The sequence below is a fragment of the Schistocerca cancellata genome, chromosome 1 (assembly GCF_023864275.1).
Source record: "Schistocerca cancellata isolate TAMUIC-IGC-003103 chromosome 1, iqSchCanc2.1, whole genome shotgun sequence".
Classification (NCBI taxonomy): domain Eukaryota; kingdom Metazoa; phylum Arthropoda; class Insecta; order Orthoptera; family Acrididae; genus Schistocerca; species Schistocerca cancellata.
Window position 1 is genome coordinate 743,852,361 of NC_064626.1, and position 1,153,433 is coordinate 745,005,793.

Here is a 1,153,433-nt window from a genome sequence, read left to right on the forward strand (position 1 = left end):
ACTAGGTCCATCATGTATTATTTCGCGTCCAAGATAGCAAAATTGTTCAGCCTTTTCTACTTCGTAATCACGAATTTAGATGGTAAGTTTCTCCTCAAGTTTCTTTCCCTATTGTTCTGCTATGGTCTCCACGTCTCCATACACCAACCCCCCCCCCCCCCACCCCCTCATGGATGCTAGGAATCCCGAATGAATTTTACCCTACTAAAAATACCACAGAAAATAAGTCAAAATACAAGGGATGATGTCATAATGTGAAATTTCAAAAGAAAAAGATAGTCGCAATTTTTTTTATATAATTTGGGGATTATCTCATCGTGTATCTCATTATTTGAAAGTCCTTCTTTCAAACATCCATATGGTCTATTAGTTTGGAGCGTGTTATAACTTTGTAAAAGGGAGACAAAGCGCGCAAAAGTATCGCATATTTCGTAATATGAATGAGGATCAGCCATGGCTTTCCTGCAGCGCGCGTTTATAATTATCTTCAACAACGATTTTGTTAACAATGACTTATAGTCTGAAGCTGCAGTTGCGTTGGCACTCTATTAAGACTTGAAGGATTGTTCAGAACTGTTCCTGATTAAATGAATATACACTTTTCTTTTGTTAGATGTTCTCCAGAGGGATATCGCGCCAAATTCTGCCCTACTGGCGCGTTACATCGTCAAACTCACTAGCTGGTTGGAGGGCCTTGCACATAATGCTGCAGATGTTGTCTGGTGGCGAGAGAGCTGACGATCTTGGTGTCCAACGTAGAGGTTTGCATTCAACAAGACAAGGAATAGAGACTATGGCCGTGTGCGGCCGGGCATTATCTTGCTGAAATGTAAAACCAAGGTGGCTTGCGGTGAAGGGTAACAAAACGGGGCGACGAATATCGTCGGCGTACCGCGGGTGACAACCAGACAGGTCCTGCTATGAAAAGAAATGGCGCCACAAGCCGTCACTCAGGTTGTCGGGGCGAGCGACATTCAGATTGGTATCCCACAGCTGTCCTCGAAGTTTAGAGAAAAGTCTTTGCTGGTAATTCGTGCTCAACTAGAAGCAGGACTCATCACTGAAGGCACTTCTACCCGAGTCAATGGGATTCCAGGTCGATGACTGGCTAGAAATTTATCTGTAATTTTGTGCATCCGCTCCTTAACCTCATCATTAAACGGGAGTTACCTGTGGTCATTTTCATTTTCGATATACTATGTGTTGTGATATAACATTGAGAAATATTATCTGCGAAGGCTGCTTCTTCGACGTAGTCATCGTAAAATGTAATAGGATATCATAGGCAGGATGCATCGTTCGCTTTGAATACTCTTACCAGTCTTCCAATACCCTGGGTGCTTATCTTGAGTATTTTGAGTGTGTGCACGGGAGTATCGTCACGTATGAAAACTTTTTCTAATTTACGCATATTTTAATATCTCTGACATGTGCGAATGCGCGGGATCCATAGCCTGCGTCAGTGTATCTTTTTTCAGCTTGCTAGAACGTGTTTGTCTTCCACGCAGAATGTTGGTAGTCGACTCAACTCCTAAATAAGCTGTCCGCAGCTCGTGGTCGTGCGGTAGCGTTCTCGCTTCCCACGCCCGGGTTCCCGGGTTCGATTCCCGGCGGGGTCAGGGATTTTCTCTGCCTCGTGATGACTGGGTGTTGTGTGATGTCCTTAGGTTAGTTAGGTTTAAGTAGTTCTAAGTTCTAGGGGACTGATGACCATAGATGTGAAGTCCTATAGTGCTCAGAGCCAACTCCTAAATAAGCGAATGGGTCGAACTCACCGGGTGAGTCGCCTGCTGGATTGCGACTCTGTCGCCGGGGTTGGGCTATGTTTGATGTACCCTGTATGGCCCCATTACCTTACGTTGTACCCGAGCGAGAAGAGCCTTCCTGTGGCCTTTCTGCTTCCGGTGCGTTCACTGCAGTCCAGACCTGGCTGTTAACTTTAAAAAAAAAATGGTTCAAATGGCTCTGAGCACTATGGGACTTAACAGCTATGGTCATCAGTCCCCTAGAACTTAGAACTACTTAAACCGAACTAACCTAAGGACACACAACACCCAGCCATCACGAGGCAGAGAAAATCTCCGACCCCGCCGGGAATCGAACCCGGGAACCCGGGCGTGGGAAGCGAGAACGCTACCGCACGACCACGAGATGCGGGCTGTTAACTTTCTAAAGCGCATTAAGAAGGATTAAGTCTGGCACACGATATCGAAGGCTATGAATCTACTACTCCTGTACGATCACGGAGGAAAACTGTTTGGTGCGAACTTTAAGCTGTTACTGTCGTCTCTTCGGATTTCACTCGAAAACTGGCACTGAATATTTACTTTTTGTGCTGTCAATGGCGGTTAATATTTTACTTGTGCGTTTATCAGTATCATTTGAATGTTACTGACACTTGTGGCAGTTAACGATCTTTGCAGTATACACATTATTTTCCTCTGGGTCGGTTGCTAACTATCAAGCACCGTGTTTAACGTTATTAATTTATTATCTCAGCTGGGGGCTTTTGTAACTGTTGTTTTCTCCTGAGATACTGGGATGATATAGGAAGTGACAAAGCAGAACATAGTTTTAACAGCACTTGATTGCAAGTACTTTTTATTTTACAATCTGCTGTAGCCCTCTAAATAGCAAACAACTGGTACATTCAACCGTTTTTCTGTCATACACACATCTCAACAACGCATTTCGAGACAAAATGCTCTCATCATCAGTTTTGTGAAACTTAATTGACTAAGTTAAAAACTTAAAAAATCTCCCGCAGTAATACACTCCAGGAAATGGAAAAAAGAACACATTGACACCGGTGTGTCAGCCCCACCATACTTGCTCCGGACACTGCGAGAGGGCTGTACAAGCAATGATCACACGCACGGCACAGCGGACACACCAGGAACCGCGGTGTTGGCCGTCGAATGGCGCTAGCTGCGCAGCATTTGTGCACCGCCGCCGTCAGTGTCAGCCAGTTTGCCGTGGCATACGGAGCTCCATCGCAGTCTTTAACACTGGTAGCATGCCGCGACAGCGTGGACGTGAACCGTATGTGCAGTTGACGGACTTTGAGCGAGGGCGTATAGTGGGCATGCGGGAGGCCGGGTGGACGTACCGCCGAATTGCTCAACACGTGGGGCGTGAGGTCTCCACAGTACATCGATGTTGTCGCCAGTGGTCGGCGGAAGGTGCACGTGCCCGTCGACCTGGGACCGGACCGCAGCGACGCACGGATGCACGCCAAGACCGTAGGATCCTACGCAGTGCCGTAGGGGACCGCACCGCCACTTCCCAGCAAATTAGGGACACTGTTGCTCCTGGGGTATCGGCGAGGACCATTCGCAACCGTCTCCATGAAGCTGGGCTACGGTCCCGCACACCGTTAGGCCGTCTTCCGCTCACGCCCCAACATCGTGCAGCCCGCCTCCAGTGGTGTCGCGACAGGCGTGAATGGAGGGACGAATGGAGACGTGTCGTCTTCAGCGATGAGAGTCGCTTCTGCCTTGGTGCCAATGATGGTCGTATGCGTGTTTGGCGCCGTGCAGGTGAGCGCCACAATCAGGACTGCATACGACCGAGGCACACAGGGCCAACACCCGGCATCATGGTGTGGGGAGCGATCTCCTACACTGGCCGTACACCACTGGTGATCGTCGAGGGGACACTGAATAGTGCACGGTACATCCAAACCGTCATCGAACCCATCGTTCTACCATTCCTAGACCGGCAAGGGAACTTGCTGTTCCAACAGGACAATGCACGTCCGCATGTATCCCGTGCCACCCAACGTGCTCTAGAAGGTGTAAGTCAACTACCCTGACCAGCAAGATCTCCGGATCTGTCCCCCATTGAGCATGTTTGGGACTGGATGAAGCGTCGTCTCACGCGGTCTGCACGTCCAGCACGAACGCTGGTCCAACTGAGGCGCCAGGTGGAAATGGCATGGCAAGCCGTTCCACAGGACTACATCCAGCATCTCTACGATCGTCTCCATGGGAGAATAGCAGCCTGCATTGCTGCGAAAGGTGGGTATACACTGTACTAGTGCCGACATTGTGCATGCTCTGTTGCCTGTGTCTATGTGCCTGTGGTTCTGTCAGTGTGATCATGTGATGTATCTGACCCCAGGAATGTGTCAATAAAGTTTCCCCTTCCTGGGACAATGAATTCACGGTGTTCTTATTTCAATTTCCTGGAGTGTAATTGGCTCGACAATAATGCTGCTATATAGGTCGCCGACTGTCCCCATTTCCAAAATCTACGACCGTCAGCCTCTAGTTATTCCGTCAAGGAGGTTTTAATGACTTATAATCATGTACCTGCCCTAAAATAATACTATATAATCGCTCTGAAATCTCACTTCGTTGTCTTTCGCCTTTGTATTCAGAATATTGCCACGTTTATTTTCAAGTTACTGAGATGCGACGGACTCGACGATTTAGTGTAAAGCGAGAACTCACAGTCTAGTGTCCTTTATTCTCTTTTACCCCACGAACGCCGCAGTTGTTGGTAGTTTTTTAAAGTTGTTAACTCCTTGAGCTAAGTTTTACAATTTGACGACGAGAGCGTATTGCCTCGAAACGCGTTGTTGAGCTGTGTCTATGACAGAAATACGGTTCAGTGCTACCAATTGTTACCATAAAAATTTAACAATTGTTACATTATATTCGTAATGGATACTATTAAATTCCTAGCACCAGGCGAGGCATTGAGGATTGTGTATAAACACAAATATTTTAGACGTTTATTAATAAAAATAGTCGCAGACATAAGCTTTAACAAAGAATATACGAAGAACGCTTTGATTCCAAATTACGTTAAGTTTAAACTTTGTACGCACCAAAAGCAACAATGACAGGAAGGAGCAACAAGACAATTCCTCGTCTACACCCACGCGTGATTAACAAAACCGACATTGCGTTTGATAATGCAGAAGCGGAAATGATAAATAAAGGAATAATGCTTAATACTGAGCCGCCATTTAACAAAAAAGATAGTGAAGGAAACGACTGCACTCACTAAAATAACAGCTGAAGTTGCCAAATGAAATAATAATGAAATCTCTCATGTTGGTCATAAGTTGATAAATGTAGTAAAAACTGAAGTGAACAAGCGAAACAATAATAATCATATGGCTAAAGCTGACCAATTAATTGTCAATGTCATAAAGAAAACGCTTAATAAAGGGAAGTGCATTGCCACGAGAGTAGATAATGGGATCAGAGGCGTGATTTTAAGAGGAGGAGCAGTACATTGTGAAGACGTTAGTGGTTGTTGCCAAAAATGAGATCTTTGAAATCTCAAAGGACTTAACCGCGTCTTCGAATCTAAAGTAAAATATTCTTAAACTATTTCCTGAGAACGGGAGCAGAATAAAGGAAATGCCTTAAAAAATTTAAAAAAATACGTCTATGAGAACAATTATTCGGTGCATGGTATTATCGTTCTAATTGACGAAATTAAGGCGAAAACCAGTCAGTGACGCTTCCCGTTTGATTTCACTGGATGTTAAGAATCTGTACTCAAATGTTACAGTTAATGAAACAGCAGAGATTGTCAGAAGCAATTTCTTTAAATACAGTAAAATTTCAAGGCAAATCGCCATCGAATTCATTGAAATTTTACAGATGATTACAAGATTAAACTATTTTTTTCATACTCAAGACAATGATTTACCTGTGGGTTACAACATTTCAGTGAATATGGCTGGTATTTTAACCAGTGATCCAGAAGACAAAGTTGTAAAATCTAACCAAGCCATTATGGGTAAAATTGTTTATTACGAGTATAAACATTATGCAGATGATACTTTATTGCTTGTTCCACGAACCTATTGACGAAATAGTAAAAAAAAAAAAAAAAATTTACGTAGATAAAATGAAAATGGTATCGATGCTGTACTGTGGAACAGTCTCTCAAAAGATGGCGAACATTTTAAAAATATATCCTGTTAAAATAGTGTTCCAGACAAATAATCTATTGAGATATAATCTGTAGTGCGATGTCAGTAAAAAGATAAACAAGTTCGAAAGATATTGTATTTATAAAATTCAGTGCTCATCGTATGATGAAAAGTATAGTACACAGGCAGAAGGAAGATTTTCGATTAGATACAAGGAACATAAAGATGCATTTAGATTAAGTAATTATGACAAATCAGCTGTTGCGAATCACATGTACGAAACAGGCCGTCCCCTTAAGGACGCGCGGGGTAGGCGCCTTGTCACGGTTTGTGCGGCTCCCCCCGTCGAAGGTTCGAGTCCTCCCTCGGGCAAGGGTGTGTGCTGTCCTTAGCGTAAGTTAGTTTAAGTTAGGTTAAGTAGTGTGTAACCCTAGGTACCGATGACCTCAGCAGTTTGGTCCCATAGAACCTTACCACAATCTTCCAAATTTTTTCGTCCCCTTAAGGGAATGGAAGAAAACTTAGAAATTTTGCACACAGAAAAGAAAGGGAGGAAACTCAACTTGCTACAAGAATTGGAGATCGCCATTCATAAAAAGAAACATAACATTATTCTGAACGCACAAGAGAAGGACTAAAAAAATGAGATTTCTTAGCGTCTTTGTATAATTATTTTAGGATTGTTACATGATTGTAAATTTGTAAAATATCTTTGGCGAAAGTGCTAGAAGCTGACACTCGTAGACTTAGAAAACGATGAAAAGTAGGCGACCAAAAATCATCATTATGGTTCAGCCACTAGCTGCAGTTACACAGTAATACGCGGACATGCCAGTTGAGAACAGTCTCTTAACCTCTGGAGAAGAATCAGCTTGACAGTCCTGGCAGTGGGACATGGTCTGGTGTAGTGTCTGGTGTAGTGTGTGGCGTGACATTGGACAGCCACTGACAAATGTCGATGACTTTAACGTGAGATGAGGACCCACAGTCCAATGTTTTTATTCTATTTTACCTTATGAACGCCGCAATTATTACTATTAGCAGATTTTTTAGAGTTTTAACTTAATGTGCTGAGTTTTACAACCTGATGATGAGACCATAGTCTCTCGAAACGCATTGTTGAGCTGTTTATGCTACAGAAATACGGTTGACTGCTACCAAGTATTACTGTAAAAACAACTGTTGCCTCGTATCCGTAATGGATAGTTTTCAGAGTATACCTGGCATATTAAGCCCTGGGTTATTTAATCAAGGATAAATGGCATCTCCCGTATTTTTTATAGCCAAATCTTACTTGAGTCCCAACACTATGAATAAAATATAATTTTTAAATTTCTCAGGTCTTTTTTATCATAGTAAGCACCGAATACACGAAGAAACTGACAAGAAGTAAATAGTCAGTTGTTTTAAGGAAACGGTTTTCCGCGAAATTAATCTTTATTGTTGTAGTAAGTAATGAATATGACAAGAAATTGGCACACGCTATACAATCAGTTGTGTTAAACACATGATTTCACCTTTGAAACCACCCATCGTTTCATGCGATGCGATATACTTGAAAGCAAATTCACGTTTTTATGTACGACACAAAATCTCACATCTCAAAACCTCAAGGAACTCATAACGCCTAAAACAACTTATGGTCCTAAATAACAAACAAAAATGGGCCAAAAATGTAATAAATTTTGTATCACAACTACATGCTGTCCCAGTGGTTTCATTCCGATAATACTTGTAAATGCAGTAATAGAAACTTTAAACATAGTTACTGTAACTGTCAGTGATCTGCAATAGAAAAAATTGCGTGTCAGAATCTCCTACAATTACGTAGCACAACCTCCACACCAACTGTTGCTTTGAACGCTATAAGCGACTGCTACAATGCAGTAAATTCGTAGAAGTACTTCATTGTGCCACCACAACAAGTGTCTGTCTTGAAATAGCATCGCTGGTTACGTGTTCTCGTGTTAGTTGTGAAATCCGTTTTTCAAGAATTTCTGCGTTGAATAATTTTGTCATCTTTGGAGAAGGCTAAGCTAGTAAAACGTCTTGTGCATAGCCGGCCGGAGTGGCCGAGCGGCTCTAGGCGCTTCAGTCTGGAACCGCGCGACCGTTACGGTCGCAGGTTCGGTTCCTGCCTCGGGCATGGATGTGTGTGATGCCCTTAGGTTAGTTAGGTTTAAGTAGTTCTAAGTTCTAGGGGACTGATGACCTCAGAAGTTAAGTCCCATAGTGCTCAGAGCCATTTGAACCATTTTTTTTATCTTGTGCAAACAAATTATGCTTATTCATGATCTGGCACCTAATCACTTAAACCTACCTGCCTGCTCCCAACCACATTCAGTTTTCTGTTTTCTTCAGAACCGAAGTATTACGGGCCCTAGCGTGTATAGATTGAGTAATAATTTGAAGACACGAAAAATGTTCATTGTCGTCTCGAGGAAGGAAAGATGATTGGGGTTAAGCGTCACGTCAACCACGCGCTCTTGATAGATCGGAACATGCTTGCATTTTAGAAAGAGATGGAGAATGAAATTGACTGTCTCCTACTGATAGGAATCCAGAATTTGCTTCAATCGATTTAGGAACAGCACGGAAAACGGGACGAGGATCTGAACCACTGTCCTCCCGAAAGCAAGTCCTGTGCGGTGACCACCTCGGTACCTCACTCCGCCTTGTAGTTTCAATGCAGATGTTTAGATATAGAACGGTATTGAGAAACACGACACTTCGGATACTGGACTATGGCCTCTAGAACACGGGCTAGGAGCTGGAAAACGTGTAATTTTATACTCAGTGTCAGAAAAGCAGCGTTGAGCAGCCCGAAATTAAGTCGCTCTTGCTGCGTCGTGGAAGTGGCAATAAATAGATCATTCATTGGCCGCCTTCATGGTCTTCCATTCTCCCAGGATGTAAATACCACCATCGTCGAAGTACCTTGGAGGAAATGTCAGGAAAAGTGAAAAAGTCTCTTAAAAATAGATCCTTCTAGATAGTTAATTTTACACTGTTTGAAAATGTAACTCAGACAGAAATAAGAGGATTCAGGTCAACCAACTACCATATAAAGTTCTCAAAACATTATATTGCCACAGTTGCTACATGAGCAGTTCTGTAATCCCATGAATGGAAATACGCTGGTTTAGTTGAAAATTTTTACAGATTGAATTAGTAGCACCACCACTAAACCTCCGGAACTGTCGTAGACACCACTTCATATGATTTTTCGTTTCTGTGGCCATGGTGTCCACAGTTGGTGTATAACTACATGAGGTATTCCAGATCTGTCTATGAATAAATAAAACCGCATATTTTACTCTGTGTGTGTGTGTGTGTGTGTGTGTGTTTGTGTGGATTCCTAAGGGTCCAAACTCTTCAGAGGTAATCGGTCCCCGGTCCCTAGGCTTACACACTACTTAAATTCTTTCACTAACTTACGCTAAGGACAACACACGCACCCATGCCCGAGGGCGAACTCGAACCTCTGGCGGGAGGGGCCGCGCAATTCGTGACATGACGCCTAAAACCGAGCGGCAACTCCGCGCATATATTTTACTGTACCCGAGTGATTTGTTTGGTGTGGTGGAATTGGCATTGGCAGAAACATAGGCTCTGGAATTGAAGTGTCTGGCAGTTGTGAAGGCACAATATGATTTAGCAGTGACATCATTTATTAGCAACCCTATTAATGAACACAATCACTAAACTATTTCATAAAGTTCTCCTAAAACAATTATTTCAAAGCCTTACTGGATAAAAATCGATAATAATGATTCCCATAACAACAATGAAAAAGTGCAGTGAGAGAAATAACATTACCAGTGGTTCACTTACAGGGAAAGTAAACCACGCTGTACATATATCATTACTATCACAATTCATAAGGAGTTCTAGTGCAATAATACTACCAACCCTCAATCACAAAATAATGAACGAGTTAACACTAAGACCTTAACCTAAGAGGTATAAAATAATACTACACTCAAAATTTAATTGACGCATAGTAAATACAGCATAATCAACCACGTACACGGCAATGCACACACTTGAGTCAAAATGTTACACTAATTGAAAAGCTTCTTTGTATACAGACATGTCATCTGACAACATTAATAATATAAAATCGTGAGAATTGATGCCACGCAAAAAGGTATCATGGTCAAATGCAGAAATTTTCTAGAAGTTTTCTCCAGCGAGCGATCAGCCAGGTTAAATCAGGCCACCAGAGTGACAAACAGAGATCATAACGTCATTCTGACAGCACAGCATAATGACACAAGGAACAGATGTTCCATAAGACCCGCGCGGAGGGGCCGCGCGGTTTGAGGCGCCATGTCACGAATTGTGCGGACCCTCCCTCCGGAGGTTCGAGTCCTCCCTCGGGCATAGGTGTGTGTGTTGTTCTTAGCATAGGTTAGTTTACGTAGTGTGTAAGTCTACGGACTGACCTCAGCAGTTAGGTCCCTTACTACTTAACACACATTTGAATATTTGTTCCATAAGAATGCCTGTCAGGCCACTGACATGACGGAGAAACAACAAGCTGAAGCCCCGAAAGTCGCTCTTGTGACACCGAGGTGGACCGGAGAATGCCGATGAGCCCAGAAAACCAAGACATATGCGATCATCCTCAGCCAAACATAACGTCATTGCCTCAGACAGAAAGTGATGAACAATCCCACTTGGAAGCCCTTATGGTATTCAGTTACAATCAGCCAGCTGTGATGTTCTGCCTACCATTCTCCAGATGACGTTGACCTTCGAGATTGCTACCTTCCTGGTCTACCGAACCTGTTCTCTGTGCGCTGTCAACATCTCATCCACTGATGTGAAGTCTCCGGGACTTCCGGTTTGTTGAGTGCCGAGTTGGTCGTGTCTGGCGCTCCGTCAACATGTCGTATCCGGGAGGCGTGCTAAAGGCCGCTCCCCTGACGGACAACTGTGACCAGTGACCAGTCACCGGCGCCCACGCTGTAACTCTGCACTACCGTCTACATCACGTGCAGAGCTGCTGCAGTTTACTCAGGTACCCCTTTCAATGTCCACCCATTATAAGCAGTCCACGATCTGGTGGTTTGTCGCCACTGTACGACATCGTCGGTGTTAAGTGCGTCACCGCAAGCCTCGAGAGATTGCTGAGCAACACGCCAGTGTGTTTGTTCTCGTGTCGAGTGTTCTCTGTTTCAGATTACTGCCACCCCCAGCGAGATCAAGGTTGTGGCACTGTAATTCCCTGACGAAGTGCCGTTGTGTTGCCTGTGTGAAAGGACGATCAACTGATTACTAACAGTTGTTGACTGGGTGGTTGATTTGGGGAAGGAACCAAACAGCGAGGTTCTAAATGGTTCAAATGGATCTGAGCACTACGGGACTTAACATCTGTGGTCATCAGTCCCCTAGAACTTAGAACTACTTAAACCTAACTAACCTAAGGGCATCACACACATCCATGCCCGAGGCAGGATTCGAACCTGCGACCGTAGCGGTCACGCGGTTCCAGACTGAAGCGCCTTTAACCGCACGGCCACACCGGCCGGCCAAAACAGTGAGGTCATCGGTCCTATCGGTTTAGGGAAGGAAGTCATCCGTGCCCTTTTCAAAGGAACCGTCGTGGCATTTGCGTGAAGCACTTTAAGGAAACCAAAGAAAATCTAAATCAGAACGCGGATTTGACCCTCGTCCTCCCGAATGCGAGTCCAATGTGTGCTAACCAATGCGCCGCCTCGCTCGGTAACAGTTATTGTAAAATGCTATATGAGACACGATTACAGATGTCCAGTAAATGTTTTCAATGTCGATGTCTGGTTATATTCATTGCGTTGTATTACAAATCTTTAACTTCATTTCAAATTCCATACTACAAATACGCACAGCATTTGAATACAACTGTCTCTATATTGCGCGTTCACCAATCCATATTACTTCCGAGGCAAAATTTATACCTTAGCGACCATATCGTACGAGTCGCACACGTACGTGACTTGTCAGCAGTGGAAGACAAAGATCAAAATATTCCTCCTGTCACATCCCGTAAACCCGCAGTGGCTATGCTTACTTATCCCTCTGCCCTGAGATAAGCGACCAACACCAAATAAAATTAAACACACCTTAAATATTACTGCTTGTTGCTTGTTAATGAATACGAAAACTAAGCTTGTAATAAGTTCTTGAGGTTTTGAATTCGCCTACTAGGTGCTAGTCGCATATCATTGTAAAATACGGCTAAAACCCGCGGGCAGCATGAATACTTAATTCGGACCATAGTTTGACGGCAACAGTTACACAGTGAACAGAAATCTAAGAAGAAGAGGGAGTGGTGGTTGTGAAATATAGAATCGTGAGGAATCGGGTGGCGAGGAAAGGTAGAGCCAGAGAGAGAGAGAGAGAGAGAGAGAGAGGAGAGAGAGAGAGAGAGAGAGAGAGAGAGAAAAGGGGGCGAGTCTTTTTCAGTAAGACCTAATGATGTTACGCGTTCAATGATTTTGTGTAGTGTTCGGTTTCCATAGATTATCTGGTTATTAAGCGGCGATTAGCTTTCTCACCTACTTAAAAATTTAGCGACGGTTACTTCCAGGTGAGCAGTGCAAGTACAACGTCTCTATCTAAAAGGCCTCTCCGTAGTGGTGGGTAGCCAATCCATGGACACCCACTACAACACTGTGCCTCGCATCCACCTGTTGGACGGGTCTGCGAGTTCAGTGACACTCTGACCCGTAAAACTGCCCTGCTTCAATTCCCTGCACGAGGTCCTCTGTAGCTCCCGTGCTTCTGGTACCGAGCGAGGTGCTCACATTCGGGAAGACGACGGTTCAAACCCGCGACTGGCCATCCTGATATAGGTTTCCTGTGATTTCCCTAAATGGTTCAGTTTAAATGACGGGTGGTTCGTTTCAAAGAGCACAGTCGACTTCGTTCCCCATCCTTCCCTAATCCTATGGGACCAATGACGTCATTGTTTGGTCCCCTCCCCCCCAAATCAACCAACTAACCCGTGCTTCTGGTAACACATTCGTACAGTCTGTATTACATTATAGGCCATGGAACAGGTCGGTAGTTTAGCGCATAAATACCGAACTCGACAGGTATAAGTAAACTATATTTTGAATGCAATTTTGTATATTCCTGACCGAATATTACATGTTCTACATCTACATCTACATCCATACTCCGCAAGCCACCCGACGGTGTGTGGCGGAGGGTACCTTGAGTACCTCTATCGGTTCTCCCTTCTATTCCAGTCTCGTATTGTTCGTGGAAAGAAGGATTGTCGGTATGCCTCTGTGTGGGCTCTAATCTCTCTGATTTTATCCTCATGGTCTCTTCGCGAGATATACGTAGGAGGGAGCAATATACTGCTTGACTCATCGGTGAAGGTATGTTCTCGAAACTTCAACAAAAGCCCGTACCGAGCTACTGAGCGTCTCTCCTGCAGAGTCTTCCACTGGAGTTTATCTATCATCTCCGTAACGCTTTCGCGATAACTAAATGATCCTGTAGCGAAGCGCGCTGCTCTCCGTTGGATCTTCTCTATATCTTCTATCAACCCTATCTGGTGCGGATCCCACACTGCTGAGCAGTATTCAAGCAGTGGGCGAACAAGCGTAGTGTAACCTACTTCCTTTGTTTTCGGATTGCATTTCCTTAGGACTCATCCAATGAATCTCAGTCTGGCATCTGCTTTACCGACGATCAACATTATACGATCATTCCATTTTAAATCACTCCTAATGCGTACTCCCAGATAATTTATGGAATTAACAGCTTCCAGTTGCTGACCTGCTATTTTGTAGCTAAATGATAAAGGATCTATCTTTCTATGTATTCGCAGCACATTACACTTGTCTACATTGAGATTCAATTGCCATTCCCTGCACCATGCGTCAATTCGCTGCAGATTCTCCTGCATTTCAGTACAATTTTCCATTTTTACAACCTCTCGATACACCACAGCATCATCTGCAAAAAGCCTCAGTGAACTTCCAATGTCATCCACCAGGTCATTTATGTATATTGTGAATAGCAACGGTCCTATGACACTCCCCTGCGGCACACCTGAAATCACCCTTACTTCGGAAGACTTCTCTCCATTGAGAATGACATGCTGCGTCCTGTTATCTAGGAACTCCTCAATCCAATCACACAATTGGTCTGATAGTCCATATGCTCTTACTTTGTTCATTAAACGACTGTGGGGAACTGTATCGAACGACTTGCGGAAGTCAAGAAACACGGCATCTACCTGTGAACCCGTGTCTATGGCCCTCTGAGTCTCGTGGACGAATAGCGCGAGCTGGGTTTCACATGACCATCTTTTTCGAAACCCATGCTGATTTGTACAGAGTAGATTTCTAGTCTCCAGAAAAGTCATTATACTCGAACACAATACGTGTTCCAAAATTCTACAACTGATCGACGTTAGAGATATAGGTCTATAGTTCTGCACATCTGTTCGACGTCCGTTCTTGAAAACGGTACACCGCTGCAAGAAGGGGGGCAAGTTCCTTCGCGTACTATGTGTAAAATCGAACTGGTATCCCATCAGGTCCAGCGGCCTTTCCTCTTTTGAGCGATTTTAATTGTTTCTCTATCCCTCTGTCGTCTGTTTCGATATCTACCATTTTGTCATCTGTGCGACAATCTAGAGAAGGAACTACAGTGCAGTCTTCCTCTGTGAAACAACTTTGGAAAAAGACATTTAGTATTTCGGCCTTTAGTCTGTCATCCTCTGTTTCAGTACCATTTTGGTCACAGAGTGTCTGGACATTTTGTTTTGATCCACCTACCGCTTTGACATAAGACCAAAATTTCTTAGGATTTTCTGCCAAGTCAGTGCACAGAACTTTACTTTCGAATTCATTGAACGCCTCTCGCATAGCCCTCCTCACACTACATTTCGCTTCGCTAATAACACAATAAAATTATTTTCCATATGAAAACAGAAGACTTTCCTACGGGTTCACCTGTTTCAAGAATAGTAACCATCTTCATGGAAAAACAAATGTTTGGAAATGTACACTGAACAGAAACTGGTACACCTGCCCAATGTAGTATAGGGTTCACGCGAGCACGCAGAAGTACCGCAACACGACGTGGCATAGACGCGACTAATGTGTGAAGTAGTGCTGAAGGGAATTGACACCTTGAATCCCGCAGGGCTGTCCATAAATCCGTAAGAGTATGAGGAGGTGGAGATCTCTTCTAGACAGCATGCTGCAAGGCATCCCAGATGTGCTCAATAATGTACATGTCTGGGGAGTTTGGTGGCTAGCGGAAGTGTTTAAACTCAGAAGAGTATCTGGAGGCACTCTGTAGCAATTCTGGACGTGTCGGGTGTCGCATTGTCCTGCTGGAATTGCCCGAGTCCGTCGGAATACACACTGGACATGAATGGATACAGGTTATCCGACAGGATGCTTACGTACGTGTCACCTGCCAGAGTCGTATCTAGGCGTATCAGAGTGCACACGTCCCACACCATTACTGAGTTTTCACCAGCTTGAACAGTCCCCTGCTGACATGCAAGGTTCGTGATTTCATGAGGTTGTTTCCATACTTGTACACGTCCATCCGCTCGATACAATTTGAAACGAGACTCGTCCGACCAGTCATCAACAGTTCAACGTCGGTGTTGATGGGTCCAGGCAGCGTAAAGCTCTGTGTCGTGTAGTTATTAAGGCTACACGTGTGGGTCTCCGGCGCCGAAAGCGGATAACGATGATGTTTCGTTGAATGGTTCGCACGCTGACACCTATTGATGGCCCAGCATTGAAATCTACAGCAATTTTCGGAAGGATTGCACTTCTGTCACGTTCAACAGTTCTCTTCAGTCGTTGGTCGCGTTCTTGCAGGATCTTTTTCTGGCTCAGAGATGTGGGAGATGTGATGTTTTACCGGATTCCAGTACACTCGTGAAATGGTCGTACGGGAAAATCCCCACTTAATCGCTACCTCGGAGATGCTGTGTCCCATAGCTTATGCACCGACTGTAACACCAAGTTTAAACACACTTAAATCTTGATAATCTGTCATTATAGCAGTAGCAACCGATCTAACAGCTGCGCCAGACACTTCTTGTCGAATATAGGCGTTGCCGACTGCAGCGCAGTATTTCTCCTGTTTACATGTCTCTGTATTGGAATACGCATGCCTGTACCAGTTTCTCTGGCGCTTCAGTGTAATAGCAAATAAAGGGTACTACGTCCTCTACTGGTAAAGGTATGTAAATGACATTCATGATGGTTGATGATCACGCTAAAATTTACATAGAGACATAAATACAATACGGAAGAACTTCATATTTACAATTTGAAGAACAAGAATATAAATTCAACTTTCTGTGTGTATCTATCAGGAAAGATAGTCGCAACCATACCTTCGACAAGTACGAAAAAACCACAACTACTAATGCCATGGCAAACACAGCCTCGAGCCACCAAACGATACACAAAAAGACTGTAATCAGATTCTTGTTAAACAAGCTCACTAAATATCTTAAATTATCAAAAGACTATAAAAAAGTTTCACTACATTGGTTAGGTACACTAGTAAATGAAATGAACAGAAATATGCAAACAGTGGATGTATTACTTGAAGAAAATCATACTTCAGCATTATAAACCGTTTATGAAATGTTATGGGTTTTCATGCAAAGAGCTTTCTCCACGTGTTAGGCAGGTAGTTAATATTTAAAGTGGTAGTTTCAGAGAAAAATATTGGTTTCATTTGCATGAAGGTTTTCAGATAAGAGCTAAATCCGAAAATAAAAGTAGAATTTAAATGTTCTTTTCACACATCACACCCAAAATACATTTCCAATAGACGAACAGGACGCCAGCCGCACTAGGAGACGATGTCAATTTCGCTTGTGGCAAGTACCATTGGATACACTCGAGGCTGTTAACGGAATGATGTAGGATGGCTGTGGCAACCGATACACGGTGTCAAAAAAAAACTAGTCTTGCGGTTCGGCAGAAATAATGTCAGAGCTCGTTGAAACTGATAGGGACACGGGTTCCTGCTGACCAGAGGAACAAGCAGAACACGCAGCGGGCGCCGCTCGAGTGCCCGCTTACGCGGCCGGCCCTACGTAACAGCCGGCCTGTGAATCGCTGAGCCGCGTTACGTAAGGGAGGGAAGGCCAGCGAGCTGAAGGTGCCCCGGTCACTGCCCGGCGGCGCCCGTCCGCCCGCTGGCCAATCACGAGCCGAAGGCAGCTCCAGGAAAGACGAACGCCTCGCCACGTATTTCCTCAAACGACTGGCATTCCTTCCCCAGTTCCTCTCCTTTACAGAATACGACGAATTGACGGCAAGCAACGCTATTGGGGTAGTTCCCGTAATTTTTTTTTCGAATCATTAATAAAAGGTCGAGGACTGTACATGCCACCACAGAGCTCCGTAGAAGACATAAGGTGTAAGTGTCGCTGTAGTAAGCATCCTAATTCCCCCCCCCCTCTCTATCTCCCAACATCTGCCAACATTCACATACTCTTACACTAAACTTGTAAGACCAATGCAAACAATACTAATCGCCGTTGTATAGGTTTATTTCTAGGCAACCAGTTTCGACGTTACACTACGTCATCTTCAGGACTAAGCTGCTCCAATCCAGTAACCTCGTGTTAAAAATATAGCAGTGGCTTTAACTGGTCTCGTAATAGCTATTACGGGCATACGAGGAGTCGACGCAAGTCTTTAGGATCAAAGAAATGGGGATGTGCAAAACTTGTAGATCGGAAACCACAGCGTATTAGCACAGAATATGAATTACTGAAAGACAAGTAAAGGTAACAGTTGTCAGGAGCGGCTGAAAGAGAAATTTTTACGCCATAATCTCCTATCTTTGAGAGAAAATATGTCTAGGAAGGCCGGCTCGAATGAAGTACCAGACCACTGCTGCAGGTGCATAAAGCTTTCTTCAGTTAAGAGTTATTCTGGTACTTCGACACGTAAGTGAAGAAAACGTTGCTGAAACATTGTACCTGGAGCGATAGATTGTGTGGGGGAAAGAAGGACATTAAGGAACTCGCTTAAGAGGAAAATAAAAAAAATCGGATAATCAAATGGACAAATAAAGTAGGACACGAGGACGTGCTACCTTGGACAGGTGCAGAAGTTATGGCACACCTTTACCATAAAAAAGGAACACTCGTGCGACATCTACTGTGTCGCTGGGGGAGGGAGGTGGGACTGGAGAAGACAGACGGGGGTTTGCAAAGACCCCGCCTGCTAATGACAGACCATAGCTAATCTATAATAAATATTAAACTTTGCTGTTATAGTCGTTGGAGGAAAAATTTTGTTACTTCATGTTAATTTTAACGTAGGTTTTCAAATATTGTGAATTTTATTGTTATTATTTTCAAATCCGTAGATGATTCTTGTATTCTTTCTACAGATATTCTGAAGATGCGTTCACTCGAAACGCCTAAAGACAACTGAGCCGCTGAACATCAAATGACTAAAGCTTTTTCCTCCAGCGACCATAACAGCAGTGTCAAAGATCTATAATTTCATAAAATGGTTGCAGTTCTCTTATGTGTCTACATGTCAAATCTTAAAAATAACTAAACTAGCTACTCATTGCCTAGCGTATCTTTTATGGTTGCAGCCTGACGATAACTCCTTTTGCGTAACGAAGCAGCCAAGACTTTCTTAGTCCTATCACAGCAAGCATTCACACACACACACACACACACACACACACACACACACACACACGCGCGCAGGGGCAGGAGAACTAATATCACAAAGGCACACTGAACAGTTGGTAACAATGACACTTGCAATGCCATCCAAAACATAACATCTAGTATAAAACCAATTTTCATTACCTAATGGTTTGAAAACGAAACTTTCTATGGCAGAAGACAGGAAAAGAATAGCTTTAAAACGGAATAGAGCACATGTAGAGCAGCATCAAGGAAATTTGTAAGTAGAAATTTATGCTGTAATTTGATCGTAGATAAGCAGCAAGTCCAGAACTGTTCATAACCTCAACATACAGTGTCCAAAATGTAGAGCAAAATAGTTGAAAGACGTAGATGTACACAGTTTAGACCACTGAAGATGATTTGCAAATAATAAAGACTAACCGCGTATGGTAAGAAAAAAATATTTTATTCAGTTGTTATTAGACGGTTCTAAACTAATAATAAACAACACAATAAGAGAAATGATATAAACTGTGAACAGCAATGCAAAAACAGGTTTCAGATTTCAATAGTCATTCGCTGCAGTCGTATGCATTAGAAGCACTGAAATTTCAAGGTTTTGACTATGGATTTAGCGTTAGATGATTTCTATAACTTCATTTCCATTATGTTACCTTGTATTATTGTATACTTCATTATGCACTTGCTTACGATATACTGTACCACCCAACTTTATCTACCAATATTTTACCATTCACGTTTTTCGCAAAGGAACGAATATAACGATGCTGTTTCCAATAATGTGTCGCAGAAAACAAGCAACTACTTCACAATCGTTAATAATCAAATTAACATATCAAATTTGAAAAGCAAGTATTCAGCAACAAAAAATTAAATAAATTATTGAATGATAACGAAATAAAATTGTACTATACAAGTTGTTATAACGCAAACTGTAAATACAGTCTGAACTGTATTTTGGTAGTTTAGTTAATTTTGAGAAGTAACTATACATTTGAAGGATCCTATGAAAGGTATAGTGGTTCTAGGGAAGTCAGGTATTGCTAAACTCACTCTCAGCACAAATATTAACATAATTAATGATTTAATTTCTTCATGTTCTAATACAATTCTACTGAAAATATATACTTTGCTTTATACGATGAGCTGACGTTTGCACTGTCATCCATATTTCAGTTGAATCCACCACGCCAATTTCACACAAGTATGGAGCGCTGTCAGTCAGTCAGTTTTAATGGATATGTGCATCATCTTGCGGCATTCGAGGCTATGTCGTCTACGTCAGCTCGGTGTAACAGCTCGTAATAGGTTTTGCTACTTTTGTACTTTTAGCTTGCTCACCGTTCGCTGATAGCCCTCTTATCCAGTAACGTTCTGTTAAGTAACGTTCTGTTAATATCAAATGATCTTTTCATCCTTAAATTACATAATAATTATTTTATGTAGTCCCTGAGAAGGAAAACTGACCATAGGTTGGTTGTGTATATTTGTTTTAAAATAACACACATTACAAATCTGATATATTGTCTTTAAAACAAATGTAAATATAAATAACAACGTAGAAGGAAAAGGAAATAATTTAATGAGGCGTCTGTGTGTGTGTATCTGTGTTTGTTTGTGTGTGTGTGTGTGTGTGTGTGTGTGTGTTACAGAGTGTCTCTAAATGATGAAAATTCTAGGCGCAGATAAAGGTATGTAAAGCAGGTAATTCAGGACAGTGGATGTGGTCGATAAGAACATAAGATATTAATGCAAAGTAGAAAATTTCGAAAACGGCATTAAACGAGTATGAAGGTTTTGACTTACACAAAAAGACCTAATGAATAAAGAAAGACCTCTTCAGGAAGCTGATGTCCTAGATCATGTGAAGTTTACCGCTGAGGAAGAAAATAGTCTAACAGCATAACTAAATAGCTTTGAATGGATCATATTACCAGTATGAAAACGTTGTTAAAACCCAGTTCTGTTTCAACACTAATGCAGACAAATTCTAGATAGATTGACCGAGAAAGCCATCCATATTATGCATTTGGTGTAATTTTGTGTAACTGCAGTACGTGTGTGTATTTTTTTAGCTTTCTGCTAGCATTTTTCGTACTATGCATCGGTAGCAGATAATAATTTCTGTGAAGACTGTTTTGTTTCACACGATCTTTGTCTCTTGAGTCAATGTAGATCGTTTCACACGATCGTTGTCTTCAGAATCAGCGTTCATTACTACAGTGGCGATTCTCTAAAACAGGCATGGCTGCTCATTTTTCCAAGTACCTAGGAACATGTGACCGGAGAGTGTACGTTCACACTATATTATAAAATTGCATGTACAACTGTGCCCTTCGATGTGGAATACTATTGCTGCTTAGTAGTAGTACCTGGCACAATATTTGCGTATTCTGCCACTAAGTTTACAAAGCACGCACGGTGGAAAGAAATTCAATGCAGAGGCACACAATCATTCTGTGTTAAGACGTAATAAAATTCAATACCAGTTGTGTTAAAACCTGCTAACATGAGGTTGTCCATTAATATGAGAAATTACGAAAGGCGGATGCAAACGAAAGTCAAATGGAATGCGAACAGTGATTGGATTACCTTGTTCAATTTTCCTTGGAATATGTCACAAGAGTTTACTATATATTGTTCACACAATTTTCCTCTCAGAACAGTTATTACAGTTTGTTATGTATTTCAATATTTAATGCGTTTCATATTTTGTCTAACGCGTGGAGACTCCGCCAGTGTCGACAACGGATGCATGTTTCAACTTTCCAGCACCGAAATTCTTATGACAAGACATTGACTTTCATACAGTGTGGTTATCGCTGCGCAGCCAAATGCTCAGCGTCCAACGCTATTTAAGCAGGAAAACGGTCACACTTAGTGCCGTGTCACGGTGCCAAGAATGATACAATACCCAACAGCGTGTCCCTGCAAACAATATGTTGGGTGATTTCGTTCTGGACTACACTTGGTATCTGTATCATTCCAAAAAGGCACTAGCATCTTGAACGTGCATATTCCCGACTGTTCACTAGTGCTGTCATGCCTACTGCGCCACGTCCAACCTTGCTCAACCCGTTCCCGCCGCATCACTTGGTCGAAGTGGTTGGGCAGATTCTAGTGTTTGCTACAAAACTTACACCTGTGTCTTGTATGGATACTGTAAAATCGTCTGTTGTGCCGCTCTAGACATCGTCCTGGCCCTCAAACAATCATGCACTAACATCTCCACCACTCGTTTTTGTTAACAAATTAAACTGTCTTAATTTCACTCAGACCAACCTGTGATGTGGTTCGTTAACACAAAGCCCATACTGGCCATTGATGGTCTCTCAGACGGCAGTGTAAAATTTTTCGCTTTCCTGAAGCCATCTCGGCGCACACGCTGACGAAATAAGTGAAATTGTTGTGGCTTTCCCCGATAGCAATAAATACGAAGCCCCGAAGTCTGCACTACTCCAACGCCTTTCACTGACACTGGAGTAGTAATTAAAACAAGTCATCTACAATAAATGGCTGGGGAATAGCACGTCTTAATCACTTTGGCACCAATTAAGTACACTGGTCGATGTTAATCTCATGCCTGATCGTACACTTTTGATTCTGTGCATCATCAAACACCAAATACATCTAGTGACGACTTTGTACGAACGTGAATCATTAGAATGCAAATTAATATTGGCAGAAAGCATTTATATTGTTCTGAAGTACTGACAATTTATAAACGACAAAGAGAATAATGCCTGCGACCCTGACTCACAGCGGCTAAACTGAACCAATCGACTAGGCACAAATGAACCAGATCGACCACACCTGATCAATACCGAGCTTGACGTCAGCTCCATCTTCAGCCAACCATAACAAATATTCTCACAAACGGCAGCCACTCCCAGTACACATTGCTGCATGCGGACGCATCTGCTGGTTCCACAAGCAGTTTGGTGACACTGCCTGCCAACTGCCGGCCACCATGCAATTCGCCAAAAGTGTAATTCAATCTGCAAAAGGCGTAATGCATCGTGGCAACAATTCAAGTGGCCACCTTGCAACGTATTGATGAAACGTCTTACACGCTGCCTCTGTAGCAGAGCGGTAGAGACTACGCCTTTGACCATATACATAGGCAATATTTTCTCACTGACACGAATTAGTACTTGGGTATCTCAATCCTCGAATACTCTCCAGTATCGAGCAACATACGTGTCATTCAACTTCGTGCAGAAAATCACTCCTCTACTACTTTCTCTTACCTTAGATCCTGACTTCAGCAGTTGTTTTCGTGGAATTTTCTCGTTGCAGATGTCACTGAACCAGTACTCTAGGCTGACTTCCTCAGGCACCTCCGCTTCTCACCTGACACAACAACATGAAGACAGTGGTCACTCTGTTCCGGGTGTCATAAGTTTTGGAAATTTGTGGTAAGTTCCTATGGGACCAAACTGCTGAGGTCATCGGTCCCTACGCTTACACACTACTTAACCTAACTTAAACTAGCTTACGCTAAGGACAACACACACACACTCCCTTGCCCGAGGGAGGACTCGAACCTCCGACGGGTGTGGAGGGGGGGGGGGGGGGAGCCACGCTGTCATGAGTTCTGGGATCTCACTGCCATGGCAGGATTCTACTAGCTCTCTTATGAAAGCCACGTCGTATCATGACATGAGCGTCTACGTGGCTGCTTCACATCACTCGCCCATTTCCAACAACGTTGCCTTGACACAAGGTTAAAGTCATCATCACACGTATACACCTATGGAACGGAAGTGGAATGGTACGACAAATCATTTGTGTGGTTTCAGAAGAAGTTACTACGACATGCTGCCACTTGGCTCCTACTGTAACACAACAATCTCATCCATCTGCTCCAATGACACCATTGCAGCATCTCATCTTGAATGCAGTACAGCAGAGACGCCTACCACCACAGCAGACATGACAACACTGCCTCCACATACAATCGAATTCATGCTCTTTCCATGTCGACTCATTGTGTTACCACACAGCCACAAGTACAATTTATGCAAACTGCAATATGAAATGGTACGTTCCACAAGATTACCGGCACCCAGGTTCTCCTGTCCGCCATAGACTGCAGTAGCTATTGTCGGACAAGTTCCACGCGGTCAAAACCGCCATTGACGAACTACTACAAGTGTGTGACCTTCCAATTCTTCTTGGGTTTCTCCTATCAAATTACGGCCCAAGAAAGATGGTACTGTGAGGCTATGTGGAGACTACAGGGCCTTGAATGACTGCTTAATCTTTGGTAACCACTTGATCGCCAACATTCAGACTTCACCCACTACCTCTGGGCGCTTCTCCTTCCAGCGTCTTAGATTGCAAAAAAGGAATACATGGAGATAGCGGTGAGTGAGGACATACAATAGGCAGCCATCACAGTACCCTCTAGTTTATATGCATTTCTGTTCATGCCTTAAGGCCTCAAAAATTCGACCCAAACCTGGCACCAGTTTATTAATAATATCCTGTTTAAGTTCCATTTTTGCCATTTTTATATGTATGATTTTCTAATTTTTCCCCTTGATTGGAAGAGCAGGAGCTGCATCTCAAACACATTCTCGAAGCCTCTCTAAACAACAGCATCTTCATTAATGACGTTAAATGTCAGCTTCGTCTCACTGAGGTCGTCTTCCTCCGACATATCGTCAAAGCTGCTATTATCTACCATACGCCACAATGAACTATGTTCACTAAAAACCAACTACCTCGACCACAAAATTTCCAAAAATCTAGGCCATTTTCATGGCTAACTTTTGTTGACGAAACATCCCTAATAATGCCGCCATACAGGCACCTCTCACAGATATTGTAGCTGGTAAGATAACAACCAGTAAACGCAACACACTTTTGAAAAAATTAAAGTCTGTCTCACACATGCCATGACTTTAGCGCAACCACTACCAGACGCCCAATTAACAATTACACCACATGCGAGCAGCTTTGCCATCATGGCGGTTCTGCAGCAAGAAGTAGCAGGAAAACAATAGCCACATAGTTCTTTCTTGTAAACTGAAGGCTTATCAGCACAGGTGCCCCGTCTACGATCGTGAAGTATTGGCGACACATGAGGCGATGCATCACTTTAAAGATGACGTGGAGGTCAAACCCCTTACCATTTACACAGACCAGCAGTCTTTGGCAGACTTGACATGAAATCCTTCGAGAGATTCCTGGCCTCATTGGTTCCACAGGTACACTATATAGCTCAATTCATAACTGTCAAACATCTCCGTGGAGTGGACAGTGTCATCGCAGACTATCTGTTGAGAATAAATACCCTCTTTACACATGTCAACTTTGACAAATTAGCAGAGGCATAGCTGCGAAACCGACAACTTATGGACGGCTTTCAACATTTTATCATCAATTTGGGATGTTGTCCCATCCCTAGATCCAACAAGCATGCATTGACTAATGCTTCACAAAATCGATTTCGATCTCTTCTACACACATCAATGAGGAAAATCATTAAAAAAAAAAAGTTCAAATGTGTGTGAAATCTTATGGGACTTAACTGCTAAGGTCATCAGTCCCTAAGCTTACACACTACTTAACCTAAATTACCCTAAGGACAAACAAACACACACACACACACACACACACACACACACACACACACACACACACCCATGCCCGAGGGAGGACTCGAACCTCCGCCGGGACCAGCCGCACAGTCCACGACTGCTGCGCCTGAGACCGCACGGCTAATCCCGCGCGACAAAATCATTTTCGACGAACTCCAAAATTTGTCACACGTTGGCATCCTCCTGTCGACATGACACATCCAAAACGACTGCTGAGACTGTACGCAAATGTGCACATCTTGCCAGCACAGAAAAGTGGGATGTCAGTCACCATTTGGCCGTTTTGAGATTCTGAAAGGTCGATTTCAGCGTGTCCACTTCGACCTGGTGAGGTCTGTTTATATGTCTGAAGGCTATCTTTATATTCTCTCTGTCATAAACCCTTGTTACGCGCCGGATGGAAAACATTCCCCTTGCGGACAATATAGCAGTGAGGGCAGCAAAAGCATTTGTTGACGCATGACCAAGAAGTACAGTTTGAATCAGTTCCGTTTAAAGATCTACGGAACACTGTGGTGTATGATGTTACTGTATAACAGCCTAGCATCTGCAAAGAAATAGTTTCGTGGAACGATGGCCCCATACACTTATGGCTGCCCTTATTTGTCATGGCAGTCACTGGATGGAAGCTTTACCTTGGCTGCTATTAGGTGTATGCACCTGTCACAAAGACTATGTCCATGCCTCCCTCGCAAAGTCCACAACAGTGATTCACTCACTCTGCCTGCAGACTTTTTTGTACAAGTCTATCTCCCCTGTGGACATATTGCTACTTTGTAACCCTACCACTGTGGCAGTCGACAAACTTAAAACCAGCTTGGACTTACACAAAGCCTCCTATACCGATAACACATAAATGACTGCAACCAAAATGGTTCCTCCAGTTCCTTCGCAGCCTGATAACACATCGCCCGGGCCGGCTGCTGTGGCCGAGCGATTCTAGGCGCTTCAGTCCGGAACCGCGCTGCTGCTACGGTCGCAGGTTCGAATCCTGCCTCGGGCATGGGTATGGGTGATGTCCTTATGTTAGTTAGATTTAAGTAGTTCTAAGTCTAGGGGACTGATGACCTCAGATGTTAAGTCCTGTAGTACTTGGAGGCATTTTTGAACATCGCTTGATACTGACAACATCTTCTTGTTCCAACTATACATCCAACACTTTCTGTCAGACGACTTTCAGGTCAAACAAGTCGATGATTTCCTCAGGGTTGAGGGGCGGCATGAGGGAAATCAAGTCGAGAATAGGTTTATTACCCAAAATTTCTCTCACACTTTCTAAATCCCGAGCTATGTGACTGCAGCCACAATCACATAACGACTCTCACCTGAGTGCTTCCCCATCATCACAGAAGTCAAAAATACAGGACGGTGACCTACAACCAATCCTGCTGCACTTGATTTCATCACTCCCATCACTTTGCCACACCCACGCTCTAGCCCCACATCTGACACTCACCGTCGATCATTCTCGTTATAGCCGACCTCATCCAACTCTACCACACCTCACTGAGTACCATCTGTATGCCAAGAAGGGTCAGACGTTTGGAAACCCTTACTAACATCTTGATTTCATTGCTCTGCTGGATGAATGTGTATTTTTTCATAAGCAAATTACATTTCGAAATCGGGAGATTGTCTATAGGCAAATATGCGATATGAAAGACTATATTTTTAATGGATAATGTCTTAATGGTAGAGTGGAGTACCACACATAGCATCACTACATTTAAATAACTGACTAACGTTTGGAAACTATGTTATACACGTTGCTTCTATTACTCCATTGGATGACTGATTATTGTCTCTTGTGCAGATTGCATTTCGATGTCAGGAGGGAGTCTAAATGCTCGTAAATGATGTTGAAGACTATAGTTTTCATGGAACATTTGTTTAAGGGGTGGGGATGGGGTACAATACACAGCATCACTGAACTTAGTTGGCCCTGACAGATGTTTGGATAATAATAACATCTTATCTGATTTCTAAGCTCAACATCGCTCGTTACTGTAAATGGTATGTTGTGGTACAAAAAATGGAAACCAGACCGTCGCTAAGATCCTGACGGCAGCTGATTATGTATGTAGTGCATTTAGCATAATGAAACAATGTATGTATAATGTGTTCAGTGACTGGGAGTGAGAAACGAACGAACAGTGTAACAGTACCAAATGAAGTAGCGCTGTTTTAAACAGACTGACATTATATTGCAGACGGTGGATGCTTCTTCATCCGCCGATCTCAATTTAGGTGTTCCGTGGTTAACCCCAAGCTTGTCAAATTAGACTTCTAAGTTTGTAAATGTCTTAATACATTAATTACATTACTTTTGTTGTTCTTAAATTGTAGTAGGAAGACACATAGAGTATCCTTCTAAGAGTGATCTATGGATAAACAGAACTAGTACTAGGACTACTACTAGTGCTGCATAAGGGACGAACATTCTTACAAGACTCAGTCGAGTGCAAAAGACTTTGCGTTGTGTACGCACGCATTCACCTGTAATACCCACGTGAACTCTTAGGAAGGGCCGGCCGGGGTGGCCTTGCGGTTCTAGGCGCTACAGTCTGGATCCGCGTGACCGCTACGGTCGCAGGTTCGAACTGTCTCGGGCATGGATGTGTGTGATGTCCTTAGCTTAGTTAGGTTTAAGTCTTTCTAAGTTCTAGGGGACTGATGACCTCAGAAGTTAAGTCCCATAGTGCTGAGAGCCATTTAAGCCATTTTTTCCTAGGAAGGAAACAACCTAAAAACATTCTCATGTCATCGACAGTACTGTTGAGTGGGTAGTGATACTGTATTAGCTGCTAATATAGGTATTCTCTGCGCATACTGCTGGTATAATGCTCCAGGTTTTCCAACTAGGTGGCAGTACTGAAACACCATTTACATCAAACCACATGGAATTTAAGTAATTAAAACAATCAAAGTGAGGCTAACGCTTAATCACTGGGATAACAAGTAACAGACAGTGGCAGTACACGATCAGACAGACACACACAATGGGCAAGACTTGAAGGTCAACACTGTAAATAAACAATAACTATCACACAGGCAGCTGGTTCTAAAAATAGCAAATGGCAAGTAACATGGACTTGATGTAATGAGCTTTCCAGCTGCCTTACCAAAATGGATACACTTTTCACAGACATATTACCAAATCCGTTTGGAGAACGTCATCGGGTCGACTAACGCAGACAGTGAGGTCCCTGATAAGTTGTGCGTTAAGTACCGGCTATCCCGTCCTGTAACAAGTGTACATATAGGGAAATTAAAACATTAGTCTACTGTAGTTACATTTAAAACCAATGCGTAAAATAAGTTTGACAAGCAGTAAAATGATTATACAGTATGCTAACAGGATAAAGCCAGTTGGGCAAGCACTAAGCCCCAAACAGATTCTAATGAATTGCCGAAACCATAAAGAGGCTGATAAATATTGAGTAAACAAAATTTTCTAGAAATTTCAAACATCAGATAACATGTAAGGCAGGTATAGGGTGGCAATTATTGAATTGAATATACAAAAATAAAAAACGTAAATTAGTTGCAAACTACGGCGTGCACCCACTTTATTCAACATGTAAACGTCAAAACAGATATTTGGAGTCAGGGTATGACATATTCGATATGCTTTCCATCACTGAAGATGATGTGGCGCAGACGAATAGCGAAATTCTGCACGATCCGCTGAAGTGTCGGAACATCGATGCTGTCGATGCCCTTCTGAATGGCCGTTTTCAACTCAGCAACGATTTTGGGGTTACTGCTGTACGCTTTGTCTTTAACATAGTCCCACAAAAAGGAGTCGAATGTGTTCACACCAGGAGAATATGATGACCAATCAGGGCCTTAGCAGTCAGCTCTGGGTAATTCCAGAGCCAGAACGCGTTCCCCAAAGTGCTCCTCCAGGACATCAAACACTCTCCTGCTTCGATGGAGTCGAGCTCCGTCTTGCATGAACCACATCTTGTCGAAATCAGGGTCACTTTGGGTAATGGGGATGAAATTATATTCTAAAACCTTCACGTACCGTTCGGTAGTCAAGGAATATCACACTGATTATTTTGTGACTGGACGTTGCACACCACACTACCACCAACTGAGGGTGAAGAGATTACTCGATAGCGAAATGCGGATTCTCAGTCCCACAAATGCGCCAGTTTTGCTCATTGACGAACCCATCCAAATGAAAGTGGGCTTCGTCACTAAGCCAAACCACAACATTATAGGGAGAAAAGATCATCATAATAAAATAAGGGAAATCAGAGCTCGCACGGAAAGACATAGGTGTTTGTTTGTTTCGCGCGCTGATCGAGAGTGGAATAATAGATGAACCATCTGCCAGGCACTTAAGTGTGATTTATAAATGATAGAGCGCAGCAATCAGTCGTCCTTTTCCTTTTGCAGTTTTTATCACGCAGATCCAGATTTCGGCTAGTGCCTAGCCATTATCAATGCACTATTTTTTAATCTCGATAAAAAATAGTGCATTGATAAAGTCTAGGCACTAGCCGAAATCTGGATCTGCGTGATAAAAACTGCAAAAAGAAAAAGAAAGAGTGAGTGCTGCGCTCTATCATTTATAAATTACATAACAGTCGCTGAGTGCACCCACTTTCCTAATGGAAGGTAACCTGTTGACTTAAGTGTGATTTGTTGAGTAGCCATGTAGATGTAGATGTACAAGTACATCACACTTACCGATTTCCGTCCCATTCGGATAATTTCTTAGTGGTGCAACTTTATTTTATCTTAGATTGTAATTTGATGAAACTTGGATCGTACATAGAAAGAGCTACAACTGTGAGATACAGGAGGTAAGTGAAGGAAATATGCAATGAAACAATCAGGAATGACACTTTTATTCAAAGACAACAATTATACATAATTCACCGCAATTTATGATGGTCCCCTGGCTGCAACATGCTCCGATACTGGCCAGAAGGGTGGAAAGTGGTGCTTGTGGTAGTGCGTTCCATTCCACCAACAACACAGTTGACAACTGTTGAATGCTTGTTGATTAATGTGGGCATCTCCCCAGAGAATCCTACGAGTGGCTGATGGGGTTTAAGACGGTAGAATGGGCAGGAGAGTCCAATCGCTGTGCATCTTCTCGTTCCAAATACTCCACCACTTACGTTGTTCGATGCGGCTGCGAATTGTTATCCATAGAAATGCACTTAGGGTTGAATATATTCCTAAAGATATGCACGTAGTGAAGGTGTACACTGTCAGAATTACGTTGAACCGTGAGTGTACCGGTTCAAAGATTTGGAGCTCAGTACGCCCATACAGCATCATGCATTCCCACACCAGAACATCTAGACCACCCACAACGATTGTTTTCGACGTGGTCGAACACGTAATGCACCCAGGAACATTGTTGTACGTGATCGTTTTGGTGATCGAGGTCTTATAGTGGGGGGAGGCATAACATTGTAGGGCGTCCTGACCTCCATATCTTTGAACACGGCACAGTCACCAATCAACGTTACTGTGACACCGAACTCCTTCCCAATGTGCATCTTTTGAGTGATTCATTCGGTGCTGATTTTACTTTTGTGGTTGACATGACGCGATCTCATCGACGGACACAGGTGGAGGAGCTCTTAGAACGGGAGGACGTTCGGCGAATGGACTAGCCAACCTGTTACCCCCCCCCCCCCCCCATTTAAATCCAATCGCGCACATTTGGGGTGTGTTTGGGAGACGTGCATCAACACGTCCAGTTGAATCAACGAGCAGATGTCAATTGTGCTAGTGGAGGCATGGAGCGCCCTATCCCAGGAACTCCTTACCAACTTAGTGACCAGCATTGGACACTTTTGGAAAGCATGCATAGACGTCCATAGTGATCACAGTCACTATTAAGAACCCTGTCCCGCTTTTTGTAACATCCAGCGACCATCATAAATGGGAATGACTTTCATTGTAACTATTATCTTCGAACAAAAGTGTTGTTTCTGTCTGTTATAATGCGTATTCTTTCAGTTACTATCTGTACTAGACTGTAGCAGTTCTTTCTATGTGTATTCCAAGTAACAGCGAGCTATGTTATTTGGCAGTGACACATCATGCAAAATTTATTTTCGGCCTTAAATTTTCCACAGTAGCATATCTACCGCAAAGATGACAATGAGCTAAGAGAGATTAGAGCACATTGAGAGTCAGATAGGTTTTCTCTTGGTTCGATAAGCAAATGCAATAGGGCAGAAAATCAAAAGTACCGGCATGAAGTGCACAGCTTCGGAGTATCTATATAGACGTATGTGAAGAAGAAACAGCGACTTTTTTTCTCTCTTCTATACATTTATTACGCTATGCAACACTCCAGAAAAGTCATCGACCAGAACTGTATAATCAACAACAGCTAGACTTTCGACTAACTAACTCGCGTTATAGCAACAAGTTACCTTTTTACAAGGTTTAGAGAGTAAAAAAGTCGACTGGGTGTGTCCAGACTGTTTCTTGCAGTATGCGGCGACCATAGCTACTAGTGTGGATTTGTGCCTTACTGAACAGGAAGAAATTGGTTTCGAATGCTGCCTTCTGACAGATTGTGGTTGAGCAGTGTTGAATTATCTGTTGATCTATTGCACTGTGGCCTAAGTTCCGTCACGTCCCAAGCCAGCCAACGGGACCGCTGTCAGTCACACATCGTTAACATGGCAGTTGATCCCGGCGACTGTGATTCATCCGAATCGATGTCTCATGCAGACCCTTGACACGGTGACCATATAAAAGCCGGGAGCCAACGACTAGTTGGCCCCGATCATTTCTTCACCACAAAATTCGCTTATGCCCTGCGTCTATTCTGTCCTTCAGGTTCTCAGAACAGTTACACCCTATCACCACTATTCCACTGCGCAAATTAAGGGCTATACTTCCAGCACGGCAAATAAATCGAAGCCGTACAACTAAATACCGAATGCAGTAGTAAAATGAGAGCTTTCTACAAATTACTGATAGTAGTAGAAAAGTGTTACTTCCAAGTCATACATCTTAAAGGCGTTCTTGTGCAAGCCAAAACAAATGGTATAAATTTCCTACATACATTTAGGCATCCGTGAATCCTAGGTCCACTTCATGCGAAACGAGTTCCTGCTGTAATCAAGTACCTGAGCTCAAATATTATTCTCAAGCTGTTTTAAATAAAAACGTTTTTCTTGACGACCAAAGCAGCCATTGTAGAATGCTTAGTGCACGGGATATTTTACTATTGTTAGTCACCCCGTTTTCTAGTCCATTCAGTCGTGGGGCCTCCTTTCAACCATGACGTTTCTTTCCTTGCAACTGTGATCCCCAAGAAAAATTATGAGGGACATAGATTCAAGACGTGTTAAATGCAGCGGAAGTGAAAATATAGCTGACAGGTTTTCACTCCAATTGTGGTATGCTCTTTAACACTGTTGAGTCAGATCGGGTCATTTCGTATTCTTTCCCAAACAAAATCAGTATCGAAAAATAGGAATGGGTTCAAAGGCCACTCTTTTGGTGTCTGTTCCCACTGTTTTGATCTTGAAGCTCACAGTGTTATGGGTATTGGATGACTGAGCTCTTTGATCAAAATGCGGTGCTATTTACCCATTGGAGAGCAATCTAAAGGAAGTAGAATGAGAATTAAGGCTGCGAAAACTAAAAGGCAGCGTGAAAAGGAAGCTCAATAAGTAATAACAACTGACGTACTTTAAGAATGATCGTTTTCAGTGAAACTTGCTATGTAGATGCGTTGGTGTGTTACTCTGATGAGAAAGATTGCATAAATTCATGATTTTATAATTTGATTGAGTTTTACTATCTGTAGATGTCACGTTTGGAGACGTGTTTCGCTTTAGATACTTCAGCCGAAATTCACATTTAAGAAATTTTGGGCCCACTTGTAATCACAAAGAAGGCAGATTTAAGTGTGGAAGTATCCCAGTGTTCTATACGACGAAAGCAATAAATAAAGTTTACAGGGTACAGAAGAAGGCGTAATAAGATCGCAGAGTCAGTTATATGATGAAAATTACATCCCCAAACCACAAAGAACTGTAAATCTTTATACTGGGTAGCGCAGTCGAAATTCCGTGGCTGTGTCGTATTAGGTGAGTTACAGTGTTATTTATAATACTGCTATTAAAGCATTACTTTGTTTTTGAGACATCATTATCATTCTGAAGTAAACTTCTTAGTAACTCATTACTCCAGAACCTGATCCTTCTCCTGCACGAGGAAGAAGGAGTAAGGGCAAGACTGAAAAACATCGACCTACCGTCAACGACATGTTGTTTCCAATAACACAGTCAATAAAAAATCGAAATGAAGTTTCAAACCATATGATATGAAAACATGGTTGGATCAAAACCTATTTTGTTCAGTGAATTGGTTCAAAACGTATTAAGTGCAATTTAAAAATTAAGATGGCACCTTCATACATTGGGAAAGGATTTCAGTTGTGACTAATTCTGAAACATAATCCAAATATCTAGAACCTGCCGTCGAGAATTTGAAATGTGTCATTTGGTTAGGAAAATAAATGCTTCTTTCGCTTCCTGTAAAATTATGATCTGTGCACTTAACACGATGCGGAATGATGCTCTTCATTTTATATGCTGCCTGACAAAAAAAAGTGAACCTCCAGAAGGGAAGTCAGAAACTAAATGAAACATCACTTGTTGGCAGTCTGTCTCATGTCATTTCAGAGTCAAATTTACAATTAAGATGCTACTATGAGACTATTTATCAGCATGAAATTGCATCCCTTTGACCTGACCTGGTTGCCTGCAGAGATTCGATTGGGGCTGCCGTTGTATCCTCTTCTGATACAAGGTGACCCGCAACTGTTGTAACTTATTCTCTATATCAAGAATACTGGCGCTGGATGCAGCTTAACCCCCCCTCCTCTCCCCCATTTCTATCAGGGACAGATCTGGGGAACTCGCTGCTGATGCGAGTGCCTCAGTATCGCGCAGACAGTTCACAGATACACGTGCCAAATGTGGACGACCATTGTCATATCCAGAAACGGCATTATGATAGTGTCGCGTAAGAGTTAACACATGAAGACGGGAGTCGTCCGTGGTTCGTCGTTGTGTCGTCAGTGTCGTCTCAACCCCTACCAGCAGTGACCTGACGTCATACCCACTGGGTCTCACACTATGACGCCAGGAGTGAAACACTTGTGCCACTGTAAAACATTCGAAGACTGGGACCTCTGCCACCATATTCGCCGACGATGGCCTTCTTGGGTAGTGAATGCATACTACGTCATTCGTCAGTAGCCCACGCTCCCCATCACAGCACCATTCTAAATGCAACTGTATGTGTTGTGCTGTTAATGCCACCCTCCACATGATATGGTAATTCCCTAGTTTGGCTCCTGTTAGTCTTAAGTCAATGCTGAGCAATGACATAAAATATTGGAGGGAGTCCATTACTTGTGCTCAGATTCTATTTGCTTGGTGCACAGTATAAAGATCCTCCTTTATGGATGTCATATGTGACCGTCCAAAGTTATGTCGACGAGTATGCGTGCCCCCACACTTCCATAGAGTTCAACGTCGAGCCACTGTCAGATCTGAGTGCCTTAGAAATCTACATATTGCACGGTTAATGCAAACACTACATTAATATTCGGCAATAATTTGAAGATTACATGAAGTAATTTAAATACAAAATAAATTTACAAAGAATATATAAGAAAAATTTAAGGGTAATTTGTGATTAGTAGAGATCCTTTGCATATACTCCACATTTGTTTTAGATATACAGCAAAGGAAGAGTACAAAAAAAAAATGTCGCTATCAGTCGTCTGTGAGTGAACAAAACTTTTTGTAACCGTTACACATACACTCCTGGAAATGGAAAAAAGAACACATTGACACCGGTGTGTCAGACCCACCATACTTGCTCCGGACACTGCGAGAGGGCTGTACAAGCAATGATCACACGCACGGCACAGCGGACACACCAGGAACCGCGGTGTTGGCCGTCGAATGGCGCTAGCTGCGCAGCATTTGTGCACCGCCGCCGTCAGTGTCAGCCAGTTTGCCGTGGCATACGGAGCTCCATCGCAGTCTTTAACACTGGTAGCATGCCGCGACAGCGTGGACGTGAACCGTATGTGCAGTTGACGGACTTTGAGCGAGGGCGTATAGTGGGCATGCGGGAGGCCGGGTGGACGTACCGCCGAATTGCTCAACACGTGGGGCGTGAGGTCTCCACAGCACATCGATGTTGTCGCCAGTGGTCGGCGGAAGGTGCACGTGCCCGTCGACCTGGGACCGGACCGCAGCGACGCACGGATGCACGCCAAGACCGTAGGATCCTACGCGGTGCCGTAGGGGGCCGCACCGCCACTTCCCAGCAAATTAGGGACACTGTTGCTCCTGGGGTATCGGCGAGGACCATTCGCAACCGTCTCCGTGAAGCTGGGCTACGGTCCCGCACACCGTTAGGCCGTCTTCCGCTCACGCCCCAACATCGTGCAGCCCGCCTCCAGTGAATGGAGGGACGAATGGAGACGTGTCGTCTTCAGCGATGAGAGTCGCTTCTGCCTTGGTGACAATGATGGTCGTATGCGTGTTTGGCGCCGTGCAGGTGAGAGCCACAATCAGGACTGCATACGACTGAGGCACACAGGGCCAACACCCGGCATCATGGTGTGGGGAGCGATCTCCCAAACTGGCCGTACACCACTGGTGATCGTCGAGGGGACACTGAATAGTGCACGGTACATCCAAACCGTCATCGAACCCATCGTTCTACCATTCCTAGACCGGCAAGGGAACTTGCTGTTCCAACAGGACAATGCACGTCCGCATGTATCCCGTGCCACCCAACGTGCTCTAGAAGGTACCCTGGCCAGCAAGATCTCCGGATCTGTCCCCCATTGAGCATGTTTGGGACTGGATGAAGCGTCGTCTCACGCGGTCTGCACGTCCAGCACGAACGCTGGTCCAACTGAGGCGCCAGGTGGAAATGGCATGGCAAGCCGTTCCACAGGACTACATCCAGCATCTCTACGATCGTCTCCATGGGAGAATAGCAGCCTGCATTGCTGCGAAAGGTGGATATACACTGTACTAGTGCCGACATTGTGCATGCTCTGTTGCCTGTGTCTATGTGCCTGTGGTTCTGTCAGTGTGATCATGTGATGTATCTGACCCCAGGAATGTGTCAATAAAGTTTCCCCTTCCTGGGACAATGAATTCACGGTGTTCTTATTTCAATTTCCAGGAGTGTATTTTTTAAGTGTGAAATATTCTTAACTTCAAAGACATATTTATATTAAAACTACCATCAGTTTTTACAAGACATTAAATTGCACTTTCCTTAGTATACCAATTACCTAGTTTTATTGCGACATTAAATTTCAATGAATTATCGTGAATCTATTCATGAATTTGTACTCTACATACATTTTTACAAATAAAAAGCAGATGAAGTTTTCAGTATTGCTTTATACCACCAGTTTTAATTTTTCAGCAAACATTCTTACGATCCTACTTTGCCTACAATTGGGCAATCTCATGGGGTCTATCTTTTACTCACACTGCATACCTTCACAGAGTGTCACTGTTTGTCAACTGGAATGTATTTACATGGTGTCCAACATCATTCTATGATTCAGAGTACTTCGATTCCTTCCAATTCTCTGAAACTTAAAACTTAATGCCAGTTTGTTATGTTTATATACACTATTTCTGAACGTTTCATTAATACTTTTAATACTTACATTCAGATCATACAAATACATGTAAATTATGTGCAACTATTTCTAAATTATTGGAAAATCAATCATATTGTATTCATTTAATTTAACTTTCAGTTCTGGAACTATATTCTTTGAGATTGTATGTATGTCTTAATTGAAGGTGTTCACCAGGTTTACAGTGCTCTCAGTAATAAAGCATTAGTATGGGAAAAGTTTGTGATTTTAATGGGAGCACTGTGAATGAATTTAAAGTCACAAATTTCATTGTTCAACTCACTACGCTCCTGATGAGTCTTGATAAAGAATAAATGCTCTTTTTTTAAATTTGCGCACTCTAAGGTTCTCATTGCATCTTTTAATTTGAACTTTTACTTTTTTCCAATCTCTCTCTCTTCCTCTCTCAACATTTCTTTCTTCTAATGAAAACTATAGTTCTTTTTGGGAGGGAAGTCTAATTATTCTACTGTTGAAGTTTTACTCTTTGTGTGTCATAAAATTCCTTCTGGGGTAAACCCCCAAACTTTCATTACTCAGTGTCTTCATGATGTCTTTCAACCCCGATGTGTACTTGCACCATTATTCGTGATTATTGTACTCCTACACACACTCTTTGATTGTCTACCCCTTCCAGTAAAATACACAGTGCATCAGAGATACATCTCCTGTATATTCCTGTGCAGTCATTTTCATTATCTGTTTCATCAAATATTATCCTTAACAGTTCTATATTCTTCATTCCTTTAATGTCAGTTTCCTTGAATCCTATTTGTAACTTTTGCTCTACATTTTAACTTTAATTAAGCTCCTCTTGCAGTCAATAATTATCTGTTCTTTAACAACCCAGTCAATATCTAGTACCATCTCTGCATTTAATGTGGTTGCAACTCGAATGTGTGAATAAACTTTATTCCCTTAACGACAAAATCCGTTAATATCTTATTATTAACACCTTACTCATCTATTGTCTGTACTATCTTTACATCTGTCAGCTGCGTTATTTCCAGTTCTTGTTGACCTTTAATTACTCCAAAAATGCTTCTGAAACTCCAGTCACCTGTGTTCCAGTGTCGAAAAGTACATGCAAATTATTTTGGTGCACCCGAAAGAGAATAATTATTAGCTTTCATGTTTTACTACTTTCATTCCTTTTTCTGAAGCAAGTCGTTTTATAGAGATACGTTATCCAGTGTTACCCAGCTTGTCAATAATTTTCTTTATCCAGTGGATCCTTTTGCCCTTGAATTGCAGTCCCGTAAAATGCGTTCATCTTGCGTTGCTCATTTATTCTTTCTTGTCCTATTTGAATGTCTGAGTCCTCAACACTACTGGCTAGTCCCTGTTGCACTAAATTTTACTCTTCATTTTATGATGCACTTTCAGGTACACATGACTCAATAGTACTCATGAAATTAGCTAATTCTTTCTTAAATTCCAAGTGGTTTACTACTTCTTTAATCTCCACATCAAATGGGTTTTCCACACACTCGTTGAATATGTCACTCTATATTTCAGACAGATACTCCATGTTATAACCAGTCATCTCAATTTTCTTCTACCTTTTTCTTTTCTTCTCACAGCTTCTTCTACCGTCCCTTCGATTTCACTTTGTTTTCTTTCGCATGCCTCTACATGTGTCTCTGCAGTGTTCTTAACTTTCACTATGGTGTTTTTTAATCCAGAGACTTACTCTCTGTTTACTCGACTTTATCGTCTTCAGTGAGCGTAACACATTTTTTACTTTTTCTCAGTTACTGGTTTTCTCAGTTACTCTGTTTTAGATCCTGCGTATTTCGAAATCGAACCTGACACTAATTTCATCAAATTCGTTGTGCTCCTCAGTTAATTCTCCTCTGATCGATTTTACCGGTAGATTTATTATTTTAATTTGCTTGCTTTGTTTTCCTATTTATGCAGGAAGACTGCAGTCCCACCAAACCATTTCTTTTCTGAGTTCTGTTAGAAAGCACACTTTTCATTTTACTATTTTGTGTTTCTGTTTTCTTTTCCTGCAGGTCCAGTTTATATTAAAAGTCTCTTTTCTTCGCAATTTCACCTTTTGAGAAAGCTGACTTCCCTGTGATTATACTCTATCAACAAGCTTGCTTGCTGAAATATCGTCTTCTTTCGCTACAGACTGATCATTGACAATTTACCTCTTCGTGTCTCAGCGTATGGTTCGATTTTGATGTTAACCTGATATATAGTGAGCGTGTCTAGAGCTTCACTGCTAAGATACAGCCCCAGTATTCCGTTACCACGCTGTCCGATTACGTCAGCTGTCGCGTTTAGCCTAAAGGTGCGTCACTATAGGCCAACGAAAGCCAACGATCGGCAGCTAACCTTTTCGTTAGCCGATAGTTGCTTATTGTGCGAGTGTGGCAAATAGGACCCAACGAAGCGGTTGGCCTTGTTTGCGCATCGGTATGATAACTGTAACATCAAAGCGTTGGCGGTTAGTTGGTCTTAGGACCTTTATCCTAGTGTGGACGTCGGGTCTAATTTCGTTGGTTCAGTATCGATTTGTTGCGTCTCTAGAATGAGTGTGTATGAAACTGTGTGTGTTATTGATCGATTTCGCTCTTTAATTTAACAAGAGAATCATCAGAAACTATGGTATTTACAGTTTAAAGTACACCATCTCGCTGTTAAATTAAAGAGCGAAACTGGTCAATGCAGATAAAGACTGTTTTCGCCCTGAACGATAAACGGAAACAAACAATACTGGGGGTGACCATTAATCTTTCTGTTACAGGTACAGCTCTCCTAAAAGTTTAGGGCCTACACATTTCAATAACAATGCGTAATCTGTATTTTCATTCGGAAGAAATTCTGAAGTGGCCCATATTCAAATTACGGCAATGTTATCTTGCTTGCAGATAACTAATTAGTATTAGGTATGTAAGATAATTAATTAATAACCAACATTTATTTTGAATACACAATCGCCTTTACAATGTCATTTTGAGGAAACATTTTGTTGGGTAATAGAAAAGTAATGTAAGTAGTTCTGGTAATGAAATGAAATAACACACGAGAGCTGGTTTTTCGGCACACAATGGCTAACCAGCTAACTACTGATATGATTAAATTGAGTCTAGATTACAGCCTTCTTTTTCTTTAGTACAAATTGTGGAGTTGCAACATACACAGTTAAGACAGAAAACGGTACTAACCCTTACAGTTTCCTCCTGAAAGTCTGATTAAGCTAAAGATAGAGTGAAAGATTCTGATCTAACAGGAATATTAATGTGCCAGATGCTGATTGTTGAAAATAATTTTAATTTTGAAAAGTAATGCCAATACTGTGTAAACAAGCATAAAATCTGACAAATTTGGAAGACTGCAATGGTTTCATAAATCATGGGAAAACAGAGTACTGTTGTTTATCTGAATTTCAATACTAAGTCCAACAAAACAGTGAGCATATTTTACAATTACATTTTTGCGTGAATTTAATAAACTACTAACACTGTGTAGACACTGGCAGGGCAAAGAATGTGAGGCTACATAAATGGTTAAACTATGTAGTCTGTCAGAGAATCACGATAACTTGTCTAGAGTAAGCTAAGCTACAATCACACATTGGCTGTAGTGTGAGTACGTACACCAACTTCAAAATGTGTGGGCCTATTAACTGCTAACCTCGACATTCTAGCTGAGAATCACTTCATTGTTTCTCTGCAATGTGCATTTTCAACAGTGTAGCAGCGAAGTAGCAAATGTGACTTCAATTAACTTTCACAGTGTGGAGTAGCCATAACGTTCATTAGCTTCAATAAACAGTCAACTAATGGCTTTTTCTATTAGATATTTTCAGCATAAGGGTAATTATTTTGCTTGCTACCTGAATATGTAGTAGATGTATGCAAATTGGATGCTTCTTGTTTTAGTAACCTTTAATAGGTGTAGTCTCGCCGAATGGAAGAATGTCTTTGGGATGTGACCTAGTTTTCTAACCATATACTAAGAATCACTCAGCACTTTTCACGCTGTTCTCTCTTGCTACTAAGCAATACTGAAATTAACTTCGGTATCTGGGCAAATGAAGTTCATGGTAGTTAGAAACTAGTGCTTGACGTGAGAGGATTAAAAGGATAAGTTTCATTAAACGACAAACGCTACTGACTTTAAGTTCTACGAGTATATTATCTAGACAAGCAAATCGTTTCTTAATTTCAACCCGTAACACAGTTACTTGTATCAGTATTGCCTCGAGGTTATCATAGCCAACGAGTCGTGTACTTAAACGGTATCTGCTTTTTACTGTGGCTCTGTTTAATATTGATCTCATGCAAATAACCAAGTTATCGTTTTGAAATTGCAATGTTATTCGTTACTACTCCTCTTGCTGAACGTGATACAAACCATTTATTGGAACTTAGTAACTGGTAATTAGAGCATAAAACTTCCACAGTGCCCTCGCTCTAATGTTGTGCTTGCCTCTGATTGCAGACAAGCCACGCCACAATACTTTTCAGCAGTAGAAATTAACTTCAGTACAGAATAAACTCACAGACAACAGCTTTTATTGAAATAAGAAATATTACATTAACTGCGATAAGACCACCCATTACTCACATTTCTGACTTTGCATTACAGTCACGCTCACTATATGCTATTTCAGTGATGGCATACTATAGACTGTTTTTGTTTCTGTACGCTTTAGTGAACACGCTAACTTTTCTCGCCATTAATGTCATCAGTACTTCCCTACCCCACTACTATATCACAGTCGATATCATTTACAGCGAAATAATACATCAGTCTTTACGGTATATGTTCTTTGACGTATCGCTAAACAATTTCTGTTAATGCAACTACAACAGACAAATAATTTTAAGAGTACATCAAGGAATTTAAGCAAAAAAATAAATTTTAAAGAAAAGGCACAATAAATTTTTTTAGATAATTACTGTTTGTAATTAGTGATTCAGTATAGATCCGCTACATGCTGATCAATAGATCAAAGTATCGCAGATGTCACAAAGTAGTACGATCAATTTATTAAAGCTTCAGGTTATGTAGCACGTTGTTGATCACAAAGTGGGATGCATAGCAGGATACCTAATTAGGTAAGCTCCACATCAGTAATGAATGTCAATAAATCAGGTTATAGATTTATGGTTGGAATATGTAGTGTCATCGCAAAATGGCTGCCGATACCATGGCGGGCAGTTCTCCGAGATTCGACAGCCGACATCCATAGCGGACGGACGCTTTGTGTATCGCTCCGTAAAAATGTGAGCCTCGGTGCTAAGAAAGGACTTTTACCAGTCCTTACGCAGCGTGTATAATATGTGAAATGCTCAAAACGATTTCTGGGTAGTAGCAGGTTCTAATTATTTAGAGATACATTAGCTGATGTGTCGATAAACCAATGAATTTCTTTAGTCGAGAAATTACAACTCTTTCCTGTGAAGCCATTTAGAACGACGGTACTCGTCGTTCTTTAAACAAGATGATTTACATGAAAACAGGTAAGTAATCCTGGAACCTGAATTCTGTAACTTGGCTTACTGGTCGAATTATGAAGTTTTAAATCCCTTTCAACTGTTAAGTCTAGAATATAATTGTTAGCAATTCTCTGAGTTCAGTCTCCTGTTCTGGACTGTCTATCTAAAGACTCGCTTAAGACTGCACGCTCAGTTTCTTAAGTTTGTCGCTTGTATAGTCACAGATTACTTTTTAAATTCGTTAAAGTTTACTTTTTGTCTTATTCCAGATAACTTGTTAATATTTATTACGTAATGAGTGTTAGGGTCACCATCTTTGATTGTAGGCATTATTGGCGGCAGCCTCGTTAAGACAAGCATGGCAGTGCGGGTGCTTGATGCCACCGTCTTCCGTGTGTCCTTGCAAATTTCAAGACACTAAACATGACCATTTAGCAGATCAGTATATTCATGTATTTGTATCAGGAGAGCGAGGCGCTAAATAAGAAACGGCAGCGGGCAGCAGACAGCTTCAGACAACAAGTCACGGTCATCGCGTGACAGATGTGCTCTGATCCAGTTACGACTGTAGTCAAAAGGTGTCTGCTTTTTATGTACTAAGAAATTATCAATCAGTTAGAAGATATTTGCAAAACAAAACTATAGTTATTGTGATCATTATGACTGTCATTAACTATTTTATAATTTGTGTACTAATGTGAATGACGGTGCGAATGGAAAATAAGACATTAAATGAATATCGATAGGTCTATTAACTGAGTACACGTTTGCGTGAGAACTGTGATTGTACAGAGAAAGTGAATTATACTCTGAGGGGAATTTTGTAATGTGCAACTGGCCATTTTATGGGACTGGGAAAAGAAGAAACATTTTACGATAATGCTGTTATTTAATGAGGGCGTTGTTTTTAAATTTGTGGAGTTCTAAATCTGTTCATTTAAAAGCTATTAAGTGGTGATTAGTTAAATGTATAAGACGTGAGATTAATACTAACAACGGATTGGCTATGATGTATATCAGCCAGAGGAAAGTAGTTTCGCCCCAAAGAATTTCTTTGGGACGTATAAAGAGGCAGTTAGGAGCTCAGCCATCATTATGTTCACATGCAGATTTAAGGAGCTCTGAATAAGTGTGATATTTTTGGGAAATAATATTTAAAACATGGGCTTGGAGTGTTGTAAAGTGGATGTGAACATGCGAGAAAAACTAGTACGCGGAAGTTCTATTTTAATATGTAAACTGTGACGCGAAAAACCAAAATCCTCGTGGCAGGTTATACAAGCCGCGGCCCAAACTGAAGATTCGCAGTGCTCAAATTGTGCAATATCTCAGCAAGTTTTCTATCGCAAATAATCCGTTCGGAAACCTTTTTAGTAACGGGTTCGGTTGTTTCCCGTAAGCTAGCTATAAGTAATTGCGATTGCATGTGGGTGAAACAAGAACGTAAGATTAGCTCGCTTGACTGTGTTTTTGTATCAAACCAATGCCAAGATAGCGAAGTTTTCACTCACAAAATACCTTTCAATCAGTCGCTCAGTTAACCTGATACTGAAAACATTTGTTGCAGCCGCTGGATTCGTATAATGCTACTGGTTATACTACAGCTTTTCCAGTAGAAGAACATCGTTCACTTTTAACAGCGTAGGCGTGTGAATCGGACTGTAGAAGAAGAACTCACCACATGCTGAGTGAAAATTATTTCTGTAGGACGAGAACATAGAGAGAACTATGCATCTCAAGAGTAAATTACATTCTCGGGTGCATTTTCACAGGGGCCAATCATTGCGTTACCTGGACAACTCCTTATAAAATTACCAACTGAGTAATTACAGCAAAGAACAGCGCACCGATAACTGCAAGAGCTTCAGTGTTGGTGTTCAAGGAGCTCGTTCAAGTAACAGAATGTAGTAATTCTGTTAGCACGCAGACTACGCCATCGACAGGTAATATTCACTCAAGTTACCGGGCACAGATACTGAGCACCAATAGGAGTTTGACAAGGTAAAGTTAAAAATAAATTTAGTGTTAAAATTACCAACCAAGCAGCAACCAGTCGCAAAATCAAGTTTTGTTTATTCACTGTTTGCAAATAGATTTCAACTGATTAACAGCTATCATCGGTGCTTTCAACGAATATGTGTCCTGAGTAGTAATACTGTCTTAAGCAGCAGGGCACATATATATTCGTTGAAAGCACCGATGGTGGCTTTTTTTTTTTTTGTCTACTGACTGGTTACATGCGGCCCGCCACGAATTCCTTTACTGTGCTAACCTCTTCAACTCAGAGTAGCACTTGCAACCTACGTCCTCAATTATTTGCTTGACGTATTCTAATCTCTGTCTTCCTCTACAGTTTTTGCCCTCTACAGCTCCCTCTAGCACCATGGAAGTCATTCCCTCATGTCTTAGCAGATGTCCTATCATCCCGTCCCTTCTCCTTATCAGTGTTTTCCACATATTCCTTTCCTCTCCGATTCTGCGTAGAACCTCCTCATTTCTTACCTTATCAGTCCACCTAATTTTCAACATTCGTCTATAGCACCACATCTCAAATGCTTCGATTCTCTTCTGTTCCGGTTTTCCCACAGTCCATTTTTCACTACCATACAATGCTGTACTCCAGACGTACATCCTCAGAAATTTCTTCCTCAAATTAAGGCCGGTATTTGATATTAGTAGACTTCTCTTGGCCAGAAATGCCTTTTTTGCCATAGCGAGTCTGCTTTTTATGTCCTCCTTGCTCCGTCCGTCATTGGTTATTTTACTGCCTAGGTAGCAGAATTCCTTAACTTCATTGACTTCGTGACCATCAATCCTGATGTTAAGTTTCTCGCTGTTCTCATTTCTACTACTTCTCATTACCTTCGTATTTGTCCGATTTACTCTCAAACCATACTGTGTACTCATTAGACTGTTCATTCCGTTCAGCAGATCATTTAATTCTTCTTTACTTTCACTCAGGATAGCAATGTCATCAGCGAATCGTATCATTGATATCCTTTCACCTTGTATTTTAATTCCACTCCTGAACCTTTCATTTATTTCCATCATTGCTTCCTCGATGTACAGATTGAAGAGTAGGGGCGAAAGGCTACAGCCTTGTCTTACACCCTTCTTAATACGAGCACTTCGTTCTTGATCGTCCACTCTTATTATTCCCTCTTGGTTGTTGTACATATTGTATATGACCCGTCTCTCCCTATAGCTTACCCCTACTTTTTTCAGAATCTCGAACAGCTTGCACCATTTTATATTGTCGAACGCTTTTTCAAGGTCGACAAATCCTATGAAAGTGTCTTGATTTTTCTTTAGCCTTGCTTCCATTATTAGCCGTAACGTCAGAATTGCCTCTCTCGTCCCTTTACTTTTCCTAAAGCCAAACTGATCGTCACATAGCGCATTCTCAATTTTCTTTTCCATTCTTCTGTATATCATTCTTCTAAGCAGCTTCGATGCATGAACTGTTAAGCTGATTGTGCGATAATTCTCGCACTTGTCAGCTCTTGCCGTCTTCGGAATTGTGTGGATGATGCTTTTTCCGAAAGTCAGATGGTATATCGCCAGACTCATATATTCTACACACCAACGTGAATAGTCGTTTTGTTGCCACTTCCCCCAGTGATTTTAGAAATTCTGATGGAATGTTATCTATCCCTTCTGCCTTATTTGACCGTAAGTCCTCCAAAGCTCTTTTAAATTCCGATTCTAATACTGGATCCCCTATCTCTTCTAAATCGACTCCTGTTTCTTCTTCTATCACATCAGACAAATCTTCACCCTCATAGAGGCTTTCAATGTATTCTTTCCACCTATCTGCTCTCTCCTCTGCATTTAACAGTGGGATTCCCGTTGCACTCTTAATGTTACTACCCTTGGTTTTAATGTCACCAAAGGTGTCAAATGGCTGTTAATCAGTTGAAACCGATTTGCAAAAGTGGACGAATAAAACGTGATTTTGCGACTGGTTGCTGCTTATTTGGTAATTTTTTTGGTTTACAGTTGCTGCACAACTTGGGAACCACATGGAGCCCACCATTAATAAATTTAGTGTTGTTGTTGCCCTGGACGGGTCAATCGAGCCACACCGCCCGCCGTGTCATCCTCTCCTAATGGCGTCATCGGATGCGGTGTTGAAGGGCATGTGATCAACACACTGCTCTCCCGGTCGTTGTCGGGTTTCTTGATCTTTAAATCACTATTAACTGGTCATGTAGCTCCTGTATTGGAATCACGAACCTGAGTGAATCCTGTGCCAGTCCTCCTACTAAAGAAATATTTCGGGCAGTACTGAGAATCGAACCCTCGTCTTTTGCGTGACAGTCATGCAGGCTGACCACTTTGGTTTTTTTTCCATAAGTAGGAATTTCATTTTTTTTATTTATAGTTTTTATTTTTTCATTTTGTTGTGGAAAAGGAAAGGGAAGTTCACCTTCCGATTGAAAGAAAGGAAACGTCCACTCCACTAGTAGTTGTAACGAGGGTTCTCGCGTTGCCTGATAATCCTAGCGTATGTTCTCTTACCTTTTTTTGTGTCACAGTTGTTCGTTCTAAAATCCTATACAACACGTTCATCGTCTCTCGCCAAGAATGATACTCCAGAGGTAGTTTGAAAAATATTTTCTATATTTGGGATTTTTATCTATCGCACAACGCCGTTTCAGGAATTAAATACATCCTTTACGTCGTCACTGAATAAGTAACGGACAACATGGCCTTGGATCCACGTGATGGCGTTGGTCCTGGTCCCTGGACAGTACGTTTTGTCCGAATGAAGACGACATCGAGCAGTGACGTGTCGGTGATAGCTGCCTCGTGAGGGCTAAGGCAGTGTTCGTCGGTGTCAATCACGTTACATTGAACGCAGTTAGGGGAGATTCAGTCTGGTGGATTTTATGTAAGCGTTCCTATGTGATCTGCTTCCTATTAACTATCACATACCAAGTGCACTGGACTTCACTGTAGGGTATGGCTGTGTCGACGTCCGTCGTCGTGTACTGAGGTATTTCGCTTTCAGCACATTCAGTTGTCGTCTTCGTTTGAGGGCTCAGTAGATCTCCTTCACTGTCGCCAAGTACGGAGCCCGGCAAGCATTTAACTGAGTGCAAAGTAGAAACGCTCAAGATAGACGACCGGTACAGGGATGTTTTGCAAAGACACCGGGGATTCGATGGAGGCTTCTGCTAAAGCTTCGAGCAGCAGTCTTGTGAGGCTAGTGGGGTAGCGATGCCAAAACCGTAAATGTGAACTAGCAAACAGGGTTACCACTCTGTTGTAAATGTTTACTGGCTCTAGTCCTCCAATGTCCTTTGGGAGGGTGAAAGATTCACATAGAACTTAGACTAACATCCTTATGTTAAGGAAGTAGTCGAGAGTCGCCGTAACGATGCTTTCCACTGGGTTCGTCATTGGAAGTCCTGTGCGACGGTCGGTTGACACTGGCGTACTGGAGGATGTTCAAAGCCCACGTGCGGCTTTCTGCTATCCCGATGCTAATTCGGTGCAGGAGGCGCCTATAATTACCGGTCGCCGTACTGCATATTGCGTTCGTCAAGTCTAAACCGAAGCACATCATCTGGTCGCTGATGCATAAGGAGGTGACACTGTCAGTATTTAATCCCGCCTCCCGATTCGCTTGGCTGCTGACTTTTCGACGTTAATGTGGCATCCAGATTCTGCCCCGTATGTCGTGATGCATTACATGGTGATCCTCATATCATCACTGCCACGGAGTAATACCATCAAGTCGTCCTCGTATGCGATGCATCGGAAGGCAGAGGTATCGAGGGCCATGACGGTCAATCTATGCTGTAGGCCACATAACAATGGTTTTATGACCGTTGATAATAGAGAGCCCTGGCGCACCGAACGGCGATTCAGGATGACGCTGTAAAGCGACAGTTAACGAGTGCCCTCGATGACGTTTCGCGTACTAGGCGCACCGCCACTTCGATAAACCGGCCTGGGTGTCGCATGCTTCGAAGAACTGCAGTCAAGAATGTATGGGCAACTCGGTCAAATGCTTGACTAAAGTCGATGGATCCAGTGCACCTGGTATGCGCCGAACCTTCGACAGTGTTATCAAGTCCCAATATCAGCACACAGCTGCGCGTATGCTGTGGGGAATCCCCCCCCCAAGGATGCTTGATCCTGCAAAATTACATACTGTAACGTACTCCTGGAACGCTTAGCCATTAACCAGGTGAAAATTTTCGTGTCACTATTCAGGGTCTACAATAATGGATACGAGACCCATCAATCCTTCTAAGAACTTTGCAGGAAATGGTAGAGCAGTTCTTGGTATATATCTGCCCAACATGGCGCCAACAGCTCTTTTGAAGGCCGGATAAAACTGCAGAGGGAGGCCGTTCGTCCTGGGCTCTCGTTGGTGGCGCCTCTGTCGATGATATCACAAATCACGTCTTCTGACACGTCCGCAATCGAGTCCGCTTCGAATGCTTGTGGTATGGTCCTTAGTTTAATCCTGAGACGTCCATAACGGCAGCCGGATCTGGTTGCCACGCCGAATATAGTAAAGTTCAACGGTCATGAGAAGCCTTGGTTAGCCACTCAGTTACGGAGGCTGACGATGGACAACATTACGGTTTCAATATTCCACGTTATTAGAGTGGAATGCCTTTTGGGAGACCAATATCACGTTCCAGGTTTGGCAGTTCTCGGTGCAGGATCAATTGAGCAAAAGTAGGAAAAAGCATTAATGAGAGTGTCGTACGATGGTGCATTGCGGACATACGCTTCCACCAACTCAGTATGGGTTGTCGTCGAGTTGTTCCCATTCGAATGCAGATTGCAAATACAGCACGATGCACCACCTCGTAAAAAGCCTGCATGGGTTTGTTTTGTTCATATAACGGAGAGCTAGTATACTCTGGAGGGGAGATTTCAGTGTAGGAATGCAGACATGTATCTGGAATAAAAAAATAAAAAAATTAATATTATGTAATTTACTTTTTCGAGATAGTAATTAAAATTATATGACTACACCATGTAAAAGTGTGAAAATTTTTACACCTACAAAGAGGAAGGAAATTATTATTCTGAATGCACAATTTGACGTGATCAAACTTCACTAGTGTGATAAAACTTGACTACTGTGATTGAAACAAACCTTGAAGTCGCGTAAACTTATGACTAACTCTGCTAAAAATTACGGAGCAAAGTTTCAGAGAGAAAAGCTGTAGTACAGGTTTTCATTTGCGTGAAACATTTGTGTGATGCAAGGTGCAGAACTACTAGCGCTATTCACAAATGAAAACCACAATGAAAATCCGATGAGGTTTCGCACAAATGTGTTGGGCACTGTCTCTCGTATGCTAGTAGATAGCTTCAATTCGCTCTTCTCAGTTCCAGAGTGAGCACGTAAAAATGCATAGAAAATAGTCTCTCCCGAAGTATGGGTGCCTATCGAGAGATATCGCCTGATTTCCTGCAACCCCACATAACGTAACTATCAAACAGTTGCTTCTTCATAACAGTTCTCGGCCGCACACTATAAGGGCCATGAAGTGTTTTCGATGGAAAGTGTCTGATCATCAATGAAACAGTCCGGACTTGGCGCCCTCTGATTTTCATCTCAAATGATTGCTGTCTATGAAGACATTTTGCCACAGATAACGAGCTGCAGCCCAGCGTAGAAAATGGTCAGAAAGCACAGGAGGCTGCCTTGTGTGACGAGGGTAGTTGGTACAACGCTACGGCAGATTCCCAAGTCGAAGCGAGAATATAGCTAAACGTTGCAAATATAATATTTTTATTTTTTCGTGGTTTCCATTTTGCGACCGATCGTTCTTTACTTTCCCAATAGCACTCGTGGCTACATCTGCATCCATACTCTGTAAGCCACTGTGAAAGGCGTGGTAGAGGGCACGTCCCACAGTATCATTTATTAGTACTTTCTCTCGTTCTATCCACGTGCAGAGTGCGGCAAAAATGACTGTTTAAATGCCTCTGTGCGTGCTGTAATGAGTCTAATCTTATCCTCATGATCGCTATGGGAGCGATTTGTGGGGGTTTGTAGTATATTCCAAGACCCATAATTTAAAGCCGGTGCTTGAAACTTTGTCAGTAGACTTTTTCCGGGCAGTCTCCGTCTATCTTCAAGAGTCTGCCAGTTCAGTTCTGCCCTTGTCTGTATACTTTCGATATACCCTGCTTGTCCTATTTGGTACGGGTGTCCCCGAGCAATATTCTAGGATGTGTCGCGCATTGATTTGTATGCAAACTCCTTTGTAGACTGTTTGCACTTCCCCAGTATTCTACTAATGAAGCCAAGTCTGCTACCTGGTTTAACCCACGACTGAGTCTATGCAATCGTTCCACTTCACGTCCCTAACAAGTGTTATACCCAAGTATTTGTGTGCGTTTACAGACTCCAGCTGTGACTTGCTAGTATTATATTTGTGGGATACTATGTTTCGTTTAGTGGTACCCACAATGTTTCATTTTTGAACGATTGAAACAAATTCCCACTCATTGCACCACTTTGAAATCTGTTGAGTGCCTGGCTGAATATTTGTACACCTTCTATCAGACTACACTTCGATGGAGATAACTGCATCACCTGTCAAAAGTCTGAGGTTACTATTAATATTGTCTACCAGATCATAAATATATAATATGAACAGCAAGGGAGCCAACACAATTCCCTGGGGTTCACACAAGGTTACTTCTACATCTGTCGACTACGCACCATCTAAGATAACATGGTGCATCCTCCCAACACAAAAACCCTCATTGCAATCACATATTTCATCTGTTACCCCTTATAACGTACTTTTGATAATAAGCGTAGGTGTAGTACTAAGTAAAATGTTTTTCTAAAATCGACAAATACTGCAACTACCTATCTGCCTTGATCCATGGCTTTAAGAACGTAACGTGAAAAAAGTGGGAGTTGGGTTCCACATGATCTGTGTTTTCGAAATCCTTGCTTTTTGGCATGTAGGACATAGTTCTGTTCGAAACAACTCATTATGTTTGACTTAGAATATGTTCTAAAATTTCACAACAAATAGATGTCAATGATATTGGGCGGGAGTTTTGTAGACAACTTTTAATACCCTTGTTGTGAAGTGATGTGACCTGTGCGTTTTCCCAATTACTGTGCACAGATTTTTGGCCGAGGTATCTGCGATAAATTATAGTTAACAGGGGGGTGGGGGGGGGTATGTCAACCGCGAAATGGATCTAGAAACTGATAGGGATTCCATCAGTTCCTGGGACGTCGTTCAGTTCTAACGATTTCAGCTGTTACTCAACGCCACTGACACTAACATCGATTTCATTAATCTTTTAGAAGTGCGAGAATTAAACTGAGCCAATACTCCTGGATTTTCCTATTTAAGGAAACATTTGAAGACAGGGTTAAGCATCTCTGTTTTTGTTTTGCTGCTCTCAGTTTCAGTTTCTTTCTCGTACATGGGTGACTGGACACTAACTTTGGTGTCCCCAGCAGGCTTCACATATAACCAGAATTTCTTTGGGTTCTGTGAAAGATCACTTGAAAGTATTCTGATACAATAGTCAATGAAGGGAACACGCAATGCTCTCTTGACAGCCAAATGCGTTTTATTCAATATCTCTCTATCTCTAGCCATATGCTTTGTTTTATACCTGTCATTTAGTAGTCTGTTTCCTCAGGAGTTTCTTTACAACGACTGTATACCACGGAGGATCTCTGCTGTATGAACTGTTCTACTGGGCACATATATATTCGGTGGATACTGAACTATTCTTTTGAACTTGGGCCATAGTTCCTCTACATGCTCCTGTCCAGAGCTAAAAGTTTCGACCTTCTCACTGAGATACGCTGAACATGGAAATTTTTCTGCTTGTTTTAGTTTCCTTTTCTGTATCCATTGTTGCTATAACGGCTTCTTGGTACTGATACGAGTTTTGATGTGGACTTTCTCAAGGAGGTCAGGTCTGTCTGTTACAACTAGATCTAATATATTTCCATAGTGAATGGGTTTTTGAACCATCTGTTCTAGGTAGTTTTCAGAGAAGGCTTTTAGAACCATTTCTCAGAATGTCTTATCACGCTTCCGATAGTAAAACTGTAATTTTCCCAATTGATTGAGAGATGATTAAAGTCTCTTCAGATGATTACAGTATGAGTGCGGAAATTATGTACAAGCGACCTGAGGTTTTTTCTGAAGTTTTCAGTTACATCACGAGGCTAATATGGTGGTTGATAGTTGAATGCTACAAAACTTTTATGCTCGCCCTTGACATTGCATCTCGCCCAATCCATCTGGCGTGCAGCTTCAATTTATATCGCGGTAGATTTGAGTTTCATGTTTATTGCAACAAATATTCCACCTCCGTTTGCCATCAGTCTAGCTTTTCGATATAAACTTAAATTACCGCCAAAAATCTCGCGGCTATCAATTGCGGGTTGCAACCAGCATTCTGTACCCAGTATTATCGGAGTTTCACTGTTCTTCAGGAGCGCTTCTAATTCTGGTGGCACTTTGTTCAGAATTCTTTGGCAGTTTAGTACTACGATTTTGATACTCTCACCTGTGGTGGGGGGTGGGGGCATTCTTTTGGAATTTCCATTTCTTAATCTCCTGCAGCTGTCGTTTTCTGAACTGGATGGAGAGTTGCCTAATTTAAAAAAACTCTTGCGCGTATCCCACACGCGTTCAGCTACCTGGATAACAAGCAGCCTTTGATGTGTCGTGCACACCCGACAGGTTTAGGGCGACTCTACAGCTCTCAACGCCACGGCACAAGTTGAGTATGTCGCAGCGTAGTCTGTCAAAGAACCTTCGAAGACTCTGGCTCGGGCCTTGCACTTGACTCAGAACAAGGGAGATATGATCAGTTCTGGGGATAATGCTGCAGATTGTTAGCTTCTCTGCCAGTCGGTGGAATGATCCAAGTGTGACCCCGGAACCCAATCGACAAGCATAATTTGTTCAAACATGCGCCAGAAACTGCAGTTGGCTGCACCGTGTTCCCACAATTGTGGGGCGGCGGGTGGAATAATTGTCAATGTTACTATTATTTATTTAATGCTGTTGTTTGCCATTCTCAACACTGGCTCCCTAACTACAATATTGGCAACCAGGAAGTCATTAGCAAAACGTAAAGCCTGTAATTAGAATTCCTAGTGCCCACTTCATCTGAGAAATACATTTATAGCTACAGCTTATAGCTCTGAGGAATTAGGAGATTGTCGGGGATTCATAATCAAAAACCACCCTCTCTAAAATGTTCACTACATTCTGAAAGTCACAGACCAAAAAGAATCCACACAATCAACTACTAGAGCAGTTCAGAGTCTAATGCACTGATGCAACTATAACTGTTCAAATTAAATGTTTAAGTGAATGCTCGCCATAATTTGATGATAATGTTCATCAAACGCCACGCTAATAATGGTAGAATGTCTGTCCTGCGGCGGCACGAGAAAATACGACATACGCAAACTAAAGATAGATCATTAACGTCATCCCAAAATTAACACTTCACTCGAAAACGATTTCATGGTTACGCGTAACCCGAGTAACTTATTACTGCATCCGAGGCTGTTTATATCAACGATACCGACGTGACGCAACTCCCAGCACAGGTGGTGCGCTAATCAGCGTCTGGAAAGAACTGGGGCCTTCCCTTTCTCGCGCAGCATTCTTACATATAAAGCCGCGGTGCGGACGGCTAAGGAAACGCCTGATCAAATCTGCTCTCCCGACTAGCTGCTGGGCTAGTAATGCACCACTTTAAGTTATCGAATAAATCATTGCTTCCTTTGCTGATGGCCGATGAAGCTCTCAATTTAAATGTGCAATCAGCACACAGGTAAGTAATCATAATGAAACTCTGACGTGGCTAAGTCAAATATTTTGGGCGAGATAATTAATTTAATTACACTACACGCAGTAGACGAGCTCTTAACTTGCCCTTTGGAGATGCGCTATCGCTGTGGTTTTATAGTTATTCAGTTGAAACATCTCACATCTTTATGATTATAGCGGATCTCCATTCTACTTAAATTTAAACACCCTAGCTTTATTTATTGGCCTACTTAATCTATCTTGCTTCCTTAATTTCTAAGACAAAACCCAGAAACTCATGAATTTCAACAAAAACTTTAATTTGTGAGATCCAGAATACTGTTTCTACTAAATTATTATGCAAAAGGAATCTAAATATAGATTTTTAAGTTTCTAGCTCTTTTCTGTTGCGCCAATGATTTTTACAGAAAAACGTCCAAATTTCGAAAATGGTTAAAGTTATTGAACTGATATTCAACACATATTGATTTAGTATTACTCCTGACATGCTAGAAATGTTTAAGGTTAGTTACTTGATTTTTAAACTATTGCGCAACATTTACGACGTCAGAGCTGGTTACAGCGGACTGGCTGGCACAAAATGGAAAGACTGATGTGAATTTTATAAGGCGTGAGTAGACTGCTTCCCTACATCACCCTCTACTTAATTTTTTTTAATGTAAATGAAAAAAATTATTTACAAAAAGGGAAGCAAGGGTGCAGCTTAACTCCCTATGAAAATTAAAATTGAAATGTAAACATATAGAAATATTAAAAGATACTTATTACCTACTTCAATTATTTAAATTGCTGGCATGTTCATTGCCTCTTAAGCAATATTATTACTCAAAATTTAAGCATAATCAATGAAACACTTTGGCATACATATTGCCTAAGACAGACAAACACATAAAAATATGTAAAATTATAAAAATCTTAATCCATTAAATTGTCTGTAAATATTTTTACATACACAAATTCAAAGAAAATAACACAGTTATTCATGACACATAAACAAATAATTATATCTTAGCAGTCTTTTCTAAACCTGAAAGAAAGTTTCACAAATCATGACAATTTCATTTTAACACACGTGGTTGTAGAGGCTTTGGCTGCCGTTCTACACTTCCATTCACAAGGGTAGAGGAGGGGAAGTTGCTATGGTGTGCGTCCTTCACGTTCACTCTAAATTACATGGGGAAAGGGGAGAGGTCACTGTGAGTTGTGTCCAAGTCACTCCACACTTTCACGCAGCTACTAGGCTGCCAATATCTGGTTTGTCCTGTAGAACAAACAAAAAGAGTGCCTCAGACTCTGCTTACTTAATATCTAAGGGTGGGTCACAATGAAAGAGGGATATATATATTTTATCTGTCAATATGTTGCTGGAACAAAGTTAACAGAACTTTTTCAATTTTCCTCTTGCGGTTACTTAACTGTCATAAAATCGGTAAAAAAATGGCTCAAAACGCCGTTTGTCACATACTAGAGAAAATTTATGCTCAAGGCATACAATCATAAATCCTATTTAATCTCAATTTATTATTTCTGGGCCGGAACACTGAACTAATGCTCGGTACATTCCTGACAAATCTGTATTTTATTTACTTAACTGACTCATCTTCGATTACCTTATTCTTAGAGATAGTATGAGTGCATTTGATTAGCAGTTGTCTTCTCAGCCCCTTTGTACATGTGAGTAACTTGTGGTAATAGTACAGTTCTGAATGTTCAAAACACACTACGTTTAGTTGACTACTAAATCCACTTATTGGTCCTCTGCTGCTATGTCAGTTCCACATCTGCAATTATGTACTTACTACATCGAAGTGTATTTACGCTGAGCTATAAAGAATGTTTCACATCTGCCATTATGTTACTCAATTATGTTGCTAGTGTATGTACTTATTTAACACTCACTCAATTAACATTTAACGCATAGGATAGCACATTTATTTCATATCTATAGTGTATTGTAGCTGATCAGTTTGCTCACGTTGCAATCCATTTCCACTTGATTGGATGCTGAAACCACAGGTAGTCTCTCTCGACCTACCACTAAAGTGCATTAAGTAATTATGGCCGAGCGTAACGCTAAATTCCTTAAACCTATAGGACACCATGAGCTGCTCTGTCTCATCTAACATAAGGGTACCTATGGTCGCATTCACGCCTCCAACTCATAACCTCAGTGCGTGTAGGTATGTCCTGTCACACACTACACCAAATAACGGCCAGCTCCAACCTTATAAATATTTCAAGGACGCGTCCTTCACGTCTCAACCACAAACACTGTTCAATTATATTACACTGCCATTCCTTGCTACACAAGGTGAGTTCATTCTTACAACTTATCTGCATATTCTTCATAACACTAAGCAATCTCTTTTATTATTAATTAGTTAGCTCTACAGCATACAATAGGTTTCACTGCCACTTCAGATCCTGCTTGTACACGAATTTGTATATCTTTTTAAATTACTGTTAGTGGACTATTTCCAATAAAACAACAACTTTGCACTTATAATATTACCAGTGCTCTATACATACTTGTTACTCAAATACCTTTGTATCTTAACTACATCATACTTCTCTGTTGTTTATGTCACTGTTAGGTTAGTCACATTAGGTACTTTCTTCACTAATCGGTGGCTAGAATGGTTACAGAACTCATGGCTTGATAGCCATGACGGAAAATTTTTGTATTGCAAAGAAGGAGTCGAAACTTTGGTGGATAAGAAAGATGAAGATAGAGTGAGACCTGAAAAGAAAAGAAGATCTCGCACAACTGGGACTGCATAGCTGCCACACTGTGTAGAGGTTACAGAACAACCTCTTCCCTACAGAATTCATTGTTTCAGAATTTTTGTTTTTTGTTGGAAAGAAGGAGTCGAAATTTTTGTAGATAGGAAAGATGAAGAATGAGTGAGACCTGAAATGGAAAGAACATCTCACACAGCTGGGACTGCACAGCTGCCACACTGTGTAGAGGTTACAGAACAATCTCCTCCCTACAGAATTCATTAGTTTAATGTTGGCTTGATAACCTTAAATGAAAATTTTAGTATTTGAGAGTAAGAGCCGAAACTTTGGTGGATAGGAAAGATGAAGAATGAGTGAGACCTGAAAAGGAAAGAAAATCTCACACAGCTGGGACTGCACAGCTGCCACACTGTGTAGAGGTTACAGAACAACCTCCTTCCTATAGGATTCATTAGCTTAATGCTGGATTGATAACCATAACGGAAAATTTAATGTGTTGGAAAGAAGAGGTCGAAATTTTAGGTGGATAGAAAAGATGAAGAGAGAGTAAAATCTGAAATGGGAAAGAAGATCTCACACAGCTGGGACTGCACAGCTGCCACACTGTGTAGAGGTTACAGAACAACCTCCTTCCTATAGGATTCATTAGCTTAATGCTGGCTTGATAACCATAACGGAAAATTTAATGTGTTGGAAAGAAGAGGTCGAAATTTTAGGTGGATAGAAAAGATGAAGAGAGAGTAAAATCTGAAATGGGAAAGAAGATCTCACACAGCTGGGACTGCACAGCTGCCACACTGTGTAGAGGTTAGAGAACAACCTCCTCCCTACAGAATCCATTAGTTTACTACATGTTTATCAATAAAAGGTACCGAATTACTCCGGTTATCGGCAAGACCAATTTTAACTGGCTTCTTTCAAACTCAACAACACTCTGATATTTCGACAAGAAATCTATGCCAATTAAAACCTCAATACTGAGATTGTTTACAATTAAGCATGGATGATCAATTTAATTACCATTAATATCAAAGGGCAGTAAAGCTTCTTGCTTTACCGTTTTTGACGCCTTGCTAGTAGCACCAATTATTCTTAGTCCTGATACCCTCATTACTGTAAGTTTGTCTTTACCCGGTAATGCATCAAAGAAGGACAGAGATATCGCACTCACCTCACTTCCACTGTCTAAGAGACAACGTACATTGATACCCAACATATTCACTATTATTGTAGGGTGGCTTATTCTAGGTTGTACAGGTGGTTCCTGAAACTCATCCAACAGTTCCTTTTGGATTTGTCTCCAACTAAAGTGATCGACATCTGTCTGCATTACATTTAGGTCAAAGTGTGTAGGGGTTTCCTGAACTACATTTTCAGCTGCCTTTTCCAGTCGGTCTATTAATTTCAAATCGAAACACCGCACGACTTCATTATATTTAGTTTGCTGAACATGACTCAAATTACTGTAGTCTGAGCGATTCTTCGCCTCCAGACCGGGCATAACACTAGTTACAGCTAAACCACTTTCACTATTATCGTCGGGTTCCTTCTCCAGTGACAACTGGTCACAGCTACTGGTTTCATCGTCCCCCAACAGGCTATCCTCTACATTCTCACTTACTTCCTGTCCTAAATCTATTAGTACAGTATCAACATCCTGCACAGGCACTTTACATAAGAGCACATCATCCTCATCGTAAATATAAGCATGAATTTCTTCTGCTTCTTCACTTGGCAATTCAGTATTTTGTAGCTCTTCCCTACCGTTACACTGCTGCGCCTTCTCTTTCTCTTCCCACTTAGAAAGCGTCTCTAACACGGTATCTATCAAATACTGAGAGTGGTTTAATATTTCTGCAGTATCATTGGATGCTACCGACCCATCATCCTTTTCCTCAGTTAGAGTATTCTGATCTGTCATACTAATTACTGAAATTACTGGCTTAGGAAAAGCAACCGCCTGGTGAGCGCCAGTATCCTCATAGACGGGAACTAGTTTTCCAGCCTCTGCCTACTACTGTTACCTTTATTTGCATTATAGTTAACTGGCACAGCATTGCTTTCAACCCTGTTATTTACTTGCACATTTTTGTTAGGAACAAAATTACTATAATTTGGATGCCATTGTTGGTTCTGGTAATTATTTCTCCAGTTCCTACTTTTCATATGATGGCGAACACCTACTGTTCTGATGTTTACATTTCCATTCGCCTCGTTCTTAAAATTACTACTAGTGTTATTAGCATTTCTGTTATTACGTGCTTGCTCCTCATTGGCAGCCATACGCTCTACACGTTCCAAATATTCAATGAAACGATCCAGATTGTCTCTAGGGGCAGATATAATTCTAGTTTGCCAATACTATGGCAGTTTGGCTTCAAGACCTAGTATTATCATTTCAGGTCTTAGCTTTTCGGCCAAATGTGACATACGTGAGATCCATGACCTGGCAAACTCTTTAATAGATTCCTTGCCTGCATTGAAGCGTTTTCCACTCAAAAATTCTCTCAACACTTCATTTTGCTTATTGCTAGACGAATACTCATTAATGAAAGCTGTTTTAAATTTACTAATTTAAAATTACTACTAGTGTTATTAGCATTTCTGTTATTACGTGCTTGCTCCTCATTGGCAGCCATACACTCTACACGTTCCAAATATTCAATGAAACGATCCAGATTGTCTCTAGGGGCAGATATAATTCTAGTTTGCTAATACTATGGCAGTTTGGCTTCAAGACCTAGTATTATCATTTCAGGTCTTAGCTTTTCGGCCAAATGTGACAAACGTGAGATCCATGACCTGGCAAACTCTTTAATAGATTCCTTGCCTGCATTGAAGCGTTTTCCACTCAAAAATTCTCTCAACACTTCATTTTGCTTATTGCTAGACCAATACTCATTAATGAAAGCTGTTTTAAATTCCGCAAATATTTTACACTTCAACATAACATAAGCTGACCGACGCATGGAGTCACCCGCTAAATGGCTTCTAATAAATGAGATTTTCTCTCGTTCAGACCAAGTTGGTGGAATCACATCTTCAAAATCGTTCCAGAAATCTAGCGAGTGGATATTTTTATCTGGATCGAACCGCAAGAACTGCCGACACCCGATAAAAGCGGTGTTTGCAGCTACAACTTGTTGCATACTACCATTACCAGAAGTTACTGAAGCTACTTTACTTTCAATGTTAGCAATGTTAGTACTAATATTTTCTACTCTCATTTCAACATTATCTACTCTTTGCACAATATGAGTAGTATCAGTTTTGATTGCGTCTACTTCTGCTTGACATATGTTTACTTTTATATTAACATCTTTAAACCTATCTGAGCACAGTTCAGATTCCGCCTCGACCTTTTGTGTTAACTTGTGCTCCAGCTTCGCATCTTCCATTTGGAAATCTTTGCGAACCTCATCAACTTCGGATTGAACTGTTTTATACATCTCAGATAACTGTTGAGCAACCTTTTTCTTAATATCCTCATGGTTGTAATCAATTTTATAATTTAAACTGTCCAGATCCTCTTTCAACTTATTGCAGCCAGTCTTGAAGGAAGTTTCTAATTCAGCTTTATTGGATTCTAATTTATTGTCCATTGCCTCAAATCGTTCATTGAAATTGGTTTGGCTGGCCACAATCCTGGTATTTACCTCAATTATATCATATTTTAACTCAGCTGTCATTCTAGCATTACTGGTAGCTATTGCTTGTAATATAACATTTAAATCAATAGCCCCAGTATCTTAGGGTTGCTCACTAGCTGGCTTTTTATCACACTCAGGTGACGAAAACCTAGCTCCAACACCAGAATCATCAAAACTAAATGAAACTCTGATTGATCACTTATATCTAACTTCTACTTTTTAAACTCTACCATCTCTGATGACTGTTTCATTTTTAATTCCTCAGAGAAACTATCAACCAATAACTTAACACTTTCTGATTTCTGCTTTACTACAGGGGTCTCTACTATTGAATCGTTGCCCTTTTTTACACTACTGTCAGGAGACACTAGTTCGGATTTCACTTTAACATTACTATTTTCATGCATATTTACACTTGAACCGTTGTCTAGATTTACAGTTCCTTCAACAGACATAGGTCCTGATTTAGGTTTAACGTCTGTTTCATTTTGGGGTTCCATCGCCGACAGTCTTTTAGTGCAGGTTAGTAAAAGTTTTAACAGCTTTTCACTTAACTTAGTTCCTACTGCACGACGCATGGCGTTGCCAGCGCGGCGTACCAGGATTTCTGATGCGATGCGACGCGTTGAACTGCAGACGGCACTTCGACGGCTGCTGTGTGTTTGCGTGGCCCGCAACTGCAGGCGCGGCTCCGGTTGCTCCGGCGGAAGACTGCGGTGAGGCGAAACTGGCTTCTCGCGATGCAGGCAGCGCCGCTAGACTCAGTGCCAGCTCCGTCAATCCAGATGCGTTGTTAATCCAATTGCGTTGTCCACATGCACAGGTAACACTGTCACTGTTCTATTACTCAGCTGCGTGTCGCATTTCACTCCCGAATCCGAATATTTAAAAATCACTTTGACTTTTACTCAGTTTTTTTCCTGGCCGATTAGCAACAAATGTGGGGCGGCGGATGGAATAATTGTTAATGTTCCTATTATTTATTTAATGCTGCTGTTTGCCGTTCTCAACACTGGCTCTCTAACTACAGTATTGGCAACCAGAAAGTGATTAGCAAAACGTGAAGCCTGTAATTAGAATTCCTAGTGCCCACTTCATCTGAGAAATATATTTACAGCTACAGCTTATAGCTCTGAGGAATTAGGAGATTGTCGGGGATTCATAATCAAAAACCACCCTCTCTAAAATGTTCACTACATTCTGAAAGTCACAGACCAAAAAGAATCCACACAATCAACTACTAGAGCAGTTCAGAGTCTAATGCACTGATGCAACTATAACTGTTCAAATTAAATGTTTAAGTGAATGCTCGCCATAATTTGATGATAATGTACATCAAACGCCACGCTAATAATGGTAGAATGTCTGTCCTGCGGCGGCACGAGAAAATACGACATACGCAAACTAAATATAGATCATTAACGTCATTCCAAAATTAACACTTCACTCGAAAACGGTTTCATGGTTACGCGTATCCCGAGTAACTTATTACTGCATCCGAGGCTGTTTATATCAACGATACCGACGTGACGCAACTCCCGGCACAGGTGGTGCGCTAATCAGCATCTGGAGAGAACTGGGGCCTTCCCTTTCTCGCGCAGCATTCTTACATATAAAGCCACGGTGCGGACAGCTAAGGGAACGCCTGATCAAATCTGCTCTCCCGACTAGCCGCTGGGCTAGTAATGCACCACTTTAAGTTATAGAATAAATCATTGCTTCCTTTGCTGATGGCCGATGAAGCTCTCAATTTAAATGTGCAGTCAGCACATAATTAAAGTCTGACGTGGCTAAGTCAAATATTTTGGGCGAGATAATTAATTTAATTACACTACACGCAGTAGACGAGCTCTGAACTTGCCTATCGCTATAGTTTTATAGTTATTCAGTTGAATCTTCTCACATCTTTATGATTATAGCGGATCTCCATTCTACTTAAATTTAAACGTCCTAGCTTTATTTATTCGCCTACTTAATCTATCTTGCTTCCTTAATTTTTTAAGACAAAAACCAGAAAATCATGAATTTCAACAAAAATTTTAGTTTGTGAGATCCAGAATACTGTTTCTACTAAATTATTATGCAAAAGGAATCTAAATATAGATTTTTAAGTTTCTAGCTCTTTTCTGTTGAGGCAATGATTTTTACGGAAAAAACTCCAAATTTCGAAAATGGTTAAAGTTATTGAACTGATATTCAACACATATTGATTTAGTATTACTCCTGACATGCTAGAAATGTTTAAGATTATTTACTTGATTTTTAAAGTATTGCTCAACATTTATGACGTCAGAGCTAGTTACAGCGGACTGGCTGGCACACAATGGAAAGACTGATCTGAATTTTATAAGGCGTGAGTAGGCTGCTTCCCTACACAATGGGTGCCGGAATAGCCTTTTTAACATGTTATATATGCAACGGGGCTACAAATGTCGTAATAATAAGTCAAAATAAATTCCTCAGAAATAGATTGAGTTCCCTTCACGAGTTTTCAGTTCTTGGAAGCACATAGATTGTTGAAATCTACACCTATCTTACGTCTTCTTCAGTATTTGGGTCTAGAGTTTATCTAGAACATATAACTGTAGTTTCCAAAACAAAGACTGTTGATGACGCAGTGTATGAATTTTTAGTCCATAATGGAGATATGAAGTGTGACTAAATACCATGCCCGACTGTCAGTTTAGGTTTAAAGGTAGTTAAAATCCGTCTCCAGAATACAAGAACGCATGTATGTACATCTCCATATGCGTTTCTTTTTATTAGTATAAAGCATCGTCAGTGGTCTTGAATGAAAATGTTCACAATTTCACATTCATTAAACAGTTACGGTGATATGAATACGTTCTATCTTTTAACTAAACCGACGTATTTACAACTAAGAACACTAAGGTAAAATGATTCAAATGGCTCTGAGCACCATGGGACTTAGCAGCTGAGGTCATCAGTCCCCTAGGACTTAGAGCTACTTAAACCTAACTAACCGAAGGACATCATACACATCCATGCCCGAGGCAGGATTCGACCTGCGACCATAGCAGCCGCCCGGCTCCGGCTTGAAGCGCCTAGAACCGCTTGGCCACCACGGCCTACCACTAAGGTAACACACAACAGTGCTTCTGACATTAAGGAATTGAAAAGTAATTCGCTTTGTCATGAAAATCTAACTATTTCTTTGAGGTGCTTCTATTAACTACAAAGGACTCTGGGGGACAATAAGTACTTCTCATGTTGTCAACTTAATTAGTATTAGTAACTGTCGCTATGCAGCTTCACTAAGTTACTTTACATTTTCAAGCGAACCAGTTTGTATCTAGTTAGTGGTTTCCATCCACGACGCGTGTCTCAGCACTGTTCGGAACAAGAAAATTCTTTCAGAACAGAGGCGCATGATTTTCCACATTAGCTGCTTCGATCTTCCTGCAGCTAACCTCCACCCACATCATCCAAAACATTTCTGAGTTTTATTTCTCATGAAAACCAGAGTAGCAACTGAGTGAGGAATTAAATTTTGAAATGAATATGTTTCACCATTCCATTTCCTTTACCTCTTGCGTAGAAATGACAGCAGCTGATGTTTTATCGTTATTCGACTAAAAGGTAGCCCCCTAGAGTCATCAGACGCCTAAATCATAGACCACAAAAGTGATATTTAAAAAATGACAATGAAATATCGTGTTGTGCCGAATACATTCACCTGCATGCACTTAGTTCATGCCTCGGCGATTACCGCAAGCTATTGGATCGTAAGAATATCTAGGAGTCAGCTAATGGATTCTCCCCTGGGACGTAGGCAACACAAACAACACTTCCGTCGCTACGCTTGCTGTCAGGTGAGTACCGTTCAGTGCAGGCAGAGAGTCTGGCGCTTTTCCCATCAAGTAGAGAAATTGTCTTTGCACAAGACTGAAAAAATTGTCCTTCCCATCTGCTTAAGATCTAGAATTGTATCATTTCCAACTGACTGTAAAAAATTGAGACATCACCGAAGATATATTTTATAGTGATCGCCGAGACATAAAAAGGTGACCAATATTGTACCATGGGTTTCACAACCCGAAATCAATGGTTGTTTTTACTGCCACCACACCACTAGCTCATACTTTTAGTGCCGTATTTCGTAAACAAAGACGGAAAGCCAGTTAATATTTGGAACATGAATTACTGCTTACCATCAACAACAATGGTATCCAGATAATAAATTGTTCATCTGGGGGATGACTTCACGATTTCGAGGGCACAAACTTCAGTTTACAAGTTATAGATGAGCTGACGCTACTCAAATTCTGTGCAACAAGATCCTACTCCAAATTCATAATGATAGTCTCCAGAACGAAATTTTCGCTCCGAAGCGGAGTGTGCGCTATTAGCAAACTTCCTGGAAGATTAAAAAACTTCGTAACGAACTAAGATTTGAACTCAGGACCTTATTGTTTCTCGTGCAAGTGTTCTACGAAATGAGCTACCTAAGAACGACTCACGACCGTTCCTCGCAGCTTTACTTCCGCCAATACGTCACCTCCTATTTTACAAACTTGAAAGAAAGTCTCCTGCTCATGCGCTAGAACACTTGCTAGCAAAAGGCAAACATGAGTTAGAGTCTCGGTCCGGCACCGAGTTTTAATCTGCCGGGGACTTCCATATTAGAGCACGCTCTGCGACAGAGTGGCAATTTCACTCTGGGAACATCCCCCATGCTGTGACTAAGCCATATCTCCACAGCATCCCTATTGCTAGCACTGCAAGTTGCGCAGGAGTTCTGTGAATTTAGAAGCTAAGAGATACTGGCAGAAGTAAATCTGTGAAGGCGAGTCGTGAGTAGTGCTTGGGTGGCTTCATCTGAGATCTTCATCTCAGAGTAGCACTTGTGACCTACGTCCTCATTATTTGCTGGGTATAATCCAGTCTCTGTCTCTCTCTACACTTACTACCCTCTACAGCTCCCTCTCATACCATGGAAGTTATTGCCTGATGCCTTAAAAAACGTCTTAACATCCTGTCCCTCCTTGTTGTCACTGTTTCCCATATATTCCTTTCCTCTCTGATTTGACGCAAAACCTCCCCATTCATTGCTTTATCTATCCAGCCAATCTCCAAAATTTCTCGGTAGCACCCCATCCCAAATACTTCGAGTCTCTTCTGCTCTGGTTTTCCCACAGACCATGTTTTATTTCCATACAAAGCTGTGCTCCAAACGTACATCCTCAGGAACTTCTTCCTCAATTTAAAGCCTACGTTTGATACAAGCAGAATTCTCTCGTCCAGGAACGCCCTTTTCGTCAGTGCTAGTCTGCTTTTAATGTCCTCCTTGCTCCGTCCATCATTGATTATTTTGCTGCCTAGGTAGCAGAATTCCTACACTTCATTTACTTCGTGACCATCAGCCTTAATGTTCGATTTACTCTCAATCCATATTTTGTACTCATTAGACCCTTTATTCTATTGAGAAGATCATGTAATCGTTCTTTACTTTCACTCAGGACAGAAATGTCATAAGCGATTCTTACATTGATATCCTTTCACACTGAATTTTAATCCCACTCCTGAACATTTATTCTATTTTCATCATTGCAACTTTGATGAACAAATTGAACAGTAGAGGCGAAAGATGTCTTACACCCTTTTTAATCCGAGCACTTCGTTATTGGTCGTCCACTTATTAATCCATCCTGGCTCTTGTACATATTGTATATTACAGGTCTCTTCCTATAGCTTCTATTTTTCTCAGAATTTCGAACGCCTTGCACCATTTCACATTTTCGAACGCTTTTTCCAGGTCGACAAATCCCATTAACGTGTCTTGATTGTTCTTCAGTCTTGCTTCCATCATCAACCGTAACGTCAGAATTGTCTCTGTAGTGCCTCTGCCTTGTCTAAAGCGAAACTGACCATCTAACAGATCCTCAATTATCTTCCATTTTTCTGTATATTATTCTTGTCAGAATCTTGCAGGCATGATGTGTGAACCAGATTGAGCAAAAATTCTCGCACTTGTTTCCCGAAAGTCAGATGGTATATCACCAGACTCATACATTCCAGAATAAATTTCTGATATATCACGCCTATGGTCACAAACATATAGTTCCTGAGACTACCGGGTGACCGAAACCAGTAGTCTGAGGACCTACAAGTTTTTGAAATAAATTTATTCTACATTTTCGGGTCACTGTTCCATTCTCTCATCATAGTCGTTTTGTTGCCACTTCCCCCCCCCCCCCCCCCCCAATGGCATTAGAAAGTTTTGTTGAATGTTATCCATCTCTACTGCCCTATTCAATTTTAAGTCTTCCAAAGCTCTTTTAAATTATGATCCTGAAACTGGATCAACTATCTCTTCTGTATCGACTCTTGTTTCTTCTTGCATCCTGTCATCAGACAAGTCTGCTCCCTTATAGAGGCGTTCAATGTACTCTTTCCACCTGTCCCCTCTCTTATTCGCATTTACCATTAGACTGGACATTGCTTTCTTAATGTTATCACCTTTGCTTTTAATTTCACCGAAGACTGTTTTGACTTTTCATTATGTTGAGTCAGTTCTTCCGACTATCATTTCTTTTTCTATTTCTTCACATTTTTCATGCATCTATATCTTCTTAGCTTTTGTGCTCTTTCTGTTTATTTTATTCCTGAGTGACTTGTATTTCCGTATTCCTGAATTTCCCTGAAAATTTTTGTACTTTTTTCATAGATCAACTGAAGTGCTTCTGTTGCCCATGGCTTCTTCGCAGTTCTTTCTTTATACCTAAGTTTTTCTTTCCAACTTCTCTTCCTCTTCAACTGTACCGCCTACTAAGCTACTCCTTACCGCATTATCTATAGGCTTAGAGAAACTCGAAAGCGTCTCTTCATTCCTTAACACCTCCGTATCTCGCTTCTTTGCACATTGATTCTTCGTCGCTTGTCTCTTAAACTTCAGCCTACTATTCGTCACTACTAAATTGTTGTCTTATATATGATTCCGGATATGCCTTACAATCTGATTTAGAATCTCTACCTCACCATGATGTAATCTGACTGAAATCTTCCCGTATCTCCCGGCCTTTTCCAAGTACACGTCCTCCTTTTGTAATTCTTGAAGAGAGCAATACAAAGGATGTGTGTAGAGTGCTCATATTGAGGAAAGACAAAACAGTGGCATGAGAAGAATGATGGTGTAACACATCGTGCACGAGAGCGATTGTGAGAATACGGCTCTACGAAAATAACAAGCTGTGCAAATTTCTCTGGGTGGTCCAGACGTGTGTGTGGCCGATGTTAAGCGCATCCGTCTTCCACAGTGCTACAGGTCTGTCGTGTATGACGTTCCACAGACATAAGGCGTCTTATAGACACCAAGCGATCTCAAACCAACTTTTACTGACGTTAGGAAGTTTTTAGTTAGCTCATGGAAGACGCGTTTAACTTTATATTTCCCTTCCTAGTTTCGAAGAAACGTAGACGACGTATGACGAGATGACCATTACAGTTTATTCTTCATTTTTCTCCAGCTCCTCACTGTCTTAATACGCGCTAGGTATAAGGCACAATAAATCACCCGTTCGGAATAGTCATTCGACAAGAAAACGGTACGGAGATAGAGTAGCTTAAAGCATAAGCTGTCTGAATCCGACATGGCTCTGCTCTCTCGACCAATGTCCCGAACACAACATTTCGTTGTTAAGGATGGTGACATCTGGTCGCCTATAAGCAAAGTTGGTGTTTATAGGTTTACGGCACCCATCGTGACGAAATGTCTCATCCTTTTTTTCTCTGCACCAACACTTTTTTCCATTTCTGCATTAAACATGATGTTCACATGAAGAGAATTCAGACGGTGCAGAAATACGTCTAGCAATGCAGATTACAAAGGTGTCACACACATTTTACCAGAAGCACGTAGGCTTTCAATTTGCTAACTGACCTGCTCTCTCCTCAGATTATATATATATATATATATATATATATATATATATATATATATATATATATATATATATATATATGTGTGTGTGTGTGTGTGTGTGTGTGTGTATACACCACACCATCTCCTAAATCACTGGACCGATATCAACCAAACTTGGTATACATGTACATTGACGAACGCTGTGGGGACAAGATCCACCTATCTATCAAAGGGGTGGTGGTGGAAAGAAGCTTAGCTCACGAAGCGTAAATTCCCAGACTTTTATGCATCCATTGTTTGAGAATGAGAGCACTTAGCAGCTTGCAACGAACATTACACATAATTTCAAACCCTTACGAAATTTTTCCTTACTGACAACCCCTACACAAGACAATCCCTACAAAATGATGAAAGATAAAATGTTTATCGCTTAGTACTTTTCTCCTGTTAATACAGTAAAAGTATCACATGAGGGCTGACGTTATAAATTTCCTACTTATTTACTACAAACTGTATTCGCGACAAATTTTACAGATTGTATGCAATTACCAGCGAATGTAAATACAGAATTATATCATTGTACGATAAGATATGACGTCATAAACAATGAGATGCGTAAAAACTGCCGCATCATGCATGACGTTTCATTTCATAACTTATTTGCCACCAACTCTATCCGCAATACATTTCTCTGACAGTATAAATTACGCCGCTGATTGCACCTACATATTATATCATTGTAAGACATATAGTTCAGGATATATGACAAATATTAAGCGCAAGCCCATAAATTGTGTGATATGGTTGCCAACACACAGCTAGAAAGAAATACATGGCCAACACCGGATTTCTCCGCTTTTATTATAAAGGTGTGTGTGCTTGTTCCAGTGCACCACATCACCTAAGTCACTGAATCTATTTCAACCATACGTGGTACACATATCCCTTACTGTCAGGCAACAGTCTCTGTGTGGAAAAGAATCACACACCTATCACAGTACAGGAGATATCACGTCATAAAAAATGATAGGTGTGAAAAACTGCCGCATCATAGGTGACGTTTAAACTTTTTACTTCTGTGCTACCAACTAATCGCAAGAAATTTTGCAGACAATATCCACATACGGCGCTATATCCACGCACAAAATTATGTCGTTGTACCGGACATAGTTCAGGAGACATAACATCGTAAACACCAAGGCGCGTCAAAAACTGTCGCGTTGTGCATTACGTTTAAATGTATTACTTTTTTCTGCTAACTCTATTCGAAACTTATTTCTATGCCTTTATACCGTAGAATGTACCAACACAACTATATCATTGAACGACACATAGTCCAAGAGTACGACGTCATAAACACTGAGATGCGTGAAGAAATGCCGCATCATCCCATGAAGTTTTAGTACATTTATTCTTTAATACTAGGACTCTCCAGCAGTCGAGTCAACATAATGAAGCCCTTGTCATATGGTAGTGGTTTTTACCAGCTTACAATTGTGAGGTGAAAACGGCTATAGGCGAAAGTAATGCCCTCTATAGGACTAAGAAGAGGCGTTGTCATAAAGACTTAAATAAAATAGCGTTGCAGACATGCGAAGCAGCTGTACCCAGCATACAGGAACCGTCCAGCATATTAAATTACATATTATATTAACATTTACTTTTTGTTTCCGTTTATATTAGAAAATTGGCAAAATGAATACCTGGGCAATGTCGGATTTGTCAGTTAGTCATCCATAAAAAGATTAACCGCGATGGGTGCAAGGGACTACCGACTGCACCACCGTTAGTCTGTTCGAAGTATTGGTCACTGAATAAAAAGGACGTTGAGGTGAGCACCTGCTTAAACAAGTCAACAAATTCCCCTTCCAGTTTTTGGCAAATGAGCAGCAATAATCCATCCAATTGTACTCTACTGTAAAGTGAGCCCACGTCAAAACTGAAGAGAATATCTGTTGGTGCACGTCGTAAGTTCTTGAGCCGACGAGGGAATTCTTATAAGTTGCGAATGTGGTTCTCAAATTTTCCTACCAAAGTGTTAAACTGCACTATCAGATGTTTCGCCAAATTGTATATTGACAGTCCAGTGTAAATAACAACTGGTCGAAGTGGTACTCTATCCTTATGAATCCTAGAAAATCTGTGTAGCCTGGGAGGAACGGATGCCTGCACCTGAAGTCTCTTCGCCACAACCTCGCAGACTGTGCCGCTCGTAAGAAGTTCTGAAGTTCTTTGTTGTCTTTTAGTCGTGGGGTCCTTGTTCAAAACGCAGTATGCCTGACGCAACTCTTGATTCACCCATTGGCATAAATAGGAGGCTTCAGTCAGAGCTCAGCAGCGTTATCTCGCACCTGCAGGTTTTGGTGAGTTGCACCAATGAAATAGTGTTGGAATTTCGCTAACATATCCGGCGTCTCGCTCGAGAACTATTTCTACGGCTTTTCCATCAAACAAATCCTATGTAATTAACTGGACATGGTTGGGGTTCACAGTCATTTATAATTTTTTTGATGATATTCGCCGTTTACTGTTGACATTATTTATTTCACAACTAAAATTTTGGCTCTAAGACCATTGTTAAGTGGTACTTCAAAATGGCTGAAATTGCAGTTATTTATTGCATGCATTTCTCTGCAATTATTATAGATTATTTCGGAGTGGCCGAGCGGTTCTAGGCGCTACAGTCTGGAGCCGCACGGCCGCTACGGTCGCAAATTCGAATCCTGCCTCGGGCATGGATGTGTGTGATGTCCTTAGGTTAGATAGGTTTAAGTAGTTCGAAGTTCTAGGGGACTGATGACCTCAGCAGTTCAGTCCCATAGTGCTCAGAGCCATTTGAACCCTTTCTTTTGTTGATTATTTATTTCACAATTCCAATTTCGGGCTTTCGCAGTATCCTTCGTAATGGTCTTAAGGCCGAAAATCTAATTATAAAATAAATAATCTCTGTGGTCAACGGCAAGTATAGCGTTCTTCAGAAAAACATAGTATGTGGATTTTTTTCACTGTACTTACTATACACAACACATTAATACCCTCACACTGAGAGGGAATCTTTGCTCTATTCTACCTGACGACGAGACAAGCATCGTCCGAAAGTCCGCCTAATTTTCTAGACTGCAGTTTATAGTATACTGTCGAATGGGCGGCTAAGATCATTCATACGATACCACCTCATAGTCACAATGATTTAATAATCATCTCGAAAAAATATAGTTATGTATTATACAGTTAACCATTCAACAGAATGCCACACTAGAATTTATTGTACATAATTCTATTTCTCTTTTAGTTTTTAAATTAATTTTACTGAACTAGCACAGATATATTTTACTGCGTCAGTACAATCTATACAGCATCGGTAAGTTTAAGTCTTTCCATCTTTGAAAATATTGTTTGTGTTGCACATGTGAAGCTGGGCCATGTTCTGTAAATGCTTATCCTGTGCGACGTCATTAAATGTAGATTGGTGTGGTTAAAGCCTTTTCCACTAACTTAAACAGCACTCACATAGTGCGCGTACAAATATGTGTTAATTTTAAAATTTACGAAAAGAAACACAGGATTACTTCGTCGCACAAAATTATGCAGCACGCTAAATTTTTCCAAAGTGTGAGGAAAAAACTTTCTGTCCATCCTAGTGCAGCAAACTAATAACGAATACAAAACGAGGCCCCAGCGAGGAAGCAAGGAAACCTGTAAGGGCCATCTTAATACTGATTTGTATGAAATCACGTCTTGATTTAAATAAGCCTCTCGAAGCCATACTACCGGCTGGTTGCTGTTTAAAGTATAAACCTTTTAGTAGGTGTTACGTTTAGTACATGAATTCAACATTTAGGAACATTTATGATGGAAATAATAAAGTTGAAATAACTGAAACAGGAAAAAATATTGGCACTTTTGTAGAGCAGAGAAGAGGTAGATGTGAAATTGAGATAGGAACGTGGGGTAGAACGCAAGCAATTAAGAAGGGAGGAAAAATTAGTATGACGCAACTGATAGAAAACTGAAAAGACGAAGGGTAACTAGAAGAATAAATGACCGTTTCTTTCGTCGTTTGACATAAATGGGCGTGCATGGTAAATTTTGAAAGAAATATCATAAAGATACAAAATGAAGTGCTACTGCTTTTTTCACAGTTGAAACTTTCTGGCAGATTAAAACTGTGTGCCGTACCGAGTCTCGAACTCGGGACCTTTCGCGGGCAAGTGCTCTACCGCGAAGGGCAAAGGTCCCGAGTTCGATTCTCGGTCCGGCACACAGTTTTAATCTGCCAGGAAGTTTCATATCAGCGCAGACTCTGCTGCAGAGTGAAAATATCATTTTTTTTTTTCACAGTTACTTGAAGAGTTTTCGATGGCTTGTTCCAGAAGCTGGAAGCAGCAGTGGGGTGGGTTTTAATATTTCATGTTACAGATGGGCTCAGTTAGGACACTAGATAAGTGAGGCATTGTACTGCAATTCCATTGAGATGACGGGTACTTGGCTGTGAAGCAAACTGCTGAGGGTCAAGCACATTGATAAATCGATGAAGTAAACATATTGTATGGCAGTCACTAACTTCTCTGGTCGCAACCTTCCTAGGACAGCGAGCTACTTACATTGATCTGTCAGAACATTATGACCACAGGCCTACTATCGATATAAACCCGTCCAGGCGATAGCTGCCCAACCTGGCGAGAAATGACTGTTAGTCAGACTCACGCACATTGCATGTAGTATCAGAGAGCGTACTTTCGTGCGCAGAATGGGCAATACGCACGATCTATCTGCGTCTGAGAGAGGGCAGATTATGATGCGCCGGAGGCTCGCCACGAGCATTTCAAAAACTGGTGAAACAAAGGTGAAACAGAATGAGATTTTCACTCTGCAGCGGAGTGTGCGCTGATATGAAACTTCCTGGCAGATTAAAACTGTGTGCCCGACCGAGACTCGAACTCGGGAGCGGTAGAGCGCTTTCCCGCGAAAGGCAAAGGTCCCGAGTTCGAGTCTCGGTCGGGCACACAGTTTTAATCTGCCAGGAAGTTTCAAAGGTGAAACAACTTCCAGATGTCGTGGGGTTGGGCGTCGTAGGCAGGGTAGACTGGTAAAAAGAGGATAGGCAGCGAGCTGTGGTCGAACTAACATCAAACTTTAATTCTAAGCAGAGTAGAAGTGTGTCTGAACATTCAGAGAACCGAACACTCATAACGAAGAGCCTCCGCAGCCGACGCCCCTCGTATGCGCCAGTATTGAAACCACGACATCGGCAACACCAACTGAAATGGGCACGTGACCCTCGGCACTGGACGTTGGCGCATTGACACAGCGTTGCATAATTTGATGAATCCCGATACCTTCTTCAATATGCCGATGGGAGGGCGCGAATCCGTCGTCTTCGTTGACAACTGTACTGCGGAACGGAGACAAGCTGGCAGCGGCTCCATTATTCTCTGAGGAACATTAACGTGGGCATCCATGGGTCCAGTGGAGCTCGCACAAAGTACCATGACGGCTAAGGACCACCGAACACTGTTTGCAGACCACGAACGCGCCTTCATGACAATCGTGTTTCCCGACGGCACTGACATTTTTCAACAAGATAATGAGATAATGCGCCATGTCACCAGGCTAGGAGTGTGAAGGAGTGGTTCGAGGAACACAGTGGCAGTTCCAATTGATATGCTGGCCATCAGCTCGCCAGATTTGAAACCAATCGGACACATCTGGGATGTGATTGAACGTTAAGTTAGAGCTCATCGCCCTCTCCACCTCTCTCCCCCCTCCCCCCCCCCCCAAGGAATAAGGTGACTTGTGTGTGGAAATGTGGTGGCAACTCCCTCCAGCGACTTACCAAGGTCTCATTGCTTCCTTGCCAAGACGCGTCGCCCCTGTTATCCGTGCCAGAGGTGGACAGACCGGCTATTAGGTATGTGGTCATAATATTCTGGCTGATTAATGTGTATGGTCACAAAGAGAGAAGTTGCACACCTAACGCAGAGAAGCCCTCACAGTTTTCGATCCACAACATGTAAAACTACGTTCCAAAGTTTCTAAGGACTTCCCGCACGTGACGACACTGTTTGCTGCCCAGACGAGGTACTCTTCTAAAGTTACACCACAGTCTTGAACGTTTTTCGATATACGAATACACTGAGGTGATGAAAGTCATGGGATATCTCCTACCATAATATCGTGTCGGACCTCCGTTTGTCCGGCGTAGAGCGGCAACTCGACATGGCAGGGATTCGACAAACAGCTGGACGTCCCCTACAGAAATACTGAGCCACGCTGCCTCTTCAGCTGTGTATAATCGCGCAAGTGTTGCTGATGAAGGAGTTTGTGCACTAACTGACCTTTCGATTATGTCCCATAAACTTCCGATGAGATTCATGTCGGCCGATCTGGGTGGCCAGATCATTCGCTCGAACTGTTCAGAATGTTCTTCAGATCAGTCGCGAACAGTTGTGGCCTGGGGACATGGAACAATGTCACCCACAAAAATTCCATCGTTGTTTGGGAACATGAAATCAATGAATGCTTGCAGATTCTTCAAATAGCCGAACACAGCCATTTCCAGTCAATGATCGGTTGGACCAGAGAACACAGTCCATTTTATGTAAACACAGCCCACACCAGAATGAGATGTTCACTTTGCAGCGGAGTGTGCGCTGATATGAAAATTCCTGGAAGATTAAAACTGTGTTCCGGACCGAGACTCGAACTCGGGACCTTTGCCTTTTGCCGGCAAGTGCTCTACCATCTGAGCTACCCAAGTACGACTCACGACCCGTCCCCACAGCTTCAATTTTGCCAGTACCTCGTCTCCTACCTTCTAAACTTCACAGAAGCTCTTCTGCGAACCGAGGTCGAGTCTCGGTCCGGCACACAATTTTAATCTGCCAGGAAGTTCACAGCGCACACCGTTTTGGAGCCACCACCAGCTTGCACATTGCCTTATTGAGAACATCGACCCATGGCTTCTTGGAGGCTGTGCCGCACTCGAACCTTTGAATCAGATCTGAAATTGGGACTTGTCTGACCAGGCCACCTTTCTCCAGCCTTCTAGGGTTCAACCTATATGGTCACGAACACAGGAGAGGCACTCAGGCCACGTCGTGCCGTTAGCAAAGGTACTCACCTCTGGCGTCTGCTGTCACGGCCCATTAACGCCAAATTTCGCCTTACTGTTGTAAGGGATACGCTCGTCGTGTGCCCCACATTGATTTCTGTGGTTATTTCACGCAGAGTTGCTTGTCCGTTAGCACTGACAGCTCTACGCACACACCGCCGCTCTCGGTCGTTAAATGACGGCCGTCGGCCACTGTGTTGTCCCTGATGAGAGGTAATGCCCGCAATTTGGTATTCTCGGCACAGTCTTCACACTGTGGATCTCGGAATATTGAATTCCCTAACGAGTTCCGTGTCTTGAAGTGGACAGTGTCTTGAAGGGAGGATATAGGATGAACATCAACAAAAGCAAAACGAGGATAATGGAATGTAGTCGAATTAAGTCGGGTGATGTTGACGGTATTAGATTAGGAAATGAGACATTTAAAGTAGTAAAGCAGTTTTGCTATTTGGGGAGCAAAATAACTGATGATGGTCCAAGTAGAGAGGATATAAAATGTAGACTGGCAATGGCAAGGAAAGTGTTTCTGAAGAAGAGAAATTTGTTAACATCGAGTATAGATTTAAGTGTCAGGAAGTCATTTCTGAAGGTATTTGTATGGAGTGTAGCCATGTATGGAAGTGAAACATGGACGGTAAATAGTTTGGACAAGAAGAGAATAGAAGCTTTCGAAATGTGGTGCTACAGAAGAATGCTGAAGATTAGATGGGTAGATCACATAACTAATGAGGAAGTATTGAATAGGATTGGGGAGAAGAGAAATTTGTGGCACAACTTGACCAGAAGAAGGTATCGGTTGGTAGGACATGTTCTGAGGCATCAAGGGATCACCAATTTAGTATTGGAGGGCAGCGTGGAGGGTAAAAATCGTAGGGGGAGACCAAGAGATGAATACACTAAGCAGATTCAGAAGGATGTAGCTTGCAGTAGGTACTGGGAGATGAAGAAGCTTGCAAAGGATAGAGTAGCATCGAGAGCTGCATCAAAGCAGTCTCAGGACTGAAGACTACAACAACAACAAGAACGAGTTCCGAAAACGAATGTCCCATGCGTCTTGCTCCAACTGCCATTCCGCGTTCAAAGACTGTTAATTCCTGACGTACGGCCATAATCTCGTCGGTCTCCTTTTCACATGAATCACCTGAATACAAACGACAGCACCGACAATACACCGCCCTTGCGTAACCTGTATACGCGGTACTACTGCCACTTGTATATGTGCATATCGCTGTCCCACGACTTGTCACTACAGCGTAGTACCGCTATGACGTCTAGGATAATAGTAAGTAGCTGTTCGTGGAATTCAGAATTAATTAATTTCTTGCTTGTAACTTATTTGCATCTAGTTTTAGAACCAGTTTTGCCTCTGTCTGAACACTAAAGGCAGGTAGTCCTTCAGGTGCACGATGACGGAATTGAAGTATTTGTTATTTAGATCTGGAACGTAAGTGAAACTGGAGTTATTTACTTGAGAATAGTACCTACGTAATGTCATTGACATACATACAGAGAGAACAATGGGAGGCGGAGAACAGGTGTTCTGATAAAGTACACTAATGTCGGTCTTGCTGTCTGATCTTTATTTACGGTGTACGCCATGTAGTGTTTCCTTAATTAGTGTTCGTGCCATGACGAATGCGAAAACCAGACTGATACGGATCATGCAAGTCAAACGTGGTGAAATATCGATACAGTTGATCTCGAAGAATATATTCGAGGGCTTTGGATATAAAGAACGAAATGGTGGTTAGACGGTAATCTTAAGATTAGGCAACTGTCCTACTCATGAAAGAAAAACTAAATACATCATGCTTAGTATTACGCTCTTCTAAAGATTTTTGATAATGGTAGTACTGATAGCGTCATTGCTTACCACTTCGAGAACACTTTCATCATTACTTTTCTTATTGTATGTATGTTAACTCGTTTTGTATGGGAAGTACGTTAGATGTGTCTAGGCCCTCTGGCAGGCGGTAGTTCAGTGCTAACTTGGGACTAGTTGATATCGAAAATAAGTCATTCATTTTTTCAGATAAAATTTGAAAAAGTTTTCTAATTTCGTTTTGGTGATCTCTTGACGGTGGAGATTTTTCCGCAATCTCGGTGCTCGTATCACTTTACGCTATACAGAGAAATGAGTGTGCCCCTCTTCGCCATTCCGGACGTTATGCTTTGCCCAGTTTTTTAAAGCAGACAGACGTAGCATTTGATTTAAAATGAATGTTAGCAGCATCCTTGTTATTTGTCATTGAAGGTAATTCAGGAGTCAGGAGTCATACATGGGCACGTGATGGTAGAGAGCCATGAACTTATGGGCGAGTTGACGAATTTTTACATTTACTGCAGTGGTCTATAGTTTCTGTAAACATTGTGTTTCTGAGACGTTCGCTGACAGAGCGCCATGATCTACACGTTAAATGCTTTTACATATTATATCGGGCGATTTCAGTATTGAATAGTTGTGTAGAGTAGAAGGAAAATGTTACGTGACACACTGAGACTCGTGGATTAGCTTTGTCGATCTTTTTAGTTGGTATTACATCTGTGACGGTGTGACTGTACGTCGAGTGTGTAGCTTGTAGTGGAAGAATGTTCATGTTGTCGCAACTGAACAATCTTCGTAACTTTGTTGCGTGTAGAGTCTATATACATTACTCTAATGAGGATGACTTACTTGTGTTGAGAACGAAGTAATAAGAATACCGACTGGAAGGATGACAGTGTGATGACTTCGGTGCCTTACGGAGTATGTCAGTTATGCGGTTCTTGATCTGTAGACTTCTTTCGATGAACGTCAGTTCCCATGAACTATTCGGGTTCAAAATGCTTGAAATTATAGGAAGGGAAGTGTAAGAAGATACTTTCCAACGGAAAGCTACTGGGAAAAGAAGGTGCGAGAAACAGACAATAAAAATAAAATCGCAGATGTTTTGGGGTTAGCGTAAGTGCATGGAGATGGGTTTGTATGTACTCACTTCGCACGAAAGATAGAGGAAGTTTCACACTCCCTATTGATCAAAAAATTTTAATAGGTCGGATTTAATGCATGTATGGTAAGTGCTGCTGTGGTGTTTTGGTAATTAATGAAACTAAGTGAATTAAATAAACAATGACAGAGAAAAATGTTAGCATACGTTTTTTTAGCACAAGTGGGTGCTTTCCGTGGTCTGACTATTAGGTTAATACATACAGTCATTTCATTTGACTACGATATATTATTTCATTGCATATAGTCCACAGTTCTGTGCAGATGGATATCAAATACAAAAAATGGAAACTGCATGCTTAAAGCCTAGGACTGCTGTACGATTCCTGAGAAGTAACAGGTTTGAATCTATGTTAAAATGAAACAGCAGATTTAGAGCTATTACGTAACTGTGTTGTATTATGACACACACAACAGGCACAATGTTATCTCGAAGGAACGGGAGTGTAGAGACTTATACACTACTACCTAATGTTATTAATAGTGAATAGCAAGTCTGTGCTACAACACACTGTCTTTAGCTTTATTAATGTTTCCAGTTTAGCACTGAAATTAGTCAATTTATTTCTGCTGATTTACTGTTGGCTCCAAGCTTAAGTTTCTGGAATTGTTTGCCTAATAAAATTTCGTTTTACATGTGTTACTATCCATGCTGTGTTCATGTAATGCTTGCTTGATGAGTAAATGCATAATTTATCCCTTGCAAAACGACTTTCCACCAGCCCGTATGTTATTTTTACCACCAAACGCAAAGTTACATTACGCTCAGTTCAGTATGCAAGCTCGAGCTCTACAGTTCAAAGGAAAGTAGAAATCTGCACTGATGTCATTAAAGTGGATACGAAAACTGAGACTGGCCGAGGATGATGTGAATGAAAATCAGCAGCCTTGTTATTAAAGCGATCGTCTCTCTCCATTCACTTAAAATGACTGATGGAGACCAAGTTCTGATAGGGAGTCGAAGATTCGAATCCCACTCTTCCCCCAACAAAAGTCCAGTGCCACAGCCACTGTGCCACCTGTCTTGGTTTTATTCTGAAATCGTGACTTTTCTGGGACGCAAGCACTGGAATATTTGATTGAAACTTCGAAAAGGGTGATCTAATAGCAATTAGTATCGTTCCACTAGTGTTCAGCTGCCCTACTATTAAATGTAAGTGGGAGTGCATCTCATACTGCTATTAGGTTAAATTACTGTTGTATGAGAGACAAACATTAAGTGAGGAATCGTTTTATGAGTCAGCTTTGTGAAAATCCGCGTCTGTGTAAATGGAAGCAGCAGTCGCTAATGTCTCTACCTGATAAGCAGCGGAACACTTGCGTACCATGGCCTACTTTGGATTGCCTGTAAAAACTGATATTTATGAACTTTTTTTCAGGTCAGAGATTTGTTGGATAACAACTTGTATCAACAGTGTGGACTGGCTTTCTTGCCCCAACCTTACTGAGGACGTTCGCACACTCTATCGGGACTGGTTCTGCAAGACCGTTACTACTGCATTATATAACGCCCCACCGGCAGGGAGGTGCGTGATGGGTGAGCGTAATGCCAGGTGGCAGAGATCATTATCTTCAACAGCTCTTTGCCAATTCGTAACAGGAATACCAGGTGAAAAAAAACTTATATTCGTCTTATTTCATTTGGACTTAATTTTTCAGTGTTAATTACTTTCTTTCAGCCTTGGAAATCCCCGTACGTATGCGAGGAAAGGTTTAATAGGAATACCCTGGACTGTGGAAATCCTGATTGTTAAAAACTGTTTACTCAGCTTAGCTGCTGCTTTATCATATAGTAAAGTATCTTTTCTCACTGGTAGAAAGAGGTATTTAAATTTAGAAAAGTATGCAGTGCATGAATAAAGGTTGGCCTCGATAAAGACACACTACAAATACGATGGCACCGTGCGGGTAATGATATTTCGCGTATCAAGATGTAATCAGATTTTCTGTTGTACTGAATCACCTTTACCTTTTTCTTACCACGCTTGTTATGATCTATTCATGAATCAGGGCCTGTTAGTTATTGTACATCGTCTTTGTTTGAAGCTCCGTTGACTGAAAACATTGTCAGGACTTCCACTTAAAAAGTGGTTAAGCGTATTAATTTGGACTTCGTAAAATATATTTGCAGGTTCGACTCATTGAGTGTAAAATATTTAGACGATGCGGTTCGTTAGGGAATCGATCGTTTTGCCTTCAAACAACGTATCTACAGCTCCCTGATATATCTGATCGAAACACATAAAATCTTCAAAATAAAATTAATATGTTAATTATAAAGGTCTCTAGATTAAATGCAGACTCCTTTAGCTGTAAATACCCTGATTATTATTCAATAAAACAGAAAATATGAAGAGAAAGCTCCACGAACATTTTAACTTCTTGGCGATGAAAACAGAAGTAAGTGGCAAGGAGAGCAAGAGTCCTCGCTTCCTACATTTTATTTTGTTTCTATAAAAAAAAAGATCTAATTACAGCATTTATTTGATTGACCTCATGCACACTGTCTATGATTTATAGTTAGTACCTGTTCCTTAATTTTAGATAAGCACATACATATTGGGCAACATAATTCTGTTTCTTACATGATACGTTTCAACTCTTCTCCAGACGAGAGCACAAAGAAAGTTGCGTCTTCTGGACTGTTTTACGTTAACCGTTTTCTGGAACTTGTGATTTCTTATGAGCTAAGGTAGCTTTAGATTCCACTACACACATTTTTAGAATATGGAACGTGTTAACTGCATATGGCATACATTAAATTATTACTGTGCCTTCACTCTCTCTGAAAAGAACTGTTTTGTTTTCTTACTTTTCTACCGTTAAATCTGTCGTCCTAGGCTGCTATTGTTGTTGTTGTTGTGGTCTTCAGAGACTGGTTTGATGCAACTCTCCATGCTAATCTATCCTGTGCAAGCTTCTTCATCTCCCATTACCTACTGCAACCTACATCCTTCTGAATCTGCTTAGTGTATTCATCTCTTTGTCTCCCTCTACGATTTTTACCCTCCACGCTGCTCTCCAATGCTAAATTTGTGATCCCTTGATGCCTCAGGACATGTCCTACAAACCGATCCCTTCTTCAAGTCAAGTTGTGCCACAAACTTCTCTTCTCCCCAATCCTATTCAATACCTCCTCATTAGTTACGTGATCTACCCACCTAATCTTCAACATTCTTCTGTAGCACCACATTTCGAAAGCTTCTATTCTCTTCTTGTCCAAACTATTTATTGTCCATGTTTCACTTCCATACATGGCTACACTCCATAGAAATATTTTCAGAAACGACTTCCTCACACCTATACTCGATGTTAACAAATTTCTCTTCTTCAGAAACGCTTTCCTTGCCATTGCCAGTCTACATATTATATCTTCTCTACTTCGACCATCATCAGTTATTTTGCTCCCCAAATAGCAAAACTCCTTTACTACTTTAAGTGTCTCATTTCCTAATCTAATTCCCTCAGCATCACCCCACTTAATTCGACTACATTCCATTCTCCTCGTTTTACTTTTGTTGATGTTCATCTTATATCCTCCCTTCAAGACACTATCCACTTCAAGACACGGAACTCGTTAGGGAATTCAATATTCCGACATCCACAGTGTGAAGACTGTGCCGAGAATACCAAATTGCGGGCATTACCTCTCATCAGGGACAACACAGTGGCCGACGGCCGTCATTTAACGACCGAAAGCGGCGGTGTGTGCGTAGAGCTGTCAGTGCTAACGGACAAGCAACTCTGCGTGAAATAACCACAGAAATCAATGTGGGGCGCACGACGAGCGTATATCTTACAACAGTAAGGCGAAATTTGGCGTTAATGGGCCGTGACAGCAGACGCCAGAGGTGAGTACCTTTGCTAACGGCACGACGTAGCCTGAGTGCCTCTACTGTGTTCGTGACCATATAGGTTGAACCCTAGAAGGCTGGAGAAAGGTGGCCTGGTCAGACAAGTCCCAATTTCAGAGCTGATTCAAAGGTTCGAGTGCGGCACAGCCTCCAATAAGCCATGGGTCGAAGTTCTCAACAAGGCAATGTGCAAGCTGGTGGTGGCTCGAAAACGGTGTGCGCTGTCAAACTTCCGGGCAGATTAAAATTGTGTGCCGGACCGAGACTCGACCTCGGTTCGCAGAAGAGCTTCTGTGAAGTTTGGAAGGTAGGAGACGAGGTACTGGCAAAATTGAAGCTGTGGGGACGGGTCGTAAGTCGTACCTGGGTAGCTCAGATGGTAGAGCACTTGCCGGCGAAAGGCAAAGGTCCCGAGTTCGAGTCTCGGTCCGGAACACAGTTTTAATCTTCCAGGAATTTTCATATCAGCGCACACTCCGCTGCAAAGTGAACATCTCATTCTGGTGTGGACTGTGTTTACATAAAATGGACTGTGTTCTCTGGTCCAACGGAACCGATCATTGACTGGAAATGGCTGTGTTCGGCTATTTCAAGAATCTGCAAGCATTCATTGATTTCATGTTCCCAAAAAACGATGAAATTTTTGTGGGTGACATTGTTCCATGTCCCCAGGCCACAACTGTTCGCGACTGACCTGAAGAACATTCTGAACAGTTCGAGCGAATGATCTTTCCACCCAGATTGGCCGACATGAATCTCATCTGAAGTTTATGGGACATAATCGAAAGGTCAGTTAGTGCACAAACTCCTTCATCAGCAGCACTTGCGCGATTATACACAGCTGAAGAGGCAGCGTGGCTCAGTATTTCTGTAGGGCACGTCCAGCTGTTTGTCGAATCCCTGCCATGTCGAGTTGCCGCTCTACACCGGGCAAAAGGAGGTCCGACGCGATATTATGGTAGGAGATATCCCATGACTTTCATCACCTCAGTGTATTCGTATATCGAAAAACGTTCAAGACTGTGGTGTAACTTTAGAAGAGTACCTCGTCTGGGCAGCAAACAGTGTCGACACGTGCGGGAAGTCCTTAGAAATTTTGGAACGTAGTTTTACATGTTGTGGATCGAAAACTGTGAGGGCTTCTCTGCGTTAGGTGTGCAACTTCTCTCTTTGTGACCATACACATTAATCAGCCAGAATATTATGACCACATACCTAATAGCCGGTCTGTCCACCTCTGGCACGGATAACAGGGGCGACGCGTCTTGGCAAGGAAGCAATGAGACCTTGATAAGTCGCTGGAGGGAGTTGCCACCACATTTGCACACACAAGTCACCTTATTCCTTGGGTCCTTGGGGGGGGGGGGGGTGCGGGGGGTGGAGGTGGAGCGGGCCTCCTTTCAAGACACTGTCCATTCCGTTCAACTGCTCTTCCAAGTCCTTTGCTGTCTCTGACAGAATTACAATGTCATTGGCGAACCTCAAAGATTTTATTTCTTCTCCCTGGATTTTAATACCTACTCCAAATTTTTCTTTTGTTTCCTTTACTGCTTGCTCAATATATAGATTGAATAACATCGGGGAAAGGCTACAACCCTGTCTCACTCCCTTCCCAACCACTGCTTCCCTTTCATGCCCCTCGACTCTTATAACTGCCATCTGATTTCTGTACAAATTGTAAATAGCCTTTCGCTCGCTGTATTTTACCCCTGCCACCTTTAGAATTTGAAAGAGAGTTTTCCAGTCAACATTGTCAAAAGCTTTCTCTAAGTCTACAAATGCTAGAAAAGTAGGTTTGCCTTTCCTTAATTGTTCTTCGAAGATGAGTCGTAAGGTCAGTATTGCCTCACGTGTTCCAACATTTCTACGGAATCCAAACTGATCTTCCCCGAGGTCGGCTTCTACTAGTTTTTCCATTCGTCCGGAAATAATTCGCGTTAGTATTTTGCAGCTGTGGTTTATTAAAATGATAGTCGGTAATTTTCACATCTGTCAACACCTGCTTTCTTTGGGATTGGAATTATTATATTCTTCTTGAAGTCTGAGGGTATTTCGCCTGTCTCATACATCGTGCTCACCAGATGGTAGAGTTTTGTCCGGACTGGCTCTCCCGAGGCCATCAGTAGTTCAAATGGAATGTTGTCTACTCCCGGGGCCTTGTTTCGACTCAGGTCTTTCAGTGCTCTGTCAGACTCTTCACGCATTATCGTATCTCCCAATTCATATTCATCCACATCCTCTTCGATTTCCATAATATTGTCCTCAAGTACATCGCCCTTGTACAGACCCTCTATATATTTCTTCCACCTTTCTACTTTACCCTCTTTGCTTAGAACTGGGTTTCCATCTGAGCTCTTGATATTCATACAAGTGGCTCTCTTTTCTCCAAAGGTCTCTTTAATTTTCCTGTAGGTTGTATCTATCTTACCCCTAGTGAGATAAGCCTCTACATCCTTACATTTGTGCTCTAGCCATCCCTGCTTAGGCATTTTGCACTTCCTGTCTATCTCATTTTTGGACGTTTGTATTCCTTTTTGCCTGCTTCATTTATTGCATTTTTATATTTTCTCCTTTCATCAATTAAATTCAATATTTCTTCTGTTACCCAAGGATTTCTACTAGCCCTTGTCTTTTTACCTACTTGATCCTGTGCTGCCTTCACTACTTCATCTCTCAGAGCTACCCATTCGTCTTCTACTGTATTTCTTTCCCCCATTCCTGTCAATTGATCCCTTATGCTGTCCCTGAAACTCTGTACAACCTCTGGTTTAGTCAGTTTATCCAGGTATCATCTCCTTAAATTCCCACCTTTTTGCAATTTCTTCAGTTTTAATCCACAGTTCATAGCCAATAGATTGTGGTCAGAGTCCACATCTGCCCCTGGAAATGTCCTACAATTTAAAACCTGGTTCCTAAATCTCTGTCTTACCATTATATAATCTATCTGATACCTTTTAGTGTCTCCAGGATTCCTCCACGTATACAACTTTCTTTTATGATTCTTGAACCAAGTGGTAGCTATGATTAAGTTATGCTCGATGCAAAATTCTACCAGACGGCTTCCTCTTTCATTTCTTAGCCCCAATCCATATTCACCTACTATGTTTCCTTCTCTCCCTTTTCCTACTGTCGAATTCCAGTCACCCATGACTATTAAATTTTCGTTTCCCTTCACTAACTGGATAATTTCTTTTATCTCATCATACATTTCTTCAATTTCTTCGTCATCTGCAGAGCTAGTTGGCATATAAACTTGTACTACTGTAGTAGGCATGGGCTTCGTGTCTATCTTGGCTACTATAATACATTCGCTATGCTGTTTGTAGTAGCTTACCCGCAATCCTATTTTCCTATTCATTATTAAACCTACTCCTGCATTACCCCTATTTGATTTTGTATTTGTAACCCTGTATTCACCTGACCAGAAGTCTTGTTCCTCCTGCCACCGAACTTCACTAATTCCCACTATATCTAACTTTAACCTATCCATTTCTCTTTTTAAATTTTCTAACCTACCTGCCCGATTAAGGGATCTGACATTCCACGCTCCGATCCGTAGAATGCCAGTTTTCTTTCTCCTGATAACGACGTCCTCTTGGGTAGTCCCCGCCCGGAGATCCGAATGGGGGACTATTTTACTTCCGGAATGTTTTACCCAAGAGGACGCCATCATCATTTAACAATGCAGTAAAGCTGCATGCCCTCGGGAAAAATTACGGCTGTAGTTTCCCGTTGCTTTCAGCCGTTCGCAGTACCAGCACAGCAAGGCCGTTTTGGTTAGTGTTACAAGGCCAGATCAGTCAGTCATCTCGACTGTTGCCCCTGCAACTACTGAAAAGGCTGCTGCCCCTCTTCAGGAACCACACGTTTGTCTGACCTCTCAACAGATACCCCTCCGTTGTGGTTGCACCTACGGTACGGCTATCTGTATCGTTGAGGCAAGCAAGCCTCCCCACCAACGGCAAGGTCCATGGTTCATGGGGGGAGGTAGGCTGCTATATCGAGTAATAAATCACTCTGCTCACCAATCATCGAACGATATGTTTAGGTCACAACAAGCCACCAGCGTTGAGTCGAACATACAGGGAACTGAAGCTCTGAGCCGCTCCATGAGGAATGCTCAGGAAGAGGAAATGGAACAGTGTCATCCGCGAGTACTGATGCGATACGCAAGTGCAGTCGTTTTACGTACTGGTTCGCCTGTTATAAGGGCTTGTTTTTTTTTTTTTGTATTGATAGTGGAGTCATACAATAGCTTATGAATTCATTCTTATATTCTTCCCTTCGAACTCGACACACTGATATGCAGATATCGAACAAAGCTGCTTTCTGCAATTTCCAGCAGCAATTCCTTGCTCTTAAGATTAACAGCAGATTCCTACACGAGCTTTGCTACAGCCTGTGATGAATCTGCTGCCGTCGTTTGTCAGGATGCTAACCTCAAATCTATTAACTTAAGCCGGGAACTTGTATTCCTGATACTGGCGGAACGGTTCTGATAATGTAGTCTCACATTGTCCTATTTCTTAAGTACGATGATTCACGTGTGGCACTCAGGCAACACATATCATGAACTAGAGCCAATTACGATGTATTTTAATTCAGTTATAATGATGACCCATTCTTATATCTGACCCTAAATGGTACGTATTTTATGTAATGTTCCTTATGACACACGAGTGATAAAACGTCTTACATTTAATATGTGGGATATAATATTTAGTAATAACAAGAAACAGCACGGAAAGCAGAAGATAAAGTAAAAACATAAACAGTTTAATTCAGTTCATAAAACGTACAACAGCGATCAGAGATTTCAGCCAGGCAGAACGAAATAGAGGGCTCTGGCAGCAGCTGACGAGAAAGTAGATGGAAAAGATTAACGTGTTGGAGGGGAAAAGAAAACGATGTTACCAACTGAGAAACTAAGAGAGAAGGAAGTATGAAGGAAGAAAACTATTCGTCAGATTAAAAGTATTGATATTTCTTAAGTAACTAAAAGGTACTGTATGTATGAAACCCATGCCCATTGTAAGAAAGGGCCTGAAGGTCCTAATCTGATCGAATTAAATAAATAAATAAAACAGCAGAACAGGAGAAATTGCCGGTGTTAACCTGCACAGAAAATGAGACTGACCAAAGGAATCACTTCAGGTTCTTCTTAAACGCAACACAGCGTTGAACAGAGTGTATGGCAGTTTCTCCCAGGGGTCTAAAGCAACAACAGAGACGGAATTTGCAAATGTCTTATGGATTATCACAACCAGGATAACAGATAAGTGACACATTGCGTCGCCATTATAATGAGATGACAGGACTTTATCAGTAACGCAATATACTGGTGCGCGCACACTCACTCAAAACCTGCTGTGGTAGAAACAGCCTACGGCGCTTACACAATATGTCCGTCTACAACCATCCTAACAGAGCATATTAAGCATTTTCAACATCGTACAGATAAAAATTTAACATGTAATCCACAGAAGCATTACAGCAGTGGAAATTAGTGTAAAGGCAAGGTTCCTACGAAAGTAATAGTACAGTTTCTCTAGAATACTGTATCGAATTTATTATGGAAGTAGTAGATACACATAAGATGCACTCTTGACGGAATTACATAGTTCCTCTTATAACATGTGTAATAAAATAAAGCGTTTTCATTTCCTGAATGGAAATTGGTATCAAGGAACTCGCTGTCCTATTGTAATATTGCATTGTTACTGTGTAAAGCCTCTGTTCTTCCTACTGCTTCCAAAATTCTGATCTTCATTGATTTTGTTAGGGTCTGTACTTCTTGCAGGGAAATTGTCGCCCACTCTTCTGCTATTGCTCTTCTCAGCTCACACACAGCCTCAGATTGCATTCCATTGCGATAAACGCACCTTGTAATTACTTCCCGAAATCTTTTACAGGGTTCATATCCGAGCTATGTGGTGGGCATCTATATTTTTTTCTTTAAACCACTTTTTAATTGTAGGAGAAACGTGAACAGATGTATTATCTTGTAGAAACATTAGACTTTCGTTCCCTACGTCCTCATACATTCTAACCATATCTGCCTCTAGCATCTCAGTGTACATGTTAAGAGTTAATTGTAGTGTACGTCCAAACAATACATGATTTATCTTCAGCACAGCCAACACTTCCATTAACAAAATTTCTGCTCATTCTTACCTGCTGCTCTATCCCCAGATGATGCCAGTAACACTGAAATCCATCCAGACCATCTAAATTAAATTCTTTTCGTTACTGAAGACCATTTTATCCGATTTTGAAGTCCGTGACGTATGTCTTTCAACAAACTCTGTTTTAGCTGTTTGTGTTTGAGTGTCAGAGCAAGTTTGTGTAGTCGCTTCTTGAATCTAAGGTGTTTGTCATTTGACAAAATTTGTTGTACATGTATTGCTGTTACTGAAAACTGTAAATCAGCAACAATTTGAGAAGAATAATGGTTTGTAGACGTTGCTTTGCGCAACAGGAATCGTTTCGATGCCTTATATAATTTTCTACGTAGCCTATTTTTTCCGTTCTCTCCATGTCGTGCGCCCAACCTAATGGAATTATTGTTGTTTTTGTTGTTGTTGTCTTCAGTCCTGAGACTGGTTTGATGCAGCTCTCCATGCTACTCTATCCTGTGCAAGCCTCTTCATCTCCCAGTAGCTACTGCAACCTACATCCTTCTGAATCTGCTTAGTGTATTCATCTCTTGGTCTCCCCCTACGATTTTTACCCTCCACGCTGCCTTCCAATACTAAATTGGTGATCCCTTGATGCCTCAGAACATGTCCTACCAACCGATCCCTCCTTCTGGTCAAGTTTTGCCACAAACTTCTCTTCTCCCCAATCCTATTCAATACTTCCTCATTAGTTATGTGATCTACCCATCTAATCTTCAGCATTCTTCTGTAGCACCACATTTCAAAAGCTTCTATTCTCTTCTTGTCCAAACTATTTACCGTCCATGTTTCACTTCCATACATGGCTACACTCCATACTAATACTTTCAGAAATGACTTCCTGACACTAAAATCTATACTCGATGTTAACAAATTTCTCTTCTTCAGAAACGCTTTCCTTGCCATTGCCAGTCTACATTTTATATCCTCTCTACTTCGACCATCATCAGTTATTTTGCTCCCCAAATAGCAAAACTCCTTTACTACTTTAAGTGTCTCATTTCCTAATCTAATACCCTCAGCATCACCCGACTTAATTCGACTACATTCCATTATCCTCGTTTTGCTTTTGTTGATGTTCATCTTATATCCTCCCTTCAAGACACTGTCCATTCCGTTCAACTGCTCTTCCAAGTCCTTTGCTGTCTCTGATAGAATTACAATGTCATCGGCGAACCTCAAAGTTTTTATTTCTTCTCCATGGATTTTAATACCTACTCCAAATTTTTCTTTTGTTTCCTTTACTGCTTGCTCAATATACAGATTGAATAACATTGGAGAGAGGCTACAACCCTGTCTCACTCCCTTCCCAACCACTGCTTCCCTTTCATGCCCCTCAACTCTTATAACTGCCATCTGGTTTCTGTACAAATTGTAAATAGCCTTTCGCTCCCTGTATTTTACCCCTGCCACCCTTAGAATTTGAAAGAGAGTATTCCAGTCAACATTGTCAAAAGCTTTCTCTAAGTCTACAAATGCTAGAAACGTAGGTTTGTCTTTCCTTAATCTTTCTTCTAAGATAAGTCGTAAGGTCAGTATTGCCTCACGTGTTCCAGTATTTCTACGGAATCCAAACTGATCTTCCCCGAGGTCGGCTTCTACTAGTTTTTCCATTCGTCTGTAAAGAATTCGTGTTAGTATTTTGCAGCTGTGGCTTATTAAACTGATTGTTCGGTAATTTTCACATCTGTCAACACCTGCTTTCTTTGGGATTGGAATTATTATATTCTTCTTGAAGTCTGAGGGTATTTCGCCTGTTTCATACATCTTGCTCACCAGATGGTAGAGTTTTGTCAGGACTGGCTCTCCCAATGCCGTCAGTAGTTCTACTGGAATGTTGTCTACTCCGGGGGCCTTGTTTCGACTCAGGTCTTTCAGTGCTCTGTCAAATTCTTCACGCAGTATCGTATCTCCCATTTCATCTTCATCTACATCCTCTTCCATTTCCATAATATTGTCCTCAAGTACATCGCCCTTGTATAGACCCTCTATATACTCCTTCCACCTTACTGCTTTCCCTTCTTTGCTTAGAACTGGGTTTCCATCTGAGCTCTTGATGTTCATGCAAGTGGTTCTCTTATCTCCAAAGGTCTCTTTAATTTTCCTGTAGGCAGTATCTATCTTACCTCTAGTGAGATAAGCCTCTACATCCCTACATTTGTCCTCTAGCCATCCCTGCTTAGCCATTCTGCACTTCCTGTCGATCTCATTTTTGAGACGTTTGTATTCCTTTTTGCCTGCTTCATTTACTGCATTTTTATATTTTCTCCTTTCATCAATTAAATTCAATATTTCTTCTGTTACCCAAGGATTTCTACTAGCCCTCTTCTTTCTACCTACTTGATCCTCTGCTGCCTTCACTACTTCATCCCTCAAAGCTACCCATTCTTCTTCTACTGTATTTATTTCCCCCATTCCTGTCAATTGTTCCCTTATGCTCTCCCTGAAACTCTGTACAACCTCTGGTTCTTTCAGTTTATCCAGGTCCCATCTCCTTAAATTCCCACCTTTTTGCAGTTTCTTCAGTTTTAATCTACAGGTCATAACCAATAGATTGTGGTCGGAGTCCACATCTGCCCCTGGAAATGTCTTACAATTTAAAACCTGGTTCCTAAATCTCTGTCTTACCATTATATAATCTATCTGATACCTTTTAGTATCTCCAGGGTTCTTCCATGTATACAACCTTCTATCATGATTATTAAACCAAGTGTTAGCTATGATTAAGTTGTGCTCTGTGCAAAATTCTACCAGGCGGCTTCCTCTTTCATTTCTTAGCCCCAATCCATATTCACCTACTACGTTTCCTTCTCTCCCTTTTCCTACACTCGAATTCCAGTCACCCATGACTATTAAATTTTCGTCTCCCTTCACAATCTGAATAATTTCTTTTATTTCATCATACATTTCTTCAATTTCTTCGTCATCTGCAGAGCCAGTTGGCATATAAACTTGTACTACTGTAGTAGATGTGGGCTTCGTATCTATCATGGCCACAATAATGCGTTCACTATGCTGTTTGTAGTAGCTTACCCGCATTCCTATTTTCCTATTCATTATTAAACCTACTCCTGCATTACCCCTATTTGACTTTGTGTTTATAACCCTGTAGTCACCTGACCAGAAGTCTTGTTCCTCCTGCCACCGAACTTCACTAATTCCCACTATATCTAACTTTAACCTATCCATTTCCCTTTTTAAATTTTCTAACCTACCTGCCCGATTAAGGGATCTGACATTCCACGCTCCGATCCGTAGAACGCCAGTTTTCTTTCTCCTGATAACGACATCCTCTTGAGTAGTCCCCGCCCGGAGATCCGAATGGGGGACTATTTTACCTCCGGAATATTTTACCCAAGAAGACGCCATCATCATTTAATCATACAGTAAAGCTGCATGCCCTCGGGAAAAATTACGGCCGTAGTTTCCCCTTGCTTTCAGCCGTTCGCAGTACCAGCACAGCAAGGCCGTTTTGGTTATTGTTACAAGGCCAGATCAGTCAATCATCCAGACTGTTGCCCCTGCAACTACTGAAAAGGCTGCTGCCCCTCTTCAGGAACCACACGTTTGTCTGGCCTCTCAACAGATACCCCTCCGTTGTGGTTGTACCTACGGTACGGCTATCTGTATCGCTGAGGCACGCAAGCCTCCCCACCAACGGCAAGGTCCATGGTTCATGGGGGGGGATGGAATTATTAATCACTGTATTTTAACGGTTCATCTTCTCGGCGGCTGGACGGTTAGAAAGTCGCATTTCAATGTAAGCATCCGTATCTGCTTTTTCATTTCATGATATTTGTTTTCAGTATGGCACTGTCACAATCGTGGTTTATGAACACAGCACGTACTGTCACTAATTGTACCTGTTTGCTGCTGACTGCATTTGTCAGTATAATGGATCTCATATTATTACATTTACGCTGTGTAGGGTGGGAAAGTCATAAGTGTATCATGCTGGATGTTTGAAAGTTAAAAAATCAAAGATGGTGGGAAAGTAAATAATAATAAAAAATAAAAGTAATCCAGGGCTGCAGATTGAGCCAAGTTGTGTTTTGTAATCACTCCCATAACCCTCCCCTCTGCTCCCCTCTCTACCAGTTTTCCCAATTCTATTAACTTAATTAAAACGAATTGCAATGTAGACCCAGGGCTGGCATCGTTTCTGTGCTCAAAAGTATATGAATGATCTGAATTTCTTTTTGCATCATATTAAAGGTATTTATCGAAAAAACACCTAAAGGGTGTAACGTGTGGGATTTCTCATCTAAAAGTATTTTAGAGGCTTTTGAAATGAGAAAGCCAATTAGGGTGTAGCCCCTGAGCAGTTAGCCCCATTGCCAGTGCTCGAAAGTATCCGTATGAACTGAGTTTTTCTGTTCCATGTTGAAAAGTATTTATAAAAATAAGATAGATAAAGTTCACATCTTGCAGTATTTTCACATCTGAAGTACATCAGCAAAACACACACACACACACACACACACACACACACACATGCGCGCGCGCATACAACGATTATGCCATTAACTTACAGCTAAGAGCACTAATGGATGTGCAGAATTCAGTCTTTGTTCCATACTTGTCTTCGTAAAATATAGCCACAAATTGAGTATTTCTCACATCTCAAATTTTTTATGATGCTTGTCAAATATTACAATGTACTTTCCACATGTAAGAGTCTGCAAAATTACATCAGCAACATAAAAAGTGGATTTGAACACACACACACATTTCGCAAATGTACACAGCTCTGAAATTAAGTCATTCTATACTACTTCTATGCTGAAATACATATGGCTAAAAACAACATGCTAAACAGGTGGATAAACTTCGTAGTTGGACCTAATTGAGTCAAAGTGGTAATCCTAACATGACAAGTTCGTAAGCGCAGCAAACATATGTTGATTCAAATACTATCCTATGCAGGAAATCACACAAATAAATATGTTATCTACATTACTGCCAACTACTAGAAGAATGTAATTAATTCAATATTTAAGCCGACACTTGAAGTAAATCATGTTTCACCCTCAAATAAAACGTTTCCAGAGTTAAATATTTCTATAATACGTGCCAAGTATTACAATGTGATCCCTACATGTGTTTTCTGCAGTTAGAAGCTTGGCAGGTTAATTTTACTGCATCTTTTCAACTAGTACTAAACATGCCTGTTTAGCATGTTACGTTTTAGCTACATGTGTTTAGACATCGAAATAGCATTGGGGCACTTAGAGGATTGGCAATCATGTTTTAGGCACCAATTTTGACAGATATTTGGGTGTGAGTGAGTGTGGAAAGTAACATTGTGATACTTGATGTAAATATTGTATTTTCTACGGTGCTAATGTATTTTTGCAGACCTTTAGACGTGAAATGTACACTGTGACACTTGAGAAGCATCATGGAACAACTTACATTAGGAAAACATTTAATTTCAGGGAAATAACATTGTGATGCTTGACATAAACTTCCCATATTTAGTATTTATGATGTATTTTTTGAGACTTTTAGATTTGGAATGCACAATTGTGAGCTTGACAAGTAACACAGAATAATTTGACGCTCTGTTGTGCCTTACAGTACGTATGCTATAGAAATCGATACTTGCATGTTCACTAGTGCTGCTTAACCCGTAAGTACAAGGCATAATCACTGTGTACACATTTGTGTGTGTGTGTGTGTGTGTGTGTGTGTGTGTGAGTTGTAGATGTATTTTAGATGCAGAAATACTGCAAACTATATCCTTTATATCATCTTTACGCAAATAAATTTAAACATGATGCAAGAAAGTTCAGATCGGATACTACTGAGCACAGCCAACATGGCGGCTCTAGGCCAACATTGTGATTGGCTGTTTCAATTTTAATGGTAATTAAAGTACTGGCGTTATCGGCGGAAAAGAGAGGAGAGGGGAAGGGGATGGGGTGCGAAGAAACTACAAAACACAACTTGCATTTTCAAATTTTTTGCCCACTGTCATCTTCGTGACATTCATTCAAGGTCACTGATGACGCCACTGCCCATGGCATGTATATAAACCCACCCCTGCGTGTAGGCATCCTGGTGAGTGAAGGTGAAAGTGGACCGGGTAGATCTTTCTATACTATTAGTATTAATGATTGGTTCTGCCTAGTTTTCATTACTCGCGCCATGTTGTGTATTATCGCAATGGCAGAGTTTCGACAGAACGAGTTATTGGACGCATTTATTTTTCACATATAGTGTGAATATGTTACGAAACTTCTAGGAATGTAGAGAAAGCGGATGTTTTTCTATACATGGCGATTATATTTTCTGCCGAGATAAGGTAGTCATCCAGCGGTACAAACAATTTTTTCGATGTTTTCTGGTATTGTATCGGAACATCATTTAGAGTAATACAAGGCAAACGTTCTCTGAATTAAAACCACAATATTGTTTGATGGGATACTAAAACTGTTTGAATCTTCTTCCATTCAGTATAAGTCGTAAGTCTAGCAGTCATTTCACGAATGGAAACGAAACTTCATTCATCTGGACGGTGCCAGTATTTGTATCTACAGTCTGGCTCTTAAGTTGGAAGTTATTGACATAAAAATAATATTTACAGGAGGAAAAATCGATGAGATGTCTTTGACATACATGAACTATCGCCGGTCGAACCCTGTGGAATTTCTGAAAGTACATGCTTTTGGTTCCCAAGTAACTCTGAAATCAATTCAGCGCACAATCTAAAAATTTTAACTATCTGATATTGCTTAACAGTATATGAAAGTTGACAGCATCAAATGCCTTGCTGAAGTCTAGTAATGCCAACATTGTGACCTCTAAGTTGTTTATAGTATCTTTGAAATCACTATAATGTTTATCTCAGCTGAAATACGGGCAAGCTACACAGCAACGAGCTGGCCTTTGAAGGCGAGCTTAGCGCACCACACAAAGGGATTAGGGGATAGGAGACAATAGCGAAAATCCACCAGTTACGGAAGAGGAGCATGCCTGTGGACAAGTGACAATATCAGCTACTGGACATAAGGGAAATACCAAAAATGAATCTACTGCAGTCTCAAAGTGTGTGAGGATATCAAACCGTGTGTCTTAATGCGACCTGTTCTTAGGACCATTGCACTTCGTTTTATGACCTCTAGTCCACAACTAATACAATATTTTATAAACAGAACGTTAACAAACATTCAACATAAACTACTGGGAAACCAATTCACCTACACTCTGTATCGATATGTCAAACTGAAGCTTTATGTTTAGTAAAAAAGTAATAACTTGGTTTATCTGAGACTCAAATGATAAGAGAATAATGACGACTTTAATTAATACGATTGAAACGGTTCAAATGGATCTGAGAACGATGGGACTTAACTTCTGATGTCATCAGTCCCCTAGAACTTAGAACTACGTAAACCTAACTAACCTGAGGACATCACACACATCCATGCCCGTGGCAGGATTCGAACCTGCGACCGTAGCGGTCGTGCGGTTCCAGACTGTAGCGCCTAGAACCGCTCGGCCACCCTGGCCGGCTAATATGGTTCAATCAAATGCATCAGAGCACAATGTCATCCACAGAAACTCTTATAATTACGACATAGTGTATTTCCAAATGCCTCTAACCTTTCCCTAAATATGAGTAATATTAGCCCTAAGTAACATCTACGTGCCAAATTATGTATTATGTTGGGAGATTGAGACAGGTAATTACGTAAATAAGCTACAATTTAAATCTGGTGTATCTTACCTATGAATTGAGTTTATCACAAGCAAGGATAGAAGTCTGTGTACTTTCTTGAAGAGGGACTATCATTTACACATTTATATTTCTTAAGTTCTATTAATCTTAACGTAAGAAGTGATGCAACCGCTCAATGTTTTTATTGGTTGCTAATATACCAGTCGAATTAGTATGACTTGAACGGTTGGAGGATAATAGGCGTGAGAAGGTGCTTATTTTGATATGCTGTGTGGTAGTCAAATGTATGTATTTGTTGATGAAGATAATTTTAACCAAAATTCTGTAACAAGTCTGAAAATTAACTAAAGTGTTCTGATTTCCGCGGTTTGAAATAGGTGGTGCAGCAGCGTCTTGTGGTCTTTTGCTGGCGGCTCTTGCTCGGGGGAGGCCCTGGAAGTCAGTGTTCGGTAGTCGGTGGAGACAAAAGCTGCTAATTTTTCTGAGAGGCAATCTAGCCGCACCGTTTCAATGCTTAGATGTAACAGGCACAGACTTGGAGCAGTTACGTGAACTGAGTCGTCCACAAACTACTCTCGAGTGTTGCGTTTTTGCTCGCGACTGAGGGACATGGGCTGGTGGGCTGGACGTGAGTGATTGCACTTCAAGATGAACTAAACGAATACTAGCGCAGTCGCGATTTGGAGTTCGATTTTGCAACTGAGTTAGCTGTATGTATTTGAGATTCTGCCGAACAGATCGCGATTTTAAGCAACTTAAATGCACTCGCTACAATTCAACGCGAAGGGAATACAGTTTTAATTATGTTTTGTAGGGCCATCATCATATTTGAGCTAGTTTTATTTGCCAATATAGTGCGCTTTTTTAAATCAGATTCATCACTGTGTTGATTACATTATTATGATCCGTTAAATTTAATTTTATTTAAAGTTTTTACAATTATTTTTAATTGCATTATCGTCTTACTTCATTTATGTGTGTTCGACGCTTTCTTCTGAAACCTTTCGATTAGAAACACAGTGATCTTTCTAGAAAAAAAAGAAAGAAAGAAAACATAACAGCGTTCTCTCACTCCTCGGACACAGCCAAACGAGACTACAGGGCGGTTGTTCATTCGCAAGTTACCTTAACTGGCGTAGTATTTGTACTTGTTATTTACGAAAATGAAAACCAGACTGACTTACACGAGTTGTATTTGCGTTAAGTATTCGGTCAGCTAAATGCGTACTGTATCAAGGTTGTTAAAAATAGCATTCCATATTTTGAGAGATACTGTGGAAGAAAACAAGACAAAATGTCCAATACACATGGGCTCCAACATCAAATCACTCGTTCGTCTTCACTACCGTGAAACAAATCTCTTTGCTGTTACTATCGACTTACAGACTGCAGTAATACAGTAATGAAACAAATGTGGCCTTAATTTGATGTGTTCCATTCCACAAACTGTCTGTATCGCTGCTGATACGTGTCTCAACTTTTACCTTATAAATATCTTGTGGTCGTCGTTCTTGATGTTGCAAAATGCAACAGGGAATAACAATATTAATGTGCTAATAGTAAACTGCAGGAGGGTCTATAGAAAGGTCCCAGAACTGCTCTCATTAATAAACGATCACAACGCCCATATAGTACTAGGGACAGAAAGTTGGCTGAAACCAGACGTAAACAGTAACGAAATCCTAAACTCAGATTGGAATGTATACCGCAGAGACAGGCTGAACAGTGAAGGGGGAGGCGTGTTTATAGCGGTAAGAAGTGCAATAGTATCGAAGGAAATTGACGGAGATCCGAAATGTGAAATGATTTGGGTGAAGGTCGCGGTTAAAGCAGGCTCAGACATGGTAATTGGATGTCTCTATAGGCCCCCTGGCTCAGCAGCTGTTGTGGCTGAGCACCTGAAGGATAATTTGGAAAATATTTCGAGTAGATTTCCCCACCATGTTATAGTTCTGGGTGGAGATTTTAATTTGCCGGATATAGACTGGGAGACTCAGACGTTCATAACGGGTGGCAGGGACAAAGAATCCAGTGAAATTTTTTTAAGTGCTTTATCTGAAAACTACCTTGAGCAGTTAAACAGAGAACCGACTCGTGGCGATAACATATTAGACCTTCTGGTGACAAACAGACCCGAACTATTTGAAAAAGTTAACGCAGAACAGGGAATCAGTGATCATAAAGCGGTTACGGCATCGATGATTTCAGCCGTAAATAGGAATATTAAAAAGGGTAGGAAGATTTTTCTGTTTAGAAAAAGTGACAAAAAGCAGATTTCAGAGTACCTGTTGGCTCAACACAAAAGTTTTGTCTCAAGTACTGATAGTGTTGAGGATCAGTGGACAAAGTTCAAAAGCATCGTACAATATGCGTTAGATGAGTATGTGCCAAGCAAGGTCGTAAGAGATGGAAAAGAGCCACCGTGGTTCAACAACCGAGTTAGAAAACTGCTGCGGAAGCAAAGGGAACTTCACAGCAAACATAAACATAGCCTAAGCCTTGCAGACAAACAAAAATTACGCGAAGCGAAATGTAGTGTGAAGAGAGCTATGCGAGAGGCGTTCAATGAATTCGAAAGTAAAGTTCTATGTACTGACTTGGCAGAAAATCCTAAGAAATTTTGGTCTTATGTCAAAGCGGTAGGTGGATCAAAACAAAATGTCCAGACACTCTGTGACCAAAATGGTACTGAAACAGAGGATGACAGACTAAAGGCCGAAATACTAAATGTCTTTTTCCAAAGTTGTTTCACAGAGGAAGATTGCACTGTAGTTCCTTCTCTAGATTGTCGCACAGATGGCAAAATGGTAGATATCGAAGTAGACGACAGAGGGATAGAGAAACAATTAAAATCGCTCAAAAGAGGAAAGGCCTCTGGACCTGATGGGATACCAGTTCAATTTTACACAGAGTACGCGAAGGAACTTGCCCCCCTTCCTGCAGCGGTGTACCGTAGGTCTCTAGAAGAGCGTAGCGTTCCAAAGGATTGGAAAAGGGCACAGGTCACCCCCGTTTTCAAGAAGGGACGTCGAACAGATGTGCAGAACTATAGACCTATATCTCTAACGTCGATCAGTTGTAGAATTTTGGAACACGTATTGTGTTCGAGTATAATGACTTTTCTGGAGACTAGAAATCTACTCTGTAGGAATCAGCATGGGTTTCGAAAAAGACGGTCATGTGAAACCCAGCTCGCGCTATTCGTCCACGAGACTCAGAGGGCCATAGACACGGGTTCACAGGTAGATGCCGTGTTTCTTGACTTCCGCAAGGCGTTCGATACGGTTCCCCACAGTCGTTTATTGAACAAAGTAAGAGCATATGGACTATCAGACCAATTGTGTGATCGGATTGAGGAGTTCCTAGATAACAGGACGCAGCATGTTGTTCTCAATGGAGAGAAGTCTTCCGAAGTGAGAGTAATTTCAGGTGTGCCGCAGGGGAGTGTCATAGGACCGTTGCTATTCACAATATACATAAATGACCTGGTGGATGACATCGGAAGTTCACTGAGGCTTTTTGCAGATAATGCTGTGGTGTATCGAGAGGTTGTAACAATGGAAAATTGTACTGAAATGCAGGAGGATCTGCAGTGAATTGACGCATGGTGCAGGGAATGGCAACTGAATCTCAATGTAGACAAGTGTAATGTGCTGCGAATACACAGAAAGATAGATCCTTTATCATTTAGCTACAAAATAGCAGGTCAGCAACTGGAAGCAGTTAATACCATAAATTATCTGGGAGTACGCATTAGGAGTGATTTAAAATGGAATGATCATATAATGTTGAGCGTCGGTAAAGCAGATGCCAGACTGAGATTCATTGGAAGAATCCTAAGGAAATGCAATCCAAAAACAAAGGAAGTAGGTTACAGTACGCTTGTTCGCCCACTGCTTGAATACTGCTCAGCAGTGTGGGATCCGTACCAGATAGGGTTGATACAAGACATAGAGAAGATCCAACGGAGAGCAGCGCGCTTCGTTACAGGATCATTTAGTAATCGCGAAAGCGTTACGGAGATGATAGATAAACTCCAGTGGAAGACTCTGCAGGAGAGACGCTCAGTAGCTCGGTACGGGCTTTTGTCAAAGTTTCGAGAAGATACCTTCACCGAAGAGTCAAGCAGTATGTTGCTCCCTCCTACGTATATCTCGCGAAGAGACCATGAGGATAAAATCAGAGAGATTAGAGCCCACACAGAGGCATACCGACAATCCTTCTTTCCACGAACAATATAAGACTGGAATAGAAGGGAGAACCGATAGAGGTACTGAAGGTACCCTCCGCCACACACCGTCAGGTGGCTTGCGGAGTATGGATGTAGATGTAGATATCTACTGACTGGACTTGCTACCCAGCGTCATTAGACCGTGACCAGACAGCAGGACAACGGACTTCTTTGCCTTCCACAGTGTAGGATGCTGAAAGAGATCTCCGATCTATTCAAGCTACTATACTGTGGGAAGAAAAGGTGGAAGAGAGAGAGAGAGATCACTTTTTCGGAACCCGGTTATGGTCTTTTGTTCGGACACATAAACTTGAAATTTGGCTCAAAGGTCCTACAACCATTCTCTGTAATGGTGCAAAAACATTTTGTCCTACTAGTTCACGCTCGGACTCAGCGACGCATCAAACAGCAACGTGCCAACAAATATCTATATCTACATCTACATGGATACTCTGCAAATCACATTAAAGTGCCTGGCAGAGGGTTTATCGAACCACCTTCACAATTCTCTATTATTCCAACCTCGCATAGCGCGCGGAAAGAATGAACACCTATATCTTTCCGTACGAGCTTTGATTTCCTTTATTTTATCGTGGTGATCGTTCTGCCCTATATAGGTCGGTGTCAACAAAATATTTTCGCATTCAGAGGAGAAAGTTGATGGCTGGAATTTCGTGAGAAGATTCCGTCGCAACGTATAACGCCTTTCTTCTAATGACTTCCAGCCCAAATCCCGTATCATTTCTGTGACACCCTCTCCCATATTTCGCGATAATACAAAACGTGCTGCCTTTCTTTGAACTTTTTCGATGTGCTCCGTCAGTCCTACCTGGTAAGGATCCCACACCGCGCAGCAGTATTCTAAAAGAGGACGGACAAGCGTAGTGTAGGCAGACTCCTTAGCAGGTCTGTTACATTTTATAAGTGTCCCGCCAATAAAATGCAGCCTTTGGTTAGCCTTCCCCACAATGTTTTCTATTTGTTCTTTCCAATTTAAGTTGTTCGTAATTGTAAAACCTAGGTACTTAGTTGAATTTACGGCTTTTAGATTACACTGATTCATCGTGTAACCGAAGGTTAATTAGTTCTTTTTAGTACTCAGGTGGATGACCTCACACTTTTCGTTATTGAAGGTCAACTGCCACTTTTTTCACCATTCAGATATCTTTTCTAAATCGTTTTGCATTTTGTTTTGGTCTTCTGATGACTTTATTAGTCAATAAACGCCACCGTCATCTGCAAACAACGGAAGGCGGCTGCTCAGATTGTCTCCCAAATCGTTTATATAGATAAGGAACAGCAAAGGCCCTATAACACTCCCTTGGGGAACGCCTGAAATCACTTCTGTTTTACTCGATGACTTTTCGTCAATTACTACGAACTGTAACCTCTCTGTCAGGAAATCGCAAATCCAGTCACATATCCGAGACGATATTCCATAAGCACGCAATTTTACTACGAGCCGCTTGTGAGCTACAGTGTCAAAAGCCTTCAGGAAATCCAGGAATACGGAATCGATCTGAAATCCCTTGTCAATAGCACTCAGCTCTTCATGTGAATAAAGAGCTAGTTGTGTTTCACAGGAACGATGTTTTCTAAACCCATGTTGACTGTGTGTCAATAGGCCGTTTCCTTCGAGGTAATTCATAATGTTCGGACACAATATGTGTTCTAAAATCCTGCAGCATCTCGACGTTAACGATATGGGTCTGCAATTTAGTGGATTACTCCTACTACCTTTTTTGAATATTGGTGTGACCTGTGCAACTTTCCAGTCTTTGGGTACGGATCTTTCGTCGACCTAACGGTTGTATATGACGGTTAAGTATGGAGCTAATGCATCAGCATACTCCGAAAGGAACCTAATTGGTATACAGTCTAGAACAGAAGACTTGCTTTTATTAAGTGATTTGAGCTGCTTCACTCCTCCGAGGATGTTTACTTCTACGTTACTCATGTTGGCTGCTGTTCTCGATTCGAATTCTGGAATATTTACTTCGTCTTCTTTTGTGAAGGCATTTCGGAAGGCTGTGCTTAGTAAATCTGCTTTGGCAGCACTGTCTTCGATATTATCTCCAGTGTTATTGCGCAGAGAAGGCAGTGATTGTTTCTTGCCGCTAACATACTTCACATACGACCAGAATCGCTTTGCATTTTCTGCCAGGTTTCGAGACAAAGTTTCGTTGTGGAAACTGTTATAGGCGTCTCGAATTGGCCACATCTAAAACGGCGACAGCTCAGAAGTTTGTGTGAGCTGTATGGTGGGTTAATGACGTAACACTGACACCAAATTTCACCGCATTTGTGTCCAGCTCACGGTGGACGTGTCACACGATTAACGGGTTGTCACACCCCTCTTACTCACATTTCACCCTCCCCCCTCCCCCTCCATCGCCGCCTCAGCGATGGAAATCAGAATCGCATCACCCAGGGTTGAAATCACGCAATTTTCTTATGCGTGGAGGAGGGCAACATTTCTCTTTTCTGGCACACCGCCGCTCAAAATCGACAAGAAAAAACCTTTGGGATGGAGCGGGTGTGTGTGTGTGGGGGGGGGGGGGGGGCGGATGGCGGCATAAAGGGCCCCAATGAAACAACCCCGTAACTTTGGACGTTCATTTCACACACATCGCTGTCGACCCACTGTAAAGTTCACTTGAAGTTCAGAGCTGTGACCTTTTCTTCACGTTAGTCTACACCTTACTCTCTGAAAAGTAGCTGAGCCCGTGGATGACGTCGCAGGGGGTCACCCTTTGGCACCACTACAGAGGAAGTTTGTAGGCATCTCGCAGCCACATTTCCAACTTATGCGTTGGAATGCGAGACAGTACGGGGATACGAAAAAGTGACCTAGTCACTTTTTCGATAACTCTTCTGTATCACATACGCAATCTTTCCACAGTACAACTTCGTTTACAGTTTGGGTGACCAGATCTCTCTTAACCTGAAGCTCAAAAATCATCGCAACATGTTTCATGTACTGAATTAACATTATAGAATGACACTTCTCATATGCGATCTTCAACCGGTATGGCGTTGACATCATCGCCCGCGCCCTTTGCCCGTGACTTCCCAGGCACCGCCAAGCCGCGACGGCCCTTCACAGCAGGTGGAAGCGTTCACTAGCCGACGTACCTTGCCGATGTTCTAAACTGATGTCTTTTACACCCCATCTGCACAAATGGAAAGCCAGAGCCTGCACAGCGGAATGTTCCACACGTAAGAACCATCTAAATAACATTTTCGGGTTCCACGAGCGTCTTTCGTCAGCAGGGCTGGTTAGATGTGGAACATGTCATTTCACAGAAAAACCATAAATTCGAAGCTATTTATATTGGAATTATCGCATAAAAATTAACTGCGAATGAAGAAGATGCTAGATTGAGATTCACTGGAAGAATCCTCAGAAAATGTAGTCCACCAACAAAGGAAGTAGCTTACAAAACACCAGTACTTGGATGTTGCTCGTCAGTATGCGATCCGTGCCAAGGATTGAGAGAAGAAATAGAGAAAAGTGGCGCGTTTCGTTTCAGGTTCACGTAGTAAGCGCGAAAGCCTCACACAAAAAATGGTTCAAATGGCTCTGAGCACTATGGGACTCAACTGCTGTGGTCATAAGTCCCCTAGAACTTAGAACTACTTAAACCTAACTAACCTAAGGACAGCACACAACACCCAGCCATCACGAGGCAGAGAAAATCCCTGACCCCGCCGGGAATCGAACCCAGGAACCCGGGCGTGGGAAGCGAGAACGCTACCGCACGACCACGAGACGCGGGCAGCTTCACACAGATGATCAACAATCTCTCGTGGCAGACGCTGACAGAGAGGTGTTCTGCATCTCGTTGTGGTTTATTGTTATTCGAAAGGCCTGGAGACACTGGAAGGTCCCAGATAGATTATATAAAGGTAAGATAGAGATTTAGGAACCAGGTTTTAAATTGTAAGACATTTCCAGAGGCAGATGTGGACTCTGATCACAATTTATTGATTCTGAACTGTAGATTAAAACTGAAGAAACTGCAAAAAGGTAGGAATTTAAGGAGATGGGACCTGGATAAACTGAAAAAAAACATGGTTCAAATGGCTCTGAGCACTATGGAACTTAACTTCTGAGGTCATCAGTCCCCTAGCACTTAGAACTACTTAAACCTAACTGACCTAAGGACATCACACACATCCAGACTGTAGCGCCTAGAACCGCTCGGCCACTGCGGCCGGCGATAAACTGAAAGAACCAGAGGTTGTAGAGAGTATCAGAGCGAGCATTAGGGAACGGTTGACAAGAACAGGGGAAAGAAATACAGAAGAACAAGAATGGGTAGCTTTGAGAGCTGAAATAGTGAAGGTAGCAGAGGATCAAGTAGGTAAAAAGACGAGGGCTAGTAGAAGTCCTTTACGGAAGAGATACTGAATTAGATGAAATAGTGAAGGTAGCAGAGGATCAAGTAGGTAAAAAGACGAGGGCTAGTAGAAATCCTTTACGAAAGAGATTCTGAATTAAACTGATGACAGGAGAAAATACAAAAATGCCGTAAATGAATCAGGTGAAGATGAATACAAACGCCTCAAAATCGAGGTCGACAGGAGTGAAAAATGGCTAATGAGGGATGACTGGAGGTCAAATGTAAGGATGTAGAAGCATATACACTCCTGGAAATTGAAATAAGAACACCGTGAATTCATTGTCCCAGGAAGGGGAAACTTTATTGACACATTCCTGGGGTCAGATACATCACATGATCACACTGACAGAACCACAGGCACATAGACACAGGCAACAGAGCATGCACAATGTCGGCACTAGTACAGTGTATATCCACCTTTCGCAGCAATGCAGGCTGCTATTCTCCCATGGAGACGATCGTAGAGATGCTGGATGTAGTCCTGTGGAACGGCTTGCCATGCCATTTCCACCTGGCGCCTCAGTTGGACCAGCGTTCGTGCTGGACGTGCAGACCGCGTGAGACGACGCTTCATCCAGTCCCAAACATGCTCAATGGGGGACAGATCCGGAGATCTTGCTGGCCAGGGTAGTTGACTTACACCTTCTAGAGCACGTTGGGTGGCACGGGATACATGCGGACGTGCATTGTCCTGTTGAAACAGCAAGTTCCCTTGCCGGTCTAGGAATGGTAGAACGATGGGTTCGATGACGGTTTGGATGTACCGTGCACTATTCAGTGTCCCCTCGACGATCGCCAGTGGTGTACGGCCAGTGTAGGAGATCGCTCCCCACACCATGATGCCGGGTGTTGGCCCTGTGTGCCTCGGTCGTATGCAGTCCTGATTGTGGCGCTCACCTGCAAGGCGCCAAACACGCATACGACCATCATTGGCACCAAGGCAGAAGCGACTCTCATCGCTGAAGACGACACGTCTCCATTCGTCCCTCCATTCACGCCTGTCGCGACACCACTGGAGGCGGGCTGCACGATGTTGGGGCGTGAGCGGAAGACGGCCTAACGGTGTGCGGGACCGTAGCCCAGCTTCATGGAGACGGTTGCGAATGGTCCTCGCCGATACCCCAGGAGCAACAGTGTCCCTAATTTGCTGAGAAGTGGCGGTGCGGTCCCCTACGGCACTGCGTAGGATCCTACGGCCTTGGCGTGCATCCGTGCGTCGCTGCGGTCCGGTCCCAGGTCGACGGGCACGTGCACCTTCCGCCGACCACTGGCGACAACATCGATGTACTGTGGAGACCTCACGCCCCACGTGTTGAGCAATTCGGCGGTACGTCCACCCGGCCTCCCGCATGCCCACTATACGCCCTCGCTCGAAGTCCGTCAACTGCACATACGGTTCACGTCCACGCTGTCGCGGCATGCTACCAGTGTTAAAGACTGCGATGGAGCTCCGTATGCCACGGCAAACTGGCTGACACTGACGGCGGCGGTTCACAAATGCTGCGCAGCTAGCGCCATTCGACGGCCAACACCGCGGTTCCTGGTGTGTCCGCTGTGCCGTGCGTGTGATCATTGCTTGTACAGCCCTCTCGCAGTGTCCGGAGCAAGTATGGTTGGTCTGACACACCGGTTTTTTCCATTTCCAGGAGTGTATCACTAGGGGTAAGATATGCAATGTGATCAAAAGTATCCGGACACCTGGCTGAAAATGACTTACAAGTTCGTGGCGCCCTCCATCGGTAACGGTGGAATTGAATATGGTGTTGGCCCATCCTTAGCCTTGATGACAGCTTCCAGTCTCGCAGACATACGTTCTGGAGGGATTATTGGGGAAAACGTTTGCTTGGCTGTTTAAAATGGCTGCCGCATGTACGTACATATAGTCATCTATCTACGTTCGAACTCTAGTATATAACATTCACAATGATGTCAGGCGAGAAATTCGTATGATCTTGGTGTTAGGTCTATGGTAGCTACGCATATAAACACGCCATTAGGCTCAAATGCACTAACACAAATTCAACTGGCAAACTTCAATTTGGCAGTCCGAATATATAAGACACAACTGTCTTGGATGGATTTACAAGTATCAAAAATACAAGAAGGTTTTGTGGAAGCGGCGAAATCGAGAAATTAAAAGATGCGAAGGCCTTTTAAATTGTAATTACACCCTTCATTCCTCTACAAACATGTGGTAAAGATCATGTGGCAGGAGGTTTTTGCTATTGGACACTGCTAAACGATACCCAGCTGGTGTGAGTGTGGAAAACCATAATTTTTCGGACGCTTTGTACGTATAAATGAAGATCACTCTACCTGTTGGGTATGTTATGTTGTTGGAACGTAAGGTTTCTGTGTATAGTGTTCGTACATATCGTCAGACATGTGTGGGTAACGATCAGACTATTATTCCTGTGAAAAATTGCGTATGTCTAGACGTAAGGGGGGGGGGGGGGGGGAAATGGGGGGAGAGGCATATTTGACATGAGGAATTGTGATTTCAGAGGAATTGTGATTTCAAAGCACTGACGAGTACTGTCGACAGCAAGGGGTGATAGATTCATTTCGTAAGCAGCTACACAATACAGCAGTTCAAGAGTTCAATTTCATACGCTGTAGCATACAAGCAGGGCAGGCAATACGGCTGTAACGTCGTGGATATCCAGAACGTCATCTCATCAGCTCCTCTAAACAGATTCTCACACGTGCTTTATCGCACTGTCGACTGCGATGTTTCTTACAGTACATCAGTCTATATCGGAGATGTCTTTGCAATACTTTCATCTGCCGAAGCGCTATTGATTATCACATAGTGCCTGTTGCCTGTTCCTTACAATACTTGTTTGAGAGACTATTAATGGGATGCAACACATTCCGGAAGCGCTGAGTGAAAATATTTGCAGCCTTTTCTCGAATCTTATTGGCTACCAGACTTGAATCTTAAATAATTTTCCAGAGCTGAGGAGAATCGAGACACCTAACCTATGTGAGTGTGGACGTTCCATACGTTTTCGGACGCTGTACATATACGTATAACCGATAATTCCACTGCTTTCCTGAAATGTGTTTGTGGTGGAGCTTAAAGTTACTGTGGCCACTGTTCCTACATGAGCAAAGACAATGATGCAGGTGGTATTAAGTCTGATCATAAGGGAGGTACAGATTTGACGTAGAAAATCGTAATTTCTATGAATGAATAGCCGTAAGAAGTATGAAAGATTTTACATGGAAAGTTATGTCCAGGTGTAAGGAGGACATATATTTATGTGGAAAAATATTTCCATTGCCACAGGTGTTATGAGGAGGTATCTCTGATATTTCATTCATTTACGAGTGTCCCCAGATTAGTGCTGCGATTGTAATATTTAATTGTAATGACACTGATAAATATGTGGAGGGTTTTGTACAACGACTGTGTTTTGTGTCCAGGCACATGGCAGAGGAAGCCTGTGGCCAGAACGAATGAACATTTCCAGCTTAAGGTTTGAGCAGCCACTGAGTCTCCTGAAGCAGACAGGGAGGGCACAAGGTGCAGTTGACCTAACCGTGAAGAAAGAACCAATACTCAGTACGGTCTGGACTACCTTCGCGATCGTGTGTGTTGCGAGTATTCTCCAAGTTTTTAGGGAAATTTGAGAAGATTCAATACGGTGAGTGTTTGAACTGGACGATTATTTCCCCTCACTAGCTGACCACTCGGCGGTCACGATAACAGTCTCTCTGGTCTGTGAGCATCTGGTACAGTTGGAGACGTGCACACAACTGCTAACATGGTGATTGCATGTGCCAGCCTCTACCGACCGGCGTGCGCACAAGGAGATGATGTCATGGCCAACACAGGTGCAGCTCTCCGACAGTCAGTAGACAGCATGCACTTTGCGAGCACGAGCGTGTGTCACTGGAAGGTTTTTTTCGCCAGATATGTCTAGTGGGAACGTTATGGTGGAGAAGGGAGCCTGTGTTCTCGAATGTCAGTGCATGCAAGACTTCAGATATACTTAGTGCTATGAGCTGTTCGTGGCGAGAATTTAGTTACTTGATTTTCCTATTATTTGCATGGGATTCTCAAGCAATGAAAATGTGTTTTACTATGAATAAGGACCAGCATAAGCTGGTGGTGAGTGTTTTAAGCTCTCTATTTGACTGAAACTTCCTGGCAGATTAAAACTGTGTGCCGGACCGAGACTCGAACTCGGGACCTTTGCCTTTCGCGGGCAAGTGCTCTACCAGCTTAGCTACCCAAGCACGACTCACGCCCCGTTCTCACAGTTTTACTTCTTCCAGTACCTCGTCTCCTACCTTCCAAACTTAACAGAAGCTCTCCTGCGAACCTTGCAGAACTAGCGCTCCTGAAAGAAAGGATATAGCGAAGACATGGCTTAGCCACAGCGTGGGGGATGTTTCCAGAATGAGATTTTCACTCCGCTACGGAGAGAAAATCTCATTCTGGAAATATCAATTTGACTCCTGTAAATCGTTAAACAATTAATTTGCTGGGGGTACATTTTTTTGTAGCACATTTGCATGAGCCCTCCCTTTGTCCCTTGCGTTAACCAATAGGAACATAGTGTTCTGAAGAGGGATGAAAACCTTCATCTGTGGGTTTGGAGGTCTTGGTACAAGCACAAAAAGGAAGTAGCCACTTGAGGTGGGAATTCCCCAGCAAAAGACACCGCTGTAAACTACGGAGCCTGCGGCTGTGGGGTCACCTGACTACCGGACGGTCACAGAAAATGTAGGTTGTGTCAGTTGTTTTGGGCAACGGAGCTCTGTGGGCACTCAGTATGCATCGTGTAATTTCAATATTGATTGACAGTCTGTGTACAGTGAACATGCTAATACTGAGAAATGTGCGTTTGGGGGTAGAAGGCGGGCGATCTCTTGCGGTGTGGCGTCTTATTGTTAGCTTGGGTGCACTTCCAGTGGACAGCATATGCTTGCCACTTGGCTGCCTTGGAGTTTTGTGGTGGACACCGATGTGGGGGACAGCACAGCAGATGGTGTGTGTGCTTGTGTGTAGATGCAATTAGATTGGTCAAATACGCATTCCTGATTTGATATCACAACTGAGCTGTAAGTGGTGTAGGGAGGAAAGCGGAGAAATGTAGCATAATAGGTTAAAGGTGCTGTCGGGAGACTTTCTGTGTACTGCAATGGAACTGTAAGTGGTGCAATGAGAGAGGGAGACTAGGGGGTGTGGGAGAAAATGTGGTAAGGATTTCTCAGAATGACGGATTATCATAAATTATGGAATGGGGATGGGGTGGTAGCACAGTTGAAATGTAAGGGAGGAAGGCTATCAAGAGGATTTCTAAAAGGATACAAGGGGGTCATAAAACAAGGGGAAGGGTTAGTGTAGACAGGGGAGGAAGGTGGTCAATGAGATGAAAGAGTTTCTCAGAAGGATTGGTCATATATCAATTAATGCCAAGGGAGTCATAACTCAATCAAGTTTGGCCCTGAATGTATGAATGCCCTTGATGTATGTAACCTACAATAACACAACACCCCAGAATATCGCTCCTGAATGTGTGCATGTATGCAACACACACAAACAAAATGCCTCAGGAACCTCCTTGCCCTAAACCTACCATAGTCTGTTCCATATGATCTACAAAAGAAACCAACAAGGAAAGGCACAGGATCACCGGGAATCACACAAATGAAGAAAGATCTTGCAGCTTTCCATATTACGCAACACAGAATAAATAACAGCGGTGCCTACCATTTAGCTATTGAAAGCAGAGCCGTTTACAGAATGTGAGACCAGGAAATGATCCGAGGAATGCACAATATAGTTCAGGAATAGTGGGCTAAGACATAAGCTCGAGAGACCAACAAGAAAAGAGCTACTAAACTTCATCAAGAATTCTATAAGTGGTTGACGGAAACAGCACAGCAAAACCAGAAACAGTATGGTCCACACGTAACAAAATGAGTAAAGCAATATCAGCGAGTGATCACTAGTTGTTTCACACACAATTTAAAATTGAAGAAATATTTATGTAGTACCAAGGAGACCATTTCCACATCGATGAACAGTTTGAATGACAGTCTATTTATTCCATCTTTTCTCAGTATTGAAGGAAAAAGAAAGTAGAATAAGGGCGTATAAATAAATCGGAAGTGTTCTTTTCAAAGCTATCTTCCCGAAATTTGTCTTAAGAAAATTAGGGAAATCATGAAAAAATCAGAGAAGCGTAGCCTACAATGAGCGTGAACCATTGCTCCACAGAGTAATAGTCCACAGCAGCAATGATTTTACACAATTTCATTGTTCAAAATATCTGAGGCGAAGTCTGTTTGCGAACTTTTGCCGTAAACATTGCACACGTACATGTAGCAACTAAGAGAATGGAAGGGCTCTGACTCAGTGCTATAGATTTTTCATGTATCGTTCAATATGAAGTCGTAACCCTGCAGAGAGAACTTTAACTGGCAGTCCTGCTACATCGACCGGGCTTAATGGTTGTAATTCCATAACTTCGGGTAATTTTGAGGACGCTAATAGCCAACAGCACAGAGGGAATTATTGAAGCAGGAGCCGCAGTTGTCTGTCTGCAGTATAGGATCCACAGGAAATGAAAGGCGTGTTTCACTCAGCTATTCCCGAATTAGAATTCAGATGTCATTTCTGGATACTGGCAATTCTGTCAACGTTTTGAGGCATTTATAAATAATCGAAACCGATTTCAATATAATGTATTCAGAGTAAGGTTTTTTTATTTAACTTTCGGGTTTACGTTAGACTTATATTTCATGTTTAATACGAACATTCGTGGGGGAAGTATTTTAACCCATTGACAGATTTACGGAATACCTTCAGTCACATTTACTGATCTTGTGTTTCATCCTACAAAAAAAATTTCGTGGGGCAATTACTAAATCCCCTTGACATGCACAAACATATAACAGCACTATATCCCTGGAAACCATAGTAATTTCTCCACGAGTGATCAAGATTCTAAAATTTCCATTTATGGCAATCACTCAGTGAAACTGAAGGAGTGTCGTCTTCCAAGAATAAAATTCTACAGGAGGTACACAAAATTCATTGCACTTCATATGGTTAACAGTTAACCATTTAATACAGTTTGTAAAGTACTTTACTATGATATATAAACTTGAAAGCGTTGTATCTAGAAGATAGCGTACCTCGTAAAACACAATGCTTAAAATCACATAGAGGAATGGGCACCAGACACCGCTATAAGCAGTTTACACCATCTGCTACAGTTTTTCTTGTTGTTGGAGACGAGGTTAAGATTTTTACAGCATTTCTCAATATTTCGCGTTCTATACTTCTAAGTGCTGTATAATGTACCTGTACTAGCTGACAACCCACCGTTGCAATAGTATTTATTTGTTCCAGACTTCTATTGGTTTAGCTCCCCCTTTTCCCTCTGTCTTTCTCCCCTCCCTGTCCATTTGTCCATTTTCTCGCCCCCCCCCCCCCCATCTCTGTCCATCTCCTTTTCTTTTCTTTCTATCTCCTCCTCTTCCCTCTCTCTGTCCATTTCCTCTTCTCTCTCTGTATCTCTCCTCTTCTTTCTCTGTCTATTTACTCCTCACCCTCTCACTGTCCATCTTCTCATACCCTCCTCTCTGCCGATCTCTTCCTCTCCCCTGTCTCTCTCTATGTCCTTCTCTTTCATTCCTTTGCACCTCGCCCCCCATCTTCCCTCTCTATCTCCTCCTCTTCTCTTTCTCTATCCATTTTCCCCTTCCCCCTATCTCTCTCTCTCTCTCTCTCTCTCTCTCTCTCCCTCTCCGCCCCTGTTCTCCTGCCTTTCTCTTTCCACATTATTACCCCCACCCCAATAGGAGGTTGGTAGGACTTAGCCCGCGGAATTTTTTTCCAGATGTAGTGAGTGTACCAAATTTGTCTGAAATCAATCCATAGGTTTAGGAGGAGTTTTTCACATATGGCTTTGCTCTTTCAGGCACGTGCTACATGTATTTCAAATATATTATCATATTTGACACGTATTTGCACTTATATTTCAAATATATGTCTAGCGAATTTCACCCTGCAGTTTCATTTTCATGAGCTCAATGTTTATGGCCTCTTATTTCCTGAAATGTGTGTCGCAAATGATATAACTTGGCAGGTATATCCGGTTGTATATGTGGTTACTGTCTGCGCAATGTGTTGTGAATAGAATTGTTAGTAAAGAAGTAATAATTTAAACGTCAGGCATGATGTGACAGTTTTTCACACACCTCAGTTTTATGACGTCATATCTCGCGCTCCACACTGATTTTTCACCCCCAACCGCTTTGACAGGTAGGTGATTCATACCTCCCAAACGATTATATCCAGACGGTGAGGGATATGTGTATCAGGTTTAGTGGAAGTCGGTCTAGTGGTTTACGAGGACATGTGGAATACACATAGATACGGACATGTGTATTGTACATCAATTTTTACAATAAGTATGGATTACAGAGGGAATCAAAGGAATACAGTTTTCTCCAGTAGCTGAGATCATCTATCTGTTTTATGCACCACAATAAATTCTAAGCAATAGAACTGTAATACGTTACAGAGGGAATGGAAAGAATATAGTTCTTCCCTGCAGCTAACTTCCCACGAGCTGACATCCCTCATTAGCTGACACCATCCCTACGATTTACACAACACAGCAAATTTCCAGGCAGCAAGATTGTATACAGTTCCAGAAGGAATAAGAGTAACGCAGTTTCCTCCAATAGCTGAAATGTCGTTCCTAACTTACACAACACAGTAAATTTCATGGCAGCAACATCATAATATACACTGAAGAGCCAAAGAAACTGGTAAATATTCGCGCACATATCGTGTAGGGCACCCACGAGCACACACAAGTGCCGCAACACGACGTGTCAGGGACTCGGATAACTTCCATGAATTCTGCAGGGCTGTCCATAAATCCACAAGAGGATAGAGATCTCTACTGAACAGCACATTGCAAGGCAACCCAGATATGCTCAATAATGTTCATATCTGCGGAATTTGGTGGCCAGCGGAAATATTTAAACTCAGAAGAGTGTTCCCAGAGTCACTTTGTAGCAGTTCTGGACGTGTGGGGTGTCATATCGTCCTGCTGGAATTGCCGAAGTCTGCTGGAATGCACAATGGACATGAATGGATGAAGGTGCTCAGACAGGCTGCTTACGTACGTTTCACCTGTCAGAGTCGTATTTAGACGTATCAGGGGTCCCATATCACTGCAAGTGCACACGCCCCATACCACTATAGAGCCTCCAACAGCTTGAACACTCCCATCCGCCGAATACAATCTGAAACGAGACTCGTCCGACCAGGCAACATGTTTCCAGTCATCAACAGTCCAATGTCGGTATTGACGACCCCAGGCAAGACGTAAAGCTTTGTGTCGTGCAGTCATCAAGGGTGCACAAGTGGGTCTTCGGCTCCGAAAACCCATATCGATGATGTTTCGTTGAATGGTTCGCACGCTTACACTTGCTGATGGCCGAGCACTGAAATCTGCGGCAAGTGTTGCACTTTTGTCACGTTAAACGATTCTCTTCAGTCGTCGTTGGTCCTATTCTTGCAAGATCTTTTTCCGGTCGCAGCGGTGCCGGAGGTTTGGTCTTTTACCGAATTCTTGATATTCACGGTACACTCGTGAAATGCTCGTACGGAAAAATCCTAACTTCATCGCTACCTCAGAGATGCTGAGTGCCGTCGCTCGTGAGCTGATTATAACAACACGTTCAAACTCACTCAAATCTTTATAACCTGCCTTTGTAGCCGCAGTAACCAATCTAACAACCGCGCCAGACATTTGTTGTCCTATGCAGGCATTGCCGACTGCAGCGCCGTATTCTGCCTGTTTACATGCCTTGGTGCTTGAATATGGATGCCTATACCAGTTTCTTTGGCTCTTTAGTGTATTAGAGAGGGAATAAAAGGGGTATGTTTGCCATGTAGCTGACATCCCTAGCAGCTCGAATCATCTCTTTGATTTACACATCTTTGAACATATCTGACCTCTGTTTCTCTCTCTCTTTCTCTTTGTAACACTTCGATGAGTCAACAACACTACAATATATTACAAAGGGGACTGCAACATGGTTTATTGCGGAGTAGGATTAGGCGACTGGTTCCTGCTGGCAGTTGGTGCTGGAGCGGGCGAAGAAGGCATACAATCAACTGACAGAACCCTCTTTATTGATTAACACAAACAGACGTGGTTCAGAACACCTGAAATAGAAAGACTGCAGGCGACAGCAGGTGCTCCTGGACGTCATCACGTTGGTTCAAAATGGTTCAAATGGCTCTGAGCACTATGGGACTCAACTGCTGAGGTCATCAGTCCCCTAGAACTTAGAACTACTTAAACCTAACTAACCTAAAGACATCACACACATCCATGCCCGAGGCAAGATTCGAACCTGCGACCGTAGCGGTCGCGCGGTTCCCGACTGCAGGGCCTAGAACCGCTCGGCCACTCCGGCGTTGGTTCTGACGCAGGCGGGAGGGGCGGCCTGCCTACCACAGCTCGCTGACGGATGGCGGCTGACGGCTGCGGGGTGGCGGCGAGGCTGCCTGGCGGGTGTGATACTCAGGCAGCGGTCGTCCGTTCGCGGCCCGACAGAGGCAGTGTCACAGAAGTGCCGACGACCTACACAGACTCTGCATCATTGGACGGCGCAGCTGTGACAGGGTGGTCCTGCTGGTTTAAATGCTACGTGCTGAAGTCCACCTGTGTCGAGGCCACGTCGAAACCTCTAGAGCGTGATCGATAGTCTGGTGTGGCGCAATAGGTAGGTCTGTCCCTCATGCGACGGGAGTCCGTGCGACATCCCTCACGCGGAAGAGCCGGTTGCGGAAGCCAGGTCTGCTAATGCTGCTGAGATGGAAGATATTTGGCCAGTAACTGCTCCTGTTATCGGTTGCTGAGTTGCAGACACAGCTGTCGGTGTTTGACCCGTTACATTTCCTCGCCCCCTAGATTAATCCGATCCTCGCATACCTGTTTTTCTGGTCGGACTGCAACAAAGACACTTTCACATCTTTCCATGTTTCTTCATTGCCTGAATAAGACTTTGCCGTGTCCTTCTTTTCGTTAATTTTACACTATATACAGTACCTCACTCCTACGATGCTGAAGTACTGAATTTCTGCGCACCTGTTTCTTTTTTCTTCTCATTCTTCTTTCACTGTTTATTATTATTCGCTGTGGTTGAGTCGCTTCTTCCCTAATACCGGCATGACTATTGCGGAAGGTAAAGGTTGGATTAGGACAGCTCTACATTTTATTATGCACAAAGTACACAAACGGCTGATGTGCTAGTTACTGTGGTTATGAGTCAATGAGTCAGTTGCGCCGTTCGTTCCGGTTTTTTTTTTTTTAATTATGTGACTGAGTTGATGTTCCACTTTTACGCGGTTGCTTCGTGCTGCTGTCATCTGGTACAGGTAGCCAGAAGAGTTGGTCTGACATGGGTTTAGAAAAGTCAGGTTTTGTTTGGGGGGAATTTCGAAAGATCCGATAGGTAAATTAACGAGTAGCTGGTGTTTAGAGTTGTGGCTCCGGTAATAGTGGCAGGTAACTGTAAAGTGGGGCCTGAAATGTCGCGTCGCACTGCATACCATTCATTAGCAATATTCGATGTTGTAGCTATATGCGCTCGGCGCTGCCGAAACATCCGTCATAGGAAGCAGCTACGATTGCTATCGGTTTTGGTACTGAGTGTTATCCTGTCTTCTTGAAAAAATCAGTTTCACTTGTAATGACCTCCGTGGGGCAGTTAGCTGCTAACTTGTCGGAGCGAAACAGAGAATATCCGCTTGACTCGGATACGTCGTGTACATTCTCTTTATAGGGCAAACAGTGACTTGCCTGGCTCTGTATTGCATTTACTTCATGGTGCATTGTAGTACTTCCTCAAATCTCTCATCAACTATATGAGACATACAACGCGTGTTTATACTGTGAAACGATGGGGTACTGTTTTTGATAGTGCTGCCAATACAAATACGTAATTTAACCTTTGTAACACAGCAATCCACAGCCCTCTATATAAAAAATTACCGATTTTATTAGAGATTGAAGTAATGCATATAAATATTTTAAAATTTTCAACCAATGTAGATTACTTTTAAAAAAATACATTAAAATACTTTCCCATGTGAGTTTATAAGTGATATAAAGTACACACACATCAAAAAAAGTTTTGCATCACCGCGATTCCGAGAGTTCCGGAACCTGTGCAGAAAATTGGAATAGAGATCAACATAAACATCATTCCACCCTTTTTACTGCTCATGAAAACCCACAATTGCATGCTGTACAACCATACAGCGAGACCTTAAGAGGTGGTGGTCCAGATTGCTGTACAGACCGGTACCTCTAATACCCAGTATCACGTCCTCTTGCATTGATGAAAGCCTGTAATCGTCGTGGCATACCATCCATAAGTTCATCAAGGCAATGTTGGTCCAGATTGTTCCACTCCTCAACGGCGATTCGGCATAGATCCCTCAGAGTAGTTGGTGGGTCACGTCGTCCATAAACAGCCCTTTTCAAACTATCCATGGCGTGTTCAATAGGGTTCATGTCTGTAGAACATGCTGACCACTCTAGTCGATAGATGTTGTCTTGAAGGAAGTCATTCACAAGATGTGGACGATGGAGGCGCGAATTGTCGTCCATGAAGACGAATTCCTCGCAAATATGCTATCGATATGGTTGCACCATCGGTCGGAGTATGGCATTCACGTATCGTACAGCCGTTATGGCGCCTTCCATGACAACCAGCGACGTACATCGGCTCCACATAACAGCAGGGAACCTCCACCTTGCTACGCTCGCTGAACAGTGTGTCTAAGGCGTTCAGCATGATCGGGTTGCCTCCAAACACGTCTCCGACGATTGTTTGGTTGAAGGCATATGCGACACTCAACGGTGAAGAGAACTTGATGCGAATCCTGAGCGGTCCATACGACATGTTGTTGGGCCCATCTGTACAGCGTTGCATGGTGTCGTGGTTGCAAAGATGGACCTCGCCATGGAAGGCGGGAGTGAAGTTGCGCATCATGCAGCCTATTGTGGACGGTTTGAGTCGTAACACGACGTCCTGTGGCTGCACTAAAAGGGTTATTCAACATGGTGGCGTTGCTGTCAGCGTTCCTCCGAGCCATAATCCGTAGGTAGCGGTGATCCACTGCAGTTGTAGCCCTTGGGCGGCCTGAGTGAGGCATCTCATCGACAGTTCCCGTCTCTCTGTATCTCCTCCATGTCCGAACAACATCGCTTTGGTTCACTCCGAGACGCCTGGACACTTCCCTCGTTGAGAGCACTTTCTGGCACGAAGTAACAATGCGGATGCAATCGAACCGCGGCATTAACCGTCTAGGCATGGTTGAACTACAGACAACACGAGCCGTGGACCTCCTTCCTGGTGGAATGACTGGAACTGATCGGTTTCGGACCGCCTCCGTCTAATAGGCGCTGCTCATGCATGGCTGTTTAGACCTTTAGGCGGGTTTAGTGACATCTCTGAACAGTCAACTGTGATGCAATATCCGCAGTCAACGTTTATCTTCAGGAGTTCTGGGAACTGAGGTGATGCAAAACGTTTTTTGATGAACGTATATCATTTTATTCCGTAAACGTAAATTTTATAATGTGATAAAAATCCGAAAATGTGAAAAAAAATTCCCATTCTAACTCCTCTTAAACAATTCAGACATAAAGTTCGTGCTATGGTCTGTTATTATTGCTTCTGGTGTATCGGATTTCAATAGCCAATGGTTAATGAAAGAGTAAGCTACTGTGTCTTCTTGTTGGTTTGGAATGGCGATCTTGTAACGTGAAATATGGTCAGTTATGGTTCGTACATATGACGTTTCGCTGGTGTTTGCGCAAAAGGACCAAGGCGTCGAGGCTCTTCAGTTGGAAAGATTTCTATGTCTCAGGCATTCTTTCAAGTGGTATTCACTGAAGACTCAACTCGGCTGTTTTAGCACAAGGGATGCAGTTCTTTACATAGCGCTCAAAGTAATGTTTGCTCGTGGCACCAGTAATTTTGTGCAATGCGACGGTACGTGTCCACCGAGCCCAGGTAAGTTGGAATCACGCGTTTGCTTCAACACTTCGTCCCATAAACCTGCTGGCACACCGATACGGCAGCTAAATCATGTTTGCTTGTAAAACACTCTGTCGTCAGAGCTGAACTGTGTGTGTCTTACATCTGACAATTGAGGTCGGCGGCCTGAGCTCTGCGTCACATTCTGTGCTTATACCAATGGATTATATGGCGCATACTTTGCGGCTTAATGCGCCAGCGTTACCATGAGACTTCTCTGGACGGCTCACTACCTGAAAATCAAATTCGCTAAGCCTTAAGGCCGAACAGGTTAGCCTACTGGTTGGATCTTTTAACCCTAGAAACTATTTTAGTGCGACTTTATCTGTTATGGCCTTAAAATGTTTACCAAACAGAAAGCAAGGAAAATACGTGGTACTGAGTATTAGCTCCAGCATATCCTTTTACGTAGCTCAATAGTTTTTTTTCTGCTTCATTCAGTTGCCTGGAAGCATAGTCTATGTGGCGTTCCTTTCCGTCCACCTATTGTTTCAAGAGACAGCCGAGGCCATTGTAGCTCAAGTCACAGGACAAAATGTCTGAAAATATGAGAACAGGACTTGTGGTTAGCAATTTCTTTAAGCATTGAAATACTTCTTGACAATCCGGAGTTGTTAAATTTTACGTCCTTTTTTTGTCAAATATACAAAGAGTCTGCTTCCTCTGCGAATTTTGGAATATATTTTCTATAGAATTTTTGCAGTCCCAAGATATGATTGTACTTCTTTTACCGTGAAAGGCGTTGCTAAATCTTTTACTGCTTAAAAAAGCCTAGGGTAGGTAAGTACACCGTCCTGGTAAGTAATGTGACTCAAATAGCGGACTCCTACCATACAAAGTGACACGTTTGTAGGCTGAGGACCAGCAGTGCTGCACATAACTCTTCTAATACGTAGGTTGGAACTTAAATAGTGGCAACTGTTTATTCACAACCTATACAAAAAAGTTACAGGTTTGCACATGTTAAGGTCCTTCAAAGCAGTCACCAGCGTTGTGTAGAACCCGTTGCCAGCGATGTAGAAGGCGTAATATACCGTTAGCAGAGCCTGTTCTGTTGATGGCGCGAATGCAGTGGTCTAAAGTTATGGTGATTCTCGTCTACGATAGTTCAAATGGTTCAAATGGCTCTGAGCACTATGGGACTCAACTGCTGTGGTCATAAGTCCCCTAGAACTTAGAACTACTTAAACCTAACTAACCTAAGGACATCACACACATCCATGCCCGAGGCAGGACTCGAACCTGCGACCGTAGCGGTCGTGCGGTTCCAGACTGTAGCGCCTTTAACCGCTCGGCCACTCCGGCCGGCGTCTACGATAGTGATGGTGTTATCCTAACGCATTATGTTCCTCCACGGCAGACCGTCAATGCACAGTGTTACTGTTCGTGTTTGGAGCATCACCTGCGACCAGCTTTGCGAAAGATGCAGCGACACTTTCTGCGCAACCCAGCCACCATTTTGCACGACAATGTGCGGGCGCATGCAGCGCAAGCTGTGGCTGCTCTGTTCTGTCGATGGGACTGGGAAGTATTGTACCATCCACCATACTCCCCGGACTTAAGTACTTGTGACTTTGATTTGATTCCGAAGATGAAGGAACCAATTCGTGGCATTCGCTTCCGAACTGCTCCAGAGATTCGACAGGCAGTAGCCTGCTACATTCGCACCATCAACAGAACGGGATCTGCAAACGGTATAATACGCCTTGCACATCACTGGCAACGGGTTCTACACAACGCTGGTGACTACTTTCATGGACAGTAACAGGTGCAAACATGGGACACTTTTGTATCGCTTGTGAATAAATAGTTACCACTATTTAAGTTCCAACCCTCGTACTTCCCGCAGAGCAGGACCCGCTCCAGGATATCTTTGTAATGTTACGTCATCTATACATATATTCGGCACTGCTTTGGCTCCAGACGTCGTAGAACTCCGTCTAATAATCGTTCTTCAGACCAGAAAGCATTCGACGATACGGGAAGTGTTCCAATGGGATCTAAAATGCTGTCTGAGGCTGATCCTCTAGTGCTACTTATAACTGGCGATAGCAGCTGCGAAAATCTAAGGTGGAGATGTAATGGAATTGCCCCAGATCGTCTAATGTCTAGGCACGGGGTATGCATGGGTGACCGTTCGCTGGTTTAGATTTTAATGGCAGCAGAAACTATAAGCGTTTTTCCCCTCTGAGGACTTCCCAGACACGATTACTACTGGGGCTAAACAGGAGTTAGTATCTTCTTTTAAGGTGTTATCCTGAAGCTTGAAGTATGAACTCCTCCATTACCAGTTGCAATAGTGGGGAACGCCGCACGGTTTCTTCTAGACTGGCGGCTGATACGCATGGGGAATTCTGTTTTGTTCCAGAGGCGTCGCTGGTAGTGCTCCAGACGGATTAAACAATCCTGCATATTCGTCTAATAGCTTCGCCATATCTTTTCTATTTTTTCTTTCTTTTTCATCAGTCTTCTGGCTGGTTTGGTGCGGTCCGCCACTAATTCCTGTCCCGTGTCAACCTCTTTACTTCAGAGTAGCACTTGCAACCTTCGTCCTCAATTCTGTGCTGGGTGTATTTCAATTTTTTCCCTTTACAGCTCTGTACAGCTATCTCTAGTACCATCGAAATTATTGAACGATGTCTTAACATCTGTCCCTTCTTCTTATTATTGTTCTCCTGAGAATCTCCCTATTCCCTACCTCACCAGTCCACCTAACTTTTAACATTCTTCTGTAGCACTAAATGTCAAATTTTTCTATTCTTTTGTGTTACCGTTTTCCACAGTCCATGTTACGCTACCATATAACGCTGTGATTCAGACGTATGTTTCAGAAATTTATTCCTGAAATTAAGGCCTAGCTTGGATACTAGCAGACTTCTCTTGGCCAGGAATGACCTTCTTATCAGTGCTGGTTTGCCATCCTTGTTCCTTCCACCGTGGGATATTTTGTGCCTAGGTAGCAGAATTCCTTAACTTCATCTACTTCCTGATCACCGATCTTGATGTTGAGTTTCTCGCTATTCTTTTGTGCTACTTCTCACAATATTCATCTTTCTTGGATTTATTCGCAGTCCATATTGTGAACCCATTAGACTGTTCATTATCCTGTAATTCTTCTTCACTTTCGCTGAGGATAACAAAGTCATTAGCGAATGTTACCATTGATGTCATTTCGCCCTGAACTTTAATTCCACTCTTCAGTCTTTCTTTTATTTCCGTCATTGATTCTTCGATGAACAGATTGAGCAGTAGAGGCAAAAGACTGCATCCCAGTCTTACATCTTTTTTAATCTGTGCACTTAGTTCTTGGTCTTCCACTCTTAATCCTCCCTGTTGGTTCTTGGACATATTGTACATCACCCGTCCTTCCCTATACTTTACCCCAATTTTTCTCAGAATTTCGAACATTGTGCACCATATGACGTTGTCGAACGTTTTCTCTGTGTCGATAAATACTATGAAAGTATCTTGACTTTCCTTTAGTTTGCTTCCATCATCAAGTTCAAACTCAGATTGCGTCTCTGGTGCCTTTATCTTTCCTAAAGCCAAATTAATCCACGACTTTCATTATCACTCTTCTGCATATTATTCGTGTCAGGAACTTGGTTGCATTAATTGTTAAGCTGATAGTGTCATAATCCTCGCAGTTGTCGGCTCTTTCAATCTTCGGAATTGTGTGGATGATGTTTTTCCGAAAGTACGTTGGTATGTCGCCAGACTCACACATTCTACACATCAACGTGAATAGTGTTTTTTTTTTTTTTTTTGTAGTTCCTCAAAATGAATTTGGAAATTCTGGTGGAATGTTATCAATCTCTTCTGCCTTATTCGACCTTTTACGCCTTCGAAAGACCTTTTAAATTCTGATTCTAATATTGGATCCGTCAATTCTTCTACATCTACTCCTTTTTCTTCTTCAATCACATCATCAGAAAAGTCTTCCCCTCATAGACGTCTTCAATGTACTCTTTCCACCAGTCCACTCTCTCATCTGCATTTAACAGTGGAATTCCCATTGCACTCTTAATGTTACTATCTTTGCCTTTAATTTAACCGAAAGCTGTTTTGGCTTTTCTATATGCTGAGTCAATCCTTCCAATAATCATTCCTTCTTCGACTTCTTCACATTTTTCATGCAGAGGTGTCACCTTAGCTTCCCTTCACTACTTATTTATTTCATTTCTAAGTGGCTTGTATTTTGTATTTCTGAATTTACCTTATCATTTTTCTACTTCCTCTTTAATCGATCACCTACAGAATTTCTTCTGTTATCCAAGGTTTCTTCGTAGTTACTTTCTTTTTATCTATTTATTATTTCTTACTTCTGTGATTGCCGATTTAGACATGTCCATTTATCTTCAACTGAACTCTTTACAGAGCTATTCCTTACCTAGTGTCTGTAGCCTCAGAGAACTGCGTGTGTATGTCTTCATTCCTTAGTGTTTCCGTATCCCACTTCTTTGGGCACTGATTCTTACTGACTAGTCTCTTAAACCTCAACTTATTCTTGATCACTATTAAAGTGTGATCTGAATCTATATCTGTTCCTTTTCTAAGTACACCTCCTCTTCTTGTGTTTCTTAGACAAAGTGTAAGTGTTTTGTCACATTGTGGGCTTAGTTGCGGAGTATCTTTGCGGGCAGCACGTATGCAGAGTCGAGCACGGGACATGGAATTGGTATGTTGTATTGTGGGTAGCACTGTATGTGAGAGGCATTGTTATTATGGAAGTTCAAGTGTTGCTACAAGTGCTATTACAGTAAAGTGATGAAATATGGAAGCGATTCAGAGGAAAGTGTGTAATGATGTAATTAAAAATAAGCAGTGCCACCGATAACGTATTTGTGTATCCTCCCGTTGCGTGTCGCACCGTACATCAATAATCCGCACAGTGTTCGGCCTCTCAGAATGAAGTAATGTCGATCAGCAATATAGCTTACCACGAAAGAGAACATTCAAGTGTCAGTGTCTTGTAGTGAGCGTGAGAACGTGCGTTCGGTCATCATGTTCCGCATCATCAACAATCAGCCGCGCAGCGATGGTTACGCGCACGCTCGTACAAGTGAGAACTGAGAACTGAAAAGTTAACTCTATGAATAGTATTATATCATTTCTAAAGTTAAGGAGGACTGGTGCCAAATATCAGTGTATGCGTGACAAGCGTAAAAGCTTTCGTTCGATTATTCGGCTTCCGTATCATTAACAATCACCACCGTCGCGAAGGTTATGCGTACGCTCGTCCAAGTTATATTGTTGATAGATAATCATCAATAATGTTAACTGTGATAAGCAGTTATGATTTAGAATGTAAACAGTGCAACCTGTGATGTCTTGTGGTCTCAGAATATACAGTAGATTTTCATACCAGACGTAGGAAAGTGTTGTGCTTAACGTTGAGTGGCTCCCCTAAACCCACTTGCATATTTAGATACATAATTTCAGACAAGACAGCAGCAGTGTGGAGCAGAACAGCACGGCCGTCGCGGCATTATCAGGTACGTGGTGTGGACAGGGCGCACGGTCGAAACGAGAAACCAGTTAAAATGACCCCCACCATTTGTAGGTGTGTAACATGGCGACATGTATTCAGGACTTGCAATTTTCGGATAAGAAGTGCCGTATAATTAATTAGGAGAGTGAACGATTTGTGTATAAACAGTGACTGTTAGTTTGGATTGTTCAGTGACGTCACAGGAGCTGCAGGATGTGTACGCCAAAGTACTTGTGACACAGTGAATACACTCGTCCGATTAGTGACTGTGCAAAGAACTGGTACTGCGAAGTCAACACATTCTCACAACGACTCCAGCGGCACCTATGTGCTAAATTGAGCACTTATTTGACAGCCATTACGATAGACGACGCTAGTGGCACCTATGAGTAGAACTTTTTGGCAGCTGTCACCGCATACTACGTGAGCGGCGCCTAGGAGCGACGCTGCAAATATTACCACGCTTTGCAGAGAGAGTGCAGTGCTGACAACGGCACGGCGTCGACCGACTCGGCTCTACGGGACAGCCGCTGCTACAGGGCGAGAAGGCAACGCAAAGTCGCGCATTATAACATTACCTCACGCAACTGAAGCAACGAGATTAATTAACTGATAGAGCAGATTGCGTTCTATAATTACATAATTACAGTGTAGTAAAAATTACAAGACATTAATTACCTTGCCTATCATACAGTAAAGTAAATGTCACTGCCAGACCCTGCTTACTTAGCATGGCAAATACAGGACGTGCTTGGATCAAGGAACAGTCGGAATTGTAGTTGTAAATTGTTGTAGTTGTGCTGGGAAAGTCCCTGATCTTCAAGCGCTAATAGAAAGCACAGAGGCTGAAATCGTTATAGGTACAGAAAGCTGGCTAAAGCCTGAAATAAGTTCTGCAGGAATTTTTACGAAGTCTTAGACGGTGTTCAGGAAAGATAGATTAGGCAGAATTGGTGGTGGAGTGTTTGTGTCTGTCAGTAGTGGTTTATCTTGTAGTGAAGTCGAAGTAGATACTCCGTGCGAATTGGTATGGGTGGAGGTTACACTTAACAGCCGAACTAAGTTAATAACTGGCTCCCTCTACCGACCCCCGGACTTCTATGATATAGTTACTGAACAGTTCAGAGAAAATTTGAGTCTCGTAACAAATAAATACCCCACTCATACGGTTATATTTGGTGGGGACTTCAACCTTCCCTCGATATGTTGGCAAAAATACTTGTTCAAATCCGGTGGTAGGCAGAAAACATCTTCCAAGATTGTCGTAAATGCTTTCTCCGAAAATTATTTCGAGCAGTTAGTCCACTAACCCACGCGAATTGTAAATGGTTGCGGAAACACACTTGACCTCTTAGCCACAAACAATCCAGAGCTAATAGAGAGCATCATGACTGATACAGGGATTAGTGATCACAAGTTCGTTGTAGCTAGGCTCAATAACGTTTCTTCCAAATCCACGAGAAACAAACGCAAAATAATTTTATTTATAAAAGCGGATAAAGTGTCACTAGAAGCCTTCCTAAGAGACAGTCTCCATTCCTTCCGAACTGACTATGCAAATGTAGACGAGATGTGGCTCAAATTCAAAGATATAGTAGCAACAGCAATTGAGAGATTCATAACTCATAAATTGGTAAGTGATGCAACTGGTCCCCCATGGTTCGCAAAACAGGTCCGAACGCTGTTGCAGAGGCAACGGAAAAAGCATGCGAAGTTCAGAAGAACGCGAAATCCCGAAGATTGGCTAAAATTTACAGACGCGCGAAATTTGGCACGGACTTCAATGCGAGATGACTTTAATAGGTTCCACAACGAAACATTGTCTCGAAATTTGGTAGAAAATCCGAAGAAATTCTGGTCGTATGTAAAGTACACAAGCGGTAAGACGCAATCAATACCTTCGCTGCGCAGTGCCGATGGTACTGTTACCGACGACTGTGCCGCTAAAGCGGAGTTATTGAACGCAGTTTTCCGAAATTCCTTCACCAGAGAAGACGAATGGAATATTCCAGAATTTGAAACACGAACAGCTGGTAGCATGAGTTTCTTAGAAGTAGATACTTTAGGGGTAGCGAAGCAACTCAAATCGCTTGATACGGGCAATTCTTCAGGTCCAGATTGTATACCGATTAGGTTCCTTTCAGATTACGCTGATGCAATAACTCCCTACCAAGCAATCATATACAACCGCTCGCTCACCGATAGATCTGTACCTACAGATTGGAAAATTGCGCAGGTCGCACCAGTGTTTAAGAAGGGTAGTAGGAGTAATCTATAGAACTACAGACCTATATCATTGACGTCGGTTTCCAGTAGGGTTTTGGAGCATATACTGTATTCAAACATTATGAATCACATCGAAGGGAACGATCGATTGATACATAATCAGCATGGTTTCAGAAAACATCGTTCTTGTGCAACACAGCTAGCTCTTTATTCGCACGAAGTAATGACAGCCATCGTCAGGGGATCTCAAGTTGATTCCGTATTTCTAGATTTCCGGAAAGCTTTTGACACCGTTCCTCACAAGCGACTTCTAATCAAGCTGCGGGCCTATGGGGTATCGTCTCAGTTGTGCGACTGGATTCGTGATTTCCTGTCAGGAAGGTCGCAGTTCGTAGTAATAAACGGAAAATCATCGCGTAAAACTGAAGTGATATCCGGTGTTCCCCAGGGAAGCGTCCTGGGACCTCTGTTGTTCCTGATCTATATAAATGACCTGGGTGACAATCTGAGCAGTTCTCTTAGGTTGTTCGCAGATGATGCTGTAATTTACCGTCTAGTAAGGTCATCCGAAGACCAGTATCAGTTGCAAAGTGATTTAGAAAGGATTGCTGTATGGTGTGGCAGGTGACAGTTGACGCTAAACAACGAAAAGTGTGAGGTGATCCACATGAGTACCAAAAGAAATCCGTTAGAATTCGATACTCGATAAATAGTACAATTCTCAAGGCTGTCAATTCAACTAAGTAACTGGGTGTTAAAATTACGAACAACTTCAGTTGGAAAGACCACATAGATAATATTGTGGGGAAGGAGAGCCGAAGGTTGCGTTTAAGTGACAGGACACTTAGAAGATGCAACAAGTTCACTAAAGAGACAGCTTACACTACACTCGTTCGTCCTCTGTTAAAATATTGCTGCGCGGTGTGGGATCCTTACCAGGTGGGATTGACGGAGGACATCGAAAGGGTGCAAAAAGGGGCAACTCGTTTTGTATTATCACGTAATAGGGGAGAGAGTGTGGCAGATATGACTCGCGAGTTGGGATGGAAGTCATTAAAGCATAGACGGTTTTCGTCGCGGCGAGATCTATTTACGAAATTTCAGTCACCAACTTTCTCTTCCGAATGCGAAAATATTTTGTTGAGCCCAACCTACATAGGTAGGAATTATCATCAAAATAAAATAAGAGAAATCAGATCTCGAACAGAAAGGTTTAGGTGTTCGTTTTCCCCGCGCGCTGTTCGGGAGTGGAATGGTAGAGAGATAGTATGATTGTGGTTCGATGAATCCTCCTTCAAGCACTTAAATGTGAATTGCAGAGTAATCATGTAGATGTAGATGTAGTAGTCTAGTTTTTAACAACACTTAATACAATTGCAGAACTGTATTTACCTTAGCTTTTATTTCCTTTTTTCTTCTATTACGTGATCTTCTATGTTATGTGTGCTTCTGAGCACGAATTACAGCGTTGAATTCATACGGCGCTGTAGTTTGGTTATTGTTATTGGCATCCATTCTGTGCTACGACTGTCATTGTGATTTATTTATTTCTTGCTTGGGTACTTATTTGTGGTTCAGCATGGCAAATAATGAGGTCAGTGCAACTGCAGTAGACAGGGAGGCGAAAGCAGACTCTTTAGGTGAAAGTACACCACTGGCCATTAAAATTGCTACACCTCGAAGATGACGTGCTACAAAAGCGAAATTTAACCGACAGGAAGAAGATGCTGTGATATGCAGATGATTAGCTTTCCAGAGCATTCACACAAGATTGGCGCCGGTGGCGACACCTACAACGTGCTGGCATGTGGAAAATTTCCAACCGATTTCTCATACACAAACAGCAGTTGACCAGCGTTGCTTGGTGAAACGTTGTTGTGATGCCTCGTTTAAGGAGGATAAATACATACCATCAAGTTTCCGACTTTGATATACGTCGGATTGTAGGCTATCGCGATTACGGTTTATCGTATCGCGACATTGCTGCTCGCGTTGGTCGAGATCCAATGACTGTTAGCAGAATATGGGATCGGTGGGTACAGGAGGGTAATACGGAACGCAGTGCTGGATCCAAACGGCCTCATATCACTAGTAGTCGAGATGACAGGCATCTTATCCGCATGGCTGTAACGGATCGTGCAGCCACGTCTCGATTCCTGAGTCAATAGATGGGGACGTTTGCAAGACAACAACCATCAGCACGAACAGTTCAACGACGTTTGCAGTAGTATGGACTATCAGCTCGGAGACCATGGCTGCGGTTACCCTTGACGCTGCATCAGAGACAGGAGCGCCTGCGATGGTGTACTCAACGACGAGCCTGGGTGCACGAATGGCGAAACATCATTTTTTCGGATGAATCCAGGTTCTGTTTACAGCATCGTGATGGTCGCAACCGTGTTTGGCGTCATCGTGGTGAGTGCACATTGGAAGCGTGTATTCGTCATCACCATACTGGCGTATCACCCGGCGTGAGGGTATGAGGTGCCATTGGTTACACGTCTCGGTCATCTCTTGTTCGCAATGACGGCACTTTGAACAGTGGACGTTACATTTCAGATGTGTTACGACCCGTGGCTCTACCCTTCATTCGATCCCTGCGAGAACCTACATTTCAGCAGGATAATGCACGACCGCATGTTGCAGGTCCTGTACAGGCCTTTCCGAATACAGCAAATGTTCGACTGCTGCCCTGGCCGGTGTGGCCGAGCGGTTCTAAGCGCTTCAGTCTGGAACCGCGCAGGTTGGAATCCTGCCTCGGGCATGGATGTGTGTGATGTCCTTAGGTTAGTTAGGTTTACGTAGTTCTAAGTTCTAGGGGACTGATGGCCTCAGCAGTTGAGTCCCATAGTGCTCAGAGCCATTTGAACCATTTTTTTGCTGCCCTGGCCAGCACATTCTCCAGATCTCTCACCAATTGAAGACATCTGGTCAATGGTGGCCGAGCAACTGGCTTGTCACAATACGCCAGTCACTACTCTTGATGAACTGTGGTATCGTGTTGAAGCTGCTTGGGCATCCAAACTCTGTGACTCAATGCCCAGGCATATCAAGGCTGTTATTACGGCCAGAGGTGGTTGTTCTGGGTACTGATTTCTCAGAATCTTTGCACCAAAATTGAGTGAAAATGTAATCGCATGTCAGGTCTAGAATAATATATTTGTCCAATGTATACCCGTTTATCATCTGCATTTCTTGTTGGTGTAGCAATTTTAATGGCCAGTAGTGAAATTAGGCGGAGACGAAAGCATAATCAAGTAGTAGTGAATTGTCAAAGGATTCTGGTATAGAGGACAGTAGTTTATTAAAGGAGATGGGAAGTCCGAAAGCGGTGTCATCACCAAACATGGATAGGTCGACACGAGATGAGTGGAACTTAGGGCTGACCCATCATATCGTTGACATGCTCTAAACATTATTGAATGATAACAAACAATTAAAGGAAGATATTATGCGATCAGTAGACAACCAGAAACTATCATTGCAGGATAACAAAGAATTAAAGGAAGATATTATGTGTCAGAAGGAAGATATTAAGCGTTCGGTAGAGCAGATAAACAAACAACTTAGTAGAAAGATCGACGAGACTAATGAGGCTCTAAGGAAGCTGGCTGAGTCAAGTCATCAAAGAACAGACGAATTTACCATTCGATTTGAGGAGAACGTTGCAGGCAATTCTAAGCGTTTTGAAAGGTAGAATCAGATGTCAAAGAAGTGAAGGAAGAACTTACTAAAAAGGTTGAGGTTTACGACGAGCGTTTCAAACAAACGGATGTGGAAGTGAAACACTGTAAACACAGGATATCAGCTGTTGTGCTAAACCATGATGCTTATGCACAGAGAGTAGAAGACTTGTATATTGAGGTAGGCAAGACTAAGGAACAGGTCGGTCACCAGGTGAGCGAAGTGAAATCACTATTACCTGATGGAAGCTTTGCCAGAGGTAGCTTAATTGGTATACAATATGATGAGATCTTCCTTGGCATAGGGAGTTTTAAGAACTTCGAACCAAATGGAAGATGGCATCCCAGAGATTTCCTAGATCAATTTAAGGGCGTGTTAGCTGAATTATGGGACGAGCAGAGAAAGGTACGCTTTGTTGCAGCAAGATTGGAAGGTGAAGCTGGTACCTGGGGTATGAGAATAGGACATAAGTGTACAACCTTTGCTGAATTTGAAAAGGAATCTTTGCGGAAATATTGGTCGCAACAGAAGCAAAATGAAGTACGTAACAGTCTATACCAGGGTAGAAGGTTTGAGAGAGGGCATGACCAGAACATAAGGAAATTTTTTCAAGATTATTATGAGAGGAACTTGTATTTAGATGAACCGGTGACGACAGAAGCAATAGTGTCCCTTATCATAAGTAAACTACCGACAGGAGTTGAGGATAAGATGCTAGCAATCCCTAGAGATGACGTAGAGGCAATGAAGTCAGCCACGTTGTGTTATTCACGAGGGACAGGAGGAGGAGAAGGTGGTAGTAGAGTATCAGGGAACAACGAATCCAATACAGATACCCATTTAAACCATAACAATAGACACAATGGACAAAATTGGAATAATAATAATGGCATAAGACATGGCGGTAGTTTCCGTGGGCATGACGGTCACAGAGGTCACCGTGGTGGCTATGGATATTGGAACTCAAGGCATGACGCATCGATGACCAGGTGCGAAACTGGAAACATAGCAAGTGGCGAGAGTATATAGCCTATTTTGAGGGTGTAATTAGCAGCATACATCATGCCACGAGGGCAAACACCATGTGCAAAACATGAAATCATACTATAAAGAGCAAAATTAATGACTGATTGTTATATGTGATGTGTCTGAATCTATGTATATGTCGGCTGTTGTTGTCAAGTACAGACATTCATTTCTGATTATTATGAGGTTTCATAAGGACACTCTAATCGAGTGAGATCTAACTAGGATGTGTTACCAGCATATGCAACAGTATTTTTTTTTCTTTTGACCTTCTACCTGTTCGATATAGACTATAAGTATTACGTTTCCTTTAGCCCATGCAGAGATATGGTTTGAGTGAGTACTGGAGTCTAGTGTCTGTAGGTTTCTTCATTTAAAAATTTCTTACTGCACCTGCTTGATGATTCTTATTATTCTTGTATTACTCACTTAGTAACAAAATATAACTTAGAGGAGATCGATATGCGTTTCATTATATCATACAGAACATTGCCATGTGTACTGAAGTAGTAACAGACTAAGAGTAAGTTGAATAAGCTTTGCTAGGATAACACTGAGAGCGTCATTAACCTGTTTCATGTAAGCCAATAGACGGATTATCGCGAGGCGAGAGTGGCGAGCTGACGACTATGCTGCACATCTGCCGGTCGGCTCAGCATCGCCGCTACAGTCACTCACCACCACTTTCAGTGCCAAGAACGCTCTCTTGTGAGGCAGTGTTATGAGTAGTGAAATATTTTTTTGCTGGATTTTTGACGGCCTAGTGCTGATGGAGGTTCTGTAGTTTATGCCTAATAGTGTCACCAGTGATGTTGTCTACCAAGAGTAGCAGCGAACGTGTGTGTTTTTCTACTATTTTCTTTTTATCTCTTTCCTTTAGACACCTGTCTATCTTATCTAACCTTTTGTATTTGTAAACTTTTCTATTTCAGGGACAATATTTTTGTGTCTTATTGCTTTAGCTCTTTGTTTATACACTCTATTGTAACTTTTTTGCTATACAGGTTGAACTGTAGGCAGGGTTCTTTTACTATGTAAAATTTTGCGTATTTTACAATTGTTCTTTAGGTTGTCTGGTTCGCAATGTGACAATGGGTCTATACCCATGGAATGGGGCAGTATATCCCCCCCTCCCCTCACACCATCTCTTTAACCCCTGCAGGAGGGAATTATGTAGATTTCGATATTCTCTTCGACAATTCGAAAACTTTTAAGTGCGGGAATGTAAGCGTATTGTCATATCGCTGGCTTAGTTGCGGAGTATCTTTGCGGGCAGCGCGTTTGCAGAGTCGAGCACGGGACAGGGAACTGTTATGTTACGTTGTGGGTAGCTCTGCATGGGAGAGGCATTGTTCTTATGGAAGTTGAAGTGTTGCTGCAAGTGCTATTGCTGTAAAGTGATGAAATATGGAAGTGATTCAGACGAAAGTGCGTAATGATGTAATTAAAAATAAGCAGTTCCACCGATAACGTATTTGTGTATCCTCTCATTGAGTGTCGCACCGTACATCAATCATCCGCGCCGTGTTCGGCCTCTCAGAATGAACTAATGTCGATCAGCAATATAGCTTACCACGAAAGAGAGCATTCAAGTGTCAGTGTCTAGTAGTGAGCGTGAACGTGCGTTAGGTCATCGCGTTCCGCATCATCAACAATCAGCTGTGCTGCGACGGTTATGCACGCGCGCACTTTATCCACTTGATGATTCAGTAGATGCAATAATCACAATCAAAACAATTGGACGACAATGGTACTGAAAATACGAATATTCAGACTTTATAGACGTAGAATTTGACACATACATAACACCAGAACAAGATTTAGAAAACGACGGCATTCGACTACTAGATCGTATAAGGGAGAACTGAGAACTGAAAAATTAACTCTATGAACAGTGTTATATCATTACAAATGTGAAGAAGGACTGGTACCGAATTTCGGTGTATGCCTGACGAGCGTAAAAACTTTCGTTCGATCAGTCGGCTTCCGCATCATTAACAATCACCAGCGTCGCTTCGGTTACGCGTACGCTCGCTCGTCCAAGTGATATTGTGGACAGATAATCATCAAGAATGTTAATTGGGATAAGCAGCTATGATTTAGAATGCAAACAGTGCAACCTGTGATGTCTTATCGTCTCAGAATAAAGATGTTCATACCAAACGTACAGAGTTGCGCTTTCAGGATGTGAGGCCTGTATACGTGGCCCGACGCAGCAATCACTACGGGATGCGAGGCCCGTATACGTGACCCTATTGTTGCGTCACACACACAGCGCTGTATCTAGGGACTAGCTTGGGGTATCGACATGGGACAGGGTGCATCCTGACAAAAGGGGGGATCATCAATGCTTTCTTGCTATATGTCATCATAGCAAAGAAAAGACGAGAGACACCAAAGAGTCATTTGCATTTTCGGAAGAGTCTCGTCAAGGAGTTTGTGGGCGACACCTGGGCTCAACCAACCCATTGAGGAAGAGGCCAGGCTCTGAGCATGGTGACCTACACAGGATGGACGGCCTGTACCATGCTATCCCCTTTTCTTTCTTTCTTTGCGAAACTTGTCCGTCGAAACCTTCTCTTAATGTGCCTGAGTGCTTCAAAGGTATCACAAAGTAGCAAAGTTCCGAAAGGACTTGCAAAATATGGTTGCCTATCGAAAAATCGATATGCCAAAGTTGTAAAGTTTGTTTTAAGCAAATTTTATGAAATTTAGTAGTTTATTGACATAAATTAAATTTTTCATCCTTCAACATTGACTTTTTATTTTTCTTCCCATGGATGTCCGATAAGAGATAAAATTGTATTTTATATGTCATTTTAAAGCTAAAACTTCAAAGAATAAGATATAACTAATTTCAATATGTTTAATGCAATGCTTCACCTCTAAACTAAAAAAAAAAGTAACAAAAAATCAAATTTTTCATTTTTTTCTGTTTTAACACCACTGCCAAGTCAAAGTGCGCGATATGGAGTAATGAAAATAGTATTCCAGTAAAGAGTGTGTTTTAAGTTTCATTTACAAAAAAAATTCAATGATATGTCAAAAACTGTAGATCTTATAAGCGATGAAAGAAGCATAAGGGATATGGCACTGCACAATGCAGGCAGTCAAGGTAGAAGCAGGGCAGAGGCCGGCGCTGGCTGTGTTGTGTGGCGTGCACTGTGCTCTGACCAGCAGAGGCGCTGCTGATATGCTCCGTCTCTCTCTCTCTCTCTCTCTGTCTCTCTCTCTCTCTCTCTCTCTGCCGTGGGAAACGTTTGGAGCTACAGTTCTTTTTTTCTGAATCACTGATTGTTCACTCCTTTGAAAGATTCAACTCTTGAATTAGTTCAAGAGCGGATCCCCCATCTCTAGAGGGCACACGGCGCTCGTAGTTGCAGCTGGTCAAGGCGTGGCTCAGTGGGCGCGCATCACTGGATCCAACGGGTATCGGCATTACAGCTATCGGCGTCTGTCGAAAACGTGCGTTTTTGTTGCCAAGTGTAAAACGCTGGTGAAGCTACAGTTTTAGAAAACTAGGGGGAAGCCTAAATCAGAGTGAGAGATGGAGTGAGATAGAACCGTTACATAGTGTCTGCCCCCAGTAGCTGAATGGTCAGTGTGACGGATTGTCAATCCTATGGGCCCGGGTTCGATTCCTGGCTGGGTCAGGGAATTTTCTCCGGCCAGGCACTGGGTGTTGTGCTGTCCTCATCATCATCCTATCATCCTCATCGACTGCAGGTCGCTGAAGTGGCGTCAAATTGGAAGACTGGCATCCGGCGAAAGGCTTGCCCAAGGGGGGGCCCTAGCCGTACGATTAAATTTAAAAAAAATTAATTACACAGTGTTCTAAAAGATTTCCTCTCACTCTGATTTAGGCTTTCCCCTATTATCCTGACCACTTTCCGTGACTGCTTTTTTCAACAGGCTACTTCTTCTCATTCTTATTCAGTCCGAGCCAGTAGCCTACTACAGCTCCAATGACCACGTCATAGAGGGTAGTACCAACATACTTCGTTTCCTTTATCCCAGATTCTGATCTGGACAGGTGGCTGTCTTATGTGGTGCTCTGCCTTCATGAAGAAGAATACCTATAGTAGCCTGCCAGAGTGGCCAAGCTGTTCTAGGCGCTACAGTCTGGAACCGCGCGTCCGCTACGGTCGCAGGTTCGAATCCTGCCTCGGGCATGGATGTGTGTGATGTTCTTAGGTTAGTTAGGTTTAAGTAGTTCTAAGTTCTAGGGAACTGATGACTTCAGCAGTTAAGTCCCATAGTGCTCAGAGCCATTTGAACCATTTTGAACCTATAGTACATCAAATGCACTCGCTTCCAACAGTGCCAGATTCAAGCAGCTGTGGAATATGTAAACAAAATATGTGTTTTATGAATGCATAATTCCGAAATTGTTATGATTAGTTCTATACTTAAGTAGTAAAAAGTGATATTTCAGTATTATTATACGGCAACCAGAATAGCACTAGACCCAATGGACTCAAGTAGTTTGATTGTTACCAAATCACATTTGATAATTCGGGTGTGATGCAGTAGTTTAGGAATAGTTTATGGTTTAGCTGTAAGAGTGGTGAGAGACGAGTCATTCCGAGACCACCTGTGGCTTGTAGCCGAGGATAAGTAAGCCGAAACAACCACAGAAGCAATATACCGGGTGATCAAAAAGTCAGTATAAATTTGAAAATTTAATAAACCACGGAATAATATAGATAGAGAGGTAAAAATTGACACACATGCTTGGAATGACATGGCGTTTTATTAGAACAAAAAAAAAGGTTCACAAAATGTCCGACAGATGGCGCTGGACAGCAAAACGTCAGTGACTGCGCATGACAATCGTGTATAAAAGGAGCTGTAATGAGAGAGAGAATCAGATGCGCCAGCAGTCGCAGCATATAGACGTTACCTGAAAAGCCGCTTTTAGTGAAGCTGTATTATCAGAATGAGGAATGTGCTAGTTCAGCGTTACGAACCTATCGCCATAGGAAGGGGAATCGAACGGGTAAAGATCCGTTGACAAATGCAGCTGTGGCGCAGGCCGGGGTGCCGAGCGGTTCTAGGCGCTACAGTCTGGAACCGTGCGACCGCTACGATCGCAGGTTCGAATCCTGCTTGGGCATGGATGTGAGTGATGTCCTTAGGTTAGTTAGGTTTAAGTAGTTCTGAGTTCTAAAGGACTGATGACCTCGGAAGTTAAGTCCCAGAGTGCTCAGAGCCATTTGAACCACTTTGCAGCTGTGGCGAGAATGATTTCGAAGTTCGAAGCCACGGGTTGTTTAGACGATAGACCCCGTAGTGGCCAACCGAGCACGTGGCGTAATGCTGCTGAGACAGTTCAGGACGAAATGGAGACCGTAGCGGGTTCGTCTATGCACGGGGAATTCAGCGCTCGTGCAGTCACACATCGCACCGGCATTCCATACACTACTGTTTGGTTGGCACTGAGGCGTACCCTCCGATGCTATCCATACAAAATCCATCGGCGTCATGAACTGTTACCTGGCGATTTAGTGAAGCGGAGGGTATTTGCGGTGTGGGCGTATCAAAAGATGGCGGTAGATGACGATTCGTTAAGTAATTTGTTGTGGACCGACGAAGCTCATTTCACGCTCCGAGGGTCTGTCAACGCCCACAACTGCATAATTTGGGCTACCTAAAATCCTAGAACTGTCGTGGAAACTCCATTACACGACAAGAAAGTCACGATATGGGTTGGATTTGCCACATCTACCGTTATCGGGCCTTTTTTCTTCGAGGAAATGCGTGATTCTGGTTTTGTAACTGCTACCGTGACGGGAGAGAGGTACGCCGATATGTTACACAATCGCTTCATCCCCAGCCTGGCTGATAAACACCTGCTGGAACGAACAATGTTTATGCAGGATGGCGCTCCACCTCATATTGCTAGACGCGTGAAAGATCTCTTGCGCGCGTCGTTTGGCTCTGAGCACTATGGGACTTAACAGCTGTGGTCATCAGTCCCCTAGAACTTAGAACTACTTAAACCTAACTAACCTAAGGACATCACACACATCCATGCCCGAGGCAGGATTCGAGCCTGCGACCGTAGCAGTCGCGCGGTTCCGGACTGCGCGCCTAGAACCGCGAGACCACCGCGGCCGGCGCGCGCGTCGTTTGCTGATGATCGTATGCTCAGCCGCCACTACCGTCATGCTTGGCCTCCCAGGTCCCCAGACCTCAGTCCGTGCGATTATTGGCTCTGGGGTTACCTAAAGTCGCAAGTGTATCGTGATCGACCGACATCTCTAGGGATTCTGAAAGACAACATCCGACGCCAATGCCTCACCATAACTCCAGACATGCTATACAGCGCTGTTCACAACATTATTCCTCGACTACAACTATTGTTGAGGAATGATGGTGGATATATTGAGCATTTCCTGTAAAGAACATCATCTTAGCTTTGTCTTACTTTGTTATGCTAATTATTGATCAGATGAAGCGCCTTTTATCGGACATTTTTTGAACTTTTGTATTTTTTAGGTTCTAATAAAACCCCATGTCATTCCTAGCATGTGTGTCAATTTTTACCTCTCTATCTACATTATTCCGTGATTTATTCGGTTTTCAAATTTATACTGACTTTTTGATCACCTGGTACGTATTATATACCCGAGTGCTCTGCACACTGTACAAAATTTCATATTTATATAATCTTTTCCACGACCTCTTATTGTAACCCATGCTGCATGTCATTGTAATTCAGGAAATACACTGTCAAAGAAACTAGTACTCCATCTTAGAGGTTTCCAGTTCATTCAACAGCAGCGTAGCATATGGAGTACATGAAGTGATTACATTTACAGATCAAGAGAACAAGCAGTTCTGAGGTACTAGAAATCGACCCATGCTGAAACACCCATATTAGTAAGGAGGCATGGGTGGTAATGTAGGCGCTGACTTTGGCATCCAGTCGATGGTACAAATAGCGAATACTGTCCCGGAATACGTTGTGCCGTGCCTGCTCGATCCGTCCACGTAGTTCCTTTAAAAGTTGTTGGTTGTCGAGTCACGTGGATCAATTGTAGTTCCGTCATATCCCACATGTGCTCGATTGGAGACAAGTTGCTGCACGTCTCACAGAGCATGTTGAGCATAACGGTCAGTGTGTGGGCGAGCATTGTCCTGTCGAAACAACACATCACCTTCCTGTTGCAAAAACGACAAAGAACGGGTCTAACTACATTCTGAATGTACTGTGCGCGTGGCGGCCGCTTTGGTCGAGCGGCTCTAGGCTGTTCAGTCCGGAACCACGCGGCTGCTACGGTCGCAGGTTCGAAGCCTGCCTCGGGCATGAATGTGTGTGATGTCCTTCGGTTAGTTAGGTTTAAGTGGTTCTACGTCTAGGGGACTGATGACTTCAGATGTTAAGTCCCATAGTGCTTAGAGCCATTTGAACCATTTTGTACTGTGCGCTGGTTAGTGTCCACTACATAAACACCAGAGTTGAACGAGAGCGATTACACCAAAGATTATAAGGCCTGGGATGGACCAGCGCGTCTTGGACGAATGTACTATACGAGACAGTGCTAACCAGGTCTACTTCGTATGTGCTGGCAGAATCATTGCTGTTGACCACGGTGCTTCGTTGCATCTTTCAAGTGATGCTCTAACGTTGAGAGGCACCCACGTGCCTTGCTCATACTGTGGCATCAAGCAGTCAGGCCTGCAAGGTGAGTGGTCTGCCAAGCGAGTGGATTCATTCTTATTTATCGAGTAACATCAACTCTAGTACTCACAATTAAGTTACAAATTATTCTCCTGTATGAATATTACGCAACGGATAACGCACATCTGACTGTTAGTAATTTACACAACTCTGACTGTCCACTACGCACCGGCAATACCACATTTTCTTTCTCATTCAACGGCTTTGAACAACACGTGGCCATCGCATTGAATATGAATGGCGCACACATTATAAATTCTGGGTATCATGGCAACACACTATTCGAAGGAAAAGGCCACCAATCTTTTTCTTTCCACTATCTTATTTATTCCGATAAATTCTATAACCTAAACACACAAATTCTATAACCTACAACAATAACACATGAGAAATTCCGACCAGTGGGCATGGCTTTACATTGGTGATTCTCTATCTTATGGTCACGTAATTATTTAACTCTACAGTGCACTTTCTGGATAGGATGGTGGATCTTTTGCTATATCTCACACTTCGACTCTCACAACCATCATCACGAAACTTTCCTCCAGACCGAGCGGTAAAAAAGGAACATGCATAACCCACTACCTCTGAAACTACCTTGCTACTCTCCCATGCAAACCACACATACTTAAATCACATGACATACACCACACTGCAACGTGGAATACAACACAAGGAATAGTCACAACATTATCACTTTCAGCTTTAACACTTCAATTAGTATTTATCCCAGTTTCACACGACACTACCCCACTTCGTAATTTTTATTTCCTACTATGAACTCTGGAGGATATATGCACGTCTTCCTGTGCAATGCAAGCCAAGTGGCGTTGCTGGATAGACGGCTGACTCACCTTGCTTCTCTCTCAGAGTATTATAGTTTGAATCAAGCGTCACACGGAAACATAACGCGCAAAGTAATATTAAGAACATATTCATCACACACGCGAGTCCTCAACTGATACCATGGACGAGTACTTCTCTTTATCCTTTGTCTCATACACAGATTGAGACTCACACAGTACTCACCACGTGGAAGTACTCGTCTCTAATTTCAAGTCCTGTGCACGCCATTTCTTAAATATTTCCAACTTATGGTACACACGCCAGTAATTCAGCTTAACTTTAGCACTCGGAAGTATTTCAACTTATTGCTACACGTGGTTTCATTGTGACCGTTGGTTACTTCCGAAGATTACTATGATCCCCTGCCTGACATTTAATTCTCCCCACAAAAGTTACTGAAATAGAGAAATTATTATTCCAAACTACTCTTAAGTATTTCACATGCATACCATGTCTCCACTCTTTTGTCTTTATGGAGCACACATAAGTTAGGTCTTACCAACACTAGATCCAGCGGCAGAGTGCTGAAACATGGCCGTTCTTCAGGTCATCTCGCACCTCCATCGAGGTGGGGGAAGACCATGCTACCCATTGGTCAGCCACATTTCAGGCGCTCAAAGCTCCGGTAAATTTCAACTCTTTGGTTCCACCAAAAGGATCGTCTCAAAGATGATCATATATTCACATTCACTATCTGCGGTTAGCAGACGACCATACATTCATTCATTTCACAGATCTCACCAAACTGGATGTAGGGATTTATTTTGTGGGAGTGCACATGTGATCAATTAAATAAATAAATTGCCATTCTTTGCCACACTGGTATCCGGCTTCGCTGTATTAATTGAAATTGAGTTATTTTTACAAAAAAAATATGATGTTCTGACAAGAATAACGAAGAATGTTGTACCTATTTTCAATTTCGGGCGGTACTGTACCCTTTCAACGTTATCAGTCGAGTCGTGCACGTCAATGCTCTGGCGTGAGTGGAGGGTGCGCTAGAGGTGTGCGTGCCTGGTGTCCCACAGCTAATAATAAGTTGGCAACAGTTCATGTTGACACGTCTTGGCTGCGGTAATTGTACGATCTGCCACTACAGCTCATACAATATGATGATCCCGGCTGACGTCTATATTATCTGGAGGTCAAGAACCTCGCCTACAATTGTGAAAACGTTCGCGTGAACACTAACATCATTGCTCTACTGACGCACATCCAGTTTGTGTGGCAGATCTCTGAAAGGACCATTTCGACACTAGAAAGGCCACAATTTGAGGCGTTTATAACCAGCTGAGTTGGCTGTAGGAAGCACCAGTGCGTCTCTGCGGCACCGTTGCCTGCTAGGTACACTCATTTGCACCATGCTCAGCTTTCTGGCTGTGAGCTTTCCCTATTGAAGGGTAGGCGCAAATGGCGCTCTGGTAGCCATGCCAGGATCTTGTTGGTGAGCATTGTTCCTATCATGGCCAGTACATCACCTATCTTCAAGGTGGCATATGCCATCGTCGCCGGCCGGAGTGGCCGTGCGGTTCTAGGCGCCACAGTCCGGAGCCGAACGACCGCTACTGTCGCAGGTTCGAATCCTGCCTCGGGCATGTATGTGTGACATGTCCTTAGGTTAGTTAGGTTTAATTAGTTCTAAGTTCTAGGCGACTGATGACCTCAGAAGTTAAGTCGCATAGTGCTCGGAGCCATTTGAACCATTTTTTGCCAACGTCGGATCAAAATCGGTGTCGTCTTTCTAGATATACTAATATTTTTCCGGCAGTGTAAATAAATAATTTCGATTTGGTAACAACAATGTTATATAATGGTAAGGCAGAGTTTAGAAACCAGGTCTTAAATTCTAAGACATTTCCAGGGGCAGAAGTGGACTCTGACCATAATCTATTGGTTATGAACTGTAGATTAAAACTGAAGAAACTGCAAAAATGTGGTAAATTGAGGAGATGGGACCTGGATAAACTGACAGAACCAGAGGTTGTAGAGAGCATCAGGAAGAGCATTAGGGAACGATTGACAAGAATGAGGGAAAGAAATACAGTAGAAGAAGAATGGGTAGCTTTGAGAGACGAAATACTGAATGTAGCAGAGGATCAAGTAGGTTAAAAGACGAGAGCTAATAGAAATCCTTGGGTAGCAGACGAGATATTGAACTTAACTGATTAAAGGAGGAAATATAAAAATGCAGTACATGAAGCACGCAAAAAGGAATACAAACGTCTCAAAAATGAGATCGACAGGAGGTGCAAAATTGCTAAGCAGGGATAGCTAGAGGACAAATGTAAGGATGTAAAGGCATATCTCGCTAGGGGTAAGATAGCTACTGCCTACAGGAAAATTAAAGAGACTTTTGGAGGAAAGAGAACCACTTGTATGAACATCAAGAGCTCAGATGGAAACCCAGTTCTAAGCAAAGAAGGGAAGGCAGAAAGGTGGAAGGAGTATATAGAGGGTTTATACAAGGGCGATGTACTTGAGGACAATATTATGGAAATCGAAGAGGATGTAGATGAAGATGAAATGGGAGATATGATACTACGTGAAGAGTTTGACAGAGCACTGAAAGAGCTAAGCCGAAACAAGGCCCCTGCAGTAGACAACAATCCATTAGAACTACTGATAGCCTTGGGAAAGACAGCCTTGACAAAACTGTACCATCTGGTGAGCAAGATGAGACAGCCGAAATTCCCTCAAACTTCAAGAATATAATAATTCCAACCCCAAAGAAAGCAGGTGTTGACAGATGTTTGAATTACCTAACTAGCAGTTTAGTAAGCCACGGCTGCAAAATACTAACATGAATTCTTTATAGACGAATGGAAAAACTGGTAGAAGCCGACTTTGGGGAAGATCAGTTTCGACTCCGTAGAAATGTTGGAACACGTGAGGCAATACTGACCCTACCACTTACCTGAGGAAACAGATTAATGAAAGGTAAACCTACGTTTCTATCATTTGTAGAATTAGAGAAAGCTTTTGACAATGTTGACTGGAATTGTCTATTTCAAATTCTGAAGGTGGCAGTGGTAAAATACAGGGAGCGAAAGGCTATTTACAATTTGTACAGAAACCAGATGGCAGTTATGAGTCGAGGGGCATGAAAGGGAAGCAGTGGTTTGGAAGGGAGTGAGACAGGACTGTAGCCTATCCCCGATGTTATTCAAACTGTATCTTGATCAAACAGTAAAGGAAAAAAAAGAAAAATTCGGAGTAGGAATTAAAATCCATGGAGAAGAAATAAAAACTTTGAGGTTGGCTGATGACATAGTAATTCTGTCAGATAGCAAAGGACCTGGAAGAGCTGCTGAACGGAATGGACAGTGTCTTGATAGGAGGATATAAGATCAACATCAACAAAAGCAAAATGAGGATAATGGAATGTAGTCGAATTAAATCGGGTGATTCTGAGGGTATTAGATTAGGAAATGAGACGCTTGAAGTAGTAAATGAGTCTTGCTATTTTGGGAGCTAAATAACTGATGATGGTCGAAGTAGAGAGGACAACATGTAGACTGGCAATGGCAAGGAAAGCGTTTCTGAAGAAGATAAATTTATTAACATCGAGTATAGATTTAAGTGTCAGGAAGTAGTTTCTGAAAGTATTTGTATGGAGTGTAGCCATGCATGGAAGTGAAACGTGGGCGACAAATAGTTTGGACAAGAAGAGAATAGAAGCTTTCTAAATGTGGTGCTACAGAAGAATGCTGAAGATTAGATGGGTAGATCACATAACTAATGACGAGGTATTGAATAGAATAATGGATATTTGTGGCACACCTTGATTAGAAGAAGGGATCTGTTGGTAGGACAAGTTCTGAGGCATCAAGGTATCATCAATTTAGTATTTGAGGGCAGCGTATAGGGAAAAAATAGTAGAGGGAGACCAAGAGATGAATATACTAAGCAGATTCAGTATAATATAGGTTGCAGTAGGTACTGGGAGATGAAGAAGCTTGCACAGGATTGAGTAGCATGGAGAGCTGTATCAAACTAGTCTCAGGACTGAAGACCACAAGAATAACAACAACAAAAATTATTTTCAAGCACATGAGCAGATAGTGGATGAAATCGAAACACTTCCGTCACGCTTCAGACGTAATTCGTGTGGTGGATATCAACCATTTGTCACGTTTGTTCTAATGGAAGGTGCATTACGCAATCGTGTACGAGCACAACTGCAACCTTTTTTTTTCGTTAGAACACAATAGCTCCCAATAATGAGTCTCTGCGTTCTGTGTGCGACGGTTGTATTGTATTGTATGCGGAGTGGGCGGGATAAGGGCAAAAGGGAAGGGTCGTTATTTATGTCCAGAACAACCGGTTTGAGGCTGTGTTTGTACGGCGGCCGGTATGAGAGCGCATGTGTGGGCTCACACCCGCCGGCCGCTCCGTATCTGTCAGCGGCAGAGTGCTCCGTACACCGAGTCCTGCAGAGCAGGCTGGCTCACTTTCCAGAGTTCCTTTGTTCTCACCACTGAGACTGTCGGTGGGAGAAAGACGCTCTTTCTCCTGAGAGCAGAAACGTCAGACTGCTCACCGAGAAGAGATCGAGTAATAAACGTTCCCTGGCCGTAGATGGAAAGCCAATAGCAACAAGCTGCTATTGAAACTGGTCTAGGAGAGCTGCACTGGTCTTGTTTTGCAGCCACAATATTAAGTTATTAAGTTAACAGCGTGTATAAATTACATTTTGAATTTCAAATGCTCTTTCTGTCTAGTCATATTCTGCTGCTGACGTGTGCACACCTAAACCATAGTTATTACTGAAACTTCCTGGCAGATTAAAACTGTGTGCCGGACCGAGACTCGAACTCGGGACATTTGCCTTTCGCGGGCGAGCACTGTTCGTTTGATATCGATCCTGAAGGGAATACTCCTGACCCCAAACTGTTCACAGTATTGCCCTACCTTCCTATTCATCCTATTGTCTTTGCACCATTTTCTGATGCTACTGTTTTAATCTAGGTTCCTCCTATCAGGTATGGTAGCGTTCGTTCCATTTCACTCCAGAGACCTGCAACTACATCTAGTTTCAGCAGCTGAATCCTGTTTTCAGAGTTCCTAGGTTTCCAATTACGCTCTTGCGTATGCTCTCCTACGCTCCATATTGATATAACTTGACCCTTTCGTAGCTTTTTCAAAATTCATTACGTTTCGATAATTTTGTAGCTCACTGGGAAGCTCAGAGGGCGCGCTAACAACAATGGACTTTATGTAAAAACTGTTGCACTGGGATAAAATCCAACTATTACATAAACTGCGTCTCAAAAGGAACTTGTAACACATACATAATTTTCGCAAATACTGATACAATCACCTTATGTGAATTTTCGTAACACTGAAACAATGTAGAACTCAGCAAACCCGCGATCAGAAAACAATGACGTGTAATTTTGTCTTTACGAGTATCATAACAACTGCTGGGATTAAGTTTTGGGATCACGAACGCTAAATGGTATTTCTGCAAAATAAGATCGCTAAGAAGAAGTGACAATATTACATAAAATAATTACCAGCACCTGATTAATATTTAACATAAATGTGAACAATTACCAGAGACCTTGATAAAGAAGTCGAAATGTAAATAAAAGTTGTATTGCCTTTGACTAATTCCTTAACATTTATCACTGAAAGGAGGACTTATGTGATGGAAAGCTAACTTATTCATGTTTAAGTCTACATATGTTGTAGTGTTCCAGAATGTTAGTGCGCATGGCGCAACTATAGTGTTACCAAGATATTTGTGGACCAAAAAGCCTCAATAAATCATGAAGAGCATTGAAACTAAAAGTCGGTTTTCCTGTTAATATCAGGTAAGTCCGCTAGGCAAGGTTCTGTGAAACTGAGATTATGAGCCGGAAGTTATTAATCACGCAGTTCGACTTCGTCGAGAACATAAAAAGTAAGTTAAGTATTTCATGCATATTTATTTTCTTGAACAGAGACGGAGTTTGCAGTGGTGACTTCACGTCAGGAGGGATAGGTCAGCCTAATACCAGCCGAGATTGGATCAGGCGGTCACACTCTCCAAGTCGTACTACATACAGTCTTTGTATTTTCGTTACCTGCCCCTATACGTTGTTGTGTTCTCACAGTTCGCCGTTTTAACGAGTTTCGCGCTGTCGCAATCTGCATCCGTAATTTCTGATCCCGAGTTTTAACAGAACGTCAGCTTCCAAAATTTCCTTGTCGAGGCTCAGGCATGCTCTCCATTACTTGGTTTCCTCTCTTCTGAACCACTGGCAGAAACTTCACTCCTTCTGTTTATTATTCATCTTGTCATCGTCCTTTTCATTTTCAAGGTTGTCTATACGACGGGTTTCGCTTTCGCTTTGTGTGACTGTATCTCTTTTCGTTCTACTCTTCGCACTATACCAGAAAATACTGGCTCTTTCTGCATCCTGCTATCTTTTCGACGGAGGTTTTCGTTTCATACAAAGGTATTCCGTTCCTTGAATTTTGTATCAGCATTTTGCTTTCTTCTCCTGTTAGTTTTGAAGTGAGAACATTTTTTGCCCCCTCCATTTCTTCATTTCTTTGGTTGTGATATTTTCTTTCTTTTGATCGATTATCTCCGTAAACCGCTTATGTCCAACCTTTGCGCCTTTGTAGCCCTTCGAATAAATTTTGTGCTACTTTGCTTTGGCGCGTAGTCTCAATGTTTGACTGTGTGGCAGCTAGCTGAGTGACGGAATGGTGACCGCCACACTGCTGACTGGCTCGCATTGTTCGTTTTGCGTGCGACATTGCCAGTGATTGAGTTCATATTTTAACTCTCGAAGTTTTTCAGCAGCAACTTTCTTGTTATCCTCGGTACCTTATTAGTCACTTTTTCGTACGGTTCTCTTGTCCCCAAAGTATTATTTACAACAGTAGAGATGTTCTCGATATTAACACGACGTTAAGTTTCGTTTTTATTGCTTCTTTTTCAGAAAAAATATTGCACGTGAAATAAGAGTTTTTATTAATTCGTGGGAACTTCAGGAATATAACCATAAAAAGGACGTATTGTGTACGATTTATAGTTTTCTATAAATACAGACATTAATAGCAACAAATTGAAAGAACATTGTAGAAGTAATAAATGAATGAAGGTGCAAGTTAAGAACAGAAAAACTGAATGTTTCAGATTATCAAAAATAGCTTCCTTAGAGACAATTGGTTAGGTAAGTTTTCCAATGACTCATCTGAGTATACTTATGTCGACGATACTTTGTCTTCTCGGACATTTTGCCTTGTAGTGTTTCCAAATGAGAGGGTCTATCATTCCATCGAAACCTTGTAAATTAGTAGCAAATATTTATTGGTTCGTAATTTGGGTTTATCACGTGGTGACTCAGACTACATTTGTCATCAAAGAATTTTCTAGTTTCTAGCAATCGAAGAGGCAACGGTAAGAAAAATTGTTATGGCAGATAAAGATTAGTATGTGTAAAACCTTATGTTGAGAATGCTTTATTTAACGATCGTACAGAGATGAAACTATTAGTCCAAGGTAAGACGAGATGGCGGAGGGTATCTAACCACTTGAAAATCTAACGACTTAAAACATAACCCCCCTTCTCTGTAAGTTATTCGCATGTTTCCAGGGCGAGGTCTCCGACAACTAGCCATGTTTGGCCTCCCTAGCGCCTTGGTAGTGATCGTGACAGGCAGCCTAGATGCACGGTATTATCCGCACTAGGCACACTACCATGAGGCAGCCATGTCGGGAATGAGTTCCTTCTACACGGCTCTTGAATGAACACGTCTCCAAAAGGCCAGAGTGCTGTCAGTTGCTGCAGCATACCAAGTGGCGGTGGATGGTAATTAACGAGGTCCGCAAGAGCTTTCCAGAACCTGTTTGCTCTGGAAGTAACAATGAGGGCGTTTAGAAGCCGTGCACAGCCACCACCGTAACACTACACGCCTTCAGAAGACCTCGTTCTCCACCGCTGTCGACAGTGCAGTGAGATGGATCTCGCGTAAGGATTTATACATGGACAGAGAAGTACGGACTGTTCAAAATGTGTGAGGAGTCAGCACAGAAATGTTATGTACTAGGGGATCCGCGCAAAACTTCTGCACTCTAATAGTTTTAAATAATGACGGTATTTGGAATAACTGTAGTCGTTAGAATAAGGGTAGTTAGTGACAAACTCATTCGTCCTATCGGAAGTATATTTGCTTAGAAAAGTCAACTTGTACGACGAGCAGAGATAATGGACCACCGCAATTGTCACGCTTATTATCTGTGACAATACTGTATACAAATTACCCAGTTAATAAGTACTTTAAAACAAATAAAATGGTATTTGTAATGAGATAATATGAAAAGGGAGTCTCTTATTCGTGGGTCAAAGGTTATTTTCATAAAATATAGGCACGAAACTGGGCATCCATGACGCTGTTTTGCCTATGATAGTTAACTGTCTCTTGTATGTTAAAAGTTTCCATAATTAGTAAATTTTAGCGCAAAATCGTTAAGCAATGTCAGAAGCTGGTTAAAAAGCCTTTATACCACATTCAGCCCTGTTTGGTTGATACGTATTGAGAAAAAAAAGCTGTTGATTTGAGAAATAATATATTTGGTTGAGAATCTACAAGCTTTCTTGTGAAAGAGTTTGCTGAAGTAGCACGTCAATCAGAAAGATAGGAAGAGGCAGAGATCCAACGAGGGATCTTCCCAACAGGGTGTTTCAGACATATTAGTCCGATATCACAAGTCTTCCACATGTCTGAAGATAGAAACTTGGGGTGAATTAAAACTTATGCGTAGAACTTATTTTCAAAAGAACAATTCGATTCCGCGAGGGTAGGCTATCTTTTACAAGCATGCTCATACAACGTTGGGGTATTGTTTACAACTGCGCTTCGGATCAAAGTTCCCAATTTCCTTTCACAGTTGCTCAGTGTGCCTACCAACGGCCCCACAAGAAATGTACAGACGGTAGGCAAACTCGTGTCCTACTTTTACGAACACATCTGAAGTTCCTGTGTTCACTGATATTGCAACGCGGCGTCACAGAGGAAGAGGAGACACGTAGACGGAGCAGTTCAGAATCCCCCCCACCACCCACCCAAAAAAGCAGCAAGGTACCATGAGATCAGCTGACCTTTAAGATCAGTAATATGAAGACCTCCTTAAGAATATGCTTCCTATTTTTTTATGTGTGCTCTTCAATCTTTTTTCAAATAAACCAAACGTTATTAACATTCCAAATTTTTGATTTTTCATGTCTACATATTTATTTCCCAACACAGCCTCCGTGCCGACGAACACATTTCTCCGAACGAGAGACCAGTGTGTTGATGTGGTTACTGCAGAACGTTTGACTTTGTTGATGGAGCAACAATCCCATCTCTGCTTGCACCGCTTCATCACTGTCAAAGCGAAGTCCTTTAAGGGGTTGTTCAAGTTCTGGAAACAGATGAAAATGGGATGGGGCCAAGTCAAGGCTGTATGGAGGATAATCGATAGTGAATACAAGATGTCTGGTTCTTGCAGCTGACGCAGCGCTCATGTGTGGTCTTGTATTGCCATGTTGAAGGAGAGGCTACTCCATATGTGGACGAACTCTTCCAACACGGAACTCTACATTAAGCTGTTTCTCAGGCAGCAATTTGGAACTATTTGTCAGCAGAGGGCTGCAAATACGAGAGGCGTTCAATAAGCAATACAATATATTTTTTTCTGAAAGCCGGACTTGAAGGTGATGGAAGATCCACTGTACCACCAGCATCGTCAATCTGAATTTCTAGAGCAGCATGTGAATAACTGATGTGATTCCGTTTGCTCACCAGGAAACGAGGCTAACAATAGGGAAGCTAAAGAGGAAGAAAGCACTAGGGTCTGATAGAATTATGGTGGAAGTGTTGCATCAGCTAGTGGATCAAATTGTGCCTCATATAACAGTGTTATTAAACTAATGTCTTTTGCAGGGACAAGTGACCAGAATCTAGAAAATATCGAATATAATTATACCAAAAATCGATAAAGTGTGAACAGGATTCACGCACCTTGGGTCCATTACGAACTTAACTGTGTATATAAATAGTTCCTCCATCTCGGAAATCGATAATTTCGACGTTTTTTACCTCTTATCGATATCGATACTGGAAAGATACCAAAGTATAAGAGATAAATGGCGTATCTTATAGCAGAAATGACGTAGAAGACTAAATTTTGTGCACCGCCAAGGCACCATGGACTTCAGTGAGCGACATAAATTTCAACTTCATACGTCAACTAGCTCCTGAGAAAAATCGGTCTTAACAGGTGGACAGAAAGGCAGTCGAATACTTGTATTTTTTGTGTGATAATTACAAATGAACAATTTTTCGGACTTTTTCCTATACTTGTACTGTAAAAGCTTACGTATTCAAATTTCGTGGTTCTAGGTCAACGGGAAGTACCCCATAGGTTTTGATGATTGAGCTTACGAGTATCAAAATATGTGACATAAACGGCCATATCTTTTGATTGAATTTACTTGGAAGCTCAAAGTTTTTTACACCGACAAGAGACGATACACCTCAGTACGTGACATAAATTTCAACTTCGTAGTCAATCCACTCCCGAGAAAAGAGGGCGTAAACAGACGGACCGACAGTTAGACGGATAACAAATGAGAAAAATTTATTTGTTTGATATAATTATAAAGTAACACTTTTCGGATTTTCCCCCCTTACTTGTGCTGTGAAACCTTGCTTCTTGCGAAATTTAATGATTCTAGGTCAACTGAAAATGCCCTATGGGTTTTATTGAGTTTAGGGGCATCAAAGTATGTGACATAATTAGCGGTATCTTTTGACTGCAATGTCTTAGAAGCTTAAATTTTGTGGATAGTCAAGGGGCCACAGACCTTAGTATGTAACATAAATTTCAACTTGGTGCGTCTACCCATTCCTGAGGAAAATTGTTATTTATAGTTGGATATACACACATCCGTACAACTAAATGAACCTTTTAGGGTTCCGTTTCTAACACTGGTGGTTGTTGTTGTTGTTGTTGTGGTCTTCAGTCCTGAGACTGGTTTGATGCAGCTCTCCATGCTACTCTATCCTGTGCAAGCTTCTTCATCTCCCAGTATCTACTGCAACCTACATCCTTCTGAATCTGCTTAGTGTTACTTTATAATTATATCAATACACTGGTGGTATGGTACCTGAAAAAGGGGAAGACAAAGACCCAAAGATGAGAAGTCCTACATGCCGATTTGTCTGGCAAATGCTCCAGCCAAAGCACAGGAAAAGCTCCTTTGCTACTGCCTGAGGGACCACACAGAGGTTGTAGGCATGAGCCCCCAGCAATACGGTTTCAGGAAAGGGGTAAAGCACAGAGGAAGTGACAAATCACACGGTGAATATTGGGAATGCCTCAGACGACAAATACGTTACAAGAATAGTGATTGATGTAGATGGAGCTTTTGATGATTTATGGTGGCCTGTCTTATTCAAAAGACTGAAACAGATCGACTATCCCAGATACCTGTATAACAGCCTACAGGGTTATTGCATGGACAGGCAGATGCAATTACTGTCATGGAAAGAACACTGTGAAAAAAATCAGCAAAGGCTGGCCACTGGTCTCTGTTTATCGTCCTAAGTTCTGGGATGTTGGCACAGAGCCAATAATGAATTACTTTCAGAGTATAACGAACTCTAGAGGTGCATCACCTACGCAGACGAATTGCCAATTCCAGTGTCTGCTAAGACGGGGCCTAAATTAGAAGAAAATAGTAGGATAATACCAACGATAGCAACAAACAGAACAGGTAAATTATCAAGAACGAGAAACCCCACACTGAGAACATATGACCAACTTGTGAAAAGAAGAGAAGTTTGTAGATAACTAGATAGAAAGAAGTTTTAGTAACGACGAAAAGCAAAACTTTCATACACAGGCAGAAATCATCTGCAAGAGGGGCATTAAAATCGCAAACGAAACAGGAACAATCGGCCAAAGAAATTCTCTGATGCCGCTAAGTGCAGTAATAACGTACCACAGCGCAATCTGAATCGCTATTGTAGGTTAAGGGTTGAACGTTTGGGGGCATAGAGACAGAAAGGTAAGTACAGCGGTCACGTGCGAAATGCGTACACCGATTTCCCTCTTATTATGTTGCCATGTGAACTGCGGACCGAGTCGGCTTATCGACTAATCCGATAATCGACCCTCGATTCTCGCTCTCGAAACTTGTGAACGACGGACAGTCATTTAATTACGTTCGAGAAACACGTCGTTCTGCTCATCTACTCAGTTCTATTCACTTTTATTTACTCACTAGTCATATGGGTGTTCCACATTCCCGCTTCATCATGTCCAACATGTGGTATTATGGCCCATCGGTACGACAAAGGGAGCTATCGATTCAGACACAGAAGTTGACAGTGAGGAGTTCAGCAGCGGCAGCTAGAGGAAAAAAGCAGTGGCTAGCGCTACCCAGCCACTGGACGCGGAAGCACCTGTGTAGGAAGCGCCACGACAGAACCACAGATCCCCCGAAGCCTTGTTTGTGCCAGATATCTGTGCCGAACATTCGCCCACTTGTGTGTGTGTGTGTGTGTGTGTGTGTGTGTGTGTATGATTGGAGCTTACGGTCGCTGAACGTCGAGGTTATCAGACTTCTCGCCACCTTCAATCCTCCCACCACCAGTTGCGAAGCTTTTCATTCTAAAGTGAACGGTTCGTTTTATTCTGCCCATCCTTCTTGCGGAGATTTTGCTTGAGGTGCAAGCAGACACATACGTGAAAATCAGGAATACGAAAAGTGCGAAGCGAAAAATCATTTTTAGGAGAGCAGATGGGGAAGAGTCGAGGAAAGAAGTCATAGATCAGTTCGGTTTTGTTAACCTATAACAAGCTTTTGTCCCAAGACCTGAAGAAGAAAGTGGACACTTATTTTTGACGATTTGATGTTTGTCAGTGACGTGTTTGTTGATAGATAGTCTAGTTGTAATTTAGGTGGCGAATATGGGAGACAATCAGCCATCTTCTCGTGGTTCCTCCCGGATAACGCTAAATGGTCACGTGTCCGCAGTTCACATAATGAAGAGAGCGCTGTCGGCAGTTTACAGGTTGTGAGGGCAGCACGGGCTCTACGGCGAGAAGGGAGAAGTGTACTTCTGCGCCTGACAGGTGCGTGTAGCACAATACCGACTGAGACAATGCTGGCGACACCATTACGCTTGCTACTTCTCGACCTAGTCATAAGAATGAGAAGTGCACAATATTGGCTGAAAACCGGCGAATTGTGATAAGGTTGAGATACTGGGCACAAGAAACACTTGGAAGAAGGAGACAAAGAAATGAACTGATAAAGAATGGTAAGAAATATGGGATAGAGCAGAAGCAGGGAGAAGAATACCAGTTCCTTCGTAACATAAAATAAAGATCCAGAAAGTTGTATATCATTCCCACCAAAGGAGCTATCCCCAACATCTACATCTACATCTACATTTATACTCCGCAAGCCACCCAACGGTGTGTGGCGGAGGGCACTTTACGTGCCACTGTCATTATCTCCCTTTCCTGTTCCAGTCGCGTATGGTTCGCGGGAAGAACGACTGTCTGAAAGCCTCTGTGCGCGCTCTAATCTCTCTAATTTTACATTCGTGATCTCTTCGGGAGGTATAAGTAGGGGGAAGCAATATATTCGATACCTCATCCAGAAACGCACCCTCTCGAAACCTGGCGAGCAAGCTACACCGCGATGCAGAGCGCCTCTCTTGCAGAGTCTGCCACTTGAGTTTGTTAAACATCTCCGTAACGCTATCACGGTTACCAAATAACCCTGTGACGAAACGCGCCGCTCTTCTTTGGATCTTCTCTATCTCCTCCGTCAACCCGATCTGGTACGGATCCCACACTGATGAGCAATACTCAAGTATAGGTCGAACGAGTGTTTTGTAAGCCACCTCCTTTGTTGATGGACTACATTTTCTAAGGACTCTCCCAATGAATCTCAACCTGGTACCCGCCTTACCAACAATTAATTTTATATGATCATTCCACTTCAAATCGTTCCGCACGCATACTCCCAGATATTTTACAGAAGTAACTGCTACCAGTGTTTGTTCCGCTATCATATAATCATACAATAAAGGATCCTTCTTTCTATGTATTCGCAATACATTACATTTGTCTATGTTAAGGGTCAGTTGCCACTCCCTGCACCAAGTGCCTATCCGCTGCAGATCTTCCTGCATTTCGCTACAATTTTCTAATGCTGCAACTTCTCTATATACTACAGCATCATCCGCGAAAAGCCGCATGGAACTTCCGACACTATCTACTAGGTCATTTATATATATTGTGAAAAGCAATGGTCCCATAACACTCCCCTGTGGCACGCCAGAGGTTACTTTAACGTCTGTAGATGTCTCTCCATTGAGAACAACATGCTGTGTTCTGTTTGCTAAAAACTCTTCAATCCAGCCACACAGCTGGTCTGATATTCCGTAGGCTCTTACTTTGTTTATCAGACGACAGTGCGGAACTGTATCGAACGCCTTCCGGAAGTCAAGGAAAATGGCATCTACCTGGGAGCCTGTATCTAATATTTTCTGGGTTTCATGAACAAATAATGCGAGTTGGGTTTCACACGATCGCTGTTTCCGGAATCCATGTTGATTCCTACATAGTAGATTCTGAGTTTCCAAAAACGACATGATACTCGAGCAAAAGACATGTTCTAAAATTCTACAACAGATCGACGTCAGAGAGATAGGTCTATAGTTTTGCGCATCTGCTCGACGACCCTTCTTGAAGACTGGGACTACCTGTGCTCTTTTCCAATCATTTGGAACCTTCTGTTCCTCTAGAGACTTGCGGTACACGGCTGTTAGAAGGGGGGCAAGTTCTTTCGCGTACTCTGTGTAGAATCGAATTGGTATCCCGTCAGGTCCAGTGGACTTTCCTCTGTTGAGTGATTCCAGTTGCTTTTCTATTCCTTGGACACTTATTTCAATGTCAGCCATTTTTTCGTTGGTGCGAGGATTTAGAGAAGGAACTGCAGTGCGGTCTTCCTCTGTGAAACAGCTTTGGAAAAAGGTGTTTAGTATTTCAGCTTTACGCTTGTCATCCTCTGTTTCAATGCCATCATCATCCCAGAGTGTCTGGACATGATGTTTCGAGCCACTTACTGATTTAACGTAAGACCAGAACTTCCTAGGATTTTCTGTCAAGTCGGTACCTAGTATTTTACTTTCGAATTCACTGAACGCTTCACGCATAGCCCTCCTTACGCTAACTTTGACATCGTTTAGCTTCTGTTTGTCTGAGAGGTTTTGGCTGCGTTTAAACTTGGAGTGAAGCTCTCTTTGCTTTCGCAGTAGTTTCCTAACTTTGTTGTTGTACCACGGTGGGTTTTTCCCGTCCCTCACAGTTTTGCTCGGCACGTACCTGTCTAAAACGCATTTAACGATTGCCTTGAACTTTTTCCATAAACACTCAACATTGTCAGTGTCGGAACAGAAATTTTCGTTTTGATCTGTTAGGTAGTCTGAAATCTGCCTTCTATTACTCTTGCTAAACAGATAAACCTTCCTCCCTTTTTTTATATTCCTATTAACTTCCATATTCAGGGATGCTGCAACGGCCTTATGATCACTGATTCCCTGTTCTGCACTTACAGAGTCGAAAAGTTCGGGTCTGTTTGTTATCAGTAGGTCCAAGATGTTATCTCCACGAGTCGGTTCTCTGTTTAATTGCTCGAGGTAATTTTCGGATAGTGCACTCAGTATAATGTCACTCGATGCTCTGTCCCTACCACCCGTCCTAAACATCTGAGTGTCCCAGTCTATATCTGGTAAATTGAAATCTCCACCTAAGACCATAACATGCTGAGAAAATTTATGTGAAATGTATTCCAAATTTTCTCTCAGTTGTTCTGCCACTAATGCTGCTGAGTCGGGGGGTCGGTAAAAGGAGCCAATTATTAACCTTGCTCGGTTGTTGAGTGTAACCTCCACCCATAATAATTCACAGGAACTATCCACTTCTACTTCACTACAGGATAAACTACTACTAACAGCGACGAACACTCCGCCACCGGTTGCATGCAATCTATCCTTTCTAAACACCGTCTGTGCCTTTGTAAAAATTTCGGCAGAATTTATCTCTGGCTTCAGCCAGCTTTCTGTACCTATAACGATTTCAGCTTCGGTGCTTTCTATCAGCGCTTGAAGTTCCGGTACTTTACCAACGCAGCTTCGACAGTTTACAATTACAATACCGATTGCTGCTTGGTCCCCGCATGTCCTGACTTTGCCCCGCACCCGTTGAGGCTGTTGCCCTTTCTGCACTTGCCCGAGGCCATCTAACCTAAAAAACCGCCCAGCCCACGCCACACAACCCCTGCTACCCGTGTAGCCGCTTGTTGCGTGTAGTGGACTCCTGACCTATCCAGCGGAACCCGAAACCCCACCACCCTATGGCGCAAGTCGAGGAATCTGCAGCCCACATGGTCGCAGAACCGTCTCAACCTCTGATTCAGACCCTCCACTCGGCTCTGTACCAAAGGTCCGCAGTCAGTCCTGTCGACGATGCTGCAGATGGTGAGCTCTGCTTTCATCCCGCTAGCGAGACTGGCAGTCTTCACCAAATCAGATAGCCGCCGGAAGCCAGAGAGGATTTCCTCCGATCCATAGCGACACACATCATTGGTGCCGACATGAGCGACCACCTGCAGATGGGTGCACCCTGTACCCTTCATGGCATCCGGAAGGACCCTTTCCACATCTGGAATGACTCCCCCCGGTATGCACACGGAGTGCACATTGGTTTTCTTCCCCTCCCTTGCTGCCATATCCCTAAGGGGCCCCATTACACGCCTGACGTTGGAGCTCCCAACTACCAGTAAGCCCACCCTCTGCGACTGCCCGGATCTTGCAGACTGAGGGGCAACCTCTGGAACAGGACAAGCAGCCATGTCAGGCTGAAGATCAGTATCAGCCTGAGACAGAGCCTGAAACCGGTTCGTCAGACAAACTGGAGAGGCCTTCCGTTCAGCCCTCCGGAATGTCTTTCGCCCCCTGCCACACCTTGAGACGACCTCCCACTCTACCACAGGTGAGGGATCAGCCTCAATGCGGGCAGTATCCCGGGCAACCACAGTCGTAGTCCGATCGGGGGATGCGTGGGATGAGCTGGCCGTCCCCGACAAACCCCCCCCCCGGACCCCCACAGTGATGCCCATTGGCAACAGCCTCAAGCTGTGTGACCGAAGCCAACACTGCCTGAAGCTGGGAGCGAAGGGATGCCAACTCAGCCTGCATCCGAACACAGCAGTTGCAGTCCCTATCCATGCTAAAAAACCTGTTGAGACACGTCCTTATCCCAGCTACCTCATAAGAATACGACAAGGTACCAGAACACATGTGAGTATATAGCAGACATAACTCTGGACCACATCATCTAGTACTGCGCCATTAGAAAAGATATTACAGACTAGGACCGAAACGTCTTTGGTAATAAACAGTCTATATCATAATGAGGAATCAAGAACTGCGGCATAATTTGAACTCACTGACAGCTGAAATGTCACGTCATGGACTAAAAGCCTACATGGCTAAGAGACAAGCAAGAAGAGGCCATACATCATGACAACGAGACGCATCACGGCAGGACATCGACCTATAACAACCTTCCGGAAAAATTGAGGAGGTGAACCCCGGCAAATACCAGGAAGGATTTCCTATGACCCTGACACCCATCTCTTGATTCAAATGGCTCTGAGCAATATGGGACTTAACTTTTGAGGTCATCAGTCCCCTAGAACTTAGAACTGCTTTAACCTAACTAACCTACGGACATCACAGACATTCATGCCCGAGGCAGAATACGAACCTGAGACCGTAGCGGTCACGCGGTTCCAGACTGAAGCGCCTAGAACCGCTCGGTCACTCCGTCCGGCACATCCATCTCTACCTTTTGGTAGCACAGCAGAGCAGACCCTTTGAATTCTGAGTTGTGCCACCTTGCGCCGGGGGCTAACTGTCCAGACAGATGGGGAATCTAGCTTTCTTTCTGGTACCTAGTAGTGTAGTGTTGTATAGTAGTGTAGTCCATAATTACATATTTACATAATCTGCGTTCCAGTAATGCAGCATGGTACAGTAGAACTGTTGCATGTGCTTTTGGATTCCAGATGAACATTCATCTGTGCACCAGATGGCTAAAGGGTAATATGTAGAATATTTTTCATTCTTTTAAAAATTATTATGATTTTTCTTATGTAAGTTCCCCCTCCACCTTAAACACCATAAAGCTTAGTTATAGTAACAAATCTGAAATTATGTTAAAATATTATCTTCTATATTCATGCCAATTCATCTGCAACATTTGGTCTGTTCTTCTATCTAAATAACGGACTAAAATAAAACACCAAATAAATAAATGTTTTTTAGTTTGTTTGTTTGTGTGTGTGTGTGTGTGTGTGTGAGAGAGAGAGAGAGAGAGACAGAGAGAGAGAGAGAGAGAGAGAGAGAGAGTCTCAGCAGTAGACCCCAGTGCAACAAACAGACATGTTTAAAAACCAGACAAGATAACTATAGCTGTGCTGAGTGTAATTGTTGCAATGATTAGTCCGCAGAACGTTATCTGCCCAGTCCAAATTAAGCCAACAGCAGTTAATTGCGGAAGTGGGTTTATTTCTGTGGTCAAAATACGATAGTTCCTTGAGACCTGCGAGCGGTCTTGCTTGCGTGCTGTTCGTTGGACACGTCATAACGAGGCAGCAAACTCTTGACTCACAGAAAAAGGCTACCAATCGACATTCAGTAATAGTCATTTTGGACTCTGTATCAGTTTGTTATGTAGTTTTCTACCAAAATGCTGCATTCACCTCTTATCTGTCAGAGGTAAGCGCAACTGGCACGCACACATTCGTTAGACATATGCTTTGTTTTAATCATATTAATAATAAAAAACAATAAAACATTCAAATAACCTGCTACAGTCTTAAGATAACACAAAACTAAAGACGCTTGGTTGTATAATGACTCATGATAGAAGTTGACTGCGAGAAGGGAACCTATATCACGTTCAGTATCTGACATTGCAAAATTACTTCGTAAACATTAATTATTTTCTTCTCTGTCATAGCCATGTACATGAAATAATAAATGATACTGCAGCGCTATTCAGTTTGAACGGTTTGTCGACTGCTATTGCCAAGTTGTCAATCAAACACTTCGCTTTCTGCAAAAGTTGATTGATTACCTTACGTAACCTTCCACAATAGCGCGTTGGTTTTTATTTCAGGGAACGCATGATTCTGGGCTGCATCAGAACATTTTATTAATTTGCTGCCGGCCGCGGTGGCCGACCGGTTATAGGGGCTTCACTCCGGAACCGCGCTGGTGCTACGGTCGCAGGTTCGAATCCTGCCTCGGGCATGGATGTGTGTGATGTCCTTAGGTTAGTTAGGTTTAAGTAGTTCTAAGTTCTAGGGGACTGATGACCTGAGATGTTAAGTCCCATAGTGCTCAGAGCCATTTTTTTGTTAATTTGCTACCGTTTTCGGTCAGCAACCATCACCAGGCAACCAACGTTGAAAAACAGAAATTACGACAAAACGTCGATGTACAAAACGTCAGAAAGAAACGAAAATACAAAACGTAAATTACGAAAAATTCGTAATGCAATTGATATATCAGTCAATTTGAACCATAAAATTGCGTTAGGTGTGAATTTCATAAATAATAACGAGTTTGTTTGCATGGAATCCTCCGCAGCTAGCACAGAAATATTGTTTTCGTAAATAAAAAGACCTCTTTTCCTTGCTGCACTCTGTATTTTATTTCTCCCAGATGCGTTTCGCTTTTTTCGCTTTAGGACATCATCAGTGAGATACAGAATGATACAGTTTTGTTATGATACGTGTTATTTGAAGATTATAAATCAGTTCACGTCTCGTTTTTTATAAAAATTATTACTTACAGTTCGCGTGTTTGGTGGCATGTACCTCTCCTCGCATCTCGTTGCGTGCTGTATGTCGCACCACAGCTCTGTTTACGAAACATAGAAAAGTTTTTATGTTCCGAACTTCTTTCTTCTCACTTTTCATATTGTTTGCCCTTGTTGTTGTGATGGGCTATCAGGCTTCTATCACTAATTATATATGTTTTACAGGAAACTGTGATTTCAAGACGTAATTAATGTGAGTTCACAGTGAGTCTCATCTTTGCTCTGTTTAGGTACTTGTCTATATCTGTGTGTGTGTGTGTGTGTGTGTGTGGCGGGAGCTGGGAGAGAGAGAGAGAGAGAGAGAGAGAGAGAGAGAATGTATGCAGGGATTTTTTAATTATTTTACTTTATTTATTTTTAGCATTGGGGCGTTCGTGGCTACTCAGTGCGAGTTGTATAATGTTGAATTTATTTTCATGTCTTTTTCTCTGTTGGGTGGTTTGTGATTGTTTTCTCATAGGTTCTCTGAAAATGTGGATTGGTTTGTCCCACACTCTCAGGCTCTCATGTGTTCTTTGCGTCTTACATCAAATGTTCTGCCCATTTGTCCTGTGTCTGCCATCACAAATGTTACACTGCAATTGATATATACTTGCTTTCTGGTATATGTCTCTGTTTTTGTCAGTTTTGGGGCGTATTTTTGGATGGAATTGTCTGTTGTATTTATTCCTGCCTTTTGAAAATGTTGGCGATTTTGTTAGTTAGCCTACGACTGCGGTCCGGCGTCACTTGCCTATGTAAGCTAATTATTGGAGGCCACCTTCCACACTCATTGAAACTGCATCTGTCTTGCGCACGGTGATCTGAACTGTCAACTAACCCCCAGTACTGCTCTAAGTGTGCTGGATAACTTAACATAACAAGTAAGTTTAATTTAATTTACCTACTGCCTATCTATCTAATTGAATCTCCCCTCCAAAGGGAAGGTCCTAGGTAGGAAGTGCCTGGGAATAGGGTATGCACATTGGAGAAATGCTATAATTGATTGATAAACAATGATTTGTTTGTTTTCTAGGAATCTAGGAAGACAATTTATTCAGTGGCACCTTGTGACATCAATATACTGGCAATACTCCTAGCTGGGCGAGTGTGAAGATTACAGTGCTTGGTAGGGTGCTATTACACGAATACTATCAATTTGAACGGACAACTAGCAACTGACATCGATAGGGCAGTGATCGAACGCTCCTCTACGGTTTGTTCTCACTACAAGGTGCTACTATTGAGGTCAGCTGCTTTGGGTGAGCTACGCGACGGCGGGTTGGGATCGTGAAGGAAATGCCTACAAGCCGGTGCTGCGTATGCTACTGTTTCAAGACGGAGCTTCGTCCTGCGGTGTGACTCACGACGTGGATTGCTACGTGCTGCCTCTTCCGTAGATGACGCTTGCTGATGCCAGATTCCGACTTTACCAAAAATAGTTTGTTGATGAAGGCAAACAAAAATAAGAGATCAAACTCTTATGCAGAGTGCACAAGAGTACTGAAAACGACCGTCTCCTAAGACGACAACGATAGATCTCCCCCAAAACTTTTGTGCACCGCACAACGAGCAGCTTCTCTGTTGCTCTCCAACAAATTATCTACCAATCGAAAATCTTCCCGCCTTTCGCACTTGTGGCCAGATTCTAGTCCCGATATGTAAGTCAAAAGGACCAATCACGCGCTGAGCCAGAAGCGGCCACGGGACGCTTTTCAGGAGCGTTCTGTGTGACACCTTGGCGAGACTGAAGATGCCAGTTTGGCGGGCGTGAGACCGACTGCCTTCAACTTGTACCACGGTGCCTGCTCTTGTACATTTGTATATGACCCGTTTCTCCCTATAGCTTTCCCCTACTTTTCTCAGAATTTTGAACATCCTGCACCATTTTACATTGTCGAACGCTTTTCCCAGGTCGGCAAATCCTACGAACGTATCATAGTTTTTCTTTAGTCATGCTACCATTATTAACCGCAACGTCAGAATAGGCTCTCTCGTGCATTTACCTTTTTTGAAGCCAAACTGATCGTCATCTGGAGCATCCTCAAGTTTCTTTTCCAATCTTCTGTATATTATTCTTGTAAGCAACTTGGATGCATGAGCTGTTAAGCTGCTTGTGCGGTAATTCTCGCACTTGTTCGGAATTGTGTGGGTCATGCTTTTTCGAAAATCAGATTGTATTTCACCAGACTCTTACATTTCAACACATCAACGTGAATAGTTGTTTTGTTGCCACTTGGCCCAGTGATTTTAGAAATTTTGATGGAATATTATCTATCCTTTTGCCTTATTTGATCTTAAGTCCTCCAAAGCTCTTTTAAATTCTGATTCCAATACATGATCCCCTGTCTCTTCTAAATCGACTCTTGTTTCTTCTTCTATCACATCAGACAAATCTTCCCCCTCATAGAGACTTTCAATGTATTCTTTCCACTTATCCGCTCTCTCCTTTGAATTTAACAGTGGAATTCCCATTGCACTGTTAATGTTGTCACCCTTGGTCTTAATGTCACCGAAGATTGTTTTGACTTACCTGTATAATGAGTCAGTCCTTTCGACAATCATTTCTTCTTCGGTATCTTCTCATTTTTCCTGCAGCCGTTTCGTCTTATTTATTTCATTCCACAGCGACTTGTATTTCTCTTTTCCTGATTTTCCCAGAACATTCTTTTACTTCCTCCTTTCATCGATTAATTGAATAATTTCTTTTGTTGCCCATGGTTTCTTCGCAGTTACTTTCTTGTACCTATGTTTTCCTTCCCAACTTCTGTGAGAGCCCTTGTCAGAGATGCTCATTCCTCTTCTACTGTACTGCCTACTGAGCTATTCCTTACTGCTTTGTCTGTAGCCTTACAGAACTTCAACCGTATCTCTTCATTCGTTAGTAATTCCGAATCCCACTTCTTTGCGTATTGATTCTTCCTGACTAATGTCTTGAACTTCAGCCTACTCTTCATCACTACTACAGGGCGATTACAAATGATTGAAGTGATTTCATAAATTCACTGTAGCTCCATTCATTGACATGTGGTCACGACATGCTACAGATACGTAGAAAACCTCATAAAGTTTTGTTCGGCTGAAGCCGCGATTCAGGTTTCTGCCGCCAGAGCGCTCGAGAGCGCAGTGAGACAAAATAGCGACAGGAGCCGAGAAAGCGTATGTCGTGCTTGAAATGCACTCACATCAGTCAGTCATAACAGTGCAACGACACTTCAGGACGAAGTTCAACAAAGATCCACCAACTGCTAACTCCATTCGGCGTATGCGCAGTTTAAAGCTTCTGGAAATCAACGAGTCAGCCTGCAGTGAGCGAAGAAACGGTTGAACGCGTGCGGGCAACTTTCACGCGTAGCCCGCGGAAGTCGACGAATAAAGCAAGCAGGGAGCTAAACGTACCACAACCGACGGTTTGGAAAATCTTACGGAAAAGGCTAAAGCAGAAGCCTTACCGTTTACAATTGCTACAAGCCCTGACACCCGATGACAAAGTCAAACGCTTTGAATTTTCGGCGCGGTTGCAACAGCTCATGGAAGAGGATGCGTTCAGTGCGAAACTTGTTTTCAGTGATGAAGCAACATTTTTTCTTGATGGTGAAGTGAACAGACACAATGTGCGAATCTGGGCGGTAGAGAATTCTCACGCATTCGTGCAGCAAATTCGCAATTCACCAAAAGTTGACGTGTTTTGTGCAATCTCACGGTTTAAAGTTTACGGCCCCTTTTTCTTCTGCGAAAAAAACGTTACAGGACATGTGTATCTGGACATTCTGGAAAATTGGCTCATGCCACAACTGGAGACCGACAGCGCCGACTTCATGTTTCAACAGGATGGTGCTCCACCGCACTTTCATCATGATGTTCGGCATTTCTTAAACAGGAGATTGGAAAACCGATGGATCGGTCGTGGTGGAGATCATGATCGGCAATTCATGTCATGGCCTCCACGCTCTCCCGACTTAACCCCATGCGATTTCTTTCTGTGGGGTTATGTGAAAGATTCAATGTTTAAACCTGCTCTACCAAGAAACGTGCTAGAACTGCGAGTTCGCATCAAGGATGCTTTCGAACTCATTGATGGGGACATGCTGCGCCGAGTCTGGGAGGAACTTGATTATCGGCTTGATGTCTGCCGAATCACTAAAGGGGCACATATCGAACATTTGTGAATGCCTAAGAAAACCTTTTGAGTTTTTGTATGTGTGTGCAAAGCATTGTGAAAATATCTCAAATAATAAAGTTATTGTAGAGCTGTGAAATCCCTTCAATCATTTGTAATAACCCTGTATATTGTGATCTGAGTCTATATCTGCTCCTGGGTACGCCTTACAATCCAGTATCTGATTTCGGAATCTCTGTCTGACCATGATGTAATCTAATTGAAACATTTTTCCTGCAGCCATTTCGTCTTAGCTTCCCTGCACTTCTTATTTATTTCATTCCTCAGCGACTTGTATTTCTGTATTCCTGATTTTTCCGGAACATATTTGTACTTCCTCCTTTCATCAATCAACTGAAGTATTTCTTCTGTTACCCATGGTTTCTTCGCAGCTACCTTCTTTGTACCTATGTTTTCCTTCCCAACTTCTGTGATGGCCCTTCTTAGAGATGTCCATTCCTCTTCAACTGTACTGCCTACTGCGCTATTCCTTATTGCTGTGTCTATAGCCTTACAGAACTTCAACCGTATCTCTTCATTCGTTAGTAATTCCGAATCCCACTTCTTTGCGTATTGATTCTTCCTTACTAATGTCTCAGACTTAAGCTTACTGTTCATCACTACTATATTGTGCTCTGAGTCTATGTCTACTGCTGGGCCCCCCTTACAATCCAGTATCTAAATTCGGAATCTGTCTGACCATGATGTAATCTAAGTGAAACTTTCCCGTATCACCCGGCCTTTTCCAAGTATACTTCTTCCTCTTGTGATACTTGAAGAGAGTATTCGCTGTTGCTAGCTGAAATTTGTAACAGAACTCCATTAGTCTTCCTCCTCCCTCATTTCGTGTCCAAAGCCCATATTCTCCTATAACCTTTTCTTCTACTCCTTCCCCTACAACTGCATTCCAGTCTACTTTTATTTTATGCCATACACAACACGTAAAATGTGTTAACTGACCATATCTTCGGTCAGCTTCTGTCTGTTTGAACTTCCGAAATTTTGTAGCTGGCCTTCATAAACGAAGCGCGAGATTTTCATATTTCTCTCGCTCACTAGGCGCAGACTTTTAGTCCTAAGAAAAAAACGAACATGACTTTTTTGCAGGAAATTTAATATAGTTAAATTTTGTACTGGGATACGTTTTCGCTAGAGACAGTAACTTTCGAGTACAAAAATGACCTGTTAACGCAGCCCCAATCCCACGCTCGGCCCCCACGGGTCAGGATTTTTAGTATATTATTCACGGCACTCCCTTCTACCAGTATACAAATATTTGCGACTGCACGAATTATTTCCCACTTTCGACCTTTTTTAAATTCATTTACTGTCCTTATAACGCCATTGCGTTAGTCGAGCACTTGCAAATAGTAAAACTGATGTTTTTCTAAATTTACGTAACATTTTTGTGAATTTTAGCAGCATAAAATTAAAATTTACATTGTTCTATTCGTCAGGCCTTCTGACCACAAAATTACTGTGCTTGTACGGGTTAAGTTTGGATCGATTTGTCAACGTAATTAGTTTCAGCGTAACGTTTAGAGAAGTCGTTTTTCTTCTTTAGACTCACGTGCACGTTTAAATTATTAATGTTAACGAAGTAGCCGACTATGATGGTGGCGTAATAGCCCAATCAATAGAGACCAAAATAATTCGTGTGGTTGGTAATTTTTCTACAGTGGTATGAGGGAGTGCCACTGTACTATAAATCCTAATGAGGAATGAGTGTGGGGTAGAGGAGCGTTTGAAGGTTAATTTTGTTCGTTTTTGCTGAGTAACTCGAAAACTGTGGACTCCAGTGAAAATTTTTCTATAGGGTTAACAGTTCGCGCCTAGCCAGCGAGAGAATATGAAAATCTCGTGCTTGGTTTTTGAAGGCGAGATTCAACATTGCGGGTTGCATAAAATAACAGCGGTAGCGGCAGCATGTTTTTCACATGTGTAAATAGTGTATACGATGTGATTATAATATGATCTAAAAGTTTTATTCTGTGTATAAGGTAATCGATCGCTGACCGCATTGGGGATATACTTCATCTATTTAAAATGTTGTCAAGATTGAAAACATTTCGTTGTTGAACCATAGACATGGCGGTTGCACACAGTCGTGTCTTTAGTCCACATTTTATGCATTCTCCCGACAAGGTCACTCTTGCAGTCCATGTACCTCTGCTACCCTCGGACTAAATTCCGGTGATTATAAGTCTTTGAAACTCGGGTAAATCCCTTCCTTTGTTCACAACCGTGATAAGTGCTTTTGAGTTCATAGCCTTTCATATATGCGAACATCTTCATTGGACAGAACGTGATATTCGTCATCAGTTGGTCATTTTTATGTTACAACAATGCGACCCGACTGCGTAGACACTACTTACTTTGCGAAGTTGTATGTTAATCGTTTACAGTCTTACAATTTCCCGCAGGAGAGTGTCGCTCACCTTGTCGTGACACGTTGTCAAGAGGTCCGCCGACAGCGAGATACGAGGCTCCAAACTCGTCGCATGAGGAGTGGGTCACTCTTCACGGGGTGCTTCTACCGCTGGGTTTGTTTGTTCAGCTGAGAGTTCTCTGAGCACGGTGGTCGCCTGCATTTGTTTGACATTCCATCCAGGGGGCTCTGTCAGAAGGAACGCGCGATGTATTTATACGCGTACTGGTGTCCTTTACCGGCGGCCGCTACGTACTTCAGTTTATTTTCGTCTGCTTATTTCGAGTGATGTTCTACGTTTGATGTGCTTTCCTCCACCCAGTTCCAAGCACTCATCTCACAAGGTTACTGTAGAAAATATATTGATAAGGAAGTTCTGTGATGATCATTCAGTGAAATTTACTAGATGAAATAATTGCCTCACCAGAATAAATGTAATGACGTTTACATCATTTCGAAACAATTGCCTTCTTCAAGTGGTAGTGTACGTATTGTCACAGTTTTCAAATAACGTACGGGAATGGAGCCGAATGATGTCGTCGACAACCGCCCATACTTCGCCATGAGCACACTGTAACATTTTCAAGGCAAAACTGCACCTATGCAAGAGAATTTAAAATCTCCGTTTTCAGAGAAACTACGGAAAGACAACACTAACACACTATATAAGCACTATTGTCGCCACAAATGAAAGATAACTGTCAGAAGTTATAGATAGTGATATAAATAATCCACGAATGAGATAGCATAAACTCTGTCCGTCTTAGTGTCTGACAATGAAGAGAGCAGGATTCCATGCAGATTTTAAACAAAATCCACCGTCTCTAAGGTTACTTGCCAATTTATTTTCAAAAGCTTCCTTAAAAACACTGTCCCAATAGCTGGAAGTGCATGCCACAATCTCCGTATTGGTGTATTCCATAGGATAACGGGTGTCAAGACAATGTTCAGTAACGGCGAACTAGCTCGGCTGTTGTGAGCGGGTGTGCCGCTTAAGCTCGGTACAACGGTCCCCCACAGTACTGATGGTCTGGCCAATATATTCGAGCCACATACCACAACTGCAAGGAATACGGTGGACACGCGTCTTACGCAAACCAAGATCGTCTTTTACGGAGCCTAAATGGATCCTAATCTCAGATAGTGAGCTACACATACCTCTTACCACATTTCCGCAAAATAAGATCAGTCCTGCTCGAAATGCTCCTTGCGTAAGGCGAACAGGCCGTAGACTCTGATGCCACGCAGTTGTTACCATTACTCACCCGGAGCACAATCGGTCGACAGCACAACGCATGTCTGTTCTGCATTTCACTATAGCCATTCTGACGAAAGGTGACTTCAGGGTGGGATAACTCAGCTAACAAACTCATGGGCCTTGCGGACCTGGGTAACAAGTTCCCTTCACGTTGAGCAAGATGGTGACAAGGAACTTCCTAGCAGATTAAAACTGTGTGCCGGACTAAAACTCGAATTCGGGACCTCGGATGATAGAGCACTTGCCCGCGAATTGCAAAGGTCCCGAGTTCGAGTCTCGGTCCGGCACACAGTTTTAATCCGCTAGGAAGTTTCATATCAGCGCACACTCCACTGCAGAGTGAATATCTCACTCTGGAAACATCCCCCAGGCTGTGGCTAAGCCATGTCACCGCAATATCCTTTCTTCCGAGAGTGCTAGTTCTGAAAGTTTCGCAGGAGACCTTCTGTGAAGTTTGGAAAGTAGGAGACGAGATACTGGCAGAATTAAAGCTGTGAGGACCGTGCGTGAGTCGTGCTTGGGTAGCTCAGATGGTAGAGCACTTGCCCGCGAAAGGCAAAGATTCCGAGTTCGGGTCTCGGTCCGGCACACAGTTTTTATCTGCCAGGAAGTTTCATATCGGCGCACATTCCGCTGCAGAGTGAAAATCTCATTCTGCAAGATGGCGACAACTATCAGCCTGCAGATACAAGTCAGTGTGAGCAGATTTCCTACAAATGGCATTTCCCAACGTGCCATCCACCTTTCTCCTGACCAACACGTCAAGGAAGAGAAGACAACACTCCTTTACCAACTCCGTCGTGAAACAAATATTCGGATCGACTGAATTCTGGTGTTCTGAAAGGAAGTTCAAATTATCACTGTCATGAAGCCAAACAACAAAAGTTTTCTCTACGTATCTGAAAAAAACGCGCATGTTTCAAAGCCACCGACTTCAAGGCACATTCCTCGAAATGTTCCATAAACAAATTGGCAGTAATAGCCGACAACGGACTACACATCGCAACTCTGTCTGCCTGTTCGTAGTACTAGTTGTTGAATAAAATGTAAGAGGAATTCAACATATATCTCAGTTAACTCTGGTCATTTCATATGCTCACAGTGCCGAATAGGAAATGATTGTTTCGTTCTCAATGAATGCTATGATCGTTGCCTGCACGAAAAGCTGTTCCGATAAAGTAAGAAGAATGTGTACCACAAAAACAAAAAAAAAAAAAAAAAGATCTTCGCTTATGGCACATTAAAGCTTGCTTGAAATGAGCAACCTGGCAAAACAGAGTACTGCTTGAAATATTGCCAGTGACGGGATCAATATGACAGCGTTATACGAACCGGCAGTTGCCATGGCAACACACGGCGACTTTGTCCGTGGGCGGAGCTGCTATCGCAGACCACAGATCAAGTCGCCTGTCACAACACGAGGCGCGGTGTTCATCGAACCTGGAGTGGTTCGCCGCAACCGCAGAGAGACTCAATTATTTATGTACTGCCAACAGTATCTGATGCACGACCCACGTTACTGCGCAAGTACGTTCTGCGGCGTCTACTTGCGTAACAAAAAGCTGACAGTCACGAGTGCAGAAAGCAATCCGAATACTGCCACTGTCTGCTTGCTGCACACTAGACAGGAAATATTCCCTCCAGAAGAAAAGTAACAAACCTTGTGTAATATTGCAGAGCCAATAAGATGTTTGCTCTATATTCAGCAACGATCACATCAATTAAGCTGAATCTCGAGAAACATAAACATAATTCATCTGCATTTTATATTTAAATACCCAGACCATTCCGTTGTTGCGGAGGTTTATGACGAGGGAACTCGAAAGCAACAACATTAGTTCTTATCGATGTTTACGATAATTTTCATGAGAAATTAAGCCAGTTAGTTAGTCACATGTTTCATAGATCGTTTGTGCGATTCCTTTATCAAAATGATGTGTAACGAGTCAGCTTACAGGCTACGTATTTATGAGTATTGGTGTTAGTCCGCAGCTCGTGGTCGTGCGGTAGCGTTCTCGCTTCTCACGCCCGGGTTCCCGGGTTCGATTCCCGGCGGGGTCAGGGATTTTTCCCTGCCTCGTGATGACTGGGTGTTGTGTGATGTCCTTCGGTTAGTTAGGTTTAAGTAGTTCTAAGTTCTAGGGGACTGATGACCATAGATGTTAAGTCCCATAGCGCTCAGAGCCATTTGAACCATTATTGGTGTTAACGTTAATGAGCACGTAACTTTTTTTGTCCTACTCATGCCACTACACTTAAAAACAAGATTTTTTTATTATTTTTACGTTATTTTTTTTAATTTCTCTTCAGTATACCAGTAGTTAAATAGAAATTTGTCCGCAGAATGCAAGGTGTTACCCAGGAGGAATGATTTTAGGTTAGGTGTAAAAATTGCTTTGCTACCAGTCAGATATTTTATGTTATTGGGCAGCCATTGACAGCTTCAATAATCAATAATGAACATCATTCCCCCCCCCCCCCCCCCCCCAGTGTTGAAGGTATCGACATCACTGTACTTCTCAAATTGTGAAGGATCATTCTTGACGAATCTCATTACCGAACATTTGTATGGTGACAGAGCACTTAAAATGCCTAGCTCCTTGAAAAAGTACGACTTCTGTGGGTGATTCTTACTGATTGATTTTGTGCAATCAATAGTTTGTTTCTAACTGACGGGTTATCTTAGGAAAGGTGCAACAATTGTGACAACTTTCACTGTTCAAAAGTGAGAAAAACTCCAAACGCCGGCAATGTGATGAGACAAGTTCGGCGTGTATCAGAATAATTTGGCAACAGGAATTTCATTTCCCCATGTCTGGGCTCCTCACGAGTGAGCAATTTTACTGACTGCGGTAGCGGGTATAGTGAATGCGCGAAATACTAAATACTAAGAAAAGTATGTCTGTCAAAGAACGCACGGTTGTTTCGTAACTTATACGTCTTGAATTTTCTTGAACAAGACCAAACAAAATCGCCATTTTGGGGTTGGCTCCTCATTTTAACTTTATTCACTTAGATATTCTGGTATGATTCTTTTTTTTTTAATTGAAAGCTTTGTTGCTTTGGTAAAAATAAAATTGGTTCTTTTTGTCGTGACAGAATAAATTACTATTACTCACACCAGATTTGTCGGAGAACAGCAGCAACATGTGTAATTGATCCAGCTTTAAGAAATTCTATTACCTTTTAGCGGAAAATTCGTGCGTTACTCTCCGACGTTAGAAAAGTCGTGGTGTTCCGTTCGGAGCAGGAGGCGGCTGTCTTTTCTCATTCGCGATATCGAAAATTACTAAAAAATGAACAGAAATTTTTTTTCGGAGGAAGATCGCGCGGAGAAAACAGACAGAAGTTACATGAAAGAAACCTAAGGGACCAACTAATTGGATTTGTACGAGCATATAAACGGAACTGAAAGAACTTGGAATAAATACTATAACGATGTCGTCACGGCAGCCTCCTGTTCCGACACACGCTGGATCATAAGCTGCATAAATCTTTTAAACAGAAAAGATTATCACAAGTATAATTAATGAAAATAAGGTTGAGAGATTTTCTTTGAAATTAAATAAACTTCAAGGCTTTAAGTATTATATTATGAAACGGAAACTTACATTAACATGGCCACCCATTGTGGCGGTGGAGCGAATTTTCATGATACACATTCTCGCCCGCTTGTGGCTACATATATTTTTAATCACTTAAACCCTCAAATTTACAATAAAATGACTATATCAGTATGGAGCACAACACTTTCGCGTCCGACCCGCAACACATTCACAGAAGAACAGCTAGAGAGCGGCGCGGCTCCCTGCAGAAGTAAAAATTGGCAATTGTTATTTTGAAACATAGGTGCATCGCTTTTTTACTGATCGATAGCAGCGTATAACAGTTTATAGCTATCGTGATATTCTGCGCTTTTCAGGAGCGCGGCAAAGATGTCTGGTTACAACATTCATTGGTATATGTTAAAAGTTCGCACATACTGACGCGAATACAGAAAAAAAAACTTTTACATGTTAAAAATCGCAGTGATAAAGGCTGTAATGTCACAATGCCTCCCATGTGAGGCATGATGATTCCGGAAGGATCATCAGGACTCACATGTAGTTTCAAGACATTACTGTGTTTTATCATCTGTTTACTTTCGTTCTAACATAAAACTGGATTGAGTTTGTCATCTAGTTATTTTATGCTTCCAGTACAGTTATGAAAACAAATAAAGTCTTTCAGTGTCTTTTGTGCACTTTGGCACTTCTCTCAGTTCATTGTAAGGTGTCCTTGCACTGTTATCTTAATTGCTGTTACTGTGAAACAAAATATGACAAAAAACAATCTTAAGTCTAACACACACAAAGATAAATGAATAATACTCTACATAGAAAACAAAACATGTCAGTAGACAAACATACACAGATACATTGAAATAATTACTTAAACAGTCCTCTAAAAATGTCCGTGACCTGTTTGGTCTCGTAATGTTTTTATCCGTTTCATTAGATTCTTTTAGAATGTCGTTGTTAATCAGGACGTTGCACTTGACACTACACTGTACACTTTTGTCACGCGCTCACTTAACCGGAGTCTGGAACGTCTATTCTCGTTCGGTGAGCGGCGTCGTCCGAGAGGTCATGACCCTGGGTAGCGTCTTTTTTGTGTTCGCTCGTGTTGCCTCTCTAGTGTCTCGCATCAAGCGTCAGGTCGTTTACATGCAAATAAACAAAAAGAAACCTGTGTTAGGTTCGTGCTATAATCTAGACTTACAGGTAAAGGTTTTATAGGATTCTGGACAGGATTGATAACCTTCCCTTCCAGTTAACGTTTCAGTGCTCAGTAATGCCTTGTCTTTATTTAACTATCTATCGCAAAATATCCGACGTGACTGATTAAATGGAAATTAATTTGAAGCTAAGACTTCTCTTTTTACAGAATAAATAAAGTTCATAATTTTCACTGTGATAGCTTTAGCAATGTCTCTTGCGTAGTTGTGAGACGGAAAACATTCATGTCTCTTGCGTAGTTGTGAGACGGAAAACATTCTAAGGTCAATGACACGCCTCCACAGCGCGCGCGTCGGTTGTGTTTCAAATGTTAATTGTTGAGTCCAACTGCAAGCAGCTCCGCGCTGTTGCCAGTTACTAGTCCAGTGCAACACGCGCTCGTGTATGCTCGTATGAAGTTTAACGTGTGTCACTCGCGCTCTGCTAAAATGAGAACACGCGGAAAACACACGTCTAGTGTCCTTTCTCCATCGTCGATCAGCGTATCGAAAACTTGGGTAGAAAAATACCACCGTCTGTTTCGAGGATTTCACACGACAGTCCCTGCGACCTGCCATGCTGCTTACACACAGGTAAGTGAAGCCAACGTTTTACATATAGTTTGCAAAATGCTTTGCTGTGATCGCTGTCACTACCTGCATTTGCGTGTACACATGTCACTGCACACGTATTTTGTACACTTTACCACTCGCATTTTGTTCAGAACGTCTTAGAGTGTCTGCAAATTCACATCTCCCATCTCACATTGCGATTTCAAAGTTCACAGTTCAAGTTACTCACAGGTAAATACATTACAAGATTAAACAATGTCCATAAATTACATAGATACATACATACATTTCTTAAGTTTGCTTACAGTCACAAAATTCTGTTAACCTTTTCAGTCACGCCACGCCGGATTAGCCTTTTGAATACCACTACTTGTGCATCAAGGCACGATTATTTCGGTTATTCTCTCTCCGTTTTACAAAGGTGAAATTTTTCTTAAAACAAATCTTTTAAGCAGCTTGTTATTTCGTTTCTCTTCAAAATTTAGTGTCACTGTTTATGTAGAGCACAGATTGAACAAATTCTGTCTCTACTGGTCGAGCATACTCATGCATTTCTCTCCGGAAGATTCATGCTTCATAAAGTTACTGGCTGCAAGTACTACTCGCGGAATGTATTATAATCTCTCAACATTGCTACTCGCAATACGCGATTAAAACAAAACTTTCGTTAACGGATCTCTCCCACAAATTTCGTTTCCACTTCAACCGTCTAAAGAGCACTGAGATGAGCCTGTCAAATTCTAATCCTCACTTTTTTTTAATAGGATAGGATGGGGAAGTGGAAGAGGAGAGGATCAAATATGAACATAAATACACTATATACATATACAAATTCTAGCACAACTAAACTAGGATATTTTTTTTTTGTGACTTTAGATGCATGACATGCGTCACGTGTGCCTTCAAGTGGCTATTCTTTAATCTAATATCAGATCTTAGTTTTATTATTATAATGTGAGTCATATCTGGTGACAGCTTTCTAGTTTCGCACGCTTCCTTCTGGGCGATTGTCGGGCTTGGCTGTGAAATAGCTAATTACTTTAGTGCATCTTACATGTTTAAAGAAGAAACGTTTACCATCAGGAATACTTCAGACTTGTCAGTACGACGTATATGTTTCCATGTAGTGGCACTCTCGACTACATGACCTAACAGCTGTTGTAAAACAGAATAAAGGAAATGCTTTGTTGCTTAGCTATTAAATCTTATGAGGCTTACTGTTCGTAGATGATACTTTGAATCTGAGATTGAATCTCCTGAAAACTATCAAATACTACGTGATACTCTCTCTGTTATTTACTGCTTTTGACAGTTCAAACACTTGGCTACACAAATCTGTTTAATTCTAAAGATCGCGCTAACAAAAGGTATCGTTCATGGCGGTGTTACAATAACGCACAGTTTACACGCAATAGGCTGTACTCTGTACACTTAAAGACTAACATTCCATCTTGAGGGCTGAAAAAGAAATTGCTTAACCTAATATTTCACATACGTATATATTCATTGGAGTTGGAAGGTGGCAATCTGCTACTTTGCTACTTCCTTCCGAATCTCCTTTCACCAATAACGGCATTCCTCAATGCCAACAGCCAACTTGGACTGCTTACACCTATGACTAACTTAAAACTAACTGAGAATCTGTCCTCTAAAATGGAATGTGCTTTCCTTTTCGTATGCCATAATAAATCAAATCTTCAGTTACCTCCATAGTTTTTCGCCAAAGTGTGAGTACTCGTATTGGTGTGTTTGAATACCGAAGTGTTTGACAGGTTAAACCTTAGGCTAATGTTCCTTTGCTTGTTACTTTGCCTCGTTATACTTCTTGAGATCCTGGTGGTGATACAATCCTTTAATTCTGCCAGATGCTGGATCCGCTATTAGATAACATCCTGTATGTGGTTTTCTAATTACTACAAATGGTCCGTCGTACAATAGCCTCCATTTCCGATTTCTTTTCAACAACTTCGATGGCTTAAAATGTGTCCGTAAAAGCACCTTTTCATTAATATCATATGTAAGAGCCTTAGATAACTTCTTGTCATAAGACTTCTTGCGTAGATTCGCCTGTACAGCTAAGGATACCACTGCTTGCCTAAGTTTTGCATCTAAATCTAATTCTGGTTCTACAATTTTAGGTATGGGATCTAACCATTCATTTCTTTCCCGATGACTCGTCATTAATTCCGCAGGTGTAAATCCAGTTGAGAAGTGTGGAAGATTGTTGACAATCTGCTCGAATGAAGATACAAAGTCAATCCAACGGGTTTGTCGATTAGGTATGTAGGTTCGAATGAATCTATTGAACTCTTTGAAGATACGTTCGGTGGGATTAGATGCGGTCTGAAACGAGATATAAGTATTTGTTTGATGCCATGTCTGGCAAGAAAATTGCGCCATTGTCTGCCAGTGAAATTCGATGCATTATCCGATAGAATGGCCTCCGGCTTGCCAAATCGAGGAAAATAGTCTTGTTCGATTCGACAGATGATCGGAAGTGCACTGGATGATTTCACTGCATAAAGTCTCACATGTTTTGTGAAAAGATCCAACAATGCGACTAGGTATTTCACCCCTCCCCTCCCTTGCGGCAGGGGGCCGGCGAGATCAATAGCCAGAACTTAATTTGGTCTCTCAGTAATAATTGGATTCAGAGGAATTAGGTTCGAATGGTTGAAGGGTTTTGCCTTCTGGCAGATAAGACATGTACTTAACAACTTGTGGATTCGATGGTGCAAGTTTGGTACATAGCAATACGCAGAAATCTTTCGTTTGCATTTTTCAGGTCCATAATGACCCCAGGAAAGATGTGTGTACCAGATAAGGTGTTCAACGTATGCGTGTGGTATACACACACACCATCTACCAGAGAGGAGAGAAGTTCGATGGAATAAAACATCGTTGTGTAGTTTATAAAATTTGGACAAGTGGTGATCGGGTTTTGTTAGAAGAAGTTGTTTGACCTTACGCCATTTAGGATCTGTTTCTTGGAGTATACGCATCTGCTTGCAGAGCTGAAGGAAATACTTTCTATGTAGTGGGTCTTTCATTAGAAGAATTCGGTAGTTAGACATCTGCTCGATAAGTTCACTGGACTCGGGAAGTCCTTGAGGCATGCGTGACAAAGCATCCGCGATAATGTTGTTTTTACCCTTGATGTATACTATTTCGAAATCATACTCTTGCAAGAAGAGACTCCATCGTGTAAGACGAGGATGAAGAAGTTTACACGAGAGCAAGAAACTAAGAGCTTGGTGATCGGAAAAGACCTTAATTTTCCGACCATGGATGTAGTAATTGAACCTTTTAAAGGACCATACAACGGCCAGAGCCTCCAACTCTGTCACCGAGTATGACCTCTCACATTCTGTGAGAACTCTACTTGCAAAGCTGATAACTCTTATCTCTTCTTTTCCATCAATTACTTCTATTTGAAACAAACAAGAACCAAGCCCCTGAAATGAAGCATCTGACGAAATACAGAATTCTTTATCCATGTCTGGATGGAACAAAATATTGCTGTTAAGAAGTGCTTGTTTAATGCGATCAAAATCTGCCTGACACTCTGGCGTCCAATGCCAGTGAGTATTTTTCATGCAATGCTTGACTGTTCATCAACTGGTCCGAAATAAACTTTCTGAAAAAGGAAGTCATTCCGAGGAAGCCTTTCAACTGGCGTTTAGAAGAGGGCACAGGAAAGTTTTTAATAGCTGCTAGTTTGTCTGGATCTGGGGTAATTCCCTGTGATGATACAAGATGCCCTAAAAATTTAATCTCGCTTTTACCAAATTTAGACTTATGTAGATTACCTGTGACTCCATAGTCAACAAACCTCTGGAAAACTTTGCTTATGATGTCTAAATGTTCTTCCCAAGATTTCGTAGCAATCAGTAAGTCATCAACATACACTGTTACTTGATCCAACAGTTCAGGTCCTAATACATGATCAAGTGCAGCTATGAATACGCCTGAACTCACATTCAAACCAAATGGAACTACTTTGAATTGGTATGATCTACCTGCAAATATAAACGCTGTATATTTTCGAGACTGTGATGTCATCTTGACCTGCCAGTAGCTCGATCTCAAGTCTACCGATGTGAGGAATTTTACTCCATGAAACCTTTGTAATTGTTCATCCATAGCCTCAGGTCGAGTTTTTACTGGAATAATTATTTTATTTATGTTTCTTGCATCCAAAACTATACGTACACTACCATCCTGCTTCAAAACTGGCAATAACGGACTACTGTAAGGTGAGTCTGACGGTTCAATGATCTCCCACTTAAGCATTTTACGTATTTCATTTTTCACAGCCTCGCGCCTTGCATACGGGACAGAGTACGTTGTCTTGCAAAAAGTAGAATGGGGAGCGACCTTCATGTCATATTCGTAGTCACGTATTACTCCAGGTTTCGAAGAAAAGACATGAAGATACCTCATAAGTAAGTGCAGTAAATCTTGCCTTTGTATGTAATCAAGTTCACTTGATTCGCTTACTTTATTCAAAATCTCTTCTCTAGTCGGAAGTCCGTCATCAGTATCAAAATCCGTCCAACTGTTACCCTGTCTTGTCATGTGTGCTTGGTTCAAAAACATTCGCTGTACCAGTCTGCGTACCTTAACTTTGTGCTCAGTGTTGACTCTTTTGACCTTGCCGCACAACAATTGCAGCGTTACCTCCTGTTCACCTACTCGGATTGTACAGATACCCTTTTCTATATCAATCACTGCCTTATTCTTCCTCAGGAACTCCATTCCTAATAAGCATGACACTGACAAATTCTTAACTACTAGAAATACACACATGAAAGAAGTAGAATTAATCCTTATCGGTACCTGAGCTTGCAAATTGACTCGCTGTGATAAAGATCCTACCGCTCCTGTTACTGAACAACCTTGTACTGGTAACGTTAAAATTTTCATCCCTGCAGAAACTTTCTTAAACATACATAGTGATAAAGCATTTACGTTTGCACCAGTATCAATAATAGCATCTATTGGTGTATTGGCTATGTAAATTTTAGTCATTGCTTGTACTTCGTCTTCCCATACGTCATTCAAGTCTGTCTCAATATTTTCCTGCAACAAATCGTCTCTCAAGTCAGTGTCGCGATCATAACGTATTACGTTAAGTCGTTCAAGGTCGAGTTTGCCCCCATTATGTCCCGTAGCATCCCCAAGGAGGCGAAAAGGTGCTGCCTTTAGTTTTCCGATTTCTTGGATGCGACTGTGAAAGGTGGCTACACTGAGCCACAGCGCCAAAAATCGCGCCAGAGAGTATTGTTCCGCCGCCTCCACTGGCAGTGCTTATTGAGACGTAGCGGCAGGCAGTGCTGGCCGAGAAGTTGTGGTGGACACTGCATGTCGTGAAGTCAGAGTGAGATGTGGTAGTGGAGAGTGTGGTTCCATGTTTATGCAGTTATTTGATGGGAGAGATAGCAGATGTTGCTCCAATGGAGATATTGTAATGATCTGAGTGCTTTTCGTCAATATAAATTAAGGTAACTAACTACTGTTCTTTATTTTCTTATTATTTATGTGTCCTTAATAATGCTTCATTACAGGTTCAGTCAACAAAGCATCTGGCGTGTGTTCTTGTATTAGAGTGTAATTCTGGGTTTCTTGCACAATTATAGTATTTCTAATTTTCTTTTATCACGTCAGTATAAATGGTATTTAAAATTTATTGTCTTGTTGAAGAAGAACCGTGCCAGATGTGCGTTGAGTCACACTACCACACACAGAACAGCTACACTTGTGCTTTGTTGGCTTCGTAGATTTTATAGTTGCTGGGGACTTAATTAATTAATTGTATTAACTGAAATTTTCATTTCATTCTTTGTTGTTGTTCTATGCAGTCAGATAGCGTAATAATACTACTCAGGGCCATCCGTTTACGAGACTTGCGTAATCGGACATACAGCTACTAAAAATATTTGCATTCATATTTAATTTTAATTTAGCCCCCATGCACGTGGCGACCGCTGCTTCGGATCGTCCCTTGGAATTCTTCTGATTGTAAAAATAGTAGACAGTAGTATTGTTGTAGAAATTTGTAGTTTAGTAATTGTAGTCTATTTTGCATGTGTAGATTTAGTAATTGGCATTCTTCTAATGGTATTTTTCAAAATTTAATTTTTATTGCCTTGTATACGCATTTGACGATTTGGTGCAATTATTTCAATTGTTCGATTAATCGTGTTTGAGGGAAATATTTCGTGTGAATGGTATTGTTGAAGATAAAGTTTCATTGTGTGTAATTTTCATATAGTGACGAGTTTTGTATATTTTGTAAATGATTACGCGATCAATGAAAAAGGCAAAAATGATGAATAGTGAGAATAACGAAATTGTTGACATGGCGAACTCGCCAACACAGGACAACAGTATGATGGATAATGAAGTGGAAAACAATGTAATAATTCGGGAAAATAGTCCGGAACCATTTCAAAATTTTTCTCAATCAGAAAATTCACAGAATACGAGATTAACGATAGAGGATTCTGAAATAGTATCGAACAGAGATAGCCTTACAGCTATGCAGAAGGAAGTTAGTTTTGTGGGAAATGTTAGGGGCGAAAAGAATTTCGAACAACTTAACACGGAGCAGTTGATGAGTGCAATACTAAATTTGGGATCTCGGTTAGAATCACAAATGGGAACAATGGAATCACAGATACGATCTGAATTTAAAACAGAGATAGGTACAATTAAAACAGAGATGGGAACACAAATAGGAACAATTAAAACAGAGATGGAAACACAAATAGGAACAATTAAAACAGAGATGGAAACAATGGAAACACGGTTAGACTGACGAATAGGGACATGTTTCAAAAATATGAAAGATGAATTAAAGAAAGAAATTAGAGAAGAAGTACAACCGATTTTGAATGCTCACAATAATAGATTAATTGCAGTAGAGATTAGACAAAAGGAACAGGTTAGAGAACAGGAAGAAAGAGATCGCGCGATAGTACAAAAATTTTCAGAATTAAATTTACAACGTGCACAAGATAAGGAAGAAATATTTGAGAGAATCGAGGTATCCGTACCGAATGACAGATTAAATAACCTAACACAACAATATGAACAGTTAGCTACTAAATGTGTTAATACTGAAACGCGAGTCGCGACACTTACAGAAGACGTAAATAAACAGAAAGAAAAAATAGGTGACTTAGCGGAAAGAGTTGAGGAGATTGCAGATAAATTGACAAGTCTTAGTTTAAATGGGGACAGAGATTCAAATGACACAGCTCCATTGCCATTTTCAGAAACCGAAGAGTACCAGAGCATAAATGAACATGTTGAAAATCAGGGAAAATTTAATGAACGCGTGAAAAGCGAATTTGAGGCATTAAAACAGCAAGTCAAACAAATTGAAGGCGAAATCGTAGGAAAAGACGGCAAAAGAAATTTAGAATCACAGATACCAGAGGGGTTTGAAGAAAATAATTTGTTTCATTTGCGGGATGCAACAAGAGAGCGCCAGGCGCGCGAACTTGACAATAATCGACATTGGGACTGGGACAGACGCGGTAGGTCTTTGTCGCCACGAGGCGAAAACTTTGACTATAAACACTTTTTGACTGTTCGGAAATTTAAGATCTTCCGCAATTCTAAGAATGACATACATCCATGTGCATGGTTAGATCAATTTATGTACGCACTCTCACCAAATTGGCCATTAAGTCACAAACTGGAATTTATGTGTGGATATTTAGAAAACGAACCGGCGACGCGGATGCGCGCACTCATTAGAGATTGTAATAATCTGAATGATTTTTATCATGCATTTCTATCGGCATATTGGTCCGAAAACACGCAAGACAGAGTCAAACACAGTCTTATCATGCAGCGTAATTTCAAACAGTCTGAATTCCGCACGCCAGCGGAATATTTTGAAGACATGATTCGAAAGAATCAGTTCCTTTCCAACCCTTATAGCCCGACTGAATTAATTCGCATTTGTTTAACTAAGCTGCCACAGTCCATAAGACAAATTGCTTTAGCCGGAAGATGTAAAGACGACATTGAGACCTTTAAGACTTTGTTGCAAGAACTTGAGTATGACAACGATGACGGTACTTCTTGTAACTTTTTCAGTAACAGTAATTACAATAGATTTTCAGAGAAAAGGGATAGTGATCGGAACGGGCGTTATATGGGGAACTTTGAGAATGACAGACGTAACAGACAGGACAATAGATACCAGCCTTATGACAATAACAGACGTTCTAACAGAAATTACACAGACAATTATAATAACGGTAATTCCTACCGGAATGATCAATCATACGGAAACAGTAATCGGTATCATCAAGACAGAAATTATTCATACAGTAATAGAAATTCTTACTACAGAAATAACCAGGGTAGTAGATACAACAATAATTTCAGAAGTGACAGTTGAAATTACACAAGAAGTAGTTATGCAGACAGGCAGGAAAACAGAAATTTTAATAACAGACACAACCAAGAATTTGTATCTAACAGACAGGAGGGACCTAACTGGCATCCTCCACGTGACAGAACTTCAGAGAGACAAGTGCAAATCGTAGAAATGGATCCGCGGAATGACGCGAATACTCAAAGACGTGACGCAAACAATCGACAATGACTTGCAGCTTCGGCTTCTGGCAGCAATATAGACGGTTCAGAAAGTAATGACACTACGACTTTACACTACGTACGCCTGGAAGACATGAGAGACATTTTGTTAGACGAAAAGGAAAATAATGTAGACGCATTTTTACATCCTGTTATTGAAGTGTGTGTGGGTAAGAATAAGTTCACTGCAGTTTTAGATTCTGGGAGCCCATTGTATGTCATTAGTGAATCAGTTTTTCGTATATGTGAAAGAACTATTGCCTGTCCTGTGTTACCTATTTCTAAAACTACAATTCGAGGAGCGATTTCTGGAAAGGGTGTAGAAGTTAAACAAGAGACCAACCTAAATTTCAATTGTCAAGGATACGAATTTTCTGCTAATTTTATTATTGTTCCATTACTCAGTACACAAATTATATTAGGTATGGAGTTTCTTAACGCACATAAGGCAATTTTGAACTTTAAAGAAGGAAGTGTGAACTTGACTGTTGCCGGAATGCCGAAATGTTTGAAATTTTTCGAGTGTTTAACAAGATCTGAGTCAGATACAAAATGTTTAAGGATTCTTACTTCTGATGTTTTCGTTGAGCATTATGACGACAATGTGTTTATTCATGACAATGACAATAGATGCAGCGACGCGATGGATGATATAATTAATAGCGAAGAATTAATTAATGAAAAGGTTAAGAAAGCTGAAGTGCCAGATGACGTTGCAAGAGAAGAGCTGCACCACATTTTGACTTCACATGCTACAGTATTTAGTCATCACACAGGAACTATACAAGGCTTACAATATTTATTTAAATTAAAAGAACACACACCATTTCGCGGGAAAACGTACGCTATTCCTTTGGCTTACAGAGACAAGGTTAAGAATGAACTTCAGTACATGTTAGATCAGGGCATTATTGAGCCTGCAGTCAGTCCTTATACTAGCCCATTACACGTTGTTCTTAAAAAGGATGGGTCAATTCGTTTGGTTCTGGATTCCTGACAGATAAATAATATCATCATTCCTGAAACTGATCGTCCACAAAATTTAGATGAACTTCTTCAACATTTTCATGGAATTAAAGTTTTATCCACGATTGATATGCGCGCAAGTTTTTGGCAAATAGAACTCCACCCTGATTGTAGAAAATATACTGCCTTTTTAGCCTTTGGTAACTGTTACCAGTTTCGGAAATTACCGTTTGGACTTACTGTATCTTCAGCAGCATTCATTCGCAGCTTAAATGAAATTTTACCTGTTTATCGTCGTGACAATATTACTTCATATGTTGACGACATTCTTATTGCTAAACATTCTTGGAGTGAGCACAACAAAATTTTGGATTCATTATTACGTATTTTTGCAAGAGTTGGCATTACAGTGAACTTAGAAAAATCTGAATTTGGTCGTTCTCAGGTGAAATTTCTCGGTCACATTATTTCTACAGAAGGTATTCTTCCTGATCCAGAAAAATTAGACGCTATTCGTAATTATGCTGTTCCTACCACAAAACGTGATGTTCGTAGTTTCCTTGGTGTCTGTAATTTTCTTAGACGCTTTGTTAGATTGGACAATTTGGCCACACCTCGTTTATGTGAACTATCCGGAAAGAAATCTAATTGGTGTTGGGATGAGGAAGCTCAGTCAGAATTTGAACAACTTCGTGATGCCTTAGTTGCTGCCCCACTTCTTTCACACCCGGATTTATCTAAAGATTTTTGTTTGGCGACGGACTCATCATACAAAGGCCTAGGTGCACATTTATTTCAAGAGATAGAAGAAAACGGCGTTGTAGTACAAAGGACTATTGCATTTGGAAGTCGTGTTCTTTCTAAATCAGAAAAGAATTATTCGATTACGGAACTTGAAGCTTTGGCTGTTGTTTGGGCTTTTACAAAATTTCGGACATTCTTGTTTGGCAGACATACTAAGGTTTACACCGATCATCGAGCTCTGGAATTGCTTATGTCAACAAAATTAACTCACGGCAGATTGTCACGATGGGCGTTGTACCTACAGGAATTTGATTTTAGTATTGTTTACATACAGGGTTCTTCAAATATTGTTGCTGATGCTTTATCACGTGCACCTATGGGCTTGAAACAAAGTGCTGAAGAGGACTGCAAGGAAAACAATTATTGTTTGATGTATATTCAAGGTGTTGCGTTTGAGAACTTTATTTCGTCTTCGCTCCAGGACATTGCTAAGGAGCAAAATAAGGATCCGATCTGGAAGGACATTAAGGAGAAGTGGAGGAGAAAGGAAAGCGTAGCGATTAGACAGCATTATTTAGTTCGCAATGACATTCTTTTTAAACGAAAATCGGTCGACAACTCTGTTTGGTTAGTTTGTATTCCTGATGAGTGGGTTAATAAGCTGATTTGGTATACGCATTTCAGTTATGCACACTTTGGTCCCAGAAAATGCTTTCATAAATTACGAGAAAATTGCTACTTCAATAATATGGAAAAACGTATTCGATTTGTTCTTGCCAAATGCAAATTATGTCAAAGGGCTAAGCCGCCGACAGTTTCTCACAGAGCACCGTTGTTTCCTATCATTCCAGCGAAATTAAAGGACATGGCTGCAGTTGATTTGTTCGGTCCAGTGGTTCGATCTACTAATGGTTTTGCGTACATTTTCGTAGCAGTGGAGTTGACATCAAAATATGTGTGTTTTACACCGTTACGCAAAGCAACAGCTCGTTCAGTATCATATGCTTTCATTAACCATTTTCTTAAAGAAGTGGGTCATGTTGATAAGGTTATATCAGATAATGGATCACAGTTTCGTTCTAAAATTTGGCTTCGTACTCTACAGCGTCGTAAAATTAAACCAATTTTCATTTCACTTTTTCACCCTCAATCTAACCCTTCAGAGAGATGGATGAAGGAAATCAATAAATTGTGTCGTCTTTATTGTCATCAGAATCACAGAACTTGGGATCAGTATCTTCATATTTTTCAAAACATTCTGAATGAACTTCCTAACGACTCAACTTCTTTACCACCTATACTGGTATTAAAAAACAAAGCACCGACAAATCGCATTTCTGAAATCGTTCCTTTTCCGCCTACACGGAAACTGCGGCATTCTGAAGTTGTCAACCTGGCTCTACAAAATATTGCATCTGCGGCTGCTAGAAGAGAGAAATCAGCTAAGCGTCCTGGTCGTTTAAAAATCTTGTCAGTTGGTCAGAAGGTGTTAATTAAGGCTCATCGTTTGTCTCACAAAGGAAAAGGCTTGTGTCGGAAATTTTTTCTGCTTTATAACGGCCCATATAGAATTCGCAAAATTATTCATGATAACACTGTCGAAGTAGAAACTCTTAAATCACGACGCTCGAAGGGAATACATCATATATCTAACGTTAAAATTTTTGTGGAATGATATACTTTTGAAAAATTTTGTAGAATGACATACTTTTGAGAAACTAACAGTTGTATGTAAACACACGGAGAGTACAAGGATACCGCGCTGTGTTTTGGCGGCGGCATATACTCAAAGCAACAGTCAAGTCTGCGCGCCGCCCAAGGCAGTCGTTGACCGCAAACAATCACTTCCTACGTCACGCGCCTACAGCTGATCGAGCGCTCAGTGCGAATGCACTGACAGCCGTAAATAAATACACAGTCTAATTTCTCCGACTAAATTCAGTATAAAGCTATAGTGACTTGATGAATTCTGTTATTAACATTCAGTATTTTTCAGGATACGGTTCTCTAAAATATTTAAGAACTTCAGGTAAATTCTGTGCGTGTCCGACGTTAAGACGACTTGCTATCGAGAAAATTTCAGGAAAAATGTCATTTCGAAGAAAAAAAGTAATAAACTAAAAAGGTAATTATTAATTGAGTTTATTTTTCAGGTAACATATTTCCACTTAGGTACGTACTTTAGACGTAATTTGCTGCTCGCGATTACGTGATTTATACTTTGTGCTAATTACATGTTCAATGAAATTACTTGTGAAGCGACGTGCTTGCGTACGTTAACTGATTTTGACAATAATTATTAATGAACTGGATTGTTACTTGTGTATATTATGCATCGCTTGGCTGCACTGCTTTTTCACTGATGTCATATTTTTAATTATGTACCTGCTGTGCCTATTTATTTAAATTATAATTGTCACCTGATTAATTGTGCTGATGTGGTTAGGTATGTAAGTTATACTTTGTGATTTATCTGCTTGCGCCTTCATGTTTACTTATTAAGATACGATGCTAATGACCTGTTTAGTACGTAAGATATATGTTTACTGCTATGCGTATGGATTGCACATTTACACATTTCTGCTTGTTGTCATAACTATACTTTAATTTGGTATATAGCAATGCTGATGTACAGTGTACGGACATGGAGTGTGGGTTACGATGTGGTATGGGTTACGGATTGTTCGCTTGGCGAAGCCTCGTTATAGAAATTGTGCTGCATCCACTTGTTGACATTCTGTTCACTACTGGTATATTTACTCGCTATTGCTTGCCTTGCTTACGCTCAGTGCCTTATATTTTTAAGATAAGAAAATGAACTGCTATAATTCGACGAACGACATTAGTACAAGAAACTTCATAGAAGTCACATGAGCTGGAGGTTTTATGAAAGCTGTATAAATGTATGCCAATAGGAAGGAAGCTAACGACATGACATACCAACACAGTTATTACACTGCATTTTTCGTGAGCAATTGAAATAGGAAGTGACACTTGACACAAGAAATACTCCACATGTTTGCTTCTGTTTGCCATAATTCTTGAAGTGGTGTACACACTGTGAAATATTAGGATCATTCACACTCCGTAATCGTACTTAATTACTGAGAGTTATTCGAACTAAGTCTGTTAGAGGTCATGTATGCATTCTTTGTTTATAATTCATAATGAGTAGAAGATTTTGGTCAGATGGATTACACAGAGGTTGTGTGTTGACAGTGTGTCTTCGGATTGTATGGGATGAGGAGGTTTGCATTAGGATTTTATCTGTACTCGATCGAGGAGACTGACTAGAGGAAAGAGTTGTTATGGAAGTGAAATGATACTGGCAATAAGGTTTATATGTATCGACGTATTGAAGAGGTATTATTGAGGATTGAGATTATATGAAGTTGATTGGAGTTTTGGTGTATAAGAGGTAAAATAAGTGAGGTGCATAATTTTTTTTTTGTTGGTCTATATGGAACAAGGAGGATGAAGATAGCAGACTATAACACTAAAATGGAAGGAAGATTGTCTACACACACTTTGTTAAATCACTAAGCAGTATGTACTTTTTTTTTGGAGAGAGGAAGCATTGCATATCTTGGCACACTGACAGTTGTTCAGCAACCGTACATTTTGATCTGGCTTGGCAAACATTGGTCTTGACATGATGACTATGACGTTGACTTAACTATTATTGACTGTTATACATTGCTGCCACTATTACTTGATACACATGATGAACATGACATTTTGACAGAAGTGCATGTAAACAGTTAACACTATTCAATTACACAGTAGTACTTAATGTGGATGAAAGATGAGTGAGTGCGTTTTGTGTGTTTTCCTTTCCTAATCCTACCCACCTATCTCCTAAATATTATTTTATTTGTTTGTAGTGGCTTGCACTGACACCCATAAATATTATAGGTTTACTGATGTTTGTGTATTTGTAATAGTAATATGACAATTATCTGACATCATTTGTGTGTTTGTTATGATTTGTATGTTTAGTGTAAGAGCATTGTAAAAGCATTTGTATGTGCATTCAAACTATTGTTCATGCTTGAACTGTCTGATTAGTGATGGTGAAATTATGGACTGTTACTTGTACTTTTTCTACATGATTGGTGCCACTAGGATATGTTTAATTTCTGCTAATGAACTGTGTGATCAGTGATAGTGAATATGATGGACTGCTCTCTGCATCTGCTCATCATTGCTGGGTGCAACTGATGGAACTGCCTTTATTGAAATGATGTCACTTGCTGCTATCCGCACCTACTCAACAATACTGGGTGCACAGATGGAGCTACTTCTATGGAAATAATGTCATTTGTCGGTGTCTGCACCTACTCAACAATGCTGGGTGCCACTGATGAACTGCTTCTACTGAGAAATGTGACTTGTTGCTGTGTGTACCTCTTCAACATTGCTGGGTACCACAGATGGAACTGCTTCTACTGAAATGATGTTACTTCTTGCTGTCTGCACCTACTCAACATTGCTGGGTGCCACTGATGGACTGCTTCTACTGAAATGATGTGACCTGTTGGAGTCTGCACCTGTTCCACAATGCTGGGTGCCACTGATGGAACTGCTTCTACTGAAATGGTGTCACTTGTTGCTGTAGCACCTGTTCAACATTGCTGGGTGCCACTGATGGACTGCTTCTACTGAAATGAAGTCACTTCTTGGTGTCTGCACCTGCTCAACATTGCTGGGTGCCACTGATGGACTGCTTCTACTGAAATGATGTCACTTGTTGCTGTCTGCACCTGTTCAACATTACTGGGTGCCACTGATGGAACTGCTTCTACTGACATAATGTCACTTGATGGTGTCTGCACCTACTCAACATTGCTGGGTGCCACTGATGGACTGCTTCTACTGAAATGATGTCACCTGTTGGAGTCTGCACCTACTCAACATTGCTGGGTGCTACTGCTGGAACTGTCAACCACTTGTTGTGTAAACATTTTATGTGAATATTTGTATAAACTGATTTTTTGTGTATTACTGTTTGTGAAAAGTTATGAGACTCTTACCTGTACATATTCGTCATTGCTGACGCTATTGATTGAACTGTTTAACCACATAATACTTGTGTAAACTATTATGTAAAGTCACATGTATGAAAGAATTTGTATTGCTTAGTGTATTTTGTATATTAGGCTATTGAAAGGTCAGTGCAAAGCCAAAATTTTATCTAGTTATATGATATTTACGTATTAATATTATCTTTTATTTTTGTCTGTATTTTTTTTTGACGAATTTGGTGGTATTTTCACCACCAATGCTGGCAAAAATACCATCAAATTCTAGCCCATGGAGGAAGGGCATATGAAAGGTGGCTACACTGAGCCACAGCGCCAAAAATCGCGCCAGAGAGTACTGTTCCGCCGCCTCCACTGGCAGTGCTTATTGAGACGTAGCGGCAGGCAGTGCTGGCCGAGAAGTTGTGGTGGACACTGCATGTCGTGAAGTCAGAGTAAGATGTGGTAGTGGAGAGTGTGGTTCCATGTTTATGCAGTTATTTGATGGGAGAGATAGCAGATGTTGTTCCAATGGAGATATTGTAATGATCTGAGTGCTTTTCGTCAATATAAATTAAGGTTGCTTCATTACAGGTTCAGTCAACAAAGCATCTGGCGTGTGTTCTTGTATTAGAGTGTAATTCTGGGTTTCTTGCACAATTATAGTATTTCTAATTTTCTTTTATCACGTCAGTATAAATGGTATTTAAAATTTATTGTCTTGTTGAAGAAGAACCGTGCCAGATGTGCGTTGAGTCACACTACCACACACAGAACAGCTACACTTGTGCTTTGTTGGCTTCGTAGATTTTATAGTTGCTGGGGACTTAATTAATTAATTGTATTAACTGAAATTTTCATTTCATTCTTTGTTGTTGTTCTATGCAGTCAGATAGCGTAATAATACTACTCAGGGCCATCCGTTTACGAGACTTGCGTAATCGGACATACAGCTACTAAAAATATTTGCATTCATATTTAATTTTAATTTAGCCCCCATGCAACTGATTTGATTCTTCTGTCACATCACTTGACCATTCTCGCTGGTTTTTTACCCATTGTGTGTGTTGATTTGTATCAAACCCTTGTTGGTACTGCACTTGGTTACCAGGCTGAAAAATCGGTACATTACTTGCCTGCGTAAAATATACCGGTGGATTGTATTGTTTTCTTGGTTTATTGTTATTGTATCTAAAGTCCTGTTGTGGTGGCGTGTACTGTTGTTGTTGCATGAATGGTTGTTGCTGAGGCGTGTATTGCTGTTGTTGCTGGTGTTGTGGCTGCCCATAGGGTTGTGGTGGAGGTAGCTGACCTCCGCAATTTTGATTGTTGCAACGTTTACCCTTGTATTTGTTCCCATTCTGGTAGAAGTTACTACCGTTATTGTTTGATTGGTATGGGGCATTCCCGTAATACTGTTGTTGCGTGTTGTATATTGGATTGTACCGTTGGTTGCCGTAATGCTTGTTTTTGCGTTTACCATTACGGTAACCATTCTTTCGGCCTCTATTGCGGTTATTGTACTGTTTGTTTCCGTATTGTGTTTCGTGTGAACCATTTCCATTACTACCGTTTCCATTCGAATACGTGCCTGCGTTGTTGTTCTTACGTTTAGCATTCGCACGTGCGTCTTCGTGTATAAGATCGAGCGAATCAAGGACGGATAAAAATGCGTCCTGATCTTCCTCTGACACGTTCACTAATTTTTCGCGTATGGAAATGGGTAGTTTTGACTTAAGAATCATAATAACATCTTTTGTTGTTATGGGAGTGTCCCAATATTGTATCTTTCTCAAGTACTTTTCAAAGTACCGGCGAAGTCCGCCACTGTTCGAATGGAAAGGTTCGGCGTTGTAGACCTCTTTGCGTAGGCGTTGCTGAACACCTGCGCTCCAAAATTTGCTTAAAAAGTTCTTCTCAAACTCGCTAAATGTTTTGCACTTATCAACCATCTCGGTTCCCCATATAGCACTTTCTCCTTGTATGTATCCGGTAATGAATTGTATTCTCTGTTTGTCATTCCAGGCAGCTGGAAAGACTCCTGAAAAGTTCTTTAGGAAAACGACTGGATGAATATTTCGCTTTTCCGGTTGGAATGGTTGGAAAACTCTGTGTTTCAATACACTCTCCTCTTTCATGAGGGTTGTGAGTGTCAATTGTTCAGTGTTGTTGTTGTGTGAATCGTTAAATTCATTTTTCGGTCGCGGAATGTACTGTGGTGTGTTGTGTTGTTGTGTTGTCTGGTATTGATGTTCATCTGGCTCAGAAGGTAGTGGGTGTTTCCCGTCACTCTGGTTATCATACTGTAGTGTTTGAATTTGCTGTTTCAGGTCGGATATCTCATCTGTTACTTGCTTCCGCCATTCCGACAAATCCCGGGTAAACACTCGTCTAATTTGGCCTAGTTCAGTACAAACAGTGTCTCCTGAACTGCCGGGTGCAGATAATATGTCTAAGGTTGCGGATTTAACAACATCTTTCAAGTCACGTGTAACCTTCTCCTCAACAAGCTTCTCTTGTACATCAATCCATTCTTTGTAATGTTCGTAAAGTGCTTTAGTGTGCGAAGCAACACTACTGTTAACTTTTTCCTCAATAGTTCGGTCCGAAATGTCATCCGCCATTGCACTTACTTTTGATTCTACAGTGGCTACCGCTGTCGCTAACTCGTCTACCTGTCGTGCAACTGTTTTATACGCAAGTTTTACCGAATCGGTTTCTTTGCGACACGCTTCGATTTGAGTTGTGAGATTCTGACCAATGTTATCAATTTTGTTATTCAGAGTGCTTATCTGTGTTGTCAAAGTGGTTACTTGGGCCGTGACGTCACCCTTAACCGAATCTATCTGTGCTGTGAGGGTACCTAAATGGTTCAAATGGCTCTGAGCACTATGGGACTTAACTTCTAAGGTCATCAGTCCCCTAGAATTTAGAACTACTTAAACCTAACTAACCTAAGGACATCACACACATCCATGCCCGAGGCAGGATTCGAACCTGCGACCGTAGCGGTCACGCGGTTCCAGACTGAAGCGCCTAGAACCGCACGGCCACATCGGCCGGCGAGGGTACCTACTTTCGCATCAATGGTGGTATTTACGTCATTCCTAACTGAGTCAATGGTGGTATTTACGTCATTCCTAACTGAGTCAATCTGTGTTGTCATATCCGTTTTCAACTCTGATAAAAACTTGTCTCTGTCTTTCTCACGTTGTTCGCGATCACGTTCGCGCTGTTCCCTCTCCTGTCTGTCCAGTATCAATTCCTGTAACATTTTGACAATGTCAATTGATACCGTTATCGGGGAGGTGGGTGTTTCCTGCTGAGTGTCGTCCACGTTAGCTGCCTCTTGTCTGTCGTCTGTCCTGGCCGTCGTTCCTCGTGAGCGGAGTCGGTAATGTTTGTTAACAGTGCCGTCGCTTTCGTCTGCAGAGTTCGCGCTCGATTGTCCGTCCGCCATAATGAAATTCAACTATTGCCAACTTAAAATGGGTACTGCCAACTGAAATTCTGATTGTCAATTATTCTTGCCGCGCAAGTTAAAGTCGCGGCGCGTTCGTCAAATGTCTAATGTTACGTGGGTAATAACTGACACACGTCTGTAGCAAAAAGACAAGATCGAGTCAACGCCGTTGAAACAATTGATTGCCAACGCTGTTACACAGGAAAGACTGAAATGACATCCATCTTGAACTTACACGTGAATACTAACTACAGTATAAAACAAATACCCCAAACAAAAGGTTACAGAAAATGTTCAAATATTTACGTAGAAAAAAAATGGTTTTTTACGTTAAGCTACAGAAAGGATAGGGTGAGGTCGAATTTGAAGGTCAAATGAGCTACTCTTTAGACAGAACTATGGCAAACGAAAATTTGGTACTCACTCGGCGTTGTCTTCAAAACTGCAAATCTGCGTCTTATTAAATCCCAAGATATTCGTGTAAATACTGCGTCCTTCAATATTGCGTATATTTATTGCTCATCCGTAATTTTATGCAGCATTGGGTTCCAAAGAGCGATACATGAAATAAGACAATCATATATTAGTACCGTGACACTTTCAATATTTTAATCAAGTCCCTGTTCGGGCGCCAGATCTGGTATGATTCTTTTTTTTTTTTTTTTAATTGAAAGCTTTGTTGCTTTGGTAAAAATAAAATTGGTTCTTTTTGTCGTGACAGAATAAATTACTATTACTCACACCAGATTTGTCGGAGAACAGCAGCAACATGTGTAATTGATCCAGCTTTAAGAAATTCTATTACCTTTTAGCGGAAAATTCGTGCGTTACTCTCCGACGTTAGAAAAGTCGTGGTGTTCCGTTCGGAGCAGGAGGCGGCTGTCTTTTCTCATTCGCGATATCGAAAATTACTAAAAAATGAACAGAAATTTTTTTTCGGAGGAAGATCGCGCAGAGAAAACAGACAGAAGTTACATGAAAGAAACCTAAGGGACCAACTAATTGGATTTGTACGAGCATATAAACGGAACTGAAAGAACTTGGAATAAATACTATAACGATGTCGTCACGGCAGCCTCCTGTTCCGACAGAACACACGCTGGATCATAAGCTGCATAAATCTTTTAAACAGAAAAGATTATCACAAGTATAATTAATGAAAATAAGGTTGAGAGATTTTCTTTGAAATTAAATAAACTTCAAGGCTTTAAGTATTATATTATGAAACGGAAACTTACATTAACATGGCCACCCATTGTGGCGGTGGAGCGAATTTTCATGATATACATTCTCGCCCGCTTGTGGCTACATATATTTTTAATCACTTAAACCCTCAAATTTACAATAAAATGACTATATCAGTATGGAGCACAACACTTTCGCGTCCGACCCGCAACACATTCACAGAAGAACAGCTAGAGAGCGGCGCGGCTCCCTGCAGAAGTAAAAATTGGCAATTGTTATTTTGAAACATAGGTGCATCGCTTTTTTACTGATCGATAGCAGCGTATAACAGTTTATAGCTATCGTGATATTCTGCGCTTTTCAGGAGCGCGGCAAAGATATCTGGTTACAGCATTCATTGGTATATGTTAAAAGTTCGCACATACTGACGCGAATACAGAAAAAAAAACTTTTACATGTTAAAAATCGCAGTGATAAAGGCTGTAATGTCACAATATACAAATGAGAATATTTATACAAATTGGAATATTTATGCGTGTAGTGTTTCGTTAGCGACTTTCTCTCTCACAGTAACGTCCATTCTGCAGAAAGCCCTTTGAGACTATTTTATAACTAAAAATACTACCACAATCCTTAATACCACTACCTCTTAGTGCTTAGCCATAACCATGACTTCTTCTCTGTCGGGACGAACGCAGACAGAACAAGCACCATTTTGCCTGTGAGCAATCTCCAATGACGAGAGACCACACACGACTATTACCACTCTTCTTAAGAACGAGAGAAATTACCACTAAAATTCATAAGAATTAAATTTCGCATAAGCATGTATAATGGCTCTGGGTAAGTGGTTGAAACTTCGCAAGCTGGTCTCTGTCTACTGGTAAAAAAAGAAAAAGGAAAAAGATGTAATTTCATAGATACAGGTTCTCAGTTCCGACGACGCTGTGCACATGCTCTTCCAAACATTTAATGTTTAAATGACACAGATGGCAGGAGACGCTAAACTGAGAATTCTGACGTTAGGAACTTGTAGTCGGATATAAACGTCTCAGACGGAACTACGTCTTGAGTGATGTGTGTGACGCACGTGTTAGTTAAATCGCTTGCAGGTCATAACCAAAAACCAGTGTGTAGTATCGATTTCTATGGTGTTACATTGATGAACAATAAAGAGTCGTCATGGACACGCCCAGGGTGAAGTTTATCACTGTTTACATTTCATAACTCCTTGTCGAAGAAGGGATATTACCTGAAGACATACGGGGGAACAGGATGTATTGCTCGGAAAGGCGAACGAATAAGCGGAGAAAGGTTTTGTAACAGGAATTATCCTAATTAGAACAAATGAGTCGTTGGGAATAGAAAAACATATGGGTGATGGAACGCTCAAGACACAGGCAGGTTGCCAATATTCTCGACAAAAAAAGAGAAACTGAGGAGATGTTACTGAATCGCGTGGGAGAAGACTGACCAAGATGCGGATCAAAGTATACTAGAAAGAATACTCTATGGAGAGCATTAGCAGATCATCAGTTACACATGTATCATAAACAAGGTGTGCAAGCAATAATCTTCAGTTATGTGTAAGGATCATCTGACGCAGTATCTCAGTACCGAACTTCTTGCAGTTAGCGTTGGTCATAAATGAAGCCTCTTTCAGTCGGGCTGGTGTTCTCATTCGCGGCAGTATCCACGTCTGGAGGGACGGAGATCAATGCACCATGCTTGTCTGAGGCCACCATCAAAGATTCTCTATCCAATCACGGGCGGGAATAAGACTTACTTGCTGCCACCCCTTTTGAACGGTGCACAACACTGAGTAGTCATTCGAGATCTGCCGCAGAAGTTGGAGACTGCTAAAGGATTTGTTTTCGAACGATGGTGCACCAGCTCACTTTCATATTACGGTCCTTGAGTGTCTGAAAAATGTACCATCATCGTTTGATTGGAACCAAACGACTTCTTATTATGATTAGAAATATACCCGAATCGCATTTTCCTATGGGCTTACAAGAAGTCCTTGGCGAAAGACACAAAAGTCTAACCTAAATAGGGGCTGGTGGTAGGTTTCAGCTGCCCGTCTCGCTATAGAATGAATAACATAGATACTTAACACAGTGCGACAGCCGGCCGGAGTGGCTGAGCGGTTCTAGGCGCTACAGTCTGGACCCGCGCGACCGCTACGGTCGCAGGTTCGAATCCTGCCTCGGGCATGGATGTGTGTGATGTCCTTAGGTTAGTTAGGTTTAAGTAGTTCTCACTTCTAGGAGACTGATGACCACAGCAGTTAAGTCCCATAGTGCTCAGAGCCATTTGAACCATTTTTTTGAACAGTGCGACAACATTTTATGTGTATCCTGGGACCTGCGGTCACCAGTTGAACAGCCGCGGTGAGCTTAAGTTGCTGCTGCAAAGATTCAATTATTTACGTCAACAAAAAAATTTAGTATTAATATCTACCGCTAGTTCTCAAAGTATTCAGTTGAGGATCCTCTACCAACTGCGTAACTTTGAACCTAAGGGCTTGATACACGCTGAATACACTCATTTTGAAGGATTACGGCTCACGAGAGCAAGAAAATTGTTTCTGTGTGCTCTTTGTACGTAAACACTTACTTCATATGCTTTGACCTTAATATATTGGATTTGTAAAATAGTTTGATATGGAACACGGTTCAAAGGGTGTACATAAATTATCTTTACAACTGAAGACTTAAATAATCTTAAAACTATAATAGATATTAACAAATGGTTTTCATCAAGTGGTAAGATAACTCATAAAGTTTGGTTTCCTTTCTCACACTCATTAATGTGTGCACCCTTAGTGGCACGTATAATGTCTAGTCGAAATTCCAATTGTCTCTACTTCTGATTAACGATACCTATGTTGATGTGTTCACGTGCACAGCAAATGCATCCCTGTAGGCCTATAACCTACGATCGGTACACCTGGTCCTTTATAAAATCGCACGGGAAGAAATTAAGTGGTATGAGGTCAGGGGATCGTGGCAGGCATCGAACTGCACCATCTCATCAAATTCAACAATTCACCTATCCAGAAACGAAAATCTAGAAACTGGCGTACATGTATGGAGCAGTGGGAGGGGGGTTGCACCATTCTGCTGAAATATGACATTAGTTGCAGGTATTCCAATTGTGGCACCACGCAAATTCTTGTGACATATACAGGGAAACACCGCCGTTGACGGCTGACTCGATGAAAAGGAACGGACCAATGATATAACTGCGCATGTCCGCACCAAACACTGACCTTGGTACTGAATCTTTTCATTTGACGTGTAACCTGAGGATGCTGTGAACCCCATGTTCGAACGTTGGGGCGATCCAGTCTGCTGGATACGTGAAACGTTGCCTCAGCGGAGATACCAATCTTTTCCAAAAAGTCACTGTTTCCTTCAGTCTTTCTCAACATATCAACTGCAAACTGTGCGCGCTGAGGTTTGCTCGTAGACTTTAATGCCTGAAATCAGCACCAACTTGTATGCATATAGCTGTAACTTCTTATACACGATATGTGCACTGTCGATCGTCTCATTTCCAACTCCCTTGCTGCCATACCCACCGATTTTGTCGGATTCCTTGTAAACGCCTGTCGTACCTTGTGCACGTTGGCATTTGAAACAGATAAGCGATCAGCCCCCATTTTATGGAGAACGTACCTGTTTCCATAAACGACGTATGGCAAGCCCGAACAATTAATTGGGACGGTGGTTGGCTTTCATACCTGCTTCGTTGCAGTTGGGTCTCTGACGTCCTCTGTATGAAACAAGCCACACACTGAGCTTCCTCTATTTTATCAACGATTCACCCGGGAGGTAAAAAAGGCTTTGTGAGTTATCACATGTTGAAAACCATTTGTTAATGTCTACTATAGTTTTAAAGTTACTAAAGTCTTAAATTGGCAACGGCCTTGCCGCATTGGATACACCGGTTCCCGTGAGATCACCGAAGTTAAGCGCTGTCGGGCGTGGCCGGCACTTGGATGAGTGACCATCCGGCCGCCATGCGCTGTTGCCATTTTTCGGGGTGCATTCGGCCTCGTGATGCCTATTGAGGAGCTGCTCGACCGAATAGTAGCGGCTTGGCCAAGAATACCATCATAACGACCGAGAGAGCGGTGTGCTGACCCACGCCCCTCCTACCCACACCCTCCTCTGAGGATGACACGGCGGTCGGATGGTCCCGGTAGGCCACTGATGGCCTGAAGACCGAGTGCTTTAAATTTTTAAATTGTAATTTGTGGACACTATATATTTTATGTCTAGGTGATATAATTGAGAGATAGCGAACTGTCAGACTACTACTAACTTCACGACAAATCGTTCTTAGCACTTTGGCGAAGGCCGACAGTTAAACCGTTCACCGAAATTATCACCTTCCTTCACACGATGCGAATAATGCGACTTACACATAACTTTATCAGCGAATGGTTCAAATGGCTCTGAGCACTATGGGACTTAACATCTGTGGTCATCAGTCCCCTAGAACTTAGAACTACTTAAACCTAACTAACCTAAGGACATCACACACATCCATGCCCGAGGCAGGATTCGAACCTGCGACCGTAGTAGTCGCGCGGCTCCGGACTGAGCGCCTGAACCGCTAGACCACCGCGGCCGGCTTATCAGCGAATATTCCGCTTTTGTCGTTGATGACAGAGGCAGGAAAGAGACCAGGATGCAGTATCGTACAGGATACTTCTTCCAGATAGCGACTTACAGGAGTCACAGGAGCTACCTACGTCCCTCTCTCCGAATCATTACTGCCAGAAGTGACAGATGCCGCCTCCGCTTTAACTCTTTCAGCCTCCTTAATGGTATTGGTGTGCATGTCACTCCAGTTGGCGTACATTTTGCACTTAAAAAAGTAAGTATGTGCTGCTCTTTGTGTATTGTAAGGAAAGAAAGGAGAAAGGTACGAAAGAGCGCATAAAGGCGTATATCCGGAAATTCTGGAAGGACTGTCGCTGTTACGCTTCATCTTTAATGAGAAATGAGCGAAATTTATGGTGACCAAGAAAACTGTATTATACACGTTCATTTGTATTTAATTCAAGTAGTGATGATTGAGTGTTTTGAGATACCGCCAGCAAGTAGTGATGATTGAGTGTTTTGAGATACCGCCAGTATCTGTGCGGTACTTTGACCACCGTAAAGTTAACGGCGGTCTGTTAGAGTGACACTGGTGCACCGAACACCCAAAGTAGCGGCAGACGGCCGCTAATAGCACCACAGACGACGTCAAGATTGTAACACAGACAAGCGGAATTGACTTCGTGTCAGCAACGGAGGCATTGTTGCACACTGAGTAGGATACTGTACAGAAAGAAAATTCAGCTTTAATATTGTCCCTCAAAGCTTGTCGGAACACCCAGTATAAGTGTTTTCAGTCCTTCCACCTTACTTTCTGACACTTCAATATTCTTTGCCTAAGATTCAGATTTGGGTAGTCACGAACAGGTGGAGTAAACATAGGCCTCTTACTTCTTGTAGTGTAAGTCGGAAATAATGAGCAAACGCAACATAAAGCTGTCATGTAGCAAGTAACGCGAATGAAACACGGCGACTGCATTTGTCACTGGTAATTGGACGGCATTTTTGCTTTGGCAGTGGTACGCGACTTTCTTGCTCACTCCGCGTGCGTTGCCTGCTGCAACAGCTTCTCGCTCTGAGACACAATGCGTACGTAGTTGCGATCCCTGGCGTTTTTTTCTGCCATCCATTTTGTCAAAGCAATTATTGGACCTGTATTTAGGAGAAGTGTAATCCGAACTCCAACCGGCCATCCTAACCTAGGTGTTCTCACCTTTCCACTAAATCACGTCAGGCGGATGCGCATAGCCAGTTCTCAACATGTCGCAGCAGTTTCTCTCACAGTTCTTTTCCGATCGACGTAATGCTCAAACTTCTATGACCCTGGTGCTATGGAACGTTTAAATTCCCTTCCTGCTTCCCTTTCGCTTTCGAATAACACTTCATTAATTCTGCTACTCTCAACATTAACAACCTCGGAACTGTCTCTTGATGCATCTGACGATAAGATTACGTAATGTTCCGGTCGTCTGGCAAAGTAAGCGGGTATGTTTAATGACGAATAAGGTAGTGTGGTGGTTAACACACTGATTTTGTATTCGGAAGGAACGGGCCTAATGCATTGCTTCTGCTCAACATTTTGATCCTTCTAGAAGTGCCACATGGTTTGTAGATCTGTAAACGTCCCTGTTAAGGTGGCTGGGTACCTTTTTATCACAAAGCACACCAGTGACTTGGCGCCATTCCAGACACGAAACATTAGCTTGTGCTTGAACATCCGGGAACGTCCCTTCATCTGAAGTATAAGAGAGACAAGGTATTTAAACGGTGCGATTTTGATGAGTGGTCTGACGTCCACATTCTCTTCGTCTTAAACTCGATACTTTATGCTTAAACTATTGTTCGCCTTAGCGTCCAACGTTCGATATCGTGGTGTGTTTAGTCGGGGGCAAACATATCATCACTGCATAGCATCGTTCTTCTTGGTATGTCGTACTAACATATCATCTCTGTTTAGTACCATATCCAATGTTTCCCAATGTAGAATCGTTCCTTAGTTGCAGTTGTACGTCGTAATTTAAATCTGTATGAATAAATGTATATGAATAATCAGTTTCAGTAACTCTTCTTAGAGGTTTTCTACCACATTAGAATGTGAGCATGTTGCTGTATAGAATGAGAAAAACTTTTTTTTATAAAAAATTATTTCTATTTCTTGAGATTCCTTCATACATTAAACAGTTAGACACAACTTTTGTCTCAGTGCACAAATCCAAAAGTCAAGAGTACTATCCTCAATGAAAACAACGATTTATGGCGCCAAATATCGCTTCTTTCAGGCCTGGGAATAATTTATTTATTTATTTATTTGTTAAAATGCCAAACAGGTTTCTAAGTCTCCTTAAACTGTAAATCCCTATGTAACTGATTGAATATGTCATGCAGAATGTCGGAGAAGGTCGAGGGCATACTTAATTGTTGTTTAGTGATGAATGTGGCCAGTTCATTTGGTAATTTCATTCCTTACCCTTATGTTTTGTTTCCAGTAGATCACGATTTTTATCTCTGCAATACTTTACACGAGACTGTTGCAATTATTTTCCATTAATCGCTACAAACACTGTAGCAGTCTACTTGCTTGGTCACTGAAGCAATTGTGCGTCTTTGGTGTGTCTGTTTTGCCCAATGGCGCTAGTTTGCGGGCTGCAGCATGTGAGGTCCTTGTTCTTTAAAAGAGAATTCACCATGGCATTACGATTCGAGTCTAATCTATGTGTTGGACCAAAGTAGGCTGGATGGTTGTTGGTGGAGCCGTGTCTGGAGGGAATTCTGCCTCCGTCTGATGAAGGTCCATGTTGTTGTGGAGATTCTACAATGAATGTATTCTTCTAATAGCCTGTCCATGTCCTCCTTATTCGGTCCCTCTAGTTGTGATACTTTCCTCCTCTGTGAGGTTAAAGTAACAGACTGTTCCAGCACTGCAGAGATTGACGTGAAAATCCCATCTAATTCATTTTCACCCAAAATCACATCAAATTCATTTTAGTGTAGTATTTCTCAACTGGCTGTCAGGGTATATTGTGATAATTCTGTTAAAGTAGAAAATTAGAACTGTGTTTCCTCTCCTCTCCTACGGTTGTGCTTGGTTCTGTGTTGTGAATTTCTTTGCTCCTTAGAGTTTCTTTTATTTTCCATGCTTTTTATCTATGAAGTTTTTGTTGTCGCTATGAGCTATCTTTTAGATATTAAATGAAGAAGATAACTATTCCTAAAAATGTCCTTGCTATAAAATCATATCCTAAGCTCACCCACAACGGGATATGGGCCCAGGTCTGAACGCTTCAGGTTCTGGGAATAGTATTCGTTCGTCAGACTGTTTTTCCATTTACTAGGACATTCGTGATACTGCAAAATTTTTGGAATGGCAGAAACAGTGCTTCAGTTGAGTGAGAATATTAGTCGTACAAGCATTCGCAAACTGCCAAGTGAAGATCACTGGAAATGTCAGATTCAGCTTTATTTAAAGGAACATTGTCTTTATTCGTTGTAGATGGTACACGTCAGTGTCCGTCATTAGCGGAAGCAGAAGAACCGTCCGACACGTATCAGCGCTGGCAATGGGACAATGCTCACACAGCTCGTATCGTTGGAACGGCGCCTAATGAGGAACCTGCTGTTCATGTAAGAAAGAAGACTGACGCAAAACAAATGTGGGATATCCTTACGTCAGTATATGAAAAACCTTCATTGCAGTGACTCTAAACGTTGTTCGATTGTTTCTCTGAAACGTCGGAAGATGACGTCACGTCTATAACAAAATACACGTCGCTACTTTGTGCAGTGAACTGAACAAAATTAATGCAAATACAACTTTGCCCCTTTCGCTGCGTCACCATCGTATTTTGAAAACATTAGGAACCGAATATCAGTTTTACAGGTCGACCTGGTATCATGTTCCTGAACCTGAACAGACGACACAGCTTCTTATTGAGAAACTACGTTCGATCGAGAATTCGGTAGCTACTCAGACAGCTGGTGCTTTCTATGGAAAATCTAAATCAAATGAGCAACATCAAAAACGGAAGAAATTTGTAACAGAGTGGGTCCGCAGCTCGTGGTCGTGCGGTAGCGTTCTCGCTTCCAACGCCCGGGTTCCCGGGTTCGATTCCCGGCGGGGTCAGGAATTTTCTCTGCCTCGTGATGACTGGGTGTTGTGTGATGTCCTTAGGTTAGTTACGTTTAAGTAGTTCTAAGTTCTAGGGGACTGATGACCATAGATGTTAAGTCCCATAGTGCTCAGAGCCATTTGAACCATTTTGCAACAGAGTGGAGTAAGTCAAAGAAGAAAGAAAGTCGTACGTGTCTGTGTTGCAAGAAAGCTGGACATATTATCGCAAACTGCCGAAAGCGCTTCGTCGCAGAAGAAGGAAAAGCGACAGCTAAAACAATAATAATTCGAGTGCCAGTTCAAAGTGACCAGGAAACCAAATACATTTCTAGCCACTAGCTTGTTGTCTGAGGTTAATTTTGATAGTGCAGGTTCTTGGATTTCTGGCACGACACATCATATTTCATCAAATAAACGGCATTTCGCTACATTTGAAAAGTTCCCGATTCCACAATGTGTACAGACAGATGGCAAAGAAGTTACTTTTGCACATGGGACTGGCAGTATTCATATCGAAATATTAATAAACAAAAGGTGGCCCCATGCTTTGCTTGAAAATGTCTGGTATGTACCTCATGTCAGACATCAACTTTTTTCCGTCCGTCAAGCTACACAACGTGGATATAATGTGACTTATGATAACAAAGGTATTATCATTCGGCGGCATAGTGAAATAGTTGCAACAGGAAGACTAGTTGGTTCAGTATATATTATGAATATGCGAGTTAGTCCCCCGGATTCACAAGTAATGATTAACTTAGCAACTTCAGAAGAACAACTACAATGTTGACATGAGAGACTCGGTCATCAAGATAAAATGTCTTGTATGAGATGTGCTCTCTCATTTCGGTATATCAATTAAGTGCCCTGATACCACATCGTTTTGTGATGGATGTGTTCGTGGCAAATCCCACTGTAAACCATTCAGCCATCGCAGAGATCGTCCACAAACTGTCGGTGAGTTGATCAATGCAGACGTTAATGGACGCATGTCTGTTGACTCTATAAATGGGTTTCGTTAATATGTGATTTTCAAAGACGATTTTTCTCTTTTAGTTCGGATGTATTTCATGCGAAATAAATCTGAAGTGGATAACAATTTGAAAAGATTTTTGAAGGATTGTAATGCTGTTGGTCGTAAGGTAAAAGTATTTCGGTCTGACAGTGGAGGAGAGTTTAATTTTAACGTGGTAGCTGCTGCTCTACGAGACCGTAGTACTGAGTTTCGTCTTACGTGTCCAGCAAAATGGTGTTCCTGAACAAGCAAAGCGACATATAGATGAATTAGCTCGCTCAATGTTAACGTCCAGCAAGTTAGTTAAATCATTTTGGGCTTATGCATGTGACACAGCCGTTTTTCTACTCAATCATACTGATAAGTCAAGTGTTGAAGGTAAAACACCTTTCGAATTGTGGATTGGCAAAATGTTTAACAGTTTTAACTATCTACGAATGCTATGTTTATTTGCCAAAGAAATTTCATCCTAACTTCGATGGCAAGGCTATACCTGTCCATTTCATTGGCTACGTGAGTGACAAAGATGGTTACAAAGTGTGGATTCCATCAAAACATCGTGTGATGAAATCACGCAATATTGATTTTCAACCAGAAAATCAATTTAATTCCGAACCTGAAGAAACAGGAAAGAAAAGTGAATCTACAGATTGAAACTAGTGACCAAGAATATTCGAATGAGTTACCAAATCAACGTCCCGTTCGTGAAATACATCCACCAGTAAAATATAGTGACTACGAATTAGGATACCAGCGTCACGACTCTCAAGAAGCAAATGCATTAGTTTGCCTGACAAAAGCAATCCATGAAGAGCTTGCACCAACAAACTTCAACGAAGCTATGGAAAGCAGTAATTCCAATAAATGGTTTAATGCGATGAAAGAAGAAATGAAGGCATTTGAAGAAAATTATACCTGGAACTTGATATAACTGCCTAAAGGAAAACGTGGTATCGGTAATTGATGGGTACTTCGTATTTAATATAAACCTGATGGATCGATTGATCGACACCATGCTCGATTGGTTGTGCGCGGTATGTTTCAATGTGCTGTACTTGATTATGATGAAACGTTTAGTCCAGCTGCTCGTTATGACGCTATTCGTGCTGTTATAGCTATTGCAGCTGAAGAAAATTTGAAACTTGGTCAATTTTACATTAGATCTGCATTTTTATATGGTGACTTGGATACAGAAACTTACATGGCTCAGCCAGAAGATTTCGATGACGGGTCAGGTCGTGTTTGTCGCCTCAGGAAATCATTGTATGGACTTAAGAAATCATCTCGTTGCTGGAATAATAAGTTTCATTCATTAATGACAAAAAATTATTAGTTCGACAGCAAATACTTGCATTTACGTTCGACAAAGCAAAGCAGAAAAATTACTGGCTGCTATTTATGTCGATGATGGACTTATCGCAGAAACAACTGAAAGTGCAGTGAATTCATTTTTAGATATATTAAAGTGTGAATTCAAAATAACAGTGGGATCTTTGGACTCATTTTTAGGTTTGCAAATAGAGCAACGAGAGTCTGACTCGATTATTTCACAAAGAGCATACACAGAGAAGATTCTACATCGTTTTGACATGGCTGATTCAAAACCATTAAAAACTTCGTGCTATAATGAACAATTAGACAGTGAATATAGCAATATTCTTGACAACAATGTTCCTTATTGTACGAATGTGGGATCATTAATGTACCTGGCATCTCTACTCATTCATATCTCGCTTATGCTGTTTCGAAAGCTGCTCGATCCATGGCTAAACCCACTTCTTAGGATTGGAACGCTGTAAAACGTACTTTCAGATATCTTCTTGGTACTTCAGAATTAGGTCTCTTCTATACTTCATCTGGCGGTAAACTTCGTGCCTATGCTGACGCTGACTTCGCTGGCAACACTAAAATAAGACGGACAACAAATAGTTTTGTTTCAATAATTGGCGACACGGCCTAATCCTGGACAGCTCAACTGCAGAAATTAGTTCCACTATCCACCACTGAAGCGGAGTTCGTTGCTACAAGTGAAGGAGCCAAGGAGTTTGTATGGATCAACAGACAGCTGTTGGAGATCAGGGGAAAAAGAAACCTGCCCCTATTGTTCACTGACAATGCAAGTGCCATTAAAACGTTCTAAGCACATCGAAGTACGGTATTATTTTGTGAAGGAAATCTGTCAAAATGGGGATAACAATGTAGAATATGTATGTTCTGAAAATCAACTTGGTGACATGTTTTCAAATCCTTTAAAATAAAAACAAATTTAAAGCAATGTGTACCAAGATAGGACTTCGTAACTAATGTGTTTTGACCTCTTATTTTTTATTTAAAAGTTGTGCAGTGCACCACATTTTGATTTGGGAGAAGTGTTAAAGTAAAAAATCAGAACTGTGTTTCCTTTCCTCTCCTACGGTGGTGCTTGGTTCTGTGTTGGCGAATTTCTTTGCTCCTAAGAGGTTCTTTTATTTTATATGCTTTTACTCTATGAAGTTTTTGTTGTTGCTATGAGTCATCTTTTATATATTAAAGGAAGAAGATTACTATTCCAGAAGTGTTTTTTTCTTGCTGTAAAACTGTTTCCAACAATTTCCTGCATGTTGGACAAACTACGTCATGTTTATGCGTTATCTAATTCTTTATTCTAGGGTTAAGGCTCATCTACACACACACACTAACTAGTAGATCAACTCGTACATCAACCCAAATTAATTTTCTAGTACCATTCTGTATGATATCCAGAGAATTGACTTTAAAGCATCTTGAATGCAGTTTAGGCAGCTATCTATGGACTAGGGGTGATAACTGCAACAGTAATGGTTTTCTGCTTGTAAAAACAAGATAGAAACGTGTTCCTTCCAGTCAAGTAAATGTCATTCAAAGTTAATTTTGGCACACCCAACAAATCTAAACCGAGTTTGACTTCATAGCTACTGCCAACCACAGGGAGAGCTGCTATTTTAACCCATAAGCTACAGCTCCCACTTGGGATCCTAGCACAGCCGAACAGTGAACCAAGATGATCCCGGCCTATGTCAGTTAATCTCCAGTGCGGCGGACTCAGTTCTACTTTTCTAAGTATGCCTTCACGTACTTGAAATCCTTTACATATTAAGAATTTCCACTACTTTCGTTTCATGTAACTGGTGAGAAAAAAAGTCTATTATAGTTTCCACGCAGAGGTAACCTATGCTAACCCTTACTGGAACAGTTGCACAGTGTACACACTAGCTCCTGCCTCATTTAATGGGGGGGGGGCGGGAAGTATGTGTCCAGGATCACTTTTTACACTGGATCTGCTCTTATCTTCTTTGATCTGCCTAGCTCCCTTAGGGGAAGGTGAAAAGTGTTGGTAATAGCTGACATCCTGACTGGCCTGCAGGGCTGGTGTGTTATGCAGGTAGTGTCCGAATGTGCTTCAGGTTGTATTGCAAGCAAGCAGGAATGGCTGAGCAGAGAGATGGAGGAAGAGGAAATGGATATTGCTGTCTGTCTGTCCTATACAAATTTTCCTATTGATTTTCAGCTAACTTCCAATGACCTAGAAACCTGAAATTTTAAGCAGGTCAGAACTTGACATCAGTGGAACATTATCTCGCGCTCTTGTCTGAAATGTAGGGGAGTGTACTGCGTGTACCGATATCTTTTCCCCCATTTCCTGTTGTGACCAGTCAGGGGTATTATTCTGCAGTGAACAGTGAGAAATTTTGGAATTGGGCCAGTTGATCGTGAGCATAACGAGTGTGTGGTGGAATGATGGGAAAAGGGTGTGAGCTGCTGAAGTATTCGCAGTTAGGGATGAGATGCAGGACCCAATAAGGATCAAGTGAGTACATATTTTGGGTCTAATGAAGTGGGGCACATAGTTCATGACTGCGTGGTAATGCATAATAAAGGAAGGAGAAGATGATGTCAGGCTGGTATGGATTGGTGTATGAATCTGTGCAGGCTACTAACGTGGGGGCATTGAGCCAGAGACGTCACACACACCAATTACCATTTGTGTATCTCTCGTAAAAGGCATGTATGTGAAGTGTCGAGTGGTGAATGGGAGGCTGCTGCCAGTGATGGGTGTAGTGTGCTTACCGTCGGGAATTTCTCCTTTTTCGTGGCCCATGGAATTCATTATGGTTTTTGGACTTGTCATGGGTGTTGTACTAGGGTCAGATTTTTTGGAGGAAAGAGGGTAGGGTCAGATTTTTTGGAGCAAAGAGGGTGTGTGTTGAATTTTCAGAGAATGTCGTTACGCCAAATTTAGGCTGGGGGAGAAGTTGCCCTTGTGTGAGAATGAGAGCAAGCATGATGTTTATTGAGTAAGGTCTAAGCAATCAGTGTTTGATACCTCAAATCTGACTGAAGAACAGGCAGAGAGATTGTTAGATGTGTTAAGGTAATATCCCTGAGTACTCAACGAGAGGTTGAGAGTATAAAATCCTATTGAGTGACCATATACCTGTGCAACAGCCACATTATAGGTTATCTCAGCCAAAAATGAGGGAATTGGGAAAAATGATAGATTAACAGTTGGAAGATTTGGTAATTAGCCACTCTGTATCACCATATGCCTCTCCCATCCTCCTGGGCCTCAAGCCTAACAAATAATGGTATCGTGTAGAGGTAGATTATAGGACACCCAGCTGGAAGGTGATTCAATACTTCCTCCTTCTCCCAGACCTCCATAATTTTTTATGTGGCTTATCGATGCAGAATATTTTGCTATTCCAGACCTGAATGAAGCACATCATCATATTCGACTGGTCGATGAATAAAAACCTGTCACCGCTTTCTCAACTCATTGGAATATCTTTGAATATAATAAGTTCCTTTTGGGTTGGACACCAAAGCAGCTGTTTCGTCATGGCTTTTAGTTTTGGTGTTATGCGACTTAAGGTTCAGATGCATGTATAACTATCTTGATGATGTGGTTATTTATAGTAAAACGTTTGAAAAATATCTGTTACACACTGATCAGATGATTCAGCAGTTGAAGAAAGTGGAGCTTACTTCTAAGCTCGCTGAAGCTAATCTTGTGCATAGAGAGATTTCCTTCCTGGGATTTATTGCATCAGGAGAAGGGCTGAGAATTAATCATGAGCATGCCAAAGCCATTCGCATGTTTCTGGACCTAGAGATCAGAAAGACATTGCTATATTTATCACAACGGTAGATTTTTTTACGTAAGTTTATACCCAGTTTCGGGCCATTCCCCATTCATCTCACTAACTTGAGGCATAATGGGGAAACCTTTCCGTGGGGAGAGTCCTGACAAGCATTATTCGGTGCCCTTGATGCAACACCCACAGTGGATATGCACAGTCAGCACTACCACTCAGTGAACCTGGACCAGAGACGCCGTGATGAGTACTACAGTTCGCGTCATGTAAGAAGGCTGGCCTATTTTCCGCCGTTCTGCGCATCCCCCACCATTAACTGCTAGGAGCCAATAACATTCGTTCTCTTTCCGAGTGGCTAGCCGAGGATTACAAACTAGACTGTGAGAATCTCTTCCCCGCATGCTGTGCTGTTGCCGTATTTTGCGACAATGCAGTTTCATTCACAGAGCGACCGAATTATTTAGATGTCGATGTTACTTTCTTGTGGCAGAATAGCTATGAATGTGTATCTGTAAAGCTTTAGTGTGACTTCCAAATGAATATGTCAGATGACTACAATAAACGTGAATTTCCTCACAAGCACTTCTAATTAAAATATGTGCCTATGGAGTATCGCCTAATTATACGACTGGATTCTTGATTTAGTGTCAGGAAGGTCACAGTACGTAGTAATCGACGGAAAATCATCGAGTAAAGCAAAAGTGATATTTGGTGTTTGTAAGGGTGTGCTATTTAGGAGACAACCCTTTTAGATGATTTGCAGATGACGCTGTGATTTATCGTCTTCAGTCATCAGATGATCAAACCAAGTTACAAAACGACTTATAGAAGGTATCTGTATGGTGAGAAAAGTGGCAATTGACTCTAAATAATGAAAAATCTGAAGTCACCAACATGAATTGTAAAAGGAATGCGCTAAATTACAGTTACGAATAACTTAAATTGCAATAATCACATGGATAACGCTGTGTGGAAAGCAAACCAAACACTGCGATTATTGGTAAAATACTAAGAAAATTCAACAGGTCTACTGAAGAGACTACTTACACCATGCTTTTCCGACCTCTTCTGGAGTAGTGCTTTCCGGTGTGGGATCTACAGCAGGCAGGACTGATCGAGAAAGTTCAAAGAAAGACAGCTCGTTTTGTATTATCGCGAAGTAGGGGAGACATTGTCAAGCATATGATACGGGAATTGCCTTGGCAATCATCAAAACAAAGGCATTTTTCGTTGTGGCATGATCTTATCATGCAATTTCAGTCGCCAATTTTCTCCGCAGAGTGTGAAAATTCTTTCCTGGCGCCCACCTACTCAGGGAGGAATGATCATTACAATAAAATAACACAAATTAGAGCTAGCACGGAAAGATTAAAATGTTCTCGTTTCCCGCACTCTGTTCCAGAATGGAACGACAGAGAAATACACTACTGGCCATTAAAATTGCTACACCAAGAAGAAATGCACATGATAAACGGGTATTCATTGGACAAATATATTATACTAGAACTGACATGTGGTTACATTTTCACGCAATTTGGGTGCATAGGTCCTGAAAAATCAGTACCCTGAACAACCACCTCTGGCTGTAATAACGGCCTTGATACGCCTGGGCATTGAGTCAAACAGAGCTTGGATGGTGTGTACAGGTACAGCTACCCATGCAGATTCAACACGATACAACAGCTCATTAAGAGTAATGACTGGCGTATTGTGACAGCCAATTGCTCGGTCACCATTGACCAGACGTTTTCAGTTGGCCAGAGATCTGGAGAATGTGCTAGCCAGGGCAGCAGTCGAACATTTCCTGTATCCAGAAAGGCCCGTACAGGACCTGCAACATTCGATCGTGCATTATCCTGCTGAAATGTAGGGTTTCGCAGTGATAGAATGAAGGGTAGAGCCACGGGTCGTAATACATCTGAAATGTAACGTCCACTGTTCAAAGTGCCGTCAATGCGAACAAGAAGTGATCGAGACGTGTAACCAATGGCACCCCATACCACCACGCCGGGTAAAACGCCAATATGGCGATGACGAATACACGCTTCCAATGTGCGTTCGCCGCGATGTCGCCAAACACAGATGCGACCATCATGATACTGTAAACAGAACCTGGATTCATCCGAAAAAATGACGTTTTGCCATTCGTGCACTCAGGTTCGTCGTTGAATACACCATCGCAGGCGCTCCTGTCTGTGATGCAGCGTCAAGGATAACCACAGCCATAGTCTCCAAGCTGACAGTCCCTGCTGCTGCAAATGTCGTCGAATTCTTCGTGCAGATGGTTGTTGTCCTGCAAAGGTCCCCATCTGTTGACTCAGGGATCGAGACGTGCCTGCGCGATCTGTACAGTCATGTGGATAAGATGCCTGTCATCTCGACTGCTGGTGACACGAGGCCGTTGGGATCGAGCACGGCGTCCCGTATTACCCTCCTGAACCCACCGATTCCATATTCTGCTAACAGTCATTGGATCGCGACCAACGCGAGCAGCAATGTCGTGATACGATAAACCGCAATCGCGAAAGGCCACAATCCGACCTTTATCAAAGTCGGAAACGTGACGGTACGCATTTCTTCTCCTTACACGAGGCATCACAACAACGTTTCACCGGGCAACGCCGGTCAACTGCTGTTTGTGTATGAGAAATCGGTTGGAAACATTCCTCATGTCAGCACGTTGTAGGTGTCGCCAACGGCGCCAACCATATTTATAAATGTGCTCTCCTTATTATTTGCAGCCAGTCGTAACTGTACCCTCGCAGGACATTTATTATCAAGGCATAGTCCAGACAGCGTGCATAGTCATTCAAGAATTTGCGTGTGCTCGTTTATCAGACAACGGAAAAATAAAACGAAAGATCGTACGGACTTATTGGAAGGAAGACCCCATCTGGAGTTGTTTGGACGCTTAGCGCAAGTACTTCTGCTTAACGCCACTTTGGCGACTTTCCCGTCGATGATGACGATAAAATCATCGTGCCTGTACAGTTCAACATAGAAGAAATATTCTAATATAACATGACAGAAACCTTAGGACAAGCGTGATGGTTCAGGAAGAATAAAATTGTCATTAAGAAAGCTTATAGAGCAAAATTTGCCGCTTATTTTGCCGTCTCAGTTGCACATTAATTTTTATCATATGAGCAGTCTCTATCAAAGATGATCATCTTCAGACCTATATAGCTGCGCAAGCAACCCGTCGTGTCTGCATCGAACTACATAATATCAGAATACCGATTCTATGAGGTGCATTCAAGTTCTAAGGCCTCCGATTTTTTTTTCCGGATTGGAAAGAGATAGAAACATGCGCATAGTTTTAAAATGAGGCCGCGTTCATTGTGAATACGTCCCAGAGATGGCAGCACCGTACGGCAGATGGAATTTTACCGCCAGCGGCGAGAATGAGAACTGTTTAAATACTTAAAATGGCGACGTTTTCCTTACTTGAACAGCGTGCAATCATTCGTTTTCTGAATTTGCCTGGTGTGAAACCAATTGAAATTCACCAACAGTTGAAGGAGACATGTGGTGATGGAGTTATGGATGTGTCGAAAGTGCGTTCGTGGGTGCGACAGTTTAATGAAGGCAGAACATAGTGTGACAACAAACCGAAACAACCTCGGGCTCGCACAAGCCGGTCTGACGACATGATCGAGAAAGTGAAGAGAATTGTTTTGGGGGATCGCCGAATGAGTGTTGAACAGATCGCCTCCAGAGTTGGCATTTCTGTGGGTTCTGTGCACACAATTCTGCATGACGACCTGAAAATGCGAAAGGTGTCATCCAGGTGGGTGCCACGAATGCTGACGGACGACCACATGGCTGCCTGTGTGGCATGTTGCCAAGCAATGTTGACGCGCAACGACAGCATGAATGGGACTTTCTTTTCGTCGGTTGTGACAAGGGATGAGACGTGGATGCCATTTTTCAATCCAGAAACAAAGCGCCAGTCAGCTCAATGGAAGGACACAGATTCACCACCACCAAAAAAATTTCGGGTAACCGCCAGTGCTGAAAAAATGATGGTGTCCATGTTCTGGGACAGTGAGGGCGTAATCCTTACCCATTGCGTTCCAAAGGGCACTACGGTAACAGGTGCATCCTACGAAAATGTTTTGAAGAACAAATTCCTTCCTGCACTGCAACAAAAACGTTCCGGGAAGGGCTGCGCGTGTGCTATTTCACCAAGACAACGCACCCGCACATCGAGCTAACGTTACGCAACAGTTTCTTCGTGATAACAATTTTGAAGTGATTCCTCATGCTCCCCACTCACCTGACCTGGCTCCTAGTGACTTTTGGCTTTTTCCAACAATGAAAGACACTCTCCGTGGCCGCACATTCAGCAGCCGTGCTGCTATTGCCTCAGCGATTTTCCAGTGGTCAGAACAGACTCCTAAAGAAGCCTTCGCCTCTGCCATGGAATCATGGCGTCAGCGTTGTGAAAAATGTGTACGTCTGCAGAGCGATTACGTCCAGAAGTAACGCCAGTTTCATCGATTTCGGGTGAGTAGTTAATTAGAAAAAAATTCGGAGGCCTTAGAACTTGAATGCACCTCGTAATGTGTAGTGAGCGTAAGCAACCCGTTGCAGGCAACCTCAGAATAGCGATTCTGATATGTAGTGCGATATACATACGTGGAATGGTCACCTCATTCGTACCGAAAGCATCCTGCGCCACGCAATCGTCGTTTGTCTCTTTCCTGTTCCATTTGCAAATGGTGCGTGCGAAGAACGACTGTTAGAAACAGTCGGTATGAACTCCAATTTCTCTTATTTGCTAGTCGCGGTCATTTCGTGAAACGTACATCGGAACAAGTAATACGTTGTCCATCTTTTCTTGGAACGTCGCCTCTGCAGATTTCAACAGAATATCTTTCTTGCAGCGTCTGACTTGATTGAACACTTACGCGATGCTATCGCGCTGGCTCAACGGCCCCGCAGTCAGAGATACCGCGCTTCATCAGATCTCCTCCCTCCCTTATATTAATTCAACCTGATACGAATCCCACACGGACGAGCAGTACTCAAGAATTGATAGGACGAGGGTTTTTATGCCACTTCTTCGTGAATGAGTTACATTTCGTTAAGGTTCTTCCAATGAATTCAGTCCGGCATCTGCTTTTCTTTCTACTGTGGGCATTCCAATTTAGTCGTTGAGTACCGTTGCTCCTCGTTGCTGTAGCGTGGTTAGTGTTTCCAACGACTCACGAAAAGTATTGGGAGTCTTCGCCTATTTATTCTCAATAAATTATATTTATTTACGTTCAGGGTCAAAGTTAGAGCCAACATCAATCGTTGAACTTCTGCAGGTGTTCCAATGTTTCGCTACAGTCTTCTGTTTCAACCTTCCAATAGGAAGCAGCATGGTCTGCAAACATTGTCAAGGCTTCAAACCTTATCAGTAGAATATCAATGACTACCAAATACGGCAATGCTTCGCATTTTCTAAATATGTATGGGAACTGGATATACATCCTAATCTCCTTCTCCCCCCTCACTCTGTCCATCTCCTCCTCACTCATTTCTTTGTCCAACTCCTCTTCCTCCTCCTGCCCCCTCCTCTCCATCTATCACTCCATATCCTCTGCCCCCTCTCTCTGACGATTTTCTCGTTGCCCCTCTCTGTGTAATTTCCTTTCCTACCTCTCTGCCCATTTCTGCTCCCCCATTCGGCCTTGTTTATGTTGTTGCAAATTAAACCTTGACGGGGAAATGAAGTCGCTAACAATGAGTGCTCAAATTGGTTAGGACCATTGGCATACAGCCTATGAGAGGACTTTCAGCTACTCGATCTGTGAGGATAGTAGCTTCAGTGTCAATATCTCACATACCTTTAATCTGCAAATGTGTAGATTAACAAAGTATCGATCTATTCAGATTCCGTAGTAGTATTCTAAACAAAAGCTGATAATTTTCAATAACGGAAAAAGTTTAATGTATTAAGTTTATTGTAACTGGGTTTCAGTACATCCAAGGGTATTTTCTTCAGAAGGAGTAAGGTTATCAACAACATTTTAAACAAACTGCAAAACATACATCGAAAATAACCAATACATCACAACGATGAATTGAAGTACATAGAATAAGAAGGCTACTTACGTAACTTACGGTATGTTATCATTATAAATATACATTATGAGGTTAAACACTCAAGTCATATAACATAAATAATAGATTAAGTCTTCCGTGAAAAACAGCAAGACTTACTCCACAAGTACGTCTTATTATAAGAAAAGACACTGAACAAAAAGTGCGGCAACTAGTTAACGAAACCAAGAAAACGTAGCTTGGAGCGTGCCACCTGCTGACCACTAGAAGCGTGATAAACGATCAACCATAGGAAATACGTGATAGACGAAGTAACACATCAGTAAAATTTACATTTAAAAGTTTTTAATAGAACAAATTGTACATGGTGTAAGAGCAAGGACATTATGAAAGATAAATGCAAGAAACAAAATAATTTTAATTGATTATGACAACTAGTAGCTCAAAAAGAATAAAATGGTTAATTATAAATACTTGTGCTGATGAAAAATAGTAATAAAAAATACACGATGGGATTTTAACAAGATGTTACAACATGCAAAAAAAAAATTCTTTATGTAAAACCTGTATAACAAGAAAACGTGGAGACAGGCATGTTATCGGTATGGAAATACAGAGTCCGTTAAGTAAAGGAAAAAACGACGTCTTTGGAAAGTAAGTGAAAAGAAACATGAACCAGAACATCACCCAGTTGCAAGCAACGATTGAAATGCTCATTTCAAATGACGCCATCTTACTCATCATGTGTCTCAAGAACTCAAATTCTTCCAAGACATCAAGCTTCCACACTTTCTGCTCTCTATGCAGAATCGTCATGTCGTCTATTCCCTTTGGATTGTTTTCCAATACTAACACATGCCCCACGAAAGTGTAATTACGAACATTGGTATCCTTATTTCCTATCAGGTATACCTTGTTTATCACGTTAAATGTCCTACCGGTCTGTCCGATATAAAACACCGAACATGTATCGCAAGCGATTTGATAAAATTCTGAACAATGTAAACGTTCATCTGAAGTTTTAGATTATGGGTGAATTTTTTTGCAAACTGTTTTTTGGGAACAAATCAACTTTGCTTCCATATTTTTTAATCAACACGCACTGAATCCTATACGATACATTAGATAAGAAATTTATCATATCCCCATTTTCTCAGTTATCTAGAGCAGTGACCCTTTATTACTATTCGCTTCGAAAATTTCTTCCGGTAATGGGGTTTCATAACCGTTATTACAGGCTACTGTTCTAATTAAAGTGATTTCGTTCTTTAGCTGGTGATAATGGTATGATTACAGTGCGATGAATAGTGGAATGATGGGAACCTGTCTTACGGGACTGAGGATGTATTGAATTCAAAGGTACCATTTGGTCAGCGCTTGTTGCTTTACGAAAAATATCAAAAGATATTCTATCATTTGCTATGGTCTAACTGAGATCTAAGAAAGTTTATCTCATGATTTACATTTTGCAACTGACAAATGAAATTTATTTTTTCATGGAGAGTATTAAATATTTCAAAGTTTTGGTCTACTACATCATTATTCCATTGTATATAATCAAAATATCATCCATGAATTACGTGGAACTGAATGCCTAATTCTGTAGAAGCATAACTTGTAAATATTTTTCTTCTAATGAATTTATAAAACTGTCTGCTAGAATGGCCGCTTACGGATACCCGTTGTAGGACCATCCATTAAATGTTAAGTAAATGCGTTTAACTACCACTTTTATTAATCGTATATTATATTCTTACAATTTTAAAGTAATGTAAGTTATGTAACTTGGTTCATCTGGAGAAGAAAACTCTACTGGTATTGATACCAGGTCAAGACTTATTACAATAAATTTTGTGCAGTTGGGTGGCTGGATACATCATTTACTGAAAGTTTATTAGCGGTTCCTGGCATCAGCCGAGTTTAAATTTGTGAGATTTCTACCTGCCCAAGTATCAAACGCTGTTGCAGAATACTGTACAAAGATGTCAGAAGAAAAATGCTCGATATAGGTATGGCTACCTGTTTCAAAAACGGTGTGAAGACTTCTACATCTACGTGATTACTCTGCTATTCACAATAAAGTGTCTGGCCTGGCATAGGGTTCAGTGAACCACCTTCAAGCTGTCTCTCTACTGTTCCATTCACGGACGGCGCGCGGTAAAAACGAGCACTTAAATTTTTCTGTGCGAGCCCTGATTTTTCTTATACCACGCAGCCACAGACACAGTATGTGTTGAAAATGGTTTCCATGTGCCTCAACGCATGCGTGTACCCGCCGTAGCATCTTCTGTCTCACATGTTCAGGTCGGTGAGGCTGCATCCGAACAGTGTCAAAGGCAGCATGAACACGTTGCTCCAGTGTCTCCACATCTGGAATGGGCTCTGCATACACGACACCTTTGAAATGTCCCCATAACCAGAAACTGCTTGGGTTGAGATCCAACGAAAGAGGAGGCCATGCAACTGGATCTCCTCGTCCGATCCATCGACCAGGGAAGACGTGATTGGGATGCGTCCGGAAGTTAAAGGCGAATTGGGCTGGAGCACCATCATGTAGTAGCCAGATAACCCTTAAAATAATCAATGGCAGTTCTTCCAGCAGGGGGAGGCAAAGTCACCCGCAAGCAATGAAGATAGTTCCGGTCTGTTAGGCGATGTGGAAGGACGACTGGTTCCAAAATACGATAACCAATTAGCCCAGACCACACATTCCGGCTGCACCGATGCTAATGATTCGCTTTCACCATACCATAGGTGTTCTGCATACTATCTCATAGATGACGACTGTTATGATAGTTGAAGACTCCACTTAAAGATGGCCTCATTTGTCAATAGGACAGATGACACAAATCCAGGAATCTTGGTTGCTAGGTGAAGAAACCAGTGGCAAAACTGCTTCCGATGTGAAAAGTCTGTCGCTAGTAAGCCCTGCACACGCTGGAAGTGATACGGATAGTAACAATTGTTATGGAGAATGTTCTACACGGTTGTCAGCCTTACCCTGTACTGGCGGGCCAACTGAGATGGCGGTCACCTTCCACAGCGTTAATCACATTTTTCTCCAAGTCTGGTGTCCGAATATTTCAGGTACGTTCTTCATGATTTCCTGCTTCACGAAAAGACCCCATCTCAGACGAAAAACTGTTGCAAACATGGAATGCTGTGGTTGTGGTCGGCAGGGAAGAATGGTACAAATGGCTCTGAGCACTATGGGACTTAACTTCTGAGGCCATCAGTCCCCTATAACTTGGAGCCACTTAAACCTAAGTAACCTAAGGACATCACACACACCCATGCCCGAGGCAGGATTCGAACCTGCGACCGTAGCGGTCGTGCGGTTCCAGACTATAGTGCTTAGAACCGCTCGGCCACACTGGCCGGATGCAGGGTAGATCTCTTGATACAACCTTGCTGCCCATCGCCCGTTGCCATTTGCCTTTCCTTAAGTAAACACCATGTCGGCAAGCTCTCGATTCGAATGCGGAACCATTGTGTAGAACGCTGTATCACATCCACTACAAGGTGAATCAGCAAGAGAAGTGAAGCGGACACAACATTACCATCGACTGGCAGGGAAGGACGATAGCTCATGACGCATGAGGAACAGTACCACCCTCTAGGAAGCAACCGTGTTTATTGTAAGCGTGGCTGCATCTTACAGCGCTTATTAGACCGCAGTCTCAGGAACAAAGTATGATTGAGTAAATGGTCTCTGGAATGGAAATCATGCATTTCCGGGCATAAGTTCTTTAGACCCTTTTTTGTTTTTGTGTCCTTTCATCGATCAGTCCCTGGAGTCTGTACACGATGGAAAAAATCACCCTGTATACAAAGGAACTAATCAAACAGTAGATCAACTCATTGAAATATTTAATACTCTTCATGAAAACATAAGTTTCAGTTGCCAGTTGCAAAATGAAAATCATGAGATAAACTTTTTTAAATCCCAATATGGCCACAACGAATGATAGAATATCTTTTGATATTTTTCGTAAAGCAACAAGTTCTGACCAAATCGTACCTTCCGATTTAACATATCTTCAGTCCCAGAAGACAGCTTTCCCTCATTCCATTATTCATCGCATTGTAGTCATATCATTATCACCAGCTCAAGAACGAAATCACTTTAATTAGAACAGTAGCCTGTAATAACGGTTATGAAACCCCATTACCGAAAGAAATTTTCGAAGCGAAAAGTAATAAAGAGTCGAAACTTCCTAGCAGATTAAAACTGTGTGCCGGACCGATACTCGAACTCTGGACCTTTACCTTTTGCTGTAGAGTGAAAATTTCATTCTAATAAAGAGTCACTGCTCTAGATAACAGAGAAAATGGGGATATGATAAATGAAAATTGTTTCAATATATTCCTTAGGTAAGGTATCGTATAGGATTCAATGTGTGTTGATAAAGAAATATGGATGCAAAGTTGATTTCCCCTCAAAAAACAGCTTACAAAAAAAATTTATCCATAATTTAAAGCCTCAGATGAACGTTTAGATTGCTCAGAAGTTTATCAAATCGCTTGCGATACGTGTTCGGTGTTTTATATCGGACAGACCGGTAGGACCTTTAAAGTGATAAACAATCTATACGTGATAGGAAAGAAGGATACCAATGTTCGTAATTACACTTTCGTGGAGCATGTATTAGTATTGGAAAACAATCTAAATGCAATAGACGACATTACGATTCTGCATAGAGAGCAGAAAGTGTGGAAGCTTGATGTCTTGGAAGAATCTGAGGTCTTTAGACATATGATGAGTAAGATGGCGTCATTTGAAATGAGAATTTCAATTGTTGCTTGCAACTGGGTGATGTTCTGGCTCATGTTTCTTTTCCCTTGCTTTCCGAAGACGTCGTTTTTTTCCTTACTTAACGGACTCTGTATTTCCATACCGATTACATGCCCGTCTCACTGTTTTCTGGTTATGCAGGTTTTACATAAAGAATGTTTTTCTGCATGTTATCTTGTTAAAATCCCATCGTGTATTTTTTATTATTATTTTTCATCAGCACAGGTATTTATAATTAACCATTTTATTCTTTTTGGGCTACACATTGTCATAATTAAAAATTATTTTGTTTCTTGCACATTCTCTTTCATAATGTCCTTGGTTTTGCACCATGTAGAATTTATTACATTCAAAATATTTAAGTCTTTATCATATATTACTGAGTCAATCAAGTATTTCATACGATTGATCGTTTATCACGCTACATTTACTTGGGTTCCTAACTAGTAGCCACATGTTTTGTTCAGCATCTTTCTTATAATAAGCTATACCTGTGCAGGAATTCTTGCTGTTATTCATGGCAGACTTTTTCCGTTATGAGGATAATTATAATAAAATTTATACAACCGATTGGCTATATACATGATTTATTGAATGTTTATTTGCTATTTCTGTTGTCAGCCACGTTTAAAATAGTGAGATAAGCCGATAAGTAGTAAGTATAACTTTTCTGTAATCTGTCAAACCGATTACGATGATAAAAAGAAAACAACTCATTTTCGAAGTATAGCACATTATTTTGGATCTTGTAGTCGGTTTTAATAGAACACGTGTGCACTGTTGCTTGAAGCAAATATAGCCTATGTCCACCGGAATGTTTACTGTAGTATCAGGTAAGAGTATATAGAAATTTTCCATATTTTTGCTACAACGCTTGGCTGTTTACGTACTAGATATATAACACTAAATTATAGCGTGCATTTGCGCGAATATTGATTAGAGTATCGGGTAAAAATTTGTCGTACATGGCTGAAAAACTTGTAGAGATTTATTTCTAGAGAGAGATCATTAGATCTTCCACTACGGCTAGCTTCACCGTAGAAAACAACATACCTTGTGCTCCGCGAACTTTTACTCAGTCATCCTGTTTTCTGCAGTGCTAGTCACCGTAATGTCAACTGGTGCATCACCAGGAAGTAGGAAAACAAGACAGAGGACATCACGTGTCATCGCGGCATCGTACCATCCACGAACGTGGATGGCCTATCATAGCAGGTGAGATGCATAAAAAGCACGCGATTGAGTAGCTCTTGTTTACCTTGTAACATGAAAACGAACCGTTTACGAGCATTGGTTCCTATGTAAAACTTGCTCTACTAAGCGTCCTCTAATCTTGCGAAGTGTATAATTTGAATTGCCGGCCGCGGTGGTCTAGCGGTTCTAGGCGCGCAGTCCGGAACCGCGCGACTGCTACGGTCGCAGGTTCGAATCCTGTCTCGGGCATGGATGTGTGTGATGTCCTTAGGTTAGTTAGGTTTAAGTAGTTCTAAGTTCTAGGGGACTGATGACCACAGATGTTAAGTCCCATAGTGCTCAGAGCCATTTGAACCATTTTATAATTTGAATTGTGACACATCCTGTATACACTACATCTTCGAGGTATCCGGAAAAATTTTTCTAATATTTACAGAAAATTAAGTATGGATGAAAGGAAGATAAATGTTGCTCGTAAAACCAACGTATGGCCCGCGTGTGTACGAGTACCATATCTTGCACACACAGAGCACTTTTTCAAGAGATGTTTATGCAGCACAACGTGTTCGCATTGGTATCAAGCACATACCCAACACGAGAACACGTACAGTATTTGCAGTTTTGGTGCACTGTTTGTTGTGACATAGTAGTACGTTTCTGTAATTTGTTTGTGTGTCCGTCACTGGACGTACAGCTCCCAATGCGGGCCACTATTCACCAAAGGCGAGGGCAGATATGGTCTTCTGCTATGGGCAAGCAGATGGAAGTAGTGCCGCACTGTTCCAGTGACTTCCGGAAACGGGATCCTTTTGCAACACGAACACGGAATCACAGCAGACCTTGAACAACTTGTAGACCTGATGCGGAGCAAAGGGTATTGAAACATCTGGAGAACAACATTGGAACGAGTGTCCGAAGAATATCTGCAGCGGAAGGTGTTGCTAAGTCTGTTGTCTGAACAGTCCAGTTTTTCTCTATATGTCCAGCGAGTCCAAGCTCTGCTGCTACATGATCGGCCTCCCCAGATTGCAATTCTTTCAGTGGTTTCTCCAAACGTGTGCTCATAATTAGCAGTTCACGGTGAAGGTGTTGTTTACTAATGAGGCGGGCTACACGAGACACTGTGTCGTAAATTACGATAATCTTGCAGACTACATCCTCTGCAAATATTTTTTGAATTCTGTGTGCTAAGAAGAAGTACACCCCCTCCCCCCCCTACCCCCCCCCCCCCACCCATGAACCATGGCCGTACCGTAGGTGCAACCACAACGGAGGGGTACCGGTATCTGTTGAGAGGCCAGACAAACGTGTGGTTCCTGAAGAGGGGCAGCAGCCTTTTCAGTAGCTGCAGAGGCTACAGTCTGGATGATTGACTGATCTATCCCTGTAGCACTAACCAAAACGCCCTTGCTGTTGTGGTACTGGGAACGGCTGAAAGCAAGGGGAAACTACTGCCGAAATTTTTCCCGAGGCCATGCAGCTTTACTGTATGATTAAATGATGATGGCGTCCTCTTGGGTAAAATATTGCAGAGGTAAAATAGTCCCCCCATTCGGATCTCCGGGCAAGGACTACTCAGGAGGACGTCGTTATCAGGAGAAAGAAAACCGGCGTTCTACGGATCGGAGCGTGGAATGTCAGATCCCTTAATCGGGCAGGTAGGTTAGAAAATTTAAAAAGGGAAATGGATAGGTTAAAGTTATATATAGTGGGAATTAGTGAAGTTCGGTGGCAGGAGGAACAAGACTTCTGGTCAGGTGACTACAGGGTTATAAATGCCAAATCAAATAGGGGTAATGCAGGAGTAGGTTTAATAATGAATAGGAAAATAGGAATGCGGGTAAGCTACTACAAAAAGCATAGTGAACGCATTATTGTAGCCCAGATAGATACGAAGCCCACGCCTACCACAGTAGTACAAGTTTATATGCCTACTAGCTCTGCAGATGACGAAGAAATTGAAGAAGTGTATGATGAAATAAAAGAAATTATTCAGATAGTGAAGGGAGACGAAAATTTAATAGTCATGGGTGACTGGAATTCGTCAGTAGGAAAAGGGAGAGAAGGAAACATAGGTGAATATGGATCGGGGCTAAGAAATGAAAGAGGAAGCCGCCTGGTAGAATTTTGCACAGAGCACAACTTAATCATAGCTAACACTTGGTTCAAGAATAATGAAAGAAGGCTGTATACATGGAAGAACCCTAGAGATACTAGAAGGTTTCAGATATTATAATGGTAAGACAGAGATTTAGGAACCAGATTTTAAATTGTAAGACATTTCCAGGGGCAGTTGTGGCCTCTGATCACAATCTACTTTGGAGAAAACAGAACCACTTGCACGAATATCAAGAGCTCAGATGGAAACCCAGTTCTAAGCAAAGAAGGGAAAGCAGAAAGGTGACGGAGTATATAGAGGGTCTATACAGGGGCGACGTTCTTGAGGACAATATTATGGAAATGGAAGAGGAGGTAGAGGAAGATGAAATGGGAGATATGATACTGCGTGCAGAGTTTGACAAAGCACTGAAAGACCTAAGTCGAAACAAGGCCCTGGGAATAGACAACATTCCATTAGAACTCCTGACTGCCTTGGGAAGGCCAGTCCTGACATAACTCTACCATCTGGTGAGCAAGATGTAGGAGACAGGCGAAATTCCCTCAGACTTCAAGAAGAATATAATAATTAAAATCCCAAAGAAAGCAAGTGTTGACATATGTGATATTACCGAACTATCAGTTTAATAAGTCACAGCTGCAAAATACTAATGCGAATTCTTTACAAACGAATGGAAAAACTGGTAGAAGCCGACCTCGGGGAAGATCAGTTTTGATTCCGTAGAAATGTTGGAACACGTGAGGCAATACTGACCCTATGACTTATCTTAGAAGAAAGATTAAGGAAAGGCAAATCTACGTTTCTAGCATTTGTAGACTTAGAGAAAGCTTTCGACAATGTTGACTGGAATACTCTCTTTCAAATTCTGAAGGTGGCAGAGGTAAAATATAGGGAGCAAAAGGCTATTTACAATTTGTACAGAAACCAGATGGCAGTTATAAGAGTCGAGGGGTATGAAAGGGAAGCAGTGGTTGGGAAGGGAGTGAGACAGGGTTGTAGCCTCTATCCGATGCTACTCAATCTGTATATTGAGCAAGCAGTAAAGGAAACAAAAGAAAAGTTCGGAGTAGGTATTAAAATTCATGGAGAAGAAATAATAACTTTGAGGTTCGCCGATGACATTGTAATTCTGTCAGAGACAGCAAAGGACTTGGAAGAGCACTTGAACGGAATGGACAGTGTCTTGAAAGGAGGGTATAAGCTGAACATCAACAAAAGCAAAACGAGGATAATGGAATGTAGTCGAATTAAGTCCGGTGACGCTGAGGGAATTAGATTAGGAAATGAGACACTTAAAGTAGTAAAGGAGTTTTGTTATTTGCGGAGCAAAATAACTGATGATGGTCGAAGTAGAGAAGATGTAAAATGTAGACTGGCTATAGCAAGGAAATCGTTTCTGAAGAAGAGAAATTTGTTAACATAGAGTACAGATTTAAGTGTCAGGAAGTCATTTCTAAAAGTATTTGTATGGAGTGTTATGTATGGAAGTGAAACGTGGACGATAGATAGTTTAGACAAGAAGAGAATAGAAGCTTTCGAAATGTGATGCTACAGAAGAATGCTGACGATTAGATGGGTAGATCACATAACTAATGAGGAGGTATTGAAAAGAATTGGGGAGAAGAGGAGTTTGTGGCACAACTTGACAAAAAGAAGGGACCGATTAGTAGGACATGTTTTGAGGCATCAAGGGATCACAAATTTAGCATTGGAGGGCAGCGTGGAGGGTAAAAATCGTAGAGGGAGACCAAGAGATGAATACACTAAGCAGATTCAGAAGGATGAAGGCTGCAGTAGGTACTGGGAGATGAGGAAGCTTGCACAGGATAGAGTAGCATTGAGAGCCGCATCAAACCAGTCTCAGGACTGAAGACCACAACAACAACAACAACAAGAAGTGTGTTCAAGCAAAATATTAAACGTGAAAGTATCGATATTGTACGAATAAGGGCTTGAATGGAAATGACGCATGATGACAAGAGGAGAGGGATTCTAGTACGAGTATTTAAGTGAAAGAAGAAGCAAAGTGTACACAGTAAACATACCGCCGACGATATCGGTAAATTAGGCAGAAAGTTTGCGACGTGATGAACACCACAAAGAAAGACCAACTTCACGAAAATTTTACGGCTTTTGTCGCTCGAAACTGGACTTTGAGAACAGCACGGAAACAGAGAAAATCTGTTGTGTGTGTGGAACCCGAATTTAAAAAAATTCCGAAACAAATGAGTCACCATGCGCGATGGAGGGAACACAGTGTCAAAAACAGCATACTCACGAAAAATTAATTATCAGAGTTAAGGCGGTCAGTGATTAATTCAACGAAACACGGATTCATACCATTTTAAACAGTAAATAAATTTTATCACCGTGTTAGTGTGTGAGGAGTATTGTGAAACAAAAGAGCAGGCCAATGCTTAATTCTTATACTACGTAGATAATTAAAAGTGAAATTTGTGATATCGCTCTGTGAGCAAACAGGAATGAACGCTGATACTATTTCCTGACCAGGAATCCTTCTTAGATGGTCATCAGAGCTCATACCAATTCTGCACTCGTAGGTGAAGAGTAAGTGACGCAAATGTTTCGGGAGCATTCATTTCAGGTGTTCCGTTGCCCATTTTCTTAGCACATGTAGTGCTGAGGGGCTTGTACTGCCCTCTGGAAAGGACGCCTCGACGACAAATTGATCGTGTACATGTCTATAACTCTAAAATATTGGCAAGTTGCACCAGATGTGAACTTGGAATTCTGCTCACCATAAAAACGTTCATGATACATTCTGCAAGCAGCACGGTTTACATAATTGAAGTTCTAGTTCAGAAACGCTATAGCAAGGGAACCGCTGCTCAGAAAGACGCCAAATTTGAACAGCATTTTATTGACGCAGGGGAAACCGTCATGGAACAAATGAAGATAAATTGCAATACGACGGTTGTAGTTTGGGTCGCACGTTACAGCATTCGTACTGCTCAGTGTGCATGACTGCACAAGTTCGGCAGTCAACAGTTGTGGCACTGTTAGTTAGGTAAGCCCATTCACTACGGCAACGTCGTACCCCATTGCATAGTTGTCCTGAGGTCAAAAACCGCATAAAAAGCTAAATTTCATCGGTTTTTTACTGCCCTGGAGCCAAAAATCGCATAATAGGCAAAGTGGTGTAGCCTTCTAATTGTTGTAAGACTGGAGCAGGACCTGATGGCCAACGTTTCCTGCGACAAGTTGAAATCGAGGAACAATGTGTTCCACAAAAGATCGGAGTGTCTCCGGGGCCATGTTCAGAATGCGTTACGCAATACGTGCCTTCAATTCAGTTACGTTCGTAATTGGAGCACTGAACACAACATTTTTCAGATAACCCCACAGACAAAAGTCATACAGATTCAAATCAGGTGATCTGAACGGCCAGGCAAATGACAGTTGATAATTCTAACATTTCCGAAATGCTTCTGCCAACAGCTGCTTCGCTGGCTGTACAATGTGCAGAGTAGCGCCATCTTGTATAAAAATGATCATACCCACACATCCACGTTGTTGGAAGGTTGGAATGACGTTGGTGCATAAAAGAGCAGCGGCGGTACAGATATCATGACCCGCAGGACTCATGCCTCGAAATATTACGACACTACGATAAACGAACCTTGCAGAATGAAGTGGTACCGCATAATGTGCGTGCTTATAGTTGCCCATACTCAACAGTCCTACGTATTTACATGTCCTTGGAGATAGAAATGGGTTTCATCTGTCGATAGTATCTTCCATGCCCATTCATTGTCCACTTCCATGAGAGCAAGAAATTCCATAGCGAACGTTTGTCTTGCTGACAAGTTATCAGAAAACATTTCCAAACATGGGTGATTCTGCATGGGGAGCAATTTAGGATGCTTCGTTCGATTTTATGCACCGTGCTCGCAGGCATGTCTAACGTTCGGGCAACTCCCCGTGTACCGCTCAACCCGTCCTGTGGCCACGTCTTCTACATGCGTCAAATCAACTATTCATCTTTTGGAATTGCAGCTCTTGTATGTTCCCCGTGTTTGCAGTTAAAATTATTGTACATAGGTTCTGCCTTTTATGCAAAACATTGTTTGTCTTGTTACCCAAACATATTTCAGCAAGTCTGTGCCATCATCAGTGGACTTTATTTATTGGAAAACTGTAAACAATGAACATATTTTAGGTTGTAACTGATATAACGAAGTGAGACCTTAAGACAGTTTTTGTTGTTTTTTTCCTTACCTTGATTGTACAGTATACGATTTTCCAAGAACATCTGTATCGTGTCCTGCACTGATTGCTTATCATCTGCAAACCAAACCGTGTAAATGTGAATTTTATCAGCTATTTAACACATCCCTTGATTTATTTAAGAAACGTAACTTTGGTGTGGCAAAATGTTTTGCGTGTGTTTTTGTTATTTCTGACGTTTTGTTGTGATTGATCATTCTTCTTTCGTGTTCTAAGGGCATTGCACACATACATTAAATGAAATTTATGTAGTTTCGGTTTTACAAACGCCTTTTTACTTCGCAAAATGGGATGTACACGATGTTGTTGTGTGTTCGAACCCCATCGGCTTTCATTTGTTCCCGAGTGAATTTGGCGAAGATTTTGAATTTTGTTTACTTTTATCTCCCTTTTTCTCTCTCTCTCTGTGTGTGTGTGTGTGTGTGTGTGTGTGTAAGCTCCTTCAGCTGATTGTAATTCCTTTTCCGTAAAGTTCCTTTAATGTGTTAAATAATGAGCCTTTACAGAGTGTAGTGTATTCATTTAAAACTTGTCTGTCTTCTGCTATTGCCTTCTTTATGTGGAAGTTCTCTTTTTTTGGTAGTTTGTGGTATAGGCCGTGACTGAATTTCAGTATTTTTAAATCTGCTGCTATTGTAATTGGGTGGTAGTTATAGGATATTTGGTGCTCAGCAAATGTGCTATGGATGCTGTACATTTTTTGGGTTCTTAGGTGTGCTGAGTACCTTGTTTTAAATTTCCTGCATGTTCTTCCTTTGTGTACTGATTCGCAAATATTGCGTGTAGTTCATACATTCCTGATCTGTTGAATTCATCTGTGGGTGTCTCTTATGTTCTGAGTTTCTTCTATGTTGTGTTATCTATCCTGTATCCTACTTGAAGACCCTGTTTCTTTAACATGTTGCCTATCCTGTGGACAGTTTTGTTATTGCAGGCGAGTATGTGCCATTTGTTTTGTGTGTGTGTGTGTGTGTGTGTGTGTGTGTGTGTGTGTTGTTGCACTGTTGTCTCTTGTGTGGGGCTATTGTTGTACTGTGTTGTATAAGGTTTTGTGTGTATGTGAGTTGTGTATTCGGTCCTTTTCTATTTACAAATTTGTTGGTATAATTTCTCTATCATGTGGGTTTTGTAACCCTTTTCCTCTGCGCTATTTGTTTTATTGTGTTTAGCTCCTGTGTGTAATTCTGTTTGCATATGGGGCTTCTGTTCATTCTGTGTAACATGAATCTGAAGCTTGCTTGCTTGTATGCCACAAGGCGGTTCGATAGATTGTGAATGGTGGAGCTCTTGGTTGTCGGTTTCCTGGATATTATGAAGCCATGGGTGTTGTTTGTTTTCCGTATGGCGAGATCCATAAAATTTAATATTATGTCTGTTTCAGTTTCTAATGTGAAGCGAATTTTTGGTTGTAAGTTGATTGATTGTGTAACGGTTCTATTTGTGTGTGTGTGTGTGTGTGTGTGTGTGTGTGTGTGTGTGTGTGCGTGTGTGGTTCATCAATTAGGCATAGTAAATCATCGACATAACGGCACAAGATACAAATTTTTATTTTTTTGCTTTTATTATGTGCATGAAAATCTTGTTCTCTAAGTTGTTCGTGAATATATTGGCCAAGAGACCACTAATTTGTGATTCCATTGGCAGTCCTTCATGTTAGGAATAAAATTCTTTGCAGAACATAAAGTAATTTAGTGCTGTTATTGTCTTGAGTATGGTTACCATTCCATCAAGGTTTGGGTCTGGTGTGTTGCCTTATTGTTTTAGTCTTTGTATGATGAAGTTGATTATTACATTAATTGGAATGCAATCGTACGTTAATGTTACATCAACTGATATGAGACTTGCTGTGTCTGGTACGTCTATGTTCTTGACTTTCTCTACTACTTCTATTGAGTGTACTAGGTTTCTGTTGGTTTCAAAAGTGGATATTTTCTTTAGTAATGTGTATGTATGCTGGGATAGGTGGTACGATGCAGCATTTTTGAAACTGATGATCGGTCTTAAAGTGGTATGTTCTTTGCGAACTTTTGGTGGATATTTTAGAATGGGTTTCCTTGGATTTTTTGTGTCATTCTTTTTATCTGACCTTTTGAGAATGTTTTTTTGATGTTTACTGTCAAAAACAGTCTTGATCACGATTTATTTATTACGGTGACCGGTTTCGACCACTACTGTGGTCATCTTCAGACCAATGAGTAAGAACCTCCTTCTGGTGGTAAATCACTATCAGTAGTGATTTACCACCAGAAGGAGGTTCTTACTCATTGGTTTGAAGATGACCGCAGTAGTGGTGGAAACGGGTCACCGTAATAAATAAATTGTGAGCAAGACTGTTTTTGATAGTAAATATTTGTAACACATTGATCACTGTGCACTCCCACAATGTATTCAAATGTATTTTTGATGGTTTTAATTGTTTATTGAACGTTTGTCTGGTATGTTGCTGTTGGGTCACTGGTCAGTATGCTGATGTTGTTGCCCTTCAGAAGTATTTATGTTACATCTATGTACGCCTTTTCATTCATAATTACTCGTATGGTTCCCTTTCTTTGCCCTTGTTAGTATGGCACTGTTTTGCTTTTATTTTTCTTTTAGCTTGTTTGCTGTGGTTTTCTCTGGTGTTTCGTCATTAGAGATTATGGTGGATTTGTGTGTTCCGATTATTTCTCTAGCAACTGATTCTCTTGTTACGTTTGCATTAAAATTTGGTGTACTCACTATCTCCTGTTCTTTTAAAATGTGCTTTCCTCCCTCTGCCACATTGCACTTCAACAGAATCTGTCTTTTCGAATGTAGTAATCATTTTCTCCAGACTCACAGCAGGCATTGGACCAATGATTTTTGCATACTGTTGAGGGTCCTGAACTGCTGCAGGCCTACTGGCGCACAGTCACCGTTCTTGTGAAGCAGCTTTAGCATCAGCGCGCGGTCCTTCACGGACGTGTCTTGAACGCAAACTGAGAAGTGGCTGTGTGCTGCGTGGCTATTGGTGCGCATATTCTGACCCTTATAGGGCGATATATTGGTCAAATTTTCGATAAATTGTTTTTTGTTCTATATTTCCCTCTGCGTGAAAAATATCTTGTTCAAATTTGACGTTATTGTGAATAGTCGTTCTTTTTCTACAGCGGTTTGAAACTGCAATTTTAAGTACGGACTACGTGTACGTGAAGGGATAGAAATTCTAAGAAGTCTCCACTCTCATCCCACGTGAAACTACTAACGAACGGATTTGGGCCACAGTAATATTTTGACTAATTATGACATACTTCAGATTACCGGTTAAGTTGCCTTTTCTCAATGTTTTACCTGTTGTGGATATTTCCTCTTTTAACTGTAGTCTTACATTAACTGCTCTCAGTTTTTTTCCATAAAACTGGTTAATGTGGTGGTTACACACCCTTCTGTTTTATTTCTAGGTGTACAGATTCGCTTCCTCCCTAGTGTTTATAGTATCCATACTAAAATGTAAACTTTCACGGCCGGAAATATCATGTCCATTATAATTATCCGGGCTGTTATGCCGTGGTCGGTTGATGAATGCTGTGGTGATTCCCAACGTTTCGTCTCCGACTGCGGGAGACATCTTCAAGGGGGTCCGTAGCTTGATGGAAGATCCAACACACACACTGGCTCGCTACTGACTGCCGCTACATTCCGTGTCCGCGCGCCCCCGCGCCGCGGCGTGACGTCACGTGTTTTGAAAACGTCAGTGCAATTGGCCGCTGTCCGTCGCCGTCGATCGCCGTTGCCATCACCCGGTAGTGGACGAGTGGTACACATCTTCTTTAACACCGGCATCCATATACCGTTTAATTTGACGCCCTCCTCCTTTCTGTTGAAATTATTTGGGTGTTTAGCGATTTTATTACGGAATATTACCGTAATTTACAAGCCCACCAGGAAGATACAGGAATACCTTAGGCCTGCCAAGGACGCTCGCAAACGATTGGAAAAATCTGGAGTGTATAGGATCCCATGCAGCTGTGGTGAGGTTTATGTGGGTACCACTAAAAGAACTGTTTCTAAACGTTTGGAAGAGCACAAGGGAAACTGTAGAAGAGGAGAAACAGAACGATCAGCTGTTGCGGAGCATGCTTTCCAGCCGGGGAACCACAATATTCGTTTCGAGGAGACGCAAGTACTAGCGGCCACGAGCGGATATTACGAAAGGCTCTACAGGGAGGCGATCGAAATCGCTAAACACCCAAATAATTTCAACAGAAAGGAGGAGGGCGTCAAATTAAACGGTATATGCAGAGTCTGCCACTTGAGTTTGCTAAACATCTCCGTAACGCTATTACGCTTACCAAATAACCCTGTAACGAAACGCGCCGCTCTTCTTTGGATCTTCAATCTCCTCTGTCAACCCGATCTAGTACGGATCCCACACTGATGAGCAATACTCAAGTATAGGTTGAAGGAGTCTTTTGTAAGCCACCTCCTTTGTTAATGGACTACATTTTATAAGAACTCTCCCAATGAACCTCAACCTGGCACCCACCTTACCAACATTTAATTTTTTATGATCATTCCACTTCAAATCGTTCCGTACGCATACTCCCAAATATTTTACAGAAGTAAGTGCTACCAGTGTTTGTTCCGCTATCATATAATCATACAATAAAGGATCCTTCTTTCTAAGTATTCGCAATACATTACATTAGTCTATGTTAAGTGTCAGTTGCCATTCCCTGCACCAAGTGCCTATCCGCTGCAGATCTTCCTGCATTTCACTGCAATTTTCTAATGCTGCAACTTCTCTGTATACTATAGCATCATCCGCGAAAAGGCGCATGGAACTTCCGACACTATCTACTAGGTCATTTATATACATATTGTGAAAAGCAATGGTCCCATAACACTCTCCTATGGCACGCCAGAGGTTAATTTAACGTCTGTAGACGTCTCTCCATTGAGAATAACATGCTGTGTTCTGTTTGCTAAAAACTCTTCAATCCAGCCACACAGCTGGCCTGATATGACGCGGGTTGGAGTAACAGTAATTGAAAACGTGATTTCGCTGTGGCAAGATCGTTTCACATTATTTCAATCACCAGCTTTCTGCTCCAAATGCCAAAATAAATGGTTGACTCCCGCCTACATCCTAATAAAATAAGAGAAATCGTAGCTTGCACAAAAATATGTAGATGTACATTTCCCCAGCGTGCTATTCAAGAACGGAACGATAGAGGAATGGTCTGAAAGTAGTTGAATGAACCCTCTGCCAAACAGTTGATTATAAGTTACTGAGTACTCATTCTGATGAATATGTAGATGTATCTACTGTACCATTCGTAACACACAGATGTATTCGTTTGGCCTGAGAGATTTTCTGGCATTATTTTATTAAAATCCTTTACATAGTATCATGTGACGGGTGTACCACCAGTGCTGCCTAACTGAAAAACATGGATATACTGGGTGATAACGCCTATTACGCACAGACGCTGACCAGAGTGTAGGAAGATATTGTCCACTGACGGGCGTCCTTTCGAAGTGTTTGTGAGTGATTCTTTAAGTTTGGATTTATTCATGTATTTCGAACATAGCTACGCTTCGTTAGCGCTTAGAGATCGGCAAACGAATACAAAGCAGCTCCGCCCCCCCCGCCCCACCCCCCGTTGCAACGAAAGGTGGATTTGTACAACATTTTACCATGGTTTCGAGGGACGTAAACAAGTCTTCTTCAGAAAACTTGTAACCTGAAGACAATATAACAGCAGTAACTACAACATGCATGTCAAAATCACGTGCCATACGGAGACGGAATATTACATATATTATAAAACGTAATCAAAGGTATAAAAATAGTACTTACAAAATTTCATGTTGGGAATCCAAATAATGAAGCGATTTGTCGTCTGTGCAGTGAAAATATGCTGTAGTGATCATCACTGTAAACATTTTAAATGTATATGATGCATAATTGTATGACGCACAATTTTGATATGTGTGTTTCCGAGATTTGTAGTTATCGCTGTTAGGTTGCCTTCAGGTTACATGTTTTTCTGAAGAAGACTGGTTTACATACATTGTAACTCTAGTAAAATTTGAAAAAAAAACACCTTTGCCGGCCGCGGTGGTCTCGCGGTTCTAGGCGCGCAGTCCGGAACCGCGCGGCTGCTACGGTCGCAGGTTCGAATCCTGCCTCGGGCATGGATGTGTGTGATGTCCTTAGGTTAGTTAGGTTTAAGTAGTTCTAAGTTCTAGGGGACTGATGACCACAGCTGTTAAGTCCCATAGTGCTCAGAGCCATTTGAACCACCTTTCGTTGCAGCTTGTTGGCTGCTTTGTATTCATTTACATACTCATATATGTCATGAACGATTCTTTATGCCTTACAAGAAGTTATGGAAAACATACGTATTAAAAATTCGTGGATTCTTTTTTGTAGGCTCAGTACGTTCATGAAATCAGACAACGAAAGGTATTATGCTTTCCGAGCTATTCGTGGACACATGTTGGATATCTTCACAGTTCTGAAGCAGACTGTATTTATTCATGTGAAAAAACACAGAGGCAAAAGAGGAGTTATAATAATTACATTCTTATCTCCTATAAATAATGAAAGATGTATTATGAATATACAATATAAATCATTTAAATGTACAGAAGACATAAAAAACGTCATGATAAAAATGAAATTGGTGTAGATGTAAAGCGTTGAAATCTTACGCAAAAATTTAGTTATTGATTTTTTGAGTTGTTGGAAAATCATAAATGACTGACCAAAGTGCTGAAAAGATTTCTGATTGTACGTTGGGTCGCTAATTTCATTTCCTGTACAGCAAAGAAGTGAAATACATATTCATGAGGGTAAATGCATTATTTAGAAAAGTGTTGTACTTTTTTTTAAGAAAAAAACGTATAATTAGTTTACAGGCGGCAGCTGGGGAAGGGACGAGTTGCATAAAGTAAAATGAAAACCTGACCTTAATCAAGTTAATTAGCCGTACTTGCTGCAAAACTAAAATCTTATTTCTGCGAGTACTGATCCTAATTAATGAGGACACTTTTAACAGCATTGAGAATGGAAACTGGTTATGCAGGTCCACCGGCTTTGGCTGTATAAGGTGCCAGTGTAAAGCCGCTGTGCAGCTTTCTTATATTTGTATGACGAGACAGCGCAGTACCCCCCCCCCCCTCCAAGATGTGGATACTGGATTCTATTACGTTTGACGGAAGGGGGGGGGGGGAGAGTTTACAGTTTGTTACTGTCTGCTTACCGCCATAGCCCAATTACAACTTGACGTTATCCCTACATTTAAAGTGCCTTAGTGCCCTAGAAGTTTGATGACAGTAGGAATAAACCATAATGATATAACAACAATAATATACAGTATTTACAACAGTGATAAGTATATCACTTTAGCATAACTTGCAAAAAGATTGCAAGACAGGAAAATAGTCATTTGATAAGCATCTGACTGGAAAATTTTAGAACCAGTTCTGACCATTGAAACTACAGCATCATGGTGGCATAAAACGAATGTCAAATTGGCATACTTGGATATGCAAATTATTAGCATTTCAGTGCAACTACACAAAGTACGTAGGGTAACACCATCTACCTTCATTTTGTAAGTGAAGCACGCAGCGGTTTTATCATTCCGAAACCGCATTTTATTGTTGTTTGTTTGTGAGAATATCACGTTGTAGCCGACCGGAGTGGCCGTGCGGTTCTAGGCGCTACAGTCTGGAACTACGAGACCGCTACGGTCGCAGGTTCGAATCCTGCCTCGGGCTTGGATGTGTGTGTTGTCCTTCGGTTAGTTAGGTTTAAGTAGTTCTAAGTTCTAGGGGACTGATGACCTCAGAAGTTGAGTCACATAGTGCTCCGAGCCATTTAAACCATTTTTTTATCACGTTGTACCTCGTGTAAGAACGAGAAATAACAACAGCACACGTTACAAAGGATCAACAGTAGATTCGTGGACTATCGAGACTGCGGTTTATTGCTGAGTGATTTTCCTGCTGGTGTTGATTGGGCTCCCAGTACGGCTGTGCGAATTTATAATTCAGTACACTTCATGCAACCAGAAGAGGACACTCGTATGCTCAGGAGGGAAATGCAAGGGAACGGAAGAGGTATTGTAGTGTAGCGGACAAGCGAAGGGGTTACAGGTGACACGAGTGAAAGAAAAAGTAAACGTTTTTTTTTTACTAGCATAGTGTGTGTAAAGGAAACAAAAGAAAAATTCGGAGTAGGTATTAAAATTCATGGAGAAGAAGTAAAAACTTTGAGGTTCGCCGATGACACTGTAATTCTGTCAGAGACAGCAAAGGACTTGGAAGAGCAGTTGAACGGAATGGACAGTGTCTTGAAAGGAGGATATAAGATGAACATCAACAAAAGCAAAACGAGGATAATGGAATGTAGTCAAATTAAGTCGGGTGATGCTGAGGGAATTAGATTAGGAAATGAGACACTTAAAGTAGTAAAGGAGTTTTGCTATTTAGGGAGTAAAATAACCGATGATGGTCGAAGTAGAGAGGATATAAAATGTAGACTGGCAATGGCAAGGAAAGCGTTTCTCAAGAAGAGGAATTTGTTAACATCGGGTATAGATTTAAGTGTCAGGAAGTCGTTTCTGAAAGTATTTGTATGGAGTGTAGCAATGTATGGAAGTGAAACATGGATGATAACTAGTTTGGACAAGAAGAGAATAGAAGCTTTCGAAATGTGGTGCTACAGAAGAATGCTGAAGATAAGGTGGGTAGATCACGTAACTAATGAGGAGGTATTGAATAGGATTGGGGAGAAGAGAAGTTTGTGGTACAACTTGACTAGAAGAAGGGATCGGTTGGTAGGACATGTGTTGAGGCATCAAGGGATCACAAATTTAGCATTGGAGGGCAGTGTGGAGGTTAAAAATCGTAGAGGGAGACCAAGAGATGAATACACTAAGCAGATTCAGAAGGATGTAGGTTGCAGTAGATACTGGGAGATGAAGAAGCTTGCACAGGATAGAGTAGCATGGAGAGCTGCATCAAACCAGTCTCAGGACTGAAGACCACAACAACAACAAAAGTGTGTGTAACGTACAATTTGATCATTAACGTAGCTTCACTGTTAAGAAGACGTTCACAGATAATTAGAGTAGGTACAGAAACAACAAATTACAAATAATACAGTCCATCCTCTGACATAATGATAACTATCTGTCACTATCACCATTTCCACACAAAAAACACATTTAGATAATCCTCCAACCTAAGTTTCTTCACTTTCAGTAGCCATGTCTGTTTCGCTTCGATTGGCAATGTCAAGTTGATTCACTGTCATCTTCGCCTACGGAAGCACTTTTGCTTTCATCGCTGTATCACTATTCGAGTCTGTACAACTTCACACATTTATTATTATCCGAGGCTATTGGTCCAGTGAAATGTTCACTTGAAATACTCATATACTGCACTTCAATTTCCTTTATCTGCTCACGGCTTTTCTTCCAGTCTTCTTTTGTTATGGAAGCAATGTGTTCATCTATATGCTTTAATAACGTTTCCATTCTGAATGTCACATTATGTTCAGAAACGCCGTTCTTCACTCTTGCCTTTATCAGCTCTATGGGATTCAATTCTGGATGTTTTGAAGGAAGTCATAACACAGTGTGACCATGTTCGGTCAAAACACTGTTTTATAAGCGATGTGGTCTGTTTTTTTCGATTTGATCAATGACTACAAGAAGGATCCCAGCAAGAGCTGCTGAAAAGAATTCCCTTGTGCGTTAACTAGGGCATTATTTCTATCCTCGTGGTGTTTGACGTTGGAGCACGAGTCTATTGCTGATTGTGGTAAGGGGCGTAACGTATAATGAGGGCAGTGTGAGGTAGTACTTAGGTATTTATCTTTTCCTGAGCCATGTCGTTGTGATATTCCTCTGATTTCTGGCTTGATTTAAATGTTACTTAGATATTCGGCACAAAACTGTCCACGCACCAGCATAGATGAAGAAACATCTGATTCCCTTCGAAACATAATAGACCCTGTAGCGAAATGGAACTCCACCCGTATGATGCTGTGTGACAAGTCTGAACAGATATCTCGTCCATGTAGACAACTGGACAACACTCACATCTATACTCTCGGATACGTTTTAAATAAGCAATTAGTTTAGCCCAAGGACTACTTTGTTCCTGGCGCAATTTTCGGTTATTCGCCGTCTCCTTCCACCTAAATTCTAGAGTGCGAAGAATTTTATGAAGTCTGTTTGTTACCTTCGAAATTTGTTGAACTCTAAAAATTTTTATGAATTTTCTTCGAAGTGGGTTTTCCTTTATCTGAAATATATAAATTAATCACGACGTGACGAACGAGTTGCTCATTAAAATTGCCTAAACTGGCCTTCAAAGATCTTCTGGGCCTTTCCTTGCAAGGTGTTGAAAATGTCGAGGATTAACCGGCTCTGACTCTTTCCAGCTCTCTCTTAATTCCACAAAAGGCAGTAAACGATACAGCAGTTACTTCTGCCACTCGTTTAAACGTGTATTTTAATTTCAATGAAGCACCTACCACAGCTTCTGTCAACAGGCAGAGATTTCTATCACTTCGAGTGTTTGACTGTGAAGAACTTTGCCGTTTAACTTGTTTTGTACTGGTGGTACTTCAACTTGAATGTCTTCCGCCTGAGTCGTTGCTAGTGAAGCAATCCGCCTGAGTCAATCGCAACACGTCCAACGTTGGCGATCGACCTAATGAGATCTATTGTCCATCGCGTTTACGGTGTTCACGTCCATTTGCATGAACTGTACCTCAACGATTCTATGCGACTACACCTGAGGGAAGAGACATATTGTTCGTTCTGTCAAGTAGTGTCGTACCGTCACACCAGGTACCTTGAGTCAGAAATTTACTTCTTTGTAACAATACCATCTGGTTGTGGTGGCTCCAAGGAGAACGAATGGTGTCAGATTCCATTTGTCTTCGCCATATGGGCAATGCACCTCGTGTGATGTTACAACGTTCCATTTGGTACACAACACTGATCACCTTTATTTTGCATAGCCTGTAAGTTTGATGGCAGACATTACATTTCTGACTTGCGAACTGTGTGACATTATCTTTCAACAAGATAACACAAGCCCATATGCCGAACGTGCTGTCGAGATTCACCCGATAGCAGTGTGTGTTAGACTGTCTCCCTTGCTGGTGCGTTCTTCTGATTTCTCAGCCACCCCTCGCGGTTTGGCGACGGAATGGGACATAATCATTCGCCAGCTATTGTGATTGTTGGGCACTTGTACAGAACTGAAGCAGCGTCGAATGACGCACTTATATCCGGTTCGACTCAATACTCAGTCAGGTTACAGTCGTTGTTGCTGCCAGACTTTGAAGCTCTGTGTACTAAATTTTGGAGCCTTTATACACAGAAAATACAGGGTTTTTATAAAATACTTATACAGAAATAACCTTTAGTTGCGAAAATGGGAAATAAATTATATGACCCAACACTGAATGCAGTATATCTTCAAGTTGCAGGCGCACCTAACACTATTACTTCGTGACTAGGTAGCACGTGCGAATATTTCAGCAGTCGTCAAGGAGTGGTTTAATGGAGCTAACGTCCATATGGTCTCATGAATCTAAATCCGCTACTACAGGTCAGAGAAAATTCGGGACTAAACAATGCAAGCCACCACCTCAAAGACAATTTGTTATTAATTTTACAATCCTTTCATCGAAACTGTGTATCACATAGGATGTTGGTCAGGGTCGACACAACAGTTGAAAAAGTTCAGAAGTTTGCAAGCTTCGTACTTTCTTTTGTAATCAGGACTTTACTAAAAATGGCAAAGGTAACATTAATCAGAACACAGGGAGGAGTTGTGATCTAAATAACAATAGATTTATTCTTTCTTAACATCAGAAAATAAAAAAATGGCTACACACAAACATTTGTATTTGACAAACACTTTCACTAATATGGGGTCTATGGTGGACAAAGGATCAGCTGGGGATCAACGCACGACAGTAACCAGAACACTAATCGCTTTATCTGACTTCATACACGTGAATCCGCGGTATGGCAAAAACTACACCACAAACTACAATTACAAAAAGAAAAATATGGTTCGAAAGAACAGGGTGCTGAGAAAAATATATTGGAGCCCTACGCCGTAGCAGCGAATGCTTTACCTTTCTCCTGGCCTGGACAGCACACCACGATGCATTCGGCTACTGAAGTCATGAACGGCAGCAATCTGTTATTAATGGCGCCTGCCAGAGAAATGCAAGTATGCAGTCTCGCGTTCAGCTAATTCGGAATGCGGGTACTTCCCCATGAGCCTCTGAAACCCTGGTGGATTCCAGTGCGCAGGTGGACCTGTTTGCTGGTCTGCCAAACCAATTCGACTCCGCCCCATGACTATGCATGACGGAATATGTCAAATGTTTAGACAGCCAACTCAAGACAAATAAGTACACTCACGCATCACTCTTTGTGTGCGTCATGCTAGAAGCAGTACCTCTGACTGTTTAGAAGGTGACTGGCACAGGCTCTAAGTGGCACACTATCAAAGGACGTAAGTCTCACCATTTAGGTAGAGACCTGCAGTTCTTTACTAGCGAAGTGCCAGTATAAGAGTGACCACTTCTCTTTCTCTCCACTTTCCTCACCAGCTCGGTATGTAACCTCCCCCTCACTTATCGACCTTAATGACAGTGAAAAATTAAACCGCGTGTACCTTATGGAAATTTGGAAAAAGCAATCGTCACCGAAGTTAATTTGTCGGTAAAGAGGGAGGAAAGGGTTACATCTGTAAGTAGGCTGTTTATGTTTTCTTTATGTAAGTAGGCTGTTTATGTTTTCTTTATGTAAGTAGGCTGTTTATGTTTTCTTATTGGCAACGTTACGTAGCGCTCTGTATGAAAATCACTGGCTGTGCTGTGTGCAGTATGTGGCTAGTTTGCATTGTTGTCTGCCATTGTAGTGTTGGGCAGCGGCAGCTGGATGTGAACAACGCGTAGCGTTGCGCAGTTGAAGGTGAGCCGCCAGCAGAGGTGGATGTGGGGAGAGAGATGGCAGAGTTTTGTAATTTGTCATGAACTGCTGTATATATTATGATTATTAAGGTAAATACTGTGTTTGTTCTCTATTAAAATCTTTCATTTGCTAACTATCCCTATCAGTAGTTAGTGCCTTCCGTAGTTTGAATCTTTTATTTAGCTGGCAATAGTGGCGCTCGCTGTATTGCAGTAGTTCGAGTAACGAAGATTTTTGTGAGGTAAGTGATTTGTGAAAGGTATAGGTTAAAGTTACTCAGGGCCATTCTTTTGCAGGGATCTTTGATAGTCAGACTGCGTTGCGCTAAAAACATTGTGTGTCAGTTTAAGCACAGTCTTGTATATATTGTTCTAAGGGGACGTTACATATGTCGACCCTTAGCCTAGGATAACTCACTGGAATCTTCTGATTTTTTTTCTTGTAGTTTGTGTATTTAGTGTAGATTTTGTTTATTGCTAGTGCGTAATTGTAGAGAGAATCTCCTTTGTAGTTGCAGCCTTTCATTTGTGTACAGTAAAACAGTTGTGGCATGCATGTAGATTTGCACCAAGTATTTCGCAGCTGCAATTAACTAGATATTATTTTCAGTACTATGTTAAGGTGTTCTCTTATTTTTGCTCTTCAAATTGTGCTTTTCTGTGTTATCGTGTGAAATATTGTGACAATAATGGCGTGTGAAAAACGTAACACTCGGCTCCAAAGTAAACTGAGAAATAATAGTGACGACGAGCGTAGCTTATCAGCACCACTGGGTAGTGAATTAACAGACATTCGAAGTAGTAATTTGGTAATTGTGCATAGGGATATGGAGCGGGCGGCAAATAATGGTGCAGACAGTCAAACAGGTAGTGAACAGGGAAGCATTATCGATCGATCGGTCGGCAACAGCTCGCCTCAGGAATCCGAAATGACAGGACACAATCTTGCAAATACTGTAGATTCAGGTTTTGCGTCCTCACCCTTTTCTCAAATAAGTCAAGACACATTTTCTGCTATTCAAACTGCGAATATTGCCGGTTCAAATGCGTTGCCGAATAGCACTGAGGAACATGTTTCAGACACCAGTGCACTGTTATTACAGTTAATGCAACAAATGGGACAAAGGCTACAAAAGTTAGACACAACGCTTGAACAAAATCAGAAACAAATGGAACAAAATCAGAGACAAACACAGCAAAAGCTTCGACACAATGGAGCAAAATCTTCAAAAGTTAGACACCACGCTTGAACAAACACGTGAAGATTTAACTACTGAGTTACATAACATTGAATCGAAATGTCAAAAAGTCTGTAATGACGTAAAAACACAAATTTGTGAGCATTTCCAACCTATTTTTTCGCGTCATTATAATGCATTACAGAATCACGAAGCAGCCATAAAAGAACTGCAAACTATTGTTCATGAAAATCATGAGACCTTGCAAGCTAAAATGGACTCAGTTGCATCTACCGATTCGGTTATGCAACTTGCAAAAACTCAGGAAAACTTAAAGGACACAGTAGATACTCTGAAAATTGGTTCAGAAAGACACATGGAGGAAATTAGTTCATTATCAGAGAAAGTAGTTGAACTTTCGGATCAGTTAAATAATTTATCTGCGAAGGTAGATGATAATCTGAATGGCACAAAACCGGTAGTCTTTAATGACACAGAAGAGTGCGAACAAATTAGGAAACTGAAACAAAATCTGAATCAAATTAATACGCAACACCAAAGAGAAATCCGGGAAGTACAAGATCAGCTGACACAGGTAATACAAGAATTACGTATTTCAGAGGACACTCGCGCTCCAATACGGGAAGAGGGATATAGAAATACGGAACAGCCACAAAATAATAACACAGGGCATTTCAGAAGTTATGAAAGAAATTGGCAATGTGCACCGAATTTTGAGATCGAACCGCCGACACGACGTAACAATGACCGACATGCTACTCGCCGACACGATGATTTTGACTATAAGCTGTTCATTACTACACGTAAATTCAAAACATTTAAGAATTCTGCTAACGACATTCATCCACAAGCGTGGCTCCATCAATTCTCTCATTGTTTTCCTCCCAACTGGTCATTAGAACACAGATTAGAATTTATGTGTGGCTACTTGGAGAATGAACCAGCTGTAAGAATGCGATCGGTCATTCACGATTGTCACAGTGAAGGAGAATTTTACCATGCGTTCCTCTCAGCATATTGGTCACAAGCTACACAAGACCGAGTAAAACATAGCATCATGATGATGAAACACATTGAACAATCTGAATTTTCCAGTCTTGTCAAATATTTTGAAGACATGTTGCACAAGAATCAGTACTTGTCAAACCCATACAGCCCCTCAGAACTCATCCGCATTTGCTTAATCAAACTGCCTGAACATTTACGGCATATTATTTTGGCAGGACGTTGCAAAGACGACATTGAAGCTTTTCAGGGACTCTTACAAGAATTAGAAATTGACACAGACAGTCGCAGGATGCAAAAACAGGAAAACAATCACTATAGGTCACATCCGTCACAATTCCGTGACGACAGAAACAATAAATGGCCACGACAAACCTATTCTTACAACGTAAATCGTGACCAAAACAGACACCACCCATATGACAACCACTGGCAGAGTAATAGTTACAGGGAAAGATCACCTTTCCGCGGTAATTACTATCACAGAGACAATCAGAGAAACAGACAATATGGGAACCAAAACAATTATTATCAAGGGAGACAGAATAACTTTAGACGCAACGGTCCAGCGCGCAGTTACGACTCAGGGAGAAATTATCCACCACGTGACCGACAAAAAAGAAACTATGGAACCTACCGACATGACGACAGACGATATGATCGTAACGACAGACCTGAACTGCATCAGAACTGGCGGGATTCTCGTCACGGTGAATTTGTAGAAGTTAGGTCTCCAAATCCCAATAACGATGCGCGCCAACAAAGAGACAATAGGCAATGACTCACACCGCTGGCAGCCACAAAACGTACTTATGAAACTGACGACACAGCTGCTGTAGCTAGTAATTACGTAAGAATGGAAGACATTAGAGACATCTTACTCCAGGAACACGACGTAAAACATAACAACATTGCATATCCTGTGATTCACATTACAGTGAATGACATAAAATTTACGGCAGTACTTGACTCTGGCAGTCCCATTTCAGTAATTAGTGAAACAGCTTTTAGCAAATGCAACAAATCGAACGATTGCCCCACACTTCCGTTACGTAAGATTAAATTACAAGGTGCAATCTTTGGAAAAAGTGTAGATGAACGCCAACAAACCAATTTAGAATTCTTTTGCCAAAGCCACAGCTTCTCTATGAACTTTCTTATTGTTCCATTATTGTCAACGGAAATTATACTGGGAGTAGACTTTTTGAATGAATACAAAGCAGTCTTAAGCTTTCACGATGCTGAAATAAGTTTAGAGAAAGAAGGTAAGTCAATAGCTTTGAAATTTGAAGACTGGCTCTCAAACCATGATGAGGAAATTAATCGGCTTTACGTTCTGTTAGACAACAGTTCGGAATTTTCTACGGAACTAGACACTAACAATCACTCTGCAAGTACTGACAGGGATGACATCGACGGCATATTTGAAATTAATGAGTTAATTCAGAATAAAATTCAAACAATTGAGAATTTTAATGACACTGATAGGCAGGACCTTTTTGAGATTTTACAAGCACATTCCACAGTTTTTACTCACAAAACAGGAACAATCAAGGGATTTCAATATCAAATTTCGTGTTCGTGAGCATACTAAATTTTGTGTTAGACCATACGTAATTCCGGCGCATTATAGGGACCGTGTTAGAACAGAAATACAATCTATGCTCAATGAGGGCATTATTGAGCCTGCAGTAAGCTCATACAACAATCCGTTACATGTTGTTGAGAAGAAAAATGGATCGATCAGGCTTGTCTTAGATTCGAGACAAATCAATACTATCATTATTCCTGAAACAGACAGGCCGCAGACGATGGAAGAACTTCTCCAAAATTTTAATGGTGTAAAAGTGTTGTCTTCCATTGATCTCAGATCCAGCTTTTATCAGATCGAACTTCATCCAGAATGTAGAAAATACACAGCTTTGCTTTGTTTCGGCGTTTGTTATCAGTTTCGGAAACTTCCTTTTGGTTTGAACATTTCTTCAGCAGCATTCATTCGTGGGCTAAATTCCATATTACCTGAATTCTTAAAACGTCACATCACCTTATATGTGGACGATATTCTAATAGCAGAAGCTTCATGGGAACAACATAATCGCATCCTCAACAGTTTGTTACGTATTTTTGCAGAATCTGGAATTACAGTTAACTTGGAAAAGTCTGAATTCGGTAGGACAAAGGTGAAGTTTTTGGGACATATTATTTCTTCTGAAGGCATTCAGCCGGATCCTGAAAAGTTAGAAGCAATCAGAGCCATTCCAGTTCCATCCACAAAAAAAAACAAGTCCGCAGTTTTCTAGGTCTCGTAAATTTTTACCGTCGTTTTCTGAATATGCAAATTCTTGCTACACCAAAACTTTGTTCTCTCACTGGATAAAATACTATTTGGAACTGGGACGAACAAGCACAGTTGGAATTCAGTTCTTTGAAAGAATCGCTACTTAACGCGCCAATACTAGCTCATCCAGATCTGTCACAAGATTTCTGCCTTAGCATGGATTCTTCTAAAGTCGGTCTTGGTGCCCACTTATTTCAAGAAGCCATAGAAAATGACACTACTGTTCAGAAAACCATTGTTTTTGCTAGCCGAGTGCTAACAAAATCTGAAAAAAATTATTCCGTAACTGCATTCGAAGCTTTAGCTATCGTTTGGGCATTTAACAAATTCCGTTTCTTTCTTTCTGGTAAGCACGTAAAAGTATACAGTGATCATCGTGCATTACAATTTCTTATGTCTTCAAAATTAAATCATGACAGGTTAAAACGTTGGGCATTGTTTCTGCAAGAATTCCACTTCACAATAGTCCACATTCCCGGCAAGGAGAACATTGTTGCGGACGCGCTGTCACGCGCACCGGCTGGGCTTGAGAAAAGTAACACAGAACGCAACCTCGAGAAAAATTTCAGTATTCTTTACATTCAGAAAGTCGCCTTTGAAAACTTCATCACCACATCTTTAAAGGACATTGCTCATGAACAAGATAAAGATCCGATTTGGAAAGACATCAAAAGTAAATGGCATGAAAAGACACACACTCAGATTCGGCATTATTGCCTGGTTAGAAACAACATACTCTTCAAACGCTGCACTGTTGATGATAAGCTATGGGTACTTTGCATTCCAGACAATTTTGTTAATAAGCTCATTTGGTACATTCATCTCAGCTACACACATTTTGGTCCACGAAAATGTTATCATATTCTTCGAACGACTTGTTATTTTAACAATATGGAAAAGCGAATTCGAAGAGTCTTGTCTATTTGTAAACTTTGTCAAAAGGCGAAACCATCTACTATCTCACATCGTGCTCCGTTGTTTCCTATTATTCCTTCTAAATTAAAAGAATTTGCTGCTGTTGATCTCTTGGGACCCCTTGTCAGAACATCGAATGGATTTTCGTACGTTCTAGTCACTGTTGCACTTACTTCAAAATTTGTTTCTTTCACTCCGTTACGTAAAGCCACTGGACGGTCTGTATCCAACGCCTTTGTTAAAAATTTCTTACGTGAAGTTGGACACGTTAGTAAAGTTATTTCAGATAACGGACCGCAATTCAGATCTGCTGTTTGGTCACGCATGCTTCGGAATCATAAAATCAAACCTGTTTTTATTTCATTGTATTCACCACATTGTAACCCGTCTGAACGGATTATGAAAGAAATCAATAAGCTTTGCAGACTTTATTGTCACAGAAAGCATCAGCATTGGGACAGATATTTACACTTATTTCAAAACGTGCTGAATGAAATGCCTCATGACTCCACTGCTTTACCACCTACTATTGTACTGAAGAATGAAGAACCACCGAACAGAATCAGAGAGCTTGTACCTTTCCCGAATACACGTAAACTTCGACACAAAGACATAATTCATTTGGCTCTTAAAAATATAAAATCTGCAGCAGACGAAAGGAGAAAACTACATGGTAAAGTAAATGCAAAGAAATTATGTATTGGTCAGAAAGTTCTCATTAAAGCTCATTCATTGTCACATAAGAAGAAACACTTGAGTCACAATTTCTTTCTAGTTTACAATGGACCTTACAGAATCCGACGTATACCACATGATAATTGCGTTGAAGTTGAAACTCTGCGTACTAGGAAGAGTAAAGGTTTACACCACATTTCACGTGTAAAACCATTTATTGACAGATAATCTGATTTTTTACTTAGTCTTTGCAATTTTCACTTCACGCTACTTGTACAATTTGTCACACTGAGAAACTGTTACCATGCAACAATGTTTAAAGTTAAATATCAAGTAAAGAACCAAGAGAACTTATTCAAACAGAAATTACGAATGCATTGTTATTGTAACAGACGACACAGTGTTATTGTGTGTGTACATTCTTGCTTGTTAGTTGCAGGATTACGTAACGACTATAAGGCTCACATACTTAGAACATTTACCAGTACTGCTAATGAGATTTTAATGCAACATTTTGGTTTACTTGAAAATACATTCAGAATTAAAGTACTTTATGAGAGATACCAGATGACACAGTGGTTAGTTTATGTGACAGCTACACGATTATATCACGACGTTACTAATGAGTGACAATTTACAATGTTGCTTTTGCGGTGTATCTGTTTTATATCGGCACAGTTTTTTCTGAATCCTCCTGGAAAGCAAAACATGTTTTAGTAGTAACTTTTGTGGTATAGCTACAAGGAGACAGCCTTTTCTGTAGCACAACAATACGTTACAGCACAGTACTTTCTTCGTCACAGCAATAAGCGTAATAAGTAAGATATATATACGCAAAGCATTTCACTTTTGTTTATCATGAAGTAAGTACATTGACTTCTGCAGAACTTAGCTTTTGGAGGACGATAACTATGACACTTCCACAGAGATTATCTTACAGCAAGACGCACATCTAGCGCTACAGGACACGTATTTGAGTGATTAATTTTGTACTTAAAACATTTATTTTTAAAGATTTTTGAATTACAAAGAAAGTTTTCCGAGATACATTTCATTCCATTGCTGTAATCTGTAACACCTGAGGGTATAATTACAATAATCCTCAGGGGGGACACGCTTACTTTGTGTACCATGTGTTTGGCAAGCACAAGGAGCCCTAGCTAATATGGTATTTGCTTATACAACTTTACACATCGGTACCATATTTCTCTAACACACAAATTACATGCCTATCTGATCATTTAACTGAGAGATATACATTTTTTTTTACTACATCAGTGACAGATGTTTACGCCATTACACAGCTGGATAACTTCACTCTTACAAAATTATATTTTGTCTGTACTGGGTGAACTCTTCATATTTTTTAGAAACCATTGTGGTACTATGAGAGCTTTGAATGATGTATTTGGTATGAGATCATGATTTTTAAAGTACGTTTGAGGCAGATGACACTATTGAAATGAGCAGAGAATATTTTTTATGGTTTGAAATTATTGGAGGAAGCTACAACGATTTTGAGAATTGACTGAGATGTTATGATATTTTTACGACGACTATGTGTATTATGCTGTAAGATTTTGTTTCTACACATTTGCAAAGCAAATTCTTGACCTGTGAAATATTTTTATATGAGACTGTCAATGTAGCGGAAACTGCTGTCGTAAATACACTCCTGGAAATGGAAAAAAGAACACATTGACACCGGTGTGTCAGACCCACCATACTTGCTCCGGACACTGCGAGAGGGCTGTACAAGCAATGATCACACGCACGGCACAGCGGACACACCAGGAACCGCGGTGTTGGCCGTCGAATGGCGCTAGCTGCGCAGCATTTGTGCACCGCCGCCGTCAGTGTCAGCCAGTTTGCCGTGGCATACGGAGCTCCATCGCAGTCTTTAACACTGGTAGCATGCCGCGACAGCGTGGACGTGAACCGTATGTGCAGTTGACGGACTTTGAGCGAGGGCGTATAGTGGGCATGCGGGAGGCCGGGTGGACGTACCGCCGAATTGCTCAACACGTGGGGCGTGAGGTCTCCACAGTACATCGATGTTGTCGCCAGTGGTCGGCGGAAGGTGCACGTGCCCGTCGACCTGGGACCGGACCGCAGTGACGCACGGATGCACGCCAAGACCGTAGGATCCTACGCAGTGCCGTAGGGGACCGCACCGCCACTTCCCAGCAAATTAGGGACACTGTTGCTCCTGGGGTATCGGCGAGGACCATTCGCAACCGTTTCCATGAAGCTGGGCTACGGTCCTGCACACCGTTAGGCCGTCTACCGCTCACGCCCCAACATCGTGCAGCCCGCCTCCAGTGGTGTTGCGACAGGCGTGAATGGAGGGACGAATGGAGACGTGTCGTCTTCAGCGATGAGAGTCGCTTCTGCCTTGGTGCCAATGATGGTCGTATGCGTGTTTGGCGCCGTGCAGGTGAGCGCCACAATCAGGACTGCATACGACCGAGGCACACAGGGCCAACACCCGGCATCATGGTGTGGGGAGCGATCTCCTACACTGGCCGTACACCACTGGTGATCGTCGAGGGGACACTGAATAGTGCACGGTACATCCAAACCGTCATCGAACCCATCGTTCTACCATTCCTAGACCGGCAAGGGAACTTGCTGTTCCAACAGGACAATGCACGTTCGCATGTATCCCGTGACACCCAACGTGCTCTAGAAGGTGTAAGTCAACTACCCTGGCCAGCAAGATCTCCGGATCTGTCCCCCATTGAGCATGTTTGGGACTGGATGAAGCGTCGTCTCACGCGGTCTGCACGTCCAGCACGAACGCTGGTCCAACTGAGGCGCCAGGTGGAAATGGCATGGCAAGCCGTTCCACAGGACTACATCCAGCATCTCTACGATCGTCTCCATGGGAGAATAGCAGCCTGCATTGCTGCGAAAGGTGGATATACACTGTACTAGTGCCGACATTGTGCATGCTCTGTTGCCTGTGTCTATGTGCCTGTGGTTCTGTCAGTGTGATCATGTGATGTATCTGACCCCAGGAATGTGTCAATAAAGTTTCCCCTTCCTGGGACAATGAATTCACGGTGTTCTTATTTCAATTTCCAGGAGTATATTTCCGTAAGAAAGTTAAGTGACCACCTGCACGTAATGCGTCGTGGGCACGCAGCTGTGTCAGACGCCGGGAGAACAAGTCATTAGTGAGTGCCTCGTCAGAAGCACAGGTAGAAAAAAAGAAAGGGGAGGCCATTGTCCTCGCTATTGACATTTCCTTGTTGAAAGCATACTGTGGAGCTCGTAATTTATGATATTTACTGACATGCCTAATGAAATGACGAGAAATATTTTTATGTCTATACACCTGATTATGACTACTGTCTCTCTAGTTGAGAGATTTTTCTACTAACTTATGAAATGTCACATGACTATTGAATGATATTTTTATGCTTTGCTTTTCATAGTTGCTTATTTCATTTTATACCTGTTTTCCAGCTGTGTTACAGCATTAGTTTTATAAAATAAACTTAGATGCATTTGCTAATGTGAACACTTTCTGTCAACAGGTCTATTAAATAATAATTTTGTAATCCACATTCTTTAAAAAAGGAGCACCTGGAAAGGAAAGAACAATAAGAAGGGACTAGTAACAGTAACTGGACACATAATTTTCTTTTCAAGTACATGGTAATATTTTTTTTACAATAAGTTGTTGTGGTGCACCACTTTAATTACATAGACATTAAGATGTGAATATACATTTCCCTTATCTGCATTGTTGTTTTTACTGTAATATTTTTTCTGCTTGAGCTATGTCATGTTTAGGTATAAGTTGCTGCTGTTTGCCAGGCATAGTGTTATTGAATTTGACTTTGTATTATTCTGTTAAGCCAGTTTTACTAATGATTTATTTTTATTGTTTGCTGCACATTGCCTTACATTAGTTGTAATATTACAATTGCTTTGCTAATTTCTATAATGCTGCTTGCTTTGCAAATTTGTATTTTTTTGTCATTGCTGTTTGTGTTAATTAGTTATGTGCTGCTGCATTGCCTCGTTCCTTAGTTTAGCATCTGAGCTCAGTAGATTTAAGCTAGCTTAAGAGGGGTAGACTATATATGAAACTAACTATGATGACTTGGAAGAAATGTATTGAGAAGCTATATGAAAATGGTTTGGGCAAAAAAAAAGGATACTGTACAGTGGAGAAAAACTATTTTTGACAGAGGATGTGAACAGAATACAGAAAGCAGGCTTAGATAGGACTTTTGGGAATAATGATGAATGAAGGGAGATCTCCATGCAAAATACTGCAGTAAAACGAACCCTGTCCTTTCCTTTTGTGCTATCCCACTATGTGTTTGTGTACCCTTGTGTATTTGTTTTCTTCCTGTCTCTGTGTAGTTTCATAGAATTTTTTCTTCTTTTAATATTAAGCTACATTCACTATGATGAGGAATACTGTTATCCTCGAATATAATTGGCATTAATAGTATGTTATTTACTTTGTAAAGATGTTAGACATTATTTATTCTTTTTTGTTTTAATGCTCATGTGTGAAGTTGATGTTTCGAAAGTGATTCTGATCTTTTATTTTTGTACTCATGTCATAATTCCTGTAACACTGATGTATATGTGTATTTCTATTCTGTTGTAAAGCCTGTACTACAAAATGTTATCTGTATTGTTATGTTTTTAATGATGTATTTTGTACCTTTGTAATTGTATTCTCATGTTATAAAATTGTAATTTGACACCAGTTCATCATATTATTAACTTGTAAGTTCCATTTCACTGCACACTTTTCTGTTGGTCATAGTATATGGACAATATGTGAGAAGTAGGGACTCTTAGTGTTTACATGTGTGTTGATAATTCAGCAAGGGACTGGATAACAGCATTGCTGGTTCTAAGGACAATTCCAAAAACTTTGTGAGTGCACAAGTGGTGGTTATGGACTTGCTATATTAACTGCAAGACTCTTCAATGGTGATTGTGCACCCGCACAGTCACAACAGATGGCTGCTGGCCATCTCTACAAGGGCTACAGTGGGTCTGCACCTCTGGTGGCCCACCAATACCATACTCTCTACCATGACTACAGTGGGCCTGTTCACAATTTCTACAAGGACTGCAGTGGGTCTGCACCTCTGGTGGCCCACCAATACTCTCTACCAGGACTGCAGTGGGTCTGCTCTGTGATGACCTACCTACCAATATTCTTCAAAACTTCGACTGACTCTGCTGTGGGTTTGCTCTGTTGTGGCCCATTACCTGTCTGCATGTTAAGAGTCAGCACTGTCTTTCCGTTGGAAGGACAACACTACTTCTTCAAGACTGCATGGAAATCCACTACTTCTGTGTGCAATTTCTTTTACTAATGAGACTTTGTGAAAAACAAAAACTGTAATTACTATTATGATGAATGATCAGGACTATCTTTATGGACTGTGAGAAAATTTTAGCTTTTGACCAACATTGTATAAATAAGTGTGTGCATTTGATATCTTTGTTATTGTAATTATGAAAAATTTTATCAAATCATTATTGGACACTGCCCATAAATATATTGTAAAATTTTTTTTGGGGAGCATGGGGGCTATGTAAGTAGGCTGTTTATGTTTTCTTTTGTAAGTAGGCTGTTTATGTTTTCTTTATGTAAGTAGGCTGTTTATGTTTTCTTATTGGCAACGTTACGTAGCGCTCTATATGAAAATCACTGGCTGTGCTGTGTGCAGTATGTGGCTAGTTTGCATTGTTGTCTGCCATTGTAGTGTTGGGCAGCGGCAGCTGGATGTGAACAGCGCGTAGCGTTGCGCAGTTGGAGGTGAGCCGCCAGCAGAGATGGATGTGGGGAGAGAGATGGCGGAGTTTTGTAATTTGTCATGAACTGCTGTATATATTATGATTATTAAGGTAAATACAGTGTTTGTTCTCTATTAAAATCTTTCATTTGCTAACTATCCCTATCAGTAGTTAGTGCCTTCCGTAGTTTGAATCTTTTATTTAGCTGGCAATAGTGGCGCTCACTGTATTGCAGTAGTTCGAGTAACGAAGATTTTTGTGAGGTAAGTGATGAATGAAACTGGTGGAAATTAATTTTGAAAAGGGGTACAGTTAATAAAGAAAGTAAATGTGTGGCTGTTACGTTAACAATCAACTAGCGGTAATTAGATATTTGAGATTTGGGGTAAATTACGGTCGCCAGTCCTAAGGACAATTACTATAGTAACTGAAAAAGAAAGATTATTACACATATAATTAGCACTAGAAGCGTGGCAACTGAAGGTTGACAAGTGTAGTGTGAAAACTGAAAGTTTGTCAGAAGTAATAAATTTCGCTACACTCTGACTTCATTTAGCAAAAGAATTAATAAAACCGGAAAATCGAAAGTTAATTTAGTGACTGAAGTTAATAGTGAGCTTTCTTTCTGAAGCACATCGAAATTCAGTAAAATACGGTTAGTCTTGGACTACCTCAAGAATCATTTCAAAAGCTACTTGAATCTACGCAATTTAGAAATAAGAGATTTAACTTTGAACTTGAATTAAATGATTCTGAACAATTAACAATAGTAAAATTTAGTACGTACCAAGCTGAGCTGCAGTCACAGGTATGTTAAATATGGTAACAAAACTCGCACTCTTAATTTGTGCTTGTGTAATCTAAGTATTGTAGCCAGCTATGAATACTTTAACTGAACTTGGAAATTAAAGTAGTGAAATGGAATGATTGTACTTTAATGCTGGCGTCTGAATTTGAACGACACTCGGGTTCATTCCGGAAAAGGAAAGGGACCCTGCTTGGTAATGCAATTGGGACAATGAGCAACAAAGGTTCATGCTAAGTAGCTGTAATTTTGTGATGCAACAATTTTAAAAGTTTGAAAAGCTGAGGTCTGCCTTACAGTTCTAAAACTTTACGTGCTTCCAGTCTTCCTTGTTGGTTGATTGAAGGTTTGAAGCCGTCGATTGAGGAGGTGGCGACAGTCACTCATTGTCGGCCGTCGCAGTTGCAAAAGCTGGATGTTGGCGCGCCTTCTTCTCGACACGGTCACCAGACGAAACGGGCTCTTGATGTGCGCCAGCTAATGCTGCCCGTCCGCGACACCATGTCAGAAACTATCATCGCAAGTCGAGCGCAATTACATGCTGCCAAACCCCGAAAGCGCGGCAACTCGCGGGAGCGTCACACAACACACCTGCTCCACTCGCTACTCCAGCCAGGCCCACTCTGCCCGCGCTCCACGCAGCCGAGTTAACACTACCAAATTTCCTACACACTTTGATTCTTCACACGACCTATCGACGTAATCGTTCGATAGCAGTTTTCCCTAGGCAAGACCCAGCGTAAAAATACATATAATATTTACGAAACAAACCAATTATACATCGACATAAATGCATAAATATGTATATATACAAATAGTAAAACAATTACAATATGCAAAGACACAGAAATGTCATATACTCAGGTAACAAAAATAAGGAAAACAAATTTATAGTACAATAGATGGAAATAGGAGGATATGCATTTCCGGCGTTACAGATAGAAAAGCACATTTACATCATAGACTACTCCCACTTCAGCACAAGCCAATCACGAGCTGGAGCACTGCATTCGAAGATGGGAGACTGCTCTTTGCTCTGCATACACCGATTTGATCAATGAGAGACTTTAAAGTTAATTGTGAGAAAAGAAAAAAAGATTCAGCTTTGCGGCCTCTTTCCCACACATTTAAGACATTTCTTTTGCTAACAACTTGAATAGGATGGTACTACGCCCCGCCATAAAAAGATTGTTATCTTACCTGTTGTGTCCATTTTCGAACTTTCCAAAGAACGGCCATAAACTCGCTAAAAGTCTCATGCCTTCACAAATATATTTTTGCGACAGTGTCTGGACGTCTGGGCGCCAGGACCTGTCCCACAGACATTCACAGAAAGCTCACAGTTGTCTCAACATCTACATCTAAATCTACATGTACATGATTACTCTGCAATTCACATTTAAGTGCTTGGCAGAGGGTTCACCGAACCACAATCATACTATCTCTCTACCATTCCACTCCCGAACAGCGCGTGGGGAAAACGAACACCTAAACCTTTCTGTTCGAGCTCTGATTACTCTTATTTTATTTTGATGATAATTACCACCTATGTAGATTGGGCTCAAAAAAATATTTTCGCATTCGGAAGAGAAAGTTGGTGACTGAAACTTCGTAAACTCGCCGCGACGAAAAACGTCTTTGCTTTAATGACTTCCATCCCAACTCGCGTATCATATCTGCCACACTCTCTCCCCTATTACGTGATAATACAAAACGAGCTGACCCTTCTTGCACCCTTTCGATGTCCTCCGTCAATCCCACCCGGTAAGGATCCCACACCGCGCAGCAATATTCTAACAGAGGACGAACGAGTGTATTGAAAGCTGTCTCTTTAGTGGACTTGTTGCATCTTCTAAGTGTCCTGCCAATGGAACGCAACCTTTGGCTCGCCTTCCCCACAATATTATCTATGTGGTCTTTCCAACTGAAGTTGTTCGTAATTTTAACACCCAGGTACTTCCTGCCTAACGAGGGCCCATCCTCTGCTTTATTGCCGGTCTTTAATGCATTGCCCATTGCAGCGGCGTCTCCTCGGCACTAGTCAGCCTACCTGGACGCGGCTCCCGAGTGACCAGCGCCATCAAATGTGTCTGCACAATGAGACCGCGGAACTCGGCCGTCCAGAAATGTTCTCAACCAGGTTCCGCAGAAAAAAACGCGCTCCCCTCGGCCCTCAGTCGCCGTAAGCTTTTACTGCAGTCGTTTAAATCGGCACCCTATTCCTTTGAATGCAGGTAAAGCTTACCGCTACTCCTTCACTAGAGCTCACAAGCAAGAGCGTTAACTACTGCCCACCATTTCATCGTGATGTATGAAGTCAGATCGTAAGATCGATCTTCTTCCCTAGGAACATTAAGCGGCATGACACCGAATCAGAAGTGAGAGTGCCCTTCAATCTCCCAGGTTTTACATTCATCGTCTGTGTAAATCAATGAGATGTACCAGCTTAGAACCGAAAATGTTTAGTGCTACAGTGTGGAAGATATTACGAGAGTGCCTGTCATTCAATCACTACAAAATGGAACTGTTGTAAGCTTTAAGTGAAAGTGACAAAGAAAAACGAGTTGAGTTTTGTATAGAAATGTTTAACAAAATGCAGAAAGAAAATGCATTTTTCAATAGAATTGTTTTCAGTGACGAAACCACCTTCTGTACCCTCAGTAAATTGAATCAGTATGCTGTTCAGATATGGGATGTGCAAAAACCACATCGAGTAATAAAACATGTATGGGCTTCGCCTAAGGTAAATGTTTGTTTGTGCTGTAAGAAGATTTATATTCCTTTCTTTTCAGCTGGAATATCATACATGGACATGCATTGCCTCAACTACATCAGGATAGACTATGGGCACAGGAGTTAGGTTTCAAGAAGATGGTGCGCTACCACATTATCATCATGAAGTTGTCATGTATCTCTGTAGGAATGTGCCAACTTGGACTGGATGTGGTAGAACAACATCCTGCCCCCAATGGTCACCTATGTAACTCCAATAGAGTTTCGTGCATGTCTTTGGAGATGGAGTGTTTGTTCCTCCACTTCCAGGAAATGTCGACGAGCTGTGACAACGAACTGTGACAACAAGTAACACAAGCAGCTGCCACTGTACATCAAGACTTCTTTCGCAGGATGTAACAGGAAACTGATTACAGATGGGACATCTGTTGTGTTGAAAAAGGTAGTCACACTGAACATCTGTCAATAAAACTTGGAGATGTACTGCATCTAGTGCTGTATCAAGCATTTCTCTAAGTTAATTACCATTTCACAACTAAAGATTACATTAGTATATCAGTACTGACTGTTTTATTCATGTTTTCTGACTGTTGGACTGAACATCCACAATAAAAAAATGTCTTTATTTGCTATGTTTCTTGGTGCTGCATTTCTAGTGATCAGCGGTGTGCCTGTGTCACACAGTTGATACAAGAGGTATACTATCAACAAAATCGAACACTGTCACAAGTTACACAGCATAAACAATAAAATATGTAAACACTGTAAAACCAAAGTGTGTGCACAAAATTTGCCTCAGCACTGTCACTGAGCTTGTACTGAGCTGGGACAAACTACTTTGGGTTAAGAAGCAAGGTCAGCACAACTTGCAGAACTCTGCGATCTTTTCTGATGCATTAACATCCAGCACACTGCAGTCTGAGTACAGATGAGGGCAGTACCATAGACACAGTGGTCATATTTGCAGGGGGAGGGTTTCAAAATAAATCATCATATTATATGTGGATACAGGTAAAGCAAGTCGCATCCCAGTATAAATTTTACCACAGTTATGTCAATGTCTGTTTTCCAAAATAAAATAGAAATTTAATAATACAAGTACATATAGCCTTTGAATGGATGACATTCTGTCTGAGATGTCACTGACTTTCTTAGCCAAGTGTTGGGGTCGAATTGGGAATGTGCAAAACACGTACTGTATGATATGGCATGGGCTATTCTCCACCACAAACGTCTACAGCTCCACTGGTAACAACAGATTAGGACATAAATTTCACAGTGTGTTCAAAGCAGCATTCTGTTTTTCACTCACTGTGAATCGGACATGGTACCTTGAGATATAACGATCTGCTCCTGTAGTGATTCAAAGAGCTGGGTCCTTCTAAGAAGTGAGGGATTGGTGGCTCAGATAAAAGGAGTGGCTGCTCTTCTGGCCAAAATTGTCTCTCTGGTGACACTAATGAATGTAAAGAAGTTTATAAAACAGACTGTAGCAGCAACACCCTCTGTCATATGCTGAAGGAAACATTTCTAAAGCTGTAAAAAAATGCTGTATAGACCATATGGATGCACGGATTTTCATATCTTGCTAGTGTGTGCACCTTCTCTCATTGTGGCGTTCGCTGTTTTATTCGGTTGTTTGATATTTTATTAATTTGTAAATGAAAATGATAATCTTATTTTATTACATTGAGTAATTACTAAATAATTTTTCTCCCGGCTTAAGTTTTTGTCAAGTTGCTAAAGAACTCCAAGTTAACGTAGTGTTAAAGTGTTGTCTGTAAGTTGTGTAAGTGTCACTAAATCACAGTTCATACAACAGATTCTATACAACTATTGATTGTGATGGAAACAGTTCTCTTCAGCAAAATGATCATTAAAACCACCGAATATCAGCCGCGCACAACACTGACGTATGTTACCGGAAACAATATTCTTCGCAACTCGTGCGTAATTAATTTCGGCTCCATACATCAGCTAGAAAAGTTTGTTATAACGATCGTGCTATGAGCACTGTTTTTAAAGAACCAATCTGATTCGAATTATCTTCATTAAAATGAGTTCGAGACCACCGGTGCACATTTATTTTTACACATTTGTATTACCTTCGGCATTTATGTCTGCAGAGTTGCGTATTTTGAATTTGCCTCTGAGATAATTGTTAAGATGGCAGCAGACAATTGATAGAGACATTCAATTGTTAGAGCAAATAGGATAAGTATTTGAAATGCTTATTAAACTTTACTTTCGTATTGTGCACTATTTAGACTTCATCAAGCAATCATTTGATTTTTTTATAAGGAAAACGTAGACAAAAAACGCTATACAATTCGCTATCATCAATGGCTGCGCTCCTTGCAGCGGAAAGAAATAATTAACAAAGATAATGCTTACTGAGAGAGGAATTAAAATTATAAATAATTATTCACTCATATTTATAATAATAATGAACTGTATTCTCAAGTAATAATTAACAAATAATTACAATTTCTTAACAGACCTCTGTTTGATATGCGTCTTGGGTCCTGAACCTACAAAAGCCAACCAACAAAGGTAAAAACCAAAGGAGGACAAACGCAGATCATAAAAGGAATTTACAATTATCATTGTCTTTGTATGATACACATCAATATGTCCAATTACTTCATAAAATATTATACAAATAATTAATATTATGAAGTAATTGGACATATTGATGTGTATCATACAAAGACAATGATAATTGTATAAAATATTATACAAATAATTAATTTTAACTGACCTTACGACTTATCTTAGAAGAAAGATTAAGGAAAGGCAAACCTACGTTTCTAGCATTTGTAGACTTAGAGAAAGCTTTTGACAATGTTGACTGGAATACTCTCTTTCAAATTCTAAAGGTGGCAGGGGTAAAATACAGGGAGCGAAAGGCTATTTACAATTTGTACAGAAACCAGATGGCAGTTATAAGAGTCGAGGGACATGAAAGGGAAGCAGTGGTTGGGAAGGGAGTAAGACAGGGTTGTTGCCTCTCCCCGATGTTATTCAATCTGTATATTGAGCAAGCAGTAAAGGAAACAAAAGAAAAATTCGGGGTAGGTATTAAAATCCATGGAGAAGAAATAAAAACATTGAGGTTCGCCGATGACATTGTAATTCTGTCAGAGACAGCAAAGGACTTGGAAGAGCAGTTGAACGGAATGAATGGTGTCTTGAAAGGAGGATATAAGATGAACATCAACAAAAACAAAACGAGAATAATGGAATGTAGTTAAATTAAGTCGGGTGATGTTGAGAGTATTAGATTAGGAAATGAGACACTTAAAGTAGTAAAGGAGTTTTGCTATTTGGGGAGCAAAATAACTGATGATGGTCGAAGTAGAGAGGATATAAAATGTAGACTGGCAATGGCAAGGAAAGCGTTTCTGAAGAAGAGAAATTTGTTAACATAGAGTATAGATTTAAGTGTCAGGAAGTCATTTCTCAAAGTATTTGTATGGAGTGTAGCCATGTATGGAAGTGAAACATGGACGGTAAATAGTTTGGACAAGAAGAAAATAGAAGCTTTAGAAATGTGGTGCTACAGAAAAATGCTGAAGATTACATGGGTAGATCACATAACTAATGAGGAAGTATTGAACAGGATTGGGGAGAAGAGAAGTTTGTGGCACAACTTGACCAGAAGAAGGGATCAGTTGGTAGGACATGTTCTGAGACATCAAGGGATCACCAATTTAGTATTGGAGGGCAGCATGGATGGTAAAAATCGCAGGGGGAGACCAAGAGATGAATACACTAAGCAGATTCAGAAGGATGTAGGTTGCAGTAGGTACTGGGAGATGAAGAAGCTTGCACAGGATAGAGTAGCATGGAGAGCTGCATCAAACCAGTCTGAGGACTGAAGACCACAACAACAACAACAATTAATATTAATCATCGTTTTCACTGTTTTTTCATATGTCGAATACATAATGTTTATAACTGTTAGAGGCATAATTTCCTCTCGTCGCACTGTAGCTGAAATTTATCTCGTGGATGTTACAAAATCCATGAAAAGAATAGAAAATGAAGAAATATCGGTTCCTCAGAATAAAGCAATAAAACTGAAAACATTTTATCACCTTATACAGGGTGCAAACTATACCTATTTACAATGTCCCACAGTGATACAGAGGATGAGACGAATAGTTTGGTGTAAGACACCTGTGGCCTGTCAAATTGGGAAACTACGTAGTTTTAATTGGTCTACAAACACTAACTACGCTACAGAACCTGTGCAATACGTGAGATTTTCAGTATTCTCCATATCTCTTTGGCCAAACTGTTAGTCCTAAAGGAAAAACTGAATAGGACCTGCTTTGTAGAAAAATTTTGTGTCTTTAATTTTGTACTGGTATACGGTTTCACCAGAGGCTGAGTTTTTTTGAATAATTCTAACCTTAAAATGCACGTTGACCCCAAACTTATCACCCACATGTCAGGATTTCTAGTATGTTGTTGATAGCACTCCCTCCTACGGTTTTCAGCCAGCTGAGTTACACACTTCAGGTTGTAACACTGATGTCTGTGAAACTTTATTTGACAGTTTTGTGAATTATAACACAATAAAATTAACAATTATATAGATTTACTTGTCTGGCCTTCTTATTATGGAACTACCGTGCTTGTAAAGGCAAGTTTAAATCGAACTGTGAACGTAACTACTTTGTGCGTAACGTTAGAAGAGTTATTTTTCTTTCAGTTTCCTTATGAGAAAGATTAAATTAATAATATTAACAAACTGGCCAACTAAGTCCATGGCGTAATAGCCCAGTCAATGAAGACTAAAAAAGGTGTAATGCATGAATACATTTGTGAAGTTACAAATTTTTGTTCTGTGTTAAGAAGAAGTGCTATCAAAAATGTACTACATATCCTGGCTGGAGGGCGATGAGAGCAGGGGTGGGTGCCCATTTAAAGGACGCTTTTATACGTCTTTCTTGAACAACTTGGAAAACTTGGCCTCTAGCGAAAACGTAGTGAAGTACAATATTAAATTATATTAAATTCCTACAAAAAATCTCCTACTCATCTTTTCTCCAGAAAAGTGCAAAAAGAGCTACATAATGTTTAAAATCTTACACGACACACAAGCACTGTGGCTTAGTTAGCTTTGTACACCAGTTTGACGTAATTTCTCGACTTGGTAGACCGTAAGTGTCCTATGTGAAATAGTTCGTCTTGACTTCCTCTCCACTACTGTGATACGTTGCAAACATTTTTCATTTATACCCTGTATTCCCACTCTCGATTTTAAAAGAAAATCACAAGTGTCAGAAGCCCAGTAAACGTTTACGTGCTTTGGAGTGAGTTGTAATTTTGATGTAGTAGCATACTTGGAATTTGTTGTTGGCAGTCATATGGGTCTCACAAGCAGTGGTCTTCAGCCACTGCTCCCATGGAGTGGATCACAAAGCAAGTCAGGAGTCACGAAGGAGTCCCAGTGACTCACAGGCTGGTCCTGTTTACTGGCTCATCCTGCTCACTAGCTGAGCCAGATCCAGCCACTCACATAGAACTTATCGCAAAGCAACTCAGGACTCACTCTGCTCTCTGTGTTCTTGGCTCACTCACTCATTTAACTTGCAGCTCATTTTCTAGATTCAGTACATGTCCGTCTGAGTTTGGCTTTACTGGTTGATAATAATTACAGAATGCATATATATTTATATATGATGTGCATATATGCATTATTTATTTTAATTCATTTATTTAACCTGAACACATTAGTGCCATCAAGATCCTATTACATCAACCCAGAATTTTACATGTCGTTTAAAAACTTATTATGACACAGTTAATCAAAAGACCATAATGTTTTTATAATAGGATGTCTTTTTCTTCTCTCTATGTGTACTTGACATTTGACTGTTATGCCCTCTCGGTTGAAATTATTGAACTTTTCACCTTTTCCTTGGTGTTTCTAAATATCTTCTTCCCACTGAGCCATAAACCGTAATTAATTACGGCGTTCAGTAGCTTTCTATTTTTGTGATATAGTCCTTTCAGTTGTTTCTTTATTCTTAACCTTCCCATTTAGGCTTTTCACTTCCAGTTCTTCTTTTATGCCGGCATTATTCGTATTGTCAGACTATGTGTATCTAGCTACTCTTATAGCGAATGCTTGTATTCTTAGTTCATTTCTTTTCGTTGCAGTCAATGACTCACTTCGAAACGTCATAGTTGGTTTAGTTGAAGTTCGATGTAATTTCCTTTCTTAATTTAGTTCTGAGGGTTCTGTAAGAACGTTCTGTTAAGGTAATTAAATCTTTCTACTTTATTTGTATGCCACATCTCTCCTAATTTGTTAAACGAGTTTAATCTTTCTATTTTCAGACCATTTATTATTATTTTGCTGGGATTGTCTCCTGAACACTGAAGCAATACTTTCTGATTTCTTTGAAGACATAAACATATTTCATAACTAAGCTGTTGTGGATAAAACTAAACAGTTGTTTGGAGTGTGTTCTCAGCTCCAAGTAAGTCGCAATCCAGGTTATCAGCGAATGTTGAACCAGAAAAACGTAACTATCTGAGGTATGCCACATCTCTCCTAATTTGTTAAACGAGTTTAATCTTTCTATTTTCAGACCATTTATTATTATTTTGCTGGGATTGTCTCCTGAACACTGAAGCAATACTTTCTGATTTCTTTGAAGACATAAACATATTTCATAACTAAGCTGTTGTGGATAAAACTAAACAGTTGTTTGGAGTGTGTTCTCAGCTCCAAGTAAGTCGCAGTCCAGGTTATCAGCGAATGTTGAACCAGAAAAACGTAACTATCTGAGGAATATTAGCATAGGAACAGCGATACCTTAAACTGTTGGGAAACTAGAGAATCGCTATACTCAGTGCTATACCAATGGCTCTGAAAACGTTATGTATCCCAGCTGCATCCGTGTCCTGCGAGTGCATTTTTTTAGAAAACAGGTCAAATATGCATTGAGGAATGAAACTGATTCACTTTAAGTAAAACAGGTCAATTTTATTTATAGATAAAATACTGATTTATTCTTTCTCCTTGGTACATATTTTGCCATACTGATTATAAACGAGAACTGTAGATACTCAAATTCATTGCAATTATATTGTAATTGTTATACTGTATTTTGGCTCCAGCAATTCACTTACAAAAATAAATAAAACAAAGGCATCTTGCCTATTAAATCAAATCACTATACCTGTAGTTTTATCTGATATGGTTCTATTTTAAATGAACATATATTTGTTTTAGGGTTCAAATAGAAAAAAAATTCCATTAACTAGAAAGTGGATTCTCACTGATCATCCACAACGAATTTAATCAGTAATTGACGACACTTTAGCCTTAACTACACAAGCAAAAAAATTAGATTTTGTTAAGAGAAGGATTTCTTGGGAAATGAGTTTCAGTTGTTAAAATAAGTGCTTCCGACGTATGCGTGGAGTCCCGTTTTGAAACTTTTATCAAACTCTACTCTCATGCTTCCTTTCTAAAACAACAAATCTTTTTTGTGATTATATGGAAAACATTAGATACTCTTTTGAAAGAGCAAGCTAGTCGCTTTGGAGCGCTGCAGATGTTGTGGTAATAGTAACAAGCTCTTCACCTCTGAAGCAAGTGGGGTGTGTGTGCCAGACAGCTGCGTGGTCTCAGTACAGTCACGATAGGTCAACGTGGAAATGCGGCACAATGTCAGAAGGGAACTTTTGTACGAGAGCGTGCCGAAATGTATTACCTTCGAATGTTTTCATTCTATTCTCAGTATCGATTGTATGTCATGCGTATTACTCGGTCGACTTTCCGCTTCGCTGATGCAAGTTGGAACTCTTTGCTCCTAGAGTGTTCCGAATTGTATTGTGTAACATGGCGGTGTGTAACGTAACTATACTGTTGTGAGAAACAGCGTGCTGAAATTGAGTTCCAAATTCGAAGAGTTCGACCACAGATGGAGCACTTTGGCTTCCAACATGATGATCCCAGAGCCCGCAGAAGCACTGTGACGTCAGCAACAATTTGACGCCTTGAGTACACTGTCAGCAATCATCCCCCACAAAGTCCCAACTTCGTCCCATTCGATTTTCTTCCGATTTCAGAATTTAAGGGACACCTTCGAGGACTCACTTTGATAGTCATGAAGCATTGCAAGTAGAGGTCAGTTGTCGCTCCATAAACGAAGTCGAACATTCTACAGTGATAGTATCAGTGATGGTATCAGCAATTTGGTCTCCCATTGGGAGAAATGTCTTTCTCACCAATATGACTATGTTGAGAAATAAATACGTAGACATGAAGAATAAAGATGTAGAATGTTAATAACCTTCGTTTTATTTAAAAAGCTTTAAGAGTTTTCACATACAAAAATCGGAGGCTTTATTTTTCAGCAAGCCCTGGCCATTCCCACGACGACACTATGAACTAAATTGCCCCATTTATTGGTACGTCAGTACGAACTGCCCGATGTTTTGACAAGGGGTGGTGTACCACCCACAGCCATGTAAGACAGCGCAAGAGTACGAAGCGTAAAATGTTCCTAACCGGTTATTTTATTTAATCATACGGTGATTTTATACAATATACAGTTGATATAAGACAAGTAATTTTATACAATATACATATAAGACAAGATTAAACCTTAAAGTCCGAGATTTCCAACCAATTAATTTAGCTGGGTGTGAGAGTGAACAAGTCATCGGGAATTCCAGTGTATGAATGAAGTGGACAGTGTTGGACTAGGTGTTCAATTGTCTGCTCTTCTTCATTACATTCACACATTGGTGAACTGGTCCAGCCCCATTTGTACCTGAAGTAGCTACAGCAACCATGTCCAGTCCTTAACCTGTTAAGGTGGCACCAGAGGTTCCTCTGTAGGTCAAAACCTTTTGGCTTCTTTGTGGGATCAAGGTGACGGGCTCTTGTTCCCAATGTTTTTGTTGACCATTCATGCTTCCAAATTTCATTTAGTTCAAAACCATCGGCGATGAGTTGCCCTACAGTAACACTAGCTGGTCTTCTTGATCGCAATTGTTGCTGTGGCGGATGACATAATTCCTGGTGCAGTGGTATAGTGAGGGTGATGCAGAGATTTTCTTGGCTTCCCTCAGAAGAGTTTGTTTCCGCCTTAAGTGAAGTGAAGGAATGTGACTCAATACAGGTAACCAGTGGCATAGGTTTGATTTGATGGCACCAGTAATGCAGCGCATTGTGTCCCATGTACACTTTCCAACCAGACAGGTGCACAGTACTCTGCAGCAGAGTACACAAGACTGATGCCAGTTAAACGCAGACAGTCTGCAGAGGCTCCCCAGGTGGTACCACTGAGATCATGTACTATGTTGTTGCTTGCAGCAACTTTATGAGAAAGCTTGGTGGTGTGCTCTTTGTAGCTCAGGGTTCTGTCTAGAGTGATTCCGAGATATTCTGGGAAAGGATTGTACCTCAACGTTTGTCCATTTCGCAGAACTCTTGGTTTGTAGCTCACAGCACGATTCGCTAGATGTAAACAAGAGACTCCAGTTTTTGATGTGCTTGGGATCAATCTCCAGGTCTTGAAGAAAGTTGACACCTTCTCCAGATCCTCCGTAAGAATTCGTTTACCATCTACGAAATTACTGCTCTGTGCTACCAATGCGATGTCATCAGCATAGATGAATTTAGTTGATGTTGTGGTTGGTATATCATTAATGTATAAATTGAATAGTCATGGTGCTAAAACAGATCCCTGTGGTAGTCGATTATTTAGTTTCGGTTGGTTGTTTGGTTGTTTGGGGAAGGAGACCAAAAAGCGTGGTCATCGGTCTCATCGGATTAAGGAAGGATGGGGAAGGAAGTCGGCCGTGCCCTGTCAGAGGAACCATCCCGGCATTTGCCTGGAGGGATTTAGGGAAATCACGGAAAACCTAAATCAGGATGGCCGGACGCGGGATTGAACCGTCGTCCTCCCGAATGCGAGTCCAGTGTCTAACCACTGCGCCACCTCGCTCGGTCAGTTTAGTTTCCGTTTGTGGCTTTTAGAGCTGCCTAGAAACACTTCAAATTGCCTTTCACTAAGCGTGCTGGATATTAGATCCACAATTTCTCGACTTGGTACAGCTTGCAGTAGTTTGTAGATCAGTCCCTGTCGCCAGACAGTGTCATATGCGGCTGTCAGGTCGATGAAGACAGCTGTTGATTTCAGATGGGCTTGAAAACCTGCTTCAATATGGGTAGTTAGGGCAAGAACTTGATCGGTGCAGCTGCGTCTTTGTCTGAAGCCAGCTTGTTCAGGAGGGGTAGCAGCCTTGACGAACGGTGCTATTGTGGTTAGGAGGACTCGTTCCAAAACTTTGAATGTACAACTGAGCAGTGCTATAGGGCGGTAGCTTTCAGGGCTGTCTTCTGGCTTGCCGGGTTTGAGAGTGGCTATAGCTTTCGACAGTTTGAATTGACTGAGAAGTTTGTTCTCTTTGTGTACGTAAGTGAAGAGCGAGTTGAGCCAGCGTAACCAGTGTGTGCCCATGTTCTTAATAAATTCATTATAGATGTTGTCGGGGCCAGCAGCCTTACCAACTTTCAGTTGCTTGACAGCTTTTTCTACTATCAAGCAACTGGCCCCGACAACATCTATAATGAATTTATTAAGAACATGGGCCCACACTGCATACACTGGCTCACTTCGCTCTTTACTTACCTAATCGGTAACTGCCGGAGACGACTGTCATGCCTTGTCAGAGAGACCATCGATCTCTAACCTGACAGGTATTGCTGATGTCTGTGAATGCAGTACCATCTCAGTTTCCGAGATGATGTTGCGAAAAAAACTGATACTCTTCAACGAGTAATTTCAGGTGGATGTGGCACACCAGAAGGAACTTGTCGGCTCTTTTCCTCACCACCAAAGTTAGAGGAGGTGTTGCACTATATTAGCGCGGTGTTTACTTGGCTATACTAGTTTTTTGTCTGGTCTGATTAGATCCTTAAATATCTGAAAAACACTTTGTCATTCTTGTGACCTAACAAAATTGCAATCGTTCGGTCATAAGTGTGTTTTTTGATTGCTCTGGGATATGGTTGATCGGAACTTACTACACGTGAAATTGTAATTAACTTTATTACACGAATGTTAAAAAGATTTACTTAACTTTATACAATTCATGTTAACAGGCATGTGCTGAAAATTTACAGCTGTCTTATTAAAGCATCATTTGATACACACATGTGTACAGGTTCTTAGCGCTCAAAAGTACAGTTCCATCTAAGACATAGGAAACACATGAGCCCGAACAGGACGATGTTGTCTGTTTGAAGCGTGGTTACGAACTGGGCAGAGTCTTCCTTTGCTCAGGCATATATTGGTCCCCATGCGGTGCCCCTGCGGTGCTGGGAGCGAGGCTGTGGCTCCGCCGGCGCCTCTCATTCGTAGGTATGGACTGCAGCGAGACATCGCTAACTTCTGTGACGTCAGTGCGAGTTACCGACTTTGGACGACAGCACAATCATTTGAAAAATACTATCAAATAACCAGCTGACAGCCATGTATCTCCAGAAATGGACTAAAGCCAGTTTCTGGATCAATGATTCTGCTAAGTATTCCACATAAGATACTTAAATAATACACATATAATCAATTCTATTAATGTAGCATAGGCAGTTATTAATTATTGCTTATTATTAATTAGCTGCACAAGTGTTTTCGTGTCAGCACACACCATTAAGTAATAATATGCGTGGAAACGAAAACATCATGAATGAAGCACGAAAATTATCTGAATTGTGACGAGCAGTTGAAAGTAAAACTAATATTCGTTAAAACAACTACAACATGGAGAAAGCATCCAAATGACCTGAATCGTATACGACAGTTAAAGTTGGATACGTCGTATAATAGACAAAAATTACAAAGTTAAGGGATTTGAGTGACTCGAATGTTTCTGGAGGAAATAATTGTAGTTTAAAAAAATTATAACGTGGAGCATTGTGAAGAGAAAACATTAGATAAACATATGCTCTAGTGTCCATGGTTTTCTATTTTCTTTTTTCGGGAAGGAAACGTGATTTTGAAGTAATACTTGGGGTAGTTAATGAGAACATATTAAAGTATAGTACTAAAAATTTTTGTTGGAATGAGTTACGAAATGGCGACAATGCCGCAATTCTCCCTAGGTATTTTGAATTAGAAGCACCCAGCGACAGACACTATAACTAGCGCCAACTTGAGTCTGGAAAAAAGAATGAAAATCTGTATAATCTAAATGAATGTAGCTCGTGAATCACGTAGGAATTTAGAGCTATTTATTCTTGTGTAACTGGCGAGTGTCTGAATAAATCGTTCAGTTTTAGCAAAAAAGGACAGTTATTTATTAATAGAAGAGTATGAATTAACTAATCAATATCTCCAATGGTTAATTCTGAAATGTTATTTCTGAGTTGTGGTTGAACTTTAAATAAGAAACTCAAATTGTTGACAAATGTTGATGCTGTTGCGACAGCAACCAGCAACACATGTATTTTAAGTTCCTTTATTCAAAAGGTTCCGTTACCGGTTTCGAATCATTACAATTCATCATCAGACAGCTTTCATTCTTTCATCGGAACATGTGGTGCGTTTTTTTTATTAGTTGTCGTAAAATATAAATAATACATAATTATAAGCACGCCACACAGATGGTTGGTTACAGACTTGCATTGGGATGTGATTTACGTGAAATGTCATTTTTTTTATTTTATTTTATTTTATTTTTATTTATTTATTTATTTTTTTTTTTTTTTTGGTCATCAGTCTACAGACTGGTTTGATGCGGCCCGCCACGAATTCCTTTCCTGTGCTAACCTTTTCATCACAGAGTAGCACTTGCAACCTACGTCCTCAATTATTTGCTTGACGTATTCCAATCTCTTTCTTCCTCTACAGTTTTTGCCCTCTACAGCTCCCTCTAGTACCATGGAAGTCATTCCCTCATGTCTTAGCAGATGTCCTATCATCCTGCCCCTTCTCCTTATCAGTGTTTTCCACATATTCCTTTCCTCTCCGATTCTGCGTAGGACCTCCTCATTCCTTACCTTATCAGTCCACCTAATTTTCAACATTCGTCTATAGCACCACATCTCAAATGCTTCGATTCTCTTCTGTTCCGGCTTTCCCACAGTCCATGTTTCACTACCATACAATGCTGTACTCCAGACGTACATCCTCAGAAATTTCTTCCTCAAATTAAGTCCAGTATTTGATATTAGTAGACTTCTCTTGGCCAGAAATGCCTTTTTTGCCATAGCGAGTCTGCTTTTGATGTCCTCCTCGCTCCGTCCGTCATTGGTTATTTTACTGCCTAGGTAGCAAAATTCCTTAACTTTATTGACTTCGTGACCATTAATCCTGATGTTAAGTTTCTCGCTGTTCTCATTTCTACTACTTCTCATTACCTTCGTCTTTCTCCGATTTACTCTCAAACCATACTGTGTACTCATTAGACAGTTCATTCCGTTCAGCAGATAATTTAATTCTTCTTCACTTTCACTCAGGATAGCAATGTCATCAGCGAATCGTATCATTAATATCCTTTCACCTTGTATTTTAATTCCACTTCTGAACCTTTCTTTTATTTCCATCATTGCTTCCTCGATGTACTGATTGAAGAGTAGGGGCGAAAGTCTACGGCCTTGTTTTACACCCTTCTTAATACGAGCACTTCGTTCTTGATCGTCCACTCTTATTATTCCCTCATGGTTGTTGTACATATTGTATATGACCTGTCTCTCCCTATAGCTTAACCCTATTTCTTTCAGAATCTCGAACAGCTTGCACCATTTTATATTGTCGAACGCTTTTTCCAGGTCGACAAATCCTATGAAAGTGTCTTGAATTTTCTTTAGCCTTGCTTCCATTATTTGCCATTCTTCTGTAGATTATTCTTGCATGCATGAGCTGCTAAGCTGATTGTGCGATAATTCTCGCACTTGTCAGCTCTTGCCATCTTCGGAATTGTGTGGATGACGCTTTTCCGAAAGTCAGATGGTATATCGCCAGACTCATATATTCTACACACCAACGTGAATAGTCGTTTTGTTGCCACTTCCCCCAATGATTTTAGAAATTCTGATGGAATGTTATCTATCCCTTCTGCCTTATTTGACCGTAAGTCCTCCAAAGCTCTTTTAAATTCCGATTCTAATACTGGATACCCTATCTCTTCCAAATCGACTCCTGTTTCTTCTTCTATCACATCAGACAAATCTTCACCCTCATAGAGGCTTTCAATGTATTCTTTCCACCTATCTGCTCTCTCCTCTGCATTTAACAGTGGGATTCCCGTTGCACTCTTAATGTTACCACCGTTGCTTTTAATGTCACCAAAGGTTGTTTTGACTTTCCTGTATGCTGAGTCTGTCCTTCCGACAATCATATCTTTTTCGATGTCTTCACATTTTTCCTGCAGCCATTTCGTCTTAGCTTCCCGGAACATCTTTGTACTTTTTCCTTTCATCAGTCAACTGAAGCACTTCTTCTGTTACCCATGGTTTCTTCGCAGCTACCTTCTTTGTACCTATGTTTTCCTTCCCAGCTTCTGTGATGGCTTTTTTTAGAGATGTCCATTCCTCTTCAACTGTACTGCCTACTGCGCTATTCCTTATTGCTGTATCTATAGCGTTAGAGAACTTCAAACGTATCTCGTCATTCCTTAGTACTTCCGTATCCCACTTCTTTGCGTAATGATTCTTCCTGACTAATGTCTTGAACTTCAGCCTACTCTTCGTCACTACTATATTGTGATCTGAGTCTATATCTGCTCCTGGGTACGCCTTACAATCCAGTATCTGATTTCGGAATCTCTGTCTGACCATGAGTATTTTTTTTCTTCATAGTTTTCGTCCAACAAATGATGTTCGTAGCTTTCACCACTTTCTTATCGTTGCTCACATGAATTTTTATCATTGAGCACTTTAGATTTATCACAGAATAGATTTCCACCACATTCTTATCGTTGCACACGTAAATTTGTATCATTGCACACTTTAGATTTGTTACAGAATGCATTTCTAACATGCATCACATGTTTTAATAGATACAAAGTGTTTATAAGTACATGAGTGTCAAAGATGCTATGATATATCGTAACATTATAAAGATGTCCCATGTCTGGAAAAGATCATATATTCACTAATGCTGAAACACATTTTACGCTAATACAGAGAGACATTGATTTTGTGAATTTTAGTGCGAATACTGTTACATCATAAAGATGTTCCATGTCCAAGATTTTTTTGTATGAAAAAGATAGTATATTAATTATTTACATTTAGCAGCATGAGAATTGTAGTTACTTATAAATTTGCTACTTAATCTGCAGATAGGTGTATGAATTTTCTTTGAAGGGTGCAAAATAATATTTTGAAATTTTTCAGGAGAGAGGTGTTCGCTAACTCAGTTTGGTTCAAAATGGTTCAAATGGCTCTGAGCACTATGGGACTCAACTGCTGTGGTCATCAGTCCCCTAGAACTTAGAACTACTTAAACCTAACTAACCTAAGGACATCACACACACCCATGTCAGAGGCAGGATTCAAACCTGCGACCGTAGCAGCAGCGCGGCTCCGGACTGGAGCACCTAGAACCGCACGGCCACCGCGGCCGGCTAACTCAGTTTGTTCATTAAGGATACAGTCTGGGCCGCTGTTTGTGTGTGTGTGTGTGTTTCTATTTCTTCTAATATTATCGTAGTGGCTCCTTTTTCTGCAAGACGTAATTTTTTTAAGTTGTTCTCAATATTTCTCACTGAATTGTTTTCTTCAGCAATGTTTCATGTAACAGAGAAAACACAAAAGTTACAGTCCTATAACTCAATCTGTAATTCACATCAAAATCCTGGTTATTGTCTTCTAGCGTCTTAGCAGAAGCTCTGACTCCTTCAGAACTGCTTTCAGCTTCATATTTATACTCTGAACGCTTTGATAACACAGTGCTGCGACGCAGCTTTAGCGCCGGTTTTTTTCGTACCTTTTCTGTCTGAGCACATTTTCTTACTACTCAATTTTTATTTGAAAGACAAAACTGTACTCTATAAGATCACAAATAAAGCATCAAAAGCCAATACTGCATACAAAAATCAAGAGTCGCAGCGAAAAATTATAGTTTTCATACACGTACTGACATTTCATGACGTCAAGCTAACGTGTTATTGTTTTGAAATGCTTGGAACTATACTCAGACATTAGAGGCGGTATCAAGTTGGCACTGATAGAGACGATAGAGGAGGAGTTCGGAATTCCATAAAACAATTATTTTATGGGATTATACTTTTTGCCTCATATTTTAGGAGTTTCAAAACATCCTTTAACCAAATAAAAATGAGTTTTAAAAAATTTTACAATAGTGTTACCCCTTAAAGTTAGGATCAGTAGTAGAAAGTAAGAACACACAACAAAATTTCAACTTTTAACTACAGTTTCTCAAGTTAGGAATATAATTCATCAAACGTGGGGCAGCATAATTTATAGTTCAGCACAAACAAGTCCCAAACTGAAATCATCCTTCCGATGCGGAATGTTGTGCGGTTGCTGTCTGTGTGGCAGCGGCTGGGCAACAAGGCTGTGTTGTTTGAGTGACGTCAACGAGACCGAAACTTACCCTTGTCTGTAGTGAAACTGACAACCTCCTGTCCTCCACTAAAATGGTGATTTCTTGGCACGAATAATTATCTACAAGGCCGCAGATTTAATCTCTCTTGAAATAGTCTGCAGCCACATATAACAAAGTGGCAGTCCAACTGCCGAAGGCAAATTCTGGTGGAACTAGTGCCCAAACAACTGTTCTTCTTTCTGAGAATTTGGAGGGCCACTTTCTAGCTAATTTCTGCCTCTTGAAGGTTTACACAACAAGTAGGAGGAATGTCCTACGTTTTCTTTAGATATATAGTAAAAAAAGGTATACCAGATCCGATTAGCGTTACACCATCCTGTTACACAAGCTACAGAAAGCATTGAAATTTTTCGTGATAATTTTCGATATTTGCTGAAAGAGAACACGACAGTACAAGAAGAGACGTAACCCTTTGTTAATATGCTCCCATATAGGGGCTCCAGGGCGTAGTTGAAAGTAATACATCGCTGTCTACCACAATTAAACACTGCATGATATGATCATAACGTTTCATTAGTAACAATGGGAGGCGTTATCAAGTTCGGGATTTAGGCAAGGATGGACGAACTCTGTAAAAGTATTTTATTTGAGGGCGATCCTGTACTTTTTGCAAGTTTCAACACAAGATGGGCGAGTTTCAAGAGGACGAGGACACAAGAAAACTCCATGAGTCATGGTGAAATTAACTTTGACTAAAAATCGTGAAAATTGCACACCTCCCCACTTCAGCTGACCTACTGAGACTCGCTTCAATTCAGATTACAGTGCTGTTGAGAACGCGTATGATGCTGGGTGGTCATACCATTTCCCAGGGTGCGTCATTCGATATCGAACTGACCTAACGCCTGATGTAAATATCACGAATCCTAGTAGATATGGTCTTCAGTGTCCAGTCCGTTACGAAATTCGTGCAGCCCAAAAGCGATATTACTACTTCAGAACTTTCTGATGGCTGTGTACAATAACGAAAAAATTTACCTACAAATGTTTAAACTTTCTTCTCTTCGGAGTAAGAAACGACTCTGCTCTAAACTGTCCTTTCTCTTTACATATTATCAACGAAAATTTTTGGGAATTCGTCGGTCATGCTATTGCAGTAGCCAATATAGAGAGGTTTTGGACTTGAACAGAAGCTTTTTGGAGTGTCAGTTTTGTTGAGGACATTAGGATTCTTAATCCGCTTTGATGATACATAGAGACCTTATGAACATCTCTGAAAAAACATGGCTATCGGTATGAAACACTATTTTACTACGCATAGAGTACACTTAATCCGTTCTATGTGTCTCTGTAACCCGTGTCCGGTCTCAGTGTCATATACAGATACGATTAACGTAGATATTGTAGTTTTAGTGCAGGGTAATTGGTGTCAGAACGAAATATCACATTATATAACAGGTATTTAGTTCAGAAAAGTGACAAAAATGTAGGTAAAGTAAGGTGTAGTGTACGACGTTTGCTGTTGTCTGGAGCGAAGTCGACGTCCAAACTCGTCCCAAAGCTGTCCCACTGGACTGAGATCGGGACTCTGAACAGACCGGTGCATTTCGGGAATGTCATCGTACTTGACAGGTGCTGCTTTGTGATAGGATGCATTGCTATATTGATCCTAACAATCACCGCATCAGAACTGTTCCTCTACTGTACCCCGTACACAATACAGTAAAATGTGTCCGTATCCTTTCCCGTTTAGTGTTTTCTTAAGAGCAAGAAACGACTCAGACCTTAACTACGAAAAACAGCCCCATACCGTGACAACAGCCCCCGGTACTTCACTGTTGGCATTACGCAAGATGGCAGGTAATGGTCTCCACGCACTCGTTAAACCAAAACTCTTCAGTCGGATTGCCACAGGATAACCATGAGTCATCACTTTATATCCTTCGTTTCCAGTCATCCACTTGTCCAGCTGAGTCGCTCCTTGCATCAAGCATCGCTTAGCAATGACTACTGGAACGTGTGGCTTACGAGAGGCTCCTTCATCACTGTATCCCATTCTTGTTAAATATCGAGAGGTTGTAGCAATGGAGGATTGTACTGGGGTGCAGGAGGATCTGCGGCGAATTGACGCATGGTGCAGGGAATGGCAATTGAATCTCAATGTAGACAAGTGTAATGTGCTGCGAATACACAGAAAGATAGATCCTTTATCATTTAGCTACAAAATAGCAGGTCAGCAACTGGAAGCAGTTAATACCATAAATTATCTGGCAGTACGCATTAGGAGTGATTTAAAATGGAATGATCATATAATGTTGATCGTCGGTAAAGCAGATGCCAGACTGAGATTCATTGGAAGAATCCTAAGGAAATGCAATCCGAAAACAAAGGAAGTAGGTTACAGTATGCTTGTTCGCCCACTGCTTGAATACTGCTCAGCAGTGTGGGATCCGTACCAGATAGGGTTGATAGAAGATATAGAGAAGATCCAACGGAGAGCAGCGCGCTTCGTTACAGGATCATTTAGTAATCGCGAAAGCGTTACGGAGATGATAGATAAACTCCAGTGGAAGACTCTGCAGGAGAGACGCTCAGTAGCTCGGTACGGGCTTTTGTCAAAGTTTCGAGAACATACCTTCACCGAAGAGTCAAGCAGTATATTGCTCCCTCCTACGTATATCTCGCGAAGAGACCATGAGGATAAAATCAGAGAGATTAGAGCCCACACAGAAGCATACCGACAATCCTTTCCACGAACAATTCGAGACTGGAATAGAAGGGAGAACCGATAGAGGTACTCAAGGTACCCTCCGCCACACACCGTCAGGTGGCTTGCGGAGTATGGAAAAAAAAATAGTCACTGTGCTACCTGGACTGCTGGTAGCACACTGGAAATCACGAGTGATTCCTTCTGCTGATTTCATGCGGGTTTGTACAGTCACTCTCCGTGTCGATCGGGGACAGCGTCCGCCTGTGCACAGGTATCAGGTATCCCTTTTTAGCCGCAGTTGCTCCTTCGCGTTTCCACTTCACAACCACACCAACAGTTGAACTGGGCAGCTGTAGAAGAGTTGAACTGTCTCAGCTGTACGACAATTGCAGTCCACACTCGATCTCCCGGCGTAGTGCAGCAACTCGGCGTAGCATGGACTCGTTGGAAGACTCCAGCAGAAATGCTGAGACATGCTGCCTCCATAGCCGACCATAATTTCGAAAGTATTGCAGGTGTCAGGTTTTGTGCACGAATAGATCTCTCGATTATATCTCGTAAATTTTCGATAAGATTCACGTCGGGCGATCTGGATGACCAAATCATTCGCTCGAATTGTGTAGAATGTTCTTCAAGCCAGTAGCGAACAATTTTAGCTCACTGACAATTCCAACATTACTGGGAAGATGACATCCATAAATGGCTGCAAACGGTCTCCAAATTGCCGAACATAACCATTTACAATCAATAATCGCTTCAGTTTGACCAGAGGACCCAGTCCATTCCATGTAAACACAGGCCACACCATTATGCAGTCACCACCAGCTCGGACAGTGCCTTGTTGACAACTTGGGTCCATGGCTTCGTGGGGACTGCGACACACTCGGACCCTACCATAAGCTCTTAAAAACTGAAATCAGATCTCGGCCAAGCCACGGTTTTCAAGTCGTCTAGGGTCTAATCGAACTAGTCATGAGCTGCAGGTGATGTAGCACTGTTAGCAAAAGCACTCGCGTCGGTCGTCTGCTACCATAGCGTACTAAGGCCAAATTTCGCCTCACTGTCCTAACGGATACGTTCAACGTACGTCCCCCATTGAATTATGTGGTTATTTCACGCAGTGTTGCGTGCCTTTTAGCAATGACAACTCTACCCAAACGCCGCTACTATCGGTCGCTAAGTGAAAGACGTCGGCACTGCGCTGAATGTGGTGACAGGTAATGTCTGAAATTTGGTATTCTGGGCACATTCCTGACAATGTAGTGGATCTCGAAATATTGAATTCCCTAACGATTTCAGAAATGGAATGTCCCAAGCGTCTACCTCCAACTATCATTCCACTTTCAAAGTTTGTTAATTCCCACCGTGCGGCCGCAATTACATCGGAAACCTTTTCACATGAATAATCTGAGTACAAATGTCAACTCCGTCAATGCACTGTCCATTTATACCTTGCGTACGCAATAATACCGACATCTATGTATGTACATGTCACAATTCCATGACTGCTGTGACTTCAGGGTAGATACGTTCTGGCATACATTAAGCTGAATAAACAACAATGTATAGTGAGTAGTGTTCTCTTGCTTTGACGCTCGTTCTCTCGCCTTAGAACGAATTTAATAACAATATTAACAGATATACTGAACATCAGAACCATTTTTCATATTATTGTGTGAAATATGCGCTGTGTAGAAAATATTTTTATCCTTTGCGCTGAATTTCTGATTTTACATCCAGATCTAAGGGTTGAATTAAGTTCGATTATTTCGACAACTTATTCTCTCGGTTTCGTCTTTCACAATAATCTCAATCTTAAGATATATATTCATCTTATGGATAACAACTAAAAAGGAAATGAAATGCTTAGATCTTTCCATCCTCTGGAATTCGTGAAATTTGAGAGCATATGTTATCCGATTTCGAATTTAGAAGAGGAAAAGGAACAAGAGATGATATGGGCCTGTTAAGAACGATAGGGGAAAGATATATGGGAAAAGATAGAGAAATCTTTGCTGTTTTTATAGATTTAGAAAAGGCTTTTGACAGAGTTCAGTGGGACAAAGTGATTAATATTTTGAAAAGGAAAGGAGCAGATTGGAAAGACAGACGACTGATACAGAATCTATATTTACACCACAAAGTAAGGATAAGGATTGGAAATGAACTGTCAGAAGGAAGTAGCATTGGACGAGGTGTTACACAAGGTTGTGGTCTTTACCCACTGTTGTTTAACGCATACCTTGAAGAGATTATTGCGAAAGGTTTAGATGGGAAAAGAGGAATATGTATTGCTGGAAAGAGAATAGAATGTATACGATTTGCTGATGACATGGTATTAGTGGTAGAAAGTGAGCGGACAGTGAATAACATGCTGAAAGATTTGAGTGAAGCTTGTGTGGAATATGGGATGCAAATAAACACAGCACTAGAGTATGCTCATCAGTACAAGACGCAGACTGTACAATATTAAAATAGGACAGTCTGCCATTAGCCAAGTAAGTGCATTTAAGGCTTGGCAAATGTTTTGTCTGGAGTGTGACAGTATATGGGGCAGAAACATGCACGCTGAGACGAGAGGATGAAAAAAGGTTACAAGCAATTGAGATGTGGTTGTGGAGGAGAATGGAGAGAATAAGCTGAATGGGAAGAGTGAGTAATGAAAGAGTACTGGAAAGCGTTGGTGAGAGAGGATATCTGCTGAAGGTTGTAAGAGAAAGGAAAAAGGACTAGTTGGGACATTCATTGAGAAGGGAGTGCTTGCTGGCAGATGCTTTGAATGGATTGGTTTGTGGGGGAAGACTGAGAGGAAGAAGGAGATACAAGATGATAGACGGCGAAAAGGGAAGAGGAAATTATGCAGACCTGAAGAGGATGGCAGAAGACCGGACAGCCTGGGGAACTACCATGTGAAAACCTGCCATTTGGCAGAACACTGTTGATGACGATGTTATCCGAAGCGGTTCTAAATCGTGTCATACATGGGAATGTAATACTAAGCTTCCAGCATCGGTATTAGGAGCGTCAGATATTTTCCACTTGTTTTATCTCCTTAATTCTACGGTACTTGTTCTTCTTAATCTCCAAAACTATCAGGAGGGAAAGAAAACTTAAATCCCAGTGAACGACTCAAACACAACTCCCAGTTTTGCCTTTCAATTGTAATATTTTGATCTCATTTAGCTGCTACTTTGCGCACAGTGCTCGACTGAGGAGGGTTTGCAGTTGCTTCATCTTTAACAAATTTGGTCTTGTATGATTCACTTAGCTGATGGATGTTAATACGTAGATATTCACAACGATGACAGCCCCTGCGAGAAATGTGTAGCACTTCCTTTTTTCTCCGCTGCTCTGAATACGCTGTCGCAGTCTGCGCTTTCGGACGCAGAGCAAGTGGACCACTGCTGTTCTTTTTGCACGGAGTACTGCCCGCATTTTATGCTTGCAGACTTGGTAACGAGTCCGCCAAGACAAACCGGCGGCACATTCAGATTTTATCACTGCACCCCGTTTTCGACGTGAAACACGAACGTCACGAGCAACCAGTCGTAAAAGAGAACCAGGACCAGGCAACCGGTTGAGCATGGTACAAGCTATTTGTATCCCGCCTCTGCAGCACAACTGGCTACAGCAGCACGGTAGACTACCGACAGAACTGGCTGAGGAAAACCACTGCGCTTCAAATTGTGAGTGCAGTGCTGCTCTAGCACATAGCACTGAAAAGATAGAATAATGAGGTGCAGCAAAGACAAAAATTGAGATACAGCAATTTCTGGACTCTGCAGATCGCCGCGCTGAGTGGCCTCGTGCACGCCCGGGTTCCCGGGTTCGATTCCCGGCGGGGTCAGGGATTTTCTCTGCCTCGTGATGGCTGGGTGTTGTGTGCTGTCCTTAGGTTAGTTAGGTTTAAGTAGTTCTAAGTTCTAGGGGACTGATGACCATAGATGTCCCATAGTGCTCAGAGCCATTTGAACCACTTTGCAGCTGTGGCGAGAATGATTTCGAAGTTCGAAGCCACGGGTTGTTTAGACGATAGACCCCGTAGTGGCCAACCGAGCACGTGGCGTAATGCTGCTGAGACAGTTCAGGACGAAATGGAGACCGTAGCGGGTACGTCTATGCACGGGGAAGTCAGCGCTCGTGCAGTCACACATCGCACCGGCTTTCCATACACTACTGTTTGGTTGGCACTGAGGCGTACCCTCCGATGCTATCCGTACAAAATCCATCGGCGTCATGAACTGTTACCTGGCGATTTAGTGAAGCGGAGGGCATTTGCGGTGTGGGCGTATCAAAAGATGGCGGTAGATGACGATTCGTTGAGTAATTTGTTGTGGACCGACGAAGCTCATTTCACGCTCCGAGGGTCTGTCAACGCCCACAACTGCATAATTTGGGCTACCGAAAATCCTAGAACTGTCGTGAAAACTCCATTACACGACAAGAAAGTCACGATATGGGTTGGATTTACCACACCTACCGTTATCGTGCCTTTTTTCTTCGAGGAAAAGCGTGATTCTGGTTTTGTAACTGCTACCGTGACGGGAGAGAGGTACGCCGATATGTTACACAATCGCATCATCCCCAGCCTGGCTTTTTTTAGTGGCCTCGTGGTTTGAGGCGTCATGTCACGGACTGCGCGGCCCCTCCCGCCGGAGGTTCGAGTCCTCCCTCGGGCATGGGTGTGTGTGTGTTGTTCTTAGCATAAGTTAGTTTTATTAGTGTGAAAGTCTGGGGACCGATGACCTAAGCGGTTTGGTCCCTTAGGAATTCACACACATTTAAACATTTTGATGGTTCAAATGGCTCTGAGCACTATGGGACTTAACTTCTGAGGTCATCAGTCCCCTAGAACTGAGAACTACTTAAACCTAACTAACCTAAGGACATCACACACATCCATGACCGAGGCCGGATTCGAACCTGCGACCGTAGCGGTTGCGCGGTTCCAGACTGTAGCGCCTAGAACCGCTCGGCCACGAACATTTTGAACTCTGCAGATCCCAACAATGCCGCATAGTGTTTTTCATGGTAACAAAATTTACTCATCTTTCGTACACTCTGCTGCGATTTAAAACTTCTGGAACTCTGTTCCACGGCTCTAAGGTGATAAAAAATTTTTCAGCCTATTTCTGATTCTTGTTTTTCGATATCACGCCAGATCTTTGTACAAATCAGGTCTTCATTTTTAGCTGAAACCACATTTTTTCTCAAAGTGATTTTTTTAAAAATTGCATTAAAAATAAATTATCTGTTTTGTAACCTTGTATAGAGTCACTACACAGTGCATCAGAGTAGACAACTCGTATGTTCAGTTAAAAATGACAATAACTACGCAACCACAACCTATGTTTGATAAATTTATTTCTGTTCGCTGATTTTACTGTGTCAAGTTCTTTCTGACATGGGGTAAAACCTTTTGTTCTGGATTGTCTCCGTTCACAAGTGCCTTCTCTCTTCAGTATAAAACAGTAGCCACCCGTCACGTTTCGCATTCTAAATTCCCTGGTAAGTCTTTTCCTTTTCCTTGATGACTTGGTGGAACCGTTATCGTTGTTCTTCACTAGAATCGCCAAGATTTGAAGGGAAAAAATGTGAATGTAGAAAATGGGGTTTCACACTCAGATGGCTGATGGTTCAGATGGCTCTGAGCACTATGGGACTTAACATCTGAGGTCATCAGTCCCCTAGAACTTAGAACTACTTAAACCTAACTAATCTAAGGACATCACACACATCCATGACCGAGGCAGGATTCGAACCTGCGACAGTAGCGGTCACGCGGTTCCTGACTGAAGCGCCTAGAACCGCTCGGCCACACCGGCCTGCTTTCACACTCATATACATCACAATTTCACGAAATTTATAACTTGGGTGTTTGTTGGTGCCCAAGAAGATGGAAACTACTACTTTAAACGAAAAAATCCTAGAGCTATGTTCAACTAGATTCACTGGACTTTCAGTACGCCTGGTTAGCTGAGTGGTAATGTGCTTGACTGCCTGCAACGGGTCTGTCTTCGATTCCCGGCCGGGTTGGAGGTTCTCTCCGCTGGTTGACTGCGTGTTGTGTTGACCTCGTCATCATTTCATCACCACCGACGCGCAAGTCGCCCAATGTGTTATCACCTGAAATAAAACTTGCACCCGGCGGCCGAACATCCGTTGGGGAGTGGGTAGGGGGGGGGGGGGGTCGGAGGCTCCTGGTCATCAACGCCACACGATCATTCTTCATAAAGCTTTCATACAAATTGTCCTTCATGAAATTTCTGATCGAAAGCCACACAAAGATCCCATCTTCAAGATTTCCATAAGGTGATTTTAGAAATTTTGCTAACAAGTACCGGAAGCAGTCACCTTCTTTTTGAAGAACTTCTGTGAACTGTCTCATTAATCCAAGCTTGATATGAAGAAGAGGTAGTAGTGTCTTGCTTGGTTCATCTATTGTGTTCTGTGAACCGGGTTGGAGGGGTTTTCTTTCGGATCAATTAGTTACTTTCCAATATTTGTCTTTGAATCCACTGTACCAACCACAAGTAAAAGAATGATTTTATGTAGCTGGGTTGTTGACCAAGCAACATGGTAACTACTTTTAAATCCCCACGTTTTTCATTGTTCACGGATTTCAACACAGCTTTGACATTTTAGTACGTCGCCTTAGGATGTACTGAGTGGGCAACAGATTTCCATTATGTGAAAGTACAGCGTCCGAGCCTACGCTTTGACGAATCTGTAAACAACTCCCACTAACTTGAATCATAACTGATGTTAAAGAAATTCAGTAAACTCTCAATATCGCAACAAAAATCTATGATGTTTTTCTTTAAAGAATTTCATTAGTTCCTATCATCTGTTCGTGTACGAAGAAAATGATACTCCGGATGGTAGATGTTTTGACTTGATTCTTGACCAAAGCAATACGGCGCCATTTTTTGTCAGATTCCAGTCACGAGTTAAGTCATTTAGTTCTTTCTGACTAAACAATTCTGGTGCAGATCCTTCTTTCGGCTTGAAATCATCACCAACTCGCTTCACTTTCTGAGATGCTCTCCTCTTCGAAATCTTCAATTTTGGTAGGTGGAATTGGAATAGGGAGGGACAGACTATGCGTAACTGGTCCTAAAGGCGAAGAATTGTTAGAATATTTTATATACTTCTTACTTTTCGTGCTATGACCTTCAATGTTGACTATTAAAAAGATACATTACACACTTGATTTTGCGGCTTCCTCCAAACCATGGGAACTGCAAGGTCATTAATTTCCTTTTCCCATTTATTACGCCAACCGTTGTGGCCAAGCGGTTCTAGGCGCTTCAGTTTGGAACCGCGCGACCGCTACGGTCGCAGGTCGAATCGTGCCTCGGGCATGGATGTGTGTGATGTCCTTAGGTTAGTTAGGTTTAAGTAGTTCTAAGTTCTAGGGGACTGATGACCTCAGAAGTTAAGTCCCATAGTACTCAGAGCCATTTGAACCATTTGAACCCATTTATTACAGTCACAATCCCTCAGCACATGTGTGGCGTACACTTCGTTGTGCCCACCTTTTGTCTTGATCCAAGACTTATACTAAAGCACGCCTAGTAGTCAGTTTTCACGAAACTATCAATGTCCTATCTTTGCTTATCAATTACATAGTTACCACAAACATAACAGAATACATTTGGGTTAGTAGAACACTTGAGGGAATTCATTTATAAGGAAAAACTTACATTTGACAGCTCAAATATGATCACACAACTCATTAACGATGAACATATGTTCCCTGACTAACAGTCAGACGGTGTGACAAGTGTGGCCGTGTACTCCATCTTAATAAAATAAATTTTTACTTGCAATAAAACTTTCCCTGTGCAATCTAGGTGTAGTCTTGCTGAAAAATAAGCTTATTTGCTTTGTGAAAATGCTATACTTGATAGAAAAAATTAATAATTGATCAAAATCAGTGAAAAAAGGTACTTTAGAAACAACGAATATTACACAAACATAACAAATCATGCTACTTATTGTTATCATCAGAAACGGAACATTTACTGTTGCTTCGTTTGTTTTTCACTGATATTTCTTTCAATAAAGTACTCTTCAGTTTGCCTCGCAGTCTGGTGGTAAAATTGACTGTTTTTTTATCAACAGCAACATCTTTTAAGTAGTACTGATCGATTATTGACATATTTTCTACTAAAAGGAGACAAACGGCTGTTTAGACATTGAATTATCAGCTAAGTGTTTGTATGTACTTACAAAAGAGCATTGTACGTAACACTGTATAGCAATGTATAACATCTAACAAGATGTGTGAGTTATTACATGGCTGTGAATATGAATAGGTTAACTTCCATTTATATTTACATGAAACTGAAATGTCTAATACCATCGTAAAAAGGAACTGTTCAAGACTAAGCAACTTATAAACTAAATTACATTTGTTCTTCCTTCTGCAGAAGATTTTCACATACGAGGGTTGGAACTTTAATATTGCCAACTACATATTTATTTATAATTTATACAAAATAGGTAAATATTTCAAAATCCTACAGTCCACAAAGTAGTCAGCAACATCACGTACAATCTGTTGTTGACGATGTGGAAGTCCTAGGGTATCCTTGACAGCGCCTATTGTGTTGGTAGTTCGAGTGTTTCCCGACAAATTTCTGTAACATTTCTGATGTGAATACCGTGAAGTGCTTTCTACAATTTAGGAATGGAAGTTGGAGTCACAGTGGCTTACGTCCGTGCAGAGCGGTAGGTGCCTGACACTCCATTCCTTTTATCTTTCGTCAAACGTTAGCAGAAACGCCTGTGAGTACGTAAGCGTCTGTAGAATAAATGACTGGGGTAAGGAGTGGACCCTTATTCTATGACCGAGCACAACGGTGTTTAAGCTGTACGCAAATTGGTTTTTATGCGGAATTATTTCAAGGAAGTACACGAATTTACATAGGCTGTAATGTGACAATGTGAGGACAGTTGTTAAGATAACGCATTTCGTCTTGAGTAATCGAAATAACTCTAAACACAATAATATCAGATTTCTTACCAGAAGTTCCTTTACAAAATTATTCTTACTACTACGTCGCGAAGTTGGTCAATATTACGACAAATTATCCATTCCGGTTCTAAGTTCGGTACTATTTAGGATGACAATCAAGTCTGCAGAGGGTGGTTAGTTTTTGTGACAAGCTGAGCGAAAGATTACTCAAGGTTGCTCGAGTTCACAGTGGATGCAAGCTGGTGAACCAACAAGTTTACACCTCTGCTTGTGGTATTTACCTTAGCTGCGATGAGCTGTCTGCGGCATGTCTGCTCTCGTGCTCTGAAATTCCTACAGAAGCTAATCAAAACCTTTGCTGATTTCATCAGCAGAAAGTCTCCTATTTCTCGTTAGGCGAGAAAACGCGCACTCATCCCTTGTCTTGAAATCTGGCGATATGCACGTGCATGGCTGGAGCAGCATGCATATTAAAATGTATTCTCAATAACTATGTGGCCGGTTCGTTTCTCCACTGTTGCAGCTCAAAGATACTACAGTTAATATCTAGCTGAATGTCAGCTGAAGTGAACGCAGTGTTCACACAAAATTCCTCCTTTGCGTCATACAGAGCATTATGCGCCTCATTCTGCACTTGATACCAGTTCAGAGAAGCGTCCCCGAAATTTTCGGTTTAGTCTCTCTTGCAGCAAAACTGCCCCCCACATGTGTCCTTTCACACTCCATGTCACGGCTTTTTCCGACCAATAGCAGCATTCCTTTTATTTTGTGGAAACTCTCTCTGCCAATCGCAAAGGGCCTTCCATTAAACTGCATCAAAATTTTGGCACTTTATTCCTTCCTAGTTCGTGTTAGCCAATCTGACATTTTGTGCCCACTCCAGACGCCTAAAAGTTGCATGCATACATCATGAGCGAACCATTTGATAGACTGTGTCACTGGTTTGTTCGTGTTCATCTGGAAATTCCCCAACGCAGTTTTCTAAAGCTTCCTTCCATACCACTCTGGTGGCCCACTGCTTGCCCTCCTGGATGAGTCACCTGGCCCGTTCGTTGTCTCTCGCAGCAGGTCTCATTTAAGAACTTTCTGTTTTACTCCACCCATGATGTGCCTGGGATGTCACCCCTCGCATTTGCTTCCAAAACGAAATGTTTCCTTCAGCAGCTTGTTTCACCTCTTCCTCATTGACATGCAGGGGATAGGTTCAGTGTGTTAATATTGTCGATTGAGTGTCATCCCTTTGCTTTGCATACTGTATATTTTTATAGGCAAATCTGCTCATTTTCGCTGAAGTATGTCAGGTGACATACTCACGTTCCTGTTATGATGTATAAAAACGCTCTTATAAGGTGCTAAATTGACCTTCATTTAATCTGACACCTTACAGGTGGTCCAGCCCAACCTAGGCCTATCATTGTTGTAACACAGCCTGCGACCAGCTTTGTGAAAGAAACGGCGACGCATTTTGGAGTACAATGGTCCGGAGCTTATGGCGCAAACTGTGACAAATTTGTTCCATCAATAGGGCTGGGAACTGTACCACCTACCACACTCATTGGACATAAGCACTTGAGACTTTAAATTGATTAGTGAGATGAAGGAAGCACTTCAAGGTACTTGTTTCAGAAAAGTTACAGAGATTCGTAGGGCAGTAGACCTCTCCGTCCGAACTACTAGCACAGCTAACGGTATCCTATGACTACCATGCCGCTGGCCAGAGATTGTCACTGTTGGAGTTCCAACACTTGTATTTCTATATTCACTTCGTGAACTCAATAATTTTTCGTTGCCCAGTTTATTTGTAAATTTGCAATACCCTTCCGAAGCTCTACAGCAGGGGTGTAAGACTTGCTAGTGCCACAGTCTGTAGACCCTTCACTTTGACTGTGTAAGGCCTCCCCCAGACTCCCAATAAATAGAAAAAATGGAAATTAGCGAATACAGTCCAGCGATTGCAGAAAAGCAATCCTGAATTTTCGTACGACAAGAAAGATTTTAATATATTATTGTTGATGGTTTGTCAGGAAGTAAAGGCTTACAGTTTCACAGAAATACATAAAACTGATGCTCACCTTCATCCTCAGAAGTTCAAAGCACTAATGGACAGGTTGATGAAGAGCACCGACACAAGGTATGTACCGTAAAATACACGAACCACTGATGAAAACAATGCCGTTTCCTGCAGACACGCTTACATCACTTGTTGCGGCGTCTGATTTGTTGCGGTAGTGAGCAAGTTTAAAAATAACGTGCTGTGAGACATATTCTGAATCGGAATACCTCTACTCTAACGCCAGCTAAACTGGCGTGATTCGATAGAACTAGGTTCTACAAGGGCTTATGCTCTCCTTTTCGAGAGGCGACGCAAGATGAGAAAAATAAATTAAACAAAACAAAAATTTGCAAAACGAATGGAGAGGGGCAGGCCACCATCAGATAAATGATGGGTCGCTATCGGGACGTAGGCTACAGTCTCTTATCCCTTCTCTACGGTATCACTTAGAATCTCTCAGTGCTCAGCTTGAGCCCATTAGCTTCATACTGTTATGCCAGTGAATAGAAAAGGCGAAGAAAATAAATTTTTCTTAAGTTCACGCTAGGACAGCCACAGGTGACACTAGTCAATGGTGGTGACGTAGCTATGCAGCAGAAAGAAACAATCATCACTGCAAATCGATTCACACTGAAGCCCCCGATTCAGTGGTTATTACGGTGTAGTGACATGCACGTATTGTTAAGTTCCAGGACTTCGGATGAAAACGCTGCTTGCCGTTCCTGACGTGACAACTTCCAACTAACTACGACCTGCCGTTCGTGGGACTTCACACTTATCGTCTACCACATCGCTGAAGGGGAGTTTGAGTCTTCCAACACTAGCACATCTCGCGGTGCTCATCGCTCTGTCACCGTGACTGATACGTAAGAGGACCTTCTGATACCTCTGTTCCTTATCATCGCTGCGGGCCTTCACAGTGCCAGACACTACATGTCTGATGAGCCAAAATCAGCCGACTACACGACTTTCGACAAAGATTGTTGTTAGGGCTACAGGGACTCATATTCTGTGAGTTTCATTCTGATTTTTTGAAATTTTGGCTTAGAACAAGTCGTATAGATAAACCCGATTTTTGAACCTTCCTCACTGAACGCAAATGTCGCACGGCGGTGGAATGATCACAGTTCATCACATTTGCCAGTTCTCGAGTATGCTGATGTGGCTAATTGTGAATTCAGCGTTTAAACGATCTTCATCAAATCCTGAAGATCTTCCTGAACGTGGAGAGTCACTAATGACAAAAAATACTCCTTAAAACGAGAGAAACATTTTCTTTCTGTGTCTAATGGCATTATCCCCATACACCGCGCAAATTTTTCTCGGTGCCTCCACTCCCATCATCTCTTTTGAACTCAAGCAGGAGCTATGTCGCATGTGAAATGACCCTAAGCTGCCGACAGGCGTGGATATACATCAACAGTTGAAAATGTGTGCCCCAACCGGGAGCCAAACCCGAGATCTCCTGCTTACATGCCAGAAGCTCTATCCATCTGAGCCACCGAGGACACAGAGGATAGTGCGACTGCAGGGATTTCTACCTTGCACGCCCTCCGTGAGACCCACATTCCCAACTTAATGTCCACACACTACATTCGTAGTGCTCCTGCCCATTACACTCATTACCAGCGGCAGAAAATCTTACCGAGTCACGTAAGACTCCGAAAAAACAGATACCATCTTCATATACGAGTCCCATATGTTCCGATTTCACCACTTCGCGCGCCATTCTCTAGCCACCACAGCTCCACTCACTGTCTCCAAATGACAAAATGACAATATGTAAACTCAAATAACAACAGTGAACTACAAATAAAAATGAAAATCGACAGATAAACCTACAGCAACCACGATACCAACATGCAAAAGAAAAACGCTACGAACTTATGCACCAGCCTAATAAAATAATTGTATAAAAGCTAAATATAAACAAATATTTTAATTCTGTGAGGATAACCACTACAGCTACCTTCATTTTTAAAATTTTAATGAATGTATGGTGTTTAGTTACACTTATCAACTTTATCAAGTCCAAACCAAAGACGACAAAGCTAGCTTAAGACCAACGTGTGATTAAGAAGTGAAACTATAATTTAGTTGGTGATTAAAAGGTATTTCAAATTACTTATCTGAAAGTGATTCGAATGTCCTACCAAGCCGTAGTGTCAACAGTTTCTCAGACGGCAACTTGTGGACTAGTGGCTAAGGTTGCTGCCTCTGGCTCACCGCGTCTCCAGTTCGATTCCCGGCTATGTCGGGGCTTTTCTCCGCCCGGCCACTGGGTTTTGTGTTGTCCCCATCATTTCATCATCATTCAAGAAAATTGCGACCCTGGACAGTGAGAAGACTCGAAATTTGTACCGGCGCTGTTAATCACGCCATTGAGCGCCCCACATGCCAAAATCATCATCACAGTTTCTCACCGCTCCGCACTCGGGAAACGGCGCAAGTCTGGCATCATTGAGAAAAGACGGGACCGGTGAGAATAGACTACTGTTTAACGTGAAATGCGGAAACGGTATAACAAACAAACTATTAGTTGGTGTGTGTGTCATATTTCGTGCTACGAATAAAGTGTTAGGAAGGCGGGAATGGCGGCTTGATCATGTATGTTTGTGGCCTGACACGTATCCACTAAGCTTTCATGAAGCACAGATCTCTGCAGCGCACTACAGACCGAAAGCTTTTTTCATGCATCTTCGTCAGCATAGATGCGGTGACGATCTTTTCATTTCGACAGCATAATCTTGAGAGGTCACCGAGACAGAGTCTTTCGTTTCGCTGTTGAGTTCAGTGTGACCGTTGCTCGTAATTCAAACCCAAGTTCTTACCTACTTTTCGGTATCGAATACCATTCCACAGCTTACACTGCACTTGATCATTTGTGATGCAATTTTATATCACAGCGTAAAAAGATAGCCAAAAGCATTGTTCCAAGAGTTTCCCAAGTTTTCGCCAAAACGCTTTTAGAGAATATTGTTCCGGTGAATGCAGGCAAGAACACAACCTTCAGTTACAAATTTCATTACTTCAAATCATACACAATGAAGTTTCACACCCTATGCATCAGTCTTTTTAAAGTAACTATACATTCACATTCATATTATTACACTACTGGCCATTAAAACTGCAACACCACAAAGACGACGTGCTACAGACGTGAAATTTAACCGACAGAAAGAAGATGTTGTGATATGCAAATGATTAGCTTTTCAGAGCGTTCACACAAGGTTAGCGCCGGTGGCGACACCTACAACTTGCTGACATGGGGAAAGTTTCCAACCGATTTCTCATACAAAAACAGAAGTTGACCGGTGTTGCCTGGTGAAACGTTGTTGTGATGCCTCGTGTCAGGAGGAGAAACGCGTACTATCACGTTTCCGACTTTGATAAAGTTCGGATTGTAGCCTATCGCGATTGCGGTTTATTGTATCGCGAAATAGCTGCTCGCGTTGGTCGGGATCCAATGACTGTTAGCAGAATATGGAATCGCTGGGTTCAGGAGGGTATATGGAACGCCGTGCTGGATCCCAACGGCCTCGTATCACTAGCAGTCGAGAGGACAGGCATCTTATCCGCATGACTGTAACGGATCGTGCAGCTACGTCTCGATCCCTGAGTCAATCATCTGCACGAACAACTCGACGACGTTTGCAGCAGCATGGACTATCAGCTTGGAGACCATGACTGCGGTTACCCTTGACGCTGCATCACACACAGGAGCGCCTGCGATGGTGTCCTCAACGACGAACTTGGTTGCACGAATGGCAAAACGTCATGTTTTCGGATGAATCCAGGTTCTGTTTACAGCATTATGATGGTCGCATCCGTGTTTGGCGATATCGCGGTGAACGCACATTGGAAGCGCTTATTCGTCATCACCATACTGGCGTATCACCCGGTGTGATGGTATGGGGTGCCATTGGTTACACATCTCGGTCACCTCTTGTTCGCATTGACGGCACTTTGAACAGTGGACGTTACATTTCAGATATGTTACGACCCGTGGTTCTACCCTTCATTTGATCTCTGCAAAACCCTACATTTCAGCAGGATAATGCACGACCGCATGTTGCAGGTCCTGTACGGGCCTTTCTGGATACAGGAAATGTTCGACTGCTGCCCTGGCCAGCACATTCTCCTGATCTCTCACCAATTGAAAACGTCTGGTCAATGGTGGCCGAGCAACTGGCGCGTCACAATACGCCAGTCACTACTCTTGATGAACTGTGGTATCGTGTTGAAGCTTCATGGGCAGTTGTACCAGTACACGCCATCCAAGCTCTGTTTGACTCAATGCCCAGTCGTATCAAGGCCGTTATTACGGCCAAAGGTGGTTGTTCTGGGTACTGATTTCTCAGGATCTATGCACCCAAATTGCGTGAAAATGGAATCACATGTCAGCTCTAGTATAATCTATTTGTCCAATGAATATCCGTTTATCATCTGCATTTCTTCTTGGTGCAGCAATTTTAATGGCCAGTGGTGTACTTGCGTATCTGTGTGACAAGATATGACGGTAATGACATTTTATTTAGTTGTGTTCGTGTAACGTGAGTAACAATATAAACCACGTATCAACTTGTTCCGCAGAGCAGTTTATGAAGCTTTTCTAAGTGTGAACTACCAATCCGGACTTGGCGAAGGATATCGCCAAATGGAGTCACAGATGGAAACATCTAGGAAGCTCGATGTTTTGTATTGGACAGTTGGAAATTAAAGAAGTATGAAACGTCTGACGTGGTACTCATATTAGAGGGAAGAGGGGACTGTGATTTACAGGAATCATTTTCTATAAATTAGCTTTGTAGAGGACGGTTTTGCATTTGTTGAATGCTGACCACACTCAGATATAAGAACGAATTCATAAGAAAACTCGACAGTTTTAAGGAGTCCATCTGGCTCTGAGCGCTGATCTGTTTTTGTGCATGAAAGGTGGCTCACCAATGCTGGCAGAGGATCTACTCAATGATAAAGCTATGGACGAAGATTGCCCTAAAAGGGAGCTACGTCTAAAAATAATTAAAATTGCGGCCTCCTGTTGCCAGGTCCAAAACGTTTGCAAAGTAATTTGGTATCCAGATTTTCGTTCCGCAAGCAAGTTCCAGAATTAGTAATACGTAGGACAGGGTGCTACAATTGATTAGGTCTGTTCGACCTTTAAATTCTTACATGATCTGAGTTCAGACCGGCGTGAGCCAGGTCGGTTTCTATCCTAAGATTATTGATTCATATTAGTACGAAAGGACCATATGGTTGAAATATTTTTTATTTTATTGATTAATATTAATTAAATTACTATTTTGACAGATTAATGTGTTGAATTTCTCATTATCAGGCTGCCTATAGTCCAATTTTTCATGTAATAAATAAACTATCGCTAAACGAAGTCTTCAGAATGATATGAATGTAACAGAAAATTCAGAAACCACCTCGTTTCCCAAAACGTAGATAAAATGAAAATTAAAATGAGGTACGAAGTAGTTAGTGTATAAAATCTGGCTAAAACAGATATCACGCAGGCAGTATTGAGTGAATAGATAACATTAAATAAAAGCGAAAAGAACTGAACGTATTGGGCATACAAAATCATTTCTTTCTTCACGAACAATAAATTTATATGCAAGTGAAACTTCATATGCAAAACATGTTTCCGTTTATACATAGATACAATTCGTAATTTGGTGCATCCACAGTAGTAAAAATCTGCACTAGTCAAAGACATTCACAATCGTTAGACAGATATTAGAGTCGATTTTGAGGTATTTAATCGTTTAAACGAAAGTCACAGAAAGCAGCTAGTAAAGGGCGACAAGATATGAGAGCACAAGGTGACATGGATATATGGTCGGAAATTCGTTCCGAGGGACGTATTGAAACGTCCGCTTAGAAAAATTAATGAATTACTGTGCTGATAAACCTCTTACATTATTTGATTTTCAAACAGCTGAGCAGAACTGAACGTACTCAGACATTTCGCTCTTTCCCTATTCTGATCAACACTAAACTGACACACAATATTTTTAGCGCAATGCAATCTGACTTTCAAAAATCCCTACAAAAGAATGGCCCTGACTAACAATAACCTATACCTTTCATGAATCACTTACCTCACAAAAATCTTCGTTACTCGAACTACCGCAATACAGCGAGCGCCAATACTGCCAGCTAAATAAAAGATTCTAACTACTGAAGGCACTAACTACTGATAGGCATAGTCAGCAAATGAATGATTTTGATAGAGAACAAACAGTGTATTTACCTTAATAGTGTTCAAAAGTCATGTTCATGACATCCAGTCTTACAAATTTACTGTCTCTGATGGACACACGTCCAGATCATCCGCTCTCAAAACTCCGTCATCTCTCTCCCCACATCCACCACTGCTGGCGGCTCACCTCCGACTGCGCAACGCTACGCGCTGTTCATATCCAACTGCCCACCACTACAATAGCGAATATTCTAACAATGCTAACCAGCCACAGACTGCACACAGCACAGTGATTTTCATACAGAGCGCCACGTGGCGTTACCAACATAAAAAACCTAAACAGCCTACTTACAGTATCCCCACTTGAAAGTGGAGATGTAACATCGTCGGCTGTGACACTGAAATCAGTATCAGACAGGTGGCATGCCAGCGAGGGGTAAGTCAGAATACTGCATAGAACGTTCTCCACAACTGCCACTATCCAAACATCTGATTTGATTCATTAGAAATGGTTCTGAAATATCCATCTTACTGACAGCGAGTGCAAGAAATATTATTATTATTATCTACGCACTTGCTACTGTTTAGCGGCCTTGCCGCAGTGGGTACACCGGTTCCCGTCAGCTCACCGAGGTTAAGCGATGTCGGGCGTGGCCGGCACTTGGATGGGTGGCTATCCTGGTTGCTATGCATGTTGCCATTTTTCGTGGTGCACTCAGCCTCGTGATGCCAATTGGGGAGCTACTCGACCGACTAGTAGCGGCTCCGGTCAATGAAAACCATCGTAACGAGCGGAAGTGCAGTGTGCTGACCACACGCCCCTCCTATCCGCATCCTTAGCTGAGGATGACAGCGGTCGAATGGTCCCGACGAGCCACTTATGGCCTGTAGAGGGAGTGCTTTTACTTGCTACTGCTGCGATGGTTTTGTCACTGGTTTGTTTCACAGGCCGTCACGATGCTGAGACTTTTGTCATCCATCCTATTCACAGATGAGGCTACCTGTATGATGGGCGGTATCATCAACCTTCACAACACCCACCTGTGGGCTACAGAGGGTCCCCATCGTACAGTGGCAGGGAACCATCATCACACTGGTTCAACCTCAGTGTGGGCGTGGATTACTGGGCACCAGCTCGTGAGTCCACTCACCTTTTCACAACGCCTCACAACGCCTCACTCCTGTTGGAGTAGCGAGCCTTTGGTGGTACGAGCATCAGCTTATCTACCACTTGACAGCGCGCCTGCTCACTGCTCTCCTCAGTGTGGCTAATACACTAGTACAGACTTGTCTGCTGTGTTCAATCATTGAAGCATGCTCCGCCAAAGATCTTTTATGTCTGCCTTTAGTGTGTGTCCCGCTCTCAGAATACATTTCCAGTCGCATGTCTATACGCACATCTTTACTCCTTAAACCCTGAGATCGTTGTCTCTGGTTTTTCCACATTTCGCGAAATCACCCTTAATGTTCAATAGAAAGGTAGAAAGCTAGTGAAACATGTTTCATATCTTTTTGACGCAAAACGTAAGCGTTCCCTGCAAAATAGCCATTTGATTAATTCTAAATAATACTCATATTCATAAAAGTTATCTGTGTATCGTGTCACCTTGTGTCTAATTCTTACATTTCTGTGAGGGCAGCGCGTATCGGAGAGTGCGAGTAGCGCCAGAAGCTAAATAAAGTATGACGTAATTTAATTATGGTCGCATATCCACGTTCTTTTTTACATGCGTGCTTACTACATATGTGCACTCAACAGTGCAACTGAGACGAGGCTTGAAGTCGCCAGTGTTGCTAAATGTAAGATTTTTAAATCCCAAACATTACAAGACATAAATGTGTCGTCCTTAAGACAATAAAACAGTGGCAAAAACGTTTGTGATGACAGACTTGCCCATTCTCAATTAGAAGCTACCCTTTACTTACAATGGAGCAAGTTTTCTTATAACATACACAATGGACAAAGTGAAAAGACGTTCTGGCGAAACTCTTACAAGAAGGAGAGGTACATCCGAAACGGCAGTCACAGGGTATATGCTGATGAAAGAAATGTTTATTTCACTCCGCTATTTGACGAATATTTTCCGGTTTGAAACTACCTAATAAAAAAAAACCGGTTCCTTCCACCTATTCACCTGCCAGCTGACTGACGTGCCAAACTAGATTTTTTTCTTTTTTCTTTCTTAGCAGCGATTTCGCAGGGGCAACAAAATCGTGAAGTGGTTTTAACATATTATTTACAGCCTTCATTTTTCTGAAGTGACAGTTGTCGTAAATTATCATGTGTGCCTGAGGAACAGTGCAAAAACAGTCTTGCGTAAGAGATGGCAGGAAATGTTTTAGTCCAGCTTCACTTCAGTCGACTGCCGACATTAATCGAACGTGTGTGGTATGCCGTTACATCTCATATTACTTGAACTGCAGGAAATTTAAATAAGAGGTATCATCCAAAAGTGGTTATGATTTCTGTCTTTGTAAATGAATAGGTTAGTAGTGGGTTTCCGATACATAAAAGAAACGCAAACGAAACCATAAGAAACGTATGCGCTACATGTGACTGCCAGGGCACCATAAACAGAGTAGGTACGATTTCAAACTATACTACGGTGTTAGCATTATTACTTATGCTCAGTGTTTGGTTTGTTAATTTCGAGTTTTACTCGATGTAGAACGTACTGAAAACACAGTTTCCCGTCAAACTTTGGAGTGAATATCACACTACTAACAAAACCGAACGTGCAGAAAACATTGGATATTATTTTACACGTAGTTTGATTGCCAATAAAATGCCAAGTTTTTAAAAATATATTTGAAAAGATAAAAGACTGTGAGCATTCGAAGAAATTATAGAAACAGATGTAAATACCCATAGTGAGAGAACAGAAACATCTACGTTGTCGGAGGAAGTTTCTTTTCGGGTGTAAAATAGACAAGACACAGAACTGTCAAATTAATTGGACTAGACACGAAAAAGAAAATAACAGTAACTTCGGCAAAAGTAATCAGCCTACAACATAATAAGAAATATATTATTTTAGCTTTATTGTTTGTAAACCGTACTATATGAAACCTACGTAATCAATCTGTAAGCCGGAGAATGTGAATTTCTAAGTAAGATTCTATAGATTCAGAAACGCGCTACAACCGGATAAATGAACTGCCATATGACGTAGAATTGGAAGCTCAAAGTGCAGGAAGAAATATTTATGAGCCTTCTACAGAAGAAATAAAATTAATTAGGTATTTAGCCACACATACTTAGTTTTCGCTGTGGTATTACACGTACCATTTGTCTAGAAAGAAGAAACGTAACTGATTCATATGCACGACCACATAATTATTTTGAAGTCTCATGTGACAAGGATGTAGTTTTTATGTACAAAGCAAATTTGTAAGTATGTATAAATAAATTACATGATAATGCCAACACTAATTTTACACAAATCTCATCTAGTGAGAATTTGGACACAGTAGGTTCTTTCCACACACTCAGAAACACAGTACCCCGACATCAATGTGGGATATGATCACCATGCACACGTACACAGACCGCACAACGGGTTGGTATACTCTGGATGAGGTGGTCGAGCAGCTTCTGGGGTATAGCCTCCAATTCTTGCACCAGTGCAGCTCGCAGCTCCTGAAGTACCGAGCGAGGTGGCGCAGTGGCTAGCACACTGGACTCGCATTCGGGAGGACGACGGTTCAATCCCGCGTCCGGCCATCCTGATTTAGGTTTTCCGTGATTTCCCTAAATCGCTCCAGGGAAATGCCGGGATGGTTCCTTTGAAAGGGCACAGCCGACTTCCTTCCCCGTCCTTCCCTAATCCGATGAGACCGATGAACTCGCTGTCTGGTCTCCTCCCCCGAACAATCCAATCCAAGCTCCTGAAGTGTAGTAGGGGTTTGAAGACGTGCAGTGATGCGTCGACCGAGAGCATCCCAGACGTGCTTGATGGGGTTTAGGTCTGGTGAACAGGCAGGCCACTCCATTCGCCCGATATCTTCTGTTTCTAGATACTCCTCCACGATGACAGCTCGGTGATGCTGTGCGTTATCACCCATCAGGAGGAAGGTGGGAGCCACTACACCCCTGTAAAAGCGGACAGAATGGTGCAAAATATGTCCCGATACACCTGACCTGTTACAGTTCCTCTGTCAAAGACATGCGGAGGTGTACGAGCACCAATCATAATTCCACCCCACACCATCAAACCACGACCTCCATACAGATCCCGGCGATAATCACTGTTCAGACTATAACTGGACTCGTCCGTGAACATAACCTAGGACCACTGTTCCAATGACCATGTACTGTGTTCTTGACACCAGGCTTTACCGGCTCTCCTGTGGCCAGGGGTCAGTGGAATGCACCTTGCAGGTCTCCGGGCGAATAAACCATGTCTGTTCAGTCGTCTGTAGACTGTGTGTCTGGAGACAACTGTTCCAGTGGCTGCGGTGAGGTCCCGAGCAAGGCTACCTGCAGTACTCCGTGGCCGTCTGCGGGCACTGATGGTGAAATATCGGTCTTATTGTAGTGTTTTAGGCCGTGGACGTTCCATACTGTAGCGCCTGTACACGTTTCGTGTCTGCTGGAATCGTTGCCATAATCTTGAGATCCCAAATCGTGGCACACGGAGGGCCCGTGCTACGACCTGCTGTGTTTGTCCAGTTTCCAGTCGCCCTAGTATCCTACTCCTCATATCGTCACGAATATGTGTTCTTTGAACCATTTTCAACACACAGTCATCATTAGCACGTCTGAAAACGTCTGCACACCTACTCGCTGCACCGTACTCTGACATGCCCCTACACACCTCTGCGCATGTGGACTGTAGGCTGTTTGTGTTTTCTTATTGGCAACGTTACGTAGCGCTCTGTATGAAAATCACTGGCTGTGCTGTGTGCAGTCTGTGGCTAGTTTGCATTGTTGTCTGCCATTGTAGCGTTGGGCAGCTGGATGTTAACAGCGCGTAGCGTTGCGCAGTTGGAGGTGAGCCGCCAGCAGTGGTGGATGTGGGGAGAGAAATGGCGGAGATTTGAAATCTGTAAGACTGGATGGCATATATATTATGATTATTAAGGTAAATACATTGTTTGTTCTCTATTAAAATCTTTCATTTGCTAACTACGCCTATCAGTAGTTAGTGCCTTCAGTAGTTTGAATCTTTTATTTAGCTGTCAGTAGTGGCGCTCACTGTATTGCAGTAGTTCGAGTAACGAAGATTTTTGGTGAGTTAAGTGATTTGTGAAAGGTACAGGTTAATGTTAGTCAGGGCCATTCCTTTGTATGGATTTCTGAAAGTCAGATTGCGTTGCGCTAAAAAATATTGTGTGTCAGTTTAAGCACAGTCTTGTATTAATGTTCAAAGGGGACGTTTCATATGTCGACCCTTAGCCGAGGATACCTCACTGGAATCTTCTGATTTTTTCTTGTAGTTTGTGTAATTAGCGTAGATTTTGTTTATTGCTAGTGCGTAATTGAAGAGAGAATCTCCTTTGTAGTTGCAGTCTTTCATTGTTGTACAGTAAAACAGTTGTGGCATGCATGTAGATTTGCACCAAGTATTTCGCAGCTGCGCTTGCAATTAACTAGATATTATTTTCATTGCTATGTTAATGTGTTCCCCTATTTTTGATCTTCAAATTGTGTTTTTCTGTGTTGTCGTGTGAAATATTGTGAGAATAATGGCGTGTGAAAAACGTAACACTAGGCTAGAAAGTAAACTGAGAAATAATAGTGACAACGAGCGTAGCTTATCAACACCACTGTGTAGTGAATTAACAGACATTCGAAGTAGTAATTTGGTAATTGTGCATAGGGAAATGGAGCGGGCGGCAAACAATGGCGTAGGCAGTGAAACAATTAGTGAACAGGGAAGCATTATCGATCGATCGCTTGGCAACAGCTCGCCTCAGGAATCCGAAATGACAGGACACAATTTTGCAAATACTGTAGATTCAGGGTTTGCGTCCTCACCGTTTTCTCAAATAAGTCAAGACACATTTTCTGCTTGTCAAAATGTGAATGTTGCCGGTGCAAATGCACTGCCGAAAAGCGTAGAGGAACAGATTCCAGACACTAATGCATTGTTATTACAGCTAATGCAACAAATGGAACAAAATCAGAGACAAACACAGCAAAGGCTTCAAAAGTTAGACACAATGGAACAAAATCTTCAAAAGTTAGACACAATGGAACAAAAGCTTCAAAAGTTAGACTCAGTGGAACATAAGCTTGAACAAACACGTGAAGATTTAACTACTGAGTTACATAACATTGAATCGAAATGTCAAAAAGTCTGTAATGATCTAAAAACACAAATCTGTGAGCATTTTCAACCTATTTTTTCGCGGCATGAAAATGCGTTACAGAATCACGAAGCAGCCATAAAAGAAATCCAAACTATTGTTCATGAAAATCACGACACCTTGCAAGCTAAGTTTGACTCAGTTGCATCTGCCGATTCGGTTACGCAACTTGCAAAAACTCAAGAAAACTTAGACACAGTAGATACGATTTCAACACAAATGGACACTCTGAAACTTGATTCAGAAAAACACACTGAGGAAATAAGTACACTATCGGAGAAAGTAGCCGAACTTTCGGATCAGTTCACTAACTTATCTGCTAAGGTAGATGATGATCTGAATGACACAAGACCTGTAGCCATCACCGACACAGAAGAGTGCGAACAAATTAGGAAATTCAAACAAAATCAGAATCAAATTAATACGCAAAACCAAAGAGAAATCCGGGAAGTACAAGATCAGCTGACACAGGTAATACAAGAATTACGTATTTCAGAGGCCACTCGCGCTCCAATACGGGAAGAGGTACATAGAAATACGGAACAGCCACAAAATAATAACTCAGGGCACTTCGGAAATTATGAAAGAAATTGGCAAGGTACACCGAATTTTGAGATGGAACCGCCGACATGATGATTTTGACTATAAGCTGTTCATTACTACACGTAAATTCAAAACGTTTAAGAATTCTGCCAACGACATTCATCCACAAGCGTGGCTCCATCAATTCTCTCATTGTTTTCCTCCAAACTGGTCATTGGAGCACAGGTTAGAATTTATGTGTGGCTACTAGGAGAATGAACCAGCTGTAAGAATGCGATCGGTCATTCACGATTGTCACAGTGAAGGAGAATTTTACCATGCGTTCCTCTCAGCATATTGGTCTCAAGCTACACAAGACCGAGTAAAACATAGCATCATAATGATGAAACATTTCGAACAATCTGAATTTTCCAGTCTTGTGAAATATTTTGAAGACATGTTGCACAAGAATCAGTACCTGTCAAACCCATACAGCCCCTCAGAACTCATCCGCATTTGCTTAATCAAATTACCTGAACATTTACGACATATTATTTTAGCAGGACGTTGCAAAGACGACATTGAAGCTTTTCAGGGACTGTTACAAGAACTGGAAATTGACACTGACAATCGCGGAACGCGAAAACAGGAACACAACAATTACAGGTCACATCAGTCACAATTCCGCGACAAAAGAAATAATAACTGGACACGACAAGGGTATTCTTACAACACAAATCGTGACCATAACAGACACCACCCATATGACAACCACTGGCAGAGTAATAACAGTTACAGAGAAAGATCGCATTTCCATAGTAATGAATATGACAGAGATTACCTGAGAAACAGACAATATGGGAACCAAAATAATTATTATCAAGGGAGACAGAATAACTGTAGATGCAACGGTCCAGCGCACAGTTACGATTCAGGAAGAAATTCTCCACCACGTGACCGACAAGAAAGAAACTATGGAACCTAACGACATGACGACAGACGATATGATCATAACGACAGAGCTGAATTGCATCAGAACTGGCGGGATTCAAACAGAGCAGGGCCCTCTCGACAAGAAGAATTTGTATAAGTTAGGTCTCCTAATCCCAATAACGACGTGCGCCAACAAAGAGACAGACAATGACTCGCACAGCAGACAGCCACGTGCGCCCGCTGGCTCAGAGAAAAATAACATAGACGCTAACCTTGAGAAAAATTTTAGCATTCCTTACCGACATACACAACATGATAATTGCTTTAAGTTGAAACTCTGCGCACTAGAAAGGGTTAAAGATTGCACCACGTTTCACATGTAAAACCGTTTATTGAAAGATAATCTGCTTTTTAACTTTGTCTTTGCCATAAAACGCTTCACTTCACATTTCTAGTATGCATTGTCAGACTTAGAAACTGTTACCATGCAACAATGTTTGAAGTTAAATATCCAGTCAAGACCAAGAGAACTTATTTAAACAGAAATTACGAATGCATTGTTATTGTGAACAGACGACACAGTGTTATTGTGTGGGTGCATTGTTGCTTGTAAGTTGCACGATTAGGTAACGACAATAAGGCTCACATACTTCGAACATTTACCAGTGCTGCTAATGAGATTTTAATGCAACATATTGGTTTACTTGAAGAAACATTCTGGATTTAAAGTACTTTCTGTGAGATACCAGATGACACAGTGGTTAGTTTATGTGACAGCTACACGATTTTACCACGACGCTACTAATGAGTGACAATTTACAATGTTGCTTTTGTGGTGTTTCTGTTTCATATCTGCACAGTTTTTCTATATTATTCTGGAAAGTAAAACATGTTTTAGTAATAATTTTTGTGGTATAGCTACAAGGAGACAGCCTTTTCCGTAGCACAACAATACGTTACAGCACAGTACTTTCTTCATCACAACAATAAGCGTAATAACCAAGATATCTATACGCAAAGCATTTCACTTTTGTTTATCATGAGGTAAGTACATTGGCTTCTGCAGAACTTAGCTTTCAGAGGACGATACCTACGACACTTCCACAGAGATTATCTTACAACAAGACGCACGGTTTAGCGCTACAGTACACGTATTTGAGTGATTAATTTTGTACTTAAATCATTTATTTTTAAAGATATTTGAAGTACAATGATACGAAGGTTTTCCGTAATACATTTCATTCCATTGTTGTAATCTGTAACACCTGAGGGTGTAATTACATTAATCCTCAGGGGGTACACGCTGCTTTGTGTACCATGTGTTTGGCAAGCACAAGGAGCCCTAGCTAATATGGTATTTGCTTATACAACTTTACACATTGGCACCATATTTCTCTAATACGTAAATTACACAGCTATCTGATCATTTAACTGAGAGAGACAAATTTTTTTACTACGTCAGTGACAGATGTATAAGCAATTACACAGCTGGGTAACTTCACACTTATGAAATTGTATTTTGTTTGTACTTTGTGAACTGTTCATATTTTTTCAGACCCATTGTGATATTATGAGAGCTTTGAATGATATATTTGGTATGGGTTCACGATTTTTAAAGTACGTTTGAGGCAGATGACACTTTTGACATGAGCAGAGAATTTTTTTTAGGTTTTGATATTATTGCAGAAATCTACGACGTTTTTGAGATTTGACTGAGATGTTATGATGTTATTTTTACGACGACGATGTGTATTATGCTGTTGAGGTATGTTTATGATCAATAAGCTGATGTTATATGAGGAATTTGATTATGCTACGTATTTATTAAGATGAAATATTGAAAAAGTGTCGACGAATATGTATATGTGTAATAAGGTAAGGAATAATGAGTAGTGGTTAGGGACTCTGACTTGTGAAAAAGGGTGTTGGAAACCAAGAATCGTACTTTAAGAGTTATGAAATGTGTGTAAGTGCGTGAATGTATCACAATGCCGGCGAAAATTTTTTGGACACTATTATATTCATAAGATTTTGTTTCTGCACATTTGCAACGCAAATTCTCGACCCGTAAAATTTTGTATATGAGACTGTCACTGTAGCGGAAACTGCTGTCGTAAATATTTCCGTAAGAAAGTTAAGTGACCACCTGCACGTAATGAGCACCCAGCTGTGTCAGACGCCTGGAGAAAAAGCCATTAGTGATGCCTTTTCAGCGGCACAGGCAGAAAAAAAAAGAAGGGAGGCCATTATCCTCGCTATTGACATTCCTTTGATGAAAGCATCGCAAATACGACACACTCAACCTTGAAAACACATGATTATACTGTGGAGCTCTTAATTTATGATATTTACTAAAATGCCTAATGAAATGATGAGAAACATTTTACATCTATTGTCTTTGTAGTTGAGAGATTGCTCATTTTGTTTAATATCTGGTTTCCAGCTGTGTTGCAGCATTAGTTTTATAAACTAAACTTAGATGCATTTGCTAATGTGAACACTTTCTGTCAACAGATATATTAAATAATTATTTTATGATCCACATTCTTCGAAAAAGGAGCTCTTGGAATGGAAAGAACAATAAGAAGGGACTGATAACAATAACTGCATATATAACTTTCTTTTCAAGTACTTGGTAATTTTTTGTAGAATTTATATTTTTGGTGCACCACTTTATTTACATAGACATTAAGATGTGAATATACATTTCCCTTGTCTGCATTATTGTCTTTAGTGTAATGTTTTTTTTCTGCTTGAGCTATGTCATGTTTAGATATAAGTTATTTCATTTTCTGCTGCTGTTTGCCAGGCATATTGCTACTAAATTTCACTTTGTATTACTCTGTTAAGCTAGTTTTACTATTGATTTATTTTTCTTGTTGCTGCACATTAGCTCATATTAGTTGTAATGTTGCATTGCTTGGTAATTTAGATTTACTGTAGCTTGCTTTGCAATTTTCCATTTTTTTGTCATTGCTGTTTGTGCTAATTGTTTTCTGCTGCTGCATTGCCTCGTCCCTTTGTTTAGCATCTGAGCTCAGTAGATTTAAGTTAGCTTAAGAGGGGTAGACTGTATAAGAGAATGAGTTGCGATGAATTGGAAGAAATGCATTGAGAAGCTATAAGAAAATGGTTTGGCCAAAAAAGTTGTGTACAGTGGAGAAAAACTATTTTTGAAAGAGGATATGAACAGAATACAGAAAGCATGCTTGGATAGGATTTTTTTGGTGGACACAAATGTTGAAATAAGCAAAAAAAGATCTATGGAATGAAGTTTTGGGTTGGACTGCTGTACCAAATGTTACACTGAAAACGAACCCTGTCCTTTCCTTTTGTGTTATCCCACTATGTGTTTGTGTACCCTTGTGTATTTGATTTCTTCCTGTCTCTGTGTACTGTTTCATAGAATTTTTTTTCTCTTCTAATACTAAGCTACATTCACTATGATGAGGAATACTGTTATCCTCAAATATAACTGGCAGTAGTAATATGTTATTTACTTTGTAAAGATGTTTAGACATTATTTATTCTGTTTTGTTTTAATGCTGATGTGTAAAGTTGATGTTTCAAAAGTTATTCTGATCTTTTATGTATTTACTCATGTCACAATTCCTGTAACACTGATGTATATGTTATTTCTATTCTTTTGTAAAGCCTGTATTACTACAAATGTTATCTGTATTGTTATGTTTTTAATGATGTATTTTGTACCTTTGTAATTGTATTCTCATGTTATAATATTGTAATTGACACCAGTTCATCGAATTAAGTAACTTGTAAGCATTCATTTCACTGCACACATTTCTGTTGGTCATAGTAATGCACAATATGTGAGAAGTTGGGACTGTTAGTGTTTGCTCATGTGTTAATAATTCAGCAAAGGACTGGATAACAGCATTGCTGGTTCTAAGGACAATTCCAAAAACTTTGTGAGTGCACAAGTGGTGGTTATGGACTAGCTATATTATCTGCAAGACTCTTCAATGGTGATTGTGCACCCGCTCAGTCACAACAGATGCCTGCTGGCCATCTCTACAAGGACTACAGTGGGTCTGCATCTCTGATGGCCCACCAATATCATTATTTCTACAAGGACTGCAGTGGGTTTGCATCTCTGGTGGCCCACCAATACCATATTCTCTGCCAGGACTACAGTGGGTCTGCTCTATGATGACCTACCTACCAGTATTCTTCAAAACTTCGAATGACTCTGCTGTGGGTTTGCTCTGTTGTGGCCCATTACCTGTCAGCATGTCAAGAGTCAGCACTGTCTTTCCGTTGGAAGGACAACACTACTTCTTCAAGACTGCATGGAAATCCACTACTTCCGTGTGCATTGTCTTTTACTGCTCAGACTTTGAGAAAAGAAACGGCAGTTTCACTGTGATGAATGATCAGGACTGTCTTTATGGACTGTGAGAAAATTTTAGCTTTTGACCAACATTGTATCAATAAGTGTGTGCATTTGATATCTTTGTTATTATAACTATGATAAATTTTTTCAAATATGTATTGGCCACTGCCCAAAACAATTTGTAAAATTTTTTGTGGGGAGCATGGGGGCTATGTAAGTAGGCTGTGCTACGACCTGCTGTGTTTGTCCAGTTTCCAGTCGCCCTAGTGTCCTACTCCTCATATCGTCACGAATATGTGTTCTTTGATCCATTTTCAACACACAGTCATCATTAGCACGTCTGAAAACGTCTACACACCTACTCGCTGCACCGTACTCTGACATGCCCCTACACACCTCTGCGTATGTGGACTGCTGCCAGCGCCACCGTGCAACAGTCGCAGGTCAAATGCAGCGCATGGTCATACCGCTAGGTGATTTAAACACGCAAGCCGCCCACTAGAGTGTTGTTTCAACGTGTATCAGCATTATTCTTTATTTATGAGCATGAGTGTAATCTCCTCTGTACGTGATACAATACAATAATTATGTCTGAAATGCTACCAAAAATAATATTGTAGTTTTCTTAAAAGTTTTCTCGCGGGAAGGTTCTTTGCAGGCCTACAGAACGAAAATTCATCAGCAACTGCATTTTTCGCTACGCAGTCGGCACAGATTCACATCTCTTATAATATTTTATTATTTATCTCAGAATACTTTTATGTTTCCGAAATAAAAGACGCAGCATATCCATCTGCAAACTTTTAGGGTGTTCATGATTTTTTTTCAGTCCAATTACATTAGTGATTCTGTTAATAACATAGGTTGAATTAAAAAATTATTTTCCTCCAAAATTTCTTGTAACCTTAGTTTTCATTTTTTCCTAGCAGCTAGAGAGAATGGTTCAAATGGCTCTGAGCACTATGGGACTTAACATCTCAGGTCATCAGTCCCCTAGAACTTAGAACTACTTAAACCTAACTAACCTAAGAACGTCACACACATCCATGCCCGAGACAGGATTCGAACCTGCGACCGTAGCGGTCGCGCGGTTCCAGACTGAAGCGCCTAGAACCGCTCGGCCACCAGCGGCCGGCGCTAGAGAGAATTTTCTTTTGGAAAGCACCCCATCATATTCTATATTAAAAATATTTTTTGAATTTTTACGAACATTTCAAATTACCACTATACAGAAACAGGATTCACAATTATATTTCAGAATACATAATCTAATGTCAAAATTTCATAAATTCAATCCTTTCGGCAAATGTAAGTCAATTAATCACGTTCTCTCCGATAAATTTCAACTCGTTAAATTCACATCCTCTTGTGGGCAGAAAAACCAAATTCCCCGTTTGTTACGACGTTTTAGAGCTGAATGATGTAAAAATATTCGAAGTATTTCTTTTAATTCACCAGAAATGGCCGAGGATAGACGAGGTGATTGAAGGAATTAATAATGAGGAACTTAGTTATTTTCAAAATAAGAAGGCAGAGAAAAATCAAGTAACTGCAATTTAGTAGGAAATATCTTAATCAGTGCATTATAACGCCTGTAACATACGCAACAAACTTGAAACTTCAATGAAATAAAGTGTGAACTTCACTGGTTGGTTAATTCAGATAATGGATTTTATTTTCAGATAGTCTGCAACCCAAAATTATTTACCAGACACTGTTGCTGTATGAAAAAGAAGTGAGAAGTTCATAATAATAGAGCCGTATTTGAGTATTTTTATTTGAAGCGCGTCGTCTTTCTAACCTGTGTTAAGGGTCTTCTCTCTAATACATACTGTGTTTTTAAACGTACTCATCAGATATTCATAGCATGGAAAACAAGGTTATTCAGGTTTAAGTATTTCAAGCCAGTGTCGAACTCACATGGGACTCCCAACAAAGATGACCCCTGGAATTCCCTTCGTGTTTTTTGGTGCTAATAGGGTTCGCGATTTCGACATTCAGTTCTGCAGTGACTTTTACAGCTGTGGCCCTCCTTATTTTTCATCACAGTTCTCTTCAATGATCGTCCTTCACAATTTCTCAGCACATATTTTCCTACGCGTAGTGACTTGGCGGATGATGTTCTTCCGCTCTCCCTGTAGGACGTATAAATCTTCGAGACGGTGCCTCTTGAAATATCAACCACTTCGGCCACCCCGGTTACGGAAGCATCCACCACAATACTACTAAAAATTTACACACGTTCGAATTCACTTGGTTCCAACATAATACAATCACAACTACATGGAACACAGTTCTGACCATGCTTGAAATTTGGAAGGTATTGCCGTTTGTATGTTACGAGTTACATTCTTTGCTTGTAGGTACCCTGTGGCAGTGCTTGTTGCTGATCCAAGAAGTCAACCTGCCATCACTGAAAGTTTATCTTTCTGCTCGGTAACTGCAGAGTGACCTGTAAATCCCTTCTTCCATCTCTGTTATGTTAGCACCTTGTAATGTCCCTTGCAGCGGTCTCTCTGTGATATTTTCAGAAATTTTATAAATTATATAACTCAGTACATATCTCGAAATATCTCTTCTTATCTTACCGATTATCAATGCAAAGTAGTTTCAAGCCCAATTATTCCTTGGAGCGTCCATTTACTCCATGGAATAGCTTCTCTGCTATCTATGTTTTCTCTTAGGAAAAAGAATGGAGACTTCTTGCCGATTAGTCGTGAAAGAAGGATTTATATGTATGTATTGTTGAGCTAGTCGCCATCTTGATAAGATTCTGTATGAGAAGGAATTTAATACATGAACTAAACTAAAGTAAGTGTGTTCGCGTATTATTTAACGGATTATTATTATTGACAGTGTCTGTTTACTACGCTGTGTTGAACGGGATCAGTGGGGAACGTCTGATTTACACTGGACGAACCCGCCGTTTTGTATGCTCAAGATATCCAGTTACTTCAAATAAATAGGCTAACACGGTCTTACCAGCAGATCTCCGGTCTTCCCCATGTGATCACCGAAAGTTAATAATTATTACAAATGTTTCCAGGAGATCGACTGACAATTTTCGTAGCACCGAGACTTCGAAATTGCTTCACTGCCTTATGGAATTTAAGTTAAGCTTAATTTAATCAGGATAGAACAGTATTGAACTGTGTGAATGTGATAAGCCTGCTTTGTCAATGAAAATTCCCTTAATATATGCATGTTTTTACTATCCTGATCAGTGATGCTAAATCAGGCCGGTGTGAGAGAGGTTTTTAAATTTTAGGTCCCATACAAAATATATTAAAACATGACATTCTGTGTAATTTTAAAGTGTTAAGTGAAACAATATCTGAATACGCTAAGACTTGTGTGCATTGAGCGCGCTGCGACAGACACGTTCTGCCTATTAACGGTACATGGAAGGAAGAGTTATCCTGTGCAGATCTGTGGATCCAATGAGTTCATTCGCCACTAGATGGCAATGGCATCGTTATCAGAGCAGCGATAAACTACTACTTCATAGTTCCACTAATCCGCCGCAAAATATTTATAATTTACATACACAAATATTCCTCATAAATCATTCTACCTATTAAAAAAAATTGTATCAAACTCTCTACAGTAGTTCCTGAGATCCACCCGAATATACGAAAACATGCAAGCAAAGCACTTCAATTTATATACGCAGAGAAGAGCGTTAGCATTTTACGTTTGGGAGGCTGGCTGAGTGGACCAAGGCCGCAGGCCGCAAACAAAATAAAAAGGAAAAAAAAATACTCGTCGCAGATGTGACGTAGTGCTGTTCTAAGGCTTTGTATGCAGAGATCCATTGTTGAGACTCATTGCCACAATTTTGTGTCGCAGTTTCACGGACTCCCTGAGGTAGACGTTTCCACCCACCGCGCAAAGAATCGTGTTTCATTCAAGGAAAGCATAAAGCTGAAAGACGAGTCACATCATTGATAGTTGACTGCGAGGTTTAAAGAAAGAGTTACAACAGGTGGCCCAGCTGGATTCCAACCAACAAACTTATGGTTTCCATCCACACACTACCATTCACCCTTTTTTAGCTATACAAGAGACAGATTTGTAATTCATTACATCAGCAACTTAATACAAAGTTCATCAATGGGAAATATTTGTAAAAAAATTTTATCAAAAGTACCTGATTATACCCCCCCCCCCCCATGAACCATGGACCTTGCCGTTGGTGGGGAGGCTTGCGTGCCTCAGCGATACAGATGGCCGTACCGTAGGTGCAACCACAACGGAGGGGTATCTGTTGGGAGGCCAGACAAACATGTGGTTCCTGAAGAGGGGCAGCAGCCTTTTCAGTAGTTGCAGGGGCAACAGTCTGGATGACTGACTGATCTGGCCTTGTAACATTAACCAAAACGGCCTTGCTGTGCTGGTACTGCGAACGGCTGAAAGCAAGGGGAAACTACAGCCGTAATTTTTCCCGAGGACATGCATCTCTACTGTATGATTAAATGATGATGGCGTCCTCTTGGGTAAAATATTCCGGAGGTAAAATAGTCCCCCATTCGGATCTCCGGGCGGGGACTACTCAGGAGGACGTCTTTATCAGGAGAAAGAAAACTGGCGTTCTACGGATCGGAGCGTGGAATGTCAGATCCCTTAATCGGGCAGGTAGGTTAGAAAATTTAAAAAGGGAAATGGATAGGTTAAAGTTAGATATAGTGGGAATTAGTGAAGTTCGGTGGCAGGAGGAACAAGACTTTTGGTCAGGTGATTACAGGGTTATAAATACAAAATCAAATAGGGGTAATGCAGGTGTAGGTTTAATAATGAATAAAAAAATAGGAGTGCGGGTTAGCTACTACAAACAGCATAGTGAACGCATTATTGTGGCCAAGATAGACACAAAGCCCATGCCTACTACAGTAGTACAAGTTTATATGCCAACTACCTCTGCAGATGATGAAGAAACAGATGAAATGTATGACGAGATAAAAGAAATTATTCAGGTCGTGAAGGGAGACGAAAATTTAATAGTCATGGGTGACTGGAATTCGTCAGTAGGAAAAGGGAGAGAAGGAAACATAGTAGGTGAATATGGATTGGGGGGAAGGAATGAAAGAGGAAGCCGCCTTGTAGAATTTTGCACAGAGCATAACTTAATAATAGCCAACACTTGGTTCAAGAATCATGATAGAAGGTTGTATACCTGGAAGAATCCTGGAGATACTAAAAGGTATCAGATAGATTATATAATGGTAAGACAGAGATTTAGGAACCAGGTTTTAAATTGTAAGACATTTCCTGGGGCAGATGTGGATTCTGACCACAATCTATTGGTTATGAACTGCAGATTGAAACTGAAGAAACTGCAAAAAGGTGGGAATTTAAGGAGATGGGACCTGGATAAACTGAAAGAACCAGAGGTTGTACAGAGTTTCAGGGAGAGCATAAGGGAACAATTGACAGGAATGGGGGAAAGAAATACAGTAGAAGAAGAATGGGTAGCTCTGAGGGATGAAGTAGTGAAGGCAGCAGAGGATCAAGTAGGTAAAAAGACGAGGGCTAATAGAAATCCTTGGGTAACAGAAGAAATATTGAATTTAATTCATGAAAGGAGAAAATATAAAAATGCAGTAAATGAAGCAGGCAAAAAGGAATACAAACGTCTGAAAAATGAGATCGACAGGAAGTGCAAAATGGCTAAGCAGGGATGGCTAGAGGACAAATGTAAGGATGTAGAGGCTTGTCTCACTAGGGGTAAGATAGATACTGCCTACAGGAAAATTAAAGAGACCTTTGGAGAGAAGAGAACCACTTGTATGAATATCAAGAGCTCAGATGGCAACCCAGTTCTAAGCAAAGAAAGGGAAGGCAGAAAGGTGGAAGGAGTATATAGAGGGTTTATACAAGGGTGATGTACTTGAGGACAATATTATGGAAATGGAAGAGGATGTAGATGAAGACGAAATGGGAGATAAGATACTGCGTGAAGAGTTTGACAGAGCACTGAAAGACCTGAGTCGACACAAGGCCCCGGGAGTAGACAACATTCCATTTGAACTACTGATGGCCTCGGGAGAGCCAGTCCTGACAAAACTCTACCATCTGGTGAGCACGATGTATGAGACAGGCGAAATACCCTCAGACCTCAAGAAGAATATAATAATTCCAATCCCAAAGAAAGCAGGTGTTGACAGATGTGAAAATTACCGAACAATCAGTTTAATAAGTCACAGCTGCAAAATACTAACACGAATTCTTTACAGACGAATGGAGAAACTGGTAGAAGTCGACCTCGGGGAAGATCAGTTTGGATTCCGTAGAAATGTTGGAACACGTGAGGCAATACTGACCTTACGACTTATCTTAGAAGAAAGATTAAGAAAAGGCAAACCTACGTTTCTAGCATTTGTAGACTTAGAGAAAGCTTTTGACAATGTTAACTGGAATACTCTCTTTCAAATTCTGAAGGTGGCAGGGGTAAAATACAGGGAGCGAAAGGCTATTTACAGTTTGTACAGAAATCAGGTGGCAGTTATAAGAGTCGAGGGGCATGAAAGGGAAGCAGTAGTTGGGAAAGGAGTAAGACAGGGTTGTAGCCTCTCCCCGATGTTATTCAATCTGTATATTGAGCAAGCAGTAAAGGAAACAAAAGAAAAATTCGGAGTAGGTATTAAAATTCATGGAGAAGAAGTAAAAACTTTGAGGTTCGCCGATGACATTGTAATTCTGTCAGAGACAGCAAAGGACTTGGAAGAGCAGTTGAACGGAATGGACAGTGTCTTGAAAGGAGGATATAAGATGAACATCAACAAAAGTAAAACGAGGATAATGGAATGTAGTCAAATTAAGTCGGGTGATGCTGAGGGAATTAGATTAGGAAATGAGACACTTAAAGTAGTAAAGGAGTTTTGCTATTTAGGGAGTAAAATAACCGATGATGGTCGAAGTAGAGAGGATATAAAATGTAGACTGGCAATGGCAAGGAAAGCGTTTCACAAGAAGAGGAATTTGTTAACATCGAGTATAGATTTAAGTGTCAGGAAGTCGTTTCTGAAAGTATTTGTATGGAGTGTAGCCATGTATGGAAGTGAAACATGGACGATAACTAGTTTGGACAAGAAGAGAATAGAAGCTTTCGAAATGTGGTGCTACAGAAGAATGCTGAAGATAAGGTGGGTAGATCACGTAACTAATGAGGAGGTATTGAATAGGATTGGGGAGAAGAGAAGTTTGTGGCACAACTTGACTAGAAGAAGGGATCGGTTGGTAGGACATGTTTTGAGGCATCAAGGGATCACAAATTTAGCATTGGAGGGCAGTGTGGAGGGTAAAAATCGTAGAGGGAGACCAAGAGATGAATACACTATGCAGATTCAGAAGGATGTAGGTTGCAGTAGATACTGGGAGATGAAGAAGCTTGCACAGGATAGAGTAGCATGGAGAACTGCATCAAACCAGTCTCAGGACTGAAGACCACAACAACAACCTGATTATACTTTATAAAAGAGCTTATAAATGACAAAAAGATTTTAAAAGTTTTATAGTTACTTCCGATAGATAACACATTAATTTATTTCACGTTAGAAACTAGAGGTTTCAAAAAAATAACTTTGAGGCAAGAGGAGGGAGGAGAATACCACGGAAGTGCGGAATGGAGTTAGTATGGGATATTTGTACGAAATGTGTCCTATTGCATTATGAATGTGCAGCTAACGACTGCACAGTTGTAAGAAAATATAAATAATACTCTTCAACTGATATTTCATTTACTGATAATTGTAACTGATGTAGTAATACATTTACACACACAAAAATTTTATGAATTACGAAAAGCCAACTGTGTATCAGATTACATAGAATTCTGAATTGCCTTCAAGATGGTTAATTACACATTCTTTAGAAGACCAGAATGAGCCGTTTCAATGCAAATGACACAAACTATTTCATTGCAAATATATCGTAATTACCGGTGCAGTGATAGACTTAACACGGTATGGTAGTACCGTATTCAATCAGTGACTTGCATATGAAGCACAACCGATTTTTTGTGTAGAATGAGTAACACTTCCGTCAAGGATTATTATTCGCAGTAATTTCAGTGTTCTTCGCAAGGTCAAATGTAACTTATTCATCTGTCAAAGAATCCCTGCTACGACCAAGCATATTCAGGATCCACCAGTCTTCAAGACCTGTCTTTCAACTTACTGCATTTGTGACCTCCTTTGGTACCATATGCTCACATGCGTACAAGAGCATTGGCCAAACGGAAGGGACAAGTTAATCATGTATCTGTATAGAGCTAGAAGCATCATATGACTAGAATTCGCACTTTTTTACACGGGAAAACAAATAAATGATTGGGTCAACACATTTCTTTGGAGATTTCTGAGAATGCCACCACATGAAAGCCATAGTTGAAGAGCTCTCCATCGAAGAAGTGATTTATTGGGCATAATGGGCCAATTATACCATTATTTACCAGCCACAAGGTTCCACAAACCCAGTATTTCATTGCGCACATGTCGTGTCTCTTGATACTCAGTTCTTCTTCATCATTGTTCTTCTTCATACTTTTGGTCTTGACATAGTCCACGATTTAAACCCATGATCACTGTTCTTAACAGTTCTCCTTCGATGCTGTACCATATTCACTTCGACGTATAGCATAACATAGCTTGAAAGAAAAATACGAAACACATCTATTTTAGTTAGTGTAATCTTCTTTGCATCTCCGTCGCTGAAGTCATTTGCGACTTCTGGATGTGCAACTGTGTTGTCTACTTCTCTCAGGAAAGCATGAGGGATCGTAAAAGATTATGTAATCCAACGATACATGTTTGCTGGTAATCCAGTTGTTGTTGTTGTTGTTGTTGTTGTGGTCTTCAGTCCTGAGACTGGTTTGATGCAGCTCTCCATGCTACTCTGTCCTGTGCAAGCTTCTTCATCTCCCAGTACCTACTGCAACCTACATCCTTCTGAATCTGCTTAGTGTATTCATCTCTTGGTCTCCCCCTACGATTTTTATCCTCCACGCTGCCCTCCAATACTAAATTGGTGATCCCTTGATGCCTCAGAACATGTCCTACCAACCGATCCCTTCTTCTGGTCAAGTTGTGCCACAAACTTCTCTTCTCCCCAATCCTATTCAATACTTCCTCATTAGTTATGCGATCTACCCATCTAATCTTCAGCATTCTTCTGTAGCACCACATTTCGAAAGCTTCTATTCTCTTCTTGTCCAAACTATTTACCATCCATGTTTCACTTCCATACATGGCTACACTCCATACAAATACTTTCAGAAATGACTTCCTGACACTTAAATCTATACTCGATGTTAACAAATTTCTCTTCTTCAGAAACGCTTTCCTTGCCATTGCCAGTCTACATTTTATATCCTCTCTACTTCGACCATCATCAGTTATTTTGCTCCCCAAATAGCAAAACTCCTTTACTACTTTAAGTGTCTCATTTCCTAATCTAATTCCCTCAGCATCACCCGACTTAATTCGACTACATTCCATTATCCTTGTTTTGCTTTTGTTGATGTTCATCTTATATCCTCCTTTCAAGACACTGTCCATCCCATTCAACTGTTCTTCCAAGTCCTTTGCTGTCTCTGACAGAATTACAATGTCATCGGCGAACCTCGAAGTTTTTACTTCTTCTCCATGGATTTTAATACCTACTCCGAATTTTTCTTTTGTTTCCTTTACTGCTTGCTCAATATACAGATTGAATAACATCGGGGAGAGGCTACAGCCCTGTCTTACTCCCTTCCCAACCATTGCTTCCGTTTCATGTCCCTCGACTCTTATAACTGCCATCTGGTTTCTGTACAAATTGTAAATAGCCTTTCGCTCCCTGTATTTTACCCCTGCCACCTTTAGAATTTGAAAGAGAGTATTCCAGTCAACATTGTCAAAAGCTTTCTCTAAGTCTACCAATGCTAGAAACGTAGGTTTGCCTTTCCCTAATCTTTCTTCTAAGATAAGTCGTAAGGTCAGTATTGCCTCACGTGTTCCAGTATTTCTACGGAATCCAAACTGATCTTCCCCGAGATTGACTTCTACTAGTTTTTCCATTCGTCTGTAAAGAATTCGTGTTAGTATTTTGCAACTGTGGCTTATTAAACTGATTGTTCGGTAATTTTCACATCTGTCAACACCTGCTTTCTTTGGGATTGGAATTATTATCCAGTTACTGTGCTGTTTATGGGGTTGTCAACATACTACGTGGTCGTATTGATGAGAGAACATGTCCGTAACGAAACTATAGTGAACAGGTATTGAAGCCTAAAAATGGCATTATCAGTTACGATGTCATGCCACTTCAGGTTTTCTTTCAGTCCTCCCAATAATTAAACATGTTAACAGCACACGATCAAGATAGCGTAAGAAAACAACCGCTGACTTAATTTCCTCGCAGCAGTTCCTGATAATGCACAAAATTTTTAGCATTTCCGATGGTCTGCAGAACGGTAACAAGCCCTTTTTCCCGAGCGGGCGATATTTACATCCGTAAATGCTGTTCACCACACTCTGAAATCACTAGACCACCAAGCAGTTCATATTTGGTTCCGCTTGCTCTCTCGATATATGGCGTCTATTTGCTAGGTGGCAGTGGCATTGACATCGTTTTCATACTGGTGGGGAACTTAAAGTTATCATAGTTCAGATAATTTCTAGGAAATACTCATATGAACAAAAACCTTCCTCGTGAATCAGTGTATCTAATAAGACAAAACAACATCTAAATCCCTAAAGCAGTTCCTGAGATTAGCCTGTCCACAAGACAGATACGAGCAGGCTACTTAAATTCACATACAGTTGGGTCAGAAGCAGTTGGAAAACTTGTACGTGTGTTGCATGGCATGTTGTGCCTTCGACACACGTAGCTTAAATTTATCACTTCAGAAAAATACACAACTTAACAGACATTGATCATCTGAACATGTGGTAACTCACGGACTCACAAATGTCAGAGCATTACCGCATTTTAGCTCGTGCATGTTCTTGAATTTGTGCCCGCAGCCACTTTGATAGGCTAACTTCAATGCTAAGTAACTGGGAAACGGCACAACGTATCGAATTTTTTTCTTAAGAATTATTTTTTAGAAGAACATTCCCTAGAATACTCTTACAAGATTCTCAGACTTTTTCTGACTGTCCCGAATATACAGATGCTGTATCACTGATGTATTTAAGGATTTTTTATGAGATTATTCCAGCTCGCAAAGCTAAACGGTACGACCTACTGATCTCATACTAAAATATATAACAGCCCTCATTAAGATCCTCGGTTTCAGATATCTCGTGATTCCGTAACTTCATGCCATTTACCGCCGTTGGTCTTATTAGCTAATTGGCTCTTGTCTGTCTAATTAGACAGACGCCGCAGCTTTTATATTTTTTATGGTACAACAAATGGCTTGTATATCTAAATTTGTCTCTCAGAGGCGTGTCTTTTGGCTTTAAGTAGATTGAATGTAGGGTAAATCGTAGCAGAGGCCGCGATTTTAGAACGTGACTACTGAATGCGTGCCTTGTGTGATCACGAGGCAGCCAGAGGCTCGCGCTAACCGTCTTCGACCTGTTGCTATGGAGGGGACACCCACGAATAACTCAGTTCCTCGCCGCCTTCCGATATTTCACAACATCTGACGTCACTCGACCACAAATACGAGTGCAGCCATTTAAAATATAATAATGCCTCACCAGCATCTCATTTTGTAACGACATTTTCGATCTCGGAGCTCAGCCCTATTTGTGTAACAGACGTGTTTCTGTTAAAAAAGCATGTTTTTCATACATTAGATTAATGTAAAGGATTCGCAGTTGCGAATACGAACTACAGTCAGCCGTTAAATGGAATGACGACAACGAAAATTTGTGCCGAACCGGGAATCGAAACCTGATTTCCCGCTACTCGCGAGCGGTCAGCTTACTATTACTATCTTATTTTTTTTGTCGTGGACACTCGAGTTTAAGCTTTAATTACAAGCAAATCAACAGGCCTATCATAAAATGAATTATAACAATATTTTCTTTGTTTTATTCTAAGTTTGGCTGTATGCAGCATTTTGGTTTTAAAGTTCAATGTATATTTTTTATTTCAGATTGTAGTGAGGACTGTCTTGTTTTCGGCGTCTTCGCTACAACCTGCTCACTTCAAAACTATATAGCTTCAAATGTTTTTATCCAATGTTGTAGGGTAGTGGAACTCTCAAGTTGCAGAATATTTCGATCACCGGCAAAAAAAGTTCATTTGATTTTTTCTGAACTAACATCATCTCAGCACTTTGTAAACATATAACAGAAAGCATTGGTTTGTTTTGAAGGTCTCTTCTGTGGTTGTAAAAAACTGTAACCGCTGTAACCGTGCACTGTGCTACGGATTTTATACAGAGTAGTCAGAGCGGTGCGCTGACTGCATGCTCCTCCGTATTTTGTAGTGGGACGCGAAATTGAAGCGTCACCCATCCAACAGTGTCAGCCCAGTTTGCAGGTGAATATAAGTTTAATTTAGTGTTTTGTTTATATATTTTGTAATATTTGTAATGTTTGTGAATTATCTAAAGTTTTGTATTTATTTTTATGTTTCATGTACGGAGAGGGAGGCGCAACGAACGGAGACAGCATCTTCACTGCCGGGAAAATTGCTGGCCACTATACGTCGCGGGTCGACAGCCAAAGAGCAACAGAAGATCCTGAAACCGAGTTGCTGCGTCGTGCTTCTAAAATCTGAAAAAAAAAGAATTTGTAATGTTTCTACAACAATAACGTCATAGAAAGTTTAATCATGTTGTAAATGTTCAGTCCTATCTTGTCAAGGCTCATGTTCACGTCTGTATGTAGTATATATGAAGATAAGAAACTAGTGTATACTACAAAAGTTTAAATACGTGTTCCGGGAATTTATTTATGAAGAATTGTGTTAAGGAAGAAGTATTACTGATTTATTTGACAAGATTATTAATTTTTGACAACGTTCATCGCCAGTTTGAGTCTTAAAAGTTTATCCAATGCGGTTTTAATATTTACTAAAGCAGATAACTTGCATTAATATAATTTCTGAGAAGAAACAAACGACATCTAAACTGAAAAAAAGTTTGCGCAAACCAATTGGACTGAGTGACGTAATTCTGCGCATACGACTCAAATGATGATGTTTTAATTACAGTTTCGTTCATGAACCATTCAGAGACGACTTTAAGGGACTCCGGAAAGGCTCAAAATCATGAAAAGTTCAATTTTTACTTTTTTGCGTTTTCTGAATCTGCAGACTATTACATTTTAATAGATATATAATTTATTCAATTCCGAAGACTACAAATATTTTTAATTTTTTTTTTGAAATGTGTTCTACATGGGCGTGACCCACTGTGGCGCTGTTAAACTGCTGTCAAATGGTGTTATTATTAACGTCCGTGTTCATCAGGTACATTTTAGTGATGTGAGATAAAGTATGTGTTGTGGCTAACCTATTTTCAGAGACATAGCAGCACCTGAACTGTTGAAAAAGTGTATTCACAGAAAAACTCAAAACCCCAATGAAAGTGTAAATAGTGTTATATGGTCGAGAATCCACAAGACTGTATTTGTTGGAATAGAAACACTTCACTTTGGTGTGTATGATACTGTTGCGACTTTCAATGATGGCAACATTGTAAGGTGCAAGGTATTTAGAAATATGGGAATGAAGATAGGTTCTAACATGGTACGAGCGATGCTTGCTTTAGACAAGGAACGCCTTCGGGCTGCAGACAGGGCTGTAAAGAGTCTAGAAATACAAGCAAGAGTAAACAGGAGGAGGAACAAGAGGAAGCTGGAGGAGGAGTTTGCAGAGGATGAAGATAATCCATCCTATGGACCTGGAATGCACTAAAAAGTTAATCCAATCTTTGTCGCTCGATTCCCAAAACTTTTATTTTCTCATACTAATTACATGTTTTCTAAGGATCTACCAAACATATTTGTTTCAAACTTTCAGTAAATGTTACACAGTACCTTCTGCATAATTTAACACAGCCTTTTTCCAAAAAACTGTATATTTTTGAATATATAAATAAAAAATTGCAAAAAAATGTTGTGAATTTTCATTACAATTGAAAAAAAATCATCTTTAATAACTGAACTAAAATTTTGTAAAATCCCTGTGTTAAGTTGTAGCCCATATTCCAATAAATAATCTGTAAAACGTTCAACTTCCTACCTCAAATACTTTGTGAGGAAAGATGTAATTTATAAGCGTTATTTTAACATTGCAAGTATATGGCGTTCCGGAGTCCCTTGAAAAGAATTTAAATAATTTTGAAGTGTTTTGTTACTGACGTAGGTGACGAAGTCTGCACATGGTCATATGTCAAAAGAAAATCATTTACACAAAACTTACGTCGTTACGCTACAATTTGCACCCAGTGACGCCTGCGGGCTTAGGACGATACGGCGTCAATCGGTACCGTTGGTCTTCAAGGCCTGTTCGGACTGAGCTACATATTTAATACTGGTTCTGTGCGTGCTGGACCTCGTGATTAATGCTATGAAAATGAGTGCATCGCTGCCACGAACCCCACAGCTACTGGAAAACGGTTTGCCTGCTACTGAAAACGTAGCATATGATTCACCCAGTGCGTCTACTGTTATTCCCTCAATCGAGTAAGCACAGAATGAGTCTTGAATATCACAATTTATAAAATTCGTACCACATTGTACGTATAGGGGCTGTAGCTTTTTACAACTATAAAAGAGACATTGAGAGCAAAGCACCTCTTTCTGTTATTTGTTTATCCTGAGCTGAGGAAACGTTATTTCAGAAAAATCGTAATAAGTTTCTGGGAATGGCATCCATTGCTCAGAGACGTTTTGAATAACAATAACAATACTTAACACTCGATAGGCATGCAAATTATAAAAAAAATTACAACAGTTAAAATGTCAAGAATGATGAGGTGTTTCGAAGAGATGCTTTATTCGCAACTAGCAGTTTTGCGTCAGTACAGTCGCATCCTCAGATTTATCCGTCAAGAACACAAATAACTGTGTGGAATTTTTGAAATGGTAGAAATACAGAATTGTACTGTTTGCATTAAACAAAAAACAATGATGAATACTCAGATTGAGTGTATATCTGTGAGATATAAATATATGGACAGTTATGGAGTCCCAGCTTTCGGCACGTTATCCACGTTTAAGAGTGAAACCACTATTGTCGGTTGTCATAATGAAATTTAGTACACCGAACAGGTGCTTGTCAAAATGTACAAACCATGACTGCTGAGTGAGCCAGGCTTAGAAAAAAGCGATTGGAAAGCCTAGTAGTGAAAGGAACACTATTGTGAACAGGGCTAAAAAGCCTAAAAGTTAACTGACATCTAGGGAATGTACTATAAGCACACGGGAAACATCATCGAAAAAATAATAAGGTGGAATACGCACATTACACGGGATTTTTAAGTTTTACTTCTTTGGTTTTATACTGCTAGTATTTACTAGGTCTTATGCTATATCCTACAGAGTGTTATCTGGTAACCTATTTTTCAGGTTTCATCCATTCTCGACGTTTTGTTGCCATACTGGAGTATTGTTTCTTTTTTTTTTTTTTTTTTTTGATGATATTTCCTTTCTACTTACAGTAATTTCCCTAGACGTTAATTTCTAGGCTATTATTACCATTCATTATTCATTATTCTTTTTGTTGACAGTCATGCTTTCTACGTTTTGACAAATATCTCTTGGGTACAGTAAACTTTATTATGACAGTCCATTGCTGCGATTTGACTTTTAACTTGGATAACCTCTCGAAAGGTGCGACTCCTTAACCGTCCATCTACGTTATGGAAATATAACCACGGTGAGTACTTGTTGCTTTTTGTTGAATGCCAACATTATGGTGCTGTATCCACACCATATCAAAAATTCCACACAATGATTTGTATTCTTGACAGATAAACCTGAAATGCGTCTATACCGACATGAAGCCAGTAGTTGTGATTTCTTACAACTATGAAGCTTTTGAAAACACCTCATCATTCTCGACTTTTTAATTCTTATAATTTTTATGATAATTAAATGGTTATCGAGCGTTGAGTGTTGTTACTGTTATTCATAAATTATAGCTATGTCATAACATTTGGTTCTGATTTCATCAGTTTCTGGAGAATGGTGTTCGATTGGTCTGTTTTTTTAAAGGCTCAAAGAGTCGCAGGGCGAGACTGGACGTGCGCCAGCTCGTGGCCTTCATTGCGCAGACGTCGCTGGTTGCTGCCTTGCACTCCTGGTCGTCACTCAGCACTGGGCCCCGCCTACCGACACGCATCGTGGCTGGTGGAGCTGCCGGCCGCCCGGGGCTGACTGTAGAGGCACAAAATAACCTCCCCCCCCCCCGTCCACCCTCCCCCACTCACTACCACACAAATCGGGCCGCCACGCGGTTCGTGTACCTCGCATCACAGGCTGCCTGGTGACCGCACAGGCACTCCGGCATGAGCGGCGACGTGCTGTTTCCAATTATTGTATACCTATAATAAACAGGGGAGAAATTAACGTTTTAATCTGTGATGTAGCGAACAATGTTAAAATTCACCGATGAGGTTGTGACAGTGAACATTGAATTCTAAGCGACAATTTGCTGCCTCTCCCATCGAATCCATTAAATCCTCAGTGCTTATTGCACCGTTCACTGGTCATTTTGTAACCTTGCATTGCCGCCCCCTCCTGGGGATCATGATTCTTGCTGTCTTCGCTCCTTTCGCTCTGCACCCTCCTCCCCTTCTCTTCGGGTTCTTACTTATGTCGGCCTGACTATCCACCTGATTTCTTGTATTGGTCTTCCTTTGGGGTTTGACTTTGACTTACAAATTTTCTCTCTGTAGCGTTAACCATTTGGGAAAGAACTCTCTCCTACTCTCCCCCCTTCTTCCCCTCTTCCATCCCCTCTGTACGCCCCCCTCCCTCTTCACTAGGTCACCTGATGTGTACATGTGTAGCCAGTCCGTGTGGTGGGGCTGTTATGTACCCATCTGGCTGATCCCCTTGACAATACAGGTTTCACACTTCTGATAATGAGCTGTCGCCACACCATGATGACTAGGAGTGGTTGCTTGTCATTATGGAGCATCAGAACTCACACCAATGGCCACTGTGCCAGACAGTCCTTGCTCTGGCTGGGTGGCGCCCAAGGGAAGAGCCCCTGATCAAAATGGGTGGTATTAGGGTGGATGCTTTGCACTTGGAACGTATTAAGAACTGCTGATTATTCTATGGCCATCTTTTCGGTTTGTAATGGATCACTTAATGCTGCTTCTTATGAGCCTGTGGCCTTCCTTTCCCTGGCTACATCCTGGGTGGAAGGCGAGGCTCGCCAGCTTGATGTTAAATAATTTCCCCGCTATATGATGTGCACTAGGACTGACAAGGACACTTTCACCACTACCAAGCAGTTGGTTTTTGCCCAAAATATCAGAGACCAGTTTGGAGAAGTGGAGTATCTCAGTAAGATGCAATCTGGTTTGTTGTTGTTGAAACTTCTCTGCCCACCAAATCTGCAGCCCTTCATTCTTGTGACCATTTTGGCGAAGTCGTGCTATCCATTACTTCTCACCAGCCTTTGAAATGGTTCAGGGACAAATTTTTCATAGGGATGTCATCCCTCATATTGATGAGGAACTCTGGGCCAATCTTGAACAGCAGGTCGCTCATTGAGGTTGGCATGTTCATAAAGATCGTAAGGGCAATTGCATTGATACTGGTGCCTTTATTCTGACATTTGAGGGAGGTACCCTCCTGTAGAAGGTCAAGGTTGTGTGTTATTAGCATGATGTGAAGCCATACATCCTGCCACCCATGAGGCGTTTTCTTTGTTTGCGTTTTTGGTGCATTTCTTCCTGCTTTATGGTGCAGCCTTCAGTTGGCAAATGTGGACACCCATTCCATGATGAAAGTCCCATCCATATGTTTTCACAACGATCACTCTACATACTCTTCAGATTACCTGGCTTATAAGAAGTAAAAGAAGATATAGGAGTATAAGTCCCTCGATTGAGTACTTTACACTGCTGCTCATCAGAAACATGACTGACTTCACACCATGTTAGCGAAATCTAACTTTGCCTCTGTTACATCCTTTCTCCTTCCTCCCTCCTCCTTGCTCCAGTTCCACCCCCTCCACTATGGTTCCCATGTCCTCCAATTTGGGTGTCACCCCCCTCACAAGCTGGATAACTGTTCAACTGTTACCCTTCTTGAGCGCCCACCAGTGATAGGATCTCTCTCCCAGGGCCCTTCCCTGTTATCTCCCATTCTCGAGGCCTGCTGCCACATCTCAGCCACAGGACCCACTGTCCCACAGTCCACATGCCCCAAGATCTTGCAGAAACCTGCTCTCCCAACCCCCCTTCATCCTAAGAAATAATGAAGAAGAAACATAAGACCCAGGACAAGACCTCCTTGTGAGCCAAGAGGTGCCACCTCCCCCCTCGCAACCAAAGTCTAATAATCGATGGTGACCTGGTGGTTCCAGCCCATTGCCCTCCCATTTCGATTATTCAATGGAACTGTAGTGGATACTACCATCACCTCCCAGAGCTGCAATTGTTTCTTCCTTTTACTTGGCAGCTTGTTTCATTCTCCAGAAATCTTATTTTACTGATGCTCACTCATCGACCCTTCATGGGTTTATGGGTTTCGAGAGTTCTGCCAGAACCTGATCAGCTCTCAAGGGCTTCCGGTGGGATTTGTATGTTGGTCCATACAGATGTTGTTAGTATATGAATCACTATTTGTACAACATTGCAAGCATTTGTTATCTGGGTCCACTTGTACTCTGCAGTCATGGTTTGCAATCTCTATCTCTCTCCTGACATGCCACCTACACCCATCCTCTAACTGCCTTCCTTCAGCAACACCTCCTTCCTTCCACCTCCTTGGGAATTCTAATGCCCATCACCCTTTGTGGGGCAGCACTTTTTCATTTTTTCTGGGGCTCCTCATTGACCAATTTCTTGCAGACCACGACCTGTGCCTTATTAATGATTGTTGATCTCCTCATTTTAGTGCCACATATGACACTTTTTCTGCCACTGTCCTGTAGTTCACCTCCCCACCACCTCTTCCTTACTTGCACTGGTCGCCTTACGAGACCTCTGTGATAGTGACCACTTCCCACTGGATCTCTTTCTCATTTCGCACCTGCCAATGGCTACATAACCCTGCTGGTCCATTGTGATGATTGATTCTTTATATCTCCCAGATCATGTTTACATGTTCTTTGTCACATTGTACTGATGAAGTCATTCATGACTTGTCTGATAAGATAATTCACATTGCCAGTGTTGCCTGAATTGCCATTCCCCATTTGATGGGCTCAATTTGCAGCCAGCCGGTTCCATGGTGGTGCATGTCCATTGCTACCACCATCTGTGATCGTCGTAATGTCTTGCAACATCGTAAGTGGCACCTGTACTTCGCCAGTCCTATTACCTTTCAACATCTCCGCGCCATAACCCATTATTTGACCAAACAGAGCAGTTGGGGAACACTTCATCTTCCCACTAGTTTCTTGTGCCACTTTTTCATAAGTATGGGCCACATTTTGCACCCTCTAGGGTTGTCAACGATAGTCTTCTGTTGTGGGCCTTGCTCTTCTAGGTGACATTTGCATGGGTCCATTTAGTTCTAGCAGAATACCTTGTGACCCATTTTGCATTGGCATCAGTGTCAGCCACCTATTCAGTTGCCTTCCTCATCTGGAAACAGGCTTACCCCTTGTTAGGTGGAATCCTACAAAGAACTTTTGCTGAATGGGATCTTCTTCTGGCCCTCTCTGCTTCCCACAATTCAGCCCATGGTTCTTATTCCATCCATTACCAATTGCTTCAAGACTTCAGTCCTCCACAGTGACAATACCTCCTCCATGTGTTAACATATTTGGCTCTAAGGCATTTTCTCCTCTCACTGGAGAGACTGTATTGTGATTCTTGCCCTTAAGCCTGGCAATGATCTGTCGTCGATTGATAGTTACTGGCCCATCAGTTCAACCAATGTCCACTGCAATTTGAGTGGATGGTGGCTCATTGGCTGAGTAGGCTCCTTGACTTCAAAGACCTTTTACCTCCTCATCAGTACGCCTTTCAGGAGGAATGGTATCTGATCAGTCATCTGCTTTGATAGTAAACTGCAGTTCGCCAGGTCTTTTCTCAGCGCCACTAACTTGTCGCAGTATTCTTTGATCTTTGTAAGGCCTAGTACACAACTTGGCGCCACACATCCCACTTACACTCCATGGATTAGGTTTCCAGAGGCCCATCCCGAATTTTATTCAGCAGTTCCTATCCTACCAGTTCGGGTTCACGCCATTCTCAGCTCTCCACAGACAAGGGCTCTGTATTGTGTCCTTTTTCTCATCGCTATTAATGGATTTGCAGTCTCCACCTGGTCATTGGTCACCCTTGCTCTGTAGATGGATGATTTCTGTATTTCAGTTAGCTCCCATTCAGAGGTCACTGTGGAGCAACAGCTTCAGGGTGCTATGGCGTTCGCTGTTTTATTCAGTGGTTTGGTATTTAACTAATTTGTAAATGAAAATGAAAATCTTATTTTATTACACTGAGTAATTACTAAATAATTTTTCTCCCGGCCAAAGATTTGGTCAAGTTGCTAAAGAACTCCAAGTTAACGTCGTGTTAAAGTGTTGTCTGTAAGTTGTGTAAGTGTCACTAAATCACAGTTCATACAACAGATTCTATACAACTATTGATTATGATGGAAACAGTTCTCTTCAGCAAAATGATCATTAAAACCACCGAATATCAGCCGCGCACAACACTGACGTATGTTACCTGCAACAATATTCTTCGCAACTCGTGCTTAATTAATTTCGGTTCCATGCATCAACTAGAAAAGTTTGTTATAAGGATCGTGCTATGAGCACTATTTTTAAAGAACCAACCTGATTCGAATTATTTTCATTAAAATGAGTTCGGGACCACCGGTGCACATTTATTTTTACACATTCGTATTACGTTGGGCATTTATGACTGCAGAGTCGCGAAATTTGAATTTGCCGCTGAGATAATTGTTAAGATGGCGGCAGACAATTGATAGAGACTTTCTATTGTTAGAGCAAATAAGACAAGTATTTGAAATGCTTATTAAACTTTACTTTCGTATTGTGCACTATTTAGACTTCATCAAGCAAACATTTGATTTTTTTCTAAGGAAAACACAGACAAAAACGGAATACAAATCGCTATCATCAATGGCTGCGCTCCTTGCAGCGGAAAGAAATAATTAACACAGATAATGCTTATTGAGTGAGGAATTAAAGTTACAAATAATTATTCCCTCATATTTATAATAATAATTAACTCTATTATCAAGTAATAATTAACAAATAATTACAATTTCTTAACAGACCTCAGTTTGATATGTGTCCGCAACCTACAAAATGCATCCAACAAAAGGTAAAATCAAAGGAAGACAATAAAGATCATAAAAGGAATTTACAATTATCATTGTCTTTGTACGATACACATCGATATGTCCAATCACATCATGAAATATTATATAAATAATTAATATTTATGATAGTTTTCACTGTTTTTTTCATATGTCGAATAGATAATGTTTATAACTGTTAGAGACATAATTTCCTCTCGTCACACTGTAGCTAAAATTTATCTCGTGGATGTTACATTGCCCCTTGGCCTGAGAAAAAAATTAGTTTATCCATAGTATTTTTTTTTATCAGTCCACTAATCCACGTAGATTTGCTACTCTCAAGATGCAATGTTTAGTTTCAATGTTGTTTTAGACATGATAAAATTATAGTTGAATCGAGTACTTTAAATGACTACGGTGACTGTATTATCTCGGAAATTGCTGCGGATACTTCCCGGATTAACTTATCCCCCCCCCCCCCCAATTGGGTTCACTGGACTCGGAAAACTGGGAATAAAACCGTCCAAGGGGCTTCAAGAAAATACAGACACCTACTTTTAACAGTCAGGCTTGACAGGAACGTAATAAAATATGCTAGAAAATGCAAATTTATGACTCTGTTGTAAGCATCTGAGATAATGAATGTTTTTTCATGGTGGTATATCATAACAATTTCTAAAGTCACTCATTTATCGAATGTCATAAGAATTTGCCGCTGACGTCGTAAGACCGCCCCCGTGTCGAGCCGTTGGAACGCAGACAGGTAGTGGCTGCTGCTGGACCGCCCCCGGCCGAGTCGGTGGGGCTTCGCTGCCGTCGGCTGCATCGTGGTTTGGATCTGGTGCTGGCTACAAGTCGTGCTGCAGCAGGTCTTGCTTCTCCTTTACCACGTCCCTCAGTTTAAGATGGGCTGCATGAAATGCAAAATATATGCATCAATGACAAGATAATTACTATTCTCATCCTGTGGAAAGGTCTATTAGTGTCCATTTCACTCGCATTCACACGGATGGAATTAGACTGTTTTTGGAGTATGTTGTGTATTTTGACACTGTTCAACACACTGTAGTTATTCACATGTAAGTTTATCACAATATGCACATTTTGAACACTGCACCGTTAATCATACAAGTGTCCGTAGTGTGCTTCGTTTACTTAAGCGGAATGTAAATATTTTCGCGACGCGCTGCGTAGCCAACGTTGCATTATTGTTTTGCCGCGCGGCTGGCTGTACAGTCTGTCACATTAAATTTGGCACGCGAAGACGCTTCGTATCAAACTACACAAGGTCATCAGTTCAAGTTAATTATTAATACAGTCAACAGTACTCAACTTTCATAGCATTGCTGCTAACTTTGACACTCCAAGAGCGTTATAAGGTTACGTGATCACAGTTTTTATCACTGTTCATCATTATACACAATATAAATCACAGATCTTCACGCGTCCTCTAGTTCCTGCGAAACACGTTTCACTGTCCTGATTGCTGTCAGTATTTTTCCACAGTACTTAACAGACAGTCTATATGCAAATGACACTTTTCAAGTAATGAGGTCTGGTACACTTGCACATAAGTTCATATTACCATGACTGAATAACAAAATTTAAAATTTTACACTGTCACATAAACATGAGACAATGTAAAACTTTCAGAATCTGCTACATTATCTTGACCATGAGATCATTACTGAACTGTCCAGATAAAAGTACATTTCCATTTTTATTACAGATACATACATATATATATATATATATATATATATATATATATATATATATATATATTATTTTTTTATTGGGATTGTTATTTGCCATGTTTTTGGGACAGATGTCCATTTCGGTTTATCTAACCGGAATGTTACTCATAAGAGCATTTTAAATGACTTCGTAATGAAACTGTGTACGTAAATCTATACACAATCACACTTCGCTTCACTTGTGGTGAAAGCAGTTTATTTTATTTTTTATTTATTTATTCATTTATATTTTTCCTCAGTCACACAGCTCACATACCACCAACACTCGCTACGTGTGTGGGACTACATGACTCAATCTTATGAAAATATTTTTGTTATATCCATTCTTACACACGGACAAATATATTATTTAAGAATTTTAATCATTTCTATCCTACGTATAGAAAGGTAAAATTCCTCACATTTAATACTCAAGTGTTTATCAAGTTATTGATCCCTTTTAGAGTAAAAATACATTTATTATGGGGATTCTCTACTCCTTGTTCAAATAATTCAGGAACATTACAGTGTAATACTTGGCATAAAAGCTTATAAACTAATACATACATAATATTATCACAATATTACTGCTAATTATTTTACCATAAACATTATATTTACAGTTATGGGATAGTGCACTTGCACTTCTGATTGGTCCTTTGTATATACACTTCGTTTTTCTTAGTCCAGGGGACTGAGTAAGAAGATCTGCAATAGGTCTTGTGCGGATATACTTTCATATTATACTGGTAATCTTTTATGATTCCAGGGCGTTCAGTGAATACTTCGAGGTATCCGGATAATAATTCTGTTAATTGTCTAGCCTCTGAAGCATTAATGCAAGTTGCCTCCTGTACTTTTTCTTCTATTGTTGTGACGGTGTCACTCACGTTGCTGGGTGCATCGTTATTTCGATTTTTGTGACACATTTGTGGGTGCTTATGATCCAACACTAACAACTGTTTGCTGACAGAAAGATTCATTTTTCTCATCAGCGGTAGGTTTGCACCGAACTCCCGATTCAGCATTAATGTTATGGGTCGCTGTTGGTACTTAAGTGCACATGTCCCACGGGCGACATCAATTACAGCTTCCCTTTCCCGAAGGATCTCAAGACCCAGAAGCACCGGTACTGACAAGTTATCCATTAGTAGGAACGTGCATAATAAGCGATCGTTTCCCAAGGAAACTTCCACCTGTGTCTGGTGTTTTATACTCTGTGCCTTTTTTCCCATAGCCCCTATAACCTTACAATTTGCAACCGGCAAAATCGGCAATCTTCTTATCTCCGTTACCTTCTTGAAAAACTGCGTGTTCATAACTGATACATTCGCACCTGAGTCAAGCAGAATAGTAGTTGTTACACCATTTACAGTTCCGGTGACACTTGCTTGGATATTTTCCCTTCGTGGCTTATCAGAGACAGCAGGTTCCTGATATAGCTCATCTTCGATCCTGTTGCCATCCTGATACCGTATCATGTTTATTTTTTGTTCCGTCGACCTGTTGCCTTCATTGTTGGCCTCGGTCACCTGGCGAAGGCCTACAGGGACCGCAATTAGTTTGTTCTGCTTCTGAGTGTTTTGTTTTGCTTCCGAAGGTACCTCCACTATTCTAACACTTTGTGAGTTTTCAATCGGGGGACGCCTGCTTGGATCCCACCACGGTGGATATTGATTGCTTGGTATAGGTATAGCATGTACATAATTTATTGGCTGACCTGAATTGATAGAATTTTGCTGCGGCTGCCAATGACTTGGCCCTTGCTGTCACCAACATTCACTGTCACCCCGCATATTTTTAGGCTTGTCGTTACATGGACTGTCTGACCTGTTGTCATTTCGTCTCTTTTGGTTGCTATTGTCATTGACTGGGTTTTCATTGTGGTACCGCCTCTGATTACCATTCGCTTGTTGGTGTTCTTCGGCCTTTTGATAATTACTGTTATTATTATTAGGATAACCAAAATTTTGGTTGTATGGATTCCTACTACCATTATTATTATTGTATTTTCCGTTACTATAGACTTTACTTTTATTTTTCTTTGGACTGCCTTCGCCCCTATTTCCATTATTTCCATTCCATGAATTTTTTCTATTAGGACTATTATTATTGCTGATCCCGTCAATTTTTTCTGGCATCTTCTTGCACTAGATCCAGAGAATCAATTACAGACAAAAATTCTTTCAGATCGGTGTCTGTAACATTAAATAATTTTTCTCTAATATGTATGGGTAATCTAGCTTTTAACATCCGCAAGAAGTCTCTGGTGGTTACTGGCTCCTCTCAGTACTGGGTCATGTTAATATATTTTTCAAAGTACTTTCTTAAGGAATCTGACTTCGGATTGTACACTTCCGCATTGTAAACAACTTTACGGAGTCGCTCTTGAGTAGACGCTGACCAGAATTGATCAAGGAACGCCTTCTCAAAGTCGTGGAAAGTCTTGCAAGTTTCTGCTGCATTTAATGCCCAGAGCGACCCATCACCAGAAATATGTGAAACCACAAACTGTATTTTCTGTTCTTCCCACCATGATTTTGGAAGAACACTTTTGAAGTTTCGAATGAAAACTACTGGATGTATGTTTTTCTTGCTTTCTTTGTTAAATATTTGAAACTGTCTATGCTTAATCAGGCTTTCTTCATGCATCAAAGTATTTAAGTGCATGGAATTGCTATCATTCGCAGGCTGTGTGGTTACTTTATTACAAGTACATTCTATTCCACTATTATTGTTCATTGGTGTCACATATTGCTCTGGTAATATCGGTTGATTACCAAAATTTGGTCTTCCTTGTGGTGCATTAAAATTAGATTATCTGCGATCTTTTGCCTGTCAGTACCAGTGATGTCATTACTGCATACTGTGAGATTTTCAAAGTTTTGATTTTCAGAGCTCAGCACCCTAACTACTTCTGTTCGGACTTGCATTCGGATTTCCGAGGGAATGTCCTCCAGCATTGTTTCCACAGCGGTAGACAAGGCTTTGAATTGGTTCTCTAGTCTATCTACTTCAGTTTGAAGATTAATGACCTGAACTGGAATGTTTGCTAACGGTTCAATAGTGGTTTTTACTGCATCGATCTCCTGCTTAAAATGAGTAGTAATAGCATTATCACGATCGATCAACACTTGATTTATCCTACGGACAATTTCTTTATCCCTTTCCAGTAAAATATTGTTTATATTTTCCATAAATTTCTTTTCCTTTTCTTGGTCCCTGAGCTCCTGTTGCTGTTTTTCTATAAGCTTTTCCTGTCTACCTTTTTCCTTTTCCTGCTGACGTTGTCTTTCACGCTCCTGCTCTTTAATAGTAAACTTTTCAAATAATGCTGCTAGCATATCCTGTATGGACATAGCTTGAGCATTGCTAACTTCTGCCCCTTACCCAGAAGAAATATTGTCATTAATTCCCAACTGGTTGAATACAGGAGTGTCAGTTTGTTTTGGCAACTCCTCAGTTTTACTATCACTCGGGACATCAGTTACTAAATTATCATTCATAATTAAATTTTCTAATAATTCGACAGAAATATGGGTAGATTGTTCTACCTGAGACTCTGATGTCATCTCTGCATCAGTATGCTCATTCGGTTTATTTTGTTTCTTTTGTTTAACCATTCTATCACCATTACAGAACAACAAATATATAGATCACTGACAAGCTCCAATTGACACAAAATGATCTTATAACTGACACATATACACAAATAACACTTAAAAATATTATTCTCGCAGCCGGAATATTCAATTATTACTACTTATTGCTGCGGGTACTGATTGTAGTTTACTCAATCACCGTCACACCTTCACCTGCCCATGTTAGGCAATAAATTCTGCCTGACTCATGTAGTACTATCACCGTCAGAGGGTGGTACGGGACTACAAGTCCCACCGCCACACCTCCAAAGTGAATTGCAGTGACGCAGTCACTGCGCAGTGGAAATTCACTGGCTCACCAACACAGTTAGACCGCAATAGACCGGTGATGCTGTATTGTAACATATCACCCCGGACTACAAGTCCATTTTTAGAAAAAAAAAAATTTGTAATTTAATTTTGTACGCACACTTATTGTTAATCGTGTGTTGCTGTTTAATTACCAAACATGAACATTTGTTCCTACCTCAGTTGATTGTGAACTGCACCGCATTTATGAAGTTACTCGTGTGTCTCGCACCATCGCAGATACAGATTCGTGCAGCAGTTCGGTAGGAAGATGTCAATGCTCATGAAACAAGTAAATAAACAATGATTAGTAGTTTGTTTTCGTACCCCCGTACCTGTAATAGATCACAATTTCAATTATGAAAATGAACAAATGTGCAATGGTGGCCCCACGCTGGGCGCCAGTGTGGCGTTCGCTGTTTTATTCAGTGGTTTGGTATTTAACTAATTTGTAAATGAAAATGATAATCTTAAGTTATTACATTGAGTAATTACTAAATCATTTTTCTCCCGGCTGAAGATTTGGTCAAGTTGCGAAAGAACTCCAAGTTAACGTCGTGTTAAAGTGTTGTCTGTAAGTTGTGTAAGTGACACTAAATCACAGTTCATACAACAGATTCTATACAACTATTGATTATGATGGAAACAGTTCTCTTCAGCAAAATGATCATTAAAACCACCGAATATCAGCCGCGCACAACACTGACGTATGTTACCTGAAACAATATTCTTCGCAACTCGTGCTTAATTAATTTCGGTTCCATACATCAGCTAGAAAAGTTTGTTATAAGGATCCTGCTATGAACCAATCTGATTCGAATTATTTTCATTAAAATGAGTTCGGGACCACCGGTGCATATTTATTTTTACACATTCGTATTACGTTGGGCATTTATGTCTGCAGAGTCGCGAAATTTGAATTTGCCGCTGAGATAATTGTTAAGATGGCGGCAGACAATTGATAGAGACTTTCTATTGTTAGAGCAAATAAGACAAGTATTTGAAATGCTTATTAAACTTTACTTTCGTATTGTGCACTATTTAGACTTCATCAAGCAAACATTTGATTTTTTTCTAAGGAAAACACAGACAAAAACGGAATACAAATCGCTATCATCAATGGCTGCGCTCCTTGCAGCGGAAAGAAATAATTAACACAGATAATGCTTATTGAGTGAGGAATTAAAGTTACAAATAATTATTCCCTCATATTTATAATAATAATTAACTCTATTATCAAGTAATAATTAACAAATAATTACAATTTCTTAACAGACCTCAGTTTGATATGTGTCCGCAACCTACAAAATGCATCCAACAAAAGGTAAAATCAAAGGAAGACAATAAAGATCATAAAAGGAATTTACAATTATCATTGTCTTTGTACGATACACATCGATATGTCCAATCACATCATAAAATATTATATAAATAATTAATATTTATGATAGTTTTCACTGTTTTTTTCATATGTCGAATAGATAATGTTTATAACTGTTAGAGACATAATTTCCTCTCGTCACACTGTAGCTAAAATTTATCTCGTGGATGTTACAGTGCCATCTGGCGCACTTCTGCGTGGACACTCTGGAACAGTCTTTAGTTCTCTTCCATTAAGTCGAGGGTGATACATACCTCTCGTTGCACTATTGTCCATGAAGATCTGGAGCTCTGTCTCAACGTCCAACACCTGACCATGGTCTCCTAGTTTCGTTTCTTGTGTCTTCATTTTGACAACAAGCGTACTTCATTGTCCCATATCCACCTCTTGAAGATTGGCTGGTTCTGTGGCCTATGCTTCCTTGCACTCACCTCTTGGGGTGCAGATCATTCAACCGTTCTCCTCCTTTATCTCGACTAGAGTTGTCAAGTTTATGGATCAGCTGGTCCTTCTGCACTGCTTCTTTTGGAAATAGTTCAGGGTTAAAATTTACGCACAGTGCTTTCTCAATAGTGCCCATAGCCTGGTGGGTGATGCTTTCAGTTCCAGTTTGGCAGTCCCAGTTCTTGATTTCGCATTCCATCTTTATGTGCTCCTCCCTTGCTCATCCTTTCTCTTCTATTCTTCTCTCACCCACTGTCCACCCTTTAGTGGGCTTAGCGGTTGGACTCTGCTTCACTTCTATCGGAACTGAGTTCCATATACCCTCCTTGTCCTCTTCCTCATGTTCTCTCTTTCGTTAGTTCCTTGGCCCCTGATTCAGAAGGATCTCATGCGGCCTCTGAAAGCCTCCATCACTCCAATGGTGCTCCAATGTTCGTTCCATCTGCTCTTATGGGACTTTCAGTATGCCATTGTTCTTTTGCCGATGGCTCTAAATCTGCTGATCATGTGGTCGATGCCTTCATGTGTTCTGTTGCCATGGAACACCATCTCTCGCCTGCCATGTGTAGGGTGTTTACTGTGGAATTGATAGCCATTTATTGGGCACTCTGCTTTATTAAATGGTCCTCCCTCACCTGAATTCTGTTATGTATGGATTCAATGAGGGATCTTCAGGCTATCACTCCTTCGTCTCTGTCGTCCACCACTATCTCGCTGATCTTCGTGATGCTAATAGTTTGGTTGATTTCCTTTGGGTTCCTGGCTAGGTGGGTATCCTAGGTAATGAGCTTGCTGATTGCTGGCTGAGTGGACAGGGGGGCGGCGCCCGCATACTTCCGATTCTCCACGATCACTTGAGGGGCAGATTTGTGGCTTTATGTCAAATCCCTTTTTGCTCTGAGTGGGTTAACGTTTGGGAGCTACTCCGTAATAAATAAACTTTGTACAAGTACAATCAAGGAGACTCCCAGCACGTGACATTATTCCTGGTGGGAATCTGTCATCCTCTGTCATCTTTATATCAGCCACACTAGGTGGTTGACCCGTTGTTTTCTGTCTCCACTCCCTCCCCCCGCCCCTCATGAACCATGGACCTTGCCGTTGGTGGGGAGGCTTGCGTGCCTCGCTCAGCGATATAGATTGCCATGCCATCGGTGCAATCACATTGGAGGGATGTCTGTTGAGAGGCCAGACAAACCTGTGGTTACTGAAGCGGGGCAGCAGCCTTTTCAGTAGTTGCAGGGCAACAGTCTGGATTATTGACTGATCTGTCCTTGTAACACTAACCAAAACGGCCTTGCTGTGCTGGTACTGCGAATGGCTGAAAGCAAGGGAAAACTACAGCCGTAATTTTTCCCGAGGACATGCAGCTTTGCTGTATGGTCAAATGATGATGGCGTCCTCTTGAGTGAAATATCCCGAAGGTAAAATAGACCCCCATTCTGATCTCCAGGCGGGGACTACTCACAAGGACTTCATTATCAGGAGAAAGAAAATGACGTTCTACGGATCGGAGCGTGGAATGTCAGATCCCTTAATCGGGCAGGTAGGTTAGAAAATTTAAAAAGGGAAATGAATAGGTTAAAGTTAGATGTAATTAGTGAAGTACGGTGGCAGGAGGAACAAGACTTCTGGTCAGGTGAATACAGGGTTATAAATACAAAATCAAATAGGGGTAATGCCGGAGTAAGTTTCGTAATGAAGAAAAAAATAGGAGTGCGGGTAAGCTACTACGAACAGCATAGCGGACTCATTATTGTGACCAAGATAGACACGAAGCCCACGCCTGTGAGGATCTTTTGAAATTCATTAGTAAATTTAGGCTGAAACGTCTTTGCAATTGTAGGACATACTAGCACCTGCACAATGCGAAAGTTATTACAAGTTCAGGGATATCTGTAGGTTTAACAAAATCTAAATGATTGGAAGGGTATTAGTTTATCTCGAAAGTGGGATTTAGCTGATGTAGCATGTTTTTGTTATTTTACGCATAAAACGAAAAGCGTAATTTGACGCTACTTGCAGCAAAAACGTGTTACACATTTGATGTCTTAACTGCAGTCACATCTGAAACGTATCTCATGTTCTACCCGCGATTAGTCGTTGGTTCTAATAACTGAAAGAATGTGAAAGAGGAAAGCTATAACCAGCAGTTTATTAAAAGAACCTATATGGCTAACACTTGTTTCCCAACGTAGGCAACTTGCGGAGCTACAAGTCGTAAAATTTTTATTGGGCGGCGAGCTCCATGCGCGATAGGATAAACATGGGCGCTCTGGTCGTAGCAGTCACTATAAATGTCATGGAAGGTTCACGCTGCGTGAATACTGGGAAGTTACACCTCGTACACCGTGGCACGGCGTACACTGCGGCGACGTGTGTAGCGAGGAGGAACAGCGCCTTGCCATGCAAATTGACACGTGCCTAGTGACATACACTGTTCTAAATAGGAGTTATCGACGCACAAAGATGTACTCTGTTGCCAAGTATCTTTGAGAATGGCTTTTTCCTGTAATGAATTAGAAGGCATTGTGACTTACAAATAAAATCTAATGTCCATACAATGGATCGGATTTTACGACTCACGATTACGTTATACATACTTCTCATGCTAACGCAAAATGTTGTACAGGAAACAAGAACCACAGACACTAAATGAATTAAGTTTGTTAGGAACTTGAAACAAAGGGATTGAATCCTTCCATCATCTTATACATCACGCAAAAACTGATTTTCTTCGTCCTCTCACAAGCAAACGTGGTCTGAACTTCCAATCCCTCTACATTTTATCACCTTCTCCAACTCCATGAGATTCTTCCACACTGTCTACCCTCTTCTACAAGAAACATCCAGCAGACTTTTAAATTTCGCCATCTCCCTGTCCACGCTCAACACCTACGTGTTTCTTGTACACATCCCAAACTCATTTACAACGACCGTATTGTACCACCCCTGTCTTAGTTTACCTACCACAAACCATTCCATATTATATCACTCATATACTCGAACTTAACCGCTTCACTGCTGTCTCACGCCACATATCCACTCTACTTACCCTGTTCCTAATTATCCATCTCTGTCATGGTCCTTTCTATACAGTGGAAAGTGTTATTTAATATCAGCTTGCATTTAAGATGCCAGCGCTTAATCACATTTTAAAAATTTTAAAAATATTTCTTTGTGTCATTCTCCTCACAGTTTTACTCTCTTTTGAAACTTAGTGAGTTGAATCCCAGCAAACTGCGCTGGTTCCAAACCTTCTTCACTCATCAGAAGTGACGAAAGTGAATAACAAGAAGAAAAAGAAAAAATCATAAGAAAAAAGTAATACTGGAAAAGTATTCCACTGAGATGCTGATGTAGTCCTGTTTTTATCTTTGTAGCCCCTTCCAAATCTTTAATCTCATTATTCCTGAATTGCATAAGACTTTAAATTGGACTTCTAAATCAAATACAGCCTCTCTTCAGGTACTGGTTTTAAGATGATTCCGCTGTTCTTGCAAACATTCGCCACCATAGAACAATGAGCCACGGAAGACGGCCGCTGTGGCACAATTTTCTTTCATAAACCACGCATAATTCATTTGTTAACTATTAGATGGCCCATCACTAGCTGACGCTGTCCACTGGAGCGGTGTATCTCCGCAACAGGAACGGGCAGGCGTCCCTTGTGGAAACGCTAAATGTATGTCCGGTGCCGGCCAGTCAGAGCGATGGGAGCGTATTATTCCGATGGACGACTTGTAACCACATAGCATTCTCTTCCTGAGCGGCACATCGAACAGAAGTGATTTAGACACTTGCATATTGTGTACTGGCGCCTTCGACCAGCAATCTACGAACATTCGGGTTGTATGTAAGTAACTGGAAATGACAAGTGCGTTGGGGTTGCGTAAAACCGTGTCCATTACGCTTTGCTTGTAGAATTCGATTTTGCCGTGGAATAGAAGACTTGGTGATCGTTATCTGTTTTTTAGTTAACGATCGATAAATTATAGTCATTTAAAAACGGAATCACTCTCCAAGTCTTTTTACAGAAATTTGTTAATTTGTTTTTGAGGAATGTTGTGCTACGATGTTCCGAGGGGATGCTGAACGGTTTAATCCGATATTTCTGCTTATTCATGATGACTAACTGTGTGTGTACTTCGCTTGCTCAGAGATTATAGTGGGTTCATCATATGTTTCATCAAGTGTATTTATTATCTTGGACCGTTTATCTCTGTTCACAAATTCCACCAAGCGTACCTTGCATCTACATCTACACTTCGCAAGCCACCTTACGAACTGTGGAGGAGGCTACTTTGTGTACCAGTGTTACTTCCGCCTTTTCCCGTTCCAGTCGCGTGTGGTTCACAGGAATAAAAATAGCTGGTAAGCCTCCGTGTGGACTCGAATCTCTCTAGTATTACCTTCAGGATCTTTTCGCGATACTTAAGTAGGAGGAAGTAATATAGTAGTTGAACTTTTAACAGTAGATCATACTGTTACGCAGCGTCAATCACTGGAGCTGTCTAAGCATCTCCCAGACGCTTTCGCGCTTACTAAATGAACCTATAACGAAACGTGCTGCTCTACTTTCGATGTTCTCTACTTCCTCTATCTGTTCTATCCGATATGGATCTCACAAGACGCACAATACTCAACTATTAGTTGAACTATTATTCTAAAAGTTACTTTTATGCCGTCTCATTGTCTCTGTAGGTTTGTACCAAGGGAGCAAAGACAGGATCTTGTTTGGTGGCCGCTATCCTCTTTCAATAACACAAACTACACATATATATTAACTGGGTACTTTATTCATAAGAACAGAGAATTACTTAATCTAGATAGTCGTTGTGGTACAAACTCTTCCGTTTTAGTCCACGTTAGCCTCACTGCTGCTGAAGTATACAGTCTGCTGTGCATACCATTCTGGTTGCTATGTGCTGCCTGATTCTGAGCTACTGACAGAGCTAACTGCTACTCCAGCTCGCACTGGGCTGTGACTGATGCAGACTGGAACACTCGGTGTGACAGACTGCGACAGTCTGGTCCTATGGTCCACGGCGGTGATTCAAATACTGGCGGCCGAGAGGGCGTTGTTGCGCGCTTCCTGCGAGTCTGTCGTTGGCCTCTGTCGATCTCCTCGCAACCTCTTTGCCACCTGGTGTACTGGCGCCAGCTTACACCAGCACATGCCGCGCAGGGTAGCCGCATGGTCTGAGGCATCTTGTCACAGTCCGTGCGGCTCATCTCCGTAGTAGTTTTCAGTCCTCCCTTGGGCAAGGGTGTGTATGTTGTCCATAGCGTACGTTGTAACGCCGGAAATGCATATCCTCTTATTTCCATCTATTGTACAATAAATTTGTTTTCCTTATTTTTGTTACCTGAATATATAACATTTCTGTGTCTTCGTATATTGTAATTGTTTTACTATATATATATATATATATATATATATATATATATATTTATGCATTTATGTCTATGTATAATTGGTTTGTTTCGTAAATATTATTTGTATTTTTACGCTGGGTCTTGCCTAGGGAAAACTGCTATCGAACGATTACATCGATAGGTCGTGTGAAGAATCAAAGTGTGTAGGATCTTTGGTAGTGTTAACTCTGTCGCGCGGAGCGCGGGCAGAGGGAGGAGTCTGGCTGGAGTAGCGAGTGGAGCAGGTGTGTTGTGTGAAGCTCCCGCGAGTTGGCGCGCTTTCGGGGTTTGGCAGCATGTAATTGCGCTCGACTTGCGATGATAGTTTCTGACATGGTGTCGCGGACGGGAAACATTAGCTGGCGCACATCAAGAGCCCGTTTCGTCTGGTGACCGTGTCGAGAAGAAGGCGCGCCAACATCCAGCTTCTGCAACAGCGACGGCCGACAATGAGTGACTGTCGCCACCTCCTCGATCGACGGCTTCAAACCTTCAATCAACCAACAAGGAAGACTGGAAGCACGTAAAGTTTTAGAACTGTAAGGCAGACCTCAGCTTTTCAAACTTTTAAAATTGTTGCATCACAAAATTACAGCTACTTAGCATGAACCTTTGTTGTTCACTGTCCCAATTGCATTACCAAGCAGGGTCCCTTTCCTTTTCCGGAATGAACCAGAGTGTCGTTCAAATTCAAACGCCAGCATTAAAGTAATATAATTCGATTTCACTGCTTTAATTTCAAAGTTCAGTTAAGGTATTCATAGCTGGCTACAATATTCAGATTACACAAGCACAAATTAAGAGTGCGAGTTTTGTTACCATATTTTAGCTTACCTGTGACTGCAGCTCAGCTTGGTACGTACTAAATTTTATTATTGTTAATTGTTCAGAATCATTTAATTCAAGTTCAAAGTTAAATCTCTTATTTATAAATTGCGTAGATTCAAGTAGCTTTTGAAATGATTGTTGAGGTAGTCCAAGACTAACCGTTTTTGTACTGAATTTCGATGTGCTTCACAAAGAAAGCTCACTATTAACTTCAGTCACTAAATTAACTTTCGATTTTTCGGTTTTATTAATTCTTTTGCTAAATTAAGTCAGAGTGTAGCGAAATTTATTACTTCTGACAAACTTTCAGTTTTCACACTACACGTGTCAATCTTCAGTTGCCACGCTTCTAGTGCTAATTATATGTGTAATAATCTTTCTTTTTCAGTTACTATAGTAATTGTCCTTAGGACTGGCGACCGTAATTTCCCCCAAACGTCAAACATCTAATTACCGCTAGTTGATTGTTAACGTAACGGCCGCACATTTACTTCTTTATTAACTTTACCCCTATTTCAAAATTAATTTCCACCAGTTTCATTAGTATTTTTCCTTTCATTTAGATGTAACCCTTTCCTCCCTCTTTACCGACAAATTAACCTCGGTGACGATTGCTTTTCCCAAATTTCCATTAGGCACACGCGGTTTAATTTTTCACTGTCATTAAGGTCGATAGGAGAGGGGGATGTTACAACGTCAGTTTAAGTTAGATTAAGTAATGTGTAAGCTTAGGAACCGATGACCTAAGCAGTTTGGTCCCATAATATCTTACCAAAAAATTTTTACACCTGTACATTCCTGCTCCCCAAAAATGCCACACTGTTGTTGTGTAGTGAGGTTGTGAACGACAGTGGGGAAGGAGGCAGGATACTGGACATAGAGATGGATTGGGAGCCGTGACTGTGGGGGATAGCGCACTTCTGACTGTACCCTGCCCTCCAGCTTGCAAGTCAACAGGAACATTCTCCAGAAAACTGTTGCCAGGGCACACATCCAGGCCTGAGGGCGTGTGCTGGTGCGATAAAGGTCTGTAGCTGGAGGGTTTTATCCTTAATGGCATCCCAATTTAAAATTCGAACGGATCTTCGCCTATTGAGGTCCATCGGCGAATAGCTTCATAGCTGCTTGTACTACTATCATTAAATTGGAAAATCTATCTGGTTCTTCTCGGACCTTTGCCATTGTTTCTTTGGCTTTTTGCACAAGTGTGCACGTCATCGGAGCAGTTTTTATGGTGCCGCAATGGGACACTGGTTGGTGCTTAGCTCTGACCTCCATAATTAAATGGCAGGTATCCACATCAGAGCCAGCCCTATATCTCAGTAAACGCGGGTCACCGTACTGTGCAGCGGGTCCTGGCTTGCCAATTCCCTAAAGCCTGAGAGGAGCGAGGAGGATGCCTCACGGCGCCAAGAAAAGAAACACGCGCGGCAAAAACAGCGCCAACCGAACACCTCTGTGCCGAAATACCCTCCCGCAGCCTCCGCCCCCGCCAGTAAACCAGCGGACGGTAATGCTACGTCCGAGTAAGCGGTAAACTAACACCCCTAGTCACAGTTCACGCCCGCAGCCTCCGCGTCCGCCAGAACACCGGCGAACGGTAACACTACGTTCGCGAATTGCAGTCCTGTTGGACCTCAACACGATAACTTCGCTCCAGAACAGCACAAAGACACAACAATTCTGTTAGAATCCTCCCTCCAGAGGAGAGAGACGTCCCTAAAGCCGTCGGGGCGCGGACCGTACATCCGAACGTTAAACGTTGAGCGTGCCGAGTTTCTGACGTCATAGTGTGGAATAGCAGGTTCGGGAATCTTTCCGAACGTGCAGAGAAAAATCTGACACGTCAGATATTCTGAGCGTGTGTCTGAGCGTTGACCAATGAGATGGCACAACGCCACCTACGTCACACGCACGCCGGCTTCAGTACAGAGTTGTGAGGCGCCATATTGGTATTCATTTCAAGCCTATATTTACAGGGTGTTTCAAAAATGACCGGTATATTTGAAACGGCAATAAAAACTAAACGAGCAGCAATAGAAATACACCGTTTGTTGCAATATGCTTGGGACAACAGTACATTTTCAGGCAGACAAACTTTCGAAATTACAGTAGTTACAATTTTGAACAACAGATGGCGCTGCGGTCTGGGAAACTCTATAGTACGATATTTTCCACATATCCACCATGCGTAGCAATAATATGGCGTAGTCTCTGAATGAAATTAACCGAAATCTTTGACAACGTGTCTGGCGGAATGGCTTCACATGCAGATGAGATGTACTGCTTCAGCTGTTCAATTGTTTCTGGATTCTGGCGGTACACCTGGTCTTTCAAGTGTCCCCACAGAAAGAAGTCACAGGGGTTCATGTCTGGCGAATAGGGAGGCCAATCCACGCCGCCTCCTGTATGTTTCGGATAGCCCAAAGCAATCACACGATCATCGAAATATTCATTCAGGAAATTAAAGACGTCGGCCGTGCGATGTGGCCAGGCACCATCTTGCATAAACCACGAGGTGTTCGCGGTGTCGTCTAAGGCAGTTTGTACCGCCACAAATTCACGAAGAATGTCCAGATAGCGTGATGCAGTAATCGTTTCGGATCTGAAAAATGGGCCAATGATTCCTTTGGAAGAAATAGCGGCCCAGACCAGTACTTTTTGAGGATGCAGGGACGATGGGACTGCAACATGGGGCTTTTAGGTTCCCCATATGCGCCAGTTCTGTTTATTGACGAAGCCGTCCAGGTAAAAATAAGCTTCGTCAATAAACCAAATGCTGCCCACATGCATATCGCCGTCATCAATCCTGTGCACTATATCGTTAGCGAATGTCTCTCGTGCAGCAATGGTAGCGGCGCTGAGGGGTTGCCACGTTTGAATTTTGTATGGATAGAGGTGTAAACTCTGGCGCATGAGACGAGACGTGGACGTTGGCGTCATTTGGACCGCAGCTGCAACATGGCGAATGGAAACCCGAGGCCGCTGTTGGATCACCTGCTGCACTAGCTGCGCGTTGCCCTCTGTGGTTGCCGTACGCGGTCGCCCTACCTTTCCAGCACGTTCATCCGTCACGTTCCCAGTCCGTTGCAATTTTTCAAACAGATCCTTTATTGTATCGCTTTTCGGTCCTTTGGTTACATTAAACCTCCGTTGAAAACTTCGTCTTGTTGCAACAACACTGTGTTCTAGGCGGTGGAATTCCAACACCAGAAAAATCCTCTGTTCTAAGGAATAAACCATGTTGTCTACAGCACACTTGCACGTTGTGAACAGCACACGCTTACAGCAGAAAGACGACGTACAGAATGGCGCACCCACAGACTGTGTTGTCTTCTGTATCTTTCACATCACTTGCAGCGCCATCTGTTGTTGAAAATTGTAACTACTGTAATTTCGAAAGTTTGTCCGCCTGAAAATGTACTGTTGTCCCAAGCATATTGCAACAAACGGTGTATTTCTATCGCTGCTCGTTTAGTTTTTATTGCCGTTTCAAATATACCGGTCATTTTTGAAACACCCTGTATATATGCTGTTTCTGAGCACCAGCAAATTGAGAATCACTGGAAAACCCGTTGTTACTTGTGTGATTCGCTCCCATAAAATAGTGAGAAACATCATATCCGTGGCAAAAGAATTATTGTAACTTCCGTATTATGAGAGTAGGCTATTTGAAGGCAGCGACTCACTGAAGATCAACCCAAAACGCGTTAGTCTTGGTACAATTTGTTATAATTAAATTTCAATTAGTAACATGACTATCTAAGATTAAGGTTTTCAGCAAGGGCTAACACAATATGATTAAGTACAAGGACCGTGTTGTTGGTTTAGCGTAATGAGTAGCCTCACTCTCCAGTAATTAGTTCTTTGTTGGGGTGGTGATTCGCGTTTTAATACTTCCAGGTTCTTTTTCCTAAAATTTGCGTTTTTATTAGGTTCTGATACTTTATTATTAGCTTTATATAAGTATATGCTATAATATTTGATGTTATGTAAATATAAGTTCATCTTTTTTTTTTTGAGGGGTAACTTTGTTCGATTGGCTTAATCTACAGAACAGCTTGTGCTACTTGTATAAAGATATTTTGCTCCTTTTTCTTTTATGCTTTGTAATTCACACGATGCAAAGATTCTGCTACTGGGTAGGAACAGTGCTCAAGTAAGACTGACTTTGGGGTTTTACTAAAATGTGGGAATGATGAAGTAATGTTTATCTTATGCGGAGAAGTGTTCCAAATTTGTACCTCACTGATCGTGATGGAACTTTTGTAAGCCTGTGTCCTTATTCATTGAACATGGTACTTTACTCTTCGTGGACGATGGAGGAAATGTGCGTTTTGATAGAGCTAACGCGGGAATTTTACGCGCCTCCGTTGAGTAAACAGTGTGATTTACGAACTAGAAACATCCCTCAACTGCCGCTGGAGAGCGTTGCGATCGCGTATACCACGTTGGGGCCCACGTACCGTATGCACAAGTAGCATCGTTCCCGAGCGTTCAGCAGCACGTTCAACTTGGTACGCTCAACGTTAACGTTCGACGGCACGGTCCGTGTGCCGACGGCTTAAGGCCGCAAGTACGATAGTCAGCAAGCTCCGTAGCATGTCTCCTACGCTTGACAGTCGCTCTGCATCTTGTGGTTCCGGCTGGTCCCGGCGGAGGTTCGAGTCCTCCCTTTGGGCATGGGTGTGTGTGTTTGTCCTTAGGATGATTTAGGTTAAGTAGTGTGTAAGCTTAGGGACTTATGACCTTAGCAGTTAAGTCCCATAAGATTTCACACACACTTGAACATTTTTTCTTGTGGTTCTGGCCCTCCGTTCCGCCACAGCTATTTAAATACTGGAGGCCGAGAGGGCGTTGACGGTACATTTCTTGAGTGTCTGTCGTTGGCCTTTATCGATATTCTTGCGACCTCTTTGCTGCCTGGTGTGCTGGCGCCAGCTTACGTCAGCACACTTACTCCCTTTGTTGATGGACTACATTTCCTGAGGAACCTTTACTGAATCTACCTAACATCTACCCGGTCAACTTCAAATCACTCAATACACCTAATTCTAGATATTTTATGGAACTAACTACTTCCAGTGATTGCACTGCAACTGTGTAACTTTCCAATAGAATACCTTGCTTTCTATGGATTCACAGTAACTTATTTTTGGTTTATGATGAAGGTCAGTGGGCACTCCCTGCACAAGCATCGATACGCTGCAGGTCTTCTTGCATTTCGCTACAATTGTCTAGTGTTGATACTGGTGTGTATACAACAGCGTCATTCGTGAAAAACCTCATGGAACTTCCGACCTTATCTACTAGGTATCTACTAGGTCATTTATACATATTGTCAAAAGTAATAGCCCTTTAACACTCCCTTAGGGTACACCAGAAGTTACTTTTACGTCTGAGACCACTGTCCATTCAGAATGACATACTGTATTCTGTTTGCTAAAAACTCTTCGATTCAATCTCACAGTTTGATCCAATCTTCCAGTTCGTTTGATATTCCGTATGCTCGGGTTTTGTTCATTAGGCGGCACTGCGGAACTTTTAGAACTCTTTCTGGAAGTCGAGAACTAACTGGGCGCTTGTGCCTCCAGCTTTCTGGATCTGTTGGACAAATAGAGAAGTTGAGTTTCACATGATCACTGTTGCTGGAACATATGTTGATTTCTACAGAGGAGAGTTTTGGTTACCAGAAATGTCACAATGAGCAAGTATGTTCCAAAAATCTACAACAGACCGTCGGAAGAGAAACAGAATTATAGTACTGTGTGTCTTTTCGAGACCCTTCATGCCTTCTTGAAAACGGAATGATCTGTGCGTTCTTGGGATGGTTCGCTGCTATAGAGACCAACGGTATGCCACTGCTAGAATAGGATCACGTTCCTTCACATATTCTGTATACAATCGAGCTGGTATCCTACAAGGTTCAGTGGCCTTTCCTGTGTTGAGCGATTTCAGTTGAATTTGTATGTATTGGTCATTTATTTCGATATCTGTAACTTTTTCGTTTGGGCGACTGTTTTAAGGAGGAAATACAGTGGGATATTTCCCTGTGAATCAATTTTGCAAAAAGATATTTAGTATTATGGCCCATCTCCACCTGTCTCTCAAGTCAACTACGTTAAGTCCAATCAATAAACTTTTGAATTCACATTCAATTTCAGCGGTATTATGGACCTTTAGTTTCCGTTCAGTCCATATAAACAAGTCACTATACTACGCAGCATAGCTCGTGTACAGCCCTTCGTCTCAGGCTGCTAGAATTAACAATCCGGAACTTTCCAAATTACTGTAACTGCTCCCTTCCCTACTACCTTAATAATTACGTCAAGATGACCAGCACTATCATCAATATGTCTTTCAGGAACGACTAGACAGCTAAGTGAGGTCCACCATCAGAGGTGTCTGGTTCTCTGGCAACCCCAGTTCCGGCAACTACAAAAGGGACGACGGTAGCCTCATCCAGCCAGTCTCCAAGTCATTATGCTAACCCTTAATTTTTACAAATCAACACACTTCCTGTCATCCTCAAATACTCACACCTCCCGTTCTTCTCAGCATCACCAAATGAACAGAATAAAAAGATCAAGTTAATGAAATGTAGATACATGAGAGACCAAACCATATACCCACTCTCTTTTCCTACACATGCTCTAAATGATGCCACTGGAAATCTTAGATATTTAGCCGACAGATACTTATTCAAAATCGTTTTTAGAAAGAAATTAAAATTTTAAAAAATCTTCACATCATAATTTTCGGTTACGTACTTTGTGGCAAATATTAACATCTCTCTTCAGCCCACGCGGTTTTCTTGAACTCGTCATAACTGAGGAGTGTGACGGACTATGGGCGTAATTAGCTTTACGCCCTTTTTCTGTCAAAGTGCTAAACCGATACCTCCACATTTGAATTACCCGCCCTAAAAATTTCAGCTCGTTATCTTTCGTGTAGGCTAAGCAGTCATCTTAAGAAGGCAGTGGACGACAGGCAATTGTCACCTTGTTTACCACAACATGCTGTGTGTCGACTGTGAGTTGCGTTGTGTGTTAAGTTGTGTGTATAATGAGTGAAGTGAGTGGTAATGAATTCTAAAATGACTTTACAGACAAAAATAAGAGAAGAAACAGTCAGGAAAGTTCTAGAAACAAGAAAGGAATGGTTGTGAGCGCAAAGAAATTTAGCCTGTAGATCGACGTTGTCCAAAAGCCTAAGTGCAATAGTCAGATGAGATCCAATAAATAATATTCAATCTCTTTTATCATTGTGGTGATAAATCTCAACAGGATGCATTTCTCTCAGGATGTGTGGAGAGAAAGGATGTTAAAAAAATAAAGAAGATGCCCAAAAGAAAGAATACAGGAAATGTGGGGGTGTATTCATTTTCTGACCAATGTTGTAAAGTGCCTGTCTGCAGAAATTTGCTCCTTCGTGTGCTGAACATTCCTGAAAAACGTTTAAGAACTGTGCAGAAGAAGGTTCTGCAAGGTGACAGCCTGGAAAAAACAAGGGGTTAGTATGAAAATAGACCCCATAAAATAGGAAAGGAGATCTGGGAGTGTATTAAGGAGCATTTAGTAACAATTCATCACGCAGGTTCACATTATGCAGCATCAGAATCAAGCAAGTTGTATTTTGAGGACCAAAATTTAAATATCAGGATATTATTCACTCTCTTTAAAGAATACTATCTGGCAAAATATGATAGTCAAGTTAATAGGAAGTATCATGCGTATCATAAGTTCTTCAAAATGTTGAACTTTGCATTCAGACAACCTAGGTGAGATGTTCTGAAACTACTAAAAGGCTTAAACGTGAAGAAAACAAGGAGCTCGAATGTAGATTAGAGTTCTACAAATAGTCTGTTGATGCGTATTATGGAGAAAAAAGCAGGTTATTGCAAATTGTAAATCACAGTATGCTGTGCTTAGAATCCAATTATACACATAACCTTCCATTACCAAAACTGGTAATAAAAGCATAGTTTTACAAACGACTCCTCTGGATGCACGTTTTTAATGTAAACTGCTATAATGCTGGTTCAAGTGCTTTTTACTACTTTCTGGAGTCCTGAGGTATGAAGAATTCAAACTCTGTTTGCTCATTCCTCCATGACTTTATATTCAACAAGCTTGAAGACTTCAAGAATATTAGGAAAATATTTTTTTTCTGATGCTGCAGGAAGGCAAAACAAAAACTTTGGTATGATTGCTTTTTGCTCATGGTTAGCAAAAACACTTGGAAAATGAGTACCACACATTTTCCCAGAACATTCCCATTCATATAGTTAGTGTGACTGGAATTTTGGCATTTATGGAAAAAAGTTGGAGAGGGAAACTGTACAGTCAAAGGTCTGCCCGAGTCCTTAAACAATCCAGGGAGAAACCAAACTCATTTCAATTCACTGACGGACGTGAGCTGATTAAAGATTGGAAAAAAAGATTAATGGACTTCTTCTTGTCAAAGCCACAGGGGAAATTTCCTTTCCAGTTGCAGTTATTTGTGACAATGCACTTTGGCAGTGATGGCACAGTCGAAGCTTCAAAAACATTTTTTAAGGTCTTTATATCCTTTAAGTTCATTAAGAAATCAACAAGGCTCCTTGAAGACATTTCGTTTTTGTCACTAATACAGAAACGAACTGCAGCAGCAGAAAAGTTGTGGGACGTTCATGACCTGTTGCGTTCCCTACCTGATACAATAAAAGTCTGGTATGGAGAACTTCTAGAGAGAGTAAACAGTGAAGAAGCTACTCATCCTGAACAGGAACATAAACTATAATAGTCATGAACATATATTTTTTGTTAATTTACAATTTAACTGGATAATAAAATAATAAAAGAATTATTTGAACTCAATTTTCATTATATTTTGTAGAGGCATCATGGTTTGATGGGAAAAGGACGTAAACCGCTCGTTATATTTTGGATGATTACTATAAATAGAAGAAATATCTTCAGTTGTAAGGAATGATTCTATATATTAAAAGTGTGGGTTAGGAAAGAATTATTACATCTTAGAAATTCAAATATCTGTGACTGACGCCCGAGCAACAGCGACTTACATGCACTGATTATAGAAAACAGTGCATTGAGAATGGCTAGCTACTAGCCGAAATCTGGATTTGCGTAATCAAATCTAAAAAAGGACCATTGATTGCTGCACTCTATAGTTTGTGAAACAAATACTAACAAAGAGATAGAGGGGCTGGCCAGTACTTACCTCAGCTCAGTACAGCCGATAGATACACACAAAACAAAACAAAACAAAACCGAAAATTTATGTTCCTAGCTTTCGGAACAAATGTTCCTTCATCAGGGAGGAGAGAGGGGAAAGAAAGGGAAGAAGGGAAAGGAGATTCAGTTACTCACAACCCAGGTTATGAAGCAACAGGGAAAGGAAAATAGGGAGGGTAGCAAGGATGGAGGCATGGTTGTCAGAGGGAAGCCAAAGATATTCTACTGTAAGTACTGTGCCAGCTGGCATACCGTTATTTTCCTTTAACCACTGCAATGCAATTTATGAGCTATTCTGTTTCTCGTTAACATTTGGATTATTGCTTACGAGTGTGTAAGGCACAACCAACTTTCATACTGCGGTAAACAATACCATAAACACACTGATAATTGTGTTATCCATAAATTTTGTCGTCTTTGAAAATCGCTAACTTTCAGGATTCCTTCATACATTACCAAATTATGGAAATATTCTTTTATGGTTTCTCCAATTCATAATGTGTTCATTCTGTAATTTGATTGGTCATATGATTGGAAAGAAGAAAAAAAAAGACTCCCTGTAAAATAAACAAAGGGTTTCTTCAGAATTTGCATGTATAAAGGAAGAGTGAGTAATGGAAAAATGGGGTATCAGACTCACCAGCGTTAAGTATAGTTTTGCAATAAATATTTAATTAACTTAAAATAATCACGATAATAGAAAAAAACATAATTACTAAGAACAAAATGAATTTCTGCCTAATTTTCATAGCCAAAAGAAGAGTGGGAAATAGGCAAATTGGGTATCAAATTGCACAGCGAGAATAGTTTATGTCTAGTGAGGTCTAGTTTACAAAAAAATAAGTATGTGCTTGAAAATAATCAGTGTAATTAAGAAAAAATAAATGCTTTAAGGGAAAATTGAACAGTTGCTGTACATGAAGTGTCAAAACCCTATTTTCAAGGTCTAGCTGCCGGCCGGTGTGGCCCAGCGGTTCAAGGCGCTACAGTCTGGAACCGGGCGACCGCTACGGTCGCAGGTTCGAATCCTGCCTCGGGCATGGATGTGTGTGATGTCCTTAGGTCAGTTAGGTATAAGTAGTTCAAAGTTCTAGGGGGCTGATGACCTCAGAAGTTGAGTCCCATAGTGCTCAGAGCCATTTGAACCAAGGACTAGCTATTTTACGTTGTATTTGACTATCAAAAAGGCTTCTTTCGAATCAGGTACTAACTTAGAACTTTGCGAGAACAGAAGACGCTAGGAAGGCAACTTAGGGGTTACAAAGTACCTATAGTTGAGCTGTAGCTGTTTTCTCACAAAAACTTCAATTGTCTGATATTTGATTTTTAAATTGGCTTCCTTCGAATGAAGTACTAAATTTAGGACATTTTGAGAACAGCAGACAATGGGAAGACAAATGGGGTACCAAAAAGTTTCTTTTCAAGCCAAGTAATTTTGAACATAAAAATACATTGGTGTGGTATTTAACTGTCAAAATTGCTTCTTTAAATTAAGTACCAGTACTAAATTTAGGACATTTTGGAAAACGGAAGAGGCTAGGAAAGTAAATGAGTTGTTAATAAGATGATGCTTTCTGAAGGGCTTGAAAAAAAACTGTAAAAGTAAAGTATTTTTTGAAATGACTTGTCTAAAAGTAAGAAATAAAGTACATTAGAGAATCATTGAAGCACCTTTGAATGGAGCTCGAAATCACGTGTATTATTTCTGACTGTTCGACAATTTATTTCAGAAAACATTTCACCGACTCTTTTTTTATCTATTTTACTTCTGTCAAAGCTGTGAAAATTCGCCAACTGCGACCAGAGTGACCTAATTTCACAGTGTAAGGAAAACACGCACATTTAAATACGAGACAAATAGCGGGCCGTCAGTTATATTTAAATAATGTAGTTTTCTGTGATGATGTAACGTCCTCCGCAGCAGTCATTGCTTTTGATGCGATTAACGCCTCGTGTTGTGGCTTATGTAAGTCTTTTTCAGTATTCGTTAAATAAATGTAGGGTTACGCAACGCGGAGTCGCGGCGCCATGACGGCTGTCAGGATATCCTTGGCAGAGAATTCGATAGGCCGCTCGCACGGGGCGCCGTTGTGTAACTAACTCGTTCCCTGAGGGTGGCCGGGTGGCCGGGCAACCACGGCGTAACGTCCACCGAGGCCCTCCTCAGCCACCTCCGTGCTCGTAACGAGCTCCGCAGCTGCACTCGTCTCACTTCCGCGGCAGGCTAAGTTATATTTATCCCGGAATCGGAAAAAATTCACACACGAGCGCTCTCTCAATAGCCCTGAGAGTAAATAATTTGCCGATCTACAGCTTATTACTTTTATTATTTTAACTCCTCTCACCAACAGCTTTGGTCCTACTTGGAACGTGTAAAACGTGCAGCGAATCCGAGGACATTTTTTGTCTGTTGGAGGCAACTGAAACCGCAAGACGACCTTCTGCCCTTCTGTAACTACCAGCGTTCTCTACCAGTACATGTGTTCCATAGGGACCTATACTGGGTCTGCAGTTGTTCCAATTATTTGCAGGTGATGCGAAGCTCGGCAGCAATGGGGACGGGGCTGCAAATGCTTCTGCTCCTTGGCTCTCGTCGTCTAACTCGGGGATGATCTGCTACCCTTTCTGCAGCCAGAAACTTATGATTTGCACCTGTTAAAGTGCATAAATAAAGTACTGTAGATGCTGCTGACTGACAAGCACAAACGTTACCCAAGGTGCAGCCTAGGAGACTGAGGTCGAGTGACGAATCGAACTCATGTGTTAAGTTCCTTAAAATACTGGTGTTATCTTCCAAACAGTTACGTGCCACATTAATTATTGCTAGGGCCCCCAGCAGCGGTATTGTAATCGCTATAAATTTTAATAAAAGTTGCTGAATGCTGAAGAACATCGATTGAAATTTAGAAAATCAACCAGTTCGCTAAAATAGGGTCTAATTCCGATGTTCGAAAGTCCACTCGACACAAGTGCGAATTCCTAACTGTTGGTTGCTACAAAATATTCGATGTGCCTATCGGTTTAAACACAGTTAAAGTCCAGTGGCAGTGTTTCAGAATCAATTACCTAAATCTGGTGAAAAGAATTAGTCATACTTAGAAACTAAGTCCCATTGGTATCCCAAAATACAGTTCGGAATGCTGAAAAATAAACAGAGTCCCTAAGTACGCTTCAGCAGCTAAGTCTGCCGACACTCTATTGGAGTCCGAAAACTACGATTTTGCAGCGAAGACCTGTCTGCTTACATAAACAAACGACACAACGCATGAAAAACACATGTGCCTACTGTGTTCCATTCCGAAAGTATCCTAAGTCCGGATTCTTCGCTAAAAATTGTTCCGTTTGCGCGTACACGCGAAATTCAGCTAAGTTCAACACTTCTAGAAACGAAAAAACTACCACCAAAGTGTCGCATCGAGAGATACAGGTCCGGCGTCGGCAACGGGACGCTGAACTCTGACCCCCAGTTTTGTGTCAGCTCTGCTTAAATGCACTCCATGCCAAATTCTCCAAGTTACGTCACGCTTTCCATTGATCACCACTTCTTTGCGTAATCTTTTACATAGAAGAGCAATCTTAATTCTCTTTGCACTATTATTTTAGCACTCAAATTCTCATCACGAGACATACATTACACAAATATGTAGCTGCAACAGTTTGCTCAGATTTAATGTTTTGCAATTATCTTTACAGAGTGTGAAAATATTTTCTGTGCGTTTGCGCCACTAAATAACATTACAGATTTTTATAGGGCACCACTTTCCACACGGATTTGAAGCGCTCTTTCTTGTGTGCTGATCAGAATATACGTGTATACAAAGGATAGCTAATATGGGCAAAACCATACAAAAATTATTAATAAATAAAGACAATATATCATAATAATTACAGATATCACAGAGTAATCATACTGAAATGTGTATAACGACAAACGCTCTCACACACTGCCTTGCTTGTATTTCTGTCTTGTATTATTTGTTTTTAATAATTTTTAGCGAGTAATTAATAAAATTGCTGTTTTACCTGTGAAATATTAATGCTGCAAATTATATAAGTATGTCAGTCGTTGCATTTCGAAGAGACCTTTAAAATGAGCACTCGCTCTACTCTGTACCTACATTGATTCAAAAGTAATAAATTATCCACTAAATTGCAGATGTTGCAGATTTGTTTATTTAATATCTTTTGATGTAAAATTTGTATAAATCCTACCAGCGTCTCGGCTGATTCGTCTGAAACTCCTCTTTCATTTGCCATGTCGTACTTCGTTGTAGCAATTTGCTTATGCACGTAATCAGCGCAAATGTGGTTAAGCATTGTCTTAAAAGCCATGCGCCGGAACGGGGTAAGACCGTGTCGCGTCACGTAACCGCCAGCCGTTTGAAACTGGCAGGTCCACGTGGAGCGATCTGCCGCTGACCACTCGCTCGCCTCCGTCTTCCATTCCACTCTGGCCTGCCGCCTGGTTGCGCCGGCCTCACCGGTCGCGACCCGCGATCAAACTTCTCTCTCCAAACGACAGCACATGACTGCCCTGACACTATGAACTATCACATATGTTCAAGATGCACAAATAGTTTGCTTTGCTGGTGACGCAAGTGTAATAATACTCGTATAGTACTGTAAAACTTGAAACTGTGACTATTTTTTTTTTTAAATATTGGTGACTACTTCCCTGAACTATAATAAAACACAATACATAGAAGTCTATACTACAAATGGCACGACCACACCATCGGAAATAACGCTTGAGGTTAAATCAATAAACGAATTACAATATTCTAAATTATTGCATGTTTATATTGATAAGAACCTGAACTGAAAGTGATATGTTACAAATATTCTTAATCGTCTACACTCTCTAATCTTAGTGTTTCCGATTCGAGACTTATAAGAAGAAAAGTAAAACAGTTTTTTGTTTTTATTCACTAATATCTTATGACATCATTTTCTGGTGTAGCTCAACATCCAGGAAAAAAGGTTTCTTTCACAGGAACGTGTAACAAGAAAAACATATTGTGCCCAAAGTAAAACCTATTGTAGACAGATCTACTGACAAAAACTTCACATCATACGACCCTCTTATGGAGGTGGTTGTCAACAGTAACAGTTTGATAACAGTACCAATCAGAAATATAATAATAATAATAATAGGAGAAATGACCTGACGTGTCAAGCACTCAACCTTAAATGTGGCTAAGAATTGACAGGTATTATGCCATAAGTATTTTTGGTCACAACTCAGTACATACGAATTTCATTCTCAGTTAACAACCTACACAAATTGAAATCATATCTGCTTGTCGACTCATGATACTCTATTGAAAAATTTCTCATTTTGTAATTAAATCGTGTGTGTGTGTTTGTTTATTTGTGTGTCTCAAACACACACACACACACACACACACACACACACAGAGAGAGAGAGAGAGAGAGAGAGAGAGAGAGAGAGAGAGGAAATAGTTAAATATAAACCACTGCATGCAAAAAAGTAACAGGTAAAGTACCTTTGGAGAATTATATAAATTGTCAGCATACGCTCCACCTAATTTTCAACGTACTTTTGCAGTCCCACATGTGAAACTCGTCCATTCTCTTGTCCCTAGGTTTCCCGCAGTCTACGATTCACTTCAGTACGACACCGTGGTCCCGACTTACATTCTCAGAAATTTCTTCCTGAAATTAAGACCGATATTTGGTAGACCTCTTTCGAGAACGAATACCCTCTTTGCTTACGCTAGTCTGTTCTTTATGTTCTCCTTGTTTCGTCTGACATTCGTTAATTTGCTCCTGTGCTGGCAAAATATCCTTATTTCATGTACTTCGTGGCACCCATTTTGATATTACTACTACAGTTCCTCAGTACTTTCATCGTTCTTCGCAGTACCCTCATGCCATTTTATGTGTTCAGCAGTGTTCATTCCATTCAGTGCGTCCTGTAATTCATCCTCACTTACACTCAGAGTAGCAATGTTATCGGCGAAGATTATCATCGATATTCTTTTACTCTGAATTTTAATACCAATCCTGAACACATTTTTATTTCCGCCATTGCTTCTTCCATCTTCAGATCCAACAGTAGGGAAGAAAGGTTGCATCCGTGGCTCATACCCTTTTTAAACACAGGACTTACTCCTCTCCTTACATTCCTGTTGTTCCTCATTATCATTTGTTACCCTTCGCATGTGATTTACACCAATTTTTCTAAAAATCGTACATCTTACATGATTTTACGTTGTAGATCAGTTTTTCTAGCTCGACAAATCTGTCTTGCTTCCATCATCAAGGGCAGCGTCAGAACTCTCCTTCCAGTGCTTACTGATTGTTACGTAAGAGCTTCTCAACTTCCATTCCGATTCAGCTACACTGGTGCCCGAAATTAGAGCAACAAATCGCTATTTCCCCGCCCTGTCTCTAATTCACCTCATAATCATACAAAATGTCAACAGACGTCCGTACCAACGTGTTTTGCAGGGAAGATGTCATTCACTTGATCGGACAACCACACCAACGATGACGTTATTTGCTGGCGAGATGACTCGATGTTGCTGTGTCGTCTTCATCATCATCACTCATCACCGTTACGGTCGGAGGAAGGCAATAGCAAACCACCTCCGCTAGGACCTTGCCTAGTCGGCGATGCGGGTCTCCCGCATCGTACCCTACGCTCCTCGGAGTACGGAACCTCATCATCATCATTAAGGAACAGAGAAGACGCCTACCGGACCTTCTGCGATGGAAGGCCACAGGGAGAACAGAAGCAGGACAGTCGCGAACTGATGTGATCCGGTGGCTTAATGAGAATCGTTCTAGGCGCTTCAGTCTGGAACCGCGCGACAGCTACGGTCGCAGGTTCGAATCCTGCCTCGGGTATGGATGTGTGTGATGTCCTTAGGTTAGTTAGGTTTAAGTAGTTCTAAGTTCTAGGGGACTGATAACCTCAGAAGTTAAGTCCCATAGTGCTCAGAGCCATTTGAACCATTTGAGAATCGTTCTATTGTTTCTAGGATTTGGCTACAGTTTATATAGACCGAAACTGTATCCCGAAGACCAGGACAGGACTGACCACGTGTGACGTCAGAAAGAGTGGACCGTTATTCGGTTATAAGGGCACGACGGTACCGCCTTAGTACTGCACGGAATCTGGCATTTGGCCTCGCAGCATCCACTGGACGTGTCGTATCGAGGCAAACGGCATACAGAAGGCTTCGGCAGAGTGGCCTTTATTGTTGGAGGTCAGCTGTACGTGTACCTGCGACACGTCTACGCAGAAGGGAACGTCTAGAGTGGGCTCGTCAACATACCACTTGGACGGTCGAACAGTGGGCCAATGTTCTTTTCACAGATGGTCACGATTTGTTCTGGAGTGTGAATCTCGGCGTATTCGCATCTGGAGGGAACGTGGAACACGATTTCGGTACCCAAACATTATAAAGAGACAGATATCGAGAGGGATCCCTAATGGTGTAAGTGGGTATCATGTTGAGCACTCGAACACCTCTTCATGAAATTTTACGTGTGAATCGGAAAAAGCAGGTATCTTGGGACCTCATGTGCAGTTGTTGCAAGATACTGTGTGCCCAGATTTCGTATGATGGACGATAATGCTCATAGAGTACGGGCGGTTGACGTTTTCTTGGAAACGGAAGGTATTGCTAGCTCTCCCGATTTGAATCACGCAGAGCATGTCTGGAATGCACTGGGGAGACGGTTTGCACCACGTCAGCATACACCAACCACTCCCCAAGATTTTCAAGGAGCTCTGCAGGAAGAAAGGGCGTTATTGCCTCAACATGAAATTGTTGACATCATTAACAGCATTCCCAGTCGTTGTCAGGCCTGTATTGATGCCAGAGGTGGTCACATCCCATACTTAGCACATTAACTAGCTGTCGGAAGGAGTGTGCAAATCCATTTATTTGGAAAAAATGAAAACAAATGTTTGTTTACCGTTACGCGTTTTTCAGTTGTTTACGTCTGTATTCATTAGTTTGTTTCTACGTTTATACGTTTTTGTGCCAAAATAAACGCAACTTTACAAAATTTTCGTTTGTTGCTGTAATTATTCTTTTCAGCAACTGAGATACATGAACTGTTGAACTGAGTGAGCGATGGTTCTTGCACTTATCTGCTCTTGCTTTCTTCAGAATTGAGCGGATGATATTTTTCAGAAAGTTTGATGGTAGGTGCCAAGTTGAATAGCCATTTGATCGCCATCCCCCCACCTCTAGGGAATTTAGAAATTCTCAAGTAATGTTATATATGTCATCTGCCTTATTGATTGAAAGTATTTCATCTCCATGTATCCATGAATACAAAATTTAAACTATTGAACAGTCGGACAAACAAATATCAGTATGTACAGATGTATAAGTACAGCTGATTCGCGCGTTAACAACGCGATTTTGAAAACGTTTCTATGACAACGCCTGTTCAAAGCTCTATAGGCGGCTATTGTTTTCGCCAACAGCCATTTGCGCCTGCCAGGTGGAACCTGTCAAAAGGGCTGCTAGGCCTCGAATGTAGAAGTGTCATAGTAGTAAATAAGAAATGTATTAGCACTTGATACATGACAAAGCATTTTTACGCATCTCATTGTTTATGGCGTCATATATCTTGAACTATACGTCGTATAATGACATATTTATGCAGGTACGTTCAGCGGAATGTGTGAATACTGTCTACGAAATATGTTGCGAATATAGTTAGCACCAAAGAAGTAAGAAATTTGAACGTCATTCATGATGCGGCAATTTTTCAAGCATCTTAGTGTTTATGACGTCTTATTTTCTGAACTATGACAGATAGGTGTTTATGGCCTCCACATCGATTGTTGCCTTGACAATAAGGAAAACAATGAGGTGACGAAAGTCGTGGGATAGCGATATATAAATATAGATATGGCGTTAGTATTGCGTACACTATGGTATAAACGGGCAGTGCATTGGTGGAGCTATCATTTGTACCCAGGTGATTCTGGTGGAATGGTTTCTGACGTGATTATGGTCGCACGATGGGAATTAACAGGCTTTGAACGTCGGATGATATTTGGAGGTTGACGTACGGGACACTCCATTTCGGAAATCGTTAGTAAATTCAATAATCAGAGATCCACATTGCCAAGAGTGTGCTGAGAATATCAAATTTCAGACATAACCTGTTACCGCGAACAACGTTTCACTTAACGACGGAGAGTAGCTGTGTTTGCGTGTAGTTGTCAGCGCTATCATACGAGCAACACTGCTTGAAATAACCGCGGATATTAATGTGGGCAGCACGACGAACGTAACCAGTGCAGTGAAATTTGGCGTTAATGGGCAATGGTAACCGTTGACCGACGCCAGTGTGATTTCAGTTGCTAAGAACTGGTGGCAGTGTTCGAATGTGGATCAGATCCCACGAAGTCATGGATCCAAGTTGTCAACAAGGCATTGTGCAAGCAGTTGGTGGCTCCATAGTGGTGTGGGCGGGCTGTGTTTACATGGAACAGAATGAACTAATCATTGACTGGAGAAGGCTACTTGGAGACAGTTGGCAACCATTCATGGATTTCACGTTCCCACACACGCAAGGAATTTTTACGGATGACAGTGTTCCATGTCACCGGCCCGCTATTGTTCGTGATTAGTTTAAGGAACATTCTGGACAGTTTGAGCGAATGATTTGTCCACTCATCTGACATTTATCGAATACAATCGAGGGGGCAGTTCTTGCACAAAATCCTGTACCTTCAACGCTTTCGCATTTACGGACGGCTATAGAGGCAGCATCAGTCAATATTTCTCTGGGGGTCAACCACTGTTAAAATCAAAAATGTTTTATTTGCAGCAGTTAGCTACACCTTCCAGCCACTCCTCTATGTAGTCACCGATCGGATTTAGACAGCAGTCGTAGCGTTGTATGAACTTTTCATACCCTTGTCATAACAGGTAGCCGCATTTGCTTTTCGAAAATTCTCTACACTGATCTACAACTCGTTGTCTGTGCCAAAACGTTGTCCTCATAGCCAGAAGTTCATGTGAGTAGAGATGAAACTCAGTGGGAGTCAATTACGGGTTGTATTGTGGGTGATCAAATACTTCCATGGAAAACGCTGCAGGAGCATCTTCAGTGCCCCTATTGGGAATTGTCACGAAGAAGGAACCGTATGACAGTTACGTTACGTGGGCTGCATAACATCAGGCGAAATCTCTCACCAGGTCCTTATACTTGGCAGGAGACACTATTTTCTAAGCTTCTTTATGTGCTCACCATGCGCCCAGAACTGAAAAGAGTGACGTGATGCGATCGACGGGCATAATAGGGACATTGTCCATAATGTATGTGCAGAGCTTCATCGTATTTTTGCACTGGTTTACATTTCGTGATCGATTGGAACTTAATTCCCGAATAGCGCTCGTATAAATGTACATACACATACATTTTTATAATATGTATGGATTTCTTCTATTACCCAGTTTTACATTTCAAGTTTCCCCAAAACGGTCATGCAACAAATTTCATGATCTTATATGCTCACACCCTTGGTCAAGGTAGTCGGTCTTTTACTCTGATTTCTAACTGCAGACAATATACAGTAGTACCAGTGACTGGCTAGCTAACTGCTTCTTCTCTTTCCTTATTTTATGATGGTGAGTGCCCTCCTATTTTTATGCAGAGTTTAAAGCTTCCAAGCTGTCTGGGGCCGACTTAGGGTTGACATAAAAGGGACAGAATAAGCCATAAATGTATTCAGTGCTGAGCGTTTCCGTCAGAGCACATAATTGAAAGCAGAATTCACCTCGCCCATCCCCTTTTTGCTGCTGGTACAGAGGATCCACTATCTGCCAGAAATCTTTGTGTGTCTTTAAAGGGGTTGTTTCCATTGCCTTCTGCATTCTTGTGCCGTTGAGCATTGCTGATTTTTCCATCTTGAAATTTCCCACCACTGTGGGCCAGATGATGTCTTGAACCTCCGCTCTCTTTGGCAAAGTCGTCGGTAAAAAGAGATTGGCTTCTAATGCCATCATCGCAGGCTATTTTTATTAAACATTTGGGTAATGCTGGAAGCCAACACGGGACCCAGGCCGTTTTGATTACTGAAAGAAGCTATCATTAGACCACAATGACTGTCACTGTGCTACAGCTGTAAAATTGACTCATTGCACATCATAGTGAATGGTAGTAATTATAATCGATCGACTTGCAAATAAACGAAACTTAACTGAAACCTGCCTTTAAAACTCAGGTCTTAGAGAACAAAGCTTACTTGCACCTCAGGATTCCTGTCGTCTGCATCTTCTACCATGTTGTAGGTAGACAAAAGGTTTCGATCTCTCTGTATGCGATAAAGCAATATTTATTTCCAGTTACGAACCTTATGTCATTGACCGTAAGAGCGGTTGAAGGGGCGGAACTATCAGGTTAGCACAAGGCTGGAATGATACATTGCAATAATTTCATCCTTTCCAATATTTACGAATTTTACGATTGTCCAACAGATTTTTACCAACAAACGATAACAGAAATTGTAGTGTTCGATGAAATGTTTCGTGTAATTTGTATTTTTAATCTATTTATTCAACAGAAAAGGTGGCTATCATGTGCAACAATAATTTCTAAATGAACCATCTGTCATCAATTACTTGGAACTCATCCTTTATCCAACAGCCTACGATAATCTGCCGTTAGAAAGGACACAAGTTATCTTGTGTAATCTATGGACACTGTCCGAAGTGCAAAATACTATACCATGAACACCTTTATCGAACGGTACCAAAATAATACTCCATGCTTGGAGGATGTTCTGACCAAAATTTTATCTTTTTGCTATCTTTTTTCAGTGCGAAAAACAGCTACTCGTACAGGCGAAGAACGGTATGAGTACATAACGGCTGTTAGGTATATCTAATGTTACTGGACGTTTCAGGTGGAGATTGCAACACACCGTGCAACGTGCAGCTTATTGCCATTTTTCAGATTTCGTGGAAGGTAGAATAATTACCATGAAGGGCATGGGCTCAGAAAACGTCAGATCGCACCCACTGTTGGCTGTTGTGAAATGACCTTAGATCAGGTGGACGCAGGACAACAGTTTGGCAAGAAGAGATACCATACCACAGAGAGCAGAGTGTTGCATGATGCATGGGTAAATCCGCTGTGACAATGATGTTCTGTAGTGTTCACTGAAGAGTCCCGCTTCTGTTTGTGGCGGTTTGATTGATATCAACGTGTTTATAGATGACCTGATTTGGTAATTGCTGAAGAGAGACAGAACGGACACTAATACGTGGCTTGTGTGGTAAACGCTTTTGAACTATTCTCCATGAGCCAGGTACCAGATGACATATTCCAGCAGAATAATGCAAGACCCCGAACAGCAGATCGCTCGACAAACAAAACGAGCAATGTACAGATCCTTGAATGAAGTGTCCAGTCCCCACATTTGTCACCCATAGGACATATCTGTGGTATCATAGGAAGAGGTTGTAACATAACGCATATGCTCGACAAATCAGCCAGAGATAATTTTTAAAATGCACCATACGAGTGCGGTCTGGCTGCAGAGACGTTCCGGATGGTCCCTGTGCGTCTACGAAAGACCGGCCAGCAATGGACTATAGTAGCGAGTTTCCCCATTAGTAGGTAACAAGAGGTGAACCTCCAACCTGGGCTACAGTTCGCTTCTGGTACAATGGCGGCTTTCGTTACAGTATAAAAGACGACCATGTTGAAATACTTAGTAATTCTATAATAATTCTATATTTCACAGTACGACAAAGTCAAACCCAAAAGCGTAATTGTGGCACTGAGGCGCATTTATTAAGACTTTCATATTACAAATATCATAAAAGATGTAAAAGTTTTTTGAATACAGTTAACAAATGTACTTCAAATAGTCACTACAAATTTAGAACTGCTGACTGCATAATGCGATATTTATAAACGAAGTATTGACTGATATCTCAGGAGTCACGCTGTCATCCTTGAAAATCACACATTGATACATATTTTAGTAATTGAATTATTGCGTTTTATGTCTTTTATCATATAACGTGTCAGTTCATAGTATCCTCCACGTATACACAGCGACGGAAAGCAGTATGGAAATTCTCACGTGTAGGCATACGTGCCCATGTGAAGTTTATCTCAATCATTAACTGTTTCGGAATGATAACTCAGAATTATGTTGTCAAGTATTGAAACCATTGTAAGTTAAGAACCGGTAAGTTACCCGTAATACTTAATACCATGTATAGATTAGGCGTGAAAATACGCATCAGTTTAGCAGGCCAAACTTACATTTCGTGTATTTTAATGTCTATTCCTTATTACTTGTCATGTTTAACATGTTTATGCTTTTACAATAGTCTCTACAAAGGTGTGAGAAAATGTTCTTCAATTTAAGCCATATATTTAATCTATAACATTATTAGTATGAAAACCGTGGTCCATTTTATAGATTTTAGTAAATCATACTATTTGGTGAAGGAGCGGACGTTTCTTATTCTCGCGAGAGGTGAGGCCCTCGGACAGTCTGATTCGTGGAATATCTCTTGGGAGCTAGCTGGGATTTCTGGGAGTGGTGGAGAATTGAAAGTCTTGATGAAGAGTGGAAGATTCGGTGTGAACATGTGAGACAGCGAATTTCGCGTCGAGACGAGACAGGGGTACAGCTGGATGCGCCAAAGTTGTCAGTGACGTAAAGTGATAGAATAGGAGTGACTGTCGGTCGCGAATTCATTAAAATTTGCTAATACTTAGTGAAATTGTGGAATTTCGTGACAAGTGGGACTTCGACTCTGTCAGCTAGTATGGACTTTAATTCTGAACGATCATCATATGATGCGCTTCAAGAAACCTCGACGTGATTACTTGCGCTCTGGGATTATTTGTACCTACTTCAACGCATGGAACTTCGTTGTTTTAGCGAACTAGTGATTTACTGATTCTGGGGAGGGTCTACTACCCTTCTGATTATTCACATTTAGCTGCGATTGAATATTATCAATTCAACCTTTTAAACTGATTTATTCTAAGATTGTCATTTCTAGAGATCCTTTCAGATCATTGACTGAATAAATTATCACTATATTCAACACAGAGTTGTTGTGTCGTCTACATCAGTCTATTATCAGGAAAAAATAACCTTTTATTGCCATTTATTATCATTCATTTTATTGCAGTTTGTGTTTATTTAAAATGTTGCTTAACTCGCCAGTGCTTTAGCTATTTGACCGGTGGGCCATAATCTGTAGCTGTTACTTCAACTATCTTAGCAGACATGCGTATAGCCCAAATACCAACCGACCACAAATCCCTAAATTTTGGTACGTCATTAACATGGTTTCTCGTCAGGGAATCTGATTAAATACATCTGTCCAAATTCCTTAAAAGTCGGCATGTCTCCATGTATATTTTCACAGTAGAATTCGGCTAGTAATCTTCATGAACTGATACATCATGTGTTCCTGGGATGGCAACGAAGTCCTCAGTACGACTTTCGGCATCTGCTTGCTTCTGTGTCAAAAGGAATACATTAGCGTATTAGTTTCTTTGTGCTCATATCTTATACCGAGGTCGATGATAGATCTCAGTTGTGGGTGGATGAAAGTATGATGTTTCAATAGCCGTTATGTGTAAAACGTCTCCATGAAGTTTAACAGATTTCAGGAAAATAGGGGTAATGCAGGAGTAGGTTTAATAATGAAGAAAAAAAGTAGGTGTGCGGGTAAGCTACTATAAAAAGCATAGTGAAGGTATTATTGTAGCCAAGATAGACACGATCCCACGCCTACCACCGTAGTACAAGTTTATATGCCAACTAGCTCCGCAGATGACGATGACATTGTTGGAATGTATAATGAGATAAAAGAAATTATTCAGATAATGAAGGGAGACGAAAATTTAATAGTCATGGGTGACTGGAATTCGATAGTAGAAAAAGGAAGAGAAGGAAACGTAGTAGATAAATATGGAATGGGATTAAGGAATGAAAGAGGAAGCCGCCTGATAGAATTTTGCACAGAGCATAACTTAATCATAGCTAACACTTGGTTCAAGAATCACGAAAGAAGGTTGTATACATGGGAGAACCCTGGCGATACAAGAAGGTTTCAGATAGATTATATCATGGTAAGACATTTAGGAACCAGGTTTCAAATTTTAAGACATTTCCAGGGGCAGATGTAGACACTGATCTAGTGGTTATGAACTGTAGATTAAAACTGAAGGAACTGCAAAAAGTTGCGAATTTAAGGAAATGGGACCTGGATAAACTGACAGAACCAGAGGTTTTGGAGAGTTTCAGGGAGAGAATTAGGGAACGATTGACAAGAATGGGAGAAAGAAATACAGTAGAAGAAGAATGGGTAGCTTTGAGAGATGAAATAGTGAAGGCAGCAGAAGATCATGTAGGTAAAACGACGAAGGCAATTAGAAATCCTTGAGTAACAGAAGATACAGTATATTGAATCTAATTGATGAAAGGACATAAAAATCCAGTAAATGAAACAAACAAAAAGGATACAAACGTCTCAAAAATGAAATCGAAAGGAAGTACAAAATTGCTAAGCAGGGGTGGCTAGAGCACAAATGTAAGGATGTAGAAGCATATATCACTAGGGGTGAGATAGATACTGCCTACAGGAAAATTAAAGAGATCTTTGGAGAAAAGAGAACACTTGTATGAGTATCAAGAGCTCAGAATGAAAACCAGTTCTAAGCAAAGAAGGGAGAGCAGAAAGGTGGAAGGACTATATAGAGGGTCTATACAAGGGCGATGTACTTGAGGACAATATTATGGAAATGGAAGAGGATTTAAATGAAGATGAAATGGAAGATATGATACTGCGTGAAGAGCACTGAAAGACCTAAGTCGAAGCAAGGCCCCGGGAGTAGACAACATTCCATTAGAGCTACTGATAGCCTTGGAAGAGCCAGCCCTGACAGAACTCTACCATCTGGTGAGCAAGATGTATGAGACAGGCGAAATACCCTCAGGCTTCAAGAAGAATATTAATTCCAATCCCAAAGAAAGCAGGTGTTGACAGATTTGAAAATTGGCGAACTATCAATTTAATAATCACGGCTGCAAAATACTAACACAAATTCTTTACAAACAAGTGGAAAAACTAGTAGAAGCTGACCTCGGGGAAGATTAGTTTGGATTCCGTAGAAATTTTGGAACACATGAAGCTATACTGACCCTACGACTTATCTTAGAAGATAGATTAAGGAAAGGCAAACCTACATACCTGGCTTTTGCACACTTAGAGAAAGCTTTTGACAATGTTGACTGGAATACTCTCTTTCAAATACTGAAGGTGGCAGGGGCAAAATATAGAGAGCGAAAGGCTGTTTGCAATTTGTACAGAAACCAGATGGCAGTTATAAGAGTCGAGGGGCATGAAAGGGAAGTAATGGTTGAGAAGGGAGTGATACAGTGTTGTAGCCTATCCCTGATGTTATTCAATCTGTATTTTGAGCAATCAGTACAGGAAACAAAAGAAAAATTCGTAGTAGGAATTACAATCTATGGAGAAGAAATAAAAACTTTGAGGTTCGCTGATAATATTGTAATTTTGTTAGAGACAGTCAAGGACCTGGAAGAGCAGTTGAACGGAAGGGACAGTGTCTTCAAAGGAGGATATAAGATGAACATCAACAAAATCAAAAACGTGGAAAATGAAATGTAGTCGAATCAAATCAAGTGATGCAGAGGGAATTAGATTAGGAAATGAGACACTTAAAGTAGTAAATGAGTTTTGCTATTTGGGGAGCAAAATAACTGATGATGGTCGAAGTAGAGAGGATATAAAATGTAGACTGGCAATGGCAAGGATAGCGTTTCGAAGAAGAGAAATTTGTTAACATGCAGTAGAGATTTAAAAGTCAGGAAGTCGTTTCTGAAAGTATTTCTGTGGAGTGTAGCTATGTATGGAAGTGAAACATGGACGATAAATATTTTAGACAAGAAGATAACAGAAGCTTTCGAAATGTGATGCTACAGAAGAATGCTGAAGATTAGATGGGTAGATCACATAACTGATAAGGAGGTACTGAATGGAATTGGGGAGAAGACAAATTTGTGGCGCAACTTCACTAGAAGGAGGGATCGCCTGGCAGGACATGTTCTATGTCATCAAGGGATCACCAATTTAGTATTGGAGGGCAGCGTGGAGAGTAAAAATCGTAGAGGGAGAACAAGAGATGATTACACTAAGCAGATTCAGAAGGATATAGGTTTCAGTAGGTACTGGGAAATGAAGAAGCTTGCACAGGATAGAGTAGCATGGAGAGCTGCATCAAATCAGTCTTTGGACTGAAGATCACAACAACAACAACAGTTACAAGAAGATCTAAGCTCTTCTCTGACGTGTAGGTTTTCTGCATGCTCTAAACAGTTCTCAGAAAACTCATAACGTTTTCACAGGAATCTGTCTGTGTCAAAAGTTTCCAAACAAATTCTTTCCCATTCCACAATGTGTTTTTCCGTTTTTGAGTCCTCTCTACCGAAGTCGCAGTTTCTCAAGTAATATGGGAGTTATTCCGAGTTGCCGGTTCTAGGAGCTACAGTCTGGAACCGCGCGACCGCTACGATCTCAGGTTCGAATCCTGCCTCGGGCATGGATGTTTGTGGTGTCCTTAGGCTAGTTACTTTTAAGCAGTTCTAAGTTCTAAGGGACTGATGACCTCAGACGTTAAGTCCCATAGTGCTCAGAGCCATTTGAACCATTTATTATTGCGAGTTTTTCGACTGTAATTATGTGTTAATTCGACCAGACGCGTTGCAGTTTATTTAAAGCAATTTCAGTACTTTGTTTTTTGGCTCCTGTATTATTTCCATCGGTTCGTCTATACACACACGATAGATTTTTTGCACACTGTACTGCACTGAAACATCCACATTAACCTCGAAGACCTTGTGTGCTTAAATTTTGATGCCGCAGGATGCATTCGACTTGCCAACTCGTAGTGTGGTGCCCTTTCGATGGTTATCCAATCTTTTTTTCTTGTTTACCTCATTTGCCAGTAAAGAGACCATCATGATACCATTTCGCTTACAGGAAGCTCGTGGGTCATCAGCCTTCTGACAAAAATTCCTCTCCTGTGCTAACCTTTTTATCTCAAAGTAGTAATTGCTACATGCATCCACAACTATCTGTGGGGCGCACTACAATCTCTGTGTACAATTGTAACCCTCTGTGTCTTAACAGGTGTCCTATCATCATGTCTCTTTTTCTTGTCAATTTTCCATATACTCCTTTCCTCGCCAATATGCGGAAAACCTCATTCCTTATCTTATGAGTTCACCTAATTTTTAACGTTCTTCTGTAGCACCACATTTCAGATGTTTCTGTTCTATTCTGCTCCGGTTTTCCCATAGTCATTTGTGAGTTCAAATGGTTCAAATGGCTCCGAGCACTATGAGGTCATCGGTCCCCCAGAACGTAGAACTACTTAAACCTAACTAACCTAAGGACATTACAGACGTCCATGCCCGAGGCAGGATTCGAACCTGCGACCGTAGCAGTCGCGCGGTTCCAGACTCGAGCGCGCTAGAACCGCTCCGCCACCGCGGCCGGCCATTTTTGAGTCTGTAATGCAGTGGTTTCCATTGTCTTCTGCAATCCTCATGCCATTGATCACTGCTGATTCTTCCTTCCTTTAGGATGAGTTTCCCATCCCGGAAGCGCTGTTCAGTTCTCCACCCTCTTTGACAAAGCCATGAAGAGCGTTGTAGTATTGCATTCATGGCTTGCGTTACTTTCAAGTTATCTTAGGCTTCGCAATATACGTGACGGTATAATTCAGAAGTTCAGCCGGAAATGCGTATCCGCTGGACAGCTGTATCGCATGATATAACAGCAATGCTGTCATGTGACACTATCGTCATACTTTAGCTAAACTGGTGCTACAGTTGGTTTCAATATCATCGTAATGCCTCAAGACAGTTTTCATCTTAGAGACGCAGAATACAAGCGTTCCGTTGAGTCCTTGCCTTTAGGTTTCTGCGTCCGGAGTCCTCTTGCTGTAAATGCAGAGTCCTTCTTCCAGATACAAGAACCTGCTGCGAAGCGGGTACTTGCACTGCACTGCGTATCCTCTGCCCACAGCTCGTGCACGGCACGGCGATGCATAGAGGTCGTCTGATCGCCAAGGCCTCTCGTCGTCTGATATATGCAGCCGTTACTAATGGGTGTACTGCTACACGGCTATGCTCGAATATCAGCCAGGGAGAAAGCTCTTTTTAAATGAAGATGGTATCTGTTCTTTCGGACAAGGCTCACCGGCCATTTGACCATCTTCTTCTGTGCCGACGCACAACCAGTGCTCGAACTCTTACGGGAATCGGCAAAAAGCCGCGAGTAATGAGTATAATGGGCAGGGCACTATGAATATAGCGCGGTACAATACGTTGGGAATGTGGGTCTCACGGGAGGCGTGCCAGAGATAAGTCCCTGCAGTCGCACTATCCTCTGTGTCCTAGGGGGCTCAGATGGACAGCCGGCACGGTAGCTCAGTGTGTTCGGTCAGTGTGTTGGGAGCCGTCTGTAATAAAAAATAAAAAATAAAAAAAACTCAGTTAATCGATCAGCGACGAACTTAAACGAGTGTTTCACGACGTCCGCACGAGCAGATGCAACGAACGAAAGCGAACAAAATGAGATAAATAATATGGATAGAGCGTCTGCCCTGTAAGCAGGAGATACCGGATTCGGGTCCCGGTCGGGGAACACATTTTCAACTATCCCCGTTGACGTATATCAACGCCTGTATGCAGCTAGGGTTATTAATTTCACTGTAATTTCAGAAAACTAATAGCTGACGCGTATCTGCAGTTTTTTAAGCGGTTGCTTACAGGCTAGCTCATTTGCATCTTAACCACTCTACTTGCTTGACGCACAACACTTCTAAAAGTTATGGAAATGGTTAACCTACGCGTTTCCAAGACTGGGAGATGCGGTTTGTTTAAAGGAGAAAAAGATCCTTCAAACGTGCAAAACGCTCTAACTTCTCGGCTTATCGACCTTGAAGATCATACACCGACCTTACATGCGCCTCCTGTTACCGCAATTCTGAACTTTTTATTTCGATCTTCAGCGGTCGCAAATTTTTTCCGACGTCGTCGACTGATAACTTTCAGAGTTTGCAAGTAGATGTACTATTTGGAGTCTTTTTGTCTTCATTTTAAGGAAAATGTTAAGTATCCGCATAATTTCGCATAGTTCTTGGTCCTATCTTCTTCTGAAGCCATTGTAAAGATTATTATCAACGGCGAAATAACACAGCTACCTGGATGCAAATAATTCTTTAAGACATTTACCTAGGACATCTTCATCATAATGAAAATTTAAAAGCCCTATAAAATGATACACAGAAAAATAAATTTGACAGAAACATTAACCAAGATAAAAACATAACATGGAAAGGTTTCTTACGCAAAGCTAAATTGTGAGGAGGCAATAGTCAAAGCTTAGAGCAGACATGCTCAAGTCAAACATCGAAAATTAAAAACGTGCCAGCCATTGGTACCTATACCTTGCAAGGAACATCAGACTGAACGACTTTGTGGCTTACTTTGCTGCTACGAAAACAATTCACAAGTTGCGTTGCTTAACGAGCGCGAACAGTGACATTGGCCATTCGAGACATTGTAACATAAATAATCGAATTAAACATTTTATTGTAAAAAAAATAAAAATAAAACGAAATTCGAGGGATCAGAGCTTAATGTATTTTTGTAATTACAAAGTAGTCAGGTAAATGAAGTACCAACTAAGAGCCATCTATTAGGCTTAACGGAAATGCTCATTACGTAAAGTACAGAGTACTGCAGAATATTTACACAAACTGCTGCACAGCCCAAAAAATGTCTGCATGAAGGAAACTTTAGTAATACACATCTATACGAGATTTAAAGAACAAGACGTTTCAGAAGTAGAGACAGGAAAACACAGTAGAAAACAAACGAATCAAAAATCCGCAAGTAGTGGATTAAAACCATTGAAAAAAATTTTCTTACGTAATTTCAACTGTTCGTTAAGGATGAGGCCATCGTTTTTGGAAATATGCTTGAAACTCTCCAGCCGTTCAAGTACGTCGAGCCTATGACCTTTCTTTTCCCTACGTAAAATGGAAATTTCTTCAACACTTCTCGGTTTGTGACCGAAGATTAACAGACGATCAAGTAAAGTGGAATTACGTACTTTAGTGCCTGTTATCCCTATTAAATGTTCCTTGTGCCTTACACTGAAAAATCTTCCAGCTTATCCTGAATAATAAACAGGACACGTATGACGAGTGATTTTATAAACTCCTGAAATACTCGCGGATTTTCGATTCCTTTATTTTTTACTATGTTTTCTTGCCTGTAGCTTCAAAACATGTTTTTCTTCAAATCCCATATAGATACAACGAAAAAGGTTTTGCCTCACCCCGGTTCCCAGAATTCCTGAAGATAAACGTTGACTGTGGATACTGTATCACAGACACAGTCCCTTTGACTATTCAGAGATGTCACGAAACCCGCCTGAAGATATAAACAATCATTCATGAGCAGCGCCTATTAGACGGAGGGGGTCCGACAGCCGATCAGTTCCATTCAATCCGCCAGGAAAGAGGTACACGACTTGTGTTGTCTGTAGTTCAACCATGCGTAGACGGTCAATACCGTGGTTCGATCGCGTCCGCACTGTTACTCTGTGCCAGGAAGGGCTCTCAGCAAGGGAATTGTCCAGGGGTCTCGGAGTGAACCAAAGCGATGTTGTTCGGACATGGAGGAGATACAGACAAACAGAAACTGTCGATACCGTGCCTCGGCCAGGCCGCCCAAGGGCTATTACTGTGGCGGATGATCGCTACCTACGGATTATGGCCCGGAGGAACCCTGACAGCAACGCCACCATGTTGAATATGGCTTTTAGTGCAGCCACAGGATGTCGTGTTATGACTCAAACTGTGCGCAATAGGCTGCATAATGCGCAACTTCACTTCCGACGTCGAGGGCGAGGTCCATCTTTGCAACCACGACACCATGCAGCGCGGTACAGGTGGGTCCAACAACATGCCGAATGGACCACTCAGGATTGACATCACGTTCTCTTCACCGGTGAGTGTCGTATATGTCGGAGACGTGTCTGGAGGCAACCCGGTCAGGCTGAACGACTTAGACACACTGTCCAGTGAGTGCAGCAAGGTGGAGGTTAGCTGCGGGGTGACATTATGGGGCGCCGACGCACTCCGCTGATGGTTATGGAAGGCGCTGTAACGGCTGTAAGCGAATGCCATCCTCCGACCGATAGTCCAACTATATCGGCAGCATACTGGAACGGAAATCATCTTCATGGACGGCAATTCACGCTCCCATCGTGCACATTTTTGTGAATGCCTTCCTTCAGGATAATGACATCGCTCGACTAAATTGGTCAGCATGTTCTCCAAACGTGATCCGTATCGAACATGCCCGGGATATATTGAAAAGGACTGTTTATGGGCGACGTGACCGACCAACCACTCTGAGGGATCTTCGCCGAATCGCCGTTGAGGGATGGGAAAATCTGGACCAACAGTGCCTTGATGAACTTGTGAGTAGTATGCCACGACGAGTACAGGCATACATCAATGCAAGAGGAGGTGCTATTGGGTATTAGACGTACTGGTGTAGCCGCGCGGGATTAGCCGAGCGGTCTGGGGCGCTGCAGTCATGGACTGTGCGGCTGGTCCCGGCGGAGGTTCGAGTCCTCCCTCGGGCATGGGTGTGTGTGTTTGTCCTTATGATACTTAAGGTTAAATAGTGTGTAAGCTTAGGGACTGATGACCTTAGCAGTTAAGTCCCATAAGATGTCACACACATTTGGATGTACCGGTGTACAGCAATCTCGATCACCACCTTTGATGGTTTCGCTGTATGATGGTACAACATGCAATGTGTGATTTTCATGAGCAATAAAAAGGGATGAAATGATGTTTATGTTGATTCCTATTCCAATTTTCTGTATAGGTTCCGGAACTCTCCGAACCGACGTGATGCAAACCTTTTTTTGGTGTGTGTAGATGTGTAGTACGGTTCTAAAGTTTCCTTCATGCAGATGTTTTCTTGATTATGCAGCTGTTAGTGTAAATATTCCACAGTACTCTGTACTTTACGTAATGGGCATTTCAGTAAAGCCTAATAGATGGCTCTTAGTTGGTACTTTATTTACTTGACTACTTTGTATTTTCAAAAATACATTAAGCTCTCATCCTTTGAACTTTATTTCTTTTACAATTAACTGTTGTTTAATTCAATTATTTCTGTTGTAATGTCTCAAATGGGCATATGTCATTTCCGCGCCCGATAGGTGGCCCAACTTTTGTTTTCGTAGCAGCAAAGTAAGCCACTGAGACGTTCAGTCTGATGTTTCTTGCAAGGTGTCGAAACCTAGGTTAATGTATTAAACAATTACTTGCACCCGATTGGCTGTGTTATTTCTCCACTGAAACTGATAAACGGTTGCTGAAAGACAGCCATGTTCAAAACTGCGCCATCTTAAAGCTTTTATTATTCACATATCAGTAATATCTTGTAACCTGGCTTTGTGGTTCGCGCAGTCTGTTTCTCATAGAAGCACTGCAGCTTCGTCAATGGATTCTTGATCTCCACGTCTACCCTAAAAACAGTGCTAGAAACGTTGTGAACCACTGGCGCAGACGCGAAGAATACCGCGAAAGCAACAACGATTACGAGGGGCAGTTACCTTTCCTGGCCTCCCTCTGATAGTTTGAAACCCTTAGATGGCCATATTGGCTGTACAGCGGCTTCCCATTATGAGGATCTGACTGTCTCTCGTGGCATACTATGCATGTCTACCATTGCTAAACATGTGCTCTCCGGGTATTAGAAATGGCCCGTTTGGCAAGGGATGGCTACTGTTTTATTTGTACTCCTTTTATATTTAGTACATATTATTCGGGCGACATACACTGGGCAAAATTTGCAATGTTTCCTGGTCTATCCCAGGATGCTGCTTATGTAAAATGCATACATTTCGGCAGACTGTTGAAGTATTTGGTCCGGACACAGATTCGTAATACTTGGGAATGATACGCAGTGCCTTTACTGTGTTGGTATTCTGCGTTTGTAGTACTGAATAAGGTTTCGGAGGTGCTTCAGGCTCGTAATTCGCAGCCTACTCTTACTGAATTCATTAATAAATGTTACTCGTTGACTTTTACCTGAAAATATTGTGAATTTGGACTACGTAAAATTAACAATTTAAATCAGTTTGTTTGACTGGCTTTGTTACTACGAAACTAACTGTGCTTGGAAGGGTTTACATCGAATTGTAAACGTAATTAGTTTTTTCATAAAGTTTACGAAAGTCTTTTTTGTTTCTCTACCTTCACGGCAAAGTATAAGTACATAATGTTAACGTAACAGCCGACCGAACCGGCGGTGTAAGAGAGCCAGAGGATATTGAAGAATCTCGCACGGGGCTTTGCACTGTAGCATCTGGCTTTCGCAGGACCGTTTGACATTGTTTCCCGGCTTGATAGGCAGCAGGTGTCCTGTATCAGACCGTTCCTCTCCACTTCGTCAACACCACTGTGGTACGTTGTAAACACCGTTCACGCTCTGCATACACTTTAAATCGAGACATAAATCACGTTTTCTGCACAAAGTTTCATCTGTAGTTGAAAAAGTTTTATACTGAAAACTCAAATGCAACTGAATAGCATCAGTTACAACTGAACATCATGGCCGGGGCCACTTCAAGGGAATCCAAACGGAAACTGTAAATGAATAGAAATAAATTATTTCCATTAACTTTTCAGTTGTTTTAACTAAATAACGTCCAACGCTGTCGCAGTCGGTCAGGGCCGATGTCTTGTGACCGCAAACTCGTACAACGGCGACCTCCGCGGACTGCCTTTGATTTACTCAGGATGGAATCCGCTCGACTTCAGTCTCAGTAGGTGGAAATGAAACATGAGAAAACAAAGCACGAAAGCAGTTGTTACCGTATTTTACGGACTATAAGACGCTACAGACTACAAGACGCTCATTAATTTCTAGGCAATTTTTTGAAATTACATTTTTAGCATTTTTATTATTAGACTGCAAATCCAGCCTAAACAATAATTCTTAATTTACAAAACCTAACTGACGTTTGAAAATTCCTGAAAATCTTCTCATTCTTCTTCTTCTTCTTCTTCTTCTTCTTCTTCCTCTTTGTCGCGATCGTCGTCCCCTTCACGTATAAGATGGTCTTCACTGCCCTCGAGAGCGTCACTTATGCCTCATATCTTGAAAGACCAGTCACTCAGGACGTATGCTCGAGAGACTTCCAAGCAAAAATAGTTAAAGTTTTCGTAGAATATAGGATATGCATAGAAGTGCTGCTGCTCGAAATTGGTGAATTCGATACTTGGGTATGTATACTTACTTGCACAGTGCACATTTTTATATTACTTTCGAGTATGAGGAGCCACAAAATGTTGGGGGTAATTTTTCAAAGAAAAAAGTGCGTATTATAGTCCGTCAGATACGTTACGTTTTCCAGAGATTAATAAAAACGTGAAATACATATAATTTGTTCTTATTACGGTGTGCTGCCAATGGCGAAGAAACACGAGTGTCGTAGTCCACATTTTGTGACCCTACAAAATTTACATCGTGCCGCTGCAGCTCAGAAGTGGTCGCGGCTAGAAAGAATCATTTCGCATGGATACGGAACACTTATTACGCCATGGCTGAGCTCATAATTTATCACAAGCGGCATAGAAACGCACTATAATCACACGATACTGATATATTACTTGTATACTAAAAATAGCATAGCAGTGTTAAAGAGATGCCGTTTAACAAAGCGTGGGGTTTAAGCTTTGAAAACAAATCCTCCGCAAATGTCGGAAGAGGGCTTCCGGTAAACGCAGTCTTTCTATGTGTCTATGCCAAGGCTCTAAGCCAGATTTCTACTACTGTTGTGATGCTTGAGTTATAAAAATGTTGCTTATAAAGAAGCCCTGTCATATAATTTGAATGCCATCAAGGTAATACAGACAGATTTCAACGTCTGTCACGTTAGATGTGTCTTATATTCGCAGACACTCGTCAACACACGTGTGCGAACAAGAGTGGACATTCACATAGGTACTTTATTGCTTGTTTCGAGGATATTTTGTTTTGTATCTGCTTAGGATTCTCATTGATCCATATTGTGACAACGACGTGTATTTTGTTCCAAAATGATTTCACTTTTCACGTATAGTCACTTTTCGATTAAATATGCATTTAATCCGAAACACGATCTAAAACACCAAGAAACCTTCACTGCTTGTTACTTAGCCACTAACGAACATAAATGCAAGTTGCCATTTGTCCTGAGTCGTTGCATGATAATTGCAAATATAACTTTTTTTTTGGTCATCAGTCTACTGACTGGTTTGATGCGGCGTGCCACGAATTCCTTTCCTGTGCTAACCTCTTCATCTCAGAGTAGCACTTGCAACCTACGTCCTCAATTATTTGCTTGACGTTTTCCAATCTCTGTCTTCCTCTACAGTTTTTGCTCTCTACAGCTCCCTCTAGTACCATGGAAGTCATTCCCTCATGTCTTAGCAGATGTCCTATCATCCTGTCCCTTCTCCTTATCAGTGTTTTCCACATATTCCTTTCCTCTCCGATTCTGCGTAGAACCTCCTCATTCCTTACCTTATCAGTCCACCTAATTTTCAACATTCGTCTATACCACCACATATCAAATGCTTCGATTCTCTTCTGTTCCGGTTTTCCCACAGTCCATGTTTCACTACCATACAATGCTGTACTCCAGACGTACATCCTCAGAAATTTCTTCCTCAAATTAAGGCCAGTATTTGATATTAGTAGACTTCTCTTGGCCAGAAATGCCTTTTTTGCCATAGCGAGTCTGCTTTTGATGTCCTCCTTGCTCCGTCCGTCATTGGTTATTTTACTGCCTAGGTAGCAGAATTCCTTAACTTCATTGACTTCGTGACCATCAATCCTGATGTTAAGTTTCTCGCTGTTCTCATTTCTACTACTTCTCATTACCTTCGTCTTTCTCCGATTTACTCTCTAACCATACTGTGTACTCATTAGACTGTTCATTCCGTTCAGCAGATCATTTAATTCTTCTTCACTTTCACTCAGGATAGCAATGTCATCAGCGAATCGTATCATTGATATCCTTTCACCTTGTATTTTAATTCCACTCCTGAACCTTTCTTTTATTTCCATCATTGCTTCCTCGATGTACAGATTGAAGAGTAGGGGCGAAAGGTTACAGCCTTGTCTTACACCCTTCTTAATACGAGCACTTCGTTCTTGGTCGTCCACTCTTATTATTCCCTCTTGGTTGTTGCCCTATAGCTTACCTCTACTTTTTTCAGAATCTCGAATAGCTTGCACCATTTTATATCGTCGAACGCTTTTTCCAGGTCGACAAATCCTATGAAAGTGTCTCGATTTTTTTTTTAGCTTTGCTTCCATTATTAGCGGTAACGTCAGAGTTGCCTCTCTCGTCCCTTTACTTTTCCTAAAGCCAAACTGATCGTCACCTAGCGCATTCTCAATTTTTTTTCCATTCTTCTTGTAAGCAGCTTCGATGCATGAGCTGTTAAGCTGATTGTGCGATAATTCTCGCACTTGTCAGCCCTTGCCGTCATCGGAATTGTGTGGATGATGCTTTTCCGAAAGTCAGATGGTATATCGCCAGACTCACATATTCTACACACCAACGTGAATAGTCGTTTTGTTGCCACTTCCCCCAATGATTTTAGAAATTCTGATGGAATTTTATCTATCCCTTCTGCCTTATTTGACCGTAAGTCCTCCAAAGCTCTTTTAAATTCCGATTCTAATACTGGATCCCCTATCTCTTCTAAATCGACTCCTGTGTCTTCTTCTATCACATCAGACAAATCTTCACCCTCATAGAGGCTTTCGATGTATTCTTTCCACCTATTTGCTCTCTCCTCTGCATTTAACAGTGGAATTCCCGTTGCACTCCTAATGTTACCACCGTTGCTTTTAATGACACCAAAGGTTGTTCTGACTTTCCTGTATGCTGAGTCTGTCCTTCTGACAATCATATCTTTTTCGATGTCTTCACATTTTTCCTGCAGCCATTTCGTCTTAGCTTCCCTGCACTTCCTATTTATTTCATTCCTCAGCGACTTGTATTTCTATATTTCTGATTTTCCCGGAACATGTTTGTACTTCCTCCTTTCATCAATCAACTAAAGTATTTCTTCTGTTACCCATGGTTTCTTCGCAGCTACCTTTTTTGTACCTATGTTTTCCTTCCCAACTTCTGTGATGGCCCTTTGTAGAGATGGTTCAAATGGCTCTGAGCACTATGGGACTCAACTGCTGTGGTCATAAGTCCCCTAGAACTTAGAACTACTTAAACCTAACTAACCTAAGGACATCACACACATCCATGTCCAAGGCAGGATTCGAACCTGCGACCGTAGCGGTCGTGCGGTTCCAGACTGTAGCGCCTTTGTAGAGATGTCCATTCCTCTTCAACTGTACTGCCTACTGCGCTATTCCTTATTGTTGTATCTATAGCGTTAGAAAACTTCAAACGTATCTCGTCATTCCATAGTACTTCCGTATCCCACTTCTTTGCGTGTTGATTCTTCCTAACTAATGTCTTGAACTTCAGCCTACTCTTCATCATTACTATATTGTGATCTGAGTCTATATCTGCTCCTGGGTACGCCTTACAATCCAGTATCTGATTTCGGAATCTCTGTCTGACCATGATGTAATCTAATTGGAATCTTCCCGTATCTCCCGGCCTTTTCCAAGTATACCTCCTCCTCTTGTGATTCTTGAACAGGGTATTCGCTATTACTAGCTGAAACTTGTTACAGAACTCAATTAGTCTTTCTCCTCTTTCATTCCTTGTCCGAAGCCCATATTCTCCTGTAACCTTTTCTTCTACTCCTTCCCCTACAACTGCATTCCAGTCGCCTATGACTATTAGATTTTCGTCCCCCTTTACATACTGCATTACCCTTTCAATATCCTCATACACTTTCTCTATCTGTTCATCTTCAGCTTGCGACGTCGGCATGTGTACCTAACTATCGCTGTCGGTGTTGGTCTACTGCCGATTGTGATTAGAACAACCCGGTCACTGAACTGTTCACAGTAACACACCCTGTGCTCTACCTTCCTATTCATAACGAGTCCTACACCTGTTATACCATTTTCTGCTGCTGTTGATATTACCCGATACTCATCTGACCAGAAATCCTTGTCTTCCATCCACTTCACTTCACTGACCCCTACTATATATAGATTGAGCCTTTGCATTTCCCTTTTCAGATTTTCTAATTTCCCTACCACGTTCAAGCTTCTGACATTCCACGCCCCGACTCGTAGAACGTTATCCTTTCGTTGATTATTCAATCTTTTTCTCATGGTAACCTCCCCCTTTGCAGTCCCCTCCCGGAGATCCGAATGGGGGACTATTCCGGAATCTTTTGCCACTGGAGAGATCATCATGACACTTCTTCAAATACAGGCCACATGTCCTGTGGATACACGTTACGTGTCTTTAATGCAGTGGTTTCCATTGCCTTCTGCATCCCCATGTCGTTGATCTTGCTGATTCTTCCGCCATTAGGGGCATTTTCCCACCCCTAGGACAAGAGAGTGCCCTGAACCTCTATCCGCTCCTCCGCCCTCTTTGACAAGGCCGTTGGCAGAATGAGGCTGACTTTTTATGCCGGAAGTCTTCGGACGCCAATGCTGATTATTTATCAAAATTTAGGCAGTGGCGGGGTCGAACCCGGGACCGAAGACGTTTTGATTATGAATCAAAGACGCTACCCCTAGACCACGGGTATATAATATAATAGCAACCAATAAATAAACGAGTCTGATTTCATTACCAAGGTACTATCCGTCGTATGTGCACCAATGCACGATTAATGTTTAGATTCGCAATCTAGCCATGCGCAGTCAAAGGTTTCTATCTGATCTTTCAGTAAAGTGACAGTGAGAGACAAATTTGCAAAAGTTGTGTCTTACGATCAGCTGGAGAGAGATAAACGGACACCTGAGCAGCCTTTCAGGAAGTGGTTGTAATTAATGCGGAAGTGTATAGAGTTCAATGGGCACTACTTTGAAAGCTATCACTACGAACAAAGCATTTTTATGAGCAGAAATACTTGCTTAATAGGTTTACTTTGTGGCAGTCATCGTACCCCGAATTTTCTGATGAAACTAAACATGTCTATAGTAAACCACTACTCCACTGGTACTGACATGAACGATTTTGATGAAATTCTTAACAGCAGAATGACGCGTTAAACGTCGAGAGAAATCACGCAATAATACGCCACGACGAATAGTTCCTTAGTAACGCAACCGGGGTCGTTTCCTTGTTAACAGATCTCGTACACGAGACGAATACCCAACTATAAGAACAGGCCTTTTTACCTTACAGCCAAAGGAATAAGAACACATTAGCTTATTTCCGGATACAGACACAGAGTTTAGAAACCATTACACTATTGCGATTATAAATTTTGCAGCCGATATTCGAAGTGGTCCAAATTCGATGCGGTGCAATAGATTGCTTCATTAAATTAGTCACGCCGTATAACGCTGTGGGCTGCATATCAGCAACTAGCTCCCCACACTCGTATATTTCCAGCCAGCTGTTATGTAAGTCTCGTGAGGGGGCGGTCTATGTAACAGGTGCTTCTCATCTCATCTGTCTTCTCGGCGGGGTGTTGCAGAGATTCTACAAAACGACAGTGGTCTGGCAGTCCATAATGCTTCAGCCTCATCGTCTGTGGTACTCTGTAGGAGCAGCGCATCTCAAACCATAAGTAATGGTGTGTATGCAGTGATTCCAGAAAAAGTTGTTCGTTATAGCGTTCTGGAAAAACAGCTGCATCGTCGTCAGCAAACTCTTTCTCTGCACAAGAACGCTGAACAGTCTTTCAAGGCTTTCGAATCAGAAATTCGTACTTGGTTCCTGGATGCTCAGTATTCACTGCTGGTCCTCAAAATTGCAACATTGTGAAGAATACTAAATAAATTGTGCTTATACTTTATAGCAGGAAGAGTCCATTACTGTATCTGCAAATAATATGGCATGTACAGTGTCCGTTGGCTTTAACTTAGTCGAACTAAGCTTGCATGAGAGAATGGGTACGTTATCCTATGCTGCTTCAAATATAGATGTACATCTACATGTATACTCCTCAAGCCACCTTAACTCTGGAGTAATAAAGGGAGGAAAATGTTACGTTACTACAAAACTATTGTAAATTTTACAACTCCAAATTTTATTGAAAGGAAGTCATCATTTATAGGTTATGCAGTCGTTAATTACAATTATTTGTTCAAAATAAGCGTAAAATGTCCTTTTCTATCCCCCACAATGACAGTTTAAATGGTCAAAATGTTAGTGAAAGGCAGTAATAATTTATGCTATGCACTAATTACAAATTATTATAGTAGTATTAAAAAGGAAAAAACTTCCTAATGTTCTGCAAAATTACTTGAAATATAATTTTGAAAAACACTTGGAAGTGTTTTCCTTTTTAATATTATTATCACGTTCTCCCAAGCAACAATGGAAAACGCAATTAAAATTATTGTAATTATTATGGCTCCAAGAGCATTTTACGAACAAAAGAAGTAGAGAGTCTTCTGTTGATACTCTTCACGATTATGCAGCCAAATGTCATCGTCCTGTTGATACGACGTTTCGACGGTCCAACTGGTCACTATCTACAGGTGAAATTACAGGTGACAAATCACGCCGTAACTCCTTTACACGCCGGGTAGAGGCCTCTGCGCATACGCGAGAAGCGGAGAGACGGCCCTCTGCGAAGGGAAGAAATGCAGCGCCGCCCTCGGTAGGAACTACGAAAGCGATCAATCACAAATTAATATGCAGCCGCTCGAAACAAGACTGTTGTTTTAAACATGATCTGGGACTGAGAAAAGCTGCAGTATATAAAACTCCTTATCGTTGGCGATAGGCTTATAATCGACAGATAATTCGTACGGTTCAGGACCTATGTGTGGAACTTCAACGACACACACAATGTTGCTACAGCCTGGAAAATCTGTCATAGCTGAACATTATGTGAATGAAGGGCGTAATATGTTGTTTAAAGAGACGCAAATTATTGCTTCGGCTTTCGGTTACTGGGATTTTGTACTTAAGGAATCCATCGAAATATGATTATCGATATTATTGATGAGATAAAGGTTTTCCTTTAAGTGGAATCCTATTTTATTAGATATACAACAAGAACGGTCTGATTTTCGACCGGCTGCATCTTAATCTGTGTTTCATCGCTTTCGTTAGTTCCTGCCGCCGGCATTTCTTCGCTTCGTAGAGGGTAGCCCTCCTGCTTCTCTCTTTTTAGAAACATCGTGTCGCCAGGACGACGAAATCCGGCTGCATACCAATGAAGAGCATTAACATTTTTTACGCCGCGAAAATCTACGTAATCACATAGAGGGTCTTCTGCTTTCTTTCACGGTCACCAAGGGTTGTTCATTTGATTCCTTTGTTGCTACTTCAACGTTTGGGTCTACATCACTAATTTGTACACACAAGCCGGCCGTTGTGACCGAGCGGCTCTAGGCGCTTCAGTCTGGAACCGCTCGACCGCTACGGTCGCAGGTTCGAATCCTGCCTCGGGCATGGATGTGTATGATGTCCTTAGGCTAGTTAAGTTTAAGTAGTTCTAAGTTCTAGGGGACTGATGACCTTAGATGTTAATTCCCATAGTTCTCAGAGCCATTTGAACCATTTTTACACACAACATTATCTTCTCGAAGAAAATCTGCCACTTCATTAAATTCTCCATTGACTGTGTTTCTATCAGCTTCTTGAAGCAAATCACCCACTATGTTAGTGCCAAAATCAAACTCAGCACCACTCGTACTGTGCTAATTTCACTCAGCGGAAGATGACATCAGCACCCAAGACGTCCCGTGTGATATAAACTAACACTCTTCTAATTGTGATCGCTTGATATTTCACCCATGACACCACAATGAGATGAACTGTAAGCGAAGAAACAAGTATGTCGACTATTAGAAAACAGGCACACCATTACCATGCATACATAATATTTACGGCAAAGGCAGCAGTGCGACCAAATCGCTGGTGTCAGGCAATAAATAATTCATCCGTTTTTAACAACTATGTTTTCCATGAAGGTATTCAAGAGCACGTGTCAATAACCGTCCGGAAAGGCGGGAACCACGAAGAGACACCAACTGCAATCGCAAATTTTACAAGGGTTTAGTAATCTAGGGTTAATATCGGTGATAACTAAGCAGCCTGACAACATTAATAGAGAGGTTGGCTACAAACTTTCGACACCCTATCCGACGGGCCACGAGTGGTCCCGGTGTAGGAGTCTCAGTGTATTTTCGCGCACAGCAAGAAATGTCCACCAGAAGTCAAGCGCTGAACTGCAGACAGGCACCAATAGTCGACAAGCTACCAGTAGCCTCCTCCCTATCTCTCCCTCTTGTTATGGCTAGCATGTTATATTCTACGGCTAATAAAATTCCAGAAATATGACGTGTTCACACCGATATTTTGCAATAAATAGGGGCACCTTTCCTCCAGTAAGACTAGCCTCACCTTGAGAAGGCCGCTTGTAATCAGGTCGAAATGTTGGTTTTATAGTTTCTGTACTTTGAAGCGACGCGGTACAACAGCCAGAAAAATGTTAATCCTCTTGACACCGACCTCAGACGCCTGGGTCGTTAAGACAAAAACAGCTGCGATAAAAGATATCTGTTTACGGAACCCATATTTGTTGCTATGGCGGTGAGTTCCATTCTCTACAAAGGTCATAATGCGTGAGAATAGAATATCGCCCATAATTGTGCTGCAAGTCCGTCCCGATAGGTGAGTGGTCAGCAGCGTTACGGATTGCGTCCCACGCGCCCGGGTTTGATTTCCGGCTAGTCGGGGATTTTCTCCTCTCAGGGACTGGGTGTTGTGTTGTCTTCAACATCAATCCATCTCCATCCGGCGCGCAGGTCGCCCAGTGTGGCGTCGAATGTAATAAGACCTGCACCAAGGCGGCCGGACCTGCCCCTCAAGGGGCCTCCCGGCAGATGACGTCAAACGCTCATTTCCATTTTCATTGTACTGAAAATTAGCCCCAGCAATAAATGCCTATAATTATACGAGCGTCATTTCGATGCTTCTCCTTTAAAACAGGAATGACCTGTGCTTTTTTTTAATCCGTTGGAATTCTTCGTCGTTCCAGCGACCTACGACGTAAAACTGCTAGAAGGGAAGTGAGTTGTTTCGCATAATCTCTGTACAATCCCACAGATATCTCATCTGGTCAAGATTTCACTCACTATTCAGCGTTATTATATCCTTTTCTTTCCGCGGTCACATTTCTCATTATGTGCAATGTCGGCGTTCGTGCTATGATTGAAAGAAGGTACAGCATTACAATACTCCGCTGTGAGAGTACACTGAAAAGCCAAAGAAACTGGTACACCTGCCTAATACCGTGTAGAGTCCCCGCAAGCACGCAGAACTGCCGCAGCAGAACGTGGTATGGACTCGACTAATGTCCGGAGTAGTGCTGGAGGGAACTGACACCATGAATCTTGCAGGACTGTCCATAAATCCCTAAGAGTACGTGGGGGTAGAGGTCTCTTCAGAACAGCACGTTGCAAGGCGTCCCATATATGCACAATAACGTTCATGTCTGCGAAATCGGGTGATCAGCGGAAGCATTTAATCTCAGAAGTGTGTTTCTGGAGCCACTCTGTAGCAATTCTGAACGTCTGGGATGTCGCCTGGTCACGCTGGAATTGTCCAAGTCCGTCGGAATGCACAATGGACGTGAATGGGTGCAGGAGATCAGACAGGATGCTTGCGTACGCATCATCTGTCAGAGTCGTATTTAGACAACCCATATCACTCCAAATGCACACCCCTTACACCATTACAAAGCCTCAGCTTGAACAGTCTCCTGATGACATGCTGGGTCCATGGATTCATGAGGCTGTCTCCATAGCCGTACCCCTTCATCCACTAGATACAATTTGTAACGAGACTCGTCCGACCAGGCAATATGTTTCTAGTAATCAACAGTCCAATGTCGGTGTTGACGGGCCTAGGCGAGGTGTAAAGTTTTGTGTCGTGCAGTCATCAAGGGTACACGAGTGCGCCTTCAGGTCAGAATCCCATATCGATGATGTTTCGTTGAATGTTTCGTACGCTGACACTTGTTGATGGCTCAGCACTGAAATCTGCAGCAATTTGCGGAAGTGTTGCACTTCTGTCACGTTGAGCGATTGTCTTCAGTTGTCGTTGGTGCCGCTCTTGGAGGATGCTTTTCCCGCCCGCAGCGATGTCAGAGACTTGATGTTTTACCGGATTCCTGATATTCACGGTACACCCGTGAAATGGTCGTACGGGAAAATCCCCACTTCATCGCTACGTTGGGGATGCTGTGTGCTATCACTCGTGTGCCGACTATAACACCAAGTTCAAACTTACTTAAATCCTGAGAACCTGCTATTGTAGTAGCTGTAACCGATCTAAGAACTGCACCAGACATTTGTCTTATGTATGTGTTGCGGACCACAGTGCCGCATTCTGCCTGTAACTATCTCTGTATTGAATAAGTACGCCTATACCAGTTTATTTGGCGCTTCAGTCCGGCCTTCTCTGACTCATGTTCGGTTTCGGTGCCATTATGGTCACTGAGCGACGGAGTAGATGAGTTTGATACGCTAACTGACTTTACTTAGGACCAGAACCTCCTAGTATCTTTGGTCAGATCTGAAAGTTCAATGAACTGTGGATGAAGCCCGACCAACAGACATTACATGCATTTATCAAAAATGATAGTGCATTAAGGATAGTTAGTTTCTAGCTGAAATATACATCTGCCAATAAAATTTAAAAAGGACGACTGATAGCTGAAATCTATTATTTATAAGGCGAAATGCTTGCGTGCAAAATGTGAAGAAATCTAAAACGAAATTATTGTTGGAAGGACTGACTCAGCACACACCTAGGTCAAATGAACGTTGTGTGTAATTAAAAGCAAGGGTGGTAAGAGTGCCATGGGAATTCCAATACTAAATGCAGAGGAAGGATAGGATAGGTGGAAAGGGTACATTTGAAGGACAGAGTACACGTTGGGGAAGACTTGTCTGATTACGTGGTAGAAGAAGAAACAGGAGTCGATATGAAAGAGATAGGGGAACCAATATTAGAACTAGAATTTGAAAGGGCTTTGGAAGATTTAATATTGGATACCCCTGAAGGGATAGACAGCATTCCATCAGAATTCCGAAAATCATTGGGGAAAGTGGCAAAAAAACGACTATTCACGTTGGTGTGTAGGATGTATGAGTCTGGCGACATAGCGTCTGACTTTCGGAAAAACATCATCGACACTATTCCTAAGATAGCAAGAGGTGACAAGTGTGAGAGTTATTGCAGAATCAGCTTAACAGCTCATGCGTTCAAGTTTCTGACAAGAATAATGTACGAAGAATGGAAAAGGAAATGAGGATGTACTAGATGACGATAAGTTTGCCCTTAGGAAAGGTAAAGAGACAGTTCTGACGTTGCGGTTGATAATGAAAGCAAGACTAAAAGGAAAACAAGATACGTCAGTGGATTTATCGACCTGAAATAAGCGTTAGACAATGTCAAATGGTGCAAGATGTTCGAAATTCTGACGAAAATAGGGATAAACTATATGTAGAGATGGATAATATATAACATATACAAGAGCTAAGAAGGAATAATAAGAGTGAAAGACCAAGAACGAAGTGCTTAGGCCGCGCGGGATAAGCCGAGCGGTCTAAAGCGCTGCAGTCATGGACTGTGCGGCTGGTCCCTGCGGAGGTTCGAGTCCTCCCTCGGGCATGGGTGTGTGCGTTTGTCCTTAGTATAATTTAGGTTAAGTAGTGTGTAAGCTTAGGGACTGATGACCTTAGCAGTTAAGTCCCATAAGATTTCACACACATTGGACCATTTTTAAGTGCTCACGTTAAAAAGTGTGTAACAGAGGGATGGAGTCTTTCACTCCTACTTTTCAGTCTGCCCATCGAAGAAGCAATGATGGAAATAAAGGAATGTTCAAGAGTTGAAATAAAATTCAAGGTGAAAGGATATCAGTGATAATATTCGCAAATGGTATCCTCAGTGAAAGCGAAGAAGAATTACAGGATCTGCTGGATGGAATGAACAGTCTAATGAGTACAGAATATGTACCGAGAGTAAATGTTAGAAAGACAGAAGTAATGAGCAGTACAAGAAATGAGAACGGCGAGAAACTTAACATCAGGATTGATGGGCACGAAGTATATGAAGTTAAGGTATTCTGATACCAAGGCGGCAAAATAACCGATGAGGCATGCAGAAGGAGCACATCAAAAGCAGACTAGCACTGGTAAAAAAAGGCATACCTGCCCAAGAGAAGGCTACTTGAATCAGATATAGGTCTTAATTTGAGGCAGAAATTTCTGAAAATGTACGTTTGGAGCATAGCATTTTATGGTAGGGGAACATGGACAGTGGGAAAACCAGAACAGAAGAAAATCGAAGCATTTGAGATGTGGTGCTGCAGACGAATGTTGAAAATTAATTGGAGTGGTAAGGTAAAGAACGAGGCCGTTCTTTGTGGAAACCGAGAGGAAAGGAATATACGGAAAACACTTACTGAAATAAGGGGCAGGATGTTAGTACATCTGCTGGGACATCAGAGAATAACTTCCAATGATGCTAAAGGCATCTGCAGAGAGTAAAAACCATAGAGGAAGGCGAAGACTCGAATACATCGAGCAAATAATTCAGGATGAAGTTTGCAAGTGCTGCTCTGAGATGAAGAGGTTGGCATGAGAGGAATTCGTGGCGGGCCGTATCGAACCAATCAGGAGACTGATGGGGAAATAAAGAAAAAAAAGTCAGACAAAAATGACCAAAGGTCGAAATTTGCTATAGTGGTACAGTCGATGGCGAGTATGAAGTCATTTATAAAATTCCACGAGACTGTCACCTCACAACACATGCATTTGTTTAAAGATTAGTTCTGTGCTCCACATATGGGTTTTTAGCTGTCGGTGCAGGAAGCCCCCTTCTGAGAAAATCGACTCAAGCCAATAAATAATTAGGCCGTGGAATGCCCAACTGATAGGGGCGCTCGTAACACGCCATACGTACCCTGCTACCCGTGTAACCGCGCTCCTGATCCACTGGGCGAGGCCCTAAAAAACCCCACTCATTTTACCCGAAGATACTCATCTAAATTCTGTAAGTACACACTTGGGTACATGCTTTGCGATCGACCTGCCCTGGGCAGTGTTACGTCCACATCGTGCAACGGAAGCGCAGCATTCAATCCGTTTGGCATAGCTTGCTCCGCAGGAATACTTGCTTCCCACACTGCACATAGCTCCTGCTCGAAAGCAGACGCTCTTCTTTGTGTATTGGATAACTGCTAGTTTCCTGCTGTGCATACATGCATCATACCTATTCATTTTCCATGAGTGCGGCTGATCCCGGGGGAGGTTCGAGTCCTCCCTCGGGCATGGGTGTGTGTGTTTGTCCCTAGGATAATTTAGGTCAAATAGTGTCTAAGTTTAGGGACTGATGACCTTAGCAGTTAAGTCCCATAAAATTTCACACATACACACACACACACACACACACACACACATGCGTGTGGCGGTCCTCGTCATTGTGAACTTGCTTCTTCAATAATTTTGCTGAGTGAGTTATTTAGTCTCTCGTAGTTTCTACATCGTAGGACGAGATGTCCATTTTTTGGTGAAAAGTGAAAAGCTAGATAATATTCTGCGGTCCACTAACGTCTAGTAAATGCATCTCAATATTTGAAAAAAATTGAGCATCAATGATAAAGTGATTGATGGATATTTATAACGGAACAAAAATATTAAAGTGACTGGCCTGCGACGACTGATTACAGTCGCCAGCTGAAACCTGCCTAGTGGCTCGATCGACAGTATAAGTAAGACTCCTGTAACCCTTTGCTTGGCTGTTTAGTAGCGAAGGAACGCACTGCGACTACATGTCGTTAGAAGAGTCTTTCAGCACCTGGACATATCATGGGGGCGTTTCGCAGTGCGACTGTACCGTCAGCCGAGTCCCATCGAGATAATTTTTGGATTATATTAATACCTTCAGCTCCAAACGGGGGTTGATATATACCAACGGGGATAGGTGAAAATATGTGCCCCCTACGGGATTCGAACCCGGGATTTCCTGCTTACATGGCAGACGCTCCATGCATCTGAGCCACCGAGGGCAGAGAGGATACCGTGACTGCAGGGACTATCTCGCGCACGCCTCCAGCGAGACCCACATTCTCACCTTCTACGTCGACACACTACATTCGTAGTGTCCCACCCCTCTGTGTGGTTGCACACATGTTCCACGAACTCTTACGGGACATGGTAAGAATGCCTTCCACGAGTAATGAGTGTGTTGGGGTGGGACACTACGAATGTAGTGTGTGGACGTACAAGGTGAGAATGTGGGTCTGGCGGGAGGCGTGCGCCAGATAGACCCTGCAGTCGCGCTATCCTCTGTGCCCTCAGTGGCTCAGATGGACGTGTCCTCGGTGGTCAGCTGGATAGCGCATGTGCCATGTAAGCAGGAGATAGCAGGTTGGAGCCCCGATCGGAGCACACATTTATAACTGTCCCTATCGAGGTATACCAACAACACCTGTCAGCGGCTGACGGTTTCAAGTAATTGTCATTTAAATATCATTTGTGTCATGCACATACTTTTTACCGGCGCAGTAGCTCAGCGTGTTCCGTCAGAGTTCCGGTTGGCCTCTGTAATAAAAAAAACTGAGTGGAAGGATCAACAAACGAACTTGAACGGATGTCATGTGACGTCCGCAACGACCAAACACAACGACCAATAACGTACAAACTGGAAAAAAAGATGGACAGAGCGCCTGCCATGTAAGCACGAGATCCCGGGTTCGAGTCCCGGTCGGGGTACACATTTTCACCTGTCTCCGTTGGTATATATCAACGCCCATTAGCAGCTGAAGGCATTAATATAATTGTAATTTCGTTCTAGACGGCTCCATGTCATCAATGGTGTCTGTTCTTTCAGACATGTCCGAAAGAACAGACACCATATCCATGTAAGTATACAATATTTGGATTGTTGTGTCCTGCATTTCATTGGCTTCGCGGTATTCCGTCAGTACTGCAAGAAAATCTAAAATGTCACGAAACAGTTTGTAGACAGAAGACAATATACGCCAACAGATAGAAATCGCAGCTTCAACAAGGAGCCGTGTGTCACAAGCGGGAGTAGGTAGGTATTTTTCTACATCTGAAAGATGATGTCTGTTCAGATTTTTAGCCACTCGCATGAGAGGCTGTGCTAATACTGCCACTATGAGGATGCAAATCAGGTATGATTTAACTACACGCTCTAACGGTCGTGAACGTTAGTTATCTTAGACATTAAATGTCGTGAGTTGATGTTGATCAACGATGCCTTTAAGGTGACAAAAACGCCTTATCAGTGTCTCACTGAGTTTGAACGAGGTCGTGTAATAGGGCTATGAGAGGCTGGATATTCCTTCTACGTTACTGCAGAAAGACTTGGCAGGAATATAGCTACTGTACATGACTAGTGGCAGCGGTGGTCACGAGAATATATGGTAGCAAGAAGAGCGGTCTCCGGACGGCTACGTGGCACCACCAACAGGGAAGATCATCGTGTTCAAGATGTGTCTCTGGTACATCGCACAGCACCTGTAACAGCATAGTGAACCGTAGTTGGCACCACAGTGACATAAAGAACTGTTACAAATAGGTTACTTCAGGGACAGCTGCGAGCCAGACGCCCTGTTGGGTGCATACCATTGTCCCCAAACCACCGCCATTTCCGATTTCAGTAGTGTCAAGCGACAGTTCATTGGAGGGGAGGGTGGAGCTCTGTTGTGTTTTCTGACGAAAGCCGATTCTGCCTTGGTGCGAGTAATGGCCGTGTGTTGATTGGAAGATAGTCAATTGAGCACCTGCCACCAACCTGTCCGGGACAGTGAACCTTCACCTGGGGCTACATTCTGGGGTTAGATTTCGTATGACAGAATGAGCACTGTCGTGGTTATCTCACGCACCATGCCTGCAAATTTGAGTGTCAGTGTAGTGATTCCACCTGTTATCCTGCCATTCATGAATAGCATAGCAGGAGAGTGTTTTACAACAAAATAACATTCATCCACATACCACTATTGTAACCCAGAATGCTCTACAGATTGTCAACTGTTGCCTTGGCCTGATAAATCACCATATCTGTCTCCAACCGAGTACGTATGAGGCATCATCGAATGACAGCTCCAGCGTCATCTACACCCAGCATTAACCGCCCCTGTATTGACCGACCAAGTTCAACAGCCGTGGAACTCCATCCCACAAACTGGCATCCAGCACTTGTAAAATACAATGCATGCACGTCTTCATGGTTGCATTAAACATTCTGTCGGTTACAACAGTTACTAGTGCACCAGTATCTCACTTTGGCAATCGCTTATCTCACGATTACAATAACCTGTGTATTTGTAATGTTAATCACTTAAATATGTTACCTAAATAAATGTATCCCGAAAATTTCACTACTCTACATCAATTATTTATTTGTATAGCGATTTTCTGCTGTCAGTGTATATATCCTGTTGCAAAACGAATTTTCAGTGCTTGTTTATGGACTCTCATGCCTTAAAGCGCATTGTTGTAAAAATTGAATAAAAAATTCAGAACACACATACAACGTAAATAGTAGCTATATCTATGGTACTCGATATATGCGACTGGCAGCAGAATGATTCTTAGTTAAACTCCGCACAGAAAAACGTATGATAAGGCGATGCTGACGACAAATCTGATCAACTACATAAGAAAGTACCACCATTTTATGTTTAGATCGTTTTTTACTTCTCAAATAAAACATGAATTTGGAGATTTATTTTTTGGGCTCAATTCTGTTTCCCTCAGAATTGTTATTAATACGAGTGTATGTTCGTAAATTATTTATGTTTTCATGTCTGACTGATAATTTAAATAACAACGACAAGAAGCAAATATAGGAGGATTTGGATGTCGCGACGAAGTACGTGCGCTGTATTACGTTTCTGATAACGGTCTAATCGACTAAAAACGGTTCGTTTGATTGAAGTGTAGCACGGAAGATCGCTGGTGGAAATGCCCCTAAAATATTAAAAGGAATAGATTTTTTTTTTCATTTGCTAAATTTTAAGACATCACGAACATGAGATAATTTCTATTATTTAATTACTTCATACTCCATATGAGTCACATTACTAAATACATTTCAGACTTTACTGAGGAGTGATATAAAATGTGCAATCATTTTTAAGTAATTATCATTCAGTTTCATCGATGTCTCTCCTATGAACTGTGATACATAAGGCAACTGTGACATACTGTTTTTAAGATTTCTATTGGCCACCTAATCGTTATAGGCATCTCACTATTTTAACCTCATTTTTCTTCATGTTCGGAGTTATTTATTGTTCTCGAAAATTACACCAGTATGTGCAGAAGTTTTTGGTTTCTCTTACTTCTTTATTTGAAACACGTATCCTTCCCGTGTATCTTTATAAGAAGCCGAGATGATCATTGTCCACTAGTTTTTCCTTGACTTCTTTCATGCGCAATTCAAATCATCAGCAGCAGGAAAAAGTCACATATAAGTTTAAAATAAAAGTCTATGGAGTCAGCTGAATGAATTCTACATAGGTCGGTCGAAAAATTTGTGGTGTAGTTAAAAAAATAACAGCAGAAATGAATGGCTAATAGATGTGAGGCGGGCATTAAAGTACCAAAGGTGAACGACAGGGCTATTCGTTTTCACCTAATATATTTAACTCATCTATGAAAACAAGAATTTTAAAAAGACATTAAATACTACGCATAAGATTTTCAGGCATTAGCATAATGTTAACAAATTCCCCGTGCGAACTGAATAGTATGTAGAAGATTTTCTTTCCATTCGTCGAAGAATGGATACCGTAAATGAAGGTTAAATCTGTTACAGTATACAAATTCAGAGTAAATGTAATCTTAAATACGTAAAGTATTGAACAAGCGAAACATTTGTGTTAAATGGTAACGCCAGCAACGGAAATAACAGACGCAATCCAGAAATTAAGAGAACATCTTGCAAATAAAGTATATAGATAAGAAAAATCTATTTAAAAACATCAATTGGAGGGTGGAATTTAAAAAGTCTTACGTAAAACAAACGTAAGGAGCAAAAGGGAGGTAGGATGGAAGATTAGGGATTAACATCCCGTCGATAACAAGAGCATTAGAGATGGAGCACACGCTCTGTCTGAGGAAGGATTGGGAAGGAAATTGGCCGTGTCGCATAAGAGGAGCCATCCAGGAATTAACCTTAAGAGATTTAGCAAAACCTCGGAAAACCTAAATCCCGAAGGCAGGATCCGGAAGGAGGGATATGAACCGTCTCACTTTTTGCGTGTCTGGAGAACACTGTTTGCACCATGAATCTTGTTAAACGCTAGATATCACGAAATCACCGTTTGTGGTAGTGGTTGTGGGGGAAGGGGTGAAATGAATTGTAAACACATGATGGCAACAATAATACTTCGTAACCGACCACTGATTTATTTTTCAGCCACGAAGCCTTAGCTTAATTTTGAGATGATAACTTAGATTTTTGACTCGTCCGTATAGCTTTTACGTATGCAAGACTGTTAGATACACTAAAATGGTTGAGTTTCCGGACCGTTAACATGGAGGAACAGTAAATCATCAACGAAATATGCTGCTCTTGGAATTGAGTGGCAGAAACTGCTGAAGTCTCATTCTGTACGTGTCATGTCTTATCTTCAGAATATTTAATGCAGTTGGAACGAGGGAGAAGCGACAAGATAAAGTCGATTACTGACATTAAGATGTATGCAAAACTGTGGAACACATTGTGACTAATATAGAAAGGGTGTCCTAGGAGTAATCATCAATATTCAAGGATATGTCAAGAGCGATCATGCGAAGAAAAAAGTCTAGTAAACAAATGGGAAGAGGTAGTGTGGTCCAAAACAAGTAAAATTGACCAGAAACAAGGGTTCTACAATACTGCCTTAAGAGCTACGAGCACTTGTTTAGTAGAAGAGATGTGTTTTACAATAGCGAAGATGAACATGTACTCAGAGCTCTTAAGGTATGCATTACAGACCCCTTGTTTACAAGACTTTTACTAGGCAACTATCAGAGGTCGCAGTATGGACCAAAACAAGAAAATAATATCTAGAAAACCGACAGCAAACCAACATCAACAACGATAGTTTAGATACACATGCCGATGTCGCAGGCTGAAGATAAAGAGATAGAGAAAGTACATAAGGATATTGAAAGCATAATACAGTATATAAAGGAAGATAAAAATCTAATAGTCATGGGGGGCTGGAATGCAATTGAAGGTGAAGGAGTAAAAGAAAAGGTTACGGGAGGATATGGGCGTGGGACAAGGAATGAGAGAGAAGAAAGCCTAATTGAGATCTGTAATAAATTTCAGCAGGTAATAGCGAAGAGGAGGAGGAAAAGGCCGGGTGATAGGGGAAGATTATAGTTAGATTACATCATGGTTAGATCGAGATTCTGAAATCAGATGCTAGATTGTAAGCGTCCCAAGGAGCAGATATAGACACAGACCACAATTTAGTAATGATGAAGGCTACGCTGACGTTTAAGACATTAGTCATGAAGCACTATGGGACTGACTCTGAGCACTATGGGACTAAACATCTGTGGTCATCAGTCCCCTAGAACTTAGAACTACTTAAACCTAACTAACCTAAGGACATCACACACATCCATGCCCGAGGCAGGATAAGAACCTGCGACCGTAGCAGTCGCGCGGTTCCGGACTGAGCGCCTACAACCGCTAGACCACCGCGGCCGGCGTACTACGGAATGACGAGATACGCTAGATGTTATCTAAGGCTATAGACACAGCAATAAGGAATAGCCCTGTAGGCATTACAGTTGAAGAGAAAAATATGTCTAAAAAGGGCAGTCACAGAAGTGGGAAACAAAAATATAGGCACAAAGAAGATGACTACGAATAAAACATGAGTGACATTAGAAGTACTTCAGTCATTGATGAATGAAGGAAGTACATAAATGTTCAGGAAAAGTCAGGGATACAGAAATACACGTTGCTGAGGAATGAAATAAATAGGAATGGAGGGAAGCTATGACGAAATGGCTGCATGAAAAATGTGAAGAAATCGAAAAAGGATTGTCGGAAGGGCTGACTCAAAATGTAGGAAGCAAGGATGGTAAAATTAAGAGTGCAACGGGAATTCCACTGCTAAATGCAGAGTAGAGAGCGGATAGGTGGAAAGAGTTAATTAAAAGCCTCTATGGGGGGAAGATTTATCTAATGTGATAAAAGAAGAAACAGGAGTCGATTTAGAAGAGTTAGAATTTAAATGACTTTAAGCACTTTAGATAAAATAAGGGAAAAGGGATAGATAACACTCCATCAGAATTTCTAATATCATTGGGGGAAGTGGTAACATAATGACTATTCACGTTGGTGTGCAGAATGTATGAGTCTGGCGATACACCATCTGACTTTCGGAAAAATATCATTCACACTATTCTGAAGGCTGCAAGAACTGACAACTGCGGGAATCATCTCACAATCAGCTTAACAGTTCATGCATCCAGGTTCTGACACGAATAATATACAGAAGAATGGAAAAGAAAATGAGGATGTGCTTGATGACGATAAGTTTGGCCTTAGGAAAGCTAAAGGGACAAGAGAGACTTCTGACGTTGTGGTTGATAATGAAAGCAAGACTAAAGAAAAATCAAGACACGTTCATTGGATTTCTAGACCTGGAAATAGCGTTCGACGTTGTAAAATGGTGCAAGATGTGCGAAACTCTGAGAAAAAATAGGTATAAGCTGCAGGGAGAGACGGGTAATATACAATATGTGTAAGAGCCAAGGTGGACGACCCAGAACGAAGCGCTCGGATTAAAAAGGGTGTAAGACAGGTATGTAATATTTCCCCCTTACTGTTCAATCTGTGCATCGAGGAAGCAATAATGGAAATAAAAGAAAGATTCAGGAGTGGGATAAAATTTCAAGGTGAACGGATATCAACGATAGTATTCGCTGCCAGCATTGTTATCCTGAGTGAAAGTGAAGAAGAATTACATGTTATTCTGAATGGAATGAACAGTCTAGTGAGGACAGGATATGGATTGAGAGTAAATCGAAGAAAGACGAAAGTAATGAGAAGTAGTAGAAATGAGAGCAGAGAAAAACGTAACAGCAAGATTGATGGTCACGAAGTAGATTAAGTTATGAAATTCTGCTACTTAGGCAGCAAAACAACTAAGGACGGAGCAACAAGGCCATCAAAAGCTTGGCCAAGAGAAGTTTACTAGTATCAAACATAGATCTTAATTTGAGGAAGAAATTTCTGAGAAAGTACGTTTGGAGCACATCATTGTATGGTAGTGAAACGTGGACTGTGGGAAAACCGGAACATAAGAGAATCGTAGCATTTGATATGTGGCGCTACAGACGTATGTTGAAAATGAGGTAGACTGATTAGGTAAGAAATGAGAAGGTTCTGCAGGGAATTGAAGAGGAAAGGAATATGTGGAAAACACTGACAAGGAGAAGGTACAGGATGACATGGACACCTGTTAAGACATCAGAAAACGACTTCCATGGTTCTAGAGCGAGCTGTAGATGGGGGAAAACTATAGAGGAAGACAGAGGTCGGAATAGATACAGCAAATAATTGAGTACGTAGGTTGCAAGTGCTACTCTGAGATGAAGAGGTTGGCACAAGAAAAGAATTCGTGGCGGTCCGCATCAAACCATTCAGAAGACTGATGAAAAAAAATTTGTGGGCCATAAAATGCATACCTTCGGAGATTAGTGCACTCGTTCAGTAGAGGAGATTTGTTTCACAGTAGCGAAGATTAACAAGTGCTCATGACTTCACAGGTATGTATTTTTGAGCACAAGTTTATTAGACATTATTTTCTTCTTTTGGTCCAGACTACCACCCCTGAAAGTTGCCTACACTACAACAAGAGTACCGTTACGTGTATCCACTGTCAGAGTAACACAACGATTCGCTCGTTTCCGGACCAGGTCCCTTACCCCTGAAAGTCATCCCTGAAAGTTTGAATCACCCTGTATGCACGCATATACTCAGGCACTGGTGTCTATAACTTTGATGTCCTGTTGGGTCGTTGGATGATATTTTCGGACACTGGTACCTATCCTCATTTCCTTCCTCAAGTCACATTCGACATGCCCTCGAAGTTTGTGGGCGTAATTCTGAAACACGCTTAGTTGTGATCTATTATTAAATCGGTTTGCTTGTAAAAACTCAGGACCTAAGAAATATAGATTAAAATGAATAGGAGGTTTTGTCATTATAGCCTTGAATCCATAGACTTTCCTTTTAAATTATCGAGACATTTTTAGATTTGGAGTTCATTTTGAAGCAATAAATCTATTCAGCTATAGTTCAGTTTCTCTACTGAATGGCGCGTTGTGAGCTACAGTCTTTTGCAATGTACCCTACTACCGTTACAGGAAAAAAGTTGGTCGCTCCCAGGAACATTACAGTAATTCCGTATAACATCGCTTTCAACACCACGTTGACAATTCACTGCTCTATGTCGACTTGAAAACTATTAGTGACTGATTTCATGCAGCCGACTAGCACACATTACTTTCAGTTACGTCGTCTGTCCAGGGTCACATACCTGCTTGGTACCAGTTGTACACCACCTTTAAATGCCCTAAAGTAACCCTTCGGCTCTTTTAAGCGGGTGACTAGTATTTTGCCTGCCGCGAAACTGGGTAGACTAATAGGATTGACAACAGGATATCTCTTTAAAAGATGTGGTGATAAGTATAACCCAAAGGAAATACACTGCTTCACTTAATTTGATGTTTCACAAACTCCCAATGATTACTCGAAAAATAGGTGAAATTAAAAATTTTCAGACAATTTGAACAATCTTCCATGAACTTTGATGTTACGATTTATACAGTGCTTTCGGACACGCGCTGCGCACTGGAATACGGACTGCGGACATAGATTACGTTGGAAGTTCGAAACAAAGTTGGCAGAACACAAGTTGACTGCTTCATTTCATAGATGGACATTCTATTAAATTCTTTCTACTGTTGCGTGACATATAACTGTTTGGTTCAGTTGATCAAAGCTACTGATTGCGGTGTGTAGTCTCTAGATTTCAGTTTGTTTTTAAATTACGGTGGTTGCAACTGAGAAACGTAATTCTCTTCTGCACATGTGCTTAACAAGGCGATTAATTCACAGATTTAATGCAGGAGGCATTTGCTGAAAATTTACCGGAAAGAGTTGTACCTCACCATAAGGTGGCTCGTCGAATTTTTTTGGAAATTTGTGATAAGTTCCAATGAGGCCAAATTACTGAGGTCATCGGTCCCTAGGCTTACGCACTACTTAACCTAAACTTACTGACGCTAAGGACAACACACACACCCATGCCCGAGGGACGACTCGAACCTCAGACGGGAGGGACCACGCAATCCGTGACATCGCCACCCCGTGAAGACTTTTTTTTTCCATAAACATAATGATACACGGATTCATTGGACAGCTAAGTGAAGACAAAGTCAGTTACTCATGGTTTCAACATCATGGTGCTACTGCGCTCACAACTGATAGTACCATGCATCTTCTGGAAGAGTGTTTTGAGAAACGTGTCACCTCAAAAAGCCCCATGGCCCTCTCACTCACCGTACCTCACCACCAGACTTTTTCCTTTGGGGAGCAGAAAATCTGTAGTTGATCTCAGTCGCCCACGCATGCTTTGTGACTTAAAAACTAGAATAACACCGTTCGTGAGAAGCATATAACAATCAGACGAAAAGGAAGAGTTTTCCAATAAAATTAAGCGGGTTGAGAATTGTATAGTTGCCCGTGGATATCATTACCAACTTATGTTGTTACTGCGCAGTAACTTACCGAACGCCCTGCATAACAAATTCCACCCGATTCCGAACCATATGAACGTTATCGCAAATAGCCGAAGTTACATGTAACTTGCCGTATATAACGACGACACGGTGAGGACCATAAGAGTTGCAGGTCCTTATGGCTCTCCGTTTATTTGTACGGGATCCCCCAATAGACTTACACAAGCGTCGGGGCGCTGCAGTGGAACTCCCGGGTTTCGTAAGCGGGTCACATCGACGTAAGGCATCCCTTCATTGTACTCGGTATGATGCGATTGTGCTTACGGCAAATATCTAAGTGAGACGAAATAATTAGGCTCAGAGTATTACTGTACATATGGGACTGACTCCGTAAATTAAAAGTAGGCTCGGGAATGTGATTCACTATTATTTAGAAAGTCCTTGCGATATCACAGAGTAATTACTGATTAAAACAATGTCTAGGGGTTGAAAATTGTAAGACAGAGTAGAATCTTACTCCACAGGGTACTAAAGTTCACTGTGTCCGACCGTAAACTCGCTATGGATTTCACGTGCTATATCACCGTCTTCCTCGTCTACACCTTATAACATGTCACTGCACCGTTTTGGTTATGTTAAAGTATAGATAATACCCAATTTTGGTATTTGAATACAGTATAACGTTACCATCTGGGAGGGCTTAAATAAAATTGACCGAGAGTTACCTAATGGGTTTGGCTTATCGGACCTGAATATCAATGTTACTTAAGGACATAGAAAGTGACAGATCCAATTTAGAAAATGTTTTAGCTAATCACGTTTACTCAAATGAAACAGAATACGGTCGCCAGTCTAATTAGGCATAGAAATATGAAACATTTCTGTTAAATAAACATTAAATAGTTTTGATAGAAAAACACAAACTGTCTTCTTTCTCACAGAAGGGCAACGAACCCTTTTACAAGTAGGCAACTAGTATAGTGGATATAACCAGTTTCAATAGGAAATGCAAGTTCTCACAAGCACATTTGACACTTTAACACTCATCAACAGTAAATACTTTACCTGGCATAAGTTATTTCATCAACAATAAAAGTGGAAATCAATATTAAACAAAAATGGACACGGACCTAGTTCTATTCCATCAGATACATTCTAAACAGCACAAATTCAAGTAAAAAAAAATGATTCAAATGGCTCTGAGCATTATGGGACTTAACATCTGAGGTCATCAGTCCTCTAGAACTTAGAACTACTTAAACCTAACTAAGGACAACACACACACCCATGCCCTAGGCAGGATTCGAACCGGCGACCGTAGCGGTCGCACGGTTCCAGACTGAAGCGCCTAGAACCGCTTGGCCACACTGGCCGGCCACAAATTCAACTAAAATTCACTTGCAGTAAGATTTACACATTCCTTAATAAGTAATGTTGTAACTGTTTTCATGAATAAGGGCACTCACAGTAACTTTATCTCCAGTAAGAAAAAAACAGTAAGTGGGGGCTCACAAGCTGACATTACACTTTTCCTCACACAAAGTACACAAAACTCAACATTAACTTCAAATGCATTTAGTATATTCATTAACCAAGCAAATTTATGCATTATGAGCAACTTAAAATGGGGGACCCTTTATCTTGACCGTCTCCATAAAACAATCTAAGCACACTTTCATGAACAAACTACAGAAAACAAACTTTGGAAACACTCTTTCACAACTTTCATGCACCTTGTATGAATTTTATGACAGTTAATGCAGAAGATCTTTTTAACGGGGTTTTCAGATATGACTTTAAGATCATTTACTTCTAGCTAACCTTAAAATCGTGTTGCCTATTTGTCATCAGCACAAACATTAATATTTTCAGACAGAATTAACTCAGTTATTTCTCATAATATGAACTAAAGCAATGCAATTACTGAAGAGGCTTTCATAAAAGCAACATTTACTTCCTCCCTCAACTTCAATAAAATCCTCAGTAATTTTAGGCAACTTTTTAGCACTCAGGTTTAAGCAAAAGTAATTAAACACTTGGTTTTTCACCACTTCTCATATTCAGGGTACTCGGAAATCACTGTTTAAGAAAAGTGGACCCTAAGAGGTCTCATGATAGGAAACAAATCAAGGTTGATACACAAATTTAACATGAGTTACCTTATATTTGCACAGACTTTAGTAAATGTGCTGATCCATACACTTGACAGAGATCTGACTTCTGCTGAAGTGATTGCGCAATGTTGGTGGCGAGTACACAACAACAGGTGGACTTTCCGTTGTAAGTAATTTGCTCTGTTATTATCTTCTTGGCGATGATCATCAACTTTTTTCCAGAAACAGGGCAGTATTTTAGAGCCATTTATCCACCCGAGGCTTTTCCATAATAGCTCCAAGTACTGAAAGCTCTCGGCACCTGCGCTGTGCACCTTCCAACTACTAGTTGCCGACTGTGTGGTTCCTAGTCCCCGACTGACTATTGTTACACCTTTTCCCTTGCACCAACCACATTTTGCGCGCACTAACTCACTTTCGTTTCAGAGGGGAAGCACACCAGGTTTTCATTTATACAGTTCAAAAGTTCTAAGTGTGAATCAGAATATACATAGTTGTATATTCACACCTTTCACAAAATGTTTTCATTTACACATATTAGTAAATCAACAAAAAAAGACATATAATTAAAGTCATCCTCCTCCAAATGATGGAAAGTGTTCTAATGATGAAGAGAAAACATAGTGCATATCTTTCTACATATTTACAGCATATCAAAGATCACATACCGAAGAAAACATACTTTATATAAAGCATAATCAATCATTAAAAAAATTTATGATCTTAGCTATGGTGTTACAAACTTTCTCGAAAGTATTGCAGTTTTTCTATAGTGTAACTGTTTATCCGAGAGTGGAACTATAAACAGCTTATTACATAAAACAAAACCCTTTTCACAGAACTGAGGAGACAAAGTCGTTGGATACCTCCTAAAATCATGTCGGAGAACGTTCTCCACAAAAAACGCGAAAAACTGTTGCCCAATTACATGAAGTCGTCGTTTGCGAACATGAAGTCCGTGAAAGGCAGCAAATGGTCTCCAAGTATCCGAATACAAACATTTCTAGTCAATAATCGGTTCAGTTGGACCAGAGGACCCACTCCATTGCATATAAATACAGCCCACGTCATTACAGAGCCACCATCAGCTTGCACAGTGCCTTGTTGACAACTTGGGTCCATGGCTCCGTGGAGTCTTGGCCACACTTGAACTCTGCTATCAGCTCTTACCAACTGAAATAGGGACTCATCTGACCAATCAATTATTCAAAATTACAGTCACAATCGCATCATTTATTTTGTCACCAACCGGTTTCAAACCGCGATGAGCTCATCTTCAGGGCAATTTACACCATTTCGTCGCTCGCTGGAGTCGTTACCCTGCCTGTGCACGGTTGGTAACTATATAGTAAAAAATAAATAATGCGATTGTGACTGTCATTTTAAATAATTGATTATAAGTAAATTAATCGCTGTCTATCTCTATACAAAGCCGCGCGGGATTAGCCGAGCGGTTTAAGGCGCTGCAGTCATGCACTGTGCGGCTGGTCCCGGCGGAGGTTCGAGTTCTCCCTCGGGCATGGGTGTGTGTGTTTGTCCTTAGGATAATTTAGGTTAAGTAGTGTGTAAGCTTAGGGACTGATGACCTTAGCAGTTATGTCCCATAAGATTTCACACACATTCTCTATGCAACTATGTTGTCTAAAAATTCATCTGACCAAGCCACCGGTTTTTAGTCGTCGGGCGTCCAAGCGATATGGTCACGAGCCCAGGAGAGGCGTTCAGGCTGATATCGTGCTCTTAGCAATCGCACTGGCGTCGGTCGTCTGCTTCCATAACCAATTAAAGCCTAACGGATACGTTCGTAGTACGTACCACATTGATTTCTGTGGTTATCTCACGTAGTGCTGCTTGTCTGGTAGCACTACCAACTGTACCTGCTCGCGGTACTTAAGTGAAGGCCGTAGGCCATTCCGTTGTCCGTGGTGAGAGGTAATGCCTGCTATTTGCTGTTCTCAATGATTTCCGAAACAGAATGTCCCATTTGTCTCGCTCCAACTACCACTCCGCGTTCAAAGTCGTGCGGCCGTAATCACGTCGAAAACTTTTTTTACATGAATCACCTGAATATACATGATAGTTCCGCCAATGTACTGCTCTTTTATACCTTGTACACGCGATACTACCGACATGTTTATATCTTTTTCTCATGACTTTTGTCACCTCAATGTAATGTTATTACGACGACATCAGCCTAGTTGAGCTCCATCTTACTCCTTCCCAGCCCCGCCACACCATCCCCTTAATGGGGTGTGGTAGTTTATCTATGATCAGGTCGGACCTAGTGGAAAATAAATTGCCTGACAACCGAGAGGTGCTGGGTCAAATTCCGGACCACGGATATTTTCTGTTCGCCTTCAGTTTAACCTTCACCTCAAAACGCTGTGAGGAGTCATCAGGAACAAACGTGGTTCTGTGTCCATTTTAAACTGTAGGTCCCTTTTTCCCCAGTTGGATAACGGGGGTAGTTTAGGGACATGTAAGTCGCCGAAGCAGCGTCCAACTGGAATACTTGAACTCGGTCGTTGAACCACGCACAGATTATCATTATTTCCGTAGCGGGAATCAGTAAACAGGTACAGAACGGTTCACTACGTATTTAGGCGTAAATTATCTCCGTACATTACTTTACTCATGCCAAAAATCTGCGACCTAGCTTCTCGTAATACACTGAAGAGCTGAAAAAACTGGTACACCTGCCCAATATCCTATAGGGCCCCGCGAGCATGCACAGATGCCGCAACGCGACGTGGCATGGACTCGACTGATGTCTGTAGTAGTGCTCGAGGGAACTGACACCATGAATAATGCAGAGCTGTCCACAAATCCGTAAGACTACGAAAGAGGGGATGCGGGGTGGGGATCTCTTCTGATCAGCACGTTGCAAGAAATTCCATATATGCTCAATAATATTCATGTCTGGGGAGTTTGGTGGCCAGCGGAAGTGTTTAAACTCAGAAGAGTGTTCCTGGAGCCACTCTGCAGCAATTCTGGACGTATGAGGTGTCGCATTGTCCTCCTGCACTTTCCCAAGTCCGTCGGAATGTACAACGGACATGAATGGATGAAGGTGCTCGGACAGGATGCTTACGTACGTGTCACCTGTCAGGGGTCGCATCTAGGCGTGTCAGAGGTCCCATATCACTCCAACTGCACACGCCTCACACCACTACAGAGCCTCCACCAGCTAGAACAGTCCCCTGCTCACATGCAGGTTCCATGGATTCATGACGTTGTCTCCATACCCGTACACGTCTATACAATTTGAAACGAGACTCGTCCGATCAGGCAATATGTGTCCAGTCGTCAAGAGTCCAGTGTCGGTTTTGACGGGCTCAGGCGAGGCATAAAGCTTTGCGTCGTGCAGTCATCAAGGGTACACGAGTGTACCCTCGGCTCCGAAAGCCCATATCGATGAATTTTCGTTGAATGGCACGCTGACACTTGTTGATTGCCCAGCAGCAATTTTCGGAAGAGGTGCTCTTCTGTCACGTTCAACCATTATCTTCAGTCGTCGTTGGTCCCGCTCTTGCACGATGTTCTTCCGGCCGCAGCGATGTTGAAGATTTGATGTTTTACTGGAGTCCTGATATTCACGGTACACTCGTGAAATGGTCGTCCGGGAAAATACCCACTTCATCGCTATCTCGGAGATGCTGCACCCCGTCGCTTGTGCGCCGACTGTAGTACCACGTTGACTCACTTAAATCGTCATTTAGCAGCAGTAACCGATCTAACAACTGCGCCAGGCGCTTGTGTTGTATAGGCGTTGCCGACGGCAGCGCCGTAATCTGCCTGTTTACATATCTCTGTATTTGAATACGCATGCCTATACCCGATTCTTTACCGCTTCAGCGTATAAGAAAACAATGTTTTCCTATGCATAACAATACTGAAATAGTCCTCCAAATTTCTCTAATCGTGTCAAAATCGCACTGAGAATCATCCGAACTTATGTCTGTATGGCAGTTTGTGCGGAATTTATATTATTTTAATAGGTGATGTCTCAGTTACATGATCGAATAAGAACTATACAAAGTTTTCGAACTATCTAAAAAAAGATATCAAATAAGCGTAAGGTGAACAGTTTGAAAACCAAAACCTGCTGTTACCCCACTTGGATTGATCACACACAGAAAGATGCCATTTATCTTCCAGTCATTTTCAAAACTCTCATTCCCTGCTTGTGAAATTATTGGAATTGCATGGTCATGTCTCAATACATTGGAGGTTTCCACCGGAAACTTTACTTTCATGAACCTGTTCCTTACGTTTCTCATTTTTTTATGTGTTGTGACAACATTTAGGCAATAAAAGATAAGAGGAAGAATCATACCGCACCACATGTTAACTGTGTTTAACGTTGCATGAAATTTTAATGTGATCGAATGTGTAGTAACACCTCTTTTCTTGGGCAACAGAATATATACCAAAATGTTTTGGAAAGGTACATGTACGAATTACTAATAACAAGTGAATGTAAAAAAGTCTCCATGTTGTGAGTACAGAAGAAATATTGAATAACGAAACAAGAAATCAGTAGAAAGGTTTAGTTCTTGCCCCGATAAGCTATATCTGGAAAGCAGGTTCTTTCCCCTTCCCGCTGAAGGGAACTATATTAATCCTTCTTTTAAAACGGAGAAACGCTACACTTGCCCAAATTGTCGTAATGACGCCATTAAGACGTGTGCAGGAAAGTCTTTGCAGTATTTGGTACATCAGCATAAAGACTGGGGTATATATACAGACTTTCTTAATCGCCTACAGTGGCCGAGCTTCAGTCTTGAACCGCGAGACTGCTACGGTCTCAGGTTCGAATCCTGCCTGGGTATGGATGTGTGTGATGTCCTTAGGTTAGTTCTAGGGGACTGATGACCTCAGATGCTAAGCCCCATTGTGCTCGGAGCCATTTGAACCATTTTGAATCGCCTACAGTGCAGGTTCAGGAGATATCACTAGTATTGGCAACTGCGACCTAATGATGACATTCGGACGTAGAAGCAACTGTTACTGTCGTTTTCGAAGCATATTCAGACAGATGTGCCGATGGAAAATATGAGTTTTTATCTTCATCCGCATTAGGTCTTTCCAATATCGGCGCATTTAGTCATGGAGTCGGTGAAGTGCTACGAGACAGATCTGAATAATAAAATTATCTGCCACAAGCAAGCTTTCTAATATTGGAAACATTTGTTCTGATGATTCAGGACATAGTTTTTAAGCAAAAGGTAACAATGTTTCCTGGGCCTCGTATTTGACAGCGAAATAAAGTGATTACCGTACATAAGGTACAAAGAAACAATATGTCTTAAGGCAAGTTACGCAAGGAATAGCGTTAGCCGTAAGGTCTTCGTAACGTTCTGCGGTCGGTGGAGTAAGATCGAAGACAAAGGCAATTTGTTGTCCTGTTTCACCAGTCGCATGAAACTTCGACGTCGTTTTCATAACCACAAACGTCATAGAAACGCCTGTTACAGGCTAGAGAAAGTGTACGAACTCCAGCGACTGAAGCGTTCCATGCCCAAGCACTGTAGCTTGAAGTTTTAAAGTGATAATAAAATCATTTTTTGTGTGAGGTATAATTCTAACTAGAAAAGACGTTGGGGTTTTCCTTACAATAAAAAAAAGATAATCGTTATGTGTTAGTGCATTACGACCAAAAAAGAAAGTCTTTAATTAAAAGTTACACGAAGCTAAGGGTAGGGTAGGGAGCCAAAAGAGTAGTTCTATGGCGTCAAAGGCAGGGAACTGCGTAGAAGGAAGGCATCCAGGAGGGAGTAAAGTAAACGTAGTGACGCCAACAGTCGGTGGTATAGGCCTGAAGAGAGACTATGCTGCTCAGGCGCCACAATTACTACTAAAAGTGTGATCGCAATCAGTAAGTAATGCGACACATTTTCTTTCTCGGCCACTTTCGGTTGAAAAATGCGGACTCTGTTGTGGAACATCGTGGAAAATTCCCGCTTCATTAAGTTTCGACAGATGGCGGTGCTACAAATAGGCTTCAAAATGGTCTTTTTAACAGAGGTGCTTTCCGAACAGGAAGTTATCATTGTATTTCTTCTGAGGGAAAACCAGAGCATCGCAAATATTCGTAGGCGCTATCAGAATGTCTACGGAGACCTGGAAATGAACAAAAGCAAGGTGAGACTTAGGGCGAGACGCCTGTCATCGTCACAGCAGGATCGCGCAAATCTGTCGGAACTCCCGATTGCAGGTGGGACGCACACACCAGAGACTTCTGCAGTGTTTCACGTGCGGACACTCTCGTTCTAAGTGACCGTTAGATCACAAATATCCATTGCTCAACCGGACGTCTCTGTTGGTAGTGCTGACGTACACGTACACCAGTTGGCTCACTCAAAGCTGTGTGGCCGCTGGTTTTCCTCGCCGCCTAGCAGAGCATGAAAAGCAACGAAAGACCATTTGTGCGGAATTACTTGAGCGTTTCGCTGTCGATCGTGACAATTTTTGTAATTTCTGTCCAAATTCGTCACAGGCAGTGAAACATGGGTTCATCGCTTCGAACCGGAAACAAAAACGACATTCCTTGGAGTGACGCCACGTAACCTCTCCTCCGAGAAAAAGTTGAAAGCCGCACTCTCAGTTGGTAAAGTCATGGCGAGGGGCTTTTGGAACTCTGGAGGGCTGTTCTGTTTGATGTCCTCTCTCACGGTGCAACTATCAACTGTGAAGTGTTTTGTACTACTTTCAGGAAATCGAAGAAACAGCGGATCGTCGCCACGAAAATGAAAACGAACTTCTCCTCCTCCACGACAACACAAGGCCTCACGCAACTCTGCGGACCCGAGAGGAGCTCACGGAACTTCATTGGGCTGTTCTTCTTCATCCAACCTACAGCCCGGATCTCGCACCTTCCGACATCCATCTGTTTGGACCAGTGAAGGATGCTCTCTGCGAGAAGCATTACGTGGGTTATAGGGAGGTTAGTAACGCAGCCAGACGTTGGCTCAGACGTCGACCAGCAGAGTGGCACCATGCGACATACAGGCCCTCCAAGTAAGGTGGCATATGGCTGTCGCATTGAACGGACATTAATTTGAAAAATAAAGTTTTGTACCCAAAAGAGTGGGTAATAATACGGCGTACTGAAATCCTGAATAAAACCAATCTGCTTTCAGAAATCTTCCTGAACGCCCTTCGTATAGTTTTGTATGTGTACGTGTGCTGCAGAACGACTTACTGTAAAGTATGGACGTCACTCTACCACTTTTGTTATATACTGCTGTGCTGTGCGTCTGTATTGTTTTAATTGCCCATCATTAACTTCCACGGCGCCGGCCTCTGTGGCCGAGCGGTTCTAGGCGCTTCAGTCCGGAACCGCACGACTGCTACGGTCGCAGGTTCGAATCCTGCCTCGGGCATGGATGTGTGTAATGTACTTAGGTTAGTTAGGTTTAAGTAGTTCTAAGTTATAGGGGACTGATGGCCTCAGATGTTAAGTCCCATAGTGCTCAAAGCCATTTTGAACTTCCACGGCACTGGTTAACGATAAACCCAGCTGGGATTTCCTACATGAAAACATATCAGTTGCTAGCTGCCTGCAAAGCAGATAGAGATATTGGTTAGTACCAGTGGTATTTAAATAAGCAGTTGGGAGCACAGGGGCTATAGGAATTGAAGTGCCCGAATATCTTGAATAGTCAGTCAGACCTCACGTAGATTGCAAAACATCCAAAGCTCTTAATTAGTGTGGGCAGTAATTTAGTAAAATTTTTGAGAAAATGTTAACCATTCGAAAGGATAACGTTTAGTTACAGTTGCCCACGTGATTCCGCTGAATACGTATATAACAAATGGATTGAAATAAGTTCAACGGGTGCTAATAGTCAAGAAATCAACAAGTAAGAAAACTGTGTAGTTTGAAAATAGTGCCAGTGTTTGAAAGTACAGTCACTGCTTTTGCCAACCAATTATCTTTTTGAGTGAGACCGTGTCTACTTTGATTTTCAAACAGTTAAATAGCTGACTTATCGTAACATTGAACATAAATGCAATAACTGTGCACACGTTGTAATTTTAAAATGAACAGTAGAAGTTTTTACCCCATGTATAATTTAAATATGTTGCCCTAGGGATTTCAAAAAATGGTTAAAATGGCTCTGAGCACAATGGGACTTAACACCTGAGGTCTTCAGTTCCCTAGAACTTAGAACTACTTAAACCTAACTAACCTAAGGACATCACACACACCCATGCCCGAGGCAGGATTCGAACCTGCGACCGTAGCGGTCGCTTGGTTCCGGACCGAAGCGCCTAGAACCGCTCCGCCACCGTGGCCGGCCTTGGCATTTCATGTGGAGTCATAAGTATTTTTCTGTAATGCACAGGTGGTAGACAAAAGTGTGGAGACGTGAAAACACACTATCATACATAATACTGCCCAGGAAAGGTGTTGGCATTCAAAACAGCTTCCATTCGTCTCGAAACGGGTAAATACTGGTCCTGCATGATTTTCGAGGGAGTCTTTTACCCTTCATCCTGCATAACAGTGGAAGTTGTGGCGGCGATAGTGCTGTACAGCAATCACTCACCCATCTCTCCAAAGCAGACCACTAACGCTCGATAATATTCAGATGTAGTGTGTGTGTGGTGACCAGGGCAATGGCGACAATTCATCCTCGTATTCATAAAACGAGTCCTGGACGGTGCGAACTCCTTGGACAGTGGCCTTCTCGTCTTGGAATACAGCGTCACGATTGTGGAACACAGTTGTTCCATGGCATGGACCAGATCAGCCTAAACGGTCACGTATTCATTGGCAGTAATGTGATCTTGCAAAGTAACCGGAAAACTTTGATATGACAGTCTAAATCATCACCGAACCCCGCCATGTTTTATTCTTGGGGCATTCTTGGGGCATAAAGTCGGCTAGAAGTTGGAAACAATGTGAAACAAGACTCTTCAGACTAAAGAACTTTCTTCCATTGCTCCATAGTCCAGGTTTTATACTTCGCCACCGCATTGTCCTGTTAGGGACAGCTGCATCTCTGTTAAGGGAATTCCATTTCGCCATGCAATTCCCAGCTTATGGGGTTCCCTTAGTGCTGTTTTGGTGCTGATAAGGTTCACGAGTGGTATATTTACTACTGTAGTGACTTTTCCAGCTGTCGTACCCTTATCTTTTGTTGGAACACTAATGGCCGCCCGTCACGATCACTCAGCACACAATTTCGTCAGCGTTGTGACTTAATGCGTGATGTTTTCAGGCTTTCTCAGTGTGCAGTATTAATCTTCAGTACCCTGCTTCATGAAACACTAAATGCTTTGAGTATCTTGTTTGGGCCTACGGAAGCACCCGTCTTACGAACACCAACAGTCCGCCCACTCTCGAACCCACTTAGCAAAGACATAATACACTCAAAACCACACAGAACACAGTTCTGACTACGACTGCCACTTGCTACGTATTGAAAACACTGAAGATGTGCCGTTCTTGATCAGATGCAACAGCGAATTTATGTTGAAGCACGCATTTCTCGTGGTGTTTCCATATTTTTGTCGAGCAACAGCACGACTGGGGTGATGATTGTGACCAAACAGGCACAGTTACAAAGATATGGCATTTCAAGGAACCATTAAATCGTGAAGACAGCCAAAAGGTTCAAATGGCTCTGAGCACTATGGGATTTAACTTCTGAGGTCCTGAGTCCTCTAGAACTTAGAACTACTTAAACCTAACTAACCTAAGGACATCACACACATCAATGCCCGAGGCAGGATTCGAACCTGCGACCGCAGCGGTCGCGCAGGTCCAGACTGTAGCGCCTAGAACCACTCGACCACACCGGCCGGCCAGCCAAGAGACAAAGGTGAGATCTGTTCCAGAGAAAATCGAAGCTAACCAAGATATAGGTCTGCAGTGTCCCTGAATGGATGAAAATGGAATTACATTGAGAAGCCTAAAAACTGCAGAGGCTCCATTGTGTCTGATAAAGCAGCCTAGCACTCTCCACGATAGGTGACGTGCTGCCAGAAGCGTCTCTATAGAGTCCATTATTGGCAGAAAGTCACTCGCTGAAGCTCATTAGGTCGACCGGGCCACTCTAAGCAGTCGGGTGGTGGAGGGGAATGAGCGGTTCGCATAACTCGGACTACGACCCGGGCCGTCGCTATAGAAAGCCAGAAGCACGCCTGGGATAATGTACGACACGGCTGCCGCACAGTTCCCAAAAGGTAAATGAACGCGACGTTCTTTGTTTTCAAGGCGACTTCAAAGCTTCAGATGCCGCTGCAAAGTCTTGCCATCGCCGGAGGATCAATCGTTCTAAAAATTTGGTTCAGCCAATTGTATTGCATCGCTCTGGACAGAGTTCTTGAGGCCTAAGGTTGGCGAATCATAAAGACACTACTTCAGTCGGGTATCAACTTCGTGGTAAACAATGTGTGTCGTGTGATTCTTGAAATTCTTCCGAACTAAAGAGTGTTCCACGAAGTTTTGGGATGACAGCCGGATTACGTCGACTTCTTGCCACGATATTTCGGCTGACAACCATTCAGCTACCGTCAGGTGAGTTTTTGCACTGGAGATTGCTTTTTTCTTTCTTTATTGGATTTAGATTCCCCCCCGAGCCAGAGGTGAAGCGGGGGGGGGGGGGGGGGGACTGGCAGCAGCACAATACGCTGCTCTGCAGCCTACAGAAAAGTTAAGAAACAGATTCAGGAGATATGAGAACAATAAAAGCAGGTGATAAAACATGAAGAAAAAGATGCGAAGAAAATATAAAAACAAACACATAGTAAATAGACAGGCACAATTAGAAAAACCACGGCGACAGTCTGGTTTCTGTTCACACGAGATAAGAAACAACTAGCGACAGTATGGTGGCTGTTCGCAACACTGACAGGGGACGCACAACTCTGAACACTCATTTAAAACAGCACTATAGAGGTGACACGGTGGCAGTTGGGGCGGGGAGGGGGGGGGAGGAGAGAACCCGGACCGATGAGGGTGAAAAGGGGGGGAGGAGAGGGAAAGAAAAAATGGGGGGAGCCAAATGGAGGGAGGGGATTGGAGATTGCATCGGTAATTTTATACCAAAAATTTGCGCAGGAAGGCACGCGCAAAGGCAACCGGTACATTAGCGACCTCTGTCGAGTTTCGCGCCCTCTTTAAATACTGCTCTACGTTGCGCATGCATGCATGCGCACTCTCTGTCGCAATTCGCACGCGCGGAGTTAAAATTCAAATGCCCCAGTTAATAAAATTAGCTGTCGCTAGACGTGTCATTCGTCACAAAACGTTTTCTCTCTGAAGAAATGAAAGAAATCACCGGGTCCCAGGATCCTCCCGTACGTCGGCAATATTTAGTCTAAATTAGGCAGACTCTTGAGGAAATATTTTGGCAAAGCAATTTTCGGCCCACGCACAAAGACTCGTGCTATTCTCAGTTCGATAAAGGAGAGTCTGGGATTGCGTAGGACTGGAATCTACAGAGTATTTTTCCAGTGTGGCAAAGCCTATAGTGATCAGACAACGATCACAGTGTGTGAAATATGCGTTGAACATGATCACCACGCTCACCTTTCGCAGCCTAGTAAGCCAACCGAAGCCCAACTTTGTATCGCTCGAGGACATTCCACGATTTATCCGCCACGGAAGTCTTGACCTCGACGAGATACTTCCGGGATTCAGTTACTAATGAATCAGTGGAAATATGTTGACTCTAAATGGCAGCTTTTCACTGCATATGCCTGGGGCCCGGAGATTTCTTTGATTTCTTCAGAAATAAAATAATTTGTGACTGATGACTTGACTAGCGACAGTTAATTTCATCAATCGGTGCATCTGAATTTTAGCTCCTCGAGTGCACAGGTAGTGTCACGATTATGCATGCGCCAGCACGCCATAGGTGGACCAATATTCGAAGAGGCGAGAGACTCGATAGGGGTCGTTCACGTGGCGGCTACCTTTGTGCATGCTTCTCTGCGTCAATTTTTGATGTAAAGTTAGCGATGTTAACTTTCAAGCTCCATCCGCAGGAACCAGAGCATGATCCTACTTATAGGTCGCCATAAGCCACCCTACAAGTCAGGTCGCGCCATCTCCCAACCATACAAGATTCTACAGGAATAGCATTCGCTTCCTTGGCCTACACTTCCGCCAAAACACTCACCTGACGGTGGATGAATGCTTCTTTGCCAGTCGAAATATCGTGGCAATAAACCGACGTAATCTGGTTGCAATCCTGATACTTCATGGAAGACGCGAAAGGAGGGAAGTTAAGTGCGCTTTCACCTGCTTTTTCAGGAACTTATCAATAATTCCAACCCGTCCCACTGGCAACAGCATCCCGTCGATGTAGAAGTAGTGTTAGAGAGTAGAGAGCAGAGGGCCGTGAACTGGGATTCTGGACACTCCGTTCCGGACTGTTCTGGAGAGAGCATTCTGCCCCAGGCTGACAGAGAGGGAGTCATCTCAGTCCGTCGTTTAATGCTGGTCAGCACATGCCAGCCCTTACAGCACCTGCTGTATCGTAATCCACACTGTGTGCATCTCGTTAGTTGCTATTTGTGTTGCTTATTTTTGGTATAATTGTTGCTTCTTGCTGTAATGCTGACTCTGATTACGCAAGTTGCCCAGATAAGCAGATTTAGTTGCTCTACGTCCATGCAATGTTCCACTGATTTTTTGGTACCCCCCTGCCCCTGTGTTGGCGTCATTTCGTAATTTACTTCGAAGTATACAGAACTTTGCTCACTGTTAATTTCCTCGTGATTCATGTCAGTCACGAGAGAAAATAAATTACTCTTAATTCGATTTCAAGATTCGCGAACTTGTTCTACAGCTTGTCCCGGGTAGGCGAGCCATTAAAAACAAATATAACCGGTCGTATTTCCAATTTGTTCACTTCATTTGTGTCGACGACGTCTCTGGGGACAGTGGCCCATATCGAGGGTAACTTATTACTTTCTCAAAGCAGGGAGCATTGCATCCGCTCGTCTTATTTCAGTATAACTTGGTTGCTCCTGATATTGCGTGTCAAAGGATGGAGCATAGCACTCGCTCTTCCTGCATCACTACACCGTACTCCTTACTTTTACGAACATAGCACGAGCTCGGCATGCAACGCTCAACACATCTAACGACGGTTCAATCCCTATTATGAAAGTAACTGCGAAGAAACCATGGGTAATAGACTAAATACTCCGGTTGATCGACGAAAGAACGAAGTATAAAAATGATCAGGGAAAGACAGGAATGCAGCAACACAAATCACTTACGACGAAATAATTATGAAGTGCAAGAAAAATGAGAAGAAATACAAAAAGAAATGATTGTCGCAAGAACTGTTCTCCGTACAGAAAAATCAAACAAATCTTACCTCAAATTAAAAGTAAGGGCGGCAACATTAAGAGTGCAATGGGAATTCCACCGCAAAACGCAGAGGACAGAGCGGATAGGGGGAAAAATACACTGAAGGCCTCTATGAGGGAGAAGAATTATAATGGAAGAAATAGGGTATTCGTTATTAAATTCAGAATTTAAAGGCGCTTAAGAAAATTTAAGATCAAATAGGCAGAAGAGGAGCATAACTTTCCATCGAATTTACTAAGATCATTGAAAAAGGTGGCAACCAAACGACTGTTCAAGCTAGTGCCTAAATTCTACGTGAATGGTGACATACGAGCACCATTAGAACTTCGGAAAAGATCATCCATTCAGTTGCGAAGATAGCAAGAGCAGGTACGTACCAGAATCATCGGACAGTCTGATTAACAGCCTCATGCATCCAAATTTGAGACAAGAATAGTATACAGAGGAAATGAAAATAAAATTGAGGAAGTCTTAGATGACAATCAGTTTGGCTTCAGTAAAGGTGACAGCACCAGAGACACAAAAAAATGGCTCTGGGCACTATGCGACCTAACTTCTGAGGTCATCAGTCGCCTAGAACTTAGAACTAATTAAACCTAACTAACCTACGGACATCACGCACATCCATGCCCGAGGCAGGATTCGAACCTGCGACCGTAGCGGTCGCTCGGCTCCAGACTGTAGAGCCTAGAACCGCACGGCCACTCCGGCCGGCACCAGAGACACAGTCCTGACGTTGCGCTTCATAATGAAAGCAAGACTGAAGAAAAATCAAGATACTTTCATAGGATCTTTTGATCTGGAAAAAGCGCTCGACACTGTAGAACTGCGCAAGATGTTTGAAATTCTGAGAAAAATAGAGGGAAGGTAAATGAAAAGACGGGTAATATACAGTATGTACAAGAATCAAGAGGGAACGTTGAGACTGGAGTGCTAAGAAAAAAGTGTTCGGATTAACAAGAACGTAGGACAATGATACAGTCTTTCGCCCCTAACGTTCAATTTATACATCGAAGAAGCAGTTACGGGAAGGTTCAAGAGTAAGATTGGAATTCGGGGTGAAAGGACATCAATAATAAGATTCGCTGATGGCATTGCTATCGTCAATGAAGGTGAAGAAGAATTGCGGGCTCTGCTGAATGGAATGAATAGTCTATTGAGTACACAACATGGATTGAGAGTAAACCGAAAAAAAGACGAAAGTAATGAGATTTAGTAGATATGGTGCAGTGAGAAATTTAACATCAAAAATGATGATCACATTAAGGAATTCATCCCATGACGGACGGATTAAGGAGGACATACGAGACAACTAGTACGAGTTCAGGCGATAAGCGCATTCCTGCCGACAGAAGTCTACTAGTATCAAACATAGGCCGCAATTTGAGGAATAAATTTCTCAGGATATACATCTGGAGCGTAGCATTGTGTGGTAGTGAATCATGGGAATCATGGAGTATGGCGAAAACGGAACACAAAAGAATCGGAGCACTTCAGATGTGGTGCTACACAAGAATGTTGAAAATTAGGTGGATTGTTAAGGTAACGAGTGAGGAGGTTCTCCGCATAATAGTCGGAGAAAGAAGCTTATTGAAATTACTGACAAAAATGAGGGACAGGATGACTGGATATGTTTTAAGACATCAGGGAATAACTTCCATGGTAATAGAGAGAGCTGTAGAGGGTAGAAACTGCGTGGGAATACAGAGATTGGAATAAAGCCAACAAATAATTGAGGACGTAAGTTGTAATTGCAAGTCAATAGAACGAAAAACCAGTCCAAGTTGCTAATATTGTATTTTCCATTCGACGAGTAGTTTCGGGCAGAAAACCAAATTTACACTCATGCATAATACAGTTATTACCACATTCTTAAGCATATGCCAGACATACGGAACTTATCGTTTTAAACTTACATAACAAAGTTGAAAATGGCATTTCCGAAGATGTCAAAACAAAAAATGTGTTACGTACATTTACAGTGCATACGGATATAGGAAGCCTTTTCATTCATTAAAATGTTCTCCAACCATCAAAAATACAACCATTCGTACAATAACCGTACAATTCCAAGATAAAATTAATACTTTTTAACATATTTACCAAAAAGAGTCAGATACTTAATATCATGGACTAGTAGCACATAGCAGCGTCTCATATGGCGCGTACTACAAAACAATATGCCATATTGGCACATAACGATCATTAAGTGTAAAACCGTGAAAGTCGACAATAAAATTATTAACTTTTTAAGTCGTCTACCAAAAACAGTCCACTATCCAAAACCACTGAACAGTAAAACACAACATTACCACATACGACGCGTATTACATAGTTGCCACGTAGGCAACAACAGTATTAAAATGCAAAACAATATGAGAACTTTTTAAATATTTACCTACAAATAATTGAGGACGTAGGTTGCAAGTGCAAGTATTTCACTTTGTACCATCCATGTACCCTAAAACGCTTTCCGTTGTTTTAAACGCTGCTTGGTTTTGCCGTTTATAAACATGGGATAGTAAATATCACAAGGTACACTACTGTCCATTAAAATTGCTACACCAAGAAGAAATGCAGGTGATAAACGGGTATTCATTGGACAAATATATTATACTAGTACTGACATGTGATTACATTTTCACGCAATTTGGGTGCATAGATCCTGAGAAATCAGTACAGAGAACAACCACCTCTGGCCGTAATAACGGCTTTGATACGCCTGGGCATTGAGTCAAACAGAGCTTGGATGGTGTGTACAGGTACAGCTGCCCATGCAGCTTCAACACGATACCACAGTTCATTAAGAGTAGTGACTGGCGTATTGTGACGAGCCGGTTGCTCGGCCACCATTGACCAGACGTTTTCAATTGGTGTGAGATCTGGAGAATGTGCTGGCCAGGGCAGCAGTCGAACATTTTCTGTATCCACAAAGGCCAGTACAGGACCTGCAACATGCGGTCGTGCATTATCCTGCTGAAATATAGGGTTTCGCAGGGATCGAACGAAGGGTAAAGCTACGGGTCGTAAAACATCTGAAATGTAACTTCCACTGTTCAAAGAGCCGTCAATGCGAACAAAAGGTGACCGAGACGTGTAATCAATGGCACCCGATACCATCACGCCGGGTGATACGCCAGTACGGCGATGACGAATACACGCTTCCAATGTGCGTTCACCGCGATGTCGCCAAACATGGATGCGACCATCATCATGCTGTAAACAGAGCCTGGATCCATCCGAAAAAATGACGTTTTGCCATTCGTTCACACAGGTTCGTCGTTGAGTACACCAGTACACCATCGCAGGCGCTCCTGTCTGTGATGCAGCGTCAAGGGAACCGCAGCCATGGTCTCCTAGCTGATAGTCCACGCTGCTGCAAACGTCGTCGAACTGTTCGTGCAGATGGTTGTTGCCTTGCAATCGTCCCCATCTGTTGACTCAGGGATCGAGACGTGGCTCCACAATCCGTTACAGCCATGCGGATAAGATGCCTGTCATCTCGACTGCTAGTGATACGAGGCCGTTGGGATCCAGCACGGCGTTCCGTATTACCCTCCTGAACCTACCATTTCCATATTCTGCTAACAGTCGTTGGATCTCGAGCAACGCGAGCAGCAATGTCTGGATACGGTAAACCGCAATCGCGAAAGGCTACAATCCGACCTTTATCAAAGTCGGAAACATGATGGTACGCATTTCTCCTCCTTACACGAGGCATGTAACAACGTTTCACCAGGCAACGCCGGTCAACTGCTGTTTGTGTATGAGAAATTGGTTGGAAACTTTCCTCATGTCAGCACGTTGTAGGTGTCGCCACCGGCGCCAACCATGTGTGAATGCTCTGAAAAGCTAATCATTTGTATATCAAAGTATATTCTTCCTGTCGGTTAAATTTCGCGTCTGTAGCACGTCATCTTCGTGGTGTAGCAATTTTAACGGCCAGTAGTGTAATTGTTTCCACATTCTGGACTGCTCGTATACTTACCAATTACATGAAAATGGGAAAATAAATGTCATGGCTTCATGGAGTTTGTCTTACAATTGAGCTGTTGGTATATGTACAAGACTTGAACGCCAGCGTTTTGTAATTCCACCGTTATATGTTTACTACAATGCAGATTTTGCACCATACAATCAGCATTCTGTACTGTTTCGCAGCCCTCCATAATACGGTCACGGACATAATACGGTCACGGACACTCTAAACATCTTTTACTGGGGTTCCATACACAAGAACTTGATATGGATACAGCTGGTCCTCATGTAACACTCGTCAGTCATTTGGTCCACATTCAGTGTCGCAGCTACACGTCTAGTACTGGAACTAGGATCTTGAACTTATTTTCTGTACAATTTTATACATCTTGTGATTTGTGTGGTTTTTTCTATTGCCATTCCTGATAATGAGAGGATGAATGGCCGAATTTTAAAATTACGGGTGCTTACTGAAAAGTAATGCCTCGAGATTTTTTATTCTGTTCCTAACATCGATTTAGGTACTGCATGTCATGCTTATTACTTGCTCGGCTTTCCCGCTTGGCTGACGCAAGTTGCAACCCTCTACTGCTAGAGGGCTCGGAATTGCAGCGTGTAAGATGGCTGTGTGTAAAGTAACTACGTCGGTGAGTAGAAACAGTGTGATGCAATCGAGTTTCGAATTCGATCAGCCCGACCACTCCTGAAGCACCACCTCCTTCAGCACGACAATGCCGGACCGAAAACAGCGCTGCGACGTCTGCAACAATCCGACACCTTGGGTTCCCTGTCATCGATCATCCTCCACACCAGAGCTGGCCACGGCATGCCAGATTTCACACGGGCTGTGCGTGTGGGCTGCGTGTGGGGCAAGGCTCAGTCTACTTCAGCTTTGCCCGTCTCTTTCCGGAAGTACGAGATACAGTGCGACATTTCATTTACTTGTTAGTACTGCGTGAAACACTTTTCGGTTGGCACAACTCTCTTCAGTTTCGGGAACCGTAGTTTCGCTATTTGTTCGTAGCATGAAGGTTCATAGGCTACTTACACAAAAAGGGCAGTCTATAGAGCTACCATCACAAGCCAGTAAAAAGGAATGGGAATGACAGAATAGAGAAATGCAAAATCTCAGTATATATTACGCAGTTGCGTAAGTGACTTGTCTGCAAATGTACACTCCTGGAAATTGAAATAAGAACACCGTGAATTCATTGTCCCAGGAAGGGGAAACTTTATTGACACATTCCTGGGGTCAGATACATCACATGATCACACTGACAGAACCACAGGCACATAGACACAGGCAACAGAGCATGCACAATGTCGGCACTAGTACAGTGTATATCCACCTTTCGCAGCAATGCAGGCTGCTATTCTCCCATGGAGACGATCGTAGAGATGCTGGATGTAGTCCTGTGGAACGGCTTGCCATGCCATTTCCACCTGGCGCCTCAGTTGGACCAGCGTTCGTGCTGGACGTGCAGACCGCGTGAGACGACGCTTCATCCAGTCCCAAACATGCTCAATGGGGGACAGATCCGGAGATCTTGCTGGCCAGGGTAGTTGACTTACACCTTCTAGAGCACGTTGGGTGGCACGGGATACATGCGGACGTGCATTGTCCTGTTGGAACAGCAGGTTCCCTTGCCGGTCTAGGAATGGTAGAACGATGGGTTCGATGACGGTTTGGATGTACCGTGCACTATTCAGTGTCCCCTCGAAGATCACCAGTGGTGTACGGCCAGTGTAGGAGATCGCTCCCCACACCATAATGCCGGGTGTTGGCCCTGTGTGCCTCGGTCGTATGCAGTCCTGATTGTGGCGCTCACCTGCACGGCACCAAACACGCATACGACCATCATTGGCACCAAGGCAGAAGCGACTCTCATCGCTGAAGACGACACGTCTCCATTCGTCCCTCCATTCACGCCTGTCGCGACACCACTGGAGGCGGGCGGCACGATGTTGGGGCGTGAGCGGAAGACGGCCTAACGGTGTGCGGGACCGTAGCCCAGCTTCATGGAGACGGTTGCGAATGGTCCTCGCCGATACCCCAGGAGCAACAGTGTCCCTAATTTGCTGGGAAGTGGCGGTGCGGTCCCCTACGGCACTGCGTAGGATCCTACGGTCTTGGCGTGCATCCGTGCGTCGCTGCGGTCCGGTCCCAGGTCGACGGGCACGTGCACCTTCCGCCGACCACTGGCGACAACATCGATGTACTGTGGAGACCTCACGCCCCACGTGTTGAGCAATTCGGCGGTATGTCCACCCGGCCTCCCGCATGCCCACTATACGCCCTCGCTCAAAGTCCGTCAACTGCACATACGGTTCACGTCCACGCTGTCGTGGCATGCTACCAGCGTTAAAGACTGCGATGGAGCTCCGTATGCCACGGCAAACTGGCTGACACTGACGGCGGCGGTGCACAAATGCTGCGCAGCTAGCGCCATTCGACGGCCAACACCGCGGTTCCTGGTGTGTCCGCTGCGCCGTGCGTGTGATCATTGCTTGTACAGCCCTCTCGCAGTGTCCGGAGCAAGTATGGTGGGTCTGACACACCGGTGTCAATGTGTTCTTTCTTCCATTTCCAGGAGTGTATTAAGAAAAAGTATTATGGTACCATGCAGAAGCCCTCCCGGCTAGCCGCTCGGTCTAACGCGCTGCTTCCCGAGCGGGAAGGTGTGCCGGTCCCCGGCACGAACACGCCTGGCGGATTAGTGTCGAAGTCCGGTGTGCCAGCCACCCTGTGGATGGTTTTTAAGGCGGTTTTCCATCTGCCTCGGCGAATGCGGTCTGGTTCCCCTTATTCCGCCTCAGTTACACTATGTCGGCGATTGCTGCACGAACACTGTGGTGGGATGGGTGGACTGCTGTGGCCAGTTGTGGGGTTGTGAGCCACTGAGGGCTACGGCGGGTCGAAGCCCCTTCGTCGTTTATAGGTTCCCGGTTCACTACACACACAATACACAATACACCATGCAGAAAGAATTTAAAGATTTGGTTGATGATGAAAGAGCAACAACCTGGATTCATTGTGCTGTACATCAAGAAGAATAACATTCGGTATGGACTGCAGACCTCGCATTTTAAATGGTCTTCAAGACACTGCAAGTTGACAAATAACTTCTTTCTGAGTTTATGCAGTGTATTCAAACAGAAAACCGTTTTTTAGAAGGGAAACATTTTGACAAACAGAATCTTGTTCTTTAAAGTCACTGCCGTTAAAGAAAACTCATGGTCTTAAGAATTCAGTATGACCTCCAATGAATTACGAGAATCAACTCCTAAACGCTGTCAATTTTACTCTGCTTTCGAGTTTCTTTCGAGACTGTTTGATGTTTCACTTGAAAGCCTATGAATGTCCAGATGACTCCATAATGTCGTAGAAAAATTGCCAAAATATTTTGATTGATGTATTTGTATGAAAGACCTTTTCTTTGAGTAGCGAACAAAATAAGTCTCGATTATACAGCAACCTCAGTGAAAGTGTCTGGCCGGCCGATACGACCGAGCGGTTCTAGGCGCTTCAGTGTGGAACTGCGCTTCTGCTACGGTCGCAGGTTTGAATCCTGCCTTGGGCATGGATGTGTGAGGTGTCCTTAGGTTAGTTAGGTTTAAGTGGTTCTAAGTCTAGGGGACTGATGACCTCAAGTGTTACGTCCCATAGTTCTTAGAGACATTTGAACCATTTTTGAAACTCTCTGCATCTGTCCGTATGCCGACAATTTGTCCTAGATAAACAAGTTATGTCTTCGGTGTGTCAAAAATAAATAATAATGCTGAAGTTTTGTTTAATTTGTTATCAATGTTGTTCAGAAATGTGAAATATAGAACTAAGTCCCACGCAGTACGATTGCACTGCTGTCTAAATGTGGCACGTTCGCAACTTGCCCCTCTCCCCCTTCTTATGCTCGAACAGTGCGACCAGGCTGCGGGAAAGTGTGCATAGAGGCTGAACACTAGGCTGTCGTGCCAGGGCATGGCTACGAGCTAAATTCTTGTCTGTCCCTGCGCCACGCAGTCTTGACTTGACGCTAAGAGATTTTCATTTGTTTTCAAAACTTAAACCCTTCGAGCATTTCACTTTGACAGCGGTGATGCAGTGAGGTGGAGATAAAGTTGTGGCTCCATCAACTATACCGAACATTTTAGTATCAGCAAACTAGTCTCTCGTTGGGATAAATGTGTTCACTGCCTGGATGAGTAAGTTGCGAAATTCATACGAAGATATTAAGAATGACGATGTAGAATGTTAATAAAATTTGTATTATTTAAAAAACTTTAAGAATGTTCACATAATAACTTCAGAAGCTTTATTTTTCAGCACGCCCTCGTAATAATTACAGTGTTCGATTTTCAATATTGTGATGGCATTTTTAGTCCTAGAAAAATTTTAGTGTACGTTTGTTAAGTAATATTTTTATGAATTTTGAAATTTCAATATATCATGATCATGCCTTATGCATTTTATAGCGTATAAAAGCCGCTGTGTACTGTATAGTGGAGCACAATTATTTCCAATGTGAATATACTAATATCAAATTTACAGACACACAGTTGCATTTTCTAGAAAGAACTAGATGGGAATCTTGTTGGTAATGAATAAAACAGTAACGATTTATGCAACATCACCACCACTATATCTTGAAGCCTTTTGATTTATGTCACTTTTGGTCAAGTTTATGTTATCCCCAGTTACCGATAGCGAGATCAAGGATTGGATAGCATGCAACAACTCTCCTACTTCTGAAGGGGAAACGTCTGGAATGAGGTCTACTCAGCGAATTTGATGTTACACTATGTGATCAAAAGTATCCGGACACCCCCAAAAACATACGTTTTTTATATTAGGTGCATTGTGCTGCCACCTGCTGCCAGGTACTCCATATCATCGACCTCAGCAGTCATTAGACATCAAGAGAGAGCAGAATAGGGTGTTCCGCGTAAGTCACGGTCAGGTGATTGGGTTTCATGCGTCTACACGTGAGATTTCCACACACCTAAACATCCCTAAGTCCATTCTTTCCGAAGTGGAAACGCGGAGGGACACGTACAGCACAAAAGCGTACAGGCCGACCTCGTCTGTTGACTGACGGAGATCGCCGACAGTTGAAGACGGTCGTGATGTGTAATAGGCAGACATCTATGCAGACTATGACACAGAAATTCCAAACTGCATCAGGACCCACTGCAAGTACTATGACAATTAGGCGGGTGGTGAGAAAACTTGGATTTCATGGTCGAACGGCTTCTCATAATCCACACATCACACCGGTAAATGCAAACGACGCCTCGCTTGGTGTAAGGATAGTAAACACTGGACGATTGAACACTGGAAAAACGTTGTGTGGTGTGACGAATCACGGTACACGATGTGGCGATCCAATGGCAGGGTGTGGGTATGGCGAATGCCCGGTGAACGTCATCTGCCAACGTGTGTAGTGCCAACAGTAAAATTCGGAGGCGGTGGAGGTATGGTGAGTCGTGTTTTTCATGGAGGAGGCTTGCACCCCATGTTGTTCTGCGTGGCACTGTCACAGCACATGCCTAGATTGATATTTTAAGCACCTTCTTGATTCCCACTGTTGAAGAGCAATTCGGGAATGGCGATTGCATCTTTCAACACGATCGAGCATCTGTTCATAATACACGGCCTGTGGCGGAGTGGTTACACGAAAATACATCCCTGTAATAGACTGGCCTGTGCAGAGTCCTGACCTGAATCCCACAGAACACCTTTGGGTGTTTTGGAACGCCGACGTCGTGGCAGGCCTCCTCACCTACCGACATCGATACCTCCTCACCGTGAAGAATGGGCTGCCATTCCCCAAGAAACCTTCCAGCACCTGATTCAACGTATGCCTGGGAGAGTGGAAGCTTTCATAAAGTCTAAGGGTAGACCAATACCATACTGAACTCCAGCATTACCGATGGAGGGCGCCACGAACTTGTAACTCATTTTCAGCCAGGTGTCCGGAGAGTTTTGATCACATAGTGTACCTAGTCTGAATGATTGAACTTACTAGCGATAACAATACTTAAAAAGCTTGGGTGGCGTCATACAGAGAGGCTTGGCACGTATAATGCTTAAAAATGACCTAAAATTGTCAGAAATGTTGGTTGACAGTTTCTTTCAGATTATCAAAAAAAAAAAAAAAATGGTTCAAATGGCTCTGAGCACCATGGGACTCAACAGCTATGGTCATCAGTCCCCTAGAACTTAGAACTACTTAAACCTAACTAACCTAAGGACAGCACACAACACCCAGTCATCATGAGGCAGAGAAAATCCCTGACCCCGCCGGGAATCGAACCCGGGAACCCGGGCAGATTATCCGTCATGGTAATAAAAGAACGGCGCTATTTCTTCTTGTACTCCTATTGACGACGTTCCTCCACCACCTTGTATATTACCCCAGCTAATGCTTTGCAATTTATTAACACGAATTACGTGTAGAATGGAAAAATTGGTAGAGACCAACCTTGGCGAATACCTGTTTCAGTATCAGAGATTAGGAGATGAGGCACTGAAAGTTGTAGATCGGTTTCACTACATCGGAAATAAAATAACAGGCGCCTAAAGTAGACAGGCCGTAAAATGCAAATTGGCTACAAACAAAAAATTTATTTTTGAGAAAGAGCATTGCTGAAGGTATTTCTCTAGATTTTTGCCTTGTACGGAAGTGAAACTTGCACAATCAGCAGTGCTGTAGAAGACTGTTGGCGATTAGGTGGATAGATGGAATAAAAGTACTGAATCGAATATGCGAAAGAGAAGTTATGTTACAACTAAACTAAAAGAAGAGATCGTTTATTAGGACGTATCCGGAGGTATGATGAAATCGCCGATTTGGTAATGGGGGTAAGTATGGGAGTGGGATAAAAGTAGTAGAGGGAGAGGAAGAGACGAGTTTAGTAAGCAGGTTCAGATGGATGCAAGTTGCAGTAGCTACTCGGAGATGAAGATGGTTTTGCAGGAGATATATTCAACATATATGAGCTTTCATCGTTATGGCTGTAAGCGATTCCTTCTTCTGCCCTAACCCACAGCTTCATCTACTATTACGTATGTGTTAAAAAGCCAAATTCACTATGAAGTTTCCTTACGCACAAGATAGAGGACCGTAAATTATGCAATTAAGGGACCATCGTACAGCTCCCGTAGTCTAAGAAGCGATTGCAAGAGAGCAAAGTAGTTACTTACATCGTGGCACGAGGTAGCTTGCATTGGTCTAACATCTATGTTATGTATTACGAAAGTAAGGACAGTGAATGAATGATATTCGTAGGTTAAACAGCATTCATTTTTATACACCCTCCATCTTAGATTTTCGCACTTTGCCCAGGGTTTTACTTTTCTCTCGGTAAATGCTCCTGCATTCTGTGAAGTGTGATTCCGGAAGTTCTGCAAACTATTTGTCTATGCAGGTCTTAATATTTTCATTAAACATCGAACATTTTCAAGACTCTAATGTCTTCAGATGTTGGAATAGTTGAAATCAGAGGATGACATATACGGCAAATATGGTCGATGTCTCCACAGCTTGTACCTCAAATCGATCAGTTTCACGCGGTAAAATGTACAGATGTGGACATAGGTGAAGTATTTGGATTCCTTTTTGCAGTTTTATGTCTTATCACAAATTCCACAACCTTGCAAGCAGATGAAACTTTTTTCACCTTCACCTTGGCCATCGACTGCGTTCTGGCTTTAACCCACAGCTTAGACTGTTGTATACGCTCTGGCATGAACTGATGGGTCTACACCGCATCTACAGAAAAATTTCAGTTCACAGAATCAGTTAAATTCTTTTGAAATCGGTGCAGACATGTTCGAAAAATTCATTTTCTGCACTCAAAAATAGTGGCAGACACCACCATTCACCCTACCCTCCTGCCAGACATACGTCTCTTTGATTATTTAGAATGCTAGACTGGCCTTTTCTACCTTCTTAATTGAAAACCTTGGGACAGATTTTGATGCTTACCGATCGTGTAACTAAAATCTGGAATGTGCCTAGTATTATTAACGGATCTTCGGGATTAATGCATCATTTAAGTCGTTCCAAATAGAAGTATTAGCAGTTTTAACTCATTTGTTCGCGCAATATTCAAAATTATATTTTCGTTGTTGTTGCTGATACTATAGCGTAAGGTGGAGCTAAATGGTGAACAGATAATGGTTATACGTTTTGTAAGATAAAAGTCCCCCCCCCCCCCCCATGAACCATGGATCTTGCCGTTGGTGGGGAGGCTTGCGTGCCTCAGCGATACAGATGGCCGTACCGTTCGTGCAACCACAACGGAGAGGTATCTGTTGAGAGGCCAGACAAACGTGTGGTTTCTGAAGAGGGGCAGCAGCCTTTTCAGTAGTTGAGGGGCAATAGTCTGGATGATTGACTGATCTGGTCTTGTAACACTAACCAAAATGGCCTTGCTGTGCTGGTACTGCGAACGGCTGAAAGCAAGGGGAAGAAACTACAGCCGTAATTTTTCCCGAGGGCATGCAGCTTTACTGTATGGTTAAATGATGATGGCGTCCTCTTGGGTAAAACATTCCGGAGATAAAATAGTCCCCCATTCGGATCTCCGGGTGGGGACTACTCAAGAGGACGTCGTTATCAGGAGAAAGAAAACTGGCGTTCTACGGATCGGAGCGTGGAATGTCAGATCCCTTAATCGGGCGGGTATGTTAGAAAATTTAAAAAGGGAAATGGGTAGGTTAAAGTTAGATACAGTGGGAATTAGTGAAGTTCGGTGGCAGGAGGAACAAGACTTTTGGTCAGGTGAATACAGGGTTATAAATACAAAATCAAATAGGGGAAATGCAGGAGTAGGTTTAATAATGAATAAAAAAAATAGAAGTGCGGGTAAGCTACTACAAACAGCACAGTGAACGCATTATTGTGGCCAACACATACACGAAGCCCATGCCTACTACAGTAGTACAAGTTCATATACCAACTAGCTCCGCAGATGATGAAGAAATTGATTAAATGTATGATGAGATAAAAGAAATTATTCAGGTAGTGAAGGGAGACGAAAATTTAATAGTCATGGGTGACTGGAATTCGAGGGTAGAAAAAGGCAGAGAAGGAAACGTAGTAGGTGAATATGCATTGGGGTAAGAAATGAAAGAGGAAGCCGTCTGGTAGAATTTCGCACAGAGCATAACTTAATCATAGCTAACACTTGGTTCAAGAATCATAAAAGAAGGTTGTATACATGGAAGAATCCTGGAGATACTAAAAGGTATCAGATAGATTATATAATAGTAAGACAGAGATTTAGGAACCTTGCTTTAAATTATAAGACATTTCCAGGGACAGACGTGGGCTCTGATCACAATCTATTGATTATGAACTATAGACTAAAACTGAAGAAACCGCAAAAATGTGGTAATTTAAGGAGATGGGACCTGGATAAACTGACTAAACCAGAGGTTGTACATAGTTTCGGGGAGAGCATAAGGGAACAATTGACCGGAATGCGGGAAAGAAATACAGTAGAAGAAGAATGGGTAGCTCTGAGGGATGAAGTAGTGAAGGCAGCAGAGAATCAAGTAGGTAAAAAGCCGAGGGCTAGTAGAAATCCTTGGGTAAAAAAAGAAATATTGAATTTAATTCATGAAAGGAGAAAATATAAAACCGCAGTAAATGAAGCAGGCAAAAAGGAGATCGTCAGGAAGTAAAAAATGGTTCAAAATGGTTCAAATGGCTCTGAGCACTATGGGACTCAACTGCTGAGATCATAAGTCCCCTAGAACTTAGAAATACTTAAACCTAACTAAGGACATCACACTCATCCATGCCCGAGGCAGGATTCGAACCTGCGACCGTAGCGGTCGAGCGGTTCCAGACTGTAGCGACTAGAACCACTCGACCACTCCGGCCTGCGTGCAAAATGGCTAAGCAGGGGTGACTAGAGGACAAATGTAAGGATGTAGAGGCTTATCTCACTAGGGGTAAGATAGATACTGCCTACAGGAAAATTAGAGGGACCTTTGGAGGAAAGAGAGCCCCTTGTATGAATATCAAGAGCTCAGATGGAAAACAAGTTCTAAGCAAAGAAGGGAAAGCAGAAAGGTGGAAGGAGTATATAGAGGGTCTATACAAGGACGATGTACTTGAGGACATTATTATGGAAATGGAAGAGGATGTAGATGAAGATGAAATGGGAGATACGATACTGCGTGAAGAGTTTGACAGAGCACTGAAAGACCTGAGTCGAAACAAGGCCCCGGGACTAGACAACATTCCATTGGATCTACTGACGGCCTTGGGAGAGCCAGTACTGACAAAACTCTACCATCTGGTGAGCAAGATGTATCAGACAGGCGAAATACCCTCAGACTTCACGAAAAATATAATAATTCCAATCCCAAAGAGAGCCGGTGTTGACAGATGTGAAAATTACCGAACTATCAGTTTAATAGGTCACAGCTGCAAAATACTAACGCGAATTCTTTACAGACGAATGGAAAAACTGGTAGAAGCCGACCTCGGGGAAGATCAGTTTAGATGACGTAGAAATGTTGGAACATATGAGGCAATACTGACCCTACGACTTATCGTAGAAAATAGACTAAGGAAAGGGAAACCTATGTTTCTAGCATTTGTAGACTTAGAGAAAGCTTTTAACAATGTTGACTGGAATACTCTCTTTCAAATTTTAAAGTTGGCAGGGATAAAATAAAGGGAGCGAAAAGCTATTTACAATTATACAGAAATCCAGATGGCTGTTATAAGAGTCGAGGGGGATGAAAGGGAAGCAGCGGTTGGGAAGGGAGTGAGACAGGGTTGTAGCCTCTCCCCGATGTTATTCAATCTGTATATTGAGCAAGCAGTAAAGGAAACAAAAGAAAAATTCGGAGTAGGTATTAAAATCCATGGAGAAGAAATAAAAACTTTGAGATTCGCCGATGACATTGAATTCTGTCAGCGACAGCAAAGGACTTGGAAGAGCAGTTGAACGGAATGGACAGTATCTTGAAAAGAGGATATAGGATGAACATCAATAAAGGCAAAACGAGGATAATGGAATGTAGTCGAATTAAGTCGGGTGATACTGAGGGAATCAGATTAGGAAATGAGGCACTTGAAGTAGTAAAGGAGTTTTGCTATTTGGGGAGCAAAATAACTGATGATGGTCGAAGTAGAGAGGATATAAAATGTAGACTGGCAGTGGCAAGGAAAGCGTTTCTGAAGAAGAGAAATTTGTTGACATCGAGTATAGATTTGTCAGGAAGTCTTTTCTGAAAGTATTTGAATGGAGTGTAGCCATATATGGAAGTGAAACATGGACGATAAATAGTTTGGACAAGAAGAGAATAGAAGCTTTCGAAATGTGGTGCTACAGAAGAATGCTGAAGATTAGATGGGTAGATCACATAACTAATGAGGAGGTATTGAATCGAATTGAGGAGAAGAGGAGTTTGTGGCACAACTTGACAAGAAGAAGGGACGGTTGGTAGGACATGTTCTGAGGCATCAAGGGATCACAAATTTAGCATTTGAGGGCAGTGTGGAGGGTAAAAATCGTAGAGGGAGACCAAGAGATGAATATATTAAGCAGATTCTGAAGGATGTAGGTTGCAGTAAGTACTGGGAGATCAAGAAGCTTGCGCAGGATAGAGTAGCATGGAGAGCTGCATCAAACCAGGGCTGAAGACCACAACAACAACAACAACATGATAAAAGTACATTTCTTGAAGATCTATGCTTCTTCATTGTCAATAGCAAATTTCAAAATGTTGAAACAACAGAAAAATCAAAAATTTGTAGGGCTCTCTGAATCGTAAATGGGGCTACGTGAATAATTTTAAAGTGTCGTAAAATTTCGTGAAACCAAAATTGCATTTATCACACCAAATCCATTCCTCTTTCTTCACGTATCTACTTATACTTAACGTTGCAGAAACCACAAGCTATGTTTTATTCCGACTCAGCTCAAGATGATGGTAAACATGGATCATGTTCTGGATTTGAAGGTTCTCTTGAATATCCATTACTTTTCTGTAATCCTTAACCTTCTTTCCTTGGAGTCTTCACCGTGTTTTCTCTTGTGTTTTGTAAGACTAAGATAAACTGGTGAAACATGGAAACCTGAATTTTTCTCTCCCCTTGCACATGGTTTGGGTTGGGGTTGACAAAAATAAAGGAGATGAGGACGATGATGATGCAGTGTTGTGACTTTCCGAATTTCTTGGAGGATTAGAAGGAGCTGCAGGCTCTTGGATTACTTCTGATTCTGTGGTAAGGGAGCAGTACTCACCATTCAGGAATGTGAACGAAGGAAGGAATTTTTATGATATTATTTTGTTGGGACTGAAGGGGAAAACTGCAATGCACTCAAATCTCTTACAGGATTTTTTACATTAGCTCCATGTCTTCAGGCGACGTCGAAAATTTTACCAAAAAGAAAAAAAATTGTAATGGAGCCTGAATGATCCTTCTGTATTAGGCTTCATAAATACTTTTACGAAACAGAAATAATACATATTAACTCTGATTTCGAAAACGTCGCAAAGACTGACTCACATAACCCCACTATCTTATTATTTTATATGTAAGAAGTTCCTCACATTTATAACCGGTATCACTAGGTGCTGTGTTGACTACCTAGGGATGCTATACAACAGGAAGCAGAAAGATTTGTAACTATCATTCATCTATTTCAAAAACAGACCTTATTTTAAACAGATTTAAAATTGCATGGCGATTGTTATAAGAAATACTGTCTTGCCTCTTCTATTTCCTTTTGGGTGATAACTCTCTTAATTAAATATATTTTGAGAAAGCTGAGGGAGACTATCAAGAGGAAGGTGACAGGTGACCGTGAGAATAAGTTTGAATAACCAACGAAAAGGTAACGTTCTACGAGTCGGGCGTGGACTGTCAGAAGCTTGAACGTGGTGGGAAGCTAGAAAATCTGAAAAAGCAAATGCAAAGGTTCAGTCTAGATACAGCAGGAGTCAGTGAAGTGAAATAGAAAGAAGTGACGGGTTTCTTGTCAGTTGAGTAAAGCTGATGATGAGGAGATGAAAAACAATGTGACGATATTGAACGAGTAATTCAGTACGTAAAGGGAGACGAAAACCTAATAGTCATGGGGGACTGGAATGCCTTTGCAGGGGAAGGAGCTGAAGAAAGAGTAACAAGGAAACATGGGTTTAATATAAAGAATGAGAGAGGACAAAGGCTGTTTGAGTTCTCAAATACATTTCAGGTAGTAAGAGCGAATATTCTTCTCAAAAATCACAGGAGGAGGAGGTATACTTGGAAAAGGCCGAGAGACAGGTAAAATTTCAGTCAGATTACATCATGCTCAGGCAGAGATTCCGGAATCAGACACTGGATTGTAAGGCGTACCTAGGAGCAGATATAGATTCAGATCAAAATGTAGTAGTTACGAAGAGTAGGTTGAAATTTATGAGATTAGTCAGGAAGAATCAATACGCCCCGAAGAGGGATACGGAAGTACTGAGAAATGATGATAAACGCTTGAAGTTCTATAACGCTACAGATACAGCAGCAAGGAAGAGCCCAGCAGGCATTAGAGTTGAAGAGGGAAACACCTCTGAAAAGGTCAATCACAGAAGCGGGAAACAAGAACATAGGCACAAAGAAGGTAACTGCGAAAAAGCTATGGCTAACATAAAAAGTACTTCAGTTGATCGATGAAACAAGGAAGTACAAAAACGTTCAGAGAAATTCAGGAATACAGGAATACAAATCGCTGAGGAATGGAATAAATAGGAAGTGTAGGAAGTTAAGATGAAATGGCTGCATGAGGAAAGTAATAAGGATTAGCAGAAATGAGAACATCGAGAAATTAACATAAGGATTGATGGTCTCGAAGTAGATGAAGCTAAGAAATTCTACCGCCTAGGCAGCAAAATAACCAGTGACGGACGGAGCATGGAGTATATCAAAAGCAGACTAGCACTGGCAAGAAGGGCACTCCTGGCCAAGATAAGTCTACTAGTATGTTACATAGGCCTCAAACTGAGGGAGAAATTTCTGAGAACGTACGTTTGGAGCATTGCATTGCATGGTAGTGAACCTCTCAGGGGGACACCTTCTTGGTGAAGCACTGTCTGTATGGGTGGACAGGCTTGCGTATCTGCATGAAGCTGAGTGCTATGCCGAAGGTAGAGGACCTACCGCCAGAAAAGTCTTAGCTGACGGATCAGACTAAGAATACCGAAGAAAATTAAAAAAAAAAGGGGGGGGGATAGCGTCGTCGATTCATAAGCTAAACGTCTTCGGTGCCGGCTTCGAATCCCGCCGCTGCTTAAATTTTGATAAATAATCAGTATTGGGGGCCAAAGACTTCCGGAATAAGAAGTGACCCTCATTCTGCCAACGGCCTTGTCAAAGAGGGCGGAGGGGGACCCTACATTTCTCCTCCAGATAGCGGAGGTCGAGAAATTTGCGCCCCAGATCTCCGCAGAATCGTCTGAGACTATGGTTTAAGCCTTCCACTCGCCTCCAAACCAGAGGACCGCGATCTGTTATGGGAACGACGCTACAAGTAGTTAGTGCAGATTCCACTCCGCCAACTACCTGCATGAACTAAGGATGACCTCTGAACCCAGACGTCAGGAGTCACTGGCGCCAACAATTTGTAGTCGGGTCCTCACAGGGTCCACACCATAGAAGCCACAAGCAGTTTAAGACTACTTACTGAGAGAGGTCTTTGGAGAGGCATCCTTAAGATGGCACTTATCCAAGAAGGATATTCACTGGTAGGCATCACCTCACAGCAGGAGGAGCTCTTACAGGTGGCCCTCTTTGGACAGATTGGGGGGGGGGGGGGGGGGGGGCAAGGTGGTACAGGACCCATTTTCAGGAGGGTCTATCTAAATCGTGGTGCCCTCATTTCTGCCTGTGAGGGGCTGCATACAGTGGAATGGCTCAAGGACAATGTGCCCATGATATCCCCATGGGAGGATGCGAAGCTGCTGGTCAAGACAGCAGCTGAGCTTCATAAGACCGCAAAGGTATCAATATGGGTACCAAAGATCCCGACTGCAAATTGTTGTGAAGAAGTGGAGGACATGGCTGCTCAAGCCAGACTTCACAAAATCCTCACTGGAGTACCAACTAATCCAGGAGGTACGTTGAGGAAGGAGGATGGGTAATATACAAAGACAGCACATGAGATGCTGGAACTACTCCTCAAAACTCACTTTCCTCAATATTCTCTGGCGGATAACATAGACCAGAATGCGACCCCTGATTGACAATGGTTCTCATGCACTCGAAGAGAGGACTGGGAATCGGCGAAGGAGTGTGTCGACTCCAGTAAAATCCAATAGGTGGTGGAAACATTCCAACCGTTCAAGTCACCTGGCCCAGATGGAACTTTCCAGCTCTCCTGCAACAGGCAGGGGACATTCTTATAAGAGTCCTAAGCAGGTTATTCAGGGTTAGCCTAGCAGTAGGAATCATTCCCAATGCCTAGAGGACACTGAAGGTTACCTTCATTCCAAAGCCAGGGAGAATTGATCATACCAAGGCCAAGAATATTGTCGAACGCTTTTTCCAGGTCAACAAATCCTATGAACGTGTCTTGATTTTTTCTACATCTACATCCATACTCCGTAAGCCACCTGACGGTGTGTGGCGCAGGGTACCTTGAGTACCTCTATCGGTTCTCTCTTCTATTCCAGTCTCGTTCGTGGAAAGAAAGATTGCCGGTATGCCTCTGTGTAGGCTCTAATCGCTTTGATTTTATCCTCATGGTCTCTTCGCGAGATATACGTAGGAGGGAGCAATATACTGCTAGACTCCTCGGTGAAGGTATGTTATCGAAACTTTAACAAAAACCCGTACCGAGCTACTGAGCGTCTCTCTTGCAGAGTCTTCCACTGAAGTTTATCTATCATCTACGTAACGCTTTCGCACTTACTAAATGATCCTGTAACGAAGCACGCTGCTCTCTGTTGGATCTTCTCTATTTCTTCTATCAACTCTATCTGGTATGGATCCCAAACCGGTGAGCAGTATTCAAGCAGTAGACGAACAAGTGTACTGTAACCTACTTCCTTTGTTTTCGAACTGCATTTCTTTAGGATTCTTCCAATGAAACTCAGTCTGGCATCTGCTTTACCGATGATTAATTTTATATGGTCATTCCATTCTAAATCACACCTAACGCGTACTCCCAGATAATTTATGGAATTAACTGCTTCCAGTTGCTGACCTGTCGTAACTGACGTCTGCTTCAAATCTACTGTGCAGCAAGCTACGTAAATTTAAGCATTAACTGTGTTTTTCTTACTTGTCATTTTTCCGTCTGATTTTGCTTTTAGGAAGCTTTAATTTTCGAATACTAGTAATAGTGCTCCGTAGATTTCATGTTTGTTTTGAATACAGTCCAGAGACAGTTAGTGCTTACTTTCATTGTTTCCAACAAGTAGTGTCTAGTAACCACAGTTTAGTCAGCTATCAGCCGCCTTTAGTGAATTAGCAGTCTAGTTAAAAGGTGATTACTTAACTCTCTACAGTAAATTGTTGATTTCTTAGGATGGATAGGATGTGTGACTGCTGTGTACCGACGCAGGAGGAGCTGGCCACTGTTCTCGAACAGCTGAACGTGCTGATGGCCGCCGTCAGCCGTCTTCAAGCTGCTGCCTCGGAGTGTGGCGGCAGTGGGGAGTCTGGTGTGTCGCATGGTACACCCTAGGTGTTACATGCTTCACCCACTGTCCCTGCTGTCGAGACATCTTCACGGGTACCGAGCGCGGATGGGCCACCCTCTCCCCAAGGGGAGTGGCGGGTTCAACGGCGTTCCCGTCGCACGAGGCGGAGGGTCAATGTGGAGGCTAGACATGTGGCATCGCCCGCTCTGCCTGTGAGTGGACATGTGGCTGCTCCTTCAGCGAGGTCCGAGCAGGCACACGGGGGAAGTGTTTATTAGTGACTGGGAGCTGCAGTTTTAGGCAGATGATGGAGCTCCTTAGGGAAAAAGCGGGAAGGTCGGGGAAGGAGGCCAGTGTTTACTCTGTCTGCTTGCTGGGGGGTCTCATCCGAGATGTGGAGGAGGCCCTGCGGCGGCAATAGAGAGCACTGGGTGCACCCGACTGCAAATTGTTGGCACCAGTGACTCCTGCCGTCTGGGTTCAGAGGTCATCCTCAGTTCATACAGGTGGTTGGCGGAGTTCGTGAAGGCGAAAAGCCCCGCTCGCAGGGTGGAATCTGCACTAACTACTTGTAGTGTCGTTCCCAGAACCGATCGCGGTCCTTTGGTTTGGAGGCGAGTGGAAGGCTTAAACCATAGTCTCAGACGATTCTGCGGAGATCTGGGGTGCAAATTTCTCGACATCCGCTATCTGGAGGAGTAATGTAGGGTCCCCCTCCGCCCTCTTTGACAAGGCCGTTGGCAGAATGAGGGTCACTTCTTATTCCGGAAGTCTTTGACCCCCAATGCTGATTATTTATCAAAATTTAAGCAGCGGCGGGATTCGAACCCAGCACCGAAGACGTTTAGCTTATGAATCGACGACGCTACCCCCCCCCCCCCCTTTATTAATTTTCTTCGGTATTCTTCGTTTCATTTGGTCTGGGCGGACGTCATATGACATCCGTTCAAGTCGACCGCTGATTCCTTGACTCAGTTTTTTTATTACAGAAGACAATCGGTCCTCTGACCGAACACGCTGAGCTACCGTGCCGGCATCCCTAGACCACGGGTGTATCTATATTAACATAAATAAATTGCATGAACATGAAGGTGTAATCTGTACATTCTGCCACACACAGTGCTGTCATACCACGACTCTCTCAGCACGATTTATGGAGCAGCGTAACTAAGGAGATACTCGGAATACCAGTATCAGCGAACTCATTGATGAGAATAGGGAACTGGTCCTTAGCGTATTTCGGTGTACCTGGTTAGTAGCAATAATGCTGGTGCAGCATCGTGTTGCGCCTTCTATGACAGGCCCGGGCAGCAAGTGCAGACTGGTAGCCGCCTTAACACGGAAGCGGTGTGGCCACCAGGTTGTAGGCCTCTCAAAACGACGCTCGCTCTCTGTAGATGGGCGTGGTTTACTGCTGCTGCGTGCTGCAAAAACCTTCGCATTCCCAGGATACAACCTGGTATGAAACCATTGGGTAAGGACAGGGATGGTGACGCAATGGTTAAGACAGTGTGATCAACTCCAGTGCTGCGAATCAGTCATTTTAAGGTCTCCCACATATCTCTAAACGAATGATGGAACGATCTTTGTCAGTTTCACATTTTCCTCAATTTCTAACAACCTTGACGTGTAGGAAGTTCACATGCAGACTGCAGCGAAGAATGAAAATTTTAACCGAGGCCTCGAGTCGAACCTGGGTTCTCTGATCACTTGGCAGATGCGCTAACCACTACACCATCCTGGCACAGTGGCTTCGTACAGCTGCATGGACTACCCTAGCACGCCTCCCTCCTCAATTGAAACTCTTATTCAAGACCCAGCCCAGTTGGTATTACATCCAAACTAGAAAGCATAGAATTGTCATTTGTAGCTTCAGTCTGCGTATATACATGTGCATGTTTGACACTGGAAAGGGTCTCTGGAACAATGTAGTTTCATCTGAATCTTGACATCGACAACACATTCACATATATCCTTCCTCCTCACGACACAGATCTTTGAGCAAGTTATAACTGCTGTTTGCGAATTGCTCCCCACAAAGAGTAAAAAAATAAAATAAAATAAATAAAAAAAGGTTCAAATGGCTCTAAGCACTATGAAACTTAACATCTGAGGTCATCAGTCCCCTAGACTTAGAACTACTTAAACCTAACTACACTAAGTACATCATATACGTCCATGGCGGAGGCAGGATTCGAACCTGCGACCGCTGCAGCAGTGCGGTTCCGGACCGAAGCGCCTAGAACAGCTCGCCACAGCGGCCAGCACAAAAAGTCATATTAAAATAATGGATGATATGACAGTATTTCCTAATGGCATTACTGTTGTCTCTGATGCTTTTGTGAATGTATGAACGGTTTACTGAATAGTGGATATGGTTTTTTTTAGAATAAATCAAAGAAACATGAATATGTTTAAAAGTAGAAAAATAAAATAATCGATAAATTTTGCATCAAAAATGAGGGTCAGATAGCAGACAAAGTGAAGATTTCTCCTACCTTGACAGTGCGTTTCGTTACAGGTTCATTTAGGGAGCACGAAATGTCACGAAGGTGCTGGCTGAACTCTAATGGCAGACGCTGCATGAGAGTCTTTCTGCATCACGGTGTGGTTTCCTGTTAAAGTTACTTTCAGAGAGATGCCAAGAAGTTCCTAGAAGAATCAACCACCGTACACTATCTTCAGGTCTTAAATGACGCTGAGCGGGTTAACATCTATGAACTGGTTTTCGCAGACTACGTGTAACAACAATGTAACCGTCTTAGATTGCTTGCACATGATGCTGTCGTTTACCGTCTTGTAAAGACATCAGATGACGAAAAGGAATTGCAAAATGATTTATATAACATAACTGTATGATGCGAAAAATGGCAATTGACCCTGAATAAAGACAATTGTGAAGGAATTCACAGGACTACTAAAAGAAATCCACTAAATTTCGATTATGCGGTAAGTCATACAAATCTGAAGGCTGTAAACTCAACTAAATACTTACGGATTGCAATTACAAATAATCTAAATTAGATTTATCACATATTGTTGTGGGTAGAGCAAATCAAAGACTGCGATTCATTGGGAGAACACTTAGAAGGAACAACAGGTCCACTAAAGAGACTACTTACACTACGCTTGTTCGCCCTATTCTGGAGTATTCCTGCGCGATGTGGGATCCGCATCAGGTGGGACTGACAGACGGCACCGAAAAAGTACAAAGAAGGACGGCTCGTTTAGTATTATTGCGAAATAGGGGAGATAGTGCCGCAGACATGATACGTGAATTGCAGTGGGAATCAGTCAAAGGAGTTTTTCGTTGCAACGGGATCTTCTCATGAAATTTCAGTCACCAGTTTTCCTCTCCGATAGCGAAAACATTCTGTTGGCACCCACCTCCATAGGCAGAAATGATCATCACGGTAAAATAAGAGAAATTAGGGCTCGCACAGAAAAATTTAAGTGTTCGTTTTTCCCGTGCTCCTTTCGAGAGTGGAATGGTAGAGAGACAGCTTGAAGGTGGTTCATTGAACCCTCTGCCAAGCAATTTGTTGTAATTAGCAGAGTAATCAGGTAGATGTAGATGGAGATATAATGCTGCGTCTCCAATCATCAACTACCATCTGAATGGCACTCAGTTGGTAATTGATGGGTTGAGACACAATGCCTGAAGATGGTGTACTGAAACACCTAAACTGGTAGCCATATAATAAATAAAATGGTAAGGTCAATTTCGATTTTATTACATAAGTGAAAGGCTGAAGTCCCTCAAAACTTCAATCAGAAGGACGGGTATACAAAAACCTTCCACCTATACTCGCGAAAATACCACGGAGGCAGAATTAGAGAGATTCGACTTTGTAAGTAGGCTGTTTATGTTTTCTTATTAGCAACGTTACGTAGCGCTCTGTATGAAAATCACTGGCTGTGCTGTGTGCAGTCTGTGGCTAGTTTGCATTGTTGTCTGCCATTGTAGTGTTTGGCAGCGGCAGCTGGATGTGAACAGCGCGTAGCGTTGCGCAGTTGGAGGTGAGCCGCCAGCAGTGGTGGATGTGGGAAATGAGATGGCGGATTTTTGAGTACAGAATGGATGTCATGAACTGATATATATATTATGACTATTAAGGTAAATACATTGTTTGTTCTCTATTAAAATCTTTCATTCAGGGGGGTATACGCTTACTTTGTGTATCATGTGTTTGGCAAGCACAAGGAGCCCTAGCTAATATGGTATTTGCTTATACAACTTTACACATCGGTACCATATTTCTCTAACACACAAATTACATAGCTATCTGATCATTTAACTGAGAGAGACAAACTTTTTTACTACGGCAGTGACAGATGTTTACGTAATTACATCGTTGGATAACTTCACACTTACGAAATTGTATTTTGTCTGTACTTTGTGAACTGTTCATACTTTTTCGGACCCATTGTGATATTATGAGAGCTTTGAATGTCGTATTTGGTATGGGATCACGATTTTTAAAGAACGTTTGAGGCAGATGACACTTTTGACATGAGCAGAGAATTTTTTTTAGGTTTTGAAATTATTGGAGGAAGCTACGACGATTTTGAGAGTTGACTGAGGTGTTATGATGTTATTTTTACGACGACGATGTGTATTATGCTGTTGCGGTATGTTTGTGATCAATAAGCTGATGCTATATGAGGAATTTGATTATGCTACATATTTATTAAGATGAAATATTGAAGAAGTGTCGACGAATATGTATAAGTGTAGAAAGGTAAGGAATAAGGAGTAGTGGTTAGGGACTCTGATTTATGAAAAGGTTGTTGGAAACCAAGAATCGTACTTTAAGAATTACGAAATGTGTAAATGTGTGAATGTATTACAATGCTGACGAAAATATTTTTGGACACTGTTATATTTATAGGATTTTGTTTCTACACATTTGCAACGCAAATTCTGGAGCTGTGAAATTTTTATATGAGACTGTCACTGCTGTCGTAAATATTTCGGTAGGAAAGTTAAGTGACCTTCATGTAATGCGTCGTGAGTGCCCAGCTGTGCCACCTGCCTGAAGAAAAAGCCATTAGGTGGAGAAATAAAAAAGAGACCATTAACCTCGCTATTGACATTCCATTGTAGAAAGCATCGCAAATCCGACACGCTCATTACTTGGAAACATATCGTACTTTGTGCTACTTACTGAAATGCTTATGAATTGATTGGAAATATTCTTACATCTGCAAACCTGATGGTGACAAGTGTCTTTCTACGAAAGTTGAGAGCTTCTGACTTACGAAATGCCACATAGCTATTGAATGATGTTTTTATGCTTTGGTTTGCGTAATTGCTTATTTCATTTGATATCTAGTTTCCAGCTGTGTTGCAGCATTAGTTTTATAAAATAAACTTAGATGCATTTGCTAATGTGAACACTTTCTGTCAACAGATCTATTAAATAATTATTTTATGATCCACATTCTTCGAAAAAGGAGCTCTTGGAATGGAAAGAACAATAAGAAGGGACTGATAACAATAACTGCATATATAATTTTCTTTTCAAGTACTTGGTAATTTTTTGTAGAATTAGTTTTTGTGGTACACCACTTTAATTACATAGACATTAAGATGTGAATATACATTTCCCTTGTCTGCATTATTGTCTTTAGTGTAATGTTTTATGCTTGAGCTATGTCCTGTTTAGGTATAATTTGCTGCTGCTGCTGTTTGCCAGGCATTGTGTTACTGAATTTGACTTTGTATTACGCTGTTAAGCCAGTTTACTACTGATTTATTTTTCTTGTTTGCTGCGCAGTGCCTTATATTAGTTGTAATATTGCAATTGCTTTGCCAATTTGAATTTTTTTCATTGCTGTTTGCATTAATTGTTCTGTGCTGCTGCATTGCCTCGTCCCTTAGTTTAGCATCTGAGCTCAGTAGATTTAAGTTAGCTTCAGAGGGGGTAGCATATAAGAGAACGAGTTGCGATGAATTTGAAGAAATGCACTGAGAGGTTATACGAGAAAAATACAGAAAGCATTCTTGGAGAGGATTTTTTTTGGTGGAAGCAAAGGTTGAAATAAGACGAAAGATCTATGGAATGAAGTTTTGGGTTGGACTGCAGTACCAAATGTTGCACTGAAAACAAACCCTGTCCTTTCCTTTTGTATTGTTCCGCTATATGTTTGTGTACCCTTGTGTATTTATGTTTTTCCTGTATTTATGTGTTTATCTGATAAGACTTACGTTGTAGAATTTTTCTAATACTCAGCTACATGAACTATGATGAGGAATACTGTTATCCTCAAATATAATTTGCATTAATAATATGTTATTTACTTTGTAAATATGCTTAGACATTATTTATTCTGTTTTGTTTTAATGCTCATGTGTAAAGTTGATGTTTCAAAAGTTATTCTGATCTTTTATATATGTACTCATGTCATAATTCCTGTAACACTGATGTATATGTTATTTCGATTCTTTTGTAAAGCTTGTACTACAAATGTTATCTGTATTGTTATGTTCTTTAATGATGTATTTTGTACCTTTGTTATTGTATTTTTATGTTATAAAATTGTAATTGACACCAGTTCATCAAATTAAGTAACTTGTAAGTTACATTTCACTGCACATGTTTCTGTTGGTCATACTGTATGGACAATATGTGAGAAGTAGGGACTGTTAGTGTTTGCACGTGTGTTAATAATTCAGCAAGGGACTGGATAAAGCCGGCTGAAGTGGCCGTGCGGTTAAAGGCGCTGCAGTCTGGAACCGCAAGACCGCTACGGTCGCAGGTTCGAATCCTGCCTCGGGCATGGATGTTTGTGATGTCCTTAAGTTAGTTCAGTTTAACTAGTTCTAAGTTCTGGGGGACTAATGACCTCAGCAGTTGAGTCCCATAGTGCTCAGAGCCATTTGAACAATTTTTTTTTTTGACTGGATAACAGCATTGCTGGTTCTAAGGACAATTCCAAAAACTTTGTGAGTGCACAAGTGGTGGTTATGGACTTGCTATATTCACCGCAAGACTATTCGATGGTGATTGTGCACCTGCACAGTCGCAACAGATGGCTGCCTGCCGTCTCTACAAGGACTACAGTGGGTCCGCACCTTTGATGACCCACCAATACCATTATTTCTACAAGGACTGCTGTGGGTCTGCACCTTTGATGACCCACCAATACCATTACTTCTACAAGGACTGCAGTGGGTCTGGACCTCTGGTGGCCCACCAATACCGTAATCTCTACCAGGACTACAGTGGGTCTACTCTGTGATGACCTACCTACCAATATTCTTCAAAACTTCGAATGACTCTGCTGTGGGTTTACTCTGTTGTGGCCCATTACCTGTCTGCATGTCGAGAGTCAGCAGTGTCTTTCCGTTGGAAGGACAACACTACTTCTTCAAGACTCCATGGAAATCCACTACTTCCGTGTGCATTTTCTTTTACTGCTCAGACCTTGAGAAAAACACTGCAATTTTACAGTGATGAACAATCTGGACTGTCTTTATATACTGTGAGAAAATTTTAGCTTTTGAACAACATTGTATCAATAAGTGTGTGCATTTGATATCTTTGTTATTGTAATTATGAAAAATTTTATCAAATCATTATTGGCCACTGCCCAAAACAATTTGTAAAATTTTTTGTGGGGAGCATGGGGGCTATGTAAGTAGGCTGTTTATGTTTTCTTATTGGCAACGTTACGTAGCGCTCTGTATGAAAATCACTGGCTGTGCTGTGTGCAGTCTGTGGCTAGTTTGCATTGTTGTCTGCCATTGTAGTGTTGGGCAGTGGCAGCTGGATGTGAACAGCGCGTAGCGTTGCGCAGTTGGAGGTGAGCCGCCAGCAGTGGTGGATGTGGGAAATGAGATGGCGGATTTTTGAGTACAGAATGGATGTCATGAACTGATATATATATTATGACTATTAAGGTAAATACATTGTTTGTTCTCTATTAAAATCTTTCATTTGCTAACCATCCCTATCAGTAGTTAGTGCCTTCCGTAGTTTGAATCTGTTATTTAGCTGGCAGTAGTGGCGCTGTCTGTATTGCTGTAGCTTGAGTAACGAAGATTTTTGTGAGGTAAGTGATTTGTGAAAGGTATAGGTTAATGTTAGTCAGGGCCATTCTTTTGTAGGGATTTCTGAAAGTCAGATTGCGTTGCGCTAAAAATATTGTGTGTCAGTTTAAGCACAGTCTTGTATAATTTGTTCTAAGGGGACGTTTCAACTTAACACAGAGGCTCAAAACCAGTCTTTATTCCTGCAAGCCCTTCGTAAATTGAACAGAACGGAGGACGTTGCAGCGGTACACAAAGTATCCTCTGCTTGTGGTGTAAAGGGATGTTGAGGTACTAATTAGAAGGATAACAACGCATGGCAGAGGAAGTGAGACGGACGCAAGCAGTGAACAAACGCTGTCAAAGAGGATTTCTTCTGCAGAACAAGTATACTGCTGCACAAATTACATACGGGAATGCAGCCAGGTGACGTCTTCAGCAACTGCCGATATATCGACGGCTGCACAGTCTATCATTTTCAACGCGAAACAGCGGTAACTATGGTAAGAGCTGTGCTGGGGAATTTAAAACGTCGATTTGCAGGACAGTTCCGGAAAAATAACACTCTGTGGAAGCTAACGCCGCTACACTACTAAAGGTGACCGACGTCAGAAGTTATCAATAGCGGCAAGGGAGAGAGGAGAATTCCATGCAGAAACCTCCATCTCTATTTACGCGGTAGCCTGCTAATTTATTTTCAACTGCTTCCTTAATAACAACTTTTACAATATCTGGACGTGCCTGTATGACATGCCACAACAGCAAGGAATACGATGGACACCCGCCTTACGCAATCCGAGATCGTACTTAACAGATCCTGAATGGTGCCTAATCTTAGATGGAGGTCGAAAACCACCCTTCGCAACATATTTCTACGAAATACGACCAACCCTCTTGAAAATGCTTCCTGTATAGGGAATGAGGTACACAAGTGCTCTCCACTTGTGGTTTATAGGGATGTAGATGTATATTAGAAGCAAAACAACGATGTGGTGCCAAATCGGGACCACCATCACTCACCAAGAGTGCTGTTGGTCGATAGCTGAAGACACATCTGTTCTATGTTTCACTATAATCCTTCTGATGAAACGTGTTCTCAGGATCGGCTAACTCAGTTGACAAGCTCTCGGAGTCTGTGATGACGTGGGCCCTGTGATCAATGTACGAAGTACCCCTTCACGCTAAGTCGAATGGTGACAACTGTCAGCCTGTAGATATAAGTCATTGTGAGTAGGATTCCTATAAACGGTTGTTAAGGATTTCTGCGTTCAATTCCTTGATGTGTTGGGACATGCCTCATCTGAGACCCTGAGAGTGTGTCAGTTCAGTCAGCCGATCTTGATGTCACCGTTCCATGGAATGGTTGCACTGAAAGATAGAAGCGTGTTATGCTATCGACCCGCAACGTACCAGGTGATTGGTGATGATAACGTCGAGCTGGCACCAAAGTACGCTTATACCAGTAGTGATTTACTACTAAATATAATATACCGATAATGTTACTCCCATTAAAGGATCCTTATTTCACCGTGGTCTAGCTTAATGGAAAGGTATCGGGATATTTTTGTTTCTGTAAAAATGTCTGTAGAAAGGGAGCAGTAGCACAACCTAGGTTCTATTAGCAATCAAATAAACTGTAATTACATAAAGGAAATGGTCGCTAGACTAAAGTTGTAACAAGTACTTGGATGTTTCATAAAAAATGTTAAGTTCATAAAAAATTTTAACTATTGGGATTGACTTTACTTGATACTGAAATTCTGTTTTGCTGATAAGATACAAGATAGTAGCGCAATTTGGCAAGTAGTGCACCAGTGAATTGCCATGAACTACACAGGAGGAGTATTAATACTTTAAGGCAACAAGTGGCTCTCAATAACAGTTACTATCTGTAATATATGACTGTAGGAAGCTAATGATCATTGTAGGTAAATGAACACTAATGGTTGACCACTACTGATTTGAACAGGAATTTAATCATAGGAATTTGCTACTATTGAGAAAGATATGAATTAAATGTAGTTTTTGTACTAATTATTTTTTGTATTCTCAAGGGATATGCACTACCTTATACTTTCTGTGTTTAGATTGGGGGTGACATGTGATACCTCAGTTTAGTATAGTCTGAACAGTTATAGCTATCTGCTTGCTGTAGTACACACACGTTATATGAATGAAAGTTATACTTCTTGAGTGGCGCTACTGCAATATGAAATTTAAATCTGGCTCAGCTGTTAGCATGGGGTCTCAGAAACTAGTCTATCACGAGACCCAGACCTAGGCTGAACATTTTAGTTACAATCCAATACTTGAAACACTGTTAACTATATAACGCATGAAATAATTTATTATTATTATTATTAATTTATTATTATTATTATTATTATTAAATTATTATTAATAAGAAGAATCTGTAAACAGAATAATTTAAATCTTCTCTTAGTAATTGAATTTTGACGAAACGTTAACAGTTCTTTTAAGGAAATTACGTTGAGTATTTGCAAAATTATACTCACTAAATAATTATATACTTTATAACTCCACGAAGTTTATTTTGTTAAGGAAGATAATTGCTTTCAGTTCAGTAAAATAGGATACTCGAAATTATGGTAGCAATTCGGATAGGTTCCTGTGTAGGTAAACGACTAAGGATAAAATACGGTGGCTGAACACAAAGTTTACAGAAGACTAAGTTATTAATGAAAATGAAAACACATAATTGGTCCATGCAATTGCACAGTACTCAACTAATTCTTTGAGATGAAGGTGGTGGCAGTGCCAGTCTCTTGCGGCTATTCGAAAAAGGCGGCAAAAGTATCATGACCATTGCTGTGTAACGAGCACTGAAAATTCTCTTCTTACCCGATACGTGTATTCGTTGTGTGTGTGTCTGGAAACTCAGTCTCACAAGTGCGCTACTATCACACATAGACCTTTATTTGGGAGTGTAGTTTATGAAAATGGAGAGCATTGTAGGGAACTGATGTATGACAGATGGTAACCCGAAGATGGTGAAGGATGATACGACATCTGGGAGTATCACCCACGCTACACGATAAAGCCGTAGAGGACAAAAACTGTAATAGAAGATATAGATTGGAATATATCGTACAAATAATGGAGAACGTTGGGTTCGAGAGATACTCTGAGATGGCGAGGCTGGCAGAAGAGAGGAAACCTTGGCGGGCCGCATCGTTGCTGTCAGAGTGCTGACGGCAGGTCCAGTAGTCCCAGCGGGGCAGTGCTGGTAGCGGCGTCCCGCAGTCGCAGTGCTCTGCTGCCCGGTCCTCTGGAGAACCTCTTGGCAGGTCCTCTGGAGAACCTCCTGGCAGGTCCTCTGAAGAACCTCCTGGCAGGTCCTCTGGAGAACCTCCTGGCAGTGGCCCAGCTTCGGCGGGCTGGCGTGGAGCCTCAAGTTCTCGGCCGCCGCCGGCGCTATCTGCTGCTGCTGCTGCTGCGGCTGCGGCTGTCCTTACGCAACGCGGCGGCCGTAGTTTCGCCGCAGTTCAATTTTGCCAACTGACGGCCCTCTCTCCAGACGCCAGACGCCCGTTGCGCAAGCCGCTTGCTGGTACCACCACAACGACCAGCAGACATTACCTAACGCCCCCGCTGTCTCAAGCTGGCACCGGCGCATGGAGCAAGCACGTGAGCGGCGTGCTAACAATGTTTGCTGCCCAAATATTCTACTCCTTCTTTAGAACACAATTCGAATACATCAAGGCCTCAGTGGGGAAGGTAATGTGACAAACAAAAACAAAAAAGAAACAAAAAATGGTACCTATAGAAATTTACTTGGTTGTTATAGGGATGTGAGCATTACATAGCTACAGTGACGAAATTGGAAGTCTTTCACCATTTACTGCCTAATTCGCATGGTTATCGTGATGTATTTGGTACCTTTTCTTCCGAGTAATTGATAATGTGTCACGATGTACCTTTGTGGACTAAAAATGTTGTGTTTCTAGGGACGTTCGCCGGGTGCAAGTCTTTTGATTTGACGCCACTTCAGCGACTTGCTCGTCGTTGACAATGAAATGAGGGTGGTTAGGACAACACAACACCCAGTCCCTGAGCGGAGAAAATCTCCTATCCAGCTGGGAATCGAACCCGGGCCCTTAGGAATGACAATCTGTCTCGCTGACCCCCCCCCTTTTTTTTTGTTATTGCTGGTGTGTAGAATGTTAAGCGAATTATCATCGATGTTCAATCAGACTCATAACTTTAGACCGAAATATGGTAAAAAAAAATGCAGTTGGACGCGAACAGGTGACTATAAGTTTAGAATGCACGACGATTACCACATTTTTATTTTTTTTAAATCTTTATTGAACAAACGGAGAGTACATATATATACACAAAGCAACAGTTCTTCAGGGTACCAGTTAAACATATACAACAAAATATGACATATCCTGTTTTCTTATTTTTTTTTTGTTCTTTTTTTTAATAATTTTTATTGAACAAACTAAAAGTACATATATATTCACTATGCAAGAGTTCTTCAAGGTACCACTTAAACATATACAAATGACTATTAGTTAAACAAAAAAAATATTAAAAAGAAAAACATTGAATACAACAAAATATAACATATTCTGTCGTCTTCCTTTTTTTTAACTTTCTTTTTTTCCTTTTTTTTTTGTCAATGCATGAGAACGTGGATAAGGGTGTTGCATCATGTGACAGGTAGGCATGGTACACCCCAACTTTGAGGGGGGTCAAGGAAGACGCTACGGAGATAACCGGCAAAAGTTTGTCGGTAAGATGGTTTTCGGGTGAGGGTGCTATGCGCGGTCACAACTTTGTACCAGAAGTCAAGAACTGTATGCGGACCACTCTGAAAGAGGTATTCTAAAGCCTGTCCTCGAAACCAGATTAGGGTATGGTGCTTAGCAAGTGGGTAGTGAAATGTCTGGGGCAACAACAGGAAATCCGGGGTTACCGTCGTTGGTGGGGCACGGAGGTAAAATCCCACGATTCGTTGGATGAGGAGCCATACGTTTTGTTTCAGGGGGCACGTAAGACGGTGCTCGTCGGTGTCTTCGAGCTGACAGTCAGGGCAGAGTGGGGAGGTGGCCAGTCCTATGCGATAAAGTAGACTATTAGTCTGGAATTTTCCACAGACTAAAGCATACCAGAGTGCAGACACAGACGACGGTAAAAAGAGTGCATGCACACAACCCCAAACCGTGCGTCAGTTAATGTCAGGATGCTGTAGCACCATGGGGTCGCAAGGGTTGGACAGCATAAACAAGCGATAATAATCTTTTGTACGGGCAGGACGGGTGACTGGAAGATCGGCCCGAACGTAGCTGAGTTCTATGAAACAATTGGCGACGTGGTACAATAATGGAGAAATAGGTGCCACATTGATTGGTGGATCGAGAGAAGCTGGTCGAAGGATATCTAAGAGACTGCGTGTTAAGGACGGGACGGTCCCCTGCCAGGGCCGCAACAGAGTGTGGACAAAGAGTGCAGAAGAGCGTGCCTGCACGTTGACGAGTCCGAGGCCACCCTTTGCAGGAGGCAGTGTTAGAGTGTTGTAGCGGACACTGACACGAAATATCCAAAGGCTGATTGGATGCGGCGGCTAAGAAGTAACGGCACTGGGAGGATCTGGGCGACGTGTACCAGTTTAGGGGTGACATACATGTTGACATAGAATACACGTTGGAGTTGGTTTAAGTTACGGTGCACTTGACCGCGGACATGGTGCCGAATCGACTGCAAAAGCCGCCGGTAAGCCAGGGCTACTGTGCGATGTGTGGAGCTCGTAAATTCGATACCCAAGTAACGAAGGGTGGCACTGACCGGGAGTGGGGTCGGCACCATAGCCGGGAGGCCGCGCCCAATGTGAATCATAGTCGATTTACGGACATTAAGAATGCTACCAGAAAGACGTCCATACTGGTGGATCCATTGTATGGCGTCATTGAGTTCCGTGGAGGAGCAGGTGAGAAAGAGGAGATCGTCCGCATAAGCCCTACAGTGAAAGGTGTAGTCACGCAAATTGAGGTCCTGCAGTCTAGAGGTAAGTCCAGTGATGAGGGGCTAAAGTGCAATGGCATATAGTAAAGTAGACATAGGGCATCCTTGATGCACAGAGCGGCGTATAGGAATCGGTCCTACAAGCCTCCCATTGACTTGTACCATCGAGACCGCGGGAAGTAGTAACCGGCGAATGGCATCGACAAAAAGTAATGGGAACCCCATACGTGTCGCCACCATGAGGAGGAATGGGTGTCGAACGCGATCCAAGGCACTCGTGAAATCGACGGATACCAGTGCTGCACGAAGGCGACAAACCGACGCCAGTGCAATGAGGTCACGGCATTCTCCTAGGGCTGTTTGTAAGGTGGCCCCACAACCACGTGCAGTCTGGTTATCACTGTTAGCATTCAACCGCGATTCTTATACATATATTTTAACAACGCGTTTCAAGAGACAATGCTCCCATCATCAGGTTGTAAAATCTATGTCATGAAATTAAACGGACTAAAAAGACAAAATACCATCACAAATAGTTGGTATTTTGAATGCTAACAGTGATAACCAGTATAACGACAATTGCTATCTCGACTCCATAATGGATTATATTAAAAACACGTGCAGTCTGCTCAGGTGAAAGGAGCGTAGGTAAGACGGTGCGTATGCGCGCTCCCAAGAGGCGTGCATAGATTTTATAGTCTGCATTCAGTAGTGTAAGGGGGCGATATGCAGAGACATGAGACCCTCACTTCAGTTTAGGCACAGGTAGAAGAATGCCAGTGACGAATTCAGGTGGAATTGGGAAGGATGGAGTTAAGAGTTCCTGAATCATTTCCGTCCAGCGAGGAAGCATTAACGTGGTGAACGCCCGGTAAAACTCCACTGGGAGACCATCTGGTCCGGGTGATTTGTTCTTGGCCCCTTTGTTGATCGCATCTACCACCTCTTCTGCAGTGATTGCAGACATCATGGACGTTGACTCCGCTACGGTGAGGGTCCGATCAGGGGAAGGATGGAGATCATCAGGAAAGGGCGTCGCCATCGGTTCATCATCACAAAATTGGCGATAATGTTCAGCAAAGGCAGACACCACTGCCGCCTGTGTTGTGTGGTGAACACCATCGGATGTCGTGATGTTAGGGACGAAGAGTCGACGTCGACGACTACGGTCGGATGCGGCATGGATTGTGGATGGAGTTTCGTCGTGGAGGAGGTCTTGTCGTCGGGAACGCACCACGACACCATGCAGTCGTGCACGTTGAAGAGAGAGGGGACGAGCTTTAGTACGTTGTCGTTCCCTATGGGTCTCAGGTGATGAAGGGAGCGCATCGAGCTCACGGAGGACGGCGTAGTGAAAATTTGTGGTGTCTCGATGCCATGCTGCAGCTTCCTTGCCATATTGCATGAAGACCTTTATGATCGCAGGTTTGGCACATTTGAGCCACCAATGGAACATGTATGTGTATTGCGGAAGGCGTCTTTCGCAAGTGCCCATGTAGTGGCAATACATTGTCGGCAGTGTGTATCATTAAGGAGGGAGGTATTAAGCTTCCAGTAACCTTTGCTGCGCCACACTGATTGAGGTGGCAGAGCCAGGGAGCAAATGACGGCGTAGTGGTCCGAAAATGCAAGGGGCCATCGTTCAGCTTGAGCGACTTCATTGCCAAGGTTGGCAGAGACATAAAAACGGTCCAGTCTGCTCGCAGAATGTGCTGTATAATGGGTAAAACCGGGGATGTTGCCATGAATTTTCTCTCAAACGTCCACTAGATGAAAATCTTCGATTAACGTGAGCAGCGCCGGGCATGGCGAATAACAGACAACAGGGGCGCCACGTCATGTCCGAAGAAAGTGGACCGCTGCCGACGGTTCGTGGAGCCAGACGGAGCGTAGATATTGATGACGCGCGTCTCGAAGATGGTAACAGCCATGCCTCTTCCACAGGGAAGGATTGTCGTGTCCTTGAGTGGGATTCCTTCGCGTATGTAGAAAGCCACTCCACGCCCTGATTGATCACATGTGGACGTGTATGAGTCGTAGCCGTAGACTGGTGGTAGTGTGGCAATGCGTACTTCCTGAAGAAGGGCGACGTCGACGTCAGAGGCCCGAAGTATGTCACATAGGAGTTGGAGCTTGGGTGCAGTGCCGATCATGTTGATGTTCAGTGTGGCAAACCGGTACGTTTGTTTCAGTGGTGGTGGACGCGCATCTATCATCACCAAGGGAACTAAGAGGAGGGCACCGACAGGAAGTCACGTCCCATCAGCTGCAGTGCCTCTCTTTTGATGTTAACAGGCAGCCTTGTCCGGCGGAGGCAACTCATCCGGAGGAGGGGGCGTATCTTCAAAAATGGTTCAAATGACTCTGAGCACTATGGGACTCAACATCTTAGGTCATAAGTCCCCTAGAACTTAGAAATACTTAAACCTAACTAACCTAAGGACACCACACACACCCATGCCCGAGGCAGGATTCGAACCTGCGATCGTAGCAGTCCCGCGGTTCCGGACTGCAGCGCCAGAACCGCTAGACCGGGCGTATCTTCATGTCGTCGGCCCATGCTCCTGTGCCGTGGGTCTGTCCAATGTCCATGGGAATTGCGTCGTGGTGAGAGAGATCTGGAGTTGTTGGCGGGAAAACAGGCGTCTCATCCGGCGCACCGATCGTTACATTGTGCGTGGCGACCTCCATAGTGGTCCCGTCCTGCGAAACGTCTTGTTCATCGTGAAAGTTGTCCGCCGACCTCTGCGTGGAAATGTCGGCTGGTTGGGTGTCGTCTTCGTCGTCGCGGGTGGCGACACTTTGAGAGCCCGTGGGTGAACGGCGACGGCGTTTGCGCCTACGTGGCGAGCGTTGTTGGCGCACGTGTTTCTCAGTGTCGGACGACGGCAAGGAGGAGCGTCGACTTGGTTCGAAGGCGTCTGTGGGTACAATGAAATTGTCAAACAGGTGTTGTGAAGAAGTACTGTTCTCCTCAGCGTCCGGTGCGGGAGCCTGTTCGGCGGCAAGATTGTCAGGTGGGACGTCCGCACCGTCTATAGGTGACTGGGACGGTGGGACGTGCCGATCGGAAGGACCGGGCGACGGACTGGACGAAACTGTAGACGTGGCGAGAGCTGCTGCGTAAGTGACCGGTAGGGCGGTCATCGTGGGTGTGACGGACGCTTCCGACAACGGGAGCTGCGCGACACGTCGTTGAATGCATTCAGACCGTAGGTGACCTTCTTTCTCGCAACCGGAACAGGTCCGAGGCTGGCCGTCGTACATTATAATGGCACGGCAGCCTCCGATACGTAGATAGGAAGGCACGTGTTTCTGCAACTCGATGCGGACCTGTCTAACAGCGTTTAAAACAGGATAGGTTTGAAATTATACCCATCGTTCGGCAACATGTTCCAGAACGTTGCCATAGGGACGGAGCGCCTCGATGACGACGTCTGCAGGTAGTTCGAACGGCAGTTCGAAGATCCTTATCGTCCCTTATCGTCCGTGTGCCGAGACCTGCGTGATCGGCGGTAACGGGTCCGACGTTGCCGTCGGAGTGACAGAAGCGCAGTCCACGTTTTGCCTCTTGAAGCACCTTGTCGCACGCCGCATCGTTGATCATTTTGACGTAGACGGTACTGCTAACTATGGACAAGTGGATACCAAGTAGATCCGTTGGTGGTATTTTAACTTCATCGCGAATAAATCGTTCTACCTCCAGGGCCTTGGGTCGGGCGAAGTCGGAACAAAAGTTGAAACGTAATGTCTTCTTCCGATAGTTGTGCGCCATGGTGGTCTAGAAGGGAAAACGGCACTTACAGCGGCCGAAGTAAACACAAACACACCTTGCGCGCCTCGCCCGCAGCGCTCTGGCGCGTGACCGCCTCGCAGCACTGCCGGCGGCAGACTGTCCCCTCAGCTACCGGGGGCGGAGACCTTTATTGAGTCAAACAACCGTGTACAGAAATTAGAGTGTGGTGAGACTGAGAACAGCCATCACCACTGGCTGTTTTCAACTATATTAAGATAAACTACCTATTTGTTTCTGTCTCGGGTTCTTCTGCCGACGTTCGTCTGATGATTTTACTGACATTTCGTCAGCACGAGTGGCTGGCATTGTCAAAGCTTCACACCTCCATTGCCGGTGGTGAACTGGAGCCGAGCTCGCGACCGCAGACTATATGTACTTGGCGCGCCAGCGTCCGAGGGCTTCTCCGCGGTCATTTCCTATGCGGTTCTCCTCTTGCTACCTGCGACGGTCGCGAGCTCGGCTCCAATTCACCACCGGCAACGGAGGGTGAAGCTTTGACAGTGCCAGCCAATCGTGCTGGCGAAACGTCAGTAAAATCATCAGGCGAAAGTCGGCCGAAGAACCCGAGACAGAAGCAAATAGGCAATTTGTCAACAACTGGCCACGAAAGCCTTAACAATTTTGTTTTCTATTTTACACTACTCAGAGAGGAGAGTGATTACACACAACCCAGGAAGAGGTGCTGTAACTAACCGCTCTGAAAATTGGTTTCGAACCGTCAGGAGACACCCTGATTCCTCAAAGATCTTTTTAAAGCTTCTGTAGAACTCACAGAAGTCTCACTCGAGTGGGAATCCTAGTGTTCTATTCCTCCAACTTCACACTGATGTGGCTTGTTAGTACCCCATCTATACTCCACGATAAAAGGCTAGCCCGCTCCGGGGTGCCGTTCTAACCCTAAGATGAAATAAAAGAGTGCATGTGGCACGGGAAACTGCGTCACTGCGGGACTGGGCACGTCTGTGCCTGTCCTTTTCCAGTGACCAGGTTTGCCGTGGTGAGATCTAGGATGGAATCGGAAATGGCATTTTGCTGTGTCCCTGGACGCTTTGAGACATAGTTCGCTAAGCCGGTGGAGCCGGAAAGGGCATTTAGCTGTCTTCCTGGACGATATAGGACGTGATTCCCTACGTCCAGATGCGGTGACATCGCTTAGATCAGGTTAGATAGGTCCAGACCGTCGGAGCTTAGATAGGAACAAACCCTTGGAAGTCTGAGAAAGCGTTCCACTACCACAATAGGAGTGTCTGTATTTCCATACATTCAGAAATGCTTGCGGGGCTCGGATTTCGAAAGAGGATGTCAAATTAAACACCTTTCAGCCGTCAAATTTCCAACCTTATTTTATTTGGCAACCACTTTTAGCCCCCTGACCGACGTGTAGGAAGAATTTACATGTGATCAAAAGAGGGGCCAGCTATACTGGTATTAGTAGATATTTGCTACAGTGATCACTTCAACCATCACCTGCTGACGAGTTGGAGTGGGTCTTTAGCCCTTGCGGTCTGAACTTGGACTAGTAGAGGGTGAAGGTGTAGTTGTCTTCCAGGTCACTTTGACCAGTGAATTTCCGGTGATATCCTCAGTGACCTGATCCTCGAAAGAGACCAGAGTGGCGCAAACGGCGTGCTGGATCCAGTAGTTCGCATGTACACTTACTCTTACGGCGAGACTGATGGACGGGCTGCACTTACGAGGGAGCGGTCCACTCCAACTTGTCGAAACCTAACCTGATTCTTTTTTTGTACAGGAACAACATACCGGAAGAAACACAATGTCTAAATTTTAGGTGTTAAGACACACAGCAAGTTTTTTTTTTTAAAGAAAAATGTTGGAAATTGCCAAATTCGTAGTTCGTCAGGTAGCTGGAGAACTCTGAACCCAAAACGCAACATGTGTAACATGGCAGGAACTTGTCCTTTATCGACGGAACATCGGTGAAAAGATAACACGGCACAACGCAATCGTAATTTGTGAAACAAATTTCACTTCACGTAGGTAGTTTCTCTGAGACAGTTTTTCACAGATACTATTAATAATTACCAGTTACCTTAGTGGTATGGCTAGGTGATAATAATGGAGATAAAACTGCAATAACTTTCTTTGTGTTGCTAGTAGCAGCAGCCTTTGTGCAGGTTTCAGAATTTCACAGAAATGTAGAATCCAGGTAATCTTTCCAACCTTACAAAAATGAAGTTTGAAGAACTCGGTATGCAATCGAAATCGCATGCTTCTCCTGAAGACTTACACATGTGTTTATTTGATAATTTCTTCTGCACTGAAGCGCAAAGAAACTGATACAGGCATACTTACTCAAATGCAGAGCTATGTAAACAGGCAGAATATGGCGCTGGGGTCGGCAACGCCTGTGTAAGAAAACAAGTCTTTGGCGCAGTTGTTAGATCGGTTACTGCTGCTATTAGTATAATGTCAGGTTATCATTGTTTAAATCAGTTTGAACGTGGTGTTATTGTGGGCGCACGAGCAATGGGACACAGCGATGAAGCGGGGATTTTTCCGTACCTTCTTGTGTACACTTGCTCAATGCACGACGCAGAGCTTTACGCATCGCCTGGGTCCGTCAACACCGACATTGGACTGTTGACGACTGGAAACATGTTGCCTGGTCGGGCGAGTCCGGTTTTAAATTGTATCTAGCGGCTGGACGTGTACGGGTATGGAGGCAACCTCGTGAATCCATGGACCCTACATGTCAGCAAGGGGACTGTTCACGCTGTTGGGGCTGTGTAATGGTGGGGGCGAGTGCTTTTTGGAGCCCTGATACGTCTAGATACAACTCTGACATTGAGACTTACATAAGCATCCTGTCTGATCGCCTGCATACATTCATGTCCATTGTGCATTCCGACTTTGGGGAATTCAAGCAGGACAATGCGACATCCCAAACGTCCATAATTGCTACAGAGTGACTGCAGGAACATCCTTCTGAGTTTAAAGGCTTCCGCTGGCCACCATACTCCCCAGACATGAACATTATTAAGCATATCTGGGACGCCTTGCAACGTGCTGTTTAGAAGAGGTCTCCACCCCCTCTTACGGATTTATGGACAGCCCTGCAGGTTTCATGGTGTCAGTTCTCTCCAGCACTGCTTTCACATTAGTCGAGTGCATGCCACGTCGTGTTGCGGCACTTCTGCGTGCTCGCGGGGGCCCTACATGATATTAGGAAGGTGTACCAATTTCTTTGGCTCTTCAGATTATATTCATTTTAATGTTGTCGGCATTCCCTTAGAAACTGTGTAAACATTGGAAGAACCAGGAAATAACTCAGAAAATTCTGTTAACTGTGGTTCTAACTACGATTTTAGTGCTTATTAAACCCAGAACAAAAATGCAGTTCCTTCCTAACCCAAAGAAAACAGGTAGCCTACAGTGTAGCTCTAAGTGATAAAGTAAAGGCTGCAAATTGTTTGGTTAAACGAAGGAGGCAGAAAGCGCTAAAATTGAGCAATGTGCAAAGCTTATTTCGTTTCACGAATTCTGAACGTGAATTGTATGAATGGAAGAAAGATTTACACAAGGTACGGAATATATGCCAAAATGAAACTCGCAAAAATGTGAAAGAAAAATTATTCGAAAGATTGACAACACGTGAGAGACAATGTACCATTACCCAGGTAGATCTACGAATAGCGTCGTCTGAAATGCAAGTGAGATTAACACTACCGATTTAGATGCTTCTTCGACCTAGTTACACAGAGTCATGTAATTATACAGAAAGGGAAGTGCGAAATTACAAAATTTATTTCAAGTAAGCGTGTCATTTCATTAATAGGTAATACTGTAGAGAAATTCGTAGCTAATATGAAGACAAAGCTTATTGTTAATCCCTTAAAATGATGTGTATAAAGCTAGCCAGTCAGGTTTCGTGCAAGAACTGCGTGCAGACTGTACTTTATCATTTCAAGCGAAAAAACGACAGAGCCGCTTGTGCAGTCGGTGAATGCTAAGACACATTCGTGTCACATTCCTGTGATAAGTATCAGTGGATTACTGTTTCTACAACTTCATATCTGTCTTCAGCAATTTCAGCGTAAAATTAGGATGAGAAATAAGTAAAGGGCGGTTTAGTTCCAAGTAATCTAATAACGTACGAAGTAAATCCTGAAAAAATGGGAGAGAATAATTTTCAATATTATGTCCTATACGTCTTCTTACCAGTTGTAGAAAATAATTAATTTCATTTGTTGGACTATTGGACTGAACATGACGATACTTCTGTCTTTAGGAGGACGACAAGAAGACTGTTAATACAATACGGATTCCAAACGTAACTAATAATGCGATTCAGCATCTCGATTAAGAGGAGTTGCTTGATCGATTGATAGCGGTTCCAAGGTCAAGAAACCCCACAACGACTGGGAGACCTGTGTGCTGGCCACATGCCCCTCCGTACCGCATCCAATGGCGCCAGGTCCGAGTGGGCTTTCTAGGGTGTGGCCGAGCGGTTCTCGGCGCTTCAGTCCGGAACTACGCGGCTGCTACGGTCGCAGGTTCGAATTCTGCCTCGGATATGGCTGTGTGTGATGTCCTTAGGTTAGTTAGGTTTAAGTAGTTCTAAGTTCTAGGGGACTGATGACCTCAGATGTTAAGTCCCATAGTGCTTAGAGCAATTTTTGACCTATCTAGGGTCACAACGCGTAACTTTAGAGACTGTGGAAATGTCTGGCAGTATAGCTAGTAGCTTTGTTTTAATGAACAATCCAAGACCATACCTACGAGATTTTTAAAAATAGTTCTTTCCCAATAGCCAAAGATTCCATTAATCTACTACGTCTTTTCGCTTCATGAGGCTGCTTTCGCATGAATTCTACATTTTTTACGTTTCTGGTGGTAGCGCCACCCAATAAAGAATCAATTGCCGAAAGTCCTGCCAGCCCCAGAATTATGAATGGAAGGTTTTCAAACGATGTGCTAAACATTTTAATCAGTTTTCCTTTCGTTGTTCTCTTAGCTACACCCACTAATAACTGAATGCACTCTTTTAAACACCCTCACGTAGCCTCCTTCTTCTTCTTCTTCTTCTTTTTCCTCTTCTTCTTATTTTTCAGCAGCCGCAAGCTGCATTCACTATACGAAATTCAACCACACACGCAATTTAAGTTTTGCACACGCTGCACTAGAAGAGCGGCGATACATTGATCTATGCCATATCCTTCTTGCATATATTCCCTTAGCTCTGTCAACTAAAATTCGAAGTTACTTTTCCTCAACAGTAGTTATCGATACCAGTAATATTATTCGAATGTTGGTCAGATCGATATTAACTCAGATTCCCTTCTGAAAATTTTCACATAATTTTATATAAAATACGTTATATTTGAAGCTTAAATTTATGAAAAGGAATTACTTTATTCTCGATGTTACTGAAACCTGGTGGTAGTCAAGGGAAGGCAGGATTCGGTTACGATTGTGGACGGGGCCATAATCAGTTACTATTGGTTGCCTTTTACAGTTACACACAATTTACACTCCTGGAAATTGAAATAAGAACACCGTGAATTCATTGTCCCAGGAAGGGGAAACTTTATTGACACATTCCTGGGGTCAGATACATCACATGATCACACTGACAGAACCACAGGCACATAGACACAGGCAACAGAGCATGCACAATGTCGGCACTAGTACAGTGTATATCCACCTTTCGCAGCAATGCAGGCTGCTATTCTCCCATGGAGACGATCGTAGAGATGCTGGATGTAGTCCTGTGGAACGGCTTGCCATGCCATTTCCACCTGGCGCCTCAGTTGGACCAGCGTTCGTGCTGGACGTGCAGACCGCGTGAGACGACGCTTCATCCAGTCCCAAACATGCTCAATGGGGGACAGATCCGGAGATCTTGCTGGCCAGGGTAGTTGACTTACACCTTCTAGAGCACGTTGGGTGGCACGGGATACATGCGGACGTGCACTGTCCTGTTGGAACAGCAAGTTCCCTTGCCGGTCTAGGAATGGTAGAACGATGGGTTCGATGACGGTTTGGATGTACCGTGCACTATTCAGTGTCCCCTCGACGATCACCAGTGGTGTACGGCCAGTGTAGGAGATCGCTCCCCACACCATGATGCCGGGTGTTGGCCCTGTGTGCCTCGGTCGTATGCAGTCCTGATTGTGGCGCTCACCTGCACGGCGCCAAACACGCATACGACCATCATTGGCACCAAGGCAGAAGCGACTCTCATCGCTGAAGACGACACGTCTCCATTCGTCCCTCCATTCACGCCTGTCGCGACACCACTGGAGGTGGGCTGCACGATGTTGGGGCGTGAGCGGAAGACGGCCTAACGGTGTGCGGGACCGTAGCCCAGCTTCATGGAGGCGGTTGCGAATGGTCCAGGAGCAACAGTGTCCCTAATTTGCTGGGAAGTGGCAGTGCGGTCCCCTATGGCATTGCGTAGGATCCTACGGTCTTGGCGTGCATCCGTGCGTCGCTGCGGTCCGGTCCCAAGTCGACGGGCACGTGCACCTTCCGCCGACCACTGGCGACAACATCGATGTACTGTGGAGACCTCACGCCCCACGTGTTGAGCAATTCGGCGGTACGTCCACCCGGCCTCCCGCATGCCCACTATACGCCCTCGCTCAAAGTCCGTCAACTGCACATACGGTTCACGTCCACGCTGTCGCGGCATGCTACCAGTGTTAAAGACTGCGATGGAGCTCCGTATGCCACGGCAAACTGGCTGACACTGACGGCGGCGGTGCACAAATGCTGCGCAGCTAGCGCCATTCGACAGCCAACACCGCGGTTCCTGGTGTGTCCGCTGTGCCGTGCGTGTGATCATTGCTTGTACAGCCCTCTCGCAGTGTCCGGAGCAAGTATGGTGGGTCTGACACACCGGTGTCAATGTGTTCTTTTTTCCATTTCCAGGAGTGTATTTTAAACCAGTAATTCCAGACTCAACAATACCACACATTATTAATGAAAGGATAAACAACAGTGTAAATAATAGTGTTTTCAGTGAGTTACAGTTTAGCAAATCACCATTGAATACAGGTACAACAGATAATCTTTTAAAAGCAAGCCACTATGATATGGGCAGAAGACCTTACACGCCAGGAATGGCAATGAATTGTTTAAAACTCGCTGCAACTTGCAAATAACAGGTACTGAAATCTTAAAGGCAAGTCGCCACAAACACAGCAGTCGGCATCAAACGCCAGGAATGGCAGTAAATAAGGTTTTAAGGCTTACTGCTAAAATGAAAATACCAAATTTGAATTTTAAGGCAAATGACCACAATCACTGCTGAAGGCGTTACACGCCAGGAACGGCAACAATTAAAAAAAAAGTTTGAAATCTGCTGTAAAACAGCAAATACAACAACAAAAGTTAATTAAAAAAATAAGCAACTGATCCAGGCGGTGCTCTAGGAATCGACCTCTGAGGAGGTCTGGCAACAAACATTTGAGAGCGATGAGATAGGCAGCCAAGAGTTGCGTTCACATCACAAGATGATAACTCATACTAGTAGCAGTGTAACGAATGACTAATGATAATCTTGCTGAAGCAACCTGACGTCTGATAAATCAAATGCAACGATGGAACAATAGCCAAAGCTGAAACCGGCGGTCTGCACTAGTCCCCAGAATACTGTGCTTAGAACGCCCGGAACGAGAAAGGAATCACTACCACCCTTCGCCTCGGTGACATTACGAGAAGCAACACGAACCTGAGTCACTGGGGAATGGCGAGATATCACAGTGGTGGAGGTTTCTCTGCTTGGATTGAAATGCACTCATCTTAATGTGGTGTCACCGCCGGACATCACACTTGCTAGGTGCTAGCCTTTAAATCGCCCGCGGTCCGCTAGTATACGTCGGACCCGCGTGTCGCCACTATCAGTGATTGCAGACCGAGCGCCGCCACACGGCAGGTCTAGAGAGACGTCCTAGCACTCGCCCCAGTTGTACAGCCGACTTTGTTAGAGATGGTTCACTGACAAATTACGCTCTCATTTGCCGAGACGATAGTTAACATAGCCTTCAGCTATGTCATTTGCTACGACCTAGCAAGGCGCCATTATCATTTGCTATTTATCTTGTGATGCATGTACCGTCAGACCGATGTTCACCAATTATGGATTAAAGTTAAGTATTCCAGAATCTACGTACTTTTCTTCCTACTATTAACTCCTATAACTGTTCCAGACCTCACGCCAGCCTGCGTGAGCTTAGACGCGTGCCTTTCGGCTACCAATCATAGTGGCTTGGCTGTCTTGCCAAGTCACAACACTTAAAGCTTCCTGGATCCGGTTTACGACGAGGTCGTGCACCCTCGTGACCACAACCCTTCCATCCGGCAGTCCATGCGTGCGGCCAGTGGTCCCGACGTGTTGTGGCACTGTACGGACCTGGCTCTTCCTGAGTCCCCAACCGAACTGGCCTTCTCACATGAACAGGAAAAAACAACGACGTCGCCCCAATGGTAGGGCAAAAGTTACTACGTATCGATAACTGCCACTGCTGCCACTAGCCGACAGGCAACGCTTGCGAACCCTAGTGGCGCCAGTCAACACGAGAAGAAGACAAACAACTGCAACCATGCCAGGTAAACAATACTGTCTGGCCTCCAACAGAGGGCGGAAAGCCCGCATCTCGTGGTCGTGCGGTAGCGTTCTCGCTTCCCACGCCCGGGATCCCGGGTTCAATTCCCGGCGGGGTCAGGGACTTTCTCTGCCTCGTGATGGCTGGATGTTGTGTGCTGTCCTTAGGTTAGTTAGGTTTAAGTAGTTCTAAGTTCTAGGGGACTGATGACCATAGATGTTAAGTCCCATAGTGCTCATAGCCATTTGAGCCAGAGCGGAAACCTACAAACAGCACTAACGCGAGCCGCAACACGGCTGATTTGCATTTGATAAGTATTAGATCTGAATCTACAGTTAAAATTATTTTTTTAAAAAAACGTTTGAAATTAAAAATTATTTGGCACACTTAATGTTTATATTATTAATTATTCCAATCTAGTATTGTTTACTACGTTCATTTTTGGATTCATTCATTAAATAATAATCTAAATTGATAGAAATTCATTTGTCAAGGAAAACCATTAACCCATTGGAATATGGTTATTATAGCAGAGAGAAGAAGTAGTAATCATGCCTCTGATGTCATCGAACTTATTTTTGCATTTTGGGTGAACAACGTAATTTCGGTTTTGTTAACGTGAAAATTCAAAAGAATGTATGATATACCAAAATGTGACAAAAGTTTTATTGTACCAACAAAAATTCTGCAACAACAATCTTCAAATTCATTTAGATCAATCCAACCATGAGGACCTTAAATGTAAGACTTTCAGCGTCAAGAATCAGACCCCTAGGCAAGAAGAACTGGGGCCATCTCTACACGAAGAGCCAAGTAAACTAGAAAGTTTATTGTAATCTTCGCTCCTCTAAAATGTTTCATAAAAGAATTTGCTTATAACTGGAATTAGGGGGGAGGGGGAGATTACAATATGCAGCGTTGTTGATCGTTATTTGCTATATACAGAGGCCTCGTCTAAAAGATTAATTCCTTCGCCTCCATTCATTTCTCAGACCTCATTCCCAGGACGCAGTAGTTTTAAGCATAGCCCTGAAATGATATTAAGACCTGAACTCGATGACCTTTTTGGTGAACAGACAGCTACCCGTAAGATCATGTAAATTATTAAACAAAAATTGTGCAGTGGATAATCATCTGAGACATCTGAATTTGAACAGGTATGGCGTCGTTCGCCAATGCTGCTCATGCTTATCATACTTTGCACAATCTGAGGTAGAGCTGAGTGATTGCTGTGTTAGTTCAAAATATGAATGTGGTTCATTATCTGTGACCATGACGCTGCATATTTGAAACAAAATGTTGTCTCCCGGAACCCAACAGGAAGTGCCCCCTCTCTGCGTCCGTGGCTAGATATTTCCTCTTCTCGTTTTCCTACTTTTTGCCCGAGGATGCTTTAGATCACCAAATGGCAGAAGATCTTGCGAGTACCGGCCAACTGGATATCTCCTAGGGCGCCAGCACCATCCCTCCCACAAACAATAGTTAAACGGTAAATGCTCTAATAGATATGAATGAAAAGGTCGCGAGCAGAATCGCTGTTTGGGTGTTGGGGGGGGGGGGGGGGAGGGAGGTCTTGGTTGGTTCCTATCTGAGGTCTTGGTTGGTTCCTATCTGAACTGAGAAGATTTTGGTTTAGCGCGGACCAGCGGTTCAAATGGTTCAAATGGCTCTGAGCACTATGGGACTTAACATCCATGGTCATCAGTCCCCTAGAACTTAGAACTACTTAAACCTAACTAACCTAAGGACAGCACACAACACCCAGCCATCACGAGGCAGAGAAAATCCCTGACCCCGCCGGGAATCGAACCCGGGAACCCGGGCGTGGGAAGCGAGAACGCTACCGCACGACCACGAGATGCGGGCGGACCAGCGGTCATCTGCGTTTCTGTAAAGACGTTGCAGTATATTAATCAACGTTTGAACGACGATCCGGAGCTGCCACCCAGGCAAATTTTGCAAATCTATTAATTTCTTTTGCAAAAGGTTTTAATTGGGCTGAAATTAATGCTCAGCTAAACACATCGTTTGTACGGATTTTACGTGCGAAAACAGTCACCCCCAAATAACTCCGGACTAGAGCGAGACTGACGGGTCAATTTTGGACTATCGATGTATCGGAACTTGGTGTAAGATAATAAGTTTTAACCGTTTGAAAAAATTTGCTTTACTCGCAAAAAACACGTTTCTCGGGGAGGTTTTTGAAGCGCCCCACCTCCATACTTCAAACTTGCAAGAGTCGGTTCATACTTTTCCCGAAGATAGATTGGTCAAAATGAATTTTCTTATGCAATAATCTTTGTCCGTTATCAAGACACGATGGTTTAAATTCGAGCTAAGTGTATCACATAAAATTCTGTCTCACGTTAGTTAAAAACGGTTTAGAAAGCAAAGAAATAAAAAACGCATTCTTACGATGAAATTTGAAATTCACTTTTAAAAGCCTAGCTTCATTCGGATTAAACGTGTTTTATAGGAGCGTTTTACGGACGTCACTTCTGTGTTTCAAACTTGTGCGAATCGGCTCCAGTTTCGAAAAAAAGTAGACAAACATCTGTAATTAATGGTTGTTCTGTGAAAACTTTATCCGTTGCCATGATATAAGCAATTGGATCGAGAGACAATAAAAAAACCTATAGCGGATTAATTGTCACCCAAAGCAATAAAAATTTACATCGTTTGCCAATCTATGGCGGTGTAATGTAATAATTACGGCAGAGTAAAAGTTTGGAACCAGACTGAAAAACACTCTAATCGTAGCACAAAAAATGTGAATGTGTCCGAGGCAGAATCAGGGATGTAAAAACTAGCTTTTAGATTATGTGGCAGTTTCAGATACATTTAAATCAAAACATCTTGACATATTCGCTCTTTTCACGAGTTATTCACACTTCACCAGCACAATGAACTCTCTTAGACTCATCCCCTGTTATCCGTATGGCGAGGGTGTAAGAGCAAACAGACAGAAATTTTAGTGCTTCTAGAGAGTGGAATGCATCTGCAATAGAAAATGTCCGAGAAAGGGATGCATCTATAATAGGAAGTATCCGAGAGTGGGGATGCATGCATCCTAAACTTTAATGACGCATTGTGTCATACTGCATAGCGTGACAAATGCCATACTGGATGATATGATGGCGTGTATCATGTTATATACTTCAACCATACATAATATTTGACCAGTCATTTCTATATTTTTCGATGAATTGTTGTTGAGTTTTGTGTCTCTTAAGAATATTAGATTCAGTAAAACAGAAGTTCATTCAAATTCCCTATTGCCACTGTATCTCGAATTATTAGTTACACTTACAAATTTAGTTAACAGTAAGAATGGTTTTCTCCCCCCTTACTCTATATTTTCCTAACTATCGCTGTAATGTTAAATGAAATCGTCATTAGCATCCTCTTCTACAGAGGCATTTGCCTTCGAGAGTAATTCGATAGAGTCTCTAGCAGGCCTAAACGTGTCTCTGAGTGAATAATATCTTTCCAAATTCCCTAAGCTTAGAAATCACAGATTGTGTGCTTTTCTTTACCGACCTGTTTTTTTATATACCAAGCAGACTTTCGAACAGATTATATACACACTCATTTGCCATTTATTCAATTGCATCAACCAATGCATTTCATTGGCGTCACCTTATAGGCGAATGTTCTGATACTGAGAATACGAATGAGAGCAGTTCGTTGTTCAAATCGCTGTGTCTTTGCGTACTAATGCGAAGCTGCGTAAAATAATCTGCATAATACTCAATTAATACAAAAGATTGCCTTTCGACATGGTTTCTGGAAGCTTGGTTTCATGATTGGGATACATGAAGCATTCAACGCACACAGTCTTATTCTTTTTGTACTATGCTCATGTAATAACCCATCAGATATGAACTTTATGCCAAACACAGACAAGTAACTCAATATTTAGACCGTGTGTCAACTCATTTTATTTCACTGTCAGTAATGTCTTGCTATAAATGTATACGCTTTTAATCTTCTCACCACCTTTGTGTGTTTTGTTTTAAGTGAGGTGTCTGAAATCGTATCCAACAGTAGTCCTTTTGCTAAAAGCTGTGCTGAAAACTGAATTATATATATTTTTTGTGTGGATGCAATTTGTTGTCGTGATAATAAGCACACTGGTCAAGGATTTACGCTGAAATTTCTTTTTTCATTGCATCCAAAGATTGCTAAATTATGTAAACTGCTTGCGACTTAGGAAAAAAGAACTGTCGAAAAATAAGACCAGCAAGACGTTGACATGGTTACGGTATCTCAAGAGTTTGTAATTTCATTCTCTTGCCAGCGTTAGATGTTGTTACTTAACGTGTTTACAGCGAGCATTACGTATTCACGGTGCAGACTTTCCGCTCCGCCATGTCTGGAAATCACCCTTGCCTGTTGAAAAACTCGGCGACCTGAAGTTTCACACAACGAACCGTGTCCGCTTAAGCGTGTAGAAGCAATCCGTCGTCGAAGGCTATGGGGATGCACCTTGCTTTCCTCTCCGCTCTGGGACCGCATATCCAGGCGTTAATTCGTTGTTCCCGTCTTAGTGCCGATGTTTTTCGTCCTATGTTCGATGTAGATTGACTGTGCTATAGTTTGACTTGTAATTAACAGACCAAAATAACTTCAAGCAAACTGTGCATCTAAAGAATCCTTCGACAACTTAAAATATTTTGGATAACAATACCGAGAAAACACAGACAAGAAGAGTAATACCCACGGAAAAGGAGCAGCACTGATAAATTAAAAATCAAGAACAACAAAATCAAGGAGAACATAAATAACTTGTAAAAAGCATTAGAGCAGGAATGAAAGTGAAAGGCTAAGAAGACCAATGTTGTCAGCACCTTATTCATTGAAAGAAAGATTTAGAGGATGTAAAGAAGAATTATGGTAAGTTGCTATGGAAGCAAACTGCTTAGGTCGTCGGGCCCTAGGCTTACAGACTACATAATCTAACTTAAACTAACTTACGCTAAGGACAACACACACACACACACACACAAACACACACACACACACACACACACACACACACACACACACACACACACACACACATGCCCGAGGAAGGACTCGAACCTCCGACGGGGGACCCGCGCGAACCGTGGCAGGGCGCCTTAAATCTCGTTTCTACACCCCGCGGGCTCAAAACGCCATGTAGAGCAGGACAAAAAGAATTGGAGTTATCGAGAGATAACTGTAACTCAGTTAATGATAAGAGCAATTTTGTAAGATAAAGGAAGTGAGAGATATAATATCAGAGTGGATATGTTGTTGGTGGTACATATGAAGGGCTTATTTCAATAGTGGTACAAGTCCATTATTGGTCATTCTGAGATACAGGGCCCTAATTTGCAGTTGAGATATCTATACTTGAATATTTCTGGTATCTCAACTGCAGACTTTTCAGCTCTCATTTAACTTTAGGACTCTGTATGTCAGAATGAACAAAAATGGACTTGTACCACTACTGAAATAAGCCCTTCATATGTGATTAGTCATTCTAGAGAAACGACATGGCAGTACATCAAACATTGGAATGGAAAAACATATGTAACGTGTTGCAACGAATGAAATACACTATCTACAGCTGTACTCTACCAAAATTACGGTTCAGTAGTTTTGGTACACTAAAACAAATGAGGTAGTAAATGGTAGGATCACCAGTAATATCGGTAGCTTTGGTACGGAACCAGACGTAAACGAATGCACAATATAAGAGAGAAATTGTGATCCTACGACTTCTCTGTTTGTTTGTTTGTTTGTTTGTTTCGCACATAATTAAAACCACATATCAATCAGTTTAGGTTCATCGTGTATGTTACATCTTTACAGAATGTAAATTTAATTTAATAGTAATAAAAATTAGTTGATCGAGTACACACACACACACACACACACACAGACGCGCGCGCGCGCGCCGCCGCCGTGTCCAAGTGGTTCTAGGCGCTTCAGTCCGGAACCGCGCTGCTGCTACGGTCGCAGGTTCGAATCCTGCCTCGGGCATGGATGTGTGTGATGTCCTTAAGTCCCATAGTGTTTGGAGCCATTTGAACGAAACACACACACACACACACACACACACACACACACACACAGAGAGAGAGAGAGAGAGAGAAAGAGAGAGAGAGAGAGAGAGAGAGACGCATTATCACGGTCAAATTCAAGAGTTTCTTGTTATTATTAGTAAATGTGAAAGTTGTTTATGTATAACAGACACGTTGTACTTAAGTTCGACGAAGTACTGAAGCAATGTTTGATATACTTATGTTTTGCAGTTTCTTTTTAATTTTATCTGTTTGTTGAGGAAATTGTGTTTTCTAGCACTATGTGATAAATTTATATTTTTCCTGTATTTTTACTGCAAAATCCTTATGTTTCATTTTGCAAATCAACAACAATAATAAAAATAAAAACTGAATTAAACATTGACCATTTCAATTTTACTATAAACGGTTGAGAGATGACAAGTTACTCTCTCACCTATTTTCTGCATAAGGAAAACCATTAAAGATTTTATTACAACCTGACGCACCTTGAGCAAGACTCTGGATAGTTAACAGCCCGAGCAGATGTTGATGGAGCCTGGTAGGGTGCTAAAAGCATGAGGCATTTTTACAGTTCTTGGCTCATAGAAACGGCATGTTCGGAGTTGAAATCAATTGGCAGTGAACCCATCCCTCAGTAAATCTTGCCAGACAGGCCCATGGTCGTACAGGGCAGACAGGGCAGCCCCTCCTTGAGACAGGTCTCCAGTAGAACATTGCTGAGCTACCTGCAGTGGCGCCAGCGGAAGGCTGGGCTGGGGGCGACGGATTGAAGGAATGGGTCTACACAGTGGAGTCTTAAACCGGGCATTGTGTGCAGAGCCACACGTAATAAAAATTCACGTTTTCATGTTCGCCGTTACTGCAAATAGGCCTGTGAACCAGTTCCATCAGCTGCCTCGATTGTATAAGAAAGTCTGGCGTCTGAGAAACGTTTGGAGATAGAATCTTTATTACACCTCATAGCTAGGACTAGCAAGCTGCAAGGCACAGAGGATTTACTCAAAGATCTTTAAGATTGTACTGTTTGCTAGTTGGTGTGGGAAGTGAGACGACTTTGGAGAAAATCTTCTTCCCCTCTCCACGAAAACTTAAAAAAGCCAGTAATAGGCGTTTTTTTTTTCGAGAAACACAGGTTTCTTAAATCTTGCCCCAGTTCGACAAAAATTTGTGTTGTCGTGTGAGAGGGGAGATTTAGCGCCTCTAGAGCACTGTGATTCGCTCACGACGGCATGAAGGCGGTGTCGTTCGTGCACTTTGCGAGAAAACGGAATTTTTTCTGGAGAGGTGCAAAGCACTCAGGTACTGGACTTTGGTCTGGTAGGAGACTTGCGGTCGATGCTCTGGCATGTGTGGTTGGTAACTGGGACCTGTCCTGATACTGACTTCACTTTAGACTGGAGAGCACGAGTTCTTACTGTAACGGCAGTGTGACTTCAAATGTCTCTGACTATTTGTTTGCCGAGGGCACACTTGCTTGTTTTTGGTTTACCAGTCTTGACGTTTGGTATCCTTGTGTGCGCTCTGTAGTGTAAGTGAACCAAACTGGTCCTTGGTATGACCAGTGAACAGGTGTGTCACACACTGAAATCTACAATGATTTCAGGGCTGTAGTAGAGAGTAAATTGCGATCCATCTGCCTGATCGCTAGACCATGAGATTTTTGCATTTTTTTTTCGTGGCTGCGATCAATTCACAGGTGCCGCCTTACGTCTCACCTCCGCCGTATCCATCTCGCCAGCTGCAAGTTAACATCGCTGCACGAAGCAAACAGGATAACGTCCTGCCGCTCCGGCATTGTCAGGGCGTACATATCTTAATTGCCACTTGCTCTCAGCTGCACTTATGTAGTGAAACTAAGTAGATTTAATCAATCGAAGTCTGCTCAGCGTCAGATAAATTCTGATTGCGTTATCCACATTTTTAGGGCCAGAGTAATTGACACACTCCAGTCACCCGGGATCCTTGTCCGTTGTAGTCTTAAACCAAGTTTTAGTTGAAACTTCCTGGCAGATTAAAACTGTGTGCCCGACCGAGACTCGAACTCGGGACCTTTGCCTTTCGCGGGCAAGTGCTCTACCATCTGAGCTACCGAAGCGCGACTCACGCCCGGTACTCACAGCTTTACTTCTGCCAGTATCTCGTCTCCTACCTTCCAAACTTGCCCGCGAAAGGCAAAGGTTCCGAGTTCGAGTCTCGGTCGGGCACACAGTTTTAATCTGCCAGGAAGTTTCATATCAGCGCACACTCCACTGCAGAGTGAAAATCTCATTCTGCAAGTTTTAGTTGTTTGCAGTTAGCATAATTTACGTCTGTGTTTCTTTTGAAAAATAAATGTCGTCAGGACTCTAGTCAATTTTGCTTCATTCTCAATCATTTATATAGTCTCCACAGGGTTAACTTTCACAGTTTCCTCTTCGGTAACACACAAGGGGATAATGCGACGAACAAAAAAGTTCCATAGGTTACCCATTCCTTTACACATCCTCACTCAGAATAGACTGTTAATCGCTTCTAGTTTTTTGGGGAATGTAGTAAGACACTGAGCGCATATGTAAAGATTTTATGCGACACACCTAACGTATAGTTAACATGAGCACGACCTTAACTGGTCAAAGGTATGAGGACAGTTATCATAGTCTACACTTACGATAGTCTACGGTAGCATACGGTAGTTTTATAATTCTAACACTACCTCATCGGAAGTATCCGAACATTCTATCTAATACAGAATTGAGCATTAGATGTCATGAGAGGCGGACCCGCTAGTATACAACGAAGCAGAGTATCGTGTTGCCTGTAGAGAAGCAGAATGGCTCGGTCGTGAGAGTTCTGTGTCTTCCACGTGGACTAGTTATTGAATTTCACCTGAAGAACAGATCCATCATGGACATTTCCGCCCTTATAAACCTGCTCAACCCGAATGTTGCCGACGTCATTGTGAAGCGGAAACGGCAAAGTTTGTTTTAGGCTGACGCAATAATATGCAACGCGCTCGTTACATGCATGAAACGGCAGAGGCCGCAATATTAATCACGTATTCTGTCAAATGTTAGAACGTGAAAAGTGTGTCTATTCAATGCAATATGTTAATAAATCACCGCATTTGTAATTTAACATTTTTGTCTCTATCAATGGAAACCATACCCGACTGTGATTATCACTCATCATCTAACTTGACTACAACGCTCCTTTCAGGCCTGGAATATATCGACTAATTAACAATGTTTAGCCATTGCGACGGTGAAGGTAAGTGTGAGGAGAGGATTTTACAGTGGGAAACGTGAAGAGGACTTCGAGCACCACGTCGTTTTCAGATCGAACCGATCGACCACAGCAGCAAAAGAAAAATCGTGGTGAGTTGGAAGGCAAATACTTTGCAGTGCCACGAAAATTCTTCAAGCTGTCAGTGGGATTGAATTTTGTGATCTATACGGACAGTGAACTTTTCTAGTCATTGTTGCTACTTTTAATTGTTCGGTGGTATAACTCGACCTATAAAAATGGTATTTACAGCTAATATCGTCGATAAAGAAGAACTTGGGGGAGGCGTATTTTTGGATGACTCAGTAGATTCAAATGGCTCTGAGCACTATGGGACTTAACATCTGAGGTCATCAGTCCCCTAGAACTTAGAACTACTTAGACCTAACTAACCTAAGGACATCACACACATCCATGCCCGAGGCAGGATTCGAACCTGCGACCGTAGGGGTCGCGTGGTTCCAGACTGAAGCGCCTAGAACCGCTCGGCCACGCCGGCCGGCGACTCAGTAGGAGAGAATTTCATAACTGAATATAAATTAAAGGATTGGTTTGTTTGTTTAAGGATTAAAGGGACCAAACTGCAAGGTCATCAGTTCATCTCAAATTAGTGGAGATGTAGAATTTGATTCAAATGTACTATCGTGACCTATACTGAGTACATATGTTCGAGAATCGGAAGTGAATGATTTGTATTATGGCTTACTGTTAAAACTTGTTCACGACATGCAGAACATGAAGTCCAACATTCAAGGGATGGAAGCAAGGATCAGCAAAGAAGTAATAGATATCCGGGACGACTTCACTCAATGATTAACACATGGATATGAAGAATTGAAATCTATATTAGACTAGTGGTGTGAAAATATCAAACTGAAATCATAACTATTAGAGGTGGTGCGTCACTCTCTCAATTTACCAACACAGTCAGTCAGGTTAATATTCATATCTTAGGTCATGATTTCGGTGTTCCTCCATGCTAAATTTTGTGTGTGTGTCTTATTACTTTTTTATGTGAAGAAATTGTGGGCATAATGTTCATATAACTTCAGGTGTAGCCTGTAGAGAACCTGTACTCGACTACTCGAGGGGCCATCGTGGAGGTGACAGACAACAGAGAGAGAAAGAGATTGATTGTGGGCCGTAAATGCTGAGTTCAGCGACCTGGCTGTGCGAGTGATTCTGTGAAGCAGCATTCTGTGGTTTGTACCTGCAGAGGGACTTCTGGCCATAGCATTCCCCTCTTACTGCTTAGGATCGAAGCAGGGCGCCAGATCTCAAAACATTTTACCTGGGCCAGGCGGCAGTCTGTCATGAAGGTAAACAGTTGGAGGAAAGCTGGTGGAAGAAGCCATTTAAGAGAGACGGCTGTAATTTGTGCCTTAGTGCAAATGGTAGGAAGGTCATAAAACTCTGTGCATTCTCATTTTAGAAGCTGGGACGGCAGTGTGGCTGGTGCAGGTATTTAGTTGAGGCAAGACTATAAGTCCCCTTACTTTAGGAAGTCGCCAGGTTCTTTCGTGAGCGGCAAAAACATACATATTCCTTGGGCACGACTGTCTGGGAAGCATAACAGCCTTCTTTGAGAAATTGGAAATGCTAGGACTGGAAAGATTAGATCTCTCTGTAAATGAGGGACTGTGGTCACATCTAGGTAGATGTTTCTTTTTTTGCGAAAAACTTGGCCATGCTTACCATGATAACGAGGCATCGCTAGCCTAAAATCTCCTTTCACAGACAAGAAAGATCTGGAGTCGTTGAATGGGTCCTCTCGGGATATGCATAGTAGGAGCTAGCTCTCCCCCCCCCACTCCCCTCCCCCTCCCCTCCCCCTCCCGCCACATTGTATGAACCCCAGTGCTGTGTCTGGATTGGCTACCAGACGAACAGAACGGTCAAGAGTCTAGAGAGGAGATTCAAAGCGTAGAGGACGATTCTATTGGTTTCCGCAATGTGTGGGAGGTTTCGTTTTTGATAATTCTTCTCCTGTATTGAGGCTTAGTGGAAAGTGGTTGTTGTTCTTTGCCTTTTTAATTTGGTGGAGACTTCTGATCTTTCCCTAATGGATGAGACACGGGATTTGTATCTTTTGGTGTACTAAGAGCCAGTGGCAGTTCCCAACCGTATCGCCAGTGAAAAATGGTTCAAATGGCTCTGAGCACTATGGGACTTAACATCTGTGGTCATCAGTCCCCTAGAACTTAGAACTACTTAAACCTAACTAACCTAAGGACATCACACACATCCATGCCCGAGGCAGGATTCGAACCTGCGACCGTAGCAGTCGCGCACTTCCGGACTGAGCGCCTAGAACCGCTAGACCACCGCTGCCGGCGCCAGTGAAACTACATATCTTCTCCGACATATCATGTGTCACGATGGTGAACTTATTTTGTCCTGAGTCGGCCGTCTGAAGTTTGGCAATTCCAGCACGCAGCGTCGTACCTGTGAGTGAAATTGGTTTGGCTAGACCGGCGAAGGGGTGCACCTCACACTGAAATCTGCCAAGATTTCAAGGCTCTGTTAGGAACGTTTCTCACTTTCTGACAACCAGAACGGCAGTCCGCGTAGTTTGCAAATGTTCGTGGAACCGTCCTCACCCATAGCGCACCGTTTTCTGCTGCTGCCGAAATCAAGGAGAGAGAGTAAAATACTGCTGCACCAGCGTAGGGTTGTTCAATGATATTCATCGATCCCTGTTCTCCGGTGAACCATAGTATGTGGTATACTTGGCCGTAGTTGATACCATTTGAGCCGAGTTGGGTCTCACAGTGGACGTATGTAAACAAAGTGAGACCTCATTGTGAAACGGATTAATTCAGGGGAGAATTTGTATGGCTTCCACCCCATTGAACGCTTTCCCAGTCAAGCACCATCCCTTCTCTGATCTGTATCTGTCATTTCTTTTGTGATAGATTTATCAGCTCGTTGTAGCTATGAAAGGATTAATAAAACTTGTCATTATTTTGTAAACTTGAATATGCCACTGTTCCCATTCATACATTCATACTCCCTCAGCTATTCACTGTTTTTTTTATTTTATTGTGGTCGTACATGTGTACACCAGCAATTTTGGGTTGATGATGAAGTCCCATACTCCTTGACAGAGCGTAGGGGACGAAGCGCTCCCGCATCGCTGTACTAGGCAAGGTCCTAGCGGAGGTGGTTTGCAATTGAATTTAGGGTTCAATCTTATTAAATTAATTTATTTGATCATTAATTTGAGTTCTGAAAGTGACTCCAGAGATAGGAAACAAAAGTGCCATGAGTAAATTCACTAATTTCGTATACAGAAATTAAGGTTGTAGCTCATAATCTGAAAGTTATTCAGAACATAATGCTTTTCTTTATTGTAAAGATAGCACCATTTAGCATCACTCAGACATATATTTATGATTAAAAGCCAGCGACGGCTTGCAACTATAAAAACGGAGTTCGGGATGACGGATTTACCGGCGCATTTAACTTGGACTGCACAGCCAACCAGCTGATCCAGCTAATCTGCAGTGTTGTCAGCAGCTGCAGTTAGGACGTAAAAAGAGACTAGCGGAGAACCAATAAAGCTTCGAATGTCTTTTAATTTTTAAACAGAATGAAATAGTATTTGGCAAAGTTCCAGTAACATCACCCTCTTCTTGGGGGACCAGACGGAAACCACAACATGCTCTTATTCGTGGCTACCATATTATTGTAATCAAGAACAAGAGCAATGGTAGTTCTTAACTTAAATACAAGGTAATTCTTCTGCGCGCGCTATATGTGGCTCAAGAGCCTATTGCAGTGATTTCATGGTACAGTTAAATATTGAATCAGTCGTCTGATAATTTCTGAACTTCCGTATCGGAATAGGAGAAAAAATTTCAATACTGGAACTGTCATCTGACACGTTGATAACGAGTCAATTAACCATCGAGTTCACAAAACTATCCAAGCGCCTTATCTCCCCCCTCCCCCCCCCATCTCCCTTTTTGTAGTACTTTCCGTTTTGTTTCCAAAGTGTTTGGCATTGATGTGTGACAAAGCTTCGTGCATTAGGTCCAGTACGTTTGGCAGTTTAAATGTCTTATTTTTGGCTACAAATTCCTAACTTGGTTCCAAATCACTTCTGTTGGGTTCATATTGGGGTGGTACGCTGTCAACTATAAAAATGCAGCATTTGTATGGTGTGCTCGATGCCGTGAAAATGATTGTTTCTCGTGTTTCTATGACGTTTATCACTCTGTCTTGTGGGAGACCACATATTTTATATAAAAGAATGATCATTAACCAAATAAGGAGTGTTTGGTTTTCTTTTTTGTTTTTGTCCTAAAATTTTGATTTGTTACATTTTCTTAATTCAAACAATCTTGGGAAATCAAGAATTTATATTTGGAATGGAAACTAGAATTTTACATGCCGTATGTACTTAGAAACAAGAATACGTGCATTCTTCATACAAATGATGACAGAGACTGCGACTGTATACCACTTTTCGAATAAAAGTGTGTTTAAGAAAATATTCGAAGGCTGTTTATACATCAGAATATCTTGAAGTTTCATTTATCGTAACTTAGTAACAAGGTATCTAATACATAAATAGGGTCTACTTTCAAGAGCGTAACAAAACCATTTAACAACGTATGCTACAGCTGCTGACAAATCATCGTGTCTGTGTTAGTTTACGTTTGATTTCCTCTAAGACGAACAAAGTATACCACCGGCAATCGTGACAATAATGTGGTATGGTTTGATCGTGAAATATTAAAACGGGAAATTAATAAGTGTTTAGAACAAAGAAATCGTGAATGTATAGTATCGCTTTTATACCAGAAGTTTTATTGGTTACACCAAGGGATTAACGGTTACTCCAATTTTTAAAAATTTGACTAATTCCACCCTGGAAATGCAACATATCAACATATCTGTTTTCTTTCAAGGAACAGTTTCGTAATGTTTCCCCAATCGCATATTCCGAAGAGCAAAAAATTAAAATATGCACAAATTAGTCGAAAGAAGAAGCACATCTATGGAGAAGCAGAGCACGTAAAACAGTCCAAGTCTTTGAGAAGGCTTTTCTGTCTAAATACTGGTCTCTAAGCTTCCAGCAGAGAATTAGAACTGACTTAATGGCGCCGCCGCCATATGATCGAAATAAAGGCGCTATGTGTAGCTATTTTCAATATCACTGGGATAAAAACGCATATCTTCTCCATCACGTAAAAGTCAAGGTCTAATTCCGTTATTAATAAAGAGACTATCATTCGATTCGTTGTTCGCGAATTACTTGCTGTGACGCCGCGCCATGATTTGGAAGTATTGTTAATGCTCGATAGAATGGATATCATTAATGATGAAAGCGACGTGCAGGAAGGGAACCAAAGTAATAGACGCAATCAAAATTCTGTCGCGCAGCAGTGACTACATTACAATAACAGTAATTAGCAGCATTAGTGGGACCGATGGGAAGATGATTAACGTAGGTAGATAGATAATCAAGGTGTGAATGAACTACGCCGACAATGTGAATATATATCGGTCAGGAAGTAACGAACGAAGATGCGAAGGTCACCTGAAATATCGAATCGTAATCAATGGATTCAAGTGCATCGTTACTCAGAAAACTGCGCTTAGTTTCGAATAAGATCCGAAGGCCACATAATGTTTCAGAACGTGTCATTAATGCTATGTCATATGACAATGACCACGATATAAGAGAAAATTTATTGCTCGAGCCCGAAGTAATAACAGGTGATGCCTTAATGCCTATCATACAAGTTTAAATTTACGGATTAAATTTAGAATTACTTTGGACAGTGGCAGTCAACTGACCACAGTTCCATCGAAATTAAATAACCAATTACGCAAGAGTGCGAGTATTCCAGTATTCAATTAAATAGTGTCCGAATTATTAGTGCAGTTGGCAATAAAAGTAAACCCTTGAACACCAGATCTTTTTGAAGTTTTTCATTGATAGCAGATCATTTGATCATAGCATATTTGTAATTCCATCTTTATCTCATGAGTTCTTGATTGGCACTGACTGGCTTACGGAATATAACTGCAGCTTGTGAACAACAGATTAGTTATTCGGGATAGGAGAGAGGATATGATGGTACACTTTAAAGAGTGGGCCCTTAAAGAAGATGTTTGACACTCTGAGTATAAGTTTAAAATGTATTGGTTTACCGATTAGAGGAAAAGAAAATGAATGTGCAAATACGATTCTATGTAAATTTCAGGGAAAAATTCAGGAGTTACCTGATTCAGCGGAAGAACAAAAGCAAGGGTTAACTGAAGTATTAAAATACAGTTGTACGGTGTCCTATAAGAAACCAGGGGTAATGAAGGGCTGTAAATACAAATTACATTTGAAGAATCGTGAAGCATTTACGTAGAAGCAGATAATATAGTATATCGTGACCAAAACATGAAGCTGTTTATCAAGAAATTAAAGAACGTTTGCAAGTCTTTCAAGATACGTTTTTTTCTTCATGCTTTACGGAAACCTAATAATGCTCAAAAAATTAGAGGAAGATTATTTCGTGAATATTTTGGAAAACACTATAAGAACTCGTACGCAAAATTTCAGGACATGGAAACAGTGATGAATAGTTTAAGTCATGACTGCACTGGTATACCACCATGCACAGTTTTATTCCATCATTCCCAGTGAACATTACGTGCCATACCCACAAAAAAACCGAAATCTCAAATGATGAGACATTGCAACAAGTACAGGGTGTCTCAAAAGAAACTTTATATCTGAGTTGTCAAAATATAATAAAGGTTGCAGTCTGTCGACAAAATCTTTATTTATTATTGAAGCATTCAGTGTAGGTTGGTTGGGTTGGGGAAGGAGACCAGACAGCGTGGTCATCGGTCTCATCGGATTAGGGAAGGAAGTCGGCCGTGCCCTTTCAGAGGAACCATCCCGGCATTTGCCTGGAGTGATTTAGGGAAATCACGGAAAACCTAAATCAGGATGGCCGGACGCGGGATTGAACCGTCGTCCTCCCGAATGCGAGTCCAGTGTCTAACCACTGCGCCACCCCGCTCGGTTTCAGTGTAGGAATTTACTTCTTAAAAACTATGACATTTAAATACAATCCGGGCTACCAAGGTCATCAACAACGGGCGAATCGGTGCAGAGTGAAAATCTGTCTGTTCGTGACGATCCTAATCTCTCCATTCGCAGGCGTGGAAGTTCTTTAAATTACCATCGATATTCACTGAACCGATTTCAGCGAAAAGACCTTAAAATACACACTCACACTTCGCTGCGGATGTTTTCTTTCAATTGCTCCAGGAAAGTCGGATTATTAACATATTCTTTAAATTCATGGTGCTCAAATCTGTATTGCTTGGGGACCATTCATGTCATCCCTCCTGGAGATCAACTGCCAGGGAAAATTTTTTCTGAAACTAACCATGTGTGCTGTGGCTCTGGCTTAATGAAACCATGTACTTTGGTTATAACAAGAGAAGTTTTGCAATTCAGGCACCAAAAGGTCATTAACATCGTCACATTATGATCCGAATTCCCCTCAACTACATGACCACTCTTGTCTTCGAAAAAGTACGGGCCAATTATTGCGCGAGCGGACATCGCAGCCTATACAGTAACACGTGTTTCTCATTCTTGTGTTTAGGGTCCATTGCAGTCCAGTACGGGTAGTTTTCCTTATCGACGTGACCGTTCAGGTGAGAATGAGTCTCGTCATAAAACAAAATGTTACATGAAGGTCGCACAGTCACATCGTTAACGAATTGCAGGCTATGTCTGGCATCCTAAGGCTTTATTCTTGCAACAGTTGGACTTTATAAGGGTGCATTTTAAGGTCTTTTTGCCGAATTGGGTTCAGTGATGATCGATGCACATTCAAAGAACTTGCACGCTTGCGAATGGAGAGCTTAGGATCGTCACGAACAGATCGATTTTCACTCTCCAAGGACTGGCCCGTTGTTGATGACCATGGCCGCTCTTATTTCGGTTTGGCCAGTGTTGAACCAGTCTCCTCAAACGTTTAGATTGATTTCCGGATGAGAGGTGCAGTTGGAGCATCATCTACATTATGCAATCCACAATCACTGCAAAATTTCCTCCGTGCTTCAGTCGACGAATCACCGTTTTTGTAAAATTCCAGCACACACAACGTGCAGTCCACCTCCGATGAGCTCTCCATATCGACTGAATTGCTAAAATGACCAAACAAGCAATGAATGTCTCCTTCATTCCCCTCCGATTTGTTGTAGATGCTCAAAGTGCTGTCCAAATATAATTTTTTTTTGTTTGACACCCTGTTTTAGACCACATGAATAAGAAAGCTAATGTTTGCAAGAGGAACATGACAAATTACTGAAGCCTTTAATGTATGGTTCAAATGGCTCTGAGCACTATGGGTCTTAACATCTATGGTCATCAGTCCCCTAGAACTTAGAACTACTTAAACCTAACTAACCTAAGGACAGCACACAACACCCAGCCATCACGAGGCAGAGAAAATCCCTGACCCCGCCGGGAATCGAACCCGGGAACCCGGGCGTGGGAAGCGAGAACGCTACCGCACGACCACGAGATGCGGGCTATTAATGTATAAAGTGAATGATTGGAGACTCCTCAAATCTCATACGAAATCTAGTAAGGCCAAAGATGAAATTAAGAAATTTAATCATTACCATGCGGGTGCTTTCAGAATCACAAAGATTGTGCATTCTAATTGTGTTGGAGTACGTCATTTCAGGCGAATATAATGGATCGCGTAGTTCACAGGAATTACGTTGTTACTGAAATAAGTGCTTTAGCGAAAAAGAAAAAAAAATACGCATGTAAATTATCCGACGTTATGTATTCTCTTGTATAAATTACTGCTTGTCTCATTAATTTATTCTCATGTGTTTGAGCAAAACACGCGCGTCCCGAGAAGAGACATACCAGAGATTTGACGCTGCAACTACGTTATCTCGGAGGTATGCCGTAGCTGGCGGCAGTCTTAGATTGGCACAGGTTCTCGACGTTCCATGAACAACCGACTGCGTCACTGCTGACCACTGGCAGCTGCCCTTTGGCGGCGTCAGTGGTCAGCGGCTACAGGTATCCGCCGACCTCCACATGTCAACACTGCCACACTCCGCATGTTTTGCAGGTCACCTGTCAACGCATCGCGCCGTAAACCAACACGAATTTTGCGTGTGTCATTTCAACTCGACATATAAATTGTGCAGTGATAACCAGACCATGTGTCACTCACCTCAAGGTGTAGGTTGTAATGTGATGCAGTACGGTGCTGTTCAACGCTTCTATTGACTCAAGCGCATCAATTAATAGCTTAGCCCAAACGTATACGAAGGTGCTTTATAATACTCAATTGGTATGTATTTTTTCCCTTTTCGTACCATGTATTCATGTAATGAATGTTGTAAACACCATGTGCAACATAAATTTTTCTCTTGTTTGCATTGACTTGCATTGAATATAAACTTCGGATTCCTCGTAAGCACTTTTTTGCGTTCTGCTCCAAATATCAACTTAATACTACCAATGCTGTACACATCAGATAACGCCTTGTAAATTGTGATGTACGATACTTTCAATTTCATTATCATTTGACTGCTATTTTATGCGAGGACTACATGGTACCTCTTACTTGTAGAGTATTTCTACGAGTGTTTTCCTTACACTTCCAATCTGTTTCGTAAATATTTCTGCATTGCTTATTTTTAAATATATGCAATTCTGTCTTAATCACTTTATAATTTTTGACCTTTCAGATATATGCCTTGCGACTATTTTCATTTTTGCAGATGACAATTTACTGAATCAAACTACCTTTAGTAAGACTATGTTTATTAACACGCACCAGCAACAGGTTTACATACACTTCATCCTGTCTATTGAGTCTCTGTTGGTCCATCATGGACAAGGGACATCGGCCGGTTAGGTAACTGTCAATGGCAATGAAGTTCACCAACAGCCGTATATCTTAAGATGCTATTTTATTTTATTTTGAAGGCTGCCAGTTTCAGCACTTCATTATAGCATCTTCAGGCCCATCATGCACCTCTCCAAATAAACGAAAATGTAATATAGAGCCATAAACCTCTGGATATCGTGAATTCAATCGTTATACTAGTACTTCATTCGAAGACTTGATAGCAACTCGAAGTCTTCGAATGAAGCACTAGTATAACGATTAATTCGCGACACCCAGAGATTTATGTCTCTGTATGACATTTTCGTTTATTTGGAGAGATACATATTGGCCTGAAGATGGCATATCGAAATGCCGAAACTGGTAGCCTTCAAAATGAAATAAAATCAATTCAGTTGTTACACTAGTCCTTCATTCGAAGACTTGATGGCAACTACAAGTCTTCGAATGAAGCACTAGTGTAACGACTGAATTCATGACATCCAGCGACTTATGGCTCTACATGACATTTTCGTTTATTTAGAGAGATGCATGTGGGGACTGAAGATGACATAATGAAATTCTGAAACTGGTAGCCTTCAAAATAAAATAAGATAACATCTTAAGATACACGGCTGTTGGTGAATTTCATTGACATTCACAGTTGAACATTCATTTGTTACTTTTTTGGTATATGTTTTAAAACATATTTTTCGTTTCTGTGGATTAGTGAGCGTGATACTGAAGTTGCAATACATGTACGTTCATTGCTAGTTTTTTTGCTTTCCACTAATGTGATGGCTGATTAGTATTTTAAATTTCGGAATACTCATTGACTTTATAGTGTGGTATATTTATAATGATTTAGTTGACTCCGTGAGTATTATGTAAACAATGATTATACTAAGGTAAATTATCTTTTTTGTTCTTTTATTTTTACGGCTGCTTGTCTCTCGCCATATCGCTCATAAACATTCTTTTCTTTTCTGGTGATGTGTAAGGTTTGTATGGGCTGACATAACAATATACATTGCGGTAGCAGCTGCGAGTTGTATTGCTCAAGCCTCACAACAGTGGCTGGTGAGTTCCCTTTCGTGTAAGACTTGTGCATGCCGATACGCTCAATACGTGCATCAAACTTGAGAGGCCGCAATATTAATTATGTATTCATTCTAGCAAATTTGAATGTGAATAGTGGGTCTTATTGTGTGCTACGTGTTAATAAATTAGCGTATCTCTGATTTGACGTGTTTATGCCGATCAGTGAAACAATACCCAATAGTGATTGATACCATCCTCCAGAATGAGATTTTCACTCTGCAGCGGAGTGTGCGCTGATATGAAACTTCCTGGCAGATTAAAACTGTGTGCCCGACCGAGACTCGAACTCGGGACCTTTGCCTTTCGCGGGCAAGTGCTCTACCATCTGAGCTACCGAAGCATGACTCACGCCCGGTCTCACCTGCCAGTATCTCGTCTCCTTCCTTCCAAACTTTACAGAAACTCTCCTGCGAACCTGGCAGAAGTAGAGCTGTGAGAGCGGGCGTGAGTCGTGCTTCGGTAGCTCAGATGGTAGAGCACTTGCCCGCGAAAGGCAAAGGTCCCGAGTTCGAGTCTCGGTCGGGCACACAGTTTTAACCATCCTCCAACTTGACGACAGGCTCCTTTCCGACCAGAAGCGTTTCGACTTAATTAGAAGTGTTTATCTACTGCGACAGTGAAGATAGAAGAGAAGTAGAAGGAGAGGACTTTACAAAACACCAAGTAACCACCACAGCTAACAGGAAACCAGGCAGACTTTATGTACTGACGGAGAGGCCTGTGCAGCGCTGCAGATGGTAGTTGTAAGAATTCGCGTTAAATCAGCCGGAGGAATCACTCGTGAGATCCAAAGCGCTACCGGCAGTACAGTACAGTTAATACAGCGACCGTGACCAGGGATTTCAGAAAGAAAGACATACACTGGTCGAGCACCTCTTCAAATCCTCGTAGCCCACATATTTCCGCGGTCAGTGCTAAGCGACGCTTGTGATAGGGTAAACAGCGACGCCACTGGAATAGTGGATGGCTGTAGTGATGATCTGGAGTGATGAATCACGCTACACATTGTGGCAGTCCATTGAAAGCGTTTGAAATGGCGAACGCCTGGAGAACGTTACCTGCCATAATGCGAACAACAGAGGAGGCGGTGTTAGGTGGTCCCCTGATTCCGATTAAGAAAATGCTAAATGCGGAAGGATATGGACTCATTTTAACGCATCGTGTACTGCGTAGAATAGGAAACAGTTCGGGGGTGATGATCGTGAGAGCATGAGAATGCACACTATCATTAGGGGGGGACGTCGATGACAAACATACACTATTTCAAATCTGCACCAAATCCACAGTTTTGGAGATATGGCAATGAAATTTTGTAGCATGCTTTACATGAAAGTAACACATTTACATACAAAAACCTTGGATTATATATATTGAACTTTTTTTGAATCAAATTTGAAGTTTTATTTTCAAAAAATAATATGTTCCTTTTTCTCAGAAAGTATTCAAGAGATTTCTACAAAAATTTCTCTGTTTCATCTCTTTATATGTTGTAAACTTCTCTCATCAGGTTTTTGGGATAGGTCAAATTGGAGAATTTTCATAATTTTTAATTATAATTCCACAAGTATAATTTGAAATTCATGCAAAATTCCAAGCACTTTGCCCCATATCTCAGCTTGCAATCAGAATTTCAAAATTTGCTTTTGACACAACGTTTATTAGGTTTACAGAAATATATGTACAAAATTTCATAAATCTAGCGTTCAGAGAATCTGAGGAAAAGGTACATAAACTTTAAAAAACAAACTTTTCAGGAAACGCAATTTAAAGTTGAACCTAACATTTTTCCTTATGTCACGTCTTCAGATGGCACCACATTTGTACTCTGGGTCGTCTTTCTCTTCAAGGCTTCTCTTCTTGTTTCTTGTTGTCTGTCTTCTTTCCTTTACAGGTCTTCAACTGACTTTTCAGCTGCAGAGACGCGCTGTAAATTTGTTTTTCTCAGGATGTCTTGAGTAAAATTTCCTATCTTGAAGCCCATTCTTTCTAATATCTTTACCTTCCCGAAGTTCCCATCATTAAATACAATAACTGCATCATAAGTTGCAATTCCGACAACTGTAGCAGATGCAAGTGTGTTTTTAGGGCATCGTTTCCATATGAGTGAATTTAGAGACTCATTTGGGTTTTGGGTTTTGTCATGAACACACTTTTTGAGAAGTGCAGTATCGGCCAAAGATTATCTATAAAACCAAAGAGTATATATCACGGCCTTATAGACGCATTCCGCACACGTTTGGTTGAAAGTAATACACAGAATCGTTGTTCACTGTGTTAGTACTGAAGTGCTCCTTCAAAACATGTGAGGGGCAGGGAGGCCGCGTCACACCTTTAATTAATTTTCAGGCACTTCGTATGCGATTTCAACATTGAAACTTTTGAAACTTTCTGTCCATGAGTTGTACTAACAAATAAAAAAAATAAATCGAAAATTGACATTTTTGGTCAATTTCGTCAACGTCCCCCGTGAAGCACCTTTCCTGAGACAGTAGTTTGTGAACAACAGCGTTCCTGATGCGCATCATTCGGAACGCATTTTTCCGGCTGTTCTCTGTTTCAATTTGTTGCCATCTTCAGCGCTCCCAAAGTTGTGACGGCGTAATTGCCTGACGAAGTTTTGTTGCATTTTCTGTGACGGCGGATGATTAATTAACAACAGTAACTGTACTAATGCATTATGCAATATGAGAAAGGTCACAACTGTTTACTAAATGTTTTGAATGTCATTATTCTTCTACACACTGCATTGTATTACAACAGCCTATATTTAATTTCATGTGTCTTGCTACAAAAGCCGGCCGCTGTGGCCGAGCGGTTCTAGGCGCTTCATTCCGGAACCGCACTGCTGCTACAGTCGCAGGTTCGAATCCTGCCTCGGGCATGGCTGTGAGTGATGTCTTTAGGTTAGTTACGTTTTAGTAGTTCTAAGTCTAGGGGACTGATGACCTCAGATGTTAAGTCCTATAGTGCTTAGAGCCATTTCAACCATTTTTTTGCTACAAATATATACCGCATTTGAAGATGTCCGTGTTTTTGGTGCGTGTTAACGGATCCATGCTGCACGAGTTTCCGAATTTATACCACAGCAATTGAACGGTAAGGGTCATGTTTGTCTGGAATTATCAGTGCTGTAAGGCAAACGAAGCACATTTCTGAACTGCTGAAACAGTTAAGTGCAGCTACTTCCGCTCTTCTGCAATTGCTAATCGTGGAAATAAATGATCTCCTGACATACTTTGCATACTTCCGGTCAGTGTCTTATAGAATAATTTTCCAGGGCAATTCATCACTTAGGAAAAAAGTACTGGTTGTAGAAACGCGATCAGTAAGAGTAATAATTAGTTCACCCGCGGTCGTCGCGTAGGTTTCTCTTCAAAGAGTTAGGTATTTTAACTGCACCATATTCGCTATTCAAATTCGTTATAAATAATCATTCACAGTTGGAGACGAGTAGTGACATCCAACCGACACCACTAGAGGACAAAATGACCTTTGTTGTAACTCAAGGAGGAGGAAGGAACGGAAACGGAAGGGGTTAGTGGTAGCAAATGCATCATGACTTTCTGCGGCATCAGCGGTGACGACTGAAAATGTGTAGCAGAATGGGGTTCGAACCCTGGATCTCCTACTTGCTAGGAAGTTGCGTTAGCCATTGCGCAGCCAGGAGACAGCGCTTACCGCCAATGCGTGAACATCTCGGTACGCCTCACGGTCGACTACATTCCCACTGAGGGCCACCAATCCGCAGTCTCTTCTATTTCCTACACGCTCGCTACTCAGATTCCCGCAGGAGATCAGAAAGAACAGACAACACGCAGTCAGATAACTGATTCGTTTAGATGGGCAATCGATCCACCACCTTCTTCAGTTCGGAAACACAAGTACGTCCGACCTACTGCGGGAATCTCAGTAGCAAGAGTGGGGGAAATGGGGACGGACTGCGGACAGGTGGGGCTCGATGGGAGTGTGGGTCGGCCGTGAGGCGTACGGAGATGTTCACTCATTGGCGGTAACCGCTGTCTCCTTGGCTGCGCAATGGTTAACGCCCCTGTATAGAAAGTGGGAGATCCTGGGTTCGAATCCTCCTCCGTCACACATTTTCACTCGTCGCCGCTGATGCAGCAAAGAGTCCAGATGCAGATATAGCTAATTAATCCCTTCCCACTCTGTTTCTTTTTCCTCCTCCTCCTTCAATAACGGAAATGCCGTGTGACTAGGGCCTCCCGTCGGGTAGACCGTTCGCCTGGTGCAAGTCTTTTGATTTGACGCCACTTCGGCGACTTGCGTGTCGATGGGGATGAAATGACGATGATAAGGACAACGCAACACCCAGTCCCTGAGCGGAGAAAATCTCCGACCGAGCTGGGGATTGAACCCTGGCCGTTAGGGATGACATTCCGTCACGCTGACCACTCAGCTACCAGGGGCGGACTTTCCTTAAATTACACTACACTCCTGGAAATGGAAAAAAGAACACATTGACACCGGTGTGTCAGACCCACCATACTTGCTCCGGACACTGCGAGAGGGCTGTACAAGCAATGATCACACGCACGGCACAGCGGACACACCAGGAACCGCGGTGTTGGCCGTCGAATGGCGCTAGCTGCGCAGCATTTGTGCACCGCCGCCGTCAGTGTCAGCCAGTTTGCCGTGGCATACGGAGCTCCATCGCAGTCTTTAACACTGGTAGCATGCCGCGACAGCGTGGACGTGAACCGTATGTGCAGTTGACGGACTTTGAGCGAGGGCGTATAGTGGGCATGCGGGAGGCCGGGTGGACGTACCGCCGAATTGCTCAACACGTGGGGCGTGAGGTCTCCACAGTACATCGATGTTGTCGCCAGTGGTCGGCGGAAGGTGCACGTGCCCGTCGACCTGGGACCGGACCGCAGCGACGCACGGATGCACGCCAAGACCGTAGGATCCTACGCAGTGCCGTAGGGGACCGCACCGCCACTTCCCAGCAAATTAGGGACACTGTTGCTCCTGGGGTATCGGCGAGGACCATTCGCAACCGTCTCCATGAAGCTGGGCTACGGTCCCGCACACCGTTAGGCCGTCTTCCGCTCACGCCCCAACATCGTGCAGCCCGCCTCCAGTAGTGTCGCAAAAGGCGTGAATGGAGGGACGAATGGAGACGTGTCGTCTTCAGCGATGAGAGTCGCTTCTGCCTTGGTGCCGATGATGGTCGTATGCGTGTTTGGCGCCGTGCAGGTGAGCGCCACAATCAGGACTGCATACGACCGAGGCACACAGGGCCAACACCCGGCATCATGGTTTGGGGAGCGATCTCCTACACTGGCCGTACACCACTGGTGATCGTCGAGGGGACACTGAATAGTGCACGGTACATCCAAACCGTCATCGAACCCATCGTTCTACCATTCCTAGACCGGCAAGGGAACTTGCTGTTCCAACAGGACAATGCACGTCCGCATGTATCCCGTGCCACCCAACGTGCTCTAGAAGGCGCCAGGTGGAAATGGCATGGCAAGCCGTTCCACAGGACTACATCCAGCATCTCTACGATCGTCTCCATGGGAGAATAGCAGCCTGCATTGCTGCGAAAGGTGGATATACACTGTACTAGTGCCGACATTGTGCATGCTCTGTTGCCTGTGTCTATGTGCCTGTGGTTCTGTCAGTGTGATCGTGTGATGTATCTGACCCCAGGAATGTGTCAATAAAGTTTCCCCTTCCTGGGACAATGAATTCACGGTGTTCTTATTTCAGTTTCCATCAGTGTATATGTTTCATAGCTGCGGATTCCGTGTGTTGTCTTTTCTTCCGGAAATTCAAAATTTTGATGTGGCCAATCTGAAGACTGCCAACACCGACTCCTCGCCTTTCCCCCTGGCCCACTCGTGCTTCGACGTCGGCTCTTTTGCTACGCACGCCTGCAGGAAGGTGGTGTCGCAGCACTAGGAACGGCCATTGGCGGTTAACAACAATGTCCGAAAGAACAGATACCACGTACTCATATAAAATAACCTGTATCAGTACTATTAAAGCTTCAGTGGCTCAGAAAGGAGTTCAATACGCAGCAACAAATATTGTTTTGATCGTTTGTCCAATAACATAAAATGGCTGACTGGTAGTAAAGCAATTTTTTAATATTAGTTAAATTGTTTAGCCTGGGTAACTCCAATTCCGCGAACGAATTTTTATTTAAAAACTGTTAGTCTGTAAAACGAACCTCCTTTTTATGTTTAGCTGGTTGTGAAGGCCTAAGAAGTATGTTCATTAAAAAAATGGCTCTAAGCACTATGGGACTTTACTTCTGAGGTCATCAGTCCCCTAGAACTTAGAACTACTTAAACCTAACTAACCTAAGGATATCACACACATCCATGCCCGAGGCAGAATTCAAACCTGCGACCGTAGCGCCTAGAACCGCTCGGCCACCCCGGCGGCTACGTTCATTAATTTTAATAGTAATCATGTATTGATGTCTAGTAAACTGACTCGTTCACATCATTTAGACAGCAGAATCGTTCTAATGATCTGTGGAAGATGTAACTACCATTAAAAAATTTTCCTCTCTCACATCCTCTAAAGCCGTAGTGACCGCGCTACTTATCCCTCTGTCCATGTGGTAATTCGACAGCTTTTCTTAGATCACGGTCGAATTCACGAACGCCAATTAAATTAAGCACATCTTTTAATATTACTGTTTGTTGCTGAGCAGGACAACTACTCTCAAAAAGTTCAAATGGTTCAAATTGCTCTAAGCACTATGGGACTTAACATCTGAGGTCATCAGTCCCCTAGACTTAAAACTATTTAAACCTAACTAACCGAAGGGCATCACACACATCCATGCCCGAGGCAGTATTCGAACCTGCGACCGTAGCATCCGCGTGGTTCCGGACTGAAGCGCCTACAACCGCTTGGTCACAGCGACCGGACCAACTACTCTCCTAAGGTGCTCTTGATGTTAGTTGTCTTTGCATTCGGCTGCTAGTTGGGAAGGGATGCATATTATTTTAAATGAGGCTGAGAGGCGCGGGCCGCTCGAATATCTCATTCCGGCCGCATGCTGGCCGGGGCTGCAGTTTGATGACGATTGAGTTAAAACATATATTTCGCTCCAGACCTGGGCGTCCAACACCACCGCCTTTTCTGGTTTCGGCTGTTGAGGAAGAATGGCCTGCCTCTCCAGCACGTAAATTCAGACACCTCACTGAAAGCGTCTCAGCGGCGTCATCAAGGCGAAAGGTTGGCAAACCATGAACCTTTGATCAGATAGTGTCTTTGGCTTAAACTGTGCGGGCTGACTGCAAGAGATATTGAAAGATAAAAAATTCTCACACGAAAGACATGGCCTACATGAATGATTTTGGATAATTATAAGCAAAAAATCAGTTCATGTGGCAACGTCCCACGCGTACTGTTTACAATAGTATTATTAACGAATGTCCATCCAAAGGCAATTGAAATTTTATTGATTTACTTCGACAAGACACGTGTCATTTAGCATCATCTAACTGACGTCAGTGCTGTATCAGTTTTGATGTTGTTTGTCAGATTTACACTCGTCTCTCTGCTTTCTATGGTGTGCTCTGTCACAAGTATGTACGTTCTTCGTCAACTAAATTGTATACACTTGTTAGCGTGAAAAGAAATTGAAAGAAATACACTCGGTCTGTAATCCAGCCGCCAGCCATTGTGGCCGAGCGGTTCTAGGCGCTTCAGTTCACAACCGCGCGACCGCTACGGTCCCACATTCAAATCCTGCCTCGGGCATGGCTGTGTGTGATGTCCTTAGGTTAGTTAGGTTTAAGTAGTTCTAAGTCTAGGGGACTGATGACCTCAGATTTTACGTCCCATAGTGCTTAGAGCCATTTGAACCATTTGTAATCCAGCCACCCATCGTTATCAGGTGGAGTGAGCTGCAGTGCCTTTCTGCAGCGTCGGGACACGTGTGGTGGGTGGGACGAGCAGCCCGGCAGGTGAGCTGGCTGCTCTGCCCGGGAGCAGACAGCTGCATCGACCAGTCCCGGCCAGCTGTCTAGCCCTGCCCTCTGGTGCCACGCCTCGCCCCGCCTCAGACCGACCTGTTGCTGGCGCCCTCGCGTGTATTGACAGCTTCGTCAAATGTCTGCCTGCTCTACGCTCACTGGCATTTCGCAATTATTTGTAGGACCTCACCTAGCTAGGTCCGTATTATTCATTAATGGTCTTGATCGCAGTATAATGTAATTACAACTCGATGGTAGCCGGTTCCGGTTGATTAGAAACCATCAGGTCTATGGAAAGAAACACAAAAGTTTTTTATCAGTTAAGCTGGAAAACTACTAACAATATTTTAAAATACATACTTTTTAATAACATTATTAAAACATTAAAAAAGTTAAAACCTACCATGCTTATACTACAAATGGTACTTCAGCACAGTGCTAACCAGAAGAACATCATCTTCTAACCGCAACTTGTCAGTAATAAAAGGATCATCAAAGCATGATTGTAACCAATATTACGCAGGTCATCTCTGCTACGGAAGCTTGCACGTTTTGCTGAGTACTGATATTCCAAGAATAAGACAGATTTTGAAGGAAATATAGCTACAGCAAAGTGTTCTGTGCAAGATATTAACAACGGTATGAAATTTCTGAACACCGCACCACAGAAGGTTACTCGATGTAGCGGAAGAGATCGAAGTGTACAGAAAAAAAATTCTAAACGAATTCTCAATGGGCAACACTAGTTCAGTGAGAATATTCTTTTAATATTTTCGATGACCTACTCTAAATAGTGCAGATATGGTGTTTTAATATCGTTAATGTCCGGGTAGACAAGAAGTTCCAAAATCTTAATGTGATCTATTTCGAAGGCTGCCAACACAGACTCGTCGCCTTCCCCCTGACCCACTTGTGCTTCGACATCGGCTCTGCCACCCTTACATGCAGGAAGTTGGTGTCTCAGCCCCCATGGAAGACCACTGGCGATTAACAACAAATTCAAAATTAGTTTAAAGCACTGTTCTTATCAGTTTACATTCACTCGAAATATAAACATTACAATTCTTGGTTTACCTTTTCTTTTAATAGCTACCGCCTGATCATTACTTTCTGCTCTGTTGTGAATTTTATATTTATATTGGGATTATCAGTTTCAAGTACACCTCGATTTCCGAATCCGTTTACCACATGGATCCTATACCATCTCGTCAAATTTCTACCCCTCCTCACCCACTCCAAACATCTCCACAATTCCTGTACTCTACGCAATGTAGATTCCAATAACCCCATTGTTTCTCCTCCGATCACCAACCCCTATACACATTCGCTCCTTTGCAAACACATCCAACCGTCCCTAAACATATACGCACCCCAAATCCTATCCCAACGAAATTTCAACCGACTCCCTCTCCCAAACAATGTAATCAGTTCCGATGTTTATCCACCCTACCAGCTAGCGCTTTCCCCTACTATTTCCACTCCACGTTAAAGCTCCCATGCCACTCTTTCCTCTCCTGACACCACAGCCCCCATCCAACAAACTCCTCCTGCCTTTTCGTCTTCCCAATGTCCACCCTATTACCAACGTTCCCTCCACAGGTAGCACACAACTACTTAGAAATTTATACCCACACCCTTCCTGCCTACATATCGCCTAACCTTTAACCTCCCCACAATATTTTACCCAGCGCAGGTCCTTCAGCTTTTTAGCATAATTACAGTGCTTCTTTTTAAAGAAAGTAGAAGTCTTTATTAATGTTTTCAAATGTCTATTTTGTCGTTTATCTACAGCTGTCAGACTTTTCTATTTCCTTTTTTTGAACTCTTAAACGAAGAAAACAACATCGTCTATTTGTAGTCATCTCTTCATTATATATCACTCTACAAAGGGACACTATACACCTGTCCTGCTTCATCTTCGGCAGAGGTTCACTCTTTCATCCTATGCTGCCCTGATGCAAATTCCTTAATGGCAAATTTCTCAGTCTCGAAATCAAGACAAACGTTCCACACCTTGCTATTGCACAAATCATTTTCCAAATAGGCTTGGTCTTTATTAAATACACAAACTTCACCTTCCACACAGCCTTCCTTCTCATAATCACTTGCGTCACTCGCATCACACGCCTCCCTGGCCCCTCTCAATACTACGTCCTGAGCCTAACAACCTAAAATTCTTACAGTTTAAACATGGCTGTGTGATCATCGACCGTTTACAAATTAAAGTTAAAGCAATTACAGCCCTCGGTCGCAAAAATTAAGTCTTTTGACCTGGTTTCGACACTTCTGTGAGTGCCTTAATCAGGAAATTAAACATTCAAATTGGAATGTCATGTATAAAAATAAATATCAAGCGGTAAAGCTTTAGTCACAATTTTTTTAAAAAAAGAATACATGGAAGGTAAGCCACTATGGGTTGCTCACATGTCAAGCACAGGTAGCAATAGACTGTACGTTGCTTGACTTATGTGAGCAGTCCATAATGGCTTGCCTTCCATGTATTCTTTTCTAAAAAATTTGTAGCTAAAGATTTATCACTTGATATTTATTTTTATACATGACATACCAATTTGAATCTTTAATTATCTGATGTAGGCACTCATAGAAGTGTCGAAACCAGGTCAAAAGACTTAATTTTTGCGACCGTGGGCTGTAATTGCTTCAACTTTAACCTAAAATTCCTCATTGTGCTCCCACCGTCACAGGGTGATAAAGAAACTTCACTCGTAGATCACAGCAAAGCAAGTGGAATGCGGTTTCCATTCTGTCACAGAAATCCAGAAAGACCTCTATGTCTAGCGTACAATGACAGAGGCCCAACCCTGCTCATAGGAGTGTCCCTTGATCAGTAAAAAGCCTATGACCATATATACGGCACTCTGGTCTCATTTTCAAATTCTTGACTCATGAACTTCTATTTCTTTATGTACAAATAATCGTATGCCTCTGATCTATTCACCCATCCATTACCACTACTAACAATACCAATTCGCAGACATTCCATCCCACTGTAGGGGTGCCTCACGGTTCGATCCATTCTCATCTCCTTTGTCTCCCCTACAATGGCGATATGTCTAAGGAACCACCAACAGTCCTCTTCCTTCAGTACGCTGATAACACCGTTTTCCTATTCCTCCACCCTACACTCCAAATGGCTCTGAGCACTATGGGACTCAACTGCTGTGGTCATAAGTCCCCTAGAACTTAGAACTACTTAAACCTAACTAACCTAAGGACATCACACACATCCATGACCGAGGCAGGATTCGAACCTGCGACCGTAGCGGTCGTGCGGTTCCAGACTGTAGCGCCTTTAACCGCTCGGCCACTCCGGCCGGCACCCTACACTCCAAAACTCTAAGATTCTCCTAAATGTACCTTATTGTGTTTACTTCCAGGTGTAACAAAGGTCAACTAATCCAAAACCTATCAATAATTATAGGAAGAATCGCAGTTTCTGTGGTGTCACAGCCAGACACCACTCTTGCTAGGTGGTAGCCTTTAAATCGGCCGCGGTCCGTTAGTATACGTAGGACCCGCGTGTCGCCACTATCAGTGATTGCAGACCGAGCGCCGCCACACGGCAGGTCTAGTCTAGAGAGACTCCCTCGCACTCGCCCCAGTTGTACAGCCAACTTTGCTAGCGATGGTTCACTGTCTACATACGCTCTCATTTGCAGAGACGACATTTTAGCATAGCCTTCAGCTACATCATTTGCTACGACCTAGCAAGGCGCCATATTCAGTATCTATAATTACTATCTTCAAGAATGTATTCTGAACAGATAATATTGTGAATCATGTACCGTCAAGAGCGACGTTCATCATTAATGGATTAAAGTTAAGTATCAAACTAATTACGTCCGCTTTCTGAATTCTAATTCCTTGTCATGTTCCAGACCTCACGTCAGTATAGTGCTTCCCTCCTCACGCTAGCCTGCGTGAGCTAAAACGCGTGCATTTCGGCCTCCACTCGTAACACGGTGTTGGCTCTTCTGCTAACACAATAGTTTCCACATTCATGAGTTCTACTCGCCATTTACAGTCATACTAGCCAGTGAACTAATACACTAAAATAAAACCACTATCTAACCTTCGACCAGCAACTAACGCGGAAACTCCACCTGCTAATCATCCAACAGAAAACCCACAAAAGACGAAAATTGAAACTATGAGTACTAACTGGTCGATTTCGGGGATTAAAGTCCTACACTGTCATTTACATCTACAAAAGTTCGATAAGATCCATTATTCTCTTCCCTTACATTTTTTTGCATGGATATCAGTTTCAACTAAATTTCATCAGTTCCTCCAAATCCTTGAATGCCATTCACCGCGCCTCGTTTTCCACATCAGTTTACCTTACGTCACAGGGATCTTTTACAGTTTCATCGAATTCTCAGGTCTCACTCACAGTGAACACCTCTGAGAAACCTATTATCACCGTAAATTCGACTCCAACTACCCTACTGTCATTCTCTCTAATTTCCATTCCTAGTGCTCCTATACGGACACATCCCACCATCTCTATTCCCTAAAACACTCCGCTCCCTCTCCCAACGAAATTTCAACCGTTACCCTATCCCAGACACGGAAATTCGTCCCGACGTTTACCCTTCCCATAACGCACTCCGCCTATCCTACCTCATCAGTTGGGAAGGAAAACATAGGTACAAAGAAGGTAGCTGCGAAGAAACCATGGGTAACAGAAGAAATACTTCAGTTGATTGATGAAAGGAGGAAGTACAAACATGTTCCAGGAAAAACAGGAATACAGAAATACAAGTCGCTGAGGAATGAAATAAATAGGAAGTGCAGGGAAGCTAAGACGAAATGGCTGCAGGAAAAATGTGAAGACATCGAAAAAGATATGATCGTCGGAAGGACACACTCAGCATACAGTAAAGTCAAAACAACCTTTGGTGACATTAAAAGCAACGGTGGTAACATTAAGAGTGCAACGGGAATTCCACTGTTAAATGCAGAGGAGAGAGCAGATAGGTGGAAAGAATACATTGAAAGCCTCTATGAGGGTGAAGATTTGTCGGATGTGATAGAAGAAGAAACAGTAGTCGATTTAGAAGAGATAGGGGATCCAGTATTAGAATCGGAATTTAAAAGAGCTTTGGAGGACTTACGATCAAATAAGGCAGAAGGGATAGATAACATTCCATCAGAATTTCTAAAATCATTGGGAGAAGTGGCAACAAAACGACTATTCACGTTGGTGTGTAGAATATATGAGTCTGGCGATATACCATCTGACTTTCGGAAAAGCATCATCCACACAATTCCGAAGACGGCAAGAGCTGACAAGTGCGAGAATTATCGCACAATCAGCTTAACAGCTCATGCATCGAAGCTGCTTACAAGAATAATATACAGAAGAATGGAAAAGAAAATTGAGAATGCGCTAGGTGACGATTAGTTTGGCTTTAGGAAAAGTAAAGGGACGAGAGAGGCAATTCTGACGTTACGGCTAATAATGGAAACAAGGCTAAAGAAAAATCAAGACACTTTCATAGGATTTGTCGACCTGGAAAAAGCGTTCGACAATATAAAATGGTGCAAGCTGTTCGAGATTCTGAAAAAAGTAGGGGTAAGCTATAGGGAGAGACGGGTCATATACAATATGTACAACAACCAAGAGGGAATAATAAGAGTGGACGATCAAGTACGAAGTGCTCGTATTAAGAAGGGTGTAAGACAAGGCTACTCTTCAATCTGTACATCGAGGAAGCAATGATGGAAATAAAAGAAAGGTTCAGGAGTGGAATTAAAATACAAGGTGAAAGGATATCAATGATACGATTCGCTGATGACATTGCTATCCTGAGTGAAAGTGAAGAAGAATTAAATGATCTGCTGAACGGAATGAACCGTCTAATGAGTACACAGTATGGTTTGAGAGTAAATCGGAGAAAGACGAAGGTTTTGAGAAGTAGTAGAAATGAGAACAGCGAGAAACTTAACATCAGGATTGATGGTCACGAAGTCAATGAAGTTAAGGAATTCTGCTACCTAGGCAGTAAAATAACCAATGACGGACGGAGCAAGCAAATGGCAAAAAAGGCATTTCTGGCCAAGAGAAGTCTACTAATATCAAATACCGGCCTTAATTTGAGGAAGAAATTTCTGAGGATGTACGTCTGGAGTACAGCATTGTATGGTAGCGAAACATGGACTTTGGGAAAACCGGAACAGAAGAGAATCGAAGCATTTGAGATGTGGTGCTATAGACGAATGTTGAAAGTTAGGTGGACTATTAAGGTAAGGAATGAGGAGGTTCTACGCAGAATCGGAGAGGAAAGGAATATGTGGAAAACACTGATAAGGAGAAGGGACAGAATGATAGGACATCTGCTAAGACATGAGGGAATGACTTCCATGGTACTAGAGGGAGCTGTAGAGGGCAAAAACTGTAGAGGAAGACAGAGATTGGAATACGTCAACCAAATAATTGAGGACGTAGGTAGCAAGTGCTACTCTGAGATGAAGAGGTTAGCGCAGGAAAGGAATTCGTGGCGGGCCGCATCAAACCAGTCAGTAGACTGCTGACCAAAAAAAAAAAAAAAAACAGGACTCCCCTCTTTACCTTCCCCTCGCCATCTTTCCCCAATCCCTTTCCCATTCCCTCCTCATCTTTCCAGATACCTCTTTCCTCTTTCGTATTATGGCCTTATCGACAGCCCCAACTCTTCCCTTCCTATCATCCACTTTTCTCCATCCATACTACTCATCAGACCTTCATACTTATACTCACACCATCCTACTATCCACTTCTTCTCTTTCCATATTACTCATCAGTCCCGCATACTTATATCCCCGTACCCTACTGAAAACCTAGCCTTTTCCCCTCCAACAACAGACCTTTTTTCTGAGGTCACAGTGCAATGCTTTCATCGTGTTTTAAATGTATTCATATTGTATTAAATTTACCTTTTAGTTTTTCTTTTTTAATTTTAAAGGAAAACGAGATTATTTTCAATGAAACCTTCAATAGATTCATCCTTTACAAATGTGGAAAATGGTAAAGTTTTCACGTTTTTCCTCTTTGTGTATATTCCATATTCTGTAGCTGAAGAGAGCATTGATTGTACCGCAATCAGCCTACATGCCGCCCAAATTGGGTGACGTTGATGAAACAACAATACAGTAAAAAAATTCATGTACGTTTTGTACTGGTCTCAATACCTATGTATCATCATATCATGTGTTAAGAAGGTAGTGCTCCGCATGTCGTAAATATTTGAGGAACTCCATGATGTACTGCAAAGAGCTGGTGATAAAATTTCTTTATTGAGCAACCAGTTTCGGCCCACCGACCATCATCGAGTTCCTGTATACCAATGGGAAAAACATATAAAGAGCATTACGTAACTGAACTGTCGCTATCGCGCTATCTGAAGTACAAGCTTACGAAGAAACTCCCGCGATAAAATGTCATATACTCAAAACATTAGCAACAACTTAATTAGCGATATAAAATCAATGACATCAAATAATAACATTCATGATTTTCAAACTGGAAATAAATGTACGACACAGAGAGTAATGTGACAGACTTGTCAAAACATAGCACAATAAACATAGATACGTCACACTGATGCAGAATTATCTGTGCCCAAATAGTAATATAAATTACATCGTAAACATAAAAGCATGTTAACAGTGCACTTATTCATGGCATGTTAACAGTCAGCATTAACGTTACGAACGGAGACATTCTACATATTGCCGTCTGCACAGCTGTTTATTCTTTACCAGTTGAACCAAGTAATAAGTCTTATCGTCTGCTTATGCCCAAGAAGTTACATTTATATCGAAGGTCAATTGCTAACCCCTACTCCAAGCATAGATTCTCTACAAGTTTGCTGCATGTCGGTGCAATTTTCAATCGTTGTCTCTTCACTATGCACAGCAGAATCACCCTCAAACTGCCTCCTGGAGTTTCCGACATTATCCACTAGGTCATTTGCCTGTGCTTTGAACAGCACTGGTCCTATGACAGTCGTTTGCAATACGCCCGAAGTTACTCTTTCATCTCTCCTTTAAGAGTGACGTTTTGCATTCTAGTTACTAAGAACTCTTCGATCAACAAAGCTGGTCCGATGCTCCACTCGTTTTCTTCATTAAGCGACAGTGTGGAATTCTATCGAACACCTTCCTGAAGTTAAGGGAGAAGGAGTAACCTAAGCGCCGGTAGCTACTGCCTTCAGGATCCCGTGGACTAAAAAAGTGAGCTGGTTTTCACAAGATCGCTATTTACATAATCTACAGGATATTTTTCGATCTCCAGGAAGGTCATAATACTATCTCCATAATACCATCTCAAAAATTCGACATCAGATCCCTTACAGAATTAGTTTCCGTTGAAGGTTATCCATTAAAATATTGATCTTTTTCTAACCCATTTATAAAAGAGAATTTGCGTACACGCCTTTTGGTTTGTACAACTTATTTACTTTTTTTACGATATGCAAATGTCATACAACAAGCCACTGAAACCAATCAGCATCGCTTAACTGGATTTATGGATGGTTGCCGAGCGAGATGACGCAGAAGGTAACACAGTGGACCAGCGTTCTTGATGACCAAGGGCTGTAATCGCAGCTTAACCATCCTGATGCGGGTTTACATTGTTTCCTCAAAAACTATGACCACTCGTCCATCTCCGCTGTTTGAAACACATCTCTTCTACTGAACTCGTGCTCATAGCTCTTGAGGGACGCATTTTACAACCCACGTTTAGTATACAGTTTCTTCTTGTTTTGCCCATAGTACCTCCTCCCAAAGGATTGGAAACAAAGAGCTTGTGGTAGAAGATATTAGTTTTATAGTATCGATGATGAGGAAGTGGTCATAGCTCTTCAGGTATCCACGTTAGAGCACGTAGTTTACTAGTCACTTTTGCGTCGCATTATCGTTCATGCCATGTCCCTGAATACTGATCATACCTCCAGGAACACCCTCTATAAAAGACTGTTACAAAAATAAATTGGAACTCAGGTGCTAGTTACTGTTACACCAGTTTATCGAAAATCATGGGAACTGCTAAAGAAAAATAATATTGAATTTATAGAAAAAATAACATTCTGAGCGAAAAACGTCACACTGCATACATACCAGTGTAGCAAAAGCACATTGTCTAAAACGTGCTCTACGGATACAGCATCAGCAAAGAAAAATCTGATTTTTGTATTCCCTGGTGTATTTAAGATACTCTACTTTTCACACTGTTGTTGTTGTGGTCTTCAGTCCTGAGACTAATTTGATGCAGCTCTCCATGCTACTCTATTATGTGGAAGCTCCTTCATCTCCCAGTACCTACTGCAGCCTACATCCTTTTGAATCTGCTTAGTGTATTCATCTCTTGGTCTCCCTCTACGATTTTTACCCTCCACGCTGCCCTCCAATACTAAATTGGTGATCCCTCGGTGTCTCAGAACATGTCCTACCAACCGATCCCTTCTTCTTGTCAAGTTGTGCCACAAACTCCTCTTCTCCCCAATTCTATTCAATACCTCCTCATTAGTTATGTGATCTACCCATCTAATCTTCAGCATTCTTCTGTAGCACTATATTTCGAAAGCTTCTATTCTCTTCTTGTCTAAGCTATTTATCGTCCACGTTTCACTTCCATACATGGCTACACTCCATACAAATACTTTCAGAAACGACTTCCTGACATTTAAATCTATACTCGATGTTAGCAAATTTCTCTCCTTCAGAAACGCTTTCCTTGCCATTGCCAGTCTACATTTTATATCCTCTCTACTTCGACCATTATCAGTTATTTTGCTTCCCAAATAGCAAAATTCCTTTACTACTTTATGTGTCTCATTTCCTAATCTAATTCCCTCAGCATCACCCGATTTAATTCGACTACATTCCATTATCCTCGTTTTGCTTTTGTTGATGTTCATCTTATACCCTCCTTTCAAGACACTGTCCATTCCCTTCAACTGCTCTTCCAAGTTCTTTGCTGCCTCTGACAGAATTACAATGTCCTCGAAGTTTTTATTTCTTCTCCATGGATTTTAGTACCTACTCCGAACTTTTCTTTTGTTTCATTTATTGCTTGCTCAATATACAGATTGAATAACATCGGGGATAGGCTGCAACACTGTCTCACTCCCTTCCCAACCACTGCTTCCCTTTCATACCCATCGAATCTTATAACTGCCATCTGCTTTCTGTACAAATTTTCACACTAATACAGTTAATATGATATGTGGATTGGCATAGCACAAATCATAAAATCATTGAGCGAAAAAATAATTGAAAAGTATGCGCTAAAAATTTCAGCTAATCACATACAGTGTTTCTCAAGGATCGTTGATAGGATCGTTTCTAATTACTCCATACGTGATTATTATGTCTTCAGTGAGAAGTGACGCTTCAATAATGTATACAGGCAGCACTTGGCTCACTCAGACCGAAAAAAAGTAGGGATCTAATCGGGGTTATCAGAATACACTGTAGGTGTTACGAAGTGATGATGATGATGATGTTTGGTTTGTGGGGCGCTCAACTGCGTGGTTATCAGCGCCCGTACAATTTCCCAACCTTTGCTCAGTCCAATTTCGCCACTTTCCTGGATGATGATGAAATGATGAGGACAACATAAACACCCAGTCATCTCGAGGCAGGTGAAAATCCCTGACCCCGCCGGGAATCGAACCCGGGATCCCGTGCTCAGGAAGCGAGAACGCTACCGCGAGACCACGAGCGGCGGACAAGGTGTTACGAAGTGTGTGCACAGTGGCAAGATGCGCCCTTGAGTCAGAGGTGTCAGATCGAACCCAGCCAGCGGTCAGTAGCCCGCAATTGTCGTGACGTATTGTTTTCTAGTTGCATTTTCGGGTGAAAACAAGGGTGGTTCACAGCAGTGTGAATTTTTATTAGTTCCTGCCGACTGGTACAGGGTTACACTGTAAATATCAGTGTATTGAGGGATTCCTTGGCGTTCGTTTTTAAGTAAAAAATAATGGTCTGCTACGCAATCACCAGTTTTACAAACCACAGCAGACAAGTAACTAAGTTAGGAGTTACGTTTTCTGAATTTCCTAAAAGCAGCGAGACGAAATGAAAACGGTTAAATGCTTCTAAACAAGCAGATTTGCTTTCAGTTGAAAATGCTCATGTCCACTCAATACATTTTATTGGTTTGAATTATGAAAGGGATTTGAAATGTGAACTGTTGAATATTCTTCGAAGCGCAGTTGAAGACTGATGCTGCCCAAAAAATCTACCATCCCGAGGCCCTGATTTAGGAAATATTAGTAAGCCTAATAATGAGAGAAATATTCGGGTAAAAATACGAGGCTACCGTAGAGAAATAGAAGATATTTCACAGGTAAATATATTTCCAGCTAATGCAGTACTAGACAAAAGTTAACCGTGAAAACAAAGAGTTCTGTGAATGTGACAGTGCGTGCCTACACCAACAGCTAGAAATTCTGCAGGCGGGAATAAAAGACAAAGAATGTAGATTTACAGGGCCGTCTTTCTCGATGTAGCACTGAGTTACTGAAATTAAAACATGTTCAAAATGCCTGCTCAGGCTACGTTCAAAACGTGATTTCAGCTCTTTTTCTGGCAACAGCAAGACATTATAAATAGACGGTTCCATAGACTGCAACTTTACAACCCTATCTTGTAAAGCGTTATTTATTGTCAAGACTGTGCTACAACGTGCTTCATAAGGACACGCACTTTCGTCAGAATAAAAGCTATCAATAAGGCAAAAAAATGCAAAAACTGAGAAATGTTGTAACATAACTTTCTAGAACAGAAAAAGAAAGGCTGTTAATAAAGAATTTAAAATGGTATTATAGGAGATTTCTCCGTACTACAAGTCTGTGAGGCCTGAGCCTGAGAGAGTCTCTTCCTCCATAAAAAAGCAGCGCCCTCCGAGATGGTGAAAGACGTTGATGTTCTTAGGAGGCTCTACACAAGCGTTTCACCGACCGCAGAAAAAGTAGTCTAATAATAATAACATTAAATACACTAAAACATGAAAAATCTATGTTACATTCACACTTGCATTTGAGTTAAACATCTGTACCAATAAGCAGAGCAGAGTGCCATGAGGATCCACGGTGACGTCTTAACTCACACCCCGCCAGCACGCGATACCTACATTGTGTTCTAGTATTAGATTAGATTAGATTAATACTAGTTCCATGGATCATGAATACGATATTTCGTAATGATGTGGAACGAGTCAAATTTTCCAATACATGACATAATTAAGTTAATTTAACAACATACTTAAGTTAATATAACAACTTTTTCATTTTTTGTGATTTTTTATTTTTATTTTTTTTAATAATTTTTTGTTTTTTTGTTTTTTTTTTTTAATTTATATCTAAAAATTCCTCTATGGAGTAGAAGGAGTTGTCATTCAGAAATTCTTTTAATTTCTTCTTAAATACTTGTTGGTTATCTGTCAGACTTTTGATACTATTTGGTAAGTGACCAAAGACTTCAGTGCCAGTATAATTCACCCCTTTCTGTGCCAAAGTTAGATTTAATCTTGAATAGTGAAGATCATCATTTCTCCTAGTATTGTAGTTATGCACACTGCTATTAGTTTTGAATAGGGTTTGGTTGTTAATAACAAATTTCATAAGAGAGTATATATACTGAGAAGCTACTGTGAATATCCCTAGATCCTTAAATAAATGTCTGCAGGATGATCTTGGGTGGACTCCAGCTATTATTCTGATTACACGCTTTTGTGCAATAAATACTTTATTCCTCAGTGATGAATTACCCCAAAATATGGTGCCATATGAAAGCAACGAGTGAAAATAGGCGTAGTAAGCTAATTTACTAAGATGTTTATCATCAAAATTTGCAATGACCCTTATTGCATAAGTAGCTGAACTCAAACGTTTCAGCAGATCATCAATGTGTTTCTTCCAATTTAATCTCTCATCAATGGACACACCTAAAAATTTGGAATATTCAACCTTAGCTATATGCTTCTGATTAAGGTCTATATTTATTAATGGCGTCATACCATTCACTGTACAGAACTGTATGTACTGTGTCTTATCAAAATTCAGTGAGAGTCCGTTTACAAGGAACCACTTAGTAATTTTCTGAAAGACAGTATTGACAATTTCATCAGTTAATTCTTGTTTGTCAGGTGTGATTACTATACTTGTATCATCAGCAAAGAGAACTAACTTTGCCTCTTCATGAATATAGAATGGCAAGTCATTACTATATGTTAAGCACAACAAAGGACCCAAGACTGACCCTTGTGGAACCCCATTCTTGATAGTTCCCCAGTTTGAGGAATGTGCTGATCTTTGCATATTATGAGAACTACTTATTTCAACTTTCTGCACTCTTCCAGTTAGGTACGAATTAAACCATTTGTGCACTGTCCCACTCATGCCACAATACTTGAGCTTGTCTAGCAGAATTTCATAGTATCCGTGGGTCTAATACGTAACATTCGAGAAGCATAACATTTAGGCAGAGACAAAATAAGAACTGTATAAACAGTCAATGTATATTTCATGCGTGGAGATAATCGTTTCTGTTTTTCTTTAGAACTGTAATTCCTCGGAGATACAGCCTGTTGTTGTGTGACTTGTGACGTCCACATCAACAGAATATTTCCAATGTTAGTACTACCATGTTTATAATGAGGGTAATGTCTCGCATGGTGCTTGTAGATAGTCTGTTAAGAATGTATTACAGTCTTGTCCACTGTAGTGCGTCATGGCACGAATAAATACAACTCATCGTCAAGTTTGACAAGTGAATGGGATTACAGAAGACGGCTATCAGATGAAAATGAAGTTTGGCTCCCAAGATATTCTTGCAGAGTTAAATTTAATGAAATGAGTGTGTTGACTGTATCTTTCCTACGTCTCTAAAACATTTACGTCGTTAAAGAGCTGCCATGCTCTATCACACACAGACATAGTATTTGCAACCCAATTTCAAGTGAAACGGCTTAAATTAAATCAGAAGAAAATCGCATGTATTCTGCGCAACATGGTATCACACACGCTAAGAGCATAGAAAAGATGAGCTGTTCTTTGCCTGCCATTTTGTGCAAAATAATGTTGAAAATGAGTCATTACTTCAGGTCCTTTTTCTAAATTTGAATATCTTCATTAATTACAGCAAATACATCTTCAAAGTGGGTAGAGAGACAGAGAGGAAATTTGAATAATTGTTCAACATAAATGTAGTGTAAATATTTGTGTACATTTTTGTGGGCAGCTCGACGTGTCTAATTCCAGTCCAATGAAACGGTTCAAGCACAAGTAAATAATATTGCCGCTATACATTACTATTCATATCAAAACTATCATTCGCATAGAAAGAAAAATGTGGTAAACGTGCAACTGAACCTTCTTTTTAGACCTGATCGACATTTATGCAGCTTGTAAGAAGTAAGTAAAATATGAATTCAGCATCTCTTGTTAGATGTGATAACGATCAAAACAAAGGTGAACTTGGAACGAACCCCGAGGGGGGGGGGGGGGGTCCACTGCAAACTGAAGCCAAACAGTTGCGTCACTTTGATTGTCGGTTTCGTAACAACACCCGTCAACACTGGAAGGCGCTGGTCTCTCCGTTCCAGAGAGCAGGCATTAAAACCGTGGTGAATTTCCGTCATGGATAGTCTTTTCTTCCTGGCTGCTTATTAAATGCTTATTAAAGAACACTCTACCGTGACACGGGACAATGGAGGGTATCCGGGAAGTCATCGACGACCACTTTCACGCCTTTCTTCCGTTACTGCCAAATTTTATTGTGGCATTGACCTACGTAACAGCATTAGTTCTGCTGTGGCCCACGACGCATAGCTAGTCATTTGTCACTCTCTCAGACGTGGAGCAAACGTGTTCCACGTTAAAATTTTCAAGTGCAAAAAGTGTAGTTTCGTCAGTACATTATCTGTATATTATGGAAAAGTCATAATGTGTACCTTTAATTGAAAATGTGTCATGATGATGTCTCCATTGACAAAAGACTCCAGATTAGTACCCCATTCCGATTTCCGGGAGGGGACTGCCAAGGGTGACATGACCACGAGAAAAAGAGAAGATAACCAACGAACTGGAATGTCGGAAGGCCCAGTGTGGTAGGGAACATAGGAAATTTGAAAAGGAAAACGTAAAGGCTCGGTCTAGATACAATGGGGCTCAGAAAAAAAAGGAAAAAAATATAAGGATTTCTGGTTAGAAGACGTAGAATAATAGCAATAGCATCATAAAATATTATAGTTCGCAGCTCGTGGTCGTGCGGTAGCGTTCTCGCTTCCCGCGCCCGCGTTCCCGGGTTCGATTCCCGGCGGGGTCAGGGATTTTCTCTGCCTCGTGATGACTGGGTGTTGTGTGATGTCCTTAGGTTAGTTATGTTTAAGTAGTTCTAAGTTCTAGGGGACTGATGACCATAAATGTTAAGTCCCATAGTGCTCAGAGCCATTTGAACCATTTTTTAAAAATATTATAACGGGCGTAAGTGTCGTCACGTGTAGGAAGACAGACTATAAAGCGAGTTACTGTGAGAGGTTAAGACTCTCATCAGAGCAGTCATCAAGCCAATGCCAATAACAGCTGAGGTATACATGCAGACTTACGTAAAGGTTTTTAACTACCGCTTCCAGTCACAAAATTTGTTAACTAATGTATTATTTATATATTGCGCCACATGTTTCGAGCGAATGCCTCATCATCAGGCTATATGGCATCACAACAACAATTTCACAACAAGATCATACAGATGTGAAACAGGATTGTGTTTCCAAGTTACTGGTACGTTTGTGAAAATTTGTGAACAGTGATCAAGAAAGCCAAGAGGGCCATAGAAATTGAAACATCTCAGCTCATCTCAAAGAAACTGCCACCCCATAAGGACAAAGACTAACATCTATATGATCTTATTGTGAAATTGTTTTTGTAAGGCCATATAGCCTGATGATGAGGTATTCCCTCGAAACATGGCGCACGTTAAATAAATAATACATTAGTTAACAAATTTTGTGACTGGTAGCTATAATCAGAAACCTTTACATATTTCTTGGGACAGTCACGGTCGAGAAATAGTTAAAAATTGCTTCAAATACACGCAGACCTCACAAGCACAAGATTAAGAGGTAGAGAAATTATACGAAGATACAGAAGGCGTACTTCACTATGCAAAGGGAGATAAAAATCTAATAATCAAAGCAGACGTGAATGCTGTTGTAGGCGACAGAATAGACAATAGTATTGGAGGAAAATGAGAGCTCGGTTATACGAATGAGAGAGGGGGACTATTTGAGTTCTGCAGTAAATGTCAGCTAGTAACAGCGAATACTCTGTCAAAACTCACAAGACCAGGACGCATACTTTGAAGAGACCGGGAGACACGGGAAGATTGCAGCTGGTTTACACCGTGACCAGACAGAGATTTCGTATTAGGTATCGGCTCGAGAGTCTTACCCAGGGAGAAATTACTAGACCACAAAGGCCAGATATCAAGTTGTGAACTCTTGTGGGAGCCGGATAACTCATTATCTCAGAAATTGCAGAAGAAAATTACAACTAAATTAGCCGTCCGGAGTGGCCGAGCGGTTCTGGGCGCTTCAGTCTGGAACCGCGCCGCCGCTACGGTCGCAGGTTCGAATTCTGCCTCGGGCATGGACGTGTGTGGTGTCCTTAGGTTAGTTAGGTTTAAGTAGCTGTAAGTTCTAGGGGAGTGATGACCTCAGATGTTAAGTCTCATAGTGCTCAGAGCCATTTGAACCATTTGAACAACGAAACTTGTTGTGGTTCGGCACAAAAATAACATCCTGTGAGAACCTTAGGTACAATCTATTAACCTACAGTAGGGGAGAGTGTTGTACTTTTTACGTGTTCGCCTCCAACCAGCACCGTAATAGAATTTTAACATATTTTTATTCCATTTTTTTATGATGCCAGTCACTTTGCTACATTCTTTATCTGAAATCACGAAAATTACTCCGCAAAATCAAGGTTTTTTTCCAAAACAATTGTTTCGATTAACTATATGGTCATGTACCACATGACAAACATTCTATTGAAACTTCAGAGCCTCGCAATAGAGAAAATGTTTAGTCGTCTGTCGGTTACATTATTACTCTTCTACACACTAAAAATCAGTAGGTAAATCAAATTCATTGAAAGTGTTTTCAAAAACTAGTTAGAAATTAAATACATTTTTAAACAGGAGCTATTGGAAGGCCACAAAAATGTCCGTTACAACACCGGTAAAACTTTTAAAACCTTAACTAAACTCAGTTAATTATGAAATATCACACGTTCCACGGTAAAGGACCTTCTGTTTCAAGGTACCGATGGAATATTGGTTAATCGTCCACAAATTAGATAACTACTGTAGTTTGAAATATACAGAATTTTACTTGCCATAAAATTCTTCAACTGAAGAAGTAACAATGTATTCCAAGTAGCTTTAATATATTATACAGTGCTTAAATTTGTAGAAAACGAAATATTTACAAAGTCTGCACAAAACACAATATCTAGTTAAGCAACAACAAAAACAGTAGAAAATTGCGGAAACTATTTTGGAGATCTCTGGTTCATATTCCTTCACCTTATTCTAATATCAGTCGCTAGACTGAGACCTCTCTAAAGTACTGGAAGGATCTAGGAAATGCCGTAAGATCCTAGACCCAATGAATACTTCCCCGTAGTAGAGAGGGCGCAACGTCACGTTAGGTGACGGCTAACGTAAACACCGAGGGATAATCCGGATAATCCATTACCCCAACTTTTGATGAGTAGGGCACCCCCTTGTCCTGGAAATGAGAAACAATCTCAGAAAGAGGAAGAACAAATTGACGGTCAACGGTATAATATGTGGAAGGCAAAGTGAAACAACCACATAGAAGATCCATGGACATCCCAAGCATCAGCAGTAAACTATACCAGTATCTTCTGTAAAATTTTCCGGACATAAAATAGTTTCCCAACTGGTACTCCGGTTGGGGACTGCAAAAGATACAGACAAATAGACAAAGTGAAGAAAGAAATGGTTCAAATGGCTGTGAGCACTATGCGACTTAACTGCTGAGGTCATCAGTCGCCTAGAACTTTAGAACTAATTAAACCTAACTAACCTAAGGACATCGCACACATCCATGCCCGAGGCAGGATTCGAACCTGCTACCGTAGCGGTCGCTCGGTTCCAGACTGTAGCGCCCAGAACCGCACGACCACTCCGGCCGGCGACAAAGTGAAGAAAACAACCCCAGTTTTAAACAGCCACATGGAATGTGAGAACACTGCTGCAATGCAGCAAAATAGAAAACCTAAAACTTGCAATGGAGCGATTGGAAACAGATATACTTGGCACATTAAAAATTAGATGGCCCCACTGAGGAAACTCCTGATCTGGAGAAGAATAAGTCATTCACGTCGATCAAGACACACCAGGAGAGCATTTATAAGAAATAAAAATAAAAAAAGGAACACTGGCTCGCGTGTCAAGGGATATGATCAATACAGCTCTAGGAAAATACTAACTTAAACCAAATAAAAGGACGCTGTGATAGCTCAAGTCAACATGACAACTTCCAAAGAAGATGTTACAGTAGTTGACAAAATATACGAAGAAATATGTGATTAGACATCTTAAGGGAGATGAAAACCTGACTGTCATGCGGGTCTGGAACGGGAATGTGGGTGCAGAATCGGAAGAGCGGATCGTGAACAACTATGGACTTGGAGGAACAAATGAAAGAAGAGCCGAACTGAGTTCCGGTTCAAGCACAAATTAGTTGTTGCAAGTACACTTTTCTAAGATAACAAGCGAAGAAGATACACCTGGGAGCCCTCTGGAGACTTTAGGAGACCATCGATCATTTTCGTGAAATCACGTCTTAGAAATAAAGTAAAAAACTGGAGTTATCCACCTGCAGACAAAGTCAGTGACCACAACATGGTCCCCAATAAAAGTTCATTCAAATTCAGACGACTGAAGAACAAGTCATAAAACAGAAATGTGAGTTAGGAATACTGAAAACTGAGGCTCTGCCAAGACATAAGGGCACAGGAAACAAACAATCTGTTTAAAAATTTCCAATATGACAAAGTAAAAGAAGACTGGGAACAAATTAAATCTGGTCTATATAAAGCAGCAGAACAGATAGTTCGGAAATCTAAACCTAAAAACAAGAGGAATTAGGTTACAGCATATGCTATTGAGCGTACCGAAAACAGAAGACTATGCAAAATGCATCTGATGAATGAAGACTGAGGAATTTAGTTGGTAGAGAAACTAGGAAAGCAAATAAATGTTCTACAAAATGTGAACAGAACCAAATCTGGAGCTTAATACCGCATGCATCAAAAATTCTCATAAAGATAATTCTGAGGGGAAGTGAAGAGAGAGTGCAAGCGAAGATCAGTTTTGATTCTGGCACTGAGACTTCTTACGGAAAAGCAAACACAGAAAAATAAACCAACTTATATCGCCATTATAGACCTGATAATGTTGTCTGGCAAGAGATGTTCGGACTGGTGAAGAAAGCTGTTCTAAGTTACAAATACAAGTGATACAGACTTTGTACAAGAACGAAGTGGCTGTGATTAGGAATTTTAATCAGAAAAAAGAACCAAAAACTAGAGAAGGAGTAGTACAAGTACGTGTTTTCTGTCCTCTTACATTCAGTCGTTACAACCAGGAAGCTAAAGACTAAGTTCGAGAAACTGTGAAGGTGGGGATCAAAATTAATGAACAGAAGGCAGACATGCTGCACTACACAGATGATATTGCTGTGGTCACGGAGACGAAAGAAGATCTAGAGAAGGTCATGAGCACAATTTAAATTATTCTCCGTGACCTGCATTGTATGAGAATACACAAGCGAAACACTAAAGTGATGGTATGCAGTGCTTAGAAAAATATGAACCTTTAAGAATAAGAATTGGAAGAGAGGATCTAGAAATGATAGAGCAATTTACGTGTTTGGGAAGCAGTATTACAAGGGATAGTAGAAGCCGGAAAGAAATTATAGACAGAATACAAGAGGTCAAAATTGCATTTAACTTAAGAAAGAACTTACCCACCAGCTAGAACGCAAGTCCGGAAATAAGAAAGCGGATTATGAAAGTATTTGTTTTGGGTGTGGCGCTATACTGGTGTGAAACTTGGACAATAGAAAAACAAGAGAGAAGACGGCTGGAAGCTCTGGAGATTGGTGCGAAGAAGGATTATGAAGATCAGCAGAAGAGACAGGGCTCCAATGAAGAGGTGCTGAGAAGAGAACAGGAAACCACATTTCTGTGGAGGTACGTCCAAACAAGAAGATACAAACTCGTAGGACATATTTTAAGACACTGTAACATTATTGGAACAATAGAGGAAAGAGACAAAGGATCTTCGGGGACGACTAAAGACGATATACACGCAACAGATTATATAGGATGCGCTACGTACGTAGAAAAAAAGAAGCAGGAAGACAGAAAAGGTGAACAGCATACAGCTGCAAACCAACTTCAGAAATGAACACTAAAGAAACAAAGATGGCGAAGTACCGAAAAATAAAGAAAAAGAAACGTATTGTGTTCATAGGTACACTATCCTCTAGCTACAACACTCTCCCAATAATTTAGTGGGAGGAATGAAATTAATCATTTGTATTCAAAATTTTCTCTAACTGTGGCTCGGGCTTAGAGGTCTACTGTATGAGTAAAATATCTCTAAAATCCTCCTGTCTCATATTGGTTTTGTAGTTATATTTTGTAAACTTTACCAAAGAAAGCGTTTGTTGACACCCTAGGTAGTGCTGTCTGAGATTTTTCCAGGGTATTGGGTAACAAGCAGATGCGTTTTCTTACAACCGACTGGACGACTTTCAAACTGCGACAGATTAACTGAGTGGAAGGACTGGGCCAAGGTGAGTGTGATATACTTCTCTGAAATTGCATTTCAATTTTATTACATCAAAGACTCCCATGAAAAGCTCAACAATATTCGTAACAGAAACTCTTCCAATCACGAAGATATCACTGTTTAAGACTACATATAACTTCAACCAGTTAAGTGGATACGCTGGCACAATTTCTCAACAAATACGAGAACGCAAGCTACAATAATTTTAAAAAGGCCTGCAAATAAAAAAATGCTGAAAATTCGTAATTTATAATCCCCTGTTATTCACGCATGGAAATTATGGTATCACTCAAAGATCGCAGTGCCGTATAAAGTCGGCACCTCCCATCGGCTCCACAGACGTAAAAGATGTCTCGCCACATTCCGCAACGATGAATGGGAGGGGCTGGAGAAGCCACGCCCTTTCTGGCAGCGCCACATTGGCACTGGACGGAGGCCGATATGCAGCCGAACAGAGGAAGGCTCAGTCAGGTTCATGACCTCTGATTAAGCAGACAACATGGTCTAGCTGAGACACAAGTGCTGCTCATGCCGTGACTCTGAACGCCGGGAATTTTGTACTTCAAGAGAAGAGCTTAGTAAATGTGTGCATCAAGTGATGCTTTATATTGAAGAACAGTTGTAAATATTCGGCACATTCATGTGCCGACGGAGTAAATTCTTTTATCATTCTAGTAATAAAACGAATTAATGTTTCATATGTTGTAGTTCCACTCCGCCAACTACCAGAGCAACCAAAGAAAATCTACATCTACGTGATCACTCTGCAATTCACACTTAAGTACTTGGCTGAGGGTTCATCGAACCATATTCATACTACTTCTCTACCATTCCACTCTCTAATGGCGCGTGGGAAAAAGGAACACCTAGATCTTTCCGTTCGAGCTCTGATTTCTCTTATTTTATTAAGATAATCTTTGCTCCCTACGTAGGTGGGTGACAACAAAATATTTACGCATTCATAAGAGAAAGTTGGTGATTGAAATTTCGTAAATAGATCTCGCCGTAAAGAAAACCGCCTTTGTTTCAGTGACTGCCACCCCAACTCACGTATCATATCAGTGACACTCACATCCCCGTTGCGCGATAACAAGAATCTAGCTGCCTTTCGTTGCACTTTTTCGATGTCCTCCGTCAGTCCGACCTGGTAAGGATCCCATACTGCGCAGCAAAATTCCAGCAGGGGACGGACAAGTGTAATGTAGGCTGTCTCTTTAGTGGGTTTGTCGCACCTTCTAAGTGTCCTGCCAACAAAGCGCAGTCTTTGTGTCGTCTTCCCCAAAATATTATCTATGTGGTCTTTCCAATTTAAGTTCCTCGTAATTGTAATTCCTAGGTATTTAGTCGAATTGACAACCCTTAGATTTAGGCGATTTATCGTATACCCAAAATTTATCGGATTTCTTTTAGTACCCATGTGGATAACCTCGCACTTCCTTTGTTTAGTGCTAATTGCCACGTTTCGCGCCATACAGACATTCTCTCTAGATCATTTTGAAATTGGAATTGATCGTCTGATGATTTTACTAGACGGTAAATTACAGCGTCATCTGCAAACAATCTAAGGGGGCTGGTCAGATTATCACCTAGATCATTTATATAAATCAGGAACAGCAGAGGGCTGTGACCTCTATGAGAGGTAATCACGAATCCAGTCACACAAGTGAGACGATTCTCCATATGCACGCAATTTGATTAATAGTTGCTTCTGAGGATCGCTATCAAAGCCTTCTGGAAATCTAGGAATATGGAATCGATCTGAGATCCCTTGGTGACAGGACTTATTATTTCATGGGAATGAAGAGCTAGCTGTGTTGCACAAGAACGATATTTCCTGAATCCGTGTTGGTTATGTATCTATAAGTCATTTTCTTCAAGGTGATTCATCATGTTTGAGTGCAGTATATGCTCCAAAATCCTACTGCAAATTGAGGTAAGTGATAGGGGTCTGTCATTTAATGGGTTACTCCTATTTCTTTTCTTGAATATTGGTGTGACCTGTGCTACTTTCCTGTCTTTAGGAACAGACCTTTCGTCAAGTGAGCGGTTGTATGTGATTGCTAAGAAAGCCGCTATTATATCTGCATACTCTGAGAGGAACCTGACTGGTATACCATCTTGACCGGAAGACTTGCCTTTCTTAAGTGATTTGAGTTGTTTCGCAACACCTAAGATATCTACTTTTATGTCACTCATGTTAACAGCTGTTCTGGTTTCGAATTCTGGAATATTTACTTCGTCTTCTTTCGTGAAGTAATTACGGAAAACTGTATTTAGTGACTCCGCTTTAGTGGTAACATTTCCATCGATATCGCGCAGTGACGGTATTGACTGTTTTTTTCCATTGGTGTACGTAACATACGACCAGAATCTCTTTGGGTTTTCTACCATATTTCGAGACAATATTTCATTGTGGAAACTATTAAAAGCATCTCGCATTGACGTCCGCACTAAATTTCGAGCTTCCGTCAAACTTCTGAATTTGGCATGCGTCAGTGTTCTGACGTGTTTTGTGTACCATGGTGGATCAGTCCCGTCTCTTACTAACTTATGCGGTATGATTCTATCTATTGCGGTATCTTTGAATTTGAGCCATATCTGGTCTACACTTACAAAATTAGCTTGGAAAGAATGGAAACTGTCTCTTAGGAAGGCATCAAGCGAATTTTTATCTGTTGTTTTCAATAGATATATTTTGCGTTTATTTATAGTGGTTTTGGTTGATTAGGTTTTGAGCCTCGCTATAATGACCTTGTGTTCACTAATCCCTGTATGCGTCATGACGCTCTCTATTAGATCAGGATTATTTATGGCTAAGAGGTCAAGTGGGTTTTCGCAACCATTTAAAATTCGTGTGGGCTCACGAACTAATTGTTCAAAGTAATTCTCAGAACCGACAGTTATGCCAGGCAATGTATTTTCGTCAGGTCATTACAGAAAATATTACAAGAACATGAAATGCACTAAACCTCTATAAACAAATTTTCACGTAGACAAAAGGACCACACAGTGAAAGTTTCCTTGAAAAATAATTATTATCCTTTGATTTTGAACTCATATCGGCTTGGTTGGTTCGTTGTAACTTTGCTGTAGTGCATTTTCAACTGCAAGAGAAAACAAATAAATCTGCCTGCAAGAATACAACGTAAATCTGGCCCTGTTTTCTACTCTTTATAAAAATGTGCAAACTGATAAACCCTGAACTTTTAAACCATGAACTTTACTATTAATCTCTTTAATTAAACAAGTGGTCCCTGTGCGTTAATGTTCTGCCTAATAATGCTGTTCATGAAATCGTCCCTGTGCGTTGATAATTTTGACAGCAAACTGATCCTGAAATGCAAATATCTTACATCGTAATTTAACTGCTTGGCAACGCGGTACTCTCTGTTCTCGGTGCGCCAACTGAAAATTTCTTACTACGGTTGATGAGAGGTTAGTGCAATGCACCGGACAACAAATAAACTGTTTAAAGCACCTCACTGAGTGAGACACTCATTAAATAAATCTGACCTTGACCGAGGATGTGGACAATGCCTTTATGTGAAATATTTGCTCAACTGTATTTAAGGTACCTGATGTTTTAATACCTGTAAGAAATTCATGTTACAACACTCATTAGCACTGACAAAGGGCAACACTGACAGCAAACTCTTACTCTCGCAAAAGTTCGATAAATCATTGATACTCATGAAAATACCTTATAGTGAAAATTACTCAATCCTTAATAAAAAATCTAAAGTTCTCTGAAACGGATGTCTCATTCAGCAATAGTTCCAAACAACGCGCGGCTGCGGTCCAGCTAAAAAAGAAATATTATCTTCGTTCCTCTTCCCATGATTTTCTGATCTCATTACATCTCATTTCATTCTAAATCACTAATCGGATCTTTCTCCTCTGTTTCCCAATATTCAGACACAAATCAGTTTACTTAAACACAGATGCACTTAACTTTACGTCTACATTGCCATTAGTCCTCTGCTCGGCGTCTGTCTCACTACGCCACCAACGACAGAACTCCCTCGATCCTCGCTGCTGCGCAGTGATAACAAAGTAAACACATCTTCTAGCGACACAGCTGCTCTGATCAAAGACTGCGCACGAATAACAAGCAATTCAAAATTGTTGCTGACAGTTTGAGACATGCGAAGCATGCACAAATTCCAGAAATGCAAATAACGAACTGCCAATAAACATGTTTCAACAATTAATGAAAGTTATGCTATGTCTCGGTCCGGAACACAGTTTCCTCCCATGAACCATGGACCTTGGCGTTGGTGGGGAGGCTTGCGTGCCTCAGCGATACAGATAGCCGTACCGTAGGTGCAACCACAACGGAGGGGTATCTGTTGAGAGGCCAGACAAACGTGTGGTTCCTGAAGAGGGACAGCAGCCTTTTCAAGTAGTTGCTGGGGCAACAGTCTGAATGATTGACTGATCTGGCCTTGTAACACTAATCAAAACGGCCTTGCTGTGCTGGTACTGCGAACGGCTGAAAGCAAGGGGAAACTAAAGCCGTAATTTTTCCCGAGGGCATGCAGCTTTACTGTATGGTTAAATGATGATGGCGTCCTCTTGGGTAAAATATTCCGGAGGCAAAATAGTCCCCTATTCGGATCTCCGGCCGGGGACTACTCAAGACGATGTAGTTATCAGGAGAAAGAAAACTGGCGTTCTACGGGTCGGAGCATGGAATTTCAGATCCCTTAATCGGGTAGGTAGGTTAGAAAATTTAAAAAGGGAAATGGATAGGCTAAAGTTAGATATAGTGGGAATTAGTGAAGTTCGGTGGCAGGAGGAACAACGCTTTTGGTCAGGTGAATGCAGGGTTGTAAATACAAAATCAAATAGGGGTAATGCAGGAGTAGGTTCAATAATGAATAAAAAAAGTAGGAGTGCGGGTAAGCTACTACAAACAGCATAGTCAACGCATTATTGTGGCCAAGATAGACTTGAAGCCCACGCCTACAACAGTAGTAAAAGTTTATATGCTAACTAGCCCTGCAAATGACGTAGAAATTGATGAAATGTATGATGAGATTAAAGAAATTATTCAGATAGTGAAGGGAGATGAAAATTTAATAGTCATGGGTGACTGGGATTCGATAGTAGAAAAGTAAGAGAAGGAAACGTAGTAGTGAATGTGTATTTGGGGTAAGAAATGAAAGAGGAAGCCACCTGATAGAATTTTGCACAGAGCATAACTTAATCATATCTAACACATGGTTCAAGAACCATGAAAGAAGGCTGTATACATGGAAGAAGCTTTGAGATACTCGAAGGTATCAGATAGATTATATAATGGTAAGACAGAGATTCAGGAACCAGGTTTTAAATTGTAAGACATTTCCAGGGGTAGATGTGGACTCTGACCACAATCTGTTGGTTATGAACTATAGATTAAAACTGAAGAAACTGCAAAATGGTGGGAATTTAAGGAGACGGGACCCGGATCAACTGACAGAACCAGAGGTTGTAGAGAGTTTCAGGGACAGCATTAGGGACAATTGACAGGAATGGGGGAAAGAAATACAGTAGAAGAAGAATGGGTAGCTTTGAGGGTTGAAGTAGTGAAGGGAGCAGAGGATCAAGTAGGTAAAAAGACGAGGACTAGAAGAAATCCTTGGGTAACAGAAGAAATATTGAATTTAATTGATGAAAGGAGAAAATGCAAATATTCAGTAAACGGAGCGGGCAAGAAGGAATACAAATGTCTCAAAAATGAGATTGGCAGGACGTGCAAAATGGCTAAGAAAGGATGGCTACAAGACAAATGTAAGGAATGTAGAGGCGCATATCACTAGGAGTTATACAGATACTGGCTACAGGAAAGTTAAAGGTAGCTTTGGAGAAAAGAGAACCAGAGCTCAGATGGAAACCCAGTTCTATGCAAAGAAGGGAAAGCAGAAAGGTGGAAGGAGTATATAGAGTGTCTATACAAGGGCGATGTGCTTGAGGACAATATTATGGAAATGGAAGAGGATGTAAATGAACATCAAATGGGAGATATGATACTGCGTGAAGAGTTTGACAGAGCACTGAAAGACCTAAGTCAAAGCAAGGCCCCAGGAGTAGACAACATTCCATTAGAACTACTGACAGTCTTTGGAGAGCCAGTCCTGACAAAACTCTACCATCTGGTGAGCAAGATGTATGAGACAAGCGAAATACCCTCAGACTTCAAGAAGAATATAGTAATTCCAATCCCAAAGAAAGCAGGTGTTGACAGATGTGACAATTACTGAACTATCAGTATAGTAAGTCACGGCTGCAAAATACTAACGCGAGTTCTTTACTGACGAATGGAAAAACTGGTAGAAGCCGACCTCGGGGAAGATCAGATTGGATTCAGTAGAAATGTTGGAACACGTGAGGCAATACTGACCTTACGACTTATCTTAGAAGAAAGATTAAGGAAAGGTAAACCTACATTTCTAGCATTTGTAGACGTAGAGAAAGCTTTTAACAATGTTGACTGGAATATTCTTTTTCAAATTCTGAAGGTGGCCGGGGTAAAATACAGGGAGTGAAGGGTTATTTACAATTTGTACAGAAACTATATGGCAGTTATAAGAGTCGAGGGGCATGAAAGGGAAGCAGTGGTTGGGAGGGGAGTGAGACAGGGTTGTAGTCTCTCCCTGATGATATTCAATCTTTATATTGAGCAAGCAGTAAAGGAAGCAAAAGATAAATTCGGAGTAGGTATTAAAGGCCATGGGGAAGAAATATAAACTTTGAGATGCGCCGATGACATTGTAATTCTGTCAGAGACAGCAAAGTACTTGGAAGAGCAGTTGAACGGAATAGACAGTGTCTTGAAAGGAGGATATAAGATGAACATCAATAGAAGCAAAACGAGAATAACGGAATGTAGTCGAATTAAATCGGGTGATGCTGAGGAAATTAGATTAGGAAATGAGACACTTAAAGTACTAAATGAGTTTTTCTATTTAGGGAACAAAATAAATGATAGCGGTCGAAGTAGAGAGGATATAAAATGTAGACTGGCAATGGCAAGGAAAGCGTTTCTGAAGAAGAGAAATTTGTTAACATCGAGTATAGATTTGTTTGTCAGGAAGTCGTTTCTGAAAGTATTTGTATGGAGTGTAGCCATGTATGGAAGTGAAACGTGGACGATAAATAGCTTAGACAAGAAGAGAATAGAAGGAATGGACATCGCTGAAAAGGGACATCACAGGAGGTACATAGACAAGGAAAGTAGCTGAGACGATGCCTTGAATAACAAAAAAAGTACTTCAGCTTATCGACGAAAGCAGAAAGTACAAAAATGTTCAGGAATGGGTAGGAATACAGTAATATAAGTCACTCAGAACTGAAATAGACAAAACGTGTAGGGAAACTGTGGCGAAGCAGCTCCACGACCAATGCGAAAAAGTCGAAAAGAAAAAGAAAATCTCAAATGAGAGTAAACGCAAATGCGTCAATATTAAGAGCACAAGAGGGATTCCATGCAGACGAAGAAGCGGATAGGTGGAAAGAGTAAGCGAAGGCCACTACAAAGGCTAGGAACTCTCTAACGAAGTGATAGAATATAAAATTCGAGTTTATATGGAAGACATTTGGGGTACGGTATTAGAGGAAGAGGTCAACAGAAGTTTGACAGAACTGTGATCAAATCGCAGGGAGGCATAGATAACATCCCTTCGGAATTTATAAAATCGATGGGAAAAGTGACAACCAAATGATTAATCAAGTTGATGTGTAGAATCTATTAGTATTCAGACGTATCACCAGACTTTCTGAAAAATATCATCCACGCAATACCGAAGATTACGAGGACAGATAAGTGTGACAACCATGGGACAATCAGCGTAACAGTTCATGCACCCAAGCTGCTGACAACAATAACATACAGCAGTATAGGAATTAACACCTACGATCTTTTAGACGACGTTATTTTCGTGCTTAGAGAAGGCAAATGTATCAGAGAGGCATTCTGACATTCCGCTTGATTTTGGAAACAACATTTAAGAAACTCAAGACATTATGATAGGATTTGTCGACGTAGAAAAACGTTCCATAATGTACAATGGGAAAAATGTTGAAATTCTCAGGAAAGTAAACAAAAGCTACATACGAGTGACGCACAAGAATCAAGTGGGAAAAATGAGAAACGGACAACCTAGAGCGAAATGATCGGATCGAAAAAGATGGAACACAGGGACATAGTTTTTCGCCCCTACCTTTCAGTCTATACATCGAAGAAGCAACGACGGAAATTAAAGAAAGGTTCAAGAGTGGGATTTAAATACATGGTACAAGGACGTCAATGACAAGTTTTGCTGATGACATTTCCACTTTCGGTAAAAGCGAGAAAAAATTGCAGTCATATGATATCGTATGAGCAGTCTAATTGGACTGGATTGGATTGGATTGGATTTTACTTTCATTCCGATTGATCCGTAGTGAGGAGGTCCTCCAGGATGTAGAACACGTCAGAAAAACAACAATACATGACAAATATTTACAACTAAAACAAATAAGCTAATGTACCATTCCACAGGTCCCAAGTGGAACGATAGTCATTTTTTAATGAAGACTATATGAAAGAGTCATTTTTCAAATACTAATGCACTGAATTTAAAATAAAAAAGATTTTTATTTATTTGTAAGGTAATAAAAGTGTAATAGAACTACTATAATACTTACAATGAACACATTACTGCACTGGAATGGTAAAGAAGTTAGATTTTACTTACACACACACACACACACTTATTTACAGTGAACACATTACTGCACTGAAATTGTGCAGAAGTAACGTACTTATATACTGGGCTATTACAAATGATTGAAGCGATTTCATAAATTCACTGTAGCTCCATTCATTGACATATGGTCACGACACACTACAGATACGTAGAAAAACTCATAAAGTTTTGTTCGGCTGAAGCCGCACTTCCGGTTTCTGCCGTCAGAGCGTCGAGAGCGCAGTGAGACAAAATGGCGACAGGAGCCGAGAAAGCGTATGTCGTGCTTGAAATGCACTCACATCAGACAGTCATAACAGTGCAACGACACTTCAGGACGAAGTTTAACAAAGATCCACCAACGGCTAACTCCATTCGGCGATGGTATGCGCAGTTTAAAGCTTCTGGATGCCTCTGTAAGGGGAAATCAACGGGTCGGCCTGCAGTGAGCGAAGAACGGTTGAACGCGTGCGGGCAAGTTTCACGCGTAGCCCGCGGAAAATTGGCTCATGCCACTGGAGACCGACAGCGCCGACTTCATCTTTCAACAGGATGGTGCTCCACCGCACTTCCATCATGATGTTCGGCATTTCTTAAACAGGAGATCGGAAAACCGATGGATCGGTCGTGGTGATCATGATCAGCAATTCATGTCATGGTCTCCACGCTCTCCCGACTTAACCCCATGCGATTTCTTTCTGTGAGGTTATGTGAAAGATTCAGTGTTTAAAACTCCTCTAACTAGAAACGTGCCAGAACTGCGAGCTCGCATCAACGATGCTTTCGAACTCATCGATGGGGACATGCTGCGCCGAGTGTGGGAGGAACTTGATTATCGGCTTGATGTCTGCCGAATCACTAAAGGGGCACATATCGAACATTTGTGAATGCCTAAAAAAACTTTTTGAGTTTTTGTATGTGTGTGCAAAGCATTGTGAAAGTATCTCAAATAATAAAGTTATTGTAGAGCTGTGAAATCGCTTCAATCATTTGTAATAACCCTGTATATCTATACACACAAATCAGTTGCTTCTACTGACAAATTCATCAGTGGAATAGAAGGAGTTGGCCACCAATAAAACCTTTAGGCTTCTATTAAACTGAATTTCATTGGTTGTTAAGCTTTTTATGGCTGCTGGCAAGTTAGTGAAAATGTATGTTCCTGAATAATGCACACCTTTTTGTACAAGACTAAGCGATTTTAAATCCTTGTGAAGATTATTGTCATTTCTGGTATTGATTCCATGAATTGATCTGTTGGTTTGGAAAAGTGATATATTTTTAATGACAAATTTCATTAAGGAATGAATATATTGGGAAGCAGTAGTCAGTATCACTAGTTCCCTAAACAGACTTCTGCAGGATTTTCTTGAGTTCACACCACATATAAGTCTTACTGCACGTTTCTGTGTCCAGTAAACTTTAGCTTGGCTTGATGAATTACCCCAAAAAATAATCCCATATGACATTATGGAATGAAAGTAAGCATAGTATGCCAACTTTTTCATTTTATCCCCTATGTCTGACACAATTCGCATTGCAAATAGAGATTTGTTAAGACTCTTCAGCAGTTCTGTGGTGTACTCCTCCCAGTTGAATTTTTTATCAAGCTGTAATCCCTAGAATTTAACACTGTCCACTTCTTCTATCTGCTTGTCATCATATCTTAGGCATATACACCCCTTACAAGTTCTGAACTGCATGTAGTGGGATTTTTCAAAGTTTAGTGACAAAGAATTGGCTAGGACCCAGTGATTAATGTCCACAAATATTTTATTAGATGATTTTTCTGAGGCTACATTTGATTTGCTATTTATTGCTATGTTTGTATCATCGGCAAAGAAAACGAACTTGGCACCTGGTAATGTTACTGATGAAAGGTCATTGATATACACAAAAAAAAGTAAGGGCCCCAAAATGGAACCTTGTGGGATCCCACATGTAATTATTCCCAGTTGGATGATGCCTGATAGCTTGACACATGTCTCTTTCCTAATAACGCCCTTTGTTTCCTGCCAGAGATATAAGATTTGAACCATTTTGCAGTATTTCCTGTTACATTATAATATTCTAATTTATTTAAAAGGATATTGTAATTTAGACAGTCAAATGCCTTTGACAGATCACGAAATATACCAGTTGCCTGCAATTTTTTTTCTAATGAATTAAGCACATTTTCACTGTAAGTGTAAATAGCCTTCTCAATATCAGAGCCCTTTAGAAATCCAAACTGTGACTTTGACAGTATGTAATTTGAGATAAGATGGTTATAAAGCCGATTGTACATTGCTTTTTCTAAAATTTTTGAGAATTCTGGCAACAGTGAAATTGTACAGAAATTTGATGCTATTTCTTTATCTCCCTTCTTAAACTGTGGCTTAAATTCAGCATATTTCAACCATTCAGGAAATATTCCACTGATAAACAACTGGTTACAAAGATAGCTTAATATGTTACTTAACTCAGAATCACATTCTTTAATTAACTTTGTTGATATTTCATCATACCCACTAGATGTTTTTGATTTTAAAGGCATTATGATGGACTTTATTTCTGCTGGGGTAGTGAGGGTGAAATTCATATTATGGAAGTTACTTGAAATGTCTGGTCTGAGGTATTCCATAGCAGCATCTACCGAACCTGACAACCCCATCTTTTCAGTAACAGTTATAAAATGTTTGTTAAAAAGTTCTGCAACACTGTACACGTCTGTCACCAATGTATCATTTACAATTAATTCTATTTGTTCCTCTTCATGTCTGGTTCTACCAGTCTCCTCCTCCACTATATCCCATGTTGTCTTTATTTTATTATCTGATATGACTATCTTTTCCTTGTAATATATTTGCTTTGATGTCCATATTACAGTATTTAACATTTTGCAGTATTCCTTGTAATGTGCTGTAGCATCAACATCAGAACTGTTTCGGATTGACAGATACAGTTTTCTTTTTGTTTTACAAGATACCCCTATTCCTTGAGTAATCCATGGCTTCTTTGTACACTTCGCTCTAACCTTGGTAAGTTTTGGGGGAAAACAGTGTCTGAATAAGGTAAGCACTTTATTAGCAAAAGTGTTATATTTTTCATTCATGCCATGAGCACTGTAAACATCAGTCCAGTGAATGTCTCTGAGGAGTGTCTTAAAATGATCAATTTTTGGCTAACCTAAACCCCGTAACACTTAAAAGTTCTGTACCAGTGGTCACATGATGTTCAGAGAGGCAGATTATGTCAGCTGGGTTTGAAGACTCCAATTCATCTATGCAGATAGTTAATTCATTAATTTTATTTCTCAGTCCTCGAATATTTAGATGCAATAAAGAGAGCTGACACTTCACATTGACTGAGTTAAAATTGTGTAGAGTTAAAATATCTGCTGACTGTTGAAAATTCTTAACCAATAGCCGTTTATGCTGATGTAATAAGCTAGAATTATGTTTTTTTGGTTTCTTTCTCAAACTCAAGGTTTGTCTCAGTTCTAACCTGTCTTAAAATTTGGTTTCTTTCTGTCCTCCCTACCCTAAAAAAGGGTCTTTTCTGAACCTTATAACCACTGGTATTTTACCACTCATGACAGTGCCTCCCCCTTTTAACTTTCCTGCTATTTTCCCAGTCAATTTACTCTTCCACTTCCTGTTGAGGTGAAGGCCATGCTTAGTATAATCCCACCTATTGAGAGAATCAACAGGAACCACACCAATGTGTGACCCTGCACCTGACATAAGCAGCCGTTCCAGCTCCAAATTAACTCTCTTGACAGAATAGTTCAAATGGGGTCGGTCATGGCGCCCAAGAACAGATACAAACTCAACACTATTATACTTCGATGCTGATCCAATCTTTGCCAGGTCACACTCTCTACTGTACCCAGGATCTCTGTCAATACTGTTACCTGCCCCACCCACTATAACCACGGTGTCTTCCTTAGTGAAATCTTTGCAAAGTGATCCTATATCCTCTGCCACCTGCTCCAGAGCAGCACTATGTTTAAGAAAATTGGTGATCTGGTATTCTGACCTTAGTTCATCCTGCAAAAGTTGGTCAACACCTCTTCCATGGGAACTATCTAACAACAAGACTTTCTTTCTCTTTACTGATTTCCCTTCATTCTTACTTTTCAATTTGCTGCTGAGAGTTTGTTGTGCCCTGTCTACACCTGCAACTGCTTGAGGCTCACCAGCTTCTAACTGAAGCAACAGGTCAAATCTATTTTCCACATTCACCACGAAGCTGTCAGACAAAGTTCTAGGCCTGTTCCTCCTGCTGCCTGTTGCCACTTCCCACCTCTCTTTACACTTCTCCCTCCTTAACCTGTCAAGATCTCCCCTGGCCTTGTCTAACTCAGCCTGAACGGCGGCAATTTTCCCCTCTTGTTCTAGTATCTTCCTATCTCTACTACAAATCCTACAAAACCACTGATGAGTCTCATTTACTTCCCCTATTCCCACGCCACTACAGTCACCCACATGGAATAAACTACAGCACCCATCACACCAAAGCCCCGACCTAACAATTCTACGGCAAGTCAAGTAGTTTTCACTCATGATAAACGTAATAGTTTATTAAGAGTAAATCAGTTAAATTACAGATAAACACGAAAATATGGTTCCACAAATTTGGCCTATACGCAACAGTGTGTAAACAAAAACAACAGTGCAAAGTTTCTGAAACAACTTAAATTTTACGCTACTTTCCGGAAATGCTAGTTAAATAATGAAGAGGTAAGCTAAGTTAAATACCTGGAGAGAGCAAAGAACAACCAAACGAAATTCTATAGATTTGCTGTGGCAAAACGTAAACAGGAAATACGACTGTACGATCTTTCGCGTTTTCTGCTATATTACGTAAAGAAAAATGAAACCTTTAATGGTACTCTTAAAAGCCACACTAATACACCTATTTACCACGTAATCACTACTAAACTATATGTTTTATAATCTAAAATGACTTATCTTTACGAGAACACCAAAACTCCCGCTAGTTGTCTGGCTGCAAGGCTGCCAACTTCGATTGAGGTAAACCGTAGAAGACGAAAATAATGAACACTAGCAGATAGGAGGTTAACGATTAACTTTAACAGCAAAATCTGGCGAACACTCCCTATATACATAAATGATCTGATGGATATGACGAGCAGATATCTTGATGTCGCTGTGGTGTACGGGAAAGTAGTTTCGTTGAGTGTCTGTAGAACGATTAGACAGAATTTCTATTTGGTGTGCTGAAAGGCAGTTTGCTCTAAATGCAGAAAAATGTTAAGTTAATGCAAATGAGTAGGAAAAAATACTGTAATATTCGAATATAATATCAGAGGTGTGCTGCTTGACACTCTCGTCGATAAAATATATAGACAGATATTTTGAAGTTTTCCATCTTGGCTATTTTTGACAACTATTTCTTTACTACATCTTACATGACTGGTCAATTTCTGCCTTATACGACATTTTCAAGCGCTGTAGGTGTCAATGTATTATTTCAATCATGTGATTGTTAACCGGCGGAGAATTGTACTATACGTTGGCAGCTACTGCACTTGTTCTGATGCAATGCTGGCCATCCAAATTACAACACAATGAATGAAGCATTCAAATCAGGTGAAATTTGCAGCATGCGCTTGCGGTGAGGAAAGATGCACGTGATTAGCACATCCCGGGCGCCAGTAGCGGGAACAGACGGCCGTGTGGACGCAGTAGAATTGTTTTTTCGGGCGGTTATTTTGCGTAATCAGTTTCAGTATGCTTCATAGAAGACAGCGAGCGTTTTTCGAGCACGTTTTGGAGTACGACCGAGGAAGAATAGTTGCCCATAGGGATTGCGGGCTATCCTCCAGGGAAATCGGTAATCGTGTCGGACAGAAGAAAGGAACTGTGATGTTGGTCTGTAATCGCTGGTTGCAGGAGGGAACGACGGACCGAGGGGGTCGACTGCACCCACCTCGTTGCACCACTAAACGAGATGACAGGCATACTGCGGGCATGGCAGTGATAGGATCGCTCTGCCACATCACAAACCGTATCACAACAAATTGTGTTTGTTGCGCAACAAGCATGAGAGCGCGTAGCATTCGATGTCGTTGGCAGCAGAGTGAGCTGTCCGCAAGGCGCCCACTGCTGCATTTACCGCCGAGTCAGCGCCACAGGCGTTTGCGTCGGCAATGGTGCGATGAACGACGGACATGGACAACCGAACGGAATGACACTGATTTTACCGGATTAGAGTGTGGGGACACTGTGGTCAGAGGCTGTAGAATTGTTGCCTTATGCATCACTATACTGGTCCTGCACCCGGTATGGTGGCTGGGCTGGTATTGGATTCCACTCCCGCAAACCCCTAGTGCGCATTGCCTGTACACTAACCAGCCAGCGTTACGTCTCTGAAGTGTTGGATCGTGTTGTCCTGCCATAACTTCGGTTCTTACCAACGGTCACATTGTAACAGGGTAATGTGCGACCGACTTCTTCCTCGCCCATCGGATTGCGTAGCTGCCTTCGCCTCCCTTTTCTCCCAAACTCTCACGTGTCGAAAACGCCCGGTCGATCACTGCAGAATGACTGGCCTGGGATACACCACCCACTACTACACCAGATCAACTTTGGCAGTAAGTGGAAACATCGTGCCCACATCAAGTGCCTCTTTGACTCAATGCCGAGGCGTGTTTCCGCGGTTATAGCCAACACTCAACACTCAACACTTTTTAACACCTTCCTCACTTTACATTGGGCTGTATTTTCAATCATGTGATCTCTGTACAGCGCGTTATCTCCCAAATCAATTCGGCTATGGTATCTGCGTTACTTCTTAGTGTTGCATTTTGGATGGCCAGCAGTGTATATTGCTTCTGGGTTGAGCTCCATCTGAGACGCGCTGCCTGTGTTCGTGTTCTAACTGATGGAAAACTATTGTGCTTCTTTTAACTTAGCGTGTTCACCGGCACCAGGTAGGTGAGTCGCGAACGAACAGTAGTACGGCATTCCACGGAAAAACTATTTTCTGGGAACCGTTGTCCACAGAGCGGTACAAAGATATTATCGGTAAGGTGGTATGTGATGAGACCATTCAACTCTTTCGCGCTTGAGAGCGTGGTAACCGCAGCCTTCAGGCTGGCACCAACCTGACTGAACTGCTGTTAACTTTGCTAAAGAAGCAATAAGAGAAGTTCCGTTGGTTAATGTGAGTAAATTCTGCAGTGTGTATGTGGAAAAGACGATATTGGCAGAAACGCGAAAGAGGACAGATTGTGGGAGCCACAGGTTACTTGTTTTTGAGCCGCAGCACTGTACAATTATCGTACTGAAATTGACAATGGAAAGGCGATTGGTCGGAAAACGGTTGCCACTGGAGTTCAAAATCATGCACAAGGCTCGCACCCAAAAAGTGAGAGTAAAAATTCAGCTTCTCGCTAGGAGCGCTCTGTAGATTCACTTCCATCCGAGACTCGACAGAGGATATTTCAGTCACAAGTTGAACTTAGATTTCGGGCTATGAGGAACAGAGGCCTTCAGTGAAGACCAGATGACTCTGAAGTTTGCAGCCATCACAACAGCCACTGGTGGGGAACGCTAAGTATCGTGAACGACAGCAGCATTTGCAAATCGACTTCTAGGAGACTTCAGACTGACGTTAGGACTTTCACATTTTTAATTCAAGCACTTTTGTTAGTCATTGCGAACTCAATATGCGCTCCATCTAGATACCAGGTGCCTGTATGATTCTTCCCATACTTTCCTCTCTGATTAATACACTACTGGCAAGGACTTGTAATAAACAGTGTTTTACAGTGACCATTGTTTCACTCAGCAGATTGATTAACCCTATATTTTGATCGTCTTGTGAGTTACAGCACACACGTTTCATAAAATTCGAGTGATCCTATGGGGGTAATATGTTTATTAATAAGGACACACGGTACAGGCTAGTCTGACATCCACAAGGTTATGTCGACTGCTCAGCCGTAAATACAATTTTTCCGTGGAATTCTGCTGATGTGGTCAGTAACCCCAGAAATGAATGGTAACCTAAGAGAATGAGATAACGATTCTTTGTCCTTCTTATTAGCGTGATTAACATTTCGTTCGTTGGCCGTTGGGGCCGAGCGGTTCTAGGCGCTTCAGTCCGGAACCTCGCTGCTGCTACGGCCATAGGTTCGAATCCTGCCTCGGGCATGGATATGTGTGATGTCCTTATGTTAGTTAGGTTTAAGTAGTACCACGTCTAGGGGACTGATGACCTTAGATGTTAAGTCCCATAGTGCTTTGAGCCATTTGAACCTTTTGAATATTTCGTTCAAAAGCCCTGAAACATGCCATGACAATATATCCGACGAAATATTATTCTCAGAAGTATTGGTGTATTTGGGAAAGTTCAACTGTGGCTATGGGATATAGCCACTGGGCAGGATGATTCGGGGTTAATCTGCACGTTATTGATAAGAAAGGGATGGATTCGAAGAAATATAAGCAGATAAATAATCGGCTAGTATTCACCAAGAAGGAATTTAAAAATAGTTTCAGATAAATGGAAGAAACGGAAGGAAACCTGCCAAACGAATCGCAGACTTCAAGAAAGTTATCTTAGTGTGCGAGAGTGACTAAAATTACGTTTTCTCCTAGCAACAAGTAGGACTGGGTAAGTGCTACACGAGAGATTCAATATGGTGCTCCTAAAGGCTTACCATGTCCCATAATATTTGGGTCCTACACACGTCTTTCTTGCTGCTATGAGAAGACAGACGTTTATCGGTGGAAAGTCGGAGAGAGAAAGAGATAAATGGACAATATTTGATAGTACAGCACACATAGTACAGTAGGCAGCCTGACAGAATACCTGTGATGGGTGAGGCAGGGAGTGGGTAAACAATCCCTCCACTTGTTCCCTTCCGACAAGCAGCTGTCCGTGTATGAGTTACCGTTCGTTCGAAAAAAGTTGACCTACCATTGTCATCATTATTGTGTTCAACTTGTCACCGGTTATGGTGTACCAGTAACTTCTCTTTCTTTTCGCTTACAGTGCAGGCGAGAAAAGGGAATGTCTCATGAAACATGTATGCAGATATCACAAGCACATTACGAGCAAGAAAGGGACAACAAAATCCTACCATTGACGTCGTTTTAACCTAATAAAACGAAAGGTGTTTGGTGACAAAAAACGCATTTCACAAGTTGAGCACTAAGCAGTTATAATTTCGGAAGTATGAGTATACTGAAGACATGTAACAATATTAAATGAAACAACAAGTTCACTGTTACCAGTCACCGTTTTATTTATTTCCACGACGCGTTTCGAAGGTTTAAACCTCCATCATCGGGTGGATTTACATTAGTAAGTATTACATTTGTGTGTGTGTTGTGTTACGATTTTTGGAGGAACTTGTGGCACTGCCTAGTGGAGAAACGAAACGCTATTTCAGAATATGGTTTAGGATTACTTTTGACGAAAAATTAAACTGATATCTAATGGTAAACATTGAATAAGTAAACTACAGTACCTTCAATGATCACAGTTTCCTTTTGCTGTCGTAACAAATCACATGTATACTGCCACATTTGTAAACAAATATGGCGTCTGGATTCAGCTGGGTGCAAGGTTCGTATAGCAGAAGTGAAGACATAATCGCAAAGTGCAAAGAATATACATCATAACAATATTATTACAGAATAATTGCTTTAAGCATTTAGCGGTGTTTGTTTACGTGTGTGTACTTCAGGTGGTATATAAATCCAATTCTGACAACTTAAAACAGCAAACATTCGTACTCGTTTATACAATCACGTGAAATGTTAAAATGGCTTAAACTTCATACTTATTGATAACAATTAGGTGAAATGTTACAGACTATAATTACAATGATCATATTGGCTACAACAGTAAAATCATACATACATTACACTCTTTGATTGGGGTTAATAACAGATGTGAAGTGAGGGGCTGGAGGCAGAAGGAGAGGTAGAGAGACAGAAAAAGTGTGTGTGTGTGTGTGTTCGTGTGTGTGTGTGTGTGTGTGTGTGTGTGTGTGTGTGTGTGTGAGTGAAAGGGAGAGGGAGAGAGAGAGAGGGAGAGAGAGGGAGAGAGGAAAGAGTGATTATATGACAGGAAACATGTACATACTTATTGATAACAATTAGGTGAAATGTTACAGACTATAATTACAATGATCATATTGGCTACAACAGTAAAATCATACATACATTACACTCTTTGATTGGGGTTAATAAACAGATGTGAAGTGAGGGGCTGGAGGCAGAAGGAGAGGTAGAGAGACAGAAAAAGTGTGTGTGTGTGTGTGTGAGTGAAAGGGAAAGGGAGAGAGAGAGGGAGAGAGAGGGAGAGAGGAAAGAGTGATTATATGACAGGAAACATTTACATGGCAAGGAGTCTTAAGATTGCATGTTGCATATATTAGCTGCCTAAAGGTTGGGCTAATACATTGGTTAATGCTATAAAATATGCAGATAGATATACATTTGTGCCAGTAGTTGGTGTACATACAGTTTTAAGCTGACAAGGGGCACAAGCTGTTGGTGTGATGAATTATCTGTGAATGAGGTCAATCTCTTGTAGTCTTGGCAGCTGTCAATATTTATGGTAAATATTAGGTGTGTGTGTGTGTGTGTGTGTGTGTGTGTGTGTGTGTGTGTGTGTGTGTGTGTGTGTAAGGGAGAGAGAGAGAGGGAGAGGGAGAGGGAGAGGGAGAGGGAGAGAGAGAGAGGGAGAGAGAGGGAGAGAGGAAAGAGTGATTATATGACAGGAAACATTTACATGGCAAGGAGTCTTAAGATTGCATGTTGCATATATTAGCTGCCTAAAGGTTGGGGTAATACATTGGTTAATGCTATAAAATATGCAGATAGATATACATTTGTGCCAGTAGTTGGTGTACATACAGTTATAAGCTGACAAGGGGCACAAGCTGTTGGTGTGATGAATTATCTGTGAATGAGGTCAATCTCTTGTAGTCTTGGCAGCTGTCAATATTTATGGTAAATATTAGGTGTGTGTGTGTGTGTGTGTGTTTCTGTGTGTGTGTGTGTGTGTGCATTTTTATGAGTGTAGGCAGTTGCTGAAAACGGAGATGATACTATTGTAAATATTGTCATTTTTGTCATTTAAGATAGATTCTGGTTGTTCCATTTGATGTTTGTATATTTGGAGTGTTTCAAGGATGTCTAGTTTTCTGCCTTTTGGTTGGATGTGTAAGATGCTAATACTTGTGTTGTCAACATGGTGTTTTGTTTCATGCAGGTGGGTAGCTATTGCTGATGTGTGATATTTTTTGTTTTTTAGTGCTGCCATGTGTTCCTTGAACCTAATCTCAAATGATCTGCCTGTCTGGCCTATGTAGAAGCAGTCACAGTCCAAACATTCAATTTTGTACACACCTGTGTGATGAAGTGGGTGTCATGTGCCGATGTTGTGGGGTAACTTCTGTCCAATCTTATTGTCTGTTGTAAAGGATATGCTCATGCCTTTCCGTTTGAAGACATTGGCAATCTGGTATGAAATGTTACCCAGAAAGGGGATTGTATGGAAGATGTTATTTTCTTTTTGTTTTTTGTGTTGTGATTCCTTTGCCATTATTGAGTGTTTTAGGGTGTCTACTATGGAGCTGCTATAACCATTTTCAATAGCTGCTTGTTTTATTATTTCAATTTCTTGATCACATTTATCTTCTGAAAGTGGTAGTTGGATAGCTCTATTAATCATGTACCGGAATGCTGCCAGTTTGTGTGCTGTGGGGTGGCAAGAGGAGTTGTGGATTGTGGTATGTGTTGTGGTAGGCTTCCGATAAATTTCAAACTGATGTCTGTTATTCTTTATTCTAATGGTAAGGTCTAGGAAATTTATACTGTCGTCTTTTTGGTGTTCAACTGTGAATTTTATGTTTTCATGGAAGTTGTTGAAAAACTGATTCAACTCACTGATGTCATCTTTAGTGCCTTTGATTAAAATGATGGTATCATCTACATATCTGTAGTAGTAGATGATATTTTTGAGGAGGTGGTGATTGGAATTCAGGATTTTGTCTTCTAGGTTGCTTATAAATATTTCTGCTAGCAATCCGGAAAGATTTGAGCCCATTGCCAGACCATCTGTTTGTTGGTAGATTTTATTGTTAAATTTAAAATAGTTGTGTGAAAGTGTGAATTCAAGCAGGTCCATTAGTTCATTAATGTGAGTTGAAGGGATATTTTTGTGTTTATGTAGGTTGGCATTAATTATCTGTAGTGTGGGATCTATTGGCACAGAGGAATATAGGTTTTGTATGTCAAATGAGGCAAGTGTGGCTCCATCAGGTACTTGTATGTTTTTGACATATTGTGTAAATTCTGTTGTGTTTTTAAGTGTTCTCTCATTATTGAATGTGTATGCTTGTTTGAGAATTCTGAAGAGTATTTTATTGAGCTTGAATGTTGGGCTGTTCCTACAGTTCACTATGGGCCTGATGGGGGTCCCGTTTTTGTGGATCTTTGGTTGTGATCTAAGGCACGGTGCTTGTGGGCTCATTGTTACAATGTTTCTTGCTTCTTGGATGGTGAGTAGGAAGTTAATGTTGTTTGAAATGTGTTTAATCTCCTTTTGTATTCTGGCTGTTGGATCTTTATGTATTTCAGTTATGTTGCTGGTTTGGAAGAAGTCTAAAGTTTTTTATATGTATGTTGTTCTGTCCATTACAACAGTTGTGTTGCCCTTGTCAGCTTTTACAATTATTGCATTATTCATGTTTAATTTAGTCTTAATGGTACGTGTGAGGGCTTCTTCTCTTTTCTTGTATGCTGGGAAAGGTTTTGCAATTTCCTTTTCAATGATTTCGTTAATTTTGTGGCAGGATGATATTCTGTCAGTTTGCTTCTTAAAGGCGATGGTCGAGATCTGTGTTGCACAAGTGATGAGCTTTTCTTGGTTCTTTTGATCCAGCGGAGCTTGAACGTTGTGTTTTAAGCCTTTGCAAAGTAGTGCCTCTTCTTCTGCAGTGAATGTTATGTTCGTGTTGTTGAGGAAGGGTGTGTAGAATGTGTGCTTCTTTTGGCTGTTTTGGTTCGGTTTGGGAGGTAATTGTTGCTTTATAAGATTGCCTAGTTTTCTCTTCTGTGTAGTTTTCGTTTTCTGTACGATGAACTCGGTGTACTCTTTGACTTTTTTGGTTATGGAATCATATTCTAATCTATGAAGCAACTTTCCCAACTGTAATTCTGCATTATAAAGCTGTGTATTGAACATTTGTTTTTTAATATAAAGTTCTTTCAGTTCATTTTTCACCCAGAGTTTTCGTGCGATTTCCAGTGTTTTCTTCGCAGTGGTTGTGTTTGTTTTGATGTCAATCTTGACGTAATTTGGGATGACGTTATTCTTGAGGCAATTCCTATTGAAGTGTATGTGTTGTGTCGTCATTGCGACCTTTTCTGCACTGTTTTTGTACTCGAAAATAGCCTTGATTGCCTGACTGGGCAGATTAACTTTAAATGCGAACATTTTTAGGTTAGGCTTTACCGTGACTGTTACTGACATTAAATGAAACAACAAGTTCACTGTTACCAGTCACCGTTTTATTTATTTCCACGACGCGTTTCGAAGGTTTAACCTCCATCATCGGGTGGATTTACATTAGTAAGTATTACATTTGTGTGTGTGTTGTGTTACGATTTTTGGAGGAACTTGTGGCACTGCCTAGTGGAGAAACGAAACGCTATTTCAGAATATGGTTTAGGATTACTTTTGACGAAAAATTAAACTGATATCTAATGGTAAACATTGAATAAGTAAACTACAGTACCTTCAATGATCACAGGTTCCTTTTGCTGTCGTAACACATCACATGTATACTGCCACATTTGTAAACAAATATGGCGTCTGGATTCAGCTGGGTGCAAGGTTCGTATAGCAGAAGTGAAGACATAATCGCAAAGTGCAAAGAATATACATCATAACAATATTATTACAGAATAATTGCTTTAAGCATTTAGCGGTGTTTGTTTACGTGTGTGTACTTCAGGTGGTATATAAATCCAATTCTGACAACTTAAAACAGCAAACATTCGTACTCGTTTATACAATCACGTGAAATGTTAAAATGGCTTAAACTTCATACTTATTGATAACAATTAGGTGAAATGTTACAGACTATAATTACAATGATCATATTGGCTACAACAGTAAAATCATACATACATTACACTCTTTGATTGGGGTTAATAACAGATGTGAAGTGAGGGGCTGGAGGCAGAAGGAGAGTTAGAGAGACAGAAAAAGTGTGTGTGTGTGCGTGTGTTCGTGTGTGTGTGTGTGTGTGTGTGTGTGTGTGTGTGTGTGTGTGTGTGTGTGTGAGTGAGTGAAAGGGAGAGGGAGAGAGAGAGAGGGAGAGAGAGGGAGAGAGGAAAGAGTGATTATATGACAGGAAACATGTACATACTTATTGATAACAATTAGGTGAAATGTTACAGACTATAATTACAATGATCATATTGGCTACAACAGTAAAATCATACATACATTACACTCTTTGATTGGAGTTAATAAACAGATGTGAAGTGAGGGGCTGGAGGCAGAAGGAGAGGTAGAGAGACAGAAAAAGTGTGTGTGTGTGTGTGTGAGTGAAAGGGAAAGGGAGAGAGAGAGGGAGAGAGAGGGAGAGAGGAAAGAGTGATTATATGACAGGAAACATTTACATGGCAAGGAGTCTTAAGATTGCATGTTGCATATATTAGCTGCCTAAAGGTTGGGGTAATACATTGGTTAATGCTATAAAATATGCAGATAGATATACATTTGTGCCAGTAGTTGGTGTACATACAGTTTTAAGCTGACAAGGGGCACAAGCTGTTGGTGTGATGAATTATCTGTGAATGAGGTCAATCTCTTGTAGTCTTGGCAGCTGTCAATATTTATGGTAAATATTAGGTGTGTGTGTGTGTGTGTGTGTGTGTGTGTGTGTGTGTGTGTGTGTGTAAGGGAGAGAGAGAGAGGGAGAGGGAGAGGGAGAGGGAGAGGGAGAGAGAGAGAGGGAGAGAGAGGGAGAGAGGAAAGAGTGATTATATGACAGGAAACATTTACATGGCAAGGAGTCTTAAGATTGCATGTTGCATATATTAGCTGCCTAAAGGTTGGGGTAATACATTGGTTAATGCTATAAAATATGCAGATAGATATACATTTGTGCCAGTAGTTGGTGTACATACAGTTATAAGCTGACAAGGGGCACAAGCTGTTGGTGTGATGAATTATCTGTGAATGAGGTCAATCTCTTGTAGTCTTGGCAGCTGTCAATATTTATGGTAAATATTAGGGGTGTGTGTGTGTGTGTGTGTGTGTGTGTGTGTGTGTGCATTTTTATGAGTGTAGGCAGTTGCTGAAAACGGAGATGATACTATTGTAAATATTGTCATTTTTGTCATTTAAGATAGATTCTGGTTGTTCCATTTGATGTTTGTATATTTGGAGTGTTTCAAGGATGTCTAGTTTTCTGCCTTTTGGTTGGATGTGTAAGATGCTAATACTTGTGTTGTCAACATGGTGTTTTGTTTCATGCAGGTGGGTAGCTATTGCTGATGTGTGATATTTTTTGTTTTTTAGTGCTGCCATGTGTTCCTTGAACCTAATCTCAAATGATCTGCCTGTCTGGCCTATGTAGAAGCAGTCACAGTCCTAACATTCAATTTTGTACACACCTGTGTGATGAAGTGGGTGTCATGTGCCGATGTTGTGGGGTAACTTCTGTCCAATCTTATTGTCTGTTGTAAAGGATATGCTCATGCCTTTCCGTTTGAAGACATTGGCAATCTGGTATGAAATGTTACCCAGAAAGGGGATTGTATGGAAGATGTTATTTTCTTTTTGTTTTTTGTGTTGTGATTCCTTTGCCATTATTGAGTGTTTTAGGGTGTCTACTATGGAGCTGCTATAACCATTTTCAATAGCTGCTTGTTTTATTATTTCAATTTCTTGATCACATTTATCTTCTGAAAGTGGTAGTTGGATAGCTCTATTAATCATGTACCGGAATGCTGCCAGTTTGTGTGCTGTGGGGTGGCAAGAGGAGTTGTGGATTGTGGTATGTGTTGTGGTAGGCTTCCGATAAATTTCAAACTGATGTCTGTTATTCTTTATTCTAATAGTAAGGTCTAGGAAATTTATACTGTCGTCTTTTTGGTGTTCAACTGTGAATTTTATGTTTTCATGGAAGTTGTTGAAAAACTGATTCAACTCACTGATGTCATCTTTAGTGCCTTTGATTAAAATGATGGTATCATCTACATATCTGTAGTAGTAGATGATATTTTTGAGGAGGTGGTGATTGGAATTCAGGATTTTGTCTTCTAGGTTGCTTATAAATATTTCTGCTAGCAATCCGGAAAGATTTGAGCCCATTGCCAGACCATCTGTTTGTTGGTAGATTTTATTGTTAAATTTAAAATAGTTGTGTGAAAGTGTGAATTCAAGCAGGTCCATTAGTTCATTAATGTGAGTTGAAGGGATATTTTTGTGTTTATGTAGGTTGGCATTAATTATCTGTAGTGTGGGATCTATTGGCACAGAGGAATATAGGTTTTGTATGTCAAATGAGGCAAGTGTGGCTCCATCAGGTACTTGTATGTTTTTGACATATTGTGTAAATTCTGTTGTGTTTTTAAGTGTTCTCTCATTATTGAATGTGTATGCTTGTTTGAGAATTCTGAAGAGTATTTTATTGAGCTTGAATGTTGGGCTGTTCCTACAGTTCACTATGGGCCTGATGGGGGTCCCGTTTTTGTGGATCTTTGGTTGTGATCTAAGGCACGGTGCTTGTGGGCTCATTGTTACAATGTTTCTTGCTTCTTGGATGGTGAGTAGGAAGTTAATGTTGTTTGAAATGTGTTTAATCTCCTTTTGTATTCTGGCTGTTGGATCTTTATGTATTTCAGTTATGTTGCTGGTTTGGAAGAAGTCTAAAGTTTTTTATATGTATGTTGTTCTGTCCATTACAACAGTTGTGTTGCCCTTGTCAGCTTTTACAATTATTGCATTATTCATGTTTAATTTAGTCTTAATGGTACGTGTGAGGGCTTCTTCTCTTTTCTTGTATGCTGGGAAAGGTTTTGCAATTTCCTTTTCAATGATTTCGTTAATTTTGTGGCAGGCTGGTATTCTGTCAGTTTGCTTCTTAAAGGCGATGGTCGAGATCTGTGTTGCACAAGTGATGAGCTTTTCTTTTTTCTTTTGATCCAGCGGAGCTTGAACGTTGTGTTTTAAGCCTTTGCAAAGTAGTGCCTCTTCTTCTGCAGTGAATGTTATGTTCGTGTTGTTGAGGAAGGGTGTGTAGAATGTGTGCTTCTTTTGGCTGTTTTGGTTCGGTTTGGGAGGTAATTGTTGCTTTATAAGAATGCCTAGTTTTCTCTTCTGTGTAGTTTTCGTTTTCTGTACGATGAACTCGGTGTACTCTTTGACTTTTTTGGTTATGGAATCATATTCTAATCTATGAAGCAACTTTCCCAACTGTAATTCTGCATTATAAAGCTGTGTATTGAACATTTGTTTTTTAATATAAAGTTCTTTCAGTTCATTTTTCACCCAGAGTTTTCGTGCGATTTCCAGTGTTTTCTTCGCAGTGGTTGTGTTTGTTTTGATGTCAATCTTGACATAATTTGGGATGACGTTATTCTTGAGGCAATTCCTATTGAAGTGTATGTGTTGTGTCGTCATTGCGACCTTTTCTGCATTGTTTTTGTACTCGAAAATAGCCTTGATTGCCTGACTGGGCAGATTAACTTTAAATGCGAACATTTTTAGGTTAGGCTTTACCGTGACTGTTACTGACATTAAATGAAACAACAAGTTCACTGTTACCAGTCACCGTTTTATTTATTTCCACGACGCGTTTCGAAGGTTTAAACCTCCATCATCGGTTGGATTTACATTAGTAAGTATTACATTTGTGTGTGTGTTGTGTTACGATTTTTGGAGGAACTTGTGGCACTGCCTAGTGGAGAAACGAAACGCTATTTCAGAATATGGTTTAGGATTACCTTTGACGAAAAATTAAACTGATATCTAATGGTAAACATTGAATAAGTAAACTACAGTACCTTCAATGATCACAGGTTCCTTTTGCTGTCGTAACACATCACATGTATACTGCCACATTTGTAAACAAATATGGCGTCTGGAATCAGCTGGGTGCAAGGTTCGTATAGCAGAAGTGAAGACATAATCGCAAAGTGCAAAGAATATACATCATAACAATATTATTACAGAATAATTGCTTTAAGCATTTAGCGGTGTTTGTTTACGTGTGTGTACTTCAGGTGGTATATAAATCCAATTCTGACAACTTAAAACAGCAAACATTCGTACTCGTTTATACAATCACGTGAAATGTTAAAATGGCTTAAACTTCATACTTATTGATAACAATTAGGTGAAATGTTACAGACTATAATTACAATGATCATATTGGCTACAACAGTAAAATCATACATACATTACACTCTTTGATTGGGGTTAACAACAGATGTGAAGTGAGGGGCTGGAGGCAGAAGGAGAGGTAGAGAGACAGAAAAAGTGTGTGTGTGTGCGTGTGTTCGTGTGTGTGTGTGTGTGTGTGTGTGAGTGAAAGGGAAAGGGAGAGAGAGAGGGAGAGAGAGGGAGAGAGGAAAGAGTGATTATATGACAGGAAACATTTACATGGCAAGGAGTCTTAAGATTGCATGTTGCATATATTAGCTGCCTAAAGGTTGGGGTAATACATTGGTTAATGCTATAAAATATGCAGATAGATATACATTTGTGCCAGTAGTTGGTGTACATACAGTTTTAAGCTGACAAGGGGCACAAGCTGTTGGTGTGATGAATTATCTGTGAATGAGGTCAATCTCTTGTAGTCTTGGCAGCTGTCAATATTTATGGTAAATATTAGGTGTGTGTGTGTGTGTGTGTGTGTGTGTGTGTGTGTGTGTGTGTGTGTAAGGGAGAGAGAGAGAGGGAGAGGGAGAGGGAGAGGGAGAGGGAGAGAGAGAGAGGGAGAGAGAGGGAGAGAGGAAAGAGTGATTATATGACAGGAAACATTTACATGGCAAGGAGTCTTAAGATTGCATGTTGCATATATTAGCTGCCTAAAGGTTGGGGTAATACATTGGTTAATGCTATAAAATATGCAGATAGATATACATTTGTGCCAGTAGTTGGTGTACATACAGTTTTAAGCTGACAAGGGGCACAAGCTGTTGGTGTGATGAATTATCTGTGAATGAGGTCAATCTCTTGTAGTCTTGGCAGCTGTCAATATTTATGGTAAATATTAGGTGTGTGTGTGTGTGTGTGTGTGTGTGTGTGTGTGTGTGTGTGTGTGTAAGGGAGAGAGAGAGGGAGAGGGAGAGGGAGAGAGAGAGAGGCGCTTCAGTCTGGAACCGCGTGACCGCTACGGTCGCTGGTTCGAATCCTGCCTCACGCACGGATGTGTGTGATGTCCCTAGGTTAGTTAGGTTTAAGTAGTTCTAAATTCTAGGGGACCGATGACCACAGATGTTAAGTCCCATAGTGCTCAGAGCCGTTTGAACCACTTTGATTTGATTCCCAGCCAGGTCGGACAATTTGTCCGCTCAGGGAACGGGCGTTGAATAGTTCTTATCTTCGTATCGTCATAACAGGCACCAAAATCGTCGGCATTTTGTCACACGGCAAATCTAAGCCCATATCCTTCGGTAACTGTGCACGTCTTGGCCCTAATGAATGTTTTGGATATTCGAAACGCACTGTCGTATCATCCAATGTTGAGATGAGTACATCCCGATAGCCACCTTATAAGATGAAAAACAAAAAAAGAAAAATCATGGAGCTACCAGAGATGAATTTGATCCGACTACTGTTATGATCTGGAGCCAACAGTCTCAGTTTTCACACACGATATCACGTCGGCAGCAGCGGATGCTTAAGGAATCATTGTTCGAATTTTGTAGCTTCTAGTAACTTTAGGTTGGTGTTGTGTTTTGGTTTAGATGTCGTTGTGGTCATTACTCAGAAGACTAGTATGATACGGCTCTCCATGTGCAGGCACTTTTCATCGCTGCATAGCTACCGCAAACTATATACGTTTGAAGTTGCTTACCGTATTCAAGACCTGATTTCCGTTTACAATTTTAGCCCCTACCACCTGTCCAAAAGTGCTTTTATAACCAATTTCTTGAGCGGTTACTGATGAAACAAAACATTATGTGAAGTTGAACATTGTAGAGATGTGACATTATGCACCTCTTACTTACATGGTGACGGGCTTCATGTAATAGAGGCATTAAATGAAATATAATGACGCTTCTTTGTGTGTTAAGCATATGCAGGTATAACAATATGGGATGTGTGATGTGTGCAACATTCAGTTTTCATAGGAAAGATAGTGAACTAATTAAAAAGAGATCCTTAAGGAAATAACAATTATATTTCGGAGTACGTAAGACGTCGCCTTGCCTCTGTATAATGTGAAATAAATACATAAGTTATTCGTATGCAGAATGTGTTTGCACGGTGTTTGAAATAGGCTTTTGTAAAAGGATGTTTCTGTGCAGTTTTTAAGTGTTTCAGAATCGTTGGATGTAGCCCAAGACACTGAATTGAGCTGTGTGGTTTCAAATGGAATTAGATGCTTCATACCATCCAGATATGAGTGTTTAATAGTATTGATCAACGCTTCTGGAATTGTATTTGTACTTTGTACCAACTTGTATTCTCTCTTTTATTGTGGGACGTCTTATTCCTTTGTACAAATTGCACCTAAGGGAATGAGCAGTAATAGACTTACTAACGAAGATGCTGGGGAAAAGTTACTTCTATAGCCATCTGATACTTAAGAAGTATACGTGGAACATGTACTGATCTCACCACCACTAGTACATACACCAGAAAAGTTCCCTCTTTTCAGTATAATGTGATCTTCAGGTGAGGAAGGACCTCTGTAGAATGTGAAGTTAAGGCACTTACGTTCCATTTCAAATGGCTCTGAGCACTATGCGACTCAACTTCTGAGGTCATCAGTCGCCTAGAACTTAGAACTAATTAAACCTAACTAGCCTAAGGACATCACACACATCCATGCCCGAGGCAGGATTCGAACCTGCGACCGTAGCAGTCCCGCGGTTCCGGACTGAGCGCCTAGAACCGCGAGTACGTTCAATTTGCTAACATGTACATTTACATCTGTTATATGCTCATGACAGCTTCAGAATTCGTTTTAAAGTTATTTTTTGTGTCACAGCGGAAAAATATATCTGATGTATCACCCCAAAATATATAAAAAATAATTTATCAACAAAAAGATTTTTGATCTCTATCACTTCGTGCCTTGGCAACGCTTTGATGATAAAAAGTTAACGTCTTATTTAGGACGCTATAATTAGAATAGTTTAGTTTATGTCACCAGGCCCGACGAGAGAGGGGGGGATGGAAGCGGGGGGGGGGGGGTTGCAGCAGGGGGAACAAAATCCTCGGAGCCCTGGACTCGTGGGCGGCCCAAGTTTCAAGGGCTAATAGATTCCTCCAACTCGACACACTCCACTTGTTGCTGTTCGTCTCACGGCGACCCTGCTTTCCATTTCAGTTTTTCACTTTAATGGTTCGTACGGGACAGCTGCATAAATTCTGTTTCGTGCTTAGTCCTGAATGCACAATCTTTTCTTTAGACGTTGTGCACTGAACCATCTAGTAACGGAGTATGACATGCGCTTTCCATTTCAGTTTTTCACTTTAATGGTTCGTACGGGACAGCTGCATAAATTCTGTTTCGTGCTTAGTCCTGAATGCACAATTTTTTCTTTAGACGTTGTGCACTGAACCATCTAGTAACGGAGTATGACATGCGCTTTTTTTAATGTTTCATATGTTGTAGTTCCACTCCGCCAACTACCAGAGCAACCAGAGAAAATCTACATCTACGTGATCACTCTGCAATTCACACTTAAGTACTTGGCTGAGGGTTCATCGAACCATATTCATACTACTTCTCTACCATTCCACTCTCGAATGGCGCGTGGGAAAATGGAACACCTAGATCTTTTCGTTCGAGCTCTGATTTCTCTTATTTTATTAAGATAATCATTGCTCCCTACGTAGGTGGGTGTCAACAAAATATTTACGCATTCATAAGAGAAAGTTGGTGATTGAAATTTCGTAAATAGATCTCGCCGTAAAGAAAACCGCCTCTGTTTCAGTGACTGCCACTCCAACTCACGTATCATATCAGTGACACTCACATCCCTGTTGCGCGATAACAAGAATCGAGCTGCCTTTCGTTGCACTTTTTCGATGTCCTCCGTCAGTCCGACCTGGTAAGGATCCCATACTGCGCAGCAATATTCCAGCAGGGGACGGACAAGTGCAATGAAGGCTGTCTCTTTAGTGGGTTTGTCGCATCTTCTAAGTGTCCTGCCAACAAAGCGCAGTCTTTGTGTCGTCTTCCCCAAAATATTATCTATGTGGTATTTCCAATTTAAGTTCCTCGTAATTGTAATTCCTAGGTATTTAGTCGAATTGACAACCCTTAGATTTGGGCGATTTATCGTATACACAAAATGTATCGGATTTCTTTTAGTACCCATGTGGATAACCTCGCGCTTTCTTTGTTTAGTGCTAATTGCCACTTTTCGCGCCATACACAAATTCTCTCTAGATCATTTTGAAATTGGAACTGATCGTCTGATGATTTTACTAGACGGTAAATTACAGCGTCATCTGCAAACAATCTAAGGGGGCTGGTCAGATTATCACCTAGATCATTTATCTAAATCAGGAGCAGCAGAGGGCCTACGAACGCCAGATATCACTTCTTTTCTACTCGATGATTTACCGTCTATCATTATGAACTGTGACCTCTATGAGAGGAAATCACGAATCCAGTCACACAAGTGAGACGATACTCCATATGAACGCAATTTGATTAATAGTTGCTTCTGAGGAACGGTATCAAAAGCCTTCCGGAAATCTAGGAATATGGAACGGATCTGAGATCCCTCGGTGACAGGACTTATTATTTCATGGGAATGAAGAGCTAGCTGTGTTGCACAAGAACGATATTTTCTGAATCCGTGTTGGTTATGTATCTATAAGTCATTTTCTTCAAGGTGATTCATAATGTTTGAGTACAGTATATGCTCCAAAATCCTACTGCAAATTGAGGTAAGTGATAGGGGTCTGTCATTCAATGGGTTACTCCTATTTCCTTTCTTGAATATTGGTGTGACCTGTGCTACTTTAATGTCTTTAGGAACAGACCATTCGTCAAGTGAGCGGTTGTATGTGATTGCTAAGAAAGCCGCTATTATGTCTCCGTACTCCGAGAGGAACCTGACTGGTGTACCATCTTGACCAGAAGACTTGCCTTTCTTAAGTGATTTGAGTTGTTTCGCAACACGTTAGATATCTACTTTTATGTCACTCATGCTAACAGCTGTTCTGGTTTCGAATTCTGGAATATTTACTTCGTCTTCTTTCGTGAAGTAATTGCGGAAAACTGTATTTAGTAACTCCGCTTTAGTGGTAACATTTCCATCGATATCGCGCAGTGACGGTATTGACTGTTTTTTGCCACTGGTGTACTTAACATACGACCAGAATCCCTCTGGGTTTTCTACCATATTTCGGGACAATATTTCATTGTGGAAACTATTAAAAGCAACTCGCATTGACGTCCGCACTAAATTTCGAGCTTCCGTCAAACTTAGCCAGTCTTGGGGATTTTGTGTTCTTCTGAATTTGGCATGCTTTTTTCGTTGCTTCTGCAACAGTGTTCTGACGTGTTTTGTGTACCATGGTGGATCAGTCCCGTCTCTTACTAACTTATGCGGTATTAATCTATCTATTGCGGTATCTTTGAATTTCAGCCATATCTGGTCTACACTTACAAAATTAGCTTGGAAAGAATGGAAACTGTCTCTTAGGAAGGCATCAAGCGAATTTTTATCTGTTGTTTTCAATAGATATATTTTGCGTTTATTTATAGTGGTTTTGGTTGATTTGGTTTTGAGCTTCGCTATAATGACCTTGTGTTCACTAATCCCTGTATCCGTCATGACGCTCTCTATTAGATCAGGATTATTTATGGCTAAGAGGTCAAGTGTGTTTTCGCAACCATTTATAATTCGTGTGGGCTCACGAACTAATTGTTCAAAGTAATTCTCAGAACCGACAGTTATGCCAGGCAATGTACTTTCGTCAGGTCATTACAGCAAATATTGCAGGGACATGAAATGCACTAAAACTCTATAAAACAAATTTTCACGTAGACAAAAGGACCACACAGTGAAAGTTTCCTTGAAAAATAATTATTATCCTTTGATTTTGAACTCATATCGGCTTGGTTGGTTCGTTGTAATTTTGCTGTAGTGCATTTTCAACTGCAAGAGAAAACAAATCTGCCTGCAAGAATACAACGTAAATCTGGCCCTGTTTTCTAATCTTTATAAAAATGTGCGAACTGATAAACCCTGAACTTTTAAATCGTGAACTTTACTATTAATCTCTTTAATTAAACAAGTGGTCCCGGTGCGTTAATGTTCTGCCTAATAATGCTGTTCATGAAATAGTCCCTGTGCGTTGATAATTTTGACAGCAAACTGATCCTGAAATGCAAATATCTTACATCGTAATTTAACTGCTTGACAACGCGGTACTCTCTGTTCTCGGTGCGCCAACTGAAAATTTCTTACTACGGTTGATGAGAGGTTAGTGCAATGCACCGGACAACAAATAAACTGTTTAAAGCACCTCACTGAGTGAGACACTCATTAAATAAATCTGACCTTGACCGAGGATGTGGACAATGCCTTTATGTGAAATATTTGCTCAACTGTATTTAAGGTACCTGATGTTTTAATACCTGTAAGAAATTCATGTTACAACACTCATTAGCACTGACAAAGGGCAACACTGACAGCAAACTCTTACTCTCGCAAAAGTTCGATAAATCATTGATACTCATGAAAATACCTTATAGTGAAAATTACTCAGTCCTTAATGAAAAATCTAAAGTTCTCTGAAACGGATGTCTCATTCAGCAATGGTTCCAAACAACGCGTGGCTGCGGTCCAGCTAAAAAAGAAATATTACCTTCGTTTCTCTTCCCATAATTTTCTGATCTCATTACATCTCATTTAATTCTAAATCACTAATCGGATCTTTCTCCTCTGTTTCCCAATATTCAGACACAAATCAGTTTACTTAAACACAGATGCACTTAACTTTAAGTCTACATTGCCATTAGTCCTCTGCTCGGCGTCTGTTACTTGAAGTGACACTATTTCTTGGTCAAAAATGCTTTGTCTTCAGAGGTTCACCGCAGAAAATTGGAGATCAAAATAACGGAAATTCCCTCACAATATTAGAGCTCTTGAGTCACTCTGATCCAGTTCCCGCGAAATGCATTAGCAAGGTCAGAGACGGATCAGAATCTGGAAAGCGTTTACAAGTCCTTTGTCTGTCAAGCGATACTCAGTATGAATTTATTTCTAGTTGTCCCCATTACGTCAGGAGTGCCAGCTTGCAACAGAGAGAAAATCCATTACATTTAATTGATAAACAACAAATAACTGAACAGCTTTGGAATTCATAGATTGTAATCAGAAAACTGGAGTTGGTATTGCATATTAAATTGGATCAGTACTTGTGAAAAATTCAATTCCTATCGGTGAATGCCGCGGAGAAGTTTATAATAGTGTAAGTAATATTAGACAGTGTTGTAAAGGAGCTCAGACACATTTTCTGCAGTGGTAGTCCAGCGTATGGGCGCTGATGACCACGAAATTGAGCGCCCTCCAGATGCAGCAGCAACAACAACAACAACAACAGTTCAGTGGTAGCCTCTCGCAAAACTCTGTGTGTGTCTCATGGCCTTATGTGGTGTACATGCAGCTGAGAGTTGTCTTGAAGCAGATACTTTATTCGGAGTGGAAAAAAGAACACATTGACACCGGTGTGTCAGACCCACCATACTTGCTCCGGACACTGCGAGAGGGCTGTACAAGCAATGATCACACGCATGGTACAGCGGACACACCAGGAACCGCGGTGTTGGCCGTCGAATGGCGCTAGCTGCGCAGCATTTGTGCACCGCCGCCGTCAGTGTCAGCCAGTTTGCCGTGGCATACGGAGCTCCATCGCAGTCTTTAACACTGGTAGCATGCCATGACAGCGTGGACGTGAAACGTATGTGCAGTTGACGGACTTTGAGCGAGGGCGTATAGTGGGCATGCGGGAGGCCGGGTGGACGTACCGCCGAATTGCTCAACACGTGGGGCGTGAGGTCTCCACAGTACATCGATGTTGTCGCCAGTGGTCGGCGGAAGGTGCACGTGCCCGTCGACCTGGGACCGGACCGCAGCGACGCACGGATGCACGCCAAGACCGTAGGATCCTACGCAGTGCCGTAGGGGACCGCACCGCCACTTCCCAGCAAATTAGGGACACTGTTGCTCCTGGGGTATCGGCGAGGACCATTCGCAACCGTCTCCATGAAGCTGGGCTACGGTCCCGCACACCGTTAGGCCGTCTTCCGCTCACGCCCCAACATCGTGCAGCCCGCCTCCAGTGGTGTCGCGACAGGCGTGAATGGAGGGACGAATGGAGACGTGTCGTCTTCAGCGATGAGAGTCTCTTCTGCCTTGGTGCCAATGATGGTCGTATGCGTGTTTGGCGCCGTGCAGGTGAGCGCCACAATCAGGACTGCATACGACCGAGGCACGCAGGGCCAACACCCGGCATCATGGTGTGGGGAGCGATCTCCTACACTGGCCGTACACCACTGGTGATCGTCGAGGGGACACTGAATAGTGCACGGTACATCCAAACCGTCATCGAACCCATCGTTCTACGATTCCTAGACCGGCAAGAGAACTTGCTGTTCCAACAGGACAATGCACGTCCGCATGTATCCCGTGCCACCCAACGTGCTCTAGAAGGTGTAAGTCAACTACCCTGGCCAGCAAGATCTCCGGATCTGTCCTCCATTGAGCATGTTTGGGACTGGATGAAGCGTCGTCTCACGCGGTCTGCACGTCCAGCACGAACGCTGGTCCAACTGAGGCGCCAGGTGGAAATGGCATGGCAAGCCGTTCCACAGGACTACATCCAGCATCTCTACGATCGTCTCCATGGGAGAATAGCAGCCTGCATTGCTGCGAAAGGTGGATATACACCGTACTAGTGCCGACATTGTGCATGCTCTGTTGCCTGTGTCTATGTGCCTGTGGTTCTGTCAGTGTGATCATGTGATGTATCTGACCCCAGGAATGTGTCAATAAAGTTTCCCCTTCCTGGGACAATGAATTCACGGTGTTCTTATTTCAATTTCCAGGAGTGTATGTGGCATGGTAGAGAACGAGCGGGAACAGGACACTCCGTATCGCAGTTTTCCTGACACCTGACAATCGTCAGTATACCAAACAGTATAATACTTACCTTTTTGTTTTAAAGCGAAATGAAAATCAATTGAACCAATATAAAATAAAATTAACTAGAGCATTCATATGTTTTACAATTTAGTACCATCTAAAGTCAAACTTTTAATTTCGTTAGCCGTATTAGATTTCTCTCTTACCATGCAGGTCTCCCCGAGCTATTATCCAGGTCCTTAGCGGTGGTGGTCTTGGGTTTCTGATAGCTGTCTTCATTACTACTTTTCAAACCAATAATTATTACTATCATTTCAGTCTCCAACACCGTGAGAGTGTCATGGCGCTGGTATTCTTTATCTGTGTATTCATATTTAACTTTTGTACATTCATTCATTCATCTAAGTTTTTTGGTTTTCGAAAACGCAGTGGGAAATTGGAAACATGGTCTACCACTATTTTCTGTATCTCTACATTCCAAATGATTTTGATTATCATAGAACATTACATAAAGTGTAGCATAATACCTATTCCTAACTTTCTGAAATAATAGAGGGCATGAAATTAAACATTTTTCTTAATAAACCATTTTCAGTCGTTTTGAACTTTTACTGGGATGCAAGAAAAAGGATATTGTAATAAAAGTGCTGAAAAGACTTATAGAAAAATGCTATCGAATTTAGAGCATGATCTTAGCAATGGCACATACTTTCTACGAAAGTTTTATTATAATTAAATACAATGAAAATTACAAACACATTTATAAATGTTATTTAAATTTGCAGCTACCGCTATCTATTTTGATTCTCATCGAAAATGTGCACGGAAATCAGAAATGTGAACGCAGAAAATGGACTCGGAAAAAAATTACATACTGGGGGCTGCAAATTTGAGTGTCAGTTTTGTCATTAGGAAACCAGTCTTTCTCCACTTTCTTAGTAAAACAATGTCATGAATTTTAATACCCGAAACTAAGTAAATAATTCTGTGACCTGAATAACAAACTGGCTTCAGTAGTTCATTGTTTACATGGTAAGAATAAGGGCTGAAACAGAAGCACAAAAAACCTGAGTGATGAACACTGGCTTCTGCACAAAAAATGAAGTATTGGAAAGCAATATGTTACTGATAAGTAATGTTTATGCTCATGTGCTCTAGGACATCAGAAAATTAGGAACTGATAGAGTTTGGAAGGTAGGAGACGAGATACTGGCAGAAGTAAAGCTGTGAGCGCCGGACGTGAGTCGTGCTTCGGTAGCTCGGATAAATAAATAAATAAAAACAAAAAAAAAAAAGATGGAAGAGCACTTGCCCGCGAAAGGCAAAGGTCCCGAGTTCGAGTCTCGGTCGGGCACACAGTTTTAATTTGCCAGGAAGTTTGATATACCTGTACTTAAGTGTTTTCGGAACGAATCGCTCTTTTCCTTTGGCGGCATCTGCTTTCTGAATACTATTCAATGACATGTCGCAACCTGCATAATTTCCTCGTATGTTCACAGGTTGTGTAATACAGATAACACTGCAAGCGACACGCAACCGAACTTCGTGCTGTTCACTGTAACTCGATGATACATGTGTGTATATTACCGCGCGCTATGATTGAACCTATTGCGCCAAGAAAGGCTGATAGTTTGCTGGAATTCCGCCAGCAATATCTGGTGTAAGGTTTATTACCGGTGTATACATCACATTTGTAAACATATGCTTAGTGTTTAATAAGAAATTGTATTTATTGCATATTTCATCCCAGCGAGTATTTTTTGCGTGTTTCCAATATTCCCTGATTTGTCTTACGTTCAAATCATGTCAAACCTTCATTAAAAGAACAATAAAACCGGACTGCTATATTTGGAGATGGGGCCCAGTTAAATATCCTGCCCTGGTCCTATCCTGACTCTCAGCGGCCCTGTCTGGCACAATGCACTTTCAAATAAATAATAATTCAAATAAAAATAATAAACTGCCGCCAAGTAGTTCCATCGATTACCTGCACATTGGCGATTTTCGGTACGCAGTGATTTCTTACATTCTTTGCGTGCATCAGTCATGTAAATACGCCTATTGATAAACTGGTTAACCCTCAAGTAGTATTGCCTCTTATTGTCCCTTTAGTTGTGCACTGTGTACACCGCCCTCCTGATTCGCAGCTTAGAATCTAAAATTATGTACTTGCGTCTAAAAAAATGTTCAGCAGAAGAAAAGGCTTTCCCACAACAGGCAAGTTTGCAGACTTAAGTGATACGATAGGTGGATTGCCCAGATTGAGCAACACAGTTTCTTCAAAGAGTAAGCAAAACTGGAGAAGTGGTGTATGCAGCACACCTGTGGGATTATTTAAGAGTTAAGCCATGAAACAGGCAACAGTGGACTGTTAGGCAGTTTTCCGTTCTATTGATGATCAAGCCGTGATACTGCGATGTTTGCGTTGTGTTGCTTCCCATTAGCCTAGCAAGTTCCCTCTCGAACTGCTGGGTATTCCAGGTGTTCAGTATTCATTTATGGGAAGTAGTTTCCATATAATTCAATGGCAAAGAGATCTGAGAAGCCGTAACAACCGACTGTTTGTTTGTACGCAGCGACAATATAAACTGAATAATAAATAACTGCTGTCACGCGCTGTAATGTGTATACGTGTCCGCCTCACTGCCATCACGCCAGATGTTTACATTAGTTCCTACAAGCGAGTCCCTAGTTACGAAATGCATTAGCGGATAGCTTTTTCAGTACAGCAAGCACAATGCGACCCGGAACGTGAGGTGTTAGGCGTTGTCAAGCGCCAGAATAGTAAACACGCCCTACTTTCGAGGCCAGCAGTTCCCGGAAGGATCGATATAGAACTCTGCATGGAAAAAAACAACATAGCTCGTGTCGTCTATCTTGCAAGCAAATACTGAATGCTTCTTTGATTTCCATCCTAGCAAATTTTACTTACGTTTAATTAACATTGTCACTGATGTAAATCAGTGTATTCTGCGCAAACAACGTATTCCAAATTAGTTTCAAAGATGGAACATGAAAACAAGTTAAATGAGTAGGGAAGGGACTACATCGCTATTAGATTCCCGGTTGGGCACACAAATCTCATCTGAGAGACAGTGTCATTGCAGAGTACACTCCAGAGCAGAGTACAGAGAGTACATTCATTCATTTACTGTCATTTCTAACAAAAAAGAAATACCGCCCATATTGTTTTAATTATACAGTTATCCCATTATTAATTTTAACTTCACTTAAACTACGTTTTATGATTCGTTTTCTCGCAAGACGGGTTTATATAATAATATTGTGTAACAAGTGAATGTTGTTTTTTTCCATTTAAGACCATCAGTGTATGAAGAGCCCAATATTCAAATATACAAAAGCGAATCATTAATGTATGCAGTCACATCTCACCTCATCTCATCCTCGTCGTCTTCTGCTTATCTGACCTTATGACATACGTATCCTTTCCTTAAACTGAGAACAATATACGCTGAAAGAGACTTGTTGATTCGCAATTAGAAGATACGCAAATGTTCTGGAGCAGTCCGTATTCGTCGAACCCTGTACATAGGAGAATAATAAAGTGTTCTTATTTGTCTTTTGTCAAGTAATCGTCAATTAATTATATTAAAATGAAGATTAGAATAAATAGTCATCTCTCGCTTTGAACGCTCCAAAACCGTGAGAACAAGGAAGTAGAAATATTATTTGATTGGTTGTACCGGCAGCCAAATGTCGACAGGTGGTGGATGGATATACAACGTAAATAGATCATAAGCTCACTAACAAGGGAACCTCCCCATCGCACCCCCCTCAGATTTAGTTATTAGTTGGCACAGTGGATAGGCCTTGAAAAACTGAAAACAGATCAATCGAGAAAACAGGAAGAAGTTGTGTGGAACTACGAAAAAATAAGCAAAATATACAAACTGAGTAGTCCATGCGTAAGATAGGCAACATCAAGGCTGATGTGAGCTCAGGAGCGTTCTGGTTCCGTGGTTAGCGTGGGCAGGTGTGGAATGAGAGGTCCTTGGTTCAAGTCTTCCCTCCAGTGAAAAGTTTAATTTTTTATTTTCAGTTTATGTGACAAACTCTTATGTTTTCATCACTTTTTTGGTAGTGATTATCACATCCACAAGAAAACCGAAATCGGGTAAGGTAGAAGAATCTCTTTACCCATTCGCCAAGTGTAGAAGTTAGGTGGGTCGACAACATATTCCTGTCATGTGACGCACATGCCGTCACCAGTGTCGTATAGAATATATCAGACGCGTTTTCCCGTGGAGGAGTCGGTTGATCTATGACCTTGCGATCAAATGTTTTCGGCTCCCATTGGAGAGGCACGTCCTTTCGTCTACTAATCGCACGGTTTACCGGTGCGGTCGCAAAACACAGGCACTAAACTCATTACAGTGAACAGAGACGTCATGAACGAACGGACAGATCATAACTTTGCGAAAATAAAGAAATTAAAATTCTCACTGGAGGGAAGACTTTAACCAAGGACCTCCCGTTCCACAGCTGCTCGCGCTAACCACGGGACCACGGCGCTCCTGCGCTCATGTTAGCCTTGATGTTGCCTATCTTACTCTTGGACTACTCAGTTTGTATATTTTGCTTATTTTTTAATAGTTCCACATAACTTCTTCCGGTTTTCTCGATTAATCTGTGTTCAGTTTTTCAAGGCCCATCCAGTGTGCCAACTTATATCTAAATCTGAGGGGGGTGCGATGGGGAGGTTCCCTTGTAAGATATGCGTGGTGTTAGTATAGAAACACTCACTGTAACATCCCTTAAATAGACTCCCATTTTCATGTTTACATATATCTAACAAATTCGTTGCACTGCGCGCTTGAAATTTCACTTCCTTGCACTCATAGTTCGGTCTGTCTGTTCGGAAATTTGGTCAGTCCTCCTTCACTCGTTTATGTGTATAATGTTTTCTTGGAATCATTCAGCTTTTTCTTTGTTTCATTTCGTTGTCAGTGGTTCAAAGCACTGAAGGTCTGAAAACAATTAAGTCGTGAACCAACTACTGAGCAAGCAGTACGGTGTGGTTAGGACGACTTTATCAGGTTGTTGAAAGTGCAGCTTAAGAGCTGCATGTACTGAATCTACTCGAAAGATTAAGTACTAGTGCTCAAAAGAATATTCTACATTGATCTATACCTTCTCATGATAGTGCATTTCTCCATTAAGATTGATGAATTTATGCTTCTATTTGTGTTCTTTTTGTTTTGAACTGTCCATATTGTTAAACTGAGAGAGAGGGGGGGGGGGGGAGGAGAGAAGGAGAGAGAGACTGTTACTCGGCCGACTGGGAGAAGTGCAAACATTGAGCTGTCTTCATAGCAATAACGATAATTAGTTTCGTTGTAGCCTTAGATACGAACATACAATACATACGGCGCAGTGCTTAAGAGGAGACTCCACCAAAAAATTTATTTTCTTCTACTTTGACGATAACAAACAAATTTTAAAATCGCGTCTATTACGAAAAGACTTAGCAATACCCAAGTTTTGAAGTCCATAACTTCAAGGTTCTCCAGTTTTGAATTTTCAGTGTTATTTACATGCTGTTCACGAAAACCAACTTTTGGTACCTACTGCACAATTTTCACATGCCAGATTTTGGAGGTACATTTACAATACCTAGTACAACGGTTCTGTACCTGAGCTCATAAGAAATATCAATCAGTTGTTTTCAGCCCTAACTTTTCTTTAATTATTGTTACATAAATCAGAATTTAAAAGAGACTTAACGGACTTAACGTCAAATAAAGCAGAAGGGATAGATAACATTCCATCAGAATTTCTAAAATCATTGGGCGAAGGTGGCAACAAAACGACTATTCACGTTGGTGTATAGAATATATGAGTCTGGTGACATACCATCTGACTTTCGGAAAAGCATCATTCCAAAGTTGGCAAGAGCTGACAAGTGCGAGAATTATCACACAATCAGCTTAACAGCTCTTGCATCCAAGTTGCCTGTATATTACAGAAGAATGGAAAATAAAATTGAGGATGTGCTAGATGACGATCATTTTGGCTTTAGGAAAAGTAAAGGCACGAGAGAGGCTATTCTGACGTTGCGGTTAATAATGGAAGCAAGACTTTAAGAAAAATCAAGACACGTTCATAGGGTTCGTCGACCAGGGAAAAGCGTTCGACAGTATAAAATGGTGCAGGATGTTCGAAATTCTGAAAAAAGTAGGGGTAAGCTACAGGGAGAGACGGGTCGTATACAGTATGTACAACAGTCAAGAGTGAATAATAAGAGTGTACGGCCAATAACGAAGTGCTCATATTAAAAAGGATATAGGACAAGAATGTAGTTTTTCTCCCCTACTGTTCAATCTGTACATCGAGGAAGCACTGATGGAAATAAAGGAAACGTTCAGGAGTGGAATTAAAATTGAAGGTGGAAGGATACCAATGATACGATTCCCTGATGACATTGCTATCCTGAGTGAAAGTGAAGAAGAATTAAATGATCTGCTGAACGGAATGAACAGTCTAATGAGTACACAGTATGGATTGAAAGTAAATCTAAGAAAGACGAAGGTAATGAGAAGTAGTAGAAATGAGAACAGTGAGAAACTTAACATCAGGATTAATGATCACGATGTAGATAAAGTTAAGGAATCCTGCTACCTAGGCAGTAAAGTAACCAATGACGGACGGAGCAAGGAGGACATCAAAAGCAGAATAGCTATTGCAAAAAAGAGGCATTCCTGGCCAAGGGAAGTCTACTAATATCCAATATCGGCCTTAATTTGAGGAAGAAATGTCGGAGCATGTACGTCTGGAGTACAGCATCCTATGGTAATGAAACATGGACTGTGGGTAAGCCTGAACAGAAGAGAATCGAAGCATTTGAAACGTGGTGCTACAGACGAATGTTGAAAATTAGGTGAACTGATAAGGTAAGGAATGAGAAAGTTCTACGCAGAATCGGAGAGGAAAGGAATATGTGGGAAACACTAATAAGGAGAAGGGACAGGATGATGGGACATCTGTTAAGACATCAGAGAATGTCTTCCATAGTACTAGAGGGAGGCGTAGAGGACAAAAACTGTAGAGGAAGACAGAGATAAGAATACATCAAGCAAATAATTGAGGACGTAGGTGGCAAGTGCTACTCTGAGATGAAGAGGTTAGCTCAGGAGAGGAATTCGTGGCGGGCCGCATCAAACCAGTCAGAAGACTGATGACACAAAAAAAGTGATGATAAAATAAACAATTTACATTTTCGGTAATATTAATGCATGGAAGTATGCAAACACTTCAAGTCTAAATTCCTGCAAAAATTTCATTCAGATTGGCTAATATTTATCACAAAGAAGTTTGAACTGAGCTTAGTAAAACAAACTTATGGTAAAATCGATTTTAACATTTTATCAAAAAAATGAATGTTAGTCCAAGACATGTACCCATTAAAATTCACCAGCTCTTAACGTTTCCCCATCCTGCTTATAAGAGGCTTCTTATTCTTTAATCTGAATATCAGGGTAGCCTTTTCCTTGAATTTTTTGAATAAAATTCTACTTAGGCTTCTTGATGCGGTGCATTGTAGGGACATCTGATTGTGAGCAGTTGCCTGTTTCCTTGGAGCTTGTTGATTGTACTGAACAGGACTTCAGTATATTCCTTAATTTATAGTTACGTCAGCAGACACAGTAATTGATTTCCAACGACTGGCTGCCAATTGTTTCGCTTCAGTTTTCCTGATAATTTTCAACTTCTTTCACTCGGTTTGAGTTCATGCCATGTTCGGAGTAAAGATAATTCTGTTTGATGGTGATGGAAATCAGAACTTGTCTTTGGCATCTTCGGTGTACTGCAGCCCCTTACGCAGTCCGTATTTCAAAAATTTCTTAAACGTATTCGTAATTCGTATACAGCCAAACCATTTTGGAATATAAGAGTAAACGCTTCAGACCCGTGAAATAGCCATTAAATTAAAAGAAAACGAAGTTTTATGTTTGAGGCTCCCCTTAAAATGAAGAGGAGCTGTTTTTAAGGGGATGAAAAGTAGCATGACAGTTGGGATAGGAACTTCAAATGGTCAGACACATCAACTTATCAAGGCAGGAAGCCTAGTCTATAAGTTTATTGTATGCGATAGTCTCTTGATATGCTTAGTGTTCTTTTCATGTGCTTCAAAACTTTGAACACAACAAAAAAATTCAGTTTGCAAGAATATTACAATAGATCCCATGAAAAAGATTATGGACACTCCGAAGACGAACAGAGACGAACAGCGAGAAGCCTACGTTCAAAAATTAAAAACAGAAAAAAAACACTTAAGTGATATAACTAAAGAAAGTATTCATCATTTGCGAGAAGAGAAATAAACGTCTCAATAATTTACCCAACATTTTCATTATGAAAATGCATTTGTGTTTTCAGGAGGAACATTCTACGAATGAATCTGCAGTTACATTATGTTACCATACTACACTCATGCTCATAAATTAAGGATAGTTGCAGAATGTGGTGCCACACAACGTGGCACTACACAAAACTGGCGCTAATAGCATTGGCACATAGGGAACACACACGACACAGATCTGTAAGTCCACGGTATTGGTGATAAGTTGAGAAAACAGTCCCGAAACATATGTGCTTCAAAACGCCTCTGTTTCCTGCTCATGTACCCCGACATCAATGTTGCATATGATCACCATGCACACGTACACAGGCCGCACAACGGGTTAGCATACTCTGGATCAGGTGGTCGAACAGCTGCTGGGTTATAGCCTCCCATTCTTGCACCAGTGCCTGTCGGAACCCCTGAAGTGGCGTAGGGGTTTGAAGACGTGCAGCGATACCTCGACCGAGAGCATCCCAGACGTGTTCGATGGGGTTTAGGTCTGAAGAACAGGCAGGCCACTCCATTCGCCTGATATTATCTGTTTCAAGGTACTCCTCCACGATGGCAGCTCGGTGGGACCGTGCGTTATCATCCGTCAGAAGGAAGGTGGGACCCACTGCACCCCTGAGAAGGCGGACATACTGGTGCAAAATGACGTCCTGATACACTTGACCTGTTACAGTTCCTCTGTCAAAGACATGCATGGTTGTACGTGCAACAATCATAATCCCACCCCACTCCATCAAATCACGACTTCCATACAGGTCCGTTTCAAGGACATTAAGGGGTTGGTATCTGGTTCCTGGTTCAAGCCAGATGAAAACCCGGCGAGAATCACTGTTCAGACTATACATGGACTCGTCTGTGAACATAACCTGGGACCACTGTTCCAATGACCATGTACAGTGTTCTTGACACCAGGCTTTACGGGCTCTCCTGTGACCAGTGGTCAGTAGAATGCACCTTGCAGGTCTCCGGGCGAATAAACCATGTCTGTTCAGTCGTCTGTAGACTGTATGTCTGGAGACAACTGTTCCAGTGGCTGTAGTAAGGTCCCGAGCAAGGCTACCTGCAGTACTCTGTGGCCGTCTGCGGGCACTGATAGTGAGATATCTGTCTTCTTGTGGTGTTGTACACTGTGGACGTCCCGTACCGTAGCGCCTGGACACGTTTCCTCTCTGCTGGAATCGTTGCCATAATCTTGAGATCACACTTTGTGGCACACGGCGGGCTCGTGCTACGACCTGCTGTGTTTGACCAGCCTCCAGTTGCCCTAGTATTCTACCCCTCATAACGTTATCAATGTGTGTTCTTTGAGCCTTTTCAACACACATTCACCATTAGCACATCTGGAAACGTCTGCACACTTCCACGCTGCACCGTACTCTGACATGCACCAACACACCTCTGTGTATGTGGACCGCTGCCAGCGCCACTGTGCGACGACCGCTGGTCAGATGCACCGCATGGTCATACCCCGAGTTAATTTAAACCCGCAAACAGCCCACCAGAGCGTTTTTTCACCATGTATTAGCATTCTCCTTAATTTATGAGCATCAATGTTCTTTTAACATGCAAAGAGTTACAAGGTTCACTGATATTCGGGCTATGTTGACAGTGTGGAAACTCGGCTACAGCTAAAGCCTACACACCTGCAGTACGACGTTTGTGTGACTAGTTTCATAGCGAAATTAGTCTCGTTCTGCTTACTCAGTGTAAATATTCACAACTTTACAAGACTGCAGCTACGATTTTGTTGATGTTTAGACAGAGAATAACGTGTACATGCTGCTTTTTCACACAAATCCACCCGCAGAAGCTCATCGGCAGACTTGAGTTTAAGAGCTTGTCTTCGAATTAGCATTACTCGAAATATGGTACCACTCATTGATCCTTTAGTGAAAAGCAAAATAAGTAATATTCATTGACATTCTGTGCTTTATGTTTAACGTTTATGTAAAATTATAACGAAACATAAAATTCTCGCTTTAAATTTCTTCCTAAAACAGTCATCATAAGGCTGCAACAGACGTAAGAAATACTATGTTTCTTACTTAGCTGCCCCCGTTCTTCGCATCATCAAAAATGTTAAAAGAGATGTTGAATTTCATTATCAGTTCTCATTACTACAACAGTCTTAAAAATAAATTTGCAACAAAACACGTTAACGAGCCACCCTGAAGCGATACACCGTTTGCTCACTGGTGTGGTGTGAGCGCGAGCCAGCTTAACAGTAGCTGCGCTGATCTGGTAGACTTCTTACTATGTGTATGCCTGCGAAACGCCGGTTAGCCTGGCAAGGGCCCCAGACTCTGTTCAAGTGTCACTCCATGTATATGTCACTTCGTGCAAGTGTTCCAATCCCAAATATAGTACTTTAGTATTACCGACACTTGAAACAAAAACTTCTTTATTGTCCCATTTATGACACATGGAACGTTCTTAATAAATTATTTTCTAATTTGTCTCCTTACTTTTTTCAGTGACGAAGTGAGCAGCATAATTCTATGGTATCATAATAGTAAATTATTTACAAATGAGATACGAGTACATTGTTTTTTGATTCTCCTGACGTGTTTGAAGCTTTCACTCTTCACTTGTGTATTGCGGCACGGGGATACAAAACACGCTAATATTCAGGCTTTCTCATTTCGTGTTGAAGCTACTGTCATGTGTATGGGTTTCTATGGCTTCCTTGAGCAGCGGTATGTCGGTGGTTCATCTCCACGGCGAGACAGACCCTGTGCCGGCCGGAGTGGCCGTGCGGTTCTAGGCGCTACAGTCTGGAGCCGAGCGACCGCTACGGTCGCAGGTTCGAATCCTGCCTCGGGCATGGATGTGTGTGCTGTCCTTGGGTTAGTTAGGTTTAAGTAGTTCTAAGTTCTAGGGGACTGTTGACCTGAGAAGTTAAGCCGCATAGTGCTCAGAGCCACTTGAGAGATCCTGTCTACGAGTTTTATTATGCGGGCTGTCTCACACAGCACGTGCTCCGCTACAGCCGATGTCTCTATCTGCCCCAACACGCAATACCATTTACTTTCGATAGTCCTGGTAGTGATCGATCGTCTCGTTACTCCAAATTAAAACTGGTCTCATGCAGACAGTTTGAGGTAACTTCCGGACATTGCAAGATAGACCGTTTTCTTCTTTGTTGATCTGTGTCATCTTTGATCTTGTCAGGTTTCTAAACAGTCTTTACACCGTGTTTGAGCAATACACGTCAGTTTCTGTTCGTAATCCTGTCCATGTGTGGCAGAAAGGCCATACCCGACAGTACTTCTTCCGACGTGTTACATCTCCGAGTTTCGTGACACTTCTAATGCAACTTCATTAAATATAATCGCAATTGTATGTGCAAACACGAGCTGTAGAATGGAATGACGACAATGGAAATTGGTGTCCGACCTGGACTGGAACAGGAATTTCACGCTTATCGCGAGCGGTCGCCTTATGATCTGGCGCACGATTCACGGCCAGCCACAAACTTTCACATACCATGTGTCTACAACCATTTCTCGTAAATTCACTATGTATATTCCCTTACACTTGAGATACCTCATTGAGAGTCACTTCCCCGGCGTTGGTGGATAAATACGATATTGCAGTGCCCGTGTTATTCTGAATTACGAAGTAATGTACCTCTGGACATGCATGTATGGCCAAAGTTGTACTGCTTCGTAATTCAGAATAACACAGGCTCTGCAGTTTTGTTTTTGCAACTGGTGGAGTACACACTGTTTGTTAGAAGTTGTTGCATCTGGCGTCCTAGGTGCTGCGACTCACGTATTGCATTTTGCACATGTCGCGAGCATATTAGTCATTCGTCTTTTGTGACTCGAGTGATGATTTGACAGCCTGTGAACGTATCGGTTTTCGCTCCGCTCTTTGTCCTAGGTTCCCACCATCTCTTGTAACCGGCTTGTACATCGATTTCTACCTTTTCACGATAGTGAATTTCTTCGGTACGAATAATTTCTCTTTACTTCAACTTGTATTCTATTAATTTTTAACCGCAGCAGAGGAAGGCGGAGTGTGTGTATGCGGCTGGTCCCGGCGGAGGTTCGAGTCCTCCCTCGGGCATGAGGTGTGTGTTTGTCCTTAGGATAATTTAGGTTCAGTAGTGTGTAAATTTAGGGACTGATGACCTTAGCAGTTAAGTCCCATAGGATTTCACACACATTTGAACATTTGAGTGTGTGTGTGTGTGTGTGTGTGTGTGTGTGTGTGTGTGTGTGTGTGTGTGTCTGTCTGTGAGTGTGTTTGTGTGTGAGAGAGAGAGAGAGAAAGAGAGAGAGAGAGAGAGAGAGAGAGAGAGAGAGAGAGAGAAAGGGCGATTAATGGGCGATTTAAGCAGCTGCTACTCCACTCAAAGCAAGGACAAGCCACTGTGTCAAGATCTCAGCATAGAAGCTGCATACTCTCGTGCTCCAGTTTTCATTTACAGTGGTTACATATGCAGATAAAAAATTTAATCCCTGCTGACTGCTCCTTAATTAATTGAGCAGATTAATCTTCATTTGTCTCCTTTGTCTTGAAAGGCCCGATTTTTATCAGCAGGTAACACCTCTGACACACACGGTATCGAAGTAAAGAAAAAAAAAAGAATATATAATGGTTGTTGCCTTCTGTACTCGGTTCTTCGGCTGACGTTTGCGTAACGGTTTTCCTGACTTTTCACGACTTGCTGACTGCAGATAGTAATTCGAGATAAACTAAAACTACTTCTGAATACAGTCCACAGCGCACCTGCACTTTTTGGATTTCGTTTCAAAATGTTTTAGAGGACGAGAGAGACGAGGGCGGTGAAGAGAAACATCTCGAAGACTAGATTATATCCACAGAAGACAGTCTCTGCGAAAGTGGGCATCCAGCAGGCGATTGATCATAGCAGCACCCATGTCGATGTCTCCATGGCAAGCGATTAAGCGTATTTCGATCTTAATCTGAGATCTTGACACAGTGGCTTGTCCTTGGTTTGAGCCGTCTGACCTCCCCATTTTAGATTAGATTAGATTAGATTTAATTTCATTCCAATTGATCCGTAGTGAGGAGGTCCTCCAGGACGTGGAACATGTCAGAAAGACAACAATACATGACAAATATTTACAACTGGACAAGTAAGCTAAGGTACCATTCCACAGGTCCCAAGTGGAATGATCGTCATTTTTTAATGAACACTAAGAGTCATTTTACAAATACTAATGCACTGAATTTAAAATAAAAACGTTTTTTATTTATTTATAAGGTAATAAACATGTAATACAACTACTGTAATACTTATTTACAATGAACACATTACTGCACTGAAATGGTGCAGAAGTTAGATTATACTTACACACACACACACACACACACACACACACACACACACACACACAAATTTTCAATGAACACATGACTGCACTGAAATTGTGCAGAAGTTATGTTGTACTTATATACTTGGTTTTACTAAGAAATTCATCAACGGAGTAGAAGGAGTTGGCCACCAATAAATCCTTTAGGCTTCTCTTAAACTGAATTTCATTGGTTGTTAAGCTTTGTACGGCTGCTGGCAAGTTATTGAAAATGTGTGTTCCTGAATAATGCACACCTTTTTGTACAAGACTAAGTGACTTTAAATCCTTGTGAAGAATATTCTTATTTCTAGTATTGATTCCATGAATTGAGCTGTTGGTTTGAAAAAGTGATATATTTTTAATGACAAATTTCATTAAGGAATAAATATATTGGGAAGCAGTAGTTAGTATCCCTAGTTCCCTAAACAGGCTTCTGCAGGATGTTCTTGAGTTCACACCACATATGACTCTTACTGCACGTTTTTGTGCCTGGAAAACTTTAGCTTGGCTTGATGAATTACCCCAAAAAATAGTCCCATATGACATTATGGAATGAAAGTAAGCATAGTATGTCAGCTTTTTCATTTTTATATCCCCTATGTCTGACAAAATTCGCATTGTAAACAGAGATTTGTTAAGACGCTTCGGCAGTTCTGTGGTGTGCTCCTCCCAGTTGAATTTATTATCAAGCTGTAATCCCAAGAATTTAACAATGTCCACTTCTTCTATCTTCTTGTCATCATATGTTAGACATATACTCTTGGGACACCCCTTACAAGTTCTGAACTGCATGTAGTGTGTTTTTTCAAAGTTTAGTGACAAAGAATTGGCTAGGAACCAGTGATTAATGTCCACAAATATTATATTGGCTACTTGATTTGCTATTTATTGCAATGTTTGTATCATCGGCAAACAAAACAAACTTGGCATCTGGTAATGTTACTGATGAAAGGTCATTGATATACACAAGAAAAAGTAAGGGCCCCAAAATGGAACCTTGTGGGACCCCACATATAATTAGTTCCCAGTTTGATGATGCCTGATTGCTTGATACATGTCTCTTTCCTAATAACACCCTTTGTTTCCTGCCAGAGATATAAGATTTGAACCATTTTGCAGCATTTCCCGTTACACTATAATATTCTAGTTTACTTAAAAGGATATTGTGATTTACACAGTCCGTGAGCTCTCACAACCCAGGCGGCGGGCGGGCGTGGGCGCTCTTGCTCGCTTACCTGCATGCTCAACAGGCCTGCTGTAGCCTACGACATGTGTTACTAGAAATTAGTTGTAACGTATGTTCAAACTGCGACCAGTAACTTTTTTGTGGTAATTTATTTTGTCTTTATCAGTTTCATGCTTGTTTTCTCATCCTCTAACGCAGGGGCGGGCAAACGTTGCACGCGGCTCGTGAGCGCACAGCGCTGCACGTGTGCTGCTCGCGTGCAATCGTCGAATGGGGCAGTGGAGACAACCGGCAGGTCGCTGCAGTGTAGTATAAGGCTAAGCCGCGGACGTTGATGCGAAGCGACCACTACGTAGTGAACGTTGTATTTCAAGAACCGGAAAATGCGGAGTGAATCAAGGAAACGGAGACGTGGAGATTTGCTATCTTTTAAAAAGTAATGGGAGAATAATTTTTTCTTTGTGCAAAGACGTGAAAATTCGAAATGTTTAATATGTGGCAGTATTCTCGCTGGTCAGCGGAAGTTTAGTATTGAAGGCCATTATAATAAATTTCACAAGGACGAGTACAATTTATTGTCGGATTCTGAGAAGATGGGGAAATTGATTGAGCATAAGAAGAGCGACCTGACGATATTAGATGCATCTGTCCTAGTTGCCGTTGTCACGAGAGATCTGCGACTTTCTCTCTTCATGTCTCTCATCTAACTGATTTAACATTTTATGGAGCACTGTTTTCAATTTTTCAGGACGACAACAATAATAGCCCAGCGGTAGGTGCAAGCTATAAAATTGCGCTTAATATAGTGAGAGCTGGAAAACCATTTGCTGAATTAATAAGCTTCGGTTAAGAGCAAACATAAGTGATGAAAATTTACGTAACTGTTTGCGTTTGTCTGTATGCAGAAATTTTGCTCCAGATATTAAACGTAAACTCCACCTGTGATAATTAAATAAAACGTATCGTAGTTAATAGGTACTCTTTCAAACCATGATTTATTTCAAGCACTCCTGCTAACCTTATTCCATCATTCAATAAAGCAAGCTAGAAAAACAACACGCATTATAGAGGAAGGAGTGGACAGAAGGTATGGGAGGGGGGGGGGGGGAGGGGAGGTAAGCGGGTGGCCAGCTTGCCCCTGTGTGCACGCAGAACACCTGTTAACTGCACGCGTGCAAGTGCACCGCACACGTGCAGGATTCCTGCCCGCCCCTGCTCTAACGGATAGAGAAAGTATTGATTTAATTGCAAGTCATTTGCCTGCTTTTCTGCTGCAAAGATTTTGTATTCGGTGTCCAGAAAAACAGATTTTGAGTCTAAGAACATCTCAAGGCGATTGCCTGGCCTTTGAGATATCTTGACAGTCTTCACTAGGGAATATTTTCCAAATATCAAGAAATATTTAGCCGACTTTGCATCATTTCCAGGGAACACTTCGAGGAGGAAGTCTCTTTTCAACCTCCATTAAATTTATTTACAATACTTATTTACAATATTTACAAGATTTCTATTATCTTAATCAATACTTTTCAGTATTTACTAATTTTTCAATGATTCCGACTTTTTGTTCGTCACTGTAACTTCTGTGCGTAGGTCACACAAGTCCGAAATGATTTAAGTTCCTATGAGTTTGGAGTTTCTTTAAGTCTTCTCAGTCGTTTCATCAGCTCATTTTCTTCTTTTCGCACTAAGCTGGTGCCCGATGCACTCTGCATCAGCTCAAAGATTTTTCACAAAGGAGCAAACATTCGGATGAACTTTCGATATTAATGTAATTATTTTTCGGGTCTATCGTTCTGAGACGTTATTAGTGCTACGGCGCCTTCCATTGAAATATTACATCTCTTAGCACATGCCCGTTATCCAGACACTGGTCTACAAAATAACACTAAAAGTGCCAAAGCTTTTGGTGTTCTGGTGTGTTGTGCTGAATACACAGTGAATGATAGCCCATGCTACACAAAACGGTCAGATCGCTGTTGTAGAAGCAACAGAAAAAGCATGCCAAATTTAAAAGAACGCAAAATCCCAAGATCGGCAAAGTTTTGCAGAAGTTCGAAATATAGCGCGTACTTCAATGCGAGATACTTTTATTAAATTTCCACAGCGAAACTCTGTCTCGAAATTTGACAGAAAACCTAAAGAGATTCTGGTCATACATAAAGCACACCAGTGGAAAGACGCACCAATACCTTCACTGCGCAATAACAACGGTGAAGTCATTGATGACAGTACCACTAAAGTAAAGTTATTAAACACGGTTTTCCGAAACGCCTTCACCAAAGAACACGAAGTAAATATTCCTGAATTCCAATCAAGAACAACTGCGAAGATGAGAAACATAGAAGTGGATATCCTCGGTGCAGCATTCAGTTCGCTGTTATCATCTGTAAGAAAAAAACTGCTACCATTATTCATCAGTAAAATATTTTCTCGGAAGAGTAGTCCTCCAGAATCGGTGGGATTTTGTGTAGTTCCCATATATTTTCACCTAATGCAATGTAACGAATTTTTCGCACTTCTGTGTGATGGTAAGTTGTAGCCTCGATTGAAGAGCTGCCCTACTTCTTCAACTTAAACTGATGAAACTGTAGCGTCTGTTTCTTTTGCCCGCTTCTTTGTGCTGACAAAATATTTTCACACTCCATTTGATGCTTCATCTGGAATACAAACATGGATATCTTCCCCTAAAACTGTGTTATATTTTTGCGGATGGTCTTCGTTTGCATTTCTACTTTTAAAAGTTTACATAACGCCATTTGTATGTTTGTATCTTCCACTATATACTGATGCCCGTTGTAAATCAGTGAAGGCTTCCCTTTAGTGGTCTCGGTGAACAATGCGACCGCAGAAATTGGACTGTTGGAACTTTGAATATTATGGAAAAATGGGCAACACTTACTGAGAGAAATGACTGGGTTGAAGTTACACTTCTTAGAGATTAATCAGTATACTGGAAAGAGGACAAGAATTTCTGATGAGACGTATGAAAGTGAGAACTTTAGCAGCTCCAAGTAGTATGGCATGTGTTGGCATTATTGTAAAAAGCAAAAACACCACACTTGCTAGGTGGTAGCCTTTAAATCGACCGCGGTCCATTAGTATACGTCGGACCCGCGTGTCGCCACTATCAGTGATTGCAGACCGAGCGCCGCCACACAGTAGGTCTAGAGAGACTTCCTAGCACTCGCCCCAGTTGTACAGCCGACTTTGCTAGCGATGCTTCACTGACAAAATACGCTCTCATTTGCCGGGACGATAGTTAGCATAGCCTTCAGATACGTCATTTTCTACGACCTAGCAAGGCGCCATTACCAGTTACCATGGATGCTGTAAAACATGTACCGTCAAGAGCGATGTTCACCATTTATGGATTAAAGTTAAGTATTCCACAGCTACGTCCTTTTTTGCTAGTCTCATTGCCTTGACCTGTTCCAGACCTCACGCCAGCCTGCGTGGGCTAAAACGCGTGCCTTTCGGCTTCCTCTCATAGTAGGTTGGCTCTCTTGCCAATCCACAACAGTGAGTTGGTATGAGCACTGCAGTGGCCAATTTTTTGAGAACCGAAACTAAAGTCAACGGCCATTATACAGTGTTCTGGAGAGAGAGAGAGTAAGGAAATTAAGGTACTAGTGCAGTTCATGGAGGACGATTAAAATTGGTAATTGTGCAGCTGTTGTGGGGGAGAGAAGTAAAGACGCCAATACTTTCGAAGTGAGTGGTGAACATAACTTGGAGAAAATTACTGCCATACGTTCCAGTTAATTGGAGAGAATATTCTTTTTTAAAATTACAAGAAGCACTGACATTAGAAAAGACTCCCTTCTCCTTATCCAGCTAATATTAAGGACTCGTGAGACAGAAAGATACACCGACGCAAAAAAATTGCTACTCTAAAAGATAACTAATGTAGAGTAACGAAATTTTGGGAATACATTTGTAAGATATTTAAGTGATTAACACTGCAAAATGACAGATCAATGTAAGAGCGAGATAACCCATTGCAAATGTCCCATGTTGGTACATTAATAACCGGTGTAACCGCCAGCATGTTGATTGCAAACATGTCAACATGCATGCATAGTGTTCCACAGGTGCCGAGTCTAAGTTTGTGGGATGGAGTTCCATGCCTGTTGCTCTTGATCGATTAATACAGGGATTGTTAATGCCGTTTGTGGATGAAGAATTGTCGTCCAACGTCCCATATCTGCACGACTGGAGACAGATCAAGCGATCAGGCAGACCGAGACAACATGTCGACTTCTGTAGAGAGTGCTGGGTTACAATAGCGGTGAGTGGGCGAGCGTTATCCTGCTGGAAAACAGCCCCTGGAATGCTGTTCACGAATGGCAGTTCATTAGGTCGAATCACCGGAGTCATGTATAGTTTTACAGTCAGGGTGCGTAGGATAACCACGAGAGTGCTCCTGCTGTCATACCAAATCACACCTCAGACCTTAACTCCAGGTGTAGCTCCAGTAGCTCCAGTGTGCCTAGCATGCAGGCAGGTTGGTTGCAGGTCCTCAACTGGCCTCCTGCTAACCAACACGCGACCATCACTGGCACCGAAGCAGAACCAGCTTTCATCAGAAAAGACAAGAGGCTTCCACCCTGCCCTCACATGAGCTCTCGCATGACAGCACTGAAGTCGCATATGGTGGTGGTTTGGGGACAGTGGAATGCACGCTACAGGGCGTCTGGTTCGGAGCTTCCCTTGAAGTAACAGATTTGTAACAGGTGGTTGTGTCACTGCGGTACCACGAGCTGCTGACATTGCTGCTGCAGATGCAGTACGATGCGCCAGAGTCATGCGCCGAACATTATGATCTTTCCTGTCGGTAGTGTAACGTAGCCGTCCAGAGACCTGTATAACTGCAACCGTACATTCTCGTGACCACCGCTGCCAGCAGTCAAATGGCTCAAAGGCTCTGAGCACTATGGTACTTAACTTCTGAGGTCATCAGTCCCCTATAACTTAGAACTACTTAAACCTAACATCTACACTCCTGGAAATGGAAAAAAGAACACATTGACACCGGTGTGTCAGACCCACCATACTTGCTCCGGACACTGCGAGAGGGCTGTACAAGCAATGATCACACGCACGGCACAGCGGACACACCAGGAACCGCGGTGTTGGCCGTCGAATGGCGCTAGCTGCGCAGCATTTGTGCACCGCCGCCGTCAGTGTCAGCCAGTTTGCCGTGGCATACGGAGCTCCATCGCAGTCTTTAACGCTGGTAGCATGCCGCGACAGCGTGGACGTGAACCGTATGTGCAGTTGACGGACTTTGAGCGAGGGCGTATAGTGGGCATGCGCCACAATCAGGACTGCATACGACCGAGGCACACAGGGCCAACACCCGGCATCATGGTGTGGGGAGCGATCTCCTACACTGGCCGTACACCATTGGTGATCGTCGAGGGGACACTGAATAGTGCACGGTACATCCAAACCGTCATCGAACCCATCGTTCTACCATTCCTAGACCGGCAAGGGAACTTGCTGTTCCAACAGGACAATGCACGTCCGCATGTATCCCGTGCCACCCAACGTGCTCTAGAAGGTGTAAGTCAACTACCCTGGCCAGCAAGATCTTCGGATCTGTCCCCCATTGAGCATGTTTGGGACTGGATGAAGCGTCGTCTCACGCGGTCTGCACGTCCAGCACGAACGCTGGTCCAACTGAGGCGCCAGGTGGAAATGGCATGGCAAGCCGTTCCACAGGACTACATCCAGCATCTCTACGATCGTCTCCATGGGAGAATAGCAGCCTGCATTGCTGCGAAAGGTGGATATACACTGTACTAGTGCCGACATTGTGCATGCTCTGTTGCCTGTGTCTATGTGCCTGTGGTTCTGTCAGTGTGATCATGTGATGTATCTGACCCCAGGAATGTGTCAATAAATTTCCCCTTCCTGGGACAATGAATTCACGGTGTTCTTATTTCAGTTTCCAGGAGTGTACATCCATACTCCGCAAGCCACCTGGCGGTGTGTGGCGGGCCTGACTAACCTAAGGACATCACAAATATGCGTGCCCGAGGCAGGATTCGAACCTGCGACCGTAGCGGTCGCGTGGTTCCAGACTGTAGCGCCCAGAACCGCTCGGCCACTTCGGCCCGCCCAGCAGTCACGTGCAGTGGTTATATTCCTGCCAAGTTTTTCTGCAGTATCGCAGAACGAACATCCAGCTTCTGGCGGTCCTATTACGCGACCTCGTTCAAACTCAGTGAGGCGATTATTATGGCGTCTCTGTCGCCTTAAAGGCATTCTTGACTAACATGTTCACCACGACCAATCTCACAGGTGGCTAACGCTCACAACTGTTACAACATGTATTTAAATCAAACCTGATTTGTATCCTCATAGCGCAGCTACAACTGCCACTCTTAAGGGACTGGCGCGAAATTTGAACAGACATCATCTTTCAGATCTAGAAACACGCCTACCACCTTTCCTTTATGTCGCACTGCTCCTTCTCGAAGTTGTGATTTTTTTTACTTTCAGTCATATATCATAATTAAGCAGACACTTAGAAACCAGATACTGGGTTATAAGTACAAATCCAGCAGTGACCATAAATTCAAATTATTATTAGTGTTGAATAACAGGTATAAATTGAATTTAACTTTTCCTGAATACGACAATTGGCCATTACGCACCTTGACAAATATACATCTTGGTAAACGGTTATAATTTGTGTTCGGGAACCACTTCGCCAATTAAATCATAAAGAAATGGTAAATTGGATTCACGGGGGAAAATGAGAGAGTGTACATACAAAGTAATAAGAAGTATTTTGGTTTTGACATAACTGACAATTGAGGAATGAAATAACTGTTGTATAAGACTGGTAAAATTTAGTAACAACAGTAAAGAACACAAAAACTTAAAGGTGAAGATCGTATTCCGACAGTTTACAGAGCCATCGGGCGGGCTGTAGAAAAATTTCGAGGAAGTTATCTCCATAAAGTAATTAACTCCCTAGTTTTATGACGGTTATTTAGATTTATAACGTATAATTGAGCCATTATACGACCAATCTAGCCCGTGGTCCAAGAGCGTGCCTTCCGCTGGCTGAACGGACGATCAAATAACACAACGCTGGCGTCACGCTCAATATCCATATAAAACGTTACAATGGTAGAGAGAGCTAGACAGTTCTTCCAAAGCAAACGAGAAGGAGGGCAGCGTTCTATGTTATTTTGTTAACAATAGCTATTTTTCCTAACTGAAGTGCTTCATTTAACACTATGATGTCTTTGCAATATGATAAATCGTTCTCCTTTTTTATTCTTTTACCCAGATTTTGTGTGCGTATTTTATTTTTTGTTACATTCTTTTGTCTTTTAAAATGCTTTATGATCTTCGTAAATTTGTGTCATGTGCATTAAGACTACTCTGCCTCTATCTGAAAGTAAGCATTAATTGTCAGAACATTTTTTTTGTAAAGCTGTATTTCACGTGTTCCAAAACTAACTCGAACTAACTAGAAGTACCAGAAAGTTTAGACAGCAGAGCGGTAAAGAAGATGTAACTAAATTAATCTCAACAAAACTTTGTTTCTTTAGAACTGAGTGAGAAGGCGGAGTAGTCAGTTATTCCGCCAAGCACTTCTACAAACTTTAAACCATTATCAGATATAAATAGCTCTGTATATGAGACCCTGAATTCTCTGTTCGTGTAGGTCTGGGAGTGAGCCCTAGTTATGCAGGCTGTTTCCACTCAACATACAATGCTGGTGGTGGTGGTGGTGGTGGTAAGTTCTATGGGACCAATCTGCTGAGGTCATCGGTCCCTAGGCTTACACACTACTGAATCTAACTTGACCTAACTTACGCTAAGGACAACACACACATCCAGGACCAACTCGAACCTCCGACGGCGGAAGCCGCGTGAACCGTGGCAAAGGGCCTTAGACCGCATGGCTACCCCGCGCGGCAAACATACAATGGCTTGTCGTTCTTAACAAAGAGCAGATACACTTAGTGAAGTCATAAAGTAGTAAAAAAAAGTCACTCTCGAACGTAATCGACTCCGTGGGTGGTCAATTGCAAGCCACGCGTACTTCTACAGATAAATACATACCTGTAGTGTTGGAAACTAACTTGTGGGCAAGAACTTTGAATTAGTTTTAAAATTTCTTTAAACTCTTATTATTCTCACGGTCGCAGTATCAGTTACGTTATTGCAGTGCTACGTTGGTGTCGTTAGCTGCTACAATCGTTTTCAGCCCACTACATTGTTCTGATGACCTGATCAGCAGCTGCACGCAATATTTTTTCAGCTTGCTGGAAACACATTTCTCCTTTACTGGAGATCAAAATGTAATGCCCATTCAGCTAGGTGTGTATTCTGCCTGAAGACTAGTCGTCCGTTACGCGGACATAAAATCTACAAAGAAGACGAGACACAGTAGTGGTGGTTGTGTGCCAGAAAACGGGTTGGGAGGTATGAATACCATATGCAGTTTTTTGACAGACTTTATTTTTTTTAGTTAGAACCAAAAACCTTACGCAGAACTCTGTACATAACACAAGTACCATTATACTGTAAAGTTACGGAGAAGTTGGTTTGAAATACACACATGTGAACCGTCAAGTAAAAGACACTGTTTATCTATAGACTCGATACTGCAGATCTGGCCTCTGCTACTGTACTTCTTATTTAAACTGTGTCTGGCTGATAGCTGTGATTACAGGGCAGACAGTGTATTATTTTACAGAGTACAGTGTCGCCTCAGTCGTACGACCTACCAGATAAATAGAAAATAGTATCTGCAGTTGTTTATTTATGAGCAAGAAATAACTAACACAAGAAAACCAAGAACATGTTTGAAGAAATTAAACAGTTATCTGCATTTCCTTGGCAACGGCCTTGCCGCAGTGGATACACCGGTTCCCGTGAGATCACCGAAGTTAAGCGCTGTCGGGCGTGGCCGGCACTTGGATGGCTGACCATCCAGCCGCCATGCGCTGTTGCCAGTTTTCCGGGCGCACTCAGCCTCGTGATGCCAATTGAGGAGCTTCTCGACCGAATAGTAACGGCTCCGGTCAAAGAAAACCATCATAACGACCGGGAGAGCGGTGTGCTGACCACACGCCCCTCCTATCTGCATCCTCAACTTAGGATGACACGGCAGTCGGATGGTCCAGATGGGCCACTTGTGGCCTGAAGACGGAGTGCTTTGTATTTCCTTTAGAGAATAAATATTTTGTACCTTATGACCTGATTATTGTTTGAATTTCTCACTCATTGAATTTATGCTGGGTGCCTAGAGGTTTAGAATTCTGTAGATATTTGGAGGTATTAAAACTATAATCCGCATGTTGACTGTCTCGTATTATGTATACAGTGTAAACATAGTATGTCTATGTTAACTAACTGACGGTGTGGATTACTATCCCCTATACATAGCGTGTTTATTAGCCATTCAGTTGAAAATGGTTCGCTATTTATTCACTTGGCACTTAGGTAATGACGATGCATATGAAAATAACAGTGAAAACGCCATATGAGTCGAGGTAGCCACGGATCCTTGCATGAAATATTTGTGTTAACTGATATGTCATTATAGCATGGAATTCAACCTTTATGCGACGACACAAGCTCAGCACAACAGGCTGTGGCGTGGTAGGACTGGACCAAGTGACACATCAGGCAATCACCCCATTGGCAGTCGCACTGAACATTTATTTGGCACTTTTAAAGAAGACAAATAACAAAGAAAACCATAAACACATTTTTAAAATTACCATTTAGGTGAGAGCAAGTTACTTGCAAATTTAAACATTCATAAACCACGGCATTTCTAGCATATTACACATTTAGTGAAATGAGTTAAAAATTATTTACTCAAAAACTATGATCAGTCTGAAGAACAATTTATTAAATTTAACGAGTAAATGTAGTCTTTCGTTACTGCAGTTATTGTTATTACCAAAATAATTCAGAGTACAGGCAAAAACAAATCAGAATTAATTACCATATCCACATACTGTCATTGAAGGAATTATTGTACGTTCATTAATAGAATCAGTTTCAAACTATTTAAGCACACAATAACAACTGGCCTCTCAGCAACTTGTAAGAATTTTTGAAATTACTCATTTAGAATTAGACACGTGTCTCTCAGACACACTATCGCTTCAGATAGAAACGTAGCACTAATACAGGGTGATTCAAAAAGAATACCACAACTTTAGGAATTTAAAACTCTGCAACGACAAAAGGCAGAGCTAAGCACTATCTGTCGGCGAATTAAGGGAGCTATAAAGTTTCATTTAGTTGTACATTTGATCGCTTGAGGCGCTGTTGACTAGGCGTCAGCGTCAGTTGATGCTAAGATGGCGACCGCTCAACAGAAAGCTTTTTGTGTTATTGAGTACGGCAGAAGTGAATCGACGAGAATCCGCGGGAAACAACTCAGTATGAACGTGACTCGCCTAAGGTGAACGTTTTCTGTGCCATTTCAGCCAATAAAGTTTTTGGTCCCTTTTTCTTCGAAGGTGCTACTGTAACTGGACTACAGTATTTGGAGATGTTAGAGAATTGGCTGTTCCCTCAGCTGGAACAAGAAGCACAACAATTCATATTTCAGCAGGATGGAGCGACACCACATTGGCACTTATCTGTCCGTAACTACCTGAACGTCAACTACCCGAGGCGATGGATCGGCCGCCAGGCAGCCCGTGACAGAGCACTTCATCCCTGGCCTCCAAGAAGCCCTGATCTTAGCCCCCGCGATTTTTTCTTATGGGGGTATGTTAAGGATATGGTGTTTCGGCCACCTCTCCCAGCCACCATTGATGATTTGAAACGAGAAATAACAGCAGCTATCCAAACTGTTACGCCTGATATGCTACAGAGTGTGTGGAACGAGTTGGAGTATCGAGTTGATACTGCTCGAGTGTCTGGAGGAGGCCATATTGAACATCTCTGAACTTGTTTTTGAGTGAAAAAAAACTTTTTTAAATACTCTTTGTAATGATGTATAACAGAAGGTTATATTATGTTTCTTTCATTAAATACACATTTTTAAAGTTGTGGTATTCTTTTTGAATCACCCTGTATTATTGCATCTCGCAGAAAAATATATTTAGGGAATTTTTTTTCCGTGTGCATCTATATAAATTGGCCAGCTTAACTCCGTCGCGTGATATAAATATAACAACCAGGCGGCACTTAGTCAAGGACCAGCCAAACTGTTTACAATGGCGGTTAACACTGACAGCAGTAATCCACAAACAGAATGTTTCAGCTCTCCAGACCCTATTAATTGTTAATCATCACATCATATACAGCTCTCACTATAACCTTGCGTACTAAGCAAGTTGAAATTAAACACATTCGAACTTGTTCGACGAAGCCAGCCGGCACAGATCTCGGTGCCAGAAGACATATAACAAGCGAAATACACCAACGGCTTCCCAGTGACGTGACTGCTTCCACGCCGGCGATATTCCCTATGGCGCCGTCACCCGGGTAAACAACCCCTTTTAGATGTCCTCTTCTTGCTGCCTCGCATGGCGCCTGTGCTGTGTGCCAGACTTCCCAAACGCCGTCACTGCTAGGCGTCCCAAAGCAAAATCCCCCGCTACTTGCTAGAGCTTACCGCTGGCGCCACGATCGCCCCGGTAGGTGGCACCACCGCGCGCTCTCCTCACACCAACGGAAAAAAAATGGTTGAAAGGGCTCTGAGCACTATGGGACTTAACGCCTGAGGTCATGAGTCCCCTAGAACGTAGAACTAGTTGAACCTGACTAACCTAAGGACATCACACACATCCATGCCCGAGGCAGGATTCGAACCTGCGACTGTAGCGGTCTCGCGGTTCCAGACTGCAGCGCCTAGAACCGCACGGCCACTACGGCACACCACCGGAAAGATCACCCACACCGGCGGCGGGAATATCGTTGGTCGAGCCACACGGCTGAAGGAATTGGATTAGGAATTGAACTAGGAAACGTGACACTAGAAGTTGTGCTATTTGGGTCGAAACAGAGATGGTATAAAATGTAGACTGACAATGGCAGAAAATCATTTCTCAAGGAGACAATTTTGTTAATAAGGAATATAGATTTAAGTGTTTGAAAGTATTTTCTGCAGGTATTTGTTTGGAATGTAGGCCTGCATGGAACTGCACCGCGGACGATGTACAGTTTAGACAAGAAGTGAATAGATGATATTGAAATGTGGTGCTGTAAGAGAACACTGAGATGGGTAGATAACATAACCAATGACGAGGTACTAGAGGTCAGTGAGGAGAAAAGAAATTTGTGGCACAAATTGACTACAAAAAGGGATCGGTTGATAGGACACGTTCTGAAACATTAAGGGGTTACAGGTTCAATATCAGAGAGAAATGTGTGGGGGGGGGGGGGGGTAAAAATTATAGATGAAGACCAAGAGATGAATACAGTAAGGAGGCTAGAAAGGATGTAAGCTGCAGTAGCTATTCGCAGCTGAAGATACTTGCACAGCTTAGAGTATTTTGGGGAAATACATTCCTGGAAATGGAAAAAAGAACACATTGACACCGGTGTGTCAGACCCACCATACTTGCTCCGGACACTGCGAGAGGGCTGTACAAGCAATAATCACACGCACGGCACAGCGGACACACCAGGAACCGCGGTGTTGGCCGTCGAATGGCGCTAGCTGCGCAGCATTTGTGCACCGCCGCCGTCAGTGTCAGCCAGTTTGCCGTGGCATACGGAGCTCCATCGCAGTCTTTAACACTGGTAGCATGCCGCGACAGCGTGGACGTGAACCGTATGTGCAGTTGACGGACTTTGAGCGAGGGCGTATAGTGGGCATGCGGGAGGCCGGGTGGACGTACCGCCGAATTGCTCAACACGTGGGGCGTGAGGTCTCCACAGTACATCGATGTTGTCGCCAGTGGTCGGCGGAAGGTGCACGTGCCCGTCGACCTGGGACCGGACCGCAGCGACGCACGGATGCACGCCAAGACCGTAGGATCCTACGCAGTGCCGTACGGGACCGCACCGCCACTTCCCAGCAAATTAGGGACACTGTTGCACCTGAGGTATCGGCGAGGACCATTCGCAACCGTCTCCATGAAGCTGGGCTACGGTCCCGCACACCGTTAGGCCGTCTTCCGCTCACGCCCCAACATCGTGCAGCCCGCCTCCAGTGGTGTCGCGACAGGCGTGAATGGAGGGACGAATGGAGACGTGTCGTCTTCAGCGATGAGAGTTGCTTCTGCCTTGGTGCCAATGATGGTCGTATGCGTGTTTGGCGCCGTGCAGGTGAGCGCCACAATCAGGACTGCATACGACCGAGGCACACAGGGCCAACACCCGGCATCATGGTGTGGGGAGCGATCTCCTACACTGGCCGTACACCACTGGTGATTGTCGAGGGGACACTGAATAGTGCACGGTACATCCAAACCGTCATCGAACCCATCGTTCTACCATTCCTAGACCGGCAAGGGAACTTGCTGTTCCAACAGGACAATGCACGTCCGCATGTATCCCGTGCCACCCAACGTGCTCTAGAAGGTGTAAGTCAACTACCCTGGCCAGCAAGATCTCCGGATCTGTCCCCCATTGAGCATGTTTGGGACTGGATGAAGCGTCGTCTCACGCGGTCTGCACGTCCAGCACGAACGCTGGTCCAACTGAGGCGCCAGGTGGAAATGGCATGGCAAGCCGTTCCACAGGACTACATCCAGCATCTCTACGATCGTCTCCATGGGAGAATAGCAGCCTGCATTGCTGCGAAAGGTGGATATACACTGTACTAGTGCCGACATTGTGCATGCTCTGTTGCCTGTGTCTATGTGCCTGTGGTTCTGTCAGTGTGATCATGTGATGTATCTGACCCCAGGAATGTGTCAATAAAGTTTCCCCTTCCTGGGACAATGAATTCACGGTGTTCTTATTTCAATTTCCAGGAGTGTATATCAAACCAGTCTTCAGACTGAAGGCCACCACCATGACCACCACCACCAGCACCACACCACCACCACCATCACAACCAGCACCACACCACCACCAACAACAAAAACAATATATTAGACAATCTTAAACACAGTTGGGGACGCGCCCGGGTTCCGGGTTCGATTCCCGGTGGGGTCAGGGATTTTCTCTGCCTCGTGATGACTGGGTGTTGTGTGATGTCCTTAGGTTTGTTAGGTTTAAGTAGTTCTAAGTTCTAGGGGACTGATGACCATAGCTGTTAAGTCCCATGGTGCTCAGAGCCATTTTAGTCAGTTGGGGAATGCGACAGGGTAAGCTACATCATTTTCTAGTTCTCTATGTTCTTCAGTGTTTCGTTAGCCGTTTAACTGCTGAGTTCCTCTTGTGGCGATCAGATACCTGCCAGTATTCCTCAATTTTAGTGCAAGGTCTGACACATTCAGCAGCTCTGATGTACTGATGTGTAAATCCAAATATTTTCACTCACATGCGTGGCATGAGATACTATTACATGTGTCTGACCCAAAACCACGTTGCATTTAAGTGAAGACTATAGCTTTTTGTACAACCATTGCAGTAGGTTCTCTTTCGGTAATTTTTATACTCCTTCTCGTCCAATAGTGAGCGAATACTTTTCTTCCTTTCAATAGTCTTCTACCTTGCCTTACCTCTTCCTCTTTCTTTTTCTCTTCGAATGATTTCGTTGCCTCTCGCTCTGAGTTTTTCCTGTTGTTTTAGAGTTTGCCTCTTGGCCAGTTAACTTCGTTTCCAGATTTGATTCTTCCCGTACAGCACCGAAATCTATCTTTCTTATTTTTATTTTTATTTGCAGTCTAACCTCAGCCCTACAACAAAAGAAAGTTTATTATGCAGTATCTACCTATCTCAATATTAACAGATCAGTAAAATATAAAATTTCACACCTGGAAACGTCAGACGCATTACAATATTTTGGTCTATTGTACTATAGACAAATGAATTTGTCGAAGAAACCCAGTGTTTCGTCCGCTCTGCGGAAGTCTTCTTCGGCGATAGAAGTTGACATAAATAGAGGACAAAGTCAACCGTCAACAACCAGTTGCGTTCGAATTTGGAAAACATGTGACGTCGCGCCTATGTGTGGAAACGTCCGGAAACAAACTTTAACACCAGTTACTATCGAGCCGGTGTGTGAACTGGACGTTCATAGAAGCTACATCCTACTAAGATGATAATTAAACGTTGGACTCCTTCCAGAAATTCAACAAGGGCACAGTATACTGAAATATTTTAATAAATAAGATTAACTGTTTGACATTATTGTAATAATTATGTTCATTACTATACACTCTAAGACAAAGAAAACACCTTAACGATTTATTCAAGAGAAAGACCTTCACAAATCGCGCAAGCCAGCAACGAATTGGTCCACCACTGGCCCTTATGCAAGCAATTATTCGGTTGGGAATTGATTAATGGAGTTGTTGGATGTCCTCGTGAGAGATATCATATTCTGTCCAGTTGGCGCATTAGATCGTCAAAATCCTGAGCTGTTTAGAGCGTCCTGCCCATAATGCTTCAAACGTTCTCAATTAGTGACAGGTCCGGCTACCTTGCTGGCCAAGGTATGGTTTGGAAAGCACGAAGACAAACAGTAGAAACTCTCACCGCGAGTGAGCGGCTGTTATCTTGCGGAAATGTAAGCCCAGGATGGCTTTCCGTGAAGGGCAACAAAAAGGGGCCCAGAATATCGTCGACGTATCGCTGTGCTGTAATGCTGCAGCGGATGCCAACCAAAGAGCTCCTGCTATGAAGAAAAGTGGCAGCCCAAACGACCACTCCGGTTTGCAGGGCTGGACGGCGGGCGGCCATCAGGTTGGTATCCCACTGCTGACCGGGGCGTCTCCAGACACGTCTTCGGCATGGACTCATAAACTGAAGAAGAATTGTCTTCAGTGGCGAGTGCCCCTTGTGACCGCTCAATGTCATTCAATACGATCACGACGACACCCCTCGATCGACGTTAGCACTCGTGGTGTCACTCGCCTTCATACATGGCAGTGGACGTTTGAAAATTCGTGACGCTAGCTCAATGGACGTCAATTGATTTAAATATTATTCCCGGATGACTCTTAATTCAATTACTGCCACGGGGGTGAGGACAAAGAACACATCCTGGTGATACCAACATTATGCGTATTTAGATGTTCGATTAATCTGGATGGTTTGCAATGTTCCAGCGATTCAATTCGAACTCTATGCCGATGTACCGACAAGGACCATTTTCGCAGATAAACATGCAAGTACGTAATGGATGTTCAGTTTCTCAATACAGTTCGTTGCACTCACACATTATACATCCGCTGAAGAACAATTTCATGCATTTACATTTTTGGTGTCCTTCAATATTGCCTGGCTAAATATTATGACGATACGTTGTATACCTTGTATACAACTTCCACAGATATCGTTTATCATGTTGTCAAGACTACGTAATGTAGCCAAAATCGTGGATAAAATTGAAATGTAGTTTGTTTACTAACACTTTTCTTTTCACTAACTAAATATGAAATATGAATCGGGATTAGAGGTGATGATCCTATCCTTCTTTTCAGTATTAGAATGGTCGATATCGTGTTCTGAATAACGCGTGTCATATAATGTCCAAATTTCGACACGACCCAGGCTCTCAATTCGGCACTTAAATGTATATTCTTCGCTCTATAAATGTTAGATGTGATTGTCTTTCACACGCAAGGTTCAATTTAACGGTTGAAACGTCCCCTTAGAACAATTTATACCCGACTGTGCTTAAACTGACACACAATAATTTTAGCGCAACGCAATCTGACTATCAAAAATCCCTACAAAAGAATGGCCCTGACAAACATTAACCTATACCTTTCACAAATCACTTACCTCACAAAAATCTTCGTTACACGAACTACTGCAATACAGCGAGCGCCACTATTGCCAGCTAAATAAAAGATTCAAACTACAGAAGGCACTAACTACTGATAGGGATAGTTAGCAAATGAAAGATATTAATAGAGAACAAACAATGTATTTACCTTAATAGTCATAATATATATAGCAGTTCATGACAAATTACAAAACTCCGCCATCTCTCTCCCCACATCCACCACTGCTGGCGGCTCACCTCCAACTGCGCAACGCTACGCGCTGTTCACATCCAGCTGCCGGCCGCGGTGGTCTAGCGGTTACGGCGCTGCAGTCCGGAACCGCGGGACTGCTATGGTCGCAGGTTCGAATCCTGCCTCGGGCATGGGTGTGTGTGGTGTCCTTAGGTTAGTTAGGTTTAAGTAGTTCTAAGTTCTAGGGGACTTATGACCTGAGATGTTGAGTCCCATAGTGCTCAGAGCCATTTTTTTCACATCCAGCTGCCGCTGCCCAACACTACAATGGCAGACAACAATGCAAACTAGCCACAGGCTGCACACAGCACAGCCAGTGATTTTCATATAGAGCGCTATGTAACGTTGCCAATAAGAAAATATAAACAGCCTACTTACATAGCCCCCATGCTCCCCACAAAAAATTTTACAAATTTGTTTGGGCAGCGGCCAATAATGATTTGATAAAATTTTTCATAATTACAATAACCAAGAAATCAAATGCACACACTTATTTATACAATGTTGGTCAAAAGCTAAAATTTTCTCACAGTCCATAAAGATAGTCCTGATCATTCATCACAATAGTAATTATAGGTTTTTTTTTTTTACGAAGTCTCATTAGTAAAAGAAATTGCACACAGAAGTAGTGGATTTCCATGCAGTCTTGAAGAAGTAGTGTTGTCCTTCCAACGGAAAGACAGTGCTGACTCTTGACATGCTGACAGGTAATGGGCCACAACAGAGCAAACCCACAGCAGAGTCATTCGACGTTTTGAAGAAGATTGGTAGGTAGGTCATCACAGAGTAGACCCACTGTAGTCCTGGTAGAGATTGTGGTATTGGTGTTTGCTAACTATCCCTATCAGTAGTTAGCGCCTTCAGTAGTTTGAATCTTTTATTTAGCTGGCAGTAGTGGCGCTCGCTGTATTGCAGTAGTTCCAGTAACGAAGATTTTTGTGAGGTAAGTGATTTGTGAAACGTATAGGTTAATGTTAGTCAGGGCCATTCTTTTGTAGGGATTTTTGAAAGTCAGATTGCGTTGCGCTTGTGTCAGTTTAAGCACAGTCGTGTAACAATTGTTATAAGGGGACGTTTCATATGTCGACCCTTAGCCTAGGATACCTCACTGGAATCTTCTGATTTTTTCTTGTAGTTTGTGTATTTAATGTAGCTTTTGTTTACTGCTAGCGCGTAATTATAGAGAGAATTTCCTTGGTAGTTGTGGTTTTTCATTGTTGCACAGTAAAACAGTTGTGGCATGCATGTAGATTTGCACCGTATTTCGCAGCTGCGCTTGCAATTAACTAGATATTATTTTCAGTTCTATGTTAATGTGTTCTCTTATTTTTGCTCTTAAAATTGTACTTTTCTGTGTTGTCGTGTGAAATATTGTGACAATGATGGCGTGTGAAAAACGTAATACTAGGCTCCAAAGTAAACTGAGAAATGACAGTGTAGACGAAAGCAGTGTGTTAGCGCCACCGAGTAATGAATTAACTAATGTTCAAAGTAGTAATTTGGTAATTGTTCATAGGGAAATGGAGTGGGCTGCAAACAATGGTGTAGACAGTGAAACAATTAGTGAACAGGGAAGCATTATCGATCGATCGGTCGGCAACAGCTCGCCTCAGGAATCCGAAATGACCAGACACAATCTTGCAAATACTGTAGATTCAGGTTTTGCATCCTCACCCTTTTCTCAAATAAGTCAAGACACATTTTCTGCTATTCAAACTGCGAATATTGCCGCTTCAAATGCGTTACCGAATAGCACTGAGGAACATGTTTCAGACACCAGTGCACTGTTATTACATTTAATGCAACAAATGGGACAAAGGCTACAAAAGTTAGACACAACGCTTGAACAAAATTAGAAACAAATTGAACAAAATCAGAGACAAACACAGCAAAAGCTTAAAAAGTTACATACAGTGGAACAAAATCTTAAAAAGTTAGACACAGTGGAAGAAAATCTTCAAAAGTTAGACACCACACTTGAACAAACACGTGAAGATTTAACTACTGAGTTACATAACATTGAATCGAAATGTCAAAAAGTCGGTAATGACGTAAAAACACAAATTTGTGAGCACTTCCAACCTATTTTTTCGCGGCATGAAAATGCATTACAGAATCACGAAGCAGCCATAAAAGAACTGCAAACCATTGTTCATGAAAATCATGAGACCTTGTGGGCTAAAATTGACTCAGTTGCATCTACCGATTCGGTTACGCAACTTGCAAAAACTCAGGAAAACTTAAAGGACACAGTAGATTCGATTTCAACACAAATGGACACTCTGAAACTTGGGTCAGAAAAACACACTGAGGAAATGTGTTCACTATCGGAGAAAGTAGCCGAACTTTCGGATCAGGTCACTAACTTATCTACAAAGGTAGATGATGATCTGAATGACACAAGACCTGTAGCCTTTACTGACACAGAAGAGTATGAACAAATAAGAAAATTCAAACAAAATCAAAATCAAATCAATACACAGTACAAAAGAGAAACCCAGGAAGTACAAGATCAGTTGACGCAGGTGATACAAGAATTACATATTTCAGAGGACACTCGCGCTCCAACACGGGAAGAGGAACTTAGAAATACGGAAAAGCCACAAAATAATAATTCAGGACACTTCGGAAATTATGAAAGAAATTGGCAAGGTACACCGAATTTTGAGATGGAACCGCCGACACGACGTAACAATGACCGATATGCTACTCGCTGACACGATGATTTTGACTATAAGCTGTTCATTACTACACGTAAATTCAAAACGTTTAAGAATTCTGCCAACGACATTCATCCACAAGCGTGTCTCCATCAATTCTCTCATTGTTTCCCTCCCAACTGGTCATTGGAGCACAGGTTAGAATTTATGTGTGGCTACTTAGAGAATGAACCAGCTGTAAGAATGCGATCGGTCATTCACGATTGCCACAGTGAAGGAGAATTTTACCATGCCTTCCTCTCAGCATATTGGTCTCAAGCCACACAAAACCGAGTAAAACATGGCATCATAATGATGAAACATTTCGAACAATCTGAATTTTCCAGTCTTGTGAAATATTTTGAAGACATGTTGCACAAGAATCAGTACCTGTCAAACCCATACAGCCCCTCAGAACTCATCCGCATTTGCTTAATCAAATTACCTGAACATTTACGGCATATTATTTTGGCAGGACGTTGCAAAGACGACATTGAAGCTTTTCAGGGACTCTTACAAGAATTAGAAATTGACACAGACAGTCGCGGGATGCAAAAACAGGAAAACAATCACTACAGGTCACATCCGTCACAATTCCGTGACGACAGAAACAATAAATGGCCACGACAAGCCTATTCTTATAACGTAAATCGTGACCAAAACAGACACCACCCATATGACAACCACTGAAAGAGTAATAGTTACAGGGAAAGATCACCTTTCCGCAGTAATGACTATCACAGAGACAATCAGAGAAACAGACAATATGGGAACCAAAACAATTATTATCAAGGGAGACAGAATAACTTTGGACGCAACGGTCCAGCGCGCAGTTACGACTCAGGGAGAAATTCTCCACCACGTGACCGACAAGAAACTATGGAATCTACCGACATGACGACAGACGATATGATCGTAACAACAGACCTGAACTGCATCAGAACTGGCGGGATTCTCGTCACGGTGAATTTGTAGAAGTTAGGTCTCCAAATCCCAATAATGACGCGCGCCAACAAAGAGAAAATAGGCAATGACTCACACCACTGGCAGCCAGAAAACGTACTTATGAAACTGACGATGCAGCTGCCGTAGCTAGTAATTACGTAAGAATGGAAGACATTAGAGACATCTTACTCCAGGAACACGACGTAAAACATAACAACATTGCATATCCTGTGATTCACATTACAGTAAATGACGTAAAATTTACGGCAGTATTTGACTCTGGCAGTCCCATTTCAATAATTAGTGAAACAGCTTTTAGCAAATGCAACAAATCGAACGATTGTCCCACACTTCCGTTACGTAAGATTAAATTACAAGGTGCAATCTTTGGAAAAAGTGTAGATGTACGCCAACAAACCAATTTAGAATTCTTTTGTCAAAGCCACAGCTTCTCTATGAACTTTCTTATTGTTCCATTATTGTCGACGGAAATTATACTGGGAGTAGACTTTTTGAATGAATACAAAGCAATTTTAAGCTTTCACGATGCTGAAATAAGTTTAGAGAAAGAAGGTAAGTCAATAGCTTTGAAATTTGAAGACTGTCTCTCAAACCATGATGAGGAAATTAATCGGCTTTACGTTCTGTTAGACAACAGTTCGGAATTTTCTACGGAACTAGACACTAACAATCACTCTGGAAGTACTGACAGGGATGGTATCGACGGCATATTTGAAACTAATGAGTTAATTCAGAATAAAATTCAAACAATTGAGAATTGTAATGACACTGATAGGCAGGACCTTTTTGAGATTTTACAAGCACACTCCACAGTTTTTACTCACAAAACAGGAACAATCAAGGGATTTCAATACCAATATCGTGTTCGTGAGCATACTAAATTTTGTGTTAGACCATACGTAATTCCAGCACATTATAGGGACCGTGTTAGAACAGAAATACAATCTATGCTTAATGAAGGCATTATTGAGCCTGCAGTAAGCTCATACAACAACCCATTACATGTTGTTGAGAAGAAAAATGGATCGATCAGGCTTGTTTTAGATTCTAGACAAATCAATACTATCATCATTCCTGAAACAGACAGGCCGCAGACGATGGAAGAACTTCTTCAAAATTTTAATGGTGTAAAAGTGTTGTCTTCCATAGATCTCAGATCCAGCTTTTATCAGATCGAACTTCATCCAGAATGTAGAAAATACACAGCTATCCTTTGTTTCGGCGTTTGTTATCAGTTTCGGAAACTTCCTTTTGGTTTGAACATTTCTTCGGCAGCATTCATTCGTGGGTTAAATTCCATATTATCTGAGTTCTTAAAACGTCACATCACCTTATATGTGGACGATATTCTAATAGCAGAAGCTTCATGGGAACAACATAACCGCATCCTCAACAGTTTGTTACGTATTTTTGCAGAATCTGGAATTACAGTTAACTTGGAAAAGTCTGAATTCGGTAGGTCAAAGGTGAAGTTTTTGGGACATATTATTTCTTCTGAAGGCATTCAGCCGGATCCTGAAAAGTTAGAAGCAATCAGAGCCATTCCAGTTCCATCCACAAAAAGACAAGTCCGCAGTTTTCTAGGTCTCGTAAATTTTTACCGTCGTTTTCTGAATTCTTGTTACACCAAAACTTTGTTTTCTCACTGGAAAAAATACTATTTGGAACTGGGACGAACAAGCACAGTTGGAATTCAATTCTTTGAAAGAAGCGCTACTTAACGCGCCAATACTAGCTCATCCAGATCTGTCACAAGATTTCTGCCTTAGCACGGATTCTTCTAAAGTCGGTCTTGGTGCCCACTTATTTCAAGAAGCCATAGAAGATGACATTACTGTTCAGAAAACCATTGCTTTTGCTAGCCGAGTGCTAACAAAATGTGAAAAAAATTATTCCGTTACTGAATTAGAAGCTTTAGCTATCGTTTGGGCATTTAACAAATTCCGTTTCTTTCTTTCTGGTAAGCACGTAAAAGTATACAGTGATCATCGTGCATTACAATTCCTTATGTCTTCAAAATTAAATCATGATAGGTTAAAACGTTGGGCATTGTTTCTGCAAGAATTCCGCTTCACAATAGTCTACATTCCCGGCAAGGAGAACATTGTTGCGGACGCACTGTCACGCGCACCGGCTGGGCTTGAGAAAAGTAACACAGAAGGCAACCTCGAGAAAAATTTCAGTATTCTTTACATTCAGAAAGTCGCCTTTGAAAACTTCATCACCACATCTTTAAAGGATATTGCTCATGAACAAGATAAAGATCCGATTTGGAAAGACATCAAGAGCAAATGGCATGAAAAGACACACACTCTGATTCGGCATTATTACCTGGTTAGAAACAACATACTCTTCAAACGCTGCACTGTTCATGACAAGCTATGGGTACTTTGCATTCCAGACGATTTTGTTAATAAGCTCATTTGGTATATTCATTTCAGCTACGCACATTTTGGTCCACGAAAATGTTATCATATTCTTCGAACGACTTGTTATTTTAACAATATGGAAAAGAGAATTCGAAGAGTCTTGTCTATTTGTAAACTTTGTCAAAAGGCGAAACCATCTACTATCTCACATCGTGCTCCGTTGTTTCCTATTATTTCGTCTAAATTAAAAGAATTTGCTGCTGTTGATCTCTTGGGACCCCTTGTCAGAACATCCCCCCGCTACCGTCCAAGGATAAAATTCTCTTAATGTTCAGCGCACACGTGTTTCACAATTTTATAAAATGCAGAATTAAACTATAGCTTTCCGTTGTGTACAACTTTCGTTGGTTCCACAACCATAATAGATTCCCAAGAGTATTTTTCCCAGCTAACGCAAAGTTCGAATTACGTTGTCGGAATCATTTTCACTTCACCCGACAATAAACGTCTCTGATCACTTCGTCACACGTTATGTATTCTAAACGTGCTTGAAGAGTCTTTAAATAATCTCCTTAACGAATTTCGCAGTCGCATACCACTTTTTCATCGACTAGCCCGATCGCGATAACTGAAGGTAGAGAGCACAATAATGTGTTACATCTTCTTTTATATGTATTAAAAAACAAACGCGCCCCTATATATTTCTGTCCGCTTAGTCTTTGCTACTTTGCTTTTTATTACTTTTCATTATATTGCTTCTTAGTAATACTGTACAGTTATTAAAGTTTCGTATTACTTTCCCCTTTTTAATTCTTCCAAAATAAAGTCTATTTATCCCCGATTTTAGTTAATACGATGCTAATTGACCCCCCTGCCCGCAAAGTACCCTTATACCCTTCGAAATGACTCCTGAACACCTGTGAAGCCGTCTCTGGATATGCCGCGGGCAGAAGTGGGAAAAAATGTGATTGTCGCCCTCCGTAGAGCCCGACAGCCACAAGTGATTGCTGGGGTGTTATTTCCTTTCATAGCAGGACCCATTTGTTTGTCATTTGCCGCAGCCTCACAGCACAGCGATACTTCGACGATATTCTACGCTCCACTTTGTCGTCCTTCACGGCAAGCCATCCTGGGCTTACATTTCAGCAAGATGATGCCCGCCCACAAGCGGTGAGAGTTTGTACTGCTCGTATTCGTGCTTGCCAAACCCTACCGTGGACAACAAAGTCACTGGATCCTCTCAAAATTAAGATCGTTTGGTGCGTTATGGGCAGAGCCCTACAACCAGCTCGGAATTTGGCACGATGTCCCTCACCACGACATCCAACAAGTCTGACTATCAATGCTAAGCCGAATAACTTCTTGCATAAGAGCCTGAGGTGGACCAACGAGTTGTTGATTGTTTAGTTTGAGAAGCTCTTTCTCTTGAATAAAACAACTATTTTTTCTGAAACTGTAATCATTTGTTTGTGCACATGTATATCACGTTTTTCGACTTCCGTTGTATTCGAATAATTCGTGCTGCGTAGTTTTTTGTCATAGAGTGTATAATATTAACTTCAAAGAGGATCTGTGAAGGCGTCTGTTTGAATGTAAGGGAAGGATCTTAAGGTCTTAACTAGCGAAGTAAATAAATAAATATGTACTTAAATAGAAAATACTGTTGTGAAAAGCTGCTATGATATTAGGCTCAGGAGATTCTAAATAGATTATTATCCCTCGTATAGACCATTTACGCTGGTATACATAATTGAATTAATAAAAAATTAAGAAACATCCTCGGATTTCCAGAGTGTTCGGTTTCTTGCGCCATCAGGGAGGTTTCCATCGCAGCTGTCATTCAGATGCCATTGAGCTCACTGACATTCACGAGTACGCTTCGCTCTTCGTCGGCAACACAGACATTCGTGCCTCAAGGGTTTAAAAGTTGTGGCAGTTCTTGTTTCAGCGTCAGATTTTGTACATAATGTGAGCAAGCCTTTTACCAATCAGCCAGCAGCTCCGTCCGCTACGTGTGTAGCGAGTGGCTAGCATACTGGCTGGCTGTTCTTCGCTCTCTGCCGGCCAGTGTGGCCGCGCGGTTCTATGCGCTTCAGTTTGGAACCGCGTGACCGCTACGGTCGCAGGTTCGAATCCTGCCTCGGGCATGGATGTGTGTGATGTCCTTAGGTTAGTTAGGTTTAAGTAGTTCTAAGTTCTAGGGGACTGATGACCACAGCAGTTGCGTCCCATAGTGGTCAGAGCCATTTGAACCATTTTTTTGTTCTTCGCTCTCGATCGGGCTGGTGCTGCACCGAGGTAGTCCACCTATCTTACGACATAAACGTATATACGGTGTCAAGGTATTTGTGCCAAACCAGAAAAACTCCCAATAGGGCACACTGTGCCGTTAGTACTGTATAAGGGGTGATGAAAAGTTTCAGTTCGAAAGCCGTGCAGTCCAGATACCGATGCCAGTGAGAGATAATCGCGATGAGCATTGAGGCAATCATCCCACAGATGCACCAGGTTGAAGATACCCGTTTGGCAAAACACCGTGTCCAGCTGTGTTATGAAGTCCGTAGATGCCTGTCGCACATCCTCGTCCGACAGTAATCGTCGAAACATCAAAATTTTTTTTAAGGTACCGAGGTGCGATAATCGTGTGGGGAGAGATCAACACTAGAGATGGGCAAAACTGTTCTTTTCAGAGATTGGATCAGAACTGTTCAATCCCTGAAATGAATTAGCTCTTTTTCATGACTCACCACTCATTTACAATAGGAAATAAATGGAAGGCACATTGCCCTTTAAACTTGGTTTATTCCAGAACTATACCTGTATTTTGATCTTATTTGATCCTATTTTGAAGTAACACAGATAATGAGTAAGAATTTTGTATTGTTTATTGAAATTTCCACGATATGACAAAGTTTTTGATTATTGATTTATTTTGCACTATCGTGGTTTTTTGGGTGATCGGAAAATGTTGTAACTTGAGATTTACATTAACAATATATTTGGCTATAATGTATTAAAATTTCATTAACCTCATACAAATACATCGCAAGCCATATATTATTAAAGTGAACGTTTCCTTCCGAAGACGCCTAAAATCGCAAAATCCGTACCAGAATAAGAAAAAAATATATAAATTTGACTGTAAAACGAAAGTGCTGCATATAGCCTTACGCAGAATAAAACAAGGAAAATATTGGTGTATCACATTTTGCGATACGTTTATTGGTTCGCTCGTAATTAAAGCGTAAATTCGAGTGTCCATAATAAAAATCCTATAGTAAGAGGAGTCATCAGGAACTTAATCTAATCAGTTTAAACAAATAAAAATAAAATAAAAACAATTGATATATACATAACATAATAATGTAATATACATAGCGGTATTACTACGAAGAACAATATCCAGTGGGGACGAACTCCGATGCAGAGGCGCTGAGTCGAGCAGGTCGAGCCACGAGCTGTATTGCTGCATGAGCTGAGACCGCAGAGACCAGAGTGACACCTGAGTCGCTTTGTTCAACGCTCTGGCTAGAGTCGAGACGGTGGGGTGAGCGTTGAGCGGGCGAGGTCCGAGGGTGGGGGGAGCGGTGAACTCAACCGCTCCGAGACAAATCGTCCGTTCTTTTGCGAGCAGGTTTTTGCAAGTAGTTCCTATGTTATCCGCTAGGTGGCTCTCTGTCCTGTTGCTCGCATCAACTGCCCAGAGGGCAGGACGTGCGACTGAAACGATCGCCGACAGAGTGCGATGCGAAGTTAAGCTGTGCCAGACGACGCACAGAGACGGCACGGCATATGTGAAACACAAAATCCAATTGGGCACTGCACAATGCAGGCAGCCAAGGTAGAAGCAGGGCAGAGGCCAGCGCTGGCTGTGTTGTGTGGCGTGCACTGTGCTCTGACCAGCAGAGGCGCTGCTGATATGCTCCATCTCTCTCTCTCTCTCTCTCTCTCTCTCTCTCTCTCTCTCTCCCTCTGCCGTGGGAAACGTTTCGAGTTACCGTTCTTTTTTTCTGAATCACTGATTGTTCACTCCTTTGAAAGATTCAACTCTATGAATTAGTTCAAGAGTGGATCCCCCATCTCTAATCAACACTATAGGGCGGATGCTGGTGTGTCTCTCACTTGGGTTGGCGTAACTTCTGCATTAGGACATTTGCCATATGAGGACATGCGCTTACATGAAGCAGCACCATTCGACAATGCTGGTTTCCGACAGACATGCGGAAGAGACCTCAAAGTGCGCCGAATTTGAGTTCACAGCTGTTTCAAAGTGAATATCTTTTTTCTTCCTTGCAACTTCTTTTTATGTAAGACCATACATTTCCAATAGTATTAGCGTCAGGTGACTGTGAAGGCCAACCAAGTACCTGCACACCTCCTTTTTTTCAGTCGCTGCAAAGCCTGCTGCGGTGCGTCAGATCATTATCCTTGTACAGTATCCAGTCTTCATTTTTGCCGATAAACCAAAGTTTGGCCGTCGGCATCAAACATATTTGACAAATTTGTAACATCTTCTGTGCATTTAAATTGTTGGCTAATACGTGAAATTTACCGAAACCCAATTTCGAGGAACACTCCCCCCCCCCCCCCCCCACCCACCCAAGTACACTTCATGAACATTCCGTGAAGGACAAACGTTCCCTCTGTTGGGTTGTGAAAAGACTTAGACGATATCTTTTAAAATCTGTTTGTAATGCCGACCACGCTCTTGCTTAACAGACAGTACATTCACGCAAGAGAAATCGTTCTTGTCCTTAAGCGCCATGAGATGCATCATTTCCTCACTGAAAAAAGAAAGTATAATGACATAGATTTATAAGGCCTTTCTTCTAGTATAACGCAAACGGACTAAAGAAATGGAAATGTAATTTATTTACACAACTAATAAGCTCGAGCAGGACAACAAACATTTAACTTGTTGTCCTGACAGTTGTTGATTTATGAACGAAGTGATAGTGGTATGCAAACAAATTGTATACGGACAGCAATTATGTAATATTAACTCCTGTCATGACGGCGCATGAAATTGGTTCCCTCGTGATTTAGGTTGGTCAGGAAGCTTATAGATGGTGTAATAGAACTGGTTGGATAAATACATTAAATGAAAAGGGACGGCAGCAGGTGTTTTAATTTTCATTTCATATTGAACAGCCGAAATCCCTGTAACCATTTACTATAAGGATTGACATAAAAAGATATACGAATGAAACACATAAAAAACGATGGAAGGCTGGGATTTAACGACCTGTCGCTAATGAGGTCATTAACGATGGCACACAACTCAGATTCCGGAGGCAAATCTATCGATTCCTTGCAAAGGAATGATCGCAGCATTGACATTAAGCGATTTAGGGAAATCGCGGAAATCTGGATTGCTCGACAGCGGACTTTGCACAGCTGTCCTCTCGAGTAGGTGTCCTCTGTCCTAATCACTGCACCAAATAGCTCGCTACTAATTCCGCGATGAAGACCACGGGACCCAAAGATGCTTTCCGTTGATTTATGTTCTGCTACCCGGCGTTCAGCACGACTCGTCAGCTGTTCTCAGGAATGTAAGTAGATAAATGGCTGTCCTCCTGCCAAGCAAACAACCTTGGTAGTACGGGGAATCGAAACCCCGTTCTGCGCGTGGCAGCTGGACTCGTTGACCTCCAAGATACGTAGGTGGAATGTTAAGACACTTGCAATGAAAATCATACGACTGTGATGACTTGAAAAAACGTTTTAAAAATGGGATTTTGACAAAAAGTAATAAGTAATATCTGCTACTAACTGACTGTGTAGCAGAATTCATGAATACAGGCAGTTTCAGTAGGATTCAGCCGTGTAGAAGACATAATCTTGTGAAGTTGGATGAGACTTTGAGACACCTTGTATTATGTGGACGACTAAAGTATATGTAGGAATTTTAACCCGACTATTGTCTACATTTCATTTTTTCCCGGGATTTATGAAATAACGTTATTTTTTGCTTAATTAGGTTCGGTTTATCAGTCTACCACGATCAGCTCATTTTGGCCACTACAGCTACTACCATCAGATCAAATTATAAAAAAAAGCACTCCGTCTTCAGGCCACAAGTGACCCATTGCGACCATCCGACAGCCGTATCATCCTCAGTAGATGCAGATAGGAAGGGCTTGTGGTCAGCACACTGCTCTCCTGGTCGTTATGATGGTTTTCTGTGACCGGAGCCACTACCATTCGGTCGAGTAGCTCCTCAATTGGCATCACGAGGCTGAGTGCACCCCGAAAAATGGCAACAGCGCATGGCGGCCCGGACTGTCACCCATCCCAGTGCCGGCCACGCCCAACAGCGCTTAACTTCGGTGATCTGACAGGAACCGGTGTATCCACTGCGGCAAGACCGTTGCCTAGATCAGATTATACATGTAACATAAAAACTTCGTGTACAGCGTAAATTAAACCAATGAGTTTATAGACACGTGTCAGCTGCCCGTGCATGACCACATTATCTGATGCTGCCTCGCCAATATGGGTGTTGTATGTGTTTAGATTACTGTTTATTCATACGTGAATTTCAGAGGATGTGCATGCAGCTGACACATCTCTTTACAGTTACTGCTTTAACGCCAACTGCCTCGCTTCGTTGAACACACCGGTCCCTGTCAGTTTTCTCCTTGTCTTTCCAGACAAGGGAAGGAGAGGTGTTGGCGTAATACTCTGGTCACCAGACTTTGCATCAATAGCACTCCGTCTTCAGACTACAAGTGGCCCATCGGGACCATCCGACCGCCGTGTCATTCTCAATTGAGGATGCGGATAGGAGGGGCGTGTGGTCAGCACACCCCTCTCCCAGTCGTTATGATGGTTTTCTTTGACCGGAGCCGCTACTATTCGGTCGATTAGCTCCTCAATTGGCATCACGAGGCTTAGTGCACCCCGAATAATGGCAACAGCGCATGGCGGCTGGATGGTCAGCCATCCAAGTGCCGGCCACGCCCGACAGCGCTTAACTTCGGTGATCTCACGGGAACCGGTGTATCCACTGCGGCAAGGCCGTTGCCTGTTTGTACCAATGCCCTGGATTAAATCCCAAACTTCACCGCAATGTCTCTTGAAGTTTGGACATGCGACACTGTCGATGGTAACATGCGTGGGTACGTTAAGCTCGACGGTCCCTCGGGGCCATTCGAGAGGCGCAGACAATGTGCTAGCATCCGGTTTCACCCACTCCCGTCTCCCATAATCACACACCACAAACATGAGACCACACTACACTCACATCCATTACAGTCATTTACACCTATAGGATACACTTAAGACACCAGTCCAACACTTCGCAATGGAAAGGCGCCTATGTGCTAGAAAGAATAGCAAACACCTTTACAATTAGCCTGATGGGTCTGCCCATCGTACTCTCCCAGTCAGCCACGCCATACGATGTTACTTTTTTGCTACTTTAATACGAAGTACACACTCGTTTCTGTAAGTGAAATGTACACACTCGGTGATTGCTACACAGGCCTAAATCAGCCACTCATGTCTGACAAGTGCAAGCTGACATAGTAAAAATGTCACTCGATAATTTCATGTGGGCTTTGAATTCTAGTTCTCTTTTAGTTTTGAGACAATCAATAAGAGCTGAAGGTCGACTGGTCGGCTGCAGTCTTGGACGTAAAGCTGTGCGAGCAAAGAAAGAACCACGAGCGCTCTGGAGCCTGGATGCAGAACGAGTTAATCTGGCCAGCGCCCCGCTGCACCTCACACCGGCAGCCACACGTCTGAACAACCCGTCCAACACGGCGCGCTCATATGTGCCTCACAGCCCGCTAACTATGCAGTTGTTGCTATGCCAGTCTCCATAATTTAGGATAAAAAGCGTTATTGAATACATGATGGAAGTGACGCGAAAGCTGAATACGCCAACGTCTGCCACATGAAAGTCAAGGGTTCTGCAGTCACTTGCATCATCGCTGGCATGTGACAGTAGAGCACCAGCAGTTTCCTTTGGGAGAGGCCTTGCGTAGCCAACTAGACAGAATGGTGGCAAGGCAGTATTTATCGACCAAACTACGAGGGGAGGTTATAGGCACATCGAACTCATAAATCGCCAAGTAATCAAACTTTCGGACTATTGATGATCATAGAACTTTAGCAAGGGTGGACAAAAGTAAAACAAACATTTATTGTCATGGAGTCGTCGGAATAAGACTTCGGGCCTATATCATCTACGCTCCGTTATTGGTGCAGCTATAGGCCGGGTGATATCATGGACCATTGTTCCGTGGAGGTTGCCGCCCTTTCACCGAGAGCGCGAACGCACGCCTTTGCTGTGTCACTCGACTCAGAGATATAAAATCAAAATCCTGATGCTGGATGAGGTTTTCACCAGCAGTATATGGCATGGAATGGGAGGAGAGGTTATAGCGTAAAATTGCTGTTCAGCTCGCCCCCCTCCCCCTCACAACAAACACACACACACACACACACACACACACACACACACACACACACACACACACCGCGCGAGGTAGCGCAGTGGTCAGCCCACTGGACTCGTTTTCTGGAGGACGTTGGTTCAGATCCCCATCCGGCCATTCAGATTTTCATAAAGCGCTCCAAGCAAACGCACGGATGGTTCCTTTGAAAAACGCACGGCCGATTTCCTTCCCCATCCTTTCCTAAACCGAGCTTATGCTGCGTCTCTAACGACCGCACTGCACACAGGATTAAACTATACACTTCCTTTTTCATGCATACACCCATCACATTCATCTACCTTCAAAAATGGATGAGTCATTGTGCTAGGAGGAAGAAAGCACTTTTCGATTACGTGACTGAGCAAAACCTCGGTGTTTGTTTCTTTAGTGAAGATGGTGCGTTTTAAACAGGTGAAAGGCAAGGAATAAGTGCAGGTGTTGTCCAGGTTACAGGATAGGAAATGATTCGTTTTTTAATGACACTACTGAATGAATCTCTTCTATAGGAGAGAACACTAGTCATATGGAGACAGCTAGTAGGTGTGATTTTATTAGTAAATGTTGGTGCAAAATCGTACATGCCAATCAATTCACTGAACACCTTGGAGAATGTACTAGAAAAATACCTCTGAGACGGACGAACTGTGACATTATTTTGGCTAGCCATAAGAATCGTAAGAAGCTGTAGTGAGCAATATGTACTTGGTGTGGCAACTGAAAGAGCCTGTAAAATAATAGTTCCGTATGGATAAACCGTATTTGCAACCCTTTCAATTGGTTGTCACTTCGGTGATGTGTGTGTCCCTAACCTATCTCAGTAATGATGCGAGGAAAGGGGACCTACAGTTTAACGTGAACCACGTGGCAAATATTTACATGAGATACGTCTGATTATCTTTGTTTGCCTTCTCTTCTTGCAGTACTTAAAAACCTTAAAGTTACAAGATTTCCTACAACTTGACGGTATGCCAGGTACCTACAACCTAGTCAAATCAGGATTTCCTTGAATATCTGTACCAGATAAATCAATGTGGACACATTTGAATGTAAGCGTTAAACATAAAATTTAAGATAGGGTCGAAACGAGGCTCAAAAGGGAAACGTTAAGTCAATACAATCGATGTTACCCAAGAGTTTGCCAGATATTACTACAGAGAGGGAGAGAGTTTGCATACAGTCTGAACCACCGAGCATTAAAGATAATGTAGCAGTGCAGAAATGCTTCAACTGGCGGGCATGGGTCATTACACAGAACGCTGAGACAAGGAAAAGGTCTGTAGCAAGTGTGCAAAGCCAGTTTACAGGAAGGAAGCCAAAATACCGTGTAGGGCTCCGCGAGTACGCAGTAGTGCCGCAACATGACGTGGCATCGACTCTCACAGGGTCTATGGATGTTGTCCCTATACTCTTGCATGTCCATCCGCTTGATACATCCGACCAGGTAACGTGTTTCCAGTCATCAATAATCCAATGTCGGTGTTGACGGGCCCAGGCGAGGCCAAAAGCTTTGTGTCATCAAGGGTACACGAATGGGCCTTTGACTCCAAAAGCCTCCATCGATGATGGCCCAGCATTGAAATCTGCAGCAATTTGCGATTCTCGTCAGTCCCGTTCTTACAGTATCTTCTTCCGGTTGCAGCGATGTCGGAGATTTGATGTTTTACGAGATTCCTGATATTCAGAGTACACTCGTGAAATGGTCGTTTGGGAAAATCCCCACTTCACCGTTACCTCGGAGATGCTGTGTCCCATCTTTCGTGAGCCGACTATAGCACTACGTTGAAGCTCTCTTAAATCTTGATAACCTGCCATTGTGGCAGCAGTAACCGATCTAACAACTACACCAGACACTTTTTGTAATATATACAGGGTGAAAAGTATTTAAACCGACAAACTCTGGGAGGTTGTAGGGGACATCAAAACAAATATTTTTCCCTAATGTCATTTTTTCCTATGAGAATTTTTCAAACCAGTGAAGGCCGTATTACACTCTTCAGTTGTTACAGGCCGTATTACGATCTTCAGTTGTTAGAGGGCGTATCACGCTCTTCAGTTGTAGGCAGCTGCTGTCCACCAGTGTTGTAGTGCATTGTCTCTGATTACTAAATGAGCGATACACCTGGAGTGAGTACACTGATATGGTTGGTGCATACCACGTAGCGCACCGCAACGGACGAGCTGCACAGCGGGTTTATCAACAACAATATCCTAATCACCGTATCCCGCATCATACGACCTTTGCTGCTGTGTACCAACGTCTGCGTGAGACCGCGTCATTTAGCAGATTACCTGGGCAGGGACGCCGTCGCACGGTAAGAACGCTGCAATTTGTGGAAGCTGTCTTGCAGCATGTGGAGCGGGATCCTTCAAGCTGATGTGTTGGCAAATGTGCCAACACCTTGTAGATAGAGGAGGCCGAAATGCACGCTATCTAACGCAGACGGGCGTGAGGTCTGGAACAGGATACTTAATTAATGCTATACAGAAAAGTACGTAGCTGATGTGATACTTAACTTTTATTCCATCATTGTGGTACATCGCTCTGGGTTATACAAGTGAGACTCTCTCCAGATATGGTTAATGGCGCCTTGCTAGGTCGTAGTCATGGACTTAGCTGAAGGCTATTCTAACTGTCTCTCGGCAAATGAGAGAAAGGCTTCGTCAGTGTAGTCGCTAGCAAAGTCGTCGTACAACTGGGGCGAGTGCTAGTCCGTCTTTCTAGACCTGCCATGTGGTGGCGCTAGGTCTGCGATTACTGACAGTGGCGACACGCGGGTCCGACATGTACTAATGGACCGCGGCCGATTTAAAGCTACCACCTAGCAAGTGTGGTGTCTGGCGGTGACACCACACAATCAGCAGTCGTGCAATTGCACGTAACGAGGGGACGAAGCAGACCAATGTAAGAACAGTCCTGCGAGAGCAATTGTTACGTCCATTTCACTTACAGCGTGTCCACAACCTGGAACCAGTTGATTATCCACCCAGAGCACAGTTTTCACAGTGGTACCTGGAACAGTGTGAAATGCATCCTACATTTCCATCCTCTGTGTTGTTTACCGATGAAGCAACATGCGGGCGTAATGGAGTCTTCAACATGCATAATCGCATGTTTGGAGTGTTTGGTTCAAATGGCTCTGAGCACTATGGGACTTAACTTCTAAGGTCATCAGTCCCCTAGAACTTAGAACTACGTAAACCTAACTAACCTAAGGACATCACACACATCCATGCCCGAGGCAGGATTCGAACCTGCGACCGGAGCGGTCGCGCGATTCCAGACTGATGCGCCTAGAACCGCTCGGCCACTTTTGGAGTGGTGATAACCCAAATGCCATAGTTACTAGCGCTCATCAAGTGCCGTTCTTCGTTAATGTGTGGGTCGGTGTTATTGGGGAGTGTTTAATTGGGCCGTATCTGCTACCTAGGCTTTTAAATGGCAAGCACTATTACAATTTTCTCTCCAGAACATTGCCAGAATGGCTGGAAGACGTCCCGCTGCCTACAAGACAACGCATCTGATTCCAACATGACGGGGCGCCGGCACATTTCAGTCATCGTGTGCGTCGATTCCTGGACCGACAGTTCCCAGAAACGTGGATTGGCAGAAGTGGTCCTGTACCATGGCCTGCTCGATCCCCAGATATGTCCCCTCTGGACTTTTTTGTGTGGGGAGGGATGCCCAACCTTGTTTACGCAACTCCTGTTACATCAATGGAGGATCTGGTTGCCCTGATAGTAGCAGCAGCAGGAACAATTAAGAATACTCCTGGGATTTTTGCCTGTGTCAGACAGACCATGATCCGACGGTGTAACATTTGTTTACGTGTCAATGGAGGCAGTTTTGAAAATCTACTGTAATTGAAATTGGGTTGTGATAATGTGTCACTTTTGGTCATAAGAAATGGAAAAGTGTTTGTTGGTTTAATTAATTTGCCGCCAAAGAAATCTTCCTCTACCGGTTTAAATACTCCTCATAGGAAAAAATGACTTTAGGGAAAAATATTTGTTTTGATGTTTCCTACAACCTCCCACAGTTCGTCGGTTTAAATACTTTTCACCCTGTGTTACAAAAAGGTACGGCCAAACTTTCAGGAAACATTCCTCACACACAAATAAAGAAAAGATGTTATGTGGACATGTGTCCAGAAACGCTTAATTTCCACGTTAGAGCACACTTTAGTTTCGTCCACCTACGCTCAATGGAGCACGTTATCATGATTTCATACGGGATACTCTACCTGTGCTTAACGTTCTCGCTTCCCGAGCACGGGGTCCCGGGTTCGATTCCCGGCGGGGTCAGGGATTTTCACCTACCTCGAGATGACTGGGTGTTTGTGTTGTCCTCATCATTTCATCATCATCCAGGAAAGTGGCGAAATTGGACTGAGTAAAGGTTGGGAAATTGTACGGGCGCTGATAACCACGCAGTTGAGCGCCCCACACACCAAACATCATCATCATCATCATCATCTACCTGTGCTGCTAGAACATGTGCCTTTACAAGTACGACAGAACATGTGGTTCATGCACGATGGAGCTCCTGCACATTTCAGTCGAAGTGTTCGTACGCTTCTCAACAACAGATTCGGTGACCGATGGAATGGCAGAGGCGGACCAATTCCATGGCCTCCACGCTCTCCTGACCTCAACCCTCTTGTCTTTCATTTATGGGGGCATTTGAAAGCTCTTGTCTACGCAACCTCGGTACCAAATGTAGAGACTCTTCGTGCTCGTATTGTGGACGGCTGTGATACAATACGCCATTCTCAAGGTCTGCATCAGCGCATCAGGGATTCCATGCCACGGAGGGTGGATGATTGTATCCTCGCTAACGGAGAACATTTTGAACATTTCCTGTAACAAAGTGTTTGAAGTCACGCTGGTACGTTCTGTTGCTGTGTGTTTCCATTCCATGATTAATGTGATTTGAAGAGAAGTAATAAAATGAACTATAACATGGAAAGTAAGCGTTTCCGGGAACGTGTCCACATAACATATTTTCTTTCTTTGTGTGTGAGGAATGTTTCCTGAAAGTTTGGCCGTACCTTTTTGTAACACCCTGTATATACAGGGTGAGTCACCTAACGTTACCGCTGGATATATTTCGTAAACCACATCAAAAACTGACGAACCGATTCCACAGACCGAACGTGAGGAGAGGGGCTAGTGTAATTGTTTAATACAAACCATACAAAAATGCACGGAAGTATGTTTTTTAACACAAACCTACGTTTTTTTAAATGGGACCACATTAGTTTAGTTAGCACATCTGAACATATAAACAAATACATAATCAGTGCCGTTTGTTGCATTGTAAAATGTTAATTACATCCGGAGATATTGTAGCCTAAAGTTGGCGCTTGAAACCTCCGACGTTCAGTTGCGTGTTGTAACAAACACGGGCCACGTCAGCGAGCAGCATCTGCAGGGACATGTTTACGATGACGACCGTGTTTACGAGTGTGGCTGTAGTGCACTGTTGTGGTTTGGTCTAGCTGTCGCAGTGTCCGCATGTAGCGCTTGCTGCTATTGTTATTCTGCATTCGTCTCCGCACGCAGACCAACTGTAGTACACCGTGTTACCAGACGCCTGTGATAGTTTAGTGTTGTAGGAACTGTGACCATGGTGCATTCGAACTCTGAAAAGGCGGAGATGATACTCATCTATGGCGAGTGTCGACGAAATGCAGCTGAAGCCAGCAGGGTGTATGCAGAACGGTACCCGGACAGAGAGCATCCAACGTGCCGCACATTGCAAAACATCTACCGCCAACTGTATGCAACAGGTATGGTCGTAGCACGCAAACGGGTCGTAACAGGCAGTTGGTGTGTTAGCTGCTGTTGCCATGAACCCACACATGAGTACACGGGACATTGCGAGAGCCGGAGGACTGAGTCAAAGTAGTGTCACGCGCATACTGCGTCACCGCTTTCACCCGTTTCATGTGTCGCTGCATCAGCAATTACATGGTGATGACTTTAATCATCGAGTGCACTTCTGTCAATGGGCATTAACATAGAATGCGTCGCAGTTCTACCTGTTTACCGATGAAGCGGGTTTCACAAACCACGGGGCAGTGAATCTACGGAACATGCATTACTGGTCCGTGGACAATCCTCGCTGGTTCAGATAGGTAGAGCGACAGCGACCGTGGACTGTAAATGTATGGTGCGGAATCATTGGCGACCACCTCATTGGTCCTCACTTCATTGCAGGGGCCCAAACAGCTGCAACATACATCGCGTTTCTACAGAATGATCTGCCAACGTTGCTCGAAAATGTCCCACTGGAAACGCGTCGACGTATGTGGTATCAGCATGATGGCGCACCTGCACATTCCGCAATTAACACTAGGCTGACCCTTGACAAGATGTTCGACGGGCGTTTCATAGGACGTGGAGGACGCATAAATTGGCCAGCCCGTTCTCCTGATCTTACACCTCTGGACTTCTTTCTGTGGGGTACGTTAAAGGAGAATGTGTACCGTTATGTGCCTACAACCCCAGAGGATATGAAACAACGTATTGTGGCTAGTTGAGCACAAAACCGGCTCTGAAGACGGTTGCCTGAAACAGCATCGGTAGCTACTCATAACATTACTCACTTGTTCGCAGATTTGTGAAGCCTAACGATTTAACACAGAAACTATTGTGATTATATTGACAGCAAAAGAATCGATTGTATGTAGTAAGAAATAAAAAGTATTTAAGACCAGTGGTCTCTATATTTACCAGTGTCACTCAGGCCGGCCGGTGTGGCCGAGAGGTTCTGGGCGCTTCAGTCTGGAACCGCGCGACCGCTACGGTCGCAGGTTCGAATCCTGCCTCGGGCAGGGATGTGTGTGGTGTCCTTAGGTTAGCTCGGTTTAAGTAGTTCTAAGTTCTAGGAGACTGACGTCCTCAGAAGTTTAGTCCCATAGTGCTCAGAGCCATTTGACCATTTTAAGTGTCACTCAGAAGGTTAAACTGTGGTACTGATAAGGAGATCCGGTACTTTACCATTAACATGAATCCGCTGTAAGAAAGAATATTTACACTTATATTTAGAGTATTTTGAAGACACACACAAAATTTTAATTTTTGTCGTGAGAAGTTGATAACGTTTTCTCAACAAAAAAAAAAAAAATTAATAGCTTCAGTCCCTCACTCTGACCAACGTTTTCGAAAGGTTTCTCTCGGTTTTAACGAGAGTACCAGAACTGACAATCTCCTTTCTCCATTCCCAAGTGGGATTCCTTCTGTGTCTCTCGCGTCCTGTTGGGATATTTATGCGAAAACGACGAAGCTTTTAAACAGCTCGCCCTGCTGTCACGAGTTAGGAATGAAAGACACGAAAAAAAAAAAAAGAAATTCTGGTTAAGCCGTCAAGAACTGTGTGGTTCTCTGCACTCGACGTTCCCTTTTCAATAGGTGTGCAGATCCAGTCGCGTCTAGGAGCCTTGGCTGTGGTGCTCGCATGAAGAGGCAAGCGACGGACGCCACCTGCTCCCGGTCCTCATCACACTGTCTCAAGGACCCGGCAAATCTGATGGGAGGCGTTCTTACATAACGGACCAGTGCAACGGCAGCTGCATGCGGTACTGCAAGTCCGAGGACGGCTGCACCTGCTCCTCTAACAAATTCTGATGCCAGAGAACAGTGGAACATCGAAAATGGTGTCCCCGATACGTATAGCTAAAATGTATCTTCCTATTATTGCAGTGGCACCTCCTACTGAACTAATTTGTGTTACCAAGCTCGTCTGTTGAGTGCCTGTATAAATAATGTGACCAATGTCCATCACAACTGACACTTAATACCGTTTAATGACCATTAACTGATGTACCGGGTGATCAAAAAGTCACTATAAATTAGAAAACTTAATAAGCCACGGAATAATGTAGGTAGAGAGGTAAAAATTGACACACATGCTTGGAATGACATGGGGTTTTATTAGAACCAAAAAAAAAAAACCGATATTGCTAGACGCGTGAAAGATCTCTTGCGTGAGTCGTTTGATGATGATCGTGGGCTCAGCCGCCAGTTTCATCACGCTTGGCCTTCCAGGTCCCCAGACCTCAGTCCGTGCGATTATTGGCTTTGTGGTTACCTGAAGTCGCAAGTGTATCGTGATCGACCGACATCTCTAGGGATGCTGAAAGACAACATCCGACGCCAATGTCTCACCATAACTCCGGAAATGCTTTACAGTGCTGTTCACAACATTTTTCTCTGCCTCGTGATGACTGGGTCTTATGTGCTGTCCTTAGGTTAGTTAGGTTTAAGTAGTTCTAAGTTCTAGGGGACTGATGACCATAGATGTTAAGTCCCATAGTGCTCAGAGCCATTTGAACCATTTTTGTTCACAACATTATTCCTCGACTACAGCCATTGTTGAGGAATGATGGTGGACATATTGAGCATTTCCTGTAAAGAACATCATCTTTGCTTTGTTTTACTTTGCTATGCTAATTATTGCTATTCTGATCAGATCAAGCGCCATCTGTGGGACATTTTTTGAACTTTTGTATTGTTTTGGTTCTAATAAAACCCCATGTCATTCCAAGCATGTGTGTCAATTTGTACCTCTCTATCTACATTATTCCGATATTTATTCAGTTTTCAAATTTATACTGACTTTTTGATCACCCGGTAAATTAAATGAGTTAACTGAAGATCATAAACTGAATCTTAATATACTACTGACCAATCTGTTATTAACTTCCAGGGCATTAGATGGCTATATAACGAAGCGAGGGAGAGCTTATTCGAAAATCTGATCAGTACATATGACTGTCTGAGGTTGGTTTTCAAGCGGTTTTGCACGTTCGTTTAGGTAAATACAGGGCTGATCACCGATTGCCACTTCAGGAAGTACAAGAGACCAGCAAATTACGATAATACACAGTAGGAAGTTCGCACGATTCACAGGCAGAAGGCGATCACGACTTCACTCACGTAGGCTAATTGACGGCCATGGTGACGCGTAGGGCATTCAGCCATAAAGATAAAGTTAGAATAAGTTTACTAACTTATGAAAGGAGGGAACCGCGTTCGACGAGCTAAATCAGGGATTTTTAAACCAGAGCTCCCTTCACAGAGGTCCGGATAACTCACCAAATAACGAGTGCAATACTTCCAAAGCGCAACGAAAGCCCTGGGAAAGAAGACGAAAAACTAAGTTCAGCATTACGTGTCAATCAGGACTGAGTGGAATGCAGTGCAAAAAGGCAACCGTAACCAATATAACTAAAAAACTTATCAGAGAAGGCGACCTTAGGAGAAAGATAATTGGAGCAGACTTACTTTGTACACATCCGAATGTTACGAACGAAGCAGTGAAACACGTTATTCAGATTTTTGAAACTGACATTTAGCTTTCAAGGTATCATGAACGTTTCGTTTTGTACTTCTGCAGCCATTGCAAGAGAACTTCTTTCAGATGTTCATCAGTCAATTTCGTTTGTGTTCTGACTTAATATACCTCATTTATGAAAACGTTTGCTAACAGCAATAAGTTGCTCCAAACACTGGTACCATGCCAGCGACAAATTGTCTCATTTTTGGTAACCCAACATCAGATAAGCAGCGGTAAAATCCGACAAATTTTGCTTCTCTGTACTCCTCTGTCAACAAGTAATTTGGTTGTAGGTCAGTGAGTTCCAAACGTAGTTCAATTGGCAGATCACCAAGTTTACAATCAAACTGATTCTGGAAAAGAAGAAAGTCGTTTTCTGTTCTATAAATATCTGAAAATTTCTTAAAAAATGCTTCTACAAGTAATGAATGAGTTTCTCAGAAATTCAGGGTTGAGTTTTCGGGGATTGTAGCACAAACCTCTTTCAACCGTGGAAGTGAGAGGAGTTTTCTCCTTCCATTTGTACTACTAACAATGACAGATTTCTCCGCTAGCCTTTTTTGGTTTCACAGAGATCACTGATGAGGGGTCTCTTTTCTTGAAGTTTCCAATCAGTTCATTTATGTGGGTTATGAGGTCGACCAGAAATGAAAACTTTGAGAGCCAGGTAATATCGGACAGCCTTGGATCACCTCTATCTTTTCCACTGAGAGAAACATCTGTTTGTAAAAACGGAACAGGACTTTACCGTGGTTGAGCCACCTAACTGCTGTGTAATATGGCAAGCCACAGAATTCGGGAGCAGTTTCATCAAGAAAAGCCTAAAACTGGCGGTGCCTGAGTGGACGTCGCTGAATGAAGTTCGCAGCAGAAAAAGCTCTTTTCAATACACAACGAATATACAAGTCTTACAGAGTACTTCCTAGTGTATGGCGCAACGTATGATCAGAGCGCCCAAAATCTACAAATCCTCCAGCTGAAGCCGGCTGCGGTGGCCGTGCGGTCCTAGGCGCTCCAGTCCGGAGCCGCGCTGCTGCTACGGTCGCAGGTTCGAATCCTGCCTCGGGCATGGTTGTGTGTGGTGTCCTTAGGTTAGTTAGGTTTAAGTAGTTCTAAGTTCTAGGGGACTGATGACCACAGCAGTTGAGTCCCATAGTGCTCAGAGCCATTTGAACCATTTTTTTTCCTCCAGCTGTGTGCAGATTATTCAACATAATATAATCAAGGTATGTATCAGGCAGGATTCGGCACGAGTGAAGGACTCGTGGCAATCTAAACGTAATATTTAAATTTACACTGTATCAGAATGTCTCGTGCTCCATACGTTTTACCAAGCAAATTCAACTGCCGTTGGAGGGCTGGATGAACTGACGTCGCGGGCCGGATGTGGCCTGTGGGTCTTAGTTTCGGACCCCTTAACTAAACGCTGGGAACGAAGATGCCACATTTCTTAAAATACTGATTCAGGAATGATCATTATATTTACTGCGATTTGACTACGATACCGAGCACAGTGACTTAAATGGGTACAAAACGTTTCTAAAATATTCATGTTATTTGCTATGAAGTGTATAGGATATGTGAGTGGGGTGGGCTTAGATGTTGGATGTGTAAGGAGCTAAAGAGGTAATCGTAAGGAGGTAAATAATGTCCGATAAACGCTGTCTGACAAAACAGTGACACATTTGGTAGACGTGGTCGGTTGTCAGCGAATAAGAGGCAGTCACATGAAAACTACACACGCGCCACATCGAGACAACGGAACGGTTCCAGTCAAAAGCAACCACCATAGGTGTTAAGACATTTAGCCCTTTGCCTGTTTCGTAGAACATGGTAGGCCGCTGAAACATCCACAACCGTGCTTCCTCGTCCGACTGAAATCGAGGTCCACACATGTCTTTCTTCAGGTCGCCAAAGATGTGAAAATCACACTGTGAACGATCCGAGCTGCACGGAGGAGGCTGCAGTTTTTCCCAGCGAAATAGCTGAAGGGTAGCCTTCATCCGATGGTAGTGTGGGGGCTGTATTACTATCCAACAGGATGCATCCGCAGTTCGTCGATTTCCTCGAGTGTGGAACCACAATCTGTGCGCAGCGCTATGAAGACACTTTGCTGAAACTGCAATGCGCCATGAAGTCAAAACGGCCAGGAATGCTAGTGGACGAAATCATCCTGTTGCAAGGTAACGACAGCCCCGATGTGATTTTACATCTTTGGTGACGTGATATTTCGTGGACGTCGGTTTCAACTCAGACATGGTAGGGCAAAAGTGGGTGCGGTTGTCTATCCGTCTGCGACCGACCACATCCTTACGAAACATAAACTGGTCGTCTTGTCACCCAGTGGGATAAATTTCTTAACGCATGTGACGTGGTGATTATTTTTGAATGGAACCTTTCCGTGGTCTCATTGTGGTGGTGGTCAGTTTTCATTTCACTGCTCCTCATAACTTCGTACACATGTATACCAGTGGTGGGTAAGTAAATGCTGCTCTCCTGACAGGCAGATCTGTTGCCTTAGTGTAGTAGTATTGCTCGTGTTCACGATTGTTGCCAGACTTGGTAGAGCATCTAAAGAGTGCGAACAGCGTCAGATGTAGAGTGATCACAGTGAAGCACACGAAGCCTGACAAAGTTTGAAAGGAGCTTCGTAGTGGGTCTGCATTTGTCTGGTGAATCGAATCGTACAATACCAAGATCTGTGGGATATTCTAATACAATGGCCCGTTGTTGAACTGCACTGGAACGTGAGGGCAAGCATCTCATCATCAATGCTCCGGCCGACCACATCTGACCGCCATAAAGGACGCTCGTTGTATCGTCCAGCAAGCATATAGCAATCCCATCGCATACGCTCCAGCTGACTGAGAACAGGTAACGGGCTCCATGCAACGTTCTATGTCATCCCATACCACTGTTCGAAGACTAGCAGGAACCAGAGTAGAGAAAGGGCTGAATCCGTAGTGGTCCCATGACCGGAGAGCATGGACTGCTGATGAATGGCGGCGCACTGTGCCCACCGATGAATCGCGGCTCTGCACCACCCAAGATTATCATCATGGGCTAGTATGCTGGCAAAATGGGGAGACGTCATAGACTTCCATTGATTTGGGGAAGCACAGCGATGTTACTCATACCTTCATGATGTGAGCAGCCATCGCGTATGACTTCAAGTCACATTTGGTAGTGATGTGGGAACTCTGATGGACATCGTGCGTCCTCATGTGTCACCTCTCATGTGACGGTATTGCCTGCCATTTTTCAACAGAAAAAATGCTGGACCACATGTGTTACAGCTCTGTATAAATTGTCAGCATTACGGATGAGACACTCCAGTAGCCACCAAGATTTCCAGGTCACTCCAGCTCGGAAGCCAACTTCATCTCGGTGCCAGTATCCAGGTTATCAAGGAGCAGTTGCAACAGTTGTGGGGAGCTACCTCAGAAGAAAACACAATATCGTTGTGACATCTTCCCAACCGAATGACTGCATGTAGCCAGGCCAAAGGGGATACGAAAATATACACTACTGGCCATTAAAATTGATACACCAAGAAGAAATGCAGATGATAAACGAGTATTCATTGGACAAATATATTATACTACAACTGACATGTGATTACATTTTCACGCAGTTTGGGTGCATAGATCCTGAGAAATCGGTACCCAGAACAACCAACTCTGGCCGTAATAACGATACACCCGGGCATTGAGTCAAACAGAGCTTGGATGGCGTGTACACGTACAGCTGCCCATGCAGCTTCAACACGTTACCACAGTTCATCAAGAGTAGTGACTGGCGTATTGTGACGAGCCAGTTGCTCGGCCACCATTGACCAGATGTTTTCAATTGGTGAGAGATCTGGAGCCTGTGCTGGCCAGGGCAGCAGTCGAACATTTTCTGTATCCAGAAAGGCCCGTACAGGACCTGCAACATGTGGTCGTGCATTATCCTGCTGAAATGTAGGGTTTCGCAGGGATCGAATGAAGGGCAGAGCCACGGGTCGTAACACATCTGAAATGTAACGTCCGCTGTTCAATGTGCCGTCAGTGCGAACAAGAGGTGACCAGGACGTGTAACCAATGGCACCCCATACCATCACGACAGATGATACGCCAGTATGGCGATGACGAATAGACGCTTCCAACGTGCATTCACCGCGATGTCGCCAAACACGGATGCGACCATCATGATGCTGTAAACAGAACCTGGATTCATCCGAAAAACTGACTTTTGCCGTTCGTGCACCCAGGTTCGTCGTTGAGTACACCATCGCAGGCGGTCCTGACTGTGATGCAGCGTCAAGGGTAACCGTAGCCATGGTCTCCGAGCTGATAGTCCATGCTGCTGCAAACGTCGTCGAACTGTTCGTGCAGATGGTTGTTGTGTTGCAAATGTCCCCATCTGTTGACTCAGGGATCAAGACGGGGCTGCACGATCTGTTACATCTATGCGGATAAGATGCCTGTCATCTCGATTGCTAGTGATACGAGGCCGTTGGGATCCAGCACGGCGTTCCGTATTAACCTCCTGAACCCACAGATTCCATATTCTGCTAACAGTCACTGAATCTCGACCAACGCGAGGAGCAATGTCGCGATACCGTAAACGGCAATCGTGAAAGGCTACAATCCAACCTTTATCAAAGTCGGAAACGTGATGGTACGCATTTCTCCTCCTTACACGAGGCATCACAACAACGTTTCACCAGGCAACGCCAGCTAACTGCTGTTTGTGTATCAGAAATCGGTTGGAAACTTTCCTCATGTCAGCACGTTGTATGTGTAGCCACCGGCGCCAACCTTGTGTGAATGCTCTGAAAAGCTAATCATTTGCATATCACAGCATCTTCTTCCTGTCGGTTAAATTTCGCGTCTGCAGCACGTCATCTTCGTGGTGTAGCAATTTTAATGGCCAGTAGTGTATTTACAGAGTGATAATTATTGAACTACATGAAATAAAATCGTCATAAGTTCCAAACGGTTTGGGTTAGGAGTTTCAAATTGTACGGTTGGCAGCGAGGTATGATGGAAATTAGTATCCACGTGCATGGTTTGGTTTAGCTACGAAGCTCACTTTTATTTGAATGGGTTCGTCAATAAGCAAAATTTGCGTATCTGGGGGACGGATAATCCGCATTTCGCAATCGAGAAGTCCCTCCACCCTCAGCGGGTGACTGTGTAGTGTGGAATGTCCGGTCTCGGAATGATCGGTGTGACATTCCTCGGTGGCACGGTGACTACCGAATGGTACGTGAAGGTTTTGGAAGATGATTTCGTCCCCTTTATCCAACATGACCTTGATCTCGACAAGATGTGGTTCATCCCAGACGGAGGTCGACCCCATTAAACCAGGAGAGTGATGTCCTGGATGGGCATTTTTGTTACGGCATTCTGGCTCTCCGGTACCCATGTGTCACTGGCATGGGTTTCGATTGGCCGCCATATTCTGCAGACCTGAACACATGCGACTCATTTTTGTGGGGCTATATTAAAGATAAGGTGTACATCAATAACCCCTAAACCATTGCTGAGCTAAGAACAACTATTCAGCTCATCGACAGCATCGATGTCCCGACACTTCAGCAGTTTATGCAGAATTTTGCTATTCGTCTGCGCCACATCATCGCTAATGGCTCTGAGCACTATGGGACTTAACATCTGTAGTCATCAGTCCCCTAGAACTTAGAACTACTTAAACCTAACTAACCTAAGGACATCACACACAACCATGCCCGAGGCAGGATTCGAACCTGCGACCGCAGCAGTCACGCGGTTCTGGACTGAGCGCCTAGAACCGCACGGCCACCGCGGCCGGATCATCGCCAATGATGGCACGAATATCGATCATGTCATAACCTAAATCCGAACTCTGTAGTGACGTTTGTGTGTTGAATGAAGTGTTTGCACGCCGTAATTTGTAACTAATTTATGTTTTCTTTCCATGCAGTTAAATAATTGTCACGCTGTATAAGTGGGATAAAACTGCCAAGGTCTTTGTAAATTTGACTCAATATTGTAATCACTGATATAACGTCACGTAGCCTCTCAGCCCTAGAAGTTGCGTTTCGTTTATTGCATATCGATGAGTCAGTTTCAAGGAAGACGAGATTCAAGAAGAAAAAAGTCAATATGATAACAGTGCTGGGAACAGCTATTAACTCACTCATCTGCAAAGCTGTACAGTTCGGAACGGCAGTCTTGGGCTCAAATACAGAAAAAATGTAGCGGGCATTTGCAAAGCGCAGAGGTAAAGCGAGAAAAGTGGAAGAGACGCAGAAGCCATGTACTCAGTTAAAAACATCACCAGTTTGTTTGCCTAAAGAGAGAGGGTACCTTAAATGAAAAAACTCCCTGACTATTTCTTCCTTTAAAATGTGTGCTTATTCGCCACCGTAGTGGCAGCCAAGAATAAACCTTCTAAAGATTAAAATCAAATTATTTCGTAACAGCAATGTCAGTAAGGCTTGTAGTTAAAATTTGGTAATTCGACAAGGCCAGCACTTACATTTGTGGATAAAGTTTGGTAATTCGACAAGACCAGCACTTACATTTGTGGAAAATATGGATCGCTACGGGTGTCGAATAGCAAGTAAAGGTGCTGCCACTAATAAAGGTGGAAAACGTCTTGAGGGTAATGCCCTCAACTCCAAAATAGGTGGGGGGTGTAAAGTCTGGCACCTGGTAAAAACCCGCGCTAGTTTCTGAACCGAATGCCATCGAATCAGGAGTTTACCACCGGGTGACGGGTTTGTCTTAATGCAATTACTGGTTCATGAAGGTTCTTCCCAGTAGGTCGCTCCAGAGATGTGACAATGACGTAAGCCTGTTTTTTAATGCTTACATATAATTTTTCTGATAAGCTTCTATTTTGTTTGGAAATAACTGCTGCAGTTGCTCCCCTACATAAACAATGACGCATTTGTCAGAAAATGGTGAAAAGGGGCAAATCCTCGCAGCTACTACAATGTGACGACAGTTCTTCAACGATAACTCCCGCAAAAGATGACATTCAGCACACACTACTTTGAGATTATCTCACCTGAAGATATAATTCCGCTGTCTAAAATAAAGATGTAAGGGAAACTTTCTGGTAAAGTCGCCACTTAATAGTGAACGAATGCATGGGGAAAGAAAAGCTTACTACTGAGAAGGAAAGACATGCCAAAAGAAAATAAAGAGCATGCTATAGAAACAAAATGATGAAAGGTGGTTTTCACAACATCATTGCCAAAAAAGGAACAAAACAGATTAAACATCGGGTTGATTATTCTTCTGAATCAGCATCAGACTTTTCGCGTCATGACACGAGATCGAATGTAGATATGGACTTACTATCTGACGAACAAATACCCGAAGAATTAGAAAGAATAAGAGCCTGGGATTACAAGGAAGAATCAGAGGTGCTAACAAAGTACACTGTTTACCAGCTACCTAGATAGCTTAGCCTCAGTTACTGAACTCTTTCAGCTTACTGTACTAACCCTCCTTTCGCGGAGAAGAGAGTACTAGTGTTTTGCAAGTATAGTTAAACATTATATTCAAATTTACAAGATACTTCAGTTCAATATTGTGTTGGGCAACTTGGCTACAATACAACGATTTTACAAAGGGTTATTTAAAGTTCTTTTTTTTAGTATGCAGTCATCTATTTTTATCGATGGTATCTCACATGAGGCAAAGACCCACATTGTGGAGCCTCACGCCATTTTTCGGGGAAAAACCTCGCAATTTTTGTACTAGCTAAATTCAAAATTTGCCCGTAATTTAAAAGCCGGCCGGTGTGGCCGTGCGGGTCTAGGCGCTTCAGTCTGGAACCGCGTGACCGCTACGGTCGCAGGTTCGAATCCTGCCTGGGGCATGGATGTGTGTGATGTCCTTAGGTTAGTTAGGTTTAAGTAGTTCTAAGTTCTAGGGGACTGATGGGGACTGATGACCTCAGATGTTAAGTCCCATGGTGCTCAGAGCCATTTGAACCATTTGTTTTTTTTTTTTGTAATTTAAAATCAGACAGAGCTGGAATTTAGGTGGGTTATAGGTGACAACCCAACCCACGACTTTAATTTGAAATCGCGGTAAAGTCATTGACTATAATACTAGAAAAACAGAAAACCGTGAGTCTCTACCTCCAATTACCCTAAAACCTGAATGAAATGTTACTGGTCGCCTGACCTTCGTTCTGACACTGTTTTGACTGAAAACTGCTGACTACTGATTTAAAATAATATCAGTGCTGCGAATGAGAGATTCACCGCACTGTTTAAGTCACGTCCCGCATGGCACTCGGCGCTATCACTGGTGATGCGTTCCTGCCAAGGCGGAACACACACGAAACTGGAATATGGCTAAGTGCAGTGCGAAGGCGAAACAGTGTACGGTCATAAGGTAGCAGAGAGAGTCGGGTGTTGGACAGGGAATTGGCAGCAATTTCGAGCCAGTAACCAAGGTCCGTGGTCATCAGCGGCACGTGCGATGCCAGGCCACACGTGTTGCGCTGGTCAGCCTTGTTTACCTACCACAGTTACTGATTCATGGAGGTCGCCAAGGAGCAGCGGTGTCTGGAAAGACGGGGATAGCTGGTTGCTGGCAGCTGGTGATAGTTGTCCCGTTTGAAGGACAGGTCGGCCGCTTTCGTCATGTGGACTGAAGCCTAACTGGAGGCGAGGACATTATGTACTGAACTTATTTAAGATAACAGCACAAGGTCTTGAATTGGCTCGTACGCCATGATAATAGATCAACTGTCAGATCTCAAGCTGAAACACAGCCAGACACAGATGAGCATGCATCTGAGTTTCCACCAAGAACCACCTGTATGACACCTTTCTTAGAACACACACCACAGTTAACCTCTGCTTGTATCTTTGTCAGTACTACCTTCCACGCCCAAGACACCAGGCACTATCGGCTCACTCAGAGCACGAAAACACGAACTGGTGCCTCCTGTTAAGAATTTCTGAAAAATTTGATGATTAATTCAGGAGCAAGAGCTTCACAGATTGAGCAAGTGAGTAATGCATTGGTTCAACTCTGGTCTTTATACAGTTCCGCTTTTCATTCATTGACAGAGTTCTTGGATGTCCTCCTGAGGGATATTATGCCAAAGTCTGTCCAACTGACGCTTTACATTGTCAAAATCATGAGGTGGTTGGACGGCCCTACCTACAGAGCCTACGTTCCACATGGGGTAGAAATCTGGTAACCTTGCTGGCCAAGGTAGGGTCTGGCAAGCAAGAAACTTTTGCCGTGTATAGCCGGGCATTATCTTGCGGAATTATAAGTCCAGGATGGTTTTCCATGAAGGGAACATCGACGATATTCTACGCCTCGTTTTCTTGTCCTTCGTGGCAAGCCATCCTGGGCTTATATTTGCACAAGATAATGCCCGCCTGAGCACGGCAAAAGTTTCTGCTGTTTGTCTTCCTGCTTGCCAAACCCTATCTTGATCAGCAAGATAACCAAATCTCTAACCAGTTTGGAACGTTTGGAGATCTGTAGGCAGTGCCGTGCAACCACCTCACGATTTTCACGATGTAACGGATCAGTTGCAGACCAGAGTTCGACCAATGTATTACCGACTTCCACAATCTATGAAGCTCTTTTTCCTGAATAAATCACACAATTTTTCAAAAATTTTAACCATTTGTTTGTCTGTACATGCGCATCAAATCAACCGATTTCCGTCCCATTCGGATAATTCGTCGTGGCGCATTGCTTTTTTTTGTCTTATAACGTAATTATGTGTACTATTGGCGTTAAGATATAATTACTCAAACTATAAAATATCGCCAGATACGATTATTTGAGAATAAGGCATTAACTTTCATTCACTGAAGCGCCAAAGAAACTAGTATAGGCATGCGTATTCAAATACAGAGATACGTAAACAGGCCGAGTACGGCGCTGATGTCGACAACGCCTATATAAGACAACAAATAGCTGGCGCAGTTGTTAGATCGGTTACTGCTGGTACAATGGCAGTTTATCAAGATTTAAGTGAGTTTGAACGTGGTGTTATAGTCGGCGCACGAGCGATGGGACACAGCATCTCCAAGGTAGCAGTAAAGTGGGTATTTTTTCCCGTACGACCATTCTACGAGAGCACCGCGTATATCAGGAACCCAGTTAAACATTAAATCTCCAACATCGCTGCTGTTGGGAAAAGATACTGCAAGAACGGGACAAACGACGACTGAAGAGAATCGTTCAACGTGACAGAATTGCAATCCTTCCGCAAATTGCTGCGCCATCAGCAAGTGTCAGCGTGCGAACCATTCTAGGAAACATCATCGATATGAGCTTTCGGATCCGAAGGCCCACTCAGCTACCATTGATGACTGCACGACACAAAGCTTTACGCTTGCCCTGGGCCCGTCAACACCGACATTGGCCTGTTGATGACTTTAAACATGTCACCTTGTCAGACCAGTCGCGTTTCAAATTCTATAGAGCGGATGGACGTGTACGGATATGGAGACAACTTTATGAATACATGGACCCTGCATCTCAGCAGGGCATTGTTCAATCTGGAGGAGGCTGTGTAATGGTGTGGGGCGTGCGCAGTTGGAGTGATAAGGGACTCCTGATACGTCTAGATACGACTCTGACAGGTGACACATACGTAAGCATCCTGTCTGATCACCTGTCTGATTCCAGCAGGTCAATGCGACACCCCACACGCCCAGAATTGCTACAGAGTGGCTCCAGGAACACTCTGCTGAGTTTAAATACTTCCGTCGGCCACCAAACTCCCCAGACATGAACATTATTGAGTATGTCCGGGATGCCTTGCAACGTGCTGTTCAGAAGAGATCTCTACCCCCTCGTACTCTTATGGATTTATGGACAGCCCTGCGGGATTCATGGTGTACATTCCCTACAGCACTACTTCAGATTTTAGTTGAGTTCACGGAACGTCGTGTTGTGGCACTTCTGCGCACTCGCGGGGCCCTACACGATATTAGGCCGGTGTACCAGTTTCTTTGGCTCTTCAGTGTACGTATGTGGAAAAAAAAGCTTATAGTAATATTGGCAGTAATGTGTCACTCCTTAAATTTGTCAACAAACATTTAATAATCTGTTTAACCTTTCGTTGAACCCACGTACCGTTTTTCGTCGATCTTTATTCTTGTTCTCTGAATTTATTTGATTACATTTTTTCTATTGCTCCGTCCGGAATGTTTTATTCAGACAGAGCCTCTATATGCACACTCAGTTCCTTTTGCCAACTGGCGAATTCCTTTTGTAAACCTTTCATTAGTTACTTTCGCAGTTAATGAATCTCGGGACCATCCCATTGTCGTTGTTGCTAACGGTAAACTATTTTCCTGCTCCGTTACGTTAGTTAGGTTTAAATAGTTCCAAGTCTAGGGCATTGATGACCTCAGATGTTAAGTCCCTTAGTGCGTAGAGCCGTTTTATACAGTTGCTCACTTGAATCCATATTTTTCATCTTCGGTCAGCTCATACAACAAAGAAATAAACTTCTTTACCGTACATTATCGAAACGGATCCACACAAAATAGTAATCGTATGACTATTATTCGAGATTTTCATAAATGTGATTCAAATAATGCCTGCAGCTGCGTGCACTTTCAATTACGACAGTGTCTTCTTAGTCAGTTCGGATCCACCGTTTCCTGAAATGCATTTCCAAGCCACGCGCGATCAGTAACCAATGATTGCTGTCCAACAAATCATGCCGACTTTGTAATTTATTTTACAACTAAGTGATTTTCCCTCGATGATTCTTTCTCTTCATTTGTCGTGGCTTTCTTTCTTGTTGGCTTTGACCTGCTCATGTTTTTTATAATAATCGTATACATGAAAAATAAGAATGCATAGATGCATAAATAGATACATAAATAAATAAATAAATAAATAAATAATAAATAAATAATAAATAATTAATAATAAATAATTAATAAATAATAAATTATTATTATTATTTTTGAGCTTTTCCTCATTACAGAGGCTTATCTGCAACATAATAATTTACTTGGAAATTACAATACAAACAATAAACGTTCTTAAACTATACTCTCAAAATATTTCTCTAGGTGTTTCGATCTTGCGTGTCCTCTTCCTCTGCGCCCATTCTCCTCATTGTGTGCTGTACATTTTGGAGCCACAGGTCGTCGTCCTCTTCTTCTTCTCCCCTCCGGTTCCCACTCCAGTATCAATTTTGGTATTCTGGCTTCCTCCATTTGTCGTACATGCCCGTACCACTGTAATTTCTTCCTATCCATTACGTCATATATTCTTTCTTTTATTTCCATTCTCCTTATTACGTCGGTGTTCCTTATCTTATCTTTCCTGGAGATTCTTGCCGATCATCTCCAAAAGTCCATCTCTAGAGCTTGTAATTTTTTAATGTGCTTCATGTTAATTGTCCAGGTCTCCGTTCCATACAGAACCGCACTCTCTAATATGGACTTGTGTATTAATTTTTTAGTTCTGCTCCATAAGACTGAGTTAAGCATCCCAATGACCCTCCGTCCGCTACTAATTCTTTTATTGATTTCTGACTGATTTTCCCTCGATTTCTAAAATGGATCCCAAATAACAGAAAGTGTTTATCTTTTTGATTTTCTTTCCTTCAATGTATAGCTCATCTGAATCATTAGTCAAGTATTCTGTTTTTTGGTAATTAATCTTCAAACCCCAAGTTTTGTATGCTACTGCTAGTTGATTGCACATATAGTTAGCATCCTCCCCATCTTGTGCTACGACTACTTGATCATCAGCAAATAATAAATGATGTAGGTAAACTCCATCTCTTATTTCTAATCCCATACTATTACATTTACGAGACCATGTTCTAAGGCTAATATCTATATGGATTTTAAATAATGATGGTGACATGGGACAGCCCTGTAAAAGGCCTTTGCTTGTTCTAAATTTCTGTGAAAGTTTATTACCAACTTTCACTTGGCAAATGTTATCTTTATACATCTGTTGTATTATTTTAATCAAGGAAGGGTTTATGTTTGCCGTATGTAGTGCTCTCCAAAGTAATTTTCTTGGAACAGTATCATACGCTTTTTCTAGATCTATGAAAATTAATCCTATATTTTTTTTATTTTTCCCTATGTTTCTCCAAAATCAGTCGTAATGTGAAAATATGGTCTGCACATGATCTCCCAGCCGTGAATCCACATTGTTCTTCTTGGGTTCTAAAATTTTTTTCCAGTTTGTTTTTAATTACTTTCGCAAAAATTCTCATTAATGTGTTTGTAACACAAATTCCTCGATAGTTTGAACAAATTTTGCGATCCCCTTTCTTAAATATTGTATTAATGTAACCTAGCTTCATCTCGTTGGGTATTGAATCTCCATGTATCATTTTGTTGAAGAGCTGTGTTATCAGCTTCACAATTTTGTCACCACCAGATTTCAGACACTCCAGATTGATATTGCCTGGTCCCGGTGATTTACCATTCTTTCCTGTTCTCAACGCCTGAAGTACTTCACTTTCTAAAATCTGGATCTCATCATCTTCATGTCCTTTGTCTTCCCCTGTTCCTTCTTCTAGATATTCTTGTCTGTCCTCATACATAAATAGATACATAAATAAATTATATTATTACGTCAGCTTAATTCGGTATAAAATAGTAAAACCAAAGATCCAGAATTCGGTTCTGCTACTGAGATTGACGAAATAAATCCTGTGGCTGCATATCACCAATATTCTCTCTGTCTCTTCCGTAATAATATACAAAATGAATTAGTGGTTTAATGAAATAATTTAGTCCATATCAACTTATTGTAGTACTCGGCGATTTATTGATCAAATATGGTACAAAAACGCGAGAGCTCCTCTCTTTGCATCCAGTCTACTCTACAGCTACGCAGAGAAGACCGTTGAGTTCAGCCTTTCTTTATTTATTTTGGAATAAGTGAAAATGAGATGGCGGCAGGGATAAAACTGCTCAAGTGAGCACCTAATCGATAATAAGGAATAATTTACAGCAACACACAGCGAAAATGCGTAGTCTTTTTGGGATAATATATTAATTTTTGCTGTTATATAATTTAACATTATATACTGTATAGCTATATCTACATCTACATGGATACTCTGCAAATCACATTTAAGTGCCTAGCAGAGAGTTCATCGAACCACCTTCACAATTCTCCATTATTCAAATCTCGTATAGCGTGCGGAAAGAACGAACACCTATATCTTTCCGTACGAGCTCTGATTTCCCTTATTTTATCAGGTGATCGTTTCTCCCTGTGTAGGTCGGTGTCAACAAAATATTTTCGCATTCGGAGGAGAAAGTTCATGAGAAGATTCCGCCGCAACGAAACACGCCTTTGTTATAATGATGTCCACCCGAAATCCTGTACCATTTCAGTAATACTTTCTCCCCTAATTCGCGATAGCGCAAAACGTTCTGCACTTCTTTGAACTTTTTCGATGTACCCCGTCAATCCCATTTAGTAAGAATCCCACACCGCGCAGCAGCATTCTCAGAGAGGACAGAGCAGCGTCGTGTAGGCAGTTTCCTTAGTAGATCTGTTACATATACACATACAAGTGTCCTGCCAATGAAAGGATGTCTTTGGTTAGCCGTCCCCACGACATTTTCTATGTGTTACTTCCAATTTAAGTTGTTCGTAATTATAATTTCTAGGTATTTAGTTGAATTTACGGCTTTTTCATTTGACTGATTTATCGTGTAACTGAAATTTAACGGTTTCATTTTAGCACTCATGTTGATGACCTCACACTTTTTGTTATTTAAGGTCAATTGCTTATTTTCGCACCATACAGATAGCTTTTCTAAATCGTTTTGCAATTGGTTTTGATTATCAGATTGTAGGGCAAAGAATAATCATTATATTGCATAGTAGACCTCTACGAATTGTGTTAAATATTAGGACGCCTTACATAAAATCATCTTGCACAGAGTACTTCAATGTACGTGTGACGCGGGAACGACCGAAGAACTCACAAATGTAACAGATGACGCATCAGTCAGTAAGCAGAATCCAGCTGACAGATCAACGGAGTATAACATCTAAGAATGGACTAATGCCAGTTTGATGTTGATAAAGCCAGTTGAAAATCCTGGGTCCAGAGCCACAGCACATTTTTCCTTAACAAATTCAGAAGTGATTCTGAAATAAACAACTGATCAAGAACAAACTTCCTATAGAGGGATGTAAGGTCCGATAAATACCTTTAATTGCGCCCTCATCTGATGAACTATTGCACTGAGTTTTTAACTGTCTGCTATATTCCGTTCTACATAATTAGGTGGCCAAGGAATTTAGTCTTTTCGTCCCTGAATTTGGACTTCTGCAGGTTAGCAGTTCCTAGCTTTTAAGAATCTATTTGGTCTCCTGTCTAGTAGAGCAATATGTTTGACCACAGTTGTGTTGATACTCGTATTAATAAATTTACCACAAACAACATAAGGCTGATATCTAATTTCTAGTCCACTTACACTGTCATGCCCTGGTAATAATTTCTATGGATACTGCCTTTCTTTATTAAGTCCATAGAAATACGAATACCAGCTCCATCTTACATGACTTCTCTGCAATTCATAATTAAGTGTCTGGCAGATGGTTCGTTGAACCACCTACAAGCTATCTATCTACTGTTCCACTCTCAATATGATAACAACTGAGCTGACATTGATATTTTGAATTGGTGGCTCCTCTTGGCTTGTGTAAGTGTAGTATATTTAAGTGATTTGTTTGCCAGGCGAACCTGTCAGTCAGGCACCTTAACCATGGAACTTTTGTATCATTTTATCTACGTTTTTTGTACGGGTTCAGACTCGTATCTAACATTACTCTAAGCTTCTCTACTGGTTTTGGCACTACTTATGGCTGGCTACAGTACGCAGTGTCAGACGTTTGAATAATGTGCCATTAAAGCAAGCTTTTAATTTCTGTATCCACTGCAAAACTCTTCGACCACAAAACGGGATATGAGCTATGACAGAACGTCTTATGTGCACTACATAAAGCAACTAGTTACGCGACAGATGTCAGTGTCTGAATCCGTGGGTTGAGAGCTAACAGAAGTAGCAAACACTAGCAGTAAAGTACAAGTTATCTCTTGGTACTGATTGTTTCGATATAAATTTACACGTTGCAATGAGGTTTCCAGGGAGACTTGTCCATTCTGCTGGTTCAGAATCTTGTTTACAAATTGCATTAGTTACGGCCCTAGAGTTTGATTTAAGCAGGTTAGATTTGCGGCAAGTAACACTCCCATGGGCTCCTCTGGCCAATAGAAAAGAGGCTGCGAAATATTCAGATGAGTTATCCTTGAAATTGCAGCGGGTAGATTCCATCCATTTCTACATAGCTTCCCTTATCTTTTGTAGTTAATTATAGTCGCTGCATTTTTACTCTTATAAATTTCTTCAGTATCCTCCACTTGACAGGACATGAATGAGCTATGTAGCTCCTGTAACTTGCTTGTTTACCTGCTAGTGGTATAGAAATGGAAATGTAAACTTACGCACCATGAATTCTCACCTATACTATGACTACCTTGAAATATGAATCTACGTTCTCGTGTTCAGATTCTAAAAACAGCCGCAATTCCGGCGGTAGTTCATTCTGTACTTTCCTGATACCCTCTAAATAGTGCTCTGGCGACAGCAAGTTTACCCCTAGCTGACCTTTTACAGCCCGCTGTATAGCCTTCTGTATCACCCAGCGATGACTACTGATCACTACGTCTTCCTGCTTGGCGAACTGCACTCCCCATTTCAGGCGCTGCTTCTGTAACGCGTCCACCCCAACGAAGATCGGTAGTCCCACTATGAACCGCACCATCTCGCCTTCTCTGCACCTCGCCTGAGGGCAGGAATATCTGTTACGTTCCTCCCTCTTAAATTCGTTGATACTCCGCAGTTGCTTATTCTAATTACACTACATCTACACCTGACCAAAAAAAAAATTAAATTACTATCTACTAGGCCTTAATCCTGATTAACATTTTATTCACAACCTCTTGTTTACCGTCCGATACCTTTTTCTCACTTTCTCTTTCTGGTCCGCGTCTCCTATTCCTGGAATAACTTCCGGACTCCTAACTTCCGGACTCCTCTGAAAAAGTTTCAACCACCCCACATGCACAATTGTCTTTCTCGTCGGCAACTGAATCTTGACATTTACTGGCGACGTAGTCTCTACCACTTGGCGTGGCTCCTGATACTTCGCAAAAAACTTCTTTGTTTTTTCCTTCAGCATATTTGAAGTTGATAGCATCTTACACTGCGGCATCTCCCGTGTCTCTAATGCTCATATATTTGCCCTCCATACACTATTCCAAATTTCTCTAATCACTCTGACAAAAATCGTTATTAGACTCTGCAGTCTTCTCTTGTTTCGTTTTCGGTATGTCGAACGGTGATGGCATTTTACGACCACATACTATTTCATATGACGATAATATTATATCTGTATGCTGATTTTAGTTGTAAGCAGAGTCGTTGTACTACAAATAAACATCCCAGTTGGTGTGATGTGAATCAGTATGGTATCCAAGGATCTGCCCGATTGTCCTACACACTCTTTTAGTTCTTCCATTGGCTTATGAATGAATAGGACTCGACCTTAACTTCTTCACATTCAATAATTTACACAGTTCCTTGAACAGATCTGAAATGAAGATCACCCCTGGTCTGTTACTATTGTTTCAGGCACTCAAAACTTCAGTATCCAGTAATTCGCAAGTGTTTGTGCCACTGTTGCTGCCTGCTGGTTTCGCATCACGACCATTTCCACGTATCTTGAGTACATATTTATTTCTGCAGTTGTTTTATTGAATGGGCATAAATCGTCAATCCCCAGAAATTCGAATGGTGCTACTGCATCAAGTAACCTCTGCAATGGTACTCTTCTTCGACACAAATCCGCTCTCTGTGGGCACTGTACGCTATTCTGCGAGTGCTGGTGTACGTCCGTCTACCTCTTCCTTCATCTTATCTTTCTGCTACTCTTCTGTTGGTAGTTCTGCAACCTCCATGACCCGATATATGCGATCATGAGCTTCAAGTGGCACTCTATTCCTTAGCTTCGTTGGTAGCTCTATTCGTGGTCTCAACTTGGTTTCTCTGCATAACAACCTATCCTCCACAGTTTTTTTTTTGGGGGTTTTGTGTTCTGCCTTACGGCAGGTCTTGTCATGGGGGAAGCCTCGTCAGAGAGGCCCATTGCATGAGCGTCTATGGAAGTGATTTCAGTGGTGGTATGCCGTTGCCTTCCACTGGTGATGATGAAATAATAATGAGAACAACACAACCCCCAGTCCCTGAACGGAGAAAATCTGCGACCCAGCTGGGAATCCAACCCGGGCCCCTTGGAGTGACAGACCGCCACGCTGAGCACTCAGCTATCGGGGCGGACTATCCTGCATACTAAATTATGCTTAAAATGCTGCTTATATTTATTATCCGCTTTATTTGTAGTTTGCCATTCCTAATGCCCATTACACCAGATACGTAATGCTGCTGCTTTTCTACTTAAACCTCGGCTCACTTCCGTGCTTCTTCGCAGGTTTATGTATAGCTCCGAAATCAAATTCACTTAGTCTTACTACCCATTGCATCAATCTACTAGAATGACCCTTTAACCCCAACCATCATTTTAATGGCGCATGATCTATTATTACTCTAAACCTTTTACTGTATAGATAACACTTGAAATACATGTTACCATAAATAAGGCTTAACATCTTTCTCCATTGTGGAATAATTTATTTCTGCAGAATTTAGTTGTCTTGATGTGTAAGCTACTGATGTTCTACGCCTTATACCTCTTGTGACAACACACAGTCAATTGCATAGTTTGATGTATCACATTATAAAATAAATTCTCATTTTAAATCCGGAAATACCAATATCGAACTCGATGTAAAGCTTCTTTTAGCTCCTCAAAAGCATGCTGGCACTGACCTGACCACTCAAATTTAGTCCCCTTTTTCAACAACTGTGCTAACGATCTGGACATATCCGCAAATCATTTTACGAACTGTCGGTAATTGTTCGCGTCTCCTAAGAACGATACCAAATCCGTTACATATTCTGGTACAGCAAATTCATGTACAGTTGTAATTAATCTTGGGTCTGTCTTAACCCCATCTTTGCTTATGATATGACCTAGGTATATACCTTTTCCATAACAAAATTACACTTTTCTGTACTCAGTGTTAGCGTCGCTGCTTGAACCCTAGGAAAACTTCCTTTAATCGCTGCATATTCTGTTCCATATCACTCCCACAGACCAATATGTCATCGAGATGTACTATGCAATGTCGTGGTTTCAAACCTACGAGTACTCCGTCCAACTATCTCTGAAACGTTTAAGGTGCATTTTTTTTATCGGAGTGGCATTCTTTTGAATTGGCAATGTCCACAGGGTGCCGAAAACGCTGTTTTGCCGATCGTGCAGTGCAACCTCTATCTGGCCATAACGACTCTTGAAAACTATTGTTGAAAAATATTTGCGTTGGCCTAAATGATCCAAGGTTTCTGTGATGTTTGACGAAGAGTAGTTTTCCATTGTGGCCTTTGCATTTAGGTGTCTGTAATCATAAAAAAACCTATATTTTGATGGTCCATCCATTGATTTATTGAAGTATCTATAGCTTCAGAGGACTTGAAGCGTATTTTCTCATTCCTTAGTACTTCTATATCCCACTTTTTTGTGGTTTGATTCTTGCCGACTGGTCTCTTAAACTTCAGCTTACTCCTCATCACTACTAAATTGTGATCTGAGTGTATATCAGCTCCTGGATACGCCTTACAATCGAGTATCTGATTTCGGAATCTTTACCCGACCATGATGTAATCTGAAATTTTCCATGTCTCCCGGCCTTTTCCAAGTATAACTCCTCCTTTTGTGATTCTTGAACAGAATATTCGCTATTATTAGCTGAAATTTATTGCAGTACTCAGTTCATTTTGCTTCTCTCTCATTCCAGTTACCAAGCCCATATTCTCTCGTTACCCTTTCTTCTACACCTTCCCCCACAACTGCATTCCAAGCTCCCATGTTTATTAGATTTTCATCTTCCTCTCTGTACCAAATTACTTGCCCAGTATCCTCATGTAGTATCTCTATCTCTTCAGGTTCTGTCTGTGAAGTCGGCAAGTATACCTGAACTATCATTGGTTTGTAGTCGATTCTGATGAGAATAGCTCTATCGCTGAACTGTTCACAGTAACTCTCTCTGTCCTATCTCCATATTCGTAGCGAATCCTATTCTCGTCATAACATTTTCTGCTGCTGTTGTTATTATCCTGTACTCGCCCGACTGGAAATCCCTATTTTCTTTGCATTTCACTTCACTGACCACCACTATATGTATAGTGAGTCTCTGCATTCCCATTTTCAGATTTACGAGCTTACCTACCACATTCAAACTTCTGACATTCGACGCCCTGAATTTCAAACTTCTGACATTCCACGCCATGACTCGTAGACAGATATCCTTTCGTTGGTCATTCAATCTTTTTCGTATGATCACCTCTACCCTGGCGGTCCCCTCCCGCAGATCCGAATGGGAAGCTAGTCCGGAATCTTTTGCCAGTGGAGAGATCATCATGCCATTTTTCTATTACAGGCCATGTATCATTAATGCTATGGTTTTCATTGCCTTCTGGATCCTTATGCCGTTGACCATGACTGGTTCTGCCGCCTTTTGGGGTATTTTCCACTCCCAGGGCAAGAGAGTGCCCTGGAACTCTGTCCGCTCCTCCGCCCTCTGAATGAGGCTGAGATCTTGTGCCTGAGGTCTTCGGCCTTCACTGATGTTGAGTTTCATTCGTAATTTAAGCGATGACGGTGCTGGAACGCAGAACTGCGGACTGTTTAATTACTAATCAAAGACGCTACCCCTAGATCACGGGTTCGTGGATAATGGGCTTTCTACTACTGCCCTGAATTACACCGTTTCGTAGCAAGTGCAAAAACACCATGCTTGCCGCAACCGTTGAATACAACGTAATGTAAATCCCGGATCAGTTTTTCAAATCTCGCACAACTACATTTCCGCAGTCACGCTCGCATCATGACTCGTACGCCGTTTTCCACTACGATCCTCTTTTGATAAGTGTACTCTGCAAAAAACTACTTTTGCTACTATGCCAACGGCTCACCCTCGCGACCCTATGCGTCCACCGCACCTGACTGTGATGAAGACCTTCTATTGGCAGTACTATTCAGCTTCGCTGACTGATTTTCACAGTCTTTTTTCTGTTATTATTCTTCTATTAAATTGCGCGCTTCCTTCCATAAAAATGATTTACATATCTTTACTGTCTCTGACTAATTTACTCTCTAGTCAATCCTGTTTCATTTTCATATCTGACACATTTTACTGTCAACATTCTAATCATCCTTGTCTCTGTCTCCACTAGTCAGCGGGCTCCCAGGAACCTTTGCTTATTTGGTTGTCCTACAGACGACACAGCTCTGCTTGGCTGATTTACATATCTTTCCTGTCTCTGTCTAATTTATTCTTTGGTCTACTTGTTCCATTTTCATGTCTGTCACCTTTTACTCTTAACATTCTAATTGTCCTTGTCCTGTCTTCAACAGTCAGGAGGTTCCCCGAAACCTTTGGTTATTTGGTTGTCCTACAGACGACACAACTCTGCTTGGCTTACGTCCCACAACATTGCGCAACACAACACCGAAAATAAATCAGAATTTTTTTTTATTCACTGAACGAAGCATAATGTTACAACCTAGTAGAAGTATTGTTCTTGCAGCCTCTGCATTTCACTATTTCCTATTATCATTCCAACCTACTCAGTTCTCTTGTAAGTTATGCCACCCACCTACCCAGTGAAGGGATCTAACATTTCACGATCCGACGCACTGAAAGCCATATTTAATTGTTCTCAATAGTTACCTCCAATATGTTATTTCCAACAGGATACCATTATATCATGCACTACAACGATATACCGGGTGATTAAAAAGTCAGTATAAATTTGAAAACTTAATAAACCACGGAATAATGTAGATAGAGAGGTAAAAACTGACACACATGCTTGGAATGACATGGGGTTTTACTAGAACCAAAAAAAAGAAAAAAAAACAAATTTCACAAAATGTCCGACAGATGGCGCTGGACAGCAAAACTGCTACCGTGACGGGTGAGAGGTACGCCGATATGTTAGAGAATCGCATCATTCCCAGCCTGGCTGATAAACACCTGCTAGAACGTACGATGGTTATGCAGGATGGCGCTGCACCCCATATTGCTAGACGCCTGAAAGATCTCTTGCGGGCGTCGTTTGGTGATGATCGTGTGCTCAGCCACCACTTTCGTCATGCTTGGCCTCCCAGGTCCCCAGACCTCAGTCCGTGCGATTATTGGCTTTGGGGTTACCTGAAGTCGCAAGTGTATCGTGATCGACTGACATCTCTAGGGATGCTGAAAGACAACATCCGACGCCAATGCCTCGCCATAGCTCCGGACATGCTTTACAGTGCTCTTCACAACATTATTCCTCGACTACAGCTATTGTTGAGGAATGATGGTGGACATATTGAGCATTTCCTGTAAAGATCATCATCTTTGGTTTGTCTTACTTTGTTATGCTAATTATTGCTATTCTGATCAGATGAAGCGCCATCTGTCGGACATTTTTTGAACTTTTGTATTTTTTTCTTTTTTGTTCTAATAAAACCCCATGTCATTCAAAGCATTCGTGTCAGTTTGTACCTCTCTATCTACATTATTCCGTGATTTATTCAGTTTTCAAATTTATACTGACTTTTTGATCACCCGGTATGTTACTGAAGGTACCGGGCGCGAAATTACCTCAAGTTTCAAGGCACTGTTTAAGTTCCCTTTCAGTGATGAAGTTCATCACAAGATTTCTTATAAACACTTGCTAGTATATATTTGCACAGAAAATTTCAGGAATACAGAATTATTATTTCATGCAGGTACAGAACTGTAATATGCAATCTGGTGATACAACATAAGCAGTCTAGAGTCAGAAGCTGTACGTCTTTCGTATGTTCTGTACTATAGAACGTTGTGCTCTCTTTCAATGCTGAAATCCATTGCAGGATTTCTTATTAATTCTTTCGAACGTATTTCTGAACGGAAAATTCCATGACTGGAGGATTAGTACTTTCCGACTCCTGCCTGTATAGGTCTCTAATATGGGATACGGTGAGACAACACTAGCACTACCTAGAATCTTAAGTTTGTATGTCTTTTAATTTCAGTACCATAGGGAATTAAGAATATTGTGCTCCCTTTCAGTGCTGAATTCCCTCACAGGATTTCTTATAAACTCTTACGAGTATATTTCTGAATGAACAGGGGATTGTTATTTTCCAAATCCGGCCTTTATAGAAGTCATATGGAATATAGTGGCACTACTCCATCACTACGTATAGTCTTAAGCTGTACCCCTTTTTAAGTTCAGTAAAAGAGTGAGTTAAGATAACACTCATTTTCACCTTCACACGCATATTTGTTATATCCGTAAAACATACAAGTAAAGAGCTTATACATATGTTCCATGATCTTGTAATAAATACAGGTTACAAACAGGCAACCATTATTTTGAGTTTCCTGAATACACACTACTGGCCATTAAATACGCTACATCACGAAGATGACGTGCTACAGACGTGAAATTTAACCGACAGGAAGAAGATGATGTGACATGCAAATGATTAGCTTTTTAGAGCATTCACACAAGGTTGGCGCCGTTGGCGACACCTACAACGTGCTGACATGAGGAAAATTTCCAACCAATTGCTCATACACAAACAGCAGTTGACCGGCGTTCCTCGGTGAAACGTTGTTGTGATGCCTCGTGTAAGGAGGAGAAATGCGTACAATCACGTTTCCGTTCACGTTTTGATAAAGGTCGGATTGTAGCCTATCGCGATTGCGATTTACCGTATCGCGACACTGCTGCTCGCGTTGGTCGAGATCCAATGACTGTTAGCAGAATATGGAATCGGTGGGTTCAGGAGGGTAATACGGAACGCCGTGCTGGATCCCAACGGCCTCGTATCACTAGCAGTCGAGTTGACAGGCATCTTATCCACAAGGCTGTAACGAATCGTGCAGCCACGTCTCGATCCCTGAGTCAACAGATGGGGACGTTTGCAACACAACAACCATCTGCACGAACAGTTCGACGACGTTTGTAGCAGCATGGACTATCAGCTCGGAGACCATGCCTGTGGTTACCCTTGACGCTGCATCACAGACAGGAGCGCCTGCGGTGGTGTACTCAACGACGAACCTGGGTGCACGAATGGCAAAACGTCATTTTTTCGGATGAATCCAGGTTCTGTTTACAGCATCATGATGGTCGCATCCGTGTTTGGCGACATCGCGGTGAACGTACATTGGAAGCGTGTATTCGTCATCGCCATACTGGCGTATCACCCGGCGTGATGATACGGGCTGCCATTGGTTACACGTCTCGGTCACTTCTTGTTCGCATTGACGGCACTTTGAACAGTGGACGTTACATTTCAGATGTGTTACGACCCGTGGCTCTACCCCTCATTCGATCCCTGCGAAACCTCACATTTCAGCAGGATAATGCACGACCAAATGTTGCAGGTCCTTTACGGGCATTTCTGCATACAGAAAATGTTCGGCTGCTGCCCTGGCCAGCACATTCTCCAGATCTCTCATCAATTGAAAACGTCTGGTCAATCGTGGCCGAGCAACTGGCTCGTCACAATACGCCAGGCACTACTCTTGATGAACTGTGGTATCGTGTTGAAGCTGCATGGGCAGCTGTACCTGTACACGCCATCCAAGCTCTGTTTGACTCAATGCCCAGGCGTATCAAGGCCGTTATTACGGACTGAGGTGGTTGTTCTGGTTACTGATTTCTCAGGATCTATGCACCCAAATTGCGTGAAAATGTAATCACATGTCAGTTCTAGTATCATATATTTGTCCAATGAATACCCGTTTATCATCTGCATTTCTTCTTGGTGTAGGAATTTTAATGGCTAGTAGCGTAGGAGCCGCAAGAACGTAAGACTGAGTGACACATCAATTTGGACCTTTCTGTGCTGACACGGTTGACTTCCCAGACGTTTCTAATGCTAGACGTGGCGAAGCGGGCAACGCGGTTGCTCGATTGAGATTCTCAACTGGAAACGGCGGACGGGCCGTGGCCTGCGTACTGCTCGGTGCAGACGGCCACGATGCGGCCGGCAAACCGGCTCAGCTAGTTGGAGCAGTCCGACATCGGGGAGCGAAGAGGCGATGACAGCTTGACGAGCGGCAGGAATTCCCCTAGCCCTCTGTGCCTGCCGCGTCCTCCGTGTCTCACTCCAGCCACCTGTACGGGCAGGGAGGAAATAGCTGTGACGGGAGATTTGCTGCACTCGACGAAAAACTGCACGGATTGTGCGCTTCGTACAAGACGTAAGCAAGCAGTTTTCTGTGCGGCAAAACATTCAACTTACACGAGAACGTAAGGGGCATCTTTCTCAAGTACGTATCATTTTTAAGCATGGCCGCTGCAGCGCCGCGATTGGCGTCATTGGGTGGACTCTAACTGCAGGGTGTATCACGTACAACGTTGAGTGCACTACTATGTCGTCACATTGGTTTGCTCTTTCAGCAGTTGCTGTTGTCTTCTCGGTGCGTCACGCTTGAGCTGAGCATTAAATACGTGGCTATATTGTTCTTATCTTCATTTACACCTGGGGCTCAAAATGATCTCCCACTGCACCAAAAGCACTGTGACACTATTTCAAGAATTCTTCAAAAACAAGTCGAACTGCAGCAGTCGATTTCTTGACGTCGAAACCCGAACACCGTTCTCAAACAATTCCGGTCTCTATGGACTCTTTGCACATATTCCGCATATTGACCAGAGATTTTCTCTGTGAATACTGACAAATGCTTTCTCACAGCCGATCGACGCTAGGTGTGTTTTCAGACTAAATTCTCGTCTATTTTGAGTAATTTCTTTCAGAGCAAAGACGTCGTCTGCACCAGATCTTCCTTTACGGAAACCTGCGTATTGTTCTAATTGAATCAGACATATTTCGAAGCTTTCCCTTAATTATTTTTCTGTACTGACATACAGAAGACGAATTCACCTGTAATAAGTTGTATGGCTTCTTCATACTTTTTTTAAACAGTGAAATAACTTTAGGGCATCTCCATTCTTCTGGTATTTCATTAGTACTCCAACACGTATTACTGAGCTGAAGTGTTCGGAATTCTATAAATATTCAGTCATATCTTATCAGTTCTAAGTTAATTCCATCCAATCTAGGTTCTATTTTATTTTTGCTTTCTTGAATGCCAGTTTTAATTCATTGAAATTTGTTAGACATGTCCCTTCTATTCCTTTTTCTTCTGCTGATGCATCTGTTTCAGAATTGCAGTATAATTTCTTAAGTAGGTACACAGAGCCGGTTCTGAGATATAGTAGGTCACCAATGACATAATCCACTAGCCATCGGACTTTCTGGCCCCTCCGCCTTCAACTGTCAGTTGCCATAGTATAAAATGCCGGGAAATTCAGATCTTTGGCGGGAAATTGTCATTTTGGTGAGGCTTCCACACATATAATGTAGGGTTGTTGCCCTAAATAAAAACTGTAGGGTATTAAGAAATCCAAGATGGTTCATTGTCATGCTGGCTGACCTGGAAAACTGGGACAGGTTCTATGACGTTAGAATCAAAGATGGCGATCTAAGATGACTGACCTGGAATATTGGGATAGTCTCTAGAAGATTTGTTGAGAAAAATGATATTTGTTTCCCCCTACAAGTGCAAGACTGTAGTTCTGGAACAAAAGGTAAGGACACATCCTCCTCATCCTGTACCAATTGTGGGACAAAGCTGTGTGTTTGCTCCCCTCGCAGATCGAGGCCTGTCTGTTGACCTACTTAACACGTTTTCCCCAAGCTACCATTCACTCATAGGTATATGGTTGCTTATAGGATTCCTCTAAGTTTGGATCCCTCGACTTGTACCATGTTCATCACCACAATGGACAACAAATATGTCATACAACATTGTAACCCTGCTGACTCTGCTAAATTAATTCTGTGTTGTAGGAACAATTGTCTCTTAACGTAAACAAATTCCACACTCCCTATGCACAGTTGAAAAGTTCATGATCGCTGGACCAGTTGAGAAGTTCCCCTCTATGGCATCCCACTAAGAGTCAAGTCACCAAGCACGATTGCAGCCACCACTTTTTAAACTGTCAGCCGTCAGAGTCGCAAAGCCATGCAGACATACGAAACCTCAGTTAAAATTATGGAAAATATGAAAATACAGGAAGCACACTTACACTTCTGAACCATATAAAAAACTAAGGTGTTCAAAATTCACATAAATTGAAAACAACCTACGATCCACACATACATTCTGCATGGAAACTGAAAAATCAACAAACACGCGTTCATCCTCTTGGTGATGGGTACTTGCGCTAGCGATCTGGAGAGAGAGAGAGAGAGAGAGAGAGAGAGAGAGAGAGGAAAAACATATACCGAGAGCTATGATCGAAGCTATGGTCATAGCTTGCCACCCCTGTTATTATCTGAGCGTCCTTATATGTAAGAGCCATGTATCAAGCATATTTGAGAACAAGACGCGTTCATAATTATTTACAAGTTGAATTGTAAACGTCAAGAAAGCAGTAAATATAGACAATTAAGAAACAACAACATACACTACTGGCCATTAAAATTGCTACACCACGAAGATGACGTGCTACAGACGCGAAATTTAACCGACAGGAAGAAGATCCTTTGATATGCAACGTGCTGACATGAGGAAAGTTTCCAACCGATTTCTCATACACAAACAGCATTTGACCGGCGTTGCCTGGTGAAACGTTGTTGTGATGACTCGTGTAAGGAGGAGAAATGCCTACCATCACGTTTCCGACTTTGATAAAAGTCGGATTGTAGCCTATCGCGATTGCGGTTTATCGTATCGCGACATTGCTGCTCGTGTTGGTCGAGATCCAATGACTGTTAGCAGAATATGGAATCGGTGGATTCAGGAGGGTAATACGGAACGCCCCGCTGGATCCCAACATCTCCGGCGGTACCTCGTAATGGGTACCGCCCTTCGATAGTGGCAATCGCCTCTGATCGAAGCGTTAGGGTTTTGCAGGGCCAGCCAGCAGCAGTCCAGCCACCCAGCAGCAGTCCAGCCACCCAGCCACCCAGCCAGCGTTCCTGCCAGCCAGCGTACCTGCCATCCATCCAGCCAGCCAGCTAGCCAACCAGCAGTAGTCCAGCCAGCAGCAGCAGCATCGTTCCTGCCAGCCAGCCAGCGTTCCTGCCAGCCTTCCTGCCAGCCTTCCTGCAAGCGTTCCGTGCCTCTGCAGTCGCCTCCCGCCAGCGGCAGCGGAGTGGGGCTTTGACCCCAGTCGGCGTTCCATTGGTCTTCGTCCATCTTCGTCTGTCTTCGTCCATCATCGTCCGTCTTCGTCCGTCCATTGTTTTCTTGTGTACTTTTCGACCTGTGCTGTCCCCCCCCCACCCCATCCCACCACTTCTCACTCTCCCTTCGCCTTCGATCTTCGTCGCCCCATCCCCGGCTTCTTCCTCCTGTACCTCCACCTCTGATCCCTTCCCTCCCCTCCCTCACCCTGTCACTGCAGCCCCCACTAGGGTGGTGGCCCAGAGGGCCACGGCCCATTCCCCGCTCTCGCCCTCACCTTCACCATCGCCGTCATCTTCATCATCGCCATCGGCTTCACAGTCACCATCCCCATCTCCGGCTCCAGCCCCGGCATCCACGCCGGGACCGCCACTTCCCACCTCCTCCCAGTTGCTCCTGTTCCACACGCCTCCCCTCACCCTTCTGTCGCCATCAAACACCCCAGTGGCACCCCTGCCTCTTCTGCTTCCAAAAAGGCCCCACCCCGTCCTCCTCCCCCCTGCCCAGGATGATATGGATATCTCCCCACCTGGCCCTGCTCCCTCCTCCTCCTCCTCCTCCTCCTCCCCGTCCTCCTACAAATACCTCCTCTCTCATCCTGATCCTTCCCTCCTCAAAGCCCGGAACCTCACGCTACTCCTCCGCCAACACTTTCCTGGAGCCCCCATCTCCCTCCTCACTCGCCGAAGAGATTCAGTTCTCATCTCCTCCTCTGACCCCACCCTTCACACTGACATCCTTTCCCAAATCCCCATTACCCGGTTTGGCCCCAATGCCTCCCTCACCCCTGCACCTTCCCCGTCCCCCTCCCGCCAACCCCAAACCCCGCGTCGCCCGCCGACCCTGACCACCGTGATCACTCGGCTTAGTCCAATGATCATGGAGGAGGAGGTGTTGGCAGAGCTCAAGGCGCATCCCTCCTTAGAAATACGGGTAGTCTGCTGCATCTTCAAACCAGCCGGCCCCACTCGCCTTATGTGGGTGTTCTTGGAGAATGCCCCATCCATTGACAGTCTCCTGAAGGAGCGTGCCCTCCTCTTCCACCAACATTACAAGTCGACCCCCCCGTTCCCCTCCTCAATCCCTCCACTGCCAGAAGTGTCTGTGCTATAACACACATACTACATCTGAGTGCCGTGAGGCTCCTGTCTGCCCACACTGCAAACAGGTGCATTTCCTCTGGCAGTGCCCCAATCTACAGTCCCCTCCCTCCTGTAACACCTGTAATCTCCCACATCCCACTTACTCCCAGAAATGTAAGGCCCGACCTCCTCCCACCTCTCCTGAACTCACCGTCCCTCTCCGCCCTCTGGACGCCCCCACCCCTCCTGGCAATTCCCTACTCCCCCCACCACCGCTGAGGATATCATCAGGTTCCTAACCATCATCCTCCAAAATGTCCACCCATTCCAGCACCCCACATCCTCCACCAGATATCCCTCACTGCCCGATCCATCTTCCACCTCAACATGTATGCCACCTACTACCATAATCAGGCCCATTTCCCCTTCTCTCATCTCGACACCCTCGTTTAAATCCATGTCATGGCGTGACGGCACCATATCTTGTTCAATAACATCTGTTCCCGTCCCGTCAACAGGAACCTCTTCCTGCAGACCCTCGCAACCCACCGCGTGGATGCCTTCCTCCTCAATGAAACCTTTCTTCAGCCCCAACACACTGTACACATCTCGCCCTACCTCCTACACCACTCCAATAATCCCCTCCCGAAAGCCCGTGGCGGAGTAGCCTTTGGTCACCACCACCAGATCCCTGTTTGGCTCTAACCTCTCCTTCCTGACCCCACAGAACACCTGATCCTTAGTCGCTTCTTCCCTGGCCTTACCAACACCTGCGCCACCATCTATGTCCGCCCCAATGCCCCTATTCCTTTTGACTTCCTCTCCCACATTGACCATACCTTCTCCTCCTACATGATCGCCACCAACCTCAACATCCATAGTCGTTCCGCCGCCCAGTTACGGTGGTGGCAACAATTCCTCTCCTCCCTTCAAGGCGACCTTGTTCGCATCCCCCAGCACACCCACCCTGAATCCAGCTCCTCTCCCGATGTCATCCTCTCCTCCCCTAGCCTCCTTGGCCGCATAGTGGTGGATGTCCTGGACCCCATTGGCAGTGACTATCTCCCTGTCGTCCTCACCATTTCAGACGGTCGTCGCCCCCATCCCAACCCTCATAATGGCCCTCCTGCGAAGTATGTCCATGATCATTCCTGTGCCGACTGGAATGCCTACTGGGATACCCTCTCTACCCAGGTCGATAGCCACCCCCTCACCTACCACCACCCTGATGACATTACCCGTGCCACCTCCTTTCTTCAGCAGACCTTCTCTGAGGCTGTGGAAGCCCACATCCCTTCTGTCGCTGTCCACCCTCATCGTCCTACTTTACCCCCACAGGCCGTCCTCCTTCTCCGTGAATCCCGCCATCCCTACCATGCCTTCCTTCACATGCATAACCCAGACACACTACGACACCACTGGCAACTACAGCGACACATTAGAAACCTGCTCGCAGCTAAGAAACGCCGGGACTGGCGACAGACATGCACCTGTCTAAATGCTACACTTCCTATCATCTCATCCAAGAACTGGTCAACCGGATCTAACCCCCATACTACCCTCTCCTTCATGATAATCACTCCTTCCCTGACAACCTTAGTAAGGCCCATCACTTTTCCTCCTACCTCTCCAATGTCTTTACCATCCCCGACGATCCCCAGTTCGATTACTCCCTCTCCCCAGATGTCCGCGATAAAACTGACACCTCTGTCCCTCCCCTCGCTCCCACTTTCCAGTACTTGGACAACGCTGCACACACTGAACTCAATGCCCCCATCACTACTCAGGATATCATCGCTACACTCCGCATGAAACGCAACACCGTTCCCGGTCACGATTGTGTCACCTATCGCCACCTATGTGAAGCTCCTGCCTCATTCCTCTCCACCTGGGCCAGGCTCTATAATATTGTCCTGTCCACCAGCTACTACCACAACGTGTGGGAAACCTCCCACATCCTGATGTTCCTTAAACCCAACCAGCCGCCATCAGCCATCTCTTCCTACTGTCCCATCAGCCTTACCTCGGTCTTCAGCATGGTCCTGGAATGCATCCTTACCCGACGCATCCACCAGCATCTCCGCCAGCACCGCCTCCTTCTTGCTACCCAGTGTGGCTTTTGGCTGTCCTTCTCTACCGATGACCTTCTCCTTCACCTCACTCATCTCCTCTCTGTACAGCTCAATTCCTGTCGCTCCGCTATCTTCCTCATGGCTGTAACGGATCGTGCAGCCACGTCTCGATCCCTGAGTCAACAGATGGGGATGTTTGCAAGACAACAACCATATGCACGAACAGTTCGACGTTAGCAGCAGCATGGACTATCAGCTCGGAGACCATGGTTCCGGTTACCCTTGACGCTGAATCACAGACAGGAGCGCCTGCGATGGTGTACTCAACGACGAACCTGGGGGCACGAATGGCAAAACGTCATTTTTTCGGATGAATCCAGGTTCTGTTTACAGCATCATGATGGTCGCATCCGTGTCTGGCGACATTGTGGTGAACGCAAATTGGAAGCATGTATTCATCATCGCCATACTGGCGTATCACCCTGCGTGATGGTATGGGGTGCCATTGGTTACACGTCTCGGTCGCCTCTTGTTCGCATTGACGGCACTTTGAACAGTGGACGTTACATTTCAGATGCGTTACGACACGTGGCTCTACCATTCATTCTATCCGTGCGAAACCCTACATTTCAGCAGGATAATGCATGACTGCATGTTGCAGGTCCTGTACGGGCCTTTCTGCATACAGGAAATGTTCGACTGCTGCCCTGGCCAGCACATTCTCCAGATCTCTCACCAATTGAAAATGTCTGGTCAATGGTGGCCGAGCAAATGGCACAATACACCAGTCACTACTCTTGATGAACTGTGGTATCGTGTTGAAGCTGCATGTGCAGATGTACCTGTACACGCCATCCAAGCTCTGTTTGACTCAATGCCCAGGCGTATCAAGGCCGTTATTACGGCCAGAGGTGGCTGTTCTGGGTACTGATTTCTCAGGATCTATACACCCAAATTGCGTGAAAATGTAATCACATGTCAGTTCTAGCATTATACACTCCTGGAAATTGAAATAAGAACACCGTGAATTCATTGTCCCAGGAAGGGGAAACTTTATTGACACATTCCTGGGGTCAGATACATCACATGATCACACTGACAGAACCACAGGCACATAGACACAGGCAACAGAGCATGCACAATGTCGGCACTAGTACAGTGTATATCCACCTTTCGCAGCAATGCAGGCTGCTATTCTCCCATGGAGACGATCATAGAGATGCTGGATGTAGTCCTGTGGAACGGCTTGCCATGCCATTTCCACCTGTCGCCTCAGTTGGACCAGCGTTCGTGCTGGACGTGCAGACCGCGTGAGACGACGCTTCATCCAGTCCCAAACATGCTCAATGGGGGACAGATCCGGAGATCTTGCTGGCCAGGGTAGTTGACTTACACCTTCTAGAGCACGTTGGGTGGCACGGGATACATGCGGACGTGCATTGTCCTGTTGGAACAGCAAGTTCCCTTGCCGGTCTAGGAATGGTAGAACGATGGGTTCGATGACGGTTTGGATGTACCGTGCACTATTCAGTGTCCCCTCGACGATCACCAGTGGTGTACGGCCAGTGTAGGAGATCGCTCCTCACACCATGATGCCGGGTGTTGGCCCTGTGTGCCTCGGTCGTATGCAGTCCTGATTGTGGCGCTCACCTGCACGGCGCCAAACACGCATACGACCATCATTGGCACCAAGGCAGAAGCGACTCTCATCGCTGAAGACGACACGTCTCCATTCGTCCCTCCATTCAAGCCTGTCGCGACACCACTGGAGGCGGGCTGCACGATGTTGGGGCGTGAGCGGAAGACGGCCTACGGGTGTGCGGGACCGTAGCCCAGCTTCATGGAGACGGTTGCGAATGGTCCTCGCCGATACCCCAGGAGCAACAGTGTCCCTAATTTGCTGGGAAGTGGCGGTGCGGTCTCCTACGGCACTGCGTAGGATCCTACGGTCTTGGCGTGCATCCGTGCGTCGCTGCGGTCCGGTCCCAGGTCGACGGGCACGTGCACCTTCCGCCGACCACTGGCGACAACATCGATGTACTGTGGAGACCTCACGCCCCACGTGTTGAGCAATTCGGCGGTACGTCCACCCGGCCTCCCGCATGCCCACTATACGCCCTCGCTCAAAGTCCGTCAACTGCACATACGGTTCACGTCCACGCTATCGCGGCATGCTACCAGTGTTAAAGACTGCGATGGAGCTCCGTATGCCACGGCTAACTGGCTGACACTGACGGCAGCGGTGCACAAATGCTGCGCAGCTAGCGCCATTCGACGGCCAACACCGCGGTTCCTGGTGTGTCCGCTGTGCCGTGCGTGTGATCATTGCTTGTACAGCCCTCTCGCAGTGTCCGGAGCAAGTATGGTGGGTCTGACACACCGGTGTCAATGTGTTCTTTTTTCCATTTCCAGGAGTGTATATTTGTCCAATGAATACCCGTTTATCATCTGCATTTCTTCTTGGTGTAGCAATTTTAATGACCAGTAGTGTATTACGAGAGGAAAGGTGTCTAACTTTCTTTTCCATGACGTTTCGACATGGAAAAACTGTCACCAGTATCGGATGTCAGACCACAGGACATCCTGTCGACATGGTTCAAAGGCTGTAGGCGAAAAAAGCCCGCGGTCATATGGCTAACGGAGGAGGATGACACTGTCAACGTAGTGTACCTATGAGTAATGCTATTCGGTTCCGAGTGCTGATGGCTTTCGACTGTCGGCTGAGGCACCCACTGCAAGCCTGCTGGTCACGCACACCCAGCCATGGTTATAAGCCGTGCTCGTAAGTGATTGACAAGAAGTGGTACTTCTTTGACAATGTTTGATATACGCGCAGTACTGATCATACTAGCGTCTTCCATATTGCTGACTCCACAATAGACAACAGTGCTCCATTTCACATCAATTAGGAAGACATATAAACAATTTTGAAAACATCGAATATGATACCGAAATCCATGAAAATTTGTACTTACAGAAGAGTAAATGACCTCTCCAAGTGTAGCCTTATGCTTTTAGAACGAGTATTGTAGCGACACAACTGAATTTAGCGTTGAACCGAAATCAATGAAATTAGTACTTACGGCTTAGGACAGCATGTCGTTTGCTAGAAACATAAAACCAATTACAAATCTGACGTCATATTCCGTATTGTAAGCATGTGTTGACAACGTGGGATTGTATTTAACACCAGCCAGAAGTCAGAAACACCAGCTTCATGTTCCAGCAACCTTTATATTCCAACACGTACTGACATAGTTGGAGAGTAGCTTAAAATATATTAATCTCTTCTTTTTTACATTTATTCGGTTTTTGTGTCACCAGGTTCTGACTTGTCTCATGCAACCCACCACAAATTACTCTCATGTGCCAAACCCCTCACGTAACAGTAGAACTTGCCACCTATGTCCTGAATTATTTGCTGGATGTATTCCAGTCTCTGTTTTCCACTACAGTTATTACCCACTAGAGCTCCCTGTAGTACTATGGAAGCTATTGTGTGGTATCTTAACAGGTGTCCTACCATCCTGTTCACTCCTTCTGTTTTTCGTAAGGGGTAGTTGCTTGTAAGACGCTAACTCAACGCGTGAAGCAACAGTTATTAAGTGACTACGGTACTGATACAGTCTAATGATTTTCGGTTTGTAGTTCTGCAATGCATACATGCGGCCGTATCAATTTCTGTCATCAATGCGCTTTTACGCAAATAAAATTGTTCTGTATTTTATTGTATTGTGTGTTAACCGGGGACCTAGAAACGACGGAGAGGCTCCGTCCTCGCCACAGCCGCAGTGATCTACAACTCCACGACGACTACCGCAGTCCCCTTCACACCTCTGCCGCCCCACACCGAACCACTCTTTCAGGGTCATTGTGTGGTTCGGTTCCAAACATTCCTTTCCTCGCCGATTATGTGGAAGAACTCTTTATTACTTACTTTATTAGTCCACCACATTCTCAACATTCTTCTGTAACACCACTTCTCAAATGTCTCGATTCTCTTCTGCTCCGGTTTTTCCATAGCACGTGTCTCACGGCCATACAATGCTGCTGTCGAAACGTACATTCTCAGAGATTTCTTCCTCGAATTATGGCCTACGATTGATACTAATATATTTCTCTTGGCTAGGAATGCCCTTTTTGCCCGTGCTAGTACCTATCTATATCCTTTTTGCTCCATATATCATGTGTTATTTTGCTGCCTAGGTAGCAAAATTACTTAACTTTATCTGCTTCGTGATCAACAGTTATGATGTTAATTTTCTCGCTGTTCTTATTCCTGCTACTTCTAATTAATTTCGTCTTTTTTCGATTTACTCTAAGTCCCTATTCTGTACACATTAGATGGTTCAATCCATTCAATGGATCCCTTAATTCCTCTTCATTTTCACTGAGGATAGCAATGTCACCAGCCAGTCTTAACAATGACATACTTTCACTTTGAATTTTATTCCCACTCTTAAAATGTTCTTTTATTTCCGTCATTGCTTCTTCTATATATAGGTTGAATAGTAGGGCAAAAGATTGCATACTTGTCATACACCCTCTTTAATCAGACCACTTCGTTCCTCATCTTCCACTTTTACTGCTCCCTCTTGGTTGTTCTACATATTGCATTTTACCCGTCTTTCCCTGTAGCTCACCAGGATTTCTGATATCTTGCATCATTTTGCACTGTCGAACGCTTCCCCCAGATCTACAAATTTTTTGAATGTGTCAGCATTTTTATTCAGTCTTGCTTCCATTATCAACTGCAACGTCAGAGTTACCGCTCAGGTGCCATTACCTTTCCTAAATACAAACTGATCGTAATCTGACATATCCTGAAATTACTTTTGTATGCTTCCGTAAATTATTCTTGTCAGCAAATTGGATGCATGAGCTATTAAGGTGACTGTGCGAGAATTCTAGTACTTGTCGGCTCTTGGAACCTCGGGGATTCTGCGAATGACTTTTTACGAAAGTCTAATGGTATTGCCAGTCCCAAACATTCTACACAACAACGTGAATAATCATTTTGTTGCCACTTCCCCACTGATTTTAGAAATTGCGATAGAATGATATCAAACCCTTCAGCCTTACGTGATCTTCAGTCTTACAAAGCTCATTTTAATTCTGCTTTTAATACTGGAACACCTATCTCTTCTGTATCAATTCCTGATTCTTCATTTATCACGTCATCACGTAAGTCCTCCAACTCATAGAGGCCCTCAATCTATTCTTTCCACCTACGCGATCTCTCCTCGGCGGTTAACGGTGGAATTCCCATCGCTCTGTTAATGTTACCGTCCTTGCCTTTAATTTCAACTTGGGTTGTTTTGAATTTCCTTATGCTTAGACAGTCCTTTCAACAATCATTTCTTCTTAGGTTTCTTCACATTCTGGAAGGTGGCAAACTACTCTATCACTCTGACTACTCTGTCGATCAGATTAGTAATCATATTTTAGTTCAAGATCTTCGTGATGCCCAATACTAGATTTGCTAGGTGTCGCTTATGACTTTCTTACATGTTGAAATTGTGAGCAGAATGTTGCTATAACTGCTTGTGTTGCCTGTAGAGAACTTGTACCTGAGGGGCCGTGGTGGAGGGGACAGAGAACGGGGATAAAGATGGAGTTTGGGCCATAAATGTTGTGTCCAGCGACCTGGTTGTGCGAGTGATTTGGGGAAGCAGCGCTCTGAGGATTGCACCCGCAGAGGGACATTGGACATGGCACCCTACCCCTCCCTCTATGAGCCGAGCAGGAGGCCGCCAGCTGTGCAAAACATTTTACCTAGGCCTGGCAACGGCCCGTCGTGAAGACGGCCAGTTCTCAGAAACTGGGTGAGGAAGCCACTGAAGAGAGGCTGCTACAATCTGAGCTTTTGCACAAACAGTGGGACAGTCATTAAACTATAAGCATGCTCACGTTAAAAGCTGGGACAATACGATCAGAGCGACTGGTGCACGGGTTTAGTGGGGGCAAGACTGTAACTCCCCTGAAGCCAGGAGTTCACCAGCTTCTTTTACCTAACGGAAAGAAAGAACGTATATTTCGCAGGCACTACTTTCTGGGAAAAGTAACACCTTTCTTTCAGAAATTGGAAATGGTCGCTCCGGAAAGATTAGATTTCTTCGTAAATGAGAGAATGCGGTCACAGCTAGGTAGACGTTCTTACTGTGAGAGCGGTGCCTCACTAGTCTAAAACATTGCTTTTTTTCAGACAAGAGAGATTTTGAGTCGCTGATTGGCTCCCCTCAGGATATTAAATTCAAGGCTTACTACCCCAGCAGAACAATCAAAAGGGGAGATTCAATGAGTGGAGTAGAGTTCGATTGGTTTCTACAACGTGGAGACGAGTTTTTGCTGCTAATTCGTCTTCTGCACGAGGCTTGGTGGAAAGTGATTTCACAATCACTTTGCCTTCTTCATCTTCTATTCCTTCCCTGGTGGAGAACGTCAGGTCTTTCCCTAGTGGGTGAGACCCTTGGTATGCATCCTGTGGTGGACTGAGTGCCAGTGGTACTTTACAACTGTACCGACAGTGGAACTGCACATCATCGCAGACATATCGTTTTCGTCCTGAGGCCACCATCTGATGTTTGACAATTCCAGTAATCGCCGTGATACCTGTGAGTCAAATTGGTTGGCCAGACCAGCGAACGGCTGCATATCACGTTGAAATATGCTGGAATTTCAGTGCTCTGATAGTGAAGTTTCCCACGTTCTAATAATCAGAACGCCAGTCCGCGTAGTTTGCTAGTTTTCCTGGACACATCAAAACACTGCAACTGCCACCACAATCCGCCGCCGCCCACAGCGTGTCGTTTTCTGCTGCCGCCTGAATCAAGGTGAAGGGGTCAAGTATTGCTGCACTGGCATGGGGTTGTGAAAATAATATTCAGAGATCGCTGTTCTCCTTGAACCATCATTTGTGGTGTACCTGGTCGTAGTTGATTTCAATAAAATTTGGCCCCACCATCGATTTCTGTAAACTAAATCTGATTGCGTTGTAAAAGGGATTAATTTAAGAAGAACTTCCATCCCAATGAGTGCTCAATTCCCATTCCTTTCCCGATTCATGCTTGTCATTTTTTTGAAACATTAATCAGCTTAACTGTAGTTCTTTTCTTCACGTCCCTCCATCTGTTCATTCCAAATTTATGAAACATAGTTCTTTTCTTTAATTATTAGTTTTCTGAAAATTAAAAGAGATTGCCCTCTGCTGTCTACCTTTCTATCAGAAGTAGTGGTTTAGTGGACAGTAATCGGTCCAATAATTTTGGTGCATTAACTGCATACCAAACTCCTACTTTCACACCATGCACAGCCTCTTGATGTAACAGATGAAGGTTTTCAAAACCCTGACTTCGACTGACCTGCGAGATCACCTGGAAGAGCATTTCAGGACGAACTTCACCACTTTGCACGGACCACAATAGTCAGTTACGTAATGATTTCAAGCAGCAGTATCGGAGTTGGTCATCACTTTGTCAGGTTTCAATCTGAGTATATGCACAGCCAGATGCTACTCACTCACCTATGTGAAGTGCTAAATGGTGCGAAGTATTTTCTTATCATTCTTTCTTATAATTTAATATTGATTTTCTACACGTGTAAGTACCCTCACACACACACACACACACACACACACACACACACACACAAACACACACAGGCCACGCGGAGTGGTCGCATGGTTTGAGGCGTCATGTCACGGCCTGCGCGGCCCCTCCCGCCGGAGGTTCGAGTCCTCTCTCGGGCGTGGGTGTGTGTGTTGTCGTCCTTAGCATAAGTTAGTTTAAGTAGTGTGTAAGTCTACGGACCGATGACCTAAGCAGTTTGGTCCCTAACTGCATGTAATGTTCGACGTGTGAAAACAGTGGTATTGGTAAGTAACAGTAAGAAGACGAAGGGAGCACGTTTCTAGTATGGTTTATTAATATTTTAGTGACATTTGTAATAGTATTTCCTTCCATGGATCAATATGGTCTGGAAAAGCTGTCTGAGAGCTTTTTTCCGTAATAATGTATGACCACATTTAGTCTATACACCGATACTTCTTACAAAAATAGCCATGATGTGAGGGAAGTAGCTGATGGTGATGCTACATTCAAATTTCACCTGCACTGCCTCCCTCTCCACCTCTTTTCTGTGCGATGCGAGTTTGTGTGTGTATGTGTGTGTGTGTGTGTGTGTGTGTGTGTGTGTGTGTGTGTGTGTGTGTGTGTGTGTGTCAGTGGAGAAGATAATCATATTGGGATATAAAGAAATAGTCACAGTTCAACATTTTAGTTCTTTGTTCTGCCTAAATAGCAGTGGGGAGAAACTGAGGACCACACCAGGGGTTGGTTTCCTTCCAAGTTGGATAGTGACTTACATCCAGGGGTGAGTGACAAAATGGTGTTTTGTGGGAATGGTCAGGAAGGCTCCAGGCCACGGATCACCGATGCCAGAGGACAAGGCACTGAGGCTTGGCCATGATGTTAAAATGCAACCTCCCCCGCACCCCAACTTGTAGGCTGTACCATATACACCCAGCTTAACGAAGAATCTTACCCTGTGGTCTGAGAGATTTCAGAGAAGCACTGTCGGCATCTGTGGATTTAAAAGAGCATAGGTCCAGTTACAGATAACATCTTTAGTAAGTGTACAGAAAAGGCCACTTAACATGTCCTATTATTGCTTGTCTGCTGGCCTGCCCAATTGATGTCAACAGAGTAGGATGTTTTCTCCTTTTATATTTCCCCATAGTGGCGGAAACGTTACAAAACTATACTGTTAGACAACTTTGACAGTAAATTTGGTGATAAATCAGAAAATTTTTGGCGTTCGAAAAACAGCTGCCAGGTCAGGAGGAAATGTATTTTTTTGGATCCAGGAGCGAAGACTCAATCGATGGAAACAGGAGAAGATCGGCTTAGGCTATGGAGAAGATTGAAAACATTTGGGCTCCATAGACAGGGATAGAAGAGACTTGAACTTCAAGCTTGGAGGAGAGACCGAGACCCCCATCGAACTATTACGACTCAGCCATCTCTGACTCCGGTAAAAACACACTGCAGTAACAGCGCGATAGGCGCGTTAACTATTTGAGTTATGAAAGTAGTGAACCCTCGATCAGTCGGTCTGACACAGCAACAAGCTCGCTTTCACTTACTTTTGTCGTCTCCCCTTGCAGTCATTGCATACTTGTTTAACTACGCGGCACGATAGTGATAATAGCAAATCAGCGCAATCAAATTACTGCAGCCATCCACCTCAAAACCTTGCCAACAATTCGATATCGTCATTAATTCGACTGTCTACGTACTACTTGATTCAGAGCTGTTTACAATGAACGTTTAATTCCTTTAATTCTTAACATGGCAGTTACAGAATAAATTATGAATATACTGTCAGCCTCTCAAGATCCTGCATAACCAACTTTTGCAGAGCGGACCGCTGGGAGATGTGCAGGAAGAGAGGCAAAGAGGTTCTGGAAGGTACCGATAAGGCGGTGCAGCCATGACGACTCCAGTGCCACTACCAGCTGCGCAAGATTTCTCGGTTGCCCCGATCGAGGTGGTCCCATAGATTCTCCATTGGGTTTAAATCCATGGAGTCTGGTGGCCATAGGAGTATAATAAACTAATCCTAGTGCTCTTCTAACCACGCATGTACTGTATATATTGCGACCAGTGTCATACGTTGCATTGACCTGCTGGTAGATGAGATACTGCAGATGGAAAGCAAAACGCCTTTAGGGGTGCACGTGGTCTCCCAAGGATAGATCCATACTTGTGTTCACTCTGCCTTCCAGAATGACGAGATCTCCCAGCGATGCCATGAAAACATGCCCTAGACCTTCACGCTCCCTCTTGTATTTCCTTTCAGAAGTTTCACGCCGTTCAAGCTAATGGCCATCTGACTGATGAAAAAAAATTATTCATCTGAAGAACCCACCTGCCGCCACTAATGAAGGAACAGCCCCAAGTGTCAATAAACAGTTTTGATAAAATTTGATGGGTGTACAGAGGGGGAAAAACAATCCAATACCTATTTCTTTGTTTGTGCTCAATTTCACATTTAAAGGGCAAAATACACCCGAGAAGGTAATTTGGTATTTTGGGTTTACAGGGACTTTCTTCGAAACGATTATGTATAAAAAAATTAAATTATGGTGAAATGAATATCCCTAGCTGCATAGAGGTGTTGATATAAGTCAACGGGGACAGTTTAAAATGTGTGCCCCGACCAGGACTCCAACCCGGGATTTCCTCCTTACATGGCAAACGCTCTATCCATTTTTTTTTTCTTATTTATTTTGTTCGTTCTTGTTCGTTGCGTTTAGTCTGGGCGGACGTCACAAGACATCCGTTCAAGTTGATCGTTGATTCCCTTACTCAGTTTTTTTTATTATTATTATTACAAAGGGTCTCTGCCTCTCTGACCGAACGCGCTGAGCTACCGTGCCGGCTGTCCATCTGAGCCACCGAGGACACAGAGGATAGTGCGACTGCAGGGACTTACCTCTGGCACGCCTCCCGTGAGACCCACATTCCCACCTGATTGTCCCGCACTATATTCACAGTGCCTCTGTCCATCACACTCATTACTCGTGGCTTTACTGCCGATTCCCGTAAGAGTTCGGGCACTGTTTGTGCATCTGCACAGAAAAAGATGGTCATATGGCAGGTCAACCTTAATATATATAGGGAGATGGTATCTGTTCTTTCACACATGTCCGAAAAACAGATAGCATCTTCATACATATAAAAAATGTTTTTCGTAAAAACGTTGATACGTGGTTAATGTTCCTGAAAATTGTGTAATCAACTCTTGTAATAATTTTTAATTTTTCAAAATGTCCTATCACCATTAACTAATTATGACAAATGAAAACTGTTGTTGCGACATAAATTAATGAAGCTTTCAAGCCAAGTATATATCTGTGTAAAAAATGTGGTTTCTGAATTACCTAATTAAATATCTAAACTTTCATTACTATTCTAATTATTTATTTTACTTTTATTTTTATGTTTGAAACTGTTATTTTAAGTTTTACATGGATTTTTACCTTACTGTTTCACATACATGCATTTTGTTAATTGAAAACAAATATTATGACAAAATAATTACAATAATGATGATTTGCAATAAAATCCTTGGAACATAACGTTTCTTTTTCATGCCATACACATAAAATGAACGATATTCCTTCATGTAATATACACGACGCCAAAGATAATGTAAACAAAAGTTCAAGGATTGCACACTGTCAGTGGTGACCCTCTAAATATCCTGATTTGTATCAGGCGTTTTTCAGTACATTGGTAAGCCTTGGCGAAGAGAATTAATTAAGATTTAATGACTACAGTTTGATTATATTGTTTCTCAAGTAGAGATTCACATCATAATCATTAAAGAGAACTAGATCTGAAAATACTCTCACAAAGCCGTATACAAGCCAAGGCTGTACTGGTGCCATCGAGTGCAGGAGAGACGTTGCAGCCGATGTCCTGCTGTTAGCAAAGGCACTCGATTCAGTCTTATGCTGCCATAGGTCATTAACTGCAAATTTCGCCGCACTATCCTAATAAATACGTTCGTCGTACGTCCCGTATTTGTCGGCTTCTTTGTGAGCACTGAGAACACAAACAGCGTTGCTCTCGGTCGTTAAGTGGAGGCCGTCGGCCACTGCGTTGTCCGTGGTGAGATTGTTATGCCTGAAATTTGGTATTTTCTGTACACTCTTGACAATGAGGATGTCGGAATACTGAATTCCTTAACGATTTCCGAAATGGAATGGTTCAAATGGCTCTGAGCACTATGGGACTCAACTTCTGAGGTCATTAGTCCCCTAGAACTTAGAACTAGTTAAACCTAACTAACCTAAGGACAGCACATACATCCATACCCGAGGCAGGATTCGAACCTGCGACCGTAGAGGTCTCGCGGTTCCAGACTGCAGCGCCTAAAACCGCACGGCCACTTCGGCCGGCGAAATGGAATGTCCCTTTCGTGTAGCACCAACTACCGTTCCGCGTTCGAAGTCTGTGAATTCTCATCGTGCGGCCATAATCACGTCGGAAACCTCTTCGCACGACTCACCCCAGTACAAATGACAGCTCCGGTAATGCACTGCTCTTTTATACCTTGTGTACTCGATACTAATGCATATCGCTACCCATGACTCCTGTCAACTCAGTGTGTGCCGCTAAATGTACCTACACAAACACATCATTGTAAGACACATAGTTCAAGACATATAACGTTATAAACACTGAGATGCATGAAAGAAATGCTCATCATGCATGAAACAACATTTCACCATTTTAATACTATGTTATTTAATACTAAGACAGTTCTAGAGCCGAGTCAAATTTAGGAAATTCCTGACACCTGGCAGCGCTTTTGACAGGTTTCAGCTGCGAAGCACATACGGCCTTAGGCGAAAACAATAGCGATCTATAGAGACATGAAGAGGCGTTGCCGTAGAGACGTTTACAGAATCGCGTTGTAGGCACACGAAGCTTCTGTCCTTATTCATATGCACATTATGCATATTTCTTTGTACAACTGTTTCGTAATTTGAAAGGTTTTTTTTCACGAATAGATGGAAATGAAATTTTTTTTTTCGATATTACACTACAAACACTGTTCACTTTTAGTTTCCGTTTCTAATAAAAATTGGCAAAATGAATACCCGACCTATAATGTTGGCGTTGCAAGTGTAATGGCCAGCTGGGTAGTTTGCTGGATAGTTAACTCCTAATACACTGGAAATATTACTTCTCCACCTGACTGACTTCATCTTGAACTGTAAACTAGAAGATTATTAGATAGCAACTTAACTGCCGTTATTTAATGTGTTTAATTCTGTACGTTATATAAGCTGAAGATGGATGCGACATCTTTATGCTGCACGAAGACTGAGGTGGGCGCGAACAAGGCGCGCGGCCGCATTCTTGGCTCGCCGGGCACAGAGACTGCGGACAATGGGAGGCGCTGGCGGCGCGGCGGGGTGAAGGCCGGACCTGCAAGACGCGTAATTAGACGGCAAGCTCCCCGCTGCGTTAATGGCGCGCGCCAGCCGACGCCTGCCCGCCGCTCCGTATTGGGGCCTCGGCACCAGGAGTAACCTAAATTATTAATTACCAGTAATAGGCTACAGCGTATCAATTCCGACCAGGTAATACGTTTCGGAAACCTAATAATTATTTAATGGTTTCCACGTAGATCGGAAAGTACACCAAAATACACTGACAGGGAAAGAACCGGAACACCAAGAAGGAGTTGTGGGACATAAACGGAAGATAGTAAGCGTGTTTCTACTTCTGAAACATGATTTCTACTCAAATTTCGGGCCAATCACGTAAGAGTGGCAAGAGTAGCGCCCTATGAGGATGGAGATCAAGTTCGCTTTAAATACACGGTGTGACGACCCTGAGAGTCAGTCATCTTTGAGGTTGAACGTAATGAGTGGGGAGTGGTCCCTTAGGATACACCGAAATTACAATCGAAATCAGTTGTAGTTGCCACACACTTCTTTATTACAAATACATTGCTCACAATACATTCACAGCTACCATAATTACAACAAAACTTGTCTTATAGAGCACAAAAATCTTTTTAAGATATCTTCCACATATCATTTTCTTTCAACCACTTACATTAATTTAAACCATGTCCATGGACCCATAATTAATTCAACAGCCGGCCGAAGTGGCCGTGCGGTTAAAGGCGCTGCAGTCTGGAACCGCAAGACCGCTACGGTCGCAGGTTCGAATCCTGCCTCGGGCATGGATGTTTGTGATGTCCTTAGGTTAGTTAGGTTTAACTAGTTCTAAGTTCTAAGGGACTAATGACCTCAGCAGTTGAGTCCCATAGTGCTCAGAGCCATTTGAACCAATTAATTCAACATGACTGACAAATGAACCACACCTACTTCATCACTTACATGGGAACTCTTTTATCTATGCCGGCCGCGGTGGTCTAGCGGTTCTAGGCGCTCAGTCCGTACCCGCGGGACTGCTACGGTCGCAGATTCGAATCCTGCCTCGGGCATGGGTGTGTGTGATGACCTTAGGTTAGTTAGGTTTAAGTAGTTCTAAGTTCTAGGGGACTGATGACCACAGATGTTAAGTCCCATAGTGCTCAGAGCCATTTGATCCATTTTTCTTTTATCTATCTTTTCAACTCATCCTAGTTCGGAATTCAACAGATAGTAACGTTTTAAGTCTTCTTTGGCCAACTCTTCATAATTCAAACACAATATTCATAAAAGCATGCTGGTAAAATATGACTACATAACTATCCCAGTTAATAGTCCTGAGTTCAACAAACACCAAAATTTTAAGCTTTACTTGTCCAACTTCTCATTAACTAATACAGTGTTCATAAAATCCTGATTCATAAAATATGACTAAAATTACTAACTCACACCAAAGTTCTTAGTTCAACAAGCCCCAAAATTTTTAAAGTTTACTCGGCCAACTTCAGAAGAATTAGAACAATACTACTTGCATATACCAGGTTCGTATGACTTCAGTACTTGACTATAACGAGAAGATCTTCCCAAGAAAAACTTAACAGGGGCCGTTTCCACTTTACACGCGAATCAGTGATGGACGCGAGCACACCAAAATATTTTAACCAATTCAAGAAATCCACGGGACAGGAAATGAAGTAAAAGGTACTCAACTTTGCACTGCGATTGAGTTTCAGAAACCATAACTCTCCACCGAAAGGATTGAATTACAGGACAGTAACAACATAACCCGAGACGTGGGAGGGAGCAGGGCCTTAAATATCACTCCGCCACCGTGGTGGTCCGATGGCAGTTTGCTCGCGTCAGCCTCTGCCAGTTTATCTGCAACATAAAACACATCAGTGGCAGACAATATTCTGAGGCATGAGATACACAATCCTAACTGCACAACTGGTTACCAATATCTTGCAACGATATACTCCACAAATGAAATCAAGAGAATTAACCTCCGAGACTTACTTGGGCAGTCACGGCTCTTAAAATTTGGTTAGCCAATCCCTTAAAACCAATTCTAAAATAATGGCATAAAAGTTAGAATAGCAAGAATAATCTCGACGCACATTTAAAGGCCAGACTAAAATAATGACATAACAGATAGACTGGGAAAAATATTCCAGCGCAGGTTGGAACGCCGAACACAGACTTACGCACTGCTTAGTTACACTTGCAGCTACGTGTTTAGTCATGCTTCGTGTCTGTTCGGTGGGCGTCGTTACACTTCCTTAACTGCCGTCAAGTTATCAATTGACGACACCAATTTCAGTAATAAGGTACTGAAACAATTCCAAATGGTTTTTAGTACACTGAAATATTTAGTTATATGAACACCACCTACCGAAGCAACTCGACGACTCCAATTTATTCGGAATGTGTAACTTGTAACCAACTAGACGGAACTTGTCCTTCCAACCTCGAGGAAATCCCCACCACCATGGCCAGAAGATCTGCATTGTAACGGTTAAACTCACAATAGCGGCTGGCCACGCTCCTTCGTCATGACGACTCGGTCTCTAGCCGTGCTGCATACAAACACAGTCCCACGTCACTCCACCTCACTCCGCGGATACCCGCATACCAGCCACCAGCAGAGTGCGCGCCCTGCAGTTAAAATCCCCCGCCGCCAAAGATGTCAAGAAGACAAATAAGCATCGAAGTCGACTCAACGATGAAAAGACAATCGATGGAAACTGGCGCCAGCAACGCACCAGCCCAGTGAGTTGATGATAGTCAAGATGCCTTTAACGCGACAAAGACGCCATCGTCAACATTTCACTGAGTTTGAACGAGGTTGTATAATAGGGCTACGCGAAACTGGATGTTTCTTTTGCGATACAGAAGAAAGAGTTGCCAGGACTGTAGCCATTGTGTATGAGTAGCGGCAGCAGTGGTCACGAGAACATAACGGCCGCAAGAAGAACAGGCTCCAGACGATCACGTGCCACTACCGACAGCGAAGACTATCATGTTCGGCGTATGGCACTGTCGTTCTGCATCTGCAACAGAAATATGAGGAGCAGTGTCACAACGAATTGTTACAAATCGAATACTTCAAGAACAGCTTCGAACCAGACGCCCTGCTGCGTGCATTCCGCTGACCCCGACCCTCAGCCATTTGCGACTTCAGAGGTGTCAAGCGAGAGCTCATTGGAGGGCTGGGTGGACGTCTGTTACGTTTTCTGATGAAAGCTGGTTCTGCCCCGGTGCCAGTGATGGACGTGTGTTGGTTAGGAGGTCAATCGAGAGCCTGAAACCAGCCTGTCTGCATGCTAGACACACTGGAGCTACAGCTGGAGGTGTGGCTGGGCTGTCATTTCGTATGACAGCAGCAGTACTCTCGTAGTTATCCCACTCACCGTGACTGCAAACTTGTACGTCACTCTGGTTATTGATCCTGCTGCGGTACCATTCATTGACAGCATTCCAGGGCCTGCTTTCCAACAGGCTACCGCTCGCTCACATACCACTGTTGTGCCCCAACATGCTCTAAACAGCTTCGGCACGGCTCCCTGGCCTGCTCGAGCACATGTGCGACATCATCGGATGACAACTCCAGCGCCATGCGGATTGGCTGTGTGGTTTGAGGCGTCATGCCACGGACTGCACGGCCCCTCCCGCCGGAGGTTCGAGTCCTCCCTCGGGTATGGGTGTGTGTGTTGTCGTTCTTAGCATAAGTTAGTTTAAGTAAGTTAAAGATGTGAGTAAGTCTACGGATTGATGACTTAAGCAATTTGGTCCCTTAGGAATTAAAAAAAAAGAAAAAAAAAACAGCATTGGCCGTCCCTGCACTGACCGACCAAGTGCAACATGCGTGGAACTCCATCCCAAAAATTGACATGCGGCATCTATACAAGACAGTACATGCAACTTCCTGGCAGATTAAAACTGTGTGCCCGACCGACACTCGAACTCGGGACCTTCGCCTTTCGCGGGCAAGTGCTCTACCAACTGAGCTACCGAAGCACGACTCACGGCCGGTACTCACAGATTTACTTCTGCCAGTATCTCGTCTCCTACCTTCCAAACTTTACAGAAGCTCTCCTGCGAACCTTGCAGAACTAGCACTCCTGAAAGAAAGGATACTGCAAAGGTCCCGAGTTCGAGTCTCGGTCGGGCACACAGTTTTAATCTGCCAGGAAGTTTCATATCAGCGCACACTCCGCTGCAGAGTGAAAATCTCATTCTGCAGTACATGCAAGTTTGCATGGTTCCATTCAACATTCTGGCGGTTACGCCAATGATTAATGTACCAACATTTCGCATATGCAATGGCTTATGTCGCTCGCACATTAACCTGTGATCTTGCAATGTTAATCAATTGAATATGTTATATATATTAATGCATTTCCGAAATTTCATTACTCTAAATTAATTATTTTTTGGTTTTGCTACATTTTTCCGTCAGTGTATTTTGCAGTTCTGTAACCATGTTTTCGGAGTATTTCATATGGTCAAAGAAATCATTTAGAATTTCGATTTAGGTAATAGTTATTAAAGTTTCGAGATAATGTATTCATGTATCCTTCAATAAGTAAGAATTCATATTTTAAAACAGAGCCTTGTCTTCATGTTTTGTGCCACATAGAGAGCGACGATCAGTTATTGCACAGTGTGTTTTTGACAAATTTCTTTCGAATTGCATGGATATTGTTAACATGCGGAAACCAGAGCATAGAAATGTAGCAGCTGTAGTCTGATTGCTAGGCTTCTAGACAACTTTGGCAGTTTGGATTTTTGAGGAATATGCCACGTGATTGATAATGAACAACGTATATAGAAGACTTTTGAGACTGTTGACTGTCTTCGACAATGACACCGCCTATTGTCACTAACGGCACGTGATGTAGTTGATGATGCAGCCAGCACACTTCCTCTGTGAACTGCTAAACTTGTTGTTTGATGCTTTCACTGCAAAGTAAAAAGCTGCCTGAATTGTAAACACAAAATTCAGCACAAAACAAAAAAGTTACATACTCTGGTACTGCAACACAACAGAAAATAATTATTAAGTAGGCTCAATTTTTTTGTTAAAGTTGTATCAGGCGAGCTCGGAACGGAGTAGCTTGCAGCCGAAGTGATGTACCAGCCGTTATGTCAAAATGGGGTACAGCCAATCCAACAGACATCGAGGACACGGCAGGCATAAATGCAAGGACCTCTGAACTTACTAAGGCACTGTCAGGTAATACTATGTTACTCCACATCCGAGTACCGTTACAAAGTGAAACGACGATGGAAAGACCAAGCTCCAGGACCTAGAATCATTACTGAAACTGTCACAGTGAGGTCCGGTAAATGGGGACAAAATAATACGCTCATGTACTCAGAACCACCACGTCACAGGCGAGTGATCCCATCTTATAAATAACGCAGCTTTCAGAGCACAACACAGTCGTGCTGCCATTCTGTCCGTGTCGAAGAATCACCGTCTAATTACACTCCTGGAAATTGAAATAAGAACACCGTGAATTCATTGTCCAAGGAAGGGGAAACTTTATTGACACATTCCTGGGGTCAGATACATCACATGATCACACTGACAGAACCACAGGCACATAGACACAGGCAACACAGCATGCACAATGTCGGCACTAGTACAGTGTATATCCACCTTTCGCAGCAATGCAGGCTGCTATTCTCCCATGGAGACGATCGTAGAGATGCTGGATGTAGTCCTGTGGAATGGCTTGCCATGCCATTTCCACCTGGCGCCTCAGTTGGACCAGCGTTCGTGCTGGACGTGCAGACCGCGTGAGACGACGCTTCATCCAGTCCCAAACATGCTCAATGGGGGACAGATCCGGAGATCTTGCTGGCCAGGGTAGTTGACTTACACCTCCTAGAGCACGTTGGGTGGCACGGGATACATGCGGACGTGCATTGTCCTGTTGGAACAGCAAGTTCCCTTGCCGGTCTAGGAATGGTAGAACGATGGGTTCGATGACGGTTTGGATGTACCGTGCACTATTCAGTGTCCCCTCGACGATCACCAGTGGTGTACGGCCAGTGTAGGAGATCGCTCCCCACACCATGATGCCGGGTGTTGGCCCTGTGTGCCTCGGTCGTATGCAGTCCTGATTGTGGCGCTCACCTGCACGGCGCCAAACACGCATACGACCAACATTGGCACCAAGGCAGAAGCGACTCTCATCGCTGAAGACGACACGTCTCCATTCGTCCCTCCATTCACGCCTGTCGCGACACCACTGGAGGCGGGCTGCACGATGTTGGGGCGTGAACGGAAGACGGCCTAACGGTGTGCGGGACCGTAGCCCAGCTTCATGGAGACGGTTGCGAATGGTCCTCGCCGATACCCCAGGAGCAACAGTGTCCCTAATTTGCTGGGAAATGGCGGTGCGGTCCCCTACGGCACTGCGTAGGATCCTACGGTCTTGGCGTGCATTCGTGCGTCGCTGCGGTCCGGTCCCAGGTCGACGGGCACGTGCACCTTCCACCGACCACTGGCGACAACATCGATGTATTGTGGAGACCTCACGCCCCACGTGTTGAGCAATTCGACGGTACGTCCACCCGGCCTCCCGCATGCCCACTATACACCCTCGCTCAAAGTCCGTCAACTGCACATACGGTTCACGTCCACGCTGTCGCGGCATGCTACCAGTGTTAAAGACTGCGATGGAGCTCCGTATGCCACGGCAAACTGGCTGACACTGACGGCGGCGGTGCACAAATGCTGCGCAGCTAGCGCCATTCGACGGCCAACACCGCGGTTCCTGGTGAGTCCGCTGTGCCGTGCGTGTGATCATTGCTTGTACAGCCCTCTCGCAGTGTCCGGAGCAAGTATGGTGGGTCTGACACACCGGTGTCAATGTGTTCTTTTTTCCATTTACAGGAGTGTAGATTCAGTGAAACCACGACGAGCTGTTCGATGCTGCTCAGCCTGCTACCTGCTTGCTGACTTCAGCGCCGAGGCAGCCAGACCTGATGCATACCATTGCCGTTGTCTCTGATTCCTGCATACTGGGCCATCATGGATGGGAAGACTTATAAACAGGTAGCCCCCCTCCGCCTCTGCGTCGTAGAGGATAATCTGCAAGCTGCCATCTTCGTACCGACCAATCGAGGCACGCCCGCACAGCCTCCTGGTGGCTCGTGGACGTCTACTGTCGTCGTCGATCCAGCGTCGGTGTCCGGAGCGTCTTCGGCTGACAAATGGCATCCTGGACCACAGTTGGCACCTACATCTACATCTACATTTATACTCCGCAAGCCACCCAACGGTGTGTGGCGGAGGGCACTTTACGTGCCACTGTCTTTACCTCCCTTTCCAGTTCCAGTCGCGTATGGTTCGCGGGAAGAACGACTGTCTGAAAGCCTTCGTGCGCGCTCTAATCTCTCTAATTTTACATTCGTGATCTCCTCGGGAGGTATAAGTAGGGGGAAGCAATATATTCGATACCTAATCCAGAAACGCACACTCTCGAAACCTGGCGAGCAAGCTACACCGCGATGCAGAGCGTCTCTCTTGCAGAGTCTGCCACTTGAGTTTGTTAAACATCTCCGTAACGCTATCACGGTTACCAAATAACCCTGTAACGAAACGCGCCGCTCTTCTTTGGATCTTCTCTATCTCCTCCGTCAACCCGATCTGGTACGGATCCCGCACTGATGAGCAATACTCAAGTATAGGTCGAACGAGTGTTTTGTAAGCCACCTCCTTCGTTGATGGACTACATTTTCTAAGGACTCTCCCAATGAATCTCAACCTAGTACCCGCCTTACCAACAATTAATTTTTAATGATCATTCCACATCAAATCGTTCCGCACGCATACTCCCAGATATTTTACAGAAGTAACTGCTACCAGTGTTTGTTCCGCTATCATGTAATCATACAATAAAGGATCCTTCTTTCTATGTATTCGCAATACATTACATTTTTCTATGTTAAGGGTCAGTTGCCACTCCCTGCACCAAGTGCCTATCCACTGCAGATCTTCCTGCATTTCGCTATAATTTTCTAATGCTGCAACTTCTCTGTATAGTACAGCATCATCCGCGAAAAGCCGCATGGAACTTCCGACACTATCTACTAGGTCATTTATATACACTCCTGGAAATGGAAAAAAGAACACATTGATACCGGTCTGTCAGACCCACCATACTTGCTCCGGAGACTGCGAGAGGGCTGTACAAGCAATGATCACACGCACGGCACAGCGGACACACCAGGAACCGCGGTGTTGGCCGTCGAATGGCGATAGCTGTGCAGCATTTGTGCACCGACGCCGTCAGTGTCAGCCAGTTTGCCGTGGCATACGGAGCTCCATCGCAGTCTTTAACACTGGTAGCATGCTGCGACAGCGTGGATGTGAACCGTATGTGCAGTTGACGGACTTTGAGCGAGGGCGTATAGTGGGCATGCGGGAGGCCGGGTGGAATTACCGCCGAATTGCTCAACACGTGGGGCATGAGGTCTCCACAGTACATCGATGTTGTCACCAGTGGTCGGCGGAAGGTGCATGTGCTCGTCGACCTGGGACCGGACCGCAGCGACGCACGGATGCATGCCAAGACCGTAGGATCCTACGCAGTGCCGTAGGGGACCGCACCGCCACTTCCCAGCAAATTAGGGACACTGTTGCTCCTGGGGTATCAGCGAGGACCATTCGCAACCGTCTCCATGAAGCTGGGCTACGGTCCCGCACACCGGTAGGCCGTCTTCCGCTCACGCCCCAACATCGTGCAGCCCGCCTCCAGTGGTGTCGCGACAGGCATGAATGGAGGGACGAATGGAGACGTGTCGTCTTCAGCGATGAGAGTCGCTTCTGCCTTGGTGCCAATGATGGTCGTATGCGTGTTTGGCGCCGTGCAGGTGAGCGCCACAATCAGGACTGCATACGACCGAGGCACACAGGGCCAACACCCGGCTTCATGGTGTGGGGAGCGATCTCCTACACTGGCCGTACACCACTGGTGATCGTCGAGGGGACACTGAATAGTGCACGGTACATCCAAACCGTCATCGAACCCATCGTTCTACCATTCCTAGACCGGCAAGGGAACTTGCTGTTCCAACAGGACAATGCACGTCCGAATGTATCCCGTGCCACCCAACGTGCTCTAGAAGGTGTAAGTCAACTACCCTGGCCAGCAAGATCTCCGGATCTGTCCCCCATTGAGCATGTTTGGGGCTGGATGAAGCGTCGTCTCACGCGGTCTGCACGTCCAGCACGAACGCTGGTCCAACTGAGGCGCCAGGTGGAAATGGCATGGCAAGCCGTTCCACAGGACTACATCCAGCATCTCTACGATCGTCTCCATGGGAGAATAGCAGCCTGTATTGCTGCGAAAGGTGGATATACACTGTACTAGTGCCGACATTGTGCATGCTGTGTTGCCTGTGTCTATGTGCCTGTGGTTCTGTCAGTGTGATCATGTGATGTATCTGACCCCAGGAATGTGTCAATAAAGTTTCCCCTTCCTGGGACAATGAATTCACGGTGTTCTTATTTCAATTTCCAGGAGTGTAATACGCTCATGTACTCAGAACCACCACGTCACAGGCGTATGATCTGATCTTATAAATAACGCAGCTTTCAGAGCACAACTCTGTCGTGCTGCCATTCTGTCCGTGTCGAAGAATCACCGTCTAATTAGATTCAGTGAAACCACGACGAGCTATTCGATGCTGCTCAGCCTGCTACCTGCTTGCTGACTTCAGCGCCGAGGCTTACCATTGCCGCTGTCTCTCATTCCTGCATACTGGGCCATCATGGATGGGAAGACTTATAAACAGGTAGCCCTCCTCCGCCTCTGCGTCGTAGAGGATAATCTGCAAGCTGCCATCTTCGTACCGACCAATCGAGGCACGCCCGCACAGCCTCCTGGTGGCTCGTGGACGTCTGCTGTCGTCGTTGTCGATCCAGCGTCGGTGACCGGCGCGTCTTCGGCTGACAAATGGCATCCTGGACCACAGTTGGCATCTACATCTACATCTACATTTATACTCCGCAAGCCACCCAACGGTGTGTGGCAGAGGGCACTTTACGTGCCACTGTCTTTACCTCCCTTTCCTGTTCCAGTCGCGTATGGTTCGCGGGAAGAACGTCTGTCTGAAAGCCTCCGTGCGCGCTCTAATCTCTCTAATTTTACATTCGTGATCTCCTCGGGAGGTATAAGTAGGGGGAAGCAATATATTCGATACCTCATCCAGAAACGCACACTCTCGAAACCTGGCGAGCAAGCTACACCGCGATGCAGAGCGTCTCTCTTGCAGAGTCTGCCACTTGAGTTTGTTAAACATCTCCGTAACGCTATCACGGTTAGCAAATAACCCTGTGACGAAACGCGCCGCTCTTCTTTGGATCTTCTCTATCTCCTCCGTCAACCCGATCTGGTACGGATCCCACACTGATGAGCAATACTCAAGTATAGGTCGAACCAGTGTTTTGTAAGCCACCTCCTTTGTTGATGGACTACATTTTCTAAGGACTCTCCCAATAACTCTCAACCTAGTACCCGCCTTACCAACAATTAATTTTATATGATCATTCCACATCAAATCGTTCCGCACGCATACTCCCAGATATTTTACAGAAGTAACTGCTACCAGTGTTTGTTCCGCTATCATATAATCATACAATAAAGGATCCTTCTTTCTATGTATTCGCAATACATTACATTTATCTATGTTAAGGGTCAGTTGCCACTCCATGCACCAAGTGCCTATCCACTGCAGATCTTCCTGCATTTCGCTACAATTTTCTAATGCTGCAACTTCTCTGTATAGTACAGCATCATCCGCGAAAAGCCGCATGGAACTTCCGACACTATGTACTAGGCCATTTATATATATTGTGAAAAGCAATGGTCCCATAACACTCCCCTGTGTCACGCCAGAGGTTACTTTAACGTCTGTAGACGTCTCTCCGTTGATAACAACATGCTGTGTTCTGTTTGCTAAAAACTCTTCAATCCAGCCACACAGCATCCTCCACCTGAGCGCATGGAGGGGCCGTCATCGAGAGCACTGCTGCGGTAGCCGAACTGCGTCACTGTGGTGCTTCCCACGGGCGGTGGCTGCCTCGTCCGCCAGCGTGTTCAGCTCTGCATGTAGCCATGGCACAGATCTGCAGCAGCGACGCACGACGCGCTGGCGAATCCGTGGCATTCCTTCACGGCCGCCGCCTACAGCTGTGAAGAAGCTAGACCAGGGGTGGGCACGAGAGCTGCCCACATGGTTGCCCGCGGGTATCGTCAGCGGCGGGGGGGCCGCTGAGCAGCTATGAGGGCACGTAGTGCCGGTAGCGGAGCTGTCCGATGTGGCTGCACGAGGGGCAACTGTGCCACTGCGAGAGCGCTTCGCTTACACAACTGAATAAGGACAAGCTACACAACGTACGTAGTGCAGGTGGAACACACATACGTCCGAGGTCGTTTCACGCTTATGAGCTCGACACTGGTACACGGTTATCGGGGGCGGGGGGGGGGGGGAGTGGGGGGGAGATATCCATAAGTGCTCACAACGTGCGTGTGTGAGACGTAAGTGTAAAACGTGCTGACCCGAAGTTTGTGTATCCTGTACATGCAACGGCTGGCCAGGTACGGCTGAAACACAGTTTCGAACCATTGTAACACGTTCTACTTTCATGGCCACAAATAGGATACAGGCGTAAAAGATTAAGGAACTAACACATTTGTATTGTAAATGTTCCTTTATATTTATACAGACGTGTGTAGTTCAGAGGGGAGCCGGCTGTGGTGGCCGAGCCTTTCGAGGCGCTACAGTCTGGAACCGCGCGACCGCTACGGTCGCAGGTTCGAATCCTGCCTCGGGCATGGATGTGCGTGATCTCCTTAGGTTGGTTAGGTTTAGGTAGTTCTAAGTTCTAGGGGACTGATGACCTCAGAAGTTAAGTCCCATAGTGCTCAGAGCCATTTGAAGCATTTTGCACCTCATCCTGGATGTTGTTACAGTGGGTTTGAACTAGCATCTCGATATTTGATGTGACATTACTGGTCAATAGGCGCACTGCACAGTCAGATGAACATCAGTAAGACTACTCCTAAGCTTCGATTTTGTCAGTTTTATTATGGAGAGAACACTTTCGCACAAGTATGTTGTTCCAAAAAACTACACACCGAGTAGCTATTTTAAATAACAATGGAAACTGTTCACGTGGGAACTATTTGTAGAAACTTTTTAAGGTTTCTGCAGTGCGAAACTTCTCCTTCGGCACACGATTGCATTGAAAATCACTGAGTTCCAACTGAATTTCAGAAGGTACATTTTCAACGTTAAATGCGAAAGGAGTCGCAAAAAGGTTGACATCGGATTCCAGTAGATTTAAGTCCTAGGATCTACTATCAAAAATCTCTTCGAGAGACTGTAGCTCCGTTACAAACCCATCAGAATGTTCTTCGAACCTCTCCTGTTCCAAATTGTTTTCGCTAGCAACTAGTGCAACGCTCGGGAAGTGTACACACGACATTTCTGACAGTCGCTTTGTAAACAAAAGCAGTTTTCTCTTCAATGCCAAAATAGTGTCAAACACTTCGCTAATTACCTTATTTCTACCTTGCAAAGCTACATTTAAGCTATTCAAATGCTTGGTTACGTCAGTTAAAAACGTAAGGTCTAAAATCCACGTGGTTCGGCCAATTCTTTCACTGGTTTCCCTTTCGCATCAATGAATAACGCTATATCTTTACGTAAATTAAAAAATCATTCTAAAACAGCACCTCGACTCGACCAGCGTACTTCACAAAAACATCTAACTTCGCCGTATTCACACTCGAGATCTGCCAGGAACGATTTGAATTGTCTGTGTCCCAAACCGCGCGATCTGAGAATGTTAACTGTTTTTACAACCACGTCCATGATGCTGACTAATTTGGCACATTTTGCAATCAAATTAACACGGTGAAGAACGCAATGTATTGCTGGTAGTTACTGCTGGACACCGACGGCTTTCCACTTTTTCCGTATCAAACCCACGACACCAGAAATAGTATAAATCAATGTCATAATTATCTATATGTATACGTACATCTTTTTCCTTTTTCTGCTTCAGTTCGTTTAGTTTGGCTTTTGTTTATTCGTTATTCAAACTGACTATGTGTAAGTAGGCTGTTCAGGTTTTCTTATTGGTAACGCCACGTAGCGCTCTGTATGAAAATCACTGGCTGTGCTGTGTGCAGTCTGTGGCTAGTTTGCATTGTTGTCTGCCATTTTAGTGTTGGGCAGCTGGATGTTAACAGCGCGTAGCGTTGCGCAGTTGGAGGTGAGCCGCCAGCAGTGGTAACGTGTCTCATTAAGAAAGAGTAAATTTGTAATACTGGATGTCATGAACTGATATATATAATATGACTTTTGAACAATATTAAGGTAAATACATTGTTTGTTCTCTATCAAAATCTTTCTTTTGATAACTTTGCCTATCTGTAGTTAGTGCCTTCAGTAGTTTGAATCTTTTATTTAGCTGTATTGCAGTAGTTCGAGTAACGAAGATTTTTGTGAGGTAAGCGATTTGTGAAACGTGTAGGTTAATGTTAGTCAGGGCCATTCTTTTGTACGGATTTTTGAAAGATTGCGTTGCGCTAAAAATATTGTGTGTCAGTTTAAGCACAGTCATGTACAATTGTTCAAAGGGGACGTTTCATATATGTCCTTATCGTGAAGCAGTTGATAATGTCGCTTCACATTGTTCTTCTTCCGTGAAGACAATGTTGCATTGCAAATGAAATACTGAGGTCCGCTTTGTCGTTCCACCAAAAAAGTACTCTTCTTCCCACTGTTGATTAACGGATATGGGTTCGAAGGACTTTCGTTTCAACGATTTTAACTCCTCCTCAGCCATTTTCCACCCCCCTCGTTATGTTTTATCACAAACACCGAACGCTATGTCTACACAGACAGTAGAAACGGCGGGAATTAAACGAACAAAGTGTTTCTGCGCGGTGCAGTGACGTGAGTGGCCAGGCGAGTAGATGGTTGGTGGTGTACTGCTGGCTGGCAGAGCGGCGGAGAGCCGCTGGCAGGCCCTGCGGGAATCTGCGAGCGCCCGCGCTCACGAAACGGTATTTGCCCAGCCCTGAGCTAGATCTTCGTAAACTTTGCTCTACCATAAAATGTATTTACAGACAATACTTTATCGACTGGACCACTCACCCTCACACGTCACTCAATTTCCTAAAGACGCGATCCCAGCCCCAGTGCGCGACACTGTCATCCACCAGTGGTGCTACCACGTAACATTGACGGCAGGGTGGCTGTCACCTCTAGATTTCAGTGGCAGTGAAGTTATGTCTACAGCACAGTCTAGCAGTACGAGGGCAATGAATCGAGGTAAGCGAACTGTGTTTATTAAAGGCGTTCTGTGGAGTGTGTTTGTGTTACTATCGGCCATGTCACTTCGTAGAGATGTGTCATTTGTTAAACCAGGAGAGCCTGTCGATTTGTCATTATTTTAATGGGGAAAGTCACGGAAATGATTTAGCCCCAGTTTGGTGTAAACTGTGTAACCTTTCTGGGCATGAGCTACCATTTAATGAGGCTGTCCCATTTACGTGAGACATTTATAGGCCATTTCGGAATATGTCACGGGATTTTTCTGAATCACGTTCGGAGATGATATGCCGAAAACATTCGCGTCTAGTTAGTGTCAGTCTGCCGAGGCACAGTTTTTTCTAATTAGGTGTTGTAAAATTGTTCACAAAAACGAATGACTTTCTCAGAATTTCATGTAGAAATTTATCCAGATCATGGTATGCACTATTCATACTATTAGATATCGGGCGTATCGAATGATTAGGTTTGTGGATTTTAAATTAAGACCGAAGTTTTGGGGGCCGAGGGTTCATGTTAATGAGTATTTTTTCTTGAAACGGTTTGAGTAGGAAATCTGCGCTGTTGATTGCTGTCCTGACCTATTTTTGTAAAACTGGAGTCGGATCCTCGTGCAGTTCCGAAATATTATTTTCGTTAAGGAAATCAAGTTTTTGGAAATATATTCAGAGGTATAAGCAATAACTAAAGAGCACCCTTTGTCTAATTTATGAATTATCGCTTCTGCTTCTTTCAGCTTGTTATTAACGGAAACGACCAATTTCTATAATTATGCGTAACATTATAAATAGAGGCTGTATTTTTCATGAAAATGTTAACTACGTCATAAGCAATACGAGTTTGACAAGCATTATCTATTTTTTTACTATCGAGACCAACTTTAAGATCTACAAGCACTTTTTCAATCACATTTCTATCTGACAAGTTGGGCGGGACATTATACTTTAGCCCTTTTTCCAGCAGGACAGTTTCATTTTGTTTAAAGATAATGTTAGTTTTGTTCAGAATTCTTTTATAAAAACTGTGACTGCTTTTTTTAAACGTACTCTGAGAACACTTTTCGCTAGGAAACAGACAGAAAAGCTTGCTGAGTTTCTTTTCATGCTTCTATATTATGCCTAGTTTACAAGTCTCTAAATGTTCATTAATTATCGCCCAGAGATCGTCAATATTAAAATTGTAATTAATATGAAAAATATTTGTCAGTTCTAAGTACAGGTAATAAGCTTCTTCGTTAAGAATATCTTTTTTGTCATATAACCTTTTAATTCTATCAGATATGAGATATTTCATGAAAGGTGTGAAGGATTTAGGATTTTGCTTACAGACAGTAAAGTTAATATAAGCTTTCGCGTAGGTAGGGACTAAACCCCTTATTTCACATTGTTTATTAAAATTAATAGCCATACTTGTATTTAGTATTTTCTTTTTTAAAGCTTTATATTTGGTGGCAGGACAAACAGGATGTGCCTTCACTACCAGGTATAAAGAACACTTGCTAAGAAAAAATGGCACTAGCCCCCAAAATCCGTCTTTTGCCGACCATCTTCTAATTACAGGTCATTCACCTAAAGCCATCTGCGATAGCAACATCTTGCACACCGAAAAGAAAGGGCGTAACCCAGATATTCTAGAAGAATTAGAGATTTTCAAGCATTTTGCTCGAAAGGATAGCCTCATCCTTAACGAACAGCTACAGCTACGTAACAAAACTTTTTTCAACCGTATAAAGCCGTTACTCGATATCTGACTTCGGGTCTCCTAGTGCAGGTTGCCGAAATGTTCTTTTCCTTCTAAGGTAGTACTATGTTTTTTTTTCAATTATCAAATGTTTCTTGGCTGCATTTCAAGTCAATATTGCTTTCTACAAGTTGTCATACAGTCCTATCTACATTTTCACAATGATGATTTCATGTTTTATCTAACTGTTATAAGCTTTGATGTAGACAAAATGTTATGTTGCATGCTGCTATCAAACAAACATTACTTTCCATCATGGACCAAATATTATTTATTTATAATCATTTCTGGCTATATTTCAATGTGAAGTAGCCTAATTGTATCTACGGTTGCTAGATGGCGCGGTCGTTGCAGTGCCATGTTCACCTGGCCGCATTTATTAACGCGGGCACCTCAGTCCGTTTTGCAAACTGCACCACGCAAGTAACGAGCAGCCCTTAGTGGCTCGCCATTACAGTTTTCTTTATCTTAAATATCTTTGTGATTAATGCCATTTTGGCATGTTTACTATTTTACAAATGACATATAAGTACGATAATTCCGTACTTATGCTCTACCATACGTTTTAAGTCATAATTCTGTGACCATGTTGTAGAATATAGACCATTCTTTGATTTAAATTCTGAGGAAGACACTCGTAGCAGTGTTGATATCCGGCTATTTCGTTTAAATATAGTGACCGAGGGCTGTTTTTCTTTCAATTGTAACTATTCACAGTCTCTGAACGTGCACCCATGTACAAAATTCTGCAGTAATAACCTTCTTCTGGCAAATCAGCGAAAGACATAAATGCTTTTATTGATGATGTGAGGGCTACAGCCGCAGTGAATGGTTGGTCAGGCGGTATTATTCTCTGTGTAGCTAACTTGCCATTAAAAGGCAAAATGAAGAAGTACGGGGAAAGAAGAAACATTCCGGCAGCTGGCTGACAGCTTTAGACAATGTCACCCAAAACAAAACAGCACGAATCGAGAGAAAAAGAAAATAAAGACATTAGCTGCCAGTGGGCACTGATTTATATCATTGGGAAAAGTTAAAAATTTGTGCCAGACAGGGATTTTTTATACACATATTTTATTTCGTGCGTTATTGTTCGTTGCATTTGTTCGCAGCGGACGTCCCATGACACACGTTCAAGTCCATCGTTGATCTATTTACTAGTTTTTTGTTTGTTTTTACTTTTTTTAATTGCAGAAGGCAGCTAACCCTCTGACCGAACACATTGATCTACCGTGCCAGTAGATTTGAACCCGGTTCTCCTGCTGACTAGGCAGATGCGCAGACAATACACCACCTGGACACAGTGGTCATCACCACCGCACGGACTACCCTAGCTCGCCTTAGACCACACACTACACATATAAAGCTACGGCTCGTTACCCTCATTACTCGCGGCATTTCACCGTTTCCCGTAAGAGTTCGAGCATGGTGTGCATCTGTCATCGCCATAATTATACACCGTGAATCACGTAAAACTTGCACCGCAAATATTGCAGTAATGGAAAGTGCCATTGATATGTTGTTTTCACAGAATGGGCCGGTAGTCAGGGGCTCTTACTGTTAGACTACACACAGCTTGTAGTACTACTTACAAGGGAACCTCACCATCGCACCCCCCTCAGATTTAGTTATAAGTTGGCACAGTGGATAGACCTTGAAAAACTGAACACAGATCAATTAAGAAAACAGGAAGAAGTTGTGTGGAACTATGAAAAAAATAAGCAAAATATACAAAATGAGTAGTCCATGTGCAAGATATGCAACATCAAGGATAGTGAGAACTCCGGGGCGCCGTGGTCCCGTGGTTAGCATGAGCAGCTGCGGAATGAGATGTACTTGGTTCAAGCCTCCCCTCGAGTGAAAAGTTTAATTTTTTTTATTTTCATCACTTTTTGGGAGAGATTATCACATCCATAAGAAAACCTAAATCGGGCAAGGTAGAATAATCTTTTTACCCATTCGCCAAGTGTACAAGTTAGATGGGTCGACAACATATTACTGTCATGTGACGCACATGCCGTCACCAGTGTCGTATAGAATCTATCAGACGTGTTTTGCTGTGGAGGAATCGGTTGACCTATGACCTTGCGATCAAATGTTTTCGGTTCCCATTGGAGAGACACGTCCTTTCGTCTACTAATCGCGCGGTTTTGCGGTGCGGTCGCAAAACACAGACACTAAACTTATTACAGTGAACAGAGACATCAATGAACGAACGGACAGATCATAACTTTGCGAAAATAAAGGAAGTAAACTTTTCACTCGAGGGGAGGCTTGAACCAAGGACCTCTCGTTCCGCGGCTGCTCACGCTAACCACGGGACCACGGCGCTCCTGCGATCACAGTGTCCTTGATGTTGCCTATATTGCGCATGGACTACTCAGTTTGTATATTTTGCATATTTTTTTCATAGTTCCATACAACTGCTTCCTGTTTTCTCGACTGGTCTGTGTTCAGTATTTCAAGGTCCATCCACTGTGCCAACTTATAACTAAATCTGAGGGGGCTGCGATGGGGAGGTTCCCTTGTTAGAAAGTGTATTTCTGTGCTGCCACACACATCTTTAAATGGAACAATGCCTATTGGCATTAACAAACTAAAAGTGGGGTAAATCAGAATGTCATTGTTGTTTGTTATACGAGTCTAGTGCGAGTCATTTACGAGCTATCATATTTTCAAAAGTTTCTATAACGACACTCGTTTGTTCTGTTCAACCTGCATAGTTGCTAGGGACAATGTTGTTATTTTTGCAGTGTGCTTGTGTGTTGCTTGAGTTCAGTTAGTGTGTGACAGTCCAAGCAGTTGATCGTGAGTGGACGAGAGGATACACCAGTGTAGAAACATAAGATGCTCATGGTGTGTGGAGAGTGTAAGAAAAATGCAGTTCGTTCTTGTACGGTGTATGCGGCAAGATATCCGAACGGATGTCAAGCATCCCGGCAGTTATTTATCAACCTCCTCAACCATTTACGTGAAAGTGGTAGTGTTATACCAAGTGACGACAGAAGAGGAGGAAATTAAAGTTCTTTTGACTGTTGCAGCCGATCCTCGCGTTAGCTCCCATGCAATCGCACATGGAAGTGGGACGAGTCAGCAAAAAATGGTTTAAATGCCTCTGAGCACTATGGGACCTAACATCTCAGGTCATCAGTTCCCTAGACTTAGAACTACTTAAACCTAACTAACCTAAGGACATCACACACATCCATGCCCGAGGCAGGATTCGAACCTGCGACCGTAGCGGTCGTGCAGTTCCGGACTGAAGCGCCTAGAACCGCTCTGCCACACTCGCCGGCGCTGTTGTTTTAGTAAAATTGAGTACTTCAACGCAGAAGCATAAGGAGTCGGTAGTGATCTTTTCAGATAGGATCCGAAAGGTCAATGCACTGACATACTAGCTGAAGCAAAATGTGGAAGGAGATATAGTCTTGCTTCAGGAGGCAGAACAAAGAGTTTTGGATGTTTTCTTACATGTTATATTTGCAGTTTGTCACATAGAGCGAGAATGGAAAACCTGGGGAATTTAATTGCGGCGTTTCAGGTCATGATACAGCGAGAGGAAATCAACATTGCGACTAAAGCATGTATGGGCCACCGTGTTTCCTATAAGAATATAAAAATATTATAGATGCAGTCGTTGGGGTAACGTACGGAAGCTGTGCCAGAAACCTGAATCCTGTAAGTGTGGACGACTGGGACACCGAGCATAGGTTTGTGGGAAACAGGAAAGAAAAGAAACAGCAACAGAAACACACATAATTACAACTCTCATCCATTTTGAGCTATAGAGATTCTCAAGTCACGTGCTAATCTACATCTACATCCATACTCCGCAAGCCACCTGACGGTGTGTGGCGGAGGGTACCTTGAGTACCTCTATCGGTTCTCCCTTCTATTCCAGTCTCGTATTGTTCGTGGAAAGAAGGATTGTCGGTATGCCTCTGTGTGGGCTCTAATCTCTCTGATTTTATCCTCATGGTCTCTTCGCGAGATATACGTAGGAGGGAGCAATATACTGCTTGACTCTTCGGTGAAGGTATGTTCTCGAAACTTTGACAAAAGCCCGTACCGAGCTACTGAGCGTCTCTCCTGCAGAGTCTTCCACTGGAGTTTATCTATCATCTCCGTAACGCTTTCGCGATTACTAAATGATCCTGTAACGAAGCGCGCTGCTCTCCGTTGGATCTTCTCTATGTCTTGTATCAACCCTATCTGGTACGGATCCCACACTGCTGAGCAGTATTCAAGCAGTGGGCGAACAAGCGTACTGTAACCTACTTCCTTTGTTTTCGGATTGCATTTCCTTAGGATTCTTCCAATGAATCTCAGTCTGGCATCTGCTTTACCGACAATCAACATTATATGATCATTCCATTTTAAATCACTCCTAATGCGTACTCCCAGATAATTTCTGGTATTAACTGCTTCCAGTTGCTGACCTGCTATTTTGTAGCTAAATGATAAAGGATCTATCTTTCTGTGTATTCGTAGCACATTACACTTGTCTACATTGAGATTCAGTTGCCATTCCTTGCACCATGCGTCAATTCGCTGCAAATCCTCCTGCATTTCAGTACAAATTTCCATTGTTACAACCTCTCGATACACCAATCTGTGCCTTGTTCCTTCCCGTTAGCAGAGGTATTGGCGAAATGTAAGCATACATGTCCTCCGGCATCGAACTAAGTCTTTCCGTATACCAGACTAATATTCATTACCTTTATTTTTGTTAGTCCATTTCTTTTTCATTTTTTCAATTGATTTATAAGCCCATCAACTCAGTTTCAAACCTCACGATGAGGTAAATATGAGGACACTCGAATGACGCTGACAGATTTTTGCTTCCATAGGAATTGCCTTAAAACTCACTTTAAGTAACTGAATGTTATGCTACGAAATACTAGACTGCATAAGAAACGTGAGCTCATAATATTAACTCTGGAAGAGACTACGTCATTTGTAACGTTTATTTAATTCCTTCCAGGGTTCAGAAGCAATAAATATCAAAGAATATCAGCCGACTAAATCATAGATCCTTGGATGGATGAATTAGTTTGTATTTGAATTTGACAGAAAGAAGAGTGTAAATACGGTCGCTGCAATGTACCGCCTGCCTTAATAAAAGCCACCCTATAGTTACCCTACTCATCAATTCGTAAAGCACCCAGTGCCAAGACGATTTAGGAAGGAAAGTGTACTCTGTACAGCCGAATCAATAATCGAGTCACGGGCAGAAGAACAGAGGTGTTACATATTACACATATACCAGTAATGTTAGGCAAATGGTTCAAATGGCTCTGAGCACTATGGGACTTAACATCTATGGTCATCAGTCCCCTAGACCTTAGAACTACTTAAACCTAACTAACCTAAGGACATCACACAACACCCAGTCATCACGAGGCACAGAAAATCCCTGACCCCGCCGGGAATCGAACCCGGGAACCCGGGCGTGGGAAACGAGAACGCTGCCGCACGACCACGAGCTGCGGACAGTAATGTTAGTCGACAAACGCTGTCATTACATTACCGCCGCATGTCGTGCCGAACTGTTCGATTTTTCGAGGCAATGGAAGAGCCATATCTTAACTATGTCAAATACCTACTGTTCAATGGATCATGTCATGCTACTCGATAATAGTGCGTCTAAATAATTTTAGTAACATTCATTACATGTCCTGAAAAACTGTATTGCGTAGTACTGTAAGTGGGCTTAATTTTATTTAAATTACGTTGCTTTCTCTTTTGGTGCGTTATGAGCGAAAGATACAATAGAGAACTCGATTTACGTACGAAGGAAGTCTATTTCAACGTTTGCCTTGCATAATGGTATTAGGCGCGAATTTCTGTAATTCATTGTAGAAAACAGACTGAATTACTCATTGCTGCTCGAATGGCAACGCGTACGTTTAAATTAACACTTTGCATCTCTCATCTGAACAGCTCTAACGAACTTATAGTCACGATTGTGTACTGGTTATGCATCTGTTCACGTTTTGTTTCTAATACACGCCTAAAAATTAAAAATACTGATGATCTGTCAAAATCACATCAAGATTTAAAGGACAGGCTTTCCGAGCGCCTGTCCCAATTGCATTCCAAATTCACAAACAGTCGCCTACTCCAAAGTTGAAAAACATTTACCTATATCACCAACTAGCCACTGTGAAACTTCAGTCACACTTCGGATCTGTCAGTAGACCAGAACACGAGCATGTCCTAAGACAATTGGTCAACTTGGATAGAACTCGAAATTTTTGAAAATACTTCAGTAGTTTAATTGATAAAGTCAGAACTAGAGTTAAAAAGGAAAGAAAAGAAAAAAACCTTGGCATAATAGGTGGACTTCTACTGTGGTACTGTCAGTCCCGAAGTGACAGTATCAGCGACAAAACTTACAGTTCCCTACACGGCTAACGATAGTTTATGATAACTTTGAAGGCTACCTTAAAGATGATGGAATACAGTACAACTACAGCGATATCCTTTACTTGTTTCCAGGTGTTTTCCATCCACAATATTTCAGACGGAAGTCTTGTCTAATGAAACAGTAGCAGTAGAGGAGTCGATGAACCACAACACTGTCTTTTCCTGTTCCTTCAACTGCCTCGTGATGTGGGTCAAGCTACAATTGGCGCTATAGTCATACTGACCTCAAGCCAAGCGCCGTCCAGCCATCTGTGCACGACTGACAGACCTGTGGCAGTATGATCCCGCACTTTCATTCATTACCACCGAGTTATTAATATGTTACGTTACTTTATCTGCTCCCCCCCCCCCCCTTGAACCATGGATCTTCCTGCCGGTGGAGTGGTTTGTGTGCTTCAGCGATACATATAGCCGCACCGTAGGTACAGCCACAAGGTAGTGGTATCTGTTGAGAGGCCAGGCAAATTTGTGGTTCCTGTAAAGGGGCAGCAGCCCTTTCAGTAGTTGTAGGGTAACAGTCTGGATGATTGACTGATCTGGCCTTATAACACCAAACAAAACAACCTTGCTGTGATGGTATTGCGAACGGCTGAAATCAAGGGTAAACTACAGCCGTAATTTTTCCCAGGGACATGCAACCTTACTGAATTGTCAAATGATGATGGAGTCCTCTCTTAATAGGGCACGTAGATTAGAAAATTTAGAAAGGGAAATGGATAGGTTGAATTAGATATAGTGGGAATTAGTGAAGTTCGGTGGCAGGAGGAACAGGTCTTCTGGTCAAGTGCATACAGGGATATAAATTCAAAGTCAAAAAGGGGTAATGCAGAAGTGCGTATAACAATGAATAAGAAAATAGAAACGCGGGTAAGTTACTACGAACAGCATAGTGAACGCATTATCGTAGCCAAGAGAGACACGAAGCCCACGTCTACGACAGTAGTACATGTTTACGTGTCAACTAGCTCCGCAGAAGATGAAGGGATTGATGACATGTATAATGAGGCGAAAGAAATTGTTCAGATGGTTAAAGAAGATGAAAATTTAATTGTGATGGGGCACTGGAATTTGATAGCAGGAAAAGCAAGAGATGCAAAAATACTGAATATCGACTGGGACAAAAGAATGTAAGAGGAAGCCACCTATTAAAGTTTTGCACAGATCATAATTTAAGAATTGCAAACACTTGGTTTGAGAATCGTAAAAAAAGGTTGTATATATCGAAGAGACCTGGAGACACCGGAAAGTTTCAGGTTGATTATGTAATGGTTAGATAGAGATTTAGGAACCAATTATTAATTATACAGGTAGAAAGACAAGGCCTAGTAGGAATCCTTGGATAAAACAAGAGATATAGTGTTTCACTGATGTAAGGAGAAAATTTAAGAATGAAAGGGAATACAAACGTCTAAAAATGTAATTGACAGGATGTGCAAAACTCCCAAGAAGGAAAGGCTTTAGGATAAATGTAAGGATTTAGAAGCATATTTCAATAGGTGAAAGATAGATACCGAATACAGGAAAATCAAAGAGGCCTTTGGGGAAAATAAAGCAGCTGTGCCAATATCAGGTGTTCAGATGGTAAACTAGTCCTAAGCAAAGACTCGAAAGCTGAAATATGGAAGGAGTATATACAAGTCAGGTGAACTTGGAAGCAATATTGTAGAAAGGGAAGTGGAAGTACTAGATGAAGATGAGATGGAACATATGATACTGCGAGAAGAATTTCACAAAGCTCTGAAAGATCTAAGTAGAAACAGGGCCCCAGGAGTAGAAGAAATTCTGTCATAATTACTGTTAGCCGTGGGAGATCCAGCCAAGACAAAATTCTTCCATCTGGTATGCAGGATGTATAAGACAGGCGTAATACCACAGACTTCAAAAGGAACGTAATAATTCCAATTCCAAAGAAAGCAGTTGCTGGCAGGTATGGAAATTACCTGACTATCCGTTAAATAAGTCATGGTTGCAAGAAACTAACACGGATTCTCTACAGAAGAATGGCCAAACTGGTAGAAGCAGACCTCGGGGAAGATCGGTTTGGAGTCAGGAGAAATATAGGAACACGAGACGCAGTACTGAGCTACGATTTATCTTAGAAGATAGGTTAAGGAAAGCTAAACCTACATTCATACCATTGTTGACTTAGAGAAAGCTTTTGACTGGAATATTCTCTTTGAAATTTTGAAGGTGGCAGGGATGAAATGCAGGGAGCGAAAGGCTATTTACAACTTGTACAGAAACCAGAAGGCAGTAATAAGAGTCGAGGAGCAGGGAAGGGAAGCAGTGGTTGGGAAGGGAGTGAGACACGATTGTTGCCAGCACCCAAATCATTCAGTCTGTACATTGAGCATGCACTAAAGGGAACCCAACAACAATTTGGAGTAGGATTAAAGTTCAGGAACAAGAAAGAAAAATTTTGAGGTTTGCCAATGATATTGCAATTCTTTCAAAAACAGCAAAGGACTTGGAAGAGCAGTTGAACGGAATGGACAGTGTTTTGAAAAGGGGATATAAGATGAACATCAACAAAAGTAAAACAAGGCTAATGGAATGTAGTCGAATTAAACCAGGTAATGCTAAGGAAAATCAGCTTAGGGAACGAGACACTTAAAACAATAGATAAGTTTTGTTATTTTGGCAGCAAAATAACTGATGATGGCCTAAGTAGAGAGGACATAAAATGCAGACTGACAAACTGCTGAATAAGAGAAATCTGTTTACATCGAATACGGGCTTAAACGTTAGGAAGTCTTTGCTGTAGATATTTGTCTGTAGTGTAGCAATGTATGGAAGTAAAACTTGGGCGATAAATAGTTTAGATAAAAAGAAAATAGAAGCTTTAGAAACGTGGCGCGACAGAAGAATGCTGAAGATTAAATGGTTCAAATGGTTCTGAGCACTATGGGACTTAACATCTGTGGTCATCAGTCCCCTAGAACTTAGAACTGCTTAAACCTAACTAACCTAAGAACATCACACACATCCATGCCCGAGGCAGGATTCGAACCTGCGACCGTAGCAGTCGCGCGGTTCCGGACTGAGCGCCTGAACCGCTAGACCACCGCGGACGGCTGCTGAAGATTAGATGGATCGATCGCGTAACAGCCGTAACTAATGAGGAATTACTAAACAGAATTGGGGTGATAAGAAATTTGTGGAAGAACTTGACCAAAAGAAGGGATTGGTTGATAGGACTAATTATGAGACATCAGGGAATCACCAGTTTAGTAATAGAGAGAAGTGTGTGGGCTAAAAGTCGTAGAGGGATACCAAGAGAAGTGTACAGTAAGCAGATTCAGAAAAATGTAGGTCGCTGTAGTTATGTGAGGATGAGGAGGTTCGCACAGGATAGAGTAGCATCGAGAGCTGCGTCAATCCTGTCTTCGGACTGAAGATCACAACAATAACAACTTTATCCATCTCGTTCTAAGTTTTGTTGAGCAGTGTGTAGCACAATCGAAGGTGAAGTTTCCAAAACAAATTTACTTTTTTTTAGTGGAACTGTATAGATGATTCCGATTTGGACTATGAATTGAAAAGAATATTCTAACACGGTTAGAAAGAGAAACGCCTAGTAGAGGATATTGCTAATTTTTTCCATAATCCAGGCGGTTACAACTAATACCTTACAGCTGTTTTCTCCACAGAAAATCGTAGTGGGTGGTGAAATTATAGAGCAATTTAAAACAGTATGTGGCTCGGATATTTCGAAAGAAAGATTATCGATAGTGAATGAACCCTATGACTTCTCATTGCGTAAGTGCAACAGAAGGAAAAAAATGGTCCAAATGCCTTTGAGCACTATGGGACTTAACATCTGAGGTCATCAATCCCCTAGAACTTAGTACTTAAACCTAACTAACCTAAGGACATCACACACATCCAAGCCCGAGACAGGATTCGAACCTGCGACCGTAGTAGTCGGGCGGTTTCGGACTGAAGCGCCTAGAACCGCTCGGCCACCGCTGCCGGCAACAGGAAGAAACACTTCGCTTGGACGTAACGGACAGAACAGCTTCGCCCACCGTCTTGGCGTGACGTTGGACCATTGCAAAGGATGTGGGCATGTCTGCGTCGACGGTTCGACGCCATCTTCTGCGGGATGGACAAGTGGCACCCATGCCATTGCGTCGGCTTCCACTGACCAGAATCCACCAACGCCGCAGACTGCAATGGGCACATGAATGGCGACACTGTCGTGCTGAGTGGCAAACTGTTCTTTTTTCGGACGCGTCCCATTTCAACTTGTCCTATGGAGATGTCTGCATACGGGTTCGACGCCGTCATGGTGAACGCAATCAGGCAGGCTGTATTGTTGAGCGGCATAGCCGACAAACGGCAAGAGTGGTGCGTTATTGCCTATAACACGCGATCTAGGCTCCAAAGTCTTGAGGGCAACCTGAACAGTTACCGCTACATAAGGAAGGTTTTACACCCCGTGGCGCTGCCCCTTCTTCAGGCCGTTCCACATGCCATAATTCAGCCAGGACAACGCCCAGCAGCACGTGGCGAGGAATGTGTCAGGCATCTTAGAAGAATGACGGGTACCGCTGCTTCCCTGGCATAACCGTTCGCTTGACATGTCGACAATCGAACATACCTTGTATATGGTCGGTCGGCAACATGTTCGTTGAGGTCCCTGCTGCAGCCACAGATGATGCTTTTGGGACGCTCCTACAAACCGTGTGGTAGGGTAATCCCCAGCTGCATATTCAAGCGCTCTTTGATTCCATGCCACGACGTCTGCGGCTTTCATTGCAGCAAGCAGGGGCGTTACTCTGTACTGCGCCTCCCAGTCACAGTGAATGAACAGGTCCGTATAGCTAACCATTTGTGTAGTGTCATGTCCCTAACCGACGGAATAAATTTCATTGAGATCACATCTCTCAGTCTTGGCGTTTCACTCTCTCCAAACAGTATTATATACACTACTGGCCATAAAAATTGCAACACCAAGAAGAAATGCAGATGATAAACGGGTATTCGTTGGACACTTATATTATACAAGAACTGACATGTGATTACATTTTCACGCAATTTGGGTGCAAGAGATCCTGAGAAATCAGTACCCAGAGCAACCACCTCAGGCCGTAATAACGGCCTTGATACGCCTGGTCATTGAGTCAGACAGAGCTTGGATGGCGTGTAAAGGTACAGCTGCCCAGGCAGCTTCAACACGTTACCACAGTTCATCAAGAGTAGTGACTGGCGTATTGTGACGAGCCAGTTGCTCCGCAACCATTGACATGACGTTTTCAATTGGGGAGAGATCTGGAGAATGTGCTGGCCAGGGCAACAGTCGAACATTTTCTGTATCCAGAAAGGCCCGTACAGAACCTGCAACATGAGGACTTGCATTACCCTGCTGAAATGTAGGGTTTCGCAGGGATCGAATGGAGGGTAGAGCCACGGGTCGTAACACATCTGAAATGTAACGTCCACTGTTCAAAGTGCCGTCAATGCGATCAAGAGGTGACCGAGACGTGTAACCAATGGCACGCCATACCATCACGCCGGATGATAAGCCAGTATGGCGATGACGAATACACGCTTCCAATGTGCGTTCACCGCGATGTCGCCAAACACTGATGCGACCATCATGATGCTGTAAACAGAACCTGGATTCATCCGAAAAAATGACGTTTTGCCATTCGTGCACCCAGGTTCGTCGTTGAGTACACCATCGCAGGCGCTCCTGTCTGTGATGCAGCGTCAAGGGCAACCGCAGCCATGGTCTCCGAGCTGATAGTCCATGCTGATGCAAACGTCGTCGAACTGTTCGTGCAGATGGTTATTGTCTTGCAAACATCCCCATCTGTTGACTCAGGGATCGAGACGTGGCTGCACGATCTGTTACAGCCATGTGGATAAGATGCCTGTCATCTCGACTGCCAGTGATACGAGGTCGTTGGGACCAGCACGGCGTTCCGTATTACCCTCCTGAACCCACCGATTCCATATTCTGCTAACAGTCATTGGATCACGATCAACGCAAGCAGCAATATCGCGATACGATAAACCGCAATCGCGATAGGCTACAATCCGACCTTTATCAAAGTCGGAAACGTGATGGTACGCATTTCTCTTCCTTACACGAGGCATCACAACAACGTTTCACCAGGCAACGCCGGTCATCTGCTGTTTGTGTATGAGAAATCGGTTGGAAACTTTCCTCATGTCAGCACGTTGTAGGTGTCGCTACCGGCGCCAGCCTTGTTTGAATGCTCTGAAACGCTGATCATTTGCATATCACAGCATTTTCTTCCTGTCGGTTAAATTTCGCGTCTGTAGCACGTCATCTTCGTGGTGTAGCAATTTTAATGGCCAGTAGTATATAAACACGTAGATTTGTCTGAGTACAGCCGTTTCTTTTTCATCCATTCCTGACAAGCAGCTAAATTCGACTGATTACCGCAGCTAATAATTCAGTCATTAGGACAAGATCAAGAACACGTGCCGAACACGCTTTTAAGGCCAGTCAACTGAATTAAACGTAAAGTAGCACTAATAGACTGAACGCTAAGAGGCTAAGCAGATGGGGAGTACGGGTCGATTAATTACCGTATCAGATCCAAGACTAAAAGTAACAGCTTCCGCTATGAACTTTTCAGTAGTAACAGACGGCGCAAAGTAGGTGCTCCATAATTCTCCTTCAGGATAAATTTAGGCGAACAGTTGTATCAAGAAGACTGAGCGCAAGTTTTTATGCTTGTAAGAAATCACCTCGACAAGATCTTAGCTCTAGATTAGGTGGACGGCAATTCCTAATCAGCGCAGTCCAGTTTTATTATAGAAGTACTGCGTCTAATTAATAACCGGTAGAATGAGACGATTACGTATCTTATACATCTGAATTTTTCTTATGGTAGTTAGACCAAGTATTTCCCCGGAACTATGAAGAAGATTATCGACTACTGAATAAGTAAACTATTTTCTTATTATCACGATCGACGCAATGATAATTATGGCGCTGTTGACTTATCTTCGCCTACTTCTTCACATCTGTTTATATACAGTTATCTTCTAGCGAGCACATATGAGAAACGTTAGATATATGAAGCTGTTATTAGACTTCACAAGCACATTATAGTTGTTACGTAACCATTGAGATGGGTGTAAAGTAAAATAATCGGCTAAATCAGTCGAGGGAAGGTATGTTGGATTGTCGACATGTCAAGCGAACGGTTGTGCCAGGGAAGCAGTGGTACCCGTCATTCTTCTAAGATGACTTACACATTCCTCGCCACGTGCTGCTGGGCATTGTCCTGGCTGAATTATGGCATGTGGAACGGCCTGAAGAAGGGGCAGCGCCATGGAGTGTAAAACCTTCCTTATGTAGCGGTAACTGTTCAGGTTGCCCTCAAGACTTTGGAGCCTAGATCGCGTGTTATAGGCAATAACGCACCACTCTTGCCGTTTGTCGGCTATGCCGCTCAACAATACAGCCTGCCTGATTGCGTTCACCATGACGGCGTCGAACCCGTATGCAGACATCTCCATAGGACAAGTTGAAATGGGACGCGTCCGAAAAAAGAACCGTTTGCCACTCAGCACGACAGTGTCGCCATTCATGTGCCCATTGCAGTCTGCGGCGTTGGTGGGTTCTGGTCAGTGGAAGCCGACACAATGGCATGGGTGCCACTTGTCCATCCCGCAGAAGATGGTGGTTTTGTTACGTTTTTCGAAGCTTTACGTTGTGCGGAATTTATTAAGGCCTCATGTTGAACAGATGATTATGTAGTCTGCAATTTCAGTTTTACCAGGCACATATTGGAAGTAACTTAAGTGGTATGGGTTTATACAACATCGAATTTATTAATTAAAGGGTACAACATTTGCAATCAGCATCAAATGTATAGGTCAGATGCGCTAACTGAAGGCATATAATTTGAAATAAACTCTACCACGATTACTTTCAAGAAATTGAACTTATTGTGGACCATAACTAGATAGGTTACAGTTCCCTATGAAACTCCGAATTGGGATCATTGTGCTAATCCCTGTGCCTGATCTCTCAGTAATGTCGACTAAATTGAGGGAGAACAGCGAAATGTGAAAGCACACACGAGGTAATTAGACATTCAGTCACGTCCTCGATAACCAGAGGAATTAATGAAAAAGAAGCTACAGCTAAACAAAAGGTAGGAATATCAGGTTCAACGTCCCGTCGACAATAAGTCGTTAGAGACGTCGCACTGACTCTGACTAGGGAACGATGGGCGGAAAATCGACGGCGCGCTTTCGGAAGGATGAGCCTAGATTTATGGAAATCACGGAAATGTTCGGACGTGGATTTGAACTGCTATACTTCCGAATACGAGTCCGGCGTTTTATCACAGCGTCATCTCTCAGTATCTTCTATAAAATGATTGCCATGCTGCTTGGGCAGTCTCGGCTGCACACTGCGGCGCCACTAGCAGTAGATATCAAGTGGCACAATCCACTACAATATAAAAAATTATTAAAATACAAAGCATTTTAATATAACATGTATTTAATATGGGCGAAAAAGTATAAATAATTTCTTCTAGCCAAAAGCAGATTTCTGTCTCTACACGGTTACTGATAAAATTTGTGCTTGTTAATTTTGAAGAGCTATGAAAATATTTGTAGAATTTAAAACGAAAAACGTGGGCGCATGCAATACATAATAGTATGAAGAGGAACTATTCATGCATCAGTTATGTGTTGCAAATGGTTCAAATGGCTCTGAGAACTATGGGACTCAACTGCTGTGGTCATAAGTCCCCTAGAACTTAGAACTACTTAAACCTAATTAACCTAAGGACATCACACACAACCATGCCCGAGGCAGGATTCGAACCTGCGACCGTAGCGGTCGTGCGGTTCCAGATTGTAGCGCCTTTAACCGCTCGGCCACTACGGCCGGCTATGTGTTGCATGCGCCCCACGTTTTTCTTGTTTTAAACTCTATAATTATATTAATAGCTATTAAAAATTTACGAGTACAAATTTTCAGGACCAACTGCATGTGGTTAGGAATGTTTATGTGGCTAGTCGAAGCTATTTTACACTTTTTAGTCCATTTTAAAAACGTGTCATGTTAAAAAGTTTTCATTTAAATGTCTATTTTCTGCTTTTTAGTCTTGTTTGACGTCAAATTTTTCAATCGCTTTCACATATTTTGATGACACAGACTGTGAAAAATTAGATGATTATTGTAGTTTGTCTTCACTCAGCCAATACTTTTCTTCCTGCTAAGATTATCTCACGAAAAGACCTCGAAGGCAAAAATTAGAGAGAATTACCGTCACACGGGGACTTACCCGCAACCGTTCTTAACACGTAACATTCGCAAGTGAAACAGGAAAAGAGGGAAACAGCGGTTAAAAAAATGGCTCTGAGCACTATGGAACTTAACTTCTGAGGTCATCACTCCCCTAGAACATAGAACCACTTAAACCCAACTAACCTGAGGACATCACACACATCCGTGCCCGAGGCAGGATTCGAACCTGCAACCGTAGCGGTCGCTCGGTTCCGGACTGTAGCGCCTAGAACCGCTCGACCATCCCGGCCGGCCGAAACAGCAGTGGTACGCAAAGTACCTTCCACCACACGCCAGACACAGAAGCCATTTATCATTGCATTTTCATCTAGTTCTCATCAATGGTTTTGCATAAGGATGGGACAGTGGTTCAGTCCTGGATTGCATGGTAACATGAGGGCAGACAGAATCATAGTCAATGTTCCGGTCGACCACGTTTGACCACCACAACGGAGGATCGTCGTATTCTGCACCAAGCACGTCAGCATCGAAAGGGCGATTTAGCCTCTTTGTCTGTAGCTAAGCAACAGCGTGCTTTGCATCCCCTCAGAGAGCAGGCGCGCTGCCCGCCACGTCGGCTTAACGCCGACCTGAATCATCTCGGTCTCAGCTGCTGCCCACCGATAACGGGATGATGGCCATAACAGTAGCTCCTGTTGGTTATGTGGGATTTGGACGTTACAAGCAGCTGCCCGAGCAGAGTAGCACTTTGTGCAGAAGTCTCCATTACCAATCTGTTAACTACACTATTGGCCATTAAAATTGTTAAACCACGAAGATGACGTGCTACAGACGCGAAATTTAACCGACAGGAAGAAGATGCTGTGATATGCAAATGATTAGCTTTTCAGATCATTCACACAAGGTTGGCGCCGGCGACCAAAACTACAACGTGCTGACATGAGGAAAGTTTCCAACCGATTTCTCATACACAAACAGCAGTTGACCGGTGTTGCCTGGTGAAACGTTGTTGTGATGGCTCGTGTAAGGAGGAGAAATGCGCACCATCACATTTCCGCCTTTGATAAAGATCGGATTGTAGCCTACCGCGATTGCGTTTTATCGTATCGCGACATTGCTGCTCGCGTTGGTCGAGATCCAATGACTGTTAGCAGAATAAGCGCTCGGTGGGTTCACGACGGTAATACGGAACGCCGTGCTGGATCCCAACGGCCTCGTATCACTAGCAGTCGAGATGTCAAACATCTTATCCGCATGGCTGTAACGGATCGTGCAGCCACGTCTCGATCCCCGAGTCAACAGATCGGGACGTTTGCAAGACAACAACCATCTGCACGAACAGTTCAAAAAATTGTTCAAATGGCTCTGAGCACTATGGAACTTAACTTCTGAGGTCATCAGTCCCCTAGAACTTAGAACTACTTAAACCTAACTAACCTAAGGACATCACACACATCCATGCCCGAGGCAGGATTCGAATCTGCAACCGTAGCGGTAGCGCGGTTACAGACTGTAGCGCCTAGAACCGCTCGCCACCCCGGCGGGCGCGCGAACAGTTCGACGACGTTTTGCAGCAGCATGGACTATCAGCTCGGAGACCATGGCTATGGTTACCCTTGACGCTGCATCACAGACAGGAGCACCTGCGATGGTGTACTCAACGACGAACCTGGGTGCACGAATGGCAAAAGTCATTTTTTCGGATGAATCCAGGTTCTGTTTACAGCATCAGGATGGTCACATACGTGTTTGGTAACATCGCGGTGAACGCACATTGGAAGCGTGTATTGGTCATCACCATACTGGCGTATCACCTGGCGTGATGGTATGGTTTGCCATTGGCTACACGTCTCGGTTACCTCTTGTTCGCATTGACGGCACTTTGGACAGTGGACGTTACATTTCAGATGTGTTACGACCCGTGGCTCTACCCTTCATTCGATCCCTGCGAAACCCTACATTTCAGCAGGATAATGCACGACCGCATGTTGCAGGTCCTGTAAGGGCCTTTCTGCCCTGGCCAGCACATTCTCCAGATCTCTCACCGACTGAACGTCTAGTGAATGGTGGCCGAGCAACTGGCTCGTCACAATACGCGTCACTACTCTTGATGAACTCTGCTATCGTGTTGAAGCCGCATGGAGAGCTGTACCTGTACACGCGATCCAAGCTCTGTTTGACTCAATGCCCAGACTTATCAAGGGCGTTATTACGGCCAGAGTTGGTTGTCCTGGGTACTGATTTCTCAGGATCTATGCACCCAAATTGCGTGAAAATGTAATAGCATGTCAGTTCCGGTATAACATATTTGTCCAATGACTACCAGTTTATCATCTGCATTTCTTCTTGCTGTAGCAATTTTAGTGGCCAGTAGTGTATGTGCCTGAGAAATGCGACACTCACATGTCCAGGAATTTGCCCTTGGTAGTATGTATGCTGAGTCGTATCTACAGAATTTACAGGCAGCGTGCACTGGCTCAAGGATATGGACTTGTCTGTTGAAGATCTTAATACCTAAACCGTACGTGAGGCTCTTTGCTGTGCCATGCTGTGGGGTTGTTATTGTTTGTGCGTTAGGCTTCAGTTAACCGTAGTGTTGTTAAGAGGCCTTTACTTATACTGATAAACTTGTCTTCGCTTCACGCTTATTTCTTTCTGTTAGCTTTGTGCCCTCTTGATAATTCATGAATATTATGAGAGGTTCCTATAATGTATATATTGAACATGAGGGTAAGTTCAGTTTTCTTAGATGAATCCGTGTATGCGTTATGGTCAAATTTTATTTATACACCTTTTGGTGGAATTTGAAATCAAGCGATGTACAATGGTGATGGTCTTCGTCTGTTTACGTTACAAATATACCGTACCTGTTTATTGAATGTGAGCCCAGTTCGTAATTTTGATGTATTATTTACGCTTGTTTGGACACGCAGGGCTAAATGTACTACTTGTCGTTCAAGCCAACTGGGCACTTTGTTTTAAATCTTATTTAACCATCTTTTGTGATTGCTCATCTGTTTCACAGTGTTCTCTAACAGTGGCTCATTGTCTCTTCTGAACTGATTACTAAATGTCCATTTATGTTGCTTCTACTGGCACGTAATATTTGCTGATGGAAATCTTTTTCTCTCTGTTTTCATTGACGTATGTTTGTTTAAGCCATGCTGGAAAGGAACTACTGAAGAAATTAAATTAAACAGTTGGCCATCACAATTTGAATATTTCGGCCCCTAATTCTAAAATTGTATTGCCCTTTTGCTTTTTTTTAAGTTTCTCAAACTTATTAAAGATACGCTAAGGAAATATATAAATATTTGCAGAATCTTTTTATAAATACATTTTCTCTCGGGTTAGAATGTTATTTTTTTGTAACCTGGCACCATACCACGCCCAGCTTCTCCCTAGCTACGGCATTTCACTTCACATACGGGCCTACCATCCGAAAACACGTAATGGACTCCCTGCAAAATTTTGTGTCTCCCCACACCGTTGGTCTGAGACTAGCAGCAGCAACAGCAGCAGCAGCAACAGCAGCAGCAGCAGCAGCCGGACAGGGGAATTTCCGACCTAATGGTAGGCCGCTATTAACACCACAACACAGACGACAGTGTTTGGAGCACTGCCGTGACCGGGAAGCATGCAACAGTGACGTACGGCGTCGCACTGGGTTCAAAGATACGTCGCGGTTCTGTATTAATCTGGATGACCACCGTCTGCGAGTACGGCGGCGACACTTGGGGAGATCCCACTCTTCCAATGCTTTGTAGAAGCTCAGCAGTGTTACTCCTGGCATCAGAGTGTTGCGACCTGTCGGGTGTGAGATTAGGTCACGGGACCGAGCGGGGTGCTGCACTGACCAGCACACTGGACTCGCGTTCCGAAGGAAGACGGTTCAACTCCCAGTCGGCCCAGCCAGATTTAGGTTTTCCGAGATTTTCCTAAATCGCTCCAGGCAAATGCCGGGACGGTTGCCTTCAAAAGGCACGGCGAGTTTCCTTCTCCAACTTTCACTAATCCGATCTTGTGCTCCGTCTCCAATGACCCTGTTGTCAACGGGGCGTTAAAACACTAATCTTCCATCGTTCCTTCGCTCAAATCGCGGGTAGAGTGATTTGACCACATACGGCACGTCTCTCTATGAAATGTCTGTGTGATGGCAAAGTAATTCCGCGACCATCAAGAGCCCCAGATCCGTCCCCGATAGAAAACGCAGCTGAGACGTCAAGTCCGTCCCCATGCCAGTATTCAGGATATAAAGGACTACCTACGACAGCTGTGTACCAGCTTGCCTCAGGAATGCACATAATAGGTTTATGACACCCTTCCCAACCGAATTAGTGTGTGTATTCAGAACAGAGGGACTGAAACATCATACTGTTAATTGGTACAACACTGCCAAGTTCTTTGTAAATCTCACTCGATTTTGAAATCACATCACAAACCTTCTCAACAAGGGACGTTTCGTTTGTTCTTCCCTCCTGCGTGCGTCATGTTTTTGTAATGCAAAGTATGTTTCCGATCTCCGGGCAGGGACTACTCAAGACGACGTTGTTATCAGGAGAAAGAAAACTGGCGTTCTACGCATCGGAGCGAGGAATGTCAGATCAATTAATCGGGCAGGTAGGCTGGAAAATTTAAAAACGGAAATGGATAGGCTAAAGTTAGATAAATTGGGAATTAGTGAAGTTCGGTGGCAGGAGGAACAAGGCATCTGGTCAGGTGAATACAGGGTTATAAATACAAAATCAAATAGGGGTAATACAGGAGTAGGTTTAATAATGAATAGGAAAATATGAATGCGGGTAAGCTACTACGAACAGCATAGTGAACGAATTATTGTGGCCAAGATAGATACGAAGCCCACGCCTACCACAGTAGTACAAGTTTATACTCCAACGAGCTCTGCAGATGACGAAGAGATTAATGAAATGTATAATGAGATAAAAAAAATGATTCAGCTAGTGAAGGGAGACGAAAATTTCATAGTCATGGGTGACTGGAACTCGATAGTAGGAAAAGGAAGAGAAGGAAACGTAGTAAGTGAATATGGGATGGGGGTACGGAATGAAAGAGGAAGCCGCCTGGTAGAATTTTACACAGAGAATAACTTAATGATTGCTAACACTTGGTTCAAGAATCATAAATGAAGGTTGTATGCATGGAAGGACCCTGGAGATGAAGGTGTAAGATAGATTATATAAGGGTAAGAAAGAGATCCAGGAACCAGCTTTTAAATTGTAAGACATTTCCAGGGGCAGATGTGGACTCTGACCATAACCCGTTGGTTATGAACTGTAAATTAAAACTGAAGAAACTGAAAAAAGGTGGCAATTTAAGGAGATGGGACCGCTGAAAAAATCACTAAACCAGAGGTTGTACAGTGTTTCAGGGAGAGCATAAGCGAACGATTCACAGGAATGGGGGAAAGAAATACAGTAGAAGAAGAATGAGTAGCTTTGAGGGATGACGTAGTGAAGGCAGCAGAGGATCAAGTAGGTAAAAAGACGAGGGATAGTAGAAATCCTTGGGTAAGAGAAGAAATATTGAATTTAATTGATGAAAGGAGAAAATATAAAAACGCAGTAAATGGAGCAGGCATAAAGGAGATCGACAGGAAGTACAAAATGGCTAGGCAGGGATGGCTAGAGGACAATTGTAAGGATGTAGAGCCATCTATCACTTGAGGTATGATAGATACTGCCTACAGGAAAATTAAGAGACCTTTGGAGAAAAGAGAACCACTTGTATGAATATCAAGAGCTCAGATGGAAACCAAGTTCTAAGCAAAGAGGGAAAAGGAGAAAGGTGGAAGGAGTATATAGAGGATCTATACAAGGGCGATGTACTTCAGGACAATATCATAGAAATGGAAGAGGATGTAGATGAAATGGGAGAAAAAGTTTGACAGAGCACTGAAAGACCTAAGTCGAAAGAAGGCCCTGGGAGTAGACAACATTCCATTAGAACTACTGATAGCCTTGGGAGAGCCAGGCCAAACAAAACCGTACCATCTAGTGAGCAAGATGTATGAGACAGCTGAAATACCCTCAGACTTCAAGAAGAATATAATAATTCCAATCCCAAAGAAAGCAGGTGCTGACAGATGTGCAAATTACCGAGCTATCAGTATAAGCTACGGTTGCAAAATACTAACACGAATTCTTTACAGACGAATGGAAAAACTGGTATAAGCCGACCTCGGGGAAGATCAGTTTGGATTCCGTAGAAATGTTGGAACACGTGAGGCAATACTGACCCTACGACTTATCTTAGAAAATAGCTTAAGAAAAGGTAAACCTACGTTCATAGGATTTTTAATTTTGGAGAAAGCTTTTGACAACGTTGACTGGGATACTCTCTTTCAAATTCAGAAGTTGGCAGGGGTAAAATACAGGGAGCGAAAGGCTATTTACAATTTGTACAGAAACCAGATGGCAGTTACAAGAGTCGAGAGGCATGAAAAGGAAGGAGTGGTTGGGAAGGGAGTGAGTCAGGGTTGTAGCCTATCCCAGATGTTATTCAATCTGTATATTGAGAAAGCAGTACAGGAAACAAAAGAAAAATTAGGAGTAGGAATTAAAATATATGGAAAAGAAATAAAAACTTTGAGGTTCGCCGATGATATTGTAATTCTGTCAGACACAGTAAAGGACCTGGAAGGGCAGCTGATTGGAATGGACAGTGTCTTGAAAGGAGAGTATAAGATAAACATCAACAAAATCAAAACGAGGATAATGGAATGTACTCGAATTAAATCGGGTGATGCTGAGGGAATTAGATTAGGAAATGAGACACTTAAAGGAGTAAAGGAGTTTTGCTATTTGGGGAGCAAAATAACTGATGATGGTCGAAGTCGAGAGGATATAAAATGTAGACTGTCAATGGCAAGGAAAGCGTTTTTGAAGATGCGAAATTTGTTAACACCAAGTTTAGATTTAAGTGTCAGGAAGTCGTTTCTGAAAGTATTTGTAAGGAGTGTAGCCATGTATGGAAGTGAAACGTGGACGATAAATAGTTTAGACAAGAAGAGAATAGAAGCTTTCGAAATGTGGTGCTGCAGAAGCATGCTGAAGATTAGATGGGTAGATCACATAACTAATGAGGAGGTATTGAACAGAATTGGAGAGAAGAGAAATTTGTGGCACAACTTGACTGAAAGCAGGGATCGGTTGGTAGGCTATATTCTGAGGCATCAAGGGATCACCAATTTAGTATTGGAGGGCAGCGTGAGGGTAAAAATCGTAGAGGGAGACCGAGAGATTACATTCAACACATTCAGAATGTTGTATGTTGCAGTCGGTACTAGGAGATGAAGAAGCTTGCACAGGATAGAGTAGCATGGAGAGCTGCATCAAACCAGTCTCTGGACTGAAGATCACAACAACAACAACATATACAAACAATTATATATTTAAACATAAAAGACGGATTCTGTCTCCATCTAAGCTAGCACGTACTGTAATGCGACACTTTTCCTACATGACGATTCTGTATTCCGTTTGGACTGTCACAAAAAGCATATGGTGAACCGTACTCAAAAGCAGTAGTACTACAGACGCCGCCAGTCCTAGTGATCGGTTTTTGGACTGTGGTCCGTTACTGACTAAGTAAGAAACATAGGGTAGAGCGAAACCATTTATTGGCAGAATCCTGAAGTGAGCGAGAGAAAAGGCCAGTGTGCAGCGGAATCACAGTTAGATTAAGGATTCATCCGGCTGTGGGCGATGAGGCATAGTATGGGCTCGTAGGGAACGAGGATGGGAAGGAAAGGTTCTTTCCAGTCACATTTTCGGTTTAGGAAACAATAGAAAACCTAAAAGTGGATTCTTGGGCTCGATAATTCTAGCCGAAATTATTTTTAAAGCTATCTTTTAATTTTTTGATACAAATTGACTACTAGTTTCGGTTGCTAAACAACTATCTTCAGATGAATCATGCTAGAAACTCTGTGTTTACATTGCACGAATGAACTGAAGATGGTTATTTAGCAACCGATACTAATAATCAATTGTAAAGTAATGTATTGTTGCGATCAAGACAATAAAAAGATTTCATATAAGGATTTGTTTTAAAAGGTTTAGAAATGCATCAGACCGCTTTAGGTAGTAGCGTGTGAGGGATTTTTTAGCAGCAAATCTCAAAGCCAGTCAACAACAAATCAATGTCAGTTAGGTAAAAATGGTAAAAGTAGTCTGTTGTCGTAGATCACAAATAATGTCATTTCAGGATAATTGTCTTTTTCCATTCGTACGCGTATGACGTTAGAATGTCAGTGGGATGATAAAAATCATTTGTTTCTCTGCAGTTGAAATAGTAATGACGCAATAAAATACATTATCGTTACAAATAATAGCCTGTCCCCCTGTAGACAGCTACGGTCGTTAGAAAATATTCGAAAGACACAATACTGACGCTGTGACCTCACACTCAAGAACACTTAATCGTACTTCCGCCCCGAAGCACGCTCTCAAGGTTTTAGTTACAGCCGTCTCCGAATATACGCCAGATAATAGTCATGACCGATTGGCGCTGTATCCAGCACAAACATTAATCTAGACTGTCTCTTTAAACGGCGGAGGAAAGACATGAGAATGCTAAGAATGCCGGCAAGGCCGTCCACTTCGTTGAACGCCAGCACTCTGTACTGCGGCTTCCACTGCGCTGGAGACATCCCCGTTCTACTCTGGTGCCCTCCTACGATAACCATCCAGTTGTAACATTAGCATTCCAGTGTAAAATCTAGTTCTACCACGGGAAGAGATGATTCTGTGTATCGTATTTTGAAACTCTGAGCCTGTTGCTCTGGCTTGAGCATCCCTTACGGAGCGCATCCATACTTGAAGGAAGTGTTCCCATTCCTTTCAAGCTCCACGGCGCAGGGCTTTCTTTTTACCTGGGTGCCTGCTGTGTACGAGGGCTATTCGGAAATTAAGGCCCGATCGATCGCGAAATAGAAACCACAGTCAACATCCCACAGAGCTTTGCATAGATGGGTTGGACAGCATCTCTAGTATGCCCGTCTGTTGCGTCAAGTCACTCTTTTCAGTTCCGATGGCACAGTGAGCATGTAAAGAGTCCTATAAAATTGCGTCTTCCCACCTAGTGCGAGTGCAAGTGAGATATTTCGCCTGATTTCATGCAGCCCACACAACATACCTCTCATGCATTTCTTCCATCATGGCCGGCCGCGGTGGTCTAGCGGTTCTGGCGCTGCAGTCCGAAACCGCGGGACTGCTACGGTCGCAGGCTCGAATCCTGCCTCGGGCATGGGTGTGTGTGATGTCCTTAGGTTAGTTAGGTTTAAGTAGTTCTAAGTTCTAGAGGACTTATGACCTAAGATGTTGAGTCCCGTAGTGCTCAGAGCCATCTTCCATCATGACAACACTTGGCTGCACACTGCAGGGGCTACGAGGACACTCCTGCAGTGTTTTCGATGGGAAGTGTTTGATCACCACAATACAGCCTGGACTTGGTTCCCTCTGATTTTCATCTCTGCTCATATGAACCGCTGGCTATGAAGACATCATTTTGGCACAGACAACGATCTGCAGACCAGCACAGAGAAGTGGCAGAAAGCACAGGCAGCTGCCGTATATGACTAGGTCTTTGGGAAATTCGTACAGCACTGCAACAAATGTCTCAGTCGGATCGACGACTATGGAGAAAAGTAGCTGTAATGTGTAGCAAACTGTTGCAAATAAAACAGTTTTGATTTTCATTCTGCCTTCCATTTCGGGACAGATCGGACTTTAGTTATTGAATAGCTCTCGTCTGTGAAAGGTTAAAAGTAAATCTCCTTCTCCCTGGTGTTCATCCCGCCTAGTGCTGGGGCAATCTTTTCGGGATTTGGCAAATTGGTATTTTATTATTTAACTTCATAAAGGGATGACCTTCCTGGAGCCACAAACTTCAAGGAAATTTAAGCGAGAGAAATGGTGTTCACTATCTGTGTCTAACAGTTCTGTGTGTTGTCTTATTAGTCTTTGTTTCACGCCAACCACCTTGCCGTAATAGTAACACTAGGTTGACCATTCAGTTCTGCCTAGCGCTGTTGGCATACGGTGAAATTTGATAACGGCCGGCAGAGCAGTGTTCCGACCACATGGCCCTCCATACGTGCATCCAGTGACACCTCTCGTCTGAGGAAGACACGGCGGTCGGTCGGTAACGTCAGGGCCTTCCAAGATCGGTTCAGACGGAGTTTGAGTTTGAGATGTAGAGCATTATCTCAGGTGGCTGAGCCGTGGTAAAAATTGCTGTTTTGAAGAGCGCGCCGCAGCGCGTAGTGTGAAGCAGTCGCCCTCCGTTTCTGGCGGCGGCGCCGCTGTGGCAATCGCAGCTTTGGTGTCTCCCTCTGGTGGGAAAGCGGAAAGGTTGCCTGTTCACGTGCATTTAAGGGGCGCTATCAGCTCGCCAGTCGATCAGTCTGGGTCAGTCTCTCGTCCCCAGCTTGCCGGTCTGTCTCAGCATTTGTTAGGCAGTTAATGTCTGTCTGTCGTTCGGAGTGCTAGTATGTCTGTCGTTCGGATCGACCTTTAAAGCTGGCAAAATGAGAGTCTTTCCAGTCCGCCAGTAAGAGAACTCTGCGAGTGGTCGCCCGGTCGGGGCTTAGTTCCTGCATCTGAGACTGCGCGTTAGGCCACCAGTCTGCTCGAGTTTCCTCAGGCGATGGTCATTGGCGGTTGGATCGATCGGTTGGTTGGTCGCGCACTAAGACACAAGATGACTTGTCCGTCTTGAGCGTCGGCGCATGTGAGGTCGCCACGTGTGTCCAGTCGGCCGCGGCGTATAGCGAGGGGTAGTGACTTCGCCGTCGACACGAGAGCAACAGGAGTCAACCCACGACATCAGTCTGGCCGGTGCGAGCTGCGACGCCGTGAGACGGGATATCGACGCGCCTTCCTGCGCCCGTTGAAGCGGCTGGCATCGGACGGTTCGTGAGAGTGATTTGGGGGTGCTGCGCCAGGTCTTCTCGAGAAATCGCAGTTTATTAGAAGTTAAGTGATTGGTGATACGTTGTTTGATTTACTCTTGTTAAATTCTACGTTTTTTCTTGGTGAGGTCACCAGCCGTTTTGCTTTGGGGTCGTCCCACCATTCTCATCCGTTTGCCCACCCGCGGGAAGGAGGTTGGATTCCGAATTAGTCCCCCATTCGTGATTCCGGGAGGGGCTGCCAAGGGGAGGTAACCGTGCGAAAAAGATGGAATAACCAACGAAGGGATAGCATTCTTCTAGACCGAGAACGGAATGTCAGATAATTGAAAGTAGTAGGAAAGCCAGAAAACCTGAATAGGGAGATGCAAACGGTTAATCTCGATATAGTGATAGTCACTGAATTAATAATGAAAGAAGATAAGGACTTCCCGTTAGATGAATAGAGGGCAATATCAACAGTAGCAGAAAGTGCTATAACTGGAGGCGGATTCGTTATGAATAGAAAAGTAGGGCTGAAAGTGAGCTGCCGTGAACAGCTCAGTGATAGGTTTGTTTTCATCAAATATGCAGGAAGTATATGAGGATACTGAGCGGTTAATTCAGCAGGTACAGGGATATGAAAACATAATTATCATGGGGTATTGGAAAGCGGTTGAAGGGTAACGAATAGAAGAAAGGGTTACGGGTGATCATGAGCTTTGCAGTAGGAATGAGAGAGGAGAAAGGCTAATAAATTTCAGCCAATAATATCAAATACTCTGTTCAGGAGAGGAGGAGGCATACTTGGAAAAGACCCAAGACACGTGAAGACTCCAACTGGATTACATCATGGTAAGGCAAAAATTTCAAAATCAGACAGTGGAATGTAAGGCGTATCCAGGACCAGATATAGACTCAGATCACAATTTAGTAACGATGAAGCGTACATGAAGTTTAAGATAATCATCCAGAAGAATCAATGAGGAAGGAAATCGGATACTGTTGCACTGAGGAACGATGAGAGGCTTCTGAAGTTTGCAAAATATGTTAATACTACGATTAGAAATATAGGAATACGCAGCTCAGCTGAAAAGAAGTGGACACCCATAAAAAGTGCAATTACAGATACTGGACAGACAGACATAGCTACGGAGGAGTAACTGTGAAGACACCTTTGGTAACAGAAGAAATACGTCATTTGATCGATGCAAGAAGGAAATACAAAAATTCTCAGAAGGAGACAGGGATACAGCAATAGAAGTCACTTACGAAGAAAGTAAATAGGAAATGTAGAGAAGTCAAGACTAAATGGTTGCAGGAAATATTTGAAGAAATCGAAAAAGAAGTTGTCGTCAGAAACACTGAGACAGCATACACAAAAGTCAAAACAACCTTCGGTGAAATTGAAAGCAGAAGTGGTAACATTAAGAGTGCAATGGAAATTCCATGCAGAGGAGAGAGCAGATAGATAGAAGGAGTTAACTGCAGGCGACTATGAAGGGGAGTACTTGTCTGATGACGTCATAAAAGAAGAAATTGGAATCGATATGGAAAACGTAGGGGATCCAGTATTAGAATCAGAGTTAAAGAGCTTTGAGAGACTTGAGATTAAATAAGGAAGAATGGACAGATGACATACCAACCGAATTTCTAAAATCATTGGAGGAGGTGGAAACCAAACGACTATTCAAGGTGGTGTGTAGAATATCTGGGACTGGTGACTTTCCGAAGACATATCATCCACACAGTTCCCAAGATAACAACGGCAGATAAGTGCGAAATCTATCCCACAATCAGCTTAACACTTCGCGCGTAGAGATGGCTGACAAGAAGAAAATACAGAAGAATGGGAAAGAAAATTGAGGATCAGTTAGCTGACGATCAGTTTGACTTTAGGAAAGGCGAAGGCACTAGAGGGGCGGTTGTAACGTTGCGTTTGCTATTGGAAGCAAGAATGAAGAAAAATCAAGACACTTTCACAGGATTTGTCGTCCTACAAAAAGCGTTCGACAATGTAAAATGGTGTAAGAAGTTCTAAATGCTGAGAAAACAGGAGTAATATATAGGGAAAGACAGAGAGGCAGTTTTTCGGTTCCTTTGTTCAGTCTGTACGTCGGATGACGGAAATAACAGAAAGGTTCAAGAGTAGGATTAAAATTCATGATGAAAGAATATCAATAATAATATTCCCTGATGGTACTGCTATCGACAGCAAAAGTGAGGATGAATTACAGGATCTGCTAAAGGAATAAACAGCCAGCTGAGAACAGAATATATATTAAAAGCGAATCGAAGAAAAGTGAAAGTAATGAGAAGTAGTGGAAATAAGAACAGCGAGAAACTTAACATTGGGATTGGTGATCACGAAGTAGATGTAGTTAAGGAATTCGGCTGTCTATGCGGCAAAATTACCCATGACGGACGGAGCAAGAAGGATTTAAAATCAGACTGGCACTGGCACAAAGAGCATTACTGGCCAACAGGAGTCTACTAGTATCAAACATCGGCCTTAATCGGAGCAAGAAACTTCTGAGAATGAAGGTTTGGAGCAGAGAATTCTAAGATAGTGAATCATCAGAATGTTGAAAACCAGGTGCACTGATAAGACAGGAAATGAAGCGGTTCTCCACAAAATCAGCGAAGAAAGAACGTATCGAAAACGCTGCTGAGAGAAAAAACTGGGTGGTAGGACATCGGGGAATATTCGCGGTACCACAGGGAACTGAGAGGCTAAAAACTGTGGAGAAAAACAGAGACTGGAATACATCTAGGAAGCAACTGAGGACGTAGGGTGCAAGTGGTACTCCGTGACGAAGAGGATGAAGAAGTTGGCACAGGGTGAATCATCTAAAACTTGCAACCCAAATATTGCGAGAACGAAAAATGCTATTGATGTGTAGTTTTCTCAGATTGAATTAGTAGTCAGGGACTCATATCGCGAACCAACAAACCGTTTGTAATAATACTTAGAAAGTGTACTTTTGCGCAAACATACTCTTTTTTTAAATGGAACAATGGTTACTGACATCAACAAACTAAAAGTAGGGTAAATTAATGTCAGTGGTGTTTGTTGTAAGATTTTAGTGCGCGTCGTTTACGACATATCGTACTTTGAAGACAATTGTATGATACCTGTGGTAGCACACATTAAAGAACAGCACAATTGCATCATTCAAGAATCATAAAAGAAGGTTGTATACCTGGAAGACTCCTGGAGATACTAAAAGGTATCAGATAGATTATATAATGGTAAGACAGAGATTTAGGAACCAGGTTTTAAATTGTAAGACATTTCCTGGGGCAGATGTAGATTCTGACCACAATCTATTGGTTATGAACTGCAGATTGAAACTGAAGAAACTGCAAAAAGGTGGGAATTTAAGGAGATGGGACCTAGATAAACTGAAAGAACCAGAGGTTGTAGAGAGTTTCAGGGAGAGCATTAGGGAACAATTGACAGGAATGGGGGAAAGAAATACAGTAGAAGAAGAATGGGTAGCTCTGAGGGATGAAGTGGTGAAGGCAGCAGACAATCAAGTAGGTAAAAAGACGCGGGCTAATAGAAATCCTTGGGTAACAGAAGAAATATTGAATTTAATTGATTAAAGGAGAAAATATAAAAATGCAGTAAATGAAGCAGGCAAAAAGGAATACAAACGTCTCAAAAATGAAATCGACAGGAAGTGCAAAATGGCTAAGCAGGGATGGCTAGAGGACAAATGTAAGGATGTAGAGGCTTGTCTCACTAGGGGTAAGATAGATACTGCCTACAGGAAAATTAAAGAGACCTTTGGAGAGAAGAGAACCACTTGTATGAATATCAAGAGCTCAGATGGCAATCCAGTTCTAAGCAAAGAAGGGAAAGCAGAAAGGTGGAAGGAGTATATAGAGGGTTTATACAAGGGCGATGTACTTGAGGGCAATATTATGGAAATGGAAGAGGATGTAGATGAAGATGAAATGGGAGATAAGATACTGCGTGAAGAGTTTGACAGAGCACTGAAAGACCTGAGTCGAAACAAGGCCCCGGGAGTAGACAACATTCCATTAGAACTACTGATGGCCTCGGGAGAGCCAGTCACGACAAAACTCTACCATCTGGTGAGCACGATGTATGAGACAGGCGAAATACCTCAGACTTTCAGAAGAATATAATAATTCCAATCCCAAAGAAAGCAGGTGTTGACAGATGTGAAAGTTACCGAACTATCAGTTTAATAAGTCACAGCTGCAAAATACTAACGCGAATTCTTTACAGACGAATGAAAAAACTGGTAGAAGCCGACCTCGGGGAAGATCAGTTTGGATTCCGTAGAAATGTTGGAACACGTGAGGCAATACTTACCTTACGACTTATCTTGGAAGAAAGATTAAGAAAAGGCAAACCTACGTTTCTAGCATTTGTAGACTTAGAGAAAGCTTTTGACAATGTTGACTGGAATACTCTCTTTCAAATTCTGAAGGTGGCAGGGGTAAAATACAGGGAGCGAAAGGCTATTTACAATCTGTACAGAAACCAGATGGCAGTTATAAGAGTCGAGGGGCATGAAAGGGAAGCAGTGGTTGGGAAAGGAGTGAGACAGGGTTGTAGCCTCTCCCCGATGTTATTCAATCTGTATATTGAGCAAGCAGTAAAGGAAACAAAAGAAAAATTCGGAGTAGGTATTAAAATCCATGGAGAAGAAATAAAAACTTTGAGGTTCGCCGATGACATTGTAATTCTGTCAGAGACAGCAAAGGACTTGGAAGAGCAGTTGAACGGAATGGACAGTGTCTTGAAAGGAGGATATAAGATGAACATCAACAAAAGTAAAACGAGGATAATGGAATGTAGTCGAATTAAGTCGGGTGATGCTGTGGGAATTAGATTAGGAAATGAGACACTTAAAGTAGTAAAGGAGTTTTGCTATTTAGGGAGTAAAATAACCGATGATGGTCGAAGTAGAGAGGATATAAAATGTAGACTGGCAATGGCAAGGAAAGCGTTTCTCAAGAAGAGAAATTTGTTAACATCGAATATAGATTTAGGTGTCAGGAAGTCGTTTCTGAAAGTATTTGTATGGAGTGTAGCCATGTATGGAAGTGAGACATGGACGATAACTAGTTTAGACAAGAAGAGAATAGAAGCTTTCGAAATGTGGTGCTACAGAAGAATGCTGAAGATAAGGTGGGTAGATCGCGTAACTAATGAGGAGGTGTTGAATAGGATTGGGGAGAAGAGAAGTTTGTGGCACAACTTGACTAGAAGAAGGGATCGGTTGGTAGGACATGTTCTGAGGCATCGAGGGATCACAAATTTAGCATTGGAGGGCAGTGTGGAGGGTAAAAATCGTAGAGGGAGACCAAGAGATCAATACACTAAGCAGATTCAGAAGGATGTAGGTTGCAGCAGGTACTGGGAGATGAAGAAGCTTGCACAGGATAGAGTAGCATGGAGAGCTGCATCAAACCAGTCTCAGGACTGAAGACCACAACAACAACAAACAATTGCATACGCTAGTTACGTGGCTTCTGAGCGGTAACGAGACAATTGACCATCACAGGTTAGTAGGGGGACAAGAGGCGTGTCACCCCACGCTCCATTGTTGCCAAATTTATTCAAGATGGCGGCGATAACATCATCCAAGATGACGGCATGTAGACTTGGCAACAGCGCAAGACGTCATCCAAGATGGCGGATTTTGGCTGGAGAATAGTCCAATTGTGCTACATCCACTAACCTAACCTTCAGAAAAAATGGCGGGAAGTTTGAATTTTGGCGGGAAAATAGTCCAGTTGTGCTACCTCCACTAACCTAACCTTCAGAAAAAATGCGGGAAGTTTGAATTTTGGCGGGAAAATTGTCCAATTGTGCTGCCTCCACTAACCTATCCTACAGAAAAAATGGCGGGAAGTTTGAATTCCAATAGGATAATGCATGCAAAGACCATACTTCTCTTTATTATTATTATTATTATTGATTATCATTCATTAAAATTCATTATCATTCATTATCATGCATTGTCATTCATTATCATTTATTATCATTCATTATCATTTATTATTATAGGCCTACCTCCACTAGCAAATTGCGCCAAATTGAAATTCCAACACGATATTCTATCGAAAAGTGTACTTCTATGTATTATTATCATTTATTATTTATTCAAGATGTCCGATTTTCTCGGTGAGAAAGCCATTCTCCTTACATCCATAACAAAAATCTATCACAATGTCAAATCCCCAACACCATAATTGATCACATGTACGAGCTTTCTCTGTCACTTATCTTTTTTTACTGGTAGCCTATCATAATCGCATCAAATAATAAACTGTACTTATAGTAACGTAGTTCACGTCCTTTGATTTTGCAGGGGGGAAGGGGACTGAAGACTTTATTTCAAGCAGTACGGTCATCACTTGTTCTCCAACACAATCAGCACACACATCTTTGATATCACAGTGCAGTCACCACGACATCCGCGATCCAACTGAATTAGTTCAAATCCTCGCCAACCCCTGGCCAGCTCGCGAAGACATTGCCTACACCGGTCACGTGAGGCAGCCGGCCACTAGCGCGGGGGTCGAGCCCAGCGATCGCTCCCACGTCGTAAACATGTTTTCGCTGGACACGCTGGAACTTGTCGAGTTTGACGTCACAGCGGCCCCTTGTCCGCTCACCATGTGCATTCGTCGCTTCCACACGTTTCCCGCCAAAATTGACTCCCTCGGAGCTGAATCACACAACGGTCAGCCGTTTCCCTGCAACACTTCCGGCACCACGTTCAAACCTGCAGATACCGACCTCACACAGCCGTTTGCCACGTGTCCTTGTGCGATCGAGAACGCAGTCCTACACTTTTGGTGACAAAGTTTGCTCCACAGTGGAGTCCGCCATGACTATATAACAGCACCTTTGGACCGCACTAGAACGCCCGCTAATTGACTCACTCTCGCGCACGCGTAATAACTGTAGAATCTCTGCGCCAGCGCCCCACTTACGTCACACACCCTCCATACACGCGACTGTCATAGCCTTCTGTAAATACGTGGAAAATGACTCTGTATTTCGGACATTAGGGTCATGCATGTGTTTTCCAACTGACTTCTCCATGCCCACACAGCGAAACTCCAGAGTGCAGCTGCCGTACTCGCGGCTGGGTGAGCCCTCTCCCTGGCCGGCTGACGTCAAGCGGTTTATGGTGCCCGCCAAGCCCCCACGGCCAGCGCGCCAGGTAGACAGCGGCGCCTGAGGGCCTCGCCCGCGAGCACTTAACATCGGACACGATCTTTCCTGTCGACCGCGTGCTGTGCGCGTTTGCTCGTCGCGAGAACGCTCGCTAATTCTCTCTCACCACCCCGCTATATTAAATAATTCCATTTACAATTTCACATACATATTCAAACGTATCAACTCCCTAATATCAACTACTTTTCGAGGACCAGAATGCCACCTCCGCCTCCTCCTAGGAACCAGCACCAAGTTTGAAATCAGCCAGTAGACAAAACTCACTTGCGCTTCCGCCACCGACCTAAGGAAATTGATTCAAAGTAAGCCACCACCACTCAACCTCTTCCTACTCGTTTCTGGTAAACGGACTCACCCTGCACTACGTCAACGAATTTACTTTATTTAGGAATGGAGTATATATATCACGCCGACATGTCCCACATCATACAGACCTGCAAACACTCCTACATAACTCATTTATAATGTTCTAGACACACACTTGCTAATTGTAAACAGTTAAAAATAACTCATAGCACAGCCTATAGACATACGAACCGCTCGTAAATAATGCAAAACATTAACCTCCAAATAGCCAAACTGCAAATTTTCGCAAATAATTTCAGTGCATAGGTCGATGGAAGGAAGAGCGAGTGTACTATATTTATTTGCTACATATTTTTTTTTCCAAACTTTTACTTCTCATAGGTTTCGATATGTAAGGGTGACATAAGGCAGTTTCTGAAGTCCAGTAGTGCACTACACTTGGCAACACAACCACACCCATCAAGATATTTATTACAATCCAGACCTGTAACTCCTCTTCAGATAAATTTATCCAGTTATTTGTCTACTCACTCACATTCTGACCAGATTGCCGTTATTGCGCAAAAACAGCTCAGACTGTGCTGTGGTGCTCGGGGAAGTAAGGAAGGGCTGCACCCTGTTTATTTGGAGCCCTTTTATTTAGTCGTGGAGTATATTTGTCACAAAACACCCGCACTGATCCCACTGTGGTCATCTGACACAGGCCACAAACACGTAAACAACTCCTAATTTCACCGCACAATACCAAACAGCTCTTAAATAATGCAGTACACAGTATCAGCAGACGAGCTCTGTACTCTTAAACTCTCCAAATAAAGCACCGCACAGTGCACAGACATGCTCGCAAAATAGTGCAACAGACGCGCCCAAACACCACCAGCTACCAAACCGACCAAAAGTCTCTGCTCGGCCCTCCCCTAACATGACCTCAACACAGTCGCATTCGCACCTATCACCGGAGAAATTGATACCCCCTATGTGCCTTAGATTACTCTCCAAGGCAGGCCGCGCGCGCGTGCGGTCGGCGGGAAGGGGATTCCAGAGTCTCCAGCCAAGTTCATCTTCCCAGCGCGCCCTCCTCACAGCCGACACATGTAAAAGCTGCATTGTTCTTCTCATGTATACCGCCGACGTCTCAGGTCTGGACCTGCCTTCACCTCTATTCTCAGAATAGCTCATAGCTCGTTGACACACTGGATTAACGCGGCCGGGAAAACATTTACTTCTCGCATGCAACCGAGATGGTGACGGGAAAACCAAATCACTGTGATCCGCGCTGCAGGCGCGTGTAATCATTGAGAACACTATTTATTTTTTTCGAACAACTTATTTAACCATACAGTGTATCTATCACGCTATCACTAAACACCAACCCCAGATGTGCCCTGGGCCATGTTGCACAGCCCACAGACACGCACCCAATCATAATTTCATTACACACTATAGCAAACTGCTACTAAATAACTGCTACTAAATAACTGCTACTAAATAACTGCAGATCCGCTCGCAAAATAACTCAGCAGACGTGCGCAGGTACCCCCCACTCCGCACCCTGCCCACAGGATCGTGAAGTCACCCATGCGTCTGATTTCAGACCTCGCTCAGCCCCTGCTCGGCTTCCGCAACTGTGAGTCGGCGCGGTCAACGCGCTCGTCAGCGGTCAAAGCACACACATACGTGCGTTCAGGACCGCTATCCATCACAACCCCGAGCCGCTACCACCGAACGCGGGTAGAAGTCAGCATTATATCAACGTAGCATAATTATCAAAGCACAGCCTCCATACGCTAGATACATCATAGCAGCACAAGTCTTTACCTCCTATGATCCTGTAGTACACTGCGCATTACTCCTCACACGACATTACACTGCCCTTTAATTAAACATAACACATCCCTGCTCTCGCCTCGTCGCGTGACCAGCCATCTAAAACCTTCTCAATATTATTCTTACTGTACAACATTTTTGTTTAAAAAAAAAAATCTAATTTACACCTCCCACCGCACCTAACCTCACACCTGTCCCACAATCAACATACGCAAACGTCCTCAACCCTATCTTGACACTCATATATCACCCCACAAACCATGTCCATCAATCAATTTACCATTCTCATCCCCTCTTTTCGAATTACAAACGTAGCCTCTATCTAAACAACAATCAACTCACCTTTCCCGCACTTTCAACAGTAAAATTAATTTTACACACACCCAGAAATACCAAACGCAATTAAAGAGTCAAACTTTTATACAGAGCATCAAGCACATACGACAATATTCAAAGCTTGTTCCACATTTACCACCTCCACCTTGAATTAAATATTAGTACCATTACATTAACATTCTGCCAGCGCTCGAGTTGTACCTGTTTTTTCCTCTCTTAACTGTTGTCACTAGCGGTCGAATATCACTATCTATAGATTACATAAATTTCCACATAAAAAAAATCTCGCCCTGCCGTTAGCATCATTCAACTATCACTTGCTCTTAACTAATAACTTATTCATCAGGTCTGGGGGCAAGGTCACCCCTTTCTTTCTTTCTTTCAGCAGCAGACAGCTATTTTTTTTTTTTTTACAGTGGTGCGCCATCAACTTAGCATCACCATTCGCTAAACATGTCTTCAAATACGTAAACACACTTACTCAATTACACAGCGGTTCCGCTGAGGACATGACCTTCAATATTACAGTTCTTAATCCAATAACCACCGAAACAAGTACTAAATGCTCAAACTAATCCTATAGCGCCTTACAAAGCGAGTGTCCGTGCGCCGCCGGCGGCATGTCAAAGCCACATGCCTGTCCATCTAAACAGCCGTCCACTCAGCCCCAGGACCAGAATGCTACAGTGGGCTCCCCCTATACCTGCTCTCCAGCTATTGTCTAACGACATACAGTGCACAAATGGACACCTGAATAGCGCTGATCTCTATCTCCCCCTTGCATCCCCCCCCCAGCCAGCGAACCCGACGTCATTCACCTTTTGCTGACAATATCCACTCACAAATCTTAAAAATTCTCATATATAAATCCATATTCACTCCTGCCAAAACTCACTTAATAATAAAAAAGCATTCTCCCTTTCTAAGCATAGATGAGTATGCATTTATCTACACCCATCTGATCTCTGCAATTTAAGTCGGAGAAAGACATATCTATTACCTTCTGCAACCTGTCTATAAACGGAACGATCTCAGTTACTAGAACAGGACCTTGCTTTGACCATTGGCCGGAAATGCGCGCTATGTTGTACGTCTCAAACTAGGTACAAGTACAACAGATCCTCAACACCATATCATCTTTATCCTCTACCATTAAACAGTGAAAAAGTCACGAAGGCACCAATGCGATCCACCTCCAGCGCGGACAAACGGAATTCACAGTACTCCCCCGAATAACTCAGAGTGCGACCATCCAAGAATTCCTAACAGCTCGCCAAGTCCGACACCTCAAACTGCAGATGTCTATATGAACAAGATCATATTAAATATACACACGCTGCAGAGACCCCTTTAAAGTTTTATCACCCATACTCTAAGCGAATGAGAAGCTGCCTCTAGGCCTTGTTCCAGCAGTGTTTTCTAACACACTTTTTCACACTGCCGAGCATTTCGTCTTTCTGCCGCCACTTCGAAGTCAGTGTCTGATTGTAAACAGACATTAACACGGACTGATGCACAGCCTCTCACAGGAAACTATACCTTGCACCTTGTAAATCATAGTCTTACAGTCGATAGCATAACGTTGTAGCGACTTCCCTCGAAAGTGATTGACCACCTCTACATTTAATCTCATATGTCGCAGTGACCGAATAGTTTATAACTCTGCGTTCCATTTCTAGTGATTGGTCCTTTTTGCACACAAGTATGGGATCACCGTTTTCGGTGCTAGCTACCCCGGAAGTTGCGGTCCATTAACCAAAATTTCTCCCCTAACGCAAGCAAGCATTGTCAGTCAATCATTATGTGATACCCAATGCACAGATGCGATGGGTAAGACACCACCGATCTACTGTAATATTATCCATCACAGCTGATATCGCGAAAATTTTTACAGTAAGTCCAACACTGGCCAATCATGTGACAGCTTGTTTTCTTAATTTCAGTATCATAGCTAAATCATACATCCTCTACTTTGCACGTATCATTGCGATCATTCATAGATGACTGCTCAACAGGTCCATTCACACTTAATTGTCGAACACATAAAAACGATCAAATTATACCAGACAACGCTATACATATTTCTAAGACTTCGCGCATAGTACTTGATCAATCTCTCTGCGTATGGCGGTCACAGAGCTATCTAGTCCTCTTACGTTAAAAGACCATCCTCACCTCGGCATTGACCTACCTTCCCCGCAACGTCGCTACCCAATTATTCCATACGAATACAGCTACACTCCACCTCTCTTGACTGAATAGAGCTTTCCTAGTCCTAATCCATCCAAGTGCACCACATTTCTCGAAATGTAACCAAGTTTTGGAGCTTAGCACACCATATCGATCTATAGTAACAGATCTCAAAGTGCCTTAATTTAATAGCATACAGTTAAGAAGAACAAGAAAGGAGCAATATTTATACACAACGTAGTTCGATAGATTTTTAAGCAAATCATCCAATCTATCATGTGTAAAGTATTGTTCTAGAGTCTATGATTGGTGCATCGAAGGTTCTGGTAGGAGAGACAGAGAGAGAAGGTTAGGTTAGTGGAGGTCGCACAATTGGACTATTTCCCCACCAAAATTCAAACTTCCCGCCATTTTTTCTGAAGGTTAGGTTAGTGGACGTAGCACAATTGGACTATTCTCCCACCAAAATCCGCCATCTTGGAAGACGTCATGCGGTGTTGCCAAGTCTACATGCCGCCATCTTGGATGATGTCATCGCCGCCGTCTTCAGTAAATTTGGTAACAATGGAGAGTGGGGTGACACGCCCCTTGTCCACCTACTCAGGTTGTGTTCAAAATGATCACTGGCAGCGGTGATACACACATCCAGCTTGGTATGGAACACCTAAGTGCTACACACCTGCTAGAATTTCAGCGGAGATTTGCTAGCAGGCTGCTGTAACAAGACGTTGCACATCATTGGGTGCAGGTTTTGTGTCCTTGCTGACAGCGTCCTTTAGCTCTCCCCACGTGAAAGAGTCTACATGCTTCAGATATGGGGAACAGGGTGGCCAAGGTAGAGGTTCTCTGCGTCCAATCCAACGATTTGGAAACAATTCGTGAAGACATGCTGTAGTATGTCGTGCTCTGTGAGATGGAGAGCCTTAATTTTGGTACCACTGGACCCTCCTAGTATGCAGAGGAAAGTCTTCTAACGTCTGTGGAAGGTTGTCTGTTAGGAGGCTGCGATACGTGTGCGCATTCAGTGTTCCGTCAATGAAAAACGGGTCCATGAGCCAATGATTCGAGATCCTACACCACACGTTTACATTCCATGGACACTAACGTTCCACCAGACGAAGCCAACGGGGATTGTCAATAGACCAGTAGTGCATGCTTCGGCGGTTTACTTGATAAATGTGGTTTGCATCTGGAGTGTCCTGACTTAATCCCAATGTACAGAAGTTAACGATTTTCATAATCGTTTCCATGCAGCTCTTGATAGAGAGAGATGGAGGATGTGTGGGACACTTGCCTGACTCAAGGTACTTCCTCTTGGCGTTTGCCTGTCCAGATGCGAATTGACTGCGACAGCTGTAAGAACATTTATCTCGTCGTCTTCGGTCGTTGCTTTTTTCCTTCTGTTACGTCGGCTAGGTGTTACACTACCACTTTCGCATAACTAGTTGAAGAGGTTGATAAATAGTTGCCAAGATGGTTGACATCTATTGGGATACCTTGCGCATATGTCATACAAGGACGAACTGCATTCTTCCTATACTCTCCATACACTATGAACTAGTCTGCTCTTCTGCAATTGTAAACCCCTTCGTCCACTCGCGACATGCTGCATACATTAACTGACTAGTAAGTCACAGTGCACTCAAGGGCCACACAAGCACAGTGTAAGCAAACATGGCAACATCATACCTAGGAGTACGCAGGCTGAATGGCACAAACAAGAGTCGGTGTTGAAACTTCAAAATACGATATCTCGAAAAACAGCTCCCACTATAATCTTGCAACAAACACGTTTTAATATACCTTTTAGTTACTTGATGCCAATAGACATTGTTTCATTTAAGAAAGTGTATTTTTGCACAGAAAATATACTTTCGAAGTGTTATTGCAATCTGTTTATTGGCTAACAGTACCAGGCCCCTGACTACCAATACACGCTGCGAAAACTGCACATCAATATCACTTTCCATTTCCGCAATATTTGCGGTGTTAGTTTCAGGTGATTCACCCTATACACATTATCTGTGTGCAGTGGAATGATGTAGCTGGTAAGAGTATTGTTGAGCGATGGGTAAGGTTAGTTAAAAATTCATGAAGCGCTCTAAGATCTGGCACGTTCGCAACACTCTGTCACAGTTATTGCTCCCGGCATGGTGAATCACTTGAATGACATTACTCTTGCAGACCGTCACCCCACAGCTCGAGAACTTGCTCTAAAGCTCTGGGTGAGCACTGAAAGTGCGTCGGCAGCGATTGAGACTCTTGGATGTGCTCCAGATGGCTTTCACGAACGCGTACCAGACACTACCATATTTTTTAACAGAAAAAAACGCCGTTCCATCAGAGCTGTTGTAGTAGTTAAGAGACCAATTTGGGTTGAACATCATTGCTCCATCCGCCATACAGCCCATATCTGGAGCCCTCGGCCAAGGGCCAAGGATGGATCCTCTACGTGGGATACACTTTGAAGATGATGTGTGCGTAATTCACTCATTGGAAATATGGCTCCGAGCACAGAACAAGATGTTTTACCAACAGGGAATCTATGCTCTTACGTAACGCTGACTCGGCATAAGACCACAGAACTTGAGGGGGGCTATGTATAAAAATAGTACATGTCTGATGTTGTCACCCAATTCTAACTGCTGAGAATAAGTACTTTCTAAGAAAAGAGTTGTGGTGTTTTATTTATTGGAGCAATCTTGTATTACACATTCTTCCCCCGAAATGGTACTGGCCTAGATGTGCTACCAGTTATCTCTCACCCTACATCGTAGTCCTTGCCTGTTGATGATTATTTCACAGTTTATTTCTGTATTTATTCGATTTTACTTTTTCTCACCCAATATTACACACTCCTTCTCATTATTTTTACGTCTATCAGTTATCTCCAAACTACCCCCTAAACAATATTTGTTCTAGTACAAGAATTCCTGGATTTTCACAATTTCCGTCTCCATAACATGTAAACAGTCTTATCTGCAGCAATCATTAATTCGTCGTATTTATATCATTGTTGAATGATGTGTAAAGCTGCATTACACTTTTTCTCTGTCTGTTCTATTTATCTCTTCACACGCCGGAAAGAAGACAAGAATGAGAGACAGATTCAGTAGGTATGTGAATTCTCTTACCACTCGCATTTCTATCTTCTTCCAGCGAGGAGAAGCCTGTTTTTCAGTTAGTCACTGTAAAAGCAGTCTGTTATCAAAGTGTCGTTTCAACACTGTCATTCGTCAAAGAAGCATCACGAAGAAACTACTTCTATAGAACAAAGACGTATGTTCTTAACATGGTTTATATGGTAATAGCGTCCTTGGTATATACAGCTGCTACTTATACATCTCGCTCATGTTCAATGACAGGGTTGTTGTTGCTACTTCATTGCAGTATCATATGATCCCATTTCTGTCGGCTAGCGACTGGAGTTAGATTGTCTGAGTCAGGGGGCATCAATATATTTCATAGGACAGTAAATGAAATGGGAAATATATTTCACATGATGCACACCATTTCTATTTTAATTTTCCATCACAAAATGGCTTAAAAGAAAAGTCTGTATCATACCGTGAAAAATATGCTGGTCATTTTTGTGCTGAATATAGCAGTTCGCCGGCCGCGGTGGTCTCGCGTTTCTAGACGCTCAGTCCGGAACCGTGCGACTGCTACGGTCGCAGGTTCGAATCCTGCCTCGGGCATGGATGTGTGTGATGTCCTTAGGTTAGTTAGGTTTAAGTATTTCTAAATTCTAGCGGACTGATGACCACGGATGTTAAGTCCCATAGTGCTCAGAGCCATTTGAACCATTTTTATAGCAGATCAAAGAGCATCAACATGCTTCCCATTATGAAAATTTGACGATTTTTTCAAAGTATGGGAGTATCTATGGGCCCTCACACCATTTGCCCTTAAATTATCCTAAAAATACAAGTGTTAGTGCAGGATGCCTACATGCCATGGACAATGATGTCGTCAATGACCTTTATCATATGATGTCATTAAGATGGCATGATGATCTCTCCATTGGCAAAAGATTCCGGAATAGTCCCCCATTCGGATCTCTGGGAGGGGACTGCCAAGGGGGAGGTTACCACGAGAAAAAGATTGAATAATCAACGAAAGGATAACCTTCTACGAGTCGGGGCGTGGAATATTAGAAGCTTGAATGTGGTAGGGAAACTACAAAATCTGAAAAGGGAAATGCAAAGGCTCAATCTAGATATAGTACGGGTCAGTGAAGTGAAGTGAAGTGGAAGGAAGACAAGAATTTCTGGTCAGATGAGTATCGGGTAATATCAACACCAGCAGAAAATGGTATAACAGGTGTAGAATTGATTATGAATAGGAAGGTAGGGCAGAGGGTGTGATACTGTGAACAGTTCAGTGACCGGGTTGTTCTAATCAGAATCGACAGCAGACCAACACCACCAACGATAGTTCAGGTATACATGCCGACGTCGCAAGCTGAAGATGAACACATAGAGAAAGTGTATGAGGATATTGAAAGAGGGACGAAAGTCTAATAGTCATGGGCGACTGGAATGCAGTTGTAGGGGAAGGAGTAGAAGAAAAGGTTACAGGAGATTATGGGCTTGGGACAAGGAATGAAAGAGGAGAAAGACTAATTGAGTTCTGTAACAAGTTTCAGCTAGTAATAGCGAATACCCTGTTCAACAATCACAAGAGGAGGAGGTATACTTGGAAAAGGCCGGGAGATACGGGAAGATTTCAATTAAATGACATCATGGCCAGACAGAGATTCCGAAATCAGATACTGGATTGTTAGGCGTACCCAGGAGCAGATATAGACTCAGATCACAATATAGTAGTGATGAAGAGTAGGCTGAAGTTCAAGACATTAGTCAGGAAGAATCAATACGCAAAGAAGTGGGATACGGAAGTACTAAGGAATGACAAGATACGTTTGAAGTTCTCTAACGCTATAGATACAGCAATAAGGAATAGCGCAGTAGGCAGTACAGTTGAAGAGGAATGGACGTCTCTAAAAAGGGCCATCACAGAAGTTGGAAAGGAAAACATAGGTACAAAGAAGGTAGCTGCGAAGAAACCATTGGTAACAGAAGAAATACTTTAGTTGATTGATGAAAGGAGGAAGTACAAACATGTTCCGGGAAAATCAGGAATACAGAAATACAAGTCGCTGAGGAATGAAATAAATAGGAAGTGCAAGGAAGCTAAGACGAAATGGCTGCAGGAAAAATGTGAAGACATCGACAAAGATATGATTGTCGGAAGGACAGACTCAGCGTACAGGTAAGTCAAAACAAACTTTGGTGACATTAAAAGCAACGGTGGTAACATTAAGAGTGCGACGGGAATTCCACTGTTAAATGCAGAGCAGAGAGCAGATAGGTGGAAAGAATACATTGAAAGGCTCTATGATGGTGAAAAATTGTCGGATGTGATAGAAGAAGAAACAGGAGTCGATTTAGAAGAGATAGGGGATCCAGTATTAGAATCGGAATTTAAAAGAGCTTTGGAGGACTTACGGTCAAATAAGGCAGAAGGGATAGATAACAATCCATCCGAATTTCTAAAATCATTGGGGGAAGTGGCAAGAAAACGACTATTCACGTTGGTGTGTAGAATATATGAGTCTGGCGATATACCATCTGACTTTCGGAAAAGCATCATCCACACAATTCCGAAGACGGCAAGAGCTGACAAGTGCGAGAATTATCGCACAATCAGCTTAACAGCTCATGCATCCAAGCTACTTACAAGAATAATATACAGAAGAATGGAAAAGAAAATTGAGAATGCGCTAGGTGACGTTCAGTTTGGCTTTAGGAAAAGTAAAGGGACGAGAGAGGCAATTCTGACGTTACGGCTAATAATGGAAGCAAGGCTAAAGAACAATCAAGAAACTCTCATAGCACCTGGAAAAGCGTTCGACAATGTAAAATGGTGCAAGCTGTTCGAGATTCTGAAAAAAGTAGAGGTAAGCTATAGGGAGAGACGGGTCATATGTACAACAACCAAGAGAGAATAATAAGAGTGGACGATCAAGAACGAAGTGCTCGTATTAAGAAGGGTGTAAGACAAGGCTGTAGCCTTTCGCCCCTACTCTTCAATCTGTACATCGAGGAAGCAATGATGGAAATAAAAGAAAGGTTCAGGAGTGGAATTAAAATACAAGGCGAAAGGATATCAATGATATGATTCGCTGATGACATTGCTATCCTGAGTGAAAGTGAAGAAGAATTAAATGATCTGCTGAACGGAATGAACAGTCTAATGAGTATACAGTATGGTTTGAGAGTAAATCTGAGAAAGACGAAGGTAATGAGAAGTAGTAGAAATGAGAACAGCGAGAAACTTAACATCAGGATTGATGGTTGCATGGGGGCTTAGTTAAATATTAATGAAAATATTTTTAGTAGCTGTATGTCCGATTACGCTGTATCGTAAACGGCTGGCCCTGACTAGTTTTTGTACGCAATCTGACTGCATGTAACAACCACAAAGAATGAAATGAAAATTTTCGTTAACACAATTAATTAATTAAGCCCCCAGCAACTATAAAACCTACGAAACAACAAGCACAAGTGTAGCTGTTCTGTATGTGTAAGTATGACTCAACGCACATCTAGCACGGTTCTTCTTCAACAAGACAAGAATTTTTAAATATCATTTATACTGACGTGATAAAAGAAAATTAGAAATACTATAATTGTGCAAGAAACCCAGAATTACACTCTAATACAAGAACACACGCCAGATGCTTTGTTGACTGAACCTGTAATGAAGCATTATTCAGGACACACAAATAATAAGAAAATAAAGAACAGTAGTTAGTTACCTTAATTTATATTGACGAAAAGCACTCAGATCATTACAATATCTCCATTGGAACAACATCTGCTATCTCTCCCATCAAATAACTGCATAAACATGGAACAACACTCTCCACTACCGCATCTCACTCTGACTTCAGCTACAAGCAGTGTCCACCACAACTTCTCGACAAGCACTGCTTGCCGCTACGTCTCAATAATCACTGCCAGTGGAGGCGGCGGAACAATACTCTCTGGCGCGATTTCTGGCGCTGTGGCTCAGTGTAGCCACCTTTCATATGCCCTTCCTCCACGGGCTAGAATTTGATGGTATTTTTGCCAGTATTGGTGGTGAAAATACCACCAAATTCGTCAAAAAAAATACAGACAAAAATAAAAGATAATATTAATACGTAAGTATCATATAACTAGATAAAATTTTGGCTTTGCACTGACCTTACAATAGCCTAATATATAAAATACACTAAGCAATACAAATTCTTTCATACATGTGACTTTACATAAGAGTTTACACAAATATCATGTGGTTAAACAATTCAATCGATAGCGTCAGCAATGACGAATATGAGCAGGTAAGAGTCTTATAACTTTTCACAAACAGTAATACACAAAAAAATCAGTTTATACAAATTTTCACAACAAGTAGTTGACAGTTCCAGCAGTAGCACCCAGCACTGTTGAATAGGTGCTACAGCAACAAGTGACATCATCTCAGTAGAAGCAGTCCATCAGTGGCACCCAGCATTGTGGAACAGGTGCAGACTCCAACAGGTGACATCATTTCAGTAGAAGCAGTCCATCAGTGGCACCCAGCAATGTTGAGTAGGTGCAAACAGCAACAGGTGACATCATCTCAGTAGAATCAGTCCATCAGTGGCACCCAGCAATGTTGAGTAGGTGCAGACAGCAAGAAGTAACATCATTTCAGTAGAAGCAGTTCCATCTGTGGTACCCAGCAATGTTGAAGAGGTACACACAGCAACAAGTCACATTTCTCAGTAAAAGCAGTTCATCAGTGGCACCCAGCATTGTTGAGTAGGTGCAGACTCCAACAGGTGACATCATTTCAGTAGAAGCAGTCCATCAGTGACACCCAGCATTGTGGAGTAGGTGCAGACAGCAACAGGTGACATCATTTCAGTAGAAGCAGTCCATCAGTGGCACCCAGCAATGTTGAGTAGGTGCAGACAGCAAGAAGTAACATCATTTCAGTAGAAGCAGTTCCATTTGTGGTACCCAGCAATGTTGAGTAGGTGCAGACACCGACAAATGACATCATTTCCATAGAAGTAGCTCCATCTGTGCACCCAGTATTGTTGAGTAGGTGCAGAGAGCAACAAGTGACATCATTTCAATAAAGGCAGTTCCATCAGTTGCACCCAGCAATGATGAGCAGGTGCAGAGAGCAGTCCATCATATTCACTATCACTGATCACACTGTTCCTCAGCAGAAATTAAACATGTCCTAGTGGCACCAATCATGTAGAAAAAGTACAAGTAACAGTCCATAATTTCACCATCACTAATCAGACAGTTCAAGCATGAACAATAGTTTGAATGCACATACAAATGCTTTTACAATGCTCTTACACTAAACATACAAATCATAACAAACACACAAATGATATCAGATAATTGTCATATTACTATTACAAATACACAAACATCAGTAAACCTATAATATTTATGGATGTCAGTGCAAGCCACTACAAACAAATAAAATAATATTTAGGAGATAGGTGGGTATGATTAGGAAAGGAAAACACACAAAACACACTCACTCATCTTTCATCCACATTAAGTACTACTGTGTAATTGAATAGTGTTAACTGTGTGAATCCACTTCTGTCAAAATTTCATGTTCGTCATGTGTATCAAGTAGTAGTGACAGCAATGTATAACAGTCAATAATAGTTAAGTCAACGTCATAGTCATCATGTCAAGACCAATGTTTGTCAAGCCAGATCAAAATGTACGGTTGCTGAACAACTGTCAGTGTGCCAAGATATGCAACTTCCTCTCTCCAAAAAAAAAAAGTACATACTGCTTAGTGATTTAACAAAGTGTGTGTAGACAATCTTCCTTCCATTTTAGTGTTCTAGTCTGCTATCTTCATCCTCCTTGTTCCATATAGACCAACAACAAAAAAAAAAAATATGCACCTCACTTATTTTACCTCTTATACACCATAACTCCCATCAACTTCATATAATCTCAATACCTCCATAATACCTCTTCAATACGTCGATACATATAAACCTTATTGCCAGTATCATTTCACTTCCATAACAACTCTTTCCTCTAGTCAGTCTCCTCGATCGAGTACAGATAAAATCTTAATGCAAACCTCCTCATCCCATACAATCCGAAGACATACTGTCAACACACAACCTCTGTGTAATCCATCTGACCAAAATCTTCTACTCATTATGAATTATAAACAAAGAATGCATACATGACCTCTAACAGACTTAGTTCGAATAACTCTCAGTAATTAAGTACGATTACGGAGTGTGAATGATCCTAATATTTCACAGTGTGTACACCACTTCAAGAATTATGGCAAACAGAAGCAAACATGTGGAGTATTTCTTGTGTCAAGTGTCACTTCCTATTTCAATTGCTCACGAAAAATGCAGTGTAATAACTGTGTTGGTATGTCATGTCGTTAGCTTCCTTCCTATTGGCATACATTTATACAGCTTTCATAAAACCTCCAGCTCATGTGACTTCTATGAAGTTTCTTGTACTAATGTCGTTCGTCGAATTATAGCAGTTCATTTTCTTATCTTAAAAATATAAGGCACTGAGCGTAAGCAAGGCAAGCAATAGCGAGTAAATATGCCAGTAGTGAACAGAATGTCAACAAGTGGATGCAGCACAATTCTTACAACGAGGCTCTGCCAAGCGAACAATCTGTAACTAGTACCATAGTGTAACCTAAACTCTATGTTTGTACACTGTACATCAGCATTGCTATATACCAAATTAAAGTATAGTTATGACAACAAGCAGAAATGTGTAAATGTGCAATCCATACGCATAGCAGTAAACATATATCTTACGTACTAAACAGGTCATTAGCATCGTATCTTAATAAGTAAACATGAAGGCGCAAGCAGATAAATCACAAAGTATAACTTACATACCTAACCACATCAGCACAATTAATCAGGTGACAATTATAATTTAAATAAATAAGCACAGCAGGCACATAATTAAAAATATGACATCAGTGAAAAAGCAGTGCAGCCAAGCGATGCATAATATACACAAGTTACAACCCAGTTCATTAATATTCATTGTCAAAATCAGTTAACGTACGCAAGCACGTCGCTTCACAAGTAAATTCATAGAACATGAAATTAGTACAAAGTATGAATCATGTAATCGCGAGCAGCAAATTACGTCTAAAGTACGTACCTAAGTGGAAATATGTTACCTGAAAAATAAACTCAATTAATAATTACCTTTTTAGTTTATTACTTTCTTCTTCGAAATGACATTTTTCCTGAAATTTTCTCGGTAGCAAGTCGTCTTAACGTCGGAGACACACAGAATTTACCTGAAGTTCTTAAATATCTTATAGAACCGTATCCTGAAAAATACTGAACGTTAGTAACATAATTTATCAAGTCATTATAGCTTTATACTGATTTTATTCGGAGAAAGACTGTGTATTTCCTTACGGCTGTCAGTGCATTCGCACTGAGCGCTCGATCAGCTGTAGGCGCGTGACGTAGGAAGTGATTGTTTGCGGTCAACGACTGCCTTGTGCGGCGCGCAGACTTGACTGTTGCTTTGAGTATATGCCGCCGCCAAAACACAGCGCGGTATCCTTGTACTCTCCGTGTGTTTACATACAACTGTTAGTTTCTCAAAAGTATGTCATTCTACAAAAATTTTTCAAAAGTATATCATTCCACAAAAATTTTAACGTTAGATATATGATGTATTCCCTTAGAGCGTCATTATTTAAGAGTTTCTACTTCGACAGTGTTATCATGAATAATTTTGCGAATACTATATGGACCATTATAAAAAAAAAAATATTTCCGACACAAGCCTTTTCCTTTGTGAGACAAACGATGAGACTTAATTAACACTTTCTGACCAACTGACAAGATTTTTAAACGACCAGGACGCTTAGCTGATTTCTCTCTTCTAGCAGCCGCAGATGTAATATTTCGTAGAGCCAGGTTGACAACTTCAGAATGCCGCAGTTTCCGTGTAGGCGGAAAAGGAACGATTTGAGAAATGCGATTTGTCGGTGCTTTGTTTTTTAATATCAGTAAAGGCGGTAAAGAAGTTGAATCATTAGGGAGTTCATTCAGAATGTTTTGAAAAATATGAAGATATTGATCCCACGTTCTGTGATTCTGATGACAATAAAGACGACACAATTTATTGATTTCCTTCATCCATCTCTCTGAAGCGTTAGATTGAGGGTGAAAAAATGAAATGAAGATTGGTTTAATTTTACGACGCCGTAGAGTACGAACCCAAATTTTAGAACGAAACTGTGATCCATTATCTGATATAACCTTATCAACATGACCAACTTCTTTAAGAAAATGGTTAATGAAAGCATTAGATACTGAACGAGCTGTTGCTTTGCGTAACGGTGTAAAACACACATATTTTGATGTCAACTCCACTGCTACGAAAATGTACGCAAAACCATTAGTAGATCGAACCACTGGACCGAACAAATCAACTGCAACCATGTCCTTTAATTTCGCTGGAATGATAGGAAACAACGGTGCTCTGTGAGAAATAGTTGGCGGCTTTTGACATAATTTGCATTTGGCAAGAACAAATCGAATACGTTTTTCCATATTATTGAAGTAGCAATTTTCTCGTAATTTATGAAAGCATTTTCTGGAACCAAAGTGTGCATAACTGAAATGCGTATACCAAATCAGCTTATTAACCCACTCATCAGGAATACAAACTAACCAAACAGAGTTGTCGACCGATTTTCGTTTAAAAAGAATGTCATTGCGAACTAAATAATGCTGTCTAATCGCTACGCTTTCCTTTCTCTTCCACTTCTCCTTAATGTCCTTCCAGATTGGATCCTTATTTTGCTCCTTAGCAATGTCCTGGAGCGAAGACGAAATAAAGTTCTCAAACGCAACACCTTGAATATACATCAAACAATAATTGTTTTCCTTGCAGTCCTCTTCAGCACTTTGTTTCAAACCCATAGGTGCACGTGATAAAGCATCAGCAACAATATTTGAAGAACCCTGTATGTAAACAATACTAAAGTCAAATTCCTGTAAGTACAACGCCCATCGTGACAATCTGCCATGAGTTAATTTTTTCGACATAAGAAACTCAAGAGCTCGATGATCGGTGTAAACCTTAGTATGTCTGCCAAACAAAAATGTGCGAAATTTTGTAAAAGCCCAAACAACAGCCAAAGCTTCAAGTTCTGTAATCGAATAATTCTTTTCTGATTTAGAAAGAACACGACTTCCAAATGCAATAGTCCTTTGTACTACAACGCCGTTTTCTTCTATCTCTTGAAATAAATGTGCACCTAGGCCTTTGTATGATGAGTCCGTCGCCAAACAAAAATCTTTAGATAAATCCGGGTGTGAAAGAAGTGGAGCAGCAACTAAAGCATCACGGAGTTGTTCAAATTCTGACTGAGCTTCCTCATCCCAACACCAATTAGATTTCTTTCCAGATAGTTCACATAAACGAGGTGTGGCCAAATCGTCCAATCTAACAAAGCGTCTAAGAAAATTACAGACACCAAGAAAACTACGAACATCACGTTTTGTGGTAGGAACAGCATAATTACGAATAGCGTCTAATTTTTCTGGATCAGGAAGAATACCTTCTGTAGAAATAATGTGACCGAGAAATTTCACCTGAGAACGACCAAATTCAGATTTTTCTAAGTTCACCGTAATGCCAACTCTTGCAAAAATACGTAATAATGAATCCAAAATTTTGTTGTGCTCACTCCAAGAATGTTTAGCAATAAGAATGTCGTCAACATATGAAGTAATATTGTCACGAAGATAAACAGGTAAAATTTCATTTAAGCTGCGAATGAATGCTGCTGAAGATACAGTAAGTCCAAACGGTAATTTCCGAAACTGGTAACAGTTACCAAAGGCTAAAAAGGCAGTATATTTTCTACAATCAGGGTGGAGTTCTATTTGCCAAAAACTTGCGCGCATATCAATCGTGGATAAAACTTTAATTCCATGAAAATGTTGAAGAAGTTCATCTAAATTTTGTGGACGGTCAGTTTCAGGAATGATGATATTATTTATCTGTCTGGAATCCAGAACCAAACGAATTGATCCATCCTTTTTAAGAACAACGTGTAATGGGCTAGTCGTTCTCGCTTCCCACGCCCGGGTTCCCGGGTTCGATTCCCGGCGGGGTCAGGGATTTTCTCTGCCTCGTGATGGCTGGGTGTTGTGTGCTGTCCTTAGGTTAGTTAGGTTTAAGTAGTTCTAAGTTCTAGGGGACTTATGACCACAGCAGTTGAGTCCCATAGTGCTCAGAGCCATTTGAACCATTTTGTAATGGGCTAGTATAAGGACTGACTGCAGGCTCAATAATGCCCTGATCTAACATGTACTGAAGTTCATTCTTAACCTTGTCTCTGTAAGCCAAAGGAATAGCGTACGTTTTCCCCCGAATTGGTGTGTGTTCTTTTACTTTAAATAAATATTGTAAGCCTTGTATAGTTCCCGTGTGATGACTAAACACTGTAGCATGTGAAGTCAAAATTTGGTGCAGCTCTTCTCTTGCAACGTCATCTGGCACTTCAGCTTTCTTAACCTTTTCATTAATCAGTTTTTCGCTATTAATTATATCATCCATCGCGTCTCTGTGTCTATTGTCATTGTCATGAATAAACACATTGTCGTCATAATGCTCAACGAAAACATCAGAAGTAAGAAACCTTAAACATTTTGTATCTGACTCAGATCTTGTTAAACACTCGAAAAATTTCAAACATTTCGGCATTCCGGCAACAGTCAAATTCACACTTCCCTCTTTAAAGTTCAAAATTGCCTTATGTGCGTTATGAAACTCCATACCTAATATAATTTGTGTACTGAGTAATGGAACAATAATAAAATTAGCAGAAAATTCGTATCCTTGACAATTGAAATTTAGGTTGGTCTGTTGTTTAACTTCTACACCTTTTCCAGAAATCGCTCCTCGAATTGTAGTTTTAGAAATAGGTAACACAGGACAGGCAATAGTCCTTTCACATATACGAAAAACTGATTCACTAATGACGTTCAATCGGCTCCCAGAGTCTAAAACTGCAGTGAACCTTTTCTTACCCACACATACTTCAATAACAGGATGTAAAAATGCGTCTACATTATTTTCCTTTTCGTCTAACAAAATGTCTCTCATGTCTTCCAGGCGTACGTAGTGTAAAGCCGTAGTGTCATTACTTTCTGAACCGTCTATATTGCTGCCAGAAGCCAAAGCTGCTGGTCATTGTCGATTGTTTGCGTCACGTCTTTGATTATTCGCGTCATTTCGCGGATCCATTTCTACGATTTGCACTTGTCTCTCTGAAGTTCTGTCACGTGGAGGATGCCAATTAGGTCCCTCCTGTCTGTTAGATACAAATTCTTGGTTGTGTCTGTTATTAAAATTTCTGTTTTCCTGTCTGTCTGCATAACTACTTGTTGTATAATTTCGACTGTCACTTCTGAAATTTTTGTTGTATCTACTACCCTGATTATTTCTGTAGTAAGAATTTCTATTACTGTTTGAATAATTTCTGTCTTGATAATACCGATTACTGTTTCCGTATGATTGATCATTCCGGTACGAATTACCGTTATTATAATTGTCTGTGTAATTTCTGTTAGAACGTCTGTTATTGTCATAAGGCTGGTATCTATTGTCCTGTCTGTTACGTCTGTCATTCTCAAAGTTACCCATGTAACGCCCGTTCCGATCACCATCCCTTTTCTCTGAAAATCTATTGTAATTACTGTTACTGAAAAAGTTACAAGAAGTCCCGTCGTCGTTGTCATACTCAAGTTCTTGCAACAAAGTCTTAAAAGTCTCAATGTCGTCTTTACATCTTCCGGCTAAAGCAATTTGTCTTATGGATTGTGGCAGCTTAGTTAAACAAATGCGAATTAATTCAGTCGGGCTGTAAGGGTTGGAAAGGAACTGATTCTTTCGAATCATGTCTTCAAAATATTCTGCCGGCGTGCGGAACTCAGACTGTTTGAAATTACGCTGCATAATCAGACTATGTTTCACTCTATCTTGCGTGTTTTCGGACCAATATGCCGATAGAAATGCATGATAAAAAATCATTCAGATTATTACAATCTCTAATGAGTGCGCGCATCCGCGTCGCCGGTTCGTTTTCTAAATATCCACACATAAATTCCAGTTTGTGACTTAGTGGCCAATTTGGTGGGAGTGCGTACATAAATTGATCTAACCATGCACATGGATGTATGTCATTCTTAGAATTGCGGAAGATCTTAAATTTCCGAACAGTCAAAAAGTGTTTATAGTCAAATTTTTCGCCTCGTGGCGACAAAGACCTACCGCGTCTGTCCCAGTCCCAATGTCGATTATTGTCAAGTTCGCGCGCCTGGCGCTCTCTTGTTGCATCCCGTAAATGAAACAAATTATTTTCTTCAAACCCCTCTGGTATCTGTGATTCTAAATTTCTTTTGCCGTCTTTTCCTACGATTTCGCCTTCAATTTGTTTGACTTGCTTTTTTAATGCCTCAAATTCCCTTTTCACGCGTTCATTAAATTTTCCCTGATTTTCACCATGTTTATTTATGCTCTGGTACTCTTCGGTTTCTGAAAATGGCAATGGAGCTGTGTCATCTGAATCTCTGTCCCCATTTAAACTAAGATTTGTCAATTTATCTGAAATCTCCTCCACTCTTTCCGATAAGTCACCAATTTGTTCTTTCTGTTTATTTACGTCTTCCGTAAGTGTCGCGACTCGCGTTTCAGTATTAACGCATTTAGTAGTTAACTGTTCATACTGTTGTGTTAGGTTATTTAATCTGTCATTTGGTACGGATTCCTCGATTCTCTCAAATATTTCTTCCTTATCTTTTGCACGTTGTAAATTTAACTCTGAAAATTTCTGTACTATCACGCGATCTCTTTCTTCCTGTTCTCTATCCTGTTCCCTTTGTCTAATCTCTACTGCACTTAATCTATTATTGTGAGAATTCAAAATCGGTTGTACTTCTTCTCTGATTTCTTTCTTTAATTCATCTTTCATATTTTTGAAACATGTCCCTATTCGTGAGTCTAACCGTGTTTCCATTATTCCCATCTGTGTTTTTAATTCAGATCTAAACTGTGTTTCCATTGTTCCCATATCATTTTTTAATTCAGATCCCAAAGTTCCCATCTCAGTTTTAATTGTTCCTATCTCTGTTTTTAATTCAGATCTAAACCGTGTTTCCATTGTTCCCATATCTGTTTTAATTGTTCCTATTTGTGATTCTAACCGAGATCCCAAATTTAATATTGCACTCATCAACTGCTCCGTGTTAAGTTGTTCGAAATTCTTTTCGCCCCTAACATTTCCCACAAAACTAACTTCCTTCTGCATAGCTGTAAGGCTATCTGTGTTTGATACTATTTCAGAATCCTCTATCGTTAATCTCGTATTCTGTGAATTTTCTGATTGAGAAAAATTTTGAAATGGTTCTGGACTATTTTCCCGACTTATTACATTGTTTTCCACTTCATTATCCATCATACTGTTGTCCTGTGTTGGCGAGTTCGCCATGTCAACAATTTCGTTACTCTCACTATTCATCATTTTTGCCTTTTTCATTGATCGCGTAATCATTTACAAAATATACAAAACTCGTCACTATATGAAATTTATACACAATGACACTTTATCACCAACAATATCAGTCACACGAAATGCTTCCTTCAAACACGATTAACGAACAATAGAAGAATGACAATCACCAAATCTACACATGCAATACAAACTACAATTACTCAACTACAAATTACTACATCAATACTACTGTCTACTATTTTTCCAATCAGAAGAATTCCAAGGGACGATCCGAAGCAGCGGTCGCCACGTGCATGGGGGCTTTATTAAAATAAAGATATAAATATTTTTAGTAGCTGTATGTCCGATTACGCAAGTCTCGTAAACGGCTGGCCCTGACTAGTATTAGTACGCAATCTGACTGCATGGAACAACAACAAAGAATGAAATGAAAATTTTCGTTAACACAGTTAATTAATTAAGTCCCCAGCAACTATAAAACCTACGAAACCAACAAAGCACAAGTGTAGCTGTTCTGTATGTGGTAGTATGACTCAACGCACATCTGGCACGGTTCTACTTCAACAAGACAAGAATTTTTAAATACCAATTATACTGACGTGATAAAAGAAAATTAGAAATAGTATAATTGCGCAAGAAAACCAGAATTATACTCTAATACAAGAACACACGCCAGATGCTTTGTTGACTGAACCTGTAATGAAGCATTATTCAGGACACACAAATAATAATAAAATAAAGAACAGTAGTTAGTTACCTTAATTTATATTGACGAAAAGCACTCAGATCATTACAATATCTCCATTGGAACAACATCTGCTATCTCTCCCATCAAATAACTGCATAAACATGGAACAACACTCTCCACTACCGCATCTCACTCTGACTTCAGCTACAAGCAGTGTCCACCACAACTCCTCGGCAAGCACTGCTTGCCGCTACGTCTGCCAGTGGAGGCGGCGGAACAATACTCTCTGGCGCGATTTCTGGCGCTGTGGCTCAGTGTAGCCACCTTTCATGGTCACGAAGTCAATGAAGTTAAAGAATTCTGCTACCTAGGCAGTAAAATAACCAATGACGGACGGAGCAAGGAGGACATCAAAAGCAGACTCTCTATGGCAAAAAAGGCATTTCTGGCCAAGAGAGGTCTACTAATATCAAATACTGGCCTTAATTTGAAGAGGAAATTTCTGAGGATGTACGTCTGGAGTACAGTAGTGAAACATGGGCTGTGGGAAAACCGGAACAGAAGAGAATCGAAGCATTTGAGATGTGGTGCTATAGACGAATGTTGAAAATTAGGTGGACTGATAAGGTAAGGAATGAGGAGGTTCTACGCAGAATCGGAGAGGAAAGGAATATGTGGAAAACACTGATAAGGAGAAGGGACAGGATGATAGGACATCTGCTAAGACATGAGGGAATGACTTCCATGGTACTAGAGGGAGCTGTAGAGGGCAAAAACTGTAAAGGAAGACAGAGATTGGAATACGTGAAGCAAATAATTGAGGACGTAGGTTGCAAGTGCTAAATCCGAGATGGTGGTGATAGGATACATAAAAATTCAAGATGGAGGATGGTGTAAATTTTAAAAAAATTCAAGATTGTAGTTGTCAGGAAATTTATAAATCGAAAGTGGTTGTGATTGGGGAATTTGATAATACTGAAGATGGAGTTGCTGGGGAAATGAAAATAAATAAATAAATGTAAAATGGGGCGAGGGAGGGGGGATACCAGAAAATTATTTAGAAACCATTACAGATGAAATAGTCGAACACAGTGCTCAAATTGTAAGTATTTGTAAAAACTATTTAGTATCCGTCAAAATGAAACACCCAGTCATATCACAGTGTTGTTACTGGTCATCAAAATTAAACAAAGCAAGCGCTGGTGGGAAATTTATCACATCCATTAAAATAAAACAATCTGAATGCAGTATTTTGAGTCGTCTTGGCCGCATTCAAACGGATCTGAAAAATCTGAATCACCTTTTGCATCACGTTCAGTGGTATTTATAATTAAAAAAAAATACATTAAGGTTGTAACTTGCGGTATTTCAGCATCTACACTATGTCAGCCAAACACACACACACACACACACACACACACACACACACACACACCAAAACTGGTGCCATCAACATCGCCATCAACTCTTAAATTAAATGTCCCGACTCAGTTCCCTCGTCTAAATAGCTGTAAAACACATGTGGCTAAAAAACTAAGCGACGTACCTAAACAAACCTGACCAAGCCTATTAGCGCACGAAACACATGTTGCGTAAATTCCTATGCCAAGCAAACACACACACACACACACACACACACACAACAAATAAGGAATCCGCATTACTGACAGCTACTGAAAGAGTGTAAATAATATAAAACCCGCACTGCCTGAAACATGCGGTTGTACCATGAAATTCTATGTCCAAATTCTACTTCCATTCCTAATTTTACTGATGGTAAAAAAACTTTAGTCACCTCAGCAAATACTATTTTGTACACTAGAAAAATATGTAATCAATGATTGGTTAATATTGATGTTTTAATTACATTTGTCCTCTAACATACCTGAGGTGGGAAAGATATTCACTGAAGTCGTATTTTCTGACGCTTTAGTACAATGCATGTGTCATATTTTCTGATACTTTAGGACAACATACCATGCATATGTCTTCATGAGATTTTGCATACACAAATACATAACCAACTTCAAATGTAAGTATTAAGAAATTTACTACCAATTGCCCCAGTGTGTAGTTTTGCTTTCTTTGTACTAGAGTGTTCTTGTATTATTTTTTTTAAATTTCGCAGGAGTGCCATCTTGCTCTTTTTAAATTTCCCCTCCCTCTGCCATCTTGCATATTTTTAAATTTTCTGTCATCAGAGTCCTGAATTTAAAGATTTCGAGACCGTCCCCATCTTAGTTTTTTTTTTTAATTTGCTATCATCCACAATCTTAGATTTTTAAATTTCCTATCATCCGCCATCTTAATACCCTTATATATTCAGGGTAATTGATGACGTATTGATCCCAGATAATGAGGCAACTTGCACTAACACTTTCACTGAACTGCAAAGTAGTATGGAGGCCCCATAGACATCCAACTTATGGGTTAAGAGACGCTTATTCAAACATCAAAATAACTGTGAGAAAATTTATTAAAACGCTGGTGACAGCATCTCATGAATGCACTTTCAGCAAATTAAAAATTATATGAAACATTTTAAGATCAAGCAGATTGTCAAATTTAGCTATCTTGTCGACATAATATTATATAGCTGCTACACTTGGCGTTAGTAACATCATCAATGAGTCTGCTTCGCTCAGTGCAAGGAAATACAAATGAAAATTACAATAAAAGTACAGTTCCCAGAAAGAGATGTTTTCTCGACTATTAACTATAGGCCTTTTTCCTTTATTTATCATTAATAATTTTTATGTGTACCTAATAATTTATGAGGAGCAAATAAAATCTGTTCCTTATTACACATACTAAAAGCAATTAACAGTACCAGTTATAAACAATAAGAAATAGTTTTTGTTTACTTTAACTTCTTTAGAAAATTTACCTGTTTCGTAATATATTTACTGGAATGATAACGTAATTTATCGTGTACAATAGTTTTCATTGCTATAAATAAAATTGGTAATGTTTTTCAAAAGTTTCATTTTTATTAAGCTCGCTTACAAAATTATAAAATGTGCTTCACCTGCCTAGAAAAGTGCAGATAGCTAGTTATACGGGGATATGAAGGAACAAAAGCATTGTAAGTTATGCCAGGGGTGTAAGATAGCCTCAGTACAGCTATGGAAAACCGAGGGGAGTGGGTTTAGCTGATCATAATCTGGATCTGAGTTACGGATGGCATACACAGTGAACTTAACAACATACATCAACATGGAGTATGTTTTCAGAAAAACTGGAAGCCCTATCTCAGGGAAACTGCCTCTCGGTAGTATCTGCATGACTGTTTTTACCTCAACACCGACCCTGTTTTTATCTATTCTTTCGTAATTCACTGAAGTATCAGCACATATGTGTTTCGTGAGGAATGGTTTCCACTTATTTCATTTTTATTTGAAATAAGGAGGAATCCAAGACACTTCGTCCTGGAACTAACCATATCATTACAAACAAAGTGCTAATAACTGCCAGCTGGAAAAGTAAAAGAAATTGAAAAGGATTTTCCATTTGTTCAGGGTGTGGCAGCTGAAACGACGAACGCAAATACACTGCTCTGCGAAACTTAAGGACGAAATAGAAAAAGTAACGCAAAGTAATTACTGTACAGTGGAAATAAATGAAAGTGTGGGTGCATGTTGCTAGAGGTCCCCTAGTCGTTACACAGAAACTTGGGCGACACATGGCGTGAGGTCATCATGAGTATAGCGTTAAACAGCCGCGCGGAGTGGCCGCGCAGGCTGAGGCGCCTTGTCATGGATTGCGCGCCCCCTCATGCCAGAGGGTCGAGTCCTCTCTCGGGCTTGGCTGTTTGTGTTGTTCTTAGCGTAAGTTAGCTTAAGTTAATTTAAGCAGTGTGTAAGTCTAGGGACCGATGACCTCAGCAGTTTAGTCCCTTAGGAATTCACACACATTTGAACATAGCGCTGAAAAGGGCTGACCCCGCAGAGCGAGGCATTTGAAGGAACGGGGAAAGACGGTGTGTGTCAGTCAAAGAGCAGTTACTGTGCACTTTGGTGGTGTTTCTCATTACAGCACGACCCAGGGACAATATCTGGATGACTTGAGACTGGGAAGAATCATCGGGATACTGGAAGAAGTTTGGTATTGCTCACGGCACTATTGCACTTGCTTTTTGGACCACAGACACTGTTGCCCAGAAGAGAGGAGTTCATGGACAACAGTCAACTACAGCAGCTACTTGTTGCAAAAGGCGAGTTGGCGCTCACATCAAACAGCGGGTGCACTTGCAACCACATTTAACAGGACTGCAGGGCACAGTAGTCTCAATCGCATCAGTGATGGGATGCACTCTTTGTCCGACGACCAGTACATTGTGTTCCGTTGACATCCTCGCATTGGCGGCATCATTTCAGATCCGGTCTGAGTAATGATTCTGGATACACGGTCGCATTGTTAGACGTGGGAACCAGTAATGCACCCAAGAACATTGTCGAAAAAGGTCTTCTTGATAGTCCAGGTGTTATGGAATGGTGAGGCCTCTAAATCATTGAACACTGTACACTCACTGGTCGTCGTTGTTCTGACGTTGTACACCTTCACCATGTGCGTCTTTTCAGTTGTGCATTTGGTCCTTCATTTTTACGGATGACAACGTGCACGAACATACAGATGAAGGAGCTCTTGGAACGACAGAATATTCGGTGACTGGACTAGCTGTCTCGTTTCCCCGAATTAAATCCCATGGAGCACGTTTGGGATACTTTCTGGAGGCATACGTGCAGCACGTCCGCACCACAAACGACCATCCAGCAGGGGTGGGGGAGGAATGGACCTCCCTACCACAAGAAGTCACCAACGTTGTTGCCACGAGCACACACTCCAGAGCACGCATTGTCGTCTCATATGATCACACACCGTATCACAAATGTCACGTCTTTCGTAACGTCCAGGGGACCATCACAAATCACAACGGCTGCAGTGTAATTAATGTCTTTGAATCAAAGTGTTCCGTTCGTCTCATTGCGTATTTCTTTCATTTACGTTTTGTACTATATAGCAAGAGTCTTTTCTGTGTATGGTTCAAGTTGCATTGAGCTACGTTACATGGTAGTGATACACAAAATGAAAGTTATTTTCGTCCGTAAGTTTTGTACACCAGTTTATATCCAAAAAGTATACGTTTATCAAGGTGCAGATTTCGTTCATTTGAATATCAGGTGTAACCAAGTAATTTTTAACTTTATTTGTTGAATTACGAGAACGAATTTCTAAAGGGAACAATGTTTTCTTAGTCTGTAGCACTGGAAAGAACCTTAGAAAAGGACATTGGCATAATATGTGTGGAACAAGATAACGACACCGCAAACCAACGATATGATTTTTAGAAAAAGTCCCAAAAATGTCTGCCCTTTTGCTCCCATTGTAAGAAAACACCTTTATCCAGGACGCCTTGCATGAGTATTATTAATGACTGTCACATTAAGTGCTTGAAATATTGACCGCGAGCATTGATACAGGGTATAAAGCGATTCTCGAGAGACAGTACTGCACGCTGAATTTCGTTTGGAATTGTCGCACCGCAGGCCAACTTTAAAAGACACATCATGTTTTCGGGATTCATCATTTCCTTGTAGACATTTTCTTCCCAGAAGTGTAAAAGAGTCAAGGGAAGTATTGCTTCCTTAAATCTATATCTCACGGAAAGGAAATCAAAGTAAAATTAGACACAGTCACACGGAGGCTTACCAAAAATCATTCTTCCGTTGTCCATTGGCGACCGGAACAGTAAATGGGCGAAGTACAGTAGTACACAAAGTGCCCTCCGCTACACACCATAAAGTGGCTTGTGGCTTGTAGATATAGAGGTAGAAAGACAACGATCACTGGCGAGTAAACTAAATTGTGCAGTTTATTGGTTCTTTGGGTACATGTTGGCCTATAGCTCCGAAAATGCAGGCTTCGATCGCTGATCGCTTCAAGGCGAAAGCGAAGTACGTACATGTCCAACGGTGCCAACCCAGCTAAAGCACATTTAATCCACATGGTCCACTGTGCACTTGTAGACACGAGTGCTATTTCATAAGCCGGTAAGTTATCGTCGACTTTAGTAAGGACAGGGCGGCTATATTTAAACTTTCATTTCTTGAGATGGCCCCATGAAAAACGAGTGTCGCATGACAATGAAACTTCTTGGAAAAATTTATAACGGAATCCACAAGAAAAATAACAGGTAAACCACATTATGGGTAACATTTGTTAATTGTGTGCCATGTTTAAGTTCCAAGCTACAAACGTTGCTCAATGTGACAACCATCTGCTTCGACAATAGCCTGGAAGCGCACACTGTAGGTCCATTTCATAAGCCTTCGCAGCACTTTCCAACTGTGGACCACGGAATGTTCAGCTGTCGAGACACAATTCGTACACTCCTTGAAGATCGCACATTGCGTCCAGCATTCTCAGCCATGGCAACAGTAACTTCTTCATTTCTTCATCAATGAGCAGCGCAATGGGCTTCCGGCCTATCCTAAGAGCAATTCCCAAATCTCCAGATAATTCAGATCATATTCTTCAACGGCCGCGCGGGGTAGCCGCGCGGTCTAGGGTTCCTTGTCGCGGTCTGTGCGGCTACGCCTGTCCGAGGTTCGAGTCCTCCCTCGGGCATAGGTGTGTGTGTTGTCCATTGCGTAACTTAGTTTAAGTTAGATTAAGTAGCGTGAAGGCTTACGGACCGATGACCTCTGTAGTTTGGTCCGGTAAGACCTTACCACAAATTTCAAATTTTCTTCAACGACAGTGCTACAAGAGAACCTCTCTGCATTCCTCTGATGCGTCTATACTCGTGAAGAGCAGCACTATTTCTGTTGTTTTGATAAAACAGTTCTGCGATTAAGTCCCTGCTCACCTTGTCCAAACCCATGCTGACGGTCTAAAACTAAAATTTTGGAGGCCATACGGTAAATAGTTTTCCGTCCACACTGGCTCAAATAGAGATAGATTAGTTATAATTAACCTGTACTTGAGTCTGCCGTTCGTTCCACTGGGATAATCGACACACTGGAAGCTCAGTTAGCATCTGTCTGCCGTGCACCTACTCGTTCCAGTCGTTAAGCGTTTCTAATGAATCTACAATAGCTGCTTGTGCAACCAGTACTGGCAGTGGCCTTGAGAAGGACGCGAATTCGCGCTAAATTGCGAAGGACACTCCACGGCCGCTGGGGAACAGGTATGCGTTTGGCAACATTTCCTAGCGAGAGGTCATGCCACAAATCTTAGCAAGGAATGTGTTAAGCAGGTCATGGTATCTCTCTGACATTAAAAGTATCGGGATCTGTTTCGGCCCCTACAGCCGTCTTGTCTTCGGAACAGAGTTCTTGTTCATGAATAAGATTACGGAAATTACGTACTCTTGTAGTAAAGACGCAGTGCTTCAGTATTTCTCGGCTTCTAAGCAGAGTAATCTGTTACGGGAAGAACGAGAGCCAGATATTTTCGCAACAGCCTCTGCAAGCCAAATGTGTAACGGCCCTGATTCTGAGACAGCACTACAACTCATTCCGAGGGCCGAGTTCCACAAAGAGCGCTAAACCCCCCGAGTGGGCACATCTGTCAAACTGAACGTGAAGGTCGTTTGCCGAGCGTCTAAAAGCCCGATTCGTCACTATTTTTTTGAGTAGCGCATTCTGCTGTCCCATCTGACATCACAGCACCACAAGCCCCCCCCCCCCCCCCCAATATCACAGCAAGTTGCGACGAGTGATCTCTTATCCATGACCGCTTCGCAAGCATGTAGGCTCGGTAATCTGACAACGTTATCTTCACGACCAGTCACTGCCCTACGTCTTAGTGCCAACAACGGAAATTTCTTCTCCAAGTGCTCGCTGCCAGGAGAAGTATTCTCCCACCTCATCTTACTTCTAGGTTCTCTGCAGAACTTCAACAATGCTTGTTGCCCTCTCTTTTACCGACTGTAATACCATGAATTCGCTGTTTGTTTTCTTTTTATTCTTAATATCCCTGTGAAACGCACTATGTATTCAGTTCTCTCGATAAGTTCTACTAGTATCTGTGTAGCTTCATTTACGAACTCTACACGCTTCAGTTATGACCATAGTCTTCTCGCAAATTTTTCAGCCAAATAGTTTTTCTTCTAAAGCTGATTCATCACAGGCAACGGAACTTCTTTATCTCTTGAAACTTCCTGGCAAATTAAAACTGTGTGCCCGACCGAGACTCGAACTCGGGACCTTTGCCTTTCGCGGGCAAGTGCTCTACCAACTGAGCTACCGAAGCACGACTCACGCCCGGTACTCACAGCTTTACTTCTGCCAGTACTTCGTCTCTGCCAGTACCTCGTCTACTGGCAGAAGTAAAGCTGCGAGTACCGGGCGTGAGTCGTGCTTCGGTAGCTCATGAACATATTGAATACAAGATGTATATGGAAAATGAATTCGAAAAAATACTCAAATATCAGAATCACAGTAAGAAATATGGTAACATGCTCCGAATTGTCTTCAACCGAATGGGTATAGGTTAGGAACTGGATTTCTAGTAGAGAGGGAATGGATTGGGTCACTTTCCCGACCCTAACCTCACCTGCAAGTCACACATGAAAAATAAATCAGCAGTACAGCAGATACAAGAATATGGCGAGAAACATCTGGTGTCTGATATAAAGAAGGATCTTGAACTCCCTATAGATGCGTCTAGAAGGCTGGAACTGACAAAAATAACAAGGCAGTGAAATATTTTGCGATGTCGCTGCTCCGGACTTCTCTTCTGTCCACGTAATTTACCCTGGAAGGAACACACATCAAGGATTTACTGAATGATTAATTTGGGTCTGGGAAATGAAGATGAGGAACCGGCTGCAGAAGAAGAAAATGTGCATGCTGAACTGCCACCAGTTGAAGGTGACAGTGACGGTGCTAAATTGTGCTACTGCTAAAGACTCATTTTTTGAATGCTGAAATGTATGACTGCAATTATCTGTCACCTTATTTATGTCATTTCATTGTAGCTATTTTTGTTACTGTTTTTGGTGAATAATAAAAAAAAAGTTGGTAGAGCACGTGCCCGCGAAAGGCAAAGGTCCCGAGTTCGAGTCTCGGTCGGGCACACAGTTTTAATCTGCCAGGAAGTTTCATATCAGCGCACACTCCGCTGCAGAGTGAAAGTCTCATTCTCTTTATCTCTTGTTTGTCCCTCTTTTAATCTTCAAAGATACTTTTTCCACAGCACATGGTGCATCGTTGAGACGCTGTACTCTTAGACAGGAACAATGTTCAAATCCCTCTCCGACCACTGTGATTTAGTTTCTAGACATTTCTTCTAGGTTTGTCACAGAATGCTAGTGTAAATTACAGCAACATTTCGACCACCGTTGTGACTTACTTTCGTCCAGTCTCAAGGTGTTTACTACTGAGTTAGAGTCGGCGGATGACTGAGGTGACTTACTGGCAGCAATTTCCATTCGACTTCCGTTGGGCTATATTGACGAATACGGTGAACCCCGTCGCCGGGACTTAACACTGCTACCGCGTATAGCGCGTTGCCAGTCAAGAAGTAGCCTGAGCAGCATTGTGTTCTTAGAAGGCTCCCTCGTGAGTGCTGTGGAGAAATCGCTCAGCTAATGTGGGCACCGTGCTTTATAACTTGCATCTATCATCGTGGCAAACACTAATTGGATAACACATTGCTAGCCTTAAAAATTACAGAACCAAAAAGGCGACTTAAAACAAACGCCAGAATGACATGAACTGTACTACATGCTTGGAAAAGCAAACTATTAGCATTTCACCACATCCAAACATAATTAACAGGATTAACGGCCTTTAGTTCTGTATATAAGGAAAGATTGCGTAGTTGGTTTCTCAGTCAGAATCTGAATGTTGTTTATAAGTGATGGTTGTAAGAAGATCATGTTATATATTGCTGGATGTCCTGTTCTGTACGCCAAGACTGACTTGTGAATATGAAATGGATCGACGTAATCAATGCCGTGGATAATTTCAAGGGCCCCACATGACTAGCACCCGAGAGGCAACGCCACGTACGTTGCCATGAAATGGGCATGTCTGTAGCGAAATTAACATCCATACAGACACTACGACGACGTTCAATGCACCACGAATTGTCGGCGCGGCATTGTTGTTGTTTTGCTTAACGCAGCAGAACAGAGAGTTGCGTCAACAGTCCTGCAACCGCGACAACAATGGATGGAGGAGAGCTACCTCGTCGTCTTTTGAGAAGAGTCCCGGTTTTGCGTACAGCGTCCCAACGATCTTATGCGTATCTAGATGCTCCGAGGGTAAGGAATGTTTACATTCTTCTTCGTTATGCGGTGTAGCATTTCTAGCACTTTGCACGAAGATATGGGAGCCACTGAGTAAGCAGCACTACGATCTCTCGTTCGCATATCTAGTACTAGAATCTCCACAAAAGCCGTTACATTTCGATTGTGATAGGGCCAATGTCCATGCACATTCTCCGAGATCTTCGTGACACCAACAAAACAATGCAAGATCGCATGTTGCCCTTGCTGTGCTGACCCACCTCGAAACAGTGTTCGACTAATTCCCGTCCCAGTAAAGTCTCAAGGTCTCTCACCCACTGGAAACATCTGGTCACAGATTGCAGAGACAATGGCACTGGCCAGTCGGTTCTAGGCGCTTCAGTCCGGGACCACGCGCCTGCTACTGTCGCAGGTTCGAATCCTGCCTCGGGCATGGATGTTTGTGATGTCTTTAGGTTAGTTAGGTTTAAGTAGTTCTAAGTCTAGGGGACTGATGACCTCAGATGTTAAGTACCATAGTGCTTAGAGCCATTTGAACCGTTTGAACAATGGCACTCCACCACTCGCCACCCACTACCAGTCATGAACTCTGACATAGATTTGAAGTAACATGGAATGACGTACCTGCATCTGTCATCCAAGTTCAGTTCGACTGAATGATCATCTGCGTTAGATCTATTGTTGGTGCCAGAGTTAAAAGCTCTCTGTAAATTACAATTTCTGCAAATGACCTACAAATTTAATCATGTACACTCTAAGACCAAAAATATAAAAAGAGGTGATGCACCACGAAGGAGCTACGCAAATTGGTCACAAATTGATATTTACAGGGGTATCGACGGAAGATGCAAAATTGAAAACTTTGGCGACCGATGAATGAACGCGTATAGCTGCAGCGAAATTTCACCGTGCAACTGCCAAAGATAGTACACAGGGGACACGTCGACAGTGGGGCATAAACTCTTTGCGAATTTCATCCCGTGTACTTAGTTGGACAGTAATTATGCTTCGCAGAGAGGTGCGTGAACAACACGCATACGTCAGTGTTTGATTTGGACGTGTAGCTGGGCTCAAACAAGCCGGTTGCAGTAATCGCTCAACGTTTCAATAGGAGCGGTGCCACCTGTTGGCAGGAATGGGTGAAGCAAGACCCAACAAGGCGTGAAGAAATAAGCGATCGACCTAGACAGATGAGTGAACGTGAGGACCGAGTAGTGGTCAGAGAGCCCTGGATTCATCATTATCATCGATCCGACTTGCGACTGGTCCACAAGGATCATTAATAGGTGGCTCGCTAGAAGAGGGCTGAGCTCAAGGCGCCCCTTGCGCGGACTGCCATTAGCCTATGTACACCAAGAAGCCCATTTGCAGTGGCACATCCGGCCTAAAATCTCATAGATTAGAGTATATTTGCCTTCAGTGACGAGTCCCTCTTTGAACTGAATACCGATCACCAGCGAAGAAGTGTCTGGAGACGCTCCGGACAGCAGTTGACCACGAACCTGACTGTCACCCACCATACGGCCCGACAATCAGCAGTGAAGATCTGGGATCGCATTTCTTTTCATAGCAGGACCCTCTGGTTGTCATCCACGGTACCCTTACAGCACAGCGGAACGTCGACGATATTCTACTGTCCAATGTGGCCAGCCATCCTGCTTACATTTCAGCAAGACAGTACCCGCCTGCGTGCGGCGAGAGTTTCTACTGCTTGCTTTCGTGCTTGCCAAACACTACCTTGGCCAGCAAGGTCAGCGGATCTCTGTCCAACTGAGAACGTTTGGAGCGTTACGGATAAAACTCTCCTAGCAACCCGGGATTCTGACGATCTAGGGCGGTGCGACAGGGTGGGCACACCAGAATACACACTGTGGGACTGCACGCTCTATGAAGATTCGGCGGGTAATGTACGTCAGGTACATCTACATCTGCATGGTTACTCTGCAAATCACATTTAAGTGCCTGGCAGAGGCTTCATCGAACCACCTTCACAATTCTCCATTATTCCAATCTCGTATAGCGCGCGGAAAGAATGAACACCTATATCTTTCCGTACGAGCTCTGATTTCCCTTATTTTATCGTGGTGATCGTTCCCCCTATGTAGGCCGGTGTCAACAAAATATTTTCGCATTCGGAGGAGAAAGTTGGTGATTGGAATTTTGTGAGAAGATTCCGTCGCAACGAAAAACGCGTTTATTTTAACAATTTCCAGCCCAAATCCTGTAACATTTCTGTGACACTCTCTCCAGTATTTCGTAATGATACAAAACGTGCTACTTTTCTTTGAACTTTTTCGATATACTCCGTCAGTCCTATCTGGTAAGGATCCCACACCGCGCAGCAGTATTCTAAAAGAGGACGGACAAGCGTAGTGTAGGCAGTCTCCTTAGTAGGTCTGTTACATTTTCTAAGTGTCCTGCCAATAAAGCGCAGTCTTTGGTTAGCCTTCCCCACAACATTTTCTATGTATTCCTTCAAAAAAAAAAAAAAAAAAAAAAATGGTTCAATGGACTCTGAGCACTATGGGACCTAACTTCTGAGATCATCAGTCCCCTAGAACTTAGAACTACTTAAACCTAACTAACCTAAGGACATCACACACATTCATGCCCGAGGAAGGACTCGAACCTGCGACCGTAGCGGTCGCGCGGTTCCAGACTGTAGCGCCTAGAACCGCAGGGTCACCCCAGCCGGCTGTCTTTCTTCCGATTTAAGTTGATCGTAATTGTAATACCTAGGTATTTAGTTGAATTTACGGCTTTTAGATTAGACTGATTTATCGTGTAACCGAAGTTTAACGAGTTCCTTTTAGCACGCATGTGGATGACCTCGCACTTTTCGTTATCTAGGGTCAACTGCCACTTTTCACACCATTCACATATTTTTTCTGAATCGTTTTGCAGTTTGTTTTGAACTTTTGATGACTTTGTTAGTCGATAAACAACAGCGTCATCTGCAAACAACCGAAGACGGCTGCTCAGATTGTCTCCCAAATCCTTTATATAGATAAGGAACAGCAAAGGGCCTATAACACGACCTTGGGGAAGGCCAGAAATCACTCCTGTTTTACTCCATGACTTTCCGTCAGTTACTACGAACTGTGACCTCTTTGACAGGAATTCACAAATCTTATCACATAACTGAGACGATATTCCATAAGCACGCATTTTCACTACGAGCCGCTTGTGTGGTACAGTGTCAAAAGCTTTCCTCAAGGTATTAAGGATATTGGATCCCAAAGGTGGATTGTCGCTATTTTCGTGTCTCAGTGGTGACACAGCATTTAACACAACGGACAACGGATTGAAATCTCTGATTCGGCCGTCCTGGTATATATCTTATATGATATTTTAGCGGACTTTAGGTGAATGAGAAGATGGCTCATTTATGAAACCCATTGCCGATTTCTTCTCCGCGTTTATTCCAGACTCTACTCCGTCTCTAGCTAACATTTGTCGAATATACATTCATATCTCTTCTTCTTTATGTTATCTCTGTTTGGTTCTACGGGCTGCCCACAGTTTCCATATTGTCAAATGAAAAAAACTAATACAATTTCCCTCAGAAACACACTGAAAAATTAAGTATTTAAAGAGAAGGAACTGCCAGTTTCATTCTACCGTAGACTTTCAGAAATCTAAATGCAAATTCGTCTTAAAAAGTGAAATTTTTCTAAACCCAAGTATTAATTCAAATGTAGTTGCGTTTTATTGGGCACGGACCCAATGGAGAGTCTGTGCCCATCCTGAGATCTAACTCATTATGCCAGTAAATGTGGGATATACTTTAACGCAGGATCGGAACCATACTTCCGGTCATCATTTCTCACACAAGCGAATTACCAGCATACGTGGAAAGACACGCTCACTACGAGAAGCGGAAATCTGGAATAGACCAGCTGTTGGTTTCCTACCCCTTAGACTTGCATCTATATATGCAGAATGAAACGATAAATCGAAAATTTGTACCAAGGCCGGGATTCGAACGTTGGTCTCCCTCTCACTAGGCAGACGAGCTAACCATTACAGTACCGTGATAAGTTGGGTTTGGAAACCTGCACGAACTACCCTACCACGCTTCCGTCTTCGACCCAAATTCCCATTCACGCCTTAGCCAACTCGTTATTCCCCCTAAACATTGCAGAGGCTCTCCAACTGCATCGAAATAGCACCTCGCCGTCAAACGACTTGTAGTCTGATGTTTTCACCTTGCAATTATCATCATTCCTTTTTCACTGGATTTTATTCAGTTTGTGAAAGTTCCTCCAAGTTGCAGCTGCACAACCAAGGTGCAAATATACAACGCTTACATTCAGTTCAACCATCGCGCAGTAGAGAAGCCATGGTAAGGAAATTGAATCCATCGATGTAAAAAACAGTCTCTCAGATCGTGTCTGTCATCTCTAAATGCAGCGAGCTTGTAACGTTACATTATCCTATAGCGTCCTAAAATGTGAGAGTGTCAGAGAGGAAAAATGCAGCGCACTGCTTCCATTAAGAAATTGTCGAGCTGAATACCGGGCGTTATTTAATGCGGGGTGTTACTGCTACATAAATCATGACTGCGAAGATCATTGCCGAGATAGCGGCGCGGTTATTGAAATTAACGCCTGCTCGCACAGGCTGTTGTGTTACGAAATCCCACAGCTGCGAGTATAAATATTCCTCGCTGTAAATGGTGGCCGCTACGTGGTAACTGCGCGCTTCGTAAGGTCAAAGGTGCCCAAGCATTTAAGTGCCTGGTGCACCCTATTATCCATTATCAGTTCTACTATAAATGCAGTCAACCCCGATAGTAGGTTTCGTGATCAGAATGGAGAAGTGGTAACATTAACTCCACTAATATGGCATGGAAGTCTCACTGCAGTTTATATGGTCGTATGCATGTTGAAAACAGTTGAATTCGTCTTCCCTTTTACGCACGCAAAGAAAATTCTTTCTTGGGATCAATTCCTGTTTCTCGATTACGTCTTTACATTTTCGCGTCAAGCCAACACAGAGTTTTTGTGAGAGATTAATTACACCTACACTCTATTATCTGCAGTAGATCTCAGTACAGTGAAGCAGTTTCTCGTCAGATGTTAGTGAAAACAGATGGTTTGGACGAAGTGGCAAGCAACAATCGATTTGGCCCATCGGCTAAATCACTGGATTTGCGTTCAAATGGACAGGGAATGAAATCCGCGTCCAGACCCGAACATTAAGGTTTTCCATGATTTCCCTAAACCCCTTAAGCCCACGTACCCACCCAGTTGATTCTTTTGGAAGTGTACGACCGATTTCCTTATTCATTCTTCTCCAGTGGACGGTTGGTTACGTGTTTCTAATTACCACGTCGTCACGAATTTATAAATGGATAATTTTCTCTTTTAACAGTAGTGGTGGTTATACTAGTAGCAGCAGTAGTTCCAAGTATCCCTCGATCACTTTTATAAGCATATTGGATATTGAGTGGTAGTACAGTCTAAGGACAATAAAATAAAAAAAATAATTAAAATATACAGTCATTTACATACTTTCATATCTAGTCCGGAAAGAATGGGGCAGGCAGAATGTCGTGGTCTCACAGTGGCAACCACCCTAGCTTTCCACTAAAGTAATCTAGGGAAACCACGGAAAACATAAATCAGGATGCCGAAGGGAGATACGGTCTCCATCCCCTCGAATACAAGGCTAGTCTGTTTAAAGAAGCTGAAATTCGTTTGCTTTATCCGTAGTGTAAATTAATGTTGCACAAAGACGTTTATATTAGTCTAAAAAGGTTGTGCTACGCTGTGCATTCAGTACTTATTACCACTTCACTGTGCACACAATACACACTTTACACACATTATTTCAGTATTTAACACTACACACACTGCCATGGGACGTCAGAACCATAGCGACACTGTTTGGCTTCTTTTTGTGTACCGCAGCTTCCTGTTTCCATGGAGTCAGCATTACTCTGTGGTGAGTGACACGCTGAACTCAGAAAGAGAATAAGCTGTTATTATTATACAGTGTGGTGAAGAAGAGCTTTCGGATCAAGTTTATGATTTTAAAAATTGTAGTGCAAAAGTGTTGTGTGAAATGATACTTTTTTAACAAAGCCGTAGGGCAGAGACTGAGTTTAATTTTATCATCTAGTCGATGTTTTTTGAAAAAACTTCTAGCTATGATTCACCCAATATGAAGTCAGTGTTCTCCAAGAAAAGAAAACGTGAAAATGTTGAACATTTACTTGACGACCCACCGACTGTATTCCTTCCTATCAGCGACGCTATATCCAGCATGATGGAAGAGTCTTGGGATTATGAGGTATTGTTTAAGACCTTTTTTCCTACCTTCTAAGAAGATAAAGATGTTATGCCCTGTTAAGAACAGTCTCGGCCTGAGGATCCCTGGGATATATAACATCGCTTGTGAATCAGGAGGCAGTTACATCGATCAGTCCATGTCGCTTGTGAGTGAGGAGGCAGTTACATCGTTCAGTACATCCCCGCCGTTTCCGACCTCTGTGCAGGACATCAACGGGATACTGAAAATCGAGAACAGGAGAAATCTGCAGTTTGCTGAGCACAGCCTTACAAACACTAACGAAATATTGTTTGATGAAACAAATGTTTTGTACCACGCTCCTCCAAACTGGGATTCTGCAATTAAAGACGCGTAGAAATAAGAATGTGTGAGAAGAGCTTCAACCGTCACAACAGATATAATATTTGCGGTGCATGAAAGCGAGCTCTCGATGCAGAAAAGAGGTAGGTATTTCCCTTGCAATGTTTACGCTGCTACTGGAGAGGTAGCGTCAACTGCGACAGGATAGGTCAGGAGTCCACTACACGCAGCAAGCCGCTACTCGGGTAGCAGGGGTTGTGGGGCGTGGACTGGGCGGCTTTTTTTAAGTTAGATGGCCTCGGGCAAGTACAGAAAGGGCAACAGCCTCAAAGGGTGCGGGGCAAAGTCAGGACATGCGGGGACCAAGCAGCAATCGGTATTGTAGTTGTAAACTGTCGAAGGTGCATCGGTAAAGTACCGGAACTACAAGCGCTGATAGAAAGCACCGAAGCTGAAATCGTTATAGGTACAGAAAGCTGGCTGAAGCCAGAGATAAATACTGTCGAAATTTTTGCAAAGGCACAGACGGTGTTTAGAAAGGATAGATTGCACGCAACCGGTGGTGGCGTGTTTGTCGCTGTTAGTAGTAGTTTATCCTGTAGTGAAGTAGAAGTGGATAGTTCCTGTGAATAATTATGGGTGGAGGTTACACTCAGCAACCGAGCTAGGTTAATAGTTGGCTCCTTTTACCGACCTCCGGACTCTAAGCAGCATTAGAGGCAGAACAACTGAGAGAAAGTTTGGAATACATTTCACATAAATTTTCTCAGCATGTTATAGTCTTAGGTGGAGATTTCAATTTACCAGATATAGACTGGGACACTCAGATGTTTAGGACGGGTGGTAGGGACAGAGCATCGAGTGACATTATACTGAGTGCACTATCCGAAAATTACCTCGAGCAATTAAACAGAGAACCGACTCATGGAGATAACATCTTGGACCTACTGATAACAAACAGACCCGAACTTTTCGACTCTGTGAGTGCAGAACAGGGAATCAGTGATCATAAGGCCATCGCAGCATCCCTGAATATGGAAGTAAATAGGAATATAAAAAAAGAGAGGAAGGTTTATCTGTTTAGCAAGAGTAATAGAAGGCAGATTTCAGACTATCTAACAGATCAAAACGAAAATTTCTGTTCCGAAACTGACAATGTTGAGTGTTTATGGAAAAAGTTCAAGGCAATCGTAAAATGCGTTTTAGACAGGTACGTGCCGAGTAAAACTGTGAGGGACGGGAAAAACCCACCGTGGTTCAACAACAAAATTAGGAAACTACTGCGAAAGCAAAGAGAGCTTCACTCCAAGTTTAAACGCAGCCAGAACCTCTCAGACAAACAGAAGCGAAACGATGTCAAAGTTATCGTAAGGAGGGCTATGCGTGAAGCGCTCAGAGAATTCGAAAGTAAAATTATATGTACCGACTTGACAGAAAATCCTAGGAAGTTTTGGTCTTACGTTAAATCAGTAAGTGGCTCAAAACAGCATAATCCAGACACTCCGGGATGATGATGGCATTGAAACAGAGGATGACACGCGTAAAGCTGAAATGCTAAACACCTTTTTCCAAAGCTGTTTCACAGAGGAAGACCGCACTGCAGTTCCTTCTCTAAATCCTCGTACAGACGAAAAAATGGCTGACATCCAAATAAGTGTCCAAGGAATAGAAAAGCAATTGGAATCACTCAACAGAGGAAAGTCCACTGGACCTGACGGGATACCAATTCGATTCTAAAAGAGTACGCGAATGAACTTGCCCCCTTCTAACAACCGTGTACCGCAAGCCTCTAGAGAAACGGAAGGTTCCAAATGATTGGAAAAGAGCACAGGTAGTCCCAGTCTTCAAGAAGGGTCGTCGAGCAGATGCGCAAACCTGTAGACCTATATCTCTGACGTCGATCTGTTGTACAATTTTAGAACATATTTTTTGCTCGCGTATCATGTCGTTTTTGGAAACCCAGAATCTACTCTGTAGGAATCAACATGGATTCCGGAAACATCGATCGTGTGAGACCCAACTCGCTTTATTTGTTCATGAGACCCAAAAAATATTAGATACAGGCTCCCAGGTAGATGCTATTTTCCTTGACTTCCGGAAGGCGTTCGATACAGTTCCGCACTGTCGCCTGATAAACAAAGTAAGAGCCTACGGAATATCAGACCAGCTGTGTGGCTGGATTGAAGAGTTTTTAGCAAACAGAATACAGCATGTTGTTATCAATGGAGAGACGTCTGCAGACGTTAAAGTAACCTCTGGCGTGCCACAGGGGAGTGTTATGGGACCATTGCTTTTCACAATATATATAAATGACCTAGTAGATAGTGTCGGAAGTTCCATGCGGCTTTCCGCGGATGATGCTGTAGTATACAGAGAAGTTGCAGCATTAGAAAATTGTAGCGAATGCAGGAAGATCTGCAGCGGATAGGCACCTGGTGCAGGGAGTGGCAACTGACCCTTAACATAGATAAATGTAATGTATTGCGAAAGAAGGATCCTTTATTGTATGATTATATGATAGCGGAACAAACGTTGGTACCAGTTACTCCTGTAAAATATCTGGGAGTATGCGTGCGGAACGATTTGAAGTGGAATGATCACATAAAATTAATTGTTGGTAAGGCGGGTACTAGGTTGAGATTCATTGGGAGAGTCCTTAGAAAATGTAGTCCATCAACAAAGGAGGTGGCTTACAAAACACTCGTTCGGCCTATACTTGAGTATTGCTCATCAGTGTGGGATCCGTACCAGATCGGGTTGACGGAGGAGATAGAGAAGATCCAAAGAAGAGAGCGCGTTTCGTCACAGGGTTATTTGGTAATCGTGATAGCGTTACGGAGATGTTTAGCAAACTCAAGTGGCAGACTCTGCAAGAGAGGTGCTCTGCATCGCGGTATAGCTTGCTCGCCAGGTTTCGAGAGGGTGCGTTTCTGGATGAGGTATCGAATATATTGCTTCCCCCTACTTATACCTCCCGAGATCACGAATGTAAAATTAGAGAGATTCGAGCGCGCACGGAGGCTTTCAGACAGTCGTTCTTCCCGCGAACCATACGCGACTGGAACAGAAAAGGGAGGTAATGACAGTAGCACGTAAAGTGCCCTCCGCCACACACCGTTGGATGGCTTGCGGAGTATAAATGTAGATGTAGATGTAGATGTAGATGTAGATGTAGAACTACGTAATTGCCGACCAATCACAAGCCGTCTATGGGTTACATAAAGCCATCACAGCAGCAGTTTAGATCCCTCGGCAGGTTCCACCTGGCAGTTTTATTCTTCATCGTGTGTGCTCCAAGTGGGTTTAAAGTGTGTTGTTCTGCAGTGTTTTTAGTACTGTGGCCAACGTTTAACCTGTACGCGTGACTTCAGTGTCTTTTTCGTGTTCTACGAATCGCCTAATGTGTTTTTTAACTTTATGTCGACTTTTTTAATTGTCCCCCCATGAACGTCTCCATGTCAGTGTATTTTTCCCTCCACTATCTCCCCTTACACTGTTTTATGTCCCCCTTTTTATCGCCTAATATGTAACGTTTTCTTCTCGTATTAGCTGTCATGTCACTCTGCTGAAGAGCGGCGGATTGTGCGGCTGAATGCTCTCCCCTGTCCATATGGGGCAGGGGAATGAAATCACAATAAAGAAAGAAAAGCAGTTTAGACTGTCAGACGATGGAAGTCATTGTTGAAAGCTTGAGACCATGAATTGACGCGTCAAAAAGACCAGAAATGTTTTGGACGTCTTTCTAAGGCTTTACCATAATCGGACAACCGGCAAAAATGAATCTTGTGAAGTTTTACATGCTAATGTTAGATAATTTTGTATCTACTCACGAGTATTCACACTCACACTGTTTGTTTACTTGAAACCAAAATTCACACACTCACTGTTTCTTTACTTGAAATCAAAATGTACTACAAAGGTATTAAAACAGTATGGCTTCCCAAATAGTTTGGACACTGTCAGAGGTGGTGTTCCATTTTTTGTGATTTACATTATTTGCATAAAGTGCTCACCATCACAACACCACCGACTACTTAAATTAACAGTTAAGTTTTATATTCTATTTAACAATGTTTTGTTGTAATATTGATTGTAATGTGTGAAGGAATAAATTTCTTTATGGGTTATGGGTTACTTACTGCATACAGAAGAAACATTTGAAGAAATTAACAGATTAATCGATGGTATAGCTTACTACTGAGATTTTTTTCTGCTGACCTTTTGTGGTGCAGAAATGTTTCCAGCTCCTGAAGTAAATCCATTGTATATGATGTCTGGAAGTTATGGTGCGTCTTAAGATATATGTTGGTGATGGGTCTCCAGTGTTTTTAGGAGTGTCACAAGGACTGATTTTGTGAATTAGTTATGTGTGTGACAGTTGACGTGTTCAGTATATCTGGTATGAATGTTCCTGCCAGTCTTTCCTATGCAGTGGCCTGAGCGAGTTTTGGATGTGGTTTTGTATATCCCTCAATCTGAGAATTTGTCTTTTTTTATTGTTTAAAGTGTGAACGAAACATTAGGCACCCTGTAAACATTATCCTAATGCCGTGTGAGAGTTGATAATTCCCCTCCCCATTGCCAATAGTGCTAGACATTTTCTGTAATTAAAGGCTACCCAGCCATTGACCTTCGTCTGTGCGAATGCGCACAGGTTGCCCAAACTCTTACGGGAATCGCCAAAGCGTGCTTGAGTAATGAGTGGATGGGCAAATGTCTGTAAGGTACATTACATAGGTAGAATTGTGGACAGTCCCTGCAGTCGTGCTATTCATCTGTGTCCTCGGTGGCTCAGATGGATAGACCGTCTGCCATGTAAGCAGGAGATCCCTGGTTCGAGTCCCGGTCGGGGCACACATTTTCAGCTGTCCACATTGAGGTATATCAACACCACCTGTCGGCAGCTGAGGGTTTCAGTTAGTCATCATTTATTTTCTGTAGTGTTTAGGACTAGTACCCGTGGTCTAGGAGTAGCGTCTTTGATTCATAACCAAAAAGTCTTCGGTCCCCGGTTCGATGCCCGCCACTGCCTAAATTTTGATAAATAATCAGCATTGGCGACCGAAGACTTCCGGCATAAGAAGTCAGCCTCATTCTGCCTACGGCCTTGTCAAAGAGGGCGGAGGAGCGGATAGAGGTTCAGGGCACTATCTTGACCTAGGGGTGGGAAATTGCCCCTAAAGGCGGAAGAAACAGCAATGATCAACGACATGAGGATGCAGAAGGCAATGGAAACCATTGCATTAAAGACAAGTAACGTGTATCCACAGGACAAGTGGCCTGTATTTGAAGAAGTGTCATGATGATCTCTCCATTGGCAAAAGATTCCGGAATAGTCCCCCATTCGGATCTCTGGGAGGGGACTGCCAAGGAGGAGGTTACCATGAGAAAAAGACTGAATAATCAACGAAAGGATAACGTTCCACGAGTCGGGGCGTGGAATATCAGAAGCTTGAAAAGGGAAATGCAAAGGCTCAATCTAGATATAGTAGGGGTCAGTGAAGTGAAGTGGAAGGAAGACAAGGATTTCTGGTCAGATGAGTATCGGGTAATATCAACAGCAGCAGAAAATGGTATAACAGGAGTAGGATTCGTTATGAATAGGAAGGTAGGGCAGAGGGTGTGTTACTGTGAACAGTTCAGTGACTGGGTTGTTCTAATCAGAATCGACAGCAGACCAACACCGACAACGATAGTTCAGGTATACATGCCGACGTTGCAAGCTGAAGATAGAGAAAGTGTATGAGGATATTGAAAAGTTAATGCAGTATGTAAAGGGGGACGAAAATCTAATACTCATGGGCGACTGGAATGCAGTTGCAGGGGAAGGAGTAGAAGAAAAGGTTACAAGAGAATATGAGCTTGGGACAAGGAATGAAAGAGGAGAAAGTCTAATTGAGTTCTGTAACACGTTTCAGCTAGTAATAGCGAATACCCTGTTCAAGAATCACAAGAGGAGGAGGAATACTTGGAAAAGGCCGGGAGATACGGGAAGATTTCAATTAGATTACATCATGGTCAGACAGAGATTCCGAAATCAGATACTGGATTGTAAGGCGTACCCAGGAGCAGATATAGACTCAGATCACAATATAGTATTGATGAAGAGTAGGCTGAAGTTCAAGACATTAGTCAGGAAGAATCAATAGCAAAGAAGTGGGATACGGAAGTACTAAGGAGTGACGAGATACGTTTGAAGTTCTCTGACGCTATAGATACCGCAATAAGGAATAGCACAGTAGGCAGTACAGTTGAAGAGAAATGGACGTCTCTAAAAAGGGCCATCACAGAAGTTGGGAAGGAAAACATAGGTACAAAGAAGGTAGCTGCGAAGAAACCATGGGTAACAGAAGAAATACTTCAGTTGATTGATGAAAGGAGGAAGTACAAACATGTTCCGGGAAAATCAGGAATACAGAAATACAAGTCGCTAAGGAATGAAATAAATAGGAAGTGCAGGGATGCTAAGACGAAATGGCTGCAGGAAAAATGTGAAGACATCGAAAAAGATATGATTGTCGGAAGGACAAACTCAGCATACAGGAAAGTCAAAACAACCTTTGGTGACATTAAAAATCAACGGTGGTAACATTAAGAGTGCAACGGGAATTCCACTGTTAAATGCAGAGCAGAGAGCAGATAGGTGGAAAGAATACATTGAAAGCCTCTATGAGGGTGTAGATTTGTCTGATGTGATAGAATAAGAAACAGGAGTCGATTTAGAATAGATAGGGGATACAGTATTAGAATCGGAATTTAAAAGAGCTTTGGAGGACTTACGGTGAAATAAGGCAGAAGGGATCGATAACATTCCATCAGAATTTCTAAAATCATTGGGGGAAGTGGCAACAAAACGACTATTCACGTTCACACATGAGTCTGGCGATATACCATCTGACTTTCGGAAAAGCATCATCCACACAATTCCGAAGACGGCAAGAGCTGACAAGTGCGAGAATTATCGCACAATCAGCTTAACAGCTCATGCATCGAAGCTGCTTACAAGAATAAGATACAGAAGAATGGAAAAGAAAATTGAGAATGCGCTAGGTGACGATCAGTTTGGCTTTAGGAAAAGTAAAGGGACGAGAGAGGCAATTCTGACGTTACGGCTAATAATGGAAGCAAGGCTCAAGAAAAATCAAGACACTCTCATAGGATTTGTCGACCTTGAAAAGCGTTCGACAATATAAAATGGTGCAAGCTGTTCGAGATTCTGAAAAAAAGTAGGGGTAAGCTATAGGGAGAGACGGGTCATATACAATATGTACAACAACCAAGAGAGAATAATAAGAGTGGACGATCAAGAACGAAGTGCTCGTATTAAGAAGGGTGTAAGACAAGGCTGTAGCCTTTCGCCCCTACTCTTCAATCTGTACATCGAGGAAGCAATGATGGAAATAAAAGAAAGGTTCAGGAGTGGAATTAAAATACAAGGTGAAAGGATATCAATGATACGCTTTGCTGATGACATTGCTATCCTGAGTGAAAGTGAAGAAGAATTAAATCATCTGCTGAACGGAATGAACAGTCTAATGAGCACACAGTATGGTTTGAGAGTAAATCGGAGAAAGACGAAGGTAATGAGAAGTAGTAGAAATGAGAACAGCGAGAAACTTAACATCAGGATTGATGGTCACGAAGTCAATGAAGTTAAGGAATTCTGCTACCTAGGCAGTAAAATAACCAATGATGAACGGAGCAAGGAGGACATCAAAAGCAGACTCGCTATGGCAAAAAAGGCATTTCTGGCCAAGAGAAGTCTACTAATATCAAATACCGGCCTTAATTTGAGGAAGAAATTTCTGAGTATGTACGTCTGGAGTACAGCATTGTATGGTAGTGAAACATGGACCGTGGGAAAACCGGAACAGAAAAGAATCGAAGCATTTGAGACGTGGTGCTATAGACGAATGTTGAAAATTAGGTGGACTGATAAGGCAAGGAATGAGGAGGTTCTACGCAGAATCGGAGAGGAAAGGAATATGTGGAAAACACTGATAAGGAGAAGGGACAGGATGATAGGATATCTGCTAAGACATGAGGGAATGACTTCCATGGTACTAGAGGGAGCTGTAGAGGGCAAAAACTGTAGAGGAAGACAGAGATTGGAATACGTCAAGCAAATAATTGAGGACGTAGGTTGCAAGTGCTACTCTGAGATGAAGAGGTTAGCACAGGAAAGGAATTCGTGGCGGGCCGCATCAAACCAGTTAGTAGAATGATGACCAAAAAAAGTGTTTAGGAGATACAGGTGGCCTATCAAAGTGCAACAGGGTGCACCACAGTTAGTCTGACCAGGAATGTCTGCTTGCAGACCTGCGAAAACGGGTGTTGTCACATCGGAATATGGGAGTGTCCACAGCGTACTCATCTCGACAGAGTAGAAAAGGGTTTGCTTGGGCACTGAGTATGTTGGAATAAACACCCTGGTCCATGTTCACGGTAATCCGAATGACTGGGCTCAAGACATGGTAAGAAACACCCCAAAACATCACAGAACTACTTACGGTCTGAACTACGCACGATACACACTGCAGGTTGAACGCCTCATTAGTCCATCGGTGCGCTCAACGTCTAGCGTTATTTCAAAAGAGGCATAATCGCGAAACGTCGAACAACGCTAATAGCCTCCAGCCATTTACTATTTAGTTTCAGTGTCGTTCCTTCAGTTGAACGATGGTAATGGCTAAATTTTTATGAGTGTGGAGGGGGGTGGGGGAAGCGGGAGGAAGGATCATAAATCTGCTCACTAGTTTCATGCGACCCGCCACGAATCCTCTCCTGAGCTAGCCTCTTCATCTCATAGTAGCACTTATACCTTACGTCGTCAATTATTTATTAAATATATTCCAGTATGTGGTTTCCTTCACTATCTTCAGCTGCCTCTAGTACCTTACAAATTAGTCCCGGACGTCTTAACACATATCCTATCATCCTGTCCCTGTTTCTCGTCAGTGTCTTCCACATATTTCCCCCCTCGTTTCTTATTGAAACTAGTCTACATAATTTTCAGCATTATTCCGTAGAACTACATCTCAAACTCTTTGATTCTCTTGTTTTTCGTTTTTCGCACAGTCCATGATTAATTACCATACAAAGTTGTGCTCCAGACGTACATTCTTAGATTTTTTCTCCCAAGATAGCAGCGTCTATGAGGAGCAGTTATGAAAACTGAACACAAGCCACAAAGGGATCGTGGGATGTTTCATTAAAAAGTAATATCCACACGTGTTAAGACATTTATCCCTTTGGTAGACGAGACGTTCAGTTCCCGTTACGCAGAAACCGTCGGCTGCTGACGGATCCACGACCACACCCACTCCTGCACTTCCTCACCCGACTGAAACCAACGCCCACATGTGTCTTTCTTCTTGTCGGCAACGATGTGAAAATCGCACGGTGAAAGATTCGGGCTGTAGGGAGGATGCTGCAGTGTTTGACAAGCAAATCGCTGAAGCGTAGCCTTCGCCCGATTGGCTGTGTAGGGGTGGGGGTTATCGTACAACCGGATGACTCCGTCCGACAGCAATTCTAGGCGCTTTGACTTTATGCTGCGTCGCAGTTTCTTCAAAGGGTCTTCATAGCGCTGCACGCTGATTGTGGTTCCACGCAGGAGAAAGTCGATGAGTAGAGGAGTCCTGCGGCCAAAGAAGAAGAGCATCACGAGTTTACATGAAATTGTGTGAACAGATCTGGATTTATTTGACGAGAGGTATGTGGGATGTATCCATTGCTGGCCTTGCCGTTTGCCCACCACCATTCTACACTCGGTCGAAGACTACGACTCAGCGATTTGGTGGCGAATCTCTGCAGCATCCTCCCTACAGCCTGAATCTTTCACCGTGTGATTATCATATCTTTGACGATCGGAGGAAATACATGCGTGAGCGTCGTTTTTCAATCGGATGAGGAAGTGCAAGAGTGGTTGTGGTTGTGGTGCTGTGCTACTGTTATGTAAGGTGATGTACTACGTCTGTTTCTGTGCTGCGACTATAAACTATGTCTGTAATATTTGCCCTATGAGAGGCACAGTCAATAGTGGCGATCTCAGGGACACCAAGCACAGGTGTGGTTAGCATCGCCAATCCTATTTTACTGTAGGTACTGGCCGCTCGCCGTTGGGCCCGAGGGTGTCACAGGGAAGGGGAATCTTACCTTAATCACCACGACTGCGAGGAAAATACAAAAGTTTATAAAAAAAAACACGTCAACCTAAAGGTGTGTGTTACGTGCTGATGAGGTGCATGGCTACTGCAGCCAAATTTTCACATCTCAGTTGTATAAGGCGTACCCACATCAACTGGGGCTCTGCTTGGGTTGACTCTCTGCATGTGGGGACAACATGGGCCTCGACCTCCAAATTAAAACACCCAAACAAAGAAGAGCTCAGGTTCCTAGTTTACCCGATTAAATTTCTCCAATAGATGGTAAGAGAAAAAATCACGTCATGTCGACTACATTTACAGCAATAAAACATAAAGAAAGATCATTTTATAAATCATTGCCGTTCTGTATAAGTAAACGTTTAGAAGTTATAGTTGGTACATCTCCGCTCAGCAGCTAATACGAGTAAATATGCTGAGATAGGCCGAAATGTAATGGACATAGACTCATATGTAATATGCCCACCTCGTGCAATAATTTGTAGTTAATATTTATTATTGAAATTGACTTTTGAAAGAAAGAAATACATCACTGTCACTAATTGGTCGCCTCATATTACTCTTTGAAGTCTAACCCTACGAACACAGAACCTACTGAAAAAGCTTTTGAGTTCATCATTCGTGAGCTAGAATGTTACCACTTTATAAATAAATGTATCAATGGTAGTGACGAGACGTGTTTAGCGTAATGGATATTGAATTAGGGGTTTGAGAGTATATCTTAGGTACACAGCGAAAAATAAAGACAGTAATAGAATTTTTAAGCTGATATTAAACCACGAAGTAAAAAAGAAAAAATACAATGTGCACCTTTTCTGGTGATAGTAGAAATTATTGTCTGGTTCAAATGACATCCACAATTCACCTGTTTAGCAAATTTCTTAAATAGTCTATGAATCCAACATCACATGCATCATATGCTTAAAGTTCTATGTACAATATTACGTTGATACATGAAATAAGTAAGAACTAAACATTAAAACCATTTCTGCATTTACAACATGTTCCTTGGCATAAATTATCCCACACAAGTGCCTTCACAGAGAAAAATAACAATCTAACGTTATGTGAAGTGAGTGATAGTTGTGTAACTGTTGCTTAACAACACTAACACTTTCAAATAAAATGCAAAATTCCACTTTCACCACCTATGACACTGTTATCCTTGTTAATCGAGTTAACATGTAGAAATCCTTAACTTCCTTTCATTAGGAGAGCAGGAGCTTGTGAACAGATACGCTGGGATAGGTGCTTTTAAAGGGCACGGCCAGTATTCTTCTCTAATCCGAGCTTCTGCCCAGGGAGTAGTGAGTTGTGACCTCGTCCCCGAAGTGATATTAAACTCTGTTCCTCCATTTACTTTGTCTGTTGCGTGCCTCACTGATTACAGCAACCAATAGCATGAGCTTCACACTAGTTATGCGATCTGCCTATCCGATCTTCAGTATTCTTGTGTAGCACCACATTTCAAAAGCTACTATTCTCCTTTTGTCTGAAATGCTTATGATCCACGTTTTACTTTCGTACAAGTCTACACTCAGGCGAATATTTTCACAGAAGACTTCCTAACACGTCAATTTCTGTTCGATGATAAGAAACTTCTCTATTTCAGAAACATTCTTCTTGTTATTACAGGTCTGCGTTTTATATCCGGTTTCAGACATAGTCAGGTGTTTTACTGCCCAAATAGCAAACATAATCCATTAGTTTTAGCGTCTCATTTCGCAATGTAGTTCTATCAGTATCACCTGATTTAGGTTTACTACATTCCATACCCTTGTTTACTTGGTGATATTCATCTTGTATCCTGTCTTCGAGACGCTGTCCATTTCTCTCAACTGCTCTTGTGAATCTTTCGCTGCCCCTAATAGAATTACAATGTCACTGGCAAACCTCAGAGCTATTATTTCTTCTCCGTCAGCTATAATCCGCTTTCCAGACTTCTCCTTGGTTCCCTTTACTGCCTGCTCAATGTACAGATTAAAAATGTCACCTGCGAGAGGGCTCTTCTCCCTTCGCACCTATTGGCTCACTTTTATTTCCTTCCACTCACTCAGTTTCAGAGAGATTCCTTTCCCAACCGTAAATAACAATTGGCTCACTGTAGTTTAACTCTGCTACATTCAAAATTTCAAAGAGAATATTCTTGTCAATATTGTTAAAAGCTTTCTTCTGGGATATGTCTAAGATATGTCTTAAGGGCAGTAGTGCCTCGAGTGTTCCTATTTTCCCCCAATCTTCTTCTACCAGTCTTTTCGTTCTTTTGAAAATAACTCATACCTGTTTTTTTCAAGACTGCACGGTGTATTAATGCGGTGGATCATGGTTTCATATCTATCCTGACTACGAAAATGCGTTCACTAAGCAGTACATAGTAGCTTATCAGCATTCCTGTTTTCTTATTCATTATTAGACCTACTTTTATACCATCCCAATTCAATTTTGTATTTATAAAATGGTTCAAATGGCTCTGAGCACTATGGGACTTAACTTCTAAGGTCATCAGTCCCCTAGAACTTAGAACTACTTAAACCTAACTAACCTAAGAACATCACATACATCCATGCCCGAGGCAGGATTCGAACCAGTGACCGAAGCGGTCGCGCGGTCCCAGACTGTAGCGCCTAGAACGGCTCGGCCATCCCGGCAGGCTTGTATTTATAATCCTGTATTAGCCTGACCAAAAGTCGTGTTCTTCCTCCTACCCACTTCACTGGAACCCACAATATTCAGCCAGCCATTTGCCTACTTCTCTAACCTACCTGCCCGATGACGGCGTCTGAAATTCCACCCTCCGAGCGACAGAATACTGTTATTGTCCTTTCAATTATATCTTCCGGAGTGTTCCTCTCCAAGAGATCTGGAGGGGGAACAATTTTACCCCTGGAATGTTTTATCCAAGAAGATGCCTTCATTATTTAACCACACAGCAGAGCGGCATGCCGTTGGAAATATGACAGCAATGGTTTCCTCTCACTTTCAGGGATCACGGTAGCGACACAGAATGGTCAGGTTGTCTAACGTCAGGAGGCCGATCAGTCAATTATCTGTACTGTTTTACCACAGTTTGGGATCACATTCATGTAATACTTTTTAAATGAAAGTTCCGCCATTCGACTGTATAGAAAGTTTATTCTGCTGTACGATCATGACTTCGGCGTTTGTCTAGTTTCGAGTACCACACTGTTGGGCATAATTAGAGTTCTGTAGACGAAGTCATCGTCGAAATATATTAAAATTGGTGATATAAAGGAGGTGTCACACCATAAAAACGTCCTGTGACACCTGCATTAAATAATATATATTTTGATGATGACTTAATTTATACAAGGATTACTCGGAATGAAAGGTCCCAGCGGATGCGAAATGGAAACCATAGTGAACATCCGATGAAGTTTTGCACAGATGTATTGTGCAGTGTTTCTAATTTGTCTGTCGACTACGTCAGTCGCTCTTCTCAGTTCACATAGCCAGCATGTGAAGATGCTTCTGAAGTAGTGTCTCCCGCCAAGTATGAGGACCTAGTGTTAGATTTCCCCTGATGTAATGCAGCCCACATAACTGTCATGCGTTTCCTTCATGGCAATTCTCGGCCGCTGTCTGTAGGGGCAATAAGGACACTCCTACAGCGTTCTCTGTGAGAAGTGTTTGATCACCCACGATACAGATTGTACTTAGCTCCCCTGAATGTCATCTCTGCTCACATGAACCATTAGCTATGAATAGAACAGTTTGGCACAGAAAACGTGCTGTAGATAAGAATAAACTATTGGTGGAAAGCACAGGCAGCTGTCTTCTATGACGAGATTATTGGAATGTTGGTATAACACTACGACAAATGTCTAAGTCGAAGCGACGACTATGTAGAGAAGTAGCTGGAAGGTGTATCCAACTGTAGCAAACAAAACGTTTTTGATATTCGTTGCTGTATGTCTTCGTTATCGTTAATTACAAAAAACCTATCCCTAATTGCATTTTTTTTTTTTTTTTTAGTCATTAGTCTTCTGACTGATTTGCTGCGGCTCACCACGGATTCCTCTCTTGTGCCGACCTCTTGATCTCAGAGTAGCGCTAGCAACCTACGTCCACAATTATTTGCTGGATGTATTCCAATCCCTGTATTCCCCTACAGTTTTTGCCCACTACAGCTTCCTCTAGTACCATGGAAGTCATTCTATGATGCCTTAACAGATGTCCTATCATCCTGTTCCTTCTCCTTATCATTGTTTCCCACATATTCCTTTCATCTCCGATTCTGTGTAGAACCTTCTCATTCCTTATTCTATAAGTCCACCTAATTTTCAACATTCGTCTATAGCACCAGAGCTCAAATGCTTAGATTCTCTTCGATTTCCCACAGTCCATGTTTCACTACCATACAATGCTTTGCTCCAAACATACATTTACAGAAATTTCTTCCTCAAATTAAGGCCTATGTTTAATACTACTTGACACCTCTCGGCCAGGAATATCCTTATTGGCAGCTCTAATCTGCTTTTGGTGTCCTCCTTGCTCTGTCCGTAATTGGTTGTTTTGCTGTGTAGGTAGTACAATTCTTTACTTCAGCTACTTCGTGACCTTCAAACCTGATGTTAAGTTTCTCGCTATTCCTATTTCTGCTACTTCTCATTACTTCCGTCTTTCTTCGATTTACTCTCAATCCATATTTTGTACTCGTTACATTGTTCATTCCTTTAAGTAGATCGTGTAATATTTCTTCAGTTTCACTCTGGATAGCAATGTCATCAGCGAAATGTATCATTGATATCCTTTCATGTTGAATTTTAATTCCACACCTGAACCACTTCTTTTATTTCCATCATTGCTTCTTCAACGTCCAGTTTGAACAGTAGGAGCGAAGACTACATCCCTGTCTTACACTCTTTTAAATCCGAGCACTTCGTTCTTGGTCGTCCATTCATTGCATATTATCCGCCTCTCCTTATGGCTTACCCCTGCTTTTTCAGAATTTTGAACATCTTGCACCACTTTGCATTGTCTAACGCTTTTTTAAAGTCAACAAATCCTATGAGCGTGTCTTGATTTTTCATTAGTCTTGCTTCCATTATCAACCGCAACGTTAGAATTACCTCGCTGGTGCCTTTACCTTTCTTAAAGCCAAACTGATCGTCTAACACATCCTCAATTTTCGTTTCTATTCTTCTGTATATTATTCTATGCAGCGCCTTGGATGAATAAGCCGTTAAGCTGATTGTGAGATAATTTTCGCACTTGTCACCTCTTGTACTATTCGGAATTGTGTAAACGATATTTTTCCGAAAGTCAGATGGTATGTCGCCAGACTCATACATTCTACACATCAATCTGAATAGTAGATTTGGTACCACTTACCCCAATGATTTCAGTAATTCTGATGTAATTTTATCTATCCCTTATACCTTATTTGATCTTAAGTCATCCAAAGCTCTCTTAAATTCTTATTCTGATAATGGATCCCCTATCTCTTTCAAATCGACTCCTGTTTCTTCTTCTAGCACATCAGACAGTTATTTCCTCTCATACAGGCCTTCATGTACTCTTTCCACACATTCGCTCTCTGCTCTGCATTTAACATCGGCATTACCCTAGCACTATTAATGTTACCACCGTTGCTCTTCATTTCACCGAAAGTTGTTTTGACTTCCCTACATGCTGAGTCAGTCCTTCCGACAATCATATCTTTTTAGATTTCTCCACATTTTTCCTATAGCCATTTCGTCTTAGCTTCACTGCACTTCCAGTTTATTTCATTCCTTAGCGAATTTTATTTCTGTTTCCTGAATCTCCCTGAACATTTCTGCACTTCCCTCTTTCATCGATCAGCTGAAGCATTTCTTCTGTCACCCAAGGTTCCCTAGCAGATATCTTCTTTGTACCTATGTTTTTCCTTACAAATTCTGTAATCACCCTTTTTAGAGGCGTCCATTCCTCTTTAACTGTATTGACTACTGAGCTATTCCTTACTGCTGCATCTATAGCCTTAAGAGAACTTAAAGTTCATCATTCCCAAGTACTTCGAAATCCCACTTTTTTGCGTATTGATTCTTTCTCACTAATGTCTTTAAATTCAGCCTACTCTTCATCACTAATCTGTCCGCCGGCCGGTGTGGCCGTGCGGTTAAAGGCGCTTCAGTCTGGAACCGCGTGACCGCTACGGTCGCAGGTTCGAATCCTGCCTCGGGCATGGATGTGTGTGATGCTCTTAGGTTAGTTAGGTTTAATTAGTTCTAAGTTCTAGGCGACTGATGACCTCAGCAGTTGAGTCGCATAGTGCTCAGAGCCATTTGAACTAATCTGTCCGCCCCCGGTAGCAGAGTGGACAGTCTGCTTTAGGCGGTGGCGCGGCACGGACCTGATGTCCCGGCCGCGGGCGCGCGTGGACGAGCAAGTGTTTACACCACCGGTACTCGCGCGTGTTGTTGTCTGACTCGATCGCCATGGCACACCATTTTAGAAAGACTACGCTCCAATTTACGTTCGACAACGAATTTTCCAGACCCAAAGCTTTCGAAATAGAGCGTTTTATGAGGGAAGAAGGTCGTTTACTTGCTGCAGACTTAATTGGAATACACCTGTGCATTGTAAGCAGTACAATGTACGTAAAGATGACCGATGAATCTGCGTGTGAAAGAACTCTCTCCGCTGCTCAAAGAGGATTTAAATTTCGACACTCTGATGGCCATATCAGCGATATAACAGTAGCTCCTTCGGGATTGTGTGTGAGGGTCATTTGGATCTTTGAATTGCCGTTTGAGGTGCCAGAATCGATGGTTACTGAATCGCTGCGACCATATGGAACGGTACTTAGTCATACGCCTGAACGCTGGGCAAGTTTTAGTACCTATCCTGTGCTAAACGGCTTGCGACAGGTACGGATCGTCCTTACTAAACATATCCCGTCTTATTTATACATTGGCGGATGTCGAGCAATTGTGGTCTACGATGGCCAGCCACGCACCTGTTCTGGCTGTGGTGGAGAGGGACATATCCGCTCGGAGTGCATACAACGCCGCGTCGTGCAACTGCCACATGGAGAAGCGTCACAGTTCCCACGCAACTGCCGATGACGTACGTGTCGGTGGCCCGCCGGGAGGTGTTGCCAAGTTCGGAGCGTGACAAGGACGTGTTTATGCAAGAGCAGACCGAGTTACGGGAGCATGGAAGTGACTCGGAGAATGTCCCTACACCCACGTCACGTCAGTTGAGGGAGGAACATTCCGAAAACTCACATATAGCACGCGGCGTGGAAGTAGAGGTCGAGACAGTGGCGCCGGCAACGGACCAACGAACGATCGACAAACACAGTGAGGCAGCAGAGGGCAGGGCACGCAAACAGCGATCGCCGAAGCGTCGCAAAAAGCGTCGCCATAGTTCGGGTGACACGTCCCCCCCTAGCGCAGGGGACACGGAAGGTATCCTAGCCGAAGAACTGTCTGACACAGAACACGTTCCTTTAGAGGACGCTGACAGGATTCCGTCAGATGGTGACCGGATGTCCTGCCTTTCAGATGGTCCCTCTTCATTGACACCGACTGACCCAGCGCTGCCGACGAAGGAGTCAGGGACACCAATGTCCCGGCAGCCACGTCGAAATACATCAGAGGACGTTTCTCGGATGGATGACCACTGCGACTGGGCGGAACCAGTCGAAGACATACAGGAATAGCCACCCCCAAATGATGACCACTCACCTACAGGATGCACTCCACGGAACGACAACAAAGGAGGGCAGCCCCTTGACGGGCACCCCTCTGAGCACGAATAGTGGACTAAAGCCCTTGGAGTTCTCAATGACATGACACGAGCATGACAACGACAACGAACCAAGCATATAAGGTGGGCACAATGAAAATTAACACCGCACGTTCGCTTGCAAAGATGCAACTTCTCCGGGACATGATTTACGCCACAGACGTTGATATTCTGCTGATGCAGGAAACTTGCAATGCTACTTTTCCCGACGTGCATGGATACAACACTTACCTAGCGCCGACTCACGATGGAAGACGTGGCACAGCGATACTAGTCCGGGAAGGGATTCCGATGTGTGACCTCGATTACCTTCCTTCGGCTCGGGGTTTGGCTATGACCGTGAACGGCATTCGTATCGTCAACATCTATGCACCCTCCGGATCTGACAATCGACAGGCTCGTGCACGATTCTACTCGGAGGAGATTGCCCCCACTATTCCATGGGAGGTATGACCACATCTTGGTAGGGGGGGATTTTAACTGTGTACTCACACCGAAGGATCAAATTCCTCTAATTTCAGCTCCTGCCACGCATTGAACACGATCTGCCGGGACATGGCCCTTATGGACACGTGGGAAAAGATCCATGGGCAGCGAGAGGGCTACACGTATTTTACTAGACACTCGAAGAGCAGGCTGGATCGGATTTATGTTTCTGACGGATTAAGAGATCACGTGTTGGCTGCTGAACGTTGGCCCACAGCTTTTACGGATCACCTTGCATATTTATGCACGTTAAACCTCCCACGGCAGCGGGTCTTGTGGAGTCGTAGTTCCTGGAAACTTAATTCATCCTTATTGGTGGATCTCGAATGTCGCCAGCGGATCGAAGAAACATGGCAGACTTGCACTCGCCGTCTGCCGCAGCACCGTACGGTTCTTTCATGGTGGCTGCAATGTGCAAAACTGGCGATACGAAGAGCTCTCATAATGTATGGCAAGGAAAAAGCGAAATGGCTCCGAGATACACTTGATTATTACTACATGGTGCTCCGCGACCTGTCCTCCAGGGCCCCATCGCCCGAGCGTCAAGCGGAAGTCCATCGCATTCAGGCCTGCATTTTATCGATCACGAGACGTCGACTGGAGGGACTTTCGATCCGTGCTCGGTGCTTGGACAACGTCGATGGAGAACGTATTGGCATGCATCATGTGTCCAAGGGACATGCGCGTAATCGCCGATCCCTAATCACAGTGCTCCATGATGACGATGGTCGGCCCTTGACGTCACAACAGGACATTGCTGCTGAGTTTCTGGAGCATTACCGCCTCCTTTTCACTGGGACGCTGTCGGACAATCGGACAGGAGAAGAAATTTTGCGACAGATGCAAACGGAGGTGGATGGTCCTGATGCAGAGGCACTATTGGAACCCCTAACGGAAGACGACATCCGGGGCGCACTCGCGAAGGGTGCGGTGCATAAATCCCCTGGGCCAGATGGGTTGACACTCGAATTTTATCGCGCATTTACGGATTTAATGATGTCCCAGTTGGTATTGATGTATAATGAGTTATTGAGCCCTGACATGGACGTTCCGTCGCAGTTCATGGCGGGACTGCTCATACCAAATCCGAAATCGACAGCGAGTGTCAGCGCCCATCAATTTAGACCGCTCACGATGCTCAATACTGATTATAAGATCTTTGCGCGAATGTTGGCGGCAAGGCTCAAGACTGTAATATCTAAGACAATACCACCAGACCAGGCTTGTCTAGGGGTTCGGAGCAACATATATTCTATTCTCGGCGAATACCGTGACGTAATTTCCCTGACGGAAGCCTGTCGCATGAGAGCGGCGTTCGTATCGGTGGATTTTGATCGTGCCTTTGACAGGATCAACCATGATTTCCTTGACTCGACCATGCGACGCATGGCGATACCACAGGATGTTATTACCGTCCTCGCGGCGCTTCTTCGACGGTGAGAGTCAATGGCAGGGAGGTAGGAACGATTCCTGTTTGCAGCTCGGTTAGGCAAGGATATCCCTTGTCGATGATACTGTTTACAATAGCGCTCGAACCATTGATGCGGACTCTTAGACGGACTCTAATAGGCGTCCGACTCCGTGAGAGCTTCTTCACGTGTAGTGCTTATGCCGACGACTTGATGATACTCGTCCGGTCGGAAAACGAAGTAAGTCAGGTGGTTACCCTTCTTACTACGTACGGAGTAGCTGCGGGAAGCAGGGTCAACATGAATAAAACCAAGATCATGCACATCGGTCGAGGGCTGGGACGCTCTGCACAGTCCGTTTACGACGGTGGACATCTTGCGTGTATTGTTCACCCGATCGCTACGGCAATCAGCGGCGGCGAGCTATCGACGTCTCCTCCAGAACGTCCAACTGCACATACGCAACAATTCACTCCGGAAGCACTACCTGCTCCAAAGGGTGGACTACACTAATGTTCACCTGGCCTCGCGACTGCCGCACCTGGCACAGGTACTGCCAGTGCCACATGGTATTGCTGACAGATCAATGTCGGCCTTTGGATACTATGTCAGCCAAGGAATGTTGTTTAAGATCAAATACGAGACTTTAACTCTCCCACACCATTCTGGAGGACTTAACCTCACGGAAGTGCGTAACAAGGCTCTAGCTCTATACCTGAGAGCGACGCTACGTACTTGGAACCAACGGCAACACGCCATCACGTCGGCCATCCTGAATGTGCTTCTTCCCACGTCCTTTGAACCACCAGTGGCGGTAGGCACAATCTCGCCCTCTTTTTATCACGTCGCGCGATTTTTTGTTGATTTTAGTTATGTTCTGTTACAGATACCTTCTACAAGAATCCCCACTACCCGTGAGATATATCGATACTTGCGGCATCATCATGGCAGCAATGTTGTCGAACTTAAATACCCAACACGAAACTGGCGACAGATTTGGCGAGCTGTCCATACACCTCTCCTCACCGCAGCAGTGCGATCATCATGGTATACACTAATCAACCGCAAGACAGTCAACCGCCAACGATTTGTACGACATTCGCATGGTAGATTCCCCGCTCTGCCTTATATGTGGCATGCAGGACACCGACGAACATTGTCTGCAGTGCGGTGGGGCGAAGGATGTTTGGCGGCTGACGCAACGCATCATGGCCCTCCTCCGACGCACCGACGAATCAACGATCACGACGGACGCTTTATTTTTCCCTGACGCTGTCTTTTTCCCCTCACAAAAAACTTCGGCAATCCGATGGAGGACACGCATCGCACTACGTGCTCTCGCGGACCTTGATATCGAGCATGGACTATTGGCATTATCTACTAGAACAACACGAAATCATCCGACGCCACTCTAAATATAAAACGCATTTTGCGTACTTTCTAGGCAGCATGTTTCATAACCCCCCGAAGCGGTGGGGAGTCCCAGGTTTACGTTGTTTCGAGGGATAGGATGTACTCCCAGTGAAGTGACGAGGATGTCACTTCAGCCCTGTATTTCTTTCCCTTCTTTTTTATATATGATTTTTCTTTTGGGACATTAAAATTAAATGAATAAATAAAATATTATTGTTACTAACACAGAAATTACAATGTACAATGTTTCCTTCCTGTTGCCTCTCCCTTATTTATCCTGTCAGGAGGCCTCCAAGTACGACCCCTGCCCACTCTGCCCCCCTGACTGTCATTCTGTCATTACATTAAGACGTCACGAAATAAAAAATAAAAAAAAGGTGGCCGAGTGGTTAATAAAAAAAAGTGGTCAGCGCAACAGAATGTCAATCCTAAGGGCTCGGGTTCGATTCCCGGCTGGGTTGGAGATTTTCTCCGCTCAGGGACTGGGTGTTGTGTTGTCCTAATCATCATCATTTCATCCCCATTGACGCTCAAGTCGCCGAAGTGGCGTCAAATCGAAAGACTTACACCCGGCGAACGGTCTACCCGACGGGAGGCCATAGTCACACGACATTTACATTTATCACTAATATATTTTACGCTCTACAATCCAGTATATGATTTAGGAGTCTCTGTCTCACCTCGATGTAATTATAAGTAAAATCTTCCCATATGACCCGGCCTTTTCAAAGCATACATCCTCCTCTTAATATTCTTGAACAGAGTATTCGTTATTACTAGTCGAAATTTATTACAGAACTCAGTCTTTCTCCTCTCTCACTCCTTGTCCCAATCCCATATTCTCCTGTAACCTTTTCTTCTACTCCTTTCCCTACAACTGCATTCCAGTCCCCGTGATTATTAGACTTCCATCTAACTTTACGTACTGTAATGCCCTTTCAATATCCTCTTATACTTTCTGTATCTCTTCATCTTCAGCTGCGACCTCGGCACGGATACCTGAACTATCGTTGTCGTTGTTGGTTTGCTGTCGATTTTTATAAGAACAATCCTAGCACTAAACTGTTCGCAGTAACACACTCTCTGCCGTACCTTCCTATTTATAACGAACCCTACTCCCGTTATATTGTTTTCTGCTACTGTGGATATTACCCTATACTCATTTGACCAGAAATCCTTGTCTTCTTTCCATTTTACTTCACTGACCCCTACTACATCTAGATTGAGCCTTTGCATTTCCCTTTTCAGATTTTCTAGCTTCCGTACTACGTTCAAGCTTCTGACATTTCACACCCCGACTCGTGGAACGTTATCCTTTCGTAGATTATTCAGTCTTTTTCTCATGGTAACCTCCTCCTTGGCAGTCCACTCCCAGAGATACGAATGGGGGACTATTCCGGAATCTTTTGCCGCAGTGGATACACCAGTTCCCGCCAGACCACTGCGCTGTCGGACGTGGCCGGCACTTGGGTGGATGACCATCCGGGCCGCCATGTGCTGTTGCCATTTTTTGGGGTGCACTCAGCCTCGTGAAGCCAATGGAGGAGCTACTCGACCGACTAGTAGCGGCTCTGGGCACAGAAAACCATCATAACGATTGGGAGAGCGGTGTGCTGACCGCACGCCCCTCCTATCCGCATCCTCAGCTGAGGATGACACGGCGGTCAGATGGTCCCGATGGGCCACTTGTGGCCTGAAGACGGAGTGCTTTTGTGCTACTACGTTCAAGCTTCCGACATTCCGCGCCCCAACTCGTGAAACGTTACCGTTGGTTATTCAATCTTTTCTCAAGGCCCCCCCCCCCCACCCCAAATCCCGAGATCCGAATCGGGGACTATTCCGGAATCTTTTGCCAATGGAGAGATCATCCTGGAACTTTTTCAATTAGAGGCCAAATTTCCTGAGGATACACGTTATTTATTTTTAGTGCAGTGGTTTCTATTGTCTTCTGTATCCTCATGCTGTTGATCATTGCTGATTCTTCCGCCTTTAGGGGCAGTTTCCCATCTCAAGGACAAGAGTGTGCCCTGAACCTCTGTCCACTCCTCCGCCCTCTCTGACAAGACCGTCGGCAGAATGAGGGTGACTTCGTACGCCGGAAGTCTTCGGCCGCCAATGCTGATTATTAATAAAAATTTAAACGGTGGCGGGTTTCAAACCCGAGACCGAGGACGTTTTGATTACTACTCAGAGATGCTACGCCCTTTTCTTTAATCCACTTTTTTTTCCCTGGTCCTCTTTCACTTCAGGCGTTTGCCCCATCACCATTACTAACTCCACTCCCCCGTATTTGTCATTGTTTTGTTGTTTTATTCTTCTTTCAGGGGTGTTCACAGCAGCCAGTCGTTGGAATGTTCAGGTCGTCTTTTCGTTCAGGAAAAGTTAAACACCCCTTAATTTCCTTTGATGTCTCTCAACAGTCCATCGTGTGCTATATTTCTTGTCACACCCGGTACGCTACAGTGGTTTGGAGGGTGCGTAAATAACAACTACAAGTAATTCGTAAAAGTCGAACCATACGACGGCTTGCGCCTTAAAACCTTGTAGTTGATCGTTAAATAGTGCCAAAAATGTAACAACCCTGCAACGTTGTCACTATGAAAGTATGATAGTGCCATACCCTTAAACCGCACCGTGGCGTTATGACGAGTAGCGGGATAGTAAGTGACGCCAGGATGGATCAGTTCGGTGGGCTCTTCTGACTGATACATCCGTCGCAACAACAATGCCTTCATGCGACGTGTGAGGAGCCTGCAGTCGGGAGCCGTATCACAAACGAAACGGTGCATGTCGTTGTTGACTATGGAGCACTTAGAGCAGAGAGGGTCCTTGGCAAGATATGTAGTGTATAAACGTTGTCGGGTGGGGAATTTTTCAGTCGTTATCGTATACGACAGTGATCTCACCACCGTGGGAAGGAAAGGCGAGTGCACGTTACCCCAGTCCCGGTTGCAGCCAACCGCCGGTTGTAGACGTTCAATCACATTAGGCAGGCAGTATCCATTGAAAGGTAAAAGTCCTTGGTTGTAGGAGCCGTGTGGTCGGTGGAAGATCCAACAGATAACTCATACCGACTACATAAGTGTGGATGTAACACAGTGTTGGCGCGATATGCCCAACAGGAATCGGCGGCCTGAGAGATTGAGGCGCCACCTCTTCAACCATCGTACCAGAGAGGCTGTCCTTGTCCAAAGTACATGGGCAAAAGAGAACACGAGTTCTATTGTGCACGTTTATCGTCCCAATGCCGCCTGTATGTGTGGGCAACGACAGTGTCTCGTAATGGGTCTTGAACACCCTAAGATCGCTGACGAAATGACCTAAAGCTGCCTGGAAATTGACAGCTACGGTAGCGGCCACTGGGAGAACGTGTGTGTAACTATTAAATTTCGGAACGTGGTAGACGTTGACAAAATGTACCCACATGATCAACTCAAATGTTCAAAAGGTATGCAGACGAACTTGCGTGCGTATCATATTTAGTAGTCTGCAACTTGTAGCTGCAGCTGTACGCTGCGCGTTCTCACGTAAAGACATTTCCAAATACTTCATCACCGAGACCTAGGTAATGGGGACTGAATTACTGATGTTCAGTCGTCTGCCCCACATACTTCTGCTGTTTGATACGGCTGCCGACAAACTCGCCGTAGTGTTAACGCCACGCGTTCGCTGTGTACATATCTTCTGCGGAACTCGTCAATAAAACTAAATCGTCCGCATAGGCACAACATTTGAAACGAACATTGCGGTGGTGAACGTCCTCCAAACGCTGTCATAGACCATGAAGTGCAACCTCGAGGGCGACGGCGAAGAGAAAACGACATACCGGCATGGGTGCCACCACATCTTTATAAGAGCTTAATGCCGTGTGGATATTACTGTCACCTTCCAGACGTGTTTTGATGGTATGAACGGCATCTTTCACAGTAGCGAGGAGGCGAGCACGAAGTAGGCGTGCGAACACCTTGTAATTCAAATTCACTAATGTCAACGGCCGGAACTGTTGCGGTCTGCACTCCTCACCCCCCCCCCCACCCCACCCTTTCGTTTTGGCACAGCGATGGTCATGCCCACCAAAAATATGGGAGTGGGGGGTGGGAAGTGAGCCGTGGTAAAAATTGGTGTTTTGAAGAGCGCGCCACAGCGCGTAATGTGATGCAGTCGCCCTCCGTTTCTGGCGGTGGCGCCGCTGTGACAATCGCAGCTTTGGTGTCTCCCTCTGGTGGGAAAGCGGAAAGGTTGCCTGTTCACGTGCATTTAAGGGGCGCTATCAGCTCGCCAGTCGATCAGTCTGGCTCAGTCTCTCGTCCCCAGCTTGCTGGTCTGTCTCTCGTCCGCATTTCTTTGGCAGTTAGTGTCTGTCTGTCGTTCTGCGTGCTAGTATGTCTGTCGTTCGGATCAACCTTCAAGGCTGGAAAAATGAGTCTTTCCACTCCGCCAGTAAGAGAACTCAGCGAGTGGTCGCCCGGTCGGGGCTTACTTCCTGCATATGAGTCTGCGTGTTAGGCCACCAGTCTGCTCGAGTTTGCTCAGGCAGTGGTCATTGGCGGTTGGATCGATCGGTTGGTCGGTCGCGCACTGAGACACAAGATGACTTGTCCGTCTTGAGCGTCGGCGCTTGTGAGGTCGCCTTGTGAGTCCAGTGGGCCGCGGCGTATAGCGAGGGGTAGTGACTTCGCGGTCGACATGAGGGCAACAGGAATCAACCAACGATCAGTCTGGCCAGTGCGAGCTGTGACGCCGTGGTGTAACTGGTTCTCCGAGCGCTTCTGGGCCCCTTCAGTTACCATCCTGTGGACCTTGGCTCGGTCCTTTCCTGGTGCAGGGATGTCGTTTTGCCAGTGGGCGTGTTTCTTCTGCATGGCTGGGTCCGAGCCAGTATTTCCGCCGCTGTGTGTCTGGAAGTGAGTGGGAGACGCACCAGCAGTGCATTCGCGACGGAGCAGCAGTCGCGGACGGAGGAGCGGGCAGTCGGTCGGTTGGTGCGGACCAGGAAAGTCGGGAGACTGGCGCGCCATCCTGCGTCGGTTGAAGCGGCTGGCAGCGGACGGTTCGGAAGAGCGATTTGGGGGTGCTACGCCAGGTCTTCTCGAGAAATTGAAGTTTATTAGAAGTTAAGCGATTGGTGATATGTTGTGTGATTTACTCTTGTTAAATTTTACTCGTTTTCTTGGTCAGTCTCTCGTTCCCAGCTTCTCGTCTGTTTCTCGTCCGCGTTTGTTAGGCAATTAGTGTCTGTCTGTCGTTCGGAGCTGCCTCTGTCATGTTTGTCGGATTCGGTGTGTTAACGAATTTATTGCTTGGAGTGTAACGGCCGGATTCCTGAAATATGTTTTGATGTAGCCTATCATCTTGAGAGGCGGAATCTGTGTACTGTAGAGTATGTTAACTTGTTTGGCCAACCTTGTACAATTTTATATAAGATTACATTTCATGGGCTTTTATTTAAATGGTCATTTTAGTATATAAAGTTGACACCCTTCCACCGTAAGACTATCTTAGAAGTTAAAATCAAGTTGCACCTTCAGTGGCAAAGTTAATATTTTAATTTTAGCGTTTTGTACCATTTCCATCCCTCCATTGGGGTGCATAGTTTGTGTGCTTGTGTGAATTGTTTAAACTTTTAGTTTAAAGTAATCTGGTGTGTCGCAGATTTGCAGCAGTGTAGTCTTTCAGAGGTTGTTGTGAGCAGTCGTAAATACGGCCGTGTTAAAAGGGAGCGGCAAGGTTCTCAGCCCGAAAGCTCATACAGTCAAATATTTGTTTCTTTCTGCCTCTGAATAAATTGTAACTTGATATTTAGAGGGTGCTTTCTGGTTATAATTTTAAATCTGTTTCTTTTAAAAAATGCTTTAGGCACCATTAAAGTGAATAAATTACCATCTGTTAGAAAGGAATTTGCTTATGATTTCATCAATTACTCGCTGGTAACTAATCCCGTTCACATAGTGTGATTAAATGTGTTAATGTTCCTGATGAACAGCTAGTAAATAAAATAAATTCTTAAGAATATTCTTTGAAAATAATTCACGGTTCAGGAAGGGGGTTGGGTCGGGAAAGTCTGGATCCAGGATTTCGCAGCACATGTGCCGCCAAACTTCCCCCATCAGCTCAGAAAAGTTGCTATAAAATTCAAGCGGAAGACCATCAGGTCCAGGGGATCTGCTCGTCGGCCCCGCGACAGGGTCACGTGCATTTCTTCCAGAGCGACGGCCTCCAAAAATGTGGCGTTACCTTGTACCCTACCTGATGATGGTAGGTCGTGCAGGATGTTGACCTGTCAGATAGAGAGTGTGGTAATGATCTGTGCGGACACAGGAGATGGTGGTGCGTGTCTCTGCACGTTTCCCATCTGCCGTGACGAGTCGCCTTTTACAATTTCTCCGTTCTCTGACGACGTGATAAAGAGAAGCACATTCCTCTGGGATGGAATCTTGCAGTCTCGCTGTTCTGCGTGCTGTCCGATCAATCAGCCGTGATCTGCAGAAGCCGTCTCTGCGTCCGGTGGACGGCCATTTGGTGCTCTGGTGAACGTTGTTTCGAAGCTAGTTCTCTCAAGACCGCGTAGTAAAACTCAGATGGAAATCGTTGCCAAAGCGCCCCGTCTCGTTCATATGACATGAGCGGGCGGCTAATTGCTGGTTCGGCGCAATATGTCCGCCACTGTGTCGTAGAATCATAGGTATGAAATCTTCGCTCACATTTGTGCTATGTATCAGTGACAGCTACACTGCAAGCATCTTCCTTGGGAATATTGACGTTAAGAGTTCAAGGCCCTCTACTACGGTTCGTCTGTTGTCGTGGCAGAGCTACGGTGCAGATAAAGGGCTGATGGTGAATGCAATGGGCCACAGCTCAGCACCAACAGTCGCTGCCCGAAGACCTCGGTAAACATAAATCCTATCCAATCTACTGGCCGAGTGAGTGGTGAAGTGTGAACATCCGCGTCCGTCACGGTGGATTAGTGTACATGTATCATGCAAAGCGAGGTCTCTGACCAAAGCATGAATGGCCGGAATGGGACATGGTGAGGGATATGATCATCATGGTGTAAGGCTCTGTTAAAGTTCCCACCCACCACGAAATGTTCTGTAGCACCTTGAAACAATGGAGATACCTCAGTAGAGTGATAGAGCGTTCGCTCTCGACGATTCGCAGTACCCGAAGGGGCATACAGATTCACAAGGCGAACTGCGCCGATCGTGAGCGCAACGCCTCGCGATGATGGCAAATACTGAATACCCGTTGTTTATATGCCATTGCGTAGTAGTATGGCCGTACCACCATCGGTAGTTGGGTCGATCGATGAAAGGAGGAAGCACAAAAATGTTCCGGGAAACTCAGGAATGACGAAATACAGGTCGCTGAGGAATGAAATAAACAGAAAGTGCAGTGAAGCTAAGACGAAATGACTACAGGAAAAATCTGAAGACATCGAAAAAGAAGTGATTGTCGGAAGAACAGACTCAGCACATAGGAAAGTCGAAACAACTTGCCGGCCGAAGTGGCCGTGCGGTTCTAGGCGCTACAGTCTGGAACCGTGAGACCGCTACGGTCGCAGGTTCGAATCCTGCCTCGGGCATGGATGTGTGTGATGTCCTTAGGTTAGTTAGGTTTAAGTAGTTCTAAGTTCTAGGGGACTAATGACCTGAGAAGTTGAGTCCCATAGTGCTCAGAGCCATTTGACCCATTTTCAAAACAACTTTCGGTGACATTAAAAGCAAAGGTGATAACATGAAGAGTGCAACGGGAATTCTACTGTTAAATGCAGAGGAGAGAGAGGATAGGTGGGAAGGACGCATTGAAAGCCTCTATGAGGAGTCGATTTAGAAGAGATAGGGGATCCAGTATTAGAATCAGAATTTAAAAGAGTTTCCGACGAATTAAGGTCAAATAAGGCAGAAGGGATAAATAAGATTCCATCTGAATTTCTAAAATCATTGGGGGAAGTGGAAAGAAAAACGACTATTCACCTTGGTGTGTAGAAAGTATGAGTCTGGGGATATACCATCTGACTTTCGGAAAAGCATCATCAACACAATTCCGAAGACGGCAAGAGCTGACAAGTGCGAGAATTACCGCACAATCAGCTTAACAGCTCATGCATCGAAGTTGCTTACAAGAGTAATATACAGAATAATGGGAAAGAAAATTGAGGACGCGCTAGATGACCATCAGTTTGGCTTTAGGAAAGGTAAAGGCATGAGGGAGGCAATTCTGACGTTGCGGTTAATAATGGAAACAAGAATAAAGGAAAATCAAGACACGTCCATAGGATTTTTCGACCTGGAAAAAGCGTTCGACAATGCAAAATGGTGCAAGGTGTTACAAATTCTGAGAACAGTAGGGGTAAGCTGTAGGGAGAGTCGGGTCATATACAATATGTACAACAGCCAAGAGGGAATAATAAGAGTGGGCGACCAAGTACTTCGAGGAAGCAATTATGGAAATAAAAGAAAGGTTCAGAAAAGGAATTAAAATTCAAGGCGAAAGGATATCAATGATACGATTCGCTGATGAAAATGCTACCCTGAGTGAAAGTGAAGAAGAACTACATGATCTGCTGAACGGAATGAACAGTTTAATGAGTACAGAGTATGGATTGAGAGTAAATCGAAGAAAGACGAAGGTGATGGGAAGTAGCAGACATGAGAACAGTTAGAAACTTAACATCAAGATTTATGGTCACGATGTAGATGAATTTAAGGAATTCTGCTACCTAGGCAGTAAAATATAAGAGTCGTTCAAAAAGAAACGAACCGGAGGCAAAATTACAGAAACCAGTACCTGTATCTTAAAGTATTGACCCTGGCCGTTGGGACACTTGTCCCGCTGTGACACAAGGCGGTGAATGCCTGTCTCATAAAATTCCCGGGGCTACGATGTTAATCAGTTCCGCACGTGCTACTGGGCGTCGTCGTCCGAGGTGAGTCCTTTGCCCCTCAGAGCCTTTTTAAGGGGACCAAAAATGGCGTAATCACAGGGAGAGAGATCCGAACTGTATGGAAGGTGGCCGAGAATCCCATTTGAATTTCTGCAGGAGTGCCGCGACTGTGTTGGCCGAATGATGCGCCGGCCGCTGTGGACGTGCGGTTCTAGGCCCTTCAGTACGGAACCGCGCTGCTGCTACGGTCGCAGCTTCGAATCCTGCCTCGGGCATGGATGTGTGTGATGTCCTTAGGTTAGTTAGGTTTACGTAGTTCTAAGTCTGGGACTTAGGGGACTGATGACCTCAGATGCTAAGTCCCATACTGCTTAGAGCCATTTGAACCGTACGATGCTATGCATTGTCGTGGAGAAGGATGACACCACGGGTGAGACTGCCTGGTCGTTTTGATTTGATCGTTTGGCGAAGGGTGGTCAAGGTTTGTGAGTAACACTGTTGTCCCGTGCTGCAGGAAGTGAATCAGAAGGGGGTATCTTGGTCAAAGAAGAACGTCAGCATAACCTTTCCTTCACTCGTGTGGATGGCCTTGGCCTTTTTTTTTCGTGGTGGTGACCTTGGATGCTTCCACTGGAGACACTGTCGTTTTCAATCTGGTGCGGACTGGTGACACCATGACTCATCTCCAGCCAACACTCGTGCCAGGAAAGTATTCCCTTCCAGAGTATACGGCTGCAGATGAGCAAGGCAGTGGGCCGTTCGACATGCTTCCTGGTCTGGTTGAAGATTTGGGACACCCATTGGGCACACACTTTTCGCGTGTGCAGTTGTTCCTTCATAATAGTGTGAATATTCCCGACGCTCAATCTGATCACGGCAGCTATGGCTTTCAATGGTACTCGGCAGTCCTGGGTAACTAGTGCATCCACCAGCTGGATGATGTCATCGGTAATGCAGTGTGGTACCCAGAAGAGTTACGTACAATCCATTGGCTTTCATGAAAATGCGAAACACTCCAGTTCATCCCTGTTTCACGTTTCTATCCACATGATTTATGCACAATTAATCAGATATTAAAAAAAAATGACTTCTCGCTTTCTTCCTCTTTCGTTGTGGTTATGGTTCTATCGTTCAGATATTCGTTATGTTCATGAAACACACAATAACATCCCACGTTCTTGGGATTAGAGCTTAATAACTAATTATTCCACGTTTCTGTCGACACAATCATGCACGATTCGTGTGATTTTTTTAAAAATGACTTCGAGCTTCTTTGACTTTCGTTCTGTTCATTAAATACCCGATAACATTCCAAACTCTTTTGATTACAGCTTAATAATTAATTATTTCATGTTTCTGTCCACATGAGTTATGGACGATTCATCGGATTAAAAAAAAAAAGACTGCAAGCGTTTCTTTTTTTACGTTCGTATATGGTCCCTTCGTTCAGACATTCATTATGTTCAAGAAACACACAATAACACCCAAAATTGTTAGGATTCCAGCTTAATAAATAATTCAACTGGGCTGAACATACCACACAACAGCTGTAACTTCGTTTCTACACATGTATTTACATTTAGCTTTCATGTTACCGTGCAACCTCTGTGGTACAACTGCAAAGATCGATATACGTACACATGAAATCGATTTAGGTTTATTTACGTCTCTATGACGTAGGGTTCTCCTCATCTAGCGTGAGATGAATGCTACCCGGTCGGACTAGCAGTTAGAAGTTAACAGTCAGCGGTGTTAGAACTTGGAGATGAACAGCCAGCAGTGATGGAGGTTGGGAGTGAGTAGTCAGCAGTGATGGAGGTTAGAGGCTAATATTTAGCAGTGTTGGAGGTTTGCAGTATTAGCACGAGCAGACGGTCTGAATGTGAATCCGTCACGGAGATTTATTACTGATGATGATATACACTCCTGGAAATGGAAAAAAGAACACATTGACACCGGTGTGTCAGACACACCATACTTGCTCCGGACACTGCGAGAGGGCTGTACAAGCAATGATCACACGCACGGCACAGCGGACACACCAGGAACCGCGGTGTTGGCCGTCGAATGGCGCTAGCTGCGCAGCATTTGTGCACCGCCGCCGTCAGTGTCAGCCAGTTTGCCGTGGCATACGGAGCTCCATCGCAGTCTTTAACACTGGTAGCATGCCGCGACAGCGTGGACGTGAACCGTATCTGCAGTTGACGGACTTTGAGCGAGGGCGTATAGTGGGCATGCGGGAGGCCGGGTGGACGTACCGCCGAATTGCTCAACACGTGGGGCATGAGGTCTCCATAGTACATCGATGTTGTCGCCAGTGGTCGGCGGAAGGTGCACGTGCCCGTCGACCTGGGACCGGACCGCAGCGACGCACGGATGCACGCCAAGACCGTAGGATCCTACGCAGTGCCGTAGGGTACCGCACCGCCACTTCCAAGTAAATTAGGGACACCGTTGCTCCTGGGGTATCGGCGAGGACGATTCGCAACCGTCTCCATGAAGCTGGGCTACGGTCCCGCACACCGTTAGGCCGTCTTCCGCTCACGCCCCAACATCGTGCAGCCCGCCTCCAGTGGTGTCGCGACAGGCGTGAATGGAGGGACGAATGGAGACGTGTCGTCTTCAGCGATGAGAGTCGCTTCTGCCTTGGTGCCAATGATGGTCGTATGCGTGTTTGGCGCCGTGCAGGTGAGCGCCACAATCAGGACTGCATACGACCGAGGCACACAGGGCCAACACCCGGCAACATGGTGTGGGGAGCGATCTCCTACACTGGCCGTACCCACTGGTGATCGTCGAGGGGACACTGAATAGTGCACGGTACATCCAAACCGTCATCGAACCCATCGTTCTACCATTCCTAGACCGGCAAGGGAACTTGCTGTTCCAACAGGACAATGCACGTCCACATGTATCCCGTGCCACCCAACGTGCTCTAGAAGGTGTAAATCAACTACCCTGGCCAGCAAGATCTCCGGATCTGTCCCCCATTGAGCATGTTTGGGACTGGATGAAGCGTCGTCTCACGCGGTCTGCACGTCCAGCACGAACGCTGGTCCAACTGAGGCGCCAGGTGGAAATGGCATGGCAAGCCGTTCCACAGGACTACATCCAGCATCTCTACGATCGTCTCCATGGGAGAATAGCAGCCTGCATTGCTGCGAAAGGTGGATATACACTGTACTAGTGCCGACATTGTGCATGCTCTGTTGCCTGTGTCTATGTGCCTGTGGTTCTGTCAGTGTGATCATGTGATGTATCTGACCCCAGGAATGTGTCAATAAAGTTTCCCCTTCCTGGGACAATGAATTCACGGTGTTCTTATTTCAATTTCCAGGAGTGTAATTTTTTTGAACTGGTTATCAATTCATTAAGGTAAAATTACCTAACTACATTGTTTGCTCTGCAACAAAATCTTTCCTTTGCTAACCACATGTCTATTAGTAGTTACAGCCTACAGTGGTTAGAATCCTTTATTTATCCGGCTGTATTGGCGCTTGCTGTATTGCAGTAGTTCGTATAATGAAGATTTTTGTGGGGTAAGTGACTTATAATATGTCTAGGTTATTGTTAGGATTTCTTCTAATTCAGGGCCATTCTTTTGAGTTAAATTCGAAAGCAATCAGATCGCGTTACCGTTGATTATCGTGGGTAAGTAATGAATAGAATGAGGTAGAGTTGCATTAGTCAGGGCAAATTCTGTAGGTCAGATATGAAATGATAAAATAGCAAAGTGACAATTCATTCAGTTTCATTCAGCAATTTAAGCGAAATTAAATAAAGAAGTTATAATTTCTAAGTTTGTGAACTGTTTGGTTTCAACAATTTACAAACATATTTATTGCTTTTTTAGGATTTAATTGTATGAATACTTCATATTACATTAGCATAGCCTGACAAAATAGAACAAACTGAATTATTTCAGTATCAATAATGATTAACTGTACATTAGCAATAATTTTAGTCAATCACTAACCAAGAAGGCATTCATTATAGAATGATCTCTTTGCAATAAGTATACATTCAATGACTTTCTTCACATCATCCATCTTCATTCTGGAAGTAGGTACTTGGTATGTTGGGTAGTCCACTGGAATGATGTCCATTAATCCTGGAATGATGGGCTAATGTTTTTTTCTTAAGTGAAGAGCATGTCTTACTAATCCATTGATATACGGATGGCCAACCACCTCTCCTGTCTCAAGTATTGCCTTTCTTTGAAGCTACTCGGAGCGAGAAAGATGTTTTTATTGTCTTGTTCTGTCACTGTCTCACACGAAACAACACTTTTTCTAAAATATTTTGGCCACGAGTTGTCGAAATCTAGTATTTCCTCTCCATTAACTAATTTTACTGGCACATATTAATATCAGTTCCATGTATTCATAAGGGATGTAAATAGTCATGAGTTTTTATTTTCCTCTTATATTGTCCAAAGTGGCGATCATACGGGAGGAATGAGTGGCCTCTCTCTGGAAATTTGTATTATTCTCTTGAGTATTCCTGCTTGAACCATGCCCATACACATGCTTATAAAGGTGTGATTTTTGTTCTAGCCGACACAGCCATCAGAAAACAAAAGAAGATTAGTCACATTTTTACTGAGGTCTTTTATGTAATCAAAATCAAACGACGCTACTTCGTTTGCACCTTTCTTTCCTACTATTTCATGGTACAAGTGCACAGTAGAGTGTTCAGTTTTCAAATCATGTGTACTGGAACGGTACTCCCACAGCTGGCGCAGACAGAATATCTGTTGGATCGAGATATGTCGAAGCGGCAAGTTTTGCATATAATCAAAAACTATGGCTCCAATAGGATCAATAGACTGGGCACTTCTCTTGTCATTCCGAAGTGAACTACGACGCTTATGAACATTTAATTCCGCTCTGGCGACTAGCTAGTTCAGTTTGAGCTCAAGCTCTTCACATCTACAACAGACATCCACTTGGGGTCTGCCTAAGGAATAATTAAAATTGTCACAATAATAGTTACCGTAAACATCAAATTTAACTTTACAATCTGCATATTTGTCATTGAATATACTGTGCATTATCCGCACATTTAGTTCAGAGTTTAAATATGTTACTTCCTTTTGTGAATAAACGTGAGGTTTTTGTGGGAAAAGACTTTATATGCTGGTGAATGAGTTCAAGGATATTGTCTGGTGTCTTCTGGGTATTCTGGTTTTCCCACGTTTATCGTCAGGTGTGATTTCCTTAAGTAGGATGTACATTCAGGAAAGATTTCTTGCAAAGCAGTATCCTTTAACTGCCAAGCATTATATAGTAAAGAAACGTTGCATCCCTACAGTTTTCACATATTCTGAATAAGATTTCCGAGGACGTCTCTGCTTTACCCCCTTGCTTCAATAAGTATAGGGAGATCAAGAAATTTTTGCCAAAATATTATTACGTTGAATTACGTAAATGGAGTCATAACGTTTCTTTCTACAGCTAAAAGGAAATTAGTAATATAAGATTGGTATTCCTGGTAATACTGATATTTTTTACATTCATAAAGTTTTCAAAGGTTGTTCCAAGGAAGATCGATATTTACCTGCATTGTTCTCTAACTGCTTTCCTTAGAACATAATCTCCGTAATTTCGATAAGGCAGTCCTTTGGTACGAGCTGTCTTTACCTTATTTCTATCATAATCTGCACTACTATTCTTCCTTTTTGGAGCCATAGTAATACAACCAAAAGCCACTGAATGAACATTAACAGTGACTGTTAGTGACACAACAAAGGAAATGGGTAATTCTATCAACAATTGGAGGACAACAGATTCCGCACAGGAACGAGCAGCATCTGTTGAAACGAAATAAGTCAGTGGCTTATTTGGTTACAACAACAAACAGCATAAAGTAAATCACCTTTTTACTATTTGTAGGACCGTGAGGCATTTCATTTCAACACCAAACGATAGGCTATACTCAACTATTCAGTGAAAAAACGAAAACGCAAAATTGTGACTTATCTGGTTTCAACAATTTGCGATTCAATTATTTATTGTAAAACTCACCACCATGATCTGTTTGAAGGTCGTCCGGACATCGATTCCTTCTTGTCTGCAACAAACTCTGAAACACCGCTGCTACATCTCTTCCCATTTTCGTTTTCACAGGTAATGCCCAGGACAATTTAGAATGTGTATCAATGACTACTAAAATATAATTGAAACCATTATTCACGAGTTAATATTCCCTCATATCTGCAAGATCCGCTTGCCATAGGTCGTACAAATCTTCAGTCATTATTTGTCTACCAGGGTATGTTTTTGTACTGGTTTCTCCATTTCTCAGACAACTATCTCCATACTTATTCGATTATACCACTCTTAGTAAGCTCTGAAATTACTGAAAGAATCTCATTTGAATGAGCTGTATTACCAGCAGCAGCTGATGCCATGAGCAGTGATAATCGATCTATTAGTTCATTGGGATCGTCATAGTATATATACTACAGCAATCGATTGTTCACTCTTTTATGTTGAACGTCAGTACCATCACTGATACCTTTTTCACCATCTAATATAGGCCTTATAGTGGCTTTGTATTTCAGACTGCTTTGGCTTTTTGGTTCTCGATTTGCTTTCTTATGTAGATCAGTGAAATGCAGTATTTCACCATACATTTCCAGACCTCTGGGCACATAATTTAAGGATCTTGAGGGTCGTAGAAAGAAAGGTTACGTAGACCTGATGTTCTTTTAAAATTCCCTATTGCCTGTCTGTACTATGTTGTCTGTTAAGCTTATAAGTTGCACGCCAAGCATGTATGGTTTCACCCTGCTAACGCCTTTTTTCTGTCAACGCCAGCATTACTGTGATGGTTTTCGAAATCAGTGATAGCATCCTGGTCATCATTACATCATTTTACTGAGAGCTGCCCAAGGGATTCAGTTTTCTCTCATTGTTTGGTCCCACTTAAGTATTTCTAACCTCAGAAAGAGTAATTTCTCTCAAATAGCCATCTGCGTCTCAATGGCTTTACACTTAGTCGACATCTTGTTATGTATTAACCAAATTTCTGCATATTCCTTTCTATTGCATCGACCTCTACACTAAAGTCGTTTATTTTCTTCTCAGTTACATAAATCCTATCATTTAATGCACTGATCTTCCTCAGAAAGGATTGACATTTCTTCAGTAGATCCTTGTATGCACCCCCAACTTTACGTTTGAGAGCCTAAATTTTCCATCCAAGTACGAGTCAATGTTCTGTCAACATATACCCATCCTCTGAGGTTGAGCGGTAGATATGCATAAGAAATTGAGCAAGATAGATGTATATTGAAGTAGTCACACCTTTTCATAGCTATATGTATAATCCTGGAAGTTTAGCCTATACCTTCCATCATTCAGTTTTCCTGTTTCATCAGTAACAAGAAACCCTGCTGTGTGTGATTCCAGCAGTGCTTGAATATCTCTAAAAATTCATTGAATGACATATCAGTTCCTACATGCTCTTGGTAAATGGGTTTTAAATTCAAAATGATGTATTTGAATGCTATAATGAGGTCTGTATTATCCCTCATCAGTAATAATACGTCAACATACATATGTTTGTAACCAGTGATATACGAACTTTCGTGCTTTGCCACGGCACTGCATCGCCTTACCAACGTCGCTAGCTACAACTAACATCCTGTGGACACTTTATTTTATTTTATTCCATTCAAGAGCGATGCAGGCTGACTTCGTTGCCGAATGATGCAGGCGTAAGCCATAAATGAATGAAATTTTGGAAGGTTTCCTCTATGAAATTTCACAAAATTTCTTTGCATTGGTTCTTAAAAGTTTTAAATTCGTTTCGATAATTAATAAATAAACCATTTGCGGAAAAGAGTCACTAGTAATTTCTGCTAACACTGATGTAATATACGTAAGCACAGCCTATGTCTTAATATTTAACGATCTTTAAACTCCTAATTACATAAAAATAACAGGTATTTTGAGAGGATATTGACCAAAATCTTTTACTTGTTGTTGTAATAGTTCACAGTAACAACCTAACCGAAGCATATTTCTGACGAAGGAAAATAGTCAATCATGAACTCACTTTCCAACCAGACGTGTACTGATTCTTTAGTAACACAATCACTAAATCCAAATCTAAAACCGCTCAATATGTTTAAAATAACAAATTATATGTGTAAATAAACCGCAGCTAACAGAACGACAGGGCCATATCGAAATCCAAAACCTATCGGTACAGACGTCGAAAAATCGGAGGGAGGACGGTTCGGCAACACGTCTCAGAAGCTTACTGAATAAGAAATTCGGATAAAGAACCGAAAATGACTTCACTACCGAGACTAGCCTACGGCACCGATTGATATGAATGATACAGAATAGGGCCCCAGCCACTGGCTCGTGGTGGGAGCATCTCAGCACCTGGATGAAAGGTGGCCCAGTGTGGGGCAGTTGGCGCAGAGACGTGATAGGGAGATTTTTGGCGGATATGTTTCAGCGATCTGTGAGCGTTTTGTAATGGTATTCCTTGTGCGATCAGAAAGAGGCAACGCAAAAGGCCTTGCCACTCAAAAATCGTTTAAATAAACAATATTCTACACTGAAATCAATTTCTGACAATTGTTTTAAATAAATAAATAATCAATATTACTAACACTGCCTTAGCTCGCAGAAATTCTTTAAACAATATTCCATACACTGCAATCGATTTGATTAGATATTTCCTACCAAATATCCAGTCTGGCCTATCAATCAATATTTCCAGGAGGCGGCAGTATCCACAACAGAATGCAAGGAAAACTGTACCACACAGAAGAATATCGATTTAACTGATTAGTCAGTTAGTTTGATAGAATGGGGGCTAGTCAAATAACTTAGGTATGACTGGAAGCAGCTCGTGTTTGGCAACAGAATACTGAAAGGGGTTGGGGTAAAGTGGTTCAGAACTGAACACTAGGTTGAGGGTAGGGAGAGGGTGGGAAGGGGGCTGGAGTATTTCCCAGAGGGGTCGGGAGGGGGAAAAGTGGCTCAGGACTGAACAATAAGTTAAGAAGGCGAAAAATAGTGGCTCAGAACTCTCATTCAAAAACGCGCGATATTCAGAAAGTGCCTCAGAATCGATGGGGAGGACCGAGCGAGGTGGCGCAGTGGTTAGCACACTGGACTCGCATTCGGGAGGACGATGGTTCAATCCCGTCTCCGGCCATCCTGATTTAGGTTTTCCGTGATTTCCCTAAATCGCTTCAGGCAAATGACGGGATGGTTCCTTTGAAAGGGAACGGCCGATTTCCTTTCCCATCCTTCCCTCACCCGAGCTTGCGCTCCGTCTCTAATGACCTCGTTGTCGACGGGACGTTAAACACTAATATCCTCCTCCCTCCATCAATGGGGAGGGGAAAGATTGGAGGGACCACATGCCTGCTGGGGAAAACTCATTAAGTCATCAGATGAAACAGGGTAATTAAGGGATCAATTAATTAATTTGCATAATTATTTTGGTATAAGTTTGATATAAAGTGGCTCAGAAACGGCTTTATTCCACTACTCCCAGAACATTTTCCATTACAGGGGCAGCCTGTGTCCTTGAACTGTCGGCTCCATTGCAGAACGCTTTGGTTGGTTGGTGGCTGTAGGTTGCGCTGTCTTTGGAACACACGCTGCGTTACACTGTCACAGTTTGTTTTCTCATATTGCAATACACAAAATGCTGTCTGTTGACTAGTCGCCATTTTGTAAACTGTTATCACCCTGCCACCAGGTGAGTCTAGATGGAATCTGCAATGACTTAAACAAAACATCAACGTGTGCTCTTTCGATTGGTTATTATTACAATAGGGTGGGCATTATATATTTGAAGCTATAAGATGTCAAAAACTGATAACTCATTTGTAACCGCCCTGTATATATACTCTACGGGCTGCCACTGTGTAAGACCTCAGCGGAGCCAGAGCTGATGGCCGGACACGTCGGCTGGGCACTCCGCCGCTGCTGTGGGACGATCAACAGGTGGGCGGTACGCTGCGGTGCGCCGTTTCATCGGCTGGCCCTGCCGCCTGCCAGGTGTTTATGTAACGCACCGCGGCTGCCTTGGCGCGCTGCGCTGGTCCGGGCCGGGCCTCATTACATAAACACTCTCGGATCCGCACGCGCTATACATAGTAACACTCTCTCTGCCCGTGGCGAGCCTCGCGAATCTCAGCAGCCGAGTCAAGGTGGCGTCCAAATTGGGTACCTGCTTAGCGCCGCCGGCATTAACGCAGCACTTACTTGCGACTCACTGTCTAAACTTAGATGATTCCCCAGAGCCATTAGAGGAAGAGTATTAAGTCGGTTTTAGTAAGGACAGGAGATGTTTGAGGACTCACTCCTTCAGTACATTTATGGACCTTGACAAAATCTACGACGTAAGGTGGATGAAGGAGTTCGCAAATTCTGACATCAATCAGTACGACTTCTCTACCAGGCAATCGAAGACTGCGTTTTTACACAATTGGCAATTACAATTGCTACACCAAGAACAAATGCAGATGATAAACGGGTATTCATTAGACAAATATATTATACTAGAGCTGATATGTGATTACGTTTTCACGCAATTTGGGTGCATAGATCCTGAGAAATCAGTACCCAGAACAACCACCTTTGGCCGTAATAACGGCCTTGATACGCCTGAGCATTGAGTCAAACAGAGCTTGAATGGCGTGTAGAGATACAGCTGCCCATGCAGCTTCAACACGATACCACAGTTCATCAAGAGTAGTGACTGGCGTATTGCGACGAGCCAGTTGCTCGGCCACCATTGACCAGACGTTTTCAGAGAGATATGGAGAATGTGCTGGCCAGGGCAGCAGTCGAACATTTTCTGTATCCAGAAAGGCCCGTACAGGACCTGCAACATGCGGTAGTGTATTTTCCTGCTGAAATGTAGGGTTTCGCAGGGATCGAATGAAGGGTAGAGCCACGGGTCGTAACACATCTGAAATGTAACGTCCACTGTTCAAAGTCCCGTCAATGCGAACAAGAGGTGACCGAGACTTATAACCAATGGCACCCCATACCATGACGCCGGGTGATACGCCAGTATGGCGATGACGAATACACGCTTCAAATGTCCATTCACCGCGATGTCGCCAAACACGGATGCGACCACCATGATGCTGAAAACAGAACCTGGATTCATCCAAAAAAATGACTTTATGCCATTCGTGCAACCAAGTTGGTCGTTCAGTACACCATCGCAGGCGCTCCTGTCTGTGATGCAGCGCCAAGGGTAACTGCAGCCATGGTCTCCGAGCTGATAGTCCATGCTGCTGCAAACGTCGTCGAACTGTTCGTGCAGATGGTTGTTGTCTTGCAAACGTCCCCATCTGTTGACTCAGCGACTGCTAGTGATACGAGGCCGTTGAGATTCAGCACGGCGTTCCGTATTACCCTCTTCAACCCACCGATTCCATATTCTGCTAACAGTCATTGTATCTCGACCGAGCAGCAATGTTGCGATACGATAAACTGGAATCGCGATAGCCTACAATCCGACCTTTATCAAAGTCGGAAACGTGATGGTACGCATTTCTCCTCCTTACACGAGGCATCACAACAACGTTTCACCAGGCAACGCCGGTCAACTGCTGTTTGTGTATGAGAAATCGATTGGAAACTTTCCTCATGTCAGCACGTTGTAGGTGACGCCACCGGCGCCAACCTTGACTGAATGCTTTGAGAAGCTAATCATTTGCATATCACAGCATCTTCTTCCTGTCGGTTAAATTTCGCATCTGTAGCACGTCATCTTCGTGGTGTAGCAATTTTAATGGCCAGTAGTGTAGGTAAAATTCATTTACTTTTGACGTTACGGCCTTTTATGCTTACCTGAGCTGAGTCTTTGCAACCCTGATATGGTCTACGAGATATCTATTCTTTGTTGCCACAGCCTCTTCACGGAATTCACTTTTTAAATTTTACGTATCTGACGAGATAGATGTCAAAAGACACGAAGTTTGATGAACAGACTGGATGTTGCAAGATTCATACTTGAAATCCCTGAGTTTTTACGGCTACCGAAGGATATTTGTGATCAGATTCATTCGGCAGTGAATGATATTTTCTTCTGTAATTCAGGCCTCTTCTCGTGTGCCTGTTTTCATGCGATTGGACCAGGCGACTGCAAAGTATTCGCCAGTTAATATTTTACTCTGCTGAAGGTAATACATAAGAGCAATCTTTCTGGCATCGAAAAATACTTGCCACAACATTTCTAGCAAACGTTCGCTTCGCATCTTTTGACATAAGACCACCGGTCACCGGTTTCCAACCACCACTTTGACTGTTCCTTCGTTTCTGGCATGAAGTAGCGGACTCACGTACCACAGTTATAAATCGGTGAAGACACTCAGACGGATTCTCCTTAGAGATTCTCAGATCACAATAGATATGAGTTTCAGTATTTGACGTTTCTTCTCATCAACGAACATCATTTTGCTAAGGTGGGAACCTTTCCTCTTGCTCTGGTCTAAGACAATTGACACATGAAGATACTCTGAGATAAGTAGTAGAACAAAAAAAATCTAATAGTGTATAATCCCATTAGAACACAACAAAATATCCATGTTGGTTGTTGCGAAATTTTGTATATTTAGCTTTGTTTTCCTGATTATTCTGTTGAACCAGCTGAGATGGTGAGGAATTGAGGCGTTTTGACCTGAAACAGAAGTCCATGATTTGAGGCACACTGAAATTCTAGCACTTCACGTTTTCCTGTGTTTCCAGATATTTGGTACTAGTCCTCCTTGACATTAGTAATGATACAAGACTGTTCATAGAGTTAATTTTTCAGTTCTCAGTTCTCACTTGTACGAGCGTGCGCGTAACCGTCGCGGTGCGGCTGATTTTTGATGATGCGGAACGCAATGACCGAACGCACGTTTCAGGTAAACGGCACCCGAGCTTCATAAGTAAGGTGGTGGTAGAATGTTCTTCCGACCCATACTATGTGTGCGTGACTGATCAGCAATTTGTCCTTCTGAACCCGTACCTTTCTCGGGCAATTTTTAAAGCAACAGAGCAGCGAGCTTCATTCTTACATTTGTGGTGAACTACTTCTCCCCAGACGTTACAGTGTACGAACCTTACTGTCGTTAAATTATTTAGCAAGTCTGTGAAATCCTTTTATATTATGAACGCCTTTTATGTTGTTGCCCAAGCCAGTTTCTTTTATCGGGACTACACTTTCCAACGTATAAAATGTAAGGGAGATGATAAACGAGCCCAGTGTTATTTCTCAGTGTACAACAATCTTTATGAGTCAGCTTAACATTATAAAAAATCTTACGTTAGTTCTGTCTGTCATACTATAATTATTCGCCCCACAGCTACAAGAAAATCCATTTCACCCCAGACGCTTCATGTCACAAGACGTTCAACAAGAGACCAAAGTGATAGTACTCCTGAGAAGATCCAAACGATTTTTCTCAAAGATGATTTTCCTCACTAACCTCGACTAGAAGAAGTCGCGAGAGTTTCAGCCAGAGGGCCAAACGTTCGCTACATTACTTGGTCACGTTTGTTTCTGTGCGTCCTCACGACCTCTGTGCCGAGCTGCAATTGGTACAACCCCCGTCATCTTTATGCTAGCTGTCATACAAAGGGAAGTAGTCCTTGCCGGCATCAACTATCGTAACAGCCAATTTACAAACTCATAGTTGTAGATCATTTCCGTGATTGTAGATTCCAAAAGAAAAATGTCCATACAACTTGTCTTTCTAGATGCCGTAGCAAACATACGAGGTGCATTCTAGTCCTAAGGCCTCCGATTTTTTTTCTAATTAATTACTCACCCGAAATCGATGAGACTGGCGTTACTTCTCGACGTAATCGCCCTGCAGACGTACACATTTTTCACAACGCTGACGCCATGATTCCATGGGAGAGGCGAAGGCTTCTTTAGGAGTCTGTTTTGACCACTGGAAAATTGCTGAGGCAATAGCAGCACAGCTGGTGAATGTGCGGCCACAGAGAGTGTCTTTCATTGTTGGAAAAAGTCAAAAGTCACTAGGAGCCAGGTCAGGTGAGTAGGGAACATGAGGAATCACTTCAAAGTTGTTATCACGAAGAAACTGTTGCGTAACGTTAGCTCGATGTGCGGGTGCATTGTCTTGGTGAAACAGCAGACGCGCAGCCCTTCCCGGACGTTTTTGTTGCAGTGCAGGAAGGAATTTGTTCTTCTAAACATTTTCGTAGGATACACCTGTTACCGTAGTGCCCTTTGGAAAGCAATGGGTAAGGATTACGCCCTCGCTGTCCCAGAACATGGACACCACTATTTTTTCAGCATTGGCGGTTACCCGAAATTTTTTTGGTGGCGGTGAATCTGTATGCTTCCATTGAGCTGACTGGCGCTTTGTTTCTGGATTGAAAAATGGCATCCACGTCTCATCCATTGTCACAACCGACGAAAAGAAAGTCCCATTCATGCTGTCGTTGCGCGCCAACATTGCTTGGCAACATGCCACACGGGCAGCCATGTGGTCATCCGTCAGCATTCGTGGCACCCACCTGGATGACACTTTTCGCATTTTCAGGTCGTCATGCAGGATTGTGTGCACAGAACCCACAGAAATGCCAGCTCTGGAGGCGATCTGTTCAACAGTTATTCGGCGATCCCCCAAAACAATTCACTCCACTTTCTCGATCATGTCGTCAGACAGGCTTGTGCAAGCTTGAGTTTCTTTCGGTTTGTTGTCACATGATGTTCTGCCTTCATTAAACTGTCACACCCACGAACGCACTTTCAACACATCCATAACTCCATCACCACATGTCTCCTTCAACTGTCGATGAATTTCAATTGGTTTCACACCACGCAAATTCAGAAAACGAATGATTGCACGCTGTTCAAGTAAGGAAAACGTCGCCATTTTAAGTATTTAAAACAGTTCTCATTCTCGCCGCTGGCGGTAAAATTCCATCTGCCGTACGGTGTTGCCATATCTGGGACGTATTGACAATGAACGCGGCCTCATTTTAAAACAATGCGCATGTTTCTATCTCTTTCCAGTCTGGAGAAAAAAAATCGGAGGCCTTAGAACTTGAATGCACCTCGTAAATCATAATCAAGTTCACCTTTTAGATGTGTGCACGCAGTTTCAGTCCCCCCCCCCCTCTCCGCCCGGCGTACGCACTATGTCGATTTATTCTCCAAGCAGATAAAACACTGGTTCCTCGATAAAAACAATCGAACGTCTCCAACCGTCAATTTGAAAACTCCCTGCCATTTCAATGGACGTATCTGCGCCCAAGTTTCTGTTCTTTCGATACGTTTATGCGATGCTACTCAAGTTTTTAGTTAAAATACTAATCAGTATTGATCGCATAGATTTATTAGAAACTACTTTTTAATAAATTCTTGAAATCGATACTGATTAGTATTTTCATTATTTACCAGATCGCTGTTATTTTACAGCAATATTTTGAAAAGTTATCAAAGTTTTTAAGTCCTGAAATTATTTCTCTAGGGAATCTTCCGTACGGTTGTCTGACAGACGCTGAGCTCTATTGCTCGCATGGTGGATTTACGAGAACAACGCTCTTAGACTTCTCCAAAACGCTCCACCTCTTTCTCGTTTGTCTCTGGGCGTATCACTCGGCAAACAACTATAGCCTCAAAATTACGCCAGTTCTCGGTTCAGTTCAACACTGACACTGGTGGAACTGGAAGACTGCGTGATTACTTTAAGCAAGATATTGTGTTTGCGTATTGGCTGATCTTGTGAACGCACTTGGTATTGACTTGTGAAAGGCACAGACCGCCACGTCTCTCTTGAAAAACTTACTACTGTGTGATTTCCACACTGTCATTGTGAAACCAATCGCAAAACTGTCAGCTGATTAGTAGAGCAAATTTAGGGACGACGTTCTGCAATTCTGCTCGAAATTGGCACAACGTGAGCTAGTGCTGAGAATTGTTTGATGTGAGGTCCGCCACGTCTCTGCTGAGAATGTTACGCACCAGTTGGCAAACGTAGGCTATGTGTTCCACAGCGTGTTTCGAGACTACGTTGCCCCATTAACAAGAGCTGTAAAGAAAGGAAATAAATCAATATATCGCAGAACTACACATACTGATAACTGTATAAATATGTATATCGTCCTACGGTGTAACATACGTTAACGCTTCAACTCCATAAGGTAATGTCAGCTTTAAAAAGCTAGCAGCAAACATGCATAGTCATCCTGACCATAGTCATCCTGACCATCGTATCTTTACACATCGTACTCTCGCATCACTCAGTTGTAAACTAATGGCTTTTTAATTTTTTTTATTTTTGACGGCGTCTAATGCCATGGCAGCTTTAAGGTGTACTGTACTACAGGAGAATATAAATATTTGATAGTTGTCAGCTCGTGTAGCATTGTGCTGTATTGATTTGTTTCCTTGTTTTATATCACTTGATAATAGGACAAAGTAGTTCGGAAACATGTGTAAGTGGTCTGCTTCTGTGTTGGCAGCGCTGTGTAGCGCTTTTCATTGGATCTCTGACAGCGCTTTCTTTGTAAGAGACTCTGTGACTGGTTGGACTCGTTGTTGGAAGTTAGTCGCCAGCAGTGATGGAACTACTGTTGGGCAGTTGGAAGTTAGTCGCCAGCAGTGATGGAAGTACTGTTGGGCAGTGATGGAGGTTAAATGTGAACTGTTAGCATTGATGGAGGGTAGAGGTCTGAAGTGTTAGCGTAGGCTAACGAACTGGAAGTATCCGACTTGGAGATTGAAAATTAAACATGATTATACATATCTTTGTACTGGGTGTCAATGACGATTTATATTCGTGTTTGAACTGGATGTCACATTATTAACGTAAAAAAATGCATTATTTGGTTTGCAAAAAATCATTCCTTTGCTAACCACATGGGGATTGGGTTGTTTTGGGGAAGGAGACCAGACAGCGAGGTCATCGGTCTCAACGGATTAGGGAAGGACGGGGAAGGAAGTCGGCCGTGCCCTTTTAAAGGAACCATCCCGGCATTTGCCTGGAGCGATTTAGGGAAATCACGTCTAACCACATGCCTATTAGTATTTAGTGACTGTAGTAAATAGAATCTTTTATTTAGCTGGCTGTATTGACGCTCGCTGTATTGCAGTAGTTTGCGTAATGAAGATTTTTGTTAGGTAAGTGCTTAATGAAGTGTATAGGTTATTGTTAAGATTTCTTTTTAGTCAAGCCCATTCTTTTGAAATAATTATTTGAAGTCAGGTTGCAATTTTTTTGAGCAGTGAGATTGCGTTGCGCTAGAATATTGTGGGACAGTGTTGACATGATAAGAAAAAGTAAAGAGAAAGTAGGCTCAGTACGTTTAGTTTTACTCGGCTGTTTCAGAATCAAATAACGTAGAAGTTTCATCTTCTCAGTCATTCAGCAATTTAAGTACAGACACACACATTTAAATAAAGAAGTTTCACATGCTGTGGAAAAGATGTACATCGCACGTTTGACAACTGTTGCGTCACATTCTCAGTAGTGATTCATCAGACAGTCGTACGATGGCTTCCAAGGAGACATGCGTGGTGACAAAATACGGTGTTCTTTCGTGTTCCATACCACAAAACACTTGCTCCGTTTGACGTAGACTTCCTGATAAAAAATAGGTGGACACCACTCTGTAATGAGCGACTGACCACCAGATGTCACGAGAGGCAGATCCGCCAATGTCGTGAGCAGACAGCAGGACGGGTCGGTGAGAAGAGCTCATTGGCTTCGAATGTGGAGTTATCACTGGGAGTCACCTGAGTAGCAAATTCGTCAGGAGCATTTCAGCCTCCTATAGCTCCTTAAGACGACTATTGGTGACGTGATTGTGAAGTAGAAACGGCAAAGGAACAACCAGAGCCAAATCAAGAGCAGCAGACCCCATGTACTGATGGACAGAAACCGCCGACCGTTGCGGAGAGATAGTTATAAAAAATCGCATTAAATCAGCGGAAGAAACCACTCGAGAGTTCCCGAGTGCTACCAGCAGTCCAGCTACCAATGACTGTGCGTAGCGATACAAAAATAATGGGGTACAGTGATCAAGCAGCTCACATAAGCCGCATATTTCTGTAGTCATTGGTAAGCGACTCTTGCCTTGGTGTAAGGGCGGCATTGGCTGATAGGAAAAGAGTGATTTTGAGAAATAACTCGGGCCATATCTTGTGACAAACCGATGGAAGGGTGTGGGTCTAGGGATTACCTGGATAATGATGCCCACATTACGTGTAGTGCCAACAGTGAAGTACAGAGAGGGTTGTGTTGCACTATGGAGATATCTTTCGTGGTTAGACTGTCGTTCCGTTATTGCGTTTAAGAAAACGCTTAAAACGGAAGGATAGACATCTTTCAGCACCGTGTACTGCGGTCGCAGGTTCGAATCCTTCCTCGGGCATGGATGTGTGTGATGTCCTTAGGTTACTTAGGTTTAAGTAGTTCTAAGTCTAGGGGACTGATGACCTCAGATGTTAAGTCCTATAGTGCTTGGAGCCATTTTGAACCAGAGTTCCGACCTGAACCGAAGGGGAATGATTTAGAACCTCTACTTAGGTCCAGACTCCAGCGAGCAACATCACTCTTTTCTCTGGTTTCTGCACTTGATGATGAATATCCTACCGTTCCTTCACAGACATTTAGGCACCTCACTGAAAGTGTCTCCAGCAGAGTTCGAGCCGCCATAAAAGACAAAGGTGGACACTCACACACACACACACACACACACACATACACACACGCCGTATTAATGTCACTTGACAGGTGCCCAGGACGCCTAGGTAGGTGGGTGGTCAGCGTACTTTGCTGCCGTGCCGAGAACGCGGTTTCAGTTCCTGGTGCTGTTCGGTTCCTGGTGCTGCCAAGGTATTTCCTTGGTGGGCGGACTGGTAGTGGGTGATCTCGGCCTCGTGTTGCCAACTGGGAATCAACCTGACCGAACAGTAGCGGGTTCACGGTCTTGAAAGCCTGCAAAACGGTCGGGAGAGCGGCGTGCTGACCACATTCCCCTCCATACCGTGTCAACATGCCGACGCACGACGGAGGATGACACGGCCGCCGGAACACATGCCTTGGGTCTTCACGGCCTAGACGAGGAGCCGTTTAATAGATGTACACATACTTTTAGTCAGATAGTGTCTTTTCCACTAATGGTTTCTGTAGGGAAAGAGCAGCAACTCCTTTGTTCATCAACGAGCTGTTAAAATTCTTGTGATGTTTACGTAGATAGAGTTTCTGGAATGTTGTTTGATGTCATGAATAACCGTCCCAGAAAATCTACTAGTTCGTAATTTGATGGCAAACGAGAAATCGAATGTTGGCTTCAAACATAAAGGCGAAAATTCAGACTTCCTGAAACTCAAAAAAGCTTTGCTCTAGAGCAAATCTTGTTAAGTATTCATATAACCCATGCTAAGTGATCCCTTATTTTTTCTTGACAGACGTCATATCAGAATATGACGTTCTCCTAAATCTATCGACAGAAGAAACGCTGAACGAGGAGTGAAGCAAGGCGTGGGATTAGTCCAAGGATCAGGCATAGGTAACACAAAAACTTTGTCAAAAGACCATGCTAAGTATGCTAGAGCGACAATAAATGTATAATTCAACACGTGTGAATCAATATCTAGTATCAAAAAATGGTTCAAATGGCTGTGAGCACTAGGGGACTTAACATCTGAGGTCATCAGTCCCCTAGACTTAGAACTACGTAAACCTAACTAACCTAAGGACATCACACACATCCATGCCCGAGGCAGGATTCGAAACTGCGACAGTAGTAGCAGCGCGGTTCCGGACTGAAGCGCCTAGAACCGCTAGGTCACAACGGCCGGCTATCTAATATCATCGAACTTTTTTTAAAGTACATATATCATCACGATCCCTCACCCGATAGATGAACCGAGAGATGTGGCACATTGGTCAGCACACTGGATTCGCATTCGGGAGGACAAGGGTTCGAAAGCGCGTCCGGCCATCCAGATTTAGGTTTTCCGTGATTTCCCTAAAATCACTCCAGGCAAATGTCGGGATGGTTCCTTTGAAAGCGCACGGCCGATTTTCTTCCTCATCTTTGGTACAATCTGAGCTTGTGCACCGTCTCTAATGACCTCGATGTCGATGAGACGTTAAATCCAATACATTCCAATTTTCCTTCGACAAGTGAAACATGAGTTTGACCCCTCCTCTAGGTATCACGGCATGTATGTCTGCAATGCAGGTTGCACGTGATTACTGACAATGTCTGTTAGAAAATTACTGGCCGAATAAGCCACCACATTTGTACAGGAAAAATTTTTAACTTATTTTAAACATAGACCACCGGCCTGTTTCATCTTTCCTGCTGTTTGAAAATAGAAAAATAGCTTACATACAGCTGCATTGTCTATGCAATTAGAAAATAATTTTCTGGCTGGACGGTAACTTCCCTCCATGATGTGAAACATTCGTGCACAGTGCTGAGTAAACATACATATCGAACAGAAGAAGAATTTTAATTTTTTAAAATAAACATTCCTAGTGCGAATGGTCGCCAACAGTTAACGTCGTTCATAGATACATTTTATCATAACCTATCCTAGGTACTTAAGTATTTATTTTCCCATGTATATTTGTACTTCTCTAGTAACTTTTATCCTTTTCTTCCCAATGTGTTTATTGTATCACCACGTTCGTCATGAAAAATAATGTTCTCTGCTGACCATTAAAACTACGACCGCCTAAAGGCAGCATGCAATAAACATAAAAAGAAGTTAAATGTTTTACATCCTTGATTATATAAATGATCAGCGTTTCAGAACAATCCCACAAAGTAGGTAAGAGTAAGGTCATCTACACGGTGCATTCACATCAATGTGACCACAGTCTCTGTTCGACGTAAACGTGCAATATCCACTCACAGACGGAAGGTGGCAACACTAGCAGTGGAGGGTATATAAAGCGAATTAGTATGACGTGGGAAACACTGCAGTCGATATCGTAACGAAGAAACGGAGCGATTTATCTTACGTCCAAAAGGACATGATTATTCGCTTCCGGGCCAAGGGTGGATGCATTTCCAGAACGGTTAACATGCCGCCATTGTTGACGTATACCTTTCATGGCAAATTGGCGCTATCCAAAACCGGCACCAATGGAACTTTGGTGCACCACGTTCCGTAGATGAAACTAGTGAACGGCGTCTGCCGAGGTGTGACCGGGTGAACAGGGTCTATCAGTAGCGTCTTCTCAGCGCACTCCGCGAATCTCGACACTTCGCCAGAAGATGGGTAGTATGACAATTCCCGAAACGTCGCGAGATATCAACGCTACCACCCGGCTGGAGAACCGAGAAACCTTCATCAATAGTTTACGCCGGGAAAGCCTACAGTCACATACACATTTCTGTACACACCGGTACCTCTAATACCCAGTAGCACGTCCTCTTGCATTGAAGCATGCCTGTATTCGTCGTGGCATACTATCCACAAGTTCATCAAGGCACTGTTGGTCCAGATTGTCCCACTCCTCAACGGCGATTCGGCGTGGATCCCTCAGAGTGGTTGGTGGGTCACGTCGTCCATAAACAGCCCTTTTCTATCTATCCCAGGCATGTCGGTAGGGTTCATGTATGGAGAACATGCTGTCCACTCTAGTGAAGCGATGTCGTTATCCTGAAGGAAGTCATTCGCAAGATGTGCACCACTAAGGGGGTGCGAATTGTCGTCCATGAAGACGAATGCCTCGCCAATATGCTGCCAATACAATTGCGCTATCGGTCGGAGGATGGCTTTAACGTATCGTACAGCCGTTACGGGCCTTCCATGGCCACCAGCGGTGCACGCCGGCCCCACATGTGTCACCTCAAACCAGCAGGGAACCTCCACCTTGCTGCACTCGCTGGACAATGCGTCTAAGGCGTTCAGCCGGGCCGGGTTGCCTCCAAACAGGTCTCCGACGATTGTCTGATCGAAGGCATACGCGACACTCATCGGTGAAGAGAACGTGATGCCAATCGGCATGTTGTTGGTCCCATCTGTATCGTGCTGCGTGGTGTCGTGGTTGCAAAGACGGACCTCTGTATGGACGTCGGGAGTGAAGTTGCGCATCATGCAGCCTATTGCACACAGTTTGACTCGTAACACGTCCTGTGGCTGCACGAGAAGCATAATCAAACATGGTGGCGTTGCGGTCTGGGTTCCGCCGAGACATAATCCATAGGTCATCCACTGCAGTAGTAGCCTTTGGGCGGCCTGACCGAGGCATATCATCGACAGTTCCTGTCTCTTTGTATCTCCTCCATGTCCAAACATCATCGCTTTGGTTCGCTCCGAGACGCCTTGTTGAGAGCCCTTCCTTGCGTAAAGTGACAATGCGGACGCGATCGAACAACGATATCGACCGTCTAGGCATGGTTGATCTACAGATAACACGTGCCGTGTACCTCCTATCTGGTGGAATGACTGGAACTGATCGGTTGTCGGATCCCCTCCGTCTAATAGGCGCTGCTCATGCACGGTTGTTTACATCTTTGTGTGTGTTTAGTGACATCTCTGAACAGTCAAAGGTACTGTGTCTGTGATACAATATCCAGAGTCAACATTTATCTTCAGGAGTTCTGGGAACCGGGGTGATGCAAATCTTTTTTTTGATGTGTGTAGATGCACTCATGCTGACTACCGTTCATCGGAAACAAAACATGCTATTCACACGTCGGTACGGCAACTCCACGTCCACTGAATGGCGACTGGTAGCCTTTTCAGATTAATCAAGTTTTATTCTCCTTCGAACAAATTGCTTTTGACGTGCTCGAGCCTGCAACAACAGTCGGAAGAGTCCACTCCGCAGTAGGGACCGTTATGGACTGAGATATCTTTCCTTGGCTTTCCCTGGGTGATCTCGTAATTCTGGAAGGTACAATGAATCAACACAAGTATGCGTCTATCCCTGGGATTCGTGTCCATACAAACAAGCAGTTTTTCCTTCGGCACGATGCCACCTACCAGCAGGACAATGCAGTGTGTCACATATCACGCAGCGTACGTGTGTGGTTCGAAGAGTGCCAGGATGATTTTAACGTACTCACCCGGCCATCAGATTCCCCAGGTGTAAACCAAATCGAGAATATGGGGGACTACTTCGATTTGTCTGTAAGTACCATGGACTCTCAACCGAGAACCGTAGCGCAACTGTCCGCGGCAATGCAGTCGGTATGGTTCCACAATCCTGTTGGTACCTCGCAGAACTTCACTGAGCCGTGGCGCACTGGCGCCAGCACCGGGTACGCTCGTTATATCGTTGCGATCGATTTTGGTGGTTATATATGATCTTTGGATATCATGTGGCTCTCTTCGGGGCTGGCGGGCTTCAAGAGTTGGCCGTCAGCTTTCGAAAATAAAACATTGAGAGACTTGGGACGTCTCCGGTGAAAGGAGTGTCGACTGCGACCACGTGTGCCATGTCAGTGTGATATGCCGCGGAGTTGTATTGGTCGGCAAGTCTGTGTTTTGGGGCGACTCGGATATCCAAGTTTCACGATTTCTATCATGGGAAAGGTCCCTGAAGTAAAGTGGTTAAGCTGCTTGAGCCGCAGAGTTGTGCTGTATGCAAACATCAAGTAAGTTGGCCGGTAGTGTATGTGGCTAAGCGACGTGTTAAGAGACGTTTCACTCGCTAGATGATTGTGGAAAAGCCTGTGGATGAGCTCAGTGTGAGCTGGTTAAATGTTGGCTTCGCAGTGAAGTCTTAGTTATAACTGTACTGGTTGTTATCTAATTGATTATTAAGGGTATTAAGTGATTGAAAACTGCACGTAAGTGATGTTACTATGATCGGTGAACCATCCTTAAATAGTTTCAATTTAAAAGTCAGTCATTGCTGTGGACGGAACATTTTGTACACTAATGCACGTATGTCTGGTGCAAGTATTCTGACCTGTATTTTTGTGTGTGTTTCAGAGAGTTGCAATTGTTCTGTGTTTGTCGAAAGCTGCTGTAAGTGCCAACGCCTCGGCGGGGAGTGAGATGTAACCCGCAGCCTAGGTCCTGCTGTGTTTACGTAACCCTGTCATGGCTGGATTGCTTTGGGCGAAGACCCCATACCAAAAAGTTTAGCATATCTTTCCTTTCCAGCAAGGCGGGTTAAACGCGTTTTGTAATTTGATTATGATTTTCTGATGTTTAAGCAAATGTTTTTCTTTTGGGTTACATAAAGATAGACCGGCAACTAAATAAACGTTAGCAAATAGAGTAGGTGTAAAGTAATTAAATTGTCATGTAATTTTGGGCTAATTGCAGTGCTCTGTCTCTGTAGTAATGAACAGCCCACAGTGCTTGTTGAGTCGATGTCACATCTGTATTTAAGTTACAGTGCATAGTCACGTAAGGTCTAATCTGAGTTTGTTTCATGCCAATCTTTCTTGTTTCTGTTATATATCCATGTTCTAGTGAATTGTAGTTAACCATGTGAGTTTTATGTGTTGTTTGGACCGTATTGGGCCGTGTAGTAATCAAATGCAATTAAGTGGCTAGCCCACTTTGATAGGAACTGTACTGTCAGTTGTAAGCTTTCGTTAAGTGTGGCGAAGCCACGGCAATACTGTGTTTGCTAGTTGTTTCTTAACTGATTTCATATGCATTTTATGGTTATTCTGATAACTGTCTTGTTTCAATAAGAACTTATACTAAGTAACATCTGCATTGTACTGAAGATTGTGGGGAATTACCTGAAGGAACCTTATGTTAATAAATTAAGTATGTGTAAATCAAAGTATGACTTCCAGCCATGGTTCGCCATCCTGGTTCCCGTTCTGATAATAGTTTTGGTATGGATTGTGCAAGGTATGGATTGTGCAAGGTCGTATTAAAGGGCCACGTACCACTCACTGACTCCCTTCTTGCACGTCAGCACTGCAAAAGGTGGTTATTCAGGCTTCTGACAGGTAGTCATATTAATAGAGTTGATGGTGTGCAAGGAAAAATAATGCAGGGGATGTCTCATTCACTAATCCACGCGGCGTAGTGTTTGTTGAGAAGGTTATGCATCGAGTAAGACGAGAAACGAGAAACATCTACTAGCACATGCTGGAATTAAACGGTGGTAATATCGTGTCCTAACGAAACTGTAGTTAACAGTTGCCCAATACGGTTGTTCTCATTGGTTAGCATCATACGAATGTCATGCTAATACAGAATTGATGACTTGAAAAAGTCTGTATTCAATGGTGTGCATGCCCACATCTATCTAGCGTACGAGAGGACTGAAATATTGCCCACTCGACCATGCAGGATCGTAAAGCCACGTCATGTTGAGCCAGGAAATGGGACTGTCCGCATGGACAAAACGACGACTTCTGCAATGCCACGGACTATCAGAAGAGTGAGCACTTTTGCAGCAGCGGTGCGCCCAACGACTCAGGAGTGGCAGTGCGTCGTCTTTCCACAGGAATCCTGGTTCTGTGTACAGCACCACGACGGATTTATCCGACTGTGGAAGCTCCGAGGGGGGCGGTCGTTGCCAGATTGCATTCTGCAGCATCATAAGGGGTCCACACCTGACGTTATGATACGGGGTGTCCTTGGGTGGACAACCCGGTTACTTCGTTGGTGGTTGGTCGGTTTGGGGCAAGGGGAACAAACAGCGGGGTCATCGTCCCGTCGGATTAGGGAAGCCTGGGAAAGTAGATCGGCCGTGCCCTTTGAAAGGAACTATCCAGACATTTGCCTGAAGCAATTTAGGGAAATCGCCTGAAACATAAATCAGGATGGCCAGACGCGGATTTGAATCGCCGTCCTCCCGAATGCTGGTCCAGTGTGCCGCGATTTCTTGCGGGGTGCCATGGGATACAGAACAGCATCACCTCTGGTTTGTACTGCTACGGTCGCAGGTTCGAATCCTGCCTTGGGCATGGATGTGTGTGATGTCCTTAGGTTAGTTAGGTGTAAGTAGTTCTAGGTTCTAGGGGACTGATGACCTAAGATGTTAAGTCCCATAGTGCTCGGAGCCATTTTTGAACCTCTGGTTTGTACAGCTGCTAGTGTGGACAGGAACGCTTACATTTCGAGGTGTTGAGGTCGGTGGTCATGTTCTACAGTTATCTTCGACGGCGTTCGACTGTTGGAGTGACCACGTTCTTCAGATCTCTCACCCACTGGAAACGTCTGGTCGTGAGTTTCCAAGGGACTGGCCCTCCACGCTCGTCCAGCCACTACGATTGACGAACTCTGGTATAGAGACAATGCAACATGGAATGACATGCCCGGATCTGCCGTCCAAGATGAATCTGACTTAATACTCAACTGGGCTAGCTCCACTGTTGCTGCCACAGGTGGTAGCCCTGTGTATTTAATTTTGCGACCCACATACACCCAAAGCACCAACAAAATTAACAACGTTTTCTTCCTACTAACTAAGTAAAATTTCGTTATTTGCTATGATTCCTGGTGTTGCATGAGTGTACTTTCTAATGTTCTACTCTGTAACTTAGATATACAGACAATTCCTACACGGATCTTTCGATTCCATCATTTAATTATTTTCTAAAAATTTGTCCATTCCATTGTAGCAGCGCAGCAACGAGCTTTCAATTATTTCAGGATAAAAAAAGTCGTGGTTGGACAGTTATTTAATACCAATGTCACGCTTCACCTTTTTGGGGCGTCATGACATTGCGTAAAAGCGGCTGCATATGTAATGGACCCGTTATAAAGTCATATAAATTGGAAAATGGACGCAAAAGCAACTAGACATGTAATCAGTCTGTAAGGTCCTAATATTACGCAATCTAATATGTCCCAAAAGGGTGAAACGCGCTTGTTGATGTTAAATAGCCTGCAACCAAGACTGTTTTTATTTTGAAATACTTCATTTCTTTGTTCGTTTTCTCTGATTACTTTCTTCCTTTCTTTTTTAATTTCAGTTTATTAGATTTCGGTTCGTGTCCATTCAGCCCCCTCAGTAATGGAAAGACGATACCACAGCGTATTGGAGTCGACTTTCTATGTCAGTTACGACAATACGACAGTAAGGACATCACATTACCCAGTCCCCGAGCGGAGAAAATCGTCAACCCTGCCGGGAATCGATCCGCTTCGGTTAGCAATCTCAGTTCTGATCACGCAGCTACCGATGTGGACGCTCTGATTACTTCTGCTTCTATATTACCCTGTCTGAAATATCTTATTAAGTTTAGTAATGACTGCTTACAAGGAAAGTTTGGAAACTGCATTCAATTGGCTTGTTATGACATTTCTATGGTCGTTATATTAAAAGAAGACATAAAATTGTGCCACTTTTAAGGATGATGAGAAGAAGCTTGTGCCTTGCGAGGCATGTTACCGTTAGAAGTGATATTGTCACGGCTTTTTAAGATTTGACTAATCCAACCATCACGGACCACCTTGGCTTTTTTCGCACAAACAAAGCGCCCCCAGAGATAGAAGTGAACATTAAGACTTAACAAAAACTGCGTAGACACGGAACCACGACATTTGTAGACCGCCACTTACGACACTTCTTGCGAATGCCACGCTTGAACAATCTCAAACAAAACGTTTCCCTCATCGTCATCAGCACCGTGCAGTTCATTTCCAAGTGCTGATCAGAGGGTTCACGGAACCGCTGTCAAACTATTTCACGACTTTTCAGATCTCGAATAGCAGGTAGAATAAACGACCTCCAATATTTTTCCGTGACAGCTCTTAGTTCGCTTATGTAATTTCGATTATGAGTCCTCACTACGTAGATGGGAGTCAACAAAGTATTCCGCATTCGGAGGAGGAAGTTCATGATTCATATTTTGTAAAAATTTCTCTTCGCAACGGGAAACTCCTTTGTTTTAATGATTGCCACGCTACCTCCAATATCACATCCGTGACACTATCACCCCTATTTCGCGATAATGAGATACGAGCTGCCCTTCCTTGAACCCTTTTGATGTTCTCAGTCAGTCCTGCCTGGTAAGGATCCCATACCGCGAAGCCAGTACTCTAGTAGAAGACGGACAAGGGTAGTGTAGACAGTCTCTTCAGTAGGTGTGTTGCATCTTCTGAAACTTCCAGCAAAAAAAGAAAAGAAAAAAAAAACGCAATGTTTGGTTCCCCTTCCCCGCAACATTTTCTGTGCAGTGGTTCCAACATAAGTTGTTCGCATTTATAAGCCCTACTTATTTAGCTGAATCGGCAACTTTTAAATTCGTGTTAGACCCAAGGTATTAGGAACGGCAGCATCGGTGGTAAGTTTTTTTTCTGTTTATTGCTCAGCGATCTCAGCTACTTTGTAGGCGTCTCCAGTGCAATTATATTCAAGTCAGGGCGATTCATCGTGAATGAAATCACACATGGTAGCAAATTGCCAAGTACGACGTACCGACGTTAGCTGCATGGACATGTACGCATTGAGCTCAATTTAACTGTTTATTATCTGTAATGCCAATGTGGTACCAAGTGCGATGTAATTTACAATGAGTCACCATTACTTGAATGTAACTCCACTGAAGATAGCTACACAATATCTGAAATCAATCTGCAATAAACGGAATAAAAATTTACGACCGATGCTGCCGTTGCTCCTACCCTGGATCTCATTAATATAGTCGTGGAGCACGCCGTTCCTGATATAAACGAATTGAAGAAATTTGTATTAATTATCGTGTAATCGACGGATTCTTTTTAGTATCACATAGAGAATGTCAGAGCTTTCATTGCTCATGTTCAGTTGCCACTTTTAGCAGCATACAGGTATCTTGTCTCAATCACTTTTTAATCAGTACTTTCTGTTTCTCTGAGGTTGGTTGTAGTTGTCAGATTACTTTAGTCGACGATGCTTACGGTAACGAATGTAAAATAGTGAGAGAATGGAACAGAGTTATCGTCCACAACGGAGACGCAGTGTCACATGCATGATACTCAAGACGTGGGTGTTGAAGAAACTGAAATGACGCAGCACGATATAGCTGGTAATACAGACAAACGACCTAAGTGAATGTCAAGTGATGTGGCTGAAGAGCGCGCATAAAAGAAGAGGCGGTAGTGTGAGGTTGTGGCATCAAAGCCGACCGCCGATACTGGAGCCACCTCAATGACCGCTAATTAAATGCTGTCCCGTCAGTGTTGCCTCACGACTATTAGAGACTGCTGTTCTCACGGGACGCCAGCGATAAAGGACCGGGTTATCTCAAGATGACCGTAAACAATTCAGTTATAGCCCCGGTGGGGAGGGAGGGGAGCAGCGGAACCGGTTCGTGGCGCGGTGTCTCTTCCACTTACGAGGTCTTCTATTTTTTTCTGCTTTCCTACGGCCGTGGCGATACTTCCGGCGGCCGTTATACATGCCCCTGGCTCTTCTTACTACGTTAATGGATGGAACGAAATGCTGAGTTCTCGATTTGGATTCAGACCGAGTGAATGGTTGCTGTACTTAAGAATGTTGTGTTCGTATTCGTGTACAGTTTGGTTTACACTGACTTCCAGGCAGGCTTGTTTCTCTTTTCTATGCTCTCCCCAAATTAAGTAATTTAAATGTCAGTAATTTAAATGCTAGGGTAGTTCCTTCATCAATGCAACGGGTGATCTCGTACTGTGTGAATGCGTCACTTCCCTGTCTCTGGTGATGCGCGTGCTGAGTGAAGTATCAACTACATACTTCCACACTTCAGGATTATATAAAACGTGGTGTCATTTCTTTCGGACATCTCTGAAAGAACAGACAGCAACCAGAATCCACAGCTGTGTGATACATTTTATGTAAATTGAAGGTGGAGCGGGGAAAAGGAAAGTAAAGGGAAGGAACTATTGATGTCAGTTAGTTTGGGAATTTATTCAGAATTAGCGGCGACGAGTGAAAATGTGTGCCAAATCTAGGATTTGCATAGTGTCCCGATGCAGTTGATATAATAGTTCCTTCCCTTTACTTTTCTTTCTTCCTCCTCCACCTTCAGTTTAAATCAAATGTACCGCAATTTCGTAATCTACATATCAGAAAGAACGGACACCACGCACTCACGCAGCTCATTCGCCTCGATGGGCAATGAATCCACCACCTTCAGTGTGGATGCGCCCTTACGTTCGACCTACCGCGGGAACTTCAAAGTAGAGAGCGTGGAGGACAAGGACGAGCACTGTGGACAGGTGGCGCTCGATGGAAGTGAGGGTCGGCCAGGAGGCGTACCGAGACACTCTGCGCAGTCGCCATAAACACTGTGTCAGGATGCCGCAGTGATTAACGCAAATACGTAGTAACCAGGAAAAACCAAGTTCGAAACCCATTCCGGCACACATTTTAACTCGTCGCCTCTGATTCTGCAAAACCCCTCCACCTTATATTCACATCAAAAACTTCTCGATTAAACATGTAGCAAGCAGTGTCAGCTGATATATATTGTTGCCTGTATTCTATTTGTTGTTGTTGTTGTCTTCAGTCCACAGCTGCTTTGATGCAGCTCTCCGTGGTACTCTATCCTGTGCAAGCTTCTTCATCACCCAGTACCTACCGCAACCAACATCCTTCTGAATCTGATTAGTGTATTCATCTCTTAGTCTCCCTCTACGATTTTTACCCTCCACGCTGCCCTCAAATACTAAATTGGTGATCCCTTGATGCCTCAGAACATGTCCTACCAACCGATCCCTTCTTCTAGTCAAGTTGTGCCACAAATTTCTCTTCTCCCCAATTCTATTCAGTACCTCCTCATTACTTATGTGATCTATCCATCTGATCTTCAGCACTCTTCTGTAGCACCACATTTCGAAAGCTTCTATTCTCTTTTTGTCTAAACTATTTATCGTCCATGTTTCACTTCCATACATGGCTACACTCCATACAAATACTTTCAGAAACGACTTCCTGACACTTAAATCTATACTCTATGTTAACAAATTTATTTTCTTCAGAAACGCTTTCCTTGCCATTGCCCGTCTACATTTTATATCCTCTCTACTTCGACCATCATCAATTATTTTGCTCCCCAAATAGCAAAACTCCTTTACTACTTTAAGCGTCTCATTTCCTAATCTAATTCCCTCTGCATCACCCGATTTAATCCGACTACATTCCATTATCCTCGTTTTGCTTTTTTTGATGTTCATCTTATATCCTCCTTTCAAGATACTGTCCATTCCGGTCAACTGCTCTTCCAGGTCCTTTGCTGTCTCTGACAGAATTACAATGTCATCGTCGAACCTCAAAGTTTGTATTTTTTCTCCATGGATTTTAATTCCTACTCCGAATATTTCGTTTGTTTCCTTTGTTGCTTGCTCAATATACAGATTGAATAACATCGGGGATAGGCTACAATCCTGTCTTACTCCATTCCCAACCACTACTTCCCTTTCACGCTCCTCGATTCTTATAACTGCCATCTGGTTTCTGTACAAATTGTAAATAGCCTTTCGCTTCCTGTATTTGACCCCTGCCACCTTCAGAATTTGAAACAGAGTATTCCAGTCAACATTGTCAAAAGCTTTCTCTAAGTCTACAAATGCTAATAACGCAGGTTTGCCTTTCCTTATTCTATCTTCTAACAGAAGTCGTAGGGTCAGTATTGCCTCACGTGTTCCAACATTTCGATGGAATCCAAACTGATCTTCCCCGTGGTCGGCTTCTACCACTTTTTCCATTCGTCTGTAATGAATTCGCGTTAGTATTTTGCAGCCGTGACTTATTAAACTAATCGTTCGGTAATTTTCACATCTGTCACCACCTGCGTTCTTTGGGATTGGAATTATTATATTCTTCTTGAAGTCTGAGGTTACCGTCTGTCTGATACATCTTGCTGGCCAGATGGAGTTTTGTCAGGGCTGGCTCTCCCAAAGCTATCAATAGTTCTAATGGAATATTGTTTACTCCCAGGGTCTTGTTTCGACTTAGGTCTTTTAGTCCTCTGTCAAACTCTTCACGCAGTATCATACCTCCCATTTCATCTTCATATACGTATCCTGTTTATCACATTTCACATTATCACATTTCGCTTATTCAGATCTCGCTCCCAAACCAAAAGGACGACGTAGCCATAATGTTTTAAATGAAACTTATGTAGCTTTTTAAGTCTTATAATTGTATTCTCTTGTTTTGCTGTTCATCGCCAAAAAGCGCTGATGAAAAAGGCTTCCCCACCACGATTCTGGTCTGGATCGAACGCCATTACACTTGCGAGCGGTAGCGCCCAAGCTTGAGAATTCTCAAGCTGCACACCAAAATAATTACCTCAGCGCTGATGACAATCTGAAACCACATAAAAAGCCGCACGTCAGTTTTAACTAAAATTTAATTCATTCATTTCACTGCTGTAACTGTTACCCATGTCTTTCCATATGGAACTGGGAAAAGTACAGACTTGATATCCATAGTGTACATACGTCGTAATTCCAGCGCAATAAGTATTGCTTTCATTGTACAAGACGAGAACGCTAGAGCCTACTGGGCTCTTCTCATGGACAAATATTGCCAGACGAATTCTATGGCATCTATTCCTGTCATAGAATCTACTCGTGTCATCAACGACAGTCTGATGAATTCAATCCTTGGAGCATAGTCGAAATGCAGGGCTACGATAAATGATTCATTCGTTTTAAAAACTCTATATTTTCCAAAATATAAAGTGTATGAATATTATTGATGCATGTATAGGAGCGTAAACTCAGCAAGTTTGTATTCTGTTCTCCACAAGTGTTCTACGAATGCCGCTCTGGTCACACGACAAATGTACAAAGGATAGTCAGGCTCGTTCCATACCTCATGTAGCAGTGGTACGTGAACACGGCCCTTAATGCACTCCAAAGGGAAAAGTCACAGGGCTTTAGATCAGGCAGCCCTGAGGACGAAGAGAACAGAGCCACATCATCTTCACCACTACGCACAGTCCAGCGATGCGTAAGTTCGTCGTTTAGATAGCGACCACAATAGATGCTCCAATGACCGGGTGTCCCGTCTTGTTAGAAGATGAAATTCTCGAAATCGGCAGTCAGTCGTGTAAAGAACCAGAACTGCAACACATCCGTGTAAGAGGTACCCTTCACAGCCATTTCAAAAAAGGAAAAAGGCCTCTACAGCTTCGTCTGTAACACTGCACATAGAACATGAACGATCGGCAAATCGCGTCCACATCACAATATCATGGGAATTTTTAGTGCCCCACACACTCACATTGTGGCGATTAACCTGTCCAGATAAATGGAAGATTACTTCGTCTCTGAATATTAATTTGGAGACGCGATGTTCATCCTGAAGTGCTTCCCGCACTGTGATGCAAAACTGAAGGCACCGGTCGTAATCTTCGGGTTTTAATTGTCGCAGAGCTGTTTGAAATGTAACCGCCGGCGCAAAATCTTCGACCTGGTTTGTTGCAACATTCCGACTTCATGGCTTGCGTGGAACGTTGATTTCTTTGGCTTCGTAAGAAATTTTCCCTCGCGGCTGCATCTGACACTCTTCGTCGAACGATACTTTTCTGTGTACAGACACAACCAGTGTACCTAAATTGTCGATACTAGCGCACAATGATCCCATTACTCGATGGTTCCGTTCCATAATTTCTTTTAAACGCACGTTATCTGTTGTAACGGATAAACATCTCTCATATCACACACAAAAATATTCCTTTCTTACTTTGTCATCATTTTGTCAAGTCACTGAACTCTAAACGCAATCTGGTGGGCACAATACAAACTCTGTGTGTTTATGATTCTATTAATGTATGAGTCATATTTGTACGTGTAATGCTTTTGGAAGATGTAGAACGTTGAACGAATGAACCGTTTGTTTTCTCTTGAATACACATTCACTGCTGATCCTCGCTCGTTAAGAGAATAACATTTACTTCCTGCTTTAATTGGTAACCACATTCACTAAGTTTCATGCAAAGCCGTATTTTCTGTTTTCGTGCTCCAAGTAATCATCCTAGACGCCGAAGATACTACTGCAATACCAACCTGAAGAATCTGTTTTAAATGCTTAAAACATGTTGTAAGCTGTTCAAATCTAAGTTACCATTGCGGTCTGTGTTGGCAATACTTAGTTATGTCGTTCTGTATCTCAAAAACTGACCCAAGTTCACCGCATTCAACACGTTGCTTCGAGAGTAATTGTGGTAATTGAAATTAGTCGTTGATTTGTGGCTAACGAGATATATCAACGATGTTTGGAACAATCATGAAGTTTTATATTACATTTCTGTAAGGGGCAGTCAAATGAAAACGAGATACACGGAAAGAAAAAGAAGTGAACCGTTTGTTATTTCAACCGTAATCGTCCCACTTGTTGTCAAGGTTGTTTCGACTATGCTGGAGAAGTTTCGCTGGAAGGCTATTACCCGTCCTCCACACAGTACCGATCTCTCCCCGTGCGATTTCCGTATCTTCGGAACATTGAAGAAAGACATTTGCGGTCGTGGATTTGCTTCGGACGAATAGTTGGAAGCCTGGATACAATCATGGACCCGTAGGCAAAAACAAACATTTTTGGATGAAGGCATTCGACCGTGATGTCACACAGTGGAATAAATGTACAAAGTATTAACCGTTATATTGATTGCTTTTGAAATAATAAACTGTTTACTTACTTTCTTCCATATATCTGGTTTTCATTTGAGTGTCATTTGAGAGGAGAGAGGCGGACACAAGTGCGCTCATACTCGAGGGCAATGGGTCACGATACGATGCCCACCCCCTTTCCCCTCCCCACCTCCCAAACTCTTAGGCAAAGGAAAAATTTAGTATAGCCAAGTGGTTTCTTTCAACAAATGACTTAGAAATCGTTATTATGCAGATTTTAGCAGTGTGGGATCTAGAACTTCTTTATGGTTTTATGGCGTCTTCCAAAATATTAAACGTACTCCAAACAACCAGGTCCCTCCTTGAAAGTATCATATGGACGCTCATGGGCAGATAGGGACTTATACCAAGCCAAGCAGCAACGTTGAGTTATCACGAGAAGCAACAGAAGAGATCAGTCGTAGTGGTACACAAAGATTAGAAAGCTTAGCGAGTAGGTGCAGAGCTTCAGCCACTGGACACGAAATCCGGTACAGTAAGCCATGCATTCCGGTCCAGCCATGCAGAATTAATATTTCTGCTGTATTCCTAAATCTTTTGAGGCGAATGCCACGGTAGTAGATTTGAAATGGTAAGAGCCGTAAGCGTATCTAGTAATACCATACTTAGTACCTCGTCTCTAGTGATAGAGTCAAAGCGACACTAAGGCGCAATCCTTTTCTTAATGATTGAAGTATATAAGAGATTAGTGGTGACAGCTTATACAGTAGATATGAAGAGATGAAAAGATAATTACAGAACTAGAAGATAAAACATTATATCATAGTATTACTGCTTCAAGATTTGCATTCACATGAATAAAGTTAAGAGTAAAGCAAGTTTCAGAGTAAACTCTATGAATATTTTTCACGCCTCCTCCTCCTCCAAACACTCCCATCAAGATGCAATAAGATAAAACTTACAAGAAATCAGTCTGTCTTGGATCCAACGAGAAAAATCTTTGAAGTAAGGCCCTTTGGAAGGTATAATCTGCCACACATCATACCACCGATGTAGATATAGATATAGATATCCAGTGTCTGCTGCAAGAAAAGATCTTTAAATGGCTTCTCTATATGAGAATCTCTGCCGTATCAGACATTTCAGTAATGTGAAAGATTGCGTTTACACCACTGGAATCACGATGAGGAGCGATCGTTAGTCGGCCGAAGGCGTGTGGCGGGAAAGCCGCTCAATTAGCTGCGCAGCCTCCAAAGGATGAAGTCGACTCACGTGGCTGCTGTATCTCTGTCTATTACACGGCGAGGCGGTGTCTCGGGTATTCATTAACGCAGCGGCAACTAACGATGAACACGTCTTCTGACGTCGGCTTGCCAGGTTGTGCTAATGAAAACGCTTCATATTCATTACTGAAATCATTTTAAGTGTCGAGATTTATAGACGTCTGTTACGTCTGCAATAGGTCCACCATTTCGACAGAGAAAATAAGATTCACATCCGGCGTTTGTCACAGAAGTGTGAAGACCGACCCCCCAAAAATTATTTGCATGTCAGTAGTCCGTGCGTGACTGTCGGCACTAAATATTGCGATCGAGTCTTTTGTTGTTACAAAAACCACAAATATTTGCAGTTCACCCGTTATTCTATCCTCAGTTTATTTATGCCCATTGATATGTAAAATAATATATTTCACCAAACCAGATATCCGCTAAATTCTTTGACGGCTCCGAACTTCGTGACTCTCTCACATATATACACTCCTGGAAATGGAAAAAAGAACACATTGACACCGTTGTGTCAGACCCACCATACTTGCTCCGGACACTGCGAGAGGGCTGTACAAGCAATGATCACACGCACGGCACAGCGGACACACCAGGAACCGCGGTGTTGGCCGTCGAATGGCGCTAGCTGCGCAGCATTTGTGCACCGCCGCCGTCAGTGTCAGCCAGTTTGCCGTGGCATACGGAGCTCCATCGCAGTCTTTAACACTGGTAACATGCCGCGACAGCGTGGACGTGAACCGTATGTGCAGTTGACGGACTTTGAGCGAGGGCGTATAGTGGGCATGCGGGAGGCCGGGTGGACGTACCGCCGAATTGCTCAACACGTGGGGCGTGAGGTCTCCACAGTACATCGATGTTGTCGCCAGTGGTCGGCGGAAGGTGCACGTGCCCGTCGACCTGGGACCGGACCGCAGCGACGCACGGATGCACGCCAAGACCGTAGGATCCTACGCAGTGCCGTAGGGGACCGCACCGCCACTTCCCAGCAAATTAGGGACACTGTTGCTCCTGGGGTATCGGCGAGGACCATTCGCAACCGTCTCCATGAAGCTGGGCTCCGGTCCCGCACACCGTTAGGCCGTCTTCCGCTCACGCCCCAACATCGTGCAGCCCGCCTCCAGTGGTGTCGCGACAGGCGTGAATGGAGGGACGAATGGAGACGTGTCGTCTTCAGCGATGAGAGTCGCTTCTGCCTTGGTGCCAAAGATGGTCGTATGCGTGTTTGGCGCCGTGCAGGTGAGCGCCACAATCAGGACTGCATACGACCGAGGCACACAGGGCCAACACCCGGCATCATGGTGTGGGGAGCGATCTCCTACACTGGCCGTACACCACTGGTGATCGTCGAGGGGACACTGAATAGTGCACGGTACATCCAAACCGTCATCGAACCCATCGTTCTACCATTCCTAGACCGGCAAGGGAACTTGCTGTTCCAACAGGACAATGCGCGTCCGCATGTATCCCGTGCCACCCAACGTGCTCTAGAAGGTGTAAGTCAACTACCCTGGCCAGCAAGATCTCCGGATCTGTCCCCCATTGAGCATGTTTGGGACTGGATGAAGCGTCGTCTCACGCGGTCTGCACGTCCAGCACGAACGCTGGTCCAACTGAGGCGCCAGGTGGAAATGGCATGGCAAGCCGTTCCACAGGACTACATCCAGCATCTCTACGATCGTCTCCATGGGAGAATAGCAGCCTGCATTGCTGCGAAAGGTGGATATACACTGTACTAGTGCCGACATTGTGCATGCTCTGTTGCCTGTGTCTATGTGCCTGTGCTTCTGTCAGTGTGATCATGTGATGTATCTGACCCCAGGAATGTGTCAATAAAGTTTCCCCTTCCTGGGACAATGAATTCACGGTGTTCTTATTTCAATTTCCAGGAGTGTATTTCACCAAACCAGATATCCGCTAAATTCTTTGACGGCTCCGAACTTCGTGACTCTCTCACATATATATTATACCTGTGCCCTTCACAATCATCCTTCATTTGTCCTCTGGCCATTTGATATCATAGTCAACAATTAAACCTGGAGAGGTGGAGCAGAGATAGGGGATTGGGCTCGCATTCAGGAGGACAGGGGTTCAAATCGCCATCCGTCTTTCAGATTTAGGATTTTCGTGATTTCCCTTCCTTCGGAAGGACGTGGCCGATATTCTGTTTTTTCTGCTACCTGAAATATATTTATTTATTTAACCTGATCTGATTGGGGCCATCAGGCCCTTCTTACATCGGATCAGGTTTTGACACGTATAGTCTCTGTTTTACATCTTAATTACTCAATAATATGCCAGCTAGTATCAAAGTAATCTGAGCATCTGAAGTGGCAGACTGAATAAATTTTACTGTCTATGAACTGATAAAAGTAATACCTGCAGTACTTTCACAACTGCAGTTGCTGCCACTAATAATGGTAACAGTAATATTAATAATAATAACGACAGTAATTGTAACAATAAAATAGTGGCAGCTGTAAGAAGAAATAATAGGCGTATAAAAGAGATGTAGTCTGATGTAGCGAGTTCTGGGAAAAGTAAATTTAAGGAGACACGTCTACTATAAATACTCGGAAATAAGAAGGATCAGGTTGGAAAAAGGGATGTACAAGGGTAACGAGTGCGAAAGGAGACAACGGTAATCTTTTTTGTTGCTTTAGACGATATGTCATCAAGTACATTCTGAAGGTGGAGGTGTTATTTATGTAATACAATGCCGGAGGTTGTTCGAGAGTAGGGTTCCTTCTACTGATAAGGATTTCGAGAAACTGGCTAAACGATGGAGTGGGACAGAAAGGATTTTGCTTTTGGGAGCGGCTGTTTCTGCCACGTTGTTCAGACAAGAGTTTAAGGTCGAGGAGAGATTGAGTGACGGTGTTCATTGATAAGGCGTTAGAGAAGACGGAGTGTGTGGAAATCTGCTTGTCTGCTCGCAGCGAGGATAGCTGTGCGTTTTATGGCATAATGTGATCAAAGAGTCGAACATCACGGATAACAAACGCAGGCATTCATAACCAGTTGCAGGTGCTGTCGGCTTTCCTGAGAGAGGCCTTGCAGGATAACATCGCTATAATTGGGAGTGTAAGTGTTTGTACGAGTTTTCATTTTCAAAACAAGAGGGAAAAGAATTTTTTTGTAAACCAGTGTAATGCTTTATAGTCTGTCGTTACAGCGTGGAAGCGCTGTAACAAATATGCATGGAAAGGTCGCCCGGAGAATTACAGTTTGGGGTGGGGGGTCTTGGTGCTCGGTTTTTATTTGCGCTAGAAACATGGGGTAAAAAGTTACCGTTTTCCCTCACCAGCCATTCGAACATCTGTCTAACTGCAGCTATGTTACAATATATTAAGAGAAGTTTGAAATACGAATCGGTGCTGGTGCCCCTGCAACATATGCGAATTTCTTTTGCAAATTATTTCAGTAGGGTTCAAATTAATGCTCACTTAATGGCACCATTTCTACGTGCACCGTTTAGATTTTACGTGCAAAAGCAGTCAACCTCGTTCGGATTTTACATGCGATAAACCGCAATCGCGATAGGCTACAATCCGACCTTTATCAAAGTCGGAAACGTGATGGTACGCATTTCTCCTCCCTACACGAGGCATCACCACAACGTTTCACCAGGCAACGGCGGTCAACTGCTGTTTGCGTATGAGAAATCGGTTGGAAACTTTCCTCATGTCAGCACGTTGTAGTGTCGCCACCGGCGCCAACCTTGTGTAAATGCTTTGAAAAGCTAATCATTTGCGTATCACAGCATCTTCTTGCTGTCGGTTAAATTTCGCGTCTGTAGCACGTCATCTTCGTGGTGTAGCAATTTTAATGGCCAGTAGTGTATTTATTTATTCAGCGTACTTTTGGGGAGGCTTGTCTTAACTGCCTCATCCTGTGCAGTAAGGCGGATACGCAGTCGTAAATAATCAGTACTCATAATAAAACTGCAGCGGAAATTATGGCAGGAAACGTACCCCAGTGAAACGAAATAAAACAGTGGGTGCAGAAGATTAGAAGTGACTCGTGTAGGTGACGCTTAAAATAATACCGCCAAGTGTCTGCTCACTTTGCAGACCGGAGTGATTCACAGTGACAGATAAATTGAGTACTGGAGCGGCACTGAGTGACGGGACAGACATCACGCACTACGTTAATTATCGCTGAACGCTCTCTGAGGTAGGAAAAATAAACAAAGAGGTGGCAAAGTCGTTGCTTTAAGTACCAACGCCTGTAATAAAAACTGTGCGGATATACAACTCCGCGGTTTCCTGCTAAATAGTTCGATATCAGTAATTGCACTGATTCCGTAATTAAGTGTAGAGTCTCAGACGTAACGGTCTGTGAAAAATGTCTGTGAAAACTGGGTACAAAGTATGTATACAGGTTAAAATTGCACGCATCACATTTGTTGGACGATAAACCCGAAAACCATAGGTACTGCGTGTTTAGTTAAGGGAACTTGGCATTACCATTAATTGTAAAAATAAAAATAAATAAATAAAAAAGCTATATAGAAAAGAATAATTTCATGTAACGTGAAAGAGTTAGAAGCACGCTAATTTCTTTTAGTTCCCGTGTACCGCACGCATTACTCCATCGAACAAATTTTAGCTCTTTTCAAATATGCGTGAGTCATACACTTAAAGATTTGTTACAAATCGACACACAAATTGAATATTTCTAAGTCTCACAAGGTAGCCTCATAAAAGAAGAAGAAAATTGTAGGGATTGGACTCGTAATGCACCAGTTACATTTTTAATAAAGATTTCAAAGGGAAAGATTGAATACTATTCAAGGAAATTTAGTCTGAGTTGTTAAATAGAAGAACTTTGCACAAAGGTAACACACAGCAGTGATACCACAAGTTCAGACAACGTAAGTACACAGTGACAATAGCATACTCAAGCTTTATACAATAAATTACGAAATTTCCATTACCTGCTCGCTAAATGTTTGTTTTTGGAAAGAGATAAGCGTAGCTGATTCCTTGGTTACAAGAAATGTTGCAAGAATGGTACAAATTTCGAGAAAATATACCACTCTTGTGCTGCGCTCTTCTTAAACACTCGGTCTGCAGACGCATGGTTATGGTAAAAATAATGGTAACTTTGATCCTTCTAGTCATCGATTGATACTTCTTACATATCGAGTCCGACATCATTATTATTTCTCTTAGTAAAACGTCGCATTAAGTGATCTGAAAAAAATAATACTCTTTCTATCTACGACATAGCAGAAATCTTAAGGAAGCTCACAGCTCACATTACATTCGTTTCACATCGGATTCATTCTCAACACAGCAACGACATTGTGGTATCAATGATCGATACCACACTTTTAATAGACACACGGTCCGTAATAGACATCGCTGGACCCGCGAAGCGCGACTAGCGCCGCTCTGCGGCTTGTGACATGTTTCTAGCTAGCTCTCGTCCACTCTTGCTCGGGACGTCAACTAGGAACGTAGCGTAGTCTTCAGCTAAGAGGAAGCAACCTCTAACAAGGCGCTTAGTCGAGTATGGCATAAGTGATGCCTCTCTAGATATCTGTTTGTAATTACATGTATGCAGCATATGAAGAAACCTGTAATGCAAGTTAAGTACAACATATATTACTTTTTACCGACGACTACTAATTATTTCAGTCGTTGAAGATACAGACTAAGCAGCCAGCTACTTACCGACTTCACTAAGAAACCTGCAATATATGTTTCTATTTAGCTTTGGCCACCTATCATCATAACAACTGACGACGAGAATCATCATCATCATCATCATCATCATCATCATCATCATCAGCCAATTCAATCATTAGAAGATGTGGCCTCTTCGAGTCGTGGATTCAGGTAGGCTTTCAGAAGTCTTCTCCAAGTGGGTCGGTCTTGGGCAGTTCTCTGCCAGGTATTACCAGCGATCTTCTTGATGTCTTTGTCCCATCTGTCTGGTGGTCTTCCTCTAGGCCTCCGGTGCTCTCTCGGACTCCACTACAGTACTAGCTTCGTCCATCTGTTGTATTTTATTCTTGTAACGTGGCCAGCCCACTGCCATTTCAAGGAACCTACTCTCTCTAAGATGTCATTAACCTTCGTCAGAGACCGGATGTCATCTGCCCTTTTCCTGTCCTTTCTTGTATAGCCCAGCATTGATCTCTCCATGGCTCTCTGTGCTGTCCTAAGTTTCCCTTTTGTGAATGAGTTCAGTGTCCATGTGTCGCATCCGTACGTCATCACAGGAAGAATGCATTGATCAAATACTGCTTTCTTCAGATTTACTGGCATTTTTGATCTGAATACTTTTGAATTCTTCCCAAATGCTTGCCAGCCAAGCTCGATGCGTTGATAGATTTCTGGTCTTATGTCTCCCTTCATATTTATACTCTGGTCAAGGTAGACATATTCACTGACCTCTTCTAGTAGACTGTCCTTGACTTTCACATCTCCAGCTGGTACCCATTTGTTGGATATTACTTTTGTTTTGGAAAGGTTCATGGTCAAGCCAACCAGCTGACATTCCGATGCAAGATCTGTAACTAAGATTTGGAGCTCTGCGAAGTCTTTGGCCAGTAAGGCAATATCATCAGCAAATCTCAAGTTGGTAAGCCTTCTTCCATTAATTCTAATTCCCTTACCTTCCCAGCTCAGCTTTGACATAGCCATTTCCAATACAGCAGAGAACAGTTTTGGGGAGATGGGATCGCCTTGCTTGACACCCCTCATGATGCGGAATGAGAATCATAAGAGACATGATATCAGTGAGTGATATAGATGATTTATTCAATACCATTAAATTTCAGAATAGACCGCCTGCCAAAAAGTGAGCACCCACAAGACAAAGTTGCTTATCAGTGCAGCTACGTACACCTACTCACAATCGCCCGCGCGGCTAGCCGTGCGGTCTAACGCGCTGCATCCCGAGCGGGAAGGCTTGCCGGTCCCCAGCGCGAATTCGCCTGGCGGATTAGTGTCGAGGTCCGGTGTGCCGGCCAGCCTGTGGACGGTTTTCAAGGCGGTTATCCATCTACCTCGGCGAATGCGGGCTGTTTCCCCTTATTCCGCCTCAGTTACACTACGTCGACGATTGCTGCGCAAATACTGTCTCCACGTACGCGTACACCATAATTACTCTACCACGCAAACATTTGGTGTTACACTAGTCTGGTATGTGACGTTCCAGGGGGGGGGGGGGGTGGTCCACTGGGGGCCGAACCGCACAATAACCCTCTGTTCGTTGTGGGGCGGCGGTGGGTTGGATGGACTGCTGTGGCCTGTTGTGGGATTGTGAACCACTGGGAGCTACGGTGGAACGAAGCCTCTCCGTCATTTCTAGGTCCACGGTTTAAATACGCAATACACAAGGCTCACGTTCGGTGGATGTGTAAGTGATTAGAGCCGTAATTCCCCATGATACGTAGAACGGTCATCAGAGTGCTGTAGTGTTGTTACCAGGTCTGATAGTGTATATAGAGGCCTTGAGCAGCGACAGAGGTCGAGTGATCATTGTGAAGGATATGGAAATGTCGCGAACTCGTGTGAGATAGCGTTTTCATCATCAGATAGAATTTGTAAAATGTCTTACCATAGGTCACGACTGGACCAGGTCATCGAATCGTGCAATTTTTACAGCTGAAGGGCATTCGGGAGTGATAGCGGCTCCATGTTAGACTGTTTTGGAGTGTTAGGGGAGGCATACTCGTCGTCAACGTTTCGGACGACGACGTCTGACCACCACAGGGGAAGGTCGCCGTACTGTGCACCACGTCGTAACCCCTTTACATCTGCTCCTGTCGTCCGAGGGCAAGTAATGGAGCCCCTACAACATTGTGTATAATCTTGCACCATTGGTTTGAGATTAGCAGCAGTCAGACTACAGAATTTCCATCCATGCTTAGGCTGCTGTGGACACCACAACATGAATTGCTGCGTTTGGGTTGTGCCGCGACCTGGAGGCACGGACAGCTGGTGAACAGAATAGCACTGTGCCCTGCGACGAATCGCGGTTCTGCACCTTCCTTTACGATCACCGTTAGCGAGTATGATGGAGACGTGGGGAAAGGTCTCAGTCTTTCAGTGTTTTGAAGAAGCACAACGGTGTTACTCCTGGAGGTACAGTGTGAGAAGCCATCGGGTCTGACTTCATGTCACCGCTGGTAGCGACTGAGGGAACTCTGGCGCCACAACGGTACTTCATTGGTATCCTTCTGTGTTACCTCTCTTGCGAAAGCATTATAGAGCCCTTTTTTAACTGGACAATGCTTGTCCACAAATGGCACCTGTCCCTGTTAACTATATGCGTGATGTTGAGGTAATCTCATAGTCAGCAAGATTCCCAGATGTGCCCCGGCTACAACATATTTTCCAGCCCAGACGTCAGTACTGTCTGAATGACGGTATCCATGAGAGCAGGAACCAGTTACGAAGGATGGGGACCGTCTCGTCTCAGGAGAGGATACGACGGCCTTATGACACCCTTCCCAACTGACTCAGTGCACGCAACCAAGTCAGAGGAAGTGCAATGTGTTAGTGATAAGTGGGTTCATGCTACGAAGTTCCTTTTGACATCACATACCCTCTCAACTCATGAAGTTTCATTTCGTCCCCTGCTCCTCTTCTCGGTGCTTCGGATTTGTTGTTAGGCGCTGAATTCTGTGCAGGTGGTACCACACAGTTTTTAGATATTTTTAAAAGTATAACCATTTTAGAGCTGTCTTATGTGATCGAAAGTATCCGGACACCTACTGCCAGGCACTTCATATCAGCGACGTCAGTAGTCATTGGACATTGTGAGAGAGCAGAATGCGGTGCTCTGTGGAACTCACGAACTTCGAACGTGGTCAGGTGATTGGGTGTCACTTATGTCATACGTATGTACGCGAGATTTACACAGTCCTAAACATCCCTTGGTCCTCTGTTTCCGATGTGATAGTGAAGTGGATACGTGAAGGGACACGTACAGCACAAAACCGTACAGTCCGACCTCGTCTGTTGACCGACAGAGATCGCTGACAGTTGAAGAGCGTCGTAATGTGTAATACGCAGACATCTATCCAGACCATTACACAGGAATTCCAAACTGCATCAGGATCCACTGCTAGTACTATGACAGTTAGGGGTCGAGTTGCTGCTCATAAGCCACACATCACACTGGTAAATGCCAAACGACGCCTCGCTTGATGTAAGGAGAGTAGACATTGGACGAATAAACAGTGGAAAAACGTTGTGTGGAGTGACGAATCACAGTACACAATGTGGTAATCCGATGGCAGGGTGTGGGTATGGCGAATGCCTGCTTAATGTCATCTGCCAGCGTATGTAGTGCCAGCAGTAAAATTCGAAGGTGGTGGTGTTATGGTGTGGTCGTGTTTTTCGGAGGGGCTTGCATCCCTTATCGTTTCGCGTGGCACTATCACAGCACAGATCTTCATTGGTGTTTGAAGCTCCTTTTTGCTTTCCACTGTTGAAGAGCAATTCGAGAATGGCAATTGCATCTTTCAATACGATCAAGCACCTGTGGTGGAGTGGTTACACGACAATAACATCCTTGTAATGGACTGGTCTGCACAGAGTCCTGGCCTGACTGGGCGCCAGGCCTCGCCGACCGACATCTATACCCCTCCTCAGTGCAACACTCCGTCAAGAATGAGGTGACATTCCCCAAGAAACCTTCCAACACCTGACTGAACGTATGCCTGCGAGAGTGGAAGCTATCGTCAAGGCTAATGGTGGGCCAACACCATACTGAATTCCGGAATTACCGATGGAGGGCACCATGAACTTGTAAGTTATTTTCAGGGAGGTGTCCGGGTACTTTTGATCACATAGTGTACATTTTTATTAATTACCGCTTTAGATTATCTGATAATCACTAGGTATCAAAATTGTTTACAACGGCCTCTATGGCAACGTTCTTACAGTAGCGTGAAGCGGGATAAAAACTGTTATGCTTCAATGCGTCAATAGCAAAACACAATGTACAGTGAACAACAGTAACTTGCCAGTGCATTTTACTTTTGAGCCTACATTAAACAGATATAAACAACGTCATTATTCTACTAAAAATCTGTTACACACGATGATCAGTAGTGTGAATGCATCCACCAGAACATAATGCATTGGCTGACGGGCTGAAAATTCACTCCACGTTGACAGCAGTCATTGTTTGTGACAGAGGTCAAGTTACTGCTGTGTAAGTGCCAATGCCACGTTGATGCTACGAGTGTCCATTTCACTGGCAAGTTCACACATGCTTCCTTATTACCCACACGATCCATCATTTCACTGACCTAGTCGGACTACTATAAAGATCTGTTAGGTTACGCATTGCAGTATCTAGTAATAACTCCATGGCAGCACCGAAAAAAATAACTCTATTGTCTTTTGTTCAACTTGTCTTTGTTGGTACTGCCATTGATTGAAGCGATAGTCTATGTTCGCATTACGTCAGTATCTTATCACCTAACTCCCTGTGAGCCCAATGCTACATTTTCGTCCTAAATGCGGAGGAAAACTGATACACTGTGTTGTTGGGTACTGCTGTTGGACAGCAGTCACCTCTCGTAGTTTTTACTGTTAACAGGATCGTTGTATTTAATAATTTGAATTAGATACATTTCCTTACTGGAGTGTAGTGTCCCAGGTCACCCAGACGGACTCAGAACTAAATACACCCGGGAGACGGGCTCACTTAACCGCAGCCCACAACACGGCAAAATTGCTCAGACAGAGTCTGTGGTGTCCAAAATGTTCTTAACTGGACTGAGATCAGGAGACTCAGAGCCCCACAGAAGAACCATGAAGTCCATCAATTGTTCCTCAAACCACTTTAGACAATATTTCCTGGCATGTTTATTAACATACAGGGTGAGTCACAACTATTGCCACCAAGAATAACTCCGAAAGTATGAAAGGATCTGAAAAGTTTGTGGGACAAATGTTGCATGGGACAACGGAGGCCATAATATGACGTTGGTTGTTTGTTGCTAGTTGGGGTCACTTCAGAGATATGAAGACCAACTTTGTTTTTTTAAATGGGATGCTATAGTTTGATACTTATTTTCCGATAGCGGCTATCGAGACGACTCCAATGATGTGTAACAGTAAGGTCGTTGACGGTCAGTGAAGGTCACAAAGGTGGCATGAACGTCCATTTACAGAAGGTGTTCGAAGTGATGACCGTTGGTATCAATGCAGTGCTACAATCTTTTTTTCATGGATTGAGTGGTATTCCGTATCAGATCGGCACTTATCGAAGCACATGCTCTGACAGTTCTCTGTCACACATCTTCAGGTGGAGATGGAAGGTGTTTATAAACAATGTCTCTTACGAATCACTACAATAAAATTTCCAGAGGCGTCAAGTCTGGCGGAAGAGCCGGCCACGACACATCTCCTCCGCGTCCAATCCAATAATTTGGGAATTGTTTCTGCAACTCATTTCTAGCCATCAGCGAAAAATGTGCCGGGCACCCATCGTGTTGATACCACATTCTGTTCCTAGTTCCTAAAGGTATTTCTTCCAATAACAAACCTAATGTTTCTTGCAGGAATCTGGTGTACTTTCTACCATTAAGATATCCTTCGATGAAATAGGGGCCTATAATTCTGTCCACCAGGATCCCACACCATACATTCACCAACCACGGTTTTTGGTGTGCAACTTACCGCAGCCAACATGGATTTTCAGTTGCCCAGTAATGCATGTTATGCATATTAACATTTCCATGGTTCGTGAATGTAGTCTCGTCAGTAAATAAAATCAAATTAACAAATGCGTCATTACTCTGAATCTGAAGTTGAGCCCATCGGCAGAATTCAGCGCGACGCATACAATTCGTACCAGTTAATTCTTGGTGGAGACTGATATGGTAAGGATGATATTTATGGCGATGCAGAACACGAACAACACAACTCTGGCTCATGTCAGATTCCCTTGCGATTTGAGGCGAACAAAGACAAGGATGTTGAACTGCAGTGGCAAGAGCACTAATTCCCGTTTCCTCGATAATAACTTTCCTTTGGTGGATATGTTTCCGATACGTTAAAGATCCAGTTGCTCTCAGTTTATCATACACGTATTTAAATGTACGACGTGTAGGGTGAGTACGTTGAGGATGTATTACAGCGTATCTCTATCTCTCACTGAATTTCGTTGGCATTCTCCGTAAATGAGAAGCCTATCGACTTGTCCTTCGAAGGAATACATCATTCACTTGATTCAACGATACTAGTCTTACCGTTCCTATTAGTGTTGTATTGCGGAACCGTCGAATGGTGTTTACATGTCAACGGTACGTTAGATGGATACGTAGTGTTCGACGAATATCTACTACTTGCACGATATACGAGAGAGAATTGTCAGAGCATGTGCTTCGATAAGTGCCGCAGTTATAAGGAATACCACTCAATCCATGATAAGAAGACTGCAGCACTGCATCGATACCAGTGATCATCACTTCGAACACCTGCTGTAAATGGACATCACTTCGCACACCTTCAAACCACCTTGTTGACCTTCAAAGGCCTTAGTGTTACACATCATCGGATTCGTTTCGATATCCACTATCAGAAAATAAGTACCAAACTATTGCATCCCATTTAAAAAGTCAAAGTAGATCTTCATATCTCTGACGCGACTCCACCTAGCAACAAATAACTAGCGTCATATTATGGCCTCCCTTGTCCCATGCAACTTTTGTTGCACAAACTTTTCAGCTACTTTCATACTTCCGGAGTTATTCTAGGAGGCAATAGATAGTGACTCACCCTGTAAATTTTTTCCTTAACTATATTAAACAGGCAACATTTTCCTAATGTTCTGCAAAACTAAATTTATTTCCTCACATTAAGAAAGTGATTCCCATTTAATGTTAATGTTATGTACTGCCACGCACCGCCCGAAAATTCTGTTAATTTTGTATAATGAGTGTTATGTATGTCATCTGCAAGATGTAAATTTGTATGTAAAAGGTTATTTTAAAAGTTCTGCACAGTGTAAGTCAGTATTGAAGAAAACAATTTATTTTGCAAATTAATTCTGCAGGCCTTCAATACGACCTCCATTCTTGCTTGTGACAGCTTCCCAACGTTTTGGCGACTTCTGTTTTCCAGATAGTCCACTTTCACTTTTCAGCTGTCTGGACACATAGGTCATCTCACTGGAAGCTACATCAGTTCTGTGAAAATGTTCTCCACGGAGTTGTTCCTCGAATATGGGAATCAAATCAATGTTTGTTTTGCTCACAACAGGACTGTATGGTGGGTGGGGAAGTATTTGTGATCCATATTTGTCGCCGGCCGCTATGACCGAGCGTTTCTAGGCGCTTCAGTCCGGAATCGCGCTGCTGCTACGGTCGCAGGTTCGAATCCTGCCTCGGGCGTGGACGTGTGTGTTGTCGTTAGGTTAGTTAGGTTTAAGTAGTTCTACGTCTAGGGGACTGATGACCTCAGATGTTCAGTCCCATAGTGCTTAGAGCCATTTGAACCATATCTGTGGAGCGTTTCCCTCACTGATAGGGCAATATGCGGTCTTTCGTCATCGTGCTAAATGAGGGCACCAGCTGCAAGCATGTCAGGCCTTCATTGACGAATTCTCGTGCACAAAACATTTTTCAGAAACAGCTTGTAAGAAGCACCCGTTTCAAAAGTCCCCTGGGGCACTCTGTATGTAGCTATGACTCCATTCCATACGTAAAGACCACCATCGGTTCCACCTTAAATTGTTGCCGGCGGTATTTTTCTGGCGCAAAAGAGTGGAAACGTTTACATTGTGACGACTGGGACATCACTTCTGGCTCATAATCTCGTATCCAGGTTTCATCAAGCGCAACAATCCTTTTCAGAAACTGTTCTCCTTCTGTCAGGTAACGTTGAAGCAATAATTCTGCTATTCTTTGGCGACCTGCCTTCTGCTCATCCCGCAGATCATGCAGAACCCAGCTGGCAGCCACATTTCTCATCTTTAACTTTTCAGTTATGATTCTGTAAACTAAAGTGACAGATATTGTGCCCTCATATACAGTTTATTCACATGGATTTCGTCGACCTTCTCTCAAAATGACACTAACAGTGACCTGTAGAGTGTTGTTGTTGTTGTTGTGCTCTTCAGTCCTGAGACTGGTTTGATGCAGCTCTCCATGCTGCAAAAAAATGGTTCAAATGGTTCTGAGCACTATGGGACTCAACAACTGAGGTCATCAGTCCCCTAGAACTTAGAACTACTTAGACCTAACTAACCTAAGGACATCACACACATCCATGCCCGAGGCAGGATTCGAACCTGCGACCGTAGCGGTCGCGCGGTTCCAGACTGATGCGCCTAGAAACGCTCGGCTACCACAGCCGGCTGTAGTCTGCTGCAGTTGATGCTCTTCCACTCCTTAGGTTGTCCTCAGCGCTTAGCCAACTATCATGGAAGTGAGCAGACTACCGTCATACTGTGTTAAGATCCCCTACACTATTCTCACACATCTCTCTCAGAAGGTTGTAAATTTCCCTTGCGTTCTTTCCACGCGGGGATTCGATTTGATGTACTAACGCTGGTCTCTACGCGCAATTCGACCTGACTGTTTCACCTTCCGTTTAAAAACTGGATAATTCAAGACACAGCCACATGAAACACATATATAACCGTCACGCCTAAAGTCTCTCTCACAACTGACGTGAATCAACATGATCACGCCACTGTAAACGCCGCTCAGGACCACACTGGAAGCGTCTGCGCCATCATATCGCTGTTTCGTATGATGTTTCATTGTTACTGTACACTTATAGCTAGGGCTGTTGATGAAATATCGATATATTAATATTTTTTCCAAAAAGTGTCGGTATATATCGGCGATATTGTTTCTCCCAAATATCGATATCGAAATGGCAATATCGAGTGCCGATATTTTTATTTTATATTTCGCAGTGTTCGGTAAATACACTCCTGGAAATTGAAATAAGAACACCGTGAATTCATTGTCCCAGGAAGGGGAAACTTTATTGACACATTCCTGGGGTCAGATACATCACATGATCACACTGACAGAAGCACAGGCACATAGACACAGGCAACAGAGCATGCACAATGTCGGCACTAGTACAGTGTATATCCACCTTTCGCAGCAATGCAGGCTGCTATTCTCCCATGGAGACGATCGTAGAGATGCTGGATGTAGTCCTGTGGAACGGCTTGCCATGCCATTTCCACCTGGCGCCTCAGTTGGACCAGCGTTCGTGCTGGACGTGCAGACCGCGTGAGACGACGCTTCATCCAGTCCCAAACATGCTCAATGGGGGACAGATCCGGAGATCTTGCTGGCCAGGGTAGTTGACTTACACCTTCTAGAGCACGTTGGGTGGCACGGGATACATGCGGACGTGCATTGTCCTGTTGGAACAGCAAGTTCCTTGGCCGATCTAGGAATGGTAGAACGATGGGTTCTATGACGGTTTGGATGTACCGTGCACTATTCAGTGTCCCCTCGACGATCACCAGTGGTGTACGGCCAGTGTAGGAGATCGCTCCCCACACCATGATGCCGGGTGTTGGCCCTGTGTGCCTCGGTCGTATGCAGTCCTGATTGTGGCGCTCACCTGCACGGCGCCAAACACGCATACGACCATCATTGGCACCAAGGCAGAAGCGACTCTCATCGCTGAAGACGACACTTCTCCATTCGTCCCTCCATTCACGCCTGTCGCGACACCACTGGAGGCGTGCTGCACGATGTTGGGGCGTGAGCGGAAGACGGCCTAACGGTGTGCGGGACCGTAGCCCAGCTTCATGGAGACGGTTGCGAATGGTCCTCGCCGATACCCCAGGAGCAACAGTGTCCCTAATTTGCTGGGAAGTGGCGGTGCGGTCCCCTACGGCACTGCGTAGGATCCTACGGTCTTGGCGTGCATCCGTGCGTCGCTGCGGTCCGGTCCCAGGTCGACGGGCACGTGCACCTTCCGCCAACCACTGGCGACAACATCGATGTACTGTGGAGACCTCACGCCCCACGTGTTGAGCAATTCGGCGGTACGTCTACCCGGCCTCCCGCATGCCCACTATACTCCCTCGCTCAAAGTCCGTCAACTGCACATACGGTTCACGTCCACGCTGTCGCGGCATGCTACCAGTGTTAAAGACTGCGATGGAGCTCCGTATGCCACGGCAAACTGGCTGACACTGACGGCGGCGGTGCACAAATGCTGCGCAGCTAGCGCCATTCGACGGCCAACACCGCGGTTCCTGGTGTGTCCGCTGTGCCGTGCGTGTGATCATTGCTTGTACAGCCCTCTCGCAGTGTCCGGAGCAAGTATGGTGGGTCTGACACACCGGTGTCAATGTGTTCTTTTTTCCATTTCCAGGAGTGTAGAAACAATATAAAGAATACAGAACGTATACAAAAGCAAGATGCATAACTGTAGACAACTTAACGGATTTACACACACATTCCGTCAACTGGTTAATGCGCTGAGTATGGGGCGTGACTACTTCTGGCAGCAATACAGGCCGGACAAACGACGGGGCATGCTGTGAATGATGTCATCAATCTCAAATCTAGAGAGCGAGCAGGCCACGCCATGTGTGCAATATGTTCCATTTCCAGGAAAACATCAACCACCCGTGCTCTACGAGGTCGAGCATTATCGTCCAGCATTACGAAGTCTGGGCACACAGCACCTCGCAACAACCGCACATGAGGTCCCAAGATTGCGTCACGATACCTGACAGCACTTCGACCGTATAATTTCATGAAGCGGAGTTCGAATAGTCAACATAATCCCTGTCGACACCATTAGGGATCATCTTCGATATCGGTCTCTTTCCACAACTTCCCACGTTCTCTCCAGATGCGAAATTTGTCGAGAATCACTGTCCAGACCAAATAGTAACTCATGCGTGAAAAGAACATTGGCCCGCTGTTCGATATCCAGGTGGCATGTTGACGGCTCCAATCTAAACGTTCCTTTGTGTGAAGATGCGTCAGATGTACACATGCAGCAAGCCTCCGTCATTAATGGCCACTCCGCCGAAACCTCCTATACAACGTTTGCCACGATACAACACGTCCAGTGGATGCTGCGAGGTCGGATGCCAGTTGCTGTGCAGTACTAAGGCGGTACCGTCGTGCCCTTACAACCAAATAACGGTTCTCTTTTTCTGGTGTTACACGTAATCGTCCCGCCACGCGGGATTAGCCGAGCGGTCTAAGCCGCTGCAGTCATGGACTGTGCGGCTGGTCCCGGCGGAGGTTCGAGTTCTCCCTCGGGCGTGGGTGTGTGTGTGTTTGTCCTTAGGATAATTTAGGTTGTGTGTAAGCTTAGGGACTGATGACCTCAGCAATTAAGTCCCATAGGATTTCACACACATTCACATACATTCACGTAATCGGCCCTGCCCTGATCTTTTAGTCTCTATAGGCTGCCGCCACATCCGAAAAACAACAGAACGATTCACATTAAGCCATCGGGGCACATCAGTTTGCGACTGTCCTGCTTCCATTCTTCCCACGGCCCTTCACCCCCGAGAGCCCGTAGGCGTTTTCTCTGTGCCATACTGCATCGTCTATGATCTGTACACAGTGATTGTGGATGTGGGACTACCCAGAAAACACTATCCCGTTTGATAGGTGCCCTGGCTCCATTGTTGATATGATTGTCCGTTGACCAGAACGCCAGCTTCCATGCAGGACACGATCCTACGGACATCTGTTGAGAGTTTGTATGATTATGTCGTGAATTAGGACAGGGAAATAGTGGTTCCTTGCTTTAATTTTGGACGCCAGTGTACGCACTGTATATGCGTATTTTCTGTTGAGAGACTGATATCTGTGTAAATCAGAGGAACGAACTATTGAAGGAAAGAGGAAAGCAGTCAAGGAAAAAAAGAGGGTGTGTGCGAAATGTTCTGAACATCAAAGTATGAAAATGAAGAATTGAGCAAGGATTAATACTTAGCGGAACATGTGTGTGGAGGTAAAGAACGTGTAATTCCAATAGGAGAGGCTTCCTGGAATACGTATTTTGACAGCAAAAGTGAGGAAAATAAACAGATTCACATGTGCGTAACAAGAAACAAGACATAGTCCTTCTTCTCCTATATAGCAAAAACATTTTTTTTTAAATTTAGAAGCACATCCGCAAGCGAAATTAGCAGTAATGTTGACGTGTTCGTTTGGTTCTCCTTGCGTGATATCTTGTAGCTAGCGGTACGTTAGTAGGTAGAATATTCTGGAGTCAATAATAAACAAATTAACAGCATACAGTATTATAGTTTCAGTTAATATACACTGTCAAATATTTTATAGGGTCCAATGCTGTCCAGTACCATGAATTTTATAAGTGCTTTACGAGTGCAACTGTGCCACCGTGTGTAAGCCTAGAGGCCGACGACCTCAGCAGTTTAGTCCCATAGGAACTTATCGCAGATAGTCAAATAGTATACAACCGAAGCATTGATAAGTAGGGGGAACAACAGCAGTAATAAAGTAAAGAAAGTGATAATGCGATACAAATTGTGCCAGAAGTTTGGTGATAATAGAAAAGAGCGCTCTCTTGTACAGATGCACACGATCGGACGATACATTCGTTCTTGTAACATTTCACGGCGAGAGACAACGGCAGGCGTACCAGAAGCCCTACTTCATCACGTACTACACTACAGCCTGCCTCACAGTGCCCTGCTGGCTAGTGGAATGTACAGCCCCGCATGGATATCGATTCAGATCTACCCGTAAGCAATCGCTGGCTTGTACCAGAGATTGTCAGCCCAGTAAACATTTTTATGGTTCCGTAGTTCGTTCGGCAGAAACGGAACACTTTTAGGATCGCTTTGTTGTCCGCCTCTAAGTCTGTCTGTCTGTTCGACTGTTAAAACCCTTTTTCCTCATGAATGAATAGACGTAGCAAGTTGAAATTTATGCTACATACTAAGGTCTATAATTCCTTGCCGCCGCGAAAAAATTTGAAGCTTCTAAAATGGTTCAAATGGCTCTGAGCACTATGGGACATAACATCTGTGGTCATCAGTCCCCTAGAACTTAGAACTACTTGAACCTAACTAACCTAAGTACATCACACACATCCATGCCCGAGGCAGGATTCGAACCTGCGACCGTAGCAGTCGCGCGGCTCCGGACTGAGCGCCTAGAACCGCGAGACCACCGCGGCCGGCTTGAAGCTTCTAAGTCAGTGCAATCTGAAGATACGGCCATTTATGTCACGTATTTTGAGATTCGCAATCTCATTCATTAAAACCTACAGGATACTTCCCTTTAACCTAGAATCATGAAATATGTCAAGAAGCAAAGTTTTACAGTACAACCAAAGAAATAAAATCAGAAAATTGTTAATTCCCCAATTATATCACATAAAAAATATTTCTACTGTCCTTCGTTAAGAGACTTCAGTCTTAAAATTTCAACCTTCTCGGAAATCCCGAAAGTCCTGGGACAAATCAGAGTTACACGTGGCCATCTTTCATTCTCCGAGAGCCCTTTCTACTCTCCGAGCCGTGGCGGCTCTAATATTGGCGATATGACTTTCCACAGGGGCTCCTGGCTGCTTAGATGGCCAATGTCGAGTCGATCGTTTGTCGCCAACTAAGTTCTTTGGTCGAGGTGTCTGTGCTGTTGGTATGGCGGGCACTGAGGAGGCCAGTTGGCTGAGGAGCATCTGACTAGCAAGTTGTGGCTTTTGGGGACTTCGGCTGTCCAGCGCGGGTCTCGTGGAACGGCGTAAGGTTAAATACATCGGGGGCATAACTGGCCGGTTCGCTTAAGAATTGTTAGCCGTGGGCCACGAGAGGAGATGGTTCAAATGGCTCTGAGCACTATGGGACTTAACATCTGGGGGCATCAGTCCCCTAGAACGTAGAACTACTGAAACCTAACTAACCTAAGGACATCACACACATCCATGACCAAGGCAGGATTCGAATCTGCGAACTTAGTGGTCGCGCGGTTCCAGACTGTAGCGCCTAGAACCGCTCGGCCACACCGGCCGGCGCGAGAGGAGAGACGGACGTCGTATGCAACCTGGTCGATAAGTTCCCGGCCTACTCTGCAAACTTAAGGTTTACGCCGACTCTAAGATCGTCTATGTGGGTACGAAGCAATGACGCCCCGGCTGCAATCCTGAAAGTCGCAGCTCCTTCTCACCTAAGTGAAGTTAAGTGTTGTTTTCTTATTTTGAGCACTTGACATTGTAAGGCCGTGCCTGTGTTATATAGAATAGGGCCCGTTATATTAACGCACCTACACGTGTTTGAGCGCATGACCATCGATCAGTGTTACTAATTCCTATTTGTGTTCTAGGCCATATTTCATCCAAGTTTAAGAGTATTCCCTGTCATACGTTTAGTGAAGAAAAAATTTGTGGCTCTATCTGTGTGGGAGGCAGGGTGACATAAGCGTAAGTTTCAGTTATTGAATCAGCGGGTGCTGATATGATTGGTGTGAACATTAGTAATTTTAAGGAGTGTTAAATTTAACATATAGGACCTGGTTGCCATTATCTGTATACACTGAAGAGCCAAACGAATAGGTAAGCTACAGAATATCGTGTAGGACCCCTGAGCACGCAGAAGCGCCGCAACACGACGTAGTATTGATTCGAATAATGTCTCAAGTAGTGCTGGACGTAATGACACCATGAAACCTGCAGGGCTGTTCATAAATCTGTAAGAATACGACGGCGGAAGTTTTTAAACCCAGAAGAGTGTTTTTGGAGACACTCTGTAGCAATTCTGGAAGTCTGGGGTGTCACATTGTTCTGCTAGAACTACCCAAGTCCGTCAGAATGTACATTGAACATGAATGGTTGCAGGTTATAAGACAGGATGCTTACGTACGTGTCACCTGTCAGAGTCGTATCTAAACGTATCAGGGGTCCCACATCAATCCAATTGTACACGCCCCACACCATTACAGAGCCGCCACCAGATTGAACAGTCCCCTACTGACATGCAGGGTCCATGGATTCACGAGGTTGTCTCCATTCCCGTACACGTCCATCCACTCGATACAATTTGAAACGAGACTCATCCAACTAGGAAACATGTTACCATTCATCAACAGTCCAAGGTCGGTGTTGAGCTGCCCAGGCGAGGCGTAAAGCTTTGTATCGTGCAGTCATTAATGGTACACGAGTGGGCCTCCGGCTCCGAAAGCACATATCGATGATGTTTCGTTGAATGGTTCGCACGCTGATACTTGTTGATGGCCCAGCATTGAAATATGCAGAAATATGCGGAAGGGCTGTACTTCCATTACGTAGAACGATTCTCCTCAATCGTTTGTGATTCCGTTCTTACAGGATCTTTTTTCCGGCCGCAGCGATGTCAGAGATTTGATGCTTTACCGGATACCTGATATTCACGGTACACTGATGAAATGGTCGTACGGGAAAATCCGCACTTCTTCGCTACCTCGGAGATGGTGTGTCCCATCGCTCGTGCACCGAGTACAACACCACGTTCAAACTCACTTAAATCTTGATAACCTGCCATTGTAGCAGCAGTACCCCATCTACGACTGCGCCAGACACTTGGTGTCTTATATAGGCGTTACAGACCGCAGAGCCCTATTTTTCCTGTTTACATATCTCATGCCTATACCAGTTCCATTTTACTCCACAGCCATTCTTGTGTGAAGCTTCATTTTCTTAGATTACTGCTCCATTTTGATCTGTGTTGGCAAGGCAGATTTAGCAGCCCACGGCGCTTTCCTCTTCCTGGGCCCGGAGCAGAGGCACTCTGACCGTCGCACAGCCTCTGGATTGGTCGGCAGTCGGCCGCCCCTGCTAGTCGCGTCGGCGTGGCTCAAGTTAAGTAAAGGTGATCCTTTCATGCGTGCCACGGCGAAGTGTCGCTGGTCGTGCGGAGACCTGTTCGGTGAATTGAAAGATATCAGGAACTTAAGGCGTGTTGGGCAAGCCCTAGGTTTTTCCTTATTTACATCTACATGGACATCAGCAAATCACATTTAAATGCCTGGCAGAGAGTTCATCCAATAACCTTCACAATTCTCTATTATTCGAATCTCGTATAGCGCTCGGAAAGAACGAACACCTATATCTTTCCTTACGAGCCCTGATTTCCGTTATTTTATCGTGGTGATCGTTTCTCCTTATGTGGGTGAGTGTCAACAAAATATTTTCGCATTCTGAGGAGAAAGTCGGTGATTGGAATTTCGTAAGAAGATTCCGTGGCAAAGAAAAACGCCTTTCTTTTAACGATTTCCAGCCCAAATCATGTATCATTTCTGTGACACTCTGTGCCATACTTTGTGCCAATACAAAACGTGCTGCCCTTCTTTGAACTTTTTCGATGTACTCCGTCAGTCCTATCTCGTAAGGATCCCACACCGCGCAGCAGTATTCTAAAAGAGGAAGGACAAGCGTAGTGTAGGCAGTCTGTTTCACTTTCTGTGTCCTGCCAATAAAACGCAGTCTTTGGTTAGCCTTCCCCGCAACATATTCTATGTGTTCCTTCCAATTTAAGTTACTCGTAATTGTAATACCTAGGTTGTTGTTGTGGTCTTCAGTCCTGAGACTGGTTTGATGCAGCTCTCCATGCAATACCTAGGTATTTAGTTGAATTTAAGGCTTTTAGATTAGACTGAGTTATCGTGTAACCGAAGTTTAGCAAATTTCTTTTAGCACTCATGTGGATGACCTCACACTTTTCGTTATTTAGGGTCAACTGCAAATTTTTGCAACATTCAGATTAAATCGTTTTGCAATTTGTTTTGATCTTCTGATGACTTTATTTGTCGATAAACGACAGCGTCATCTGCAAACAACCTATGACGGCTGCTCACATTGACTCCCAAGTCTTTTATATAGATAAGAAACAGCAAAGGGCCTTGGGGAAAGCCAGAAATCACTTCTGTTTTACTCGATGACTTTCCGTTAGTTACTAGAACTGTGACCTCTCTGACAGGAAATCACAAATCCAGTCACACAACTGAGCCGATATTCCATAAACACGCAATTTCACTACAAGCCGCTTGTGTGGAACAGTGTCAATAGCCTTCCGGAAATCCAGAAATATGGAATCGATCTGAAATCCCTTCTCAATAGCACTCAGCATTTCATGCGAGTAAAGAGCTAGTTTCACAAGAACGGTGTTTTCTAAACCCGTCTTTACTGTGTGTCAATAGAAGGTTTTCTTCGAGGTAATTCATAATGTTTGAACACGATATATGTTCCAAAATCCTGGTACATATCGACGTTAACGACATGGGCCTGTAACCGTTCTTTACAGCTGGCACCATTATCACTACTTCTCAGCGTGTGCAGTTAAAGATCTGTTCCTTATCAAGGTAAGCTGGCGAACCTTATCTTGATCTACAGTCACTACCTACTAAACTTGCTGCGAAATTCGACTGCTCGTTCCTTGTTGACTCTCTTAGCCATCTGCTTACTTAGAATTTTGGGCAATTGTTAAATTATTAAGGATTGCGTCAAATTTTCTGCTGGTCTGTACCAAGTTAAAGTACAATTCCATTGCATATACGTCAACTTCAAATTTGGGCTGTTAATTTTTCGTTGCGGTATATGTGTGGCCATTTATCTATACATTTTATGCTTTTCTAGTTGGTCCGTTGGAAGGACTGTGTAGTTTGTTTAGGGAATTTTTATTAGCGAATATGCATTGCTAAGAGGCCTCCCAACAGCTTCAATCAGTGGCCTATCTTGTGAGCAACCCGTGATTTGGATGAATGTTGTTCAACTGTGTAACGGCCAGCTAGGTTTGCAATTTGTTAGTACATTTAACAGCATTTGGTTGATAAAATTGTTTGTTGAACCTGCCTGCAGCCACGCTCAGTTGATGCAACAGTTTTGTTTTCGGGAGCTCTGTACTTCAGTTTTTCATGTCCTGTTTTTAATGGTATACTTGTTAACGTTCTTTAAAAAAAGGATTTGAGCCTGTTCAACCATTTCTCAGATATCTGACTCCTTTAATAAGTTTGTAAATTGTAATATTAATATACCCATTAAGTAATAAAATGTATTACACGAAATAAGATGACAAATACGTAGGACCATGTTCAATGTTTTCCCCCATGCTACCCCAAGCCTAGTTACGAGGTATCAGTTCGTAACAGAGCTTGGTTACGTTCTATTTGGCAGGGTTTGTTAATGTTGACTGCCCTTTGATGTCATTTCTTGCTTCGTGTGATTACTGCATGAACATATTTCTCCTTTAAGGTGTTGTGCTCATACCTTGCTGTTGTTTTCAGGAGGCCATTGCTAAGCAAGGATTCCAGAGGCTGTCTCGGAATCTCGCATTTAAGAAATAATGTTCATAATACGAGTTGAAGGCCCGTCAACTTCCGGCTGAAGGTAGCATTCCAGAATTGGCAGCCATGTTGCGTGCGGCGTTGGACAGGCCGCTGAGTCTTCCGGCAGATATCGTCGGGGAGGTAGGTGCCTCTCTTCATATCATTCAGCTGCGTTGGATGAGGTACAGCGAAATATTTCCTTTCTGGAAGATAGCCAACCTGCAACTAGGTAGATCGATAGGATTCGGGTGCATCTGGCGCACTTACGGAATCGCTTGTTAGACTTGAGCCGTGTTGAGCTGAACGATCACGAGAGACAGAAGCTCAAGCAGTTGAGTGATAGGACAAGGGACTTGCAGGTTAGGGCGACATCCCTGTGTTTAGAAAGCGAGGGTGTAGGACCGGGGCAGGAAATTTCGCGTCGTAATCAACTCATTGATGGAAAGCGCTCCCAGTCCCGAAGGCTAGGTAGTTTGCTCTCTGAGCACTAAACTAAGTTACCCAATCCGATTATGTGTCTCCTGACCAATATTTCAGAATTGCCTGTTGATAGTTTAAGTGCAACAATTTTTGTGGTTGCTTGTGCGATTTGAATCTGATACGGATTCCATACGCATTACGCACCGTGTGATCCTGCCTTTTCTTTAACCTTTAGCTAAAGTGATAGGGAAAGTAAACCACTTAGTGCGTGCGTATTCATGCTGCGAGAAGATCGTCCCTCCCCTATGTTTGTACCGGTCTCGGACAGAAACCTCTGTGTGCATTATTGGACTCTGGTAGTTTTGTCTCATTAGTTGACTATAAGTGGTATTCAGTTTGGCCATTACAACTCAAGGACGTGTTCATCTTTTACATATCAAGGTAAACCTGTTTTTACTAAATATGACGTGCTCCCATTATTGTTTTCTGACCATTTTACAATCTGATGAATTTACATCTGGCATTTAGTAGGCAGCGAATATTTTGCTTAATTTATGGACAATCTTAAACTCAATATCCTGCAGTTTATGTTAATGACATAAACTTAATCACTTGAAAATGGCATAAAAGGTCGAAACCTTGCTCGCAACGAAATAAACAACAATACAGTCAAATGGCGGTGTGTTCATTTAAAAATTATTGTGTGTCTGCTGCTCAGCACGATCAAAAACTGTCGACTAGAAAAGAGGTAGCCAGATTTATTGAAATGGCCAACTATTTCCCTAGGTACGTTCCAAATTTTGCTCAGTTTGCTGCCGCCCTTAATAAGTTGCCCAGGAAAGAGAAAAATTTTGTGTGGGGTGAAAGCCAACAGTGTGTCTCTGAAGCTATTAAGAACGCCTTAGCGAAACGCCGGTGCTGACTGTACCCGATTTCGGCAAGATATTTGTAGTTCAGACTGACGAGTACAACGCAGCGATTGCTGCGGTTCTCCTCCTGGAGGCCCAGGGTCAAAGATCTCACTTAGCTTCTGTGCCAAGGAGGTCAGCCAGTCCCGAGTTGAATTACTGTACGAGTGGAAGACACTGGCTGATCTCTTCGCCCTAGCAAAGTTCCTGTTTTATCTGGAACATAGTGAGTTCGATTTACAGACCGATAATAAGGCGTTAAGTTGGCCTGGCCAGTCGCAGGAAAACCGGTAAAATCGCCAGGTGGGCGCCCCGGATTTCGGCGTTTCATTTTGAGGTGCGCCACGTTAAAGGCTCCGAAAACCAGGTAGCCGATTAGCAGCATGTCTGAACAGAATGGTACCACTGAGGGAGATAGAGCCAGTGGCTCTCGTGATTCTGCTTGTACTGCTCTGAACGAAGTCCCACAATTATTTGCTGATTTTAAAATTAAACAGAAGCAGATGTGTTGTGGGGACCCATTATGAGGCAATTGTTATTCGGGAAAGGAAGTCCGAGGATTTCGTTACAGAATGGTGTATGTGTAATGAAGTGGGAGAACGCGGGAAATTCATAAATTGCTTGCCTTTAGAGTCAGTCCCCTCCATCTTTCATTATTTCCACAGTTCGTTGGTGAGTGGCGATTTAGGTTAGTACAAGACCTTCACAAAGATATCAGCTCACCTCACTTGACCGTCGTTGTACAGGGATATCTGGCGTTTGGTTGGCGAGTGCGATTCTTGTAGAAGGGGCAAACCCAACAACAATCAGCCGAGTTAGTTGTTACAACCCGACCGCGAACAGTACCCTACGGATAAAATCTTTATTGATTTCGTGGGACCCCTTCCCCATACTAAGAAAGGAAACCGTTGTATCGTTGTGGTCGTTGACGCGTTTTCGCCATTTGCTTGCTCATTCCTCGTCGTGGAGTTACTGCCGCTATTACTGTCAGGCATCTCACCAACATCATCTCCTGGTTTGGCCCTCCTAAGTCTCCGGTGACCCATAACGCTCCGCCATTTGTTTCTAAGCAATTTAAACAATTTCGCTTCCGCAATACAATAAGCACATCATTACCACGCCACACTATCGTGACGCGTCCCTCGCTGAAACAGTCAATAATAATCTTAAGTCGGCCTCGATTATACACTACTGACCATTAAAATTGCTACACCACGAAGATGACGTGCTACAGAAGCGAAATTTAACCGACAAGAAGAAGATGCTGTGATATGCAAATGATTAGCTTTTCAGAGCATTCACACAAGGTTGCCGTCGGTGGCGACACCTACAACATGGCGAAATGAGGAAAGTTTCCAACCGATTTCTCATACACAAACAGCAGTTGACCGGCGTTGCCTAGTGAAACGTTGTTTTGTGCCTCGTGAAAGGAGGAGAAATGCGTACCATCACGTTTCCGACTTTGGTAAAGGTCCGATTGTAGCCTATCGCGATTGCGGTTTATCGTATCGCGACATTGCTGCTCGCGTTGGTCGAGATCCAATGACTGTTAACAGAATATGGAATCGGTGGGTTCAGGAGGGTAATAGGGAACGCCGTGCTGGATCCCAACGGCCTCGTATCACTGGCAGTCGAGATGACAGGCATCTTATCCGCATGGCTGTAAAGGATCGTGCAGCCACGTCTCGATCCCTGAGTCAAGAGATCGGGACGTTTGCAAGACAACAACCTTCTGCACGAACAGTTCGACGACATATGCAGCAGCATGGACTATCAGCTCGGAGACCATGGCTGCGGTTACCCTTGACGCTGCATCACAGACAGGAGCGCCTGCGATGGTGTACCCAACGACGAACCTGGGTACACGAGTGGCAAAACGTCATTTATTCGGATGAATCCAGGTTCTGTTTACAGCATCATGATGGTCGCATCGGTGTTTGGTGACATCGTGGTGAACGCACATTGGAAGCGTGTATTCGTCATCGCCATACTGGCGTATCACCCGGCGTGATGGTATGGGGTGCCATTGGTTACACGTCTCGGTCACCTTTTGTTCGAATTGACGGCGCTTTGAACAGTGGACGTTACATTTCAGATGTGTTACGACCCGTGGCTCTACCCTTCATTCGATCCCTGCGAAACCCTACATTTCAGCAGGATAATGCACGACCGCATGTTCCAGGTCCTGTACGGACTTTTCTGGATACAGAAAATGTTCGACTGCTGCCCTGGCCAGCACATTCTCCAGATATCTGGCCAATTGACAACATCTGGTCAATGATGGCCGAGCAACTGGCTCGTCACAATACGCCTGTCACTACTCTTGATGAACTGCATGGGCAGCTATACCTTTACACGCCATCCAAGCTCTGTTTGACTCAATGCCCAGGCGTCTCAAGCCCGTTATTATGGCCAGAGGTGGTTGTTCTGGCTAGTGATTTCTCAGGTTCAAATGGTTCAAATGGCTCTGAGCACTATGGGACTTAACATCTATGGTCATCAGTCCCCTAGAACTTAGAACTAATTAAACCTAACTAACCTATGGACATTACACACATCCATGCCCGAGGCAGGATTCGAACCTGCGAACGTAGCAGTCGCGCGGCTTCGAACTGAGCGCCTAGAACCGCTAGACCACCGCGGCCGGCGATTTCTCAGGATCTATGCACCAAAATTGCGTGAAAATTTAATAACATGTCAGTTGTAGTATAATACATTAGTCCAGTGAATACCCGTTTATCATCTGCATTTCTTCTGTGGTGTAGCAATTTTAATGGCCATTAGTGTATAAGTCCCCGAGTAAAAGTGATACTATTCTCCCTAGGCTCTACTCCGCATTTAATTCCGCTCAACGCGAAGCTTCGAAGGCTACTCCTGCCACACTTGTATTGTCGTATCCCCTCAACTCTTCACTACCTAATTTGTGGAATATTAATGATCGTCTGCCACATCTATCACTCCTGATACTCTTAAGGAAAATTGGCATTGGACTAGGAACAATATCGAATCGACCCATCATCAACAGACAGAGCGCTTTAACAAGGGCAGACGTCCCTTTCGGGACAATATAGGGGATAAGATCTTCATTAGAAACGACGCCGGGCGAGCCCAAGGTGGCGTTGGACTTGCTGCTTAGTTTGCCAGTGTCGAGGCGATCGTGTGTCGCCAACTAAGTTCTTTGGTCGCGGTGTGTGTGTTGTTGGTTTGGCGGGGCCTGTGGAGGCCAATTGGCTGAGGGGCACGCGCCTGCCAAGTTGTGGCCTTTCGGGGACATCGGCTGCCGGCGCGGGTCTTGAGGAACGGTGTAAGCTTAAATCCGTCGGGGGGCAGACTAGCAGGTTCGCTGAAGAATTGGTAGCCGCGGGCCGGGCGAGGAAAGCCGGACGTCGCATGCAACATGGCCGACAAGTTCCCGATCTACGCTGCGAATTTAAGATTTGCACCATCACCAAGATCGTCGGTGTGGGTTGGTAGCCAAAACGTCCTGGCTGCTCGTTCCTTGTTGGCTGTCGTAGCCATCTGCTGTAACTCTCCACTTACTTTAATTATTAAGGATTGAGTCGAAGTTTCTGTTGATCTGTACAAGTTAAAGTACATTTCAACTGCATTTACTTCAACTTATCTTCAAATCTGCGCAATTGTATATTTATTAAGCCTTGTTGTTGATGTTTGGTTGCGGTATATGCGTGGCCATTTACCTTTAAATGTTTTACCTTTCTCGTTGGTCTGTTTGAGGGACTGTGTAGTTCATTGTTTAGGGTATTTTTATTAAGGATCATGTCAGCTGCTCCCAGCAGCTTGAATCAGTGGCGTGTCTTATGAGCAACCCTGGATTTGGACGAATGTTGTTCTACTGTGGAACGGTCAACTATGCTTGAAATTAGTTAATTCATCTAATACCCGTTATTGGAATTCATTTGGTTGATAAAATTGTTCGTTGAACCTGCGTACAGGCACACAGAGTTGATGTAACGTTGGTTTTCGGGAATTCTGTGCTTCCGTTTTTCATGTCCTATTTTTAATGTTATAATTGTTAAAGTATTGGTTAATAGCAGTCTTGGTTGCAATTTTAGTTTTTTTTATATTTCAACAACGCCTTTCGCCTTATTTAGGCATCTTCAGGTTATCTTTTCTAGATGGACGCGAGAGGCACCAAGATCTGCATAACGCGTTCCCGCTCACAGGAGCGAGTAATAGAGTAATATTATGCGACAGGTAGTAAGCATTATGCTTACAGGTAGTAAGCATTATGCTTACTACCTGTGGTCCCATCTTACTCTGTTACTCGCTCCTGTGAGCGGTAACGCGTTATGCAGATCTTGGTTCCTCTCACGTCCATCTCGAAAAGATAACCTGAAGATGCCTAAATAAGGCGAAACGCGTTGTTGAAAAATAAAAAAAAATAAAATTTTAACCAAGACTGCTTTTTAACCAATACTGTTAAGCACTGGTTTGCTGTATGCCACATATGGATTGGAAGAATTGTTAAAGTGTTCTTTAAAAAAATGGATTTGAACCTGTTCAAACTTTCTTCATATTCTGATTCCTTTAATAACTTTGTAAATTGCAATGTTAATAATGCCATTAAGTAATAAAACGTGTTACACGAAATAAAATGACAAATGTGTGGACCAGCTTCCATGTTTCCCCTTTCCCCAAGCCTATTTAAGAGGTATCACTCTCTGTGCTGTATGACGTGCGTTGAGCAGAGACTCATATGTAGAGTTGTCGATTCTGTACCAAATTACAAGCAGATGGTTTTGTTAGAACGGTTTCCCACCAGTTTAACATCTACCGGCACTGACTAACGAGTGTTTGCTGCTTGGGGTGCACCTGTCATTTGTTACATGCGCAACTGTCGACGCCGAACCTTGTCCTCAGCCTGTTGTTTCCCTCGGCACTTGGCGGTTTTCCTGGAATCGTGATAGTAAAGATAAAGCCTCGACAGGGTAAGATGTAAACGTGCCAGAGTCAGCTCGGCTTATGAGATGGGAAGTCCAATGTGTCGTGGCACCCAATGCTAAGAACGAATGACTGTCTGTAAGTCTCCACGTAATATCGAATTACTCTAATTTTATCCTCATGCCTTTCCGTGAGATATACGTAGGAGGAAGCAGTGTACTGCTAAACTCTTCTAGGAAAGTAGGCCACATCGTGGCAAGCAAAGACACTCACAGCATTTTGCAATTCACAGCGGGGTCGGTACAACAACCAGTATGTATGATACAAAGAAAAAGCATTCTTGGTTGTAGTGTTAAAATTTTTATTATTTCCCAATGACGCGTTTCACCTTCATTTAGGCATCTTCTGAATGGTCTACGGAACAAATATAACATTTCATAATAGTGGCGTGACCCCAGTTAGTGAGGTTGGATTACCAAGAAAATATTAAACAACTTGCTGATATTTGGTAGGAATGGGTACATAGGATACTTCTCATTAAACATCCCAGCAGGCAAATACCGCTTGTCGAAGCTTTAAAAACTCTGCGCAGTGGCCTATAAAATAGAATAAAACAGATGACCCAAAACTATTTGTAAAAAAAAATATGTAAACTGATTTGTCCTTCAATTGACAACCGACAGTAGCAATAAGAAGGAAGCAGCAGATTACCTTATTATGGAACAGTTGAAACGTCCCCTTTGAAAAATTATAAATGGCTATGTTGATAAACCTCTTACGTTATTTGATTTTCAAACAGCTGAGCAAAACAGAACGTACTCAGACATTTCTCTCTTTACTTATTCTGATCAGCAGTAAACTGACACAAAATATATTTTTTAGTGCAACGCAATCTGACTTCCCACAAAAGAATGGCCCTGACTAACAATAACCTATACCTTTTATGAATCACTTACCTCACAAAAATCTTCGTTACTCGAACTACTGCAATACAGCGAGCGCCAATACTGCCAGCTAAATAAAAGATTCTAACTACTGATAGGCATAGTTAGCAAATGAAAAATTTTGATAGAGAACAAACAATTTATTTACCTTAATAATATTCAAAAGTCATATATATATATATATATATATATATGAGCAGCCAGCAGTGGTGGATGTGGGGAGAGATCGTCCAGATCGTCCGCTCTCAAAATTCTGCCGTCTCTCTCCCCACATCCACCACTGCTGGCGGCTCACCTCCAACTGCGCAACGCTACGCGCTGTTCACATCCAGCTGCCCACCACTACAATAGCAAATATTCCAAGAATGCAAACCAGCCACAGACTGCACACAGCACAGTCAGTGGTTTTCATACAGAGCGCTACGTGGTGTTACCAACATAAAAACCTAAACAGCCTACTTACACAGTCCAACGTAAACCAAACGGTATCAGGCTTACAGTATAGCTTTACATCATAAACACGCCGCAGGTGCAGTGCATATTCTGGTTGCACACGTCACGCTTGATATGAAAATATACAAGGTCGCTACGAGTAGTGCACGCTGCTCTCGGCAGATGGAGCGTGAAGGCTGTGAGCTGCGTGCCACTAGTCTTAGGGACCTTGTATAATTTCATATCCGACGTGATGTTTGCAACCAGAACATGCACTACACCTGCGGCGTGTTCATAATGTAAAAGCTTTTCTGTAAGCCTGATCCCGTTTGGTTTACGTTGGACTGTGCCATAGTAAGGTAATCTGCTGCTTACTTCTTATTGCTAATGTCGGTTGTCAATTGAAGGACTAATCAGTTTACATATTTTTTTAAATGCCTTTCGTTCAGGCAAAGATGCCTAAATAAAGATAGAACGAGTCAGTGGGAATAATAAAAAAATTAACACTGCAACCAAGACTACTTGTTCCTTCATAACACCGTTGTAGCGTCTGCCACTGCGGGTGGATGACGCTATTGAACATACTAAATGACCTTCTGACGATAAGTACTTACCTTCTTTGGGACTTCTCTGTTTCCACTATCTGTTCTTTCTACTACGGCTCCCCGAGTAATGAACAATATTCAAGAATCGATCGAATGAGTATTCTGTACAGAACTTCAATCATGGCTGAACTCCATTTCTAGAAAAAACTGTCTGGTATCTGCCTTCCCTATATAACGATAAGTTATGTAAGGTCAAGTATGTAATCGTCTTCTAGAGAGTGCATTACTAGCGTATGAAGTAATCTTTGTGAATAATTTCAAGTATCAGTTATTTTCAAAAATTTAATGTACGATTTACTCTTTCTTCAACTCTTGTCTTTTGCTCCTTGTTCGTTCCCTCGAATGGGCGTGCGGAGGAAGACATTTCATATTTAACTTTGTAATATACTTAATTATTGGAGGTGCACTTTACTTCATTCATTTCTAAAATCAGTATGATCCTGTACTACTAGCAATCAACCATTTACATGTTTCCTGCTAATTTAGGCGTTGTACGAGGTCGGTTTGGCAACACGACGCTCGTGCGCCGTCATCCCGCTCTCGAATGTACATTCAAATTTTCACAAGTCGAGCCTGCAGTCTAATTTTCTTCTTACGAAGTTCAATTACAGTTGCTATTATTATGAACATCATTTTTTACGTTGCAATTTAACGTTGTCACTGTCCAGGGCAGCTAACTTTTCTAATGACGATCTCTGCACTCGACTTTTACAAGACTTTGAGAATCTCAGGAAAGTGGTGTTATTCGACGCAGTAGGAGTTTCACTTTTACCATTAATATAAAATTATACATGTCCATGTTATTATTATTATACTCCTACATGCGTGAATGTGATGCGTCCAACCTCTCCAAGAATTAATATTCAGATCACTTCGTCATTTTATTTACTTTGTTTTTATGGTATACGTTACACTCGCGATTAGTTTTATGTGCTCATTACACTTTCAATTTCTCCATAGGCTTACTCTCAGATAATTAGTGGAAGTGGCTGATCCTAATGCTTCTATGGCAATTTAACGAATCTGTCTTTTTTTCCGTCAAGTGTATTTACTACAAGAGGCTGGGTTAAGTGATTGGCCGAGTATAGAGGGTGAAACCTAGTACCGCCACATAACGTTCACGTCTTGCATACCGACAAAGTGGACTCCCAAGCTTTACATTTCCCTCATAGCTATCGATGGTATCACATTTTCGCAGCAGTAGGTAAAGGAATAGCAGAGGGAGTAACGGTGTTCAAATGTGCGTGAAATTTTATGGGACTTAACTGCTAAGGTCATCAGTCCCTAAGCTTACACACTACTTAACCTAAATTATCCTAAGGACAAACACACACACACCCATGCCCGAGGGAGGACTCGAACCTCCGCCGGGACTAGCCGCACAGTCCATGACTGCAGCGCCTAAGACCGTTCGGCTAATCCCGCGCGGCCATGGGAGTAACGGTAAAATACGGGCTTGGTAGTAGGAATGAGAGACGAGAGAGAGTAAAGAAGTTCCCCAATAAATTTCATCTAGTAACAGCGAATATAAGTTTCAAAGAGCACAAGACGGTGTGTGAGAGGAAAAGGCCTGGAGACACGGAAGCATTTCGGTTCGATTACATCAAAGACTACGATTCCAAAATAAAATATTAAATTGTAACACGTACCCAGGAGTAGATACTGACTCGGATCACAGTTTAATGAAGATGAAGAGTAAACTGAAGGTTAAGAGAACAGTGTAGAGAACCAACGTGATCTGAAGTGAGATACGTAAGTAGTGAGAAACGATGAAGTGTGTTTGAAGGTCATTAAGGCTGTAGATACCAGGGTAATGAATACCATAGTAACCAGTGTATAGCCGGCCGGGGTGGCCGAGCGGTTCTAGGCGCTACAGTCTGGAACCGCACGACCGCTACGGTCGCAGGTTCGAATCCTGCCTCGGGCATGGGTGTGTGTGATGTCCTTAGGTTAGTTAGGTTTAAGTAGTTCTACGTTCTAGGGGACTGATGACCTTAGCAGTTAAGTCCCATAGTGCTCAGAGCCATTTGAACCAAGTACCCAGTATAGTTGAAAAGGGATGGACATCGCTAAAAAGGGCACTCACAGAAGTTATACAAACATAGGTACATGGAGAATGACTGTAAAAAGCTGTCAGTTAGCAGGAGACATAAATTGATCAACAAAATAAAGTATAAAAATGTTCAAGGAACGACAAGAATGTAGCAATACCAGTCACTTGGGAAGTGCAGGGAAGTTAAGGTGAAATTGCCGCAAGCAAAATGTGAAGAACTCTAACAACAAATGTGCGTCGGAAGGACTGGTCAAAGTAACCTTTGGTAAAATTAAAAGTAAGAATGGTACTGTTAGGAGTACAATTGGAGTTCCACTGTTAACCTAGAAGAGAGAGTGGGTAGATAGAGAGAATACATTGAAGCCCTCTATGAGGGGGGATCCGATGACGTGATAGAACAAGAAACAAGAGTCGATATGGATCATATAGGGATGCAGTAATAGTCTGAACTTAACAGAGCTTAGCGATCAGATAAGGCAGAATGGATAAATAATCTTCCTTCGAAAGTTTTGTAAAACCATCGGGAGAAATGGTAACCATATATTAACTTACGTTGGTGTGCAGGCTTTGAGAGATTGGTGCCATTCGCCGGTTGCAAGTCTTTCGATTTGTCGCCACTTCGGCGACTTGCGCGTCGATGGGGATGAAATGATGAGAGGAGAAAAATCTCCGACCCAGCCGGGAATTGAACACCGAACCTTCGGATTGACATTTTGTCGTGGTGTCAACTTTTTTATTCATTTTGTTCCATATAGTTCGTTGCGTTTGGTCTGGGCGGACGTCACAAGACATCCGTTCAAGTTGATCGTTGATTTCTTGACTCTGACCAAACACGCTGAGCTACCGTTCCGGCATCATTCAGCTACCGGGGGTGGACATTGATAATAATCGACAGAGGAATGAAAACCTAAAAAAAAAAGAAAGAAAGAAAGAAAGATGTGTTAGATGACGATGAGTTTGACTTTCGGAAAGATAGAGACCACCAGAAGGATAGTTACGACGTTGCACTTCCTAACTAAAACAAGACTTGAGAAGAACCACGACACGTTCATAGGATTTGTCAGCCTAGAAAAAGCTTTCGACAATGGAAAATGGTGCAAGATGTCTGAAATTCTGACAAAAATAGGAGTAATCTACAGGGAAATCAGGGGACTAAACAATACGATCAGTGACCAAGAGGAAACAATAAGAATGGAAGACCAAGAACAAAGCGCTCACATGAAAGAGGGTGTAAGACAGGAATGCAGTTTTTCATCTCTGTTGTACAGTTTATACATCGAAGAAACACCAAGGGAAATAAAAGATGAATAGTGGGATTAAAATTCAGGATTGAAGAATATCAATGATAAGTTTCGCTGATGACATTGCTATACTAAGTGAAAGTGAATAAGAATTACAGAACTTGAATGGAATAAATATTGTAAGGAGTACAGAATGTGATCTGAGAATAAATCGAAGAGACACGAAAGTAATTAAGGGTAGTAGAAATGAGAATAACGATAAATTTAACGTCAGCATTGATGACCACGACGCAGACGAAATTAAAGGATTCTCCTACCCTGAAATCAATATAACAAATGACAGAGTAATCATGGAGGAAATGAAAAGGAGAGTAGTGCAGTCAGATTCAAATGGCTCTAAGCACTATGGGACTTAACATCTGAGGTCATCAATCCCCTACACTTAGAACTACTTAAACATAACTAACCTAAGGACATCACCCACATCCATGCCCGAGGCAGGATTCGAACCTGCGACCGTAGCAGCAGCGCGGTTCCGGACTGAAGCGCCTAGAACCGCTCGGCCACAGGGGTCGGCTAGTGCAGTCAGAGAAAGAATCCACTAGTATCCACATTGGCCTTAATTTGAGGAAGAAATTTCTGAGAATGTTCATTTTCGGCATAGCATTGTGTGACAGTGAATCACGGACTGTGAGCAAATTGGTAAAGGAGAATCGAAGCGTTCGAAACGCGGTGCTACAGAAGGGTATTGAAAATTAGATGGGCTGATAATAAATGACGTTCTGCCCAGAATAAATGAAGATAGAAATAAATTGAAAATACTGAGAAGCATGACTGGACATGTGTTGATAAATTAGGAAAGAAATTCCGTCGTACTACAAGATGCTGTAGAGGGTAAAACTGGAAGTTGAAGGCAGTGATTGGAATACATCCAATAAGTAATTGAAGACCTAGGATGCAAGGCTTTACCTTAAGAAGCAGAGAGGATTCTGTGGCGAGCAGCAATAAACCATTTACAAGATTTATCTCTAAAAATGTTTTTAAAAAAGATGATACTTTCTGGACCACTTACACTTCGGAGAGATTTCTAATCTGTCGTCGGAGTCACGGTGAAATAACTAAATAAAATCCTATCGTTTCTCAAGTCTCGCAAAACGAGGTAAAATGTTTCCAAATTTCGACAACTGTGACCACCATGGTCGTAGAACTGATCGCCTAGATTGACAACGCTCTTTCGTAATATCTCCAGAGAGTTGTGCAATGTAAGTGAAGGTGTGAGGGCAGGTCATTTGTGCTTTGAAATCCCTGTCAATAACAACATTGCCAGCAAAAGATAAGGTTCTGTATTCGAATCCTACTCCGGAGTACATTTATCGTCTGGCAATATGTTTCAAAATAGTCTCACTCAACTTCGGAGTGGAGGATACATTCTGGAATTCCAGTGTAAGAAATCACTCGCGAACCAGCAACGGGCAATTCGATGTGAAAAATCCAGAGTGGAGAGTATTAAAACAGACGTAGAGGAAGGCGTTAAAGCCAGTGGTCAGAGGAACTCGTCTGGTCTGATCAGTAGTTGTTAGGCTGTAGGATCTGGCGATACAGTGACGCTGAATCATTTGTAAACACGTTAATATTCGAGTACGAATACAAAGTTGATAATGCTTCCAAATTATTGCTGATGTATCGATTCAATAATTGTTACTGAACGTAACGATCCTCGGAAGAGGATTAATATAAATCATCCCGATGACGCATGCTGGAAAACTTTTTTGTCGTTGAACGTGGTGACTCTAGGACGGAAACATTAAAAATCTGAAATGGATAAATTCTGCTTCACAGCCTACTTGCGATTGGTAGCTTCAAAGTTTTAATTATCGCCTCGAAAAAGTAGAGTAACGCGAGTAATTTTTTACTTCCTTGCTCACATTCCTGCAGTCCTGGCGCACACTGTAACCCCGCATGACAGTACCTTAGCGTGTTGCTAGAGAACCCAAACAACTAGCCCAATCTCCTGCGATAGTTAGTTTCCTGTATTTCAAGGGTAACAACGAAGGAACAGCCCACGTTGAGTTGGTAGAAGTTATGACTGTTGATATTTTTAAAAATTTCGGGAATCCGATGTATCTATATTTTTAAAAAAGTATCATTTCCGGCCCTCGATATATCGAAATAATTGTCGATATATCGACGAAAAATGTAGCTACGTACCGGCTTATATAAATATCGGCTGTTTATTGTATATATACTGCTGGTTTCAGATCTCCATATTTAAGTATTAATTTATTATTAGATATTATGTACATCAGCGAGCTAGCTGCCTGCTTATCCCCCTTGGAGCAAGAATTGAAAGGAAAACGAGGCATGTTCACGCTTGTCGATAACCTGTTAGCTAACAATGGTAACTGCATGTAAGTGGCACAATAAAAAGTGTCCGATGGGTCCGTCATTCGGTTTCATCGCACATCGGATTTGTCTGGAACACTTCATGCCGACTTCACTGTTTTTTTCACTTCTGCAAACACCAGCGACCTAATAGTAGTAGTGTCAAACTTGCGTGGTGAAGTTAAACGTTGCAGTTTCTGTTGGTTACACCGAGCGCCGATTACTTCAGTATAACCGCTCACATGTCTCCACCCAATATCTCCACCCACCTTAAAAATCAATCTTGTCATTTAATTTATGGTCAGCTTTTTCAGCAACTGTTTTTGAAAAATGCCTGTGTGAAAAAATACCACACAATTTGCTTCAAAAATTATTTTCTAATGCAACTGGCATGCTATTTCTCCACATTGTAAGCCTCGTAATTCATTTCACACCGTCCCCCCCCCCCCCCCACTGCAATTGAACTTCTTCTTTGTAACAGCCAGCCAGCTGGAAGACTGGACGTGATGGGAGCTCAAAAAGTAGTAAGACTTCTTCACACAGTGAGAGTAAAATGATGTTCTTATACCATTTATATATTTACCGAACACTGCGAAATATAAAATAAAAATATCGGCACTCGATATTGCCATTTCGATGTCGATATTTGGGAGAAACAATATCGCCGATATATACCGACACTTTTTGGAAAAAATATTAATATATCGATATTTCATCAACAGCCCTAGCTAGAAGTGTACAGTAACAATGAAACATCATACGATACAGTGATATGATGGCGCAGACGCTTCCAGTGTGGTCAAATAAATCCGAATGACGAAACACGAGGCGGCAACCATGACCTGAACTCGTAAAAGAGGTAAAGATCCTAGTGCTCAAAGAGCTGGGAATCACAGTCTAAGCAATAGCTTAAAAGTTGAAAATCACTCATATATCAGTTTTCAATATCTTTCACGACATTTAGAAAACTGGGACTGTCACATCCATTCAAGAGGCTCGCCAGACCGAGGCAGAAGAGGAAATGTTAAGGCTCTGGGAGACAGGGAGGCAGTTGTCGCTGAAACAACGGGTTTTCGGTTAGACCAGTTTTTTCGTCTCCAGGTTCATCTGAGTGTTAAAACCGCACAAAATAGCTTGCCTCTGAAATTACCAGTTTTCGGTTCGTATTGCTTTTATTTCCGATGGTGAACCTAGACATCGAGCAAAGGCTGAAACGTTCCTCCCTCAGACTTTTTCATGGACCATTTCCCACGAAACTTGGTACACATGTACCTTACGGTCAGGCGATAATCGCTATGAGGGTAAAAATTACCTACCTATCAAAAGGGTGGGATTGGGGTTGAAAATGTAGCGTAGCCCATGACTCGTGAATTCTGTTAATTTATTCATCCAGTATATGAGTAAGAGATCAGTTAGCGAAATACAACAAAATTTACTGCTAATTTCAAATTGTTTCGAAATTCTTTCTCACTGACAACGCCTGCAAAATAATGAGAGGAAAAACGTTTGTCGCTCCTTACTTTTCCGCTATTCATGCAGTAGAACTACCGCAAGTGAGACGTAAGTTTATAATCTATTACGTCTTTGCTAACTAACTATATTCTCGACTCGTTTCATGGACAGTAAGCACATACAGCATTAAATCTAAGAGCAAAATTAAATCATTGCACGACACATAATTCAGGAGATATAACGCAGTAAACAGTGGGCTGCGTGGATAACACCGCATCGTGCATGATGTTTAAATTTATTACTTCGTTGCTACTAATGGCATTTGCAACACATTTTGCAGACAGTATCCACATACGCCGCTGAATGTACTTACCAAATTATAACATTGTACGAACATAGTTCAGGAGATATGACGTCATAAACATTAAGTTGCTGCGTGGTGCGCGCTGGATTCACAGCTATAAACATGTAACCGGGCAACGCTTGGTTTCTCTGTTAGTATGAAATAAAATAAGTAAATAAAAGAAAACTTCGTCCGACCAGCATTCGCTGCTTTTCTCGAACAGTAATAGTGGATTGAATACTACAAAAAATAGTAGTCTCTTATTGATTCTGTTTGAAACTCTGCTGAAAAGTCATGTTATAATATCGAGGATCACAGCAAAAATTCGGCGTAATGAATAGTCAGGAGTAAAGGATGAAAACCGAGGTTGGAGAACTCTATTTTTCGTTTAGAATTATTCGGTTCCAGGGGCTACAATCAGCTAATGGCATATATACTACGTGGACAAAGGCAGAGATCAACTAATTTCTATTTTTATAATAAACGATGAATCAGTTGTTGCCTCTACTATGACAGACGACTTGTGGCACAGCGCACGTCCACGGGCGCCGTCTAATACAGAGGTCACCAAACTTTTTCCAAAGCGGGTCGGATAACTAACAAAATTACGAGCACGGGCCGCAGTATCATCATTCTGTACAATACTTGCAGGTCAGAGCAGAAGATCCTTGAAAAAAGACGACAAACTAAGATCATCATTCCACGTCAATTGCCGGCCTGGCTACGGGCGCAGGTTCGAATCCTGCCTCGGGCATGAATGTGTGTGCTGTCCTTAGGTTAGTTAGGTTTAAGTAGTTCTAAGTTCTAGGGGACTGATGACCTCAGCAGTTAAGTCCCATAGTGCTCAGAGCCATTTGAACCACGTCAATAATAGGTTAATGACATGCAATGTGTAAACATCAAGGACAACCAATTTTATTTACTAAAAGAATTATAAAAGAAGGCGTCGTTAGCAGAAATATACTTGTATCAGATATAGTGAGCGCATGTCCGAATCTAACAAACTAAGCGCAAAGAACCTTACTGAGACCTGTGAAACTGGCGTTTGGTTTTCTAGATGTCATCAATGTTTGCTTTGGTATTATTGTGTCCAATCATGAGGATTGTTTTGAAATGTACAACAGTCAGTCTCTTTCAGTGTGCTGGCTTCAGATCATTTTTGAAAATGTTTGATCAGAAACATAAGTCATTCCAAATACTGATGCCGTACCGGTGCCAAATTTCTTCTGTTTCGGAAACCCAACATCAAGCAAATCGGAAAATACAACAAGCTTCTCTTCTTTATGCTTGTCTTTCAACAATGCCTTTGACTGCAAATCAACTGTAGTTCAAATGGCACATGATCAAGTTTACAGTCAAACGGATTGTGGAACAGAAAACCTACAGTCTCAATTCCGCCAAGATCTGAAAACCCCTCAAAAATGCTTATTCAGATCAAGAATAATTTTTTACCTAAATTCCATGTTGACGGTTTCAGGGATTGTAGCCAAAACATTTTGAAATGGAAATGAGGAACACTGACAGCTTTCTTCGAAATCCTTCGATGATTCTGTAGAAATCGCAGACGAGGTTATGTTTTCCTAGAAGTTTCAAGTTCAGAGAGTGGACTGTGATGTCCACCAAAAATGACAACTTTGACAGCCATGCAGCATCTGACAGCTGTGGATCAGCTCCATCTTTTTCAGTCAGGAAAGCGTTTATTTGTAAAACTGAAACAGGACTTTACCGCAGCTGAGCAACCTCAGTGCTATGTGATAAGGTGGGCACAGAATTAAGAACCTATTTGTTCAAGGAAAGCCTGGAACTGACAGTGCTGAATGCATGTCACCGAATGAATTTCGAGCAGGATAGTACGAGACAATGGCCCGTGTACGGTATTTGTAAAGGCGATTTAACAGAATATGTACGCAACATAACATGAGCCGTAGTTTCGTGACCCTTGGTGTAATATAGGCCACGCCACATAGCCGTAGGAACATTATTGTCTCAGCAGTGCCGTACCGATTCTTATGAACATGAGCCGTAGTTTGTTGACCCCTGGTAAAACCACGCCACATAGCAGTAGGAACATTATTGCCTCAGCAGTGCCGTACCAATTCTTATGTCATGTGCTTGCTACTAGTTTCTAACTGTCGTCATTGTTATTGAAATAGTACTCTAAAATAAAACCAGTATTTCAAACGAATGGATATTTTACAACTAAACATTACTCGTTTTTAAAAGAAAATTTTTATTTAAAATCCATAAATTCAGCCCCTACTCCCGTGGCGAATTCATATACCTGTTATTAAAAAGCAAAAAAACTGTAATAACCGAGACGAAAGAGATATGGAAAATACTGGTTATTCACAGCTAAAATACCGGTATCGGTTTCAATCGCTCGATTTTTCCCGTCCCTAGTGTGATGGCAACAGAGATGAATCCTTAGCCACCTGATCACCATAGATGAGTACGGAGGGTATTGTTATGACCCTGAGATAAACGAGCAAAGCAGTTAGTGGAAACAGAGGACTGACCACCACCAAAAACGACGAAATTGGAGCATGAAGGAAACGATCGATGGGAAGTGAAAACAAAGTGGTATGGATATTTCCCGCAAGTAGGCGTCTTAACGAGACCATCAACGAGCAAGGTGATGCTGAATGTTTTTATCTTTTAGGACTGTTGTGCTGCGCTGGACAGTTCTCGACAAGGGCAAACCGTCGCAGAATTATACTACAGAAGTCCGCTAACGAGGTTACGAGATTTTATGGAGCGAAAGTGTGTCAGGCTGTCCAATGGAGTGCTTCTCTCTACGACAGCACCTCGTATCATACTTCACAGGACACGGTTACACATGTTGCTTCTTTGGGCTACCCTCCCCTCCCCCTCCTCCACACACACTCCTGACATGGTACCCAGCGACATCTTCCTCTTTTCCGGATTGCGTGACAGGCAATTGCAGAATGATGAGGAGGTGATTTTCCAGGTAGAACGTTTCCTGAATAGCCAAAATGAAGACTTCGGTGTCCACCAAGTCATCGAGCCTTGAGAAAAATAAGTGCCTTGGCAATACTATGGCACGTGACAGCGCTACTAAAACTAGGCATACTGACAATCCGGCCTTTAAAGTGCGTGAGCGTCCACCCGCCGATAGCATACAGAACGCCAATACAAGGTATGACGTCCTTGCCTAGCAATGGAAGATTTTCTCCATGTTGTCGATGAGCGTGGTCAGCATGGCTCGCAATAACGTCTCTCAATACTGAACCTGCTTCTGTAATACTTTAATAGTACAAAATGGGAGTAAGGGGGGAAAGATAGACGGGAAGTGAAAACTGGGTGTATGAATATTTCCAGCAGGTGGGCGCCTTTTCGAGACCACAAGAAACTCGTATACAAGCTGAGCGAGACGGCCTGCTGATGGTCTAATCGACGTAGTCTCGGCTTAGCAAGCCCAGTGAGCTCTAACACGATAACAGCCTAATGAGACAGCACGTAAATATTTTTCCCTCTGGAAACATCCCACCGCCGGCAGGACCTGAGAAAGAGAAAGTGCTTGGTCTAACGATGGTGTCTTCGAATTTTCGCAAAGAGGGAGAACATCCACGCCAATCCTAGTAGATCGTTATTAATATTACTGTAAAATGCAGTCGAGTGGTTTTACTGTAGGGTACGCTAACCAGGTGAATACTGAAGGAGGGTCAAAAACTATCGAGCGAAAAGGGACGAAAAATGAAAGTTGGTGAGGGTGAGTGAAGTAGTCGGGAGAAGATGCTGAAGAAGTGGTGAGTGACTACTTGAGTGGTCAGTGAACAGTCGTCTGACCGACACAAAGATAAAATACTGAGTCTTTTCATTTGCACTGACCCATTGTGTTTAAGTGGAAAACAATGAATCATCTGGGTGTAGTAATAGCGAACTGCAGAATTTTTTTTTATCACCGAGCTGAAGATAGACGTGCTACAATTTAAAGAGGTTTTCAGTACCGAGGTAGTGAACGTCAAGTTGCGAAATAATCATGATATTTTACAAGTAGAACTGGATTCTAGTTGTGTTAAACAAAATCTATTCTGTAGTCTCCTTGTATGTTGTCTTCACTATAGTCAATCGATTTGGTTCCCTTAAATGTTTTTATGAGTTTTATTATGGCCGACGTGGCCAGTTTAAAATCTCCCAACATTTCTCCAATCCTATGATTGAAGTATAGATTGTAGGAAACTGTAACGAGTTGATAACCGCTGTTTCACGGGAATTTTGAGGTAAAGTAAGGCTTACGACCATTAAATACAATAGGCTCCTCGTATTGTTTAGTCAGGCATGTGCATGGTGCATCATGTGAAAGTGGTATTATATAGAAACACTAGGAGGTGTGAAAGAACAGCCACGGTACACGTCTTCAGGAAGTGAGTTATGGCCTGTGGCTGCACCGTTGTTAAGAGTGAAAACCTTACATGTTAATCGAGTTGAAGTCCGGGAATCGAGCTGACCGCGCAAGCCTCAAGTGTACTCGCACTGCAGTTACCACACCTGCAACACCCCCTTTGCAAAATTATAAATGACAGTGCTGGTAAACCTCTTACGTTATTTGATTTTCAAACAGCTAAGCAGAACTGAACGTACTCCGACATTTCTCTCTTTACTTATTCTGATCAACACTAAATTGACACACAATATTTTTAGCGCAACGCAATCTGACTTTCAATAATCCCTACAAAATAATGGCCCTGACTAACAATAACCTATACCTTTCATGAATCACTTACCTCACAAAAATCTTCGTTACTCGAACTACTGCAATACAGCGAGCGCCAATACTGCCAGCTAAATAAAAGATTCTAAATACTGAGGGCACTAACTACTGATAGGCATAGTTAGCAAATAAAAGATTTTGACAGAGAGCAAACAATGTATTTACCTTAATAATGTTCAAAAGTCGTCATATATATATATATATATACACTCCTGGAAATTGAAATAAGAACACCGTGAATTCATTGTCCCAGGAAGGGGAAACTTTATTGACACATTCCTGGGGTCAGATACATCACATGATCACACTGACAGAACCACAGGCACATAGACACAGGCAACAGAGCATGCACAATGTCGGCACTAGTACAGTGTATATCCACCTTTTGCAGCAATGCAGGCTGCTATTCTCCCATGGAGACGATCGTAGAGATGCTGGATGTAGTCCTGTGGAACGGCTTGCCATGCCATTTCCACCTGGCGCCTCAGTTGGACCAGCGTTCGTGCTGGACGTGCAGACCGCGTGAGACGACGCTTCATCCAGTCCCAAACATGCTCAATGGGGGACAGATCCGGAGATCTTGCTGGCCAGGGTAGTTGACTTACACCTTCTAGAGCACGTTGGGTGGCACGGGATACATGCGGACGTGCATTGTCCTGTTGGAACAGCAAGTTCCCTTGCCGGTCTAGGAATGGTAGAACGATGGGTTCGATGACGGTTTGGATGTACCGTGCACTATTCAGTGTCCCCTCGACGATCACCAGTGGTGTACGGCCAGTGTAGGAGATCGCTCCCCACACCATGATGCCGGATGTTGGCCCTGTGTGCCTCGGTCGTATGCAGTCCTGATTGTGGCGCTCACCTGCACGGCGCCAAACACGCATACGACCATCATTGGCACCAAGGCAGAAGCGACTCTCATCGCTGAAGACGACACGTCTCCATTCGTCCCTCCATTCACGCCTGTCGCGACACCACTGGAGGCGGGCTGCACGATGTTGGGGCGTGAGCGGAAGACGGCCTAACGGTGTGCGGGACCGTAGCCCAGCTTCATGGAGACGGTTGCGAATGGTCCTCGCCGATACCCCAGGAGCAATAGTGTCCCTAATTTGCTGGGAAGTGGCGGTGCGGTCCCCTACGGCACTGCGTAGGATCCTACGGTCTTGGCGTGCATCCGTGCGTCGCTGCGGTCCGGTCCCAGGTCGACGGGCACGTGCACCTTCCGCCGACCACTGGCGACAACATCGATGTACTGTGGAGACCTCACGCCCCACGTGTTGAGCAATTCGGCGGTACGTCCACCCGGCCTCCCGCATGCCCACTATACGCCCTCGCTCAAAGTCCGTCAACTGCACATACGGTTCACGTCCACGCTGTCGCGGCATGCTACCAGTATTAAAGACTGCGATGGAGCTCCGTATGCCACGGCAAACTGGCTGACACTGACGGCGGCGGTGCACAAATGCTGCGCAGCTAGCGCCATTCGACGGCCAACACCGCGGTTCCTGGTGTGTCCGCTGTGCCGTGCGTGTGATCATTGCTTGTACAGCCCTCTCGCAGTGTCCGGAGCAAGTATGGTGGGTCTGACACACCGGTGTCAATGTGTTCTTTTTTCCATTTCCAGGAGTGTATATACAGGGCGTTTCAAAAAGAAAGAGCAGATTTCAAACATTTATTTCTCAAAAACTACAAATGATAGAAACACAATTCAAACGGTCCTTCACTCAATATGAGTACCAAATGTTACACAACAAATATAAAAACTGTACCTCAATATGAGCACCATTTGTTACACGACAAATATCAAACCGGTATCTCATTTCTTGCCACACACGACGCAACTGGTCTTTAGTTACCGAATTCACGGCCGCAACAATTCGATGTCGTACCTCTTGAAGAGTAGCGGGCATAGGTGGGACATAAACACAGTCCTTTATGTACCCCCACAAATAAAAATCGCAGGGAGTAAGGTCTGGTGACCTGGGAGGCCACAGACGATGACATTGATCTTGTGCTCCTGCTCTTCCAATCCACCGTCCTGGAATGGTGTTATTTAGGTACCGTCGTACAGGTTCAGAGAAGTGTGGTGGGGCGCCATCTTGCATGAAGATGAAGTGATTTGAATCTTCCTGAAGTTGAGGAAATAGCCAGTTTTCTAACATGTCCAGGTAAATGGTTCCTGTGATAGTTTTCTCCATGAAAAAGAAAGGTCCATAAACTTTGTTTACCGAAATTGCACAAAAGACGTTAACCTTTGGTGAGTCTCTTTCATGTTGAATAACGTCCCTCGGAGTTTCACTCGCCCAAATTCGTACGTTATGCCGATTAACTTTACCAGAAATGTGAAACGTTGATTCATCTGAAAAAATTAATCGTTCGGCAAAATTGTCCTCTTCCATGTCCTGTAGAATTGCAGTTGAAAATTCGAACCTTTTGTTGTGGTCGTCAGGACGCAATGCTTGCAATAACTGCAGTTTGTACGGCTTCATGTGCAGACGGTTACTCAGAACGCGCCATACCGTTGTTTTAGACATGTTTAGTTCGTGACTTGCCCGTGTCGTGGATTTTCTAGGGCTCCTTTCGTAAGCTGCACGGACACGCTCGACATTTTCATCCGATGTGCGTGGACGACCCGTGCTTTTTCGCTTGCAGATGCAACCATCTTCTACGAATCTGTGATGCCACTCATAAATTTGCTTATGACGAGGCGGCTGTTTGTTGAATTGACGGCGGAATGCACGTTGCACACCAACAATGGACTCTAACTTTGCAAATTGCAGCACACAAAATGATCGTTCCTGTGGTGTCGTCGCCATTTTCCTACAAACAAACGCCAGCGCCACTGCGGATTTGCATGGAACTTCTGCGCGGACCATTGAAAAACTTTGAACCTTTCTCTGACAAGAAACGTTTGAATTGTGTTTCTATCATTTGTAGTTTTTGAGAAATAAATGTTTGAAATCTGCTCTTTCTTTTTGAAACGCCCTGTGTATATCAGTTCATGATATCCAGTATTAAAAATTTACTCTTTCTGATGGACACACGTCCAGATCGTCCTCTCTCAAAATTCTTCCATCTCTCTCCCCACATCCACCACTGCTGGCGGCTCACCTCCAACTGCGAAACGCTACGCGCTGTTCACATCCAACTGTCCAACACTACAACAGCAAATATTCTAACAATGCAAACCAGCCACTGACTGCGCACAGCACTGTCAGTGATTTTCATACAGAGCGCTACCAACATAAAAACCTAAACAGCCTACTTACACACCCTGTGAAGTAGGACTTTGTCATCCGTAGCCGCTCGGGGTAGCCACGCGATCTAGGCGTCTTGTCACGGTCCGCTCGGCTCCCCTCGTCGGAGGTTCGAGTCCACCCTCGGGCATTGGTATGTGTGATGTCCATAGCGTAAGTTAGTTTAAGGTGTTAAATGAAGTTTTGCCCGAAGTTGCTTTATTTGCGAGATGTGGTGTGTAATGTCATTTGTGGTAAGCATTGTATCGTGGGCCAATGGAGGCTCTAGCGCGTCGTGTTCGCCTGCGTACCGACCGATCTTACTTTGTTGACGCTGCCACTGCACATTTCTAGTCGCGAGGCAAAAGAGTATCTAATTGTTGCTTATCGCTACAAGTAGATAGCTGGTGCAGGACCAGTAGCTTGGCCCACCAGATCTCCGGATTTCTACTCCTGGGGCCGTCTCAAGGAGCTCGTGACCTCGTGTGCGGTTTTGCAGTTGAGAAAGCAGCACATCTGTGAAACTGTGCAGAATGAGATGAAAGGAGCCTCCAACATTCCGAGAGCGGAAGAGAGTTGAGCACGCCACTGTTCGTCTATGTGGACATAATTTTGAACATGTTTTCGGGTAAACGTGCAGTACGTAGCTGAGTTGAATTTCTGGTCCTTTTGTTGCTTTCTGAGAGTTAATTATGAGTTGTCTGGGTTGCGCTTCTGATCCCCACTCTACTACATTACTCAGAAATAAATCAATTTCAGACAACATTTTATTATGCGTTTTACTCTTATTTTGATGCATACAATACACCCGCGAAGTGTGTACATTTGAATCATCCTTTATACCCCGAAAAAGACATGCATAATGTTGCAGTAGGTAGTACTGGAAGCTCTCCAAAACTGACAACAGTCCAAACAAGAATTCTAGCGCTGTCGTTCTTGTTCTGCAGTACTGGCAGACAATCCTCTCTCTAGGCTAAGATGCGACACTTCTGAACGGGACACCACATTGGTATTTCTTGATCCACTCGCTATGTGCAAGAGATAATTTGCGCCACCCCGTGGCTCCGTGCGATGTGTTAACGAGGCCACAGAGTATCGAAGCTACGATACACCGCGTGATGACTTACGTGCGACAGAGGCTGTTGCCAGGCACCGTATTGAGGCAAGTGCAATGCTGGTTTGGTATCCTCTTGCTCTTAAGGCAAGGCAAAGGCCCTGGTGGGGCACTATAGCACGTGGTCGACCTTGAATGTCCAACACCGAATGTTTTCCGCTTCGTGTAGCCTTGTACAGCTCTGGAGTGACTCAATGGTCGACCTTTTATCCTAATCCTTTCTGCGCTGCTTGCACTTAGTTTCTAACCCACCAATGATTCGGATACGTATGTCATCGAAATGTGCTTGCTGTGCCATTCTGTACGTCTATTGACTTGTGCTGTACTCAAATGCACAAGAAACCAAATCTCTACCGCTAAAATATGTGCGATCTGTCGACTCATGGACAGTCACCTAATACTAGTAAGACAAGTGCTGCCTGTTCTAAAAGCGAATAAAGATGATCTGAAAATACATGTGTGACTGCTCTACCACCCATGAAGGCCGCTTATCAAGAAAACTTCATATGCGTGCAATCGATATTTGAAGTTGAAACAAATCTATAGACTACATCACAAGTCGCCGAACAGACGACACTGTGGAAGACACAATAATTATAACATTTTCGGCATACCCACACTGCAGTAGTCCAACATCTAGAACTTTGCCTCGAGCTATTCCATACCGCTGTGTTTCAATGACTTAAATGAAACTCTAGAATTGCACTTCGAAGACGAATAAGAAAATAATGTACAACACGGTATTGTGTTTTGGAACAAACTTCTGTGTAAGTACTGAACGCGTGGACACGCATTGTTTTTACAAAATATTTTATTTTTTTACCTAACACGTTTCTTACCCACGTTGTACATCTACTGGTCATAGTATTGAAACTTCCTGGCGGATTAAAACTGTGTACCGACCGAGACTCGAACTCTGGACCTTTGCCTTTCGCGGGCAAGTGCTGTTACCATCACAGCTACGCAAGCACGACTCACGCCCCGTCCTCACAGCTTCACTTCTGCCTGTACCTCGTCTCCTACCTTCCAAAATTAATAGAAGCTCTCCTGCGAAACCTTTCAGAACTATATATTGCCTGATACACATTATTGTTTCTACAACAACTTCTACTTTTGCAGGCTCAAGATACATTAACTTCCTAACATAGATTGACTGAAATAAAAGTCGCATGTGCGCTACTAGCGCCACTACGAGGAAGGAAATCAGATTTTGCTTCAAATACACGCCGTAACGGTCGTGAGCGTTAGTTACCTTTGAGACTGGATGTGGTGACAGGATGTTAGTTAAGAATGCCTTTAAGGCTACAAAGATGCACCACCAGCAGCTCGTTGAGCTTGAAGGAGCTCTTGTAATAGGGCTACGAGAAGCTGGATGTTCCTTCTGCAATATTACAGGAAGACTTGGCATGAATGTAGCAATTCTACGAGATTCCTGACAGCGGTGGTCACGGGGATTTACGGTCGCAAGAAAACCGAGCTTCGGACGGCCACGTGGCACCCCGAGAAGGAAGACCATCGTGGTTGGCACCACAGTGACACAAGGAACGTAAAAATCGCTTGCTTCAAGGACAGCTGCAAGCCAGACACCTTGTAGCGTCTATTTCATTGACCCCAAACCACCGCCATTTGTGACTTCATGGATTTCAAGCCAGAGCTCATTGTAGGACAGTCTGCTGCGTTTTCTGCTGAAAGCTGAATTTGCCTCGGTGTCAGTGAAGGCCGTGTGTTGGTTAGTATGAGGCCAGTAAAGACCTGCTCCCAACCTCTCTGTTTGCTAGACACACTGGATCTACACGCGGAATTATGGTCTGAGGTGCGATTTCGTATGGCAGCAGGAGAACTTTCATGGTTATCCCACACACCATGATAGCAAATTTGTACGGCAATCTCGGGATTCAACCTCTTGTGCTCCCATTCATGAGCAGCATTCCAGGTGTGTTTTCCAGCAGGATAACGCTCGCCTTCGTACCGCTGTTGTAACCCAAGATGTTTTACAGAGTGTCGACGTGTTGCCTCGGACTGTCTCCAACCGGACACACATGGAACATTATTGGACGACAAATCCAGTGTCATCCACAAAGAGCAGTAACTGTCCCTGTATTATCCGCCCAAGAGCAACAGACATGTAACTCCATCTCACAAACTGGCATCTGGCATCTCTACAACACAATGCATGCATGTTTGCATACTTGCATTCAACATTCTGTGGGTTATACCGGTTATAAATGTACCAGCATTTTCATTTGTAATGTCTTACCTCGTGTTTACATTAACCTGTGATCTTGCAATGTTAATCACTTAAATATGTTACCTAGACAAAAGTCTCCCCGAAATTTTATTGCTCTACATTAATTATCTTTTGGTGTTGCAATATTTTCCGTCAGTGTAGATTATTATATCAATGCAGGGCTCTACAGGTAAATGACCCTGTTGGATGGTAGAATAAGCACAGGCCTGTATTTTAAAATAATTTTTACTCGACTTCAACCGTTACTGTTAGAGTACGCCACTTGTCAGTGACCTCACACCGCTGTGCTATGTATGCCACGTATGTCTGTGTTGTCCCGCCAAACTTCATTCTGTAAAGTGTATCGTTGACGTTTACTATACTCACGTCGAAACCCACACCTTACGTAATTTACTTACTTATATTATTTAAAAATATAATTTTGTAGGTATTTACAAGGTTTGCTTCTAATTAGGTACTTAAAAGGTTAGGCTCTCCGCCCCCGGTAGCTGAGTGGTCAGCGCGACAGAGTGGCAATCCTCAGGACCCGGGTTCGATTCCCGGCGGGGTCGGAGATTTTCTCTGCTGAGTGACTGACTGTTGAGTTGTCCTAATCTTCATCATTTCATCCCCATCGACGCGCAAGTCGCCAAAGTGGCGTCAAATCGAAAGACTTGCACTCGGCCAACTGTCTACCCGATAGGAGGATCTAGTCACACGACATTAATTTATTTATTTAAGGCTAGGCTTCCAATGCCGAAGAATCGGCGACAACTTGCTCATCTTATCGATCCCTTTCCTTACTCGTCTATATAGCAAAAGATCCGTTGGCAGCTTTTCTGACTGTCAAAAATAATTCTGATATCACCCAGACAAGCTGATTCCCATGAGGCTATCCTAACACGCTGTTGTAGTTAATGATGTCAATTAGTGCCAAGAGTGACACTTGTTTCTCTGAGTTGCACAAATTTGCAAGTATGGCAACAATATCTCTGATTAAAAATAACCAGCATTCGGCAAATGATTAAGTCTTGTACATTCGAACATTTTTCAGGATTTAGCCTCTAGCAAGCCGTGGAAAAGGTTTTTAATATATTTTCTTACTCCATTTTTAGACGATACCATTAACTTTTTGTATGCTGCAGTCTTTTTCTAAAGTTACAAGAATTACTCTGGAATAGTAAAGATTTTCCAAATGTGAAAAAATGATTCAGTGTACAACGTTGTCTTGTATCTAAGCACAGCTCCATTGGAATTTAAAAGCGTTAGTTTCTAGAAAAATCTGATTAACACTGTATTTAATAGTCTGTCTACTACATTAGTATACTACCATGCGCCAACAATCAGTATGTTAAATTAAATAGATGTATATGAGAAGCCAGTTACAAGTTAAATACATTTTGAAGTAAGTACATTTTGGAAGCTAACACAAATTTTGAAACTTCCTGATAGGTAACAGCTGTATGCCAGACTGAGAATCGAACTGGGGCCTCTGCCTTTTGTAGGCAATTGGCCTGCCAGTTGAGCTACCCAAACACAACTCACAATCCCTCCTCACGGCTTTACTTCCGCCAATACCTTGTCTCTTACCTTCCAAACTGCACAGAACTCCTCCTGCGAAACTTGCAAGACTAATACTCCAGGAAGGAAGGATATTGAGGTACGTGGAATATTCGTACAGGCCCACTTAACGAAGGAACATTGGGGAAACAAATCGTTTAGTGAAAATGTTTGCACAGTGCTGAGACGGAGTGTCCTAAAAAACACACTAAAAATCTGTCCCTGAGGCGTGAGCGTTGGGGTGATGATGGGTCACTTCACATTCGTGATCTCCTCGGGAGGTATACGTAGGGGGAAGCAATATATTCCATACCTCATCCAGAAACGCACCCTCTCGAAACCTACACCGCGATGCAGAGCGCCTCTCTTGCAGAGTCTGCAACTTGAGTTTGCTAAACATTTCCGTAATGCTATCACGCTTACCAAATAACCCTGTGACGAAACGCTCCCTCTTCTTTGGATCTTTTCTATCTCCTCTGTCAACCCGATCTGGTATGGATCCCACACTGACGAGAAATATTCAAGTATAGGTCGAACGAGTGTTTTGTAAGCAACCTCCTTTGTTGATGGACTACATTTTCGAAGGACTTTCCTACAAAAAATTCGTTTTAGTGGATAAATTGTGCTAGTGGTACAACAAGATTGAGGAGGGAGATGTGTGGGGTAGACGTGCGAGGGAAGGTAGGTCTCCGAATTGTAGTCATACACTAACCTCCTCGTAGGTCTGCAAACTGAAGATCGAACAGATGATCTCCCACTCCATCTACCCCACTACGTCACAAGAAGCGGCTACAAAGTGTTTCACGAATTTGCACTGACCCTCCACACTTGTTGTTGTGAACCACTGGCGACAATGTGAGCGAACACGCCCAAGGTGCGTTTATTTTCCACAAAATGCGTTACCACTACTCGGAATGTAGATATGAGTCGCCACTGTCAGGAGAGATATAGTTTTTAACTCAGAAGAGAACACCGCTCATGGTGGGGGAAGCTGCCTCCTCAGATGGACAGTACAGTTGTTGTACGGAATGACTAACAATCAGTTCTTCCTCTAGCAGTGCAGAGACTTACATAGATTGCATTATGTGCATTGGTGTTATTAGCAGCCTTCATCTGCATTCCAAGCACACTACTGGCCATTAAAATTGCTTCACGAAGCAGAAATGCAGATGATAAACTAGTATTCATTGGACAAATATGTTATACTAGAACTGACATGCGATTACATTTTCACGGAATTTGGGTGCATAGCTCCTGAGAAATCAGTACCCAGAACAACCAGCTCTGGCCGTAATAACGGCCTTTATACGCCTGGGCATTGAGTCAAACAGAGCTTGGATGGCGTGTACAGGTACAGCTGCCCATGCAGCTTCAACACGATGCCACAGTTCATCAAGAGTAGTCACTGGCGTATTCTGACGAGCCGGTTGTTCGGCCACCATTGACCAGACGTTTTCAGTTGGTCAGAGATCTGGAGAATGTGCTGGCCAGGGCAGCAGTCGAACATTTTCTGTATCCAGAAAGGCCCGTACAGGACCTGCAACATGCGGTCGTACATTATCCTGCTGAAATGTATGGTTTCGCAGGGATCGAATGAAGGGTAGAGCCACGGGTCGTAACACATCTGAAATGTAACGTCCACTGTTCGAAGTGCCGTCAGTGCGAACAGGAGGCGATCGAGACGTGTAACCAATGGCACCCCATAACGTCAAGCCGGGTGATACGCCAGTATGGCGATGACGGATACACGCTTCCAATGTGCATTCACCGCGAAGTCGCGAAACACGGATCCGACCATCATGATGCTGTAAACAGAACCTGGATTCATCCGAAAAAATGACGTTTTGCCATTCGTGCACCCAGGTTCGTCATTGAGTACACCAGTACACCATCGCAGGCGCTCCTGTCTTTGATGCAGCGTCAAGGGTAACCGCAGCCATGGTCTCCGAGCTGATAGTCCATGCTGCTGCAAACGTCTTCGAACCGTGCAGATGGTTGTTGTCTTGCAAACATCCCCATCTGTTGACTCATGGATCGAGACGTGGCTGCACGATCCGTTACAGCCATACGGATAAGATGCCTGTCATCTCGACTGCTAGTGATACGCGGCCGTTGGGATCCACCACGGCGTTCCGTATTACTCCTGAACCCACCGATTCCATATTCTGCTAACAGTCATTGGATCTCGACCAACGCGAGCAGCAGTGTCTTGATACGATAAACCGCAATTGCGATAGGCTGCAATCCGGGCTTTATCAAAGGCGTAAACGTGATGGTACGCATTTCTCCTCCTTACACGAGGCATCACAACAACGTTTCACCAGGCAACGCCGGTCAACTGCTGTTTGTGTATGAGAAATCGGTTGGAAACTTTCCTCATGTCAGCACGTTGTAGGTGTCGCCACCGGCGTCAACCTTGTGTGAATGCTCTGAAAAGCTAGCCATTGGCATATCACAGCATCTTCTTCCTGTGAGCTAAATTTCGCGTCTGTAGCACGTCAGCTTCGTGGTGTAGCAATTTTAATCGCCAGTAGTGTACATCTAAGGTGAACTCAGGACCAATACATCGAAATAATAATGTGAACACGCGATTCACACTGCCCTGTCTTGGCCGGCATGGTAGACACGAACGCGTGTTATCGACACTTCGACTTAATAATCACTTTTTGGTAGAAACAATTGGTCACTATTTGATGTAATTCTCACGATTTACTGAAGGTCAACGCAAGATGATGAGCACACCTTCAGCCCGTACGTCATTTTCAATACAGCTCCTGTCACTAAGCCAGTACAACAGTTTGTGTGGTTCTCAGGTGACAACACCATTACTCGAAACTTCCTGCAGATTAAAACTGTGTGCCAGACCGAGACTCGAACTCGGGACCTCTGCCTTTCGCGGGCAAGGGCTCTACCACCTGAGCTACCCAAGCACGACTGACGCCCCCTCCTCATACTTCGGCCAGTACCTCGTCTCCTTGAGCACTTGCCCGCGAAAGGCAAAGGTCCCGAGTTCGAGTCTCGATCCGGCACACAGTTTTAATCTGGCAGGAAGTTTCACCATTAGTAATGCTTACAAACGAAATCCAAATGCGTTAACAGGCGATCTGTAGCTACCCTTAACTAGTGACAAGGTGTTAATTTCTTGCGATGCTGTGGGAACACAACATTCACGTCGCATAGATACAGAAACCGCTTCGATAGATCCTGGCCAATCTTTAGCAGGTGGATGGAGGCGTCGTTGCGTTCGAGTTCGGCTGAAGCCCGCGGGGAGCAGAAGTTTGATTTACGACCACGAGGCAGGTGCCGCGTCGGCGCCAGCCGAACTAGATGTCCGACACTCGGTGTAATTGTATATGCTAACGAGACAGCACTTGTCTAGATCGCGCGTCGGCAGCTTCAGTGTAAGTGGGCGTCAGTACTAGGAATTAGGCAAGGCAGGCGTTGCCATGATTTTAAAAGATGGCGATTAAATGGGAATCCCACGCTTCTTAGCCGCGCGGTGTAGCCGAGCAGTCTAGGGCGTCTTGTCACGGTCCGTGCGGCTTCCCTCGTTGGAGGATCGAGTCCTCCCTCGGGCATGGGTGTGTGTATCGTCCATAGTGTAAGATAGTTTAAGTTAGATTAGTAGTGTGTAAGCTTAGGGACCGATGACGTCAGCAGATTACTCCCATAAGACCTTACCACAAAATCTCCATGCTTCTTAGAATTCTCTGGGTTACGTAGTCCAGACTAGCAGCTCTGCAGTTAAGTATAGCTGATTTCTAGAGACGATTAAGCCTTTGATAAGCATTAGGAGTAACGCCAGTTGCTTTTCTTCTTTCAAAAATGGTTCAAATGGCTCTGAGCACTATGGGACTTAATATCTGAGGTCATCAGTCCCCTAGAACTTAGAACTACTTAAACCTAACTAACCTAAGGACATCACACACATCCATGCCCCAGGCAGGATTCGACCCTGCGACCGTAGCGGTCACGCGGTTCCAGACTGAAGCGCCTAGAAACGCACGGCCACACCTGCCGGCTTTCCTCCTTCCTTTTGATAGTGACTGCTTAGATACAGACAACGTAAAATAAAATATCGGTTGTAAATTAACCTTTCCACTACTCCTTTCGGATGATTACGCCTCCATCATCAGGTGGATTTATTTAAATCAGTAAGACATACACTATTTCTAAAAATGGTTTAAATGACTCTGAGCACTATGGGATTGAACATCTGAGGTCATCAGTCCCCTAGAACTTAGAACTACTTGAACCTAACTAACCTAAGGACATCACACACATCCATGACCGAGGCAGGATTTTAATCTGCGACCGTAGCGGTCGCGCGTTTCCAGACTGAAGTGCCTAGAACCGGTCGGTTACTCAAGCGGGCACACTATTTCAACATACCACCACTTAAAGGCAGTACCATGCATTTCCAACAGACGTTGTACGTAAAAATCGAATACCTTAGTCAGTTTAAAAACTTTTGCTCATAACGGAGGCTTAAGGGTCATATCAATAACCATAACTGGCTACAGTTATTAGATATTCATAACTGATGTTCATAATAATCACGTTTCCACCTGAAAAAATTCACTTTTAAAGTTAAATATGTGTTTGTGAAAATGAAGCACTTGTGAGTACGCATTATTTGCCAATTAACCACTCAACTGAAAACGTTTCTTATTATAGTTACATTTTATTGTTGCAGACTGCTACTTTGATTTTGTTAACAATGTACTTCAATTTTGAAAATATAGCGTGCGACACTGGAATGCACCAAGAAGAGAACAATAGCTATGATTGGGGAGGCTGCAGCCAGATTTGAACATACCGCTGAGTTTACCAACTGCGTCATCGCTGTCTACAAATAGGTGCAGGGTCATTTACATCTCTATTTGCTATAAAGGGCATGAAATGGATAAAATGGCGGAAATATTGATTGCAACTTTCATTTTTAATCTACTAGTTTTGCACTGGGATGGTTTTAGTACGACTTCTGCTGTCTCACGGTGGCATAAAAATGAGAGTTTTTACAATTCCATATGTTAGTAAAATGACGTTGATTTATGACTCAGCACACCATGCAAATCGTGCTGTCTTTTCGTTCTTTGTCTTTCCCGTTCACGTAAGCGGAACAAAAAAAAAATGGCTCTCAGCACTATGGAACTTTACTTCTTTGGTCATCAGTCCCCTAGAACTTAGAACTACTTAAACCTAACCAACCTAAGGACATCACACACACCCACGAGCGAGGCAGGATTCGAACCTGCGACCGTAGCGGTCGCGCGGTTCCAGACTGTAGCGCCTAGAACCGCTCGTCCACTCCGACCGGCTAAGCGGAACAGCTGAGAGTATTTATGATTGATTATTTCCACTTTTTTCATCAATGTCTTTTCTCCATCAGAGTTTGTTATTGTGTTACAATGAATTAAACACACAGAGGGCACGTTTACACAGCAGTTGCTATCACGCACCTAACTTCTAATGGGGATCTTTCTTCTACAACAACAGTTGCTTCTTTCATTGCTTGTCGGGAAAGGGGAAAGCACTCATCACTATTGCATTTCAATAACCATCAATGTAAGGGATGTGATAGCTTTTCATTATTAATTACTTTCACCAATACACTGTACGTCAAGTATATAACGTTTGTAGAGCAAAGGGTAAGCGTTCATGTTGACACCGTGAGCCATTTTGTAGCACAAACCATACTGGAAATATATGACTTAATCTACCTCCGATATATAATGTGTGAAACTCGTTCTGCTTGCTGCGGTAATCATTGAAAAAAAATTCGGGATAGAAGTACTGATCGGCATTTCCCAGTTAACTTATTACTGAGCATAACTGGTGACAATTTTTTGTATTCGCGATTTAATTTTCAGTCAAAATTATCACCACCCCTTTCAACATGTTCTAACAATACATTCAGCTGCCTTTACCGATGTCGCTCTGTGCAACCCGCAATGTTAGAGACTCCAGAACCATGCGCGATGTTTTCAAATTCTCTCGATAGTTGTGGCCCGAACTATTAATCTTACAGAAAAAGTGAACAGGACACTTCTGTGCGAAATTTACTGTAGTTCAATTTTGTACTCGGTTAAGTTTCAGCGAAGATCACGGGTTTCGAATCCAAGAAAAACGGACAAAAGTGACCTTCAAACACACTTCCACCAGCCGGCCGGGGTGGCCGAGCGGTTCTGGGCGCTACAGTCTGGAAACGAGCGACCGCTACGGTAGCAGGTTCGAATCCTGCCTCGTGCATGGATGTGTGTGATGCCCTTAGGTTAGTTAGGTTTAAGTAGTTCTAAGTTCTAGGGGACTGATGAACTCAGAAGTTGAGTCCCATAGTGCTCAGAGCAATTTTTTGAACACCTCCGCCCTCACACTCGTTCCCCACTAGTCTGGGCTTCCAGCATGTTATTCGTGGCACTCACTCCCACCAATGTGTAAAAATTTCGGACTGCGTGAACTCTTCTCGATATTGGACTTCTTCTGGTCTCTACTGATCGTGCTATTACGCCACCATCATAGTCAGCTATTTCGTCGACACAGTTAGTTTAAACGTGCCCTTGAGCGTAATGAAGAAAATATTACTTTTGTAAACGTGTCACTGAAACTAATTACGTTGACAATTCGATCCCAGCTTAGCCCTTACAAGCACAGTATTTTCGTACTTAGAGGGCCAGACGAATACAACGACATATTTTTTTTTTATTTTATTCTATTAGATTTCACAAAATTGTTACATAAAATTAACATTCTGCAAAGCGGACGACTATGGTGGTGACTTAATAACTCTACTCAATGAAAACCAAAAGCGGTCGAATTTGCGAAATAATTCGTACAGTCACAAATTTCTGTACAGTTGTAGGAGCAATCACCATGAACAACTTGAAAACTACGGCCTCTAGGAAAAACATAGTATTTTGACGCTAAATCTACGAAATTACCAACCTTACAAGTTACCAAGAATAAGTAAATTTGTTGTTATTTCGCATTAGTAACCTGCTACATTGACAAAACCAGAATCGAAGGCTATCTATTGCACTCTGTCTTACAAAATGCACGCGAAAATACAAAGGTCTCTTAATTGACGATGAAGAAGCCTTCATACATTTCACTGCAAATGGTGAACTCAATAGACAATTTAGCAATAAGTTGCCTTTTGAATATTGAACATGGTGGCTAATAATTACATTTCCAACCTGATTTTCTGCATTGGCTACTTCAAAGACAGAATACATATCTCAGCTGAATATACTGTAGAAGAAGAACTCAGAATGTCTACTTTCAATATTAAATTACCGTTCGAAAAACAAAGCTCTGCAAGCCAAGCACAATGGAGTCACTAATAACACTAGTTAAAAAATTTAAACTCTTCTCTGCATCTGGTTTGTAAACAGGTGGATTTACCTAAGTTTGGGGTGCTGAATACACTGGTAAAATCGTTTTTTCTCTATGACGCCACATTAACTAGATACACAGCAGAATAAAAAATGTTAATAGCGAAAATTGACACAATTAAGTCAAACAATAAAACGTACAGAACGTTTGAAATCAATACTATTTTGAATTCATATAGAGGCATGATGCCAATAAAAGATCCAAATTACTTCAGAAGATACTTTCATCTTTAATCGTCTTTGGTTTTTGAAAATTGCGACAACGGAGCTCTTCTTTTGTTTGCCGTTTCCCTACTCTCCTCAACAAGACCTCAGCAGTAGTCACCCATCATCGAAGGGTTCCAATGGCCTTCGTAACGGTGTTCCATGGTAAGAATGTCCTGGTGAAAGCGTTCACCATGCTCATCGCTTACGGTTCCCAAATTTTCCGGGAAGAAATCAAGGTGAGAATGTGGAAAGTGAATTTTAAGCGACATTCTATACCCCATGTTTTTATAGTTGTCCAATAAATCATTCACAATGGTAACATAGTTTTTGTCTTTTGTGTTACCCAAAAAGCCCTCCACAATTGCTTTAAAAGAGGACTAAGCAGGTAATTGGATATCTGTGATTTTGGTATCAAAGGTTGAATGTTGCACGCCAAAAAATATACCCTCTTTCAGTTTTGCCTCACTTAATTTGGAAAACTTTTCTTTTAAATGATTGAACCCCTCACCTTCTTTATCCAGAGCTCTTACAAAGTTCTTGATAAGGCCCAACTTGATATGAATGTGAGGCAAAATGATTTCATCGGGCTGAACCAATGGGGTACTGCTCACATTCAGGTTTCAGGAACGTATGACTTCCTGATAGGCCATTCCTTGACTGTATAGTGGTTCTTGGTGTCACGGCTGTCCCAAAGGCACAAAAGGCAGCAATATTTCGTGTATCCAGCCTGTAAAGCTGTAAGGAGTGCAACAACTTTTAAATCACAGCAAAGCTGCCCTTCACGATCCTTATATTTGATAGCCTTTAGCACCAAAGCCATGGTTTCATAAGTGTCTTCCATGTCTACTGCGTAAGGCAAAGGTACCGATGGAAATGCATTGCTATTACGTAGTAGTACTGCTTTCAAACTGGTTTTACTTAAGTGAATAAATACCTGTAGTCGCCAGTCCTGTGGATTATGTTGTACACCTAGCTGCATCATCAGACGATTGACATCTCTACAAACACACAGTGAATTCTGCATATCGAAATACTGAGCGAAGGAAGCACCTCTTGATCTGAAACAGGAAATTTTTGTCCCTGGAGCTAGAAGAATCCGTTGTTGCAGTCTCGACCCCAAGAGTTCAGCTTGCTGTTTCGGAAGTTTTAGATCGCAAATCAGATCGTTCAATTCCTTTTGATTAAAGAGCTGAGGCGAAGTGTCATGATATTGAGGGCAGTACTCTTCTATATCTTCAGAACTTTCTGATTCATTTGACGTGGTGTTTGATTCCGTGGCTTTCAAGTTCCAGACAGGAACAGGCAACCACTCATCATATGGAACAGGCAAATGCACTGAAAATACATTTGGATTCTTTATTTTATGTCTGATTTTGCTTGAATGTCCCGAAATATTTGTAAGACAGTCTGATAGTCAGTCAGATAGTCTGAATAATGGTCTTTAGGCTCACACCACACCATCGGAACAGCGAATGGCATGGCTCGACGTTTCCCTTTCAACCACTCGGTTGGTTTGTAGTGCAGGCTATGCAGGCAATATGAGGTGCAAAATTTTTATTTTGATCGCCATCAGTACAATCAAAATACAATTTATATGCCTTCTTAACCAAATCAGTGATTGGTTTTCTTTGGGATTTTGGAGTGAATTTCCCACACCCATAACAAAAGTTGTCGGGGTGGTTTAGGCAGCAATGACATTTACTTGTTGCCGTTTTTCTTAGTGTAAGTTTTAAACACAAAATGTATGCACTACCTTCCACAGGAAACATTCACTTTCATACCAGTGGGTTACCAGACCAACTATTTACTGACTATTTGTAGATCGGCTATGAGCTGTGCTGCGGCTCGCTTTGGTGCCGTTTGTAGGTTTCCGCCCTCTGTTGGAGGTCAGACGGTATCGTTTAGTTGGCGTGGTTGCGGTTGTTTTCCTTCTTCTCTTGTTGACTGGCGCCACTCGGTTCTGCAAGCGTTGCTTGTTCGCTAGTGGTAGCAGTTGCGGTTATCGATATGTAGTAACTGTTGCCCTATCTTTGGGGCTACATTGTTGTTTTTCCGGGTCGTGTGAGTGGGGGCCAGTTCGGTTGGGGACTCAGGAAGAGCCAGGTCCGCGCAGTGCCAGAACACGCCGGGACCACTGGCGGCATGCGTGGACTGCCGGTTGGAAGGGCTGTGGTCACGAGGGTGCACGACCTCGTCGTAAACCGGATCCAGCAAGCTTTAAGATGAGTGCGTTTCAATCCAAGTAGAGAAACCTCCACCATTGTGATATCTCGCGATTCTCCAGTGACTTGGGTTCGTGTTGCTGCTCGTAGTGTCACCAAGGCGAAGAGCAGCGAGTGGAGTGGGAAAGGCGGATCTGATTAGCTATCCTCGACTTCTTGGCGCTCTAAGCACAGTATTCTGGGGACGTAATGCTGACCGCCGGTTCCGGCTTTGGCGTATTGTTCCATCGGTACATTTGGTTAATCGGACGTCAGGTAGCTTCAGCTAGATTATCATTAGTCATTCGTTGGATCGCCACTAGTCTGAGTTACCATCTTGTGAAGTGAATGCAACTGTTGGCTGCCTATCTCATCGCTCGCGAAAGTGTTTGTTGCTGGACCTTCTCAGAGGTCGATTCCTGGAAGACCGTCTGTGGCCCGTTAGTTAAGACATGTGTGTTCTAAAAGGAGGTGTGATGGCCAGTAGTTCAGTGTAACACTCCTTCATTCCACGCCTTTTGCTGTGTTTGTGGCGACTTTAATATTTCAATACTTGTAAGTTGTAAATTGCAACGAGTTCTTAAACAATTCTTAATTTATTGCCATTCCTGGCGTGTAAGGCTTTCAGCCCAGATCACAGTGGCTTGCTTTTAAAACATTATCTGCTGTATGTGTATTTAATGGTGATTTGCTAAATTGTAACTCACTGAAAACACTATTGTTTATTCCTTCATTAATAACGTGTGGTATTTTTTTTATTTATTGTTGAGTCTGCAATTGCTAGTGTAAAATAAATTGTGTGTAACTGCAAAAGGCAACCAATAGTGACTGATTACAGCCCCGTCCACAATCGTAAACGAATCCTGCCTTCCCTTGACTACCAGGTGTCAGTCTAGGTTTCCTCTGAAAATCAAAAACAAGCAATTAAACGTAAAAACTGAAAAACAGCAAAAAGCGAAATATTGTATACGAAAAATAAAAAAAACTTTTAAAAGCTAAAAAATGGTACGTGCTAGAACATTTTGAAAGGTATATTCGGATTCTAAACATCAAAATACATACTAGTTGATGTATCACATCCGAGATGTAAAATGGCTGTTAACTAGTGTAATTACAAAAGTTGTTTCTAAGTTAGTACTGTAAAGTTAATTACTTAAAGCATATTGGAGTACTAATATATTCCTATTTAGAAGAGCATTACGTCTTTGATAAGCTCGGCCCCCCCCCCTCCCTCACCCGCCACAGGTGGAGAAGCGCTGATATAGACGGTTTGTGCTACGAAGTACAGCGTACAAAATTCTACAGAACTTGGTGCCTTTGACAGCAGGGACCTAAATGTAATAGGCTGGAACACCTGCTCGGTCCATTTGACCAGTGGTACAGTACCTCAATGAAACTTGTTTTGGGTTCTATACTCAGGCGTAGTGGCATGTTTGGGTGTCAGCCATGAATACCCATCCATTCACCGCTTTTCGGCCGTAGATCAGTGACCAACATATATTGGTCAATGGTGTAAGAATGAGAGAGGATTAATCTCTTATTAAATGCTTGAATAAATGATAAGGACGAAATTAAACAGCAAAACGAATCTGTCTACATGACTTGCAGTCTACTTTGAAGTTACCAGGGTCGTTTCTGAACAATGGCTACGAAAGGAAATCAACAGGGATTACGCATCCTGCATTATTGGTGATGTTATAAAGGTATATCTGTAGGCTAATGTGAATCTATGTCCAAATCGGCGCGTTTCAGAGTTGGACTGTTCTTGTTGGTAAGCCTTACAGACGAAATTTTAAATCTCTTTAACGTTTTCAGTTATCGTTATTGTCGTAGTGTTGAAGTGGATATGAAATCACAGTTAAACAAAAGTAATCGAAGTACTGAATGATAAACATTCTCCTTAATGCCATTAACAACATAATGCAATTATGGGCGTTATGTGCATACCATTTTGTGGAAATGTCCATGTATGACAATGTCTAAACGACTAGTCCAAATATTAGCCTAAAACTGTTGGTACTGATTTACTGTTCACCAGCTGTGTTATAATCAGTGAGAGTAGTTATCTGCATTTTAATGGAACTAGCCATTTGATGAGGTAGATGCCAAATAATCATCTACATTACAGTGATAAACGAAATATGTTCGCAGAAAGAATCAAATCAGTTCGTCAGTATCATTATATTTGCGTTTGTGTTGCTCAAACTAGAGTAAACTATGTGGCTAAGGGCACAATTCCGTTTTATACCGTCTTCTTCCAATCAAGGATTGTCCGCTGGAAGAAAGACATGAAATTGTTAAGCATTTCTGTGATTGTCTGTCTCTGACTAATGACACCTGTGGGTAGTCACTTAGCTTTTACATGAAACTTTTCTATCTTTCCTTAGTACCGACCCCACCACCCAGCAATTGCATGAAATTACGATCTCATAAGCAGCTCCCTCCGAGCAACAATTTCTTAGATATCTGGCTTTCCCAGGAGTAGATTTATGTGATGGTTCATTGCGCCGTGTGGCTTGAGAGATATGACTATTGCAGTGACCGACAGTGAATACTAAATTCGAAGGACATCGAGTTTATTTGTGAACGTAACGTTGTATTTATATAAGTTGAGGGTGAGCTCAACAATTTGCTCCAAGTGCTGATAATCTTCAAGTCTTCCTAAATTGCTTAACTTTCTAACGATGTGACCTCTCACTATGCAGCTGTGAACACCCCCAGACAGCTAAAACTTTGTCAGCCAAGCCATTTATATAACTGGTATGAAATAAGTGTTGAATTTTTTGAGATTTTATAGTAGTTATCACGAAAAAATCTATAAAGCATACATTCAGAAAAGTGTATTTTCTGAGATATACACACATCAAAAAATATTTTGCATCGCCCTGGCTTCCAGAACTGCGGAAGAAAGACGTTGACTGTTGATATTGTATCACAGACACAGTTCCTTTGACTGTTCAGAGATATCACTAAACACCGTAAAAGATGTAAACAACAATGCATGAGCACCGCTTATTAGACGCAGGGGGTCCGACAGCCGATCAGTTCCAGTCATTCCACCACGAAGGAGGCACACGGCTTGTGTTGCCTGTAATTCAACCTCGCCTAGACGGCCAATACCGCGGTTCGATCGAGTCCGCATTGTTACTTGGTGCCAGGAAGGGCTCTCAACAAGGGAAGTGTCCAGGCGTCTCGGAGTGAACCAAAGCGATGTTGTTCGAACATCGCTACTACTGCAGTGGATGACCGCTACCTATGGATTATGTCTCAGAGGAACCCTGACAGCAATGCCGCCATGTTGAATAATGCTTTCCTTGCAGCCACAGGATGTCGTGTTACGACTCAAACTGTGTGCAATAGGCTGCGTGATGCGCAACTTCACCCCCAACGTCCATGGCGAGGTCCATCTTTGCGACCACGACATCATGCAGCGCGGTACAGACGGGCCCAATAACATGCCGAATGGACCGCTCAGGATTGGCATCACGTTCTCTTCACCGAAGAGTGTCGCATATGCCTTCAACCACACAATCGTCGGAGAAGTGTTTCGAGGTAATCCGGTCAGGCTGAAGACCTTTGACAGCGGGTGAAGCAAGGTGGATGTTGCCTGCTGTTTTGGGGTGGCATTATGTGGGGCCGACGTACGCCGCTGGTGGTCATGGAAGGCGCCGTAACGGCTAATCGATATGTGAATGCCATCCTCCGACCGATAGTGCAACCCTATCGGCAGCCTACTGACGAGGCATTCATCTTCATGGACGACAATTCGCGCTCCCATCGTGCACACCTTGTAAATTACTTCCTTCAGGATAACGACATCGCTCGACTAGAGTAACCATCAGGTTCTCCAGACATGAACCCCATCGAACATGCCTGGGATAGGTTGAAAAGGGCTGTTTATGGACGACGTGACCCACCATCCACTGTGAGGGACCTACGCCGAATCGCCATTGAGAAGTGGGACAATCTGGACCAATGAACTTCTGGATAGTATGCCACGACGAATACAGGCAAGCATCAACGCAAGAGGACTTACTACTCGGGTATTAGAGATACCGGTATGTACAGCAATAGGCCACCAGCTCTGTATGGTGGTACAACATGCGAAGTGTGGTTTTCGTGAGTAATAAAAAAGGCGGAAATGATGTTGATGTTGATCATATTCCAATTCTATGTAGAGGTTCCGGAACTCTCGGAACCGGGGTGATGCAAAACTTTTTTTGATGTGTGTATCCTGATATGCTCAGTCTGCGGGCGATCTGTAATGTATGGTAACTGAGGAAAACTTCACAAGGCAAGATCTCTAGAAAACCATTTTGTTGAATAACCGGTTTCGACAGAGCTACGTTGTCATCATCGGGTCTGGCGCTTTTGAATCTTTACCACATATAATACGCCATTGTTACAAATCACTTCACTCTGCATATTCACTTCCCGCTACCACGAAGATCATCACACATCGGCATGTCAAATGTTTGTGCTTAATACTTGTGCAGCTGACATACCGATGTGTGGTGATCCTCATGGTAATAGGCAGCGATTGTAACACTGATAGATAATATGTTGTAAACATTGAAAAGCATAAGATCCAATATTGACAGCATAGCTCTTTCTCAACCGGTCATCCAATGAAATGCTTTTTAGCTATCTTGGTCTGTGAATTTTTCTGCAGGTATTATTTCTAACATGTGGGCACTTCGTAGGAGGTGCCGAACATGACGTATGTCCACATCATCCATGCCAATGCATACTCTCCCCTTCAACGTAAAAAAAATCACACACACTTTGAAGATAATCTATTGTTGTAGGCGCTGGTACGCATTGAGGACGTCACTCTGTGTTGTGTGCATATCTCTGACAAGAGTCTCCTAGGTCATTTCCTGCAAGTGTCCCCCTAACCAGAACTCCAGAGGATTGAAGTCTACGGGACGACGAGGCCCAGTCCTAGGGCATCCAAGACAAACCCCGTAAACCTGAAAAATCAAAGTCAGATGTTCACAAACATTACTGCGAAAATGTGCCGGTGTGCAATAGAGTATAAACCGCATTTGTGGACTTTCCTGACTTTGCACGTCCTCCAGCAACGTTAATGACGAAGTTCTCGTAATTAGTCCCATTTAACATCTGTGGTAACACTCAGTGCCCTATGAATCTATGGCCAAGGGCGCCTGACCGTTGATTGAGAACAGTGCTGATGTTCTCCTTCCACATATCCATGGAGATTTGCATCAACTCACACATGCATATTATGAAAATTCACGACATCATTTCATGTGATTCCCGTCTGTAAGTGAAATCTTTTATGTAGATAGTGGATCTTTGACACACATTGCAAGAGCCATTGTCAAAACTGCAGTCTGCAACGGTGGTCAGCGTTCTGGAGATGGTATAGATATAGGAAAATATGATGATGAATTACTGTCCAGACAAGAGGATGACTCATGCCTTCCCCTGCTGCTAATGGTTGCGCAGAGGTTTCAGAATTTTCGTCCAATAATAATAATAATAATAATAATAATAATAAGTTGTCCGAACAGCTTATTAGAGAGTGCTCTGTAACGTAAATGTTTTTCGGCGTAGAGGGTACGGGCTCAAAGGCTACTTCCACTTCCTCAAACATAGCAAAAAATCATATTCACCATTTCATTTGTGACGTAGTCAGTGTCCATTGCTAATAAGTGGTGGAAAGGAGAAACGAAAATGTACTGAGCCATTCATACGTAGAAACAGCACAATAACAAATGGTTCAAATGGCTCTGAGCACTAGGCGACTTAACTTCTGAGGTCATCAGTCGCCTAGAACTTAGAACTAATTAAACCTAACTAACCTAAGGAGATCACACACCCCATGCCCGAGGCAGGATTCGAACCTGCGACCGTAGCGGTCGCTCGGTTCCAGACTATAGCGCCTAGAACCGCACGGCCACTCCGGCCGGCAGCACAACAACAGTAAACAAAAAAGTGAAGTCATTTGTGTAAATTGGTAAGACAGTACGATATCTATTACAAGTTTATAGAAATTTGCATTACAATAACAAATACTAAAATTGTAATACAAAACGATTGCAACCACCCAACTAACTGCAGACTGTTTAATAATACTTATACTAAGGTGCACCCAGAATTGTGTGATACAAAAACCCATCAAAGTAGTCGCTCGACCATGTTGAGGCAGCGGCAGTGTGGTCATATCTATCACCAAGCGTGGTCCAGCCCTCCTATGATCAAAAGCTTAGTGTCCAGGAAGAGCCTGGTTCGTTTTTGTTGTTGTTGCCGTCGTTGCTGTCTTCAGTCCGAAGACAGGTTTGATGCACCTCCAAGCCGCTTCGTTTCCAAATAACTAAATGGTTCAAATGGCTCTGAGCACTATGGGACTTAACATCTATGGTCATCAGTCCCCTAGAACTTAGAACTGCTTAAACTTAACTAACCTAAGGACATCACACAACAAACAGTCATCACGAGGCAGAGAAAATCCCTGACCCCGGCGGGAATCGAACCCGGGAACCCGGGCGTGGGAAGCGAGAACGCTACCGCACGACCACGAGCTGCGGACCTTCCAAATAACTACTGCAATGCGCATTAGAACCTGTTTACCGTTCTCGTTTCCTAGTCTCCCTCTATAGTTTTTGTTCCTCACACTTCTCTCCGTTACTGCATTTGTGATCCCTTGATGTCCCAGAACGTGTTCTATCAACCAAACCCTTATTGTAGTCAAGTTATACCTCAATTTTATTTTCTCTGCAATTGTATTCAGTACCTTCTCACTAGTTGCGGTATCTGCCCATTCAGTATTCGGAAAACTTCTATACCATCACATTTCAAAAGTTCCTGTTCTCTTCTCGTCTGAAGCCATGTTTCACTTTCGTATAGGGCTACACTCCATACTAATACCTTCCCGTCCGCAGCTCGTGGTCGTGCGCTAGCGTTCTCGCTTCCCACGCCCGGGTTCCCGGGTTCGATTCCCGGCGGGGTCGGGGATTTTCTCTGCCTCGTGATGACTGGGTGTTGTGTGATGTCTTTAGGTTAGTTAGGTTTAAGTAGTTCTAAGTTCTAGGGGACTGATGACCATAGATATTAAGTCCCATAGTGCTCAGAGCCATTTGAACCATTTTGAATACCTTCCGAGAAGACATCCTAAAGCATAAATTTACATTCAATGTTAACAAATTTCTCTTCTTCGTAAATGCTTGTCTACAGTTTATATAGCCACAACTTCGGGCATCATCAGTTAACTTGCTGCCCACATAGCGAAGCTCATCTAATATTTTTAGTGTCTCATTTCCTAATCTACTTTCCTCATAATTGCCTGATTTCGTTTGACTACATTCCGTTATTCTTGTTCTTGTTGATATTTTCCTTATATCTTCCTTTCGAGACACTGTAGATACTACTCATCCACTCTGCCAGATCCTTTGCTGTGTGTCTTTGACAGAATTGCAGTGCCAAAGGGAATCCTCAAAAATTGTAATTCTTCTGCCTCAGATGTAATTCCTGTTTCGAATTATTCTTTGGTATCCTTTACTGCTTGCTCAGTGTAGAAGTGGATTAACGTCGCAGACAGGCTACAACCCTGTCTCACTCCCTCCTTAATCACTGCTTCCCTTTCGTGCCCTTCGACTCTTCTAACTGCCGTCTGGTTGCTGTACAAGTTGTACACAATCTTTCGCTCCTGTATTTTACCCCTACAACCTTCAAAATTTCTAACAGTCTCTTTCTGAAAGATTGTCAAAAGCTTTCTCTAAGTCTACACATATTATAACAGTAGATTTGCCGTTTGTAACCTATTATCTAGGATGAGTTATATGGTCAATATCGCCTCACATGTTCCTACTTTTCTCCGAAACCCAGACTGATCTTCTCCGAGATCGGCTTCTACCAGTTTTTTTTTTTTTTTTTCATTCTGCTGTAAATAATTCATCTCAGTATTTTGCAGCTATGAGTTATTCAGTTAATAGTTCAGTAATATTCACAGCTGTCAGCACCTGATTTCTTCGTAATTGGAATTATTACATTCTTCTTGAGACCTGAGGTTATTTCCCCTGTCTGATACCTCTAGCACACCAGGTGAAACAGTTCTGTCAGTACGTGCTCCCCTAAGCATATCAATACTTCTGAGGGACAGTCGTCTGTTTCGAATTATGCCCTTCAGTCCCCGTGTGAAAATCTCTTCGCAGTATCATAACATCCGTCTAATCTTCATCTGTTTCCTCTTCCCTTTCTACAATACTGCTTTCATTTCCCAGTCCCTCTGTATAGTCCTTTCACGTTACTGCTCATATCCATTTTTATCGGTCTTGTTTTTCTTGTATCGATGAGTGCTACCGTCTCTGAAAATGGTTGACACTTTTTTCAAACGCTGTGGTCAGTATTTCTCCAATCTCATTTGCTTGAGTTACAACAGAGGCTAACTTCTCCTCTGACGATGCCTCCTCACTAAGACGGAAGTATCGCTAGATAACAGGTCGTCAGTCGAACTGGAAAGCTGTTAAGATGGCAAACAACAAATATTTTGTTGTTTGCTCAACGATGCGGAGTTGCATCGGAGGCTTACCGGAAGGCAAGAAACACGGCATAAATTTCTACTGTGCTGAGCTTTATGGACCACGTGACTGAAGAGTGTAAGCTGATTATCTTGCGATCGGTGGCTATGAAATCACTACTGGAATTCAAGCGAGAGAGTGCGTTCGATGTTCTTGACCAAGACATGCTGAGGCTGTCAGAGTGTTCATTTGCCGCACAGAATATTTCTCTGTTAAAGGGAAACGATTGTTATCTCGAAACCACTCATACTGATACACCAAACAGCATACATTCCTATATGACTGTTTGTCTTTCCCGGTATCCAGGATTCGCATAGTAATTAGTCGAATGATACCTACCTAAAATGTGCAGGTAATTAGCACACACAGTTCTCTAGTTAGAACACCCTGGGAAACAGGTAGATTGCAAACACGAATTAAGTCGTGGAACCAGAATCTGTCCATACTGCACATGGCAATAAAAGGAAAACTATTACAATTTTGTTTACCATCACCTGCAAGTAAATATTCTCCATTCTTGTATTAAGTGTAAATACACTACTGGCCATTAAAATTGCTACACCAAGAAGATAATGTGCTACAGACGCGAAATTTAACCGACAGGAAGAAGATGCTCTGACATGCAAATCATTGGCTTTTCAGAGCATTCACATAAGGTTGGCGCCGGTGGCGTCACCTACAACGTGCTGCCGTGAGGAAAGTTTCCAACCGATTTCTCATACACAAACAGCAGTTGACCGGCGTTGCCTGGTGAAACGTTGTTGTGATGCCTCGTGTAAGGAGAAGAAATGCGTACCATCACGTTTCCGACTTTGATAAAGGTCGGACTGTAACCTATCGTGATTGCGGTTTATCGTATCGCGACACTGCTGCTCGCATTGGTCGAGAGCCAATGACTGTTAGCAGAATATGGAATCGGTGGGTTCAGGAGGGTAATACGGAACGCCGTGCTGGATCCCAACGGTCTAGTATCTCCACCAGTCGAGATGACAGGTATCTTATCCGCATGGCTGTAACGGATCGTGCAGCCACGTCTCGATCGCTGAGTCAACAGATGGGGACGTCTGCAAGCAACAACCATATGCACGAACAGTTCGATGACGTTGGAGCAGCACGGACTATCAGCTCGGAGACCATGGCTGCGGTTACCCTTGACGCTGCATCACAGACAAGAGCGCCTGCGATGGTGTACTGGTCTACTCAACGACGAACCTGGGTGCACTAATGGCAAAACGCTATTTTTTCGGATGAATCCAGGTTCTGTTTGCAGCATCATGATGGTCGCATCCGTGTTTCGCGACATCGCGGTGAACGCACATTGGAAGCGTGTATTCGTCATCGCCATACTGGCGTATCACCCGGCGTGATGGTATGGGGTGCCATTGGTTACACGTCTCGGTCACCTCTTGTTCGCGTTGACGGCACTTCGAACAGTGGACGTTACATTTCAGATGGGTTACGACCCGTGGCTCTACCCTTCATTCGATCCCTGCGAAACCCTACATTTTAGCAGGATAATGTACGACCGCATGTTGCAGGTCCTGTACGGGCCTTTCTGGATACAGAAAATGTTCGACTGCTACCCTGGCCTGCTCATTCTCCAGATCTCTCACCAATTGAAAACGTCTGGTCAGTGGTGGGCGAGCAACTGGCTCGTCACAATACGGCAGTCACTACTCTTGATGAACTGTGGTATCGTGTTGAAGCTGCATGGGCAGCTGTACCTGTACACGCCATCCAAGCTCTCTTTGACTAAATACCCAAGCGTATCAAGGCCGTTATTACGGCCAGAGGTGGTTGTTCTGGGTACTGATTTCTCAGGATCTATGCATCCAAACTGCGTGAAAATATAATCACTTGTCAGTTCTAGTATAATATATTTGTCCGATGAATACCCGTTTACCATCTGCATTTCTTCTTGGTGTAGTAGTTTTAATGGCCAGTAGTGTAACTTCTTTGGAATTAAGAATCTTAGACGAGACATGCTTTCATTTAAGTGCACATGCAGGCTAATGATTCTCATGTGGGTCAGCGAAACTCGTGAAAATTCAGCAAATATGCCATGATGTAATGAACAACGAACTAGTACATCTGCCCAACGTCGAAGTGCCACAATACTTTCAATAGTAGAAAAAGTGGCATCGTTTCGATTTACAAATGTCGCAGCTGAAGGGTGGTTTTCTTTGTATACTGAGATGTTTCAGTGAAAGGTTTCTCAATTAGCTGCTTTACAAAGTATTGAGAATAGCATGAGAACTCAAACAAAACTAATATTCGCGACGAAAATGCACTTCCAATGATGACGTGCAAAATTTATTCTATGAAAGCACGATAAATTGCAAATAAATTAATAATTCTGAAAATGAATTCGATTAATAGTCAAATTTTTGTTGTTGTTTGGTTGATTTGGGGGAGGGGACCAAACAGCGATGTCATAGGTCCCATCAGATTAGGACCACAGTCAATAAATGAGGGACCGTACCATACCATTGAGTATTTGGGCGACGTTATTGGTTGATTATCTGTGACCGATCAATTGAGAACAAAACCTGAGCAGAAAATCACGTAAAAGCAACAAAGGAGAACGGCAAATTCATCTCATGGGGTTCCGTCTTCTTTTAAGGAAGAATGAAGGATAGAACGTGAATAGTGTCAGGTCGTTTCATCGTCTAGCAATCCGCTTCCTACTTCACGCCCCGAGAACCGCTAAAAATCGTACAAATTGCGATGAAAATTATACTCATGACAGGGAAAATGAAGAAAGTCATTGATTTTGCAGTAATTAAACATGATTGAGTATAATGAACATTCCAGTTATTAGCAGAAAACAGTGGTACACTGAAACTTACATCCGCTCTCTCGGAGCTCACACAGAATAAAGAAACAAATGTAATGATAGTTAAAGATAAGTCTATTCACTTGTTGTCTTGTAAAAGTTCTACGGTATTCCAGAGGGCTTCTCATTCAACATATGTATACATTTATTACGAAAGAAAAGAAAAGAAAAAATATTTTATCTGTACTTTGATAATGTAATTTCATAAACAATATATATTGACAGTAATACACTCAGGGGTTCAGCATCTTTTTCTCACAGACGGAACCGTTTAGAGGTCACTTAAAAAGATAATGAGTCGTCAATCCTTTGAACGTTAGAAGTTATGGTATTAACAGCCTATACTTCAAGCATTCAGACACATCATTTGGTGAATCAACTTTCAACTATATGATACTGGTTTTAGCAGTAATTCAGAAATCATTGAAATAAAACATTGATTAGACGAATTTGTTACGAAATTTTCAGTTGCAATATTTATCGCCAATTTGTACTGACAAGTGTTGTCAATTCATGCGTTTCTGTGTCAGCAATGACTTTAAAGTAACTTAAAGCTTAGTGCTTAGTACCACGAGTCGGGGCGTGGGATATCAGAAGTTTGACGTAGTATGGAAGCTAGAAAATCTGGAAAGGGAAATGCCAAGGCTCAGTCTAGATATACTCGGGGTCAGTGAAGTGAAATGGAAAGTAGACAATAATTTCTGGTCAGATGAGTATAGGGTAATATCAACAGTAGCAGAAAATGGTGTCGCTGAAATAGGACTCTTTAAGAATAGGAAAGGAGGCAGAGGGTGAATTACTGTGAAGAGTTCACCGAAAGTGTTGTTCTCATCAGAATCGACAGCAAACCAACGCTGACAACGTTGTTTCAGGTGTACTTGCAGACGTCGCCTGCAGAGAATGGTGAGATAAGAGATAGTATGTGCGTAAACGGGTAATTCAGTGCCTAAAGACAGACGAAAATCTAATAGTCATGAGGATTGGAATGCGGCAGTATGGGAAGAAGTAAGGGTTATGGGAGAATATGGGCTTGATAGTAGGAATGAGAGAGGAGAACGACTAATTGAGTTCTGCAATAAATTTCAGTTAGTAAGTGCGAATATTCTGTCCAAGAATCTCAAGACCAGGAGACTTCAGTTAGATTACATTACCGTCACTCAGAGATACCGAAATCAGATACTGGATTGTAAGGCGTACCCAGAAGTGGATATAGACTCATGTCACAATTTAGTGGTGATTAAGAGTGGGCTGATCGATAAGAGACTTATCACAAAGAACCAATACGTAAGGAAGTGAGATACGAAAGTACTAAGGGTTGAAGAGATACGCTTAAAGTTCTCTGTGGCTATAGATAGAGCGATAAGGAATAGCTAATTCGGCAGTTTAGTTGAAGAGAGATGGACATTTCTAAAAAGGGCAATTACAAAAGTTGGAAAGAAAACTGGCAATACAAAGAAAGTAAAATAATGGGAACGGAAGCAATACATTAGTTGATCGATGAAACAAGGAAGTGCAAAAATGTTGAAGGAAATTCAGGAGTACAGAAATATGTCACTCAAGAATGAAACATATAAGTAGTGCAGGGAATCTAAGGCGAAATGGGTGTATGAAAAATGTGAAGTAACCGGAAAAGAAATTACTGTCGGAACTACTGTCTCAGCATTTAGAAAAGTCAAAACAATCTCAGGTGAAATTAAAGCAAGGGTAGTAACATTAAGAGTGAAATGGGAATCTTATGTTAAATGCCTAAGAGAGAACGGAAATGTGGAAAGAGTACACTGGAGGCCACCATGAGGGGGAAGACTTGTCTGGTGATGTGATAGAAAAAGAAAGAGGAACCGATATAGAAGAGATAGGAGATCCAGTATTACACTTAGAATTTAAAAAGTATTTGAAAGACTGACGACTGAATACTAGATAAGGGGTAAATAACACTCCATTGGAATTTCTAGAAACATTGGGCGAAGTGGCAACAAAACGACTATTCACATTGGCGTGTTCAAGTATCTGACTTTGGGAAAAAAACATCATTCACCCATGTCCGAAGATTGCAAGAGCCGACAAGTGCGAGAATTATCACAATATCAGCTTAACAGCTCATTAATCAAAGTTGCTTGCAAGAGTAATATACAGAAAAATAGCGAAGAAAATTAAGGCTGTGTTACATCACTATCAGTTTCGGTTTTGGAAAGGCAAAGACATCAGAGAGGCAATTCTGACGTTGCAGCTGACAATGGAAGCAAAACTAAAGAAAACACAAGACACGTTCATAGGATTTGTCGACGAGGAGAAAGTATTCGACAATGCAATGTGGTGCAAGTTGTTCGACATCCTGGGGACGATAGGGGTAGCCTTATAGGGAAAGATGGGTAGTACACAATAAGTACAAGAATCAAGAGGGAACAAAAAAAGTGAAAAAACAAGAACGAAGCGTTAGAATTAAAAAAGGTGTACGACAATGATGTAGTCCTTCGCACCTACTGTTCAATCTATACATCGAAGAAACAATGTCAAACATAAAATAGAGGCTCAAAGTGGAATTAAATTCATGGTGATAGTGTATCAATAATATAAGATTCGTTGATGACATTGCTATGTTCAATGAATGTGAAGAAGAATTACAGTTTCTGTTGAATAGAATGAACAGTCTAATGAGTACACAGAATGTATTGAGATTAAATCGAAGAAAGACGGAAGTCCGACGGCAGCAGACGGCGCCAGGTTTTTAATCTGACGCCGTTTGATGAAAGTAGTTGGTCCCCGGTGATGGAATTTTTGGAGTCAGAGGAACAGCCGACGGTCTAACGATAAGGCCTAGAGACAGCCCCTCTTCAAAACTGCTAGTCATAGATAACCATGTAACAGTAAAAGGGGCGACATCACTGTCACACAAACATTTGGCATACCCTCTGCTGCCCTGGATTAAAGTCTGGTTGATACATACATTTTATGGGGAATTTTAATTTGCTTATACACACAGAATGATCTGCTGTGATTGGGAAATTACCTTTTCCTCTTATTGCTACTTGGTATCCATTTTTTGCTTGCTCTATGTTTTTACATTTCAGACTAAAGTCTCTTAGCTGTAGCACAGTACAGAGCTCACATAACGTTCATTATTTATACGGCCGTTCACCACATATACTAAGTCAGTGTATCTGTAGTGCAGATGTGCTCACTTTCCACGCTTTGAAATTTTCCACACTACGCATATAGGCTGATAAGCGAAGACAATTTGGCCTGCAGTGATCATTATTGATGACCACGGGCACGGTGGTTGTTTTGTTTGTCGCTGCTGTAGCACTGTTGTCGCGTGTGCTTAAAATTACTTGAGTTTAACACCACCTACAGGATTCACAGAACATAGATGTCCATGGATTATATATACGATCACATCCTAATTTCAGTTTGGCAGAAGAGCTTCTGTGAAGTTTGTAAGGTAGGAGACGAGGTGCTGGCATAATTGAAGCTGTGAGGACGGGTCGTGAGTCGTGCTCGAGTAGCTCAGATGGTAGAGCACTTGCCCGCGAAAGGCAAAGGTCCCGAGTTCGAGTCTCGGTCCGGCACACAGTTTCAATCTGCCAGGAAGTTTCATATCAGCGCACACTCCGCTGCAGAGTGAAAATCTCATTCCGGAAAGTCGAGCATATCTTGCATTAATCCTCGCTTTATGCACCTTAATTTATCTCAGCTAGTTTTATCTGAAGTGCCTGATTCTAGTAAGATTTCTGTACTAACAGACTGAACAGCTGCACGTAGCTCAGTATCAAGCATTCCGATAGTTAGGGAATTTTTCTGTTTTAACCATCGGTTAAACTCTTCCGAACAAGGCATTTGTGATTTTAGAGTCCTGTTTAAGGGTTAAATCATTTAATTTCCGATTGCCAGCGGTTCTATTTAACTGTTTCTGATATGTATTTACAGGTTTCTTTTAAACTGGATCTCTGTTTTACGCTGTCGAAACAATCACAGATCTGTTTTGCTTGTTCCTTTGCAACATGGTGTCGATCTGTTCAAAATTCCTTTTATGAAATCAACATTAGGTGCAAATAAGTTAATAAGTCCGGAAATGAATTCAATCAATAGTGAAATATACAACCGTCAACAAATGCGGGACCAGATGAGGCCAATGAGTATGTTGAGTGACGTCCTTGTTCGATGACGTGTGACCGATCAGCTGAGAACAAATCATACGCAGAAAATTACGTAAAACGAAGAGAAACGATGGCAAACTATTCTCAGGGGGATTTTGTCTTCCATTAAAAAGAATTAACGATAAAGCAGGAATAGTGTTCGGTCGTTTCCTCATCGAACAATCCGCTACCAGCTTCACGACGAGGGTCGCCGAAAGTCATACAAATACAATGAAATTTGTGGTCATTATAAGGGAAATGAGAAACGTAACTGACACTGCAGTAATTACACACGACTAAGTATAATTAACATATCAGTTATTACCAGCAAACAGTGGTACACTGAAACTTATCTTCAGTCTCTCGGAGCCCACACAGAACAAAAGATAGAAATGTAATAACTAAAGAGCACTCTATTCATTTGTTACCATCGATATAAAGTAAAAGTTCTGTGGAATTCCAGAAGCTTCCCTTTTAACATACATTTACCCTGATTATGAAAGAAAAAAGAAAAAATAATTTATCTCTATTTTGCTAATGACATGTCATAAAAAATGTACTCACACAAATGCTCTTGTCTCACAAATAAATTTATGTACAGGTCACATAAAAAGATAATGCTTCACTCCTTCTGTTATGTACTTGTTTTATCTGGACTGAATAGAAGGAGAGTACCAAAATAACTCCAGTACTATCGAACAATTTGAAGGCGTTGTTGATCACCAAAAGATATCAAACGTTAATAGGTCTACTTTTTGTAAAGTGTTCCAGAATTGGGAGGTACCGTATAACGAAGAAAATCACTTTCTCCATCCGCAAGGAACAATTTCCACAGCTTACACATTTTAAAGTAGCTAAATACACATTTTAGATCAATTATCTCTGAAATATAAATTTTTATAGGTAATAGTTTTAGGTTTCCTGCGAGATAATCACCCCAACTAGCCGTACTGAGCGAACAGCGATTTGACGTGGAATTCGACTGACACAGACCCCCCACAAAATTGATATGTGAAGCTGTACGATTAGCATCTAGACCTTGCAGCCATCAGAAGGCAAACATTTTTCAAAGGAAACACAATAAGAAAACACACAGCGCGCGGTGTATGAAGCTGATTCAGATGGTCATTTTTGATGAAGGTTGAGTGTGTTGCACTATATACTACTAAAATAAAATCGATGCTTAGTGACAAAGAATAGTGCAGAAAATGAAAATCTCCGTTTAGATTTCCGACAAGATGTATTAACGCTTTCTTTATTATTCATTATGTACTCTGATGATTGTATGAACATCATAAATAATTGGCTGGTCAAAATTCCATGCGATTGGAAACGGGAAACATTTGTTTAATGTTTCTTACTACTGAAATAAGATAGACACCACGGAAGCATTTATGTTTAGCAATAGAAAGAAAGATCAATATTTAGTTTTAAATATGTCCTTTCTTTCAGCAGTGCTAGTTCTGTAGGATGTGCAATAGAGTTTCTGTGAAGTCTTCACGGTAGGCGAGATGTACTATCAGAAATACTGCTGTGAGTAGGGATGTTCCCATATCACCAAAGTGTCGATACCTCCTCAAATGAGTAGTACTGAAGTCGTCTTGCGATACTACTCATATGAGTACTCCAAAAGCTTCAATATCTACTCATATTGTTACTTTTTCATTTTTTATGCAAATGAAGTAATGCTACATATACATTATACACTGCTCAACGACAGTTTGGAATACTATGGCAAAATGTAGTCTACGGTACTAAAGGTCTCACTGACCTAGGCACTTCGTGCCTTATCCAGTTGTTGTTGTTGTTGTTGTGGTCTTCAGTCCTGAGACTGGTTTGATGCAGCTCTCCATGCTACTCTATCCTGTGCAGTATCTACTGCAACCTACATCCTTCTGAATCTGCTTAGTGTATTCATCCCTTGGTCTCCCTCTACCATTTTTACCCTCCACGCTGCCCTCCAATACTAAATTGGTGATCCCTTGATGCCTCAGAACATGCCCTACCAACCGATCCCTTCTTCTGGTCAAGTTGTGCCACAAACTTCTCTTCTCCCCAATCCTATTCAATACTTCCTCATTAGTTATGTGATCTACCCATCTAATCTTCAGCATTCTTCTGTAGCACCACATTTCGAAAGCTTCTATTCTCTTCTTGTCCAAACTATTTATCGTCCATGTTTCACTTCCATACATGGCTACACTCCATACAAATACTTTCAGAAATGACTTCTTGACACTTAAATCTATACTCGATGTTAACAAATTTCTCTTCTTCAGAAACGCTTTCCTCGCCATTGCCAGTCTACATTTTATATCCTCTCTACTTCGACCATCATCAGTTATTTTGCTCCCCAAATAGCAAAACTCCTTTACTACTTTAAGTGTCTCATTTCCTAATGTAATTCCCTCAGCGTCACCCGACTTAATTCGACTGCATTCCATTATCCTCGTTTTGCTTTTGTTGATGTTCATCTTATATCCTCCTTTCAAGACGCTATCCATTCCGTTCAACTGCTCTTCCAAGTCCTTTGCTGTCTCTGACAGAATTACAATGTCATCGGCGAACCTCAAAGTTTTTATTTCTTCTCCATGGATTTTAATATCTACTACGAATTTATCCAGTTAGGACCTTTATATGGGATGGTATTTACTACTGGAGCGCCTTTTGGCCGATTTCCAGTCATGTAAACACACCGCTGCCGCAACGCCACACCGCGAGACATCGAGTATCGATAACAGATTCATTCAGTTTGTGTTCAACACTGCAGTAACATGCCACGTCGAGGCATACAACACCTTTATAGAGTCAGCATATTGCCTTTACTTTCAGCATATCACACACAGCAAGTGGTGGACGATCGGTTGCGTATCGCTCAAAGCGGTGTGTCTAAGGTGTGACGAAAGTACAGAGAGACGGGAAATCTGAACGACAGACTTCGCTGTGGTCGTCCTCGCATGACAACACCAATGCAGCATCGTTTCCTCCAATTGGAAGCTCGCAGGCGCCCAACATCAACTGCCAGAAATATTGGAAATGACTTCTACCGACCTACAGGGATTCGTATCTCAGACAAAACAGTGAATAGAAGATTGCATCAGGGTGATTTTCATTTCAGAAGACCAATAAGAAGTTTTGCACTGAACCAACGGAACCGATGCAATCGAAGGGCCTGGCCACTCGCACATCAACACTCTACTATTACAGAATGAGTGATATTATGTTTCTGTGATGCCCTTTACGAAGGGACATATTCAACACTCAAGTTGGAATCTAAAGCTCTTCGATGAAACACTACTGGTGAAGGGGATAGTGAAATATCCAGGAGTAACCTTAGATGAGAAGCTAACATGGACCCCTCACATTAAGAGTATCTGCTCCAAGGCAAAAAGTACTCTGGTGAGTACTAAAAGGGCTTGTGGCAAAAACTGGGGCCTAAGCCCCAGGGGTATGCGCTGGATATACACCACAGTGGTCAGACCTAGGATTTCCTACGGGGTCGTAGTGTGGTGGAAGTAGGTAGAAAAGCGGGTTGCAGCTAAGGAGCTTGCTAAGGTGCAGAGAACGACCTGCTTAGCCATAACAGGCGGAATTAGCAACACACCAATCACTGGAGTGGAAGCTATGCTGGACATGCCTCCTCTACACCTTTGGGTCAAGATGGAGGCAGCAGCGGTGGCACACAGACTTAAAACTGGTACAAACTGGGTCTCATTCGGATATCCGGAATCACACACTAACATAGTGAATGAGGTAAATATAGGAATGGCTGGGGAAATGCCTGCGACTATGTAATAACTCCCAACTGCTTCGACAAGCCTTACAATATAATAATTTGAAGCAGGGAGCAGTGGGGAAAAACAGTTCGACACCGTATGGGGGACGTCGTTCGATCACTGATAGGTCGAAAATAGACAAAGGTGTTGGGGCAGGGGTGTATGGGGTTCAGCCAAGACTGGAAAGCATCATCTCTCTAGGAAAACTGGCCTCTGTATTCCAAGCTGAAATTATTGCAATTAGTGCATGTGTGGAGGAGAATATGCGTAGTTGCTACAAGGACCGTAGCCTCTACATCTATTCAGACAGCCAGGCAGCTCTGAAATCATTGGCAGCTCCTGCAACAAGATCTAACACTGTTGCAGAATGCCGCAGGGCTCTGGTGGAGCTAGGGGGAAGCAATGGGGTAAATCTAGTGTGGGTCCCTGGCCATTCAGGGATCTGTGGCAATGAAGAAGCCGACAGATTGGATAGGATGGGGCCAACTACTCCATTTATTGAATCGGAACCTGCTTCTGGCAATCACCAAGGCTATGATTAAATTAGAACTACGGAACTGGCTTAGGAAACAGCACGGTAATCCTGGGATTGAGCAGGAAAGAGATCAAACTCATGACTGGACTGATGACAGGCCATGGGAATTTCAAAAAACACCTGCACACAATGGGTATAACGGAAGAGGACCCTAAATATAGGATGAGGGTGAACAAACTGTATCACACCTAATCTTTGAAAGCATGGCACTGGAGAGTAAAAGATACAGAATCTTCGGGACAACTAGACCTGAAGAAATTGTGTCTAACAAGAAGCTGGTGGCGGGACTCCTTGCACTATTTAAGGGCACTGGTTGGCTTTACTAGATAGCAGGGAGCGATACCGCACAATAAACTTAGTTTCGCTACGGGCAGTGGCGGGTTAGACCTAAGCTGTTTTAGCTTCCCTGTTAAAATCAAATAAAAAATTAATGTTATGTTTGCTGACGAGTACAGGATGGGTTTGCGACCGGACATTAGAGGTGATAAGGTTTGGAGAAGCGTTAGGCGACACCAGGAACGGCGATACCTTCAGGAAGTCCGTTTGCATGTGGAATTGTTATGTTCTGGGAGGCAACAATTATGGGATGGTGGACCCCTCCAGTTCCCATTTACAGTAATTTTAATTAGACTGCGATAGCTCCAAGAGGTTCTACAAACGTTTGTAAGGCCTTACAGAAGTGACGTCGATGACAACTTCACCCTATTCTATGACAATGCAAGACCGCACCGTACTTTGGCAATCTCTCGGTATCTTCGAAGATTCAACATCAATGGAATGCATTTGAGCATGCATGGGAGCTGTTTAAGATGGTTATTGCACAGTGTCCGAACCCACATGACAATCTTTAGGATCCCACCTAAGTTGCCATTGAGATCTTGGACCTCATATCCCGAGATAAGCTCGACGGTCTCATGCAGTGGATGCCTCGCAGAGTGGAACAACTCAATCTTGTGCGGGGAGGACATACTCACTACTAAAGACTGATAGTCATCACAATGAGATAAAGATTTTCACTGTTTTTGTTTTCAGAATGTACACTTAGGAGAGAGTCTGCTTTGCTTTGTAATGAGTTTTCGTAATTAACCAAAATTATGTTTATTTTGTTATTAAGGTCTTGTACAAATCTCAGTGTGTGTAATATAAGAAGTCATCTATGATACTCCAAACTTTTGTTGGTGTGTGTATTTTACTTGATTGCTTATTTTATGAAGTCTAATAAAACAAATTAAATACTTTTATTTCCATATTAATGGTCAACTTTAAACAAAAAGATCATGTTTTGGAAGCTTTCCCAAAAAGATCAATTGGTCTAAATATTTATGAAACAACTTATTTCCATTCTGAATCATATCTGAAAGTGAATACTCGTTAATCGTAGATGTTGCAACAACGGTAAGATATTGTTGTGCGTATTTGTACTAACACGGAAAATTTACTTTCGTATCCTCCCATTCTACTTTTTAAACATATTATATGGGTTAACAAACAAAGGAATTCTTCGTTACTTGATGTGTTTCCTATCTTCTTTTTGTGGCCGTGCGCTAGCTGTTCATGATGATTCCAAAACTCGTATTCGTATGTCACAGGAGACGAAGCGATATCTTCCTTCGATTCACTTGCAATACTTTGTTGCTCATATACCATACTTCTGAGTTCTTCCACGGCTGCCCGCATGCCGATAGGTCCTGAAAGTGCGATTTTTTAAACCTTGGGCCCAATAGAGTACCAGCAACTCTATGGTAATTTAATTCAATTAAACCATACCTTTTCTTCAGCTCTCTCTCAATAAAACGTCCTAGCATTCTTTGACGAACGTTGAGACTGGTATGACAGTATTAAGTTCCGCTGACAAACAGTTTTAATCACTGGTATGATTTTCAATATTGTAACACGCTTTCGTCCAAATGTTTCTTGTGACATATTCAGAAGGCTGTAAGTTGGTTGGGTATTTCCATCTCTGCACTAGTTGGCATGCCAGATGCTGAAACACTTTCAATTACGATTTAAGATATCACTTTTGTCAAATGTAAGAAGCGCATCAAATTGATAAAGGCCGACTTCCGTCTCGTTTTAACATCAGCAACAAGCTTCAAAAGTGAGCCTTCACGAGCTTTGTTTCGCCTTTAAGGTTTTCTTAATTTGTCTGGCTCAAAGATTTTTAATCCAGTGCGCTATTTCTCTAGCGTTTTCTATCACCACGGCAAGAAATCCGCATTGTGGTACGTTCCAGTATTTAAGAATATCCACAAGTGAGTGCTTTCGATAAATGTTCAGCTGTATGTCTTTTCGATTAGTGCACGAGTGGCTAGCTATAACATACTCATTTCTGCCTTTTGTAGAAAATGGGCTGTCACACCTAAAAAAACCTCGTGTGTTCATCGTTACACCCCAAATATCCAGTTTGAGACAGATATTGCCTAGTTTTGAGAATCATAAAGGGATAGAGGCTTTCTCGAGTCATCCTCTTTAAAAATTTTGAGCCAGGCACTTTAAAGTTAGAATGCAGCTTCTTCATAAAACATAAGACTATTAAAAGGCCGTATATGCTTGCAGATTAAAAATACCAGCGTCTCAACTATTTTGGTATTTTTTACATCCTTCTGAAATAAAAAAAGCAATATTTCAAAAAAACTTGCAATCTGAATACACTGATTGAATACTAAAAATATTGTATTTACCTTTATTGGACGAAACTCGTGAAAGAGCCTCCATTAAAATATTTTGTGCTGTTGTTGTTGTGGTCTTCAGTCCTGAGACTGGTTTGATGCAGCTCTCCATGCTATTCTATCCTGTGCAAGCTTCTTCATCTCCCAGTATCTACTGCAACCTACCTCCTTCTGAATCTGCTTAGTGTATTCATCTCTTGGTCTCCCTCTACGATTTTTACCCTCCACACTGCCCTCCAATGCTAAATTTGTGATCCCTTGATGCCTCAAAACATGTCCTACCAACCGATCCCTTCTTGTAGTCAAGTTGTGCCACAAACTTCTCTTCTCCCCAATCCTATTCAATACCTCCTCATTAGTTACGTGATCTACCCACCTTATCTTCAGCATTCTTCTGTAGCACCACATTTCGAAAGCTTCTATTCTCTTCTTGTCCAAACTAGTTATCGTCCATGTTTCACTTCCATACATGGCTACACTCCATACAAATACTTTCAGAAACGACTTCCTGACACTTAAATCTATACTCGATGTTGACAAATTCCTCTTCTTGAGAAACGCTTTCCTTGCCATTGCCAGTCTACATTTTATATCCTCTCTACTTCGACCATCATCGGTTATTATACTCCCTAAATAGCAAAACTCCTTTACTACTTTAAGTGTCTCATTTCCTAATCTAATTCCCACAGCATCACCCGACTTAATTTGACTACGTTCCATTATCCTCGTTTTACTTTTGTTGATGTTCATCTAATATCCTCCTTTCAAGACACTGTCCATTCCGTTCAACTGCTCTTCCAAGTCCTTTGCTGTCTCTGACAGAATTACAATGTCATCGGCGAACCTCAAAGTTTTTACTTCTTCTCCATGAATTTTAATACCTACTCCGAATATTTCTTTTGTTTCCTTTACTGCTTGCTCAATATACAGATTGAATAACATCGGGGAGAGGCTACAACCCTGTCTTACTCCTTTCCCAACCACTGCTTCCCTTTCACGCCCCTCGACTTTTATAACTGTCATCTGGTTTCTGTACAAACTGTAAAGAGCCTTTCGCTCCCTGTATTTTACCCCTGCCACCTTTAGAATGTGGAAGAGAGTATTCCAGTCAACATTGTCAAAAGCTTTCTCTAAGTCTACAAATGCTAGAAACGTAGGTTTGCCTTTTCTTAATCTTTCTTCTAAGATAAGTCGTAAGGTCAGTATTGCCTCGCGTGTTCCAACATTTCTACGGAATCCAAACTGATCTTCCCCGAGGTCGGCTTCTACCAGTTTTTCCATTCGTCTGTAAAGAATTCGCGTTAGTATTTTGCAGCTGTGACTTATTAAACTGATAGTTCGGTAATTTTCACATCTGTCAACACCTGCTTTCTTTGGGATTGGAATTATTATATTCTTCTTGAAGTCTGAGGGTATTTCGCCTGTCTCATACATCGTGCTCACCAGATGGTAGAGTTTTGTCATGACTGGCTCTCCGGAGGCCATCAGTAGTTCAAATGGAATGTTGTCTACTCCCGGCGCCTTGTTTCGACTCAGGTCTTTCAGTGCTCTGTCAAACTCTTCACGCAGTATCTTATCTCCCATTTCGTCTTCATCTACATCCTCTTCCATTTCCATAATATTGTCCTCAAGTACATCGCCCTTGTATAAACCCTCTATATACTCCTTCCACCTTTCTGCCTTCCCTTCTTCGCTTAGAACTGGGTTGCCATCTGAGCTCTTGATATTCATACAAGTGGTTCTCTTCTCTCCAAAGGTCTCTTTAATTTTCCTGTAGGCAGTATCTATCTTACCCCTAGTGAGATAAGCCTCTACATCCTTACATTTGTCCTCTAGCCATCCCTGCTTAGCCATTTTGCACTTCCTGTTGATATCATTTTTGAGACGTTTGTATTCCTTTTTGCCTGCTTCATTTACTGCATTTTTATATTTTCTCCTTTCATCAATTAAATTCAATATTTCTTCTGTTACCCAAGGATTTCTATTAGCCCTCGTCTTTTTACCTACTTGATCCTCTGCTGCCTTCACTACTTCATCCCTCAGAGCTACCCATTCTTCTTCTACTGTATTTCTTTCCCCCATTCCGGTCAATTGTTCCCTTATGCTCTCCCTGAAACTCTCTACAACCTCTGGTTCTTTCAGTTTATCCAGGTCCCATCTCCTTAAATTCCCACCTTTTTGCAGTTTCTTCAGTTTCAATCTGCAGTTCATAACCAATAGATTGTGGTCAGAATCCACATCTGCCCCAGGAAATGTCTTACAATTTAAAACCTGGTTCCTAAATCTCTGTCTTACCATTATATAATCTATCTGATACCTTTTAGTATCTCCAGGATTCTTCCAGGTATACAACCTTCTTTTATGATTCTTGAACCAAGTGTTGGCTATGATTAAGTTATGCTCTGTGCAAAATTCTACAAGGCGGCTTCCTCTTTCATTCCTTCTCCCCAATCCATATTCACCTACTATATTTCCTTCTCTCCCTTTTCCTACTGACGAATTCCAGTCACCCATGACTATTAAATTTTCGTCTCCCTTCACTACCTGAATAATTTCTTTTATCTCGTCATACATTTCATCTATTTCTTCATCATCTGCAGAGGTAGTTGTGCTATGTGACTATATTACACATTGTTTTCAATATCAGATATTTTCCAATTCTGAGTATTTCAATGTTTTTTGCTTTGATAGGATAGATCAAATTCGTAGGCTGTTTATGGTCACACTCATTATTTTAATTAGAATTCAACATCTTTTATCTGTAAATGAAGAACACTCGAACACAATAACCTGATTAAACAGCCAGCGTAGTTCTCTCTGTTCACCCGCCAAGTGTCATGCCCTCTAGTGTGTTTATAGATTGTGTAACCTTTGCTGTGCCGGATGGGCTGGCTTTTGGGTGACGTAACAAGTTACTGGCCAATACGCGCTCTCTCATCAAAAATAGCTTACTTTTCCTTGATTGCGGGTGAACATATTGTTCGTGACTCATAGTTGCAATTCAGAACTTCGAGGACTGATATTGTTACTGTATACATCGAAACAGACACAAAAGACGAGATATCAAGTTGGCTCATACAATCACAGATAATACCAATTAAAGGTAAATGGCAAAAAGTCAAGCTAGAAGTCGAATAAGAAAGCGGAACTGAGGTACACATTGTTAGGAAGAAACTTAAATTCAAGAAATTTTTATCACTGGTCTTACGGATCTTATCTCCAGACTACGAATTTGTGTCGCAAATTCAGAAAATACGTAAAACCTAAGTTTCTCTGTGTTTCTCGGAAGATTAGAATTTCCAGCACTATATGTTTAAATTTTAATTTCGGCATGTCATTTTTCTCGAGGCATCTTGTAATTTATAAACCCAAAATGATAGTTGTTCATAGCTGCATAATGATTGAAATCAAATTACTGACAGACTTTAAAATAACGACACATAATCTAAACCATTACCCTGCACAGATACAAAATTTCGTATCGTAGAATATCAAAAGAGACTTATTATTGGGTTCCTGCATACCTTTCACTTGTTTTATCAGGCTCAGAGAAGCTGCTGACCTACTGTTTTCTCTCTACGACAATTCCACGAATACTTGTGTGTTTAAATAAATCAGAACTATTGCCACAAAACTTCATAGACTTAAAAGTCGTTTTCATTTTGACGGGGTGTCATTTATTTCATCAATATACATCCATAGTTTAGATTTCGGCGGCGCCGTCACACAATAAAAGCTGACAAACTTTTGACAAGAAGCACGCAATCCACGACTGCAAACCACAAAAACTGATGAACAGGCCCAGAGGGAGGGAGGGGGGGGGGGGCTGCTACGGAAGAAGGGAAGAGGGGTGTTCAGGAACATAAACACAAGCAAACATTCACGCAGACTCTACTCGGATATGTGTGTACACCAATTCCAGACAGATAGTTTTGTTCCATACGGAATAAGTATGGAAAAAACGATTCGATTCTAAAAGTACTCCTGAGTATCACAAGGATAGCTCAGTTGGTGAAATTCAAGGTTCCGGGTTCGTATGCAGTTCTGGCGCACTGTTTTAATCTGCTAGATAGTTTCAGTGTGAATTAACTTTGGAACATCATACGATAAACTGGCTATACTTTGACCAATTTTCAGACTCAGATGTGATTATCATGACTGTTTTTTAACTCCTGCGATATTTACGTTAGTGATCATAGGGGACTGAATGAAAGATTACATGCTAGTTAGTACAATATATTTTCCAATATGCATAGGAAATAATAGAAAACAATGTAGGTGGTCAAAGTTAGCATGGAATTATAAGTGGCAGCAGGTTCGCCAAATGTTGTGCAAGAAAAATCAGCGCTACGTGGCACCATTCAGCGTATATTAATGAAGCCTTACCATCATACAGTATATACTAAAGACCCAACTGAGAGCCAGCAGAGAACTGTAAGGCTTTTAGTGTATGAGTGATCAGAGTAACAGCAGCGGACATGGTATACCTGGGGACCCAGAACCCGGTACCAGCAGCAGCGTTGGGGTAACAAAACTTCGATTTGCAGTATTTCTTGTGATTGTTTACCGGATTTAAAATTCTCTCATAATCTACTCAGTAAGAAGTATAATCTTAAGTTAAAACTTTAACACAGTGAGACAAGTACTACAGTTAGAAACTGTGTGTTTTGAGGCAGAGTAACTGATGACGCGTAAATACTCGCACTTTATCCTCCAGTGTTTGAACATGAGAACACCGCGATTTCGCGTAAAGATTACACATAATTTCAAACGCTGTCGAAACTTTTTGTCGTTGATACCTCCCACAAAATGACGAAAAGAAAAAGGTTTATCGCTTACCACATTTTCGCTGTTTATCCAGTCAAACGTCACCACCAGGCAGACGTTTCAATTGATTACCTCTTTATTATCAACTCTATTCGCAACACACTTTGTGTTTCGCAACACGGTATCTGTATATATTACTTAACGTACCTGGAAAATTATATTATTGTACGTAGTTCATGAGATATGACGTCATCAACGTTGAAATGAGTGACACACTAGCTTTTGTTAAAATGGAGCGCAAATTACCGAGTTTACATTCATTCATCCAATCCTGAAGCATACTTTCAAACGTTTCCTAAATTTTTCTCGCTTAAGTGCTAAAACTCAAATCATTTGTATCCAGGACGTTTTAAGTTGTTTTATAAATGGGAGTTCGTTTCTTTAAAGAACGGGGGTTTACTGGTGGACGTACTACACCGCAGGTCGCCAAATGCAAATTTCTATGGAGATCCAAAAAATGACTCATATCTCTTACTAATTTTTATTTTAGTTTTCATTCACAAAATATGAAATACGATAGGCATAAATGCATTCAAAAATCAACGTGAGAAATTATATTTGCGGTCGTGAGCCAATCTCTTTCCAGTTTCTTAAAGTTAGGTTGTCAGCCATTTATGCTGGGCGATATAGGTTCTTCAAAAAATTACATGCCATTCTTGTCATCACAGGATCATGTAAACCTAACGTGAAGGAAATGTTATCAGCTTTTTGTTTGCGAGTCCTATAAACACTGCTTCGTACTGCAAGTCACGGTATTGCGTATTAGACTCAGAGGAGGACATTCTTACGCAATTAAGAAGTGTGAAAAACATCTCAAAATTCACAGCTAGGCAAGCAGATGTACGAGAGGACCTACTGAAATGATGAGGGTTACATTGATTCAGGAGTATTTTTACTTCTCTGCCTCATAACGTGTCGTTATATTATTCGTTGCGTGACCAGAACATAGGCGTAACCAAAAGTTACATCTGCAGTAGGTCAGCCGCTCACCTCCTATTTTTATTACAGATTACTCGAATTCGTTTCATCTAATTTGAAGTTATGCAGTTGCGGAATCATCTGACATAATTTTCACGTCATGTTATATAACAGTGTTAAATGCATTTCCACGGATTCGCTGAAACAGAAACCCACTCTTACATCACGATTGACAGGAATAAATAGATTAAGTGTGTAAATATTTTACGTTTTTATATCAGCTCGTGTTTACTTCTAAGATGTTCATTTTATTCTCGTATTCCTTCGAATAAAGCATCCGTTCCCTCAGAAAATGAGTTTCCTGATATTTTCATAGCTTCAGACTTTTTGTCTAAGTTAAGAGCCAAATTCCCTGTTGAATTTTCTCGATTTTAAACAGTTTCGTTACATCAAACTAATAGGACTAAGGCGACGAAATCAGCAACGTTACTGCAATAATTGTTACCAACGTTGAGATTTTCGTTTGTCCCTCTCACCTCTCTGATATTCTGGCGTACAAACAATTTTGTTTCCATAGTGTGTTCTGTGACTGCTAATTTAGCTATCCAGCGATGTCCTTGCACAAGTAAACTGATCGCTACGATTTGTTACTTATGGGTTTACTTCATTCATTCTACGAAAGAACTTCCACCTGTTCGGGTCCCGTGGCAGAAGATTTTTCAAGACTAAAATTTGCACGTCAAGGGAACCACATGACTGGGCATCAGTGTACAACGTTAAGGTGAAGCTCACTGCAGTTTTGGTGCCGTGGATATAGAGCCAGTGTTAATGGTGACCTATTCTGAGGATCGGGTCGTTAGTCTCGCATTTGCAACTGTACTGCGAAAGCAATCTTATAGTGTATAGCGGAGGGTACTTCGGGTACCATAATCGCTTGTCTCCTTTCCTTCTCCATTCGCGGAAGGAACGACTGTCGTTGAGACTCATTAGTGCTTTTCTGTTTCTTCCGTGGTGTTCATTCCGTAAAATTTCTGTAGGAAGAATTAATATGTCACCTAATTTTTCCTGTAACGCACACGCTCGGAATTATAGTGTTAAACCTTTCCGTTGTATACAACGCCCCTCTTATTGCGCCTGCCACCACGAGCATGTCCTTAATAGCCTCACGCATACTGAAACGCTATCCTTTCGGTCTTTTCTATATTAATCCTACCTACTGTGGGACGAAGACTGATTAGAAATAAGTATCGGTTGCGCGAGGATTTTATAAGCTACTTTCATTTCCCTTGGATTCTTATGCTTTCCTACGAGTTTTATGTGACGTTTTACTATTTGTCGCTCCGGACGTATACTCCTAGATATTTTGCTGTTTTTACTGTTTCTATTTATTTATCAGTAATAGTGTGAGTAAGCAATAGGACCTTTCCACATCTTTATGGCAATTCCTTACATTTATTTATGATGAGGATCGACTGCCAATAGCTTCAGTACGTTAAGAACGCCTTGATTTCGGTTTTCTGCGTGTCTTAAGAGGACGCACCAGATTTCATTACCTCCTTTGTCCTACCTCTACACTGCATTGTACAGTACATGCACGTAAAGCAGTCCCTTGCAATGAAGATTGACACTTGATACACAATAATCATGCATGCCGGAAAACTATCAAGAACACGGAAAATCTAGGAACACCAGAAGATTTCAGGTGCATTAAATAATGGTGAGAGAGATTACAAAACCACAATATAAACTGCAAACCATTTTCCGAGGCAGATGTGGATTCTGACAACATGTATAGTTTATAAGTTACCAACTTCGAAACGAAACGAAAGAAATTTCAGAAAGATAGAAAATCAAGGTGATGCGAAATTGATCAACTGAAAGAACTACAAATTGTTGAGAGCTATAAAGTGAGCGTTGACGAAAACTAGGGATATGAATATAATATAAGGATGGGTACTTTTGACAGATGACCTGGTGGAGGCAGCTATGAAATAAGCGAAGAGACAGGCCTAATAGAAAACTTTGGATAATATTAGGTTGGTGCACAAGATCGTAGCGTTTTCCCACTAATTTTAATGAAAGTAACAGACAGATCTCACTTATCAATATAATATTCTCCTTCTATTTACAACAGTCTGCAAACGTTGGGGTAACTATTCGATTCCGCGACTGTAGAAACCACGTGGTTGTGAGGTGAACAACTCGTCGAACCATATTCGGAGCGCGTTTTCGCCCGCAAAGAAAGTTTCTTGAAAGCTGTTCGATAGAGAGTGGAAAAGGTGAACAGCTGAGGAGGCAAGGGCATGTGATTAAGGTGGGTCCGTTATGACTATCCAATGAGGTCGGCCGATTATCTAGTGTAGGGATACAATATCGAATTGAGGAGAAACGAAATTCATGGTACAATTTGAATAAAAGAGGGAACCGATTGATAGAGCAGATCCTGAGGCATTAAGAAATAGTTGGAGTAGTTATTCAGCTACGAAGAGGTTTGCACAGGATAGACTAGATCGGAGACCTGCATCAAACCATTCTTCGGACTAAAGACCACAACAATTAAATGGTTTACCAGTTCTCACAAATAAAAGTTTGGGCAATATCTGGTAAATGGCTTTGGAGTATATTCCCCACCATATCAAGAAAAAATGGAGGTGACGCTTTCCACGGTATGTACGTATCATACCACTATAGTATTTTTTTTTTATTAGTAGCGTTGTAAATTTTCCTACCGCTTCCTTCACTGCTTTTTCCACATAAGAGTTAAATAACAGTGGCGATAAGATTGATATCTTAGCACGAAAACCAACCAAACGATGTGGTGGGACAGTCCTTGGTTCTTGTTACGCTGCTACAGCCGTCTTAGTCCTTATTACAACACTGAGAGAACAAAAACTAATTGTTTGGAAATTTGTGGTAAGGACTATGGGACCAAACTGCTGAGGTCATCGGTCCCTAGGCTTACGCACTACTTAATCTAACTTAAACTAACCTACGCTAAGGACAACACACACACACCAATGCCCGAAGGAGGACTGTAACCTCCGACAGGGGAGCCGCGCGCCGCGCGAACTGTGACATGGCGCCCAAGACCTTACGGCTACCCCGAGCGGCAGATAATTGATTGTTAATATCGCAAAGTAAAATCTCATTTCCATTGCTCAACACAATGTAAGTGTAACTATAAACGACGTAACTGTCTCCCATTGCAACGTCAAAGTTTGAAATTTCTCAAAGGTGCCTGCAGTCTTCCACTGTAACAGTGTAAAAGCATGGCGCCCTGCGACATCACCCGCACGTTCGGCGGCCGGAATGGCGAAGACTGTCGCGTCAGACGATGTATTATTGAGCAGCAACATGTCTTTATTGAAACGATTTTCAATGAGTAAGCTGCAATAATCTGTAGCTGACATGTATACTACATGCTGCACAAATACGATACGAAGTAGTTGTCCGTATATATGAAATACTGTCTATGAAGTTGGTATGTAAATTGCATGTGACAATTTATAAGGCATTGCTATTCCTCAAGTTATATGCCAGTCTAATTTGCACTGGCGTTTGTCCTCACCATGGCAACCACTAGTTCGACTTCAGTGGAAAGAAGCCTGCTGCTTCATCTTTGGAACGGCGTCCAACTTCACCATGGCAACCAGTGGTTCCAAATGGTTCACTAACAGGCCTTGAGAGGGCAACCCATGTACTGCCAAATCGAAGTTAATTTATCCTACATATTTAAATATTTTTAACGCTTCTTAATTGACAATAGCTGTTTAATAAGATAAGTTTAGTGTGTATTTATTTTTATTTCTTGACAATGTTCTTTTAACTAAGAAATTTTAAATTGTAATTCGACTTATAACTCATTCGTTAGTAATGACATCATGCTGTCAGAAGTGGGTGGAGCCTCCATTATATATAGTAAGACGTGCACTGGTTTCTCCAGTAGTGATTCTCCAACAGAAAGAGATTCCTACCCAATGGTAATTCATCGTTTTATAACTTTATAACTTTATGTATTTTCTTTAATGTATGTAGCCCTCTAATTAAAGCTTTGTATACAACTTGTAGGACTTAAGATGTCCACAGTAGTGGTCGAAACAGGTCACCTTGATAAATAAATCGTGATCAAGATTGTTTTTAATAGTAAAAAAAGTTTCATTTTGATTTTCATAAACAGTTCCAACAGTAGTTCTCAGAGGCACGCAGCATTATTATCATCTACGTTTCCAGAATAAATCTTTCATTCCTCGATTCATTTTGAGCAGGCTTGAAACTTATTGCGGAATTAAATCTGCTTATCAGACCGGTAGTCGAGCCAGGATCCTTGTCTTGTTTTACTACTAAGAGCATCTACCAAGATGGGTTTGGTTCTGTTGACGAGCCACAATCCAGGATACAATTTTAATCTGACAGATAGTTTAGAAACCTCTGTTTTCCTTATGATTATTAAAATAGTCACTAAGCGAATTTGTAATACTTTGGAGTCCAAAAACTATATTTTCGAGTATTTAAACCCCTTTTTCAACATAACAGTTGGCTGTCTAAGAATTTGTATGTATTCCGTTACCACATAACTGATACCTGGTTGCAAGTGTTGCTCGCGTTCTCAGGTTGGGCCACACACGTGGCTGTCCTTGGCGGCAAGTGAGAGTGTGTCTGTATTCGGCACGTGGGCCCCGCACTGGCTGCCTTCCAAGACGTTGTATCTCTGGTGTTCTACGCACCAGCTACGGCTGCGCCGACACCTCTGATACATCCCTGTCGCGACCCTACTCTGTGAAACGACATAGCTAAACCGTTGGGCCACGCTCTGAAGTGGCAACAGACACTGGCAACAGGAGAGCCTAAAGTTACTCAACGTGTCTACGGAGAGAGACCGGCGATACTCATATAAGAGAGCAAAAGGGAACAAGATTAAAATCGTTTAAAGAAATCACATACACTCCATTCTGCTTTGATGCAAATACAGAAGCTCCTAGTAGCGTATTATAGAACTAAAACTGACTAAACATTATGTTGTCAGATATTACATTTGTTTCAAAATGTTCAAATGTGTGTAAATGCCTAAGGGACCAAACTGCTCAGGTCATCGGTCCCTAGACTTGCACACTACTTAAACTAAGTTACGCAAAGAAACACACTTACCCATGCCCGAGGGAGGACTCGAACCTCCGGCGGGAGTGGCCACGCAGTCCGGGACATGGCGCCTTTAACGGCGCGGACACTCGACGCGGCTCCACTTGTTTAATATTCCAATAAGATACCCACATCTCGTACTAATTAGTACAGTTCTGCTAATATTACTTACAGAAATACTCCAGAGACAATTGTATAGAGCATGGCGAAGTGATCTGCGTATCGTTATTTGTCCTTCACTATCCTGTTCCACTCGTGGTTGGATCTCAGGAAAGATTATTTGTATGTCTCCGTACTCACTCTTGGGATTGTGATCTTATTCGTACTATCCTTCCGTGAGCTTCAAAATTGAAATGTCTTAAAGTTTATCTTGATCATTCAGTATTTGAATTCGCAAAATTTAGTGAAATGAACATCTTACTACCAATGACTGCTTAGTATATTTATCCTGGTTATTGGAAGACTGGCAGCACACTTCTGGATTCCAGTTATATCCTGAGTTAATTGGTCTCGGTATGGATCGCAAATAGACGAGTTGTTCTCAAGAACAAGTCACTCAAGAATCACCTACATGGTCTCCTCCACAGCCACACTACTATTACTCCACATGTATCACATCCTACTTTTCTATTACCTATTTAACAAACACAAGTTTTTGTATGTCGCCAAATTCTTCCCCTGTGGTCCCTTTCGCTGTGAAGTTATTATCTTGCATGGCTTTATACTTATCCCAACAGCAACTCCTTTTTCTTGTAGGATTTACCCAAGGACTTACTTCTTCTCCTACTCTTTCTTACAGCTCGTCATTTCTAGCTTTCTCTGTCCATTTAATTTTCAACTTCTTCCTGTAGTACCCCATTCCAAATGCTTCCTGTTCTACTGCTCCGTTTCCTACCACGATCCACGCGTCACTCCCACACAACGCAGCTTTTTATCTCTTGTGTCAACCGCAATTTATACATCTGTAGTGTCGCGGAATAGTAAAGAGTTGGAAACGTGGAATATTGTCAAACGCGAAAGTTCATACTGGAACGGGGCTCTCTCCGTATGAGGTAATTTATGGTCGGAAAATGCCATCACCATTTGATGTGCTCAAACCTCAGGTAGGTTCACAGGATGAGTCAGTGAAGAATTTCGCCAAGAAACTGAGAGAGATTTGGCAAAGGGTACGACGTGCTAATACTAAAGCTTTGGAGAAACAAGAGAGTATTGGGGAAAGAACAGGTAAACTGCCGCAATTGGTCAATGGGTATTGTTGGCTAATCCTTATGTTCCGAAGGGTAAAACGAAGAAGTTTTTGACGAAATATTCTGGACCGTATCAGGTAAATGAAATAGTGTCTCCAGTGAACGTAAGGTTACAGTTACCAACCAAGTCGCCAGTAGTTCATGTGAGTAGGATTAAGCCATTTAAGGGCGCAGTGGATGCGTTACCGCAGATTCCTCCTGCAGTAACAAAGGCTGTGAGGCTACCAAAGCTAAAAGAACAGCAGAGGAACGTACCTTACGCACTTAGGTCTAGGGATAAGTAGATTAAGTGTCCTCGGGGAGGAACATGTCGTATTTATTGTTATTAGGTAATAGGGTATGTGTAGTTTTTACTTGTCATTTGTGTTTTAGACGTGGTAAGGAAGGGAGCGATTGACATGGCTTCCTTTTCCTTCAGGTGCTGTGCCAGGATGTGGCCCAGGAAACTTTTCGTCAGTCTGGTACTGCTACACTGTTGCAGAGGAGTTGGGAAGTGGGTGCAAGTACAAACTCGGGAAGTGTTGTTGGTGTCAAGACGGAGGAGTGCTCATGTGGTAATGTCTACGGAAGATTTGACAGACTGTTTCAGGGTAAGTGTTTTTATTTGTCCAGCAAAGGAGGTGGCAACCCACTATCATTCGTGTAAGATGAAGTTGTTCTTGGGGAATATGGGAACCTTAGAATGCGAGAGAGAATTGCTTAGCACGGGGGTTTGTGTTAGACGGAGACTTTCGTGGAGTGCAAGACAGAGGTATAGCGTCAACTGTACTGCATTTCACAACTTCGCTTAAGTCTGCCGCAACAACACGTAACTCTGTCGCAAGAACACCTAAGGGGCTAGTACGACAGATGAATCAGCAGTATAAGTGGAACGAATGCGGTCATTACAAACGAGCACGACGCCAGGGCGTCGCTCGTGCTTCCTTTAAGTACGCCAGCTTTGATAACAACAAGGCAGTCGCACTCGCAGTTAGACTTGCAGTTAGATGTGTACTGGGTCGCTGCGTAGCGCTCAGCTCGGTGATCGACATGCTGATCTTTATTAAGGAGATGTTGCAGTAAGGGCGGCCCATCCAGCAGCAGGCGTGAGGGGACAGTACCAGCTCTGGTCCTCTCTGCTGCCGCCGTTAATCATCAACCCAGGATTAGCAGACATCGCGGCAGACTCGCTCGCCGCCAATGCTGACCACATCAGTGAGCCGTCGTCGAGATCGTGCGGGGCCAAGGCCCTGTGCATCCGCCGTCACAACCGGGTGAGCCGACGACGCTGGGGGACTGCAGCCCGTTCCGCCCGTCCACCGCGGACGAGCCACCAGGAGGAGCAGGGAAGAAGACGGGGTGGGATAGAGTACACTCCGCACTACAAGAACGCCTCTCGTGCCGACAGCGCCGGGACTCCAACCCGGAGCCTCCACGCACAGCCTCTTGCTGTCCGTCGCCGGCGCCGCCAGCCACGCGCGGCTGAAGGCGTCACAGCACGCGGCGCTGCGCTAGCAAGACTGCGCGGCCCGGATCTTGTGTCATCGCTACGAGTCAGCGAGGACTCTGGGAAAGTCGTTGATATCACCAAGCCACATTGTACTCGGCAGGAATAAAATTGTTATGAATTAATAATGTTTCTTTGGCGTTTCTGACTCTTCTACAGCCATTTCCTAGCATCCTGACAACTGTAGAGGTCACCGCTCGGGCATCCAGTCCACCTTAGGCGACCGGGACCACCGGGGCGCCTACACATCTTTTGCTTTTGCTGAATTACAGAATTGTACAAGTTTTCTACTGTGTTTTCTCCAGCTTCGACGATCTCCAACTCTTCTTCTCGTTTTGTGCTGCACTGCATTACTTGTGCGCTTTACTTTTTTACTCTTAACGCAGATTCATTCCTGAGTGGAAAGTTAATTATACTCAACAGTCTTTTTTACTCACAAACAGAATTGCTCGCCATCGGCACACCTTGACATTAGTGTCTGATCCCCGTGTATCTTCATTCCTTCTTTGAAATTTTATTCCACTATAAGGCGCTGCACCCAGAGACCTTTTACTTCAGTAGCAGTGTAGAGCATAAAGTTAACGCTGCCGTTCTAGTGACCTGGCGATTAGCTGATTGGCTACAACGAGTATAAGTAGGCATGGGAGACATTGTCTCTCCCTATCACGTAATGCATGGTGATTTCCAGTGGCGCAGAGAAAGATACAACATAGTGGAACTCAACCATCTGTAAAGCTATCATCCCTGATCACAGTCTGAATTTCAGAAATCGAAGAGCTTCGGAATGTATCGCTTTGTGCCACGTTCGACAATGCTTGACGTGTACACCTTACCTATATGCGTCTTTCCCCGGATGCATTCGGCCCTGATTTCACTTTTATAGATGACAATAGGCGACCGCAACGAACTGCAGAGTTGGATAATCTCTTGGAACGAGACGATATTCAGCGAATCGACTGGCCTGCTCGTTCTCCTAATTTAGATCCCATCGAGCACTTCTGAGATGCCTTGGGGAGGCGTACCCTATTGCACATGTCAACATACACGAACGACCAACTAGCAGTTTTCAACCGTTCCGGTGGAGGAATGGTATGCCCTACCAAAAAACCTCCTTACCACTTTTGTGACCAACATTGGAGCATGTTGCATAGCGTACATTGCTGTTCGTGGTCATTATACGCCCTGTTAAGATGCATGTTACACCATTCATAATGTCCAGGGAACATCCTCCGCCGAAAAGTTTTTGCGCTTTGGGACGCTGAATGGCGCAATCGGATCATGCCCAATAAACTCCGTGCCATCAAGGAGACGACGACTGTGTGGCGGTCATCCCTGCGAGCCAACCGCAGGGAGTCTGTCGTCCTTTGTCGGCTCCGCATTGGCCACTCCCACCTGACACACAGTTATTCACTGCGCCAGGAGGACCCTCCTGTATGTCGCTGCGGGGCGGCTTTGACAGTAGCCCACATTTTGTTGGCCTGCCCCCTTTTAGCTGTGGTCAGGCAGACATTTGCGCTGCCTGATACACTCCCTGCCCTCTTATGTGATGACCCTGGTATGGCTGACTTAGTTTTCCGTTTTATTCGGGCAGGGGTTTTTTATTATTTACTCTGAGTGTTTGTTCTGTTCTTTTGTGTTGATTCTGGCCATTGGCCTACGATTTTACGCTGAGTTTTTAATGTGTTCTCGGTGGTTGGCTTTTCCTTTTTATCTCTATGGTCGGCCAACCACTGTCACACTCTGTGTGATTTTAATTTGTTTCGTCTGATCTCTGTAGGAGTATATCTTGTCCTGTGTCGTCTGACGTCTTTCCTGTTGTTCGTTTTTTATTCTCTTTGGGTGGTTTTACTTTTTTTTGAAAAAAGGGACCGATGACCGTCGCAGTCTGGTCCCTTTAATCCCCCCCAAACCAACCAACCAATCCAGGGAACATCAGAAATATCGGTGACGTCAGTGTAATTATTGTCTTTGAATAAAAGCGTAACTTTTTCCGCCTCATTGCGTATTTCCTCAAATTACTTTCTGAAACACACTGAAGCGCCAAAAAAAACTGGTGTAAGCATGCGTATTCAAATACAGATATGTAAAGAGGCAGAATAACGGCGCTGCGGTCAGCAACGCCTATATAGGAAAATAAGTGTCTGGCGCAGTTGTTAGATCGGTTAATGCTGCTACAAAGGCAGTTTATCAAGATGTGAGTGCGTTTCAACGTGGTGTTGTAGTAGTCGCACGAGCGATGCGACACAGATCTCCGAGGTATCGATGGAGTGGGAATTTTCCCGTACGACCATCTCACGAGTGTACTCTCCCCGTAAAACATCAAATCTCCGACGTCGCTGCGGCCGGGAAAAGATCCTGCGAGAACGGGACCACGGACCGACTGAAGAGAATCGTTCAATGTGAGAGAAGTGCAACCTTTCCGCAAACTGCTGCAGATTTCAATGCTTTGCCAGCAACAAGTGTCAGCGTGCGAACCATTCAACGAAACATTATAGATATGGGTTTTCGGCGCCGAAGGCCCACTCGTGTACCATTTATGAATGTACGACACAAAGCTTTAAGCCTCGCCTGGGACCGTCAACACCGACTTTGGACTGCTGGTGACTGGAAATACGTTGCCTGGTCGGATGAGTCTAATTTCAAATTGTATCGAGCGGATGGACATGTACGGGTATGGAGACAACCTCATGAATGCATGGACCCTGCATGTCAGCAGGGGACTGTTCAAAATGGTGGAGGCTATGTAATGGTGTGGGGCGTGTGCGGTTGGAGTGATGTACGTTTATATACGACTCTGAAAGGTTTTAGATACGACCTGCATCCATTCATGTCCATTATGCATTCCGACGGGCTTGGGCAATTCCAGCAAGACAATACGACACCCCCATAGGCATGAATTGGTACAAAGTGGCTCTAGAAACACTCTTCTGAATTTAAACTCTTCCGCTGGCCACCAAACTCACCAAGCATGAACATTAATCGGAATATAAAAAAAGGGAGGAAGGTTTATCTGTTTAGCATAGAAGGCAGATTTCAGACTACCTAACAGATAAAAACGAAAATTTCTGTTCCGACACTGACAATGTTGAGTGTTTATGGAAAAAGTTCAAGGCAATCGTAAAATGCGTTTTAGACAGATACGTGCCGAGTAAAACTGTGAGGGACGGGAAAAACCCACCGTGGTACAACAACAAAGTTACGAAACTACTGCGAAAGCAAAGAGAGCTTCACTCCAAGTTTAAACGCAGCCAAAACCTCTCAGACAAACAGAAGCTAAACGATGTCAAAGTTAGCGTAAGGAGGGCTATGCGTGAAGCGTTCAGTGAATTCGAAAGTAAAATTCTATGTACCGACTTGACAGAAAATCCTAGGAAGTTCTGGTCTTACGTTAAATCAGTAAGTGGCTCGAAACAGCATATCCAGACACTCCGGGATGATAAAGGCATTGAAACAGAGGATGACACGCGTAAAGCTGAAATACTAAACACCTTTTTCCAAAGCTGTTTCACAGAGGAGGACCGCACTGCAGTTCCTTCTCTAAATCCTCGCACAAACGAAAAAATGGCTGACATCGAAATAAGTGTCCAAGGAATAGAAAAGCAACTGGAATCACTCAACAGAGGAAAGTCCACTGGACCTGACGGGATACCAATTCGATTCTACACAGAGTACGCGAAAGAACTTGCCCCCCTTCTAACAGCCGTGTACCGCAAGTCTCTAGAGGAACGGAAGGTTCCAAATGATTGGAAAAGAGCACAGGTAGTCCCAGTCTTCAAGAAGGGTCGTCGAGCAGATGCGCAAAACTATAGACCTATATCTCTGACGTCGATCTGTTGTAAATTTTAGAACATGTTTTTTGCTCGAGTATCATGTCGTTTTTGGAAACCCAGAATCTACTATGTAGGAATCAACATGGATTCCGGAAACAGCGATCGTGTGAGACCCAACTCGCTTTATTTGTTCATGAGACCCAGAAAATATTAGGTACAGGCTCTCAGGTAGATGCTATTTTCCTTGACTTCCGGAAGGCGTTCGATACAGTTCCGCACTGTCGCCTGATAAACAAAGTAAGAGCCTACGGAATATCAGATCAGCTGTGTGGCTGGATTGAAGAGTTTTTAGCAAACAGAACACAGCATGTTGTTATCAATGGAGAGACGTCTACAGACATTAAAGTAACCTCAGGCATGCCACAGGGGAGTGTTATGGGACCATTGCTTTTCACAGTATATATAAATGACCTAGTAGATAGTGTCGGAAGTTCCATGCGGCTTTTCGCGGATGATGCTGTAGTATACAGAGAAGTTGCAGCATTAGAAAATTGTAGCGAAATGCAGGAAGATCTGCAGCGGATAGGCACTTGGCGCAGGGAGTGGCAACTGACCCTTAACATAGACAAATGTAATGTATTGCAAATACATAGAAAGAAGGATCCTTTATTGTATGATTATATGATAGCGGAACAAACACTGGTAGCAGTTACTTCTGTAAAATATCTGGGAGTATGCATGCGGAACGATTTGAAGTGGAATGATCATATAAAATTAATTGTTGCTAAGGCGGCTACCAGGTTGAGATTCATTGGGAGAGTCCTTAGAAAATGTAGTCCATCAACAAAGGAGGTGGCTTACAAAACACTCGTTCCACCTATACTTGAGTATTGCTCATCAGTGTGGGATCCGTACCAGATCGGGTTGACGGAGGAAATAGAGAAGATCCAAAGAAGAGCGGCGCGTTTCGTCACAGGGTTATCTGGTAACCGTGATAGCGTTACGGAGATGTTTAACAAACTCAAGTGGCAGACTCTGCAAGAGAGACGCTCTGCATCGCGGTGTAGCTTGCTCGCCAGGTTTCGAGAGGGTGCGTTTCTGGATGAGGTATCGAATATATTGCTTCCCCCTACTTATACCTCCCAAGGAGATCACGAATGTAAAATTAGAGAGATTAGAGCGCGCACGGAGGCTTTCAGAAAGTCGTTTTTCCCGCGAACCATACGCGACTGGAACAGGAAAGGGAGGTAATGACAGTGCCACGTAAAGTGCCCTCCACCACACACCGTTGGGTGGCTTGCGAAGTATAAATGTAGATGTAGATTATTGAGCATGTCCTTGTAACGTGCTGTTCAGAAGAGATCTCCAACCCCTCGTATTCTTACCGATTTATGGACAGCCCTGCAGGAGTCATTGTGTCAGTTCCCTCCAAACACAACTTCAGATATTAGTGGAATCCATACCACATCGTGCTGCGCTCTTCTGAGTGCTCGCGGGGGCCCTACATGACATTAGGCACGCATACCAGTTTCTTTGGCTCTTCCTTGTACAGTGTAATGTAATAATTATTTCTGTGTATAGTCCAAGTTTCATCGTGGTATGTTACGTGGAAGTCACACATCATGCGAAACTTACCTTCGTCCTCAAGTCTTGCACACAGGTACTTGTTTAATGGATAGGTTAATCACAATATCCCATATAATGTGTCCATCGAATTTATAAGTTTCATTTTATCGGTGATAAATAGTCATTCAGAGCCTGTGACTATAAAAAGAGTTGTTTCACTTTTAACGCAGTAACGCACTTGCCATGCGGGATACGCTTGAATAATTCTGTCAGCTAATACACGGTTGATCTGAAAGGTTAGGTGCTTCACTTGGCGTGGTCCTGTTAGAGGTGGAACGTCATTGCCTTCCTGCGGCCTTGGAACCGACTTACCTGGCTAGTTAGAAGGGGACAAGCAATTTATTGTGGGCCCAAACCGCAAAGCAACTTGGCATTTCTCCTTTTCAGATTTTACACGTGCACATCATTACCACAGCTTAATTAACTCGTAAGCGACAGTGGATTGCCTTATACCAACTGTAGACATTCGGATTTGTACTCTCACACTCTATATTTATTTAGTTGATTAAAATAGCTGAGACGTGTATCGAGGAATAATTTCCACTGTCAAACGTATTCTACTTAACAGTCTGAATGTAACATTTGTCTCTTGTGAGCTAATGAATTAATTTAGCTGTAATGCAAATACATTGACGATAGATCTGTTTTTCTTAGGTATTTGAAAATGTAAAATAATTCTTACTTGTGGATTTTGCACAGTTCTTGGCAACTATTTAGCAGCAGCCCGTACATGCTTATAGTCCTTTACATATTTTAGTTGTCTTCAATTGTACAGCTCAAAAGAGACACATAAACAAACGGGCTATGTTACAAATAATAGTGTCGCTGAGACGTTATATCTGTCACAACAATTAATTCTGATTTACGTCAGAAACATTCGAGTACGGTCAGTTACACCTTTAAAGGGACGCGTATCTTTAGATAAGGGGGATACCACACTACATATCGGGAGTCAGGGACATCCTACGGAATTGGGCGAGATACATTAACGTCACCCACTCTCCCCGGGACTTCCCACCTACCTGAGGTGCGACAGTTTCACGTGCCGAACCCTATATTACTGGTTCAATTCACTGATATTATAAGGCTCCTGGTGAAAATGGTTTACAGGAAACCTGTCCACACAAGTGAAACATCTGTATATGGTACATTCAGTGTCACCATATTGCCTCTCCCTTCTGGACCAATAAAAATCAACCACCCCACATCACTTTCATTGCTATAGGAAATGCGTGGGTTGTGCTACTATACTTCTGTGAACTGTACTGAGAGAATCAGGTTTGTTATAAACAATATTAACATACACTACTGGCCATGAAAATTGCTACACCAACCAGAAATGCAGATGATAAACTGGTGTTCATTGGACAAATATATTATACTAGAACTGACATGTAATTACATTTTCACGCAATTTGGGCGCATAGATCCTGAGAAATTAGTACCCAGAAAAACAACCTCTGGCCCTAATAACGGCCTTGATACGCCTGGGCATTGAGTCAAACAGAGCTTCAATACGATACCACAGTTCATCAAGAGCAGTGACTGCCTTATTGTGACGAGCCAGTTGCTCGGCCACCATTGACCAGACGTTTTCAGTTGGTGAGAGATCTGGAGAATGTGCTGGCCAGGGCAGCAGTCGAACATTTTCTGTATCCAGAAAATTGTTGTAGGCGCTGCAGTCGGAACCGCGCGACTGCTACGGTCGCAGGTTCGAATCCTGCCTCGGGCATGGATGTGTGTGATGTCTTTAGGTTAGTTAGGTTTAAGTAGTTCTATGTTCTAGGGGACTGATGACCTCAGATGTTAAGTCCCATAGTGCTCAGAGCCATTTCAACCATTTGAACCATCTGGCTTCTCTTCTAAGCTCATTTGGAGGAAAATGTGAACATCACATCCCTAACTCGGAAGCTTTTATACAACGACTGAAAACTTTATGTCTAGAACCAGCTGACTGATTAGTGTGTTTCGATGTGGCCTCTTTGTTCACACTAGTACCTTTGGCGGATTCATTACAACTTATAGGACCTAAGTTTTAGGAGGACAGCTTACATCTATTCAAACATGCGCTTTTGAGAAGACTGACGGTGTTGCTATGGGTAGCCCTTTGTCTCCATTGTAACTAACCTTTTCATGGAAGGTTTCGAGGAAAAAGCAGTTGGAAGGGAAGAAAAATGGAGACCCCCCCCCCGCGTTCCTAGATATCTTGATCCGCAGAAAAGATGGCTCCCTGAGTCACAGTGTGTTTCGCAAACCGATCCATACTAATCTATATCTACGAGCTACCATCACCCATCTCAAAGCAGTGGGGTGTTAAGCACTCTCGTTCATAGGGCTAGAATTATCTCAGATGAAGGGAGCTTATCAGCAGAGCTTAGGCATCCGCGCTCTGTAGTTGTACGAACAAGGTACTCTGATAAAGAGATCCGTAATGCATTTAAACCTGCGCTCACTAAAGCTCAAGAACAGCCCGAAGCGACATAGAAACCCAAGAGGATGGTTTTTCTAGCGACTAACTACACTATATCCACTGACAATCACACCGAAAAATTTTAGTGTGCCACTGCTTTTCATACTCAGATAAAGATACTGTACAAAATCACTGCTGACTGTGTAAAGCGCAAGTATACCTTGTTGAACACCAAAAATTTGAGATCATAAAAGCATTGAAGTTGTGTCTCTTTGAGAAAACAGGTTCTCGTAATTGACATAGATCAAAAGTCTCATACATGACATAATAAAACAAACGAGTTATAGTGAATAAGTTATATAAACTTGAGTATGAAATCTTCATCATATGAACAGGTACGTAAGCTAAGTGGTCAGTAAACGACTCAAAATATGTGTGGCACAGATGATTACATATGTATGGCAAGTTGCATGAAGTACAGTTGTAAATATTGAGTCCAGGCTAACCACATGGTGGCAAACTTGTTCTATACATATAAATTTTCCGATGATACAGTATACGGTGTGCCATAAAGTACTTCGATCCAGATCATGCAAAATTTGACATATTGATTTAGTCAAAGATATTAATGGGGACACATTTGAAAAAGGTACCATTAATCATAGATCGCAGTGTTGACATGTAAATAGTAATTACACACAAATAAAAAATTAACATTGATAGAAGACACTTTCATAAACACATTAAGAATTACAGATAAACAAACAAATTAAAAAGTTCCTACACTTCAGTTTCTTTTGGTACTTCACAAAAATATATATGAGCGTGTATGTAATTCTTTTATACATATTATAAGGGACTTGAGCTCCAGTTAACGTTAAGTTGGAGCTAGAAAACAATGTCACTTCTATCTATAGTCAGTTTAGTTTTCATAACTTATTACGCATTTAATCATTCCTTACTGGGTTAGTGATTATCACAAGTGATTATCACAAGTGATTACCACAAGTCATTATCTTTATCACAGTACAAATATTTAGTTTCTCAAAAATCGTACTAATGTTTGCATGATGAGCAGCGAACAGAAAACACAAAGGAGCATGACAATTTCAATCTTGTAAAGCAATTCTAAGGTGCAACACTAAAAATTTTATCTTCGAAATGTCCAGTAGTAGCTGAAAGAAAAGCTTTATCAAATGAAAACGATGCAAATAACTTCTCTTCAGATTATTCAGTACTGCTTAATTACAAACAAAAATCATCGTCTTACAATTATTAACTTAACGTGCCAGAATCAGCATTGCAGCAGAACCTTCATCTTTATTCATCATGACAAAAGAAATGGTGAAATGCAATTGTTTAAATAGAAAGACACTAAAGTATTGAAGTCACTTATTTTTCACAATTATTTACAACATGCATAAAAAATGTAGCAGATAAACTTGCATCAAGGCGTGAAAAGTACAACAGCCTGAAACGAAAAAGTCAAAGTGCATAAAATACTCAAGTACAAGTCGTGAATCAATGTTTTTGATACACCTGGGTAATTCTGGAATGTCCAGTTCTCTATAACAGACCAGCTGCAACATTGGCATTGTTAAAATGTAACTTATTCCACAACTTCACAAAGCTGCGAAATTCATCTCACACGCACATCACATAATTCAGCAGTAGAGAAAAAATCCTTATAAAACCATTAATACTTATTACTCGACAGATACGTCCACATATGCCCCTGTCACTACCTTCGCACAAAGTGTGCACAGACAGAACCATCATGTATCAAGTACAGCTGTGAGTTGCTTCGTTTATAGAGTGTAGATTCCTTACTTTGTCTTGTTCCATAAATAGCTGCAAAAAAGGCTTCCTTTCTAAATCATATACACTGCTTCATGTGTCTTCCTCAGCACAACATATTTCACTAACATTCGGCATAACGTCCTACAAGTCGTAATCTGCTTCATGTAACATACAATAATTGCACCATAATGAACCATAGTTTGCACCATAATGATGCGTAATAGCATAAGCCTCACATGGTAATCCTTGAGCAACATTCATCATCATATTTCATAACTATTTCGAACAGTGTTCCCTAGATTCATCATGTGTATCATACAACTCTGCAATTATCACTCTTTAAGATACTTCCTAAATAGCAGAACAAGCATCACTGAAAAATCTTCCAAGTTAAACTACTGCCCACTGCCCAACACAAATACCTTTCTCAGTTCAGAACCACTCGTACACAATCCAATATAAAATCAGTAGTCACTTATACCTCTAGAATTCATGACATAGTTCACCAAAATGTTCCTACAGAAAATGTAATCTCTTGCAACTTCCTCAAAAAAAAAAAACGGTAAAGGTAAAGGTAAAGCAAAAAATCCACAAGTCACAAGAGACTTCGTTACATGTGCAAACTATCTTCCTGAAAAAACAAATGATTATTTTAGAACCTCAAATCCAAGTCTACTCTGCTTTAGCACGATCTCAAAAGAAAAGTTCGGAACTCATGAAATAAGAGAACAGTATTACATTTCAGTCAGATGATTTACCAGTAAACTCAGAATTATTCCAGCTAATACATATTTTTCACAGTTGGCTTACTTTTACATATTGTTGTAGCGGAAATATAAATGCAAAAAAAAATGAAATATTGTCTACTTATACTGAATTCTCACCTTCTCAAACTATGCTTAGCAAATTCAAAGTAATTTTTTTTCAGACAACACAAATCGTAGATAAAATGATGGAAATGAGCGTTTGGCGTCATTGGCCGGGAGGCCCCTTGCGGGGCAGGTCGGGTCGCCTTGGTGCAGGTCTTATTATATTCGACGCCACATTGGGCGACCTGCGCGCCGGATGGGGATAAAATGATGGTTAACATAGAACAATATTTAGTCCTTAAGCGGAGAAAATCCCCGATCCTCACGGGAATCGAACCCGGACCCGTAGGTCGGCAATCTGTCACGCTGACCACTTTTTTTCTTTTTTTTTCTTTTTTTTCTTTTCTTTTTTTTAAAAAAAATCTCATTTTGGTTGCTGTTGTTCGTTGCATCTGGTCGGGGCGGACGTCGTAAGACATCCGTTTTTGTTCGTTGTTGATCCATTAACTCAGTTTTTTTTTTTTATTACAGAGGGCAGCTAACCCTCTGACCGAACACGCTGAGCTACCGTGCCGGCACCACTCAGCTATAGGGGCGGACACAAATCGTAGATAGTCAGCATTTATTAAAACTCCCTATTTAGTAGAGTGACAGTGAAATATACATTAACAGATACACAGACTAGCTGAAGAATATGAAACAGTGCTGAAAGCTAAAGTAAGAAAATGTACTGCAACAGATGTGGCACCAATGCTCGAAACTGCGTATGTCTTCTAAAGAACAGTAAACCTCCAAGGGTACTATTCTTCCATGTTTGATACATGATGAGGACCTCGTGATTTACGTGTGCACATGGTTTCAAGATCCACAGTCTTTGCATGTGCGATTCGGCATATGCGAAAAGGACCTTCATACACCAAGACAAAATTGCCATTTAAAGACTTTGCTTTATGCGATAGACAATGCGATTTAAGTACACTTTCTGTCTTACCTGTAAGTTCTTGATGGGCAGTAGTTTAACATGGAAGATTTTTGACTGATGCTTGTTCTGTTATTTAGGAAGTATCTTAAAGAATGAAGCTTCTTGCTTTTCGGTGCTTTCTTGATGTTTTCCGAAGTTAATCTGATTGCTTCGCTGTGTTGTAAACATAGAGGTGTAGAGGACACTATTAATTGTTTTATATGAACTGCTGGTGGTTTATCCTTCAAACCAATGAGTAGAATCAAAGTTGTAGAATCATTTGGTAGTTCGCAGATTATATTTTGAATATCCGAAATGTACAAATCCCAGTTTCTGTGTTGACGAAAGCAATACAATCTGCAAAGTTTACCTAATTCTATCATAATGCGTCCAGAAGGGTTACAGGATGGCATAAACGGTAATAAAAATATTGGTTTCATTTTTGAACGTCTCAAAGTTTTTAGTCATGTGTTAGAACGAAATTGTGGGACATTATCAGAGCTACTTTGTCAACATACCCAACTTATTTCAGAAAATCCCTGATGAATGAAGTAGATACAGATTTTGCAGCTGCTTTCCGTAAAAGGTGTGAATTACACACATTCAGAGATAAGCTCAACAGGTACAAAAACAATTGAATGACTACGTTTAAATCTCGTAAGTGGACCGAAAACGTCAGCAGCAGCTAATTCTTTTAATTTCACAGGAATGATCGGAAATAGGGGTGTTTTATATGTAACAGCAGGTGATTTCGTCTATTTCATTTTGCCAAGACCGTATGAATTCGCTTTCCCATATTGTTGAAGTAACATGTATCCAGTAATTTCTTAAAACAAATCTTAGCGCCAAAGTGTGCGTAAATGATATGTGATTATCAAATGAGCTTGTTAACGAGTTCGTCTGGGGTGGTCAGAACCCAAATAGGACTGTCAGGACATCTCCGTCTGGATAAAATGTTGTTACATACAAGGAAAAACTGTCTTATAGCAGTATTTGATTTGTTTTCCTACTTCTCTTTTATGTCTTTCCAGATTGGATCTTGCTCCTGTTCATGAGCAATGTCACATAATGAAGATGAAATAAAGTTTTCAGCGGCTACTTGTTGCATACATAACGGACTAAAATTGTTTTCTTTGCAGTCTTTCTAATTACTCTGGAGTAAACCAGCAGGTGCACGTGAAACTGCATTAGCAATTATGTTTTCTGAACGCAGAATGTAAATCACAAGGAAATTGAATTCCTGAAGAAACAAAGCCCAAGGTCTTAAACGATCATGATTTAGTTTAGCTGTCATAAGAAACTGAAGTGCCCAATGATCGGCACATGCCTTAGTGTGGTTACCTTGTAGAAAGTAAGGAAATATAAAATACCCAGACTATGGCTAATGCCTCGATCTCGGTGATTGAATAGTTACGTTTGGCTTTGATTAAGACTCAGTTGGCTAAAGCGATACTTTTCTTTCTAATAATTCCATTTTATAAAACTTCTTGAAACAAATGTACGCTAAGAGCAGATTTTGAGCTATCCGTTGAAAGACAGAAATCAAGAGACAAATCAGGAGGTATCAAGCAGTACAGTTTTTAGATCATCATATCCGGTCTGAGCGACGTTATTCCAGTCCCAGACTGTTTCGTACCTGTGAGTTGACATAGTCTAGATGTAGACAAGCTCTGTAAGCTGATGAAACGTCGATAAAAATTCAAAAGACCAAAAAGTTCTCCAAGTTTTCGTTTGTTTGTAGGTACAGGCATTTCTTCCATTACTTTCAGATTTTTGGATCAGATAAGACATCTATCGTAGAGACAATGTGGTCAAGAAATTTAATTTGAATTTCACCAAATTCTGATTATTCTAAATTAACTGTAATGTCACGCTCAAGAAATGCCTATAATAGTTCGCTCAGTACTTAGTTATGTTTTGCCCACGAATTTTCAGCGGTCAAAATGTCAGCGACGTATGTAGTTATTCTGTCTTTCACATGCAAGGTAGTATTCAGATCTCGGATAAATGCAGTGGATGAAACATTGAAACCAAATGGTAATTTTCGAAACTGGTAGCAGTTCCCAGAACAGAAAAAAGCTGTATGTTTCCTACATTTTGGATGCAATTAGATTTGCCAAAGCTACATCGAAGATCTATAGAAGACATAATCTTTACTCTGTGAAATTTCTGTAATAACTAGTCTATTGTTTGTGGTCGATCTGTTTCCAGTTGTATTACAGTGTTGCTCTGTCTGGGGTCGAGAACAAGTCTAATAGAATCATCCTTCTTTTTAACAACGTGTAACAAGCTGTTTAGCTTTTCCTCTATATGTCAACGGAATAACGTAAGGTGCCACAAAAATTTATTATGTTCCTTACCTTTGAATTCATTAAGAAAATTACGTCTGATTCCTGATGTGTGAAAAAAAACTTCAGATCTTAAAATTTGGAATAATTCATATGTATCTGCATGAGAATCTTCATCATCTCTGTGCACTTTCTTTCTGATTAACTGTTCTGTACTAATAGACCTTTCATCTCCACAATGATATGTTGCTATGTTGTTGATGTAGCCGTCAGACAAATTAAATGAGTGTTGTACCCCGACCAGAAAGAAAAAAACACAAACAGCTCACATCTTCATCTTCCATCCCTGAAATGTAACTGATACTGGTACGTGATTTACTTGTGACATTACGTCAGCATCCCAAAAATTTGACGTCGCTTTTATTCACGTAGAAACTCTACATCCAAAATTGCTTCTGGTGACCAAAGAGGAACGATCAGAAAATTCGCAGAAAACTTGTGTCCCTGACACATGGAAACTAACGAAGTCTGATTACATACATCAACATCCTTTCCTTTAATCACTAATTCCAATTTAGTTCTTAATAGTGGTAAAGTTGGACCAACAAATGACTGAGTACATTTACAAAACAATGTCTCACTAATCACATTTACAGGGTTACCCGAATCAAGTACAGCAGAAAGTGAAATGTACAAGTTTATTTTCACAGTTGCCATTTTCTTGTAAAAATGAGTCTCTAATGTCATCAAAACCTACAAAGTTAATATAGGTTATACGTAGACTGTTGGCAACTGCAAACGGTTCGTTTACAGGAGTACTTGTTAGTCCTTTTTGTATCGGTTCGTTTTGCGTGGAGTTGTTGCGTGAGTTGGGCGACCTGATTTCTACAATTGCACCACGCTCCGAATATGAATTTTTGCGATCGCGCCATTTTTGAGTTGATTTGTCATAATAATTATTTCGTCTCACGTAACTGTTGTTAGTACTATTCCCCGTGGGCTCGATGCCCTGATTTCTAGTACTTGAGCATCACGTTCGGAATCAGAATCGGTGCGGTCACGCCCATTTACATTTACTCTGTCATTATCATTGCGTCTGAAATTGTCTTCATTGCCATAACGTCTATGTTCACGCGACCCGCGTTCCCAATTCCTGTACTGATAATTCGGATGGTCATGAGAATCATTTCTTGAGAGTCTGTAATCTATATTGTAGGGCTGATGTGTCACATCATGTCGCCTGTCTTTGTCCTGTCGCTCATCATACCGTTTACGCGAATTCCATCTACGTTTTCCGTTACGCCACCTACGTTAATCTTCCCAATACTCACCACTAGTATTTCTGGGTGTGTGATCATAGTGTCAAATTTCAGTTCTTTCAAAAGAGCTTGGACAGTCTCTTACCATCCTCACAACGTTCCGCACGGCTAAGTTAAATATCTGTTCATGGGCATCATGTTTTCGAAGTACTGCACAGGAGTTGAGAAATTCGATCGTTCGTAATCTTGAATCACAATAATGTCATGTTTCACGCGATCTTCAGTTGTATCACGTGTGATAAAAATCATCCTAGGTGCGACATTCACGTGCTGTCCATGTAATTCTTGTGCCAGGTTCTTCTCAGGATAACTGCAGGTGAATTAAAGTTTGTGGGAGTTGGTCGTGTTGGTGGCAAAGAAGAGTCAAATTGCTGTAATCACCCCCTTCATTGCCGGCTTTACGAAAAATTTTAAATTTCCCAACTGTGAGAAAATGTTTGTAATCAAAAACATCGTTTTTCTGAACGGATGAGTTTCCTCTCATACCGTAATTCATATTCCAGTCATTGTACCCTGTGAAAATATTACGTTAACGTGAGAAATGGTCAGCATTTCCAAAATCAGTGCGTTCATTGTGATTTCAAACATGATAATTATTGAACCTGCTGGTGTAGTTGTCGCGAGCGATCGTTTCTTCGACACCAGCAAGCTGTTCCTGCATCCTACTCATATCACGATTATTTTGCTGATTAATCGTCATCTACACTTCTTCAAAACATAGCAGAGATTGAAACTCTTAGTATCAGCTAATGGAATCGGCTGAGTGTCCTCTGATCTTTTATCTGTTTCACGGTTCGTTTGCATCACTCTCTCTGATAATTCATCGACTCATTCTCCAACTGTGATCAACTGAGTTTGCGTCTTTGATACTTCAGTGTTGGTCTGTAACTACAATGACTCGGACGTTTGTGCTAGTTCTTCTATTTGCAATTCTTGTTGTGACGTCTGTTGTCCCATCAGGACAATGTGAACAGACTGTACATGGTTTTGTCTGGATTCAAGATTAATAATATCAGACTTGAGTTCCTCGTGTACATGAGTTTTCAGTCATTCTGACATTTCCTCGAATTTACGATTTAAATTGCCATCCCGGAACAATTTGAAGTTCTCTTCGTGTTTCTTACTAGATTCTTTGATTTCTCCACGAAGTATTTCATTACATTTTTTTGTCTCGTTATTAAATTCTCTAATTTCATTGTTGGATTTTTTAATTTCATCGAGATAGGCTAATATTAGTGAAGCCATACCTAAATCTCTTATAACGAAATCGGATTGTGTCACGGTATTTTGCCCTCTTGAAGTTCGTGTAGGCAGTTCATCACGCATGACTGGCAAAGAATAGCCTACATTCTGAATATTCACAGTATTGTTGGAAAGTTCCCCGACTTCATCATCCTGAGAAGAATTTTCTACGCTATGCCTCAAATTTTCCGAAACTTGGTTCGGAGTTACTTCTACCGTCTTGTCCATTCCTGATTGTACTCTAGTTTTCATTGTCGTTGCGCCAACAAAGAAAATGACACAAAAATGTAAAACAAACATCTTAGTACAAAACTGTTAACCTCACAGTTAAGAAATAAATAAAAATATACTGAACCAGAAAACTGCTGATATAAAAATTTTGAATTAATACGGAGCAGCACGCAAGCAACAAAAATGCTTTGCAACGACTACTGACCTACTACTGTTGCATAAAATTTTGTAAATTCACTAGCAACACGTAGCATCTCGAACTGCGAAATCATCCAACAAACCGAAATCCTGGCAGACAGGTCGACAGATCAAAGTTTTACTATCAGAGGATATTAACATTAAATATAATTTTTCTCTAGAAAATCACTAGGCTATCTAGTGAAACATTATTATCGTTATCATAAATTCTGAAATGTAGTTTTACAACTTGTTTTATGAAAACTCTTATTCCTACATGTCAGTATTCAAACATTTTCTGCAATTTCCTAATATCGGACATGTCAGTACTCTGATAGAGAACAAAAAACAGAAATTGTTCTTCCTATAAATCATGAAAAATCAGTTCTCTTGTATCTGACTGAGATCTTTAAAATATTCTCTAACATCTCCAAAAAATTGTACTGTAATGTTCCTGCAGGCAACGGACAACTTACCTCGTCTTTCCGCTGCAACTGCATGAACATTCTGCATCCAGCAACATGATAAAATAAGTCAAAAAAAGTACTGTCAGCAATGCAGATTGCAATGCATGGTCTTAATTACTGATGTAACTGCATGCTCTTTCTTTTTTATAGGAATTAAATGATTGGGGGTTTATCAACAAACCTTAAAAGGTGTAAAACGTGAAATGAATCAATACAACCTTTTTACTATATTCTGAAAGTTGATGATACACACCATGATAAACTTTACTCAGACTTCTCTTTGCCTTGGACAGTTTGATTAGAAAAAAATTTAATTATTCCACAATGTCTTTAATCAATAAGCACGTACCTAGTCACAACAAAGATAAGAGTATTACTTTCAATTTATGCATACACGAATGCGACAAAATCCCTCCAGCGCGCTGGCAAAAAACATCAAAGCACAGGAAAATGGCAAGTTATCTAAAATTCTCGATTAATACAAAAATCTCCTCTGGGGCCACTAGCGCGGTCAGAACAGCCTGCGACCTCTATTGATACGCGGCTTCTCTCCATGCCACTCTGCGTCCAACTGCTCTCAACAACTGTTCGCTCACTACCACTCGCGATAATAATATCTCAGACTCACAGTTTGTGTATGCATCCAGCACCAGAATCAATAGCCAACTTCCCAAAAGAATATATGCATGTTGAGTAAGGAAATTTCTGGAATACATTTGTCTAGGTAACACACACATCTACATCTACGTGATTACTCTGCTATTCACAGTAAAGTGCCTAGCAGAGGGTTCAATGAACCACCATCATGCTGTCTCTCTACCGTTCCACTCTCGAACGGCAGGCGGGAAAAACGAGAACTTAAATTTTTCCGTGAAAGCCCTGATTTCTCTTATTTTATCGTGATTATCATTTCTCCCTATGTAGGTGGGCGCCAACAGAGTGTTTTCGCATCGGAGGAAAAAATTGATGATTTAAATTTCATGAGAAGATCCCGTAGCAACGAAAAACGCCTTTGTTTTAATGATTGTCACTCCAATTCACGTATCATGTTTGTGACACTATCTCCCCTATTTCGGGATAATACAAAACGAGCTGCCCTTCTTTGTACTGTTTCGATGTAATCCGTCAGTCCCACCTGATGCGGACCTCACACCGGACAGCAGTACTCCTGAATAGGGCAGAAAAGCGTAGTGTAACCAGACTCTTTGGTAGACCTGTTGCACCTTCTAAGTGTTCTGCCAATGAATCGCAGCCTTTGGTTTGCTCTACCCACAATATTATCCATGTGATCGTTCCAATTTAGGTTATTTGTAATTGTAATCCGTAAGTACTCAGATTTGTGTGACTTATCGCGTAATCGAAATTTATCACACACACGTATATATATAATCAATCAACTCAGGCTTTTGTGCGTCCACATACTCATGTCTGTAACAAATTGTTCATCCAACTACTCCGCAAACACTGCACACAAATCCACACATATTCTACTTCTACAAATAAATGCCGATCTATAAACTCAGTCACCTGAGTGACTGGTTTGAGCACGGCATGGTATGATCCTACATTCACAGATAAGCGATCTTCGTCATGATGCAACAGGCCGACTTTCAGCTGCATTACGGTATGTCCCTCATGGCGTCATGATCGAAAGACTACTAGGGTGTGTTATGAAACTTCCTGGCACATTAAAACTGTGTACTGGACTGAGACTCTAACTCAAGGCCTTTGCCTTTCGCAGGTAAGTGCTGTACCAGCTGACCTACCCAACTAAAAACCATGACCTGTCCTCACAGCTTTACTTCTAGCTGTACCTGACGCACATTTGTTTTATTTGAATCGGAGGGCGACAGGATCTCCTACCGCGCGATGTCTTCGCCTGCTGGAGAGTGCTGGACAGCTCTCTGCTTGGCGACAGATGCTGCCGTCGTCGTCTTATTTAGCTTCCCCACGACATGAAACAAGTACAAGACAATCCATTTTAATGCACAGCTCCAATTTTACAAATACGCAAATATTACTGACAACAATCTTGCTAAATATCTAACATTTTACTCGTAGCATACATCCAACATACGATAACCTGCAAACTGACTGACAGGAGACGTGTTGTAACTGTTCCATAGAGATAATCTCCGACAGAAAATAATGCTAACTGCCAAAGCGAACCCTAATACACACACACACACACACACACACACACACACACACACATACACACACACATATATATGGTGAGTCGCGTGAGAAGTAGCACCCCTTATTCCGGGGGAGATTGCACGTATAGACAAGCGGTGTTCGGCGAATCATAGCCGACTATGGGGCACATACTTTGGTACATGCTCAGTAATCACAACATTTATATTGACCGAGATAATGAGGCAAGTACATGTTTTTTAAATGGGACGCTATACTTTTTTTACCATCATTAGAACACTCTGGAAAAGACGCGTATAGTGATGTAACGCATGTTACGATTCAAACTTTGCTTAAAAGACGCTGGGAAATATTGTACGATTGAAGGTCGAGGTGGTTGGAAACGGCTGCAGACTGTACACAATCGTGCGACCCGCAGGCCAAGTTGCCGTGCTCTATGCAGCATGCACGGCCTACGCTACGTAGGTATACTCGTAGCACTCTTCACGATACACTATAGGTACAAGGGTGGCAAGTTGCGTTTCGGGTGGCACATGCTAGCTAATTGCATATCAAAAGGGGACTATGAGAACTATGCCAAATGCATACACATTCCCAGGCTGAAATTAATAGTTATTGTGTGAACATAGCAACCTCTTTGTCACGCAGTTTGTCATTTAAGCTTTTCCCCCTTCCCGCTTACGTGTCACACCTGACGCACAGTAACCCGCTGATAATGTTATAGATGGATGCTTCATGGGAAACTCTTCACCGGGTGACGCCTGAGTGTCTCTGTGGGGTAACAAAGTGTCTGCTGTGAAACTAATGTTTCCACAGATGTTATTGGACATTATAATTAGAGAGAATACACATTTTATAAGATAATCATTTTATTCACATTCATATGGTGACCACCTCCCACCAAACAATATGACAGAAGGACAACCTGCGTGGTATACACATTGTCCACACACGTTACATTTATACTTCAAGGATGTTACTGGTCATTGACATACATGGTTTAATAATACATTGGTACCTACTGATAACCTTCACAATTCATAGTGTTCTTAACAAAACATGGCGTTGTACTTCTCTTAAGCAGGTGCTCAAACGGTTTACCCTCGACTGCCAGACACATCTGTAATCGACTTCAAGAGAATGGGTAAGTTCATTGGATGATATGGCGGAGCAAGCTGTGACGATTCGGCGGCGCATGTAATCTGGCGTTGTTGGGGCTTCGCGGTAGACCGCATCTTTCAGTATTCCCCACAAAAAGAAATCAAGTGGAGTCAAATCAGGGGACCGTGCAGGCCACTGTATTGGAGCATTCCGTCCGATCCAGCGGTCAGGAAATGTCTCGTTCAATATTTGACGTGCAGCACGTGAGGAGTGAGCTGGGCAGCCGTCGTGTTGGAACCACATACACAGGCGCTCATTGAGTCGTATCTCCTGTAGCAGAACGGGTAGAATGTTCCTACGAAAGTCTCCATACTTATTTCCATTTAATACTCCTGTAATGAAATCAGGTCCTACGATGTATTTTCCTACAATGCCGCACCACACGTTGACGCACCATGGCCTTTTGGTGCTGTACCTGACGCAGTCAATGTGGTTTCTCAGCTGTCCAGTAGTGCATGTTACGTAAATTTACATTCCCGTGATTAGTAAATGTTGCTTCGTCGGTGAAGAGCACACATTTGAAGAATGTATAAGCATCTCGCAGGCGTCACAGAGCAAACCAACAAAAATTCTATATGACGTTCGAAATCGCCTCCTTCGAGTGCCTGACGGAGTGAAAGGTGATATGGGTGCAACTTATGCCGGTGCAGAATGCGCACGACACTCGTCTGGCTGACCCCACATTCCGCGGCAATACGTCTCGTGCCACAATGAGGATCGATAAACGTCATGGCCAGAACAGCCTCTTCGTGGTCCCTGTCGCTCGCAGTCTTCATCCTCCGCCTTTGTTTGCTGTTAAAGATGCCTGTTCGCACAATAGTAGTAACCATTCTCGCAATGGTCTGGCGAGTATGACACCGGAGATCAGGATACATATCCCTATATCGCCTTACGGTTTCGACAACATTCCTACGACATTCGCCATACAGAAGTAACATGTATAACTTCTCCTGATTTGTGTACATATCTGGACGAAATGTTCCAGCAACAACTACGTCTGGATTGGAGACGCACGTCCTACTGGTTCAACGTCGCACGACCTACTAGTTCAACGACGCGATCTGCTTTCCGGGTCGCGAGAGGTGTGTCTACAGTCTGCAGCCGCTTCCGACCGCCTCGATCTTCAATCGTACAATATTTCCTAGCGTCTTTTACGCAAAGTTTGAATCACAATAGCAATATGCTTTACATCACTATACGTGTTTTTTCCAGAGCGTTCGAATGATGGTAAAAAAAGTATAGCGTCCCATTTAAAAAACATGTACTTGCCTCATTATCTCGGTCAATATAAACGTTGTGATTATTGTGCACGGCTACGGTCGCAGGTTCGAATCCTGCCTCGGGCATGGATGTGTGTGATGTCCTTAGGTTAGTTAGGTTTAAGTAGTTCTAAGTTCTAGGCGACTGATGACCACAGCTGTGAGGTCCCATAGTGCTCAGAGCCATTTGCACCATTTTAAACCATTATTATGCACGTACCAACATTTGTGCCCCATAGTCCGCTATGATTCGCCGAAAACCGTTGCCAGATACGTGGTGGTCCATTGATAGTGACCGGGCCAAATATCTCACGAAATGTCAAACGAAAAAGCTACAAATAACGAAACTCGTCTAGCTTGAAGGGGGAAACCAGATGGCCCTATGGTTGGCCAGCTAGATGGCGCAGCCATAGGTAAAACGGATATCATCTGCGTTTTTTAAAATAGGAACCCCCATTTTTTATTACATATTCGTGAAGTACGTAAAGAAATATGAATGTTTTAGTTGGACCATTTCTTTCGCTTTCTGATAGATGGCGCTGTAATAGCCACAAACGTATAAGTACGTGGTATCACGTAACATTCCGCCGGTGCGGACGGTATTTACTTCGTGATACATTATCCCGTGTTAAAATGGACCGTTTACCAATTGCGGAAAAGGTCGATATCGTGTTGATGTATGGCTATTGTGATCAAAATTCCCAACGGGCGTGTGCTATGTATGCTGCTCGGTATCCTGGACGACATCATCCAAGTGTCCGGACCGTTCGCCGGGTAGTTACGCTATATAAGGAAACGGGAAGTGTTCAGCCACATGTGAAACGTCCGCCACGACCTGCAACAAATGATGATGCCCAAATAGGTGTTTTAGCTGCTGTCGCGGCTAATCCGCACATCAGTGGCAGACAAATTGCGCAAGAAGCGGGAATCTCAAAAACGTCGGTGTTGAGAATGCTACATCAACATCGATTGCACCCGTACCATATTTCTATGCACCAAGAATTGCATGGCGACGACTTTGAACGTCGTGTACAGTTCTGCCACTGGGCACAAGAGGAATTACGGGACGATGGCAGATTTTTTGCACGCGTTCTATTTAGCGACGAAGCGTCATTCACCAACAGCGGTAACGAAAACCGGCTTAATATGCACTATTGGGCTACGGAAAATCCACAATGGTTGCGACAACTGCGGAATTATGGGAGGAAGGATAATTGGCCCCCATTTTATCGATGGCAATCTAAATGGTGTAATGTATGATGATTTCCTACGTAATGTTCGACCGATGTTACTACAAGATATTTCGCTGCATGACAGAATGGCGATGTACTTCCAACATGTTGGATGTCCGGCACATAGCTCGCGTGCGGTTGAAGCGGTATTGAATAGCATATTTCATGACAGGTGGATTGGTCGTCGAAGCACAATACTATGGCCCGTAGGTTCGCCGGATCTGACGTCCCCGGATTTCTTTCTGTGGGGAAAGTTGAAGGATATTTGCTATCGTGATCCACCGACTACGCCTGACAACATGCGTCAGCGCATTGTCAATGCATGTGCAAACATCATGGATGACGAACTACTCGCTGTTGAGAGTAATGTCGTTACACGTGTTTCCAAATGCATTCAGGTTGACGTAGATCATTTTGAGCATTTATTGCATTAATGTGGTATTTACAGGTAATCACGCTGTAACAGCATGCGTTCTCAGAAATGATGAGTTCACAAAAGTACATGTATCACATTGGAACAACCAAAATAAAATGTTCAAACGTACCTTCGTTCTGTATTTTAATTTAAAAACTTACCTGTTACCAACTGTTCGTCTAAAATTGTGAGCCATATGTTTGTAAATATTACAGCGCCATCTATCACAAAGCGAAAAAAGTGGTCCAACTAAAACTTCATATTTCTTTACGTACTACACGAATATGTAATAATAAATTGGGGTTCCTATTTTAAAAAACGCAGTTGATATCCGTTTGACCTATGGCAGCGCCACCTAGCGGGCTAATCATAGCGCCATCTGGGTTCCCCCTTCAAGCTAGACAAGTTTCGTTCTTCGTAGTTTTTTCGTTTGGCGCTTATTTCGTGAGACATTTGGGCCAGTCACGATCAATGGACCACGCTATATATATATATATATATATATATATATATATATATATATATATATATATATATAATGGGCTGCTGTCTTCATACGTCTTAAATACAGCTATATGCCTACTAATTGTTGCAAAAATATCAATCTACGGCCGCTTAACGACAATGATATCCCCTTGTACTTTCTCATATGTTAATACGAGGTGCATTGAAGTTCTAAGGCCTCCGATTTTTTTTCTCCGGACTGGAAAGAGATAGAAACATGCGCATTGTTTTAAAATGAGGCCGTGTTCATTGTCAATACGTCCCAGAGATGGCAGCACCGTACGGCAGATGGAATTTTACCGCCAGCGGCGAGAATGAGAACTGTTTTAAATACTTAAAACGGCGACGTTTTCCTTAGTTGAACAGTGTGCAATCATTCGTTTTCTGACTTTTCGTGGTGTGAAACCAATTGAAATTCATCGACAGTTGAAGAAGACATGTGGTGATGGAGTTATGGATGCGTCGAATGTGCGTTCGTGGGTGCGGCAGTTTAATGAAGGTAGAACATCGTGTGACAACAAACCGAAACAACCTCGGTCTCGCACAAGCCGGTCTGACGACATGATCGAGAAAGTGGAGAGAATTGTTTTGGGGGATCGCCGAATGACTGTTGAACAGATCGCCTCCAGAGTTGGCATTTCTGTGGGTTCTGTGCGCACAATCCTGCATGACGACCTGAAAATACAAAAGTGTCATTCAGATGGGTGCCACGAATGCTGACAGACGACCACATGGCTGCCTGTGTGGTATGTTGCCAAGCAATGTTGACGCGCAACGACAGCATGAATGGGACTTCCTTTTCGTCGGTTGTGACAATGGATGAGATGTGGATGCCGTTTTTCAATCCAGAAACAAAGCGCCAGTCAGCTCAATGGAAGCACACAGATTCACCACCACCAAAAAAATTTCGGGTAACCGCCAGTGCTGAAAAAATGATGGTGTCCATCTGGGACAGCGTGGGCGTAATCCTTACCCATTGCGTTCCAAAGGGCACTACGGTAACAGGTGCATCCTACGAAAATGTTTTGAAGAACAAATTCCTTCCTGCACTGCAACAAAAACGTCCGGGAAGGGCTGCGCGTGTGCTGTTTCACCAAGACAACGCACCCGCACATCGAGCTAACGTTACGCAACAGTTTCTTCGTGATAACAACTTTGAAGTGATTCCTCGTGCTCCCTACTCACCTGACCTGGCTCCTAGTGACTTTTGGCTTTTTCCAACAATGAAAGACACTCTCCGTGGCCGCACATTCGCCAGCCGTGCTGCTATTGCGTCAGCGATTTTCCAGTGGTCAAAACAGACTCCTAAAGAAGCCTTCGCCGCTGCCATGGAATCATGGCGTCAGCGTTGTGAAAAATGTGTACGTCTGCAGGGCGATTACGTCGAGAAGTAACGCCAGGTTCATCGATTTCGGGTGAGTAGTTAATTAGAAAAAAAATCGGAGGCCTTAGAACTTGAATGCACCTCGTAATTCGGAATATGTTTCAAATACGACTGTTAAAGCTTCGTATTTATAATCTAAAGGTACATGATGCAAATAATGTTTGGAATACCGATAAACTGCACCCATCAAAGCTTCTGTATATCTGTGCACTAAAAACCCAGGATGTATGTATGCATGTATGGAAATAATAAAGTTTAAAGTTCTGTCTTTAGCCTACTGCAAACGCACATAGCCCAATTTTGTATAGTGTGGATGCGCATCAAGATGCTACCCTCATATGGAACACGGGTAGGTCCATCCGTGGGTGATACCCTGGACCTAGTACTGGTGGACCCATGCTGAACAATCCCAGACGTAACTCTGGTGGATCGTACTCTAACAATATTCTGGACCTAATGCGTATAGTTCCACCCTAACCAATATTCCAGATGCAGTGCTCGTGGATCCGTCCCAAACGATGTCTTAGACCTAATGTGTGTGGATCACCTATCCAAGATCTGATTCTGATGAGTCCATTTACAAACCCTATTATGACCTATCATGGACTGTGAGGACTCCCGTGAGAAATTGACACATGCACATGTACAAAATAGCACAACTGTTCTATATGTATTACAACAGGATGAAATCAGTTTGTCAAATATAATTATTTCCATCTGTTACATAGACACATACATGGTCCAGTCACATTAATGTGACCTCCACTTGTGTTCAATGTCAATGTACAGTAACCATTCACAGACGTCATGTGGCAGCACTAGCAGTGGAGGGTATGTAAGTCGTCAATATGCATAAAAATTTTGGAAACTGTAGATAAAAACATGAAGAATGGAGAATTATGGAACATATGGGAAAATATGGAAAATATAGAATATCTGGGCAAAAGTGTGGAAAATGTGGAGGAATATGAAAAATATGAGAAAAATGTAGACAACATGTAAAAATATGAAAAATTCAAAATGATGGAAAATATGAAAAAATATTTACATATAAGGATACAAAAGGAAATACAGGATATTTTCTATCGAAACAGAGGGAGTAAACTAAATTTTCTGCATTATCACTAGATAATCACTTAGAAAAAAAAAGAAACATTATAGTTAGGGAGTAATTGGAATTTGTGATAGGGTTATTAATGTAGCCCCCCGATAGACGCAAGGGGGTAGGGAGGGGGGGAGGGGGGAGGATAATACCATATGTATTTTAAGATCGGGAAGACTGGACGTTCTAGAGACATGATGTGAAATGAAGCGCCATACTGTAAATGGTCCATCTGGGATCACTAATAGTCGCCGATTTGATTCTACTGATACTGTAGTTATGTATTTAAGCCTGTGCATGACAGTAAACGGTACTATACGCTCCAAAAAGCAGCGCGCGAAAGTGCGATTTTTCAGGAGCTCGTATCTTGGGTTCTGTTGGTCTCAGAGGTAAGGAGTCAAGTGCTTTGGCTATCCATTGTCCTAGCGACTGTCTGTATACCTATCAGAAGAACAGTCACGCTGTAGCTGTTCTACAGTTGTTGTTGTTGTTGTGGTCTTCAGTCCTGAGACTGGTTTGAGGCAGCTCTCCATGCTACTCTATCCTGTGCAAGCTTCTTCATCTCCCAGTATCTACTGCAACCTACATCCTTCTGAATCTGCTTAGTGTATTCATCTCTTGGTCTCCCTCTACGATTTTTACCCTCCACACTGCCCTCCAATGCTAAATTTGTGATCCCTTGATGCCTCAAAACATGTCCTACCAACCGATCCCTTCTTCTAGTCAAGTTGTGCCACAAACTTCTCTTCTCCCCAATCCTATTCAATACCTCCTCATTAGTTACATGATCTACCCACCTTATCTTCAGCATTCTTCTGTAGCACCACATTTCGAAAGCTTCTATTCTCTTCTTGTCCAAACTAGTTATCGTCCATGTTTCACTTCCATACATGGCTACACTCCATACAAATACTTTCAGAAACGACTTCCTGACACTTAAATCTATACTCGATGTTAACAAATTCCTCTTCTTGAGAAACGCTTTCCTTGCCATTGCCAGTCTACATTTTATATCCTCTCTACTTCGACCATCATCGGTTATTTTACTCCCTAAATAGCAAAACTCCTTTACTACTTTAAGTGTCTCATTTCCTAATCTAATTCCCTCAGCATCACCCGACTTAATTTGACTACATTCCATTATCCTCGTTTTGCTTTTATTGATGTTCATCTTATATCCTCCTTTCAAGACACTGTCCATTCCGTTCAACTTCTCTTCCAAGTCCTTTGCTGTCTCTGACAGAATTACAATGTCATCGGCGAACCTCAAAGTTTTTACTTCTTCTCCATGAATTTTAATACCTACTCCGAATTTTTCTTTTGTTTCCTTTACTGCTTGCTCAATATACAGATTGAATAGCATCGGGGAGAGGCTACAACCCTGTCTTACTCCTTTCCCAACCACTGCTTCCCTTTCATGCCCCTCGACTCTTATAACTGCCATCTGGTTTCTGTACAAACTGTAAATAGCCTTTCGCTCCCTGTATTTTACCCCTGCCACCTTCAGAATTTGAAAGAGAGTATTCCAGTTAAAAATGTCAAAAGCTTTCTCTAAGTCTACAAAAGCTAGAAACGTAGGTTTGCCTTTTCTTAATCTTTCTTCTAAGATAAGTCGTAAGGTCAGTATTGCCTCACGTGTTCCAACATTTCTACGGAATCCAAACTGATCTTCCCCGAGGTCGGCTTCTACCAGTTTTTCCATTCGTCTGTAAAGAATTCACGTTAGTATTTTGCAGCTGTGGCTTATTAAACTGATAGTTCGGTAATTTTCACATCTGTCAACACCTGCTTTCTTTGGGATTGGAATTATTATATTCTTCTTGAAGTCTGAGGGTAATTCGCCTGTCTCATACATTGTGCTCACCAGATGGTAGAGTTTTGTCATGACTGGCTCTCCCGAGGCCATCAGTAGTTCAAATGGAATGTTGTCTACTCCCGGGGCCTTGTTTCGACTCAGGTCTTTCAGTGCTCTGTCAAACTCTTCACGCAGTATCTTATCTCCCATTTCGTCTTCATCTACATCCTCTTCCATTTCCATAATATTGTCCTCAAGTACATCGCCCTTGTATAAACCCTCTATATACTCCTTCCACCTTTCTGCCTTCCCTTCTTTGCTTAGAACTGGGTTGCCATCTGAGCTCTTGATATTCATACAAGTGGTTCTCTTCTCTCCAAAGGTCTCTTTAATTTTCCTGTAGGCAGTATCTATCTTACCCCTAGTGAGACAAGCCTCTACATCCTTACATTTGTCCTCTAGCCATCCCTGCTTAGCCATTTTGCACTTCCTGTCGATATCATTTTTGAGACGTTTGTATTCCTTTTTGCCTGCTTCATTTAGTGCATTTTTATATTTTCTCCTTTCATCAATTAAATTCAATATTTCTTCTGTTACCCAAGGATTTCTATTAGCCCTCGTCTTTTTACCTACTTGATCCTCTGCTGCCTTCACTACTTCATCCCTCAGAGCTACACATTCTTCTTCTACTGTATTTCTTTCCCCCATTCCTGTCAATTGTTTCCTTATGCTCTCCCTGAAACTCTCTACAACCTCTGGTTCATTCAGTTTATCCAGGTCCCATCTCCTTAAATTCCCACCTTTTTGCAGTTTCTTCAGTTTCAATCTGCAGTTCATAACCAATAGATTGTGGTCAGAATCTACATCTGCCCCAGGAAATGTCTTACAATTTAAAACCTGGTTCCTAAATCTCTGTCTTACCATTATATAATCTATCTGATATCTTTTAGTATCTCCAGGATTCTTCCAGGTATATAACCTTCTTTTATGATTCTTGAACCAAGTGTTGGCTATGATTAAGTTATGCTCTGTGCAAAATTCTACAAGGCGGCTTCCTCTTTCATTCCTTCCCCCCAATCCATATTCACCTACTATGTTTCCTTCTCTCCCTTTTCCTACTGACGAATTCCAGTCACCCATGACTATTAAATTTTCGTCTCCATTCACTACCTGAATAATTTCTTTTATCTCGTCATACATTTCATCTATTTCTTCATCATCTGCAGAGCTAGTTGGCATGTAAACTTGTACTACTGTAATAGGCATGGGCTTTGTGTCTATCTTGGCCACAATAATGCGTTCACTATGCTGTTTGTAGTAGCTTACCCGCATTCCTATTTTCCTCTTCATTATTAAACCTACTCCTGCATTACCCCTATTTGATTTTGTATTTATACAGTACAGGGCACAATTTCCAACATAATGTCCTTCCTCCAGCGCAGTCAAACTGAGCAAGTCGGTTGGTTCCTTTGCATTAGTTGTCGTTTAGGGTGGATCTTATGCAGCTTGTAAAAGTACGAGTATCAGTCCTATGTGGTCAGTTCCAGAGAAAACCCAGAAAAACCATGGTTTTTGGGTAAGAATACGAATTGCGGTGTTGTCCACTTGTATAATTTCTATTCATGGCAGAGCATCAAATTTTTTACCATACAGTCTTTCATGATAATTAATGGACTGGATGTAAGAAAATACGTAACTCTTGTTGGATTGTAAAACAACAGAGAGGTATAATCGCTGCAACATAGACCTGCTTCTAGTAGAAATTACTTGGGTCACTTTTAGCCCTCCTCCACTCTCGTCCGTATGTAAGATGCTCTTCACAGTGCACGCAAAAATATTGGAAAAATGGAAAGACAACACGAAAACATGGAGTTTGAATCTCCCCCGTGGAGAGCAGTTCTTTAGCAGATAGTAAACTGAGAACCACAATAGCAATAAAGACAAGACACACATACGTCACTATGGGCACTTGCATATCATGTTTATTTCCAGAGCACCATTGGTAATGAGTGAGAGATTTCTAATCTTTGACGATACCTGCCAATAGCGCTGACACAACGACAGAAAAATCATCAAACCCACTGTCGACTGAAATGTATGGAAATTTCGTTTTGAGAGTATAGATTTTGAAAAGAAAAATATGCGAAAACCTAACAGCTGCATAAAGAAATAAAGGAAACCGTGCACAACGTTAAAAATGACACGATTATATTTTCTCCTGATTCCACTTCCAAAGTGACGTGTGCAGTGAATATTTAATGTGACGGCATAATCGACCATGAAGCAAGACGTCTGTATTGCACTGTGTGTGCAAACTATGCTACATATTCATAGTATATCTTTCATTGTACCCTTAGTGATTACTTGATTATTGGTTTCCTTATATGTATATATGTGTATAATAGATTATTATGTATTTGTCTGGTATCTTATAATTTTTACTGCATACGGCCTTGAGGAGTCGAAACTGGTAGTCTAAATGAACAGGTACAAAAATAATGGCTGTTGGAACATTCTTTTTACAGTTCATCAACCAGACCCACTTCCGCACTGCATAATTGCAAGACGTAGCTACGTTTACTAAATAAAGCACTGTTGTTTTTTTCTCTTTGGCTGTGGTCCACTGCTGGAAATACTGCCAAATGTTTTACGTAATATTAAAACAAGTCGGTTGAGATATGACGCTTACTAACCGTTACTCACGAAGGTATAGCAGTGAAATTTTGAAGAGTTAATGCTCATGTTTTCAGCGGTCTTGTTGAGACAGGACGGGTTTTTGTAGCTGCGGGTGAAACTACTTGAATCGCTGAAAATGTAATCACACGTTTCTAAAAAAAAAGATAAAGATGAATTATTAGTGTAATGGTGTTATTGGCTGGGTGCACAAGCCGCGTCATTCGATTACCGTTAACTCCAGTTACGAGAGCAGACCATTTCTCTCTCGCCACTCTGACTACCAGATAAGAACAGGAATAAGACTACTCCCGACACCTCACACAATTATGATTTCAATTAATTTAATTTTAAGTACTCAAGACTATTTGTAGTGACAACGTGTCCACCACCAAACACTTCTTCACTTGTTCCAAGCTTTAGATCTTTTCGAAGTTGCTACACATTGGCTTTGATAGTCCTAGCACCTATTATACTCACGTCTTCACTTAATTTTCTTTGCCGTTCCGTAAAATACAACTCCTGATCGTGACGTCAGTCACCGAGGCCCATTATTTTCTTTTTTCCTGTTGTTTCTCTTTAGGTTTTCACAACGTTCTCTTCCAATTTCTCTTCATATCACAGATTACGTCTCCGTTTGCTTATTTAACTTATGATTATAACATTTTCTTTGTGAATGAAAACACGCTCGACACTTGAGCAATATTCTACAATATTTATTATTTTACAAATCGGTTTTCGGTTCTTATTCCATCAACAGGTATAAAGATAAATATGTGTGACTAGGAAATGATGTAGGATCAAAGATTTTCGACTAGTGCATACAAAGTATGTAGCTTGGTTCCAACGAAGACAATATCTGTTTTAGAAGCTCAGAACTGCGACTTTACCATACAGGGTGGTCGGAAATTCCCGTTACAAACTTCTAAGATATGTAGAGGGTAGTGAGTATAGAACATTTTGAACAGGAACCCACGTCCTGAATCGTATCATTTCCCTTCTACGACAGTTTCAGTTCAGATGTGTACCTCGTCAACGTCTACTTAGGGCAAGAGAAACGTCTCAGAGTTCCCTGTCCTGGTATGCAACAGGCTAGACACGATGACGGGTACTACGTCAAACGATCCCCAGATGTCACTTATTCTCCACTTTGCTGTGAGACCGAGTCAATACCTGTGCATCACCGATAGAGGAAACATGGTGCAGTACACGTCTGCAGAATACACAGACATGCTCCTTGTGTATGGCGAAGCTGGAGGTAACGGAAGAGCTGCTAGTCGGCTGTATCACGAACGTTTTCCACACCGTCATACTCCATCGCACAAACTGTTTGCCCAAGCTACACAATGGCTACGAGAAACGGGTACCTTCACCGTGAGGACGCAGGACTGTGGGGCTTCACGGCGACGCCACACTCCCAAATTTGAAGAAGGTGCACTGCGTCGCATTGAAGATAGCCCATCAACGAGTGCGCGAACAATTGCACGTATAATGGCTGTTAGTCACAGTATCGTCTTGGACGTCCTGCATGAGCAGCAATTACATCCGTACCACTTACAAAAGGTACACGCAATGGGTCCAACAGACTTTCCACAACGCGTCGCCTTCTCCATATGGTTCCTGCACCGTTGCATCGACGTGCCCCCGTTTCCACGTCGAGTCCTCTTCACAGATGAATGTAGGTTCACAAGGGATTGTGTTCTGAATGCTCGAAATAGCCATGTCTGAGCAGACGAAAACCTTCATGCAACGCATGTTCAGTGATTTGGTTGGTTGGTTGGTTTGGGGAAGGAGACCAGACAGCGTGGTCATCGGTCTCATCGGATTAGGGAAGGATTGGGAAGTAAGTCGGCCGTGCCCTTTCAGAGGAACCATCCCGGCATTTGCCTGGAGCGATTTAGGGAAATCACGGAAAACCTAAACCAGGATGGCTGGACGCGGGATTCAACCGTCGTCCTCCCGAATGCGAGTCCAGTGTCTAACCACTGCGCCACCCCGCTCGGTTCCGGGGATTTCAAGACGGGTTTAGAATTAACGTGAGGGCAGGTATTCTGGACGGTCATGTGACTGGACCATACCTCCTTCCATCCAAGCTCACGGGTGCCGCATACTTAGTCTTCCTACGACACGTAATGGACCCGTTCGTGGAAGCTGTGCCATCGAATGTCCGTCAGGAAATGTGGTTTCAGCATGATGGAGAGCACCACCTCACTTTTCACTGGCTGTCCGGAGACATCTCAAAAGACGGTATGGTGAAAGATGGCTAGGCCGTGGTGGTCCAACCGCGTGGCCGCCACGATCGCCGGGTTTAACCCCTACGGACTACTTCTTGTGGGGTCGTATGAAGAGCCTAATTTATGACACACCTGTAGAGACAGAAGAAGATCTGCTGGCACGAGTTCTGGCCGCTGCACAAGGCATTGAAGAGACACCAGGTGGGATGGAGAGAGTGTACCAGAACATGCTTCGGACGTACAATGTGTGTAACAAATGGTGGTCGCCACATCGAGCCGCTGTTGTAATGCATCGGTACGTTGTGACTGGTGCCGTAGATACTGGGTTCTTGTTTTTGTCGACTAATGTAAAACAAAAGGTGTAAGTTGTAATGCAAATGCGTAAGTAATAACGTAGCGAGTCAGTATTCTTTTCAAATGGATTGCAACATTTGTACTGGGTCACGCCTAAGTACATTCCTCACATGGGTGTGGATGAGATAATCATCCGCATTGAAATTGTCGAAGAACGGAAAAGATACGTTTCCGGACATGGGTTCCTATTCAAAATGTTATGTACTCACTACATGTACTAGAAGTCTGTAACGGAAATTTCCGACCACCCTGTATATGACATGTTAATGGTCTAAGAACTTTCAGCATTGTACTCGATAATGCCGTAAAAGCTAAAATCTAAATTGTACAGAATAAAAATTACAGTAATATACATTTAAATTACGGTGTATACTTTCAAGATAAATGAACAAATAGCATGCTTGTTGTCGTCCGAAGAGCGAGGTGTTGAGACAAAATTGGTACCTCGCGACGAAATCGCTGCCGTACTCAGCGACGAAGGAGCGGAGCCGGCTTAGACATACCTACAATCATTTTCGTACGCCACCGCTACTGCACACTTACTATGATCGGAGTGCCGCTCAACCGTCTGCAATAGTCGCCGAACACGACAGCATCGTCTCTCTACTGAGCCAGTAGCTCGATAGTTGTAGCAGAGAGAACTCTGCACAAATTTTTATCGTCAATTGTACTCTATCAGAAGAGATTGGTGTCTTTTTTTCTGTATCAAGTAATACGTCAATGTTCAGTGAATGTAATAAATATCCATGATATTCCTGTGGACGTGGATTGTTACATAGTTAAATATTTAATTTTGTTCAAGCTGTGATAAAGTGACGTAATATTTTATGTGCAGTAGTATATCCTCTAGGAGTAAAGCTGAGAACGCACCACTGTACCAATGAATGTTGATTCGTCCTGTACAATAGCATAGACGAGCGGATGCAATGCTTGTTATGGATCAGTTAAATAACTAATAGTAATGTCTGCATATAAACTGACTGATCAGAAGGTTTGGCACTGCGTAGCAATGGAAGACATTGACAATGAGGCAAACAAATTAGAAATGCAGGTAAACTGTTTGTATCCATGTTTAGAGGGTCGCCTAACCGGAAAGAGTTGTAAGGCCATGTACTCTCCTCGTAAAAACCCAATAAGTAAGCCGAAAAATAATCAAATCTTGCACGTCAATATGTGACTATCACGTCACATCACCCTGTCATCCCTCTTTTTGAAAAGAATAAAACTCCAATTACTGCAATACTCGATAGTCACTTAATACTGGCATTAAAAAAAAATCACCTGCTTCAACAAACCATTGGAAACTGTCATCCATCAGACGAGATTTAAAAACAGCAAAGCATCATTGCCTGTTTGAATACAAATGACAGATTTATGTAACAGCAACTGTGGTTCTTATGAACTAATACATACAGCAAAAGTCACTTGTTACTAGTATTTTATTAACACGTTTCGTTTCGGCACCATGCTGCTATCATCAGACACATTTACAGTTATTTTTACATTGTAATTAATATGAAGTGAGGTTAGTTTTCTTTGCTGTATGTGCCACTGAGGTTATCTGCACACATGGCAAAGGAAACTAACCTCACTTCATATTAATTACAACGTAAAAATAACTGTACATGCACCTGATGATGACAGCATGCTTTCGAAATGCTTTGTGCTAGTAAAATATTATTAAAAAGTGATTGTTGCAGTACCTATTGTTATATAAAAATCTTAAAACACAGTCGCAGGCTTCAGATAGTACCCACTTTTCTTTTCTCTCTCTCTCTCTCTCTCTCTCTCTTTTCGTCATCAGTCTTCTGGCTGATTTGATGTGGCCCCCCATGAATTCCTCTCCTGTGCTAACCTCTTTATCTTATAGTAGCAGTTGCAACCTACGTCCTCTATTATTTGCTGGGTGTATTTCAATCTCTGTCTTCCAATACAGTTTTTGCCTTTACAGCTCCCTCTAGTACCATGGAACTCATTCTCTCATGTCTATACATAAGTCCTACCATCCTGTCTCCTCTCCTTATCATTGTTTTCCATATACTCCTTTCCTCTCCGATTCTGCACAGACCCTTCTCATTCCTTACCTAACCAGTCCACCTAATTTTCAACATTCATCTGTAGCACCACATCTCAAACGCTTCATTTCTCTTCCGTTCCGGTTTTCCCACAGACTATGTTTCAGTACGACACAAAGCTGTACTCCACACGTATATTCTCTGAAATTTCGTCCTTAAATTAAGGACGATATTTGATATCAATAGACTTCTCTTGGCCAGGAATGCCCTTTTTGCCATTGCTAGTCTGCTTTTGATGTCCTCCTTGCTCCGTCTGTCACTCGTTATTTTACGGCCCAGGTAGCAGAATTCCTTAACTTCATCTACTTCGTGACCACCGATCCTCATTTCTGCTACTTCTCATTACCTTCGTCTTTCTTCGATTTACTCTCAGTCCACACTCTGTACTCATTAGACTGTTCATTTCATTCAGCAGATCATGCAATTCTTCTTCACTTTCACTGAGGATAGCAACGTCATCAGCGCATCGTATCATTGATATCGTTTCACCTTGAATTTTAATTCCACTTCTGAAACTTTCTTGTATTTCCATCATTGCTTCCTCGATGTATAGATTGAACAGTAGGGGCGAAAGGCTACATCCTTGTCTTACACTCTTTTTAATACAAACACTTCGTTCTTGGGCGTCCACTCTTGCTATTCCCTCTCGGTTGTTGTACACATTGTATATGACCCGTCTCTCTCTGAAGCTTAACCTTATTTTTCTCAGAATTTCGAACACCTTACACCCTTTTTTTGTCGAACGCTTTTTCCAGGTCGACAAATCCTATGAACGTGTCTTGATTTTTCTTGAGTTTTGCTTCCATTATTAACCGCAACGTCAGAACTGCCTCTCTCGTGCCTTTAACTTTCCTAAAGTCAAACTAATTTTCATCTAACACATCCTGAAACTGTATCCTCTTCTGTATATTGTCAGAAAATTGGATACATGAGCTATTAAGCTGATTGTGCGATAATTTTCGCACTTGTCAGCTCTTGCAGTCTTCCGAATTGTGTGGATGATGCTTTTCCGAAAGTCAGATGGTATGTCGCCAGACTAATACATTTTACGCACCAACGTGAATAGTCGTTTTGTTGCCTTTTCTCCCAACAATTTTAGAAATTCTGGTGGAATTTTATCTATCCCTTCCGCCTTATTTGATCTTAAGTCCTCAAAGGCTCTTTTAAATTCTGATTCTAATACCGGGTCCCCTATCTCTTCTAAAAGGACTCCTGTTTCTTCTTCTACAACATCAGACAAATCTTCCCCCCCCCCATAGAGGCTTTCAATGTAATATTTCCACCTACCCGCTCTCTCCTCTGAATTTAACATTGAAATTCCCATTGCACTCTTAATGTTATCACCCTTGCTTTTAATGTCACCGAAGACTGTTTGTCTTTCCTGTATGCTGAGTCAGTCCTATAGACAATCATTTCTTTTTCGATTTCTTCACATTTTTCATGCAGCCATTTCGCCTTAGCTTCCACGCACTTCCTATTTATTTCATTCCTCAGTGACTTGTATTGCTGTATTCCTGAGTCGCCCGGAACATTTTTGTACTTCCTCCTTTCATCGATCAGTTGAAGTATTTCTTCTGTTACCCATGGTTTCTTGACAGTTACCTTCTATGTACTTATGTTTTCCTTCCAAACTTCTGTTATTGACCTTTTTAAGGATGCCCATTCCTCTTGAACTGTGCTGCCTACTGAGCTATTCCTTATTGCTGTATCTATAGCGTTAGGGAACTTCGAGCGTATCTCACCATCTCTTAGTACTTCCGTATACCACTTCTTTGCGTATTGACTCTTCCTGACTGATTTCTTAAACTTCACCCTACTCTTCGTCACTACTATGTTATGATCTGAGTCTATAGCTGCTCCTGGGTACGCCTTACAATCCAGTATTGATTTTGGAATCTCTCTCTGTCTGAACATGATGTAATCTATTTGAAATATCATCCCGCCAAGTATACCTCCTCCTCTTGTTACTCTTGAACAGAGTATTCGCTATTACTAGCTGAAACTTGTAGAACTCAATTAGTCTTTCTCCTCGCTCATTCCTTGTCCCAAGCCCATATTCTCCTGTAACCTTTCCTTCTACTCCTTCCCCTACAACTGCATTCCAGTCGCCCATGACTATTAGATTTTCATATCCTTTTACATACGTACTACCGTTTCCTCATAAACTTTCTCTATCTCTTCATCTTCCGCTTGCGACGTCGGCATCTATACCTGAACTATCGTTGTCGGTGTTCGTTTGCTGTCGATTCTGGTGAGAATATCCCTATCACTGAAATGTTCACAGTAACATACGCTCTGCCATACCTTCCTGCTCATAACGAATCCTACTCCAGTTATACCATTTTCTGCTGCTGACCAGGAGTCCTTGTCTTCTTTCCACTTCACTTCACTGACCCCTACTATATCTAGATTGAGCCTTTGCATTTCCCTTTTCAGATTTTCTAGTTTCCCCACCACGTTCAAGCTTCTGACATTCCACATCCCGACTCGTAGATGTTATTATTTCGTTGATTATTCAATCTTTTTCTCATGGTAACCTCCCCCTTGGCAGCCCCCTCCCGAAGATCCGAATGGGAGACTATTCCGGAATCTTTTGTAAAGGAGAGATCGTAATGACACTTCTTCAATTACAGGCCACATGTCCTGTGGATACACGTTACGTGTCTTTAATGCAGTGGTTTCCATTGTCTTCTGCAGCCTCATGACATTGATCTTTGTTGATTCGTTCGCCTTCAGGGACTGTTTTCCATCCCTAGGACAAGATAGTGCCCTGAACCTCTGACCGCTCCTCCGCCCTTTTTGACAACGCCGTTGGCAGAATGAAGATGACTTCTTATGCTGGAAGTCTTCGGCAGCCAATGTTGATTATACAGGCCAATGATTTTTTTTAAACTTCTTTTACTTTGATAGCTGATCTTTATAGATTTTTATGAGCTGAATCACACATAGTTCTCGTGCAATATGCTTTTACTATATAGCATAAAAATGCTATACGGTAAATGGGAAAATTAATGAAACGCTTTGTTCCAACATAATCATGGTTTGTATTTACAGTAAGCTACTTAAAACAATGATAGGTGTTAATTGAGGTTTCACTTGTCAGCTGGAATTGGTTTGTATTTTCTTTCTTTTTTTTTCTTTGAAGCTTCCTGTCTAACTTTTTCTACGATGAGTCACTTGCTGAACTTCCCGGTGTTCCAGCGGCCTTGGTAGCGGTTTTCCATCACTTTAATGTCCTGGTGAAAACGCTCTCCTTGTTCCTCACTAACATCTCCCATATTGGCTGGAAAGTAATCAAGGTAACTGTTCAAAAAATGAACTTTCAGGCTCATTCAACATCCTAAAGTTTTAAACTTCTTTAACATTGTAGCTATAATAGAAACATATTCTGGGTCTTTTTTACATCCTAAGAAATTTGTAACAACTTGCTTGAATGATATCCATGCTTCTTTCTCATTTAAGGTCATTGTGGATTCAAAGTTAATATCAAACATCAATTTTCTAATGTCAGGTCCGACACAGGTGCCTTCTCTTAGTTTAACTTCTGAAAGATGAGGAAACTTTTGGCAGAGATACTTAAAACATGGTTCATCTTTAGGCAAAGCCTTTTCAAACTCTTTCATTAGGCCTAACTTTATATGTAGAGGTGGTAGGAGTACGTTTTTGGATCTTGAAGGTTTTTGGTAGAAAGTTCTTCTCACCAGGTTTTAAAGACTCCCTCACAGGCCAGTTCTTTCTGCACCTGTGTTGAACCCTAGCCCTACTGGCCCATTTACACAAGAAAAACGGAAATTTGGTAAAGCCACCTTGCTAACTAAGAAGCATGCATGTCACTTTTAGATCGCCACATATTATCCAGCCGTGAGCAGATTAGCCTATTTTATTTATCACTATTTATAGATTTTCACATATTTCTTTCATATGTACAGAATGTCCAACAGGTATAGATGCATACATGTTACCATTGTGTTATAAAAAACCTTTAAACTAGTTTTGGATGAATTAAGAGATAGCCTCCAGTCTTCCTTTTTTGTATTCAATACCAAACTCATTCATCAGACTGGGAATGTTTCAGTAGCACTCTAAATCATCTTCTTGTTGATAAAACTTGGAAAATAGCCGCTCTCTCTTTCTATATATGTACATGCTGGTTCCAACTGCCAACAAGTTTTTTTCTTTTAATCTAGAGCCAAGTAATTCAGCTTTTTCTTGTGTTAAGCCCAGATCCCTAACCAAATCGTTAAGCTCGGTCTGAGTAAACAATTTGGGTTCTACACTTTCTGTATTACAATGGAATTCATCATCATCTTGTTCATCTAAATCACATTGTACATCAGAAAATACTTCTGTTGAAATATAATTTAAATCATCTGTGGTTCAGGAGCCGGCAAGTATACACCATGCTCTACTCGTCGGATGGCAGACGGAAGGGTAGGGTAGGTTATTAACTTCTTGGTTTTCGAATTATGACCAGTAATATCAACACTGCAGTAATATCAACACTGCAAAAGTAGCAATCAGCAGAACTATTTCTTGGCTCCCTCCATATCATAGGAACAGCAAATGTAAAGGCTTTTTTCCCCTTTTTGGACCATGTTCTCAGACCTTCAACAAGCATGTAACACACCTTATGAAGCGCCCAAGATTTATCTTGATCACCAAGTTTGGATCCATAGTATGATAGACATACATTTTACACAAATTTTTCACAAATTCGCCACAAATATAAAAAAACTGTCAGCAGAGTGTTTACAACTACGATTAGACATTGTACCGAGCACATGAACATGGGAAAGTGAGGTTAGGTTGAAAGTAAACAAAACACCATCTGTTTACACAAAAATATAATCAACCTTTTTCAGCAGTGCTACCAACGTCATCTACATTCGTTATACCTCATTTTTAAATTATTTTAAGTATTTAGAAGCTGTTAAATTCTTTAAAAAATCGCTTAATTTAAAAAATTGAAGAAATGGTGGGTGATACAGTTTTTTAAGTATCATATTTGAATTTCCCACCCCAAAAAAATAAGAATAAGGCATTTTCTCCAAAAACGTTTTTCCATTGTTGCCCTATTTTACTAAACAAAATCTAGGAAGCGGCGCGATTCGAACCTGGGACCGAAAACGTTTTGATAGTTAATCAAAGACTCTAACCCAAGACTTTGGGTTTTCTTATAATATGGATAAATTTATGTAACTGTGGTACATCAAACTAGTACATGTAAATGTGCCAGGAATATTTAAATATGAAATGGGGCAGTTCTGTTCCAGTTAACATAGATAAAAGAACTAAAACGTTTTTTATGGCCTGGGTTAACATTTAGGCTAGCTTCAAGGAGCATGGTTTTGTATCACAGCAAATTATTGTGCTATTTCCAATTATTTTTCAGATGAATTTTTTGCTTGAAATATAAATGAAGTGTAACTTAAGTATATTAGTCTTTACATATTTTTGTGACTTAAGTAACATCAAAATTTAGTAATAGTGCATAAGATCTGTGTTCAGCTTGCATCTATATTTTATGTTAACGTTTTCCCCAAAAAAAATTGAATGGGCTTTAACATAACACAAATTTCATTTACAAAATTGAAGTATTATTGTTTCACATGGTAAGTCATATGAAAGACGCTAATCTTCAAAACACTGGTATGAACATAGTGATTCATAAGAATCTGTTAAAAGACGTCATTAAAACTGAATGAAATTCCACACCAAAAGAAATGATTTCAAAATTTAATTTTTAGGTGCCTCATTTGGCCACATCAGTTAACCAATTATTACATTCTAGTTAGTTGTACTTAGGGGCAATTACTGTTTCACCAAAAGACGGCATTTTTCTTGTCTTAATACTGAAAAGCAATTGACAGCCTGCTATTATTTAGTTCTTGTGGTCGGTAAGGTGATGAAAGAAGATTAATTACGTTGTACATGGAAATAAATTATGTGTTCATATGTTTAGAATTCTAATCCATCACGACACGCAGCTCAGAGAGATTATTTCATTGTACAGCCATTCCATCTATAGAAGTGGCGGTCACTTTTGTAGTGGAAAGTCACCCTTTGAGGCTCAACACGAGATCGTGGTCGCCAAACTGGGCTGTCCCAGGAGAGTGGAAGAGGAAGTCAGCCCTCCCCTACCAGCTGGGCGAACCTGCCGGCGTGTCATCCCACCTCTCATCTGCTGCTCTGCAACATTTGTAAATTTAATCGCCGAGTTTTGAATTAATACCTTACATCACAATAGTACATGTAGATCGTAACATTTTTTCCGCTACCATGAGTTTTTTAAGAGAATTTGGAACCATGTACAATACTGACAAACAATTAATTATGGTTCAGATATCGTTACTTTATCTATAGATCCAAACATGGCATAGTAAGAGGAGCAGCCTCCACGCAAAGTTCTAGTGCAAATAAACAAGTAGATTATAATAAAATAAAAACAAACCTCTGTCACCAAAAACTCTTATATTTAGCACATATCTGATGAACTCACGAATATGTCTGTTCACGTGACCTGTATAATGAGATGTGTGAGATTCTCTTGACAATAAGTTCAGCAAAGGTATCATAATCCAAATTGTACAGCACTTACTAACAAAGAAGGCTGTAGGAGGCAGTGAGGTGACAGACACGAAAGCACAGTCTCTAACATTAAAGTCACTCGCCGCTCAGATGGCTAAAGCTGGTGACTGAAAAATCATTACATCTACACGGCAGGTAATCCAGGGTATAATTCCCAACTGTTGATAAGCCAAGCGCTTATGAAAACATCTGCAGTACGACTCAAAGCAGACCACAAAAAAAAGAATCCTCCTCATTCCACTAACGTGAACTCAACCCTCAATGCTCCATGTCATAGGCTATACCCATTAAAATTGTGAAAAAAGTGGTAGAAACAAATGATTTCCCACAAAGAAAAGTTTACCATTTCTGAACAAAAAGCAAATTATACACCACATATTGACCGGACGACTGTGAAAAGATGAGGCACATAAACAAATTATGTCGTTTGAGGTGAGACACATTACAATACAGTTATCTTACGTAGATTTCTTGACATAGCTGATAAAAAATGAAAAACACTTTTCAATAGGATTTGCTGCACATATTTTGTATAGAAACACGTATCACACTTACACGAATTAAGGATTCTTATTCCTCATAAACGTGAAATTGTGTGTGCACTCAGACACATTGTAAATGACTGTGAAATGCACACAACATATTTACTAAAGTAGCTCATTAATCAACAAAAGATCGTACATGTACAAAAGTAATAACCACCACAAGAAATGCGAATACAACACACACACACACACACATATCACTCAAAAATTTCTGGTTAAACACTAAAAATATCTTATGAGTAAAGTAAGTGATACAGGTTACAGAGAGTAAATAAAGGAACCTTATTTTGTAATCTGTTCCAAATTTGGGAAGTGGTGGCTTTCTTACTTCGTCAGCAATGTCTCCATAGTGGCCACCAAGGCGAAAACCAGGCATTTTATTCGAAAAGGTACAACACGTAGAGATAACAACTGTGCGATTTATTCTTTGTGTACAGGAGAGGTGGTGCTACCTTCCGTGCTGGGTAGAGGAAACGCTGCTTCACATGCTTTTGATTTGTCCTCTTCCGTTGGAGCGCCGCCTTCTCTATGTTGACAATAGCTTCTTCAGTCACCTGTCTATGCTATGCTCGCTTCTGCGGCAGAAATGCAGCAGCTTGTCTGATTTTGCCCTCCGGATCCATGTTCAATAAAACTTCACTCAATGATGTTTTGATTGTTGCCTGAGGAAGGTAATTCCTTATAAACTTGAATTCCTTGATCCATTTAACCCACGTGTCGTGCCTTTTCTTACGACAGATCCGGGATAGCTTTCCCAATTCCTGCTTGAGTCAGCTGCGTTTGTCTGTGTGTGCTACATGACTGTATAATTCACCTTAATTTTTCCTCCTTCGTAACACAGCCTTCCACATCTTTGAAACAAGCTGTTTCCTTTTATCAGAATGCACATATTTAACCTGTCCAGCCACACCTAGGAAGTCTCTGACAGACACCTTCGAGACAAAGCTACCCGTAGCCTTTTTCAGAAGTTTTAGAGTGACGTATTTTGACACTAATTCGACAAATACAAGGATATTTTGGTAACCATATCTCATCCTCACTACTGTACCTCACAAGTCGATGGCAGCGTAGTCATCTAATTTCTTGGAGATGATGGGAGAAAAGAGAAAAACTAGCTCCATAGAATAAGGCTTTTGGTTTTTCCCTTTTCATGCAAACTGCTGGTACTATCCTTACATGACTCTCCACCCTACTGAAGTAAACTGACTCTTCTAGTTTGCCAACGCACTTCCCGCATCAGTATGTCCATAACGTAGGTGAATTACCATATTAACTTATTTGTTAGCTCCTCTAGTACATAGCGCCCATTTTGAGTCGTTTTAATTCCTACAGAGGAATAATACATTGTTTCTAAGGTGATAAAACTGCCCCAACTCCGGTAAATCTTTTCTCATTTTCTCTGTAATCTCTCATAGTATTGTGCCTTTATTTTGTTTTCATCTTTGTTTTGTAAGACATCATGAGGGAAGTTGTCGTTATGCACGCCCTCTTCAAGTATGGATTACAAACTTGTTTTCATTTATTACTTCCTCGATATCATGAGTTAGATCAACAGTGTGCCGACCGCTGTGGCCGAGTGGTTCTAGGCGCTTCAGTCTGGAACCGCGCTGCTGCTACAGTCGCAGGTTGGAATCCTGCCTCGGGCATGGATGTGTGTGATGTATTTAGGTTAGTTAGGTTTAAGCAGTTCTAAGTCTAGGGGACTGATGAACTCAGATGTTAAGTCCCATAGTGCTTAGAGTCATATGAACCATTTTTTTAGATCAACAGTGAGCATGACAGTGTATTGGTAATGATTTATCTTCACCAGGAATATGCTGAATTTAAAACGAGAGTTCCTGAAAGTAAACACACAACAAACTAGCCTTCCGTGAGTGAGTTTCTCTATCATCAGAATTTCTATGTATATACTTGATGGTTTTTCCATACAAATACTAACTAAATTTCTGGGATGTATACATATCATAAAGCATCTAACAGCATCACTGAATACTTTTCACTTTTATCTAACATATGACTGCTAAAATCTATTTTTCTGTGTTTACTGCTCCATTCACATCTACTTCCTGGAAAGTCTCCACCACAATTCCAACTCTGTTGCAGTCTGCAGCAACACAAAATGGCAATATTCACCTTTTTGATCTGCAGCTCTTGTCCTTACTTTCCGCATTTGCAGCTAAATTTTAGGTTATGGGTTCCGCCTTTTTGCAAACACATTGTTTTTTCTCTTAACCCAAACATGTTTCAGCGCCTCTGTGCCAACATCAGTGTGTTTCTGTTTATTGAAAACTGTAAGATGTGAAAATACTAAAAACGAGGAACCCATATCATGTAACAAAATGGCAAGCTCAAGTGCGGATGAGCTAGGCTGGTGCATTCACACAGGCTCACTTCAACACCAAGAATTCTTTGTCTGTGTTCTCATCCCACCTGCAGAGCGCATTTTTTCATCTGAGTGTGCACATGTAGCCGACGCTAAGGCCTTGTTCCCCAGAAATCTTCGGTAAAAATTTATTAATCCTACGAATGTCCTCAGCTTTTTCCTGATTGTTGGTGCTGGAAACTCCCATACAGCTATTAATTTTTCTTCATGATGTATTCCGTCACCAGAAATCAGCTGTCCTAGGAACACAGTCTCCTATTTATTAATTTTCAACTATTTTTGAAATGCCATTAATGAAATAATATGATGACTTGGGATACTAGAGTCCAATTGTGATTGTTTTCGGATTCATTGTTGAGGATCCACTCAGGACTTACTTCACGACATACTACAAGCATTCTTTAATAATTTTTTTTCTTATACCTACAGCACCACAAGTGTCATAATTCTTGCCTTTTATGATGTCTCTGTGCTACCTTCTATATTGCCTTTTTCTCTTTTCACGTGTTTTTCAAGTAAAGATATAATCATCTGTTAGTATTTCATTGTTTATCACTTGTGCTATGCTTTGCTTTATGTGTCTCTACACTTTTATTTTCTGGTAGTGTTACCTATTTCAGGATTAAGATAATGTTATGGTCTATGCTTTCAGTTAAAGGTTTTGTTTTGTGTGGGCATGCTATTTTTGCTTTATTATCTCAAGTTGACATATTACTTTTTGTTACAGTTACTTCCTGACTTTCTCTGAGTCCTTAGTATTTTTTGTTTATGCTAGACTGATTATGGATTTTTAAACAACGTTTTTGCCTTTGTACTTTGTGATGCTAATTATGTTGCCACATACTTATACATATATTGGTCTATTTATGCACACTTTTGATTTGTCACACTATTATTTTCCAAGACATGACAGTACCTCTCCTTGGCTGAGCTCAGCATTTTGTCCATTCCTATTGTCTGTTCTTTAAGTGTGATAGTATTCATTAATATTACATTATTTTGTTTTGTTTCCATGACAATTATGTTTTTGGTGTACCATAACTACCATCATTTTCAGCTACAGCAATTACTATCCTCTTTATTGTCTCCGTCTATCATTTATTTAAGTAAGTTTGTTTACTCTTTTTCTCACAAATATTTTTCATTATTGACATTATTTCAACACTTGATAACAGATCATCCTTGTGGTATACACAAAAAAATCTAATGGGTTAGAGAGTTGGTTACTCTTTAACTGACACACCACGTGGCACTGGTGCCCCATATCCTTGAGCTCTGTAGAACTCATTCTTCCATTCTGAGTTCTCAGTCTACTCTTCCTTCTGTTCGAAATATTTTTCTAACTGTGTAGTTGTCCTCTGATAGATAAACAACTTTTTTAATAGTTGTACTTAAAAGAAATAAGATTTATACTGTGAAGTTAAAATACTTATTCAGACTTTATCAAAACTCTTATTTAAGAAGGTTGTATAAAATTTTTTACGGCATCAACTGTCAATACTTAATGTAAAGTTAACACTAAAATGACTACTGCGATTGTACAGGTTATTGTAATAATTAATATTACATATATGTCTATGAATCACTTCTAAATAGAGTCTTTATGACGATTTCAATAGAGCATTGTTACTGAGTATTTGAAGTTCTAAAATGACTACTGCAATTGTGCAGGTTATTCTAATCATTAATATTATATATATGACCAAGGGTGTACCCAGGATCTGAACTAGGGGGGCAGGTCATACTAGTCTCAGGAAGCAAGGACTCGAGGAACGCTTACTATTAAATAAAACAGTAAACAAGTGAAAAACTGCTTTTAATAAACATTTTAAATAAAAGAATGCACTTGTACAATTCGAGAAAACATGCAGCATTTCTTATTAAATAAAACAGTAATCTTGTGAAAAACTGCGAATATCTTCTGGGGGGGGCAGCTGCCCCCCCCCCTCTGCCCCTTGCTGGGTACGCCCATGTATATGACTATGAATAACTTGTAAATAGTGTCTTTATGACGATTTCAATACAGCATTGTTACTGAGTATGTGGAGCATTGTTACTGAGTATGTGAAGTACTAAAATGACTACTGCGATTGTGCAGGTTATTGTAATCATTAATATTATATATATGTCTATGAATCACTTGTAAATAGAGTCTTCATGACGATTTTAATACAGCATTGTTACTGAGTATGTGAAGTTCTAAAATGACTACTGCGACTGTGCAGGTTATTGTAATCATTAACATTATATATGTGAGTATGAATCACCTGTAAATAGAGTCTTAATGACGATTTCAATACAGCATTGCTACAGACCATATGAGGTTCTATTCACCTTAAATATATACAAACATTTTTTTGTAACACATGTCTGCTGCATAGTGTTATTATTATGGTATACTACCTTTAGTTGGAAATTTTTTGTACATAGGATCTATAAAACTAAGTACTGTTATTGCTACAGAGTATGTGACGTTACTGTTACCATCAAGATATATAAAAATTTTGCAACAAATGTCCACTGCATGCAGTTCATATTAATTTCTTGCACAATGATAATATCAATGTAAATAATATTAAATTTCTGTCACTATGACGAACGATTTTGTAAATGTTTTTAACTTAGTGTCAGACTAACCTGTCGCCTGACAGGACATATGTTCTGCATCTGCGAGAATCTCATGATTGTGTTTAAGAGTCAGAGTGGACTACCACCTGACATAACGAGTAACCTGAGTCTACATAAATATAAGTGAAACTCAGACTGAACTGTCACCTGACATAATAACTGGTCTGAGTCTATGAGAATATAACGAAAGTCAGTGTGAGCTACCTTCTCATGTAAAATGTGTCCTATACCGAATTGAATATCATGACTTTAAGGGTGTGTCAGTGTGAGCTACCACCTGACATAACATGTGTTCTATGACTAATAGAATATCATAATTGTAACTAAATGTCAGTGTGTGTTGTCACCTGACTTGACATATATTTTACAATCGATACCACCATGGCTCAGTGTGTCCCACCACCCGATGCCCATTCTTCTTCAGTCTTATTGTACTACTGATCACTATTAAAGTCAGTGTGTCCGATCACCTGATGTGACATCTATTGCACAATCGACATTATTTGTGACTCAGTGTGTTTCATCACCTGAGGCCACATATTTTACTACAGTTTACAAGTAGAATTTGTGTAAATGGTCACCTGACGTGACATGGGTTGGTCAATCGACACTAGTTGTGGCTCAGTGTGTTTCTTCACCTGAGGCCCCACATTTTACTGCAGTTTACAATTACACTCAATGTAAACTGTCACCAAACATGACATGTCTTCTTAATTTACTATTGTCAATGATACTTGGCATGTACTTTAGGTCTACTACAAGATAATGATTGTAACTGAAAGTCAATTAATCCTGTCACCTGATGTGACACATCTTTTTTATTTAATTCTACTATTACTTAACGTATCTTATTGCATTATTTCACTGGCATCAAGAATTGTTTTCCTCCGTTTTGTACATTTTGACTGTATTTGATACACTTCTCTTAATAATCTAAATGTGTGATGTCTTTGCCCTAGATTTATGTGTTTCTGTTTTGTACATTTTGATATTCTTTGATTCACAGCAATTTGACAATCTAATGATATCATGCATTTTACTTCACATTCTATGTTTCGAGTGGTGAATTTTATTCCTGTGTAATAATCTTTTAATTGGAATACTATGTATGTTTTGTATTGTATCTTACATTGTATTTTTTTCGAATTTCATTGGGAAATCTGTGCTAAATTCCCGACCTCCCCCCCCCCCAAAAAAAATCTGGACCAGCGGACCAGGGGGTTATGAAAGGTATGTGCTAAGGTCTGATCAGGGTAGCTCCAGAAAATGAAGTCGGTAGTTGCCAATCGCAAGGTGGACTGAGTATAATATCTTTGAGTAAGAGAAATGTTGGAACACTTGAGGCAATACTGACCTTACGACTTATCTTAGAAGAAAGATTAAGAAAAGGCAAACCTACGTTTCTAGCATTTGTAGACATAGAGAAAGCTTTTGACAATGTTGACTGGAATAATCTCTTTCAACTTATGAAAGTGGCAGGGGAAAAATACAGGGAGAGAAAGGCTATTTACAATTTGTAGAGAAACCAGATGGCAGTTATAAGAGTCGAGGGACATGAAAGGGAAGCAGTGGTTGCGAAGGGAGTGAGACAGGGTTGTGACCTCTCCCTGATGCTATTCAATCTGTATATTCAGCAAGCAGTAAAGGAAACAAAAGAAAAGTTCGGAGTAGGTATTAAAATCCATGGAGAAGAAATTAAAACTTTGAGGTTCGCCGATGACATTGTAATTCTGTCAGAGACAGCAAAGGACTTGGAAGAGCAGTTGAACGGAATGGACAGTGTCTTGAAAGGAGGGTATAAGATGAACATCAACAAAAGCAAAACAAGGATAATGGAATGTAGTCGAATTAAGTCAGGTGATGCTAAGGGAATTAGATTAGGAAATGAGACACTTAAAGTAATAAAGGAGTTTTCCTATTTGGGGAGCTAAATAACTGATCATGGTCGAAGTAGAGAGGATATAAAATGTAGACTGGCAATGGCAAGGAAAGCGTTTCTGAAAAAGAGAAATTTGTTAACATCGAGTATAGGTTTAAGTGTCAGGAAGTCGTTTCTGAAAGTATTTGTATGGAGTGTAGCCATGTATGGAAGTGAAACATGGACGATAAATAGTTTGGACAGGAATAGAATAGAAGCTTTCGAAATGTGGTGCTACAGAAGAATGCTGAAGATTAGATGGGTAGATCACATAACTAATTAGGAAGTATTGAATAGAATTGGGGAGAAGAGGAGTTTGTGGCACAACTTGACCAGAAGAAGGGATCGGTTGGTAGGACATGTTCTGAGGCATCAAGGGATCACCAATTTAGTACTGGAGGGCAGGGTGGAGGGTAAAAATCGTAGAGGGAGACCAAGAGCTGAATACACTAAGTAGATTCAGAAGGATGTAGGTTGCAGTAGGTACTGGAAGATGAAGAAGCTTGCACACGATAGAGTAGCATGGAGAGATGCAACAAACCAGTCTCAGGACTGAAGACCACAGCAACAACAGCAACAACAACAAGAGGATTTTTGATGGTTAAGAGAGCCAGGCACGCACAGTAAATAACCGGGGAGTCGCAGTTAGGAAGCAGACGTGTGGTGACAGCTTCAAGGTAGGTCGCGCTCGCTGCCCCAGACCAAACTTTAGCACGTAAATGAGAGAAGATATATAATGATTTCAAAGTGGTTTCTGTTAGATAATGTTCAGAGCTAGGATTTGGATGTCCAAGGTTCAACACGGTAAGCGTTTTGTAAAAATTTTTGTAAGAGTTATTCGTGCTACAAAAATGTTGGAAATCTTGGGTTTTGTGTATGACTTAAAATTTTAACAGTATATATATTGAGATCAACATTGTGTTTAAATCTAATAGCCTGAATCATCATCCACATCCTTTGCTTGTATTGAATATGAAAATGAGTAGTAAAGTAAAGTTACCTACCAATGAAAGAACGTAAAGAAAATGAGGCCTCTATGCAATATATATATATGTGCAGTTCACAATTTGAAATCGATTTGGGCATACCCAACGTTATCAAAAAAAGGTTCAAATGGCTCTGAGCACTATGGGACTCAACTGCTGAGGTCATAAGTCCCCTAGAACTTAGAACTACTTAAACCTAACTAACCTAAGGACAGCACACAACACCCAGCCATCACGAGGCAGAGAAAATCCCTGACCCCGCCGGGAATCGAACCCGGGAACCCGGGCGTGGGAAGCGAGAACGCTACCGCACGACCACGAGATGCGGGCAAACGTTATCAGAGCAAAGTTATTTCAAATAACTAATATTATGCCATTGCACAACTAGCATTATTCAAATCAAGATATAATTTCATTAAGTAAACATCAGGGCCAAAAGTTAATTTTCCACTACCATCTTAATGCAGATGAATAATTAATTTAGAACAATCTTATCAATGGTACTTTCACAAAAAAGGAAACAATTTTGGTTAGACACTTTGATCATGCAAGAGTAATCTCGCAATAATATAAAAATTGTCATGATAACACAATGAAAAATGAATAGCTCAAAAGATAAATACACACAGAATACATAACATGCTTTATTAGGATATATGGTCATGGCCTTGATGAAGTAAACATCACAGAATTTGCATGAAGTGATTTAGAAAAACCACAGAAAACCTATATCGGTATAGCTGCACAGGGCGAACTCTATCCTGCCCCATGCGAGGTCAGTATCAGCTGCACCACCTCATTCAGTTGGTATCTACTGCAGAATGTTCTTTGATTTACACACAATTTGCTTCAGATAACATAGTTTCGGCCGTCACCGCCGCACACGCTAAAGCAGCTCGCTGTTGACTTCTTGATCTTGAAAAAGCTTCTCTGAAAACTGACTCGAAGCCCGAAAACGTTCACCTATGCTCGATTTATGTCTTCCTGCCCTTCCCCATGCCCACCTGAAAAACCGAGTCAGCATTCCTCGACATCGAGTGAGATGCTGACCTCGGGAAAATAACCTGGCGTGACTCTCATCCACTTAAGATCTTGAAATACACACATCAAAAAACGTTTTGCATCAGCTCGGTTCCGAGAGTTCTGGAACCTGCACGGAAAATTGGAATAGTGGTCAACAGAAACATCATTTCCGCTCCTTTTTTTGCTCATGAAAACCACTCATTTCATGTTGAACCACCATACAGCGAGACCTTCAGAGGCTTTGGTCCAGACTGCTGAACACACCAGTACCTCTGATACCCAGTAGCACGTCCTCTTGCATTGATGCAGGCCTGTACTCGTCGTGGTATGCTTTCCACAAGTTCATCAAGGCACTGTTGGACCAGATTGCCCCACTTCTCAATGGCGATTCGGAGTAGATCCCTCAGAGTGGTTGGTGGGTCACGTCGTCCATAAACAGCCCTTTTCAATCTATCCCAGGAATGTTCGATAGGGTTCATGTCTGGAGAAGGTGCTGGTGGCTCTAGTCGACCGATGTCATTATCCTGAAGGAGATCATTCACAAGATGTGCACCAAGTGGCTCGAATTGTCGTCAATGAAGACGAATGCCTCGCCAATATGTTGCCGGTATGGTTGCAATATCGGTCGGCATTCACGTACGTACAGCCGTTTCGGCGCCTTCCCTGACCACCAGCGGCGTACGTCGGCCCCACATAATGTCACCCCAAAACAGCAGGGAACCTCCACCTTGCTGCACTAGCTGGACAGTGTGTCTAAGGTTTTCAGTCTGACCGGGTTGCCTCCAAACGCTTCTCCGACGATTGTCGGAGGCATATGCGACGCTCATCGGTGAAGAGAACGTGATGCAAATTGTTGGGACCGTCTGTACCGCGCTTAATGGTGTCGTGGTTGCAAAGATGGACCTCACCATGGACATCGGGGGTGAAGTTGCACATCACGGAGCCTATTGCACACAGTTTGAGTCGTAACACGACGTCCTGTGACTGCACGAGAAGCATTATTCAACACGGTGGCGTTGCTGTCAGGATTCCTCCGAAGTATACCCCGTAGGTGTCGCTCATCCACTGCAGTAGTACCCCTTGGGCGGCCTGAGCGAGGAATGTCATCGACAGTTCCTGTCTGTATCTCCTCCATACCCGAACAACATTGCTTTGGTTAACTCTGAGACGCATGGACACTTCCCTTGTTGAGAGCCTTTCCTGACACAAAGTAACAGTGCGGCCACGATCGAACCGCTGTATTGACCGTCTAGGTATGGTTGAACTGCAGACAACACGTGCTGTGTACCTCCTTCCTGTTGGAACGACTGGAACTGATCGGCTGTCGGACCCCTCCGTCTAATAGGCGCTGCTCATGCATGGTTGTTTACATCTTTGGGCGGGTTTAGTGACATCTCTGAAGAGTCAAAGGGACTGTGTCTGTGACAATATCCACGTCAATGTCTATCTTCGGGATTTCTGGAAACCGGGGTGACGCAAAACATTTTTTCATGTGTGTACAGTTTACTTCTAAAAGCAGCAAATTGTAGTTATCCCCTTTCATTATTAACCACTGTTCCTAGCCCACAAAGTAATGGTTGTGTATCATACATTATACAGGGTGTCCCAGCTATCTTGTCCACCCAAAATATCTCTGGAAGAATAACAGCTACTGGAAAACGACTTTCACCGATATCAATGTAGGGCTGGGGCACATGAATGTACATATTTCTAAAACGAAAGCATATGTGTTTATCAACACAAAAATACGTTTTTTTAAATGGACCTCCTACATTTTTTCTTCAGCAATCCATAGCATGACAAAGCACAAACACAATGGCGTTGATTGCATCGCAATATTCCCATTACATCCCGAGATATTGAGACACGAAGTTGACGCTTGAAACACCCGACATGCGCTGCTAGCGCACGTCCTGAGGCTCAGGCGTGGACCCCATGCTGCCCGTAATCGCGATGTCATTGACATGCGTAATCACACGTCCATACTTATCAAGAGGTCGGAAACGAATAATACGGTTTGCTGCCATCCTGCATTAACGTCTTACATTCCAGCAGGTATTTATCCCATAGGCTAGGGGTGATGCGGTTCTGTAACATATCTGTGTACCGCAACGTTAGTCACAAAGTTAACTTCGCTTATCGTTAATCCGTTACTAAAAAGGCAATGCCGTTCAACGTTAAAACTTTACTTTACTGTAGATCTAGCGCAAGTGACAGTTAATCATTCACTCGTAATAGTAAAATTCATGTTGATGGTTTTAGTGAAACGAGCAAGTGGACTAAAAGCTTTACCGTTGTTTAGGTAAGAATGTTTTGATTTGGGAAGTTCAGGTAGGACATAGAAGATGAATGTAAACATGTTTAACCAATTAGTTTTATTATCACATATTTATCAATGTTATGTTTATCTAATGCGTTAAATGACAAATCGTTGCAAACAAATGTTTCTTAACATCACTGGGTAAAATGGCCATTTGTAGAAACTTCCACTGTGATACCAGCAATACATACTAAACATAGCGTTCACATCTCATGCTCAAAGTGATGCCCATTGGCTTGCATACATAGGATCACTCAGCGGATGAAGGATGCCCTACTTCGTGCTACTGTTTCCTCTTTGATGGCTGTACAAGCATCAATAATGCGTTGCTTTATGTCCTCTGGTGTTGTTGGTTCATGCTGGTAAACAGCATCCTTCACTGCTCCCAAAAGAAAATAATACAGCGGTGTAAGGTCCGGAGATCGAACAGGCCACCTAACTGGGCCACCTCGTCCAATCCACCTACCAGGGAACTTAGGTTCAGACGTCGTCGTGCTCGTAAGGCGTTATGTGCAGGGCATCCGTCATGCTGATACCACATGGCCATTCTCCGGTTCAGAGGTACGGTGTCCAAGAGAACAGGAAGATTGTGCCGTATAAATCTGGAGTATTGTCTGCCATTTTGGATGCCATTTATAAAGAAAGGTCCGGTAATGGTATCTCCAATAATCCCACACCAAACATTAACTTTCCGCGGGCGTTGATGCTCTACCTGACGGAGACATTTTGGATTGTCTGCGGACCAATAATGCATATTTCTCATATTGACAATTCCTTTTTTGGAGAATGATGCCTCGTCGGTAAAGAGAACATCTGCAAAAAAATTTGGATTAGTCGGAAGTTTTTGCTGAGCCCACCGACAAAATGTTACCCTATTGCGGAAGTCATTTCCATGAAGATCCTGGTGTAAATGAACATGGTAAGGATGAAATTTATGAGGTTTAAGAATACGCTGTGCACTTGATTTCGACACACCAACTTCACGTTCAATTTGACGTGTGCTGATTTGAGGATTCACAGCTATGGTAGCGAGCACAGCAATTTCAGCACGTTCATCTGTGCGTGTTCTAGGACGATGTCGAGGTCTTGGATTTAAGCTTCCCGTTTCACGTAGACGAGATGTGAGACGACCAAACATCCGGCGCGAAGGCGTTGGCATGTCAGGAAATCGTCTTCTGTACAGTCGTTCTGCCTGAACAGTTCCACCTACAACAGGGTACAGTAGAGATATGTAGAGTAAGGTAGAAAACAGACATATTAACTTAATAATCATAATGTTCACTAACAGTACTATCAACAAACAAGCAATCTCATAACGTATTTCCCGTCAACGTACATTCTCCATAGATCAGCAGCATTTCTACCATATCTTTATGTGTGTACGTTATACTGTACAGTATAAGTTCCACAACACAACGTTTATTCACAATGTGTACTAGATTACTCTGATGCACGACTACACTGGCAAGCGGTGTACTGCACGCCAAAGAAACAACAAATGGGATGCTCGGAGGGTAGTGGAGTACAGGAGTTTGCATGGGTCGCAAATCATAAACAAGGCGAAGTGGTAACTGTGGCAGTAGTGGGAACTACATTGGACACTTGACTAGGTAGAGCCAGGCCCTGCGCGACAGGCACAATTGGTCATATGATGCATTACATAAACCTTATTTTGGGTGTGCAGGATAAATAAGACAACCTGACGGGTGTACACCGATCGGTACTGGTTCATATTGTGTACGTAGATACGTAGAACGTGCAAGAGGGAAACCATTATGTGCTTATGAGAGTTGATGGCAGCAGACCGTATTATTCGTTTCGGACCTCTTGATAAATATGGAGGTGTGATTACACATGTCAATCACATCGCGATTACGGGCAGCATGGGGTTGACGCCTGAGCCTCAGGACGTGCGCTAGCAGCGCATGTCGGGTGTTTCAAGCGTCAACTTCGCGTCTCAATATCTCAGAATGTAATGGGAATATTGCGATGCAATCAACGCCATTGTGTATGTGCTTTGTCATGCTATGGATTGCTGAAGAAAAAATATAGGAGGTCCATTTAAAAAAACATAAGTTTGTGTTAAAAAAAACACATATTCTTTCGTTTTAGAATGTTTCCAAGTATGTACATTCATGGGCCCCAGCCCTACATTGATACCGGTGAAAGTCGTTTTCCAGTAGCTGTTATTGTTCCAGAGATATTTTGGGTGGACTAGATAGATGGGACACCCTGTATATGAAGAATGTTTTCGATGCCATTTTGGGCTGACATATATTAGTAACCTCACTACCTTGGGTGATTTATTACACAATTTTTATTCCGTGATAGTAAATGCTGTTTTGAGTTCTTGTTTGTTTTTCCTTGGTAGATGTAAGTCCAAACTCACTTTTATTCCATGATAATGTACAGACCTGTAAGTGAAATGCTGGGCTGGTGCATGAGTTCCTAGAGTTTTTCCACAAGTTTAATAAATACAACAGCTACACATAACAGAGACTTAAGTCATCAGTAATATATTATCCTTCACTGTTTACTACAGGTAGCCAATGCTGGAGCAGCTTTTCGCTTTCGCGAAGCGTGATTTTAACCTGAAGAACTCGTCAAGCCAAATTCGGAGGACATTCTCATCCGGATAGGAATTTCAAAATGGTTCAAATGGCTCTGAGCACTATGGGACTCAGCTGCTGAGGTCATTAGTCCCCTAGAACTTAGAACTAGTTAAACCTAACTAACCTAAGGACATCACAAATATCCATGCCCGAAGCAGGATTCGAACCTGCGACCGTAGCGGTCTTGCGGTTCCAGACTGCAGCGCCTTTAACCGCACGGCCACTTCGGCCGGCATAGGAATTTCCTTGAGGTTTTTAGACAGAGTGCAGAAAAGGGTGAAAATCTGAGGATACAAGATGAGGTGACTAAGGTGTATGCGGAATGACTTCACAACCAAACACCTGTATAGCGCTTTTTGTCAGTCTAGCAGAATGCAGGCGGCCGTTATCGTGGAGTAGCGTCAGCTCCTGGTCCTTGTTCTTGGACTGCGTCCCTAACATGTCTCAGTTGCTGACAACAAATATCAGCAGTGATGATTACACCGCGGGAAAGCAATTCGTGGTACAGTATACCACCACTGTTCCACCTGATGCACAACATTACCTTTTGTGGATGCGCCGGTCTTCGTAATGGGTGTTGCTGCTTTGTTTAGGCTCTACCATTCCTCTTTTCCTTATGTTATCATAAAGACAACATTTCTCGTCACCAGTAACAACACAGGGTCTGAACGGTCGGAACTGTTCACGAGCCAATTGACGACGGGCAAACACAGATGCATGTATGGCCAACCATTAATTTTTGTGATTTTAGCTTAGAGCATAAAGTACATGTACACCCGATTTTTCAGCCTTCCCCATGGTACGCAAATGTCATACGATGGTGCAATGATCACAGTTCATCACATCTGCCAGTTCTGGAATACAATGACGTCGATCAATGTGGATTAATGCGTTTAAACGAGCTTCATCAAACCCCGAAGGTCTTTCTGAACGCGGAGAGTTACTGAAGTCCAAACTATCCTCCTTAAAACGAGATAACTATTTTCTTGCCGTGTTCTGTCCATTAACATTACTCCCATACACAACCGCAAATGTTTATGGCTGTCTTCTTTGCTGTCATCCCTCTGTTGAACTCAAAGAGAAGAATATTTTGGAAATGTTCCTATTACGTACTTCACTTGGCACGCCATTTTCTAGCGTACACAGCTCCACTCACTCACAGTCTCCAAACGACAATATGCAAATTCAAAAAGGAACAGTGATCTACAAATAAAAAATGACAATCGATAAATAAACCCATGGCAACCGGAATACCAAGATGCAACAAAGAAAAAGAAAGCTACTATTGCACCAATCTATTGCTTAATAATGTCTGTTTTCCTGATATTCACCTCAGATTGATAGATGTACTGACTTATTGCAGTAAGGATTGCTATTTATGAGTGTCACTCCGCAAGAAATGCGCACATTTTTTTAAAATCCATCTTTTATTCTACACGTTTGAAAGTTTTACAGTGTGTAGATACTTCCCTTAGGATCAATATTTTCACTTTTCAACATACTTTCCATCCCTCTCAACTGCCTTACGCCATCTTGGAACCAGCGCCTGTATACCTGCGCGGCAAAATTCTGGACCAACCTGTTGGAGCCACTGTTTGGCAGCGTGCACATGGGAGTCATCGTCTTCAAACCTTGTTCCACGGAAAGAGTCTTCCAGTTTCCAAAAGAGATGATAGTCACATGGATCCAGGTCAGTACTGTAAGGCGGGTGTTTCAGTGTTTTGTGATCGCTTCCATGGTTTTTTGACTGACATGTGGCCGTGCATTGTCGTGCAACAGCAAAACATCCTGCTTTTGCCGATGTGGCCGAACACGACTCAGTCGAGCTTGAAGTTTCCTCAGTGTCGTCTCATATGCATCAGAATTTATGGTGGTTCCACTTGGCATGATGTCCACAAGCAAGAGTCCATCGGAATCGAAAAACGCCGTAGCCATAACATTTCCAGCAGAAGGTGTGGTTTTGACATTTTTTTTCTTGAGTGAATTTGCATGATGCCACTCCATTGATTGCCTCTTCGACTCTGGTGAAAAATGATGGAGCCATGTTTCATCACCTGTCACAGTTCTTCCAAGAAATTCATCTCCACCATTCTCGGACAGTTAAAAGTTCGCTGCATACCGTTTTTCTTGTTTCTTTGTGAGCCACTGTCAACATCCTTGGAACCCACCTGGCACAAACCGTTTTTAGCCCCAACACTTTCAGTATTCTGCAAACACTTCCGTCCCCTATCCCAACATAGCGTGACAATTCGTTCAGTGTGATGCGTCTGTTAGCACTCATCAATTCGTTAAGTCTCTGCACATTGTCCGGAGTGTGTGCAGTACGAGGCCTGCCGCTCCGAGGACAATCCTCAATATTGCCGTGCACGTTTTCATCACGTAACCCGCTTGCCCACCCACTAACTGTACAGCGATCGACAGCAGCATCTCCATACACCTTTTTCAACCTCTTGTGGATGTTTCCAACTGTCTCGTTTTCACAGCACAGGAATTCTATGACAGCACATTGCTTCTGATGAAGGTCAAGTGTAGCATCCATGTTGAAGACATGATGTGACGGCACCATTCACGGGAACATGTTGAACCAAGTTTGAAAACAAGCGGGAAGGATGTATCTACACACTGTAATACTTTCACACATGCAGAAACAGAACTGTATTTATACAAAAATAGTGTGCATTTCTTTTGGAGTGACCCTCGTATAATGAGTCCGATTACCACTTCTAGTTATTATTCTTATGGCCCTTTTCCGCAGTTTAAAAAGGGTGTTCACGTTTTGTACCTTCGAACACCAGAGAAGAATCCGATAACTAAGAATTGAGTGCATGCAGTATTTCACCACAAGACATTTGCTGTTACAGAGTGATGCTGAAACACTAAGAGCATAACATGCTGATGACATTCTTTTCGCCAATATCTTCCCTGTTAATGACAATCAATATTCACCCCTAAAAATTTTGTGTTTGTTACACAATGGTAAATTGTTTTCCCTATTTGCCCTCTTTATGCTGAAGTCCATACTGTGTGTTTTCTTCATTTTGAATGTTAACTTATGATATACTGCCCTGTCGTAAACATCATTGAGGGTTTCGTTTTCTTTCTCTAATAAGAGTTCTATTATTTTATCAGTGACTATGTTGTTGCTGCCAGCAGCAAAGAAAAGTTTTCTCCATGTATTATACCATCCGGAAAGCCATTGATATATACACTCCTGGAAATGGAAAAAAGAACACATTGACACCGGTGTGCCAGACCCACCATACTTGCTCCGGACACTGCGAGAGGGCTGTACAAGCAATGATTACACGCACGGCACAGCGGACACACCAGGAACCGCGGTGTTGGCCGTCGAATGGCGCTAGCTGCGCAGCATTTGTGCACCGCCGCCGTCAGTGTCAGCCAGTTTGCCGTGGCATACGGAGCTCCATCGCAGTCTTTAACACTGGTAGCATGCCGCGACAGCGTGGACGTGAACCGTATGTGCAGTTGACGGACTTTGAGCGAGGGCGTATAGTGGGCATGCGGGAGGCCGGGTGGACGTACCGCCGAATTGCTCAACACGTGGGGCGTGAGGTCTCCACAGTACATCGATGTTGTCGCCAGTGGTCGGCGGAAGGTGCACGTGCCCGTCGACCTGGGACCGGACCGCAGCGACGCACGGATGCACGCCAAGACCGTAGTATCCTACGCAGTGCCGTAGGGGACCGCACCGCCACTTCCCAGCAAATTAGGGACACTGTTGCTCCTGGGATATCGGCGAGGACCATTCGCAACCGTCTCCATGAAGCTGGGCTACGGTCCCGCACACCGTTAGGCCGTCTTCCGCTCACGCCCCAACATCGTGCAGCCCGCCTCCAGTGGTGTCGCGACAGGCGTGAATGGAGGGACGAATGGAGACGTGTCGTCTTCAGCGCTGAGAGTCGCTTCTGCCTTGGTGCCAATGATGGTCGTATGCGTGTTTGGCGCCGTGCAGGTGAGCGCCACAATCAGGACTGCATACGACCGAGGCACACAGGGCCAACACCCGGCATCATGGTGTGGGGAGCGATCTCCTACACTGGCCGTACACCACTGATGATCGTCGAGGGGACACTGAATAGTGCACGGTACATCCAAACCATCATCGAACCCATCGTTCTACCATTCCTAGACCGGCAAGAGAACTTGCTGTTCCAACAGGACAATGCATGTCCGCATGTATCCCGTGCCACCCAACGTGCTCTAGAAGGTGTAAGTCAACTACCCTGGCCAGCAAGATCTCCGGATCTGTCCCCCATTGAGCATGTTAGGGACTGGATGAAGCGTCGTCTCATGCGGTCTGCACGTCCAGCACGAACGCTGGTCCAACTGAGGCGCCAGGTGGAAATGGCATGGCAAGCCGTTCCACAGGACTACATGCAGCATCTCTACGATCGTCTCCTTGGGAGAATAGCAGCCTGAATTGCTGCGAAAGGTGGATATACACTGTACTAGTGCCGACATTGTGCATGCTCTGTTGCCTGTGTCTATGTGTCTGTGGTTCTGTCAGTGTGATCATGTGATGTATCTGACCCCAGGAATGTGTCAATAAAGTTTCCCCTTCCTGGGACAATGAATTCACGGTGTTCTTATTTCAATTTCCAGGAGTGTATTAAGAAGAGAACTGGATCTAATTCATTGCCCTGAGGAACACATGTGCTTATATGATTCTTATATGATATTTGTTTCACAAAAAAGTTATCGTCAGCAGACTGTTTCTACCTTCTGCACTCTGTTTTCCAGGTAAGGTGTGAACCAATGTTTCGCTGTTCGAAATATACATAGCGTTTCTAGGTTGTTTAGTGGTATTTTATGGGCAACACGTCAAAAGCCATAGACAAGTATAACAACAACAGCTTGTCAACAGCTCCAAGTAGCACTTTCGCAATTTTTGTAATTGCCGGTATTGTCCTTCTCCCACTTCGAAACCCAAACAGTGCTCCATTAGAAAGGTTATGTTTATTCAAGTAGCTCATTAGAAATCTCTTATTAGTGATTCATGATTTGTAGGTAATGGAGACAGTAGTGAAACTGACCTGTACCTTTCAATACTTTCCGCGTTACCTTTCTGTAGTAAGGGCATAGCACGTGCATCCCTTAGGTACTCTCGTAAGATTCCTCAACAAAAGGACTCATTTATTATGTTTGTTAATGGGATTCAAGATCTTTTTGGAAAGTATCATTGTTCTTGTCATTGTGGATTATACAAGTGTTTTAGAAAGATTCTGAAACTTCTCCGGAATACCAGAAAAACAGTCGTTTACAAAATTTGCCAATAACCAAGACTTTTATATTACTCTTCCCCATTCTTATATTTGTATGTTATTATACTTGTCTACTTTTTCTTCTTGCTCTATAACATTCGATACAACTTTGGTTTCATTTGGTGCATTACATATTATTTTGTTATTATAAATTCCTCCTTTATTTATCGGTAGCGATGTTAGAAGCAATGAGAATCGCGATTCGATTATCACTGGGAAGCTGCCTGAAACACTGAGCTCAGTACTCTGTTGCTGGTCTAGGTATCTACATTACTGCCAAGGCCATAATAGTTTTAAAGGATCAGCATTCCACATGCATCATGTGTGTTTCGTACAAAGTTCCACTTTTTCCAGATACATCAATACATGGAGCAGGTAAATGAGACTGACGTGCCGTCCATAAATACTCGTCGCTGCATCAAACAAGATTCAGCGCAGTAATATAATTTCGAGTGAGCTACGGCAGCGACTTCGCCGTAAAACTAAGAAGCGAGTGTCACGTGGACTGTCTTTACGAGACAGGAGCGGACCAGCCGTGCCTTAATGGCCCCAGTAAATTAGGCGAACGCACTGGTCCTCTTTGCGGCTTCAAAACAGGTGCTGCCTTTCGGCCGTGCGTACCTTCACCTGTCCAAATATGGTTAAATTCTAGAGTCAGCTGGCGCTTTATGAGACTGCAATCTGTGCTAATCGCGAGCCCAGACAGGGGTTCACCCATTTTTCCCACCGTGTAGTCTGGCTTGTAAGTGAAGAATGTGTGAGAAATTTTGTTATCTTACTAAAACTAGCAGTGCGTCAACCATCTTTTGACAAGAATGGCTCTTCTTTATGGGTACCCGAACGTAAACACCAACAAGATTTTCGTAACACGCAAAGTACAGTAAATCCAAAGAAAAGAACAGGTTTAAAAATTCCCACTCGAACACTAATTAACAAGCAATTCTCTTGCAGTACAAAATGTAACATTTACGAGGGGACATTTCATCCGAAACTTTAACTGTGTAAGGAGTGTGTTAGAACTCTCCATTAGATTGAGAACAATATAGTTAACGTAGCGCTATTCTTTGTATTGTGTAAGCATTCAGATATCGATAATAACAATCTGAGGGTGAAACATGGGGGCGCGATTCAAAGTATTGTTCTAAAAGGAGATCTGTCTGTCAGAGTGGAAGTGGTAGTGTCGGTCTAGAGCTCGGAGACAGAAGACGTGTCACGCTGCCCTCACGTCGGTGATGGCAGATCTTGCCACACTCAAGGCCTGACTTCATTTATATAGCCAGGAGAGATTTTCATGGCTTAACTACGCTTGAAGATGGAATTAAGGGTAAAATTCGCAAGCATAACGCAAAAGTAATGCCATGGTTAGGCTCGTGACTGTTGGTCAGAGTTTGCAATAATCCCATTTCTTGTTGTGAATCTTCAGGTTTTGACGGCGCAAATATTCCATTAAGTTTCGGGTGTGCAGCCGCAAGAAATCTTCTTCTTCTTCTTCTTCTAATATTTCGGTTGTATACCGTCCAGCCATCTTCAGAGTGAGTCGCAAGACTGCCGCTCCAGTGATCGCCTCGTCCCTTTATACTCGTGTACCGCGCGACTGCGCATGCGGCCACAGATGGAAATGCGCCAGAGACGTTGGTCGTCGGCAGAGACGTGCGTAATGCGCGAGTTGTGTCTATGACTCCGCAGTCGATCTGTGTTGGCATATCGATATATCATTGTGAGCTGCACTGTGACGACGTCTTTGTGAGTTTATTACAGCAAGTGCCGGATTCCGTGATTCATCAAGATTGAAACATCTATCTCTATTAATTAAATTCGTCGTCAAGCGAATTTCAATTGCCTCCTTCACTATCGAGCCCCAAAAGGACGACGTAGTTGCCAAAATTTCGACGTTGTCATACAACATACTGTGACCATTATCAGTACAGTGCTCTGCCACTGCCGACTTGTGAGGTTGTAAAAGTCGTGTGTACCTCCGGTGTTCTGTACATCTTTCTTGGACAGTAGGAGTTGTTTGTCCGATGTAAGAAAGGCTACATTCACATGGAAGTTTGTAAACTCCAGATTTTCGGAGCAGCAAATCATCTTTGACGGAGTGCAGCTGTCTTGGGTGGAGGACGAAAAATCACTTTTACTTTGTGTCTGCCGAGAATCCGTTCTATTTTTGATGAGAGGCTACCCACATATGGCAGGAAGGCCATCGATTTAAAGGTTGTTTCATCTTCTTCTGCTTTCTTTGTGGCCTCTTTCGGTTTCATTTTCAGTGCCCTCTGTATTTGTTGTGGAGAGTACCCATTGTCTTCAAACACTCTTTGTAAGTGGGAAAGTTCATCTTGCAGACTGCTTTCGTCAGAAATAATATGCGCTCTGTGGGTGTTCGGAGAACACTCATTGTCTGGCCAGGATGGTGGCAGCTATTTGAACGTAAATACAGATCGGTGTGCGTCGGTTTCCTATACACTTCTCTGCGCCGAACCAAAACATCCAAGAATGGAAGGCATCCCTCCTTTTCAATTTCCATTCTTAACTTTATTTGATTGTGGAGGGAGTTCAGATGTCTGAAGAAGTCTTGCAAGTTGTTTTTACCATGGGGCCAAACTACAAAGGTGTTATCAACATACCCCCAGAATACCGTGGGTTTCAAGTCAGCAGATTCAAGCGCCTTCTCCTCGAAGTCCTCCATAAATAAATTGGCCACCAGAGGGGATAAGGGACTACCCATGGCGACTCCGTCCGTCTGTTCAAAAAATTCGTGGTTAAATAAGAAATATGTGGAAGTCAGAACATGTTTGAATAAAGCTGAAATCTCTTTGTCAAAACTTCTTTCAATAAGTTGTAGAGATTCTGGAAGGAAGTTTTGATGTGGTGGCTTTATTTACAAAGGTTCCCCTTCCAGAACATCCCATTTCTTGTTTGTCAGAAGCCTCCTTATCTTCCAAATAATAATTATTATTCTCCACATCTAATTAATAAATAAGTGCTGTGGTTATTAAATGTTAATGTAACTTTGAAATTTAAATAATCTGTTAATCTGGCACTCAGCCATTATTGATACTTATGTCATTGTAATTGTCGTTGTCTGTTATTGGTTATGGGTTATGATGATTCTGAAGTTTTAAATAGACTTAATTTATGTAACTTCTTCTCACAAGTTATTTCGTGGTTAACACGTCCCAAACAAACTCCTTTTTAATAAATTCATTCTTAGTAACAATAAGCTTTAGTCGCTTCTGCCGTATGCTGCTGCGAATTGCTGTAAACCATATGGAAACAGACAGTCATCTAAAGAGGCGGGTGCAAAACTTAGGGCCAAAGAAGAGACACTGACTCACCACAACATGTCATGTACTCTAATCCAAAACATTCCATTGTACAAGCCAGATTCTGTATCACTTGTAAATGATTATTCAAATACGCTGTCAGATAGTCTATCCAAATGTTAGTTTTAAGTTTTTCATGTAGCGATGATTTGAGGGCTTAAATGACAGTGAAACTGACACTCATACAAAACGCACACAGTGTTACGGCGGTTACGTGACGTTTACTGATAGCTGAGCCGAGCGTGGCTCGTGTTCGTGGCATATCTCATTTGACATCCTGTTTTTACCTACCACCTCGTTATGTTTATTTCAATTACTGGTGTCACTGAGTTGCCGCATGCCCGTGAGCGGCAGCAGCGGCGCTATAAGCCCTGGCGTATTATCTTTGCTGACTGCTATTATCTACATCTACATCTACAGGCATTCTCCGCAATCCACCATACTGTGCGTGGCGGAGGGTACTTCGTACCACAACTATCGTCTTCTCTTCCTGTTCCACTCCCAAACAGAACGAGGGAAAACTGACAGCCTATATGCCTCTGTAGAGCCCTAAACTCTCTTATCTTATCTTTGTGGTCTTTCCGCGAAATGTAAGTTGGCGGCAGTAAAATTGTACTGCAGTCAGCCTCAAATGGTGGTTCTCTAAATTTTCTCAGTAGCGATTCACGAAAAGAACGCCTCCTTTCCTCTAGAGACTCCCACCCGATCCGGCTGGTGTGGCCGTGCGGTTATAGGCACTTCAGTCTGTAACCGCGCGACCCCTACGGTCGCAGGTTCGAATCCTGCTTCGGGCATGGATGTGTGTGATGTCCTTAGGTTAGTTAGGTTTAATTAGTTCTAAGTTCTAGGTGACTGATGACTTCAGAAGTTAAGTCGCATAGTGCTCAGAGCCATTTGAACCATTTTTTTGAACTCCCACCCGAGTTCCTGAAGCATATCCGTAACACTCGCGTGATGATCAAACCCACCAGTAACAAATCTAGCAGCCCGCCTCTGAATTGCTTCTATGTCCTCCCTCAATCCGACCGGATAGGGATCCCAAACGCTCGAGCAGTACTCAAGAATAGGTCGTATTAGTGTTTCATAAGCGGTCTCCTTTACAGATGAACCACATCTTCCCAAAATTCTACCAATGAACCGAAAACGACTATCCGCCTTCCCCACAACTGCCATTACATGCTTGTCCCACTTCATATCGCTCTGCAATGTTTCGCCCAAATATTTAATCGACGTGAGTGTGTCAAGCGCTACACTACTAATGGAGTATTCAAACATTACGGGATTCTTTTTCCTATTCATCTGCATTAATTTACATTTATCTATATTTTGAGTTAGCTGCCATTCTTTACACCAATCACAAATCCTGTCCAAGACATCTTTTATCCTCCTACAGTCACTCAACGACGATACCTTCCCGTACACTACAGCATCATCAGCAAACAGCCGCACATTGCTATCCACCCTATCCAAAAGATCATTTATGTAGATAGAAAACAACAGCGTACCTACCACACTTACCTTGGGCACTCCAGATGATACCCTCACCTCCGATGAACACTCACCATCGATGACAACGTACTGGGTTCTATTACTTAAGAAGTCTTCGAGCCACTCACATATTTGGGAACCAATCCCATATGCTCGTACCTTAGTTAGGAGTCTGCAGTGGGGCACTGAATCAAACGCTTTCCAGAAGTCAAGGAATATGGCATCCGTCTGATACTCTTCATGTATGTTTCGTAAGATATGTGAAAAAAGCGGGAGTTGCGTTTCGCAGGAGCGATGCTTTCTAAAGTCGTGCTGATGCATGGACAGCAACTTCTCTGTCTCAAGGAAATTCATTATATTCGAACTGAGAATATGTTTGAGAATCCTGCAACAAACCGATGTTAAGGATATTGGTGTAATTTTGAGGATCCGTCCTTCTACCCTTCTTACATACAGACGTCACCTCCGCTTTTTTCCAGTCGCTCGGTACTTTACGTTGGGCAAGAGATTCGCGATAAATTACTTCCCGGTTGTCGTGTGTTCGGAGTTAGTTGGGATCTGCCAGTCAGAGAGTTGGAACGTGCCTGCAGTGAAGTTCGGACCTGGGAGTCACAGAGTTGGGACGCGGCGGAAGTCGGTCGCGTTGGAGCATTGGTGAGGCTTGGATAGCCATGAGTCGCCCGACCGTCGCCGGCACATATGAGTTGAACTGGGGACGGTCTTGGTTGGTCGTCGGTTGGTCGTCTTGTAGGACGACGAGTATTTGCTCGCCGGTCGCTTATGGGTTAGCGGTGAGTGTCTCAACTCGAGGTCCGGCCGTGTCATTGCTCGGTCACCGCTTTTAGCGTTGGTTGCATTTGTCGTCCTAGTGTTTGTGAAATTATGTGTAGCTTCTGATGTCGACTGCTCAGTTATTTTAGTGCTGTCTCTGTGCTGGTGTGCGAGGAGTCGGTCGGTTGGTGTGGATCAGCCGGGAAATCTCCGCGGGGCGCTGTGGGCGGGGCCCGTTGGCGGTCTCTACGCAGTGTCGGAGTGTATGGGAGCTGTTCCGATTGCTACGAGGTTCGTGGCTCACCGACCCGGGACATCAAAGTTGAGTGGTGGTTTAATTACCGAAGCCAGTCTGTTCACATCGAGCCGTTGGTTTTCATGGTTGGCTGTTGGGGGTATTCCCGTGAGCAACAGCGAGTGTTTGAGTTGGCGAAAGTTTGGCCACCAACCGGTGGAGTTTAACTGTATTTTGGTTATTTGAAGTCCAAGTGCACCAGCGGAATTTTGTGCCGTGTGGCCGTTAGCGTTCCAGTTACCTGCCCTGGCCGCTGACGTAAAATTCAGGCAATGTCCTTTCCTCACCGTGTTGTCGCTGTCCAACACGTGTGTGTAGTTTTGACAGCTTATGCATACTTGGTTGTGGGTGGCTACGCGTTTTACGTTTTGGCTTTGGAGTTCCTTGCGTACAGGTCATGTGGAAAGCAAGTCGTCGGTGGGTCCGTTGACTGTCTCTTGGTTGAGTTGCTGGCTGATCGGATATAGTTGGGCCGACTACATGTCTCCACTAAGCGAACGTTAATATTTCAAGTGCAGACCGAACCCCGGAAACTTCTGAGTGCCGTTGGCTGTACTGCCTTTTCTTATTGGTGTCTGACTGTGTATTTTAATGGTTCATAACCGATGGTTTGAATTTGTATGCTTTTACCTGGGTTTTAAATAATGGGCCTTCAGCCGTTTTAAAATTGAAAGTTCCTTACTTGTCAATTCATAGATTGTTTGGGCCTTCAGCCTCATTTAAAAAAATTAAGAATAAAGCATTGAGCTTTCTGCCTTGTAAAAATTTAGTGTAGTTGTGTTTTGAATCATGGGCCTTCAGCCGTTTTAAAAGTGAAAGTTCCTTGCTTGTCAAGTCTTAGATTGTTTGGGCCTTCTGCCTTCTGAAAATTTATTGTAGTTGTTTTTTTTTAATCATAGGCCTTCAGCCAATTTGAAAATTAAAGAGGTTGTGCCCTTAAGGCATAAGAGAGTGTGACACATTCAGTCGATAGTTAAGCTTGGAAATTTGCGCTGTAATGTTTGGCCAACTAAATAAAGTTATGTGTTCGAGTGTTACTGACAGCCGCTCATTTTTGGCTTCTTTCCCCAATTCCAACTACCTGTTCTGTTCTGCAGGTTTAGCAGGGCGTCTCAATAGCTCAGGTTGCTTATAGAGCCATTTTCACGGACGAACATAGATATATTGCTTGTACATACGTTACAACAGTGACTATCTTATATGATGAAGTTAATTGCTGTAGCTGATGTTTCGAATTGAGGCAGATCTCTTGCATGCTCGAAACTGTGCTGACGTCAGTGTGAGGGCGCTCCTACGCTGAGAGGATGTCTTCTGGAGCGCCTTCCATACATTGTTGCGGATTGCAGCGAGCTCTCTTTAACGTCTGTCATATCGATATGCTTTGCCGACTTTCGTGGGGCGACGCGATCTGTGGAAGATACCACAATAATTGAGTTTCTAATTGATGAGTTCATCCACACATGGGGCACACTCTCCTTCAGCATGAGAATACCCAACAACACACGAGTGCTGCGACATCTGCAACAATCCAACGCCTTGAGTTCACTGTCAACGTTTATCCTCTATACAAACACGACTTGGTCCTATATCAAACTGTAGCCAAAAGTTTACATACTGAATCTCCTTTCGTTCCACAATCAAATAGTAACTAACACCAAAAGCTAGCTGTAAGGTAAGATTTATAAGTAGCATTTTTATCCAGCCTATCAGATTTCCCGACACTAACAACAAATCGTACTAAAAGTAACCTTTTGCAAAGAGCTTTGATGCTGTTACGTTTGTTTCGCAGCAAGCTTAACGTTTTTCGTGTTTTCAGTTTCAAACTTGAGACGTTTAATCTTTTTTTGTATACATGTGCTTGTTCAGTCTGCGGCGTTTGTGAATTAACACAACGATACTGTTGTTTTCATGACGTCACGAGTCCACGTTGTGACTGGTTGACAGAAGAAAACTGAGCAACCACCACGTTACTTTAAGTGTTCATGAATGTAACTGTGTATTTGTTGGTTTTCGTACGTATGTTTGCTTATTATGAAAACATGCAGATTAAGTGACACAGCACATTAAATATCTGTTCAAAACGTGGCATTTTTAATACGATCTGTTGTGCTAAAGCGCTTTAAAATTCGACGCATGCGGCTAAAAATGTGACCACCCTTTATACGATACGCATTTAATTCAGTATACGGAATAAGTAGTTGCAACAAAGGAATTTCAGTGATGTAATATTTGATTTAAGCTGTTACTGTTTTCATTTTACTATTAGAATTTCCGAATTGGTGCTAATATCAAGTACCTACAGTGTCTAATACAACGTTTCAAAGTAGTGTGAGATTAATAGTACGTACAATCAATTTTGCAGTTTGTTAACATTCATATACTTACAAGATTTTTGACTTTCAGGTTGACGGTAGGCAGAGATAATAACGTACTAAGTATGCACATCAAAGATCAAGGAGTCAACAGTACATTATCTATCATGACACTGTTTTATGCACTCTAATTTTGTGGATTTTGTATCTCACGACAAGCTTACACATGTAAAGTGTGCACTAATAAGATATTAAATGGCTACAGCAATCAAGACAATTTTTATTTCTGAGGTCTGTTTGTACAGTGAGTATATATTGTGGATGTTCCTTGAAAGCGCTACAAATCTGATTCTTCTAGAGTGTCCATTGACATGTCTTTTTCTTCAACAAGTAATATCTTCAGAGATTCGTAGATGCTGCCGGTTTTTTATGGCAGTAACGTAGATATCCACTAAATGAAAATCTACAGTTCGCGCTTTTGTTTGTGCGCCCTCTGAATCTGGTCGGAAAACATCTATTTGTTCGGTGCACATGGCATAATCGATAGGCCTAATGTACTGCTGACTGGTTCATCTTTGATACGCATACATGTTACGTTGTTATCTCTACCCAAAGTCAACCTGCTTGTCAAGAAGCTTTTAAGTACATGTATGTTACAAACTGCAAAATTGGTTGTACGTTCTGTTAATCTCGCACTACATTCTTCTCAATACATTGTATTACGCTTTGTAGATGCTTGTAAACAGTACAAATGCTGAAATTACAATACCTGTAGCAAAATAAAAACAATAACGGCTAAAAACAAATATGATATCATGTAAAAATTTATAGAAGATGTAGACACATATTGTAAGAAAGTAATGACCAAAGAACTTGCTTCTCATCACAGATTAATATACGTTTAGCTTACCTTAATTCATTTTTGTACAGATAAAATTTGCTCGTATGCCCTTCTGCACTGCAAAATGGTCTACGACAATCCCATTGAAATTTGGACGATTCTGGCGTTCTTTTTCAAGAGAGCATATTGCAAATGTTTACAGTCTTTCCTCACTCATATTATTTAACACGAATATTTTCACCCGCTTCAGCGTTGAGAAGCACATTCTGCGTCTCCGGACGTCGCTGAGATGGTCACTATTATCTGCAGAAATTTAACACTTTAAGGAAAAGCTTTTGCCGAATTGTTTTCATAAGGTAATTTCAGTTAGGTCTAAGCGCCTGATACTTTCATGAAATTCTTTCGGCTGTACAACACACTCAGTCCATGAGGTAAACCTGAAAACAGTAATTTCAACAAACTAATAGCTACTTTCGTTTCTTTTTCTGAGAAAAGTAACGGGACCATATTTGGTGCGCTTTTTCCTCTAATCATTCATGAAATTCGTACTAAATGGGGATACTTGCTCTACCTTTACCTTATTCTTTTGCACTATCATGAGACATTTACAAACTTATTCCTACAGAGTACAAATCTGCGAATACCAGAAACAAAAATCTACACAAAATTCTACCAAACATTAATACTAATTTTCGATTAATGACGCAGCAAAGCATAATACAGGTAAATAGACAGGGATACGATAGCGAAGTTTCAGCCATACTGTTCATTCCCTCTTCGATGTAAACAGCGGAACGTGGAAATTGTGTGTAGATTGGCAGTGTGAAGAAAACGGTTCTCTGAGATCTACTTTGCGTCATTTTGACCGTGAATTACGATTATTCAAACTCAAACGGTATCCGTTTTACTTCCCAAACTTAACTAAAGTAACCACGTCAGAGTCTGGTAACAAACTTCAAACGAGCATATAACACGAAAACTCCCGTGAACAATGAAGGAAACGAATATTTTTTTTTTACTTACAACTGTAAAAGACAAATAAACTCCTACATGGTACTGAGAATGCCGTAATATGACTTCTTATATTACGTAAACACCGTTTACGTGGCTGACAGCAGTCACATTCAAAGATCCACCTACACCGTGCCTTGCACCAATTGCACAGGAGTCTTGTCTGTGGTCGGTCGGCGCTCAAAATTCAATGGCTTACGCAACAACTTACGCGGGATTGCACATACGACAATAACATGTAAATGCACACGATACAAACACTTCACACATGTATGAAAACACATGTAATAATAGTTACAATAAAATAGGAAAGATAATGGTGGAAAATTACAATAACTACTGTTTGATAGGTCAATAATGTTGAAACATCCCCTTTGAAAAATTATAAAATGACTGTGCTTAAACTGGCACACAATATTTTTTGCGCAACGCAATCTGACTTTCAATAATCCCTACAAAAGAATGGCCCTGACTAACAATAACCTATACCTTTCATGAATCACCTACCTCACAAAAATCGTTACTCAAACTACTGCAAAACAGCGAGTGCCAATACTGCCAGCTAAATAAAAGATTCTAACTACTGAAGGCACTAACTACTGATAGGCATACTAAGCAAATGAAAGATATATATATATATATATATATATATATATATATATATATATATATATATATATATATATATATATATATATATACAGGGTGTTTCAAAAATGACCGGTATATTTGAAACGGCAATAAAAACTAAACGAGCAGCGATAGAAATACACCGTTTGTTGCAATATGCTTGGGACAACAGTACATTTTCAGGCGGACAAACTTTCGAAATTACAGTAGTTACAATTTTCAACAACAGATGGCGCTGCAAGTGATGTGAAGGATATAGAAGACAACGCAGTCTGTGGGTGCGCCATTCTGTACGTCGTCTTTCTGCTGTAAGCGTGTGCTGTTCACAACATGCAAGTGTGCTGTAGACAACATGGTTTATTCCTTAGAACAGAGGATTTTTCTGGTGTTGGAATTCCACCGCCTAGAACACAGTGTTGTTGCAACAAGACGAAGTTTTCAACGGAGGTTTAATGTAACCAAAGGACCGAAAAGCGATACAATAAAGGATCTGTTTGAAAAATTTCAACGGACTGGGAACGTGACGGATGAAAGTGCTGGAAAGGTAGGGCGACCGCGTACGGCAACCACAGAGGGCAACGCGCAGTTAGTGCAGCAGGTGATCCAACAGCGGGCTCGGGTTTCCGTTCGCCGTGTTGCAGCTGCGGTCCAAATGACGCCAACGTCCACGTATCGTCTCATGCGCCAGAGTTTACACCTCTATCCATACAAAATTCAAACGCGGCAACCCCTCAGCGCCGCTACCATTGCTGCACGAGAGACATTCGCTAACGATATAGTGCACAGGATTGATGACGGCGATATGCATGTGGGCAGCATTTGGTTTACTGACGAAGCTTATTTTTACCTGGACGGCTTCGTCAATAAACAGAACTGCCGCATATGGGGAACCGAAAAGCCCCATGTTGCAGTCCCATCGTCCCTGCATCCTCAAAAAGGACTGGTCTGGGCCGCCATTTCTTCCAAAGGAATCATTGGCCCATTTTTCAGATCCGAAACGATTACTGCATCATGCTATCTGGACATTCTTCGTGAATTTGTGGCGGTACAAACTGCCTTAGACGACACTGCGAACACCTTGTGGTTTATGCAAGATGGTGCCCGGCCACATCGCACAGCCGACGTCTTTAATTTCCTGAATGAATATTTCGAAGATCGTGTGATTGCTTTGGGCTATCCGAAACATACAGGAGGCGGCGTGGATTGGCCTCCCTATTCGCCAGACATGAACCCCTGTGACTTCTTTCTGTGGGGACACTTGAAAGACCAGGTGTACCGCCAGAATCCAGAAACAATTGAACAGCTGAAGCAGTACATCTCATCTGCATGTGAAGCCATTCCGCCAGACACGTTGTCAAAGGTTTCGGGTAATTTCATTCAGAGACTACGCCATATTATTGCTACGCATGGTGGATATGTGGAAAATATCGTACTATAGAGTTTCCCAGACCGCAGCGCCATCTGTTGTTGAAAATTGTAACTACTGTAATTTCGAAAGTTTGTCTGCCTGAAAATGTACTGTTGTCCCAAGCATATTGCAACAAACGGTGTATTTCTATCGCTGCTCGTTTAGTTTTTATTGCCGTTTCAAATACACCGATCATTTTTGAAACACCCTGTATATATATATATATATATATATATATATATATCAGTCCATGATATCCAGTATTACAAATTTTTCTCTTTCTGGTGGACACACGTCCAGATCGTCCGCTCTCAAAATTCTGCCATCTCTCTCTCCACATCCATCACTGCTGGCGGCTCACCTCCAACTGCGCAACGCTACGCGCTGTTAACAGACAACTGCCCAACACCACAATGGCGAATATTCCAACAATGCCAACCAGCCACAGACTGCACACAGCACAGCCAGTGTTTTTCATACAGAGCGCTAGGTGACGTTACCAACATAAAAACCTAAACAGCCTACTTACATAACCCCCATGCTCCCCACAAAAAAATTTACAAATTTTTTTGGGCAGTGGCCAATACAGATCTGAAAAATTTTTTCATAAATACAATAACAAAGAAATCAAATGCACACACTTATTGATACACTGTTGGTCAAAAGCAAAGATTTTCTCACAGTCCATAAAGACAGTCCTGATCATTCATCACAGTATCAATTACAATTTTATGCACAAAGTTTGAGCAGTAAAAGAAAATGCACTGCTGGCGGCTCACCTCCAACTGCTCAACGCTACGCGCTATTAACAGCCAACTGCCCAACACTACAATGACGAATATTCCAACAATGCCAACCAGCAACAGACTGCACACAGCACAGCCAGTGATTTTCATACATCTACATCTACATCTACATTTATACTCCGCAAGCCACCCAACGGTGTGTGGCGGAGGGCACTTTACGTGCCACTGTCATTACCTCCCTTTCCTGTTCCAGTCGCGTATGGTTCGCGGGAAGAACGACTGTCTGAAAGCCTCTGTGCGCGCTCTAATCTCTCTAATTTTACATTCGTGATCTCCTCGGGAGGTATAAGTAGGGGGAAGCAATATATTCGATACCTCATCCAGAAACGCACCCTCTCGAAACCTGGCGAGCAAGCTACACCGCGAAGCAGAGCGCCTCTCTTGCAGAGTCCGCCACTTGAGTTTGTTAAACATCTGCGTAACGCTATCACGGTTACCAAATAACCCTGTGACGAAACGCGCCGCTCTTCTTTGAATCTTCTCTATCTCCTCCGTCAACCCGATCTGGTACGGATCCCACACTGATGAGCAATACTCAAGTATAGGTCGAACGAGTGTTTTGTAAGCCACCTCCTTTGTTGATGGACTACATTTTCTAAGGACTCTCCCAATGAATCTCAACCTGGTACCCGCCTTACCAACAATTAATTTTATATGATCATTCCACTTCAAATCGTTCCGCACGCATACTCCCAGATATTTTACAGAAGTAACTGCTACCAGTGTTTGTTCCGCTATCATATAATCATACAATAAAGGACCCTTCTTTCTATGTATTCGCAATACATTACATTTGTCTATGTTAAGGGTCAGTTGCCACTCCCTGCACCAAGTGCCTATCCGCTGCAGATCTTCCTGCATTTCGCTACAATTTTCTAATGCTGCAACTTCTCTGTATACTACAGCATCATCCGCGAAAAGCCGCATGGAACTTCCGACACTATCTACTAGGTCATTTATATATATTGTGAAAAGCAATGGTCCCATAACACTCCCCTGTGGCACACCAGAGGTTACTTTAACGTCTGTAGACGTCTCTCCGTTGATAACAACATGCTGCGTTCTGTTTGCTAAAAACTCTTCAATCCAGCCACACAGAGTGCAAGGTGACGTTACTAACATAAAAACCTAAACAGCCTACTTACAATGTCAACACGGACTGGAATATAGGTCACTGAAATTACATTAATTTCTAAACAAAACATCTATGGGGAAAAGTTTGTAACAAAAGAAAAAGAAATTACGTTCAAAACCACACGAAATTGAGTCTGTACAAGGAGAGCGCGCTTGGCGTCATTGCTTACCTCCTTGCTGACGATGCGTCGTGAGAGCGCCAGCTCGATGGTACTGGCGGCGTAGTAATTACGGCTCCTTTAGTTAATAAATTTGCCATGAATACATCATCTTGCTTAGTATAAGATTCTTCATACAATAATATTGTCTCTCTTGGCATATCTTTGGTCACAGTCTGCTTGGATATATCTCGTTGTTGAGTAGATAAAGTACCATACACAAACGTTTCTGTCTCTAGCGTTCCGCATACTGTTTTAAAACAGTATATACACTCCTGGAAATTGAAATAAGAACACCGTGAATTCATTGTCCCAGGAAGGGGAAACTTTATTGACACATTCCTGGAGTCAGATACATCACATGATCACACTGACAGAACCACAGGCACATAGACACAGGCAACAGAGCATGCACAATGTCGGCACTAGTACAGTGTATATCCACCTTTCGCAGCAATGCAGGCTGCTATTCTCCCATGGAGACGATCGTAGAGATGCTGGATGTAGTCCTGTGGAACGGCTTGCCATGCCATTTCCACCTGGCGCCTCAGTTGGACCAGCGTTCGTGCTGGACGTGCAGACCGCGTGAGACGACGCTTCATCCAGTCCCAAACATGCTCAATGGGGGACAGATCCGGAGATCTTGCTGGCCAGGGTAGTTGACTTACACCTTCTAGAGCACGTTGGGTGGCACGGGATACATGCGGACGTGCATTGTCCTGCTGGAACAGCAAGTTCCCTTGCCGGTCTAGGAATGGTAGAACGATGGGTTCGATGACGGTTTGGATGTACCGTGCACTATTCAGTGTCCCCTCGACGATCACCAGTGGTGTACGGCCAGTGTAGGAGATCGCTCCCCACACCATGATGCCGGGTGTTGGCCCTGTGTGCCTCGGTCGTATGCAGTCCTGATTGTGGCGCTCACCTGCACGGCGCCAAACACGCATACGACCATCATTGGCACCAAGGCAGAAGCGACTCTCATCGCTGAAGACGACACGTCTCCATTCGTCCCTCCATTCACGCCTGTCGCGACACCACTGGAGGCGGGCTGCACGATGTTGGGGCGTGAGCGGAAGACGGCCTAACGGTGTGCGGGACCGTAGCCCAGCTTCATGGAGACGGTTGCGAATGGTCCTCGCCGATACCCCAGGAGCAACAGTGTCTCTAATTTGCTGGGAAGTGGTGCTGCGGTCCCCTACGGCACTGCGTACGATCCTACGGTCTTGGCGTGCATCCGTGCGTCGCTGCGGTCCGGTCCCAGGTCGACGGGCACGTGCGCCTTCCGCCGACCACTGGCGACAACATCGATTTACTGTGGAGACCTCACGCCCCACGTGTTGAGCAATTCGGCGGTACGTCCACCCGGCCTCCCGCATGCCCACTATACGCCCTCGCTCAAAGTCCGTCAACTGCACATACGGTTCACGTCCACGCTGTCGCGGCATGCTACCAGTGTTAAAGACTGCGATGGAGCTCCGTATGCCACGGCAAACTGGCTGACACTGACGGCGGCGGTGCACAAATGCTGCGCAGCTAGCGCCATTCGACGGCCAACACCGCGGTTCCTGGTGTGTCCGCTGTGCCGTTCGTGTGATCATTGCTTGCACAGCCCTCTCGCAGTGTCCGGAGCAAGTATGGTGGGTCTGACACACCGGTGTCAATGTGTTCTTTTTTCCATTTCCAGGCGTGTAGTTCACTTCCACCCGCTCATTGCGGTATTACAGATTTTCTCGCTCTCAGCAATCGCTACCGCGAATTTGCAGTTCTGGTCATCATCATAACCAGCTTCCAATTCTCCACGACGACAGTTAATATTTTATAGCGCGCGTCAGATCTGCAAACGAGATAATAAAGTAATTTCCAACCATCGATGCACATCGAAGTTGCAGACCCATTTCAATGTATATCGAGCCGTCGACTCTAGGGATGTTGACAAGGGACACGACGAAAGACGAACGCACTGAAAACAGAGAGATACTATTGGTATTGAACATCACGACTAACATGGAGACCAGTTACTACATAGGCGTAACAGTTTTATTTAACTAATGGAAGCGGAATGGGAAAGATACAATTTACATGTCCTACGAGTGAGTCATAATATATGAGTATGTTGTTATATTGGAAACTAAGAGCTCAGGTTGAATTACTGCCACTGAAACGATCAGTAATAATATTTATAACGGCTGTCAAAAACATTTGTCGCGATAGCCTCAACCGATGTACGTACCTCCATCACGTAACGTTTAGCTCCCTCAGCCGACGTTCCGCTGTCAGAATATGAAACAATATCCGTATTTCCCGCTTCGAGACTCGACAGAGTCAAACGTTCAATGTACATCGCTCGCAGTGGGCCTGCAACGTCGATGTACATCGATTCTTGGAAATTACCGATATTAAATTCAAAGTACATCAATTCGTGCAACTCAGTCACGTACGAAACAGTTCGGTACTATCCATGACAATCACAGTCCATTCAAGTAAGCACTGCTGTTTACAGTACTGAATAAATATCATGGTATTTGTAGTTTAACACTTCGGTTCGTACCGTTCACGCCAAAATTTAGTTTACACCGTGATCGAACCATAAGAATGCTGCCATTAATACTTGTGTGTTTTTATCTAGCACGATTATATTAGATAAACCACTCGAAAGCGTGCTACACACACATACAATGTCACTGTTCCACTGCAATCATCGATATCGCTCTCTCGTCACATATCATACAACAGTCCTGCTTATTACGTTTGGTTTCACCAGTGCGTTTCGCAAAAGTATTACAAAGAAGAGCAAACACACATTGAAATTTAGCATACTCAGTTACAAGAGAATTTTTTAACAGTGCAAATAAAGCAAAACAGTAAATTTTTATAATATAGAACAAAACAATAACTAATTGTAAACCATAATGTTGTGGACTGGCAAGACAGCCAATCCACTAGGACGGGAGGCCGAAGGGCACGCGTTAAGCTCACGCAGGCTGGCGTGAGGTCTGGAACATTTAGCAAAAAGGGTCGTAGCTGTTGGAATACTTAACTTTAATCCATACTTGGTGTACATCGGTCTGACGGTACAGGCATCACAAAATAAATAGCAATGGATAATGGCGCCTTGCTAGGTCGTAGCAAATGACGTAGCTGAAGGCTATCGTCTCGGCAAATGAGAGCGTAATTTGTCAGTGATCCATTGCTAGCAAAGTCGGCTGTACAACTGGGCTGAGTGCTAGGAAGTGGCTCTAGACCTGCCGTGTGGCGGCGCTCGGTCTGCAATCACTGACAGTGGCGACACGCGGGTCCGACGTATACTAACGGACCGCGGCCGATTTAAAGGCTACCACCTAGCAAGTGTGGTGTCTGGCGGTGACACCACACATAAACGATATGTGAAAAAAGTAAATGAAACAGTGGAAATGAGCAGTATCTTCACAGTAGGAAAATCTTAAGGGTGAGTGTATAGAGCCTTGGCGAGGCACATAAGAGCTGAACGCATTGTCAATAAATCACTCACTCATTGCGACAACAGGCTTTTCGAGGTGCAGCCTTAAGAGTAGCTACTATCTCTTCTGTATATTTTGGATGGCTCCGCCCTTGAACCTTTAACTGCGAACCATGGCTAATCAGGAAAAACATACTTTTAGGATAAGGCAATCTTGCAGCCGTACGGTTCGGGTAGAAGTATGAACAGAGCAACATATAAAAAACATTTATTAGTGTAGAATACCTAGTTTCGATGTTGCTGGGACGACTGTTGACTATCACCTAACCCCTAGGTGTGTGAGTGATTGCATGATAGGAAGACATACAATCCATAACTGTGGAACACTTCGAGCAATTTAAGAGAAATGTGATACATAAATGACTTTCGATCGGGGAAAGAAATACTGAGGAGCTACAAACCCCTACCACTCCTGGGGATGTAGATGATACGGTAGGGAAGGAAAAGACGTAAGCGTAACTCTGGAACTCGTGGAGAAATTTCGACCAGACTTAAGTTACATATGGCCTACTGCGTCGGAAAAGGTAATGCGGTGCTAAGAAAGAAGAACATGAGTCTGCCTCAAAAATGTGATATGTAAAAATAATCTAAAGCGATCGATATTAGTGTCGAACACATAGATTTTGACATAGCTAGGCCGTTTGGTGACAACTGTGATGACATTTCACCCCCATGTGTTTGGTTTGGGTGAAGAGGGAATGTGTGTGTAAAAGGATCGAAAACGAAAAATGTTAGTGTCGAATCCACGTTATTTGACGTTCCTAATCTAATTGGTGACAGCCCTGACTACATTTTACGCCTAATGGCGGTTTAGGTTGACGTATAAAAATAATCGAAACCGAATGAAATTACTTTTTAGAGGTCGCTACTGCCGCAGCAATAAGGACGTTTCTCCTACAGCGATGTTGGTGGCGTGCGAAGGAGGTATTTGTAAAAATGGCAAAAAGTAAATCAGCTAGTGATCAACAAACATTACTGAAACTAGTCCTGCATGCAATAGCAAGACAACAAGAAGACTTACTTCACACAGATGACATACGAAAGAAGAGCAAAGCTTTAGAAGAACCGTGCGCTTAAGGGGGGACGTTGAAATTGACCAAAAAATGTCAATTATCGATTTATTTTTTCTTTGTTAGTACAACTCGTGGACAATTAGTTCGCAATGTTTCAGTGCTGAAATCGCATCAGAAGGGCCTGAAAATTAATTTAAAGTGTGACGCGACCGCGTTGCCACGCACACGTTTTGAAGCTGCACTTCAATACCAGCTCAGTGAACAACAATTCTGTGTTTTACTTTCAACCAAACGTGTGCAGGATACATCTAGAAGCTCGTCATACATACTCTGTGGTTTTATAGATCATCTTTGACTCTCTTCCGTATCTTATAAACGATAACAAACTACTTGCATCGTTAATAACGAAGCAGTTCTTTCTTTTCCTTGTAATACTGACGGATATTTATACAAGTGTTCGATTCTTTCTTCATTCAGTTATGCCAGGATCACAAAGAGTGTATAAAAAACTGGATAAACTGCATTTGAATAAGTTAGTCAATGGAAGACATGAGAAACAACGACAAACCAACGATGAGGCTACGTCCGAAGTAAGAACATCTGCTGAAAATGTGAACTCGGCTCCTAGCAGCTCCAAGCGAAAAATTGAAGAGGTGAATGGTGCATGCTGTAGTGATGAATCTCGGTACACTGGATTTAGATTAATTGACCTTGAGTTATTGACTGCAGCAGTGAAATTTTCTTGTGTTTGTAAGACATTTGGTAGTGATAACATTCAGCTTATAGATGATGGTAAGGGAGTAGGATTGGTAGCCATTCTGCATATTGTGTGCAAAAAATGCGCTGCTCATAGCTCATTCGAAACTTCTAAATGTAAAAACTGGTACTATGAAGCTAATATGAGGTTTACCTATGGAGTGAGGTGCGTTGGGATTGGGAGAGAAGGGGGAAATTTATTGAGTGAAATAATGAATATGCCAGCGCCATGTCTGAAATCTACGCAAATAAACTGTGTACTGGAAAACATAATTTCTAACGCGTGTGAGGACAGTACGATAGCAGCTACAGTAGAAGCTATTGCAGACAATGACCCGTTAGATGAGAACGATTCTGGTCATGTTAGAACAGATCTTGTTGTATCATATGATGGTACATTCATGAAAAGAGGGCATACGTCTTTATATGGTATGTCAAGTATCATAAGTATCGACACAGGTAAGGTACTAGATGTTCAAGTTCTGAGCAAATTCTGCCTTAACTGTGCACTTAGTGGAGAATGGAAGAAGATGTAAAAGGACATAGCTGCAGCAAAACATTTTCTGGTTCTGGTGGTGGAATGGAAGGGGTTGGTATGCAAATAGATTTTAAAAGATCTGTCAAGGAACGTCGTGTCAGATATGTGAAATATCTTGGGGATGGTGACTCCAGTGCATTCAGGTCTGTGAATGAGAGTAGACCTTATGGAGTACTTTCAATTGAGAAACTTGAATGCATAGGTCACATCCAAAAGAGAATGGGCTCGAGACTGAGGAAACTTGTCAGTGCCATTAAGGGCAAAAAGGTGGAAGATGGAAGATGGAAAAGGCATAGGAGGACACATCATACTCACAAACAAGATGATAGATTCTCCTCGAGTGCATGATGGCAAGGCTATCAGACAGAAACTATTCAGTGTAAATAAAAAGAAAAGTGCAGTATGGGCTACATAATTCCACATATTGTCAACAGATGAACACCCTGTTCATCATCTCTACCACATTAGCTGGTGTAAATATCTACAAGCTCAGAGAGATAACAACCCCAGCATTCACAAGGAGAGGCTTCCAAATTGTATCCTGTATCTTGTCAAGCCCACTTACAGGTTTCTGGCCGATCCTGCACTTGTCAAAAAGTGTGTCCATGGCAAAACCCAAAACCCAAATTAGTCTCCAAATTTACTCACACTGGAAACGATGCTGTAAAAACACATTTGCATCTGCTACAGTTGTCATAATTGCAACTTAGGATGCAGTTGTTGTATTTAATGATGCGAACGTCGGGATAACGAAGGTATTAAAAAGAATGGGCTTCCAGATAGGACATTTTACTCAAGACAACCAGAAAAAATTACATTTACATCACGACACTGCAGCTGAAAAGTCAGTGGAAGACCTGGTAAAGGAAAGAAGACAGACAACAAGAAACCAGAAGAGAAGCCTTGAAGGGAAAATCGACTCAGAGTACAAATGTGATGCCTTCTGAAGAAGTCACATAAGGGAAAAGTTAGGTTGAACTTTAAATTACGTTTCCTGAAAAGTTTGTTTTTTAAAGTTTATGTACCTTTTCCTCCGATTCTATGAATGCTAGACTTATGAAATTTTGTACACATATTTCTGTAGAGCTAATAAACGTTGTCTCTAGAGCAAATTTTGAAATTCTGATTCCAAGCTGAGATATGTAGCAACGTGCTTGTATTTTGCATGAATTTCAAATGGTACTTGTGAAATTATAATTTAAAAAATTATGAAAATTCTCGTACTTGACCTATTCCAGAAAACCTCACTAGAGAAGCTTACAACATATAATGAGATGAAACAGAGAAATTTTTGTAGAATCGCTTGAATACTTTCTGGGAAATAGGAACATACACTCCTGGAAATGGAAAAAAGAACACATTGACACCGGTGTGTCAGACCCACCATACTTGCTCCGGACACTGCGAGAGGGCTGTACAAGCAATGATCACACGCACGGCACAGCGGACACACCAGGAACCGCGGTGTTGGCCGTCGAATGGCGCTAGCTGCGCAGCATTTGTGCACCGCCGCCGTCAGTGTCAGCCAGTTTGCCGTGGCATACGGAGCTCCATCGCAGTCTTTAACACTGGTAGCATGCCGCGACAGCGTGGACGTGAACCGTATGTGCAGTTGACGGACTTTGAGCGAGGGCGTATAGTGGGCATGCGGGAGGCCGGGTGGACGTACCGCCGAATTGCTCAACACGTGGGGTGTGAGGTCTCCACAGTACATCGATGTTGTCGCCAGTGGTCGGCGGAAGGTGCACGTGCCCGTCGACCTGGGACCGGACCGCAGCGACGCACGGATGCACGCCAAGACCGTAGGATCGTACGCAGTGCCGTAGGGGACCGCACCGCCACTTCCCAGCAAATTAGGGACACTGTTGCTCCTGGGGTATCGGCGAGGACCATTCGCAACCGTCTCCATGAAGCTGGGCTACGGTCCCGCACACCGTTAGGCCGTCTTCCGCTCACGCCCCAACATCGTGCAGCCCGCCTCCAGTGGTGTCGCGACAGGCGTGAATGGAGGGACGAATGAAGACGTGTCGTCTTCAGCGATGAGAGTCGCTTCTGCCTTAGTGCCAATGATGGTCGTATGCGTGTTTGGCGCCGTGCAGGTGAGCGCCACAATCAGGACTGCATACGACCGAGGCACACAGGGCCAACACCCGGCATCATGGTGTGGGGAGCGATCTCCTACACTGGCCGTACACCACTGGTGATCGTCGAGGGGACACTGAATAGTGCACGGTACATCCAAACCGTCATCGAACCCATCGTTCTACCACTGGGCGCTAATAACCATAGAATTTTTGCGCCCTAAAACCACAAACAAAAAAAAATCGTTCTACCATTCTTAGACCGGCAAGGGAACTTGCTGTTCCAACAGGACAATGCATGTCCGCATGTATCCCGTGCCACCCAACGTGCTCTAGAAGGTGTAAGTCAACTACCCTGGCCAGCAAGATCTCCGGATCTGTCCCCCATTGAGCATGTTTGGGACTGGATGAAGCGTCGTCTCACGCGGTCTGCACGTCCAGCACGAACGCTGGTCCAACTGAGGCGCCAGGTGGAAATGGCATGGCAAGCCGTTCCACAGGACTACATCCAGCATCTCTACGATCGTCTCCATGGGAGAATAGCAGCCTGCATTGCTGCAAAAGGTGGATATACACTGTACTAGTGCCGACATTGTGCATGCTCTGTTGCCCGTGTCTATGTGCCTGTGGTTCTGTCAGTGTGATCATGTGATGTATCTGACCCCTGGAATGTGTCAATAAAGTTTCCCCTTCCAGGGACAATGAATTCACGGTGTTCTTATTTCAATTTCCAGGAGTGTACATTATTCTCGGAAAATAAAACTTAAAATTTCATTTAAAAAACGCTTAATAATATAATCAAAGGATTTTATATGTAAATGTGATAGTTACATGTAAAGCGTGGTACAAAATTTAATTGCCATATCTCCAAAACTGTGGATTTGATTCGTTTTTGAATAGTGTGTGTTTCTCATCAACGTTCCCTTTTAAGGTGAAAGTTATAGCTGATTGTTGTTAGTTATTTGCATCTGAGTTCAGATGCCCCCATCCCTTGATAGCTGCTTGTATGCGATGTATAACATGGCGAATGTCACTGCCTTCTTCGCCTGGGTTAAAGTGAATAAAGTGACATCCTAATTCGGCCTCTATGTCTGCCTGTCGTTGGTTTTCCTTTTGTGCATCCTGATCTCTATGGTCGTTTTCATCACATTCAACAGCAATTCGATATGTTGTAAAATATAGGTCGATTCTGTATCGTCCAAGAACCGGATGCTGGAGTTGTAAACGTTGATTTGAAAAGTGCTCAATGATTGCACCAATGGTTTTTTGTTCTTTAGTTCTTTCAGGTAGGTGGACATCCAAGTGGAAATTATGTATTATGTTATGGACGACCATTTCTGGAGACACTGTCTTATGTTTCCGTAATAAGGTGATGAGGCCACGTTCATTGATGAAGCGTGCTGACGGATGGGTTTCTTTGACGCTCATGTTGTGTTGAATACGGAGTTGTTTGAATGGCCTAATGTCGTTTCTGTCGACATTCTTCGTAATTGGTTGTCTCGGTTGCCTATAACGCTGTATTTTGGCGACGTCGGTTCCTTGAAACAACATGTTCTGTTGTACATCGCAAACCGTAAACAGCAGTTTATCTATCTTCCTTACTGTATAGAGAAGCAGGTGTAGTTTTTACGTTTTTTCTTGTGTTTTTCGTTCCTTATGTAACATTGAGAAACGTTTCCCTTTCGAGATGTGCAATTGGGCAGTATTTTCCTTAACAAATGGCGACATTTTAGCAATACAGTGTAACTGCTGAACACACGCTTTCTCGATACCTAGTGGGACATGATGTCAACAGGTGAACACACTATTCATCATCTGTGCCACATTAGCTGGTGTAAATATATACAAACTCAGAGATATAACAACCCCTACATTCACAACAAGAGTTTCCCAAATTGTATCCTCGATCTTGTCATGCCCACTTACAGGTTTCTGGCCGATCCAGCACTTGTCATAAAGTGTGTCCATGGCAAAACCCAAAATCCAAGCTAGTCTCTAAACTCATTCATACAGAAGCGATGCCCTAAAAACACATTTGCATCTGCTACAGTTGTCGGAATTGCAACTTGTGATGCAAATGGTTCAAATGGCTCTGAGCACTATGGGACTCAACTTCTGAGGTTATTAGTCCCCTAGAACTTAGAACTAGTTAAACTTAACTAACCTAAGGACAACACACACATCCATGCCCAAGGCAGGATTCGAACCTGCGACCGTAGTGGTCTCGCGGTTCCAGACTGCAGCGCCTAGAACCGCACGGCCACTTCGGTCGGCACTTGTGATGCTGTTATTGTATTTAATGATGGGAACGTCGGGAGGATGAAGGTATTAGAAATAATGGGCTTCAAGAGAGGACATTTTACTCAAGATATCCTGAAAAAAATACATTTACAGCACGTCTCTGCAGCTGTCTATACCAGCTCGTGGGTACCCCTTACATTCCAGTGCCTGATTTCAGAATCTCTGTCTTACCACGAAGTAGTCTAACTGAAATCTTCTCGTATCACCCAACGTTTTCCAAGTATACCTCCTCCTCTTGTGATTCTTGAACTGAGTATTCGCTATTACTAGCTGATATTTATTACAGAATTTGGTTAATCTTCTCCTCTCATTCACTGTCCCAAGCCCGCAACCTTTCCTGTTACTCAAGGCCCTACAGCTGCATTACAGTCCCCAAGACTATCAAATCAAATTTTCATCTCCCTTTACGTACTGTATTACCTTTTCAGTATATTCATACACTTTCTTTATCTCTTCACCTTCCGGTTGCGTCGTCGGCATGTATATTGGAACTATCGTTGTCGATGAATGAGATTTTCACTCTGCAGCGGAGTGTGCGCTGATATGAAACTTCCTGGCAGATTAAAACTGTGTGCCCGACCGAGACTCGAACTCGGGACCTTTGCCTTTCGCGGGCAAGCGCTCTACCATCTGAGCTACCGAAGCACGACTCACGCCCGGTACTCACAGCTTTACTTCTGCCAGTATCTCGTCTCCTACCTTCCAAACTTTACAGAAGCTCTCCTGCGAACCTTGCAGAACTAGCACTCCTGAAAGAAAGGATATAGCGGAGACATGGCTTAGCCACAGCCTGGGGGATGTTTCCAGAATGAGATTTTCACTCTGCAGCGGAGTGTGCGCTGATATGAAACTTCCTGGCGGATTAAAACTGTGTGCCCGACCGAGACTCGAACTCGGGACCTTTGCCTTTCGCGGGCAAGCGGTCTACCCGCGAAAGGCAAAGGTCCCGAGTTCGAGTCTCGGTCGGGCACACAGTTTTAATCCGCCAGGAAGTTTCATATCAGCGCACACTCCGCTGCAGAGTGAAAATCTCATTCTGGAAACATCCCCCAGGCTGTGGCTAAGCCATGTCTCCGCTATATCCTTTCTTTCAGGAGTGCTAGTTCTGCAAGGTTCGCAGGAGAGCTTCTGTAAAGTTTGGAAGGTAGGAGACGAGATACTGGCAGAAGTAAAGCTGTGAGTACCGGGCGTGAGTCGTGCTTCGGTAGCTCAGATGGTAGAGCGCTTGCCCGCGAAAGGCAAAGGTCCCGAGTTCGAGTCTCGGTCGGGCACACAGTTTTAATCTGACAGGAAGTTTCATATCGTTGTCGATGTTGGTTTGCTGTCGATTCTCATAAGAACAACGGTGTCACTGAACTGTTCGCAGTAACACACTCTCTGCCTTACCTTCCTATTCATAACGAATCCTATTCCCGTTATAACATTTTCTGTTGCTGTTGATATTACGCTGTACTCATCTATCCAGAAATCTTTGTCTTCTTTCCACTTCACCTGCTGACCCCCACTAAGTCCAGATTCAGCCTTTGCATTTCCGTTTTCAGATTTTCAAGTTTCCCTACCACGTTCAAGCTTCTTACACTCCACGCCCCGACTCATAGAAAGTTCTGCTTCCGATGGTTATTCAATTTTCTTTCATGATCACCTCACCCGTAGCAGTCCCCTCCCGGAGATCCGAACGGAGGAGTGTTCCGGAATCTTTTCCCAACGGAGAGATCATCAACACACAATGACAGGCAACATATCCTATGGATACACGTTATGAGTCTTTAATTCATTGGTTTCCATTGTCTTCTGCATCCTAATGTCGTTGATCATTGCTGATTTTTCCGTCTTTAGTGCAGTTTCCCACCCCGAAGACAAGAAAGTGCCCTGAACCTCTGTCCGCTCCTCCGTCCTCTTTGACAACGCCATAGGGGGAATTAGGGTGACTTCTTATGCCGTAAGTATTCGGCCGCCAACGCTGATTATTGATCAAAATTTAAGCGGTGGCGGGTTTCCAATTCGAGACCGATGCCTTGTGACTATTAATCAAAGACACTACCCCTACAGCCCACACCGCCCCTTCCATGAACCATAGACCTTGCCGTTGGTGGGGAGGCTTGCGTGCCTCAGCGATACAGATCTCCGTACCGTAGGTGCAACCACAACGGAGGGGTTTCTGTTGAGAGGCCAGACAAAGGGCCTGAAGGGGGCAGCAGCCTTTTCAGTAGTTGCAGGGGCAACAGTCTGGATGATTGACTGATCTGACCTTGTAACACTAACCAAAACGGTCTTGCTGTGCTGGTACTGCGATCGGCTGAAAGCAAGGGGAAACTACAGCCGTAATTTTTCCCGAGGACACGCAGCTTTACTGTATATTTAAGTCCCCATTCGGATCTCCTGTCGGGGACTACTCAAGAGGACGTCGATATGAGAAGGATGTATATGAAGATGAAATAGGAGATATGATATTGCGTGAAGAGTTTGACAGAGCGCTGAAAGACCTAAGTCGAAACAAGGCCCGAAACAAGGAGCAGACAAAATTCCATTAGAACTACTGACAGCCTTGGGAGAGCCGGACCATCTGGAGAGCAAAATCTATGAGACAGGCGAAATACCCTCAGACTTCAAGAAGAATATAATCCCAAAGAAAGCAGGTGTAGAAAGACGTGAAAATTACCGAACTATCCGTTTAATAAATCACGGCTGCAAAATACTAACACGAATTCCTTACAGACGAATGGAAAAACTAGTAGAAGCCGACCTCGGGGAATATCAGTTTGGAATCCGTAGAAATATTGGAACATGTAAGGCAATACTGACCCGACTAGTATCTTACAAGCTAGATGAAGGAAAGGCAAACCTACGTTTCTAACATTTGTAGACTTAGAGAAAGCTTTTGACAATGTTGATTGAAATACTCTCTTTCAAATTCTGAAGGTGGCAGCGGTGAAATATAGGGAGCGAAAGGCTATTTACAATTTGTACAGAAACCAGATGGCAGTTATAAGAGTCGAGGGACATGAAAGGGAAGCAGTGGTTGAGAAGCGAGTGAGACAGGGTTGTAGCCTCTCCCCGATGTTATTCAATCTGTATATTGAGCAAGCAATAAAGGAAACAAAAGAAAAATTCGGAGTAGGTATTAAAATCCATGGAGAAGAAATAAAAACTTTAAGGTTCGCCAATGACATTGTAATTCTGTCAGACAGCAAAGGACTTGGAAGAGCAGTTGAATGGAATGGACAGTATCTTGAAAGAAGGATATAAGATGAACATCAACAAATCAAAACGAGGATAATGGAATGTAGTGGAATTAAGTCGGGTGATGCTGAGGGAATTAGATTAGGGAATGAGACACTTAAAGTAATAAAGGAGTTTTGCTATTTGGGGAAAAAAATAACTGATGATGGTCGAAGTAGAGAGGATATAAAATGTAGACTGGCAATGGCAAGGAAAGCGTTTCTGAAGAAGAGAAATTTGTTAACATCGAGTATAGATTTAAGTGTCAGGAAGGCGTTTCTGAGAGTATTTGTATGGAGTGTAGTTTATTGACGATAAATAGTTCTGGCATGAAGAGAACAGAAGCTTTCGGAATGTGGTGCTACAGAAGAATGCTGAAGATTAGATGGGTAGACGACATAACTAATGAGGAGGTATTGAACAGAACTGTGCAACGCAGCTAGGTCTTTATTCGCACGAAGTAATGGCCGCTATCGACAGGGGATCTCAAGTTGATTCCGTATTTCTAGATTTCCGGAAAGCTTTTGACACCGTTCCTCACAAGCGACTTCTAATCAAGCTGCGGGCCTATGGTGTATCGTCTCAGTTGTGCGACTGGATTCGTGATTTCCTGTCAGGAAGGTCGCAGTTCGTAGTAATAGACGGCAAATCATCGAGTAAAACTGATGTGATATTAGGTGTTCCCCAGGGAAGCGCCTAGGACCTCTACTGTTCCTGATCTATATAAATGACCTCGCTGACAATCTGAGCAGTTCTCTTAGGTTGTGCGCAGATGATGTTGTAATTTACCGTCTAGTAAGGTCATCCGAAGACAAGTATCAGTTGCAAAGTGATTTAGAAAAGACAGCTGTATGGTGTGGCAGGTGGCAGTTGACGCTACATAACGAAAAGTGTGAGGTGATACACTTGAGTTCCAAACGAAATCCGTTGGAATTCGATTACTCGATACATAGTACAATTCTCAAGACTAAATTCAACTAAGTACCTGGGTGTTAAAATTACGAACAACTTCAGTTGGAAAGACTACATAGATAATATTGTGGGGAAGGCGAGCCAAAGGTTGCGTTTCATTGGCAGGACACTTAGAAGATGCAAGAAGTCCACTAAAGAGACAGCTTACACTACACTCGTTCGTCCTCTGTTAGAATATTGCTGCGCGGTGTGGGATCCTTACCAGGTGGGATTGACGGTGGACATCGAAAGGTTACAAAAAAGGGCAGCTCGTTTTGTATTATCACGTAATAGGGAAGAGAGTGTGGCAGATATGATACGCGAGTTGGGATGGAAGTCATTAAAGCAAAGACGTTTTTCGTCGCGGCGAGATCTATTTACGAAATTTCAGACACCAACTTTCTCTTCCGAATGCGAAAATATTTTGTTGAGCCCAACCTACATAGGTAGGAATGATCATCAAAATAAAATAAGAGAAATCAGAGCTCGAACAGAAAGGTTTAGGTGTTCGTTTTTCCCGCGCGCTGTTCGGGAGTGGAATGGTAGAGAGATAGTATGATTGTGGTTCGATGAACCATCGGCCAAGCACTTAAATGTGAATTGCAGAGTAATCATGTGGATGTAGATGTAGAAGTTTGTGGCACAACTTGACTAGAAGGAGGGATCGGTTGGTAGGACATGTTCTGAGGCATCAAGGGATCACCAGTTTAGTATTGTAGGGCAGCGTGTAGGATAAAAATCGTAGAGGGAGAGCAAGAGATGAATACACTAAGCAGATTCTGAAGGATGTAGGCTGCAGTACGTACTGGGAGATGAAGCAGCTTGCACAGGATAGAGAAGCATGGAGAGCTGCATCAAACCAGTCTTAGGACTGAAGACCACAACAACAACAATAACCCCTAGACCACGGGTAGTGTCTTATTACTGTAAAATAAATGTATTGAAACTGAATGCATGATGTGGTATTTTTTTCACACATCCCAGTGTTTATGACGTTACATCTCCTAAACTATGTGTGATACCACGATACAATTTTGTAAATGCGGTGGGGGGGAGGGAGGGGGGGGGGGTTTCTCGCTGCTGCTTGTGCTCCGAGTGGTCTCAGGCTATTTTCTCCTTCCTCAGTGTCGTGCCTGTGTAAACATTGAATTACGTATCTTATATATTTGTTTAATGTAGTTGTGCTCTAGCCTGCACAGTCTGCATTTCTTCGCCCACTTTTAGTTACTCGTGCCATTTCAGTTCTACTGACTATCATGTGTCCTCCAGTGGTTCAACTTCCTGGGTTTTATCTCACTCTCAGCTACCTGGGTTAAGCTAATGTCAGGTAAATTTTCAACTACGAAGGGCTTGTTCGCATGCCCTAGAGCTGACAACTCTCCTTTTCTAGTTTTCATCTCATTTTTCTGAAGATCGTGTGATTGATAAATCTGCTCAATCTCATCATCTTCATCGACATGGACGATTTACTTCCCCATATTTGCCCCTTTCGAGTTTTTACTCCGTCTCTAACGACTTCTTAGTCAATGGCACGTTAAACACTGGAAAATAGTACTGTCGATCAGTTACGCTGTCCTTTTTGTACATGTGACTGACCTGCCCTCTTTTCCAGTCACAACGGACAGTTCTGTACTGAAGATCTCTTCTGTAAATCACCTTCCACAGTGGAGCTAATTCACTCGTACATTCCTTGCAGTATGTTGGACCGTAGGTACTGTTAAGTTATAACGACGTCAGCTACTTTTTTACATCACAATGCAATGGCCCTCGTCGTGCGAAACCCTCAAGACGCCATTATCCCTTGATTTTCTTTTGTGAAAATCGAATTCAAAATTTCATCTTCGTCTTCCTGTTACATTTCTTGTCACTCCTGCAAGTACGAGGCGTGTTTTTTAAGTAAGTACCGTTTTGAAATTAAAAAAAGACGTGCTAAGATGTCTCAATAATTTTATTTTTTCATGAAAGCCTGTACCTTAATCTACTTTTCTACATTATTTCCGTCAATAATGAAGCACTTGTCATAACGTTGTACCAGTTTTTGAACACCCTCCTCATAGAAGTCTGCCGCCTGACTTGCTAACCACCGCATCACCACTGTTTTGACTTCGTCATCGTCCTGAAGACGCTGACCGTCCAGGTCTTTCTTCAAGTGCAGCAACAAATGGTAGTCACTGGGCGCAGGAACGGGGCTGTACGGAAGGGTGATCTAGAGTTTCCCATTGAAAAGATGTGATGAGATCTTTGGTCTGATTCGCCACATGCGGACGGGCATTGTCTTGCAGCAAAACGATGCACTTGCTCAACTTCCATGCACTGTTGCTTTGATTCTGGTGTGACGTAGGCCACCCATGTTTGCCGGCCGGTGTGGCCGTGCGGTTCTAAGCGCGTCAGTTTGGAACCGCGTGACCGCTACGGTCGCAGGTTCGAATCCTGCCTCGGGCATGGATGTGTGTGATGTCCTTAGGTTCGTTAGGTTTAAGTAGTTCTAAGTTCTAGGGGACTGATGACCTCAGTAGTTAAGTCCCATAGTGCTCAGAGCCATTTTGAACCACCCATGTTTCATCGCCCGTAACAATTTGGCTTAAGAAATCATCACCATCGTTGTACCACTCAAGGAAAGTCAATGAACTGTCTAAACGTTTGGCTTTGTGCACATCCGTCAACATTTTCTGTACTCAACGTACGCACAATTTTCGGTAATTCAAGTGCTCAGTCACAATGCCATACAAAACACTACGAGAAACATTAGGAAAGACATCCCACAAGGAGTAAATCGTAAAGCGTCCGTTTTCTCTCACCTTATTGTCCACTTCCTGCGCCAAGCTTTCATTAACGACTGAAGGACGCCCACTCCGTTATTCATCATGCACATTTGTGCGGCCATCTTTAAATGCTCTCACGCACTTTCTTACCATCCCATCATTCATAATGTTTTCTCCGTAAACTGCGCAGATCTCACGATGAATATCGATCGCTTTTAGGCCTTTAGCACTAAGCACAGCCCGTACTTCACAGTCGGCGGGACTCACGATTATCGGAGACATCTTAAACACTCAGTACACAACGTAAACAAGGAAGGATCAGACTGTAGTGGCGTCAGTGCATAATTTCAAAACGGTACTTACTTAAAAAACACGCCTCGTATCTGAAGACATTAACATACACTCATGTGCCACAACATTATGACCACTGACGTACTATCGACATAACCCGTCCAGGCGATGGGAGCGTCACCTGGCGAGTAGTCACTGCTGGTCAAATACACGCACGGTGCATGTAGCACCAGTGAACATGCTGTCGGTGTACAGAATGGGGAAGACGCGGAATCTATCTGAGTCTGACCAGGGGCACACTTCGATGTCCCGGAGGCTCGGCACAAGCATTTCGGAAACTGCACGGCTTGTCGGCTGTTCGAGGGGGGCTCTGGTGAGTTCAACACGTGACGAAACAAAGGTGAAACCATTTGCACAAGTTGTGGAATTGGGCGGCCTCCCCTCATTACATATACCGGACGTCATAGTCTGGGCAGACTGGTAAAACAAGGCAGGCGCGAACTGTGATGGAACTTTAATGCTGGGCAGAGTCCAAGTGCGTCTGAACACACAGTGCACCAAACACTCCTAATGTCTGGCCTCTGCAGCCGACGAGCCATACTTGTGCCAATATGAACACCACGACATAGGCAACTGCGACTGAAATGGACATGTGACCATCGGCACTGGACGTTGGCACTGAATCAGAGCGTTGCATGGTCTGATCAATCCCGATGCCTTCTTCACCATGCCGGTGGGGGGTGCGAATCCGTCGTCTTCAGCTCCTTGAAACCTGTATTGCCGGACGAAGACAAGCTATCGGTGGCTCCATTTATGCTCAGGGGAACATTCGCGTGGGCATCCATTGGCCCAGTGGAGCTGGTACAAGGCACCATGGCGCCAAGGAGTATCGTACAAACAGCAGTGGTATTTTTTGGTAAGACAATGCGCCATGATACAAGGCCACTAGTGTGTGTGTGTTCTAGGAAGGCAATGGCGAATTTCAGTTGATTTGCTGGCCCCCCCAATTCGCCAGATCTGAACCCAATACGAGGTGCATTCAAGTTCTAAGGCCTCCGATTTTTTTTTCTAATTAACTACTCACCCGAAATCGATGAAACTGGCGTTACTTCTCGACATAATCGCCCTGCAGACGTACACATTTTTCACAACGCTGACGCCATGATTCCATGGCAGCGGCGAAGGCGTCTTTAGGAGTCTGTTTTGACCACTGGAAAGTCGCTGAGGCAACAGCAGCACGGCTGGTGAATGTGCGGCCACGGAGATTGTCTTTCATTGTTGGAAAAAGACAAAAGTCACTAGGAGCCAGGTCAGGTGAGTAGGGAGCATGAGGAATCACTTCAAAGTTGTTATCACGAAGAAACTGTTGCGTAACGTTAGCTCGATGTGCTGGTGCGTTGTCTTGGTGAAACAGCACACGCGCAGCCCTTCCCGGACGTTTTTGTTGCAGTGCAGGAAGGAATTTGTTCTTCAAAACATTTTCGTAGGATGCACCTGTTACCGTAGTGCCCTTTGGAACGCAATGGGTAAGGATTACGCCCTCGCTGTCCCATAACATGGACACCATCATTTTTTCAGCACTGGCGGTTACCCGAAATTTTTTTGGTGGCGGTGAATCTGTGTGCTTCCATTGAGCTGACTGGCGCTTTGTTTCTGGATTGAAAAATGGCATCCACGTCTCATCCATTGTCACAACCGACGAAAAGAAAGTCCCATTCATGCTGTCGTCGCGCGTCAACATTCCTTGGCAACATGCCACACGGGCAGCCATGTGGTCGTCCGTCAGCATTCGTGGTACCCACCTGGCTGACACTTCTCGCATTTTCAGGTCGTCATGCAGGATTGTGTGCACAGAACCCACAGAAATGCCAACTGTGGAGGCGATCTGTTCAACAGTCATTCGGCTATCCCCCAAAACAATTCTCTCCACTTTCTCGATCATGTCGTCAGACCGGCTTGTGTGAGCCCAAGGTTGTTTCGGTTTGTTGTCACACGATGTTCTGCCTTCATTAAACTGTCGCACCCACGGACGCACTTTCGACACATCCGTAACTGCATCACCACATGTCTCCTTCAACTGTCGATGAATTTCAATTGGTTTCACACCACGCAAATTCAGAAAACGAATGATTGCACGCTGTTCAAGTAAGGAAAACGACGCTGTTTTAAGTATTTAAAACAGTTCTCATTCTCGCCGCTGGCGGTAAAATTCCATCTGCCATACGGTGCTGCCATCTCTGGGACGTATTGACGATGAACGCGGCCTCATTTTAAAACAATGCGCATGTTTCTATCTCTTTCCAGTCCGGAGAAAGAAAATCGGAGGCCTTAGAACTTGAATGCACCTCACATCTGGGATGTGATTAAATGTGGCGTCAGAGAGCATCGCCTCCTGCTCCGGAATTTATTCCCGTAAGATGACTTGTGTGTTCGGATGTGGTGGCAGCTCCCTCCAGGGACCTACCAAGGACTCATTGCTTCCACGCCATGACACGTAGCCGCTGTTATCCGAGCCAAGGTGGACTTACCTGCTATTAGTTAGGTGGTCACAATGTTCTGGCTGATCAGTGTCAGACTAGAAATTCTTCATATTATGAGCAAGGTTGTAACAGACATCCGTAACCCGGAGTTATTCATTGGGTTGTTTGAGGGAAGAGACCAAACAGCTAGGTCATCAGTCTCATCGGATTAGGGAAGGACGGGAAAGGAAGTCGGCTGTGCCCTTTCAAAGGAACCATCCCAGCATTTGCCTGGAGCGATGTAGGGAAATCACGGAAAACCTAAATCAGGATGGCCGGACGCGGGATTGAACCGTCGTCCTCCTGAATGCCTGGAGTTATTCATCTGCAGATTGCGTGCTCATGAAGGATGTTAAATCTTGCAACTCCATATCACAAGAGTCCGATCTCAGAGAGCATTCATTATGTAGAAATCTAAAAATCAGTGACAGTTTGAACTTAGCTCGTTGTTCCTAGGATTAACTATCATAATTTTACAAATGTAGCTCCAGTATTACGTGCGTAGTCTTGAGCGAAGTCATCAGTAGATTTATTACTACGACAATAAAACTTGCAGATGTCTTCTGCCCAAGCTGTGTTCGCCTACACTCATCCACATCCGGTCTGCCTAGTTTTTAAGTTTTTACCATACTCCTTGATACACTACTGGCCATTAAAATTGCTACACCACCAATATGACGTGCTACAGACGGGAAATTTAACCGACAGGAAGAAGAAGCTGCTGTGATATGCAAATGATTAGCTTTTCAGAGCATTCACAGAAGGTTGGCGCCGGTGGCGACACCTACAACGTGCTGACATGAGGAAAGTTTCCAACCGATTTCTCATACACAAACAGCAGTTGACCGGCGTTGCCTGGTGAAAAGTTGTTGTGATGCCTCGTGTAAGGAGCAGAAATGCGTACCATCACGTTTCCGACTTTGATAAAGGTCGGATTGTAGCCTATCGCGATTGTGGTTTATCGTATCGCGACATTGCTGCTCGCGTTCGTTGAGATCCAATGACTGTTAGCAAAATGTGGAATCGGTGGGTTCAGGAGAGTAATACGGAACGCCGTGCTGGATCCCAACGGCCTCGTATCAGCAGCAGTCGAGATGGCAGACATCTTATGCGCATGGCTGTAACGGATCGTGGAGCCACGTCTCGATCCCTGAGTCAACAGATGGGGATGTTTGCAAGACAACGACCAACTGCACGAACAGTTCGACGACGTTAGCAGCAGAATGGTCTATCAGCTCGGAGAACATGGCTGCGGTTACCATTGACGCTGCATCACAGACAGGAGCGCCTGAGATGCTGTACTCAACAACGAACCTGGGTGCACGAATGGCAAAACGTCACTTTTTCGGATGAATCCAGGTTCTGTTTACAGCATCATCATGGTCGCATCCGTGTGTGGCGACATCGCGTTGAACGCACATTGGAAGCGTGTATTCCTCATCGCCATACTGGCGTACCACCGGGCGTGATGGTATGGGGTGCCATTGGTTACACGTCTCGGTCACCTCTTTTTCGCATTGACGGCACTTTGAACAGTGGACATTACATTTCAGATGTGTTACGATCCGTGGCTCTACCCTTCATTCGATCCCTGCGAAATCCTACACTTCAGCAGGATAATGCACGAGCGCATATTGCAGGTCCCGTGCGGGCCTCTCTGGATACAAAAAAATGTTCGACTGCTGCCCTGGTCAGCACATTCTCCAGATCTCTCACCAATTGAAAACGTCTCGTCAATGGTGGACGAGCAACTGGCTCGTCACAATACGCCAGTCACTACTCTTGATGAACTGTGGTATCGTGTTGAAGCTGCATGGGCAGCTGTACATGTACTCGCCATCCAAGCTCTGTTTGACTCAATGCCTAGGCGTATCAAGGCCGTTATTACGGCCAGAGGTGGTTGTTCTGGGTACTGATTTTTCAGGATCTATGCACCCAAATTGCGTGAAAATGTAATCACATGTCAGTTCTAGTATAATATATTTGTCCAATGAATACTCGTTTATCATTTGCATTTCTTCTTGGTGCAGCAATTTTAATGGCCAGTAGTCTATTACTTGTCAGACAGAAAATTTCTTACTCCTTTCTTCTACTATGACGTTCACCATTTGAAAACTTTAACTACATTTCATTCTGTCACTTATGATTTCCGTCTTAGCTTCACTTATACACTGCCCGACGAGAAAAGTGAAACCCCCAGAAGACATGGCCGAATACCAATCTAATTTCAAACAGGTAAACACAACCAGCGTGTACATAAATGATTATATTTGCAGTTCTCTGTGACAAGTGAACTGCTATCAAAGTGCATTAATGTTATTCGTGTTTCGTATTGTTACCAAGCCTGGTAGCATATGTAAGGGGCATAACAGCTTCAAATGTGAAGGACACGGAGAAGTCACGTATTCTTGTGAGACCTCCTCAGCAGCACCTGACAGAGTTTGGAAGGATCCTCACTGTAGGTCTCCATTGGTCGAATAATAGAATCATACAATATCCAGATCTGTGATGCATGTGTACAGCATAGGAACGAGAGGCACACTCACTCGTTGTGAAGGTTTCAGTGTGCTACGTATTGTGCACGTATCAAAATGGTTCAAATGGTTCAAATGGCTCTGAGCACTATTGGATTTCACATCTGCGGTCATCAGTCTCCTAGAACTTAGAACTACTTACACCTGACTACCCTAAGGACATCACACACATCCATGCTCGAGGAAGGATTCGAACCAGCGACCGTAGTGTTTCCGGACTGAAGCGACTAGAACCGCTCGGCCACCGCGGCCGGCTGCACCTATAACTTCGTAACCCATTCACATCTGCACCTGTCAGCCAACAACAAGTAACGGAATCATTCTGTCTTCCGGCAGCATGAGTCAGAATCCAGCAGCAGCCCAACTACGATATTACTGTTCCGTGCGTAGGCGGCCGTGAATACCGCAACACAATTGGTTGCGCTTGGATTGGGGCCATGACCAGAAAGCATGGGCTGCTGACAAATAGTGCCGCACTGTGTTCAGTTGTGAATCACGGTTCTGCATTATCTTGGTAGACGAGTATGGCGGTAATCTGGAGAGAAGGCCCATTCTTACAATGTTTTGTCGAGGCCAGCGGTGTTACTCTTGGTGTTATGATGTGGAGAGGCATCGGGTGTAAATTCAGGTCGCAGACGGTTGTGATTGAGGGAACACTGACGGCACAATGGTATGTCATGGACATCCTGTGTTTTCACGTGTTACCTCATATGCCAGGTAACATCCTTCAACAGGGCAGTCCGTGTCAACACATGAACGTCTCTCTACAGCCTGGCTGTGTGATGTTGTTCACTTGTGGCCAGCAAGATCGCTAGATCTGTACCGCATAGAACACTTGCGGCACTAGCTAGAATATGAACCCCATCCCACACCCAGTATTGAGGTTATTACTAACACTTCCAGACTTTACTTAATGATTACTGCTAGTGTAATTGATCTTCTAACCAAGTGTTCTATTCTAAGGTCTGTAATTTCTGTAGGTGTGAGACAATAATGTTGAATAATGTTTATTCAAGAAAGGACTGAGAGTACCCTTATCGAATGCAGTAAAGTTACACTACTGGCCATTAAAATTGCTATACCAAGAAGAAATGCAGATGACAAACGGGTTTCATTGGACAAATATATATTGTACTAGAACTGACATGTGATTACATTTTCACGCAATTTGAGTGCATAGATCCTGCGAAATCAATACCCAGAACAACCACCTCTGGCCGTAATAACTACCTTGATAAGCCTCGGCATTGAGTGTACAGCTTGGATGGCGTGTACAGTTACAGCTGCCCAGGCAGCTTCAACACGATATCACAGTTCATCAAGAATATTGTGACTGGCGTATTGTGACGAACCAGTTGCTCGGCCACTATTCACCAGACGTTTCGAGTTGGTGAGAGATCTGGAGAATGTGCTGGCCAGGGCAGCAGTTGAACATTTTCTGTGTCCAGAAAGGCCCGTACAAGACCTGCAACGTGCGGTCGTGCATTATCCTGCTGAAATGTAGGGTTTCGCAGGGATCGAATGAATGATAGAGACACGGGTCGTAACACATCTGAAATGTAACGTCCACTGTTCAAAGTGCCGTCAATGCGAACAAGAGGTGACCGAGACGTGTAACCAATGGCACCTCACACCATCACGCCCGGTGATACGCCAGTATTGCGATGACGAATACACGCTTCCAATGTGCGTTCATCGCGATGTCGCCAAACACGGTTGCGACCATCATGATGCTGTACACAGCACCTGGATTCATCCGAAAAAATGACGTTTTGCCATTCGCGCCCCCAGGTTCGTCGTTGAGTACGCCATCGCAGGCGCTCCTGTCTGTGATGCAGCGTCAAGGTTAACCGCAGCCATGGTCTCCGAGCTGATAGTCCATGCTGCTGCAAACGTCGTCGAGCTGTTCGTGCAGATGGTCGTTGTCTTGCAAACGTCCCCATCTGTTGACACAGGGTTCGAGACGTGGCTGCACGATCCGTTACAGCCATGCGGATAAGATGCCTGTCACCTCGACTGCTAGTGATACGAGGCCGTTGGGATCCAGCACGGAGCTCCGTATTACCCTCCTGAATCCACCGATTCCATATTCTGCAAACAGTCATTGGATCTCTACCAACGCGAGCAGCAATGTCGCGATACGATAAACCGCAATCGCGATAGGCTCCAATCCGATCTTTACCAAAGTCGGAAACGTGATGGTACGCATTTCTGCTCCTTACACGAGGCATCACAACAACGTTTCACCAGGCAACGCCGGTCAACTGCTGTTTGTGTATGAGAAATCGGTTAGAAACTTTTCTCATGTCAGCACGTTGTAGGTGTCGCCACAGGCGCCAACCTTGTGTGAATGCTCTGAAAAGCTAATCATTTGCATATCACAGTATCTTCTTCCTGTCGGTTAAATTTCGAGTCTGTAGCACATCTTCGTGGCGTAACAATTTTAATGGCCAGTAGTGGACATTGAAAGCATTACGAGAGTAGCAACAAAATTCCTAAACTAAATAGTCATCAAAGATAGTGAAAAACAAGTCCATTTCGTAATTACAATACGCGAAATATTAACCAGCGCAAAACAGTTCAGAGTTCAAAGTTATGATTTATAAATTAGGATACATGAAACGAAAAATAGTAACTCATAGTTTGTTTATCCCCAGTTCTGCAATACAAGGGAAAACTGTTAAAATACTATTCTGGGACACATCCAGACCTCTCGAAACTTGAAGTCCCTTCAGAAGATAAGGTATGCTAGCAGGCGTTCACTACCTGGAATCAATCATCTACACGATCGAATACCACTCATTACCACAGCCGAACTTGCCTTCTAACATTACAAACATGAAAGTGCTCCCTTCAGCTCTTCACTTGTAAAAGTACCAGTCTCCACATGACTCGAAAAGTGTTACTCTGTTGTCTGCTTTTCCTTTTTCTAAAGGGCATCCCTGCCAAAATTACACCGTTCTTACGTTATACAGACATGATCAGACTCATCTTGACTACTTCTCCGCCTAAACTAGCATATTACAACAATATTTAAGTAAAGAAATGTTGTAAACATTCAGTCATGTTAAGACCTTTCTCAATGAAATCAAACAAACGCTCTTTCATAAATAAACAAGCTAGCATTTTTGTGCAAGTGCAGTCACATTAGACAACAAATAGTCGTTAGTATTGTTTAAACAGTTATTTACACCTTCTTGATAGCTCTGCCTTTTGGTTCTCTTTTCAACTACAGTGTCCGCTAACAAATATGATTGACCACTTTTAAAATAAGACAGCGTTTTAATAGCACTTGCAGTCAACATTTGAATAAATTTACTGGCAAAATGGTAAACTGTACTTATTTTCTGTGTGACTGTGGAGAATAAGGCGTCCTGACAAACATTTGTGTCATAAAAATGATATAAAAGACGTCATAAGTCGATATATAAAATGGCGTTCAGGGATGATAGCTGTCATGCAATGTTATCATCTGAAGTATCGCTAGTTAAAATCGCATGAAGCGTTTAAAAGTTGTTAATTCAGAGGTTCACTGTGTAAATATTTAGTCACCGTAAACTATTAACCTTTGTTGTTTAAAGATATTGAAAATATTATTGTCACTGGATGTGTCTCAGTTTGCTGAGATTGCAGAATTATTCACATTTGCTTTAATACTTATCTGTAAATTATTATAGATTCTTGAATAGCTGTAAGAATCAACCTTTCCACTTGTCTGACACTGCGCCATTTCTTGGAGCATTGTCTGTTCTCTCGATCATTGAAATTCCCCGTACTGGGATTTATCCATTACGGGCCACACACTCCTTGTCTCTACTCGTGAGCTCACCTGGTCGGGTGACGTCCTCGTCCCGTCGACTCATATCCAACCATGCAAGCAAGTTCAGTTCTCCTCCTCAACGGACGAATAACTCTCCTACATACGTGTAACCTTACAACTTACAGCGGATGTTGGCGAGATTGTCTCACGAGGGGATAAAATGGCTTTATCACAACCTGTCGCATCCCAAACGTGACTATAGCCTGAGACTGGATGACAGGATTCATGAGAAGGGAATTAGCCTGTTGGCCTATGTGAGAAGGTGTCTCGATCTAGACGTAATACTAAATCCCTTATTACAAAAGGTAGGGATTGGAAAGGGACATGAACTAACATCAACTATAAATGTTTTGCAACTTATAAATTTATTCAGAAGACTGTTTCAGTTCTTTCACTATATCCTTGAAGGAGTTGTCCCGCTAAGAGGCAAAGTCTTAGTATAGAGACGGTGACTGGCTAGCACCGTCCCTTCTGATTTGAAATGCGATTGTCAATATTAACTGAGACCGCACCCACTAAATGACACTCAGAATTCACCAGCTATTCGCCTATGATTTCATCAACTGCACTAACGCTTCTGCAGCTACTTTTGCGTGGCCCTGCCTCGCTATAGATCTCTGATGTACAGTTTCAATAAGAGCATTTCATTAGTTAATACACCAAGGTATTCCAGCCATTTCTAGCTGCCTGGCTTCCTGTTATCATAGATTTAACCGTACACTACTAACTTTAATACTTCTGTTTTCTAAGCATGTCCATTTTGATCCGCCACTGGCTTATCAGATTTCTAATTGTTCACATATTGTTTTCTTGGTTTCAGTAGAAGATAAACCCAGCAATTTGCAGTTGTACATTGCAAATGCTCCGGTTCCATATAGATGCCTATGGAAGATCCACTATGTTATAGAGCAACGGGGAGACCACTGCATTTTACGCTTTTCCTACTGTTCGTTAGACTGCATCTTTGCCAGTCTGTTGGATACTACTCCCTTAATCAGCTTCGAAATGAGATACAGTGGGCCATGTGTTACATTGAGTGATTAATTGTTCTAATAAACTTCGTGAAAGGCCGCTTCAGTGGCCCAATTCTCTGTCAACATATATTCCCTTTGGTTTCCTTGTTCAGGAATGATGCTGATTCACAGTAGGCATATAGTGCCGAGGTATTTCAGCCAAAACTCTCTTGCTCGTTCGCTGGAATGTGGAAAGATTCTTATACCAAGAACGCTGAGAGCTGAAAAAATCACTTCTTGTGTAGACTGTGGAGCGTACTTCGTAAAATTTCTGATAAAATTCAGTTTCCTTCAAGATGATCATGCTACAATGCTAGACATGAGGGCTCAAATATCAGTGGAAACATGATTTAGCATCTCAGTTCCACAGTCGGTTTCGTACTTGGGTCTCGGATGGGAGCGTAGTTGTCTCCTTCTGCTAGACCATATTCAAATCTGAATGATATTCTCGTCAATATTCAGAATTTCACGTCTCAGCGAAGGAACAGTAAACATTTTCAAATAAAATAACAGGTTTCGAAAACGCACTTTGCAGTAATTGGAACGCTCCGTAGCACAGTGGAAATGCAAACACTTCCCACTTACGAGCAATTTGTACTTTCGTTCCATTCCCTAGTTCTCTCGCGAGCAACGGACAAGAACTAATTGGCCTAAGGTTGCCAACCAGAGCAAGCTTAACGTTTTAGGTAAGTCGGTTACGTAAACGGAGTTTTTGCTTTCTATATAAAGGAGTTTAGATAACAACTAATTCGTCTGCATCGTTGCTGCAACTTTTAGCATCGTACATACAACCGGCTTCTTTAAAAGAAAGTGAATGTGATTCAGTAACTAGATACATTCGCCAACCAGCCGCATATCGCCGTGGCTGGGACGATGGATTCCCATTCTGGTGGAGTATGGTGCAAATCCCAATCGGCCCATCCTGCTTTCAGAATTTCACAATTGCCTTACATCGTTTCGGACGAATGCTGGTTTATTCTTTCACAAAATGCCACAGGTGGCATCCTGTCTCTTTAGAAATGATAACATAGGCATATATACACCTACTAATAATTTCAAGCTACTGTTACATTCCTACTGCAAATACAATAGACTGGAAATCATAGTAATTCATCCTAGGAACTCACGACGTACTTACGAATTGCATCCTAGTCGTTCAAGGTGATGTTCCACGATGTATTGAGTGGCACTGCCTCTGTCCAACACTCAAGATAATAGTCTGTTTTCTGCTTTACACGTTACGCATACTGCTCACTTTTGATGAATTACTTTGTGTACTTTAGCTTCGTTGTCCTAGAAGATACGTACCTGAGTCGACAAGGCGTAAAAGGATGCAAAACAAGTAGGCGCGCTGTCCAAGTCAACGCAATGAAAGATAGTTACTGTTTTCTTTCTATCAGTGTGTTGACACGATATCATCCTGCAGTCCAGCTGTACATCAAGGAATGGTAGTGATTCAGTTAATGTGTCATCAAGAAAGTGTCGTTCTGACTTTGGCTCACTGAAGGTCTCCTACGTCAAGTGCGAAACTTGTGTCTAACGTATACCTGTGTCTAGATTAGAGTGTTTTACTTAATGGATAGTGTACCTAGAAAGACAGATGTTTCTTGGTCGGTGCGTCACTCTAGTAACAGATTTTTTAATCACTTGAAGAAATGAGCTCAAGAGGCCGCCATTCTTTACTATTTTTGTTGTTGTTAGACAGGTTGCGTTTTAAAAAATGGTTCAAATGGCTCTGAGCACTATGGGACTTAACATCTGACGTCATCAGTCCCCTAGAATTTGGAACTACTTAAACCTAACTAACCTAAGGACATCACACACATCCACACACGATGCAGGATTCGAAACTGCGACCGTAGCGGTCGCGCGGTTCCAGACTGCAGCGCCTAGAACCGCTCGGCCATACTGGCCGGCTGCTTGCGTTTTGCGCGGCATATGTAAATGTTTCACATTATTTACACTACTGGGCATTAAAATTGCTACACTACAAAGATGACGTGCTACAGACGCGAAATTTAACGGACAGGAAGAAGATGCTGTGATATGCAAATGATTAGCTTTTCAGAGTATTCACACAAGGTTAGCGCCGGTGGCGACACCTACAACGTGCTGACATAGAAAAGTTTCCAACCGATTTCTCATACACGGACAGCAGTTGACCGGCGTTGCCTTGTGAAACGTTGTTGTGATGCCTCGTGTAAGGAGCAGAAATGCGTACCATCACGTTTCCGACTTTGATAAAGGTCGGATTGTAGCCTATCGCGATTGCGGTTTATCGTATCGCGACATTGCTGCTCGCGTTGGTAGAGATCCAATGACTGTTAGCAAAATATGGAATCGGTGGGTTCAGGAGGGTAATACGGAACGCCGTGCTGGATCCCAACGGCCTCGTGTCCCTAGCAGTCGAGATGATAGGCATCTTATCCGCATGGCTGTAACGGATCGTGCAGCCACGTCTCGATTCCTGAGTCAACAGATGGGGACGTTTGGAAGACAACAACCATCTGCACCAACAGTTCGACGACGTTTGCAGCAGCCTGGACTATCAGCTCGGAGACCATGGCTGCGGTTACCCCTGACGCTGCATCACAGACAGGAGCGCCTGACATGGTGTACTCAACGACGAACCTGGTTGGTTGCACGAATGGCAAAACGTCATTTTTTCTGATGAATCCAGGTTCTGTTTACAGCATCATGATGGTCGCATCCGTGTTTGGAGACATCGCGGTGAACGCACATTGGAAGCGTATATTCGTCATCGCCATACTGGCGTATCACCGGACGTGATGGTATGGGGTGCCATTGGTTACACGTCTCGGTCACCTCTTGTTCTTACTGACGGCACTTTGAACAGTGGACATTACATTTCAGATGTGTTACGACCCGTGGCTCTACCCTTCATTCAATCTCTGCGAAACCCTACATTTCAGCAGGATGATGCACGACCGCATGTTGCAGGTCTTGTACGGGTCATTCTGGATACAGAAAATGTTCGACTGCTGCCCTGGCCAGCATTTTCTCTAGATCTCTCACCAATTGAAAACGTCTCGTCAATGGTGGCCAAGCAACTGGCTCGTCACAATACGCCTGTTACTGCTCTTGATGAACTGTGGTACCGTGTTGAAGCTGCATGTGCAGCTGTACCTATACACGCCATCCAAGCTCTGTTTGACTCAATGCCCCGACGAATCAAGGCCGTTATTACGGCCAGAGGTGGTTCTTCTGGGTACTGATTTCTCAGGATCTATGCACCCAAATTGCGTGATAATGTAATCACATGTCAGTTCTATTATAATATATTTGTCCAAAGAATACCCTTTATCATCTGCATTTCATCTTGGTGTAGCAATTTTAATGGCCAGTAGTGTACGTTTAAGTGCTGTATAATACTTTAGATACAGATTATGGTCCGGCCGTTGTGGCCGAGCGGTTCTAGATGCTGCTACGGTCGCCGGTTCGAATCCTGCCTCGGGCATGGATGTGTGTGATGTCCTTAGGTTAGTTAGGATTAAGTAGTTCTACGTCTAGGGGACTGATGTCCTCAGATGTTAAGTCCCATAGTGCTCAGAGCCATTAGAACCATTTGAACAGATTATGGCGAGTAAAATGCTATATATCTCGTCCGACGTAGTGCAGCGGATCGACGTGGCATGGACCCAACAAGTCACTGGAAGTCCTCTGAAGAAATATTGAGCCACGCTGCCTCTATAGTTTTCCATAATTGCGAAAGTGTTGCCTGTGCAGGATTTTGTGCACGACCTGACCTCTTGAGTATGCCCCACAAATGTTCGACAGTACTCACGTCAGGCGATCAGAATGACCACATCACTCGCTGGAATTGACCAGAACCTTGTTCAAACCAATCGCAAACAACTGTGGCCCCGTCACATGACATCGCTGTTTGGGAACATGAAGTTATGAGTAGCTGCATATGGTCTCCAAGCAGCCGAACATAACCATTTCCATTCAATGATCGATTCAGTTGAATCACATTCCATTTCATGTAAACCCACCCCACACCATTATGGAGCCACCACCAGCCTGTACAGTGCCTTGTTTACAACTTCGGTCCATGGGGTCGCGGGGTCTGCGCCACACTCTAACACTACCATCAGCTCTTACCAACTGAAATCTGGACTCATCTGATCATTCCACGGTTTTCCAGTCTTCGAGGTCCAACCGATATTGTCACGAGTCCAGGAGGGGCGCTTCAGGCGATGTCGTGCTGTTAGCAAAGGCACTCGCTTAGGGTCGTCTGTTGCCGTAGCCCATTAACGTTAAATTTCACTGCACTGTCCTGAAAGATACATTCGTCGTACGTCCCGCATTGATTTCTTCAGTTATTCCAAACAGTGTTGCTGGCGTGTTAGCACTGACAACTCTACACATACACGTCTGCTCTCTGTCGTTAAGTGAAGGCCGTCGGCCACTGCGTTGTCTGTGGTGAGAAGCAATGCCTGAAATTTGGTATTTTCGGCACACTCTTGACACTGTGGATCTAGGAATATTGAACTCCTTCAGATTTCCGAAATGGATTTTCCCGTACTTCCAGCTCCAACTACCATTCCGTGTTCAAAGTTTAATTCCAATCGGCGGCCATAATCACTCCAGAAACCTTCTCACATGAGTCACCTGAGCACAGATGGTAGCTCCGCCAATGCATGTGGAAAGCGTAGTATATCGTTAGCAAGGCCTGTTCTGTTGATGGTGCGAATGGAGCAGTCTACTCCCAGTCGAATCTCTGGAACAGTTCAGAAGCAAATGCCACGAATTTGTTCCTTCATCTTCGGAATCAAATCAAAGTCACAAGGACTTAAGTCCGGGGAGTATGGTGGATGGTACAGTACTTCCCAGTCCCATCGACCGAACAGCGCGGCCACAGCTTGCGCTGTACGCGCCCGCGCATTATCGAGCAAAATGATGGATGTGTTGCGCAGAAAGTGTCGCCGCTTCTTTCGCAAAGCTGGTTGCAGGTGAGGCTCCAAAAACGAACAGTAATACTGTACATTGATGGTCTGGCGTGGAGGAACGTAAAGCGTTAGGATAACACCATCACAGTCGTACATGAGAATCACCATAACTTTAGACCGCTCCATTCGCATCATCAACAGAACAGGCTCTGCTAGCGGTAAACTACGCCTTCCACATCGGTGGCAATGGATTCTACTCAACGCTGGTGACTACTTTGAAGGACAGTAACAGCTGCAAACATGTAACTCTTTTGTATAGGCTGTGTATAAATAGTTGCCACTATTTAAGTTCCAATCCTCGTATTACAATGGTGTTTGTGTCAGATGGCATTATGTCACAACCACACTTATAGAGCTACATGACACTGAAACTGATATGGGCTATAGCACTCCGGAAGATCCGTAGTACCTTTATGCATTCAAATGTGAAGAAAGACGGATAAATATTTTATTTTTTAGTGATAGCTACGTAGGGAAATTTGAGTCTGTGTTACACTGTAATTCAGAGCATCTGATTAAGTACGAAGAACGCAGTTAACAGTGAAAGCTAGAGCACGTGTTAAGCTGTGTCAGCATAATACAGAACAAGCACAAAGTTGTTACGTAACAATCACCCTGGATAAAAACAGTTTCAAAGGGCTTACATTAAGTACTTGGAAAAAGCGTCACTGACTTCTACATTTCTCCAATGCTCACTTGTCAGTACTGCTACACGTATTGACTATTGACTCATATGTACAGTAAGTGATCAAAAGTATCCGGACACCCCAAAAACATACATTTTTCATATTAGGTGCATTGCGCTGCCACCTACTGCCAGGTACTCCATATCAGCGACCACAGTAGTCATTAGACATCGCGAGAGTGCAGAGAGGGACGCTCCGCGGAACTCACGCAGTTTGAACGTGGTCAGGTGACTGAGTGTCACTTGTGACATACGTCTGTACGCGAAATTTCGACACTCCTAAACATCCCTCGGTCTACTGTTTCCGATGTGATAGTGAAGTGGAAACGTGAAGGGACACATACAGCTCAAAAGCGTACAGGCCGACCTCGTCTGTTGACTGACAGAGACCGCCGACAGTAGAAGAGGATCGTAACGTGTAATAGGCAGACATCTATCCATACCATCACACAATAATTCCAAACTGCATCAGGATCCACTGCAAGTTCTATGACAGTTAGACGTGAGGTGAGAAAACTTGGATTTCATGGTGGAGCGACTGCTCATAAGTCACACATCACGCCGGTAAATGCCAAACGAGGCCTCCCTTGGCGTAAGGAGCGTAAACATTGGACGATTGAACAGTAGAAAAACGTTGTGTGGAGTGACAAATCACGGCACACAATGTGACGATCCGATGGCAGGGTGTGGGTATGGCGATTGCCTGGTGAACGTTATCTGCTAGCGTGCGTAGTGCCAACAGTAAAATTCGGAGGCGGTGGTGTTATGGTGTGGTCGTGTTTTTCATGCAGTGGGCTTACGCCCCTTGTTGTTTTGCATGACACTATCACAGCAAAGGCCTACTTTGATTTTTAAGCACCTTCTTGCGTCCCGCTGTTGAAGAGCAATTCGGCGATGGCGATTGCATCTTTCAACACAATCGAGTACCTCTTCATAATGCACGCCCTGTGGCGGAGTGTTTACACGACAATAACATCCCTTTAATGGACTGGCCTTCACAGAGTCCTGGCCTGAATCTTATAGAACACCTTTGGGATGTTTTGGAACTCCGAATTCGTACCAGGCCTCACCGACTGACATCGATACCTCTCCTCAGTGTAGCACTCCGTGAGGAATGGGCTGCCATTCCCCAAGAAACCTTGCAGCAACTGATTGAACGTATGGCTGCGAGAGTGGAAGCTGTCATCAAGGCCACGAGTGGGCTGAATTCCAGCATTACCGATGGAGGTCGCCGCGAACTTATTAGTCATTTTCAGCCAGATGTCCGGATACTTTCGATCACATAGTGTATATTGTATTGCTGTGGGCTTTAAAGAAGCAGAAAAATTCATCTATTTTTCCAGATATAAATGAGACGTAAGAGTTATTTGACGCAGAATATTCGGTTCATTAGAGCCTGAAGAAATCGAGTTTAATAATTAATGAACTAGTAAAGGGTCTCCTACTACATCTTAAGGATACCGGTTGGATTTACCAGAATCACAGGAAGCGAAACCGTACGATAAACTAAGTTTCGGTGCGGGAAATAATGGTCTGAGACCACTATCGTATGTATCTCCCTGCATTAACCAAATGAAATCAAGAATGATGCAGTCGGCAAGTGAGGAAAATGAACATTTATAGTCTTGTTTATTTTGCCTACTATTGAATACGAACATATATGCAGCAATAAATGGGAATATTTGGAAAACTCTACGGTATTACTTAAACATCTGGAATGTATAACCCTTTTCAGTGATACATACAGGTAGGATATAAGGGTTCAACTGCGGAAACCCACTGGGCCGCTCTCCTTAAATAACATTAAACAATAAATTTCATTTACTAACAAAAATTCTAAGTACGACACACTTTGGTACCTTATGGGGAGATGGTGGCAGTCTTGCACCGATATTTTTGTAAATCCATATCTTTGCCATTTTTTGTTCAATCTCATCGAAATTTTGCACACTTATGTATAGAGATCTAATATGATTTTTAAAAAATTCAGAATTTTTAATAACAATGTAATACAGTGAGATAATTTTGAATTTTTTATTGCATTATTATTTTAAGGTACACGTTTTCATAATTTCGAGGTAAATTTGGCAAATTTTTTTAATGGTAAAATAATCTGCACTAATAGTTGTACAATTAAGTACAGTAACTTTTTGGTAAATTAATGCCATTATTTTCTGTGATATTTTGGATTCGAACATTCTTTACAAGCAAACTTTTCAATATATTATCAACCACAAAACTATGTATAATATCTCGATTAAAATTTTGTTCCACTTAAATATTGCTTCAAAGTAAAAGAACAGGTGTGCCAAATTTCATTGCAATCCTTCCAGTAGTTTCTGATATATGTGTTCCTGAAAGCAGAAAACCTTAAGTTGCAGAAAAATCATTTTTAAATTTGGATGAAATGTAAAAAAAAAAAAAAAAAATCTATAATACCTTAACTAAAACTGCCCATATCCATATTCCATTTCTTCCTCATCATCCTCTACAGCTCTTTTAGCTTCTCTGCTCCTTTGCCTAGCAATTTTTTGTATGTTCTGGACTGATGTCTCCGCCTTCGCAATTCTTTGCTTATCGATGATCTGCTGTATCTGCTCAGTGAAGACTCCAGGTGTAAAGCCCAACTTGTTGAGGATGTGAAGTCTTGCCCCATTCCCATCATTAAACACTGCCGCAGCTTCCAATGCAGAAATCTTCACCACCAAACTGGAAACAAACACAGTCTTTGGACATGTTTTCCAAACAAGAGCATTTAAACTTTCATTTGGGTTCTGTGTTTTCCCATGCAGACATCTTTCTAGCAGTTCTGGTGAAGCCAGCGCTCTAAAAGTTGGTTTAATGGCCATTGAAACCTCATAAGGAAGGTTATTTTTATGGGTATAAGCTTCCCCACTTTCCTTACTTTAAAAAAAATTGCACCATTCATTAGAACAGAGGCCATGTTGAGGTGTAGTGTCTGTCGACAAGTAATGAAACCAAATGGCCTATACTGCTTTCCTCATACTGTATAAGCTTGTGAGGTTACGTCTAATTGCAGCACCATAATAGACTTGTAGGCTGTCAGTTCTCTTCTTTGATATCTGTTTTTACCTCCCAGTGGCTTCCCATCCTCTACTAGCTTGCCTTTATTGTCAGCAACAAGTCTTTGGAGTCGTCCACCCATCGTCTTCTGAATATGACCTAAGCACTCCAGTTTCTCAATAGTGCAATCTTTTCCATATGGCTGACTTTCAACTACATTCTTGAAAGCACTAGAGTCTCCATCTCCTAAATACTGTACGTATCTTTCTCCATACTTTTGCAAAGATCTATGGAAAATGAATTTCATACCTGCAGGTTCCATCCCATCATTGGAGCCTGCAGAATTTGTGCTACAAACAGTTTTATGGGCTTCTTGCCATTCTGTTTCTTTACCTGCTTCAATATATTTCTTGTGCAAGGAACATGCAGAACAATAATTAGACATCACCTCTAAGACTAATACTTTTCCAGTGTCGACACTAATAATTGTTGAAACTCTATGCAGTGAAGTATGCACCCTCTTCATCCAGGAACTGTCACAGGAAACTGCTATATCGTTGCTATTAGTTGCTTCACAATTTTCTTGAATTGCCCCCAGGACTGCCAGTTTCATGCTCTCTTTACTTACTTCTGCAACTGCATTGAGGAGAGCAGTATTCATTGCACAAAATTTTAGGGGAGGACCAGGCATGTTCATAATACCACATAAAAGGTTTCCACCATCTCTTCTAATCCCTATACATCATAATCCATAAGCAAATCTCATATTGGCTTCATAGATTCTATTACAGACCTTTGATGTCTTGAATGGTCTGTCAGCATCACAGTTTTGACACAAAATGTGCAATGTGCAAACCAAACGTTCTCTCTTTCCATCATCAACCAAATCCACATTTCCTCCACAAATGGAGCACTTGCAAGCTTTTCTAAGTGCTTTTGCCACCATTCCCAGATCCACAATTCTGAAACCTGTATTTCTGTCATGATTTGTTTCTGCCAACACAATCCCTGTCCCAAGTTTTATTTTAGATGCACTTGGAGACAAGCTAATGTTTGCGTATGCAGGCCCAACCCTAACCTCAATGTCAATTTTTCGCTTTATATTGGAAATATGGGACTTACTATACTTTTTAAATACTTTACCAGGCCTAGGCATTGTAAAAAGGGATCAACAGATTCAACCTTGCAAAAAGAATGGCATAATAAATCAAGTGTCACTCGAATTCCACTGTACAGCACAAAACTTGTTTACAACACTCCACAGCCTTCTATACCACACTGATTGTACCAGAAAATAGCTCCACAGCCTTCTTTACAACACTGCTGTTATGTATACCAAAAATCACAGCCTTGTAAAGCTATATTTTCTAGGTTCACAGGCCAAATTCTGCAATAAAATTTTTCCTCCATTTGGTACATTGAAAAGCAGCCTTGGCGCACTACACTGCTTAGGGTCTTAATTTTTTGTGCCATTTGTAGTTAGAAATTCAAGGAAAAAATTTGGTATAATAATCTCAATTATATCGGGGTGTGGGGACGTTACAATACACTGGGTGGTCGGAAACAGTTTGGAAAGCTTGTAAGGATGCTGCAAGGGTTGACTGTGCTGACGAATAACTGTTAAGAAAAAATTCGATACTTTGCATGTTATTCAGCACTGAAGAGAGACAATCACATCGCCGCACCCGCAAATTCGGACAGTCTGACAGAGACAGTCGCTAAAATTGTTCTTCGTTTGGTTTCCTCAAACCGGACAAAAGTAGCTTTTGCACATTTAGCTCAAATTTACCACTTCAGAAAATGGCACATTTTAACTAGTAATGAACATTTGAACGAATGGTATTTCACGCACCCAATGTCTGTGCGCCACTGCTGCACATTAGCTCGTAAAAGTGCTTGAAATCGCGCCCGCAGCGCCCTGACTGACTAATTTCAACGCTAAATAGTTTGTAAACTGCGCAACCTATTGAATTTTTTTCCTTAACAACTGTTTCTCGGCACAACTTCCTCTGCAACACCCTTGCAAGCTTTGCAGACCGTTTCTGACCGCCCTGTATATCTGCGAATAGAAGATGGAGGAAAATTCACTCTTCATGCCATTATCTCATATGTTCTACATCTACATCCATACTCCGCAAGCAACCTGACGGTGTGTGGCGGAGGGTACCTTCAGTACCTCTATCGGTTCTCCCTTCTATTCCAGTCTCGTATTGTTCGTGGAAAGAAGGATTGTCGGTATGCCTCTGTGTGGGCTCTAATCTCTCTGATTTTATCCTCATGGTCTCTTCGCGAGATATACGTAGGAGGGAGCAATATACTGCTTGACTCTTCGGTGAAGGTATGTTCTCGAAACTTTGACAAAAGCCAGTACCGAGCTACTGAGCGTCTCTCCTGCAGAGTCTTCCACTGGAGTTTATCTATCATCTCCGTAACGCTTTCGCGATTACTAAATGATCCTGTAACGAAGCGCGCTGCTCTCCGTTGGATCTTCTCTATGTCTTGTATCAACCCTATCTGGTACGGATCCCACACTGCTGTGCAGTATTCAAGCAGTGGGCGAACAAGCGTACTGTAACCTACTTCTTTTGTTTTCGGATTGCATTTCCTTAGGATTCTTCCAATGAATCTCAGTCTGGCATCTGCTTTACCGACAATCAACATTATATGATCATTCCATTTTAAATCACTCCTAATGCGTACTCCCATATAATTTATGGTATTAACTGCTTCCAGTTGCTGACCTGCTATTTTGTAGCTAAATGATAAAGGATCTATCTTTCTGTGTATTCGCAGCACATTACACTTGTCTACATTGAGATTCAATTGCCATTCCCTGCACCATGCGTCAATTCGCTGCAGATCCTCCTGCATTTCAGTACAATTTTCCATTGTTACAACCCCTCGATACACCACAGCATCATCTGCAAAAAGCCTCAGTGAACTTCCGATGTCATCCACCAAGTCATTTATGTATATTGTGAATAGCAACGGTCCTATGACACTCCCCTGCGGCACACCTGAAATTACTCTTACTTCGGAAGACTTCTCTCCATTGAGAATAACATGCTGCGTCCTGTTATCTAGGAACTCCTCAATCCAATCACACAATTGGTCTGATAGTCCATATGCTCTTACTTTGTTCATTAAACGACTGTGGGGAACTGTATCGAACGCCTTGCGGAAGTCAAGAAACACGGCATCTACCTGTGAACCCGTGTCTATGGCCCTCTGAGTCTCGTGGACGAATAGCGCGAGCTGGGTTTCACATGACCGTCTTTTTCGAAACCCATGCTGATTCCTACAGAGTAGATTTCTAGTCTCCAGAAAAGTCATTATACTCGAACACAATACGTGTTCCAAAATTCTACAACTGATCGACGTTAGAGATATAGGTCTATAGTTCTGCACATCTGTTCGACGTCCCTTCTTGAAAACGGGGATGACCTGTGCCCTTTTCCAATCCTTTGGAACGCTACGCTCTTCTAGAGATCTACGGTACACCGCTGCAAGAAGGGGGGCAAGTTCCTTCGCGTACTCTGTGTAAAATTGAACTGGTATCCCATCAGGTCCAGAGGCCTTTCCTCTTTTGAGCGATTTTAATTGTTTCTCTATCCCTCTGTCGTCTATTTCGATATCTACCATTTTGTCATCTGTGCGACAATCTAGAGAAGGAACTACAGTGCAATCTTCCTCTGTGAAACAACTTTGGAAAAAGACATTTAGTATTTCGGCCTTTAGTCTGTCATCCTCTGTTTCAGTACCACTTTGGTCACAGAGTGTCTGGACATTTTGTTTTGATCCACCTACCGCTTTGACATAAGACCAAAATTTCTTAGGATTTTCTGCCAAGTCAGTACATAGAACTTTACTTTCGAATTCATTGAACGCCTCTCGCATAGCTCTCTTCACACTACATTTCGCTTCGCGTAATTTTTGTTTGTCTGCAAGGCTTTGGCTATGTTTATGTTTGCTGTGAAGTTCCCTTTGCTTCCGCAGCAGTTTTTATAACTCGGTTGTTGAACCACGGTGGCTCTTTTCCATCTCTTACGATCTTGCTTGGCACATACTCATCTAACGCATATTGTACGATGGTTTTGAACTTTGTCCACTGATCCTCAACACTATCTGTACTTGAGACAAAACTTTTGTGTTGAGCCAACAGGTACTCTGAAATCTGCTTTTTGTCACTTTTTCTAAACAGAAAAATCTTCCTACCCTTTTTAATATTCCTATTTACGGCTGAAATCATCGATGCCGTAACCGCTTTATGATCACTGATTCCCTGTTCTGCGTTAACTTTTTCAAATAGTTCGGGTCTGTTTGTCACCAGAAGGTCTAATATGTTATCGCCACGAGTCGGTTCTCTGTTTAACTGCTCAAGGTAGTTTTCAGATAAAGCACTTAAAAAAATTTCACTGGATTCTTTGTCCCTGCCACCCGTTATGAACGTCTGAGTCTCCCAGTCTATATCCGGCAAATTAAAATCTCCACCCAGAACTATAACATGGTGGGGAAATCTACTCGAAATATTTTCCAAATTATCCTTCAGGTGCTCAGCTACAACAGCTGCTGAGCCAGGGGGCCTATAGAGACATCCAATTACCATGTCTGAGCCTGCTTTAACCGTGACCTTCACCCAAATCATTTCACATTTCGGATCTCCGTCAATTTCCTTCGATACTATTGCACTTCTTACCGCTATAAACAGCCTCCCCCTTCACTGTTCAGCCTGTCTCTGCGGTATACATTCCAATCTGAGTTTAGGATTTCATTACTGTTTACGTCTGGTTTCAGCCAACTTTCTGTCACTAGTACTATATGGGCGTTGTGATCGTTTATTAATGAGAGCAGTTCTGGGACCTTTCTATAGACGCTCCTGCAGTTTACTATTAGCACATTAATATTGTTATGCCCTGTTGCATTTTGCCTACTCCTATCTTGCCGCGTCTCAGGAGGCGTCTTGTCGGGCCTAGGGAGGGGATTCTCTAACCTAAAAAAACCCCATGTTGCGTCGTGATTACGGAGTAAAACGTATGTATATCTGTCTTCGTAGCCTATCATCGATGCTGATACGTTTGGATGTTGATTCGTTCGTATAGATACGGCGCCACCCAACATCGCCGACGCGGCAGTTGCGCATCCTACATGTGTCAGCGAGAGGACACGTGCAAGGAAAGAGACGATTTGAAGGCTGTTGCGAAAGGGGGATTTGGCAGTTGTCGCTTTGGAGGACGTCGGGCAAGGAAGTCTGTGAGCAGTAGTGGCCACGTGTACGCTGCCACGCCCATGTTGACGTTAACGAGTATAGACAGGGAGGCTAACAGTCTGGAACCGGTGAGAGGTGGGCAGAACTTACACGGGAGGACGCAGCATGCTGTTGCTGGCGTGGAAGGTCGCCGTGCGGAGCAAGTACCGCACCGTGCTGCGAATCCGTGGTGGCAGCCTTCATATTCTCAGTCTGTTCGGATAAATCTTTCTAGCTGTTTTAAAATGAGCTTTGTTATGCTGTGGTCAAAGGGGACGCATTGATTGTGCATTTGCTTTGTAGCGACTGTCGTAGTTACTGATTCTGTAACTGATTAACTGAATTGTACTGTCTGATCCTTTGTATTACCGAGCGGAATTACATGTTAATATCTTCCCTGTTTATGTACCAATGTGTGCGTTTAAATGCAGGGTGAACATTAATAAAGCAGACAGAACTACAGGGACGAGTTCATAACTGGAAATGGAGGAAAAATTTCCGGAAATGCATGGTTGCCACAGTAGATGGCGTTCAAGACTAAAAGTCCCTCTGTCAACGTGCTCTGTGTTCCCTGCGCGTTACAGGCTGTATCGTTGACGCAGCGTTTTGTAAGCAACAGAATGGTCTGGCAGTCATGTCCGGAACAAGCCGAAATGGTTTTTGTGTACGGGCGTGTACAAGAAAACGGTCGGGAGGCAGCATTTCCTGTAGAACCCGGTTCTCCAAATCAGGTGTACATACAGCCCACCTCCTCCCTGGACGTTCGTCTGTTGAAAGGACTCATCGTAACACAAACGCCCAAGAAGGATTTGAAACGTTGTGTGACGTTGTTGGTATCTGTGAGGGTACTTGTTTTGGTATAGCTGTGCGGCCTATTGATAATTTCCATCTGCCTGGCAGTACACAAACACCATCTCGGCTTGCTACCGACATTGCCGGACCACTCTGCTGCCTACAGTTAGCTGCGTTTGTCACAGCCTGAAAAACACAAGGAACACCGACACGTGGTCAGGGGAACTTTCATTCGTCAGCGCCACATACCGTGGCAACGACGCCGTTTTTCTTCCGTTTACAGCCAGGAATCCGTCCTTGCACCCGGTCGGCTTTTTTAATGTCCACCCTGTACATGTACTGTGAATACTGAACTATAGGCGTACGTCCTGTCACGTTCGGTCTTTAGTGTGAGTAGGCTATTCCGCAATCAGTTGTGTGGAGTCTATTAACAAGTCAGTTACTTGCCAATTCATGCTTTCATGACTGCTTTTCCATGCGACGGTGTGTGTCTTTATACTTGTTTCTTTTGTTATAGAGATCTGAGCTGTGGGTACTAAGTCAAGCCGGCCTGAGTGGCCGAGCGGTTCTAGGCGCTACAGTCTGGAACCGCGCGACCGCTACGGTCGCAGGTTCGAATCCTGCTTCGGGCATGGATGTGTGTGATGTCCTTAGGTTAGTTAGGTTTAAGTAGTTCTAAGTTCTAGTGGACTGATGACCTCAGATGTTAAGTCTCATAGTGCTCAGAGCCATTTGAACCATTTTACTAAGTCAAGCTGGCAAGGGAACTGTGCGAACCTGCGGATTTTGTAGCAGCTGCTGTTCCTGAATGTGTTGTATCCGTCAGGGGCCGCTAGTCAGGTACCGGCACTGTAAAAAAGTTGCAGCCGAGAAATAATTTACCTGTGGCAGTTATTAAAAGTTTGCTAGTATAAGAAATGATTTTAAATTAAAATTATTATGTTCAGGTTATGTTTTCATTGTAATGTTTCAGTAACAGCCTTCTGTGAGATTCTTTTTAATGCCTTGGATGTGTTTCAACTGTGCAAGTGTTGTAGATTTATTGAATATTACGTAGGGTGATACGAAGCGTTGCTGAAGTAAATTCAAATAACTCAGTAATACGGGACGATCTCTTGTTTGCTCTCGATACTCATGGGTCTTTTGCCGTATTCAAGTTGTTTAATTAAATGGAGTTGAAATCTGGTTGCACATGAGTGAGTGGACCAGGTTGTGGAAAGGGGCCAAGAACACACAACTTTATTCCTCGAAAACACAATGCACAGTTTTCTCTTTGAAACAACAAGGATAAACTCACGGCTGAGGACCGAAGTAACTACTCAATAATAAGGTTTAAATAATTCCTTTTAAAAGACAAGGACTTAGACAGACCACTGAAGGCCTTACTTTAGTAAAATTAAAATATCCTTAAATATGTCCTTTTAAAGCACATGAATTTAGACAAACTGCTGAAGGCCCAAACAATTATTCAAACTAATTAAAGACAAACCTTAAGAAAAGCATTCACACAGTACGGCTGAAGAATTCAAGATAATTAAAGAGAAACCTTACAGACAGGAATTTACACATTACGGCGGAAAGCCACAAACTTTAAAACAAAAGCGGCTGAAGGCCTAAATACAGAGCACACAAGAATTTTAAATAAAATACCGCTGAAGGCCTAATCTTAAAACACTTCACATAAGGTTCGGTTGAAAGCCGTATACTGAACATAGAACACATGAAACTAATACACGGCTGAAAGCCTGGTACAGTACTTGCGACAAAGGAAAATCACAATCACAAACAACAGAACAGTTGTGCTTATCAGTGTTCCAAGGGTCGGCCTGGGGAGGAAACTCTAACAACAGGTTAGGTGAGACAGGCAGCCAAGCGTAACACTAAATAATCGGGTGACAGCACGGCCTAGGCACGGCTGTCGAACCAACCAACAACCTAATCAATTCCCTTCAACCGAAACCGAAAATATCAGCGACAACGAAGATCCCAGCAGCACTACGTCTTGAAAATTGCCGTCTAAACACAGTCGAGGTACAATAACCACTCAAAGACAAAAAATGAAAAACACCAGCGGAGATTTCCTCGCTGCTCTGTCGCAACCGACCGACTGGCTACTGCAGTACGCAGACAGCATTCATTTGCTCAGTCGAAATCACAGAAGCTACTCACAGTTCCACGTAAACACTTGCACCAATAATTCGGGCAATCCTAAAACCAATCACCGTGGGACAACAAGGAGAAATGATAAGTCACACACACAGAGAGTTTCCATAAGCGGTCGGCGACCGAATACAAGTCGCCCGGTGAGACGACCGACCGAACGACCAACCAACGGTCGTTCCCGCTCCAGTCTCCTTCCGTCGGACAGTACGTGTGTGTCGCCAGCGGTCGGCGAGTACTGGCTGTCCGCGCCTCCGACTGAACTCCCGATAGACAACGAGCCGGAAATACTAGCGGTCGCTCCAGAGATAGTACCGTAGGGCACATACCGATAAGGGCTGCTTCTGCCACTCATGGGCAAGGAAATCAGCAACTTAGTGACATCAAACAATTGAATGATAAAGAGGCGACAGAACCATCAAAACAAGACGACGAGCAATAAACGGCATGATAGCGTGCCGCGCACAGCTCAGTAGCATCCTTCGTTCTAAACACCTACGAGGTGCATTCAAGTTCTAAGGCCTCCGATTTTTCTTCTCCGGACTGGAAAGAGATAGAAACATGCGCATTGTTTTAAAATGAGGCCGCGTTCATTGTCAATACGTCCCAAAGATGGCAGCACCGTACGGTAGATGGAATTTTACTGCCAGTGGCGAGAATGAGAACTGTTTTAAATACTTAAAATGCTGACGTTTTCCTTACTTGCACAGCGTGCAATCATTCGTTTTCTGAATTTGCGTGGTGTGAAACCAATTGAAATTCATCGACAGTTGAAGGAGACATGTGGTGATGGAGTTATGGATGTGTCGAAAGTGCGTCCGTGGGTGCGACAGTTTAATGAAGGCAGAACATCGTGTGACAACAAACTGAAACAACTTCGGGTTCACACAAGCCGGTATGATGACATGATCGAGAAAGTGGAGAGAATTGTTTTGGGGGATCGCCGAATGACTGTTGAACAGATCGCCTCCAGAGTTGGCATTTCTGTGGGTTCTGTGCACACAATCCTGCATGACGACCTGAAAATGCGAAAAGTGTCATCCAGGTGGGTGCCACGAATGCTGACGGACGACCACATGGTTGCTCATGTGGCATGTTGCCAAGCAATGTTGACGCGCAACGACAGCATGAATGGGTCTTTCTTTTCGTAGGTTGTGACAATGGATGAGACGTGGATGTCATTTTTCAATCCAGAAACAAAGCGCCAGTCAGCTCAATGGAAGCACACAGATTCACCGCCACCAGAAAAATTTCGGGTAACCGCCAGTGCTGAAAAAATGATGGTGTCCATGTTCTGGGGCAGCGAGGGCGTAATCCTTACCCATTGCGTTCCAAAGGGCACTACGGTAACAGGTTCATCCTACGAAAATGTTTTGAAGAACAAATTCCTTCCTGCACTGCAACAAAAACGTCCGGGAAGGGCTGCGCGTGTGCTGTTTCACCAAGACAACGCACCCGCACATCGAGCTAACGTTACGCAACAGTTTCTTCGTGATAACAACTTTGAAGTGATTGCTCATGCTCCCTACTCACCTGACCTGGCTCCTAGTGACTTTTGGCTTTTTCCAACAATGAAAGACACTCTCCGTGGCCGCACATTCACCAGCCGTGCTGCTATTGCCTCAGCGATTTTCCAGTGGTCAAAAGAGACTCCTAAAGAAGCCTTCGCCGCTGCCATGGAATCATGGCGTCAGCGTTGTGAAAAATGTGTACGTCTGCAGGGCGATTACGTCGAGAAGTAACGCCAGGTTCATCGATTTCGGGTGAGTAGTTAATTAGAAGAAAAATCGGAGGCCTCACACTTTAATGCACCTCGTATAGCCTCCACTCGTGTTCAAGTTGCTTGGGTAAGTAGTGTTTCTTTTCCCTTTGGGTAATTAAGATTTTACGAGGTTTGGCTGTCATTAATAACTCTTTGTGTTATAACTCAGTGGATATGTAAAAGCTCTCAGTCGTTGTTCAAATTACATCTTTGTACCTGGGTTTTTATTCGCGATAAAATTTTAGAGGCCAGTGGCCGTTGCTGTCTTGAGTATTTTCATTATAAAGTATCAGTTTACATTGTTTGATCCTGTGACCTTGACGGTGGCAGAAATAATGAAAAATTTACAAATTATTTTTATTTGCTTACTCCATGTGACGTGTGATCGTGTAACTGAGGATTACGGAAGCGAGGCTGTCGATTCCAAATATTGCCGAAATAGAGAAACATACAGCTCACGTCGGGAGTAGCAATTACAACTCACTAAACTACAGTATTTTGATATGCAGTCATTAGCGAATCTTAAGTCCGGAACCGCACTGCTGCTACGGTCGCAGGTTCGAATCCTGCCTCGGGCATGGATGTGTGTGATGTCCTTAGGTTAGTTAGGTTTAAGTGGTTCTACGTTCTAGGGGCCTGACGACGTCAGATGGTAAGTCCCATAGTGGTCAGAGCCATTTGAACCATTTTTATTAGCGAATGAAAGGATTAAAGTTGATGCTGAGCTTACATGAATGTAAATACTTACACTGGTTGAATAATTTAGTTGCTTGAAGTGAACTTGGCTAATTATTAACTAATACGGCTGTCAGTCTAGCTGCATAAAATGCACCAGCAAATTAGTTAATTGCAGCAATGACGCACGTAATCTACCGTTACGTATACAACTCGATTACGTAATGTTATACCATGCTTGCTAATGCAGATGTTTCCTGCGTTACTGAATTTAACATGCATGAATTATTGTGTCAATAATTTGGACAGAACATTCTTAAAACACGAAACGCACTGTGATTACAGTAACACTGAAATGAGATTGGAAACGGCAATACACAGACATCATAGCACGCTAACGTCTTCACAAATTCATTTTTAGATTCACTGAAGAGACTAGGAAAATAAAACTTTCACCCCATTGAAACTCACTATGAAATTTCAGCCGTTAAAACAGTGCTGAAGTATTGTGCACCAAGCAATCGACAATATTTAACTTGTATATTGGGAACGTTCAAATTATATGTATTTGGTCATTGAAGCAGTCTGCCACACACATTCTACTCTGATACAAAATATTGTAATGTGAGACGGAAAACATAAACGGATCTCATGTGAGAGAAGAAAAGTTTCAGTACAAGCAAAAAAGATTCGGTAATGGCAAAGATATCTATATTTTTTTGAATATTATAGTAATTTACTACATCCTTTACACGCTCGAATCGATTTTAATTTTCAACCCAACAGAACTTGAAAATATCACTAAGAGCAATCGAACCCAGTCATCTGAAACTGGATCTCTCGCGTTTTGGGAAAATAACACTGACCCGACAAGAGGCTCCTCTTGTAAACCTGCGTAGTTAATAGTTCACAAAATAGTATCTCCTAAATTTTATAGGAATTTTAAGCAGCTCTGAGTAGCTTTTCGTAAAAGAAGAAGTTTTGTAAATACAAATAATATCATACAAGAACTAGTCCCTTTTATATGAGACTTATAAATGCCTACAGATGTTACCAATGTGCAGTTGGCAACCTTAAAATGCCAGCTAACACCTGTAGCAACAAAAATTTACACGTACAACATATATTAACCGAGCTATAGCTGCAAGAAAAGAGTGTGTGGGAATTGATGTGCTTACGTATGACTGGTCAAAAGGCTTGAAGAATAGTAGTGTTAACAAAGTACATCACATAACTAAATATAACCACTTTGAGTTAATCATCAGCTACAAATGTAGTGTACATTGTAAAGTGGACATCGATGAGAATGAATTCGTGCAAAGCATCTTTCTCGAAGCAAATGAGTGCAGTAATTTCAACGGAGATGACAAGACAACGGGAAGATTATCGTTTTGGAAACATCAGAACCTACTGCAAAGAAGAATAGACATTCTGTGTCCTGAAGTAGAAGCGAAACCTGAACCAGAAGCTCGAGTCAGTGACAATGCGGATCCTAATGCAGAACCTGACCAGCCAGACATTCCAGAACCACAGAAGAACAGAGAAAACGCTTTTTGTACACGATCTTTAAGCGAGTCAGATACAAGTATTTTAGAAGTAGCATATCAAATCCTTTGGCCAATACAAAATATTTGATCTCAGTAATCTGATTTTCGTGCTTTTGTGAATTCAAAATTTTAGTTGGTTTTGCGCCCATTAATGGCTTCAAAATCCAGTTTGGTCTAAAACATTCCATAAAAAAGAGTAAAAATACCAATAATGTACAAAAAATAAATAAATAAGTCTGTGCAGGGTACGCTAACTTTTCTCAACCTGGGACCAATTTATCTGCTTTTAAAATTTTGTGCACTATCATCTGTAGTGGTTAACCATTTAGTGTGTAATGTTGGCCTAAAATGTCTGTTTTGACAAAAGACGTTTTAGCATCGTATATTTGCAAAGTTTGTTTCTTAAATATGTCAAATTAAATAAAGGTAATAAAAGCGAAAATTTACAAGACATTACCTCAAAACACCTGTGTTCCATCATTATTATTCATCCTGTCCTTATTCATTCGAATTTAGAGATAGAGATCTATTTTTTTTTCACAACTTGTTCAGAATTTAATTCTGAAACTACAAATTACAAAAGCTCAAAATCCAAAATTTTTCTTCTAACATATTGCAGAAAAATTACTGTTTTCAAGAGTCACCAGAATTTAGAATGTAAATTACCGATCACTCTAAGCATCGATATTACAGTCTCGGGATGTTTACGTCGTCCAGCGTTTTAATCTTGTGGAGAGATTTCTCAGCAGCAACAGTGGTTCAGAACTGCTTCATATCCGAAATGGTTCAAATGGCTCTAAGCACCATGGGACTTAACATCTGAGGACATCAGTCCCCTCGACTTAGAACTACTTAAACCTAACTAACCTAAGAACTTCACACACATCCATGCCCGAGGCAGGATTCGTACCTGCGATCGTAGCAGCAGCGCGGTTCCGGACTGAAGCTTGTGGTAACTTACATTGTGAGTCAAAGTTTTCCTCTGTACTCAGTGCGCCGGCCAGCGTGGCCGTGCGGTTCTAGGCGCTTGAGTCTGGAACCGCGTGACCGCTACGGTCGCAGGTTCGAATCCTGCTTCGGGCATGGGTGTGTGTGATGCCCTTATGTTAGTTAGGTTTAAGTAGTTCTAAATTCTAGGGGACTGATGACCACAGATGTTAAGTCCCATAGAGCTCAGAGCCATTTGAACCATTTTTTTTTTTTTTTTTTTGTACTCAGTGCATCTCTCGAACCCGTACCTCTTAACTCGAAACCCAGAAATGCACGTGGACGCAGTCTGCCGTTTACGAGGCCAGCCCTCGACTCATAACTGCTGCTTGCTGCTAACGATACGCCTGGCAGGCGAATCCCTTCTCTGCGAGCAACTCAAGTAGCCGTGCACGCCGAATTCCGACATCATTTACAGCTACCATTCTCCAATCGTATCCCAGTGAGTACTATAGTCACAAATTAAAATTAAAAGCATTGAATTTTTGATTGAATTGTGCTTCATCCAAAATGCACCGCAAGCGATGAATCTCTCCATATTATTTTATATCTGAGTAAAAAATATGCCTAACGTACATGTCGTTGGATCTTACAACATATTACACGGGGTAAAATATTTTTGATATTGTCTTGGACTTCGATATCCCAAAATTTAATGGGAAGACATTTGGTGATAAAGTTTTCCTCCTGTTGCCTGCCGCTGGAGTTTATTGAGCATTATTGTGGTGCTCTTGCGTTCTCGTTAGTGCAGTTCTTGACTGAATCGTTTCTATCTTTTCTGTTACTCCAACTCGAAAATGATTCCGCACTGATGCATCACAATAAAAACTGTTTAGTAAGCGTTCTCGTTTCTACATAAATAACAGCTAGTAAGGATTCTTTCAGGGACATTGTAAGCTTTTCCACATACTGACTTGTTTGTGGGATGGATTAAATGCAATACATATGATGTCACATATTAGTGGTACGATAAGAGGAACATTAAAGGCTAAAACAAGAAGAGAAACCCGAAACAAATGTTATAAAATTTTCGCACTAGCCGCAGTACTATATGGAGCAGAAAGATCAGAAGACCAAAGATAACTTGAAAGGCTTTGCTAGTGGAGGGAGTGTGAGAAGGCGGCGGAGGAGATTGTGAGGCAGGTAAGGGCCATAGGGCCTAAACCTGGATTGGGTGAAAAAGAAGAAATAGAATGTTAACTGCTACAAACAATTCATGTAGAATGATATTATTGAACAATATTGTGTTTCATACTTCGCGAGTATGACTACCTTCATTCTCTTAATTCTGTTTCCCAGGTATCTGCACTGTCATGTTTCACCCAGCTAGGTAAATTCATCATAAGCACAGGCTTTTTATCTTAATGTTTTGTTCTAAAACTGTACTTATTACATTGTTCCGCATTCAGCTGTTCTGGATGTGTGACAGTTTCCACTATTCAGAAGATTGACTGCTGACGGTATTATCAAAGTACAGCGGCCGTATTCTGGGAGGAGCTACATTACGGTTTCTTACATTTAGGGTCTAGTGTTTGTTTCTTCTGTAGATATTCCTGGTTTACGCACCAATTTCCATGATGAGAGCTCCTTACATACAGGTGCTATGTCGTTCAGTACGCCCAGAGAGCAAACTAAAATTACACTCTACGACAAAAAACGTCACACCACGAAGGAATTCTCCGAAAGTGACGTAAATTGGTAAATGTGATGTACATGTACAGATAGACAAATGATTACATTTTCAGAAAACTTGAATGATTCATTCAAGAGAAATAGCTTAACAAATTGAGCAAGTCAATAAGGCATTGATCCACCTCTGACCCCTTTACAGTGAGTGATAGAATTTTTAAATATCCTCTTGAGGGACAGCGTGCCAAACTTTGTCCAACTGGCACGTTAGATCGTCAAAATGCCGAGATGGTGGGAGGACCCTGCCCATAACGCTCCAGACGTTCTCAATTGGGGAGAGATCCGGCGACCTTGCTGGCCGAGGTAGAATTTGGAAAGCACGAAGAGAGTTGAAACTCTCGCCGTGTGCAGGAGGGCAATATATTGCTGAAATGTAAGCCAAAAATGGCTTTGCCATAAAGGGCAACAAAACGGAGCGTAGAACATCGTCGACGTACCGCTGTTGCCGGCCTGTGTGGCCGAGCGGTTCTAGGCGCTGCAGTCTGGAACCGCGCGACCGCTCCGGTCGCAGGTTCGAATCCTGCCTCGGGCATGGATGTGTGTGATGTCCTTAGGTTAGTTAGGTTTAAGTGGTTCTAAGTTCTAGGGGACTTATGACCTCAGATGTTAAGTCCCATAGTGCTAAGAGCCATTTTTTCGTACCGCTGTTCTGCAAGGGTGTCACAGATGATAACCGAATGTGTGCTGCTACGAAAAGAAATGGCTCGCCAGACCACCTCTCCTAGTAGTCGGGCCATATGGCGGGCGAAAGTCACGTTGGTATTCCAGCGCTTTCGAGGACATCTCCAGACGAGTTGAAATAAGCTCTTTAATTATTGTTTTTATTTTATTTTTTTGATCATTGGACTACATAATTTTCCCTGACAGAGACATCTCAAACTTAACCTCTTCATTTATTACTGACAATATACTAACCCAACGCAATCTGACTGCGATACATTGACAACACGTCTTTCAATAATTAACACAAAAGAATAGCCCTGAACTACAAGAAATCCTAACAGTAATACAAATACAAATAAATATGAAATTAAAGAAATACGAAACTACCTCCATCTCAGTTAACTGCCTAAAGTCATTTCAATCACGAATCCCGGTGGTGGAAACTCCATTCTGTTTCATAAGTCACTTACCTCACAGAAAATCTTCATAACACGAACTACAGCAATTACAGCAAGTAGCAACAACAGCCAGCTAAATACAAAGATTCTAACTACTATAGACGCTAACTACTAGGAGGCATATGGTTAGCGAAAGAAAGATTCCGTTGAAGAGCAAACAATGTATTTAGTAAATTTTACCTTATTCATGTGACATCCAGTCCCAAGAATCAGCGACTTGGGGTAGCCGCGCGGTCTGATGCTGATGCGTCTTGTCACGGTCCGTGCGGCCCCCACGTCAGAGGTTCGAGTCTTTGCTCGGGCATGGGTCTTTATGTTGTCCATAGCGTAAGTTAGTTTAAGTTAGATTAAGTAGTGTGTAGGCCTTGGGACCGATGACATCAGCAATTTGGTCCCATAGGACCTGACCACAAATTTCCAATTTTTTTCCAAAAATTATATAGTTGTCAATAATTCCACCACTCAAACATTATCAACCATACATCCATTATCATACATTTCCTTGCGTTTCACTTTACAATGCATATCCTACAAACACAGTCTCTCCACTAAGAATATCATGTCCATATACTTCCCTAACCACTCGCTAAATGCTAGTCCGTCAACCACAGAATCTCTTGCCGAGGGCATAGAGTGCTGTCAGTGACATTAACACAGTCTGTAGCGCTGCCAGCATACAAACAGACTACTTACAAAATTTTTGACCTATAATTTCATTGACTGGTGTTTAATTGTCTTCAGTGACGAGTTCCGTTTCGAACTGAGCCCCAATCAGTGAAGTCGTGTCTGCAGATAACCCAGACATGGTGGGATACAAACTTAACCGTCGTTCACGACTCGGCCTGGCAACCGTGAGTGATGGACTGGGTGCATTTTTTTTCCTTGTATAACAGAGCCCCTTACAGCAGAGTGTTTCGTCGACGATATTCGACGCCCTGTTTTGTTGCCCTTCACTGCAGGCCATCCTCCGTATAACTTTCAGCAAGGTAATGCCCGCCCACACACAGCAAGAGTTTATACTGCTTGTCGTCAAGCTTAACAAACACTATCATGGCCAACAAAGTCATCGGAGCTCTCCCCACTGAGAATTTTCGGAGCATTATGGGCGCGACCTCCAACCAGCTCCTGATTTTTACCAACTAACTTTCCGATAAGGTACTCCACTGTTTTCTGGAAATTGTCTTATATATGAAGATGGTATCTGTTCTTTCGGACATGTCCGAAAGAACAAATACCATCGGTGGCCGTGCAGCTCTCTAGAATAAAATAATTAAATCAAGACCCTAAGCTGCCGACAGGCGTTGATATCCATCACCGGGACATTTGAAAATTTGTGCCCCGACCGGGACTCGACCAGGGATGTCCTGCTTACATGGCAGACGCTCTATCTATCTGAGCCACCAAGGGCACAAAGGATAGTGTGACTGTAGGGATTTATCCCTTGCACGCTCCCCGTGAGATTCACATTCTCAACTTAATGTCCACTCACTACATTCGTAGTGTCCCTGCCCATTACACTCATTACTCGTGGCAGACAACCTTACCGCGTCCCGTAAGAGTTTCGGCAATGCGTGTGCACCCGCACACAAGGAGGTCAATGGCCATTTAGCCTTAACTATATGGTAAGATTGTATGCCAAGAGTAATGAGTGTAATAGGCAGGGACACTACGAATGTAGTGTGTGGACATTAAGTTTGGAATGTGGATCTCACGGGGAGGGTGCAAGGGATAAATCCCTGCAGTCGCACTATCCTCTGTGCCCTCGGTGGCTCAGATGCATGCCGGCACTGTAGCTCAGCGTCTGAGTAAAGGAATCAACGAGCAACTTCAACGGATGTCTTGTGACGTCCGCCTAGACAAAATACAACGAACAATACCGAACAAAATGCAAAAAAAAAAAAAAAAATGGATTGAGCGTCTACCGTGTAAGTAGGAGATCCCGGGTTGGAGCTCGGTCGGAGCATCTAAAAAAAACACTGGAATGAAACTGAAATAATGTGAAGGCCCAGTAAAACGCTCCATACCTGCGACGACTCTGGCCAGCAAGCTGCTGCTCCTGCCATAAAGCCCAGTCACCGTTATATCTTGTTTTGGAATTTCTGTTTGGGAAAATGGTTTACAAACGGCGAGAAGTACCATATTGTACAACTACATCTATAAAAAGACCTGAAAAATTGTTTTTGAGTGTTCGAAAGAATTAGGAGATGCGTAATATGTGGTTGTAACTGGCTCATAGAGATGCAAATGAGATACTGGTTCTATGTGTTTCTTTCCGTGAGGATCATTTGAGGCAAGTAACTACTCCATATGAACGTGTGGTCGCTTGTGGAGTGATATGTAGCGTGCTGAACTGCAATGTTTTCAACATTTAACCTCATTCGGATCTTTTTTTTTCACTTAACACTGCAATCGTCTTGTGTTTACCTTATACATAATATATGTAGGAGCTTGAAATTATATATCTTATTACATTTCAATATCTGTTTTCATTCATTGGCTTCGTTTTACACATGATCAATTAGACATGAATCACAAGAGAAGTGTTCAGAAGCTTCATATAGCTCTTACTCTGAAGAAGATGAGAAAGGGCCACATTATTCTTCCCAAACAAGTCGTTTACACAACAGTTTGCCACTTCCATCTGTCTCCATTGTCTGTTACGATTCTGACAAAGAGAAAAATTGACCTTTGTTTGGAACCTATGATGAACTGTAATAAGACCAGGGCATTACGATAAAATGAGTGTTGGTCCGGCTTAACCACTTTTAAATCATATTGTCTCAGCAGCAGTTAAATATGCAGTAGAACAACAGGTTGTTTAAAATTCTGCTGCGTCAACGGCATATTTTAGAGACATAATTTTCCCTTGGATTAAATTAATGACCTGGAGGGACAGAAAAAGTGCAGTGGGTAAAGCTATTGAAGACAAAAACGATGACGCTCTGCAATTCACCACTAGTGTTATTACAATGTGGGAAAATTTGAAAACTGAGATAAGAGGCGCCTGGAAAACAGCCATAATAGTGACAACAACCACCGCAGTTAAAAGTCAGAATTATCTTCTGAATGGAAACGTTTCCACTATATTTTTTTGTGCAGGATTTCACAAGTTGCTCTGGAAAACCTTTAGAGCATGGTCCGAGCAAGTAATTGACTTCCAGGTTCCCTCAGTTTTAAGACAATTCTGCGACTTATTGATGTGTCACAATAATTATGTCATAGTCACCACACAATGAGGTTTCAATGTTTCTTATTTTCGGAACATAAAAATGTGGGTTGTTTTTGAAGAACGAAGAGATCATAAACGAATGAACTTTCGGAAAGTGGCTACTGTTAGCCGTCACAATATTCTCTTCCATTGTTATTTAAAATCTGTAAATGTATTTTCCATCACTAAATAACTAAAGTGTTTGCAGAAACAGCACGGGAAGACACTGGTAACTCCGGCCAACAACACACGTATAACTTTGTCTTATTCCTAGCCTGTGACATCACCAGAGCTTCAGCCAATGACAGTTAATGGTTTTTGTGCTTTAATTACATGAGAAAAAAACGTATTTTTTGTGGGAATATTGACCGAAATTACCATTTAAGTATTGCAATCAGTTAAAATAACCACAATCCCAACCATATTTTTAACAAAGCAAAACAGCCTATTGGATAGAATTTCTCACAGTATTTCTCAGAATGACAGTCAACAACTCTGCCAATCAAGGCCGAGCCGAATGACTGCTTGCACAAGGGTCGTAAGTGAACCAAGGCGCCCTTGACTTGCTAAATTTGTGAAGCAGTTTCTCTTGAACAAATCGTCACATATTTGTGAAACATGAATCATTTGTTTGTCTCACATGTATATCACATCTAACACTCGGATAATAGTACTAAAACTTCTCCATCAGAAGCACGAGACACTACTGTTGCGTCTCATTATATCTCTAGACTGAGAAAGACCCTTGTAGTGCAAAGCGCTTTAATAATTCAGCAGCTTACCTGGCCTGTACGCACGTATTTTCCACTTCAGTGGATGGCACTGTGGAATTGCGACAAAGACTATCCGGTAGTTGTTGTTGTGGTCTTCAGACTGGTTTGATGCAGCTCTCCATGCTACTCTATCCTGTGCAAGCTTCTTCATCTCACAGTAGCTACTGCAACCTACATCCTTCTGAATCTGCTTAGTGTATTCATCTCTTGGTCTCCCTCTTCGATTTTTACCCTCCAATACTAAATTGGTGATCCCTCGATGTCTCAGAGCATGTCCTACCAACTGATCCCTTCTTCTAGTCAAGTTGTGCCACAAACTCCTCTTCTCCCCAATTCTATTCAATACTTCATCACTAGTTATATGATCTACCCATCTAATCTTCAGCATTCTTCTGTAGCACCACATTTCGAAAGCTTCTATTCTGTTCTTGTCCAAACTAGTTGTCGTCCATGTTACACTTCCATACATGGCCACACTCCATACAAATACTTACAGTAACGACTTCCTGACACTGAAATCTATACGCGACATTAACAAACTTCTCTTCTTTATAAACTATTTCCTTGCCATTGCCAGTCTACATTTTATATCCTCTCTACTTCAACCATCATCAGTTATTTTGCTCCCCAAATAGCAAAACTCCTTTACTACTTTATTTCCTAATCTAATTCCCTCAGCATCACCCGACTTAATTCGACTACATTCCATTATCCTCGTTTTGGTTTTGTTGATTTTCATCTTATACCCTCCTTTTCAAGACACTGTCCATTCCGTCCAACTGCTCTTCCAAGTACTTTGCTGTCTCCGACAGAATTACAATGTCATCGGCGAACCTCAAAGTTTTTATTTCTTCTCCATGGATTTTAATACCTACTCCGAATTTTTCTTTTGTTTCCTTCACTGCTTGCTCAATATACAGATTGAATAACATCGGGGATAGGCTACAACCCTGTCTCACTCCCTTCCCAACCACTGCTTCCCTTTCATGTCCCTCGACTCTTATAACTGCCATCTGGTTTCTGTACAAATTGTAAATAGCCTTTCGCTCCCTGTATATTACCCCTGCCACCTTCAGAATTTGAAAGAGAGTATTCCAGTCAACATTGTCAAAAGCTTTCTCTAAGTCTACAAATGCTAGAAACGTAGGTTTGCCTTTCCTTAATCCCGCTTCTAAGAAGTAGTATCCGGTATTCAACACAAATTACGTCAACCTGAGCTGCTGTAGCCGTCAGGATATTCCAAAGGAGAAAGCCAGATTGGCTTCACACAGACAGCTCTTTCGATTCCAACTGAAGGAGTGAGCAGGTTTCTAAAGCGAACTATCAGTGTGCAGGAAACGAGTTCTATAATTTATTATCCAACAAACTGGTGTCCTTACAAACTGTCGCTCAGTTGTCTGTGTTCCTAACCACAGCTAACGACAGTTGGAAAGGATTGGAGAACCAGTGATCTTGCAAACTTCAGAAAAAGTTGGTTGCCAACTGGTTTTGGAGCGACTGCAGCGAGGCACGTGGCGGCCCGACAGCAGGTTACGGACTGGTCGGTGCAGGCCAAGGCTCTGCCTCGCTGGCCAGGTGCACTGCCGGTTATGCAGTTTCTGTCACAGCTGCAGCGCGACTGGCGCGAATGATATATCGTCTTGATTTTTGTCGGCGCTGGCTTGCGAAGAGCAAAAGCCTGTACGTTTTCAAGGAAACTCGTCTTGAACACGTCTTTCAAGCTTTTCTTGCTCACCCTGGATATTTCTGGAAATGTCCGAAACCAGTTTTAAATGAAATGGTAGCGTTTAGGTTTGTTTCGCAACATTATTGCCTACAAAACGCGCGTGGAAGTGTTTATGTCCCCTCCGACATTTACAACACATGTTACTGAAACCTGGTAGTCAGCCATGATTCGGCTACGACTGTGGACGGGGCCGTAATCAGTTACTATTGGTTCCCTTTTGCAATTACACACATTTATTTTAAAACGGTAATTCAAGACTTAGCAATAAATAAATATATCACACTTGATTAATGAAAGAATAAACCACTGTGTAATTAATAGTGTTTTCAGTGCGTTACCATTCACCAAATGAGTAAAAAATACAGATACAGCAAATAATGTTTTAAAAACAAGCCAAAGTGATCCCAATTAGAATTTTAAAGCAAGTAACCACAGTCACGGCTCAAGGCCTTTAACGCCAAGAACGGCAATTATAAACAATTTAACTAACACACTGTAAAACAGCAATGCAATTGCAAAGGTTAATTTAAAAAGGCAAGTGATCACCAAACGGGTGAGACAAAATTATGGTAAACTTGGTAGCACAACCATTGTAACCTGCTGTGACGCTAAGAATGGCAATTACATAAAAAAATTGAAACATAAAATAAAACAGCAAATACAATAATAAAACACAAGGGCCAGAGTCCATTTTTTAACATATTTGAACCATATTTGACCAGGTATTTGTATTTGTCCGCAGATTCGGTTTGATTGAAGACCAACTTCTTGAGCGATATCATTGTGATCTATGTCACTTGCAGCAAAGTTTACAGGAGTGGAAATGCCTAACCGTAATGCTGTACAGAACCTCATCACCAAGTTTCGAAAGACCGGAAGCTTTGATAATGCTCCAAAATCAGGCAGGCCATCCACATCCAAATCCAAAGAGAAGGTGGTGGAGGTGCAAGACATGATGCTGAAAAGTCCAAAGAAGTCGGTTAGACGACTAGCTCAGCAGGCCGACGTGTCCGTGGGTCCCGCTCACAAGATTCGCCGGAAGTCACTGTCCATGTATATGTACAAAATGTCGGTCGTGCATGAACTGAAAGACACCGATCGCCCAGCATGTGTGGACTTTTGCAGCTGGTTTCTGTCCTTCCTGCAAGACAATTATGAGGGGATACTTGACACAACGTTTTTCACGGGGTTATGTGAATAGCCAGAATAGTCGTATGTGGACCACGGAGAATCCGCATGAATTTAAGATGTCCCCACTGCATTATCCATGTTCGGTGACCGCATCATCTCTCGAGGACTCTGGCCTCCGCGTTCACCCGACTTGGCTCCACTGGATTACCAGAATGAGATTTTTGCTCTACAGCGGAGTGTGCGCTGATATGAAACTTCCTGGCAGATTAAAACTGTGGGCCAGACCGAGATTCGAACTCGGGACCTTTGCCTTTCGCGGGCAAGTGCTCTACCAACTGAGCTACCCAACCACGAGTCATGCCCCGCCCTCCCCGTCCACACAGTTTCAATCTGCCAGGAAGTTTCATATCAGCGCACACTCCTGTGCAGAGTGAAAATCTCATTCTGGAAACATCCCCCAGGCTGTGGCTAAGCCATGTCCCCGCAATATCCTTTATTCCAGGAGTGCTAGTTCTGCAAGGTTCGCAGGAGAGCTTCTGTGAAGTTTGGATGGTAGGAGACGAGATATTGGCAGAAGTAAAGCTGTGAGGACTGGGACTGAGTCGTGGTTGGGTAGTTCAGTTGGTAGAGCACTTGCCCGCGAAAGGCAAAGGTCCCGAGTTCGAGTCTCGATTCGGCACACAGTTTTAATCTTCCAGGAAGTTCCACTGGATTACTTTCTATGGGGTACGTTAAAGGGAAAGTGCCTATGAAGGCAATCCGCACACCATATAAGGACTCCAAGCTGCACTGACACGTCACATTCGCTACAAAACTCTCAATGTTCTGCACAACATCTTCAAGAACATATACAAACGTGTGAAATTATGTTTTCAAGTTCATGGGGATCACTTCCAACATCTCTTGTAACTTCCACGACTTTAATACGGCAAGTTATGCACTGCACAGTTACTTATTGAACGCCCTGTATGTGAAATGTATTCGCAGGTGCTAATATGGACAACGAGCAGCTTTATAATGGAATGTCGAGAAGGAAAATTCTTGCCAGAATTTCCCCCTTATCGCGAGCAATCGTGTTATGCCATAGGTGGTAAATCATTGGAAGCGGTAACGACCGTAAAATACTTAGGAGTTACTATCCGGAGCGATCTGAAGTGGAATGATCACATAAAACAAATAGTGGGAAAAGCAGGTGCCAGGTTGAGATTCATAGGAAGAATTCTAAGAAAATGTGACTCATCGACGAAAGAAGTAGCTTACAAAACGCTTGTTCGTCCGATTCTTGAGTATTGCTCATCAGTATGGGACCCTTACCAGGTTGGATTAATAGAAGAGATAGACATGATCCAGCGAAAAGCAGCGCGATTCGTCATGGGGACATTTAGTCAGCGCGAGAGCGTTACGGAGATGCTGAACAAGCTCCAGTGGCGGACACTTCAAGAAAGGCGTTACGCAATACGGAGAGGTTTATTATCGAAATTACAAGAGAGCACATTCCGGGAAGAGATGGGCAACATATTACTACCGCCCACATATATCTCGCGTAATGATCACAACGAAAAGATCCGAGAAATTAGAGCAAATGCGGAGACTTACAAGCAGTCGTTCTTCCCACGCACAATTCGTGTATGGAACAGGGAAGGGGGGATCAGATAGTGGTACAATAAGTACCCTCCGCCACACACCGTAAGGTGGCTCGCGGAGTATAGATGTAGATGTAGATGTTACGTTTGGCTACCCGAGCACGCTTCACGGCCAGTCCGAAACGTCCACATGTCGTCAGACACGTGTCTACGTCCTGCACCAATATATCCATTACGTCTGTACCCACGCAAGGGAGACATTTTAATCGAAAGTAATTTGTCCAGTGTCGGCGCATAATATGATATTGCAGTGCCTGTGTTGTTCACAAGTATGATGCAATGTTGGAGGCTGAATACGACATTTGTAAGCTTGCATCTCGCCGCTACGCGTGCTCGGATAGTCTAACGGTAAGGTGACTGCTCGCGATAAGCGGGAAATCCGGGTTCGACTTTCGGTCCGGCACAATTTTGTCGTCATTCCATTATACAGCTGATGATTGTCAATAATCGCAACTGCGAGTACATTTCAGGTGTTGTATCTAATGCCACACTGAGGCAGTAAACAGGATTGCGTCGAAGAATGATAGAAGATTACAGTATAATATCTAATCAAGGAAATGGTCATTACAGTCGGAACACAAGCTCCTGTTGTAGTCACATTGAAAAGGATATCAGAGGAATCGTCACAACATGTTCCTTTAACGGGGTAGGGTAACCTCAAATAAATTTAAAACTGTATGGCGAGACGGAGTGTCATGGCTATGGGGTTTTATTAATGTAAAAGGTGTTACGGGTATGAGATGTTATTAACGTAAGAAATGTCATTGATGCTATGTAAAGAAAGGAAACTTTATTAAGTAATGATGTTAACACAACACACAGGCTAGAGATAATTAGAGGAAACGTAACAATGTCAAATGGTTCAAATGACTCTGAGCACTATGGGACTTAACTTCTGAAGTCATCAGTCCCCTAGAACTTAGAACTACTTAAACCTAACTACCCTAAGGACATCACACACAGCCATGCCCGAGGCAGGATTCGAACCTGCGACCGTAGCGGTCGCTCGGTTCCAGACTGTAGCGCCTAGAACCGCTCGTCCACTCCTGCCGGCCGTAACAGTGTCCCCACACTGTGGCGAAAGTGGTTTGTTCACATCGACAGTCACTGCCTGACAATTAAATGTCTGTATGCAATAACTATACCAGCGGTCATAGAGGTGAGGCGAACACGCAAATAATAACAATGCTGCAGTGTTTAAGAATCATTTCAGTCGAGGTTGTAAGTTTCCAGAAATTAGGAAGACCTTCGGTAGCATCAGGGGAAAGCAACGGTGCTAGAGAAACTCGTCCAGAAGTCCCTGAAAAATCAGTACACAAGCGACAAGAGGCGCAGGACCAAGTGAGTCACAGTCTTTACCAGTGCACCACCAGACCCATCAGGAGCATTCATTCATTACAGAGTGACCATTAGATGCTGCAGCAGTAAAAGCTTCGAGAAGGCTGTACACATTCGAGAGAAGGCAACCTAGAGTTTTCTGCCTGTTAGTGAAGAACAAGCTCTGTAGAGTTTCTCTAGAAATAGCAACAGATAACAGTTGATATTTTCTGTGTGGAACAAGGGCTGTCTCGCACTTGTCTTGTAACCTCCCCCTCACTTATCGACCTTAATGACAGTGAAAAATTAAACCGCGTGTACCAAATGGAAATTTGGGAAAAGCAGTCGTCACCGAAGCTAATTTGTCGGTAAAGAGGGAGGAAAGGGTTACATCTAAATGAAAGGAAAAATGCTAATGAAACTGGTGGAAATTAATTTTGAAAAGGGGTAAAGTTAATAAAGAAAGTAAATGTGCGGCCGTTACGTTAACAATTAACTAGCGGTAATTAGATATTTGAGATTTGGGGGAAATTACGGTCGCCAGTTCTAAGGACAATTACTATAGTAACTGAAAAAGAAAGGTTATTACACATATAACTAGCACTAGAAGCGTGGCAACTGAAGGTTGACACGTGTAGTGTGAAAACTGAAAGTTTGTCAGAAGTAATAAATTTCGCTACACTCTGACTTAATTTAGCAAAAGAATTAATAAAACCGGAAAATCGAAAGTTAGTTTAGTGACTGAAGTTAATAGTGAACTTTCTTTCTGAAGCACATCAAAATTCAGTAAAATACGGTTACTCTTGAACTACCTCAACAATCATTTCAAAAGCTACTTGAATAAATGCAATTTAGAAATAAGAGATTAAACTTTGAACTTGAATTAAATGATTCTGAACAATTAACAATAGTAAAATTTAGTACGTACCAAGCTGAGCTGCAGTCACAGGCAAGCTAAAATATGGTAACAAAACTCGCACTCTTAATTTGTGCTTGTGTAATCTAAATATTGTAGCCAGCTATGAATACCTTAACTGAACTATGAAATTAAAGCAGTGACATCGAATGACTGTACTTTAATGCTGGCGTCTGAATTTCAACGACACTCGGGTTCATTTCGGAAAAGGAAGGGACCCTGCTTGGTAATGCAATTAGGGACAATGAGCAACAAAGGTTCATGCTAAGTTGCTGTAATTTTGCGAGGCAACAAAATTTTAAAAGTTTGAAAAGCTGAGGTCTGCCATACAGTTCTAAAACTTTACGTGCTTCCAGTCTTCCTTGTTGGTTGATTGAAGGTTTGAAGCCGTCGATCGAGGAGGTGGCGACAGTCACTCATTGTCGGCCGTCGCTGTTGTGAAGCTGGATGTTGGTGCGCCTTCTTCTCGACACGGTCACCAGACGAAACGGGCTCTTCATGTGCGCCAGCTAATGCTTCCCGTCCGCGACACCATGTCAGAAACTATCATCGCAAGTCGAGGGCAATTACATGCTGCCAAACCCCGAAAGCGCGGCAACTCGCGGGAGCTTCACACAACACACCTGCTCCACTGCACCACTCCAGCCAGACTCTCCTGCCCGCGCTCCACGCGACAGAGTTAACACTACCAAAGATCCTAAACACTCTGGTTCTCCACACGACCTAACGACGTATTTGTTCGATAGCATAGTTTTCCCTAGGCAAGACCCAGCGTAAAAATACAAATAATATTTACAAAACAACCAATTAGACATCGACATAAATGCATATATATATATATATATATATATATATACAAACAGTAAAACAATTACAATATATAAAGAGACAGAAATGTCATATCTTGAGGTAACAAAACAAGGAAAAAAATTATAGTACAATAGATGGAAATAGGAGGATATGCATTTCCGGCGTTACAGTCTCCTATACTGGTTACAGTATTTGATTACGTATTGCCGGAACAAGTACAAGCAGGGCCTCTGATAGTAAGAGTAGAACTGAGGAACTGCGAGTTGCTTGAATGAACCAACGTAGTGAGTGGTTATATGTAGGCTTCGATGTGTGAAGGTATAAAGCTACTGTAATACAACTATTCGAGCAAGGGTGAACTGTTGGGAAATAAAGAATTTTCATATTGTATCCTTAAGTTTTTGCGCCCTTATTCCCTTCCTAAGAAGCCAGAAACACTTCCTAAGAAGCCAAAAACTTCTTTTCTCCGTTTCTGAATCTATTGCGCTAAATATCCTAGGAGACTTTCTCCCTCTCACTCCGTTAAAGGTAACTTAGCAGACGTCGGGACACATCGTCAACTCCTGGTTGCACCACGCAGACCACACCTTCGTCCAAAGTTGGTGGTAGGATCTGAACTGCCGTCCCCCGCATCAAATTGTCTTACCATTGCATCAGCTCTTTCGGTGTCATCTACGATCACAATTCATGCAAACAACTGAATTTAAGAGAAGTACAGTAGGCCTCAGGGAAACCAGCTGGTCATTTTGATGCATCAACATATGCATCAGACATGAGCCGTATTAGCGGAAGTCAAATCGAAACAAGGTAATTGGGAAAAAAGTAAAGAAACTGTTTATTATTTCAAATGATTAGTGGCGTAGCTGGTTACATGCCAAAACTGTGTCACACCAACGTTATATCGGTGATGTTCTAATTGATTTCAATCGTGACATACCTGAAACTCCGATTCTAACTAATGAATTCAATGCGCTCCATCCTACAATGGTGTTTACCTAAGAGATCATGGGTGCTCATGGAATGCTAAATCATCTGGACTTACTAAATTATCTTGAGCTAGTGGATAGCAAAGTCCTTATTGACGTTTTCAGAAAACCAACGAACAGGGCTCCATTATTCATGCCTCATCATGCCACCCCCGGCAATAAAACATTAGTTTTTCACTAAATCAATGAGTGTCCGGATACATGAGTAGCCTCAGAGTGATTTCACCATCAGCATAGAACTGGAAAACCTTAGATGAATAGGAATGAAGAATGACTATAGTGGTTCCATTGTAAACAAATTTTACGAAGCCAAAATGTCTTAAGTTCACGAAAATACCCCGCACAAATCGTCAGTTGCGTGAATTAACTGCGTGTGCTAGCCCATTCTAGGCAATTTTTCGTACGATTTGGCTACACTTTTCTGTGGCATGGATGTACGAATAGTTTTCTCTGCTGATACTGATATTCACTATAAATACACTCCTGGAAATGGAAAAAAGAACACATTGACAGCGGTGTGTCAGACCCACCATACTTGCTCCGGACACTGCGAGAGGGCTGTACAAGCAATGATCACACGCACGGCACAGCGGACACACCAGGAACCGCGGTGTTGGCCGTCGAATGGCGCTAGCTGCGCAGCATTTGTGCACCGCCGCCGTCAGTGTCAGCCAGTTTGCCGTGGCATACGGAGCTCCATCGCAGTCTTTAACACTGGTAGCATGCCGCGACAGCGTGGACATGAACCGTATGTGCAGTTGACGGACTTTGAGCGAGGGCGTATAGTGGGCATGCGGGAGGCCGGGTGGACGTACCGCCGAATTGCTCAACACGTGGGGCGTGAGGTCTCCACAGTACATCGATGTTCTCGCCAGTGGTCGGCGGAAGGTGCACGTGCCCGTCGACCTGGGACCGGACCGCAGCGACGCACGGATGCACGCCAAGACCGTAGGATCCTACGCAGTACCGTAGGGGACCGCACCGCCACTTCCCAGCAAATTAGGGACACTGTTGCTCCTTGGGTATCGGCGAGGACCATTCGCAACCGTCTCCATCAAGCTGGGCTACGGTCCCGCACACCGTTAGGCCGTCTTCCGCTCACGCCCCAACATCGTGCAGCCCGCCTCCAGTGGTGTCGCGACAGGCGTGAATGGAGGGACGAATGGAGCGTGTCGTCTTCAGCGATGAGAGTCGCTTCTGCCTTGGTGCCAATGATGGTCGTATGCGTGTTTGGCGCCGTGCAGGTGAGCGCCACAATCAGGACTGCATTGACCGAGGCACACAGGGCCAACACCCGGCATCATGGTGTGGGGAGCGATCTCCTACACTGGCCGTACACCACTGGTGATCGTCGAGGGGACACTGAATAGTGCACGGTACATCCAAACCGTCATCGAACCCATCGTTCTACCATTCCTAGACCGGCAAGGGAACTTGCTGTTCCAACAGGACAATGCACGTCCGCATGTATCCCGTGCCACCCAACGTGCTCTAGAAGGTGTAAGTCAACTACCCTGGCCAGCAAGATGTCCGGATCTGTCCCCCATTGAGCATGTTTGGGACTGGATGAAGCGTCGTCTCACGCGGTCTGCACGTCCAGCACGAACGCTGGCCCAACTGAGGCGCCAGGTGGAAATGGCATGGCAAGCCGTTCCATAGGACTACATCCAGCATCTCTACGATCGTCTCCATGGGAGAATAACAGCCTGCATTGCTGCGAAAGGTGGATATACACTGTACTAGTGCCGACATTGTGCATGCTCTGTTGCCTGTGTCTATGTGCCTGTGGTTCTGTCACTGTGTTCATGTGATGTATCTGACCCCAGGAATGTGTCAATAAAGTTTCCCCTTCCTGGGACAATGAATTCACGGTGTTCTTATTTCAATTTCCAGGAGTGTACATACGGTACGAGTACCCCAACAGAAGTAATTACCGAAGTTCAGGCGTGTACTTGCTCGACTGTCACACTGCATACACTGGCCAAACTGACAATATTCAAAGACAGATTTCAAGAACAACTATTAAATAAAAAGGACAAGTTAAACATAAATCGATATTTGCAGGGCATCTGAAGACTAATGGCTATCGCTCCCCCAAGTTGCAGAAGCTTCACTATGTTAAAAAGGGGGAAAACATCCTGGAAGAATTGGAAATAGTTAAGCATACAGGAGAAACGGAGAGGCGGCTTTTAAACGATCAGCTAGTTGAAAGGAATCAATTACACACACGGTAAAAAGTCGCAGCAACAAAAAAATTAATGTAGAGTAACGAAATTTCGGGTAAAGATTTGTCTAGGTAACATATACAAGTGATTAACATTTTAAGAGCAGAGGTTAATGTAGACGGGAGATAAGCCATTGCGGACGTGGAATACTGATACATTCATAACGTGTAATTGCCAGAATGTTGAATGCAGACGTGCATGAACAATGTTGCATAGGTGCCAGACGTCAGCTTGTAGGCTGTAGTTCCGTGCCTGTTGAACTTCGTCTGTCAATACAGGGACTTAATGCTGGTAGTGGGTGACGCTGGAGTTATCATCAGATGATGTCCCCATGTGTGCTCGGTTAGAGACAGAGCTAGTGCCCGAGCAGGCCGAAGACCCTCCTCGACACTCTACAGGGCAAGTTGGGCTACAACAGCGGTACGTGGCGGGCGTTATCCTGTTGGAAAACACCCATGAAATGCTCTTCATGAATGGCAGCACAACAGGTAGAATTATCGGACTGACGCACAAGTTTTCTGTCAGGGTGCGTGGGATAACCATGATGTTGCTCTGCTGTCACAACAGATCGCACCCCAGACCCTAACTCTAGTTGTAGGTGCAGTGTAGCCTATCTAGCACGCGTACTTGGTGGTTGCAACCACTCAACCGTCTCCTTCTAATCAACACAGGGCCACCACTCGCACCGACACAGACAACAGACTTCCACCCTGCCCTCCCCTGAGCACTCGCTTGAGATTACTGAAGTCGCAAATGGCTGTGTTTGGGGTCAGAGGAATGCACGCTACACGGCGTCGGGCTCAGTTCGTTGTGTCACTGTGGTAGTATCAGCTTCTCGAAATGTACAGCGCCTACATTCCTGCTAAGTCTTCCTACAGTATCGCAGAAGGAACGTCCAGCTTCTCGTAGCGCGATTGCACGACCTCGTTCAGATTGAGTGAGGTACTGATAATGGCGTCTTTGTTTCCTTAAAGTATTGTTGACTAACATCAACTCACCTTGTCCAATCTCAACGATAACTAATGGTCACGACCGTTACAGCATGTATTTAATGTAAACCTAGCGCCACTCTTACGCGACGTGCGAGAAATTTAAATAGGAATTTTTCAGATGTAGAAACATACCTACCAACTTACGTATGGTCGTAAAACTCCTTAGTGTTGCGATTTTTTCCCGCCATTGTATATTTTGACACTATGAGATCGTTCCCTAACATACATAACTAAAATTACGATACGATGTAACACATCTGAGCTACCTTGTACTTGTAAAATTTGTAGATTGTAATTACTAGGTTTCCTGCTTTACTTCACATAGTTTTATAACTGAATATAAGTTGTGTATTCTACACAAAATGCAGGTGATCACACAAGCATAGAATCCGCAGATTTTGTACATCTTACATAAGCTCTTCAGTTCTGAATCGAGTGGAATGACTGAACCAGAGACTTACAAGGTTCTACAAAAAGCCAGATTGCGACCTCCTGGACTTGCGAACTGTACGGTCCCCCAAAATGGGATAGGCGTGCACTGCACATCAGAGGCTGCTACTCAGGTAGCTAACTGTGTGTGGGGTGCACACAAGCGACTCTCTTTCCAATCCAGTTAACGATAGCTGCAGGAAGCTGTGACGTATATATATATATATATATATATACGGTGCCTACAGTGTCACGTCTTTCAGTGTCACACAAATTTTTATTTTTAAAGGGGATCACTTAAGACTATTTCCATGGGTTCGCCCCTCAAATTTCTCCCTCATATCACAAAATTGTTGTCTGATGTAGTACAAACTGAAAAAATAAATTCCTTTTAAAGCACAATTTCGTATATAATTTATATTCAAAACATTAGACCTGTGTCACAGAACAAATCCTACATCGAGAATACTTTACACAAGTTTAAGGGAAGAAATGCTTCCGATAATTATTACAGTATTTAAAGAACATCAAAATATTAACAGGCTGAAATGAACAAACAGTACATGAGACTATGTTAATCAATTCAACTGTAAAAAGCTAAGGAGCATATTATTAGCAAAATGAGAAATTTGCAAAAGTGAAATGCCAAAATGAGCACTTCTCAATTGGGAGTAAATCAAAACAACCATAATGGCTGAAAGAGAGCACAATAACATGAACCATAAACGAATAAGAGCTAAGCAACTAAGCAAACACGAGAATATGCAAAAATGAGATGCCAACAAAATGGGAGCTGGGCGAACTCCGTTGGCACTTATACAGGGTGTTACAAAATGGTACGGCCAAACTTTCAGGAAACATTCCTAACACACAAAGAAAGAAAATATGTTATGTGGACATGTGTCCGGAAACGATTACTTTCCATGTTAGAGCTCATTTTATTACTTCTCTTCAAATCACATTAATCATGGAATGGAAACACACAGCAACAGAACGTACCAGCGTGACTTCAAACACTTTGTTACAGGAAATGTTCAAAATGTCCTGCGTTAGCGAGGATACATGCATCCACCCTGCGTCGCATGGAATCCCTGATGCGCTGATGCAGCCCTGGAGAATGGCGTATTGTATCACAGCCGTCCACAATACGAGTCTCTACATTTGGTACAAGGGTTGCGCAGACAAGAGCTTTCAAATGCCCCCATAAATGAAAGTCAAGAGGGTTGAGGTCAGGAGAGCGTGGAGGCCATGGAATTGGTCCGCCTCTACCAATCCATCGGTCACAGAATCTGTTGTTGAGAAGCGTACGAACACTTCGACTGAAATGTGCAGGAGCTCCATCGTGCATGAACCACATGTTGTGTCGTACTTGTAAAGGCACATATTCTAGCAGCACAGGTAGAGTATCCCGTATGAAATCATGATAACATGCTCCATTGAGCGTAGGTGGAAGAAATGGGGCCCAATCAAGACATCACCAACAATGCCTGCCCAAACGTTCACAGAAAATCTGTGTTGATGACGTGACTGCACAACTGCGCGCGGATTCTCGTCAGCCCACACATGTTGATTGTGAAAATTTACAATTTGATCACGTTAGAATGAAGCCTCATCCGTAAAGAGAACATTTGCACTGAAATGAGGATTGACACATTGTTGGATGAACCATTCGCAGAATTGTACCCGTGGAGGCCAATCAGCTGCTGACAGTGCCTGCACACGCTGTACATGGTACGGAAACAACTGGTTCTCCCGTAGCACTCTCCATACAGTGACGTGGTCAACGTTATCTTGTACAGCAGCGACTTCTCTGACGCTGACATTAGGGTTATCGTCAACTGCACGAAGAATTGGCTCGTCCATTGCAGGTGTCCTCGTCGTTCTAGGTCTTCCCCAGTCGCGAGTCATAGGCTGGAATGTTCCGTGCTCCCTAAGACGCCGATCAATTGCTTCGAACGTCTTCCTGTCGGGACACCTTCGTTCTGAAAATCTGTCTCGATGCAAACGTACCGGGCCAAGGCTATTGCCCCATGCTAATCCATACATCAAATGGACATCTGCCAACTCCGCATTTGTAAACATTGCACTGACTGCAAAACCACGTTCGTGATGAACACTAACCTGTTGATGCTACGTACTGATGTGCTTGATGCTAGTACTGTAGAGCAATGAGTTGCATGTCAACATAAGCACCGAAGTCAACATTACCTTCCTTCAATTGGGCCAACTGGCGCTGAATCGAAGAAGTACAGTACATACTGACGAAACTAAAATGAGCTGTGACATGGAAATTAAGCGTTTCCGGACACATGTCCACATAACATGTTTTCTTTATTTGTGTGTGAGGAATGTTTCCTGAAAGTTTGGCAGTACCTTTTTGTAACACCCTGTATACGGTTGCGCTCGTGGCGGCACCTCGCGGCCCGTACGCAACACGCACGCCTGCGATCGCTATGCACTCTTAGCGCTCGCGGCTGTGTCTGTCGCAGGTCGACCCTTAATCTACGTTGTTACAATGCCCAGAAGTATCAGTGTAAGATCGAAAGAAAGATATCCCACAGGTGAGGGTATTACAATCCTAATGGTAAACCGCCGAAGGATTCACAACAAAGCGCCAGAGTTTCAAACGCTGACGAAAAGCAGTGAAGCTCGCATAACATTAGGTACAGGAAACTGGTTGAAAGCTGAAATTCATAGCAGCGGAATTTTGGGGGATAATTTAAGTGCATATACACTGAAACACCAAAGAAACTGATGTAGCCATGCGTATGCAAATACAGAGACATGTAAACAGGCGGAATACGACGCTGCGGTCGGCAACGCCTATTTAGGACAAGTGTCTGGCATAGTTGTTAGATCGGTTACTGCTGCTACAATGGCAGGTTATCAAAATTTAAGTGAGTTGTTAACACGGTGTTATAGTTGACGCACGAGCGATGGGACACAGCATCTCCGAGGCAGCGATGAAGTGGGGATTTTCCCGTACGACCATTTCACGAGTGTACCGTGAATATCAGGAGCCAGGTAAAACATCAAATCTCCATCACAGCTGCGGCTGGAAAAAGATCCTGCAGGGACGGGACCAATAACGACTGAAGAGAATCGCTCAACGTGACGGAAGTGCAGCCCTTCCGCAGATCGCTGCAGATTTCAATGCTGCGCCGTCAGCAAGTGTCAATTTGCTGTAAATGTTAAGAAATGTAAAATTTTGTACTTATCAAAACGAAAAAACGTAGTATCCTATGACAATAACATCAGTGAGTCATTGTTGGGATCGGTCAACTCACACAAATATCTTGTTGCAACACTTTTTGGGGATATGAAATGGAATGGTCACATAGCTTCAGTCGTAGGTGAAGCAGGTAGTAGATTTCGGTTTATTGGTAGAATATTGGGAAGTGCAATCAGTCTACAAAGAAGACTGCTTATAAATCACTGGTGTGACTGGTTCTAGAATATTGCTAAAGTGTATGGAACGCGTACCAGATACGACTAACAGGAGATACTGAACGTATACAGAGAAGGGCGGCACGAATGGTCATATGTTTGTTTAATCCACGGCAGAGTGTCACAGAAATACTGAAGGAATCGAACTGGAAGACTCTTGAAGATAGACGTTAACTATCCCAAGGAAGTCTATTAACAAGGTTTCAAGAACCGATTTTAAATGAAGGCGCTGGAACATACTACGTATCATTCACAAAGGGACCGTGAGGATAAGATTAGAATAATTACTGCACGTACAGAGACTTTCAAACAGTCATTCTTCCCGCGCTCTATACGTGAATGGAATAGGAAGAAACCCTGGTAACTGGTACAATGGGATCTACACACTGCCATGCACCTCACGGTGGTTTGCGGAGTTTAGACGTAGATGAAGATGTAGATATTTTAGGTTTATAACACTTAATGCAACTTTTTAACTTTTATATGTCGTTGAATTTGTAGCACCAACTACCATCTGCATCTATTTTTCACGGTTGACACTAACACTTGAATGTCCTTTATGTGTCTTTTCGTCTCAGCGCTACAGCACGCAATTTCGTTTATGACTATTATGCTGTTATTTTGACCCTCACCTGTAAATGGATTACCCACAATTTTTAATACGATTAGTTTTTACCATCAGTTTTAAATATGACTTGTCGTGGCTAGCACATTTTATATGTAGCCCTTGCCTACATGTGGCAATTCAGGTAATAATCCTTAACTCTTAGCTCACAAATGTCATCTGCTGTGGGATGCAGACACTTGGCACACGCCTCAGTGTGGGCCCGTGTCCAGTACTATGTGCGTAGCTCGGATACGAGCAACTACACCCCAGAGATGTTTATGTGATGACAGATCTACGTAAGAGTGATCCGGTTTTTTAGTCATTGGACTAAGCCGTATGACTCGACAAGGTAATTTGTTATCATTTCTATTACTTCTCCTATTTAATAGTGCGCAAAATAATTTTTATGTCAAATCCTGTCCCTGGGTGTGACTTTTACGGCTTTATTCCGTTGTTATTTATTTATAGGATACCGCGCAATGTGTCGAAATATTGGGCGAGGGCAGTAATATGCGTTATCCCACGTACCTGACACCATCTAAAGTTGAGTAAGCTGTGTTAGAAGTACTTGCTAGTAACTACAGTTTTGCAAAATTGGATCATGTCAGTTCTAACGAAATGCATATTTTTTTGTTTGTGCCGACCAGTCTACAGGTGCCTGAATCAGACGAAACGCGTCACTGGTAAATAATTAATACATACCTGCAACCAAGACTGACTCGTTGTTTCTTCATCCCTTCCTGTCAGTACGTTTAGTCCACTGTGAGGCGGGACGCTCAGAGTGTTCATGGAATGACGTTTGCGGTTACCTGCGGAACTATGGTTGTGCCCAGGCGTGCACCTCTTCGTCCGAAGCAAATAGACAGCCACGAATGTATTTCTTCAGGGCTCCAAAAATATGGAATTCACAAGGGAAAATATCAGGCCTGTATGGAGAATAGTCCGCTGCTCATTGACTTTCTGGAACATGGCGCCACAACTAACGCACAGCGACTCGCGGACACTTTGCAAAAATTGAAGCACGCCATCAACTCCATATGCCCAGAAATCTTACGAGACGTCATCATTCTGTTGTCGGATAATGCCCGCCGATATGTTGCCAAGGTTGTCTGGACTACGCTGCAGAGCGTTCTCTGGGAAACCCTTACACATCCTCCACATAGACCCGATGTCTCGCCATGTGATTCCCATATTTTCGAGCCGTGGAGAAAGTCGTTCGTGGGCATCGATTTTTTCTATAAGTTTGATGTGTGCCATAATCGGAAGTCGGCGCTTTGTGTGATTCTGATTGCCCCTCAAATTGTTCTCATTATCTTCTGTAGTTCGACATCCTTTCTGTCAGGGTGAGTACTACGATACCAAAAATGTTCTCTACATCCGATCATTACAGTCACAACCTTTATTGTCTGTGGAAGTACCTGGCCGTTTAACCTAAACGTAAATACTACTTTTCAATTTCCGATTCATCAGTTCCCTGTGTATTGAATACGACAGATTTCGATAAAAAGTCATGCCAGATGATTTTGTCATTCCTAGTGTCTTTCTGTGGCCCTTTCACATATAGGTTTGTCGACTTTTACTGAGGTACAACGTTAAACTAAGTGTAATTTGAACTAGGATGCGATCGCAGTTGGCGATTTATTTACGAGGGTCACTCCAAAAGAAATGTACACTATTTTTTTTAATCCACCTTTTATTCTACATGTTTGAAAGTTTTACACTGTGTAGATACATCCTTTAGGAACAATATTTTCATTTCTCCATATAATTTCTATCCCTCTCAACTGCCTTACGCCTGTATACCCGCACTGTAAAATTCTGGACCAACCTGTTGAAGCCACTGTTTGGCAGCGTGCACCAGGGAGTCATCATCTTCAAACCTTGTTCCACGAACAGAGTCTTTCAGTTTCCCAAAGAGATGATAATCACATGGAGCCAGGTCAGGACTGTAAGGCGGGTGTTTCAGTGTTCTCCATCCGAGTTTTGTGATCGCTTCCATGGTTTTTGGACTGACATGTGGCGGTGCGTTGTCGTGCAACAGCAAAACATCTTGCTTTTGCCGATGTGGTCGAACACGACTCAGTCGAGCTTGAAGTTTCTTCAGTGTCGTCATATCTGCATCAGACTTTATGGTGGTTCCACATGGCATGATGTCCACAAGCAAGAGTCCTTCGGAATCGAAAAACATAGTAGACATATTTTTCCAGAAGAAGGTGTGGTTTTGAATTTTTTTCTTGGGTGAATTTGCATGATGCAACTTCATGCAAAAACTGGTTCAGATGGCTCTGAGCACTATGGGACTTAACTTCTGAGGTCATCATTCCCCTAGAACTTAGAACTACTTAAACCTAACTAACCTATCACACACATCCATGCCCGAGGCAGGATTCCAACCTGCGACTGTAGCGGTCGCGCAGTTCCAGACTGTAGCGCCTAGAACCGCTCGGCCACTTCGGCCAGCTCCACTCCATTGATTGCCTCTTCGTCTTTGATGAAAAATGATGGAGCCATGTTTCATCACCTGTCACAATTATTCCAAGAAATTCATCTCCACCATTCTCGGACAGTTCCAAAAGTTCGCTGCATACCGTTTTTCTTGTTTCTCTGTGAGCCACTGTCAACATCCTTGGAACGCACCTGGCGCAAACCTTTTTTAACGCCAACACTTTCTGTATTCTGCAAACACTTCCTTCCCTATCCCAACGTAGCGTGACAATTCGTTCACTGTGATGCGTCTGTCAGCAGTCACCAATTTGTTAAGTCTCTGCACATTGTCTGGAGTGTGTGCAGTACGAGACCTGCCGCTGCAAGGACAATCCTCAATATTGCCGTGCCCGCTTTCATCACGTAACCTGCTTGCCCACCGACTAACTGTACTGCGATCGGCAGCAGCATCTCCATACACCTTTTTCAACCTCTTGTGGATGTTTCCCACTGTCTCGTTTTCACAACACAGGAATTCTACGACAGCACGTTGCTTCTAACGAACGTCAAGTGTAGCAGCCATCTTGAAGACATGCTGTGACGGCACAACTCACGGGAACAGGTTGAACTAAGTTTGAATAGAAGCGGGAAGGATGTATCTACCCACTGTAAAACTTTCACACATGCAGAATGAAAACTGTATTTTTTACAAAAATAGTGTGCATTTCTTTTGAAGTGACCCTCATATATACTGCTGGTAAAAAAAATTAGTACACCCTTTAAGAGGTATCCAATTCACTCAAGACTTTTTGTTGCATCTGAGCAGATGGAGCACATTAAATGATTACATTTGCAAATCAGCAGCACAAGCGGTTCTGAAGAACAAGGTATTGACCCACACAGAAACACCCATATTAGTGCGTTGGGTGCCTCCACGGACGGCAATGTAAGCGCGCAATATTGTATTCTACTCTCCTAGGACACTTCATTCCACGCTTGTCCGTTCTCTTCACGTAGTTCTGTAAGAGCTGTTGGCTGACGAGTCGCACATGTCACTTCTCTTCCCATCATATGTCACGTGTGCTCAGTTGGAGATAAGCGCGGAGGTCATGTTGGCCATTGAATTGCTGCACGTCTTGCAGAGCACGGTGAGCTTCACGGGCAGTGTGTGGCCGAGCATTATTCTGTAGCAACAACATATCATCTTCCTGTTGCAAGAACGGCAAAACAATTGCTCTAACAACATTCTGTATGTACCGAGATCTGGTTGTCGTCGCCTCCAGAAACGCCAAATTTGAACGAGAGTGATAGCTTATCGCGCCCCAGACCATGAGGCCTGATGTACACTCCTGGAAATTGAAATAAGAACACCGTGAATTCATTGTCCCAGGAAGGGGAAACTTTATTGACACATTCCTGGGGTCAGATACATCACATGATCACACTGACAGAACCACAGACACATAGACACAGGCAACAGAGCATGCACAATGTCGGCACTAGTACAGTGTATATCCACCTTTCGCAGCAATGCAGGCTGCTATTCTCCCATGGAGACGATCGTAGAGATGCTGGATGTAGTCCTGTGGAACGGCTTGCCATGCCATTTCCACCTGGCGCCTCAGTTGGACCAGCGTTCGTGCTGGACGTGCAGACCGCGTGAGACGACGCTTCATCCAGTCCCAAACATGCTCAATGGGGGACAGATCCGGAGATCTTGCTGGCCAGGGTAGTTGACTTACACCTTCTAGAGCACGTTGGGTGGCACGGGATACATGCGGACGTGCATTGTCCTGTTGGAACAGCAAGTTCCCTTGCCGGTCTAGGAATGGTAGAACGATGGGTTCGATGACGGTTTGGATGTACCGTGCACTATTCAGTGTCCCCTCGACGATCACCAGTGGTGTACGGCCAGTGTAGGAGATCGCTCCCCACACCATTATGCCGGGTGTTGGCCCTGTGTGCTTCGGTCGTATGCAGTCCTGATTGTGGCGCTCACCTGCACGGCGCCAAACACGCATACGACCATCATTGGCACCAAGGCAGAAGCGAATCTCATCGCTGAAGACGACACGTCTCCATTCGTCCCTCCATTCACGCCTGTCGCGACACCACTGGAGGCGGGCTGCACGATGTTGGGGCGTGAGCGGAAGACGGCCTAACGGTGTGCGGGACCGTAGCCCAGCTTCATGGAGACGGTTGCGAATGGTCCTCGCCGATACCCAAGGAGCAACAGTGTCCCTAATTTGCTGGGAAGTGGCGGTGCGGTCCCCTACGGCACCGCGTAGGATCCTACGGTCTTGGCGTGCATCCGTGCGTCGCTGCGGCCCGGTCCCAGGTCGACGGGCACGTGCACCTTCCGCCGACCACTGGCGACAACATCGATGTACTGTGGAGACCTCACGCCCCACGTGTTGAGCAATTCGGCGGTACGTCCACCCGGCCTCCCGCATGCCCACTATACGCCCTCGCTCAAAGTCCGTCAACTGCACATACGGTTCACGTCCACGCTGTCGCGGCATGCTACCAGTGTTAAAGACTGCGATGGAGCTCCGTATGCCACGGCAAACTGGCTGACACTGACGGCGGCGGTGCACAAATGCTGCGCTGCTAGCGCCATTCGACGGCCAACACCGCGGTTCCTGGTGTGTCCGCTGTGCCGTGCGTGTGATCATTGCTTGTACAGCCCTCTCGCAGTGTCCGGAGCAAGTATGGTGGGTCTGACACACCGGTGTCAATGTGTTCTTTTTTCCATTTCCAGGAGTGTATATCGTGGACGAAAGCACTCTACGAGGCAGCACTCACTAGGTCTACGTCGTACGTACAAACGACCATCACTTGCAAGCGGGCAAAATCTCCTTTCACTCCTGAAGACCATGGCGAGTAGTTCTGTCTTCCAAGTCATCCTCTGACGGCACCAAATATCCTTGTTGTGGTGTGTGTGTGCCTGTAGTCTCACTACTAATAACCTCTCTGGGTTCTCAAGCCCTGTTATCTTTGCTGTGGTAGCTGTACGATCTGCCACTGCTGACCTTACAATTCGACGAACCTGGCGTGCGTCTCTGCTACTTGGACGTACAGAACGCTGTCTAAGGCTGTGAGAATGTTCACGTGACCACTTATGCCAGCATCGTTGCACAACTGACGCAGCACGTCCAACTTCTGTGGCACTTGTCCTAAAGGACTATCCTGCCACTCGGGATGCCACAATTTGACACCTTTCAAAGTCGTTTAGTTGGCTGTAGGAAGAACGATAGCGTCTTCGTGGCTTCGTGGGATGGTTGCTTGCTTGCTTCACACGTTTTCACCACACTGAGTCTGGCTGTGAGCATTCCCTATTAAAGGGTACACACAGATGGCGCTCTGGTAACTGTGCTATTACATTATCTGTTGGTGGACGACGTTAAAACCATTATGAGTACATCCACTATCTGCCAGGTGCCTTCATCGGATCAAAATCGACGTTGTGTTTATAGATGTACAAATTTTTTCTCGTAGTGTATGTTATAAATTGGTGTTATGGTGCCGCCAGAATGTTTAGATCGTCATCTGCAAATTCGTAGCCTTGTGCGCGATCCTCTTATCGTGCGGTACAGCATTTAACACAATCCTACGGAGATGCTGCTGACCTGTATGTTATTCCGGTTTCGCGGTTCATAGTGTAATCTGGGAGAAGCGCCTGATAGTGCTGCGAAGGTCTGCCTGTGGGACAAAGTTCATTGGACTTCATTTGTGCAGCAAAAGATACAGACATTTTCTAACTGTTGGACGCTTGTCAGCTTTCAAACCAACAGCGGCAGACGCACAGCAAACTCATGAACAGCGCAAGAGCTACAAGAAAGGCTTCTTGCAAGAACTAAGAAACATGATATCAACTTGGACTGAGGGTTGGACAGAATAGTATGTTTACAGTTGGCGGAAGACATTCTAAACAACTGAAAACTACCAACGTGCAGTAAGGTTACATACCTTGTTAATTACATAACATGGAATCAAAAAATTATTCTGCTAATAAAAAGCGATTAACACGCATTGTAATAGAAGCCGTACTCGGGGAAGATCAGTTTTGATTTCGGAGAAATGAACAAAAACGCTTTTGCCGTATCACTTTTATTTATAATGGACGAGTAAGTTGCTTAACTTTAATCGAGAAATACTGATTTCTTGAAAAGTGTTTTGTAATAAGACCTGTGAAAATACTTTCACATACAGTTATTCCACTCAATTTCGTTCACAGTTATTCCATACAAGCAGTAAGACAAACTACGTTATTCGAATCTACATCTACATTCTACATTTATACTCCGCAAGCCACCCAACGGTGTGTGGCGGAGGGCACTTTACGTGCCACTGTCATTACCTCCCTTTTCTGTTCCAGTCGCGTATGGTTCGCGGGAAGAACGACTGTCTGAAAGCCTCCGTGCGCGCTCTAATCTCTCTAATTTTACATTCGTGATCTCCTCGGGAGGTATAAGTAGGGGGAAGCAATATATTCGATACCTCATCCAGAAACGCACCCTCTCGAAACCTGGCGAGCAAGCTACACCGCGATGCAGAGCGCCTCTCATGCAAAGTCTGCCACTTGAGTTTGTTAAACATCTCCGTAACGCTATCACGGTTACCAAATAACCCTGTGACGAAACGCGCCGCTCTTCTTTGGATCTTCTCTATCTCCTCCGTCAACCCGATCTGGTAAGGATCCCACACTGATGCGCAGTACTCAAGTATAGGTCGAACGAGTGTTTTGTAAGCCACCTCCTTTGTTGATGGACTACATTTTCTAAGGACTCTCCCAATGAATCTCAACCTGGTACCTGCCTTACCAACAATTAATTTTATATGATCATTCCACTTCAAATCGTTCCGCACGCATACTCCCAGATATTTTACAGAAGTAAATGCTACCAGTGTTTGTTCTGCAATCATATAATCATACAATAAAGGATCCTTCTTTCTATGTATTCGCAATACATTACATTTGGCTATGTTAAGGGTCAGTTGCCACTCCCTGCACCAAGTGCCTATCTGCTGCAGATCTTCCTGCATTTCGCTACAATTTTCTAATGCTGCAACTTCTCTGTATACTACAGCATCATCCGCGAAAAGCCGCATGGAACTTCCGACACTATCTACTAGGTCATTTATATATATTGTGAAAAGCAATGGTCCCATAACACTCTCCTGTGGCACGCCAGAGTTACTTTAACGTCTGTAGACGTCTCTCCATTGATAACAACATGCTGTGTTCTGTTTGCTAAAAACTCTTCAATCCAGCCACACAGCTGGTCTGATATTCCGTAGGCTCTTACTTTGTTTATCAGGCGACAGTGCGGAACTGTATCGAACGTCTTCCGGAAGTCAAGGAAAATAGCATCTACCTGGGAGCCTGTATCTAATATTTTCTGGGTCTCATGAACAAATAAAGCGAGTTGGGTCTCACACGATCGCTGTTTCCGGAATCCATGTTGATTCCTACAGAGTAGATTCTGGGTTTCCAAAAACGACATGATACTCGAGCAAAAAACATGTTCTAAAATTCTACAACAGATCGACTTCAGAGATATAGGTCTATAGTTTTGCGCATCTGCTCGACGACCCTTCTTGAAGACTGGGACTACCTGTGCTCTTTTCCAATCATTTGGAACCTTCCGCTCCTCTAGAGACTTGCGGTACACGGCTGTAAGAAGGGGGGCAAGTTCTTTCGCGTACTCTGTGTAGAATCGAATTGGTATCCCGTCAGGTCCAGTGGACTTTCCTCTGTTGAGTGATTCCAGTTGCATTTCTATTCCTTGGACACTTATTTCGATGTCAGCCATTTTTTCGTTTGTGCGAGGATTTAGAGAAGGAACTGCAGTGCGGTCTTCCTCTGTGAAACAGCTTTGGAAAAAGGTGTTTAGTATTTCAGCTTTACGCGTGTCATCATCTGTTTCAATGCCTTCATCACCCCGGAGTGTCTGGATATGCTGTTTCGATCCACTTACTGATTTAACGTAAGACCAGAACTTACTAGGATTTTCTGTCAAGTCGGTACATAGAATTTTACTTTCGAATTCACTGAACGCTTCACGCATAGCCCTCCTTACGCTAACTTTGACATCGTTTAGCTTCTGTTTGTCTGAGAGGTTTTGGCTGCGTTTAAACTTGGAGTGAAGCTCTCTTTGCTTTCGCAGTAGTTTCCTAACTTTGTTGTTGTACCACGGTGGGTTTTTCCCGTCCCCCACAGTTTTACTCGGCACGTACCTGTCTAAAACACATTTTACGATTGCCCTGAACTTTTTCCATAAACAATCAACATTGTCAGTGTCGGAACAGAAATTTTCATTTTGATCTGTTAGGTAGTCTGAAATCTGCTTTCTATTACTCTTGCTAAACAGATAAACCTTCTTCCCTTTTTTTATATTCCTATTTACTTCCATATTCAGGGATGCTGCAACGGCCTTATGATCACTGATTCCCTGTTCTGCGCTTACAGAGTCGAAAAGTTTGGGTCTGTTTGTTATCAGTAGGTCCAAGATGTTATCTCCACGAGTGATTGTCGCCCCAAGAGGTTGACTTGTATGCAGTCTGTAATTACACGTCAATCCGCTCAGGATTCACGGAGCTTTTGCAGTAGCCGACCAACTCCTTAAGTGAACTCTTTTTTTTCTACCATTTTTCTATAGGAATTTTACTTTCATACTATTTTTCCTCCTTAATTCATCAGTGATTCTAATTCCAAAACAGCAAGTGGTGACAGGTGTTAATATTACCGAACCATCTGTTTAACAAGCCTTGGTTGCAAAATACAGACTCGAATGGCGAAACTATTAGAAGCCGAACTCGGGGAAGGTCAGTTTTGGTTTCGTAGAAATGAGGCAATTCTGACCCTGCGACTTATCTTAAAAAACTGACCGGAGGAAGATGAACTTACATTTGTAGCATTTGAACATTTGTACATTTAGAGACGGCTTTTGACAGTGTTGACTGGAATTCACTGTTTGAAATTCTGAAGGGCGCAGTGATGAAATACAGAGCCCGAAAGACTATACAAAAGTTGAGTAGAAACCACACTGCAATTGTTAGAGCCGAAAAATATGAAAGGGAATAAGTAGCTGAGAAGGGAGTGAGTCTGGGTTGTAGACTTTCCACTATGTCATTCACTCTGAATGCTGACCAAACGGTATAGGAAAGCGAACAGAAACGTGGAAAATGAATTAAAGTTCAGGGAGAAGAAATAGAAACTTTGCAGTTTGCCGATGACACTGTAATTCTGCGTGTAGTGCCAAGTACCTGGAAGATCAGTTGTACCCGTAATGGATAGTGTCTTGAAAAGTAGTTGTAACATGAATACAAACAATGCTAAAAAGGGGGTAGCGGAAATTAGGCGAATTAAATGAGTTGACACTGAGGAATTTAACTTGTAAACTAGGTACTAAACGTAGTAATGAGTTTTGTTCCTTAGGCAGCAAAGTAATTGACTACGGCCGATTCCGAGATGGTGTAACAAGATGCACACTAGCAATGACAAGAACAGCGTTTCTAAAAAAGGGACACTTGTTTACATCGGTATATATTTTAGTCTTAGGAAGACTTTTCTGAAAGTATTAATTGTAGTGCGCTCTTGTAATGTAATGAAACATGGACGACAAATAGTTACGATACGAAGAGAATAGAAGCTTCTGAAATTTGGTGTTGCATTGTAACTCTGAGGCTTAAACGGGTAAACCAGATGAGTAATAAAGCGGTGTTGAATCGAATGGGGCAGAAGGGGTCCGTTGATAGGACAAATCCCAAGGGATAAAGAAATGTCAATCTGGAAAAGGAGGGGAGTGGACAGAGGGGAGACAAAGGCTTTCCTGTAGGAAGCAGATTCAAATGGAGGAAGGGTTCAGTAATTGCTCAGAGATGAAGACGGTTCCACAGGAAAGACTAGCGTATAGGGCTGCATCGATCGTTTCAGTCTACTTACTTATATACAAATTACGCACACTGAAGCGAAAAATGAAAATTTGTAGTAAAGTTAGGATTCGAACCCAAGTCTTCTGCTCACTAGCTAACCACTACGCCACCGTGGCACATCGGCTTTACACAACTGCTCGGGTTATCCTAGCATGGTTCCCTCCTCATCCCAAATTCTCATTCACGCCTCAGTCCATTTGGTATTCCATCTCAAGTCGAACAGCACTGCAGGGGCTCTCAAACAGAGGAGGGGGGCGGGCTAGTTTACTCCGTGCATTTCTGCAAAGCCGCTGTACCAGGTTCGCGTAGCAATTAGCGCTTCTGTCTAGTGAGCAGGAGAGCTGGGTTCGAATCCTGGCCTCGGTACAAATTTTTATTTGTCGCTCCAATCCCCATGTATTCATTGAGAGGCACCCACATGCCTTGCTCATACTGTGGCATCAAGCAGTCAGGCCTGCAAGATGAGTGGTCTGCCAAGCGAGTAGATTCATTCTTATTTATCAAGTAACATGAGCTCTAGTGCTCACAATTAAGTTACAAATTATTCTCCTGTTTGAATATTACGCAACGGAAACGAATAACGCACATCTGACTATTAGTTATTTACACAACTCTGACTGTTCACTACGCACTGGCAATACCACATTTTCTTTCTTACCCAACGGCTTTGATCAACACGTGGCCATCGCACTGAATATGAATGGCGCACACATTATAAATTCTGGATATCATGACAACATACTATTCGAAGGAAAAGGCCACCACTCTTTTTCTTTTCACTATCTTTTTTATTCCTATAATTCTATTACCTAAACACATCATTACATTTTCTACAACAATTGCACATGAGAAACTCCTCCCAGTGGGCATGGCTTTACATTGGTGATTCTCTATCTTATGGTCTCGTAATTATCTAACACTACAGTGCACTTTCTGGATAGGATGGTGGATCTTTTGCTATACCTCACACTTCGACTCTCACACCCATAATCGAAAATTTCCTCCAGACCGAGCGGTACAAAAGGAACATGCATAACCCACTGCCTCTGTACCTATCTTGCTACTCTCCCATGCAAACCACACATACTTAAATTACATGAAATACACCACACTGGCAACATGGAATACAACACAAGGAATAGTCACAACGTTATAATCACATCAGTTTCAGCTTTCCCACTTCAATTAGTATTCATCCAAGATTCACACGACACTGCCCCACTTCGTAACTTTACTTTCCTACTATGAACTCTGGAGGATATATGCACGTCTTCCTGTGCAATACAAGCCGAGTGGCGTTGCTGGATAGACGGCTGACTCACCTTGCTTCACTCTCAGAGTATTATAGTCTGAATCAAGCGTCACACGGAAACATAACACTCAATGTAATATTAAGAACATATTCGTCACACACGCGAGTCCTCAACTGATACCATGGGCGAATAATTCTCTTTATCCTTTGTCTCACACACAGATTGAGACTCACACAGTAATCACCATGTGGAAGTACTCGTCTCTAATGTCAAGTCCTGCACACGCCATTTCTTAAATATTTCCAACTTATAGTACACACGCCAGTAATTCAGCTTAACTTTAGCACTCGGAAGTATTTCAATTTATTGCTACACGGGGCTTCATTGTGACCGTTGGTCACTTCCAAAGATTACTAAGATCCCCTTAATATTACCTGCCTGACATTTAATTCTCCCCACAAAAGTTCCTGAAATAGAGAAATTATTATTCCAAAAATGGTTCAAATGGCTCTGAGCACTATGGGACTCAACTGCTGTGATCATAAGTCCCCTAGAACTTAGAACTACTTAAACCTAACTAACCTAAGGACATCACACACATCCATGCCCGAGGCAGGATTCGAACCTGCGACCGTAGCGGTCGTGGGGTTCCAGACTGTAGCGCTTTTAACCGCTCGGCCACTCGGGCTGGCTGTTATTCCAAACTACTCTTAAGTATTCCACATGCATATCATTCTATCCACTCTTTTGTCTTTACGGAGCACACCTAAGACAGGTCTTACCAACACAAGATCCAGCGCCAGAGTGCTGAAACATGGCCGTTCTTCAGGTCATCTCGCACCTCCGTCGAGGTGGGGGAAGACCATGCTACCCATTGGTCAGCCACATTTCAGGCGCTCAAAGCTCAAGCAAATTACATCTCTTTGGCTCCACCAAAGGTGACCAAAGGATCGTGTCAAAGATGATCATATATTGCACATTCACTGTCTGTGGTTAGCAGACGACCATACATTCATTCATTTCGCAGATCTCACCAAATTGGATGTAGGGATTTATTTTGTAGGAGTGCACATGTGATCAATTAAATAAATAAACTGTCATTCTTTCCTACACTGGTATCTGGCTTCGGTGTATTAAGTGAAATTGAGTTACTATTACAAAAAATATGTTGTTATGACAAGAATAACGAAGAATGTTGTACCTATTTTCAATGTCGGGCGGTACTGTACCCTTTCACCATCATTGATGAACGATGGTTAATAGCTGTTTAGTGGACATGGCATATCTCGTTTACCTTTAGTTGGTCCTTCTCAAAATTTTTGCGCTTGTGTAACTATTAAAGTAAAGTATTAGAATTTACGAGAGCATTCCTCAACCACGACCGTTCCCACATTCCACTAGGTGAATAATGGGCTGGTACCCAAGTCCCGCCTGAGTTACACTATTCGAAAATATGTAGCGAACTTTCGCTGAGCTTCACATGAAGTACCTTAAACGCAAACATTTGAGGTACACATATTCCGTCGCGAGTGTTAACGGGCAGGCGACAGGAACGTCATCTGGTCACCCCTTAAACTAACCGTGTGACATCCGTAAATATACGCTCCGACAAAGGTACAAGAAAAAGATGAAGATACTTCCGTCGCGCCCGCTAAAGGTTTGTGTTACGTTATGTGACACGACGTTATGAATGTTTGTTCGCTGTCTGTCACTTCAGCTTGAATGTTGTTTGAGATTCGGTAGCGCGATGGTGCGTACACTGCGCAGACGAGGAAGACATAGAAGTTTGGAGCTGCGCAGTAGGTGTCGGAGCGACAGCGTGTTGGGCGAGCTGTCAGCGCGTGGAGGTGGCGAGAGGAGCAGACACCGGGCAGCTCACAATGCGGCCATTACGCGCGGCTGCCAACCGGCCGTCTGCTCGCTGCCGGGCTGTCCCGCAGACGCTAACAACCTGCCGGCGGCTGCCGGGCGTCCCAACAGAGAGAGAGCGAGCAAGCACGCGCCTTCAAGCCACTATGGAGACGTCCATTTATTAATTACGTGAGGGGCTTCCTTTAAAATTTGGACCCATGCTTCCCACCCACCCCTCCCCCCCTCCCCTACCTGCCTCCTGAGGTTTGCCCCATAATCGGATGAAAATATGTAAATATAATTCTTTTTTTTCAGTTTTAAACTTTTGGTCACTTAATAAAATCACATCCTGCAGTGGAGATACATAAAACAATTTTGCCAAAGGCGTCGTCAGTAGTTAAAATTAAAATATCGCCTCCATCTGTACAGCATAATTATAAATAGATGCCCGCATCTCGTGGTCGTGCGGTGGCGTTCTCGCTTCCCACGCCCGGGTTCCCGGGTTCGATTCCCGGCGGGGTCAGGGATTTTCTCTGCCTCGTGATGGCTGGGTGTTGTGTGCTGTCCTTAGTTTAGTTAGGTTTAAGTAGTTCTGAGTTCTAGGGGACTGATGACCATAGATGTTAAGTCCCATAGTGCTCAGAGCCATTTAGCCATGAATAGATGGTTGATGCGAACACGGCGTATTATCAGTACTTAGTCTGCGATCTAGCGTGAAGAGGGTTGGAAGCACTAGGGCAGACAGTTTCAACGAGAGAGAGCACTTCTGGTATGCGCGAGACACTCGCGCACATTAAAACCCAGGGATACATACTCATGAGCATCAAAACTTTATAGGTTGTGCTACTTCAAACCCTCTGTAGTAATAAATAAGATATATCAAAACTATCTAAAACACCTACATACAACAGAAAATATGAACACCAGTTTGCCTGTGTCCTAGTGTCAAGCAGGTGAAGCTTGGGCTAAGGAACACATCTAACATGAGAGGGCACAAGTGTTATGTAAAGTAAGATATAAAAAACACGTGTGAGGTAAAAAATGGATAAAACGTGTGCAATTCCACGTTTGCTGAACATCTATTGCTCTTTCAGCATATGCTACGGAAAATGGATGACGTTGAATTGCTACACGAAGTGAGTAAGGGTTACAGGCTGGACCTGTTCTAGGAGTTAGAAATTTTCAAACATCTATCTCAAAAGGATGGATTTATTCTTAACGACCAGGTGCAGCTTAGAGACAAAAATTTTTTGGATAGTTCCAAACTCCTTCTTCCTCAAACGTGATACAGTCTGGCTGAGTAGAAGCTAGTTTTCTTGTCTGTTGATGCTGGTGAGATGCTCCTTTACTGTCTTGTTGGGATTTTACGTATTTCGATGATTGTTTATTCGCGGTTTTCGACGTCTGTGTGTGGTTTAAATGATTGTGTTGTGTTTTATATTCATGACGATAGATGGTTTCGATTTACTACAGGATTTTGTTCGTTTTCATTTGTACGTATCCTAGTCTTTAATTCGTGCGAGATTCTCGCGCATAACACTAGTGCCCTCTCCAATAATAGATGTGTTCTTTAGCGCAATCTTCACCTGAGTGACACTATGACACAGGCAAATTGCAGTTCATATTTTCTATTGTGTGTAGGTGTTTTAAATGGTTTTTATATGTTTTATTTGTTAAGACAGAGGGTTTGAACTAGCACAGCCTCTAAAATTTTGATGCGCATCAGTATGTATCCCTGGGTTTTAATGTGCGCGAGTGTCGCGCGCATACCACATGTGCCCTCTCTCAGCGAAACTGTCCGCCCTAGTGCTTCCACACCCTCTTCACGCTAGATCACAGGCTAAGTACTGATAATACGCCGTGTTCGCATCGACCATCTATTCATAATCATGCTGTACAGATGGAGGTGATATTTTAATTTTAACTACTGACGACGCCTTTGACAAGATTTTTTTATGTATCTCTACTGCAGGATGTGATTTTGGTAAGTGGCCAAAAAATTTTGTGCTTGTAATACGTTCGTAATATTCATGGTTTAGAGCTATAAGTTTTTTTTTTTTTTTTTTTTTTTTTTTTTTTTTACAGAAACTGTGGTCATGGATTCAATAAATCTTTATCCTGCAACTGTTTGACTGCTATCATTTATCGTGACGATTTTCAACAGTTGCTGTTTCAGCCATGTTTAAAATTTTGATTTTTTTTTCAGTTTGTTTTGAACATAGATTAAAATACTTTAATAAAACCTTGCCTTATTTATAAGGTGTATTAAACAGTGTTTCTGACATGTGATTAAAACCTTTTTATTTTAAATATGTTAACCCTGAGTGCTACTCAGACAGACATATTCAGGCGAACAGACAGGCAGGTTCCTCAAAAATAGTATCAACCGATCCCTAAAAAATGATCTATTAGTACGTTATATACACTATGATTTACATTGAAGACGAAGGACAACGTCATTTGTACCTCCTTTAGATCAATCTCTTGATTTGTATCATCGCTACGGGAATGCTTGCCGTGAACTTCTGCTTAGCATCCTACCACAGACGATTAACTTCTTGCTCGCACGTGTGTTTCGGCTCGTCCTCATGCCACTTAACATGCACGCTGTAAAAGTTTTGATGCAAAGTCGAAATTCATGTTGAATACATTAAAATCGGCTTTATACGCGTTAAGTGATTTCGACAGGCACGGTAGCGAACACTTGTGCGGCACTTGTTTCAAATCTAGGAATCCCGGGTATGGAGAAGCGTCAAGTTTTCGGTTAAGTTCAGAGAAGTTGTCAAGATTGGTGTTAACTTCATTATTTAATGCCTATGCTCGGGATTAATTGCGTAAAACAAAATTTATACTCTCTTTCAACTTAGGATTCAACAGCCAACAGGTTGCATATAAATGGTAGGTACATTGACCTAGGTTGCGACACTTACTAGAAATGAATGAAATTTTGCTAAATCCTAAAATTACATTGTTAAAAAGCAATAGTCAGAATTTTGGAGAAGCTATGCTGAAGTCAAAAGTCTCATGTTTTTCCCAGCTGGACACACGTGGAAAAAGCTAGAACATTTTACTTTACTTTTGACTTCAGCATAGCTGCTCCAAATTGTGACTATTGCTTCTTAGCAACGTAATTTTACGATTTAGAACATTTCATTCTGATGAAGACAGCCCTAGGCCCTAGGTCAATGTACCTACCATTTATGTGCAACCGGTTGGCTGTTTAACCCTAAGTTGAAACTAATATACAGTTGCTGTATAATAGCCATGTTCAAAACTGTAAAACGTTATGCGTTATAATAATGTATATTCTCTGAAATGAAAAGTTGACGTAAGATTTGCTCCTCCCCCCCCTCCAATACCTTAAAATATGATTTGGTGAGATTTTGATAGACACCACCCCTCCATTTCGAGATCACGTAATTAATGGACGTCCCCTAAGCCGTCAGCGTTGCGGGTGCCTGGACAAACGCTGAAAACACCTTAACACTGACCAGTTACGGCGATGGCAGTGTGAACGAGATAAAGTTAAGACCTCGTTTACGTAGGTGACACTGAAGACCACGAGGTCAACAGCAGAGGGACGGGAGAAAAGACAACTGTCCAATTATCCAAACGAACTCGTCTTGGAAACAATTTAAGGAAACCTGCATTCTGGTGAAACGCGTCCTACCCTTCTCTCATTTTAATTTGATGCCATGTGTGGTGTCACCGCCAGACACCACACTTTCTAGGTGGTAGCCTTTAAATCGGCCGCGGTCCGCTAGTATACGTCGGACCCGCGTGTCGCCACTGTCAGTGATTGCAGACGGAGCGCCGCCACACGGCAGGTCTAGAGAGACTTCCTAGCACTCGTCCCAGTTGTACAGCCGACTTTTCTAGCGAAGCTACACTGACAAATACGCTCTCATTTACCGAGACTATAGTTAGCATAGCCTTCAGCTACGTCATTTGCTACGACCTAGCAAGGCGTCATTGCCAGTTTATATTGAGATTGCACGTATGTATCATCAAGAGCGATGTTCTCCAATTGTGGATTAAAGTTAAGTATTCCAAGAGCTTCGTACTTTATTTATTAGACTCCTTTAACTGTTCCAGACCTCACGCCAGTCTGCGTGAGCTTAAACGCGTGCCTTTCGGCCTCCTCTAACAACACGGTGTTGGCTCTTCTGCCAACACTTCACCATGTACAAAGTTCGTGGCGATCGTGTATCGCGTGGCCTCTAGTTTACTGTGGGTGATTAGTTATATAATCAACTAATGGCCTACACGAACTCGAATGCTCCAAGATATTGTTATTCATCCGAGAAGGGGCTCGAGCTATCCTCTGTTCGCCGTTAGCTATATTAGTTAAAAAGATGTGAAACAAATTCTAAGACAAATAAAAACTACGCACCACGAAGGAAAACTACCATGGAGAACTGTTCTAACTCAGCACATGCTCAATATGTCTACCACATTGATTCCTAAGTTCATCACACGAACGCTAACGTTAGCGACAATCCAAAGGCACATGTGTTCCGTGATTTCATTGCAAGCTTCAAGAGTAAGACGTCTGAGCTCCATTAAATCAAGCGGACATTTCGAGAAAATTGTTTCCTTTAGCTGTCCACAGAGAAAGAAGTCACAGGATGAGGTCTGGACTATTGGAGGGAGGCCAAAACTGTCTGTCATTGAAACGACCTGGAAATCAGAGTTCCGGCCGCGCGGTTCTAGGCGCTTCAGTCCGGAACCTCGCTGCTGCTAGGTCTCAAGTTCGAATCCTTTCTCGGGCATGGATGTGTGTGTTTTTCTTAGGTTAGTTAGGTTTAAGTCGTTCTAAGTCTCGGGGACTGATGACCTCAGATGTTAAGTCCTATAATGCTTAAAGCCATTTTTTGAAATCAGAGTGAAATGACAAGCATGTCGAAACACTCGTGTAAGAAATCCAACACGTTGTTCCATCTTCCTTGAACCATAGCTTGTAAGAAGGCAACGCAGTAGCAAGGAGCTGTGGAACGAATTTATTGCCGAGCATGCTCAGACAGTGCTATAAGACAAATCTGTATTTTTTCTTTATTTTTACTGCAATATCGCTCTGTTTCACATTACAAATCGACAATTTTCGAGTAGAAACTGAATTAAACATTGACAAATTAATTTTTTCTATAAATAGTATTTATTTTTTAGTAACACATAGGGGAGAACTGTGTAGAACAAAAATGTTCCGTAAGTTACGCGGCCTTTAATGTATCTTCGCTTGTTGCCAGAAGGTTTACCGTTTCTGTTTTCAGGGGAATCTAGTAGGACAGGATCGCATACGTAAACAAAGCGCCTGATAAGTGTGCAACACACCTAACCTGCAGGTAATATGGGTACAACCTTAACTAATCAGAGCTTCTAGAAAAACTACCGTAGACTACTCTTACTTATGATGGTCTACGGTAACATACGGTAGTTTTACAACTCTAATTACAACAGTCCACTTATTGTGAACTTAAGAGAAGAAGGCTACACGAAAAAATCAACCCACCTACATATGACGAAATCTCACATCTTTGAATGTATTAATACGACAAAAAATAATAACGTAATGATGATAACATTCAGGTGCAGAAACAGAACTGTTTTCGACGAGGCTATTCATATTTGCGGAGCGATAATCTAGTTAACAGAGATATCGTATACAATTTCGTATCGAAAACGGGCTTAGGGCTTAACGCCCCGTCCACAATAGACCATCAGAAATGTATCACATTTCGCCTGCCGGAGTGGCCGTGTGGTTCTAGGCGCTACAGTCTGGAACCGAGCGACCGCTACGGTCGCAGGTTCGAATCCTGCCTCGGGCATGGATGTGTGTGATGTCCTTAGGTTAGTTAGGTTTAATTAGTTCCAAGTTCTAGGCGACTGATGACCTCAGAAGTTAAGTCGCATACTACTCAGAGCCATTTGAACCAAATGTATCACAAGCTGGGACTGTTTCAAGGATGGAGTAAGGAAATTGGCAACGTCCTTTCAAAGGAATCGTCACGTCATTTGCCTGGAACCATATGGAGAATTCACGGAAAACCGAAATGAGGATGATCGAACACGGATTTGAACCGTCGTTTTCCCGAATGCGAATCGAATGCGCTATCACTGCGCCACCCGCTTCGGTAGCCACAACTCGGAGAGCCTTGCGCTATATCACACGCATGCACGCGCTCGTAGAAAGATCCACAATCAAAGACTGGAAAGTTGCACAAATCGTGCCAAAATCCAAGAAAGGAAACAGGAATAATCCGTTGAATTACAAACCCATATCACTAACATCGATTTGCAGTAGGTTTTTGGAACATATACGGTGCTCTATCATTGTGAATCAGCTCGAATAAAAAGAGTTATTGACGTATAGCCAACATGAATTCAGAAAAGCTAGTTCTCGTGAAACGCAGATAGCGCTTTATTCCAATGAAGTAATGAATGCTGTCGACAGGGGACGTCAAATTGATTCTATATTTTTAGATTTCCAGAAGGCTTTTGACACCGTTCCTCATGAACGACTACTAATTAAATTCCATGTCTGTGGAGTATCGTCTCAGATTTGGATTCGTGATTTCGTGTCAGAAGGGTCACAGTTCGTAATAATTGATGGAAAGTCATCACGTAAAACAGAAGTAACGTCTGGCGTTTCCAAAAGAAGTGTTACAGGCCCCCTGTTGTTCCTGAGGTACGTAAACGATGTAGGAGACCATCTGAGCAGTCCTCTTAGATTGTTTACAGATGATGCTGTCATTTACCGTCAAGTAAAGTCAGTAGATGATCAAAACGCATTGCAAAATGATTTAGGCAAGATATGTGTATGGTACAAAAAGCGGCAATTGACTCTGAATCATGAAAAGCGTGAAGTCATCCCTTAGGAATATGGCGGCTAAGGACGGGAAGAAAGCCAATGTGCATTCCGTGTGCATATCGGGGAGAGTCATCCAAGACGTGGAAAGGGTCCTTCCGGATGCCATGAAGGGTACAGGGTGCAGCCAACTGCAGGTGGTGGCTCATGTCTGCACTAATGACGTATGTCGCTATGGATCGGAGGAGATTCTGGTTTCCGGCGGCTATCTGAGTTGGTGAAGACTGCCAGTCTAGCTAGCGAGATGAAGGCAGAGCTCACCATCTGCAGCATCGTCGACAGGACCGATTGCGAACCTTTGGTCAGAGTGTAGGGTCCGAATCAGAGGCTCAGACGGTTCTGCGACCGTGTAGGCTGCAGATTCCTCAGATTGCGCCATAAGGTGGTGGGGTTTCGGGTTCCGCTAAATAGGTCAGGTGTCCACTACAAACAGGAGGCGGCTACACGGGTAGCAGGAGCTGTGGGGCGTGGACTGGGCGGTGTTTTAGGTTAGACAGCCTCGGGAATGATCAAAATGGGCTCCAGTCTCAAAGGGTATAGGCCAAAGAAACGACGAGAATCGACCAAGCAACAGTCGGTATTGTAGTTGTAAACTGTCGTAGATGTGTTGGAAAATTACCCGAGCTTCAAGCGCTGATAGAAAGCACTGATTCTGAAATCGTTATAGGAACAGAAAGCTGGTGAAAGCCAGAGATAAATTCTGCCGAAATTTTTACAGAGGCACAATCCGTGTTCAGAAAGGATAGATTAAATAAAGTAGGTGGTGGTTTGTTTGAGTCTGTTGGTAGTAGTTTATCTTGTAGTGAAGTTCAAATAGATAGTTCCTGAGAATTACTATGGGTAGAGGTTGTACTCAACAGCCGTACCAAAATAATAATTGGCTCCTTCTACCGACCCCCGACTCACATAATATAATAGCTGAACGGTTTAAAGAAAACTTGAATCTCATTACAAATAATTACCCCACCCATACAGTTATAATTGGTGGAGACTTCAATCTACCCTCGATTTGTTGGCGAAAATATATGTTCAAAGCCGGTGGAAGACAGAAAAAAATCTTCCGTAATTGTACTAAATGCTTTCTCTGAGAATTACTTTGAATAATTACTTCGTGAGCCCACACGAATTGTAAATGGTTGTGAAAACACACTTGACCTCTTAGCTACAAATAATCCTGATCTAATAGAGAGCATCATGACGGATTAGTAAACACAAGGTCATTGTACCGAGGCTCAAAACCATATCAACCAAAACCACTAAAAATAAACGCAAAATATATCTGTTTAAAACACCAGATAAAAATTCGCTTGATGCCTTCCTAAGAGAGAGTCTCCATTCCTTCCAAGCTAATTATGTAAGTATAGACCAGATACGGCTCAAATTCAAAGATACAGTATCGACAGCAATAGATTCATACCGCATAAGTTAATAAGAGACGGGACCGATCCACCAAGGTACACAAAACACATCAGAACACTGTTGCAGGAGCAGCGAAAAAAGCGTGCCAAATTCAGAAGAACGTAAAATCCCCAAGACTTGCTAAGTTTCACGGAAGCTCGAAATTTAGTGCGGACGTCAATGCGAGATGCTTTTAATAGTTTCCACACTGAAACATTGTCTCAAAATATGGTAGAAAACCTAAAGAGATTCTCGTCGTATGTAAATTACACCAATGGCAAAAAACAGTCAATACCTTCACTGCGCGACAGCGATGGAAATGTTACCGATGATGGTGCCACTAAAACGGAGTTACTAAATACAGTTTTCCTTAATTCCTTCACAAAAGAAGACGAAGTAAATATTCCAGAATTCGAAACCAGAACAGCTGTTAGCATTAGTGACATAAAAGTACTCGTATATATCTTAGGTGTTGCGAAACAACTCAAATCACTTAAGAAAGGCAAGTCTTCAGGTCCAGATGTTATACCAATCAGGTTCCTTTCAAGTATGTAGACACAATAGCGCCTTTCTTAGCAATCATATACAACCGCTAACTTGACGAAAGGTCTGTTCCTAAAGACTGGAAAGTACCACAGGTCACACCAATATTCAAGAAAGGAAATAGGAGTAACCCATTGAATTACAGACCCATATCACTGACATCAATTTGCAGTAGGATTTTGGAGCATATACTGTACTCGAACATTATGAATCACCGTGAAGAAAATGACTTATTGATACATAACCAACACGGATTCAGAAAATATCGTTCTTGTGCAACACAGCTAGCTTTTTATTCCCATGAAGTAATGAGTGCTGTCGACAAGGAATCTCATATCGATTCCATATTCCTAGATTTCCAGAAGGCTTTTGATACCGTTCCTCACAAGCGACTATTAATCATATTGCTTGCATATGGGGTATTGTCTCAGTTGTGTGACTGAATTTGTGATTTCCTCTCAGAGAGGTCACAGTTCGTTGTGATAGACGGTAAATCATCGAGTAGAACAGAAGTGATATCTGGCGTTCCGCAAGGTAGTGTCATAGGCCCTCTGCTGTTCCTGATTTATGTAAATGATCTAGGCGATAATCTGAGCAGCCCCCTTAGATTGTTTGCAGATGACGCTGTAATTTACCGTCTAGTAAAATCATCAGACGATCAATTCAAATTACAAAATGATCTAGAGAGAATTTCTATATGGTGTGAAAAGTGGCAATTAGCACTAAACAAAGAAAAGTGCGAGGTCATCCACATGGGTACTAAAAGAAATCCGATAAATTTTGGGTATACGATAAATCGCACAAATCTAAGGGCTGTCAATTCGACTAAATACCTAGAAATTACAATTACGAGCAACTTAAATTGGATAGAGCACATAGATAATATTTTGGGGACGGCGGAACAAACACAGCGATTTGTTGGCAGAACACTTAGAAGATGCGGCAAACCCACTAAAGAGACAGCCTACACCACACTTGTCCGTCCTCTGCTGGAATGTTGCTGCGCGGTATGGGATCCTTACCAGGTAGGATTGACGGAGGACATCGAAAAAGTGCAAAGAAGGGCAGCTCGTTTCCTGTTATCGCGCGATAGGGGTGAGAGTGTCACTGACATGATACGCGAGTTCGGGTGGCAGTCACTGGAAACAAAGGCGGTTTTCTTTGCGGCGAGATCTATTTACGAAATTTCAATCACAAACTTTCTCTTCCGAATGCGAAAATATTTTATTGACACTTACCTACGTAGGGAGAAATGATCATCATAATAAAATAAGAGAAATCAGAGATCGAACGGAAAGATTTAAGTGTTCCTTTTTCCCACGCGCCATTAGAGAGGGGGAATGGTAGAGAAGTAGTATGAAAATGGTTCGATGAACCCTCTGCCAGGCACTTAAGTGTGAATTGCAGAGTACCCATGTAGATGTAGATGCAGGAAAAAAAATCCACTAAATTTTAGTTACAGGATAAATCACACAAATATACAGGCTGTTAACTGAACTAAATACTTAAGTATTGCAATTACCAATAACTTCAACTGGAACGATCACACAGATAATGCCGTGGGGAAAGCTAACTAAAGACTTCAATTTATTAGCAGAACACTTAGAAGATGTAACAGATCTACTAAAGAGATTGCTTACACTACACTTGTCCGCCCTCTTCTAGAGTAGTGCTGTGCGGTGTGCGATCCGCGTCAGATAGGGTTGAAGAGGACATCGAAAAATTGCAGGTAGGGCAGCTCGTATTTTGCTATCGCGAAACAGGGGAGAGAGTACCATGGATATGACTGACGAATAGGTGTGTCAGTCATAAAGAAAAATTCTTTTTACGTTGCGGTAGGATTGCCTCATAAAATTTCGATCACCAGTTTTCCCTTTAAAGTGAGAACATATTTTGCTGGCGCCCACTTACATAGACAGAGATGATCATCTAAATAAAATCAGAAAAATCACTGCTCGCACCGAAACATTTAAGTATTCGTCTTTTCCTATGCTCTGTTCGAGAGTGGAACGGTAGAAAAGTAGCTTCAAGGTGGTTCGATAGATGCTGCGATGGATTACCTTAGACCAGACATTTCAAGTAACTTCCATAATATGAATTTGACCCTCACTACCCCAACAGAAATAATGTCCATCATAAAATCTTTAAAATCAAAAACATCTAGTGGGTATGATGAAATATCAACAAAGTTAATTAAAGAATGTGATTCTGAGCTAAGTAACATATTAAGCTATATGTGTAACCAGTCGTTTATCAGTGGAATATTTCCTGAATGGCTGAAATATGCTGAAGTTAAGCCACTGTTTAAGAAGGGAGATAAAGAAATAGCATCAAATTTCCGTCCAATTTCACTGTTCCCAGCATTCTCAAAAAATTTCGAAAAAGTAATGTACAGTCGTCTTTATAACCATCTTATCTCAAATAACATACTGTCAAAGTCACAGTTTGGATTTCTAAAAGGTTCTGATATTGAGAAGGCTATCTACACTTACAGTGAAAATGTGCTTAATTCATTAGACAAAAAATTGCAGGCAACTGGCATATTTTGTGATCTGTCAAAGGCATTTGACTGTGTAAATCACAATATCCTTTTAAGTAAACTAGACTATTATAGTGTAACAGGAAATGCTGCAAAATGGTTCAAATCTTATATCTCTGGCAGGAAACAAAGGGTGTTATTAGGAAAGAGACATGTATCAAGCTATCAGGCATCATCCAACTGGGAACTAATTACATGTGGGGTCCCACAAGGTTCCATTTTCGGGCCGTTACTTTTTCTTGTGTATATCAATGACCTTTCATCAGTAACATTACCAGATGCCAAGTTTGTTTTGTTTGCCGATGATACAAACATTGCAATAAATAGCAAATCAAGTGTAGTCTTAGAAAGATCAGCCAATAAAATATTTGTGGACATTAATCACTGGTTCCTAGCCAATTCTTTGTCACTAAACTTTGAAAAAACACACTGCATGCAGTTCAGAACTTGTAAGGGGTGTCCCAAGAGTATATGTCTTAAATACGATGACAAGAAGATAGAAGAAGTGGACAGTGTTAAATTCTTGGGATTACAGCTTGATAATAAATTCAACTGGGAGGAGCACACCACAGAACTGCTGAAGCGTCTTAACAAATCTCTGTTTGCAATGCGAATTTTGTCAGACATAGGGGATATAAAAATGAAAAAGCTGGCATACTATGCTTACTTTCATTCCATAATGTCATATGGGATTATTTTTTGGGGTAATTCATCAAGCCAAGCTAAAGTTTTCCAGGCACAAAAACGTGCAGTAAGAATTATATGTGGTGTGAACTCAAGAACATCCTGCAGAAGCCTGTTTAGGGAACTAGGGATACTAACTACAGCTTCCCAATATATTTATTCCTTAATGAAATTTGTCATTAAAAATATATCACTTTTTCAAACCAAGAGCTCAATTCATGGAATCAATACTAGAAATAAGAATAATCTTCACAAGGATTTAAAGTCACTTAGTCTTGTACAAAAAGGTGTGCATTATTCAGGAACACACATTTTCAATAACTTGCCAGCAACCATAAAAAGCTTAACAACCAATGAAATTCAGTTTAAGAGAAGCCTAAAGGATTTATTGGTGGCCAACTCCTTCTACTCCATTGATGAATTTCTTAGTAAAACCAACTGATTTGTATATAAGTACAACATAACTTCTGCACAATTTCAGTGCAGTAATGTGTTCACTGAAAATTTGTGTGTCTGTGTATGTGTGTGTGTATGTGTGTGTGTGTGTGTGTGTGTGTGTGTGTGTGTAAGTATAATCTAACTACTGCACCATTTCAGTGCAGTAATGTGTTCATTGTAAATAAGTATTACAGTAGTTGTATTACATGTTTATTACCTTATAAATAAATAAAAAACTTTTTTATTTTAAATTCAGTGCATTAGTATTTGTAAAATGACTCTTAGTGTTCATTAAAAAATGACGATCATTCCACTTGGGACCTGTGGAATGGTACATTAGCTTATTTGTTTTAGTTGTAAATATTTGTCATGTATTGTTGTTTTTCTGACATGTTCCACATCGTGGAGGACAACCTCACTACGGATCAATTGGAATGAAAGTAAATCTAATCTAATCTAATCTAATCATCATAGAAGACGAACTTAGAATTCAACAGGCCGAAAGTTTTTTCTGTACCCAATCATGCGGCTGCATGCAGTTGCTTCATACGTCACCCCCCCTACTAACATTGCAGTTATCGTAAATATACATCATACAATCACAGAACAAAATACCAGTTATCCTTCTGAATTGCTATAACCTTTCTCACGTAAAACCTATCATTCCATCCCATTATGCAGGCGATTTGTTCAACATTGCGCAAGTGATGGATGCTTTCAAGTGGCCTGCGTAGCCAAAACCATTAGCATCACTCTGCTTTGTTTCGGAAACTGTTTCGAATGAAGCATGCGTCTATGCAATGTTTTGCTTCCTAAAAAGACCGTTCAATCACGTCTAACCGGGTTTCCGTTTCTCTGTATATAGTAACATTTGTAATGGAATAATCATAACTCATAAGTACGTAGGCTTCCATGGGGGGTGTCATATTGGATAAAATAATTTTGGGTATTTGGCTGCGTCATTGTAAACTACCAAAACAACTAAACCGACGAATTGCAGTAAACCGCACTGAAGAGTACCGCAAAAAGTCGGTCGCTACGTCGAAATTTAGATGTTTTAGTGGTTTACAATGACGCGGCCCAGTACCCGAAATTATTTTATGCAAAATCATAATTCATCATTCTTGTACTATTCGAGAATTTCCCTATAGCTTCAAAAATATTAGGAAATGTTGGTCACACATTTCGAGCACTTTTCTGTACACAGTATAGGCACAGGCGTATAAAGTTGGAGGCAGGAGGCTTGACATCAATGTTAAGGGTGAAGAACATACAGAAAACTTGTATCTCTTCTTTGTATGCAGTAACTAATTATTTAACTTTAACGAAAGGGCTGGTTGGTGTGGTTTGTGATTCTTAACTAATATGATTGAAACTACGAGGCGAAACGTGTCTACGTGGGGCGTTCAATAGGTAAAGCAACACATTATTATTGTTATTCAGGATTCCAGCACACCATATTATTCCTCTCTCTTTTGGTTGCAGAACTCTTTCTGAGGGTATTTCGCCTGTTTCAACATCCTGCTCACCAGATGGTAGAGTTTTGTCAGGACTGGCTCTCCCAAGGCCGTCAGTAGTTCCAATGGAATGTTGTCTACTCCGGGGGCCTTGTTTCGACTCAGGTCTTTCAGTGCTCTGTCAAACTCTTCACGCAGTATCGTATCTCCCATTTCATCTTCATCTACATCCTCTTCCATTTCCATAATATTGTCCTCAATCCCAAAGAAAGCAGGTGTTGACAGATGTGAAAATTACCGAACAATCAGTTTAATAAGCCACAGCTGCAAAATACTAACACGAATTCTTTACAGACGAATGGAGAAACTTGTAGAACCCGACCTCGGGGAAGATCAGTTTGGATTCCGTAGAAATACTGGAACACGTGAGGTAATACTGACCTTACGACTTATCTTAGAAGAAAGATTAAGGAAAGGCAAACCTACGTTTCTAGCATTTGTAGACTTAGAGAAAGCTTTTGACAATGTTGACTGGAATACGCTCTTTCAAATTCTAAAGGTGGCAGGGGTAAAACACAGGGAGCGAAAGGCTATTTACAATTTGTACAGAAACCAGATGGCATTTATAAGAGTCGAGGGACATGAAAGGGAAGCAGTGGTTGGGAAGGGAGTAAGACAGGGTTGTAGCACCTCCCCGATGTTATTCAATCTGTATATTGAGCAAGCAGTAAAGGAAACAAAAGAAAAATTCGTAGTAGGTATTAAAATCCATGGAGAAGAAATAAAAACTTTGAGGTTCGCTGATGACATTGTAATTCTGTCAGAGACAGCAAAGGACTTGGAAGAGCAGTTGAACGGAATGGATGGTGTCTTGAAAGGAGGATATAAGATGAACATCAACAAAAGCAAAACGAGGATAATGGAATGTAGTCGAATTAAGTCGGGTGATGTTGAGGGTATTAGATTAGGAAATGAGATACCTAAAGTAGTAAAGGAGTTTTGCTATTTGGGGAGCAAAATAACTGATGATGGTTGAAGTAGAGAGGATATAAAATGTAGACTGGCAATAGCAAGGAAAGCGTTTCTCAAGAAGAGAAATTTGTTAAACATCGAGTATAGATTTAAGTGTCAGGAAGTCGTTTCTGAAAGTATTTATATGGAGTGTAGCCATGTATGGAAGTGAAACATGGACGGTAAATAGTTTGGACAAGAAGAGAATAGAAGCTTTCGAAATGTGGTGCTACAGAAGAATGCTGTAGATGGGTAGATCACATAACTAATGAGGAAGTATTGAATAGGATTGGGGAGAAGAGAAGTTTGTGGCACAACTTGACCAGAAGAAGGGATCGGTTGGTAGGACATGTTCTGAGGCATCAAGGGATCACCAATTTAGTATTGGAGGGCAGCGTGGAGGGTAAAAGTCGTAGGGGGAGACCAAGAGATGAATACACTAAGCAGATTCAGAAGGATGTAGGTTGCAGTAGGTACTGGGAGATGAAGAAGCTTGCATAGGATAGAGTAGCATGAAGAACTGCATCAAACCAGTCTCAGGACTGAAGACGACAACAACAACAATCTCCTTTCAATGCGACGGCTTCACATCACCTTGCTGGGAGGTCGTGTATGCCCCTATGTTACCATTCCACTGCTCGAAATTGGAGAAAACGTCTTCATTGGGTCAAACAGAAGGAAGTGGGAAGATGTGCGAGGCGTTGCGTTTTCATAAAGAAGGAGAGGTTCTTTTGCATTTTTGTGGCGATGAGCACGCTGAAGTCGTTTCTTCAGTTTTATGACGGTAGCACAGCTGTATGTGGCCGGCCGGCACGCGGGACATCAGACAACGCAAACCTTGTTGCGATGACGATAGATAACACCTCGCACAACGGCTCACCATGCTTTTGTTCAGTGCCACGCTTCTGTAGACATTCTGCAAGCGCTTATCAATATCTGCGATGCTCCGGTTTTCCGCCAAAAGAAACTCAATGACAGCTTTCTGCTTTGAATGTACCTCCGTTATAGAGGCCATTTTGAACTCTACGTATAGCGCTGCCACATATCGCACGTTCAGGAAACCGTAGGAGCTGAAGCGGGAATATATTACGATCCCCCACAACTAGTCCCACATTTTTTTCAACCAAAATTGGCCGAAAATAATGTGTTGAATCACTTACTGTACGCCCCGCGCGCGTACTAATGTCCTAGTTAATAGGTGTCTATAAATGTTACAACATTCTGGCTAGCAATCGCATGTGTCTCTGCTTGTGACTGTCTAGTCCGATAAAAACATCAAAGAACGTAAGGTAGTCCAACATACCCTTTTCCGCCTGAAATTTTAGAGTCACTAAGAACCTTCTACTTCAACCCCACCTAGTATCCCACACAGCCACTCCTACCCCATCGATACGTCCGCATCCATACACCTCTATTCTACCTTACTTTACAACCAACCTTTCCCCTTCAACAACGGACTATCTACCCCAGAACAGGTCCTTCCAGCTTTAGTGTCAGCGAAGTGCTTCTTTTTGACATCATTTTTCTGTGCCAAGTGTTTTTCAAAGTGTTTTTAAGTGTAATCTTCTTCTGTTATTGATTTTTACCTTCCAATACCACTGTTTTTAACTGAAAGTGAAGGAAGTCATGTCTCTTATATACAAGAAATACCATTTTATTTTCACTTTTAGAAGGTTCTAAATTCATTGTAAATATATTCCTATCTGTTTATTATACTTTCATCTCATTTAGATTTTCTTGCCACTTGGCTGTATCGGTGACAGCCTCTGTGGCGAGAGGCATGAAATAGCAAGAAATGAGATGAAAATAATAAACACGTAATCTAAAATTTTGGGATACTTTATCCACTTCATTGTTTCAGATGAGTTGGGCGACCAAAAGAACATCTGAAGCTGAAATTGTATAATTTCTAAATCGATCATGTGATTAAAATACCATCATGAAAGTTGAAAGGAATTCACAGTACCTGTATACAGGGTGATCCATTGATAGTGACCGGGCCAAATATCTCACGAAATAAGGATCAAATGAAAAAACTACAAAGAACGCAACTCGTCTATCTCGAAGGGCGAAACCAGATGGCGCTATGGTTGGCCTGCTACATGGCGCTGCGTTTTTTAAAAATAGGAACCCTCATTTTTTTATTACATATTCGTGTAGTACGTAAAGAAATATAAATGTTTTAGTTGGATCACTTTTTTCGCTTTCTGATAGATGGCGCTGTAATAATCACAAACCTATAAGTACGTGGTATCACGTAACATTCCGCCAGTGCGGACGGGATTTGCTTCGTGATACATTAGTCTTGTTAAAATGGACCGTTTACCAATTTCGGATAAGGTCGATATCGTGTTGATGTATGGCTGCTGTGATCAAAATGACCAACGGGCGTGTGCTATGTATGCTACTTGGTATCCTGGACGACATCATCCAAGAGTCCGGACCATTTGCTGGATAGTTACGTTATTTAAGGAAACAGGCAGTGGTCAGTCACATGTGAAACGTCAACCACGACCTGCAACAAATGATGATGCCCAAGTAGGTGTTTTAGCTGCTGTCGCGGCTAATCCGCACATCAGTAGCAGACAAATTGCGCGAGAATCGGAAATCTCAAAAACGTCGGTGTTGAGATGCTACATCAACATCGATTGCACCCGTACCATATTTCTATGCACCAGGAATTGCATGGCGACGACTTTGAACGTCGTGTACAGTTCTGCCACTGGTCACAAGAGAAATTACTGGACGATGACTGTTTTTTTTTTTTTTTTTTTTTTTTTTTTTTTTTTTTGCGCGCGTTTTATTTAGCGACGAAGCGTCATTCAGCAACAGTGGTAACGTAAACCGGCATAATATGCACTACTGGGCAACGGAAAATCCACGATGGCTGCGACAGGTGGAACATCAGCGAACTTGGCGGGTTAATGTATGGTGCGGCATTACGGGAGGAAGGATAATTGGCCCCCATTTTATCGATGACAATCTAAATGGTGCAATGTATGCTGATTTCGTACGTAATGTTCTACCGATGTTACTACAAGATGCTTCACTGCATGAAAGAATAGCGATGTACTTTCAACATGATGTATGTCCGTTACATAGCACGCGTGCGGTTGAACCGGTATTGAATAGCATATTTCATGACTGGTGGATTGGTCGTCGAAGCACCAAACCATGTCCCGAACGTTCACCGGATCTGACGTCCCCGGATTTCTTTCTGTGGGAAAAGTTGAAGGATATTTGCTATCGTGATCGACCTACGACGCCTGACAACATGCGTCAGCTCATTGTCAATGCATGTGCGAACATTACGGAAGGCGAACTACTCGCTGTTGAAAGGAATGTCGTTACACGTAGTGCCAAATGCACTGAAGTTGACGGACATCATTTTGAGCATTTATTGCATTAATGTGGTATTTACAGGTAATCACGCTGTAACAGCATGCATTCTCAGAAATGATAAGTTCACAAAGGTATATGTAGCACATTGGAACAGCTGAAAACAAATGTTGAAACGTACCTACGTTCCGTATTGTAATTTAAAAAACCTACCTGTTACCAACTGTTCGTCTAAAATTGTGAGCCATATGTTTGTGACTATTACAGTGCCATCTATCACAAAGCGAAAAAAGTTGTCCAACTAAACCATTCATATTTCTTTACGTATACACTAATATATAATAGAAAATGGGGGTTCCTATTTTAAAAAACTCAGTTGATATCCGTTTGACCTATGGCAGCGCCATCTAGTGGGCCAACCATAGCGCCATCTGGTTTCCCCTATCAAGTTAGACAAGTTTCGTTCATTGTAGTTTTTTCGTTTGACGCTTATTTCGTGAGATATTTGGGCCGGTCACGATCAATGGACCACCCAGTATACACTATGTAAAGGTGGCGCCTGTGGGTTCCATATGAAACTGCATGATACGAATTACATATAAAAATGTGATTGGAAGTGTTGTATGACAAGTTGTTCGTGTTTGTGTGTCAATATAACATATTCCATTGCTCAGTCTCCTCCCGGATAAACTCCCCACTCTCCATCTCTACACCCTACATCTCCTTGCCCAAGGCGGCTTCCATCAACTCCCCCTCCCAGATGATGCCCTCTCTCCCTCCATTTATCCTTCCTATCATCTCTGATCCTAACCCCCCCCTCCTTTCCTCTGTCCTTTCCCTGGGCTCCCTCTTCCTCCTCCCCCCCTTCCGTCCTGTGTTTTCTCCCCACCTACCCTCTCCCTATCTCCTTTCTCCCCCATCCCGCGTCCTTTTAGACTCCCCTCCTCTGCCTTCCCCACTCCCAGGCCCGTCTGCTCAGCACCCCCCCCCCTCTTCTGTATCGTCATCTTCAATTGGCTCCTTTCCCCCCTCCCCCTTCACTTTTCCTCTCCTTCCTCCCCCGTTTTTCCCGTCATCTGACCAGTTTTCCCCCCACCTGCACTCGGGTGTGGTATGTCATATTTGGGCCATTTTCTTAGTGCAGTGTTTGAGTGTTCAGTGTTGTGCGTCTTTCCACAGTGTTGCGAACAGAAATCATGCTGTCTCTGGGTGTGCATTTTATCTCTCTTGCGAACAGAAACCAGACTGTCGCCGTGTTTTTTAATTGTCTGTCTCTTATTTTTTTCTGCTTCCTGTGTATTTTATTAGCATCATCCACCCTGTGTTTTTATGTTTTGAGCTCCAGTATTTTCTGCCATTTTACCTTTAAGTCACCGATTTTATAGCCAACTGTTATTATTTTTATTATCTTCCTCTTTTTAAAACAATTTCTGTAGGCTGAAGAGCGGCGTAATAAGCTGCTGCCAGCCCGCCCCCTTTAGGGCGAATCGAAACTCAATAAAGGAAAAAAAAACTCCCAGATAAATTTAGAAACACCATAGTTAATTTAGAGGTGGAATGTATGACGTAAACAACAGTAGATCGATGAAAATAGCATGAAAAGAATCTAACAGAGACCTTTCAACCTGTATATAGATGAAATGCAGCTGAAGACCACTACAATTGCACCCAGGAAGATGAATCATGAAGAAATAAAGTGTTTCCGCTCATACAGCGCAGCCGGACTGCAGCACTAGTCGGCGGGTTTCCCTTCCCGTAATTGGGCGGTCGCGTTACGGGGCCGGCCTTGGCGGGCGCCGGCCGCTGGTTACTATGCGGTGTGCGGCGGCGGCTACCTGCTCGCACGCGCTGGCGCGGCCGGCACGCTCCGCCGCTCACGCGCGGGACTTGGGCCGGGAGCGGCCTTGGCCCCACCGCCACCACCAGCTCCACAGTCGCTCATCAGTCCCCCGGTGGCTGACCGAGAGCACCAGTCGCATGCGAAAGCGAGCCAATCAGGTGCGGCGCAGCCAGCAGGCTGGCTTCGTAGCAGGCCCACTCTGGGAACTTACCCTCTTTGCGGGAATTTTTACGTTTCGGACGTTCATATCGAAGTCTTCCGCGAAGTAATGTGCTGCATTACAGACAGAGTGTTAAGAATACCGCAGGCTAGTGGTCTAGCGGTTCTGGCGCTGCAGTCCGGAACCGCGGGACTGCTACGGTCGCAGGTTCGAATCCTGCCTCGGGCATGGGTGTGTGTGATGTCCTTAGGTTAGTTAGGTTTAAGTAGTTCTAAGTTCTAGGGGACTTATGACCTAAGATGTTGAGTCCCATAGTGCTCAGAGCCATTTCATACCGCAGGCTACCGTAGTTTGCACTGACTAAGCATGGACTACGGTAGTTATACCAGTAACCTTGGTCCATTGAGATGGTAACCGCGTTACCTACACGTTGGGTGTGTTGCATATACATCACGCGTTATCTAATTTCGATAGCTTCGAGTATGCGATCTGTAGCACGATCTGCAGCACGTCATATTCGTGGTGTAGCAATTTTAATGGCCAGGAGTGTAGTAATCCACTACTGGCCATTAAAATTGCTACACCACAAATATGACGTGCTACAGACGTTAATTTTAACCGAGAGGAAGACGATGCTGTGATATGCAAATTATTAGCTTTTCAGAGCATTCACACAAGGTTGGCACCGGTGGCGACACCTACAACGGGCTAACACGAGGAACGTTTGCCAACCGATTTCTCATACACAAACTGCAGTTGACCGGCGTTGCCTGGTGAAACGTTGTTGTGGTGCCTCGTGTAAGGAGGAGAAATGCGTACCATCACGTTTCCGCCTTTGATAAAGTTCGTATCGTAGCCTATCGCGATTGCGGCTTATCGTATCGCCACATTGCTACTCGCGTTGGTCGAGATCCCGTGACTGTTAGCAGAATATAGAATCGGTGGGTTCAGGAAGGTAATACGGAACGCCGTGCTGGATCCCAACGGCCTCGTATCACTAGCAGTCGAGATGACAGGCATCTTATCTGCATAGCTGTAACGGATCGTGCAGCCACGTCTCGATCCCTGACTCAACAGATGGGGATGTTTGCAAGACAACAACCATCGGCACGAACAGTTCGACGGCGTTTGCAGCAGCATGGACTATCAGTTCGGAGACCATGGCTGCGGTTACCCTTGACGATGCATCACAGACAGGAGCGCCTGACATGGTATACTCAACGACGAACCTGGGCGCACGAATGGCAAAACGTCATTTTTTCGGATGAATCCAGGTTCTGTTTACAGCATCATGGTGATCGCATCCGTGTTTGGCGACATCGCGGTGAACGCACATTGGAAGCGTGTATTCGTCATCGCCATACTGGTGTATCACCCGGCGTGATGGTATGGGGTGCCATTGGTTACACGTCTCGGTCGTCTCTTGTTCGCATTGACGGCACTTTGAACAGTGGACGTTACATTTCAGATGTGTTACGACCCGTCTCTCTACCCTTCATTCGATCCCTGCGAAACCCTACATTTCAGCAGGATAGTGCAAGACCGCATGTTGAAGGTCCTGTACGGGCCTTTCTGGATACAAAAAATGATCGACTGCTGCCCTGGCCAGCACATTCTCCAGATCTCTCACCAACTGAAAACGTCTCGTCAATGGTGGCCGAGCAACTGGCTCGTCACAATACGCCAGTCACTACTGTTGATGAACTGTGTATCATGTTGAAGCTGCATGGGCAGCTGTACCTGTACACGCCATCCAAGCTCTGTTAGTCTCAATGCCCAGGCGTATCAAGGCCGTTATTACGGCCAGAGGTGGTTGTTCTGGGTACTCAGGATCAATGCAACCAAACTGCGTAAAAATGTAATCACATGTCAGTTCTAGTATAATATATTTGTCCAATGAATACCCGTTTATCTGGTCCTGGCGGAGGTTCGAGTCCTCCCTCGGGCATTGGTGTGTGTGTTTGTCCTTAGGATAATTTAGGTTAAATAGTGTGTAAGCTTAGGGTCTGATGACCTTAGCAGTTATGCCCCATAAGATTTCACACCTCTGAACATAAGAAAAAACACCCGTTTATCATCTGCATTTCTTCTTGGTGCAGCAATTTTAATGGCCAGTAATGTATAGTCCCCTGGAAACCGGTAGCGGGGAACCGTCTAATGCTGGGTCACGATATACACACATCAAAAAAAGTCTTTCATCACGCCGGTTCCCGCAACTCCGGAAGATAGACGTTGACTGCAGATATTATATCACAGACACAGTCCCTTCGAGTGTTCAGAGATGTCACTAAACTCGTCCAAATATGTAAACAACCATGGATGAGCAGCTCCTATTAGACAGAGCGGGTCCGACAGCCGATTAATTCCAGTCATTCCACCAGGAAGGAGGTACACGGCTCGTGTTGTCTGTTGTTCAATCATGCCTAGACGGTCTATACAGCGGTTCGATAGCGTCCACTTTGTTTTGTTACTTTGTGCCAGGAAGGGCTCTCAAAAAGGGAAGTGTCCAGGCGTCTCGGAATAAACCAAAGCGATGTCGTTCGGACTTGGAGGAGATACAGAGAGACAGGAGCTTCGGTGACATGCCTCGCTCAGGACGCCCAAGGCTTACTACTGCAGTGGATGATGGCTATCTATTTATTATGGCTTGGAGGAATCCTGACAGCAACGCCACCATGTTGAATAATGCTTTTCTTGCAGCCACAGGACGTCGTGTTACGACTCAAACTGTGCACAATAGGCTGCATGATGCGCAACTTCACTCCCGACTTCCATGGCGAGGTCCATCTTTGCAACCACGACACGACGCAGCGCGGTGCAGATGGGCCCAACAACATGCCGAATGGACCCTCTCAGGATTGGCATCACATTCTCTTCACCGAGGAGTGTCGCATATGCCGTCAAGCAGACAATCGTCGGAGACGTGTTTGGAGGCAACGCCGTCAGGCTGAACGCCTTAGATACATTGTCCAGCGAGTGCAGCAAGGTGGAGGTTCCCTGCTGTTTTGGGATGGCATTATGCGGGGCGACGTACGGCGCTGGTGTCATGGAAAGCACCGTAACGGCTGTACGATACTTGAAAGTCATCCCCCGACCAATAGTGCAACCATATCGGCAGCAGATTGGCGAGGTATTCGTCGTCACTGACGGCAATTCGCTCCCCCATTGTGCACAGCTTGTGAATGACTTCCTTTAGGATAACGACATCGCTCGACTACAGTGGCCAGCATGTTCTCCAGACATGAAGCCTATCGAACATGCCTGGGATAGGTTGTAAAGGGCTGATGCAAAACGTTTTTTACTCAGTTTTTAGACGGTTTCCCGCTACCGGTTTCCAGGGAAGCTAGAAATCCACTGATCGCATACTCGAACAGAGCTATCGAAATGAGATAACGCGTTATATATATGCAACACACGCAACGTGTAGGTAACGCGGTTACAATCTTAATGGACCAAGGTTACTGGTATAACTACTCTGAGGGATCTACGACGTGCTACTAGGTATTATAGGTACCGGTGTGTAGAGCGATATGGACCACCATCTCTGAAGATCTCGCTGTGTGATGGTACAACATGCAATGTGTGGTTTTCATGAGCAATAAAAAGGGCAGAAATTATGTTTATATTGATCTCTATTCCAATTTTCTGTACAGGTTCCGGAACTCTCGGAACCGATGTGACGCAAAACTTTTTTTTATGTGTGTACAATGACGGGGAAAAATCACAAAATCAAGGAGCATGAAAGATGATGTCTATTCAGATTTCTCACCAGTCTCATAAGAATGGCTCTACTAGCACCACTATGAAGATGCAAAGCAGGTTTGCCTTAAATACACACTGTAGCGATCGTGAGCGTTAGTGGCTTTGGGATTGGATGTGGTTTGTCGAAGTTAGTCATGAATGCCTTTATTGCGAGAAAGACGCCATTCTCAACATCTCACTGAGTTTGAAAGACGTTGTGTTATAAGGTTACGAGAAACTGGATGTTCCCTCTACGATATTGCAGAAAGACTTGGCAGGAATGTAGGCACTATACATGAATGCTGGCAGGGGTACTCACTGGAATGTACAGTCGTAAGAAGACCGGGTGACTCCCTACCGAGAGGGAAAACAATCGCGTTCGGCATATGACTCCGGCCCATCTTACTGCATCAGTAGTGAGCAGCAGATGGCTCCATAGTGACAGCTTCGAACTGTTACGAATCGGTTACTTCAAGAATAGCTCCGAGCCAGACGTCTGTAGCGTGCATTTCTCTGACCCCGGGCCACCTGTATTTGCGGTGTTGTCAAGCGAGAACTCACTGAAGGGTGGGGTGGAGGTCAGGTGTGTTTTCTGATAAAAGCTGCTTCTGTTTTGGTGTCAGTGACGGCCATGTGTTGGTGAGACAGAGGCCAGTTGAGTGTCTACAGTCAACATGTCTGCTTGCTATACACACTTGACCTATAGCTGGATTTATGGTCTGGGGTGCGATTTCCCCAAATTTCATTAATCTACATTAATTACTTTTTGTGTTTCGACTTTTTTCCGTTACTGTATGAATGGTGGATAACGTACGGAACATTTCTGTTACACATTTTTATCCTCCTGTCCGTTACTTCAAAGTAAAAAGGCCAAACTGAAACTGTCTATACTTAATTCAGGTTTTATTGCAAAATTGTTGATCTGTAACGTGAAATAGAGGGATGTTATCGTAAAATATTTTTTAAAAAATGCAGGTTCATCATATAGCGCGAGAAAACGTAATTTCCTCGAAAAACGATAACTTTTTTAAAAAAACGCAAAGCAAAAACATATCAAGTGTCACTCCAATACTTCGTCGAGCTTATACAAATCATGTTTCTGTTAGTAGCGATATTTCGCACTTATCAACAGTAAAGGAAAACGTTGCCTTTGACCATGATGGTGTACGTTGTATTGTGTATAAAAGAAAAAAATAATTATACAGGTTTTTTTTGTTTGTGCATGTAAACAAAATGTACTTCCATCACAAATAATCGCTTTGGTTACATAAATGCGTAGATGTTACGCGCTCAACAAATTTTTATTACTTATTGAAATGAACTGCTTAACCCGCAGGACAGGACAGAGAGAATAAATTTTGGAAAGGGGCTAAAATAAGGGGCTGTCAGTTACACTCGAACATTCAACTTTATTATTTGATCAAACATTAAAAGAACGCCCAAAATTATTTTTTAACACATACCTTTAATCTTTGGGACTTAATTACCGGCTGCACACTTTAATTTAAAAACGGCTGAAGGCCAATAACTTAAAACGCAAGCATAATCAGAAATTAAAAGGCAAGCCAAGCCTTATCTTAAAACAATTCTTTAGTTAGGCTGAAGTAAACAAGTTAAATTCAAATCGGCTGAAGGCCGAACACTTAAAACTCCAAAATATTAAATTTTTTTAAAATACCAAAGGACTCGCGAGAAACAGTTCTTTAAACAAGGCTGAACGCCTTAAGAGTAAAAAAAAAATTAAGGCGGTCCACACAAGGGCGCCCAGATGTTCGAGTGTTGGCCTGTAACTCAAACACTGACGCTCGCTTAGGTGAGACAGGCAGTCGGGCCAACCGTTCACGATCCGACCACAACCCAGCCGACCGACAGACAGCGGACCCACTGACAATATAACTTCCAGTTCACCAGACCAGGGCACAACAGGGTGTTCAACGGAACAACGTAGAAGATATTGGTGCCCACATCCAATCATACACGGAACTGTCAAAGTACACACCGTGCTGGACAGCAACAACACGTTGAGGAAACCACACTGCCTGAAATTTACGTCAACGGCCAGGGCAGGTAACCGGAACGTTAACGGCCAAAAGGCAGAAGATTCCGCTGGTGCACTTCAATTCAAATAACCAAATACAGTGAAACTCTGCCGGAGGGTGGCTAGAATTTTCCAACTTGAAAACCACGTTGTTGCTCGCGGGAATATCCCAACAGCTGACAACGAACTCCAAAAGACACAATGTGAACAGCCTTGACTTGCTGGTAGGTGGAATCAAAACTCAGCTTTCGTTCGCAGGGTCTGTGAGCCACGGACCTCGTAGCAATGGGAACAGCGCCACACATTCCGACACCACGTAGAGACTGCCAGCGGACCCCGGCCAAACTACGCCCCGCCGAGAATTCCTCGCTGCTCCACGCCAGCCGACCGACTGCTCAGAGTCAGTACGCTGACAACATTTAAAAAAAAACTTGTCCATCAAAATCACACAAACTACAGGCAGTTTCACGAACACTGCACGAAGAACTAGACACTGCTAATGGAAGTGACTGTACAATAACAGGGACGAATCACGAGTCGGCACACACAGCCAACCCATAAGCGATCGCCGGCCAAATACACGTCGTCCGGCAAGACGACCGACCGACAACCAACCAAAGTCGTCGCCACTCCAATCATGTATCGGCAACCGTCTGCTGAGTCATGACGGTCCGGACCTCACTGCTGCCGCGCCCCGACTGAACTTGTGCCGCGTACCAACTCAAACACTGCCAGGTCCGAACTAACTGCTGGCACTTTCCAACTCATTGGCAGATCCGAACTCACTCCGAACACACGACAACCGGGAAGTAATAACAGTCAGCAAAGATAATACGCCAGGGCTTATATCGATAAGCGCCGCTGCTACCGCTCAGGGGCAGGCAAGTCGGCAACTCAGTGACACCAGTAATTGAAATTAACGTAACGAGGTGGAAGTATAGTAAAAACAGGATGTCAAATGAACACAAGCCGCGCACGGCAATTTGCATTTTGTAAGGATATGAAATACTGCTGCGTCACTAATAAGTACAAACGTGGATTTGGGGGATTCTTCTAAATTTCGCGCAGCTATGGCAGGAAGGCAGTAGTTAAGGGACCGATTGGCACATCGGATGGCAGGCGCAGGCGATGTCGATATTTTGCAAACGATTCTGCGAGGCAGGCTTATGACACCGCTCGCAGGCTAGAAAGCACAGCGCGACGCGAACTGTGTACAAATGTCAAGTGACCAGATCGACACAGGGCATCGACGTGCTGTGAAGAACCCATACGTCACAGTTACAACAGCGCCTACTGACCTCTCTGTAGGGGCTGAAACGGGGTGAGAAATGTTGACGTCATGATTATCAAAGAGCCATCCGCTCGCCCCCTCCAGATGAACTGCGTCAGAGGCGTAGGGAAAAGACGTATAAATAATGGAGCACGGAGGCTCAAAGTGGGCCAGGTACCTAGGTGTCTGGCTGGACCGGAAACCCACATGGGGGGACCACATCGAGTACGCTGCCAACAGAGCGCACAGCTCTACCCAGTCCTCAACAGGGAAAGCACACTGACTAGGAGGCTGTCGAGGTCCATATATATGACACTGATTAGACCTCTGATGACGTACGCAGCTCCCGTCTGGGGATATGCAGCTCCTACACGACTGCACCGCCTGCATATCATACAGAACAAAGTGCTGCGAATCATTAGCGACACTCCACACTACACACTCACCGTGGATCTTCACCATGAATACCGTCTTGATACCCTCAAGGAAGTATTCAAAAAACACACCACACGACTACACAGGAACTCGAGACACTCGAACAGTCCTTTCATCCTCACTCTGCGAAACTACGATCACAACCATAGATGGAAGCACAAGCGGCCAAAGACACTACTAGCTAGGGCATAGCCACCTATGGTAAACTAACATACGCAAACAAGCGACAAACGTCGGCAAGCCCCTGCATATCAGCAACACTGACTGGTAATTACCAGCTGCTATTAGAGCCGACCAACAGGCCACAGCAGGGACGCCGACGAGCTCGCCCATTGACGCACAAACAAACCACCAACATACTGTGCATCCTAACGGACACAAGAACGATAATAAACCTAACTGTTGCACGTTGCTGACGCTGAACGATAGCTCCACACTGGCACCCAGCGCCAGCCTCCGAGCAACACAACCGCACAACGTCAAAGGTATCGACATGCATGATACCCACTACTAACAAAACCTACCCTTGCACGACCTATCGCAGGCAGCAAGACATCCGCTACTGCTCTTACCACCCGACCTAACTATCGCAGAGGTTTTTTTCCCTTGGCTCTTGCCTTGGCACTTTTCTTCCTCTGCCCTTCAAAGCGCTACCCTTCGTTCGACTTCGACCCAATCTACAAGGTGGCGCAAGAAATGTGTTACCATTTTGTATTTGAATATAAACTTTATTGTCAATACAATCTGAAAGGAACATATACTACAATGAAGAGCTCTCCATGGAGATTTGTTCTAACTCAGCACATGCTCAATATGTCCACCATTTCGTTTCCTAACTTCCTTCAAACGAACACTGAACTTAGTGATTACCCTACGGCACATGTCTTCCGTAATTTCACTGCAAGCTTGAAGAATAAGTATAAATATTGTATCAAAACCAACGAACGGAAGTTTTGATAGAGAGAAACTGTAATTACAGATCTAAACACTTGGTACAAGGTCAGTCCTGAACAATATCTCTCATTTCTTTTTGTGTTGTCTCTCAGTGTCCGAGCCACATTCTGTTGGTGCAGCACTAATTTTTTTTAATCATCCCGCTATTGGCAAATGGCTCTGAGCACTATGGGACTTAACATCTGTGGTCATCAGTCTCCTAGAACTTAGAACTACTTAAACCTAACTAACCTAAGGACGTCACACACACCCATGCCCGAGGCAGGATTCGAACCTGCGACCGTAGAAGTCGCGCGGTTCCGGACTGAGCGTCTAGAACCGCTAGACCACCGCGGCCGGCCATCCCGCTACTATTTGTCGGTTTTGTTGTCCTCCGCCACATAGTAGCAGTAGGGGACCGCTCCAAAATGCCGCCTGACATCGAAGTTCAAACAAAACGGAGATACCTCATTTATTTCCTCACTGCTGTGCTAATTGCGCCAATTGAAATTCATTGACACTTCCTCAAAGTGTGCGGGAATGGTACAGTAGGCGTGAGTAGTGTGAGCCCGTGGGTACTGCCTTTCAGTAGTCGTGAAAATTATGTACACGACAAGCCAAGACCCACGTGCTGATGCTCAGCTTCCATCTCTCATGACGAACAGCTTAATAATCGGCAGATTACGACCAAGGAACAGTGCACACACCTGAACCGTAGGTGAGAGACGGTGACGTCACTATGATCCAGAATCCAAAAGCAACACAACCTGAATTCTCTAACAAAGATGTAGTTCAAGACATCCACCTGCAGGCAATCATGTGCACAGTCTTCTGGTATATTTAGGGTGTGGTTCTTTCAGATGTCATGGAGCCTAAAGTAACTGTCAGTTCATAAAGCTACCAGACGACACAGATTAGATCGCAAACGCGAATTTCCAGTCAGACCAGAAACCAATCATCTTCTTGCAACACGATAACGCCGGGTTCCACAACAGTTTCGCTACCGTGGGACTTGCGACGTTTTCCATATGTACGGGAGTTAATCAGCGACCTAGAATTGGTACGAGATGAGGTGAATTTGTTTGTACAGCTGAACTCTAGCCGGCGGCCCAAGGGCACAGGGGTGTACTGCGGCCATCCGAACAAAGCAACTGGTACGGCCCTGCCTAGGTATGAAGAGGGTCAGTGTGGCCAGAAATGGGAAAATCCCCAGTGAAGGGAATTCGACGGCGGTTGCTCGCTTAGCTGGAGAACAGACGATGCACCTGTAATGGCTTAGTGTCGATCTGAAATACGACTATTTACAACTCTTAGAAATTCTATAATAAATCACAGTTACATAATAATGCAAATTTGAATACACCTGCTGTCTCAGAAAAATGAGGTGCACCCGGTAAAACAGTCATAATTTCAATAATTTAAAAACTACACTGCTTAACATTTTACAGTAACTAAATATTGTCACAACGAACTTTTAAAAGCTTCGTGTGTTTTCACCAATGTCTCAGATGACAGCATTTCAGTATAGCTATCATCCATGATATCTGTTTATAGTTTATTTATTTATTTATTATGTTTTATATCATTTTCATTATGCAAATATTTGTCAGAACATCCCATCCTCCATACTGAAAGCGACTGAATCGAGCATGAATAGTTCATATCTTGTCATACTTGTTTAGCTAGTTAATGAATATTTTACTGTTTAGCAGTAACCTTAATTAAATATGGATTTCAATTTATAATAAAACCGTGGCAATATAGGGGTGGTCAGTCACATTTGTTAACTGACATTACCATTGAAAAGAGTGCTAAAAGACACTTCTGTCAAGCGGATACACTACCGCTCATTAATTTCAGTACACCCAATAAATGATATCTAGTTCTCTGTAGATTAGGTCTAATACCGGGAGTACGGTTGAGGAAGCAAAGGAATAGTGTAACAGCTGAACACATGTCATGATTTTTGTTTGTGGTCATGAGTTTTATTTATGGTCATCGAGATACAATAGTATGTTGTGTACATAAACGTTATGGACCTATCTGATATGTTTGTTTACCAATTTACCAACGGACGCCGCATTTGGTGCACCTGTGTTGTTCCCTGTAGTGATGTGATGTCCGCAGCGAACGGCAAGAATTGTTACGATACGTAACATGTGGTTCTTGCACATCAGTTCCTTCGTGACAATGAAGTGTGCACATTGCCAGTATGGCTCCACGAGTGGAGATATCCATAGAAAAACGTGCTGCTATTGGAGCACTTAGCTAAGCAAGTTTATCTATTCTGTGTCTGTAGGTGGAGTGCAATACACCCTTGACCGCCAGAAGGCAACATGTAGCAACAAGGACATACCACGACCAGGACGACCTCGTAAAATAACTAAAAGTGGTGATAAATAAATCAGAATTACCAGTAAGAGAAATAGATTCAAAACAGCGCCCCAAATTCGTGCAGAATTGGTAGAAATGAACACGACAGCAATATGTGTTGCAACAGTAAAAAGGGTACTGACATAATCTGGCTTGAAAGGATCTGTCACAGCAAGAAAACCCCCCCTTCTAAGGTCCACAAATAAACAGAATAGACTTGAACCGGCTATAAAAAATCGTAATTGAGCACCGGAAGAGTGGTCGAAGGTGTTATTCACCGATGAATCGAAGTTCGAGATTTTTGGGACCAGGAGGAGAATATTTTTTCGCCGATTTGTATTACCTCCAGTGCATTACGGAACTGAGATAGTACTAGCGACATTATGAAAATAAAAGGATGTATGGATAAGAATCAGTACCTCCACATATTCAGTATCATGCAATACGAAGTGGATTGTGCTTAATAGGGAAAGGGTTCACCTTACAACAGAATAAGGACCCAAAACATCGGTCGGCATACTGTACGAACTACATTTCATCAAAGGAAAAACAGAAAGTACTGAATGACATGGTATGGCCGTCCCAAAGCCCTGATTGTAATCCCTATGAAGTGGTCTGGGATGAAGTGGACAGACGTATCAGGGAAGTTCATATGTCCATCAAGGAACATCTCTGGAATATTGTCAAGGATGTGTGGAATCATATAGATTCACGATACCTACAAAAACTGATTGACCGCATGCCTCGGGTTTGTGAGGCTCTCATTAAATCCAAAGGAGGATACTTTGATGAGAGTAAAATATAATGATAGCGATTGTATTATATATGTGGCAGTTAATATAATTATATTTCGTGAGAAATAACGTTTATTTGTGTTATAAATCTGAAATACCAGAGTGTATTGAAATTAATGGGCGGTATGTGTAAATAATTGTTTAAACCATTTTTAACGACATTTAACATGAGCGCACTTGTGAAAGAATTCTAGCATATTTATTTACGATCAAATTTATAAAAATTTTGTAGTGAACGTTGTCAAATTGAGTCTAATCATGTCTGTAGAACATAAGAAAGAGGTATTTTTGGTGGGGATGCCTTCAGCCAATGAGAATTAGAGATGGAACTCTGCTGGAGCCAAATGGAGATGGGCACTTCTGAGTGGTGCTCTGAGAGATTCTGGACACTTTTACATTAGCTCTTGAAAAAGGCAGAGCTGCCTGTGGTATAGTGCGATATTGGGTCATGTAGGTAGCTGAGCCTAGGCGATGAACGGTCGCTACAATATTTTAACTTTTGAAGGGATTCTAGCTCCCGCGAGGTCTGAATATGCTCCAGTGCATTACGGAACTGAGAATAGACAGAGTACAAGTTCCTGCTCGTTATCCCGCGAGTGTTAATTTGTATATCGTCATGTTGAACTCAGAACCATTTTGAGCTGGTGAATATTTCGTGTATTGTGATCACGAAACGTACTTAGTTTTTGCGAGTGTTGGATGCCTATTTAGTTTTGAGATTCTGCTACCATTCTAGTAACGTTTCCAAAGCAACTTAACTGCGTTTAATTAGGTTATTATTCTGTCTGTAATATTACTGGTTGCCATAAGGCCACTTTCCTTTTATCTGAGAGATAATTTCTTGAATAAAGATTGTTAAACAGAAATCTCTGGTGTCCTCTACATCTATTTCAGACATTATAACAGAGCTCCTTTATATTAATTATTCATCTGTCTTTTATTTACCATTTCCGTTTATTTTATTATTTCGTAATTCTAGCCAAGGCATAGACTATTTGACTGCAACATCACAGCTACAGGATATTATTTGCAGCGAGTTAACTACTGTGCATTAAAGCAGACGTGTTCGACTCGACTCTACGACACTATCAAGCTGTTCTTTTTGAACAGAGATGACATAACGTGCGGGCAACAGCAGGTAAAGTCGCAATTGATTTGTTAGTATAGAATGCTGGTTAGAGAAACTACACAGCAGAATATCCGATAGGTAACGTCGCTGATTCATTGTGAAATTTAGCTGGACTGCCTTACCACATTCAGAGAACAGTCCTGATTAATCACCTTCATATTTCTATCTCTTTAGTCTTATGGAAGACGGATTACGTGTTCAGTATTCTCCAGTTTTAGATGCTGTTGTCAAATCTGCAAGATAGAGTCTCAACTCATCTGGCTGAAGTTCTTACGTTTACGGCGTGCAGGCAAAGTCCATGACAGAGACTACGTACCTCATACCTTGGTCTATTCAACTGTTGCTATGGCTTTTCTATCTGTTGTTGTTTCCGTTAAAATAAATACCAGGCATTTGTTACAGAATGATCCTTGTATTACTCATTTCGGCATTGTATCACTGCATAAGTCAGCCTTTTTGTGGCCATAGTGATTGAAAAATAAAACGGTAGTTGTTATTTTTGGTGTGTTCATGTTCAGTATTGGCTGTCTGACTACCTTGATACACTGTATTTAAGATTTCAGGCCACTTTATCGAGGCTAGATCACAAGGGGGAGGCGCATGAGAGTCTGCAACTATGAACTCGTTCAATCTTGGACTACTTGCAGGGCATCGTATCAAAACAATAACGAGAGAATATGCGCTCACATAAAACCGATTTCACCAGGCTAAACCGTCCTGGAAACGATGTCTGGATCAGTGGGAATGTCGTCATCCAACCAGGATGGTTAAAGCGTGTTGCAAAATAACATTAACATCTTTCCAAACTCAGTGTAATCTTCTTTTCATTAGAGGGATCAGAATCCATCACTCCGCACTCTTTCTACTCATGGCGTGACTTAGAAGACAACAAGTAGTAACGCTGTAGGAACACCGCCATTGGACCTTCAAAGCAGTGAAGAACAGCGGCTCGACTTGCAAGAGTTAGTGCACTGCATAGCAGGGTACTGTTTCCGTCAGTGCTGGAATGCACTTAGGGGTAATGTTTCGTTAATATGCAGAGGAATCCTTGGAACGATTATCAGACTTAACAATGGTACAAAACAGTGATCTGCTGACAGATCATTTGCGCTTCAATAATTCCTGAGACATTTTACTATATAACGCACTGCCCACCATTCTTTAACTGTAAGAGAATGATCTATCATCCTCGGCTAGTATGAGTACTCAGTGGTTTCCAGCGTCACATAATGTCAACCGCTTGTGGGCATTTAAGATATTGCTTTGTTCACTGTCAGCAACTTCCGAACGGCCGCTCAGTACTTACGGAACAGCTTCTGGTGTATTGTAGAATCTACGCCACAATTAACTGCCGGTATCATCCGGACGCAAGGGAAGCGTGTAGTACAATTATTAAAAGAAGCAGATTGCAAGGTTAGACGACAACATCATCCATGATGGTATTCCAGAACAGGATTTTACAACTTAAGTATTATGATTACCGCCAAAGAAATTTAGCTAGCGCTTATTGTTTGATGATCTCTATTACTATACGCTAAACCACCGAGAGCATATTCCTAAGGAAAAATGACTAGGGAAACACACTTACAATATAAGCTCTTACAAGATTTTCGTAAGATCATGTCCACAAAAGTACTGACTTGAAAGATGTTACCAACCGATAAACTGAAAACCGCTTTCAGTTGTTGTTGCTGTTATGGTCTTCAGTCCAGAGACTGGTTTGATGCAGCTCTCCATGCTACTCTGTCCTGTGCAAGGTTCTTCATCTCCCAGTACCTACTGCAACCTACATCCTTATGAATCTGTTTAGTGTATTCATCCCTTGGTCTCCCACTAAGCTTTTTACCCTCCACACTGCCCTCCAATACTAAATTGGTGATCCCCTGATGCCTCAGGATATCCCCTACCAACCGATCCCATCTTCTAGTCATGTTGTGCCACTAATTTCTCTTCTCTTCAATTCTATTCAATACCTCCTCATTAGTTATGTGATCTACCCATTTAATCTTACAGTAACGCAACGAAAACCAGCATACAGACAAAACGTTTACAAGACACGTTGATGATGATGTTTGATTTGTGGGGCGAGCAACTGCGCGATCATCAGCGCCCGTACAATGTCCGAATTTTTTCACAGTCCAGTTTTTTTCACAGTCCAATCTACCCACTGTCACGAATGATGAGAGTGACGATAAAATGATGAGGACAATACAAACACCCAGTTGCCGGTCAGGTAAAATCCCCAATCTGGCCGGTAATCGAACACGGAACCCCGTGATCCACAGATAGTAACACTAGACCTCGAGCTGCGAACACAAGACACGTTGTTTGTTCGAAAAGCTACTTGTATGGAAGTTTGCAACCTCTATTATTTGTTTGCATGCCATGTGAGCTGATATATTTGCTGTTTTATTGTAGTGCAGACTTAATTCACTGAAAAACTGATTCGTGTTGTGATCCAAATGAAGGTAATTAGTATGTTATTAAGTTTTGGCAGTGCTGGTAGACGAAAAATATATTGAGTTAGCCAGTGTTATCATTGAATTTAACTTACACCGAATACAATGAGTTTATTTGTTTACAGCAAGTACTTGAAATGTGAACCATCTATTAATGACGCTGAATTGGTGTATTATACGTCACCTGACCATCATTGTGCTATTAATATGTCAGTGCCTTATTGCTGTGCTCCATGAGACATGTAACGAAAACTGCTTGCTGTGCTAATTAACATCGAAGCACCAGTGGACAAGTGACGTTACCGACTCTTGATACAACAGTAAGCAAATGGAACTTTCCCCGCTGTAATCTCTCAGTTTTAGAAGCATTTTCTTGAGGACAGAGACAGTAGCCGGGATATCAGTCCACACGACACACACGACAGCTGCGTCGGTTGCCTAACTCCCAGGCGAGCACATGTTCCTTTCCCCCTAAAGACATGTGATTTATGGCTTAACGGTAAGGATTTGTGCTTGCGATGAAGGAGAACATTTCTAATATTTTTCTCGTCTTGTGTCCTAGCGTATTGTGAAAGCTTTCTGCAATTTCAGAATATGGACCGTTTTTAAAGCGTGAAACTGTGTAGTCTCTAAAGCACAGCGTTGTGGAACAATGAGCCTTGCTTGTGAGTGTCTGTATGTATGATAATTTTCACTGTTTTGTCGTAATCCGGTTATAGTTCATCACAGAATAACATGTTTTAGGGGAACCTAGCAATTCCAAAAGTTTCTTTGGACCCCATATTTTATAAATGTTTCCCTATTTATTTGTCCCAACGAATTCGTTTACTTTCCTGAAATGCGATTTTTATGTGTGATGAACTCATTATGGCTGGCTAGAATAAGACCGGCATTAGAAATGGCTAAATTTGTCTCTTACACCGTTCTCAGTTTTGATGGATATTGGTCCTTTAATCGTTCCTTTCGGATCTTTTATGTTCTACTTATACCCTACATTATATATGCATTATAACGACAGCAAATGTTTCTTTTGTAAGTATTCGTCAGTCTGTGCGAACGACTCTAGAGTAAACCAAGAGATTGCACTTGAGCAAAACGGAGAATCCCCAACAGTGAAGGCCTGACAGGCTCCCGGCAACATTGTGTTTATTGTCTAAATGCAAAATGTAGGTTATAAGACACGTGCAAATTTCATCAAAACTTACGCTTCGACTCATCCACTGGGAGCGTCTGAAGAGTCTTAACAGAGTCAACCTGTTTGCTGAAATCCGTCAAAAACCACCTTCGCGTTCTCTGTTGTTTTCTCGTGCTTGTGCGAAAGAGGTGGAAATATTGGGTAAAATTCTTCAGACTGCTGCTGGTAGGCCATCGTAATCAAATGAGCACTGATAGCTTTAGTGACATAAAAAGGAATTTTATCCCAAAATTGTGATTATTATCGTGCCGCCGTGGTGGATCCCTGATAGTTGGCCGGCCGCGGTGGCCGAGCGGTTCTAGGCGCTTCAGTCCGGAGCCGCGCGACTGCTACGGTCGCAGGTTCGAATCCTGCCTCGGGTATGGATGTGTGTGATGTCCTTAGGTTAGTTAGGTTTAAGTAGTTTTAAGTCTAGGGGACTGATGACCTCCGATGTTAAGTCCCATAGTGCTCAGAGCCTTCCCGGATAGTTGTTTGTATTCTCGCGCATCGTGCCTGAGAAGTTAATTGCTGGATGATGGTGAGGCGCGATGCCATAATCCTATATCTAATTATTTAAATTACATTCTTACAAGTTTTTTCATAGTCACCAAAAAGTTTCCAGCTATCCAGGAAAATTTTTGCTTCATTATAATTCCAGTGTTGGATCACAGTGTCTATTTGTAATCGGGTTATTAATTTCGGTCGGTAATGACCATCTTCAGACCTGAGTAAAATTGTAACACGGCTTTACTCTCGTCTGAAGATGGTGATTACTGACAGAAAGTAATAACCTGACTATAAATAAACATTGTGATCCGAGAATGGAATTGTAATATGGCAGAAATTTCGTTCATTATTAATCAACGTGTTCCCAAATTTGATTTCTACATGTGTTACCATTTTTTGGCTATCAGTCGTATATTATAAATTCCATAACTTGGCTGCAGCCCTCCGCAGGTTTTAGACGTCCCTTCATACATTCCCAACGTGCGGAGGCCATCAAAAATGTCCGTTGTACGTCGTAAAAAGACCTATTTTGTACCCATTGAAAATTTTAGAGATTTCACAATTTTTTACACAGAATTTTGCTTGCATGCTTCGCTATTTTAGTAACATACGGTAATATCATGGAGTGAGAAGGCGGTTCCTCGTTCTTCTTGCTTGGTGCACAACATCTGATCAGGCGAACATTCCCATCTAAGGAACTTATTACTGGAATAAAAATCCTCTTCAGTTGACAGTAATTTCGTACTTATTGCTCGACCGCTTTCGAAGCCTTAAGCATCATCCTCACATGCCACCAGCTAACTATGGGAACAGAAATGTGTAACGGTCGGGCCAGTCAGTCACGGCGGATCACATCCATTTCAAACAAACACTTGAGAGTGCACGACAAGCAACTGCGGCGCCCACCTCAGTCTGGATGATTGTCTGATCTGGTGTTGTAACATCAGCCAAAGTGGCCTTTGGGTTCTAGTACCGCGAACAGCTGAGAGCAATGGGAAACTGTAGTCATTATTTTTCCTGAGGACTGTTGGTTAAATGACGAGTACAACATTCCTGTGGTAAAATGGTCCCGACATTCTAATCTGCTGGCGGTATATTACTCAGCAGAATGACGCCATCAGGAAAAAGGAAACTAGCATTCTACAGATAGGAACGTTGGACGTTAGATAACTTAATCAGATAGGTACGTTAGAGAACTTAACAAGGGAAATGGGGCGGTTGAAGTTAGATGTAGTGGAAATTACTGAAGTTCGGTAGCATGTGGAACAAGACTTCTAGTCAGATGAGTACAGGACTATACAAACAAAATCAAATACTGGTAATCCGGGAGCAGAGCTACAGGAATGTGAGTAAGTTATTTTGAACAGCATAGTCCTGGCCAAGACAGACATGAAGCCAGTACCTACCACATTAGTACAATTTCATAATCCAACTAACTAGAGAATAAAAGACTGTATTACGAGACAAATCACATAAAATAAACTATCCAGACAGTTCAAGGAGAGAAAAATTAGATAATGATGGGGCTGGAATGCGATAGGAGGAAAAGGAACAGAACGAAAAATAAGGGAATATGGACTGGGAGAAAGAAATGGAGGCGGAAGCCGCTGGGCAGAGTTTTGCACAGTTCATAATTTATGATCGCTGGTATAAGAATACATGTAGGAAGACTGGAAGGCTTCAGATTTATTATATAATGCTAAAACTGAGATTTTGGAATCAGATTTTAAACTGTAGGATATTTCCAAGGGCATATGTGGAATCTGACCACAATTTATTCCCTTTGAATTGTAGATTAAAACTGAAGGAATTGCAAAAAGGTAGGAAATTAAGGAGATGAAACTTAGATAAGCTCAAAGAACCAGAGATAACTCGCAGTTTCAAAGGGATAATTAGGCAACGATTGACTAATCAGGGGAGAGGAATACAATAGATGACGATTGGGTAATTATGGAGATGAAATAGTGAAGGCAGTAGAAGATCACACAGATAAAAGACAGTGCCTGGTAGAAATTCATGGATATCACAAGAGATACTGACTAATTAAGGGAGAAATATAAAAATGCAGATTGTAAAGCTGGCTAAAGGGAATTTACAAGGGCATGAAAAGGAAGCACGGACTGAGACGGGATTGAGGCATGGTTGTAGCATATCCCCGATGATATTCAATACGGACAATTTAATAAGCAGTAAAGGAAACCAAAGAAAAATCTGGAAAAAGAATTAACGTTCTGGGAGAAGAATTTAAAATTTTGAGTTTCGACTGTTGTCATTAGAACTCTATCAGACAGTAAAGTACTTGGAAGAGCATTTGCACGGAGTGAATAGTGTCTTGAGAGATGGATATTAGATAAACATCAAAAACCGCAAAACAGTGGAAATGGAATGTAATCAAAATAAAACAGCCGATGCTGGTGAAGTTAGATTAGAAAATGAGACGGTAAAAGTGATAGATGAGTTTTGTTGTTTGGTCGGTAAAATTACGGAGGCGGCTGAAGTAGAGGGGATGTAAAATCTAGACTATAAGTGATAATAAATGTGTTTCTTGCGAAGAGAAATTAATTAACATCAAATAGAAATTTAAGTGTTACGAAGTCTTTTCTGAAGGTATTTGTGTGGAGCGTAGAATTGTATGGAAGTGAAACGCGGATTATAAGCGCTTCTGACGAGATGAGAATAGGAGCCTTTGAAATGTGGTGCTATAGAAGATTAAATGGATAGATCGCGTAACTAATGAAGTGCTGAACAGAAGTGGAGAGAAAAGAACTTTTTTTTTGCACAGTTGACTAAAAGTCCGTATTGAGTGAGCTAGACTTTTAACACCTTGAAAATATAACGTGGTGCTAGTCAGCCGTCCTTCTTGCCAGATTTTTTCGTGGCATTCATTTCTTGTAGCCGCTGCCTCATAAACATCACCTTTAGTTGCTTAGGAACATTGTTAACATTGTTATTATATGTGTGGTATCTTTTCTCTCGGACGTGCCCAAAAGAACAGACATCACGCGTTCACGATTCCACGTCTAGCCTACAGCTTCTTAGCTCACAGTGTGAAGTAGTATAATACCACCACAATCTGTTGCATACATCTCACAGTATATGTGCTATGCTTGGTGTTTTCAGGGAAGTAGCTGTATCTTGACATCACCATGCCGTGATGTAACGGTGTGTGTTATTCACCTGACCATGCAACATCTTTAATTTTTCCGTAAGCCAACAAAGATATTGCAACCTTACTGGAACGGTAACTAGCGTTTTTATTAATGAGGCCATCTCCTATAAAATTTCATTTCCCATGACATCGACGAACAACGTGCTTCAAACAACGAGTGCTTTTGTTAGCATTTTAGTCTGTAGCCAATTCCTCCGTAGCGTGCCATATGTCCTGATACAGAATGACGTTCATTTTCTTGAACGAGGAATTGTTAGCCAATGTCTCGCCATCTTATAGATGGTTCACTATTATTCACACAGTTTCAATAGATACCTATAACTACAACGCGAGAACGTACAGAGACGAAAGTGTGTAGTTACGAAATTGGCCATGTGAATTAAATACCAACAATAATACGGCTTAAGGGAATATACAACTGAAACGTTTTTTTTATCATTTCCCGACACAATAACAATTATCTTTTCAGGTAACCAATGTCGATCGTCTCAAATGGCCATCTTCAAGCAGAATGCGAAAATTAAGCTTTATATAATTCAATAAGTATATGTAAAATACATTTGGTATCTTTTATGTATTTTAGGACATTACAGACCACATCAAGTAACTATAAGGCATTTCTATAAGCCTTTTTTCTGATGAAAATTGTTGCATTTTTTTATCTGGCTGCCTATATTTTCTGTTATATCCAGACACTATACTACTTTGACTCGTCCTGAAAGCCCTTAAAGTTATTGGTCGGGACCTGTAATTTCATCGGTTATAGATGTTCTCCTGATTCAATTCATTGCCCTTCAGCTCTTTCCTCACAACCTTGAACCATTTCTCACAGAGACTTTACGTCTGTTGTCCAAGACATAAAAAATCTGCGTCATTAGCTGGATTGCAAAATGGCTCTGAGCATTATGGGACTTAACATCTCTTGTCATCAGTCCCCTAGAACTTAAACTACTTAAACCTAACTAACCTAAGGACATCGCACACATCCATGCCCGAGGCAGGATTCGAACCTGCGACCGTAGCGATCGCGCGGTTCCAGTCTGAAGCGCCTAGAACCACTCGGCCACCACGGCCGGCTAGCTGGGTTGCAGGCATCCCGTACAGACACCCATAGAACTTCAATCGTCGTTTTCTTGTTGACTCAGTCAGCCGTTTGTTATCCCTGTTTACCAGGTCTATATCCTAGGACCCACTATTTTGCGTAGGATACTGGAATCAACATCTCGGCTTCTCTCGTTCCAGCATTTCCTGTCGTTCTGAGGTATTCGGAAGCATACACGCATTTGGTTTTATGAAATAAACAGATAATAAAATTCTCATATATAGTTTCTATACAGGATGGCCATATGTAGTCATTGTTGTAAAAGTATTAAGCTATTTTATATACTACACTCTAAAAATAAAAATAGATCTATTATCGACATCTAGTGGTGTTTATAAAAGCGATAAAAATAGCTGTTCCGTTAAAACGAGGTGAATAAACATCCAATCTAAAAGTTCGTTACTTCTCTATTACTCACATGATTCGTATATCATTTGATAATATAAATACTGTAAAAATTTGTAAAATACAACGCTGAGTTGACGAGAGTCCATTAGGAGGCAAACCTTCGTCGACCTTCCTGATCGTCTCTAATTGGTAGAGTTCATAAACCGAAAGTTTCGATAACTGCTCCTGATTTTTTTGTGGATTGTGGTTGGTTGCCATTCAGCATCCAAGAATTCGAGTTTACGTTGCTGTTGAAAGGCATCAATCAGTCTCTCTGCTCAAGAAAAACTTGATTGGAATGTTGTTTTTCACAGGTAACGTTTATCGTGGGAAAATGGAAGATCCCAGGCTTATCGGGAGATTTTTATCGCTGCATTCTCGTGGGAGGCTGGTTATCGTTTTAACATTTTTTCTTCCCCCCTTATGGGGAAGGCAGTGCGACAGCCTGATACCACTCTTCCTGTAGTAAACATTCTCTCTTTTACGAAGTAGAAAAGAAATCCCATTGGCTGTTCTAAAAAAATTCTATATTTGGGAATTCAGGATGCAGTTTTCTAAAAATTTCAGGTACGGGAAAAAAACCAATGGGTGACGTAAAAAGGTATATGAAAACTGAGAGTTTGAAGCTTGGCTTTCTCAGAATTGTATGCGCTGGAAGGAAGCCCAATGCGTGACATGAAATATTTGCTAGGTGGGGTATTGAGTCACTTAAAAAAAATGTCATTGGCCAATGTTTAACGAAGAATTCTGATTGGTGGGATATTTTTGAAAACAAAGCAGAGAGGAAAGAATTTTTTGGATACTCTGGAGGAGAACGTCGATGGTGGCACTCTGGATGAAGAGACACAAGCAGACAACCGGGGCTTGAAGTCATGGAGAAATGGACGTTCTGGGTTTAGATGATGATGACGATGAGGATGTTTGGTTTGTGGGGCGCTCAACTGCGCGGTTATCAGCGCCCGTACAAATTCCCAACCTTTTCTCAGCCCAATCTCGCCACTTTCATGAATGATGATGAAATAATGAGGACAACATAAACTGGATTAAGTTCCGTAATTTAACAACTAATCGGAGATTCGAGGGCTTATCCATGACCGAACAGTCCTTACCTTTTGCAAACGGATTCCATATGAGTTTTTGGCACGATCAGGCTAACCTCTGCACATTCTTCCACGGTTATGCACTTTCGAGAAGAACCCACTACGACGATGGTCACTCCTGACCCCCTTGTTCTTTGTGGATTTTGCCAAACCATTTTATCTCCGATTTAAGTGCGTATTAGAGTTCAAAATTTGTGGTTGTTAACATTAATATGTAATTATTTTCTTGCTTGTGTGTATACTTACGAAGAACTGCTGTAATAAATTGGTGTTGAATTAGGTCAAGACTTTTAATTCAGTAGTTAGATGAAATCCCTTTTCAGTTATTAAACATGTAGTGCTCTTTGTAAGAACTAACACCCGAGACTCATATATGTAGGCCATTCTACTCATATTGTTCTCTCCACGGTGCGAAAGAATCATTTGTGCATCTCTCGGTCAGTTCAGCCTGAGCAGATTACTTCTGCAGCCAAAAGGCTTATTTAGCTCGGTTGACGTCTTACACTGTGATCGCAGATTGGTGGCAGGAAACAAGAGGTTTAGTAATCGTTTCGTAGTAAAGTCCGTAACCTTTTGATTAGCAACTGGTATGCAATTACTAAGTGTTATAAAAACGTGTAAAAATCTTACGACCATTCACCCATGTCAGGCGACGAGTTCTGTGCTACAATTAGATTTAGTTGCAGTATATTTGACTACATGATTGATGCGTCCGCCACAGATGGGGCGCAAGTAAACAGTCCATGTATATAAAATGAACGAAGTTTATTTGAATAAAGAGAAGTACCATTCTGCTAATTAAGCAGGCACGGCGCGGCCTACATCTCAACAGGAAAGGGAAGGGGAAACTGGCTGGGGTAATAGCAGGAAATTTAAGGGGGGGGGGGGGGGAGGCACTGCCATGAATGGTAAAATACCAGTGGTTACAGGTGATGGAGCAGCACCTTTTTTAGGATAGGTAAGACAGAAAGATGTCAAGTTCTACGAGAGGTCAGGATTGAAACAAATCTTCAGTTTAGGAAAGAAATTAAACAGCACAATTATATCACATTAGACCACCAATTATAAATTTTCACCAATCACCAGAAATTTTATCTCCACCAAGTTGTATCTCAGTCCTAGGTAATTGCATTGATGAATTAAAGTCACCCAACCCAGTTGACCTTATCTGCCTCTCTGAACACCATGTGACCACTGATATAGCAACTAGGCCTAAGCACAATGAGAAACTCAGACAGGAGAGTACTGCAAATGTTAGAATAAGGAAAGGTTCACATAAAAGTATAACTAAAAATAATGTAAGTATATTCCATCAAAATATTGGGAGTTTAAAGAATAAAATACATGAGCTTCTGGTTTGTTTAGAAGATTTGGAGGCTGAGGATGAAATAGATGTACTATGCCTGTCTGAGCATCACATTGTTATTGATATCGATAAGGTAAATGTAAGTGGATATAAGCTCTCTGCACATGTAATGAGAGAAAATATGGAGAAAGGAGGAGTTGCCATATATGTCAAAAGTTATCATTGTGCAAATGGTATAGAAACAAAAAAGTTTTGTGTAGAGAAACATATAGAAGCATGTGCCTGTGAGCTTAAATTAAATAAGGGCACATTTGTAATTGTAACTGTATATAGGTCCCCATCAAGAAATTTTCATCTATTTCTGAAAAATTTTGGACTCCTTGTTGTGCTATCTGTCAGGCAGGGGGAAGCAAATTATTATTTGTGGGGACTTCAATGTAGATTCTCTGAAAGAGGGTAATAGGAAAAATGACCTTGAAGTATTACTCGGTTCTTTCAATTTGACACCCATTATTGATTTTCCTACTCGGGTGGTAAAGGATAGCAGCTCACTGATAGATAACTTCTTTATAGACCAAGATAAGTTTAACCAGATAAATGCTCAGCCTGTTGAGAATGGTCTTTCTGATCATGGTGCACAGCTAGTTACAATATATGACATAGCTCCATTCAGCAATACTAAACAGTCCTCCTAAGTAGTACGTTCAGTCAACGATTTAACAATTGCAAATTTCAGGGAAAGCCTACAGCAGTTAGACTGGGATGAGGTGTACCGTGAACCTGATGCCAATTTAAAATATAATTTATTTCATGACATTTTTGTAAATGCATTTGAAAACTGCTTCCCCAAGAAAATAGTTAAATATACTCGTAAGAAACCTTGTAACAAACCTTACTAAGGGTATAAAAATATCTTGTAACCGGAAAAGGGAAATGTATCTGACAGCAAGAAAGAGTAGTGACCCAGAAACTATCAAACATTATAAAAACTACTGTGTTATATTAAGAAAAGTTATTAAAAAATCCAGAAGTATGTGTATCATGTCTGAAATCAGCAACTCTGATAATAAAATTAAAACAATTTGGAATATTATTAAAAGAGAAACAGGTCAACCAAGAGCACAGGAAGACAGTATTACCATCAAATTGAATGAAAACTTTACGAACAAAAAGTCAGAAGTTGAAAATATTTTTAATAATCATTTTCTAAATATTGTGGATATAGTAGGATCCAGGTGTTCATTAGAAGATGCTAGGCTGTTAATGGAAGAGGCCATACCTATGCAATTTGATACAATTGAAATCTCACCCACTTCTCCCTCTGAAATTAAGAAAATAATAAACTTGCTTAAAAGCAAAAACTTACATGGAATTGATGGCATTTCCAGCAAAATACTAAAAGCTTGTTCTCAACAGATAAGTAAGATTCTCAGCCACCTGTGTAATAGCTCTTGGGAACAGGGCATTTTCCCTGATAGACTGAAATATGCTATTGTTATACCTTTGCATAAAAAGGGGGATAGATCTGATGTCAACAATTACTGTCCAATCTCCCTTCTAACAGCTTTATCCAAAATTTTTGAGAAAGTAATGTATTCAAGAGTAGCTTCACATATCTGTAACAATGAAATACTAACAAAATGTCAGTTTGGTTTCCAGAAAGGTTTTTCAACAGAAAATGCCATATATGCTTTCACCAATCAAATTTTGAATGATCTGAATAGCCGAACACCACCCATTGGGATTTTTTGTGATCTCTCAAAGGCTTTTGATTGTGTAAATCATGAAATTCCGCTAGACAAGCTCAAGTATTGTGGCATGAGTGGGACAGTGCACAAATGGTTTAATTCGTACCTAACTGGAAGAGTGCAGGAAGTTGAAATAAGTAGTTCTCATACTATGCAAAGATCAGCACATTCCTCAAACTGGGGAACTATCAAGAATGGGGTTCCACAAGGGTCAGTCTTGGGTCCTTTGTTGTTCTTAATATGTATTAATGACTTGCCATTCTATATTCATGAAGAGGCAAAGTTAGTTCTCTTTGCTGATGATACAAGTATAGTAATCACACCTGACAAACAAGAATTAACTGATGAAATTGTCAATACTGTCTTTCAGAAAATTACTAAGTGGTTCCTTGTAAACGGACTCTCACTGAATTTTGATAAGACACAGTACATACAGTTCTGTACAATGAATGGTATGACACCATTAATAAATATAGACCTTAATCAGAAGCATATAGCTAAGGTAGAGTATTCCAAATTTTTTGGTGTGTCCATTGATGAGAGATTAAATTGGAAGAAACACATTGATGATCTGCTGAAACGTTTGAGTTCAGCTACTTATGCAATAAGGGTCATTGCAAATTTTGGTGATAAACATCTTAGTAAATTAGCTTACTATGCCTATTTTCACTCGTTGATTTCATATGGCATCATATTTTGGGGTAATTCATCACTGAGGAATAAAGTATTTATTGCACAAAAGCGTGTAATCAGAATAATAGCTGGAGTCCACCCAAGATCATCCTGCAGACATTTATTTAAGGATCTAGGGATATTCACAGTAGCTTCTCAGTATATATACTCTCTTATGAAATTTGTTATTAACAACCAAACCCAATTCAAAAGTAATAGCAGTGTGCATAACTACAATACTAGCAGAAAGGATGATCTTCACTATTCAAGATTAAATCTAACTTTGGCACAGAAAGGGGTGAATTATACTGGCACTAAGGTCTTTGGTCACTTACCAAATAGTATCAAAAGTCTGACAGATAACCAACAAGTATTTAAGAAGAAATTAAAAGAATTTCTGAATGACAACTCCTTCTACTCCATAGAGGAATTTTTAGATATAAATTTTAAAAAAAAATATTAAAAAATTAAAAAAATTAAAATAAAAAACACAAAAAATTAAAAAGTTGTTATATTAACTTAAGTATGTTGTTAAATTAACTTAATTATGTCATGTATTGGAAAATTTGACTCGTTCCACATCATTACGAAATATCGTATTCATGATCCATGGAACTAGTATTAATCTAATCTAATCTAATCTAAGTATTGAGGATCATGAACAAAAACAGGCTTCATTGGTTAAATGCAAACACTCCTTGAACTTCTCCAAGAAGAAAACAAAGTGTTAAGATGCTGAGCAATGTTAGTGAAAGACAGTCCAGATAAACTCTTCTGAGTAGAACACAATAACAGTACATCTGTCTGGTAATGAGGAAAACAAAATAGCCGGCCGCGGTGGCCGTGTGGTTCTAGGCACTTCAGTCCGGAACTGCGTGACTGCTACGGTCGCAGGTTCGAATCCTGCCTCAGGCATGGATGTGTGTGATGTCCTTGGGTTAGTTAGGTTTAAGTAGTTCTAAGTTCTAGGGGACTGATGACTTCAGATGTTGAGTCCCATAGTGCTCAGAGCCATTTTTGAAAACAAAATGTATTACTAAGTTTTCACATTAAAGATAGAAAAAGCTGTGATCAAAAGTTCTTAACACTCTCCAGATAAAACACTCTCTGAATAAAGTTCTTGACTCGCTCAACAGAATAACTACTACCCGACGACGATATTATGGCACTTGGCCCCGTGTGGTTATTACAGAAAACATGCTGTGGCATTACAGCAAAGATGTACAGTGGTGTCTAAGGAAAACGCATCGCACTGTGAATTATTCAAGACAGTTGTTAATAAACTGTCAAGTGCCTGTCCTCGTAAAATATCACGTTAAAAGCTCACGAAAAGCCGACCGAAGCGCCCTCACTCCCGTGTGCAATAATATTATGGACGACTAATAAGTCTGTGCAAAGTTCATAACTCATTTATATTACACTACTGGCCATTAAAATTGCTACACCAAGAAGAAATGCAGGTGATAGAAGGGTATTCATGGGACAAATATATTATACCAGAATACATTTTCACGCAATTGAGGTACATTGGTACTGAGAAATCAGTATCCAGAAAACCCACATCTGGCCGTAATAACGGACTTGATACGTCTGGGCATTGAGTCAAACAGAGCTTGGATGGCGTGTACAAGTACAGCTGCCCATGCAGCTTCAACACGATACCACAGTTCATCAAGAGTAGTGATCGACGTATTGTGACGAGCCAGTTGCTCGGCCACCATTGACCAGACGTTTTCAATTGGTGACAGATCTGCAGAATGTGCTCGCCAGGGTAGCAGTCGAACATTTTCTGTATCCAGAAAGGTCCTGCAACACGAGGTCGTGCATTATCCTGCTGAAATGAAGGGTTTCGCAGGGATCGAATGAAGGGTACAGCCACGGGCCGTAACACATCTGAAATGTAACGTCCACTGTTCAAAGCGCCGTCAATGCGAACAAGAGGTGACCGAGACGTGTAACCCATGGCACCCTATACCATCACGCCGGGTGATACACCAGTATGGCGATGACGAATACACGCTCCCAACGTGCGTTCACCGCGATGTCGCCAAACACGGATGCGACCATCATGATTTACACCATCGCAGGCCCTCCTGTCTGTGATGCAGCGTCAAGGGTAACCGCAGCCAGGGTCTCCGAGCTGATAGTCCATGCTGCTGCAAACGTCGGCGAACTGTTCGTGCAGATGTTTGTTGTCTTGCAAAAGTCACCATATGTTGACTCAGGGATCGAGACGTGCGTGCACGATCCGTTACAGCCATGCGGATAAGATGCCGGTCATCTAGACTGCTAGTGATACGAGGCCGTTTTGATGCAGTACGGCGTTCCGTATTACCCTCCTGAACCCACCGATTCCATATTCTGCTAACAGTCATTGAAAATGGTTCAAATGGCTCTGAGCACTATGGGACTCAACTGCTGTGGTCATCAGTCCCCTAGAACTTAGAACTACTTAAACCTAACTAACCTAAGGACATCACACACAGCCATGCCCGAGGCAGGATTCGAACCTGCGACCGTAGCAGCAGCGCGGCTCCGGACTGCAGCGCCTAGAACCGCACGGCCACGGCGCTAACAGTCATTGGATCTCGACCAACGCGAGCAGCAATGTCGCGATACGATAAACCGCACTCGCTATAGGCTACAATCCGACCTTTATCAAAGTCGTAAACGTGATGGTACGCATTTCTCCTCCTTACACGAGGCATCACAGCTACGTTCCACCAGGCAACGCCGGTCAACTGCTGTTTGTGTATGAGAAATCAGTTGGAAACTTTCCTCATGTCAACACGTTGTAGGTGTCGCCTTCGTCGCCAACCTTGTGTGAATGCTCTGAAAAGCTAATCATTTGCATATCACAGCATCTTCTTCCTGTCGGTTAAATTTCGCGTCTGTAGCACGTCATCTTCGTGGTGTAGCAATTTTAATGGCCAGTAGTGTAAGAACAAAGTACGACAGAAACTCTAAACTCCTCCATCATAAAAACAAATTCCGGTAGAGAACAGCTATAGCCTAAATTCCAAAGAAGAACTTTCTAAATCAAGCGAAATTGAACTACAGGAACTCACAGAAATATTATTAATTCAATAATCAGTCTTCCCGCTGAAGCCGTGTCTTCTATAGAGAGGCCACTTGCAGGATCCAGGAAAAGAAAGGTAGCTCCGACAGCAATTGCACCGTAGCGACGCCCCTGCAAAGTGATCTCCTGAATGTGAAAATGCATGAGCATTCGGCTCCTAGCCCAGGAAGGTCACTCCGTGTGAACTGTCTGCCCAGTGCCCTTGCACCGGCCTAAGTACAGACTTCGGCGCGAGGATACATTCCGCCTTGCTTCTCGTCGTGTGGCTGGTGTAGGAAAGATGTCTGTGGTACCAGCGGCCTCTGCTGGCGCTTTGATCGCCGTCTGGTGTCATGGATGGGACGCTGTTGTCGCCCTCTGCTGGTCACCCAGAATGAGACCTTGGAACGGTCCGTGGTGTCTACTCCGTAAGGGCTGAGGTGGCAGCAACCCGAACGACGTGGAAGGTGTGCCTGATGCCTTCGGCGCCTGATGCCTACGGCGTCATGGCGATATTTCTGCAGCATCTCTTTGTCACCTATTTTGAGTAAGTGCACCAGTAATGAAATAGGTCCACGAGCCTCTGTAGTTACAAGCGTGAAAGTATCGTGTAGATCTCTAGAAGAGAGACGTGTTACATTGTCAACAGTGTCACTCTGCAGGCTTTAAGTTCAACTATCAACAATTATCTGTTATAATAATACATTTTCGCAAGCAGTAATTTGTAGAAAAAAAAACAGTCCAGAATTTTCAAAACTCACTTTGAAAAGCAATTTAGTAACAATAATACTATCAAGAACACAAGGAATAATTATAGCAAGTATAGAACTATAATTGATGATCATCATTAGCAACAGCATCAGCGCCATCCAACATACGGTGCTGCCAGCAGCAGACGCCAATGCAGCTACACAACCGCAGATCAAGCAACTTCTTGAATAGAGAAGCAAGGAAAGTCAGTTGTAAGGAATACGAATGGCCAACTACGATTTATAAGCAGAAATCTGGGAAGATAAAGCGCACCTACGAAGGAGATCATTTACGCAAAACTTGTGCTGTGACCCAGTCTTGAGTGCAGGTCAAGTGTTTGGGACCCCAATCATTCGAATATTAGGAAGATATCAAAGCAATACAGAGCTGTGCTGCTTGATTTATTACTTTTTGGAAGAATTGTCCACGATTTGACTGTAAAATTGTACGCATTTGTTTCACGCAATCGATATTTCGGCTTTATAGCCATTATCAAATGAAACAGGCAAAAAGGAATACAAACGTCTCAAAAATGAGATCAACAGGAAGTGCAAAATGGCTAAGCAGGGATGGCTAGAGGACAAATGTAAGGATGTAGAGGCTTATCTCACTAGGGGTTCTGCCTACAGAAAAATTAAAGAGACCTTTGGAGATAAGAGAACCACTTGTATGAACATCAAGAGCTCAGATGGAAACCCAGTTCTAAGCAAAGAAGGGAAAGCAGAAAGGTGGAAGGAGTATATTGAAGGTCTATACAAGGGAGATGTACTTGAGGACAATATTATGGAAATGGGAGAGGATGTAGAGGAAGATGAAATGGGAGATATGATACTGCGTGAAGAGTTTGACAGAGCACTGAAAGACCTGAGTCGGAACAAGGCCCCAGGAGTAGACAACATTCCATTGGAACTACTGACGGCATTGGGAGAGCCAGTCCTGTCAAAACTCTACCATCTGGTGAGCAAGATGTATGAAACAGGCGAAATATCCTGAGACTTTAAGAAGAATATAATAATTCCAATCCCAAAGAAAGCAGGTGTTGACAGATGTGAAAATTACCGAACAATCAGTTTAATAAGCCACAGCTGCAAAATACTAACACGAATTCTTTACAGACGAATGGAAAAACTGGTAGAAGACGACCTCGGGGAAGATCAGTTTGGATTCCGTAAAAATATCGGAACACGTGAGGCAATACTGACCTTACGACTTATCTTAGAAGAAAGATTAAGGAAAGGCAAACCTACGTTTCTAGCATTTGTAGACTTAGAGAAAGCTTTTGCCAATGTTGAGTGGAATACTCTCTCTCCAATTCTGAAGGTGGCAGGGGTAAAATACAGGGAGCGAAAGGCTATTTACAATTTGTACAGAAACCAGATGGCAGTTATAAGAGTCGAGGGACATGAAAGGGAAGCAGTGGTTGGGAAGGGAGTAAGACAGGGTTGTAGCCTCTCCCCGATGTTATTCAATCTGTATATTGAGCAAGCAGTAACAGTAAATGAAACAAAAGAAAAATTCGGAGTAGGTATTAAAATCCATGGAGAAGAAAAAAAACTTTGAGGTTCGCCGATGACATTGTAATTCTGTCAGAGACAGCAAAGGACTTGGAAGAGCAGTTGAATGGAATGGACAGTGTCTTGAAAGGAGGATATAAGATGAACATCAACAAAAGCAAAACGAGGATAATGGAATGTAGTCGAATTAAGCCGGGTGATGCTGAGCGAATTAGATTAGGAAATGAGACACTTAAAGTAGTAAAGGAGTTTTGCTATTTGGGAAGCAAAATAACTGATGATGGTCGAAGTAGAGAGGATATGAAATGTAGACTGTCAATGGCAAGGAAAGCGTTTCCGATGAAAAGAAATTTAACATGGAATATAGATTTAAGTGTTAGGAAGTCTTTACTGGAAGTATTTGTATGGAGTGTAGCCATGTATGGAAGTGAAACATGGACGACAACTAGTTTGGACAAGAAGAGAATAGAAGCTTTCGAAATGTGGTGCTACAGAAGAATGCTGAAGATTAGATGGGTAGATCACATAACTAATGAGGAAGTATTGAATAGGATTGGGGAGAAGAGAAGTTTGTGGCACAACTTGACCAGAAGGATCACAAATTTAGCATTGGAGGGCAGCGTGGAGGGTAAAAATCGTAGAGGGAGACCAAGAGATGAATACACTAAGCAGATTCAGAAGGATGTAGTTTGCAGTAGGTACTGGGAGATGAAGAAGCTTGCACAGGATAGAGTAGCATGTAGAGCTGCATCAAACCAGTCTCAGGACTGAAGACCACAACAACAACAGCCATTATCAAGTACAATTTTAAATCTAAAAAAATGTTCGAACTGAGTAAATGACATGGCATTTCCGAAATAACATTTAATTTATGTGGCCTTATAACCTATTTGGCATTCGAAGGATAGAGTACAAGTCAACGCCATAATGTGTTTGTACTGTTCACCGGTCTCAGCCGGGTGGAGTCGTTTTCAAACCACGATATTTCGACAGCGTTGCTTGCCGTCATCTTCAGGTGATACCTGCGATATGAGTGTCTCCGCTGGATCTCCTCCCCTTTATACTTTGATCGCTCCCCACCCCTTCCCCCGCGTCCTGCCGCACGCGGCGCTGCGGGGAGGGGAGGTGGGGAGGGGCGGGCTGCTGGCTGCTGGATGCGAACTGTGGACCATCAGATGTCTGTGAACACAGAAGATACACTGAACTGAAGCAGCCTACAAAATCTCCGGTTGCGGAATATTACATGGATACTGGAGATACTATGGAGTACGCGAAAACGGAAGTTTTACGGCAGGCCTCGTCTTTTTGGGACTGTGTTCTGAAGGAGGCGATCGAAATACGTGTAGCTGACGGGCTGATCAACAGAGACGCCGGGTTCAACGTTAGCAAAGCCTGGGACCGAGCACTCAGCCAACTAAAAGCACAGCGCCGACCCAAAGCGACTTCCGCGCCCGACGAAGGCCACAGGACATCTGATGGTCCACAGTTCGCATCCAGCAGCCACCAGCCCGCCGCTCACCACCCCCACTCCACGCAGCGCCGCGTGCGGTAGGACGCGGGGGAAGGGGTGGGGAGCGATCAGAGTATAAAGGGGAGGAGATTCAGCGGAGACGCTCATATTGCAGGTATCACCTGAAGATGACGGCAAGGAAGGCTGTCGAAATGTCGTGGCTTGAAAACGACTCCACCTGGCTGGAGACCGGAGAACAGTACAAACAGTTAATTCTCCGGGAAAGCCTAATATCACACACACATAATGTGGTTGAAACTACGCACAGCAAATAAATATTAACGAACTGTATTGTACTTCGAGAACTAGCACATTGCTGTGACGTGCATTCATCATGTCTGTACTGTGATTTCACCCAAAGATTGCGATGCCACATCACCTTCAGCAACGCGAAAGAGATTATATCAAATTAAGTAAATCTTTTTATTCAGCCATGTAATAAACTGAACTAATATTTCATCTGCTGCAGTTACGATGAGCCATTTCAGAAAGCAATCAAAGAACCTACACTTATGGCCGGACGATGGTAACTTCGCCTGGTCATAACACATATTGTAAGGTTCCCCGCAACCCTCACTAATCGGTTAATGTGGAAATTTGACCGAATTCATGTGCGTCCAATAGGAATGACCCTTACTAATCGATTACTGTGGAAATTTGACCGCGTTTCGTGTGTACGCAATAGAAATGACCTTCACTAATCGGTTACTGTGGAAATTTGACAGCGTTTCGTGTGTGCCCAATAGAAATGATAAAATTTTCAATAAGACTACCGTTTCCGAAAAATCTTACACCGATTACAGTGAAGATGTGTACAACAAACTATTGCGAAAAATAACTTGTTCCTCTCCTATTACTTTTGCTTCTGTTATACTGACAATTAGCTTTGAACTTAGCCAATACACTCAAGGATAATGATATCCGGAAATTTCATATATAATCGCTATTTAAATATATTTGCCGGTAATTTCAATGTGCTTTCATTCTCAAACTCGAAGTGAACAGTACCTCTGATTGTTATGCAAGACAAACAGTTAATTATATGAGGCATTTCTAATAGTTGCATTTAATTAATTCTTAAATAGCAATGCTAATTGGCAGACTTTTAATTCACTTATTCAGTTCTTTTCTTTCAGACACGACACTAGGATTAGCACACACAGGAAAGATTTGGACCCTGTCTAGGTCCCAATGAGTTTGGTTAAAGAATATGATAAGAAAATGTTATCATCTCACTTGTCATCTCCAAAATGATCAAAATCAAGTCACTGGATAATGCCTCACAGTTTCTACACAACGTGAATGACTTTACGCGACCGTACAACTTTTTGTAGTCGTCGAGATGCTGTAGTCGAGGTAAACGACAATACTCCAACGACTCCTACGTTGGCGAGCGGAATTGCATTAACCACAGCAGATTCAGGGGCGGAATCTTGAGGTAATACGTTTTCCTTAATCTGCCCACACTTATATTAAGTTGCTTCGCACTACCTCAGCCACGCAGAGCACGCTGTTTTCGCGTCCAACTACTTCCATCACTCCGCTCCCAGTGGTTATCTCTTACCAAGCTTGCTCTCTCACGTCAAGTACCACTGACCAGACTATCCTCTCTACCTCGCTTTTACGCCTGTCCGTTCTGACTAGTGTGGTGCGGTACCCCCACGAATTCCACTCCTGTGCCATATTCTTCATCTCAGAGAAGCACTTGCAACCCACGTCCTCAACTGTTTGCTAGATGTATTTCAGTCTACCTTCCTCTACAGTTTTTGCCCTCCACAGCCTCCTCTAGTACCATGGAAGTCGTTCCCTGATGTCTCAACAGACGTCCTATCACCCTGTCCCTTCCCTTTGTCAGTATTTTCCACATATTCCTCTCCTCCCCGATTCTGCACAAAACTTCCTCATTCCTTATCTTATCAGTCCATCTAATTTTCAACATTCCTCTGTAGCGCCACATCTCAAATGCTTAGATTCTCTTCTGTTCCGGTTTTCCCACAGTCCATGCTTCACTACCATACAATGCTGTTCTCCAAACGTACATTCTCAGTAGCTTCTTCCTCAAATTAAGGCCGATATTTAATATTAGTAGACTCCTCTTGGCCAGGAGTGCCCTTTTTGCCACTGCTAGTCTGATTTTGATGTCTTCCTTGCTTCGTCCACCAGTGGTTATATTGCTGCCTATGTAGTAGAATTCCTTAATTTCATCTAATTCGGACTATTAATCCTGTTGTTCAGTTTTTCACTGTTCTCATTTCTGCTACTTCTCATTACTTTCGTTTTTATTCGATTTATTTTCAGTCCATGTTCTGAACTCATTAGACTGTTCATTCTATTCAGCGGATCGCCTAATTCTTCTGCACTTTCACTCAGAATAACAATGTCATCAGCGAATCGTATCATTGATATCCTTTCACCTCTGATTGTAGTTCCACTCCTGAACCGTTCTTTTATTTCCAACATTCTTTCTTCGATGTATGGATTGAAAGTAGGGGCGAAAGGCTACAGCCTTATTTTACACCCTTTTTAATACGAGCACCTCGTTCTTGGTCGTCCACTCATTTCCTCTTGGCTCTTGTACATATTGTATATTACCCGCCTCTCCCTATAGCTCACTCCTATTTTACTCAGAATTTCTTACATCTTGCACCATTTTACACTGTCGAACGCTATTTCCATGTCGACAAATCCTATGAACGTGCCTTGATTTTTCTTTAGTCTTCCATTATCAACCTCAACGTCAGAATTTCCTCTCTGGTGTCTTTACCTTTCCTCTTGCCAAACTAATCGTCATCTAACACATCCTCAATTTTCTTTCAATTCTTCTGTATATTATTCTTTTCAGCAACGTGGATGCATGAGCTTGTAAGCTGATTGTGCGATAATTCTCGCCCTTGTCAGCTCTTGCAGTCGTCGGAATTGGGTGGATGATATTTTTCCGAAAGTCAGATGGTATGTCGGCAGACTTATGCATTCTACAAACCAAAGTGAATAGTCGTTTTGTTGCCACTTCTCTCCAGTATCACTGGCAATTACCCAGTATCATTACAATGTTTGATATTAATAATTATACACTAAGTAGAAATCCTTGGGTAACAGAAGAAATATTGAATTTAATTGATGAAAGGAGAAAATACAAAAATGCAGTAAATGAAGCAGGCAAAAAGGAATACAAACGTCTCAAAAATGATATCGACAGGAAGTGCAAAATGGCTAAGCAGGGATGGCTAGAGGACAAATGTAAGGATGTAGAGGCTTGTCTCACTAGGGGTAAGATAGATAATGCCTACAGGAAAATTAAAGAGACCTTTGGAGAGAAGAGAACCACTTGTATGAATATCAAGAGCTCAGATGGCAACCCAGTTCTAAGCAAAGAAGGGAAGGCAGAAAGGTGGAAGGAGTATATAGAGGGTTTATACAAGGGCGATGTACTTGAGGACAATATTATGGAAATGGAAGAGGATGTAGATGAAGACGAAATGGGAGATAAGATACTGCGTGAAGAGTTTGACAGAGCACTGAAAGACCTGAGTCGAAACAAGGCCCCGGGAGTAGACAACATTCCATTTGAACTACTGATGGCCTCGGGAGAGCCAGTCATGACAAAACTCTACCATCTGGTGAGCACGATGTATGAGACAGGCGAAATACCCTCAGACTTCAAGAAGAATATAATAATTCCAATCCCAAAGAAAGCAGGTGTTGACAGATGTGAAAATTACCGAACTATCAGTTTAATAAGTCACAGCTGCAAAATACTAACGCGAATTCTTTACAGACGAATGGAAAAACTGGTAGAAGCCGACCTCGGGGAAGATCAGTTTGGATTCCGTAGAAATGTTGGAACACGTGAGGCAATACTGACCTTACGACTTATCTTAGAAGAAAGATTAAGAAAAGGCAAACCTACGTTTCTAGCATTTGTAGACTTAGAGAAAGCTTTTGACAATGTTGACTGGAATACTCTCTTTCAAATTCTAAAGGTGGCAGGGGTAAAATACAGGGAGCGAAAGGCTATTTACAGTTTGTACAGAAACCAGATGGCAGTTGTAAGAGTCGAGGGGCATGAAAGGGAAGCAGTGGTTGGGAAAGGAGTAAGACAGGGTTGTAGCCTCTCCCCAATGTTATTCAATCTGTATATTGAGCAAGCAGTAAAGGAAACAAAAGAAAATTTCGGAGTAGGTATTAAAATTCATGGAGAAGAAGTAAAAACTTTGAGGTTCGCCGATGACATTGTAATTCTGTCAGAGACAGCAAAGGACTTGGAAGAGCAGTTGAACGGAATGGACAGTGTCTTGAAAGGAGGATATAAGATGAACATCAACAAAAGCAAAACGAGGATAATGGAATGTAGTCAAATTAAGTCGGGTGATGCTGAGGGAATTAGATTAGGAAATGAGACACTTAAAGTAGTAAAGGAGTTTTGCTATTTAGGGAGTAAAATAACCGATGATGGTCGAAGTAGAGAGGATATAAAATGTAGACTGGCAATGGCAAGGAAAGCGTTTCTCAAGAAGAGGAATTTGTTAACATCGAGTATAGATTTAAGTGTCAGGAAGTCGTTTCTGAAAGTATTTGTGTGGAGTGTAGCCCTGTATGGAAGTGAAACATGGACGATAACTAGTTTGGACAAGAAGAGAATAGAAGCTTTCGAAATGTGGTGCTACAGAAGAATGCTGAAGATAAGGTGGGTAGATCACGTAACTAATGAGGAGGTATTGAATAGGATTGGGGAGAAGAGAAGTTTGTGGCACAACTTGACTAGAAGAAGGGATCGGTTGGTAGGGCATATACTGAGGCATCAATGGATCCCCAATTTAGCATTGGAAGGCAGTGTGGAGGGTAAAAATCGTAGAGGGAGACCAAGAGATGAATACACTAAGCAGATTCAGAAGGATGTAGGTTGCAGTAGATACTGGGAGATGAAGAAGCTTGCACAGGATAGAGTAGCATGGAGAGCTGCATCAAACCAGTCTCAGGACTGAAGACCACAACAACAACAACACTAAGTAGCAACGTTAGACGTATTTGCATTACGAATAAATAGAAAATTATTATAATTTTACATAATACGATTACACAGCACATGAAGCTGTCGAAAAACTTAGGTGGCACTTTAGATTATAGACATCACAATACATCGACTCGAGTCGATGTAAGGATGTAAACAATGCAGATAACAGTAATTTATTCATTGATTGGCGACTCCATGTTGTCCTGTGCACTACGACCATATAACAGGTATACTTGAAAAAAGAGACAGCATTGGTCGTATATTTTTTACTATCGCAATAGTAAAAAATATACGACCAATGCTGTCTCTTTTTTCAAGTAATTTATTCGCTGTCAAAACGCAATATAAGTCATTAACGTTTATTTGCTTTGCATAATTTCAACGACATTAATTGCCTTTGATATGTACTCATGTCCTTTAATATGACGACTGGCTTCCAAGGCCAGATAAATGTTATTGCAACGGTGACATGTCATTTAGGCACGTCGGACATTTTTTGAGTTTCAAATTGCATTTGAGAATAGCTGTAAAGCCGAAATGATGATTGACTGAAATAAATGAATAAAAATCTACAGTCATATGGCTGAAATTTCTTTCAAAAGGTTCTACATGACTATGATCCCCCTCGAAGGAAAAACATGGGTCTTACTTCTCGGTCCGACCACCACGAGGGTGTTAGTGGAATACTCCGTGAACTTAGACGGGAATTCTTGAAGAGAAAAGCCGATTTCTCCCGAAATGTTACTGAGGAAGCTATGTAAACCAGCAGTTGCGACAGACTGCAGAACTATTCTGCTGTGGCCGCACGGAGTGGCCGCGCCGTTAGAGGCCCGATGTGACGGATTGCGCGGCCCCTCCCGCCGGAGGTTCGAGTCCTCCCTCGGTCGTGGGTGTGTGTGTTGTTCTTAGCATAAGTTAGTCTATGTTATGTGTAAGTCTAGGGACCGATGGCCTCAGCAGTTTGGTCCCTTAGGTATTCACACACATTTGAACATTTTGATTCTTCTGTGTCCAATGTTCACCTCGCATAAGGAAAAAATAAGGGAGATTGCGCCTTGCTCAAAAGCATACTCTCTCATTCCATTTCCGAGTGGAAACAGAAAAGAGAATGACTATTAAAGGTACTATTTGTCCTCCACTAGAAACACAGTAGCTTGCGGAATACGTATGTAAGTTCAGAAATATGTTTAGTGATAACAAAATATACTTTTTAACGACTCTGTGCTTGTGGGAAATAGAAGTCCTTCACACAGGATCAACAGTACATTCAAACATATTCTTCATTTTAACAGTCGTCCAACTGGTGGTTCGACCGCCGAGCATACGACAGTAGAAGAATCTCTTGCTATGCTCGAAACGTAGAACAAAATTGAAGCAGTCAATAATTTTGCATGTTACTGTTTACCAGAGGGCCGAAGTGGAGCAGTTCTCAAGTATGACACTGCTGTAGTACTAGTAGTAGTTATGTAAACTGTAGTAATTATTTAAACTGGGTTACACCGCAAATGATGGCTACTGTAGCGTTTAATTGCTATAAACTTTTCTAAGACTTATTGCATCGACAATTCACAATGAGTCTTACCGTGTTTGACTATTTGTTAGACACAAACTATAAAAATAGCCTATTCAGTGAAATGAAAAAAACTAGAATGTGTTAAGTTTCATGAACAGCAGATAAATCACAACCTTAATTGGAAAATCCATTTCCAGTGTGCTCCCTGCCGCCGTTGGATAAGCAGCTGCAGCAGCAAGTCGTATACTCCTAGCTCACTCATTTGTTACATAGTTTAATTCTTAATTTCTTTGCGTGTTTTTGGTACTTGCATTGTTTAATTCATAAATTTCGGGCGTATTATAGTATTTGAGAGTTGTAGCATCGCGTTTTAGTACCTGAATAGTGTAAATTCGCGTAGTCGTCTGTCAACTGTTTTTGTTTTGAACGGCCAGTGTCGGTTGGTCACAGTCAGTGTGCTCCCTGCCGCCGTTGGATAAGCAGCTGCAGCAGCAAGTCGTATACTCCTAGCTCACTCATTTGTTACATAGTTTAATTCTTAATTTCTTTGCGTGTTTTTGGTACTTGCATTGTTTAATTCATAAATTTCGGGCGTATTATAGTATTTGAGAGTTGTAGCATCGCGTTTTTAGTACCTGAATAGTGTAAATTCGCGTAGTCGTCTGTCAACTGTTTTTGTTTTGAACGGCCAGTGTCGGTTGGTCTCAGTCAGTGTGCTCCCTGCCGCCGTTGGATAAGCAGCTGCAGCAGCAAGTCGTATACTCCTAGCTCACTCATTTGTTACATAGTTTAATTCTTAATTTCTTTGCGTGTTTTTGGTACTTGCATTGTTTAATTCATAAATTTCGGGCGTATTATAGTATTTGAGAGTTGTAGCATCACGTTTTAGTACTCGAATAGTGTTAAATCGCGTAGTCTCCTTCCGCCGCCGAGCAGTGTGTCAGCAGTGCACAAGTGGCAGCATTACTGCATTTACTAGGCAATCTTGTATTTTAATAACCGCTTCAATTTTGTGTCGTTTTGTTTGCGCTCTCTGTAGATTAGTTCAGACGTTCTTTGCACAGTTTTTAGCATGGATAGGGACTGCAACTGCTGTGTTCGGATGCAGGCTCAGTTGGCATCCCTTCGCTCCCAGCTTCAGGCAGTGTTGGCTTCGGTCACACAGCTTGAGGCTGTTGCCAATGGGCATCACTGTGGGGGTCCGGATGGGGGTTTGTCGGGGACGGCCAGCTCGTCCCACGCATCCCCCGATCGGACTACGACTGTGGTTGCCCGGGATACTGCCCGCATTGAGGCTGATCCCTCACCTGTGGTAGAGTGGGAGGTCGTCTCAAGGTGTGGCAGGGGGCGAAAGACATTCCGGAGGGCTGAACGGAAGGCCTCTCCAGTTTGTCTGACGAACCGGTTTCAGGCTCTGTCTCAGGCTGATACTGATCTTCAGCCTGACATGGCTGCTTGTCCTGTTCCAGAGGTTGCCCCTCAGTCTGCAAGATCCGGGCAGTCACAGAGGGTGGGCTTACTGGTAGTTGGGAGCTCCAACGTCAGGCGCGTAATGGGGCCCCTTAGGGATGTGGCAGCAAGGGAGGGGAAGAAAACCAAAGTGCACTCCGTGTGCATACCGGGGGGAGTCATTCCAGATGTGGAAAGGGTCCTTCCGGATGCCATGAAGGGTACAGGGTGCACCCATCTGCAGGTGGTCGCTCATGTCGGCACCAATGATGTGTGTCGCTATGGATCGGAGGAAATCCTCTCTGGCTTCCGGCGGCTATCTGATTTGGTGAAGACTGCCAGTCTCGCTAGCGGGATGAAAGCAGAGCTCACCATCTGCAGCATCGTCGACAGGACTGACTGCGGACCTTTGGTACAGAGCCGAGTGGAGGGTCTGAATCAGAGGTTGAGACGGTTCTGCGACCATGTGGGCTGCAGATTCCTCGACTTGCGCCATAGGGTGGTGGGGTTTCGGGTTCCGCTGGATAGGTCAGGAGTCCACTACACGCAACAAGCGGCTACACGGGTAGCAGGGGTTGTGTGGCGTGGGCTGGGCGGTTTTTTAGGTTAGATGGCCTCGGGCAAGTGCAGAAAGGGCAACAGCCTCAACGGGTGCGGGGCAAAGTCAGGACATGCGGGGACCAAGCAGCAATCGGTATTGTAATTGTAAACTGTCGAAGCTGCGTTGGTAAAGTACCGGAACTTCAAGCGCTGATAGAAAGCACCGAAGCTGAAATCGTTATAGGTACAGAAAGCTGGCTGAAGCCAGAGATAAATTCTGCCGAAATTTTTACAAAGGCACAGACGGTGTTTAGAAAGGATAGATTGCATGCAACCGGTGGCGGAGTGTTCGTCGCTGTTAGTAGTAGTTTATCCTGTAGTGAAGTAGAAGTGGATAGTTCCTGTGAATTATTATGGGTGGAGGTTACACTCAACAACCGAGCAAGGTTAATAATTGGCTCCTTTTACCGACCCCCCGACTCAGCAGCATTAGTGGCAGAACAACTGAGAGAAAATTTGGAATACATTTCACATAAATTTTCTCAGCATGTTATGGTCTTAGGTGGAGATTTCAATTTACCAGATATAGACTGGGACACTCAGATGTTTAGGACGGGTGGTAGGGACAGAGCATCGAGTGACATTATACTGAGTGCACTATCCGAAAATTACCTCGAGCAATTAAACAGAGAACCGACTCGTGGAGATAACATCTTGGACCTACTGATAACAAACAGACCCGAACTTTTCGACTCTGTAAGTGCAGAACAGGGAATCAGTGATCATAAGGCCGTTGCAGCATCCCTGAATATGGAAGTTAATAGGAATATAAAAAAAGGGAGGAAGGTTTATCTGTTTAGCAAGAGTAATAGAAGGCAGATTTCAGACTACCTAACAGATCAAAACGAAAATTTCTGTTCCGACACTGACAATGTTGAGTGTTTATGGAAAAAGTTCAAGGCAACCGTTAAATGCGTTTTAGACAGGTACGTGCCGAGCAAAACTGTGAGGGACGGGAAAAACCCACCGTGGTACAACAACAAAGTTAGGAAACTACTGCGAAAGCAAAGAGAGCTTCACTCCAAGTTTAAACGCAGCCAAAACCTCTCAGACAAACAGAAGCTAAACGATGTCAAAGTTAGCGTAAGGAGGGCTATGCGTGAAGCGTTCAGTGAATTCGAAAGTAAAATACTAGGTACCGACTTGACAGAAAATCCTAGGAAGTTCTGGTCTTACGTTAAATCAGTAAGTGGCTCGATACATCATGTCCAGACACTCTGGGATGATGATGGCATTGAAACAGAGGATGACAAGCGTAAAGCTGAAATACTAAACACCTTTTTCCAAAGCTGTTTCACAGAGGAAGACCGCACTGCAGTTCCTTCTCTAAATCCTCGCACCAACGAAAAAATGGCTGACATTGAAATAAGTGTCCAAGGAATAGAAAAGCAACTGGAATCACTCAACAGAGGAAAGTCCACTGGACCTGACGGGATACCAATTCGATTCTACACAGAGTACGCGAAAGAACTTGCCCCCCTTCTAACAGCCGTGTACCGCAAGTCTCTAGAGGAACAGAAGGTTCCAAATGATTGGAAAAGAGCACAGGTAGTCCCAGTCTTCAAGAAGGGTCGTCGAGCAGATGCGCAAAACTATAGACCTATCTCTCTGACGTCGATCTGTTGTAGAATTTTAGAACATGTCTTTTGCTCGAGTATCATGTCGTTTTTGGAAACTCAGAATCTACTATGTAGGAATCAACATGGATTCCGGAAACAGCGATCGTGTGAAACCCAACTCGCATTATTTGTTCATGAAACCCAGAAAATATTAGATACAGGCTCCCAGGTAGATGCCATTTTCCTTGACTTCCGGAAGGCGTTCGATACAGTTCCGCACTGTCGTCTGATAAACAAAGTAAGAGCCTACGGAATATCAGACCAGCTGTGTGGCTGGATTGAAGAGTTTTTAGCAAACAGAACACAGCATGTTGTTCTCAATGGAGAGACATCTACAGACGTTAAAGTAACCTCTGGCGTGCCACAGGGGAGTGTTATGGGACCATTGCTTTTCACAATATATATAAATGACCTAGTAGATAGTGTCGGAAGTTCCATGCGGCTTTTCGCGGATGATGCTGTAGTATACAGAGAAGTTGCAGCATTAGAAAATTGTAGCGAAATGCAGGAAGATCTGCAGCGGATAGGCACTTGGTGCAGGGAGTGGCAACTGACCCTTAACATAGACAAATGTAATGTATTGCGAATACATAGAAAGAAGGATCCTTTATTGTATGATTATATGATAGCGGAACAAACACTGGTAGCAGTTACTTCTGTAAAATATCTGGGAGTATGCGTGCGGAACGATTTGAAGTGGAATGATCATATAAAATTAATTGTTGGTAAGGCGGGTACCAGGTTGAGATTCATTGGGAGAGTCCTTAGAAAATGTAGTCCATCAACAAAGGAGGTGGCTTACAAAACACTCGTTCGACCTATACTTGAGTATTGCTCATCAGTGTGGGATCCGTACCAGATCGGGTTGACGGAGGAGATAGAGAAGATCCAAAGAAGAGCGGCGCGTTTCGTCACAGGGTTATTTGGTAACCGTGATAGCGTTACGGAGATGTTTAACAAACTCAAGTGGCAGACTCTGCAAGAGAGGCGCTCTGCATCGCGGTGTAGCTTGCTCGCCAGGTTTCGAGAGGGTGCGTTTCTGGATGAGGTATCGAATATATTGCTTCCCCCTACTTATACCACCCGAGGAGATCACGAATGTAAAATTAGAGAGATTAGAGCGCGCACAGAGGCTTTCAGACAGTCGTTCTTCCCGCGAACCATACGCGACTGGAACAGGAAAGGGAGATAATGACAGTGGCACGTAAAGTGCCCTCCGCCACACACCGTTGGGTGGCTTGCGGAGTATAAATGTAGATGTAGATGTAGATGTAGATGTAGAATTAATGAAGCGCCTTGGTTCAGGTACGGTTGTGGTACACATGATTACTGCTATAGGTGATTTAAAAATGAAGGAAATAGTTTATGCTGTATGTTTCCATTCAGCAATGAGTTACGGGATCGTCTTTTTATGTGGGAGATGGGTGGGTGGAGGGGAGAGGGGTGGCATTTGAACTTACAGGGATAATATCACCAGAATACAGAATCGTGTTTTGTGAATTACACAGGCCGACCAATGTACCAGACAAACGCTCGTCATTTCTCTGCACGCATTCGAATCGGTTGAGAATCACCTCTGTCCCCTGCAATCGATACTGCTAGAAAGTGTATTTCACTTGCTCGATTGCAAACTATAAATATTAGGCTGGTGCATAAGTTCGTAGCGTTTCCTCATAAGATTTCTAAATACAACACATACGCATAACAGAGACTTTCATCATAATAATATATTCTCCTTCACTATTTACAACTGTCTGATAATGCTGAGGTAAATTTCCAATTCCGTGGTTGTAGAAATCACGTGGTTTTGAGGCGAAGAACTCATCGAGCCATGTTCAGAGCGCATTTTCATCCGGAAAGGAAGTTCCTTGAAGGTTGTTCGATGGAAAGCGGAAAAGGTGAATATGTAAGGCGCAAGATCAGGTGATTAAGGTGGGTGTGGAATTACTTCCCAGCCCAACTCTTCCATAGTGGCCTTTTTTTTCTTTTCTTTTTTTTCCAACAGAATGCGGTCGGATGATGATGATGTTTGGTTTGTGAGGCGCTAAACTGCGCGGTCATCAGCACCCGTACAAAGTCCCAAATTTCACACAGTCCACCTGTTTTACACATTTCAATCTAGCCACTGTCAAGAATGATGATGATGATATGATGAGAGCAATACAAACACCAAGTCCCCGTGCAGATAAAATCCTCAACCCGGCCGGGAATCGAGCCCGGGACCCCGTGATTCAGAGGCAGCAACGCTAGCCACTAGACCACAAGCTGCAGACAGGATGCGGGCGGACGTTATCGTGGACTAGTATCACTTTACGCAGTCTTCCTAGTTGTAGTTCTTGGACTGCGTCTGCAAAACGTCTCAGTTGGCGACTACAAATGTCAGCAGTCACGGGTACACCTCGGGGAAGCAATTAGTAGCACGTTACACCGTCGCAGTTCCACCGGATGCATAACATCAACTTTTCCTTTCTTTTCCTTATGTCATCATAAGGACACCATTTCTCGTCACAAGTAAGGATGCAGGACAGGAGTGATCGGTGTTGTTTCCGAGTCAAATAACCATGAGCAAGCAGAGATACAGATATGGCTACCCGCTGATCTTTGTGATTCTGGCCTAGAGCATGCGGACCCATGCACCCGATTTTTTAGTCTTTCTCATTACATACAAAAATTCACACGATGTTGGAATGATTATAGTTCATCACCTTTGTCAGTTCTAGAGTACACTGACGTGGATCGTTGTGGATTAATGTGTTTAAACGCTCTTCATCAAACCCTGACGGTCTTTCTGAACGCGGAGAGTCACTAATGCCAAAACGATCCTCCTTAAAAGGAGGAAACCATTTTCTTGCTGTTCTCTGTCCATTGGCATTACCCCACACATAGCGCAGATACTTCTGGCTGCGTCCCCTACTGCTATCTCTCTGTAGAATTCAAACATAACAATATGTTGTAAATGTTCCAACTTCTTCACTTGGCTCTCCAGTTCCTAGCGTCCATAACTCCACTCACGTTCTCGAAATGACAAAATGACAATATGCTACTCAAGTAGAACAAATAAAAAAAATTAAAATCCTTAAATAAACCCTCAGCAACCGGAATATGAACATGTGAAACATAAACGTTACGAGCTTATGGCTCTGAGCACTATGGGACTTAACATCTGAGGTCGTCAGTCCCCTAGAACTTAGAACTACTTAAACCTAACTAACCTAAGGACACCACACATCCATGCCCGAGGCAGGATTCGAACCTGCGACCGTAGCTGTCTCGCGTTTCCAGACTGAAGCGCCTAGAACCGCTCGGCCACATCGGCCGGCTGCTACGAGTTTATGCACCAACCTAATATACACATCATCTGAATTTTGAAGGGAAAGAAAGGCCAGTATCTGTGTCACCAAATATGAGCCGTTCCCACATCTGTTTCTGCCTTTACTCCCACACATTTAATAAAGAAAAGACCGGTTGTTCTAGCAGACGCAAATCTCAGGTAATGCTTTTGACCGAAGCATTTCTCTTGTGCTGTGAAGACCGCACGACCATACTATTCCAGCAATTCCCATGCTGACGAGACGAAAATGCTTGTGCAACAGCAGCTGAGCATAAAGAATACATATAATGGAGTCGGCAGACTCGAAATAGGCGCCGTTGCGACAGCCGGGGACCTGAAAGCGTGGTCGAGGAACGTGTCTGCTTAGAAGCGAAGCTCCGTTGCGTGCTCGGTGCTTAGTGGGCGAGACACAAATCACCAGCGCGCTCTCTAGCCCAGCACCACCTTGTTGGCCCACCTCGTCGACGTAACACGTGACAAAAATATCTACCAGCCACGCACTCCTTCCTGCACATTTCATGCACAAACTGTCCGCAGAGCCTTAGTATGGCGGCACTGCTGTTTTACTACTACCTAGTCGCAAGCGTTCACTTGTGAAACGGAACGAGTAACCAGGTGAGAGTACAGTTTGCACGCTTACTTCACTCCGTAGCTGTCTACTCTTCAAACCACAAGAAGTGGCTGCAAACAGACTTACAAATTTGTTTTATGGGGTGATGTTCATAAAATTGGTCAAAAATGTTGAAAATTATTTGCCGCCAGATAGTACTGTAGCATCTTCGAAATATTGTCTCCAGTTTTCTGAGTTTAATTCGTGCTGTAAATGATGCAAAAGCGATTTTGTTTGAACCAATTCGTAGTGCTGCACCCGCTTTTCCACACAACTCTGTCTTTTTTGCGATATTTTATTATTTTCTTCCGCCAAAGGAGACATCTGCAGAGTGTAGCAGGCCCTGAGCCCATTTAACATTCAGTTAATTACGATTTGTTAAACAAATGCACACGTGGTGGAATACAAAATCCGAAGGAAAGTTTTAGTAAACTCATTTATAAGAGACGCCAAAAGACAACAAACTATTGTTAAAATTTCTTCATTTGATGCTTCTCCGGCACTTAGTGACGGTAACACTGGAAGAATCAGCACTCTCATGGCTTTGGGATTTGATGCAGTTTGCTTCACTGAAAACGTATGAAGAAGGCTGAAGTTGTATGTACTGCTTGCTGTGAAATGTCATTCAAGTATCTTGCCGAAAGGGCACACCAGAAAAGAAAAGAGCTACATGAAGACCAAAATGATCAAATGTATGGTTATGGCCAACACTAACGCTAGTTAATTTTTGTTTTGCATTTCCCGTAACTTCTATGTTTTAGTGTATAACGAACATTTTCTGCTGAACCATTTGAAATGAAAACTGAAATTTGCTACAGACTTTGTACATACTTCCCGTTTCAAACTGCAGTACTGTCAGATTTATTCAATTTTTTGTGAAATAAAAACTTCTACGTCATATACACATAAATTTAAAAATTATTGCGAGATTTATGAGAATGATATTTAAAGTTTGCATACAATTTTTTTATCTAATTACTATGAGTAACCTACTGCATTCTGAATGTCATAGGTAAAGGAACCTTTAAAAAAAGTGATCTTGTTGTAGTATGTGTTCTGAAAGTATTCAGCAACGTCGTGTTTAAATTATTTAACAAAAAGTTGAAAGTAATCCGGATTATAGCCATAAAATAATGAAAACATGTGCAAAAATGGGTTCAATCATCTCACAAAAACTGAAAGTTACATGAGCTTTTTACATGAGCTACCCGTGTACTTTCTCATATGTCCACCTATAAGTACAGCTTGACTACTAACTGTATTTTCATCCCGTACCAATAAATCGTTTTCGTCGAGGTACTTCATAATGTTCGAATAAAGTATATGTTCCAAAACCCTACTGCAAATCGACGTTAGTGATATGGGCCTGTAATTAACGGATTACTCCAACCTCCCTTTTTGGGTATTAGTGTGACTAGCAATTTTCCATTCTTTAGGTACGGATCTTTCTGTGAGCGAGTGGTTGTATATAAATGCTAAATATGGAGCTATTGTATCAGCATACTCTCAGAGGAACCTGATTGTTATACAATCTGGACCGGAAGCCTTGCTTTTATTAAGTGATTTAAGCTGATTTGCGACACCAAGGATATCTGTTTCTATGTTTCTCATCTTGGCAGTTGTTCTTGATAGAAATTCAGGAATATTTACTTCGTCTTCTTTGGTGAAGGAGTTTCGGAACACCGTGCTTAATAACTCTGCTTCAGCGGCACTGTCATCAGTGAGTTCATCGTTATTATCGCGCAGTGAAGGTATTGATTGGGTCTTGCCACTGGTGTTCTTTATGTATGACCAGAATCTCTTTGGGTTTTCTGCCAGATTTCGAGACAGAATTTTGTTGTGGAAATTATTGAAAGCATCTCGCATTAAAGTACGCGCTATATTTCGAACTTCTGCAAAACTTTGCCAGTCTTGGGGATTTTACGTTCTTTTAAATTTGGCATGCTTTTTCGCTGCTTCTGCAACAGCTATCTGACCCGTTTTGTGTACCATGTGGGATCAGTAGCAGCACTTATTAATTTATGTGGTATATACACTCCTGGAAATTGAAATAAGAACACCGTGAATTCATTGTCCCAGGAAGGGGAAACTTTATTGACACATTCCTGGGGTCAGATACATCACATGATCACACTGACAGAACCACAGGCATATAGACACAGGCAACAGAGCATGCACAATGTCGGCACTAGCACAGTGTATATCCAGTCCCAAACATGCTCAATGGGGGACAGATCCGGAGATATTGCTGGCCAGGGTAGTTGACTTACACCTTCTAGAGCACGTTGGGTGGCACGGGATACATGCGGACGTGCGTTGTCCTGTTGGAACAGCAAGTTCCCTTGCCGGTATAGGAATGGTAGAACGATGGGTTCGATGACGGTTTGGATGTACCGTGCACTATTCAGTGTCCCCTCGACGATCACCAGTGGTGTACGGCCAGTGTAGGAGATCGCTCCCCACACCATGATGCCGGGTGTTGGCCCTGTGTGCCTCGGTCGTATGCAGTCCTGATTGTGGCGCTCACCTGCACGGCGCCAAACACGCATACGGCCATCATTGGCACCAAGGCAGAAGCGACTCTCATCGCTGAAGACGACACGTCTCCATTCGTCCCTCCATTCACGCCTGTCGCGACACCACTGGAGGCGGGCTGCACGATGTTGGGGCGTGAGCGGAAGACGGCCTAACGGTGTGCGGGACCGTAGCCCAGCTTAATGGAGACGGTTGCGAATGGTCCTCGCCGATACCCCAGGAGCAACAGTGTCCCTAATTTGCTGGGAAGTGGCGGTGCGGTCCCCTACGGCACTGCGTAGGATCCTACGGTCTTGGCGTGCATCCGTGCGTCGCTGCGGTCCGGTCCCAGGCCGACGGGCACGTGCACCTTCCGCCGACCACTGGCGACAACATCGATGTACTGTGGAGACCTCACGCCCCACGTGTTGAGCAATTCGGCGGTACGTCCACCCGGCCTCCCGCATGCCCACTATACGCCCTCGCTCAAAGTCCGTCAACTGCACATACGGTTCACGTCCACGCTGTCGCGGTATGCTACCAGTGTTAAAGACTGCGATGGAGCTCCATATGCCACGGCAAACTGTCTGACACTGACGGCGGCGGTGCACAAATGCTGCGCAGCTAGCGCCATTCGACGGCCAACACCGCGGTTCCTGGTGTGTCCGCTGTGCCGTGCGTGTGATCATTGCTTGTACAGCCCTCTCGCAGTGTCCGGAGCAAGTATGGTGGGTCTGACACACCGGTGTCAATGTGTTCTTTTTTCCATTTCCAGGAGTGTATATCTCTCAATTGCTGACGATACTATGTGTTTGAAATCATTTCATAACTTTTCTATGCTTGCGTGATCAGATCGGAAGGAGTGCTGACTGTCTCTTAAAACTGTGTTAAGAGCATTTTTATCAGGTTTTTTAAGTAGATATACTTTGCGTTTTTTTATTGTTGTAGGAGTTACGGTATTCAACCTAGCAGCTACTACCTTGTGGTCGCTAATCCCGTATTCATCACGATACTCACTATTTTCCAGAATTACTTGTTGCTAAGATGTCAAGTATTCTTTCGCAACCATTTACACTTCGTGTGGGCTCATGAACTAATTGTTCAAAATAATTTTCTGAAAAAGTATTTGCCGGCCGAAGTGGCCGCGCGGTTCTGGCGCTGCAGTCTGGAACCGCGAGACCGCTACGGTCGCAGGTTCGAATCCTGCTTCGGGCATGGATGTGTGTGATGTCCTTAGATTAGTTAGGTTTAACTAGTTCTAAGTTCTAGGGGACAAATGACCTCAGCAGTTGAGTCCCATAGTGCTCAGAGCCATTTGAACCATTTTTTTTTTAAAGCATTCAGTACAATTGCGGATGAAATGTCACAAAATGATGTACAACGGTGCGCTAATAGAGAAAAATCTTTCCAACTAGACAGATGAACCTATCTGATTTCCAGTTAATACCTTTTCTTTCTTTCTCGGAAAATATTTGTAATTTTTCAAAACAATTTTCCACATAAATCGTGCCAATAGTGGTAGCACCTTTAGTTTTTCACTGTTTTTCTCCAAACCCATGTTCTGCAGTAAATCTGTCTGATTTGACCTCCGCTGTAGTTTTGCGATCAGCTGAGACAGACGGTTTCCCTGTCACACATTTACCCGTTCCTCATTTTTCTCATGTATACTTTTGTAAGGATTTTTTTTCTGTATTAGAGGAAAAAGATTGATACACGACCTTAAAATACTTGCAAAGCCAGTATGGATGTGTATCACTAAATGGATAACGTAGAAGAGGCTTTTATACATCACAGGATGACACATGATTGATGATATTAATACTAATGAGGAAGAAGGTGATGATAGTGATGAATCGTTAGATTTTAAAGTGGAAGTGTAAACCAAATGGCTGTTGGTCTACCTGTGTTCCTGAGAAGAATAAATTCGATCGTTCAGCATTTCTTTGTAAGTATTTCTGTTATTCAAATATTCATGACCACTCTAACACCAAGAGACACCATTCAGTGACGTTACCATCATGCTTGAAGCAGGCATCCGTATCACTCTCGTGCGGAAACACAGTATTATGACTTACAGCATGGTAATGTCACTGCCATTGACGCAAAAGACGTAGGAGCTGTGTATGTGCAATTGAAGTAGAGCACTTAATATATTAACACTGCAGATAGTGTTTTGTTCAGGTTTTCATGCAAACTAACTGTACTTATGTCGTGTCTTATCTCATGAAGTGACATAAATACGAGAGTAGCTCATCTTTCATGCTGTTGTATCTGCTGCCAGAGGCATTTGGTCTACGATCCGTTACTCAGAGCCACATCAAGCCGTTCGCATCGGAACAAAATGATGACTTCGCATTAGTCCTCTTTGTGTCCGGACAATTGATACGGAGAGGCACGTCGCACGAAATGATTAATGGTTGCTCGACCGCACAACAGTAAGCCATATCCAAAAATAGAGGATGCCGGGTGGCTTGCATCACACCACACCAGCATCGTGTCCTTCAGAGTCAGTGGCCCAAGAGCGGCACGTGTACCACATCGGTGGCGTTGTCCTTCAAACCCGGCGGACGGTTCTACAGAGTAGCTGCCGTGGCATACAACCCTGGCGACAACTGTGTTCACGCCAACAAAACTGAGAGTTTATAACAGCGGTCGTCGTGAAGCAGCTACGGGACCAGACGCAACCACGGAAGCATCGCCAATACGTTTCCGCTTTTAGTAGGTAGTTTAGGCTGCCACGTCTTCCAAGCGCTAGCAGAGCTACTGTCTTGCATAATCATCGTGACTTCATGAGCCAGAGGTAGAGACGAATAGCTTCCTGAATTGCTCTGCCGTACTGAGGCAGCCACCCAACCGGACGTCTACAAATAAGAGTCATTTCACGGGATTCGTGTCTTTAACCGCCTTCGTAGCGAGGGTACTGAAGCACAAACCTGTGTGACGGCGCTCGCCGTGGAGGCAGCTGCTTTAATTCTTTGTGGCAGAAGGCATTTTCATGTCCAGACTTTGGCAAACAGCGGGGACGGAGGTGAAAGAGTACCGTTACCTATCGCCAGACCAGATATGAGCTAAGACCATAAGTGAAATCCCAGATCTTTCCCAGTCGTTCTTGAAGTGAGACGTTTTACAAGTTGATGATCCTTCACTTGTGTAATATGAAGCTAGTTAACCTCCATGGTGCAATTCGAAAAATATGACCTATTTTAGCACGGGACCTCATCTCCACAATCATCCACCAAAAGACAAACTGAAAAGATATGGATATGGTTATCCCTAGAAAAGTGTTTCGGTAAATCTCATGAACATTTCTGAAACTGGATCATAATTTTGGGATCCGTACAAATTTCTACGTAGAATACGTCCGATTTCTCCGACTGCTTGCCGTCTAAGGGAAATTTGGGAAATGAACATTACTGAAACACTATTGATAGTTTTGCAAATATACACGGAGACATTCACAGCACCCTACAACATAACAATTCACCAGACGACCATGTAATCCATAACAGTTTTCTGTAGTTAAATCTGAGACTCTATTTCACATGGAGATAAATAACTTCCTGTTTTTTGGCACAACAATAAACGTTTTGAAAAGAATTCCGTAGTAGCTGCGTTAATCAATAACCTACACAGGTATCGTATTTCATTATCTATACACTCATGCTGTAGTATAGTGCTCGCAATTTAAAATAAGGGTAGGCGAAATATCATAGTTATGCTGGGAAGGACATTTGACACTAAATGATCTCCGTTTTGAATACCACCAAACAGTTTTCTCTACTCTTCTTCTTATTCCTTTTACGCCTTTTGCTTTTGAAATTCACACGGAATGATGTATTCGCTATTCGATTAAAAATTTAGAAATATCATCCAAAGTAATCTACAATGACAAATCAGAAGAGAAGCATTGTTAAACTGTAGTATTTGTTGCACAAAAATTTGAGAAAACTATTATTACATTAGTCAAAGGACTCTAATGAGTCAGAAAATTATATTTATCTTAAATACCCTCGTGATTGACAATTTTATTAATATTATAACAGACCTGATAAATAGTGCCATTTTTTCCTCCCTATAGCAGTACTGGGTCTTAAAGTAGTTAAAGTAGTTAAATATTGAATCTGAGAAGTTTCGGTACATGGCGAGCAAAATAAAACTGTTTCGGTAAATACTTCATGCACCTTAAAACATGCAACCAACTTGCATCATCTGCTCTGGTCGCGGATGACGTAAGTTGTGATGCCTGTCTTACCGTGCATGAATTATTATCCAGGCCACCCACCCTGTATAATCCATAAGTTCCTATATGAGAGGAAGATGTTCATAAGCTACTGTGTCTCTCTTCAGATTACCTTCGTTACTGCAACACAATGGATTCGCATTCGGCAGGACGACGGTTCAAATCCGGGTCCGTCGATCCAGATTTTAGTTTACCGTGATTTCCCTAAATTGTTCCATACAAATGCCAGGCTGCATCCTCTGTAAAGGCTTTGACCTATTTCTTTCTGTTTCCTTTCGTAATCCCTGCTTATCCTCCGTCTTAAATGACCTCGCTGTCTGATAATATTTTTTTGTTAATTACGAAATATTACGCCGTGCGGAGTGGCCGCGCGGTTTAAGGCGCCATGTCACGGATTGCGAGGTCCCTCCCGCCGGAGGTTCGTGTCCTCCCTCGGGCTTGTGTGTGTGTGTGTGTGTTGGTGTGTGTTTTGTTCTTAGCATTAGTTTAAGTAGGGTGTAAGTCTAGGGACCGATGACCTCAGCAGTTTGGTCCCTTTGGGATTCACACACACACATTTGAACTAAATATTACGACTCTACTGACAGCTATAAGGAAAAGACGATTATTTAGACGAGCTACTCAGATGTTGTGATGAAATACTGTAAAACCACCGTCCGCGATATCGTAGTGGCTGAGGCTCTGCATTTATTTTCGGCATTAAGGGGTTGCAAACTGTCCGTTGTCCACCCTGATTTAAAATTTCCATTAATCTAAAACACGTGAAGGGAACACCGGTTGTACCCAGATAGAAAGTCGCGGCCGGTTTACTTTCCCCGTCCTTGTCCAATCTGAGCTTGTGACATCTCGGTCAGACACTGAACACTAACGATTTTTCTCCTCTTTACAGTTTTCTAGTAATTACCAAGTTTCAGCCTTTTGTCAGATTTTATAATCTTAAAGAACAAGTTGTAAATTAATGTTCAAATATTGGCGGTATGTTTGTTCAAAATGACGTCACGTTACTCTCTTGTTGATAGTTTATGGATATCAGACACTCACATACTGATACTGTGAGGTGTAAACTGTGGCGACAACAGGGGAATTGTTAACATTAATTTCCCGCCGCTATCAGACCGCTTAGTATATCTGGTGCAACCGTCTATGCGACAAGACGTGTAGTGTGCTGCGTGATGTATGTGTTTGCTCACAGTATTCGAGTTGCAAGGAAATAGGCTGACACGTCTAAATGAGACTTCCTGTGACTGCCTTACGGCCAGATTAAGAAATCAGACGCAGATAGTCCGGGAGCTGAAAGCCGCTCGAGGCAGCCCGCCGCGCATTTGAGAATATACCAGTGCCGACACTCCAAAATACGTGACATTCTTGCTTTTATTGTGATCAGCCAGTGGTCTCCTCTGTGTAATTCTACCATTACTGTTAGACCCGCTGGACGCGTATGTATGTATCAGTTCTTGTTTTCTGCTGCTTTTGATGCAGTACTGCACACAGAAATACGGTAGTGGTGTCGAAAACCGAAAAAAAGAAAGTAGGAATTGCATAACGGAAAAGATAGAAAAGACAGAAATCGATGATTATATATTGGGGAAAAATATAATCAGGGGAATGAAGCAGGACATTTAGAAATCTGTTCACCTGATTTTTGGTGATTAACGATCCTGTTACAGAACACCAGATAGAATAATGTAACACATACTGACTACTGAACTTACACTAACCTAAGGAGAACGGCTATCTTTTTTTAGATTTTCTTTCTTGAAACTCTTTTATTTTTGAAAACTTTGGCTTTATTTCAATCTATGATTCAGTTTTGATAGAGCTTTGGAGACTTGTGACGAACAAGGCAGAGGGGTTATAGCATTCCTTCTGAATTTTGGAATCCATTGGAGGGAGCAACCAAGCGATTATTCAAGTAAGTGTATCGAAGCTATGAGATCAAAGACATACCACCGACCTTTCGGAAGAATATTATGCACATAGTGTCGAAGAAAACTGAGAATGTGCCAGACGACGATCAATTTTACTTTAAGAAAGATAAAACTACCAAAGGCGGAATTTAGCTTAATAATGGATACTTCACAAATAACAGGACACTTTCATAGGAGTTGTTGATCTAAAAAAAAGAGTTCGGTGACGCAGCAAAGGTTCGAAATTCTCAAAAAATAGATATATCTATATGGATAACATACAATACGAACAATAACCAAGAGGGAACAAAAAAACTGGAAGACTATGAACAAAGTGTTCGTATTAATAATGCTATGAGAGAGGGGTGTAGTGTTTCAACATTACTGTCCAATCTGTACATAAAAAAAACAGTGACACTATTGTTCAATCTGTACATCAAAGTAACAATAATGGAAGTAAATGAAAGGTTCAAGAGGAGGATTAAAATTCAGACTGAAGGATATCAGTGGTAAAACTCTCTGATTACATGGTTATTCTCATAATGAAAAAGCATTACAGGATCTGTTAAATCGAATGAACAGTCTACTGAGCACAGAATATGGATTGAGAGTAAATTAAAGAAAGTAGAGTGGAGTAGTGAGGAGTAGAAGACTGTAATTAGAAAAAAAAATAAACATAAAAGTTGAGGACAACATGGTGGACGAAATAAAATTCTGCTATGTTAGAAACAGCGCATGATGGATGAAGCAAGGAGGATGTAAGAAGCAGACTAGCTCTGGCTAAGAGATAACTCCTCGTAAGACAAAATGGTTCAAATGGCTCTGAGCACTATGGGACTCAACATCTTAGGTCATAAGTCCCCTAGAACTTAGAACTACTTAAACCTAACTAACCTAAGGACACCACACACACCCATGCCCGAGGCAGGATTCGAACCTGCGACCACAGCAGTCCCGCGGTTCCGGACTGCAGCGCCAGAACCGCTAGAACACCGCGGCCGGCCTCTCCTCGTAAGAGAACGCTGGTAAGAAGCCTAGGTCTTTATTTGAGGAAGAAATTTCTGAAACATTATTCTGTACGGAAGCAAATCATGGACTGTGGGAAAACTAGAAAAGAGAAGAATCAAATAATTCGAGATGGGTGGTATGGTGAAAATTAAGTGGTATGAGAAGGTTATACACAGAATTAGCGAAGATAGAAACACGTGGAAAACACTGACAAAAATGAAGAACGATATGGCAGAACACGTGTTAAGGCACCAAATGTTGTGGTACTAAATGCAGCTATAGACGGTGCAAACTATAGGGGACGACCGACATTGCGATATATCCAACAAATAATCGAGGACTTTAGTTGCAAGTGTTAGTCTGAAATGAAAAGAAGAATGATGACAAGTAAAAAAGCACCATACCAAATTGGGCTGATCCGGTAAACTAGTGCTCGCGACACGAGAACGTCGCACATATATGCAGTTTCTTACCCAATCTGATATCCATCTGTGCTGGCAGAGCATGCTCTACGGCCTAGGCCAAAGGACTGCAGACCCAATAACAACGCAGCTACCGCAGAACAAACCTGACCTCCATGGAAGTCTCGTCAAGCTAGGGTTGCGTTAGCGTAAACCTGGTCGACGACGTGATCCACAGTAATGCTAATCGCTGAGTATTCTGTATTGCTACCGATGGCGCAACATCCTGTATCGACGTACCGCCAAGGGTAGTACATTACTTACGCTAAGTGGCACCCATGATCCATAACCAGTTTTCTTGTATTCCTTGTTAATGCATAACTGTTAAGTACAACCGTGATGTAAAGGCATCTTCAGTATACACATTACGGCCGAACGTAAGGTATATCGACTTTCTTTTCTTTCTTTCACTACTCGCTGAAGTTTATGTACCAAATTGAGGCCATGGTTATGAATATCTAAATGTGGCATACAATAACTGTCTTTATAAAGAACAGCAGCACACATGACATACGTCAACGCACAAGTTTTCTACGCAGTTCTAAGAATACATGGTTGATGTGTTTATCAATGCAATCATAAAAAGTTCAAAGAACGACAGTCAGAGAGAAGAGCGAATGGAAGAGCCAATTATGAAACGTAAGAAGAGAAATTTGTTAACATCGAGTATAGATTTAAGTGTCAGAAAGTCATTTCTGAAAGTATTTGTATGGAGTGTAGCCATGTATGGAAGTGAAACATGGACGATAAATAGTTTAGACAAGAAGAGAATAGAAGCTTTCGAAATGTGGTTCTACGGAAGAATGCTGACGATTAGATGGGTAGATCTCATAACTAATGAGGAAGTATTTAATAGGACTGGGGAGAAGAGAAGTTTGTGGCACAACTCGACCAGAAGAAGGGATCGGTTGGTAGGACATGTTCTGAGGCATCAAAGGATCACCAATTTTGTATTGGAGGGCAGCGTGGAGGGTAAAAATCGTAGAGGGAGACCAAGAGATGAATACACTAAGCAGATTCAGAAGGATGTAGGTTGCAGTAGGTACTGGGAGATGAAGAAGCTTGCACAGGATAGAGTAGCATGGAGAGCTGCATCAAACCAGTCTCAGGACTGACGACCACAACAACAACAACAACAATATCAATTATCGCAAATAAGAACCTCCATGTGAATTATGAAATGACAATTTCACTGAAATTTTTTTACTTTAATTTTATTAACGAGATTGATATTTTGTTTAATGGGAACCTGTTATTACAAACGCAGTCTACCTCCTTTAAGTATCACTGAGCTTTCCAGGGTTTATCATGTGGCTCACCGCCACCATGATCATCATCAGCCTTCTCACAACCACTATTGAGTAAGGGCCTCCTTCCGCATTCGTCTTCAGCCATAGGTATTGATGACACACTTGCCTACTTTTCTAACATCATGTAGCCGGCCTGGGTGGGCGAGCGTTTCTAGGCGCTACAGTCTAGAACCGCGCGGCCGCTACGGTCGCAGATTCGAATCCTGTGGTGTTCTTAGGTTAGTTAGGTTTCAGTAGTTCTACGTTCTAGGGGACTGATGACCTCAGAAGTTAAGTCCCACAGTGATCAGAGCCATTTGAACCATTTTCTAACATCATGTACATAGTTTACAACAGTCGTCACGTCGGTCTTCGTGATGTTTCTTCGAACTCAACGGAGAATCCCTTTGGTCCATCTAACATCCACTCGGCCTCTCATATGACTCGCTCACTTCCTTCCCCTTTTCACTTTTCACTTTTACATTCACCGCACTGGTACGATCCCTGATGCTGTTGTTTGCTTTCCGTACTAGTTGACTCTACTTCCCATCGTACAAATCTTCATTGCTCGCTGAATGGTTTTCGTATTAAAACTGCGGGTTCATGTTCCGTTGATACAAACGAACTGTTGATACAAACTTTGTGTTCCACACACATCGAATGTTAAATTTTGAAAACTCCATTTTATACCTAAATCTGATTTCCGCCGTCGATGGGTTTTTTGAAGGAGCTTTAGGATTGAGAGTACTTCGAATAGCTCATTAATAGTTGGTTTTGCCAATGTAATTGCGTGAGTATTGAATACAGACGGTAATTTGACACCTACAATGACCTGAAAAATGTTTCAGTATAGTTAATTTCTACTTGTTCCCATGATTGGCCATGGCTCCAGGGCGGTTTAAAGGTACAGATCACTACCTGTAAAGTTTTCTGTTCTCGTCATCATTGATCCCTGCCCAGGAGGACAGCGACTGTAGAATGATGACCGTACGGTTGTCGACATCTGTTTTAATGGAGATGACCGAGAGCTGTTCCGCTGACCACCACCGACGAATGCATGCCCTCACTTTTACAAATGTTGTCACTCGTTAGTTAGCTTGGGCTATCGTTTGTGATGTAACTGGTAATCCTTCTGCTGAAGATCTTCTTCTAATGTAACGTATGCGACTTCCTGTCAGTGAGGGTTAACTAGCAGTCGTGAGAGGACAAGGTGCCATTTTGACTTTTAGTATATTTGATTACCATACGGGCTGTGGATGCTGCGTCGACCTCCCCGTTGACCAGATGGATGTCCGACGGTAGCTGCTAGAAGTGGTCTGTCATCAATTGGAACTGAGTACCGTGGTTGATCATCAGAGTCTTTTCCCAGGATGCGAACAGTAGATTTAGTTTCACGTCTTTGGAGGTTATTCACTACCATCTAGGTTCTTATGTGCTGGTCAGCGCGAAACCCATCTTCAGCAAGCATCAGCGTTTCTACCTGTTGTGCAGATCCAGTTAGCTGCGACACGCCAACCTAAATGTACTCATCAAGATCTGGTCCACACTAAGTTATGGTGCACAGTGTGGGAATTTCTTGAGGTGGTCGAATAATTTTTGACGTTCGTATCTTCGGAATTATGACACCAATTGCGTTTCCTCAAAGAGTGATACGCTTTTTCCTCCGGCACTGGAAAGAGTTTTCGTAAAAAACATCAACAAATACGAGGAATTTGACGAAATAATAAGGTAACAGTGCCGCGAAACACTACCACCTGCAGGAGAGCAGGTACCAAAGACGTGTACTCTCTCCTCTACTAAATGTAAGGGAACGCATAACTCAGGTACGATTAGTGTTTGTATTACTGTGACTGCCATATTAAGTGCTCAGAATACTGATCTTGACAGCTAATGCATGCTACAAATCGATGCCAGGTGAACAATACCGTAGGGTGAATATCATCTGGCTTACCGCAGCAGGGGCCCGTGTTATCTAGCGTTTCACGTCTCCGGGAGTTTTAGGTGTTTCCTTGCAGACCTCAGCAAGCTCTTTTCTCGCACGATATCCTGTGAGCCATAGATGAAGTGAAACAGGCAGATTTCATATTCCTAGTTTTTCGGACTGTGTTTCACACGTTGGCCCACTACAGATTGTCACGAAGGTCCAAGAATATTGAAAAGGTTCCCAGTTATACACTGAAGAACCAAAGAAACGAGTACACTTGCCTAATATCGCGTATGGCGTCGCGAGCACGCAGAATTGTCGCAGTGCGACGTGGCATGGACTCGACTAATGTCTGAAGTAGTGCTGGAGGGAACTGACACCATGAATCCCGCAGAGCTGTCCATAAAGACGTAAGAGTAAGAAGGGGTGAAGATCTCTTGTAAACAGCACGCTGCAAGCTGTCCCAGTTATGTTCGATAATGTTTATGTCTGGGTAGTTTGGTGGCCAGCGGAAGTGTTTAAGCTCATAAGAGTGTTCCTGGAGCCACTATGTAGCAATTCTGGACGTGTGGGTGCCACACTGTCCTTCTAGAATTCCCAGTGTCTAACGGAATGCACAATGGACATGAATGGATGCAGGTAATCAGACTGAATGCTTACGTACGTGTCACCTGTCAAAGTCGTGTCTAGACGTATCAGAGGTTCCATGTCACTCCAACTGCACACACCCCACACCATTACAGAGCCTCCACCAGCTTTAACAATCCCCTGCTGACATGCTGACATGCAGGGTCCATGGATTCATGAGGTTGTCTCCAAAGCCGTACATGCCCATCCACTCGATACAGTTTGAAACGAGACTCGTCCGACCAGGCAACATGTTTCCAGTCGTCAACAGTCCAGTGCCGGGATTGACGGGCCCAGGCTAGGCGTAAAACCTTGTGTCGTGCAGTCATCGAAGGTGCACGAGAGGGCCTTCGGCTCCGAAAGACCATATGGATGATTCAAATGGTTCAAATGGCTCTGAGCACTATGGGACTTAACTTCTGAGGTCATCAGTCCCCTAGAACTTAGAACTACTTAGCCCTAACTAACCTAAGGACGGCACACACATCCATGCCCGAGGCAGGATTCGAACCTGCGACCGTAGCGGTCGTGCGGTTCCAGACTGCAGCGCCTAGAACCGCTCGGCCACTCCGGCCGGCCATATGGATGATGTTTTGTTGAATGGTTAGCACGCTGACACATGTTGATGGCCCAACAGTGAAGTCTCCAGCAATTGGCGGAAGGGTTGCACTTCTGTCACTTTGAACAATTCTCTTCAGTCGTCGTTGGTCCTGTTCTTGCTGGATCTTTTTGATGTTCTACAGGATTCCTAATATTCGCGGTACACTCGTGAAATGGTCGTCGGGAAAATCCCCACTTCCTCGTTACCTCGGAGATGATGTGTCCCATCGCTCTTGCGCCGACTACAACACCACGTTCAAACTCACTTAAATCTTGATAACCTGCCATTGTAGCAGCAGTAACCGATCGAACAACTGCGTCAGACAGTTGTTGTCTTATACAGGGTGTTACAAAAAGGTACCGCCAAACTTTCAGAAAACATTCCTCACACACAAAGAAAGAAAATGTGTTATGTGGACATGTGTCCGGAAACGCTTACTTTCCATGTTAGAGCTCATTTTATTACTTCTCTTCAAATCACATTAATCATGGAATGGAAACACACAGCAATAGAACGTACCAGCATGACTTCAAACACTTTGTTACAGGAAATGTTCAAAATGTCCTCCGTTAGTGAGGATACATGCATCCACCCTCCGTCGCATGGAATCCCTGATGCGCTGATGCAGCCCTGGAGAATGGCGTATTGTATCACAGCCGTCCACAATACGCGCACGAAGAGTCTCTACATTTGGTACCGGGGTTGGGTAGACAAGAGCTTTCAAATGCCCCCATAAATAAAAGTCAAGAGGGTTGGGGTCAGGAGAGCGTGGAGGCCATGGAATTGGTCCGCCTCTACCAATCCATCGGTCACCGAATCTGTTGTTGAGAAGCGTACGAACACTTCGACTGAAATGTGCAGGAGCTTCATCGTGCATGAACCACATGTTGTGTCGCACTTGTAAAGGCACATGTTCTAGCAGCACAGGTAGAGTATCGCGTATGAAATCATGATAACGTGATCCATTGAGCGTAGGTGGAAGAACATGGGGCCCAATCAAGACATCACCAACAATGCCTGCCCAAACGTTCACAGAAATGTCGCATGTCAACACAAGCACCGAAGTCAACATTACCTTCCTTCAATTGGGCCAAATGGCGGGGAATCAAGGAAGTACAGCACATACTGACGAAACTAAAATGAGCTCTAACATGGAAATTAAGCGTTCCCGGACACATGTCCACGTAGCATCTTTTCTTTATTTGTGTGTGAGGAATGTTTCCTGAAAGTTTGGCCGTACCTTTTTGTAACACCCTGTATAGGCGTTGCCGACCGCAGCGCCATATTCTGCCTGTTTACGTATCTGCATATACCAGTTTCTTCGGCGCTTCAGTGTATGAGTGACTCGAAGACTTCCTGGTAAGTTGTCTTCGACAGCAAGCACCACTCTTGTTCTCCATATATATAAATGATTTAACGGATAGGGTGAGCCGAAATCTGCGACAATTTTCTGAAGAGGCAGTGGTGTATGGGAAAGTATGCAGGTCACAGAATGACGTAGAATTTCTATTTGGCGTGATGAATGGTAGCTTAATGTAAATGTAGAAAAATTTAAGCTAATGCAGATAAGTTCGAAAAATATTCCTGTAATGTTGGCACACAGTATTAGTGGTGCCCTGCATGACATTGGTACTTCAGCTAAATTGTTGGGCGTAACGTTGCAAAGCCATATGAAATGGAACGAGAGCGTAGGGACGGTAGTAAGGAAGTCGACTACTCGATTTCGACATTTTAGAAATGTATAGGTAATTATAAAAGAGACTGTGACCCATCATTGACCACTGTTCGACTCTTTAGGATCCACACGAGATCAGGTTAAAGGAAGACATGAAAGAAATGCAGAGATGCGCTACTAGACGTGTTACAGCCAAGTTCGATCAACACACGAGTATTACGGAACTCAAATGAGAATCCCAGGAGATGAGACGTCTTTCTTTTCGGGAAACGCTATTGAGAAAGTTTAGAGAACTGCCATTTGCAGCTGACTGCAGAACGAACCTGTTGCCGCCTACGCACATTTCACGTAAGGATAGTGAAGAAAAGATAAAAGAGGTATTAGAGCTGGTGAGCATGCATATAGACCCGTTTTTCCTCCGCTTCATTTGCAAGATAAACAGGAAAAAACCACTAATAATGGCACAAGGTACCCTCCTCAATGCACCATAAGTTGCCTTGACGAGTGGGTATGTCACTGTAATCTCTTGAGCCGGCCGCGGTGGTCTAGCGGTTCTAGGCGCTCAGTCCGGACCCGCGCGACTGCTACGGTCGCAGGTTCGAATCCAGCCTCGTGCATGGATGTGTGTGATGTCCTTAGGTTAGTTAGGTTTAAGTAGTTCTAAGTTCTAGGGGACTGATGACCACAGCTGTTAAGTCCCATAGTGCTCAGAGCCATTTGAGCCATTTTTTTTTGTAATCTCTTGTTTCAGTTTCTGCCCCTGAAGTCCTCTTTGGCGACTGTTGGCAATGCCACGGAAATAAATGTTTATTGGTAAATTTTAAAATAATCGCTGTAATAACTCGGCAGCTACAAACGTTAAAACAGATGAGTATGTCAGAAAATTTTCCATATAGTGTACTATGATTAACGTAAACTGGACCTCCCTGTATTTAGTTACTCTGCGTAGATTTGTGATGCCTTGAGTGAGCTGCTTCACTCTGCGTATGATGGGCAACAAGTCGTTGGACCTCCGGTTGTTGGTGCTGCTACGCTAGTTGCTAAAGCAAGGAAGCACCTACTCCATTGTTTGGCACAGTACTTTCTCGATTTCCACCGTTCAACAAGTTCCACGTAACTAATTTGATATTTGTAGGAGGATATTTCTTGAAGCACTACGAGAATGTGTACACAAGACAGCGACACTACTATTGTACACCTCGTAGCGCAATTAAAAAGTAACTTGTTGAAACAGTCATTTTCTCCCACTGCGACGCGGAAGTTCGAAATTTGATTCCAAAGAGCCTACGAGCTTCTCCCTGTGACGTCACGCTTCAAACAGCGAGGTGTCTACAGATGCGAAAAAAAGTCCAGATCTCAGAAGTTCATGTGACGTCCAGGCTAGGTTCAAGATGCCACACTGACTCCAAATTTTAGCACAGTTCTGTCCAACGGCACCGTGGGCGTGTGGCACGTTAAGAAGGCCGCCACTCTGCCCTGCTTACTCACATCCCACTCCTCCTCTTGACGCTTCTGCGATGGAGGTCAGAGCAACGACGCCCACCTTTGAAAACACGCGATTTTCGTATGGCTGGCTGAAGAAAACATTTCACATACAGAGCCGCTCAGAATCGACACGGAAAGGCCTCCATAGGTGGCATAGTGGGCGTCAAGATGTAACAGTACGACCGACCTCCTTAAACGGTAATCGATGCTAACGTTATACCTCTGCTAGGAATTTTTGAAAAGTTGACAGTGAGATAACCTAAAGGAAACAGAACAATCAAACTGGGATTCGTTTCCGAAAATTCCAGCAAAGTATAAACAACAGTAAACACTTGGATGAGGAACAGATTAGGTATTCTTGTTTCAAACGAAATGAAGAAGTAGAAGGCAGTGCTAAGGCTGTGGCCGGCCGAAGTGGCCGAGCGGTTCTAGGCGCGACAGTCTGGAACCGCGCAACCACTACGGTCGTAGGTTCGAATCCTGCCTTGGGCATGGATGTGTGTGATGTCCTTAGGTTAGTTAGGTTTAAGTAGTTCTAAGTTCTAGGGGACTGATGACCACAGCAGTTAAGTCCCATAGTGCTCAGAGCCATTTTTTTTTTTTTTTTTTTTTTTGCTAAGGCTGTAAGGCTGACCTAGTCTTCCTTGAAACGCACACGTACACACACACACACACAGAGAGAGACAGACACACACACTAAACTCTTTCCTTACATCTGTTCGTACTACAACACAGTAACCTAACCTTGCAGACTTGCAGATAAGTGCGATAATAGCAAACAAATGGTCAGTGAGATAGTAAACAGTAACATATGCCTCTCAAAAAAACGTACCTTAAGTGAACTACATATAAAAATTTATAAAACCGATTACCGACACGCATGAAATTAGTAGCAATAATGGACAGGGAAAAGCTTGAAATGATTCTGAATTTAAATCAGGGGGTCTGATAATGATCATAATCTATAACTTCATTGCTTAGTACAGGATATCTATGCCTGTGCATTAACCATCTTGCATTAGAATAGATAACACAGTAAACAGTTCTTTATTAAACTTGGTTTGAAGCAACTAAACAGAATGCAAATCCAACGACGTCGGCTCTCAAGGAAACTTTGCATTGCGTCATTAACTAGCTTAGTACATGAGGGCCCTTAAACTTTCATGGTTAGAAGAACCGTCCTAGTTAACACGTTAACAAAACTACACGAGTATGTATGAGAAATGGTTAGTATCCTTAATTATCAATTAAGGAAAGCACAACAAACTATAACTCTTTAAATAACAAATATGCTTTCATAAGCAGGTTTTGACCTGCTCAGAATTATAATTGGCTGTGAAAATTACCACACCATATTAAATTCAAGTTCAACCTCTTTCTCGCAATAAATTAGGCCACTCGGAATTAAACTCACTAGGATAGGATTCCTGTATAGGATTCCTGTCCAGGTTTGTGATTTGGGATAATCACGGGTGTAAGACAGAGCTTCTAGCAACACCAGGATTATTATTAAAATCAACCAAATTTCACAAATAGCTGGTCCTTTTACAGTGTACCAAACATAAACAACTTAGTGGAAGGCTGGTGGCACTGGTGGCGCAATTTGCAGTGTCCACTAACCTGGCGGCTATGCAGTCACAGCAATAGTTTTAGCCTCGCCCTGTTACATATCTTGTTGGCGTCGGGATTATATTTATAGGACCAAAAACCATGTCATGATAACGGTATGACCAAAAGCAGCATACGAGGCCCACATATACTGCCCTTAAGCTCTTCTGACCTCAAAACTCCGGACATATGGGCCACAATGATCCGCTATTGCTAGCAAGGTGTTAACAACAGCACTGCTCAGCCCAGACTCCTCACCCGTCACAAAGGGCGACTTGCCACATCCGCGCCGACCACACCTTTTCCTCTCCGCCAGGCTACTTACGTAGTTGTTGGGCTCCTCCACATCTTTTACATTCAACACTACGTTATCTAACAATGGACCAAGTTATTTACAGTACATTATGCAAACATCATTTCAGTAGTCATTTAAATTCACAAGCATAATTTAAACAACACCGTTCAAAAGTTCACAGAACTGAAATACGTATACAAAGTCAAAGAATTTTCAACACAGATACAACATTATATAGAACCAATACTGCAAATTGACACAGAAATATCTATATAGATACAAAATAGGTCAAAAATAGGTGTTACAAACGAAACCGAAACCACTGCTTCCCCCGGGGCGTTCACTCACACACGGCGTGCAATGCGATATGCAACAGAACGGCCCTCTGGACAACCTTAGACACCGCTGACACCTTTCGAACGATTCAAACTGCTCTCTAAAGACATGATGGGTCTATAACCACACTGAACGTGACCTCACACCTTTGGAGTGGAGCGCAACTGCAATTTTTGTTTTGGTATACTGGGTGTGGCCAGTATGAACCGCTCAAAAGTATTCGTCTACATCTGAACCTAATCCGAAACAGCATTGGATGTTTATTGTTTCTGAGCCCTCGTCTGAATTCTTTGGATGTCTGCTGCAATTGCCTGCTTGGAAAGAACTACAAACGCTAGTGCAGTTTGCGAGCTCCTTCACAGATGTGACGGCAGTCTAGCTGCAAAGAGACGTTGCAGATGTACGAGATGTTCAGAAAGTCTCTCGGCAGTGCCGTATGATTGGCAGCCGCGCGTGCCATATGCAGCAGTGAATATACCGAAATGAAACTCAGTGAAATACAAGTTATTAATTTATTCAATATTCATTTTACTTTCAAGTTTTCACATTAAATGTTGAAAGTGTACCCTCTATTGTTGAATACACAATCCATTCGTCTAATCATGTTTCCAAACACAAGCTGTAACATTTCTTCTGTAACAGAAGCAGTGAAAGTGGATATTGCAGTTTTCAACTCATCACTGGATTTTGGACGGTTTTTATAGACAGTTGCTTTCGCTTCACCCCAGAAGAAAAAGTCAGGTGGTGTTAGGCCAGGCGGGCGTGGAAGCCAAAGTCCCTGTGAAATCATGCGATCACCAAAAACAAAACAGCAAGCAGTAACATTAAAACGCGAGCTCTATGCCCGGCTGCACCATCTTGTCGAAAGTAACCTTTCAGTATTTCACTTAACACAAGTTCTCCTATGAATCGGTGCAGAACATCACTCCAGTATCGTTGTGCGTTTATTAATCCGTCGAAAAATATGGGACCCACAGTCCGATGTCTAGAATTTGCAATCCAAACTCCTATTTTCATAGAATGAAGGGGTTCCTCATGAATACACGATGGATTTGTAATCGCATACGAGAATTTTGAGAGTTCATGTACCCGGGATAAATGAAACCACGCCTCATCAGTGAAAAAAGTTTCATTAAGAATATCTCTTCCATTTTGTTGACGAATAATACAGCCTCTTGCCATGATTAGTATTTTTCAGTTCTTGCACGACTGTCACTTTGTATGGGAAAAGTTCTGACACTGGCTGAGATAAACGAAACCGTGGAATGTTTGGGAGAATCCACTTGAAGGGAAGTAACTCAGGCAGGCGAAAAATATGACACGCGCGGCTAACAATCATACGGCATTACGGAGAGACTTTTTGAACACCCCGTGTAATCCGAGTGGACAAGGTGTTCTAAGAAGAACTGATGACCACTCTGCGTGGTCACCTCTTATCTTCATTATAATTCCCATCGCGGAAAGAGACGCTTAATTACACTACTGGCCATTAAAATTGCTACACCACGAAGATGACGTGCTACAGACGCGAAATTTAACCGACAGGAAGAAGATGCCGTGAAATGCAAATGATTAGCTTTTCAGAGCATTCACACAAGGTTGGCGCCGGTGACGGCACCTACAACGTGATGACATGAGGAAAATTTTCAACCGATTTCTCATGCACAAACAGCAGTTGACCGTCGTTGCCTGGTGAAACGTTGTTGTGATGCCTCTTGTAAGGAAGAGAAATGCGTACCATCACGTTTCCGACTCATCAAAGTCGGATTGTAGCCTATCGCATTTGTGGTTTATCGTATCACGACATTGCTGCTCGCGTTGGTCGAGATCCAATGACTGTTAGCAGAATATGGAATCGGTGGGTTCAGGAGGGTAATACGGAATGCCGTGCTGGATCCCAACGGACTCGTATCACTAGCAGTGGAGATGACAGGCATCTTATCCGCATGGCTGTAACGGATCTTGCAGCCACGCCTCGATCCCTGAGTCAACAGATGGGGTCGTTTGCAAGACAACAACGATCTGTACGAACAGTTCGACGACGTTTGCAGCAGCATAAACTATCAGCTCGGAGAACATGGATGTGGTTACGCTTGACGCTGCATTACAGACAGGAGCGCCTGCGATTGTGTACTCATCGACGAATCTGGGTGCACGAATGGCATAACGCCATTTTTTCGGATGAATGCAGGTTCTGTTTACAGCATCATGATGGTCGCATCCGTGTTTGGCGACATCGCGTTCAACGCACATTGGAAACGTGTATTCGTCATCGCCATACTGGCTATCACCCGGCGTGATGGTATGGGGTGCCATTGGTTACACGTCTCGGTCACCTCTTGTTCACATTGACGGCACTTTGAACAGTGGACGTTACATTTCAGATGCGTTACGACCCGTGGCCCTACCCTTCATTCGATCCCTGCGAAACCCTACCTTTCAGCAGCATAATGGACGACCGCATGTTGCAGATCCTGCACGGGCCTTTCTGGATACAGAAAATGTTCGACTGCTGCCCTGGCAGCACATTCTCCGGATCTCTCACCAATTGAAAACGTCTGGTCAATGGTAGCCGAGCAACTGGCTCGTCACAATACGCCAGTCACTACCCTTGATGAACTGTGGTATCGTGATGAAGCTGCATGGGCAGCTGTACCTGTACACGCCATCCAAGCTCTGTTTGACTCAATGCCCAGGCGTATCAAGGCCGTTATTCTCAGGATCTATGCACCCAAATTGCGTGCAAATGTAATCACATGTCAGTTCTAGTATAATTTTTTTTTCCAATGAATACCCGTTTATCATCTGCATTTCTTCTTGGTGCAGTAATTTTAATGGCCAGTAGTGTATATTTATCGCTGATCGATGAGACACACAGCAAGATGTATGCAACACCACTGGTAGCAACAAAAGTAAACCAATGACAGTGGAAATTTTCATCACATACTCGAAGTCTTGCACCCCACATATTTCAAACAAACATGGCACGAATCCAGGATAAGTTGCTGACAGCAAAGGTCCGAGTCTTACAGCATTCTGAAGTCCCAAGTAATGGGCGGACTGGCGTAATAAGGTGGGAGTAGCCGGAGAATGCAACGCTGCGCAGCACGCCAGTTTGGTGGCGCGTGGCGCCGCGGTCACGTGTAGAGGGGTCGCGTGTCCGCTGCCTGCGTCACCCGGCGCGTCACGCAGCAAGGCCAGCTGACGGCTGATGGCCTGCGTCACACAGCCAGCTGCACACGCGCCTGTGACGTAGCCGGGCCCCGCGCCTCTCTGTCACCGCATCGCAATTTCCACCGGGGCTCCGCTTCGACCGGGCGGACAGATATCCGGGGCTCCCTACACCTGCTACGATACACTTGTGGACATCGCACAATACTCAGTGATAAGTTATGGTAACAGTGCGTTTTAAAAGGTCGGTGAATGCTGTAACACAAAACAGCTTTTATTTACCTACTTTTCTTCGTACAGGTACTACAGTCGCACATCATTCCTGAAATGAAATTTTCGGCCTCCGTTTGTATTTACTATTTATTTTCTTGTTGGCCAATAGTGCAAAAAAATAGGGGCAGTCAAACGTTGAAAACATTATCATATTAGGGACTTTTATTCAACTTCAAGATAAAATCGGCTGACAAAAAAAAATTCTTGTCAGCGCCTGGAAAGATACTGGAATCTCTACGGAAGTCTCCAGGCTTTCGTGGCCGTTGTCACTGAAGGTAAAAATCTTCTAGAACAGTGACCGTCAAACTCTTCTGCTCCAGAGCTAATATTGACGTTGTGGATCGGCACGTCAGACTGCCTAGGTATCGCTCTCATTACCAATAGGCTGTTGTTGTTGTGGTCTTCAGTAGAGAGACTGGTTTGATGCAGCTCTCCATGCTACTCTATCCTGTGCAAGCTTCTTCATATCCCAGTACCTACTGCAATCTACATCCTTCTGAATCTGTTTAGTGTACTCATCTCTTGGTCTCCCTCTACGATTTTTACCCTCCACGCTGGCCTCCAATACTAAATGGTGATCCCTTGATGCCTCAGTATATGCCCTACCAACAGATCCCTTCTTCCAGTCAAGTTGTGCGACAAATTTCTCTTCTCTCCAATTCTATTCAATACCTTCTCATTAGTTATGTGATCTACCCATCTAATCTTCAGTATTCCTCTGTAGCACCACATTTCGAAAGCTTCTGTTCTTTTCTTGTCCAAACTATTTATCGTCCACGGTTCATTTCCATACATGGCTACACTCCACACAAATACTTTCAGAAACGACCTCCTGACACATAAATCTATACTCGATGTTAACAATTTCTCTTCTTCAGAAACACTTTCCTTGTCATTGCCAGTCTACATTTTATATCCTCTCAACTTTGACCATCATCAGTTATTTTGCTCCCCAAATAGAAAAACTCATTTACTACTTTAAGTGTCTCATTTCCTAATCTAATTCCCGCAGCATCGTCGATTTAATTCGACTACGTTCCATTATCCTCGTTTTGCTTCTGTTGGTGTCCATCTTACATCCTCCTTTCAAGACACTGTCTATTCCGTTCAGCTGCTTTTCCGGGTCCTTTGCTGTCTCTGACAGAATTACAATGTCAACGGCGAACCTCAAAGTTTTTGTTTCTGCTACATGGATTTTAATTCCTACTTCGAATTTTTCTTTTGTTTCCTTCACTGCTTGCTCAATATACAGATTGACTAACATCGTCGATAGGCTACAATCCTGTCTCACTCCCTTCCCAACCACTGCTTCCCTTTCATGTCTCTCGACTCTTATAACTGCCATCTGGTTTCTGTACAAATAGTAAATAGCCTTTCGCTCCCTGTATTTTATCCCTGGCATCTTCAGAATTTGAAAGGGAGTATTCCAGTCAACATTGTCAAAAGCTTTCTCTAAGTCTACAAATGCTAGAAATGTAGGTTTGCCTTTCCTTAATCTTTCTTCTAAGATAAGTCGTAGGGTCAGTATTGCCTCATGTGTTCCAACATTTCTACGGAATCCAAACTGATCTTCCCCGAGGTCGGCTTCTACCAGTTTTTCCATTCGTCTGTAAATAATTCGTGTTAGTATTTTGCGGCCGTGGCTTATTAAACTGACAGTTCGGTAATTTTCGCATCTGTCAACACCTGCTTCTTTTGGTATTGGTATTATTATATTCTTCTTGAAGTCTGAGGGTATTTCGCCTGTCTCCTACATCTTGCTCGCTAGATGGTTGAGTTTTGTTAGGCGGGTCTCCCAAGGCTGTCAGTAGGTCTAATGGAATGTTGTCTACTCACGGGGCCTTGTTTCCACTTAGGTCTTTCAGTGCTCTGTCAAACTCTTCACGCAGTAACATATCTCCTATTTCATCGTCATCCACATTCTCTTCCATTTCTCTAGTATTGTCCTCAAGAACATCGCCCTTGTATAGACCGTGTAACTACTCCTTCCATCTTTCTGCTTTCCCTTCTCTGCTTAGAACTGGGATTCCATCTGAGCTCTTTATATCCATTCAAGTGGTTCTCTGTTCTCCAAAGGTGCCTTTAATTTTCCTGTAGGCAGTATCTATCTTACTCCTCGTGAGATAAGCCTCTACATCCTTACATTTGTTCTCTAGCCATCCCAGCTTAGCCATTTTGCACTTCCTGTCGATCACATTTTTGAGACGTTTGTATTCCTTTTTGCCTGTTTTATTTACTGCATTTTTATATTTTCTCCTTTCATCAATTAAATTCAATATCTCTTCTGTTGCCCAAGGATTTCTACTAGCCCTCGTCTTTTCACCAACTTGATCCTCTGTTACCTTCACTATTTCATCTCTCAAAGTTACCCAATCTTCAAAATGGTTCAAATGGCTCTGAGCACTATGCGACTTAACTTCTGAGGTCATCAGTGGCCTAGAACTTAGAACTAATTAAACCTAACTAACCTAAGGACATCACACACATCCATGCCCTAGGCAGGATGCGAACCTGCGAACGAAGCGGTCGCTCGGCTCCAGACTGTAGCGCCTAGAACAGCACGGCCACTCCGGCCGGCCACCCAATCTTCTTATACTCTATTTCTTTCTCCCATTCTTGTCAATCGTTCCCTAATGCTCTTCCTGAAGCTCTCTACAACCTCTGGTTCTTTCAGTTTATCCAGGTCCCATCTCCTTAAATTCCCACCTTTTTGCAGTTTCTTCAGTTTTAATCTACAGTTCATAGCCAATAGATTGTGGTTAGAATCCACATCTACCCCTGGAAATGTCTTACAATTTAA

General features: G+C 42.5%; 1 protein-coding gene, 1 non-coding gene and 1 pseudogene across 2 annotated transcripts; 1 reads left to right on the plus strand and 2 right to left on the minus strand.

Annotated features, from left to right (window-relative positions):
- Positions 1-588,740: 588,740 nt before the first annotated feature.
- On the minus strand, positions 588,741-588,858 carry LOC126100059 (5S ribosomal RNA; annotated as a pseudogene).
- Positions 588,859-1,032,494: 443,636 nt separating this feature from the next.
- LOC126099981 (uncharacterized) lies at positions 1,032,495-1,032,872 on the plus strand. Its single transcript, XM_049910610.1, has one exon. The coding sequence runs from the start codon at positions 1,032,495-1,032,497 to the stop codon at positions 1,032,870-1,032,872; it is 378 nt and encodes a 125-aa protein (XP_049766567.1).
- A 206-nt stretch (positions 1,032,873-1,033,078) lies between these two features.
- On the minus strand, positions 1,033,079-1,033,152 carry Trnas-cga (transfer RNA serine (anticodon CGA)). The gene has a single exon. It is a non-coding gene; the product is annotated as a tRNA-Ser (tRNA).
- Between the last annotated feature and the right edge of the window lie 120,281 nt (positions 1,033,153-1,153,433).

Bases quoted from the DNA above. Each gene is read 5' to 3' on its own strand.
- LOC126099981 (XM_049910610.1), top strand. From the start codon at position 1,032,495: ATGCCTAACCGTAATGCTGTACAGAACCTCATCACCAAGTTTCGAAAG.